Genomic DNA, 1,153,433 nt, shown 5'->3' on the forward strand with positions numbered 1-1,153,433 from the left:
GGCTTAGCACATTGTCTGGCACACAATAGGAACCCAATAAACGCAGAATAAATACACGAGGCGCTCCATAAAGCGCTAATTTCTCTGTCCGAGCTTGGCCAGGGAATCACTCTGAGTTTTTGGTTTTTGTTTTTTGCCTGAGCTCCAAGAGACCTAGAAATAAGAAATGGCATGATGAATCTGACCCCTGGCTCCGGGGGGCAACAGGTCAGGAGGCGTCTGCAGATCTAGGTAGAGCAGACGTCCCGCCTCTGCGGTCGCCAGCTCCCCGCAAGCTCTTCCCGGGGCCCCGGCGCTGGGTGGAGATTCTCTTGGGAGCCACTATCCGAAGCCCCTCTGGCTCCCTGGCCCCTCTGGCGTCCCCCGCACGGGCACCTGTCCGTCCCAGGGTCGGCCCGGAGACCTGGCAGCAGCACTCGGGGAGGCAGCTCGGCGCGCCGGCTCCTCCGCCCCCTGTCGGGCCCCTCCGCGCGCCTGCATCCCTCAGGCACAGAGCCGGAGCGCCCGGGAACGCAGCCTGGCGCCGGGACGCCACCAGCAGCCTCGGCGGGAGGTGGCGGGGACTCCCCTGTTACCAGAAACCTCACAAAGTCTTACTTCGGTGCGGGCTCTGCTTACCTTGTGAGCCGCCAGGAACCCGGAGCCGGGGGTGTGCCTTGGCTGCGGCGCCCGCCTGCGGATCCCCTCGGGTCCCCGAGCTCAGCCTCCGCCCCCTGTGGCGCGCGAGCGTCTCCCCTCGGCAGCCCAGCCTCCCTGCGCCGCGGGGCCCCATTGGCTCGGGCAGCCTGACCCCGCCCATTGGAGGCTCCGCCCACTAAAGGCCCCGCCCCTCACGCCCCTCTTGCCTCCCCGCCACCCTTCTCCCGGCCACTTCAAGCTGGTAAAGTGCTTCTAGACTCAGCTCTCACCAAGCTCAGGCAGCCGAGAAAGGTAATAATTCTCCATCCCAAGAGCGTCTAGACGCCCCTCGGGGAGTGTGAAGAGTGCAGAGTCCCTGGAAACCAGCTTTGAGAAAGTCACCTGACCCTCCCTGGCCTTCGGGAGACTCCAGAAATCCCACAGCAGATGTCTCAGGCCCTGTGCTAGGCACTTAGAGCCAGGCGTGCATTCGGGTAACCACACAAAGTCTGTCGCCCTCACGAATTTTGCACGAGGTGGGGGTCGGGGCGGGCAGGCTATATGCAGATAAACAAATCAAAAGGTAATGCCAGATTGTTGTGAGCATTATCGATGGGGTGATTTAAATAAGAAAGGGGGCGATGACGCTATAAATGGGATGGTCTAGAAGGCCACTTTGAACAAGGAGATGGAGAATAAAAGCCTTTCCAGGGCTGGAGGAGGAGCATTGCTGACAGGGAGCAGCAGATGTACCTTGGTTCTGAGGCTGGAGCTGTAGTCTAGGATGGCCCAGTGCAGTGAGCAAGGGGAGAGAGGGTTAAGTCACCCAGAGCTCACAGAAGTGTGAGGCAGGGTTAGGGGCTTCAGCTTTGCTGTAAGCATGGAAATAAACCAAAGAAGGGTTTTGAGCGGTACAGTGACCCTTTTAAAAAGACCACTCTGGCTTTTTTGTGTGGAGAATGGATTTTCGAAGAGAAAGAAAGAATGGAAGCAGGAGACCAGTTAGGAGATGTCTTAGTCTTACTCTGTGCTGGTGTAACAGAATACTGTAGACTGAGTGGCTTAAACAAAGAAATTTATTTTCTCAGTTCTGGAAGCTAGAGGTCCAAGATCAAGGTGCCCTCGGGATGGGTTTCTGGTGAGAGTTCTCTTCCTGGCCTGTAGACTGTTGTCTTCTATCTGTGTCCTCACATAGTGGGGAAAGAAAGACCAAGCATGCTGATGTCTCTGCTTCTGAGGGCACTAATCTCCCGTCATCTCATCTAAATCTAAAATCTGAAACTCCCGAACACCCCATCGCCAAATACCACCACACTGTGGGTCAGGGCCACCACATATGACTGATGGGGAGGGGGGGTACATAATTCGGTACATAATAGCAGAAGGTTGTTACAGAAATCAAGGCAAGAGATGATGGGGGCTTAGACCAAAGTGGTTACAACAGAGATGGGGAGAGTGAACTGACTGAAATATATTTTGAGAATATCATGGAAAGGCTTAATGATGGCTTGCATTTAGGAGATGAGGAAAACGAATGAATGAAGAATGACTCTTGGGTGTTTATCTTGAACTACCTATGGGGTAATGGTGTCATTGCCAACGTGGGGAAGAGTATGGAGGAACAGGTTGGAAGCAGAGGGAAATGAAGGAAGTCTCCATTGTTGGCATTTGAGCAACCTATTAGATAGCCTATAACAGTGCCAGGCTCTCTTCAAATGATTCCATATGTGTTAACAATTGTCTATATAATTCCCATGATAACCATATGGTAGAAAAGTACTCTCACTGTCCCCATATTCCAGATGAGGCAATGAAGGCACTCCCCAAGGTGGGTGACTGGATACATAAGTCTAGAGCACAAGTAAGGGTCTGAGACTGGAAAAGTGCATTGGAGGGTGCCCTGACCTGGGCTGTATGGGACCACCAAGAGAGAGCATGCAGTATGAGAAGAGAGGAGAGCCAAGGGCTGAGCCCTTGCAAGGTTCTCTTCCAACATCTTCCACTTATTGCATGACCTCTACTAAGTAGCCTTAGTCAATAAGAAGGAGTGACCCAACTTTAGTAACTAAGAGGGAATAAGATTTGCTCAGGGATTGCACATTCTAATATGAACATGGACAGGCAGTAATGTAGCAAGTGAAGTTGGCAGGGGGCATGGAACAAAGAAGGGTGGTTGGTGTGTCACATTCAGGAGTGCCCACCTGTTTAAGGGAGCAATCATTATTCCACACCAGCTGATTTTTGCCATATGGAACATGGACCCTGAGTTGCCAAATGATCTGATTTTTATTAAAGGGCTAGGAATTCAGGTTATGTTAAATCTACAGATTTATTAATTTGGCAATTAATTTTAATTTAGTCACTACTGTTGGGCAAAACCAAACTTATGTATGGATAGGATTTGCTTCTTTGGCTACTGCTTTCCACTTCTGGGTTAGATAATATCTCAGGTCCTTTCAAGAAACTTCCTGAATAGTTCCTGTCTAGACACCAGACACAGATGTTGATAATAGTTGGACATAAGAGGACCAAGGAAATCTCAACTCAGAAGCACAGCATCGTCTTTGATGACATTTGGCCAGTCTCTGCCTTGACCCACCTGACCTATCATTTCTAAGCCTCAGTTTCCCCATCTGTAAAATGAGGAGCTCAGAACAGTGCTTCTCCAAGACCCCTCCCAACTCTAACATTTAGAGTTATATCATAGCAATAGTTTTATTATTAATGATTTTCAAATATGCACAGAAATTTACTTGGAAAAAAAATGGAAAGGGTGTTCTTGTCTGGGTCTGTAAATTCAAAAGGTATCACTAAGTATCAGTTTTAAACAAAGAAGAAAAGAGGAAATAGGGAGTGAGATAGAGGATTAGATGAGAAGCCAGGCAAATTGTGGCATAGAAAATTATTTTATATTGAGCTATGAATAAGAAAAAAAGGCAATTAGATCAGGAGCGCTTAATGGTTTCTACTGAAACTTCAGTGTATTGTAGCTAGTTCTCTCTATATATCACCAAGGGTTTTGCAGGAATGAGATTCTCTGTCATGTATTGGAGGTCAGCTACACTCTAGCATTATTTATTCTTATGTGCTGAGCTTATGTAATAAAAAGAGCCTGAAAGCAGATAATTGCTCCCCATAGCATTAGTCCCTTCTGTCCCCACCTGAGATATGGTTTAAAGCTGAAGAAACAGCTTATGATTTTATAAATCACTGGATCTTGTGTAGCAGAGTGAACATGGGGTGGAGAGCTGGGAGACCTGACACACAGTCATTGAATAACCTCTCTGAACCTTCTCCATCAGTAAAATGACTGCTGCACAAAGGTGGCTTTCCTAGAAGATATTTGTATTCAGGTCTCCGCATTTCTTTGGAGGGACTTTTTCATTGTGTGGGGACCTGGTAATTCCCAGGGCCAGATCCTTCTATGATTCTCCACTTCTCAGTCTCCCAGAACTTTTCAGGCAGAGGTGTCATCTCAATTGGACCAATTAGATGCTCACTCCTGGGGCTTTGTCTCTTCAGAAAGTGACAAAGATGGAGAGCTAGAGATTGACCATGAGACTGAATAGAGTGATGGTAGAGGCAGCAGCCACATCCTAAAGAGGCTGGACCAGTGCTTGCTCCTCGGTCATGAATCTCGTTGGCCAATCTCCAGAATTCCCTTGGTTTCTGCCAGTCTTTCAAGCCTATTCCTTCATGCCAGCCCTGTCCCCCATCCAGATTTATTTTGTGAATTTCCTATCTCTACTAAATTCCCTTCTTGAGTTAGCAGTTCAAATTGTTTCTCTTGTTATTAACCAAGAATCCTGATGGATCCAGGGAGGAAAGAAACATTGTATCATAAGACACAATTTGGATATGTCCGGATGCACACACATTGATAGGCATACATGGTTCTCCTATCATTCATTAAGAAATCTGGCTCCATGGTGGTGGTAGTGGTGGTTTAAAAGGATATTTGTTAAGAACCCAGATCTGCTATTCTTAATAGATCTTAAAAAATGACCAAGCCCTTATAATAACAAAAACAACTACAGAAATAAGCCTTCCCATATGTAAATGTTGGTTTGCAAAGTCCTTTCACATAAATGCCCTCATTTTATATGTGCTCCTGTATGGTAGGCAGATTAGATAGTATTCATGGCTCATAGATTAAATTAATAATAGCTATCATTTACTGAACACTTTTTGTGTTCCAGGCACTGTGCTAAAGGCTTTACATACCCATCTATCAACCCTAATAAGGAGATGTTATCCCCATATCACAGGTGATGAAATTGAGGCTTGTGCAAGGTCATATAGATGATGTGAGAACTCAAACTCAGTTCTTTCTTTTTTAATGTCTTTGGCTGTGCCTTGGGGCTTATGGGTTCTTAGTTCCTTGAGCAAGGATCGAACCCATGCCCCCTGTATTGGGAGTGTGCAGACTCTTAACCACTGAACCACCAGGGAGGTCCTGAACTGAGAGTTCTGTTCCAAACTCCAGAGTTCTGTCTTGATGACAAAGGCTGTGTGCTTGTAACACACACATAGCTTGGTGTCATGTAATACAGCCAATGAGAAACATTGCTATACCTGGAATCCAGGTCCTGAGTCAGGAACGTTTCCATTCTATTTGGCTATGGCTTGTTCAAACTTGTCAACAAGGGCAGAGTTGATTCAGTAGCCCATCATGGAGAGATGTTTAAGGTCACAGAAAATTATTTTCATATTTCCCACTCTCTACCTGTCATGGTGCCTAAAATCCTTACAGTCAAAGATGAATTGCTCTGTCTGAAGGTTGATCAAGGGACACAAATGCACATGTGCCTGTAAGGAGTAAGATGGTGCTTTATCAGCTGCGGGGGAGGGGGCGTAAAACAGCTCTGGAGCCTGTCCAGAAAGGGTTAAAGTAGTCATCATTTCACTGTGTATTTGCTTATCAAATACTCATGTGGTAACTGCCTCAGGTTCTTATCTATAAAATATAAAATGGGGACAGTAACAACAACAGAAACAATAATAATACCTTCTGGAGCTCTGGTAAGGACAAAATCTATTAGAACAGAGACGGTTCTTACTGCATGCCTGGTGTATATTAAGTATTCTTCAGGTGTTAAGAATAGATTAACTAAAAACCAAAACAATTTGACTTCGAAAAAAGAGGTAAAAGTGGAAAAACTTTTCAATTTCACCTGTTTCCTCTTTGGATTTTTTTTTTTTAAATAATAGTTATTTTGTTTGTTTCCTCTTTAGACTCTTTAAAAGATATTTATTTATTTTACTTATTTATCTGGCTGCCCAGGTCTCAGTTGCAGCACACAGTATCTTTTACTTGCTGGCATGTGGAATCTCCTGGTTGCAGCATGCAGGCTCTAGTTTCCTGATGAGGCATAGAACCCAGGCCCCCTGTGTTGGGAGCATGGAGTCTTAGCTATTGAACCACCACGGAAGTCCCTCCTCTTTCTATTTAAAATTGTTTTAGAAAGACAAAGAGGTGGGGCTAGAATAAAAGAAAATCTGAAAATATTAATTTACTCCTCCACATGAAGCAATTCATTTCATCTCTGTGCTGTACTTGTGCTTAGTTGCTCAGTTGTGTCCGACTCTTTGTGACCCTTTGGGCTGTGGCCCACCAGGCTCCTCTGTCCATGGGACTTTTCAGGCAAGAATACTGAGAGTGGGTCGCCATTCCCTCCTGCAGGGGATCTTCTCAACTCAGAAATCAAACCCACATCTCCTGCTTCTCCTGCTTGGTAGGCAGATTCTTTACCCACTGAGCCATCAGGGAAGCCATGAGCTTAGTAAAATGAGGGGAGTGTTTAAAATGTCCTGACATCTATGATTCTTGTTTTCAACCGCAAAGCAAAGGCTCAAAAGTAACATAGCCTGGTCTGGAGCTGAAGCAGATTGTGAGCTAAAGCCTTTGAGCAGATTTTGAGATAAGGATTTCATGCTTGCTTATTTGTAGTGCAAAGCATTTTTTTGCTGACATTGCAAAAGATTGTCATGGCAACCAGGAAGCTAAGTTTTCAAGTCTCTGGAATTCCCCTTTAGGGGAGGCAGATGTCAGTGGGCGTTCCTTTGTAATTAAGGGCGCTTGAAGGTTTTAGCTGATCAAGTCACTTTCAAGGTAATGTTCTAATACATCTGCCTCCACAACTCACTAAGGAGCAGCTGCAGCGAGGCAGAAAGAAGACCAGCCTCTATCCAATGAGATAGGCAATGAAAATGCATAAGCCGTTGTTCTCACCACTGGTTGCATGTTAGAATCACCTCTGGATAGTCCAGTGTTTGGGCCTCTGATTCCCCAACCATGTCAGGTGACAAGGAATGGGCCTGGGTATCAGCTGACATTTTTGTCAGTCTTTTGGGTGACATCATTGTGTCATCAAGGTTGAGAACCACTGAGCTGGAGTTTGAATCCCAGATCCACGTCTTCCCGTACAGCTGTGTGGTCTTGGCCCAGTCTCTTCACTTCTCCAGTTTGTGGATTTCTTCACCTATAAAATAGGGTAATATAAATAGCTTTACAGAGCTGTTGTGAAGCTTAAACACAAAAGTGCTGAGGCTTTCCTGGCAGTCCAGGGGTTAAGACTCTCTGCTTCTAGTGCAGCGGTTGGGGAGTGTTCAGCCCCTGGTCAGGGAACTAAGATCTCACATGGAAACTAAGATCCTAAAGCTGTGCAGCACAGCCAAAAAAATAAATATCAATCAATAAATAAAATTTACATACGAAAGTGCCTGGCAAATACCATTATATCAATGTTAGCTTCATTTGAGTTAGAACAAGCCTGGAATTGGGAAACCCAGAAACAAATGTGCATATTTGATATAACATGGTTTAAGTATTGGCTCAGAGAAAAAAGGAACAGAATAGATACATTTTAAGTTGCATAACTATAGAAAAATATTTGTCCTTTCAAAGGTATTTACATATTTTATTCTGTTTGACTTTACAAAACCCTCTGAAGTTGAAGTTATTATTGTTCAGAGAAGTGAACTTGTGTGCTCAACTTGTTACATCTCTTTGTTGGGTAAACTGATCAATTGCTAATGCTGTGCTAAGTGGCTTCAGTCATGTCTGACTTGGTGACCCCATAGACTGTAGCCCGCTGGGCTCCTCTGTCCCTGGGATTTTCCAGGCAAGAATACTGGAGTGGGTTGCCATTTCCTTCTCCAGGGGATCTTCCCGACCCAGGGATTGAACCCACATCTCTTCTGTCTCCTTCATTGGCATGCAGGTTCTTTACCACTAGCACCACCTGGGAAGCCCCCAAACTGATCAGTTAACCTCTGTTAATAGCTTCATGTGTCATCCTTCTAATTTAAGATACTTAAATTGTCACAAGAGCTTTCTGAAAACTTAACGCTTTTGCCCAAAGGAAGTCCGTTCATGACGGAACTCTGTGGCAGGCTATGCTTCAGTCTGGAACTTTGGGCACCTTTCCATTAGGGCACCTTTTCCTTACACATCAGCTTATCCCTTCTGTGCATTCTCTGTTTTCCAGACCCATCTGTTCCTGTGCATGTGGTATTATTTAGTCAGAATATTGTGTCTCACTTCCTATTTGGTGTGGAAGGAGTAATTTGGCAGGAATACCCCTCAGAGGACCCATGTGCATCAATAGGAAGGATTTGAGGCCACATCAAAATTAAAAATGCATATATCCCACTATCTAGCTATTTCACCTCTAGGACACTTTTCTAATGACAGACTCACTCATGTGCAGAAGGAGTCGTGTACAGGCAAACATGTCCATCAAGGCGTGATGAAACCCTAACTATTCATCAGGGGAATGTTAAGCATAAAATAGCTTGTCCATATGTATGTAATGTTATAGAGTACTAAGAAGAATGAGGTAGATCCGTGCTAATGTGTGCTAATCATGATCAAGGGAAAGTGCTTAGTAAATAAATAAAGTGTTACAGTATGTGAGTGTCTATATATAGAGAGATAATATATCTATAATTACATATTTTATTTTATTTGTAAATATACACACACTAGCTGTGTATCTATACACACTATATATACATATATATGTGTACACACACACACACACATATACTGCAAGAGCACAAAAAAGTTGCTACCAATGGTTATCTTTAAAACTCGCAAGAAGACCACCTCATTATATGTGGTGTAGGTAGGTTTCAAAGGAGTCTTCGCTGCTGCTGCTGCTGCTAAGTCGCTTCAGTCGTGTCCGACTCTGTGCGACCCCAGAGACGGCTGCCCACCAGGCTCCCCCGTCCCTGGGATTCTCCAGGCAAGAGTACTGGAGTGGGTTGCCATTTCCTTCTCCAAGGCATGAAAGTGAAAAGTGAAAGTGAAGTCGCTCAGTCGTGTCCGACTCCTAGCGACCCCATGGACTGCAGCCCACCAGGCTCCTCTGTCCATGGGATTTTCCAGGCATGAGGACTGGAGTGGGTTGCCATTGCCTTCTCCACAAAGAAGTCTTTAGCCTTCTCCATAATATTCAAATTTATATAAGACTATATTTGCATTACACAAGGGCAGGTGGCTCAGTGGTAAAGAATCTGCCTGCCAACCAGATTTGATCCCTGGGTTGGGAATATCCCCTGGAGAAGGAAATGGCAACCCGCTCCAGTATTCTTGCCTGGGAATCCCATGAACAGAGGAGCCTGGAGGGCTACAGGACATAGTGTTGCAAAGAAATAGACACAGCTTAGCAACTAAACAGCAACAACAATATGTTTGCATTATTATTGATATAATCAAAACATAATTTAAAGACCCAAATCCTATCATTTTTTAAAAAAATTCGATCAATGCAGTAAGATATTTTTAAATGGGAGGTTTTAGAATAGAAACTTGAGAAAAGTTGCCATATTTAGCACTATGCAGAAGGAAGCACGGACTTCCCAAGTATGGCTAGTGGTAAAGAACCTGCCTGCCAATGCAGGAGATGTAAGAGACGCAGGTTCGATTCCTGGGTCAAGAAGATCCCCTGGAGGAGGGCATGGAAACCCACTTCAGTATTCTTGCCTGGAGAATCCCATGGGCAGAGGAGCCTGTGGGGTACAGTCCATAGTGTTGCAAAGAGTCTAATATGACTGAAGCAACTTAGCATGCACACAGAAGAAAGAGCCCTAGACTGGGAGTCAGGTTGTCCAGCTGTGTGACTTTGAGAGAGTTACTTTCCCTCTCTGAGTCTCTATTTTTCCTTTGTTGCCTGAGGAGAAGTTTGGATCTGATTCATGGTTTTCTAACTGTGCTTCTCAGTGCCCTAGTGTTTCCAGAGGTGGCTCAGGGGCCACTGCATACTGTGTGTACGTGAGGAGGAGGGGTGTGTGACAGGGCTTGGAGAAAGAGACCTGGAGAGAGAGGGGCAGGGAGGAGACAGAGAGCAAGAGAGGGAGAGAGGGAGAGAGAAGGAGGGAGGATTTCTGTGATTCCATTCAGCTCAGCTGTTCTAAACAGAAGCAAGTAACAACAGAAACTAGATGATTGGATTTAAATCTTAGTGTGTGTGTGTTGGGAGAGGCAGAAAAGAGGCTCCTAGCTGGATGTTTCTACCTTGTCATCAGGAAGAACAGATTCAGCCCAGACTCCAGACAGCTGGCCATACAGTGGTCCCTTCATGCTGGACTTTGAGTACTTTATGTTGGTCAGAGCAAACAGAAGAGAGAATGATGAGCTGACTGACCTTGGTGCAGAGTTCCATCCCCTCTGGTTGTCTCAGTACTCTGGGGGATTGGGATCCCTCTCCTGGCTTTCTAGCCCCTGGAAGAAGAACAGAGTTTAACTTTCAGAGGCAGACAGTTGCTTTTCCCAAAACTACCACCATTTATCAGAGACATACCACCAGACATCAGAAAGCCACCATCATATGAAGAGAGAGAGTGCATGTGGGAGCACTACTTGGTCTATAAAATGCTAAATGGAAGTTAGGCATAACTTTCATCACCATCACATAGTGGCACATAAATATTTGTTCAAAGAATACCTTCTTAATAGCTTTTCCTTTCAGAAGAGGTATGAAGTAATGGCAAAAATTTGCCTTGATATTAATAAGATCTGGGTTCAAATCTCAGCTGCAAACTTACGTGATGTGCATGACCCAAAGCAATAATAATAATAATAATTGTGCATTTATGCACCAGCCTCTGCTGTGTTTAACCTCCCTTATCTTCCTTTTTTCAGTGACACCATGAGATTAGTGTTAATATCCCCATTTTATAGATGGAGAAACTGAGACTCAAAGAAGTTAAGAAAGTTATTCAAAGTTGCACACTTTGTAAGTAGCAGAGTCAGGAGTTGAACCCACATCTACATTATTTGAGAATCATTGTTCTTAACCTTTCTAAAGTTTTCCCTGTCTGCTGATTTAAGTTCTGCCTATTTTGCAGGATGATCATAGTGACAAAATACAGCACAACACAGCATGAGGATTGATTGGGCCAGTTTATATGATCTGTCCTTTTATTCAGAACCTGGGATGTACGTTTAAAAGCAAGAAACAGTATAGTTTTGTATATGAAAGAGAGTAGAAAGAGATCTTTTATTAATGATACTAAAATGCACATTTGTGATTTTTGTGATAGGGTCACCTCCTTGTGGGCAGGTAAGATTGTGAGTAAGGGACTGTGCATAAGGAAGTTTGTCACTTCCGGAATGAAAATTCTTCTTCTCTCTCTTCCCCAACCAAATCTTCCCCATTAGACTTTTCTCGAAGCATGATGGGAAAAACACATTCAGGACAGGTGGAATTACAAATTCTACAGTGCTCTGCTCTGGCTATGGCCACTGCTCCCAGCATGAATATCTCTGCTCATTCATTTATTGCTCCTCTGGGAACTGGCAGTCTCCATCACTGTGTTGCCAGGCAACCAAAACAGCACCTGCCTCAGAAGATGAACAAACCAATCAGGGCAGTCAGAGGAGGAGCTTTACATGGTTGGCCTCCAAGATAGAAAGAGGACTCTCTGGGTTGACTCAGGACTGTGGCTGCTAGAATCAGCATCAGAGCTGGAGGGAACTCGGGAAGTCTGAAATCTCTCATTTGGAAAGGCCTAGCTGGGTGGGAGTGAAGTCTTAAAGGTCACACAATAACTCTGAGGCAGAGTCAGGAGGACAAGTCAGATGTGAAAACAAGGCTAATGTCCCATCCTTATACTTCATTGCCATCATTTCCAAACTCATGAGTGGGGCATAGTCCTTGTATCAGGCCCTCTGCTTGGTGAGAGGTGCAGAAAGCATTTAGACACTGTTCCTCAATCATCTTAGAGTTTCTTTATTACTCCTCCATATCCAAGGCAGTACAGCATGGTAGTTAAGGGCGCAATATCAGCTCAAACACTTACCTCTTATGGGAGAATGTAGATTACTTAAACTTTCTGTGCTTCAGTTTACAAATTCATACATTTCCCATATGTAAAATGCTGGTAAAGATGAGAATAAAATAAGCACAATAAAGTGAAAGTGTCAGTTGCTCAGTCGTGTCTGACTCTTTGTGACCCTATCGACTGTAGCCCGCCAGGCTCCTCTGTCCATGGGATTTTCCAGGCAAGAATACTGGAGTAGGTTGCCATTCCCTTCTCCAGGGGATCTTCCTGACCCAAGGATCAAACCTGGGTCTCCTACATTGCAGACAGATTCTTTACCATCTGAGCCACCAGAGAAGCCATGCCTAGAACAAGGCAAGGTTCAATCAATGATGGTCACACATGGGGCACCAGAGCTTGGACTGGGCGGCTTGGGTTCAGTTCTTGGCTCCACCTTGTATTCACTGCACTATCACTGTCAAGTTACCTACAATTTCTGTGACTTAGTTTACTTACCTGTAGAATGAGCATGATAATAGAGCCTCCGAGGAGCTAAAGTTATTTAATATAAAGTGTGTAGAACAGTTTCTGATGCATGGTAAGTACTCTATACATTTTCATTAATACAATATATCAACAAATTATTTATTGAGAACTTAATATGTAACAGGAACTTTCCTATGACCTGGGGATATAAAATAAGCAAAATAGGCAAGTCTGTCTCAGTTTTCATGGAATTATGACTATTGTTACATTCTTAATAATATCTCTTTACTTCTCAGTCCCTGCAATTAAACATCTTGAAGCCGGGGGCATGTGATTGCTCATATTTGTATTACTTATGCCTGGCACAGAGTCTAAAGTAGTACATGTTCAGTAAATATTTGTTTGATAAATACCTGGCATTATTCAAGATACAGGACACTGGTTCTCAGTGGGGGAATGAATTTGTTCCCCAAGGAATGTCAAACAATGAGAGGGGACATCTTTGGCTTTCACGCCTTGGAGGAGGAGGAGAGGTGATGCTGGTGCTAGTGCATAGAGGCAAAGAATGCTGCTAAACATCCTACAGTACCTGGAATATCCTCCCACAGCACAGACTTATCCAGCCCCAAATGTTAACAGTGCTGAGGTTGAGAAATTCTGGTGTCAGAGATCAGAGAGGAACAAAGGCTTATAAAGACTCCTTCCCTCCAAAAGCTCTTGGTCCAGGGGGGCCGTGATAACAAGGCATGTGGAATGCTGTGTGCGAGACAGGGAGAGCACTATAAGGGCAAAGCCAAGAGGCCCTGGGCAGAAGAGGCTCCTGGTGCAGCTAATGGCTGAGCTGGTTCTTCAAGGACACATATGGTCTTCGGGCAAATCCTGTGTGTCCTGGGAGAAGTTGTAGGGCTTGGGGAATGCGAGGGGAGGGCCAACAGCATGAGCAAAAGCTTGAAAGTAGGAAGGGGTACAGTTTTTGTTAAAGTGCAAGAATGAAAGTGGGGAGCAGAGGCTGTGGCAGGAGATCCTGTGGGCCCCAGGGGAGGCATACTATGGGGTTTGGGCATGACGCAGTCAGCCAGAATTTCCCAAAATCGGTTCCCTGAGAAATAATCCTTTAAGATGTACCCAGAAAGAGCTGCAGGGAAAGAAGACTGAGAAAGTGCTTAATATCACTCCCTCCCCTTTTGGAGATTTGCCAGGCTCATTTGTATCGTATGTTTTCTGAGAATTCCTCCGTTAAAGAAACTTGAATTATTTTATTGAATTTATCTCAGAGTTTTCCAAAGTTACTTGACCATGAAAACTTCTTTCCCAGACAGCTGTCTCCATGGAGTCTGCAGACCTCTGTTTGGAAAGAAACCAGAGGAAACTATTGACTGTCTTGAAGAAATACCATGGCTGGGTTCGGTATTTCAGGATTATCTTCCTGGCTCCTGTGTGCAATGTATTCAGAAGGTAAGAAATGTTTATACATGTTGTTCAAGCACTTGACCTCTGGGATGTATGCCCCACTAGACTTAGTATAGAGAGTGTGTTTATTAACCATTTTGTCCCTTCTTCAGCCTGGCGTGCAGTCAGCACTCACTCCATTTTTGAATGAAAGGATGTTGTTGCCAGTCTTACATTAGACCCTGAGGCTGAAGAAGAGAGAGGCAAATCCTATTCTCCTGCAGTGAACAGACTGGCAGGCACATAGTAGACATTATGGACTGATAGAATGGTTCACATAAATAAGATGGAAGGTAGCAAGGATCAGAAATGGCGTGGGGCCTGGGAATCTGTATTTTAAACTAGTTCCTTGACTACTTCTGGTGTCCAGGGGCCGGCATTTGGGAAGCCTTGTTTGCCAATCAGAGATGACCCCAAGTTTGATTATCTTACTGAGATCAAGGTCCCAACTTTCTTACACTGGCTATTCTTGATCCCTATCCTTTGGGGTCTCTAAGCCCCTGGACTCACTGCCCCTGAGCAGTGAATGACCCCAAATTCTTGATCCTGCTTGAATCCTCTGATTGATCCTGGAGCAATACAGGTCCTTCATAGCCCATAAACCCTAAGGGGAGCATCTCTACTTGATATTGATGGAGATGTTTGTTTCTGATATCCACTTCTCTATGCTCCCCCCAACACCCTTGGCTCCCTCCTGGCTGTAGCACTGCATTCCTGAGTCTGCACAGTCTGTTTGAAGACACCTACGAGATAAAGTACATTTATGTTTTCGTGTAAGCTGTGTACACACTAAAGCTGTTTGGTGTTTGATGTTAAATTTAAAAAAGAGAGAAAGAGGACTATGTGGTCTTTTAGGAGAGGCTGTGAGACTTGCCTGCATTTCATCCTGGAGAGAGTTTCCTGTGGAAATGAAAGGGGAAAAGTCTCTGATTGACTAGTTTGTGGCATGCCTGCATGCTCAGTCATTTGTCATGTCCAACTCTTTGCAACCCTATGGACTGTAGACCACCAGGCTCCTCTGTCCATGGGATTCTCCAGGCAAGAATACTCAAGTGGGTTGCCATGCCCTCCTCCAGGGATCCTCCCGACCCAGGGATCGAACCCACATCTACTGCATTGCAGATGGATTCTTAACCCACTGAACCACCTTGGAAGTGGGAGTTTGTGGCAATTGGAATCATTTTCTTAATTGGTTGGTTGGAAAGAGAACAGTTATGATTGCCTTAACAGGTAATTCTGAAGTTCCAGCTTGTGGATAAGTTTCACCAGAATCATCTAAGAATCTTAGGAAAGAGTTATGCCCAGGCCTCACATGAGATCTTGTGAATCAGGGTCTCCACAGGTAAGGTACAGAAACACTTATTTCCAAAAATATTCCCTGGAGATTCTCATATCTCAATCTCATTCTCAATCTCACAGTTTAGATTGATAGGTATAGTGGGTGATGGACCATTTCTCAGTCTGGCACAGTCTCATCCTCTCATTAAGCCAGCTCTGACTCTTTCTGTCCCAACTCTAAGTCACAACCCAGCATCACCCACCACAGGCCACAGTGCATAGCCCCAAGATCCTTTCTTATCAATTCTTGGACCAAGCTCCTACCAGCTAAGGCTGTTCAGTCCTGGCTGTCAGATGCTGGTCTATGAACCCCCAGGGCTGGCCCCCATTGCAGCTGCACCCTGCCCCCGATGAGTCCTCAGCACAGACGTTTCTGGGCAAGAGAGAAAATCAATTTTTCCTGCAGCTGTCTCAAGGGATATACGTTTCCTATCATTAGAGTTGGTAATTTCCCTGATGATGGGAACATCATGTCAGCGCTCATCCAATTTAAACAGGTCATCTGCTGACTGGATTGTCTTCCCCATAGGGAATAGTGGCAGGATGGAAGTGCCTCCTATTTCTGCTCAAGAGAAGACTGAGGGGTTAGTTTTATTCCCTTTAAACTTTAGTCCCAAAGTTTAAATAGACTTTGCTGACATTTTCTTATTGGACTTCATAACAGTTCCTTAGGATAGCAAAAGAATTTGCCTTTAATTGAGTCAAGAGGCTTGCATGTGCCAACCCATATCTTTAGTGAGTGGGGCTGAAGTTCAGAGTTCAGAGTACACATACATAACTTTGATCACTGAACCTTAAATCAGTCTCTAAATAAAGTCATATTTTACAAAGTGCAAACTAACGATCAAAAGAAATTTTAAACTATGCCTGACTCTCTCAAAGATGAATAAAAGGAGCCTATCTTATAACCTAGAACACTTTTTTTAAAATTAAATTTTACTTTTAAAAAGAGTGTTTATTTATTTTTGGCTACATCAAATCTTAGCTACAGCACACAGCTTCTTTAGTTGTAGCACATGGGCTCAATAGCCTTGTGACATGCGGGATCTTATAGGGATCGAACCCCCATCCCCTGCATTGCAAGGCATATTCTTACTCACTGGACCACCAGGGGAGTCCCCTAGAACAACTTTTAAAAATCCCTTTTAGTCTTTCTTTCTCTTCTTTCTCATCTCTTTTGTGCTCCTCAACTCATCCTCATGAAATCCTTCAGACTCTTAACACCCAACCCTTGCAGTTTTTATTTTTACTTCCTTTCTCTCTCTCCTTTTTTTTTTTTTTGGATCTCCAGGCCTGTCTCTTCATTCATATTCTTCATATTATGAATTTTATCACAGAACGCTGATAACTAGACTAGTATGCCAAAACTCTACTAATTGCTGTTTATTATGAACATTTATTAGCACTTACTAACATTTTTAATCACCATAACATCCTCATAAGATGGTTATTGATATTATTCCCATTTTAATGATGTCTAAATTCAGGCTCAGAGAGATTAAGAAACTGGTCCAAAGACACTCAGTTTGTGAGTGGTGGAATCAGACAACTTTTGAAAAACATTTTTCAAAGGTGAGTAGAGAATTTGGAGGCTGGAAACATAGGCACACTAATAACACAGATGGGGTTATCATCTGTCCTGCAGATCACAGTCCTGTGAACAGCCACCATGACAGTGTTCCTGTAACCCTCCCACTGCACAGGAGGGCATTCAGACTCCTGTCTCTTCTAACTAAGAGCTTCCTTCCTGGGTCTCACTCTCTTTCTCATCTTAAGTTCCTCCAGGTCCATTATCTGCTCATTCTGGTGATTCATATTGTCTTTCTGTGCTCTGATGTCAACAGGAAAGGGGGTGAACTGGCTGAATCAGCAGAGGGCCAGCGTTTGCAAATGTTAGGAGGAAAGAGCATAGCCTTGTTTCGTGTCTTCTTCCTCACTCTTTAAAGCCTGGTCTCTTGCTTATTTGCCAGGACACCCTTTCATCTCTCCTTTCCTTCCATAGAATTCCCTTCTGCATCATTGTAATGTGGAGTAAATTATCTCTGATGTGTGTTTCCTCCTATGATCATGATTACAGTATGAGTCATCATCTGAGCAAGAAATGGCCTTAAGAAAAATAAATAAATGAAAAACAAGGTATGGTCTCATAATAAGCAGATATACAGAGGAGACAGAATTCTCTGTCTTTAGTCCTCTGTCCAGAAAGTATACAAGGGATAGGCGGTACCTATTTCAAAGGCCTGGACTACTTTATATCTGGTCTGGCATGTTTTCTATATACCTGACATTTACTGAGTTTTTTTATTTAGGTGCCAGATACTGCTCTAAGTGCTTGACACCTATTAACATTTCTAATCAGCATGATGTCCTCATAATATGGTTATTGATGTTGTTCCCATTTTAACGATTAAGGCTCAGAGAGATTAAGAAACTGGTCCAAAAATACTCCACTTGTGAGTGGTAGAATCAGAATTTAAACTCATATCTTTGATAGAGCCTTCACTGTTAACCGCTGTGCAACTCTGCTTCTCTACCTTTTCATCCAAGTAGCTGGTTGGATTCTTTACTAAAAATATACTGATAATCATATTCCAGTAAAAGAATTATATTTTTTTAGCCTGGAGAAGTAAAAGTTTGGGAAGGTAGAAGGTAGGACAGCTAATATGTGATAAGGATGGCATTTGAGGTCAGTTGTTACTCCAAATCTCATGGGTTTTTAACATTTGGGTAGTTGAAGAATTTCATTGACAGTGACGAGGAAAATCCTTACACCAATCTTGAGGAGATTTTGTTCATTATTTTTCTGAAAAAAAAAATGTATTTCAGTTCCCTTAAGTGCGTTAGTCAACTGGGCTTCATTTCTGCTATTCTGCTTGCAACTCTTATACACCAGTGGTGGCAAATTATCTCATTATTCCGCATAACACCCCAGTGAGGAACCATAAGTAAAACAGTCCTCATTATTCAGAAGAGGTGACTGAGGCTTAGAGAACTTTGGTAACTTTCCGTGATTACATAGCTAAGAGGTAGTAAAAGTTGAATAATTGTTGAAAAGGTCTTGGAGGAAAAAGATTTATGGTGATCCTTATTTATATCTATGGACACTTCCTTGAAGAGCTTTGCATTATATAGTTGAGTGATTGAATCTATAATTCTATATTCCTTCACAGAATCACATTCTTTTTCCCTTTCAGCCTCTTGTAGCTGCTTTAATTGGATGAGATTAGAGAAGCACAGTAAATGGAAAGTTTTCCTTTCATGAGCTCTGGGCACCATCCACCTAAATTGTATCTTCCAGACAAGGTGATGTCATTCAGATTGGACGTGTCTTTAGAGACTGATAACACGCTTCCTGTGAGTGAGTCACCTTCCTTTGGGTTGTCAGAATTAGGCAGCGTCAAATCTAATAAACATTGATAGGCCGGAAAGAATTCTAATGTACTCCATGAGGTCAAAGAAATTCAGTATCTGAGACAGTAGTAACTTAGATCTGTTTCTCCTCTGATCAACCCTGGAACTTCTTTTCACCCATGCTTTCAAATATATAAGGAAATATACGGGGATAGGAAATAATAAATACTAATATTTGGAAATAAACCTTCCTAACTGACAAAATAAAGATACCTGTGGAACTTAAATCAGAGTACCTGACTTCTTCCTTGATTCTTATTTAGACAATTGTCACCATATACCTCACCATCCCACTGAATGTATACACAATCCTTCTTGATGGTGACAATGTACTTGAGATGGGATAAATTATAAATGGACTAGTTCTAGGAATTTAGTTAGTTCTTGGCTTCAGCTATGGCCTTGTGGATGCAAATTTCCCTCTCTGTTCGAGAGACTTGTGTTTAGTAATTTTTAGGATTCTTCATCTTGTTTAATACGTGTGTGTGTGTGTGTGTGTGTGTGTGTGTGTATGCTAAAGTACCAGATCTTCAGGAATTTTGAAAGAAAAGCTTCAGATATATTCCTCCTAGTGCCAATCAAGTTTGTCTTCTGTCCCTGGTGCTGAATTGTACAAGCCATTAGGGTTCCAAATGTGGTTACTTTTAGCTGGCAAGGAAAAGGTAAAAGAAACAAAACCAAATGTTTAGACCTTATAAAAACCTCTAGACATGGAAAATAGTGTTCATCAATATGCCTATGAGTGAAATGAATATTTGTTGTTGTTCAGTCGCTAAGTCATATCCAACTCTTGGCAACCCCATGGACTGCAGCACACCAGGCTCCTCTTCACTATCTCCCAGAGTCTGCTCAAATTCATGTCCATCGAGTCAGTGATGCTATCTAACCATCTCATCCTCTGCTGCCCCTTTTCCTTTTGCCTTCAATCTTTCCTAGCATCAGGTTCTTTTCCAATGAGTTGGCTCAGCGGAAATAAACATGGACAAACTTAAAAGAAATCTAATGTGCTACTCACTACTCATTAGCTGTGTGACCCTGGACAAATTATTTCTCCTCTACCCTGTAGAACTATCACAAAGGGTTTTTATAAGAATCAAAGGAGTTAATGTACAAAAAAATGCTAAAAGCTGAATCTTTAATATTGAAAGTGCTATGTACCAATAAGAACTTATTATTACTCTTTCCATTTTGCTAAGGATATTTATGAATAACATATTCAAGACACAGAATAATAATTAAAATGTATTGAGAGCTTATCTGTATGAGATGTACTAGTTCACTATTTCCTTTGCAGTATTTCTATTGTAAGTGAGGAACTTTATAGACAGAGAGCTTAAATAACTTTCCCAGGGTCACATAGCAGTTTTATAACTAAGATTTGAAACTAGGTTATCTATATCCAAAATCTGGTCCCTTAAGCACAACCCTGCTGCTTCTCAATACTTTTGATTTTCTACAATTGGTGATGTAGAAGGCAGGCTGGATATGGAAGTAGTATTTTCTGTAGGTGAGATAGTGTGGCACAAAGAGAATTTCTGGTTAAAAATTTTCTTTCAGTATTGGAATGTAACAGCCTCACATACAGCAAGATAAATTTACAAAATTTTAATCTTTTTCCTTGAGGAGATAGGAAGATAAGGGATTTTCCCCTTTCCTTTCCCAATTATCACAGTTAGCATGTGTATCCTAAACATGTGCTATGTATATTTTACCATTAATTTTAATGCAGAGATTAGAATATGTTATGCCTTTTGGTTTACTGCCTTCACCTCTGATCCAATGATTAAAATAATTTCAATAATCCATCTTGTTTATTGTGCCAATAGTCTAAACTTGAATACTGAATATCCTTCACTTGAAATCCCACTTGCAGTCTGAGTATAATAAACTGTAATTCATGTCCAATCTGGATGGATGTGCTTATATACCACTGTTTTGTTTTCAGTTCTTTTCAAAACTAGGCTCCTTTTCAGAGATATCTGAAGTGTATGTACTATTTTCAATTTGCAGTAGGAGACTGGCATATAAAAGAAATAATGAAAGCTGCATTATTATGTTCTCAGAAAATAACTGGTAATGGTATAATCAATTTTCTCAGGGCTATTTCTTTTTCCCCTATTGACTGCTCAACCTCCATCCATATGAATGGAAAAAAAATGTTAAGCATGTGTTGATTGCTGTTGGGCATGGACTAAATTACTTAAGTACAGCAGCTTTACAGGTAAATTGGTTTATGACTCTCAGTCTGCCATGTTGTCATCATTTGGCCAAGGTCTTATAAGTTCTTTTCTCATTAGTCAGTGATAGGCATAGCTATAATGCATCTTCAGTGTGAAATGTACCAGGATGGTCAGGCAGGAGGAACTAACATTTATTATTTACTATGTGTCAGGACCCTGGGTAAGTTCTTTGCTACATCATTTCATTTAATCCTTGCAATGACTCATTGAGATATGTGCTGTCTCCCCATTGTATAGATTAACAAACTGAGGCACAGAAAAATAAATCAACATGCCATGGTCATACCTGTTAGTTATAAAAATTGGTAGCTGGTATTTTAAGCCAAGCATAGACAGCATATTAAAAAGCAGAGACATTATTTTGCCAACAAAGGTCCATCTGACCTCAGAGCCCAGGCTCTCTGTTTCTATGTTCTGCTGCTTTCTATCTGCTCAAGGTTTTCAAATCCTTAGATATCAACTCAATAACATTGAATTAGCTTTTATTTGTGGCAGGGACTGTGTGAGACACAAAGAATGCTAAGATTATTCAGATGTAGTTTCTTCCCCTAAGGTCCTCATGGCTTAGTATGAAATTCATTGTAATAAAGGCAGAGAGGGTTACAGAAGAGAAAGAAGAAGACAAAGAGGAGTAAAAGAGGAGTGGTCAGGGGGATCACCACAAGATATGACACTGGATCTAAGTTTTTAAAATTCAGGGGACTTCCCTGGTGATCCAGTGGTTAAGACCCCATGCTCCCAATGCAGGGGGGTCTGGGTTCAATCCCTGGTCAGGGAACTAGATCCCATATGCTTACAACAGAACTGGTGCAGCCAAATGCATAAATAAGTAATAAAAAAGTGAAAATTCAGAGGAAACAGCATGTGCCAAGGCTTGGAAATGTGAAACTGAATGGCACAAAACAGATGGGAGACACTACAGCACAGAGATTTGAAGCTAGGCTTCTTGGATTTGAATCCTAGTTCTACCTGGTGGTCAGTGGCAAGTTCCTTGCCTTCTTTGTGCTGTAGTTTCTCATCTAGACAATGATGCTTTTGAACTATGATGCTGGAGAAGACTCTAGAGAGTCCCTTGAACAACAAGGAGATCAAACTAGTCAATCCTAAAAGAAACCAATCCTGAATGTTCATTGGAAGGACTGATGCTGAAGCTCCAATACTTTCACCACCTGATTCGAAGAGCCGACTCATTGGAAAAGACCCTGATGCTGGGAAGGACTGAGGGCAGGAGGAAAAGTGGGTGACAGAGGATGAGATGGTTGGATGGCATCATAGACTCAATGGACATGAGTTTGAGCAAACTGCGGGAGATAGTGAAGGACAAGGAAGCCTGGAGTGCTGCAGTCCATGGGGTCCCAAAGAGTTGGACACGACTGAGCAACTGAATAATGAACAACAACAACAGCTATATAGTGAGGATGGTAATATTGTTAACTGTTTGATTGTGTAATAAGGATTAAATGTGAGGGCTAAAGTATGCAAATCACTCAGAGCAGGGCATATTTATTAAAAGCACTCCATAGCAGCTAGCTATTGCTCTTATTACCCACTATCTTTATTATTTTTATGCTTATTACTATCTCATTGTTCTATTAGAGATAATACAGACTAGACTGGATCATACACTGTAATTTTCTTTCAAGCTTTGCCATGCTTTCCAGAGACATCAGCAGACTTAACAAACCCAGCTTCCTCACAGAATGAACTAGCAAAAATATGGCCTTCTCTTCCCTTTAAAACTTGAACTGTCGGTCCATTCTGTTGACAAAAGCCCAGCAATTTAGGGCTACTTGGAAATTTCCCCTCAAGGCACAGTTTTACTCCAGACTCCAAGGAAGGAAGGAAGAAATGAAAAGCAAGGATGCTCTGCTGAAGAAGAAACCCATGAGAGTGGATCACTGGCTTTCTCCCCAGACAATGAAATCATTGGCCAAAGGGACCCTGTTCTTGCGTGTGTTCAGGAACTTGTTTCGGGAGCTGTCATCCCTCCCAGTTCTGGGTTTCTTAGAACTAGAGGCAGCAGGCTTGTGAGGGTGAGGCTTCTGCTATCTTCTCCCCTCTTTCTCTCAGGTGTTCTTTTGCAGATTTTGAAATAACAAAATACGGTGGAAATTACATCATAATGATAGTCAGAAAACCTGGGTTCTTGTCCCAGCTTTGACATTAACTGGGTAATGATAATTGCTGCCATTTATATAGTGCCTGCTGTGTGCCCGACCCTGTTGTTTATGTGATACTTTAACTGACTTAGTCATCACAAAGGCTCAAGGATTTGGTATATTAGTCAGGCTAAGCTAGGTTGTGCTGTAATAACAAACCGCTACCAAATCTCAGTGGTTTGTTTCTCACTCATGCTCTGTGTTCATGGTAGGTCTCTGGGTACCCCGTTCCACTCTGTCTTTACTCCAGGATCCAGGCTGTTTGAGAAGCCTCCATCTGAAATGTTTTAGATTTCATGTCAGGGAAAAAGAAGAGACAAATCACACATGGTCTCTTCAGTGCTTCCACGTGGAAGTGACATAGTCACAGGGCTCCCATTTAATGGCTATACTTAGCTTCTAGTGAGCATGGAAGAGATATCTTATTGTCTACCTGAAATAGGAGAACCAGAATATTGGTAAACAGCTACTATAATATACTGTTATTATCAGCATTTTATAGAGGAGGAAGCTTAAAACAGAGAGGTTAAGTAAGTTGCCCAAAGTTACATAGCTCGGAAAGTGGAAAAGCTGGGATTTGAACTCAAGTGGTCAGCTGCAGAGACTGCTCTTAATCACTGTGCATAAACCTTTTTCAAGGCACTGAACTTGTCCAAGTTTCAGTTTCCCCATGTGTAAAATTGGGGGAAAGTCTCTTTCTTCCGTCCCTCACAAAGGTAAACATAGACATTATCCATCCATCCATCCATCCAATCCATTCATCCACTCTTGGTAATGGATGAATAGGTAGTAATTGGCATACCTAATGTGTGCCAATTATTGTTCTAATTGTTTTGAATTAGTAGTGAATAAGCCTAAGTCTCTGTGCTTGTGAGGGGTATATTCTTCCATGTCCTAGGAGACCCTGGTCTAGTAACCTTAGATATGTAGATGACACTACTCTTATGGCAGAAAGCAAAAAAGAACTAAAGAGCCTCTTGATGAAAGTGAAAGAGGAGAGTGAAAAAGTTGGCTTTGAACTCAACATTCAGAAAACTAAGATCGTGGCATCTGGTCTCATCACTTCACGGCAAATAGATGGGAAACAATGAAAACAGTGAGAGACTTTATTTGGGGGCGCTCCAAAATCACTGCAGATGGTGACTGCAGCCATGAAATTAAAAGACGCTTGCTCCTTGGAAGAAAAGCTATGACCAACCTAGACAGCATATTAAAAAGCAGAGACATTATTTTGCCAACAAAGGTCCGTCTAGTCAAAGCTATGGTGTTTCCATGAGTCATGTATGGATGTGAGAGTTGGACTATTAAAAAAGCTGAATGCCGAAGAATTGATGCTTTTGAACTGTGGTGTTGCAGAAGACTCTTGAGAGTCCTTGGACTGCAAAGAGATCCAACCAGTCAATCCTAAAGGAAATCAATCCTGAATATTCATTGGAGGGACTGATGCTGAAACTCCAATACTTTGGCCACCTGATGCGAAGAACTGACTCATTTGAAAAGACCTTGATGCTGGGAAAGATTGAAGGTGGGAGAAGAAGGGAATGACAGAGGATGAGATGGTTGGATGGCATCACCAATTCAATGGACATGAGTTTGGGTAGACTCTGAGAGTTGGTGATGGACAGGGAGGCCTGGCGTGCTTCAGTCCATGGGGTGGCAAAGAGTCGGACAGGACTGAGTGACTAAACTGAACTGATGAGGCACTGGATATCAATAAAATAAATAAAGGAATAAATCAATAAGCCAGATAAAGATAAATACTCTGAGGTCAGTAAAATGTGTGGTACTATTATGGTCTGGATTGTGTCCCCCTTTAATTCATCTATTGAAAGCCTAACCCACAATGTGATGGTATTTGGAGATGGGCCCTTTAAGAGATACTAGGGTTAGATGAGGTCATGAGGGTGGGGGCTTCGTGATAGGATTAGTGGTTTTATAAAAGGAGGAAGAGCAAGAGATCACTATTCCTCTACCATGTAAGGACACAGCAAAAAGGCAGTTATCAGCAAACCAAGATTTCTCACCAGAAACTGAATTGGCTGGCACCATGATCTTGGACTTCCCAACCTCCAAAACTGAGAAGTCCATGTCTGTTGTTTAAGCCACTCCATCTATGCAGAAATCTGTAATTCAGCCTGAGTAGACTAATTGCACATATGATAGAAATTGACTAGGAAAGGCTCTTTAGATTGGGAGATCAGTGAAAGACCATATCAAGAAGTGACATTTGATCTAAGTTGATCATGTGAAGAGCTAGAGAGCAGAGAGAATGACAAGCAAAAAGCCTCAGAGGCAGGAAGAAGCTGTGGTGTGTTTGGGAACAGAGAGAATTAGATTAGCTGTAGTGCAGTGAATGAGAAGGAAACTGGCAGTTAATGAAAGTATAGAGGGAGGCAGGAACCAGACCATAAAAGAAAGATACAGATCAGTGGTTTTTACAAGATTTTGCAGCAGTACCCTTGTTTTGAGATTTTAAAACCCCTTTGGGAATCTGCAGAAAACCATAGGCATGCTTATCAGTAAAGACCCTCATGACCATACAGATCTCAGGTTGGTAACCTCTGAAAAATGTAAAATCATTTCAAATAGTAGGAAAAGAGAAGAGAGAAAATGACATTGTTTGCAAGCTTTCTCTGTGCCAGAGGCTTTGCCAGTTATAATAAATTATTTATTTAACATGTTTTTTATAATCCCATTTGATAAATGTTGAAACTGAATATCAGAAAGGCTGAGCAATATGCTTTGGGTTCAGTGGGTAGTAAATGATAAAGAATTTGAATTAAAGTTGGCTACTCTCCAGAACTATTATTTTTATTTGATGTAGAGTCTGATTTCATCCTGCCAATGGTATTTTTATTATTAGGTGAAGGGTCTATATTTTCAAACAGTTGAAGCAGTATCCATTTCCTTTTCACTGGCTCTAGCTGAATAGCAGAGTAGCTGAGATTCTAAGTTTCCATTTCTTTACTGCCACAGTGATTATAATGTCAGCCTTTATTACTCCCAGCAGAGTGGGGAAATATAATCCCTACACCACTGCCAATTAAGACAGCATCAACTCTATTCACAGTTTCTCCCTCTTTGTGAATGCCAGAAGACCTGCTCCAAGACTTTTTCAGTGGTTTAGTATTCTGCTCAAAGGAGTCATTTGCTGAGCATCATCCTTCTTAATTAGGGACCTAATGTATTGCAGTTAGTCCTTTGAACAAGGGGAGGATGGAGACCTAAAAAGGAGGCGTGACCATTCATTTCAAGGTAATCAGCTTTGAAGCTGCTTGACAATGGATATTGATTTCCTCATGCCTGGAAAACCTCTGGAGAGAGGTTTCTGATCTCAGCAGTCTGGGCAATCCATGTGTTACCTTATTTGCTCTCAACATACAAGGCCAGAAAATGGATTATAATGCAATGAGCGAAGAAACTAACTTCCCTGAAAAAACAGATGTTTGAGAATAATTGTAAGACTCCTCCTAGATCAAAATGAGGACGAAAAGTTGGAAACAGACTAGCAAACCCCATTTCCTAACTTCTTCTAACCTTACGTAGAAACTAATCCTTTATAGCACAAATTCTAATTCTGTTACTTCCAATGGTTGTATTGCCCCATTTTAAGGATGAAGAAATTGAGGTTCAGAGATGTGAGTTACTTTGCACAGTCACAGAGCAAGTAAAAACCTGAGTGGAGAATTGAATTCTATTTTGGTCTAAGTTGCTGTTGTTGAGTGGCTCAGCCATGTCTGACTCTTTGCAACGCCATGGACTTGCAGCACACCAGGCTTCCCTGTTCTTCACCATTTCCTGGTGTTTGCTCAAACTCATGTCCATTGAATCAGTGATGCCATCTAACCATCTCGTCCTCTGTCGTCCCCTTCTTCTCCTACCTTCAAGTATCTTTTAGTTTCATGACTGCAGTCACCATCCGCAGTGATTTTAGAGCCCAAGAAAATAAAGTCTCTCACTGTTTCCGTTGTTTCCCCATCTATTTGCCATCAAGTGATGGGACTGGATCCCATGATCTTAGTTTTTTGAGTGTTGAGTTTTAAGTCAGCTTTTTCACTCTCCTCTTTCACCTTCATCAAGAGGCTCTTTAGTTCCTCTTCACTTTCTGCCATGAGGGTGATGTCATCTGCATATTTGAAGTTGTTGATATTTCTCCCGGCAATCTTGGATTCCAGCTTGTGCTTCATCCAGCCCGGCATTTCACATGATACACTCTACATGTAAGTTAAATAAGCAGGGTGACAATATACAGCCTTGATGTGCTCCTTTCCCAATTTTGAAATTGTTGTTCCGTGTCCAGTTGTAACTGTTGCTTTTTGGCCTGCATACAGGTTTCTCAGGAGGCAGATAAGATGGTCTGGTATTCCCATCTTTTGAAGAATTTTTCCATAGTTTGTTGTGACCCACACAATCAAAGGCTTTAGCGTAGTCAATGAAGCAGAAGAAGATGTTTTTCTGGAATTCTCTTGCTTTCTCTATGATCTAATGGATGTTGGCAATTTGATCTCTGATTCCTCTGCCTTTTCTAAATCCAGCTTGTAAATCTCAAAGTTCTCGGTTCACATACTGTTGAAGCCTAGCTTGAGAGATTATGAATTCTTTATTCCTCCACTACATTAGGCTGCCTAATTTTAATAGATATGCATTTTCCTCCCTTAACTTTCCACTTGCTTTAACTTTTTTGAGCCAGTTAACGCAGCGTGATTCAGAGATAATGATGCCATGTTGGTGGAATTTGTCTTCCATAGATGACTTAGCCAGGTATCTACAGACTGCAGTAGAGCTAGGTAGCAATACTGCGTGTTACCAGTAGGTGTCACCATCTTATCTAATGTGTTATTAAAAAGTCTTTACTGAGCACGAACTTTTATGTCGCTGCTGCTAAGTCACTTCAGTCGTGTCCGACTCTGCGACCCCATAGAAGGCAGCCCACCAGGCTCCGCCATCCCTGGGATTCTCCAGGCAAGAACACTGGAGTGGGTTGCCATTTCCTTCTCCAATGCATGAAAGTGAAAAGTGAAAGTGAAGTCGCTCAGTCGTGTCCGACTCTTAGCAGCCCCATGGACTGCAGCCTACCAGGCTCCTCCCTCCATGGGATTTTCCAGGCAAGAGTACTGGAGTGGGTTGCCATTGCCTTCTTCACCTAGGGCTTTATTATAAGTGCTAAGGATACAGTCGTGAACAAGGCAGAATCTCTGCTTCATGAAACTTACATTCCAGTGGGAAAATCTGAGCCACAAATGAATATATAATATTATATCAGACAATAATCAGTTCAATCAATAAATGCTGAAATTTAAGACTTCAGGCTTAGAAATCATCTGTGTTTGAAACATACTACGTGGGGAAGACTTGAAACTAGTGACATGAAGCCAGCTGCCATACAACATCTCTTCATCTCTCAAAAGAGGTACCTGTAACTAATTCTGTTTATCCAACAGAATAAATAATCCAACAGAATAAATAATAAACAGTGAAAATAGTCATTGATCCCATTCCCCCTGTGAAACAGATAAGGAAAGAAAAACTTCTTGGAACTAGAGTTTATTGCCTGAGTGTCCAACTTAATCCATTTACCATCACCTTCAAAATAAGTCCCAGTGCTAGCATAGTCTACTAGGCCTATGTGATCCAACTATCTCTCCAGCTGATCTCTGACCACACTCTCCTCACACTTTATACCCTGATAAACCAGATCTGCTTTCATTCCCTACATGAGCATTCAATTTTACCTCTTCAGACCTTTGCTGATAATAATACTCCATTGGAAAGCCATTTTTATTTTTTCTCATTTATTAACCCCTACTCCTCTTTTAAGGCCATATTCTATTATCACCTCCTCCAAGAAGTCTTTCTTGTTTTCTCCAATCTGAGTTAGGTGCTTTCTTTTTTCCACATCTTTTGTATTCCACCACTTGACTTCCACACTATGTTACAGTGGGATGTCTATGGTTAGTTTTCTTCCTGAGTGAGGAACTAGGTTTTATTTATCTCTCTATCCTCTAACTCAGCATTGTATAATAGAAATATAATGCAAACTACATGTGTAATTTTAAAATTTCTAGTAGCCTATTTAAAGAATATGAAAAAAGGAAATTCATTTTCCTTATGTGTTTTACTTAAACCAACATATACATCATCATTTCAGCACTTAATTGGTGTGGAAAATAATCAGTGATATTACTTAACATTCTTTTTATCACACCAAGTTTTCAAAATTTGATAGGTATTTTATACTTACAGCACATCTCAACTCAGAAACCAAAGCTTCATCAGAAATGCTTGATCTACATTTAGAGTTTACAAAATTTCTTCTCAAAAAAATATAGTAATATGTTCATACTCTTCTAAACATACTTAAAAGCTTTCTAAAATTGGAATTAAATACCAAAAATATCATTTTTCTTTACTATTCAAATCCATATAGACAAAACTGGTCCATCATATTTAGAATAATTAATTTGACTTTGAAGCTAAAGCATATCCATTGCAAAACTATGTTTATCCATATAGATTCATTGACTCTGGTGTGAATTCAGTATTGGGCTTCCCAGGTGGCCCAGTAGTAAAGAATCCACCTGCCAATTCAGGAGACTCAAGAGACATAGGTTTGATCCCTGGGTTGGCAAGAACCATGGAGAAGGAATGGCTACCCACTCCAGTATTCTTGCCTGGAGAATCCCATGAACAGAGGAGCCTGGTGGGCTACAGTCCGTGGGGTCCCAAAGAGTTGGACAAAACTTAGCATGCATGCGTGAACTCAGTATTAGCATTGGGTGCAAAACGGTGTTGGATAAATTGAAAAGCAGCTCTAAATTTACTCTGAAAAATGTTTTTCAAATTTTTCTTCTCAGTTTTGCAGCCAGAGTACCCACTTCTTTCAATTTCAATAACAATGTTCTGCATATTGATTCCCACTAGAAAAGTATATAAAAAGCATTATTATTAACCTGTGTAATGGAATTTTTAATTTCAGCAAATTCTCATACCAATTTTGTTGGGTTACAAGTAAGTTTCCTTTCCGTGAAGCTTCAAGTCTGGATCATTCATATGTAGTGTGATTTGGCTAGGAAAGGTAAATCACATTGACATGTTTCATCTTTGACTTAGTGAATTTTGTTTCAAGAAAATCTTGGAGTTAGCAATACAGTAAATTTTTACAAAACAACTAACTGATAAGTACTGGTAAAAAAAACAAAACAAAAAACCTAAGATCATTGACTTCATTGCCTTTGATTTTGTTTAGTAGATCTGTAAACTGACAATGATTCACAATGTTTATGTGTACATACTAAAGAATTTTAACAACTGAAAACATGACTCTTTTCATAAAGAATGCTTTGGATACTTAGTCCAAATATTTTCAATATATATCATACAGTGAAATGAAACAATAGATGCCTGTTGTTTAAAATTTTTTAAAAATCAGTTAAAAAAATTTCACATGGCTAGAGCATCATGTGTAATGACTGAAACTTGTTTTTTTCTACATATAAGGAAATTCCTCTTTTATAAGTGCAAAAGATTAAAAATGATCTATGCCACAAGTAGTATACTTTAGGCCAGGGATTGACAGTATTTTTGAAATTTGAGAAACATGTACCCCCAATATTAATTGAGGAGCATCTCTTAGATTTCCTAACCCATTAGAAGCTCAAAACAATCCTCACAATTTTTAAAATTTTGTGTTAATTTATCTTTGATGTTAAAAAGGTCTTATAATCTATGAGCAACTGCTTACCGCCTTAGTTGGAAATATTCTACTTTTATAAAATATCACTTTTAGTACTTTCCTCATAATTCTCCTAATAATTTTTGAATAATTTTCATCAGTGAAATAGTAATACATTTTATTATTTATCAAAAATGGTTCTGTGTATGTATATATGTGTAAGAATCTGAGTCATTTCATAGCTGGCCAAAATTGCAAGCTCAGAGTCTCTCTCTTTTTTTTTTTTTAATTAATTTATTTATCTATTTTTTTACTTTACAATATTGTATTGGTTTTGCCATACATTGACATGAATCTTAAAAATCTTTAAAATTTATTGACTGATTTAGTAAATTATTTTTTGGCTATAGAGAAGGAACTTTTTATCAAATTCGTCATATTTGCTATAAATGCCTCTAATATTTGTCTATTATCTTTTTTATGATACAGAAATCTTCTTTGTCTTATTCTGCAGTAAACTGCAATTGCCATTCATTGTAAAATTTAAAATATTTTTCATCCAGTCTCTTCTTTTCTTTTCTATTCTGATCACAATAGTAGCTTTGCCTTCACCACTCAATTCTGCATCAGTAGTGTGCTTTTGTTTTCCATTTTTTTAAATTTGTTCATACTTATTTTTATACGAAAATTTTTCATTGTATTATAATTAAAATATTAGCAAGTATTTCTATTTAATTATCAATGAAGATTTACATAGTTGATGCAGTAACTGGAGCTGTCAGAATAAAGTATTCCAAGAAAACCCACTACAATGTGTCATGTATAGGAAAAGATCATTCAAACTGAATCAATCCATCAGCTCCAAATAGATCAGTGATGTTTTTATGTGTATTAGTGGAAATATGCCCATATGTGCCTTACTATACAGTCGTACTGTCTTATACAACACAAAAACTAAGGTGAAATGTACTTCTACCAAAACAGTAAAGCTCTGTTAAATGACCCTATATGTGAGACAGCAAAAGAGACACAGATATAAAGAATAGACTTTTGGACTCTGTGGGAGAAGGAGAGTGGGATGATTTGAGAGAATAGCATTGAAACATGTATATTACCATATGTGAAACAGATCACCAGTCCAAGTTCGATGCATGAAACAGGGCACTCAAAGCCAGTGCACTGGGACAGCCCTGAGGGATGGGAAGGGAGGTGGGAGGGGGGTTCAGGGTGGGGGACACATGTGCACCCATGACTGATTCATGTCAACGTATGGCAAAAACCACCACAATATTGTAAAGTAACTAGCTCCAATTAAAATTAATTAATTAATTAAAAATATTTTACATGGTTTCCATTTTTAACTTTAAATATAAAGCAATAAAAAGTAATATAAAAAATAAAGTTCCTCAGTGACACTACTTCTAAATCCACTGCTCAAAAATTACATGTGGGGGTGGGATGGGGTGGGAGATGGGAGAGAGGTTCAAGGGAGGAGGGGACATATGTACACCTATGACTGGTTCAAGTTGATGTATGGCAGAAACCAACACAGTATTTTAAAGCAATTACCCTTCAGCTTAAAATAAATAAATTAACCTTGAAAGAAAAACCCACATGTGACTAGTGGTTACTGCATTGGACAGCACAGATCTAACACACTCTATGCTGTCATCAAATAGTCTTTGACTAAATAGACCCAGATAAACATCTTTCACCAACTTTACACTTGAGCCCTGGGAATTAAGACCTAAGCTTAGTTGCATCATACTCAGCTCCTCTCTACTCTAAGATAGGTGATACATAGACAGTATCTAATGTTTAATAGTCTAGTGGGGATTCTAGAGGTTGGAGTGGTGTAGACAATCATGTGTGGTGAAGGAAGCATGGTTGTAACGGGGAAAAGCATGGGACTTTAAACCAAATGACTGGGCTTGGTGTCTCTACTCAGTTGCTCATTAGCTGTGAGTGTTAAATGTCTCTTCTTTAAAAGATATTGCTTATAACACTTCACATATTTGCTGTGTGGATCAAATTAAAATATTTCTATTTATAAGTTTTAAAACACTGTCCAAATGTTCATGTTTTTGTCTCATCTGTGCGAGTGAGAAATCTGTCTCAGACTGAATTTGACTCCATTCAGAAAGTGCCCGTGTCATAGAAAGCAGGATGACTTTGTTAAGTAGTTGGGGAAGCCCATGTTGCTGGTAGGCTGTGTATAGGTACAGTCAATAGCGGAAAGATGTCTTAACTTTCAGCCAATCACAGTAACACACAAATTCGGGGATCGGAGCTAAATTGTTTACTTTTTCAGAGAGTGAATCTTAATATAGTTAAAGGGTACAGGCTCCTGAACCAGACTGCTAGGCTCTGAATCCCCAGCTGCTAGGGGATTTAAGATTTGGGATTTAGCAACCGTATGAATATGGGTATATCAGTTAATTTACCATGCCTCATTTTCTCATCTAAAAATGGGGATAATAATAGGACCTATCTTATAGGGTTCATTAAGAGAGAGATAGCCATTATACAGTAAAGTGTTTCAAGGAGTGCCTGCCATATGTGAAGTTCTCAGTAAATGGGCAATGTCTTTTATAATCCATGCTGAGTGCACCATGGATGAGCATCTAGAAATTGCCTCCTTTTCTTATTTGTCTCCATCTACTTCCTCACTAATCCTCTGTCTTCCATGTAGTACCCTAGTTCCTATTTAAGAAATCACAAGTCCTTAAGATCCAGCTCATCCTTGGAAAAGACAGTAAGTCTTCCATTTTCTGCAGAATGTAGTATCTGTTAAAACAACTCTTTCTGCTGACTTTGACCCTATTTCACAGTTGAATATAGATGTGCTATCATGCTGAGCAGTTTCTGTCTCTTCACTCAGGTTTACCAAAGGTCCTCCCCCTAGGCAGAAGAATGAAAATGAAAGGAAATCTCATTCATTTATTCACTATTTCCAGAAATATTTACTGAGTACTTACCTTGCTTCCCTGGTAGTTCAGTTGGTAAAGAATCCTCCTGCAAAGCAGGAGACCTTGGTTTGATTCCTGGGTCGGGAAGATCCCCTGGAGAAGGGATAGGCTTCCCACCCCAGTATTCTTGGGCTTCCCTGGTGGGTCAGACAGTAAAGAATCTGCCCGCAATGCTGGAGACCTGGGTTCTATCCCTGGGTTGGGAAGATCCCCTGGAGGAGGGCATGGCAGCACACTCCAGTATTCTTGCCTGGAGAATCCCCATGGACAGAGGTGCCTGGCAGGCTATGTCCATGGGATTGCAAAGAGTCAGACACAACCGAGTGATTAAGCACACACACCTTGTTTCAGACACTGTTTGTGTGCTTGGGAGTCAACTGTGAATAAAATGGTGGAAAAAAAAAAAACCAAAAAACTCCTGCCCTAGTGGAACTTGCATCTTAGCGGAGAAACAGGGCAGAGATGGGTGTTGAATAGTAACATATTAAGTGAGCAAATTATTCAATGTGCTAGAAAATTATAAACACTAGGAAGAAATCTGAGCACACTGAAGGGAAATTGAAAGGATGGGATGTGGGGGTGTGAAATATTTAAACAATTCTCAGGAAGGCTCAGGAGTAAAGCATTTGGGAAGCTATGTAAAAGAAGAGCCAGGGAAATAATCACAGGGTTATTTGGGTGAGGAGTGTGCTTAGAGGGAACAGCCACTCAAAAAGTCCTACAGGAGGAGTGCATCTGGCCTGTTCAGAGCACATCAAGGAGAGACTGCTGTGTCTGGAGTAGAATATAGGGCCTTGTGGGACCCTGTAAAGACTATAGCTTTACTTCCAGTGAAGTTAATAACTCTTGAGAAGTCTGTATGCAGATCATGAAGCAACAGTTAGAGCTGGACATGGAACAACAGACTGGTTCCAAATAGGGAAAGGAGTACATCAAGGCTGTATATTGTCACCCTGCTTATTTAACTTATATGCAGAGTACATCATGAGAAACCCTGGGTTGGATGAAGCACAAGCTGGAATCAAGATTGCTGGGAGAAATATCAATAACCTCAGATATGCAGATGACACCACCCTTATGGCAGAAAGCAAAGAAGAACTAAAGAGCTTCTTGATGAAAGTGAAAGTGGAGAGTGAAAAAGTTGGCTTAAAGCTCAACATTCAGAAAACTAAGATCATGGCATCTGGTCCCATCACTTCATGGCAAATAGATGGGGAAACAGTGGAAACAGTGACAGACTATTCTGGGGGGCTCCAAAATCACTGCAGATGGTGATTGCAGCCATGAATTAAAAGATGCTTGCTCTTTGGAAGAAAAGTTATGACCAACCTAGACAGCACATTTAAAAGCAGAGGCATTACTTTGCCAACAAAAGTCCATCTCGTCAAGGCTCTGGTTTTTGCAGTAGTCATGTATGGATGTGAGAGTTGGACTATAAAGAAAGCTGAGTGCTGAAGAATTGATGCTTTTTTTTTTTGTAGTTATTTTGTTTATTTATTTATTTTAATAAATTTATTTATTTTAGTTGGGGGCTAATTACTTTACAATATTATAGTGGTTTTTGCCATACATTGACATGAATCAGCCATGGGTTTACATGTGGTCCCCATCCTGAACCCCCCTCCCACCTCCTTCCCCATCCCATCCCTCTGGGTCATCCCATTGCCCCAGCCCTGAACATTTGTCTCATGCATCGAACCTGGAATGGTGTTCTGTTTCACCTATGATAATATACATGTTTCAATGCTATTCTCTCAGAGTGTCCCACCCTCACCTTCTCCCTCAGAGTCCATAAGACTGTTCTATGCATCTGTGTCTCTTATTCTGTCTCGCATATAGGGTTATTGTTACCATATTTCAAATTCCATATATATGCATTAGTATACTGTACTGGTGTTTTTCTTTCTGGCTTACTTCACTCTGTATAATGGGCTCCAGTTTCATCCATCTCAATATAACTGATTCAAATGTATTCTTTTTAATGGCTGAGTAATATTCCATTGTGTATATGTACCACAGCTTCCTTATCCATTCGTCTGCTGATGGACATCTAGGTTGCCTCCATGTCCTGACTATTGTAAACAGTGCTGCGATGAACATTGGGGTACACGTGTCTCTTTCAATTATGGTTTCCTCAGTGTGTATGCCCAGCTGTGGGATTGCTGGGTCGTATGGCAGTTCTATTCCCAGTTTTTTAAGGAATCTCCACACTGTTCTCCATAGTGGCTGTACTAGTTTGCATTCCCACCAACAGTGTAAGAGGGTTCCCTTTTCTCCACACCCTCTCCAGCATTTATTGCTTATGGACTTTTGGATAGCAGCCATTCTGACTGGTGTGAAATGGTACCTCATTGTGGTTTTGATTTGCATTTCTCTAATAATGAGTGATGTTGAGCATCTTTTCATGTGTTTGTTAGCCATCTGTATGTCTTCTTTGGAGAAATGTCTGTTTAGTTCTTTGGCCCATTTTTTGATTGGGTCGTTTATTTTTCTGGAATTCAGCTGCAGGAGTTGCTTGTATATTTTTGAGATTAATTGTTTGTCTGTTGCTTCGTTTGCTATTATTTTCTCCCATTCTGAAGGCTGTCTTTTCACCTTGCTTATAGTTTCCTTTGTTGTGCAAAAGCTTTTAATTTTAATTAGGTCCCATTTGTTTATTTTTGCTTTTATTTCCAATATTCTGGGAGGTGGGTCATGGAGGATCCTGCTGTGATTTATGTCAGAGAGTGTTTTGCCTATGTTTTCCTCTAGGAGTTTTATAGTTTCTGGTCTTACGTTTAGATCTTTAATCCATTTTGAGTTTATTTTTGTGTATGGTGTTAGGAAGTGTTCTAGTTTCATTCTTTTACAAGTGGTTGACCAGTTTTCCCAGCACCACTTGTTAAAGAGATTGTCTTTTCTCCATTGTATATTCTTGCCTCCTTTGTCAAAGATCAGGTGTCCATAGGTGCATGGATTTATCTCTGGGCTTTCTATTTTGTTCCATTGATCTATATTTCTATCTTTGTGCCAGTACCATACTGTCTTGATGACTGTGGCTTTGTAGTAGAGCTTAAAGTCAGGCAGGTTGATTCCTCCAGTTCCATTCTTCTTTCTCAAGATTGCTTTGGCTATTCGAGGTTTTTTATATTTCCATACAAACTGTGAAATGATTTGTTCTAGTTCTGTGAAAAATACCATGGGTAGCTTGATAGGGATTGCATTGAATCTATAGATTGCTTTGGGTAGTATACTCATTTTCACTGCTTTTGAACTGTGGTGTTGGAGAAGACTCTTGAGAGTCCCTTGGACTGCAAGGAGATCCAACCAGTCTATCCTAAAGGAAATCAGTCCTGAATATTCATTGGAAGGTCTGATACTGAAGCTGAAACTCCAATACTTTGGCCACCTGATGCAAAGAACTGACTCATTGGAAAAGACCCTGATGCTGGGAAAGAGTGAAGGCGGGAGGAGAAGGGAATGACAGAGGATGAGATCGTTGGATGGCATCACTGACTCAATGGACATGAGTTTGAGTAAACTCTAGGAGTTAGTGATGGACAGGGAGGCCTGCTGTGCTGCAGTCCATGGGGTCGCAAAGAGTCAGACACAACTGAGCGACTGAACTGAACTGAACTGAACTGAAGTTATTAAGGTGCACAGAATATAACCATGGGGCTTGAGTTACTAACTGCATAGTTATTTCTATTCCTGTTTGGTCACCGAGAGTATAAATAGACCACAACATTGGATTCTCAGAGCCATCAGAGGGCTTTAAGAGAATTGAGTCCTATTACTCATCAGTCCTTGGGTTTCTTCCTCAGCCCTGACACCAGAGTCACCTGCATGTTCTTCGACACCCTGGTGACAGGGAGCTCTCATCTTCCCATCTTCCTAGTTCTGCCTGGTGGAAGTCTCTCTTCACTGAGCTGACATCTGACTGCCTGTCATCACCATCCATCATCTTTATTTCTACACCCTGGAGGCCTTTCAGAACAAGTCTAATCTTTCTTCCTCATGACAGCCCTTCAAATATTTGAAGACAGCTGCCACATCCCCAGAGTGCTCTCTTCCCCATTCCTGCTATCATTCCTCATATGACAAGTACCTCCAGCATCTACTTCCTCTCCTCTGACTCTGCTCCAAGTCTTCTTCTTAGATGCCCAGAAGGGAGCCCAGATGTGCCTGGATGGAGCAGACCAGGCCAGAGCCATCCCATCCTTGGCCTGGGCTGGGTGCTAAGCTAGAATGGGGGAAAAGAAAGACTTTGCAACTGATAGCCCTGGATTCAAATTCCAGCTCTGCCCCTTCAGGTGCTGTATGACTGTGGAGAGTGGTTTAATATCTCTGAACCTTTGTTTCTGTGTCCCTGAAGTGAAGATAGTAGTATTGACCTTGGAGATAAATGGTTTAAGAGTTTAGTGGTTTGATGAGTTTTTAGTTGCCTGGGACCACCTAAAGGCTCAAAGTTGATTTTTTGAAAAAATAATTATTTATTTGGCTGAACTGGGTCTCAGTTGTGGCACAAAGGAGAGTCTGTCTTGGTTTCAGCATGTAGGATATTTTAGTTGCAGCATGTGAATTCTTAGTTGCAACATGTGGGATCTAGTTCCCTGAGCAGGGATCAAACCTGGGCCCCATGCACTGGGAGCACAGAGTCTTAGCCATTAGACCACCAGGATATTACCCCAGAGTTGATGTTTTAATCTCTGATATTCCTTTGACGTTTTCCTCTCTGCCATCCCATTACTATCCATTTCAGCATTTTATTCCGAGAGTCAGATCTCAGAAAATCCAGTCTCCTGAATCCCCAGCAGAAATACTCTTTATGCTCTCCTTCTGATTCTTTAAGAAGAGAGTTGTAGAGTAAGCAGGGTTTTATCTTTTCTCTTTTCTTCAATAAAAAAGTAAATACAATAGAGAAGTTTCACTGGCCCAAGATCCAGCTCCTCAGGGGCTGTCAAAGTGGTTTTGGGAATCATTCCAGTGTGTCCTGGGCAAGTACTGTGGGGAAAAGTGGATGGAGGGATCTACCGACAGTCTGACTGCCTATCTCTGTAACAAATAAAGTGAGCGTTTATTCTAAACCCAGGAGATTGGGCTCTTGCATTGTAATATGGCATAAAAGTATAACTAGAACTTTGTTTTAAAGCGAATTATACACTATTTATTTGTTTTTGGCTGTCCTGGGTCTTCGTTGCTGTGTGCAGGCTTTCTCTAGTTGCAGCAAGCAGGAGCTACTGTTCATTGTGGCGTGTGGGCTTCTCATTGTGGTGGCTTCTCATGTTGCAGACCGTGGGCTCTAGAGTGTGCGGGCTTCAGTAGTTGTGGTGCATGGGCTTAGTTTCTCTATGTGGCCTGCGGGATCTTCCTGGACCAGGGATCAAACCTGTGTCCCTTGTATTGGTAGGCAGATTCTTAATCACTGGATCACTAGAGAAGTCCTAACTGAACTTTCTAACTATCTCAGAGCATCTTCAATATAGCTCTTCAATAAAGTGACTCTCACAGCTCATCTGAAGCTGAGGGATCAGAAAAGATGCTGTCCCTGAATAGCTGTAGCTATTATGATGTGGGAGATGGGGAATTAGGGAGAAGACTACGGCTTGTCCAAGTCATTGAGCCTTTCTTTCCACCATCCTGGTGGTAAAACGATTGGTGTCATTTCATGCTGGCTCTGAAGAGCTCCAGTACTATAGTCCTTTATGTCAGGGCAGAAGAATTCAGTGAGTGCAAAGTGGTTGATTTGATAAGATACCATTATTTTTTCATCATTTCCTGTTTCATTTGAAATTAATAGTAAAAATCATGTAAAATATTTTATATAAGGATGGAGTTTATGCTAATTGTAGTTTATACTCTCACCATTGAACTCTACTCTGCCTTACTAACTGTAAGCAAATGAAATGAATAAATAAATACCCCCCCCAAAAAGAAGTGATTAATTAGAATAGGATGCTTGTGAGATTTACCAGTGGGTGGCCTAGAAATGCCATGCCCCGAGAACTTAGTGGGCTACAGTTTTATAATCAAAGGAAAAGCGGAGAGGGGGAGAAGACCTTCTTTGTCTTTCTTGAATGTCTTGTTTTCATCATCAGCTCCTCCTCCAGGTTGAGCAGGAGAATTATCTTGTCCCTGTGTGGTCAAGTTAGGTCCACAAATTCCTAGGGATTATTAACTTATTGAGCTCACTGGGCAGGATGTGAGTCTCATGCCACAGTTGTTTTATTGTTTTGGAGCCTACTTCTGTTGCATGGCTTTATTGCTAAGCAAGCCTGCTTGGTTTTGTGGTTAAGTAAACTTGCTTTCCTGAGTAATCATTAACTAACAGGGGCCTCCCATATTTCTCTACTTACAATCTCCTATGGGGTTAACTATCTAATGACCTATTTTGTCCCTTCATTCTGTCTCTATCAGTGGAGAGGCTTCTCCTGTATTGTTTGGACTGTGGCACTCAGAAGTTTCTCCTAACCAGGGTCCTGCCTCCAGTCCCCACTCCAGGTCTGTCTGATGATGCTGTTCCTCTCAGAGACTCCCCTGGCAGGGAGTCGGGCTCCAACAGACTTCACACTCCAATCTCAGTGAAATTCCCCACCTCACATCCAGCCCACACTTAGCTGGAGTCTTTCCAAATTATTTGCCATTTCCTCCAAACACCCATGAGACTTCCCTGGTGGCTCAGTGGTAAAGAATCTGCCTGCGATGCAGGAGATGCAGGTTTGATCCTGGGTCAGGAAGATCCCTTGGAGAAGGAAATGGCAACCCACGCCAGTATCTTGCCTGACAGGGGAGCCTGGCGGGCTACAGTCCTTGGGATCCCAAAAGAGTCAGACGTGAATGAGCGACTAAGCAACAACAACAGCCAAACACCATTTGAGTCCTAGCCTCCAGTCCTTTGCATGTGTTGTCAACTCTGCCTGAAATGCTTTTGTCCACAATTTTTGATTAATGAACTCTCATCCATTCTTCAAAATCCATTCAGATATCACTTTATGAAGACTTCCCTGTTTTTTTCAGAAAGAGTTTATCACTCCTTCCCCTGTGCTGACCAACACTTTGCACATACCTCCATTGTATTGAAATTGGCGTTTTGTATTACAATGATCTTTTAATGCATCTGTCTCCTTCAACTGAGGAGAAAGACTCAGTGAATTACTAGGGCTGCCATAACAAAGTACCACAAACTGGCTTAAAACAACAGACTTTATTCTCTAACACTCCTGGAGGCTAGAAGTCTGAAATTAAGGTATCTGCAGGGCCATGCTCCCTCTGAGGGTTCTGGAGAAGAATACTTCCTGGCTCTTCCTGGCTCCTGGTGACTGCTGGCAAGTGCACCACTGTGATCTCTTTCGCTGTCATCGCATGGCCTTCTCCTCTGTATCTCTGTGTCCAAACCTCTTTTCTCATAAAGACACCAGTCCCGAGATGAGGGCCCACTTACTACGGTATGACCTAATTTAAGCTTGATTACATCCACAAAGACCTTATTTCCAAATTAGGTCACATTTGCATGTTGGGAGAGTGTTAAAGAAAATGTTAGCTGCTCAGTCTTGTCTGACTCTTTGCAATCCCATGGATTGTATGTAGCCCACCAGGCTCCTCTGTCCATGGGATTCTCCAAGCAAGAATACTGGAGTGGGTGGCCATTCTCTTCACCAGGGGATCTTCCCGACCAAGGGATCGAACCCTGGTTTTCCCTCATTACAGACAGATTCCTTACTGAAGAGGAAAAGTTAAAATTTTACCTCCTTCTGCCTCTGTAAAAAAAATTTTACCACCTTGACCCTTGTAAAGTCTGGATCACGTAAGTCACGTAGTCTCAGAAAGTGGGGACCTGCAATACTAGGAACTGGAGTTTATCTCACTCACCCTTGTCCTGCTCTTTGCAGTCACCCAGCCTGTGCAAACCTACTTAATCATGCCTGTCCAGGTCAGGCATTCCCCTCCCCATCTTCACCACTGTTACCGAGCACGCGAAACCCCTTAGTTTAAACCAGCCTATTAATAGCTAGTGTTGCCCACTACAGTCTGTCTATAAAAACTCTGTAGTTCCTTTGTTTGGGGCTCAGAGCTTGGAGTGTTAGCTCCTCTGGGTCCGCCGGCATAATAAACCTGAGTTCTCCAACTCTCCGAGGGTGGTGCTTGGTTTCTCGAGTACTGGTTTCTGCAACATTTCCATCTGAGCCACCAGGGAAGCCAGAGGGAGGTTTAAGACTTCAACATGTCATATTTGGGGGACACAACTCAACCTACAACACTAGGTTTTATCTATTTGTGTAGTGTCACTGCCTGGCATCTAATGATAGTGGCTCAGCCGTGTCAGACTCTTTGTGACCCCATGGACTGTAGCCTGCCAGATTCCTCTGGCCATGGAATTCTCCAGGAAAGAATACTGGAGTGAGTTGCCATTTTCTTCTCCAGCCCAGCATCTAAGTGATACCTAAAAATGCTCTTTCAGTGATGAAAGCATTAACAGTGAGTGAAAGGAAGAATCTGTTATCCCAGTTCACGCTCATTCACCGTGTGCCTCCACTTATGCTCCGCCCTTTGTGAGGTGTCGAGATTACAGAGGAAAACAAGATATGGCTTCAACCATCGTTGGCTCCCGCATGAAGCACCTGACTTCCTAGCCATGTTCTTTTGCAGTCCTCAGCTCGCCCTGCATTCTTTAGCTTTAAATAGACCTACCAATGTGTCTGATGCCAGAGTGTTCATGACTAATTCAGGACCTTCCTGGCAGTGAGTTCAGGGGCGTGGGAGTCCAGCTGGGACCCCCCCCCCATCCCCTGAAGATCACTGGGGCCTGTTCCCACTCAGCAGCTGTGGGAGTTTTACTCTCTGCAAGGAGACACAAAATAAATCTGTAGGCTCTTCTGGATTGAGTCCCCACGTCTCCACTCCTGTTCTGCTCTGAGTCTTATTTCCTCCCTTGTAAAATGGGGATAGTACCCAATTTCTCAAAGTTATTGACATAATGGACATAGAAGTAAGTTTGTTGCTGTTCAGTCACTGAGTCATGTCCAACTCCTTGTGACCTCATGGACTGCAGCATGCCAAGCCTTCCTGTCCATCACCATCGCCTGGAGTTTACCCAAGTTGAAGTAAGTTATGACACTATTAATTAGTTATATAGTATTAAAAGTGTATTTAAACACACATTCTTTCTATCTCTATATTCTCACCCCTTTGCAACACAACCTTGCAGCTCCCCTCACCAAAATGTGGAGGCAGTTCTCTTACTCCTTGACTATAACCTTGACCATGTGATTCACACTGACCAATGAGAGAGTAGTAAATACAATGCAAATACAGGTTGAAAAGCATCTGGATGTTGGCACTTGCTCTCTGGCTCTTGGTAGTCTTTTTAAAAAATTCTTTGGGCCTCTGAAAAATGCTGGAGCCCACTTCCTTTCTACATAATCTCCAGAGTTGAGACATGCTCTTGGAGTCCAGTAACCTCCGATACTCTGAACTTCATCATTAGTGTCATATTCATTTAATAATCGGAGAAGGCAACAGCACCCCACTCCAGTACTCTTGCCTGGAAAATCCCATGGACGGAGGAATCTGGTAGGTTACAGTCCATGGAGTCGCTAAGAGTCGGACACGACTGAGCAACTTCACTTTCACTTTTCCCTTTCATGCACTGGAGAAGGAAATGGCAACCCACTCCAGTGTTCTTGCCTGGAGAATCCCAGGGATGGGGGAGTCTGGTGGGCTGCCGTCTTTGGAGTCGCACAGAGTTGGATGCGACAGAAGCGACTTAGCAGCAGCAGCATTTAATAATGGGTCTTAGTCTTAATTTTTCAGACTGTGTGATAAATAAAAACCTGACCACATCTTCTGGGAACATGCAGTCTTAGACCAGGGACCAGAGATCCTGAATTCACTGCCAAGAAGGCCCCTGGTCTCCAAAGACAGCCTGAAATAGTGATGAATATGTACATTAACTATACATATATCAGAATAAGTGTCCTGTTCATATTATTGATGCCAATTTAGACAGGGATTTTATTTTTTATTTTTATTTATTTATTTTTTTGTTTCTTTACGATGAGTTTACTTGTCCTTGTCCTTACCTATTATGGGTTGCTTTTACAGTTGAACTATTTTATTTATTTATTTATTTTTTTTTTTAATTTATTTTATTTTTTTTTTAATTTTTATTTTTTATAAATTTATTTATTTTAGTTGGGGGCTAATTACTTTACAATATTGTAATAGTTTTTGCCATGCATTGACATGAATCAGCCATGGGTTTACATGTGTTCCCCTTCCTGGACCCCCCACCCACCTCCCTCCCCATCCCATCCCTCTGGGTCATCCCATTGCCCCAGCCCTGACCCCTTGTCTCATACATCGAACATGGAATGGTGTTCTGTTTCACATATGATAATATACATGTTTCAATGCTATTGTCCCAGAACGTCCCACCCTCACCTTCTCCCTCAGAGTCCATAAGACTGTTCTATGCATCTGTGTCTCTTATTCTGTCTCGCATATAGGGTTATCGTTACCATCTTTCAAATTCCATATATATGCATTAGTATACTGTATTGGTGTTTTTCTTTCTGGCTTACTTCACTCTGTATAATGGGCTCCAGTTTCATCCATCTCAGTAGAACCGATTCAAATGTATTTTTTTTAATGGCTGAGTAATATTCCATTGTGTATATGTACCACAGCTTCCTTATCCATTCGTCTGCTGATGGACATCTAGGTTGCTTCCATGTCCTGGCTATTGTAAACAGTGCTGCGATGAACATTGGGGTACACGCGTCTCTTTCAATTCTGGTTTCCTCGGTGTGTATGCCCAGCAGTGGGATTGCTGGGTCATATGGCAGTTCTATTCCCAGTTTTTTAAGGTAGACAGGGATTTTAAAACCATATTTAGACAGGGATTTTAAAACCATATTTCAATTGACCTTCGTGGCAGTCCTTTGATCCAGAATAGAGATGTTATAAGGAATCTGATGCTTAGAGAGGTAACATGGCTTCCTTAAGGTCACACAGCTGATTGGTTAATGTTTGCTGCATAACAATCATTTCAATATTTAGTGATTTTAAAAAACAATCATTTATTGGCTCATGTGGGTTGGCAATGTGACTTGAGATCCCTTGGGTAGTTCTTCTGCTGGTCTTGCTTGGGCTCATTCATGCAGCTGCAGTCAGCTGACCGGTCAGCTCATAATGGTTTTACTCATATGTCCCATAGTTGATGCTGGCTGTTAGCTGGGGTGATGGAGATTTGGGGGCCATATGTCTCCAGTAGATTGTTGTTATTGTTGTTCAGTCACTGAATCATGTCCAACTCTTTGCGACCCCATGAACTGCAGTATGCCAGGCTTCTCTGTCCATCCATCACTATCTTCCTGAGTTTCCTCAAACTCATGTCCATTGAGTCAGTGATGCCATCCAACCATCTCATCCTCTGTCGCCCCTTTCTCCTCTTGCCCTCAGTGTTTCCCAGCATCAGGGTCTTTTCCAATGAATCAGCTCATTGCATCAGGTGGCCAAAGTATTAGAGCTTCAGCATCAGCATCAGTCCTTCCAATGAATATTCAGCATTGATTTCCTTTAGAATTGGCTGGTTTGATCTCTTTGCTGTCCAAGGGACTCTCAAGAGTCTTTTCCAGCACCACAGTTTAAAAGCTTCAATTCTTGGGCACTCGGATTTCTTCATGGTTCAGCTCTCACATCTGTACATGACTACTGGAAAAACCATAGCTTTGACTATACGGACCTTTGTCAGCAAAGTGATGTCTCTGTTTTTTAAAACACTGTCTAGGTTTGATACAGCTTTTCTTCCAAGGAGCAAGTGTCTTTTAATTTTGTGGCTGCAGTCACTGTCCTCATTGATTTTGGAGCCCAAGAAAATGAAATCTGACACTGTTTCCACATTTTCCCCATCTATTTGCCAATAAACTAACCTGGGCTTATTCACATGAAAGTTGTCACAATTTCCAAGAGCCACAAAGTCAAATACTAATGTTCAAGTACTTTTCAATCTGCCATCTGCATTGTTTTTACTGCTCTTGTTTGTCAATGCAAATCACGTGATCAAGGTTAGATTCAAGGAGTATGGGAATTGTCACCCTCTTTTGATGAGAGGAGCTGCAAGGTCACCCTGAAAGGGGCAAGAATATAGGGATAGGAAGATTCTTGTCTGTTTTTACAGTCTACTACAGCTATGTGTGTGTGTGTGTGTGTGTGTGTGTGTGTGTGTGTGTACTCCTGTTGAGCTCAGTCAGGTCTAATTCTTTGTGACCCTTTGGACTCTAGCCGACCAGGCTCCTCTGCCCATGGAGTTTTCCAGGCAAGAACACTGCAATGGATTGCCATTTCCTCCTCCAGGGGATATTCCTGACCTAGGGACTGAACCTATGTCTCCTGTTTCTGCTGCATTGTAGGCAAATTTTTTACCCCCTGACCCATTGGGAAACCTATATATATATATGTATGTATATGTATATGTGTATGTATGTATATGTGTATGTATGTATGTATATAGGAGCACAGAGAGTTGGGGTGGGGAGCAGTGGCCAGAGATGGAGACCAGAAAAGTTATGCGGTTTTGAATGATACAATAAAGGATTTGAAATTCATCTTGAGAGTCATGGGGTGACACAGAGACTTTTAAAGTGGCAGAGTGGGATAGAGAGACATAACTTTATAACTATAATGTAGGATGATTGCAGATTACACTTGGTAAGGAAAATCAGAGTGGGAGACTAAATTAGAAGGCTATCACCAAGTAAAACATGATGGTTGACTAAGTCAAAGAATTACAAATCCTCTCCTTGGAGAGGAGAGAATGAATTCTGAAACTATTTGGGAGGAGGGTTTAATGAATCATTGGGTCTGAGAGATGATGAAGAGGAACAGAGACCCCAAGTTTCCTGGTTAGGACAACTAGGTCTGCACGAGTTGGGACAATGAACATTGACAAGTTGTTCATGGAGAGTAATGATAGAACAGGGTATATGACTGGGGAGGATGGATGGCAGATTCAGTTCAGTTCAGTTCAGTCTCTCAGTTGCGTCCAACTCTTTGCGACCCCATGGACCGCGGCACACCAGGCCTCCCTGTCCATCACCAACTCCCAGAGTCTACCCAAACTCATGTCTATTGAGTCAGTGATGCTATCCAACCGTCTCATCCTCTCTCGTCCCCTTCTCCTCCTGCTTTCAATCTTTCCCAACATCAGGGTCTTTTCCAATGAGTCAGCTCTTCGCATCAGGTGGCCAAAGTATTGGAGTTTCAGCTTCAGCATCAGTCCTTCCAATGAACATCCAGGACTGATCTCCTTTAGGATGGACTGGTTGGATCTCCTTGCAGTCCAAGGGACTCTTAAGAGTCTTCTCCAACACCATAGTTCAAAAGCATCAATTCTTCGGTGCTCAGCTTTCTTTATAGTCCAACTCTCATATCCATACATGACTACTGGAAAAACCATAGCCTTGACTAGATGGACCTTTGTTGGCCAAGTAATGTCTCTGCTTTTTAATATGCTGTCTAGGTTGGTCATAACTTTCCTTCCAAAGAGTAAGCGTCTTTTAATTTCATGGCTGCAGTCACCATCTGCAGTGATTTTGGAGCCCCCCAAAATAAAGTCAGCCACTGTTTCCACTGTTTCCCCATCTATTTGCCATGAAGTGATGGGACCAGATGCCATGATCTTAGTTTTCTGAATGTTGAGCTTTAAGCCAACTTTTTCACTCTCCACTTTCACTTTCATCAAGAGGCTCTTTAGTTCTTAACTGGTGCCATATTCAGTTGAGGAATCTGTGAGGATCTCCAGAGAAATAGCTCATTGAGTATCTGAGTCAGAAGCTCAGGAAAGACATCTGGGTAGATGTCAAGCTGCAAGGCATCTACGTTTAGGTGGAGAATTTGCTAGAATTCATCTGATAGTAATTGATGGAAAGTCTAATTCAAGCTAACTTAATACACAACAGTAAAAGCAGGGTTTTTAAAAAATTCTATTAACAATATCATTGGGAAGTCCTAGAATAAAGTCTTGCTTCAAGCATGGCTAGATCCAAGGATCCTAGTGATGTGATCAAGTCTTTAGCTCATTCTATCTTTGCTCCACTTCCCTCTGTGTTCTAGGCAAGTTTCCCCACCACCCCCTCTCCCCTAGATGGTAGCAGCTTGTTCTCAATCAATCCCTTACTTGTGATAGTTTATCAGTCCACTCAGGCTCAGAGGACATCGTTTCAGGACCTGTTCTGGGTTTTGAAAGTATATGGGTCCATGATCTTGCGTGAGTGCATGCAAAGTCCCTTCAGTCATGTCCGACTCTTTGTGACCCTATAGATTGTAGCCCAACAGGCTCCTCGGTCCATGGGATTCTCCAGGCAAAAATACTGGAGTGGGTTGGATATTTCCTTCTCCAGGGATCTTCCTGACCCAGGAATTGAACTTGTGTCTTGTGTCTCCTGCACTGGCAAGCAGATTCTTTACCACTGCACCATGTGGAAAGCCCAAACAAGGTTAGAGGACCCCCAAAACTCTCCTGAAGCTAATGGTACTAGAATTCCAGGATTGCCAACAAAAACAGAAAAAAATGGGAGTATATTTTTTAATACCAGTCCTGAGTGTCCTGAGTTCTTCAGACCCCTCACATGGGCCCCCTTACTTTGCCTTCTGGGACACTGGATGGATGAGATGGTCCACTGAGGGAATATAGCATCAGTGGAAGGGACAGCCAAAGATAAACCTGGGGAACATCTACCCTTAAGGGGTCAGCAAAGAATAAATAACAGTAAGAAAATGAGAGAGGTCAGCAAGTATGGAGGAGAACCAGGAGAAAGCGACCTCATTTATCCCCTTTCCAGAAGAACACCAGAATTGTCAGACATCCTATCTCTTGCTCTTCTGTTCTCTGGAGTCCTCTACACCAGATAGCTAATTTCTTTAGAATGTTAAGTACTTCACAAGTTGCTGTAAACAGCCCCAAGGTGCACATCTAACACCTATCATGCAGATTAAACTATTAATATGGAGGAAGGAGCAGCAGAAGAGATAATCAAGCTTAATGTGATTTTTTTTCCCCAAGAAAAGCATAAGTCAGTAAGGAGTGCTCTATCTAAATAGCCTCTTCAGGCACCTCTATCCAAGAGAATTAGCTCATTTTCTCTGGATCTTAGCACTAGGCGCTCCAGTGCCTCCTACAAGGACATCTTTTGTTATCCCAATTATTTCTAATATGGCTCTAGCTAACTCAAGAATTAAGTTTAGGTCAAGTAAGAGGAAGGTGAGTGCACTTCTTCTGATGGTCATTTTCTTCATCATTTTAAAATAGCGAGTATGATACTATGCTCTTTCGGGGTTACTGTAAAAATGAAATGACATGATGTCTGTCAAGTGCTTCAAATAGTCCTGGCATAGTGACAAACTTAATTATATGGTAGCTATTATTAGGTAGCTGGATTTATGAAACCCTTGGAGTGTATTTTTCATTCTTCTATTCCTAGCACTTAACATTTGCCTTCATAAAGCTTTGATTGAAGTGAGACCACACGCAAATAAGTAAAATACATAGCATGTATAGAAGATCAAAGTATCCCACTCAAAAAAATGTCACTTTGACATACATATTATTTTGTGCTGGAGGCAAATAAGAATCAACAGCTGCAAAAAGACTCCTTCCAGGAGCTAGCCTTATCTGACCAAAAGCAGAGACTTCTGAGAAATGAGGACCACCATAAATCCCCTCTCCCAGGAAAGGTTCATAGGCAGCAATGAGATGCATCTGCACAAAGAAAACCTCCTCCATTAGTTCCCCCCAGTACTTCTCTTCACACGTTGTTCTGCTCTTGGAAACCTAAGCCTTTTCCTTTGCTTTATCACTTCTCTGCACATTTACTGTTCTTTGCTAAGATGCTATTTAAGCCCAAATTCTAGCCACTCCTTTGAGTTACTCATCAGTGGATTTCTCCCACATACATGCATGCTGCATGTGTTCATAAAATGTTTCTTTTTCTCTTGTTAATCTGTGTCTTGTCAGTTTCATCTGCAAGGTCTCAGCACTGGCCTCCTAGAGAACCTAAGCGTGTACGGAAAAAGGTTTTTTTCCCTTCCCTATGTGTGTAGAATGAGAATAAATAGTACGGAGAAAAATAAGAAGCATGGAGCAGGAGGGAGGCAATTTAAAATCAGGTTGGCAATGGGTGTCTTCAGTGAATAGTTTTTTCTGTTACTAATAGCTGAAGGCATGCTGATGGCTATCGAAGTTGCCTAATGTTTAGGCTTGGTTGTTGTCTTCAGAGAGCTTGCATTTAGTGATGAATACGGTTGAGTAAACAGAAGATACTACTACACCTATGACAGTACAAGAATGCACAGGCTGTTGAAGAAGTACATAGGCACATCAGGCAGGCAGCAAGATCAGCCAGACCACAGGATGCCTTCGGTGCTACGATTCCTTGTCTTCCCTAATGCTCTAACCAAAGCAGAGAAGAGACACAAAGCCCTCCACTGAGTTCCCTGACATGGCTGTTTCAAGACAAGACTCTCTTGTCTTAGATCATGGGGAAATAAACACAGAGGAACAATGAGTTTAAAATCTATGCTATCCAATAAAATAACCACTAGCCAAATGTAGCTATTTAAATCTAAATAGATCAAAATTAAGTAAAACAAAAAATTCTCTTCTTCAATCATACTAACCACATGTGCTTAACCACAAGTGGCTACTCTATTGAACAGTGCAGATATAAAACATTTCTATCATCGCAGAAAGCTTTATTGGACTGTGCTGGCCTAGATAATATGACTCAGGCTACCCGAATTCCAATGTGCATATGAATCACTTGGGGATCTTGTTACAAGCAGATTCTGATTCATTAGGTCTGGAAGTGGTGACTCAGATTCTGTATTCCTAATAAGCTCCCTGGTGGTGTCAAGGCTGTTGGTTCATGAACCACTGTTCAGGAACAAGGACTTAGAGCTCAGGGAACGTTCTCCAGTGCTTGTAGAAAATAGATGATGCCCAGGGAGCTTCTACATAACTCCTTCCACACCCGTCCTGAGTTTTACTTCTTTCTTCAAGGAAGAAGACATATAGCATATCAATCCCATGTCCCTTACTGAAGGTTCATAGTTTATGGACAAGTCCATGGGCTAGAGACTCAGAATGCCTATGTTAAATTCCTGGCTTTAGAAGTTACTATAATAGCTGTGTAAACTTGAACAAGTCACTTAACCTCTCTGTGCCTCAGTTTGTATCATCAAAACAAGAAAGAAAGCAATGTCTTACCTTTGAAATTTTGTGTTTTCTAAATGCTAGCTATGTATGTGCTTGGTCCCTCAGTTGTGTCTAACTCTTTGCAGCCCCATGGACTGTAGCCCATCATGCTCCTCTGCCCATGGAATTTTCCAGGCAAGAATACTGAAGTGGTTGCCACTTCCTACTCCAAGGGATCTTCCAACCCAAGGATTGAACCTGTGTTTCTTGTGTCCCCTGCATCGGCAGGCAGATCCTTTACTGAGTCACCTGAGAAGCCCTGAAATGTTAGCTACTATATTCATTAATCAAATAGGTTTAGTTGCAAAGCCTATTTTCTCATATATCTACTGTGTGCTAGGGACTAGAAAATGTGACGTAATCAAGACAGTCCCTGACTTTGAAGGGTTCCTAGGTAGCACTGCAGATGTCTAGCATTGGTATCAGTCTTTGGGTTTGAGATGTTATTTAGTTTGATTAAAAAAAATATGTCTCATGATGTTAGATGGTACATTTCTATGAAAATCTATACTTCTCCTTTACCTTGCTGCTCAATATTTCTGCTGACATTTTAGGGCAACCCTGCTTACCACTTAACTAGTTGTATAAAGTCCTTTCATATGCAACAGAAGGATACGTCACTGAGTCTGCACAAAATAGTATCCAAGGAAAGACAGTACAAAAACTAACATTAGTAAAAGCAAATTTATGTTTTTGCTGGCTTCCCTTGAAGAGTGTCCCAGAGGATGCAATTTACAGCTCAAAGCAGAGCTTCTTAAAATCTTTTTTCCTTATTCTTCTCAACTCCCTTTCTCCTTCTCACCTTCCTACCAAATCTTTATCTGAAACCAAGCTCATGGAACTTCCTTGGTAGCCCAGTGGCTAAGACTCCACTCTCCCAATGCAGGGGTCCTGGGGTTGATCCCTGGTCAGCAAGCTAGATCCTACATACTGCAACTAAGACCTGACACAGCCAATATATAAAGAAATAAATATCTAAAAGATAAAATCAAGCTTGTGATTTTTCCTGCCTCTTCTCCCAGTTTCCCACTTTAGCAATAGGCCTAGGTCTTGCGTCTTTCATCTGCCCATCCCTCCACACATAAACTGTTTCCGGTGACTTCCTCTTCCTCCAGTCTTGATGTCCACAGGGCCACTTCCTTCCAGAAAGTTCATGCTCCTGGCCTGCTCCACATCTTGCCACGTGCTGGGAGAGGGGTTGTAGCTCTAGCTCTCTTTGCTTTGGGGTGGCGATCTGTCCAGTTCTCAGATTACAAAGGAGAATTCACAAACTGATCCTGAATACAAATATTCTGTCTTAGTAGAGAGAAGTTTGGAGGATGTGGTAGACAGGATTCTAAGATGTCCCTTAGGATCTTTGCTCCTGGGATACATGCCCTGAATAACACCTGGGACTGTGAGCATGCTGAATTTCACTCCTGTAATCAAATTATGTTACAAGTATGTCGACTTTAACAAAGGGAGATCATTCCAGAGAAGCTTGACCTAATCAAGTGAGCATTTTTAAAGCAGAGAGTTTTCACAGATATGTCATTGGCAGAGCTATAGATTGACTTATTTATTAGTCAGTGGAATAGAATGTAGAATCCAAAAGTAGATCCTAGTATATTTGATAATTTAATACTTGACTGAAGTTTTGATTTTACTGAAAGTGAGTAATTTAATACATGATGGTGACACTACTAGCTATCCAAATGAGGAACAAAATCCTGCTCTTAAACCATTAAAAGAAACCTAGACCTATTACACAGATAAGTGGGATAGTAATCATTGTTTTATAGTATAATCTAAGAGACTCTGAGTACAATATCAAGGAGGGGAGATCTTAACCAAGATTGGAAACCCAGAAGTTATTAAAAACATGTAAATATATTTGAGCCTTTAAAATCAAAACCTCATGGCAATAAAACTAAAGATAAGTTTTAAAAAATGGTCATATAATGATACATCTTTACAATGAAAAATGAACACTAAAAAGTGGACTAGAAAGATAAATAACCCAGAAGGAAAATGAGTAAAAGACATGAATAGATGAATGACCAAGAAACATGTGAAAATGATAGATTTCACAGAAATATGGAAATGCATATTAAAATAATAATACAAGCACTTTTTTCCAGACTGGAAAAAATTTTAAAGCCCTCATCTTTAATTGTTAGTTTGAATACGGGGAGAAGCATTCTCTCAAACATTGCTGATGGTAACAGGAATTGCTTAAACTTTTTAGAAACATCATCAAATAACTATTAAAATTAAGATATGTATAATTTGTAATTTTTAAACTGTAATCAATATAAACATATAATATGCATTTGTTTCTATTTATAATGTGCATTATTTAAAAAAAAATTAACCACATGGCAAAGCAAACAAAACAGACCACAGCAGAGGGTTTTCTCTTGTTGGTCACTAAGGAAGAGGTGAGAGAGAGAGATGTGCTCCTGGTGGCCTGGAAGAAGCAACAAGAAGTCATGAACCATCTATGGGGGCCACGTGGCTAAGAATGTGGGTGACCTCTAGGAGCTCAGAGAAGCCCTTGACAAGGAATCTGTGACCTCAGTCCCACAACTACAGGAACTGATTCTGACCAACAACTTCAATGAGTTTAGAAGTGGATTATTTCCTCAGAGCACCCAGAAAAAGGACACCACGTGGCTGACACCTTGATCTCAGCCTCACGAGACCTTGAGAAGAGATCCCAGCCACGCTGTGGCTGAATATCTGACCTAGAGAATTGTGAGCTAGTAAATGGGTGATGTCTTAAACCTCTAAGTTTTCAGTAAATTGTGAGTGTACATGCTTAGTTGCTTCAGTCATGTCTGACTCTTTGCGATGTTATGTACTATAGCTGACCAGGCTCTTCTGTCCATAGGGTTCTCCAGGCAAGAATACTGGAGTGGGTTGCCTTAGCCCTGCTCCTCCAGGGGATCTTCCCTACCCAGATATCTAACATGCATCTTTTACGTCTCCTGCATTGGCAGGTAGGTTCTTTATCACTATCACCACCTGGGAAGCCCAAGTAAATTGTTACCTGCAACTAATATAGAAAACTAACACAGAGGGAGTGTGAGGACAGATGTGATGGGAAAGCTCATAGGTGAATCTTTTTTAATTTTTTTTTCTCTATTTTGTGCATGCCACTCGGCATATGAGATCTTACTTCCCCAACCAGGATCAAACCCACATCTCTTGCATTGGAAGGTAGATTCTTAGCCACTGGACCACCAAGGAAGTCCTTGTAGATGAATTTTGTTGCTGTTCTAGATGAAAAACATTACTGATCACACAGCGCCAAGGCTAAAGGCTGAGTGGAGCGCTGATGGAAAGTGGTGCCAGAGGCCAGCAGAAGGGACCCGTGGCCTGGGACGGTGAGAAGTGGACCACGTAATAGGGATGGATGATAGGGTTGGGGAGCTGGAGAGAACAGGGAAAGACTTCACGTAAGGGGATTGGTCTAAGGAAAAGTGTGTGGACAGGAGTATGCCAGATTTGAGGAGTGAGGACGCTGCTGGCTTCCCCTTCCTTTTCTGCAGTCATTTTGGATGACTCCCCACACTTTCATACCTCCAGAAACTGGTGTATTCCCCTTCCCCTGTCTATAACACCCTTTTCCTTTTCCTCACTTGTCTTTCAAGACTCAGCCCCAAATTCCTCCCCTGCAGACACCCTAACTTCCCAATCTCAGTAAGGTTCATCCTAGACGCAAGGTTTTATAGCTTTAATGACAGAAGCTGGGAATCCAACAGCTTTACTTGTTCTACTTTTTCCCTTTTACTGAAGAAAAGGAAAGAAACTCTTTGCTGGGTCAATAATCAACTTCAAAATTTAGTCCTTTTGCCTAATTCTCACTTCCAGAGGGTGGGTTTTCTTTTTTTTTTTTTTTTATAAATTTATTTATTTTAGTTGGGGGCTAATTACTTTACAATATTGTAATAGTTTTTGCCATACATTGACATGAATCAGCCATGGGTCTAGGGTGGGTTTTCTTAAAGCCAAGCACCCTATAACTGGGTCAGGCTGGCAACCCTAATTCAATAGAAGCAATCGGCTGTGAGTTTCTAAAGGAGCTGGAGCTGTGAGGCACTGCCTGAGGCCCCCAGTGAAAAATTCAGAGCCTTAGGCTCTTCCCACAGGATCCTTGATCATGTTCTCATTTCCTCCTCCAGAAACGTGGGGCTAAAATAAGCCCAGAGGCTGAGGCAGGAGTGAGTCAGCTCTTAGAGTGGAGCAATCACTGTATGGCAGCTCCTTGTAAGAAACATCCCCCTTGAGTCTGAGTTGTTTATGCCAAGAGCTGTAAGCCTGAAAAATGAGTTCTCCTAAGAGGTTGGCTCCCTGGTGGCTCAAATGATAAAGAATATGCCTGCAATGCAGGAGACTTGGGTTTGATCCCTGGGTTGGGAAGATCCCCTGGAAAAGGAAATGGCAACCCACTCCGGTATTCTTGCCTGGAGAGTTCCACGGAGGAGACTGACAGGCTATAGTTCATGGGATCGCTGGGAGTCGGACACAACTGAGTGACTAACACTTTCACTCTCGACACAGGTTGGTAGCAGGCTTCCCTTCCTACAGACAGCATGGAGCTTCATAGCCTGGAAACTTTCTGTGCCAGCATTAAAGGAGAGGCACACATGCCTCTGTGCAGGCAAAGCCTGGTGACAAAGGAGAAGGTGCTGGAAGCCAGGTAATGTGAGGTTTAGTCCCAGCTTTACTGTTTACCAGGTATGTCAGATCAGATAACACCCTCCACCACTGTGGGTGTCCTTTCTCTCAGTTACAAAATTAAAATGTAGACCCAGATGATTTTCAAGTTTCTCCCTGGCTTTGGCATGCTTTTGGTTTATCTGAGCAGCTCCCCAAATGCCAGGTCTCCAAGCTCACTCTCAGGCCCCAGCTGGCAGGTATGGGAAGTTAAAGGTGAAGAAAGAAATTCTGATGTGGCCTTGGCGGTTGTTGCTCAGTTGAGCCAGGCTCCATCAACACCTGCTGGTTGGGCACCTCTACTGTGCTAGCATCCGAGAAATTGCTGGGGATACAGAAGAGAGAGAAAGAGACAGTCCCTTTAAGAACTTGTTTCTAGCAGATGATGATGTGGACAACAAGATGACCAGCAGCATGAACTCTTACTAAGCCCTGATTGAATGATACATGCAAGCAGCTTAGAATGAGAAAGAGACTACAGCATTTCAAATGGGCTTCAGCAGGAATTCAGTTCTGTTACTAGACTTTTCCCATCTCAGTCAGAAGATACATGCACCCTAATGTTCATTGCAGCACTTTTTTACAGTAGCCAAGACATGGAAGCAACCTAAATGTCCATGGACAGGTGAATAGATAAAGATGATGTGGGACATACGTACAATGAACTATCACTCAGCTATTAAAAAAGAATAAAATAATACCATTTGCAGCAACATGGATGGACCTGGAAATTACCATACTGAGTGAAGTAAGTCAGAGAAAGACAAATATGATATCACTCATATGTGGAATCTAATTTTTTAAAACGTGATACAAATTAAAATTATTTATAAAACAGAAACAGACGTACAGATATCAAAAACCAATTTATGGTTACCAAAGGGGAAATAGGGGGAGGGGATAAATCAGGAGCTTGGGGTGAACATACACACTCTGCTATATTTAAGATAGCTAACCAACAAGGACCTACTGTATAGCACAAAGAACTCTAACTCAAATATTTTGTGATAACCAATATGAGAAAAGAATCTAAAAATGAATATGTGTATATGTATAGCTGAATCACTTTGCTGCACACCTGAAACACAATATTGTAAATCAACTATACTCCAGTCAAATTTAAAAAAAAACTTTACTGAGAAAAAGATCAGTATGAAATGACCAGAGAAGTCAAAATTCATTTTCTTCCAATGATTTAACATTTAAATGTCCTTGCAGTTTTCTGCAGACCTCAAGAATAATTCAGGGTTACTTATTATCCTGTAGTCTCTCCATAATTGAAAGAAAAATAATTCACACACAATGATGGAGGCCACTCAACTGAGAAACTACTTCTAATACCAAGAGTAAGAAACTGAATAATTCCTAAGACTGACAATTGTATTCCTGCTATGCTCATCATCTGATATATTTACTGTAGTCAGTATTCCCAAAATGTCTTTCAACCATTTAAAAAATATTTGTTGATGACATTGCATTTTGAACCACATTTAAGGCAAATATTAAAATTTAATTACATATTTTAATATTCTCAGCTACCATGAGGCTTCATTCAGTTTTATGACTTTCTCCTTAATGAGCTATTTTGCCTTCAGGCTTTTGTTTTGAAGCTTTAAAAATAAAATAAGTGAAAATGAAGATACCGCACATAAAGAAGATGAATAAAACATATATATGCAGAAGACTGAAGAAAATATATATAATATTAAAATTCTCATTAGGTAAATACTATGTAACTACCAATCAGGTTATGTGGTTGGACAGATTCTCCTCTTTTTCCATATAAGATTATCTAAACTGCACATTTGTCATTTGTAACCACAGCTGTAATACAGCACATAATGCACCTAGGGTGATACCTAGTACCCAGTCAGTGCTCAGTAGGAACTCATCCTAATTGTGATATAGTGATTCATTCAACAAACATCTATTGAATTTGTATCCTGCTGTATCAAGCACCAGAGGAAAGAAGATGGCTGGGACATGATGTCCCATCCCAGGACTGAGGGGGAGACAGACATTAAACTGATGAAGCTGAAAATTGATTACAATCTACACCAAAGGAGAGCTTCACCCAGTGGCTCCTGGATGCAAAGGAAGGAGTGATTCGATGGGAAAAAAAAAGGGGGCACTGTTCAGTCAGCATGGTGGGAAGATAGTGGATTGTTCCATCACAGGGAACAGCTGAGTGGAGAATGGAGGCTCATGTCAGCAGGCCTGGCACTGTGCCCTGTGGGGAGGGTGGGATGAGCTGCAGGGGAGAATCAAAGAAGGAACTGTACTTTCTCCTTGGGAGATGAGAGAACCAATAGTCATGTATGCCCTTACAGGCATCAAATCAAGATTGCTCCATAGTGGAAGTTTTGGGCTAATGTAAAAATATCTTTCATCACCACCTGTGACTAATAATAATAATAATATTTATAGAGCCTACTGAACACCACGCATGCATTATATCATTTAATGATCACAAAAATCCTGTGAGGTATATACTGTTATAATGATAGAAGTCAGTTATTATGAAAACATACTTTTAACCTATTAGTGTTAAAAATCCTTGTTCCACACTTACTGAATATAAACTTTTAGGCAAGTAACTTAGCCTTTCCACACAAAGTGGTGAGATGAAAGTGCCAAGATGAGGGGGTTGTAGAGAGGTACACTGATTAGAATGACGCCTATGTGATGCTAATGTTTAAGAAGTGTTGCTTCTTATGGACCCATCATCTCATGGAGGCAGAAGAGGTTTGGGGAGGAAAGGCTATGATTTCAAAGGCACACAGCCAGTAAGTTGTAGATTCAAAACTCAGGAAGTCTAACCACAGAGCCCACGCTCTTCATCATTAACCCAGCCAGGTTTGGTTGCTCAAGCGTGGGTAGATTTTTTACCTTAACTCTGTTTCAAGGACTTTCTGAAGTTATGCACCCTGAAATGTCCAGCCAGAGGGGAGTGAGGAAATGACCCTTTATTTGGTCATCACCACCTTCAGGAAACTGCTAAGTTAATGGATTCATCAAACATTATTCACCTGCTGAGCCCCTCCTAAGCATCAGGCATGATGTTTTGCCATTTCTCATGAATTATCTCAGATCCTGTCCACCACAAAATGTATACGATTATTCCCATTGTATCAGTGAGAGAGTTGATGCTCAGAGGAGTGGCTAACTTTTCCAAGACCACACAATTACTATCGACTTCCCAACATGCACTCCACAACATCTGCAAGGGCAGGACTTAATAAGCAGAGCAGACCTCGGAAATCAGATCCCTGTTCCCAGTGGGAGAACCCAGGCCTAAGCCAATCAGTGCAGAGCATTCTGTTGGCTATGGGATTAGTTCAGAAATGAGCATCCATTTGAATCAAAAAAGTGCAAGGGAAAATTTTCTGTTCTGTAAATATCATCTTCACTCTTTAGAGCAGGGCTTGGCAGGAGACGATCTCATCCTCTGACATTGTTGTGTATGGTTTTGGGGTCTGGGTACTGCAGCCACCTCACCGTCAGCCTGAGAGTGACTTGTGCAGGAGGCGGGCATGACCAGGATAATCAGACCATTGGATTAAGTCAGTCCTGAAGCTTTCAGTTCCCTGGGCCAATGACTGTCCTTATTGTTCGTAGCAGTTTGAGTAGAGATTTCTGCACAGCCAGCAAGGCAGGGAGCTGGCCTCCAAGTCCATGCTTTCCTACAGGGCCTGGCTGCAGACATGGCTCTCCTACTCAGGTTGTTTACCATCTGGCAGGAGGCTTTTGGCATTCTGCTGTAGAGGCAGATTTGATCATCAGTCACAATGCCAAGGGGATGGTGGTTTGAGTCATTGTTTATCTGTTGGTCTAATTCTTTCATAATAAATATGCATTGCTTAGATAATAAAACAACAAAAGGGAAAATTCCATGTGAGGCAGAGATAAAAAAGCTCTGCTTTAAAAAGAAGGCTTATATAAAGGTAAAACTGTGTGATGCGTGTTTGGCATGTTTTTTTTAAAAGCAAAACAGGATCAGGCCAAAGACAGGAGCAAGGCATCAAACCTTTTATCACAGGCTAGATGCCAGTTCCCTTTGAGATCTGATTATTCAGTTGGAGGAGCTGGTTGTAGCTATTGTCAAACTTTCCTGATTTCCCCCCACCATAGAGGACCTTACATAGAAATGCCTTAATCATGACAGCTTCTGAAGGCATGGGCCCAGCTAAGAGAGCTCCTGGAACTTAGAGGTCCTACAGATTCACGTAATTCTGAAGCCAGAGAAAGCTCGAGGAAATCTACTGTCCATTGGAAAGCTGGCTTAAAGCTGTGTTTTTATGTGGATTTGTTCACTTCCCTGCTTCACAGGGAGAAGCTCAAGGACATAGACAGCTCTCTCTCCTTGACAAAGAGAGCCCCTAATGATCAGGGATAGTGAGGCTGTACCAAAGAGACAGAAAATGATAGAGGAATGATGGAATCACAGAGAGGACAGCCTTCTGAGGATGTAGAGGGCCCTGCCTGGTTGTTAGCACCAGTGGCACAGAGGCGGAGTCCTTTCGGGAAAAGGAAAACTATGAGTGAAGGTTTACCAAGAAGCAGATGGAATTTGTTTGTTGTGCTGCTGCTGCTAAGTCACTTCGGTTGTGTCCAACTCTGTGTGACCCCATAGACAGCAGCCCACCAGGTTCCGCCGTCCCTGGGACTCTCCAGGCAAGAACACTGGAGTGGGTTGCCATTTCCTTCCCCAATGCATGAAAGTGAAAAGTGAAAGTGAAGTGACTCAGTCGTGTCCAACTCTTCGCGACCCCATGGACTGCAGCCTACCAGGCTCCTCCATCCATGGGATTTTCCAGGCAAGAGTACTGGAGTGGGGTACCATTGCCTTCTCCGGTCTATTGTGCTAGTACCAGTTTTAAGGCCATCCTTAGCTTTATGCCTTCTGACTTTGGTTCCTCACACAAACACATTAGAATGCCCCACATCCCATGATAAATGGAATTTACACATGACAAATTATAAAGTTATAAGTTGTAAAAATAAAGTTATGAAAGTTTTTATGATGCATTTTGTAGACATACTAGATGAGACATATTAATTTAGATTTTATTGCTTTCATATTTCAGGGTCAAAGATTTCGTATTTGAAATCTCAAAGATTTCCCTAGGTCCTTAGAAAGCTTGTCGGTCTTAGGTGCTGTTACCATGGAGCCTAATAGCTAAAACAGCCCTAGTGGATGAGAAGGTCAGTTGTCCATCTGCTGGGCTGTGGGCAAGGAGCAGATGCTTTGATCTCTGCTTTTCTCAGTGTCTGGCAAATAGCAGGGAACTCAGTGACAATGAGCAGACTTATGCTTAGGTAGGACAGGAGACTGAACTCAGGTAAGGGTTGGTCTTTCAGGAAAGCAGGTGGGGGGTTAGGCCAAAAGCTGTAGGCAAGACTTGGGTCATTCTACACTGGAATCTTATGCGTTTTCTTAATTTCAGTTTTCTAAGTATAGGGCAGTGATGACATAGATAACTGGAGAAAACCTCTCTGGGTCAGGCAATGTGTGCGTCCCTGTTAAATATCATGGTTTCAATGAAATCACAAACAAACCTGTGCAGTAGATAGTACTTTTATTACATTTTACAAATGATGAAACTGAAGCTGGGTAGGTGAAAGGATGTGGAGAAAGTCACCCAGCAGAGCAGGAACTCAAAGTCTTTTGTCAGAGATGAAGAACATGCCCTTCCCTAGAGCGCTTTCAAGGTAGTGGGTGAGTGCTGGGCAGAGAAGGGGTGAGGGAGACATGTTGAGAGCCCTCTGTAGAGCATTTCTGAAAACGTGGTTTCTTGGGATCCTTGTCTCCTTGGCAGATTTCCTCTCTGTTCCCCTGCAGGTGTCCTGCTGAGCCTCCAGCTCTGTAGACCTGACTTCAGCTGCCTCTTCATTGCTAAGGACAGATCATCTTTCTGGGCTTTGCTAAGGGCCTTAATAAAACAGATCTTGTGATTGTGGCACACAAAGGCAAAAAATTACTCTGATTCAAAAAAACAGAAAACCACTCTCGAGCTAGAGCCCAATATGCCTGACCTTCCTACCCCCAAGGGCATAGGTTAAGATTCCTTTCTCCCCATTCACTAGATTAATTTCAGCCTCTAGAGAATCCCAACCCCCAGCCATATTTGCCTACTGTTGTTTTTAACCTCGAACAACATCATAGCAACAGAACTCAGAGGAAAGATCACAGTGTCTGAAGTCAGACAGACATGTGTTCACATTCCAACTCAGCCTCTTGCTAGAACTTGGATTTTGAGTGGTTAGCTTCAGTTCAGTTTCCTCTCCTATGAAGGGTTGGGGGTGAATTAAATGATGTAATAGAAACTTACAAATGTATTGAATTACCTGGAAATTCATATATTTTTGAAGGAAGTACAGGGCAGAGAAGCAAGAGAGATGCCTTTATTTTCTTTCAGGGCAGAGGGTGGAGGACAAGGAACAGTTTTTAAAGCTGAGAGAATAGACAGTGCAAGGCCTCGGGACAGATGAAGTCCAGTAAAGCCAGACTTCCAATAAACTATGGGGAAGGGATTGAGAGGAAGTAAGTTGAGGTTGGAAATCTCAGGCAAATCCTGATAGTTGAAAGCCACATAAGGACTTAGCACATGATCATAAAAGAAATGAGGAGTCCTCCAAAGGTTTTAAGCAAAGAAGTACCATGACTTTATTTATGTTTTTATAACTTCATTTTGCCTGGGTCACGAAAAGATTGGCAGAGGGTCAAGGCTGGAGACAAGGTGCCCAGCTGGGAGGCTAGTGACCCAGTCTAGGTGATAGAGTGGCAGCCTTGATGGGGAGATGGAGGTGGGTATAGAGAAAAGTGGGCGATGGTTCCATGTGTTCATCCTGTGGCTTTGGATAACCTTGCTGAGCCTCAACTTGTTTTTCAATTGTTTATGGAAGATAATAACAGCATCCTTGTCCCAGAGTTGTTATGGATTAAATGAGATCATGCATGCAGCAAATGGAGCATGGCGTCTGCCACACACTGAGTGCTGGCAGAATGGAATTGAGTGTTATTGTTGCTGGAGGTGGCAGCAGTGGTGCTGGAAACGTTACAGGATGCTCTTAGGGCACACTGCAGTAGCAAAGGAAACAAACCGCATGGGCAGCGAGTACTAGAACAAGCCCTTTTTAAAAATGAAATCCTGGTTAAAAGGTACAAATGGTCCTGGTGAGGAAAGAAGGAGAGAGGGGAGGAGGGAAGTCGTCTAAAGAGGTCAGTGTGCCTGCTTTTGTGAGCTGAATTAGGACACAATAAGAAGGTGTCCTAAAGGTGGCAAGTAGGGTGGGCGGATGGGAAATCCTTTGAAGAGGGTCAGGAAAGAAAGCTTAAAAACTCTAGGCAGATGGAAAGGCTATTTTTTAGCTTGATACAAGAAGCCCACAGAAGATATACAACCTGTATCCTGAGTGTTCTTATCCTCCATCCTGCCTGCCAGGAAAATTAATCACCTAGTCAGGAGAGTGGAAACTAAAGTTGGTCGGAGGGAATAAAGAAATAAAAATCCAAGAGAGAAGAAAAGATAGTCTTGCTCTGTTAAATACATTCAAGTCATGTGGCTCAGACAAATGGCATGTGAAGACTCATTTCAAAATGGGAATGTTTTTATTGTTTTTGTGGATTTTAAAAGAATGCATGCTCATTATAAACTTCTCAGACTGTTGAGAGGGACTATTTTGAGCACTAACTTTGTGGCAGGAACTTGGCATAGAGCTTTATATGCATTTATGCCATTTAATTATCACCCACACTTACTGTGTAGGTAACATTATTTAACCATTTTACAGCTGATGAAACCGAGATTGAAGAGGATAAGTGACTTGCCTGAAATCACACAACTATTTCTACAACTTGCTAGTTTGGAAAAGTTACTTCCACCACCCTGAACCTTGTTCTGTTTTGTCAGCCACAAATTGGTACTTGCCATCTACCTCTACAAGGATTAAATCATGTGCCACTGCAGCTGCTGACCTTCAACACCCCTGAAGGAGTTCAAGGTGGAGAGCAGAAATGAGATACTCTGTGCTCCTGGAAAACTGGCAGGACAGGTCTTCAGATAGATATTCTCAGGGAACTGGAGCCCAATTCTTATACCGCCTCATACCTAGAAAAGCACTAAACTCATTCATGGTGACAATTGTTTATTGTGATTAGATAAGAACACCAAGAAGATAGCAAGTGAAAACTTGGAAGATAAAACAGTGGTTATAAAGAAGGATCAAAGTATTACCAAGTCCTACTCACCTTCTTTGTTGGTTTGTTTATATGTGAACTGTTGGGAGGATGACTAGAGACATGGACATGTGGATTTTAGTGTGCCATTTTCCAAAATCTCATTATGCCTTTGTGAACAAATGACCAAATATTGATGGCTTTACTGATGAGTGGAATTGTCGCTGAATAACTGTGTCCTGAGATTGCTGACTAATTGATTGATGACAACCTGGAACAAAGGTCTCTTCTGAGGAGTTCTGGCTTTGGTCTTGTCCAGTTCAACATTTTCATCAATGTTTCATGTGAGAGCATTGATAGTTCTCTAATCAAATCTGAGAATGCATCAAGGCTGAGAGGAAGAACAAATGGATTGTAAATAGAATCAGGATTCAGAAAACTATCAATAGGCTGGCATGAAGGGAACAAAAGAGCAAGTTGAATTATGCTAGCAATAAATCTAAAACATAGCCTCCAAACTTTCAAACACTAGAGTGAGGATAAGTGAGTCATTGTTGTTTAGGTGCTAAGTCGTATCTGACTCTTTGCTACACCATGGACTACAGCATGGCAGGCTCCTCTCCTCCACAATCTCCTGAAGTTTGCTCAAATTCATGTCCATTGAGTCAGTGATACTATCGCATCCTCTGTCACCTCCTTCTCCTTTGGCCTTCAGTCTGTCCCAGCATCAGTGTCTTTTTCCAGTGAGTCAGCTCTTTGCATCAGGTGGCCAAAGTATTGGAGCTTCAGCATCAGTCCTCCCGATGAATATTCAAGGTGGATTTCCTTTAGGATTGACTGATTTGATCTCTTTGCAGTCCAAGGGACTCTCAAGAGTCTTCTCCAGCACCATATTTTTTTTTTTTTAATTTATTTATTTTAACTGAAGGCTAATTACTTTACGATATTGTAGTGGTTTTTGCCATACATTGACATGAATCAGCCATGGGTGAACATGTGTTCCCCATCTTGAACCCCCCTCCCACCTCCCTCCCCATCCCATCCCTGTGGGTCATCCCAGTGCACCAGCCCTGAGCACCCTGTCTCATGCATCGAACCTGGACTGGTGATATGTTTCACATATGATAATATACATGTTTCAGTGGTCTTCTCTCAAATCATCCCATCCTCGCCATCTCCCACAGAGTCCAAAAGACAGTTCTATACATCTATGTCTTTTGCTGTCTCGCATATAGGGTTATTGTTACCATCTTTCTAAATTCCATATATATGTGTTAGTATACTGTGTTGGTGTTTTTCTTTCTGACTTACTTTAGTCTGTATAAGAGGCTCCAGTTTCATCCACCTCTTTAGAACTGATTCAAATGTATTCTTTTTAATGGCTGAGTAATATTCCATTGTGTATATGTACCACAGCTTTCTTATCCATTTGTCTGCTGATGGACATCTAGGTTGCTTCCATGTCCTGGCTATTATAAACAGTGCTGCAATGAACATTGGGGTACACGTGTCTCTTTCAATTCTGATTTCCTCAGTGTGTATGCCCAGCAGTGCGATTTCTGGGTCATATGGCGGTTCTATTTCCAGTTTTATAAGGAATCTCCAGCACCATAGTTTAAAAGCATCAATTATTTGGTGGTCAGCCTTCTTTATGGCCCAGTTCTCACATCCATACATGACTACTGGAAAAATCATAGCTTTGATTATATGGACCATTGCTGGCAAAGTGGTGTCTCTGCTTTTTAATACACTGTCAAGGTTTGTCATAAAGTGGTAAAGGGTAAGTGAGAGAGTTGGCTTAATAACAGACTCTGAAAAAAAAGACTAAAGCCTTGCCTTTATGGTAAAAAAACCTTAGACTGTTGGAACATATCAGATTGTCAAAATCATAAAATGACACTTTGGGTTACAATTGTGGGATCTCTTTGGATAGAATATTGCCAGTCACCTCATATATGCTCAGCAGATACTGTTTAAAATAACACATGATTTAATGATTTTCCTGGAACACTGTGTTGAGTTATGTGTGCAGTCACTCAGTAAATTTTTTTTTTTTTTGAGGACTAGAGCCAAGCTGCAGTTAAGTGATGGGTACACATCAGTGAACAAAATCTCTGTAGAAAACTGAAACATTTTTTGAACATCCAATATGTACCAGACACTGTTAAGGTTGTAAAGATGAATATAGTTCCTGCCTTCAAATCCCTGTTAAAGAAATGAAAGTATAATCTCAACCCAGAAATGTTACGTGCCTCCTCTTTCTAAACATTCTTTAGAAAGAGGAGGTCTTGAGAAGTGTATGATTAACTCATAAGTGGTGTCTGGAAAAGAGTTGCAGTGGATGGGACATACGTTTTTGGTATGTGACAAATAGATATTTGTCTATTAGATATAGACATATCTAATAGATATTTGCTCATTCTTGATACCCATCTTTGTGAATGTGTCCAGAATAAGACAAAGGGAATTGTGGATAAAGCTGAAAGTTGCAATATATAAGGTAATAGAGAAGGAACTTGGATTTTTGTAAAACCTGGAGAAATTCTATGGATAGAGCCAGCTTAATGGGCATGTAAATGTGAGATATTATTATACAAAATAAAGAGTGGTCTTGTCCTGTGTGGACTCAAAGAATGCCTTTAGGGTACAGCTGCAAATTTCAGATTTGGGTTCACACAAGGAAAATCGGACTGTTTATCAGTGGAAGGATATATTTGCAAAGGAGGGGATTCTTTCTCATTTGGGCCATTCATGAAGAAACTGCAGTGGACACTTCAACATATGGTGAAGATTGACTCACACTGATTTGTACTTTGGACTGAATGGCCTCTGAGGTCAGATTTAGCCCTGAAATTCTGTTTTATAAGCTTCTATATATTGTATTTAACAATTTGTATCATGCATTGCTATTTTGCAATATGTGTGTAAATCATTGCACCTTAAGTCAGTTTTTGGACTTTCTGAGAGCCTGAAAAAAGGTCTGGATGATGTATGGGAGGAAACATGGATTTGAAATTTGTTACAATACCAATACACTGTGTTCATTTTGGTCAAGCTGTTCATCTTCTCTGCAACTCAATTTCCACATCTATGAAACAAATGGAATAAAATGTATCCTATTGTATTTCTGCTAGGATAAGCTATAGTGTGTGGGTAAAGCATTGTGAACAAAGTAACACAAAAAATGGATGTACACATAATGGTAGTTATATTTATGCTATATATATATATATGTATATATATTATTCATAGTATATCTAATATTATTCCACAGCTGCTACTGCTAAGTCACTTCAGTCATGTCCGACTCTGTGTGACCCCATAGATGACAGCCCACCAGGCTCCGCTGTCCCTGGGATTCTCTAGGCAAGAACACTGGAGTGGGTTGCCATTTCCTTCTCCAGTGCATGAAAGTGAAAAGTGAAAGTGAAGTCACTCAGTCATGTCCGACTCTGAGCGACCCCATGGACTGCAGCCCACCAGGCCCCTCCGTCCATGGGATTTTCCAGGCAAGAGGACTGGAGTGGGGTGCCATTGCCTTCTGCATAAATTAGTTCTATCTCCCAGGATACCTGTTCAGTTCAATTCAGTCACTGAGTTTTGTCCGACTCTTTGCGACCCCATGAACTGCAGCACACCAGGCTTCCCTGTCCATCACCAACTCCTGGAGCTTGCTCAGATTCATGTCCATTGAGTCAGTGATGCCACCCAACCATCTCATCCTCTGTCATCCCTTCTCCTGCTGCCTTCAATCGTTCCCAGCATCAGGGTCTTTTCCAATGAGTCGGCTCTTCGCATCAGGTGACTAAAATATTGGAGCTTCAGCTTCAGCATCCATCCTTCCAATGAATATTCAGGACTGATTTCCTTTAGGATTGATTGGTTTGATCTCCTTGCAGTCCAAGGGACTCTAAAGAGTCTTCTCTTCAAGTCTACCTGTTGGGTAAATGCTAAATGCTGACTGATATCTTGGGGCCCAGCAAGCCAGAACTTCAGTGGTCACTGATTCTTTCCCCAAGGAGAGAAGGATTTTGCTCTATTCATTTTAGCTCTCTGCTCCTTCTTTGCATTATTCTTTCTCTGGCTCCTCAGTGTTCTTCACTGTAGGTTCGGAAGCTGCTTGCGTGTAGACTGGTGGATTCAGAGCACCCTCTAGAGACATGTACTGATGTGAGAGTTGGACTATATAAAGAAGGTTGAGCACTGAAGAACTGATGTTTTCAAACTGTGGTGCTGGAGAAGACTCCTGAGAGTCCCTTGGACAGCAAGGAGATCAAACTAGTCAATACTAAAGGAAATCAACCCTGAATATTCTTTGGAAGTACTGATGCTGAAGCTGAGGCTCCATTACTTTGGCCACCTGATTAGAAGAGCTGACTCATTGGACAAGACCTTGATGCTGGGAAAGATGGAAAGCAGGAGGAGAAGAGGATGAGGGTGAGATGGTTGGATGGCATCATTGAGACAATGGACATGAGTTTCAGCAAACTTGGGAGATAGTGAAGGACAGGGAAGCCTGGCATGTCTATGGGGTCACAAAGAGTCAGACATGACTTAGTGACTGAACAACAGCTAGAGACAACAGAGGGATTTGTTACACTTGAGAGAAGTAGACTTTTCTTATCATTCAGTTGCTGGTGCAGGTGAAATGTACCAGGAGTGAGTGAGATGCGGAAGCAGGGAGCAAGGGAGGGAGGTTCCACCTTTTTTTCACTCATCCCTCCCTATCAATGCACTTCTGTGGCTGCTTATATACCCAACCCCCAGATAGATCTGAAGACAACAAGCCACGCAGGATTTCTGTTCCTGAGCATGGGTAGTCAGCTGGGAAATTTTTCAATGAGACTGTAACTGAATCTAGTGAATCCCAAATAGGTTAATGACTCAGGGCCAAGGAACTCACTGAACATGGTACCTGAATTATCTTCTTGGGCATCTAGGTAACATATCCTGTTCAACTGTCAGAAGAAGGGAGAGAAGAGCTTATTCGGGCACAGTGAACCACAGAATTAAATTTTATTTTTATTTTTCAAATATTTATTATCTATTTTGACTGCACTGGGTCTTAGTTGTGGTATACAGTATCTAGTTCCCTCACCAGGAATTGAAGCTGGGCCCCCTGCGTTGGAAGCACAGAGTCTTACCCACTGAGACCACTAGGGTAGTCCCTGCAATTTTAATTATACAATTTATCCTCAAATATTTGATCTCTAGTTCTTTCTCATACTCAATTCTTTTAAAGTTCCACATCACTCCTGTCACCAAAGAAACCTGAAGAACAACACATTTCCTGAATGCAGAGGGGAAGAATGTGAAGGGCAAGAGGAGAGGGGGGCAGGGGCGCTGTGGTGAGTAATGATGAAGAGAGTGTGATAAGACCCAATCCAGGACCCAATTTTGCCTTGAATAATTAGCAAGAGTTATCAACTTACCAAAAATCAGAACACATATCTGTTTCTACTTATTTTTCAAATGTGGACCATTTTAAAAATCTTTAGTGAATTTGTTACAGCATTGCTTCTGTTTTATGGGGGTTTTTTGTTTGTTTTTGTTTGTTTTTGACTCTGAGGCATGTGGGATCCTAGGTCTCCAACTAGAAATTAAATCCATGAGGGGAAGTCTTAACCACTGGACCACTAGGGAGTTCCCTTGTATCTGTTTCTGAAAGAAAATGATGAAATAAATTTCTTAGAGTGAGAATGTTAAAACTGTAAAGTTTATCAAAGAAAACATAGAGGAGTTTATTTCTAATTTCCGTAAGTCAACTGTTGTAAGCAGGACACAAACTGACTAACTTTAAAAGAAGGTAATTGAGACTTCCGAACTGTTCAAGATATACCATGAACAGAGTACATAGGTAATCCAGAGAGTTAGAGAAGAAACTTAAAATTCATAGTGAAGTGAAAGTCGCTCAGTTATGTCTGACTCCTTGTGACCCCTTGGACTATACAGTCCCTGGAATTCTCCAGGCCAGAATACTGGAGTGGGTAGTCTTTCCCTTCTCCAGGGGATCTTCCCAACCCAGGGATCAAACCCAGGTCTCCCGCATTGCAGGCAAATTCTTTACCAGCTGAGCCACAAGGGAAGCCCTTAAAATTCATATGTATCTGATAAAACATGTAAGAGTAAAGCTTTAAGATTTCTTGCAATCAACAAGAAAAAGATAACCCAGTTTAAAAATGGACAAACAGCTCAATTCTCAAAGGAAGGTATCCACGTAGCCAGGAAGCGTAGTAAAAAAGGTGCTCAAGTAATTACTCTTCAGACAAATGCAAATTAAAATGACAATGATGTATCACTTCACACAACAAAATGGATATGTTTTAAAATATTAATGCCAAGCGATGGTGGCCATGTGGAACAACCTGAATTCTTAACACTTGCTGCTAGCAGTATAGAAGAGTATGACCCCTTTGGAAACCAGCTTAGCAATTTCTACTGCAGCTGAATATACCCACCTTATGACCCAGTAATTCCGCTCTTGGGTGCATTATACCCAAGAAAGATGGGTGTATATGAGATGAGTGCTTAGGAACACTAATGAAATATACAAATATGTACTTAGTAACTTTATTTACAAATAAAAGAAAGAAAATAATTAACAAAAATTTGGGGGCTTCCCTCATAGCTCAATCAGTAAAGAATCTGCCTGCAACGCAGGAGACCCAGGTTCGATTTCTGGGTTGGGAAGATCCTCTGGAGAAGGAAATGGCAACCCACTCCATTATTCTTGCCTGGAGAATACCATGGACAGACAGGCTACTGTCCATGGGGTCTCAAGTGTTGGACACTACTTAGTGACTAAACCACCACCAACAACACAGATTTTAGGATAGTAGTTATTCAGATAAAGGGAATGCAGGAGGGGATTATAAGGGGCTTTTGGTGTATGGCAACACTACATTCGTTTGGCTTGGGTGGTGAATACATGACTCTTCATTTAATTATTACTGTAATTGCACTGATACTTTGTAATTTTGTGTATAGTTAATTTAAAGTATTTTCATGTTTAAAAAAGATGAATTGCAGGACTTCCCTGGCAGTCCAATGGTTAAGACTGTATGCCTCCACTACAGTGGGCATGCGTTAAGGTTGAGTATCTAAGATCTCATATGCCGGGCGGTGTGACCAAAAAAACTAAAAATAAAAAAGATAAATCGTTTTAAAAACTGCTACCTAAATGTGGGAACTCAGTTCCTTTTTAAGCCTCAGACTTTGCATCTATAACTTTATTGGGATGGAGTGTAATATTCAAGGTGTCTTTCTGTTCTTATACACTATTGCTCTGGAACCACTGGGAAGCTAGGCAACATGAAGATGCAAAATAGCCCTAATCAGGAAATTATAAAAGATCCATGATCATCAGTATAAGTGGTCATTAATTAGCAGAGCTGGATATCTATACCTGCACCCTGATATAGAAGCAAAGCCTTCTAACTTGCATGTATCATCTTGGGAGAGACTAGATGTCTGACTTCTAGTCAGTCTTGTCTGACCTCATGGACTGTAGCCCGCCAGGCTTCTCTATCCATGGGATTCTCCAGGCAAGAGCACTGGAGTGGGTTGCCATGCCCTTCTTCAGGGGATCTTCACTACCCAGGGAGTGAACCCGTGTCTCCTGCATTGCAGGCGGATTCTTTTCTGACTGAGCCACCAGGGAACCTAGGAGAGATAGACTAGCAAATAATAATGGGAATTGGTTAATAATACATCTTACCAAAATCTTGAAAAACAAATGAGTGAGACAAAACAGGGCATTTGAGGAATCACTTACCAGAAGAGCTTCATTCTCAAGCTGGTTTCCTTGAGGAAGATGGAAGACTTCTTTGTATGTGAATTGCATATAAATGTTCTTGTTAATGGAAACATCCAGCCCAGATCTTCAGAAAACCCAGGCTGAGGGAAAACCTTTATGTTCAGATAATTTATGTTCAGAAAAACCTTTATGTTCAGGAGGGTGCACTCTTAAGGCACCAGTTGCATATAAAATTGGAAGTAAGGCAGAAAAGGAGAGCTAGTAGTCGTATGTTCCCATGCCCATCAAAGATTCACAGTAGCTACTGCTGATGTTAGATTACACATGAACACAAATGGGAGAAGGCAATGGCACCCCACTCCAGTACTCTTGCCTGGAAAATCCCGTGGATGGAGGAGCCTGGTAGGCTGCAGTCCATGGGGTCTCTAAGAGTCGGACATGACTGAGCGACTTCACTTTCACTTTTCACTTTCATGCATTAGAGAAGGAAATGGCAACCCACTCCAGTGTTCTTGCCTGGAGCATCCCAGGGATCGGGGAGTCTGGTGGGCTGCCGTCTATGGGGTCGCACAGAGTCTGACTGAAGTGACTTAGCAGCAGCAGAACACAAATGAGCCTTGAAACTACTGCAGCTCAGAACCACCCATTGGATTGTGATGTGAGGGGAAATATATGTTCCTGATTTCCCCCTCTTTTCTCTTTTCTATTGATTAAAGTCTGTAGGAGAGGTAGATAGGCTAATGCCCCCCCCCACACCGCAAATATAGCCATATCTTAATCATTGGTCCTTGTCATTGTTTAGTCGCTAAGTCTTGTCTGACTCTTTGTGACCCCTTGGTCTGTAGCCCACTCGGCTCCTCTGTGCATAAGATTTCCCAGGCAAGAATACTGGTGGGTCGCCATTTCCTTCTCCAGGGGATATTCTTGAGCCAGGGATTGAACCCGCACCTCCTACATTGGCAAGCAGATTTTTTACCAGTCAGTTACCAGGGAATCACTGGACACGTAACAGTTTGTCTTCCTAAAATAACCAAAAAATGCCTCTTCAAAAAACTTGCTCTGAAGGTTGCACAGGAAAAGATTCATGAAGGATTTTGCAACTTTAAAGTTCCTGTGGCAGTTCACTATCTTTGAGTGGTGTTGCTGCTTAGAAAAAAAATCTGGAAAATATTAAAACAGAATATATGATCTCCACTATCTTAGCTGCTATATTCATAAAGGGCTCCAAAGTCATGGTATAGTGATTTTTTTCTCTTTAAATATTTCTTGCCTTTTTATGGTTCCAAAATATGTATTTATTTATACATAAATACAGATTGTGTTGGAGTAGGAAATGGCAACCCATTCCAGTATTCTTGCCAGGAAAATTCCATGGACAGAGGAGCCTGCCAGGCTATGGTCCATGGGTGGCAAAGAGTCGGACACGACTGAGAAACTGAGCATGCAGGTTGTGTAGATTATAGACTTTTCTCATAATGCGATTTTAGGTGTAAAAGGGACACTAGTCACAATTGCAGTACAATATGAAACTGCATTGGCACAACATACATAAACTGTCACATCCACAATTGCATGACACATAAGGAGTGGTGCAGCTGAACACCAGTGGTCAGATTTAAATGGTCTTGTTGGTTTACAGGGCTTCCTTGAAAATAATGGGCTGGAAGGGCTTTGGGAGAGGTTCACTCCCCAAAAAGGCAGATTTTGGTGGCAATGGGCACTTCTCAGAAGCTCCAGGTGGCCTTCTGTGTTCCATTTTTCCTAGATGACCTTGAGGACCTATACTCAAGATACATAGAAATAAGTATACAAGGAAATAAGTCTGAACTCATGCATTTTATGATCCGCATATTTCTGTCTCCCTCCATCCCACCCTTTTTTGGTTATGATCTTACAGGCTCTCTTCAGGGTTCTCTTTCTAGTCTATGGGAATGGCATCCAGTGCTTACTTTTGTCATAGTTTTTACCACACTGAATCATAACCCCTTCCTAAGCACTTGTGTCCTTGACTATGCCTGTACCTCATTAAAGTGTCCAGATTATAGTCAGAATTCAAAGTATATTTTCTGAATGTATACGAGCATGAATTGTTTTTCTTATCACATCAGTTCAGTTCAGTCACTCAGTCGTGTCCGACTCTTTGTGACCCCATGAATCGCAGCACACCAGGCCTCCCTGTCCATCAACAACTCCCAGAGTCCACCCAAACCCATGTCCATCGAGTCAGTAATGCCATCCAACCATCTCATCCTCTGTCGTCCCCTTCTCCTCCTGCCCCCAATCTTTCCCAGCATTAGGGTCTTTTCCAATGAGTCAACTCTTCGCATAGGCAGAATCATATGTTTTCTTTATTATAAACCATCTAACTAAGGACCACTTTCTGTAGGAATCAACGCAGAAAAATCCAGAAATCTTATTGTACTATATAGCGAAAAGACACAGGTCAGTGATACTGAAACCCACGTAAGCATTACAGCCACCCGTGGAGCTCAAAAGGCTCACTGATACCCTGTCTGCACTCTCTTCTTCTAAATCTGAGTCCCTGGTTGTGGAGCTCAGGTTAATGATGTACACTGTTCCCAGGTATCCAAGTGGCGGGGCAGGTGTTCAGAGCTGAATGGAGATTTCCTAATCCCCAGCCTATTGGTATCTTTCCATGATACCACCTTGCCCCTGATTTTGTGAGAATCATCACTGCTTCAGTGTGAAATATGTGCTGCCACACTGCATGGAAATAACGGTATTTGCAAAAGTACTGTTCAAGCTATTTTTTCAAACTAGTTATCCTTACTGATAACCAAGTATATGGGCACTATCGATGTCTTTTTTAGAATATAAAGTTACCTTATTCTCTCATATACATGACCACACTTAAAAATTAACGAACAATCTGAGTGTTCATGCATGTCTTGTATGATATGCTCTCTAAATTCACCAGGTTCAGCCATTTTCTCTAATCTAGCAAAAAAAGACTTGTCTCTAAATGTTTTACAAGTGAGTTATTTTTCACATTTTGTTTGCATGTGTGTGGGTGTGTGCATGTGTTCACATGCATATGTTAACTGAGTGGTCTTTCTTACCACGTGAATCAAAACGTATCTCAACTTAGAACTTACTACGTTTCCCCAATTCTAGAGAAAGAACTAAACTAGTGGGAAAACACCAGGTCTCTAGCCAAGAGCTGCAGTATTGGTGGGTGAATTCTTAGTGAGCTTTCAGCCAAACATCAATATTCCATTTAGGGAGCACTTCTTATTACATAGTTGACTATGTGTCACCTGTCCCATTGCCAGTTTATGTATATTAGATTGAAATGTTTGCAGTGTCAGTACTTCCCTGATTTTGCCCCACAAAACAGCAATTTTGAGTGGTTTAGCCTACTATAAATAGCAATATGCAGATGGAATCCCTTTTTTGGAGATCTTTTCAAAGTACAAACCAACTGCCTCAAACCCAGTTCACTCCTCAACAAGATGGTGAGGGGATGGAAATGAATTTGTGCTACTGATACTTTTACCCATAAGAGTTCTCCCACATTTCTTTATAGATACACTAAATGAACCTAATGCATGTTTTTGTCCTTTCCCACAGCATGCTGTGTGTGAATAGCAACTAGAGTTACAGCCTTGGGTCTCTAGTGGTACATCAAATATCCTGAGAGCTTTCTAAACATATAGGTAATTTGCATCTATTCCCAAGTTCCTGATTTAGTAACTGTAGGATGAAGTTTTGACATTCTGATGCATAATTAGAATTAAGAAAACAATTCATAGGTACTGAAAAGAAGAAAAGTTTTGCTTCAGTAATCTTATCAAGCGCATTTGGGGGTTTAACTGGGTCTGTGAACATTACAACCAGAGAAAGGAAAGACCAGTAAAAGCAAAAGAAAACTATCTCTCGCCTTCTTCACCAGCTAGGCCCAAAGGACCTGGAGGGCCTTAAGGGGCCTCAGGGCCCCAAAGGTTCACAGGTTCAGAATTTCCTTCAGTCTTGAGATCAGCTAGGGCTGATATGATGGACAGGGCCCAAATCCAGAAACTTAGAGCAGAAGAGTAACAGAAAAAGTTCTCACAGACTGGAAACTAGTGCTGCTGCTTGAAGGATCGTACTCCCGCCCCATCAAAGGGATGCAAACCCTCACAATCCCAAGAAGTATCTGGTACTACAGGCATCCACATCAATGCTGGGACTAGGGTCAGAGAAGGTTAGGAAGGTTCTAAGGTCATTATCCCAAATGCCCTCTAGATGGGACATGGAAAATGCAGAAGGGACCTGCTGATCTTTCTTATTGGAATCCAATGTCACTTCTTCCAACTTATGCTTCAGCTGGCCTGGAAATAGCCTCTGGCAGCCACATTTGCTACTTGGTCTTAGTTGTGATGGTTTGGCATCTGAAGTCAACTCATTTAAGCATTGAGGTTTCTTCCATGGAGAAATTGCCTAGTTTCATTTCTTCTCAGTTTTTCCACCTATACATGAAGGGGTAATTACGCCTATCTAAGAGGGTAGCATAGGGTTTGGGGATAATATAATGAAGTATTTAGCACAATGAAGGCACAAGGCTGACACCCTATGTAAGATTGTCCTGACCATTGCTCTTCTTGTCAATATATCTAGGTGGTAGAAATTTTCCTTGATTGTCATCCTTTTATTCCCATTAACAAAGCAAAGCCTGAACATGGACTTAAATCTAACAAAATAGGTCAACAATAAATATAAATTCTGGAGGAAATTGTTCTTAGTTGTCCTAATGACTGAAAGCTCTGTCTGTGCTGATAAATCAACTATTGTAGCAGAGTAGTCCTAACTGTTATTACAAGTCTAATGTCTGTGTCATCTTAATAATCTTAACACTTGCTTTAAAAGACAACTAAGCCACCAATCATACCCTTGGTAATAAAAACTGGCTGTAATTTCTGATCCCATTGATTACTTACAAAATGTTAAGTCAAGTAATTATGAGTGTAAATCAAGACAATTGTTTATCAAAATAATCTGAGAATTTGTTTCTCAAAGTCAGACATATTTTCACACGTGCTAGCTCTGACACTTCCCAACTGTGCAACTGTGCACTTCCCAACTTGAAGAAAATAACTAAACTGTTTCTTAGCCTCAGCTATAGTGATGCTATGAATTCTGACATAAGTCACAGAATTGCTTAGAAGCAAAAGAGAATGATGTAATAAATATGCCTGCCATGATGCATGGTACATCAAACAGTCCCATGTAGTAACTCCTGACCCCTGACCCCTACTCTCTGCCTTCTAATGGAAACACTGTACATATTTGAGCATCTTTATGACCAGAAATTATTGATGGTTTCTCATATGAAAACCTTGGGGCATCTTTAAATAATTTTAAGATGGTCATAAGAAAAATCCCAAGTGTTCAGGCTTCCATAACCCTTATTTTATTTTTATGATTTTCTAGATCTCTCTGAGAGGTTGAGAAAGTTTAAACGTTACATTCCTCATTGGAAAGAGGAAAAAAATTGAAGTCCAGGAAAGGGAAATATTTTGACTTCTTTGAGACTGTTTTACAGGATGGGGCTTGTTCTATAATATTGTTCTGTTTACTCTTCGGTGATTGTGCTGTTATTTAGTTATGGCTGAATCTCACATGACTGGAGATGAGTGAGGAATACTTTGTATGTTCAGAGTCTAAACTGTACCCTACACCCCCTGCCCCCAAATAAATATACACAGACATATACCTGCTTGCCGCTCAAACACAAAGCTCTCTCTCACACACACAGTCATTCAGTACAGGTTGCCTAGTACAACAAAGAGTAAATTTAATAGTTTTTTGTTAGGTGCTATGGCACTGTCCTCAGACATATTGTAATAGTACTTCCGCTGATTAGAAAAGATAACCACCACTGGAAGGTGTTACTAAACAATCAGTTGACTTATCTCATGCAAAGCTCCTATATGAAATCTTTGGGAATAATTTTTTCCTATCCGTATTGCAAATTCCCAAAGAAAATGCATATTTACCATTGTGGACAATATAAATTATATAAGGGACCTTTTTTCTGTTTTGTTTTGCCCCCAGGAAACTCAGCTTCATATTTCCAACTAAAATTTTGAAACTAGGTAGGTGCACATATCTTTAATTGACCACTTAGTATGGTTTTACTTTTTGTCTTTTGTCTACTTCTAATTTTCTCCTGCTTATATTTTTATACTTTGTACTGTTAATTTATGTAAGATAACTCACATAATATTTAACGCTAACATTATTTCAGAATAGACCAATGAGAGCTCATATTATGACTTGCTTTTGTGGATGATGAAAAAATGGACCCTTATAAATGTTAAGAAGCTTGACCAGGGAAGAGATATGACCTGCACTGTTTCCTTTATAAGCCAAAACTCACACTCTTAACCAAGGTAGCATGTTAATCCCCACAGGAAAGCTAATGTGAAGTCGACATTCTGATTGATGTATAGCTTGCTCAGATAAAAGTGAAAGCACCTATGGACACCTTATCTTCGACAAAGGAGGCAAGAATATACAATGGAGAAAAGATAATCTCTTTAACAAGTGGTGCTGGGAAAACTGGTCAACCACTTATAAAAGAATGAAACTAGAACACTTCCTAACACCATACACAAAAATAAACTCAAAATGGATTAAAGATCTAAACATAAGACCAGAAACTATAAAACCCCTAGAGGAAAACATAGGCAAAACACTCTCTGACATAAATCACAGCAGGATCCTCCATGACCCACCTCCCAGAATATTGGAAATAAAAGCAAAAATAAACAAATGGGACCTAATTAAAATTAAAAGCTTTTGCACAACAAAGGAAACTATAAGCAAGGTGAAAAGACAGCCTTCAGAATGGGAGAAAATAATAGCAAACGAAGCAACAGACAAACAATTAATCTCAAAAATATACAAGCAACTCCTGCAGCTGAATTCCAGAAAAATAAACGACCCAATCAAAAAATGGGCCAAAGAACTAAACAGACATTTCTCCAAAGAAGACATACAGATGGCTAACAAACACATGAAAAGATGCTCAACATCACTCATTATTAGAGAAATGCACATCAAAACCACAATGAGGTACCATTTCACACCAGTTAGAATGGCTGCTATCCAAAAGTCTACAAGCAATAAATGCTGGAGAGGGTGTGGAGAAAAGGGAACCCTCTTACACTGTTGGTGGGAATGCAAACTAGTACAGCCACTATGGAGAACAGTGTGGAGATTCCTTAAAAAACTGGGAATAGAACTGCCATATGACCCAGCAATCCCACTGCTGGGCATACACACCGAGGAAACCAGAAGTGAAAGAGACACGTGTACCCCAATGTTCATCGCAGCACTGTTTACAATAGTCAGGACATGGAAGCAACCTAGATGTCCATCAGCAGACGAATGGATAAGGAAGCTGTGGTACATATACACAATGGAATATTACTCAGCCATTAAAAAAAATACATTTGAATTGGTTCTGTTGAGATGGATGAAACTGGAGCCCATTATACAGAGTGAAGTAAGCCAGAAAGAAAAACACCAATACAGTATACTAATGCATATATATGGAATTTGAAAGATGGTAACAATAACCCTATATGCGAGACAGAATAAGAGACACAGATGCATAGAACAGTCTTATGGACTCTGAGGGAGATGGTGAGGGTGGGACGTTCTGGGAGAATAGCATTGAAACATGTATATTATCATAGGTGAAACAGAACACCATTCCATGTTCGATGCATGAGACAAATGCTCAGGGCCAGGGCAATGGGATGACCCAGAGGGATGGGATGGGGAGGGAGGTGGGTGGGGGGTCCAGGAAGGGGAACACATGTAAACCCATGGCTGATTCATGTCAATGTATGGCAAAAACTATTACAATATTGTAAAGTAATTAGCCCCCAACTAAAATAAATAAATTTATTTTTTTAAAAAAATAAATTAATTAATTTTAAAAAAAAAGTGAAAGAAAATCTCAGGGGAGCAAGATAAGATAGCTAGCTAGTGGGTAACAAGCTGGAGTTTCCAAGCTCTGAATGAGAGTCCCAAAATACAAAACTGAAACAGTCCTGAAGTGGTTGGTACTGGCCAAGTACAGAATAGCAGTCCTCGAGACTTTGTTTCAGGAAAGGGTAAGCGTCTGGATCTGGGAATGCCAGGCAGAAATAGAGCTAGTATTGCTTTCAGTGGAACACTGTATTGAGGACTCTGATAGCACAAGGGGAGCTAGAACAGAAATTGAAACTCTGATATATTGGAATCTAGACAGGACAACTCAGAGAGCAGTGCATCTCAAAATCAGTCTGTGAAATCACAACACCATGAGTGCATTCCGGAAGGATACAGGCTCCTCTAAGGAATTAGTTTCTCATGGACTGCTCTGTGTTCCTCCTAGAACCTATTGGTTTGAGAGGTGAGCCAGGAATCCCAAGACCAGTAAGTCAAAATGTAAAATGCCCTTGTGGAGAAAGAGGTCAGTCTTCACAGTGAAGCTCAATGCAAGCCTTCCTCCACCCTCCACAACTGTCATCTTCCCAGAAGGACTTACTTGTCACCCTGCTTCTTTAACTTTTATGCAGAGAACATCTTGCAAAATGCTGGGCTGGATGAAGCACAAGCTGAAATCAAGATTACCGGGAGAAATATCAATAACCTCAGATATGCAGATGACACCACCCTTATGGCAGAAAGCAAAGAGGACCCAAAGAGCCTCTTGATGAAAGTAAAAGAGGAAAGTGAAAAAGCTGGCTTAAAACTCAACATTCAAAAAGCTAAGATCATGGCATCCAGTCCATCACTTCATGGCAAAGAGATGGGGAAACAATGGCAACAGTGACAGATTTTATTTTGAGAGGCTCCAAAATCACTGTAGATGATGACTGCAGCCATGAAATTAAAAGATACTTGCTCCATGGAAGAAAAGCTATGGCCAACCTAGACAGCATATTAAAAAGCAGAGACATTACTTTGTCAACAAAGGTCCATCTAGTCAAAACTATGGGTTTTCCAGTAGTCATGTTTGGATGTGAGAGTTGGACCATAAAGAAAGCTGAGTGCTGAAGAATTGATGCTTTTGAATTGTGGTGTTGGAGAAGACTCCTGAGAGTCCCTTGGATTACAAGGATGAACTGGCTGGAGCCAGTTCATCATAAAGGAAATCAGTCCTGAATATTCATTGGAAGGACGAATGCTGAAGTTGAAGCTCCAATACTTTGGCCACCTGATGCAAAGAACTGACTCCTTGGAAAAGACCCAGATGCTGGGAAAGATTGAAAGAAGGAGGAAAGGGGGAAAACAGAATGAGATGGTTGGATGGCATCACCAACTTTATAGATATGAGTTTGAGTATGCTCTGGGAGTTGGTGATGGACAAGGAATTCTGGCATGCTGTAGTCCACACCAGGTTGCAAGGAGTCAGACACGACTGAGTGACTGAACTGAACTGAACCTTCAGGATTCCTAAAAATTACTATTTCAACTTTGATGTAGAGCTTTAACACTCCAAGGCAAGGGTTTAGCTAATGATGAATCAAACTCAAGTTTTGGAAAAACATCTGATGGCCAAAGAAGTGTATGATAATATTTTTGATGCTATAATTATGTTATTGGAAAAGGGGGATAAAGTGTGGCTAGAAGCATTTGAAAGTGAGGAATAAAAGCAAGCTGAAGTCACTATTTCTCAGGTTTCCTTAATTAATCCCTGAAACTCTAAGCCTCATGTGAGTCTGCAACCTGAAAGGGAATAAAGCCAGGTTTCACTTTGTAAAATCTTGGATTTATTCCTCTCCCCCTTATGAGAAAAATGGTTGCATTTTAAAAAAGGCATGTCTACTCTCATTAAAACTGGAGTTTGAAAGATATTATTAGAATCAGGAAATTAACTCAATCAACCCCATCCTTAAGACCAAGGACATTCTTGCTTACACCACCCCAATTAGAGTCCACTGGACCCCAATTCTCCATCTTGGGAAGATGTGATCAATACATTCTCCCCACTTTCCCTATTCACATCCCATCTTTTTTCAGAGTTTTTATGTGCCTGAAGATCTGATTCTCTGTGCATTCTTCCATGTAAATAATTTTCTGTAATTTACCCCATTGGCTCTGTCGGGGGCTTCCTTAGTGGCTCAGTGGTAAAGATTCTGCCTGCAGTGCAGGAGATGAGGGTTCAATCCCTGGGTCGAGAAGATTCCCTGGAGGAGGAAATGACAGCTCACTCCAATATTCTTGCTGGGGAAAATCCCATGGGCAGAGGAGCTACAGTCCATAGTGTCGCAAAAGTCAGACACAACTGAGCGACTGAGCATGAACACAAGGCTCTGTCAAGAATACTTGTACTATTGAAGGGGCTGAGGTGAAACTGGAACTTTCCCTTGCCAATAATAGAGGGCTAACAAACTGTCATCATTCCTCTTCTTGAAACACGAGGATGAATTAAAATATTGTATTAGAAAAAGTGACGATAGCTGCTGTAGCATAGTCTCCTGTAACTCTCAATAGCTGAACAAAGTGTTCACAAAAACTCTGCAAGGGTATTTCTGAAAAAAGAGTGAATCTCTTTTTAGTAGTAAGAGAACCAGGGTCCTTCCTTATTGTGGATGGCATCTTCTTCAGCATGTGCTTCCAGGTTCTGCACGTTCAAAGTGGCAGAGGAGAAAAGAAGATGGATGGGAGTCCATGGGAGAAATCTATGGACAAGTCTTCAAAGTGACTCCCATTACGAGTGCCAATACTGGAAGCCGGTTGCATGGTCCCTACTAACTGCAAGGTGAAGAGGATTTCCATATGAAACCAAGATGAAGGAGAAGCAGTTTGGATGAACAGTTAGCCAGAGATATACATCTATCTATATGTATAGATATATTCTGTATGTATATCTATATTTGCCTTAATACCATGTCAAAGCTAACATATGTTAAGAAAGACACAAGGCTGAGTTTAGAGGGAAGAGAAGTAAAAAAGGAAATTAAGACACAGAAGCTGCTTTTTCCCTACAGAAGGTATTTTCCAATATGTTCATACAGGAGTCGCCACTTAATTGCTTTATGAGACAATGAAGGCAGAAGTAATGTCCCAGAACTATCCAAGATGGGGAGTCTTATGAAAAACCCTCCAGTGACTAAGCTCCCCAATGATTAGACCATGATAAGAAAGAAACAGAGCTAAGTCTTCCAATTTTTTCCAACTACAGAAGAGTGTAAAGAGAATATTGCCTTGGTGGATCTATCTTATTAAAGTCCTGGTTGGCTGTTCCATTTCCCCAACAATCTTTAAAATTTCTGGCTAGTCCATTGCTTGCTCCAACTATTATAAAGATGTCAGACTACTGTGGTGTTGGCTTTCCCTGATCATTGGATGCTTATAACACTATTTTGACAGTAGTGTTTTGGGCATGGACTTTTCCACTTACTCCTCAAAATAAAGTCAGTCCCCTCTCCTACCAGTCCTCCTAGCCCTCCCCACTCCAGGAGAACTTCTGGCCCAGAGTTAGGAGTTAGACGGCAGCAGCCTCCGATAAAGAAGCCATAGACTACCATTGTTCTTAGTGAGATTCAGTGGACTTTTTAAATAAATATTTCTTAATTTTTTCATACTTTGATCATTTCCCAAAGTTGCAATTTTTTTTTTTTGGCAATTTTGCCAAGTTTCATTTTTGTTTTTTAAAGAGAAGATTGTCAGTCTCTTTCCTCAGCTATTTCCAAGGTCTCACTCTCAATTAATTAAATTTGTATTAACTTAGGTTCACTTTGGTCAGCACAGAGTGCCTGGTTGGCACACACAAGGATGTCAGTAGATTGATTATTATAGAAAAGCAAAAAGTTCTCAGAAAATATAGACAGTAAGGGAGAGAAGCAGAAGAAAAATCTCCTGGGCTCTAAAGTAGGAGAAAAGTGTTTATTATTCTATATTTAGCGCCAATTTTATCCACTAAATCACTTCCTCCCCTGGGCTAGTATCACAGTCTATAAAATTATGGATTTAGACTAGAGGAAATGGGATAATAGTCCATCTCTCATATTTCTGTTATCCTGGAAGAGTCAGAAATGGGTTCATCTCTAACAAACAAAGTTCATCAGCTTAATAGTCCCAGGCTTGGCCATCACAAGAAGAGATGACTTCCAGATATAGGTGGACAGAAGTATTTCACTTTGAAAGTCAATTTGTGAGCTTTCCTGGCATATTTGAATGTTTGACTGATCTGGTTAAAAATTAACCTTGACTTCAGCTTCAGGAGACCAGAAAATCAAATATTGAAAAAAACCCAATCTATTAAACCATCTACCATAAACTTTCAAAAACAAGCAGATGATCAAGTTATAGGACAAGTGAGGAGGTGGTCAACGAAAGAGCTTCAATGTCTGGGGGAAGGGGAAGAGCCGGGTCCATGAACATTGCAGGTAAGTTTTCTTTTTCTTATTAATATCTACCATAATTAAATTAACCCATTGCACTGGTATATAGCACTTTCCAAAGCACTTTAGTCTCCCAGCATGTGATTTATATTATTTTTTTAAAGTTAGAACATCTCTGAAAGGCAGCTGCCTATAATGCTGGACAAAAATAAAGACACTTTTTCAAATTTGCCAATTGGATATTGCAAAGGGAGTAGAAGGAATAGAAGCTAATGGGGGACAGGGAAAGACCTTTGATTTTATTATGAAATCAATATCAAATCATTCAAATTAAATCAAGGTCATTATGACATATATCAGGGATCTCCAACCCCTGGGCCATGGACCAGGGGTAGAAGGTTCAATGTGTCATAAAGGGGACAATATAACAAGTGCATTAATAGGAGCAAGTATAATGCAAGCATATTGATCTTATCTGCTTGATACTTCAAAGTGGAATGAAGGCTACTGCACTAAGTAAAAGGTTTAGGGTAGTGGGAAGTAGTAGTTGGCTGATTCAGTCTTTGGTATTTGTCGATTCATTCACCAACAAACAACCACTCCTTATATATCTTCTGTGTTCCAAGCCCATCCAACAGATAAAGCAATAAGACAATATAGAGTAGCACATGAGTAAATCAGGTGCTTATTCATCATCATCAGATTACTCTCACCAATTATTTAAAGATCACTGCTAAACAGATCGGAGAAGGCACTGGCGACCCACTCCAGTACTCTCACCTGGAAAATCCCATGGATGGAGGAGCCTGGTAGGCTGCAGTCCATGGGGTCGCTAAGAGTCAGACACGACTGAGCGAATTCACTTTCACTTTTCACTTTCATGCATTGGAGAAGGAAATGGCAACACACTCCAGTGTTCTTGCCTGTAGAATCCCAGGGACGGCAGAGCCTGGTGGGCTGCCGTCTATGGGGTCGCACAGAGTTGGACATGACTGAAGCGACTTAGCAGCAGCAGCTAAACAGATGGCAGGAGTCTCTGAGTCCATAAGAGGAGATTGAAAAGCAGCATTGATTTCATATAGCATGAATTAGAAGCTTTTTTTTTAAATTTTGTTGTGTTAAATGTGTAAGTATCTCAGTTCAAAGTGCTTCCTGATATTGTCTGGATAAATCACAGCATTGGTGCATGTAGTACTTCATGGAACTAAAGATTGCAATAATATCAATTTCTTGGAATCATAAAACCATCCAGCCAGTTGACAAAATTTGTAGCACAATCTCTTTAAGAGAGGCTGATCCATCTCCCAACCTATCTGAAACTTTGTTGATTTTTCTTCTGCTTCAGGTTTCTGGATTTTAGCTCAGTTTGTCCTCTTACTAGTGGCCGATGTCAAGTCTTCCTCAGACTCTCAGCTGTGTGAACCTCGCGGGCCCCGAGGACCTCCAGGACCCATCGGTCCTCCAGGGCCACGTGGTTATGCAGGTGAAAAAAATTCAATGGCTCTCTTAGCCTCCATAGTGTCTCTTGGGTTTCAATGTTCATAGATTCAGTGAACTCTTCCAGGTGATCTGATGAGAATATTGATCATTGAGATAAGTCATTTTTTGGTAACGAATGACTATGGCCTCTTTTTCTCAATTCTGTAGAGTCCTAAGGTTCATCTACTAAGACAGCCTCCAACTCCCAAGAAATCTGTATGCTCAAACAGCTGTTCAGACACACTGGGTGTGCAGCGCAAGTTGAGACATAGGAATACAGCCCCATCTCTAGACTAGTGTAGAGCAGTCATGTTGGCATCACACAGGGCAGGTATAAGCTGAGATTCGTCCAGTGATATCACAGGCATATGGGGTAGCAGATACTTTGACATCCTGTTCCCCTGTCATCTGCTGAGAAGTACATTTGGTTAAGCTCCCATGGAGATCCCATCAGCTTTGAAGACTTGTATTCACCTTCTAAAGCAATGGTTTTGGAATCTGGCTGGGCATCAGAATCACTTACAGACTTGTTAAACATGTAGGTTCCTAGTCTCCATCCTCAGAGAGTCCTCTAGAGGCCTGCAGTGTAGACTGGCCCTGAGTGACTGGGGGACTCTGGTAGGATGGCGTTCCACAGCTGTTCTGATAAACAGACATGTTTGGATACCCCTGTTCAGAATTTCCATTTACTCCTGCCATAGTGTGATCCTTAGATTTGTCTGGGTAACTTCCAATAATGATCCTTAATACTCAGCCTTATAGTAAAGAAAAGACATGGCAAAACATGTCTAAAGATTCATTCATATACTTATTCATTCAATTAATCACTTATTGAACATATTTGGAGTGCTAATTTTATAAATGATGCTGAGTATGACATCTAGGAAGAAAATTAAATATGACTCTTGTTCCCATTTTGGATGAGGCTATCACTTAAGGGAAGGATTATAATTCTTTGTGGTAATTCTTTATAACTATGGGAACAATTAACACTAGATGTAGTACAAGGAGATAGAACTTTTCCAAATCTAGAGGAGGCAGGTGAGCCTTCTGGAAGCAGTGATACTTGAGCTAGGCTCTGACTAGTGAGAAGAAAGTAGTTGGAAGGGCAAGAAGCATAGGAAGGAAGAAGTAATTCATTTACTATTCAAAATACAAAACCTTAAATGGTATCATTCTATTTTCTGTTTATTTTGGAATCTAGGACCCATAGGTATGCCAGGACCAAGAGGGAGACCTGGGTTTCCTGGACTAGTTGAGAAGTGCCCACCCCTACCTCAATCTGCCTTTTCCGTCAAGCTGAGTGGGCCTTTCCCAGGACCCTCCCAGCCCATTGTGTTCCAGGAAGTTCTGTACAACCATCAGGGCCACTTCGACCCTGCCACTGGCGTGTTCACCTGCAGCGTCCCTGGCGTGTACCACTTTGGCTTTGACATCGAGTTGTTTCAGAGTGCTGTCAAGGTGGGTCTCATGCGGAATGGCACCCAGATCCGGGACAAGCAAGCAGAAGCTAAGGATAGCCACGAGCAGGCTTCTGGAAGTTCCATCTTGGAGCTGGAGAAAGGGGACAGAGTCTGGCTGGAGTCTAAGCTGGACAAAGAAGAATCTGAAAAAGGAACTACTCACACTGTGTTTTATGGGTTTTTGCTCAATGGAAATTAAGACGGCTAGGGGTAACTGCATGGTTCTCTCCCTCAAGTAACTCTGAATTTAAGAAAAGAAGCTTCCTACATCCCAAATATTTCATCTAGAAATGCTAAATGATGAACATATCACCAAAACAGTAATGGCCAACTTGGACAAAATGAATGTATTACCAATTGCTGAAACCAATAAAGACACATGGTTCATCAATTTATCAATAATTTCTTGTGATTCCCAAATTTCAAGATCCTGGGTGGCAAAAAGTGGGTGAAAAAACAAAGTGAGATAGGAAGCTGCCCAGCCAGGTTGCTGTTAAACACACCAGGAAAACCTCCATTCAGCTCCTGTTTTACTTTCTCCCACCCCTCCTCCCTGGTGGCTCAGCAGTAGGTAAAGAATCAGCCTGCCAATGCAGGAAATGTGGGTTAGATCCCTGGGTCAGGAAGATCCCCTGGAGAAGGAAATGGCAACCCACTCCAGTATTCTTGCCTGGGAAATCCCATGGACAGAAGAGCCTGATGGGTTACAGTGCTTGGGATCACAGAATTAGATCATGGCTTAACGACTCAATAACACCCCACCTCACCCCCAGGGGACAAAAACCTCACTCAAACTCTCAAATCTATTTTGGGAATTAAGGATGTAAATATAGAAGTAAATATCTCTGGCAGAGATAGCAAGTTAGCTTAAAATACCAAATGAAGATGCTTCCCATCAAATGATTGCCCTAAAGATAATTGGATGAATGATAGTACATAAGGCAGAGGGTCAAAGACAGAAGTGAAGGAATTTCTGTGGCTTCATAGTTTTCAGATTAATAATTAATTTACTCGAAGCTGCTACTTACTTACCCAATATCCCTTCTACCAGCTTCTATTCTAACTAATTTTGTTTGCATTGCTTCAATGAACCCAGTTTTAAAAAATATGTAATTTGACCAGCTGCTGTTGCATTCAGGGTGGCCACAAAAAACACTATTCTTCCTGGTGAGATGTAAGTGCATGGTACTTACAGGAGTTGTATTTAAAAGGGAAATGACTCAACTGGCTTATGTTTTCGGCCTTTGATCTCTGCCCTTTGCTTTCTCCTTTTCTTCTATAAGGAATGAAGATGCAGTTCTTACAGCTGCAACAACCATCTTGCAGGCATTCAATCAAAGCCACATAATCCATGGTTGAGCAAGAGGATAAAAGTAACCATGTTTTTTGTACACTGACATAAGTCAACTTTATACTACTGATGAATAGACTTTTAAAAGAATATTGGGGACTTTCCTGGTGGTCCAGTGGCTAAGACTCTGCTCTGCACTCCCAATAGAGGGGCACTGTGTTCAAATACTGTTCAGGAAACTAGATCCCAAATGCTGCAACTAACCATCTCATATGCCACAACTAACACCCAGTGCCAAATACATAAATTAATATTTTTTAAAATAAAAGAATATTGTTGGGTTTCTTTTTATTATTAAAGTATAACTTAAATACAGTAAAACACAAATCCAAAGTAAACTGTTTAATTAATTTTATATGCATACAAACATGGACCCATCATCCAGATCGATACGTAGAACATTTCTGTCATCCCAGAAGTCTCCTTGGTGCCCTTCCCATCCACAATCACATCTGCATCGTTGAATCTATTTTTCTGACTGTCAGCATCAATTATCTTTGCCTATGCTCACGCTCAGGAGTGCAGGAGGAGAAGGGGACAGCAGAGGATGAGATGGTTGGATGGCATCCTGGAGTTTGAGCAAGCTCTGGGAGTTGGCAATGGACAGGGAGGCCTGGCGTGCTGCAGCCAATGGGGTTGCAAAGAGTTGGACATGACTAAGCAACTGATGCTCCCTCTCAGTTGCTCAGATGTGTCCAACTATTTGCGACCCCATTGACAGTAGACTTCCAAGCTCCTCTGTCCATGGGATTGTCCCAGCAAGAATACTGGAGTGGGTTGCCATTTCCTCCTCCAGGGGATCTTCACAACCCAAGGATCGAACCCACATCTCCTGCATCTCCCATATTGGCAGATGGATTCTTTATCACTGAACCACCTGGGAAGCTGTCATCTTTGCCTAAACCTGTACTTTGTATGAATGATATAATCCAATATAAAATGTTTTGTGTCTAGTGTTTTTTCAATCATCATAATGTCTGTGAAATCCATCCACACTGTGGTTCGGTTCAGTTCAGTTCAGTTCAGTCACTCAGTCATGTCTGACTCTTTGCGACCCCATGAATCACAGCACGCCAGGCCTCTCTGTCCATCACCAACTCCCGGAGTCTACCCAAACCCATGTCCATTGAGTCAGTGATGCCATCCAACCATCTCATCCTCTGTTGTCCCCTTCTCCTCCTGCCCCCAATCCTACCCAGCAAGAGGGTCTTTTCCAATGAGTCAACTCTTCACATGAGGTGGCCAAAGTATTGGAGTTTCAGCTTCAACATCAGAGTAGAGTAGATAAAAGAGTAGATAAATAGATAAATGGTGGCATATTTGTAATGGAAGACTACATTTTCATTCAATGAAACATTTCACTACTGTTACCACACTGTCGCCCTGCTTATTTAACTTATATGCAGAGTACATCATGAGAAACGCTGGGCTGGAAGAAACACAAGCTGGAATCAAGACTGCCGGGAGAAATATCAGTAACCTCAGATATGCAGATGACACCACCCTTATGGCAGAAAGTGAAGAAGAACTAAAGAGCCAATGAACACCCAGGATTGATCTCCTTTAGGATGGACTGGTTGGATCTCCTTGCAGTCCAAGGGACTCTCAAGAGTCTTCTCCAACACCACAGTTCAGAAGCATCAATTCTTCGGCGCTCAGCTTTCTTCACCATCCAACTCTTAACATCCATACATGACCACTGGAAAAACCATAGCCTTGACTAGACGGACTTTTGTTGGCAAAGTAATGTCTCTGCTTTTAAATATGCTATCTAGGTTGGCCATAACCTTCCAAGGAGTAAGCATCTTTTAATTTCATGGCTGCAATCACCATCAGCAGTGATTTTGGAGCCCAAAAAAATAAAGTCTGACACTGTTTCCACTGTTTCCCCATCTATTTCCCATGAAGTGATGGGACCAGATGCCATGATCTTAGTTTTCTGAACGTTGAGCTTTAAGCCAACTTTTTCACTCTCCTCTTTCACTTTCATCAAGAGGCTCTTTAGTTCTTCTTCACTTTCTGCCATAAGGGTGGTGTCATCTGCATATCTGAGGTTATTGATATTTCTCCCGGCAGTCTTGATTCCAGCTTGTGTTTCTTCCAGCCCAGCGTTTCTCATGATGTACTCTGCATATAAGTTAAATAAGCAGGGCGACAGTGTGGTAACAGTAGTGAAATGTTTCATTGAATGGAAATGTAGTCTTCCATTACAAATATGCCACCATTTATCTATTTATCTACTCTTTTATCTACTCTACACCATGTATCTACTCTTCTGCTGATGGATATTAGGGTGACTTTGTGATTGAGACTCAGTATAATGAACATAAGACCCATTTAATAGAAGAATCACAGATCCAAAATGGTATCACTTGTGCAAAAGCTCGTGATACCAAACTTATATTTAATACCTAACCTAATTGTAATTTTGATCTTCCTTCAAAATGTAATCATAATCAACAAGTTTGGAATTTTCTTGTCAGCACCAATGAGGTAATATGTCATGTAGGTTCTTTCCATCCTGCAAAGGAATGAGTGAATCCATATGATGAAGTCCTCACCATTTCCTTCCCCCCAAAAGACATTGTTGTTCCCTAGTATTCTTTATATTATGTACCACAGCTTGTTCATCCATTCATGGACAGTGACTCATTGGTTTGGGGCTGTAACAAATAAAACTATCTGAAACATTTATGCACAGGTTTTTACAGAAATATACATTTTCATTTCTCTAGGATAAACATGCGGGAGTTGGATTGCTGGCTGTAGCTTTTAGCATACATATCCTGTACATGTCTTTTTACACAAGTATTTCATTTCTTCAGAGCTATAATATACGGTATTGTGTATTTCATTTCTATTTGCAATGAGTTCACTGATAGTAAACAGAAGTATGATCGATTTGTGTGTGTGTGCTGACCTTGTCTCCTTTAACCTTATATAACTCACTAATTAGTGCTAGGAGTTTCTTTTGTAGAGTCCTTGAAATTTTAACATAGACAATTAGGGCAGGTTATTTCTTTTGTTTCCTGATTGGCATGTCTTTTATCTCCTTTAACTATTTATTACAATGGCTACAACGTCTAGTACTGTGTTGAAAAAGAGTGAGGGCAAACATGCTTACCTTTTCCTGATCTTTGGGAAATGAAATTTCATGGATACAAATCCGAGGAGTCAGCTTGTGATAAATTGAAAATATATACTCTAAATGTTACAAAAATCATACTAAAAAAAAACAATAAAACCAAAGTTATAGATAATAACCCAGTAGTGGAGAAAAAGAAAATGTACTATAATTTGTATAAGGAATACTACTCAACCATTAAAGAGAATGAAATTTTGTCATTTGCAGCAACATGGAGAGACTTGGAGGGCATTACAGAGAAAGACAAATGTATGATATCACTTATATGTGGAATCTAAAAAATACAACAAATAGTGGATAAAAAAAAAAAAAAAGCAAACTCGCAGATATAGACAACAAACTAGTGGTTACCAGTGGAGAGAGGGAAGGGGATTAAGAAAAAGAGAAGGGTTATTATGGGATTATATGAAATCATGTGTGTGAAACTTTTGAAAATGTAAAGCACTATAGAATCTAAAGAATCTTTCGATTCTTTAATCTTTCGATTAAAAATAAGTAAAAATTTAAAGAGCCACTATAACCAGTATACATGCTCTTCAATAGGAAATAGTTACATTAAGTATAGGATATCCATGGCGGTGGTGGTGGTTTAGTCGCTAAGTTGTGTCCGACTCTAGTGACCCCATAGACTGTGGCCCACAAGGCTCCTTTGTCCATGGGATTCTCCAGGCAAGAATACTGGAGTGGGTTGCCATTTCCTTCTCCAACAGGATATCCATATGTATATGCAATACTATATACAAACAATAGAAATTTGAAAAAAAGCAAAAATAAATAGAAAAGTTATATGCATATGTGTATGGAAAAATACAAAAGGATTAACACCTAAATAAATAAATCAATAAACATTTTAAAATTCCCAATTGTTCCAGAAGTTAGTAAAAGAAAAAAGAGGGTACAAATAACACAGAGCTTCTGTCTGAACATCAACTGGCACAGCTTCACTCTGGTTAAAAACCAACTGAGGTCATTGGCCTCAAGACAGGCAAAAAATTAAATATTAAAGAATATTGATTTATTAGAACATCTTCCTCATACCTTTGAAAGGCAAGCAAGTGAAAGAGGAACAGAGCAGCTGAGGACATACCCCTTACAACAACTTCCATCTTTGCATCAGGATGCCTGGGAGAGGAGGACAATCTCTCTCCATGGTGTGTGTAGGTAAGTGTAAGCACTAGAGAATTGGATTCCATATGTTGTTACATAGAACTATCCAAAGAACTGTCTCCTGCCAACACTTATGATTCGTTTTATGATCATAATAATTCTGAGATACAATTTTCCCACAACAGAGGACAAAAGGATAGGTTTCATATCAGCATTTCCAATCAGATACAGCAAATATAAGTGGAAACTTCCATTTCCACCCCCTTATATTTGGACCGAAGCTTATGTTATCAATTTGTAAATAGCCCTAGTTAATAGCAAATTAGCACAAGAGACTTCTGATATAAAGAAAACAGAAGGAGAGATAATGCAAAAATTTCACGTATTTGATTGTGGAATGTGTATTTCTGTTTCCCTTCTCTACAGTGATGAATACAATATCAAGCTCTTCCCCATTTCACAAGTTGTCATGAAAAGGAGATTAGAGACATGAAAGACACATGTCCAGACACCATAGACAATTTTTGTATGTCCATTTTAGAACTGCTTTGATGGATGCTCTGGGTTGTCATGTTAGTGATCATCAACACTTTTAGGGGTAACCTTCCTTTGTTGGGAAATCAGCATAGTATGCTCGTAGGAAGGTCAGAAGAGTGGGAGGGAAGTAACACATACTCAGGAACCACACCTTAGCGTCCCTATATGGTGCTAGACCCTTTTCATACCTCATTTTCTTTAAGCCTCACAACCACTTAACAAGGAAGGTTCTATTTACTGCACCATTCTGAATATTAAGCTGAGAGAACAGAAGGTGACCTGGGACACATTTCCCAAACGGACGTACTGAAGCGGCTAGCATTTGAATTCCCCTCTCTCTCTGAATGACTTTGGAAAACATGTTAAAAAAATGAGTGTAATTGTTCTCTTCGTGACTTTTCTTCCTTTTTACTTGAAGCTTCAAAAAAATCATAAATGAAGGTCAGCTTTGCTGCAGAAAATTGATGATGGCTTGCTTGCCTTTGGAAGGAAGTATAGTTGCCTGGAGCTGGAAGTGGAAATGGAGGGTGTTTGCAAATGGGCACATGGGGTGTTTTGAGGATGATGGGGATATTGTAAAATTGGATGCTGGTGGTGGATACACAACTGTGGGAATTTGTTTAAAATCATTAAATTTTATACTTAAAATGAAAGAGTTTCATGGTATACAAACTATATCTCAACAAAGAGCTGTTTTTTTTTTTTTTTTTTAGTATTGTTACCTGTTGAAATGTTAACACTTGGACGTGTATACTTAACAAAAGTTACTTCATCAGTGTTTCATTGATGAGATGAATTTCAGTTTTCTAGGATATTTGTTTGTACATATGCTAACCCATAAACAGAGACACCTTTCTTAACAGATTTTCTTCTCTTCTCTATGCTGTAATACCACTGCTTAATTAAGGCAGGTAAAGGGGTGTCATTCAATGAAAGTCCTACATGTTCATATATTTTCAGTTACTGGTTGAGCATTTTCTTTATAGCCAACAGTGCATTAGATGCTTTATTTGTCACTGATTCTCACCACAACCCTCATCATCTCTATGTCACGTTTGAAAAGAGGTATTCAGAGAAACTAAATTTCTCAAGCTCTGATTTTTATTTTGCTATGATGTACTATCTATTTACCAATTATTTTTGTCACTTAGGCCTGGAATATATTTTACATAACCCTATATACCATGATAAAATGAAGTGTGATATTTTTTTACTGATTAAAGAAAAAAACCAAAACATCATTTCCAGTGACCATCTTTGTGTTTCAATACTTCAGGATCAAGCAAAGGACTTTGGATCCCCAAATAATTGAAAGTTATTCCACTGTTTGGCATAAATTTGTTCATCATCTCTTGTTCACTCGACAGCTTCTCTTTCTGTGCATTTTAAAATACAATTAGTTCTCTTTGAGGAAATCATGGAGGATATCCCAAGATGAGTGAACTCTGAATTGTTTTTTTTTTTAATTTATTTATTTTTAATTGGAGGATAATTGCTTTACTGTATTTTGTTGGTTTCTGTGATACATCAACATGAATCAGGTATAGGTGTATATGTATATGTACATATACATCAGGTATATGTATATATGTCCCCCTGTCTTGAACCTGAACTGCTTTTTAAGGATGAAAAGAAGTTTACCATGCAGATACAAGGAAAACATTTAGTAGGCAGCATAGAATCAATAAATGAAACCCCCCCAGTAAACTTGATTTTGAGGAAACACCATACTTAATTTTTAAGGGCTGCAGGTATCTGGCTGTCATAAGGATAATACCACAAGACTATTTACTCAAAGAGACAGGGGGGAAAAAGACACAGGATGTTTGGGTGTCCTAGAGAAAACCTCTAGGTCATCAGAAGTTCATGTTTCAATAAGAATTTTAACAGCAAATACAAGGAAACTATAGATGATCTTTGGCCGTGATTGCACCCCATTAAGTAGGAAGGCGGGTGGTGGGGGCGGATTTCCTTGGCAGTCCAGTGGTTAAAACTTCTTCCAATGCAGGGGTTGTGGTTTCAATCCCTAGTCAGGGAGCTAAGATCCCACATGCCTCTCAGCCAAAAAAAACCGAGACATAAAACTGAAGCAATATTGTAACAAATTCAATAAAGACTTTTGAAAAATAAGGAAAGTAGGGGGAAGTCTCTCTTTATGACTGAGTTCACACTTATTTCTTGAGATTGGGAGACCTGGCTGCCTAGACATGTGTTGGGAACATAATCTTTCAGCTTATGTGAATATTTATCCATTTGACTCCCTGCTCTAGATGTCTGGATTTTAGCTTTGTCTGTTCTATCTGTCATGGCTGATGCCACTTCTCCAGAAGTTACCGGGTCCTGTGATTCTCGAGGATTTCCAGGATTTCCAGGGCCCGTAGGCCCTGCAGGGTTTCATGGCCCTCCAGGTGAGAAAACATTTTTCTTCACATTGCATTGGTCACTTCTTTCTGACTGAAATATCTATAAGCTCAAGGAAATATCCAGATGCTTCTGATGGTCAGTAACAATGGAGACAATGGCTTTTTGGAGGGAAATCACCAAGGTCTCCCACTTCCCAGCCCATCTACACACCTAGAGTCTTAAAGCAGATGATGAGGTTTTTACCCCAGAAAAACTTCAGGGATGGGTTCTGAAGAAGCCACCATGTGAACTTAAATGACAGTTCAGACAACATTATATTGGTGTACTCTTTAATATGGCATAGTTACTCTGTGCTGTGCTTACTTGCTCAGTCATGTCCAACTCTTTGCAACCTCATGGACTGTAGCCCACCAGGCTCCTCTGTCCATGGAGATTCTCCAGGCAAGAATACTGGAGTGGATTGCCATGCCTTCCTCCAGGGAATCTTCCCTACCCAGGGATCGAACCCAGGTCTCCCACATGGCAGGCAGATTCTTTACCCTCTGAGCCACCAGGGAAGCCCAAGCATACTGGAATGGGTAGCCTATCCCTTTTCCAGGGGAACTTCCCAAGCCAGGAATCAAACTGGGGTCTCCTGAATTGCAGGTGGGTTCTTTACAAGCTGTGCTACCAGGGAAGCCCATAATTACTCTGTGTTCACCCATGACTCACACTGGAATACTGTTGAGCTTCCTGCAAACTCAAGGGCAAAATGGCATTGTAGAAAACAACTGAGAATAAAGCATTATGCACTTTCTCTCCAATTCTGAGAACTTACTTTGCCTTCTCAATCTCACTGGAAATTTTTCACCAGAGTGACCCAGCATCATTGATTCCTTAACCTGACTGCCTTTAAATCATCTGTGGACATTGGTTAATATTCAGGTTCCAGGTTTCATCCCCTTGAAATTCCAGTTCAGATGGTCACGTATTATTAACTAAGACATTACTATTCACAGGTTCCACAGCTGACTCTCATGCACAGTCCAGCCAGGGAAACATTTCTCTAATATCCCTTTTTATCTCTGGAATGCTACAGTTCCTAGAGTTCCCTGTCTCAGTGTCTTCCCTGAGTACTCCTTACTTAGTGCTTTTGATAATAAAAACATCATACCTATGAAACAAATTGAAAGGGCAATTCAAGCAATTATTTATTCAATCATTGCTTCCAAAAATATACTATGCCTATCAACTAACTGGACCTTGGATATCATATGATCGTGTTTTAGGAAAAAAATTAGGTAGGGCACTAGCTCATCATCTATTTAAGGAAACAAAATAGGTACTTAATGGGAGAGATGACTATTCAGTGTAAGCAAGTGCTACAAACAAAGTAAACACTGGATTCTGCCACTGTAATGACAGAGAGGAGACACTTTCTGGGAAAAGGATGTGTAAGATGATCCTTGAAGGGAGAGTGTAAGTTAGTAGGAGGGGTGGTGGGAAAAGACATTTATGGACTGTGAAATGTATGAACTTCATATCTCCTCTATCTTCCTTCTGTTTACTTTGGTGTTTAGGGCCCCAAGGCCCTCCAGGATCACGAGGACTACCTGGGATTCCTGGAGACATTGAGAGTTGCTTGTCTCTCCCCAAATCCGCCTTTGCTGTGAAGCTGAGTGATCCCCTCCCAGCCGCCTCCCAGCCCATTGTCTTCAAGGAAGCCCTGCATAATGACCAGGACCACTTCAATCTTACCACAGGAGTGTTCACCTGCACCATCCCTGGCATGTACCGCTTTGGCTTTGACATTGAGCTATTCCAGCATGCTGTGAAGTTAGGGCTCATGAATAATGGCACTCAAATTCTGGAGAAGGAGTCCAAGGCCAAGGACAATTATAGGCATCTTTCTGGAAATGTCATCTTGCAGCTGACATTGGGAGACAGAGTCTGGCTGGAATCCAAGCTAGACACAACAGAGACTGAGAAAGGACCAATTCAAAGTATGTTCTTTGGGTATTTGCTTTATGGAAATTATCCTGGCTAAGGGGTAATGGCACACTTGAATTCCTCAAGTGGTCCTAAACCTCGCAGCAAACTTCCTACCCCCGCCCAATACTTTTCAGTGGTCATTGAATAAATTACATTAAGAATGCCCAATTTACCCATGTGAATGTAACCCTAAAAAACAGTAAAGATGAATTATCCATTAACTGGTCAACAATTTCTTATTGAAAGCCCATCAAGTTTCATGTATTCTGCTATATCCTAGGAACTTTGGAGAGAGGATAGGTCAGGAAACCAGAGCTGGTTGAGGCTGGGGAACCAGGAAAGTCATCATGCCTTTTCTAGATTATGTCTGATAGTTTTTCACCAGAGGAAAAAAATAGTCTTGATCACAGCCCTTGACACCAGTTCAATGTCACACTTTATAGTATAGCTAGGAAAGCAAATATCCCAAAGAGATGAAGAAATTTTGCTTCAAGTAACACTAAGCAATGAATACAACCTACCAAGTACATATTTTGCATTTGATGCATACTGCATACTTTGAAGATGGTTCGAGCAAGGAGTAAGGGTACAGATTAAAGGAATTATTTTGTTGCTTAATACTCCTCAGACACTCTGCAGTATCCATTCTATCACTTGTTACATTTATTTCTAACAGAGCTGGAACTTTGGGTTGTCAGTGAACCTAGTTAAGTGTATGAACTTAACCCTCTTTGCAAACCATGGGTCACCTGTGACACCATCTGGAGAATGAAATATAGTCAGGAGGGGCTTCCTGGATGATTCTTTCAAAGACAAATCTTCAAGTGACTTGTTTCTTTGGATTTTTATCCTTTGCCCTCTACTCTTCCCTCTTCACCCATCACTCTCCCCCACTCCCACACCCAAGACGATAAAATACTTGGGGCAGAAGCGGCCGTTTGGCAAACCTGAGAACAAAAGACATGTATTGCTAAGCAGACTGAAGGAGTAGGAAACAGATCAGATAATGTCCTTGCACAGACACACCAGACTTACAGATGAGAATAACGATCCCTGATTTGATTAAGCCAATGCAGACTGGTTTCTGTTAGATGTAACCAAATCCAGCCCTGATAAATCTGTTCTTTTCCTTTACAGACTCGCTCTCCCCTAGAGACTTCACCTACCATCCACTCTCCTTACTCTTTCCCCTTTCCTTTCCATCATCTCTTAAACATCTACACTGTGCTAAGAGATAATCTCTAACCTTAACGATCCCACTGTAGTTCACACACAGACACAAGAACCAGTCGCATCTCTGTAATGTGTTATCAGAGGAGATCAGAGATCACTGATGCACACAGAGGCATCCTCAGGGTTGCTGTATCAATGTGTCCAAAACTGAGTTCATGACTGCTTCTTCCTCCAACCCCTCCTGTATTTCCATTGTTTCTTTTCCCCATGAACATCACCATCCACTGATTAGTGCCACCCACCTCCCTTCATGTCACCTACCCAGTCCAATCTGTCACCAAGCTAAATCAGTTCCCATCCTTACATTCCTACAAGCAACACCATCATCTTCACCTGTCACTGTGCTGATGAGCCGGTCCTCCACTCCGTGCCTCTTTGATTGGATTTATCTCATCCTAGCAGTGAATGCTCATTGCACAAAAGACAAGGTTATCATATTAATCTCTGATTAAACTGATTTCATGTCTTCTCATTTTTCTTAGGATAAAAATCAAATTGTAATTGCATACTTGAAAATGGCTAAGAGAGTAAATCTTAAAAGTTCTTGTCACAAGAAAACAAATTCTGTACCGATGTATGTTAACAGATGTTATGTAGACTTACTATGGTGATCATTTCACAATATATATGCAAATATTGAATCGTTATGTTGTGCATCTGGAAATAACTTCATTTTGTCAATGATACCTCAATAAAAAAAATAAAAAATAAATTATTAATATGGTTTACTTTATACCTCTCCATATTTTTTCCTACTACATTTTTCCTTAGTGACTGGTTTCCAGCTATGCTGAAGTTTTAGTCCCTCAAATAATGTGTGGTCATTGGACCACACTGCCACAGGACATTTGCGCTGTTCAACCCTCTGCCTAGGTTACTTATCTTCATAACCACCAACATTTTTTGTGCCCGGTCAGAATTCAGAAATAGCTTCTAGAGAAAGGAACTGATAATAAACTAACTGGGCCCTTTTATGCAGTCTTACATTATGATTTTGTTACTTCTTTGTAATAACAGCCATAACTTTATTCTACATTTAAAAAATTCTCAGACTAATGTCTCTCTCCTCTGCTAAACTGTGAGTTTCATGATATCAAAAACTAGCTTTTATTTTGGTCTTTACTGTAATCTCAAAATCCCACATATGTCTAGCACATTCTAGGTGCTCAATAATTTTTGAAACAATGAGAGCAGAGAAACACACAACACAGCTGTTAGCACTTGGTAAGTTTAACTTGCTATAATCAGATTTGTTATTTTGTTGTTACTAAAAATTGACTTTTTTCCAATCATAACTTGTAGTGTGATTTAGTCTACACTCACTCAAACCATTCATGCATTTATTCAGTAGATAGATATTTACAGAGTGATAGGGAGAACAACAAGAAGAAACAAAATTATATATATTAAGTACTTACTATGCTCCAAGCCCTTCACTCTCAATAAAACAAATTTACCTGCTTGTGTCTTAATTTAACTGGTGCTCTATAATATCCAAGAATATTTTAAAAGAAGACATATTGTTTCACCAATATTTTTGAGTTATTTCTGAAAAATTGCAAGAAAGACGGAAATAGTGTATTTTCTTTTTTTCAAACGTTTTAGTTGTTTCTGGATATGAAGTCTCTACTAATGGTAAAGAACATCAGCGAGGCACTTTATCCATCTAAAACTCTTTTAATATAAATTTTCCCACTCAATTTCTCACCATTTTTAGAAGGCATTTTTATAACTATATAGAGATGAAAAAACACGTGAAGCACAAAACTGACACTTGCCACTTCTGACTTCCAGTGTGTGTGTGTGTGTGTGTGTGTGTGTGCACGCACACATGTCCACATACACACATGCACATGTGTAGCCAAGATGTGAAGGTAGTTATAACTTTTCCTATGAGTGGGAAAGAAACATTTCCTACTAATTTCTACTTACTAATGGAGACTTAAAAGATACACAATGTGAGAGTTGCGAGCTAAGTTTTATTTGGGGCAAAAATGAGGACTGCAGCCAGGAGACAGCACCTCAGATAGCTCTGAGAGACTGTTCCAGAGAGGTGGGGTCTGGGTGGGGGAGAAGGTCAGTATATATGTGATTTTGGTAAAGGGGAGATACGTGCAATCAAGCACATGTTTTTCCAGAAAGTTTCTGCTGGCCTCATGAAGCTTTTGCTAGTCATGAGCAACAGTCGTCACCATGAAGGATTTTAGTGCTTTTCTAGAAATGAGGAGACACAAAAATCGGGCTCAAAAAAATTGGCTCCGGAAAATATCTACCTATCTGAAGACCTGTTCTGCCAGTTTTTCCCTGAGCACAGAGTACCTCATTTCTGTTTTCTACCCTGAACTCCTTTCAGGGGCTGATGAAGGTCAGCAGCTGCGGCAGCACATGATTTAATCCTTGTAGAGGTAGATGGCAAGTGCCAATTTGTAGCTGACACTAACAATGGTGGGAGGGAGAGGAAGGAACGATTAAAACATCACAGCTTCTACTATCCAGAATGAATGACCTTTTGTTTAAACACTAACACGGTTCTAGGGTATGGAAACATAGACCAGGCCATGCACCTCTGCTAAATGTTTACTTTCAGTGTAATAGAAAGTATACACATCATTTGTCTCACAAGAAACATGGACATGATTGCAGTAGTGTGACCAGCTTAGACTGTCTTTCTGTTCCCTGCAGCTGATGCTCTAAGTCCCTTTCGTCCTATTTGGATAAACCGCAGGTGAACTGAGCCGTCAGAAGTTCAGAGGAGGTTTGTCCCTAAACATAATCCTAACCCCTACTTTAAGATATGTTGCCAAAAAATAGTCCAATTTTACCCTCAACTTCCTAGCACATACTTTTATACCATTTGTAGTTATTTATGTATATTAGAGTTAGCACCTTATACTTTTAGATTTTAATAACACAGATACAAACTAACTTATTGCAACAATCATACAGAAACACATATATGATCCTAAAACATACACAATGTGTGTGAATATATATGTATACAAAATTTTACTTATATATAATTATATAAATAAACTGCATGTATAATTATATATTTTTACTTATTTAATATTTATAAGCTTTCCTATTTAGAAATTAATCTTGAGGGGCCCTCTAATTAATTTCCAAGTACACAGACTGTTTTAAAAAAAGTCCTTAGATCTGAAAAGATAGACTTCCAGCCAAAAAGTAAGTGGGTATGTATATAACAAAATAAGAGGAGCTGAATCAGTGTAAAACTGTGAAGGAAGAGAAAGGGCCTGAAATATGGCAACAGCTTTGAAGAACATGGGAGGTTAAGATTTCATTCCACTTAACTTGTTTGCACAGCTGTGATGTAAAGCTTTTCCATCTAACATCTTACGTAAAATCTGCTACCATACGTATACCACTTAATTGACTGTCAGGATAACAAAGTAAAAGGCCTGAAGTTTATGCCACGGGTACTATAATAACCTGATACAATACTGAAACGACACTGAAAACATACAAAATAAGACAGTAGATGGCAAAGTGTATATGCTCAAAAATGTTCCCCTAGAAGGGGTAGAATTTGCAGTAGTGTGCCTTTCTGGCCTAGCACACTCCCCAACCCTTCACATCCCCTATGGCCAAAAACAGCACAGAAGTCTGTAGCCTTACCACCCACCTAAGGTGTGAGAAAGAGGAGTTCAGAGTTGGAAAAATCACCTGGAAATTTAAAGGGATTAAGTGTTGGCAGCTGGAGAGTCTCTAGACCCAAGGTGTGAGTATGAACTCTAAGCAAGTACTGGCTGAGAATTACATATGCATCAGACAACAGAGGGCCTCCGGAAAGAGCAGGCAGAGGCGAGAAAGAAGTCTGTTATTGAAAGACACAGCAGCCCAGGACAAGACTTGTGATTTCTGTCTTTTCAACTGAACGTATCTCACAGTAATGCAGTTTGGACAGAAGAACACTGAAGCCTTGTGACCTCAAGGTGGTAGAGGGTAGAGCCAGCCATGTAGCTGGAAATTAGGTTATCCCCCCAAGCAAGATACCTACAAGGTGAGCCCAATCTCTCTCTAAATTCTACTTGTATATTTGGCACCAAATTACATAGGCACCAGGGAAAACCCATAGAGGTCTGGTTAAAAAAAAAATCAAGAGTTAGAAACCCAAGAAAGAGAGCAGAAATATTAGCAGGGTAAATATTTGCAGCCAGAGTTCAGACATGTTAACTGCCTAATAGAACAATATAGAAAATAATATAGAAATAAAATATATGGAAATATATATTATTTATATATTATAAATAAATAGAAACAATATAGAAAATAACAATCCTCAGAACAGCTTAATAAAATCTGGAGTCTCAACAATGTATTATCTATGATATCTAGTTTTCAAGCAAAAAATTGCAAGAGACAGAACATGAGAAACACGTTCCCATCCTCAGCGAAGAAAAAAGAGCAGTTGAAAAAAAAAAAAAAAAGAGCAGTTGATAGAAATTGACTTCAATCAGGCCCAGATGTTGAAATTAACAAGAACTTAAAAGTAACTATCATAAATATATATATATATATATTTTAAAGTAAGGGAAGTGTGTTCAAAAATAAAGGAAATACATGTTTAGAGAGGGAATTGCAAAAGCAAAATAAAAATTATATTCAAAAAGTAAACCTGAGAGCTGAAAAAGAAAATACTGAAATAAAAATTAACTAGCTTAGGTCAAAAGCAGATTGAAGCTGGCAGATTGAAGCTGGAAGGATCAGTAAATTAAAGATCAAGGGAATTACCCAATCCAAAAAACAGAATGAGAAAATATTGAAGGAAAAGAAAACTCTCAATGATCCTTGGGACAAATGTTATGTGATTCAGCATAAGTGCAATTCATCAAGCTACTAGAAGTTTGCTTTGAAATGTAAATGGTATAATGTTAATTCTTACAAAATATTTACAATATACATTTCAACAAGTTTTGAGTTTCCATCATTCTTTCTAGGATGTTTATTTTCTGAAAGCCCATTTAGCAAAATATCCAATCATTAAATAGCTCATTTCAAATATAAATGAATATATATGCTAAACACAAACCGACTGACAAATATAGAAAAACTCATGGTTACCAAAGAAGAGAAGGAAGGTGCAAGCTATGGGTAAAGAATTAACAGATACAAACTACTATGAATAAAATAGATAAGCAACAAGGATATATCATATAGCACAGGGAATTATAGCCACTATGTTGTAATAGCTTTTAGCTGAGTATAATCTGTAAAAATACTGAATCACTATGCTGTACACCTGAAACTAATACTGTAATTCAACTATATATCAATTAAAAATTATTTTTTAAATAAAAGAAAGGATGAATAGTTGGTCTGACATTTGATCCTCACCTTTCTCAAAGAAGTTTGTAAATGTAACCAATCAGACATTTTCTAAACCTTAGATTTAATGCTCTTGAGTGGTTTATTTTAAATAAATATGCAACTTACTAATGTATTAATAAATCATGGAAGTTAGTCATGTAACCCTTATTACCAGAAGGGCCAGGTGACTCTCAAAGTATAAAGCCCTGAGTGTGTGTCCAGTTGCTTCTGCCGCTGCTGCTGCTGCTGCTAAGTCACTTCAGTCGTGTCCAACTCCTTGCGACCCCAGAGACTATAGCCTGCCAGGCTCGTCTGTCCATGGAATTCCCCTACTGGAGCGGGTTGCCATTTCCTTCTCCAGGGGATCTTCCTGACCCAGCGATTGAACCTGTGTCTCCTGAAGCTCTGGCATTGCAGGTGTATTCTTTACCGCTGAGCCACCAGGAAAGACATAAAACCCTAGAGATCCCCGAACGAAGTGTCTCTCCTGCACCACCTTGCCTTGCTCACACAGTTAGCAGCCAACACTCTGGAACTTGATCATTTTCTGGGGTGAGACAAAAGATCCAGTGATCTCTGCTTGACAGATTCAGAATCTCCCAAACGTATCTGTTGTATCTGTGATGGCTTTTCTGTCATGTTCTTCTCCCACCTTCAGTAAAGCGTGTTTCCTGTAGAATTGCTATTTCATGGGACTGTGCTGACCATTCAGCGCTGTCTGATATTTCAGCTGGAGTTTGACGTCCAGGAGATTGGTCTGGAAAGAGACATTTCTGGAACTGTCAGCATCTAGAAGTTATTTAAAAGCACAACATGGGATGAAATCACATGTGGGGTGAATGGATTGTTGTTGCTGTTTAGTCGTTTAATTGTGTCCAATACTTTGTGACCCCGTGTGTACCCCACCAGGCTCTTCTGTCCGTGGGATTCTGCAGGCAAGGATACTGGAGTGGGTTACCACTTCCTTCTCCAGGGAATCTTCCTGACCCAGGGATCGAACCCATGTCTCTTGCGCCTCCTGCACTGGCAGGCAGATTCTTTACCACTGAGCCCCCAGGGAAGCCCCAGGGTGAAAGGAGGTAAGAGGTAAAAAGAACAAATCTAAAAAAGAGGACACGCAACATATAGGGGATTGAGAGAGAAACCTCTGGGGTTGGAGGAAAACCAGGCAAGTGTGGTGACACAGGAGTCAAGGGAGAAATGTAGCAACAGGTCAGGGATCAAGTGTGTCAGGTCAAAGGTGGACTGATCATCTGGATCCAGTTTCAGGGCTATTCGTGACATTGATAACAACACTTTTGGTGGGACAGTACAGAAAGCTTGAGTGAAGTATGTTGAAAAGAAAGAGAAACTAGGAACTGAAGTGTAGACAACTGTTTTAGGACCACAGAACTGGGTGACTGAACTGACACTTCTTCTCTCATGGTTCTGGAGGCTGGATATTTAAGATCAAGGAGTTGGTAGGGCTGGCTTTCTCTGAGGCCTCTCTCCTTGACTTGGAGACAGCCACCTTCTTACTGAGTGTTACATGTTTTTTTCCTCTGCGCCTTCCTGTGTCCAAATTTCCAGTTCATAATAGGATCAGGATTCCCCCTCGTAACTTTAATAACCTCTATAAAAGTCCTGTAATATTCTGAGGTGCTAGGGGTTGGGACTTCAGAATGATAATTTCATGGGTATGTACTCAGCCCATAGAAACTTTCTTGAGAAGATTTTGTGTAAAGAGGATAAACCAGGCAGTAGTTGGAGAAGGCTTTGGTGTCAGGAGTGAATTTTCTCTTTGAAGATGTGGAAGCCTGGTGTGGTTACATACAGAAGGAATGATCTAGTAGAGAACAAAACTAGGTGAGAGAGGGGAGACTTACTAAAACTATGTCCGCAAGTAGCTCAAGAAAACAAGTGCACAAGTGGAATTCCTACATAGCATTGTAGGTGTCAGACTGAGGAACAAGACAGAAGGCAGAAAATTCAGCTGAGGGGCAGACCTGTGAGTCAGTGCAATGGAAGGACTTTGAAAAGTTTGCTTCTAATTATTTATTTTTCTAGGCAAAACAGAACACAGGGTAATCAGCTGAATGTTGGTGCTGAAGGTCTGGAGAGAGAATGGGGGTGTGAAATTGTAACTGGGAGTGAAGGACACAGCATGGAGTTGCTAAGCAGCACAAAGGATCTAATTGTGACCAGTGGTCCTGAATTGAGAATGAAGTCACTGTGGCTGCATACTAACGATTTGCTAATTGTGAACAAAGCCTGAATACCGAAAAGTGCAAAACATAAATGAACAATATGATAAGTGACTATAAAATAACTGCCTGGGCAGAATTCTTTTAAAAGACCCCATGATCCTTTTAGGACTTGTTGCCAATTTCTCTTCATCTTAATACATACACATCCATCATTCAAAAATGTAGTTTAGGACTCCCCTGGTGGTCCAGTGGTTAAGACTCCACCTGCCAATGCAGGGGGCATGGGTTCCATCCTTGGTTTGGGAAGATCCCACATGCTGTAGGGCACCTAAGCCCGTGTGCCACAACTACTGAGCCCACACTCTAAAGCCCAAGAGCCGAAACTACTGAACCTGCACACCTAGAACCCATGCTCCAGAACAAAGAGGAGACTCTGCTCAAGGCAAGTAGAAAAAGCCCACAGGAAGCAATGAAGACCCAACCCAGCCAAAAATAAATAAATAAATAAACTAACTAAAAAAAATTTTAAATGTAGTCTAGGTTTGCATGTCTTTTTAAATGTTTATTTATTAATTTCAGTACGTGGTTTTTTGTTGTTTTTGTTTTCATTTTTTATGGGATCTCAGTTTTCCCAACTGGGAATTAAACCCAGAATCCTAAACATTAGGCCACCAGGGAGCTCCCAGTTTGCATGTTTTTTAAATTTATAAACATGGGATATTATTGTAAGAATCCTTTAAATCAATAGTACTTTCGCTTCATAGTACATGTAACATATGTGGGCAATGCTCATTTAATTTCATTGTATAGCACTCCATGACATGTGTGCACCGGGAATCGTGTTTCTATGGTACTGTCAAGATACATCTGAGTTGTTATTATGCTACTGAGAACACGCTTACCTGCTGTTCAATATGCCTGCCAGTTCTTTAAGGATACACTCTGGGCATATTCCGTACAAAACACTCCCCCATGACACCTTTCTTTATCTGACCAGGAATCCATCGATGAATGCTATCATCCAGTTTTGGGGAAAATGCATGCATGGTAAGTCTTACAATCCCTGAACAGGGTTTCTCTTTATCTTATTTAAAACCTTTCAGTAAAAATGTATACTATTCTCCATAATAGTTTCACAATTCTGTTAGGTTCATCCTAGATACATTTGCTTTAAAAAATAAAAGATACAGTTCCCTCCCGTTACTCTGGGCCTTCCTCCTAGCAGTCAGTAGGCACAGGCCTGTCGGAGGCCGAGCAGAGATGGCTGTGGGAACCGCCAAACAATGGGAGATGCGGTTGAATCAACCCCTTCTTGCTCTTTTCTGCCAGCTCACTCAGAGTGGGGCATCCTTGGCTCCCTCTTCTCCAGCCCAGGTTACCTATATTTGCTATTTTTGTTGCTAGCTAGGTTGCATGGTTTCATTTTATATTCTGACTAATTGATTCTGCTATAAAAAGCACAATTGATTTTTGAGTTAAATTATATCCAAAATGTTTGTTAATTTTCATTAATTTAATAACACATAAGTGGTTTTTTTTCTTCTGCTTGAATTCATACACTGGTAATATAATAAACTTTGATTCTTCCTTTCTAATTTTATATTTTTTCCTGCTGATGCCGTGGGTGAAAATCTCTGGTGCAGTACTGAGTAGAAGTGATTGTGGGCATATTACTTTAGGTCTCAGTCTGCAAACTCACATTCCAGGGTGAGAGGGTCTGTGTATAACTTTTCAGTCATCACTATTAGATTAAGAGAATTCTCGGGTGGGATGAGGAGGGAGATGGGAGGAAGGTTCAAGAAGGAGGGGACAAATGTATACCTATGGTGGATTCATGTTGATGTTTGGCAGAAACCAACACTATTCTGTAAAGCAATTATCCTTCAATTAAAAATAAATAAATTTAAAATTAAAAAAAGAAAATTCTCTTTTATTCTTTATTTCCTAACAGATTTTTAAATTTTTAATAAGCTCTGACTTTTTAAAAAATCAAGTGCTTTTATTGTCCTTTTAAATGGCTATATAATTTTCTCACTTAATTTGTAACTATGATAATGGATTCTTCCAGGCAGTAATGCGGATTTAGGGGCAAGAAGAAAGATGACCTTGGTAGCTATGAGAAGAGGGAGTTTTGAAAAATTTTTATTGGAGTGTAGTTGCTTTACAATGTTGTGTTAGTTTCTGCTGTACAGCAAAGTGAATCAGTCATATGTATACATACATATATCTCTTCTTTTTTAGATATCCTTTCCATTTAGAGCACCAAAGAGCACTGAATAGAGTTCCCTATGCTATACAGCAGATCCTCGTTAGTTATCTATTTTATATATAGTAGTCTATATATGTTAGTCCCAGTCTCCAATTCATCCCACCCTCTCTTCCCCCACTTTAAAATCATAAGTTTGTTTTCTACATCTGTGACCCTATGAGAAGAGTGATTTTTAAGTGTTTAGAATCTATTTACCAAAATTCCACACTTCTGAAGGAGGTAAAGTTAGGGATAGTCAACGACTGAATTTTTGTCAACGGCATGCAAGCAAAACTTTTGTGACCCATCTCTTGGCATTCCCCAGTTAAAAAAACATCTCCCACGAGACTCTCCAGGATCTTTCCACTTTGGTTCTCTTGATATAAGAATAATGGAAGCTCGTAAGCCATATGTCAAAGATAGCAGAGCCGTAAAGGACTGAAGGAATCTGAATCCCAGAATCACTGTTCAGGAGAGATTCACCTTCCAGCCAGGAATACCAATATTGGAACTGTAATAAGTGAGAAATAAGCTTCTATTGAGTTAAGTTCATTTCCCCATTTCATCAATTAGTGTTATCTTAAATCATATAAATTTCCCCAAGTTTTTGTTGTTATAGAAGGAGGGTAAATCTTATCATTATCATAAACAGAATGATGGCAGTGTGTTTTACTTCAACCTTCTTTAACCATAAAAATGATTTGACCAGATTCACAGTGTGAGTGACAGAAAGGGAAGAATTAGAGAGATGAGGAGGGGTGAAACTTGTCACTTAGGTGGAGAAGTAGACTGGGGAATGGGAGGCACCGTAAGCCTATTTCTCTTGGATAAGAGGGTGTCCATCCAGTAATGGGGATCTGGGGACAGGGAGGCAGCTTGGCCCTGGAAGCTATCAGAAGAGTGATTTAAGTGAAATAATGTCATGATTTCTGAAGTAGAATTCTAAGGTCCAGTTCTACTGTGACCAAACCTACCAGTTCCCTCATATGAACAGAGAATCTATTCACCAAAATTCCAAAATGCTAAGGAAAGGAAAGCCCAAGAGGCCAAGATAAAGTGCATATTTATTTGTTTGTTTGCTTTTGACAGCAGAATCATAAGGGATTTGCTTTTGCTGCAGAAAGAGGTCAGAACTATGTCAGGAAACCAGAGAAATAAATTGTAACTCTGGCTTGCTCCGGCTTATCAGTTTCCACTTCTGCTTCCAGCCACACCTTCTCGCCTACGCGCAGCGGCAGCGTCAACATGCCAGAGAGATTCCTGGGCTCTTTGGTGGAGACCTGATGCTTTTCTAAGACAGAACTTTTGTCCCTCATCAGCTGAATAGTCACCTTGCAGTGATGGAGATCCACGTCGAAGAGGAAATGGTAATTTCCTGGCACCCTGCATGTGAAGACCCCAGTGTCCTCCTGTAAGTCTCTCTGGGCATTGTACAGGACCTCTGTGTAGGGGACAGGCTTTGAAGGTGAAGGCAGCTGGCCACTGAGCTTCACAGTGAAGGCGGACTTTCTGTTGCATGGGCATTTTACACTTGGTCCTGGAATTCCCGTCACACCTGGTAAACCTGGTATCCCTTGGAGAAATGGACAAGACACAATAAGAAGGTCATAGAATCCAATAAAAAAATGATATCTCAGTCAATGTGTGAAACCACCACTTTTTTTTTAAATAACATCATGGTAAAGAGATTAATCTTTGCTGTATGATTAAATTGTTATGTCACATCTCTGAAACTGACCAGCTGTGTAATCAACCTTTCTGGGTTGTATTTCCTCATCTGAAAATATTATTATTGACGTCTCATGTGATTGTTGTGAAGTTGTAATGACACAATGCATGTAAGGTACTCACAGTACCTGTGCGTGGTGCATACATGTTATTTCCTATATATTATTTCATCCTGATTGGGGTGGGACTAACTCTCGCTAACAGCTTCGCTGGTGGCTCCGTCAGTAAAGAATCTACCTGCAATGCAGGAAACCCAGGTTTGATCATTAGCAAGAATTTTCCTTCTTCAGAGGATCTTCCCAGAAGAAATTTTCCCTCTCCAGGGGATCTTCCCAACCTTGGGAAGGAAAACTCTTGCTAATGATTCTAATTTTACTGAAGACGATAAAAAGGCATGGGTGTCTAACTCTGGGGACCAGAAAGCCTTTGGATTACTAAATCTAACCCTTAAGGCCCATGATAATGGCCCCATAAGAGACGACGCACAACTGTGATCTTTCCTGAGAGCCCCTTTTGGCCCGGTCTCATTGGCTACAAAGAAGTCCTGGGCAACCAGGACAGAATCTGGGAAGAATCTTGCTTCATACTCAGGTGCTCCCTGGGCATCATCCTTTTCATAAGAACTAGGTTTGGGGCTCTAAGTGCTCAGTGAAATCCAATGTTCTGACGATACATGATGCCCTGCTACACTTATTAAACCCCCCTTTTTTTTGCTGCTTATCAGATGCTCTGATTCATGATACTGACTCTACTCAGCACATGTTCCCACCATGACTGACCCACATGGATCCCAGTACCCTGGTTCTAGAACTAGGCCAGTCTCTCTGTCGCCTGTGATTTGAGCTCTGGTTCCCCTGCCCTGGGACCCAGTCCTACAGCTGACCATTTCCTCCACAATCTTTTAATCCTCAATGCCTTTTGCTCCTGAGCTTATGAGGATTATGACTTTCCTACCAAAAACATGAAACAAGAGGGGCAAATAAAAAGCAGAAGAATGTATTTCTCACCTCTGAGACCAGGAGGCCCTCTTATACCTGGAGGTCCTGGGTGTCCTGGCAGCCCCGGAGGTCCGGCACACCCTCCTTTCTCCAGGACAGCATTTGCCATTAGGATGATGCTAACCAATATCCGGAGATCTTGATTAAAGAAACAAAGAGAAGTGGGGTTTTTTTTTCCCCCTGTTTTTTATTTTGTTTTATTTATATATGAAGGGTGGATAGGTAGAGTTGCAACCTGACCCAGGAAAGGTATCATACCTAGAACTAAACACAGGGACTCAAATAACAATCTTACCCTTACTAGTAAACTGAGCAAGTTACTCCCTGAAATTTCCTTATCATTCATATACAGCAATAATTACTCAGTTAAAACTGTTTCTGAATCCTGAAAAGTCAACATTTTTTCTTTATCTGTCTTTGAACTGATAGAACACAGAAAGCACTCGATCACAATTCTTAAATACAAAATGCTTTATTCTTATGAGAACCTACTACATCTCTCTTTCTCTTTCTCTTTAGTTGCTAAGTCATTTCCAACTCTTGCGACCCCATGGACTGTAGCCTGCCAGGCTCCTCTGTCCATGGGATTCTCCAGACAAGAATACTGGAGTGGGTTGCCATTTCCTTCTCCAGGGGATCTTCCTGATCTAGGAATTGAACCTAGGTCTCCTACATTGCAGGCAGATTCTTTACCAACTGAGCTAAGAGGGAAGCCCCAACCTACTACATATTGAATGCTTGTTATAGAAAAGACATTGGGCTAGAAACATCATATCAGTAAGAAGTCATTACATGCCTGGTATTTTTGCCATAAGCATCTTTGCCCCAAGCATTTTCACCACAATCATTTTTGCCCTATAATTAATTTGCCATAAGGCAATTTTGCCATAAAAGAAAAAATAACTGGTTGACAGTTCAGTTTCAGTACTCCCATTTTTATGTTACACAAATCTTAGCCCTCATAATGGTCCTGATAGTGACGAGTAGGCGTGGTGATCTCAAAACAGTGGATGATAACAGCTACATATAAAGACTTGATAGAAAATATGTGGATAAAATTTACTACAAGTGTGAAATAAGATCGTACAAAGTCAGATTGCATACCATCCTAGAAAACAACAACATATCAGTTTGCAAATGCTTGGGTGATTTGAAGGCAAAGAGTTGAACCAGTATTTCCAATGGAACTTTGGAACGTCTGTCACTGGACATGTGACACAATGTTAAGAGAGCAACAATCCTGTAGAGGATTTCACAATGCAATACAGAGCTCAGTTACAAATATGCATTCTCGTATTTGAAAACTGAAGGAGGAAGTTTTAGCAAAAAAGTGCAATGCTGAATGAAGAGACAACTCTACAAGCAAAAGAAAAAAAAAGACAAGTGGTTAAGTACAACCTACAAAGTAAAATCAGTTATTTGCATGATATTGTCATGAATCTGCACATTTTTAATGTATTGAAATAATTGTATTTCACAATTAAGTTTTTTAAATTTCATTATTCATTTCTCAAATGTTTTTTATATCCTTTTAAATGTCCCTCTTTTATCTTTCATTATTTTTGTCTTTTAGAGCAAAATTGCCTTATGGCCAGTTAGTTATGAGGCAAAAATATCTGTAGTGAAAATGCTTGTGACCAAGATGTCTGTGGCAAAGAAGCTGGTGGTCTAGAACTGTACCTAGGACTGTTCGTTACACCTCTACAAGGGAAAGTTTATATTTCATTTTCCAGATTAGCAGTTTGAGATTCAAAGAGGTGATTCTACTTATTTCCAACCAGATTGCTAGTCAGTTACAACCCTAGGATGCGTGCTTCTGTGCCCAGTGGAATCCGACTCTTTGCAACCCCATGGACTGTAGCTTGCCAGGCTCCTCTGTCCATGGCATTTTCCAGGCAAGAATACTGAAGCCAGTTGCCATTTCCTCCTCCAGGGGATCTTCCTGATCTAGGGTTTGAACCCATGTCTCCTGTATTAGCAGGTGGATTCTTTACCCCTGAGCCACCTGGGAAACCCCAGTTACAGTCTGAAGCAAGATTCTTATTCAAGGCATTCTGAATTAAGAATCAGCGTTCTCAAATATGTGCTTTTAATTAGTTAATTAATTGTTAGCTGGTGGCCCTGCCCTCTCATTTCTCCAAACCCTCTGCTCTTGGCTTTCACCTTCCTTGTCCAGCTAAGTCTTATAGCACAGCAACCCACAAGAAGCACCTTGATTTGGATTGTATTCTCTCTATGTTTATGTTATGTTTCTGTCTTCCAGAGAAATAATTTCAGAAAACCCATTTTTGGCACTAGAATATTCACCTCTACTAACAAAATGATACACTCCATCCACCCTCTTGCAAATACTTGACCCCCTCCCACAACCTCCGTCCGTCTCCTACCAGGCATTCTCAGGACAGAGCCTTTCCTTTGTGGGATGGGCGTCTCTGAGATTTCTTTCTGAAATGCTTAGCTGTGTGACTGAGGCTTGGGCTCTGGTCACTGTTCACTCTGTCAAGGCCTTAGCTAAATGATACGAAGTTGCCTGTTCAAATATTTATCCCTGGTCCAAACTGAGACAACAAAATTAATATTTAATCAGAAGGTGGATTTAGGCCATCCACTCTTTCTGAATTTGGATCGTGGGCCCAGTAGGATTGTCAACTAGAAGTCTTAAGTCATTTTCAGATTTCCCTTCCAGCAGGTCTATTATGGAAGCAGCTGTTAACACATATAAGGCCAGGATAAGGAAGCCGTTTCTTCTGTTTTGACTTCTTTCTGAAGACTTATTCCTTATGTTTAACCACAGATCTGGAGTCTTCACAGACCATTTTCTGAACAGAAGGCCAAATGCAGAGTAGGAAGTCTAGAATTGAGGGTAATTCCCAGTAAGAATAATGTACTAGGGGAACCAACATTGTGATACATAATTAAGTGGTCAAACAAATGTCAAGTATGCAGTGCTAATTAATATTAGATACTGTTTTAACATGGGCTTCCCAGGTGATGCTTATGGTAAATAACCCACCTGCCAATGCAGGAGATGTAAGACTCCGGTTTGATCCCTGGGTCGGGAAGATCCCCTGGAGAAGGGCATGGCAACCCACTTCAGTATTCTTGCCTGGAGAGTCCCATGAACAGAGGAGCCTGGTGGGCTACAGTCCATAGGAGTGAAAAGAGTTGGACACTACTGAAGTGAGTTAGCATGCACGTGTTATTTTAACATGTATGGCACTTGCCTCCTTTGATCCCAATGACAATCTTATAAGGAAAATATCTGTAATTTATTATATTTTACACAAATAAAACTATAGAACACTCCATATCCTTATTATCCTTATTTTATTCTTTCTCCCTGAAATTCTTATGCCCCTGAACTTTGATGAACTCTAAAATTTGGGTCAAATGTCTCCTTTAGTATACATATCAAGCATATAAATATATGGGAAGAAGACATTTTTATAAAGAGAATAAATTAGAAGTTAGTTCTGAGTTAGGGTAGGGGACAGCTCAGCACTGAACACAGTGAAGTGGGTGAACTATAATTCAAAAGTGAATAACTGCTTGTTATTTTCCTGTAAACCACTACTTGCCTAGGGTGCAAGGCCAACTGGCATATCAATGGTTGTCAAAGGGAATAAGCTCATCTGACCTAGCAGTGGATTGTAAATGCCCAGTAAGCAACCCAGAACATGTAGGTGAGTGAATCCTCTGACTTCGCTTCTAGAATATTTTTTGCAAGCAGAGGGTTGAACAGTTATCATTACTTTGTGTAATAAATGATTGATCTTTTTTTTAAAAAAAAAAATCAATGTTCTACTGAGGATATATCTAATTGATGATAATAGAGATTTCCTTCATCAAGGAAAGGTTAGAACTTGACTGTACATAGAATAAGATGGGGAAACACTTTACCTTCCCATGTGTGCCCTAAATTCTGTTTGGAGAAAGTACTTCTTGGCGGGGAGAGTCCTTGCTAAGAATATGTGTTTTGATATGGCTGCAGCTGGAGCCAAAACCACAGGGTAGAGAATTAAATGATCATGCATGTACCAGACATTATTTTCAGACCATAAATATGATGTCAACAGTAGCTGTTTTGGAAGATATTCTTTTGAGGAAGTTCCCTTTTATTCCTAGTTTGCTGAAAGTTTTTATTATGAATATGTATTGACTTTTGTCAAATTATTTTTCTGCATCAGTTGATATAATCATATGATTTATGATCTGCTCAATTTTAAGATTTAGTATATAATGTTAGTGATCAAGACACTGTGGTATTCGCAGAGGGATATAAACATACATCAGTGGAACATAAAAGAAAGCTTACATAAATCACACACAATCAACCTGTTTTTACAAAGATGCAAAGCCAATTCAGCAGAGAAAAGATAGTTTTCAACAAGAGGGGATATATGTATATGTGTAGCTGATGCACTTTGCTATGTAGTAAAAACTAACACAACATTATAAAGCAATAGTACTCCAATAAAAAATTTAAAAATGATGTTGAAACAATTGGTGGTCGAAAAAATTGATATTAACCTAAACCTCATTTGTTGTTTATTTGTTCAGTCACTAAGTCGTGTCTGACTCTTCGTGACCCCAGGGACTGCATGCAGCATCCCAGGCTTCCCTGTTCTTCACCATCTCTTGGAGTTGACTCAAACTCATGTCGATTGAGTCAGTGATGCCATCCAACCATCTTATCCTCTGTCGCCCTCTTTTCCTCCTGCCCTCAACCTTTCCCAGCATCAGGGTCTTTTCCAATGAGTAGGCTCTTCACCTCAGGTGGCCAAAGCATTGGAGCTTCAGCTTCAGCATCAGTCCTTCCAATGAAAACCTCATGCCTCATACAAATATAGACTCTAAATGGATGATAGATCTCAATGTAAAATATAAAACTGTAGTACTTTTAGAAGAAAACATTGGAGAAAAATCTTCCTAATCTTGGGGTAGGTAGAATTCTTGAACATGACATCAAAAACTTAAATCACAAAAGACAAAATTCGATAAAGGGACTTTCTGGAAAAAAAAATTTTGCTCTTAAACACTGCTAAGAGATGGAAAAGACAAGCCACAAACTGGAGAAAGTATTTACAATCTCTGACAAAGAACTTGTGTAGGGAGTACATAACAAATTCTTTAAACCTAAGCGTAAGAAAACAAACAATCCTTTTAGAAAATGGAAAGCTTGGACAGACATTTCACCAAAGAGGATATACAGATGGAAAATTTTTAAAAGTATATTGAAGAATGTTCCAACACCATTAGTCATCAGGGAAATACAAATTAAAGTCAACATGGGATGTGACTACATACTTACTAGGAAAATTAAAAATTTTAAAATACTAATAATACAAAGATACAGAGCAGAAATTATCCTCCAATTAAAATAAATTAATTAATTTTAAAGAAAGGTACAGAGTAACTGGAGCTCCCCTACCTTGTTAGAAGGAATGTAAAATGGTATAGCTGCTGTGGAAAACAGTTTGGGAGTTTTATTAAACATACCAACTGTATGAGTCAGCAATTCCAATCTTGGGTGTCCATCCTAAGAGAAATTAAAGTGTATTGTGGCTGAGAGAATCATTCCCCCAAGATTTCATGCCCAGATTTCTGTGAACGTGATTTCACTTCTGTGATTGTGTTTTGTCATATGTGCAACTTGTTACCTGAAAACTAGGTTTGCCTTTTGGTGGATGTGGAGCCAATAGACACAACCAAGCCAAAGACTGAGAGGAGAAAGGGTTTATTATTACTTGCAGCAAATAAGTAGAACACCAGGGAACTTTCCCAAATCAGTGTCTCTCCAGCAGCAAAACTGAGTAAGTTTTAAGCTAAGGTACATGCATATTTATGAAGGCGCTTGAGCAGAGGAGAATTCAGCATATGATTGGGGCATAGTTGACAGAGTCCAAGCTTTGGTTGATTGAAGTCAGAAGGGTCAACATCATCATCCCATCCTGCATGCTCTGCCTTAGTTCCTGCAGAACTCAGGTATATTTTTATGTATAATCCTTGAGGAGGAATTATCAATGCAATGCATGTGTGAGTGCCAAGTCGCTTCAGTCTTCTCCAACTCTTTGTGACCCCATGGACTGTAGCCTACCAGGGTCCTCTGTCCATGGGATCCTCCAGGCAAGAATACTGGAGTGGGTTGTCATGCCCTCTTCCAGGGAATCTTCCCAAATCAGGGATCGTCTGCACTCTTACGTCTGCTGCAGCAGGTTCTTTACCACTAGCACTACCTGGGAAGCCCTATCAATGCAATAGGATTGTACATTTGCCTTTTCTCTGTCCCTGAATTCCTTTGTTCCCTTAAGATCATTGATGACTGAGACCTGTTCAAAGGCAAGCACTGCAGCAGGGCTTAGACAACAAAATGGCTTCTCTTAAGTCAAGAAAGCCTGCCTGGTTCTCTTTCTCCAGAGACCGCTTACCTATCAGCTTACAGACTGATCTTAAAATAAGGAGATAATCCTCGATTGTCTGGGGAAGCCCTAATGTAATCATCTGTGCCCTATAAGCAGAAAAGGAAGGCAAAAGAGAAAGGCAGACAAATCTAAACAGCTGAGGGCAAAGGGCAACCTTCAGGAGCTAAGGATGGTTGTGAACTTGAAGCCAGAAGGGAAACAGGGAACTCAGACCTACATCCTCGTGGAACAGATTCTCCCAACAGCCTGAATAAGCTTGGAAGAAGAACTTTCCTTCTGATGCCTTCAGAAAGGAAGGCATCCCTATGGACACATTGATCTTGGCCTCCTGGGACTCTCAGCAGAGAACTCCTCTTACCTGTATTATGCCCATGATGCCAAAAGCTTGGCCACTGTGCACCCGTGCTGAATTGAATCTCAAAGACAGAGTTTGAGATGAAGTAGAAAAGGGTAGCTTGGGAATTCCCTAATGGTCCAGTGGCTAATGCTCTGCACTCCCAATGCAGGGGGCCCAAGTTCTATCCCTGGTCAGCGAATTAGACCCTGCATGCTGCAATGAAGATGGAAGATCCCACGTGCTGCAACTGAGGCTGTGTGTGTGTGTGCTTAGTCACTCAGTCGTGTCCGACTCTTTGTGACCTCACGGACTGTAGCCAGCCAGACTCCTCTGTCCATGGGGATTCTCCAGGCAAGAATGCTAGAGTGAGTTGCAACGCCCTCCTCCAGGGGGTCTTCCCAACCCAGGAATTGAACCCAGGTCTCCCGCATTGCAGGCAGATTCTTTACCATCTGAGCCACCAGGGAAGCCCAAGTAAACTGGAGTGGATAGCCCATCACTTCTCCAGGGGATCTTCCTGACGCAAGAATTCAATACTTCAGTGCAACGTTGCTGACAAGGTTCAGGTGTGTGCATGGTCTGAGGTGATAGTTTTCCTAATCTTGATTAGTTTCTCTGGTCCCTTTAATCTTGCCTTGGGTGGTTTCTTGGCTGCTCCTCCCTTGATTAGCAACAGTTGGAATCCACCCTTTGAAATTCAGGGAAGGTCTTGGAGGCTGGAATCTTGCCTACAAGAAACAGGGGACAAAAAAAAAAAAAAAAAGGCTTCTATGCCCAGGAACCCACATGGTGCTCCCCCACTCCCACAGTTTCACCCAGACTTCTGACTCATGGAAACTATGAGATAATAAATGGATGCTGTTTTAGCTCCTAAATTTGTGGCAATTTCATGTCAGCCATCAAGACGCACATAGGACATGCAGCTTTCATGCCTTTCCCACTGGCATCCTTTAATTCCTTAGCTTCTGCCTTTGTGAATGCCAAGGAAAAAATCCAAGCTCATAAACCCAGTCCTATTCTGTAGGTAGAAGGAAAAATAAGGGAGGAGCTGGGGTCATATTCTGGGGCTGTGATGTGGCTCAAAGAGGAATAGATCCAGGGTGGAGTCCACTTACTTCAATAATCAGATTCTGGTCTCCAGCAACTCACTGCCAGAGGGGTGTAGAGGGAAGGACTCCAGTGTGAATGTCAATCGCCCTAAATTTTCTCTGGTTAAAAATTGACCAGCCTATTAGCCTTAAGAGAGATAAGAAATCAAACATTTATTGAAATCCATTCATTTAATCAGCCTACTTAAATCTATCTAAATGAAGCTCAGGAGATAAGAACAGAAAAACCAAGAGGCTCTATGGTTGTTCAAATTTCTTTCCACAAGTCAGGATGCCTGGGGAAAGAGGAGGAATTTTCTTCATGGGAATTACAGATAAGAGTTCCTTATAAAAGCAACAATATTAAAACTGCTTACTTTGTTTCAAGCCTGATTTTGAGTTTTTAACACGCTTTTAATTATTTCATTCCCATAATTATGTAGAATAACTTACCCTAGCACAAAAGAAATAAACATACTTTACTCTAGAGGTGATTATTCAGACGCTTGAGAAAAAGATGCAAATATTTCATCCTATTATATATCCTATGATATATAACTTCATTTGAGAGATCTCAATTTATTGATTTATAAACAATAGTGAAATTAAAAGACATTTGCTCTTTGGAAGGAAAGCTATGACAAACCTAGAGAGCATATTAAAAAAGCAGAGACAACAGTTTGCCTACAAAGGTCTGTGTAATCAAAGCTATGGTTTTTCCAGTAATCATGTACAGATGTGAGAGTTGGACCATAAAGGAAGCTGAGTGCCGAAGAATTGATGCTTTTGAATTGTGGTGCTGGAGAAGCCCCTTGGGCTGCAAGAAGATCAAACCAGTCAATCCTAAAGGAAATTAACCCTGAATATTCATTGGAAGGATGGATGCTGAAACTGAAGCTCCAGTAGTTTGGCTACCTGATGCGAAGAGCTGACTTATTGGAAAAGACCCGGATGCTTGGAAAGATTGAAGGCAGGAGGAGAAGGGGATGACAGAGGATGAGATGGTTGGATGGCATCACTGACTCAATGGACTTGAATTTGAGCCAACTCTAGGAGATAGTGAAGGACAGGGAAGCCTGGTGTGCTGCAGTTCATGGGGTCAAAAAGAGTCAGACAGACTTCACGACTGAACAACAACAACAAAACTAATAGCTAACACTTACTGTGAATTTATTATGTACCAGGCTTTGCATGTTTATTTTACCTAATACACAATGAGCCCATAATATTCGTTACTGTTATTATCTTCAACTTTATAGAAAACGAAACAGAAGCAAAGCAATTGTTTGGAAACTTGTCCAGAATCCACCTCTGAAACAGGGACTTTGACCCTAGGGTCCACAGGTTTTAACCACTCTGCTCTATTGACCTGTTTCTATATATCCAATAACTGCCATGTACTCTGTTCTGTTTAATCCATTCATTGTGAAAAGAGAGGCACATTTAGTGAAATGTCTGTCTAAATCTACAATTTGTAAATCTATAAATTCTTATGAATTTAAGTTAAAAATTCAATACAAACAACTCCAATTAGGGTGACAATATAACATCTGACTCAAAGCTATCTCTGTCCCACGTTCTCTTTCCTATTCTAACTCCCAGCCAGGTACATCCCGCCACATTCCTTCCCTGGGCCCATGAACTGTCCTTGTGCTCTAACAAGCCATACCAATTTCCTAATCCTAATCAATGAAAACTCTCCCAACTCCAGGACTGTGCATATTGACAGGATCCACAATTCCAACTTTGGGGGCAGTTATCGAATTCAAGAGTGCAGTAGTTGCCTTGTCTCTGTCTGAAGAACTATCACTTCGACACTTCTGCCTAAAATTTGCTAAACCATGGGTCCCCAACCTCCAGGATGTGATAATGCCTGGTGATCTGAGGTGGACCTGATGTAATAATAATAGAAATAAAGCACACAGTAAGTGTAATGCACTTGAAGCAACCTGAAACTATCCCCCTCCCCATCCCCCAGTCCACGAAAAGCTGTCTTCCTTGAAACCGGTTCCTGGTGCCAAAAAGGTTGGGGGCCACTGCTGTAAATCTAGCAGCACCAGATTGAGTTTTGTAGCAGTTCTGCTCATGGACCACACAGATAGGCAATAACACATGGACTCCATTATCGTAGAGACCAACAAACTTCACACTATAGTCTCTTGTATTCTCCCTCCACTTTAATTATGAAGAACTAACCATGGTACCCTGACTCCATTCGGGAACATTTTGCTTCACAGAAGTAAATCTTTTGTGAGCACTGATATATAATTCTTTGATAATATCAGAAAATGGAATCCCACAATATATTAAAAAGTATCTCTTGCCACAGCAAGTAGTTACTTATTTGTAGATGTCCCCAGGCTTGACCGATGTTAATTACAACTAAGATAATGCTGCATTTAATATTCAACTTGTTAGGATTTGTTTCTCAAGGAAATCCTTTCCTTCTCCACCTATGGGAGCCAAGTTCTGTTTTATGTACTTAGAGGTCCCTGGGGGCCCTAGCTCCCTCAAATAAATCATACATGATTATACTTACATCCTCATTGAAGCAGGAATATTTGAGGTCAGAACTGTGTTAAGAGTTGACTTGCCTTCCCTGCCTAGATGGGTAAAAATTTGCTGAAACCCAGTCAGTTCTTAGAGCCAACAATAGTTAATTTATCTAATGCCCTAACTCCCACCTCTGTGACTCCTTTTGGTAAAAAGAATGAAGTTCTTTTTCTCACAGTATGTTTGTCAAAAATACATATCACAACTGAAAAGGCAGGAGGTAGAGTGGGGTAAGAGCCACTGACAGTGAAAATGAATTACAAGCACCTCATTCCACCCTGTTGCTCTTGGAGTTGAGGACCCCATAGGATACCAGGACCAAGAGGGCTGGAAGGGTTACCTGGGGATATTGTTTTGGATTAGGCAGAATTTTCTTCAACAGGATACTAAAGTTTGAGTTCATTAAACTACTGTTTTGGCCATCTCTCATATGCCCAGAAAGGTGCCAGTCTTTATGCACATGTTTGTGTGGTAGAAACAAAGTAGTGCTCAACTGCAATGATTCTAAAACATCCCAGTCTTCAAAAACATCCCCTCTATCACTTAATTCTGGCATCTTCCCCACCACCCCCCAGGGGCAGTCTTTCCTTTTACACCTAAAGATGACACTGCTGATGTAAATGTCTTTGTGCAGGGTGGACAACTGCTTCAATCACAATAAAAATAAAATGTGCTGATGACTCTTTCTCTGAGCCAACTTTGATAAGGGAATGAATGGAGAGGAGAGTAGGGCTCAGAAATATTTTCTGTTGAGTCTTTCTCCTTCTTCACACTAAACAAGTCAAGCCCTGGTAGCATATGGAAATCCACCAAGTCAACATACAATGTTTACTGTTTTGTGAGTGGGAAGAACTTCTCTACTTTCCTGATGAATATTTTGCCTCTCTACAACACAGGTATGTCCTTCAGGATCCAAACTAATAGGTTTATCTTCTAACTTTGCCATTAATAAGTAATGTGACTATGGGCATCTTGCCACATCTTTAACCATAACAAGATGGCTTATAGGGCTTCCCTGGTGGTCCAGTGGTTAAGAATCTGCCTTCCAATGCAGGGGACATGGGTTTGATCCCTGGTCCAGAAAAAATGCGTGTGCCACAACTTTTGAGCCCACGAGCCTCAACTACTAAACACTGTGCTCCCTATAGCCCACGCTCTGTAATAATAGAAGCTACTGAGATTGAGTTAGGTGATAGATGGGCTCCAGGTTAGATATTTACAACCGGCCTCCTGTTTGCATTTCATGGGGAATGAAGAAGTGGGCTACAAGTTCTTACAACTGTTAGCATTTCCTGAGACAAGAGATAGGTAGGCTCTAGCTGAGGAATTTATAGTCTCCTGTTTGCCCTCCAAATTGGAAGTAACAACAGAAACAGGGTAAATAGCCAGCGTTTGTCTCTTGTGAACAGCTTATGGTAATAGTCATGGCAAGGGCAAAGAGGGGCAAAACCCCGCTTGAGTAAAGGATTAAGGGATCCACACTCCCCCCTCTTTGGGGACAAGGGAGACACTACACATGTGCAGAAAGGCTCCTTGGGGGTCAAAAGTCAGGGGATAATGCCAGGGCATATGAGTCTTGCTCCCCTCAGAATCCTTCACTTCGAGGTCCATCTTGGCTGAGGGGTGCATGTGTATCCAGGTTAGGGCCCCAGGATAGGTCAGGTGTGGAAAAAGAAACCAGATATTTGACCTGATGGAAGACAAAGACCCAGAAGAACTGCCTTATGTAAATGACTTACCCACGTCTTTCCTGGGCTCCTCCTCACTAGGGGGGACACCCACTCTCTTTCTTTCTCTCTGGGTGTGCATCTCTGCCTTGCTTCTGTCTCATCTAAACAAACCATTTCTCTGTGTGCTCTCCCACTTGTTGTTGTGCATTGTGTCTACTAATTTTGTACTTGCATTTATGTTTTTTGCCTCTGTGATAAATGCATTTTTCACTAGAGGCAAAAATCCAGGGGAAAATAGCTTCTAGCCTCTAGTTCTCACTGGTCTAGTGGCTAGGATTCCTGGTTTTCATCCAGGCTGCTGCTGCTGCTGCTAAGTCACTTCAGTCGTGTCCGACTCTGTGCGACCCCATAGACGGCAGCCCATCAGGCTCCGCCGTCCCTGGGATTCTCCAGGCAAGAATACTGGAGTGGGTTGCCATTTCCTTCTCCAGTGCATGAAAGGGAAAAGTGAAAGTGAAGTCGCTCAGTCGTGTCCGACTCTTAGCGACCCCATGGACTGTAGCCTACCAGGCTCCTCCGTCCATGGGATTTTCCAGGCAAGAGTACTGGAGTGGGGTGCCATTGCCTTCTCCGTCATCCAGGCTACCCAGGTTCAATTCCTGGGCAGCGAATTAAGATCTTGCTTCACACTCCTGCTCACTGTTGCCTCGTCAAGATCACCATGAGAAGCCAAAAATAAATAAATAAAATTTAAAAGATGGATTATAGGAGATCCAGGTAGCGTATTTAGGAAAGAATGTTCCATAATTTGGCTGTCCTAGTGCATGGCCCAGGGAGCTCTTTCTCTTTCCACTTTGGGCTATTTGGCTTGGAGCCGGCTCAGCAGAATTGAGTTTGCTAATTGAAGAAACATGGGTTCTCTAATTGATAGCTGCAGTGTTGGAAGGGAAATTCTCCCAGCTAAGCCCTAGTCAGGTTAGTTCACCAGCCAGGTGAACTGTTTCTTCTTTCTTTCTGAAATTCCCTGTGATTTTGTACAGTTATGGGAATGAGTCCTTCTATTGGAACTTTCCTTGCTGTTTCCAGGGTGGCCAAAGCTATTGACATACTTCTCAAGAGAACAAGAAGAGAAGGGGAACAGCACGCCCTGCTGACCCATCTGTCTGAAGTAGTCCACCAATAAAATTACTTTACATTTATATTACATGAAGTGTGTGTGTGTGTATGTGTTCTTGACGCTAGCAAAACATGTTATCAATCAACCAGGGCTGGTATCATGGGTTTCAGTTCAGCTTCCACTTCAAAATCAGTTTGAAAGCCAGGTTCCCTCTTTCTCTTCGTCAGACATTTTTAGTTGTCCCAATACAGAGCATGCTGCCCAACTGCCTTACATATTCCTCAGGTTCTAACTCCCAAGAAAATGATTGCTGAAAATGGCTTCAAAGTGTCTTTCCTCCTTAGTGGGTGGACAACGCCACCCAGTGTTCTAAGGGGGAACTGTTGAGCAACAATCCTTGAACGCCTTATTGCTCTATTTCTCCATCAATTCCCAGGTGTGCCAACAATATCTCTATTATTTGGCTATGGTTAAGAAGGCTCCCACAGCTTTCCATGCTTTTAACTGGTGTATGGGAAGGTTGTTTATAGCGAGGGTAGAGTTTCATGAGATGAAGATAGAAAGGCAAGCAGAGGTGATGACATGCATGCTAAGTTAAGACACACAGACCTGCTCATTTCTCCCCACAGCATCTCAAGCATTTTGGGTTTCTGTGACTCTGTCTATTCTGCTTCCTTTTCCCAGGATGCTTTCCCCACCCACTCTGCCTTGAGATGCCCACTTTTCCTGGGAGGTTCAGCTGGAACATCTATCACCTTCTCTATGAAACTCTGTCTGATCACCACCCCTTGCCTTTCCCTGGTAAAAATCAGTCATGTATTTCTTTCTGCTCCTTCATGCTCTCTTCCCTATACCACTTAAGTGTGTGTTTCAATGTTTATATAATTGCTTTGCATGTAAACTCTAGGTCTTGAAATGAGACAGACCATCTTATTATTCTGTATGTCCCCAAGGTTTAGCAGGGGGTTTTGCATATTATAAGGTGCATGATTAAATTAAAATAAAGAACAAATGGGAAAATATACACATTGGTTCTGAGGAATCAGATTCAATGCTCTTAGAATAGAAAAATGAATGTCATTAGGAGAGAGGGAAGAAATACTGAAAACATGAGGCTGGAAGAGCTAAGAGCTCACGGGAAGTGATCATGAATTCTAAGAAAGTAACTCATTTCACTGCCAGAGAAAGAGCTATTTGTGTAATGCTAAAATTCATATAATAATAATCATTATCCTTATTATTTCAGAAGGACAAGAGAGCCACATAAAGGCTTATGCAGAAATTAAGGGGCTACAATTCAGAAGATCACTAAAACCATTAGAGAAGATTATAACTTTGCATTTCACTGAAATGTCAGGTTTCCTGCTTGGAAAGGTCTCCATTTATAGGCTCATCATCCTCCCAAGCTAGAAATCATCAAGATATCTCTAATCCACCACTATCCCTAATTCCCAACACCCAACCAATCATCAAGGTCAAATGCTGTGACTCCAGAAATGTCTCATAGCTTGTCTCCTGTCGAGCTCCTAGTTAGTCTTTCATCATTCCTCCCTGAGATCATTCTGACAGTCCCCTCACCAGCTTAGCCCTAACTTCCCCCTTTCTAATCCATCATCCAACCCAAGGTCATTCCACCTGAACAATCTTTCTAAAACCCAGATGCTCTGACACTTCCCAGGTGAATATTCTCAGTCTGAAAGAGAAAGTCCAAACTCCTTGGTGTGGCACAACTTTCACATGCTGCCTTTGTGTGCAACAAATCTTAGATCCCACTGCTTTCTGCAGGGCTGGACTTCTGCCTCAGTTCAAGGGCTCCCAGAACCAGTCATGCTCTTTTCAACCTTTAAATATTTTCACTTCATGCCTTTGAATGTGCTATTTCCCCTGCCAAGAATATCCTCAAATCCCTTTTCAAAGAAGGTTAAGCTAGCATTTTTCTTGGAGACCCAGCTCTGAGAAGAGACTTTGCCCACTTCACGAAGCAGAGGTGAGCTCTTCTCAACTGTGTTCCCACTGTGCATTGTCGATGCCCTTATCCCTGAATTTTTTAAACTTCTATTATAGAAATTATTAAGTTCTTTTGGAAGTCTCTTGGTCTGCCCTCCAACTAGCTGAAAGTAACTGAAGGTGGGTATAAAGCTGGTATCTTTATAGTCTTTATTTCTAGCACAAGGATGGAAAATGGCAAGTGGCTCAAAGCATATTTGTGAAATGAATGAATAAATAATTGAAAATGAATGAATGGGCAAGCATGAAGAAACTCTAAATGTCCCTGCTACACACCCAGTCAATCCACACAGAAGATCTTGAGGGTGGGATTCATGCATAAAATTGTTTAAAGCTTTCCAGAAGTTTCTGGTATGCAGAAAAAGTGAAGAAACACTATTGTAAAGTAATCCAGAGTATGTGCTCCTTTCCCATGAACCCATCAATTTCCTTTTTAAATTGAAGTATCGTTGATTTCGGAGAAGGAAATGGCAACCCACTCCAGTATTCTTGACTGGAGAATCCCAGGGACGGTGGAGCCTGGTGGGCTGCCGTCTATGGAGTCGCACAGAGTTGGACACGACTGAAGCGACTTAGCAGCAACAGCAGTAGCATAGTTGATTTAGGGCTTCCCAGGTGGCGCTAGTGGTAAAGAACTCACCTGCCAGTACAGCAGATGTAAGAGATCCTGGTTCTATCCCTGAATCAGGAAGATCCTCTGGAGGAGGGCATGGCAACCCACTCCAGTATTCTTGCCTGGAGGATCCCATGGACAGAGGAGCCTGGCAGGCTACAGTCCGTGGGTCACAAAGAGTCGGACACGACTGAAGCGACTTAGCACGCATGCACGCATATAGTTGATTTACAATGTTGTGTTAGTTTCAGGTGTCCATCAAAGTGATTTAGTTATATATATATATATATATATATATATATATATATATATATATATATGTTTTTTCTTCAGATTCTTTTCCATTATACGCTAGTACAAAACATTGAATATAGTTCCCTGTGTTATACAGAAGGTCCTTGTTTTTTTACCTATTTTGTATATAATAGTGTGCCACTTTCCTTTTAAATTCTTCTCAGCCTTGGTCCTTGATGAAGGGATTCCTGCCTGCCTCCACTCTTAAACCTCCACAGGGAAGCCCCAAAAGGATCATCTCTGTCCCTCTACTGAACTTGGTGAAGAAGGTAGCCTGCTGGCACAAGGGTGACATCCAGTGGTGAAAATGAATTTATTCTCCCATTGTCCCATTCCCTGAAAAATTACAAGTCCGTGGGAGAGCCCAGTCTACACACCTCCTTGCATTGGTTCAGCGGTGGTTTGTCCCAGGTAACTTATGCCACTCGAGGAAGATGCCTGCCCTGAACTGCACTCTTGGAAACTCAGCCGGGAGGTTTTGGTCTTTGTTGAACTTGGTCTTCACCTTCCCCGTGCTCTGCCTGCCTGCTGACCACCCTCTGTGGCTCTGTTCCCAGCCCTGGCGTCATTCCCAGGCGTGGGTCCAGAGCCCCTGGCCTCCAGCCTCACATCACCCACGTGTCACCCACTGTTGCCACTGAGAAAGGGTCAGTGCACTCTGTCACCTGGCTGGGTCTCCCAGGTTGCAGGCAAGACCCATGGGAAGGGGTGCTTCTGATTCTCACTGGCTCATATGCTCCCCCCCCCAGGTTCTGTGCCGTCTTCTATACCTGGGATGCTGCTGCTCCCCCAAATATGGAGGAAGTTGATGATCGGGGCATTGTTTCAGTTTGCTGGGGTAACAAACGAAGTACAAAGTACCACAGACTGTGGCTTAAAAAACAAAGATTCATTCTTTTCTCACGTTCCTGGAGGCTGGAAGTCCCAGATCAAGGTGTTATCAGCATGGCTTCTTCTGAGGCCTCTCTCCTCGGTTGTGGGTGGCCGCTTTCTCCCCATGTCTTCACCTGGTTGTCCCTCTGTCTGTGTACTAGTCTCCTTTTATAAAGACACTGATCATATTGCAGAAGTGGGGGAAGGGTAGTGATTACCAATTCAGTCTCCCTACCCGATATTGGTCTGTTCATATTTTCATGTCTTTAGTATTTAGTCTTGGTATGCTGTGTGTTTTCAGAAATGTATCCATTTTTGTCTAGCCTATCCAATTTGTTGGCATACAAATCTTCATAGTATTCTCTTATGATCCTTTTTATTTCTGTGGCATGGGTCACAAAGCTCTCTCATTTCTTGTTTTATTATTTGAATCCTTTCTCTTTTTTTTCTTAGTTAATCTAGCTAAGGATTTGTCAGTTTTGTTAATCTTTTCAAAAGACCAATTCTTAGTTTGATTTTTTAAATTGTTTTTCTGTTCTCTATTTCATTGATCTCTGCTCTAATCTTTTTTATTTCCTTTTTCCTGCTAGATTTGGGTTTAGTTTGTTTGTTCTTTGTTTTCTAGTTCCTTGAAGTATAAAGTTAGGCTTGAGTTTTTCTCTTTTTTTGGCTGCACTGCAGGGCTTGGGGGATCTTTGTTCCCTGACCAGGGATTGAACCCATGCCCTCAGCAGTGAAAGTACAGAGTCCTAATCATTGGACCATCAGGGAATTCCCTAAGGCTAGGTTGTTAAGTTGAGATAGTTCTTTTCTTGGCTGGCCCCTGGTCTGGTTGCCAGGCTCTGACTTGTGCAGGAGCTGCTTCAGGCTGCTGTTTTACAGGGCCTGGTCGTGAGGAGGCTGGTGTGGAATCCTAAGGGGCCCTGGGGCTTGTCCTGGCTGCCTGGTAGGTGGAGTGAGGGTCTCAAAGTCTCTGGGACTGCTGCCCATCCACTGGCAGGTAAGGTCAGGTCCCAGGGTTAGTGTAGGACTACTGGCAGGCACGGAGAAGGCAATGGCACTCCACTCCAGTACTCTTGCCTGGAAAATCCCATGGATGGAGGAGCCTGGTAGGCTGCAATCCATGGGGTCACTAAGAGTCGGAAACGACTGAGCGACTTCACTTGCACTTTTCCCTTTCATGCACTGGAGAAGGAAATGGCAACACACTCCAGTATTCTTGCCTGGAGAATCCCAGGGACAGCGGAGCCTGGTGGGCTGCCGTCTATGGGGTCGCACAGAGTCGGACACGACTGAAGCGACTTAGCAGCAGCAGCAGCGACTGGCAGGCAGAGCTTGTTCCTGGAGTCTGGCTGCAGGGTCCGGGGATCCCAAAGCTCTGTTCAGGTCATTTCGGGGAGTGGGGGAAGTGCAGTGGGTGTGAGTGGAGGGGTGGACGGGGACAACTACTCATACAGTCTGGTATGAGGTCTGGGGAAGCCCCAGTGGCTCAGCAGAAAAGAGCTCGCCTACAGTGCAGGAGATATAGTGGACTCAGATTCCATCTCTGGGCTGGGAAGATCCCCTGGAGGAAGGCATGGCAACCCACTCCAGCATTCTTGCCTGGAAAATTCCATGCACAGAGGAGCCAGGTAGGCTTCAGTCCATGGGGTCGCAAGGAGTCAGGCGGGCTGCAGTTCATGGGGTCACAAGGATTCGGACACGACTGAGCACTCCAGACATGGTCTGGAGTGTCCAGAAGTTTGCATTGCCCTCCTAGTGGCAGGGCTAGGCCCGACTGGTTCCAGAGTAGTGTCTGGCCTGTAATGAAGGGTTACAGCTTTCTGCTTATAGTGTCTGCTCCCTGGGGGTTCAGAAGTTAATTCGGGCTTCTCAGTGGGAGGGGGCACTGCAGGTGCAGGGGTGGGTGGAGCTGGGTCTCGGCCCTCAGGTGGGCTGGCCTTGCCTGGAGGCGTGTCCAAAGGCAGCTGTGGCTCTTTAGTGGTTAGGCAGCCTGTGGGCTGATGGGAAGGGCTGTGTCCCCGCCCAGCTAGTTGTTTGGCTTGTGGGTGTTGGCTGATGCCAGGTCTCGGGGCTAACGGGGCAAGATATCAGCCATCGCAGGGCCCCGTGGCTGAATGCTCCCCAATATGTGTCTGCGTTCCCATGGTGACCTGCAGCCACCCCTCGCTTCTCCAGGAGAGGCTCCGAGACCAGCAGGTAGGTCTGGCCCAAGCTTCTATCAAATCACTGCTTTTGCACTTGGACTCAAGTGTGTGGAAGATTTGGTATGCCCTTTCTGAGTGAAGACTCTGTTTCCCCTAGTTCTGTGGGGCTCGTCTTCCCGGTGCAGGGCCCCCCACCCCTCTGCCCTCGGCTGGGGAGCCTGAAGTGGGGCTTGGAACTGTCATGTCTGCGGGAGAACCTCTGTGATACTATTCTCCTGTTTGTGGGTCTCCCAACCAGGGAGGATGGCATTTGATTATATCTCGAGTCTAGCCCTCCTTTTCGTCTCCTTGTGTTTCCTTCTTTGTCTTTAATTGTAGAAGGTCGTGTCTGGTAGGTTCCACTCTTTCTCACAGATGGTTGTCCCGAGGTAGTTGTGATTTTGGTGTGCTTGTGAGAGGAGGTGAGCTCAGGGTCGTCCTGCCGCCATTTTGACTATTCCCCTAGTCCTTTTTTTGATGTAAACATTTACAACTCTAAGTTTCCCTCTTAGCCCTGCTTTTTCATAGTTTCAAGTTATTTTGGTTCTGATTAAAGGAATAATATAAAGATATAAAGTTATCTGTAAGATCCAACGCCTACAGTTTGTATTACTGAAAGCCAGTGTTTCATAACGTTGGCTGTCTCATAACATTTTCTCTTCACAAGAATCACCTGAGGCTTTCCTAACACGTAGACATAGACCTCGCCCCAGGTTTTCTGAATTAAAATCTCTCTAGTACTTAATGACAACAATCAGCATTATTAACAACCTCCCCAGGAGAATTGGACTCATGCTGTGATTGCGTGCTCAGTCCTGTCAGACTCTTTGGGACCTCATGGACTGTAGCCCACCAGGCTTCTCTGTCCGCGGGATTTCTCAGGCAAGAATACTGGAGTGGGTTGCCATTCCTACTCTAGGGGATCTTCCAGACCCAGGGTTTGAACTCGTGTGTGTCTCTTACATCTCCTGCCTTGGTAGGCAGATTCTTTACCAGTGCACCACCTGGGAAGGCTCATGCTAAAAATTGAGCAACTCTTTTTCACTCTGTGCTGTCTCCTTCTAATAGTTAGCATAGTGTTTGCACAGAGTAGAGACCCAGAAGCTTTGTAGACATGAGTGAACAAAAGTATGAGCCAGCAGGGCATTTATCTGGAAAGGAACCCCAGACCTTTCTGATTCCAAATCCAATGCAGTTTCTCTAATCCCTATTGGATAACACCCTCAGGATCCCTTCTGAAGTCAGGAAGACATTAAACCATTGTCAGAAATGGCCCTCGGCTGGTTTTTTTTTTTTTTGGTTTTGGTTGTTTTTTACTTTTGGTTTAATTTTTATTTTATATTAGATATAGTTGATTTACAATGTTTTAGTTTCAGGTGTACAGCAAAGTGATTCAGTTATACATACATATATATATGTATATATGTATATATATCTCTCCATTCTTTTCCAGGTTTTTTCCCCATACAGGTTATTACAGAATGTTGAGTAGAGTTTCCTGTGCTATATACACCAGAACTCATTGACTATTTATATATAGTAGTGTATATATGTTAATTCCTAATTCATTGCTTCCCACACCTTTCTCCTTTGATAACCATAAGTTTGTTTTTGAAGTCTGTGAGTCTATTTCTGTTTTATAAAAGACTTCATTTGTATCATTTTTAAAGATTCCACATATAAGTGGATATAAGTGATACCGTATATTTGTCCTTCTTTCTTCACTTAATATGATAATCTCTAGGTCCACCTAAGTCCTGCAAAAGGCATTATTTCCTTTTTTATGGCTGAGTAGTATTCCATAGTATGTATGTACATCTTCTTTATCCATTCCTCTGTCAATGACATTTAGCTGGCTTCCATGTTTTGGCTATTGTCAATAGTGCTACAATGGGCCCTCTGCTGTTGATTCTGAAGGCTGTCTTTCAAGCTGTCACAACTCAGACCTCATGTCTGTGGGGCTTACTGTCCAGCCTGCCCATGAAGCAGGTAACTTGTCTGAAGCTTAGAGCAGTGGTTAAACTCAGATTCCCCCCCAACTGTCACCAGGGATAATTTATTCCCAATAGACTCTTTCATAAAGGATCCTCCCCCTCAAAAAGCCTTAGTCCTAAGGGGGAAAAAGAAACTTTGAGATTACTTTCTGATAAAGGTACACTATAACCTTGATGTTTGTTGTACTATTTTATAAGGACTGATAATGCTACCCAACTGATGGTGCTCATCCAACTGATGGTGAATTTGATTCCATCTTGAATTCCACTACTGTGGACTCTGGGGAAAACTGCTAACCTCTCTTAATGGAAGAGGACAAAGAAAGGCCATCTCTGGACTTGTAAGGTCATGCACAGCTCGGGGAGCATGGAATTTATTGAGTTTGCTGCCAGCTCAAGCCATTTTCTCAAAATGACTTTCTCTGGGGAGAGATATTATGCTAATATTGTTACAAGCTCAGAGGTTAGGTTATAAAATGATATTTGCCTGTTTTGTCAGCTTTATGTTTTAACAGTTGTTTAAAATGTGGAAAAATCAAGGGAAAAAAAGCCCCACACCAAGTAAAAAGACTAAAGAAAGAATGGAGGGGAAGTGGAGAATAAGCATAGAAAAAGAGAGCAAATAGATAAAAGAACTTGCTATTCTGAAAAGGGGAAGAAAATTTAGGTCTTGTCTTCCTCCCTTTCATTTGAAGGGAGTGTGGCATAAGTTTTTCACTTTCTTGACCCTCCCTTACCCACCCAGACTGTCCATGACCCTGTTCTTTCTTTCCTCTTCAATTCCTCTTAGGTTTGGAAGGATAGTCTTAGAAAGTTTTCAATTGCTTGAGCATGGCACTGAGGCTGTGCATAGACTACTCTGAGTCAGATGCTGTTTAACAGAGGATACAACTGCAGAAAGGAATCAATTTTTGCATCTTGTACATTTTAACAGCCCACACTGGCTGCCCTCCTTCCTCTCTCTTCATCTCCTGGAAACCCTTCAGCTGAATCCTGGACGCTCATTCTCTTAGGAAGACAGCTGCATGTAATCCCTTGCCATTTAGGGGATGGAGATTCTGCTTTGCATGGGTAGAGCAAGACGTCTGGGCTCCAATCTGCCTTATTATCTCTCCTACTCCAACAAGAGAGGACCATGAAATATTGAAAAGGAGGGTTCCCATTGGGCCCTAGGTTTCCAGTCCCACCACGTCTTCCCCACTACACACACCAGAAGCAAAAGTATAGGATATCCTCCTACCATTAAGAAATTTATTAAATTATAAGGTACATCACTTTTCTGCTCAATGTTTTGTACTTGTGAAAAAAGGGGGAGGGAAGAACAAAAGGGGAGCTTAGTGGTAAAGAATCCACCTGCCAATGCAGAAGGCGCTTAGATCCCTGGGTCAGAAAGATCCCGTGGAGAAGGAAATGGCAACCCACCCCAGTATTCTTGCCTGGAACATCCCATGGACAGAGGAGCCTGGTGGGTTACAGTCCATGGGGTCGCAAAGAGTCAGACATGACTGAGCATGCATACACAAAGAACAAAAGAATTAATTTGATGTACAATTCTGTGAACAAATATTATGTTGTTTACATCTCTAGCAAAGTCAACTATAAACATCCAGGGAAAGTGGCTGTGCCGTCTTTTCCTATACCCACATCTCTCTCCCCCTTCTCCCTCCCCTCTGCTTACCTTGATACTCTTCTGCAAGAGGCTACCTGCCAAATGAAGGCCAGGCCATAGTTTTGAAGTCTAAATGTTGCTTCTGCTTTGTATTAAAAATACTAGTTATTAAAACTGAGTATAACTTGATGTAGTCCCACTTGTTTATTGCTGCTTTTGTTCGCCTGGCTTTTGGTGTCAAATCCAAAGTGTCACTGCCACACCAGTATCAAGAAGCTTATCCCTTGTGTTTCTTCCAGAAGTTTTACAGTTTCCAGTTTTACATTCTATAATCCATTTTGAGTTGATATTTGTGTGTAGTATAAGACAAGGTTCTAGTTTCATTCTTTTGTATGTGACTTTCCAGTTTCCCCAATACCATTTATTGAAGAGACTATCTTTCCCCATTGTGTGTTCTTGGTGCATCTATCATAAATTAATTGACCACATATGTATTCATGGGTATATTTCTGAGCTCTCTATTCTGTCCCATTGATCAGTGTGTCTGTTTTGACACCATACTGTTTTGATTATTACAGCTTTGTCATGTAGTTTGAAATCAGAACATGTAAAGACTCCAGCTTTTCTTATTTCTCTCAAGATTCCTTTGGCTATTCAGGGTCTTTTGTGATTTCACACAAATTTTAGGATTGTATTTTCTATTTTTGGAAAAGAATGCCATTGGAATTTTGATATGGATTGCATTGATTCTGTACATCATTTTAGATAGTAAGGACATTTGAGTAATATTCCTGGCCTTTTTCTCCATAGGAGGCAAAACAGCCTAGTACAGAGTTTCCAGACCTTCCCTATCTCCTCTTGTATGGGATCCGCTTACCTGCATGTCTTTTCTCACCTGCTCTCTGCCTTGTTGTAAAGGGCCTGCCTGCCCCTGTATGGGGATCTCTGTGAGTGTGAGAAGTTGGGTCAGTATCAGGATGAATGAGCATGTCTTACTCAGGATTAAAATTAGCAAGACCACTTGACAAAAAATCTGATTCATTTCACTCCAGTCTTGTCTGTCATAAGGGTAACATTTTGATATCCATCTGCCTGGGTTTTTTGACCATCTCTCAGGTGGAGAAAATAGGCTGTTACTTACTCCCTAAAATCTCAAAATTATCAATGCTAATGAGGCATTACCATGAGGAGCAATTGAACTGTTTTTCTCCATTATAGTTTATTATAAGATATTGATATAGTTCCCTGTGCTATACAGTAGGACCTTGTTGTTTACCTATTTTATATATAGCAGTTTGTATCTGCTAATCCCAAACTCCAAGTTTATTCCTCCTCCATACATTTCCCCTTTGGTAACCATAAGTTTTCTATATCTGTGAGTCTGTTTCTGTTTTGTAAATAAGTTCATTTGTATCATAGTTTAGACTCCATGCATAAGTGATATCAAATGATATTTGTCTTTCTCTGTCTGACTTCACTTAGTATGATAACTCTAGCTCTATCCATGTTGCTGCAAATAGCATTATTTCCTTTTTATGGCTGAGTAATATTCCATTGTATGTGTGTGTGTATGTATATATGTATACACATACCATATCTTCTTTATACATTAATCTATTGATGGACATTTAGGTGGCTTTAATGCCTTGGCTATTGTAAATAGTGCTGCTATGAACACTGGGGTACATGTATCTTTTCAAAGTAGAATTTTCTCTGGATAAAAGGTCAGTTTTCATTCCAATCCCCAAGAAAGGCAATGCCAAAGAATGAGAATTACATTCCCACCAACAGTGTAGTGGGATTTTCTTTTCTCACACCCTCTCCAGCATTTATTATTTGTAGACTTCTTGATAATGGCCATTCTGACTGGTGAGGAGTGATACTTTGTTGTAGTTTTGATTTGCATTTCTCTAATAATTAGCAGTGTTGAGCAGCTTTTAATGTGTTATTGACCACCTATATGTCTTCTTTAGAGAAATGACTATTTATATCTTCTGCTTATTTTTTGACTGGGTTGTTTGTTTTTCTGTTATTGAATTGAATGAGCTGTTTGTATATTTTGGAAATTAAGCCCTTGTTGGTTGTATCATTTGCAAATATGTCCTCCTAGTCCATACATTTTGTTTTTTGTTTATGGCTTCCTTTGCAGTGCAAAAGCTTATAAGTTTGATTAGATCCTAATTATTTATTTTTGTTTTTATTTCTGTTGCCTTATGAGGCTGACCTAAGAAAATATTTTGCCTATGTTCTCTTCTAGAAATTTTATGTTAAGTGTCTAATATTTAAGTCTTTAAGTCATTTTGAGTTTATGAGGGAGTGTTCTAACTTCATTTACATGTGGCTGTCCAGCCTTCCCAATACCACTTGCTGAAGGGACAGTCTTCTCCATTGTTTATTTTTGCTTCTCTTGTTTAAGATTGATTATAGGCATGTGGGTTTATTTCTGTGAGCCAAGAATATTGATAGTAGACAAAATCAAGATTAAAAGGAACAAGATGCTCCATGTGAATCACTTGGGAATTTGCCTACAGTGCACCTTCCCCAAAACATGTTGGTTCCATATATGGGAAAGTGGTTATAATATTGCTAATTTGGATGGAATAAAACAGCTTACTATCATCTGTCCAGAAACTGCCACAATTCAAATGGTCCATGCTTCAGATGGGAACGATGCCCTCCAGGGTTTGTAGTACCCAATCTGTCCTATAGTCAGTGAGTCAATGCTGGTGTCCAACACCACATTAGGGGGAAGGTGGACACCCATACACCAGATTCCTTCTTCCCTCATTCAGTAGAAACATCCCTCATGTAAATCAGTCCCTCAAAGGCCAACTCTCAAATTGGCCATGTGCGACTCATTTTGGACTCTTGGAACCATACTTGTTATACATAAATGAAGATGTCCAAGTTCTTCATGGACAAGCCTCTAGCATTACCCGATTTTAGGTCTCTGGAGCTAGACCTTTCTCAGATCTACCAAGCACCTGGGCCTGAAGCTCGCTGTTGCTAAATGCTGGTCACCCAACCCCAAAACAATTCACTGATGCTCATGTGGCCCAGCATCTTTGTACAATTGCCACTCCAATACTCACCATCTGTACAACAGCCTAGCATAGTGGGTGCTCAAAAAGCTTTTTAATGAATGAATAAATTAACACATTCCTCTTCTGTGTACACAGTGCAACTTCTTCCTTGTGTCAAATTTGTCTAAAATGTATTAATTTTTTTTTAATTGAAAACATTTTACTTCTTCTGAAAAAGATGAAAGCTGCATAATTTAGAAGTCTAATCACCAACGAAAGATTCATCTTAGACTGTGTATATAATTCCACAAGTCAGATAATGGATAAACTATTTCAACAGATTTGTTGTTGTTATGAGGAGGAGAGTACTATAAGCTAGGATTAATAATAGACACCAAATCAGTCACTGGTTGATTCTGCCAACTTCTTCAGTGGATGTTGCAAGGCATAGTATAACACATCATTACTTTAAAAAAATAATTGGGATATAATTGCTTTGCAGTATTGTGTTTCTGCTGTACAATGAAGTGACTCAGCTATGTGTATACATATATCCTCTGCTTCTTGGACCTCCCTCCCACCCTCCTTCCAAATGTATTCATTCTTATTTTAACCTTTGTGACTTTTTCTATACCCACATTCTGCCCATACTAGTATATTTTTTATATTCTTTAAATTGAATCACCTTTTTTTTTAAATGTTTGAGGAGTAAAAATCCTACTTTAAGGGGTACTTTAAATTCTAAATAGGGGCTTCCCTGATAGCTCAGTTGGTAAAGAATCCTCCTGCAATACAGGAGACCCCGGTTTGATTCCTGGGTCAGGAAGATCCCCTGGAGAAGGGATAGGCTACCCACTCCAGTATTCTTGGGCTTCCCTTGTGGCTCAGCTGGTAAAGAATCCGCCTGCAATGTGGGAGACCTGTGTTCAATCCCTGGGTTGGGAAGATCCCCTGGAGAAGGGAAAGACTACCCAGTCCAGGATTCTAGCCTGGAGAATTTCAAGGACTGCATAGTCCATGGGGTCACAAAGAGTCGGATACAACGGAGCGACTTTCACTTTCATATTCTAAATGATAAACAGCATCTCAGTATCTTCGTATTGCAGTAAACTGTTCCAACCTCACACGACCAAAAAACACATCGGGTACTAACACTGTGAAGGTATCACACGTCAGAGAACACTGACCTAGGTTCTGGAGTCCACCATGTCTTGAATTGGGACCCAACAAGCTCCCTGGTGCCAAGTGAATAATGCATCTGAACCCTACCTGCAGGCCTCATCAAAGGTGGTTCAGATTATGACACGTGTCAGTAACAGGACAGGGAGAGCCAGTGTTTAGAAGAACCAGGAGAGGTAGGCCACAGGCTCCCAGGCTGTCAACCCTTGTCAAAAGGAGACAGAGCCAGGCCCGACAGCCCAAATAAATGAATCAGAATAATTATTCAGAGTCATTTGTCTGAAGGAGAAGCAGAAAGAGACTTTTTTTTCTTTTGCAAGAAGTGCTTAGGTGATTGTGGAGCCTGCTGGGCAGACAAGCTCCTGCAGGAGAGCTGGCTGGAAACCCAGACAGTTCCATCCTCCACACTCCCCAACGAAGTCCCCTCTGTGTTGGTTGTCAGGGCTCTCAAAGGCTCATTGAGAAAGCTTCTGCTCAGCATCCGACAGAAGACACCGCTTTCCTACGTCTGCTTGGCTGTAGATGGAGGGAACAGGTGTTGCTGGGTGGTGTCAGGGACCAGCCAGGTCAGGCAGCCGAGACTGACTTGCTGAGCAAAGCCTTGGAGGATGCTCTGAGCCCAGGCGCAGGGCTGGAGGAGCTGCCAACCTCTTGGTCTGAATGCTGGGGTGCCTTTGGAGTACCTTAGTTCATGAAGGTTAAAAAAAAAATAAGGGGAAGAAAATGATCAACGTTTGAACTTCCATAATGTGCTAGGCACCATGCTGGCTGCTTTAAAGATAAGTGCTGTATGTCTTTTACCAAATTTTAGAGTAAGTCTTTCACTTCTAAATAACTAATATCAGCATTCATCCTGCAGCTTGCTGGAAGCACAGGGCATCTCCCAGGCGTTTCCGAGACTTCCCAGACTGCTTTATGTTCCAAACATCCATTTGTTGCTTGTCACCACTCCCTCTAGGCTGCTTTATGAACTTAAGTCTGTTCGCATTGGCTGCCTCAAAATCATGTTTCCATGCTGTCACCAGCCTTGCGGAGGCCACTTTGCACGTTGCCACATACTGCTCACCACCACACTGCAGGCAGGACCCTCTTTGAAGTCCCAACACACAGCTAATTCATGCTGGATGCTTCTGACCAGAGTTTAAGAATAAAACCAGGACACTGGACAGCACCTGGACATCCATAGTCACGGCTTCTAGGACACATCAGCCCTTTCCTTCTCACGAAGCTCCTCTTGTCACTGTGACCCAGAGCTGTTGACCTCAGGCTCATCCATCTCTCCAAACAAGAATTCTTTCTAAGTCTTAACATTGCCATTCCAGCCCCCTTCTCTTTCCCCTCTTTCTCAGAGCCTCACAAGAGGAAAATTGAAATAAGTAGAAACAATTCACTTAAGCTATACCACCCATAATGAAGATAGCACTGTAATTATTAAACAAAAAAATTGACCATTCAATTCAAGTGTATGCACTTGAAACTTAGCATTTGCCTTTAGTTCTGAGTGACTAAGTTATAAATAAATGTAGGTAGTTTTTTTTGGCCATGTGGGGTCTTAGTGCCCCTGCCCCCATCCCCCCCTGCACCATGGCTTGAACCTGTGCCTCCTGCAGTGGGAGCACAGACTCTTAACCACCGGACCACCAGGGGAGTCCCTGTAGGTATGTTTTTAGAAGACCTGCAGAACACCGCCTGAGTGCCGGGTGCTGCTGTCCAAATATATAGCTCATGATACTTATAACAATCATATGAGGTAACATCTACTTTGATAGATGAGAGCACTGAGGCACAGAAAGCCTGGGTAATTTGCCTGATGTCACACAGCCAGCAAGTAGCGAGCAGGATTTAACCCAAGTCATTTGGCTGAGTAGCAGTGCTCTTAACTACTGGACTAGGCTTCCCTGCAATGGTCCCCCTCTGCTCAGAGAGAGACCTAGTCCCAAAGACAATGCTAAGCTTACGTGGTGGGGCCTTAGAAAAGAAATGCTGTCAGTTGTGTCCCCGCTTTCTGCCATCAAATTTGCAGAAATATTGTTGACTAGATACTGGAGCCCCTCCCCCAATCGCATTATCTAAGTTTTTCTTTATGACAACCCTGCTACTTATATGTTCTCTCCATTTCACCTCTGGGAAAAAAGGAGGCGAGTAAGTAGTAGAGCTTGAATTTGACCCTACACCTGTCTGGATTTAAAAAAAAACATGCTCATTGCATGATACAGAGCACTGTATCTACATGGTGCTACCAAAGATAATTTTTTAATTTGCTTCATTTAAACCTTTTCTCTACAGTTATAAGGCTTGCAGAGTTTAGAAGGAGAAAAGCTAGATTTCAAAGAAAAGCTGCCTGTAATCATCAGTTGCATAAGCAATGTGCTTGGGGCCATGGTGGAAGGAAAGAGCAATTTGCCACGGTTCTAATTGGAATGTAAACCTCTGGGCTGGATGCATTTCTGCATAGCTTCCTTGACACGCTTCATACCTCCTGGTTCTCTTGCCCATCAGTCTTCCATTTGCTCACATTCAGGGAGGATCTCATTCAAATACATTCTTCTCCAAATACAATGATGATGATAGTAATAATAGTAATAATAGTAATGTCAGCATATTCCTGTTCATCCAATGGGTGTCTATGTAGGTACTCATTAGAGGCACTCATCTATCAGAATGGCCAGATTGGAATACTAGTGCAGTTGCATACATGCTCAGTGGTGTCTGACACTTTGCGACCTTTGAGACCCCATGGACTGTAGCCTGCCAGGCTACTCTGTCCATGGGAGTTCCCAGGCAAGAATACTAGAGTGGGTTCCCATGCCCTCCTCCAGGGGATCTTCCCTACTCAGGGATCAAACTCATGTCTCCTGCACTGCAGGCAGATCCTTTACTGCAGAGCCATGGGGGAAGCCCTTGAATACTGGACCCACCACCTACTAGCTGTGTGACCATCAGCAAGTTATTTAGCCTCTCTGTACCTCAGTTCTTTGTGGTAAAGATAAAATGAAATTGTATGTGTGGAGTATGTAGAGCAGTGCCTGGCACAAAAGTAGGAGCTCGGTAAATGTTAGTTGTTATTTTTTATCATTTGCCAACTGTAATGATAGATACCCGTGATACAAGATAAAAGAAATATGTAGTATGACTGGAGCTCAAATTAAATCATTATAAATGAGATGGAAGTGCATCCTTACCTTGACTGCCTCACTGTGAAGCAAACATTATATGGGAGTAAATACCCAGCACAATTGTTCTGTTCCTTAACTGGTTGCCTCAAAATCAGAGGGATGCTACAGAAGCAGCTTGGAAGATAACCTTGTGTATGTTTTGAATGTTGGCTCTGTCTGAAAACTAAACATCTGTGATACCGAGTGAGGGCAACTTCTGACAGTATGTCAGACCTAATGTTGCAGGAATTGTTAGCGCTACAAATACTCACTAAGTTAAAACCAGAAAAAGTTTAATACAGAGCCTGTAAAATATGTACTGTTTTGGAAATTTTCCTGGTGGTCCAGTGGTTAAGATCACTTGCTTCCACTTCAGGGGGCACGGGTGCAATCCCTGGTCAGAGAACTAGGTTCCCACATGCCGGGAGGTGTGGCCAAATAAATAAATTCAGTTAAACATTTTTTTAAATACACCTTTTTCCAAATATTGTATATTAATGCATTAATTAATTAATGCATTAATGGAATCTAGAAAAATGGTACTGATGAACCTGTTTGCAGGGCAGGAATAGAGAGGCAGATGTAGAGAATAGATGTGAGGACACAATGAGGGAAGAAGAGGGTGAGATGAATTGAGAGAGTAACATTGAAACATACACATCACCATGTATAAAATAGACAGCTAATGGGAAATTACTGTATAACACAGGGAGATCAACCCAGTGCTCTGTGAGAGGTGGGATGAGATGGGAGGTGGAATGGACTTTCAAGAAGGAGGGGACATATATATACCTATGGCTGATTAATGTTGTTGTATGACAGAAACCAACACAATATTGTAGACCAATTATTTTCCAATTAAAAATAAATAAATTGAAATAAAAAAGAAAATATACTTTTTCTGTTGTAGCAGCCATGTGCTTAACCTTATGTTGAGCCCAAAAGGAAGAAAAAGAAATATGTAGCTGCTAGAAACAAAATAAGAAGTTGAGGAAAATGTTAAGTAAGAAATGATGCTGCACAGGGTTAGTGGTCTTATAAATAGGTCATGTGAGCTATGGACTGGGATATTTATAGCCATATGAGGGCAAAGAATCTTGGCTTTTGTAGCGAGGTAAGAGAGAGGAGGAGAGAGCTTTAACAAAGCTAGGAGCCTTGAAGTGCTGTTCCATGTTAAGAGGAGGTAAAACTTTGTTTTCCTGATCAGGTAAGCTTTAATATAAATGGGTGAGAAAACAAAGTCGCCGTAAGAAATAGAAATATTGAGCCTGAAGCATCCTGGTAGGTAAGCTGAATAACATTATTACCATATTTCAGAAAACCCCAAATAGGAAATAAAGGCTTAATTTGTTGTGGAATTAGTGTGATCACAAGGATCTTAGCAGCTGCAAATTCAAAAGCACTCTGTAAGGATATCTATGAGACCCATGGACCTCCCGCTGGGGGAAAAAATCATATGAACATAAGTTTCCATATAAAATTATAAATGAAATAACAGTTATCATGATAAAAATTTCAACAATAAAGAAAATTAGTACTCACAGATGGAGAAAAGAAAACAACCTGAGAAAATATTAAATGATATGTAAAATAAAGAGAAAAAATATTAAACAGAAGCAATAACAAACAAGAAATGTGAGGAAAAGCCATATATTAAAAAATTATAAAAATTTTGAAGAATAAAGAAATACAGTCATTAAAATTGAAAACAGTATGGTGGATTTAAATACAAGATTATATATAGCTGAAAAAAGAATCAATAAACTGGAAGATAAACAAAAGGAAATATATTAGAGAGGAATCAAATTTATGAGATAGTTTTAAATGAGGACATAAGATGCAAGGAGACATCTAATAGAAATTTCAGAAAGAGAGAATATAAATACCTCAGAAGGAAGGAATTGAATAGGAAAGAGGCAATATTTGAAGAGATAATAGTGGCAAAGTTTTCTAAAATGAACAAAGATGGCTTGAAAAGGCACACTGAGTCTTAAGAATAATAAATAAAATCCAACCCATACGTTGACACATCATGGTGAAACTTAACGTCAAAGACAAAAAGAAAACCTTGAAAGCAACAATAAGGGAAAAAAGACTACCTTGTAAAAGAAATATTATTAGATTAACAGTAGAGTTCCTATGAACAATAATGACCAGAGAATTGTAGAATAGTATCTTTGAAGTTCTTAAATAACTACTATCCTGGAATTAATGCCAACTCTTTCCTATTCAAGAGCAGTGGTGAAACCCTGCATTGATGAGCATCCTAGATCAATTAGTTCCAAACCTTGTCCTTGAAGAGCAATGAAAAGGCTTTTGGAAATCAGAGTGTATGCCAGTATTTATGGACCTAGAATTTCCTAAAAATAAAGCATCTTTTTCTTTCTAGAAAAAGGAAAGACACTCATGGCAGATAAGTTTGTGCTGATTTTAGGTTCTTAACTTACTCCAACCTCTGAGAGTAAATCCTTTCTCAGAGATGGGCTGGGCTGGTAGTATGGGTTTGTGTGCTGTGTGCTTAGTTGCTCAGTCATGTCCAACTCTTTGCGACCCCATGGACAGTAACTTGCAGGACTCCTCTGTTCTTGGAGATCTTCCAGGCAAGAATAATGGAGTGGGTTGCCATGCTCTTTTCCAGGGAACCTTCCCAACCTGGGGACTGAACCCAGGTCTCCCACATTGCAGGTGGATTCTTTGCTGTCTGAGCCACCAGGGAAGTCTGTATATGGGTAGGTGATTGAATTTGCCTACTGGCCTGGGCGGTTCTAATGGAAGACACACATAGTTGTCTGGACTGATCAGGAGGACATTGAAATTGTCACAGATCTCAAAGAACTTACAAGACACTGAATGCAATAAGTTCTTATTCATTATAAAGAATGGGTGTGCTCTTAAGTAGAGAAATGGGATGTGATGGCCACCCAGAGAGGAAGTGTCTGTCTCCTCATCTGTAGTTCAGACTTAGCTTGACATCCTAGGCCTTTCACCATCATGTCCTTTCAGATAATCTTCTACTACTCCTCAGACTAACCCTCCCCTCAAAATGATTGGCTTGCTCACCAACCCTTGAAAACGAGTCATATTTTATGAACTGTTTATTAAATAAGTATCAATTGTTTATTGATTGATTAGTTGAGTGGTTGAATAGACAAAAGCAATTTATATATCTTTAAGTCTTGGCCTCTCAGCTGTGCTAAACCACTGGATAGACTGTTAACACCAGATTGTACATAGAAAAAGAAATCTTCCGTATGATACAAGCCATGTGCCCTACCCTCCAAACTGAAACAACTTTCATTAATGCAGGATAGTATAGTAAACAGTTTGGACACAAGCTTTGGAGCCATGTTTCCTAGGATCTAATTCTGATTCTAGCACTAGCTCTGTGACCTTGGGTAAGATGTTTAATTTCTTTATACCTCAACATGGAACTATAGGAATAAAAGAAGACATAGCTCATAGAGTACTTTCAAGAATTTAATGAAGAAATATGCATAAAATTGAAATATTCTGGATACATGGCAATGCTCAATGTAAGTTAGCATAAATTGCTATTATTTTTAATAATGCTTAAATTACACAGAACAAGGAAGAAACATTTGCTATTCAACTTCCATGTTATTGCAATTAGAGAAGGACATGTAAATGAAGATTTGGAGAGGACCATAAAATCTTCCAATTTTCTAAAATTCTACACTGACTCACAAAATGTTGGGCTACCAAGACTTAGACATCAGGTCTTTTGATTCTTAACCTTCCACTTATTCAGTTAGCTCTATCACTTGTACAACCTCAGTCTCCCAACTTCATCCCTTTCTACTATTATTATAACTGCTATTAATAATACTTACATTTCAACTACTGCTATTACAGCTGCTATCACCACAACCATAACTAATAGTGCTGCTGTGAGATTCTCACTGTCTTACTACCGGAAACCATGTATGTACCAATCTTACACCAAACATGTTTAAAATAAAAGTATTATCTCGAATCATTGCAGCATTTCTGCAAGGACTGTATTTATCTCTCCATTTTTATAGATGAGGAAAATGTCTAAAAAAATTGCTCACCACTCAGAGGTGGTGAGCAGAAGTATCAGGATTCAAACCTAGATCCCTCTGCATCCCCAAACCATGCCTTTTCCACTTCAACAATCTACTTCTCAACCTAAAATGTATTTGAACACAATGGAACAGATTTTTTACCAGAGTTTTACAGCTGTTTCTCTCAGCCTGCAAAACAGATTGCTCCTGGTTGCTGAGCCTGATGATCGGTGTCAATTTGTCAAAATGCCAGTGGCATATTAATGATTTAGCAAAAGCACAGGCTGACAGCTTTCTCTACACCCAGCAGATGCCTGTGTTGTAGGAACTGTAACAGCACCAAAGTGTGGCACACCTATTGACTTGCAATGTTTCCTGCAAATGACAAGTCTGTGTACATCCTCTGGGGACCAAAAGCAAGGATGAACTCTGTAAAGCTCACCTGCAGGAAGAAAGAGAAAAAATAAACCAAGAGAAAACCACCATGGGGCCATGAATTTGGCAGTGGATGGCCTGAAGATTAAGTCCCATCTTCCTTCTGGTATTTGGAAAGCCTGACCTTCTGCTTTCTCACTTAGGCTCCTCTCTTCCAGCTCTTGCCATGATTATCTTGACAAAGCGCATCCTAGGTGATGCCCTTAGTGAGGTCTATTTGACAGAAACACAAAGCAGTAAAGGGGAGAAGGAAGCTCTGTGGCATGGAAGCCGCAGATAAATGGGGCTGATTGGTAAGGCAGGGTGAAGAATGGGAGAGCGATGGTAGCCATTTCACAAGATACTTAACTTATGGACTCATAAGTCTTTCAGGACTTGGCAATCGTGCTTCAAAACAATGGAGAAAAGTGAGAAAATGATTGCACACCAAATACAACTTAGCTTTCTGAGCACAGAAAGCAGGATTTTGCCCTCATGACTCATGAGGTATCTGTGTGCACCATTTATCATCTGGGCGGGGGAATTCATAGGCCTTGGAGACCTCTGCAGAGCTTCCAAGGTAGGATGTGCTTTGAATTCTGTTATTACAATCATTGAAATTCTCATTTTTCCAAGGGTTGCTAACCATTATCAGGAGCTGGTTATCTAAGGCAGGTCCAGACACTGAGCATGCTCGAGAGCGAGGAGGAATTCTGGGAGGCTCTTGGGAGAGAACACAATGAAGGTGGAGAAGTAGTGAACTTCCAGGTAGAGGGAGTTGCCTAAGTCAGGTTGTTAGCAGCCTGTGTCGTGGTAGTGATGATGGAGATGATGATGGTGGAGATGATGGCAGTACAATAATAGCAGTGACCACTTGAAGAGAATTTGTTCTATGCTGAACCTATGCTAAGAACCTCCATATATAACAGCTGTCATGTATCTTCTCCTACCTCCTGTCTTCGCCCTGGCCTCCGTCCTACATCCTGTGTTTTTAGTCCCCTCCCCTCTTTACTCATTTGACCTTGGGATTGAAAGGTCTAGGTCATGGGGGACCTCAGATGATAAAGAGAATGCATGATCAGCTTTCCTTGCTTAGAAGTATGATTGCAGATGAGGAAAGAGTTCCCAGGCTAGTGTGAAGGGACAGTATGAGAGATGACACAAAGCTTTGGTCTCTAAGAAAAAGGTCTCATAGCTGGATACCCTCAAAGATGGCTGTAGTAGTTCTCTAGGGGCTTCCCTAACAAAACACCACAAACTGGGTGGCGTCAACAACAGGAATTTATTTTCTCATGATTCTGGAGTTTAAAAGTTCAAGATCAAGATGGTAGCAGTGCTGATTTCTTCTGAGTCACCTCTCCTTGAGTTATGGATAGCTAAGTTGTCTTCCCTCCACTGTCTTCACATGACTTTCCTTCTAAGTGAGTCTGTGTCCTAATCTCGTCTCCATATAAGGACCCCAGTAATACTGGATTAGATGACCACTGCATGTGTGCTAAGTTGCTTCAGTCATGTCCGACTCTTTGCGACCCAATGGACTGTAGCCTGGGCAGGTTTTTCTGTCCATGGGATTCTCCAGGCAAAAATGCTGGAGTGGGTTGCCATGCCCTCCTCCAGGGGAAATTCCCGGTCCAAGGATTAAACCCATGTCTCTTGTGTCTCTTGCATTGGCAGGCAGATTGTTTACTGCTCAACTACTGGGGAAGCTCATTTGAACTCAGTTACCCCTTTAAAGAACTTATCTTCAAACACAGTCACACTCAGAGATTCCAGGGGTTAAGACTTCAACATGGAACTTTACAGGAACACAGTTCAGTCCATAATGATGGCCTAAGGGATCAGGAGCAGAAGGAGAAACTCAAAGGATTCTCCAGATCCTCTTTCCCAAATAAGACCCCAGATTGATAAATGCTTATGCCACAGTGTTTGCTAAATATTTGAACATTATTCCTGCTCTATGCCCCCGTGTTATACTGCCTCCCATGGACCAGAGTGTCCCCACCAATGCCTGCACTGGGGAACACATTGCATCATTAAGGATAGACCACAGTAACAGCCTCCACATCCAATGGACTCATCTACAAAATCTCACTCATGTTCCATGTCTAATGTGTCAGCAAAGGTCTCTGCTCATCATAGTTGCTCAGGGGTCCAGTTCATGAAGCCTCCATCCTAATGTTTGCTTGTACAGTTACCAAGGTAGAATGAGACTGTGGCATATGAAACACTGACTTAATGCTTCTACAGCAGGTGACGTGTGTCTTGTCTGCTTACATTTTAGTGGGCAATGGGCATCATAAAGTCATGCCCATCCTCAAAGGGTCCAACCCCGCCACATATCTGGAAGAAAGGAGAATTGTTTGGCTAAGTGTCCTGGTGATACTACACATGCCCAGCACTTACAATACAAAGGAAACTGAGAAACCCAAATGTTCTGAGATTATACTTCTGACACAAGGGACTTATAAGAAAATCAAGTTTCAGTAAAATTAAGTAATTGTGTTAAAAAAAAACACCTGAGTTTCCCAGCTGAGATCTGTACAGGCTACAATGAATTATTTCATCAAATAATTACAAAAATACTTTGAGATGAATAGTTTTATAGATGAGGAAACAGCTCAGGAAAATTAGGTAACTCACATAAGAACACTAATAAATGCTACAGCTAATATTTGAACCCCTAGACAGCTTGATTCAAGAAACTTCCAACTTCAAAACACAAGCTGTCATTTTTGCATTCACTCAGCAGTTACCTATCGAGAGTCACCTATATGTCAGGCACTCTTGTGGACTTGGGAATAGAGCAGTAAACAGGACAGGTCTCTTCAGCATGGAACATACGTTCTAGAGGAAGAGGAGATCCAGAATAAAAGCCAAATAAACAACTATGCAAGCAACTAAATGTCAGGTAAAAACAATACTTCGGGGTTTTATGATAGAGTGGCTACTTTGAGAGGTGACATTTGAGCTCAAGCCTGAATGATAGGAGGGAGTCATCCATGTGAATGCTTGAAGGAAAAGTCATTTGGGGAGAAAAGTTTGTTGCAAGGCCTCAGTGTCAGGACAAACTTGAAACACTTAAGAAATGAAAGAGTCTCTCATACTGTTGTGCAACCCACTCCAGTATTCTTGCCTGGAGAATCCCCTGGACAGAGGAGCCTCACGGGCTATAGTCCATAGGGTCGCAAAGAATTGGACATGACTGAGTGACTAAGCACACACACAGAAAACTTCATTTTCATGCACCATCTCAGAATGTGACCTTATTTTATCGGGTCTTTGCTGATGTAATTAGTTAAGCTAAAATGAAGTCATATTGGATTGGGGTGAGCCCTACATCATGACTGGTATCCTTGTAAGAGGCGGGACACAGAGATACAAGGAAGAAATCCATGTGGTGGTAGAGGCAGAGACTGGAGTAATAAAACTCTAATCCAAGGAGCACCAAGGATTGTCAGCAACTCCAGGAGCTGAAAAGAGGCAGAGACCATCCTCCTTCAGAGACTCCATGAGGAACCAACCCAGCTGACACCTTGATTTAGGATGTCTGGCCTCCAGAACTGTGAGAAAATTAACTTCTGTTGTTTTAAGCCTCCCAAATTGTGGTAATTTGTTACAGCAGCCCTAGAAAAGAAATGCATGAGTGAAAAAATGAACTCCACCACTTGATAAAAGTGTGTTAAAGTCACATAAAAGAAAAGAAGAATAACAACATCGGAGATGGTGTCAGGCCCAGGCTTTCCAGGTGGCACAGTGGTAAGGAATCTGCCTGCTAGTGCAGGAGACACAGGATATGCGGGTGCACCCCTGAGTTGAGAAGATCCCCTGGAGGAGGAAATCACAACCCACTCCAGTATTCTTGCCTGGAGAATCCCACAGACAGAGGAGCCTGGTGGACTATGGGTCGTGGAGTCGCAAAGATTCAGACACGACTGAGTGACTGAACACACAAACACACCATTGTCACACAAACATACTTTGCAAAATACAATTTGCTATTACTGTTCATATCCCCAAATAGTGACAGCCTCAGTAGCAGTCAACTTGGCTTCCTCTCCCTTAAGTAATTCCTATGTTCTGTTTCTATGGGTGACCCAGGATGTGTGATATGTATGTGTGTATTTCTTGCTGTAAGTCTCAATATCTTTTTTGGAAAGTCTTGGGGTGTGAACACACCAACAACATTTTCCCCTGGGGTAGGTCTACAGCTTACACTTCAACCTGTAAGTTTCACTGTTTTTTTCTGCCAGACTGAATTTCAAACTTTTCTCAGCAGTATGTAGAGATTGAGCTAAAGCTTTGACAATTTCTGAGCTCTCATTCTGGCTGAGATCAAGGAATCATAATTAACCACCCAGGTGTTGGTGGATGCTATTGTCACTTCTCCCCATAAGGCACAAGGGCCAGTCCAGTTCAAAGCTAGGAGGAGACCACAGGAACTGGGCATATGTGACCAGTATCCATGGATCTAGAAAGAATGGAGCATGTCTCAGCCATACTCGTAAAAGAGAGAGACTTATATGAGACACGTGTGCCTCAGGAAGCCCAGCTGTTTACCAGAATCTGAGATTTACAGTTTGAGTAGGCTCCAGGAGTTGGTGATGGACAGGGAAGCCTGGCGTGCTGCAGTCCTTGGGGTCTCAAAGAATCAGACACGACTGAGCAGCTGAACTGACTGACTGAGACTGACACACTGAACCTTAAAGACCATCAAACTATTGACATCTCATTGTCAAGTGAGGCAGTAGATATGGACTTGTTTTAAAAATGTAACAAGTATAAGACAGCAGAGATTACCATGGACAGTTAGACAGTGATGGTCTCTAGTCCAATTCTTAACAAATCTTCCCACCACATTGACCACAAAATAGTCCTTAAATAAAACTTAGTAAACACCAAAGAATAAGTATTTTGCAGTGCCATAAAATTAGAAATCAGTAACAAAAATACAATCTGCTAAAACCATGCTTGGAACTGGAAATATACATCTTCATGATTCATGGTTTGAGGAAGAAATTGTAACAGTAATAATTAGAAAATATTAAGAATCATATGGAGACTCATTGGAGAAGGAGATGGCAAACCACTCCAGTTTTCTTCCCTGGAGAATCCCATGGACAGAGGAGCCTGGCAGGCTATAGTGCATGGGGTCAAAAAGAGTCAGGACACCACACTTAGCAACTAAACAACAACAAACAAGAATCATGTAACAATGAAACTAGTACATTCAGAAGACTTTGTGACATTGCTAAAGCAATGCCTTGTGGGAAATTAATAACTTTAAATTCATATATCGAGAAATAAGGAATACTGAAAATAATTTAGGAAGCTGTCACAATCAAGAAGATGAAAGAAAAAGAGCAGAATAATCTCCAAAGGGAAAAGAATGGAAGAATAGGAGTCAAAATTAATGAAAGAGAAAACAAAAGAATCAATGTTCACTTTAAAAGACTAATAACTGAATAAAAGATCAATCAAAAAAAAGCGAAAATTGACCTTATTAGAAATGAAAAGAGTGGACAGAGCTATATATTAAACTATAAGTAACAAATATGCCATATTAGATAATTATGTTTGTTGCTGGTGGAAATTGATCTCCTTTTATTTAGGAACATCCCCGAAACCTATCTAAGTAGTAGGTAGAATCCAGCACTGTTAGCAATTTGGTAGACTGCTTTTCATGAGTGAGTTGTATTTTCTACTTTGGAAGTCTCAACGTCATTTTTCTTGGTGATTTTAGAAACTTTTATTTTGATTCGGTGATTGTTGGTGCATTGGAATAAAATTGTTATTGACAGAAAGAAAAAGAGATCACTGTGTTGTACGAAAATTCTTATTATTCTATTTATGCTGGAATTTGGGGGAAGGGTATATACTTAGGAAAATTTCTGGTTCAAAGAGGATATTGTATATTGTCAATGTATTTCCAAAATAATTATAATAATTTATACTTCTAGAAGTGGGTGATAGTGCTCACTTATCCACAGGCTTGCTAACACTTAGTACCAACAGATTGTTTTTTGGGGCTTTTTGATGCAACCATGTGAGATGGTGTATCATAGTGATTTTAATTTACACCTCCTTGGTTATCAGTAATTTAATGATATTTCTATATATTCTCTTCTGTGAATTGCCCTTTCAAATTTTGTATTTTTACTGTCATATTGTTTGTGTTTTTCTCTTAGATTTGTAGAAACTTGTTGTAAATTCCAGACAATAATATTATGTCATTTAAATGCAGAGCAAATTTCTCCTGTAGTGGAAGAAAATATACTGGCAAGTCATTTTGTGAACATACATTTTAATTTTTAGAGACTATATGCCTAAAAGTGGAAAGTCTGGATTGTAATACAGAAACACATTAAATTTTGTAAGAAACTGACAATTCTCCAATATAGTTGTATCATTTTACACTTCCACTGGCAATGTATAAAAGTTCATGTTGCTCTGCATCCTCACCAGCATTTGATTTTGTCTGTCCTTTAAATTTTTGTCATTATAATGGTTGTGAGATATTCTTTCTTGTGGTTTGTTTTCAATGTTCTGAAGACTAGTAACATTTGCATACTGCCCATTCATAACTGTTTTTCAAGTGTCTTTAAGTCTTTGCCCATTTGGGGGGAATGTTTGCCTTTGTATTATTGATTTCAAGGACTTCTTTATATTCTTCTATTTTGGGTATGAATTTTTTTTCTTTTTTCTTTTCTTTTTTTGGCTGAATGGCATGCATTATCATAGTTCCCTGAACAGGAATCAAACCCACACCCCTGCAGTGAAAGTGTGGAATCTTAACCACTGGACCGTCAGGGAAGTCCCCCTTTTTAATTTTTTTCATAAATAACATTCATTTATTCTTGCACCATTTGTCAAAAAAAAAAAAAAAAAAAAAACCTCTATCTTCCTCTGAATTGACTTGGTGCCTTGGCAAAAAAATCAATTGACCATATATGTGTGAGTATACCTCTGAACTGTTAGGTTCCATTGATCTGTTTGTCTCTCCTCGTGTCAGTAATAGTGTCTGGTTTTCCTCAGTTTTCAACATTGCTTTGGCTCTTTAACATCCTTTGTGTTTCTTGGTGGGAATGTAAATAGGTGCAGCCAGTATGGAGAAGAGTATGGAGATTCTTCAAAAAATTAAACATAGAGTTACCATACGATCCAGTGATTCCACTCCTGGGCGTATATCCAGAGAAACTAATTCAAAACTGTGCATGCACGCCAGTGTTACAGCAGCACTGTTTACAACAGCCAAGGTATGGAAACAACCTAAATGTCTATCAACAGATGAATGGATAAAGATGTGGTATACTACTCAGTCATTAAAAAAAGAACAAAATAATGCCATTTTCAGCAACATGATTGGATCTAGATATTATCATTCTGAGTGAAGTAAGTCAAAGAAAGACAAAGATATGCTATCACTTGTATTTGGAATAAAAAAAATGATATAAATGAACTTTAAAAAATTCCTTGTGTTTCTGTATAAATTTTAGAATAAGCTTGTCAACGAAGAATATATATAATTTTTTTTTTTTTTTGGCTGTGCTGGGTTTTCATTGCTGCGTGGGCTTTTCTCTAGTTGCCGTGAGCGGGGGCTACTCTGTTGCAGTGCGTGGGCTTCTCAATGTGACAGCTTCTTTTGTTGCAGAACGTGGGCTCTAGACACATGGGCTTCAGTGGTTGCAGCATACAGGCTCAGTAGCTGTGGCTAATGGGCTCTCGAGCTCAGTAGGTGTGGCACACAGGCTTAGTTGCTCTGAGGGATGTGAAATCTTCCTGGACCATGGATTGAACCCGTGTCCCCTGCATTGGCAGGTGGATTCTTATCCACTGAATCACCTGGGAAGTCCATCAGTGAAGTTTTGATTGATACTGTATTTAGCTTGAATTAATAAATCAGTTTGGGGAGAGTGGACATTCTTACATATTGATTGAAAAGCCATTGATTTGGATGAACCCTTTCTTGTCCACTGCTAATCTACCCTAGGTCTAGGCACTATTTATTTTCTGCTTGTTCTGTGTCTGAACCGCCTAGACTCTTCACTTTGTCATCCAATTAAATTTAGCTTGGTACCAATATTCTCTCTTGCTTTGATGCCTTACCTCTCCTCTAATTACCAATCCATAGCTTATCTCCAAGTTCATGGCTTGTCGACTTCTTCCTGGGTGAGTTCTGCTCAGATTATCTACTCAGTATTATGACCTCTCTGTCTTGGGAACTAGGCACTCTCATTTACAGTTTCCATGAGATGCCTTGTACTCCTGGGAACAGCTAGGAGAACAGTCTCCAAACAGCTCAGTGTGGTAGATAAGCTTTTGAATGGGGGAACCTCTCTGATTTCCTCCCTTAACCTCACTATTTTATATTACTGCTTCAGCTATCATAAGCCACTAGTAGTTCCCTGAACGTATATTTTGTCTGTTGCTGTTCAGTCGTTCAGTCCTGTCCAGTTCTTTGCGACACCCGTGGACTGTAGCACTGCAGGTTTCCCTGTCCTTCACTATCTCCCAGAGTTTGCTCAAACTCATGTCCATTGAGTTGGTGAGGCCATCCAACCATTACATTTTCTGCCACCCACTTCTCCTGCTCTCAATCTTTACCAGCATCAGGGTCTTTTACAATGAATCTGTTCTTCCCATCGGGTGGCCAAAATGTTGGAGCTTCAGCTTCAGCATCAGTCCTCCCAATAAATGTTCAGGACTGATTTCCTTTAGGATTAAATGGTTTGATCTCCTTGCTGTCCAAGGGACACTCAAGAGTCTTCTCCAGCACCACAGTTTGAACGCGTCAACTCTTTGGCACTCAGCCTTCTTTATGGTCAAGTTCTCACATCTGTACATGACTACTGGAAAAACCATAGCTTTGGCTATACAGACCTGTGTCGGCAAAGTGATGGCTCTGCTTTTTAATACACTCTTTGTCATAGCTTTTCTTCCAAGGAGCAGGAGTCTTTTAATTTCATGGCTTCAGTCACCATCTGCAGTGGTTTTAGAGCCCAAGAAAACAAAGTTTGTCGCTGTTTCCATTTTTTTTTCCCATCTATTTGCCATGAAGTGATGGGACTGGATGCCATGATCTTAGTTTTTTGAATGCTGAGTTTTAAGTCAGCTTTTTTACTCTCCTCTTTCACCTTCATCAAGAGGCTCTTTAGTTCCTCTTCACTTTCTGCCATTAGGGTGGTGTCATCTGCATACCTGAGGTTATTGATATTTCTCACAGCAATATTGATTCCAGCTTGAGCTTTATCCAGCTCAGCATTTCACATGCTGTATTCTGCATATAAGTTAAATAAGCAGGGTGACAATATACAGTCTTGATGTACTCCTTTCCCAATTTGGAACCAGTCTGTTTCATGTCTGGTTTTAGCTGTTGCTTCTTGACCTGCGTACAAGTTTTTAGGAGGCAGGTAAGGTGGTTTGGGGACTTCCCTGGTGGCTCAGATGACAAAGTGTCTGCCTACCATGCGGGAGACCTGGAGATGATCCCTGGGTCGGGAAGATCCCCTGGAGAAGGAAATGGAAACCCACTCCAGAATTCTTGCATGGAAAATTCTATGGACGGAGGAGCCTGGTGGGCTTCAGTCCATGGGGTCGCAAAGAGTTCAGCACGACTGAGTGACGTCACTTTCACTTTCTTTCACTTTAAGGTGGTCTGGTATTCACATGTCTATAAAAATTTTCCACAGTTTGTTGTGATCCACAGTCAAAGGCTTTAGCATAGTCAGTGAAGCAGAAGTAGATGTTTTTCTGGAATTCTCTTGCGTTTTCTATGATCCAACGAATGTTGGTAATTTGATCTCTGGTTCCTCTGCCTTTTCTGAGTCCAATTTGTACATCTGGAAGTTCTCAGTTCACATACTGTTGAAGCCTAGCTTAAAGGATTTTGAACATTACCTTGTTTGCCTGTGAAATGAGTACAATTGTGCAGTAGTTTGAACATTCTTTGGCATTGCTCTTTTGGATTGGAATGAAAACTGACCTTTTCCAATCCTGTGGCCACTGCTGAGTTTTCCAAACTTGCTGGCATATTGAGTGCAGCATTTTAACAGCATCATCTTTTAAGATTTGAAATAGGTCAGCTGGAATTCCATCCCTTCTGCTAGCTTTGTTTGTAGTAATGCTTCCTAAGGCCCACTTGACTTCACACTCCAGAATATTTGGCTCTAGGTGACTGAGCACACCATCGTGGTTATCTGGGTCATTAAGATCTTTTTTGTATAGTTCTTCTGTGTATTCTTGCCACCTCTTCTTAATCTCCTCTGCTTCTGTTAGCTTGCTATTTCTGTCCTTTATTGTACCCATTTTTGCATGAAACTTCCCTTAATATCTCCAATTTTATTGAAAAGATCTCTAAATCTTACCCATTCTATTGTTTTCCCATTTTTTTTGTTTTTTGGGTTTTTTTTTTTTTCATTTTCACTTAAGAAGGGTTTCACCTCCCTCCTTGCTATGTTTTGGAACTCTGCATTCAGATGCATATATCTTTCCTTTTCTCCTTTGCCTTTTGCTTCTCTTTTCTCAGCTATTTTTCCATAGTTCTCAGACACTCTATCAAATCTAACCCCTTGAATCTATTTGTCACTTCCACTGTATAATCATAAGGGATTTGATTTAGGTCGTACCTGAATGGTCTAATGATTTTCCCTACTTTCTTCAATTTAAGTCTGAATTTGGCAGTAAGGAGTTCATGATCTCAGCCACAGTCAGCTCCCAGCCTTGTTTTTGCTCACTGTATATAACTTCTCCATCTCCAGCTACAAAGAATATAATCAATCTGATTTTGGTATTGACCATCTGGTGATGTCCACGTGTAGAGTCATCTCTTGTGTTGTTGGAAGAGGGTGTTTGCTATGACCAGTGCATTCTCTTTACAAAACTCTGTTAGCCTTTGTCCTGCTTAATTTTGTACTCCAAGGCCAAACTTGCCTGTTACTCCAGGTATCTCTTGACCTCCTACTTTTGCATTCCAGACTGTCTGATGAAAAAGACATCTTTTTAAAGTGTTATTTCTAGAAGGTCTTGTAGGTCTTCATTGAACTATTCAACTTCTTTGGCATTAGTGGTTGGGGCATAGACTTGGATTATTGTGATATTGAATGGTTTGCCTTGGAAATGAACAGAGATCATTCTGTCATTTTTGAGATTGCATCCAAGTACTGCATTTCAGGCTCTTTTGTTGACTATGAGGACTACTCCATTTCTTCTAAGGGATTCTTGCCCATGGTAGTAGATACAATGGTCATCTGAATTAAATTTACTGATTCTAGTCCATTTTAGTTCACTCATTTCTATAATGTTGATGTTCACTCTTTCAATCTCCTTTCTGACCACTTCCAATTTACCATGATTCATGGACCTAAAGTTTAGAATCAAACCCCATACCCACCAGAGATGCTCAGAGGGCTCAAACAAACCTTGTACGCACCAGGACCCAGAGACCCCACAGAGACTGAGACAGAACTGTGTTTGAGTGTCTCTTGCAGAGGTACAGGTCAGCAGTGGACTGCCACAGGGGCAGGGGCTTTGGGTGCAGCAGACCTGAGTTTGGCATAAGAACTCTTGGAGGAGGTCATTGTTAACCCCACCATAGAGCCGCCAAAACTTACACAGGACTGGGGAAACAGACTCTTGGAGGCCACAAACAGAACCTTGTGTACACCAGGACCCAGGAGAAAGGAGCAGTTACCCCACAAGAGACTGACCCAGACTTGCCCGTGAGTGCCCAGGAGTCTCTGGCGGAGGCGTGGGTTGGCAGTGGCCTGCCGCAGGGTTGGGGGCACTGAATGTAGCAGTGAATGCATGGGACCTTTTGAAGGAGGTCACCATTATCTTCATTACCTCCACTATAGTTTCTGAAAGTGAAAGTCTCTCAGTCATGTCCAACTCTTTGCGACCCCAGGAATTCTCCAGGCCAGAATACTGGAGTGGGTAGCCTTTCCCTTCTCCAGGGGATCTTCCCATCCCAGGTCTCCCACATTGCAGGTGGATTCTTTACCATCTGAGCCACAAGGGAAACACCATAGTTTGGCCCCAGGTAAATAACAGGGAAGGAACACAGCCCCACTCATCAACAGAAAATTTGATTAAAGATTTGCTAAGCATGGCCTCGCCCATCAGAACAAGACTCAGTTTCCCCCTCAGTCAGTCTCTCCCATCAGGAAGCTTTCATAAGCCTCTTATCCTTCTCCATCAGAGGGCAGACAGACTGAAAACCACAGTCACAGAAAACTAGCCAATCTGATCACGTGGACCACAACCTTGGTCTAACTCAATGAAACTATGAGCCATGGCATGCAGGGCCACCCAAGATGGATGGGTCATGGTGGCGAGTTCTGACAAAATGTGGTCCACTGGAGAAGGTAATGGAAAACCACTTCAGTATTCTTGCCTTGAGAACCCCATGAAGAGTATGAAAAGGCGAAAAAGATAGGACACTGGTCCCATCATTTCATGGCAAATAGATGGGGAAGCAATGGAAACAGTGACAGACTTTATTTTGTGGGGCTCCAAAATCACTGCAGATGGTGACTGCAGCCATGAAATTAAAAGACACTTGGTCCTTGGAAGAAAATTTATGACCAACCTAGACAGCATATTAAAAAGAAGAGACATTACTTTGTCAACAAAGGTCCATCTAGTCAAAACTATGGTTTTTCCAGTAGTCATGTATGGATGTGAGAGTTGGACTATAAAGAAAGCTGAACACTGAAGAATTGATGCTTTTGAACTGTGCTGTTGGAGAAGACTCTTGAGAGTCCCTTGGACTGCAAGGAGATCCAACCAGTCCATCCTAAAGGAAATCAGTCCTGATTATTCACTGGAAGGACTGATGTTGAAGCTGAAACGCCAGTGCTTCAGCTACCTAATGTGAAGAACTGACTCATTGGAAAAGACCCTGATGCTGGGAAAGATTGAAGTGGGAGGAGAACGGGACAACAGAGGATGAGATGGTTGGATGGCATCACTGACTCGATGGACATGAACTTGAGCAAGCTCTGGGAGTTGGTGGTGGACAGGAAAGCCTGGCATGCTGCAGTCCATGGGGTAACAAAGAGTCGGACACGACTGAGTGACTGAACTGAACTAAACTGATGGACAAAATTCCAGGTTCCTATGCAATATTGTTCTTTATAGCATTGGACTTTACTTTCATCACCAGACAAATCCACAACTGGGCATCGTTTCCTCTTTGGCTCAGCCTCTTCATTTCTTCTGAGACTATTTGTCTGCTCTTCTCCAGTAGCATATTAGACATCTATCAGCCTGGGGGTTTATCTTTCAGTGTCATATCTTTTTGACTTTTTGTACTTTTCATGGGGTTCTCAAGGCAAGAATGCTGAAGTGGTTTGCCTTTGCCTTTCCCATGGACCACCATGGAGTTTTGTCAGAGCTCTCCACCATGACCCGTCTATCCTGGGTGGCCCTACACAGCATGGCTCATAATTTCATTGAGGTCAAACTATGCTAGGGTAATGGTGATTTCCTCCAAAAAGACTTATGCCAACACACCGTGCCTCCCAGGACTGCTGTAGTCAGTGCCCCTGAGCCCACACAGGCCACTGTTGACACATGCCTCTGCCAGAGACTCCCAAATACACACAGGCAAGCCTGGCTCAGTCTCTTATGGGATCACTGCTCCTTTCTCCTGGGTCCTGGTGTGCACCAGGTTTTGTTTGAGCCCTCCGAGAGTCTCTGTGTACCCAGTCCTGTGGAAGTTCTGTGATCAAATCCCACTGACCTTCAGAGTCAGATTCCCTGGGGATTCTCAGTCCCTTTGTTGGATCCATCAGTTGGGAAGTCTGATGTAGGGCCTAAAACTTTCGCAGCAGTGTGAGAACTTCTTTGGTAGAGTTGTTCTCCAGTTTGTGGATCACCTACCTGGCAGCTTTAAGTGGGGCTAATGGCGACCTCCTCCAAGAGGGCTTAGCCACACACTGCACCTCCCAGTACTGCTGCTGCCAGAAGCCCTGTCCCCACGGCAGGCCGCTGCTGACCCATGCCTCTGCAGGAGACCCTCAGACACTCACAGGCAGGTCTGGTTCAGTCTCTTGTGAAGGTCACTGCTCCTTTTCCTGGGTCCTGGTGCACACAAGGCTTTTGTTTTTAAAATTTATTTATTTTTGGCCATGCTAGGCCTTTGTTGCTACACATAGGCTTTCTCTAGTTGTGGGGAACAGGGGCTACTCTTCATTGGAGAGCATGGGCTTCACTAGTTGTGGCAGTTGGGCCTAGTTTCTCCTCTGCACGTGGAATCTTCCCCAGTGAGGGATCAAACCCATGTCCCCTGCCTTGGCAGGTGGATTCTTATCCAATGTGCCACCAGGGAAGTCCCTGCACAAGGTTTTGTTTATGCCCTTCAAGTGTCTCTGGCGGGTATGAGGTTTGATTTTTTTTTTTTAATAAATTTATTTATTTTAGTTGGGGGCTAATTACTTTACAATATTGCAATAGTTTTTGCCATACATTGACATGAATCAGCCATGGGTTTACATGTGTTCCCCTTCCTGGACCCCCCACCCACCTCCCTCCCCATCCCATCCCTCTGGGTCATCCCATTGCCCCGGCCCTGAGCCCTTGTCTCATGCATTGAACATGGAATGGTGTTCTGTTTCACATACGATAATATACATGTTTCAATGCTATTCTCCCAGAACGTCCCACCCTCACCTTCTCCCTGAGGTTTGATTTTAAACGTGATTGAGCCCCTCCTGCCATCTTGTTGCAGCTTCTCCTTTGTGCTTGGACATGGGGTATCTTTTTTTGGTGGATTCCAACATTCTCCTGTTGATGATTGTTTAGCAGCCAGTTGCAATTTTGGTGTTCTCACAGAAGATGAACACATGTTCATGAATGCATGAACACCTGCCATCTCTTTTGGTGAATGCATACATTTTCTCTCAAATCTGAACTTTTGCACATCGTATTACTTCCACCTCAAACAATATGTTCCCCCAGACACACCCACTCCCCATCCTATTAGCTTCGAGATTGTTCCTGATTCCTCAAGGGTAGTTTAAATGTTCATCTATGAACTCTCATGACAGCGGCTTGCAATTCCTCATAGTAGCACTTAATGCTGTGTTCCTCAAAGGCAGGAGCTGGGTTTTTCTCATTGTTAAATTTCCAGCTTTTAGTACGGTGCCCGGCACAGACAAGGCTCTCCACCAATATTTGTTGGAGGAAAGAATGAAGAATAAGCAGATGGACTTCCCTGGTGGTCCAGTGGTTACGACTCTGCACTTGCACTGCAGAGGGCATGGGTTTGCTCCTGGCTGGAGAGCTAAGATCCCACAAGCCACTCAGTGTGGCCAAAAAAAAATCAATTAAAATTAATAGATACTGCCAATATGTTCATGGTACACTCTTAGGAGATGGGAACCCTGACTCACTAAAGACCTTATGGCAGTTGTGTACCTGTGGTGGAGACAGGTGACCTATTCTTCCCCAACACTTGTTAAAAAATATCCCTTGTCCAAAATCAATGTATTTGCACCAGTCAAGCTTCTAATCTCAATGCCCTTCCCAAGCAGATTTCTTAACTGGAACAGATATGTGTTGGCTGGGTAACACATAATAGTAGATAGATTCACGCTGTAAATGAGCATTTTGGCCTCTACTTTTAAAAGCAATCCTACATAATTTTGGTTGACATGGATACAATCTCAGAACTTCTTCTGGGAACTGAAAAAACTAAGTTTTTCTTCCTTTTTTTCATATATACATTCCCCAAGGAGAGCAGCTCTTATTTCTCATGTTTTTTCCCCTCATAGGATCTAAATTAATGTTGAAGATCTTGATAACATTCGATAAACATAAATTGAATTTAATGATTAACAAGGCTGAACAGTAAACTCAAGAGACATGAATTAGTTTACTAGGGCTGTTGTAACAAAGAACTGCAAGCTGGTGGTTTACTGGCAATCTTACACAAGCATCATACTGATTTCTGCCTTCGCTGTTTTTTTTTTTTTTTTTACTACGCCAGATCTTGTGGCCTGCAGGATCTTCAATCTTCATTGCGGCATGCAGGATCTTTCCTTTTTAATATTTTTATTTATTTATGGTTGTGCTGGGTCTTCATTGCTGCATGGACTTCTCATTGTGGTGGATTCTCTTGTTGCAGAGCACAGGCTCTAGGGCATGTGGGCTTCAGTAGTTGTGGCTTGGGGGGCTCTGGAGCACAGGCTCAATAGTTGTGGTATAAGGGCTTAGTTGCTTTGTGGCATGGGGAAATCTTCCCCCACAAGGGATCGAACCTGTGTCTCCTGCATTGGCAAGTGGATTCTTTACCACTGAACCACCAGGGAAGCCTCCAGTATCTTTTTTTTAGTTGCAGTATGCTAACGCTTAGTTGCAGCATGTGGGATCTAATTCCCTGGCCAGGGATTGAACCCAGGCACCATGCATTGAGAGCATGGAGCCTTGGCCACTGGACCACCAGGGAAGTCCCTGCCTTCTTCTTCAGGGGATGTCCCCCTTGTGTGTATCTCTGTGTCAGAATTCCCCATTTTTATAAGGACACTAGCAATTTTGGATTAAGGGCCATCCTGCTCCAGTATGACCTGATCTAGATATATGTAATTGCACCTACAATGACCCTATTTCCTAACAGTCACATACTGAGGTATCTGGCATTAGGACTTCAGTATAAGTATGTAGCTCTAGACACCTCCCATTTGCCGACTATGAGATTTTTAGCATCTCAAAAAACTGTGGACCCTAATTTTATTCATTCATTTACCCAGTCTTTACAATGCTCTATTTTTTTTCTTTTTTTTAAGCTAATCACTGTCTAAGCTACTAGGGGTATAACATTGAACAAAACAGTCACAGTCACTACCCTCATAAAACATGTAACCCAGTGGGGGAGTAAAGATAATTAAACAAGCATCAACCAGAAATTAAGGTAAGTGCCATGAGGTAGAAATTACAGAATTAAATAGGAGCATAGAACAAGATCATCTAGCCTTGTCTGGGGCCTGGGGTAGAGAGTTGTGAAGACTTTCCCTGAGAAGTGACATTTAAAGTAAGCCCTTAGGCTATATAGCATCCAGGTGAGGAGAATGTAGAATCAAGCTTGTGGGGTTATCTGGAAGATTAAATTGGATAAAGCCATTTATCTGAATGTTGTCTTCATGCTCCCATTTATTTCTGTGAATGCACCTCTTTTGGACTTTACTGTCATTTATGGAGCTGCTTACTGTGTGTCAGGCTCTATGCTAGTTTCCTACATCTTCTCTAATTTCTTAATGACAACCATAAAGACATTTAGAGTGCTATCATATTTTAAAAAGTGATGACAAGAACTATTCTGCTTTGGGCTAAATTCTGCAAAGTGCAAAATACTACTGATTCAAAAGTACTTTTTTGAAACATGAAAGTAATGAAAATAGTAATGATATTATAAATGTAAACTGTGGAGAGATCTCCATACAATACAGGGTGAAGAGGAATTCAAAATAACATTATAGATGTTAAATTATGTAAAGGTCTCCATACAACACAGAGTGAAGAATAAATCATCAGTCAAAACATTAAATATAATAGTAAGTATCTGAAAATGTATTTTGTTGAGCTTGCATTCCATTTACTTCCGCCTAGGGAACTGTCAGTTTTGAATCCTCGCAAATACTGACAGATAGCCATAGAAATGTACTATTTTCAAATAAAATAGTGACCTCTTTGGTAATCCAGTCACGTTTTCTCCCCCCAGTCCTTGCACCAAATAATGCTTAATAGTATGATATATAAGTAAATTGTATATACAAATGGAGAAAAGAGTCCAAAACTCCAGAAGCATTATTCAAAATATGTACCAATCATACCACTGCTGAAAATTTTATTAAGCTAGTCAAAAAGTTAGTGAATTTTGGATTAAGGGCCAAAATAAAAAAAAATGCAAAATTCTTTCACCATATAACAATTTTGGACCTTCAGTTCAGTTCAGTCGCTCAGCCGTGTCCAACTCTTTGTGACCCCATGGACTGCAGCACGCCAGGCCTCCCTGTCCATCACCAACTCCCAGAGTTTACTCAAACTCATGTCCATTGAGTCGGTGATGCCATCCAACCATCTCATCCTCTGTCGTCCACTTCTCCTCTCACCTTCAATCTTTCCCAGCATCAGGGTCTTTTCAAATGAGTCAGCTCTTTGCATCAGGTAGCCAAAGTACTGGAGTTTTAGCTTCAACGTCAGTCCTTCCAGTGAATATTCAGGACCAACTTCCCTTAGAATGGACTGGTTGGATCTCCTTGCAGTCCAAGGGACTCTCAAGAGTCTTCTCCAACACCACAGTTCAAAAGCATCAATTCTTCAGTGTTCAGCTTTCTTTATAGTCCAACTCTCACATCCATACATGACTACTGGAAAAACCATAGCTTTGACAAGATGGACCTTTGTTGGCAAAGTAATGTCTCTGCTTTTTTTTTTGGACCTTATATCTTATCAACTGTAAAAAAAAAAAAAGTGAAGAATTACTAGGTGTACATTTCTAGTGTATGCTTGCTTCACACTGGTTTGCAGAACATAAGTCAACTCCTTAAACGTGTATACTGCATGTGTTACAAAAACAAACTTGGGTCCACCTGCCTGCTCCTGGTAAAGCCAGTCTACTGACACCGGGTTGTGGTGAAGGAACATGCAGTGTATTGCAAGGCTCCAAGCAAGGAGTCCAGGCAGATAGTACTTATTAAAAGACCTTAACTCCCTGAATGGCTTTCAGGGAAAGGTTTTTAAAGACTGGGTGAGAGAGGGGGATTTTGGCTCATCAGTTCGTAGACATTCTTCTGATTGGTTGCTGGTGAGGTAATCAGGAGTCAACATCATCAACCTGATTCCAGTGGGTTTGGGGTCTATGTGCTTGTGGGCAGTGTACAGTTGACTTCTTCCACTTGTTAGGGGTTTCAGTATCTGCAGAACAGCTCAAAAGACATGGCTAAGAATATTATCTATAGCTCTTGAGGAGAAACTAAAGGTCCTTGAAATTATTTAATAGCTAAGCTATTATTATTTTGTCTTTGTTTTTCTTTCTTTCTGAATTTTCTCACTTCTATGATTAGGTTTATTCTTTGGAACTTGGGGAAGGCCTAGGAAGCTAAGGTTTTTCTACAGGCAAGAGGCAGACAGAGGGCATGGATGGGGATGAGAAGGGCCCACAGAGTCCTGCTGTTTTCCACATATATGACAGAAAAGCATTCAGCAACCTCTGATCATTGAAAGCTTGTGTCATAAGAAGACTTTTTTCATTTAAATTAAAGTGATTTTGTGAGCCATGAAAAGGACAGTACAGATGCAGAGGACCCATACCAATAGAGCACACATATTTTTTAGAATGTTTTATTCCTAGATGCTAATCAGTAGCCAACAATATGCCTCCCAATCTTAATCCAAGGTTGAGAAAAAAATGGAACTTTTTACCATGATGAATGAAAGCCAGTATGTGTGAATTTTTTTGGTGCTATGTGTTGAAAAAATGGCCAGTGTATACAAAACTATTTTTCTTTTCATGCTGATGCATAGGAGCTGGTAAAAACAAAATGTTCTTTTTTTTTTAAATTAAGGATAAAAAGGAAACATTTCTTTGTGACTTGATTACTTCAATTGCTTAGAATGGATTGATATATTTCAAAATGGGAGTCAATATCTTGAATAAACTGAGTCTATCATTTCAGAGATAAAGGATTATAATTTTTAATATTTAGGACAAGATAGCAGAATTTCTTGGAGAAGGCAATGGCACCCCACTCCAGTACTCTCTTGCCTGGAAAATCCCATGGACGGGGGAGCCTGGTGGGCTGCAGTCCATGGGGTCACGAAGAGTCAGACACGGCTGAGCGACTTCACTTTCACTTTTCACTTTCATGCATTGGAGAAGGAAATGGCAACCCACTCCAGTGTTCTTGCCTGGAGAATCCCAGGGACCGGGGAGCCGGGTGGGCTGCCATCTATGGGGTCGCACAGAGTCGGACACGACTGAAGCGACTTAGCAGCAGCAGCAGAATTTCTTAAGAAGACCAAACTGTAAAGAAATCCTTCAATCATCATGATAATAATTTTCTCCCACTGTCAGATAAAGAAACTAATGATATATTATTGATAATGTTTGAAAAAATCACATCAAAATACTGTCACAAACCATGTAGAAATATTTTCCAGAGATGTATTCAACCCAAGAATGAATTGGTATTCATCTTTCAAGTTGAAAGATTAAAGTTAAAACTTTGCCTATGATGTGTTCATGTCTGATGAACATGGAAAGCAATCTTCAGTGATAAATCTGTTCTTTCCGAGTCAATGTTTTAATTGAATAGCCAGAATTATCTAAACGTCCTTACAATGATGAATTGGGATCTTCCAATTTAGAAGGTACAGAGAGTAAGGAATTATCTACTGATTGTGGAAGCTGGACATGTGTCAAGGTGTTCATGATCAAACTGGCTATGGACAACCTAAAACTGGTGCCTTGTGTGCAACAAATGCCTGTGAAGTGTGGGCAAATGCTGAGAAATTGAGACTGTGCTAGAAATTCTGATTAGGTTTCTCTCTCCTCTAAAAGCCCCTACCCCTGGAGCAGAAAATCAGTTCGAATCACAGACCACTGATTTAGTTAACATCAATCCTTATTTTGGCCACATCTTTCCCCCCTACAAGATTGGAAACCCCTCTTTGATTTTTGACCCATGACTAAATCTGATTGCTTACAGTTGCTCACTACTTGATATTTCCAGGTGGCGCTAGTGGTAAAGAACCCACCTGCCAATGCAGGAGACATAAGGGACATGGGTTCGATCCCTGGGTCAGGAAGATCCTCTGGAGAAGGAAATGGCAACCCACTCCAGTATTCTTGTCTGGAGAATCCCATGGACAGAAGAGCCTGGCGGGCTACAGTCCATGGGATCGCAAAGAGTCAGAAACAACTGAAGTGACTTAGCACACTTGTACACTCACTTGGACCCTTGATATTCCACTCACCATATTGAATATCCTGGAGCCAAGTGCTTAAGTTTGGCGGTAAGATAGACTATGGTGTTTCTTTGAATATGGACCACTTGTGTGCTCCTTTTGGAGCTTCTTGTTGAGAAAGACATGTTTCTTCTTTACTCCTGATGGGTTCTTCCATGTGGAGGTAGCTCCACAAGTCAAACACACCAGGCCTCAACTATCCTCTTTTGTGGGATTTGTAATTTTTTTTTTTTTAAAAAATGTATTTATTTTCGGCTGTGCTGGATCTTCGTTATTGCACGTGGGCTTCCTCTATTTGTGGTGCACAGGCTTCTCATTGTGATGGCTTCTCTTGTTGCAGGGCATGGGCTCTAGGATGCCTAGGCTTCAGTAGTTGCAGTACAGGGGCTCAATAGTCGTGGCTCATGGGCTCCAGAGCATGGACTCAGTAGTTGTGGCATATGGGCTTAGTTGCCCCGTGGCATGTGGAATCCTCCCAGACCAAGGATCGAACCCATATCCCCTGCATTGGCAGGCAGACTCTCCACCCTGGACCACCAGGGAAGCCTGGGATTTGTGATTTTTGAAGAAGCAACTGGGCATGAGTAACCCAGAGCTTCCTCTCATTTCTTCTCAGAACCATGTGAAACACAGAGAAAGGGCTGCCCTCACATAGGCAGTCTGGCCAATGTCCCCCATGAGCTGCGACAAGGTGGGCGAATCTATCTATTGCAAGACTTAGTACTAGGGATTCAGCTGGCCTTTGTGGCACATTTACCAATATCACCTTTTCTTGGTAAATGAAGTAGAACTTTTGTTCTCCCTTTACTTATATTTTCACCTCTCTCACCCAATTCAAAAGCTTAGAAGAGGGATGCTATTATTCAACTTTGTTCCAGTTCCAAACCTGGCCTCTGTTGCCAGATCAGTTTCCTCCACTGATCTCCCACCTTGGTGCTGGGAATCTGCACAGCCTTTCAGCTCACTCCTTGTCCCCATCAGCTGGGAAACAATATGCCTGGGCCTCAGAGAAGTTCACTGTGGTAAGGCTGACAAGTAGTCAACAGCCTTTCTTTATGGTGATTTAACAAATACCAGTCAGTCCATACGGAGAAGGCAATGGCACCCCACTCCAGTACTCTTGCCTGGAAAATCCCATGGATGGAGGAGCCTGGTAGGCTACAGTCCATGGGGTCGCTAAGAGTCGGACACGACTGAAGCGACTTAGCAGCAGCAGCAGCAGCAGTCAGTCCATATATCCTCATCTTGTCCATAAGCTATCAGAGTCCATTTCAAAGGGCTTACTGGAATTTAAATGTATCCCTACCAAACTAGTAAAAGTATCAAAAAATATAATGAGGCTAGTTCTGAATTTTTGCTAGGAAAATGGTACTAAGCTGATAGTAAAGATATATAGATAGATAGATAGATAGATAGATAGATAGATAGATAGATAGATAGATAGATATTGTTGTTCAGTTGCTCAGTCGTGTCCAACTCTTTACAACCCCATGAGCTACAGCACCTCAGGCCTCCCTGTCCTTCACTATGTCCCTGAGTTTGCTCAAACTCATGTCCATTTAATCAATGATGCCATCCAACCATCTTATCCTCTGTCACCCCCTTCTCCTGCCTTCAACCTTTCCCAGCATCAGGGTCTTTTCCAGTGAGTCAGCTCTTTGCATCAGGTGGCCAAAGTATTGGAGCTTGAGCTTCAGCATCAGTCCTTCCAATGAATATTCAAGGTTGATTTCCTTTATGATTGACTAGTTTGATCTTGCAGTCCAAGGGACTCTCAAGAGTCTTCTCCAGCACCACATTTAGAAATCATCATATCTATGTGTGTGTGTACACACACATATATATATTAAAGAATTAGTTTATTTATTTGGCTAGGTCTTCTTTGCTGTACACAGGCTTTTTCTAGTTGCAGCAGGCTGGAGCTTCTCATTGCTGTGGTTTCTCTTGTTGCAGATCATGGGCTCTAGAGCACTTGGGCTTCAATAGTTGTGGTGCATGGGTTTAGTTCTCCCATGGCATGTGGAATCTTCCTGGATTAGGGATCAAACCAGTGTCCCCTGCATTGGCAGGTGGATTCTTAACCACTGGACCACCAGTTCAGTTCAGTCGCTCAGTCATGTCCAACTCTTTGTGACCTCATGAACTGCAGCAAGCCAGGCTTCCCTGTCCATCACCAACTCCCAGAGCTTGCTCAAACTCATGTCCATCGAGTCAGTGATGCCATCCAACCATCTCATCCTCTGTCGTCCCCTTCCCCTCCTGCCTTCAATCTTTCCCAGCAACAGAGTCTTTTCTAAGAAGTCAGTTCTTCTCCTCAGGTGGCCAAAGTATTGGAGCTTCAGGTTCAGCATCAGTCCTTCCAATGAATATTCAGGACTGATTTCCTTTAGGATTGACTGGACTGGACCACCAGGGAAGTCCAAGTTATATATTTTTATAACTTCTCTGTCTGGCACATGTAGATGAAAACTGACCCCTGCCATATCAGTAAACAAATGATGTTGCAGCCATCAAGCCATCAGCCACTGCAGCTGCCTCTACTGTGCACCTGAGGGGCTTCAGGATGGAGAAAAGTAGGATCCTGGCCCTATATATAGTTAAGGAGCACATCAAAGGTAAAGCCCAGATTCTTGCATCTTCCTATATGCAGAAAAGGATTAAATTCATTAACTTGAAGTGTCTAGTTTTCTTTAATTACCAGTACTCTTTGACTACCTGTTATTTTGTAAAAACTCCTATATATCCTGGTTCCTCCTTCACCTCTTCAGAGCTGTCCCACAGAGCTATCTGAGAGGCTACCTTCTGGGCTTAAGTCCTCAGCGAGTTCACCAAATAAAACATAATTCTCAACTTTTAGGTTGTGAGTTTTTTCAGTCGACATATGTATTACATACTCAATAGATGTTTGACAAATGAATAAATTAATCATAATTTATTTTTTCTAGTTCCTAATAATCTTTTAAAGTTTTTAAATGCTTATAAACCATATTTTTAATGGTGTTTCCTTCAGTTTTTTTTTTCTTGTTCTAATTTCAAAAACATTAATAGTTATTTCTAAAAGTCCTCTTTTTTACCTTATTGGTAAAACAGAATGACATTTACCTTCCCCCAGTCTTCCAGCCTAACTCTCCTTCTCCATCATTTCTTAAAGATCAGAAATGTTGACTACATCAACAGAGATACATTTTATTAATACATTTTGTGCCCTGAGATGTAATTATTCTGGTCCTGGGAATTTAAAGTACGTTAAATGCTCTTTTATTATCATTTATCTTCGGGGAAGTGTCCTTTTAAAGAGTTTTTCTACCATTTATTGTTAGAATTATTCCCCTTGGCAGTGAAGCAAAGTAGGACTTGAATCATTTACTTTTCTCTGTTTCATGTGATACATTCTAATATCTGCCTTGAAGAAGTGAGTCTGTTCCTTTCTTTGTTTGCTTTGTTGTATTATTTACAACTATGTCAACCTCTGCTTTTCCTGGCAAAATTCTTTTGGGTTCAATAATTTGTCTTTGTTGTTTGGCTATGATTCCCTTTCTCCCGATTTTGTACAGATACTTCTATTTAAGAAAACAGAACCTAGGAGATTCTTTTTGAGGTCACTCTCTTTCTCTGAGCCTACCACCAGATGTAGGGTTGGTGTGAGGTCATCATCCCTCTTGACTGCAGACTGGACAAAGGATGGACACCTAAGGAATCAAACTCTTTCTCCCAGCAATTTGGAGCTGAGAAAGAGTGGGTCTTTTAGTCTGGGTTGACTGCTTGAATGGAAAGATTGGGACCTCAGAGGTTGTGAAATGCAGCGTAATTGGACTGTACACAATGAACTGGTAAGAGAGGAAAATGATCTACAGGATGACATACAGACAGTGAACCAAGGAGACAAGCTCCTGATGCCTTTCCAGGTCCTAGCAAATCATGGCTTCCCTGGTGGCTCAGATGGTAAATAGTCTGCCTGTAATGCAGGAGACCTGGGTTCAATCCCTGGGTCGGGAAGATCCCCTGGAGAAGGGAATGGCAACCCACTCCAATATTTTTGCCTGGGAAATCCCATGGACAGAGGAGCCTGACGGACTACAGTCCGTGGAGTCACAAAGAGTCAGACATGACTGAGCTAGTTTCACTTATATAGAGCAAATTATGGCAGGATTATTTTTTGAAACTTCAATTTGTATTTCTGTGTGTCCCGGCTCCCACTATGAGGTGGTCGCTGGATTACAGCTGTTCCCTTGGCTGTTCATATTATAGGGTAGAAAGCAAGAGTTGCCTAAAGATAACACACCGAAGAAGTATAGGGTGGTGAATAATAGCAAGTGTTCTCCACCTGGGCCATCTAATTTAGAAGATCTTGCGTCACTTTCTGGCTGTGAACCCAGGCAAATGACTTAATCTTCCTGTTGTCCCGTCTGTAAGTTAGAGATAATGGTGCCTACCTCATGGTGATAGTGTGACAATTAAATTAAGTAAAAACATAACATTCTTAGAACAATCATCATCATGTCATAAAGGAACTAATAAGTGCAAGTTATTTTTATTATCACAGTTTTTTTTTTCCCCGAAGACCCAAACTAATTGAAGAACAGTACCCCAGAGGATGAAATGAGGGAGAGGAGCACCATGTAGGATACTGTGTGTGTTGGGAGGAGCAGACCATGTAGAGAGTAGAGATTAGGATGGCCTGGCAGAGCAGCAGTTTGTGCAGTACTCTGAAGCAGTGTCTAGGGTGGGCTGAGCCTCAGAGGGGAGCACTGCCTTCTTCATGAAGCTGGGAAAGCAGGACTCTGCTCTAAATTTCACTAGAAGTCCCTAGGCCCAGAGGACGGCAGGGATGTCAGACTGCTAGCAGCTTCCCAATTTCCACTCTTTTTTTCTTATTCAGGAAGAGAATGCCAAATTTTAGCTTGTCATCCCTGTGAAAGTGGCTAGATTTCCTTTTTTTCCATATGAGAGGGAAATAGACTTTTTTGGGGCAAGAGTACGGGGATGGGTTATGTTTCCTTCTCCAGGGGCTCTTCCTGACCCAGGAATCAAACCTGGGTCTCCTGCAACACAGGCTGGTTCTTTACCTGCTGAGCCATCAGGGAAGCTCTTAGACTTCTATCTTAAGCCATTGCTATTTTGTTTTTAAGTTTTATATATAGCCATATCGAATCCTATCTGATTCAGCAAGGAAGTAACAGTTTCCAGACCTGAAGTTCAGACTGGGATGATGGAAAAATAACTAGGACAATAGGAAAAAAATAGAACAACAGATGGAAACTGAGAGAGAACTGCTAACCAAAGACCAGAGAGACCTTCTCTCTTTCCTGGTGCCCCATGGACAAAGATGGGCAAGGATATCCCCCAGATAACCAAGATTTTATATCCCTTCAACCTGGCAAATGGGAGAACCACAACCAGATGTACATTGATGCAATATTTCTTGCATATCTGAGTTTATTGTTTGAAATCCAGAAACACTAAAGGGGCTTATCTGCCCTTGGATTTTGTGATATTTCCCAGAATCCTTTTAATGTATTCCTCTTTATTTGATTCTTCTAAACTTAATTCAAAGTGATTTGTTGTTTCTGCCCAAAAGGACCCTACCTAAGACATAGACCCCACCTAGGCAGCTGTATTAATTTCTTAAGATGTCTCTTTCTTTCATCTCTGGCTAGGAATATTTTAAATTAGATTGTCAAATTTCATTTTTAGGGTCTTCTATCTTAAGTGTTTTGCTTTTTTGAAGAGTCAGTTTCTGGGATCATGTCCATTTTTTTGCCACACTTTTGACATCTGCGTTATCAAAGTTTAGAGCCCAGGAGGTGAGTGGTGGGGCTTCTTCCTTTACCCCACGCTGATCTGTTTCTTTCAGTGTCATTGCCAGACAAGCAGTCAGTGGTTCCTTATTGATCTAAATCCAGTCCAGAATGGCAGTTCTTGCTGCTTCCTCTACCAGCTGAGCAGGGAACTGTCAGCAAGGCGAGCCAAGAATTTATCAGCTGTAATTCTCCCGCAGAATTAATCTACCAAGAGATGCGTGGCTCCTTGAATCTTTCAAATGTGGTTTTTATACATCTGGAGTATATGAGAAGAGATTCTTAGGCATAGTGTGGATAACACCTATGGGGACTGCCTTTGTTATTTAAACCTTTCACAGATCCCAGCACTTTTGGAAATTGGTTGACTGTTCAAACAAACTGAAGCCAAACACTGGAGAGAAGTAGCTGGAAAGAACACAGAAATGGGCACTGGAGTGTAAAACTCAAACCCCCTGCTTTGCCATTTATTCACTCTGTGATCCCACAGAAGCCTCTCTAACTTGCTGGATTTTACTCTTTCCATCTATAAAATGGAGATGCTTTTCTCTCTTCTGGATAGCTCACCAAATTGTCTGGTACGAGTGTTTAGGAACATAATTCATTTCTAGTCAAATGTATATTATTGTCATGATCTTTACATGCCCCAAGCCCCAGTCTGCCATTCCCATATGGAGAATTGTTCAAGTCATGCAAAAAGGAGAGGAAAGGAAACTAGGATCTTCTGAGCACCAAATATGACCCAAGTACTATTGGAAGGATATTACATGTGCACTTTCACTTAACTCTTTCATTAGCCCAGTGAAGCATGTATTAAGATCTATTTCTGTGTTCATTTTGTAGACCAGGTTCCTGGAATTTAAGTGATAACTTAAGTTCAAGGCCTCATAGTTGATAACGTTCAGAGACAAAATTAAAGTCCTAGGTTTACTCCAAAGCTGTTTTTTAAAATTGAAGTATGATTGCTTTATAATGTTATGTTAGTTTCTTCTGTTCAATGAAGTGAATAAGCTATATGTATACATATATCCCCTCCCTCTTGAGTCTCCCTCTCACCCTCTAGGTCATTACAGAGTACTGAGCTGAGCTCCCTGTGCTGTACAGCAGCTTCCCACTCGCTAGCTATTTAACACGTGGTTGTGTATATATGTCAATCCTGACCTCCCAATTCATCCCATCCCCCCTTTCCACCCTGTGTCCACAAGTCTGTTCTTTATGTCTGTGTCTGTTTCTGCCCTGCAAATAGGTTCCTTAATACCACTTTTTTTTAGATTCCACATATATACATTAATATGTGATATTTATGTTTCTCTTTATGACTTCACTCTGTATGACAAACTCGAGATCCATCCAGTGTTTGTTTACACTATTGGAAAGAGAGGTGAAGGAATGAGTAGCTGGAATTCCAAGGGCATCTTTTTCAATGACATATACTGGTGTTTGTTTTCTTCAGCAATTGCAGTCTTTTTATGGCATGACATGAATTTATGGACATGGAACTCCAGGGAATTTACACCTGTAGACAATATAACCTCAATTTACAATAACTCATCTTTTCACTGTTATCCAGGAACCCAGGTAGGTCTTATGTTCATGTTACTCCTCTGCCCAGAGCCCTCCAATGGTTTCTCAACCCACTCTGTGTGAAAGCCAGGCTCACAATGGCCCCACAGGCCCTGTGTGTTTGTCCTCTCCCACCCTTACTTCCTGGTCCTCCTTGCTTGTTACTCTTCCCTAGTCTGCTCTGCTCCCACGCATCTTGCCATCTTGCCAGTCCTCTAGGCTGCCAAGGATTCTCTTGCCTCTGGGCCTTTGCATCTGCTATTGCCCAGATGTCCACATGTCTCACTCACACACTTCCTTCAAGTCTCTGACCCTCTCAGTGAGACTTCCCATGATCACCCTTCAACATTTTGAGTGCCGTCTCTCCCTGCAGCCTTCCCACACCTGAAAGAAGTCCCTTTCTCCTTACCAGGAAGAGGAAATAAAACTGCTCCTTCCAGGACACAGAAAGCCTTTAAACAGCCCTTCACAGCATCAGACCAGGAGCAACTTTAGAAACCATTCCAATCAATTCTTTCATATTACAGATAAAGGAGGCCAGTAGCTGGGGGAATTACTTATTCAAGAATGAGGAGCTGTACAGAGATGGGTCTGGGAAGAGAATGCAAGATCATTCATGTGTTTACTCATCTAACAAGTATCTATTTAGGACCTCCTACCTGTTAGGATCTTGAATAAAAACAGTTTCAGTTCTTACCTACCTCTAGAGCCTACAGCCTCGGGTCAACCTTACTGAACAAATCATTACATAAACAAGTGTGAAACTCAGCTGTGACAGATGTTGCAAGGGAGAAGTTGTTGGTGCTTTGAGAACATAGTTTGGGGGTTTGATTTGAGCAGGGAACTCAATAAACACTTTGTTTTTCTCTGTTGGTAGGATTTTTTTTTTATCCTTTTTAAAATTGAAGTATAGTTGATTTACAATGTTGTGTTTCTGGTATAAAACAAAGTGATTCAGTTATACATTTATATATATGTATTCTTTTTCATATACTTTTCCATTATGTATTGAATATAGTTCCCTGAGCTATAAATTATGACCTTGTTGTTTATATTTTACATATTGTAGTTTGTATCTGTTAATTCCACGCTCCCAATTTATCCCTCCCACAGCTTTCCCCATTGGCAACCGCAAGTCTGTTTCCTATGTCTGAGTCTGTTTCTATTTTGTAGATAAGTTCATTTGTGTCATATTCTAGTTTCCACATATATCATATGGTATTTGTCTTTTTCTTTGTGACTTCTCAAGTGAACACTTTCTTGATGGAATGGTGCTAAAGCCGAGAATGAAAGAGTGATAGGCAGCTGATGTAGGAGCAAGGGCATTTTAGGCAGTGGGGTAGAGTGTGGTGTGAGATGAGGTTAGAAACGGAGGTGGAGGTTGGAGCCTGCAGCACCCTATAAGCCATGATAAGAAACTTTATCTTTATCCTAGAAATATTGCAAAGTTTATCTGATTCCTATTTCTATTCCTTACCTTTAATCGCACTGTCAAATAATGTTAAAGGATAAGTAATAGAGGAGGCAGATTCAATTTCTATTTATATCCAGAAACCATCCAAAGGGCAAAAAATAAACTTGAAAGAACATTCCTTCCTTGCTTCATTCTATTTCCCTGCCTGCCTAGGCAGTCAAATGCCCTCTCTTTATTTCCAATCCTGATTTGTGTGAACACTGTACACACACACACACACACACACCTGCTTCATATGCACTTTTTCATTTTAGCAAACAATGTCTTGACATTCCTGATACAGAGATAACAGAGCTTATTTTGATTAATCTCATTTAATTACAATTAGTTTATCCTCTTGGATCATTTGATCTGCAATCACTTGCTGTCAGGAAGCTGAAAATAATGCCCATCCTTCTTTCTCCAAATAATGGCAGTGCAACCGAGAGGTCTTTCCTGGTGTTGTGAAGTCCCACTCTCTAGTTCCCTGGAGCACCATTATTAGCTACTTTGAAGTTTTGTGGTGTAACCTGTTTGCCTGGTTAAACATTGCTCTTCTGTAAGAACCATGTGTGTCCAACACCTGGGGCTTTGTTGACCCTGGAGAGATGGCCCCTCCCAGAGCTCATCTTCCATATGCAAGTCAGCCAATGCAAAGTTCACTTCTCCTGTTGCCTCCTTTATCAAGCTCTGACACTGAGCCACTTCTCTGCAGCAGTCACTGCAGGGTTAGGTACCAGACAAGAAGAGAAAGCCCTTCACCTAGAGCCTGCTGAAATTTTAACTAGCCAACCCTAAGCCTGCTTAGCCTGTCTCACATGTTCCTTCCCTGGAAACCACAGCAGGGCCTCTTGTCCACATTTTTCTCCTATTCCTTCTGCCTCTGGACTAGTCCTGCTACTTCCCCACATGGCCCTGAGGTGGTGCGCTAGTCTCCTCCTCTTGGGAACTGTGAATAACAAACTCTATTTTCTGTGACAACCATCTCCTAATCTATTGGCCTCACCATTCCTAAATAATAACAAAACCTACATTTTAAAGGGCTTGCCAGGTGGCTCAGTGGTAAAGAATCTGCCTGACAATGCAGGAGATGTGGGTTCAGTCCCTGGGTTGGGAAGATGCTCTGGAGAAGGAAATGGCAATCCACTCTAGTATTCTTGCCTGGGAGATCCTATGGACAGAGGAACCTAGTGGGCTATGATCCATGGGGTTGCAAGAGTTGGACATGATTTAGTGACTGAAAGCAATATTTTAAAACCTCTTCCTCAGACTGGTTTCTTTCATTCCCTTCTGAGAAATCCCATGTGACATCCCTCTGGTCTTCTTGGGACTTATGTTGGTGGAATGGCAAGGATTCTGGAGCCTGGCACACCTGAGTTAATTGCCCTGATGCATCCTTTACCAGCTGCAAGACTGTGGGCTTTTGCTTCACCATCTTTTTGTTTTTTTAATTATTTATTTGTGTGGCTGCATTGGCTCTTAGTTGCCACACGTGGGGTCTTCATTGTGGTATAAGGGCTTCTGTCTCATTGTGGCATGTGGGCTCCAGAGCACCTGGGTTCAGTAGTTGCGATGCACTGGCTTACCTGCCCCACAGGATGTGGGATCTTAGTTCCCTGACCAGGGATCAAACCCATGTCCCCTGCACTGGAAGGTGAATTCTCAACCAGGGAACCACCAGGGAAGTCCCCATGCTTCCCGTCCATGACCCTTACTTCCCATGCACAGAAAAGAGGATCACAGCATCTGTGTCCCGGGGCTGGTTGAGGATGAAATGAGATGATGAAGGTCCTGCATCCAGCACAGGACCAGGACATGGCAGCTGCTTAATGCCCATGCATTCTCTCCTGTCTGTAATGTAGAGCCACGTCTGCTGTCTGTTTTTTGCCTGCCCACTTTTGTTGTTGTTGTTGTTGTTCAGTCAACCAGGAATTCTGAAGAAAATCTGTGGATGACTTATTATAAGCTCTTCAACCTTTGCTTCCTGTATTTGTTAACCTCCAGCCCACCAGAGCCTTTTATTTTCCCTTTCATAAGCCCCCTGCCAACCCTGACAAGTTCTGAGAGTGGGTTTTTGATGAATTGCTTGGACCTAACGTTCTCTCCAGCTGCTCCTCTCTTGATGATGGCTCATCAAAGAGTTATCTTAAGAGCACAGGGCTTGGAGTCAGGCCTGAGTTCCGGTGCCGACCCTGTTTCTTATGTATGACGTGGGCACTCTGGTTAACCACTCTAAGCTTTAACTTCCTCATTTGGAAAATCAGGTTAAAAATACACACACTGCCTTTATCTCGGGGCTGATCTGTGAGGCAGATGGGACAATGTATACAAGAAGTGTAAAGTGATGGAACACTAGGAGGGACTGTAATTAAAAATACAAGAGGCAGTTGGGGTTGGGTCTCTGTTTTTCCTCTTCTGTGTATCTTGTCCTGCCCTCTCTACTTCCTGGTATCCCTGTATCCTGCTCCCTCCCATCCCAGGTCTCTCACTGCTCTACCCTTCTCTTCTCTCTCTCACCTCCACACTCTTGATGGTTCTCAGAGTCCAAACTTAAAGACCTTTCTTTCCTGCAAGGATTTGCAGAGGAAACATCCATGAAAGGGACAGGAAACCACAGGGAAGATAAAAGGAAAAGAAAGGATCAACTCTATGTGTACCTACTATGACCCAGGTACTATTTCACATAAAATTCTTAGTCCTGGAAGGTAGGAATCCTTAGCATTGTCACTTTGCAAATGAGGACATGGAGGCTCAGAGAGGTGCAATAACTAGCTGGGAAGCAGTGAATCCTTGATTCAAAATGAGATCTGTTAAAGTATTTATTTTGGGCAGTACTGTGTTTTCATTGCTTCATGGACTTTTGTCCAGTTGTGGCAAGTGGGGGCTACCCTCTAGTTGCAGTGTGCTGGCTTCTCATTGCAGTGGCTTCTCTTGTTACAGAGCATGGGCTCTAGGGCCTTTAGGCTTCAGTAGTTGTGGCTCTTGGGCTCAGTAGTTGTGACTCCTGGGCTCTAGAGCACAGGCTGAGTAGTTGTGGCACATGAGCTTAGTTGCTTTGAGGCATGTAGGATCTTCCCAGAGCAGGAATCGAACCCATCTCTTCCTGCAATGGCAGGTAAATTCTTTAGCACTGAGCCACCAGGGAAACCTCAGTTGCTGAACCCTATTAACATTATTTTAAAGTTCTAATGGTAGATTTTCTATGTCATGTCAGGTAGGTAGGACAGGCAGGTCTCTGTAGACCAGTGGAGGTGCCTTAGTCCTGTCTGTCTTGCCCATTCCCAGGCCCTCAGACTGCTGCTTTCTCCTGCTGCCAGGAGGAAGACCACAAAGCAGTGTCCATCTCCTCTCTGTCTACTGGAGCTGCTCTTTTCCTGAGCCCATGGCCCCTCATATTCAGTGATTGGTGGAAATCATAAAGTTCCATAAATAGTATGCAGACAGAGCTCTTCTGTGAGTTTATTCCCATTACTTACCACATATGCAGGACCAACTATTAATACGTAATCTGTGGTGTTCGTTGTTAAGTGGCTCAATTGTGTCTGACTCTTTGCAACCCCATGGACTGCAGTACACCAGGCTTCTGTGTCCTTCACTATCTGCTGGAATTTGCTCAATCTCATGTCCATTGAGTCGATGGTGCCATCAAACCATCTCATCCTCCGTCACCCTCCTTTCCTGCCCTCAACCTTTTCCAAAATCAGAGTCTTTTACAAGGAGTTGGCTCTTCATATCAGGTGGTCAAAGTATTGGAGCTGTGGCTTCAGCACCAGTCCTTCCAATGAATATTCAGGGTTTATTTCTTTTAGGATTGACTGGTTTGTACTCCTTGCTGTCCAAGGGAATCTCAAGAGTCTTCTCCAGCACCACAGTTTGAAAGCATCAGTTCTTCAGCACGCAGCCTTTTTTATGGTCCAACTCTCACCTCCATACATGACTACTGGAAAAACCATAGCTTTGACTATACAGACTTTTGTTGGCAAATTGATTACTCTGCCTTTTAATATGCTGTTGAGATTTGTCGTAGCTTTAGTGCCAAGAAGTAAGCACCTTTTAATTTCATGGCTGCAGTCACCATCTGCAGTGATTTTGGAGCCCAAGAAAATAGTCTCTCACTGTTTCCAATGATTCCTCATCTATTTGCCATGCAGTGATGGGACTGGATGCCATGATCTTAATTTTTTGAATGCTGAGTTTTAAGTCAGCTTTTTCACTCTCCTCTTTCACCTTCATCAAGAGGCTCTTTAGTTTCTCTTCGCTTTCTGCCATAAGGGTAGTGTCATCTGCATATCTGAGGTTGTTGATATTTCTCCCAGGAATCTTGATTCCAGTTTGTGCTTCATCCAGCCTGGCATTTCTCATGATGTACTCTGCATATAAGTTAAATAAGTAGGGTGACATATGTACAGCCTTGACGTACTCATTTCCCAATTTGGAACCAGTCTGTTGTTCCATGTCTGGTTCTAATTGTTGCTTCTTGACCTGCATACAGGTTTCTCAGGAGGCAGGTCAGGTGGTCTAGTATTCCCATCTCTTTAAGAATTTTCCATGGTTTGTTGTGATCCACAGAGTCAAAGCCTTCAGCATAGTCAATGAAGCAGAAGCAGGTGTTTTTCTGGAATTCCCTTGCTTTTTCTATGATCCAGTGAATGTTGGCAATTTGATCTCTGGTTCCTCTGCCTTTTCTAAATCCAGCTTATACATCTAGGACGTTTTCAGTTCACATACTATTGAAGCCTGACTTGAAGGGTTTTGAGCATTACCTTGCTAGCATGTGAAATGAGTGCAACTGTGTGGTAGTTTGAACATTCTTTGGCATTGCCCTTCTTTGGTATTAGAATAAAAACTGACTTTTTCCAGTCCTGTGGCCACTGCTGAGTTTTCCGTATTTTCCAAATTTCCAAATACTGACTGCAGCACGTTAACAGCATCATCTTTTAGGATTTGAAATAGATCAGTTGGAACTCCACCACCTCCACTATCTTTGTTTGTGGTAATTCTTCCTAAGGCCCATTTGACTTTGTACTCCAGGATGTCTGGCTCTAGGTGAGTGATCACACCATTGTGGTTATCTGGATCATAAAGACCCTTTTTATACAGTTCTTCTGTGTATTCTTGCCACCTCTTCTTGGTATCTCCTTCTTTTGTTGGGTCTTTATGGTTTCTGTCCTTTATTGTTCCCATCGTTTCATGAAATGTTCCCTTGATATCTCTAATTTTCTTTAAGAAATCTCTAGTCTTTCCCATTTTATTGTTTTCCTCTATTCCTTTGCATTGTTCACTTAGGAAGGTTTTCTTATCTCTCCTTGCTTTTCTTTGGAACTCTGCATTCAGATGATAATATTTTTCCTTTTCTCCTTTGCCTTTTGCTTCTCTTTTTTTCTCAGCTGTTTGAAAAGCCTCCTCAGACAACCATTTTGCCTTTTTGCATTTCTTTTTCTTGGGGATGGCTTTGGTCACCATCTCCTATACAATTTTATGAACCTCTGTTCATAAGGAAGTTCTTCAGTCACTCTATCATATCTAATCCTTTGAATCTATTTGTCACTACCACTGTATAATCATAAGGGATTTAATTTAGGTCATACCTGAAAGGCCTAGTGGCTTTTCCTACATTCTTCAATTTGAGGCTGAATTTTGCAATAAGGAGCTGATAATCTGAGCCACAGTCAGTTCCCAGTCTTGTTTTTGCTGACTATATAGAGCTTCTCCATCTTTGGCTACAAATAATGTAATCAATCTGATTTCGGTATTACCATCTGGTGATGTCCACGTGTACAGTCATCTCTTGTGTTGCTGGAAAAGGGTGCTTGCTATGATCAGTGTGTTCTTTTGGCAAAACTCTGTTAGCCTTTTTCCTACTTCATTTTGTACTCCAAGGCCAAACTTGTCTGTTACTCCAGGTATCTCTTGATCTCCTATGAGATCAAGATCCAGCCCCCATGATGAAAAGGACATCTTTTTTTTGGTGTTAGTTCTGTAAGGTCTTATAGGCCTTCATAGAACCGTTCAACTTTAGCTTCTTCAGCATTACTGGTTGGGGCATAAACTTGGATTACTCTGATTTTGAATGGTTTGCTTGGAAATGAACTGAGATCAATTCTGTCATTTTTGAGAGTGCACCCAAGTACTGCATTTTAGACCTTTTGTTGACTATGACATTTATTATAAGGGATTCTTGCCCACAGTAGTAGATATAATGGTCATCTGAATTAAATTTGCCATTCCCATCCATTTCAGTTCACTGATTCCTAAAATGTTGATGTTCACCCTTGCCATCTCCTGTTTGACCACTTACAATTTATCTTGATTCATGGACATAACATTCCAGGTTCTCATGCAATATTGTTCTTTACAGCATTGGACTTTACTTTCACCATCAGATACATCCACAACTGGGCATCATTTCTGCTTTCATTCAGCCTCTTCTTCCTTTCTGGAGATACTTCTCCACTCTTCTCCAGTAGCATTTGGAATTCTACAGACCTGCGGGCTTCATCTTTCAGTGTCATATCATTTTGACTTTTCATACTGTTCATGGGGTTCTCAAGGCAAGAATGCTGAAATGGTTTGCCATTCCCTTCTCCAGTGGATCATTTTGTTAGAACTCTCCACCATGACCCATATGTTTTGGGTGGCTCTACATGTGGATCAAACCCGGGTCTCCTGCATTGCAGGCAGATTCTTTACTGTCTGAGCCACCAGTGAAGATAATAATCTGTGGGACCTAGTGCAAAATGAAAATACAGGGCTCCTGGCCTAGTAATATTTCTTAAATACTGAACCAATCACTTGAGTTGGGGTTTCTACAGTATCTAGTGATGACTCTGGACATGCAATCAGGGCTTCATAAATATCTGGGAATAGCTGATTGATTCTTAAAACTATGTAGAGATCGTATTATGTGTGGTCTGTGGACCAGCAGCCAGTGTACCACATGGGAGTTTGTTAGAAATGCCGAATTTCAGGCTGCATGTAGTGAATCAGGTTTTAAGATCCTCACAAGTGATTCATTAAAGTTTTGAGAAGCACTGGTGTGGGCAAAAAAAAAAAAAGATATCCTAAAGACTAGGCTTATTGTTACTACTAAGGTTGTTTCAAAAGTGAAGATCCTATAATCTCGTGTTTATCTGAATCCTTGGGAAACTGTGCAGGTAACTGACAAGGTTGTAATCCACAGGGCACATAGCCCTGGGTTCAGTTTTCAGGACTCGCATTTTACCTCTCTGAGTTTCAGTTCCCTTATCTTTAAAATGGGGATAATACCCACACCATACTTTCTATTGCAGATAAAATAAAATCATGTATATTGTATATTGTTCAGCAAATGTTTATTCCATCCTGCTCCTTCCCCCAGTTCTGGACTCACCTTTACCTGCATTGCTGAGAATAGTTTCTGACTACCAAGCAGCATTAGGAAAGAACTTTAGGGAGGGAGACCACATGTCTCCTCATTCTCTTTGTCCTCACATCCCATACTCATGTCACTTCCATCCACTAAAACTGCAGAGGACAGTCCTAGGAGTCAGAAAAATAGTGTTTGAGATGTAGCTCCTGAACTACTTCATTTCACTGATCCTGTTTCCTCATTTATGAAAAGAATAATCTCACCTCTTATGGGATTCCAACAGGCAAGAGAAGCAACAGATCTAGCCCACCAACACATCAGTGCTCCATCAATGGTAGCAGTGGTTGGTTGCAGGTGGCTCTGAGCACCATTAGAATCTTCACAGCAGATTGGTTGTGGGAAGATGTGATTAAATAGGGTTTTCATGAGCCTTTTCTGTTGGATTAGACAAAGGTTTTTATGTTTGTAGGTTTTATGTTCTAAATAACTCAGAGTTGATGAAATGTCCAAGCTCAGAGCTGCCATTTGTTCCATAATGTATATAGGATGCACTTGACTACAGAGTGCATCACTTATGGAGGTGTTTCTGGAATTTTGGAATCTGAGAGTGACTAGCTTTGTGTGGTGCAGTGACCATGGACCAGCAAGAAAACAGAGGCATTTCTGAGACTTCTGAGGATCAGCGCTTTGTTTTGAGGCCAGATTGCTAAGCCAGTCTACACAAAGAGAACTCTTGGCCCTTTTCTTTCATGGGTGTTAGTGTCATGGGGGTAAAAGTGTCTTCTCTCACTTAGTTTCTAATCCATGAAAGGTCTGAATACTAAATATTTATCATAATATTCTTGGGAAGAAAATCAAGTTGCTCAGTTCTACCTAAATGTTAAATAATCTTTGGGGAGAGTGGAAACATTAGTGAGATAGGTAATGTGGGCTCCTATATAATGAAGTCAAGAAAAGGTCTAGAACTGTTGTTTTACCTTTTTCTTGTAGATCTGGGAAGCTTAAAAAATCCAAAAGGCTCACATTTATATCTGCACATAACATGCACTCATCAGAACACACACAATATTTCAATTAGTGGATATATCTTAAAAGTTGCTACAGAACTTTAAGCAGGTAGAACATGATCACTTCCATTGTCAGGTGATAAGGCAACAGAATGGGGTGAATGAAGTGTCCTGTGACAGTGTGCACTGCTATAGGGTGCCACTCATGTGACTGTCTCAGCAATACACATGTGTACACACTGGTGGGGAGCCTTCTGAGTTCCAGCTTCTTCAGCACCGTCTGCCATAAATGTTTGTTACATCTTGTGCTATATAGTATTAATGAACTCAAAAAGTCACATATATATACATATCTATTTTCTGAATTGCCTGTATATATGTACCTACTTCTCATTCAAAACACTAAGCTAGCAAGACAACTGTCTGTGCTCTTCAAAAATGTCCTTGTTGTAAGGTGCAGAAAAGAACCAGGAATTGTTCCTCATTAAAGACTATGGGCAACTAAAATGTAATGTCTTGGACAGGGTCTTGGGATCGGGGTGGAGGTAAGGGATGGACATTAAAAGTGTTACTGATACGAAACATTACTAGAACAACTGGCAGACTTTAAATGTAGGCTGAGTTAGATGATAGTACTGCATCAGTGTTAAATTGCTAAAATTTGATCAGTGCACTGCAGTTACAGAAGGGAATGTCTTTATTTAAAAAATACATGCTAAAATATTGGGATGTAAGGGGCATGACATATGCAATTTACTCTGAAATGTTTCAGAAAAAATATTATAGACAGAGATAGGAAGCATATGTGGCCAAATGTTAACAATGGGTGAAAATAAATAAGGGTATACGAGTCATTTGTATTATTCTTGCCACTCTTCTGCACTGTAAGTTTAAAAATAAACTGTTTCCATGAATGTAACATGGTGAGACATCTTGGCATCGTCTGTTTACTTTTCAGTTAACTAGATAATTCTACGTGACACGAAAATAGATTGTGCCTGGCTTACTATTCTATTCACATGCCCATCATGGAGCAGATACTTGGTTGTGTGGAACACAGAAGAAGTGATAAAGATGCTACCACAGCCTTGACTTCTTTCCTTTGGAACCATAGCAGCATTACTTACCCAGGAATCTGTTGAGGAGTCTCTTCTGAGCAAGCCCTGTCAATCATTTCATGACAGTGTCCAGCCTCATTGACCAGATGGTCTTGGTACCTGAGAACCAAGTGAGAAACACTTCCCTACTGACTGACAGACACTGCTGCATTCCAGAAGATGCTGTCTCTGGAGACTATTGAATGTGTTGTAATAAACCAATAATTAAATCCATCAAATATTCACAATCAGAACCCCTACATCTTTGTGGTGCCCCACTGTCTCCTTTCAGATAAAATCAATCATGCCTTGAAATTAGAGAACACTTACTAAGAACATTCTTGTTAAATGAATGAAAACAAAGACAGGTATCTTTGATACTAGATTCTCTGGATCTGAAACTTCTTAGAATGCATTTGGTAGATAACTGACTATCCTAAACTTTAATGACACTGGACTGAAAAATAAATCCTTGGGATTTAAAAAGCAAGAGGAAAAAAAAGCATACAGTCATGAACTACATGAAGATAGAACTGTATAAGCCCATCAGCCAAGCTGATTTCAGTATTGTATGAGGAGATAGCAGCATAGAGTAGAACATGGGTTTCAGATGTCAGCCAGATTTTGGTTCAAATTCCAGCACCTCCTTAACAACCTCTGTGTGAATTAAGGTAAGTAATGTAATTTCTTTCAGGACCAGTTCCATTAGCTAAATAATAGAGATAATAATACCTTGCTTATATTATAATGTTGCTGTGAAGAGCCATCAGTGCCAACTCCCATAGAAGTCTTGGCTCTGTAAATGGCAGCTCTTATTATCTTCAGCAAGAGGGTGCAGGGGCCGCATCTGAGAGGGGATTTTAATCACGTTTCTTCCACTAACACAGAGCTCCCTAAAGGCCTGGTGACCACAAATGAAGCCTTAACTCAAAGACAGTAGAGTCTTTGAAAGGAACAGAATTAAAGTAGGGTCTGTCCTTTCATGATGGGGTACAAAGACGCTATTAGTCAATTCAGCAAATATGTCCTCTGTAAATCAGCTCAAGGCATTCGGAGAGATGACTTTGAAGCGGCACGCTGATGAGGTCCAAAGGGGAGCTGAAAACTTAAGTGTTTCTACCTGGGCCACGCCATCTAGGAACTAACCCAGGAGAAGTGTGCAGGGAATCAATTACTGCCCTCCTAGAGTTGATCTCAGCTGTCTATATATGGTTATAGATTTCCCAGACCTTTTTCAAATGAATTTTCAGAAGCCCGTGAGCATTGCAAGTTTTGGAGCATCTAAAGAAGGGTTGCTCTCTAGGCTGTGTGCATTATTGGAGGGATGGTGAAGGATCAGGAATCTCATAATATTCAAATCCTCTGTCAATATTTAAATGTTTATTTATTTATGGCTGTGTCAGTAAGCTGTGGCACATGGATTCTTTGTTGTGGTGTGGGGGCTTCTCTAGTTGTGGCATGTGGACTCTGTAGTTTGTGGCGCTTGGACTTAGTTGCCCCATGGCATGTGGGATCTCAGTTCCCCAACCAGGGATTGAACCCCCATCCCCTTCATTGGAAGGTAAATTCTTAAGCCCTGGACCACCAGGGAAGGCCCTCTGACAATATTTAGTACATTTCTTTTTTTTTATTGGGGAAGAGAGCCATCGTTGCAGGTTACATGGCTTTGGATTTAAACAGGTAGGCTTGGGTTTTAAATTTTGATTCTGCCATATATGGACTATGTGAATTTGGGGAAGTTACTTCATTTCCCAGAGCTCAGTTTCCCCATCAATATACAGTGATATCCACTTTGCTGTTTTGCTGCAAGGCTTCAGTGAGCTCATACATGCCAAAGGTCCTTGCACAGTGGTTACTCAATAAATCTCAGCTCTCTTGGACACTGAGTATTATGGGAACTGAATGAGACAATCCTTTCCTTCCTCCCAGCTGAAAGCCAAGATGGTATTGGCTTATTTAAGCATGAAAACATCAGTGTGCCCCATTTATAAGCTTGTTTTACCCTAGGAAACTGATACGAAGGAATCTACATCTGCAGCAATTGCTTCTGCCCAAGTGGCTGCAGCTCCCCACACAGGAGCTGGGGCTGGCAATGAGCTACTGCTCTCAACATAAGTTCTGGGAATTCACGCTGTTGGCTCTACAGACTTCAGTCTCCACTGGGTTGGCAGTCTCTGTGTTGAACTTGGGCATCAGCCAACATCTGAGCTCTAGCCTTAAGTGAGACTGGCTTCAGAGTGTCAGGCACCTGTTTTGGGGGAAATAGGATTTTCTCTTATTGGTATGGAGTGTCAGATTCTGGCTTTAATAAATTCAGTGTACGTGAAGCAATACCATCCCCCAATTTATACCTGTTGTATCTAAGTAATTAGCACCTTCTTTCATTCTCAGAGGTGACCCACTTCGGATAACAAATTATGTAGACACAACCATACTCATAGAAATGCAAGTGAAAGCAAGGTGGCTGGGCATGATTCAAGGGCCATGAAAAATTTAAAAAATAAGTTTTAGGGAATTAAAATTTGATTTTCAACACTGAGGAATTAGAGCTACCAGCATATGAAAGTTTGAGAAAGAGACTGTGTGTGTGTATGTACAAGGAAAGGAAAAGGTGGTCTGCCAGTAGATGTTTAACAACCAGCTCTCAGGGTGGTGGTGCCCTGATTTGTGGTGTTTTCTGATTTCCATGGTGTAATTACTATGATCATGGATGATTTCATGCTACAAATGTGATGTTACTGAACATAGGAGTAAGAAAGAGATGTGCACAATAAGTTCTCGTGAGCTGGTATGAGCTGGCTCCCATGCACCAATGGAAAAAGGGGATTTAACATGAACTTTGAATACTTCTGTGTTGTTTCACTTTTTACAGTATTCATGTATAACGTTCATAATAACAAATCCTGCATATACGTAATATATGTACATGATATATATATACACACACACAAACACACACTCATGAGACATAAATACACACACGAACTTACGTATTGGGTTGGCTAAAAAAATTTGTTCGGGTTTTTCTAGAAGATCGTACCAAAAACCTGAACAATTTTTTTGGTCAACCCAACATATCTGTGTGATAGTTAGTCCTAACAGTCTTCCTAAAGTTTTGTAGTAAACTTGAGCGAATGCACTTGAGTGTGTAACACACTGAGGGGCTCTCATAAATCTGGCTGCCGCAGGGTTTCATAATTTCATAATTGTCATAAACTGCCATGATTTACCTTGCTGGCCCACATCTGGTACCTAAAACACCTGGCTTCCATGTTGTGATGGAAGGTAAATGGACAGTGGGAAACTGCTTTGAGGTCACGGGTGTGAAATGAGATCTAATCTCAGGTAGGGAGAAAAAGAAGTTCAAGTTCAAATGATGAGCACACACAACGGGAGGTCAGAAGTGTAAAGTTGCCGTTTATCGACTTTGCTCTCTACACTGAAGTGTTTCCGGCAGGTCCTTAGGAGAGTGGGAGGGGAGTGAGGAAGAAACAGTCTGTACTTTCATTTATTGATGCAGCACCTGCTGGTCACACTGCAACTCGATACAAACAGCCCGGCAGAGTGGGGCCCTGACTCTTGTTCTCATCAATGTAAACACAACATTAATATTGAAGATTCAAGAAAATGGGTAAAAAGTCCAGTGTCCCCTCAGTCTGTGTGATGGTGAAGGTGCTGGCCTACCCTTGGATGGGTCCCCAAGGGAGCCTGAGGTCATGACCTTGGCCCGGCCGCAGCAGAGCAGACATGAACACAGAGGAGCCCCACATATTCTTCCCAAAGTTCTCCCAACGGGCTCATGAATCTTCAGGACTGAATAATGAAAGTTCTTCTAAAGGCCTGAGAGGTTCGTATCTTTCACGTGCACAGAAACCATCCATTTAAAGCCCTGTCCCCATGACTCAGTCACTGCCCAAGGAAAATGTGACCAGCTGCACAATAGCTGGTCTTTGCACTTCCACAGTCCTCTGTAGCCCCTGGATTCTGAACAGTTGGAAATTTAAGGTCATGGGGCCTTGAGAACCATCCTGAAGAAGGCTACCCATGTTTAAATACTGGTTGAAGACTCTTGTCTTCTTGGTTGAGCCACTGCTAATCGAGGGATGTTAGCTGAGGCAGCTGGTTTTCCTTCAGAGCCTTAAAGGATCAGGTTTTCTATTTGGGATTCCCAGATTCAAAACAAACAAACACCCCCCCCCCAAAACAAAGCAAGAGTGACCTTGAGGATAAGGAGCCAACCAATCCTACCTCCAGGTCCTGTCAAGTACAATGTCCCCATTGGGTTTCCCCAAATAGCTGGTTCGATCATTGGCGTGCCCTCCTTTTGGATACACGGTTAAACGGTAGGGTGAAGAAGAAAGTTTTCTCTGATAAAGAGACATTTTTGCTTTTATTTCCTGGGATGGATAACCCCCAGCACCCTGCCTTCCCTTTAAAAGAAAAAGGAAAAAAAGCAATGAAAACATCCCAAAGACCTGGTTGTGTGGCTTTGTGGAAAAATAACATCTTTGCTCCCTCTCACCCTCTGTGTCCCATTCTTGGAGAGACTGTGTAGATGGGTGATTTCCCCTGCTCTGGGAATGACAGATCATGGGCCAGAGCGGGGTTGGCCGGATCCTTGTCCCAGATCTCCATAATGAGGGCAGCTTAGCTGGGCCAAAGAGACAGATAAAAACAAACCAAAACAACGATGCTCAATTTGAGTTTGAAGGCTGGGCCCCAAATAGCAAGTGGCTCTCCCCCTGCAGAACGTCTGTTGCTCATGGTGGGCTTCCTGGTGCTAGCTGTTGTTCTCGGCCGTGAGATATTTGAGGGCAGCAAAGCCGTAGCGGCGGGACATGTCCTGTTGAAACTCTTCCTTCAGGGTTTTGAGACAGATGCGGTATTGCTTGTTGGATCGGAACTTGGTGATGTCGAAGCTGGGGGCATGAGGCATGTGGATCATGTACGCATTGGGCAGCACGATGAATTCATACTCCTGGAAGCAGACAAGAGCAGGCTGAGACCTGCCGAGTCCCCCAGTGATGTATAATGAACGCCCAAGCAGACAGCTACTTGACTAAACAAAGGAAGTCGTGAATGACACCAGTACCAGGGCAGCACCATGGACAGGATCACCACGTGGATGAAGGCAGTTAGTTCAAGGTTGTCTCCATGACCCTGGGTACATTACCTGGCTTCTCTGAGCCTTAGTTTTCTCATCTATAAAGTGAAAGTAATACTTCTACCTTGAGACTACTACCACAGTCACACCTATAGTGTACAGTCTATAACTGAACTACGAAGGCAGAATTGAGGAGCTCAAAAAGAAACTTACCGGCCCCACAAATCCCCCTAAATTTACTATCTGGTCCTTTGGAGAAAAAGCTTTGCAGACCTCTGGTTTAATCTATTAGAATTCTGTAGGAGATTTCTTTTGAGGCAGGTGCTCAACAAGTATTAGCTGAATGAATGAAAGGGTTTCATGATTAAACATAGCCTGAAAATCACTCTTTTAGTTACAGGGTAGAATAGCTGCACCTTATCTGCATGTTTTGTGTCATTTATGTGGAATTCCTAGAAGGCTTTGTGTCAGTTATATGACTCACAGGCTGAGTGATGAATGGTCATCATTTACTCATCATCATCACTCGGTTGAATGAGGATGAGGGGGTGAAATGGTTTGTTCCAGGATACTCAGATGTGCTGGGGACCTGGCTGGGAACCCAACTCTCACCCAAGGGAGGAGAAAGAAAAATGGATTAGGAATCAACAGAGCTAAGAACAAATACTGTCACATTCTTACTCTAGGACCCTGAACACATCTTGATCCTTCTTGAGTCCCTGCCTTCTTATCTCCAAGGCCCTTTCAGCTCTGAGGTCCAGGGCTCCCCTCCCCGCCCCCCTCCCCCCACCCCATCCCCACAGTACTGGGGCCATAACATTCTACTCTTCTCACCTGGGCATCTAATTCCATGATGTGAGCCACCTTGTTCCAGCCAAAGCCCACAAACCTCCGGTCGTACTCAGGGCAATCCCGTCTCACAACAACATACGGCTCGAAATCGGCCTCCCACTCAACCCGGTAAGGCGTGGTGGCAGTCCGCCACTTGGCGAAGTTTGTGGGTGCATGGCCTTTTGTCCAGACGTGATACCTGGGACACATGGAGAAAAGCCATTGGTGGAGGAGAAGGAAGCAGAGGTTTCCAAATGCTGGTCTGGAGGATGAAGAGGTATATGCTGATGTAGTCCTTGTTGTGGGTTGAATTTTTGTCCCCATTCCTCCCCTTCCCCCCTGCCCCAGCCCCAGCCAAAGCTATGTTCAAGTCCTGACCCTAGTATCCGTGAATGCAACCTATTTGGAGAGAAGATGTTGGCAGATGTAATCAAGAGGAGGTCACAGTGGATTGTTGTGGTCTCTAATCCAAAGTCCTTATAAGAGGAGGAAATTTTGGACACAGAGACATGCAGGAGGAACTCCATGTGAAGACGCAGGCAGAGACGAAGTGAGACACCTCCAAGCCAAGGGATGCCAAGGACTGCTGGCAACCACCAGAAGCTAGAAAGAGGCAAGCAAAGAAATCTGCCCTCGAGCCTTTGGAGGAAGCAAGGAACTACCAACAACACCTTGATTTTGGACTTCTGGTTTGCAGAATGGTGAGGATAAGATTCTGTCATTTTAAGCCACCCAGTTTGTGGTACTCTGCTATAGCAAGGAAAGTGAGAGTCGCTCCGTCGGTCCGACTCTCTGCGACCCCATAGACTATACAGTCCATGGAATTCTCCAGGCCAGAATACTGGAGTGGGTGGCCGTTCCCTTTTCCAGGGGATCTTCTCAACCCAGGGATCGAACCCAGGTCTCCCACATTGCAGGCGGATTCTTTACCAACTGAGCCACCAGGGAAGCCCAAGAATACTGCAGTGGGTAGCCTATCCCTTCTCCAGGGGATCTTCCTGACCCAGGAATCGAATCAGGGTCTCCTGCATTGCAGGCGGATTCTTTACCAGTTGAGCTACCAGGGAAGCCCTGTAGCAACAGAGACAGCCTCTTACGTATTTTTTTAGTGTTAGAGTGGCTGAGCAGGTTGACCAAGATCAAGTAATTAATGTTGAAATATATTTTTCCTGAATTCCTCGTTTTTTTTGTTTGTTTTTTTCTACCCTTGTGCTCACGTGCTCAGTCGTGTCTGACTCCTTGAGATCCCATGGACTGTAGTCCGCTAGGCTCCCCTGTCCTTGGGATTTTCCAGGCAGGAATGGTGGAGTGGGTTGCCATTTCCTTCTCCAGCAAATCTTTCCGATGCAGAGATCAAACCTGTATCTCCTGAGTCTCCTGCATTGCACACAGATTCTTTACTGCTGTGCCACCGGGGAAGCCCCTTGGGTTGGCCAAAAAGTGTGTTCAGGGCTTTTCATAACATCTTAAGGAAAACCCTGAATGAACTTTTTGGCCAATCCAGTACATCTTTCAATAATGAAGAGGCTACTGCTATGAAAGGGTACATGACTTTCTGGATTGCTGTCATTTATATGGAATTGCAGGTTAGTCTGTAACAGGAAGTGGAAGGCAGAAATTTAGGATGACTTTTGGTGACCCTGCCCTAGTATAATGTTCCTTCTCTTGAGGCAGGACCTATGAGTATGGCATCACTCCTGCAATTATGTTACACTATATGGCAAAAAGGATTTTTGTAGATGCAATTATGGTTACTAATCAGTTGACTTGAGACTACTGGGGTGGGCCTGACCTAATCATATGAACCTTTAGATCTGAGTGTGGAAGAAAGCAAAAAGCCATGTGTGAGCTGCCTATGGGGGTCATGTGGCAAAAAGCCTGTGGGTAAATGGTGACCTCAGTCCTCCAATCACAAAGAAAGGAATCCTGTCAGCAACCAGTGTGCCTGGAGGAGAACCACACACTCTAGGGACAACTGCAGCCTCGCCCACACTGATTTTAGCCAAATGAGAACCATAAGCAGAGAATCCAGTCATTCCATGCTTGGACCTCTGATCCTCAGAAAATGACTGAGATAATAAATTTGTATTGTTTTGAGCTTCTAAACTTGTGGTAATTTGTTACATAGCAATAGAAATGAATATAACCATGGGTGGCACTAGTGGTAAAGAACCCACCTGCCAATGCAGGAGACATAAGAGATGCAGGTTCAATCCCTAGGTCGGGAAGATCCCCTGGAAGAGGAAATGGCACCACATTCCAGTATTCTTGCCTAGAGAATCTCATGGACAGAGGAGCCTGGAAGCCTATGGTACGTAAGGTCACAAAGAGTTGGACATGACTTAGCAACTGAACAACAACAATAATAAGCTCTAGTAAGCACTTAACTCTAAACTGGTTATACTGTACTACCCATAATTGTAAGTTCTCATAATATACCCAATATCAAGTTACAAATAGTAATAGGTAGATTAGGGATTTATACCTAGGCAGCCTGGTTCAAGGGATGGGACCTTTAATCAGGTTAAGGTTTAAGTTAACTATGCTGAGTTACCTCTTTTTATATGTCACTGTCATCACACTCACTGGCCTGTATCTAGAACAAGCAGTCAATGGGGGCTATACACTAAGTTGAATGAATGAAAGAGAAATCTAAAAACCTGAGAGGCACCTAAGACAGAAGCCAGTTAGTGGGGCAGGAATATGTCTGGATGCTAAAAGAGATGGGGGCTGAGAGCCAGTGAAGCAGCAGATGGGGCCCAAGAAAAAGAAAATTCTAGAAAGAAAAGCTTCAGAAAATGCCCCAAGAAACCTACTGTCACACCAGTAGACAGTGGTCTCCAGAACTTGCTTTCTGAGACCATCAACATTAGCCTCCAAAAAAACACAAACAAACAAAAAAAACAGTGATGAGAGAGATTTCCTGGGTCTACCTCGTGGGATGCTGCTGCTTAGAAGAAACTCGGGGCACTCTGCATTGAGCAGAGGTTCTCCAGCTGGCATGTATATCAGAATCTCCCTGGAGGACTACTTAACAGTCAGATTGCTGGATTCCACCCCTAGAATTTCTGATCCAGTAGGGCTGGGGTGGGGCTTGAGACTTGGTGCTTCTAACAAGTTCCCAGGGGGTGCTGATGCTGCTGGTCCAGGGATCATGCTCAGAACCGCTGTCCTGGAGGATGGGTAGACCAGAGCATGACTTACTAGTTCAGGTGCTGTTGGGAGTAGATTTCAGCTGCTAGGAGGCTTAAGAGTTCATCATTTGGAGGGAAGGTGACAAAGCAGTTTCTCAGAGGGAAGGTCTGTAATTCAGCACTTGGCATGATGGCCTGCAAGCTCTTGGCCAGAGCAGCAATCACGGACACAGCAGGCCAGCCCCCAGCTCTCCCAGCTCTCAGGCACCCAGACTTGGCCCTGAAATCAGTTCTTAAATAACCTGGGGATTTGGAAGGAAGGATGCTTTGGAGACTTGCCAGGTGATCAGCCTTTGGGAAGATCACCTGGAGTAGGAAATGGCAACCCACTTCTGTACTCTTGCCTGAAAAATCCCATGGACAGAAGAACCTGGAGGACTACAGTCCATGGGGTCTCAGAGTCAGGCACCACTGCGTGACTGAGCACACACACAGCCATTAGGCTATGGAGTCCAAAGTCTCCATTTTTGCCTGAATTTTCAGATGCTGGTAAGTAAATTCAGGACTTGACCAGTGGTCTGATGGTATTTTGCTTAACAGCCTAGGCTCTGTGGTTCTTAGACCTGGGCTGAATCCAGGCTCTGTCATGTACTGGCTGTGTGGCTTGGGCTAGTTATGTAGCCTCTCAGAGCCTCAAGTTTCTTTATCTGTAAAACGGGGACAGCATAGCTGCCTCATGGATTTGTTGTGAGGATTAAATGAGCTGATCCCAGTGCCTAGCTCGTGGCTTGTTGTTCAGTTGCTAAGTTGTGTCCGACTCTTTGTGATCCCATAGACTGCAGCACACCAGGCTTCCCTGTCCTTCACTCCACTCCTCAATTCCTTTATCTGTGTGAGAGGTGAAAAGGGAGCTCCTCTGAATTGTTGCATGAATAACCTATCTCATAAAGTTATCTTCACAAAATAATGTTTGTTTGAGAAAACCTTCTAGAAACTTCTAGTAACTTAACAGTGGTGTAAAAACCTGTTATTATTAGGATCTTTTCAGCAAAATTCAGATTGCATAGAAATGTATGTATTTTGGGGGCTTTCCAGGTAGTGCTGGTGGTAGAGAACCCACCTGCCAATGTAGGAGACATAACAGGCATGGGTTTGATCCCTGGGTTGGGAAGATTCCCCTGGAGGAGGGCATGGCAAACTACTCCAGTATTTTTTTTTTTCACTCCAGTATTTTTTCCTGGAGAATTCCCACGGACAGAGGAGCCTGGCAGGCTACAGTCCATATGGTCGCAGAGTCAGACACGACTGAAGTGACTGAGCACTCACGTGTTTTTTTGTTGTTGTTCAAAGGAAGTGTTTATACTGTTTAAAAGGGAAGCCTCTCTTTAAAATGGGAGCAGAAGGCGGGCATGGCTCTCTCTTACAATCAGGAGACTGAGCAGGATTCCTACTCACCCAGGGGTGCTCCCTTTAATGCTGCAGTCTGTCCCTGGGGACAGAAGCCATCTGCACCTGTGCCATTGTGCAGACTCCCTGGCCCTTTGGACAGGGGGACGGGTAGCTCCTCTGCTGTGTTTCTGCAGGACTGAGGGGTCTAGGAAGTCAGGGAAATGAGGGATTTGTTTGAAACGTCACTTGGGCAACAGGACAGACAGGCTGCTACACTGCTGCATCCAATCTTGGGGTCACCTGGATGCCTTTAACTGTTGAAGCTACTACTGCTGCCCATCCCAGGCCTGAGGACCTTAGAGAACAGACCGCTCACGAGACAAGAAAACGAGAAATGGCTACCATGGCCCTAATGTGACGAAACCCACTGATCAAATGAGTGAATGGATGAGCAAACCAAAAGGAGAAGTCAGAGTCAGCAGACAGGGGCAGGACATCAACTGATTAAAGTGGAAAAGAAAGAAGCTGACCACCCTACCCAGCCTTCCTGTCCTTTACATCTGGGTACACAGGGCGAACTCTCTCTCTCACACTGGTAAGTTGTGTCCGACTCTTTCATGACCCTATGGACTGTAGCCTGCCAGGCTTCTCTGTCCATGGGATTTCCCAGGCAAGAATACTGGTTGTGGGTTACCATTTCCTCCTCCAGGGCATCTTCCCACCCAGGGATCGAACCCAGGTCTCAGGCATTGGCAGGTGATTCTTTACCACAGAGCCACCAGGGAAGCCCTACAGGTCAATCACACAAAAAGCACACTGCACGTGGGAAGAGAAAGAATTACTCCAAGTACACAGTTTGGGGCCAGCGGTGCTGCTTTGGCCTTAAAATGGTCTAATGCCAATGACAACCGTCTGGGCCAGCAGCTCCTCTGGCTTCTGGTTTCCCAGGAGCGAGAAGGACTTTGGGCTCCCCCTCTCCCAGGGGGTGGCAGTGAGGGCCACTCACCTGAACGTGAAGAGGGTCCCCATGTCTAGCATCGAGAGCAGCTCTGCCTTCGACTTGGGGAAGGAGAGCCGGTAGCGCAGTGTCTCAAATGCAGGGACGATCATGGCCTTCTTGGTGTTGGCGAGGTCCAGCTGGATGACAGACTTCCTGGAGAGAGGGCAGGTAGAGAGATGGGGCCCCTGTAATGCCAGGTGGAGGCTGCCCCCATGCGAGGGCGTGGAGGTGGCTGGCACAAGGAGGGGTCGGAGAGAAAGCCAGGGGCAGCATCTCAGTTTAAACATAAGGGAATCCGAGACCTGGGGGAGGCCTGGAAGCTTGTCCAGCAGCACTCAGGAGCCTGGCTGTCTCTGGACCAGAAGGTGGAGTCTTTCTGGAGAGGGAGCAGCGGGGGTGCACGTTCACAGTGTGTGCTCCTGTCAGAGCCAAGTGCAAAAGCCAAGAGACCAGGAGTCACAAGGTGTGGAGACCAGCCTGCTTGCTGGGTCCCCTGGGCTGGCCACACGCCTGATGCATCACTGGCCACAAGGAGAGCTGGACATAACACTGATGAGATGATCGCCAACCTGGGCATCTGTGGTCCCATCTCTGGGACTCTTCACTCCTTGGACTCCTTCATATGCTAAGCCTTTAAACTTGCCTGACACACCCCACAGAGTCAGCACCCAACATGCCAGAGCTCTGGACCCCACCATCCTCTCACTCACTCCTTCCTTCTGAACCTCCAAGACCCAGCTCCTTTCTTCTGGGTTTGTCTGCCTGGGGCCGGCTCTGAGGCCATCATTTGAAAGAGAGAAAGGTCACGGCACAGGAGGCTGGTAATGAACCACAGATAGGACTTAAAAGCCTGGCTCTTCACTTTAGGTGTCTTGCCATATTTTACAAGTAATTCGGTTTCTCATGACCTCAGGTTCCTCCTCAAAATGGGGCAATAATATCTCCCTGCTGAGCTGCTGTGGAAACTGGACAAGGTACCAGAAATACTAGTACTGCCAGGTGTACCAGGCACATGGCAAACAGTCCCTATTATACTGCAGTGCTGTCCTATTCCCAGGCATCTCTTTGGCCATGGCTGTGATACTTAATGCTGGCTTCCTGCTCAGATTACTCACCCTCAGGTCTCAGGCCAGCCTGAGGTGCTCGTTACCGCTAAGACAGAGAAAGAACTCTCCCTTGGAGTAACACGAATTATTTTGCAAAAAATGCTGCAAGGAGCAGTCCTCTAGCACAATACAACTGCTTCTTTCTTAAAGTAACTTGACTCAATAGAACTCTGAGCCTGTGTGTGCAGGCCAGGTTGGTCTGCAAGGAGCACTCACACTGTAAGGAAGTAACTTGTGAGCCCAGGCCAGCGTGGGACACGAACAGAGAAGCAATCCAAAAAAGAAGAGCAGCAGGGTTCGGTAGCCACAAATGAGGGGGAATCTGAACCGGTCAAGATAAGGAGGGGTTTCTCGGAACCACTCTTGGTGAAGGGGTCTCACCAGCTCCCAGTGCAAGAGGGTGGTTGAGATGGACTGGAAGTTGACATGAGAATTCTTCAAGTATCATTTGCAGTTCACTCTATAATTATGCTTCAGTTAACTATATACCAAATGATATATGACCCTCACATCACTATTTCAAGACAGATTTGTAAAGGATGACACCAAGATAGAATCTGGGTGAGCTACCCTTGGCCGGTTGGAGGATCAGAGGTCTGGGTCAGCCTGTTCTGGCCTGCATTCCTCTTGTCTTTGTCCAAGCAATGCCTTTATATAAACACCTAAGGTTCCCTGGCCTGTGGCCAGACATTCTCTTTCATATCAACCTTACACTGGACATTGGCAGACCGGGGGCTTGTCACCTTTCCTCCAGGAAAGGTACGTTGTTGTTGTTGAATTGCTAAGTTGTGTCTGACTCTTTGTGACCCCATAGACTGCGGCACACTAGGCTCCTCTGTCCATGGGGTTTCCCAGGCAAGAATACTGGAGTGGGTTGTCATTTCCTTCTCCAGGGGATCTTCCCTACCCAGGAATTGAATGCTCATCTCCTGCTTGGCAGATGGATTCTTTACCACTGAGCAACCTGGGAAACCCAGGAAAGGCATGTATCTTATTTATTGACATGGGTGTTAGGGATGGGACATATGGGTCTAAAGAATATCCTTGGATCAAAATGGCAAAGCCCCTGGAGGGAGGGAAGATATCCCAGCACTGATGGGTGGTCGTTATTCCTTCAACAATCACCATGCATTTACTATGTGCCAGGCACTCTGCTTGGAAATACAGAACACCACCTCCAAAGTCTCTTCCTGCCTGATAGTGACATTCTTATCTAAAACGTTTCAGGATGCTAAAAGCCCAAGGGCAAGGATCGCTAAACTAGGACTCAAGATTGCAGTTGCAGCTAATTATGTGAAGATATGATTGCTGTGGAAAAGGAGTGGGAGGGCTGAACGACAAAGGGAATGGCGAAGTGTACACACATACACAACAGTTACAGAGATCTATGAATGTGGGTATCTCTATATAAACCTCAAATTGCTGTTACAATCAAGGTTATTATAGAAACCACTTCTTAAAAAAAAATTTTGTTTTTAATTTTATTTATTTGACTGTGCCGGGTCTTAGTTGAGGCATGCAGGATCTTTGATCTTTGTTGCTGCATGTGAGATCTAGTTCCCTGACCCGGGATCGAACCCGGACTCCCAGCACTGGGAGCATGGAGCTTTAGCCACTTGGACCACCAGGGAAGTCTCTAGAAGCCACTTCTTGGAATAGAAGATAATTCCCCTTCTCATGGTCCCTGTACACAGGGGCAGCCCTGAGCTGTGCTGCCCTACGTGAAGCCCTGGCCAGGTGTTCAGGGGCAGCCACTAAGGCTGAGTACATCAGTTTCTCACTCTTGGAAGTCTGAACAGATGCAGCGGCTGGAGACCACAGAGCGCACTTGTGCTAATACCAGGCAGCACTACAGAGGTTGCTGAACTTCTACTGCACAGAGGCCCAGAGCTGCCACTGGCTACTTATGGTCTCAAGTGGGGTCTTCTGAATCCCACTTTGATTCCATAAGATAAACCATTCAGCAATTATGCTTCCCCTTTGATTTCTTTTCATTTTAATTAAGCGCCCAGCATTGGTTTCTGTTGCTTGCGACCAAACAACCAATACACTGCAAGGTCCAGAGTAAGCAGACCCAGTCAGCAGCATGCCACCCAAAACTGAGTCCTAAGAAACCTTATTTCCTTCTACATAGAGAGCGTGAGATTCTGGAGTGCTTTCTGTAAATTCCATTTACTCTCACTGAAACACAAAGTGCCACGGAGATGGATTTGTCACTAGATAGGTTCATTTCGACCTCAGTTCAAGAAGGCTTTGATATCGATGTCCTGAATGGTTCTTATTAAGAAGTTGTTTCAGTAACAAAGTGGCTTCAGGGCACCGATTCTGAGAACACCTGTTCCCTGAGCTGGTAACGGCAGTCTGGGCTTTCCTGCACCAGTGTGTCCAGCCAGCACCTCCCACCTTGGCTGGCCTGCTGACCACCTTGAGTGGCGTGGCCTACAGCCACTTTTCCTAGAAAGTGAGTCCAGGAGGGGAAAGAGCGTCTCCAGTGCAGGTTCTTCCAAGGGCAGAGGGAGGATGGTGAAGTGGGAAGGCTGGCCCAGGGGCTAAGAGACCTGTGTCCTGGAGCCAGCTCTGACAGGCTGCGTGGCTCTGGAGCCTGTCATTCATCTCCCTGAGACCAGTTAATCTAGAGTATTCAAACTGAAGATTTTTTAAAAACAGTATTTGTACTTATCTGGCTTCCCTGGGTCTTAGTTGTGGCGCGCATAGGCTCTCTGATTTTCATGTGGCAAGTGGAATCTTTAGTTGCAGCATGTGGGATTTGGTTCCCTGACCAGGGATCGAACCTGGCCACCTCCTGCACTGGGAACATGGAGTCCTAGCCACTTGACCACCAAGGGAAGCCCCTCAACTGAAGATTTTGGAAGGCACTCTGGTATGGTAGTAACTAGGCAACTTGGTTTCTGGCCCTGACTCTATCACTCCTCTTGGGCAAGTCACTTGGACCCCTCTGAGTCTCAGGGTTCATGCATATGTAAAACATTCTGATGAGAAAAGGTACACGTTGCATACAGAAATGCTTGGTGCAGTGCTTGGTATGTACTAGGCACTGACTACTTGATGGTGGCCACTCCTGATGGTTTGTGTATGTGTCAATTAGGCTGGGCTCTGGTGCCCAGCTAGTTGGTCAAATACTCCTCCAGATGTTGCTGTGAAGGTATCTCATGGATGTGATTAACATTTAGGATCAAGTAAAGACCCTTAACCCTTGATAATGTGGGTGGGCCTCATCCAATCAGTTGAAGGCCTTAAGAGCAAAAATTGAGCTTTACTGGGAAAGAAGGAATTCTGCCCCCAAAACACAAGAATCCTGCCTGTGTTTCCAGCCTGCTGGTCTGCTCTATGAATTTCGGACTTGCCACTCATCACAGTTCCTTAAAGTCACTATCCAGCCATCTAATCATCCTATGGTTCTGTTTCTCTGAAAAATCCTGACTGGCCCACTTGCCCTTGTCCACGAACCCTTCGAAAATATTCACAAGCCTACTAGAATGTTTCGGGTATGGAGAACTCTTAAAAGACACCTTAGTTATCTACAGCAGTAATTCAGAATCTTGCTGGTATAACAGAGCACCCGGTAAACACAGTGACTTGGAAGCAGCCAGCATCAGGTTCAGGTCTTGCCTGTCATCCTCCTGTGACCTTGGGGACCTAGTAGTCACAGCCTTTCCATCTGTAAAATGGACAGGATGTTCTTATCAATCAGAACTGCTGTGAGGATGAAATGAAACCAACACTCTAGAGACACTCTAGAATAACTGAGTAACAAATGAACTAGCATTCTCTTTTCAGGTTCAGATTCCCAGTGGGTCTGGAGCAAGTGACAGGGTGAGGGCAGAGGGCTCAGTGAAGACCACCAACTGCTTAAACCAGGGTCATTTTCTGGCTTGCCAGCCTGCCTGTCTATGGAAACAGAGTTGATTTGATTTCGGTCTCCAGCCAGCTCCCTGAGCCCTCTTTCACATCACAAACAATTCAAGTGTTCCTGGCAGAGCCCATTCATCCCATCCAGCCTGGCCCAGCTGACCTGCTAGGACATTGTGAGCCAGCACTGTCTTCCAAGTGCCCCCTCTCCTTGCCTGTGCGTCTTTTCTCCCCTCAGCCTCTCATGTTAGTTTACTCAAGTATGCAAACTGTTCACAGATTGTTTTGCTCCCACTTGCTAAAACTGGTGACTGGTGGGGATGAGGAGGGAATGTGAGAGAGTAGCAAGGTTTCCTAAGCCAGTTGAGGGGGTGGAGGTGGGTAGAGACGGTAGGCTTTTATGGGGCTCAGCATTAAGTCAAATAATAGCACGAAAGGGTAGACTTTCTGCTGTAGGTAGATGGGCTTCCTGGCACTTAAAATGACCAAACTCCAAGACTGGTCCTGGTAGTTGACTGTGTGTATACCCACCCCCCAACATCCACACCCCTTCTCTTTATAACCCCATCCTCTGTCCTAGAGGCAGGCCTCTGTCATCAGGAAAACAGCCCAGGTTTCTGACACAAGGAGATGATGGGAAAGAGTCTCAGAGAAATAAGAAACAAGGATTCATTGTGGGTTCTAATGCAGTAAAGATGAAGGCTCTGAGGCTTGGAGGCTTAGGTTTGCATCCCAGTTGATTACTTAACCTCTTTGTCCTGCGGTTTCTGTCTGTAAGATGGGGATGGTGATCCCAACATTGATCTCAGAGGGTGCTGATGAGGACTGAATGGGTTGCTATGCATCAAGTGCTCAGCCTGTGCCTGGCAGATGACAAGCTGTGGTGTGCACTGCTCATCAGCATGGGCACCCACCCCTCTTTTTATGCTGGCCTGGCCACAGCCTAGCACCCACCCTGGATCTTCCCATTTCGCTGTCATTGGTTCATTTCCTGGCTCATTGCACCCTGTACCAGGCGCTGCTGAAACACCTGGGCTACACTGGTAAACAGAACAGGCAGACATCCCTGCCCTTGTGGAGTTGACATTTTGTGGTTGGGGGACAGATGAGAAGAACAAAGAGCGAACAGCATGGTATGTTGGAAAGTAAGAACTGCTGAGAGAGAATGGGACTGGGTGAGGGATGTTAGGAATGCCAGAGGTGGGGAATGGGTTGTGATTTTAAATAAGGTGGTCCAGGTAGGCCTCACAGAGAACGGGATGTTTAAACAAACAGCTGGAGTAGGTGAGGGAGCATGCCGCGTAATGATCTGGGGTAAGAGTTTTCTGGGTTAAGGAAACAGCCAGTGCAAAGGCCCGCCTGACGAAAGCACAGTAAGGAACAGAGTACCTAGAAAGGGGACTGGAGAGGCTCCTGCAGATTATACAGGGTTTACAGATCACTGAAGGGTGTGGTGGGCAAATGAACCCTCTCCCCCTAAAGCAATCCACCTCCTAATCCCAGGAACCTGCAGATATGTGACCTTCCAGGGCAAAAGCGATGCTGCAAATGTGATTAAGAATGCTGAGATAGGAAGGTTATCCTGGATTATTCAGGTGGGTTCATTGTAACAGGATCCTTGTAAGAGAAGGAAATGGCAACCCACTCCAGTATTCTTGCCAGAAGAATCCTGTGGACAGAAGAGAAGGAAATGGCAACCCACTCCAGTATTCTTGCCAGAAGAATCCTGTGGACAGACGAGCCTGGCAGGCTACAGTCCATGGGGTCACAAAGAGTCAGACACAACTGAGCGACTAACACACACACACACACACACACACACACACACACACACACGAGTCGGAGTCAGAGAAGGAGGTGGGATGATGGAAGCAGAGGCTGAAGTGATGTGGACACAAGGCAAAGAATGTGGGTAGGCCTCCAGGGAACAAGAAAACAGCTTCTCCTCTAGGGCCCCCAGAGAGTATGCAGCCCTGCAGACATCCTGACCCTTCTCAGCATCCTTACAGCAGCCACAGGAAACTAGTACAAAGGTCTTGGGTTTTACTCAGTGAGATAAGCCACTGGGGAACTCTGAGCTGAGGGGTGAGAGGATCAGTTTTCTGTATAAAAAAATCACTCTGCTGCTGAGAGTTGACTGTAGTGTCTCCCAGCAGATCAATCACAAAGCCCTTGACATAATATAGGTGCTGCCACATAGGACGGCCAGATAGTCTGATGTTTCAAGAGGAGCCAACGAAAGTGATCTTCAACACATGCGAGGGCTGGGTGTCTCTCAGGGGATGCCAATTTGAAGAGAGGCTGAGTAGTGAGAAAAAGAGCATCGTCTTCTACATCAGATGATGCAGATTCTATCTCAACACCACTAATTGTGTAATTACAGGCAGTTTTCTTAACTCTGGGCTTTTGTTTCCTTATCTTGATAATAATAAATACTTCACAGGCTTGGTTATTAAGAAAGCTAAGATAATATATTCATTAATTAGTGAATATTTATGAAGCCATGCAGAGATACCGAGTCCAGAGCTGAGCGAACTGATGATAATCTCTGTCGTGACAGAGCCCAAAGAGGAGGGAGTGAGGGACACAGACATGTAGGGTCTCTGGTGTGGAGTTTCCCATCACTGAGCTGGGTTCTTTTTTTTTTTTTTTTTCCTAGAAAGAGGAAGTATCACTATATTAAAGATTATTAGGTACTTAAGGGAGAGGGAGTGGGGAGTTACTGTTTGGTTACAGAGTTTCAGTTCTGAAGGTACAAATAGTTCTGGAGATAGCTAATGGTGATGGCTGCAAAACAATGAGACTGAATGACACCAAACTCTACACTTAAAAGATGTACAGATAGGTTAGGATGATGCACTGTTAAAAATCTGAATTTTATTGGAGTATAGTCATTTTTTAATGTTTCAGGTGTATAGCAAAGTGATTCAATTATACATATGTTCATTATTTTTTCATCATTTTTTCTCACATAGAGTATCATGGAATATTGAGTAGTTTCCTATATGCACTTGGTCCTTGTTGGTTATCTATTATTAATAATACATAGTAGTGTGTGTGTGTCTGTGTGTTCATTCTAAGCTCCTGAATTATCCCTCCCCACCACCTTTCCCCTTTGGTAATCACAGGTTTGTTTTCGACAATTTTAAGTCTATTTCTGTTCTGTAAGTAAGTTCATTTGTATCTCTTTTTGAAAAAATTAGATTCCACATATGACTGATAACATATATTTGTCTTTGACTTCACTTAGTATGATAATCTCTAGGTCCATCCATGTTGCTGCAAATGGCATTACTGCATTCATTTTTAGAGCTGAGTAATATTCCAATGTAATATGTACCACATCTTAATCCATTCATCTGCAGATGTGAATAGTGCTGCAGTGAACACTGGGGTGCACATATCTTTTTTGAGTTATTGTTTTCTCAAGATATATGTTCCAGAGTGGGATTCCTGGATCATATGGTCATTCTATTTTTAGATTTTAAAGGAATCTCTATACTGTTGTCTATAGTGGTTATAACAATTTACTTTCCCACCAACAGTGTAGGAGGGTTCCCTTTTCTCCATACCCTCTCCAGCATTTATTGTTTGTAGACTTCCTGATGATGGCCATTTTGGGTTTGAGGTGATACCTGATTAGAGTTTATAGATAATAAACTACATTTATTTCTCTGGTAATTAGTGAAGTTGAGTACCTTTTAATGTACCTGTTGGCCATCTGTGTGTCTTCTTTGGAGAAATGTCTGTTTAGTTCTTCCCATTTTCAATTGGCTTTTTTTTTTTTTTGACACAGAGCTGCACGAGCTGTTTGTATATTTTGGAGATTAATCCTTTGTAGGTTGCTTTGTTTGCAAATATTTTCTGCCATTCTGTGGGTTGTCTTTTGGTTTTGTTTATGGTTTCCTTTGCTGTGCAGAAGCTTTTAAATTTAATTAGGTCCCATTTATTTTCATTTTTGTTACTCTAGAAAGTGGATTAAAAAAGATACTGCTGCAATTTATGTCAAAGTGTGTTCTGCCTATGTTTCATAGTGTCCAGCCTTACATTTAGGTCTTTGATTCATTTTGAGTTTATTTTTGTGTATGGTGTTAGACAGTGTTCTAATTTCATTCTTTTACAGGTGGCTTTCCAGTTTTTCCCGCATCACTTATTGAAGAGACTATCTCTTCTTCATTGTATAATTCTTGCCTCCTTTGTTGTAGATTAATTGACCATAAGTGTGTGAATTTATTTCTGGGCTCTCTGTCCTTTCCCTCATCTATATTTCTATTTTTGGATCACTATCAAACTGTCTTGATTACTGTAGCTTCTTGTATAGCCTGAATCTGGGAGTCTGATTCCTCTAGCTTCATTTGTCTCTGTAAGGACTGCTTTGGCTATTTGGGGTCTTTTGTGTTTCCATATAAATTTTAAGATTTTTTTGTTCTAATTCTGTGAAAAACACCATTGGTTAAGCTGTGTTCTAAGAAGCAGGAATTAGCCAGTCAGGAGGAGAAGGCGGTTCAAGGTATCTGCAAAGTTTGGAAATAAGGAAGCATAAAGGACCCAGGGGAACTGAATTTCTTATAATGCGCCAGATATATTGTAGGTGGTGAATACACGGTAATCAGAATTACCTGTATTTCTTCAATGTATTCAGTATCAAGCCCTGTGCCAGGCACTTTATATAGACATTGCTCCTTGAATCACTGCAATCTATGACATATGTACTAGTGTTCCGAGTTTACCAAAGAGGACACTCAGTCTTGGAGAGGTTAAGTAATTTGCCTTAAAGCACAGCTAGTGGTCACCACCATCATTAACAAAAGATGAAGATGCTAAAATCACTACTGCATGAATCTAGGCTACACCAGTGTAGAAATAACCTGGAAAGATCAACAATCACAGGATCTGTATGGACCAGGTCTGTTAATGCAGTGATTTGGCAGCTAGAGCAATGATCCTCTTGGAGTTCATGGATCAAGGCAGCTGGTGGGAGAGGTTAGGAAAGGGATGGAGGGAGATGGCAGGAGGCTGGAGCCTGCATGCTGATGCTCCTTACATGGAATCCCCAAGGGGGAATCCCACCTTGTAGCAGCTAACTGAGCAGAGACCAGGATGCAGGAAGTATTTGGAGATACAGAGGCATGCACTGACCTCCTGGCTTACTGAGCTTCCTACACTGGTGATTTTTCTTTTCTTTACCATGCATGAGTTTCTCTAACTACTACAGTCTGACTCCTTGGATCAGGCCAAGGTCAGCAATGGCCCCTCACTGTCAAATCCAACAGACTTCGCCATTCTCATTTTTCTTGCCTTTCCTTTGCACTTGGTGCTGAAGACCAATCCCTCTGCCTTTAGCTTGAGAACGCCATCTCCCACTCTCTCCCCTACTCTCTGCTTTGTGCATGAGCCCTCTTGGTGCTCATTATCTTCTGGACATCTCTTGCTGCCCCTACTCCCTGGGTAGGGGTGAAAATCCTCACTCTCTGGTCATGAGAGCTTCCGCTCCGTTAACAGAAGTGGCTGGGCTGATTTCCTTGTGTTGGTGCAATGAATGGCTGAGGCTGATGCTGACAAGTGACAAACTGCTGGGAACCATGGGGCTGAAGGTACAGGGGCTGCTGTCAGGCTGCCAGGAGAGAATGAGACCTCAGCTCTCAGAGCTTGGATACCCACAGCATCAAATGTCAGAGAACCCACTTTTTAATCAAACCTGAGTTGTAAGGAATCTAAGCGATGCTCATACAAGTTCCTAGTACTCACTCACAGGAAAGTTATAGTAAAAGGAACAGGAGGAGGGGAAGAAATTTGTGCTGGAGTGTGCCTCGGCTTCCAAAACCAGAACAGCATCACTCTTCTCTTAAGGCTTTGTGAGCAGCCAATTAGAGGAACTTGCTTCCCTGTAAGTCCCCTGACCACTTCTGTTGGTCTTGATGTGTCTCCCTTGATGGGGAGCTACATCTTCTATGGGACTGGTTCATTCTGGACTTTTTAAAAAAAATTTCATATTGCAGTATAGTTGATTTACAGTGTTGTTAGTTTCAGGTGTATGGCAGAGTGGTTCCATTATACAAATATCCATTCTTTTTCAGATTCTTTTCCTATATAGATTATTATAGAATACTGAGTTCCCTGTGCTATACTGTAGGTCCTTATAGATTATCTTATTTTCCTGCCAATGCAGAAGATTCTGGTTTGATCCCTGGGTTGGGAAGATCCCTTGGAGAAGGAAATGGCAACTCACTCCAGTATTCTTTCCTGGGAAATACTATGGACAGAGGAGCAATGTGAGCTATAGTCCATGGGGTCACAAAAAGAGCTGGACACAATTTAGCAGCTAAACAACAAGTGTGTGTAAGTTAATCCTAAACTCTAATTTATCCCTCCCCTTCCCACCTTTGGTAATCATAAGTTTGTTTTTGAAGTCTGAGTCTATTTGTATATTGTAAATAAGTTCATTTGTAGCATTTTTAGTTTCCAAATATAAGTGATATCATATGACATTTGTCTTTGCCTGTACTTCACTTAGTATGATAATCTCTAGGTCTATCAATGTTGCTGCAAATGGTATTTCATTCTTTTTAATGGCCGAGTAGTATTCCACTGTATATGTGTACCCCATCTTTATCCACTCCTCTGTTGATGGACATTTAGGTTGCTTCCATGTCTTGGATATTGTAGATAGTGCCAACATGAACACTGGGGTGCATGCCCCTTCTCAACTTATGGTTTTCTCTGGATATATGCTCAGGACTGGGATTGAAGGATCATATGAGAATTCTATTTCTAGTTTTTTAAGGAACCCCCATACTGTCCTGCATAATGGCTGTACCAACTTACATTCCTACCAACAATGTAAGAGGGTTCCCTTTTCTCGCCATCAGTTCCAGCATTTATTGTTTGTAGACTTTTTGATGATGGCCATTTTGACTGGTGTTTGCTGATATCTCATTGTAGTTTTGATTTGCATTTTTCTAATAATTAGCAATGTTGAGCATCATCCTGGACTTTTTTGCTCACTGGAGACGGTGGGTGGTGGCAGCGTTAATAACACACAGGTTGTCTGCTCATGTACCCATCAGCTCTGCTGTGCTTGAGGTCAAGGATGAGCCTTGCTCATGGTTATGTTTCTTGCTCCAGCACTGTGCCAGGTACACAGAAGGCATTAAATAAATATGCAGGGGATGAAGGAATCAATCTGCGGTTATCTTATGTGACAGAACGGATAGTACTGTGAAGAAGGCCCTTGGAAAGGACAGGGCCAGATGGCAATTGTAGTTCTGCCACTTGGGGCTTTTGATCAAGTTTATCTTCTGCATTTAAAAAATGGTAACGTTTGTGATAAAAAGAATCACATTTGTCAAGCACCTAGCACAACTCCTGGTGCATGGAGGGTGCTTGTAGACATCCCTCAGTCTGCAGGGATTGCCTGCACCCTCGTATCCTCCCCGCAGGCTCACGAGGAGTCGATGGGCACAGCCGGGGTGATCCCTACTTGAAGAGGAGGCTGAGACACGTGTGTGAAATGCCCCCGTACTTCTCTGATTTCTGCTTATTCCTGGAACTGTGTGGGTACAGTGCAAATGAACCAGTGAGCAAGCTGGCAGATGGTGAGAAGCAGCAGGGTTAACATGGCCATAGATACCACCAACCCTTGGAGGGGCACAGAAAAATGTGTGTGTAGCTCTGAGAAGCCCCCATGTCTCCGGCTGCCCCCACACCCCTTATACTGCCTAGCTTCAAGAGGACCCGACAGAAGCCTGGCTTCCACTAGAGCAATGAGAGATCATTTGAATAACACCTCTCAGGTAGGACTTAGTAGCCTACCTCTGGGCTAGGTTTGCTTCTCATCTGTGTGATAACTATGGAGGCCGACCTGGGCACAGCCTGTCCCAGGCCTTGCTTCACACCCCTGCTCAGGCGGCCAGGTAATATGGTTTTGCTCAGATTCTATTCCAGTTGCCTAGGAAATAAGTTCCCAGTAGAGAGGACTTGCAAATGAGGGAGGTAAGGCTGACTGCAAGGAATGGAGCCCTAAGACACATCAGGAATGCAGGCAGAGATGGGCAGAGAGTCCTCTGAAAGACGGGGTGGGGGGCAGCAAGACTGGGTGGTTTCTGAATTGATGGTATTAACATATGCAGGTGAAGTTATATCAGTTAGGGAGGAGCAGGAGAGAAAGAAAAGCTATGAATGAGCTTTCAGGGCAAATTAATAAAAGAAAAAGCTATCGTTGATTGCACCCAAATCTCTGCCAGGGACTCTAGTCAGCATCTCATGTCCGTCTCAATCCTTATTCATTCCTACCTGTTAGCCATTATGACTGAAGAACCAAGGGTGGTTTCAGTGTGCTGTCCTGGGTTAGCTGTGAGCCAGAGGTCACTGGAGGGGCTGTCAGGAGCTTCACAGTTTGGAGGGCAGCCTGCACAGATTCAGGCCCTACTTGGACACTCACCTGCTCTTACTCTCCAGCAATTTACATCTTTGTGCCACTGTTTTATCCTCTCTGAGATGGGGCTAGCTTTAGGACCTGGGCAGCGGAGTTCTCTACAGATTAAATGGGTCATCTCATGTAGAAGCTAAGACAGTTCTTCAGTGCATAGAAAGCACTTGATAACTACAACCTGGGAGGATGATCACGGCCATCACAATGATGGCAGAGATGGGCCCATCAGGCATTTGGATCCACAAACAGGTTAAGCACAACAGTAAAGGAAACCAAAACAAAAAAACAACTATGGAATGGAGAGAAAACATTTGCAAACAATGCAACCTACAAGGGCTTAATTTCCAAAATATGCAAACAATCCAATCAAAAAGTAGACAGAAGAACTAATCAGACATTTCTCCAAAGAAGACATACAGATGGCCAACAGGCACATGAAAAGATGCTCAATATTTCTAATTAATAGAGAAATGCAAATCAAAACTATAATGAAGTATCACTTCACACCAGTCAGAATGGCCATCATCAAAAAATCTACAAACCATAAGTGCTGGAAAAGGTTGGAGAAAAAGGAACCCTCCTACATGTTGGTGGGAAACTAAGTGGATGCAGCCATTATGGAAAAAGGTATGGAGGCTCCTCAAAAATACTGAAAATAGACTTGCCAAATGATCTGGCAATCCTACTCCTGGGCATATATCCAGACAAAACTCAAATTAAAAAAGGTACAGGCACCCCTATGTTAACTGCAGCACTATTTACAGTAGCCAAGACATGGAAACAACCTAAATGTCCATTGACAGATGAATGGACAAAGAAGATGTAGTATATACATATATGCAATGGAATATTAGCCATTAAAAAAGTGAAGTAATGCCGTTTACAGCAACATGGATGGACCTAGAGATTATCATATTAAGTAAGCCAGAATGAGAAAGACAAATACCATATGGTATCACTTACATTGGGCTTCCCTGGTGGCTCAGATGGTAAGGAATCTGCCTGCAATGCAGGAGACCTGGGTTCAATCTCAGGGTCAGGAAGATCCCCTGGAGAAGGGAATGGCAACCCACTCCAGTATCCTTGCCTGGAGAATTCCATGGAGTTGGGGAGTCTAGCAGGCTACAGTCCATGGGGTCACAAAGGGTCGGACACGACTGAACAGCTAACACTTTCACACTTTAACTTTCATCACTTATATGTGGAATCTAAAATATGCCACAAATGAATTTATTGCAAAACAATCTCACAGACATAGAAAACAGACTTGTGGTTGTCAAGGGGCTGGGGAGAGATGGAGTTTGGCATTAGCAAATGCAAATTATTATATTAATACACAGAATGGAGAAACAACAGGGTCCTACATAAGCACAGGGAACTATATGCAATATCCTATGATAAACCAAAATTGAAGAGGATATATATTGTATATATATGTATTGCTGAATCACTTTGCCATAGAGCAGAAATTAACACAACATTGTAAATAAACTGTACTTCAATTTAAAAAAAAGCAGGTTAAGCACAGAATGCCTTTGGATAAACCCAGGCTAAATGAGTTTTCTGCCTAGTAATGCTGTGCCTGTGGGTGTGTTATTTCACCCAGGTGTCTTCATCTGTTAAATGGACTGTGATAAGGTTAAATGATAAAACACATGCAGAAGTGCTTGCCATGGTGCTTGGCCTATAATACGTGCTCAACAAATGTTCACTGTTGTAGAAACAATGACGAACACAAGGAAATGCTACCTGGTCATGTCCCTCATCAAGTAGCCAGTTGGCCTCACGTGGTACCACCTGTTCCTGGCCCTTGTTCACATGTCTACCTCATTCAACTGGTGCTGACAGAGCAGCCATCACGTGCCAGGGGACTTGTGATGGGGGAGGATGGTAAGACACCATCCTGCAGAGGACACAGTAAAAGTGGAATTTGCCCCTCCTGTACAGCCAGGGTATAGTCTCTACCAATGGGGCAGGTCTGTCCCCTAGGGAGCAAGGCAGTGCAAAGCAGAGAGGTTTAAAGCTACAAGCACTGAACAAAGATGAGGATTCTGCTGAGTGAGGGAAAGAGGGGAGAAACCTGCCCCAGTCTTGTGGACGTGGGAAGTTCCAGGTGATGGAACTGTCTGAGCTTTGGCCATCCTGCAACATTTCTCAAACATGCCAAGATGTTCCAAGCCTGTATACCAACTAGTCCTTCGTGCCTGAACTGTTTTTAAGGCCTGCCCTACCCACCCACACTGGGTCATCTTGTGGGTCTCAGCTCCTGTATATTTATCTCTGTACCTGTGTCGCTGAGTAGTGGCAGTGCCCGCAGCTGGAGCGCCCTCTAGAGCGTAGGCCTTGTATGGGTAGGAACCTGGCCTGTCCCATGCACTGTGACAGCCCGAGTGCCTAGAACAGAGCCTGGCCATGCATACGTTACAGCACCTGTGCAGTGTAGAACATTTCAGCCATGTGCTTTCCAACTATTACTCCACTTAATCCTCCCAGAACCTTAAGTGTGAAGAAATCTTATGGTCCCCACTCATAGAAAGCTTGAGAGGTTAAGTACCTTTTGGAAGGTCCAGTGAATGTAGGGTAGAATGTACTCAGTGTTGAAATGCAGGTCTGAGTGACTCCAGGGACAGCACTGCCACAATGCTGCCTGCCGTTGAGTGTATAGTAAGTGCTCACTCAATAGTTTAAAGAGGAAATGAGTGTGAGTACATAGTTTCTCATTTCTTAAAAAATGAGATCATTACACCAAGTTGCCAGGATGTACTGAAGGTAGCAGAGTTTGCAAGAGTGGGGGTTCTGGGTGGGGGCCCTGGCAGAGACATTCAATTCCGTGTGCTGAGAATGGGCCAAAACATAGACAATTAACTCCTGTTGAACGCCTACTAGAGCCCCCACAAAACTATTATTAGCCCCTTTACTAACTGAGGAAACGGGGTTGGGGAGATGAAACAAGCAGCCCCAAGGCACACCCTTGATGAGCACAGCAGAACCTGGGCTCCAAGGCAGGTCTGCGTGACTTCCGCCATGCCTGCGGAGTTTCACTTGACATTTCTGAAATCAAGAGTGAAAGCTGCACATCTCCATGCTTGTTTTTTAGAAAAAACAGGTGGAGGGGGTGGGAGAGAGATTTCAGTGAAACTCTGCAGCTATGTCTATGCATAGAGCCCATTTCATTATTTCCCAATTGATCTGTTTGTTTTTGCTGTAATGTTAGCTGGTTACTAAGCAACTGCTGGAGAGCTAGGATGCTGCACTTTTTTTTGGTAATCAAGTAGTGCCCCCCACCCCCAAAAAGTGATATGGGTAAGTATTTGGGGATCTGATCAAAAGACTGCCAATCAGACTGCTCTGGTATACTGAGTTTCAAGGGGGATATAGCTGCTTCCATTTACTGGGCAGCCCGGAGTAGGGGTGTCTACCTTTCTCCTTGGACAAGTAAGAGTTAACCTCCCTGGGCATCAGTTTGGTCACCTGTTATAACACTTACCTCATAAAGAAGTGATGAAGAGTAGAGGAAATTTATACAGAGCAGCTGGCAGGGATGCTGGTAGCTGGTAAAGGTTCAGTCAATAGCAACTATCATCATTTTTAGCAGTAACGCTTTAACAGGGCTTGGGTAGAGTATTTTGTTGGACATCCATGCTGAAGAAGTCAGTCTTTGGGGGTGTTGTTGGGGCTCACAGCTGCCATGGAAAACCATGCCCTGAATCTCATCCCAAACCAATGCTATATAATGCTGGTCACGAACATATCCACTTTTAGTGTTTGGATCAGGAACAAATCTATCCCACTCACTGGAAAAAATTTTCCTTAAGCCTACGGCAAGTCAATATGGTTATCTTCATGTGAAAAGGACTGCGTGCTGATTTGGGACTTATTCTGATGGAATCATATTCCTTACCAGTTCTCAAAATTTTAGTTCATAGGGATAGTCAAGATCAGAGGTCACACTGACAAGGGATTAATCACCAAAATTTACAAATAGCTCATGCAGCTCTATGTAAAAAAACAAAAACCCAATGCAATCAAAAAATGGGTAGATCTAAAGACATTCTCCAAAGAAGACATACAGATGGCCAAAAAATAACAGGAAAAGATGCTCAACATCATTAATTACCAGAGAAGTGCAAATCAAAACTACAATCAGGTATCACCTCACAATGGTCAGAACGGCCATCATCAAAAAGTCTACAAACAATAAATGCTGGAGAGTGTGTGGAAAAAAGGGAGCCCTCCTACACTACTGGTGGGAATGTAAATTGGTACAACTACTAATGGAGAACAGTATGGAGGCTCCTTAAAAACCTTAGAGTAGACTTACCATATGGTCCAGAATCCCACTCTGGGGCATACGTCTGGGAAAAAACCATAATTCTAAAGGATACATGCAACCTTATGTTCACAGCGGCACTATTAACAGCAGCCAAGACGTGGAGGCAACCTAAGTGTCCATCAAGAGAGGAATGGACAAAGAAGATGGGGTATACACATATATTCAATGGAGTATCACTCAGCCATAAAAAGAATGAAATAATGCCATTTGCAGCAACGTGGACTGACCTAGAGATTACATACTAAGTGAAGCAAGTCAGAAAGAGAAAGACAAATATATATCAGTCATATGTGGAATCTAATTTTTAAAAAAGATACAAATGAACTTATTTACAAAACAGAAGCAGACATATTGAAAACAAACTTACGGTTGCTGAAGAGGAGACGTGGGTGGGGAGGTATGAATCAGGAGCCTGGGTTGAACACATGTACACTACTATGTCTAAGATGAACGGCACTCTACCCAATATTCTGTAATAACCTCTATGAGAAAAGACTCTAAAAGAAGTATATGTATAACTGAATCACTCTGCTGTAGAGCAGAAACTAGCACAACAATATAAATCAACTATGCTTCAATAAAATTGTTTTTAAAAGGTCAGAGGTCATAAACTGGCGGTCTTTGGGGATAAGAAGGTTCTATTCATCCTGAAGACATGTTTGGTCTGACTCAACAGTGTTTCAAGTCTTCAAAAAAAATTAGTTGTCAACACTAGAAATTAAAACATGAAAATCCAGATTTCTTGTTCCTCTTGCAAAATATAAAGACCTTACGCCTGACCTCTACCCTCTCCAGTAAATTCCACATCAGAGTGCACAGATGGCAGCTGCCTGAGAAGGGGACTCCTGTCTCCCTAGCGATGAATCATGCTCACCACCCTTGGCTCCTTTAGGCCAAGGTCCTGGCCCCAGTGGGCATTTGTATTTGTGACTCCTGATATGTCTGTTTCTTCATTTCACAATGTGGAAACAGGCTGCAAAAAACCGAACTGTTGGAAGTCACATGGTTACTTATGGCACAGGGTGCAAGCTGGAGCCAGGGTCACCGTGCAGGCCTCATCCACTGTAACACTCAAATTCAGTGCCATGACATCCTGCTCAGTCCAAGAAGGAAGTAGGCACAGCAGATCAAGAGGGGGCCAGTACGAGAAACAGGCCAAAGCAGGCAGGACTTCCAGGTACAGACTTTTGCAGAGGAAGTCTTGGGTAGCAACATTTGAAAGAGGTTCCCTGTCTTGCCTTCTAAAGCCCAGCCACCTTTGCAGACAGTTATTGATTTCAGCTGCAGAATTGCTCTCTGATCCATCTACCTGTCTCTGCTGCTACTTCCGATCCCTTTGCTGGCCTCCATCTCTCACCAGAATGAATGCAGTGGTTCCCTAACTTATCTCCTCTTGCCCTCCTGACTGTGATCCTTCCCTGATGCAATGAAAATGATCTTCCTTAAATGGATATCCAGTCATGCCATGCTCTCAGTGTTTGTTTTTCCATTGTCCCTCCACCCCTGCTCATAGACTCCTGAGCATACTTTATGAGAAGGCCTGCAGGGCCCACCCTGGCTTCCATCTCTGGCCACATCAGCTCTTGCTGTTCTCCCCATCAGGGCTCTGGCCATCCTGCCTCTCCAGAATGGCTCTCTCTCTTCACCTGCAACATCGCCCCTCTCCTGGTGAACTCCAGCTCAGTCTTCAGGCCTCCACTTAGGTCGAACGCGGTAGGACATCCGTCCTATACTGCCTCCACCCCAGATCAGGCTGACAATCCTGGGAAAGGACACACCCATCACGGTACCTAAAGAGTCTGCCTTTAATCAACTGTCATTCCTATTGGTCTAAAGCTCTGGGATTCACAGATCCTATCTGTGTGGGTCACAAATATGGGGGCCCTAAGGTACCTTGACATGGTTATTCACTAAATGAATGGAAACTCTGGATGGAGAAGAAAAGTCAAGGAAGTCCCACTATCTTCTTTTCATCCTAGATGGGAAGTCACTTCGCTTCTCTGGTCTCTTTTCATAGGTGCACCAAAAGAGGCTGGACGAATCGACAGATGAACGGATAAAGAAGTTGTGGTACCTATATACAACAGAATATTACTCAGCCATAAAAAGGGACACATCTGAGTCAGTTCCAGTGAGGTGGATGAACCCAGAGCCTGTTAGAGTGAAGTAAGTCAGAAAGAGAAAAATATCGTATATTAACACATATATATGGAATCTAGAAAAAATGGTACTGATAAACCTATTTGCAGGGCAGGAATACAGATGCAAACATAGAGAACAGACATGTAGACACAGTGGGGGAAAGAGCAGGTGGGACAAATTGAGAAAGTAGCATTGAAATATATACATTACCATATGTAACAGATAGCTAGTGGGAAGTTTGTGTATAACACGGGGAAATTAATGCTGTACTCTTTGACAACCTACAGTGGTGGGATGGGATGGGGAGAAGGTTCAAGAGGGAAGAGACATGAATACTTAAGGCTGCTTCATGTATTGTATGGCAGAAACCAACACAACATTGTAAAGCAATTATCCTCCAATTTAAAATAATTAAAAAAGAAAGCACTGGATAGGAGCAGTTATTCTCGGCTCAGGGTCTTGGCCTGTAAAGAAAGGAATGGGCTTTTAGGGGCAATTTGCAATATTTCAAAATGCACAAGGGAAACCACACATGTTCCTCTGATGTGGCTACAGGCCAACAGAAACTTCAGGTCACTCTGCAGTAAGAAAGTGCTAATTAATGGGCAATATCAGTTATATCACATTGGGTAAGGTCATGATTAGCAATTATTGACATCTTTGATCAATAAAACACAGGAAGATATAACACAGTCTGAACAGTTTGTTCATGTGTAATGTTTTTCAAATCACAAGGACCATGAGGCAAAATAATAAAACAGTCTTTGGATGGGAGAGCAGAGACCAGACTTTTAAGACGGGGCCAGTTCACCTTTCAACTAGCTGGAAGGAGGTCTCCACAGGTGCTCCTGCACAAGAGCCGCAGAGGGTGCAGGGTGGGCTGTGGTCCAGTCCTGAAGCCTCTCTCTGGCAGGTGGAGCTCAGCTCTACCCCCCACCATCTTTTCCCTTGGAAACCCTACCTGATGCACCCAGAGTCTGTCACCAACCTGCAAGCAGCTGAGGTGTCAGGATTCACAAGAATCAGGGGCTGAAAGCGCGGTCTTGCCACGCGGGGGCGCCCTCACTCCACACACTGAGATCCCAAGGCCTGGCTGGAGCCGGAGGACAGCTCCATTCCTGAAGCCCCCGCAGGGTCGTGGGTTCATGGTGCTCAGCGCCACTGCCCATGTGTTTTGAGAAGACATCCTCCCATCCTGCCTGACTGAGGGGTGTGTTGCCTTGAGGTCATTCATCTGTGATTCTTAACCGAGACAGGCTGGAAGGGACTCCACCTGCTTGGGGGGGAGAAACATCCCAAGATAAGCCTGGATGGAAACTCAATTCAGAAAGTGGACAGAGAACACCGGTGGCCTTCCCCTGCTCTTGAGAGCAAGGCGGGGGTTGGGGGGATGGGACGGGTGTGCTCACATCAAACACATACTCTGGCTTCAGGACCAAAGGTTTAAAGACTCTTGTGGGAGCTCTTTTAAGACTGTAAGACTGAGAGACAGACAGGTACACAGGTTGGAGGGAAGTGGGGAGGGCCAGAGACCAGGCGAGCAAGAATTCTGATCCTGCTCTGTTAGGCACAGTCATAAGCCACAGAGCATCCAGACAAGTATGAAGCAGGCAGGCTGTAGAGCTGCGGTCCGAAAGATGTTGGTTCAAATCCTGAAGCAGCCCAGGTGTACCTGAGCCTCCCTGTTCACCACAATAACAGGGAGAGTGGAACCATACCTGCCTTTTAAACTTGATGTATGGATCCAGCAGGATAATATATGCAAACCACCCCACATGGTACCTGGATCAGGAAGGCACTCAGGAACACAGGTAACTCATGCTGACATATGACAGGGATAAAGGGTTAAAACAAACTTTGACCAGTTATATGTTGTGACTTCAGTTTGCTTGCTTGGGGACTTTCAGGCTAGATGGAGTCTGCAGTCCCTTCCGCTTCAGATGGTTTGTTATTCCGTAACAAATGCCACTCCCCACACAGCCATTTATGCCTCTCACAACTGGAGAGCTTTCTCCAGCTGCTGGACACCTGCCCTCCACATTGGGAGGGCTGGAAGGGAGTCACAGCTGCCAAGGCAGCAGCAATGGTCAGTACATGGCCCTGCCCAGCCAGCTGCCCTCAGCTCCCACTTTCATAGGTATGCAGCCCTACATACCAACTCCGCATCTCAGTCCCTCAGTCTCCCACTGGGAAAACAAAGATTAATAATGGTACCTGTGGCAAGGATTGCAAGGGGAGGGAATGAAGTCCCCCTTGTCAGAACTTCAGAACTGTGCCAGGCACTCAGCGAGCACTTCAATACATGTTAGCCATCACCACCACTTTGATTTGTTTTACAGAATAGGCAGTGATCTTACTAGAATGCTTAGATGAAGGCTGTCTGATCCAAAATTAGAAGAGGGATGTTTTCATGAAAGCTATAGACAGAGCATTAGACTGGGAGACGAGATGCTTCCTAGACCAAGCTCTGCCTTGAACATTTCATGAGGTAAACTGGGATTTCAAGCCAATAGTCAGAAAAATGAAGGCACTGGGTAGCCTTAGGGCCCCTCCAAACCGGGCAGTCAGGGGCCCTATCCCTGGGTGGATTTAGGTAGTTCCCCTCCCCTTCTGTGTTCCAGCCGCCCCATTCAGAGAGCGGGCATTGGAGCCTGCACCCCGCGCGTCCTCACCTGAGGTACTCATAGAGTCCGTACATGGGCAGGAAGTCGATGTCGGACAGGAACATGTAGGGGGTGCCCACGTGCTTCATGGCCACGTTGCGCAGCAGGTTCACAGGGTAGAACTGGCCCTCTTTGTACACGATGTGGTAGGCCACGTTGTGGCGGCCCATGAGCACCTCGGAGCCCTGTGCGTAGCGGAGGAACTGCTGGGCTTCGGCGTCCGACAGGTAGAGTGCCAGGCTGACGGGCCCCTCCCAGTGCTTGCAGATGGCCTCCAGCATCTGGAGCCTGCAAGAAAGGACACCTGACGCACCTGCGCATGCGCGGGCCTCACCGGCGTAACAAACCATTATCTGCGTATCTGCGCATGGTCCGCCAGCCTGGGGCAGGTGCCAAATCCAAACCCCTGCTCTAAGCATTAATTAATCACTGAGTGACGGGGGCCAATCACCACCTCAGTGCCTTTATCTATAAAATGGGCACAAAACTCACCTTTTTGCTTCTAGCCTTTGAATGTTTACAACCAGACAGGTGACATGGAGTGAGTCACATTTCACTATAAGCCTTTTCAGGCTCCTCTTTTCAATAGTGGGTGGGGAAAAGTACATGAAATGATGTAAAGATCCCTTTCCAGTTTAAAACTCCCCCACCTCCCCCTCTCACTCAGCAAAGATAGACAGCAGTGCTACTACTCTCCTGAAGCAGGGACCAGTATAGGAAGCTTAGCCAAAGGGAGGCCATGAATTACAAGGAGCATGAAAACAAGCTGTAAAAATAAGAGTAATAATAACCACAATTATCGATTCATTACTATGCATCAGACACTTCCCAAATCCTGTGCCCCCCATCTGTCATTTCCCCCACTCTCCTGATGAAGGAATTGAGGCTCCAGGTGCCCAGTCAGCTTTAGTTCTTGGACCTGGACTGTGTGGACAGGTATCTGGACAGGACTTTGAAGACAGTGAAAAGAAAACACTGGCAAAGGGAAGGAAAAAAAACAAAACATGTGAATGCTGGAGACAAAAGTGAGCCTGGGGGATGCTGTCTTCATTTTTCAGAGCCCTTACTGCTACAGGGCACCTTGCAATTTTGCAAGGCTACCTGGGAGACACTGGGCCATGGAGAGTGGGGGGGCGGGGAATGGAGCCCAGATAAAAAACAAAAGGTGCTTCCAACCAAGAGGGTTCTGCAAAAATGTTTGAAGAAAGATCTAGAAAAAAAATATTTTTCCCCCAGAAGCATTAGAAGTGCCTGCTACATAAAAGTCCATGGTTAAAACAACAGCAAAAGCCTATTTCAGTTTTTTTCCCCCCTACCCAGCAAGAGGTACAGAATCAGAATGCTCACTTTATTTGGACAATTACCAGGAAATAGATTCCATGCATTTCCATGCTTCTAAGCAAAAGAAAATGGGCACACCTGTCTTGTGTCAATGGTTTTCCTGATGGACTTTCAGTTTCCTCTCAGTAATTCTGTGAATTGGTATTGCCTGGATTTGCTTTCTCTTTCACTAAGGATTAAGGTATTCATTGGGGTAAAATGCCCTCTATTTCTCATACTTTATAGCACTTGTTAATCAAATTGACCACAGCCAGTTTTGAAAGAGGCATTATATTCTCCACAATGCTTGATTTCACTGAAATTTGTGTTCAGCCTCTGCTACAAGGCCCCTGGTTTCTGCTGGGCTCTGAGAACCTGGGATTTTGAATAACCCCACCTGCATCTCAGTCTCTGTCTGCAAAATGGAAGGACTCTGCAACTGGACGAGAGAGCTGTTTATACAAAGCCTTTGAAATTTGGGGAGTGAAGGGCAAGGATAATTTCTGCATCGATGTGTGTCAGAACTGCTAGAGGAGATGGGATGCAGGAGGCATGACTGAGTGTGAAGGGAGGCCAGCTTTGGCTGGGGACTCTCCCACTGACCTGCTTTTGGACTCGGTGTCTTGAGTTTTCTAAGCAAGGAGGAAGCCCTGCCTAATCCAGCTCGTCTTCCCCTCCTCAGCAGAGTTTAGAGTGAGGACAGAGACACAAAATACTTAGGGTTTTCAGGAGAAAGGTGCTGCTAATGTGACAAACATCACATCCACGTGGACTCTACAGGAAACAGCGCCAGAGGTTCCAGAAAACCTCAGTGAGTGAAAACGAGTGATGGCTTGACCACTTCCTGTCTCTCTGCCACCGGCTCCAATCTCTTTTGTCCTTTAAAACCAAGCTCTCTGCTGGGATCTGAGCAACAAGCAGACAGACAAACTGAGATTCATCATAATGATGATAATAGAGAGAATGTGATCGTGATACAATAAATCTCCACCACATATCTGTTGTTTACGGCATGCCAGCCACATTTGGGCTGTTAGTACTTTTAAGACTCACAGTAATGCTATAAACACAGTGCAGATTCTCATCACTGTGTTACAGGGGAGGACGCTCCAGGAGGTGAAGTGACTTCTTTCAAGTCACATAGCTACAAGGTAGACAGGCTGGATCCACATACCCAGGTCTGACTCCAGCACCCGGGATCCAGGCCACTACTCGACATGAACTGGGTTTGGCTGAGAAAGATGTCTCCATCACCTCTCCCCCCAAACTGGAACCTGGTCTAAGCTTGGCATAAGCTTCCCTTTATTCCCTCCTCCTCCTCTTCCTCCTTGGTCTCTCTTGGGGTCAGAGGTCCCCCATCCTCTTCATCCTTCTCCTGGTTGTTTCCCCCCAAACACAGTTGTTCCCTAAGGTCTATCCCGGTGTAGTTTTGTTGACACTGAGTTTTGTGCTGAGTCTTTCTTAGGTAGGAAGATAAGGATCTGGCATATCAAGGACCTGGACCAATAGAGAGGGTTTCAAGAGACAAAGATTAATTCTGCAACTGCAGTATCATCCATTTGGAAAGAATCTCTGAGATTTTCAGTCTGATTACACCCTTGTTATAATGAAAGGGCTCAGCCTCAGGGAGGGTCTTGACTTGCTGAAGAGCACATGGTATAGGAGAGGAAATGCTGACACCAGGACCCCTGTCCTGATGCTCTGTCCCCTGCTCTCCACTCCCCGTCAGAGCCCACCATCGCTTCATGCTGGGAAGAGGGGGGCAAAGACTTAGGAATGCCTAGAGATGTCTGGAAGGCCTAGAAAGAGGCAGGGCTTCCCCCAGGGAGTCCTACTGAGACAGGGAACCCCAGACAGTCTGTGGAGGTTTCAGGGAGCAGGCAGGGAGATGGCCGAGTCTAAAACCTAGAAGACTGGGCTTGGAAGGAATTCTAGAATGTCAGTCATTCCAAGCAGCCAGGCAGGTGGCCACTCAGCCTCTGCTGGAATGGGGAGTCCGCTCCCTACAAGGCAGATGACTCCAATCTGGTACCCTGAGCAAGGCAGGCTGAGGGGTCCAGAGGGTAACTGAGGGTTCTAGGCTCAGGCAGAACTAGGTCTGAACTCTGACCTGTGTCAGTATCTCTGGGCAAGTGACCATAGTTGTTTGTGCTTCCATTTCCGCACATGCATATAGGGGACAATAATACCTTAGTCAATGACAAATTGGCTATAAACTCTTCCCCCTCTATCTACATGCTTTGCTATTACCCTCCCCCTCACTGATTCTGGGCTGGCCATGGGATGTGCTTTGATTGATGGGGCATTAACAAATGTGACACAAGCAGGGGCCTTGAAAAGTGGTTGTTTGGTGGGGCTTGCCCAGAGCTGCTCCTGGAACCTTGTGACCGCTGCCCTGTGAACAGCCTTACTCATGACCATCAAGTGTCTGTCACAGAACTGGATATGCAGCAGGCACTCGGTACATGGGGGCTTTCCTGGTGGCTTAGTGGTAAAGAATTCGCCTGCAATGTGGGAGCTGCAGGAGATGTGGGTTAGATCCTTGGGTTGGGAAGATCCCTTGGAGGAGGTCATGGCAACCCACTCCAGTATTCTTGCCTGGAGAATTTGATGGACAGAGGAGCCTAGTGGGCTACAGTCCACAGGGTCACAAAGAGTTGGACATGACTGAAGCAACAGCACACATCCACGCTCCATACTTGACACCTATGATTCCTGCCTTTCAAATGCGCATGCCTCCAGCAAATATCTATTGAGCATCTACAACATGCAGGTATTGTGCTGGGCCCCAGAATGAATGAGAAAAACAAGGTTTTCAAACGCACTTCTGGAGAGAAGATAATAAGCAGACCAAGATAAGATCAGAGTGAACTGAGGGCTAGAAGGGCCACAGAAGAGGAAACGGGATGAAGAGTAAGGGTGAGGGCAAGTGGAAAGGTCAGTGTGAACCCTGGACAAGGAGAACGACTGGTCTTGATCTTGAGAAAGCCTGGGCGAAAAGGTTTCCAAGAGGGAGGAGCCCTTGGGATACAGAGTTTTGTGTGTTCTCAAGTAAGAAGAAACAGGACCAGTGTGGATGGCATATGGACAAGGGAGGGGCAGAAGGAGAGAGGTGTTGGGGGATGGTCAGGGGTCAGGTCATACAGGGATGTCAAGGTCTCAGTGGGCAGCTCTAAGACTATTCTAAAGGTGATGAGAATGCATCAGAGAGTTCTAATGATGAGACCTGCTGTAAATATATTTAAAGATTGCCCTGGCCATTACATGGTGAAAGGAGTACTTTTCACTCTCTAGAATGATGCTTTCCAAGCTTCAGCAGGCTCAGGGTCACCTGGGAGGCTTATTACAACACAGATTCCTGGGCCCCACTGCAGAGATCCCTGCTGGGCAGATCTGGGGTGAGATCCATGTATTTGTGCTCTAATAAGGTCCCAAGAGATGCCGTGCTGCGATGGGACCTAAGAATGGGACCCTGTTAGCTCAGCTCATGTTCTCTTTCCCTCACTTGCAGAAAACAAAGAGCAGGCCCATCAGACACATGAGTCCCTGGAACTGCAGTTGGTATTTCAAGGGCTTCATTCAAGAAGCAGAGAAGAGCGAGCGTCTTCTGGCCAGGTGGCAGGGATGCTATAATAAGGATCCCTCCTGGCCAGCTCCCTCTGTCCTTTCGACCATCCTCTGGAGTGAGTGGCCGGGCAAGGAACCGCCCTGCTGGGTCCCCCGCTGCAGCAGGCGATATTCATTCTTTCTGAACAGAATTCTAGAGGGAGCCGGGCACAGGAGCCCACATGCCGGCTCCCCTAATTCGTTGTGGCACTCACGTAGGGCCTACTTCTGACTCAAAGGTTTACAAACATACCCGGAATGTTTCTTCAATTAAAAATCAATCCAAGAGGCACCAGTCAGCCCACTGCATCATAACTGGATGTGTGGGATGGATGGAAGGAGGCATTTCTGCCGTCTTCATCAGCTTGTGTGCTACTGCTTTATAATTTCTGATTATGTCCCGCTAAGCGTCTCTTGCTTGGGTGTGGAATTCCTTGGATTCTCTGAGGTATTGTCTGGATGGCAGTACTTGTCACAATGCGTTAGTGGGGATCACATGTCTGCCATGCTGGAGGATGCGTGTGCTTTGAAGGGAAGGCATCTGTGGCTGGTATTTGCAGTTGATGTGAGAGGTGCCTGGCCTGTCTTTAAGTGGGTGGTGAGGGCAGGTGCCAGGTCTACTGCAGCCCAGGCCTGGAGGATGCTCTGGGCATGAAGGAGGGGCTCTGTCCTGTCTGTATTATTTTGTTGATAACAAGTATATACATAATGACGGATTTGGGTTGTTAATAATTAATTTTTTTTCCTTTTTTGGGGGGGTGCCACAAATGTATATAGGATCTTAGTTCCCCAACCAGGGACTGAACCTGTGCCCCCTGCAGTGGAAGTGCAGATTCTTAGCCATTGGACCACCTCTGAAGTCCTTTCCTTCTAATTGTGAATTCCAGGTTGCAAATGCCATAGCCAGCATAAAGGTGAAAACCATTAAGAGAATTGTGCTAGTATTTGGGGCGCATTTGCTAGTCATTGGGTACTTTCCAGTCTCTTACTTTATAAAGCATAGATGGCAACCTATGAACTTGACGGTATTACTGTCACTTCATAGGTAAGTAGAGTGAGGCTCAAACAGCCTAAATAACTTGTCTAAATTCATATGGTTAGTCTGTAGTGAGACTTGACTTTGAACCCAAGTCTTCCTCTCCTTTTATCCCCCTACCTCATTTTACCTCTCCTAAATATCTACCCTGTGCAGATGCTGTGGTCAGAGTCTCTGGATCCAGCAAGCACTAACTGAACATCAATATGTCCCAGGGCTTTCCCAGAGAGTTTCACATTTTTCTCCTGAGTTCACAGGTGGCCATTGGCTACTGATCTTGATGAAGAATATCTTGGCGATAAACTGAATGTACAAATAGAAGGTGTGAATGTGACCAAGGAAAACCAGGATGCTCTGAAAGATGGGAAACTGGGACTGCCTGGAACTTGCTCACCTGGGCAGATCATAGTGTATCTGAGCTTCACATGCCTTCTCTGGGAGGACTGAGATACATTTATGCTGCTTGGAGAACAGAAGACCAAGCCTGACCATCGTGCACCACAAGGATCAAGGATTAGGTTTTGTTTTCATTTTAAATGGCACAGAGAAGAAGGAAAAACAAACACAAAGAATGGACTATTCTGGCAGGTGACCTGCTGTTGTGCTTGGTGGGAGAGGGCGAGTTGCACCCAGACTGGTAAGGAAGGGTAGGGGTGACTTGGGACATGGGTCTAGGTCAGTCCCTCCTGCAGCCTCACTGGCAGCCTGGCAGGTTTGAGCTGGAAGGGTTGGCCACCTACCCTGGTTTCCCCAAGCCCTGCCTACCTGGCTGACGTCATTTGCTCTCTTCTTCCTCACCCTAGCACCTAAGCCCTAACTGTGTGCATCCCAGCAGGCCTGGTGTCCTCTCCTTCCTCGCAGGGGGCTCCTTCTCTCCCTATAAGGCTTCTACTGTCAGTCCACTCAGCCTCCAGCTCAATGTAGGCAGCACCTCTCTTGGGGGTATTCCCCATTTCTTCCATTCTCTGCTCCAGCCAGGACAGGGGCTCCTCTCGTGGCTTCTCATAGCACCTGCCTGTTGTCAAACCTGTTCCCTGCCTGTGGCAGCCTCAATTCTCAGTTGGCCCCAAGATTCTTGCCCCAGCTCCTGGTGTACGGTCCTGGATCACCCTTCCCTCGAGTGTGAGCAGAACCTGGTACTATTCTATATGACAGACTAGTACAGTTGTGATTATGTCATATAACAGACTGGGCAGATTCTCCTACTGGCTTTGAAGAAGTAAGCTTCTCCACACAGCTAAGACCTAAGGGTGACCTCTAGGAGCCCAGAAGGATCCCAACTAACAGCCCACAAGGAAATGGGGACCTTGGTCCTAGAGCTGAGTTCTTCTAAAACCTGAATGAGTTTAGAAGTGCACCCTGACTCCCAGGTAAGACTACAGTCAACACCTGGATTTCAGGCCTGAGACACTAAGCAGAGAACCTGCTAACATGTATCCAGACTTCTGATCCATGACACAGTCGGATAAGAAAAAACTGTGTTTCTAAAGCTGCAAGATCTGTGGTGACTGATTAAACCACAATAGAAAACAAATACATGATCTGAGTCCTGAGTTCACTACATATTCTGTGAGGGCAGGAATGCTGCTGCTGCTGCTAAGTCGCTTCAGTCGTGTCCGACTCTGTGCGACCCCACAGACATAGGGTCTTATATATTCCCAGCCCGACAAGAGTCGGCCACAACACAGTAATAGATGCTTACATAGTATCTGCTGAGAGATCATGTGAATTTTGGAGATGAGAAAACTGGGGTCATGAGAAGGGAAAGACCTTTCCTGAGAGGACACAGCAGGTCAAGGACCTAGCTGGTGCCAGAATCTCTGTACTTGTCCTTTTCATGCCATTTGGTCTTTGTTGTTACCTGTTATAAAATCACTGTGGACAGTGACAGCAACTATGAAATTAAAAGATGCTTGCTCCTTGGAAAGCCATGACAAACCCAGACAGCGTATTAAAAAGCAGAGACATCACTTTGTCGACAAAGGACTGTATAGTCAAAGCTATGGTTTTTCCAGTAGTCATGTACAGATGTGAGAGCTGGACCATAAAGAAGGCTGAGCACTGAAGAACTGATGCCTTCAAATTGTGGTGTTGGAGAAGACTCTTGAGAGTCCCTTGGACTGTAAGGAGATCAAACCAGTCAATCTTAAAGGAAATCAACCCTGAATATTCATTGGAAGGACTGATGCTGCAGCTCCAATACTTTGGCCGCCTGATGCAAAGAGCCGACTCACTGGAAAAGACCCTGATGCCGGCAAAGACTGAAGACAAAAGGGGAAAAGAGTGGCAGAGGGTGAAATGGTTAGAGAACATCACCAACTAATGGACATGAGTTTGAGGAAACTGGGAGATAGTGAAGGACAGGAAAGCCTGGTGTGCTGCAGTCCATGGGGTCGCAAAGAATCGGACATGACTTAGCAACTGAATGATGGCCAGCAAGTTCTGCACAGGTGTTCTGGAGGCTGTACATCTCCAGGAAACCACTAGCCACAAAGAGATTTAATTCCATGAGCTGTCATTCGCTAAGAAGCAGTGGGACTCACCGCCTCCACAGCTACTGTCAACACGTGTCATTCCCAGATGCCTCCGGAGGCCAGGTCCCCCCACTCTCTCTGGGACTCCCAGGCTGCTTACTATCTGTGAACCATCTTGTGCCCCAGTGCTTGTTTCTTCATTTTTCTCATTCTCCAATCACTTGTGACTAATCACAAGTGACATTTATTGAACACTTACTAAGTGTGCCAGGTACTGTCCTTAGCACTTTAAAGGCATGAACTTATTTCCTCCTAAAACCACCCCATGAAATCATATCCACAGGCATCTCCAAAGTGGCTCAAAGACAGAATGAGGCCATCAAACTCCTTTCCTAACTATGGGAGTTGAGAGGGAATGACATGGAGAAAGCTGGGGCCAGGGCAGCCACTTGCGCACCATGTGTAAATTGAAGGGGAAGCTGGCTAGCAGAGGTGGGCAGGAAGCACCTAGCACAGCCAGAAATAGAAAAACTGCATAACCCTGAAAGACTTTGAATCCACTCACTTCCTGGCAACCAGAGATGTTTTCAAAAACATAAACCAAAGCAAAAACTCTGTGTAAATTTCTACAATAAATTCCCATCATGTTTAGAATAAAATCTAAGTATTTTATGAGTTTCTAATGTTTATAATCTTAACCTCATGCAGCTTCCATCTCCTGTCCCTCTCAAGCGATATTTCAGCCACACTGGTCTTCTATCAGGGTATCTGAATACAATAGGCCCTTCCGACCACAGGGCCTTTGCACTTGCTATTTTATCTTCCTGGAAAAGTTTTTTTTTTTTTTTTTTTGCGCAACGCACATGCTTCCCTGGGGGCTCACACAGTAAAGAATCTGCCTGCAATGCAGGAAACCCAGGTTCTATCCCTGGGTTGGGAAGATCCCCTGGAGAAGGGAATGGCTACCCACTCCAGTATTCTTGCCTGGAGAATTCCATGGACAGAGGAGCCTGGCAGGCTATAGTCCACGGGGTCGCAAAGAGTCAGACATGACTGAACAACTAATACTTTCACACCCCCCACTATGGGTGACTCCTTTTCTTATCCTCAAGTCTCTGCAGAAATGTCCCCTCCTTTGAAAGACCTCCCCCTGATCATACCACCTAAAGAAGGTCCCTCACTTGACATTGTTAATATCGATCTCTGTTCCTTCAAAGCACTTATCACAATGTTAATTATTTGACTTAACTATTTGCTAGTCCCATATTATCAATACTGGATGCACATGGCAAACCTAAAGTGATGCAAGGTCTTCACAAAGATTCTTACTTAACTGGTTTGCAATGGAGCCGGACCATAATTTTTTTTTTCTAAAGCTCCTTTGGTAATTTGATTTGTCCCCAGTTAAGGCTGAGAATCAGTGCAATAGACTGTAAGCCACATGAGTGTAGGGACCACATCAGTACTTCCCGATAAAGGCTCCAAGAATGATCCCTGCATCAACATACGTGTAAGAAAAGAAATGGCAATTGCTTTCCAACATCAACTATGGGTCCAGTCCAGGTGTTTCCTTATAATACATCTCCCCCTTTGACTAGAGCTCTATTTTTTAGAATTAGTTCTTCCTCCATCCTCAAAAACAACCAGCATCATCAAAATACAGGAGCCCTTGGTTTTCAGTGCTGGAGAAGGGATGAGACATAAACCCTATGTTATCAGGCTTCCATGTTCCAAGCTGGTGGGACCATCTCTGCCTTCTCCAGGTGAAGGGCAGCAGTGAGGGGACTGTGTGGACTGCGGGGTCCGTCTGCCTACCTGTCCATGGAGAGCTGAGCGACCAGGGTGACGTCTGTGTTGTCTGAAGCGGGCTCATACTCATAGTGCAGGAAGTACAGGTGGGTTCGGTGGACGGTGAACCGCTCTCGCCGGAACTCATAACACAAGTCATCCTCGTCCAGTTCTGAGAGCTGCTTCTGGAGCTGAAAGGTAGGAAAGAAGGCTTGGGAACAAGAAGGAGACCCCCAAGGGGGTTGGCCTGTTGTGCCCTGTCCTTCCCTGTGTTTCTTATCCACTGGACCTTGTTGATCAGCTGGTCAGAGAAGGACAGGATCCTGTCTTCATTTTCTTCTGCAATATAATCTGATTTCAAAGAGGTGATGATAGAGGGCAGCTGCCTTATCATCTGAGGAATGAGACCCTCTGAGCTGAGAGTGATGGTGGCAGCACTGACAAATGGATAAGCAACCACAAACTCATTATACAAAACAAAAAACATTTTCCTTGATGATCCAGCACAACAATTTCAAACAACAGGTGGTAACTGTCAAAGAACAGAGTAATGAAAACCAAATTGAACAGTACCTTTGTATGACCTGATGTTTTTCTCTCCCTAGAGCTACAGACTTAAAACTCTATACCATGTAGTGGAAAGAAAAAGCAATCCCATAAACAAAAAAATCTCTTCCTTTAATTTCATCCAAGTTCAATCAGTCTCAGTACCTGCTCTTTCTCTCTTTCTCCCTCTCTTCTGGTACTCTGAGATCTTTTACTTCATTAATCTGCCAGTAGGACTTCTTCACTTAGCTCTCCTCTCCTCCTTCCTAACCAACTAGTGAAAGAGTGAGCTGTCCCACTAACAAGAAAGGAGGAATTTAGCATCCAACATAAACACATGCAGATTCACTCACTTCTCTATGATCTTCATATGACTTCTATGACTTCATATGACTTTCATATGATTTCTGTCAGTTAAGACCATTACCTTGATAGGTTAAACCAGAGGTCCCCAAGCCCTGGACCAGTTATTGGTCTGTGGCCTGTTAGGAACCAGGCTGCACAATAAGAGGTGAGCGGTTGGTGAGCAACCAAAGCTTCATTTGTATTTGAAGCAGCTCCCATCACTCTTCCATTACCCCCAAATGGGACTATCTAGTTGCTGGAAAACAAGCCCAAGGCTCCCACTGATGCTATGATATGGTGAGCTGTGTAATTGTTTCATTAGCTATCACAATATAATACTACTAGAAATAAAATACACAATAAATGTAATGTGTTTGAACCATCCTGAAAACATCACCCCACCCCTGCTTGGTCCATGGAAAAATTGTCTTCCACAAAAGCAGTCCCTGGTGCCAAAAAGGTTGGGAACTGCTGGGTTAAACTGTGATATTATTTCTCAAGATGTGTACTCTGACAGCTGACTGCATTAAATGGTCTGATTTCTTCACTTCCCCCTGCCCCATAGCCTTGCCCTTTGTCATGTGGCCTACTACAGAGGCAAAGATTATTTCTCTAATCCTTGAACCTCCTTGGCTGAACTTCTGACTTGCTTTGGCAAACAGGATGGAGGGGAAGCAATGATGTCCCAACCTTGAGGGATCAGGTTCAAGAGGAAGTGCATACTTCTTGGGAAAATGCCTGGATTGGCCTGCCGGAAGATGAGACAGATGGAACAGAGTGGAGTCTCCCCAACTGCCCGTCACGTGAGTGAGCCCGGCCAAGGTCAGCAGAGCTGCCTCCATGAGCGCTCTCACCATTCACGCTTCTCTCTGTACACCACTGAGGATTTATGGGTTTTGAGCACTAGATGACAGATAGTGTCACTTTCATTACACGAGTCTGTCCCACACAACACAGGGTGGCTAGCCTCCTGGGTCCCAGCCCAATAAATGATCATAGCATTCTCCGGATGACTGGGTATAACTCCAAATGCTCCCATACATTCCCAAAGGCCACTTGGGTAATCATTTGTGATCCAGTGATCTATGAGACATGCTCAGCTATCTTTAACATTTTTAACCTTTAGAAAGGATGCAGTCAGGGATATTTCTTAGCTTTTCAAGACCAATTTGATGTCCTTGCCTACTTGAAAGTTCCCCCTATGCCAACAGGGTAACTAACTGATATAAGGCTGGAAACTAGAATTCTCCTTCCGCCTAAGGCCCTAGGAGCCAGGTGACCCCTTCTGACTGCAGGATTAAGTTCAGTGTCTCCTGGCCTACAGGACTCCTCTCTGATCCAGCAAGCCTCTAGTGGATATACTCATAGCCACTCATAGCATGTTAAGAAAGGGAGCAGTGGCCAATGAAAGTGCTCCTAGAGTCACTTTCTAAGAGGGTCTATCTACCAGCAGTCCTGGGGGATAAGTGGCCTCCATCTAGGAGCTGCATGGTACCAATGTGGTTCGGTGGCAGCCACTTCCCAAGGTCACCCCTAACCATCACAATGCTTAAAGGCTAGGATCTATAACATTGCTGTTTACCAGCCACACAGGGGGCTGCGGAGATCCCAGTGGATATGATGTCAGACATACATTGGAGTCTGGGACTCTGTACCAACCAATGCCTTCCTTGAGTTTTAATATTAATTATCAGCATGGTGCTTTGCACTTCTGTCCTAACATGGACTGAGCACCTACGGTGTGCCAGGTGCAGTGCTAAATCAGATGCACTGCTTTGTTTTCAGCACAGATCTCTGTTTTACAAAGGAGGAAACTGAGGCCCAGAAAGTGTCTGTCACCTGCCAATTACAGCTAGAGAGCAGCAGTCTGGACCGTGAATCCAGCCCTCAGACCTTTCACACCAGGGACATCTCACAACACGATTACTTCTTCTTGGGGGATGGATGTGAAGGTCAAATGTGCTGGTGGAAGGTACCATGCTGCGTGAACAAAGCAGGCCACAAAAATGCATTTGCAGTATGATCACAACACAACAAAAAGACAGACCAATCAACCCCAGGCAGAAACAGACCAAAGGGAATCCACTGCAATGTTAACAAAGCTTTTTTCTGAGTGGAGGATTCACAGATGAATTTTATTGGCCTTGTTATACTTTTCTGTACTTAAGTAATTCCCTGCAATCTTCTCAAATGAACTAATGCATGTACAAGTGCTTTGTAAACTGTAGAGTGCTACACACACCTCAGAAATGTTATTATGATTGCATTATGTTCCTTTTCAAATTCTAATCTAGGACTGCTAACTGCTGACTGCATGGCTGATGGGATTTCAGGCTGATCCCAAGGAGAAGACTCGAGCAGCTTGAAACCTGTCTCCTTCATATCCAGGTAATTTCTCCAGGGAGATGCTGAGCTGGAGGGCAAGAGTGTTGTAGCTTTTGTTAACAAGGTCTGAATGCTACCCCCACTCCACACTCTGGTCATGTGGGGAGCAGGGGGTTTCCCCAACAAGCAAGTCCCAGAAACAAAAGACAGATCTCTTCTGAGATAAAATGCATTTGCTAATTGCTTCTTTGGGCAGCCAGCTGAGGCACAGGGAAATTTGGACATAAAGGAAAATGGCCTTTAAGCCATTTGCATTTATTTCTTCCCATCCTTAAGGACAGTGGCCTAGACTGACCCCTGAGTTGCCAGAGATGATGGCTGTCATGCCTGCAGACTCTAGAGGGATAGAAACTGTGTCCTGGGGCTCTGGCCTCTAAGCTTCTGCTCAAAGTCAGGAAAAACTACATGGAGAGATTACGGGGATCAGTGGGCAATGAGGCCTGACTTCTCTGACCCTCATTTGCTATGTGACCTGGAGCAAGTCACTTCTCCCGAGAGCAGGACAAAGACTTTGGGTTGCAAGGATCACGTGCTCACCAGGCCAGGTGAGTGCTGAGAGCGCTGCAGGCACTTTCTCATTAATACTCACATGGGTCAGAGACCACCAGCAGTCCTGTTTTACAGACGAAGATGATCATCATCTGAAAGCTTTGGCCATTTGGTCAAGGTCACAGTAAATGAACAGAGCAGCTGAGATTCACAACTAGCGGTATTTCCTCAAGTTCTTGTATGTAATAAAGTCACTGCAATGCCTTGTTCCGGAGAAGGCAATGGCAACCCACTCCAGTATTCTTGCCTGGAGAATCCCAGGGATGGGGGAGCCTGGTGGGCTGCCGTCTATGGGGTCACACAGAGTTGGACACGACTGAAGCGACTTAGCAATGCCTTGTTCATCAACCTCTGGGTCTAATGCTAGATGGTTCAGTGACTGTAGAGTTCTGAATCATGTGTCCCCCTTGGTGACAGAGATCTTTGGTGCTCAGGCTGAGAGAAGTGGCCAAGTTCAGGTCAGTAGAGCGTGGGTAGATTCTGGCTACTACAGGCTCCATTTTTAAGACTGTCTCATGCACAAGCACGGAGAAGGCAATGGCACCCCACTCCAGTACTCTTGCCTGGAAAATCCCATGGACGGAGGAGCCTGGTAGGCTACAGTCCATGGGGTCGCTGAGAGTCGGACACGACTGAGCGACTTCACTTTCACTTTTCCCTTTCATGCACTGGAGAAGGAAATGGCAACCCACTCCAGTATTCTTGCCTGGAGAATCCCAGGGATGGCGGAGCCTGGTGGGCTGCCGTCTATGGGGTCGCACAGAATCGGACACGACTGAAGCGACTTAGCAGCAGCAGCAGCATGCACAAGCAAGAGCACCTAGTGGAGGATGCTCCGTGGAGGGCAGAGCCACAGGATGGGAGGATTGTGGACACTGAACATGGAAGAGCCACCCGCCAATTAGGAACACCCCCTTGGACTCTGTGTGAGTCATAAATTCCCAGCCCGCCAAGCCCATTTTATAAGAAGTAATTGTGTTCCCTTAACTAACATGCTTACTTGAACTCTTTGAGTCAGTAAGTGATGAAGACAGTACAACAGACCAATTCAGAAGTCTCTAAGGCCACCCCTTCTTGTGACACGTGTCCTTCTGATGCCTTAGGACAACGGGTAGAAACATCGGGGTAAAATAACACTCAGGAGTGTTGCTTTACACTTTCAGCACTTTTCACTTTCAGCAGCCTTGATATCCATTTCTCCATTTGTCCCTCCCAGTAAGTGTATGAGACCAGGAGGGCTACCGTCTTGCCCCCAGTTGACGGATGAGAAAACTGAGGCACCAGGGATGTGCTCAGAAAAGCTGGGGCCCTAACACATCTCTTGGAACCTCATTCAGGGTTCTTCCCTGTGGTTTCCATGAAGCGGTTACATTTTATTAAACCATGTGGACAGGCAGAAAAAGATTACCAGCTCACTGGCTGCCTGCTGCGTGTACTAATGATCAAAGTTCCAGGAACCCAAAACACTCTCTTCCAAGTAAACCAAATCATGGGCCACTTGCATTCTTTCATGGGAAGGGAGAGGCATGGACTTGGGACCATTCAGTGAAGGTTCAGAGATGGTCTGCCCAGCACTGACCGAGGCTCTAAGAAAATAAAGAAGGAAATGGCATGGTCTGCTCCCTCCCAGGTATCACTATTAATGTGAAGATCCCACACAATTAATAGGCCCTTATTTTATGCCAAGCCCCATGCTAGGAATGCAGAATGAACCCCAGTGTCTGGATTTAAATTGGTTATACATTCTGGTTGGGGGAATAAAGAAGCGAGTTAGCAACTGTAAAAACTGTGTATTCATAATACAAATAAAATGACGGGGGGCTGGGGAGGGAAGGGTGGTGGTGTGCTATGTGCTACACTGACCTAAGCTCCTGACCTATCTTTCCATATTTAGCCCTCATCAAGTCTACCAGGTAGGAATAGTCCTACCTGATTCCCATTTTACAGATGAGAAAACTGAGGCACAGAGTTTGAGTGGCCTGAAATCTCATAGGGAGTATTCCTACCATTTTACATGAGGCAATGTTGCTTCAGAGCTTTCCTCTTATGTTTCATGCAAGGAGCCAGTTAGGGCAAAAGTAAAACTAGGCAGAGGTCTGTGACAAGGATGTGGGAGAGTCAAGCACCTGGCAGGTTTGGACAGATGATGTTTGGATAGATTAGAGCCTAGGGGTGTGAAGGAGGGGTGTATGCCTGTGGCCCAGACAGACTCTGTGAGTCTCTGGACCCTGGGCTCCTTCTTTATCCCCTCTCCAGGCCACCCAGGCAAACCCTGGGATGCTTCAGCTCTGAGATTTAACATGCCAAGGAAGGTCACTGGAGGCCGGCCTTGGGCAACCTGTCATGGGACTCCGAATGCCATCCACTCTGGGTTCCGCTGCCCACTGTGTGATGAAGGAGCTGGTGACACGCGGCTCGCATATGAGAGCAATGATGCACTCCGGGGTTTCTCTGGGGTTTCTCAGGGATACAGCTGTTTCTACAGAGCCATCTGTTCCCTGGAACTGCCGTGCAGTGATGCTGTAAAGGGTTTGTAGGATCTGTTTATATGTGTCTTATTTTTAACTTCTCATTAAACCATGGTGTTGCCGTTTTCTTTCCTTCTTAGTGAGCTCAGCATCTGGGTATGTGACCCTGCAGGCAGCCCATCACCCTTGTAGCACGAGGGCATTGAACTTGGAAGCCCTCATTTCAGCGATGAGGCAGAGATCTCAGAGCAGCTGGACGGGAAGGTGTCCAGGATGAGATTCCTGGTCAACACTAGTAATGAGACCTCCTGCACCCTGCAGCCCTGCTCACAGCTTACCCCCTTGAGCCCTCATCCCAGCCTGGGCTCAGTTTGTTTACTGACCATTTTGTAAGTGAGAAAACTGAAGCTCATGGAAGGCAAGAGTTACATTCAAAGGCACAGATCTAGTACTAGGGCCAGGTTTTCTGATTTTTAAGTACAGGGATCTTTCCAGAGCACCACAAATACTTTAAGACAAGGACTTGTAATAGTTAATTTGTTTGACAAAATTTATCGAGCACATACCAGGCAGTCTTTTACAGGCATAAAGATATACTGATGAATGAAACAGATAAACAGCCCCGCGATCCCAGAGCTTACATTCTAGTTGGAGAGATATAACCAAAAAAATAAATAAGTCCAGAATATAATCATTGATTGGTGATAAGAGCTGCAGAGAAAATGAGAAGCAAGAGCTCTGGGAGACAGGGTGTGGGGGTTGGGGCAGGTGTGGCAACTTTAGATTGGGGAGTGTTTTCAGTAGTTGTAAAATGACCACTCAGCTTGACACCAGTTCCAGAGCTGCTGCCAACCTATCCTCTGAATTCCATTCTCTGAGCCTCCTTTTCCTCCTCGAAAAAGTAATGCTAATAATAACCACCTTGCAGGCTCATAAAAGAGTTAAGAAAAATGATACAAACTAAAAGCCACTAGAAGAATCACTGAATGACTTGCAGTTCAGTTCCTCTTATGTTAAATATGTATGTCTTTCTGGGGCTTCCCTGGAGGCTAGGTGGTAAAGAACCTGCCTGCCAAGCAGGAGTAGCAGGTTTGATCCCTGAGTCAGGAAGATCCCCTGGAGAAGGAAAGGGCAACCAGCCCACTCCAGTATTCTTGCCTGGGAAATTCTATGAGCAGAGGAGCCTGGCAGGCTACAGTCCATGGGGCTGCAAAAGAGTCTGACGTGACTTCGTGACTAAACAACAACAATATATTTTTTTGGCCATGTCATGTGGCATGCGGAACTTCCCCAAACAGGGATTGAACCCATGTCCTCTGCAGTGAAAGTACGGAGTCTTAACCACTGGACCACCAAGGCAGTCCATCTTCTGTTAATTTTAAATAGGAATCTACATTCACTTGAGAAGCATGGCTTCAAAGTCAGGCAACCTGGTTTCCAATAATGGCCCCACCATGTAGGAGTTGCTTGACTTTCAGCATACAATGCATCTCCTCTGAGCTTTCTTATCTGTGAAATGTGACTTGTTAATGCCTCCCTCCCTTGATTGTGGTGAAGAAGAAAGTTGCATTTCCTCTTTGCTTTCTCTGCAGGAAATCTCTCATTGTCAAAGGCCGGAAGAAACAGAGAAAGCTCTTTGAGCAGCACAGAGAGCTCTTCCAATGCAAGAAAGAACACAGTGACTAAGGCCTAGGGCATGGATGCCCCAGTAGGCTTTGGCATCTCCCATGTCATCACTGGGAAACTGTTACTGGTTCACTGGCGTGCTGTCTTGGGGAGGATTCTGGGTCTGGGGCTGACCCCAGATGGCTGAGTGAGGTCATCAATTAGTGATGTCTGCTGTGGGCATGGGGTAAGAAAACTCTAAGTTGGGGGCTTCCCTGGTGGCTCAGTAGTACAGAATCTGCCTGCTAATGCAGGAGACACAGGTTTGATCCCCAGTCAGGGAAGATCCCACATGCCTTGGAGCAACTAAGCCTGTACACAACTATTGAGCCTGTACTCTAGAGCCCGGGAGCCCCTGTGCCACAACTACTGAAGCCTGCATGTCCTAGAGCCTGAGCTCCACAACAAGAAAAGCCATTGCAATGAGAAGCCTGCACACTGCAACTAGAGAGTAGCCCCTGCTCAGTGCAACTAAAGTCCAAGCAGCAGTGAAGACCCAGAAAAGCCAAAATAAGAAAGAAATAAAAGAAAACTCTGTTTGCTGACACTGTCTATTGACTTACAATTACATATAAATGTGAAAACTCAGTGATGTCCGGTCTTCTTGTTTTTGTTTTTTCACTCCTTGGATGTTATTTTTCATAATTTAACTTCTAACATGACAGTGGATAATTCTTTTACCATTGGACATTGACCACTGGATTTCCTTTTTTTTTTTGGCTGCCAGAGGAAGGATGCATAGGGTGGTGAGCCCAGAAAGGGCTATTCTGAAGCTGATGAACTGAAAGTGACAGCTGTCAGAATGAAATCTGCAGAATAAGCAGCCAACAGTCCGAGGCCATTTCCTGCCAGGATAAACAGCATCTTCCCTCCTCTGGCCAATTCCTGTCCCTTCAGCCTACTCAGTGCAACCTTAGTCACTGAAAATTGTAAATTGAGTTTGGTACACTTTGGTTACTAAGGAAGGGCATGTACTTTAAGCAAGATTCCCATCCAAATTGGAAAGTATAAAACATAATACAATATATATTTTAATGGCCTTGCATTTAAAAAGGTGAGCTTCTTTTATCTGGAAAAAAATCCCTGAGGTGGAGCAAGGCACTCTTGATGATAAAAGTAGCCTGCTATAAATACAGTGCCTGGGGAAGAGTTACATGTTTCTGGATAACACACTGTATGGAAGCGACACTTAACTGCCCAGCTGTTGGGGACCACAGGGAGTGTCCTTATTTTTCACTGCTCCAAAGGACAGCCCTCAGATTAATGGATTATTTCCAGAAGTGGGGATTTCAACTCAACATGAGGAAGGATAGGTTAGCATCTGGAGCTTTCTAACAGCGCAGTAAGCTGTTGGAGATGGTGGGCTCCCTGTCTTTGGGAAGATTCCAGCAGAAGCCAGATGCGAGCCTGTTAGGGATGCTGTAGAAGGATTTTTGCATGGATTAGAGGGTGGAGAATATCCATGATTATCCAGCTGTGTTCTGAGGAGTCCCAGGGTTTCTTGGCTATGCTTGAGGGGCTGGGTTGCTGAGGAGAGGGGAGAGAAATGCTAATATATAAAATTCTAGCCTCCATTGTGACTTCAAACAAATTATAGTAACTAAGGCCAAGTGAATGCTTATTGCATTACACAGATTAATTTACTGGTTCCAGGAAGAGATGCCCAGACAAACTACGGGACAGGAGTGACTGTGTCCCATTAGCTACTGTCATTCTACACCACACGTGGAACCCGAGCTCTTCCAAACAAAATCATCTTGCTTTGGAGCAAGTACCTCAGAGGCTGGAAGATGGGGTCTGCTGCTTACTGAAGGGTTGAATCCCCAACTTCCTGAATTTATGCTCCTTCCCTCCTACTTCTCTTTTTTCCTTTCTCTTTCCCTCTCTCTTTCTGGCACCAAAACCAACCAAATGGCCTCTTCCTTCCTACCCAAATTGTCTTAATTGCAGGGAAATCTACCTGGGATTGTTTGAACCAGAGCAAATGTGACAGTCCCCGCCCATGCTTTATACACAGAAATGTAGGTCCATCTCTCTACTAGGCCTTCCTAGAAAAAAAAAAATCTTATAAACCCCAAGCCCATTTGTGTAACAACAGATTATGATCAGGCAGGCGGTCTGTAAAAAACCCCATCTCAATGAATATTATGTTCTGGGTGTTGAGTCCTATTTTTGGTGATTTAACATAAATTATCTGTGAGACACTGTGACAAAGGCATCATCGCCTGCAGTTACTTATCAGATGATGAACCCGAGGCTCAGAGCATCCATGTGACCTCTCCAAGGTTCCTATGTCTACTGAATGAGTGGCCTGGAATGACCAGAAAGCCTCTCATCATCACCTTCTCCATGAAGGAATAATAATAACACAAAATTGAACTTGCGCAGTCCCCTGTGTGCTGATATTGGCTTTGCTAGAGGCAGAGAGTGCCATGCTCCTGTGCACCTCTGGTCTCCACTGACCATGCTGCTCCCTCCACCCTCCATACCGTCTCACTCCTCCTTATTCATCCTTTGAATCCCACCTCCTCCAGGAGGTCTTCCCTGATGCACCTTCTCCCTTCTTCTTGTGTGCTCTCAAAGTACCACACTGTCCCGGCACTTCTCACACTGATGACAACCTCCTGCCTGTCTGCACCCCTCACTAGACAAGCACTGTGAGAGTCGGGCTTCGATCTGCACTGCTGCCCCAGATCACTGGCCCTGTGGCTGGTGACCGTTTGAATGATTATCTGCCGAGTGGATGAATGTGTCTTGAGACTTGGCGCCTGCCACCGAAGCCCTTTCCCATCTGGGATCTGCAGTTCAATGGAGAGGTCCCTGACTTCCTCTCTTTAAGATGACCACTATCAGTACGCTTCTCATGGTTCCAATGACCTCTTCCCAGAACTGAGAGCGGTTGGCTTTGGGCCAGATCCAAGGTCTGACCCTTTCCCTTTGGCAGTGTTTGCAGATAACACTGGGCAGGTGGCAAGGGACCAGGGGTGTAGAGGTGTGGTTGCAGGCTGTATGTTACAGACTCCTGCTCTAGCCCCTTTCACTTTGGGCTGGCCGGGCCGGAGGCGGCTGACTGACATGGCACAGGGACCTGCCATCTCGGTTTATGGGTACTGGCTGCACTTGCTCCCGTTCTCAGTGCCCACAAAACACTCCATCTGTCCTCTTTGTCCCCACTGCTCCTGCCTGTGCTCAGAGCCCCACTGCCATCTTTTTTGCCTGGGAGGTAGCAATGGCCTCTAACCAGGCTCCCTGCTTCTAGTCTAGACCCTTCCATTCTATTCTCCACACAGAGCAACTTTTCTCAAATGTAAACTTGACCATGTTTGAAGCCCTCTGGTGACTCTTCATGGCCAACAGGATTAAATTTAAATGCCCAAGCATAGCCAAGGCCCTGCAAGGGTCAGCTTCATTTTCTGCCCTGCTCCCGATATGCCTCTGCTCCAGTAGAAAAACCACCAGCATGTTCTTTGCGAACTCTCTACTTCTTGGCTCTTCATGTCTGGTCCTTCATTCTGCTCTTTTTGTAAATATTTATTGAGTGTTCATTATGTGTTTGCTGCTATGCTAGGGGAGGGCACCCCAGAGGTGAATGGTACAGGTACAGTGTCTAACAGTCTTATACTTGGGGGAAAAAATAGGAAAAAATGACATGAATGAAATAATTGTGGACAGCATGTATGTGCTGATAAAAAGAAAATAGGGCACCTCACAGAGAGTGATGACAGGGTCCCCAGTCCCTGAGGCTGGGACAGGCTGGGTGTGCTAGGACTTGAGAAGCAAGTGCAAAGGCCCTGAGGAGGGTGGCGGGGGGGAGCCTGGGATGTTGGAAGGAACTCAAAGATGGTGGGTGTGAGCTTAGTGTCAAGGGGAGAGTGTTTGGGGGGACAGTTGGGGTGAGCCTTAGAGAAGGCTGCTCTCCCTGCACCCAGGAAGACTGTCCTCTCGCCATCTCTGACACTGTCACGGGTGAGCACCATCTCTAGGGCCTGGAGCAGCCTCTAATTTCAACCGTGGTGCCCCACATGGCACCCGGCAGGTGGCCAGCTCTCATAAGTGCTTATTCACCAAGTAAATGCAGCCACAGATTCCAAGAAGGACCACGGAAGATTTCTCCCCTCTGATGATCCACCAGGGGAGAATGGTGTAGGAAAGGCTGGTGAGTCACTGTTAAAGGCAGTTCCACTTCATAAGGCATTGAGCAGCACACCACAGGAACTCACCCCTACAGAGATGAACGGATGACATCACCCTGCAAGGCTTTGTATTTGAGCCTCTTCCGTGGAGCAAAAAAAAAAAAAAAGGGAGCAGGAGAACAATTTATATTTAATGTTTGGGGAAAAAGTGCTGAATGGGCACTCAAATATTGATGATGATAACAAATTCTGATTTGAGTAAAATGAATGGCAGGAAAACCCAGAAGAACACAGTGTTTGTGGAAACCTCTAAGGGCGTCCCAGAGTCTGAGATGGAGGTCAAGAGCTTAATGGGTTTGTTTCCTCTCTGGTGAGTGGAAAAGAAGGGCAGATGCTGAGGAAGGCATGGAGGGTGACTAGAGAAAGGCTGGAGATTGAGGGGATGATGCTGTGACCTGGGGGTAAGTGACAGAGAGCAGGGGTGGCCGTGTTACTGGTCATCCCAATAAAGGGCTGGGTAGGTGTATGCTTGCAGAGATTCCCACTCCACCCTGCCCCCCCCCGCCCCCACCCGCCACTAGAGCCTAAAAGATTTCTCATGACATCCAAGAACACAAACATCAGTAGTAAGACAAAATCCTGACTCTCTAACCCACTTCTAGCATCCTTCCAGCCTGCCTCCTGCTTCCCTGCTGCTCGGCATCTTCTGCTCTCCACCTTTCCCATTAGCCCCTGGGCACATGGTCCATCCTTCAGGTCCTCACAGCAAACCTGCCCGGCCTCAGGATATCCGCACCAGCAACTTCATCTACCTGGAATACGCTTCCTTTGCTGTTCTTTTTTCCCTTTCCAACTTTACTGCAGTGGGTGTATGTTTAGTCACTCAGTCATGTCCGACTCTTTGTGACCCTTTGAACTGTAGCCCGCCAGGCTCCTGTCCATGGGATTTTCCAGGCAAGAATACTGAAGTGGGTTGCCCTTTCTTCATCCAGGGGATCTTTCCAACCCAGGGATCAAACCCACATCTCCTGTGTCTCCTGCATTGCAGGTGGATTCTTTACCCACTGAGCCATCAGGGAAACCTTACTGCAGTATAGTCAGTATACAAAAAATGACACATAATGAAAACAATCTAGTGAGTTTGGCTATATTTATGTATTCATGTTACTATGACCACATTTAAGGTATTAAAGATAGCCATCACCTCCAAAAGTTTCTTGGTTTTTCCTTTGTGTGTGTGTGTGTTTGTGGTAAGATCACTTAATCCAAAATCTACACTCTTAAATGTATTTGTAGAGGGCATATCTGGAACTAACTGCACCTTTATAGCCCCTGAACATCAACTCATGACCCCCTCTCCCCAACCCCTGGGGAGTTCTATTGTCAGCATCAATACGTGGGACTAGTTCAGAAGCCTCATATATGAGAACTTGTCCAGTATTTGTCCTTCTTTGACTGATTCATTAGCACAGTGTCTTCCAGGTTCATCCATGTTGTCACAAATGATAAGACTGGCCTCATTTTTAGAGTGGAACAATATTCATTGTATATGTACATAGTGCATTTTCCTTATCCATTCACCTGTCAATGGAAACTTAGGTTGTTTTCATAGCTTGGTTATTAAGAATACTGCTGCACTGAACATGGAAATGCAGATACTGCTCCAGGATCCTGATTTCAATTTACTTTAGGACATATGCCCAGAAGTAGGACTGCTGAATCATATGACAGTTCTACTATTATTTTTTTTTTTTTGAGGAACCTCCATACTGTTTTCCATAGCAGCTACACCATCTTACATCCTACTGACAGTGGACAAGGTTTCAACTTCTCCGCGTCTTTGCCAACTCTTATATCTTTTGTTAACAGCCTTCCTGACAGGTGTGAGGAGGCACCGTCTCCTCGTGTGACTTTGACTTGTATTCCCCTGATCCTGCGCTCTTCCACAGCTGTCTCCTTCTTGAATTTGAGTCTCAGATAAAATGTCACCTCCTCAGAAGTCCTCCTTGACTTCATATGTCATTATGTAACACATGCCACTGGCTGATAATTTTTCCTGATAGCTTGTCTAGTTATTGTGTCTTCCCTACTAAAATATTAATATCAGCACCATGAGAGCAGGGATCATTGTCCTGTGAATGAATCCTCAGTGCTCAGAATAAGAAGGTCTTCAATAAATGTTTGTTGACCGACTGAATGAACCAGTTACTCATGTGTTTAACACTAAGGGTCAAGGAAAGGACAGGGAGCAAATATTTATCAAGCATCTAACACAGGTCAAAGATTGAAGGCAGGAGGAAAAGAGGACGGCAGAGAATGAGATGGTTGGATGACATCACCGACTCAATGGACATGAGTTTGAGCAAATTCCTGGAGATGGTGAAGGACAGGGAAACCTGGCATGCTGCAGTCCACGGGGTCACAAAGAGTTGGACACAACATAGCAACTGAACAACAACAACAACATAGGGCAGATGCTGACCGAGATGGATTACACATAGTTTCTCAGTCTCAGAATAGCTCTATGACAGTTTTTCTTATCTCTACTTGACAGATGAGGAAACTGAAGCACAGAGAGATTGAGTAACTTGCCTGAGATCACAGAAGTAGAAATCAGAAGGGATTAAAGCCCAACCAGGCCAAGCTGACCCCACACGCCCTGCCTTTTCCACTATAATAAGCTGCTTCCCCATATCCTGCTCCTTAGAGCTTCAAATCAGTCTCAACTTTGCTCCTATGTGCTGTGTGACCATGAGCAAACTGCATAACCTGTGTCTAAAATGTCTTCAACTCTAATTGGAGGAAAAAAAAGGTTTCTATGAACATCAAATAAGATATAACATACCAAGAAATTATAAACAGTGAAGAAACAGGATAATACAGTAGATGTCAGCTATGTCTGTGATCTAGCTGTGAAAATATTTTGTGTCACTCCACGTACTGACCCTGAATCCTGGGTCTCCCATGTGGGTGCTGTACCCACAAAGCTCTCAGAGTCCCCACCTGTGGAGAGACCCTCTGCCTGTTGTTTCACTGAGTTTTTTCTCACTCTGATCCCTCTGCTTGGCAGCTCCCTTCTGACTTCACCTGGTCTGGGCATGCGTATCCCCTCTGCATCCACAGAGATGAGCATGGAAGTGACCTGCTGATGTGCCTGTGCCTACCCCCCCGCCCTGTTACCCACTCCAAGGTGGGGATGGCACCTGGTTCCTCCTGGGCCTGCCCTGAGCCTGGCACAGAGCCAAGCACTGGAGGTCCTTGGCAGACCAGCAGAGAGGCCTGGGGCCACTCACGTTTTCACTGTTGACGTCAGCCTCACTGGGGCAGCCAAACAGCTCCCGTCGCAGGAGGTTCCCATCATACTCCAGGAAGGTCAGGTACAGGTTGCGGAAAAACTCCACATGCTTGTTCTTCACCCGCAGCTTCTTGGGGGAGTTCCAGTGAATGACCTGGTGGGCAACAAAGAGACAATCAGGCCGGGAGGACCTGTGCTTCTGGGAAGCATGGCTGGGCACTTGTCTAAGCACTATCTGGAGGCCTTCCCATCCATCCATCCATCCATCCATCCATCCATCCATCCATCCACCCACCCATCCATCCATCCTCCCACCCACCCACCCACCCATTCATTCATCTATTCATTAATCATTCAGCATTTATGGTCCAGGGGTTAAGAGCCAGGGTGCTGAAGCCAGACTGCCTGGAGTCAAATCCTGGCTCTGCTCTAGGTAATGGTTTAATCTTGGGCAGATTGCTCAAACTCTCTGTGCCTCAGTTTCCTCATCTGTGAAATTGAATAGTAATGACTCCAGCTGAGATCAGTCTTTTAAGCTTTTGCCTCTCAGCTCCAAACCTGCTTTGTGATGCTGAAGCCAGGACTCTGCAAACCCTACTTCTGCTCTGCCAGCCACTTCCTATTCACGAGTGGGAGACAAAGTCAGGAGGGGGGAAAAAGAAAGACTTGCTCGTTCCTTTTGCTTCCTGTCCCTACCTCCTTTCTCCACACCAGCTGTGGCACTTCCTTCCTTCAGCAGCAGCTAAACCCACTCTGCAGTTTTTCTAAAACTCAGATCCTGCCTCATGGTCCTCTGTCCTGCCTGGTGCTGCTGGCTCGGGAGTTGCCTGCTGACCCCACCTCAGAGTGTGGCTTCCAGCCCCAAGCTGGACTAATTCCCACCTCTTCCCTCTGTTCCTTCAGTTCCAGGGGTGGGAACTGCTTCCTGCAATTTTCTATTTTTGCTTTTATAGTTACCAAGTGAACTCTTTACATCTAGTTATCATTTTTAAAGATTAAATTCTCTGTTCAAATAATTGGTATGGTTTTTGCCTCCAGCCAGGACTGACGGATGCACTGTCTCCCAGAGCTGCTGGGAAAAATCAACTCATTAATACATGTAAAACATGGAAGTACTGCCTGGCACAGGATGAGTGCTCAGTACATGCGGGCTCTGGCTATTAAGTGCCTACAGTATACGGAGTTGGGAGATGGCAGAGGCCCCTGCTGGCAGTGCCCATCTGTGGCCTGCTGGGGAGATGGGTCCCCAGACAGGTAATAGGAGGCAATCATGGAGGGAGGATCAAGAAAAAATGGCATCTCTGGAAGCTCAGAGAAGCATCTCTTAGAAGGAGACTTAGCCCTTGCCACTAGCTGGGGCTTGAGGGGTGGAAGAGAGGAGACTCTCCTGAGATATGCCCAATCGGGGCAGGAGGAGGTCCCGGGTCAGACATTAAAATAATTGCATGCGAGCTGGTGACACTCACACCCAGTGGGGATCATGTCTTTGCTGTGAAAGATGCCGGTGCTTGCCAAGTGCTGAGCCAGCAGGAAGGCTGATGGATGTGCATCTGACTCAGTAAACCTGAGATTCTTCATCAGGGAGAAACTTTAAGAGGGAAGTCAGGGCCGGCCTGTGAGCTTCCCAACAAACAAATTGTAACTTTGCATTCACAAACCTGCTGCAAACTCTGGAGACACCGTGTCCTTAAATGCTCCAAATGAGCCCATTTGAATCCCACTGTCCATTTTACAAAGATGGTACTTTGACCTGCCCATATTTCACAGCAGTCAGGTTGCAGAGCTGAGACACAAACCCAGCTCTGAACCCAAAACCCCAAGTTCCTGAGTGTTCTGTGTCAATGGCTGAGAGCTTTACAGGTGTGGAGAGGGAAACCTACAGAGGAGAGATGGTTCGCTCACAATCACGTGGTGAGTCTGGACCAGGCCAGAGCTGGGAAGAGGATACAGGCCTCCTGGTGCTCCTCCACTGCCTCCCACCCTCCACTTACTCCAGGCCACCTCTTATCCCATTATGCCTCATTCTGCTGTGTCTGCCCAGGGATCTAGATTTGTGTATCATCTAAGGCAAAATATGAGGTTATATAAAAAGCAGCAAAGATTAAAGGAAGGTAGGGGGAGAAGATGGTGGGTCACTAGCAGGCCAAAGGGGTTTTAGAAAACCCTAGGAACTTGGCTTCGCTAGTGGCTCAGATGGTAAAGCATCTGCCTGCAGTGCAGGAGACCTGGGTTCAATCTCTGGGTCAGGAAGATCCCCTGGAGAAGGGAATGGCTACCCACCCCCGTATTCTTGCTTGGAGAATCCCATGGACAATGGAGCCTAGTGGGTTGCAGTCCATGGGGTCCCAAAGAGTTGGACGTTACTGAGCGACTAAGCACGCATGAACCTGGCTGCCCTGTGATAGGTATGTGCACTCAAAGTCTATTAATATATATTCAGGTTTACCTTTGCCACCTAGGATTTAATCATCAGAACATAGAATACTCCATTCCCCTTTGCTAGGCTCTATAGAAGTAAGTAAAATATCTATTGTTTACCTAACACTGATTATATGCTAGACATAGGCCAGGGCTGCTGGTATGTGTGTGTGTGTAAACTTTCACATTCAGTCCTCAAAACAACCTGGCAATTTTTTTTCTGTTATCATTCTTATTATAATCCTGAGAGTCAGTAAGTAGCAAATCCTAATTCTAAATTGGGTCTTACTCCCAAATCTTTTTCTTTCTACCACATCATTCATTCATTCAAAAAAATATTAGAATGAGCAATAACTCTGTGCCAGGTACTGACAGGGTCTGTGACTGCAGTGCGTGGATGTGCTAAGTCACTTCAGTTGTGTCTGACTCTTTGTGACCCCATGGACTGTAGCCCTCCAGACTCCATGGGATTCTCCAGGCAAGAATACTGGAGTGGGTTGACATGCTCTCCTCCGGGGGAATCTTCCCAACCCAGGGATGGAACTCATGTTTCTTAGGTCTCCTGCATTGGCTGCAGTGATGTACTCAAAAGATCAAAGTTCTATTTCTGGAATTTACAACTGAGGGGAAGAGGCAGCTATTACATAACCATCCATTAAGTATGATGTGTGCTTTTTAAAGAGATGGTAAAGAGAGGCTGTTGGTGGTCATTATTGGGCTGGGTCACTGCAAGTTTAGAGAAACTAAGACACAGAGGGAGAAAGGGGCTTGCCCAGAGTCACAGCAGAGGGAGACGCAGTGCCCAGCTCTGCCTCCCAGGCCACTGCTCCTGCCACTAAGTCATGTGCCTGCTTCCGAAACTCCGACTCAGGATGAGTATTTCTGATAATTCTGATCAGCACATGTCTGACTACTGAGAAATGTCATTTCCTGGTCTCCTGAGGGATAGAATCACCCATCATCGCTGGCTCAGGGGCAGCAAGTTGGTGGTGTAGATGATATACACTGATGAGCTTTCACATATGAGAGAAACTGACACTGAGAATGTGTCCCAAAAACATTTTTGCAAGAAGCTGGTAAGTACTTCTGAGTCTCTGGAAATCGATCTTAACTTATTCTGCTTGCTGGGACACATTAGCACAGTAATAAAAAATATTATTAATATTAGCAGCTAACATATATTGGATGCTTGCTATGTGCCAAGCACTGCTCTGGACATTTCACTTTTCATAGCTCATTGATCCTTTACTTAATACTACAAGTGATATGCTCACGATCTCATCTTACAGGTAAGGGAAGTTCAGCAAATCTCCCCGAGTCACAGAGCTAGAGTGGGAGATGCAGGATTCAAACCCAAAGAGGTAGAGACATTAAGAATCTCTCCCTCTTACTTCTCCCATGCAATCATCAAATGACTGATTACAGCAATGAACATGAGATTTTCAGATTACAGGATGAGAAATGATACCTGCTCTCCCCTCCTGAATGTAGAGACTGCACCCAAACCTGGAATACAAAGGCTGCAGGGTGATTTAGTGCTTCTCAGATAAACAAGCTGAACCTCCAACTGAGGGGAAAGTAGGGAGGGTGGCATCCACATTGCATGGTAGGTGGGCTGCAGAAGCTGCCAGGCATTGGGGGCCCCAGGGGTGTGATCTGATTGGATCTGAAAAGTCTGTAAAGGCTGAAAATATGTGCAGACTTAGAGTCAGCCTGAGATAAGCCTGAGAAATTGATGGAAATTGACTACTGTCCAGGAAACTTAAACACCATCTGAGAAGATAGCGGAAGTCAACGTGATTAAAGGAGAAACAAACTCTGTCTCCCATCAAGGATGCAGGAAAAAGCATTTCAAAGACGGAAACAAGACCCTGGTACAAGGATAAGGCTATGGGAAGAGTGTAGCCAATACTTTGACTTCTGAAGTACTTGGAACCTACAAGTAAAAGCGTTAGTCACTCAGCTATGTCTGACTCTTTGTGTGCACACGGACTATAGCCTGCCAGGCTCCTCTGTCCCTGAGATTCTTCAGACAAGAATACTGGAGTGGGTTGCCATTCTCTTCTCCAAGGGATCTTGCTGACCTAGGGATCAAACCTGGGTCTCCTGCATTTCAGGTGGATCCTTTACCATCTGAGGCACCAGGGAAGCCCTCTGGAACCCACAGGGCTCATAAAAATAATAGATGATGCAAAACTGCTAAGAAATCAGAACTTGTGTGCAAATGCCAGGTAAATAAGAACACAGGGCTAATGTGTTCCAAGTTACTGAGATAAAGAGTATTTGGAAAATGGGTCTCTGTCTCAAAACCTCCATAACTTTCTTGGTTTACAGAATAACAACTATCCTCTGTAGATCGGCAGTGAAACCTGTTGCAAACTGGCTTCCACTTACAATTCCAACTCTATCTCCAGGAGAAAAGAACTTTCTGGTATTTCTTGAACATGTCTTCCATGACTCAGTGCCTTTGCATAAGCCCTCCACCCCCCGGCCCAGAATATCCTTATTTCTTCTCTACCATACACATGCCTGCTTATCCTTCATGGATGAGCTCAAAAGCACCTCTTCTGTAATTCTCTCCATGACGACTCATGTCAGAAGGTTGCCTCTGAGCAGTTTTTCTCTCTTCCCTATTTTTCATTCCTAACATTGATTTTGTTTGTAATTGCAATGTCCCTAGCCCCCATGAGTGGCTCATGATTCATTCAAATCCAGCTAATCATGATGATTCTACTCTGATTTCCCAGACTCCCTTGCTGCTAGGGGAGGCCATATGGCCCAGGATTGCTCAAAAAGAGATGGTAAAGCATATATTTGATTTCTTAGTCACAAGGTTCAGATAACATATCATTCTCCTACTCCACTCACCTTTCTGTTGTGAATAGAAATGTGAAGATTGGCACCATAACAGCCATTCTGTGACTGTGAGGTCAACACACTGCTAATCTACAAACCAATTCTATAGTTGCTTACACCAGAACTCTTAGGCAAGAAATTCAAACCCCCTATTTTATTTTTAGCCACTACAAATTGGGTTTTCTGATTTTCATTGTGAGCATTCCTAATATAACACCCAAGGCAGTTGTTGGGTCCTTCCTTAATGCTCTTATATTTAATTCTATTAGAGAACTCATTGCATGCTCTTGTAATTATTTATTTACATTCCTGCACCTGGCAGCACTGGAATAGGAATTTCTGAACCAGCAGGGACCATGACTTATTATTCTTCCTGAGTGCCATACAGCCTGCCAGGTAGTTAGTATTCAATAGTTGCAATTTCGTTCAAGAATGGAAAACATGATGATGACATTCTCAATAATCCTCATATTCTGTCTGTCTACAGCAAATCAGTTATAAAAGCCCTATTTGTGTGGGCTTTAGGATGGAGAAACATAGTCCCCTTTTCTTCATCTAAGGATCAAACAGCTTGCCATTTTCTCTTTAAGGAGTTTAAGCTCCTCTGTTCTTCCCTTGTCTGGTATTTCAAGAAGGACAATGGTCTCAGAAGTTCCTTTCCTTGTCATCTTCAGGATTATAATGCATGCTAGAAAAGAACAAGACACACACCTTATCCAAGTCCCAGCTCCAGCTCTTATCTGCAAGGTGGCTTGGACATGGCTGCCTAGTATCATGAAGACAGTCCCTCATCTATAAAAGGGACCAAGAGCAACTGCCTTGCAGTGTGTGGTCAAGACCAGGACTGATGGATTGATGGGCATGAAGGCATCTCATTTGTGCTTATTAAATTACAAAATAAATCTGGTTATAGACTTCATGAAACAGCCACCTTATCAACTAGGAAGGCTGGATGAAAACAGGAAAGCAAAGAGGAATAAGCAATAAGATTTAAGAGGAACCAGGGGCAGAACGGTAGGATGCATACAGACAACACAGCCCAGAGGAGGGTCCTCCTGGTAGAATCTCAAGAAGGGGCTATGCAGGAAGGCAGACACTCAGGTGGATTTAACTTCTTGGGCAGAGACTGGAGAGTGCTAAAAGGCAGGGGAGAGAGGCAAACGTTACCTTTGCTTTTTCCAACTCTGTCACCCAAACAACTTAACGTATCTGCATCTCCATTTTCCAGTCTGTTAAAAGGAATTATCAATAACAATATGTGCTTCAGAGGATCAGTGAGACAAGAAATGGAAAGATGTCCGCTGTGGAGCCTGAAACAGACTGGCACTCAGTGTGCAGGGGTCTCAGGAATACATGTGATCTGTCCCCATGGAATTGTCTTTAAAGTGATGCTGACCCTCAGGCTGCACTTAAACCTAGACTGTTGGTTCTGTGAATGCAAGACCTGTGTTTGTTCATCTCTGCACACGCAGTGACAGGCTTGGTCAGTGTTTGCTGACGGCCATGGAATCCACTTCGATTTCCCACTCACCAACCATCAACTGCTAAAGATTCTATTCCAATTCTCTCCCTTCTCTTTTCTCATTCCTGACAAGTGCCAGGTAGCTGCTATTAAATAAAAATGGTGTCCTTGATACTTAAGACTATAAGCCACAGATCTTCTGTGACTCTCCACCTCCTTTTACAAAGGTTCCTGTTGTTCCTTGCTTTTCACAAGTGCCAGAAAAAAATTCTCCCCAGACAAAAATGCATCATTACCCAGGAAAGGGGAAGAAAGACCAAACTCAGTGATTATTTAGCTCCCTCATCTGGAAAATGTAGACACTTAGGCCAGAGCATGCATCTGAGGCCTGTCTTACAGCTGATCATGTCTTGTCTGTCATCTGTAACATTTCTCATTTTTCCCTGCCTGAGGTGGTAGAGGTTGAGGAGAGGCAAAACAAAAACAAAAACAAAAACAAAAACAAAAACAAAAAAAAACAGGAAAGTGGATAATTTTGAAAATACTCAGGGCTGGGAGGGTCATAACTCCAAGAAGATTCAGTTATGTTCTCTAACATTCATCATGTTCAATGTTTTGTTTTGTTTGCTATAAAATGGGAATACCAATCAACTTGAACTGGATTCTGTCTAGCCTATCTGAAGCATTCCAGATGGACCTCTGAGAGCCAGAAGTGGGAAAGTGATATATTAGGTGCAAGGATCTTCTATGACGTTGCCTAGCGTGGCTTCTCTGCAGTCACTCAACCTTGGATGGGGACCAGCCCTGTGTGTTCCCTGCAGAGGGAATTAATTACTGAAACTTGACACGAAGTCCTCTACATCCAAATGTATGAATAAGAGCACGTGGCTAAGTCCAACCAAGTTAGCCTAGGCACCCAACTAACATAACTGGCTATACAGTACTGTACTGTAATAGGATTATAATACTGTCCACACAAATAATACATAAGAAACAAACAAACACAAAAAACATTTTTCATCTTACAGTACAGTGCCTTGAAAAGTATAGCAATGCCAACTACATCACTGATGCTGTTAATGCTTACTTCTGGACATCCTGGGCTTGATGTAAAGATACTATTGTACTCTATACAGTCCTGTCAGTCAGTCAGTTCAGTCTCTCAATTGTGTCTGACTCTTCGCGACCCCATGAACCACAGCACGCCAGGCCTCCCTGTCCATCACCAACTCCTGGAGTTTACCCAAACTCATGTCCATTGAGTCGGTGATGCCTTCTAACCATCTTATCCTCTGTCATCCCCTTCTCCTCCTGCCCTCAATCTTTCCCAGCATCAGGGTCTTTTCCAATGAGTCAGCTCTTCGCATCAGGTGGCCCAAGTATTGGAGTTTCAGCTTCAACATCAGTCCTTCCAATGAACACCCAGGACTGATCTCCTTTAGGATGGACTGGTTGGGTCTCCTTGCAGTCCAAGGGACTCGCAAGAGCTTTCTCCAACACTACAGTTCAAAAGCATCAATTTTTTGGCGCTCAGCTTTCTTTATAGTCCAACTCTCATATCCATACATGACTACTAGAAAAACCATAGCCTTGATTAGACTGACCTTTGTTGACAAAGTAACGTCTCTGCTTTTTAATATGCTGTCTAGGTTGGTCATAACTTTTCTTCCAAGGAGTAAGCGTCTTTTAATTTCATGGCTGCAATCACCATCTGCAGTGATTGTGGAGCCCCCAAAAATACAGTGAGCCACTGTTTCCCCATCTATTTGCCATGAAGTGATGGGACTGGATGCCATGATCTTAGTTTTCTGAATGTTGAGCTTTAAGCCAACTTTTTCACTCTCCTCTTTCACTTTCATCAAGAGGCTCTTTAGTTCTTCTTTGCTTTCTGCCATAAGGGTGGTGTCATCTACATATCTGAGGTTACTGATATTTCTCCCAGCAATCTCGATTCCAGCTTGTGCTTCTTCCAGCCCAGTGTTTCTCATGATGTACTCTGAATATAAGTTAAATAAGCAAAGTGACAACATACAGCCTTGACGTACTCCTTTTCCTATTTGGAACCAGTCTGTTCCATGTCCACTTCTAACTGTTGCTTCCTGACCTGCATACAGGTTTCTCAAGAGACAGGTCAGATGGTCTGGTATTCCCATCTCTTTCAGAATTTTCCACAGTTTGTTGTGATCCACACAGTCAAAGGCTTTGGCATAGTCAATAAAGCAGAAATAGATGTTTTTCTGGAACTCTCTTGCTTTTTTGATGATCCAGTGGATATTGGCAATTTGATTTCTGGTTCCTCTGCCTTTTCTAAATCCAGCTTGAACATCTGGAAGTTCATGGTTCACATATTGCTGAAGCCTGGCTTGGAGAATTTTGAGCATTACATTACTAGCATGTGAGATGAGTGCAATTGTGCAGTAGTTTGAACATTCTTTGGCGTTGCCTTTCTTTGGGATTGGAATGAAAACTGACCTTTTCCAGTCCTGTGGCCACTGCTGAGTTTTCCAAATTTGCTGACATATTGTATGCAGCACTTTCACAGCATCATCTTTTAGGATTTGAAGTAGCTCAACTGGAATTGCATCACCTCCACCAGCTTTGTTCGTAGTGATGCTTCCTAAGGTCCACTTGACTTTGCGTTCCAGAATGTCTGGCTCTAGGTGAGTGATCACACCACTGTGATTATCTGGGCTGTGAAGATCTTTTTTGTACAGTTCTTCTGTGTATTCTTGCCACCTCTTCTTAATATCTTCTGCTGCACAGTACTGTATACAGTATACTGTATACAGTGATGTACAGTACACAAAAGCACAACCACTTGTAGAGGATGCACACATGTAACAATGTACGCCAGACACACAAGTAACTTACAAGACTGGACATGCAAATGCATGTTCACACTGTTGAAAGTTTATAACTTGAAGGTTCGCATGTAGAGGACTTACTGTATTCACTTTCACAGAATCCCCACAGGGCCCTCCAGGGTGTCTCTGTTGATTTGAGGACAAGGGGGACAGAAGGAAGTGGGTTCCACCTCCAGAGAGAGGTATGAACTCTTCAGGTGAGGGATGCTATCAAGGCTAGTTGAGAAGCCAGTTTGGTAGAATGTTAGTAACGCCCCCTGAGTCACTGCTTGGCAACTCCGAGAAGGCAAAGCTGGCTTCCAGGATTCCAGGAGGCCTCGCTGTTGCTTTTCTGCATGCTCTGCACTTTTCTGCACAGAACCAGACCTTGCCTTCTTCTGATGATTACTGGTCAGGCCTGACCTGCCAGAGCAAGGGCATGCAACTTGAAGGGCATAACCAATGAGACATTCCAGACCATTCACAGGCATGAGTCCCAGGAAGGGTCCACAGAATTGCTCCGCAGGATCACTGGGGAAGAGAGGGATCTCTCTCTTCAATTTGAGATCCTGAGTACTAGTCACTTCTACATTCCCTTGCTTGGATTTCTTCACAGTGTGCTTTCCTGCCTGAAAGGACCAGTTTGATCATTTGTTTTCTTGGTTGATATCTGTATTCTGCACTGGAATATAAGCTCTGGAGAGCAGAGCCCACATTGTCTGGTTCACCATGTATGATCAGTGCTCAGAACGGTGTCTGGCACACAGCAAGTGTGTGATATATATTTGTTGAATGATGAAGCTCTATATACTAGCTGAGGAGGCTGCTGGAAGTCACCCTTCCAGGACAGAGGAGGCAGAGACAGCAAGAAACAGAGAGAGAAGGAGAGGCAGGGAGGGCTCTGTCACTGGAGCTTCCATGTCTCGCTGTGTCAGTGCAGCGGGCAGGATCCTGAACTCTCATATTGAGATGTACTGAGGAACAAATATGCCTGGCTAAGTGTATTACCAATCATACTAATATCTCTTTTAGTGCATTTATGAACATTACTTGATAATAACAATAATATTTAACTAAAATAACTGTCACAAAATGAACAAAGGACTTAAAAAGAGTCCTTCATTATAACCCAAAGTACAAAATAAATCTATATGAGCCCAAGGGGATATGACTCCATGATCTAAGAAATAAATATAAATGGGGGAAAGAGACAAAACTCCTTAGAGAAGAACCCCAATGATATACATAGATTCCACTCCCTCCCCAGGAAGCGGAGCTCAATTTGCTCACTTCCAGTGCGGGGTAGGTATGGTGACTCACTTCCAAAACAGGAAGAAGGAAAGCGAAACATAGTAATTTATAGCACAGAAGCCTGGCAAGGTGGTCCAGTGGCTAAGACTGCAGGGGGCTCGGGTTTGATCCTTGGTCAAGGAACTAGATCCCATATGCCGCAATTAAAGATCTCATATGCCACAATAAAGACCCAGCACAATCAAAAAAATAAAATAAAATATTCGAAAAGAAAAAAAAGGAAAGGCGGTTATCAACCTTAGTGGTGCCACGGGTAGAGATGAGATTCCTTCAGACAATGTCATGAGGAAGGCATTTCACTTCTGAGACAGTCTTGCCAAAGACCTATATAACCTCAGTCTGATCATGAGAGAATACACATTTGAGGGATATTTATAAACTACCTGATCAGTTCATACCTCCAAAGTATCAAGGTCAATCACGAAAAAAAACAAAAAAAGACTGAGAAACTGTCAGAGACTAGAGGAGACTATGGACATAAGTGGAAGAACTGGTGAAATGAGGCTAAAGCCTGACGTTTAGTAACAGCAATGCACCCATGTTGGTATGTCAGTTTTGACAAGTTGGCAGTTGTCACATAAGATGTTGGCTTCCCCAATGGCTCAGCAGGTAAAGAATTTGCCTGCAATGCAAGAGACACAGCAGATGAGGTTTCTTTCCCTGGGTCAGGAAGATCCCCTGGAAAAGGAAATGGCAACCCACTCCAGTATTCTTGCCTGGGAAATCCTATGGACAGAGGAGCCTGGAGGGCTATAGTCTAAAGGATAGCAAAGAGTCAGACACAACTGAACACACACACACACACAAGATGTTAACATTAGGGAAAACTGGACTCTACCTGCTACTTTTACATTTTTTCTTCAAGATTAAAATTCTTCCACATAAAAGTGTATATTAAAAACAAAAAAGAGCTCTACAAAGGGATGACAGATTGAGAATACTAAGAACACAAGCTTGTGACCAGCAAGAAAACAGCTGAGCTGATACTTCTGTTCCCAACACGAGCTCTTTCTTAGCTACATCCCCAAGTACAGAAATGTCTATCTAGTTAGATCTGACAAGAAACTGGTTAAAGAAAAATTAAATCCTCAAGACTACTTCAAAAACAATTTACAAGCATGATCATTAAGGAAGAACTTTACCCCAAGTGTGTATTATGCCTCGAGATATTACTTAACGTTAGTACAAAGACGCATGATTAGCAAGACATTTACAAACAAAGCATCCAGAATATGAAGATGAGCCTCCATAAATTTTTGATGATGTTTTAAGTCTTGTGATAGCTGGTCTTGAACTTTACAACGTTTCACTAAAACCCCATGAAAAAGGTTCTGCAGTCTCTTTGGAGATTTCATACATCAAAATGAAAGATAATAAAATCCAACAAGGAAAACACTTGTTTTTCCTGCCTTGGCAAAAATGGCTGGAAAAATACACAGAAGATAATCTGGTAACAAACGAAGTAAATTCCTTGGTCAGCAAATATTGTAGGAAGAGTCCTAGAAAACAGATGATGAAAGCCTGAAGAAACTAGTATTAGAACAAATTACATGGGAGATTTGCTATAGAGTTAAATCAAAGTACAGCAGATTCTAACGTGCATCATCTTATGTTATTTGCAAGATTCTGTTTAGAAAATGAAATACACAAAAAGCAACTCCTCAGTGAGTGCTACAGGAAAGATGTCCTGGGGAAATTCTATTCTGTGCAGTGAATTCCTACTTCAATGATGATAATGTTTTATGGAGAGTGCATGTGTGGAATCACCGAAGGTATAGTTGCTTTAACTGGAATAATAATAAAGGATTCTAAGAAAAGTTACAGAGAGAGTGCCCCTTACTGAATTCCTGTACTGCACCACTGATGGGCAAGTTTGTAACAAAACACTGGAAGCCTGTGTGCATCAGTACTTTGGAACTATTATTAATAGATGGCAGTTGATTTGGGTAACTATAAAGACTAAACATATCACAGACTTTTTCCAATACATTCTAATGACATGAAGAATGAGAATGAAGCCCTCTGGCCAACACAGAGCTTTACTAGTTAACTCATTGCAACGGAAGTATAATAGATGGCATATGTAAAGAAGATTCACGCATTTCTGCTTTTATGAAAAAATGGTTGTCGGTGGTATGCCATCTCATGGAAAAAAGAGCATGCTATCTTTTGGAAAAAAAAAATACACCCTGAATCTGACCCTTCAATGTAAATGTGATGAATGTAAAAGTAACCCCTTTTATAAAGAATCTGTAACATAGATGGAGCTTTTAGAAATAAATATTTGAAATTGTTTCCCTCTTTATATAGGAATTTTTAGGTAAAAATGTTGTTCCCTATCAAACTCATCATCTCTCCATTCTTAAAAACTTCAGTGGCTCATGTTCATAATTAACAAATACTGCTTAGTTGGTGTTCCACTCTCTCAAAATCCTTCTCCTTAATAGAGCCCAATGTATATGGGGAAGTGTTTCTTATGGTGGGCTTCTAAGGAACCTGTCCCAAAGGCATTCCACGGTCCCAGTTCTGTGTGTTGACATAGAAGATGTGGGGGAAAAGGCTGGGGGATCCACAAAATTGGTCAGATTTCCCTGGTACAGGATTTTCTAATATGGCATCTGGTATAATACATAGTATACAGAAATCCCCTCTCCCCACCCCTCCCCAGCTCCCCTCTGTCTTAAAGAAATCCCATTAATGCTTCTCAGAACCGTTTGGCCACATGCTCCACAAAGTGCTATAGCAAGGCAAACTCTCCAAGGGTCATCACCTGGCTTCTAGGGTTGATATTTCCAGGAATAAATGCACCTGAACTTCATCAGCTTTGTGTAACCAAGCCAGCGAGGGATAATTTAAATTAATAACAATCAAAGGAGTTAAGTTCTAAAAATTACCCAATGAGCCAAGAATGGGTGAGTGTTGAGGAAAGACGAAAGACTAAGGCTAAAAGCACCTCAAGTCCCTTCCACTGAGTGAGCCGTTCTCTAGCACAAAGTCAAGACATCAGGTGATGGGGCACCCATCAGTGCTTAACCTGGGGTGAGCCCCTTCCCCTCTGTGGGTCCCTGATTCTTGTCTGTGAAATGAAAGCATCGGAATGGATGAGGAAGAAAGACACCTGGTTCACGGGATTTGCCTATCAGTCTGACCGAAAATTACCCCAAGAGAGAGTGCAAGCAATACTCATAGGTTGTTAATAGTAAGAATCCTAGCTCAGCTTGGTGTTCTGTGATGATCCAGAGGGGTGGGATGGGGGAGGCGTTGGGAAGGAGGCTCAAGAAGGAGGGAATATATGTATACATATAGCTGATTCACAGTGTTATACAACAGAAACATAGCATTGTAAAGCAATTATACTCCAATTAAAAATAAACAAAAACTCAGATATCAAAAGAAAAATAAAACAAAGGACCTATCTTTAATGGACTGGAGTACAATTCACAATGGAAATACAGCAGGCATGCACCTTTTCACGTCAAATAACAGTCCAGAAATAGACAAACAAAAAGACAAGAAAACAAAAGACCATAACTGAGATGTGCTATAGGAAAATATATTTTTATAGGCTGGGGCTCTTTAGCGCTGCCACATGAAAAACCATCCTTCTCTTTGAAAACAAATGGAATTAAGAAATTGGCAGTTTTTTTTTTTTAAAAAAGAATACTAGGTGTAAGAGATACATACTACTATATATAAAACAGATAACAAGACCTACTGTATAGCACAGGGAACTATATTCAGTATCTTGTAATTACCTATAATGGAAGAGAATCTAAAAAAATATATATGTGTGTGTGTGTGTGTATATATATATACATAAACATATATATATACACACATATACATATACAAGTGAATCACTTTGCTATACACCTGAAACTAACACAACATTGTAAATCAACTATACTCCAATTTAAAAAAATACAAAAGGCAGAAAAGAAAGAATGCTAGGCTTACTACATGTCTCATATTAATGTACCACTTCTTTTAATCTTTACATCTCCTCCGTAGAATGATTACTTCCCTACTTTCTCAGATGAGGACAAGGTGCAGAGAGGTTAAATAGCCCAATGACAGCCCTGCAGTCTGGCACACAGTGGGTGCTCCCCAGTTTGCTGGGTGAATGGGCGATTCCCAGGTATGAGCCACAGAGCGACGGTGCCAAAAGACAGCTCCTTGGATAGGGGCCAGCCGCCTAATATTTAATCCCAGAACTCCTCGGGTTTACCAGCCATGGCAGTGCACGGAGACAATAAAACACTTGAGTCCTTGGACGTGGGTCATGCAATGAAATCAAACAGGCACTGGCCTGAAGGAAAGAGCGGGCTGGATGGAAGGTGGTAATTCCAGATTTTAGATCTTCTCCCCCAACGCAACTGTTTTTTCTTTCTCGATCCATCCCAATCTTCCAAAATCAACCTCACCATTCATCATTCTTATTACCCTCTCTCAGGCTTCCCCTGCTTCATTTTTCACTGCAGTCTGCTTAGCTATGGCAAGCTCAGGATGCTAATCCATGGCAGTCCCTTATCTTCCTCAAAAGATGCGAAATCTGACACCTCTCTAAGTATTATAAAATGTTTTAAAACTTGAGTTATGTGCTACTCCTCTTATGCAAATGCTACAGATTGCCTCTAGGAACATAGATCATTTCCCCATATGGATGGCATGTTTTCTCTTGGTTTTTCTCCTCTCCTTTAGGGTTTTTCTTTTTAAGTGCACGCAGTTCCCAATTCAAAAATTCAGCATCTGTGCCTGCTGCTTCAAATTCAAATGTTCTTTCAAGGAGAGAATGTTATACTAAGGGTCTCTGTACTGAGGTTAGCTCTCAAAAATCCACTTAATTTAAAGAGAGTTCACAAGAATTTGGGCTTCTCAGGTGACACTAGTGGTAAATAACTTGCCTGTGGATGCAGGAGACGTTAAGAGATGCGGGTTTGATCCCTGGGTTGGGAAAATCACCCTGGAGAAGGGCATGGCAACCCACTCCAGTATTCTTGCCTGGAAAATCCCATGGACAGAGGAGCCTGGTATACTACAGTCCATGGGGTCGCAAAGAGTCAGACGTGACTGAAGTGACTTAGCAGACACACATGCACAAGAATAATTCTATAGAACTGTTAACTAACATAAAACATTTTTCTGGGAAAATACATTCAGGTGGGAACTCAGAAGACAGCTCTGGACTGGGACTAAGACAGACAGCTCACCTCTGTCATACTGAGCTGTGTGATTTGGGGCAAGTAAGTGACCAATGTGTATGATGCTTCATTTTCTGATGTATAAAATAGACTGAACAGAATTCACTCGGTGAAACCTCTGTCAAGATTAAGTGACACCATGCTTGGAACACCATTCCCATCCAATCTACCTGGAATATTCCATTCCATCCTTTGAGGTCCTGGTCACAGCTGGCTTCCTCTGAGATGTTTCCTGTTGATCCCAGAAAGGGGTCAGTGTATTCTTGGCAGGTGTTTCTGTAGCCATGGAGCCATCCCTATTGCTTGCCTACCCGGCATCTGGTTTGCCCTTCCTAACTTGCATATGAGTTTTCACTCCCCATTCTCCATGTCCCTAAGTAGAGGAGCAACAGGGAAAAAACTTGGAGAGAGGGCCAGCCTGGGTTTTTGGGGGCTGAAGAGAGACATGAAGGCAGAGGACATGGAAGCAGCCGAATTTGGATAACAAGATACAGAAATCCCTCCAAGACACAGATGACGTCATGTTCCCAACTAGACAGGGCTCCTCTTGCTGCTCTCATTCTCCCTTTATTTCCTTGTTTCACAGCACTTAGGGCTTCCCTGGTGGCTCAGATGGTAAAGAATCCACCTGCAACGTGGGAGACCTGGGTTTGATCCCTGGGTCGGGAAGATCCCCTGGAGAAGGGAATGGCTACCCACTTCAGTATTCTCGCCTGGAGAATCCCATCAGGCTATGTGGGGTCGCAAAGAGTCAGACACGACTGAGTGACTAACACTATCACTTCTTCACTTTTCACAGCACTTAGCAAGGTGCACTGGGATTTTCTATTTCCTTACTGGTTAATCCTAAATAGTCTATGACCTTCTCAAGGGTAGGAATCATGGCTTACTCAACGTTGGGCTCTTCAGACCTGAGGACTGGACCCTCTGCTTGCCACTTCCTGGCCTTTCCCATTATTTCTGACCAGGGCTTCCTCACCTAATAAACAGTCTACTCAAGACTCAAGGACCAGACAGTTTCCTAGAATCTCTTCCTATCTCCCTCCTTTAAGCCAGTCCACAGCCCTCAGCTGGTCTCCTGAGTCTGTACTCCTGGTGAAGGAATAAAAAGTTGCTCCTCTGGATCTTTCTCTTTTAAGACTCAGCCAGGGAAGGCTGAGTCATCAAGCTTTAGGATTGAAGAGATAAAAATGAAGGTCTTTGAAACACAAAAGGCTGAGGTAAAGTCAAGTGCATTTCAATGGAGCACTCAAGGGGCCTGGCTGAGAATGAGGCCCGAGAAGAATGGCTTCCATTTTATCGAGAATCTTATAACTGAGCCTGAGAGGTTAAGTGACTTACTCAAGTCCTTCAGAGACAGAACTGGTAAGAGGCAGAACTGTCATTAGAATTTACAAGATTGCTTAGCTCCAAAAGCCTATCTCCTTTTGCCTCCTCAATGAAACCATTTCTCCCCTTAGACCTTCTCTTAACCAACCTATACTTAGCACAAAGTTGTCGGCTGACATCCAGGGCAGGCCAGATGCCAAGGCTGGTAAACCCTTCTCTAGCAGGAAGTGGGAGCCTGTCAGCTCCTACACTGGAGTTCTGTGCTACCAGGAGGAAGCCGCATTTGTTACCAAATGTGTTTCTATGCCACTTCTACTTCAAATGTGATTGGAAATGCAATTAAACATTCTTTGAATTAAGCGAGAGTCACTATTTCCATGAAAGGCAAGTTAAACATTCTGGAACAACTTAATAAAAAGAAATGACTGAAAACAAAATTGACTGTCAGATGAGGTGTGGGTGAGATGAGTGTAAAAGAGTGGAGGAAATGTAAAAATCCAGGACTCTTCTTCAGTTGATTTGTGAAGGTCTTTAACTTCTTGCTTGACTTGAAGGAACCGTGAGAAGGAATCTCTCCAGAGAGGACCAGGAGGAGAGTCATGTAAGTCTCATACTGCACAATCCGCCACAAAAAGACTTGGCCCTGGTTTGCCCTAAAGGACAGTCAAGGTTAACATATTTTTATGATTCTCGCTTAAGCTGACATTTGCCATCAGCTGACCCAGCTCAGGTGCCTGTGGGTCCCACAAGAGGAATGTGAAGAGCAGCCATCTTCCACAAGCATAATTAATTCAAAGATGATGACAAAGGCACGGTGAATCAAGAGGAATGTGATCACGGATCTGTAAACACATTCCTCCCAGTATCAGTGGCAACAAGACCCCTTCCTTGCTCATGCCTGGCAAGAAGCATCCTCTCTTTAGCTCTGTGAAGCTTGGGGGGATTGGTCACTGGAGCATTTATGGATCGTTGAACCTCTCTGAGTATTTTATGTTATGAAATGGAGCATTTCAAAGCACTGGGAGTTCTGATTTGTGAACTGGACTGTTACAGTGGTTTAATTTCCTGAAATATTGGGTCCCACAGGTGGGCTTCTCAGGTTGGCTACCCTTTTGGGCAACAGAGTCTGCGCTGATGGAGAGCAGAGCTCAGGGTACTCTGGATACTCCCCAAGAGGTGACATAATAATCAGCAAACAGGAGGTTCTTTATAGATGTTGAACACAGTGAATGAATGAGTGAAGAGGGTGGGAGGAAGAAGAAAGAAAACAACAAAGTTGCACCTTTAACTGGAATCTGAGGCCCAGGTTGGCCTGGAAGGACCTATAGACATGCTGGGTTCTTGGACCAGCTCTTTAGGCTCCTCATCAATGTTCAAACTCTGATAAGACTCAGAGTGTGCGGATCAGACCTTCCAATCTCTCTCTCTCATCCCTTAATTCTCTCCTCTCACTCCAGGGCAGTTCCTCTTCTTATATATGGCCTGTATTTCAGGGTTCAGTGTCAGCCTTTGTGAGATAAGCTTTAAGTGGGTAAAATGACTTCATTTCTAGGTTTATCTAAAAAGTTATAGATGAATAAATTTGGTTTAAATCATTCTTTGTGGTTGTGTCATTTCATGGAAATTCCTCTACTTACATGCAGAAGAGGCTGCCAAAGAGGGTTCACAAATCATTGTCACTTTGAACCCATCAAATGAAATAATTAAGCAACCACTAAGCAAAGTCAAATTTGCTGCATCAATACCTAAGCTCTATGTGACCAGTGGCTTTGTCTGCAGCATCATGAGGACCTGTAACAGTGCCTGGTGTATAGTACCACTCAGTAAAGACTGGAGCGTGAGCACATTGGTACTTGCATGGTGGGAAGATGGGACACACACTTGGAGACCAAGCTTTGTTGGCATTTATAAAATGTCAAAATCGAAAGTTCACAACTGTGGCTGCCAATATAGAGCTATTCGGAAATCATGCCAAATATACTGGCTTAGGACTGGTTTCTTTAATGAAGCTCATACTAATCCTTCTAGGAACAACCAATTTCATAGGACACTTGCCAAGTTCCTTCCACCCCTATAATTTTTTTTACTATGGTAAAATATACATAAAAGCTACCATTTTAAGCATTTCTAAATGTACAGTCCGGGGCCCTTAGCACATTCACAGAGTGGTGCAACCATCACCACTGTCCATCTCCAGAACTTTCTCAGCATCGCAGACTCAAACTCTGTACACATTAACTCCACATTCTCCCCTCATCCTAGCCCCTGGGAACCTTTATTCTACTTTCTGTATCTGTGAATTTGACTATTCTAGATATCTCACATAAGTGGAATCATACAATATTTGTCCTGTGTTTGGACTATTTCACTAAGTATATCTTCAAAGGTCATCAATGTTATAGCCTGTGTCACAATTTCCTTCTTTTTAAAGGTCTGCCAAGGTTTTTAGTTGCACTGATTTTGGTGGAAGTTTTATGTTTTTCTTTTTGATATGTAAATAAGACTTGAGAGTTTAAGTCTACCACATCCTCTCCTAGTCAAACTGTCATTTACTATGAGGACGCGGGACCTGACTTCCATCTGTTTCCGCTTGCAATCTGAGAGCTGGTGGAGTGCTTTCTGCAGGAAGTCATCCATGTCTCAATTTTTGAACAATTACAGCCAGGCCCTAGGTTGTGAAACAGGCATGACTCCAATTTTACAAGATGGCACCAAAGTGTTTATCCAATTGGATTGTATTCACTTAAACTTCCATCAGACTTAAACTGAAGAAAGTAGAGAAAACCACTAGACCATTCAGGTATGACCTAAGTCAAATGCCTTATGATTATACAGTGGAAATGACAGACTCAAGGGATTAGATCGGGTAGACAGAGTGCGTGAGAACTATGGACAGAGGTTCGTGACATTGTACAGGAGGTAGTGATCAAGACCATCCCCAAGAAAAAGAAATGCACAAAGGCAAAATGGCTGTCTAAGGAGGCCTTACAAATAGCTGAGAAAAGAAGAGAAGCAAAAGGCAAAGGAGAAAAGGAAAGATATACCCATCTGAATGCAGAGTTCCAAAGAATAGCAAGGAGAGATGAGAAAGACTTCCTCAGTGATCAATGCAAAGAAATAGAGGAAAACAATAGAATGGGAAAGACTAGAGATCTCTTCAAGGAAAATTAGACATACCAAGGGAACATTTCATGCAAAGATGGGCACAATAAAGGACAGAAATGGTATGGACCTAACAGAAGCAGAAGATATTAAGAAGAGGTGGTAAGAATACACAGAAGAACTATACAAAAAAGATCTTCATGACCCAGATAATCACGATGGTGTGATCACTCACCTAGAGCCAGACATCCTGGAATGTGAAGTCAAGTGGGCCTTAGGAAGCATCACTACGAACAAAGCTAGTGGAAGTGATGCAATTCCAGTTGAGCTATTTCAAATCCTAAAAGATGATGCTGTGAAAGTGCTGCACTCAATGTCAGCAAATTTGGAAAACTCAGCAGTGGCCACAGGACTGGAAAAGGTCAGTTTTCATTCCAATCCCAAAGAAGGGCAATGCCAAAGAATGTTCACACTACTGCACAATTGCACTCATCTCATATGCTAGCAAAGTAACGCTCAAAATTCTCCAAGCCAGGCTTCAACAGTACATGAACCGTGAATTTCCAGATGTTCAAGCTGGATTTAGAAAAGGCAGAGGAACCAGAAATCAAATTGCTAAATCCGCTGGATCATTGAAAAAGCGAGAGTTCCAGAAAAACATCTACTTCTGCTTTATTGACTACGCCAAAGCCTTTAACTGTGTGGATCACAATAAACTGTGGAAAATTCTGAAAGAGATGGGAATACCAGACCACCTGACCTGCCTCCTGAGAAATCTGTATGCAGGTCAGGAAGCATCAGTTAGAACTGGACATGGAAAACAGACTGGTTCCAGACAGGAAAAGGAGTACGTCAAGGCTGCATACTGTCACCCTGCTTATTTAACTTATACGCAAAGTACATCATGCAAGATGCCGGGCTGAATGAGGCACAAGCTGGAATCAAAGATTGCTGGGAGAAATATCAGTAAACTCTGATATGCAGATAACACCACCCTTATGGCAGAAAGCAAAGAAAAGCTAAAGAGCCTCTTGATGAAAGTGAAAAAGCTGGCTTAAAACTCAACATTCAGAAAACTAAGATCATGGCATCCAATCCAATCACTTCATGGCAAATAGATGGAGAAACAATGGAAATAATGACAGACTATATTTTTTTGGGCTCCAAAATCACTGCAGATGGTGACTGCAGCCATGAAATTAAAAAACGCTTGCTCCTTGGAAGAAAAGCTATGATTAACCTAGACAGTATATTAAAAAAGCAGAGACATTACTTTGCCAACAAAGGTCCATATAGTCAAAGCTATGGTGTTTCCAGTAGTCATGCATGGATGTGAGAGTTGGACTAGAAAGAAAGCTGAGTATCAAAGAATTGATGCTTTTGAACTGTGTTGTTGGAGAAGACTCTTGAGAGTCCCTTGTACTGCAGAGATCCAATCAGTCAATCCTAAAGGAAATCAGTCTTGAATATTCATTGGAAGGACTGATGGTGAAGCTGAAACTCCAATACTTTGGCCATCTGATGTGAAGAACTGACTCACTAGAAAAGACCCTGATGCTGGGAAAGATTGAAGGCAGGAGGAGAAGGGGACAACAGAGGATGAGATGGTTGGATGGCATCACTGACTTGATGGACATGAGTTTGAGTAAGCTCCAGGAGTTGGTGATGGACAGGAAAGCCTGGTGTGTTGCAGTTCATGGGGTGGCAAAAAGTCAGACATGACTGAGTGACTGACCTGAACTGACACTTCCATCAACACTATAGGAGAGGGACTTCCCTGGCAGTCCAGTGGTTAAGACTCCACTTTCCAATATAGGTGCCTGGGTTTGATCCCTGGTTGGGGAACTAAAGTCCCATATGAAATAAATAAATAAACGCTAAAAAAAAAAAAAAAGAAGAGTACTGATTTCATTCCTTGTCACCAGTGAAACTTAGGAACAGTCAAGGCAAACATTAAAAAAAAGGAAACTAAAATAACAAAAAACACAGTATAGAAGCGTTCCTACTGATAAATGAGACTGCATTACTACCACTTCTCCAATTATCTGTGGTCTTAATTTTCCCTTCCCTGATTAACAAAAAGGTTGTCCATCCTTTCAAGTGTTTATTGGCCATTTTCTTTGCAATTCTGTAAAATGATTCTATAGCTTTCACATGTTTTTCTTAAAAATTAAAAATTTTTCTATACTTTGTTTACTAGTCCTTTGTTAGTGCTACATGTTGCAACTATTTCTTTTCTCTTTTTGATACCACTTTGATGAGTTATTAATTTCAATGTGGTTGAATTCACTGATGTTTTCATTTTGATATATATGCTTTTGGTGTCTTGGCCTTTCTTGGTGGCTCAGACTGTAAGGAATCTGCCTGTAATGCAGGAGATCTGGATTTGATCTCTGGCTCGGAAAGATCCCTTGGAGAAGGGAAAGGCTACCCACTCCAGTGGATAGTGCTAAAACATTCTCTTGCCTGGAGAATTCCATGGCAAGAGAAGCTTTGGCAGGCTACAGTCCATGGGGTCTCAAAGAGTTGGACACAACTGAGCAACTATCACTTTTGGTGTCTTACTGAGTAAATTGTTTCCTATTCTAAGGTAATAGGCTAGTTTCCTAGTTTTTAAAAAATAAATGTTTAATTTGGCCTCTCACATTTTATTTTTTTGTTTGTGCTGTTTGGCATGCGGGATCTTAGTCTCCTGGCCAGGGATTGAACCTGTGCCCCCTGCAGTGAAAGCGCAGAATCTTAACCACTGGACTGCCAGGGAAGCCCTCTGGCCTTTAAGTCTCTACTCTATCAGAATAAGTTCTGTGTATGGTGTGAGACAGGGACCCATTTTCAGTTTTTCTTGATTCTCATACATAATCAAGTGTCTCAACACCGTTTATGGAAAATTACATCTTCTTTCCAATGGCCAGCAATGCCATCTCATATATATGTCTCATATAATGTCATATATCAAATTTTCATAAATGTGTGGGTGTTCCTGGGCTTCCTATTGTTTTCATTTTTTAGCACAGCCCTAAGCAAATGCTTAGCAAAAGCTTGCTGTAGGTTTTCAGTAGATACTATTCATAAGATGTTTTGTCACAAACAAAGATTTAATTTTATCAAATAATTTTCCTGGTTATCTATTTAGATAACCAGGCAGTGTTTCTCCTTTAACCTATTAACATGCTAAATGACTGCTGTGGATTTTTTCAGTGTTAGATCACTTTTGGATTTCCTGGAATAAACCCAACTTGGTCATGATGTATGATCCGTTTTATACATGGCTGGATTTGGTCTGCTAATATTTTGCTTAAGATTTTTACATCAGTATTTATGAATGAGATAGGCCTGCAATTTTCCTTTTTTTTGTAATCTCCTTGACTGGTTTTGGTATCAAGGATAGCCTGGTCTCACTGAATGAATTAAAAAGTGTCCTCTTTTCCTAATCCCTGGAAAAGTTGACTTAAAACTGGAAATACCTTTTGATTAAAAAAATTGGTAGAACAACTTCTTTTCACTATCTAGGGGTGCTACTCTCTTTGTAAGGAAGCTTAATGACTAGAAAATAATCCAGACCTGTTATTTTTCCTTAAGTCAGTTTTAGTAAATTATACATTGCTAGGAATATGTTCCTTTCACAGTTTTCAAATTTATTGACATAATTTTGTTCACAGTATTCTCATATTATCTCCTATAACTCTGCTTTATCTCCTAGATCGAAAGCTCCATAAGTGAGAGGCTTTTGTTTGCTTTAATCTTTGTTGTATTCCTAAAACTCAGAAGAATCACTGGGCTCAAAAACATTTGGAGAGTGAATGAATTAATGAAATTGCATTTGTGCCTACTGATTGATTTACTGGTGAATTCTCTAGTTTTTCTTCAAAGACTCCTGCATGGCTTTGTCTATTTTATTGGTCTCTTTCAAAGAACCAACTGTGAATTTGTTGAAGATTTTGTTGATCAATTTCTGCTCCTTTTTTAACTTTCTTTGAATTTATCCTAATATTTTTCATATATCATCTTAAGTTGTATACTTGACTTAATTTTCAGGCTTTTCTTTTATTATAAGCATTTAAGGCTATAAGTTCCCCTGTATGTTTATTTCATTCCACTACTTTTGGCATGTACTATTTTTATTTTCATTCAGTTCTAAGTACTTTTCAGTTTCAATTATGATTTCTGTTTAGAACCATGATTATGATTTAGTATGATTCTTTGAAATGTGCTGAGATTTGTTTTATGGTTTAGTACATGGTTACTCTTTAATAAATGTCCTAAGTAAGCTTGAGAAGAATATATATCATTTTTTCATGTCTGATCTTTCAATTTGAAAAGGATATGTTAAAATATTCTACTATGATAGCAGACTTGTCAGTTTCTCTCTGGAGTTCTATTCAGGTTTGCATACATATATGCTACAGCATGACAGGCACACAAGTTTAGAATTCTTATATCTTCTTGATGTACTTTATGTTTTTAAGTTGTGACCATCTCTGTATCTACCAATGCTTTGTCTGATATCAAGATAGTTACCTAGTTTCCTTTGGGATGATTTTTGCTTGATATTCTTTCCAAAATTTTTACTGCCAAACTTAATGGGTTGTTCTGTATTAGGCATATCTTTTGTAAATGGCATATGTTGGGTATTGTTTCCTATTCAATATGACAACCTCTCTTCTTACTGGCAAAATTAGTTTATTTGGTTATCGATATATCTGGACTTATTTATATCATCTTGATTTTTTGTTTTCTACTTCTCCCTAGTTTTACTTTCACTTATTTTTTTTTTCTTTTCTTGCAATCTAATTTTTCTTTTAAATAACTGAGGTGTTTTGTTTGGTTGTTTGGTTTTTCTTATTCCATACCATCCCACCTCCTTTTTCAATTCTGCTGCTGCTGCTAAGTTGCTTCAGTCGTGTCCAACTCTGTGCGACCCCATAGACGGCAGCCCACCAGGCTCTGCCGTCCCTGGGATTCTCCAGGCAAGAATACTAGAGTGGGTTGCCATTTCCTTCTCCAATGCATGAAAGTGAAAAATGAAAGTGAAGGCGCTCAGTCGTGTCCAACTCTTAGTGACCCCATGGACTGTAGCCTACCAGGCTCCTCCATCCATGGGATTTTCCAGGCAAGAGTACTAGAGTGGGGTGCCATTGCCTTCTCCGTTTTCAATTCTATTAGAGCTTAATCTTGAAATGTTAGCATGCATAGGCAAAAGTAAAAGTGCTACTCGTTCAATCGTGTCCAACTCTGCAACTCCATGGACTGCAGTCTGCCAGGCTCTTCTGTCCATGGGATTCTCCAGTCAAGAATACTGGAGTGGGTAGCCATTTCCTTTTCCAGATAGTCTTCCTGACCCAGGGATCAAACCGGGGTATCCTGCATTGCAGGCAGATTCTTTACCATCTGAGCCATCAGGGAAGCCCATGCATACAGTTCTAACTTATCTCATGCCCCTCTTCAACAAAGCAATAATTTCAGAGTACTTTAATTCTCATCATTTCCCTCCTGATTACACACTGTCATTTTCTGATAATTTAGGTATAATATTTTTAAACCAACATGCCATAATATTATTATTATTACTATTATTGCTATCATTTAGAAACTCTATTTAGAGTTCTGATACATTTCTAACTTGTTTGTTCAACATTCCTTCTTGTATGTGGAACCATTTTCCAACGGATTCCAAAACATACCCTTTGGAAGTTGCTTTGCATATGTATGTTGATGGTAAATCCTCTTTGTTTTTACTCATCTAGATATTCCTCTCTCATGCTTGAAAGATTGTTTTCATAGGTATATAATGTGTTGTTATTGTCTCTCAGCACATTGAAGGTATTCTTTTTACTCTTTTCGGACATCCATTGCTGTTGGAACTCTCATCACACACGGAATTGCTGTGTAGAGAATCTGTCTTTTCACTTTGGCTATTTTTCAAACCACTTTTCTTTACCTTGGTGAAATTTCACTGTTGTAAGTCTAAATATGGCTTTCTCTTTATTTAAACTGCTTTGCAAACACAATCCTTTCTCTTTAAACTGCTTAGAAAACACATGGATACCTTTTAACAGTTGAAAAATTCCCACTCACTATCCCATCCAGTGATGCCTCACTTCCAATTTTTCTCTTTCTTTCCTATAATCTAATTAGACACATCTCAATATCTTACCTTCCCTCTGTTTTTCTATCTTTTTTCCCCAGTGTGTTGTGTTGGGTAATTTCCTCAGATATTTCTTCCTGTTCACTAAATCTCTCTTCAGCTGGCACTAATCTATTGCTTAACATATTTATTTAATTAATAATTTCAATAATTATATTTTTCACTTCTAAAAGTTCCAGTTGATCTAAATAGGCCTATTCATCTTTGGTAATCTCTTGTTCTAACCTACTTTCAATATTCTTTTTTTATTTCTTATATAATACAAGGGAAAGCAAGGGAATTCCAGAAAAAATGTCTACTTCAGCTTCACTGACTACACTAAAGCCTTTGACTGTGTGGATCACAATAAACTGTGAAAAATTCTTAAAGAGATGGGAATACCAAACCACCTTACCAGCCTCCTGAGAAACCTGTATGCAGTTCAAGAAGCAACAGTTAGAACTGGACATGGAACAACAAAATGGTTCAAAATTGGGAAAGGAGTATGGCAAGGCTGTGTATAGTCACCCTGCTTATTTAACCCATATGCATAATACATCATACAAATGCTGGGCTGGATGAATCACAAGCTGGAGTCAATTGCTGGGAGAAATATTAATAACCTCAGATATGCAGAGGACACCACTTTTATGGCAGAAAGTGAAGAGGAACTAAAGAGCCTCTTGATGAAAGTGAAAGAGGAGAGTGAAAAAGTTGGCTTAAAACTCAACATTCAGGAAACTAAGAGTATGGCATCCAGTCTAATCACTTCATGGCAAATAGATGGGGAAACAATGGAAACAGTGAGAGACTTTATTTTTCTGGGCTCCAAAGTCACTGCAGATGGTGACTGCAGCCATGAAATTAAAAGATGCTTGCTCCTTGGAAGAAAAGCTATGATTAACCTAGATAGCATATTAAAAAGCAGAGACATCACTGCCCACAAAGGTCCGTATAGTCAAAGCTATGGTTTTTCTGATAGTCATGTATGGATGGATGTGAGAGTTGGGCCATAAAGAAGGCTGAGTGCTGAAGAATTGATGCTTTCAAACTGCAGTGCTGGAGAAGACTCTTGAGAGTCCAAGGGATCTCCAGCAAGGAGATCAAACTAGTCAATCCTAAAGGAAATCAGTCCTGAATATTAACTGGAAGGACTGATGCTGAAGCTAAAGCTCTGATACTTTGGCCACCTGATGCAAAGAGCCGACTCATTGGAAAAGACCCTGATGCCGGGAAAGATTGAGGGCAAGAAAGACGGGGCAACAGAGGATGAGATGGTTGGATGGCATCATCGACTCAATGGACATGAGTGTGAGCAAACTCTGGGAGATGGTGAAAGACAACTATTTTTCCATGCAACTCATGATAGCATTCCCTTGTTTGAACAAATAATTATACAGTTACCTACCTTGACACCAGGCTCCCAGCCACCAAGAATCAGCAAATACCCAGTAAGTATCAGATGCAGCTTCTTTTTATCAGTCTGGAGTCACACGTTATCATTGTTTTCTGGACTCTGCTTACTTCATTTACCATGTGAACTGATCAACTATGCCTTCTAAACATTAAAAACTTTTTATGCGCATATTTAGGTGTTCTTCATAAGGCTGTTTTTACTTTCCTCCCCTTTGAACTTTTTGTTCATGATTTTCTTGGAAATATGTGCATTTCATCTGTTTTCCTCATGTCTATGAAGTACATGGCCTATTGAATGAATTGCATAAATGCTGATTGAAAGAATGAATAATGCAAGTACTTCTGTTTTAAATATTTTGCAATGAATTTCAAATGTGTTTAAAAAACAGTTCTTTCTTTTTGACTCTGTGATCTTACTCCTGAGAAGTGTGAACGTTGAGCTGTTGATTTTAACATATTTATATTTGCGAAAACTTGGAAACAACTAAGGTATCAGTTATGGTTATGCAATGGAAGAGTATAAAACTCCATGTATATTGTGACCATAAATAAGACATAACATGCACACGATGTAGACATGGACCAAAAGTCAGTAAGAAAAAGCTGACTTATTAGAAAAGTAAGGTTTGGTCCCCTTTTCCTTTTTATAACTTGCAATTATTGTTACCACATTGTCACCTGGGCAATGGGTGTAAAGTTTTAATGAAATAAACTCTCTATGGATACTCGTATCTTGTTCCTCTCTGTTACAGCCGGAGGGCAAACACAGTTGATGTCAGACAGGCCTAGGTTAAATCATTAAGCTGTCATTTAATAGCTGAAGTCAGCTCTTCTCTCTTTCACTCCTTCACAACTATAGGTAAGGAATTCTGACACACCGCTTAACTCTGGGCTCAGTCCCACAGTTCCTTTGGTACATAGGATGCCAGCAAAAAGGATTCAGGTTTCCTTATATGTCCAAGGGGTTCCTTTTCTACCTCTGCTTTGCTGTGAGAACAAGCTAGACTGGCCAGGTGATGGGACATAGTAGGTACTAGAGGAGAACCAAGCTGCGCTAGCCACCAGACTCCTGGTCTGAAGCTGACCACAGACATTTGGCTAAACCACTAAGTATCAGACAATCACCCAGCCAACTTTTAGACTTATCAACTAAACTGTCTACAATTAGATGATTTAATTAATGACTAAATCAATGATTTAAGCCCTTATTAGAATAGCTTGTTATGCAGCATTATCTACGGCAGTAGGCAGTTGATATATCCCTTCTTCTTTATCTAATGCTAGGCCCTACCAGGTGTGTTTGGAGACACCACAGTGAAGGCTTTTCTGTCACTGTCCCTTCTCCCTGGGGCTGAATGAGAAATTTATGCTATCATAAATATATGTGTGTTAGTAGCTCAGTCATGATCGACTCTTTGCAACCCCATGGGGTATACCCCACCAGATTCCTCCACCAATGGGATTTCCCAGGCAAGAATACTGGAGTGGGTTGCCATTTCCTTCTCCAAGACCCTTCTCCAGGGGATCTTCCTGATCCTGGGATTGAACCCGGGTCTCCTGCATTGCAGGCAGACTCTTTACCGTCTGAGCCACCAGGGAAGCCCTAGCTATCCATATAGCTACAGCTCACCTCATTCATAGCTATCATAGCATCTGTCATTTTTTTTTAACATTTATTTCTTCACTTGTTTCTCTGTTCCTCTCTGCCAAGAATGATTTGAAAGTAGAAAATAAATTGTTCATATCCATATCTACAGCATCTGGTTGTACAACATCTACAGAGTAGACCCTCCCTAAATGCTTTGTTTGAATTAAATGATTGGATCTGGGGAGTTGACATGAACCCAAACAGCCAGCAGCAGGTGGCAGGAAGCATAACCACACAAGCTGGTTCTTGTGCTGGGAGGCCTTATGCTTTCCAGAAAGCCCAAACAAGGCAGGTGGGGAACCAAACAAAAAAGAAAAGCACATTCATTCTGCTCTCCTGCACCCTTCTCTCTTTCCCTACACTGCACACAGGCTCCAAGCCACTCATACCCCTGAAGGGTGCTGCCCCATCCAGGTTCCCTCTGCCACTGCTGGGCACCTCACACTAGCCGGAAGATGAACCGATGCCCACCGGGGCTTTCCTTATCCTACCTTTAGATCAGACACGTCTCTGTAGCACTGCTCGGAGCGGGTGTGGTCCGACAGCTGCACGTTCCAGAAGCAGGGCAGCTGATACACGAGGAAGGGGTTTTGTTTGATGACGGCGTTGAAAATGTCCTGGGGGATAAAAGCCAGAGACAACCGTCAAACAGTCAAATGGGCTCAGCTTGTGATGCTGGCTCTCAAGGCATGACATCTCCTGTGCAATCTCTCATGAACCTCCTGCTTGGAGCACAGGCTGGCTTGTCCTTCTGGGCATTTCCGGTTCCTTTTATCTTTAGAAACCAAGCAATCCTGTTTGGAGAGATCCCCCTACACTGGGGGGAATGCCCCACGCTGACTTGATGCTCATGGGTCCTGCTGGTCTCAGTGACCCCCTTCCGGCAAAGGGACATGGGGGCAGGCACAGAGCATCTTTTCCACTCGAGCCAGTATATAATAAATGAAGTCGCTTTTCCGGCCCTCTTCTCACCTCATGGAGGAACCCCGTGTCATCCATCCTGAGCCTCCTGGAGAGGAAACTGTGTGATGACAAGTTGCTCCGCTGATTCAGAGGCTGAGACAAATTATACATCCTGCTTCAGCCGCATTTCCTGGGGCTCTGGGCAGACTTGATGATGGATGTGCCTGGGATTTCTGTGGGCCAGGGTGCCTGTATCTGCGCTCCCCATCTCCAAATTCAACTCTGACTTTTCTATGGGGTTTTCCCTCTTTCCAGCTCTTCTCCAAGCTCCTACACCACCAGGCCATGCTTATTAACTAGCTGCTGACAGGTGGTGCCTGAAGGTGAATTATGGGCCTTCACAGAAGGAGACGGCTGAATAAACCATCCTCATTGGACATGGACACGCAATTGCTAGCTTTTGGGGACACGCTCAAGTCATTGTGACCTGACTTGAAATATGATGATGGAGGACAATTTTCCCCTCAGGTTTTAAACAGCGACCTGGGTAATTTTTAACTCATTCATTATACCATATCTCCTGTTTGAAAAAGGAAATTAGTTTCTGGCTGCTTGGGAAATACTGAATAATAACAATGCTAAAAAAAAAAAAAACTTATAGTAAAGTAACCCTACAGAGTTTCCTGTTTTCCTTCATATTAGAAAACTCTGCAAGAATTCAGTGAATCAGGCAGCTGAATGATGAACAAAAACAAGGAGAGTGGGCTTGCTTTTTGGTTGAACAGGAAAGGATAACATGCAGTGAACTCAGAGATATCTTTACATTTCGAGATGGCCACATATAACATGGGAATCTCAGAATCAAGATGTGTGACCCTAGTAGATTCAAAGTCAAAGGCTCAGCAAAAATGAGAAATGGGGATTTTATGAATTTATGTCAGTTGCTTGCTGTAGTTCATGGACTTTTTCAGACTGCCTGGATTAAAAGCTGATTTCACCAGCCAAGGAGCTTTCTCCCTTCTATTTAAATTCATTCCCCTTGAGGATGGGGGTCACAGTATAGGAGCTAAGCAAAAGGCTTGGCTTTAAAAGTTAGATTCTATTTGCCATGAAGGCAAATGAAATCTTGTCCGGGGAATATGCCTTGGCATTTCGGAATCTCAGGGGGCAGGCACTGTGCATTCTACACTGAGGTGAAGACCGTGACCTCCTCTTAACACACCAAGTTATCATTTACTTGTGAGTCTACATCAATAAACTATGAACTTTCTGAGGCCAATGATTCTGTCCTTCATTTATCCCTGTAATCCTATTTCTGAACATAGTTCCTGGTATGCACAGCATGCAGGAAAAAGTGTCATAAACAAGGATGAACAAAGGGAATGAACTAAGGAGAGGGCTATGGTCATAGGCTGGCAAGAATGAGGCAGATCTATCCAAGTATGAAGTCACGCAAGAGCTGGAAAAATAATGCAGACCCAGCCCCATGCAAGTTTGAGAAGCAGCACACCAGAGGGCTTGGGAATAACCGTACCTTCTAGGCTGACTCACCTGGTCAGCTAAGGACGTAGAGAGCATGCCCATCAGCTCCCTCTCTGCGGTCAGCCTCCACATCTGCTCCCACTTCATCTTCCGCAGCTTATCTAGAAGCAGCAGGATCACCCCTGGACAACAGCATAGGATGAAAAAGAGGAAAAAAACACAGATAAGAGAGAGAGCCAGGCATGCCTGACCATGTGTTTTTGGAGACGAATATGCCTGGGTTCACCCCAGGCTTTGCCAGGTACTTGGTATGAGACGTCAAATAGTCTCTCTGAAATATCCTCACTGTATGGAGAATATTAACACAGATTTCAGAAGCCACCGCAGGGACCAAGTGAGATGGGCAAATGAGCCTAGCACTCCCTGGAGATGGATGGTGGTGATGGTCATACAACATTGTGAGTGTTCCTAATGACATTGAACTATATACTCAAAGACGGTTAAAATGGCATTTTTATGTTTTGTATATTTTACCACCAGAAAAAAGAAAGAGCCTAGCACCGCACCTGACACATGGTACATACCCTGTAAACACAGATTCTGTTTTTCCCCAGATAAATGACAACCTACCTAGGGTTAGCTGATAGATGGTGTTTGTACAACCTGCGTCATTTATCTTTACAGAAACAAAGCAGATCCTCTCTGACTTTATTATGGGTATGTCTTTGCCAATTTGCTTTATACCTACTGACAAGCCATATGAGCTCATTGCAGTATTGCTGGCTTTAATAGCTTTCTTTGGCCCAATGCATTAGACACAGGTAGAAACTATGGTGAAGGCTGTGCTGATGCTGGGTGTTCAAGATGGGGCCCTAAGAGCCTTCAAGTTCATAAGAAAGTAATTGTCAGAGGTTGCTTCCTCCTCCCGTCTACCCTCTTTTTTTTGGGGGGGGGGTGGTTTATGGGAGAGACTTGAGTGAATGGGGGATTGTATAGGAAGGGAAGGGATTCCCTGGTGGCTCAGTGGTAAAGAATCTACCTGCCAATGCAGGAGATGCGGGTTTGATCCCTGGGTCAGAAAGATCCCCTGGAGAAGGAAATGGCAACCCACTCCAGTATTCTTCTCCAGGGGAAATCCCATGGACAGAGGAGCCTGGCGGGCTACAGTTCATGGGTTTGCAAAGAGTTGAACAGACTGAGCACACTCTACCACACAGGAAGGGAAATTGTCATGTTATACACCTTTGTATTTTTAAAAATGTTAAAAACAACTAAATGTATTATTCAGGTAAAAATAAATTAGTAAAAGTCTAAAAAGAAAAGTACATCTTTGGCTTAGCTGAATAGCTTAGAAGTGAGTGGCTACTAACTGGCTGGTGAGTGTGTGCAGAGAAGGTACACAGCACAGAACACAAACAGCCAAAAGGATGGCCCTGCAGGCTACTGCAGTTAATTTGGTGGATGGAACTGTGGCACCCATGGCTCCCAAATCAATCCTCCTCAGGAAGCTTAGCTCAGCAGAACAGTCAGTATAGAAAACTCCAGGCAGCTGAAAAATGATCTTACTTGATACCTAGTACATACATTTCTAAGATTGTTGGAAAGAAACGGATTCCCCAAATCACACATAAATGTCAACACTGAGACTTTTTAAAAAAAACTTATTCTAGTGGAACATATTTGGAGAAAAAAGTATATTTACTATTTTGTGAAAGGTGTTTGGTCCATCGGGTAGAGTTGAAATAAGAAAATACATATATATGGTTACGGCAAGAATGGGGTAATACACAGAGATCTGAACTTGTAAGTCAAAAAGGGCAAATCGTACCTATTGCACATCTCCCTGGTGCTTTGTCAGGTTTTTTTGCACACAGATAAGCTAGATATTGTCACCCTTATTTTGCAAGTGGGGAGACTGAGGGGGGTGGATGCTGGGTCAGACAGTTGAACAGTTCACTGTGCAAGAGCAGTTCTATGAGATCCAAAGTCAGATCTGCCTGACTCCAAAGCCAGAGCTTCTTCAGCGACACCACACAGACCAGAGTCCCAGCAATGCCTCTGTGGAGTTCTGTGACTCAGACCAAGACTTGCTCTTTTTCTGACTTTTGGTTTCTACCTGGGTTGTTGTAGTTTAGTTGCTAGGTTGTGTCCAACTCTTTTTCGACCCCATGGACTGTAGCCTGTCAGGCTCCTCTGTCCATGGGATTTTCCAGGCTGGAGTGGGTTGCCATTTCCTTCTCCAGGGGACCTTCCTGATCCAGGGATTGAACTCCCATGTCTTCTGCATTGCAGGCTGCTTCTTTACCACTGAACCACCAGGGCTACTTGTCCTTGCCAACTCAGAAAACTGCTGCGTGCCCCTAGTGGTAGGCTGGTAAATGTTTAACCATGAGCATTGCAAAAAATGCCAAGAAGGCTAAGTGGTTGTCTGAGGAGGTCTTACAAATAGCTGAGAAAAGGAGAGAAGGGAAAGGCAAAGGAGAAAGGGAAAGATATACCCAACAGAATGCTGTAGAGTTCCAGAAAACAGCAAGGAGAGAGAAGAAAGCCTTCATAAGTAAACACTGCAAAGAAACAGAAGGAAACAATAGAATGGGAAAGACTAGAGATCTCTTCAGGAAAACTGGAGATACCAAGGGAAAATTTCATGCAAAGATTGGCACAATAAAGGACAGAAATCACATGGACCTAACAGAAGAGATTAAGAAAAAGTGGCAAGAATACACAGGAAAAGTATACAAAAAAGTCTTAATGACCTGGATAACTATGATGATGTGGTCACTTACCTAGAGCCAGACATCCTAGAATGTGAAGTCAAATGGGCCTTAGGAAGCATTAATATGAAAAAAGCTAGTGGAGGTAATGGAATTCCAGCTGAGCTATTTCAAATCGCAAAAGATGATGCTGTTAAAGTGCTGCACTCAATATGCCAGCAAATTTGGAAAACTCAGCAGTGGCCATAGGACTGTGAAAGGTCAGTTTTTACTCCAATCCCAAAGAAGAGCAAGGCCAAAGAATGTTGAAACTACCATACAACTGTGTTCATTTCACATGCTAGCAAGGTAATGCTCAAAATCCTTCAAGCTAGGCTTCAGCAGTACATGAACTGAGAACTTCCAGATGTACAAGTTGAGTTTAGAAAAGGCAGAGGAACCAGAGATCAAATTGCCAATATCCTTTGGATCATAGATAAAGCAAGAGAATTTCAGAAAAACATCTACTTCTGCTTCATTGACTATGCCAAAGCCTTTGACTGTGTAGATCACAACAAATTGTGGAAAATTCTTAAAGAGATGGGAATACCAGACCACCTGACGTGCCTCCTGAGAAATCTGTATGAAGGTCAAGAAGCAAGAATTAGAACCGGACATGGAACAACTGACTGGTTCTAAATTGGGAAAGGAGTACATCAAGACTGTATATTGTCACCCTGCTTATTTAACTTATATGCAGAGTACATCATGTGAAATCTTGGGCTGGATGAATCACAAGTGGGAACCAAGATTGCCAGGAGAAATATCAACAACCTCAGATACGTGAATGATACCACCCTAATAGCAGAAAGCGAAGAGTAACTAAAGTGTTTCTTGATGAGGGTTAAAGAGGAGGGTGAAAAAGCTGGCTTAAAACTCAACATTCAAAAAATTAAGATCAAAAAAATAAGATGGCATCCAGTCCCATCACTTCATGGCAAATAGATGGGGAAAAAGTAGAAACAGTGACAGATTTTATTTTCTTGGGCTCCAAAATCACTGTGGATGGTGACTGCAGCCATGAAATTAAAAGATACTTGTTCTTTGGAAGAAAAGCTATGACAAACCTAGACAGAGTATTAAAAAGCAGAGATATCACTTTGGTGACAAAAGTCCGTATAGTCAAAGCTATGGTTTCTCCAGTAGTCATGTGAAAGATGTGCGAGTTGGACCATAAAGAAGGCTGCGAGGTTGAGCACCAAAGAATTGATGCTTTCAAACTGTGGTGCTGGAGAAGACTCTCGAGAGTCTCCTGGACAGCAAGGAGATCAAATCAGTCAATCCTAAAGGAAATTTACTCTGAATGTTCATTGGAAGGACTGACACTGAAGCTCCAATACTTTAAAAGTGTCTGGTATAAGCCATGATTTATGATTTTCTACCTTGAAATAAAGATTCCATGACATTAAAAAAATTACTGAGTACAATAAAAACTGTTCTCAATACTGCTGACTTGAGAAATATTGATAATAAATGTCTATACCCACTCATTTATTTATGAACCTAAATTCATTGGTCTTTCTAAAAATCCCCTTGTGCATGTAGAATCCAAGGGACACTTAAAAACTGTGAGATATTGCCAGGTCCATATTGCTATTCCAAAGAATAGCAAGGAGAGATAAGAAGGCCTTCCTCAGCGATCAGTGCAAAGAAATAGAGGAAAACAACAGAATGGGAAAGACTAGAGATCTCTTCAAGAAAATTAGAGATACCAAGGGAACATTTCATGCAAAGATGGGCTTGATAAAGGACAGAAATGGTATGGACCTAACAGAAGCAGAAGATATTAAGAAGAGGTGGCAAGAATACACAGAAGAACTGTACAAAAAATATCTTCATGACCCAGATAATCACGATGGTATGATCACTCACCAAAAGCCAGACATCCTGGAATGTGAAGTCAAGTGGGCCTTAGAAAGCATCACTATGAACAAAGCTAGTGGAGGTGATGGAGTTCCAGTTGAGCTATTTCAAATCCTCAAAGGTGATGCTGTGAAAGTGCTGCACTCGATATGCCAGCAAATCTGGAAAACTCAGCAGTGGCCACAGGACTGGAAAAGGTCAGTTTTCATTCCAATCCCAAAGAAAGGCAATGCCAAAGAATGTTCAAACTACCGCACAATTGCACTCATCTCACACACTAGTAAAGTAATGCTCAAAATTCTTCAAGCCAGGCTTCAGCAATACGTGAACTGTGAACTTCCAGATGTTCAAGCTGGTTTTAGAAAAGGCAGAGGAATCAGAGATCAAATTGCCAACATCCGCTGGATCATTGAAAAAGCAAGCGAGTTCCAGAAAAACATCTATTTCTGCTTTATTGACTACACCAAAGCCTTTGACTGTGTGGATCACAATAAACTGTGAAAAATTCTGAAAGAGTTGGGAATACAAGACCATCTGACCTGTCTCTTGAGAAACCTGTACGTAGGTCAGGAAGCAACAGTTAGAACTGGACATAGAACAACAGACTGGTTCCAAATAGGAAAAGGAGTACATCAAGGCTGCATACTGTCACCCTGCTTATTTAACTTATATGCAGAGTACATCATGAGAAACGCTGGGCTGGAAGAAACACAAGCTGGAATTAAGATTGCCGGGAGAAATATCAATAACCTCAGATATGCAGATGACACCACCCTTATGGCAGAAAGTGAAGAAGAACTAGAGAGCCTCTTGATGAAAGTGAAGTAGGAGAGTGAAAAAGTTTGCTTAAAGCTCAACGTTCAGAAAACTAAGATCATGGCATCTGGTCCCATCACTTCATGGGTAATAGATGGGGAAACAGTGGAAACAGTATCAGACTTTATTTTTTTTGGGCTCCAAAATCACTGCTGATGGTGATTGCAGTCATGAAATTAAAATACGCTTACTCCTTGGAAGGAAGGTTATGACCACCTTAGATAGCATATTTAAAAGCAGAGACATTACTTTGCCAACAAAGGTCCGTCTAGTAAAGGCTATGGTTTTTCCAGTGGTCATGTATGGATGTGAGAGTTGTATGGTGAAGAAAGCTGAGCACCAAAGAATTGATGCTTTTGAACTGTGGTGTTAGAGAAGACTCTTGAGAGTCCTTTGGACTGCAAGAAGATCCAACCAGTCCATCCTAAAGGAGATCTGTCCTGGTTGTTCATTGGAAGGACTGATGTTGAAGCTGAAACTCCAATACTCTGGCCACCTTATGCGAAGAGTTGACTCACTGAAAAAGACTCTAATGCTGGGAAGGATTGGGGGCAGGAGGAGAAGGGGACGACAGAGGATGAGGTGGTTGGATGGCATCACCGACTCGATGGACATGGGTTTGGGTAAACTCAGGGAGTTGGTAATGGACAGGGAGGCCTGGAGTGCTGTGATTCATGGGGTCGCAAAGAGTCGGACAGGACTGAGCGACTGAACTGAACTTAACTGAACTATTGCTTCTTAGTCTTTTGTCAATAGGTAGCTTAAGACTCTTGAGAGTCTCTTGGACTGCAAGGAGATCAAACCAGTCAATCCTAAAGGAAGTCAGTCCTGAATATACATTGGAAGGACTGATGCTGAAGCTGAAGCTCTAGTACTTTGGCCACCTAATGCGAAGAACTGATTCATTGGAAAAGACCCTGATGCTGGGAAAGATTGAAGGCAGGAGGAGAACAGAATGAGAGAGGATGAGATGGTTGGATGGCATCACCGACTCAATGGACACGAGTTTGAGCAAACTCTGGGAGATGGTGAAGGACAGGGAAGCCTGGCGTGCTGCAGTCCACGGGGTCACAAACAGTCGGACTCGACTGAACGACTGAACAGCAACAGTTTAGGGGGTCATCACCTAAGCACTTGCATGACTAGGTTGTCCCTTGGGGATACTGCAAGCGGCTGCCAAAGCACACAACCCACAGGAAATAAAAAAAAAGAAGATTGAAGGAAAGAAAATACACTCCAGGGCTTCCTGATGGCTCAGTGGTAAAGAATCCACCTGCTAATGCAGGAGACACGAGTTGATTCCTGATCAGGAAAGATCCCACATGCCACAGGACAACTAAGCCTGTGTACCACTACTACTGAGCCTGTGCTCTGGAGCCTGGAAGCCACAACTACGGAAGCCCGAGCACCCTAGAGCTGTAACAGAAGCCATCTCAACAATAAGCTCACATATCTCAGCTAGAGAGTAGATCTCACTTGCCACAACTAGAGAAAAGTCTGCTCAGCAGTGATGACCCAGCACAGTAAAAAAATAAAAATTATGATTTAAGAAAAAGAAAATAAACTCTAAGTATTTACAATCAGGTACATAATTGTGTCCTCAAGCAGCTAAGGAGCCTGTTAGGCTGTTAAATATAATCACATGGATGTGTACTTGTAAGAGAATCTTCCTGTTTTGTCAAAGGTGGGGAATTTGTACCCAGATTATACAAGAGCTGAAAAACAACATTTCCAAGGAACCACAACTCTCACTACTTATTGACCTCACTCCTACGGTGCTGAGAGTTGCCCTGATGAATGATTGTGAAGGCCTCTGGAAATATGAAGTGGTACATAAAAGCTTGTAAATAACAGTTATAGAAACTATACATTTCTTCATTAAGGTACCTAATTACCACTCATTGAACTTGCTTGATTTCCATTCGAATTAACACAAATTAATGGGCATGCACGCAATGTGGGAGGAAGCTTTTTCAGTGAACCCTAGTTAAAAATGATGAAAACGGCTCCTTCTGCAATTGGACCCTTTCAAGCTGAAACAACGCAGCTTTGGCTTTGGAATATGGGCCCCAGGACAGAGATTGACACTGCTTCCTGCTGTCAGGGGGACAGAGGTGCCAAAAAGCTTAACTCTGGCCTTTGCCTGGTATTTGCTGCTACGTGATCTGCCATTTCTATTCTTGCCGTTGGGGTCTGGGAGCGAAGAGCGAGCCTTTGGCCCTGGAGGCCAGTCCTCTGCACAGAGGCAGCAGCATGCCTGGAATTTGAAAGGCCCTCCCAGTGGAGCTGGCTGGTATGCGTGGGGCTTGCATAGCCTTACCTTCTGCTGCTGTGCTGGGAGCTTAAGAGATTAACACTAAATAAATAAATGAATAAATAAATGAAAAATCAAAGGCTTCTCCTGTGAACATCTGGTCCAGTGGTGGGGCGTTTCATCTCCAGATCAGAGGACAATGTTTCTTTTTCCCAAACTGAATATGTAGTAACAGCTTGGTAGCCAATATGGCAGGGAGAGGAGGCTGGATGTGAATGCAGAGACAGAATATAACGCTTTTTTTAAAAAATGAGCCAGATACTGATTTTTTTTTTTTAAACCACTGCAACTGCCAGAGGGAAGCAGAATAAAAATGGTGACAAGCTGATGAGTGTCACCTACTATTTATTAAGCAACTATTGTATCCGAAAGACAAGGTGCATGACCTAGATGACCTCCGACTCTTATGATGAGCCAGCTAGGTTCATGGAATTATTCCCATTTTTGAGACGAAGAAACTAAGGCTCGTGTCTAGCTGGTAGGTGACCAAATTCATCTCACTCTTAGCCCTGTGGCCTTTTGAGCTACACCAGACTACCCTGTGGTATGTGTGTGTCTGTGTACATGACCATAGTAAATATGGTGAGACTTTGATGAATCTGTAACCTAAAGCCAAAACAACTCAGGGAGCTCCTAGAGGAACAGTTAGTCAATGTTTGGAGGATTCTGCAAAGAACACAGGCCAAAATCAGATTGCATGTGTCAGAACCTGGCGGAAACCAAGCATTCAAAGACAGGAGAGGCAGGCAGCCCTGTGTGACTGAGGCTGCTCATGCAGGTGGGGTCTGAACCTGTATAAGGGACCATGGGTTGCAGCCAAGAATAATTTAAAACAGTATGCTGTTCCACAGCTAACATGTCAATTCCCCTTCCGCATGGCACAAAAATCCTCTTCTTTCTGTATCTGAGTCCACAACTAACCTCTTAGCCTGTGCTGTACCACCTCCTGCAGGCCAGGAGAATCCCTTAAAGCGCTTCCAGCAAAGGGAAGATCTCAAGCTCATATTAAAGAAAATCTACTGTTTAAGAGGAGGTTCTGGGACTTTCCTGGTGTTTCACTGGCTAAGACTCCATGCTCCAGGGAGGAGTCTGGGTTTGATCCTTGGCCAGGGAACTGGATCCCACATGCCCCCACTAAAGATTGCATACCACAACTAAAAAGATCACCATGACTCAGTGCTAAAGAATCTGCCTGTAATGCAGGAGATGCAAGAGACACAGGTTCTATCTCTGGGTTGGGAAGACCCCCTGGAGGAGGAAATGGCAACCGACTCCAGTATTCTTGTCTGGGAAACCTCACGGACACAGGAGCCTGGCAGGCTATAGTCCATAGTATTGAAAAGAGTTGGATATGACTTAACAACTGAGAATGCACGGTGCAACGAAGATCAAAGATCCTTTGTGCTACAGCTAAGACCTGGCACAGTCAAATAAATACTTTTTTTTTTAAAAAGTAAAAAAAGAGGAGGTTCTGCCTCTCTTTCTTTCTTTCCATGCAGTCTGCTTTCACGCTTCAGCCGAGCTAAAGAATACGGCTGGGACAGACTAGGTCAATTCCAATCACGTGCTTCCTTAAATCAGAAGAAGAAACTGAGGTACAAAGTGGCTACCTGATGCCTTCGACCAGTGGAGAACAAATTTCAGATTAAACCTTTTATTCCAAGAGGCAGTGTTTCCCACAGTGTGTTCCATGGTCTGCTGCAGGATGCTAACAGATGTTATGGGACATAGGGTCTGCTATGTTAAATAAGTTTAGGAGATAGGGGGTTAAATACAGTTAAACTGTATTAGTTTTATCAATGTGCCTGGTGAATCTCAAAGGTGGTTACTGCATCTGACACTTTCTAGATTTATTTACCAGGACCTCTCCCCCAGGAAACTGGTAGAATATTGCTTGTTCCCTTTGCCTGAGCCCTCTCTGGCTTCTGTCTGCATTTTCTCAGCTTTCTGCCTGCACTTCAAGGGCTGATATATGAAAATGGAAGTCTATCCCTTGGTCCTTCCTTTAGCCCTTCCTGTGGCTTTGCTGGCTTCAATCAAAGAAACAAAACTTTAAGTGGAGATGAGTGGTTGTCTACGCAGGAGCCTCTGGGGAAGATGCCGGCTCTCATCCCAGAAATGTTTGACAATGTCCCACATAATTCTGACTTTCCTCTCTTTTGCTTTGAAGCACTAGAGTTCTCTTCTTATGCATGATGACCCAATAGAAGGTGAGTTTATTAAAATTCGCTTAATTTAAAATCCCCTGCTGATTTTACCTAGGACTTACTTTTGATCATATAAATTAAAAGGTTCTACTTTTCACTTTTAAAGTGTTTTCCTTCTCAAAAACTCTTTATCAGAGAGAGAGAAAATCCTTTCTCCTGAAGCATTCCCTGACTTTGTTGGGGTTTCTGAAAGTGTGAAGGATGAAGTATAAAAAGCAGCTCAATCTTATAAAAGCCTGGTGGTCATTCACTCACTCACTCACTTATTCGTTCATCCAATAAATGTCTATCAAGTGACTTTTACATGCTAGGCACTAGGTATACAAAGATGAACAACACAGTTCCTGCTCTCAAGAGCCTGGAGGTGTTTGGGGCACTGAAATAAGAAAGGTGTGTTCTGGACAAGCAAGGTTGGTTCAAAAAGAGGTGAGTTCAGATCTTACATCATGCGGAGTGGTCCTTTAAAAGAATACAATGTTACCATAATCTCTTCTTCTCACTGAACAGAGCTGTGATAGGGCTAAGAACATAAAAGGTTTGGTGGCTGGCAAATACCTTTTAACCACTCCTTTTGTAAGTGAACTTATATTGAAGTATTATTAATATATACACTCATAAAAGTATATAGATCTTAAGTACATAGTGTGATGAATTTTCACAAAGTGAAATCACTGTTTTAACTGGAACTTGGACTAAGAAACAGAACATCACAGACAGACCAGAATCTCTCTTACTGTCGGCTCAAAGTCACATATATACACACCGCCCTGCTGTGATCCTGAATTCTCACACCATAGTTCAGTTTCATCAGGTTCCGCCAGGTAGCCAGTGCATGCTCAGTCATGTCCAACTCTCTGCAACCCCATGGACTGAGCTCCCTCCAGATTCCTCTGTCTTTGGAATTTTCCAGGCCAGGAATACTGGGGCGGGTTGCCATTTCCTACTCCAGGGGATCTTCTGGATGCAGGGATCGAGCCTGTGTCTCTTGGGTCTCCTGCATTGACAAGTGAATTCTTTACCAACTGTGCCACCTGGGATACCTCATCTGGCTCTGAATTATATATAAATTGAATCATACAGTATGGACTCCTTTTATGCCTGGCCTTTTGGCTCAATATTACTTCTGTGAAAGCCATTCATATTACTGCATGTTCACTGTAGTCTGTTCACTTGATGCTGCATTGTTACCTACACTATGAATATATCTCACCCTACTTATCCATTACATTGCTGACAGACATGTAGGCTGTTTTCAGTTCTGAAAGCTGATATAACATTCTGGAATGTGTCTTTTGGTGGCACAGGTATGCATTTTTGTTGAGTGCAAACCTACTGTACTTAAGGTAGTTATTAAAGACTTCAGCCCCTTTCAGTTTGAAGCAAGTTTTTTTTGGATTTGTATAGGGGAAAAATAAAGAGTGTCCAAGATTTTGATCTTAAAATGACCATTGAACAAAATAGGACACGTTATGATGCTTAGAAAAGTCAAGGGTGGGTGCAAAAGCCGAGGACAGTGCCAAGCCTGCCTAGGGGTCCTAAGGCCCACAGACTTTCTATCAGGAACTGAAAAATAACTACTCTGTGAAGAGAAGTCAGATCTGTTGCCTGGCTTGTCGACATGCAGATTTTAATTTTTAACAAATAAAGAGCCTGCATCTCCCTACCAGTCTGGCTAGATGCTTCGCTGCACAAGATGATGTCTCATTTGCTCACCAAGAAGGGCGAGACGGCTCGGGAGGCTGAGCGGCGTGGACCAGCCGAATACGCACTAGAGCCTGACTGAATATTGCGCTAATGGACAGCGGAAAGGCAAGGAGCATTTCTGCAACTTCCAACTTAAACAAAATGAACCCACACGGAAGGGCACCCTATGTATCTTCATCACTCACTCGCTCACACACTTGAAGGAAAAGTAGGCGCTGAAACAACAGCCGGTGAAGAACGTAGAGCTCATGGCCTTCAGAAGGAATTGCTTGGGATCCCTGGTGGCTGGTTTCCCACTGGAAACATCGCAACGGACCAGAGGTAGGGAGGCAGGAGCGTGCGGTCCTCTCAGTACACTCTCAGGTCTGGGCAATGCTTCCAGAGCGGCCTGTCTCCCTTCCCCTGTAGCTTCTTCCAGGCAGCTACCCTTCACAGCTCAAAGTCTCAACTGGTGTCTGACAGCATCACCTCCTTCGCATCCTGTTATGGGCTGAACTATGTCCTCCCCCTAATTCATATGCTGGAGTTCTAACCCCTACCCAGGACCTCAGGATGTGACTATATTCGGAGGGAGGGTCTTCAAAGAAGTGTTAAAGTCATGAGTGCGGGCCCTAATCCAGAAGGAACAGTTATCCTTATGAGAGGAGGACATCTGGACAGTCAGGCAGAGAGGGATGACCACGTGAACACACCAGGAGAAGACAGCCATCTTGTGCATAAAGGCTGGAGGCCTGAGAAAGAATCAACCCTTGATCTTGGACTTTCAGCATCCAGAACTGTAAGAAAATAAATTCTGCTAAGCCACCCAGTCCGTGGTCCTTAGTTACAGCGGCCTCAGGAAACTAACACTTATCTCTTGGCCCAGAGCTGGTAACAGTGACCACTTCTGCTGTTCTCTGGGGCCTCATCCTGCTTGCTGACACATCAGTGCTCTCTGTCCACTCCATAAACAGTCCTTTCATTACAAGAACTGGAATTAATCTGATAAGATGATGAGATCCTATTACATGTATGTTATTTTATTTAATCCCTTGGACTGCCCCCATTGAAATTGGAATGATTATGCTTATTCTGGGCTTCCATGGTGGTTCAGTGGTAAAGAATCTGCCTGCCAGGCAGGAGACATGAGTTCGATCCCTGGGTCAGGAAGATCCCCTGGAGAAGGAAATGGAAACTCAAGTATTCTTGCCTGGGAAATCCCATGGCCAGAGGAGCCTGGCAGGCTACAGTTCATGCAAAGAGTTGGCCATGACTTACTGACTAAAGAACAACAACAGCAATGCTTATTTTATGGATAAGGAAATTGAGGCTCAGAGAGGTCATACAGCTCATGAGTGGCAGAGCTGGTATTTCCACTGAGGTCTTCCTGACCCCAATGGCAGCGTGGCTGACTGACTCTGCAGGCCTGCAGCATACTGAACAAACAGGCCGTCTCTTTGAATCAAAGGCCAATAATGGTGTATTGTTACCTACACTATGAATATATCTCACCCTAGTTATACATTACTTTGCTAATGGATATGTGGGTGGTTTCCAATTTTGAAAGCTGACAAAATATTCTTGAACATGTCTTTTGGTGTCATAGGTATGCATTTCTGTTGAGTTCAAACCGACTGTAGTTAAGGTAGTTATTAAAGATTCTTTAGCCTGTCTCAGTTTGAATAAAGAAGCCCATCGAGTGGGAAGGACTCACAGACATCATCCAGGGCAATCTCTTAGTTTGCCATAAATAGAGAAATCAAAACTCAGAGAAGTGAGCTCAATGTCCTAAAGCCAGGATGCTCATGCAAGTGGCAGAATCAGGATTTGAGTGTAAGTCTTCTGACTCCAGTTTCAGTACTTTTTGTTGCTTCCCTGACTAGTTTGAGAAAGACGGTAAGAAGAGAGTCCCCTCTCAAGTCCCACACTTGGATCACCTGGGGGAATTGACACAAAGATTAGAGTAAGGTCCCAGCATCCATCCACATGTCGGCTCCCCGTTTACCAGCTCTATGACCTTGGCCATGTGACCTAATTACTGCTTTATGTACTCTTCCGTAAAATAGGTATAAATAAGGACCATAGGACTGTGGCAAGGATTAAATAAAACAGACCACTTAGCATAGTGACTAATACAAAGGCTTTGTGGTTGTTTAGTTGCTAAATCATGTTGGTCTCTTTTGCAACCCCATGGACTGTAGCTCACCAGGCTCCTGTGTCCATTGGATTTTCCAGGCAAGGATACTGGAGTGGGTTGCCATTTCCTTCTTACCAACCCAGGTCTCCTGCACTGCAGGCAGATTCTTTACCATCTAAACCACCAGGGAAGCCCAATACAAAGGGTAGTCTCAATTAAATAAGAGCTCTTGGTACTGCCTGGGGAAGATTTTTTTAAAACCTAAACTAAAGGTCCTATTCACCTGTAGACACCAAATGCATTGGACTGTGGCGAGTATCAAAGAAGATAAAACAGACCACTCAGCACAGTGACTAATACAAAGGCTTTGTTGCTGTTTAGCTGCTAAATCATGTCCAACTGTTTTTTGATCCCATGGACTATAGCCTACTAGGCTCCTCTGTCCACAGGATTTCCCAAGGCAAGAATACTGGAGTGGGTTGCCATTTCCTTCTCCAGGGGATCTTTCCAGCCCAGGGATTGAACCCTAGCCTTCTGCATTGGCAGGTGGATTGTTTACCATTGAGCCATCAGGGAAGCCCAGTACAAAGGCTAGTCTCAATTGAATAAGAGCTATTGTTATTACCTGGGGCAGATTTTTTTAAAACTCAAAATAAGTTCCTATTCTCTTGTAGGCACCAAAACCACCACTCATAAACTAACCAAAAATAAATGATGACAGTGACGGCTAACAAAGCTGGCAGCACACCACTGCTTGGTGCCTGCCAGGCCCCAGGCACTGTGCTGGGGTGACCATCACCCCTCCTCTTTATAACATCCCAGAAATACTCAGTAAGTAAGAGGCTAATAAGGAAGAACCCAGATTCATACATAGTTTCCTCGGGTTCCCAAGCCCATGCATTTTCTAATACCACTGTTGATAAGATAAAATGAAAATGAAAGTGTTAGTTGCTCAATCGTGCCCAACTCTTTGCAACCCTGTGGACTGTAGCCCACCAGGTTCATCAGTCCATGCAATTCTTCAGGCAAGAATACCAGAGTGGGTACCTATTCCCTTTTCCAGGGGAGCTTCCTGACCCAGGGATTGAACCTGGGTCTCCTGCATTGTAGGCAGATTCTTTGCCATGTGAGCCACCAGGGAAGCCCATAAGATGAAGCAGGATGTGACTAGTATAGGAAACTAGATGCAGAAAAGCACTATGTGACCAGTCTTCGTGTGACATTAAAACATTAAAATGCAAAGTAAGTGTAGATACATACAGGCCGTCATGCATCTCATTGACTTTGTACCCACAGCTTCCCACACTATCTACAGCACACAGTAAGTCTGCTCATTCAGCATAAAGACCTGCACTGATGTTGAATGGAACTGAATTCTCTCCAGGGAGTTGGATCAGCAAGTGCCCAGGGCAGAGGAGGGGCTGAGATGGTTCTTCTACTAAGGTAAATCCCTATTGTACCAAAGCCGACTTCAATGGGACATTTCAATCGGTGAACAAGTAGTTCTGTCCTCTTGTTCCCCAGTACAATCCCAGTTCTAGAGAAGGCTTTGGATTTGGCTGAGTGCTGGCTCTGTAATGTCAAAAAGACTTAGAAGCCAAAGATGTAGGTTAATTCTGGATCCATTAGTTGTTTTCCATAGAACCTGGGGCCTGTGGGTGAATGTCTCTAAATTTCTCTTTGTTGTCGGTGTTCAGTTGCTCTGTCGTGTCTGACTCTTTGCGACTCCATGGACTGCAGCATCTCAGGCTTCCCTGTCCATCACCATCTCCTGGAGCTTGCTCAAACTCTTGCCTATTGAGTTGGTGATGCCATCCAACCATCTTGTCCTCTGTTGTCCCCTTCTCCCCCTGTCTTCAATCTTTCCCAGCATCGGGGTCTTTTTTAATGAGTCAGCTCTTTTCATCAGGTGGCCAAAGTACTGGAGTTTCAGCTTCAGCATCAGTCCTTCCAATGAATATTCAGGACTGATTTCCTTTCAGATGGATTGGTTGGATCTCCTTGCAGTCCAAGGGACTCTCAAGAGTCTTCTCTAACACCACAGTTCAAAAGCATCAATTCTTCACTGCTCAGCTTTCTTTATAGTCCAACTGTCACATCCATACATGACTACTGGGAAAACCATAGCTTTCACTATGCTGACCTTTGTTGGCAAAGTGATGTCTCTGCTTTTCAATATGCTGTCTAGGTTTGTCATAGCTTTTTTTCCAAGGAACAAGCCTCTTTTAATTTCATGGCTGTAGTCATCATCTGCAGTGATTTTGGAGCCCAAGAAAATAAAGTCTGTCACTGTTTCCATTGTTTCCCCACCTATTTGCCATGAAATAATGGGACCAGATGCCATGATCTTAGTTTTTTGAATGTTAGGTAAACTTCTCTTACCTAACCTGTAAAATGGTTATGGTGATACTGTATTTATTTTTTTCACTCAGTGGATACCTGCTGAGAGACTCGGATATACCAGAACCCATTCTGCAGACAGAAATATTTATCCTCATGGAGGCTTCAGGCAAATAGAGAACAGACAGTAAACAAAGTAAGTAGGTTCAACATACAGGATGGCATATGATAATGACAGAGTAGAGAAAGCCAAGGAGACTCAGGTGAGGGAACTATTGAGATTTTCAATGGGTGGTTGGCAAAGGCTTCTCTGAGAAGGGGTGTGATTCAAGCAAATAACTGCAGGAGGCGAGGGAGCATGCCATGCTGATACAAGGCAAGAACTCAGGCAGAATCAGCAACAAGTGCAAAGGCCCTGAGCGAATTGACTGACTGCAGCAACAAAGAGGAGTGCCTGCCTCCCAGGTTGCTGTGAAAGTTAAACAAGATAATAATCCATTTGTAATATCACATTCATAACAAGTGCTCAATAAATGTTAGCTAGGACTATTAATGTTATTACTGTGGGCACACAGAGGCCCAGATTTACTGGAAAGTGACTCCGGCAGGCAAGGAGGCCATGGTCACCCTTTGGGATCTGGACCTTCACTAATGAATGGGCTATCTGCTCTCTGCCAGCCTGATGTGGCAAACCCAAGGGCTGTCTAGTTCCTGGGAGAGGATTTCCTGTAAACTGGATTAGCAGGGCATGCATTGAGTGCTGGGGAAAAAGAAGGAAGAACTAATAATAAACCTAGCTTTATTGTGGTGTCCTGTGGTGTCAGTGATTTTAAAGAATGTGCAAACGATCCCTGGTTCAAGCTTTTGGGCAAGAGTGATCAATGTCCTTCCCTTGATAAATTTTCTAGCATTCAATAACACAGAAAGAAGGAAGGAGAGGTGGGGGATGGTGGAGCCAAGTCCTTCATCCTTTTAAGGAACTCTTTAAATGCAGGGTGAGCTTTTTCCCTGAAAACTAATTTCTGCTTCTCTTAAATGGGGGAGGGGAAGCAAGTGGTGAGAGCTGAACCTGTCAGCAATTGTTCAGGGGGATTCTCTGGAATCATGTAACTAAAGGGGATCCCAGATGGATGGTCTCTGTATTGGGAGGCTGTGGATCAGAAGATAAAGGAATTTGCTGGCCTCCAGATGTTGGCTTTTAAGGGCATGCAGTTATCCTAAGCTATGCTTACTCCCCCGGCCCCCCAGGTCTCTTATAATTGGTCTCTTTAAGACAATGATGACTCTCTTTAAAATCATGGAACTATACTTTAAAAACCAACCAACTGACCTCATGGAAAATGAGATCATATTTGTGGTTAACAGAGGTGGCAGATGTGGGGGGTGAATTGGATGAAGGTGATCAGAAGGTACAAACTTCCTGTTATAAGAAGAGTTAAGTGCTAGTGATGTAGTATACAAGTATTACTAACACTGCTATATGTTACACGTGAACAGAATAAATAAAATGTTAATAAAATAAATTCTAGGAATTCTCATCACAAGGAAAATGTTTTTTTTTTTTTCCTTTCTTTCTATTTTGTATTCATATGAGACGATGGATATTCACTGAACTTACTGTGGTGATCATTTCATGACGTATGTAAGTCAAATCGTTATGCCGTACACCTTAAACTTATACAGGGCTGTATGTCAATTATATGTCAATAATACTGGGAGAAAAAAAAATCATGAAATTCTGAGCTCTTTTCCTTCTTGTCTTCCTTTACCCGCTTCCCTCTCTGCTTCTTGCCCTTCCCAGCCTTCTCTTTGAATGCCTTCCTGGACCCTGCAGCATAGCTGGCCACACACCTCTCCACCTGTACGCTAGTCTCTTACACTACTCACCTTGCTTCTTGGGGTCCCCTCTAGATGATGAGTTCTCTGAGGCAGGGAGAACCCATCCCTGTGGCAGACCCGGCAGACAGACCCAGAGAACACTTACGACTGAGCTGATAAAATGAATGAGCTCAGAAATAAGATAGAGAACCGGCACAGAGGTACCCAACAGAAGTTCAGTTAGTATCTATTGAATGGCTAATGGTAAAAAGGGCTTCGATACATGCAAATAAACTGGTTAAAGACAGAGATCTGAGAAGCCCTGTGGAGCACAGTAAGCTTGTCCTGGAAGGGTGGCCAGGACAAATCAGACCAAGAAGCTCAGAACACTGCTCCTCTCCCAATCATAGTGAAAGGTGTCACAACTTTGCATCAGAAAGCTCCTCAGGCCATCTCCTCAGTCCACTTGAAGAGGGCCAAAGCAGAGGGTTTTGGAAAGAGCTAGGGTTGGAAGTCAGACAGACCTGGGTCTGAATCTGGTCTCTGATGCTCCCTGGTTGTGTGACGCTGGGACAGTCACTTAACCTCTCTGTTCTCACCTGTGAAATGGGGGCAGCAAATACAGCTCTTTTCTCCAGAGGCAAGATTCTCTCTGGGGATATTCTACCCTGTGAGGAGTTACTTCTGTGGCTCTGTCCTTCAAATACAATACTTATACTTCAGTTATACAAAGATTTTAACATACCTGTTGGCGATAATTCCAAAGAAGGGAGGCAATGGGGGAAGAGGATGGTAAGATAAAGCAGTAGAAGGTGCTGGAATGGCCATGCTCCACAGTCCAGAGCCATCTGGAGTATCTCACCTGAGTGCTGGAAGGAGCCAAAGAAGGCCAGAGTGGGGGAGATGATGCAAATATCCGGCTAAGAAATACTGAAGGGCAAGTGAAAGCTACTGGGAGTGCCTTTAATCCCAGTCATTTAAGTCACAGCTGGGACACAGAATTGGGAACGTCTCCCTCAGTGTCCTACAATTGTATGAACATTTGGAGAGAGTATCAGATATGGCGGGCAAAGCAAAGCACACTGATAAACAGCTTACTGAGATGCAAGTGGGGGCATGTCCTGTAAAATCAGCACTGAATGAGTAATGACAAATGGGAATTGATTTTATAATAGTCATTATTACTAATTACTAACGGACAAATGATCACTGATGTTCTCAGCTAGAGGCTTCTTTACCACTGTGTTAGAGAACAAAATCCACACTCCAAAGCATCTCATCACAGCCCAGGAGGTTCTTGCATGACTCCCAGTCTCACCTCCAGCTTCTCCTGCCCCTCACCCTGCAGTCACTTCCAGAACAAGGCAAGGACATACCTCCCATCAGGGCTGTTGCGCTCTTGTTTCCAGATCAGGCCCATGGTCGGCTCCAATGCACCCTTCAGGTCTCAGCTCAAACACCATCCCCTCAAGAGAAGTCTGTCCTGATATCCGCACCCACAGAGTCCTGGTTCATTACTTCAGGGAGTAATCACAACCATAACTCCTGTCTTTCTTCCCTTCGTCTGTCTCTTCCTTATAGGTGGGGAGTGAAGATTTCAACAGATCACATACATACATGAGTCCCATTCCTTTCCTCTTTATTTTTGGGGACATCTCTCTCCAGTCCTGACGATTCATTGGCAGGACTGATGCTGAAACTGAAACTCCAATACTTTGACAACCTGATGTGAAGAACTGACTCACTGGAAAAAACTCTGATGCTGGGAAAGATTGAAGGCAGGAGGAAAAGGGGACGACAGAAGATGAGATGGTTGGATGGCATCACCGACTCAATGGACATGAGTTTGAGCAAGCTCTGGGAGTTGGTGATGGACAGGGAAGCCTAGTGTGCTGCAGTCCCTGGGGTCGCAAAGAGTTGGAAACAACTGAGCAACTGAACTGAACTGAACTCTCCAGTTAAGTGTAGGACTAAAGCTCAAGCAATTCTGTCTTTTCAGTGTCTAGAAATGAAATCATACCTGCACAACAATTAAGGTAGGAGAAGATAACCAATATTGATGGAGCATCTACACTAGTTATCACCTGCCTGCCAAATCAAGAGACTTGGTTCGAACCCTGGGTCAGGAAGATCCCCTGGAGAAGGGCATGGCAACCCACTTCACTATTCATGCCTGGAGAATCCCATGGACAGAGGAGCCTGGCGGGCTACAACTCTTTGTTGGACATGATTGAAGCTACAAAGCGGGTGTGAGCGCACGCGCGCGCGCGCGCGCACACACACACACACACACACACACACACTAGTTCTAGATCATTGGATTCTGTGCTATGTTTACAATAGCTTATTTAATCCTCACAATAGCCTATTAAGGACATCTTCCTATTCCCATTTTCCTGATGTGGAAAACTGAGTGGCAGAGATAACATCTTGATCCAAGCCTGAATTCCCCAAATTATGCTCTTTCTGCTAAGCTACAAGCTTTCCCTGGTCATCTTTTTCTTAAAGGGCCAGACTACGTATACATTTTTGGCATTGTGATCCAAAATGTCTCTGCAGCAACTGCCCAACTTCTGCCATTTCAACCCCAAAGCAGCTACAGACAACACAGAAATGAATGGTGTGGCTGCGTATCACTCAATCTTAACTATTGGACACAGAAATTTGAATTTTATATATTTTTATATATTTTTTCTTTTTTTATGTGCCACAAAACATAACTTGTCTTTTGATTTTTTCCTCAATTATTAAAAATGTGAAAACTATTCCTCGCTTGAGACAGACAAAAGCAGGTGGTGGGTAAATCTGGCATGAACCAACCCTGCTGCAAATAGTTCAGCATTCCTCAGGAAGATATTAAATCGACTCTGAATAACATTAAGAGTTACATGTTTCCTCAGCGTATTTGCCTGCTACTCCAACTTGATGCTAGGGGTTTTCTTATTTTTTTGAACCAAGAGCCATGTTTTCTACTTCTTTTCTTGCCTCCCTTGAACAAGCTTCCCTGATGGCTCACACAGTAAAGAATCTGCCTGCAGTGCAGGAGACCCAGGTTTGATCTCTCAGTCAGGAAGATCCCCTGGAGGAGGAAATGGCAACCCATTCCAGTATTCCTGCCTGGAGAAATCCACGGACAGAAGAGCCTGGCAGGCTATAGTCCGTTGGGTCGAAAAGAGTTGGACATGACTGAGAGACTAACACTTTCACTTTGAACAGAGATGGTGAGGAGCCTCTCTGCACCATGCTGGGTACCCAGTCTAGCCTGAATGAACACACGTGGGTCTAGCCAGCAAAGCTTGCCTGAAAAGAGCAGTGTCAGGGGCCCAGAGATGGGCCATTTCTCTTGGATAGTTGTCTGAGCTGAGATTCCCTTACTTGTAGCAGGTCCCACAAGGCTCCAGTAACCAATTCAGGATCAGCCATGTCATTCTGATTCAAATATATCTGACCTGCTGGGGCAAAAAGTCAACTATGATCTAAGGGGAGATTCAGTAACTGAGGGCTTGGGGGACAGGGCAGCGGTGGGGCGATGGGGATGCTCAAGTGTAAAGGTTGCTGAAAACGACCAGCAGGCTGCTCTCTCCCTTTTCACTGTCACTTACATTTTTTGCTGGGTTCCGTCAGTCCCAGAGAAAGCACAGGATCATAATACAGACAAGAACCAGGTGCAAATCAACCCCTGGAAGGGGCATTCCTGCACCCCCTTTTCCCTACAAGTAGCCCAAGGGCATTCTCCATCTGGGCATTTACGTATGATAATCTCTTGTAATTTCTCCTAAGTATTCTTTTGGTTTTCAATATTATTGAGGGATAACTGACCCATAGCTGTGTATGCTTAAAGTGTCCATCATGATGATATGGTATATACTGTAGAATGATCATCAAGACAATTAGCACATCCATCACCTCACACAGGTAACTCTCCAAAGGAACCGAAATCAGTATCTTGAAGAGATATCCACACAACATTTCACTGTAACATTATAGCCAAGATATGGAAAAACCTACATGTCCCTCGAGGATGAATGGATAAAGAAAAATATCACAAATATATATATATGAAGATTAAAAATGAAATGTTTCCTCAGTGTGGGTATAAACAATGTGTACACATGCATACATACACACACACACAGAGGAAAATTATTTAGCCTTAAAAAAAAAAGCAATCCTGCCATTTGTAATACCAGGGATGAATCTGAAGGGCATTTCATTGTCCTACTTCCTTCCTGACAGTAGCCTTTTAAGGTCAGGATTCTGGTGTCACTTAAGCATCCCCATAGCCTAGTTGGGGGAATGGTATTATTCACAGCCAATACTCAAAATATCTCTCCTGAATGAATATATGGAAATTCAAACAGCTATGGAGTCCCAGAGTCTGGTGATGGTTAGGAAAACAGGACAAAGAGAATAAAGAAGAAGGAAAGAAGGTTACAAAAAAAGGTACTAATGTGTTTTTCTAATGCAATATTTGCAAAGATAAGCAAGCATTTCTATCTAGTAGATAGGAATCACCTGCATGCTTTTACTTTTTTTGTTGAAGTATAATTGACTTAGAGTATTGTATTAGTTTTAGATGTACACCTGCATGGTTTTGGGTTTCCCACGGGCACAGGGGTTAAGAATTTCCTGCAATGCAGGAGATGTGGGTTTCATCCCTGGGTTGGGAAGATTCTCTAGAGAAGGAAATGGCAACGCACTCCAGTATTCTTGCCTGGAGAATCTCATGGACAGAGGAGCCTGGTGGGCTACAGGCCATGGACTCATGAAGAGTCAGATATGACTTAGAGATTAAACAACAACAACAAAAAATTGCATGATTTTAGAAACTACTAATGGAGGGGTCCCATATCAGAGGTTCTGATGATTTAAGGAGAGCCTTGGATTCAGAGCTTTTTAAAATTTCCTCAGGTGATTTCCATGTATAGCCATGATTCTGAAGGATGTTCTAAAGAATGACTTTTGAATAAACCTGTAAACCTTGCAAAGAAGATATTGAGAACTGAATGAAATAAAGCATGAAAAGCACTTAGCATAGACTTGGCACAAAGTCAATGCTCAGTGAATGTTAGTTGGTGATATGAACATATGTATATATATATATATGGGCTCTCAATTAAAGGATGGCACCAGGTTTACAAGATGGTTCTCAGCTGTCTAGTCCTATGTGTTGAGGAAGGGTCTCTTCTGAGCAAATGCTCCACCAATCTGAAGCACTGAAGCACCAAGAAGAGACTGGAAGGTAGGCTGAAGCACTAGCTTCAACTTGTGGAGTCGATTAGCCTCTCTGCAGCTCCATCGGCTCCTCTGTAATGGGGATTACGTGAGCTAATGCACATGAATGCAGGAGTCAAATCGAAGAGCTGGGGACTGTGAACTCAAGAGACCTCCAGGAAATCAGATGCCTCTTCTCATCATAAATACGCCTTCACGGAAACTGTGCACTGAATAAACACACAATTATTTTTTTTTTACGGCAGGAGGATTCAGGATCACATCTTCCCTTCTCTCCCTTGCACTGCAAACTGAGTAACACAGCATCAGGGTGGCTAGGTCACAGCTCCTGTTAGCGCTTACTATGCCAAGACCTGAGTGAGTGACACAGAAACCACCGACCTTGCATGGGTCAGCAGAGCAGGGCAGAAACACTTTCAGGAAATGACCACCCCCTGTGTCCACTCACAGGCCAGGTCAATTCACTGAAATACCACAGCCAGATAAAGTTATCCACAGCAAGGAAAGGTCCATCATTTATGGCTTCAAAAGCTTGGCTGAACCTTTTAGTTAAGAGACCATTTGCCCACGTTGACAAAAGCTGAAATTAGGTTCTCTGTTGGGTGACTTGGGATGCTGCGGCAAAATACCATGGACTTTGTAGCTTATGCAACAGTATTTTCTCAGAGTTCTGGAGACTGGAAGTCTCAGATCCACATGCTGGTTTGATGAGGATTCTCCTCATGGCTTGCAGAAGGGAACTGTTCCGCTGTGTGATCAGACGACAGAGAAAGCAAGCTCTCTGGGCTCCTCTTAAAAGGGCACTAATTCCACCCTGAGGGACCCACCCTCTTGACTTCACCTGAACCTAATTACCTCCCAAAGACTCTATTTTCAAATAACCCACATTGGGGTTTAAGGCTTCAATACATAAATTGTGGGTGGGGGAAACAATTCAGTCCAAAGCAGGTTCTTCTAAAGCAGATACTCTGAAAAATACCAATTCTTCTGCAACACACACACTGTATTCCCAGCACAGAAACCAAACAAGCAAAAGACACACACACACACACACACACACACACACACACACACACACACACACACACACACACTTGTTTAATTTTAAAATGGTTTACTTACAAATATTACTTCTATTTTTACCTATCTGACCTCTTGACACATTTGGCATTTTACAAAGCATAAAAATTTAAAATATCTATACTACAGCAGTACCATTTCAGAGAATCCACTGCATCAGCAAACAAAGATGAATATAAAGGATGTTTGTGTGTGGTGCTGCTTATAACTGGGGGCATGGAGAATCTAGGAACTAAAATACCAATTAAGAGGAAATGAGATAAATTATGGTACGTTCATCAAATGGAAAAACTATGCAGTTCTCAAAAAATACTTTAAATATCAATGTAGAAAGATAACCAACATTTCATTTTTAAGTAAACTGAACATTTAATAATTAAAAATGAAACGTATATACAGAGAGAAATAGATAATTACACAAGTGGAAAGAGAAGAATATACTGCAAACTTCTAACAGTGTTTAATTCTAGAGAACATGATAAGGAAAGAGGATTTCATATATTCGTTTATTTCAGTGGCAGCTGGTAAAGGTTTGACAAGAAGGGAGGAAGTGAGGAAGGAAGGGAGGAGGGAGGAGGGAGGAGGGAGGAGAGGGAGGAGAGGGAGGAGGGGAGGAGGAAAGGGAAGGAGGTGAGGGAGGGAGCGAGGGAGGGAGAGAGAGAGAGAAAGAAAGAAAAGCCCTGATTTGTACTGTTTGCTCATTCCCATGGTGTAAATACTCCCACCATGGCAGATTTCAGGCTACTAATCATAACTGGGAAGTTATGTGCAGTAGGACATGCAGTGTTTCTATTAATACCATATAGACAGAGCAGATGTAAACAACTTTAAGAGCCTAGATAACAGTAAAATGATTAGAAAGTAAAGATTTTTGAGCATTTGGACCATAAAGAAGGCTGAGTGCTGAATAATTGATGCTTTTGAACTGTGGTGCTGGAGAAGACTCTGGAGTGTCCCTTGGACGGCAAGAAGATCAAACCAGTTAATCCTAAGGAAAATCAACCCTGAATATTCATTGGGAGGACTGATGCTGAAGCTCCAATACTTTGGCCACCTGATGCAAACAGCCGACTCATTGGAAAAGACCCTGATGCTGGGAAAGATTGAAGGCAGGAGGAGAAGGGGGCAACCAAGGATGAGATGGTTGGATGGCATCATTTACTCAATGGACATGAGTTTGAGCGAACTCCAGGAGATGGTAAAGGACAGGGAAGCCTGGTGTGCTGCAGTCAATGGGGTTGCAGAGTCGGACAACACTTAGCGACTAAACAACAAGAAGTCATTGGGTTGGATCCCTCAGGGAAGGAATTAGTGTCCTTATGGAAGAGACCCCACAAAACTCCCTCACCTCTTCCACTAGGAAGGCAGCCGGCTATGAACCAGGAAGTGAGCTCTCGCCAGACACAGGATCTACCAGCTACCTTGATTTTGGACCTCTGGGTCCCCAGAACCGTGAGGAATAAACATCTGTCATTTATAAGCCCCCAGCTTATGGTATTCTACTACAGAAGCCTGAAAAGACTAAGACAGCATCGTTAGTCTCAATTCACAGAAGAGGACACTGGGGCTTGGAGAGGCCTTAAGTTCAGAAGCATAAGCAGTAAGTTACGACCCCAGGAGGGAGCGCCCTGTGTCCAGTTCTACAGCCTGACAGATGCAGCCCGACAGATGCAGCCCTTCTAGCTCATGTGGACAATGGCAGGTGAGGCCCAGGTCAGTGGAAAGGTTTTGGTTACTTTTTGTTTTGTTTCTCATTATCCAGCATGCAGAAGCCTTGTGATTTACTTAGCAAAGAGGGAGGAAAACCATACAGTCAGAACCACTCAGGAAACAGAATCATTTATAAGGAAAATAGTTCAGGTGAAAAGGTCTGATAGAGGGAGAGGAGAAGTTGGGGCAGTCTTCTTGCACTTAAGGTCAGATTCTGGAAGCCTCAAATTAAATACACATTCTCTCCCTGCCAAGAGGCTGTGTAGGGGGAAGGAGGAAGCAATGACAGAGTAACTCTTCTATAACAGTGGCTTTGGCTCAGGAGGGTGGGTGATGGGAAATCTTCCCATCTTTCCAGTATGCAGCTGGGAGAACTCTTCAGCAGTTCAGCTTGATAAGAGCCCCCCACCCCCCCAAGCCCAATAAGGTCGGGGGGGGGGGAGTGGGAGGTGGGCCGGTGCTCTCACTTGGCTGTTTCCGGAGGGTACTTCAGAGGACCCAGCGCCTCTGAAGGCAATGCGGTGGGTTAAGTGCCTGGGGCTTGCTGATAGGAACTTTTGCATAGTGTTTGAACATGCTGAACCCCTGCGTTAGGAAATGAAAACTTGGCTCAGGGACAAGATATAAATGGAGACCATGTAAAGGGAAGAGGATGGTGGCTGAGGGTGGTTTCTCCCTGGGGCCTGGAGTGAAACTGTGCATTGTTTAACTGACCTCCCCCCACCCACACCCCCCCGCAGCCAGTGGATAAAGCTGAACTGCCTCTTTAGCATTCAGACCTTTGACCCACCCAGCTCCCAGCCTCCCTGCCTGCCCTGCCTGCACCTCCCATCTAGCTCCAAGGCTGGGCCAGGAGTTCCAGTAATCCTGTAGGGAGTGCTTCCTGTTTGCCAGGTATTTCCATTCGCTTCATCTTTCCTGTGGCACTTCCCTGAGGGTCCAGTGGTTAAGACTCTGTGCTTCCACTACAGGGGACATAGGTTCAATCCCTGGTTGGGGAACTAAGATCCCAAATACAGAGTGGTGCATTTAAATAAATAAAACAAAACAAATAAAATGAAATTAAAGAAAAACCTTTCCAGCAATCCTTTGAGTCTGTACCTACACCCTTACTATACAGATGAGAAAAGTCTGACCAACAAACAAACAAAACCCCAGACAAAAAAGATGAAGGAATGTACCCAAGGTTGTTCTACTAATAAGGATGGAGACAGAGTTTGGGCACTTCAGCATACCCTGTGTACTGGGCAGATTACACAAGTGATTAAATAGACAAACTATGTGTTGTTCCCTACCCCTGCCAAGTATTTCCACACTTGCTCTTCTGTTGGCCTGGGATATCTACTCCATCTTCCCCACCTACAGCCCTCCTGGCTCTGACACCCTTCTCAATGCATCGAAGCCCACCTCCAACCTAGCTCTCTATACCATGGATGTGCTCCTCCATCACAGCACCAAACCAAGTGGCATTTAGCTGTCCTTAACCTGCTGACCTTTAATTATATGGTGGACCAAATGTAGGGGGCAGGGGGTCATGATGGTGCAAGCAGAGACTCTTTGTTATTGTTCAGTTCCTAAGTCGTGTCTGACTTTGCGACTCCGTGGACTGCAGTATGCCAGGATCCACTGTCCTTCAGTATCTCCCAGAGCTTGTTCAATGTCATGTCCATTGAGTTGGTGATGCTATCTAACCACCACATCCTCTGCCGCCCACTTCTCCTTTTGCCTTCAATCTTTCCCAGCATCAGGGTCTTTCTCAATGAGTAGGCTCTTTGCATTAGGTGACCAAAGTACTGGAGCTTCAACTTCAATGTCAGTCCTTCTGATGAACATTCAGGGTTGATTTCCTTTAGGATTGACTTGTTTGATCTCCTTGCAGTCCAAAGGACTCTCAAGAGTCTTCTCTAGCACCACAATTAAAAAGCATCAATTCTTTGGTGCTCAGTCCTCTTTATGGAGACTGTATCTTATTTCTAATTTCAACTCCTGGTGCAAGATCCAATGCCAGGTAGCCAGTACCTGCTGAGAGCTCTGCCTATTGAATGGGCAACATGGTAAGACCTGGGAATACAGAATGTTCCCCATCAACAATTTTCCATGCTCTCTCCCATGACCAGAAAGGCACGAGTACAGAAAACTAGAATTCGCTTCTTCATTCAACAAATATTTATTGAGAGCTTTTCATGTTCCAGATGGGGACACAGGAGTAGATCCTTTCTCTCAAGGAACTTTCATTTTTACAAGCAAAGTCAGGGACATGAGTTTCCTCTTGCTGCCATAACAAAGAATCTTATTGACTTAAAACACATCAGCTTGTTATTTCACCGTTGCATAGGTCAGAAATCTAGGGCCTGGGCTGGGTTCTTTCCTTGAACTCCCACAAAGTCACAATCAAGGTGTTAGCCAGCTGAATCTTACCTGGAGGCTCTGGGAGAATGTCTATTCCAAGCTAATCAGGTTGTTGGCAGAATTCAGATCCTTATGGTGGTAGGACTGAGCTTCCCTATTGCTTGCCGACTGTCAGCTGGGACACTTTATTGGCTCCTAAAGGCTACTTTCATTCCTTGTCACTTTGTCCCCTCTATCTTCAAACTAGTTAAGGCACAATGAGTCTTTCTTGTGGTTCAAATCTGAATTCCATTCTGCAACATCTGTTCTGCTTCCAGGTGGAGGAAGTTTTCTGCTTTTAAGGACTCCTGTGATTAGACTGGGCCTCTCGGATAATCCCGGATAATCTCCCTATTTTAAGATCCATAATTACAGCTGCAAAGTCTCTTTGGCCATGTAACATAACAACCACAGGTCCAGGGATTAGGGCATGGACATCTTTGGGTGGGTAGGCATTCTGCCTACCAAAGTGGCAGTGGGGGAATAATCAAAATGTTATTCGATTTTTGTAGTTGATATTTTTATTTGATTTATATATTTTATCATATTGCTGGAAAGTGCAAATGTAGAATAATAAATCTGAGTGAGGGCATCGGAGGTGTTATTGATACTTTGGATAAGACAGGGAGGCCCACCATGAGGAGATGGCATCCAAGAGGACCGAAGGAAGTAACGGGGTGAGTGGGGGTGTGGGGGGCTGGTGGAACAACAGTCCAGGCAGAGGGCTGAGGCTTGGGATGGGAATGCATTTGGGCAACAATCAGAGGCCAGCAGGGCTCAACAGGAGTGCCCAGGGAAGAGCAGGGGCCATCTGTCTGGAGAGCTAGCCAAGAGCAGCCCAGGAAGACCCTTTCCCAGGTGCTGTGCTTTGACACCATTCACTCAGGGCTGCTGGCGTTCTTTACAAACTCGAAAGCTAAGGCAGGAAAACAGGATCAAATGCACAGCTCTAAAGCATGTTAATCAATTCAGAGAGCTCAAAGAGCATGGAAGGAAGAATTGACAGCATTCTCAGTCTGAGAACTTGCAGAAATCTGTTTCACTAGAGCATCACTAGATTGTAGGCGAGGGGGACAGGAATGGCCTGGACATGGGCTACTCATATGGAGCCTGGTGAAGGCTGGCATGAAGTCTGACCAGGGGGTGTGAGGCATGATGATGTGAAAGAAACATATACATCCAGGTCCACTTCCACTCAGAGGTCTCTGCCGTCAAGAGAGGTCTCTGCTTAGAATATTATTATTCTAGATCTCTGCCAACTTCCTTTCCTCAGATCTTTAGCTCAAATGTTACTCTCTCAGAGAACCCTTCTGTAAAAGAAGGTTCTTTCTAGAAGAATCCAATTCCCTCCCATGCTTCTAAGCCATCACACTATGTCAGGGTTTTCCAGACTCAGAACTATGACTTTTGAAGTTGGACAACTGTTTATTGTAGGAGACCCTCCTGTTTACTGCAAGATGTGTGGCAGCCTCCCTGGTCTTTATCCACTCAATGCCAACAGCATCTCCCTAGTTGTGATAACTCGAAATGTCTCTGGACATTTCCAGTGTCCCCTAGGACATCAAATGTACCACCAACATACTTTGATAACCACTGTTCTATGTTAGTCTTCAAAACACCATCTTCCAAAATTATTTCATTCAACAACAAAAACTTACTCAATATGTAAGTAGTATAGTATATGCCAGGCATAATTCTGGGGACAGGAGATAAAGTAGTGAAGTTAACAGACAAAATTACAACCCTTGAGGAACTTACATTCTCATAGAAAGAGACAGATAATTAAGAAGAAAATGGACAAAATGATCACAGACCAGATGGCAGTGAACACTATGGAGAAGAATGAAGCAGGCAAGGGTTAGAGTGAGGCTGTAGTCTGGAGATGGATGGAGAGGCTCACAGGGTTAAACAGGTGTGCTCAAGGGACAGCAGGAAAGGTAGAAGGGCTGGGGTTGGGTGGGTGTGGGAGCCCAGGAGAAGACAACATCGAAGGACACTAGGGGAAGATTGCTTCTCTCCCATGATGACAAGAGACCTCCTATGAAAAGGGCTCCTGTTTGTCTCAGTCAATGTCATCTTCAGGGCCTTGGAAGGTGCCTGATGAATGTTCTTAATGAATGGACACATGGATGGTCAGCTCTGGGGAGGGAGAGCTCAGCCCTAGGTGTCTTCACTGGACAAAAGACAGAGCTAATATCAAAAGATGCTGAAGAGTCACACTTGTCTGCCCCGCCTGCGAATCAAGGGGCAAGTAATGCTAATATCTGACAATTTATTGATCCAAACATCGTCCCAAGCACTTTTCAAATATGATCTTTTCCTCCTCAAAGCAACCTTGTTAGGTGGGAACTCTTCTTGTCGTGATATGATAACTAAAGAAAGAAACTGGCCATTGTCCCAAATCATGGCGGCAAGACTTTAACCCAGGATAGATCATCTCTAGGACACAGCAATACTGTCCTTTAATAGGAAAAATGAAATAGAAGCTCGAGAGGCATAGGGTGATCAACATGGTTAGAGGTCAGACATCCTGCAGTCTCTTTTTCTACCTTGTAACTGAATGCAACATGCAACCACTGCTACATTTACTGAGCCCTGACTCCGTGCCCAATCTTGCCTTATCATATTAAATGCACTGTGATCTCACTGGCCTACAACAATCCTCTATGAGGTAGAAGGACCAGCCATCTTCATCTCACTCTGAATAAACTGGGGCTCAGAGGGACCAGGAGTGGTGAGTCCCCAGAAGAGACTACGATGTATTGTTCATCTTCTCTCCCTCAGATACCTACGGGGTCATCAGGTAGATGAGGGAACAGATTTATCCTGTGTGAATCCACAAGGCAGCACTAAGGCCAAAGGAGATTTTGGTTTAGGACATGGAGTAGATGAGCCTCAGGTAGAATCACCGAACCCTAGAAAAAAGTTAAGTGGAGAAAAGTAGCTTGGATGGAATGTCTGCTGAGTAGATTTCTGGTGGCTTGAACCCTCTCTGTGAGCAGGAAGCACTCTTTTTTAAAATTTATTTTATTGAAGTATAGTTTATTTGCAATGTTGTGCTCATTTCTACTGTACAGCAAAATGATTCAGTTATACATGAAGTGAAGTGAAGTTGCTCAGTCATGTACGACTCTGCCACCCCATGGACTGTAGCCTACCAGGCTCCTCTGTCCATGGGATTTTCCAGGCAAGGGTACTGGAATGGGTTGTCATTTCCTTTTCCAGGGGATCTTCCCAACGCAGGGATTGAACCTGGGTCTCCCACATTGCAGGCCAATGCTTTACCATCTGAGCCACCAAGGAAGCCCAGTTATACATAAATATTGTATGTATGTATATATATATTCTTCTTCATATTCTTTTCCATTACAGTTTATCACAGGATACTGAATATAGTCCCTTGTGCTATACAGTAGGACCTTGCTGTTCATTCATTCTATTAACTGTCTTGTTGTTGTTCAGTTACTAAGTCATGTCCAACTCTTTGTGTCCCCTTGGACTACAGCACATCGGGCTTCACTATCCTTCACTATCTCCCAGAGTTTGCTCAAACTCATGTTCATTGAGTCATCGATGCTATCCAACCATTTCATCCACTGTCACCCCCATCTCCTCCTCAATCTTTCCCAGCATCAGGGTTCTTTCCAGTAAATTAGCACCTACTAATCCCAAATTTCCAATTCATTCCCCGCCATCACTCCAGGCAGGAGCTCTCTTACTCATTGATGTCAATGTCCAGGAGGATCTTGGGCACATCACAGCTTTGTGAACCAGCCTGTAAGATCTTGGATTCATGATCCTCAATGGTGAAAGAGAACTCCTTTCCAAGACAGGCTGGCACAATGAAGAGTATACCTGCATCCTATTTGGGCCCCATTGGACATTCATGTTATACTTGTGTATAATTGCTGTAACTATCTGAGCCTGAAACTATTAATACTACTACTTACAAAACAGAGTGTTTTTTCTGGGGGGGGCGGGGAGTGGCGCATCATTTAATAGACATTGAACTTGGAATACAAATCAAGAAAATATGGTACTTCCTGCTCTCTGAAGAGTCATTCACTAGTTTGGAAAACTTGTCACAAATGGCAAACCGTACTCAAGGAACCTGGATCACCAGTCTCCCATTAGAACCATCTTTCTTTGCAGCTGCCCCGCTGAAGACAACTCTATTCCAAATGTAGAAGCATTTAGTACTTCATTATGTCTTTGTAGCCAAGCCTGAACAATCACATGTTGCAGTCAATATTATTTTATAGTAAATTAATTTCCTTTTTGTCTTTATATCATAGCTAGGGCATTGTATTATTTTACTGAAATTACACTTGTAGACAGTGTAATATAGGTAATCTTTCAATTTTATTCCAGGATTGTAAAAGAGGCGCTCAAAATATTTGTCACAAAAAACAGGGCAAGACCATGGCTGAATGAAAAGAAGGCATTTTCATTATTTTTTGATGGACCCTAAGTTAAGAACTAAAATGAAGTCAAATAAAAAACACAAGGATTTAAGTTCATATCAGTTTCTCCAGGTTAGGGCCTAAAAAGTGACACCTTAACCAGGCATGTTAAATGATTCAGAAAAGTGGGTGAAAGTGTGCAGGTGGAGGTGTGAGCCTCCAATAGTCTGATAAGAGCCAGACCATGCCATCAGAATTAGAATGTCACCCTCAGAGAAACTGGGCTATGCAGAGGTGACCTACCAATCAAGATTAAAGCCATCTCACACTCCATTCTTTCATATGGAAAGTTCTGGAGGGCTGTTGTCTGATGACTAGCTCAGATATGCAACTGCACACATGTTGTTAAGAAGGTGCAATGTATACACTATTGGTACTTTGTATAAAATAGATAACCAATGAGAACCTACTATATAGCTCAGGGAACTCTACTCAGTGCTCTGTGGTGATCTAAAAGGGGAAGGAAATTCAAAAAAGAGGGGATATATGTATATGATTCACTTTGCTGTGTAGCAGAAAATAACACAACATTGTAAATCAACTATTCTCCAATAAAAATTCATAAGAAAAGGTGTAATAATATGGTGTCTATGTCTTTACAGTAGGAAAATGAATGAGATCCTATAGTATGAAAGAGAATAAACATTTCTACTAAGTGTGGTAGCAGATGAATGGTTCCTAGAACAGCAAGCATCTTTCATAGGGATTATTCTACATACTCCATTTAAATACTTGTATGCCAAGGACATGGGATACAGAGCTCAAAAAGTGATAATCTCTGTCCCGAGTTTATGTAAAGGTGGTTTTTCCCAAACCTGTTTCCATATTTTTAGGATCAAGTAAGAGTAGGGAATGCTAGTGGGTTTAACAGCTTTACTTCTGGACTTCCCAGCATTTCTAATATGCTAGCATGTAACCTGAATGTCCAAGGGAGGGGTAGAATATGTCGATTTCTCAACCTCTCTGTCCACAGTTTCTGAACACACATTACCATCTCCTGCAACATCTTCTAGAATTAGTCTAGAAAATGCCAGTCCAGGGTTACTGCAAGGCAGATGTTCAAATCTGAATCTCAACCAGGCTACAGGCTCAAGTCGTACTGAATTTATTTGTAGATATGCAAACTCTCCTCTACTAGACAATAATCTTCTTGAAGGAAGGCTCTTGGTATCACACTTAAAAAATAATTTTCTGTCTCAAATAACAGGCACTCAGTAGCATGTGCTGAATGAACAAGCTACATTTAAATCTGGTTTCTCTGGATGAAATTATTATAGACAGAATCATCCAATCACAATATTGCTTTCCAGCATGAAGAGATCTTGGTTCCTGACCTAAGGAGGGCTCAGCGAAATGAAGACTTGCCTAGAGTTGTAGAATGCCCTGTGTCAGAGGCCAGAGCAGAGGGTTGACCTACATCTCACACTGCCAGTCATCCCACTCAAAGTATCTCTTTCACAGTTATTTAGCAGGTTGTCAAATGTTGGTTTCCTTAATCATCACCATGAAATTCACCATGGTGTCCAACTTTGCCATCAATTACCTTTTCCTTACTTGTTCATGACCCAGTTTGATCCAAACTCAGTGATGAGTCAGTCCTTGAATATCCCAATTTTGTTGTTCTGCATATAAGGATTCCTAGAGAAATTCTTCCTCCCTCCCTAGAGAGCCAGGTCTCCATCTGCCTGTCTCTGGCCTAATTTGGAGACTGAAAGGAACAGGATGCAGTTTACTTTTAAATTGTTCCTTAAAGCACATCCTCTGGTTAATATTATGTCCTTAATATAGAAGGACACGTCCTCTCTGTAAGCAATGTCTGGAATCCTGTGCAAACAAGCCTCCTATAAACTTGCCATCTTCTCTCAGCTGGCCTGCCTTCCCCCACTCCTTCTCCAATCACCTGCTACTTTGAGCTGTCTTCCCCTTCTCTTTTCTGTTGGTGTTTGTTTTTAAGATAACTCACTAACAGCATATGAACTGAAGTGGGTTGAATCTTTATGAGACTATCATCATCTTAGTTTTATTTGTTTTTAAAGTTCTGCAGACAGCTGACTGCTGGGTGAATGACAGCTGCTTGCACATAAGAGATGATGAATAGGTAGAACAGTCGGGAGTGAAAACATCTCTGTGCAAGGATGTGGGAAGGATGTGGGAGTTCCCCTTTATTCCACCTGGGCAGTTGTGGCAAGGACCCTGTGCTGGTGTCTATCTGGTCATCCACAGCTGCTATGGTTTAGGGGCTCCCTTAATACGGAATTAACACATTATTGACTACAAACATCTGGTCATGACATATTGTCATCACCAGAGACATATTAACCCATCTTTTTTTTTTTATTAATAAATTTATTTATTTTAGTTGGGAGCTAATTACTTTACAATATTGTAGTGGATTTTGGCCATACATTGACATGAATCAGCCATGGGTTTACATGTTAACACATCTTTTGTTACCTGAATGTTATTGACTGAGAGACATATCAATACATTTTTAGAGAGTGATGCAATTAACATCACCATGGGAAGTTGTCAGAACTTAAAAGTTGATCAAGAGTTCATTATACAGCTTATGATTATCATTCACATTTTGCTCCATTATGTTTTGGTTCCAATCTTGCACATATTATAAATGCAAAATTTTCAAAAATGGCCCATCATGAAATTTCAAGTGAAGAGAGGAAGTTTTAGGTGAATTTTATGCAGACATTTTCTCCTATTGTCCGAGCAACACATATACTAGTATCTTAGAAGATGATAGCTCTTCAGAATATAGTTCTGATTCAGAAGACGTGAATATTAGATCAACAATATAAGACCGACAACTTTAGTGATTGATTCTGATACATTAAGTGAACATGAAACTCAGGGTGCTGGAGAACACTCCTTAGTTTCTATAGAAGAGTGGGTTGAAGACATTTCACGAAAGTTAGAAGACTTTACAGGTATGTCAAGTGTCACTATTGACTATTATAACCCATTGTTAGTGAAATACCAGAATTAATTACTTTTGGCGGAGCCAAAAGAAAAACCACCAGCCATAGTCTTTAGTTTCTATAAAAATCCCCTGGTCAGTAACGGGTTAAATTGTAAATTGCTTCAATAAGAAGGGAGGGTGCTAAATGGGAGAGGTGGGCAGATCTTCTCTCCTATTTCAGGGGCCTGTGGGTTCTGTGCAGCTGACTGGGAAAGGAAAACAAAGAGGAAGGGGATATGGCTGGCTCTTTGAAGGTGAACGTCTACCACAGAAGATAATTCTAGCAACTAACAAAGACAACACATGGAAACGGTGCTCTGTAGGATGCCTGCTGAACACAGCTGAATCTGATCAACATGGCTGAAACCTGAATTCCTTGAAAACAGGTACTCGGCTAGGCTATGGTCAAGAAGAGAAAGAAAAACAACCAAGTTCCAAAAGCACTTGGATTTACCAGCCCTGCCTGGAGCTATACCACAACCTCAGAGCCTCACTGACGGCTCTGGGTAGGCCTATCATTCTCAGATCACCGACAAGGAACTCAAGGCTTGGAGAGCCTGAAAGTGAAAGTGGAAGTCACTTAGTCCCGTTGGACTCTTTGCAACCCCATGGAATAAGCCAAGCCAGAATACTGGAGTGGGTAGCCATTCCCTTCTCCAGGGGATCTTCCCAGCCCAGGAATCGAACTTGAGCAGTTTTCCAAAGGCACAAAGCGACAAGGTCAAGTCCTGAAGGCCCATCTTCCAACTTTAACATTTCATGCATTTTCTGGCGATTTTCCAAGCAGAACACAGCTGATACACAAAAATTGTCATTTTTTTCTAAAGTAATATGAAAAAGTTAACCTTTTCTAGGCAGTGGAGAGATTAAAAACTGCAAGGTGACTATGTCATACTTGGGGAAAAGCTAAAAAAAGGACCTTTTTTTTTTTTCCTGACCCAAGGACTTAGGAGATCTTAGCAAACCCTAGGCAATCAGTTAATCACCATTTTCAAAGCAAGTGGGTGCTTCCCTGGTGGTCCAGAGGTTAAGAATTCACCTGTTAATGCAGGGGACGTGGGTTTGAACTCTGGTCCAGGAGGTTCCCACATGCCTCAAGGCAACTAAGCCCTCGTGCCACAACTACTGAGCCTGTGCTCTGCAACAAGAGAAGCCACCACAGTGAGAAGCCTGCACACAGCAGCTAGAAAGTAGCTCCTGTTTACCTAAACTAGAGAAAGCCCACGTGCAGCAACAAAGACCTAGTGCAGCCAAAACTAAGTAAATAAAATCTTTTAAAAAAAGATCATGTTAAAAAAAAACAAAGCAGGTGGATCTCATTCTCTAAGGGAATAAGTGGTAGAAAAATACAACAGGCCACAGACTAAAAGCTGATTAAACACATTACCTCATTAATATTCACACACTAGGTGCTGTTGTTATTTATCCTATTTTACCAGGGAGAGAACTAAGGCTCAAGGGGGAAACTTGGCTAAGCTCCCAGAGACTAAACAGCTGAATTCCAGCCTAACCCGAACCTGCCTTGGTTTCCCAGCATCAAGCTGAAGGCTCAGCACGGGGCTGGGCTGAAGACACCCCATCTGGATGCCTGAGATGCACTCGGATTCAGGGAGACAGGTTCCCTCCAGTGGAGTCCTCACGATTTCCAAGAGAATCTAAATGTCTGGTCTGGATGACTCATCCACTGATGTGTGGCACAATCCTCGGTCTTAAAATAACAAATCCCCGTCATGAAAGTCAATGCATTTTGATGTCCCATAAATCCTTTTCTAATGATCACTTGATGTCACTGGTTGATTTAAATGGACACATCACTTCTAACAGGGCTTTCCCCCATCTGCTCTGCCCTTTCAAAAGCAGCAAGAAGGGAAGGAACTCACTGTCTTGGCATACCAAGTAGGAGCTGGAGAGGGTTTAGGTACCTGTCTGTCTCCTGACCTCACAGTCAGAGATAGACCGGGAGGAACAGGAGGGGACATGCCATTTTGGTCATAATAAATTCCCCAGTGGAAAATGACATCCTGTGAGGCACACCTGGACCTTCTGGCAAATGTCAGCTGAGGAATGTCTCCCCACTCAGGATGGCCTTCAATACAGGCATCCCTGACCTCTGGCTGCCCAGGACATTCAGCCGGGACCTTTCTTTCCTTGTCTTATTCCAGCTTTGACCCCACTCTGACCCGATCTCTGAATGTCCACATCTGGATGCTTGAATCTCATCCTTCGTCCTGTGGCTGCTGGGGCCTCATATTTGCATCTGACCCTCAGCACTCAGAGCTGACTGACTCCTCCCACCACAGACTCACCTGAGTTTCCAGGATCCGCTACCACTTATCACCTTTAGGGGGCACCATCCCCAGACCCCTGCCCTAACTCCGTAGAGCTGATCTAGATTGTGAGTCCCAGCCCTTCTTGGTCTGACCTATCCTACTGCCCTCCTTGAGCTCCAAGTTCTCATCTTGACCCACAACACAGGTCTGCACCCTTGAGAACAGGGTATCAAAGCAAACAGGATCTCCAGAGGCATTTTGAAGGTAGACAGTGGCAGGACCAGGGCCTAAAGAGGGGAGGTTACTCTAGTTTCCTTCTTTATAAACTCCACAAGGTCATGCGCTATGTCTGGTACACCAGCACAGGGCCTAGCACACAGTAAATGTTAGACAGACAGGAGGTGAACAAAGAATGAATGAATGAATGACACTATTAATAGAGACAAAGAAAAGAAGAGACCTATGTGTGGGGTTAGCAGCAAGACAGAAAATGGATTTGATTTCTGACACAGGGTGTTTAGCAGCTGTGCTCCTTTTAAGGACCAATTGCCAAATATATCTGCTTTTTCTCCTTCCAGGCACATGGCTAGGTTACACTTGGCCACACCCATTGGCATCCTTTAAGCCAATTTAATGTTGTTGGAAACGTCACTTCTTGGAAAAGACACATGAACCTCGGTGTTCACTGCAGCATTGTTTACAACAGCCAAAACATGAAAGCAACTTGAGAGTTCCTTGTTAGATGAAAGGATAAAGAAGATGTGTTATGTATACATGATGGAATATTACTCAGCCACAAAAAGGATGAAATGCCACTTGCAGCAACATGAAAGCACCTAGAGATGATCATACTAAGTGAAGGAAGCCATTCAGAGAAGGACAAGCATCATGACATCATTTATATGTAGAATCTAAAAAAAAAAGATACAAATGAACTTATAAACAAAGCAGAAACAGACACAGAAAACAAACTTATGGTTACCAAAGTGGAAAGGGGGAGGGATAAATTAGGAGTTTGAGATTAGCATATACATACTACTATATAAAAAAACAGACAACCAACAAGGACCTACTGTATAGCACAGGGAACTATATTCAATATTTTGTAAAAACCTGTAAGGGAAAAGAATCTGAAAAAAAAGATCTATGTATATATAGCTGAATCACTGCCATACATCTGAAACTAACACATTATAAATTAACTATACTTCAAGTTAAAAAAGAAAAAGAAACAATAAAAAAAATTATGTCACTTTTAATCAGAAACTGTAAGAGTCAGTAAGACATCAGGGAACTTCCCCAGGGGTACAGTGACTAACACTCCACACTCCCAATGCAGGGCGCTTGGGTTTGATTCCTAGTCAGGGAATTAATCTCCTGCCAATGCAGGAGATGTAAGAGATGTGCGTTTGATCCCTGGGTTGGGAAGATCCCCTGGAGGAGGAAATGGCACCCCACTCCAGTATTCTTGCCTGGAAAGTTCCATGGACAGAGGAGCCTGGCGGGCTACAGTCCATGGAGTTGCAGAGAGTCAGACACAACTGAAGTGACTTAGTACCCATGCATACACAGAGAACTAGATCCCACATGCTGCAACTATGACATGTCATAGACAAAAAAAAAAAATCAGCTACTTTCATCCCCATACAAAGCCAATGAATCCTACAGGTGACACTCATAAAGATGCCAGCTGGATCAGGGACTGAAGGTCAGGAGAGAATGCCACCGACTGCCACAGCCCAGTAGCGACACTGCCTGTAGCTGCAGCCCTAAGCAAGAACCAGAGGGCCAACTTGATACAGTCCACTGCTGAACTCAGACAACCAGGTGGCTTCTCCCGTGCTTTGACTCACTTCCTCTTCCTGAGAAAGTCCTCACATCACTTCGCACCCCACCCTCCAGTGCCCAGCATGTCACCCTCCTGAGTTTACCTGTGTTGTAGCCTCTTCCAAGGGCAGGCCAAGGACGGTGATTTTTCCACAGGTTTCCAAGGTACCAATCACTCTGGTTCTCTACCAGGCCCAGGACCTGCTGACCTGCAAAGCACAGAGAATGCAAAAGTCATAAAAGTAGCCGAGCCACGTGAGTATAGAACAGGAAACATAACAGCAAATCATTGTAACGCTGCTTTCGTTTATGAGGTACTGAGACCTGATTTAAGTGCTTAACTTCTATTAATGTATTTAATTCTCACATTTAGGCAGCCTAGCCATTTTCATTATCCCTATTTTATAGAAAAGAAATGGAGGTCACCCACAATAGCGAATTAACTTGCCCAAGGTCACTCACAGTTTCCCAGGTGGCACTAGTGGCAAAGAATCTGCCTGCCAATGCAGGAAATGTAAGAGATGTGGGTTTGCTCCTTGGGTCAGGAAGATCCCCTGCAGGAGGGCACAGCAACCCACTCCAGTATTCTTGCCTGGAGAATCCCATGGACAGAGGAGCCTGGCAGAGTACAGTCCATGGGGTTGAAAAGAGTCGGACAGGACTGAACTGACAGTATGCAAGGTCACTCAGTTAATCTGTGATAAAGCCAGAATCCCCAATCATTCATTTATCCATCCATCCCTTAACTCATGCAACATGTATTATTTACTGCCATACTCTTCTTTAAATGTTCCAGTTCTTTCTCAAGGTATATTAATGTACTGGCTTTCAGGGCATGAGCTAATTTTCTCACTCAGAAAGGAAGAAAGGACCCTTGGCTAATGAGAAATGATCCCCCAGAGAAGAACCACCCTCTCACAGCGTTTTGACTCTCACATCCACTTTGTCTTGTGTCAGCAAGGCAGGAGTGTTTTCTATAGGAACAATTGCTTCTCTGTCCCCAGAGCTTGGCTCTGACGTTGGCGTTGCTTGTGAGTGTACTGAGAATCACATAGGATCAAAGGTGAATCAGGTCTCTCAGTCAACTTCTTAGCAGCTTTAGCACCTCAGGTGAGTCCACCACTCACCCCAACTTCTTGGTGTGTTAATGTTTCTGGACTCAGGTCTTCTAGGTGGGGCAGGCAGGCATCAGATTCAACTGTCTTCTCTTAGACAACCCTATACCACCATGTGCAGAAGTCATTCCTCCATGCAACTATGATCAACAGCTTTTATAGACTAGGAAACTGAGGGCTCACATAGGATCATGATTTGCACAAGTAGCAATGGAGCCAAGATATGCATCCATAGTCATCTGACATCCAGATTCTTTCCACTGTCAGTGCATTATTGCTTACCTTTAGGACAAATGTTTGAGGTAGAAATGATAAATCTACATTTTATAGGATGAGAAACTGAGACTCAGAAAGTTTAAATAACTTGCTAAAGGTCACAGGAGATGAACAGGCACTGTCTGTCACAGCTAACCAATGCCTTCTGGAGCTAAAATTCTTTATATTATTGGCCAGTCTGAGAAATAAAGCCATTTCTGACCAAATGAAAGCCCAGCAGCAAGTGAAGAAAACACAGTGGTTCTCCAGGAATACCATGCTGGGTGAAATAAAACCTCCTTGGTGTGATGACAGCTCCTTGAAATGATGGTGTGTGGGTTTGGTGTAATTTACTTGATCAATTTATTGAGCTCCCGTCTAAATCATCACCCCAGCACAAATACATAAATTAGAGGCATAGGAAAAATACTACCACCCACTTTGTCATTGTATATGATCATATCCAATACGTGTAGAATCCCTCAGAAAAACAGATCACCAATTCAGCAAGTGCAAGAGCCAATCAATTTCACACGCAACAAGCTTGGGACGTTCGTGTAAAACAGATCTGAAAGGCGCGGTGCCCTCAGTCAAGCAAGCTGCGTGCCGAGTCCTGATGCTGTGACCTTGTTAGAGAGCCTACTAAATAACCTCGCTCTGAGGGTAGAATGCAAAGGGGATATGGGGTCCTTGGGGGAGCTTGTTCATCATTACTAATGACCCTAGTTGGCACCATCACGGCTTTTTTGATACTATGAAGGAAGAGTGTCACCTGCTCAGAAATGATAAAAAGGGAATGAGGTTTCATTGAATCTAGGATGGCCATCCGAATTTCACAAAAGATAATCTTCAGCTGTCTGAAAGTCCAAATTCCACTTTCTGGAATTCCATGAACTGTATTCTGCTTCAATCTACTTCTGCAGATGAATTCTCTAACAGCCACATGAAAGTGCATAGTTCTGCTGCTTGTATCCTCACGTCTGTCTTGCTCATATGGCTCTTGCTAGGCCTGCCTACCTGCCAATCCCCAGCAGTATTCCTTTCAGGCTCATCTCTAGCAAGAAGATGCCTGTGAATTCCCACATCAGATGGGGGACATTTCTACCTAGCACTTCTTCTGGGTATTTCTGTCATCTGCTGACTTACATCCTGCCAAGGACACAATGGATGATATTCACATACACATCTCAGCTGTAAATGTCCATCTCTCCATTTGACCAAGGGCAAGGACTGTGTAATAGCTGACACACTAATGCATTAATGTCTGCTAAATAAATGATGTCTGGTACATAAATCTCTCCTGATTGGAGACCACTTATATTAGTATATTAGCGCCCCCACATTTCTGACACTGCAAAGCATTTCATCCTTTCCCCATTTGCCAAAATCAACACATTCTCCCACTCAGCTCTGGGAACCCTGGCATCATCATCAGTTGCATGGAAAACTGCAAACATGGGGTGACAGCCCCTGAAACATTTTTTATATGGGTTGCTCTACTTGAGTCTTCAACTGAAGGTCTTCATTTCCAGAGAAGGAGTAATTTGCTTGGTTAACCTTAAAACATGTGATCTCAAATAACAACATCCAAGTTCTCCTTCTCTCACTTTGCACCTGGGCTGCATTTCTTATGATGGTGGCATACAGCCCTTTCACGTTAAGCCAGTCCTCTTCAAGGTGAAGAAAACAAAATCCTTAATCAGCAACATAATAGCTATAATTTTACTATCCACTGGTTGGGAAGGCAAAATAATAAACACCTACTAAGACTTCATTTTGCTTTTTCAGATGAATTCATTAGCTGCTCTGTCAATGAGTAAATTGATAGCTGGGGTTTGCAAGTGGGCTTGTGAACACCCTAGGCTAACTGCTCGGTGCCTTCACCCCTGCAGAAATCTGTGTCCATGGATAGGGAACCACTTGTAGCAGTGTAGCCAGAGGGTAAGACTGGAGCCAGACGTCCTGGTTCCAATTTCTAGCCCTGCCACTTTTTAGCTGTGCAGCCTGGAGAAAATTACTTAACCTCTCTCTGCCCTAATATCTAACTCTTGTGACTTCACATGTTTAAATGACTTCACATATGTTAAGGGCTAACCACAGGGGCTGGGCCATGTGAAACACCATATAAGTAATAGAACAGTTCTTTTGAAATACCATCATTTGAGCTCATCCGTCAGCTTCTGAAAGACAGCAAGCCCATCCGCATGGTATTCTTTTTGGAGGTCAGCCAGCACTTTGTTTCTAGAACAAAGACTTTCTAGAACTTTTTTTTTAAGTTTTTTTTTTTTTTGACATGGACCGTTTTTAAAGTCTTTGTTGAATTTGTTACAGTATTGCTTCTGTTGTTTATGTTCTGACTTTTTGGCCATGAGGCATGTGGGATCTTAGCTCCTTAACCAGGGACTGAACCCACACCCCTTGCATTGGAAGGCAAAGTCTTAACCACTGGACTGCCAGGAAAGTCCCCAGAACTTTGTTTCTTTAAGTGTGGTCTAAGGACCAATTAGGGCTTCCCTGGTGGCTCAGCTGGTAAAGAATCTGCCTGCAACGGGGGAGACCTGGGTTCAATCCCTGGGTTGGGAAGATCCAGAAACACTGGGGCTTCTTGTTAAAAATGCAGGTCTCTGGAAGGCTGCTTCCCATTTCTCATTAAGGGCATGTAGAAGGAATTATCTGCCCCCATGAGTTTCAGAGAGAACTGAGTTCAGGTAGCTTAGCCCTGTCTTCCCTCCTCCTTCCCAGGAGCCAGAATGCCAGCAGAGTGCAGCCTCGGATGAATCTCACAGGGCAGGCCCCCTCTGAACGAGGCTGCAGTCACCGCATGCTTCCTGTGACAAGGTGGGCCATTCCAGCTCTGGGGTTAGTATTCTGAATATCCACTACTGTTGTTGTTCAGTCACACTCAGTTGTGTCCGACTCTTTGTCACCCCATGGACTGCAGCACACCAGGCTTCCCTGTCCTTCACTATCTCCTGGAGTTTACTCAAATTCATATCCAGTGAGTTGATGATGCCATCCAACCCATCTCATCCTCTGCTGGCCCTTCACCTGCCCTCAGTCTTTCCCAGCATCAGGATCTTTTCCAATGAGTTGGCTCTTTGCATCAGGTGGACAAAGCATTGGTGCTTCATCTTTAGCATTAATCCTTCCAATGAATATTCAGGGTTGATTTCCTTTAGGAATAACTAATTTGATCTCCTTGCTGCCCAAGGGACTCTCACGAGTCTTCTCCAGCACCACAGTTCAAAAGCATCAATTCTTTGGTGCTCAGCCTTCCTTATGGCCCAACTCTCATGTCCCTACATGACTACTGGAAAAACCATAGCTTTGACTATAGGGACCTTTGTCTGCAAAGTGAATATCCACTGTAGATGCACATTAAGTCAAATCCTCCAAATTTACTGTTATCAGCAAAATCAGGTGACATTTTGTTCTCATTTTTCTATTTTATCTCTAAAGTCTGGGAGTGTGGGTGTAATATTATATATTAATTACCTCGTTCCCTGGTGGCTCAGATGGTAAAGCGCCTGCCTACAATGCAGGAGACTTGGGTTCAGTCCCTGGGTTGGGAAGATCCTCTGGAGAAGGAAATGGCAACCCACTCCAGTTCTCTTGCCTGGAAAATCCCATGGGCAGAGGAGCCTGGTAGGCTACGGTCCATGGGGTCACAAAGAGTCAGACACGACTGAGAGACTTCACTTTCACCTAACACTCTTCTAAATAAGAATTCTGGCCATTGAGTCTGGTAATATGCATTAAAAAAATCCCCAGGTAATTTGGATGTATATTAAAATTTGAGAATTATTCATCAAGGTCTGGGAGCTCTGTCTCTGCTTTAGTCAATGGCAAGGTTCCCTCAAAGGGCCACTAGCACACAATCAACTCATGTGGTGCATAAATCCAGTTCATCAACCAGCAGAGTTCAGCGGCCTCTTCTAGTGCTACACTTCCTGAGTACAGTAAAGTGGTGAAGAAAATAAATGACAAAGCCAGACTGCCTGGGTTCCAATCCTGGCTCCTTACCCAGCTGATAGCTGTGTGACCTTTGACTAGTTACTTAATCTAGTTACTAGTTACTTTTTTTCTGTGCCCGTTTTTTTTTTTTTCCCATTCATTTATAACATGGTGTGGACAAAAAGTACATACTTTAGAATTAAACATTTTCTTTTCTCTAGGTACAAGTTAGGGCTTTCCAGGTGGCGCTAGTGGTAAGAACCTGATTGCCAATGCAGCAGACTCGAGAGATGTGGGTTCGATCCCTGGGTAGGGAAGATCCCCTGGAGAAGGGAATGGCAACCTGCTCCAGTTTTCTCATCTGGGAAATCCCATGGACAGAGGAGCAGTCCTTGAGCTACAGTCCTTGGGGTCGCAAAGAGTTGGACATGACTAAGCGCGTGGGCGTGCACACACACACACACAGGCACAAGTTAATTTGTGAAAATGAAGCTGTGTTCTTTGCTTATTCATGGATCGCCAGTAAACAATGTCCAGAAAACAGTAAAATGTTCAGTAGGTATCTACACTTAACATACCCAGAGTCCCCCAGCCCTATACTCTTCCCCCTCTACCTGGATTCAGGCATCTATGGTCTTAGCCGTCTCCTCACTTTCTTAGCTGACACCACCCTTACTCTGCCTAGGCTTTGGTTCAATTTAATACTGACTGAGGGTTTGCTTTGTGTCAGATACCACACAAAGTACTAAGGAATCAAAGACAAAATACAGTCTGCACCCTAGAGGCAGTTAGAAGGAGAAAGATAAACAATTATGACTAAGTGAGATGCTTGCAATGACAGAAATGCTGGTAAGTCAGAGGAGTGGAGGGCAGGGAGTAGTGGATTCTATGGCAGGGTGGGTGAAGTCTACTTCCCATTTCCCCTGGAGCATTTACCACAGCCCCTGCCGAACCGCAGCCACACCTGCCCCTTCCACCCAGACCTCCAAGCTCCTGGGCCTCCCCCAAAGCTTTTCAGATGACACTGCTGTCCTGTCACACCCTCCTAGACATCAGGTCCCCCCAGGTCCCCAGTTATAGCACACATGAGGCAGATTATCTTTCACAGTTTCGCCAACCCCAGCTCACCAGCCAGGTGGCATCTGCAGTCTGGTCTCCGGAGTTCAAAGTCTAAAGCCTTAATCTTGATGATGCAAACACATCCTGGGCTTGCCATCCCATTAAGTGGAAAAATCCCAGGGAATCCTCTTGGGGAGATGACCTGGGTGGCTGGTGTGCCGCCTCCCTCAGCATCCCACACCACCTGTCTCCTCTCCTTAGGAGTTATTATCATAAAACACCATGGCCAACAGAAAAGACTCTGTCATTGTTTTCTGTGCTGGCCCTGTGGTTATGATGAAGTGCACTGTTTCCCGTCTTCCTTACTCCAGACACAAGTTAACTTATGAAAATGAAGCTGTCTTCTTTGCTTATTCATACATAACCATGAACAGCCAGACAAGAGCGAACAAGCTTGCTATTCTGATGGGGCCATGGTGTTGGTGTCACCAGCCAGCAGACGAATGGCTCCAGACTGGGAACTCCCCTGGCTCCCTCCTTCCGCAGCTTTTGGCTCCAGGCAAGGTTGCTGCCATTCAGGAGGTGAAGGCCCAAGGGAGCAGGGCATGGTGATGCTTCCAGGTGGCACGCTGGATGTGGGAAGGACAGGTGGGGCGTTCACCCACCAGATATAAACCAGAAAGACAAAGGGTTTTAGAACCAGGCAAAACAGAGTTCTAGCCCCAGTTCTCTATGGCTTGACCAAGGCATAACTTCTCTGAGCCTCAAGTTCCTTATCAGTGAAAGGACAAGAATAGAATTCCCCACTTGCCTCCAAAAATAAATGTGCAGATAAATAACATGCATAAAGCACCCAGCCCTTGGTAGGTGCCCAACTAAAGGCATTTCTCATCTTCTCTTTTGTGACTGTCATTGTTCATGAAGTCTAGGTTTTCTGTTTGAACCACTGACACTAGCTGCATAGGCAGGACTCTGGGAAATTTGGCCAGCTGCTCCCCTACCTGCCACCCTACTGGCCTCTCCCCCGCCCCACTGAAGCCTTTAACTTCTGTGACACTAGTCTCCTGGCTGTTTTCTTCCCTCTGAACATTCCTTCCCTGCCTCTTTCAGCGGCTCCCCTCCCTCTGCCTCCCCTTCAAAGCTGGGCTCCTGAACTCCCATCCTCAGCCCCTCTCTTTGCTCTACATTTTATCTCTGGGTGATGGAATCTACTCCAATGGCTTCAAATACCACCAAGAGGAAGATCATTACCCAGCTCCATCTCACACTGCTTTCCAGAGCTTCTTACTCTTAAATCCAACTACCTGCTCACGGCTTCATTTGGCTCTTTTACAGTGACCTTCAACTCAAACTGATCAAAATCAGATCCACAATTTTCTCTTCCTAAATAACAGCCTGACTCCTGCCTATTCTGTTGGTTGGTAGCATCAAGACCCAACTTGTCACTAAAGCCAGGACCTTTGAGTCAACCATGACACCTCCCCTCCTCACCTCTCACATCACTGCTATAGCCAGCTCCTACAGGTTTTTTGTTTTTTGTTTTTGAAAAACAAAAAACATCCTCTTCCTGGCTCCATCGTCATCACCTCTCTTTCCCTGATACCTAAGCAGATTCATACTTGGTCGCCTTTCCCTCAGGGAAGCTCCTTGCTACTCTGTTGGGTTGGCCGAAAAGTTTGTTTGGGTTTTAGTATGCTGATATGGAAAAACTCAAATGAACTTTTGGGCCTACCCAATATTTTGCTTTACTTGGCCACAGAAATATTTTAGAAGTCAAATTTAATGATTTTGCTTCCTTGATTGAAAACGTTTAGGCTCCTGGGGCCTAGTATAGTGTGGATGGATGGATAGATGAACGGATAAATGAAAAGTAAATTCTACCTGTTACCCATAAACCTAGCCTATCTGGAACTGGTGGGCTCTATGTGAATGGCATGGAATTAGGTGGGCACTAGTTAACCTCTCCAGGTAAACACCAGGAGCAGCAGCTTTCATCCTGATCATGGATGCTTCCAGAGCTCTCTTTTCCTCACCCCCTGGGAAGCTCCTGGGTACACAGAGGGAGTCTGCCAATCACTGCTGCACACCAAACCAGCTGTGCTTAAGGCAGCAGGTGAATATGAAAACGTTATCACCAGGGGCTGTCCTGAGTATCAGCAGAGAAAGTTAACAATGAGCTTCCAGCCTCTTATATATTCTACTAAGCTATTTTAAAAGAGAAAGGCTTTAATAGCACCATTCCATGCATGTCTGAGTGCAGGATGGCTGTAATAAGGAAAACACAAGAGTATTACATTGCCATTTACTAAACATCTGAAAGAACCGCTTTACAGCCACAGGTGCCCCCCCACCCCACCCACCACTAGTGGGTGAAGAACAATGAAACATCTCCTGAGCAGATGCGACACAAAAGGGTATTTAAACAACCCTGAAAGGGTTGAAAAGGACTGTTTCTGAACGTGCAGGTTTCACAGCTCCAACTTCTTCCGTTCAGTTCCAGCTAAATGCACTCTGGGGTCACAGAGGGTCACAGGGGCTGAGGAGGGCTTAGTAATTCCTCTCGAATCACCTCCTTTGACAGATGAAGCCCATAGAAAGGGAGGGAGATGTTTAGAAACACGACGTCAACACAAGGGCTGGGACTCCACCACCAACTCTACACCACAAGGTTTGGTTTTTTTCCTATGTTTAAGCTTCTCCAACTTGGCCTCCTCTTCTTTCCTTGAACTTTAATTCTCATCTGGTTCAAATTTGTAGCTCTTCTATGCCTGAATAGTAACCCTATTTAGAGAGGTTTAGAGAGGTTCTGCCTCTCTAAACTGGTAAAGGATTCTATTTCACGAGGGTGCACTGAGACCCTTAACCAGGTTTCTATACCCCACATTTATGTTGCATGTCCTTGAGATGGAGTCCACGTGCTCTATTTAAAAAGGTCCCATCCTTTTGTTTCCTTTGGGCTGCTTGGTGAAGCACCCCGGCTCCAGTTTATATCTTGGTTCAGCCAACCCTGATTTCATTTGGACAAAAATATTTCACCCTTACTGACCTCTATAGCTGAGGGATAATCCCTTCTAAGAGGAATTAGAATCAGTGTCACTCTAGAAGGGAGAATTATGCTGCATGAGTTAAGATTGAAGGAAGATAGATTTTGCTTCTTATAAGCCAGACGGTAAGTACCACCGGAGCTCACCCAAACAGAAGTGAGCTGCATTTTCAGGGAGAAGCTTCCGGGCACTGGGACAGTTCTAGATGAGGCTGCATGATTGAACCTCTAACTGGCAGGTGTTCATCACATCCCTACTGTGCACTGGGGCCCCTGCCAACTGCTGGAGACACAGCGGTAAAGGAACAGACCCAGTCCCCACCTTCTGGGTTATGTGATCTCTACAAAAAGCTTCTCAAGCCTTTTGGCTGTGGTCTGCCAGGCCCCACCCAAAACTTACTGAAGCAGATTGTCCCAGGGTGAGGCTAGGGAGTTTCTCTGCAAAGGACAGCTGAATGAATCCTGATGCAAAGCGGGCCCGGGGACCTTTGGGAGTGGGAGGTCACCCAGCAGGCTGGAGGTGAGAGGGGGCTTACCTACACCAAGCAGAACACTAGATTTGAGGACCTCGAAGCTCCCTTCCAACCTGACCGTGAGATCTCTTTATTCTAGGCCAGCAAAGCCTTTCTCCTCATGCTGAACTGTCCTCAGACATGTTCTTCCTGTGTGTGCATGCAGAGCTGAAGGCTGTGTTCTCAAGGCAGCCCCTGCTCGGTGAGCACTTTGCCCAGGCACCGGACTATGTGCTTGTCTTGCATCATCTCAGGGTGCCTTACAACAACCCAGTGAGGGGAGCACAGTGCTCACCTCATCTTTCAGAAGGGAAATTGAGGCTGGGAGGGAAAGTCATGTGTCAAAGATGTGTGACTAAGGACCAGAGAGCTGGGGCTTGTGTTCAGGTCCCATGTTTTACAGCTACACTCGTGGTTGAGAACCAGCTGTAAGGAATTCCTCTCCCCAGGGGAAGGGCTGCAGCTGGGACACCTTTGGGCAAAAAGCTCCAAAAGACCTAGAGAAGATGGGGGAAAAGGCTGGTCAAGGAATATGTGATGAGCCCATTGTTTCTGCCCATGGTACCTCCTGAGGCTGAAGGCAGAGGTTAGGGTTGCTGCTGCTGCTGCTGCTGCTAAGTCGCTTCAGTCGTGTCCGACTCGGTGCGACCCCATAGACGGCAGCCCATCAGGCTCCGCCGTCCCTGAGATTCTCCAGGCAAGAATACTGGAGTGGATTGCCATTTCCTTCTCCAGTGCATGAAAGGGAAAAGTGAAAGTGAAGTCGCTCAGTCGTGTCCGACTCTTAGCGACCTCATGGACTGTAGCCTACCAGGCTCCTCCATCCATGGGATTTTCTAGGCAAGAGTACTGGAGTGGGGTGCCATTGCCTCCTCCGGAGGTTAGGGTTAGGGGACTCTTAAGAGTCCTTTGGTCCCCATCAAGGCACTCTGAGTCTAATCTCTTTTAGTGGTAATCCCAGGGCACTGAGCTAAGAGTACATCCTGCCTAGGAGCATCTAGGGAGAATAAAAAAGGCAGGACTGAGACACAGAGAAGAGCGTGAAATCCAATAAAGGTCCAGACGACGATTTTGTCTGCCAAGTTACAAGGACAAGTTCCTATCCCTCGAGTCAGCCCCAAGTGAGCCCACTTTAACTTAATTTATGGTTTGAAAACTCCTGCTCGATCTCAAATAATGATCTCTCTCTTCTTCCTTCCATGATCTCTGGTCTTTGGAAATGGGAAAAATGAAAAAGGGACGTGGAGCCAGCCACTGGGCTCTCTTCCAAGGCTGCTTTTATCACACCGACTCCCAGGACACTTGGCTGCTGTCACCTCTCAGATGGGGCCTCAGCTGGGGCACAGAGCTGGCCTGAGTCCAGCTACCGCTTCCATCCGTGAACTCCTTGGGTCAGTCTCTCTTTAAAAACACAAAGGGTTGGCATCTTTCAGATCCTTCACTCACAGACACTCCTTGAATCACTAATAAAAGGGCCTAGGAGAAACCCTCTAACTTTCCCCACTTGGGTTGCAGAAGAAGTACTTGCTTGCAGGATTCAAAGGGCAGCATTTAAAGTTCTGGCTTTTCCAATTACTCACTGTGCAGCCTTGGCCCAAACGACTCCATTTTTGAGCTTTAGTTTTTATTATTTTGTTATTATTTTCATTTTACAAAATGGACGATGATAAAATTCACCATCATGCCATCATAAGGTTGTTTTAAGGGTGAAATGAAAGGTTGTAAACTATAAAATACTGCTCAATTTTAAGTCTTATCATTATGACCAAGCCTTTCTGAATCTTATGTAGCTATTACCTAATTTTTTTCCCTCGATAGCAGTGTTTCTGAAATTATAACATTATTATTCACTGGTATTCTATTTCTGCAAAGGCCAGATACTGAGCAAACTTTATTCTTTGACACACAGCCTAGCAGGTGGGAGTTATCAGGAGAAGCCCCTGTGTGTCCGAGAAGCACTTAGGAATCTCTCTATATTCTTAAGGCTGGTCCTTGGGCAGATTATTGAGGTGTAGTTATGCTCCTTCACTGAAGAAGGACAGGCAGGAAATTCAAAATAGAGAAACTGAAAGGATAAAGGAGCATTGGCCATGGACCACTCTGTACAGGGTTAACGGAATATCCATATTTCAAAGATCTCTGTCACCACCTTGAGGTGAGTTATTCATACAGTCACCAAACAGTTAATGAATACACATCAGAGCCAGGCCGAGCTGTGGGGATGCAAAGATGGGTGGACCCTGAAATGGTTCCTCCCCTTGGTGGAGCTTACATCCTTATAGTGTGTATTAGTTTGTTATGGCTGCTGTAACAAAGTACCAGAGACTGGGTAGCTTAAACAGTGGATAATTAAGGTTCAGATGGTCAAGAATCTGCCTGCAATGAGGGAGACCTGGGTTCAATCCCTGGGTCAGGAAGATCCCCTGGAGAAGGGAATGGCTACCCACTTTAGTATTCTTGCCTGGAGAATTCCATGAAATGAGCAGTCCAGCTGGCTTCAGTCCATGGGGTTGCAAAGAGTTGGACACTACTGAGTGACTAATACTTTCACAGTGCTGGAGGCTGGAAGTTTGAGATCGAGGTTTTGACAAGTTGTTTCTTCTGAGGTCTCTCTCCTGGACCCACAAAGGGGTCATCTTCTCCCTGGATCCTCCTGTGGTCATTCCTCTGTGGGTCTGTGTCCTCATCCCTTCTTATAAGAACACTAACCAGATTAGATTAGGGCCCACCGTAATGTCCTCATTTCACCTAGTTCAGTTCAGTCGCTCAGTCGTGTCCGACTCTTTGCGACCCCATGAATTGCAGCACGCCAGGCCTCTCTGTCCATCACCAACTCCTGGAGTCTACCCAAACCCATGTCCATCGAGTCGGTGATGCCATCCAACCATGTCATCCTCTGTCGTACCCTTCTCCTCCTGCCCCCAATCCTACCCAGCATTAGGGTCTTTTCCAATGAGTCAACCCTTCGCATGAGGTGGCCAAAGTATTGGAGTTTCAGCTTCAACATCAGACCTTCCAATGAACATCCAGGATTGATCTCTTTTAGGATGGATTGATTGGATCTCCTTGCAGTCCAAGGGACTCTCAAGAGTATTCTCCAACACCACAGTTCAAAAGCATCAATTCTGTCGCGCTCAGCTTTCTTCACCGTCCAACTCTCACATCCATACATGACCACTGGAAAAACCATAGCCTTGACTAGACGGACTTTTGTTGGAAAAGTAATGTCTCTGCTTTTAAATATGCTATCTAGGTTGGCCATAACCTTCCTTCCAAGGAGCAAGCATCTTTTAATTTCATGGCAGCAGTCACCATCAGCAGTGATTCTGGAGCCCAAAAAAATAAAGTCTGACACTGTTTCCACTGTTTCCCCATCTATTTCCCATGGAGTGATGGGACCAGATGCCATGATCTTAGTTTTCTGAACGTTGAGCTTTAAGCCAACTTTTCACTCTCCTCATTCACCTTCATCAAGAGGCTCTTTAGTTCTCCTTCACTTTCTGCCATAAGGGTGGTGTCATCTGCATATCTGAGGTTATTGATATTTCTCCCGGCAATCTTGATTCCAGCTTGTGTTTCTTCCAGCCCAGCGTTTCTCATGATGTCCTCTGCATATAAGTTAAATAAGCAGGGTGACAATATACAGCCTTGACGTACTCCTTTTCCTATTTGGAACCAGTCTGTTGTTCCATGTCCAGTTCTAACTGTTGCTTCCTGTCTCTCAAAACCCTAAGTTCAAATACAGTCACATTCTGAGACACTGGGGGTTAGGATTTCAACAAATCAACTTTGGGGGACATAATTCAGCCATCCCATAGGTCAACGTCGCTTAACAATCACAGTAACAAAGGCGGAACTATGACCCTGAAAGGGATGGGAGAGAGCAGTCCAGAGTAATGTCCACGGTCTGGAAGAGGGGATGCCAGTCAGGAAGTCACCTGAAGAAATACGGATTAAATCAAAATCTGAAGGAGGATGTTTGGAGAGTGAAGACAAGAGGAACAGTGTGCTCTAAGACCTTGCAGGAGGAAGCTTGGCCGGGATGAGGGCTGTGGTGCCCCAGAAGATGTTTGGTGTTTGTCCCTGGCTCCTGTCACAGAGCGCCTACAACCCTCGGAATTTCCCGAATGATAAGAACATCTTGTGTTCTAATGAGGAAACCCTCGGCAGCCCCTAGACAGTTTTGGAATGGGGGCTGCTTGCCAGAAAAGCCACGCCTTGATTAGAAGCTTAGAACATTCAGCTCCACTCTCCCATTTCTGGGTGAAAAGTAGGTAAGGTAGAGAATGAGTTAATCACCAATGGCCGGGGACTTCCCTGCTGGTCCAGTGGCTCAGACTCTGCACTCCCAGTGCAGGGGGCCTGGGTTCCATTCCTGCTCAGGGAACTAGATCCCCCTTGCCACAACTAAGACCAGGTGTCGCCAAATAAGTAAATTAATTAATTTAAAAAATCACTCATGGTCAATGATCCTCACACATGCTTGCTGGATGGAACTGTCATACATGTCCCTAAATGACAGGCTGCAGACAGCTTCTGAGTTGGTGAACACATGAAGGTTCTGGAAGGGTAGTGGGCCCACAGAGGGGATGCACCTTGCCCCCCATATTTTGCCTTGTGCGTCTCTTCCATTTGGCTGTCTCTGAGTTGCATCCTTTATAGTTAACCAGTAACAGTAAACAATAGTTAACATTGTTTCCCAGGTGCACTAGTGGTAAAGAATCTTCCTGTCCATGTAGGAGATGGGGGTTTGATCCCTGGGTTGGGAAGATCCCCTGGAGAAGGAAATGTCAAGCCACTCCAGAAGTCTTGTCTGAGAAATCCATGGACAGAGGAGTCTGCCGGGCTACAGTCTATGGGGTCACAAAGAGTGAGACACAACTGAGCACACGTGCCACAGTGCATATGAAACTCTTTCCTAAGTTCTGTGAGTCATTCTAGCAAATTAGCAAACCTAACTGAGGAGAGGCGGGTTTGGAAACCCCCCGACTTTGGAGCCAAATGTGACAGACATGAGAGTAACCCAGGGACTTGATACTTATGACTGGTATCTGAAGTATAGGTAGTCTTGTGGGTCTGAGCCTTAAACCCATGGGGTCTGTTGCTAACACTGGGTAGTAGTACCAGAATTGAAATGAACTGTAGGACACCCACTTGAGTTTTTAGCGAACTGGAGAAGAGTTTTCCGGCAAGAACACTCAATCATGCATGCATCTGCAGGAGTCGGTGTGGGGATAGAAGTAGAATAATAATAAAATAAAATAATGTATTCAGCCATAAAATGGAACAAAGTAGTGATACATGCTGCAACTCGGATGAACCTCAGACACATTATGCTCAATGAAAGCAGCCAGACACAAAAGGTCATATAGTCTATGATTCCTCTTATAGGATCTATCTAGAAGAGGCAAATCCATAAAGATAGAAAGCAGATCAGTGGTTAGCAGAGGATGGAGGAGAAGGGATGTGGAGTGATTATTTGATGAGTACACGGTGCTTATCAGGGGTGATGAAAACGTCCTGAAACTAGACAGAGGAGATCACCTCATAATGCTGTAACTAACTAAACACTACTGAATTGCACATTTAAAAATGGCTATTTATATGAAATCATGTGAATTTCAACTTAATAAAAAAAATGAGGATGATACAGCTAGCATGGCAGAACAACTGCAGTAGGCCAACAGTACTTTTACACAGTTTATCCTGTTGAATCTTCACTACAAAGGCTGGTGTGCCTGGGACACCCTCACTCCTGACCCCAACCCCCACCTCCCCAAGCTCTTCTCTCTTCCATTCCCGCCCTGCATCCTTGGTCATCTCCTCCAGGCCATTGTTTTAAATACCACCTATACGCTGACAACTTCAAAATTTATGTCTCTAGTCTGACCTCTCTACTGAGTTCCAGAATCATAAATTCAACTCCCCACCCGACACCTCTACTCTGGACAGCTAAAAGGCATCTCAGACTTAAAATCCCAAATTGAAATCTTGACTTTTCTCCTCTGCACCTGCTCTAGCCAGTGTCACTCAGGTCAGGAAAGAGCAGCTCACTCCAGCTGCCCAGTTGCTTAGGCCAGAAACTATGGAGTCATTCTTTTTCCCTAAGCTTTATTGAAGTACAATAAAACTCAATAAATTCATCCATGTTATGTATGTGCAGCTTGACAAACTGTGGCAGTTGTGTACAGTCACATAACCATCATCACCATCAGGATACAGAACTATTCCAGCAGCCTAACTTTTTTTATGGCCCTTTTGCAATTAATCCACTTCCCTGAAACTCAGCTCCAGGTAACCCCTGATCTGCTTACTGTTACCACAGTTTAACCTTTCCTATAATTGCACATAAAAAGAATCACAAAATCACAGAGTGTGCAGTTTTGTGTGATTGACTCCCTGTACTCAGCATAATGTTTTTGAAATTCACCCAAGTTGTCACTTGTATTATTATCACATTCCTTTTCATTGCTGAGTGGTCTTCCAAAGTATGGCTACAGCACCGTTTGGGTGGAATCAGGAGTTCTGTTTCTCCTAAGTTATGCCTGAGATCCAAACTTCAGATTTTGACCTTAAATGATATTTAAAAACAAGCTCATGTATAGGAGACGTTAGTGGAGAAGACCAAGGTGGAGGGTTACCCTTCCCCCCCAACGCTTAGCTGCTATTGAGCAAAAGAGGAAGAGAAGCCAGAAAAGAAGTCTTCCTAAAAGAGGTTGTGCATGTCCCCCTCCTCCCCCAATAAACAGCAGAAGGCCTCCACGCGGTGTTATGTCATGAGGAGCCAATGGGGATCTAAGGGTCAAGATTCTAGACGGTCCCTGTGTCAGATCTTTTTAGATCTGAAATCTGCCAACAAGAAGCCTTGACCCCAAAGCTCATATTTACCACCATTTAATTATAGCTGCCCCCACCTTTCCTTCACAAGATGCTCTATGAGATCCTGTGATCTGTAATAGACTTCCTCATCATCCTCAGTGAAAAATCAAGGTCTCTTCCTCTCTTCCACTTCAGCTGGAAACACCTGGTACCCACGTGTCACGATGTACATTCTTCCAGGAGAGAAACCAGTGCTGGTCCTTCCCCCTAGAACAACACGATGGCCAAGCCAGCCTACTTCTGAAGGAAAGCTGAGCCCCAAACACATTCATCTTTGTCAACGACCTGAGGGCGGCTGCAAGAAGACTGTGCCTCCCATGTGTAGCGAGGCCTCTCTGTGTCGGGGGAAACTCCCGCATCCGGGAGGAGGTTTTTGTACTCTTGTTAAAACCTGATACAACATCACAGCACAAGATATCAAAACTGCAAGGGCCTGGGGAGCATTTTGATCCAAACTTTTCATTTGAAGGATGAGAACTAAAGCAGAAAGAGGGCCCGTGACCTAAGCAAGGCCACATGGTGAAGACGCTCTGCTCCTGCACACGGTGCTGTCGCCTTTACCACCAGGCGATACGAACTGAACACCTGTTATTTTCAGGACTCTGGGCTATGAAAGGAGGAAACACTTCCGTAGGCACCACGATACGCCCTGACTCTTAGCATCCTGCAGCCCTTTTGCAGAAGTCAGTTCAGATGTTTCAAGACAGATAACAATAAGAGTGTCATAGACTTAGATGCCTAAAGAACAAATGCCAAGGGTTGGCTGGGAAAGCTCTGAGAAGAAGGGGTGTTTTGAACTAAACCCAGGAGGGAACAACTAAAATCACTGAGTACCTCTTAGGTACTGTGCTAGAGGCTACTTTGATCCTGCAACCAACTCTGTCAGTTTAGTATTATTATTCTCATTTACAATGAAGAAATCTGAAGCTCAAAGGTGGAAAGTCACCAGCACAGTTTCGCACAACTAGGTAGTCAATGATGGAGCTGGGATCTGAGTGTGACCCCAAAGCCTTGGTGTTGTTTTACTGGGATGAAGTTAAAAGAGAAGGATTAAAAAGAAGTTTCTGTATCCAAGAGGTGTCAGAGAGGGCATGCACGGGCGATAAGATTCTGAGAACCTATGCATGGATGATTTATGAATTCTGCACAAGTTACCTGTCTTTGGGGATGCTTCACTGCCTGTTTATAACTCAACCAATGAGTATGCAAATGCAGAAGGAAGAGGTGGGTTGTACTGTTCACTGAATGCATGAGTACTGGGGCATTGTGTCAGTCTCTGGGTGCCAAGTCTGTAGATAAGATGGGGTTCTCCCCCTTGAAAAGGCTGTGGGACAAAGCACACATGACCAAATAGACTGAACTGTTAATATGTGTTATGGAGATATGCTACCAAAAGGCAGACTTTAAGAGGAAATTTGAACACCATGCAAATAGGAGATCTTAATATAATTAAAAACATTACACCTGGCAAAAACCTTAGTGATCATGTAGTCTAACTTTCCACAGTATAACAGATGAAACTGAGTTGTAGCCAGGGGAAATGATATTCTCAAGATCACACAGCTGAGCAGGGACCAGAACCCTTGTTTCTTAACAAAACTGAGCCTCTCAGATGCTCCATATCAACTTGCAAATGAAGGCTGCTGAAATGAACAGCTAGAACTGGGTGCGTAGATGAAGCACAGCTTCCTTCAGGCCCTGACACAGACTATTCCCACCCAACACCCCTGAATGCTGAGGAGCAAACATGCCACATGAACCCCTGGGGATTCAGCTAGTGAAGGCACCCTCTATAAGCCTGCGCCTTGCTGCCCTTCTGGGAGAGAGCCCTCTCTTGGCAAGCCAAGGACAACACAGCCGTAAGAGTCAGCTAATGGCCTTCCCCTGGAATGGCACTGAATCACCAACAATAACAAGGAACAGGACCCTGCCCTTAATAGTTTTGATATCCTTTCTGATAGAAACTAAGTGGAGGCTTCCAAGTTCAGGGTAGAAAATTTTTGTCTGATAAAGTCACAGACATGGTTGGGCAGTGGCTGGGGAGAACAAGAGGGGAGGATGCCTGTGATGACCACTAAGCAGTCACTTTTAGTTTCTGGATGCTGTTTTATTTTTTTATTTTATTTTATTTTTATAAATTTATTTATTTTAGTTGGGGGCTAATTACTTTACAATATTGTAATAGTTTTTGCCATACATTGACATGAATCAGCCATGGGTTTACATGTGTTCCCCTTCCTGGACACCCCACCCACCTCCCTCCCCATCCCATCCCTCTGGGTCATCCCATTGCCCCGGCCCTGAGCCCTTGTCTCATGCATCGAAGATGGAATGGTGTTCTGTTTCACATATGATAATATACATGTTTCAATGCTATTCTCCCAGAACGTCCCACCCTCACCTTCTCCCTCAGAGTCCATAAAATTGTTCTATGCATCTGTGTCTCTTATTCTGTCTTGCATATAGGGTTATCGTTACCATCTTTCAAATTCCATATATATGCATTAGTATACTGTATTGTTGTTTTTCTTTCTGGCTTACTTCACTCTGTATAATGGGCTCCAGTTTCATCCATCTCAGTAGAACCGATTCAAATGTATTTTCTACTAGCAATAAATGCTGGAGAGGGTATGGAGAAAAGGGAACCCTCTTACACTGTTGGTGGGAATGCAAACTAGTACAGCCACTATGGAGAATAGTGTGGAGATTCCTTAAAAAACTGGGAATAGAACTGCCATATGACCCAGCAATCCCACTGCTGGGCATATACACCGAAGAAACCAGAATTGAAAGAGACGCGTGTACCCCAATGTTCATCGCAGCACTGTTTACAATAGCCAGGACATGGAAGCAACCTAGATGTCCATCAGCAGACGAATGGATAAGGAAGCTGTGGTACATATACACAATGGAATATTACTCAGCCATAAAAAAGCAGTCACTTTTAATAAGGAACCAGAGATTGCACTTCAATCTAAATTCGCCCACTCACCCACTCATCCATTCACCTATCCATCTGTCTATCCACCCACCCATCCATCTGTCCATCCGTCCATCCATCCATCCTCCATCCAAGTGCCAATTATGTGCCAGGCACTGTTCTGGGCTCTGAGTCATAAACAACAACCAAAACAAAGCCAAAATCCCAAGGTCTCTGTCTCTTAGGCATGTTCATTCCAGCAGGGAAGCTGGACAAGTAGATTTATGATAAAACTCTGAGTGATGCTAAGAGATATTATGAAAGTAACATAGATGAAGGGATGGAGAGTGACGGGGGTGGGATATCTACTAGAGAAGATGGGGGCAGGGTTGAAAGCAGAGCTGAGCTGATATTTGAGGAAAAAGGACATTTTCCCTGCTCAGAGGAATGCCAGGGGAAGCAGAAAGAGTGGCAGGTGAACAGGGAGGCTCCAGCGCTGAGGCCTCCAGAAAAGGCATGCTGGGGGCAGCTCCCACGTGTCTGTCCCAGGTGAGTGGACTGCATAAAAAGCTGTTGTCACAGGCTCGATTTGGAAAAGGTCACTGACTTTGTAGCAAGTGGCGGGTGAAAACAGGCCTGAGATGACATTTGTTCCTTATTTAGGGCTCAGGAGTGCTTGACAATGAATAGGTCAGCAAGGCATTGGCTGCATAGTGGATATGTCAGAATAACACTCCAGAGCCATCAAAGGAGGGGAAGATGCCCAACTTGGGTAGAGACTGAAAACTGAAGATAAATGACACACTCCCTTCAGCCCACAGGTTTGAAAGTTCCAGTGTTTATAGTTTTCTTTGTTGTGCAAAAGCTTTTAATTTTAATTAGGTCCCATTTGTTTATTTTTGCTTTTATTTCCAATATTCTGGGAGGTGGGTCATGGAGGATCCTGCTGTGATTTATGTCGGAGAGTGTTTTGCCTATGTTTTCCTCTAGGAGTTTTATTGTTTCTGGTCTTACGTTTAGATCTTTAATCCATTTTGAGTTTATTTTTGTGTACGGTGTTAGGAAGTGTTCTAGTTTCATTCTTTTACAAGTGGTTGACCAGTTTTCCCAGCACCACTTGTTAAAGAGATTGTCTTTTCTCCATTGTATATTCTGGCCTCCTTTGTCGAAGATAAGGTGTCCATATGTGCGTGGGTTTATCTCTGGGCTTTCTATTTTGTTCCATTGATCTATATTTCTATCTTTGTGCCAGTACCATACTGTCTTGATGACTGTGGCTTTGTAGTAGAGCCTGAAGTCAGGCAGGTTGATTCCTCCAGTTCCATTCTTCTTCCTCAAGATTGCTTTGGCTATTCGAGGTTTCTTATATTTCCATACAAATTGTGAGATGATTTGTTCTAGTTCTGTGAAAAATACCATTGGTAGCTTGATAGGGATTGCATTGAATCTGTAGATTGCTTTGGGTAGAATACTCATTTTCACTATATTAATTCTTCCAATCCATGAACACGGTATATTTCTCCATCTGTTTGTGTCCTCTTTGATTTCTTTCATCAGTGTTTTATAGTTTTCTATATATAAGTCTTTTGTTTCTTTAGGTAGATATATTCCTAAGTATTTTATTCTTTTTGATGCAATGGTGAATGGTATTGTTTCCTTAATTTCTCTTTCTGTTTTCTCATTATTGGAGTATAGGAATGCAAGGGATTTCTGTGTGTTAATTTTATATCCTGCAACTTTACTATATTCATTGATCAACTCTAGTAATTTTCTAGTAGAGTCTTTAGGGTTTTCTATGTAGAGGATCATGTCATCTGCAAACAGTGAGAGTTTTACTTCTTCTTTTCCTATCTGTATTCCTTTTAGAATGGGAGAAAATAATAGCAAATGAAGCAACAGACAAACAATTAATCTCAAAAATATACAAGCAACTTCTGCAGCTGAATTCCCGAAAAATAAATGACCCAATCAAAAAATGGGCCAAAGAACTAAACAGACATTTCTCCAAAGAAGACATACAGATGGCTAACAAACACATGAAAAGATGCTCAACATCACTCATTATTAGAGAAATGCAAATCAAAACCACAATGAGGTATCATTTCACACCAGTCAGAATGGCTGCTATCCAAAAGTCTACAAGCAATAAATGCTGGAGAGGGTGTGGAGAAAAGGGAACCCTCTTACACTGTTGGTGGGAATGCAAACTAGTACAGCCACTATGGAGAACAGTGTGGAGATTCCTTAAAAAACTGGGAATAGAACTGCCATATGACCCAGCAATCCCACTGCTGGGCATATACACCGAGGAAACCAGAATTGAAAGAGACGCGTGTACCCCAATGTTCATCGCAGCACTGTTTACAATAGCCAGGACATGGAAGCAACCTAGATGTCCATCAGCAGATGAATGGATAAGGAAGCTGTGGTACATATACACAATGGAATATTACTCAGCCATTAAAAAAAAATACATTTGAATCGGTTCTACTGAGATGGATGAAACTGGAGCCCATTATACAGAGTGAAGTAAGCCAGAAAGAAAAACAACAATACAGTATACTAATGCATATATATGGAATCTGAAAGATGGTAACGATAACCCTATATGCGGGACAGAATGAGAGACACAGATGCATGGAACAATTTTATGGACTCTGAGGGAGAAGGTGAGGGTGGGCCGTTCTGGGAGAATGGCATTGAGACATGTGTATTGTCATATGTGAAACAGAGCACCATTCCATGTTCGATGCATGTGACAAGGGCTCGGGGCCGGGGCAGTGGGATGATCCAGAGGGATGGGAGGGGGAGGGAGGTGGGTGGGGGGTTCGGGAAGGGGAACACATGTAAACCCATGGCTGATTCTTGTCAATGTATGGCAAAAACTATTACAATATTGTAAAGTAATTAGCCCCCAAGTAAAATAAATAAATTTATAAAAAAAAAAAAAAAAAAAAAAAGAAAGTTCCAGTGTGACTCCCTTGCCGATGGTTGCAGTTTTCCCACCCTCTTTCCGAAGTCAAAATGAGGACTATTTCAATTAATTTACATTATAGTTTACAAAATGCTCTTTTTTTTCCCTCTGCAAGAAATAAACGCTGGATAATCTGTTATGTAGGTCTTCCAAAGGCCCAGCAGAGAGAAGACACAGTGATTGAGTCTCTGAAGGCCGGTAGGGGAATCGTAGAGTCCTGCATGCCTGACCCCCACTGCCTGGGTCTGCACTGAAGTCTAGTGCCCTTAGGGGAAAGCAGGATGATGGATACAGAACAAAAGAGCTTTATAAAACTTTCTGTTGCATTTATAGCAGGGATACTGTTGAGGACACTATCCACCACGGTTCTAGGTCAGTATTCCTTTCGGGAAATCCAAGGTAAGAAATTCCTTTCAAAACTAAACAATGGGATTAACTCAAATCCACTGAAAATAAATGATATATATTCTTTTGGAGCAAGAATCCTCTAACTGACTGAGAAGACTGACAAGAGGCTCAGAGTTCAACTTTCAAAATAGAGTCAGATACAACCAGATGGCACTGGTGGTAAAGAACCCGCCTGTCTGTGCAGGAGATTTAGAGATGCAAGTTCAGTCCCTCAGTTGGAAAGATCCCCTGGAGAAGGACATGGCAACCCACTCCAGTATTCTTGTCTGGAGAATCTCATGGACAGAGGAGCCTGGTGGGCTACAGTCCCTAGGGTCGCAAAGAGTCAGACACAACTGAAGCAATTTAGCATGCACAGTGATGCTTGTACATAAATTCCTATATCTCTTCTTACAAGTTGCCTAAAACCTTTTGTAAAAGAAAACAGGCTATAAATGAGTAATAAATAAAACAGAACATTTGCACGAACACAGTGCCTGTTAGATTCCTGTTTGTTTAAATGTCTTCCACGGTCTCTGTGACTTGCTGTCCTTGAGTTTTCAAAACCTGTTTCCCATTTTCCAGTTTCTAATAATGGGCCAGGGACCAGCTGACATCATTGTCACCATATAAAAACTTCGGACTGTCTTAGAGCTAAGACTTTGAGATGCTGTCCTTTCACTGGCTTCCAAATGTGGACAACACCATATACTCAGTCTAGTATCCCACAGAGCAAGCCACTCGTCCCACCCGCAGTGGGTGAGGTTTACCAGCTACAGCTCATGCAGAGAGTCAGTTACAGTCAAGGAGAGAAAGGTTCACCCATGTCACCAAGAGACCTGGCCCTGAACACAAACCTTGACCTGGAGCACAGCCAACAGCTGCCTGGGGCCCGTTCCCCCTCATTCTGTCTCCATCTGACTCTGTCTCCCTCTCTCTCCTGGATCCTGTTTCTTTCTTTTTTTTTTTTTTTTTCAATAATTGGTTCTGGCTAAATTCACATAGTAGTTATCTCTGCTCTGATCTCCAGTTCCTATGACTGTTTTACTTCCTGTGGTTTCCACTACTTGCCTGGGTTCTCTCAAAGTTTTCTCAGAAAATCGAAAAATGGGAAAACCCCTCATTTTATCCTTTACCCAGAACATTTTGAACATACATCAGAGGTGCTCTTCATTGAAGCACATTTAATCTATGTACTGGATGAAGCAACTGAAATGACATCGAGGGTCAGATCTACAGTGGTCGGAGCTCCTTCCTAAAATCTAGTAATCCCGAGGCACGAGCCAGGCAGAGAGAAGCCAGAACGGCCAGTGTCACACTCTGATTCCTCTCCTCACTGGCAAGTGCTCTGGCCTAGATGAAACAGATGAGGTCTCTGAGCTGTGTTATATATTCTGCCATCACTTACACTAAAGGGAACATGTCAGCCATGAAACAGCCCTATTTTATATTCCAACAGTAACACCGTTTATGTGCTATTGTCCATGGAGCCCTGTCCCATAAATCCACTGATTAGATTTGTTTACCATATGCTACAGACTGAATGGGCTTCCCAGATGGTGTCAGTGGTAAAGAATCCACCTGCGGATGCAGAAGACACAAGAGATGCGGGTTCAGTCCCTGGGTCAGGAAGATCCCCTGGAGGAGGGCATGACAACCCACTCCAGTCTTCTTGCCTGGAAAATTCCACGGACAGAGGAGCCTGGAGGGCTACAGTCCATGGGGTCACAAGAGTCAGATGCGACTGAGCACACATACAGACTATTTATGTACTCCAAAATTCACATGTCAAAATCTCACCCCCAATGTGCTAAGCGGAGGTGGGGCCTTTTGCAGATTATTATGTCATAAAGGCAAAGCTCTCCTAAAAGGGATAAGTATTCTTAGAAAGCATCCCAGAGAGATCCCCTGTCCCATTCTCCACTTGAAGACACAGCAAGATGGCCATTTGTGAATAAGGATGCAGGTTCTCACCAGACTGTGAATCTGTTGGTGACTTGATCTTGAACGTCCCAGCCTCCAGAACCCTGAGAATGAATGTGTGTTGTTTCTAAGTCCCGTAGTCTACGGTATGCTGTTACCACAGTCCAAAGAGACTAACACACCATATTCATCCTAGTACAGGCCGCTGAAAGAGACCCACAGATAAGAACTCCTTCCCAGCGACTTCCCTGGTGGTCCAGCAGCTAAGACTCCACATTCCCAATGTAGGGGGCTCGAGTTTGATCCCTGATCAGGGAACTAGATCCAACATGCTGCAACTAAGAGTTCATATGCTGCAGCTAAAGATTTTGTGTGCCACAAGTAAGACCTGGTGCAGCTAGCTAACTAGCCAGCCAGCCAGCCAGCGAGGTAGAGAGATGGAGATAAAGAGACAGATAAATAGATGATAGATGTGAATTCCCTCCCAATAAGTGCTATGAGTGTGTGATGGAAGTTCCATCATCGACATGCTGATACATACCCGATCACCTTTCTTTCTTTCTTTCCTAGGTCCAAAAAGGGAGGGGCGGTGGTTTAATCGCCAAGTCATGTCCGATTCTTGCGACCCCATGGGCTATATGTAGCCCACCAGGCTCCGATCACCTTTCTTTCTTTCTTTCCTAGGTCCAAAAAGGGAGGGGTGGTGGTTTAATCGCCAAGTCATGTCCGATTCTTGTGACCCCGTGGGCTATATGTAGCCCACCAGGCTCCTCTGTCCATGAGATTGCCCAGGCAAGAATATTGCAGTGGGTTGCTATTGCCTTCTCCAATAAAGGGAGGGACTGGGCTGCAATACACTGAGGGCCTACTACCAGCCCTTTCCTTCTGTCCCAGGAGTATTTTTATACGGATGGGAGCACACGGCACACAGAACAAAGCTCACTGGGAGCAGCTCTCAGCATGTGGACCTGTCCCTGTCCCCACACCCATCGGGTTGTGTGTTTACCAACAGTGAGCTGTGGTTGTTCTCAATCAAACCTGTTTATATCAGTTCTTATTGTTGCAATTAAGTATGCTAGGTAAATATTATGTAAATGGATTAATTACAAGTGTGAAAAGAGAGTTGTTTCTCTGAAAACTAAATGGAATTCTTGAAAAAGATTTGATAAGGATGAGTGCTTAAAAAAATACTATTGTACTAGACAACTCAAAAAGGTAGTAAGAATCTAGCTGGATTCTGGATTTCAGTGCTTGAAGCATGCCTTTAAAAATTAACTCTGCTTTAAATAACTGGAATTGGAAATAACATTACAGGTATAGGCTATGTAAGAAAAATGCCATAAAAGTCTAATAAATGGACTCTAACTCAAAGAAATATCTGTGGCTGTAAAAACACCTTCACTTGGAGCAATTCTCCTATCATACAGTGATGATTTGTTTGTACATTTTCTTCCTATGTTGTGGCCAGCTTTGTTAGTCTGAGTCATTGCTACAGACAGTATTAGAAAAAATCAACGAGAGGAGTTCTAGGCCAGGCCCAGTTGTTCTGAGACCTTGACCTCCACTTTTGTGAAAGATTTCCAAAAAATAACCCCAAAGGCTCTGCTGAGTTCTCATAGTCTAGGATTCTATGGCTGTCAGTTATTCCACAGCTGGTTAAGATCCAGACCCAATCACTAGTCCATCTCTACCAAAAAATCTCCCATACGATCTAAGAACCCCAACTTACATTATTTGCTGACTCAATACTCCCCAGTTTGGGTGTTTTGAATCTTAGAGAAAGGAAGATTTTGGAAATATCACTGTCTTAACAGTTTTCAAACATAAAGTCTTTGGTTTGCCTGTGACTTTTGCATCTGTACCTAAATCAAAGTGTAGACTCATCTTGAACATCTTATAAAGTCCTTTTTGCCTTTGTGCTTGATGTTTTCCATTTCAATTAACTTTCCACTGAGGTGTCACTGAATAAAAGACATCAGAGAAATGGAAGAACCTGTTATAAATGCAACCTCTTAACCCTGGAGAGATTCTAATTCCACTCCATTTATGCAATTTTTGACTGATGCTGACCCAGGAACTCGGGTGTAAGGCTCCTCGTGGTGAATCACTTTAAAGAGCCTGTACATGGGGGCAGCTACAGTTCTGATTGGAGAGAACTTGACATGCTGTCCAGTCACCTTCTGCAGACTTGGAATACCATGCCAGGTGAGAAATGAGATGCCAAAGGGGGCCAGAGAGAAAGATGTGGACTGGGAACAGGAGATTTGACCCAGCCACCATTTCCACATTATATGCGACTCAGGCAGAGGGAATTTCTTTTACTTGCATGCTGCAGTTGGCTAACTTTAGCAGACTACAGTCAGCATGTGAAGACAGAAGGCTAGTCTCGACCTCTTTGGAGAGAAGAGTGCATATTCAATTTTCTAAATAGGAGAAGAACATGAAAATAATCCTTGTCCTATTTATCTCTCAGGGTTTTTAAGAATCATAAGAGCAACAGCAAAAATAACAAACAGAAGCACCCAGTAACCACTATACTGGGTACTTAAGTTTTCTGACAACCTTAGAAGACAGATATCATTATCTTCCATGTAACAGAAACGGAAAAATTCTGAAACTCAGAAAGATTGATGTCCCCTGCCTCTGGTTACGCTGCTAGTAAGTTGTAGAGCTGGGATTCAAAACTAGGTCTTCCTGACCCTAGATATAGACGCCTCTTGAACTGTTCAACATCTTCTTTCAAAGTGGATCTAGGGGTATGGTCCACTAGATCGACTAGGTGTGAAAGCCTTTACACGGTAGTGAAGAGTAAGGTTAAACAAAGCTCTATTGACATCATAGGGTTTGGTACAGCTCAGGATTTTGTAAGAATGGGATCTGACCTTCTGAGAGTTGTCTTCTTGGCAGAATCCTCCTTCCTCAGGCAATATAGTTGAAATTCTTTGACTTTTATGCTCTGTCAATTCAGAAAGCCCACTCCATACCCTCAATTGGACCAGAGAGCAATGCCAGTGGGTTCCTGCTCTGTAAGCTGGACTCCTAGTAGTTCTGAGCCCATGCAATGGGCAGACATGTGGATGGGCATTAGCAAGTGCTGGGGAGCCTTATACTACAACGTAGATCAAGTCACATGATCTTGAGACACACACAATGAGAAATGGCTGCCTTGGGACATCCCCCAGGGGTGTTCAGATACATGCAGCGATGCTGATGTGGGGGTGCTTACACACCATAAGGCAGTTACAGGATAAAAGAGAGTGTTTAGGAAAAAAGCTATTTCCTCCTCTATAAAAACTTCCCCAACTTTGTGGGCCAAATTTAGCTCTCCTGCTGCACTTCTGTTGCTTCTGGACCATGTCTTCACTGTAATAATTATCTCTTAGCAGTAGTGGGCATGAGGTTCCTCTGGGGAGACTTTTAAAACATATATATATACTTGGTTCCCTCTCAGGAGATTCTAATTTGCTAAGTCTGGGTTGGCCCAGGGAATTTGTATTTTTAAAGTGCTTCCTAGGTCCATGAGTATCCAATACCATGGAAGGCAATATATCCTGAAAAATAAAACCATGGTAGAGAATAATCTAAAAATGCTGAATCAATAAAAAGTAATATATGTATGTATCAATGCACATGTGTACGTAAGAAAAAAAATGAATAGGCAAGAAAATAAGGTAATTCTTCAGATTCAGTAATGAAAATTATAAGAGAGCATAGTTCAGGCAGGGAAGCAGGCTGAAGGCAGGACATAGGGTGGAGAACCTCCCCATCCCTGGCATCATGAAGCACTATTTTAAATGAGCCAAACATAGCAAAAGGAGAAGACCAGCTCTGTGTGAAAGCAGCCTGGAGAACAAGGTATAAATCCAGAGTCTCCCAAAAGTCAGACCCTTGGAGGGTGAAGTGGTAGGAAGCCAGCACCACAGGAGAAGAGGGCAAAACCTTGTCTTAGTCTTGGATCTGGGTGAAAGGCAATGACAAACAGGTCACACTGAGAACTCTTGACTCTAGCCCCAGTGTTAGGTAGTTTGAGGGCCAGAACTCATAGCTATCGCTTTGGTCTCATGGCCATGGTGAAAACTGTTGTTTGGGAGAAGTAAATATAGATTCTCCCTAGAGGACTGTATTTTAAAACCTGGTCTCAATTCCCACAGATAAATATTCGAGGAAAATGAACTGACACACAAACACACACACACAACCACAAACACAAAATCTATCAGGAAACAAACGCTGCAGAAGTAATAATGAATTTAACTCCAAAAGACTGATTGAAATTAACATATACAGAACACAAGGCAGATCTGTTTAATATATTTAAAGAAGTAACAAGAAATAGGTGGTGGTTTTACAATATATCCCCAGATTCTTTCACTCTTTTTGCATGAAAAGACATAGTCTAAACCCACTCCTTGGTCTTTTAGAATTAAAAGATGTTTGCTCCTTGGAAGAAAAGCTATGACAAACCTAGATGGCATATTAAAAAGTAGAGACATTACTCTGCCAACAAAGTAGCTTTGAATAGTCAAAGCTATGTTTTTACCAGTAGTCGTATATGGATGTGAGATTTGGACCGTACAGAAGGCTGAGTGCCGAAGAATGGATGCTTTTGAACTGTGGTGTTGGAGAAGACTCTTGCGAGTCCCTTTGACTGCAAGGAGATCAAATCAGTCAATCCTAAAGGAAATCAATCCTGAATATTCATTGGAAGCACTGATTCTGAAGCGCCAATACTTTGGCCACCTGATGCAAAGAACTAATTGGAAAAGACCCTGATGCTGGGAAAGACTGACGGTAGGAGGAGAAGGGGATGACAGAAGACTAGATTGGTTGGATGGCATCACTGACTCAATGGACTTGAGTTTGAGCAACCTTGGGGAGATGGTGAAGGACAGGGAAACCTGGCCATGGGTCACACAGAGTCGGACACGACTGAGCAACTGAACAACAACAAAACCCCCTCCCATTAAATGCTTCATTTCAGTGACTCTTTTCTGATGAACAGAATGTGACAGATGTGATACTATATGACTCTTGAATTCAGGTGATGAAAAGGATACCACCTCTGTTGGGTCACCATCCTTTTCTATCTGCCTGTTTGTTCTTATTCTCTCTGTCCTTCTCTCTCTCGCTGTTTATTCACTTTGAGAGAGGTCAGTCTCCATGTCATGGGATACTCAAGATGTACTGTGAAGAGGCTCCCAAGGAAGGAAAAGAAAGCCCCTGGCCTACAGCAGTCATCACTCTGCCAGCTATGTCAGTGTATCTTAAGTCAATTATCTAGTCTCTTCAATAAATGATATTGGAAAAGTTGGATAACCACATGTAGGAGAATGAAATTAGACCCCTATCTTATACCAGTCACAAAAATTAATTCAAAATAGATTAAGAACTTAAAGATAAGAACTGAAACTATAAAATACCTAGAAGAAAACAGTGAAAAAGCTCTTTGACACTGATCTTGGCAAATATACTTTAGATATGACACAAAAAACAGGACAACCTAGAGAGGTGGGAGGGAGGGAAATTCAAGAGGGAGGGGGCATATGTATACTCATGGCTGATCCATGCTGTTATACGGCAGAAACCAATGCAATATTGTAAAGCAATTATTTTCCAATTAAAAGAAACATAGGAATCAAAAGCAAAAATTAATCAGTGGGATTGTCAAATTAAAAAGCTTCTGCACAATGAAATAATCAACAAAACGAAAACAAAACCTATGAAATGGGGGAAATATTGCCAATAGTATATAGGATAAGGGTTAATGTCCAAAAGAATTCTTACAGTTCAATAGCAAAAAAGTAAAGTCTGATAAAAAAAAATGAGCAGAAGACTGAAAAGACATTTTTTCAAAGTTATATAAGTTACACAAAAAGTATCTTATCATCATGAATCATCAGGAAAATGCAAATGAAAACCACACTGAGACATCACTTCCCATCTAGTTAGAATGGGGTGCCAGTACTCCAATTTAAAAAAAAGAATTTTTGGCTATAATCAAAAAGATAAGAGATAATAAGCATTAGCAGGAATGTAGAGAAATAGGAACACTTGTGCACTGTTAGTGGGAATGTAAATTGGTGCAGCCACTATGGAAAACAGTATGGAGGCTCCTTAAAAAACTAACAACAGAATATCACATGATCCGGTAATCCCACCTCTTGTGTATATCCAAAAGAACTGAAAACATAATCTCAAAGAGATCTCTGCATACTCACACTTATTGTAGCATTATTCATAACAGCCAAGAGATGAAAAACCTCAGTGTATATCTATGGATACATGGATAAGGAAAATGTCCCCTGCCAAAGGGTATACTATTCAGCCATAAAAAACAGGGATATATTGTCATTTGGGTCAGTACAGATAGACCATGAGGACATTATGCTAAATGAAATAAGTCAGAAAGAGAAAGATATGTACTGTATGATCTCACTTATATATGAAATATGAAAGTCAAACTCCTAGAAAATAGAGAAGAGAATGGTGGCTACCAGTAGCTGGAAGGTGGGGGAATTTGGGAGATGTTGCTTAAAGGTATACATTCCCAGTTATGAGTTAAGTTCTGAATAAATAATATAGAACATGGTGATTACAGTCAATAATAGCATATTATATACTTGAAAGTTGCTAAGAGACTAGATCCTAAATGTTCTCATCACCAAGAAAAGAAGTGGTAATAATGTGATGTAATGGAGATTATTACTTATCACTGTGGTAGTAATCATTTTGCAGTGTTTAAGTGTATCAAATCAACGAAGTATAGACTTTTATATATATACAATAAGTCAATCATATCTCAATAAAACCGAAAACAAAACAAAACAAAACCCAACATACAAACACCATAACACAATATCATTTTTTAATTAAAAAAGTCAGTTATCCAGCCCAAGCTGACACATGACTATAACTGCATGAGAGCTGTCAAAAGAAAGGAGCCTAGCTGAGACATTGCTGAATTTCTGTCTAACAGAAACCATACAGCCTAATAAAGCAACTTGTTTGAACTTATTAAGTTTTATTGTAACTTGTTATACATGAATAGACATCTATACAGACTATAAAAAGTACAATAAAGAACAAGAAAACTGTCAAAAATGACCCAGCATATTTGAAAATGAACCAAGTAAAAGGTATAGAAATGAAAAATGACTGACAGCTGACTTATCAACAGAAACAATGTAAGCCCAAGTGAGTAGAACATCATCTTTGGTGTGCCAAGAGGGATAACCGTCAACCAAGAATTATAGATCCAGTGAAAACATCCTTCAGGATGGCAAAATAAAGACTTTTTTTTTTCAGAGAATCAAAAACAGATTTTACTAGTAGCAGACACTCACTACAGAAAATTTTAAAAGATATATTTCAGGAGGAAGAAAAATGATTCCAGAAGGAAGTCTAAAATGTGAGAAAGGAGAGTGAAAAAAGAAAACAGCCAATTTATAGATAAAATTTTAAAAACGTACAAAGTGAAATGGCAACCCACTCCAGTATGCTTGTCTGGAGAATTCCATGGACAGAGGAGCCTGGTGGGCAACATTTTGTGGAGTTGCAAAGAGTTGGACAAAACTGAGCATGCACACAGGCACCAAGTGAAAAGCAACAATACCATGTAATGAATGAAATTGGAACAACAAGAAAATAAATAAGCATACTTTAAATAACAGGCATATAATTCAGGAGGAGGTACTTATAAAGTATTCTAAAGTTCTCACATTGTTTAGAAAGGGACGATACTAATTTCAAATATTAAGTATTCACGTTAAGATCTCTGCTGTGTAACTTCCAACTAGTAGATGTTAAATTTTGAATGAGCAATAAAAATACATAATCAGTTCACAGAAGGTAAGAAAGGAGAAATGAAGAAACATGAGACAAACAGGAAGCAAAAAATCAAATGGCAGAAATAACACCAACCATATTGGTAACAGCTATCTGGCTAAATAAACTAAACTTCCTGAGAGAAAGAGAGATACTTATACAAAATTTTTAAAACTTCAGCTATATATCATTGAAAACAAAGAAACTGAAAATAAAAAGATGAAAAAATATCCAAAAGGCAAATATGAAATATGGCTATTAATAAAAAGGCATTATTACAGGATGTGTTTACATTATTGAAAAGTTGAAGTCTATTGATAAATTATTGGAATCAGTAAGAGAGTTTAGTAGGTTCTGAATAACAAACATTAATTGCCTTTTCATATGCTAGCAATAGGTAAAAAAATGCACTAAAATATCATTGGCAATGTCAACAAACTGTATTAGATATCCAGAAATACCACTACCAAGAGATGTGTGAAACTTGTATGGGAACACTGTAAAATGTTATTGAAAGACATGAAAGAAGAACCAAAAGAATAACAAATCAATTTTATAGACAGGAAGACTCATTACCATAAAGATAACAATTCTCAAAGTGATTTATGGATACAGAGTCAGTAAAAGTTCAATCAAAATTCCATTGTGTGTTTATGTGTGTGCGTGTATGTATGTACATGCACAGAACTTGACAAGTCTATTCTAAAACATGTATAATTGAGATTAGCCAAGACTGTGATAATTCATTTTTCTGTATACTTTTTAATATGTAAACACAGTATTTTTGCTACAGTTCATTTTTAAAAGTTTTTAGAAAGGAAGGAGAACAAGTGAAGGGACTAGAGCTACCAGATGTTAAGATTTATTATAAAGGTATAATTAGGTAGATATATTCCTAAGTATTTTATTCTTTTCCTTGCGATAGTGAATGGAATTGTTTCCTTAATTTCTCTTTCTGTTTTCTCGTTGTTGGTGTATAGGAATGCAAGCGATTTCTGTGTGTTAATTTTATATCCTGCAACTTTACTATATTCGTTGATTAGCTCTAGTAATTTTGTGGTGGAGTCTTTAGGGTTTTCTATGTAGAGGATCATGTCATCTGCAAACAGTGAGAGTTTTACTTCTTCTTTTCCAATCTGGATTCCTTTTATTTCTTTTTCTGCTCTGATTGCTGTGGCCAAAACTTCCAAAACTATGTTGAATAGTAGTGGTGAGAGTGGGCACCCTTGTCTTGTTCCTGATTTTAGGGGAAATGCTTTCAGTTTTTCCCCATTTAGGATAAAGTTTGCCGTGGGTTTGTCATATATAGCTTTTATTATGTTGAGGTATGTTCCTTCTATTCCTGCTTTTTGGAGGGTTTTTTATCATAAATGGATGTTGAATTTTGTCAAAGGCTTTCTCTGCATCTATTGAAATAATCATATGGTTTTTATTTTTCAATTTGTTTATGTGGTGTATTACATTGATTGATGTGTGAATATTGAAGAATCCTTGCATCCCTGGGATAAAGCCCACTCGGTCATGATGTATGATCTTTTTAATATGTTGTTGGATTCTGTTTGCTAGGATTTTGTTAAGGATTTTTGCATCTATGTTCATCAGTGATATTGGCCTGTAGTTTTCTTTTTTTGTAGCATCTTTGTCAGGTTTTAGTATTAGGGTGATGGTGGCCTCATAGAATGAGTTTGGAAGTTTACCTTCCTCTGCAATTTTCTGGAAGAGTTTGAGTAGGATAGTTGTTAGCTCTTCTGTAAATTTTTGGTAGAATTCAGTTGTGAAGCTGTCTGGTCCTGGGCTTTTGTTTGCTGGAAGATTCCTGATTATAGTTTCAATTTCTGTGCTTGTGATGGGTCTGTTGAGATTTTCTATTTCTTCCTGGTTCAGTTTTGGGAAGTCATACTTTTCTAAGAATTTATCCATTTCTTCCAAGTTGTCCATTTTATTTGCATATAGTTGCTGATAATAGTCTCTTATGATCCTTTGTAATTTCTGTGTTGTCTGTTGTGATCTCTCCGTTTTCACTTCTAATTTTGTTGATTTGATTCTTCTCCCTTTGTTTCTTGATGAGTCTGGCTAATGGCTTGTCAATTTTATTTTTCTTCTCAAAGAACCAGCTTTTGGCTTTGTTTATTTTTGCTATGGTCTCTTTTGTTTCTTTTGCGTTTATTTCTGCCTTAATTTTTAAGATTTCTTTCCTTCTACTAACCCTGGGGTTCTTCGCTTTAGGTGTAGAGTTAGGTTATTTATTTGGCTTTTTTCTTGTTTCTTGAGGTGAGCCTGTATTGCTATGAATCTTCCCCTTAGCACTGCTTTTACCATGTCCCATAGGTTTTGGGTTGTTGTGTTTTCATTTTCGTTCGTTTCTATGCATATTTTGATTTCTTTTTTGATTTCTTCTGTGATTTGTTGGTCATTCAGCAGTGCGTTGTTCAGCCTCCATATGTTGGAGTTTTTAATTGTTTTTCTCCTGTAATTGACATCTAATCTTACTGCATTGGGGTCAGAAAAGATGCTTGGAGTGATTTCAATTTTTTTGAATTTACCAAGACTAGATTTATGGCCCAGGATGTGATCTATTCTGGAGAAGGTTCTGTGTGTGCTTGAGAAAAAGGTGAAATTCATTGTTTTGGGGGTGAAATGTCCTACAGATATCAATTAGGTCTAACTGGTCTACTGTATCATTTGAAGTTTGTGTTTCCTTGTTAATTTTCTGTTTAGTTGATCTGTCCATAGATGTGAGTGGGGTATTAAAGTCTCCCACTATCTATATATAGAAAACTATAAAACACTGGTGAAAGAAATCAAAGAGGACACAAATAGATGGAGAAATATACCGTGTTCATGGATTGGAAGAATCAATATAGTGAAAATGAGTATACTACCCAAAGCAATATATAGATTCAATGCAATCCCTATCAAGCTACCAATGATATTCTTCAGAGAACTAGAACAAATAATTTCACAATTTGTATGGAAATATAAAAAACCTCGAATAGCCAAAGCAATCTCGAGAAAGAAGAATGGAACTGGAAGAATCAACCTGCCTGACCTCAGGCTCTACTACAAAGCCACAGTCATCAAGACAGTATGGTACTAGCACAAGGACAGAAATATAGATCAATGGAACCAAATAGAGAGCCCCGAGATAAATCCACGCACCTATGGACACCTTATCTTTGACAAAGGAGGCAAGAATATACAATGGAGAAAAGACAATCTCTTTAACAAGTGGTGCTGGGAAAACTGGTCAACCACTTGTAAAAGAATGAAACTAGAACACTTTCTAACACCATACACAAAAATAACCTCAAAATGGATTAAAGATCTAAACGTAAGACCAGTAACTATAAAACTCCTAGAGGAAAAAATAGGCAAAACACTCTCCGACATAAACCACAGCAGGATCCTCTAGGACCCACCTCCCAGAATATTGGAAATAAAAGCAAAAATAAAAAAAGGGACCTAATTAAAATTAAAAGCTTTTGCACAACAAAGGAAACTATAAGCAAGGTGAAAAGACAGCCCACAGAATGGGAGAAAATAATAGCAAATGAAGCAACAAACAATTAATCTCAAAAATATACAAGCAACTCCTGCAGCTCAATTCCAGAAAAATAAGTGACCCAATCAAAAAGTGGGCCAAAGAACTAAACAGACATTTCTCCAAAGAAGATATACAGATGGCTAACAAACACATGAAAAGATGCTCAACATCACTCATTATCAGAGAAATGCAAATCAAAACCACAATGAGGTACCATTTCATGCCAGTCAGAATGGCTGCTATCCAAAAGACTACAAGCAATAAATGCTGGAGAGGGTGTGGAGAAAAGGGAACCCTCTTACACTGTTGGTGGGAATGCAAACTAGTACAGCCACTATGGAGAACAGTGTGGAGATTCCTCAAAAAACTGGAAATAGAACTGCCATATGACCCAGCAATCCCACTGCTGGGCATACACACTGAGGAAACCAGACCTGAAAGAGACATGTGTACCCCAATGTTCATCGCAGCACTGTTTATAATAGCCAGGACATGGAAGCAGCCTAGATGCCCATCAGCAGATGAATGGATAAGTAAGCTGTGGTACATATACACAATGGAATATTACTCAGCCATTAAAAAGAATACATTCAAATCAGTTCTAATGAGGTGGATGAAACTTGAGCCTATTATACAGAGTGAAGTAAGCCAGAAAGAAAAACACCAATACAGTATACTAACACATATATATGGTATTTAGTCAGTCAGTAAAGATAACCCTGTATGCGAGACATCAAAAGAGACACAGATAAACAGAACAGTATTATGGACTCTATGGGAGAGGGCGAGGGTGGGATGATATGGGAGAATGGCATGGAAGCATGTAAATTATCATATGTGAAACGAATTGCCAGTCCAGGTTCAATGCATGATACAGGGTGCTCGGGGCTGGTGCACCGGGATGATCCGGAGGGATGGGATGGGGAGGGAGGTGGAAGAGGGGTTCTGGAAGGGGAAAATATGTACACCCGTGGTGGATTCATGTCAATGTATGGCAAAACAAATACAATATTGTAAAGTTAAAAAATAGAAAATAAACTAAAAAAAAGGTATAATTATATAAAGATAATATGGTATTGACATAGGGATATGCAATGCAACAAAATCATCCATATGTAGGAACTTGATCTATGGCAGATAAACAAAGGAAAGGTTATCTGAAAAATTATCTTGGAAAAAATGGTTACTACAAAAAAATAAAAAACTTCATCCATACTTAAGATAGGAATCACTCCCACATGAATGAAGGAATTAAATGAAAGGCAAAACTCTAAGGAAAATATTTTCACAACCTCAGATTATCAGTTATTTTTTTAAACCAAATATAAAAACATGCTATCTATAAATGAAAAGCTTGATAAATTCAACTACACTACAATTAAGAACTTCAGTATATCAACTGAAACTGACACCATAAAAAAGTGGACAGACACACAGTAAGCCCAGAGATAATATTTACAGCATATAAAATTGGCAAAGGCTTGGCATCCAGAACATATAAGGAATGGCCACAAATCAATAAGGGAAAGATGAGCAACTCAACTAAAAATGTGCAAAAGACATGGACAAATACTTTTAGAATAGAAAATTCAACCAGCCAATAAACATATTAAAAATGTACAACTTCATTAGTAATAAAAATGTGAACTAATATGCCACTAACATATAATTCTTCATCTACTAGCTTGGTAAAGATTAAAAAAGGGAAACTAATGAGCAAACTGGAGAAGGCAATGGCACCCCACTCCAGTACTCTTGCCTGGAAAATCCCATGGACAGAGGAGCCTGGTAGGCTACAGTCCATGGGGTCGCTGAGAGTCGGACACGACTGAGCGACTTCACTTTCACTTTTCCCTTTCATGCACTGGAGAAGGAAATGGCAATCCACTCCAGTATTCTTGCCTGGAGAATCCCAGGCATGGCGGAGCCTGGTGGGCTGCCGTCTATGGGGTCGCACAGAGTCGGACACGATTGAAGCGACTTAGCAGCAGCAGCAGCAGCAATGAGCAAATACTGCTGAAGATGGGTAGCTGTGGGAACTGTTCATCACTAGGATGGGAATGTAAGTTGTAACTACCACTTTGCAAAACCATTGACAATCATGAACAAAGTTGAGCACAAAGTATATATACTTTATAACCCAAAGTCCTCAGGAAAACGCCAGCAGATTTTAAAATAACATTCATAGAAGTATTATTGTGAATAGTCTAAGTGATCTGTGACAAAAGAATTGATATACTGTGACTTATTCATACATGGCACGAAAATGAATGAGCTCAATTAACATGCTACAACAATGAGCCAAAAAAGGAAGTCATAGAAGTGTGTATGTAGAATGCTCCCATTTACATAAAGCTAAAACAGGCAACTAATATATTGTTTGGGAACATGGGAATTTGACTACCAAGAAAAGCATGGAATTGATAAATCCAAAATACAGAATAATGTTAAACTCTGAGTCATAGTGTACACAGGGCTTCAAAGGGTTTGATGAAGGTTAACTTGTCTGGCTTGGTGGTAGATATATGGATGTTGGATTTATTATTAAACAAAAAGTAAACATTATATATATTCCTTTCCATGTAGAGTATGTATCATACATTTTATTTTTTGTTGAAACACTAATTGTTTTTATTTCAAAATCACAGGTTAGAAGGAAATTTTTTCCATCTATGTATATAGACTACAATGTCCTTATTCTTTAATCCTGAATGCTTTAAGGTAATTAGCACTTTCTCACGCATTACAATGATGTTGATGTACTTATTTTTAGATGATAGTTTTTAGGAAACATTTAGGAAATGCACATAAAAACTGAAAATAAGCCCAAAGCTATAATTACTTATATTTCCATCCTCTCCTTGGCTTCATTTTAATGCGTGTAAAACATTTCACGCACATTCAGTGTAAACACCATCCACCTATGAGGAATTTTGAAACACAGCATTTATTTCATTTTTACTGTTGCTCCAATGTGGAGGAATTTGACTTGTTTCTAATTACTCATTATTTTCATAGGCATTTGTTATAAATTTTTTTTTTTTTTTTTACCTTTTTATTTTGTATTGGGGTATAGCTGACTGACAATGTTGTGATAGTTTCAGGTAAACAGTGAAGGGACTCAGCCATACCTATACATGTATCCATGCTCCCCCAACATATATTTTAAATATCTAAGCAAGACCAACTGCTAAGTCACCTCAGTCGTGTCCGACTCTGTGCGACCCCATAGACAGCAGCCCAGCAGGCTCCGCCGTCCCTGGGATTCTCCAGGCAAGAACACTGGAGTGGGTTGCCATTTCCTTCTCCAATGCATGAAAGTGAAAAGTGAAAGTGAAGTCGCTCAGTCGTGTCCGACTCTTAGCGACCCCATGGACTGCAGCCTACCAGGCTCCTCCAGACCAAAAATGACAACTGTTACAAAACAAATATAAACCAGAGTGGGGAGAACAAATGAACAGGGGGACTCTAACAAAACCTCCAGTTGCAAGTTTGTATCTCCAGGTTCTATTACATTCTATTAAGTGTCTTTCTGTTTCAACTGTGAACCCAGAGAGGGCAGGGTCTGTAGTCCACTCGAGTCTATTTCCATAGCTCTGGCTGGGTAGGTGCAGAGCACATTGCTAACGGGCCACCAGCATTTGTGGTGACCACATCCTCCTTCCATTGCTCAAGCCAGAAAGCTGAAAGTCAATCCTGATTCCTCCCCCTCCCTCATCAACCACATCCTAGCATCCAAAATAGCACATCTCAAAGGCATTTGAGGTCCAATGTCCTCTCTGCAAATGCTGCTGTGTACTGGTCACCCTGCTTCCATGCTTGTCTCCTCCAATTCATTATCCACAGCAGACCAGCAGGGCTTTTGGAATGCAAATCAGATATCACTACAGCTCTTAGCCCCCCACTACAAAACTCTATTTATAAACATAAAAAGCAAACTCACTATCATGGCCTCCGGGTCCCTTTAGGAACAAGCCGCTGTCCATCTCCTGTCCCTCCCAACACTGCCTGCCACTCACTCTTCCAGCCACAGGGGACTTCCTGTTCCTCCAAGGCTATCAGCTCTTTCCCACCCCAGGCTCCACACAAGCTGGAATGCTCTCCTCCACTTTCTCCCCTCCTCAGTATCAGCAACTCTGCACTCTTTTAGCATAAATGCCTCCTCCTCAGAGAGGCCTTCCTTCACAACCCTCTCTCCAAAGTAGCTCCTTGGCCCTTATTCTCTAATTCTCAATCTCTTACATTTCCTTCATAGCTCCCACTGATACTTTTCTCTTGCCTCTCTTCCATACTTGGACGTGAGCCTCTTAGTAAAGGCTATGAGTTGTTGCTATTATATATAAATATCTAGAGCCCAATAGGGTCTGGAATATAGTAAGTCCTCAATAATTTTTTTTTTTTAATTTTAATTTTTTGGCTGTGCTGGGTCTTTGTCGCTGTGTGTGGGCTTTCTCTAGTTTTGGCGAGTGGGGCCTACTATTTAGTTGCTGTGGAAGGGCTTCTCACTGTGGTGGCTTCTCTTGTTGAGGAGCATGGGCTTAGTTGCCCCACGGCATGTGAAATCTTCCCAGAGCAGGGATGGAACCCATGCCCCCTGCATTGGCAGGTGGATTCCTAACCACTGAGTCACCAGGAAAGTCCACTATTTGTTAAAGGGGTGGGGGTGGGGAAAGTGGTAGCCTGGATTAAAATTGAAGGTATTCCTTAGATGAGCCATTAACTGTAATCCCAGATGTTCTTCCTCTTTTCTGATCCCTCACTTAACACCTGCTCTCCTAAGGAAAGAACACTTCCTTGTAACAAAAGGGCAGCAGAACATCCAGACCTTGCTTTGCTTTTCCTTGATTTTCCTGTTCTCCCCACTCTGCCACATACACACTTACAGAGGTTGTTTTCCCACTCTAATTCTATCTTTTCATCACTTCTTAAGGAATGATATTATTGTTTCAATGGTCTCTTATACTCTCCAAGGGGCAGAGCCAACTCCAAAGAAAAGCCTGGAGACACCCTCCCTTCCCTTGGTCATCCTTCTTTGCCCACTGACCCCATGGCTATCTCTGAATCTGTACAAATCCTAATCCTCAGTTCAGTGTGCTCAGTGTTGAGATGATCCCTGGAAGGAAAGAACAATTCAAAAAGAAATAGTGTTCATGCACAGGGGACCTGGTGATTACCAGAAAAAGCCCTCTAATCTCGTCAACCACTTTCCTAATTAACTAGTCCCTTTTCGCCTTAACTGATGCATATTCCATTTTTTTCATTACAGCTCATTCATAAAGAGGCAGAATCCAAAGAGAAGGCCTTGTGAGTTTTGTTCAAAGGAGTCAAGTTTAAAAAGCAAATAAGGTGAAGGATTAACAGAAAGTTCAAGTTTCATTAAGTAGATGTGTTGATGTTTCCGGAAAGTAAAGTACAGTGGGCCAAGCCTTTCCATTCCCCGAACACAGTGCCACCCGTAATGAATTCTGCACAGCATTGCTTGCAACCCTGCGATATCTCATTCATTGATTTTATTGTCAAATGAGAAGGCTCTGGCTCCAAGTGGCATTTACTGAGACAGACGGGGAATGACCCGGACTTCATTACTTGGCACTCGCATTCTGGATAATTTCAATGCTACACGGGCGGAAAGCAATAGAACAGGGTGCTCTGATTCCAACATCTGGAGTGGTTTTGGTTGAGTCCCAAGCCACCTGAAGGCTTGCTCGTTAGTTCTACTCATCTGTGGGGATGGGCAGAGCTCAGCCTCTCCAGAATGCTATGAAGTTCCAGCTCGAGTTTCTCTCCTATGGTGATGGGGCTCTGAGGGGTGGCCCCATGAGGAATCTGACAGTAACATCTGAGAAGTATCCTGTTGAATGGAATTAAACAGCCTGTTTTCTAAAACATGGTGATGCTACTGAACACAAAGACCCCAGTCTCCACTCTGATCCTATCACCTTCTCAGCAGGAAGGACCTATTTGCTAAGGACTACCCGCTCCAGTATTCTTGCCTGGAGAATTCCATGGAGAGAGAAGCCTGGTGGGCTACAGGCCAGGGGTCACAAAGCATTAGACATGACTGATGACTAACATTTTCACTTTTCATTCCACATCAACATCCCCAGAGCCACTCACTCTTATCAAATCTCTTCTGAGTTTCATGTCACCAACACCACACCAGACGTCCACCTAGGCTGTCACTCAAATTCAACACATCAAAAACTCAAACTCCTAAATTTTCTAACATGGTCAGTATTTTTTTAGGCAACACATCTGGGGCCTTGAACTCAACTGGTTATCAAATTCTGATCTATCATTCTTTTGGGGAAAAAAAAGAACGACAAAAAGGCACAGCATTTGTTATTTCCTAGGCACAGGAACTTCACAAGTATTCTCTATTTTTTCCCAGTAGCTTTCTGAGGTATGTATCTCATTTTTCATAGATGAGGAATCTGACAGTATCTCATCTGAGGCTTCCTGTCTGGAGTAGACGGTTAGACATTGGCAGAGCCAGGATTCAAACTCAACGGTTGCGAGACCACAGAACTTTGTTCTTTCAATTAACCAGGGCTATCTCCTGGAGGGTCTCATAGCCTCTCACCTCTTCCTATCTGGATTCCTTGTGAGCCCAGACCTCTATCCGGACCTTCCTCCATCTCACACCACCAGATTACTCTTCCTATAACACCATGTCCACCATTAATCATTCCCTGGGAGCTGTGAGTTTCATTAGTAATTAGAAACCACAGGACTATTAATGACAGGTTCTCTCTTGCTGACATCTTTAAGTCTCAACTCCTTGGTTGGGGACTTCCCTGGTAGTCCAGTGGTTAAGACGTCACCTTTCTAAGTAGGGGGTGAAGATCTGATCTTTGCAAGGAACTAAGATCCCACATACCTCATGGTCAAAAAGAAAACAAAACAGAAGCAATATTGTAACATTTTAAATAAAGATATGAAAAACAGTCCACATAAAAAAATGGTACCGATGAACCTATTTGCAGGTAGCAATGAAGACACAGACATAGAGAACAGACTTGTGGACACAGTGGGTAAAGTAAAGGGTGGGACGAACTGAGGGAATAGTATGGATACATAAACATTACCATATGAAAAAGAGACAGAAAGTGGGAATTTGCTGTGTGACACAAGGAGCTCAACCCAATGCTCTGTGACAACCTAGAGGGAGTTGGGAGTGGGGTTCAGGAGAGAGGGGACGTATGTATACCTGTGACTGATTCATGCTGATGTGTGGTAGAAACCAACATAATATTGTAAAGCAGTTATCGTTCAATAAAAAAAAAAATCAAATAAAAAAAGTCTGTCCTAATATGTAAGAAATCTCAAAAACAAAAAACAAAAAACACACTCCTTGGCTTGACTTCAACCTGCCCACACAACCTTCAAGTGCACATGTTTTAGGCACAGACTCTATTTCAGGCATCTATATTCTGTATCCTGGGAAGATAAACATGAATAGGCAGACTTTGGCCTTCAAGACCTCAAAATCTGTTCCTTTTGTTCCACATTCCCCTCCCTGTCAAAACACACACAAGCGCCTACTGGCCCAATAATCCTGGTTTCACTATGAAGCCTCCCAGCTCTCTTGCAGGCACCCCCCTCTCTCTCATCTCCCAGGAAGAGCCCCTCACTCCCTTCAGAAATCTTCCCCCCATTTCTAGACCTAGTCCGAGTTTCAGTTCTTCCATAAGGGAGAGCAGGCCCTGCCATCCCTCTTGTATAGCCCACACATCTCATGCTTCATGTAGATTTGTTCCACAAACACCCATAGTATAAAGACCAGTGTGGTGTTATGGAAACCATACCAGTGGATAGGAGCCAATTACTTTCTGGTTGTGAGACCTTGGCCAAATCACCCATTCTCACTGAGTCTCAGGTTACACTTCTATAAACTGGGGACAGGAAGCAGGTTCTCCTGAGCACAGTTGGCTCACCTCTGTGGATTCAACCAACCTTGGATGCAAACTATTTGGAAAAAAATTCCAGAAAGTTCTGAAAAGCAAAATTGGAATTTTCCATGCCCAGGGAACTATTTACATAACATTTACATTGCATTTACAACTATTTACATGGCATTTATATTGTTTTAGGTATTGTAAGTAATCTAGAGATGGTTTAAAGTATACAGAGGATGCGTAGGTTGCATGCAAATACTGCATCATTTTATAGAAGGGAGGCGAGCATCTGCAGATTTTGGTATCTGCAGGGAGTCTTGGAACCAATCCCCATGGATACCAAGGGATGACTGTTTATATGATGATGTTTCTAAAAGTGACTTATAAATGCAGTGAGATTCAACATCTGAATTCTTCTAGCCCTGAGACATGGATTTTGGAAAAGTCCAAAAGAACCCCATGAAGTATGAAAACAATAATTATTATATTTTTATTGTTCTACATTATTATTGCTGTTATTACTGCTGCTTCTCGAGCAGTAGGAAACATCTGCTCACATTCTCAATGTGCTTCTCTAATTTCTTTCAGGTCTCTTTTCTCATTCATCTCTAATTTGGTATGTCTTATCCATCTTATTTCTCATCACTGAACCTCACCCCACTTGAAAAAATGCTAATATGTTGAATAACTGGTTGAGAGCAAATAAAAGACCACCCAGGATATTCTACTCCAGCAGGTATGGGTCTGAGCTTCCTCCTTCCCTCACACTGCCAAGCCAGGAGACAAAAAGAGGCTGGAGACACTGGGCTGATTTTATGATCCATAAAAGAGAACTGGATCTGAAGTTGAAGCTCCAGTACTTCAGCCACCTGATGTGAAGAGCCAACCCATTGGAAAAGACCCTAATGCTGGGAAAGATTGAGGGCAAGAGGAGAAGGGGGCTACAGAGGATACAATGGTTGGACAGCATCATCGACTCAATGGACATGAATTTGAACAAACTCTAGGAGATAGTGAAGGATAGGGAAGCCTGGCATGCTGCAGTCCATGGGGTTGCAAAGAGTCAGACACAGCTTAGCGACTGAACAACAAGAACAGAAGTGAAGTGGAGGCTCAGATGAAAGTCAGGGAAGGGATGGAAAGCCTACCCTCCAGTCTATTAGCCGTGTTTGGAGGTGAGCAGACATCCCTGAGTTAGTGCTATGGGTCATTTTACAGATGATCCAACTTTTGCCTGGTTTTATTTACTTATTTTTTTTAAATGGAAATTTTGGGCTTTCCTGCTGGCTCAGATGGTAAAGAATCTGCCTGCAATGCAGGAGACCTCGGTTTGATCCCTGGGTTGGGAAGATGCCCTGGAGGAGGGCATGGTGACCCACTCCAGTATTCTTGCCTGGAGAATCCCATGGACAGAGGAGCCTGGTGGGCTATGGCCCATGGGGCTGCAAAGAGTCAGACACAAGCACAGCACTAAGCACAGTTAATTTACAATGTCAGTTTCTGCTACATAGCAAAGTAATTCAGTTATACACATATATATTCTTTTCTGTCATAATTTATTATAAGATATTGAATATAGTTCCCTGCGTTATACAGTAGGACCTTGCTGTTTATCTATTTTACATAGTTTGTATCTGTCTGCTAATCTCAAACTCCTAATTTATGTCTCCTCTTGCCCCTTTGGTAATAAGTTTGTTTTCTATATCAGTGAGTCTGTTTCTGTTTTGTAAACACATTTGTTTGTATCATATTTTAGATCCCACATACAAGCGATATCACATGATATTTGTCTGTCTCTGTCTTATACACTTAGTATGATAATCTCTAGATCAATCCATGGTGCTGCAAATGGCATTATTCTTTTTATGGCTGAGTAATAGTCTCCTGTCTATAGATATCACATCTCCTTTATTTATTCATCTGCTGATGGACATTCAGATTGCTTGTATGTCCAAGCATACTTTAAGCCATTTGCGGACAAAGATGGTACCTATCTGTAGACTTTTCAAAGCACTTTGCAGGATGTTGTACATAAAGAAAATTTCAACAGTTTCTAGTTGATGAAGGAGGGGAAAAAGAATAAAGAGAAAAGGACACTCGAAGGATTCAGCTAATACTTTCTCTTTTCTTAAATACTTACTTCTTCTCAAATATCTAGTAGAGTGGTTTCCAAGGAAGACAAGACTGCTGTTTAGTGGACATTTTGGAAGTCGAAGCATGTGGTTTGTTGTTGCTTTGACTAAAGGATGCCATTGGCTAAATGGAGAAGCAAAGTCAAGGGATATCAATATTCTGCAATATCTGAGACAATTCCACACAACAAAGAAGTGTCCATTGCCTCTCATGGCTTTCAAAAGGTATTCATTTAAGTGAAAAAGATGTCAATAATCATTTGTGTATGAAATCTAAGTCATATTTTACACTCAAGCTTCAAGGGTTTTGTTATCATTCAGTTACTAAGTCATGTCTGACTCTTTGTGACCCCATAGTTAGAGCATGCCTGGCTTCCCTGTCCTTCACTATTTCCTACAGTTTGCTCAGATTCATGCCCATTGAGTTGTTGATGCTATCCCAGGGTTTAGGCACCTGTTAATATATGCTGAATTTTCTAGCAATATACAGCTGTGGAAATTGAGGGAAAACTGACTCTGTTTTGTTTGGAATTTTACCAAGAGTTGTTCATCCTTTTGTAAAATAATGGCGACAACAGCAGTGCTGCTTGGAATCCCCAAGTCACCAACACAGCCACCCCCGCATCCTTCTGCATGTATAGATGTCATATGCACAGGAATGCTACATGTTGATGCTTGCGTGTGATGCCCCCAGCATTTCTTCTTGAGTGGTCACCCTGAGCATTAGGGTGACTAATTGTCCTGAGGGGGTTCCTGGATGTAGGACTTCTCATGCTGAATCAGGAAAGTTCCAGGCAAAGTGGGATGAGCTGGACACCTTATTAACAGGAACATTTAAAAATATGCTGGGTGGTCCAGACTAACTAGGTGGTTAAGACTCTGAGCTGCCAATGCAGGAGTTGTGGATTCAATCCCTGGTTAGGGAACTAAGAACTCATATGCCATGTGGTGTGTCCAAAGGGAAAAAACAAACAAACAACCAAACAGAAACACCCCCCCCAAAAAATACACTGTACTTTCAAAATCATATCACCTCTTTTCCTTTATACTCTCTATACACATAGTACAGTTCAGTCCAGTCACTCAGTCGTGTCCGACTCTTTGTGACCCCATGGACTGCAGCACGCCAGGCTTCCCTGTCCATCACCAACTCCCAGAGTTTACTCAAACTAATGTCCATCGAGTCAGTGATGCCATCCAACCATCTCATCCTCTGTCATCATCATCTTCTCCTGTCTTCAGTCTTTCCCAGCACCAGGGTCTTTTCCAATGAGTCAGTTCTTCTCATCAAGTGGCCAAAGTATTGGAGTTTTAGTTTCAGCATCAGTCCTTCCAATGAATATTTGGGACTAATTTCCTTTACAATTGACTGGTTGGATCTCCTTGCAGTCCAAGGGACTCTCAAGAGTCTTCTCCAACACCACAGTTCAAAACCATCAATTCTTTGGCACTCAGCTTTCTTTATAGTCCAACTCTCACATCCATACATGACACTGGAAAAACTATAGCTTTGACTAGATGGACCTTTGTTGGCAAAGTAATGTCTCTGCTTTTTAATATGCTGTCTAGGTTGGTCATAGCTTTTCTTCCAAGGAGCAGGCATCTTTTAATTTCACGGCTGCAGTCACCATCTGCAGTGATTTTGGAGCAACCCCCCCCCCCCCCCGCCGCCGCCAAATAAAGTCTCTCACTGTTTCCATGTTTCCCCTAGTAGCTGCACATGGAACTGCTGAAAAAATATTATTAAGTGAATGGGAGATGAGAGAGAAAAAAAAAAGAGAGCGGAGGGCATTTTTTCAGTTACACAAATTTTACTCCCATTCATGCTCCTTTCTAGAAATGTGTGGCTTACATGAAGGCACACCTTCTGACCACCCTATAACATGATGACATCTCATACACAGTCTTACCATTGAATGCAAAGTTGATCCCCAACATATTTTTTTCCAGCAGCAAATAGGTTGACTCAACTTCCACAAAGAAATCATAATATCACAGGATCATGGACTTTCACTGGAACCTCAGAATCATTCAAATGGAATAATCTTTTTCACTCAAAGGGTCTCAGACATTATTTGTGGCCACTGTGTTTAGCCTGTCCTTTAAGAGGCAATATAACTCGACAGGTGACACACTTAGTTATGATTCCTGAGGCAGAATGCCTCCCAACCTGCATTTCGAAAGCTCTGTGTACTGACATGACCTCCCTTCTGCCTGCATACATATGAGTCTGAGTGCACGCTCTGTGACTTAGAGACACAAATACCTTCTATATTTTTGATACGTGATCCTGAGTCTCACCTTGAACATCTGCTTTGAGATAATCAGCAGTAACTAAAAAACGGTTCTCTGTGAAATTAAGTTGTGGTCACAAGAGGAAGCCGACCAAAGCTCTCAGGAAAATAAAGGCAGGCAGAACAGGAGCAGGGTGCTGTTGGTGGGCTGATGTCCCCAGAGGAAACTCAGCTGTCAGCAAAATGTGGAAGTGCCTGTACCCAAAGCACAGCTGCTCATCTGCAATCTTGAAGCAATTTTGTTTAAGGGAGAATTGTTCGCAAAAGAAGACAGACGAATGGAAGTGAGAAGCCAAGAGCATCTGCTTCTGAAATCTCAGGATTTAACAAGACCTCATGGCTTCTTAGGTTGAGCCACACCTCTATATGCAACCATCTTTGGGAACCCTATAAGCGGTATGACAAGGAACAGACAGAAGATCTGAATTTTGGAAAGGGGATAGGGAGTCAACTCACTGGCATAGAGCTTTGGGATGTAAAACAGTGTATTTAGAATAAGTTTTTTTTTTTCCTCCAAAATCTTGCCTAATCCAAAATCGAATGTGGGTTCTGGGGTTGGACCACTAGGGTTCAAATTCCTATTTCATCCTTTCCTTCTTCGATAACCGTATCAGTCAAAGCCAAGTTGACTATTAAAGAATTAGCTGCCTTATTTGTTTGTTAAGGATGATTTGTTGTTGTTCAGTCACACAGTCATGTCTGACTCTTTGTGACCCCATGGACTGCAGCACGCCAAGCTTCCCTGTCCTTCAACGCCAAACTTCCCTGTCCTTCACTATCTCCAGGAGCTTGCTCAGACTCATGTCCATTGAGTCCGTGATGCCAACCAACCATTTCACCCTTGGTTGTCCCCTTTTCCTCCTGCCCTTAATCTTTCCCAGTATCAGGGTCTTTTCTAATGAGTCAGCTCTTTGCATCAGGTGGCCAAAGTATTGGAGCTTCAGATTCAGCATCAGTCCTACCAATGAATATTCAGGGTTGATTTCCTTAATAACAGAATTTACACCACAGAGGTTGTTCTGAAGAAAACCGAAGGAGAACATGCAGAGAAAACATTTCGTCCAGTTCCTGCTTCATTCTGGATATTCAGTATCCATTATTTCAGTTATCCATTATTTATCTTTTACTTACAGTTTTATTAAGATATAATTAATGCACTGAACAAGTAGGCATTCTTTTAAATCATATTACCGCCACCAACACTCCATCCAGAACCCATAGCTTGAATAGGAACAATTAGAGAAGGCTGTCATTTAAACATGTAACATTTCATTTCTATTCCGTTCCATACCTACACCTCAGGGAATAACTGAGTATTCATTATGCAGGCCCTAAATGCATGGCAAGGTCATGAACAAAAAGGAGAAGAATCAAAGACCAGAATGGCTGTGTTGGGGTGTGGATAACACAGGATTTTTCTTTATCAATGCACATCAAGATTCAGTGGCATGACTCAGAAATGCAATGTGATATCTTGCTGTTAGGAGCTGAAAGTCTGCATCCTTCCAAAACTCTTTTATTGAAGCCTGTAACTCTAAGAGATGGGATTTAGAGAGGGGGACTTTGGGAGGTAATTCAGGGTAGGGTAGGTCTTAGTTTGACGGGGTTAGTGCCCTTATAATAACTTTTTAAGAAGAGACATCAGGGAGCACATGCTCCCCGCCCCACACTCCACTGCCCCATGGACACAGAGAAGAGGCTGTGTGAACCCAGAGTGAGATGGCAGCCACCTGCCAATAAAGTCAAGGGACAAGGCCTCCTAATGAAACCTGCCTCGCTGGCACTTTGATCTTGGACTTCCTAGCCTCTGCACTTCCCAGGTAGCACAGACTGGCAAGATCTGCCTGCCAATGCAGAGATGCAGGGGATACAAGAGACGCAGGTTCGATCCCTGGGTCAGGAAGATCCCGTGAAGTAGGAAATGGCAACCCACTCCAGTATTCTTGCCTAGAGAATCCCATGGACAGAGGAGCCTGTGGGCTACAGTCCATGGGGTCGCAAAGAGTCAGACATGACTGAGTGACTGAGTATGAATGTACGTGCATTTTCAGCCTCTAGAACTGTGAGAAAATAAATGTCCAAGCCACCTGGTCTATGGTGTTGTGTGATGGCAGCCTGAGCAGATTAATACACTGGCTACTCCTCAGTCTAGCCTGCTTGAAATGAAGGGCAGCGGGGAAGCTCAGCACTGCCCAGGACACGAAGAAACTTCTTGTAGGAGGCCACCTCATGAGCCTGTCACAAGCTCTCCTTTCTCAGGTCATGCAGAAATAACTTCCTTGGAAAAAGTTTTCAAAGGGATGATAAGAAGTGCTAAGAGCTTCACTGTGACTTACAGTTTTCAAAGTGCCACTGGTGACAAGGGGACTGTTAGGAATGCTCTTAGAAAAAGTCCCACCTGGGGCTGGAGAAATCCTGACACTTGAGTGTATAACTTCTTCCTTCTTATATGAATCCGGAGGAGCTCAGCAGACTGTCATTACAACACAAGCAAAAGGGAGGCATGACCAATGGGTCTCTTCTGAGAAAGAATTTACTTGTCAGTGTCCTGTGACTTTTTCCCGGAAGCCCACTTCTCAGTCTGCAACTATTTCTACGACCTTCTTCAGGGTCAAGATCAGGGCCCATTTCACTCCTTTTCTCAGACACTAATTAAATTCTAACCATGACAAATCAGTGGTCACTGGTGAGAGGAACACAACTCAGTCTCTGTTCACATCCAGAGGGAGGCAAGAGCGTGGACCACAGGCCATTCTCAGAGTGGCAGCTCATCAGATGCTTGGTGAATGAACAACACTTACCAGACTGGCTTCCACAGGACATCAGTGCCCTGAGGCACTGGGTGTTCCTACTGAAGTTTCTCCTTGAGTTTCACAATACTTGGGGGTATACTGAAGGCATGAAAGAGTTCCCTCCTGAAACCTGTTTAACTCAGTACCTCCTCAAGGTATTTAACCACGAACACCTACTGGCATCTTGTCTTCTACAAAACAGTCTGGGACACAGCATTGCATTACAAAGTAGGATGAAATAATTGCTGGGAGAGAACTTCAAATAAAGTGCCAGAGGGTACACTGTCCTCCATGTGGCTTTCCTAATTGCAGAAGGAGGGAGAGGTGAGACAGTTCTGTTTGAGAACTGAGTTTAGCAGTTAGACACCTGTGACCTTGATCAAGTCAATTAACCTCTCTGAACTACTATTTCATCATCTATGAAAACATAATGAACTGTTTGTCACAGGATTTCTGTGAAAATTAAATGAGATAGCACATGGAGGCATCCGATACAATGCCTGGGAGAAATCTAACAGGTGATCCATAGGAGTTTGTTTCTTGTCCCTCTGGTTGTTCAGTCATCAAGTCATGTCTGACTCTTTGCAACCCCATGGATTGCAGCATACCAGGCCTCCCTGTCCTTCACTATCTCCCAGAGTTTGCTCAAACTCATGTCCATTGAGTCAGTGATGCCATCCAACTATCTCATCATCTGTCGCCCCCTTCTCCTCCCGCTCTCAATCTTTCCCAGTGTCAGAGTTTTTTCCTGAGTTGGCTCTTCACATCAGTGACCAGAAGTATTGGAGCTTCAGCATCAGTCCTTCCAATGAATATTCAGGGCTTATTTCCTTTAGGATTGATTGGTTTGATCTCCTTGCTGTCCAAGCGACTCTCAAGAGCCTTCTCTAGCACCACAATTCGAAAGCATCAATTCTTTGGCGCTCGTTCCTCTTAGTTCATGGAATTCCTGTCCTAGGGACAGTCTGAGTCACTGACTTGGCATTTAAAGGTGTAGGTGAGTACTACCAGCTCTCTTCTCAGAATGCTCCTTGGGGCTTAGACCTTGTGTCTTCTGAGACTTACATCTTTCACTGAACCCCAGAATGCAGCAGGTGACTCAATGTGTGGTTGACATTGAGGATTTTACCAGTTTGCTCAAGGAGCCTTATTACTTGCATGCTTTAATGCATATGTCAGCAGCTACTTCCTCAAGGAGCTGTACTATTCACCAGTGTGATTTTGGCAAAATGGCAACATCTCTTGACTTCTTGATGCCCAGTTTCTGAGGCCCCCCTTTCTACCAGAACAGATGAGCCACAGTGGCAGGAACTAGATCATGACAGGTACCTCTGTGGCAGGAACCAAGGTGAGATGCCACCGATGGGAGGGTGGGCCCATATGCCCCCCTTGGCACCATGGAGTTATGTCTGGCATAGGTCTTATGGACAGCCCTGAACTCATCTCATTTCCTCCATTAAACTCTATGACCTTTCAGAATATGGATGGGGTCTTGTTTACTGGTATCCGCCAATGCCTAGCACAGCACCTGGCACCTGAAGAACACTCAATAAATGGTAGATGGACAGAAAGAAGGAAGGAGGATAGGAAAAAGAGAGGAAGGAAGCAAAAAAGGAATAAAGAAAGGAACTAACCTCAATGCTCCTGGAATACGAACTCCCTAAAAACAACACCTTTGTCCCTTGTTAGCTCTCATGTATCCAATGGGACTAGGACATTGCCTGGAACTGGTAGAAACTATTTGTTGAATGAAGAGATGCATGACTGAAAACTAAGCCAAGCCACCACTGGGAAAACTGGCTCCGAAGGATGCTTTCTCACTGACAGATGAAACTGCTCTCAGATTGCTTCCTGGTCTGTTTATTCTCCCAAATTATTCAGATATTTTAATCTTCATATAATCCAAAATGAGGGACAGTAAGAAAAATGAGAGTCTCATGCGCGCTAAGCAGCAAACAGAATTCAGGGGATGCAAGAAGACAAGGTCACTGCCCTCCAGGAGCACGAAGATCCAGAACCCTGCCTGAACTGAACACAGTGGGGTGACAGCAGCTTGGGGAGAAGGAACACCACCCTCGGTGGCTTCAAGGATCCCTGAGAAGGGACTCCGATCCCAACTAGAGTGTGCTCTGATAGCAAGGCAGAGACTGACAGCATCAATTAATCCCTCCGTGATCCCAGTGTCAGAAATGTAAGCCTTTTATGATGCAGTAAAACAATTTTTATGGGTTTTTCCATCCGTTTCATGTCTTGATGTATTTTTTAATCAAAAAGGATAAGAACAGGAAGTCAAGTGGGTATAAATCTTTTGCTCGTTTCTCTGGTTCTCTGTCTCTCCCCCCGCCCAGGGAGGAAAGGTGAGCCTCCAGTGCCCCAGAGCAGACTGTCCTGTCATCCCTGGGCATATTTTCCAGAAAGAAACCCTTATTCTAATTGTAGAGTCATGGGCTTTGCTTTCAACAATGAACAGGTTCTCCAAAGGTGATTCCACAGATGGAATCCCAGTAAATCAAATCTCATGTTTCCAATAACTTTACACGTATATTAGCTTTATTTCTGAGGACAAAACCAAAAAGTGTTCCTTGCATGAAATGTGCAAAGCAGAAAAAGCATAGACACAAAAACAAAAATTACTTGCAATGTTACCACCTTGAGATAATATTAGACTGTACTCAGACTTTTATAACACGTTTGGATATACAGACACATGTCTTGACAAAATAGGATAACGGTAGAATTATTACCTAACCCACTTTTACAGCTTATCTATGAATGATTGGAAAGACTGAAGGCAGGAGAAGGGGGCGACAGAGGATGAGATGGTTGTTTGGTATCACCAACTCAATGGACATGAGTTTGAGTAAACTCTGGGAGATAGTGAAGGACAGGGAAGTCTGGCATGCTGCAGTCCGTGGGGTCTCAAAAGAGTCAGAGAGGACTGAGTGACTGAACAACAACAACAACAGCAATATGCCAATTCTACATCTTATTTATTAGTTTCTTGTTATTCTGTTATATGAACACACCAAAATTTAACAAGCCTTTGTTTTTAGCAGTTGGGTTTGTCTGAAATATTTTCTTATCCTAAATAATGATAAGATCTCCCTGTTTTCTTCTGCTATAATTTTCTAGAAATGAATGTGCTATGTCCTGATACACTTTGCTCTACAGTAGAAACTAACACAACATTGTATAACAACTATACTCCAAAGAAATTTTTAAAAAGTGCTATGTTACATACACACACACACACACACACACATATAGTGTTTTAAAAATTAGATACATTTTGTCAAACTGTCTTACAAAATGCTTTTGTAATTTATAGTATCTCCAGCAAGAAGGGTCTACACTTTTTTAATCTTTACTATCATTGGAACTATGTATATAAATTACTGCCAGTGCTTAATCCCCGTTATATTTTTCTTTGATTACTTGTGCCATAGAAATTTTCACATGTGTCAACTGACTTGTAGTCCATGACAGATTTAGAGGGCACCAAACTCTTCTTAGAAAAGATGGCATTTTTACTTTTAATCATTTAATTAATTATTATTAATATTAATATGTTTATTTACTATGTATTAATGGAAATGCTCTCCCATATGACCAGTAGTCCAGCAAAGCTTGGGGATACACTGGAAGCTTTGGGAGGAAAGGATGGATGGTAAGCGGGTAAGGACAGTGAAGAAGCAGGTTAGAAATTGTGAGATGGAAGCTCAGGGCACTTAGACTCAGAGAGAGGTAAGTGAGGGTGGGCAGAGGAGGAACTAAAGAAGAGGAGACCACACCAGGATAATAGATGCTTATAACGATCACTGATGCTCTTAATTATAACCAGAGGCACTGCGGATCCTGCCTTGTTAAGGAACAATTGAATTATCTTCAGTCAGTTAAACTGATGGAGGCAGGGAAGTGGACCCCTGACTTTTAGAATACTCTTCAGAAACAAGGATGACACACCAGAGGGCTGGAGATCTCAAAGAGGTAATGCACTTGGATAGGCAGGAGAGCTGTTCCTGTTAGCAGGTACTTCCCATTCCTTGTGAATTTCAGCCTGCTGCTGGGCATCTCCTCATGATGGGTGCAGTCATCATGGTGGTTTGGCAAGGTGAGACCCATGCCAAGATAGTTGCAAAGTTTTTATATTTTCTGTTTATCCTCAAGCACATCTGAGAAGACAGTTGACTGTAAGGAGCGGAAAGCAGGATCTATGCTGATGAACACTGCCTCCTCCCTACATATACATTTCTCTCTCCAAAGATGCTCCTGAAGATGACCAAATTCTCAAAGACACTCTTCATTAAATAAACAAAGAAACCGGGATAATGGACAACTTGGGGGAGATTCTGATGTCCCTATGTTTAAAAAACTAGTTAGCTACATTTCCACGGCTCCTTTCCCTTTCTCAAACACTCTTTTCAGATAAAATCAATAAATATTTATGGGGCTAGGTGCTATGGGTGATACAAAGAAAAATGAGCCACAGTCCCTAACCTTGAAGAGATTCAACTTAATGACTGTCTAACAGTCTTCCCTCCAACCAAAACTCAATGTCATCATGATTTAAATGCAGGAACAGAACTTAATAAATCTTATTATGAATCATACTTGGAAAGGGAATAATGCTTCTGGAAAATAAATGTTAAAGGATGATAAATTCCTCTTTCCCATGTTCTTGGAGTTTCTGCATCTGAAGGTGGGAGCAATGCTAACGAGCTTGAGGACTCTCATGTCTTAAATTGAGGAGGGACAGGCATGCAGGAAGGCTCTGGAGGAGCTTCAAACTGGAGAAACACAGATATTGGAGAGGCTGAGGAGATATTCTCCTGCTGACTTTAAGGGTCAATCATAATGGCTGCTCTTTCTTTCCTTCTCCCAAATTCTTTTAGTTAAACCTGCCAATAGATGCTGAGCCAGAACTAAAGCCCTGCCCCCATCTGGTACTCCAGTTCAATCTCTCTTCCCCCCGCCCCTCTCACTCCCTCCTACATTGGCTTGCTGCCACTACACTACAGTGAAATCCCTGCATCCAATGTAATCAATTAGTCTTTGGGGTTTTTTTGTTTGCTTTTAAAATTACTTAAGGAATATGTATCCCTTGTAGAAAAGTCAGAAAGTAAAAAAAAAAAAAAAAAGACAAAATAGGGAATTCTCTGGCAATTCAGTGGTTGAGACTCCACGCTTCCAATGCAAGGGGCATGGGTTTCATCCCTGGTCAGGGAACTAAGATCCATATACTACTGTGGAAAAAAAAAAAAAAAAACCCACAAAATCAAAATGATTGTAGTCCCATGAATTAGAGATTGGCACCGTGAACATTTTGGTGGCTATTCAATGACTTTATCAACTATGCTTTTAAAAAAACCTTGAACTACTTTCTACCAAATTCTTACTTTGAATTTGGATTTTAACACATTACTGACTTGGAGGGAGTGGTTTGAAGAAACTAATGTATGCAGCCAACAACTTTTTATGTAAATGAATACTGAAAGACTCCAGTAAATAATGTTCTGGTAACAGAAGATGTACTAATACGTCTCTGGTCAATAAGACCACTGTCCAAATTCAACAATCAGTCTAAGTATCACGTTATCAGCAAGGCCTCGCTGACCCACACCTGCCATTTACTACAGAGACCTCCTTTCTGGGAACCCTGGAGTTCCCAGTCCCCCTAACTCTGGCTTGCTTTACACCAAGGCAGGTAATACCATCTAGCACGTATATAATGACACATTTTCCCAAGGGAGAATATGACCTCCATGAGGACATGTATTTTGTTTGTTGTGGCTATATCCCCAGTGCTCCAGGGCAAAGGATGCTGAAGGAATAAGCCCAGATTATCCAGAGAACCATGAATGCTTCTCTTTGCCAATAGTCAAGAGGTGTTAGGAACAAACGATGACCTTTGCAGGTTTGCTTGCTCCTTGGCACTTCTGCCAGCAGAGGAAAGGGAGGGAGAGACAGGAAGAGAACAGGAGACCTGTGGCCAGTGTGGGCTCCATTGCTAATTTTTGGGTTGAGCTTGAGCACATGGCTTGTCCACCCTGAGATCCAGTCTCCTGGCTAATGCAAATGAGAGGGCCTAATGCCTACAGGCTCTTCCATTGCCTTGCTCTTCAATACTATACTGACTCTTTGGAGAAAACAACACGAACCCAGAGAAAGCAGGGTGTGTGTCTAACCACGACCTTTCCATGCAGTCCACCTCCTTCCACTGGCACAGCAATGGACAGTTCTCTAAGTGATTTCGTTTCAATTATCTCATTAATTTGTTGTTGTTTAGTCGCTAAGTCATGTCTGACTCTTCTGCAACCCCATGGACTATAGCCCACCAGGCTCCTCTGTCCATGGGATTTCCCAGGCAAATTTACAGCAGTGGGTTGCCATTTCCTTCTCCAGGGGATCTTCCTGCCCAAAGATCGAACCCGTGTCTCCTGCACTGCAGGGATTCTTTACTGCTGAGCCAACAGGGAAGCCCATCTCATGAATTCACCTACTGGCTAACCAGTTTGAGATTCTCAAACAGAAGCATGGAGGGAACCCAAGACACCTTGACTGAGCAGGACTAAACAGAAGAGACAGGGAGAGGCAGCTGAGAAAAACCAAGAAACTCCATCCATCAGATTAAATGCTAATTTCGGAGAAAAGGAGAAGAAGAGCACCCAAAAAGGCAGGGGAGCTAATTTTGACACAATCCACCCAAATCTTATTTAAATCCTCCTTATGCAATTGTCACACTGCACTAATCCCACGGGGATTACCCAAACGGGTGCCAATCTGAACCTGGCGCCGCCTCCTCCACCCCTCAGAGAGGGAGCAGGAAACTAGGAAGGGTTGCAGGATCCTCTGAAAGCTGCTGCTAAATCTCCCATAACTCATTTAGGAGAATATATCCAGATTCCTATCAAATCTGTTTACTGGGTTATATAACTATCTTATTGTGATTCTGTGACTTTTATCAAAAGGCTAGATCTGAATTGCCAACACAAATATTCCTTTTCACATTCTCTCCAGATGAGTGATTGCAGTCCAAGTTTATTCTCCAGTCTTTCTGGATTGCTGTAAGCTTGCAAGAGCAAACACCATTTTTTTTTTTTTAAAGGAAGAGTGCTTCAGGGCAACAGCAACTTTATACTCATCAAGTGATTTATTTGTTCACCTGTTCATTCATTCACCAAATAGTTATTGAACATCTCCTATCAACAAGACACTGATCCAGGCAAGGGGGAAAAAGAATGTCATTCAAACTTGGAGAAAAAGATGCCAGTCAACAGAGCCAGGAGTTAGAAAGCAGCCTCCTGTCCTCATTGCAGGTCTGCTGAATCCTTAGACCCTATTCCAACTTGGAAATGGAGACCTTCCTCCAGATGGAGACCTCCTGCTCTGACTTACATCAGTCTGGGGGTTTCTCTGTGGCAGCCTATGTTCTTCCTTTTTTCTTCCAAGTCCTTGTCCCCAGTACGCACCCCTCTGGCAGCTTTTCTGGCTCGTGAGTTACCTGAGTCAGGACCTTTGGTTTTTAAAGGCCTTACCCAGCTGGGTAATCAGAGAAAGCACCTATTCATTTATCTCTCAGAGTCAGCATATGGACTGAATAAGGGAGACGGGCGAACGGGCTGCAAAGGACACTGTGTATGTGCTGGTGCTGTGCAGAGGTCACTGACCTCATTTAGCAGAGGAAGGTGATAAAATGCACTGAAATCTGGAAAACAAGTTTACTTTTTGGCCTGCTAGCCATGAAAGCACAAACAGACCTGGGTAAGGAATTTCCCTTCTGCTACTCACTGGCTGCAGGACCATCTCCGGTGCTGATTTAAAAAAGAGACATGGATGGACCTGGAGCCTGTCATACAGAGTGAAGTATGTCAGAAAGAGAAGAACAAATATCATCTATAAACACATATTTGTGGAATCTGAAAAAAATGGTACAGATGATCATATTTGCAAAGCAGAAACAGAGACACAGATGTAGAGAACAAACGCATGGACACCAAGGGGGAAAGAAGGGGGATGAGATGAACTGGGAGATTGGGATTGACATATGTACACTAGTGATACTGTGTATAAAACGGATAGCTAATGAGAAACTACAGTCTAGCACAGGGAACTCTATTCAGTGCTCTGTGGTGACCCTAATGGGAAGGAAATCCAAAAGAGAGAAGCTATAGGTACACATAGCTGATTCACTTTACTATACAGTAGAAACTAACACAACATTGTAAAGCAACTATCAGTTCAGTTCAGTCGCTCAGTTGTGTCTGACTCTTTGCGACCCCATGGACTGCAGCATGCCAGGCCTCCCTGTCTATCACCTACTCCAGGAATTTACTCAAACTCATATCCATTGAGTTGGTGATGCTATCCAACCATCTCATCTTCTGTCATCCCCTTCTCCTCCCACCTTCAATCTTTTCCAGCATCAGGGTCTTTTCCAATGAGTCGGTTCTTTGCATCAGGTGGCCAAAGTATTGGAGTTTCAGCTTCAGCATCAGCCCTTCCAATGAATATTCAGGACTGATCTTCTTTAGGATGGACTGGTTGGATCTCCTTGCAGTCCAAGGGACTCTCAAGAGTGTTCTCCAACACCACAGTTCAAAAGCATCAATTCTTCGGTGTTCAGCTTTCTTTATAGCCCAACTCTCACATCCACACTTGACTATACCCTAATAAAAAAAATGTTTCAGTTTCCCTATTTGTAAAATGGAGATAAAGAGATCTCGCCTCAGGGTTACTGTGAGGAATAAGTAAACACTACCTTTATTGAGCATTTACAATGAGTCAGGCAGCATGTGAAGCATTTTCACGAATGGAATCTTATTTAATCTCAGTTGTTGGAACTCATGCTAGCCTTGGTGAAGGATTTGCCATTTCTGTTTGCCAGGAAGAATGTTTTCCTGCAATAACCAAGATATTTCCAGGCTTAAATCAATGGTGCACACAAAATTTGGTGAAATTTCAGACAGAGTTGATGCAAACGTCTACAGCTGTACTAATATGATAGCCACCAGCCACGTGTAGCTACTGAATTTTACATTAATTGAAATTAGATCAAATTAAAATTTAACTCTCCTAGTTAGAACTGCCACATCTCAAGTGCTTAATGGCCAATGTGGTTAGCAACTACCTTATTGAACAGTGCAGATATAAATCATTTCCATCATTGCAGAAGGTTCTGTTGGATAGACATGGGAGATGGAAAATCAGTTATGAGAGGAGATACAGAAAAGTCAACAGGAGGGCCTGAGGGTTAATTCCGCAGAGGCTCATGCGATGTTTATATGGTTTCAAATATCTGTGGGGACCAGCAGTGTTCTCATTGGTGGGCTGTCCTGAAAAAGTGCTTTCAGGATATTTAACGGCTTTATAGGGCTTTTCTTTACCGCTACCCACCGCCCCCCACAGTAAAGAATCTGCCTGCCAATGCAGGAGACACAGGAGATGCAGGTTCATCTTCTCCTGGGTTGGGGAGATTCCTTGGAGGAGGAAATGGCAACCCACTCCCAGCATTCTTGCCTGAAAAACCCATGGATAGAGGAGCCTGGTGGGCTACATTCCATGGGGTCGCAAAGAGTTGGACATGACTGAGCACGTAGAACAAAGGCTCTATAAGGCAGCTTTAGTAGCTATGGTTACCAACAGTTCAGCATCATTCAAAGGTATTGCATTTTCAGATCTTTTACTAATTAGCAAAAATAAAATAAAGACATTTTTTAAAAAGTCATACAGAATCCACTCCTACTATTTGCCCTGACAATGTTAGTTCTGGTAATCTATCCCTAAGGGGCCACTTCCCAAATACAAGGAGCAATAAGCCTAGTTTAACCTACCATATACTAGTGCTTCTAGCCTCTCTCAGGTCACACCCAATGCTCCTTGTAAAATGCAAATGTGATCACATCACCCAGCTTCAAAATTCCCTTAAAGCACTCCATCCCCTAGAGTACCCATCAGAAGCCCTTGGCTGTGACAGGATCCCCTTCACAAAGGTATTATGCAATTTGTCAAATCTCTCACCATCACTCCTTCACCCCCGCCCTTGCCCTCACTGCCTCTTCTCCATCCAACCCTCCAGCAGCTGCCTCATTCAGTCATTCATTCCTTCCACAAATATTAATCCAGCACTGCTATGTGCCAGATATTACTCTAGGCACTAGAAGATGTAGTAGTGAAGACAACAGAAAACAAGATTAGATTCCTACATTCATGGAGCTTCCATTATAATAGGGGAGGACAGACAACAGAGAAGTAAATATGTTTAAGATATATATTGATAGGATGCCAAATAGTGATGGTGCTACAGAGGCCAAAAATGGGTGGTGGTGGAGCAGTTTTTTATATTTAGACATTACATTATTCTCTTAAAGCCTTTGAAGCTGTATTTGTTCATTCATTTACTCAGTGAGGTTTTGCTGAACATTTACTATGTGCTGAGAGATGTTATGTGTCCTGGGATTAGACCAAGGAACAGAAAAGACAAAAGCTCTGCCCTGAGGGAGCCTACCAATCCTAAAGGAAATCAGTCCTGAATATTCATAGGAAGGACTGATGCTGAAGCTCCAATATGTTGGTCACCTGATGTGAAGAACTGACTCATGAGAACAGACCCTGATGCTGAGCAAGACTGAAGGCAGGAGGAGAAGGGGATGACTAGAAGGTGAGATGGTTGGATGGCATCACTGATTCGATGGACACGAGTTTGAGTAATCTCTGGGAGTTGGACAGAAGACTGGCGTGCTGCAGTCCATGGGGTGGCAAAGAATCAGATGTGACTGAGAGACTGAATTGAACTGAACTGAGGGAACTTACATTCTAGCAGCAGAGAGAGACAGTAAACAAGATGATACTGTAAAAGCTCAGATGAAGGTAAGGCAGATAAAGCAGGTGAAGAAAGATGGGAGTACACAGATGGGGCTGGCATAGATGGTGTTCCCACCCATAGAGAAGGTCACTACACCTGTACACACAGATTACATATGTGCATGGCTTACAGTTGCTGGAATGCGCTTTCCCCACTGTGCACACGGGGCCACCTGCTCCTTCAAGCCCTGACTGCAATGGTGCTTCCTTGGAACTTTTCGGATCCTCTCTCAACTGGGTCCTCCCTGTACACTGCAAATACCCTGATTTACATAGTATCATGCGCTATTACATTATGTTTTTGTGCTTAGGTATATGTTAGCTCTGCTGGGTTCAAATTCCTGAAGGACAAGGACTGTGTCTTATTCATCCTCACTTATTCACTCTAGAAACTTTCATGGAACACCCCCCGCAAAGCCTGCCCAGCTTCCCTATTGTATAGAATAAAAGAGGAACCCCTGACATTTTGTCCCTGCTTGAAAGACTGCCTTTCTTTTTACTGCACTCATCTGTAACAAAGGACTCATGTGCCATTTAAATGAGATAATAGGTGGAAAGTGTCTACAACAGTACCAGAATGTGGAAACTGCTCAGGACTTATGGGCAATTTAGATTATTACTAATCTATATCAATTTTTGGAGATCCACTATAATAACATGTTCTGTTACCTAATATACTATTGATACATTTCCGATTTTAGTCTCTGACCAGAGTAGCCCCGCAGTGGGTGCTACAGTTCCTGGGAATTCTGTACAGCCTGTCTGCTCACTAACGAGATGGTACAATATCTTCAAGTATGAGCTGAGTCAGAGGTGACCTATGTCACTTCCAACACTCTTCATACTCAGACATGGTGTAGAGACTCTTTGTCTTCAAAGCCTACAGGGCTGACTCTTTGGTGGCCCTTTGCCCCTGACCCTGAGCTGCAGAGCAGCCCTTGCTTCATAAACCTTCTCTGCTGTTTGCCTCCTCCCACCACTGCTGCCAACTTCCAGGGGATTCTTCCCTCTTAGCCCCTTATTTCTCCTCTTTTATGTGGCCTACAGATCGTCCTTTAGAAACCAGAAACAACCTCAGCAGCTCACCCAGACAAAACTGAGTGTGGCACCCACCCGTCCCACTTAAGTATGTGAGATCAACTTGGGCAGATATGTCTCTGGGTCTCAGAGTGTTCTTGTAAAGTGGGGACAACACTGGCTTTTTGTTTGTTTTAATTTTGGCTGAACTGGGTCTTAGTTGTAGCATGTGAGATCTATTTCCCCAACCAGGGATTGAACCCAGGCACCCTGCATTGGGAGCGGAGAGTCTTAGCCACTAAACTGCTAGGGAAGACCCAACACTGGCTTTTAAGGCAGCTAAGAGGATGCTCATATCTTCACATAACAGGGCTGGCACACAGGTTGAATTGTTATTAGTGCCATGGCTGTTCTGTGTCTACTTTCAAGCTCAGGGACTTCCGAAAGCCTGAGAACACAAAAACATTCTCTCTGAATAGCTGGCCATCTACTTGATGTGGTTATGTAAGACACAGCTCAAGAATTATTAATTAGGCTCAAGCAGGAACTATGTCTTTATATAGAGCTAGGAAGAGACTGAGGTCACTAGACCTGCATCAGAGGCAGGCCAGACAGAACTGCTGATAAAAGTAGTTAAGAAGATGAATGCATATTTTCCACTGTGCATCCCAAGGAGCCAGGACTCAGTAATTTAAAAGACAATGCCAGGCACTCATTTCAAGGTGAGAGGAAATTCTGAAGATGAAAGAATCTTCTCAAAACTTCCTTTTAATTAAAGTGTTGGTTGGTTGCATTTCCCCTGAGCTTATAGCTCTTTGTTTATGATGAAGAAGTCACAGAAGGCTCTGCGTAGACAATAAGCCACTTAATCTGAAGCTGGAACTCTATCACTGGTTTTACAACTCCATTTCTGTGCCCAGCACTGGGTAGGTTTGAAAAGCTTTCGGATAGCATGGATCCATCTGTCTTTTCGGCTATTGCTCCCTGCGTAGCTGAAACTAAGCAAAACTGTCCAACTGACACAGAAAAGAGGAGGAATTCAAGATGTAGCTGAACTACTATAAAATGTAGACAAGGTCAGGGGTAAAAAAAAAATGCACTCCAGAGGCAGCCATAAAGCAAAGTTTTTGCTGAGACGGGGACCAACCCACTGAAGGGGCTGTGGGACCTGACAGATGACAAGAGTTTCACCAAATATTAGAGAACCAGAAAGATGCAAAAGTTGCTGTGTTCTGTCTGCACAGCGTGGGTGCCAGGAAAGTGCTGAAGTACTAATGGGGTGATGAGAGAAAAGAAGAAAAGCAAGCAGATGAATAGGTAACAGCAAGACTGATGGAGACTGGTTGTCCACTGGCAGGTACAGAGGAGACAATGTGTCACCAAGGGAGATGTGAGAAAGGCACTGAGATGCCCTGGGCTCCAGATGAAGCTTCTATAGCGGGGAGGCACAGAGGGCTAGCAGTTTGGGCTGCAGACTGTAAGGCCAGCAACAGAGCCCACTTTGATTCCCCAAGGCCAAAGCAAAGCTGAAGGAGGGTGGGTGATTAACTGGGTGTCAGCCACCTGCTGGGCACTATGCTCTATCTGGATGTGGGTCATCTCTTTTGATGCTGCCCCTAATCCACCCAAGTGGAAAGCAATATTATCTTAATTCTACAGCAGAGGAAACTGAAGCTCTAAGCAACACTCTGGTTGCACAGCAAGTGGGAAGCAAGTACAGACTTGGGCCGATCTGTCCAAAGGCACAGACCGTGCACTCCCAGAGCTCTACATGCCCTGTCACTAACATAATCCCTAAGAGCCCTTGGGAAAGAATATATGCCCAAATGAGTCAGGAGGAGAAGGGGGCCACAGAGGATGAGATGGCTGGAGGGCATCACCAACTCAATGGACATGAGTTTGAGCAGACTCCAGGAGACAGTGAAGGACAGGGAAGCCTGGCGTGCTGCAGTCCATGGGGTTGCAAGGAGTCAGACACGACTGAGTGACCAAACAACGACAACTATATGGAAGGGCCTATTGACCTTGTCCTGGGGTTTAGAACAGTATCCGACATAATAGCAAGTCCCCTTGGGAGGGCAATGGGGGATGATGAGCACTCTGTCTTGAAGGCAATGTATTCTACCATCCTGCCTGCTAACATTTTATTTCCAAGGCCAAATAGGAAACAGCAGCATACCCCATCAAAGTTAGGTTTAATGACTGGGTTGGTGAGGAGGGTAGTAGGGCTCAGGCAAGTAAAATGCATGTACTCTCTTGAACTGAGAAAGAACCTATCTCTGCTACCTTCTTGGAAAATTCATCTCTGTCCAAGTGTATGTCCCTAGCAGCATGGTGTGTTTTTGTTGTTGTTGTTTTGTTTTTACATGCTCATGTCTATAAGAACCTTTTGCGAAAGTAATACAATTGCTCAGTCTAATGGAAATGACAGATTGACTCCAAGTGCCGGTCCAGTCCATTGGCCAAAGGGCTTTACATGAGTTCTGCCCAATTACCCACCCTCAACAACCCTATGAGGTGGGCAGCACAGTCATACACATATTGCAGATGAGAGAACTGAGGACACAGTGGTTGAGCCACTGCCCCAGGACAGGACCCAAGCTAGGACATCCTGGGACTGGGATTCACAGCTATGTAATTGGACTCAAGAGCCTTCATTTTACCCAGTGGTCCCAGGCAGCTTATCTCCTTGGTCCACATATGCATCATACAAATCTAGTATATATAAGCATCCATTCTCTTGACACAATTATGAAGCTCTTCTAACATATTTGTTGGGTCCTCTGTCTTCTGATAGTAGCACTCATGAGGCTCTTTCTGTTTGCAAAGCACACAGTAGTCGTTCAATCCCTTCTACAGGTCCTCATCTCAAAGGTGCTACTTCAAGCATGGCGATGCCCATCCTAAGTTTAACACGGTACAAGGGTAAATGCTCAAGAGACGTTTGCTTTTGAATCTCTTCAGCCCAAAGAGCTGAGTCTGAGTATTAGGTAATTTGTAGATATCAGCAATGCTTACAGCTATAGAGAACTTTGCCGAGAGGAGGCAGTACACTGCGGTCAGATAATCAGCTTTGGAGACAAACAGCCCTGCGTGTAGATCTGGAATCTTTCCACTTACGGGCTGCAAGCTTCTGAGCACTGAATCTAACCAACATCTTTGTCCCCCTCGTAAAATGCAGATAGCAATGCTTGTCTCTTGGTGCTCTTGTAAAAAGCCATGGAGATGAGCTTCCCTAGGTAAGTGTTACCTGATGGGTTGTATAAATGACTGGAATGGCTGAGCTGCTGCTAAAATCCAACACAGATTACTGCCCATGAAAGTGTTCAGCACAGTGCCTACCACGTAGTGAGCATTCAGTAAGTGATAGCTAATGATGACAATAACTGCCTCAAAATATTAGAGACTCTGTTGCCATTTATACTTTGAATCAGTCAGATCAATAACATTAATGCCTTGTGAATTTGTATCTTTTCAACTGTCTCAAACTGCTTTCCCACTAGTTTTTCCAGTGGAGAATCACAACTCCCCTTGCAGGTAGGTAGCTCAACTAATATAATACCCATTTTGCAGATGAGAAATGTGAGATTAAAGAACTGGCTTCAAGGCACTAGGTTAGTGAATATCACTTCTGCGGCTAAGACCGGAAACTGTATTCTCCTTTTTAATCTGCCACTGCACTTAGGAAACACCTGCAGGTCCTGCAGAATCACAGCCCAGAGAGCTCACCCACTCCTCCAGGACCACACAGCAAGCCCACGGGAAGGCAGGAAACTGTCCTGGAGTCTCTGTCCTCTCCCCATGATGCCTTCAAGCAGATGGCTGCAGCCTGAGGTTCAGAGGGAGAGCCAAACTCCATTCACAGATGCCATCCAAGCCCCAAGTCCAGGAAGAGTTAAGGACTTCCTCTCTTCTGTCTCCTGCCTCCAGTTCATCAGGAAGTCCTTTAGGAACTAGTCTCTGACTCCTGCTCCTCCATTTGCTTCCCTTCAGTGACCCTGGCTTCCTTTCTCTTCATCAAACATCACAGACTCGCTCCTGCTTCTGCACATGCTCTTGTCTCCTTGGAACGTTCCTCCTCCTGCAAGTGATGGTATCGTCTCTCGGCTGAACCTTCTCATCTTTTGTGACTTAATTTTTTAAACTTCTTGGCAGTGTTGCATGGAATGTTGGATCCTAGTTCCCCGACAGGGATGGGACCCATGCCCCCTGTCTTGGAAGACTGGAGTCTTAGCCACGGGACTGCCAAAGAAGTCCTTCATGTTTTGTGACTTTAAACAGTAGCCCCCTACAGCCTCCAACTCCCACCCCTCAATCTATCATGCTGCTCCTTCTTGCACTTCTCACAGCACTGACTCCCATTTGAGATAACTCCCTTGTTTATGGTCTGTTTCCCCCAACTAGAAATCTACAAGCCCTGTGCCTGTATTGGTCACTTCATGCAGCTCTTGGAATTTATCAGGAAAAGAAAGATTCATGCCCTCACCAGTACCTGCCTAGGGGAGATCAAAACAGAAGTTTGTATTTCAATAGACCAGCATCATGGCAAGCTCTAACTTCGTCTAATGCGATGTTTTCTCATCTTTTCTAGTCAATGAACAACTTTGTACAGACCTATGAATTTATTCCTTCCTATGCAGAACACAGTCTTCAGATTCCATCTCCTATCTGACCTTCCCCTTTTTGCACTTAAAAACTTCAACTTTTCTCTGCCATCTATTCAGTAATTTTTCCCCATTGGTGTGTGTTCCCTGACCTGGCAAGGAAGTAAGTAAAAAATTCAACTTTGTTTTGTTTCTTTTTATTGTTTTTATGTTTTCTTTTTATATTTGTTGATTTTTGTTTTTTGTTTCTATCAATGAAAATTGGGCTCTTTCTGTAGTATTCTGAGATACCTGGAGAAGGACCCAAATCCTAGGCTCAAGCTTCAGACAGTCACGCTCAGACCCTATTTTTGCTATTTACTTAATTAAGTGAAATAAACAGTCTATGCTTCAGTATCCTCAGTGGACATTAAGGGCCATGATAAAATGCCTGCCTCACGGTGACTGGCCAAGAGGGCTGTGTAAGTACCAGCTATAGTAATTATTCTGCACAGTTTTAAAAAGAGTTCTGTACTTCAGTGGAGATGATTCATGGAAGAATATTGCCAGAAGCACAGGGCTATATTCATGTCACCTTCTCAATGTGATAAAACATACAAAGTGTCCAGAAACTATTGAATAAGTAAGAGCAACACTTCTAGTGTGAGGCATGACCATCAATGTAATATATTATTTGTTACTTCTGACTTTTTCTTAATACCCTGTTTCCATAGCACCTTATGTCATCAGGCCTTACAATAATTATTAGATATGTGAATGTAGAGTCAAAATTTTATAGCATAAATATATTATGTATACATAGTATGTATACACATATGTACCTATGTATACACGAGATAATATGTAACTCTGCTTATATGTTTCTCTTTTCTTCTTTGTGTAAGCACCTCAAAGTAGAAAATGGGTTTAATTCACTTTTGAATCCCAGGTGCTTAGCACATAGTGAGGTGCTAAGTGGGAGAGGATTCTCTCAAAAGACCATTACATCTGTTGATGAACATTTTGGTGGCTTTCATGTCCTGGCTATTGTAAACAGTGCTGCAATGAACACTGGGGTGTGTGTATCTTTTTCAATTACAGTTTTTTCAGGGTATATGCCAAGTAGTGGGATTGCTGGATCATATGTTAGTTCTGTTTTTTAAGGAATCTCCATACTGTTCTCCATAGTGGCTATACGTCCCCATCAACTGTGGTATATATTTACACAATGGAATATTGTTCAGTCACTAAGTCATGCTCGACTCTTTGAGACTCCATGAACTGCAGCATGCTGGGCTTATTGTAATGGAATATTACTGAGCCATAAAAAGGAATGCTACTGGGTCATTTATAGAGACATGGATGGGCTTAGAGTCTGTCATACAAAGCAAAGTAAGTCAGAAAGAGAAAAACAAATATTCGACCATATATGTCGAATCTAGAAAAATGGCACAGATGAACCTATCTGCAGGGCAAGAATACAGACGCAGATGTAGAGAATGGATGTGTGGACACGAGTGGGGGAAGGGGTGGGTGGGACAAACAGAGATTAGAATTGACACATACACTGCCATGTGTCAAACAGATAGCTAGTGGGAACCTGCCACATAGCACAGGGGGCTCAGCTGAGTGCTCCGTGATGACCTAGATGGGTGGGAAGGGGATGGCGGCAGGAGGGGCATCCGAGAGAGAGGAGATATATGTATACATATAGTTGATTCACTTCATTGTATAACAGAAAGTAACACAACATTGTAAAGCAATTCTATTTCAATTAAAAAAAATAAGACCATTCTATTTAAGCTTTGGAACATCTTTAGGCAGTGAAGGAATTAGCAAGGCACTTACTTCATCTCAACTTCCCCCAAATCCCTAATCTCACCTGTCCAATTATAGGAACAAACACCATTTGAAAACCATGATGTTAACAATTAATGCAAGGGAAAAGTATTATTTAAAGTGCCGAATCTCCCAAGGGAGACCACTCAGATATACAAATTCTAGTGTGTTTTTCTTAAAGAAAAACACATCCTATCACTTCCTGGTTTATAAGGTAGTTAGTGTATGTGCTTGCACCATTCTGTCCGATTCTAAGTTCAGAGCCTCTCTCTGCTGACTACTTAACCTCCCTAAATCTGTGTATCCTAATCCATAAAGTGGTGCTAAAAAAAAAAAAAAAAAAGCACTTTTCTTTCAATGATTGTTGGGAGATTAAATAATGCAATATGTATGAAGCCGTTAGTCTAATGACCAGCTTTATCAATAAATGGAATGTCTTATTATTACTGCTGGCATTACTACTATTATCATCGTTATGACTTTAGTACTTGCTAACACAGAGGCCAGTCCAAGCAAATGACCTAATGGAGATTCACTGAGCAGTTAAAGGAAGAGTCACCATCCCCAGAAGGACGGGAGGAGAATCACGTGCCCTCAGCTCAGATGTGAGTGCAGTGGAGAGGGGCAGACCTCCATCTCTGGACCGGTGAAAGGTGCAAGCTTCTGGAGGTCCCATGGGAGGCCCAGCCCAGGACCCTCCATGGACAGGCTTGGAACATAAAGAGGAACCAAAGGAGTGATGGCGCGGTGCAGGAGGGTGGGGGGAGTGTTGAGACACTTCAAAGGAGCTGCTGGGCTGAATGTGAGAAGTACGTGATTGGAAATGATACATTAAAGAGTTGGACTCAGAAGGCAAGTGGATTAGAGCCACTCTCCAAGTCAGGGATGAAGCTAATGAGGCTTTTCTTGTCACCATCTCTAAAAGTTTATTACTTATACTTCAAAGGCAGTGAACAGCAGAGGGGCTGGGGAGAGGCACTGCTCCTCCGAAGAAAAGGAGCAGAAAACAGAAGATGCTGCCTTGGAGAGAGGGTGGGAGGTCGCCCCTGGGTCTCTGCTGCAGAAAGAGCCCAGCTCCAGGGGGCATGGATCTGGATGCGAGCACCTGTGGTGATCAGGAGCTGGCAGTGGTCACGGGGTGGGAGGACGATGGATCAGAGGGATGATTAACGAACTTTATTGTGGGGTAGGAGATGGGCTGGCTGCCCTGAAATTGCCTTCTGGCAGCCCTCAGTTCTGGTCTCATGTGCTCTGGGGTCCTTTCCTGGAACTGGTAAAAAGTGCTCCAAGTCTTTCTTAATCTCAGCCTTGCTGAACACCTGGCTATCCATCATCTCATGCTCTAAATAAACACAGTGGTCCAGATGGGATGGCAGGCAGCTTGCACAACAAGGTGGCTTGTTCACTCACCCAGGCATGATGCGGATGATGCTGCCTTCCAGCTTAAACCAAGTCACACTGGATAGTTAGTAAAGACAGGGAGAGGAACGGGTATTCGTCCCCTCATTAGATGTTAGTTGAGCATTTACTACGGTGTGTCAGGTGCTGGGGCTACATCAGCGAACAGTGGCAGCCCAGGTCCTGCACTCCTGGGGCTTCCAGTCTAATAGGGGACACGGACATTAATTAGAGAATCACACAAACACAGATGAACGTAAAATGACAGCCAAGATAAGTGCTACAGGGGGAAACACATGATGTTTATGTAGAGGTAAAACAGGAGGAACTGATCTCAACACAGGGAAGACAGCTCCACCATGAGGGAGGAACATGTGGAAAGCCCCTGAGGAGGGAAGGAGTTTCACTCCAGAAACACAGAATACCAGTCTTTCCAAAGTAAGCTGGGAAGAGGGAGGTGTGGACAGGCAGAGGTGAAAGCAGGCCAGTGTGGACTTTTGTCTGTACTGCTTACCCCTCCGGCTCCTGCTATGTACTTTGACAGTGCATACTAGGAGTTCAAGTAGAAATACCGAGTGAATGAGAGAGTACCTACTATGCGCTCGGCTCTGTGCCAAGCTTTTATATCCTATACCACACTGATTCTTATCAAATCAATTCATCTTGCTGATAGAGAAAGACTCGATAAACCCAGAGTTATGGAAGTGGTGTATCCCAAGGGTGAGACCCCAATCCAGTATGCTTCAGAAAGTTTCCTGTTTTGTGCAGTGGAGTAAAAAATCACCAGTTGAGTTACTGGACTAGAATAATGAGGTGGGGAAAGTTTGCCCAGAAAACCTTAGACACAACTCCTGCTCTCAGAAAAGCAGTCAACAACAGTGACTAGGAGATGGTGCAGTCACCATGGAAAACGGGATGGCAGTTGCTCAAAATGTTACATATGGACCTACTACATGATCCAGAAATTCTCCTCCTAAGTATACACCAAATGAAGACATACATCCATTTAAAAATGTGTACACAAATATTCATGGTAGCACTATTCATAAAAATAAAAAAGTGGAAATAACCTAAATGTCCATCAATTGATGAATGGATAAACAAAATGTAGTATATTCATGCATCTATATTACATACAGAAATGTAACCCTGTTCCTTGCAGTAATATGAATGAATCTTGAAAACATTATGCTAAGCCAAGGAAGCCAGTCACAAAAGGCCATATGTTGTATAAATCAATTGATATAAAATGTTCAGAACAGGCAAATCCATGGAGACAGAATGTAGATTAGCCTTTACCTAGAGCTGAAAGGATAAAGGAATGAGGAATGATTGCTCATGGGGACAGGTTTCCTTTTGAAAAAGTTCTAAAACTGGATTGTGGTTACGGTCACACAACTCTGCAAGCACACTACAACCACTGAACTGTACTCTATTAATGGGTGGATTTTTACATCTGAACTATGTCTTAAAAAAGAACAGTAAGTAAGAGTTCAAATATTAGAGTCTAACGGGATTTTGAGTCCTAGTTCTACTAATCGTTAAGCCATGTGAAATAGGGCAGGTGGATTTTTTTCTCTCCAAGCTTTGGTTTCCACATCTGTGCAAGATGCATAAATCAACTCATGGGGCTGCTGTCGCTACAAAATGAAATATTTCACCTGAAGTCTGAGCCTCCTATTTGCCATAAGACACCCACACCTCAAAGGGAATGGAGCAGTTAACAAAATTAAACCCCATACCTAGATGCTGTGATTACTGAAACAACAAATGGAATTCAGGAGCACAATGAATCACATTTTCAGGCAAGTGGTGCATTCCTCATGTGTTTACTGTCCTCGTCTGCATGTGGAGACAGAACTCAGGTGGCCAGCCCAGGTCTGAAGGTAGGCAGTGGCTGAAGGCATCAGGGGTGAGGAGGCAACAAAGGGTTGGCTGCCCGACTGACAGAAAAAGCTCCATTTCTAACAGCTCAATATTCAGAAAAAGCTCCATTTCTAACAGCTCAATATTCAAAGCTGAAAATGCTCAGAACATAGGGTCTTCCTGAAGAGTCTCTGCTTGTCAGCCTGGCCAAAACCGAGCAGGCACGTGACTTCAAGAGCCCATGTGTATCTCCTGCCCCCTCCCATGTCCTGAGGTGCAGAGAGAAGCCCTGGGCTATGATGAAGTGAATAAGCAGCCCACCAGAGCGGCAGGCACCTCCTTCCCGTGGCCCGTCCAGAAGCTGGGCTGAGCCAAGGCTTGTGCTGCCGGGGGTTCAGAGGCTTCACCGGCTTCCATGTAGAGCTGTTGTAAAACCCTTCCCCAGCCTGCATGTCAGCCCCAGCCCTCGAAGGGCTGCATGGACTAAGGATGGTTTCCTGGAAAAAAAGTCCCACTAGGCCCATCAGAGATGCTCCAGACATCGAAAAGGTAATGCTGGCAAGAGGACTTATTCTCAAGGATGTATTGTACATAATGGGGAATATATTCTGCGTGGGGAGGGGTAAGACTCACACATAGGGTCGTCCTGAAGAGTCTCTGCTTGTCAGTCTGGCCAAAACCGAGCAGGCACGTGACTTCAAGAGCCCACGTGTAACTTACAGGAGGAGATCTGGGACTCAAGAGGAAGAATTTTCAAAGGTCAAGAGCTCTTCGGAGCAGGCATGGTGGGTTGCAGTGAGAGGCGGTGAGTTTCCTGTCATTGGGATGTGCTTGTGTGTGTGCACGCAGGCTGATGATGATTTAGGCAAGACAAGCAGGCATCCCAGGCTTGCAGGATTCCTTGTCATGCTGAGAGTGGGTCATTTTTGGTATTATCTCTTGCTTCCTGTCATTTGGAATCAATTTCCCTTCTCTTCCCTCACTTATCAATACTTAAGAAAAAGACTGTACTCCAGGGCAACCTGCCCTCTGCTCAACAAAGCCCGGGCCACTTTATACTGGATATAATGATGGTGCTGTGCTGCCAGACTGGCCAAGGGCGTCTCTAGTCCCAGACACTCTGGGGCCCTGAGGCACAGTCAGAGCTCAAAGTCCAAGTCAGACTGGCAGCAGCATCCGCTATGCTTTCCAATTATGAAATGTTCTCACTCAGTTTTAAGACTCACTGCAATGCATTCTCCCCGACACCTGCCCGACTCTCCTCTGAGGTTACATCTTCCATGAAGGGAGAATGCGTCTCCTTGCAAGCCTCTGGGCCTCACAAGATGCCTTGAACACAGTGTGTGCCTGCATGTTACATCGCTTCAGTTGTGTCTGACTCTTTGCAACCCCATGGACTGCAGCCTGCCAGGCTCCTATGTCCATGGGATTCTCCAGGCAAGAATACTGGAGTGAGTTGCCATGCCCTTTTCCAAGGGATCTTTCTGACCCAGGGATCGAACCCACATCTCTCATGTCTCCTGTACTGGCAGGCAGGTTCTTTTCCACTAGTGCCACCTGGGAAACCCTTGAACACAGTATTGCTGCACAAAATCTATATAATGTTTTAATCAGAGAAAGAGATATTCTTCTTACTCAGAGCTAGGGAGGCAGCTGCTACTTCTGGAACAATTTTCCATTTAAACCCAGCAGTAAGTGACAATTGTGGACCAGGCATAGAAACCACACAGCTCCTGGGGCCAGAAATTGAGCCCCCTGGAGCAGGGATTCAGCATGAGGGGTGTAAGACCGCTAACGTATCCTATGGGGAAGACTTCTTTGCCTCGGCTGGACACCACTTGCAAAATTCCACCCAGGAAGGAGCTAAGATAGTATATTAGTGCTAGATAATCTGTTTGGTCCCAAATAGATCCCCTTCATTCATAAAAATTCCAGTGAATTTTTGGGCTTTCTTGCCTAAGAATAGCAAGCTGCTCAGAATCATCTGAACAATGGAGGTTATGAGCACAGACTGCAGGGCTTTGTGCCAGATATTTGGAAGACCTCAGAGCAAGAGTCTCTGCTTTCAGGTTCCTCACAGGCTGAAGAGACCAGGAGCGAAGCGTCGTGAAGAGATAAGGAACTGACAATTATGAGAGGGGCACAGAATTGCCAATTATGAGAGCTTCACAGGTGTGAGCCATGTAAATAGAGGGATGTGAGTACCCAGCCCGTGGTGACACATGAGAGAAGCCTTAAGGATGAGCTGGAACTTAGCAGGTTGATGAGATGAGCCTTGGAGCACAGGTATGAACTTTTGCAAAGGCACAAAGACCTGAGAGCTTGTGAGTCTAATGAACCACAAAGAGTTCAGTGTGGCTGAAACAAAGGATCTGTGTGGGCGCCTGGGGCTGGAAGGGAAACCTAGAGAGGAACCCTGAACATATAGCTAAGGATGCTGATGGTCCTTAAGTACATGCCCAGAGAAATGAAACTGTGACACAGGCTACTGCATGGATGGACCCCGAAGGCTTTATGAAGAGCCGGTCACAAAAAGAACAAACACTGAATGATTCCATTCATAGGAGGTATGTAGAGCAGTCAAATTCATACAGATGAAAAATACAATGGTAATTGACAGGTAGGGGGACAGGAGGGATGAGAAGTCAGTGTTAAATGGATACAGAGTTTCAGTTTGGGGAGATTAGTGGATGGGGTGATGGCTGCATGTAGTGTGAGTGTACTTAACGCCACTGTACACTTAAATGGTTAAAATGCTGATTTCTGTTATGTATATTTTACCACTATAATTTTCTTTTTAAAAAAAGAATGCACCCAGGAAGGATGGTGTGCTGGTAAACACATGTTTAGGACCACCCTTCTCTAATCTGTAGAAGTTCGGAAATCTCAGGTTGTTTTGCACTGATGCGATATGGGAATCATATACTCATGGGAACTGTCTCAGGCTCACTGTTTACAAATAATCAAGCAGTTTTAAGTAGCTGTCACCTCCTGAAAGAGGTGAAACTTCCAATCACACAATTTTCCCCTCCTCCCCAAGTTTTTTTTTTTTTTTTTAACAAATGCCCCTAATTTTTTACCTTTGGGTTGAGGGAATGAAGAAGATAGCTGAGACAGCAAGGCTTCCCTTTGATAACTTGCTCCTTCTTCTAATTAACAAGACCCTGCACAACTAAACATCTGCCAATTTAAAAAACTTTCACAGTGATGAGCTTTGATCACAGTAGAGTACACAGCATCTGCTCTGAACAGGAGAGTTTCACAAAGCCCAAATCAGACCATTCACTCCAAGGCCACTCAACTCAATCCAGCCTCCTGAAGACTGTTGGGAAAGTCAACCCTGGGTAAGGAACATACAGTCACTGCCAACTGGAAGGAGCAACATGGGTTCCAAAGTCCACCCCAGGCAAGGAACACGCAATCACTGCCAACTGGAGGGCACACCATGGGTTCCTAAGTAGCTCTTCCCCTTTTCCAACACACCCCTTGTTCATGGACAAGTGGATTGGAGAATCACATTGATCCTATCCCTGACCATTTCTTGGAAGAATTTTCTAAAACCTGCATTTGGTAGCTCTATTTTTAGCTTCTTATAAAAATGGAGCCATCATATGATCCTGCAATTCCACACCTGGGGTATATCTGAAGAAAACCATAAGTTAAAAAGACACAAGCACCCCAATGTTTATAATAGCCAACATGGAAGCAATCTAAATACCCATCGATAGACTAATGGATAAAGAAGATGTGATGTACATGTATGTGGTGTACATACACAACAGAATACTACTCAACCGTAAAAAGTTACAAAATAATGCAGTCTGAAGCAACATGGATGTAATAGAGATTATCATATTAAGTGAAGCAAGTTAGAAAGGGAAAGGCAAATATCATTTATCACTTATATGTGGAATCTAAAAAAAAGATACAAATGAACTTAAAAAAACTAAAAACAGACCCACAGACATAGGAAACAAACTTATGGTGTCCAAAGAGGAAAGCAGGGGAGATAACAAACAAGGATCTACTGTATAGCACAGGGAACTATACTCAATCTTCTACAATGACCTATAATGAAAAAGAAACTCAGAAAGAATATATATATGTATGTATATTCCTAAATGAATCAGTTTGCTGTACACCTGAAACTAACACAACATTATAAATCAACGATGCATCAATTAAAAACCTACGTTTGGTAACTCAACACCAAAGTTTACATATTTGACTGTTTGAATATTATCCTTTCTTGGTTTCTCTTCCTTCCTTTTGGGTCTATTCTCACAAAATTCAGAAAGAACTGTCATTTGGGGAGCCCATCCATCAATTTCTGCCATGCGGATAAATCACTTTTCGCTTCCTAGAGAAAGTTACAATGTATATCCTGACACCTCTATAGTTCCTCTGCAGGGTGCATCCCAAAGGTTGATTCACCACTTTTGAGCACACCCAGCCTAAATCAGCTCATCCTGGCATTCATTAAAAAACACCACTGTGTGTTACTGCTTCATGCGCTCTTGCCTCAAGAGAAGCATCCATCCTACTGAGATGGTGTTTGCATGTGAAAGACAAACATGGCAGGCAGATATTGAACTCTGAGCAAATTCAAATGGTGGGGATGTCTTTGAACCACAACTGCTTTCCTCTCTAGAGTCATTAGTACTAATTACTAACAACTACCCTGGTGACAAGTGCTGGCAGTTACTTAGCTGCTAATTGGCTTCAATTTACCGCTCTGATTGTGTGGTCACAGGTATATATTTGCTTGGGGAGTGAGGAAAAAGAGCAGGTATACCAGGCCTTAGGCTGGTCTTATCAAAGGGATCACCCACCTGAAATGTTCAGCCTAACCCAGTGGCCCTCAAACTTTCCCATGTGGCAGAATCAAAGGGAGGGTTATGAAATCACAGACCACTGAGCCCCACCCCCAGAAATTCTGATTCGGTAGGTCTGGGGTGGGAGGCCAAGAATGTGAACATCTCGAATGTTCCCAAGTGGTGCTGATGCTGCAAGTCCCAGGCGGTCTGTTGAGAATCACTGGCCTCAGAGTATAAGCGTGGGCATTGTAACAACCAGTTATGAAGCCTGCTGTGTGCACCAAGTCGTGGCAGGGTATGAGTCTCTGTCCCTGCAGCTCCCTTGAAAGAATGAGGCAGGACCATTGATGCCAGGGAACATGCAGACAGTGCCTGCCGGGTCCCACACTCCCTCTGAGCGCTTTGCACATATCTGCTTATTTCAGCACCAGACAACCCTGTGTGCTAGGAACTTCACAGATGAGGAAACTGAGCCACAGAGAGGTTATCACTTGGCCAAAGCCATGCCACTAATAAAAGGTGGAGGTAAAATGTGTGCCCACATTAACTGGCTCCAGAGGGTCTCACTGACTAAGGACCAAGCTATCCACCAATGTCTCTGCTGTTGAGTGACGTCGCCCATCTTTCAATGGGTAAGAAAACTGCAAGCTGCAAAGGTTAGAAACTGACTCAGCTTTTGATTCTGAAGTCTGTGCTATATGACCAGGGCTTTCTGATGACAGACACACAGTTCCTGTTCTTGAAAGGGGGGCAGGCTCATAAATGCACAGGTTTTAAGGTGGAGGGTGCCATGGTGGTGCTATAGTGTCAAGCCATCCATCACACACAAAGCGACTCTCTTCCCTTTCTACTGTTGTGCTATTAAATGACTAATGACACCAATCTGGGTAGCCAGATTTTACTCCCATTTGGCCAGATGTTTCCACATGTGGCAGCTGCACTTGGGTATCTTCACATGCAGCTTTTATTGCTGCCTCTTCCTTATGCTGGTGGTACCACCCACATGAGTGGTACCTGTGTCTTCACTTCCTTATGCCTTTACGTAGAGAGATCTGGAAGCTAAATACATTATGTGGTAATATTTGCGTCTCCTTTACACTGTTAAGGAGGCTTGAAGGCTTTGACACAGACAGCACGGGTGGTATTTCCCTGGCATTTAAAGAGGTTTTCTACATGTTATCCATGTTGCTACTACAGAGAGCAAAGCAGGAATCAGCTTTGCATCATAAACCCCAGAGCCTTTCCGGCTCTGTTATCATAAGTTCCCAAATATTGTAAGGATTTAGGTGAACTAAGTAGTTTCACCACTGAGATTAATCCCATAAAGACAGGATGACTCTGGACTAGAGAATGACGTTTGCAAGCCCTTATGGCAGGGATGGCATGCTTCAGGAGAACGAGAAGAAATATGTTTACACAGAGCGTGTCTTCTCACATCTAACTGCCTTCATGGCATCCTGTTTCTATCTCGAGGCCCTTTCTGCCTATTCCATCTTGGTGAGACAAATCTGAGTGATGTCAAAGTTGCTTTTTCCCCATGAAACCGAATGCCATTTTTCTACTTAGTGGCCAGCCTTTCCTCTTTCTGCTCCACCAGAAGAGATGTTTCTGTCTAACTGTCTACCTGTAAGGGCCACCCCCACGCAAGAAGGGACCAGGGCGTATCATCTCATCTGATCGCTTCATTTTACAGGGAGGAAAACTGAAGTCCAGGAAATGGAACAGAACAGTCTTTTTGTCAGATGGTGGGCATACAATTGAAATGATTTTTTTGAAAGCCACTATCCGCCCCCCCTTTTTTTTAAAATCAAAACCATCCTCTTAAAGAAAAATCAAAGTCATGGGCATAACTGCATTAAACATTAAATTTTACCTCTGCTAGGGTTCTCTCTGAAATAATTTTTTGCACTATCAAGCAGCACATGCCTTTTAAGAAGAAAATCAACACTGTAGATTAAGAACCTTGGAAAATTCAAGTCCTTTGACTCAGAAATCACATTCTGCTCATTTATACTCAGTGATGAACCTGAAAGAACAAATGCCATATGCTAAAGAAATTCAACAAAGTCTTCACTAAATCTACAAAAATTCAGAAACATCCTAACTGGCCCCAAATAAGAGAATGTCTTAAAAGTAATAATGATGACAAGTCACTAGATGGAACATAACCCAGCCAGTGAAAGCGATTATGAAGATCAATAATGTTAAGTGAAAATACAAAGCAGGAGTCAGAACTGTGCACAGAAGGAAGACAGCTATATTTAAAAATATGCAGAAAAAGAAATTGGAAGTAACTAATCAAATAACGGCAATCTCTAGGTAGGCAATACATGATTCCTCTCTCCTCCCTCCTGATTTTCTCTAGTCTCCAACATATTCTGTGATGCAAATGCTTTATTCTATAATGAAGAAGCATATCCACTGTTATTTAGTTTTTATATTATTTTTTAAATGCCTGAGCCAGATGTGTTGCATCACTCAGACCAAAGTTTCTGCAAAAAGAAGTCCTTAGTATCCGAGGATCCCAGATGATGCAAGCACTGCATCCAGATGCCATTGTTGGTGAAACACAGGTAGAAACAGGCTGTCATAATGTGCTCTGGTGTGACCATTAATCAAATGCTCAAATAAAAGTCAGTCATGTAAAAGAAAGGCACTGCAGGAGAGAAGGCTTTCTGCAGAAAAGGGACCATGTGCTGGCTAGGGAAAAAAAAGATTTGTAACAAATACAGCCAGTTAGTAAGATTAATGAAAGGAGAAACCATTTTGCATGGTGGTCAATCTTCAATAATTTAAGGGTAATCGAGACTAATTTCAAGGTAATAGGAAAAGCTACCCATGTCTAAATTTTGGCTGAGCCTCCTTTGTGTGCTAAATGGGCTAACTCTTGTGAAATCTGAGTATTATTGAGCATGGAGCCACTCAAGCACTTTTTGATTCCAAATCCAGACTGTTATAAGGCTGGGGTCCTGAATCTTACAAATGGCAGATGGATGTCGACCAGGAGCAAGAAAATGCTTCTTCCCCAGGAAATCTGAAAGTGGTAAGCAGGTTGATGGGTAGAGACCCAGGAGGGAGGAAGAGTCAACTTGCAAAAAAAAAACAACAACAACAATACTAAGACACATGCAAAAGAGGAAGTGAGATCTCCCAGGATTACAACAGGATTGATAGAATTCTTGCAGGAATTCATTTTTCTGACCCTGGAGCCGGCGTATCAGAGGCTAGAAGGCTGGCTGAAAGGTTGCAGTGCAGTGCAGAACGCTTTGGAGACTTGGAAACTGAGGTGTGTGTGTGTGTGTGTAAGCACGTGCAAACATACACCAAAGATGACGCATACATACACATAGCACAGGTATATATATGCAGAGACTTATGTACACATATATATTTATACAGACACATTCAGTTTTATTGGACTTCACAGATACTGTGTTTTTTAAACTTTGTTTTTTTACAAATTGAAGGCTTGTGACAACTGTGTCTAGCAAGTCTATTAGTGTTATTTTCCCAAGACTATTTGCTCACTTCATGTCGCTGTGTCACATTTTGGTAATTCTCACAATATTTTGAACTTTCTCATTATTACTAAATTTGTTACAGTGATCTGTGATCTCTGATGTTACTACTGCAACTCAATGAAAACTCTGATGATGGTTAGCATTTTTTAGTAATAAAGTATTTTTAATTAAGGCATGTACATTGGGTTTTCTGGACATAATTCTATTACACACTTAGTAGACTACAGTGGGGAGAAGGCAGTGGCACCCCACTCCAGTACTCTTGCCTGGAACATCCCATGGACAGAGGAGCCTGGTAGGCTGCAGTCTATGGGGTCGCTAAGAGTCGGACACGACTGAGCGACTTCACTTTCACTTTTCACTTTCATGCATTGGAGAAGGAACTGGCAACACACTCCGGTGTTCTTGCCTGGAGAATCCCAGGGACGGCGGAGCCTGGTGGGCTGCCGTCTATGGGGTCTCACGGTGTTGGACATGACTGATGTGGCTTAGCAGCAGCAGCAGCAGCAGACTACAGTGGAGCTGACTCACTGGAAAAGACCATGATGCTGGGAAAGATTGAAGGCAGGAGTAGGGGACGACAGAGGATGAGATGGTTAGGTGGCATCACTGACTCAAAGGAAATGAGTTTGAGCAAGCTCCAGGAGATGGTGAAGGATAGGGAAGCCTGGTGTGCTGCAGTCCATGGGTCACAAAGAGTCAGACATGACTGAGCAACTTAACAACAACAACAACAAAGCATAGCTTGTATATGCACTGGGAAACCAAAAAATCCAAGTGGCTTGCTTTTTTTAACCTTTGCTTTACTTGCAGTGGTCTGGAACCCAACTACCATATCTCCGAGGTATACCTGAACCTACACAGAGATGCAGATGTCACACACAGCCACATTTCAGCCGACTGGTCTACGTGTGGAGGAGAGACAGTCATCTAAGTTCCAACACTACTGACACTGAGTCTGAAACGCAGGCTCGCGTGCGGCTGAGACACGCACCTCACTTTATAGAAGAAGACAGCAAGGTCCAAAGAGGCTGACTTGTCTAAGTGTGCTGAGGGTGTGATAATAGAAAGAACTGTGAACAGCATCATCACATGAACAGCAGGAACCAGGCCCTGGACTCAGTGCCTCATGGGCAGCGTCTGCATGGTGATGAAAGTTTTCCGACCCCATCCTCCAGATAAAGACAAAAACAAACCCAAACTGAGCCCATGGTCTCAGCAAGCAGGAAAGCCAAGACAGGACCTGCATGGAGTGACTTGAGAGCACAAGCTCTTGATCTCAAAGTCACTCCTGATGGTGGCGAGGCCTAGACTTTAAGCTGGGTCTCTAGACTTGAGTCACAATGCTCCTTTCTTTACAGTGTGATGGTGGGTTTTGTCAATGCTAACTGATCCATTCAGACCTCGGCAGACAGCAAACCCTACCCCACCAGCCTGTGCATCCCGGACATCTGTGAAAACGAACTCCAGAGGGCAGAGGTTTGGTGTGTTGGTTTTCACTGCTGTTTTTTGAAGGGCTAGAAGAATCCCTGGCATATGTTAAGCACTGAACACACAGTTGTTGAATAAATGAATTAATTTTGACAGGGATCAGAGAAGAGGAAGCCAAGATTGTCTTTTCTAGAATGCTGGAGCTGGACAGGAACTCTGGGCTCAACCAGAACACATTCAATAGTAAAATGCAGAAAAGTCTTCCTTTTACAGACTGAAGAACCCAGGAGAGGGGTGGTGGTGCTTTGACTCAATCTGACTAGGAGGTAGAGCTGAGGACGGACGGGATTTAGTCTCCTGACGTGCAGGCCACCACATCAGGGTGAATATATAACCATGTATACTTCATAGATTGGGCTTCCCCAGTGGTTCAGCGGTAAAGAATCTGCCTGCAATGCAGGAGCCACAGGAAATGTGGGTTTGATCTCTGGGTCAGGAATATCCTCTGGAGGAGGGCATGGCAACCCACTCCAGTAGTCCTGCCTGGAGAATCCCATGGACAGAGGAGCCTGGCGGGCTACAGTCCATAGCACTGCAAAGAGTTGGACACGACTGAAGAGACTTAGCAGGCAGGAACATACTTCAGAGATCACTGGTGCCCTGTGATGCTTGATGAATTATAGTTTCCTGTGGCCTAGTAAGTTGGGGAAAAAGAATGTGGTATCAGCGAACAAAGGGCTCTGAGAATCCTGCAGTCAAGCATCAGGTGACCTTGTCTAACTCATACTCCCTCAGAGCCCTCCTATACCACAGCCCATAACACGCTGTGGAAAGGAATGTGTTTTAGCAGATTCTCAAAAATCAGTGACAAATCTGGCCTCTGTCACATCAAGGTGGTTTCTCTATTTCATGCTCAGGGTCCTGAATCTTACAAATGGCACCCAGAGGGATGGAGACCAGGAGGGAGAAAGAGTTTCTGCCTGAGAAGATCAGTGATAAGGGGGCCAAGAGTCAGAGGCAAACCTTCACCATTTCCTTGAACTCTTAACTCTTGGCTTGCCTTCATCAGCTGGCCCAAGCACCTGACTTGTGCACTCCACACACACCTGTGTGCCCAGAACTGCACTAGCCCTAAAGCTGATGGTGGGGAACAATGCCAATCAAGCACCAGTCTTCCAGGAGCTCATGCTTTGCTGGGGTAAGAGCAATGATAAATGATAAATGAGGAAATACATAATGAGTCATGTCTTTATTGCAAAGGATGTAGGGAGAATGTGAAGAAAGACTCAGGTGTCACCACTAAATGACATCTGAGCAGAAATCTAGAGGAACAGAAGAGCAAGCATGAAGCTATGAGGCAGACCTGTGATCAGCATGATGAAGGCACTGCTACTGCTACTGCTAAGTCGCTTCAGTCGTGTCCGACTCTGTGTGACCCCATGGATGGCAGCTCACCAGGCTCCACCGTCCCTAGGATTCTCCAGGCAAGAATACTGGAGTGGGTTGCCATTTCCTTCTCCAGTGCATGCAAGGGAAAAGTGAAAGTGAAGTCGCTCAGTCGTGTCTGACTCGTAGCGACCCCATGGACTATAGCCTACCAGGTTCCTCCATCCATGGGATTTTCTAGGCAAGAGTACTGGAGTGGGGTGCCATTGCCTTCTCCGGATGAAGGCACAGCGGGAAGCAAGACTGAAGGGTAGTGGGGCTAGGCGAAGGAGCCCCACATGCTAGCATCCCAGCCACGGCTGGTTTCAGGGTCCTGTGACCTGCACAGTCACACAGGGCCCTGTGCTGAGAAGGAGCCTGCTTGGTTTGAAGCTCTGCTATGTCACCATTTTGGAATTCATAACTATCACTCTAAAAGGGCCCTGTGTTTAATTTTGCACTGGACCCCACAGATTACAAAGTTCGTCCTGCTTCCTACCATTCCATTGGTGGAGGACTGACCAAGAGCACCCTAGAGAACAACGCCTGCATTAACCAGGGTGAGCACCCCAATTTTCTCCTATTTAAGCACCTGTTTCTCATTTACTAGAGTGTGATGACAAGACTCCCACAGCAAAGCCCACAAGGACAGCATCATCATTTATTTAAATGTTTACTAGAGCCTTAAAAAAATAAACAACAACACAAACACTCTTGTGTTGGGTCCTTGGACTCCCAGCTGCAGCCGACTCTTTGTTATCTACATCAGTAAAGGGGGTGAGGAGTGTGAGTAATTCAAACGAGCTGATGAGAATCCCAGCTCCAGAAGGCAGCATTTGGCTTTCTTTTCTGCATATATTCCTTAACTGTGAATAAGTCCTGGCTGATCATCTTGAGGCCCTAAAACCTGGGCCATGGGAAAGCGAACCCTAGATGACTTCGAAAAGCAAGTGAAGAACTCCTCACTCGGCACAGTGGGAAAAAAAAGAAAGTGAAAATGTTAGTTGCTCAGTCATGTCTGACTTTTTGTGACCCCATGAACTGTAGCCTGCCAGGCTCCTCTGTCCATGGGACTCTCCAGGCAAGAATGCTAGAGTGGGTAGCTACTCCCTTCTCCAGGGGATCTTCCCGACCCAGGGATCAAACCTGGGTCTCCTGCATTGCAGATTCTTTACTGTCTGAGCCACTAGGGAATGCAGTGATCTCTGGCAAAACTCAAAGGCCCTGTGCTGTCCACGTGGGGGAAGACAGAGACACCCCAGAGAGAGGTTTATCCCTTAGAAGATCTGCTAAGGCAAGGATTCCACCTCTCTGGAGAGGAAAACTGCCAATGGGCTCCGATTTGCACATTATACTTTAAAACCCCACTTGCACCAGAAGGGGGCACTGTTACCTCTAAAACCCACCTTAAGACACAGGTCTTGAGGCTACTTACCTGAGCCGCTAATAAAATCAAGCAGACCCTTCAGAAACTGCCATTCAGGTCCCAGATCAGGCACTAGGCTCCCCATCTCCCGCCCCTAAGCAGTTAATCTAATTTTTTTAAAAAAATTGATAGATTCCTTCTCAGATTTCATCTGTATCATTGCCTTTTCTACATCCTCTACTGAAGAAAGTCTGTTACTTAACAGAAGAAGAAACTTAGTATTTTAAAAGGAGAGAGGGGAAAAAAAAAAAAAAGCAAAGGAAAGCCAGTCACTCAGAGATCTGATCTGGAGGGCTACATCGCCAGCCTACAGTCTGTTTTTACTTTGAGGCATAAAAGAGAAGATGACCAAGTCATGTTCTCAAGGAAAGGGGGATCAGTTATTCATTTAAAGAGCATTTTCTTCTCCTTGGGGTTAAAAAATTTCTCCATCTGGCCTGGTAGAGAGGCTAAGAGACTGTCCGTCTATTCCAGCAATTCTTAAGCAGCTGTGGGTCTGAGATACATGTGCGAGGGTTGATAAAATGTCCTTTCCTGGAGCCCACAGCTGGGCAGAAAGAACCCTCCAGGCTTCTGTTTCCAACAAGCATCACAGGTAACAGACCTCTTTCTGCCAAACACAGAACAGGGTCATCTCTAACACACATCTCTAGCACATGCCCCCACTACCCTTCTGGGTGTTAGGTCAGTTCTGAACCAAGGTCCGTTCCGCCACTGCTTCCCAGGTCCACATATGCATACGCAGTTCTGAGAAACCGTGTCCTGGAAGTAGGGCATTGTATCAGTTAGCACTGCTGTGTAACAAATCACTCCAAATATAGTGGCTTAAAGCTGCAGGTGGGCATTCTGGCCTGATTCAGTTGGGCTGCTCTGGATCTGACCAGGTATAGCTGATCTCCTGGCTGTTCTTGCTCAGTGCCTGTGGACCAGCTGGCAATGCTACTACATGACAGTCCTGACAGCTCAGATGACCTGGGCCTATCTCTGCATGGTCCTCCATCCTTTGACAGGCTAGTCCAGGCTTGTTCCTATAACAGTAGTAGTCTTCCAACAGCAGCAGGAGAGTGAGCTCCAATGCAAGCACTTTCAGGTCTCTGCTCCTAGCACATCTCTTACTGTCCCATTGGCAGTAAGCAATAAGGGCAGGCCAGATTCACGAAGTTAAGACAGACTTCTCTTCCTGGGAGGGGCTGCCAAGTCATGACCCAGGCACAGGGAGGGGAAGAATTTTTGGGTACCTTTGCAAACATGCACACACATGCACAAGCATATGCGCATGTTGTTTTTCTACTCATATCCCACTGGAAAGAACATGCAATGTGTCTGGGAGAGGAGTTGCAAAGTGTTTTCTGTATCTGCTTAGCCACTTTCCAGTTGCATCTGTATTACTATGGAAGGGAAAAATGAATCTTGGTGAACAGTTAGCCATTTCTGTTCCAGGAATTGTGTCAAGACTGCCAAATAGGTGTCTGTAGGGGGCTGTATCCATTTGGGTTGCCACCAGTAAAGCCTGAGAGGGCCTCAACATTACCAGCAGAATGTAGTACCAAATTTTTAGATTTTTCAGTGAACTAGGAGTTTAAAAATGGCATCTTGGTATTTTTAAATTTGCTTTACTCTTTAAAAAAATTTTTTTGATAGTGGGAAAATTTAGTCTTTTTATGTTTAAGAACCAGTCCTGGAAGACCACCAGGACTTCCCTGGTGGTCCAGTGGTTAGGACTCCATGCTTCTACTGAAGGGGGCAGAGGTTCAATCCCTGGTCAGGGAACTAAGATCCCACAAGGTTCACAGCATGACCAAAGAGATAAAAATAAAAAATATAAAAAAATCTGTATTTCCTCCTCTATGAACTATATATTCATATTCTTTGACCATGGTTATTGGTCTTTTCCATATTAATTTCTAGAAGTTCTTTGTATATAATTTTGAGGTTAGCCCACTGCCTGTGACATGAGTCACAGACATTTTGGGAAATCTTAATGACAGCCACTACGTTAGTCACAGTGTGGCTGTCTTTCTGTTTTAAATGTGACAATTTGTCAGAAGCCTAATAGAGGTTACACCTACTTAGAGGCTATGCCATTATTTTCACTGTCTATCATATCATTTACTTTTTTCTGTTTGCATTACTATTTTCTTTTTTTTTCCCTCCCAGATTAAACATTTTTTAAAAATTTCTGAAATAATTATAAATGCACAGAAAGTTACAACACAGTGCAAAGAGGTCTCACGTACCATCACCTTAGACAGCTACAGCAACCAAACTGGGAAACTGACATTAGTATCATGTGTATATACCACTTTATCACAGGTGTAGATTCATTAAACCATCACAACAGTCAAGGTAATACTGAACTGTTTCATCACCATCAAGATCTCCCTACTTCAACCCTTTAAAAATCACAGCTATCCCCTTGCACCGTCCCCTCCCCCATCATCCCTAACTCCTGGCCACGGCTAGTATTATTTTCTTTCTAATATATTGATTCTTTCTTTATACTCTCATCAACTTATAAAATCTTCTCTAGTGCCTGAAGTATAGGATTAGATATAAAGCTTGTTCACTTGAGCAGAGTAGACTTCTGACTCGGGTCTAGGGTCATATAACACCTCATGCATTGTCACTCTCCTGAACTCCCCCATTCTCTATAACCACCCCTTTTCTAGAATTATCACAGGTGCCAGACAACTGTCTTCCAGCCCAGAGATCTTAGGAGCAGCCCATCTCTTTCTCATTCCAATGTGGGTGTGAGGAAAAGGGAATAAGGTGCGCCTGGCGGTCTGAAAAGGCTCCTTCTCTTTTTCTGGCTAGCTGAAGTCACAGGTCTACCAAAATTCACAAGGTAGAGATTTTTTAAAAAGATCCCTTGGTGGCACGGAGGTAAAGAATCCACCTGCCAATGCAGGAGACATGGGTTCGATCCCTGGGCTGGGAAGATCCCCTGGGGAAGAAAATGGCAATCCACTCCAGTATCCTTGCCTGGAGAATCCCATGGACAGAGAAGCCTGGCAGGCTACAGTCCGTAGGGTTGCAAAGAGTCAGACACGACTGAGCGCATGGACACACACACACACACATACACACAAGTTAAACTGAGCCTAGTGGGAGAAGGCACGGTGCCGGAGCCTTTTCTTCCCCATGTATATCTACTAACTTTGTCTCTGGCTGGCACAGCAAGAAGGACTCCAGAGAATTTGTCTGAAACACAGCAAGGTTGCTACTGCTGAGATGGATAAGCATTTATTAATTTAGTACAAAGCTCTTGTGGTTTAGGAAGCATTTACATGTTTAATTTTAGTTTCCGATCTTTCTGTCAGGCAGATATTGTCATAAACATGGAAGTCCCATCTCAGTTGAGACACATAGTCAGGGCAGGGAGAATGGAGGACAAGGGTCAAAAATGACTCCAGTCAGAAAGATTCCATTACATGCTCTGCTATCAGGATCTCTTCTGGCAAGAATATGCTCAGCTCCATTCTTTAAGACCTTGGCCCAGAGAAAAGATGTCTTCAATGAAACTGTGTCCTGTGCAACTTTCACCAACCCCCCAGGGCCACAGTATCAGCACAATTTGCAGCTTAGAGGGTGTGACCTCCAGTTAGAGATTGGAGGGATTAAAAATCTTGATTGTGACTATCATGCACAGGAAAAGAGAGACCTAAGCAAGCTGAAAAGCTGCAAAAGATAGATTTTCAAATAATTTTGTTACATGTCACTGAAGATAAAGACAAACAAATGCAAGTGATATATGATATGTAAATAGGACATAGGCTCAGACATGGGAATCTATTAAATAGCATCATGCCTTTAGTTTATGGTTAAACAACTTCTTCTGTTTCCCGATGATTCCTAATACCCAGGATCCTCTGTGTTTGAACCCAGTGCACTGGACCGACTCATTGGGTCTGAACTGGTGCCCAGAGTGGCTGCAGGGATGAGAAGATTCTGCAGTTCTCCACTCTACATTCATCGCGTGCTCCACCTGTCCGATTAGCTGGCGTGCAACGAAGATACAGAGCATTGGTATTCTTAGCACATGAACAGCTAAGTCCAAGATAGAGATTTGCAAATGGTCTAGTTGCTTGGGCACAAACAATCTGGCAGTTCCTCAAAATATTAAACAGGAGTCACCTTGCTTAGGGATAACACTTAAGGGATTCCACTGCTAAGTCTATTCCCGAGAGAACTGAAAGTATGTCCACACAAAAACTATGTATGTGAGTATTTATAGTGGCATTATTCATATTGGCTGAAAGCAGAAACAATGTCTCTCGGTGAATGAATGCATGTAAAAACTGTGGTACATCCACACAATGGAATATGATTTGACCTTAAAAGATAAAGAAGCACAGTTACATGCTGCAACACGGATGGACCTTAAAAACATGATACTAGGCGAAAGAAGCAAGTCACAAAAGATCACAAACTGTTTGAGTCTATGTATATGAAACATCCAGAACAGGCAAATTCTAGAGACAGATTAGTGGTTCCCATGGACTCGTAGGGGAAGGAATGATGGTGAGTGACTGTTGACGGGAAAGAGATATCTATTTCGGGGTGATTAAAATGTTCTGAATTGAAAGCCGTGATGACTGCACAGCTCTTTGAATACTCAAATATACTAAAAAAATCACCGAGCTGCATACTTTAAAAGGGTGAATTTTAAGAATCATATCTCAATAAAGCTGCTATTTAAAAAAGAAAGAAATGGGCTTACCCAATAAAATACTTGAAGAAAGACCCAGTAAATGAATGCCTGCTAAAAAATTAGTACTAAGGGAAAAAAATCAAAGCCAAGTTAACCAGTATCCTTATAACTTTGGAAGATGAGTTAAAGTAATTGGTCTCTATGCTACATGTTATAAATGGAAAATAAAGAGCCTGCAGCCCACCTCTTAGTATCTTCCTCCATTCATAGCCTGATCCACTGCTTAATCATTCATTTTCTGAGATTCAAGAAAATCAGAAGCAGGGGGATGAAGTCAGCTAGTTCTGAAGAAGCAGAACTAGCATCACTCCATTAACCATTAACCATGGTCACTCCATTAACCATTCACCCATTCCAGGAAGATTTATATGCCAACTATGTATACAGCACTGGAAGTTCTGACTTCAAGAGCTTCTAGTCTAATGATGGAGATACACACATGAACATATTAAATAACTACAATGCAAAGCTCTTACAGAGGTCTGTTCTAGAAACAGGCAGTGCTTATATAACGCAGAGACGGACCTCGCCTGGCTTGAGGAGAGAAGACTGCACTCGAGAGAGGAGGTGATACTCACACCAGACTGGGGCCTTGGGAGGCAGTGATCAGGTGAATCGATCTAGTACAGGCATCTGTTTATATTTCAGTGAGGTTCTCCGACTGAGGGTCTGGCTTGAGATTCTATTCCACAGGGTACAAGATCTAGAGCTTGCAGTCTCAGTGGGTATGACTCTGGACAGCACCTGCATTGAGTGCGGCCCCGAGAAAAGCTCACACAGAGAAGTCAAACAAAAGTCCTTAAACCATAAAGGCCATTCTGGTGTTTCAGGGCAACTTTGATTAATTGTTTTGCTTTACTCTTAGGAAACTACAACTTTCCATTTCCTGGAATACCTTCTATTCTCTTGGTATCCTAATTAATCAAGTAACTCAATTAACTCACCATTCAATTAAAAACAATTATACCAGGCAAGATGCTAGGAATGCAAAGACAGGGGCACAGAATTGCTCCCATGCAGCTCAAGCAGTTTTGCAAAGCATGACCCAAAGACTGCAGTTGCACCACCGTGGGAGGGTTAAAAATACTTATTGCCAAGGACAAATCCTAGTGGGTCTGGGGAGCCAGACATGGAAATCCACTTTCCCAAGGATGTCCTACATGCTTCTGGTCTGTGGTCCTAAGAACAACCTTGAGAAACATAGTCACAGTGACAACGATACTGTTATGTGGCAGGGGCTCCAAAGGGCCAGGTGGGTGTGCAGTGGGTGCAAGAGGAATGGCAGTGAGATTTATCCTACCAGAGGAGGTCAATCTTCACAAGACTCGTGGTTGGTGGTTCCGGAGTGGTGGTTCAGAGGCTCCCTCAAAAGTGAGTGCCAATGTTAACCATCACTGACATTAGAAATCAAATTAAGGGTTGATTTCCTTTAGGATTGACTGTTTTGATCTCTTTGCTGTCCAAGGGACTCTCAAGAGTCCTCTTCAGCACCACAGTTTGAAAGCATCAATTCTTTGGCACTCAGCCTTCTTTACGGTTCAACTCTCACATCCATACATGACCACTGGAAAAACCATAGCTTTGACTATCCGGACCTTTGTCAGCAAAGTAATGTCTCTGCTTTTTAATACACTGTCTAGGTTGGTCAGAGTTTTCCTTCCAAGGAGCAAGTATCTTTTAATTTCATGGCTGTGGTCACCATCTGCAGTGATTTTGGAGCCCCCCAAAATTAAGTCTCTCAGTTTCCATTGTTTTCCATCTATGATTTTGGAGCCCAATAAAATCAAATCTGCCACTGTTTCCACTTTTTCCCCTTCAATTTGCCATGAAGAGATAGGACCAGATGCCATGATCTTAGTTTTTTTTGAATGTTGAGTTTTAAGCCAGCTTTTTCACTCTCCTCTTTCACCCTCATCAGATGAGCCACTCTGGGAGACTGGCCTGTCCTGACCATATTGCAGCCTCCTCACTGATAATCTGAGACCAGTAGCTCTGCACTTGTGGACAACTGACACCCCCACTCCCCAGTACAACACTCGCATGTAAAATTACATCAATGAAACCCTCCCACGACTCAGGGGCTGGACACCACTGTGACCTCCACTTCCTTTTGAGGGGCCCTAATGCAGATTGATTGATTCACTAGCTCAAGGTCACACAGCTGGAAAATGGTAGAGTGTAACAGGAAACAGCTCCTCCCCTGTTATTATGCGCTGCTGTCCCAGGCAGGGGTCCTGTGAACTTGGGAGCCTTTTCTTAGGGTAATTCAGACTATTTAGCTGGAGTAGAGAAACTCCCAGGCAGTGTGGAAACAGCCTTCAGTGACTAGGACAGTCAGACGAGAATTAACCAACCTTGGTTGTCTGGTCTCAAGTACAGAACTCACACCAGGGAGAGAAAGTAACAGAGTCTTGGTTCAGGCTCATACCAAGTTTATTCCAGATGCCCAGAAACAGAGAAGTCTGTCTTGCCAGATGAGCTTCCTTCCAAGGGATATATACAACTGAGGCTGCACACCTGCAAGGCAGAGTTTACAAGCAAGGGCTTGAAGCCTCAGGAGCACCAAGAATATTCAGAAGCCTGCTTAAGCACAATGTTTAAATGAACTTAGCTGCAGCAATGGTACAACTCTATGTGTGACACATAGTGGGCATTTAATTAATATTTGCTAAACAAGTGAACAGAATAGGACACGGATGAAGAGGACCAGGTATTTCCCTTATTTTATCTCCATCATGTGCTAATGGTATTAACCTCTATAAATCCTTCTTTTCATGTACAATGAGACCCATGGTCTTGTTAATCTCTCAATGTCCTATTTTTCCCCCACTTGTAACACCAGTTATTCTTGTTTCCGTTCCCATAGGCATAGAAGATGGGTCTGTGCCTGTAACAGGTGAATGCACAGATGTGTAAGTCCTAAAAACAGAAAGATTATAGAACACAGCAAGGAGATCAAACCAGTCAATCCTAAAGGAAATCAACTCTGAATATTCACTGGAAGGACTAATACTGAAGCTCCAATACTTTGGCCACCTGATGCGAAGAACCGACTCATTGGAAAAGACCCTGATACTGGGGAAGATTGAGGGCAGAAGGAGAAGGGGGCAACAGAGGATGAGATGGTTGCATGACATCAGTGACTCCATGGATGTGAGTTTGTGCAAATTCCGGGAGATGGTGAAGGACAGCGAAGCCTGGAGTGCTACAGTCCATGGAGTCACAAAGAGTAGGACACGACTTAGTGGCCGAACAGCAACGTCAAACACCTATTTATTGAGCCCTCCTCTTGTGCAGGTGCCAATTCATGCCTTTTATGTGGATTATCTCAAATAACTGAGATACTATCACTCTAAGGCTGAGATCTTTCACCCTTAATTTACAGATATAAAAACTGAAGCCAAGAGGGCATGACTATCCTTGATTCAAGAGTAGACAACTAACAGGTGAGCATAGTTCTTGTCTGCAAAGGATTGGCATCATCACCATTATTAATAGTTGCTTAAGTTCTAGGCTTCTTCCTCCTGGTATTTCTAAGACCTAACATTCAGATTGTGCTGATGTAACAGGATGAAAGTATTTAGTCTTATGACCCCTTTCCTTTGTATATACAAGTTTGTGTTCGCTCCTCCCTGATTGCCAAACATGGTGTTTAAGCACAACTGGGCTGGCAATGGCTGCGAGATAATCTCCAGTTAGGATGGCATCACAGACTAGATGGACATGAGTTTGAGCAAGCTCCGGGAGTTGATGATGAACAGGGCAGCCTGGCAGGCTGCAATCCATGGAGTTGCAAAGAGTTGGACACGACTGAGTGATGGAACTGAACTGAACTGAACTGATTCATGAGAAATGGCCACAGAGATGGTAAACTAGAGTACCAAATGTCAGCACAGAGCAAGACACATGGGAGGTAGAATTCAAGGTATGCTTGTTGAATCTGAATTCTTGACTTCAAGATCTTTCAGTGGGGGTCATTAAAAAAAAAAAAAAGGTAAAAAATATTTAGAACAGAGAAACATCAAGCAGATGCACTTACTGTAAGGACTACTTTAGAGAAGGGGGTAAAAATCTGATGTATACACTGAGTATCCCAGAAGGAGTAAGCCACTAAGGCTCAGCCACAAAGCGCAGATATCAGTCTTTCAGGGGCTAACAGATGTTCCTTTTATGAGCAAAGGCAAGAGCTATTCGAACCCTTAGGTATCTATACAAATCTGGATAATTTTAAGCTATTCTAATAGCTGCCTGACAATTTTATTAACGCTGTCAGCTGCCGGGTGGCCCCGTCCATGCCTGAAAGAACAAGACCACTTGGGACTATTCCTATCAGCCGAGTTCTATTTGGAACACCTTCTTGTTTTTAAATTAGCTAGACAACGAAGAGGCTGTCTGTCCATATGCCCCTCAGAAACTTTGTGGCATGCTGCCTCTGCAGGCAGGCAGCTCCCCTTCTCAGAGGCACAGAGGATTTTTAACAGGAGCTGTGAAATCAGGCAGTGATCTCTGAGCATCAGTTTCTCAAAACAGCACAGGTAAAACTCTCACACTTTGTGGATTTTTCACCAGTAATCAATAGGATAATATAAAGTGAAGAAAAGTGAGCCCAGTGATCTGGCACTTGGTGTTCAATAAATGATAGTTTGTGTTTCTCTCTCATGCGCTTAAAGACATGTGAAAGAACCTAGATGGTAAGGCTCCCTGCTAAGCAGATATGAAGCTAAACAATCCTTATTATTTATTATTACCTATCACTATCACTAAAATGTTTATGCAATATTGTGTCAAGAGCTTTGCTAGATGTCTGTATTTTATGATATACACTCACAAGAGTTCTTTGAGGGACTAAGTACTGCCACCCCCATTTTATTTACAAGAAAATAGAAGTCCAGAACTACTTAGTAACTTTCTTAAGACCAAAAGTTATTAAGTGTCAGGGTCAGAAATTCCCACTCAAGGATATGCCTTGATGTTGCTTATTTCCTGTGCTGAGCATTTGGTGAGCCCATTCAATCTGGAAATGCAGGCTTTAAAAAATGTAAAATAAGCAACAAAGACCTATTGTATAGCACAGGGAACTATACTCCATATCTTGCAAGCATCTATAATGGAGAATGTAAGAGAATGTAAAATACATATACACACACACACATATAACTGAACACCTGAAACTAACATAGCACTGTAAATCAACTATATTTCAATAAAAATTTAAAACAAGAAAAAAGTTTTTCTCATCTTCATCTCCTACTGATTAGATGTAGACATCTCCCCCCAACTGATCCTCTAATTATCTTCCATCTCCTCTTTTCTAGTTCTCTGTCTCTTTGTGTTGCTTCAAGAACTATTCAACCTTGTCTTCTAACTTTTGACCATTCTGTAACTCATCAGCTCTCAGATCTTTCATTTTTTACAGTGCCTGTGTTCTGAACAATCCTTTGTTTGTTTGTTTGTTTAAACATAGGATCTGGTCATATCTTATGATTGAAATAGCCGTTTTCTCCTCTCTGAGGACACTGACCTTAGCTTTTCTTTGAAGTTTCCTGCTCCCCTCTGCCCTATCTTTGTTTCTTACCTACTCCTTTTTTAATTTGTCAAAACACCTCTGACTTTTCCATTCCTTTTCCCTCCAGTGTCTGCTGACTCTTCACAGTACAGATGGGTAAGGCCCTAGAGATGGCTTGGTAGCGTTGACTCTGTGGGTGAGCTTCTTTCCTACCCTCAGCTTTGCTGTGATATGACACATACCTCTCTGCAGGTTTAAGGTGTACAACATATTGATTGAATACATTTACAAATTGCAAAATGATCACCACTGTAGCGTTAGGTAGCCCTTCAGTCCCATCACAGCTGTCATTTGTTTTTAGCGGTAAGAACATTTACCATCTATTCTCGCCGTGTTGGTAAAGTATATAAGATGCAGCATTATTAGCTATAATCACCCTGCTGTACACTGGGTCCCCAAATTGCTAATCTTGCAGGTGGAAGTTTGTACCTTTTGACATCTCACGGGGGCGGGCTTCTTGGTGGTTGGCCTTCACTAAAGCGTAAAGCAAACCATGGGCTTTTATTGGGTCCATCCATCAGGGTCCATTCAAGAAACAGGAAGCCCTCACAGAGAAATGTTAATAAAGACCTGCTCACCAGGTACAATGCATTGTAAAAGCAAAGGGGGAATACAAAGACAGCCTATAAATTGCACCTGAAAGTGGCAGCTACCATTCCTAGGGCTGGGTCAGTAACAGGAAGGAGTCAGGATTCCTAGGCTTTTGGAGCTTGGAAAGAAGGCCCACAGCACAAGGACCCAGCCTCAGGGAAGGGGGAATCTAATGCAGGGCTGCAGACCAGAATGAACTGCACAGCCAGATGAGGAAGCCCAGCCAGGATGGTTCTCCCCAAGATAGAAAGTGGACAAGCAGAAGCAGAACCCTTCATTCCTTCCAGTTTCCCTCTTTCCCCAAAGTCAACCTTCCTAGGAGCCCCTGGCAACACCGAAATATTAGCAGGTTCCCTGCCTACAGCTCAGTCCAGAAGGGTGAGTTTGAAACTGAGAGTAATAACCTAAAATTACCTTAAGTAAGCACAGTGGAGTGTGGGTACCCCAAACATCAGTACCAGATTCTCCAGCTGGGTTTTTTCCCAGAGACATCACAGAATTTCTTGTCGGCAGAATACAGTACCAGCCTCTGACCTCTTAAGTTCTGAGCAGAGGAAGGGGCTGAGGGGTCTTTTCTTTCTGGATGCAGACTTTCACTCTAGCACCTTGTCCAGCTCTATTTGTGCATGGTGAGCTGTGTCCTGAGCCATGAGGGTGAGGTGTGTCCCCAGAGAAAAGCTCCAGCACCTTGAGGAGCAGGGATGAATGGCTGCCTGGCTGCACTGAAGGAAGGCTGGAGTCCCAGCTGTCTTTGTTCTCATTCCATGCTGCATCTGGGGTACCTACAGCCTCTCATGGCTGAGCCTTGTCTGAGGTCAGTGGAGCCAAGCACTCATTTGCTGTCCTGTGACCCAATCAGATCGATGCTCTGAGATGCTACACCCTGCCCTTCCATCTATATTCTGCCTCCCAGACTTGTCTATTCTTCTCTTTTTTTTTTTTATTATCTTTGCCCTTGTGAACTATGTCTGTTCTTTATTCCTTCCCTCCACTCTAGTGGATTTGGGAAAGTAAAACAATAAGCTCCTGTGTTCAATCTGCCATCTTGTATAAATCACATTTTTAAAAAAGAATGTGTGGGTCACTTAAAACGCATGTGCAAGTCAGACTCCTCCTCTAGGACATCACCAGGCACTGCAATACTGTACCCTGCGTAAGGGAAAGCCAAAATAATTTGGGTCATTTTGCTTCGAAAGAGAAGGTGGAAGAACAAATTAACGGTAGAGGAGAGACTGTTGGAGGACAGTTGGCAGCTCTTCTCTTGCTCTGAGAACGGAATGACAGGTCCTGAGCATGAAAGGGCAACAATAAAGGATTTTTAACAAGATATGAAGAAAAGGCATCTCTCCTTTGGATCAGTGCGCTGACCACACTTACCTGGGACCCCTCCGTCTATAAACAGCTTCTGTGCCGTTCCTTTCTTTGCTCTGATTTAGGACCTTTAAATACAACAGTGCCTGCATTCAGTCGTTCACCAGTTAACTGTGGAAGGTGAAACAGGCTGGGGCCCCACTATGTACTAGGAGACAGTGATGACTGATAGGTGTGGTTCCTTCCCACTGTATTTCACCAGAAACAAAGACATGTCAGCATGCACTCCCAATAAGATGTAAAGCCCATCTATGATTGCTTCTCTTAGCTCATCTTTATCTGCTTCCTGGCCTTACTTTGTGCCAGATCCTCAGCCAAGCCCCACGTAAAGTTTACATATGCAATCCTCACTAGAACCCTATGAGGTTGTTCCTCCACTATGATTATTCCCATTTATCCCTGCGCTTAGGAGAAGAGGTCATTTTCAAAGGCTGTTTCAGCATTGTGTTAGTTTCTTCATTGCTGTCACAAGATACCACGAACTCAGTGGCTTAAAATCACACACTTTTATTATCTCATGGTTCTGGAGATCAATACAAAACCCTATGAGGTTAAAGTCAAGGTTTCAGCAGGGCTGCGTCCCTCTGGAGGGTCTGAGAGAGAGACTCTGACTCCCTCACCCTTTGCAGTTTCTGGTGCTGCCTGCATCTCCTGACTCATGGTCCTTCCTCCATCCTCAGAGTGCATCACTCCAGCCACTGCTTTTGTTATCATGTGGCTTCTCTCTGCAGTCAAATCTCCCTCTCTCCCCCTCCTCTGAAGATACTCGGAACTGCTTTTACTCATAACACCCGGGACATCAAATGTACAGGCGTTTTCCTCACACCAGTCAATCCCCAACATTCTGGACACCATCTGGGTGTCTTTCGACCCAATTTATTTCTCATGCTTATAGAATTGGCACAGACCCCAGCAGTTGAAGGGCTCAGTCTTAAACAATGCCCTCACTTTAGATGCCAGTTGCCAGTGTTGGGACTCCAAGATACTCACCCTTCTGTCCAACTTGGCTAGAAAGTCAGGAGTGCCCTCAATCCTTGCCTTTCAGGTTTGATAATTTGCTAGACTCAGAGAACTCAGGAAAGCACTTCACACACTATGACTCATTTATTATAAAAGATTCAATTTGGGAACATCCATATGGAAGAGATGCATGGGGCAGGTAAGGGGCACAGAGCATCCTGGTTCTCTCCGGGTGGACCACCCTCCCAGCACCTCCTTGTATTCACCAACCTGGAAGCTCACTGAATCCCATCATTTAAGGGTTTCTATCAGAGGTTTCAGGCCACAGAAGGACTGATCAAATCACTGGCCAGTGGTGACTACTTCAATCTCCAGCCCTTCTCCTCTGCCTTGAAGTGGTGTGGCTAAAATTTCCTAACCTCTAATCATGCCCTGGTCTTTCCAGCAACCAGCCCCATCCTAAAGTTATTGAGGGAGCAGGAGTGGCCTTAATAGAATAAAAGATGCTCCTATTTTCCTTTGGAAAATTCCGAAGAGTTTAGGAACTCTCGTGTGAGGAATCTGGGACAAAGACCAATTACGTATTTTTTTTATTATATCACAGACACATTTAGGGCTGACACATACAGTCCAGTACAATCTTCCCACCTCGAGAACCTTAACTCAATCACACCTGCAAGGTCCCTTTTGCCTTATATGTTAACTTTCATAATAGGTTCCAGCAATTAGGCTGAAGATATTCTTCTACAAGGCTTCCCTGGTGGTGCTAGTGGTAAAGAATCTGTCTGCCAATGCAGGAGATGTGAGACTCGGGTTTGATCCCTGGGTCAGGAAGATCCCCTGGAAGAGAGCACAGCAACTCACTCCAGTATTCTTGCCTGGAGAATCCCATGGACAGAGGATCCTGGCAGGCTACAGTCCATGGGGTCTCAGAGTTAGACACAACTGAAGTGACTTATCATGCATGCCCACAGAAAGAGGAAAGCCTGGGGTTCAGACCAGAATCTTGTGCCCAAAGACCAAATGTTCAACTACCCTGCACACCTACTTCCCCCTTGAACCTTGAGCTTTAGCCACACCCATGATCATGGTGCCTCACCTTTACAAGGCCATTCCTCCATGTCTTTTCCAAGGTGTTTCTTTTGCCTAAAAGTTCCCTTTACTTGGTGCCTCACAAACTCCTACTGAAACTTCAAGGCCCAGCTCAAGTTCTCCTCTGTATCTTTTTCCTACCACTCCTGAGCAGAACTGGCTATCTTCAATGCCCCCACAGAACTTTGGTAACTTGTCTGTACAAACAACAATCACATAACTTTGCAGTTATTTCTGCTTTTTCCTCTCCTTTTTTTCTGTTTATACAGGAATCCCTTTCTGTATGGATTGTTTAGCGTCTTCCATGCCCAACAGTACCTGGCACACAGCAGAGCATTCATTACATGTTCCTGAATTAAATTGAAACTAGTTTAAAAAAAGAAAGGAATTGCATGATGAAAGGCAGACTGTGTAGCCTTCCCCGAAGACTAAGTAAAAGAAGAGAATTGAGACTTTTTTTTTTTCATTTTCCTCCATCAATTTACTAAGCCCAATGCTGTGCATTATACCAGCTGTTAGCCAACACAGAGATGAATAAAACATGACACCTGCCTGGGAAGAAAGGAAAATGAGATACACTGAGTCCTATACTATATGCTCACCACTGTGCATGACACCCCTACACGTTAGCTCATTTAAAGGACCTCAGTGGAGGTCTGCCAGGGAAGAGGGAAGCAGCCCCTTCCAGCACATGGATTTTAGAAAATGAGTTCATGATCTCCTCTATGATTAGAGGCAGCTCTGCTGAACTTCAGAATGCTTAACACGGAGTTAAAAGGCACCTTAAGAGACCTTCCGGTTCAATATTTTGCAACTAGAGTTTGCCACATACTACAGGGTTGTGAAAATAATTGAGTGGATTTAACAAGCATTTTAAAAATTAAAACACCAAATACACTAGAAAATATAAACTTCATTGAACACAGTAAGGTGAAGTATTGTTTTACGAAAGAAAAATTTAGGTTGCACATCTACATAATGTGTCTGTATATACATATGTGGGCTTCCCTGGTGGCTCATACGGTAAAGAATCTGCCTGCTAATGCAGGAGACCTGAATTTGATCCCTGGGTCGGGAAGATCCCCTGGGGAAGGGAATGGTTACCCACTCCAGTCGTCTTGCCTGGAGAATTCCACAGACAGAGGAGCCTGGTGGGCTACAGTCCATGGGATTGCAAAGAGTCAGACATGACTAAGTGACTGACACACACATATACATATATGTATAGATGTGTATAACACACACATATGTATTTTTTGGATTGTGATGTGAAATGTATTTCCCCACTGTGGGATACAGTCAATAAGCTATGAAAAGTATGGATGGGCCAATACCTCCACCTGGTTACAAAGAAAAAGCAAAGCCTGGCAATAGACTCCACCAGCTCTTAATTTTTTTCCACTAGTAATGCATTTTTTTGGGCATCTTTCCCACCAGCTCTTTTAATAAAAAGCAGGCAAACTCCCCAAGCCCATGGGTATCTGTATTTCACACCCCTTCCGTTGCCATCCCTGAGGATTGGGATGCTCTTTTATTATAGGAGCCAGTGGGGTTCCCATGTGAGCCCAAAGGGGGAAGGGACCTGATCATTTTGTTCCACTACTTCCACTGGCTTTAAAAATGTACATGGAAAGTTCTTTTAAACAGCCTTCAATGGGATTTCCTTCTCATTGTCACAATCAAGATCTGATTATCTAGAAATGGCCTAATTAAATCCCCCTAACTATTATGATGTGTAGCCTTGAGGGGAAGAAAAAAAAAAAAAAAGGCAGGCTTTAAAGTTCTGCTGACCTAGGACAAAATCCCCATCTCTGCCACTTGGTGGCCATGTCACTGACCCAGGACCCTCAGCTGCACTGTGGGAACGGGCCTGGGGTAAGGGAAATGTCCCATCAACCCCTAGGAAGGCATGCACAGAATAGGAGCTCAGTAAACATTCATACCTCCTGCCTTCTGCTCCCCTTCTCCTTCTATGAATGTTTGCAGAGAAGTTACAAAATAACCACATGCCAACTTCACTAATGAGTCAAGAAGAACCACTGCTGAGAAAACGGCATTTCTCCTCCTTCAATAAAAGCAACAGAGCCATGTGAACCTCCATTCTTTGGCTGGGGGTGCTGTGTGCCTGGGTCTGGCTGAGTCTCCCTGCCCCCCACCGAAAGTCTGGAGCTGACCCAGTGCCAACCCCAGTGCAGCTGTGTGCGCCTGATCCCATAACCAGCCCAACCCTGACCTTTCCTGGTATTTATGATGTCGGATCGGATTTTGATCACTGTTTGAGCTCTCAACACAAAGTAAACAGGTTGGCATACTTCCCTGGGAGGTACAAGTGCCAGGATTTTAATCCTGGTGTCCAAACACTTCTCCCAAATGCTACCCTGCCCCAGTGACAAAACAGCCAAGACACAATGCCTCTTTTGTTGCAGTCGACAGCAGATCTTGGGTCAGTAACTTTTGTGCAGTGAGCATGGACCCATCTGCACTTAAGCCTTAGATAAGGATCCTGGAAAGTATGGATGCCGAGGGTCCAGACTAGACATTCCGGCTTGGTTGGCAAAGGGCAGACTTCTTAAGGTGCAATCCCCACCTGCAGCCATGATTTTAGCCTGCAGCCAATGTGAAAAATAACTGCGTTTGGGAGAAGTGAAGGGAACGGAGAGGTAGATGATCTGGTCCAGTACTCTGGCCAGCCTCTGTGAACTGGTGGAGAAAGTGCTCAGTTTCATACCAGGAATATACAGCAGAGAGAGGTTAACTGGCTCATCCCAAGATCACATAGCCACTTGGCACTTGGACGCAGGGCTGTCTGACTCTTTCTGTAGCCATGACATTGCACTGTTGAGGTCAGAGCATCTATAGACATCTGTATGCGAGCAGCCTCAGGCTACAGTCTTCTAAAGTTCAAGAGAGAACTAGCATTTTGCTCTTTTTAGAAGACCCAAAGCAACTGGAAACAGACTAAGAATCCAAGGCTTGAACAGATAAATAATAATCATTGAATACCAGGAAGTATAACAAATGATCTGATGCATAAGGTGGAGAAATGGTTATAACATGTAGTTAAAGAAAAAATACTAGAATATAAACAATACTATAATATGATCCCAATTTATACATTAGAAAAACAGAAAAATGCCTGAAAGAAAATAACTAACATAACTATGAAAGTGAAAGTTGCTCAGCTGTGTCGACTCTGCAACTCCATGGACTACACAGTCCATGGAATTCTCCAGGACAGAATACTGGTGTGGGTAGGTTTTTCCTTCTCCAGAGGATCTTACTAACCCAGGGATAGAACCCAGGTCTCCCGCTTTGCAGGTGGCTTCTTTACCAGCTGAGCCACAAGCGAAGCCCAAGAATACTGGAGTGGGTAGCCTATCCCTTCTCCAGCGGACCAGGAATCGAACTGGGGTCTCCTGCATTGAAGGAGGATTCTTAACCAACTGAGCTATCAGGGAAGCCAACATAACTATGATTAACAACATATAAATAACAAGTAACTAACATTTTACCCTAAAACGTTAATGATATTTAACTCTAGGTAGTAGAAACACAGGAGGAATTGTATTTTCTTATGTGTTTCAGGTAGGCACTGTTTTATTCATGATACACACATATCAAGGGGATCCACATACTGAACATTAATGATGCCTGTGACAGAACAGTCTACTCTTGAAAGGGTCCAGTAAATTCTTGTTTCTGCCTCTGAAGTGAAGCCCTTTCACTATTACCATAATGCCTGGGGATACTTTATGCTGCAGTCACCCTGTCCTGTCTGGAATTCTGATCTTATGGTTCTACAAAGAATACATATTTTCCTTGAAACTAATATATACATATATATATATATATATACACACACACACACACGTGTGTGTACATGTATGATATATATAATATGGACCTCCCTGGAGGTCAAGTGGTTAAGACTCCGAACTGCCAATGCAGGGGCACGGGTTCGATCCCTGGTCAGGGAACTAGGATCCCATATACCACATGGTGTGACCAAAAAATAAGCAAAAACTATATATAATAAAATATACTCTCTCTCTCTATATATATATATGGGGGAGGGGAGGGGGAGGTGATGTCATATGCCATCAGTGCATCTCTAAAGTCCTAAGGGAAACAAGCATTTGGGGAAGAGCACCTATTGTGTGTTGCTATGAAAAGATTCCAGGAGTTTTCAAAACCACACCTCCCACTGTAGTAGCTTCCAAGACGGTCTCCAGAGACAGAGGCTAGAACCTAGCATGGGTTGGAAGCCAGATTTCTGTTCTGAGATTCTCACTAGGCTGAGCCATCATGTCACCACTCACTCTTGGGAGATCTAACTTCTCTAGGAACTCTGTTTGGGGCCTCATTTCATCAGTCCCCTGTACTCTGTGTCTCTGTTTCTACCTTACACAGTGTTTTTTCGCCTGTATATGAACTTGGTGGTGCAAGCCCCCAGGGCTTCTGGGCAGACTCCAGGGCATCTGTGATTTGCCACTTCACAGGAGCAGAAAGGGAAAAAAAAGAATGTTGTAGAGTCCAAAGAGCCACAGAAACTGAAAACCTAATTTTGTTCATTCAAGATAAAGCTGTATATTATCCTGCTTATTTAACTTATATGCAGAGTACATCATGCAGAATGCTTGGCTGGGTGAACCACAAACTGGAATCAAGATGCTGGGAGAAATACCAACAACTTCAGAAATGCAGGTGATACTACACTAATGGCAGAAAGCAAAGAGGAGCCAAAGAGCCTCCTGATAAGGGTGAACGAGGAGAGTGAAAAAGTTGGCTTAAAGCTCAACATTCGAAAAAAACTAAGATCATGGCATCTGGTCCCATCACTTCACGGCAAATAGAAGGGGAAAAAGTGGAAACAGTGGCAGATCTTATTTTCTTGGGCTCCAAAATCACTGTGGACAGTGACTGCAGCCATGGAATTAAAAGATGCTTACTCCTTGGAAGGAAAGCTCTGACAAAACTAGACAGTGTATTAAAAAAGCAGAGACATTACTTTGCTGACAAAGGTCCAGATAGTCAAAGCTATGGTTTTTCCAGTAGTCATGTATGGATATGAGAGTTGGACCATAAAGAAGGCTGAGTGCCAAAGAACTGATGCTTTCAAACTGTGGTGCTGGAGAAGACTCTTGAGAGTCCCTTGGACAGCAAAGAGATCAAAGCAATCAATCCTAAAGAAATCAACCCTGAATTTGATTTCTAATGTCCTTCATTGGAAGGACTGACGCTGAAGCTCCAATACTTTGGCTACCTGATGCAAAGAGCCGACTTATTGGAAAAGACCCTGATGCTGGGAATGGTTGAGGGTAGGAGGAGAAGAGAGTGAAGAGGATGAGATGGTTGGATGGTATCATCGACTCAATGGACCTGAGTTTGAATACACTCCAGGAGATACTTAAGGACAGAGAAGTCTGGCATGCTGCAGTCCATGGGACTTCAGAGTTAGACACAACTTAGCGACTGAACAACAAGCCCACCCATGAGTCATTTAGCATTAAAGCTGCCTTGGTTATCAGATGGGATGTTGAGATATAGTGATGCTTATATTCAAGGAACCCTTGTTTTACTTAGCAATGGCCCAAAGCCAAGAGTACTGATGTTGACAATGTGAATACTCTCTTACTGTGCCTAATTTATAAATTAAACTTTATCATAGGTAGGTACATATCAGTTCAGTTCAGTCACTCAGTTGTGTTTGACTCTTTGTGGCACCAGGGACTGCAGCACACCAGGCTTCCCTGTCCTCAGCAACTCCCAGGACTTGCTCAAACTCATATCCATCGAGTTGGTGATGCCATCCAACCATCTCATGCCCTTCTCCTCCTGCCTTCAACCTTTCCCAGCATCAGGGTCTTTTCCAATGAGTCAGTTCTTTGCATAAGGTGGCCAAAGTATTGGAGCTTCAGCTTCAGCATCAGTCCTTCCAATGAATATTCAGGACTGATTTCCTTCAGGATTGACTGGTTTGATCTCTTTGCAGTCCAAGGTACGTATCAGTTCAGTTCAGTCGCTCAGTCATGTCCAACTCTTTGCAACCCCATGGACTGCAGCATGCCAAGTCTCCCTGTCCATCACCAACTTTCGGAGTTTACCCAAACTCATGTCCGTTGAGTCAGTGATGCCATCCAACCATCTCATCCTCTGTTGTCCCCTTCTCCTCCTGCCTTCAATCTTTCCCAGCATCAGGGTCTTTTTCAATGAGTCAGCTCTTCGCATCAGGTGGCCCAAGTATTGGAGTTTAAACTTTATCATCAATCCTTCCAATGAACACTCAGGACTGAACTCCTTTAGGATGGACTGGCTGGATCTCCTTGCAGTCCAAAGGACTCTCAAGAGTCTTCTCCAACACCACAGTTCAAAAGCATCAATTCTTCGGCACTCAGCTTTCTTTATAGTCCAACTCTCAAATCCATATATGACTACTGGAAAAACCATAGCCTTGACTAGATGGACCTTTGTTGGCAAAGTAATGTAGGAAAAGACATAGCCTATATAACATTTGGTCCTATCCAGTTTCAGGCATCCACTTGCAGATAAGGGGGGACTATAGGAACTAATTTTTTAGCGTCAACCAGGCTCAGACTGGGATAGACTTCGAAGGCCGAGCCAACAGATAAATGCAGAGCATGAGGGCAAGAAAGATATCAAAGGTACTCACACTTTATATGGTTCTGGCCCTGCTTCTGCCAGTGTGAATTTGTATAAGATTCGCAGACTTGAAAGGAACACTGAGATCCCAGTCAAACCTATTTTACAGACTCATTCATCTCTTCACCAGTCATTCAACAAATACTTATTGAACAGATATCGTTGGATCAGAAAGGGAGAGTGACTTGCCTGAGGCTAGTGACGGTAGAACACAGACCCACATCCAAGTTAAGTACTCTTGCAACTGCATCACACAAATGAAAGACCTTCTGGGTCTTCTTCACCTTTGCAACAAAAAGCAGTGCACTAGTTCCCAATCTCTAAGATTCCTTCCAATCCTGTTTTCTATATGTGTGCATGCCAGCAAAGCCATGCTACAACTTTCCTCGTTTCCTTTTGTTTCTGTACAAGACCAGAAAGAAAATTTATCTTTCAACATGTCACCTTTTCACTTTGACAAACAATGATTTATTTTGTAATTGATGTCCCAGGAAGGCGCATACCTCATCTGCTTGAATGATGACACAATTAATTAGACCAAACAAGGAAGAAAGCCCAGGACAGAGCCCAAGCTGCAGGTACTACTTACCACGAGCAGCGTATAATTTCTCAGAGCAGAGCAATTTGCAAAAGGGAAGATCAAGGAGATATTCAGGTATGTTAAACTTTCAATTTAGGCCACATCTGTGGGCCAGTAGGTTCCAAAATCTACCTTCTCCATCTAGACATAACAGAGCTCTAAAATGCTAAAGAAAAATCTCTTCATGTATCAAAAATGTGCAAATGCCTATTACCTGTTATGGTCACGGAGGAGGACCCTGTCTGTCTGAGACAGGAAGTGGCGATGGGGGTTTGTGGGAAGGGAAAAAAAAAGAACACTGTATTTAGAATGGGTTCTATTAGCCAGTGTGCTCCTTAAGGCTGCAAGTGACAGAAATTTAAACTGACTTTAAGAAATAAAAAAAAGAAAGATATTTTGCTCCCAGCATGGCTAGAACTAGAGACTGCAACACAGCATAATATGGAATTTGTCTCTCTTCTCAGGATATCAGATTTGCTTTCACTCTCCGACCCAGTGGCTGTGCAGTAAAGAGGTTACACACCCAGCCTGAGGCTGCCATCCTTAGAAAGACCTGCTTGCAAAACTGGCTCTTGGCTGGCATGTGTGAACGTGGGTTCCAGGAAGGTTCCTATTAATATTATTCCCTGGTAAGAATGGCCCAATGTGTTTAAAATTGCTTATGCAAACGTTATAGTTTATGATGAATACCTGCTTTCCTTTTGGGAGTCTGGGATTTTGCTATGTGCTAGAGGATGCCTGGGGCTTCCCAGGTAGCTCAGTAGTAAAGAATCTGCCTGCCAATGCAGGAGACATGGGTTCGATTCCTAGGTCAGGAAGATCCCCTGGAGGAGGAAATGGCAACCCACTCCAGTATTCTTGCCTAGGAAATCCCACAGACAGAGAGACCTGGTGGGCTACAAAAGAGTCAGTTCATGGGGTCACAAAAGAATCAGAGAGACTTAATGACTGAACAACAACAGTAAGAGAGGATGCCTACATGACCAGCCCCGAGTAAAGGTCTTGGGTGCTGAGTTTCTAATCAGTTTCTCTGGTGGACAGCATTTCACACACTGCCAGGGAAATCAAGTGTGTCTGTGTGTTTCCATTGGGAGAAGATTCTGGAAGCCTCAGCCTTGTTTCCCCTAGACTTTACCCCATGCACCTTTGCCCTTTGCTGACTTTGCTTTATGTCCTTTGCTATAATAAGTCACAGCCATGAATTCCACTCATGTTGACTCCTATGAGTCCTCCTAACAGAACACTGAATCTAGGGGTGATCTTGGGGACCCCTGACACAGTGGCAAAATGACCAACACAAGTCCCAGTCTTATCTTTTCATAGTACCAGCAACTGTAGTAGAAAATCTTTCCCAGAATTTCCAGTAAAAGTTCTTGGCTTATCCTCATTAGTTGCGATGGATTCAGCTTGAGGCATACCACCACTGTGCACCTGTCACCAGAGCCTGGGAGATGACTGTAGTCCCACTGCTAGACAGGACAGGGTCATGCCTTATCCCTGCAACCAGGGATAGGATCACCAACCCTTACACACACTGAAAACCAATCAAGACAAGGAGAGACATCCTGCTGATGCTGGTGGAAGCGGGGCATGGATGCTGAGCAGCTAAGACAGAACTTCTATCACAGTGGAGCACAAATGGAGTGCATTATGAGGAAGCATTTGTTATATAAACATTAACCACCAGCAGAAGCAGCACAAAATCACAGAGCTAAGAGAGCTGAACTTACTTTCTTGCCCTAAATATATGCTTTCTCTTGTGTTTCCCACCTAATCATTTAAACTGGGAAACTAGAGATGAATCTTTTCTCTCGTGCACCACATCTTACTGGGACACTCATCTTTAAATGATTATGTTGTTCCATCCTACCTCCGCCTTAGCTCAGGCAATGATCATTGGTTTCTTGGATTACTGACATGGCCAACTGACTGGATTCTGCTTTTGGTTTCACACCATCCAGCCCATCTCACCCACTGTAGCCCAGTTACCTTTCTATCCTGAGGACTGACCAGCCTGATTAGGTCACTCTTTGCCTTAGAGACTGTCAATGGATTCTCACTATCTCCTAGAAAATCCCAAATTCCCTGGTGTGGCACACCACACTACACTTTCTGTGATCTAGCTCCCGCCTACTTGGCAATCAATCTTCCATCAGGTTCCCAATCCATCCTCCCATACTCAATTTTTTTGTACAAAAAGGTCCAGCAGTAGGAATGCCCTGAAGTTCAGGCAACACACCATCCTGTTTCATGTCATGACTTCAGTCCATTTTGTTCTCCTTGGTCCCACTTTTCCCATGTGGAGATCTCCAGCCAACCCACAAGACCCATTTTTCTTGTGTTGTGAGTGATGACTTTCCCAGCTCCCAGAGTTAATCTCTCCTCCCATGATGGCAGCATTGTGCTTGGTACATGCCCCTATCTCTCACTATAACTGTTTCTTAGTATTTATTTGCCCTTCTGAATTCTCAACTAGAGTTCACCTTCATGAAAGCTGGGTATCATCTTACCCATCCTTATAGCCAGAGAAGGCAATGGCAACCCACTCCAGTACTCTTGCCTGGAGAATCCTATGGATGGAGGAGCCTGGTAGGCTGCAGTCCATGGGGTCGCTAAGAGTCAGACACGACTGAGTGACTTCACTTTCATTTTTCACTTTCATGCATTGGAGAAGGAAATGGCAACCCACTCCAATGTTCTTGCCTGGAGAATCCCAGGGACAGGGGAGCCTGGTGGGCTGCCGTCTCTGGGGAAGCATGGAGTCAGACACGACTGCAGTGACTTAGCAGCTTAGCAGTATCCTTATAGCTCAGTACTGACTTTGAGAATGACAAGGAGCACTGCTTAAAAACCTATGGACTAAATCCACAAATGAAAAAGACAGGCTGAAGGCTGAGACTGTGGCTTTCCCACTTACCAGGTAGATGATTTGGGTGTGTTGTTTAACTTTTTTAAGCATCTACTCTCCCTCTTGTAAGACACAGATTGGACTAGCCATCTGTCAGGATTGTTGTGAGGATGAAAGGAGCTAATGTATATGGAACATCCAGGTGCATGCAGAATCTGGACTGTATCAGGCATCTCATCAAAGCAAGGTATCCCCCAAATGTACCAAACTCATTCAAGATATTAATAAGGGAAACCGGGTACAAGGTATATGGGGACTCTGTACTAACTTCATAATTTTTCTGTAAATAATAAACTGTTCCAAAAATTTTTAAAGTTCACTTAAATAAGAAAAAAGCAAGTTCCGTCTCTGCTAACCAACCCTCCCCTCCCTTCCTTCTTTCACACTTCCACCCAAAAATCCTTCAAAGGATGCCTCTTTTTTTTTTTTTCCTAAATATTCTAGTATCACATCATTCTCCTCCCTGCCCCAGAAAATGGATTATTGGGTAGATTTGGGAAATCCTTTTTTAATCTTTTAAGCATTTTTGCCATCATGGGATATGATCTTTTGACATCTAAGCAGTAAAGAAGAGAAGCCTCAAACTGCCACACCTTTTCTGTCCTGAGACCTATCAAAAGGCAAACAAGAAAACAGAAACCCAAGCTTCCTGGTTGAATGGAGATGGTGGATAATGGAAAAAATATCCTTCTGCTTCTCGGGAAGCTGGTGATTTCACTCCGTCCTATGCTGGCTGACAGTGTTCCCTTCAACGGCCCCTCCATCCATCTCAATAAGGAATCAGCACACACAACTCTGCCCACTGCACTCTCCAGATGCACGAGCCCAGTGCACCGCACAGAGAAGAGAACAGCCATTTGTCTTCCTTGACAGGCCACGTCCGTCCTTGTCATATATTAGATGCTGCTAATAATCTATGTGTACGTGTTTAGGAGAAAAAAAAAAAGTGTCCTTGCAATAGTCACAGAATGACATGATTTCCTCTCTTCACAAGTATGGAGATGAGCAGCATGTTGGGTCTTCTGATTCCAAGGGAAAAATCATAAACTCCAGAGGGTCCTACCCAAATTTATGGAAGAATGCATTTGAGTCAGGTCAATTCAATCATGCCTTCCCTTGGTATTCATTTTCCTTCCAGATACAAGGGAATGAAGGCATTATAAAGAAGGCTGAGCACTAAAGAATTGATGCTCTTGAGCTGTGGGGCTGGAGAAGACTCTTGAGTGTCTCTTGGACAGCAAGGAGATCCAATCAGTCAATCCTAGAGGAAATCAACCCTGAATATTCATTGAAAGGACTGATGCTGTAGCTCCAATACTTTGGCCACCTGATGCAAAGAGCCAACTCATTGGAAAAGACCCTGATGCTGGGAAAGACAAAAGGAGAAAAGGGTGGCAGAGGGTGAAATGGTTAGAGAACATCACCAACTCAAAGGACATGAGTTTGAGGAAACTCTGGGAGGCAGTGGAGGACAGAGGAGCCTGGTGTGCTGCAGTCCATGGGGTCACAAAGAGTCAGACATGACTTAGCTACTTACAACAAATTCATCTTCTGAAGGAAGAAATTCACTAGTGGCTATTCAACTATCTATAGCCCTAGGAGAGGAAAAAATTCACAGATCAAGCATCTTGGAAGCTAGTGTTGAGCATAAAAAAAGGGGAAGGGAAGTCTGAAGTGCATGCGGTAGAAGCTTGAGCATAGGGTTGACTCCGAAAGTCATTAATAAAGGGCACATGGTAAGGGGGTCTCCAAGATATGAACCAATAAACAAGCAGCAGAAAGTTCAGAATTCATTTCTTCTTTGGCATTGGCCATTATAAACTACATAAAGCAGCACCACCAGCACTGGAAATCCTATACCTTTTCTTAAAATCAGTAATGGAACCACTAAGGAAGTGGTTCCCAACAGAGAAAGACTGTCCCTCAGGGGACATTTGAAGATGCCTGGAGATAAGTTTGCTTGTCACTACTGGGGAAGGGAGGTGCAACTGGCATGTAGTGAGTAGAGGCTAGAGATGACAGGACAGCCCCCATGATGATGAATTACCCAACCCCGAATGTCAAGAGCACCAAGGTGCAGAAATCTTGCATGAAAACAATGGTGGCCAAAGCATTGGTGCTGTCCAGACCACTGGCAGAAGACAGGAGGGGCCTTGGAGTTGCACAGTTTGCAAAGCCTCCACCCTGCAATTCAGAATTACTGCTCAGAGAACACAGTTGCAAATGACTATTAGTTTACTGCTTGACTAGTATATGCCTGTTAATCTGATTTGGTATTTCGCTAATATAGACTTGGAACAGAGCTAATCCTCAGGGAAGACCCCTTTGGCCCAGATACTTATAGAACAAACAAGAACAAAAAGGTTTCTTTCCTGAGCACGTGATTCTCAAGATGGGCTTTGTCTCTGACTCCATAAATTTATTTTTAAGTTTTTTTTGATGTGGACCACTTTTAAAGTCTTTATTGAATTGGTGACAGTATTGATTCTGTTTTATGTTTGGATTATTTGGCCACGAGGCATGTGGGATCTGAGCTCCCTGACTAGGGATCAAACCGACACTCCCTGCGTTGGAAGGTGAAGTCTTAACCACTGGACCGCCAGGGAAGTCCCTTCATAAACTGATTCAGTAAGTAAGTGCTTCCCGCCTCTTCCTGCTACTTGGTCTGCATCTGCCTCTCACAGTTACCCCCACTAAGTTTTTAGTACCTTTATTTGATCCTGCCCCCTCATCTCCTATTTCCCCCAGAATGACCTAGGACAGACCACGCATCCAGGAACCCACAGGGATACATTCATGATCAAAATTTCCTTCACTCAAGGCAGCTGATATCAGAAAAATATTAGAAAAGCAACCGAGGTGAGTAATTCACATTAATGGCAAGTAACGCTAAAATGTTCCCCAGAAGCGTCTGATATTTTTCAAATAAGGATGAGCTAGTCACATGAATTTCTAGTGGATCAGGCATTAGATTGCATAACTTGGGCATCCAGTACCAAGTAGGTGTTCAGTAAACATTTATCGAATGTCTGAATGAGCGAGAAAATACCTTTGGGCAGAGGAACTCCCTATAGCTTTAATCTTTAAACTTACCATTATCTCCCCCTGAAATTTTAAAAAAATCCCATGGGCCTGTCAGGAGGTGGTAACCATTCTAATTACGAGACTCAAGCAAGGTATTTACCAAAACTGGCAACAGCATAAAGTCCCAGGACCCTGTGGTCACATAATAAAAGGTACTCAGGGGGACCCTAAGATCTGAGACCCTAGGATCCTTCTCTCTCACTGATTCTAATCAGCCTCCCAATTCGGTTCTTCCTTCTCTAGCCCAGAACTCTACCCACCCTCCACTTTTCTTCCAGCACTCTAAAAGGAAAACCTAGAGAAACAATACTGATAAAAATAACAGTGGCATATTTTCTAGATTCTAAGGGGACACTGATATAGCAAAACATTTTCTAGGAGAAAAAGATCAACAGTTAAGGGGCTTTGGTAAGTCACATCTCAGTTTCAGAAACCGTAAAATGTGAAAAAATCTGCATCAAAAACTGCGATAATTTAACAGATCCCTGAAAAGGACTAGGTGAGTTACCTATTTTGCTTCTGAAATATTATTCCTATTAAAACTGAAGTGTAAATTACAGGGGGGAGCCACGCCTCCACTCAGGTCCCAGAACCTCACACTCCACAGTCTCTGCTCTCCCCACTGAGACAAACAGCTGATGACTCCCATCAGGACAAAATCCTGACTCTTCTTCTTATATGACCCTCCTCCCAGGCCCCCATATTCATTAAAAAAAAAAAAAAATTATCATTTAGCTTTTTTTTTTAAAAAATTTTAGTTTGTATTGGGATATAGATGGTTAACAATGTTGTGATAGTTTCAGGTGAACAGCAGAGGGACTAAGCCATACATATACATGTATCCATTCTCTCCCAAACTCCCCTCTCACCCCAGGCTGTCACACAACATTGAGCAGAGTTCCCTGTGCTCTATATCCTTGCTGGTTATCCATTTTAAACGTAGCAGTATGTGCAGGCAACCAGAAGTTGGTTCTCTAAGTCTGTAAGTGTTTTTCTAAGTTCAAGTGTATCATTTCGTTTTAGATTTCACATATAAGGGATGTCAAACTTATTTTTGACCTTCCTTCTCTGACTTACTTTCTCCTCCTCTGACTTACTTTCTCCTTCTCTGACTTGCTTCACTCAGGATGACCATCTCTAGGTCTACCCATGTTGCTGCATATGGCATCATTTCCTTCTTTTAATGGCTGAGCAATATTCCATTGTGTAATTGTACCCACCCCCCCATCCTCATCTTGATCGAGGATATCTGGGGAAATTTTCTTACTCGTAGAGGACTAACACCATCTTCTCTAAGATGAAGATTTTCCCATCCTGACTCTTTTAGGTAGGCAGACAGCTGTCTTACTGTGATGACAGTAAAATGACTCTCATATATTAGAAACAGCAGCAACGACACACTGCTGGTCCTTCCTCTGCATCAGGCACCGTGCTGAGACCTTTTTACGTCTCATTTCACATCACCCTCACCACGTCATCATCCCCACTCTGCCAGTAAGAAACAGAGGTCCAGAGACGTGAGTAATGCCAAGGTTATAAAGATGGTGAGGGGATGGATGGGAGGCAGCCTTAGGAAAGGCCCTGGACGTCTATGTCCAATGACTCCAGGAGTGGACCTTGAGCTGAACGTGGACGAGGTAGAAGAAATACCTCACAGCACTCTAGAAACTTCTCTTTCTTTCTCTTCCCTAGGAGACTCATAGTGTCTCTCTAGCTCACTTACTTCACAGAGAGCCTGCATCCCTGTGCATGAAGGAAATTCACACAGTGGACGGAGGTCCCTTTGCCCCATCGGGGGGCCCTGGGGAGCATGGGTGTGACTGTCCTGTCCCATCCCATGAGCCACGCAGACAGGGCAATCAGGACGTGGCTGGCTTGGTGACACAGTGGTAACTAGAGGCAGGAACTGACATCACTCACTGGGTGTGACCTGCACTGTCAGGGTCTCCTGACACAATCAGGGTGCACTCCATGACCCTTTCTCCCAAGAAGTCTGCTCCCCGTCCTTGCTAATCACAGCCTGCCAATCACACCTCGCCCAGCCTTTGGACGCACTGACCCCCACCTGCCATCACCCAATGAATCTCCCATTGGATAAACAGCAGATCCAGCCAGCCACCCTCCCTTCAGGGCTGGGAGCCACAGCATCGGCATCCCTGGATTCTATACCTGGAAATCAGGAAAGGAAACTGCCATAGCCCGATGGGAACATTTTAATAAAATAGCTTTGTTTTCATTCCAAAAATGAAACACCTAAAGATACCTCCAGCCCAGACTCTTTTGTAAGACCCAGACCTATTCATTCCATCTGCACACGCCCAACACGGAACTCGTCACCTGGGGCCGTCCACTCCACTCCTGCCTTTGTCTCTCTTCGACATCACCTGCTGCCCCCAAGGGCAACATCCTGCTATAAGGCCACTGTCACATCTTGCTTGGACCACAGCAGTAGACAACCTTCCACCTGCTGCCAAAACTTTCTTTCAAGGCACTGGTTTCCTGCTTCATCTTATAGAACAACCCCACGATGCAGCCAAAGGAACCTTTTCAAATATGAAAATCTGAGCATCCTTTTCTGTACCTAAAATTCTCAACTGGTTTTCAGTTACCTTTAGATAAAACCCAAAGGTGCAATTGACAAAACCTTTCATGGTTCTCTTGCCTCATTTTCTACTCTGCACACCTGGAATCACATGTTTTATCTGTTCATTTATTTAAGGAGCACCTGCCAGGTATTGTTCTAGGTGCTGGGAAAGTGTCAGAAAGAAGACAAAGACCCCTGCCCTCAAGGTACGTGTGTATTATCTGGAAAGACACACAATAATCAGGTAAAGCCAGCCAGGTCCTCGGTATCTGGGGGTCAGGGCGGCTTCCTGGGTGGAGCAGAGCAATCTTAATAAGCAATTATTGACTAGATTAGAAGATGATGGATGCAGTAAAAAACAGGAAAGAACAGCATGAGAGGGATGGGATGGTACCCCAGGTTGCAGGATTAAAGGGGCCAGTTGGCGGAAATCTTGAGAGAAGCTGAGCTTTGAGCAAAACCTTAAAGGGAGTTCTGGCAGCAAGACAGGGAGGGACCTGGGGGACTAGCATTCCCAGCACGGGGACATCAGAGCAAATGACCAAGGCAGGGCCCGCCTGGTCTGTTAGAGGAACAGACTGCAGTGTGTTTCAGTGTCTGGTCTCTCTGGACCTCTGGCCTCTGGATACTGCATCCCTTCTAAGTGGGGCCATCAGGCTAATGTTGCCATTGCTTCTTCCCTTCACAAGCCTCCCTGGCCAAGACTGCTGCTGCTGCTTAGTCGCTTCAGTTGTGTCTGACTCTTTGCAACCCTTTGGACTGTAGCCCACCAGGCTCCTCTGTCCATGGAATACTCCAGGCAAGAGTTACTGGAGTGTGTTGCCATTCCCTTCTCCAGGGGCCCTTCCTGACCCAGGGATCGAACCTGGGTCTCCTGCATTGCAGGCAGATTCTTTACCGTCTGAGCCATCAGGGAAGCCTTTTGGCCAAGGCTGCTTCCCCTCAAATGTGATTCCACTTCACCGTGAATTCTGCCTTTCAAGGTACTTTCCACACTTTAATGTAACTGTGAGTTCAGCTGGATCTAGAATCTAGTGGTTAAACATCTAGTAGGCTCTGAGGTCAGCTTGGGGTCAGCGTGGCTTCCATCCACGCTCCACCACTGCCTTGCGCAGGCTGTAGGATCTCAGGCAAGACACTTAAAGACTTCTGAGGGGGAAACAAGATAGCCTGGCTTCCGACACAGAAAAAACAGCTGATAGGAATTAGCAACGTGGGGGCAGGTCTGGGTCTGTGTGACTTACTATTTTATCCCCAGGGCCAAGGACAGGTCCAAGGGCTCAAAAGATAATGAATTAATGAATGAGTGACCGAATAGATGTAGAGGGTAGGGAGGTGGGGTTGGAGGAGCAGGGAAGCAGGGAGGAAGGGATGCGGGAAGGTCCCATACAAAGGTCCTAGAGGGTCCAAAAACCTCTTCAAGGCAAGTGATTATAACCACAGAAGTTCTTAAATGTCTTTTCAAAAATACTTCCAAAGTTCTTCATATTTGGCTTTTTTACATTATTGCACACTTTACAGCTGCCCCATGGCTTTGTGGGCAAAGCTGCAAGGTAATGGAGCAGACACCCATTAATGGTATCTGCCATTACCCTACACCTGCTGGCAGGAGTCCTTAGAGAAAATGGAACATGGGAAGAATAATGCAAATTATCTGTGCATTTCCTGCAAGGACCCTGCTGGCATTGTTCTTGGCTCACCGAGGCCCAGAGGAGTCAAGTAACCTGCCTGTGGTCACAGAGTCTCCAGAGGGACTCCAGTTCTGTCTTATTCTACCGGTCCATGATGAATACATGTGGAGACTTCCTAGGGCTCACAGCTACTTTAAAGAGGGTGTCCTGGAACTTCACAAGGTGGGCCAGTATTCTGCAGATGGAGGTTTTATTTCTCAAATCTGGGGAAAATCACACTTCCCTTATGTCTTTGATTTTGCCCCCATGCCAGTTGGAGTAGACTTGATCAGGATGCAGAGACAGGCAAATGCCACATAGGTGATGACCACAGTAGAGGCTGAGGCTGGTCTAAGTCCTTACTAAAAAGCTCTTTACTAGGTTCTCCATGTAATGAGTTTAGGTAAGGGGGATTTAACAGCATCCTTAAGGAGTCAAGTCTATATGAGACTGAACACTAGAGTCACTGTAGCCCAGATAAACTAGCTGTTACAGACCAGAGAAAACCCAGTGAGGCCAAATGGCATCAATGTCACTCAAAATGTTTACAGTGAAAGATATCAACTGCAATTACCTTTATGAGAGGGGAACCTTCCCTCCTGGATCAGACTGTTCCACATTTATGGGTCTGTCCTAAGGGACTTCCTTCCTATTCTGTGACGCGGCTTCTAATCATTCTGTTTAGAAAAAATAATCACACACACACACACCCCTATACTAAAGAGCGCCATATGTAAAAGAAAAGAGCTTACTTACTTTCTTTTCATTTCCTTATTTTCCCAGAAAAGTTAGGGCAGGCATGGGAAAACCTCAGACGCTTGTTATACTCCTTTGCTGGTGATAGGTAAACACAGACACAGTATTCCTTGTTTGTGAGCTCCTTGAAGGCAGGTGCCCTGTTCTAACAACAGCATCTAATGTATTCCTCTGCACTGTGGGGGCCTGACTAATGCTCGAAATGAACCAACAGGAGGATGAGCAAATAAAATGCAGCCCATTAACTGAACTCCTTGCAGTCAAACTTCCTTGGCCTTGACCTTGGCCCATATACTCTGCTCTGCCCCAGGAGCTGCCTTGAGTCTCTGAGCCCTCCAAATCCACATCCTTGGGTCATCTCCGGGAGCCCTTCCATGGGGATATGGGGGTGGGCGGGCTTAACACTGGGATTATTACTGTGGTTGTGACTGGTGACAGAACCCCACCAGCGCTGTGGCAGGTCCTTGCTGGGACAGAATAGATGTGATTTCCCAGTGACAGGTTACCTTTAGGGACCACCTGTCCCTGGGATCTTGCTGGGTTACACTCATACAGGAGAGACTTGCAGCTCTGAATGTATATGGCAGGCTGAGTTTCTCGGGAAGTAGACGCGGGAATGGGAGTGAGCATGCCGGGGGGTTAACTTAGGGAGAATGCTCGGAACAGCATCTATGAAAGGGGCGGCACGCCAGTAGGACTGGGCATAGGGAGAAATGGGGCTGCCAGGCAGACGCCAGTGGATCCTGCAAGATTTCACATGCATCATTCAGTCCATGATGTGGGGTGTGGCCCCAGGCAAGGTGACTCTCTTCACCTGAGACCATGCCCCAAAGAGGGCTGAGAGCAGAGCCCACATGCAGGCAGTCTCCCAGCAGCTGGAGGAATGAGCCTTTCCTCCCAAAGGGGAATGTGAGTGTCCACCACACACAACCACTACTCTCATCCTGCAAGACGGACATGATCATCATGTCTACAGTGACATGGTCCCAGCTGGAGGTGGAGATCCCTCCCTCCATGGGAGGCGGTAACTCTCCCTCCGCTTCACTTCTCATCATACAGCCAGGACGCAGTGGATGACTCCTTACAGCCGGTGACCCCCGGCGGGGATGCAACAAATGCCTGTTGAATAAATACATCACTGAATACTGAAGCTCAGCACTTCACTATAGAAAAAATGCCCCTAATGAGTACAGTGTAATCAGGAAAAAACAAAAACAAGTAGATGTGATGGGGGACTTGAAAAGAGATGCACAGGGAAGACAATAGACACATGCACTCTGGTCTCAGCTCCAAGTGGACCCTTGCATCCTGCCAAGCTGCTGTTCCCTTATTTGTGAACTAAAACAACAGATCCAAACTTTCTATGAAGAGATCTGAAAGCTGAGACACATTCTGTTTCAACAGAGTCTATTAGTGTCATTATTGACATGAATAAGGAAAGTTTTAATCCTGACAAGGAAAAGAGTCCAAGGGTCAGGGAGTTTTGCCCCCGTGGTGTGCTGAGGACTTTTTTCAATTATCCCAAAGTTGGGAGGCTCCCAGAAGGAAGCAGGCTGGAGTGGGTGAGGAATTTACTCTTCTGTCAGTGAATGGAAACAGAAACCAACTGGAATAGCTTGTGATTCTTGAGAATGCTGTGATTTAAAATCACTAAGCAATTCTGGTTTCCTCGGTGTATATGCCCAGCAGTGGGATTGCTGGGTCATATGGCAGTTCTATTCCCAGTTTGGTAACGATAACCCTATATGCGAGACAGAATAAGAGACACAGATGCATGGAACAATTTTATGGACTCTGAGGGAGAAGGTGAGGGTGGGACGTTCTGGGAGAATAGCATTGAAACATGTATATTATCATATGTGAAACAGAACACCATTCCATGTTCGATGCATGTGACAAGGGCTCAGGGCCGGGGCAATGGGATGATCCAGAAGGATGGGATGGGGAGGGAGGTGGGTGGGGGGTCCAGGAAGGGGAACACATGTAAACCCATGGCTGATTCATGTCAATGTATGGCAAAAACTATTACAATATTGTAAAGTAATTAGCCCCCAACTAAAATAAATAAATTTATAAAAAAAAAAAAAAAATCTAAAAAAAAAAAAAGACTTCCTAAAAGGAACAAAAGCAATATGATGTTTAGAATAAGATTTGTATTTGTTGTAATGTTAGGTGAAATCTGATCTTTGATTTATTAAACACTTTTCATTTAAAAAAAAAAAAATCACTAAGCAATATTTCACCTTCAGAGGAAAAGGAGCTATAGAGAAGAGGCAGGAGGGATTTTAAACACAGAAGCCAGAAGAAAAACAAAAAAAACTCACCACTAGATTTATCTCTCAATGTATTTGTCTAATATTGAGAATATAAAACTAATAAGGTAATTTAAAGGATGACTTGTGCCTGCCACTTCTCTCATGCATCCATACCAGTTATAAACACTAACTGTCCTCACAGTTTCCCACCTAATACTCACACATGCCTTGGGGCAGTGACAAGAGTTAACAATAAAAACTAAGAAGAAACTGACTAGAAAGAACCTCTTAGAATGCCAAACTTACTTCTTTAAAATGATAAACCATCAACTTTTTAACAAAAGAAAAAGTCATAAGAACATTTTCAAACACTCTATAATGAATAGCCATCACCAGCATCTCACAGGCTTTCTCAGCAATCAAACTACCATTTGATAAAAAGGGAAAACCGATAAATGCGTGTCTCCACATAAGGAAACCAACACTCAATTATGGGCACATAAAATACAAACATTTGATATCTGTCTCTCACAAAGCAATTCAACAACCGTCAATTAGGTTCTTCCTATGAACACAGATCTTAACCTCTTCAATTATTAAAGACATACAAGCCAATCCCAGTTTTCCTCTAACATGTATCAAATGAGAGTAGAACTGATGCTCACCTCTATTTATAATTCCTTGTCTATTTCATTAGCATGACCTCATTAATAGTTGCCCTCACATTAAAAAAAAATACAACTGCTATTCTTGTCACGTCAGTCAACATCTTCAAAGATATCAGAAAAAAAAAAAAAAGGTGCTATAATTACCTTTGAACTTGTGGAACACAGCCCAGAGCTCGGCAATGTCTGTTGCAAAGGTGATGTCTGTGTCAAGGACGATGACCCTCTCCAGATTGGCAGGAAGAGTCTTGGTGAGGACAAGCTTCATCAGACCATAAATCCCAGAGTAGTGTTTGTTGGGGATCCAGGAAACTTCAGACTAGACAGGGAAGTGAAGAGAAAGAGTAGGAGAACGCAAAAAAAAAAAAATCACTATATTTAATTTTTTACACAAGCATTATAAATAGTGCCTGGTACATAAAAAGGTTCCGATAAAAACTGGTTGAGTAAATGAATGACTATTTTCTTTAAGATTTGTTCATGTAATTTACAGTTTGGCTTGTGAAGTTCTTTTGGAGGAAAATGTATCTGAATCAAGGGAGAAGGAGAGTAATGTTTTTGAAATAACTACGCCATGCAAATACTACACTCAGATATTTTAAAATAAGATTTCTGTTATTATAGAAATTATATATGCTCACTGGAGAAAACAATATTCACAAAAGAAGAAATAAAATTTTCAAAAATTGAATCATACTGTATATATTTTTGCAACCAATGTCTAATTGTTCCTGGATAGATATATTTCCTAAAGTCTTATGCCATTTCTGTGTCATTAAAAATGACTACTTAATGGTATCATTAAACCGTACACTTATCTATTTTTTTAAAGCACAATGGTTATTGTTGCTCCATTCTTTTTACTCTCAGATAAACACACAGGAAGGACCTGGTCATGATCTATACGCCACTCTTCACTGGATAGCAAGACAGGATGTACGCACAGAAGGGTGACCCACGGAGCGCTACACTGAAATCCTCACATGCTGTTAAGGAATGACAGGGGGCTTAGGGGTAAAGAACCCGCCTGCCAGTGCAGGAGAGGCTGGTTCAACCCCTGGGTCAGGAAGATCCCATTGAGTAGGAAATGGCAACCCACTCCAGTATTCTTGCCTGGAAAATTCCATGGACAGAGGAGCCTGGCAGGCTACAGTCCATGGCGTCACAAAGAGTCAGACATGACTCAGCAACTGAGAACATACAAGAACAAACAAAGGAACGACAAATGTCCCTCAGGTGGGTGGGAACATCAGCGAGTCACACACCTTAGTACCATTTGATAATACTACTACTGATACTACTAGTACTACTACTACTAATAATAATGAAGGCTAACAATAATACCGAACACTAGTGTGATGAAAGCTTCCAGAAATACAGGTCATTTATGAAGATCACTATGGGCAGGGTCTCGTCTCAGCTGCTATGGGAATCTCCATGGAAGCCAAAGCACACTTGTTTTCAAGAAATGAACATTTGGAATGGAACCCTTTAATGGAAAATGTGGTCACCTCATAAAAATACCAAAAAATATTCACCCTTTTTGTCTTTATAATTCCATTTGAGGACACACTTTTTTTTTTTAAAGTCACACTTAAGAATGAGATCAAAGTTTTATTCCTGAAGTTCATCGTCATGTCATAAAAGTAAATAAATAGCAACAATCCAAATGGCAAAAAATTAAACAGCGAATTAAAATGTGGTATTTTAAAAATTTGATAGGGGACTTCCTCGGTTGTACAGTGGTTAAGACTCCACACTCCCAATGCAGAGGTCCCCAGGTTCGATCCCTGGTCAGGGAACTAGAACTCATATGCCCTAATATCCTACATGCCACAGCTAAGAGCCAATATTTGTTGTTTAGTTGCTAAATCATGTCCAACTCTTTGTGACCCCATGGACTATAGCCTACAAGGCCCGTCCATGAGATTTTCCAAGCAAGATTACTGGAGTGGGTTGCCATTCCATTTCCTTCTCAATAAAGAGACTGCATGCTGTGACTAAAGAAAAAAAAAAAAAATCCTGCATGTCACAACTAAAACCTGATGCAGACAAAAAGCATTGATAGCACATGGTGCAGCTGTTACAAACAATACAGATTAAGATGAAATGAAAAGAAACTGACATATAATGTTAAAAGTAAAAAAAAGGAAGCTTAAAAATTGCTTTTGCTTAATAACCACTATATATAATCAAACAATATGAAAACATATCCTGCCAGATTAATACAGAGAAAAAAGAAATGGAAGCACAGCATCAAACCACTAACACCAATCATTTGGGGGATGATAGGAGTACAGTCTCTCTCTACAGATAGATATGAAAAAGTGTTAGTGCTCAGTCGTGTCTGACTCTTTGAGACCCCATGGACTGTAGCCCACCAGGCTCCTCTGTCCACAGAATTTACCAGGCAAGAATACTGGAATGGGTAGCCATTCTCTTCTCCAGGGGATCTTCTCAACCCAAGGATCGAACCACGGTCTCCTGCATTGTAGGCAGATTCTTTACTATCTGAGCCCAGGGAAGCCCCAGATACAGATATACATACATACACACACACACACACACACACACACACACACATATATATATATTCATGTTACATACACACATTTAATCTATACTTGCCAACTTAAAAAAAATAGCAACTAATAATGTTGTAAAGAAAAACTAAGTGTGACATTCTTCATTTTAAAACATATAAGGATCCAGTGATGGGAAGCAGGAGTTTACTAAGTCAGTATCAGGACCTTCGGTGATAACTCATATGACCCATTCCATCTCTCACACCTACTCCATGTTATGTTTTCATCTCCAATTTGTTTGAAAATACCATTTTAGCTATTCCTTATTCTCTGTTTTACAATGGCTCTTTGCATTAAGTGAGTACAATTTTGACCAGAAAAAAAAGAAAACATAAACGAACTTTTCACCATGTGTCAATTCCAAGAGAAAGAACCATCGACGACTGCCTACAACCTGTCACCTTGTTCCTGGGTAGCACGGAGGAGGGAAAAAAGAAACACAAGTTCAAATCTGGACTCCAGCCCCACATGAAGGGTTGATCTCTCTAAGCCTTGGTTTCTTTACCCCTAAAAATGGAGCTGCTGCTACATCACATGGTTAATGTAAAAACTGAAGGAGTTTAAAGGACTCAACTGCTTGGTACACAAAAGATCCTCAGCAAATGTGCTCCCACCCTTTGTCCTGATTCTCTCTCCCCATTTCCAGTAGGTACATAGCTATGCTTGGGTTTGATCTCTGTGTGGGGAAGATGCCCTGGAGAAGGGAAAAGCAGCCCACTCCAGTATTTTTACCTGGAAAATTCCATGGACAGAGGATTCCATGGGATTGCAAAGAGTTGGACATGGCTGAGCAACTAATGAAGAATTGATGCTTTTGAACTGTGGTGTTGGAGAAGACTCTTGAGAGTCCCTTGGACTGCAAAGAGATCCAACCAGTCCATCCTAAAGGAGATAAGTCCTGAGTGTTCATTGGAAGGACTGATGTTGAAGCTGAAACTCCAATACTTTGGCCACCTGACATGAAGAACTGACTCACTGGAAAAGACCCTGATACTGGGAAAGACTGAAGGCAGTAGGAGAAGGGGACGACAGAGGATGAGATAGTTGGATGGCATCACCGACTCAATGGAGATGAGTTTGAGTAAATTCCGGGAGTTGGTGATGGACAGGGAGGCCTGGCATGCTGCAGTCCATGGGGTCACAAAGAGTCGGACACGATTGAGTGACTGAACTGAACTGAGCAACTAATACACACACCCACACAGGCGCGCGCCTCTTCAATGCTTCATATTAAAGGCTGGGGGTGTCTCTGGGATCTAGTACAGAACTGAACTTTGGTCCTGGAGTCAGATATACCTGCGTTCATATTCTGACACTGTCAATTAATCATCATGTCAACTTGGCCAAGTCTGCTAGGCTTGAGTTTCTGCCGTTTTTTTAAGGGCAGAAACAAGGCACTGGGCAGGCTTGGGGAGGGGAAGAGTTGGGAGCCGTTACCACTTAAGGCATGAAGGGCCAATGCCAGCTTCTGTTAGTATCCAAAGAGGGAAGTCAGATGAATAAGCCCCTTAGCAGGAGCAGTGACCTTCAGAAGAGAGACATGACCTTGCTGCAACAATCCCTCAGGATGGATCAGGGAGAGAGTTCTCAGCTTCCCCTCTCCTGCTGCTCCTAGGACACCTGCCAGGGCACCCCATTGGGCAAACCCAAACATAATCCAGTGAGAAAGTAAGCTTGGGGATGCAGCCGTTAGGTATCAGCCCAAGGGGAAGAGTGAAGAAAGATAAGAAAGAATCCAGAGGGACAAACCTAACACAATAGAATGGGCATTAATTTAAACAAATGATGGCAAGATCAAAGCACCAAGCCTTACACATCACAGACACAACACACATCTGCAGGATGGCTGGGGAGATGGAAGGATGCATGGGAAGACAGACAGATGGATGGCACGGGAAGGTGAGTGATTAGTTGCGAATCTTCACCAAGCAAGATGCAAAGCTATAGTTGGAATCTGCCAGGTGAAATGTTTGTGTTCCTTCCCCAAACCATAGTCTTCCTTTGAAGTCAGCTTCCAGGCCAGCCATCACCTTAAGATCTGAGGCCTGAGGACTCTGAATAATTCCCTCCCGTGGGTTTTATAAAACTCTTCCTCATGTAAGCCTGGGCCTTTGGAACTCAGCTTGGTTTCCTCACTCCCCTGAGAATTTGCCTGAAGTGAAGCTTGGCAATCATCGGCCCATGCCGCAGAGTCGTGCTATTTAATCAGACCTTTGATTAACTTATTCATCTATTTTGGTTACCATCAAAGCAAGAGAGCTTGGTGGAGACCGAACACCAGCACATTGGGTTAAGCCGTCTAATTAGATAGCTCCAAATCCCGGCTTTATTTTTCACACACAGGCGAGGCACTCAGATGCATCACAGACCAGTAGGACTACAGGAACAAATTAATCTCAACGTGAGCCCAGGCCTGAATGTCGCCCCAAGTCCCCGACTTAATACATAATCAATTAAGTTAGAGTGTTCAATTAGAGGTAAAGGAAGCATTCGAATGAGTTTGTATTGGGAAAGAAAACTAAGGAATCTAGAGGGGGGAAGAATGTATGGTGAGAAGCAGATGTATTTGTTACAAATGGCTCCTTCTCTTAGAAGAAGCATGCGCTCTCTGCCTCTGTCCAAATCTTGCTCTTCCTTCAAGTCCCAACTTAGAAGGCACCAGCCTCCGGCCCCCCTCCCTGCTGCCCAAGGCTGGGTGAGGGCTCACAAATCGAGCTGTTTCCTTTCCTGCGGCGCAGCAAGCCATCACACTGTGTCTAATTTTCCATGTCTCTTTCCAGCTCTGGACTAGAAATCCTTGAGGTAGGCATGATGTCATTCACATTATGGTAACAACACAGTCATTTGATCATGTGCATGACTGCAGACTTAACCAGGCCTCAGTTCAAATGCCACCTGTGATATTTTTGCCAACTAGGAGAAGAGGCATCTGTAATTGCTTGGGTCCAGATTGGTACAGTACATTGAAAAAGGCACAGCTTGTTGAGCCCCAGAGCCTGGGTTTTAGCACCAGTTGTAATAAGTTTATAAGCTATGTGACTCAAGGCAACTCACTTAACCACCAAAAGCCTCAGTTTTCTCATCTGCAAAACGGGAACTTCAAACACTCACTTCACAATATTGCTGTGAGGATTACAATGCATCTATTCATTAAGAGAAGGGAAGTAAATGGGCTTCCCTGGTGGGTCAATGGTAAAGAAGCTGCGTGCCAAAGCAGGGGACATGGGTTTGATCCCTGGTCTGGGAAGATCTTCATGCCTTGGATAAACTAAGTCCGTGTGCCACAACTATTGAGCCTGTGCTCTACTGAAACTACTAAAGCACACGGGCCCTAGAGTCCATGCTCAGCAACAAGAGGAACCAGAGTGAGAGATCCAGGCACTGCAACTAGAGAGTAGCCCCAACTCGCCACAACTAGAGAAAAGCCCGCACAGCAACCAGCACAGGCAAAATATACATAGAAATAAATAAAATTATTTTTAAAAAAAGAGAGGAGGGAAGTAAAGTCCATTTCCCTTCTCCTAATGAGTGTGTGTCAGTACTACCCAGATTCAGATGATACATGATTTGGAGACTGATAAAGACAAGACATTAAACCCAGGGACAGAACTCAGGTTTCCTGCATTGCAGGTTGTTTCTTTACCAGCTGAGCCACAAGGGAAGCCCAAGAATACAGGAGTGAGTAGCCTATCTCTTCTCCAGTGGATCTTCCTGACCTAGGAACCGAACCAGGGTCTCCTGCATTGCAGGCGGGTTCTTTACCAACTGAGCTATCAGGGAAGTCCATGGTATTAATACCTTTGACAATAAAAGGGAAACAGGGAACAGAGATAGTTCTGACAGGGAAAATAAGTCACCCATATCTTTTCCCTATATTTCTATATATAAGATTAATAAATCACAAACTGGGATCTACTGGGAAATGTGAAGCCCTCTCTAGTGGATCTCCAAATTGGACCACACATCCTAGGTTTTAGGAGGGGGAAAAATGGGTGTGAGTGGTCACCCATATAACCTTTAGGAGGCGTCTCCTGGTATAATCCACACTGCTACTGATCTCACTTCTAGCCTACAATAAACTCCAGTCCAACTGAGGATATTAAATTCTTGGAATCAACAGAAAGAAAGTAAAAGTTTAGTCACCCAGTAGTGTCCAACTCTTTGCGACCCCATGGACTGTAGCCTGCCAGGCTCCTCGGTCCATGGAATTCTCCAGGCAAGAATACTAGAGTGGGTAGCCATTCCCTTCTCCAGGGGATTGTCCTGATCAGGAATCGAACCCAGGTCTCCTGCATTGCAGACAGATTCTTGACCATCTGAGTCACCAGAGAATCAATGTGGAGAAGACCATCTTCAGAGGCAAATTACAGAGACCTGGAAGGCGTCATGCAGACCCCCAGAGTACCCTGTAGAAACACCACCACCTAGCTGAGCAATATCCTAGCATGTTCTTCATCACCGAACATGCCAAAGGGTTCATGTAATTAAGATAATAATAAGAATGAAAGCTAGGTTTATGTTAATGGACAGATTATTATCCTTGCAATGGCTGTTAATAATTCTAAGCAGACATGCTCTAAGATTTAATTAGCAAAAATGCAACTGAGCTTAAGAATACCACTGAATGCACTTACATAAAGGAGCATAAGCAATTCTTACGGGGGCATTGGGATGCCCCCATAATGATAATATTATCTAGCCTTTGCTGGGACTTGAGCTGTTTACTGGCCATCAGGCCCTGTGAGGGGCTCCCTGGGGGGCTTCCTAGGTGGCGCTAGTGGTAAAGAACCCACCTGCCAATGCAAGAGACATACGCAAGTTCTATCCCTGGATTGGGAAGATCCCCTGGAGAAGGAAATGGCAACCCATTTCAGTATTCTAGCCTGGAGAATCCCATGGACAGAGGAGCCTGGTGGGCTACAGTCCATAGGGTTGCAGAGAGTCAGACACAACTTAGTGACTGAGCATGCAAGCATGCAGGCACTGTGGGGAGAGCGTTCTATGTGCTATCTTATTTACATTACTTCCAGCTAGACTAAAGGTCAGGTATTATTATCCCCGTATATGAACTGTGGGGGGAGAGGACAGAGTCCTTTCCCTTTCCACAAATTTCAGTCCCCCAGCCTTAGATACTCTACTCTGAAATGATGCAGTGTTTCTTTCTTCTTTACCCTTCCCCTAGTTACTGGTCTATTCAGAGCTGTCCTCCACTCCTCTGGGCTAGTAACTCTAGGGTTGTAGCCAAGCTCCTGACTCCATCAGTGAAATCTATGTTCATCAAGAAGCAGTTTTTTTCAAGGCAATTAGATACAAAGGCTTTGGAGTTGGGTATTCCTGAATTGAAAATCTCTGTGGATCTTAATTTTCTCATCTGAAAAAACAGGAGTAAGAGTAGTATATCTTGCTCCCTTCCTAGAGAATTGCTCTATTTCTAATCTGGAATCTTTCCTCATCATCCTAGAAATATTTTCTGCTCAAAATAAATTTCTTCAGCCAGGACATGGAAGCAACCTAAATGTCTGACAGAGAAATGGATAAAGAAGATGTAGTATATATATATATACAATGGAAGACTCAGCAAATCATAAAAGAAATCAACCTGGAATATTCATTGGAAGGACTGTTGCTGAATCTCCAATACTTTGGCCACTGATGCGAAGAGCCGACTCACTGGAAAAGACCCTGATGTTGGGAAAGGCTGAAGGCAGGAGGAGAAGAGTGCAACAGAGGATGAGATGGTTGGATGGCATCACCAAGTCAACAGACATGAGTTTGAGCAAACTCTGGGAGATAGTGAAGGACAGGGAAGCCTGGCATGCTGCGGTTCATGGGGTCACAAGGAGTCCGACACAACTTAGCAACTAAACAACAACAATAATTAAAAGGAATGAAACTGAGTTAGTTATAGAGACACGGGTGGACCTGGAGACTGTTATACAGGGTGACCTAAGACAAAAAGAGAAAAACAAATATCATCTATTAATGCATATATGTAGAATTTAGAAAAATGGTACAGATGAACCTATTTGCAAAGCAGAAACAGAGGCACAGACATAGAAAACAGATGTATGGACACCAAAGGGGAGAAGGGGGGACGTGGGATGTACTGGGAGATTGGGATTGACATATATACACTATTGATACTGTGTATAAAATTGATAACTAATGGGAACCTACTGTATAGCACAGGGAACTCTACTCAGGGCTCTGTGGTGACCTAAATGGGAAGGACCTAAAAAAGAGGGGACATATGTCATATGTGTACATATAGCTGATTCACTTTGCTGTACAGCAGAAACTAACACAACACTGTAAAGCAACTATATTACAATACAAATTTTTTTTCAAAAAGGAAAAAATAATACATTTCTTTTACCTATCCACTTTTTCCTGTGGATTACAAATCACCTTGACTCATTTTTAAAAGTTAAAAAAGAAACATCCTGGCTGCAGAATGTCTGAAAAGTCATTTGCCTTTCATGTTGTTCTGAGTAGTTGTCTTGGCAACCAACCTGTATGTTCAGAACATAATTGCTGAGAAATGGAGGGTAAGAAGCTCAGGTGGGTGGGGGACCCTGGGCCATGCCATGGAGGATTGTGAACTGAACATAAGCTCGGGAGTCTGAACGGCCAGATTCCCACTGGTGAGCTCACTGCTCTCATCCTCTATCTGCTCACCCATAAAAGAGAGGAAATAAATACGTATCCCATGAGGTTTGCAAAAGCACTAAATGAGGCAAGAGAATTAAAGGGTCTGGTACAGTGTGTGCTATACTGTAAGCACTCAACATAAGCTTTTCAACTGGCTGACAGCTCGCACTCTGGAGTCTGACTGCCTGGCTTTGAATCCTGGCTCCATCACTCACCAGGCTGGGTTGCTTTGGCCAAGTAATTAAACACTGCTCCATGTACCTCTGTTTTCTCATCTGCAAAACGGGCATCCACACAGAACATACTCCATAGGCTTGTGAGAATTCTGATGCTGTATATAGGTATTGACTATTATTTTTAATTGTTAGTATTACCAATGATATTTAGAATAATAGAAAAGATGAGATTCTTACCTACAAGATAAAGTCATCTCCATTTGTATTTACCCTTGCCAGCAAAAAAAAAAAAATGCTCCAGTTTAGCACAGTTGGAATCATTTAAATCAGCAATGACAGAACACTTAATATGGGTCAGATACTGAGAAGGGGCTAGGGACCAGCGTCCACAATGAATAAAACATGGCTGGTGCTTGAAGAGTCTATGGTCTCAGTGGATATTCATTATCTTTTGCTGCATAACAAGTTACCTCAAGACATAGAAGCTTAAAGCCGCAATAATTGTTTATTATCTCACACAGTTTCTGTGTTAGGAATTTGGGAGCCCACTTTCTGGGTGGCTCTCGCTCAGGATTCCTCATAAGGTTGTAGTCAAGACCTTGGTTGACCTTATAGACATCTGAATGCAATGGGATCTGCTTCAAGATGGCTCACTCCTACTACATGCCTGGGAGTTGACACTTGCTGTTGGTTGTTGTGTTAGTTGTTCAGTCGTGTCCGACTCTTTGCGACCTCATGGATTATAGCCCCCCAGGCTCCTCTGTCCACGGAATTCTCCAGGCAAGAATACTGGAGTGGGGAGCCACTTCCTTCTTCAGGGGATCTTCCCGATCCAGGGATTAAACCCGGGTCTCCTGCCTTGCAGGCAGATTCTTAACAGTCTGCACCACTAGTGAAGCCCACCAGGACTGTTGGTAGGAAACTTCAGTTCTTCACCATATGGATCATCCCATAGGTCTGCCTGGATGCCTTTACAACGTGGTGGCTGGCTTCTCCCAGAGTAAGAGATCCAAGAGAGAACAAGGAAGAAGCTAGGATGTCTTTTATGACTTGGCCTCAGAAGTTGCATGGTGTCATTTCTGCAACATCTTATTGATTATACAGGTCAGCCTTGGGTGACGTGGGAAGGGATCAGACAAAAGTGTGCGTACCAGGAGATGCCGTCATTGAGGGCTATTTTAGAAACTGGCTACCACAATTCCAATACTAAGATGGTAATAACTGCACTATGATAAACTCCAGGTATACACACAGCAGCAACCTATAAGAAGGACAGTCAAAGGAGGGTGGCTGGAAGGAAGGGAGAACAATCACAGATGTCTGGAAAAGATGAGCCTTCAATTTGATCTGGACAAAATGAGCTGAAAGTTGAGTTTTTCAAATATTGAGAGAGAAGCAGGATGGGAGAGGTGTCTGTGTCAGTGTTATAAATAACACAGAGTTATAAATAAACAATCATGTGTGTTTGTGTGTGTAAAATAAGTACAATCTGATATATCTAGGTAAAGCTTGAAGCTGGAAGTGATGGGAAAGGCCTTGGGGAGGAGGAGACAGACAAATGTTGGAGTGCTCTGGACACCCCGCTAAGGAATTCTGGACCATATCCTAGGGCCCAGGGGAAGAAACAAAAGGTTTTCACTAGCAAAGACACAAAACCTCAATTGTAATTTTGAAATATACTCTAGCAACCTGTGGAAGAGAAAGATTAACAGATGGCAGTTGACAGGCATCAAGACCTTGGAGGATGTCTGCAGAAAATGCAGATTGCCAGGATCATACCCAGAAGTGATGATTTATCACCAGAGTAGAGCCCAGAAATCTGAATTTTTAACCAGAGCACCATGAATCCTAAAGCAGGTGTTCCAGAATACACCCTAAGAAACACTAACTTGGAGAAATAGGAAGCATTTATTTCTTAAGGCGTTGCTGGTGGAGTCATTTACACTGGATCACCAGGCAGCTTACTGCTCAGAAACAAGATGTAAGATAGCCCTGGGACTTCCCTGGTAGTCCAGTGGTTAAGACTTTACTTTCCAATGCAAAAGGTGCAGGTTCAATCCCTGGTTGGGAAACTAAGATTCCACATGCCTCCCGGCCAATAAAACAAAACACAAAACAGAAGCAATATTGTAATACATTCAATAAAGATGGCCCACATTAAAAAAAGTCTTTAAAGACAGCCCTGAACTTGACAGGGTTGGATGTATAGGGAGAGAGGACCTTATTCAAAGACTAACAAAAGAAAGTGTTGACGGAAGATCAGGGGTTCTTTAGATAACCCTATGCCACATGATATGGAGGCTTCCTAGCTATTCTACTTTCTAAACTCAGAAATCCCATTTCAATAAAAGCAGCTCTAGGTCACCTCCTGTGAAATTCTAAGTGATCAGTACCAACAAGAGAGCTAAGTGAAACAGTTCCCATCTTCCCACAATGGGGTCTTGCAGGAAACCTTGTAAGAGCCCCCAGATTAGTCTTTATGCGTGACAGTGACCCTATGAGGTGTCAATGAACATTTATTCAAAAAATATAATCCCAGCTCACTATGAGGCATCAATGAATCTTTATTCAGAAAATATAATCCCAGCCCAAAATGAGCTATCTGGCTTTCACCTGAAATGCTTGTTATTCAGAAATCGACTGAGCAGCCATCTTCCACAAGCATAATTAATTTGAGGATGATGACAAAGGCCCAGTGAATCAAGAGGAATGTGATCACGGATCTGTAAACACATTCCTCCCAGTATCAGTGGCAACAAGACCCCTTCCTCGCTCATGCCTGGCAAGAAGCATCCTCTATTTAGCTCTGTGAAGCTTGGGGGGATTGGCCACTGGAGCATTTATGGATCGTCTGAACCTCTCTGAGTATTTTATGTTATGAAATGGAGTGTTTCAAAGCACTGGGAGTTCTGATTTGTGAACTGGACTGTTACAGTGGTTTAATTTCCTGAAATATTGCTGCCTTCTTAACTAATAGATTTTTCAATGCACTGAGGAGAAAATTGCATTGGCTCCTGCGTAGCCTGGACTTAATATTTTTAGAAGCTGCAATTCTTCTTATTACAGTCCACGGTATGTATTTATGTATGTCTAGTTAGCACAATGTCTGACACACAGAGGCACTCAATGAATAGTTTTGAAAAACCGGAACAATACATGTAAACAAGCAATGCTTATTGAGAACCATTCCTTTGATGGGGATACATTGGTGAACTTGCTTCATTCATTCATTCATTCATCATTCCTTCCTTCAAAGATTAGGTGAACGCTCGGAGATAACAGTACAGTCGAGCAGACACAAAAACAATTTCAAAAAGCATTATTATAGCACTCAAATTAGTGGTTTATCTTGATGGGGGTTGGAGGAGGTAGGGTGATGGAATGGGAAAGCATCTAGGTATATTTGGTGATATTGTTCTAAGTTAGGTAGCGTGGTGTTTTATTGGTATATGTCATAATCTATTAATCTGCAGTCTTCAAACATTTGTTATGCCTGTGTGTACAGAAAGACATCACGAAGGACCAAGGGGGAAGAATGTGACCTGGAGTGAACCGAGCAATTAAGGGGACCCAGCTAAAAGTCACAAATATGTACAAATATACCCATACACACTCATGCACACTCAGCTCCTGCTAAGAATGCCATCACTTTGCTAGTAAATGTGAATAAAAAAGAAAACTCTTCTTCCCTTACCATAAATTACTCTTTAGCATTCATTCTTTAAAAATGCAAAAATTTGCTTCTTGTGGGATGAAAAAATCTTGGATATTACTATGATTTGTTATTAAAATCTACTGGGAGGGACAATTAAAAACTATATTAAAAGGCTCCTAGGGAGGGGTGGGCGATAACACATTTTTCAAAAAAGTTGAAAAACTTTACTCTATAGGATTATATGACACCAAACTAGCCACAAAACAGAAAAGCTAGTGAAAACAGAAAAGGAAATCCAAACCTGAATCCAGACATCTGCATAAGCTGAGCTGAGCAGTTCTTCCTGCCTTCCTGAGTTTAATCAGAAGGCAGTTTAATCACAAAACATGCCAGCGATCTGTTCTCAAGTTCACCTGGAGAGTGGAGGATACTTTTACCCATTCCTGTCCTCTCACCCCCATCCCTCCTCCAGGCTCACCACCTCCTTCACAGGGAACCATCTAAAGGGCAGCCTCAGAGGCTGCAATTAACGAGGCCCCATGCTGCTCTGCGTTAATGAGCAGCTTTTCCGCTTTCAGAGGGCTCGATCATCCTTTGGAGGTGAAGCCTTTGCCTGTGACACTCTTTGTTCCCAGCTTCAGAGATCCGCCCTGCAGGTCAGCTTTACTCTAAACTCAGGGGAGGGTAACACCAAGCAGGGAAGGAGGGTTAAGGAGGATGAACCAGGGGTGCCACTTAATTAATTTCTGGTTGGTTTGAAAACTGTTTTCTTTTGATGAAACACAGAAGGCAAAACTCTCCTGGTGTTGTAAAAAGATCCAAAGGAGAATCTCGTCAATGACAGTCACAATGTCTCCTGGCTCACGGCCAGAGATGACCCTCTTCACTGGTCACCCCTGAAGAGCTGATGTCTTTACTCAACTCTTATAATGCATCTAGGAAACATTAACCAAAGGTTTTATTATCATTTCAAATATTTTAACCTTGACCTTGAAAGCCTTGTTTCAAGATGACTTAGACCAGAGATATATTGGCATCCACCTCCCATAACAGGCCCTTACTATTTATATGAAGGGTTGTCAAGGAAACCAGGTGTTGAGGATAGCTGCCTAACTTTTCTAGATTTAGAATTTATCATATGTGAGACGGAGAAGGCAATGGCGACCCACTCCAGTACTCTTGCCTTGAAAATCCCATGGATGGAGGAGCCTGGTAGGCTGCAGTCTATGGGTTTGCGAACAGTCGGACACGACTGAGCAATTTCACTTTCACTTTTCACTTTTATGCATTGGAGGAGGAACTGGCAACCCACTCCAGTGTCCTTGCCTGGAGAATCCCAGGGTCAGGGGAGCCTCGTGGGCTGCCGTCTATGGGGTCGCACAGAGTTGGACACGACTGAAGCGACTTAGCAGCAGCAGCATACGTGAGAATGCAGAATGGAACAGAATGTCACCCTTAGAAAGTACTACAGATAATGGTGCACGGTACAAGATAATTCCATTTAAGCCTTTGCTTCCACTTGGGGATTTGGTTAGTGATCAAAGGAATTCCTAATGCTTTAAAACCCCCTTAAAAAAATCACCTAATTCTGAAAATGACTCATTTATATAAACATTCTTTGTGTGTGCCAGATTCTGTACTAGATGTTATAGGAAAAAAAAATAACAAATGTGGAACATTCCGATTTCCTAGGAGATCACAGTTAAAGGAAAAGAGTATTATATTTATGATAATTATAATAACACATTTGTTGAATACTCAGTTTGTAACATACACTATAAGAAATTTACAAATATTATCTTTTAAGTTACACAATTACCCTAATAAAGTAGACTTCAAGGAAGTCACATAATCCTGAAGAACTATAGGAGCTGGGGCAGAAAATCTGATTTGCTTCATTCCAAAAGTCTTAATCATTTTGGAAACTGACTCAAAGAGATATTCATATGATCATTAGGCAGTGAAAGCTAAATATAAAGTCTTAGTAGAATTCTCGAGATAGAGCATCAACTGCACCTTTAAGTAGGAAGTGAAATCAGAAAAGGAGAAGGTGACTACTATACTGAGCTCATACTTGCAACACAAACACTGCAACACAGTGACAGTCAATGCAACTAACAAAGAGTCAGCAACCTTCTCAGCACAAATGAACAACATCTGCAGCTTTCCAAGTGGTCAGTAATATTCTACTAGGCAATCTGTTAATAACATCAAATAAAAATGCAGAAAGAAAAGCTTGAAAAGTAAGTCTAGATCCCAAAAGCCTTGCTTCAAGATGATTTAGACTGGAGATACATTGGCATTCACCCCCCCATAACAGTCCCTGTGCTATACAGTAGGTCCTTGTTGGTTATCTATTTATATATAGTAGTTGTTGTTCAGTCACTCAGTCGTGTCCAACTCTTCATAACCCTATGGACAGTGGCATGCCAGGCTTCCCTGTACTTCACAACCTCCGGAGTTTGCTCAAGTTCATGTTCATCGAGTCGGTGATGCCATCAAACCATCTCATCTTCTGTCACCCCCTTCTCCTCCTGCCCTTAATCTTTCCTAGCATCAGGGTCTTTTCCAATGAGTCGGCTCTTTGCATCAGGTGGCCAAAGTCTTGGAGCTTCAGCATCAGTCCAATGAATATTCAAGGTTGATTTCCTTTAGGCTTGATTGGTTTGATCTCCTGGCTTTCCAAGGGACTCTCAAGAGTCTTCTCCAGCACCACAGTTTGAAAGCATCAATTCTTTGGTGCTCAGCCTTCTTTATGATCCAACTCTCACATCCGTTCATGACTACTAGAAAAACCCTAGCTTTGGTTATATGGACCTCTGTCAGCAAAGCGATGTCTCTGTGTATCTGTTAATCCTTAGCACCTCAAGAGGGAGCCAGAGAAAATCTTGGCCTCTGATGCTCAGCCTTTTATATAAGCAATGCTCATAGCAACGCTCAGAGGGCCCAGAGCAAAAGCCCTCTGGAGGCTGGGTGCCCTTCTTCAGAACGTGGATGAAGATCAGCTGCAGTCACAACCCAGATGAGAATCACCTGGGCCCATTCCCAGGCCTGTTTCAGAAAAACTAACTTGGGGTATCTAGTGGTAGGGCCTGGCATCACTGCTTATTTTGGTTTCATAAAGATCACACAGGAGTGATGCTAATACACAATTAAGGGGAAGGGCTGGCATTGTTTGTTGGGTATTGTTTGGCATTAAAAAAGCTGTCAAGTGATTCCTTTGTGCAATCAAGCCTTAGATACCCAACAACTGGGGAAATGAACCAACCAATCCATGCTAACTTCCAGCTGGGACCATCAACACCCAGATTAAGGGCACAGCTTTGGAACTTCAGTGTGCTGTTGTTATCTGCACAGATATCAAGTCCCTATCTATAGATGTTTGTTAGTTTTTTACTCTCTGGCGTGGGAATACTTAAGCCTTCTTGATCTGAAAGCAACCTGGAATAATGAAAGGACCCTGGACTCAGAGTTGGAAAACATAAGCTGGAGTCTGGTCCATCCTCGGCTCTGTCTCTCAGATTCAACATCTGAAAAACAGAGACAAAGCCATTGACATTGGCTCTGGGAGACTGAGAATGGGATGATGTACATAGAAGCAGCTAGCAGAGGGCCTGACAGGGTCTGCGCTCAGGAGCTGCTAGTTAATTCTGAACCCAGAATAAGGACTATTTCATTACTTGACAAGCAGAATAAAGGTCTGATCACAGGGAGGGAGTTCAGAATGCTAGTGCCTCACCACAGCTGCCAGTACCCGTGACTCCCCTCGCTTCTTCATAATGGCTGGTTGTGGAGGGGAGGGCTTATGTATTATGTATATATAATGTAAAGGCAACAAGCACACTCGGGGACACAATGTACATTAAGTAATAGCTCCATATTAATAATAACAGGGATGAGAAAGGGGAGTTTCAGCAGTGCTATTATGCCTGTGAATAAGATGTTGATCACTGCTTGCTATTTTCTCTTCAAACATATTATTTAGCCAGTAGTGAGCAGATTTAAAACCCACTGGGGTTCTTGAATTCAGCCTGGCTGAGTGGTTAAATCCAATGAAAACATCCTAGTTAGATAAGTTTTTAGCCAAGGGAGTTGAGTATATAAAAGGATATTTAACAGGTCAGTTTCTAAAGATGTCTATCTTTCAAAAACAATAATAGGAATAATGATGGTATTGATGATAACAATCATGGATGCAGGGCATTGGCTAGGTTTGCAATGCAGTTTCATATCTCTTTCATTTGATTCTTGAAAACATTCTGTGAATTAAGCAAGGAAGGAATTTGTACCTCCATTTTACATACAGGAAACTAAAACTTCAAAACATCGTCATCCACAAGGACCTACTAAATAGCACAGAGAACTCTGTTCAATGTTATGTGGCAGCCTTGATAGGAAGGGAGTTTAGGGGAGAATGGATTCATGTATGGGCTTCCCAGGTGGAACCAGTGGTAAAAAAAAAAACAAACCTGCCAATGCAGAAGACATGGGTTCAATCCTTGGATCGGAAACATACCCTGAAGGAGGGCATAGAAACCCACTCCAGTATTCTTGCCTGGAGAATCCCATGGACAGAGAAGTCTGGTAGACCACAGTCCAAAGGGTCGCTGCGACCCTTTGGTTGCACAAGACTGAAGCGACTCAGCACACATGGATGGATACGTGTATATGTATGCCTGAGTCACTCTGCTGTTCACCTGAAACTATCACAAAACTATTCATCAGTTAGACTCCATATAAAATTAAAAACAAACAAAAACATCATTGTTCAAAGTCCCATAGTTAGTAAATGGTAAGGTTGAAACCCGCTTCTCCTGACCTTCAGGAAAATCACTTTTATAAGTCTAGGGCCTTCTGATGTCTCTATGCAATACTTCGATTTGATCATGGGAAGCAGACAGAATTCACAGACTGTGAAGTCCTGTCTATTGTTCTTAAACAAGAAAACTCACATTTTGACACCTTTTGCCAAAATCCAGTTGGTGATATGGTACAACATGGGGTGAAAACTTGAAATGTTTCCAAGTTTCCTATTCAATGTTATCCTTGTTTTGCAATAATCCTGGAGTGCTTTACATATTTCAATTAAGGACCAAAGAGGTCCTGGCCCCTTGGTGTACCAAATGAGGTCAGAGTTATGAATGAATATCACCATGGGCCAAGGGGTCCTCAGGTCAAGCATCCAGTAATGAACATCTGCTTATGTTTGATGTGACTGGGAATAAAAAGACATAAATCCATCTGGCTGGTCTCTGACGTAGGGACTTAATTTTCCATCCCATTGCCTTCCAAAGCACCACAGGTCAGTCAGGGCTTGCTTCAACAGTGGAGTCACCCTTAATTTTTTCAGATTCTAATGCAGTGCTTCTCAACCAGGGGTAAATTTCCCCCTAAAGTGCATTTAGCAATGCTTGGAAACACTTTGGCTGTTGTGACATGAGGGAAAGAATGCTATTGGTAGCTAGTGGGGAGATGCTAGAGAGACTGTTAAACATCATCAGACAGGATGGCCCCCATGAAAAAGATATATCAGGCCCAGAACATCAAGAGTTGAGGCCCCTTAATGGGAAGTTTTAGTGAAGACTCAGAAAAACGTGTGGATGAACAGCACGATCTCAATTTGATCCTGATACGAGAGTACACGTTTTGCTCAATTTTGACCTACTCGAAAATTGTACATTATCCAGAGATAAGGAACTGCTTCTGAGGAAAGAGGTTAAGGCTTTAAAGTCCTCAACATCTTGACTTAAAGAAAAAGTGATAAGTCCATAACCCTCCACAAGAAAGAAAAAGAATTAAATGAGGCTTTACAAATGAAAGAATACAAACTTGAGACAAACAAGAATGTCCAGGGGCAGATTCAAGAAAGAGACTTAGTTGGAGCAATGAACCCTCCACAAGAGGGATTCCATGTTTCCACGTGGCTGAACATCTCCTTTGTCAACCAGGTAAGCCTCATCTTAAACTCAACTTTACACTGAACCAAGGATGCTGAAACTGAAACTCTAATACTTCGGCCACCTGATGTGAAAAGCTGACTCACTGGAAAAGACCCTGAGACTGGGAAAGATTGAGGACAGAAGGAGAAGGGGGTGACAGAGGATGAGATGGTTGGATGGCATCACTGACTCAAAGGACATGAGTTTGAGCATACTCTGGGAGACAGTGAAGGACAGAGGAAGCCTGGCGTGCAGCAGTCCATGGGGTTGCAAAAGAGAAATGACTTATCAACTGAACAATGTTGATAACCCTAACTCTAGCAGACAGAACCTCTGCTTCTCCCACTAAAGCCTGTCTCTTCCTCAGTTTTCCCAACCTTTGCTAATACCACTGGGCACCCACCAGCTTGTTCCAGAATTCTAGGAGTTGAACTTGATCCCTCTCTCCCTACATCCAGCAAGTTCAAATCCTGTCACATCTGCTGTTAATACCTACCTGCCTTTCAAGGAAGTCACCTAGAGAGGATGAAGGCAGCCTCCAGGGGCAGTTTTTAACAAAAACACTTATGAGCTTTCTCTTTGGGAAATATCATGGCATACAATGGTAGATCTGGAGCAGAGGAGCCAACTCTATTCTTTCCTGATGTTCTACTCATCTCCCATGACATCTGACCACATTGTAACCAGGTCTCTAGACCTGAGAACCTTAGGGTTGGTATCTTGGACTCATTGGTTCATTTTAGCAATGCCCCTAGGGCAAAGAGCTGCCTTTCTGTGGCACATTATCTCTAATAAATAAGAGATAAAGAACTTCAGGCAGAAGTTTAACAATGCCTATCCCAGCCAGCTGCCTCTTCTGCCCTCAAACCCATGGAACAGGTCAGGGAAACCGGTTTTAAAATGAACTCTGAACGTAAAATGAAAGTTCAGTTCTCCAAATGTAAGGCCAATTAGGACCACGCTCATCTGCTACTAAGCATGCTTCTCTCCACCTTATTTACTCCACAGGTAACACACTCCAGCATTCGTGTAACTATTAATTATCTCCCCATACAAGCATCCTTTTTATCCTTTGTGGAAGACTCACAATTTTTACCTTGGAAACTCCCTTAGTGCTTCCCAAGACATTTTGCAAATAGAAGACATTCCATTTGTTTTTCGTTCAAATGTGGACACAATGACTACTTGGACAGTGAGGACCAGAGGTAAAATGATCCAATTTCCCCCTCTATAGGCATCCTGAGCAGTGCTGGGAGATACTTTTTGTAATCTAGTTTATTAGGTGCTTCCCCTATCAAAAGGTGTAGCCTTCATAAGTGAAAAATAGAAAGAAGTGCCAGGCAGATAAAAGAAATGCATTTCTTTCTTTTCTGACAGAAAAAGTGCAATGATAAGGGTATTAAGTTTTACAGCTAAGCTCAGCAGATCATAAGCAGGCAAAGGAGTTCCGCTTGGGGGGAAGCTACTCTCTTCTTCAGGCAATGAAAGCCTATTGTTAATTCATAGAGCAAGATAGAAAGCTCTCCACCTGTTCTTGATAGTGATGCACCTAGCATGGGGAATGATTCCGTCCCTTCCGGAACTCACACTGTCCCCAGGCCCAGCTCCAAGTCCCATCTCTCCCAGAAGCCTTCCCTGACTATCCAGCTGGTAACACATTGGTAACCACACTGTTTCCTATTTCTCTGTGCTGTGCTCAGTCGCTCAAGTCATATCCACCTCTTTGTGACCCCATGGACTGTAGCCTGCCATGCTCTTCTGACCATGGAATTTTCCAAGCAAGAATACTGGAGTGGGTTTCCATTTCCTACTCCAGGAGATCTTCTCGACCAGGGATCGAACCTGCATCTCTTGCGTCTCCTGCACTGGCAGGTATATTCTTTACCGCTGTGCCACCTGGGAAGTCCCTCCCTATTTTTCTGGTTTCCAATTAAATCCTTGGAAAAGACATTAGCTTTCCTGCATCTGCATTCTCCACAGTTGCACTCAGCCCATCCTTATCTCCTGATTGATTGGCACCCAGGCACTGATCTGAGTTGTTTCCTCTTAATTAGGAGAGAATTCAGCTACCTATTAATTAGAGTCAGCATCAGCTTTCCCAAGCCAGCCAGCTGCCCTTCGCTGCTGAGAGACTGGGAACTACTGGTAGTCCATTCACCTTGGTCTTACTGGGGGCGCGTGAGCACCTCCTCTTGTACAGACTAAGTGCCTCAGGAAATCCCAACAAAGCCAGCCAACCCAAGCTCCAAACTAGTTAAGTCAGAAGTCACAGATGAGAGAGAGAAAGGGATGGGGATGGCAATACTTACAGTGATCATTCCTGCTTCCTAAGCACACATTTTCTTCTCACAGTAAACCTATAGAGGGTAGTGTGAGAGACTGTTTGCCCACCCTAAGCCACTCTGCTCATTCTCAACTGTAAAGACTGCAACCTTCCCCCCTCCCCCCGCAACATACACACACACCGAAGCCCTCACTTGCCCAGTCTCTTCTGTAGATATGAGTGGACACAGGACACAATCATGGCCCATGCAGCTGGGGAGAAGTCAGCTGGGAGATTTGGGGAGAGAGAGTCCTTCCTTGATAGAGAGGAATAAAGCTTTTCGTTTTTCCTCCCCTGTCCTGTGAGGAGATGACTGCTGGATTTGCAATGACCACAGTGACCACGAGGAACCCAGGAGAATCCCCAAGAGGACTACCAATCTCACATAAAACTGCCAAACTTTGGGCTTCTTGCTATGTGAGAAAAAATAACTAAGTTGTTTAAGTTGTCTTTACTGGGGTCTTTTTTCCCCCTCTACGTGCACCAAAAGCAATCTATTTGATATAAGATCATCACGTTAAAGACTAGGAAGCAAAACACTTTTGTTTTAACCAAAACACTTTGAGAAGTTCTCCTGAGAATTGCTGTAGTCCAAAATGTTCAGTCTAGGATAGATGAACCAATAACATTCTGACCACACAGATAGAGCAAGCGTCTCTGGAGCTGACAAAAGGGTGTGAAGCAAATTCCTAATGTTCTCTCTCTCCACATTAGGCCCCGTTATCTATTCCACAAACACATCTCAGATATGATCTAAGTCAGGACTACCCAACTTTTTTGGCCCCAGAGACCGATTTCATGGAAAATAATTTTTCCACTGACCAGGGCAGCGGGGATGGTTTCCAGATGATTCAAGCACATGACATTTACTGTGCACTTTATTTCTATTATTACTACATCAGCTCCACCTCAGATAATCAGGCATTAGATCTCAGAGGTTGGGGGACCCCTGATCTAAGTGAAAAGGATGGATTCGCCCAAAGGACAAAAAGCCCTGAGAAATTCTTAGAGGCCCCTCCAACCAGCTTCTCACCAGCAAGCCCCTCATACATAAATAATCACACCCCTGACAGCCACGATGCGTATTCAGGCAGGTTGGACCCCACAGCCTGTGTGGTCTTATACCCGTGAACAAGCCGTGCTTCCCTCCACACTGGGAGAAAAGGCTTCTCTTTTGGTTACCTATCTGTTTCATGTCACTATCTTCTCTTTCCTTTTCTCCCTCTTTCCCTCCCTTCTTTCAGAAAGAAATTCATACTTCTTAAAAACTGTGGTACTATAGAAATTTTGTAAAATGGACCAACAAATAAGAACTAGATTTCTAGTACCCAGAGGGGACCTACTAAATGTTACCTATGTTCTTCCTTTTGCAATAATTACTGTATAGATGACTTCAAGGTATAGGAGAAGTAGCACTGTCTTTTTTTTAAACTTAGTATCACATTGCAAGTATTTTTCATTTATTCAAGTGACTCGCAACTTTGTTATTAAATCAACATGTGTGTGCGTGTTAAGTCACTTCGGTCGTGTCCGACTCTTTGCAACTCCATGGACTGTAGGCCATCAGGCTCCTCTGTCCCTGGGATTCTCCAGGCAAGAACACTGGAGTGGGTTGCCATGCCCTCCTCCAGGAGATCTTCCTAACCCAGGCATTGAACTCATGTCTCCTAGGTCTCCTGCATTGGCAGGCAGGTTCTTTACCATTAAATCTTGTTAAAAAGAGTGATTTTTGAGAAGCTTCAGATGTGTCATTGTAAGGATGTACTGTAGTGTATCTACCCTTTCACCACTGTAGAGATGTAAATTGTGTCTAATGTTTGCTGCCTCTAAGCAAACAATACCATAATGAGACTCTGATTCTGTTTCTGTTTGTCCACACATTTTTGCATCATCTAGCTTGTATATAATTTTAAAGAATCTCGATAAGTACTGCCAAACTATTAAAAAGACAGGTTACTCTGATATTTGTTTATAACAGACACTTTCATGAGAGTTAGTCCTGCTAGACACTCACCAATATTAGGTGATACATGCTTAAAGCTTTTCCATTTATATTGTTGTTGTTCAGTCGCTAAGTCATGGCTGACACTGTGACCCCATGGACTGCAGCACACCAGGCTTCCCTGTCCTTCACTCCCACAGTTTGCTCAAATTCATGTTCATTGAGTCAGAGATGCTATCTAACCATCTCATCCTCTGCTGCCCTCTTATCCTTTTGCTTTCGATCTTTCCTAGCATCAGGGTCTTTTCCAGTGAGTTGACTCTTCACAACACGTGGCCAAAGTATTGGAGTTTCAACTTCAGTATCAGTCTTTCCAGTGAATATTCAGGGCTGATTTCCTTTCGGATTGACTGATTTGGTCTCCTTGCAGTCCAAGGGACTCTCAAGAGTCTTCTCCAGCGCCACAGTTCGAAAGCACCAATTCTTCAGTGCTCAGCCTTCTTTATGGTCCAGCTCTCACACCCACACATGACTACTGGAAAAACCATAGCTTCAACTATATGGACCTCTGATGGCAAAGTGATGTCTCTGCTTTTTAATACACTGTCTAGTTTTGTCATAGTTTTGCTGGCAAGGAGCAAGCATCTTTTATTTTCATGACTGCAGTCACCATCCGCAGTGATTTTGGAGCCCAAGAAAATAAAATCTGTCACTGCTTCTACTTTTTCCCCTTCTATTTGCCATGAAGTGATGGGACCAGATGCCATAATCTTAGTTTCCTGAATGGTGAGTTTTAATCCAGCTTTTTCACTCTCATCTTTCACCCTCAATCAAGAGGCTCTTTAGTTCCTATTCACTTTCTGCCATTAGAGTGGTATCATCTGCACATCTGAGCTTGTTGAAATTTCTCCCTGCAATCTTGATTCCAGCTGGTGAGTCATCTAGCTTTGCATTTAGCATGATGTACTCTGCATATAAGTTAAATAAGCAGGTTGACAATATACTCCTTTCCCAATTTTGAACTGGTCCATTGTTCTATGTAAGGTTCTAACTTCCTGATCCACATACAGGTTCCCCAGGAGACAGGTAAGGTGGTCTGGTATTCCTATCTCTTTAAGAATTTTCCATAGTTTGTTTTGATCCACACAAAGTCTTTTGTGTAGTCAAGGAAGCAGATGTTTTTCTAGAATTCCCTTGCTTTCTCTAGGATCCAACAAAAGGTGGTAATTTGATCTGCCATTTAGATATAAAAATCTTATATCTTATTTCATTAAATAGTAATATTGTTATGTTCCTCTCTATATATGTATATTTTAAACCATTTGCTTATCTTATTGTGTGAATTCCTTTATTCTTCTCCATTACTCATTTTCCACTGGTCTATTTATTTTTCCTATTGATTTGTAAAAGTCCTTTATATGTTATCTGCTATGTTTGTTTAAAGTATAATTTTCCCAATTTATCATTTGCCATTTAATTTTGTTTCATTTGCTGACTGACATTCAAAAATTTCCCTTTTTCCATTTCAATTAATCACATCTACTAGACTTTTCCTTTGACAATTTTTTCCATCTCCCTTGGGCATATGCAAACTTTCCTTACCCTTGGATAAAAATGTTCGTATTTTTCTTCCAGCTTTGTTTAATATGTTTAATGTTCATATTTTCTTCCAACTATGTTTTAAACTTAACCCTTTAATCAACCCAAAATTTATCTTTTGCATCTGACGATTTTCTATTTGACCTTTTCCCCAAATCCTTAATCTTTACAATAATGCCTTTTGCTGCATAATCCACCCTTTCTCTACAGGCTGCTAATTCTTCCTTAAGAAAGGGGTGACAAATACCTAGAACATACGGTATCTCTCTTGCTCTTTTTCATATTTACAGCTGAGAGAAATAACTGCTCCTGGGACTTTTCCTTGCTGAATGGAGGAAAAAACGTCAGCATCCTTACCAAGACTTCTTCATTCAATTGTTTACTTAGAGTCAATTATGGGAAAGCAGTCCCCATGGACTGTAGCCTACCAGGCTTCTCCATCCATGGGATTTTCCAGGCAAGCGTACTGGAGTGGGCTGCCATTTCCTTCTCCAGGGGATCTTCCTGACCCAGGGTTTGAACCCAGGTCTCCCACATTGTAGGCAGACGCTTTACCCTCTGAGCCACCAGGGAAGCCCTTTAATATGCCAACAGGGATGGGGCGGTTAAGACCATCCAGTGGACTTTACGTTGTACTAGATGAGTCAGACTTATAACCAAGAACTTAAGACTTTGAAGATACTTAACAATCATACAAGGAAGATATTGAACAAATAATTATACAATGACAAGTGTTATGACAAAGAAAGCACAGAGTGGCATGAGAATCCACAAGAGGAGAACCCAAATAGTCATAGAATGGTGGGCCAAGAACAGTGTCCTTGAGATTAACCAGAGTTCTCAATGATACATGCCTATTTCAGGTAACATGGTGAGCTAGGTAACTCAAAACCTCTCTCTCTGGGACATATATATATATTGTTGTTCAGTCGCCCAGTCATGTCTGACTCTTTGCGACCTCATGGACTGCAGCACACCAGGCCTCCCTGTCCCTCACCATATATACATATGTATATATAATTTTATATGCATATATATTTATGAATATATATGATATATTCAATATAGGCATAATATATACATATGCTATGCATATTATATACCTTATATATACACCGTATACATTGGACTGCCCAGATGGCTCAGTGGTAAAGAATCTGCCTGCCTATGAAGGAGATGCAGGAGATGTCAGTTTGATCCCTGAGTAAGGAAGATGCCCTAGAGGAGAAAATGGCAACCCACTCCAGTATTCTTACCTGGAAAATCCCATGGACAGAGGAGCCTGATGGGCTACAGTTCAAAGGGTTGCAAAGAGTCAGACACAACTGAGCACACATGCATACCGTCTATACTAAGATGTATATTATATAATAGTTATGCATAAGTATTATTATGTACATATAATTATACATATTTATACCATATATATAAATACATAAAACATAATTGGGAAAAACTACAAACATTAACAGCAAAGTTGGACATAGACTATAAGTAATTCCTGAAACCAAGTGTTGCCCTGAGGGAAGCAGCCCTTGAACTCTGCTTTCATTGCTGTGGGTGGGGTGCAGAAGAGAGGAGGCAGGGATCATGGTCTGCCCTAATAAGGAGACAGGACACTGTATAAAGCTAGGACCCGAAAGACTGTACTCCCTGCATAAAGGTGATCTAGAAATAAACTCCACCATCCAGGAGAGAAAAGACAGGAAACACCTGGTCTTTAAATCTGATGGGGAACTATGGCTGGATGCAGGGAGGGAGTCTTGAGAATGAGCACCCATTCTGTAAGCTGCACCATACTCAGGCTACCTGTTACTCCAATAAACATCAAATGGAGAATTTAATTCAAAGTCATCAGGACTGACAGTGCCTTAGGCAACTGGCAGCAATAAATGCAAACACTATTTCAGGCCAACAGAGGATTACACCCCACTGATTTTACCAATCAACAAGGGATTTTACACAGTGCTATGTGTCAGTTAAAACCCAGACCTAGAGCCAGGCTGAAGGGCTTCTTTCCTGTTTCTACCCCTTTCTAACCCAGAGGTTCTGGCCAAATTGTCTCTTGTCTCAGTCTCTCATTTCAGGTTTCACATCTGCAAAGTGGGATCATAATAGCACTGATTTTAACAGGTTGTCGTGAGAAATAAATGAGATAATCTACATTAAATGCTTATGACTATATCTGGTATGTGATAAATACCAAACAAACTACTGGATATTAATGCTATTTGTTATTTTTTATGCGTATCGTTGTATACTATCTTCTTTAGCTTAATATTTTCTCCATTATTAGATTTCCAGATGTCTGTCATTTTCTATGCACAGAAGCAGCTTTGAAAATTTTAATTGTTTTCTATTTTTTTTATTTTTCTTACTTCATGGACTTGTGCTGCTAACTTTATTTCCCTTCTGCTTTCCTCAGGTCCACACCACTGTTCTTGTCTAAATCACCAAATGGAATGTGAGATTCATTGATCATCATCTTTGTTTTTGAGTAATGAAAGCATTGAAGGATATTAAAACATCTCCAGTGACAGCTTTGGGCACATGCCATAAACTTTATTGTGAAACGTTCTTCTTTTGCTGTTTCCAGAATAGGCGATCATTTTAATTTTTATTTCCTTTTGGATTAAATAAGCATTTAGAAAAATTCTTCACTCTCTCCTAATTTCCAAGTATTTTGAACCACCCATTTAAAAATTTGTTTTTTCTTTAAAAATTTTTTTAAACTGAAGTATAGTTGATTTATAAAGTTGTGCCAATCTCTGATGTATAGCAAAGTGACTCAGTTATACACACAGAGAAATACTTTTTTAATATTCTTTTCCATTATGGTTTATCACAGGAGACTGAATATAGTTCCCTGTGCTACAGAGTAGGACCTTGCTGTTTATCCATCCTATAGATAACACTTTACATCTGTTAATCCCAAATTCCCAGTCCTCCCCCCACACCCCCCTCCCCTTGGCACAAATGAACCCATTTACAAACAGAAATAGCTTCAAAGACACAGAGATTAGACTTAAAAGTTTGTTTCTGACATGCATTTTTACGACATTGTGGCCAAAAGTAGGGCCTATATAGTTTTTATGATTTGAATTTAGAGAAGGTTTTCTTTGGCCTTCAATTTATGTAACTTTTTCATGAACAGTTGAAAATCCATTTTTATTCCATTTGAAAATCCATTTTCATTCCATTTTATGGATATGAAATCTGAAACCTATTGATATGGAATAGTTTTAAAACTATGTTTTTAAGAATACAATTTGCATTCTTAGTGGCTGAAATTCTCCCAATACATCTTCTATTTCAGCTTTTGCTTTATATATTTGGAAGATTTCTACTTGGAAAACAGGTTGGCTATTATATTCTCTTGTGAAAACCACATTCCTTCAAATGTAGTTAAATCAAATACATTTAATTGGATAAAATTAATAATTTTGAACATGAAATTATTAATGTTATCCAATTAAATGTATTTAATTATATTTGTATTCATCTGCAATTAACATCGGAGAAGGAAGTGGCAACCCACTCCAGTACTCTTGCCTGGAAGATCCCATGGACAGGGGAGCCTGGTAGGCTGCAGTCCATGGGTTCGCTAAGGGTCGGACACGACTGAGCAACTTCACTTTCACTTTTCACTTTCATGCATTGGAGAAGGAAATGGCAACCCACTCCAGTGTTCTTGCCTGGAGAATCCCAGGGACGGGGGAGCCTGGTGGGCTGCCATCTGTGGGGTCGCACAGAGTCGGACATGACTGAAGTGACTTAGCAGCAGCAGCAGCAATTAACATATCTGTGCTGTATTTGTCTTTGTAAGTCTGAGACATAATATATATTTTATTTTTAAACTTTATAATTTATTTTAGTTGTCTTTCTTAAACATAGTAGGCACACAGCTAAGATACCACTATTCAATCAAGCACCAGAGTTTTGTCTAATAGAAGAGTTTAAAACATTTATATTTATTAAAACAAAGGATGTTGGTTTTGTTTCTGGAATAGCACTTTTATGCTTTGAGAAAAAACTATTTTTGAGCTTTGAGAAAAAAATTTAAGTACATTACAAAGAGCCCTTTAAAATGTACAATTCAATGAAAGCATAGTCTGCAACTGTCACAGTGAGAACTTTCTAGAACAATTCCATCAGGCCCCAAAGTTTCTTCATGCTCCTTTGAAGGCAATCCCTACCACACTACCATTTGATCCCTAGTAACTTCTGACTTGCTTTCAGAAATTCCATATAATTGAAACGATGTAACAGTCAGTCTTTTGTGCCTGGCTTTTTTCACTTAGCATACCACTTTGAGAGTCATTCATACTGTTACAGGCATCATATATTGCATTGCTGAGTAACATTCCACTGAATGGATATACCACCATTGTCTTCTCCAACGGAGACCCTAGAGTTCTATGAATAAAGTTATGTATATTCACACACAAATTTTTGTGTGCATGTACATTTTTATTTCTCTTGAATGAATACCCAGGAGTGGAATCATTGGGCCATATTGTGAGTACAGGTTTTTGGGGGTTTTTTTTGAGAAACTGAGGAATTGTTTTCCGAAGTGGCTGTAGCATGTTATACTTCCACCAACAATGTATGAAAGAGTTCTGGCTGTTCCCCATTCCCACCAACACTTGTTATAGTCAGACTGTTTAACCTTAGTCATTGTAGTGAATGTGAAGTAATACTCCACGATAATCTTAATTTGCATTTCCCTGATGACTAATGATGTTGAGCAGTTTTCAGGGATTTCATTTGTAGGCTCTCTTTATGTCTTTCCCAGTGATATATCTTACAATATGATTGTCCACTTTCAAATTGAGTCATTTATGCTCTTGTTATAAGAGTTTTCTATATACATTCCAGATACAAATCTTTCATCAGACATACGCTTTGCAAGCATTGTCTTCCAGACTGTGGCTTGTCATTTTATTTTCTTAATGTCTTTGGAAAAACAAAACCAAGCAGTTTAGGTGAAGTCCAATTTATCAATATCTCTCCATTTTAATTTGCGTTTTTCATATCCTATTGACGAAATCTTTACCTACTAAGATTTTCACCCCTGTTTTCTTCTACCAGTTCTGCATTTGTGGCTCTTACAGTGAGGTGCAAGATTCAGTTGAAGTTAATTTCTGTATATGCTATATGTGCTGTGGAGTGCTTAGTCACTCAGTCTTGCCTGACTCTTTGCAACTGTAGCCCACCAGGCTCCTCTGTGCACAGGGATTATCCAGGCAAGAATACTGGAGTGGGCTGCCATGCCCTCCTCCAGAGGATCTTCCCAACTCAGGGACTGAACCTAGGTCTCCCTCATTGCAGGCAGATTCTCTACCATCTGAGCTCTTACACTGAGGTGTAAGATTCATTTCAAGTTATTTTTTGCATATACTATATCAGTTCAGTTCAGTGGCTCAGTCGTGTCCAACTCTTTGCGACCCCATGAACCGCAGCATGCCAGGCCTCCCTGTTCACCACCAACTCCTGGAGTCCACCCAAACCCATGTCCATTGAGTCAGTGATGCCATCCAACTATCTCATCCTCTGTCATCCCCTCCTCCTCCTGCCTTCAATCTTTCCCAGCATCAAGGTCTTTTCCAATGATTCAGCTCTTCGCATCAGGTGCCCAAAGTATTGGAGTTTCAGCTTCAACATCAGTCCTTCCAATGAACACCCAGGACTGATTTCCTTTAGGATGGACTGGTTGGATCTTCTTGCAGTCCAAGGGACTCTCAAGAGTTTTCTCCAACACCACAGTTCAAAAGCATCAATTCTTTGGCATTCAGCTTTCTTTATAGTCCAACACATGACTACTGGAAAAACCATAGCTTTGACTAGATGGACCTTTGTTGACAAAGTAACGTCTCTGCTATATAGTGAAGGTCAAAATTCATTTTTCCACATATGGCTAATACTGCAGCATCATTATTTTTTCCTCAGTTTCCTTGCTTCCTACATATTTTATATAGTGTCTGTTTCCTTTGTAGCAATCATCTCCAATAACTTAGTTTTAAATCTATTAAAATGTGGTGCTGGAGAAGACTCTTAAGAGTCCCTTGGATAGCAAGTAGATCAAACCAATCAATCCTAAAGGAAATCAACCCTGAATACTCATTGGAAGGACTGATCCTTAAGCTCCATTACTTTGGCTACCTGATGCAAAGAGTTGACTCACTGGAAAAAACCCTTATGCTGGGAATGATTGAGGGCAGGAGGAGAAGGGGGCAACAGAGGATGAGATTGTTGGATGGCATCACTGATTCAATGGACATGAGTTTGAGCAAACTCCAGGAAATAGTGAAGGACAGGGAAGCCTAGTGTGCTGCAGTCCATGGGGTTGCAAAGAGTTGGACACGACTTAGCGACTGAACAACAACATAACTTTACCAGTGGTCACCTTTAAGCTATTCAGAAACATCTATTTTTTCCTGATAATCAGAATAAAAGGTTAAATACCATCTGAGTTACCCCACACAACGCCTGAAGCAAAGCAGGTTTCAAACCCAACCCATAATTCCAAAGCTCCTTTAAAATGCCTGTGATCAGCTGGTTCCTTGTATGTTTGCAAGAGCAACTTTTGACATCTGCATTCAGCTTAGAAACTGACTCAAAACAATTATTTACAGATCATTCCATGTGTAACTTCTTCCAGTATATAATGCCTTTCCCTTTAAAACAAGACCTCTTCAATTATGAATATTCATTTTGATTGTTTTTCTGATTGGCTGGCAAATAACTTATGATACTTTCTTCAAGAAGTATATACTAGTGCATATTTTGTGAGCATTTGCACAGCATTTCTTTTTTTTCTGTTGTCTTTTACACAAGAGAACTTGACTGGTATTCCTGGGTCTCTGTCTTGCTCAAAACTCTATAGGCATTGCAGTAGGATGTTTATTATTATAGTGAAAATTTTGGTTCTTCAAACACAAGACGGTCTTCTGCACTTACCCTTGCCTTATGAGGTAGCCTTAGATATCAAGCTCTACCCTTTGCCCATGGTCCCAAACATATGTGGCTACTGAGCCTGTGAAATGAAGCCTGTTGAAGTTGAGAGAAATAAAACATATGCTGGACTTCAGAGACTTCATGTAGGAAAAAGGTATGAAAGATATCTCATTAGTAATTTAAAAAATACTGATCACCCATGAACAGTATGAAAAGGAGAAAAGATAGGACACTGAAAGATGAATCCCCAGGTCGGTAGGTGCCCAATATGTTACTGGAGATCAGCGGAGAAATAACTCCAGAAAGAATGATGGGATGGAGCCAAAGCAAAAACTATACCCAGCTGTGGATGTGACTGGTGATAGAAGCAAAGTCCGATGCTATAAAGAGCAATATTGCGTAGGAACCTGGAATGTTAGGTCCATGAATCAAAGCAAATTGGAAGTGGTCAAACAGGAGATGGCAAGAGTGAACGTCGACATTCTAGGAATCAGCGAACTAAGGTGGACTGGAATGAGTGAATTTAACTCAGGTGACCATTATATCTACTACTGTGGGCAGGAATCCCTTAGAAGAAATGGAATAGCCATCATGGTCAACAAGAGAGTCCAAATTGCAGTACTTGGATGCAATCTCAAAAACGACAGAATGATCTCTGTTCGTTTCCAAGGCAAACCATTCAATATCATGGTAATCCAAGTCTATGCCCCGACCAGTAATGCTGAAGAAGCTGAACTTGAGCGGTTCTATGAAGACCTACAAGACCTTTTAGAACTAACACCCAAAAAAGATGTCCTTTTCATTAGAGGGGACTGGAATGCAAAAGTAGGAAGTCAAGAAACACCTGGCATTAACAGGCAAATTTGGCCTTGGAGTACAGAATGAAGCAGGGCAAAGGCTAATAGAGTTTTGCCACGAGAATGCACTGGTCATAGCAAACACTCTCTTCCAACAACACAAGAGAAGACTCTACACATGGACATCACCAGATGATCAACATCGAAATCAGATTGATTATATTCTTTGCAGCCAAAGATGGAGAAGCTCTATACAGTCAGCAAAAACAAGACTGGGAGCAGACTGTGGCTCAGATGATGAACTCCTTATTGCCAAATTCAGACTTAAATTGAAAAAAGCAGGGAAAACCACTAGACCATTCAGGTATGACCTAGATCAAATCCCTTATGATTATACAGTGGAAGTGACAAATAGATTTAAGGGACTAGACCTGATAGACAGAGTGCTTGATGAACTATGGACAGAGGTTCGTGACATTGTACAGGAGACAGGGATCAAGACCATCCCCATGGAAAAGAAATGCAAAAAGCAAAATGGCTGTCTGAGGAGGTCTTACAAATAGCTGGGAAAAGAAGAGAAGCGAAAAGCAGAGGAGAAAAGGAAAGATATTCCCATCTGAATGCAGAGTTCCAAAGAATAGCAAGGAGAGATAAGAAAGCCTTCCTCAGCAATCAGTGCAAAGAAATAGAGGAAAACAACAGATTGGGAAAGACTAGAGATCTCTTCAAGAAAATTAGAGATACCAAGGGAACATTTCATGCAAAGATGGGCTCGATAAAGGACAGAAATGGTATGGACCTAACAGAAGCAGAAGATATTAAGAAGACATGGCAAGAATACACAGAAGAACTGTACAAAAAAGATATTCATGACCCAGATGATTACGATGGTGCGATCACTCACCTAGAGCCAGACATCCTGGAATGTGAAGTCAAGTGGGCCTTAGAAAGCATCACTATGAACAAAGCTAGTGGAGGTGATGGAATTCCAGTTGAGCTATTTCAAATCCTCAAAGATGATGCTGTGAAAGTGTTGCACTCAATATGCCATCAAATTTGGAAAACTCAGCAGTGCCCCAGGACTGGAAAAGGTCAGCTTTCATTCCAATCCCAAAGAAAAGCAATGTCAAAGAATGCTCAAACTACTGCACAATTGCACTCATCTCACACGCTAGTAAAGTAATGCTCAAAATTCTCCAAGCCAGGCTTCAGCAATACATGAACCATGAACTTCCAGATGTTCAAGATGGTTTTAGAAAAGGCAGAGGAATCAGAGATCAAATTGCCAACATCCGCTGGATCATCGAAAAAGCAAGAGAGTTCCAGAAAAACATCTATTTCTGCTTTATTGACTACGCCAAAGCCTTTGACTGTGTGGATCACAATAAACTGTGGAAAATTCTGAAAGAGATGGGAATACCAGACCATCTGACCTGTCTCTTGAGAAACTTGTATGCAGGTCAGGAAGCAACAGTTAGAACTGGACATGGGACAACAGACTGGTTCCAAATAGGAAAAGGAGTACGTCAAGGCTGTATACTGTCACCCTGCTTATTTAACTTATATGCAGAGTACATCATGAGAAATGCTGGGCTGGAAGAAACACAAGCTGGAATCAAGATTTCCAGGAGAAATATCAATAACCTCAGATATGCAGATGACACTATCCTTATGGCAGAAAGTGAAGAAGAACTAAAGAACCTCTTGTTGAAAGTGAAAGAGGAGAGTGAAAAAGTTGGCTTAAAGCTCAACATTCAGAAAACTAAGATTATGGCATCTGGTTCCATCACTTCATGGGAAATAGATGGGGAAACAGTGGAAACAGTGTCAGACTTTATTTTTGGGGGCTCCAAAATCACTGCTGATGATGACTGCAGCCATGAAATTAAAAGACGCTTACTCCTTGGAAGGAAGGTTATGACCAACCTAGATAGCTTATTTAAAAGCAGAGACATTACTTTGCCAACAAAGGTCTGTCTAGTCAAGGCTATGGTTTTTCCAGTGGTCATGTATGGATGTGAGAGTTGGACGGTGAAGAAAGCTGAGTGCCGAAGAATTGATGCTTTTGAACTGTGGTGTTGGAGAAAACTCTTGAGAGTCCCTTGGACTGCAAGGAGATCCAACCAGTCCATCCTAAAGGAGATCAGTCCTGGGTGTTCACTGGAAGGGCTGATGTTGAAGCTGAAACTCCAATACTTTGGCCACCTCATGCAAAGAGTTGACTCATTGGAAAAGACCCTCATGCTGGGAAGGATTGGGGGCAGGAGGAGAAGGGGACGACAGAGGATGTGATGGTTGGATGGCATCACTAACTCGATGCACATGGGATTGGGTAAACTCCGAGAGTTGGTGATGGATAGGGAGGCCTGGCGTGCTGCGATTCATGGGGTCGCAAAGAGTAGGACACAACTGAGCGACTGAACTGAACTGATCTCATGTTGACATGATGATATTTTAGACATACAGGATTAAATAAAATGTAGTATTAAAATTCACTTCAATTGTTTCACTTTGTTGGACCATAAAGAAGGCTGAGCACCGAAGACTGATGCCTTTGAACTGTGGTGCTAGAGAAGACTCTTGAGAGTCCCTTGGACTGCAAGGAGTTCAAACCAGTCCATCCTAAAGCAAATCAACCCTGACTTAATGGACATGAATTTTAGCAAACTCCGGGAGATAGTGTAGGACAGAGGAACCTGGTGTGCTGCAGTCCACAGGATTGCAAAGAGTTGGACATGACTTAGCCACGGAACAACAATAAGGGAACTTCTGATTACATGTGATTCATCATTACAGTTCTATTGGAAGTCAATGCTCAAGAGACAGACTACTGGGATTCCTATTTTGGTTCCACAGTACTAATTTCCACAAGTCTCTTTTATAAGCTTCTATTTCCTCACCTGGAAATGGGTGAAATAGTTATACTCACCTCAAGGATTATTGTGGAAATAAAATAAGATTATGCATGTGGCATATTAAGTTGGCACGTAATCAATTCTTATTAATGAGAATTATTCTTTTTTTAATGAGAATTATTCTTTAAGTAATTTTTTCTTTATAATTTATTTTTGTAACAGACTGGGAGAAAATATTTGCAGATGAGGCAACTAACAAGCACTGTATTTCCAAACCATACAAACAGCTTATACAACTCAACAAGAAAACAACAAACAACCCAAATGAAAAATGAGCAGAAAATCTAAATAGACAGTTTCCCAAAGAAGACATGTAGGGGGCCAGCAGGTAAATGAAAAGATGTTCAACACAGCTAATTATTAGAGAAATGCAAATCAAAACTACAATGAGGTACCACCTCACACTGGTCAGAACAGCCATCATTAAAAAGTCTACAAATAACATATGCTGGAGAGGATGTAGAGAAAAGAGAATCCTCCTACAATATTAGTGAGAAAGTAAGTTGGCATAACCACAATGGAGAACAGCATGGAGGTTCTTCAAAACATTAAAAATAGAGTTGCCATGTGATCCAACAATCCCATTTCTGGGCATGTATCCAGACAAAACTATAATTCAAAGAGATACATGCACCCTAATGTTCACAACAGCACTACTAATAATAGCCAAGACATGGATGCAATCTAAATGTCCATTAACAGATAAGTGGATAAAGAAGATATGGTATATATACACAATGGAATACCTCTCAGCCACAAAAAAAGAATGAAATAATGCCATTTGCAACAACATGGATGGATCTAGAGATTATCATACTGAGTGAAGTAAATCAGAAAGAGAAAGATAAATACCATATGATATCCCTTATATGTAGAATCTAAAATATGACCCAACTGAACTTATCTACAATACAGAAACAGACTCACAGACACAGAGAACAGATTTTCGGTTGCTAATGGGGAGAGTGCATGGGGGAGGGATGAATTGGGAGTTTGGGATTAGCAGATGCAAACTAGTATATATAGAATGGATAAACAGCAAGGTCGTACTGTACATTCAATATCCTGTGACAAACCACATGGAAAATAAGATGAAAAGAATATTATAAATATATATATAAAACTGAATCTCTTTGTTATACAGTGAAAATTGATGCAACATTGTAAATAAACTATATTTCAATAAAATAAATTGAAAAATTTTGTTTCCAGGGTGTAGCCTGATGTAGGCAACTTACCAGTGATTTGGACTGTAGGGGCCCCTTTTGATCTACCTGCATAGAATTCTTTTCTGCTCCTGACAATTTTTCTTAGATTTCATTAAACTCTGGAGGAACCATCTAACACCTTGACTTTGAAGTGATGAGCCTACAGCCCTGAATTTTCATTAGCTTTTCACACACTCAGTCACTCCATCCCAGGATAACATGCCAAAAATGTACCTCCTCTAAAACACTGAAGCTCTAATGTTTCACTCCCCAAATCCAGCCTTTAACCTTTCAAAGCATTTGGACAGAAACTCCTGTTCTCACTGTAGATATTTTCTAACCACACCATAATCTCCAGTTTGCTCTAGCTGTTACTCTTCACTATCCATGAAATAAATACCTCTGGTCTCTTTTTCACTCTTTTTTATTTTGGGGGGTTGCAGCTCATATTCCCAAAATCCATCATTACAACTACTCTCTTGAATCACTGAAGTTGTTTTTTAACTCAAATTCTGAACAGGTAAGATCTGGGGTACAATAAAACAACACTGTACTGAAGGCCACGAGAACTAGATTCTAGCATCACTTAGACCTCTGATTAGCAGCATGCTGCTAATTCCTTTGATAAATTTTTATTAACCACAGAAAACATATGCTGTTTCTATAGCATGGGACTCTTGAAAACACACAATGAGACCAGGTACAGGAAAGCATTTCCTTCTTTATCAAGAGGAATGGACAAGAAAACTACAGCAATGAAAATGCATAGGGATCAGTGTTCCAGATGGGGAAAGGGTGAGTCAGGGGACACTTAATTGCTTTAAAAATGAGTTTAAGTCTGAGCTCAGACCAATTACAGCTCCAGCTGGGGTATGTCACATACACAAATCTGGAACAACTGTTGTATTCCGAAGAACCACAGAGAATGGCAGACATGAGAGAGAGAGAAAAAAGTGAGCCCATTCATGGAAGGTAAGAACTCAGAAACCACTTATGTTAACAGATCAGAGGACACATTTAAGTGTTAACTAGGCTCCCTGCACTGACATTCTGATCATGGCTGAGGGAATGGGGATGATGAACAGTGGACTCAGTAAATACACTGGGTCCTCAACCCCCTGTCTGACTTACTCTGCAGATCCAAGACAGAACTCATGCAATTTCTGGAAACCACCATGAGCCAGGTTTTATCCTAAACCCTGGGCCTAAAGATAAACGGTATAGGCCTTGTCATCCAGGTCCTCCCAGTCTGGTGGGGAAGGCAGACGAGTGACCAGACAATGACAGATACACTCACATTTGGCCTTTCTTAATGCTCAGGACCAATGTGGGGGAAGGGAGAGATCAAAAAAAATGAAGACTTTAGCACAGCACAAGGTGAACATTTCTAATTGTGTTTCTAAATATGGAACAAGGCCCTCTGGGAGGTAATGATCTCTTATCTCTGGAAGGACTCAAAAAGAGAAGATTAATGACCATTTATATAGAATATTATAGAAGAAAATGGGAGGTTATGCCAGATGAATGCCAAGTTCCTTCCTAATTAAGAGTCTATGATTCTCAAAAGGGGACAGGGCCCATTCATTAAGACACTATGTTACATAAAGAAACATTTGCGTGAGCACAAAGTGAATTGTACAACTGACACAGATTCTTTTCTAACACAGATGAGTTTCTGCTGGTTGTCTACAAGGTTCCATGTTTCATATATATTTAAAAGCCAAAGATCAGTCTTCTGAATACAGAATCGCATGTTACACATGTCACTTATCCACATTTGTTCTGTGACCTCATCCTCACTATCAGAGAGAAAAGCCTGACACAAAAGCCCGAGGTACATCACAGGCCTTATAGAACCAGCTCTCCCATTTACAAATCACGTGTATAATCTAGGAACCATAAAACAATAAAGCAAGTGGGAAAATGCCACCTTTTCCAGACCTGGAAACCTCAGCCAGTCCTCCTGCATAATGTTTGACCTACAAGCAGAGGAAGAACAAGAGCCTACATTCATAAACTATTGTAGGAAAGCAATCTAAAACATACACCCTCTGAGGAGCGGTCAGCGATCATCTGCTTCTTCTATGTAGGGGAAGAGAAGGTGTACTGATGTGGTGGGTTTGGAAAAGAGAAGATTTAAGAGGTTAATCACAGCCATCTTCAAATACACCAAAGAGGAAGGGAAGGAACCAGAATCTGCTGAGGGCCTTTGTTGTTGCTGTTCAGTCACTAAGCCGTGTCTGAATCTTTGTAACTCCATGGTCGCAAAAGGAGAACAGGGTGGCAGAGGATGAGATGAGATGGTTGAGGGCCTACTATGTGTCAAGTGCCATGCTTTCCATTATAAGACCTCATTTAACTGCATTTCTTCACCAATAAAGGAGACCTAGAGCCACCAACTTTGAAAGATGATTATTCTCCTTGTTACCATATAATTAGCGATGCTGGACAAGGTAATTCTGAAGACCAAATATCCCTTGCTTCATTTCTCATTCTTCTTCAGGGTATCTCTGAACATATCCTATCCTCCATGAGAAAGACATGTCTGGGGGAGTCAGTCCTTCCTCTGCAGGTCAAGTCTAATCAGAACTGCTCCAGCCCATGGGGGTATTTTGTCACTGCACTGGAAGCTTGGCCGTTGCTAAGTGTGTGGTCCCCCTGAACTATAATCCAGGCCCCAAGATCAAACAACCTGAATCCAATTTGAGGAAGAGGACTGATTGGAAAGAATCCTATGTGAGATTCTGGTCAATCTGCTTAACCCTCCGCCACGGGGCCTCATTTGTCAAAAATATAGCTATGAGTATTGAGCTTCTTTTTAACCCCAGGACTCTGAGTTCATGTCATTATCAATCCTTGCCGAGTGAAAATGCCCATCACTCAGGAGGCATAGCTTCCTAGGAAACAGATGAGGCAGGCAGTCATGTCTCCACCTGCCCCAGGAAGAGGAACAATAGAAGTTTGTCTCCCAGAGGACAGCAGGTGCTGAAAGACGGCGGTTATCTAAAGAGAACCTCTACAATACTCCATAGGGACCAGCACAAAGGCAATTGAACGTGAGTAGGAAGCCAATTTTTAGAGTCAACCATCAACACTTTCTGTAACCACGGTCCTGAATCCTACTTCATCATCTTTCTGATGCTAGTAATGAGCAGGCATCAGGTCTAAGAGAAAAGGAGGTAAATGAGAGCTCCCAGCGAGACAGGGGCCTCATAAAACAGCCCCTGCCCCAGCTACTTCCCTTCCTGAGCTCTGGATTATCCCCCAGTGGGGGCCGGGGGTGACTTCCTGGGCCAACCAGGGGCAAGATCAAAGGCAGGGTATTCAGGGCCTCGTCTGAACACTGGCAAATACCTTGCTGATTTAAGGCAAACTGTCCAGAGTGAGGACTGCTTAGTTTAGTGATCCTTGGACAGCAGGGATGGGGCCGTCCCAGCTCTCAGCAGCATCATTAGTAAGACACACTTTCGTCCACAGCAGGAAGGCCACTTCCCGCAGGCCTTTAAATGGAGGAGTCACGCTTAACACATTTGTTCTTCAGGAACAACCAGAAAAAGAACAGTACCGAGAGTTCAGAGGACCTTTGTCTAGACATGGTTGTGGTATCTTAGCTTAAAAATAGGCCACAGTGAAGGAACCAGAACAGAGGAGAGAGAACATGGATTGTGGAGTCAGTTCTGGGTTTTATTGCTGGCTCTGCCACATACTGGGCCTTCCAGGTAGCTCAGTGGTAAAGAATCGACCTGCCAATGCAGGAGACGTGGGTTCTATCCCTGGGTCGGGAATACCATCTAGAGGAGAAAATGGCAACCCACTTCAATATTCTTGCCTCAGAAATCCCCTGGACCGAGCAGACTGGTGGGCTACAGTCCATGGGGTCACAAAAGAGTTGGATAGAACTCAGCAACGGAACAACAACTGCCACATACTAGCTATGCATGTGATTGGAGGTTAGTTATTTTATCTCCTTAAGCCTCAGTTTCCTCATCTGTAAAATGAGGATCATAATAGAATCAGTCCACAGAGTTATGGTGAGCATTCCATGTGAAAACCGTGGAACATAAGAAAGAAATTGTTCCATATATAGCAGAGGTTACATTGTAGCCCAGGCTTCCCGGGTGGCTCAGACAGTAAAGAATCTGTCTGCAATGCAGGCGACCTGGGTCGGATCCCTGGGTTGAGAAGATCTCCTGGAGAAGAGAATGGCTACCTACCCACTCCAATACTCTTGCCTGGAGAATTCCATGGACAGAGGAACCTGGCAAGCTACAGTCTACAGGGTCACAAAGAGTCAAACATCAATGAGTGACTAACACACACCATAGCATATGGGGTTCAAAGTCACTGAAAACAGAATTCTGAGTTCAAGTTCAAGTCAACAGAGGCAACCTCACCCCCCAATCAGGTGGCAGCCCACATTCCCCTCCTTGTCTTCAGATCCAACCCGCCTCCATGTCTGCTGAATTACACGACCCCAGATCTCACACCATTTCATTTGGAAAGGGAAAAATCAAATAGCAGTCTTGGCATTTATTCACTGCCTGATCTCAGGGAAATATCCTTCACCTCTGTGCTTTAGTTTACAAATTGACTGTGAGATGGAGGTAATGAAGCTCCTCTTTCCACTCCACAGGGCTGTCCCAAGACGTGAATGATGCATGCCACCACCTGCAAAGCTCCATATAAAAAGAAGTCATGGTCCTCATCCTGCTGCTCCCTCCCCTGGTGACAGGGGCTTTGTGTCCTGGGTGGATGTGGAGGCACTCAGTCCTGGGAGCCTGTGGATCTGGGAACTAGAAAGCTGGAAATGAATGGACCACAAAAAACATCAGAAAGACCAATGAGTGTTTCACAGGCCACAGGGACGAGCATGCTGAGCGATCACTGTTTGCAAACCCGCACTAACTGGTCATTACGGAGAGAAGCGTACCAGTCCAACGCGAATTTCTCACAGCTTGTTTTTAATCATGCACTGATCCTTCATAACTTCCTTTCCCCTATTTGTCCATTCTCCAGCGCTAACCAACAGAATAAGGGCCCCACAGGAGTACTTCTGAGAAATGTCATTTCCAACAGCCATATAAGATGATTTCTCAGCCATATCGGGGGAGGCCATCTTATGCGTCTGCTGTGGGTACCATCTGACATGTTTCCTGGATGCAAGTGCAGAATCAGCATGATTTCAAGTCATCATCTGTCCCCCTCTAACATTATATTCCCGGTGTTTCAATACATCCCCTTTCTGGTTTACCTGTCATGGAAAGACATCTGCCCCACGGCTGCTCTCAGGATTAAGGTGGGTTGGTACAGATGGAGCTGTTTTATCTACGCTATGGCAGGGTCACTGGTAGACAAACACCTGGCTGTCTGCCAGTGCCCTGAGGTACAACGGGCCTCAGGAATGTGCTAAGTCCTGACAGTGATCCAGGACTCCTTCCTCAATCTAATGTCCATTGACAGATGAATGGATAAAGATGTGGTACATATACACAATGGAATACTACTCAGCCATAAAGAGGACAATGATTCCATTTGCAGCAACATCAAGGCAACTAGATTATCACAGTAAGTTAGTCAGACAAATAGACATTAAATATCACTTATATGTGGAATCTAAAGTATGACACAAATGAACATATGTATGAAACAGAAACAGAATTACAGACATAGAGAACAGACTGGTTGCCAAGAGGGAGTGGGTTGGGGGAGGGACAGATTGGGAGTTCGGGATCAGATGCAAACTATTTTATGTATAGAGAATGGATAAATCACAGGATTCTACTGCAAACCACAGGGAACTATATTCAATATCCTATGATAAACCATAATGGAAAAGAATATAAAAAAATGCATATATATATATATAAATATATGCTCAGTTGCATCTGACTCTTTGCAAACCCAAGAACTGTAGCCTGCCAGGCTCCTCTGTCCTAGGAGGAGGAGCCTAATTTTGCCTGCCTAATTTTCCAGGCAAGAATACTGGAATGAGTTGCCATTTCCTACTTCAATACACAGGTACATACACACACATACACACATAATTGAATTACTTTGCTGTACAGCAGAAATTAACACAACATTCCAAATCAACTATACTCCAATTAAAAACAAAACAAAACAAAACTGAAATCCTTTCCTAATGACTTTGTGTCTGTCTCTTAGGCACCCAGCACTGAGTTTATTGTGTATTCATTTAGCAAACATTTTCATAGGCCAGGCATCATGCCAGGTGGTAGGGATATAAGAGTGATAAAAAGCAGAAGCCCAGCTCTTTTGGACCCTACATTTGAGGGAAGGTAGACATTTACCAGCTCATCACACAAAGGCATGAAAGTTTACACTCAGTGTTGAGTTCATGGAAGAAATGTATGTGATCCTCAAGAAGATATAACAAAGAAACCCCTATGAGATGATGAAAGCAGAGAAGGTTTCCTCAAGTACATAGAGCTTCAGCAAAATAATGGGGAATTAATTAGCGATGGGGAAAGGACAGACTCCAAATACAACAGACAGAAGAAATAACTTGTGCAAAGGCCCCCAGCAGCAGGGAAGGAGCAGAGTAGCCTGGAAAATTCAGCAGGTGAGCAGTGGTGCTAAAAATACAAGAAGAAGTTGGAAGGAGGCAGGAGCAGAAACACAACTCAGTTAAGGACTGTACTCTCCATCCTAAAAGCACCAGGAAACCATCAAAGGTTTTACACAGAGGACAGGGATGGTGTGGTTGGGCTTTCCTATGGGAAAGCTGATTTATGTTACTGATGAAGAATAGATTTAGTGAAGGAGATGTAGGCAGATAAGAAGGAAAGAGACTTGTCTGGGGAAAAATCTCACGTGCTTAGACTATGAGAATGTCAGGAGAGATGGAGACAAGCTTGGACCTCGAATGGCCAGATACAGAGGGAGGGAAGGGGACCTGCTGAAGGCAGACTCTTAGTTCTGGATGAGCAGCTAAGTAGATGGTGGTGCTAGATGCGAGGAAGGCTCAGGCCAGGATAATGGGCAGATCATAATTAAGGTTTGTTGAGCAGAATTATGCATAAATTATTATGACCATTCTCATGAATTATGGAAAAATTACATTTTACAAAATGTCTCATACTCATTGTCCTTACCAGATTCTGACAACTTGCCTCATGGGATACAGGACTGTGGGTGATAGATGTTTAAGTGGTAAGGAAATAAAATGCAGGTGGGAGGGACTTTGCATTGCAGTCATCAGTAGAAGACACGGTCAAGGGAAGGATTCTGGAGACCATATCCTTCAGAATACATCATGTGGCGATTTTCTTTTTAATTCTTATTTTTTAAGCCATGCAGTCTTCAAATGGATAAAAATCCGGTGTGCAGGCTTCCCTAGTGGTCTAGTGGTTAAGAATCTGCCTCCCAATGTAGGGGACATGGGTTGATCTCCAGGCCGGGAAGATTCCACCTGCCATGGAGCAGCTAAGCCCTTGTGCTACAACTATGGAGCCCACACTCTAGAGCCCATGCTCCATAACAAGAGAAGCAACCACAATGAGAAGCCCATGCACCCCAACAAAGAGTCGCCCCTGCTCACTGCAACTGGAGAAAGCAACGAAACAACAAAGACCCAGTGCGGCCAAAAAAAAAAAAAAAACAACTTGGATTCATGTGGGCATGATGGAGTCAGAACTCCAGTCTTTCCCAATCTCACCTGCCTCCTTTCTTCCAGGACCCTAAGAAAGTCTTGGGGTTCCCAGGGGCAGGTTACAGGCCACAGTGTGTTACCTTTCAACCTTCCCAATGGCCCGGGGATTTTCCTGCAGGCCATACAATTAAGAGCATTTTAATCCTACATTGCCATGGCTACAAAGGGCAATAAGGGACTGTCAAGAACCTGCTGCATCTCAGGCACTGCCGGGCCTTCACGTGAGTTATCTTATTTAATCCAGTATCTTTCTCTGTGTCTTGCAGCGTCCTACCCATTTGGCTCAGAGGTAAAGAATCTGCCCGTGATATGGGAAGCCGGGGTTTGATACCTGAGTCGGGAAGATCCCCTGGAGAAGGGGATGGTTACCCACTCCAATATTCTTGCCTGGAGAATTCCATGGACAGAGGAGCCTGGCAGGGTTATATTAGTCCATGGGGTTGCAAAGAGTCGGACACAACTGATTGACTAACACTTTTACTTTTCACTTTCACGGCTCAAACCCAAGTCAGACAGCTCTTTAGTGGCAAGATGGGATATGAAGTTGGGTTTTTTTCGACCACTCCGTGTTCTCTTAAAAAGCAGGAGGGTCCAGGCTTACACAGAGCACAGACTTGGAACCACACTAAGAAAGAAGAAGAAGCCTTCTGTGCCAGACACAGCTCCTCCCCTCCCATAGCTCTTCCCCATGGTGTTGGTGCTCAGACCCTGGGAGATAGAGTGGCTTGCTTTCACCTTAATTAGTGCAGCAATTTGCTAAATTTTGTTTTTCCCTTTTTAAGAGTGTTAATCAATTTTAGCTCAAAATAGATTGGAATGGCACACAAATTGCCACGACAATCCCCAAATGCTAAATTCTCAACATCTCGATCAACCTCAGAGCCCAAAATATGGGAAAATCAGAAACTCTGGCCGGCATCTCAGTGATCTATTTAAAATGTTATGGCTCTGAAATGAAAAGATAATGGTTTTATGAGGTTTAGAACAAGCAATTTGCTAAAATCAGCCTCATGCCTAGGTGTTTAGTCCTTCCCAAGGTGACTGGAGATGGAGCAGCCACAATTTCTGCAAAGTTACGTGTTCCATTAATAACAGCAATTTGTAAAATCCACTAGCAGCACAGGGTACCAACCAATGCGCCAGAAATACAGAAAAGAACAAGATGTGTTCCCAGCCCCGTCCCCCATTAAGAAGGTTCTAAACTAAAGCAGTAGTTGGACAAGTGAACAGAAAAGATCTTCCTCTTTCCTGAGGGAGTCACAGAAAGATCTCAGAGGAGGTGACCATGGAGCTGAGTCCTGAAGGATGAGTGGTGGAGTGGTGACTAGGTAGCTGGCAGGGCATGTCAGATAGAAGAAAAGGCTCAAACACAGGAAGGAGGGCAGAGAGCCCAGAGGTGGTTTCTTAGAGCTAAGTAATAAGTGAATTTGCAGGAATGGCCAGAGACGAGACTGAAAGAAGAGTCTAGAGCCAGAATATGAAGGGCATTTTAATCAGACTGCAAAACTCAAGCTTGACACAGACCACGTGGTACCATGGCAGGATTTCAAGCAAGGTAATGATATGGCCAAATGATCTTCATTTGGTCGAAACCTTCTGGCCCAACATAATCCTTAATATTTATTCAGCCTTACCTTGTGGGGGTTATTTAGCTGTGCCACATGGCATGAGGGATCTTAGTTCCTCAACCGGGGATCAAACCTGTGGCCCCTGCAGTGGAAGCGCCGAGTCTAAGCCAATAGACTGCTAGCGAAGTCCCCATTCAGCATAGTCTTTTAAAGTGCACTCACATATATTCTCTCATTTGAGCCATTACTCCACAAGGTTGGTGTTATAATCACATTTCTACTCATGAAAAATCAGACCCAGCAAAGGTATAACTTATTTACTTTGTGTCTTATGACCAGTAAATGACCATACACAAGTTCAAACCTAGTCCCATCACACTCTGAGTTCAGTGCTGACCTGACCAGGTAATCGAATTCTCTAGATATCAGCCACCACGGGCCTCCTTTAGATACAACCAGGCCAGAGGCCTCCAGCCTCCACAGAAAGGCTTGGTGGTCAGAATTGCATAGACCAACAAGTATCCTGTGCTAAAGAGGTGGTTACTTTAATGCTTCAGATAATCAAATCAGTTTCAAGTGGCAAAAACCCTCAGGTACACCTGGATGTTTCCAGTTGGGAGTTGAGATTTCTGCCTTTGCTTCTGTCTACTAAACCATAAACAAGAAAAGCATGACCCCCTTCCCGAGAAAAGCATGACCCCCTTCCCGCCAGTACCTTGAGCTCATCAGCGTTGTAGAAGTCTACACGCACCGCAGGTACCATCCAGGTCTGGAAGAGCGTTGCCAGGATCTGCTCGGCAATGGAGTCAGCGATGAGGTGGAAATGCAGGGGGTTCCGCCTGTGGGCAGTGAGAGGAGGAGTCAGGAGGGAGAACCAAGACGTTTGAATTCCAGCCACAAAAAATCCACTCTCACCAACTGGTAATATTTGGGTTCCCCAGTGCTCAGTGGTAAAGAATCCTCCTGCAAAGCAGATGTGGGTTCAATCCCTGGGTCGGGAGGATCCCCTAGAGAAGGGAATGGCTACCCACTCCAGTATTCTTGCCTGGGAAATCCCATGGACAGAGGAGCCTGGCGGGTTACAGTCCACAGGGTCATAAAGAGTTGGACACGACTAAAGTGACAGAGCACACACACACAACCAATTTGTAACAGCAACGGGGAAGGTCAACCAGGCATGTTGCCTAACCAGTGCCTACTTGGGAGGATGTCAGAGATGACAATGAGAGAGGTCATCTCATCCAACCTCAAGATTTCAGAGACGCAGTAACTCCAAGGACCGGAGAGGGTAAAATCATTGGTGACACTCAATGCAAGCCAACCACCATACCTGCTATTAGGGCATCTGTATTTCCACAAATCTTAGCGTGTGTACAATTTGGTCAATGCTTTATCTTTACTACCTGGATGTACTGGCCTCAGTGAAGCACGTGGACAGAGGATGAGGTCTTTAGACTGGCTGTATGGAGCTGGCAAGTACTTCTCACACAGCATAGCACTAAATCCTGTCTTCTGCTTGTTCCCCTCCGTGTCCATCCCCACCCCCAAGGGAGCCACAATGGCATCACCTGGGGCTCCCGTTACTGAATATCAGCTCACCCTCATATGTAATATTTCTAAGGTCTTTATCATTCCATCTCAGTCGGCCCACTGTCATACTGAGCAGGCACCCAAAATACAAACCAGCAGCACACAAGGGCAAAGCTTCTGATTCAAATGTAAATAGGTCTGAAGCCCAGATCTAGCATCTATGGGGGAGTAGGGAGGGCTTTGAACATGTCACTTATAGCTTCGCACTGCTTCTTCACTGTGCACAATGAAGAATCCCCTTGGGGCTACTGGGTCAATTAGATGAGATAAGCAGTACAATACTCAACAACAAACATAGGTGGAATAACAACAGACAGTGGAGATGCCTTCTTGAGGGACTGCCAGGCACAAAGCCGTAGTTCAACCCAGCAGAACTACTACCATAGATACCATAGTGCTAGTAATAAGAGTATGCATCGCAATGAAGGAACACCTCTGAGAAATGTAAAGATGAAAAGGACCTCGTTCCCCCTGCCCTAACCTCAAGGAGCTCTTACTATTTAAAGAAACAGTTAAATATAAACACAATTAAATATAAACAGGAGGTGGAATGTGATAGCAGATACAGTAGAATAGAAGGTTCCAGAAGACTAAAGAAAATGAAAGGCGAATCTGACTGGGTCAGAAGGATGCGTAAGCTTTGGGGGAAGCTTTATCCTTGGCAAAGGAAGCAAAGGAAGAGGGGACATGATCCAAGGAGAATAATAAGAGACTGAATGGAGCCCAGCAGGTGTTGAGAGTGTGTTGGGACAGGAAGGTTAGCAGGGACTCGGGGGTTGGAACAGAGAAGGGGAGAGATGCAGGTATATAGTAAGCAGTGCAATCAACAGTCTGTACTTCATCAGCTCAGCAGGAGGAGTCACATGACCTGCCCCACAGCTTTCAACTCCAGTACAGTGGCTCCCCAGCACTGTTCTAAGTTTCAGACACATAAATGTCTTTCAATTCTCCCTTCCCCCATATGCTCTTTCCAACTAGGCCTTTGCATATGCGGTTTACTGGGTAGGAAATCCTCATGCATTTGCTTATTCTACACTTACCGAACACCTACTACTCACCAAGCAATGAGCAGGATGCTGGGGACATGGTGGTAAGACCCACCATCCTTGCTCTCACATATTCCAGTCCTGTCCTCTCCTTCCTCCTCCCTCACCTTCACAGTCCCCATTCAGCATCTGGTTCTCTCTCACCCAGCCTTCACTTCTGAGGTCGGCCATCAGATGCTCCTGGAATCCTTCCCTGACGACCCGTGACGAGGTCAGGGGCCCTTCCTACCACACAGTCCTCTCAACATCTGTACCATCCTTAGGCTGTAACTGTCTGTTTACTTGTCTGCATCCCTCCTTGACTGTGTGCTTAGAAAGATGAAGGATGACGCCAATGCTGCTGAAATAGAGAGTCCCGGGATGGAGCTCCATGCCTTGGATGCAGTAAGAGTTCGATAAAAACAATGAATGTGAAATGAAAACCTGACTTCATGTCTGGAGAAGAGCAACAAAGAACGAAGAAGTCATATCTTGAGGGATTTCAGAAGAAGAGATCTCGGATATGAGGACATGAGAGAGGAAGAGGAAAACAGCGGGTTTTCCTGGGTTGGTGGTGATGTCTCTAGGACAGGGGATACAGGAAGAAAGGCACACTGGAGGAAGATGATGGGTCTGGTATTGGATGTAGCAAGCTTAAGGTGAGGGTAGCAAAGCCAAGTGGAGCTGGGAAGATGAGTCTAGATCTGAAGAAAGTTATTATCCAAGGCCAATCTGTCAAACACATAATAGGTGCTCAAGGGTGCTGAGCTGAATCAATGACTCAAAGAAGCCATCAGCCCCCCTGAACTTCTCCACGGTACCCACTGCCTGAACACAGCAAACTCACCCATTAAACCATGTATGCTCAGAAACAAGTGGCATGCCTGCCCTCAGCCTCGCTGGAAGCTCTATAAGAAGCTTCCCTATAATGGTAAATAAACAGCAGTATCAATATATTGGCTAACTGTAACATGTGATATATATATTAAGTGCTTAGCAAAATGCCTTGCACGTGGGTAATATTTCAATATATGTTAATAATTGGTATGGTTTGAATGTTCATTGACCCCCCCACCCCAAATTCATTATGTTGAACCCTAACCCCTCAGGTGAGAGTACCAGGAGGTGGGGCCTTTGGGAGGTGAATAGGTCACTGGGCAGCGCCCTCCTGAAAGGGGTTAGTGCCCTTACAAATGAGGCTCCTTGGCTTTTTTAACACAAGAGAACACAGAAGGAAGTTTGCAGTCTGTGATTAGGAAGCTGGTCCCTGCCAGAGCCAGGCCATGCTGGTGTCATGATCTTGGACTTCCTAGCCTCCAGAACTGGGAGAAAAAAATCAATTCCTGTTGTTTATGAGCCACCTGGTTTGTGCTATTTTGTTACAGCTGCCTGAATGGACCAGAACTGTTATCCACATGAACTTATGAAACTGTTATTTTCTCTACTGCTTTTACATCACTTTTCAAATAAAGTATTTTCAATTAGTTCTTCCACTCATAGACCAAAAAATGCATTGAATGGATAAACATCCAACAAAGAGCTATCAAGCATCAAGTAAGGCAGAATAGGGATTTAGGCGATGAATGAGCTCAGAGTCCTCTCTTCAGGCAGCAATCAATGTAGCAGAGACAGAAAAAGAATACAAATAACCACATAAATGTTAGAACATGAGGGCTCTATAACACTGGGCTGCACACACAGCTGCAAGTTTGGGAATAGCAGCCCCTCGCCCCTGCCCTGTAGCCATGTGAAGACACTGACCTGGATGGTGAGTAAAGGGATTTCTGGAGTTGGACAGTGAACAACCTGTGCAACCATACAGAACGGCTACAAAAGGGCAAACACACATGTTCATGGAGAATGAGAATGAAAGAGATGGCTTCTCAGCAGTGGAGAACCTAGGAAGTTTCCACAGATAATGTGGCAAGTAAACCGGACCTTTGGATGAGAAAAGATGAAGGAGAGAGAAACGTATCCTGCAGTATGTAACAGAATTAGGAAAAGAACAGAGGTGGAGAAGTTATAGTATGTTTGTGAAAGAACTACAGTCTTATTTGAGCAGATCATACAATGTTTATTGAATGCCCAGTGTATGCTAGGAATGGGGAGGAAAGAAAAGAAGAGAGAGAGAGTATTAACAACAGGATGGGCCAGAGTGTGTTAATTCCTAAAAACAGAATTCGATTCTCCAAGTGAAAGACAGCCAGATAAGGTTTATAGGGCTCGGCAGGCAGCAGACCGAAGCTGTAATTCAGCAGGTTAATCTGGTTACCAAGCAGAAGATGGACAGCGTGGGTAAGAAGAACAGGCTCTCAGAGGATGATGGTGCCAGCATTTCTACGGGGCTTTCCCCCTCTTCTGCATTCTTCCTCAGGAATAAACCAAAGTCTCCTTCAGGAATACACTGAAATCTCATCTCCTCAAAGAGGTCTGCCATGACCACTCCATCCAAAGCCCTTCTCCCTACCCATCATGCCTCACCCCACTGCCACGTTTGGTTTCTTTCCAGCAGTGACTAGCAGTGCTGGAAATCTCTCTACACATCTACAGATCTATGTCCACCCTCCAGTAGAACGCGAGCTGTCTAGGGTAGAGATTCTCTTGTTTCACAAAGCATCTATTCTCTTGCCTACTCTCTCCACAACCACGGTGCCTAGAAAGTGCCTGGCCATGAGTCAGGTCAGGGCTTAGCCACACCTTCCCGTAGGCTGTGTTCACACTGGAGTGGTGTCCACAGCTGCCTGCATGGTACCACACCTCCTGCTTCCAGCCTCCGGCTCTCAGTTCAGACAACAGAGCTCCGAGGAAGACATTCCATGGTGTCAGATGCCCTTTCTCAGCGCCTCCCACTGAATTCAGGGCTCAAAACAAACATTTTTGCAACTGTTCCCTATTAGATGGAGTCTTGGCACTGGGAACTACATTTTGTAAATAATCTTTCTCCTAGCTATCTCAAGAAAGAGGAGCCTGAGGAGACGCGATTAAATGCAGTATCATATCCTCGATGGGATTCTGGAACAGAAAAAAGAACTTAGGCAGAAATTAAAGAAATCTGAAACAAAGGACAGGACTTTAGTTATAATAAGATATCAATGTAATGAGTTTTATGTGCTCAGTCATGTCCAACTCTTTGTGACCCCATGGTCTACAGCCTTTCAGGCTCCTCTGTCTATGGGATTTTCCCAGGCAAGAATACAGGAGTGGGTTGCCATTTCCTTCTCCAGGGCATCTTCCCCACCCAGAGATTGGACCTGGGTCTCCTGCATTGCAGACAGATTCTTTACCATCTGAGCCACCAGGGAAGGGAAACTAAGTCTGTAAGTTAGCACTAATACAACTACCCAACCAGCATTGGTGGTCTGGATGCCTACCATTTATTATTATATAAGAAAGATACAACTGTTGTTGTTGTTCAGTTGCTAAGTCATGTCTAACTCTTTTTAGGACCCATGGACTGTAGCTCACCAGGTCCCCCTGTCCAAGGAATTTTCCAGACAAGAATACTGGAGTGGGTTGCCATTTCCTTCTCCAGGGAATCTTCCCAACCCAGCGATCGAACTTGTGTCTCCTGTGTCTCCTGCACTGCAGACAGATTATTTACCTGCTGAGCCACTAGGGACTGGTTCATTAATTATAACAAATATACCATAAGATGTCATAAGAGGGGAAATGGGCTGTAGGGTTTTGGAAAATCTGTGCTATTCCTTTTGTAATTTCTTTGTAAATCAAAAACTGTTCTACAAAATAAATTTTATTAAAAATAATCTTTTCCTCAGATTTTTTAAACAATTCCTTATAGATATACTCATCCAGTAATAGTCTATCAAAAAAAAAAAGGAATAAAAGGACAAATGAATAATTATCAAAGAGATCCAAATTCCCTCAGAGTGGACACAATTACCTGCAAGTCTGGCTTAGAGGCCTTTGGAAGAAAATGTGAGAGCATTATCGTTTAATTTATGGTTAGGTGATGGTTTCTAACATAAGACATCTAAAGCTCAAAAGAAAAGAAAAACTCGTCTTCGTCAAGATTAAAAACTTTTGTGCTTCAAAAAACACCATCAAGAAAGTGAAAAAGATGGCCACCAAATGAGAGAAAATATCTACAAGGCATAGATATGCCTGGTAAGGGACTTGTAACCATAATATAAAAATATTTTACAGCTCAATACAAACACAAGTAAGCAGATTAGAAACTGAGCAAAGGACCTAAACAGTCATTTCTCAAAGAAGATATACAAATGGCCAATAAGCACAGGAAAAGATGTTCAACATCACTAGTCAGTAGGGAAATGCAAATCAGAACTGGGATACCACTCTGAAACCCACTAAAATGACTAAAATAAAAATAACAGCCAATAACAAATGTCATTAAGGATGTAGTGATACTGGAACCCTCAGCTGCTACTTGTGGGATAGTACAATGACTGTAGCTGCTCTGGAAAACAGTTTGGCGGCTTTTCAAAACATGAAGCATAAAGTTACCATTGCTGACTTACCCAGAAATCCCACTCCTGGCTATTGCGTTGGACAAAAGGTTGATTGGGATTTTTCCGTAACATGTTTTGGAAACACTTAAACAATTTGTGGCCAATCCGATATAAACAAATAATATATGAAAACATGTGTTCCTTCAAGAACTTTAACACAAACATCCACACTAACATTATTTATAACAGTCAAGAAGCGGAAACAACCCAAATGGCCACCAAGTGATGAATAAACAAAATGAAGTAAATCCATACAATGGAACATTATTAGGCAATGAAAAGGAACGAAGGACTGGCACATGCTACAACATGGATGAACCTTGAAAAGATTATGCTACATAGGAGAAGCCAGTTACAAGAAGACAAAACAGCATAAGGTCCCATTGATATAAATGTTCAGAATGAACAAGTCTACATAAACAGAAAGATTAGTGGTTGCCAGGGGATGGAGGGAGAGGAAAGTGGGGAGTGACTGTTTAGGCGGGCAGGTGTTTCTTTATGAGATGCTGAAAATGGGCCATTGATAATATTAGATGGTGGGGATAGTTGCACAATTCTGAATGTTCCAAAAACCACCAAACTGTCTACTTTTAAAGAGTGGATTTCATAGTATGTGAATTACATCCCAATGCTTCTCCACTGGCCTGAGATGGAAAGTAACAGTCTAACCTGTGAGTCTGGGAGAGGGAATGAGGTCTGGTCTACTCAGCTGTCTTAGGAAGCTGTGTTGTACAAGAAATGATCTGCCTAGGTGGGAAAGCCAGCAGTTGTCCAGGTTGGCTCAGATTATAAGTAACCCCAACTCATGAGGACAAAAAAGTGCCCTCAGTTCAAAGAACATTTCACAATTCAGGACAAACAGCAATACAGGTGATATTTCATTCCCAAATCCCCAAGACTGATTTTGCATTTGGTTCCTAACTCAGGATGGTAAAATTGTTTTAATGCTAGAGGCCTACAAATCTCCAAACCAGCCAAAGGCCGTGAGCCTCCATCCTATTCTCTGTTGTTTGGAGGGAGATTAGCGAGAGTCAGACAGATGTTAAGAACATATTTATGCCAAAATGAGTTTCATCAACTGAAGATAATAAGAGCTCATTCAGAAGAATCACAAAAGGAATGATTTTCTTAATATATGATTCAGTATCTATAAAACAACTAAAATAGCCTTTAGTATCAGTCCACCAGTTACACAGGCATTCTGGGAGCAATGCTTTAAGCCCATGGGAAAAGGCTTCTACCTGAATGGGCCAGCTTGAGTACACATCTTCAAATACAATGGGTCCCACATAGCTTGATTGGGGTCAAGCAACCCAGACATTAGGTCTCTTCTAATTCAGACCAGATCACACTTTCCTAACAAAGAAGGAAGCAAGTGCATGCTTCATCTTCAGCAGAGCCTGCAGATTTTGCTCATAATGAGCAATGCTCCTGCTGCCTCTGGTTTCCTTAACTGCTCCCCTGTTCCAGGCTGGGATGCAATAAATATGGTAATACAAAGAGGCAAAGATGATTAAACCCTAGCTTTCTCCCTGCTTTTCCTTTCTTATTTCTGTCAGGAATGTGCCACAGTCCCTATAAGGCAACCCAAGGTCTGTTTTTTATTAAAATATACAGGGACAGCTGAGTTGAATAATCCTTAATTATTAAGTTTACAATGGAATTGCAATTTTAGAAAAAGAAAGAGCCTGTGACAGCAACTCGAATGCTCAGTGAATCTATTACACTGAGAGATTTAATGGAACTCACTGCAGAAAAACACAGAAGCCCAAATGAGGGTTTTTTGGTGTGAGCTCTTGGTGTGGGGGAGGACAAGTGGCCTTGATAATGTGGGGAGAATCGAGGACACCTCAGTATCATGTCAGAGGAGCTCTCCAGGGGAGAAGAACAGAGCAAATCAAAGACCTCATGGTGTAGTAAAAGTAGCATGGACTCCAAGGTTGGCCAGAGCCAAGGGTAGAACCCCAGGAGCATCACTTATTCACCTGTGACCTTGAACACAGAATTTAACCTCAGAGCCTCAGTTTCCTCATCCATTTGTGGGCATGCACTTGTACATGGCTTGGATGAAAGTCAAATACAATGACCTATCCTTGGGACCTAAACTATATGAATTCATTCTTTTTGGTTTTACATGCATGACTATATAGCATACATCTTTTACCTGTTCAAAGATATTACATGTCCTTGCTATTTTCTTCCCCCAAACTTTACTGAGGTATAATTGACAAATAAAAATTTGTATATTTAAAATGCATTATATACTTTGTGTTTCCAAAGTACATTAAATACTATGAAACATTTAAAGTGGTATTTTTATATATGTCTACATTGTGAAATGATCATTAATGTCTCTACTGCCTCATGAAGATTTTCTTTTCGTTCCCCCATGCATTTCTTAAGTCTTACTAGAACACTAATGTCCAGTCCAGGGACTTCCCCAGTGGTCTAGTGGTTAAGACTCCACTTTCCAATGCAGGGTATGCAAGTTTGATCCCTGGTTGGCGAACTAAGATCCTAAGTGCTTCATGAGGCAGTCAAAAAAGAAACCCCACTATTTATACTTAATACCTCAAAAATATACACCTGGGTGGGGGATAAAGATGGAAATGGATCACAGGAATAGTAACAATGTCTATGTGGTCACCCAAAATGATGAGTGAAAATAATCAAATCATACTCAAAACAGTAACTTTTCAAGAGCTCGGACTCTGAAGCTAGACTGTCTGGGTCCAAACCCAGCCCCACCCTTCCTCTCTGTAACCCTGAGTCACGACTTCACATATGGATCCTCAGTTTCATCATCTGTAAAATGGGGATACCAGTAAGACCCCCTCATGGAATTAGATGAACATTCAGTGAATTGGTATCTGAAAAACACTCAGAACATAGCCTAACACAGAGTGAGAACTACCCTTCTATTTGTTAAATAAATAAAATACAGACGCGTTTCACATTGACTACCTCTTTTGATATTCACAACAGGGCTCTGTGAGAGATTGGGGAACAAAACAAAGCTCCAAGGAGGAGAGTGACCTCCCTGGGTCACCAGCTCACAGATAGAAACACCTACATCAGAACCTACTTCTGGTTTCTTTGTTTTATTCAATCCTAGGTTCCTCCCTGCAGAATCTGGAAACTGCTTCTGTAACAAGTTTAAGCCTGAATAAGCAAGACAATTAGAGGCAAATACTGATCTTGAAGATGCTGTTTTATCCTTTCTGCTCTTGAGGGGCACAAATTTAAAAACAAACACACAAAAAAGTTGCTTGATATGAGAAGCAAGGCAAACCACCCAGCCTCCTCCTGCCAACAGGGTGATGGAGTGAGCGAGTAAATAGATCTTCCTAGCAAACAAATATTAACTTTTTACAAGCTGGTCCACCTTTCTGCCCAGGAGGTAAGCACTTAGTGACTAAGAATATTTTTTTTTTTCTGCTCACTAAAAGCTCAGTTTCCTTACAGAATAGCTATATCTCCCAGTTTATTTGCAATCAGGATTGAAGTTACAGGCATTCCCCCAATTTTTCTTTAAATAGTCTCCCATCCATGTGACAAAGACTCAATATTGTCTTATTTTCAACGAGGTAAACCTTTGCTCACATATATCTTATATTTATTTTTTCTCATCCACTTTTATTCTTCATTACAGAGGTTGCAAAATGAGATGACCAAAAATGTATGTAAAGAGAAAACAAAACTAAGATCATTTGTACTTCTTCCATTCCGAACACAACATGCAAACATTCCATTTTTCATTTATTTTTTGCTACTCTTTCACCCCCTGTATGTCAACCATGTAGATGTGTATGTGTATGCATGACACATATGTGTGCATGTATTTACATAGTAGAACGATGATAAGTATGAGTTTTTTAATTGTCTTGTCACTTACTTTACATCATAAACTATCACTTAGCCATGTTATAACATACTTTTTATAACCAATTAAGAATATGGTTTACTATAAGAGGGATATTCCATTATTTAGACTTATTGTTTAAGTATTAATAGAATTTTTAGGATTATAAGCAGTATTTCACAAAAAATTTTCCTCCATAGTTAGGATTATCCCTTTAAGGCAGAATCCCTTAATGTAGTCATATAGGGTAAACGTCTTGGGCAATAATACTATGAACTTTCTTTCTAAAAGATTATAACAATTTTTAATGCCAGCATCAGTATGTAAGAGTGCAAACAGGAACTTCCCTGGTGGTCTGTCCAGTGGTTAAAAATCTGCCTTCCAATGCAGGGGATATGGGTTCAATCCCTGGTCGGGGAACTAGATCCCACGTGCTGCAGGGCAACTAAGCCCGCAGGCTGCAACTACTAAGCCTGTGCACCACAACTAAGGATCCCACATGCCATAACAAAGACCTGATGCAGCCAAATAAATATTAAAAAGAAATTTAAAAAAAAGAACTGTGCCCATAGCACTCCTTTCCTATCTTTTAAAATACAGTGTGTCCACTATCATTAGGCATGCTGCAGAAAAATTGATTTGATGTAACAAAGCAAACCCTAAATGAAATTTTGCTAAAAATCTTGTCTGGAAAATAAATCTAATTACTGTAATTAACAGTGAAAGCCAAAAGAAGCATCCAGCACCACTATTATTATATTATTAACATTAGGAAGGTACTCCATTTGTCAAAGTATTTTATAATCATGTATTAGTTAATCCTCATAACGTGCTTCAGAAGCAATGAAGCTATTTATAGCTGGACTTCCTGAATGGAATGCCTTTCAAAAGTCCTTTTGTCTTGATATCTCAAATCATTATCACCAGCATATCAATTCACAGAATCATTCTCATCTGTAGAATCCCAAGGGTGGGAGGGACTTAATTGGCTGCTCAGTCCAAGGAGATCAAGCAGGCCCTGATGTGGGGTGCAGAATTTTCATATCACATGCTGAGAATTTGCTTTCTTCTCAGATCTCCATGCCTCCATGAAAGTACGGCCTGCCATAGGCAGCTGATAATAAAACTACTGCTGTTTCTAAATTGAACATCTTTGTGCTACAGCTACTGTAGGAGGAAGAGTTTATACTCAATAGGATTCTCACAATTTCAACAACTACTGGAATTATTTAGGTTTGTACATATACATTATTGTAGCTGAAATAGTACTTACACCCAATACTACCACGAGAAGTTTTTATGATCTTAAAATGTGCCATAATTGAGAAAGAGCATAACTATCTGTAATCATATGATGTATGTCTGCTGTGCTCAGCCGTGTCCGACTCTTTGCAACCCCATGGACTGTAGCCCGCCAGGCCCCTCTATCCATGGAATTTTCCAGGCAAGAATACTGGAGCGAGTTGCCATTTCCTACTCCAGGGGATCTTCCTGACCCAGAGACTGAACCTGCATCTCTTGTGTCTCCTGCATTGGCAGGTGAATTCTTTACCACTGCACCACCTGGGGAGCCCAATCGTGCAAATACTCTTCTTTAAAGAGCGTTGGTTTTTTTTTTCTCCAAACCAGCAAGGGACCTGAGTTCTTTAACAAGTTATTTAAACAAGGGATAAATATTGAGTTGGCCAAAAAGTTTAAAAATCCAAATGAACTTTTTGGCCATACCAATACGTAAAGGCTGAAAAGTGAAAGTGAAGTCGCTCAGCCGTGTCTGACTCTTTGTGACCCCATGGACTGTAGCCTACCAGGCTCCTCAGTCCATGGGATTTCCCAGGCAAGAATACTGGAGTGGGTTGCCATTTCCTTCTCCAAGGGATCTTCCAACCCAGGGATTGAACCCGGGTCTCCCGCATTGTAGGCAGACGCTTTACTGTCTGAGCTACCAGGGGCTGAGAACCACTCATCTAATTCAATGTTTAGCCTACATGATGGCTTGTTTCAAGCGGCAGATTAAGGCTGCAGAACCACAAGTCCCCAAAACTGCACAGAAACCAGGGTTGTAGGAAAGGGCTCCTCTTTATTCCACATTCCCATTTCCTCCTCAGATGTACAACTGAAAGCACAGTTGCAATTGGACAGAGCTACCAGGAGGACCCAAGTCCCCCAGCGGTAACTGACCCTGTAATGTATTTGTCAGTAGCTCCCACCTCCCTTCCCTGATCCAGGAGGGCAGCCAACCTGATGTTTTGTTAACCTGCCAGCTGACTGCAGGAACAGGGCAGCCCATCAAGGACCAGCCAGGTGAGATCAGTACAAATAGCCAAGCTAAGAAATAAATGTTATCTTTTACCAAGTAAGTTTTGGGGCGAACTGATTCCTAACTAACTGATATAAGCTAACTGATATAAAAACTCCAGTCTAACGAGTGAAATGGTCTGCTGGAAATCACTGAGCTGTATAGTGGCCTGAATATGAAGTGAAATCAAAAGTCTGGGCTAATAGGTAACTGGTTGAATAAATATGTCTTTAGGTTATTTATTAATGCAGGCTCCTAGGCTTACTTATTAAATAAAGAAACATTTATGGAGCATATAAATAGTACTTTGCTGAGACACTGAGAAAACAGGAAAATCAAGGCATGGTGTCTTGTCTCCAGAAGGCTCAGATTCTACTAGAAGATATAATATGTATAGATAAAGAAAATATAATGTAATAAACATAATAATAAATACATAGGACTTTATGGGCTGGTAGAAGGGGAGCCCTGACCCAGTCTGAGAGGTACAGGTGGGCTTCCGGTTACTAGGCACATACCCTGAGAAAACCATAGTTCAAAAAAATACACATACCCCTTTGTTCACTGCAGCACTATTTAGAATAGCCAGGACATGGAAACAACCTAAGTGTCCATGGACAGATGAATGGATAAAGAAGATATGAGATTATATATACACAATGGAATATTACTCAGCCAGAAAAAGGAATGAAACTGGGTTATTTGTAGAGATGTGGATAGGTCTAGAGTCTGTCATATAGAGTGAAATAGGTCAGAAAGAGAAAAAGTAATATCGTATATTAATGCATGTATGTGGAATCTAGAAGAATCATACAGATGAACCTAGTTCCAGGGCAGGAACAGAGATGCAGATGTAGAGCATGGACATGTGGACATGGGGTATGGTCAGGGATGGGGAGCATGGGATGAATTGGGAGTGACATATATACACTACCATGTGTAAACGAGATAGCTAGTGGGAAGCTGCTATAAAGCACAAGAAGCTCAGCTCGGTGCTCTGTGATGACCTGGGGGTGGGATGGGGGGTTGGGAGGGAGGTCCAAGAGGGAGGGGATATATGCATACATGTAGTTGATCCACTTCATTGTATAGCAGAAACCAAAATAACATCGTGAAGCAATTATATTCAAAAAAAAAAAATCAGAAAAACAAAAAAACGATGCCTAGGCAAGGCTTAAAGAATAAAGGGAGTTTGCCAGCTTGGAGTGGAGGAGGAGGGGAGCGAGGCACAGACAGAGCAGTAAGAGGAAGCAACAGGCAGGGTGCATCTTGGACAGGGTGTGGAGCTACCAGCAGACGAGTGCTGCCGGAGACAGTGAGGAGGAGCATGAGAACACTGCTGAGAGTGACATCAGATCCTGGATGGTCCATCTGCCACAGCAAAAGGCTTCAATTCTCTATCCTGGACAAGGAGAAGCTACTGAAAAAGTTTTAGGAAATCAGATCAGCATGTCTGAAACAACATTCTGGCATCACAGAGGATGGGTGAGGGAGACAGAAAGGACAGGTACGAGTCCATGGAGACATGAACTACGCCAGTCACAGTGGGGTCACATGAAGTGGGGTCACAGTGGGTCACAGTCACAGTGGGGTCACAGTCACAGGAAGAGGTGGAACTCAAAATTATTAAGGAGGGAGAACCTGGAGGCATCGGTAATGGACAGGCTGGCTGGGGGACTGCAAGAGAAGGCAGACACAAGATGAACCTCAGTTTCCTTCAGGGTGGGTAGGTCTTGGATGTCCACCATCTTTCCCAACTCTGTTTATGCTCTTGACAGATGTGGGTATAAAACTTTGATCTCTGTTCACTTAAACTCTAGGAGCTTTTCATGCCTGTTCCTACTGCTAAGATCCTTCTGGATCCTGCCATGGATATCTGATACCTTTCCACACTGGTAGCTGTAGCTATGGATAAGCTTCATCGAAACCCTTGGTAAGAAGGTAAAGGCAGAACCAAGGACCTTAGCTGGAGTTGTAGACCCAATTCTGGATATACTCTGAATATAATTAGATATACATCAAAACAATGAAGGGACAGAAGAAAAGTCCCATGAAAAAGGAAAAGTAAATGGCAGGTGTTTAACTTGGAGAAGAGGTGACTCAGGAGAGGATGGTCACTTCCAGTGGAAGAGGAATCCATCCTTCGTAGGACTGTCTCCATGGCGATATACTGGTGCCAGAGAACATCATCACACCATCCACAGATTGGAAAAGTTCAGTTTCACATGAAGCAGGACTGTCTAAGGGTCAGAGACACCTGGAGGTGGGTTGGGCCACATTGGCATAGAGTAAGCATCTGTATAAATTTGCTAGAGCTGCCCCAACAAAATGCTACAAACTGGGTGCCTTAAATAACAGGAATTTATTTTCTCTAGTTCTGAAGGCTAGAAATTCAAAATCAAAGTGTCAGCAGGGTTGGTTTCTTCTGAGGTTTCTCTCGGCTTGCAAGTGGCTGTGCCTCTGTCCTGTCTCCTCCTTTATAAGGACCCCAGTCCCACTGGGTGAGGGCCTACCCATATGACCTCATTTTAATTGAATTACCTCTTCAAAGACCCTAACTCTAAATTCAGTTTGAGTTACTGGGGTTAAGGATTCCCAAGAATACATTTTAAGGGATCACAATTCAGTCCATAACACAACCTGTCAACAGGGATGTGTAAACAGAGGTCTGATGACTGTCAACCAGAGGAAACCAATGAAGAAACTGAAGTAACACATTCAGAGCGTCCTTGAAGGTCCCTTGAGGTCTCAGAGCTACGATTCTCAACATTGCGACAGGGCACCTCAACCCTGCTGTTAAACATTATTAACACAATAATCTCCCCGGGGCTTCAGACAGTAATTACATTTTCATGGCAGCTTAAATGATGGATGAGAAATGTTGCCTTACTTTAACCCTTCCTGGAGGAAAGGCGCAGGCTGGCGGCTACACACGAGAACCTGCAAAGGACGACCGGCGCGCTTACCTGTGAAACAGGACAGACTTCACCAAGGTGACTACATCCCGGCTGGCGTTGTATCCGGCACAGACAATAGCAACGTGGATTGTCTGGGAAGAGACCAGAGGAGCAATTAGATGGAGGAGAAGGATTTTCCTGGTGCTTCTGACAGCATGAGAAAGTGCCCTATTTCTTGTTGGGATGGTTGGGACACAAGGAACATTGGCAGCAGCTATGAAGAATAACTCTAAACAGTTTTATTAAGGCCTTTTTAATCGGTTTATGGAGCTATCATCATTTAGAAACCATTAAGGCTCTTTTCAATTACATTTTGGGGACGAGAGAAATGGCAATTGGCTTGAATAGGCAAACAGTGTGTCCTGTGCCCCTAAGCCTGGAGACAATGACAATTGGTAACAAGAGAGGAGAAAGAAATACGCCTGAATGTATGAACTGACAATCAGGGATCTCAGTTGGAGACGTGGTGGCTCAGAGCTCAGGAAATGTTCTCACAGGACATCTCAGGTCAGGGGCAATCTGATAACAGGACAAAGGGAACCAAGAAACACCAATGGGCCCAGCTGGGATACCATTCAGGGAACTGAAGGCTGGCAGAATCAATGGGACATGGATGGATCATCTCACCGAAGCACTTGAGAGCGTGGGCCCCAGCATGCCCATTAACCCCGGGTGACCCAGGAAAGCTTCAGCATCAGGTGACTGACTGTAACATGATGGTCAGGACACACGTCATGCAGGATGTCATGGAAGGGAACCATGTCAAGTACAGAGATGCAGCACACTGCAGTCTGATCACAGAAGAAAGGCCCTCGAGAGCTGAGCTTCCGAAACGGGGGTGATTTGGCATCTTGGTGTGCAGTGAATGAATTACAGGTAATGAAGATAACCCCTCTTCAAGTGAGAGTTCCAGGCTACTGGGCAGGGCTACCCCTGGGCTTGGCTGCCCTCTGCTGCCTGTGATTTTTACGTTCCCCTGGGTACCCAATACTGAAATTCAAAGAAGGGGTCTTGATAGGCACTGCTTCATTTTCAGAACCATGCATGGCCCTTCCTCGTAGCGCTTGGTTCCCAGACTCCCCGTTCTGCTCACCAGCCATTTCTAGCTGCAGGGCAGTTCTGATGTGCTGCTCACCCCCATAACAGGCTTCCCCAGACCTATGTCAGCCCGTGTCTCCTGACATCACCAAAAGGTTAACTATATCCAGGATAAACAAACCAAGAGTCTAGGATGCACTTGCAAGACCTTTTCAATTCTAATGACCTTCACTCCACCCTGGTCACTTACTCTCAGTGCCAGGTACTGAACCTCAGCTTCCTCCAGATCATCACTTTTGAGAAATTATGGGTTCACCCACAGCTCTAGGATTCTGAGAGCCTCTCACCCCTGCAGCTGCCCCTCCCCCTTATGGAGACTCCCACTTCACCCAGTGTATCAGGCCCTACCTGCTTACCTGACCCATCTACCCTGGCCTTGGCTCCCTGACATGTTCAGCCCCCACATGCAATACACAAGCTAGCGCCCCACAGTCAGGGCAGCAGGATCCCTGTTCCACATTTATATGGGAGACCAAGAAGGAAGACGAGGGAAGACAGAAGAGAAGAATCACTGCTAAGAGCTAACATTTATAGAGCAAATTAGTACATAGTGGGTACAGTACTTAGCACTTTACACAGATTGCCAGGTTTAAGCTGTACGAGACAAGTACAGGGTTACTGTTTCAGTATTAGAGATCAGGAAACAGGCTGAGAGAGATAGCATTTGAATACTGCATAAGAGATTCTTCACCCTGCTGGTGGTGTGTCAGAAACACCCAAAAGATCTCAAAAATGTACCCTGTGCCCCAGCCCTGTCTCACACCAATTAACTCACACTCTCAGATGTCCAAGACCTTAACTACTCTACTAGAAGGCAGTGGTTCTCAATAGGGGGTAATCCACTCCCCTTTGCCTCCCCTATGACATGTGGCGATATCTGAAGTCATTTTGGGTTCTCATTCCTGGGGATGCGAAGGGCTCCTGGCATTCTACGGATGGAGGCAGAGATGCTGCTCTGCATTCTACAATGCACAGGGTGGTCCCAAAAGAATCACCCTATGTACAAAAGGTCAAGAGCACCGTCTCTAGGAAACCCTTTTTAAGGAAGGAGAGGGGCAGTGAGGAGAGGCTCAGATTCCACAGGACACCAAAGCCACCTTTTCAATCTCACTTCTGCACATCTCAACTTCCCCACCTGTAAAATAATGACGGCCCCACTTATCTCTGGAAAATATCTCCCAAAGACTCAGAATCAAAGTCTGTAAGGCAGATGCAACTGTCACTGTTTGAATAGTGAAGGAGATGAATAGGAAAATGCCTGCCCATGGGATGTATAACCAGGGTGGGGACAAGAATGGGTAAATGCACACTGAATCAGGCTTTTTGGAATCGCAAATATTTAAACACCCGGCCTCCGAGATATCAAACTTTGTCTTGGCTTCAGGGTTCAGGGACTTTTTTAAATGGGCCCATTAAATGTAAGCACAAGCGCGTACATTCTCAAACATTTTACATAATTTCCCAATCTCTTTAGTTTCATCCAGTACACCTGCCACCATGAATAAATTCATCATCTGCAGCCGCCACCGCAGAGCCCTGCTACCCAGGAAGGCAGAAAATTGGAGTGTCACGAACAAGTACCTGAAAGAGCTCGGGGTGGTTTCCAATTTTGTGGGTGCAGAAGAGAATGGCAGGAGTGAGGTGGGGCTTGAGGCAGGAGTGGGGACAGGGACAAAGGTTCCTTGAAGGACCAGGGGTGCATACATGGCCTCACTAAGGGAATTTTCCATTTTGAAGCTATGAAGTCCAGGTTTCAAGTTTTTCAATGTGGTGGCTTAAAGGAGGTCCCAGATACCTGGATGTTCCTCCCCTCAAAGGAAAGGGTCTAGCATCAGATTCTGTGACCACTTGTCCACTCCTCCCCTATACTTGGTAGACATCACACTTGCCTTTATTGGTCAGAAAGTCTGAATATAGTATGATCATGGACTCACTGCCCTTTTCCAACTGGATTTGTGCCCCGAGAACCTTTTTTAGACTGAATTAATTGGATTTCTGTCACCCTGTTTATTTAACTTATGTGCAGAGTACACCATGCAAAATGCTGGGCTAGATGAAGCACAAGCTGGAATCAAGATTGCCAGGAGAAATATCAACAACCTCAGATATGCAGATGACACCATCCTTATGGCAGAAAGCTACGAGGAACTCTTGATGTGAGTGAAAGAGGAGAGTGAAAAAGCTGGCTTAAAATTCAACATTCAAAAAACTAAGGTCATGGAATCTGGTCCCATCACTTCATGGTGAACAGAAGGGGAAAAAGTAGAAGCAGTGACAGATTTTATTTTCTTGAGCTCCAAAATCACTGCAGATGGTGAACGTAGCCATGAAATAAAAAGACACTTGCTCCTTGGAAGGAAAGCTATGATGAACCTAGAAAGTGTATCAAAGAGTAGAGACATCACTTTGCTGACAAAGGTCCATCCAGTCAAAACTATGGTTTTTCCAGTAGTCACGTACTGATGTGAGAGTTGGACCATAAAGAAGCCGAGTGCTGAAGAATTGATGCTTTTGAACTGTGGTGTTGCAGAAGACTCTTGAGAGTCCCTTGGACTGCAAGGAGATCTAACCAGTCGGTCCTACAGGAAATCAGTCCTGAATATTCATTGGAAGGACTGATGCTGATGCTACAATACTTTGGCCACATGATGGGAAGAGCTGACTCATTGGAAAAGACCCTGATGCTGGCAAAGACTGAAGGCAAAAGGAGAAGGGGACAACAGAGGATGAGATGGTTGGATAGCATCAGAGTCAATGGACATGAGTTTGAGCAAAGTCCGGGAGATAGTGAAGGACAGGGAAGCCTGGCTTGCTGTGGCCCACGGGGTGGAAAAGAGTCAGACGTGACTCAGTGACTGAACAACAACAACAATAACAAACTGTTCCTCCTGCCTCTGGTTTCTGGTTGAGTTTGGTGAATGGGAGACCTCAGTGGGAGTCCAAAGCCCCTCTCCCTCTTTACCTCTAGTTCTGGTTCCACTAGTCTTCCTCCTGCCCTCGCAGGCCCAGGGGTTGTGGTGACTCCCTCCTGGGAACTTTACAACCCTCACTGGTTCCCCTGAACCCTGCCCATGCCTCTGGCCCTGTGTTAAATCCCCTCCCCACCTTTTGTGAGTGTGCCCCCTGTTTCTTGCCAGGACCTGACTAATTCTGGTAACTATTCTTCAGCACCCCATTTATCCTGGGGGCTAGAAGGGGACCTCTGATGACTTTGGGGCATCCATAGATGTTATCACTGATACCTAAGACAAAGCAAGGCAGAAGGGCATCCAAATAACAAACATGAGAATGGATAAATTGTAGGTATAAATTGGAAGGGACATTCCCTGGAGATCCAGTGATTAGGACTCAGTGTTTTTACTGCTGAGGGCTGGGTTCAGTCCTTGGTTAGGGAACTAAGATTCCACAAGCCATGCAGTGCGGCCAAAATAAAAAAAAATTTTTTAACTTAAATAAATTTTAAGGCACTATACAAAATTCTCAGACACAGGGACCACAAGATTTTTTATAAGGAAAGCTTCCTGCTTTCTCCCTTTAGTCATCAATACGATGCTGCGAGCTGCACCTGGAGACACAGCTAAGAGTGCCAGAGCTTGCGAACTGGGCTTCATTCCTGACGCCACTGGGGTCAAGTAAGTGACTTCCACCTTTGGGGCCTGCAGGAAGAATTCGGGCATGACATGAATGCTTTTAGAGAGATTGATGTGCCAGGCACTGTCCTGGGCTCAAAGGATAGAAAGGTCAATCGGCCTTTGTTCCCCAGGTCAAGTGAAGATGGAGAAATACAGTCAACCAGACAAGCCCATCAGAGACTGCGGATGCTCCTATGTCCACAGGCTCAGTGTCCCTGCACCCCAGAGCAGCCAGCAGCACTGAGACCAAGCGGATGCAAGATGAACTTCCAGCAGAAGACACTACAGTTACTAGACCAGGGCAACACTCACTCCAATCTCCAGAGTCAGCAGGGATTCATAGCTATGTCAGCCTTCTCATAACCTGAGAGAGAACTGCCCTCCAACAGGAGAGAGTCCCATAGGGCTGTTTGCTCATACATGCATGCAGGAGAAGAACCACTGTCCCAAATGAAATTCGGACCAAACTAATAAGGGATGGCAGGCAAGCTGTGGCCCGGGCAGAAGTAAACATCACTCTGCTTGCCCTGCTTCCACCACTGACACCATTAGCAGAGACCTAAAAGCTCAGGTATTCCCTTCAGGGCATTCTGCCTGGGGGGCACAATGCAGTGAAAGCCTCTGCTAACTGGGAGCCTTTGGGAGTGGGAGTGAGAGGGAAACCTATTTAAATGCTGGCATGTGATGCGAGGGGAAAAGTCAAGGCTAGGACCAGATCCTGGACTGCAGCTGCTGGGGACAGGGGTGGGGAGGCGGGACCTCCCAGAGGATAGATGCTGTTATGGCAGTTGGGGAGAGGCACACAGCTGGCTGCAGAGGCCTTTTCCCCAGTTAGTGAGGAAAACCCATCAAGGGTAGAGAGAGCTTGGTTTGAGCTGCAATGTCAACACAAGTCACTGTGTGTTCTTGGAACAGCTGCTTTATATCCCTGAACCTCACTGACTCACCTGTAAAATGGAGATAAAAATAGATACCCCATTGGATAACCAAAGGGATCAGACACATAAGTGCATGATTGAATTGATGCTTGTTCACGTTACTGACTGCATACACAGCACAAAGAGAAGCTGGGCATTGTCCCCTAGCTTTAACTTCCTCATCTGTAAAATGGGTACATGATACTGCTTACCCTCAAGGAGTTGCTGAGGATAAGTGGTCCTCAAACTCTAACATCCATCAGAAGCCCTGGGCGGTTTGTTAACACAGAGCGTGGGGTCCCACCCCCCAAGTTCCTCATTCAGGGGGTTCTGTAGGAGCCCGAGGATTTCCCCCATCCAGGTGATGCTGATGCTGCCGGTCTAGGGACCCCATCTCAAGAACCGTTCTATCTAAAGCTCTCTGAGGAGTGTCTCTGGTTAAACACTCCACAGACGTTAGCTGTGATTCTATTGGGAGAGGAGGAGGGGTGTCCACAGAATCTGTTTCCGACTTTCTCTGAGGAGGACCATGCCCCTCACTTCTACAGAACAAGGAGAGGCAGTGCTCTGCCCACAACTACCCCAGTCTCCCACGGACTTGGAACTGATGACTCCTCCAGGGTGAGGAAAAGGCAGAGGGAGGAGAACATGGAACACAGGCTTCGCCTGCACAAAAGTAAAGCCCTGGAAGTCAGAAGAGCCGGACGGTAGCCCTAGCTCTTCCTCTGGCCAGCTGGGTGATCTTGGACAAGTGACTTAACTTCTCTGGTCCTCAGTGACTCCTTTATAAAAAGAGGGATTCAGAGGCCCCCAGCCAGGCCAGTGTGCCAGCTCAGAAACAGATGCCCCAGCTCTGATCAAGCCTTTGGCTGAAGCAGCCCCAGCAGAAGCTTGAACTGCAACCTCAGGAGAGACCTGGAGCCACAACCCCCAGCTAAGCTGCTCCCAGATTCCCAATTTTCAGAAACTATGAGATAATAAAGTGCATGTGGCATGAAACTGTTAAGTTTTGGGAATAAGTTGCCCTGAAGCAATAAATAATATACTCAAGGGAGGCATCTGAAAGGCCACACTTAGAGCTTGGGTCCCTGAAAATCACTACAGAAAAAAGTCCTACTAGGTACATTCTAGTGGGCTTCCCAGGTGGCGCTAGTGATAAAGAACCTGCCTGCCAATGCAGGAGATCCAAGAGACTCGGGTTCAATTCCTAAGTCAGGAAGATCCCCTAGAGGAGGAAATGGCAACCAACTCCAGTCTCTTGCCTGGAAAACCCCATGGACAGAGGAGCCTGGCAGGCTATAGTCCATGGAGTGGCAGCGATTGGGACATGACTGAAGCGGCTTCATATGGAGGTACCTTCCAGTACAAGGTTCCCTAGTTCAAGCGCTTGACATTTAGGGGAAAACATTTTAGCAGATTTATGTCCTTGAAGGAGCCTCAAAAACAACATATGAAGCTAATGAAATGTGAATCCAAAGGCTGTACGTGTATCTTCCAATAGCGACACGGTGTATGAAAAGATGTCAGACAAACCCCTTCACTGTGGGGTAATTATAGAAAGACCCTGAAGATGAAGTAAAAACAAAAAGACAGATCAAAATTCTGTTGGGTTTGTTAGGGGCTCAGAAAATGCAGGTAAGAGGTGTCAAGGTTTATAAACATAAAACCTAAAGCAAAATCCTCAACTCCTACTGAGCTGATAAATGCAGTCACAATCTGGCAGGCACCGTAAAACAACCCAACTTCTTTTTAAAGAACAGTCAGGTCTTTGCTTAGACCACAGAGGAATGAGTACCCCCACAGGGCTGCAACAGCCCCCAAGCTGAAAGGTGACCCCCACATCATTCATGCCTGTCACCCAGAAACCTTCTGAGATGAGGCACCTGCCAGGCAGAGAATAAGGACTGCAGCTCTGAGCTGAAGGAGCACTGGTCCCAGCAGCTCTAATTCACAATATTCAGCACAGTGGTTCAAAGCATAGGCTCTAGGAAGCAAACTGCCTAGGTTTAAATGTGAGCTCCACCTCTTCCTGGCAGTATGACATTGCCACAATTATTTAACTTTTCTCAGTGGTAGCTTTCTACTCTATAAAAAGAAGAACGTATGTTATGCAGATTAAGTGAGATATTTCATGTAAGTTTTAGCATGCTATTTCCTACACTTATAGGACTCAATACATGTTCCCTTTTGTTACTATTACATTGCTATTACAATTTTGAATACAGTTCAAAGCATGGGATAGAAGGCAACAGATACTTCCTCAAGGGATGGTTTGACATCAGCCACTATCATTCACCTGACTTTCCATAACAATAATATCAATTGTTGCTGTTTCAGTTCTTTGACGTTCCTTCCCTTCAGAGATGGGGTGTATGCCCTTCTTCCTTCAAAGTGGGTGGGATTTTGTAACTGTTTCAACCAACAGACTATACTATGGACTAAAGTGACACAGACTTTTGAGATCAGGTCATTAAAGTGTTTCTGTTCTGCCTTGCTCATTGGAATACTTGTACTTAAAGCCATCAGCTGCCATGGAAGTAGCTGACCATCCTGGAGCCGCCATGTTGCAAGGAAGCCCAAACCAGCCACAGAAAGACCACATGGAAGGCACCAAATCTTTAACAGTGAAGAAAGGCACCACGCCAATGCCCACAGCTCCAACCCTCGCCGTTCCAGCTCCAGCCACCAACTAACTGCCCGAGCCCTTCTACCCACCAGAATCACTCAGCTAAGCCCTTCTCAAATCCCTCACCCACAGACACCATGAGAGCTAACAAAATGATCGGTGTTGTTTTAAGTCACTATGTTTTAGGTGATCTCTTAGGCAGCAATTGGGGACTGGAAGATTCATAATAAGCATACGTGACACCCATCCAGGGTTACTTTCCCACCTGCTATCTCATTTCATCCTCACAAATGCACAGGGAAGAACACATTATTATTCTCATTTCGTAATAATGAAATAGACTCCGAGAGAGTAACTGAACTGCCCCAGGTCACATGGCTAGTGAGTGGCAAAGTAAAGATTTCTGGTTAGACATTCTGAGTCCAGTTTACAGTTTTTCTGCTGAACCATGGCTGACTCCCAGAACAGACCAGAACCAGAAATGCAAGAAAAATGCACACATCTGTACAAACAGAGGCAGAAGTGGAGATCAAAGAGGATCATTCTGTTCTAAGTCCAGAAGCACAGAGAAACCAGTCCCTCATGGAAGCAGAATTGCCCTGACAACAGAAATAGGCAGGAAGAAAATGGGCAGCAGCGACTTGAAGGGGGCATCATTAGGAAATGATAAGAGGACACAAGGACTGGCAAAGGCCCCGATTTCTATCACCAGCTATCTCAGCTGACAGCCCAGGCGTCATTACAGAAGGGTTTTCAGAAATACTTGTCATAGCCCAGAGAAGTTTCAGCGCCACCAGAGACGATGACAACATCCCTAGTTACGAGGCCCTGCACGCTGACAGGGTGTCAGGACCAGCTTGAGCCCTTGTAACCACAAGCACTGCCGAAGGAGGAGGATTCTATTTTGACTCCGCTGACTGACATTTCTTGTTTGCCTCTATGGAATTTTCCCTAAAATCTTTAAAGATGCCAAGCGATGGAAACAGAAGAAGCATACTACTAATAGGTCTAAAGCCAGCATCTTAGGGCACGTGTGCCCCTGGAGGAGACAACGTTGAAATAAGATGCCAGCAGGCCAGGACTTGCTAATTCATCTATGGAACCTCTGAACAGAATCCAGGGTTCCTCACAGGTGAATTCCACCAACAACACAACACAACACAAAAAACTAAGAAGTAACATTATCAAGACATACAAAGAGTATAATAAACAAACAAGGACTTCTCTGGCACTCCAGTGGTTAAGACTCTGAGCAGGGATAGGTTCAATCCCTGGTTGAGGAACTAAGGTCCCACATGCCATGGGGTGTGCTCAATAAATAAATGCACAAAACCTAATTCTCAGGGACAAAAGACTAAAAAATAAGTTATGGTAGCAACAAGCCCAAGATCTTTATCTCTCAAAGAGCATAGAGATAAAGTAAACCCCATAATTTATTTTAGTTGTTCTTTAGAGCAGTAGTTTCCAAACAGTTTCTACTATCTCAGAATCACTTGGATACAAAATTTTAATACTTAAATTTTGGGCCCTATTCTCAGAGATTCTCAATCAGTAGGATGGATGGGTTCCATGAATATGCATGTTTGGTTATGTAATTCTAATGTACAACCCAGTTTGGTAACTACTCATTTGACAGAGAATGTTCACTGTAACCATAATACCGGTTCTATAGTAGAAAAGGGCTTCCCCAATGGCTCAGACAGTAAAGAATCTGCTTGCAATGCAGGCGACCTGGATTTGTTACTTGGGTCTGGAAGATCCCCTGGAGAAGGAAATGGCTACCCACTCCAGTATTCTTGTCTGGAGAATTGCATGGACAGAGGAGCCTGGCAGACTACAGTCCATGGGATCACACAGACTTGGACATAACTGAGTGACTAACACTTTCACTTTCTAGTAGCCGAACTCCAAAATGTTAACAGAGAATATGGCTTCCTTGAAGAAAAATCTATTTTCTAGGTTCCCTTGCAGCCAGGTGGCAGCTAAAGGTACCAGCTAAATGAAGTTCTGCCAATGTGATCTAAAAGGGACTGATTGTGAAATTTCTAAGACGTGTTCTTAAAGCAAGCTGATACACTCACCCTTCCTGCTAGTTGCAAAGTAGCTGTTACCTGGAATTGTTTGATAAACGACAGTGAAATCAACTACTAACACAACTAATGATGCTGTTTGCCTAAAGTTCTAGTATACATTGTTACCACTGAAACAGTTTGAGGCAAGAACTTGATTTTAATCCATAACATACAAACAAAGAAACCAACACACAGAAGAATGATGTCAAGTGCTCAGAGCCTCACCACCATCAAGGTAGGAAGGAAGCCAGATTTGGGCTTCTGTCTCCCACTTTGAAAGCCTTTTTTTTTTAAATTGGGGGTATAACTTTTACAATGTTGTGTTGGTTTCTGCTGTATGACAAAGTGAACCAGTTACACGTACACACATAACCCCTCCCTCTTGGATCTCCCTCCCATCCATCAAAAACATGTGCACCCCAATGTTCATCACAGCACTGTTTATAACAGTCAGGATATGACAGCAACCTGAATGTCCACTGACAGACAAATGGATAGAGAAGATGTGGTACATATATACATTACTGAAATATTATTCAGCCATATAAAGGAATGAAATTGGGTCATCTGTAAAGATGCGGATGGACCTAGAGTCTGTCATACAGAGTGAAGTCAGAAAGAGAAAAACAAATATTACATATCAACACATGTATGTGGAATCTAGAAAAATGGTACAGATGGACCTATTTGCAGGGCAGGAATAAAAAGCCAGTGGTCTTTTTGCCCACACTATTTTGTGGGACACTTGGGGCAGAAGCCCTCTTTAGAAATAGGATGTGTGTATCTCAGAAAGCTGAGCAGGAGAAGGAAGCCACTGGCCACACAGGCAACAGCAGCAAGAGGAATCTTCTGTTTTTGCCCTCTGTTACATTTGCACCCTCCCATTTTTTCCTTTTTTCTATTTTTCACCTCCTTAATCTTACCCAGTGGTTTAAGTCGGTCTGAGTCATAATAATGTAAACACACTCAAGGAAAAGCATTTCCTCCCCTGGGCCAGCCCACATTCTAAACTGATGTCATGACTTGGGCTCACCTGATCAACCATCTCACCATGCCCTAAATCCTCTCTTGCTTGACAGAGTCTCGCTTCACATTTTTCCTACTCATACACACAATCCTCATAGGACATCCTCCATCTACCTTTCTCCGCCTCTCCACCAGCCCACACTTCAACCAGCCTGGAGAATCGACAAGAAATCTTCCAGTCCTCAGGGGTTCTCCCTGACCACTACAATCTAGAATCCCCTCCCTGACCTTGCATAGACCTGAGTCTACATCACTTCATAACTAAGCCCTGTATCTGCTTATGACATACTACACAGTCTCACTGACATCACTAAAAACCCTCTTCACATGAACAGCATCTTATAGTTCGCAAACTCTTTTCTCTTCAGGGAGTTCGAAGTCTAAACATTATGAGAATGTGGTCAGGAGATGGAATAAACAAACACCAGGTAATGTCTGTCTGTATCTAACTAAAAATAACAAAAATGACCCACAACTGAAAACATAGTCTGTACCAGATTTGTGGCTTTCTTTGGCCATCCCACTTCCTTTTCACAATACTGCATGAAGCAGGTGTTGTTTTCTAAAGTTTATTGAGGAGGCACATCTGAAGTTCAGAGAGGTTACGTAACTTGTTCAAGCACTCACAGCAAAAGCCAACAGAGCTGGGGAATGAACTCAGGCTTCTTTATCTCAAAAGGTCTTGCTCTTAATAAGGAGGGGCTTCTCCGGTGGCTCAGATGGTAAAGAATCTGCCTGCAATGCAGGAGACCTGGGTTCGATCCCTGGGTTGGGGAGAGCCCCTGGAGAAGGGCATGGCAACCCACTCCAGTATTCTTGCCTGGAGAATCCCATGGACAGAGAAGCCTGGAGGGCTACAGTCCATGGGGTCTCAAACAGTCAGCCACGACTGAATGACTAACACTTAACAGGGATGCTCTAATTTCCCTCCACAAGGATTGGAAGAAGCATAAAACTTGTGTGTGTGTGTGTGTGTGTGTGTGTGTGTGTGTGTGTGTAGGATTGGAAGAAGCATAAAATGTGTGTGTGTGTGTGTGTGTCCTCATGCACATTCAGAGCACACATAAGCATAGATGTATGAAGAAGGGGGCTGAGGGGCAGCAAGGAAAGGCAGTGGATAAGTTTTAAGTTTTTCAAACAACCGAAGAGTTGCTAAGAAAGCCAGCGTATCCTAACAGGGGGAAAATGATGGAAAGCTATCAAAGTTCAAAAAACTGCTTTAGATGAGCAAGTCTCTGGTTCTGAATTACAGAAGCTGGGTATAAAGTAAGAATGAGGTCCAGGGGAACTGCCCATCTGGGCCACAGGCCAGGGACACCACTCCCACTGGAGGCTAAGAAACAGGGGCCCCAGGGTGACAGCTAGAAATTCTGAGCATGCCAAAATGAGTCGCAAAGAAACAAGCAGCAGTTTCCATCAATTGGCTGCTCTTAATACCTCTGTGGTACAGGCTTTCTTATCCCCATTTTTCAGATGAGGAAAACTGAGGCTAAAGCTTAAACAATCTGCCAGGCAAAGTGAGTAACCAGGTCAGATTCATGCCCAGGCCTGAGTCAAGCATACCAGCTCTTTCCAGGCCCCTGGCCATGCCTCCAGGAAGCACTGGCCTGGGGCCAGGGTGGGCAATGGGGTGCTGGGTCCTTGGAAGGTTCCTAGGGCTCTTTACCTCGCACTTCTCCACGACCGGCTGCTGCCCGCACTCAGAACTGTTGCCCGCCACGATGCCGGCGCGAAGATTCTCACTGTCGCCGGTGCCCTCCTCCATGGAGTAGGTCTTAGAGTGGTTGCCACGCCGGTGGGATGGGCTGCGGCCCTGGGCCAAGCTGAGCTGCCGGCGGAGGGCACGGTTCTCCTCCTCCACCTCACGCATGCGCACCTCCAGGCTCTCGCGCTCCCGCTGGCTGGACGCAGTGTACCGGGGGCTGTGCGGCTGGGCCTCCAGTGGGGACAGAGACACCGGCTTCCCATCTGTGGGCGTGGAGAGATGGGAAGAGTTAAGGTCGAGGAAAACAACGTGAGCCCCTTCACGTACCCGGGACATCCAGACTCGTTTCACAGTCCCACTGAGAAGGGAGAGCAGGTGGAAAGTGAGTTATAAATGTATGCATCCAGAGTGAACGGGGAACAGAGTCGAAAACAGAATGACTTGCCATGAGGGTAAAAAACTAACATGCTGCTTAACTATTTACAATCGCGAAGACCTAAGAGTCCATTGACAGGATAAAGCTGTGGTATATACACTTGGGAATATTGCTCAGCCATGGAAAGAAAGAAATTAATGCCATTTGCGGCAACATGGATGGACCTGGATAGTATCACACTAAGTCAAAGGCAAATATCATATGATATCTACTATATGTGGACTCTAAAATATGATACAAATGAACTTATTTATGAAACACAAAGAGACTCAAGAGACCTTAGAAAACAAACTTAGGTTATGAAAAGGGATATGGAGAGTAAATTAGGAGTTTGGGATTGGAAGATTCAAACTACGATATATAAAATAAACAAGGTCTTACTGTACGGCATGGGGAGCTATATACAAAACCCTGTAATAAACCATAATGGAAAAGAATATGAAAAAGAATATGTATATATGTATAACTGATTCACTTTGTTGTACAGCAGAAACACAATATTGTAAATCAACTATACTTCAATTAAAAAAGAAACTAACAGGCTGTTTAGAGAAGACAATCATAATTTTCCTAATTAAATCCACTGTCTTCTTTTCCCTACTGGGCATATTTCCAGATAGATATTCTTGTTAGCAATAAAATATGAATATGAAAGAGGAGGCGGTGGGAAGGAAGGAGAATGGGAGGGGGTAGGAGGAAGTGGAGAAGAACAAAAGGAAGAGAAGAAATAAAAAGAAATATTAACGACTAAGTTTATTTAGTTCTTCCTTTGCAAACTCCTATTCATCCTTCAAAACCCAGTTTCAGAAGCATCACCTCCCAAGGGAAGCCTTCTTCAATTTGCAGATAAAATATCTATTAGCATATTCCAACACAGCACTAAGACAAATACATACTTGTCATACTGGATTTGGTAAATTGTTTTACTAAATGTTTCCTATGAAGATTGAGAGCTTAATAAGGATAAAAACTGGGTCTTACTTATCTTTGTGGTAACATTATATCTGATAAATGCTGGCATGGTGGATGCACCTGTCCATGCCAAGAGTAAAATAGTTAAGCACAAAAAGGAAGAAGGAAGTAGGAGCATAATCATGTAACTAAATGCCAGAAACAGTCTATACACTATCAGAAACCATACATAGAGAGGGCAACTAGGTCTCTCAAAGTCACACAAACAGAACGCAGAGGGATCAGAATTTGTACCCAGGTTACTCTTGTCTCAGAGCCTGTACACTCTCCACTTAAATGCAATTTCATAAAAGGCCACATAGAGAGCCATGGATTTAAAAATTAATACAAAAGCCCCTGCTCTAAGGATACTTAGCATAACTCCTTGTATACAGTAGGTGCTCAATGCAAGCTTACTGTTGAGGAGCCGCAGGGACACAAGACATACCCTAAACTGTCCCACGCTGCAGAAATCCCGGGATCCAGCTACAACACAGCTGCCTCAGAGACAACCAAGCAAAAATCACGTCTCTAGAAAATTACCCTCTCTCAGCCGCCTGCTAAAAAAAAAAAAAACACGCTCTTTTTTCCCACTTGGAGTTTTTCTCCTTCCTGCCCAGACCCCACTGAGCTTGCAGACTGTCCCAGGGAGACTCTGTGACTCACAAAACTTGAGAATCAAAGACTGTGATGAATTACACCCTGTGAGTTTCACCTGTGTTGCCTTGCCGCGCAGGCCTCTGCCCAGGGCCTTTTGATGTGTCTCTGGGTTTGCACAAACACAACTCCTTTTTTCCCTCTTAATCACCTCAGGGTAAAACACCTGAGCTCTGGATCCTCTGCTATCCACACAGCAAATATGACTCACTGAATTCCACTGCTCGGGACCACAGATCAAAGGCCGAGGCAGAGCGTATGGGGACATGAAATCACAGGTTGATTAGGACTGCATTGTTACCAAGCTCTCTGATTACAAGCTCGACCCAGGCTTTTGAAACCTGTCTCCTTGTTTGGTAAAACCAAATCAGTTTCACTGAAAACGAAGAAAAAAAGGTAGCAACAGCAATTGTGTTTTCTCAGCCAACATCGACCCTTCCAGCAGGGGTGAGGAAGATGACCACCTAGCTTCCATCAGTGGGCAGAACAGTTAGGCTTTACACCTGCTATGGCCCTGTGTGGGGCTGGGTAGTTGACACTGTTAATGTCTTAGGTTATCACAGCAGAAGCAGGTGGCAATTGGTATCACCATTACAGATGAAGGAACTGAGCCTCTAAAAGCTTAAGCCATGTTCCCCTCGTGGTGACAGGAAACAAGGTCTCTGTGATTGCACATGGCCGAGCTCCTGCCTTTAGGCCCTGAATTGGAGGTATAGTTGTTCTGGTGTCTCAGGGGTCTTCTTTTTTCTGAAAGGATCTTGGCACATTTGGGAAGGAACCCAGGAGGCTCTGGAAGCCCACCAGGATCCCAGAAGCTCCGGAAAAAATATAACAAATGGAAACTCTAATAAATTTGTTCTTTAGAGGGATTACATGCTCTCAACTTTGCTTTTCCATTCTCGAAATGAGAGTAGAAACACTCACCCTGCAAGGGTGATAGGAAGCGTAAGTAAGACACTGAAATAACAACCATTTGGCCTCTCATGGGAAGGCATTTGGTGTCAATTAGTTCCTGCAACCCCTGTGCAAGGGGTGCAGGTGATGTTATGGCCAAAATGGGCTGATGATGTAAATTAGGGTGCTGAGGGCTCTCCATCTACTGAATACAGGCTGTTCTCTGAGTGGTCCTTGGGAGCAAGTGGCCAGCAAACTTTCACTTTGATATGTGGCATCCCTGCACCTTCTTCCCTTCACCCTTAGGCAGGTCAAATTTCATCCAGAAGCAAAAGAGAAAAGCAAACAGGATTCCCACGGGGACCCAGTCACTTCCTCTAGCTCCTCTCCCCAAAGCTCTGCATTTTGCATTATTTCTAATTCTTTGATTATGTGCTCGTAAAGGTAAAATTATGTAATCCCTAAGCAATTCTAAATCCAGGATAGTGAGAGGGAAAATGCTTTCAGTAACCTGTGTCCATTTCCTGCTTTAAATCCCACCTGATTTTGACCAAACATAGCTCTCAAAGACTTGCAGGTGTTTTCTCGACCATAAAATTCCATAAATTTGTCATCGATGAAGTCACATAAAAATAGTTAAGTAGGAAAAAAATAAATAAAATCCACAGATTACGTGCCTAAAGCAACTCCCAGCAAAGAACCCCAGACGCTCGCATCATCTGCCACCAGCAAGTGGGGGCTGAACGGAGAGGAGCGGGCGGCACTGCCTAGGGTAAGGACCGGGCCTGAGTGCCTCGAGGGCAATCTGAGGGAGCTAACGTGAGATAGTAACCTAAACTGTGGGACAGCCAGAGAGAGAGAACTATCCCGCGAAAAGCCCAACTCTAAGGCACTGCCGGCCCGCTCACAGAACAAAGGACTGAGCGATACCAGAGGAGAGCTAGCCGGCTGCGGACCGCCCCATCCCCCGCCGGACACAGCGGGCAGGCGGGGCCCGCCAGAGCCGGAAAGGGGCAAACTCGGCTCCAGAGAGGGCACCCCCTACCAAACTGCAAACAGGCTCCCAGTTTCTAAGCAAAGACTGCCTGAGATCCCGGAGGGTCGACAGCCGCCGGGAGGGTCGCAGCCAGAGACCAGCTCCCCAGAACCGACACAAAGCACACCGGAGCCGGGCGCGCCCGTAAACCGAGGCGGGGACCAGGGAGGTGATAAGCCGCACCAGCGCGCTCGCCAAACTCCTGGCCGCCGGGGCAGCTCCGACCGGGAACGGCACAAGCCGCGGGCGAAACCGAGTCTGCGCCTTTGTGGAGTAACCGGGAGCCTGAACCTGAGCGGCTTAGACCTGGGAAGTGCACACAGCTCAGGGCCCGCTCCCCGGCCGAGTAACCTGAAGCCTGAGCAGGGTAGACGGGGAAAGCACACACGCCGTGAGCGGGGGCGAACCCAGTGCGGCCGAGACACTGCGAGCTTACCACACACACGCCAGATTTGCAGTGTTCCTTCCTCCCCACAGCTCGATTGAACAAGCGAACCTAAAGAGATCACCTCCACCGCTTTGTTGCAGGGCGGAAATTAGATAATGAAGAGATCTCCAAACAGAAGCCAAATAAACAGAGGGAAGCGCTTTGGAAGGGACAGGCAAACAGATTAAAATCCCTGTAGTTAATACCGACTGCATTGAAAAGGACCTATAGATCTTGAAAAGTATAAGCAGGAATAAGGATCTATCTGAAACTGAGCAGATCCCACACTGCTCACAACAGCTCCAGAGAAAGTCCGGGATATATATATTTTTTTACTATTATTATTTTTTTTTTTTTTTTTTTTATTTTAAAAAAAAAATTTTTTTTTCTCTTCTTTCCTTTTTCTTCAAGTCCTCTATTACACCTTTAAATTTCATTTTCATAACCCACTATTAACTTGCAAAAAAAAAAAAAAACACCCTATTTTTGAAGCAAACTACATACATATATCTTATACCTTTTGTGTTTTCTTTTTTTAATGTTTTTTTTCCTGTTTTACTTTTTTTACTGTTTCTTTTTTTACTGTTTTACTGGTTATTTTTCTTTTTACACTGTTTCCTTTTTTCTTTTTTTTTTATATTGTAAGTTTTATAAGAGTCTAACCTCTACTCTAGATTTTTAATCTTTGTTTTACATATTTGATATCAATTTTGTACATTTAAGAACCCAATCTTTAGGACCCATTTTTACTCAGGAGTGTGATCACTGGCCTGATCACTCTCTCCCTCTATTGATGCTCTTTCTTCTCCCCCAGGGAACCTCTATCTCCCACCCTCCTCCTTCTCTTCTCAACCCAATTCTGTGAATCTCTGAGGGTGTTCTGGGTACCGGAGAACACTTCAGGAACAGGATACTGCCCAGATCTCTCTCTCCCCTCTTGATTCCTCCCTTTCTACTCATGCTCACCTCTATTACCTTCCTCCTCCCTCTCTATGTATCTCTGTGAACCACTCTGAGGGTTCCAAACTGTAGAAAGCACAGAGGGAAATGCTTACTGGCTAGATTGCTCTCTCCACATTTGAATTCCCCTCTTCCCCTCCTGGTCACCCCAAACCCCCCCCACACCTCATCTCTCCATGTAACTCAGTGAACCTTTCTGGGTATCCCTCACTGTGGAGAATCTTTTCACCATTAACCTAAAAGTTTTATTATTGAGGCTGTATGGAAGGAGAAGTCTAGAGGCTACTACAAGAATAAGACTGAAAGCCAGGGGAAACATTAATTAATAAGAGACCATCCAATAGCCTCCATATATACACTGAAACCAAGCTCCACCCAAGAGCCAATAAGTTCCAGAGCAAGACATACCACGCAAATTCTCCAGCAACGCAGGAACATAGACCTGAGCATCAATATACAGGCTGCCCAGAGGCACACCAAATCCATAGACATCTCAAAAATTAATACTGGTCACTCCATTGCACTGTAAAGAGCAGAAATCCAGCTCCACCCACCAGAACACCGACACAAGCTCCCCCAACCAGGAAGCCTTGACAAGCCACCTGTCCAACCCCAACCGCAGTGAGAAACCTCCACAATAAAGAGGAACTTCATATTACCAGAATACAGAAGGGCCACGCCTAACACAACAATCTAAACAAGATGAAAAGGCAGAGATATACTCAGCAAGTAAAGGAAAATGAGAAATGCCCACAAAGCCAAACAAAAGAGGAGGAGATAGGGAATCTATCTGAAAAAGAATTTAGAATAATGATAATAAAAATGATCCAAAATCTTGAAAGCAAAATGGAGTTACAGATAAATAGCCTGGAGACAAAGATTGAGAAGATGCAAGAAATGTTTATCAAGGACTTAGAAGAAATAAAAAGGAATCAATATAGAATGAATAATGAAATAAAGGAGATAAAAGACACTCTGGAGGGAACCAACAGTAGAATAACGGAGGCAGAAGATAGGATAAGTGAGGTAGAAGATAGAATGATGGAAATAAATGAAGCAGAGAGGAAAAAAGAAAAAAGAATCAAAAGAAATGAGGAAAACCTCCGGGACCTCTGGGACAATATGAAACGCCCCAACATTCGAATCATAGGAGTCCCAGAAGAAGAAGATAAAAGGAAAGGCCATGAAAAAATACTCGAGGAGATAATAGTTGAAAATTTCCCTAAAATGAGGAAAGAAATAGTCACAGAAGTCCAAGAAACCCAGAGAGTTCCAAACAGGATAAACCCAAGGCGAAACACCCCAAGACACATATTAATCAAATTAACAAAGATCAAACACAAAGAGCAAATATTAAAAGCAGCAAGGGAAAAACAACAAATAACACACAAGGGGATCCCCATAAGGATAACAGCTGATCTTTCAATAGAAACCCTTCAGGCTAGAAGGGAATGGCAGGACATACTTAAAGTAATGAAAGAGAATAATCTACAACCCAGATTACTGTACCCAGCAAGGATCTCATTCAGATATGAAGGAGAATTCAAAAGCTTTACAGACAAGCAAGAGCTGAGGGAATTCAGCACCACCAAACCAGCTCTCCAACAAATGCTAAAGGATCTTCTCTAAACAGGAAACACAGAAAGGATGTTTCAACACGAACTCAAAACAACAAAGTAAATGGCAACGGGATCATACTTATCAATAATTACCTTAAATGTAAATGGGTTGAATGCCCCAACCAAAAGACAAAGGCTTGCTGAATGGATACAAAAACAAGACCCCTATATATGCTGTCTACAAGAGACCCACCTCAAAACTAGGGACACACACAGGCTGAAAGTGAAGGGATGGAAAAACATATTTCATGCAAACGGAGACCAAAAGAAAGCAGGAGTCGCAATACTCATTTCAGATAAAATAGACTTTAAAATAAAGGATGTGAAAAGGGACAAAGAAGGACACTACATAAAGATCAAAGGTTCAATCCAAGAAGAAGACGTAACAATCATAAATATATATGCACCCAACATAGGAGCACCACAATATATAAGGCAAATACTAACAAGTATGAAAGGGGAAATTAACAATAACACAATAATAGTGGGAGACTTTAATACTCCACTCACGCATATGGATAGATCAACTAAACAGAAAATTAACAAGGAAACACAAACTTTAAATGATACAATAGACAAATTAGATTTAATTGATATTTACAGGACTTTCCACCCCCAAACAATCAATTTTACCTTTTTCTCAAGTGCACATGGAACTTTCTCCAGGATAGATCACATCCTGGGCCATAAATGTAGCCTTGGTAAATTCAAAAAAATTGAAATCATCCCAGCCATCTTCTCTGACCACAATGCAGTAAGATTAGACCTCAATTACAGGAAAAAAACTATTAAAAATTCCAACATATGGAGGCTAAACAACACGCTTCTGAATAACCAACAAATCACAGAAGAAATCAAAAAAGAAATCAAATTATGCATAGAAATGAATGAAAATGAAAACACAACAACCCAAAACCTATGGGACACTGTAAAAGCAATACTAAGGGGAAGGTTCATAGCAATACAGGCGTACCTCAAGAAACAAGAAAAAAATCAAATAAATCAACTAACTCTACACCTAAAGCAACTAGAGAAGGAAGAAATGAAAAACCCCAGGGTCAGTAGAAGGAAAGAAATCTTAAAAATTAGGGCAGAAATAAATGCAAAAGAAACAAAAGAGACCATAGCAAAAATCAACAAAACTAAAAGCTGGTTTTTCGAGAAGATAAACAAAATTGACAAGCCATTAGCCAGACTCATCAAGAAACAACGGGAGAAGAATCAGATCAACAAAATTAGAAATGAAAATGGAGAGATCACAACAGACTCCACAGAAATACAAAGGATCATAAGAGACTACTACCAACAGCTATATGCCAATAAAATGGACAACTTGGAAGAAATGGACAAATTCTTAGAAAAGTATAACTTTCCAAAACTGAACCAGGAAGAAATAGAACATCTCAACAGACCCATCACAAGCACGGAAATCGAAACTGTAATCAGAAATCTTCCAGCAAACAAAAGCCCAGGACCAGACGGCTTCACAGCGGAATTCTACCAAAAATTTAGAGAAGAGCTAACACCTATCCTACTCAAACTCTTCCAGAAAATTGCAGAAGATGGTAAACTTCCAAACTCATTCTATGAGGCCACCATCACCCTAATTCCAAAACCAGACAAAGATGTCACAAAAAAGGAAAACTACAGGCCAATATCACTGATGAACATAGATGCAAAAATCCTTAATAAAATTCTAGCAAACAGAATCCAACATCATATTAAAAAGATCATACATCATGACCAAGTGGGCTTTATCCCAGGAATGCATGGTTTTTTTAACATCCGCAAATCAATCAATGTAATACACCACATTAACAAATTGAAAGAAAAAAACCATATGGTTATCTCAATAGATGCAGAAAAAGCCTTTGACAAAATTCAGCATCCATTTATGATAAAAACCCTCCAGAAAGCAGGAATAGAAGGAACATATCTCAACATAATAAAAGCTATATATGACAAACCCACAGCAAACATTATCCTCAATGGTGAAAAATTGAAAGCATTTCCCCTAAAGTCAGGAACAAGGCAAGGATGCCCACTCTCACCACTACTATTCAACATAGTTTTGGAAGTTTTGGCCACAGCAATCAGAGCTGAAAAAGAAATAAAAGGAATACAGATAGGAAAAGAAGAAGTAAAACTCTCACTGTTTGCAGATGACATGATCCTCTACATAGAAAACCCTAAAGACTCTACTAGAAAATTACTAGAGTTGATCAATGAATATAGTAAAGTTGCAGGATATAAAATTAACACACAGAAATCCCTTGCATTCCTATACTCCAAGAATGAGAAAACAGAAAGAGAAATTAAGGAAACAATACCATTCACCATTGCAACAAAAAGAATAAAATACTTAGGAATATATCTACCTAAAGAAACAAAAGACTTATATATAGAAAACTATAAAACACTGATGAAAGAAATCAAAGAGGACACAAACAGATGGAGAAATATACCGTGTTCATGGATTGGAAGAATTAATATAGTGAAAATGAGTATACTACCCAAAGCAATCTATAGATTCAATGCAATCCCTATCAAGCTACCAATGGTATTTTTCACAGAACTAGAACAAATCATCTCACAATTTGTATGGAAATATAAGAAACCTCGAATAGCCAAAGCAATCTTGAGGAAGAAGAATGGAACTGGAGGAATCAACCTGCCTGACTTCAGGCTCTACTACAAAGCCACAGTCATCAAGACAGTATGGTACTGGCACAAAGATAGAAATATAGATCAATGGAACAAAATAGAAAGCCCAGAGATAAACCCACGCACATATGGACACCTTATCTTCGACAAAGGAGGCAAGAGTATACAATGGAGAAAAGACAATCTCTTTAACAAGTGGTGCTGGGAAAACTGGTCAACCACTTGTAAAAGAATGAAACTAGAACACTTCCTAACACCATACACAAAAATAAACTCAAAATGGATTAAAGATCTAAACGTAAGACCAGAAACTATAAAACTCCTAGAGGAAAACATAGGCAAAACACTCTCCGACATAAATCACAGCAGGATCCTCCATGACCCACCTTCCAGAATATTGGAAATAAAAGCAAAAATAAACAAATGGGACCTAATTAAAATTAAAAGCTTTTGCACAACAAAGGAAACTATAAGCAAGGTGAAAAGACAGCCTTCAGAATGGGAGAAAATAATAGCAAATGAAGCAACAGACAAACAATTAATCTCAAAAATATACAAGCAACTTCTGCAGCTGAATTCCAGAAAAATAAACGACCCAATCAAAAAATGGGCCAAAGAACTAAACAGACATTTCTCCAAAGAAGACATACAGATGGCTAACCAACACATGAAAAGATGCTCAACATCACTCATTATTAGAGAAATGCAAATCAAAACCTCAATGAGGTATCATTTCACACCAGTCAGAATGGCTGCTATCCAAAAGTCTACAAGCAATAAATGCTGGAGAGGGTGTGGAGAAAAGGGAACCCTCTTACACTGTTGGTGGGAATGCAAACTAGTACAGCCACTATGGAGAACAGTGTGGAGATTCCTTAAAAAACTGGGAATAGAACTGCCATATGACCCAGCAATCCCACTGCTGGGCATATACACCGAGGAAACCAGAATTGAAAGAGACACGTGTACCCCAATGTTCATCGCAGCACTGTTTACAATAGCCAGGACATGGAAGCAACCAAGATGTCCATCAGCAGATGAGTGGATAAGGAAGCTGTGGTACATATACACAATGGAATATTACTCAGCCATTAAAAAAAATACATTTGAATCGGTTCTACTGAGATGGATGAAACTGGAGCCCATTATACAGAGTGAAGTAAGCCAGAAAGAAAAACAACAATACAGTATACTAATGCACATATATGGAATTTGAAAGATGGTAACGATAACCCTATATGCGAGTCAGAATAAGAGACACAGATGCATGGAACAATTTTATGGACTCTGAGGGAGAAGGTGAGGGTGGGACGTTCTGGGAGAATAGCATTGAAACATGTATATTATCGTATGTGAAACAGAACACCATTCCATGTTCGATGCATGAGACAAGGGCTCAGGGCCGGGGCAATGGGATGACCCAGAGGGATGGGATGGGGAGGGAGGTGGGTGGGGGGTCCAGGAAGGGGAACACATGTAAACCCATGGCTGATTCATGTCAATGTATGGCAAAAACTATTACAATATTGTAAAGTAATTAGCCCCCAACTAAAATAAATAAATTTATTAAAAAAAAAAAAAAAAAAAAAAAAAATAGTTAAGTAATAAAAGCCAGGCCTCAAGGAGCGGGGAAGCTGATGTTGGAGAAAGCAACATGTTTGACTGTGCCCAGTGCCTGGCACCTAAGAAGGGCTCAGTAAACAGCAGGGAGCGAGATGGGAGGGAGATTCAAAAGGGAGGGGATATATGTATACCTATGGCTGATTCATGTTGAGATTTGACAGAAGACGAAATTCTGGAAAGCAATTATCCTTCAATTAAAAAATAAATTAAAAAAAAAAGAATTGGAATTGCTGGTTTGTGTGTGTGTTTTTCTGAATGGAGCATCACCTTGAGCAGGACCCTTCATGTTCCTCAGATGGTTTTCATTCTGACAGGGAGTGTCCTGGAGATGTGCTCCAACACCCTTCTCGGCTCTAACTTCCCAGGAAGCTCAAGTACAGATGAGCCCTCCGTCTCTAACCTGGGCGACCCATCCAGTGCTGCGTGGGCAGAAATCAAGACAGTGGGGCCCATTACCCTGCCATGTTCACAGCTCATCCCAGTTTTATTCAGCCTGACTCTGGCTTTTGTTCCTGGACTACTCTCCTCTCTGGCTCCTGCCCCTTTTGCTCCTGCTTCTCTTAACCCTCTGGAGGTGGGGTGAGGGGAGAGTTAGGACAGTGCAAGCTCTACTCTCTTAGAAGTGGTCTGAACATCTCTGTGATGCTTTCTGGGCCCTGGTCTCTCCCATCACATGGGACTTTTTGGCCTATGGAAACTACTGTACCCACAGCAGTTATTTGTCATGCTGGCAGTGGTGAAGCCTTCCCCTCCAATCTAGCTTGGATAAAATTCCAGCCCAATACACATGCTGAGTACACAGCCTGCCCCACGTGCAACTCATTACCTGAATTCAACCAAGTAGTCTATACACTAGTCATCAAGATAGGTCCACTGGTGCCTGTGGTTCCACACCTGCAGATTCAACCAACTCAGATCATAGAGTACTGAGATACATATTTGTTGAAAAAATTTGCACGTTGAGGGTCAGTGCCGTTCAAACCTGTGTCATTCAAGGATCAACTATACTTACAAAGTGACCTCATTATGATCTTAATTCCTGGGGGAAGTGGGAGAGATAGCTAAGAAAGGCAAACAAATCACATCTATTCCTAAGAGCATAGGATTTGGAATAAGAAAAGGCTGAGTCTGAATTATGGTACTGCTGCTTCTAAGTCGCTTCAGTCATGTCCGACTCTGCGCAACCCCATAGACAGCAGCCCACCAGGCTCCACCATCCCTGGGATTCTTCAGGCAAGAACACTGGAGTGGGTTGCCATTTCCTCCTTCAATGCATAAAAGTGAAAAGTGAAAGTGAAGTCACTCAGTCGTCTCTGACTTCTAGCGACCCCCTGGACTGCAGCCTACCAGGCTCCTCAATCCATGGGATTTTCCAGGCAAGAGTACTAGAGTGGGTTTCCCTTCTGGCAAAGTACTTACCTTCTGTGATTCCCTGTCCCCATATGTAGAATGGGGGACATGGGGGTGTGTGTGTGTGTGACAAGCATATTACCCAGCATCAGGCCTATTCAGAGTAGACACTCAAGATTCCCCTTTCCATCCACCCCAACAAATCTGGAGGCAGGACACATAAAGACATTGTGAAGAGGATCCTTCATTTCCGAGCCCCTTTGACCTTTGCTTTTCTGTTACCTTTCCTTCTACGTTTCTTTTTTTTTTTAGTCTACACTCAATTTGTACACAGAGAGCATCTTTATCACATAATGCCTATGTTTTGCGCTACACTTCAGCCCACTTTTAAAATGTCAAACAAGACATCATTTGAAATCTCAGTTGACATCATCTTCCTCCTCCCTCCCAAACTTCTTAAAAAAACATGAATTTATCACTGGATTTGAATCTCTGAATCCACTTGAGATGAATGTTCTGAATTAAGAATCAAAACATCTAAGATTCAGAACAAAAAAGGTAAATTGAAAATCAACCTCCGTGCAGTGCGGTGACAGAGATTAGGGACTTGGCATCCAGAACGTCCTAAGTGATGATCTGAATCAATTTGTGTGTGCTGAAATCTCTCTGGAGTCCTGGCGTTTCACACCGTGATATCCATCATTGAAAATGGATAGAATTGGGGGCTCGTTAATGGAGGCAGGGACCCTCAGCCCTGAAGCCATCCATGTTGGGGGCTCACACCAGCCCCTTCCAGAGGTGACACCCCTAGATCTTTCTAGGCAAGGACACCAGAGTCCCTGCACTCATGCTCAGATTTCAGGAAGGCTGTCCCCGCCCACCCCATCCCCCTCAACTACATCATCCTACCCATGATGAAGACACTGCATCCCTAACCTTTATACAGCAAAATCCCCCTACGTACAATCTGTTGCCAGGGCCTGCCAATTTTCCCTTCCTGATGTTTGAAGCACTTGTTTCTCATTCTATTTCAAACATTCCATCTCAAACCCAGACTTTTAACGGTATCCTAAAACAGGGATCAAACTTTTTCTATAAACGCCCAGAGACTAAATATGTTTTACTTTGCAGGCCATGCAGTCTCTCTTGCAAGGACTCTACTGGCATGGCAGCACAAAAGCAGACACAGAAAGTCCTAACTCATTCCTAATGAGTATGGCTGTGTTCCAACAAAACTTTATTTACAACAACAAGTGCTGGGCTGGATTTGGCCTGCAAGCCCTAACTTGTGGGCCATTGTTCTAGCACATCGGTCTCCTCAGTTTGTCTCCCCACCTCCAATTTCTCTCTGTTCCAGCCAGCCTTACTCACAGGTGCCAGGGATCATGTTCTTAATGAGAACTTTATTCCCATCACATTTTGCAATTTGAAGAATGTACAGAAGCCAATCCATCTGCTTCAACGTCATCGATCAAACACTTGGTCGGTTTCTATTGAGCACATGTCCAGTGCTTAGAGGCTGTGTCATTTCATTTTAATTCATACAACACTTTAAATGAAGTGGGTGTTCTCACTGTGTTAGACAAATGGGAAAAAGAAGAAGAAACAGACTCAAGATTTAAGTTGTTCAATGTCATCCCAACACCAAACAGCACAGGGAGCCATTTGAACCCAGGTTCACCGGCTCCAGATCAATTTCTCTATTTGCCCCAACCATAGTGTTCCCTATTTGCCCCTCTCCAAACAAGTACAATCTAGTTTGTTGTTTCTTCTGCTTCATGTCTTGGTCCCTTAGGCCAGTGGTTCTCAGTCTTGGCTACCATTACAACCCCTTGAGAAACAACAACAACAAAAACTCCCATATTAATTAGCTCAGAATCTCTGGAGATTAAGGTCTAGATATCAGAATTTTAAGAAGCACCACTCTCCTGGTTCTCCTGTGTAGCTGAGGTTGAAAAATGCTGGCTTAGGAATGTCCCCCAGTTCTCAGGCTGAGATACCACAAGCCCCAGCCAACATTGTTTGCTCCTTAAAGCAAATTTAAGAAAGTGGCTTAGATACAAAGAGGTCTTTAGCAGCACTGCTGCACTTAATTCTGGTGCTGCTGTAACCCAAGGCCCAGCTTCTTTGCTTGAGTCTCTACTATATTCTTAGAAGCTCCCATCATGTAACCCAGGGAAACTTAATTTCCTTTATACTCTAGGCTATCCAGTGTTCTACCTCCTCCAAGCTTGGGGCTGATTTTGCTGCTATCAATCCCCCTTCCTTCCAGGATGAGAGCTCTTCCTAAAGCAGGGCCCTATGACTGCAACAGCCAGAACTTCCAGCTTCCCTGGTTCACCCAGACACCCATCTCTAAGGCCAATAGGTCACTTCACTCCAATGACCTCTCCAACTCCTCACCTTCCACCTAAGGTTCTGCTCATTAAGGACGCATTTTGCAATTTTAAAAAACACAATGCCCTTCTTTCAATCAATAGAAAAACTTCACGTGCGTGCATGCTAAGTCGCTTCAGTCATCTGACTCTTTGGAACCCCAAGGACTACAGCCCACCAAGCTCCTCTGTCCATGAGATTCTCCAAGCAAGAATACTGGAGTGGGATGCCGTGCCCCTCTCCAGGGGTACTTCACAACCCAGGGATGGAATCTGCATCTCTTACGTCTTCCTGAATAGGCAGGTGGCTTCTTTACCACTAGCACCACCTGGGAAGCTCAAAAACTTCACACCCTCCTTCAATGCATTTTGAAATTGCAAAATAAATTAAATATTGTGGCCAAAGTCATTTTAGAAAAATTTAGAAATCTCAGTCCAACCTTGAAAGTTGCACGTTTTAGTGAAAGTCACTCAGTTGTGTCTGACTCTTTGTGACCCCATGGAATATACAGTCCATGGAATTCTCCAGGCCAGAATACTGGAGTGGGTAGCCGTTCCCTTCTCCAGGGGATCTTCCCAACCCAGGGATGGAACCCAGGTCTTCCGCATTGCAGGCAGATAAAATTGTTGTTAAATTTTAATCACTGGAGCCCCACGTGACAGTTGATTCTGCTGACTTGTCACAAGTCCAGGTGTCACTAATTCTTGGTAGTTGACAGTTTCAGAGAAAGACACAGGTCTGGGTGGAGGCATTTTCCCAAGTTCTGGAATTGTGGAATCAGACTCACCCAGAGAAGAAAAATGGGAGTGATGACATGAAAAGGCTGCTTACTTGTTATGGGATAAATAGGGTATGTTTTACCCCAAGATTCTCCAAAGTCATTTTCTGGAAGTCATGTTCGGCAACCAAAGCAAACTTGAGTTCCAGTAAAGACCCTGGAGATCATCTGGCAAAGATCAAACACAACAGTAAGGAAAGAGTGCCCCACAAGCTTCTAAAAAAAATGTGCTTGTATATTTTGGAGATTAATTAATTCTTTAGTAATTGTTTCATTTGCTAATAATTTATCCTATTCTGAGGGCTGAGTTTTCACCTTGCTTATAGTTTCCTTCATGTGCAAAAGCTTTTAAGTTTGATTAGGTCCCATTTGTTTATTTTTGTTTTTATTGCCGTTATTCTAGGAAGTGGGTCATAGAGGATCTTGCCGTGGTGTATGTCAGAGAGTGTTCTGCCTATGTTTTCCTCTTAGAGTTTTATAGTTTCTGGTTTTATATCTAGGTCTTTAATCCATTTTGAGTTTATTTTTGTGTATGGTGTTAGGAGGTGTTATAATTCCATTCTTTTACACATAGTTGACCAGTTTTCCCATCTCCAAAATATACAAGAAGCTCATGCAGCTCAATACCAGCAAAACAAACAACCCAATCAAAAAGTGGGCAGAAGACCTAAACAGACATTTCTCCAAAGAAGACATAGAAGTCATTCTCCAAAGAAGATGGCTAATAAACACATGAAAAGATGCTCAAATTGCTCATTATTAGAGAAATGCAAATAAAAACTACAATGAGGTATCATCTCACACCAGTCAGAATGGCTATCATCAAAAAGTATACAGGCAATAAATGCTCGAGAGGGTGTGGAGAAAAGGGAACGCTCTTAGACTGTTGGTGGAATGTAAATTGATACAGTCCCTATGGAGAGCAGTATGGAGATTCCTTAAAAACTAGGAATAAAACCACCATATGACCTAGTCATTCCATTACTAGGTATATACCCCGAGGAAACCAGAACTGACAAAGACACGTGTACCCCAATGTTCACTGCAGTACTATTTACAATAGCTAGGACATGGAAGCAACCTAGATGTTTATCGGTAGATGAATTGACAAGGAAGTTGTGGTACATATATACAATAGAATATTACTTAGATACAAAAAGGAACACACGAGTTAGTTTTAATGAGGTGGACAAACTCAGAGCCTGTTATAGTGAAGTAAGTCAAAAAGAGCAAGACAAATATCACGTTAATGTATATATATATGGAATTTAGAAAGAAAGAACTGATGATCCTACTTGAAGGGCAGCCAAGGAAACAGACATTTTGGACACAGTGGGGGAAGGAGAGGGTGGGATGATATGAGAGAACAGCACTGAAACATATACATTACCGTATGTAAAATAGACAGCCAGTGGGAGTTTGTTGTATGATGCAAGGAACCCAAAGCCAGTGCTATTTGACAACCTAGAAGGGTGGGATGGGGAGGGAAGCGCGATGGGGGTTCAAGAGGGAGGGGATATATATAACTAATGCCAATTCATGTTGATGTATGGCAAAAACCATCACAATATTGTAAAGTAATTATCCTCTAATTAAAAAAATAAAATATACTAAAAAGAAAAAAAAATGCAGAAAAGAACTGCAACCAGCAGGCTAGGAAAAGCAGCCTAGATTCATCTCATCATAATAGATTTTTCCTTCATGAAACTGTTTTCCAGAACCTTGTCTTAAAGAGCTTCATTAAGTCAAGAAAATGAAGACATTTTTAGCACCAATTTGCTGTCTCCCTAGCTGAGTTTTGGCTAGAAGTGCTTAAAGGTATACTAATAAGCAACAGTGTCAGTAGTTTGCCCCTTGAAACTTCAGGATCAATGATTTCAAAGCTTCAAATTTTTTTTTTCCCCCAGATATCCTAAGTTCTGAAAGTCGGAGATAGTTGTTCTTTGAACCACTATTCTTATAGCAAAGTAAATGAATCTTTCCGCTTCTAAATCTGGCCAATCTTATTTCTCTTTGATGCCCAAAGAATCTAAGTATTAACAGAAAGACTTTGTTGGTAGCATTGAAATCGTCACCAAACAAGACAAAGTATAATGTATTTAGGGCTCTATTTTTTATATAATTGGGATGACATGGTAGCAGAGTTGAGTTATTAGATCACTTAGGTAGTTTATTTTTTTTTTTTTATAAATTTATTTATTTTAGTTGGGGGCTAATTACTTTACAATATTGTAATAGTTTTTGCCATACATTGACATGAATCAGCCATGGGTTTACATGTGTTCCCCTTCCTGGATCCCCCACCCACCTCCCTCCCCATCCCATCCCTCTGGGTCATCCCATTGCCCCAGCCCTGAGCCCTTGTCACATGCATCGAACATGGAATGGTGTTCTGTTTCACATATGGTAATATACATGTTTCAATGCTATCCTCCCAGAACATCCCACCCTCACCTTCTCCCTCAGAGTCCATAAAATTGTTCTATGCATCTGTGTCTCTTATTCTGTCTCGCATATAGGGTTATCGTTACCATCTTTCAAATTCCATATATATGCATTAGTATACTGTATTGGTGTTTTTCTTTCTGGCTTACTTCACTCTGTATAATGGGCTCCAGTTTCATCCATCTCAGTAGAACCGATTCAAATGTATTTTTTTTAATGGCTGAGTAATATTCCATTGTGTATATGTACCACAGCTTCCTTATCCATTCATCTGCTGATGGACATCTAGGTTGCTTCCATGTCCTGGCTATTATAAACAGTGCTGCGATGAACATTGGGGTACACGCGTCTCTTTCAATACTTAGGTAGTTTAGAAAACCACTATTGGAGGTTAACAGTACGGTGCATCCCAGAAAATGTGGTATTTATTCCAATCTCAAGAATCAACCAGTGTGTGAGAGCAAAATAAATTCACATTCCCATCACCTTTGATCACTCTCTGCCCCCATTTAGTTCATTAACTTCAATCATGTTTTTCTTGTGTAGCCTCAAAGATGTCCAGCTTTACTGGTGATCTTCAATGGCTGCTTCCTGTCCCACAGTCCATTGAGACATAGTTCATATACTTGCAATAGTTGGAAAAAGTTGCTTTTATTAGGAGAGACTTCAAAACCAGAAGCAAAATGAGCACAATGATTTTATCCTTTGCAAAGTTTGAAATGGACATGCCACCCCAAGTTACCAACCAACATGGCCTTTGATTGAATAATCAGACCCAGAAATATTCTAGAATTCCTCCTTATAACTTCCTTTTTGGCAGCACTCAAGATAAACGACTTCATATTTTTTCACTGATCTATTTTTTTTTAACCTTAGCAATAAATGTGCTATTTTATATGAAATATTCATAGCCCTTATAAAATCTCACTAATATGTTTCAAGAGTAGCAAATCATATATGTTGGAGAGAATCACATTTTACAGTAAACCACTCTTAACGAGGCTTACTTTTTTTTTTGGTAACTAAAATCTTGTTCACATCAAGAAAGCTACATGGGATGAACTCTTCATCGAGGTTTTAAATTTTATATACATCACACTAAGGATACTGAAACCTATTCTTTTCTAAATATGTGAATTCATACTTGGCGTAAGCCTCACATTGTCATTCTTGGTGGCCATTTTTATTCATCAGAAAACACTGAAAAAGAATTTTAATGGGGAGTATTGACAAGAATGTCTGGTTTGGATTATGGAGGGATAGAAGATTTCAATGGCAGGCAGCAGCTGCGTCAGGACTTAAGACAAATCTACAAAGCCCTCACTCATCCATTCTCCTCCCTTCTCTTCCCCAGAGCTTTTTGTTGCTGTTGTTGTTTAGTTGCTAAGTCGTGTCCGACTCTTTTGCGACTCCATGTACTGTAGCCTGCCAGACTCTTCTGTCCATGGGATTTCCCAGGCAAGAATACTGGAGTGGGTTGTCATTTCCTTCTCCAGGGGTTCTTCCCCACCTGGGGATCAAACCCATGTCTCTTGCATTACCAAGTGGATTCTTTACCACTGAGCCACCAGCGAAGCCCCCCTACCCCCAGGGCTCCTAGGTCATCTCATTTTAGGGGTGAAGTGTCAGAGTGGAATTCAGACCCAGGGAAAAGAGTCAAGGACTCTTGTAAAAAGGACTCAAAAGAATGACTGCCTTCTAGCATGTATGCATCTTTCACTGGACTGTGTCCGACTTGAAGGATGGTGCTCCACTCATCTAGGGAAGAAGGGGACAACCAAACAGCACAGCTAGACTTGGATATTCTCCTGTGTTTGGAAGATGGCACATTCTCATCAATGTTCTGGGAGTGAAAAAGCAAAACTGAGTGCAAAACATGACTAGAAGTTGAGACAGTATTCTCCAAGCTCTGTGTCAGTGACGGTGATCATTGTGTTTATCCGCCACGGCATCTGTAATGAGGCATATGCCAATCTGAGCAAAGGCTCTTTCTCTGGGCTGCATATAAGTGAGGATCAACATGGGGAAAAGCCCCATTTCCCACCTCTGGTGTTTCAGGAGGTCTTGTGTCTGTGAGGACTGGCTTGATCTGCATCAGGTTTTCTGGGCCTTCTGACCCACTTCATCTGCTCTACATTGAATTGGCTTCGAGACATAGCCACCGCTCTTCACGCAAACCTCATGCAGAAAGCACTGACTCAGGAGAACCCAACTTGGCCTGCAGTGTTCATGATATAGTTAGACCTGATGAGATACCGAAAAAAAGGAGTTGGAAAGGAGATCAGTAGAAAGAGTTATCCAAGACAAGCAGGACTCCTAACGTGCATGGTTAAAGTCTGAAATGGCTAAGGAGCCCACCACCAGCACTGGTAGTTGCCATAAAGAATATTCCTACATCTCTCCAAAGAAGACATACAGATGACCAAGAGGCACATGAGAAGATGCTCAATATCACTAATTATTAGAGAAATGCAAATCAAAACTGTTACTACAATTGAAGTATCACCCCACACTGGTCAAAATGGCCATCATCAAAAAAATCTATAAACAATAAATGTTGGAGAGGGTGTGGAGAAAGGAACCCTCTTGCACTGTTGGTGGGAATGTAAACTGATATAGCTACTATGGAGAACACCATGGAGGTTTCTTAAATAACTAAAATTAGAACTATCATAGGACCCAGGAATCTTACTTCTGGGTATATACCCTGAGAAAAACATAATTCATAATGACACATTGTACCCCAATGTTCATTGCAGCACTATTTACAATAGCCAGGACAAGGAAGCCACCCAAATGTCCATCAACAGATGAATGGATAAAGAAGATGTGGTACATATACACAATGGAATATTACTCAACCATAAAAGGCACAAAACTGGCTCATTTGCAGAGGTGTGGATGGACCTAGAATCTGTCATGCAGAGTGAAGTTAAGTCAGAAATAGAAAAAAGAAAGAAAAAAACAAATATTGTATATTAATACATGTATGTGGAATTTATAAAAATGGTACAGATGAACCTATTTCCAGGGTAGGAATAGAGATGAAGACATAGAGAGTGGACATGGGGAAAGGGTGGGGTGGGATGAATTGGGAGATTGGGATTGACATATATACAGAACCATGTGTAAAACAGCTAGTGGGAACCTGCTGTATAGAACAGGGAGTTCAGCTTGGTACTCTGATGACCTAGGTGGTTGGGATAAGGGAGGTGGAGGGAGGCTCAAGAGGGAGGGGATAGATATAACACATACAGCTGATTCACTTCATCATACAGCAGAAACTGTAAAGCAATTATACTTCAATAATAAAAGAGAATATTCCTACACATTTCAAAGACCAGAGGAAGCGAGTATTTTTGTGAATGCTGTTGATTGTTTCAACAGCATCCCCTTCCTGTAAACTGCCACGTCACCTAAATCAATGTTACCATCCTCGGCTCAATTGTAAATTAAAAACAAGAGAAAGCAAGCAAAAGCCTGCCTGAGCATCCCTTTGCCTATAAATGACTGCTCTGCTTTTCTCTCTCTTTTTCCTTTCTTCACAGTCTCCAATGCCCTCCTTATCAGTTTGACTTAAAGTTATACTCCAATTGCCACAAGCATCTATTAATATATGGAGACAAAATTTTAAAAAAGAAGAAGAAAAATCCTTATCATCCTTTTTTCACCCTTTCCTGACAAATCCAAACTATCCCTTGGGAGGAAATCAGAAATGAAGCATGAGGTTTTATCAGGATAGACTGGGGGCAGGGATAGATAGAAGATTTTTATCAGGAGTTCAGTTTGACAGAAATAGTATTTTATCAGGATGGGCACTTGGCAAAGATAAGACGTTACCAAGAGCAAGATAGATGCTTGGGTAAAATATCGTGCTAATACCTATTAAGAAAAAGCCGCCATCTCTACTTTTGACAGATCGTTATTTTCTCCCAAGTCCTACTCCAGGGGTAATGGAGATTTTTCTAGAAGGTGCTTCCAATCTTATCACAGAGTCAAAAAGAATAAAACGGAGAAATCTCAACTCAGCTCCACCAGGAGGCAAAGCCAGGACTTTCCTTGGCAAGTTCAAAGAAGCACGGGCTTGGGTGCAGGGAGCACCTAGAGAGGACCCGAAGGATGCCTGGATGGTGGTGCTCCAGGACCAGACTGCAATTCCTGGCCACAGATAAAGATCCCCTGGCAGGCCAGAGGCCCACCTGAGGCTGTACTAATGGGACTGATCTCAGAGGCCGCATCAAGATGGGGACATTGGAGAGGATCTATTAAGAGGAAATCCTTATTCACAGGGCTTTCTGGAACTGCTCTTGAAATCTCCTGCACTTTCTGACTCCATTTTCTGCCTGAAGTGTACCTCCAAGAACCAGGGATCTTCACTACCCAGTTATCTCCAAAGCCCTTACACATGGAAGCCCTGTGCTAAGATGCTGGCTGGCACCACTGGCAACTGGAATGAGCATTAAGTGTTTGTGCTGTTTCCTTTGCAGGTCTTGTCACCTGGTAAATTACCATTGCCTCTCCAATACCTGGTTCAAAAGTCCCTTCGAGGCAGCCTTATCCAATCTGCCCAGAGTGAGTTGGCTGCTCTGTTCCTCTCCCAGTAACTAGATTTCCTGGAAACCCCTACCATGGATCTAAGGTGATGGGTCTTACTACATTTGTAGCAGCTGTTCTTGCAAACTGCTTGGCACTGGGACTCCCATCCCCTCAGCACCTGTTCAAGGCAGATACTGTGCCAGGAAAAGCAGGGACAACATGGAGCCACTTTAGTTTCCTGAGTGTCCAGCACCAGGTCTGCAAGTGATAGGCATTCTTCTATGTTCCCAACTGCGGAAAGAAGACGATGACTGAGGAGTGAAGTGATGTCCCCACATCCAAAGAGAGCCTTTCCTGGGACTTCCTGGTGGTCCAGTGGTTAAGACTCTGTGCTCCCAATGCAGGGGGCCAGGTTGGATCCCTGGTCAGGGAACTAGATCCTACATGCCACAACTAAAGGTCCCGCGTGCCATAACTAAGACCTGGTGCAGCCAAACAAAACAGCAACAACAGCAAAACAGATTAGAGCCCTTCCTAAACCTTCTGCTCCCCACTTCAGTCAACAGCATTACCGCTATTCCCACTGCAACAGGCCAAAACCTAGGGCTCATCCCTGAATTTCTTCCCTCACTTTCCACATATGCTGTGTGAGCAATGTGTCGGAATGTTGGCTCTGCCTTCAAAGTACATTTCGAAACCACAATCTCACCGCCACCACCACGCAAGTCCCAGGCCCCACCATTTCCCACCTGGACTCATGCAACAGCCTCCTACCCGGCCACCCTGCTTCAGTCCACTCACCACTCAGCAGCTGGAGGACACTTAAAAATGGTTCTCAGACCCCCTCAGCACCCTGCTCAAATCACCCCTCATATGGCTTCCCATCAAACCAGAAACAAAAGCCAAACACCTCACTGTGGGCTACATGGTCCCAGGAAACCTTGACCACAGTTACCTTTCTGACCTTAGAATGCTCCTCCACTCCCTCTGCAGCCACCTCACTGGCCTTCTAGGTGTTCTCAAATGTACCAACCACCGTCTCACCTTGGAGCCTCCGCACCCGCTGTTGGCTTTCACACTCTGAACTGGGAGGCCCGCTTCAGTACCAATCCTTAGAGAAGAATCTGTGCACCAGCCCCCGAAGCCCCATCCCTGCCCATCTGTCGTCCCTAGTCTCTCTCACTCCATTTCTAGTTCTTCTTCACTGCACATATCACAGCATTCTCCCCACGTAGACATTTCTTTGTTCCCTTCTTGTTGGCCTGTCTCTACCCCTAGAATACAAGTTCAGTGGTAGAAGGGTCTTTTGTGGATCTGTCTAAGCCACTATTATACCTCCAGAGTCTATAGAACCAAGCATGTGATAGGCCTGCAATCAAGGTCTTAAATGACCAAGGCAAGGAATACAAGCAATTACTAGAACAGGTCAATGATAGCGATTGGGTTCCGAATGAGAATGACAATTCTGAGCGCCCTTACTGACCACACATGTTGGCTGAGTGAGTCTCAGACATTATCTTATTTAGGTCCCGAATCTCTGAAGAGGGTTTTATTGTTTCCATCTTAAAAAGGAAGAAGGAAGGGCTCACTGAGCTGTAGTAACTTGCCAAGACTTTCTGCAAACAAAGGGAAGAGGTTGAATTGACACCATGGCCCCCCCACCTGCCCACCAAACCCGTTTTCATTCCACCTTCTGCCTCTAAATAGCTCTTTCCAGGAAATCAAAGTTGCATTCCCATGCGACAAGTGGGGACAACCTGCATGGTTATACTTATAAGAGAGACAAGTAGCAGAACAGTTTCAATAGAGATCAAGAAAGTAAGGAACTTCCTGCAGAAAGATGGATTTGAAGAGAATCCTCATACAATCATTTCTAACAGCCCTCTGAACTCTGTTCAAACACAGCCAGAATACATGAGGCTGACAAAGCAACCCAAATATACTATCAGATGTCCTGGAGGACAAGCACACACAGAAAAAAGAAAAGGGGAAGCAGAAAGGAGGAAAATTCCTGGTATCTTGATCTCAGATATGCAGATGACACCACCCTTATGGCAGAAAGCAAAGAAGAACTAAAGAGCCTCTTGATGAAAGTGAAAGAGAGTGAAAAAATTTGCTTAAAACTTAACATTCAGACAACTAAGATCATGGCATCTGGTCCCATCACTTCATGGGAAATAGATGGGGAAACTATGGAAACAGTGACAGACTTTATTTTCTTGGGCTCCAAAATCACTGCAGATGGTGACTGCAGCCATGAAATTAAAAGACGCTTGTTCCTTGGAAGAAAAGCTATGACCAACCTAGACAGCACATTAAAAAGCAGAGACATTATTTTGCCAACAAAGGTCCACCTAGTCAAAGCTATGGTTTCCCCAGTAGTCATGTATGGATGTGAGAATTGGACTATAAAGAAAGCTCAGCACTTAAGAATTGATGCTTTTGAACTGTGGTGTTGGAGAAGACTCTTGAGAGTCCCTTGGACTGCAAGGAGATCCAACCAGTCCATCCTAAAGGAAATCAGTCCTGAAATTTCATTGGAAGGACTAATGCTGACGTTGAAACTCCAATACTTTGGCCACCTGATGCAAAGAACTGATTCATTGGAAAAGACCCTGATGCTTGGAAAGATCGAAGGCGGGAGAAGGGGAAAACAGAGGATGAGATGGTTGGATGGCATCACCAACTCGATGGACATGAATTTGAGCAGGCTCCAGGAGTTGGTGATGGATAAGGAAGTCTGGTGTGCTGCAGTTCATGAGGTTGCAGAGTCAAACATGACTGAGCAACTGAACTGACTGATCTTGATCTCGGCATCCTGGGTGCCCTGCTGTGAAGTCCTCTTGCGTCCTTTCACCATCAAATTTTATATTTTAAATTTAAGTACAGTTGAATTTGGGAGCTTCCCTGGTGGCTCAGACAGTAAAGAATCTGCCTGCAAATGCAGGAAACCCAGGTTCGATCCCTGGGTGGGGAAGATCTCCTGGAGAAGGGAATGGTTACCCATTCCAGTATTCTTGCCCGGGAAATCCCATAGACAGAGGAGCCTGGCAGGTTACAGTCCATGGGGTCTGGGGTCGCAAAGAGTCAGACACAACTGAGTGACTAACTAACACAGCTGACTTACACTGCTGTGTTAGTGTCTACTGTACAGCAAAGTGACTCAGTTATACATATATATGCATTCTTTTTATTTAAAAAAAAATATTTGACTACACTGGATCTTAGTTTCAGCATGTGGGATCTAGTTCCCTGATCAGGGATCAAATCCAGGCCCCCTGCATTGGAAGCCTGGAGTCTTAGCCACTGGACCACCAGGGAAATCCCTCTTTTTAATGTTCTTTCCCATTATGGTTTATCCCAGGACATTGAATATAGTTCCCTGTGCTATTGAGTAGGATCTTGCTGTCCATCGGTTCTATACATAACAGTTTGCATCTACTAACCCCAAACTCCCAGTTCATTCTTCCCAACCCCTTTCCCCATCTTGGGTCCTTTTGAAAGAATGCCAGCCTTTGGTCACCTAAGCTGGAGAGCTACTGCAGGAGTTAACATGAGGCCATTACTGGCGAAGCTGTAAGCAATCCCAAGGCTGCAAATAAAGATGGACCTATTCTGCCTTCCTTAGTCTATGCAACAGAGAGGAGGTGGGGACAAAACGGGTCAGGAAGGCTCAGCTGCCAGACTCCCACCAGACAGGAGAAGGGAAGAATGGGGGGAAATCAGAACCCTTGTCTGCCATCACCAGAGTATTCAGAGGCTGGTTGGAAGCAGCAGTCTCCAGGGGGACCTAGAAATGGTTAACTCACAGTTTCTCTCCTGATGAGTAGCTTCAGCTGCTCATCAATAGAATCTCCAGCTGATAATTATTAAGTGAAACTGGGGGCTTGCATTTGCATATGTAAAGCATACTTCCCTCTGAAGCCACAATGGGAGGGAAAAGCACTTCCTGATTGTGCAGCCCTGGGGAGGCGGGGGCCAGGCGGGGCTCCAGCCTGCTTTGCATGTGCTTCTCCACACTCATCAAGCCGGATACTCAGCAGAAATAAACCCCACATCCCAAAATGCGCCTTTGTCAAAATCCCCAGCTCAGATAAGAGACATCCCTCCGAGCCCCTGTGATAGGTGTCTGTAAGGTCTGAGATTATCCAATCTGGCACATGTGGGCAGGTACACACACACCTGGGTTATTGTACGGGATGATGGAGCAGTTGTTAGTTTCTCCAAAAAGAAGGCTTTTATCCTCCTCACGTATTTGACACTTTTCAATCTTGGCACCTGTCGATTAAGAAGCTTTAGCACCGAAGAAGCAAGAAGGAAACGCAGCAGCATCAAATTCCAAGTATCTGATGGCTCATCTCTCTTATGACATTTATCTTGGCTTCCGAGGAGGAAAGAAGTTACTGAGCTTGTCTCTCCTCCCACGGGAAAGGATGGCACACAGAAAAAAGCCTTCACTCCCAGGAGTATAGCAAGGACATTGTCCTTAGGATGGCTTAAAAAATCAGGGACTTTAAAAGACCAATGTCACTTGCTGGGACATGACTGTAATAAGGCAGCTGCCAGGACTGTCTAAATTGTGTAGGATGTCTAAGATGATATCTATGACATTCTAAAGACAGACAAAAGAATGAAAAAAACAATATAAATGATTAACTCTGGGTCTTTTCATCCTGAGCTAAAGTCCATGATCCTCTTGGCACCTCAGTTCCCCCATCTGGAAAATGGAAGTAAAGATTCTGCAGGAATTCTTACATGAGACCAACCACATTTTAATTTAAGATCTATCAGTTCAGTTCAGTCGCTCAGTCATGTCTAACTCTTTGTGACCCCATGAATTGCAGCACGCCAGGCCTCCCTGTCCATCACCAACTCCCAGAGTTGACCCGAACCCATGTACATCGAGTCGGGGATGCCATCCAGCCATCTCATCCTCTGTCGTCCCCTTCTCCTCCTGCCCCCAATCCTTCCCAGCATGAGGGTCTTTTCCAGTGAGTCAACTCTTCACATGAGGTGGCCAAAGGATTGGAGTTTCAGCTTCAACATCAGTCCTTCCAATGAACACCCAGGACTCATCTCCTTTAGGATGGACTGGTTGGATCTCCTTGTAGTCCAAGGGACTCTCAAGAGTCTTCTCCAACACCACAGCTCAAAAGCATCAATTCTTCAGCGCTCAGTTTTCTTCACTGTCCAACTCTCACATCCATACATGACCACTGGAAAAACCATAGCCTTGACTAGACGGACTTTTGTTGGCAAAGTAATGTCTCTGCTTTTTAATATGCTATCTAGGTTGATCATAACCTTCCTTCCAAGGTGTAAGTGTCTTTTAATTTCATGGCTGGGATCACCATCTGCAGTGATTTTGGAGCCCAAAAAAATAAAGTCTGACACTGTTTCCACTGTTTCCCCATCTATTTCCCATGAAGTGATGGGACTTGATGCCATGATCTTAGTTTTCTGAATGTTGAGCTTTAAGCCAACTTTTTCACTCTCCTCCTTCACCTTCATCAAGAGGCTCTTTAGTTCTTCTTCACTTTCTGCCATAAGGGTGGTGTCATCTGCATATCTGAGGTTATTGATATTTCTCCTGGCAATCTTGATTCCAGCTTGTGTTTCTTCCAGCCCCACGTTTCTCAAGATGTACTCTGCATAGAGGTTAAATAAGCAGGGTGACAATATACAGCCTTGACGTACTCCTTTTCCTATTTGGAACCAGTCTGTGGTTCCATGTCCAGTTCTAACTGTTTCTTCCTGACCTGCATACAGGTTTCTCAAGAGACAGGTCAGATGGTCTGGTATTCCCATCTCTTTAAGAATTTTCCACAGTTTATTGTGATCCACACAGTCAAAGGCTTTGGTATAGTCAGTAAAGCAGAAATAGATGTTTTTCTGGAACTCTCTTGCTTTTTCCATGATCCAGCGGATGTTGGCTATTTGATCTCTGGTTCCTCTGCCTTTTCTAAAACCAGCTTGAACATCTGGAAGTTCATGGTTCATGTATTGCTGAAGCCTGGCTTGGAGAATTTTGAGCATTACTTTACTAGCGTGTGAGATGAGTGCAACTGTGCGGTAGTTTGAGTATTCTTTGGCATTGCCTTTCTTCGGGATTGGAATGAAAACTGACCTTTTGCAGTCTTGTGGCCACTGCTGAGTTTTCCAGATTTGCTGGCATATTGAGTGCAGCACTTTCACAGCATCATCTTTCAGGATTTGAATTAGCTCAACTGAAATTCCATCATCTCCACTAGCTTTGTTCGTAGTGATGCTTCCTAAGGCCCACTTGACTTCACATTCCAGGATGTCTGGCTCTAGGTGAGTGATCACACCATCATGATTATCTGGGTCATGAAGATCTTTTTTGTACAGTTCTTCTGTGTATTCTTGCCACCTCTTAATATCTTCTGCTTCTATAAACATCTACAAACATGCCTTCATTAGACAATGTTTTGATATGAAGCTAAGACTTCTGTAAGAACATGCCTAGGTAGGAAATTGTATTAAAACACTGCCTTCCTGTTTCATGTGCTAAAACCACAAAGAAATTGTCAAATGCTTTTGGCCTAGGTATCTTTAAGATGTAGGGAAAATGTAAAAAGGCATTTGTGAAGTAATCAGAGTACAGCATTCCTTTCTCCTTTTTATCTTTCCCTCCATTTTTTTTAGTTGTCTTGTTTATTTTTAATTTTTAGGGCAATCAAGGTTGTTGTTCCAAAATATACAACTTAATTGTTTATTGACATGCTTCTTCTTGTACTATGTCATTGTTATGTAATAATTAAATTCTGTTATTAAATTATAATTTAGTTATATTAATTACATTATTTAATTATATGGTAAAGGTACACCCAAAAATCCTGATGATATATTAAAATGACTTTAGCTCAGAACACAATTCAAGTTGGGGGAGTCAGCAGTGCCAAATGCCATTAGAAAACAGCCAAGAGCAAGAGACCTCACACGCCCTAGACAGTGAACAGTGCTTGACAGAGGGCCTGGAGGAATGCTAGGTTACTGTGTATGTTCTTAGGTGGAGTAAGAAATCTTCCACTGAGCATCTACCTGGTGGCAGTGCTGGGATGAATACATAAGATAATGTACAAGAGGCATTTAGATTCCCGTACTAGGTATGAAATCAAGACTTGGTAAAAATTTCTTAGTAGTAATTTATCTCATTAACATCAGTCAAGCCACTTTTTCTGTCAATGATGGATGCTAGCTTTGAAATCACCTCCCATCAGTCTGCGTAACTGAAGTCTTCAAGGCCCACACAGTTGCAGTAGAAGGGAGGAAAATCCTTGCCTGCAGGGAGGAAGTCAACACAGAGGAGGAAGCAGAGGGGTTTCCAGCTGTGCTGCCCTTGGGCAAGTCGCTGAACACCGCTAAGTCTCAATGAACAGGGAACAAACTTTTCTGTCACTTTCCAGGGCCATTGGGAAATGTTTTTGTTTTTTTTTTTAAAAAAAAAAAAACAGCTTATGGGAAAGGCCTAGATTGGACAGGCAATCTTATGGGAATAGAACACAATGTTCTTCCTAAGTGAAGATACATAGGACTCAATCCATATTGCTATTCTGATGAGCCTGTTGTTTAATTTACTAGTAAAAACAGCCCTCTGTGTTCATGAAAGCATTACCATCTTCATATTATAAAGATAAGGCAAAACTGAAGACAAACAATGTTCATAGAGCTCTGAAAAGCCATGTGAGTCATTCCAACCTGGTGGAGGGTACTCATCATGTCAGAAGGCTCCCGATGTTACATTAGTTCCAGGAATAGACACGAGAAATAAACAAGACAGTGAGCAGGCCCCTGACTGGCCACCATTTGCTAGCTGAGGCCTGGAGTGACCTTGCCCACCTGCTTTAGTGTAAAACCCAAGCCCTGCTCCCTGTGAGAGGAGCCGTGCCACAGTCCCCAAGTCGCCATCACCTCTCAGTGAAGTGGCTGCAAGCACAGCTGTATTTTCTAGAATATTACAGGGGCCTGGGACCCCGAGCCATCAGGCAATATATTTCCTTCTCAAGGAAACAACAAACACATCTGAAGCAAGTAATATCTACAGTTTCTGGGCCAAGAGATGTATGTATGGGTCAATGCCTCACAACATGAATAAATGCAAAAGAATCAAACTGACCTCTACTGTTGTCGGTATTAAGATTTAGACGGATGATGTGCTTGTTCCCAGAGAGGTTGGTAGAAAGTGGCCAGAGAGAAAATGAGGCCATGGGGAGAAAGAGATATGGCATGTCCTTAAGGTCAGGCCATTTCAAAAAACATCCTCACACAAATGAAAAGAGCCGCGTACATGTCAACCTGTCGCGAACTATTATTTTATTTCCTGCAATATACAAGCTTATTCCAAACCAAATTCAATAGGTTTTCACTCACTCACTCATTCATTCATTCATTCAATCTACACCTTTATAAAGCATCTGCAATATGATAACATGAGGACAGTTCCTCAAGGAACTGAAAGCCCAGTGCAAGGAAAGAGAAGTCAAAATGACAGTGCGAAGATTACGTATAGGACTAAGGACAGCGTGTGCTAGGGGAACACATAGGAGCACCTCCGAACTTAGTCTGAGAGGTTCAGGGAACCCTCTAGGAGTCATCACATCCATGCTGAGAGCTAAAGCATGAGAGGAGACACGTTCAAGCAGAGTTAACAGCAAACACAAAGGCTCAGAACCATAGATCCCATAGTCTTCCCAGGCACCCCAGCATGCCATAGTAACCCCCCCAGGAGCACTGTGGATGTTTGAAAAGCTCCTGAGAAGTATAGCAATTCTCAGTATCTCTGGGCACTTCCTGTGCGACCAGGTAGTTCGAGGTTTCCACAGTAGATTATATCACATCCTATATTTTTTGCAAAGCTGGGTTTTCAGAAGTCGCTGTGGTGAAAAGCAGTAGCTGCATGAAAATTAATGTGCAATGGTTGTTCAGTCTGATGCTAAGGTCTGAGAAGAAGGTCTGTGGATGTTTGCCCAATAGGTAAACAAAGAATGGGACGACAGAGGATGAGATGGTTGGATGGGATCACCGACTTGATGGACATGAGTTTGAGCAAGCTCCAGGAGTTGGTGATGGACAGGGAAGCCTGGCATGTTGCAGTCCATGGAGTCGCAAAGAGTCGGACACGACTGAGCAACTGAACTGGCTGACTGAAACATCCCACAAGTAAATGGTTGTGGTTATTTAAGAGGGAAATAAAAATATTTTTTCCTTCAGTTTATGTGTGTTCTCTTTTCAAACAATTACTGAACTGTTAGGACATAAACCACTTAATAAATGGAATAGCTAAGTCTTTGATTTGGCCTATGAGCAGGGTGAAAAAAGGACTGAAATTTTTACACCAAGGGTCCCAAGAAATGAGAAAATGTGGGAAACCTTTGGATTAGAGTCCAGAGAGACAATCCATAGAGTAGATAGAAAATCCTTTCATCTGACTAAGATACTGAGGACCAGGTGAGGACTGGATTGGTGAAAGATGATGCTGGGAAGGTAGACAGGGCAGATCCCAGAAAGTCTTGCAAGCACATGTATGAACTTGGCCTTCACTATGAGGCCAGGGGAAGCCACAGAAGAGTTTGAAACTTCACTGTTGCACAAAATACTACCCAACTTTTACTGGATTTTGCTCAGTTTCTTGGAAGGGCTGCATTTCAGCCATGTGGATACCACACTGTGGAGTCCACTTGAGGAGTGATGGGTGAGGACAGGTGAGAACCAGACCAGTTCTGGCAGAAGCCCTTGTGAGGTTTCTGCAGAATGGCTTGCAACATCACCTCATTCACTGAACCTAAGGAAAAACAGAGTGTAAAGTATAGAATGCTTTACAAACAAAAGTTATCACTGGCTAGCATTCCGATATGTGAGCTGCATATTCCAAAAGTAGCCAACCAACAGTGAATATCAGTCCTGCCTTGACCCCTCCTGTGGTGGGTTGCTAACATCTCCTTTCCTTATTCTGTATCACTGCCAAAGCTCATGAATGGTTACTCCTCTAATTCTTAAAACAACTTTTGGAAAAAACAAGAAAGAGCTATATGCTGAACTCTGGACTGCTTTAGCTTCAGGAGGCATTTGTTTTTATTAAAAGTGTTAGTCACTCAGTTGTATTTCAACCCTTTAAGACCCTATGGACTGTAGCCTGCCAGGCTCCTTTGTCCATGGAATTCTCCAGGCAAGAATACTGGAGTGGGTAGTCATTCTCTTCTCCAGACTGCTTAACTTCAAGAGTCATTTGTTTTTATTAAAGTATAGTTTATTTACAATGTTGTGTTAGTTTCTGCTGTATAGAAAAGTGATTATATATATATATATATATATATATGTATTCTTTTTATTCTTTTCCATTATGATTTATCACAGGATATTGACTATAGTTCCCTGTGCTGTACAGTAGGACCTTACTGTTTATCCATTCTATATGTAAGAATTTGCATCTGCTATTCCCAAACTCCCACTCCATCCCTCCCCAAACCCCTCTCCCTAGGCACCACAAGCCTGTTCTCTATGTCCGTGAATCTGTTTCTTTTTTGTAGATAAGTGCATTTGTGTCATATTTTAGCTTCCACATATAAGTGATATCCTATGAAGATCCAACCAGTCCATCCTAAAGGAAATCAGTCCTGAATGTTCATTAGAAAGAGTGATGCTGAAGCTGAAACTACAATACTTTGGCCACCTGATGCAAAGAACTGACTCATTGGAAAAGACTCTGATGCTGGGAAAGATTGAAGGCAGGAGGAGAAGGGGACAACAGAGGATGAGATGGTTGGATGGCATCACCGACTTGATGGACATGAGTTTGAGTAAACTCTGGGAGTTGGTGATGGACAGGGAGGCCTGGCATGCTGCAGTCCATGGGGTCGCAAGGAGTCGGACACGACTGAGCAACTGAACTGAACTATGGTATTTGTCTTTCTCTTTCTGACTTACTTTGCTTAGTATGATAATCTGTAGGTCCAACCATGTAGCTGCAAATGGCATTATTTCATTCTGTTTCATGGCTCAATAATAGCCCATTGTGAAGAAGCATTTGAAACAATGCATGTTGTCATTTCTCTCAAGTGTAATCTAAGAGTTCTAAGAATGCTGACTCTTCTTGTCTGCCTGTGTGATACGATTTACAATAAATATGGAAAACCCATCTCCTAAAACACTTTACATGAAGGCTTCTTTTATCCTCTAAAGTGTCATATTGAAGAAAAACTTCTTACCAGTCACAGAAAAGCTTTATCAGCCTAAAGCTAAACTGACTTCGTCACTCCCACATCCCTGGCATGTCCATAGTTAGAAAAAAAAAAAAAATAACAGTAACAGGAAGACAAAAGTCTTCCTGGCCACCCTGGGTCTTTGAAAGATGGAAGGAGAGGGATGTCTTAAAGGCTGACCGAGAGTGAGCGCCTAGCAGAGGAGCCAGGAGCACATGTGCATCACATGATCCTTCTCTTGTGCAGGACAGAGAATGGTCAGGGGACAGAGATGTCAGCTATTCCCAAGATGTCCAGCAGAAAAACCTGCTAGCTCTGAAAACTGCATAAAAAAAAGCTATCCTATGTTTACTAACCCTTCCACCTCACTGCTCAGGGTTCCAGGAAGAATGAGCCCTATAGAGCTACAAACAAGCTGGGGCTGTCCTCCCAGCCATCACTCACCCCTCCCCAGGGAAAAGGAGCGACACAGCTGATCAGGAGTCTATGTGAAGGATGTGTTAGCTCTCAGCTTGACCCTGCTTCCCTGCTCTTTCAAGCTCCATCTGCCTATAGGGAGCATGTGTCATGAGTCCCCAGGGAGAGGACCTGATGTGGTTTGCTCTGCTGCTAAGATGGTCTGATTTGGGTGAGGAAATTAGTTTACCTCGTGGAGACACATTCATTCCCTAGATGATTTCAACAACAAAAAAAGTGGTATCTTGATCTCTTTCTGCCTGGTCCTATGTGTCTCTCTCAATGGGTTCTCACCTCAGATATGGAAGGGAGGAGTACTATGTATTGATCCTTAAAACCTTAACTCTATAAAGAAAGCAAAGAACCAAGTCAGCTGGTAGAAAGGTAGGTTTGACAAACCACAAATCATTTGCATCTCAATGGCTCAGCAGTAAAGAATCTGCCTGCAATTCAGGAGACACAGGTTCAATTCCTGTGTGGGGAAGATCCCCTAGAGAAGGGAATGGCTACCCACTCCAGTATTCTTGTCTGGAGAATTCCATGGGCAGAGGAAACTTGTGGGCTATAGTCAATGAGATCGCAAAGAGTTGGATACAACTGAACACAAATATAATATGGAGTCTCTATTGTATTCAAGACATTATTCAGCTGATGGGGACACTTGGGGAAGAAGGCAGATACAGTCTTTCCTTGGGAGCTATTTATAGTTCAACAGGAGTATAAATCAACGCCCCCACAGTTATTTATTTAGTTATATTTGTGGTAAGTGCAAAGTGCTGTGAGAGAGACCTCATCAAGAATTTCTGTCTTAGAGAAGAAGAAATATCATATGACATTCCTTATATGAGGAATCTAAAAAGAAATGATACACACGAAAGTACTTACAAAACAGAAAGAGACTCACAGACTTAGAGACGAACTTATGGTTGCAGGAGGGAAGGAGGGGGTAAGTGATCATTAGGGAGTTTGGGATGGACGTGTACACACTTCATTATTTAAAATGGATAATCAACAAAGACCTACTGTATAGCACAGGGAACTCAGCTCAGTGTTATGTGGCAGCCTGGATGTCAGGGGAGTTTGGGGGAAAATGGATACATGTGTACATATGGCTGAATCCCTTCGCTGTTCACCTGAAACTATCACAGCATCATTAATCGGCTATATCCCAATACAAAATAAGAAGTTAAAAAAAAACAAAACAAAAAGAAATTATCTGTTGTGGTCAATGTCTCCACCTCATGGGCAAGCCTAAGACTCAGGAACCACTCTCAATACCAACATTGCACCCTCCCCAACCCCCTATCCTGGACCAGAGCTAATCCATCATCCAATCCTAGCTACTTCATCTCCCCATCACCTCCCAGGCAAATCAGACTCTCTCCATCCCTACCAGCAACTCCACACATCAGTTTCCCAGCTGGTCTCTCCCCCTGACTGCTGCAAATAGTCTCCCAATTGATCTGCTTGGATCCATTGTTTTTTAAAGTTATTTTTAATTGTGGTAAAATAAACATAGCATGAAACTTACCATCTTTAAATGTACAAGGAAGTGGCACTAAGCACATCCTTATTGTTGTGATCGTCACCATCCATTTCCAAAACTCTTTTTCATCTGGCAAAACTGAAACTCTATACCCATCAGACAAGAATTCTCCATTCTGCTTCCCCTCAGCTCCTGGCAAAACCACTCTACTTTCTGTCTCTCTGAATCTGACTACTCTAGGTATCTCCCATAAGAGGAATCACACAAGATTTGTCTTTGGACAGCTGGCTTCCCTCGCCTAGCAGAATGTTCTTGGCTCACAAGTGCCTGATTTCCATTCTCTGCAGCACCCAGCATTGGGGAACAAATGAGCACAAGAGTAAAACCTGACTTGCATGGGTTCAGGAAAGGCATGTGCCTGAGAAAGGGAGATTTGATCCAAGAACTGAAAAATGACAAAGAATTAATTAGCAAACACAGGAGAGATAGTAGATCCAAAATAGAAGGGCAGGAAGTCAAAGTCCTCATGGGAGAAGGAGGTTGGTAGACTTGGGAAACTGGAAAACAAACTACATAACACAAAGCAAAAGCCAGAGTGGGGGGAGGAGCACGAACAGGGAGGGGGTTCCAGGTGATGGACTGCCCCAAGCAACAGGACCTAAAGTCCTGAGCAAAGGGATAATCAGACTTCCCCGGTGGCTCAGTTGGTAAAGAGTCTGTCTGCAATGCAGGAGACTCAGATTCGATCCCTAGGTCAGGAAGATCCCCTGGAAAAGGGAATGGCTACCCACTCCAGTATTCTTGCCTGCAGAATTCCAAGGACAGAGGAGCATGGCAGGCTACAGTCCACGGGGCCGCTAAGAGTCAGACATGACTGAGAAACTGAGGCTTTCACTTCTTCACTTTCTCTGAAGACATCCAATCCCAACAAGTTCTAGTGTAAACAGTACTATACTGTTGAGGGGCTTTTCAAAAGAACTGTCTCTAAGTAACTCTCCAAGACTACCCCTACCCAACACATAACGATTGTAGGCAAGGCAATAACCCTAATTTCTTATATGCATTGTCTCAGTTAATCCTCTCAACATCTTTTTGAAGTAAATAATTCTCTCCCATCTACAGGATAGTAAATTGAAGTAAAGACAAGTAACTAGCCCAAGGTCATTCTGCTGGTAAGTGAGAGTCTGAGATCTAGACAAGGTTTGTCTTCAACATCCATGAAGTTTTCACCAAATCATGTCCTTCTGAAGCCTGGAGGTTTTTTTTTTTTTTTTTTTAAATATTTATTTAAATTCTTATTCCAAAATACAATTCTATGTTTTGAGACATCACAGACACTACAGCAGTCTAAGCAAGTTGTAGGTGATATTTTAGTAACAAAGGATATTAGGATTTTTTTTTTTTTTTTTGCAGAAAATATAAAAAAGTAGCTAATATAGATTCAGTGCTCACTGTACTTGCTGGGAGACTCACGTCACAGCTCTAAGTTTCCCCAAAGAAGCCAGATTCTGGAAATGAAACCAGAGGAGCAACAGCCAGTCTGTTATAGGTGCGAGAATCCTCCAAGCCACGTCACTGGTCACATGCAGTTCTTTGCATGTGACAGTGTGTCTGGTAGGTTCAACCTACACATCACATGGTTACAGATCCAAAGGGAAGAAAAAACATTTGTTGTTCTTCAGCTGCTCAGTCGTGTCTGACTCTTCGCAACCCCATGGACTACAGCCCACCAGGCTCCTCTGTACATGGGATGTCCCAGGCAAGAATACTGGAGTGGGTAACCATTTCCTTCTCCAGGGGATCTTCCCACACTAGGGATGGAACACGTGTCTCCTGCATGCAGGTGGATTCTTTACCACCTATCTCAGAATGCTTTCTAAAGACAATTAAACAGAACCAAGAATGGCATCAAGTGTACTAGGCAAATTTAAGTGAAAAGCCAAAATACATAAAGACCAATAGGGCTAAACAGTAAAACGTGAAAGTTAAAGTCCAAGATAATATACAACAGGAATAGTAGATGATATTTTATTCATTCCCACGGAGGCTCTGAGATCCTTGAAAAGGGGTTGGAAAACTTTTCCTATAAGGGTCCAGATACTAAATATTTTTGACTCAGCTGGGTCATTTGTAGCTCAAAGTAGCCATAGACAAAAAAAAAAGAAAACGTGCTTCAAGAAAACGTTCTTTACAGAAACCTATGGTGAGCCTGATTTGACCTTCAGTCCATAATTTACCAACCCTCTCACCCTCCACCCTCCCCACTCTCCCTTCACCCCCTCTCCCCTCTCCATCTCTCTCCCTCCCTCTATCCTTCCCTTGTTCTCCCTCTCTCCCTCCCCCTCTATCCCTCCATCCCTCTCCTTCCCTCCCAACCTCCCTACCCCTCTCGCCAAAGTCCCAGAGTCTCCCAGTGATGCTCTCCTCAGGTGTCCACAACATCCTCCCTGCTCTACCATCCAATGTTCTCTGCTAACTCTTGGGTGCCTGCCTTCACATCCCCAGCTGACGTGAGAATGGGTACACCTGCCAGAGTGGCACCAGTGCCCTGACGCCACCCTCTCCTTCTGCTCTGGACTCACAGCTTATGCCCAGTGTTTCTCTGTCCCAATTTTTGGGATGGAGCATCCAACTGGTCACAAGCTCGGGGATTAACCAGGCCTGGGTCACAGGTGCATTCTTAGTCCCAACAGCCATGGTCAAGGATGGAGCAGACCTGTGATGCCAAACATATTTAGGGAGGTCTGCCGGAGCCGTGGGCAACAGCCTGTTCTTTGAGAGGGGCTGGTGTTCACCTCACACATGTCTAACATCAGAAAGAGAGGAAGGGTGACTGGGATCTACAATCCGAGAGCAACAGCAGACAGACTGGAGGAGCACAAAGCCAAGCTGGAATCAAAAAAGTACTTAAAGGAAGTGGGATGTGTTTACTCAGATAGGGAAGAATCTCAAGGACTTGGAGAGAGACCAAATGAGAGTGATAAAAATAATCATATGGATGAAAAAATCCAGTATGCAAAACTATAAAAATACAATTGTGGCGTAGGCTGCTCTTATCTTATGTAAAAAGGGGTACTACTCAACAGTTGCAGAAAGCTGCTTTTTAACCCCATAAGAGGCAGGATACCAGAGAATAAGAACCCAAGCAGGGGTACCTATCTGACTCAAGGAAGTTGACAGCAAATTCCAACAGGGGCTGCGAATGGGTACAACACAGTGTCTGAATCGACATAAATAATTAGGTATAAGTAATCAACCTGAATGTGTATGCAGAACATGGGAAGGGGAGGTTAACTAGCATTGCAAACAATTCTTCCCTTTGCATCAGAATTCAACATGGAGATGCTAGAACAGGAAAACTCATTAATTTCTTTGATTTCTATGTCCAAATGGACCTTAGGCAATGAGAAAATAAATCTCTGCTCAAATTCTGTTTTTAGCGTAAGCACTAGAACCAGTTCTCTCTGCTTCTCCAAGCTGACCCAGATCTCTCAGCGTTCTTTAAACACATGCTGAGATCTGAGGACAGTGTGTGGTTACGAGGTGGCTGATCCTCCACAGTTTGTTGTGATCCACACAGTCGGAGGCTTTGGTGTAATTAATAAAGCAGAAGTAGATGTTTTTCTGGAACTCTCTTGCTTTTTCTATGATCCAGTGGATGTTGGCAATTTCATCTCTGGTTCCTCTATCTTTTCTAAATACAACTTGAACATCTTGAAGTTCACGGTTCACGTATTGCTGAAGCCTGGCTTGGAGAATTTTGAGCATTACTTTACTAGCGTATGAGATGAGTGCAATTGTGCGGTAGTTTGAGCCTTCTTTGGCATTGCCTTTCTTTGGGATTGGAACGAAAACTGACCATTTCCAGCCCTGTGGCCACTGCTGAGTTTACCAAATTTGCTGGCATATTGAGTGCAGCACGTTCATGGCATCATCTTTCAGGATTTGAAATAGCTCAACTGGAATTCCATCACCTCCACTAGCTTTGTTCGTAGTGATGCTTTCTAAGACCCACTTGACTTCACATTCCAGGATGTCTGGCTCTAGGTGAGTGATCACACTATTGTGATTATCTGGGTTGTGAAGATCTTTTTTGTACAGTTCTTCTGTGTATTCTTGCCATCTCTTCTTAATATCTTCTGCTTCTGTTAGGTCCATACGATTTCTGTCCTTTATCGAGCCCATCTTTGCATGAAATGTTCCTTTGGTATCTCTAATTTTCTTGAAGAGATCTCTAGTCTTTCCCAATCTGTTGTTTTCCTCTATTTCTTTGCACTGATCGCTGAGGAAGGTTTTCTTATCTCTCCTTGCTATTCTTTGGAACTCTGCATTCAGATGGGACTATGCCAAAGTCTTTGACTGTGTGGATTACAATAAACTGTGGAAAATTCTGAAAGAGATGGGAATACAAGACCATCTGACCTGTCTCTTGAGAAACCTGTATGCAGGTCAGGAAGCAACAGCTAGAACTGGACATGGAACAACAGACTGGTTCCAAATAGGAAAAGGAGTACATCAAGGCTGTATATGGTCACCCTGCTTATTTAACTTCTATGCAGAGTACATCATGAGAAATGCTGGGCTGGAAGAAACACAAGCTGGAATTAAGATTGCTGGGAGAAATATCAATAACCTCAGATATGCAGATGACACCACCCTTATGGCAGAAAGTGAAGAAGAACTAAAGAGCCTCTTGATGAAAGTGAAAGAGGAGAGTGAAAAAGTTGGCTTAAAGCTTAACATTCAGAAAACTAAGATCATGGCATCTGGTTCCATCACTTCATGGGGAATAGATGGGGAAACAGTGGAAACAGTGTCAGACTTTATTTTTGGGGGCTCCAAAATCACTGCTGATGGTGACTGCAGCCATGAAATTAAAAGAAGCTTACTCCTTGGAAGGAAGGTTATGGACAACCTAGACAGCATATTTAAAAGCAGAGACATTACTTTGCCAACAAAAGTCCGTCTAGTCAAGGCTATGGTTTTTCCAGTGGTCATGTATGGATGTGATAGTTGGACTATACAGAAAGCTCAGCGCTGAAGAATTGATGCTTTTGAACTGTGGTGTTGGAGAAGACTCTTGAGAGTCCCTTGGACTGCAAGGAGATCCAACCAGTCCATCCTAAAGGAGATGAGTCCTGGGTGTTCATTGGAAGGACTGATGTTGAAGCTGAAACTCCAATCCTTTGGCCACCTCATGCGAAGAGCTGACTCATTGGAAAAGACTCTGATGCTGGGTAGGATTGGGGGCAGGAGGAGAAGGGGATGACAGAGGATGAGATGGTTGGATGGCATCACTGACTCGATGGACATGGGTTTGGGTAGACTCCGGGAGTTGGTGATGGACAGAGAGGCCTGGCGTGCTGCGATTCATGGGGTCGCAAAGAGTCGGACACGACTGAGCGACTGAACTGAACTGATCCTCCACAATTCTGAGCGGAGTTCCGCTACAGGGCAGAACCCTTCACGACCACCACGAGGGAGAAGTGCATCTGAGACAGACAGTTTTGCATCTCGATGCCCAAGGCATCGTGGTGGGGGCACAAGTGACCCTCCCTCCAGTTCTTTTTCTTGATTTTCTGCTAGTAAGAGAGTTGCACACTGAGGACACAGTCTCAGGCCTTTAGGCAGTGAGTATTAATGGCAGAATTAGCTTTAGAGTTTTGTAAAAAAATAAATAAATAAAAATATTTGCCAGGTACCCACCCACAAAACTCCAGTTCAGCGTGTATCACATTACGTTTTTTAGTTTAATACGGATCTAGGAATTAATTATCTGCCACCTGCCAATATGAGAGACTTAAGAGACTTAGGTTCGATTTCTGGGTCAGGAAGATCCCCTGAAGCAGGGCATGGCAACCCACTCCAGTATTCTTGCCTGGCGAATCACAAGGACAGAGGAGCCTGGTGGGCTACAGTCCATAGGGTCCCAAGGAGTTGGACACGACGGAAGTGACTTAGACAGCATATTAAAAAGCAGAGACGTTACTTTGCCAACAAAGATCCATCTAGTCAAGGCTATGGTTTTTCCAGCAGTCATGTATGGATGTGAGAGTTGGGCTATAATGAAAGCTGGGCTATAATGAAAGCTGAGCAGAAGAATTGATGCTTTTGAACTGTGGTGTTGGAGAAGACTCTTGAGAGTCCCTTGGACTGCAAGGAGATCCAACCAGTCCATCCTAAAGGAGATCAGTCCTGGGTGTTCATTGGAAGGACTGATGTTGAAGCTGAAACTCCAATACTTTGGCCACCTGATGCGAAGAGCTGAGTCATTTGAAAAGACCCTGATGCTGGGAAAGATCGAGGGCAGGAGAAGGGGACAACAGAGGATGAGATGGTTGGATGGCATCACCAATTCAATGGACATGAGTTTGAGTAAGCTCCAGGAGTTGGTGATGGAGAGGGAGGCCTGACGTGCTGCAGTCCGTGGGGTTGCAAAGAGTCAGACACGATTGAGCGACTGAACTGAACTGACTGAGCACAAGCACAGAGCCCTTCAGACGGCTCTTGTCATATAGCCAGCCTCGAAGACTGCTGGTGTAGGGCAAGAAACATTTAAACAAGGATGCAGACACCTTAGCCAAGGAGGGAAAGCAGATGTGTAAAGATCTCTATGGGCCACCAAGAGAGGTCTGGAGCTGCTTGTGCAGGGGCTAAGTACTGCAGCTGAGTTCACACTTAAGAGGTGGCTCAGGAGAGGGCTGAAGGCAGAGCCCCACTGGAGATGTCAGAAGAGGCTCGTCTCTGCACCAGGTGGGAGGAGGGGCTGAATGGATGTGGAGTTTCTCTGAAACTTCATGAATCCAAGATTCACACAAGGTAGTACATCCTGTGGCCTCTGGAATGGTTTTCCAGGCCAATGTTCAGATTCGATGTGACAGAAGATTCTGGGAGTTCTACCATGCATTAAACCTAAGCTGCTTTTCCCTTTTCCCCTAATGGGCTTGCCTATCTCTTATTTATCAAAATTCACTCCCAAATACTCAGAAGGTGCTTTAAAAACAGCCCCCTCACCCCAAAATACCTTCTTGAACTGACTCTACACACATATACTATTTATGAATGTACAACACATATACTATTAATGAATGTACAATGAGTACTTGTCTCAAAGACACTCCTTCTGCAGATCTCTCCATGGCTTACCTCTGACTTCAATGAAACTTGGCCCAAATGTCTGCAGGTCCGAGACACCTGCCTTGAGCACTCTGTTTCAAACAGCCCCCTATGCCAAGTGCCACTGGTTATCTGCCTTCCCATTTTTCCTCATAGAACATCCCACCATTTGCCATTATATTTTTAAAATTTAGGATCTGTCTTTCCCAGGACTTCCCTGGCGGTCTAGTGGCTGAGACTCTGTGCTCCCAATGCAAGGGTCCACGATTCCAGCCCTGGTCAGGGAACTGGACCCCACATGCCACAACTAAAGACCCTAAAAATAAATATATTTTTTAAAAAGTCTGTCTTTCCCATCACAAAGTAAACTTCCTGAGATCAAGACATATGTTTCGCTCACTGGTTACCTCCAATGTCTAGAACAGCACCTGGCACAAATTTCTCTCATCTTCATGGACTGAACAATTAATGTAGGAATCAATCTATGTACCAGCCACTTGCTGGTTACAGGCTGTAATGGGTTGACCCATGTTTTCCCCAAGTTTGTACTCTGACGCACTAACCCCAAACACCTCAGAATTTGGAAACAGGGTAGTTGTAGGTGTAACTAGCTGAGGTCACCCTGCAGTAGAGTGGGCCCCTATTCCAGCATGACTGGTGTTCTTAGAAAATGGGAAATCTGCAAAGAAGCATGCAGGCAAGAGAAGGCTGTAAAAGACCAGAGTGATGCAGCCACAAGCTGAGGAATGACCAGAAGGAGACACTAGACAGATCTTCACTAGCACCTTTGACAGAGCACAGACTTGCTCATATCTGGATTTTGGACCTCCGGCCTCCAGAAATGTTAAGACAATAAATTTCTTTTGTTTGAGCCACTCGGTTTGTGGCACTTTATCATGGCAGCCCTAGCAGACTAATACACAGGGACTCCAAACCAAGGATGTTCCATTCCAATCTGGAGCTATTCACAGTTCCCATCTGGATCACCCAAAACCACATTCTCCAGGCCACTTTTAAAAAAATGGGATTTCCATGGAGCCTCTGAACACTGAGTTTCTCTGGTGGCTCAGAAGGTAAATAATCTGCCTGCAATGCAGAAGGCTCAGGTTCAGTCCCTGGGTTGGGAAGATCCCCTGGAGAATGGAATGGGTACCCACTCCAGTATTCTTGCCTGGAGAATTCCATGGACAGAGGAGCTTGGCAGGCTATAGTCCATGGGGTCACAAAAAGTTGGACACGATTGAGCAACTAACACTTTCACAGAGGCTCTGAGCAATGATAAAGGGTAATAAGCTTTGGGAGTAAGTGGACAGGTAAATGAGATAACCATTTCCGGGGCAAATACCCTCACATGAATTCAGAGGTACAGGCATGTTTACATCAAAATCAGTCAGTAGTCTCTTACCTGAACCTTCACAGCTCCAAAACTGAGGGGAAGTCCAAAGAAGGTCTTTGATAAACAAACACGTATCCACCAGGTTTTACAGTAACGATTATCTGGGAGCAGCTCTTGCCCCACCTGACAAGGCTTTGGGAGGCACATTAAAACAATCTAAACAGCTGTGCCATCCTTCTGGGTCCCAAAGAACAGACTCTTGCCTTTTGGAAAGGGCGAAGCCCACCCATGAGGGTGGAAGATGCAGACTCTTCTCGCGTTTAGCAAAGAGAATCCTGACTTTCAGATGTCTCATTGAGACGCTACCCAGAAGGCAAGTCATTATTTCAACTCAGATGTCTTCCCAGAATACCCCCTTGTCATCTGCTTTCAAAAAAACTGAAAAGATGATGTTGTTGGAAATGTCATCTGCCTGTTACGCAGAAGCAAAATCAAAGTGCTCTTTGTGTTAAATGTGACTATCATCTCACTTGAAATCCAGAGCATAAATGTTACTAATACCCTCTGCAGTCACCCAGCCTGCTATCAGCTGGAGGAGGCTGCAAAGACAGATTCAGATTTTATAATTTTGCCACTTATTTTTTCTTGTTAATTTAAAAATAGCACAGTGTTTTAATTGCACTCAATTTAATGTATATACCTGCCAGTTCCAACACCCTTCATTATTTATATTGCTGGAAAAGCACTTAAAAATCAAATTGCATAATTTGTACTTGTACATCTTTAAGGTAGATTTATATCTGAAATTGTCAAATAGCGGTGGGCAGCATGGCTCTGAATATTAAGTTTTAACAAGTCATCAACCCCTAAATACATTCAGAGAATGATGAAAATGGGTCATTAGTTATTTGGGTAGGTAGCTACTAAAAGACGAGTTGAAAGGTCAATTCATGTCTGTAATTTCTAGGCGCAAGGGATCTAGGGCCAGACTCTTGAGGGGAAGAGAGGAAAGAAAGGAAAAGCAAGCAATCACAGGACACACGGACATTCCAAATTCTATTACCAAGGTCCCTCCCACAGGGGAGGGACCAACACAGCATCACCTGACATATTAACATCACACTGATAATTTGAACTTCTTGTTGACTCTGCAGTTTTGTTAGAAATATTATATAAATCTGTGTATTGTGCTATGCCAATTGATTCAAAAGGTCTCTTCACAGCAGTTGCAACAAAGTTGCACATGAAAGTAACATCATGAAAGTTACTTATGTCTGTGAAAATCGTGTTGCTTGGGAAGGGGTCTGCAAGATACTCAAGTTGAAGAATTTAGCCTGAAGAGAGATATATGAAACAAATGGCCTGTGATCTGTCCCTGGTGCGCCCCCACTCCCATCCCTTATCCTTCACCAGAGCACCGCATGCTGTTTCCTATCACCCAGGCCTCTACTATTTCCTCCAAATGGAAAATTCTTAAACAACTCTCAAGTTTCCTGACACCCATCCACAGAACTCCCACAGGCAGAATTTAGTTCTTCTTTGGTTGGTTCTGCCACTTTGCATGCAATCTTCCACTTCAGTAACTATCTCTTTGTATGAAACCCTCTCTGGTCACATCTGTGTTCTCAGAAAACAGAAGGCTGCTGCAAACCATAGACCACGTGCCTCTGAATCACCAGATTTACCCCAACTAACGCACAATGTGCCATAGAGCAGAAGCTCGGTGAAAATCCACTTCTGAGTGCATAACTCCCTGGGGGCCAGGCACTCTTCTGGGTGCTTGCCACTGTGTTATCTGAACCCAAGGGAACACCAGAGACGTGGTTTGATTTCACTGGGACTTGGGAGGCCAGTCCTTAACCCAAAGTGACACCAAGAGCAGGAAGCAGAGTAGAAGTTCATCCCAGGTTTCCTGGCTTCAACCTACCACGTAAGAGGAAACCGTAACAATGATGGAAATAGCAATAGGTAACACGTTATAACCTCTCATGTAACAAGTACTGTGCTAGGCACTTTGCATTTTAATTTTAGCCTTACAACACTGTAAGACATATGCTGTTATTATTTCCATTTTTAGAGGAGAGGAAACTGAGGAAAAGAATGATTAGGCAAGGTACCACACAGTCCCACAGCAACTAAATGGCGGAAATGGTATGTGAACCACCCACCATACCTGCCTCTTCCCAGCAGGCTGACTGTTACTCCACCGGGATACCCGGGAACCCTTTCGGCAGCCCTTGGTGGAAAGCTCAAGTGTGAGTCCAGAACTACGAGACTAGAACAAATGTCTTACTGGAGGCAAATACCACCCCCCACCCCCACCCTGACCCAGAGTGTATGACACAGCAGCATCTTCACGTTACTAGCATTGGTTGTAATAGTGACAAGACTGCTCTAGCCTGAAAGCTGCCCTTTGACATGGAAGCCAGGAGGTGGAGGTGGTGGTGACACTAAATCATCCAGAGATACTAACATAGGAGTTTTACAGTAAGAAGCTCTTTAATAAGACATGAAGCAAGATTTGGTACCAAATGTGTTTGCCCTTAAGTCAGCAGCATCAGAAATCATCTCAGGTGGTACCCACAGTGAGTACAGAATGTGGCCGGGGAAGGAGTGTCATATGACCCTTCTCTCTGGAATCCCTTCTCTTTGGCATCTGTTCCCTTTCTCTACTCAAATGCCCCACCAATGGCACCTAGACAACAACTTACAGGAAACATATGAGAAAACCATGACACAGTGATAGACACCAGTAAGAGTTCAAAGACTGGCCACAGGCTATCCATGGGTTTTATACTCTCACGTCCCTGGTGCAACTAGGGTGCAACCTACCCTCAAGGAACAGGATTGATGCAAGAGACTCCTTGATGACGTTTTCCTTAAGGATTAATCTTGTGTTTCATTGGCTTCCTAAGTAGTACTGCCTATTGGCAAGGGAGTGCCTCACTTAGGGACAGTCACGGCTGCACAGAACCCCATGTGGAACTGTGGAATTTCAGGACGTAGTGCACTGGAGGTCACTGTGTATATCACAACACATTTCTCACTAGTCATGAGTCATGTACCCAGGGATGGAGAAAAATGTCGCCAAGCCTGCTAAAGTGTAGCCAAGAAGCAAAGAACCGGCTACAGATTGCTACTCTCTCCTCCCTGCAATCGCCTGCACATTTGGCCATGGTGGTTCTCCAATCCCATTTGCCTTCTCACAGCCACCTCCCCTTTCTTCCCTTCACCCTTCCTACTGTACCAGCTGAGGTCTGAGCTTTTTACTTCCCTTCCTTAAGGTGCCCTGTGACTTCTGCTGAGGGTCCACATCATCTCGAGTCTTCATTTTGATGACTTCCTAGAGTGGAACCGCCATGCTTCTCCAGACTCCTAACAGCAGAGATCTCCCTGGCAATGAGTATGTAACCAAGACAGAGTCCACTGAAGTCTGTCCTTCAGCTCTATACCCATGGAGGGGAGGAGACAGCATCTGGCTCAGGAAGGGATGTGGGGGAAGCTGTCACAGGTCCCGGAGGTGGAAGAAGGACAAAGGCAGCATGATGAGGGCCTGGAAACCCTTGGTACTAGGTGAGTGCTGAGAAAACATAAGGGCATTAATACACAAAAGAAACCCAGATTGACTCTGCCTGAAATGCTGAAAACATATCCTCCTGGAAGCATCTATGAAAACGTGTGGAAATACCTGAAAATATGAATATGAGGAACACATGCTATTAAACTGCATTCAAAATTGCGCTCCTAATACCCAGACTATGGAATCGAAGCATGCCCACTGGGACATCTCGGGGAGCGGGGGATTTCTGTGTTTGGCATGCTATAGAAACAACAGCATCAGAATCAACTGTAAGGTTTGTCCAAATGCATGTTCTTAGGCCATAACCACATTCTGATTAAACCAGAATCCCCGGCAAGGATTTCAGGAATCTGCATTTTTTTTGAACAACCCCCCCCCAAGTGGTTTTTATTCCCAGTAAAGACAGAGGACACGGAGATATAAATTTGGGGAGTCAGAACTGGGTTCTAAATCTGGTCCTGAGGATGAGGACATCTTTGGAAGATGTCCCTCATCTAAGTGATGTCCCTGCTGAGGGCTGAATGTGGGACTGGTATTCAAATGCCCACAACCCTGTAGAGAATAGAGAAATAATCCTGACACAAGTAAAGCAAAGAGCATTCATGTCACGTTCTCAAGGCACCTCGACTTTCTCAGCTGTAAAATGTGGACGACCCCAGCTGGTTGTGCAAGATTCAGACAAGAGGAGGCAGACGTGGAGAGCAATTAGCAGAGGGTCTGGCACAGCCTAAGTGCTCAAAAGATGATATGTTCTTCTATAACAGTATCTATCGATCCATCTACATGGGTGCATATAAATTTACCAAGTATACAAACAGATGCAGCAAAACATGGCAAATTTCCCTCTCTTCTGTGGGCACCTGAACCTTTAACCCATCAGAGCTCAGGGATACAGCAGGCAACCTAGCCTACAGCTTACCAGGCTGAGAAACAATGCTTCCTTTTGTGAACCAGAGCTTAGGAACCAGCTTAAGACCACCTGACTCCCTCTTTCCCTGGCATATCCAATCCATCACCAAGTCCCACAGGTATCACAATATCTGTTCTTATTGTTCAGTTCCTCAGTTGTGTCCAACTCTGCAACCCCATGACTGTAGCACGCCAGGCTTCCCTGTCCTTCACTATCTCCTAGAGCTGGCTCAAACCTATTGAGTCAGTGATGCCATCCAACCATCTCATCCTCTGTCACTCCCTTCTCCTCTTGTCTTCAGTCTTTCCCAGCATCAAGGTCTTTTCCAATGAGCCAGCACTTTGAGTCAGGTGGCCAAAGTATTGGAGCTTCAGCTTCAGCATCAGTCCTTCCAATGAATATTCAGGGTTGATTTCCTTTAGGAGTGACTGGTTGGATCTCCTTGCTGTCCAAGGGATCTCAAGAGTCTTCTCCAACACCAAAGTTCGAAAGCATATCCAACCCAAATACTTCTTAGCCCCTCCACATGGGACCACCATGGCTTGGACCAGCCCCAGCTTGTGGAAGACAATGCCTCCTTCTGGGTCCCCTGACTGAAATATTGCTCCCAGCCAACACTCTCTCCACACAGCGGGCCCCTGCTCCGAGCCCATCAGTGCAGGGTTGCCAGCATTCAGCAAATAAAAATACAGAATGCCCAGTTATGTCCAAACTACACAATTAACCATGGTTTATCTGCAATTCAAATTTAACTGGCTGTCCTGTATTTTATCTGGCAACTTTTATCAATGGCTTTCTGCTGCACTTGGAATCAAAACCAATCTCCCGACTAGCATTGGCAAGCCTCACACCACTGGCATCGGCCTCACCCTCTGCTCTCACCTCCGGTTCTCATTGTTACCTGAGCACATCTATCTTATAGCCTTAGGATGGCTACACTTGTCATTCCCTCCATCTATGATGTTCTTCTCTCAGATCTTTGCTTGGTTCTAGCTCTGGCTCCATTCAGCCCTTTACAGTAAGTATTCTACACATGAACGAGCTCTGCTCCGAGAGTGCATTGGTAAGTCTGATTTGTTCATAAGTCCAACAAAATTAGCCTAGATACCCAACTAATACAATCAGCTGTAAAATACTGCACTATAATAGGGTTTATAATACTTTTCACACAAAGAACAAACACAAAAATAAAATTTTTATATTTTATATATTTTATATTTCATATATTTTTTCGTTTTCAATGATTTTTGTTGATATATACTCATATAAAATAATTAAATTTATATATGCATAACTATTTTGTACTCAAACACACACTGTTCACTCAACAACAATTTTTTTTTGAGTATCTGCTATGAAAATATTTTTAATCTTATAGTACAGTACCATGCAGCCATGGAATTAAGATGCTTGCTCCTTGGAAGAAAAGCTATGACAATCCTAGACAGTGTAATAAAAACCAGAGACATCACTTTGCCAGCAAAGTTCCATATAGTCAAAGCTATGATTTCTCCAGTAGTCATGTAGGCATATGAGAGCTGGACCAGAAAGAAGGCTGAACACCAAAGAACTGACACTTTTGAACTGTGGGGCTGGAGAAGACTCTTGAGAGTCCCTTGAACAGCAAGGAGATCAAACCAGTCAATCCTAAAGGAAATCAACTTTGAATATTCATTGAAAGAACTGATGCTGAAGCTCCAATACTTTGGCAAAGAGTATACCTGATGTATACTCCAATACCTGATGCTAAGAGCCAGCTCATTGGAAAAATCTCTGACGCTGGGAAAGATTGAGGGCAGGAGGATAAGGGGGTGACAGAAGATGAGATGGTTGGATGGCATCATCCACTCATCGGACATGAATTTCAGCCCACTCCAAGAGAGAGTGAAGGAGAGGGAAGCGTGGCCTGCTGCAGCCCATGGGGTTGCAAAGAGTCGGACACGACACAGCGACTGAACAACAACCACACAGTAACATGAAAAGTACAGCAGTGCAGTACAATAGCTGGCATACAGGGGGTTGGCATCAAGTGAACAGTCAAGAGTTACTGACTGGAGGACGGAGAGGAAGTGGGAGATGGCAGAGCTAAAGGATCCTCAGCAATAGGAGATGGAGGGAAAGCTGCAATTTCATCACACCCAACACTCATGGCACAGGTGCTGGTTCCTTGCTGGAACCAGATGCATGTTTGCATCTTTGAAATCATAACTTGAACGTTCCTATGTAAGGGATTTACTGTAACCTAAGATGGCCTCTTCAAAGACATTCTCCCTCAGGGTCTAGCTCTTTATCTTATTGTTTTATAATATTTATTGCTAGTGGACAGAATTTCTTATCATTGCCCTTACTGGGATGCAAGTTTTATGAGGGCAAAGACTCTCTTAGTTATGAATGTACTCCCAGAGCTGAGGAGCATGGGTGGCACATAGTGGGTACAAAATAAACAGTTGTGGAGTGAAGGAATGTTGGAGAAGGCATTGCATTCTACTCTACTAATGAGAGCCCCACAGAAGCGGTGCCAGCTGGAAACACCTGGCAGGTGGGGGGATGGGCAGGTGGCAGTTCAGGAGTGTACATGAACTCAGGTACGGTTCCTGATGGGAAAGTGCGGCAGGACAGGAGGGGTCTAGGAGGCAGCAAGGGGACCTGTTTGTCAAGGAGGTCTGATGCCAACTGGGACGCCTACCTAAATAGCAAAGATATCTCAATGCCAATCCTTGGCCTATTCTCCCTCAAAAAGAAGGGCTCTCACATAGAAAACAAACTTAGGGTTACCAAAGCGGAAAGGCGTGGGGAGGGATAAATGAGGAGTTTGTGATTAACAGATACACACTACTACATATAAAATAGAATCAACAAATATCTACAATACAGTACAGGGAACTATATTCAGCACTTTGTAATAACCAACAATAGAAAAGAATTTGAAGAAAATATATACATATGTATGTAAAACTGAATCACTTTGCCCTATACTTGAAATGAACACAACATTATAAATCAACTGTACCTCAATTTTTACAAAAAAAAAAAAAAAGGAGGGCCCTCAATCAGCTTCTCTATCCATGCATGGTAAACAATAAAACACCATGACGGCAGACAACTTCCACATGTTTGCTTTCCCCCAAGATTCCACGCAACCACATATGGTAGTTATGATTGTTCTCATTTTGTTGTTGTTGTTCAGTAGCTAAGTTGTGTCTGACTCTTTGTGATCCCTGGACTGCAGCACTCCAGGCTTTCCTGTCCTTCACCATCTCCTGGAGTTTGCTCAAACTCATGTCCATTGAGTTAGTGATGCCATCCAACCATCTCATCCTCTGTCACCCAGGCTCAGCAAGGTTAGGTAACATACCCAAGACAACATAGAGAGGAAGTAACCAAGTCAGGATTTAAATGCTGCGAAACTTAACATGTTCAACGTAAGAACTTGATAGTTGGGATGCATAGGATGAAACCGAGGCCTAACACCCTCTCTACCATAACATCCATCTATAAAGCAACTACACGAAAAGTAGTTCTTACCTCTCAGAGACGCAACAAAAATTAAATGTGTGAATCTTAACTGCTGAGAACAGCACCTGGCACACAGCAAGTAGAACCTAAGTGGTCAGCATCTCTTTAAGCTCAAATGTTTGGAGTCCAAATTCCTTGTATGCCGCATTGTTTTGAACATATCCTCTGGCTACCCTCCTCCTCCTCCAGACACATCACCCTTTCTCTCTGGACCTGGGTCTCATCTAAAAGTTGACAGAAGTGGCCTTGGCTGGTCATTAAGTCCCCAAACTGACGAGCTGGGCTCTCTGGGATCTGTCTGCTTCTTCCCTCTGATTGATACAGGCACTCTACTTGGCCCCATTTCATCTTCCGAATTCTTCAACCACCACTCACTCCCCGGCCTGAACCCCCTCCAGTGATCTCCCCCACAACACTGGTCTGTGTTTTGCAAGATTTTATGCCTTTCCTGCGATGGCACCCCACTCCAGTACTCTTGCCTGGAAAATCCCATGGACGGAGGAGCCTGGTAGGCTGCAGTCCATGGGGTCAAGAAGAGTTGGACACGACTGAGTGACTTCACTTTCACTTTTCACTTTCATGCATTGAGGAAGGAAATGGCAACCCACTCCAGTGTTCTTCCCTGGAGAATCCCAGGGATGGCGGAGCCTGGTGGGCTGCCGTCTATGGGGTCGCACAGAGTCAGACACGACTGAGTGACTTCACTTTCACTTTTCACTTTCATGCATTGGAGAAAGAAATGGCAACCCACTCCAGTGTTCTTGCCAGGGACGAGGGAGCCTGGTAGACTGATGTCTATGGGGTCACACAGAGTCGGACACGACTGCAGTGACTTAGCAGCAAGCACCAGGCCTTGGTTTAGAGCCTCCAAGTCAGTGTGTGTGTGTGTGTGTGTGTGTGTGTGTGTGTGTGTGTGTGTGTGTGTGTGTGTGTGTGTGTGTGTGTGTGTGTGTGTGTGTGTGTGTACGCGTGCGTGTGCACATGTGTGTGTGTGTGCGCGCATGTGTCCGGTTAAGTTATGAGGAACGCAAAAATTCATCCTGGAACTTTTCTGACTTGAGGAGATGAAATTCTCAGCCAGTCATGTGGCAGTGACTGCCGTCAGCATGTGGTCCATTTCCTCTAACAGGAGCAAATACCGAGCGAACCCAGATGACACTCGAGGAGCCGTGCTCCATCCTCTGCTCCTGTCCATCGTGCCATGGGAGGCCCCACGGATCCTGGGGCTCGTGTCGTGTTGTGCATCTGGGGGCTGACTCAAACTCTGCTGGAATTTCAGGATTTGGTTTGGCAAATATCAAGACAGAAAAAAACCCACTAAGATGAGACAGAGACGTGGGAAAGAAAGGAGAAAACAAAAACAAAAAAAGAGGCATGGAGCAGAGGGCTAGGAGGAGAGATTTAGGGAGACAAAAAGGGAAGGGGGAATCTTTGGGGAAAAAACAAACAAAAAGGGAAGGAGGAACATATTTTGGGGAGTCCAAAAAGTAGGAGAGACCAAAGGAAAGAGGATTGAGGGCGGGACCAAGTCCCCAAGAGAAGGGATAAGTAGAAACATGAAGAGGAAAAAAAAAAGAGGATAATTAAAATGGAGAGAAAAATGATATGAATAAATATTTTAAATGCATATAATGTACATCTTTCACAATGCATGTTGAAGAACTTTTGCCCATAGATGTTCAATAAATGTCACTGCCCCAAGCACTAGATGCTTCCATGGATAATCCTGTCATGGTGTGAAGGGTGAAGCCAGGCAGGCTGGGGCCAAATGCAGGCTTCATCCTATAACAGCTGTATGACTTTCAGCAAGTTGGCAGACCTCTCCAGGTCTCAGTTTCCTCATCTACATTGAGGATAGCAGTTTTGCCCCATGGGTGGTCCTGAGGATTGAATGTACTCATGCAGAACCAGTAAGTGTCATATAAACATCAGAGCTACCCAAGTTTACACGACTGCTCTGATCACTTCATCCTCCCAACAACCCCAGATGGAGATACCTGAATCCCCAGTTAACCCTTGAAGATGCTGGTACCCCAGTTAATACACCCAATAATCAGTAGGAGATGGAACTCAAACACACGTCAGGCTCCTTAGACTACAGACCACAGGGGAGGGGAAGGAGGGAAGGAGAGGATGTAAAAGAAAAAAAACAAAAACAGAGGGAGAAGCATCCTTTTCTCTTTAGGTGAAATGGAAGACATTGAGAAGGCAAAGAAACCAGAGAAGGAAGAGGAAAAAGGGGTAGAGTGGGCAGAAAGAGCCCGACCTTGACAAAGGTAAGTTGAGGGACCATCCCCATCCAGCCAACTGTGTCCCTCTAGCCAGTGAGGCCAGCCCTGGGAAGGGGTCACACTGGGCTGGTCCTCTCACAGAGCATCCAACACTCTACTGGACTCATCCAGCACCACAAAGCCACTGCCGCTGCACAGAAAAGGGGCTCCCACAGACCCTGCTTCGGACCTCTTCAAAGCATGAGGCTTCCTTCCTAGTTCCAGAAGTTGCATTAGAGCTGATGAAGCATCAGGCCCCACAGCCCTGGCCTGGGGAGGACACAGCTTGACTGTGCAGCCCTGGCAGTTGCATGTATCACCCTTTGGCTCGAGAGCAGAGTAAATTTGCTGTGGACATTACCAAGAGAAAATAAATACCGAAACTCCACAAGGACTCCATGCAATGGCTTTCCAAAGTCCAGCCACGTGCTGTAAGCAGATGTGGAGTCAGCCCGGACTGCAAAAACCTGAATTCAATTCACATTGTGAGGGAGGAGGAGGAGGAGGAGGAGATGAGGTTGCTGGTGAGGAAGAACAGTTTCATACCTTTCTAAAAGATGGGAGGAAGGGGGAATTAAAAATAGATTTGTTGTCGCCTTAACACTGCAAGCCACGCACACAACATTGATCAGACAGAATCTGCATGGCTGAGTATTGGACATGGAGGTACCAGTGGACTCATTTCTCACCCACAAATATTGACTGTGCAGTAAGAAAGCCTGCGAGTCCAAGACTGGATCATGGACCTTCATAGGCCATGAGTGGGCAAGTCAGCAAGCAAAATCCATGCCTCTCGGCTCACATCCACCCATCGCTCATACACACTCAGACACAAAAACTGGCCAAGCCCCCCAATCACCCCTCCTAAGCTTCCCAGTGTGTCCTGGACCACTCCTAACGAGCATGGGCAAAAGCCATGACTCTTCTCAACAGTGAGCCTGGCCCAACTCTCTGGGCCAGCCCCTTGATGGTTCTGATATGGACACAATGGGAGACCTTTAGGCAACCAGGGAGAGAGAGGGTCTGGGAGGGGTGGGACCCACGGGTGGGACCCACGGGTGGGACCCACCCCCACCCGGTGGGACCCACCCCACCCTGTTCATCTCCAGGTAGCACCAAGAATTCTGAGGAAGCAGGCTTCTTCCCTCCTCTGTACCCACATCCTTTCTGTGTCTTAGTTTCTGTCATACACCTTTAAAGGCAAGCATCTCCCTTATTCCAGTAATTCACTCCTTTAAATAAAATGTCCTGAGTCACAAAGCTAACAGGGAACCAATTTTCCATAATTTTCAATGGGAAAAGTTCTAATTAAAATTATAAATTTAGATCATAATTGAAACTTAACAATGCATTTGATGTGAAGCCAACTCTCCGCTCCCAATTTCCTAAAATGAAATAAAGACATCGTAAACATAAAACACCTGTACAGAAGCGACAAATTCTCCTGTGAGGATGTAAAATGTTTACAACACTGCTTCCTGATCAGAACAGTCTCCATGCTGCTGTCAACCTGCAGTTGTGCATGAGGCCGCCTGGCCATTTTCAGTTCTGGCAGCATGCACATCCCTGGCTTGTTCAGGCTTGGAGGTGTCTCAGAGTGTCTATTAGGATGTGCATGCGTGCTCAGTTGTGGTCTGACTCTTGGCGACCCCATGGACTGTAGCCCACCAGGCTCCTCTATCCAGGGAATTTCCAGGCAAGAATACTGGGGAGTATTGCCATTTCCTTCTCCAGGGGATCTTCCCAACCCAGGAATCAAATTCACATCTCCTGCGTTGGCAGGCCGATTCTTTACCACTGAGCCACCAGGGATGCTCCAGAGTGTCTATAGACAATTCCAATTTTCTACCAGCTGTATCTGGTCTAGGACTTAATACTTATTTATTGTATTATTTTATTTAAAATATATTTATTTTTGCAAATCAATAAAAATTATCTCTATATAAACATGATCCCCAAAATACACTACTGAGATATGCACTTTCCATTGTAAGGCAATCATTTAATGCAATAAAAATTAATTTAAAAAAAAGGAAGTGTAGACATGTATTTTCATATCTAGCCACCAGGCTCATTTCTCATGTTTAATCACCCAAATTAAAGGGTTATAAAAGCATTCATAAAAAAGTTTTCCACACACACAAAAAAACCACACAAAAAAAGATACGTACTTTCTACAAAGTATTTAAAAAAAAGAAGGGGAGTAGTAATATTGCCTGCAGTCCACAAAAGATAGAAGAACCCAAATATTCATCCAAAGATGAATGGATAAACAAAATGCAGTACAAACATACAAGGGAGTATCATTCAGCTTTGAAAAGAAAGGAAATTCTGATACGTGCTACAATGTGGAAGAACCTTAATGATATTCTTCCAAGTAAAACAAGCCAGACTTGAAAGGACAAATAATGCACGATTCCACATATGTGAGGAACTTAGAATAGGCAAACTGATGGAAACAAAATAGAACTGAGGTTACCAGGGGCCGGCGGGGGGGGGGGGGGGGCAATGAGAAACTGCTGTGATGAAACAGTTTTGGAAATGAAACCTGGTGATGGTTACATAACACTCTGAATGTACTTAATCCCAGGGAAGTGCACACTTAATGACTGAACTGGTAAACTTTATGTTATGTATGTGTATGTGTATATATATATATATATATATATATATATGTGTATATATATATATATATATGTTTTGTTTCTGCAACCCCAAGAGGCATGTGGGAGCTTATTTCCCTGACCAGGGATGCTAACTCATGCCCCCTGTAGTGGAAGCATGGAGTTTTAACCATTGGACTGCCAGGGAAGTCCCTATGTTTTATTTTATGACAATTAAATAAGAGGCACTCTACTTGGAAAACCTCGACACAGAAGCATGCTGTAGGTTGTATGTTATCAATATTTGGATCTAGTGAATTTGGGAATGAAGTTATCTTGGTGACAGAGCAGCTTGTTAAATGGCATACGGACTGTTGGAAAAGAGGGCTCATTGGTGAGACAAGGTTTTCAAGAAATATGGACTGGACAAAATATTTTAGAGGTTCTCCCCTCCTTTTCATAAACAGACTGAACACCTAGAGAGACTAGAGTCGGCATCCTTGGTGATCTCATCCCAAGGGTGATCGCTAAGCAGTCTTGCTTTCAGACTCTATTTGGAAAGACTTATTTCTGTTTGCCTGACACGAGCTATTAATAATAATGTGAGAGTTATGGCCCTTATAATAACGCCATGCCTGCCTCTCGTTAGCCTGTCTGCGAGGCGCTGGCCAGAGCATCTGAAATGATCTAGGGCAGAGAGGTTGCTAGAATCATCTGAGGACTCTTCACTAATGAATATAGTGAGAGTGTAGTGGGATGCTAACCCTCTTTCACCTCAAACTTTTTGGCCACTGGTGTTACCTAACAAAATCATTCAAGATTTTTGCTTGACCGAATTGATTTAGGTAAATTCATACACACAAAAAAGAAAGAAATAGGGGGACTTCCCTGGTGGTCCAGTGGCTAAGACTCCACGTTCCTAAAGCAGGGGGCCTGGGCTGGATCCCACATGCTACAACTAAGATTTGACATGCCAAAACAAAGATAGAAGATATTGTGTGCTGTAACTAAGACCCAGAGCAGCCAAATAAATATATATTTAAAAAAAAAAAAAGAAATAGGATTAGGTAGTCCTTTGGTCTCTTCCAACTATAAAGTTACTCTCTCAGTCATGTCCAACTCTTTGTGACCACATGGAGGGTAGCCCAACAGGCTCCCCTGTTCATTGGATTCTCCAGCCAAGAATACTGGAGTTGGTAGCCATTCCTTTCTCCAGGAGACCTTTCCAACTCAGGTTCAATCCCTGGGCTCATGTTGCAGGGCCCCGGCCTTGCAGGCAGATTCTTTACCATCTGAGCTATTAACCTCATCTCTGAAATAGCTCGTTGCAGTCTTTGCATGGCTGGCCCTGATTCTGGGGTGCAGAGACTGGGATGGGGGAAAAAAAAGAAATCAGAGTTTGGGATTATCATTCAAGAGTAAGAAAAGTAGTTATCTTCTTACTGGGCATCATCGGTGGATGGATGCTCTATCCAGACTTGATCTTCAATTTCAGCTATTTTAGTTACCGACATTTTTTGAGAGTTTTCTTCTTTCCCCCAGTGGTCTCCATCCAGTTCAGCAAAAAATCATTTCATCCCAAAAAGACACCACCCTTCTGGCAGAAAGTGAAGAGGAACTAAAGAGCCTCTTTATGAAGGTGAAAGAGGAGAGTGAAAAAGCTGGTTTGAAACTCAACATTCAAAAAACTAAGATTATGGCATCCGGTCCCATCACTTCATGGCAAATAGATAGGGAAACAGTGGAAACAGTGAGAGACTTTATTTTCTTGGGCTCCAAAATACTGCAGATGGTGACTGCAGCCATGAAATTAAAAGATGCTTGCTCCTTGGAAGAAAAGCTATGACAAACCAAGATAGCATATGAAAAATCAGAGCCATTATTTTGCCGACAAAGGTCCATCTAGTCAAAGCTATTGTTTTTCCAGTAGTCATGTATGGATGTGAGAGTTGGATCATAAAGAAAGCTGAGCACCAAAGAATTGATGCATTTGAACTGTGGTGTTGGAGAAGACTCTTGAGAGTCCCTTGGACTGCAAGGAGATCAAACCAGTCAATCCTAAAAGAAATCAATTCTGAATATTCACTGGAAGGACTGATGCTGAAGCTGAAACTCCAATACTTTGGCCACCTGATGCAAAGAGCTGAATCATTAGAAAAGACCCTGATGCTGGGAAAGATTGAGGGCAGGAGGAGGAGATGACAGAGGACAAGATGGTCAGATGGCATCGCCAACTTAATGGACATGAGTTTGAACAAGCTCTGGGAGATGAAGAAGGACAGGGAAGCCTGGCGTGCTGCCGTCCATGGGGTCACAAAGAGTTGGACATGACTGAGCAACTGAACAACAACTATCCAGTTCAACAAAAATCACTTTGTCCCATAAAGTAGTGTCAGAGAACTGGAGTGACCTTAACAACAACCTGAAGCAGGAGAGGAAGGAACCAATCATTCTAGAATTTTTTTTTTTAAGATTTTTTTCCCCCTAACATTTTCTTATGGAAGTTTTCAAACATACAGTAAAGGTAAAAGAATTTTACAGTGGACATGAAAATCCCCACATGTATATTCTACCATTATTAGCATCTTATCATACTTGCTATATCATACCTACCCATTCTTCTCACCATCCATCAACCCATTTTTAAAATTCATTTCAAAACAGTACATTAGTCATCAGCTCATTATTATTCTCTAGCCACTTTGGTATGTATTGCATTAACTAGGGTTTGATAAAATTACATACAACGAAATGCACACAGGCCAACCACTGGGTGAGTTTTGACAAATGTCTATACCTATATAACCCAAACCACTTTTAAGATACAGACCATATTGGGGTAATGATGTAATTCACTCAACCCACTTCCCACTTAATCTCTGCCTACACTCCCCATATGCAACCATTTTTAAATTTATTTCCATTATAAATTGGTTTTTCCCATCCCAGAACTTCATTCATTAGTATTCAAAGTATATAATCTTTTGGGTATGCCTTTTTCAGAGTGTAACATTTGTGTGATATACCCACATTGTTACATTTATCGGCTGTCTGTTTCTTTGTACTGCTCAATGAATGATACACCATTGTAGTAATAAATCACTACCACTCTCTTATTGATGAGCACCTGGTCTGTTTGCAGTTCTGGCAATGATTACGATTCAAACTGAAGAGTCAGAAGGCAGGTGTCTGTTTAGTTTTATAAGAAACTGCCAATTTTCAAAACAGATGATCCATTTTGTACTCCTACCAATAAAGTATGAGAGTTACAGTTGTTCCACATTCTTACCAATCTTTTTAATTTTAGCCATTCCGGTGTGTTTGTGGAAGCATCTCATCATAGTTTTTCCTGCCTTTTTGTGGGGGTCCTCAAACTTTTTCTTTTAATAGAATTCCATTGATTTGCTTATGGTGTTTCTCAATGTATCTCTTCATATGGCTTTTTGAGTGGTTGCTCTGAATATTGCATTATACCCGCAAAACCTAGCAACACCTACGGGGGCAGACATTTTACCAGTTTGAGCAAAGTGCAGAAACCTTACCTCTCTTTGCATCCCTTTATTCTCTCCCATTTACAATCAAACTGTTTTAATATTTCCCCAACATACATTGAAAGCCACACCAGACACTTTCCAAATGCCTTTATATCTTGGACACCTACTGTGAAACTTAAGTGTCCAACAAGCAGACACACCTGTGTGAGATTAGATGCAAAAATGAACATCAGGAGGTAGGGCAGCTCTTCGGTTGCCTTGAGTCTTTCCTGGCAAGGAAGAGATGTTTGGTTTTTTCAGAGCCATCTGTAGTTAGATCCCCAAGTCCAGTCCTGAACTTCACGAGAGCCAAAAAACACTGCCTGAACTGCCCTCACAGATGCCTGCACACAAGATGCTCCTTATGGGCAGAGCAGTCCCAGGGGCTTCTTAACCACAGTTTCCCTGGTGATCTGGTTCTGGGTGGTTCCCAGAACTGCTCCTCGCAGCTCAGCTGAATCAGTGTCTCCAGCCTCTCCTAGAATTCGGCAAGGTACCTAATAATGGCAGTAAATCCTTTTCTGCTTAAACTCATGCATTCTCTAGTCTGTAACTGAACTCTGATAGATAGAGTCCCATGACTAATTACTGGCAGAGCAGGGATCAAAACCTGATCTCTGTTCTTTCTTCTACTGTGCGCTGCTGGAGTCTCTCTCTTGACAACGTTCTTCAAAGGAGAACGAGTTGAAAGTCCCATACTCTATTTTGAGAACATGCGCTGGGAATGAAATGTTTATATTACTATGTCATTTCCTTTGCCCACTTTCCCACACCTGCCATCATCATTACCTGGCTTGGACCCAGACACTGTGGGTACTTCCCAGACAGCACAATGGTGACAGTCACGGGGACATTTTTCTGCTGTGCCTCACTACTGGATCTGAATTAATCAAGACATTTGTTTCTTTGAAGATTAAACTCACTCTAGTAAACAGAGAAAGATGTAATCTAAAGTGGTTTCCCATACTTACCTGCATGTGGACAAACCCTCAAGTTGGAACTCAAAGATCTGAAAATTGCAGTCCAGCTACATCCCAACTTGGGTTACTGATCAAGCCTTTTTTTTTCCTGAGCTTCCACTGCTCCAGCCCCTTTGGCTTCCTTGCTGTGATAAACATACTTGGTCTCTGTGCCCAGTTCCTGACACACTGCATCTTAAACCTTTGGAGTTCTGGAATGATGAGGGTCTTACATATGCTAATGAGTTGGCTGGTGGCTGGGTACCCCTAGATAGCTTGAGGATTGGGTGTGGTCACCAAAAAGACCAAGGTAAGATTAGAGAGTTGCAACTTTCAGCCCCACCAGGCCCCCAATGTTCAGGAAGAGTAGAGGGGCTAGAGGCTGAGTTAAGCACCAGGGGCCAATGATTTAATCAATCATTCCTGCACAATGAACCTCTATTATTGTATTGTTCAGTTGCTCAGTTGTCTATAACCCCCCTAAAGGACAAGGTTCAACATAGCTTCTGGGTTGACGGAGGTGGTCCTAAGAGAAGGATGCCTAGAAAGCATGTAAGAATATGCAACCCCTGCCCCCACCATACCATGTTCCTAAGCTGTATCCTCGAATAGTAAACTAGGATAGTAAGTAGAGCACTTTCCTGAGGTCCAGGGGAGGAAGGTGTAGAAACCCCCTGAATTTATACCCTGTTGGTCAGAAGGACAGGTGCCAACCTGAGACATGTACTGAAGTGGGAACAGTCTTGTGGAACGAGGCCCTTCACTGGTAGTGCCAGAACACACTGGAGTGCAGAGAGCTGGAAAACTGGTGTGTGAAGTAACCCCCATGTATGTGGTGTCAGAAGTGTAGCTAAAAATTGTGTGGACTTGCTGTTCCTCCAATAAGACAAGCATATTCTTGCCATGGGACCTTTGCTCCTGCAATTTCCTCTGGTTGGAACCTGCATCCTTGTCATCTGTACGGCATGTACTTCATTTCCCTCTAGTGTTTAACTCAAAAAGCCTTCCCTAATAACTGGCATGACTTCCCCGATGGCTCAGCAGGTAGAGAATCTGCCTGCAATGCAGGAGATAAGAGATGTGGCTTCCATCTCTAGGTCAGGAAGATACTCTGGAGGAGTAAATGGCAACCTACTCCAGTATTCTTGCCTGGGAAATCCCGTGGACAGAGGAGACCGGTGGGCTACAGTCCCTGGGGTCACAAAGAGTTGGACACAACTGAGCATAACATAAATGAAAAAATGAATACCTGGCACATCCTGACTTACTGTTCTCCTTATAGCACATATGTGATTCAGTCTTATGACCAGTCATCCTTCAGTATACATGAGGGATTGGTTCCAGGACTCCCCCCACACCATATCAGAAATACCAAAATGCTCAAGCCCCTTATATAAAATGGTGTAGTATTTGCATATAACCTATACACATCCTTCTCTATACTTAAAATCACTTCTAGATTACTTATTATATCTAATACAATGTAATTGCTAATTAAATAGTTACTGGCCTACGGCAAATCCAAGTTCTAGCTTTTTAGAATTTTCTGGAATTTTCTTCCCAGAATATCTTTGATCCAAGGTTGGTTGAATCCAGAGATGTGAAATGCACAGTAGCAGATGGCCAGATGTACCTATTTTCCATGTCAGTATTCCCAGTGCTTAGAAAGATGACTGGCACATAGTAGGAGCTCAATAAATGTGAGGAATGAACTCAAGCTGCCTGACTGCATGTTTAAAGGGGACCCAAGGGTCTCACCTCTAAACCTGAGGTCACCATGCTGACTTTTAACAACCATCATAAATACTGAGATGGGTTATATGAAAAGCACGACAGTGAAACACATGTGGTGGATAGTTTTGAAAATTTACTGATTCTAGGACAAACTGGTTTTAACATTTCAAAACACCTCTGAAATCAGGCAGCCAACAGCAATAACCAGAGACTGCACAGCCGTGGTAACATAGCTGCACAGCTTGAACATTCAGAAACAGGTGGACGACAGGTGTCAGGGGCCCCAGGAACATCTGGCAGTTGATGGGGGAAGGGGGTCTCTCTTGTAACCCTGTGCACCAAATGCTTGTGGGAAGGGGCAGGTGGAGGGTCAGATGTGTTTGCAACATTCCCAGAAAAGGAGCCAAGAGTAGGCTTGCTCCACTACAAAGTGGGCATAAGGGCCTTCTTCGTGGGATTTTTATAAGAAACGTGATACAATAAAGCGGAGGACAGTAGGACAGAGAAAACACAGATGGCAATGACACTAAGTAGAGGAGGAATTCCAAAGAGTGAGGCTCAACGTGAGGAAGCTTTAAGAATACATGAACCAATATGTTTGCCCATATTTTCCTTCATACGTAGGCAGAGCAGTAAAATATGATAAAAACCCATCTAATTAGGTCTAAAAGGGCTCTTTCAATAAATATAAAAGATTCAAAAGGATGAGAAAGCGTTGTGTCACAGCTTAATTAAAAGCCTTTTAAAATTTCTTGGCTTTAGATAAAATGATGGTGCATCTTACAATTGGCAGTACCTAAGATTAGGCGATATAAGAAATTTGTTTGAGAAAAAAATTGGCAACAAATTCTAACACACTGTTGACCCCAAGTATTTCTCTTCTGGCTTATCCATTGACTTAATTTTCCTGTATTTAATCCCTGTGTCTATTTTCAGGCCTGATTATATCGTGCATTTCCCTGGGGGGAATAAGTAAATCTGAGTGTTTCTCAAGGATAATGATCTCTTGAAGAGTTGTCCTAGGGCTAGCAGGATCAGTGTCATCTGGCAATTTTTTAGAAATGCATACCCTTAGGTCTTCCCATGCGTGCGTGCTAAGTTGCTTCAGTTGTGTATGACTCTATGACCCCATGGACCATAGTCCACCAGGCTCCTCTGTCCATGGGGTTTCTCTAGGCAAGAATATTGGACTGGGTTGCCATGCTCTCCTCCAGGGGATCTTCCCAACCTAGGGATCAAACCTAGGTCTCATGTCTCCTGCATTGGCAGGTGGGTTCCTCACCACTAGTGCTACCCGAGAAGCCCCAGGCCCCCCAAAGTCCTTCTAAATCAGAAATTGTGGGGAGGGGAGTTATTATAAACAGCTTTCCAGTTGATTTTGATGCACTCTAGAGTTTAAGAGGCCCGATTTCAGGAAAATCACCAAGCACCATATACCAGCAGCTTGATCACTCAAGTTTAACTACTCATTGAAGTTTAAGTAAAACATTGAGAATGCATCCTATGCCAGGCACCATGTGAGGGCCTGCAACTCAGAAGACCAACTGGTCAGGAAGACCACTCGGAGGCAGTTTGCCTGCTGAGATGTGTGCCTATCCGTGCCTTCTCCCTGCTTCTTCTTGGCTGCTGGTCTGCAAGGACACTGAGGCCCATGAGACACACTGGACACTGAGATGCCTCAGCTCAGAGCTGAAGATGGCAAAACTGCAAGATAGCATTCTGGGATCTGATGACACTATGAGGCTACCACGTCACCCGATACCGCCCACACTGTGACTTCTTGGATGGGAGAGAGAAATGAGCTTCCCTCTGGTGAAACCACTGTTACAGGGGACCTGCTGTCATATGCTATGGAGCCGAAGTGTCACTGGTGTGCCACTCTCTTTCCATCGGCCTCTTTCCCGTCTGCAAACTCCAGGTTCTTCTTGCTGAATACCTCAGCTCCCACTTCCCATCTTCCCCTCCATCCACAGTCGTTCTTCTTGAGAACATTCTCATAGACCCACCCAACCCTTTAGGCTGACAACAAAATAAGGGCATCATTTCCAAGTGTCTTTACCCACACACCCTGTAGCATTACCCCCTGCATTTCACTGCTCAAAGTATGACCCATGGAGCAACTTCAACAGCATCACCTGGGAGTTCGTTGGAAAAATAGACTCTCAGGCTTACCCCAGGCTTATGAATCAGAGCCTGCATTTTGACAAAATCCCAGGAAATGTGTCTATGTCTGTCACAGCTTGAGAGACATTACTGTCACCATCATCTTCACTTACAGTTGCTCACCTCAGACCACAGACTGGGAGATGCGGGCTCTGGCTACACCCTCTCCCCTCCCCTGGGTCTCTCACTCTTTGTCAATCTTTGCTACAACTAAATGCCACCTACACCACCCTGAATTGCTACCCACTCTTCCGTGGGCAAAATAATTACATGCCCTTCTTTTTTTCTTTCTAATTCCCTCTGCCTGGGATGCCCTCTGAAGCTTCTGAATACCCATAGATTCCCCCGTTCACCTTTCAATGTGCTCTCAGTTCAGACGCCACCTCCATGAGGATTTTGGGGAGAGAGACTGAGTCTTCCACATCAGCAAGGTGGTACAGCAGTGGGCTCTGGAGCCCATGCCACCTACTAGAGTGTAACTTAAAACATTTGAGGCATTTTCTCTCTGCCTCAGTTTCTTTACCTGTAAGACTCAGACAACAATGGGCCTCTATGTATCACAGGGCAGTTCTACAAATTCAAAGAGGTAATAGAATTAAAGCATTTGGAACAATGTTTGATACCTAGTCAGTGTCAGTTGCTCAGTCATGTCCAACTCTTTGTGACCCTGTGGACTGTAGCCCACCAGGCTCCTCTGTCCACGGAATTCTCCAGGCAAGAACACTGGAGTGGGTTGCCATTCCCTTTTCCAGAGGATCTTCCTGACCCAGGGATTGAACCTGGATCTCCTGCATTGCAGGCAGATTCTTTACCATAATAACCACTTAATAAATGCTAGACATTAATCCTGGACACCAAGCCCTAGCATGGGAGCAGACACACAGTGGGTTCTCAATAAACATTGACTGAATCCAACTTGCAATTTCTGCATTGATGTCTGCGCCTTAATTTTTCCTGGGCTCATAAGTCTATCACACCAGCTCTTCACCACAGCAGAGAAAAGAGCCCAAATCCACCCCCCACAGGGACATTATTTAGATGAAAGAACATTTTCTGCAGCCATCCAGTCCTCAGAGCCTCGCCAAGAAATAGAAAAGCAAAGCAATATAAATGTTAATAGAAATTGTCTCTCTGCTCTAACTTAGGCTGCTCTCCCGCAGCCCAACAAAGAGGGAATCAGACGGCAGAAGGGACAGGAAAACATGGGACTTGGACACACGGAAGCCCAAAGGACTTCAGGTCCTGGGAGGAAAAGCAATTCCAGGCCAACAAGGAATAGAAATCAGGACAAGGGGCTTCTCCTTGGGAATGTCTTCAAGATGGCAGTCGTGCTCCTACCCTGGTCCCCTGAACACCCATCAACCAGTGCCTAAGAAGTGCAGCCCTGAGTCTACATGGTAGGAATGAGAAAGCGATTACAATGCAGTCCCTGTCTGCAAGGGTGACTGAGACAAACTGACAACTATAGTACAGTGTAAGATAATGCTACTAAGGGTACAGGAGCAAGATGTTAGATAAGCAAGGAGAGGCACATTACCCGACCAATGAGACAGGAGAGGAAAGAGGTTCAAGAAAGTCTTCTTACAAGGAAGACCCTGAGGCTGAGTGCTGAAGGGTGAACAGGAGTTAGCCTGTAAAGAAGGCAGGAAAATGCATTCGAGGCAGCAAAAAATGAGGCACAAAGACTGGGGACACATTATGGTAGGCTGAGTAATAGTCCCCAAAGATGCCCAAGTGCTAATGCCTGGAATTTGTGGATGTTAATTACATGGCAAAAGAGATTTTGTAGGTATGATTAAGATTGTGACAAGCAATTATCCTGGAGTATCTGGCTGGATCTGATATAGTCACAAAATCCTTGTACAGAGAAGCAGAAAGAGTCAGCATCAGAGAAAAAGTCACTGTACTAATGGAAGCAAGGACTGAAGAAATGCACTTCACAGATGAAGGATGGGGCCACAAGCCAAGAAATGCAGGCAAGCACATGAAGCTAAGAAAGAGCAAGGCAATGGATTCTCCCCCCCAGAGCTTCTGGAAGAAACCAGCCCTATGGACACCTTGACATTATCCAGGAAAGACTGATGCTGGACTTCAAATCTCTAAAAGTATAAAAGAATAAATTTGTATTATTTTAAGTTGTTAAGTGTGTGGTCATTTGTTAAGAGCAGCAAGAAATTAATATACACACATTGTTTAAGCTGCATCTTCACTAATGTTAAAGAAACATGTCAGAAAGATGAAACCAGCTAAGGACACAAGCCATGGGCCAAAGCATGACAGGCTTTGTGTACCACGCTGAATTATCTTCCACGTGGAGCTGCTGCTAACAGATATTAAGTAGGGGGATGAGAGAATAAGATTGCTAAAGCTCTGAATCCTCAAACTTGGAGACCTTAAATCTTAGGAATTACCACATGTCTAATTCCCTGCTTTATTGACTCGCATTTTTCTCATGGGCTGTAATGAATTTAGGAAAAGAAGGAATAACCAACTGGTGGGTGTAACTATTTCCAATCCCCCAATTCCATTCAAATGTTTCTGAAGATGCATGCATGGCTATATTTGTAGAGCCGCAATCAAAGATGAGTGTGCATGAGCAGGCAGCTGGACTGCACCAGAATTGGGAGTTTCCCCCCAAATTCTGGCCAGATGATTACTGTAAGTCTTAAAAGGCCATGAGGACTTCCCTGGTGCTCCAGTGGTTAAGAATCTGCCTACCAATGCAGGGGATACAGATTTGATTCCTGGTCTCAGAAGATCTCGCATGCTGCAAAGCAACTAAGCCCATGCATCACAACTACTGAGTCCGAGCACCCTAGAGCCCATGCTCTGCAACAAGAGAAGAACTTGAGAATGAGAAGCAGTGAGAAGCCCATGTACCACAATGAAAAGTAGCTGCCACCTGCCACAACTAGAGAAAGTCCTTGAAAAGCAACAAAGACTCGGTACAGCCAAAGGTAAATGAGTTAATAAATTTAAAAAGTTAAAAAATAAAAAGGCCATGCACTCAAATAATCAACAGCCCCCTCCCCCACCTCTAGGAAGCGGGAAGGAACGTACACATTGAGCGCCGACTCAGGGCCACAAGCATGTGAACACCACCTTGGTGGATTCTCAGAATGGGCAATTGTCACCCTTCTGGGCACAGACTAGGTGCCAGGGGCTCTGCGATTCTGTGACTGAGCTCCATTCCCCAAGCACAAAGCCCACCAGAGAAACCAGGCACAGAGACTATCCCTCCGTCCTGTGCCCCACAAGCCTCTGCCCAGGGTCTGCCCACAGAATGGCCTGACACACACAAGTGCAGTCACCACCAGGCTCCCTGCCCCCCAGACCCTCTCTGTGCATCACATCCTCCCCCAACACCCTCCTCTTCCAGCCACGCCCTTGGCCGAATGTCACTTGCTGCCAAAGGCATTGCCAAGGTGGCATCGAAGCAGACCTGGATCTGAACAAGCTGGCTTTGCTCTGGCACCACCACTCAACCCCTGAGGCCATGGCACAGGCCCAGTTCCAAGGCAGCGCCCTGGCTGTGGCCAAAGCAGGGGTCCCACAGGGAGCGGCGCTCAACTAACTGAAGAACTGATTTCAAACATCACTAGCCCTCTCGGACCTCAGTTAAAATAGTAAGCCACGGCCTTCAGAGCAGTACTTGGCTCCTTCCCAAACGGGACACCCCACAATGTGAAGGCCATGTACGCTTCCCAACCGCTGACGTTCCCCACAGCCCCAGAGGGCTCCGTGCTATTAAAACACCCAAGATGCCTGACACCTTTGAGCACACGTGGAGTCTCCTATTTGACCTGCTGTAAAAAAAACCCACCTGCCAATGCAGGAGACATAAGAGATGTGGGTTGGATCCCTGGGTTGGGAAGATCCCCTGGAGGAGGATATGGCAACCCACTCCAGTATTCTGGCCTGGAGAATCCCATGGACAGAGGAGTCTGGCAGGCTATAGTGATGGGGTCGCAAAGAGTTGGACACAACTGAAGTGACTTAGCATGCATGCATGCAAAGAGCACTGCTACGAAGCCCTCTGACAGGCTCTACGCTACCCAGCTCCACCTTTCCTTTAAGAATCCATATGTGGAGAAGTATATTCCTAAGAAGAGAATCACCAAGTTAAAGGGTAAGGACAATTTATAGTTCTTGGGATGAACTGGCAGTTTACTCTCCAGAAAGAACGATGCAGATGTGACCAGCAATGCAGACTGGACAGCCATTGATGGAGCTCTGGCTTTATTTCAGAACTGAGCCACCTGGCAACCACAAAGCTCAGGTAGCCCCATTCAGTTGATGTGGAAAGCGAGGTCATAAAATAAAATGATTGGCCCAGAGCAATACAGTTCTTTTGAGACAGGACTGGGAGAAGAATCTAAGTCCCAGATTCCTCCAGTTGTGTTGTATCTGCTGAATGACTCGGATTTCTGAGCTTTCCCACATGACAATGACAACAGCTTTCATTTATTAATGATAACCATAGTCCAGGTTCTAGACTGGGTACTTTATTATGTACACTCCCACATCCATCCAAGTCAATGAGGCAGTCATAATGATGATGCTGCCTCTGATAAGGCTGGCACCAACCAGCTCTGAACGCTAACGTGTGCGAAGCACTGTGCAAAGCTCTTTACGTTCATCGATTATTTTAACTCTCAACACCTATGAGTGAGGCACTAACAGGGCCAGTTTCTAGATGAAAGAGTGAAGCTCAGAAAAGCAACTTCCTCAAGAGCACCCACAGATTATAAATGGAAAACACATCCATTGATAAATGAATTTGAACACAGGGCTGTCTCCCAAACCTAATCATTTTGTTGCAATGCTAGACTGCCCCAACAGCCAACATCATCTGGTGGGCGGCGAGGAAGAGGGTTTCTAAAGAAGACTGTGAGAAAAATCAGCATTCCATTTTGGTTTCTCTTCCCCATGATGCACTCGCTGTGTAGTTTGATCCGTGCAGCGTTTATTTCAACACCATCCGGCTGGCTGCATACAAACGTGGTTCTCTCTCTTCTGAGAGCTGCTTCCCATTATAGCAAAGGAAAGCGACAAGGATTGGTACATATCCTGACACAAGCCTCCAAGGGCTAAGAGGGACCTTGTCATCAGAGCCTGGAAGAATATAGGAAGGCTCCCTCTCAGGGGTGCCCTCTGCAGTGCAGAGGCAGGAGTAGAAAGCAGCTAACATAGGTCTGTGTAAGGGGAACAGTACCAGGCTGGAAAAGAAGTCACAAGTTCAAGTCCCAGCCCTGCCAACAACCCAAAGTGTGACCTGGAGCAAGTCCGTCTTGGCTTCATGGACACTAGCACAGTTATTAAACAACATGATGTAATTCTGAACTTCCCTCTGGAGGAACTGGGGGCAATTCTTAGTAAAGAATGACTTAAATTCTTAAAGGATTCAGCAAATCAAGAAAAGATCCCTGGGTCCTAGATCATTTGCACAAGTAACCTATCATCTTAGAAGTTCTCGTCCTCAAAATGCACAGGCAAAAACCCATGCATTGGCCCATTCCGCCCTAAGGCAGCTACCATCACAGTATCTTCATGATCCTACACCAATTCACATCTTGGTAATACTGTAGACTGAAAACAGTCTAAGAAATAAATCATTACCTCCATCAAATAAGAATTTGATCATCTCCAAGAGATCCAGAATCTGCACAAGGGATCCCAATTCCAGCTGAATAATGCTATGACTAGTGAAGAAATGGGAGGGAGAAGGGGGAAAAGTCACTCTACTTCCCTGCCTTACTTTCGCCGTATGAGCAGAATGTGCCTTTATCCCTGTCATCCTCCTGCAATGGCTAAAGGGAGACCAGCCCTGCTGTCTGCCACCAGCACCATAATGGTTTTCTTATGCATCTATCAGTAAAATACACAGAATGCCCAGGTGAGAAGGAAAAGTATTCACGCCAATGTAACAAAATTCATAAAGCCAAGTTTGGCTTGCCAGAGATGATCTTTTCATCATAAGTTCAGAAGTCCCCAGGTGTTAACAGCTGGAAATGGTTAGTGGGTTACTCTTGCTGGGGTTTACAGCCATATTCACAGTGTTCAACTGAGATTTTCCAAGCACACAGGACTCCAGGCATATATGCATCAGCATCCCCAAGCCCAATCTCTCTCCGATTGCTCTGGCTTCCCAGCCAAACTTACTCCCTGCTCCCAGTTCTTTGGAATCAAAGGAACTCAAAAAAAAAAAAAAAAAAAAAATCAAGCTGCTTGGGGGAAAAAAGATGTCAATTTGTAAATTCCCTACTTGGCCCTGTCTACCTGTAAAAACACAGAAAAGTCCGGGGGAAGTAAAAGAAGAGGGTTTTGTTTCTCTTTTTAGTTTCCAGATGGAGCTGCCTCCGACTGGCTACCCCCACACCCAAGAGGCTGCAGGCACTGGTGTGATTTTAGTAGTACTGTGCAGGCCTTGGGCAAGTACCCCCATAAAAATCAACAACAGTGAGCACATCTGAGCAAGCCAGAGAGATAAAAATGAGAGCACCAATGTGTCCTTGGCTCTGAAAATGTCTGCAGCATCACCAAGCAGAGACCCATCAGAAGGACATTTGTGCACACGTGTCAGTCAGACTGAGCCAAGGTCTTTCAGAGGTAGAAACACTCCACCAGGCCGACAAAGTCTAAGGGGCTGAGAATGATGTGACCCCGAATGACACCTGACAGGACCCTTAGGAAAAAGGTCTTTGACCATTTCCCAGGATAGAGAGCTCAACTTATCAGCCACATGGCCTGGAGGAGAAAAAGTGCCTTCAACGGAGCCTGGCACTGCCAGACGACCAGCCTCCCCAGATTGAAGGGAAGCTGTTGACACTCAGAGGAGCTACCAATAATAAAGGAATCTGGTTAGTATGCTGATACCACCAGGCCCTGAGTCTGGCCACCAGAAGGGGCGCCACAGTAGGTGGCAGGAGTACCGAACGCGTCCACAGAGAGGCCAGCCTGAGCCTGTTTCACATGGCTTTGCCAGGATGCCTGTCATGTGCCACACACCTTAGCCTAGACATCCGATGGCATCCCTTCTGAGTCACTGTATCTCTTCAGGTGACTGTCATGGTAGTAGGGCTGCCATAACCAACGCCAGAAAGTGGCTTAAACGGCAGAAATTCACTTTCTCATAGTTCTGGGGGTTGGAAGTCCTAGATCAAGGTGTTGGTAATGTTGGTTTCCTCTGTGGCCTCTCTCCTTGGCACGCAGATGGCCGTGTTCTCACTGTTCCTTCACATGGTCCTTCTCTGTCTGTGTTGCAATCTCCTCTTCTTATAAAGACAACAGTCATACTGGATTAGGACAGCCACACTGTCCATACTGGACAACAGTCATACTAGACATGACCTCATTTTATCTTAATTACCTCTTTCAAGGTCCCGACTACAAACACAGTCACATTCAACATAAGAATGCTAAGGGGGACAAGTCAACCCATCAAAGTCATTACCATCTAGATACCATTGAGGGACACGAGACACACAGGAAGCAACAGACTTCTCAAAAGACACACCACGCCCACCTAAGGTCCAAACCCATATTTCCTAGACCCTGCCGAAGAAGCTGAAGTTGAACAGTTCTATGAAGACCTACAGGACCTTCTAGAACTAACACCCAAAAAAGATGTCCTTTTCATTATAGGGGACTGGAATGCAAAAGTAGGAAGTCAAGAAACACCTGGCGTAACAGGTAGGTTTGGCCTTGGAGTACAGAATGAAGCAGGACAAAGGCTAATAGAGTTTTGCCAAGAGAACGCACTGGTCATAGCAAACACCCTCTTCCAACAATACAAGAGAAGACTCTACACATGGACGTCACCAGATGGTCAACACTGAAATCAGATTGATTATATTCTTTGCAGCCAAAGATGGAGAAGCTCTACACAGTCAGCAAAAACAAGACCGGGAGCAGACTGTGGCTCAGATCATGAGCTGCTTATTGCCAAATTCAGACTTAAATTGAAGAAAGTAGGGAAAACCACTAGTCCATTCAGGTATGACCTAGATCAAATCCCTTATGAGTATACAGTAGAAGTGACAAATAGATTTAAAGGACTAGATCTGATAGACAGAGTGCCTGATGAACTATGGACAGAGGTTCGTGACATTGTACAGGAGACAGGGATCAAGACCATCCCCATGGAAAAGAAATGCAAAAAAGCAAAATGGCTGTCTGAGGAGGCCTTACAGATAGCTGGGAAGAGAAGCAAAGCGAAAAGTAAAGGAGAAAAGGAAAGATATTCCCATCTGAATGCAGAGTTCCAAAGAATAGTAAGGAGAGATAAGAAAGCCTTCCTCAGAGATCAGTGCAAAGAAATAGAGGAAAACAACAGATTGGGAAAGACTAGAGATCTCTTCAAGAAAATTAGAGATACCAAGGGAACATTTCATGCAAAGATAGGCTCGATAAAGGACAGAAATGGTAGTGACCTAACAGAAGCAGAAGATATTAAGAAGAGGTGGCAAGAATACACAGAAGAACTGTACAAAAAAGATCGTCACAACCCAGATAATCACGATGGTGTGATCACTCACCTAGAGCCAGACATCCTGGAATGTGAAGTCAAGTGGGCCTTAGAAAGCATCACTACGAACAAAGCTAGTGGAGGTGATGAAATTCCAGTTGAGCTATTTCAAATCCTGAAAGATGATGTTGTGAGTGCTGCACTCGATATGCCAGCAAATCTGGAAAACTCAGCAGTGGCCACAGGACTGGAAGAGGTCAGTCTTCGTTCCAATCCCAAAGAAAGGCAATGCCAAAGAATGCTCAAACTACCGCACAATTGCGCTCATCTCACATGCTAGTAAAGTAATGCTCAAAATTCTCCAAGCCAGGCATCAACAGCATGTGAACTGTGAACTTCTAGATGTTCAAGCTGGTTTTAGAAAAGGCAGAGGAACTAGAGATTAAATTGCCAATATCCGCTGGATCATCGAAAAAGACAGGGAGTTCCAGAAAAACATCTATTTCTGCTTTATTGACTATGCCAAAGCTTTTGACTGTGTGGATCACAATAAACTGTGGAAAATTCTGAAAGAGATGGGAATACCAGACCATCTGACCTGTCTCTTGAGAAACCTGTGTGCCGGTCAGGAAGCAACAGTTAGAACTGGGCATGGAACAACAGACTGGTTCCAAATAGGAAAAGGAGTATGTCAAGGCTGTATATTGTCACCCTGCCTATTTAACTTCTATGCAGAGTACATTATGAGAAACTCTGGGCTGGAAGAAACACAAGCTGGAATCAAGATTGCCGGGAGAAATATCAATAACCTCAGATATGCAGATGACACCACCCTTATGGCAGAAAGTGAAGAAGAACTAAAGAGCCTCTTGATGAAAGTGAAAGAGGAGAGTGAAAAAGTTGGCTTAAAGCTCAACGTTCAGAAAACTAAGATCATGGCATCTGGTCCCATCACTTCATGGCAAATAGATGGGGAAACAGTGGAAGCAGTGTCAGACTTTACTTTTGGTGGCTCCAAAATCACTGCTGATGGTGACTGCAGCCATGAAATTAAAAGATGCTAACTCCTTGGAAGGAAGGTTATGGCCAACCTAGATAGCATATTGAAAAGCAGAGACATTACTTTGTCAACAAAAGTCCGTCTGGTCAAGGCTATGGCTTTTCCAGTGGTCATGTATGGATGTGAGAGTTGGACGGTGAAGAAAGCTGAGCACCGCAGAATTGATGCTTTTGAACTGTGGTGTTGGAGAAGACTCTTGAGAGTCCCTTGGACTGCAAGGAGATCCAATCAATCCGTCCTAGAAGAGATCAATCCTGGGTGTTCATTGGAAGGACTGATGTTGAGGCTGAAACTCCAATACTTTGGCCACCTCATGCGAAGAGCTGACTCATTGGAAAAGACCCTAACGCTGGGTAGGATTGGGGGCAGGAGGAGAAGGGGACACCAGAGGATGAGATGGTTAGATGGCATCACCGACTCAACGGACATGGGTTTGGGTGGACTCCGGGAGTTGGTGGTGGACAGAGAGGCCTGGCGTGCTGCAATTCATGGGGTCGCAAAGAGTCGGACACGACTGAGCGACTGAACTGAACTGAACTGAAAAACACAATCCTTTTGCTCCAAAGGGATTTGCCTCCATGGACTTCCCTGGTGGTTCAGTGGTTAAGAATCTGCCTGCCAATGCAGATGACACGAGTTCTATCCCTGGGCTTGGAACTAGGATCCCACATGCCAGGGGGCAACTAAGCCCATGTGCCACAACTACTGAGCCTGTACTCTAGAGCTCAGACTCTGAAACAAGAGAAGCCACCACAATGAGAAGCCTGTCCACAGCAACTAGAGAAAGCCTATGCACAGCAATGAAAACCCAGTGCAGCCAAAAATAAATAAACAAATTATTTAAAAAATAAATAAATAAACAGAAGAGCTGCCTCCAACCAGTGCTCAAGAAGGTTAAGTAGCTTACCAGAGAGTCACGAATCTTAAAAGCATTCCACTGGGACTTGCATCCAGGGCCTAGCTAATTTTATCCCCAGTAGTTAATTGCATAGAACATGCCAAGACTACTCAGATGGAAACTGCTCTTTGTTGAGACAGTAACTGCCTGTCATCGTAACTCGCTCTCCTCTATTCAGGGTTGTCTAGATACCATGATCGTGCAGAGCTACACACTCTCCATTGCACAGCAAAAATGTTTAGGAAAAAAAAAACCAAAAAACCTTCATTGCAGGCCATTCAACTGTAGAATCATGACAACCCTCAGAAAGTCCCCATTTGATGGATGCTTGTTCTCTAAGTTGGATTTCATGCTTCCTAAGAGCCTTGTGATGGTCCCCCGCAGAAAACCTTACATGTAGTAGATAGCTGATAAATATTTGCTGAATGGATGAATGTATGTAGGAATGGATGGAGTAGTCAAGGCAACCAGTTTTAAATTCCACAGTCTGATAAAGGGCGTGACACTTGATTGCTGCTTCACGGGTGAGGACTGTATCAGACCCAAACCAGTGCTTTTCCTTCCTACTGTATATCTTCCTCCACCCAGTCAGCATGTCAGGGCGGCATCACCAACGAAAATGGAAGTGCCCTTGAGGATAACGGCCCTTACCCAGGTACAGCATGGAGAGTCCAGGGACCAATGAAACCTTCCCCTTAGAATTAATCCCAACACTAACTTGATGTTCTTTCTTCTCTTGCCAGACCCTTACTGGGTGGAAAGAAAGAAGGAAAATTTCACAGTCATTATCTGACTCCACTGTCCCTGTGATCTATGCTCCTTTATGGAAAATGCCATTGTCATTCAAGGAATGTGTTTGAGTAATTCTATAAGCAAAGAGTTACCATGAGCAGTTTCCAAAGAAGTGAAAGACGATATAACTCACAGCATTTACAAGTAATTAAAGGAAATAAAAAACACAAGAAGGCAAAATGATATAATGCAAATTATATTAACACATGTTTATTTTTTGAAGACTACTCAGTGACCAGTGGATAGCTAGTACTTTAGAGTCTTTTTGAAGAGAAGAGACCATGAATCAGTGGATCAAAGAATTAAATGGGAAACTCAAACTGGAAACTTTGGCCTTGACCACAGGAAACAGCTAGGTCTAGGTCTAACGGATGACCATGGGCATAGATTGACCAGGGTGGTAAGCAAGTTAGAAAGAACAGTGGCTTAAATTAAAGGCCCAGAAGCTATACCACATGTCATGGGAGAAGGGACAAAAAGGAGATGGGGTGGTCTGCAGAAGGAAGATGGAGCTGACAACCACAGGGTGTAGGAGGTTCCTGGGGGGACAAGTGATCTTTTCAACTGAGGCATTTAGACTGGACACAATGGTCATCAGAAAACCATTCCGTTATCCTGAGCAGAGGAACAAAATCATGTAAGAGGTTTCTGAGGAACTGACAGCATTCCAACTGCACTGCTTTGATTGGAGTCGAATGAATCAAAGAGGTGACCCTCAATGGCAGGCATGATGAATTGAGGGCGGTGAGGAGGACCCATGCATTAGAGAAAGAGAGCGCAAAGTTCCTGAAAACCAGGGACACATTTCAACAGGAAGTTATTCCCCAAATGATAGGGCACTAGAGTGGAATATAAGTGTTGTATGACGTTTTTCTCGAAAGACCAGTTATAAATTTTAGAGATTTCCAAAGCAACAAATCACAGACTGGAAAAAGAGCTCTAAGAGCAAATTGTTCCAAACCCTTATTTTAGGGAGTCATTCATTCATCACTTATCGAGCCCACACTGTGTATAAGGCACCATGCTAGGCATGGAGCAGGCATGAGTGTGCCAGGTATTACAAGAGAGGTAAGGGGATGAGAAACACCTGAAGTGCAAAAGTGGAAGTGTTATTCGCTCAGTCCTGTCCGACTCTTTGCAACCCCATGGACTGTTGCCCAACCAGGCCCCTCTGTCCATGGGATTTTTCAGGCAAGAATTCTGGAGCAGGTAGCCATTCCTTTCTCCCTCCAAGGGACCTTTCTGACCTAGGGATCGAACCCAGGTCTCCTGCATTGCAGACAGTTTCTTTATTGTCTGAGCCACCAGGGAAGCCCGAGAAACACCTGACTCCAACTTTATTCCTTAGAGATGTGGCAGTTTCACAAGGTGAACAAGTGGAAACAAGGCAGAAGAGAGAAAAGAGTCTGTGCTAAGGTGGAAGGACAAAGTGTGGCCTCAGGGCTAGCAAATTTGTCAACCACTGGAGCCGAGGGACAGAGAGACAGAAGGACGGAGAAACGGAAGGACAGAGAGAAGGAGGGATGGAAGAACGTAGCTTTCGCAAGAGAGGAAGAAACTGAGACTCCAAGAGCAGACTGCATTGATCCCTGTCAAGCCTTCTAACTCTGTGATATAATACTCTGCTATACTCAGCCTCAGTTCAAATTCTTCATATGTGCACTTAAATGTGTCCTAAAATACCACACAGAATAGAACTCTGAGGAGTGCTCTGAAAACCAGGAAAAGGGTTGATGATCTTACTGTAGAGAAGGTAAGTTGCCCACAGTAGACTGATCCATATGGCACGTGTTCTTCAGAAAAAATATGCGTTGCCTCCAGCCAAGCGATATGAGCAGAAATACCCAAGCCCAGACAGACAGAAAAGAGCACAGAGTCGGAGAAAGTGAGGAGAAATGTGGGGTTTAAATAAAAGTTGCTTCTTCTAGATTTCACAAACTGAAGATAAGAGTTCCTGCTAGCTGCATATTTAGTGCTGTGCCATTTTATAGATGAGGAAATTGAGGCCCAGGGAAGTAGAGTAACCTGTCACAATCACCCAACCATGAGAAGCTAATGCCAAAATTCCACCCCATAAAGTTTGCCTCTAGAGAGCGTCAATCAGTCCTGCTACCCAATGGAACCATCTTGTGGGGTGAAGAAGAAGATGGTGGATGCTACCTTGGTAGTTGGAACTACTTGGTAGGGAAGCCAGGAACTTGGATGCGATGCCAGGCCTAAGACTAGACATGAATGGCCTTGTACCAGTAAGGATGTCAATCTTGGTTGGAGAAATGGTCCTCTCCTGAGCATCTAAGCTGTCTTGAGGCATGCAGGATCGGTTGGTTCATGGGACCTGAGGCCTTCAAGGGGAGTGTTCACTAAGGCCAGGGACCCACTGGCTATGAGACACGGCAGAATGAAAGCCCCACCACTGGGCAACTAGGTAAGCCACACACTCCATTCCATCACTGATGGAAAAACATCAGGAAATCTCAACGTGGCCCCAGGGTAGTCAAGACACAAGGGAACAGGTAGAGAACTGGAGGAAATGAAGAGGAGTTAGAGTCACAGTAACTGAGAAAGAGAAGGATAGAGGGATGGAAGGATGGAGGGAGAGGAGAATGGAGAGGTGAATGAAGAGATGGAGAGAGGGGCGGAGGGATAAAGAGAAGGGTGGAGGGATGGAGACGGGATGAAGGATGGAGGCAGAGACAATGTGTGTGTATGTTGTGTGTGTGTGTGTATACATGTGGGTATCATGCATCCTAATGAGGGCAGCAACAAAACCTAGTAATATACTAGTTTTATTTTTTAAAAGGAAGTAGAGGCAACAACAAGGGTAAGAAGGACCAGTGACCTTGGTCCCCAACATTCCTCAACAGCCTCAACCAGAATCAAGTTTAAATTACGTTCCCATGGCACAGACTCTAGCGCCTTCAGGAATTTGCCGTGCGTGGCAGTCCTCACAGAGGTGTGTTATAAATATTTGGCGATGGTGACAAGGACAGCTACTAATTTACAGCCACCTAAGCTGCCTATCCCCACAGCTTTGTTTTGTGTTTGTCCTCAAAAATCTCCCCTTTATGAACCACTCCATCTTGACAGCAAAGTCACATATACTTAAGGGATGAGTGAATCTTGGAGCTTCATTTCACATCAATTTCTTATAATTAATCAGTTTTATTTAAACAGGAGGAAGGCTATATATATACATATATATATCTACAGACCAAGGAAAATGGATACAGTTTAGAGAACAATTATGCATAAGAGTCCCAGGAGGTTTTGCTGTTCAGATGATCATTAAAGAAATGGATGGAGTTGGTTTTAAAAAATTTCCAGCTCCCCTAGCCTCCCCTGAATTGGATAAATAAAAAAGAGAGAGTTATCTCTACTTCCTTCTGGAACCACATTAAAATGTATCCCCAGACAGCCTTTCGCTAAGAACCTCCCACCTTGGCTACTCCTCAAGGATATAAATTCAGGGCACCATCTCTGGCTTTCGGAAGCACATAAATTACAGTTCGGGGTTCACTCCTTACTGTAGCTACTGGTGGTTTATTTTTAAACACAACAGCCAGCATACACGTGGCTGGATACAGAAAACCAGGTTTTGACACTCTATTTAATCTGACGGTTCCTTAATTATCTAGTTGGTGGTTTTGTTTTAGGTTCCCCCAACCCCAGGTATAAATTTCTTAAGTTATAAATGATGAATCCCTGTATCTGTTTACTCTTCTTCAATAGTCCGGATTAAAAATTAGCCCCCACCAGCCAATAAGGATGAACCAGGCCATCTAGCAGACTGGTCCAAGCAACTGGGGGCTGCTTCCTGCCTCTCTACTAAGTTGGCTAAGACACCTAGAAGGATAGTGGAACTACAGTGATGTCATGATGTCACTATGGTGATTGACAGGCCAGAGATGGACTTTCTACTCTGCCATTTGACCATGTAACTCCAGAGGAATGAAAAAGTTGATCTTTGCCTGGAAAGATTAAACTGTCTGCTCTGGGGTCAGATAAACCACTTCAAATCTTGACTTCTTTGTGCACTCTTGAGCACATCCCTTCCCTCATTAAGCCTGTGGCCTCACCTGTAAACCAGAGGAAGGAATTACACCTGCTTCATAGGATCAGATGGGCAAAGTCAAAATTGAGATAAAAAACACCACACTGGAGATGCAGACATAAAGAACAGACTTGTGGACACAGTGCGGGAAGGAGAGGGTGGGACAAATTGAGAGAGTTGCATGGAAATATATACATTACCATATGTAAAACAGATAGCCAGTGGGAACCTGCTGTATGAAGCAGGGAGCTCAACCCCGTGCTCTGTGACAACCTGGGGTCTGGGCGGGGGAGTGAGGTGGGAGGTGGAAGGGAGGTTCAAGTGGGAGGGCATACATATATGTAGCTATGGCTGATTCATGCTGACGTATGTCAGAAACCAACACAATACTGTAGAGCAATTATCCTCCAGTTAAAAATAACTTTTTTATAAAAGACACCACATTGGAGATACAGACAGTAAGCACTGCTTTGATCATGTAAGTGCTTGTTTGAGCACTGTAATACAAATGTACCTGAGTAACAAACCAATCACAAAAAAAACAAAAGGAACTTTAAAAAAAAATCTGCAGCGTCCAGGTAAAATGGAACATGACGTCATCCCACCTTGCTACCCATACTGTCCTCACATAGGCCCATCACTGGCCCCTCCAAGACTAGCCAACCAAACACAGTTCTCTGACCCATTTAAACCTCACTCTGTCAATGGGGCACCCTGAATTCCTATGTGAGCCACCTCAGGTTCTGGAAGGATGCAGGGTGGCCACCTCACGTGTCCTGAACTTTGGGCTCTGAAGATGCAGAGGTAGCCCTAGGGAGACATCCTGGGATGATCCTATCAGAACAAGCAGAGGGGAGACGGGGAGGGAGGGTGGAAGGAGAGGGAGGGAGGGAATTAGCCTCTCAATGCCTCACTCATCTCATCTCATCACCATGCCCTGCTGAGTCTGGGGTCCTTGGCACATCACTCAGATAGAAAAAGTGAGGCTTGATAGACTAATTTATTCATCGGACATCCTTTTGTCTGCCGCACAGTTTAGGAATGTCAACTTAGCTCTGAAGTCCTCCAAGGTCCCCCTGGCTCACTCCAGGCCATCCTCTGGAATTCAAGTACAAGCTGTCCCCAACTTATGTCCTCAGGAGACACACTGCCAGAAGGGCTTGTGTACAAGCAGGGGTGGGAGAAATGAGGTCCACAACACAGAGAGAAGGGAGCTTGGATGGCAGCAGGGGGACCTGAAAGTCATGCTCAACTGGTGGGAACCCTTGCCTTCCACTCTCTTCGTGTTTCCCATAAGCTTGGAGCTTCCCTGGTGGCTCAGACAGTAAAGAATCTGCCCGCAGTGAAGGAGACCTGGACTTGATCCCTGGGTCAGGAAGATCCCCTGGAGGAGGAAATGGCAACCCACTCCAGTATTCTTGCCTGGAGAGTACCATGGACAGAGGACCCTGGCAGGATACAGTTCACGGGGTCTCAAAGAGTCAGACACGACTGAGCGTAGAACACTTTCACTTTGGGCTAGAAAGAATTGGAACTGGGCTGTTCCTCTGAGATCCTCATTTTACACAATCAGAAACTGAAGTCCAGGAAAAAGCAAGCACTGAGCAGCAAGTTCCTGGCCAGGTTAGGACTAGAACCCAGGGTACCTACCCTCATCTTCACATCAACATGAGCCATTCCACCATCCACAGAGCCCTCTCCACTCCTCCTTCAGAAGTGCCACAGATCCTTTGCCATCTGTTTCTTAAGTGAATGTTCACTTAAAGGATATATCAATAATCACTTAAAGGGTAATCAACATCAGGATAATCACTTAAAACATATATCAATATCACAGTAACAGCTGGGCAATTACCTAGTCTGCAAGTGGTCTCTCCAAGCCAGCTGTGCTCTGTCCCCACACTGCAAGTGGCCCTTTGGTGGAATGCAAAGCTACCATTCTTTCATGGCTCCTCTACCAACTAGAACAGTAGCTCCCAAATTTCAGTGGATATCACAGTCACTTTGAGGTCTGGCTAAAATATAAGAATGCAGGGCCCCACATCACCAAGGCACCTGTTGCAGTAGGTCTGGAGTGGAGTCCAAGAATCTGCATTTCAAACAAGTTGTAGGTTCAGAAATTCCCTCTGCCAAATTCCCCCATCTGGAGACATGTGGCCAAGAATCACAAATCAGACCCCTCATCTGCGACTCCAGTGGCATCAGACACACCTGACTAAAGTCGCTTTGCTTTCAGACACAGCTCAGACCTCTCCTGAGATCACAGATGTCACTGAGCAAGGGACCCCATATTGACATCCTGTGGGTCCCAGCTGGCAGGAAGCTTTCTTTTCACTGCTCTGAAACCAACACTAAAAAAAAACTCTGTAAGGAGTTACAAACCATCCACAATTTATTTAATGTTGAGTTAATTCTCCATCACTAACTACTAATTCCAATTTCATGTTTCCCTCTAGATAAATTGTTCCAACCCTTTGCACAATCTGTGACCAAATTCCTACCTCATCCCATATGCTGAAGAATGATTCGGACAGGTAGCCCTCACTTTGCAAAATAGAGGTAAATCTTCAAATCTATTTCCATAAAGTCACTCCTATGCCCTTAGGTTGCCAGATTGAGGAGAAAAATACAGGACACCCAAGTTAGATTTGCATTTCAGATGAACTATATAAGAGTTTTTAAAAAATATAAGCATGTCCCATGAAACATCTGGGATGTACTTATAGTAAAAACTATTAAACATTTATCTGAAATTCAGATTTAATAAAGAGCCTTGCGCTCTGTGGGATTCCCCGGTGGGTCCGTGGTAAAGAATCCACCTGCAAATGCAGGAGACACAGGTTTGATTCCTGGGTTGGGAAGATTCCCTGGGGAAAAAAAATGGCAACTCACTCCAGTATTCTTGCCTGGGAAATCCCATGGACAGAGCCTGATGGGGTCGCAAAGAGTCGGATGCAGCTTAGCGACTGAACAGCAGCAGCAGCTTGTGCTCTGTGATGACGCGGAAGGGTGTGATTGGGAGCAGGGTGAGGAGGGAATCTCAAGAAGGAGGGGACAGATGTACACACATAGCTGATTCACACTGTCGTACAGCAGAAACTAACACAACATTGTAAAGCAATTATACTCCAATTAAAAAAAAAAAGGAGCCTTGTATTTTAACTGACACTGCTACTATACCCGTGTACTCATTCAAAAAACATATATTAAACCTCTACTATGTGTTACTTGCTACAAGACAAATAGGCACAGGTGTAAGGTAAATGTTTAAAAAGTGGTTGTTAGGGCAGGGATAATTTTCAGTATTTTCTGAGACTTGTATTTCCTGCAACCAGCTTGCAAACATATGAGGAGACCAAAGGCCAGCGGATAAGCCCACCCAGAGCAACAAGATTATTGAGCCATGCCACTGATGGCAACAACCACCTCCCTCCATGATCTTACACAGCAAGACAAATACACTTCTTTTGGATAATGTACATTTTTTTCCTTCAGTTTTTAAAGGGGAGAGTGGGATGAACTAGGTTAAGTTTGACATAAATACATTGCCATGTGTAAAAGAGATAGCTAGTGGGAACCTGCAGTGGAGTACAGGGAACTCAGCTTAGTGCTCTGTGATGACTTAGAAGGGTGAGATGGGAGTGGAGTGGGAGGGAAATCCAAGAGGAAGGTGATATATGTATACACATAGCTGATTCACTTCAGTTGTATAGCAGAAACCAACAATGTTGTAAAGCAATTACACTCCAATTAAAGAAAAAGACAAATACACCCTTACTTAAGACACTGTTAGTTGGTTTTTCCGCTACTAGTACCAAAATGATTCCCAACTGATACACAAAAGATACTCCTCTTTGCTATGTATGTTATCTTCTTCCTCTCCAAGCAGACCAAAAATTGTTCCTGTTGAAGAGTCATATTGGTGGATAACTTCTTTCCTTTCATTTACTCATCCACCTACCTACCCACCCATTACACACAGTGTGCTGTGCTGTGTTTAGTCCCTCAGTCGTGTAGTCGTGTCCGACTCTTTGTGACCCCATGGACTGTAGCCCACCAGGCTCCTCTGTCCATGGGGATTCTCCAGGCAAGAATACTGGAGTGGGTTGCCATGTGTTCCTCCAGGGGATCTTCCCAACCCTGGGATCAAACCCAGGTCTCCCGCACTGCAGGCGGATTCTTTATCGTCTGAGCCACCAGGGATATACACTGTGTACCACCTGGTCTTTTTATTCAGTTGTAACAACCAACAGAGCAATGCTCTAGGGCTGTGGGGAGACATCCCAACTAGTGCCTCTAAGGGACGCTGAGAGTCAATCACCAATGTTTACCATCAAAAGCCTCTCTAAAACAGTACTTTGTAAATCTGCCCCCAGGGGCTGCCACAGAGTCCAGACTTTTTTCTTTCTAGTACTGATGATCCCTGGACTCTCTCCTCACCTATTCAGTATACTTCCTTAAGGTCAGATTACAACCCTGTAGATCCACTCCAGGACACTAATAAATCCACTCCAGGACACTCCAGTACCCACAGTGGGGCAGGAGAGCTCCCAGCCACAGGTTATCTGAGATGGCTGCTGACCCAACAGATTCTTCCTCTGTAAACAATCCCAAGCACTAACGACTGTGCTTAAGAAACCAACTGGCACTTATTTCTCTCTCTGGTGCACCAAACGGCAAAGGAAACTTAACGCATGAAGGATAAAAGTTACCAAAACCATACATGAAACCACTTAACCAACCACATCCTAAAATTTCATTTCAAATATACTCTTCTGAAGTCGCTTTGTCCCAAAGGGTCAGGCTGTCCACCCCTGCTTCAGCCCTCCTGGGCTGGGCCTTTCCACTCGTTTCACGATTACTTTCCATCTCTGAGACATCCTTCTATTTGTCATCACTCTGCTTTTATTCCTTCCAGCTGAGCTCTAAAGCTTTTCTCTTTCTAACCTCTAGGTTCCTGCAATACTTTGAAATAAAAGCCACAAATAAAATTAAAAAATAAAATAAAAGCTCCATCACAATACTGCAGTGTAGACAACTATTTCTGTTGCACTGCTGACAACTTTAGGTACTGTCTTTACCTCTCTTTCAATCAAGCCAAATGGGCTATTATTCATTATCAGTTCACAATCCCTTATTAGCACACTGATTGTGTCTACAGAAAAAATGTCCAAGGATGTCAATACCCTGAGGCAGACCTTAACAAATCCCCACCTTCCTGCTTCAAGGATTCTAGGCTAAGTGTAGTTCATCAGAACCACAGCTGGCTCACCAGACCATGCTGTGCAGAGCCAAACCAGATGCTGGGGGTAAATTTAAGACAGTGGCTGATTTATGAAAGGAGCAAGGTGGAAAAATTGGAAGGCACAGAATGAGGCTAAGAAAACAGACAAGAGGCTCTCTAGAGGAAATCTGTTCACACTGAGGATAATTAATTAATGTGTTGACGGGACTCCCCAAGGCAATCATGGGAGCTGCAGCCATGATTATTTTAATAGACTTAGGTTCCTATTTGATAGACGCAACGTAAGTCAATACAAGAGCTGCCTGGCCACATGGTCAATGGGCTGAGTTTGCTCCTTTCTGATCCATGATTATTCTACTGAGAAATGAAGTGGTCACCCCACCAACTCCAGGTTACCATCATTTTTAGCTTCAAACAGACTGGGATTGCACATTTAGAGGGAAACATCTTACTTGAATGGCCTGGACAGGTCTGTCATGTCTGTGTGTCCCACCCCAACCCCACGCTCCTCTCTACTGATCACACCCGCCAGGGATGCTTGATCCGAGATGGTGACTGGGCAGGGGAGAGGGTGGTTCAATCAGCAGTGCTGAGCCAAACGGAAATTTTACAGAAGGCACAAAAAGTTCTCACAGATGGTAAGTGTCTAAGCTGACAGGCATTTAGAGCTGGGGCTGGAAGACCATCCCGGGTTATGCAAAAGATGAAAGAACAGAGTGAGCTGGACAGGTGAAGGGGAAAAGAACGCAGCTGGTGAACAAAGAAACCAAGGAGAGCACATGGGGTGGAGGACTGAGAAAGAGAACCAGAGAATCAGAGGGAAAAGATGGAGAGACAGAGACAAGAGACAGAACTAGATAGTCCCTCCTACATCCTAGAAGAAAGAGCCTTGATTCCAAAATTTTCAGGTAAAAACTGAGCTGTACTTCCCGCTCCTGGGTGTTTGGGCACATACCCAAGTGTCATAAATAAGACAGCCATCCCCCTCTTCGAGCAGATCAGTATGTCTTACAACTAAAATATGGAGGATTAGAACTTGCATCCACACGATATCCTCTTCCTGAGCTAAGTACAAAGGTTACTGTCCTTTTAAAGTCAAAACATGCCTCCATCCAACAAACACTTGGTTGAGCATCTTTCTATGTCTATGACCTTGTACGTAGCGTTGGGTTAGAGAAATGAATCAACACACAGCTGGTACCCACCCACGGAGTGTGGAAAACAGAAGGGAGGTGGCCAAGCACACACAATTATGAGCCAGTCTGGTAAGTGCTATTTATAACTTGGTGTTAGCGAGGAGGCATGTAGAAACACAGAGCTTCTGCCAGGCAGGGGACAGGTGAGTGTGGGTTGAGAAAGTCACCCTGAAAGAAGCAATGTCTAAGTCCTGACAATAGCTAAGAATTAACAAGGAGAAGAGAGAAGGGCATTCCAGGCAGCCTGGCTCCAGCTGGATGCTGGAGCTGGCTCCTGACTGGTGGGAGAATTTACACTACAGAAATGGGCAAATGCTACCTATCAGAGCCTTTTAAAAATCCCTCTTTTCTGAGAATTGGTATACTAGCGCACATGTGAGGCCCAATGCTGGAGAGGACAGTCTATGATAAGGTTGACATGTAGTATGTCAGAGAAGGAAATGGCCAGAGATGCAAGGTGGGCAGGGGCTACTCTGAACAGATCCAGAAATTTACAGTCTTATGCCACTGTGGGGCGGGGTGGTGGGGGGTTAAGTCTGGCTGCAGAGTAGAAGATGGGTGCTAATAAAAGCTGAAGCGACTGAAGCCAGAGGGCTGCTGGAAGCAGAGCTTGGTCCTCCAGGACTGCCATCCCCATGCAGAGCCCTGGCTTGGTTCCAGGAGGGCAATTCCTGGGTTCCTAGTACCTATGGTATTCCTGAGGGCTTGGAAGGAAGCCACAAATTCAAAGCAGTAAAGGCAAGTCAGATTGTGATGGAGGGACTTCCCTGGAGGTCTGGTGGTTAAGACTCCACAGTTTCAATGCAGTGGGCATGAGTTTGGTCCCTGGTCAGGGAAACAAGATCTCACATGACACACAGTGCGGGCAAAAAGAAAAAAAAAAAAAAATTATGGAAAACGAAACCAAAACCAGAGGCAGAAGGAAGTAGGATTCAACAGTGCAGTGTCAACTAAACAACATAACTGGGCTTTATTATTTGCAACCACTTACATGATTCAGATTTTTAAGTCAAAGTGAGTTTGGAGTCAGGTGTAGGGCAAAGAGTGCTGAACTTGGAGCCACCGGCTTTAGATTGAAATCTTGGTTCTCCAGGTGTGTGACCTTGGGCAAGTTACTGAACAACAACAAATGTGTATTCCTTCTGAATTTCAGTTGTCTCACTCCAAGAACATGGACAGAAATACCTGTCTCCTCAGCTTTATTATGAAGACTACATAAAAATCTGAATAGGTAAGTCTCTTCTAAGCACTGAGTTGACCAAAAAGTTGGTCGAGTTTCCTGTACCATCTTACAAACACCCAAACAAACCTTTTGGCCAACCCAATACTATACTCGACAATTATGGGAGGTTGATCATAAGCTCAGAAATTCCTCACTTAAAGGTCCAGGTGAATTGAGGTAAACAATAAGAAAGAATACAAAGGCATGAGCACAAAGAAGAAATGCACTGAAACATTTTCATGAAGTGCCTTGAAGGGATGTCTTTTAAGTCAAATCTAGACGCCCAGTTGAAGGGCATTGTGAAAACTCAACAGATGAGACTAGGGAAGCCAGAGACGAAACATGAGTGGTGCCCCTTTTACACTGATCGGTCAGTGCAGGCTAAAGGTACAGTAGACAAACTACAAGTGGTTTAAGAACAAACTTCTCTTCTCACAGAAGCTCTAAAATTCATACCACCTCTGCACATAAAACCATTGACTTGGTCTGAGCAGTTATTTTCCTTGGTGCTAACTGTGCACAAGAAAAGCCTTGTGTACAACCCCAACTCCATTTCCTTTTTTTTTTTTTTTTTTGAGTGGTTCCAGTAGTTCAGGCTGCGCTTCCACTGCAGGGGGCACAGGTTCGATTCCTGGTTGGGGAACTAACCCCATGACATAGCCAAAAAAATAAAAATTTTAAATAAAAAAAAATAATAGAAGGAATAAAAGGAGGCAGAAGGCAAGGTCAGATAAAAGGTAACAAAGGCTTATTCAAACAAGACAGTTTCCTGCTTTAGAAATGGAGTGACCCTGATACAACATGTGAAGAAGTCTGTACGTACCAAGAGAAGAAGAGTCAAAGGAGGCTTAGTGGAGAGAAAAGTGTGGACCGGGGACAGGGCAGAGGCAGAGGGGAACAGGAGGGATGCTAAGCGAGAGCAACAGAGGGTAGCAAAGGGGACATGCACAAGGAAACAGGCTGGGGAACCAGAGGCATGTGGGTGAAGGGGCCTGCCAGGGTGACGGGCAGATTCTGCACAGGATGCTGAGCGCAAGACAACCAGTTGGAGGAGTGACAACGACAAAATGCATGTTTTTATTTCCTCCTGAAAATTCCACATGCATTAGATGAAAAGGACGGAAATATCCCTCTTCCACGTCAGGGATGAGCAAAGCAGAGAGCACATCAAAGGTCCAGTGATGAAGAGCCCAAAACATGAAGACAAGACTGATGATGCTATGGATCAGCGGTGAGACCCTGGGGCTATCACAGAGTTCTACAGGAGTCGCCCTTCATGCCCTCATCTGTACGCCCAGGTGGGCTCATTAACCAGGAGAAAATTATCTTGAGATAGGCAGGGAAGGACTGTCATAACATGGACTTGACCTTGTGAAAGTCGCTCAGTCATGTCCGACTCTTCGTGACCCCCTGGACTATCAGTCCACGGAATTCTCCAGGCCAGAATACTGGAGTGGGTAGTCTTTCCCTTCTCCAGGGGATCTTCTCAACCCAGGGACTGAACCCAGGTCTCCCACATTGCAGGCTAATTCTTTACAGGCTGAACCACAAGAGAAGCCCAAGAATACTAGAATGGGTACCCTATCCCTTCTCCAGGGGATCTTCCCGACCCAGGAATCCAACCAGGGTCTCCTGTATTGCAGGCGGATTCTTTACCAATTGAGCTATCAGGGAAGCCCTGGACTTGACCTTAGTCAAGAGTTTTAAATAGGTACTAACTCCCCAGCACCCAGCTCATGGTAGGAGAAGCCCTTAAATAGGTACTGACTCCCCAGCACCCAGGTCATGGTTGGAGAAGCCCATCCCTCCCAGGAAAGGGTGAGCAAAGGTTCTGCACAATCTTGGCAACTTTGTATTAACACAGAGTCTTTTCTTTCTTCAAAGTGAAGTATAATTTACAATGTTGTGTTAGTTTCAAGTGTACAGCAAAATGATTCAGTTATACATATATATACACACACACATATATTTTTTCAGATTTTTTTCCATTATAGGTTATTACAAGATATTGAGCACAGTTTTCTGGGCCATACAGTAGGTCCTTGCTGTTTATTTATTTTTTATATATATAGTAGTGTGTATCTGTTAATTCCAAACTCCTAATTTATCCCCCATCCCACTATCCCCTCTGGTAACCCTAAGACTGTTTACAATGTCTGTGAGTCTACTTGCTTTCTGAGTTCGCTTGTATCATTTTTTTAGATTCCACAGACCAGAGATATCACATCTGGTATTTGTCTTTCTTAACACAGAGTCACCTTAACATCTCCTTTCTCAAGCGAGAACCTGTCCATCTGTCCGTCCATCCATCTGTTCATTCATTTATTATCCACTGGATATTACTGAGTGTCCAGGACATGGCAGGCACTTTTCTGGACACTGAATAAGATGGACAAATGGCTGGTCCTAAGGACATTCACACTCTAGAGGAAGAACACAGATAAGCAACAGCCTCAATGATGGCAGGACACAGTGGCTGTGTTAGGCGGTGATCAGAGCTGTAAAGAACACAAGGCAAGGAGATACAGGCAGGGGGAGGATGCAGCTTGTTATTTCATAAAGGGCCCTAAGGGAAGCGGGAGGTAAGGAATGAGCTATGGAGGATCTTGGTAGGGAGAACATTTCCAGAGAGGCGGCCAGGAGAGCAACTGTGGTGGGAACAGGGGAACTGAACAGGCAGAAGAAGGAGCAGAGACAGGAGACAAGTTGGTGGAAGTGAGTTGGGGAGGGGGAGGAGCAGGGTGCAGCAGATCCAGAAGATTCCAGAAGGCCAGTGGTCAGGTCTGATAGAGAATGTGGAGCAGAGGGCTGTGCAATGTGGCTGTGGGTTGAAAGGACCCTTCTGCTGCTTTATGGGGTACAAACCGGGGAGGTGGTGGTGCTCTCCCCACAAGATCCTGGCAGGAATTCTGAAAGCATCAAAGAGCAGCCCCAATGGACAATGTCTGCCCTTTCAAAGAGCCACTGCTCTGGGTCAGGGTCAGCATTTCCTAGGCAAGGTTTCATCAGGAACCAGGGGATCAACCCACAAAGGCGTTTCCTCTCCACGTCGCCACATTCACTGGAAATCAAAAGAGGGGATCCATCCACCAGGAAGAAGCCCGACAGCCAGTAAGCTTGCCTCGTCATCATCCTTCTGCCATAATCAAGTAGGGCCAAAACACATCAGGCAACATTGGAAGATTCTCCTACCCTATCAAAACCTGCTAGAGGGCAAGAACCACAGGCTGACATTATTTATTTGTCTCCATGAAAGCAGACAGTGAAAAAGCTGGCTTAAAACTCAACATTCAAAAAGATCATGGCATCTGGTCCCATCACTTCATGGCAAATAGATGGGGAAAAAAAGGAAACAGTGACAGATTTTATTTTCTTGGGCTCCAAAATCACTGCAGTTGGTGACTGCAGCCATGAAATGATAAGATGCTTGCTCCTGGGAAGAAAAGCTATGACAAGCCTAGACAGTATATTAAAAAGCAGAGACATCACTTTGTCAACAAAGGTTCATATAGTCATGTACGGATGTGAGAGCTGGACCATAAAGAAGGTTGAATGCCAAAGAATTGACGCTTTCGAACTGTGGTGCTGGAGAATTCTTGAGAGTCCCTTGCACTACAAGCAGATCAAACCAGTCAATCCTAAAGGAAATTAACCCTGAATATTCATTGGAAGAGCTGAGGCTGAAGCTTCAAAACTTTGGCCACCTGATGGGAAGAGCCAATTCCTTGGAAAAGACCCTGATTTGGGGAAAGTCTGAGGACAGGAAAAGAGGGCAACGGAGGATGAGATGGTTTGATGGCATCATCGACTCAAGGGACATGAATCTGAGCTGGGAGACAGTCAAGGACAGGGAAGCCTGGCATGCTGCAGTCTATAGGGTTGCAAAGAGTCAGACACGACTTAGCGACTAAACAACAACAATTTATCTCTCTGAACTCATGCCATGCAATGTACACAGTAAGCACTACATAAATAACTGGGAGATAAATTAAAGAACTACATCTCTATCACGATCATCACTATCAGAAGAATGGCAATGTTTTTAAAAACACTTAATGATGTCTTATTCTATGCCAGTACTTCTCAGCTGAGGGTGACTTTGCCCCCTGCCTCCCACCCCGGGACATTTGACAATGACTGGAGACATTTTTGATATCACAACTGTACATGCATGTGTCAGGAGCAGGGAGCCACTGGCATCTGGCAGGTAGAAGCTGGGTAAACTGCCAAATTTCATTCAAATACAAAGAATTTTCAGGCCCCAAATGTCTAAGTGCTGAGGCTGAGAAATTATTTAATCCTCCTAATACTCTTTATTTGAGATACCTGAGCCACTGGGCCATTAACTTGCCCAAAGAGAGCTCAGTGAGCACCATGCTGAACTACAAAATGACAACAGTGCAAAGCAACAAACAGGCTGAACTCAACATTTCTAACATCAAATATGTTTTTTTTTTCCTCGCACATCTGAGTGCCCTCGAATCCAATTCAATTCTGACATTACCTGGAGTCAATGCACACATCACAGGTGAAAGACTCAGCTCCCAAGAACGTGTCCCATTTTGGACACCAGCCACAAGTTTGGGCCTCCTGAACCACTGACCGACCAGCTCTAAAGTCTGGGAGTTCCCAAGATCCCCTCCTCAGGTTCTATAATTTGCTGAACTGACTTGTAAGACTCAGAAAAGCACTTTACCTACAATCACTAGTTTATTATAATGAATACAGCTCAGAAACAGCCAAACGGAAGAGATGCACTGGGTAGGAAATAGGAGAGAGGGGCACAGCACACCCATGCCATCCAGGTGCACCACTCTCCAAGGGTTCACCCACCTGGAAGCTCTCCAAACCCTTTGCTTTCATTATGTGGCCATGGTTGATTTTATCATGGTTGATTAAATACAATATATACAGAACTCAAAGTGCAGATTTGGCAAGAGGAGATACGTGATGGGGTAGGGAGTTGGAAAGGAGATAATCACACATTGAGCCACAGCAAAGACAGTGACTGCAACCAATCCTCCCATTGAAAGGGGCAGTCAGGGCAGGAAAGGCAGATGAGTTGAAGAAAGTCTTTCTCGTGTGACCAGGGCAGGGGCAATAAACAATGTCATGGGGAAAGCATTAAAAGCCAGCTTTGGGGGTACATACACAAGCCTCAATACACTGTATTAAGAGATGAGAAACCAAAGATATCTTTATGCTCGGACACACGAAAGAGCAACGTGCTAAGAACACAATGAATCAGACTGGAACCCTCCAGGCCTCCCACATCCACTGACTTCTGTCTCCCCCAGAGCAGCATCTTAAGAGGCGTTTCATTTACTCCAACTAAAAATCAGCTAAAAATGCCACCATTGCCCCCAAAGCGGCACTGCCCCTGTTTAGACATGCCTTCAGAGCTTACTCCTAAGCACAGACAATGTTGAGGACAATGACGAAGGCCAACAGACAGAATGCAGGATGGACACCACCCCGGCCCTGGCTCCTCCTACACATCAGATGTCAATTTCTCAGCTTCCTGCAGAAGGCTGTCAGGAGAAGCAGAAGAGTCAGGTGTGTGAGGACCTGCAAACACACACACACACACCCCGTCTTCATTGCCTACCCCTCGCATTCCTTTGGCATGTAATTACAGAGACATATAACATGCCGGGTACAGTTCTCAGTGTTGGGGTACAACACCATTCTGCAAGGAGAAAAATCCTTAGTCCCATGAAGGTTTTATTTGTGTGTGTGTGTGTCCTGGGAAGAGATACAGACCCAAGTAAAGTTAAAAACACACACACACACACCTTCTGCAACATACTAAAGAGTGAGAGCTTCCCTGGTGGCTCAGATTATAAAGAATCCACCTGCAATGTGGAAGACCTGGGTTCGATCCCTGGGTTGGGAAGATCCCCTGGAGGAGAGCATGGCAACCTACTCCACTATTCTTGTCTGGAGAACCCCATGGACCAGAGGAGCCTGGCAGGCTATGGTCCATGAGGTCGCAAAGAGATGGACATGACTGAGTAAATAAGCACACAAAGAGTGACAAGTACTAAGGAGAAAAATCAAGTAGAAACTAAAGATAAGTCATGGGAGACAGGTTTGCATTTTTATTTGGGTTGGCCCAAAAGCTCGTTAGGGTTTTATCCTAATGAACTTTTGGCCAATCCAATAAATAGACTGAGTGATCAGAGGGAAATTATGGAGCAGGTGGTATTTCAGCAAAAGCTGAGTATCTTAGGGGAAAAAACCTGTATCTCAGGAAAGGGAATAGCTTGTCAAATTCCTGGCAAGAAGATGGCACACTCCAATTGGATAATTTAAGGAGACAGTAATAAAGGAGTGGAATTCAGGGAAACTATAAGCACCTCAGCAGCCCAGGGTTAGTGGGAGGAGGGACCAGGCTGTCCCAAGGCCTGCAGTGGTCCTGGGAATGAGACAGAAATGTACAGTTCCTGCAGACACAAGGTGTGCGCACAAGTGTACGCATTCTGCCAGTGGATGGACAGGTGAGTGGCGGGTAAATGAAAAGTATGCAAACCATTTGCTGATGAGAAAAACAATCATGTGACTGAATTTCTGAAAAGTACTCTGGAACCTCTGTACCCAAACAACTGCAGTCACTTCCAAAGTACTCACAATCAGAGGCCACTTAACTTATTCTCATGCTGCAGTCACTGCTGGCTGTCACTGCAGGCCTTTTCCCAGGGATCTGCCTGTGGGGCCTTGGACTGGCCACAGTGCCTTTGCATGTGCTTTTCTGAGTCCAGAACACCACCCTCCCTGTTACCTGTGGCCAGGCAAATCACCTCCTGTGACCAAGCCTTTTCTGACAACTACCTTTAGAGACTGAGTATCCTATTCTATGCCCCCACAGCCCCCCTGCCGTCACTACCATCATATCACGTTTTTTCTTCCCTTTTATTTTTTTAATTTTTTTTAATAAATTTATTTATTTTAGTTGGGGGCTAATTACTTTACAATATTATAGTAGTTTTTGCCATACATTGACATGAATCAGCCATGGGTTTACATGTGTTCCCCTTCCTGGACCCCCCTCCCACCTCCCTCCCCATCCCATCCCTCTGGGTCATCCCATCGCCCCAGTCCTGAGCATTTGTCTCATGCACTGAACATGGAATGGTGTTCTGTTACACATATGATAATATACATGTTTCAATGCTACTCTCCCAGAACGTCCCACCCTCACCTTCTCCCTCAGAGTCCATAAGACTGTTCTATGCATCTGTGTCTCTTATTCTGTCTCACATATAGGGTTACTAATGCATCATATCACTTTTAATGAAATTAACCCTGAATATTCATTGGAAGGATTGATGCTGAAGCTGAAGCTCCAATACCTTGGCCACCTGATGTGAAGAGCTGACTCACTGGAAAAGTTCCTGATGCTGGGAAAAACTGATGGCAAGTGGAGAAGGGGGTTACAGAGGATGAGATGGTTGGATGGCATCATTGACTCAATGGACATGAGTCTGAACAAACTCGGGGAGATAGTGATGGACAGAGAAGCTTGTCATGCTGCAGTCCATGGGGTCACAAAGAGTCTGACATGACTTAGTGACTAAACAACAACAATTTCACTTCATTCATCTCTCATGCGCCATCCAGACTATAAGCCCCTAAAGGGGAAGAGCTTACTGCTTTTATCTCTGTACCTCTGATATTCAGAGTTCCTGGCAGAAGGTTTGCACTTAAATTTTGGTTGAACACCTGAGTGGATGAACAAATAAAATCCATACAGCACTAAGCAGTAGACCTGCACTGTTTAATTCCTGGTCTAGGACTCTATGGTATGAAGCAACTCTATTTTTAATACGCCCCATATTCCTGAAGATGACTCTACAGCAGAATCACAGAAATGCAATGAATAGTTTACAACCTGCAACACACTCAGCAACTCAAATGACAACATTAATTTAATGAGCTTAAACACTGGTGACCTCCTTAACACATCCAAAGTTATTTATGCTGGGATATGCATGCCTGAAGACTGCTTGCCAAAGAGAGACTCAAATAGAGGTGACACATCTATCTTTCAAATGTTAATTTGCATTTTTAACTTTAATACAAAGAACTTAGCTCTTCTCTTTTGGAATCAAGAAAGATTAGTTGACTTTTTGATCCATCCATCCATCCTTCCTGTATGACATGTATACCATTAAGCCTTAGGAATTCAAACAGGTCATCCCTACCATCACAGTCTATTTAGAGGCACAAACAGAATTAAATATAATGTAAAGACTAGAGATCTCTTCAAGAAAATTAGAGATACCAAAGGAACATTTCATGCAAAGATAGGCTCGATAAAGGACAGAAATGGTATGGACCTAACAGAAGCAGAAGATATTAAGAAGAGGTGGCAAGAATACACAGAAGAACTGTACAAAAAAGATCGTCACGACCCAGATAATCACGATGGTGTGATCACTCACCTAGAGCCAGACATCCTGGAATGTGAAGTCAAGTGGGCCTTAGAAAGCATCACTACGAACAAAGCTAGTGGAGGTGATGGAATTCCAGTTGAGCTATTTCAAATCCTCAAAGGTGATGCTGTGAAAGTGCTGCACTCGATATGCCAGCAAATATGGAAAACTCAGCAGTGGCCACAGGACTGGAAAAGGTCAGTTTTCGTTCCAATCCCAAAGAAAGGAATGCCAAAGAATGCTCAAACTACCGCACAATTGCACTCATCTCACATGCTAGTAAAGTAATGCTCAAAATTCTCCAAGCCAGGCTTTAGCAATACGTGAACCAGGAACTTCCAACGTTCAAGCTGGTTTTAGAAAAGGCAGAGGAACCAGAGATAAAATTGCCAATATCCGCTGGATCATTGAAAAAGCAAGAGAGTTCCAGAAAAACATCTATTTCTGCTTTATTGACTATGCCAAAGCCTTTGACTGTGTGGACCACAATAAACTGTGGAAAATTCTGAAAGAGATAGGAATACCAGACCATCTGACCTGTCTCTTGAGAAACCTGTATGCAGGTCAGGAAGCAACAGTTAGAACTGGACATGGAACAACAGACTGGTTCCAAATAGGAAAAGGAGTATGTCAAGGCTGTATATTGTCACCCTGCCTATTTAACTTCTATGCAGAGTACATCATGAGAAACGCTGGGCTGGAAGAAACACAAGCTGGAATCAAGATTGACGGGAGAAATATCAATAACCTCAGATATGCGGATGACACCACCCTTATGGCAGAAAGCAAAGAAGAACTAAAGAGCCTCTTGATGAAGGTGAAAGAGGAGAGTGAAAAAGTTGGCTTCAAGCTCAACGTTCAGAAAACTAAGATCATGGCATCTGGTCCCATCACTTCATGGGAAATAGACGGGGAAACAGTGGAAACAGTGTCAGACTTTATTTTTTTGGGCTCCAGAATCACTGCTGATGGTGACTGCAGCCATGAAATTAAAAGACGCTTACTTCTTGGAAGGAAGGTTATGGCCAACCTAGATAGCATATTTAAAAGCAGAGACATTACTTTGCCAACAAAAGTCCGTCTAGTCAAGGCTATGGTTTTTCCAGTGGTCATGTATGGATGTGAGAGTTGGATGGTGAAGAAAGCTGAGTGCCAAAGAATTGATGCTTTTGAACTGTGATGTTGGAGAAGACTCGTGTGAGTCCCTTGGACTGCAAGGAGATCCAATCAATCCATCCTAAAAGAGATCAATCCTGGGTGTTCATTGGAAAGTCTGATGTTGAAGCTGAAACTCCAATACTTTGGCCACCTCACACGAAGGGTTGACTATTGGAAAAGACCCTAATGCTGGGTAGGATTGGGGGCGGGAGGAGACAGGGACGACAGAGGATGAGATGGTTGGATGGCATCACCGACTCGATGGACATGGGTTTGGGTGGACTCCGGGAGTTGGTGATGGACAGGGAGGCCTGGCGTGCTGCAATTCATGGGGTCGCAAAGAGTCGGACACGACTGAGCGACTGAACTGAACTGAATGTGTTAAGTATAACAGTCAAATGATAAAGAGCTAGAAATAGTGAATGGTTTGTTGGAGGAAACTATTCAAGAAGATGGTACACATCCGTGTCCTGGGGCTGCTATAAGAAAGTACCACAAACTGGATAGCACAGACAACAGAAATGCCTTCTCTCTCATTTCTACAGGCTGGAAGTCCAAGATTAAGATGCCAGCAGGGTTGGTGCCTTTTGACCGCCATGAGGGAGAACTGGTCCCAGGCCTCTTTCCCAGCTGCTGGTTGCCTCAGGCACTCCTTGACTTGTAGCTGGGTCTCCTCGAGTCCTTGCTTTGTACATGTCCGCATCCAAATTTCCCTTTATAAGGATGCCAGTCATGTTGGATTAGACCTCACCCTAATGACTTCATCTTAACCTGACCCACCACAAAGACCCTATTTCCAAGTAAGATCACGTCTGTAGGCACGGGGAATTGTAAGTTCAATATTGTTTGTGGCAGGTAGGGGGTAGGGAGAGAAGTCAACCCATAACATGGTGAAAAACTGGATTTTAAAAGACAAACACAAGCTCACCGACAAGACAGAAGATCGCAGGCACAGTCAAGGGAATGGAGGACTAGGAGACAGTAGGACTGTCCAGCAAGCAGGCTGGTACACAGGTCAGGGCATGCAAGATTAGATAAGGTCACTCAAAGCTTTGACAATGGCTCCCATCCTAATAGAATTAAGAAGCCACTGAAGGCGTTGAAGCACGCAACTGCGGAAACAGTGCAGTGCTCTGATACGTGTTTGTGGTCATCTGCAACATACTTTTTACTTTGTCCCTTTGTCTGCCTTTGTCCCAAGAGCTGGCAGGGAAGTCCCATTCAACCTTCACATTACAATAGGGGAGGGAAGCTGGGGTTCAAGTTTCTCTTTCCTAACAACCTTGCCTCCACTCGGGCACAGAACTGACCTGTACTTCGAGCGGCAAGTCATCGCAGTGACCTTCTCCTACTTCTATTTAGACTGGGAGGCTGGCGGGCACACCCCTTTCACAGCCAGGGAGTCAGAACCAAATGGAAAGGGAAACGCCGCGGGACTTCTCTGGTGGTCCAGGGGTTAAGAATCTGTCTTGCAATTCAGTGGACGTGGGTTGGAACCTTGGTCGGGAAATTAAGATCCCACATGCCACGGAGCAACGAAGCCCACACACAACAACTGCCAAAGCCTGAGTGCTCTAGAGCCTGCACACCACAATGGCAGAGGCTGTGCACCTCAATGAGAGATCCCGCACGATGCAAACAAGATCCTGAGTGCCGTGACGAACACCCAAAGCAGCCGAACAAACATTTTTTAAAAAAGAGAGAAAGAGAACCATCTTCACACCTCCTCTTGCTGCCCTGCCATCACTCACATTAGTTTCCTAGAACTAGATAATACCCAAGCCAGAGGACACAGAGGCCCTCCAGATTCTGCCCCTCAGAAAGGTGATGGCATCTCAGGGAACACCTTGAAAGGTGAGGTCAAGACAATGAACAGTTGAGAGAACCCGGGCCTCCTGGTCCTGCCTTACCCAAAACAGCTCCATTTTTATCTAATTTTTTTTAAATAACACCTTTATTGGGATATTATAATTCACAAATCATAAAATTTACCCCTTTAAAGTACATAATTCAGTGGTTTTTAGTATATCCTAGAGTTATGCAACCATCATCACCATCTAATTCCAGAATGACTTCATGACCCAAAAAACAAACCCCCTACCCACTCCTTGTCATACCCCATTTTATACCCCCCTGACTCTGGGAAACCCTTGCTGTCTCTATGCAATGGGTTATTTTGACATTTCATATGAATGGGATCTTAAGTACGTCCTTTTGTGGCTGGCTTCTTTCACTTATATTTTCAAGGTTCAGTCATACTGTAGCAGGCATCAATACATCATTCCTTTTTGCAGGCTGTGTGCTAAGTCGCTTCAGTTGTATTTGACTCTTTGTGACCCTGTAGACTGTAGCCAGTGGAGTAGGTTCTGAATAACATCCTGCTGTATGGCTATATCACATTTTTTTAATCAATTTATAGACATTTGGGTAGTTTCTTTTCTAATATTATGAATAAGTTGCTATGAACGTGTGTATAAGTTTGAATATCTGTTTTCAGTTTTCTTTGGCATTTACGTAGGAGTAGAATTGCTGGGTTGTAGACTATGTGTAACCTTGAGGAACTGCACAACTGTTTTCCAAAGTGCCTGGGCCATTTTACATTCCCTCCAGCAAGCTCCAAGGGTTCCGATTTTTCCACATCGTATCCAACACTTGCTATTTTCTATCTTTTTGATAATCACCACCCTAGTGGGTGTGAAGTGGCACCCAACTGTGGGTCTGATTTGCATTCCCCAATGACTAATGATGCTGAACATCTTTATCAAGTGCCTATTGGCTATTTGTAAATCTTCTTTGGAGAAACATCTATTCAAGTCATTTGCCCTTTTTAAAGTGGGTTATTTGTCTTTGTTGAACTACAAATGTTCTTCATCTATCCTGGATATGAGTCCCTTATCAGATACATGATTGCAAATATTTTCTTCTATGTGTTTGGCTGTCTTTTCACTTTCTTAATGGTATTCACACCATAGATTTAAATTCTGATGAAGTCCAATTTGTTTTTTTTTTGGCTTGTGCTTTTAGTGTCATATTTAAGTACAACTGCCTAATTCAATGTCACAAAGATTTGCTCCTGTGTTTCCTTCTCAGTTTTACAGCTTTCGTTCTTGTGCTTATTTGAGGTCTATGATCCATTTTGAGTTGATGCTCATTTTTACCCATTGAGGGGATGGTAATCCACATGAAATTTAACTCTCCCAACACCAAGCCACCTTATTGCAAAGCTTCTAGAAAGGAGGAGCATCTTGACAACCAAAGATGAAACCTCCTGCAATGCACCCACGTCTCCAACGGTGTACAGGTCAGAAGGGTCCTCTCTCCCTCTCCACAGAGGCTGTGGCACCCCATGCAAACACTAAGGTTCAGCCCTGCAGTGACCTGAAATGACCCTGCGCGCCTGCAAGACTTGCCATGTCTGTCATCTGCTTCTTATCACAGAACCCTAATTAATCCCAGACCCTGTGCCCTGCTCTCTGCCACACACTGACCCTCAGGTATTTAGGGGGCTAAAGGATTTTTATCAAAACCTCACCTTCCCAAGTGGACTGTTACCTTACAATAAGAATTAAATTTATTGAACACTTACCAGCACCTGCACTCAGCCCTGGGGATACAAAACTGAGCAAGGTGATATGGCTCCTGCCCTAGAGAAGCTGTCACTTCAATGAGGGGGACATACACCAAGACCTGGCACTTTATCACCTTCCCAGTGTTGAATATTAACAAATGTAGTTGCTAATATTAATTACTCTATGCCTGGTTCTGTACTTTGTACCCTACATGCATTCATAACTCTTTAACTTTATGACGTAGGGCTGTCAGTCCTGTTTACAGCACCTATGAAGAACCAATCCTACACAAGGCACTCTAACAGAAGGGCGAGTAAGGACCAGGAGCACAACGGGGATAGGGGACAGCCCCATGTACAAGGGGACGTGGGGTTGAGCTCTGATACAGGAATTTTTATCAGGGGAGAAAACAGAAAGGGGGGCAAAAATAAAGGCACACAATTATCTGTCGAGTTAGAGAAAAAGTGAGCCGAGGCAAGCGAAAGGGAAGGGTGTTCTGTCAGTTCATATTCATGGACCACTGCCTGGAGAGCCAGTGAGTTACATGGGGAAAAGCCACAGACAAACTCTCCTTGTGCTGGGACATAGTATCACTGCAGCAGACTCTATGCCTTTGAGACAATTTGCCTCGCTCCCTCAAAACACTGCCAACGAAAAGAAAAATGGTGCTAATGAAATACTGTGCGAGGATATGATCAAGGCGTGGGGATGCAGAGATGAGGTTGTTTGAGTCCTTACAATAAATACTTGTATTTCAGATAATTGAGTTTGGTTCTTAGCGCTAATGTCATTTTCTGCTAATTTAATGTCCCTGGAATCCCTCTGAGTAAGAAGATTGCTGGTGGAATGCAAACAGAGCCCATTCTGGGAAAAAGAATCATCTCCTCAACCCAGGTGTGCTCAAAGGCTGCAGAGAAGGCCAGTCCCTCCGGGTAGAGGGAGTTAAACAGATCCTCCAAGGAGATCTGGGCATGGAGGCTGCATGCTGAGCAGAAGGGGCAGTGGTTATTTGAGACACTGTGGAATCAAACTCATCGTGACCTCCTGCACCAGGCATGTGGCAGGCCAGCGGGGCTCTCAGGGACCTCGGATGACTCCTGGTGAGAGGAGGGGACAGCAGAAGACGGAGAGGGCAATGTGCATTGCATCATCTCTGCTTCCAAAAGGAGCATGAAAGCATCCCCTTGCCCCCAGGTATAGCAGAAGCTTCTTAGTTTACCCTGAACCAATCCCCATTTAATGGACTTCCCCAATGGCTCAGTGGGTAGAGAATCTGCCTGTGAAGCAGGATACACAGGAGACGCAGGTTCGATCCCTGGGTCTGGAAGATCCCCTGGAGGAGGGCATGGCAACCTACCGCAGTATTCTTGCCTGAAAAATCCCATGAACAGAGGAGCCTGGTGGGCTACAGTCTAAAAGGTCAGACACAACTGAGTGACTAAGCACCATTCCCATTTATGCCTGCTGTCCCAGCCTAATTATAGTATCCTTTAAAGCACTCCAGCTTGGACAATAAATTGTAACCACATTCCTAGGTCCAGTGGGCACAACATTAGTGATGAGCTGAAGATGCTGGATGCCAGCAGGAAGGGCAGGAGGAAGGGAGGCTTGAGGATCACTCAGAGAATCAGGATGCAAAGGAGCTTTCTCCCAAGGAGGAGTCAAGAAACCAAGGAGAGAATGTGTTTCCTCTCTACTCCCCATCTGAGCCACCAGGGAAGCCAACCAGGTGGTGCTAGTGGTAAAGAACCCACCTGCCAATTCAGGTTAGAGGTAAGAGACACGAGTTTGATCCCTGGGTCGGGAAGATCCCCTGGAGGAGAGCATGGCAACCCACCCCAGTATTCTTGCCTGGAGAATCCCATGGATAGAGGAGACTGGTGGGCTGCAGTCCATGGGGTTGCATACAGTCAGACGCGAATGAAGGGACTTAGCATACACGCTGCTCCCCATGCCACCCCAACAGAGGTTCTGAAACTCCCAGTCTCAGTTTCTTCATCTGAAAAATGGAACAATACACATCTGGCAAGTTTGTGAGGATTGCACAAGACAATGTATGTAATTTCCTTGTGCCAGCACATAATAGAATCTCAAGGCATGAGAAGTTGTTATCGGCAGTCAGTTCAGATCAGAAGTGCTGGGACCTGAGCTTTGGGGAAAAAAATCCTTTCCATCCTAATTCTCTGAGTGATCCTCAAGCCTCCCTTCCTCCTGCCCTGCCCCCTGGCATCCAGTGTCCTCGGCTTACTGCTAATCACAGAAACAGCATAAAAAAAGGCACCCAGGTGCCAGCATACTTCTCCAAGGGCTGAATAGGATTTCATAAACCAAAAAGAGCCTACAGCTTCCAGCTGTGGTATTGCCCTGCTCTAATTTCCCTAGCAGCAGCGAGGACAATGAAGCTGGGAGTTTCCATTTGAGGGAACATTTTTTCCCTTCCCTCCATCCTCCAACAGTGGTCTTCAATTACAGTGTGTGATGCTTGGATACAGGGAGGCTAAGGGAAGTGGGCAGGGAAGTGACCCCCTGAAAGGCATCTGCAGAAGCAGATTAGAGAGCTCCCCACAGACACTGGAGCAGTCTCTGAGCTCATGGAAGGAGCCCCAGGAGAGGAGGCAAAAGCAGGAAAAAATCAGGCAGCCCCTCCCTGGGCCTGATGAAGATTAATATCTCCTCCCTGATGAGATGAGGTGGGCTTAATCGCTTCTATTAATACAGAATCACTGAGGGCCAAAGATGGGGGCGTGGAGGGAAGTGGGGGAAGGGATGAGAATGCCTTGCTAATACCATACAAAAGCAGAAAGGGACACCCTGAATGCACAAAGACAGGATTTCCTCAAGGCTCAAAAGTTATAACAGAAACCTGCTGGCTGAGGCAGCATATGAGACCATACAGTATTAGGTGTACTTGGCACTTTTCCTGCTAAGACGACTAGATCAATTTGGTTAAACATGCTGATCTCAAAGACTGGATGGTCTCAGCAGAGACTGTCACCCCCTTGCAATCTTAAGGCCCCAATCAAAGTTATTAGCTCAGGTACGGCCTTTCAACTCCACTCTCTGTGGACAACTCCAAGTCATGTTCCAAAATAAAGCTCAAGAGCCACCTTCTTCATGAAGCCTTCCTGGACATCCAACCCCAGAGAGTTACGAGTCCTTCCTTCTGGACTCCCAGAGACAGGTATACATACTTCTATTACAGTAATTCCTGTGAATTGCAATTGGGAGCCATCCTCCAAAAGAAATTACTACTCTTAGACTTGAATGTTTGCTTCCTATCATCCTATAACTTTCCTTATCCATTAAACAGTATCTCTATCACCTCATCCCCTGCTTTCCTCCAAGGATCCACTATCCTTGAGGAATAAGCACACAGAGAAAGGTCATTATCGCCCAAGACCACCAAGAGAACAATTTTTCTTAAGGGGAAGGACCATATCTCAATGTTCTTTGTGTCTTTCTCAGACTCTAGTCCAGTACCAACCACACACTGGCTTAATAAATATTAATATTTGTCCCATCATCTAAATAATAGGAGAACAGAGGAGTAGAAAATAGAGGCGTCAAAACTCAGCTGGATGCACAGAGGAAACCTCAGGATCATGATGAAATGTACAAATACATCAGGGGTAACACAGCCCTTACCTGTTCAAAAGTATTAAGATACTCCTCAAAAGGTGGTCATTTAAAAAAAAAAAACAGCAGCAAAAAGGAGTATCTCCTCCAGTTGTTGTTCAGTTGCTCAATCAAGTCTGACTCTTTGCGACCCCATGGCCTGCAGCATGCCTGGCCTCCCTGTCCCTCACCATCTCCCAGAGTTTGCCCAAGTTCATGTACATTGCATCAGTGATGTCATCCAACCATCTCATCCTCTGTCACCCTCTTCTCCTTTTGCCTTCAATCTCCTCCACACTCTACTAATCCTCACTCAAACACTGGGTGAATTTTCATCTCAAATAAGCTCAGGATTCCCAGTTCCCCAAATCCCACCCCAGCGGACAACTGGTCTTAAGGACTTGGGACATGTGGGCTCGGAAGGGGAGAATCCCCAAAGGGCAGATCACCTGCAGAAGAAATTAACCTCTTATTTCACAGAGTGAACTGGAATCATTGCATTAAGCACATGAAACTTCAAATGTGAAGGGGGACTAGTCTGGGATTCATGCAAAAGGACAAGCCATCACCAAAATGTGCCTGATGAACATACCATCTGTGCTAGGTATAGAATCATCAGCTCACGGCAACACAGTATATGCAACACAGAATAGATGCGGCAGCCTGAGAAGTATGGAGGCTTCTCTGCCCCAGGTTTTCACCACAGGCACACCCTGGAGATACTGGAGGCGGGGTTCCAGACACAACAAAGCAAATATCACAATAAGGTGAGTCATATGAGTTTTTTGGCTCCCCAGTGTTTACGAAAGTTATGTTTATGTATACTTAAGTGTACAATAACATTATGTCTAAGAAAATCATGTACACACTATAATTTAAAAACATTTCATTGCTTTAAAAATAATGCTTAAAAAATGCTAACCACTATCTGAGCCTTCATGGAATTGTAATCTTTTTGCTGATTTAGGGTCTTGCCTCGATGTGGATGGCTGCTGAGTGACTGATCAGGCTGGGGTGAAGGTTGGGATGACTTTGGCAATTTCTTAAAATAGGACCACAGTGACGTTTGCCACACTGATTGACTCTTCCTTTCATGGAGGATTTCTCTGTAGCATGCAATGCTGTTTTATAACATTTCACCCACGGTAAGGCCTCTTTTAAAGTTAGTCCTCTCAAAACCTGTCATAGCTTTATCAACTAAATTTATGTAATATTCTGAATCCATTGTTGTCCTTTCAACAATTAATTTCTCCATCTTCAGTGGGTGTGGTTCATGGTGTCCCAAAACAATTACAGTAATAATATCAAAGATCGATGATCACACAGCAATCCCATTTCTGGGCAAATTTCCAGACAAAACTATAATTATAAAAGACACATCCATCCCTTTGTTCATAGCAGCACTATTCACAATAGCCAAGGTATGGAAACAACCTAAATGCCCATCAACAGAGGAATAGATAAAGAAAATGCAGTGCACACACACTGGAATACTACTCAGCCATAAAGAAGAACAAAATAATGCCATTTGTGGCAAAATGGATGCAAGTTGAGATTATCATATTAAGTGAAATAAGTCAGAGAAAGAAATATACCATATGATATCACTTATATATGAAATCTAAAATATGACACAAATAAACTTATCTACAAGATAGAAACAGACTCACAGACAGAAGACTTGTGGTTGCCAAGGGGGTTGGGGAGAGACAGAGCAGGAGTTTTTGATTAGCAGATGCAAACAGAGAATGGATAAACAACAAGGTCCTACTGTATAGTGCAGGGAACCATATTCATAATATCCTGTGGGAAAGAATATAACCATAATGGGAAACCATAATGGGAAAGAATATAAAAAAAGAATATATATATATATGTATGTATGTATGTATAACAGAATCACTTCGCTGAACTGCAGAAATTAACGTTATAAGTCAACTATACTTCAATTTAAAACAAGAGATCACTGATCACAGGTCATCATAACAAGAATAATGAAAAAGTTCGGAATATTCCACGAAGTACCAAAATGTGACACAGACAAAGTGAGAAACTGCTGTGAGAAAACAGTGCCAATAGATTTGACGTAGGGTTGTCACAAACCTGCAATTTTTTTTTTTTAAAAATGCACTCTCTGCAAAGCACAGTTAAAGCTAAGTGCAATAAAATGAGGTCTGCCTGTATATTAGTCCTGACAACACTGTAGCTCACCAATACCAAAAACAAAAACAAAACCAAAGTTGATATATCATGCAATGACATGGCTTTCGCAGGTAAGTTTAAAAAGAAATTTAAAACGTGGCTGATACAGGACCACCTCCTCCACAACTGAATCACTCACACTGTGGACAACATACAATATGGCATTGGAAGAGCCCCAGAGCCAGTCTGAACCTTCAAGGCATTTCCAGGCTGATAGGAATGTAAACATCCACAGAAAAGCCAGCAGCTGAAGATCAAACGTGATTCACCCGAAGTTGGCTACAAGCATCTCTAGTGGAATGGAGACTTTCCTAAATGTCCAAGTGTGCGGAGAAGGCAATGGCACCCCACTGCAGTACTCTTGCCTGGAAAATCCCATGGACGGAGGAGCCTGGTAGGCTACAGTCCATGGGGTCGCTAAGAGTCGGACATGACTGAGCGACTTCACTTTCACTTTTCCCTTTCATGCATTGGAGAAGGAAATGGCAACCCACTGCAGTGTTCTTGCCTGGAGAATCCTAGGGACGGTGGAGCCTGGTGAGCTGCCATCTATGGGGTCACATAGAGTCGGACACAACTGAAGCGAATTAGCAGCAGCCCGAGCCAAGTGCAGAAATGCTGAGCCAGCAATTACATCTGACCCGGCTGGGCTGTGAGTCCTCAGAGAGACAGGATTCTGGCTGAAGCACCAACACGCTCCCATCACTCAAGACTGATTTCTCAACAAGCCACAGGCAGGGGTGGGGGAGACCCAGTGGGAGTGGCTACAGGGCACCAGGATGCTGAGTCAAGAGCCCCTGAAGGGAGAAAAGCGCAGCAACACTGAGAAAACCCTGCAAAAGATCCAGCCCTCCCAAGACCCAGGGCTGCAAGGAGAGAGCCAAGGAAGAGCATCTGAGCCTGGATCCATGCAGAACCTCCAGACGGAACTTCTGCTCAGGATCTAGAACTCCTGGACTCAGAGTCCCAGCAGAATCGGCTTCAGCTCTGAACACCCATCCACCAGTGAGAAACGTGCCAACTGCCACCAACAGGCCAAGTTTCTGTGTTTAATGTCTCAGTGGCTCGGTTTCCTCCCCTGTAAGACGGGGATGACCACGGTTCCTCCCTACATGCAGAGATCGTACTGCTCAATAATTACAAGAATGGTCCCTGAGGGCCAGATGGCAGGCTCCCCAGTCTGAACCCAAGCTGAGTGACCTTCAACAGAGTAATTTAACCTCTCTGGACTTCGGGGTCCTCACCTGCAAGTGGGGATATTAATAGGACCGACTTCAAGATGGTTGTAAGGACTGAATGAGTGAATCCACATAAATTACACACCAGCATCCAGTGTTCTTGCCTGGAGAATCCCAGGGACAAGGGAGCCTGGTGGGCTTCCGTCTATGGGGTCGCACAGAGTCGGCCACGACTGAAGCGACTTAGCAGCAGCATCCAGCCAGTGTGTTGCAGTGTGTTACAGTAAGTGTTCACTAAATTAGTGTTATTATTATTACAGATGATAATTACATTCTTTCCCATCACTGCTTCCTTACAGGAGGCGAACACTTGTAGAACAACCCCTATATACCTAGCACCATGCATGCAAGGCTCACGTATTAGCTCATTTAAATATCACAACCACTCCCCAAAGAGTGATGAGGAGCAGAGGGTCAGAAAGGTCAAAGGTGGCTCCTACCATGCAGCTAGCGAGCGGCAGAATCGGACTATCCACCCTACGTGCTACTCCATGCACTACCCACCCTAACACACCTCGACCACACCACATGACAAAGTCACAGCTGGCACTCCAGTGCTACTTCAACCACATTTTTATGATAAAAACTGTAGTACAGTATATACTTCATTTTGAAACTGAAAAGGGCATCCTAATCTTTTTTTTTCCATCTTACCTTTTTTTTTTTTCTAGGAAAGATGGTTGACCCTGGAGTCCTAGCTCACCTCCATGCTGGGTATCACCAGGTCAAGTGTCCTGACATCCAGGTGCAAGCAGGGTAGGGGTGCTGACCGTCAGATATTTATTCTGCTCTCTGTCCCAAACCAGCGAATGATCGCCTGCCCCACCTGTTTTCCTTCCAGGCCTCTCCACCCGAAATCCACTTGCTCCCATCAAAACCTGGAGTCATCTTTGATTCAGTCTCTCTCTCACCTTCACAGCCCAAACATCCCTCCAAGATGCAGAGGCTCTACCTCCAAACCCTGTCTCCTCATTTCCACTGCCATCATCTGAGTTCAGGTCACCTTACCGCTCACCTGGATGAGTACAGCAGTCAGCTAGAGGCCTGGCCTAAATTCTTATGCCCCTTCAATCATTCTCCACAGACACCAGACTGTTCGGAAACACACATCTGGCATGTTTGGTTGAATATAACCGCTAGAGTTGTCCATGTCCTAATCTCTGAAGCTATGACGAGGCTGCCTTACAGGATTTTGCAGGTGTGATTAAATTAATGCACAGCCTGAGATGCAAAGATTACCCTTATTTTCCAGGTGGGTATAACGTAATCATAAAAGCCCTTATAAGAGGGAGGCAGGAGGGTCCAAGTCAGAGAGATGTCACGATGGAAACAGGTTGGGGTGATGTGATGGCTGGCTCTGAAAGTGGAGGAAGGGACCAAGAGCCAAGGGATGCAGATCACCTCTATAAACTGGAAAAGGCAGGAAAGGAAACAGAGGCCCTGGAGAAAATCAACTCCGCCGACATACTGATGTAAGCCCAGTGAGACTGACTCGAGACGACTGATCTCCAAGCTCTAAGAATAAATCTGTTGTTTCAACAGGATAGTCTGGTTGTGACCATCTGTTACAGCAGCCACAGAAAACTAATACACACAGCCTTGCCTTCAGCCTAGACTCAAGCAGACAACCTGTGGACTTTAAATGTGTCCAAACTCCTCTCAGTGGCCTGTCCATGAGGTGTCTGCCAAAGTCCCCAACCTCACCTCTGACCCTGTATCCTTTTGCTCATCCACCAGACGTGTTTACCTCCAGCAGCTTTTCCCATACACACCCAGTCCCGTCTAGCCTCTGAGCAACTATGCTTGCTCTCTTTTGCTGGGGCTCATAATTATACTTCAGGTATCAGTGCAAATATCACAACATCCAAAATGGTGCATGCAGGTGTCATTTTCTTGTCTATAACTTATAAGCTCCATGGGAACTGGAGTGTTTCCAAAGTACTCAAGTGTGCCTGAGTTACATTGAGCAAGTCCTCCGTGAATTTTTCTTGAGTGCATAAGTAGATGAGGCTTATGAAATCAACACAAGACTGTAGACCCTGCTTCTCAATGCCTGGAGGTGGATGGATAGCACAGGAAAGAGTGATCACTGCGGGTTGGAAAGAATAAGGCTTGGGGAAGAGCACTGCGAGGGCAGTGTGGCTTGAAGCTGGGCCTTGAAGGGTGGGCTGGAGCCGGGAAAGCGAAGATGTGAACTCAGGTTCCGAGGCTACTCTCTGAATGATGCAATGAGGCATATAATAAATTCAGAAATTCTCCTATGGAGCTAAATACCTCCACCATCTATCCCGCAGACCTCAGCTGTATTCAGAGGGAGGAGGCATTTATCTTTCAACTTCTATCCTAGCTCCTCATGTGGACCAAAAACAGTTTATTTCCAAATGCTTTCCGCATTTCTAGAAAATGGAAATGGACTCAATAGGGTAGCCCTGGAAAATTACAATCTGGTAATGAAATTCCACCTGTCCTGGGAACTCTGCTCAATGTCATGGGGCAGCCTGGATGGGAGGGGGGTTTGGGGGAGAATGGATACATGTATACGTATGGCTGGGTCACTTTACTGTCCACCTGAAACTATCACAACACTGTCAATTAGCTATAATCCAGTACAAAATAAAACATTTAAATAAAAAGTAAAAGAAAAAAAATTCTGTCCTTTGTCAGGCCAGCTCACCTTTATATGTCATAGTTTCCTTCTTCATGATATACTCCATCTGATCTCCACAACCACTCTTAGAGGAAGTCAGGGTGGACAGTATCACTCCCACCCTACAGATGAGGAAACTGAGTCCTTGTCGTGCCATGTCGCTGTTTGGTAATGAAGTCCATTCTAGGCAGTAATGACTCGAAAGCTCGGATGAGATGTATTCAGCTTCTCCAGGTCCACATTTTCTCTAAGAGGAAGACAATGCTATCCTCGCTTGATCCAGAGCTGCTGCAGAACTAATGAGAAAGCCCTGACACTTATGAGCTGAGTAACCCTGAGCTAGCCACTTACCCACTCTGTTCTCATTTTGCTTTTTCCATTATGCTGGCCACGAAGCCAGACTGACTGCATGCAAATGAACCTTCTGCTTAATATTTATTGGCCAACAACCATGTGCCAAGAGATTTTCTTATGCTATATATTATTTGCAATTACAGATCTGAAGTTCATCGATAAATGACCTCATCAAAAATAAATGCAATAAAACAAGGAGCAGGAATTTACAGAGAGTCCAATATACATCAGCTGGCTGCCTAAATCAATGATGAGACCTTCACATAAATCTGGATGGGAGATAGGGTGGTTTCCATTTATATGTGAGAAAATGGAGGCTTAAAAAGGAAAGAGACACGTCTGGGGTCACACAGCTGCTACATGCATGGCACAGACAGGTCTCAAACCCAAAGCTTTCTGGCTGCAAAGCCAAGTCCTTCCCACTCTGACCTGCTGTCCTCACTCCTGCAAGGTGATGCTCCTCTCTGACAGGCACTGGAGAAGCTCAGAACACTTGGGACACCTTTGAATTTCCCTTTCACCCAGGCTGTTTCACTCCTGTGTCTAAATCTCTAACTTCTGGTACCTAATGACTGGTACGGTGCTCAGAAGAGAGAACTCCATGCAGGCTACGGATCAGAACAGAAAGGAAGGGGGACAAGATGGTGGGGAGGGAAGCAGGAGGCTGAGCATCAGTAGTTAAGAGCAGGGCTCCGAGTCTGACAAACCAGGTCTGCACGCATTGGCTCTGTGGCCAGGAGAGGTTCCTGCACGTGATCTCCAAGAAGGGGAGGATGGAGAGAGGGGCTGAGAACAGTGCTCAGAGCAGATGCTGGCCAATGTTAAGATCCTCCAAAATCACTGCAGATGGTGACTGCAGCCATAAAATTAAAAGACGCTTACTCCTTGGAAGAAAAGCTATGACCAACCTAGATACCATATTAAAAAGCAGAGATATTACTTTGCCAACAAAGGTCCATCTAGTCAAAGCTATGGTTTTTCCAGTAGTCATGTATGCACATGAGAGTCGGACTATAAAGAAAGTTGAGTGCCGAAGAATTCATGCTTTTGAACTGTGGTGTTGGGGAATACTCTTCAGAATCCCTTGGATAGCAAGGAGATCAAACCAGTCCATCCTAAAGGAAATCAGTCTTGAATATTCATTGGAAGGACTGATGCTAAAGTTCCAATACTTTGGCCCCCTGATGCATAGAACTGACTCACTGAAAAAGACCCTGATACTGGGAAAGACTGAAGGCAGGAGGAGAAGGGGATAACAGGATGAGATGGTTGGATGGCATCATCAACATGATAGACATGAGTTTGAGCAAGCTCCAGAAGTTGGTGATGGACAGGGAAGCCTAACGTGCTGCAGTCCATGGGGTCACAAAGAGTTGGACACAACTGAGCACCTGAACTGAACAGTAAGGACAAGAAGGGAAGAACTGCCTGACAGCCAAGAGGAGACCAGCGATGTCACCTGGGAACAGAACTAGTGAGGAAATGGAGAAAATACACAATTCTAGGGTCTCTTTAGGATTACTACGTGTCCCTGAAGGATCTGGAAAGTAAGGTAGAGATTATTTGGGGCAGAGGAACGGACCAAAGGGAAAAGCAGACTTTTATGCTCAGACAGGCATCAGAGCAGGACTCTCAATGAAGAGAGACTGGTGAGAGAGAAACAGAAAAATTTCATGAATACTCGCTCCTAGAGATGCTTACTTACCCATCCCTTCATGCCAGTCACTCAGAGTGTTTACCTAAAACATGAGAGGAAGTCATGTGTGAGATGCTCCTCTCTCTCCCGACCTGTCTCCCTCACTGCCACCCTGGAACCAGCCCTAGGGCGTGCCCTGCCTCTCCAGGCATGAAGGTGTCTGCGTTCATTTCTGGACTGCTGAGTCCAGGAGTCCTGGAACCCTAACTGCCTCCAAGTCTCTCTGGAGCAAGCCAGGCAAGCATCCTGGGGACCACAAACCACAGGTACAGCTCCTAGGAAGGGAAGGCAAGGGCCTATTTGTCTTACTGCTCAGGACAGGCTGACCCTCACCCATCCCCGAAGACTGCATCCAACCAGCCACCGGGTCAGAGGCAAGCAAGGAAAAGGCATGCTTTGAGAAGTCAGAAAGGTGAACACAGCTGAGCTCACTGAGCCTGCAGAAGTTTGAATCTAGTACCTTTTTCAAGTATATGTGAAGGTTATACTTGGCAATGACCAACTTTTCCCAATCTCCATGGAGAACGCAGCAAGAGGAAAGAATTTTACTTAACAAAGAGGAAGATCAATGATGTCAATTTAAGGACTTCACTGGTGGACCAGTGGATGAGAATCTGCCTGCCAATTCAGGAGACACGGGTCTGATCCCTGGAAGATTCCACATGCTAAGGGGCAACTAAGCCTGTGAGCCACAACTACTGAGTCCATGCTCTAGAGACCAAGCGCTGCAACTACTGAAGCCCATGTACCTAGAGCCCGTGCTCTGCAACGAGAGAAGCCACCACAATAAGCCCACGACCGCAACTAGACAGTAGCCCCCGCTTGCCGCAACCAGAGAAAGCCCGCACACAACAATGAAGACCCAGCACAGCCAAAAAAAAAAAACCCACTGGTTTTTAAAAAAGTTATGCCAATTTAAGAGGTAAACAAAACCTTGGAGAGATCTCAGTGAACATGGCTGCGGGGTTAAACCCTTTTCTTTTTTTAGTGCTTTTTTTCCTATTGTGGTAAAAGTCACATAATATAAAACATACTTTTTCAACCATATTTTACTGTACAGTTCAGTGGCAGTAAGTACATTCACGTTGTCTGCAACTCTTACCATCATCCATCTCCCAGATTTTTCACTTTCCTAAACTGAAACTCTGTCCGTATTAAACACTAACTCCCCATCCCCTCTCCCCACTCCATCCCTGGGGACCCTGGCATGTACCAGTGTACTTTCTGACTCTGAGTTTGATTGTTCTAGGTATGCTCGGGTTAAATCTTAACTATCACTTACTAGCTCTGGAAACTTGAGCTGATTATTGAACTTTCCTGTGCCTCATTTTCCTCATCTGCAAAATGGGAATATCAGTATCTACCTCATATAGGGCACTTCTGAAGGACACATGAGTTAATACAAGTCAAAGATTAAATGCTCCATAAACAGCAGCTAATATCATCCTCATCTCTGGCACTTCAATGCCTATTAAGCATCTACTTTATTCCAGGTATTGTGCCAGAGACTAAGGATTCGGAGATGACTACAGAAAGGCGAGGCCTTACCATCTGAAGGGTGTAGAAATCAGAGTAAGTACTAATGACAATTTATCCAGAGTTCATTATGCGCCAAGCACTTTTCTAAGTAATGCACACTATTAGGTCTACACAACAACTCTGAAAAGGAGGTAAGTTATGTAAGTGAGGTGCAATTCAATACAAGGGATTAACAGAGGCACAAATGATAGATTGGCTGAGGATAATAATATCGTCCTCAGGAACCTGGTGTGAGGACTAAGACTTAAATGTCGAAGGTGACAAAGCTGCTTTGTGAGACAAACAGCAGGCCCTCCATCAGCGCTGTCATCACCAGCCTGATTCCACCTCATTAAACCCAAGCCCTGGAGGCCGGGGCCTGAGGAGAGGAGAAAGATCATCCACCCAGGGGTTTCAGCTGATCCAGATTAAACTTCCCAAACTGGCCAGAAGGTAAGGATCACCTGGGGTCCTCGCTAAAAATGCAGATACCCGGGCACCTCCCCTGCAGACTCTGGTTTAGCAGACCTAGCACTGGGCCCTGATGCTGTGTTTTTCCTAAGTACTGCCCCAGGGTGGGCTGAGTGTCTGCGTGTTTGACAGATGCCCAGGTGATTTTTTTCATTTATTTCTATTTGGCTGAGCTGGGTCTTGGCTGCTGCGTGGGCCTTCTCTATAAATGGTTGCAGCGAGCTGGGGCGGCTCTCCATTGCGGTGCTCGGGCTTCTCATCGCAGTGGTTTCTCTTGTTGTGGAGCACGGGCTCAGTATTTGCGGCACACAGGCTTAGTTTCCCCACGACATGTGGGATCTTCCCAGACCAGGGTTTGAACCTGTGTCCCCGGCACTGGCAGGCAGATTCTTAGCCACTGCACCACCAGGAAAGTCTGGGCCAGGTGATTCTTATCTGGCAATTCTGGAACCAGAGAGCCAGGTGACCTCTTTCCAGGCTGGAGGAGGAAATGCTCTCAGGTTCCTCCTAGGCAAGCAGCCAAAGGCAAGTCCAGATTGCAAGGAATAAGCTTCCCAAGGAGGAGACAGGATGAGGAAAGAGAAGTCAGAAAATAGGTGCTAAGACCCAGTCACAAAGCCTGTGAAGCGGGTCCTCCCACCCTTCCTGGCTTTGGCCACCCTGCCCCTTCCTCTCCCTTCCCTCCAGTAACTCTGGTTACTCCCTGCTTTTCTGCAAAGGCACCAAGCCTTCTGTACATCCAGCTATCCCCTTCTGCCTGAAATGCTATGCCTCTTAATCTCTGCCTGCATGCTAAGTTGATTGAGTCAGGTCCGCCTCTTTGCGACCCTATGGAACTGCAGTCCCCCAGGTTTCTCTGTCCATAAGGTTTCTCCAGGAAAGAATACTGGAGTGGGTTGCCATGCCCTCCTCCAGGGTTCCCGACCCAGGGAACGAACCTGCATTTCTTACATCTCCTGCACTGGCAGGCGCGTTCTTTACCACTAGCACCTCCTGGGAAGCCCTCAATTTCTGTTTGATTCTGCTTAAACATCACTGGAGAGACCCTGTCCAGACCACCCTATCAAAAACACCTTCTTCACCAAACCACCCCTGCTTTCTCTCTGTAGTGTGGATCACCACTCAGCACACTATGAATTTATGAATCATCTCTCTTCCTGCACTAGACAGTGAGCTGCATGAGAAAAGGGGGCATGCTTGTGTAATTCACAGCTCCATACCCAACATCCTAAAACAGTGCCTGATGGTGTTAGTTCAAGGAATAAACCACCTCGGAGGAGTCACCTAAGGGTTCTGAAGTTCGATCACCTCGTCTCGGAAATGGAAGATCCCCACTCCCTGATGGGGTAGTGGGAAGATTTAAATGCATATGGGAGAGCTCCAGTTCAACACCACCCTGATCCCTACCCCAAATCACTACTACTGGTACAATGCAGCAGCTTCCTTCCGAGGCATCAGTGCAAGCTTCAACCCCAGCACTGGCTCTGTATCAACAGGAGAATTCATGATGGACAGGAGACGGGGCATGAGGTGCCCTCTGCTGGGGCAAAAATGACAAATACCCACTGTCTGAACATCCCACTCTAGAAAGAAGGAATCTGGCATTGTCAGCGTTCTTCCAAATGGTGTAATCTTAACACTTAACTCTCTATTCCTTAAACAATTTGCTTCAGACACATAATCAGCACATAGAACCTGGCTGAACACAAAGTGACTCTAAAAATCTATGCTAGGCACAACGAACTCCTTTTCATCTGCAGTAGCGGTGTTAGTAGTGTCTGACTCTTTGCAACCCCACAAACTATAGCCCATCAGGCTCCTCTATCCATGGGATTCTCCAGGCAAGAATACTGGAGTGGATTGCCATTCCCTTCTCCAGAGGATCTTCCTAACCCAGGGATCAAACCCAGGTCTCCTGCATTGCAGATTCTTTACCATCTGAGCTACAGGGAAGATCAGGATAGAAAACCCCTATTCAATAGGAAGCAGTACCTCCCACTTTGGAGGAAACCATTTGAGTTCAGAGAGGTTAAGTCACTCTATTAATGACTCACAGCATTTAAGGGGAGGTTTGGGAATTCAAAGTGTGCTGACTCAGCTACAGCCCCCTCAGAAAAATCTTCAGATAGAAAAGTGATTTCACTTTGCATCAGAGGATGGTCCTTTCCTCTTTGTGACTCTTTAAATGTGTGTGAAATAATTTTCTCCAAACATGGCTGCTGGGTCCACAGTTAGATGCGGGTGCATTTATGACCATAGTTGAGCCTGGCAGGCTATAGTCCATAGGGTCGAAAAGAGTCAGACACAACTGAAGCAACTGAACACGCACATACACTACATCTCAAGAGTCTCCCTGTCTCCTCCCACCTAACCTGCTTTCTAACTGCAAAATGCCTAGAAATATAGATGGATAAGACATAAATAAATGGAAATTCACTCTTGCCTTCACTAAAAATGTTAATGAAGACATGGTTATCAAGCAGTGAGATCAGGTCTTTTCATTTCATTAAGGAAAGCCAGAAATCATGATTTTTTATGTGCCATCTCTAAATTTTTTAACTGCTAATAACAAATTCCAAAATGATATAACAGCAGTCAGCAGGCCAAATGCAACACACCTGAGTGGTGGTTCCAATTATACCACCGACCGAGGCTGTGAGCTTAGTTCATTAGATCACATGCTCTAGACCTCAGGTGCCTCAATGAGCCTTATTCATACCAGGTGGGTGATCTCCTGCATCTTTCCCAGAATGACCTTGGGGCTTCCCAGGTGGTTCAGTGGTAGAGAATCCGCCTGCCAATGCAGGAGACACAGGTTTATCTTTGGGTCAGGAAGATCCCCTGGAGAAGGAAATGGCAACCCACTCTTGTATTCTTGCCTGGGAAATCCCATAGACAGAGGAGCCTGGAGGGCTACAGTCCATGAGGCTGCAAAGAGTAGGACACGACTGAGCACCTGAGCATGCATGCATGCACGCACAATGACTTTCCAGCATTCTACGAAAATTCGATAGGGGAAGAAAAATACTCACTGTCATTCAATAATACGTACTCAACTTTACCCTGTTAACCGCATGAGCTACATAGTACATTCCCCTTCTCGTGGAGGAGAAACTGACCAGCAGTGATATTAAGCAACTTTTCATCACTGATTTAAGTGTCACCTGTCATTTATGGACACCTCCCCTCCACCATCAGCCCTTGCTCTAAAGTCCTTGGGTAGTTTTCAAAGGCTTTATCTGTTTGGGCTATAAGCCTGCCTAGATGATTCCTACTGTCCTTTTGTATGAGTCTATGGCAGAGACAAAATGCAAATTGCATTGAAGGTCTGATTGAATTTTCTGCTTATTTTTGGCTTATAATAATCTTGCCAGCCACAGAGCATGGTCTGCCTTCTAGTCTAAGATGGCCCTGTTCCCTCATCACAGGGTTTGTCTTGTCTTTGTCTAGAACTTGGGCGTGTTGACTTTAAAATGTCATCTACCAGTTGTTTCTGTATCTACAAGTTGCTGGGAGAGCAGTTTGCAGGGCCTTTACAGGCACGGCCTGGGTTCCGATGCTGGCTCCATTACCTGCTGGCTAGGTGAGCTTGGCCAAAGAACTAAACATCCCAAAGCCTGTTTCCTCATCTATAAAATGGGAAGATGTGAAAGTGTTTGGAGAAATAAATGAGATTATGTATGTAAAATACCTAGCACAGCATATGGTAGACAGTACCCCAAAGTCCAAAGTTAACCTAAGCCAGTTGGGGGTCAGTAAGTGACATTAGCAAAGATCAGAGGCTCTTTCTTCTCAATTCGGCTCTGTGCATAAAATGACACAGGGACAACCAGGGAGGGTGGGGACCATGACAAACTGGAGCATCCATGCACGGTGCAAAGGAACAGCACTAATGGATAAAAAAAAAAAAGCTGAGAGCTTTTACCATTTTGGAGCTTGTTACTAATTCCAAATGGTAAAAGCTCTCAGCAAGCCAAACCCAATACACCTGCAGGCCAGAGGCAGCCAATTTGTTTTAACAAGCGATAAACAGAAACTGTTCCTGCATGGAGAATTCCATGGATAGAGGAGCTTGGCGGGCTACAGTCCATGGGGTCACACAGAGTTGGACACGACTGAGCAACTAACACACAAACAGAAACTATTGATATTGCTTCCATTATGGTTATAGTTTAAATAGTACATAGCCTTTTCATGTTTTCTATCCCCTATAATACAATAAAAGTCTTTTCCAGGCACCAGGGCTTTATAAAGATGCATTTTTGTTGACTAAAGCAGATAGGACCATTTATCCGACGTGGTTTGGTGTCCTTGATATGAAATAATACCATTTTAATATTAATTGGAGCTATGTTATTGCCAGAATTTGGGTAGGAATACTGGTCTTGTTGCAAATGGATAAAAACACTCTTTCAGAATTAGGATTTTATGAGCAAATTTCAGAACTTGAAGTCAGACTCTCACAGGGAGAATACATGTCCAAATGATGAGGTACAGCACGAAGGAAAAATGGAAATGTGGTTGCACAGAAATGTTAAACATCTATCCCCAAAGGAAAGTCCCATGCTTGAAAAGCATTTGAATTCCAAAATTAAACAGTGACATAGATTCGTAAATCGCAAAAGTTAATAAAATCCCTCTCATCTGAAAAGAATGCAAGATCCACACCATCTCTTCAAATTCAGGTACTTATTTAACAAAGCCTGCATAGGTTTAAAAAAAAAAATACAGGAAAATAAATCAATGAAAAACTGGATGAACGGTCACAAAGTGAACACACCTGTATAATCAGAGGTTAAAAACTAAATTCAACTATTGCCAGCACACAAAGTCTTTTAGTCCTGCTCCAGTCTCATCTCTACCCCTAAGTTGACTGTTTGCCCATATAATTGAAATCATACAGTATTTATTCTTTTGTGTCTGGCTTCTTTTGCTCAACACCGTGAGTAGATTTTCACCGCTCTGCTATACTTCACAATATAAATATGGCACTATTGATGTGTTTATTTTTACTGTGGACAGGCATTTACACACACCCATGTAAACCTCCTCTTACTCATCTTTTGTGCCAATCTAGACACATTTCTCTTTGGTAGATGGCCAATTCAGGTAGGTGATAGGTTTAGGTGATAATACAAAGAACAGCCCAAATAGTTACACAAGTGGCTCTCATTTACTTAAAATCGATGTACTCAACCATCAATAGGTTGACGAAATCCCCCTCCTTTTGTTAAACTGGTATCTGAAACTAAAAAATAAATCCTTTTCAGACCAGAACCCTGGAAGAGCACAAGTTCTGGGCCTTTCATTTCAGAAAACCTTAACCCATCACTGGTTACTGATGAAGCACCTATTATAGACAAAGTATTAGGGTCGAAATTGAACAGGCAAACACGTCTAAATACAATGCCCTTTTTCATGAGCGCTAAGTCCTGCTAGACATTCATGTATCCAAATGATTGAAGTCAAAACTCCTGGAGCAGGATAAGCTGTCCTTATGAGAAAGCAGACAGTATAACACCTCTTTGCTTTGTCTCTAAAGAACAAGAAGATGGAGGGGCTGCAGGAGTATAGGACTGTGGGGGAGGGGTATGGAGGACCACATAATGGTTCCCCAATTATGTGCACGTCCTAATCCCCACAACCTGTGACTACGTTATTGTACATGGCAACAGGGACTTGGTGGATGTGATTAGATTAAGGATTCTAAGATGGGACAATTATCCTGGATTATCCAGATGGTCTCAACAAAATCACAAGGGTCCTTCTAAGATGGAGGCAGGAGGGTCACAAATTGGAGGAAGAGATGTGACCACAGAAGCAGAGGTCACAGTCAGAAAGAATAATCTGAAGATGCTACCCCTCTGGCCTTGGAGATGGAGGAAGATGCCACAAGCCAAGGAAAACAGCAGCCCCAGCACTTGAATGAGGCCAGGATATGGATTCTCTTCAGGGGCCTCCAGAAAGAACCACCCCTGGCAACATCTTGGCTTCAGCCCAAGGAGACTCTTTTTGGATTTCTGACCTCTGAAACTGTAAGACAGAAATCTGTGTTTGAAGCCACTACATTTGTGTAACACACTACGGTAGCCACAAGAAACAGGGGCTGCTGAGGCTCGTGGAAACCAGGTGTCCTGACACCTCACTCAAGACTTGCTATGAGCTCCTCCAGGAGATGCAGCCAACTGACATTTCAGGGTCATTTTCTCCACCCCAGCAGGACCACTGATAGTATTTTAGGGTTAATAGTTGGGCGTAAGAAAAGTAGAGGTCACCTTAGCAACCATCTCACAACCAGATAAAATTGTGGACCTCGATAGACTTGGGCTGCACTTTCAGACTCCAAGACGCTGAAGAGATGCTTCGACCCAAGGTAAGAACCACTGACACACATAGTCCCACTGTGCCCTGTGCCCAAGGCACTACTTGTAGCCTCTCACTTGCACATTCTCATCCTTTGCAGACTTTTGCTTACGTTCAGCACTAATGCTATTAAGCCCTGGCTAGAAAAGCCCTTTATTTCTGATTTTTTTTAAAAAAAATCAATAAAACTTTTATATTACACTTCCCATTTCATTTTGCATTCAGCATACTATGTTCTTATACCTCACAATATCCTTATTAAGTGATACATCGGGGCCATCGGCAGGAAGGCAAAATGGTTTGGCTGCCATCAAAGCTGCCACACAACCCAGCCTCGGGGGCTAATGAAACCTTCAGCAAATTACCCACTAGCACCTTGTCTGAAATTCACAAACCTCCTGCATCAGGTCCAGGCTGAGGGATGGGGCAAGGGAATGTGGGGCTGGGCAATCAGTTATGCTTGGACAAGCCCCCACCTCCCCTGCTCCACTGTTCATGTGCCCCGTGGGCATAACGAAAAAACATAACGAACAAACAAGAAAAACACTTTAACTTACAACTCCTTGGTTCTCACTGCAACTCTTCAAAACAGTCAAATGCCAGGGTCTCATTTTCTCCTGTTGAAATTTACAGTAAGGACTTGCAAACCATTCATTTCAGGAGGAGCTTGTGGTGATAAAGAGCGCATGAACAGTGAGGGGAGGCTTCAGGAATGACAAACATGGGTGCCGGCTGAAATCAGCCAGGAATTAATATCCTGTGCCCATTCATGGTACTGCTTTTAAATGTTCTAGATGCTACACCTCGGAAAGCATCTGCTTTTAAATAACACCCGCAACTCTCACTGGCCCACCTCCCCTGACCACAGGAAGTGCCTGCGCGGAGCTGGTAATAAATGCTCGGAGAGCACCATGTGTGAACCGTTTACTGAGTGGCTGAAAAGCACCCTTCTCCACCTGCTGATAACTCAATAGCAGCTGAACGCCATCTCCTTGATGGGCAGAGAAGAAAGAACCACTCGCATGCCCACGAGAAAAGGCAATTCTGGCAGAAAATAACAGGCAGGATCTAAATTCAAAGAGAGATATGTTTAAGTAGAACCAGTCAAGTCCCAGAATTAACATCCCAACCAGAAGGCAGGTGAGGCGTCCAGTGCCATATCCTGACGTCTAAAAATCAGAGATGCTCAGAGCACCAGGAGAAGCCCTTGTCTACACAGGCTCCTATGTTTGTGCATACATGCTAAGTTGATTCAGTCATGTCCGACTCTTTACAACCCTATAGACTGTAGCCTCCCAGGCTCCTCTGTCCAAGGAATTCTCCAGGCAAGAAAACTGGAGTGGGTTGCCATTTCCTTCTCGAGGGGATCTTCCAGACCCAGGGATCAAACCCATGCCTCATTATGTTTCCTGCACTGGAGGCAAGTTCTTTACCACTAGCACCAACTGGGAAGCCACATGGGCTCCTGCTGCCCTTAATAGCAGAATCATTTCCAGGCAACATTTACAAAGAACTGAGCAGAGTGATGCCCAAGCTTTGGGGTTGTGATCATCAGTAGAACAGTCTGTTGTCTCAAGCATCTCACACACAAGTGGCTAGAAAGACACCAAGCAAGCAAAATATCCCTTGGTGAGTTTTGTCACAGAAGTTTTAAGACAGGATCGACACTAGGAGAAAGTGACACTGAATACGGGCACTAAAGGAGCAGGCTGGGAGGAAGGGTTGTGGAAAAGAGAACTGTATCCTGGGCAGAGAGAACAAAGAGTGAAAATGAAAACAGGTTTTCCCAGGATGTTTGATGAGGCGCCCTCACCTGAGTGAAGACAGAAATTATAGGCTGAGAGAGAAAGCCCGTGAAAGAGCCCAGAGCCATGACAAGGAGTCTGCCATTAATCAGGAGGCAACAAAGAGAGCTGTCAACACGCAAAGCCTGAAGAGCGCACATTCCTTCGCTCACTCATGCGTTCAACAAACAGTTCTCCTGGCACATAGTAGGTGCTGGAGACGGAAGAATGAACAGGGTAAACCACTTGCCTCCTGATGCTTACAGTCAGTAGCTGCTGTTCAGTTGCCCAGTTGTGTCAGACTCTTTGCGACCTCATGGACCGCAGCACGCCAGACCTCCCTGTCCCTCTCCATCTCCCGGAGTTTGACCAAGTTCATGTTCACTGCATCGGTGAAGCCATCAACTATCTCCTCTGAAGCCCTCTTCTCCTTCTGCCCTCAATCTTTCCCAGCATCAGGGACTTTTCCAATGAGTCGTCTGTTCACATCAGGTGACCAAAATACATCAAAAATGTCATCAGATGACAAATTACAGTCAGTAAAGAAGACAGCAATTCCAAACACAAGAAAAACAAAGTGTCCTGAGTATGAGGGAGGGAAAAGGACGAGGAGTTGGTGGTGGGGGGTGGAGCAGAGGAAGCCAACCTAGTTAAGGGTGAGGCACTCTCATGTTTACGCTGAGACAGGAGATACTAAGTCGGCCAAGCAAAGACGGGAGCGGAAGGAACAGCATATGCAAAACCCAGAGGACACAGAGCATGGAGGGAAGTCTAGTGTGGCTGGACAGGAACGCGAGGAGGGTGTGAGGACACAGGCCTGGAGGGCAGACGAGGAGCAGAGAGGTGCTGTGACTGAGGGTGGAGGAGACGTGTAGGAGAGCCAGCTGCTGCATCAGACCTGACCCCAAAGGATGAATGTAGACAGCAGAGCCAGTGCATCAGAGGTGGTGAAAGCAGGAGAAACAAAAGACACAGCTGCATGAGGCCAAGATCAGATGGGACAGGATATGGCAACCAAGGGAATTAAAAAGGAAGAGAACAAAGGCTCCAAAGCTTAGAGCTTGCAGCACGGGTAGCTGGGGATGTTAACTGATACAGTAGAGGAACACAAAGTGTGGGAAGACATGGAGTCAGTAGTGTTTAGGAATTTGGGGATTAAGGCATCAGCAAAAACATCCCCTGATGGGCATCCTTAACCAATGGTCACCTGGCCTTTGACCAGGAAGGCCAGGAAGGAAGATTTCAACGCTTTCCCAAATGGTGAATTCTAACACCTGGCAAAGGTGTTAGAAGAGGTTTTCTTTCTTACAGTAAGAAAATGCCTGTTTCCCTATAACTTTTATGCACTGATCCTGGATCCACGTGTGTGCGTGTGCTAAGTTGCTTTGGTTGCATCTGACCCTCTGCCACCCTATGCACAGTAGTTTGCCAGGCTCCTCTGTCCATGGGATTCTCCAGGCAAGAATACTGGAGTGGGTTGCCTTGCCTTCCTCTAGGGGATCATCCCAACTCAGTAATGAAACCATGTCTCCTAGATCTGGTCCATTGGCAAGCAGGTTTTTTACCACTAGTGCCACCTGGGAAGCCCACACTCCAGAGCAAATCACAGTAAGACTTTTTCCTCCTACTGTCCTATTTCCCATTAACTGGAGAAGATTCTGACCATTTGCAACTCATTCACAACTGATGCTTAGAATCATAAACATGTAGAATGTTGTGCCCCAATAGGTGAACTTCACTTTTATAACATCATTTCAAGCAGAAGGAAAAGAGAAGCATGATTATGCCCCAAATCACCAGCTACTCTGAGTTGATTTTATAGTCTGAGACCCTGACTCCGTCCCTTGCTCTCTCAATATATCATGATGTTGCGTGTAATCTGACTCCAAAATCATATGCTATCTAAAAGCATCCACATCTCAGGGAGAGTTCTAGGCTCTGCTCTCAGGAGATCATCCATCGAAATTAGACAGGGTTGAGAAATAAATAAGCCCACATAAAGTCCGAATGAGGCAGCAACTCCGTCTCTTATTTATGGTTCCACCTGCCTTGAGACAGAAAACTCAAGTGTGTCAATAAATGGATTGCAAAGTTGTTATGTTTAACTACAAAGAAAAGAATGTCTCTGCAGGCCCTTTTGGAAGTGTACTGATGCCTGCGGCAACTGGCAGGAACTCCAAGGAGGAAATTTTTGTTTCTGAATAAACATTCAAGCTTTTCTAGAGTCTCAGGATCTCTGGGTCAGGACCGGGCAGGCAGTTCCCCCCGTGCAACTGCCCTGATGATCACACTTCTGTCTGCTCACCTCTCATCCCTCCCTCCCAGGGCTGCTCATCCCAGCACTGGACAGAATGACCCTTATTATGATGATCTTGACATCTGGCTCCCTGCCACATCTCTCCATAGATTCAGAGGCTGTCAGAGTAAGCCCAATCTCTCTTTCAGATGGCGGCCCTTTGACTGTTTGCTGAAGCTGGTCATATACACCTGGAGCCTCTGCTTCTCCAAGGTAAACAGCCCCATTCTTTTTGCTATTTCCTACAAAATAAGGTTTGAGATGGCCCTGTCATTCACCTAGATTCTCCTAAATGTGCTGGCTTATCTAGGTTGCTCTCAAAGTGTAGCATCGAGAAATAAATGCAGTGGCCCGGCTATGGACTAACTGAAACCTGGTAAAAGAAATGCGTCACCTTCATCCTCCTAGGTAGAAAGTGAAAGTGTCAGTAGTTCAATCATATCCGACTCTTTGCAACCCCATGGACTATAGCCAGCCAGGCTCCTCTGTCCATTGACTTCTCTAGGCAAGAGTACTGCAGTGGGCTGCCATTCCCTTCTCTTCCTGACTCAGGGATCAAACCTAGGTCTTGCTTCTGTTAATGTATCTGGATCAGTTAGTTCAGTTGCTCAGTCGTGTCCAACTCTTTGTGACCCCATGGACTGCAGCATGCCAGGCCTCCCTGTCCATCACCAACTCTCAGAGTCTACTCAAACTCAGGTCCATTGAGTCGGTGACGCCATCCAACCATCTCATCCTCTGTTTCCCCCTTCTCCTCTTGCCTTCAATCTTTCCCAGCATCAGGGTCTTTTCAAATGAGTCAGCTCTTTGCATCAGGTGGGCAAAGTATTGGAGTTTCAGCTTCAACATCAGTCCTTCCAATGAATATTCAGGACTGATTTCCTTCAGGGTGGACTGGTTGGATCTCCTTGCAGTAAAAGGGAATCTTAAGAGTCTTCTCCAACACCACAGTTCAAAAGCATCAATTCTGCGGTGCTCAGCTTTCTTTATGGTCCAACTCTCACATCCATACATGACTACTGGAAAAATCATAGCCTTGACTAGACTGACCTTTGTTGGCAAAGTAATATCTCTGCTTTTTAATATGCTGTCTAGGTTGGTCATAACTTTCCTTCCAAGGGGTAAGCGTCTTTTAATTTCATGGCTGCAGTCACCATCTGCAGTGATTTTGGAGCCCCCAAAAATAAAGTCTGACACTGTTTCCATTGTTTCCTCACCTATTTGCCATGAAGTGATGGGACCAGATGTCATGATCTTAGTTTTCTGAACGTTGAGCTTTAAGCCAACTTTTTCACTCTCCTCTTTGATCAAGAGGATCTTTAGTTCTTCTTCACTTTCTGCCATAAGGGTGGTGTCATCTGCATATCTGAGGTTATTGATATTCCTCCCAGCAATCTTGATTCCAGCTTGTGCTTCCTCCAGCCCAGCGTTTCTCATGATGTACTCTGCATATAAGTTAAAGAAGCATTGTGACAATATACAGCCTTGACATACTCCTTTTTCTATTTGGAACCAGTGTGTTGTCCCATGTCCAGTTCTAACTGTTGCTTCCTGACCTGCCTACAGATTTCTCAAGAGGCAGGTCAGGTGGTCTGGTATTCCCATCTGTTTCAGAATTTTCCACAGTTTGTTGTGATCCACACAGTCAAAGGCTTTAGCATCGTCAATAAAGCAGAAGTAGATGTTTTTCTGGAACTCTCTTGCTTTTTTGATGATCCAGCGGATGCTGGCAATTTGATCTCTGGTTGCTCTGCCTTTTCTAAATCCAGCTTGAACATCTGGAAGCTCACGGTTCATGTATTGTTGAAGCCTGGCTTGTAGAACTTTGAGCATTACTTTACTAGTGTGTGAGATGCGTGCAATTGTGCGGTAGTTTGAGCCCTCTTTGCCATTGCCTTTCTTTGGGATTGGAATGAAAACTGACCTTTTCCAGTCCTGTGGCCACTGCTGAGTTTTTCAAATTTGCTGGCATATTGAGTGCAGCACTTTCACAGCATCATCTTTTAGGATTTGAAATAGCTCAACTGGAATTCCATCACTTCCACTAGCATTGTTTGTAGTGATGCTTCCTAAGGCCCACTTGACTTCACATTCCAGGATGTCTGGCTCTAGATGAGTGATCACACCATCGTGATTATCTGGGTCATGGAGATCTTTTTTGTATCTGTATCATCCAATCCCTATTTAATGCAATCTATCTGCCAGTCTAATAAAAGTCCATGGGCACAGTCACTCCATCAGCCAGAGCTGGACTACAGAGCATGATGCTGGAAAGAGACCTTCAAGTTGATATCAACCCATCACTAAGCACAACCAGATCTGAGTTCTCCACAACCCAGATCAACTTCTAGTTTCCCCTCTTTGGGGAACTGCACAATGTACCTTTAGGGACCATCCCTCCCCAGTCTCACTTCACATGCTTCAGGGAACTGTGGTCTAGAAATAGCCACAGAGCTCAGAGTTGCCCTCATCTGCCTCCCCCAACCACAGTGATTGCTCTCCAGACCAAGAGGACCAGAGGTAATCTAACCAGAAGCGATGCTGGAGAATTATGGGGAGGAATCCCCCTCTTTCTGCAAGGGACTGGTGAGAATAAATTGTTGGCCAAAGTTTTCACTGGAGAGGAAAAGCTATCCTGAAAAGAACTACAGCAGAGAAAAATAGAGCAAAACAAAGTAGGGAGACAGAGCTATAGAAATATCATTGGAACCCCTGGATCCAACCCTACCTGAAGCTGATTTTTTCCTTTGAACTTATTAGTTTCATTAGTCACCAAATTCCCTCTTTGCCAAAATCATTTGGAGTTGGGTTTCTACCAATGAGAAGAAATCAAAATTGTACAGCTTCCCTCATACACATCCAGAAAGGTCATGTGACACCTTGTCAGGTCCCCGTTTCCCCACCCAAAGTCTACCCTCACTGAAGCCCAGTCCACAACATGGAATTGCAGTTAAAACCTCCTGCTCTCACATCCAATAAGCCCAGGCCCCATCTTGACTGGCTTTGGGTCCGTGGGCATTATCACTGCAGCTGATCTTCCTAGACCTCCTCATTGGAACCCACCACACAGGATTATTGTGAAGGAGTTAACACGTGTTAAATCCTCACAACAACGCCAGGCATGTAGAAATGCTCAGAATATTACAGTGTATGCTGTTGTCATTATCATTATTGCTGCTATACTGTTATTACCAGTCTAGTTATACTGTCAAAGTCAACATTTCAATGTATTGACCCTGTACCGGCACTAACGCTCTTGGCTTTCTTTCACAGGGTTTCTTCCATCATCCCTGGAGAATGCTTCCTTCTACTTTTTTCTACTGGTAATACCAACTCACCATCCTTCCTCTGATCTCTTTACCAAAACTTAACCATCCACAGCCATGGCATAATCTATCACCCACAGCCATGGCATAATCCACTCTATCTAGATGCTTAGGTGAAAGCTCTATCTACCACTCCAGGGAGGTCTGGGGACAGGAAAGGGACAGGGGTGTGGTACTGGGCCCTTCCCTGCTCTGAAGGCACAGAGTTCCAGCTCATTGATATTCAGCCAAGAAAATTCAGGGAAAATCTCAGAAAGTGAAGTGGAACTCCTAATTAAAAGGTAGCCTTGAGCTGTCAATAAAATTATGCATAAAGGAAATGTTTAAAAACACAGTAGTGACTTTCTGGAGATAGATTTTCACTGGAGATGTATACATATTTAAGTCAAGTTTGGGGGTAAATAAAAAGAAAGTAGGCTCTTCAATACTGCCATTCCTTCCCTCCCTGAAGCTTAGAAAAGCATCTTTGATACGCAGAGCATCGCACTACATTAGAAACTCCTGGCTAGAAGGATGGTGCATGCATCTCTTCTATGGATTTCAGGAAAGTGGAAGGGAGGAGTGTTTGTTGTTTGCTCAGGAAGGGCATCTCCTCTGCTGAACCCCCCTGTACTCAGCCCATCAGCATCGCCACTCATCTCCTACAGTTAGCCCACTTGATAGCTCTGACCACTCTATCTCCCAGCCCTGTGAGCTTGCCTCATCTTAAGGAGTTACTATGTACAGCAATGTATAGCAATCACGTGTTAACCTGTCTCCTCCATGACACTCTGAAGGTTCAGATCTGTTATCACCAGATTCCCAGCACCTAGTTTAGCACAGATGTTAAACAGTTGCAAAATGTTGGCTGAACAGATAAGTGAATGAATAGATGAAAGAATGCATGAAACATTTGACTCCATAAACTGCATGAGGTAATCCCTGCAGGACCCAACCTTTTTCTCATTATCAACACAGCGATCAGCCTACAAAGCTGGTATCTGACATTTGTGTAACCTCCACTATACTGCTACATCCAGAGGCACCTTATTTTTATCTTTGTATTTACCTTTTTCGCCTCCCATCACTGACTCCCTCCAGTTTCCTGTGTGCGTGCATGCTAAGTAGCTTTAATAGTGTCTGACTCTTTGCAAACCTATGGACTGTAGCCCACCAGGCTCCTCTGTCCATGGGATTTTCCAGGCATGGATACTGGAGTGGGTTGCCATGCCCTCCTCCAGGGGATCTTCCTGACCCAGGAAAACCAAGCCACGTCTCTTATGTCTCCTGCACTGCTAGGTGGGTTCTTTACCACTAGCACCACCTGGGAAGACCCAAACCTAGACAAATCTTTCCCTGTGATGGGGCATCAATATTCCATTGTTCTACAGAAGGAGAAGTTGGGATTAGAAGACTTGGAGCTTGTTCCGAGGACTCCAGGGCAGCCAGTGTTCCTTCTTCCCTCCACCCCTCTCCCTGTGGGAAAGCTTCCTTCTTACCTTCAAAGCTCGCAGCAAACAGGTAAAGCCAGGTGATGGCTGGGATGCAGAGCAGAGTCAACGAAGCAGCCAGGAATTTCCGTCTCCCTCTGCAGACCCCCAGCATCCTCTCAGAAGTGGCAGTCCCTAATCCCAGCGCCGTGTCTCTGCCCCGAGCGTGGCGTGCTCAGCCTCCCTCATAATACTTTCTGGAAGGAAGAGCAAAGAGGAAGGGCTGAGTTCTTAGCACTGTCGACGGATGCAAATTGCAGAAGAGAAATATCCTGCAGATCCTGAGAGTGGTTCGGCTCATCTACAACTTCATCCCAAGAGATGATGCTGCAGTCTTGCAGTCTACCCAAACTGCAAGAGTTCTTTTTTTTTCTTGTTGTTTTTAATTTATTTATTTTTTAATTGAAGGATAATTGCTTTACAGAATTATGTTGTTTTCTGTCAAACCTCAAAAAGAATTCTTTACAAAATAAACAAATGCAGGATGAAACTATAACAGACACCCCCACTTTGTTTCTCTCTCTCTCTCATGCATATATACACAGACAAGTACATAGGTGAGTTTTGAAGCCTGGGCTAACACTTATTAAAAAGAGCATCTAGTAAACATCTTGTAAGTACCAAGCACTAAACAAGGGCTGCATTTTCAAAAATGACCAGAACAAGGGCTCTAAAGAACACAGTCTAACAAGAAAGACCAACAACAGGAACCCCAAGAATGTGACAACTGGGATTTTCACGAACCAATGAAGCTGATCCATCCATGTTCGGTCAAGAAGGCAGAACAGTCCCCATGTTCCGGCAGAGAGAAATGCAGAAGGTCCACCAGGCTGATGAACAACACACTCAAGGCAAAGGAGACTGGAAAGGCCCCAAGATCATGGTCGGGAGGCTGCACCTCAATCACTGCGGAAAACCTACAAACATTCCACAGGGGCTGTCTTTATAGTTTTACCCCTTTCACAGGAGAGATGTCCAGAAAAGCATGAAACAATTCAAACAGGAACAGATCAGAGAGGAGAAGACAGATAACCTACAACCAGCCTGCAGAGGGACAATCGTAGACCATGCAGAAGGCCAGTACAGAGAGGACCAAAGAAGAGGCAGAAGGTCAATTCAGATGGACTAGAGGGCCCAGGATCTTTCACCCAAGTACTTGACCAGCAAGGCACATGACTTATAAAAAAAAAAAAAAGTAAAAACCAGATCATACAGTCTCATCTCCTCCCAGGTCCTAACACGGACGTCACACACTGGCTAGAAATGAAAAGTCCACATGGACACAGTGCAGATAAGTACAAAAGCCTGCAGATTTCTAAGGAAGGGATGGCCATGGAAGAGCTGATTTGAATGTTCCCTTGGATGTGTCCCTTAAACCCTATGGGACAAAGGTCTGGTTGAAGTGTCTCCTTCCCCACTACCCTTCGTGCTTTAAGGAGGCAGGTGCCCCCTCTAACTCACCTCACATTCACTAAGACTTAGCCTACTGCCTGTCACCTGCAGGGCTTGCTGATTGTCTGTTGAACAAATAAACAGAACTGGATCCTAACCAAAGGCGACCCTCTCAAGCTTCAGGAGTCTGTGTTACGCAAGTTGTTGGCAATGAACGCCTGATAGAGTCAATCTCAGCTGTTAAGGCCAAGCTTTCTTCTGCAACCACTCTGATGGGATTTCCCGAATGGCTCTTTCTAGAAGCAGATCAAAGACCACAGGGCTAGAGGGTGTGGATGAGAAAGTAAAACCTGAAAAAGCAAAATTTCTTTAAACAAGGAGAATGTTGACTTGAGAAGTCCCTCTTAGGGAAGTTTTACGTTCTAAAGCACAGGAAACAAACCCTACATACAGACTCTGCTAGTCACTAAGAAGGAGGATGACAGATATACTGAGGATCTCTCAGGGAGAGGGAGTGTTGGTGGAGGCTGTGCAGTTAGAAAGATCTGGATGCAAATCCGGGCACCATACTTGAAGAGTCGTGACCTTGGCAAGTCCCTCTTCTCTGTGCATTGCCTGCTAAGTCACTTCAGTCATGTTCGACTCTTTCTGACCCTATGGACTGTAGCCACCAGGCTCCTCTGTCCATGGGATTGATTCTCCAGGCAAGAATACTGGAGTGGGTTGCCATGCCCTCCTCCAGGGGATTTTCCCAACCTAGGGATCAAACCTGTGTCTCTAACGTCTCCTGAATTAGCAGGTGGGTTTTTCACCATTAGCGCCACGGGGGAAGCTCCCCCTTCTCTGGGAAGCTTCATTTTTTCCCTCTATAAGATAAGTGATGTCTTCTGTCGGGGAGGGTGGTTATGAGTCTTAAATGAGAACGCTCTAGAATAAGTGACTCGGAGAAGGAAATGGCACCCCACTCCAGTACTCTTGCCTGGAAACTCCCATGGACTGAGGAGCCTGGTAGGCTGCAGTCCATGGGGTTGCTAAGGGTCGGACACGACTGAGCGACTTCACTTTCACTTTTCACTTTCATGCATTGGAGAAGGAAATGGCAACCCACTCCAGTGCTCTTGCCTGGAGAATCCCGGGGACGGGGGAGCCTAGTGGGCTACCGTCTATGGGGTCGCACAGAGTCGGACACGACTGAAGCGACTTAGCAGCAGCAGCAGCAGCAGCAGAATAAGTGACTAGCAAAATGATCAAGCACCTGGCAGAGGTGACCCTAACCCCCGTCCAAAATGCCAAAGAGCAGCCTTACTTATATTATTATCCCTCCACACGGCCACTCTCCCCCGCCCCCATAGAGTTTGGTTTAGAAAAATACATCTCAACCAGTAGGTCTTGCCTGACATTCCACAGGGGTGTTTTAAATCTGAAAGACCTGCCCACTCAATTCTCCTTCAGGTGGTTGTCCTTGTTTAGTTGCTCAGTGATGTTCGACTCTTTTGCAACCCCCTGGACTGTAGCCTGCCAGGCTCCTCTGTCCATGGGATTTCCCAGGCAAGAATACTAGAGTGGGTTGCCATTTTCTTCTCCAGGGGATCTTCGTGACTCAGGGATTGAACCTGCATCTCCTGCATTGGCAAGTGGATTCTTCACCACTGAGCCACCAGGGAAGTCCCCTTCAGGTGGTACCATTACATTAAAATCACTTTTTTCTTTTTTTACAGCTCACTTAACAGTAAAGAAAACCAGCAGTAAATAGCACTTATTATCTGTCAAACACTTTCCTATGTTTTTTACCTGTTTAACTCTCAAAATAACCTGAGGTAGGTATTAATACTATTTTTCCTCCCCATTTTATGGATGAGAATACTAAAATCCAGAAATATGAATTAACTCGCCAAAGATTACACACATCTGGGGCACAGATACCTCAAGCTTTGCTCTCCTTAAGTAATTCATTCAAACAACTCTGCCAGGGGGCATTTTGCTTCTGATCAAACCTAAATCCTTCATCTTGAATATTATGATTATTTTCTTTCCCAGGGTCAAACATATCACCACTGTTTTGCTCCCATTCCACACACACACACACACACACACACACACACACACACACACACAAAGTTAAATAGACAAAAATATAATTGGAAAGCTATAGAAAAGTTTATACTTTAGGGAAAAGATGGAACATATATGAAGCGGAACTCAAGTGGCATTAATATTTAAATAACACTTTTTAAGACTCTTTATAACACTTATTTTCGTCCTCTCCTCTCTCCATCTGCAGAAGTTAATTTCAACTGGCACAATTTGTACAAAGTTTTAAAACCGAGTCTAGGGTGGTTTGCATTTTATGATAACACTGGCATCTGAAATTAAACCCAGCAGGTAAAACATATTCCTTCATGAATTTGACTTTTAAATGACACCTCTGTGCACTAAAAACACATTTTAAAGAAAAATCTCAATTTATATCAGAGGTTCCTCCAGGAAGTTAATACTGGAATCAACACAAGAAGAAGAAAGGAAGGAAGAAACCGGAGGTGGGCTGCAAATTACATCCCAAGCATGTGCAAATGTTGATGTATTAACCAGAAAACCAGTCTCTAAACTGTTCTTGCCTGGGGGAAGGGAGAAGGCCTCACTTATTAACCCAGGTGTCATCTTTAAATGCCCATCTCTCAAATCCAACATCCAATTCCTTGGCCAATACTCCTCCTAAGTATCTACTCCATTTGTCTTCTCCCATTCGTCTTAACCAATGAAATTCAAATCTATAAAATACACTGTATGTGCCAGAACAATGATCGTGATCTGTTAAGCCACAAAAGTAGGATTCAAAGTTGAACATAAAATGTGATTGCAAGTATCCTTCATCCAATGTGATAAACTGTTTATAAATGTATAAATACTATCATAGCTATATATATGAAAAAGGGATGTGTTGAAAGTTATCTCTGGGTATAGCATATATGGGTAATTTCAACAAAAATGAACACGTATCTTTCCTAAATAGTATATAAGGAGCATGCATTGCTTTTATCATTTAAAAATATTTAAAAGATTAAATCACCGTGTCTTCTTGTTGTATTGCTTGTGATTCAAAATACCTCTGTGCAGACAGTGTAGTATATATGTGTTACTCTTTCTTTGCATGCTAGGGGCAGTCAGTTAACATCTGTAGGACACCAGCTGGGAATACACCCTCCATAGTTGGCTGGTTACCACTCGAAGGACCAGTTAGAGGCTTACATTCCAAATATTGCTGTGTTCAGCCATCTCTCATCAGCACCAGAGGCTGTTCTTTAATTAGCATCATGGATATTAGAAATGACTCTTCATGGGTGTTCAAGATGTGCAGATTTTCCAGAAACACTGCACACGAAGAGGGAATAAAAATCTAAGTAACCTTCCAAAAAAAAAAAAAATCTAAGGAATTCAATGGTCAAAATCCAAAGGAATCACTTAGGATCCAAAAACTGATCCTACAGACATGTAGCAGATAAGGGCCACTAATTTGCCTCACTAAAAGATTGACTGAATCCTGAGAGTCAAGCATTGTCACCCCTGTAGTAAGTAGGCAAAGAATTGTCTTTCACTGAGCTTATAATACAGGTCCTATAGCAGAGAGGAAGCCAGGTGGCTCAGTGGTATAGAATCTATCTGCCAATGCAGGAGACACAGGTTCGATCTCTGGGTCGGGATGATCCCCTGGAGAAGCAAATGGCAACCTACTCCAGTATTCTTGCCTGGGAAATCCCACAGACAGAGGAGCCTAGAGGGCTACAGTCCATGCATTTGCAAAGAGTTGGATATGACTGAGCACACACACACCCACACAGCAGATAGACAGCCGACTGATGTTAGCTTGGCTATTACCATTCATTATTCACACTATTGCTAGTATGACACCCCCATCTCATGTCTATACCCAAGCCATCCTCTCACACACAGCCCCAGAACCTGCAATGTCCTTCCTCCTCTGCTGAACCTCAGGAGGAATTTCAAGTCATTGCTGTTCTCTAGAACCTCTCCAGCAAATCCAGGTTTGAAGGCATTCCTTCCCTTTTTTTTATCTAAATCCCAGTAGGTGTCAAAAGCAGATTTCCTGATCACATAATTGTTTTCTAGTCACTTCCTGTGCATTAATCTCTCTGCATCAGATCAAAACCCCTAAGGGTAAAGAATCCCAGTCTTCTACCAGTAACTAAGACAAAAGTTTATACTTAGCCATCTCAACTCAAAGTGTGGTCCCTGAACCATCAGTAACGGTAGAAATGCAGACTCTCAGGCCCCACCCCTGCCCTACTAAGTCAGAATCTGCATTTTAACAAGATCCCAGGTGATTCAAGCACACCTTACTGTTTAAGACGCCTATACTCAAGCACTTATTAAATAACTAGTTAAGACCCAAAGCTGGCCTCCCACTGAAACCAAGCAGGACTCTGTGGGGCTCCTGGGGACAGAAGCCTTTCTGTTTCTCCCATTTCTTGTTTCTAGGGAATAGATTCCAGTCTCCGTGAGCTTCCCTGAGTTTCAAAGAGCAAATCTAAACAATTGCTAATCAGGGAAGGGAGACAAGAAAGAAGCAGTCAAGAAACAATACTGCAGCCTTGGGGCAGGGTCCTGGTTCCACCTCAAGGAATACACACAACTATATCTTTGAGTTCTTTACAGAACCAAAACTCCCAACGAAAGGTCATGTGTGCTCAGTAGTGCCGACTCTTTGTGACCCCATGGACTGCAGCCCACCAGGCTCCGCTGTCCATAGAAGTTTCCAGGCAAGAAAAATGAAGTGGATTGGCCTTTCCTTCTCCAGGGTATCTTCTCAACCCAGAGATCAAACCCACATCTCTTGCATGGGCAGGCGGATTCTTTACCACTGCGCCAATGGTAGGTAATAGCATTCTTCATCCGTGAACCAGAGACACTCATCAGGAGACCATGTGAGGCCAGATTAAAGGAGTGTAGGCCCTATACACACTCTGCTCCTTATCAGCAACTCTGCCTTTGAACCACTGCTGTAGAACTCCTCACCAAATCCCTCTGGGTTGGGACACACTGTTTTTGATATGATGAGCCCGCTGCGTGTCACTCTTTGGCTGGCAAAGCAATAAACTATTCTTTTCCATGGCACACCAAACTCTGTCTCTGAGATTTGATTCAGCACCAGTGCACAGAGGCCTGGTTTTCAGCATCACCACCTCGCCTAACCTAAAGAAGGAAAAATGGCAACCCACTCCAGTATTCTTGCCTAGGAAAATCTCATGGACAGAGGACCCTAGAAGGTTACAGTCCATGGAGTTGCAAACAGTCTGATGCGACTGAGCATGTACATATCTCTCTCTTACCCCTCACCTTACCCTACAGGGACCAGCCAGTGCAGAAGAGAGCACCATTCACTTCCTGGACTTCTTTGACTGCATATTTACTACAACAGTTCTCTGACAGATGGAAGCAGGGTTTTTAGAAGGAAAAGTGTCTATTCTAATTAAACAGAAGCATCTTAAGGGCTAACGGTAGCTCTGATGACCCATCCTCTGTGCGTGTGTGCGAAGTCGCTTCAACTGTGTCCAACTCCTTGCGATCTTACGGACTGTAGCCCACCAGGCTCCACTGTCCATGGTGTTTTCCAGGCAAGAAAATTGGAGTGGGTTGCCATTTCCTTCTCCAGGGCATCTACCTGACCCAGGGATCAAACCTGCATCTCTTGAGTTGCCAGCATTGGCAGGTGGATTCTTTACCACTAACGCCACCTGGACCCATCCTGACCTTCCATCAAAACTCCTCTTACACATTTGAATAATGACTGAACAGCACCGACATCACCCACAGAGGCATCACTTCAGCCATCTCACAGAAGGGGAAACCAAGACTAAGAGAGGCTAAGGATGCTGAATTAGTTATTGGAAACCCTGGAATTCAAATTCTAGTATTTTCTGGAAAAACAGAAAATCAGTTCTTTTTTACAGGACACAACAGTGATGACCAATCTGTACCTCCCCAGTCAGAGCAGATACCTCAAAGGGGCAAGCACCTTGTCCATTTTGGCCACTCCTGTTTTGTTTGTTGCCAGCACTGTATCTGGCATATAAAAAGGTGATCAATAAATATGTATTGAGTGGGTCAAGGCCTGAATATCTCAGGCACAGCCAGCAGCCTCCCTGGATGTTCAGTATCATACAAACGACTCTTGTCACACAACCTCCAACCCACTCCTTCCTCCCCAATTCAACATGGAATCCTGCGGAACTCCTATTATGTGAGCAACAAATTCTGCTTTATCCTCAACTTCCCTTTGCTTCATTCTACCTCCAGCTCTTAAGTGAAGGCAACAGCTGTCCCCTAGACCACTGCTTTCCCTGGAGAAAAGCCTTTCCCCTGTGGACTTTCTGAATACTTTAGGCCCTGGAGGCAGCCTCTCAGATAGCTCTGAGGGACTGCTCTTGAAGAGGTAAGGGAGGAGCCAGGATGTATAGAAGTTTTGCAACAAAAAAAGCAAGTAGTTGGAACATCAAAAGATTGCTGTTAATTAAAGAAAACCAGACATCTCAAGATAATGAATGTAGTGCTTTTCTATGAATGGGAAGATGTAAGGATCTGGGCTCATTGAAACCATTCCTTTGATAGGCAGCTTAGCTTTCTGAGGCCAAGATCCTGTTCCCGCCCATCCCGAGTCCCCTCAGGGTGCATGGCTAGGGATGGCTGCAGTAGCTGAGGGTTTGATGGCCCCACATTCTATGTTTACTGATATGGCAGGTGGCATTCTGAGTCCACATACCTAAGGGTTAGGAATTTGGTCTTGTGAAATGAAATATTCCCCGCCATATAGGTGGGCAAAAAAAAAGGTCACAGCTATCAGCAATTTCTGGTCTCCCAAAGAGAACACAATGCCTGAAACCCAGCAGATGCTGCCACCCATTTCCCCATGGAGGCTGCTGAGGAGGTGGGAGGTGGGTGGGGGTGAGGTGCAAGAAGCAGCCATCCACCACACCTGTCACCCCTTACAGTGACAGGAAACAGGATTTGGCCTCAGACAGCTGAGACGCATATGAAAGGAGTGAATTCAGTGAGCCCAGAGGCTTGCATTTTCCCATACACAGAAGAACACTAACTCCTAGGAGGCTTGAATCTGGTTTTCCTTACTACTTAACAAAAATCTTTGATGTTCAGACTGCCTGCCCTCTTTGTTGGAAATTAGTATATAGCTTGACTCCCTCTCCTGCCTCCTTGGAGCAGTTTTCCCAGAGCTACCGAGATACTGTCTCCAGGTCTTGAAGTCCTTAACATTCCCACCAAATAAAATAACTCTAATTTCAGGTTGTGACTAATTTTTAGTGCACAGGCTCCACCCTCCTGGCTTCCAGCTGTCACTACAGAATCTTACTGCCCCTCCCTCGAAGGAAGATCACTGTTCCTTGGTGACACCCATGGTTCTCTCTGTCCTTAGTCATTTGGCAAGTCCTAGTCACGCCTCTCCTTGGAAGAAGAGCTATGATCAACCTAGACAGCATAGTAAAAAGCAGAGGCATTACTTTGCCATAGCTTTGACAGATAACTGTCTAGTCAAAGCTATGGTTTTTCCAGTAGTCATGTATGGATGTGAGAGCTGGACCATAAAGAAAGCTGAGTGCCAAAGAATTGATGCTTTTGAACTGTGGTGTTGGAGAAGACTCCTGACAGTCCCTTGGACTGCAAGGAGATCCAACCAGTCCATCCTAAAGGAAATCAGTCCTGAATATTCATTGGAAGGACTAATGCTGAAGCTGAAGCTTCAATACTTTGGCCACCTGATGCGAAGAACTGACTCACTGGAAAAGACTGTAATGCTGGGAAAGATTGAAGGCAGGAAGAGAAGGGGACAACAGAGGATGATATGGTTTGATGGCATCACCGACTCAATGGACATGAGTTTAAGCAAGCTCCGGGAGTTGGTGATGGACAGGGAAGCCTGGCGTGCTGAAGTACATGGGGTAGTGAAGAGTTGGACAAGACTGAGCGACTGAACTGACTGATAGCCAATTAACAATGTTGTGATAGTTTCAGGTGAACAGCGAAGGGACTCAGCCATACATACCATGTATCCATTCTCCCCCAAACTTCCCTCCCATCCAGGCTATATCCAGAGTTCCAGGTGCTATATAATAGGTTACTGTTGGTTATCCATTTTAAAAAACAGTAGTATGTACATGTCCATCCCAGACTCCTTAACGATCGTATCCTTTGAGATAATTAATTTATACATTCCTTTTCTCCCCAAATGTCTTCTTTTCTGAATGGTAAATTCCAGGAGGTATTCCTTGAATGAATTGTCAAAGGTGCCAGGAGAGCCACGGTGAGCATGCACCTTGCTGTCACTCTAGTATTGTCCCCAAATCCCTTTTAAACAAAAGCCTGCCAGTGAGTAGTCTTGACCATACGCCATCTGTAATATGAGAAACAAAATTCTCACAGTATCTCAATTAGGTCCTTGTGGTAATGGTATGCCCTTCAGAAATCCTTTGTGATGTCTGAGGCTGCTTGCAAACTTCACTTTGGCAACTTCCTCTCCTTTCTCTGCCCCCGGAGGAACAGTACGCAAGAGGCACTGGGCCTGAGCATCCCCTCCTGAAGGTTATCAGCAGTCACTTCCCTCCTCCATCTCCTTTCTGTGCATCAGGCCCGAAAGCCTCACTCTCCTGTAGGTGACCCTTTGGCCTATCAAACTGGCACTCTTGATCTCTTTTTTCATTTAGAGAATGACATTTGGCCTGGGAGGCACTGTATAAAAATTGGTCATGTGAACTGCAGGAGTAACAGCCACATGCAATATGCTTTGAAACAAACGCTGACAAGGTGGAGTTCACTGTGATTTAAGGTCTCAAAGGGTCCATCCCCGTCAGCTTACTTTGTCTTGATCCTGCTGTGGAGTCAATTCTCCTACTGTGGGAAAATAGGTTCTTTTGCCCTCGGAACCACTGTGATGGCCCAGATCAAGGGCAGAGGCCTTCCTAAGGTCATGACCTCAGTATTTAACCACCTATGTTTCCAAAATTCTGCAGTTAGGACATGCTACCTACAGCCTGAGAGTTTTGACCGTTTTGCTTCTAATTATGTTAAAATACAACCCCAGGCACAGCATGATTTCATACAGACCTCATGGCATTTACAGAGGAATGGGAGTCAGGACCTGGGCTCTTCACATTGGCTGCAGGATCTCAGAAAGTCATTCAATATCTTGAGACCATCCATCTCTTTGTGTGAAGATAAGGGTTGATGCAAGGATCAAAGGAGAGCAAATAAATTCCAAATACATTTATACAACAACGTAAGATGCTATGTATTAATAGAAGTAATAACATTAAAATATATTAGTTTGAATTTTAGCTGCTTGATCAATCAAATTCTAAAGACAGTGCAGAGACTACTGCCTCCTTGCTGTGACATCCACATGGCGTGCAGAAGGGCATCTGAGTTCATCTGAGCTGCTACAGCAAAAATATCATACATTGGGTGACTTACACAGCAAGCATTTATTTCTCACAGTTCTGGAGACTAAGAAGCCCAAGATCAAGGTACTGGTAGGTTCAGTGTCTGGTGAGGATGGTGTCTGGTGCATCCTGGTTTGTAGGTGGCCACCTTCTCCTCATGCCCTCACATGGAAAAGGTGAGGGAGCTCTCTGGGATCTCTTTTATAAGAACACTGATCCCATTCATGGGAGTTCTACCCTCATGACCTAATCACCTCCCCAAGCCATCACACTGAGGCATTAGGATTCAACACACTCATTGTGTGTGTGCGTGTGTGTGTGTGTGTGTGCACGTGCTCAGTAGCTCAGTCATGTCAGACTCTGCAACTCTATGTACTGTAGCCTGCTAGGCTTCTCTGTCCATGGGATTTCCCAGCAAGAATACTGGAGTGGGTTGCCATTTCCTTCTCCAGGGAATCTTCCTGACCTAGGGATCAAAACCTCATCTCTCGCATCTCCTGCATTGGCAGGCAGATTCTTTACCACTGCACCACCTACAGGTTTTAGGGGCACACAAACACTCAATCCATACAAAAGAGAGAGAATGAATAAACATGACTGTGCCATGTTCTGCCTCAAGGTGGCGCATATCAGCAGAGGGAGTACCACACAAGGGAAAGAACATCCTAACATCTGTGTGTGTGCTGAGTTGCTTCAGTCATGTCTGACTCTTTGTGATTCCATGGACTGTAGCCCGCAAGGCTCCTCTGTCCATGGGATTCTCCAGGCAAGAATACTGCAATGGGTTGTCATGCCCTCCTCCTGGGGATCTTCCCGACCTAGGGATCGAATCAGCATCTCTTACATCTCCTGTGTTGGCAGGTCGGTTCTTTATCACTAGCACCACCTGAGAAGCCCATCCTAATATCCACTAGGAGGGAAGAAAATAAACTGTGCTAAATAAGCACATTATTCAATACGTCACTGCTGTTTATAAAGGGACTACTTCTGTACTTTAAAAAGGGAGTACCTCATGAGACAAATTCTATTTCAGTACTTAGTACCTGGAAATGATTCTCCCATGAGGAACCAATATGCTTCCTTGGACATATAAAACTCATCCTATTTTCCATAGCTACTTTTTGAAAGGTAGAAGTAAATAAGGTAAGTTAAGGGACTTCCCTGGTGGGTCAGTTATTAAGACTTTGCCTTCTGGTACAGGAGGTGAGGGTTCAAGTCCTGCTCGGGGAGTTAAGACCCCACATTCGTTTGGACTCAGAGGCTCAGTTGTGTCCAACTTTTTGCAACCTCATGGACTGTAGCCCGCCAGACTCCTCTGTCCATGGGATTCTCCAACCAAGAATACTGGAGTGGGTTGCATATCCTCCTACAGGGGATATTCTCAACCCAGGGATCAAACCCATGTCTCTTATGTCTCCTGCATTAGCAGGTAAATTCTTTACCACTAGCGCTACCTGGGAACCCAGAGGGCCAAAAAACTAAAACATAAAATGGAAGCAATATTTTAACAAATTTAATAAATACCTTAAAAACGGTCCACATAAAATAATATTTTAAAAAAAGGGAAGTTAGTTTTAATAATATGTTTTGTTCAATTCAGCATGTCTAAGTGAAGTGAAGTGTTAGTCACTCAGTCGTGTCTGACTCTCTGAAACCCCACGGACGGTAGTCTGCCAGGCTTCTCTGTCCACGAGATTCTCCAGGCGAGAATACTGGAGTGGACTGCTATCTATTCTCCATTAGCATGTCTAAAATATTAGCAATTAACACATAATCAATACAAAATATTCATGAGATATTTCACACTCTTTTTGTCATTTTATATAAAAATCCAAAGGGCTCCTTATATTAACAGCCTATCTCCATCTGAACTATCCACATTTCAGGTGCTAGAGAGCCATGATGTTAGACAGTACAAGGTTTAAATATCTTCCAGGCCTTCACACCATCCTGTTTAGGGAAGTAAGTTTGGCTGTGGGCTTAAGAATGGACTTGAGGCAGGCAGCCCAGGTGAGTCTGTAATAATGCAGTTAGATTAATAGTAGTCTGAGCTGGTGGTGGCAGAACTAGAGAGAACTGGATTTAACTGGAGGTGGGAGTGCTTGGGAAAGAAGACAATGTTCATTGCACAACTAGGATGCCAGGCACCCCACTGATACACCCCCACAGCCTTAGTTCACTCAGGCTTCACAACCAATCTGTGAGAGTCCACATTACAGATAAGGGCATCAAGGCTCAGAAGGTTAGGTAACGCAGGTCACACAGCTGGGAAGAGGGGCATTGGATTCACCCCAAGACTTTTGACTTCAGATCCAATGTGTTTTCCTCAGGATGACTTTAAAGGCCTCCGAGGTCTGACTCCTGCCACCATAATCACACCTTCCAGTACAGTTCCACCAGGTAAATGAGGGGCACCATATCCTTCATACTTCCCTGCCTTTCTACTGGCTGCCTCCTGTTCCTACTAGACTACCTCCTGCTTATCAACATGGTAAGCCTCTAAAACAAGTAGTTCCCTACTGAGGGTGATTTTGCCCTATATATAGGGACATTTGGCAATGTCTAAGGGACACTTTTGATCAAGACAGGAAAGAATGGGGTACCAATATTCCCAGTGAATTTGAGGTTCTTGTTTCATTAGGAAAGAATTTGAATTTGGAGATGAAGTGATAGGTAAGAAGTGGATTTATAGAGAAACACACTCCACAGACAGAGTGTGGGCCATCTCAGGAGGCTAGAGAGAGCCTTGAAATATGAGCTGGTTAGTTTTTACTAGCTGGGTAATTTCATAGGCTACTGAGTGGGAGGATTACTCCAATTATTTGGGGGAAGAGACAGGGATTTCCAGAAATTGGACCACCACCCACTTTTTTACCTTTTATGGTCAGCCCCAGAACTATCTTGGCACTGGTGGGTGTGTCATTTAGATGCTGCTAATGTATAACAATAGAGCATATAATGAGGCTCAAGGTCTACTGGAAGTCAAATCTTCCACCATCTTGGACCCAGCTGATTCTAACCAGTCTTTGTCCTGTCCTATGGCTATGCCATTCTTTTAAAGGTTGTGTCCTGCCCCCTTCCCTCCTGTTTTATTAACATCTAGTGGGTAGAGGTCGGGGATGTTGGTAAGCATCTTACAAAGCACAGGACAGCCCCCAAACTGTTATAAAGCCCAAAATAACAAAGGGCTGAAGTTGGGAAACCCAGGTCGAAGGCACCACTTCTTCGGGGGGGTGGGGGGTGGGCTGTCCATCCCATACTAAAGGGCTCAATGCATGTTTCCAGGAGGCAGATGCCAGGAAGAACTACAAATTCACAGTGGTCATCTTCACCTCCAGTCACCTCCTGTGGCCTGGGAAAACAAAATACATTGATCTCCATTCCAGGTACTTTTCCTAATTTCCTCCCCTTCTATTACACCATCCAACCTGGATTCTGCTTTTTAAAGGGAGGAACTCAAGTTTAACAGAGACATCCACAGGCAGGCAATGTGAATATCACTTGTAACACGGAGCTCTCTCTGGGGTGACACAGGTGGAGAAGCAGAAAGGGGGAAAAGAATTGTGAAGCAATCAAAAATTTCCACTTACAATATTAACCTCTTTGAACAATGCATTGCCAAAGAGATCTTGAATGCAAATTGATCTTTTCTGAGGATATACACTTTTCCTGGGGTCAGACTCTAGCTCCATGAAGGCTGATTTTCATGTTTTTCTTCTGAATGTTAAATCAGCTCTTAATCACATCCACGAGACTACCCGTGAAGCCACCCATCGGAGTGTTTTGGTCTTCGTTCTTTTGATTTCCATTCTGGAAAGGGATGACTTAGGCAGGCCTGCCTCACATTTTCATTCTGCTTAAGCAAACACTCACAAGCATTTAACAAGGGCCGATGCTGCAAAATGCACTCTAGTCTTCCCAACTGCTGGAGGATTACGTGTCTAACTTGCCGAGTCTATTTTTTCCTCCGCGTGCAGAGGCCGATGGAGATTTTATGCAAACAACTCTTGTGGCAAATGAAAATGAAGGCAGTGATTTCTTTACTTTTCCTCTACTCTCTCCCATTCATCCATTGCATGCAGGCCATGTTTACTGGGCCCATGCTCTATTCTGGGCCTGGGGCTTGAGGCTAGGGATAAAGAAGTGACTCTCACAGCTAGCCCCCCACCCCCGCCCCTGCCTTGAAGATCCCCTGTGAGAATGCAGCAAACAGACACAGACCCCATGAACATGAACACAGACAGGGCCAGGGGAGGCAGGATTCTCAGGAGAAAAACATTTGATTGGAGCCAAAGAGGATGCCACAATGTCAAAAGGCTGGTGAGGAGACAGCAGTCATCCTAGAAGATGAGGGAACCACTAGGAGAAGTGAAAGGGCATGCCTAGGGTGGGGGACAGCAGCCAATCACTCCTTCGGTGAACAAAACACAGAGCCATCACATAACAAGGCTGACGGGCAGAGGGAGTGAGATTGAGATGGCCTTGACTTGCAAGTGAAGAAGACATCAACTTCATTCCATGTCTCCTGGGGAGATTCTTAAGTATCTGTGCTTAAGGAAGCCAACAACTCTACAAGCAGCATGAGGACAAGGTTTGTGCAAAAGAAAGTGCAACCCAGAGGCTAACCTGATGGCTGGGGACCAAGCCAAGAGCCATGTCCTTGATTTGGGGACATTTCTGTTAACAAAATGCTGCTTTGCTCCATATGTGGGTACGATGAACTGAATGTATCCCCTCAGGTTTAATATATTGAAATCCTAATCAGTACCGGTCCACACGGCCTGCTAAGAATCGAGCTGCACAGTAAGAGGTGAGTGCCAGGCGAGCGAGTAAAGTTTTATCTACTGCTCCCCACAGCTCACATTACTTGCCTGGAAATCCAAGATCTTGGTGTGAGTAGGGCATGCTCTCTCTGAAGACACTTAGGGGAAGACCCATTCCAGGTCTCTCGCTGAGGTTCTGGTGGTCCCTCGGCTAGGGTAGCACAACTCTGGCCTTTACATGGATGGGGGCCCACCCTCATCGAGTATGATCTCATTCCAGCTACTGACAACTACATCAATGACATCTTAACACATATGGAGGTCCTGGGGGCTGAGACTCCAGCATATATATTTTGGGGGGACACGATTTATTCCGTCATAGTTACCTTCACCATCACACAAAGGTCAAGAAAAGAAAGCAACATGAGAAGAGTCGGGAAGAGGCGGTTTTGTTCTATAGGGTCAGGGATACCCAGTCCCCAGGTGCCATGGGTGAAAGAGGAGCCGGGTTCAAGACAAGAGGACTCAAGACAAGTGGAGGATGCACAAGATGGCCTGAAAACTACCACAGGTCTCAACACTCTGTTGTTGCTCAGTCACTAAGTCATGTTTGACTCTTTGCAGCCCCATGGACTGCAGCACAACAGGCTTCTCTGCCCTCCACTGTGTCCTGGAGTTCATGTCCATTCAATCAATGATGCTATCTAACCATCTCATTTCCTGTCACCCCCTTCTCCTCCTGCCCTCAATCTTTCCCAGCATCTGGGTCTTTTCCAGTGAGTTGGCCCTTCGCACCAGGTGGCCAATACTCTAAATGATATCAAAGGAACAGCATGAAGACAAGTTCTAGAACACTGAGTTCTAGCAACTTACTTCATGACCCAACCAGACCCTCACTTTCTCGAGGCCTCGGTATCCAATTAAAATAATTACAGGTTCCATAACTGATCTCTGACACCCAAAACACAACATCTGCTTATCAGTTCCAAAATCCATGGGGAGATTTAAAACCCTTCTCTGCAGGACTGCAGAACTATTCATGGTTTTCTAACAATCTCTTCCTTTTCTAGCTGTAGGTAAGAACTTTCAGCTAACGTTCCTGCCACTTTCAAATTAAATCAGATTAAATCGCAGGCATCCAGCCTTCTATAAAAAAATCAAATTGTTCCGATATATCTCACTCCCACAGCACATTAGACAGATGCAGCACATAAAGTAAACAGTCTAGTTAAGAAGTGCGAGTTCATTAGTTGTGGGGCTGTCAGGAGCACCCAAGAGCTGTGATAACACAACGCGGTTCCCATCTTAGAAGTCAAGCTAAATGCTTTCCATTTTTATCACCCAATTCATAACCTTGCTGTCTGGCTTTAAGAATCAATAGCCTGGTGGTTTTGGTATCCAATAAATTTGTCTTCATTTGGACGTTTTTCATTTCCCATGCCACTTGAAGAGAGAGGGATAAGGTAAATTGTTCCTCTCATGGCATTTGTTTTTTTTTTCAAATCTATAATTTCACACTGACACATTCCACAAACCAGTGAAGGCAAAGAAAGGGAAAGAGAGCAGATATCAGAGGCCCCATCCTGAGATCAAAGAAGCTTCCAACTGGAATCATCTGGGACAAGTAATTTAACAAGGGCACATGGGCAAAGGTCAACTGGTCTACCCAGAGTGACCCCCCCCCAATTATTCACCTAGCAAGGAATTTTTATCTAGTACTTACTATGTGCCAAACCCTGTGCTAAGTACTTTACATGATTTGTCTCATTAGTTCTCAGAGGATAGGGGCCTGAAAGAAAAAAAGCCACTGTTTTATGTACACCCACACACAAATGGGAATACATAGTATATTTACTTTTTATATTTATTAGAACACTGAAACTGAAAGAAAGAAGGTAATTCCAGCTTTGTGGATAAGAAAAAGCAGAAAGAAAATTTAACAAGCATATTTAAGGCAAATCAATATATATAGGAACAGATTTAAAAACCAATAAGTTTAAATCTAAAGGAAAAGTTGCGGAGGGAGCACTTCTTGAATCCAATACAAATTATCTGAATAAGCTAATGGGGGCTCAGACAAGGGAATGACGTATCCAAAGTTATCTAGAGAGCATAAGACCAGAATTAAATCTAGATTCTGAATTTTAGCCTTCTTGAGCTGCTGTTTTAGTTTTATCATCATCATCAAATCAACACATAACTGGTCAAACCACATCTCACTCACACAGCTTCTAGCATCCTTTCTAATCGCAGGGGTCTCCAACCTCTGGGATCTAATGCCTGATGTTCTGACGTGGAGCTAACATGATAATAGAAATACAGTGCACAATGAATGTAATGTGCTTGAATCATCCTGAAACCATTTCCCCCACCCCTCCTAGAAAAATTAGCTTCCAAAAAACCTGTCTCTGGTGCCAGAAAGTATGGGGACCACTGTCTAATGCACCCTACTCATTAATTCTGGAAGGGCTGCTGTGTTTGGGATTTACCAGACTGACAACACAATGGTAGTAACTAAAATATGAAGAAATTCAGTGCTTTATTTCTCTGTAAAGTTTAAAGACAAAAGAAACCTCTAAAACCCATGCAATTCTGATCATAGGCCCAGTGGGGCGGGGGGGGGGGGTGGGGGGGGTGGAAATGACATATCCCAATTTGTTCTTGTTTACAAATACTTTTAAGCTGTTTGTCAAACAAAATGATTCTGTCTGTCAGATGAGATCCCAATTTCCTAAGTTCATTAGCAGCTGATGAACAGAAAGGGTCACCCTGATGATTTAGTAATTTGGCTCTGACTCTTGTCAAAGACACTTCAAAAAAACAATAGTCCAAGCTGTAGGAGAGAAAGGAAATGCTGCTGCTGCTGCTAGGTCACTTCAGTCATGTCTGACTCTGTGCGACCCCATAGATGGCAGCCCACCAGGCTCCTCTGTCCCTGGGATTCTCCAGGCAAGAATACTGGAGTGGGTTGCCATTTCCTTCTCCAATGCATGCTTGCATGCTAAGTCACTTCAGTCGAATCCGACTCTGTGCGACCCTATGGACAGCAGCCCACCAGGCTCCTCTGTCCACGAGATTCTCTAGGCAAGAATACTGGAGTGGGTTGACATTTCCTTTTCCAAAGGAAATGTTATTTGATCCAATTTGTGCACTATTTTTCTGCAAACAAAGAGTAGACATTTACAGGCATGAGATATTAAAACCAGGGCATAATGGTGAAGAAACACAGGAAAGGAGAATGGCAGAGAATGTTTAAAATGCCCCAAGTTGGAAGTCACAGTCAGTTCAGTTCAGTTCAGTCGCTCAGTCGTGTCTGACTTTTTGCGACCGCATGGACTGCAGCACACCAGGCCTCCCTGTCCATCACCAACTCCTGGAATTTACTCAAACTCATGTCCATTGAGTCGGTGATGCCATCCAACCATCTAATTCTCTGTTGTCCCCTTCTCCTCCCACCTTCAATCTTTCCTAGCATCAAGGTCTTTTCAAATGAGTCAGTTCTTCGCATCAGGTGGCCAAAGTATTGGAGTTTCAGCTTCAGCGTCAGTCCTTCCAATGAACATCCAGGAATGATCTCCTTTAGGATGGACTGGTTGGATCTCCTTGCAGTCCAAGGGACTCTCAAGAGTCTTCTCCAACACCACAGTTCAAAAGCATCAATTCTTCGGCACTCAAGCCACAGGCAGCTCTAAATTGCCTGGAAGCCAACTCTGACTGCCTCCTTTTTTTAATCCTGTGAGTAGCAACATGCTTTCAAATTATAAAACTCGGGGTCATGAGAAAATGAGGAATTCCTTAAGAAACTTGCAGTCTAGGGCATAAGTAGGGCACACTGCTCAGATGCTGGGAAGATGGAAAGATGGCTTTCCAAGTTCTAATAAGGCCCCTGATAGAGGAAAACTGATGTTTTAATATGACATGCATGTTTTAATGCAAAGGAACACCAAGGTCCTTATACAAGTGTATTGATTAGAATAAGCTGAAACTCCAATACTTTGGCCACCTGATGCGAAGAGCTGACTCATTTGAAAAGACCCTGATGCTAGGAAAGATTGAAGGTGGGAGAAGGGGATGACAGAGGATGAGATGGTTGGATGGTATCACCGACTCAATGGACATGAGTTTGAGTAAACTCCGGGAGTTGGTGATGGACAGGGAGGCCTGGTGTGCTGCAGTCCATGGGGTCGCAAAGAGTCGGACATGACTGAGTGAACTGAACTGCCTGAATCAGAATAATAAAGCATCCTCAATATCTGTCTCCCAATTGTACCATCATGAGCTAGCAAGGTAAGATTCAATGTTGCTACTCCATAGCCTAGGGGCACGTCTCCTTTGAGGAATTAGTTACGTTCAAAGGTCTTTATAGTCAAAGCCATGGTTTTTCTAGTAGTCATGTATGGATGTTAGAGTGCTGAGTGCTGAAGCATTGACGCTTTTGAATTGTGGTGCAGGAGAAGACTCTTGAGAGTCCCTCAGACAGCAAGGAGATCAAACCAGTCAATCCTAAAGGAAATCAACCCTAAATATTCATTGGAGGACTGATGCTGAAGCTGAAGCTCCAATACTTTGGCCACCTGATATGAAGAGCTGACTCACTAGAAAAGACCCTAATGATGGGAAAGACTGAAAGCAAAAGAAGGGGGTGACAGAGGATGGGATGGTTGTATGGTATCACTGACTCAAGTGACGTGAACTTGAGCAAACTCTCGAAGATAGTGAAGGACAGGGAAGGCTGGCATGCTGCAGTGCACAAGTCACAGTCACATCCCTTGGAATTCCATTTCAGACTCTCCAGAGCTGGCAGAGATCGCCTAGGAAAAGATGGATTCTTTTTTTTCCCAGAAGTTGGGAAATGGTATGAAACATCCTGACCTTATACAAAGCCACCACAGAGAGAGGTCAGAGACACAGTTCTCTCCTTACTCCCCAGACAGTTCTCCGCCCACAGTCTCCAGAGGGTCTCTGAGCATCTTCACATTCCAGATCCTTTTCTCCTTTATCGCCTTAACATCTGGATCCCACAAGTCTCAGTTCTCACTTGCTCAGGGAATACTACTCCTTCCTAGCATGTACCATCTTTACAAAATACACTTATTTGCAAGGTTATTTTATTTCTTTACTTTCTTCCCCTCTGGAGTGTAAGCTCCCTCAGGGCTTCTTTCTAAGTAAAATAAATAGAAGTAAAATGGCTCATATTATTTTTCACCCAATTTTAAACAGGAACGACAGAAAATTTCTGAAGATCTTTGAAACACCCTGACTTACAGGTTAACCCAAACTTCTGAAAAGTTGCTGGAGAGTAAAGTTTCATGGCCTGAGGACCAGGAGGCAGGCTGGTGAGTTAAATCTAAGAAGTGATGTTTTCATCCTTAGCAGGAAGTGAAACCAGGTGGGGACTGACCAGGGCGTTTCCCCCTATGATCTTCTTAAAAATAAGTCTTCATGGTAAAGTCTCAATATTCTTCATTAAAGGAGAAATGTCTTTTAATTTCCACAATTTCAGACTTCTATATTTTATACCAAACATAAGGGGGAAACAGAGGATGAGCTGGTTGGATGGTATCAATGACTCAATGGACATGAGTTTACACAAACTCTGGGATATAGTGAAGGAGAGGGAAGCTTGGCATGCTGCAGTTAATGGGGTTGCAAAGAGTTGGACATGACTCAGAGACTGAACAACAACAATAAAATACATTTAAAAACCAAATAAAATCAATTTTTAGGACCATTCTTCTGAAATGCTTCTTCCCAGTTATCTGCCAGGTCAACTCCTATTTGTCTTTCCAGACCAGACTCAATCAATCACCTCCTCCATGAAGCCTTCCCCATCAGGCAGAGCTCAGCTCCATCAGAGTGAGAAAATCAATCATTCAACTCCATTTTCAAAATCTTCCTATTTCGGTTTAAAAGGACTCAGTGAGAAGGCTTCTTCCTCCCTTTTCAACCCTCAATATGGCACTAGTGTATCCTTACAGCCTCCAACACTTGACAAAGGGAATTGAGAATTCTCACTGCACAGCTTCTGGCTGACAATGGCACCTGGCCAGACTTGAACACGGGATGGTTCCTTTGGTTATCTGCTGCTTATGGAGATATTTATTCTTATTACCATAAAAGCCTTCACATAAATAATAAGAGCTAAGGAGAAGGCAATGGCACCCCACTCCAGTACTCTTGCCTGGAAAATCCCATGGACGGAGGAGCCTGGTGGGCTGCAGTCCATGGGATCGCTAAGAGTCAGACACGACTGAGCGACTTCACTTTCACTTTTCACTTTCATGCATTGGAGAAGGAAATGGCAACCCACTCCAGTGTTCTTGCCTGGAGAATCCCAGGGATGGGGGAGCCTGGTTGGCTGCCATCTGTGGGGTCGCACAGAGTCGGACACAACTGAAGCGACTTAGCAGCAGCAGCAAGAAGATGTGACCAAACACTGAACAGGAAATTGGTAATGACACAGTTGACAAAACCCTGTGCTGGCTTGTGCTTAGTTGTTTCAGTTGTGTCTGTCCAACTCCTTGTGACCTCATGGACTGTAGCCCACCAGGTTCCTCTGTCCACGGGATTATCCCAGCAAGAATACTGGAATGGGTTGCTATGCCCTCCTCCAGGGGATCTTCCCCACCCAGGGATCGAGTCCGCATCTCCTGCGTCGTCCTGCACTGCAGGCGGATTCTATACTGCTGAGCCACCTGGGACGAAGCCCTGCCCCACAGTAAACTCCATGGGGCCAGGGACAGAGTGTCCAGCTGGTTCTCAGCTGTGTCTGTGCACCTGGCATAGCACCTGGAATGAACTAGCCACTCAATAACTATTTGTGGAGGGAACCTGAAACTCAGGGATACAGCTGAATCATGCAAGGACACAGCTGGAATTTCAACCACATCTTCTTACTCTAAGACCCAAACATTTTCAACTTTGGAACTCTATACCAAACTGCTTCAAAAGCCAATAAATACTTTTTATTTATTAAACTAAGATAGTTCTTTTCCTTGAGGTATTTGTAACCCCAAAGAAATACTTAGAATTTATACCACCCAGTAATCTCCATCTATTCTTTTGCCTTCAAAGATATGATGAAAGGCCAACTGTCTGTTCATGGAAGTTGACCCATGTTTAGGTTTATCCTGAAAAACTCCACACCCAGAGGATCTATAAGTCTCACATGCCACCTTCCTAAATTCAGCAAGATATAAGAATTCAAAGGTGTTTCCAAAAGCTGGCTTGAATTTTTTTCCATAATAACTATCCAGAATATTTATTTAGATGATTTCTGGAGTTTCAATCCTTGTTGTTTTTTTTTTAATTTTTTAATTTTTTTTTTGTGCTTTAAATGCCCACAGGCACACATCCATTCAAGATGAACTTCAGGTAAAAATTCTACCAAAAACAGCCGTGGTAACTTTTCTTTCCATACACCATAAACAAAATTTTCTTAAAAAAACATAAAGAGCTCTCCTTCATAACTTGTATTACCTATAATGACGAGGCTTGAAATGAAGAAAGAATTGACTTTCCTAGAAGTAAATGAGAAAAGCTCATGAGTGAAGAGATAAATCATTCAAATTAAAAAGTCTATGAGCTCCATACTGAAAAAGCTGTAGCCACTTTCAAATTTTTACCAAGTAATTGAGCCATGGTGAGGATGGTCTGACAGCAGCGCTAAAGAAAGACGAACAATAAACAGTAGTCGCAAGAACTACAAAAGCAGGCTAGTTTGGGGCCACCGACTGTCCGGGCAAATGGTTCTCAATACCTGGGTAATTCCCCTGGAGTAAAGTACAGTACAAAGGCAAAATGAGTCACAAGAAGGAAGAGTTTTAAAAGATTCAGACTTGCCTGTTTGAGAAGGGAGAAAAATACAAGTTTAGAACATCTTCCAGGACAGCATTATGCACTTTAGGGTTTGTTTTGGGAAATTTTGCTGCCAAAAAAAGGCAAGCTGTTCTTTCATCTGGAAATTCAAGTGTATGGAATACTTTACTACTAATAATGCCTTATCATTAGGCTTTGGGGCATTTCATGGATAAATTTCCATAGGAATAATGCTGCTCAGTTGCATTGTTAATATTATTGATGATTAATATTATGTTACATTATTATTTATTAATATATGAATAATATTATCAGCAGCATGTTATATTCAGTATAATAATATAGTGGATCGTTATATAGAAATCCTCATGGACTTCCCTATGGAAGCTAAGCCAAAGGTTTACTGCTACCATTGGGTTGGCCAAAAAGTTTGTTCGGGTTTTCTCTCTACCATGTTATGGAAAATGTCTGTGTTTCCTATGGAGGGACAGTTTGTAGAAGCTTGTGTTTTTGGTGTGTGTACTTTTTTTATAGTTGTGATTAGAGTAGAGTTGATTTGGAATGTTGTGCTAGTTCAGGTGTACAATACAATGCTTCAGTTGAAATATAACAGGTTATGGACAAACCCGAACAAACTTTTTGGCCAACCAAATATTAATACCAGCACTAGTATCACTACTATAGTTCTACTAGCACTACCATCAATACTAATGACTACTGCTGTCTTTCTAGTAAAATAGTGTAACTCTTACTCTGTCTAAGGGAAAAGGAAACCTTCATACATCTTATTTGTTAAGCACCTGCTTGGTGCATGGATAGGCCCTGGATCATATTATCTCACTCAATCCTCAACAACAGTCCTAAGGAGTAAAGGACACTCTTATCATCTGTCCCCCTTTCTATCTGAGGAACAAAATGTCAGAGAGACTGAGTGGACATCGAGGTGCCTGCCACCATCACAGGGCCAATGTCCATGCTCAAACTACCAAGTTCAAGGCAAGTGTTACTGTCACTCTGTGTGACAGGACACACTAGGACTGCAGACTTGCTAGGATGAAACAGATCAGGAGGAGAAGAACATGACCAGGAAAACCTGTCATTAGGGATCTTCACAAAGAGGGCAGGATGTAGGGGACCTGCAAGGAATGAGAAACATCTTTTACACCCTAAGGGTGGCACTACAAACTAGACTCACCATTCCGTCTTCAAAAATGAAAAGCAGATCACACACACACCAAGAAACAGAGTAACAGATGTAGAAAATAAACTTACAGTTTCCAGGAGATACGTTCAGTTCAGTCACTCAGCCATGTCCGACTCTTTGTGACTCCATAACCACAGCATGACAGGCCTACCTGTCCATCACCAACTACCGCAGTTTACCCAAACTCATGTCCATTGAGTCAGTGATGCCATCCCACCATCTCATCCTCTGTCATCCCCTTCTCCTCCTGCCCCCAATCCTTCCCCGCATCAGGGTATTTTCAAATGAGTCAACTCTTCGCATCAGGTGGCCAAAGTATTGGAGTTTCAGCTTCAACATCAGTCCTTCCAATGAACATCCAGGACTGATCTTCTTTAGGATGGACTGGTTGGATCTCCTTGCAGTCCAAGGGACTCTCAAGAGTCTTCTGCAACACCACAGTTCAAAAGCATCAATTCTTCGGCGCTCAGCTTTCTTTATAGTCCAACTCTCACATCCATACATGACTACTGGAAAAACCAGAGCCTTGACTAGGTGGACCTTTGTTGACAAAGTGATGTCTCTGCTTTTTAATATGGTGTCTAGGTTGGTCATAACTTTCCTTCCAAGGAGTAAGCGTCTTTTAATTTCATGGCTGCAATCACCATCTGCAGTGATTTTGGAGCCCAAAAAAATAAAGTCAGCCACTGTTTCCTCATCTATTTGCCATGAAGTGACGGGACCGGGTGCCAGGATCTTAGTTTTCTGAATGTTGAGCTTTAAGCCAACTTTTTCACTCTCCTTTTTCACTTTCATCAAGAGGCTCTTTAGTTCTTCTTCACTTTCCACCATAAGGGTGGTGTCATCTGCATATCTGAGGTTATTGATATTTCTCCTGGCAATCTTGATTCCAGCTTGTGCTTCCTCCAGCCCAGTGTTGCTCATGATGTACTCTGCATAGAAGTTAAATAAGCAGGGTGACAATATACAGCCTTGCCTTACTCCTTTCCTATTTGGAACCAGTGTGTTGTCCCATGTCCAGTTCTAACTGTTGCTTCCTGACTCGCATACAAGTTTCTCAAGAGGCAGGTCAGGTGGTCTGGTATCCCCATCTCTTTCAGAATTTTCCACAGTTTATTGTGATCCACACAGTCAAAGGCTTTGGCATAGTCAAAGCAGAAATAAATGTTTTTCTGGAACTCTCTCGCTTTTTCGATGATCCAGCAGATGCTGGCAATTTGATCTCTGGTTCCTCTGCCTTTTCTAAAACCAGCTTGAACATCTGGAATTTCACAATTCACGTGGGGGAAGATAAATCGGTAGACTGGGATCAACACATATACTAGTATATATATAAAGAAAAAAAAAATGATGTGAAGAGCCAACTCATTGCAAAAGACCCTGATGCTGGGAAAGATTGAGGGCCGGAGGAGAAGGGGGCAACAGAGGATGAGATGGCTGGATGATATCATCAACTCAATGGACATGAGTTTGAGCAAACTCTGGGAGATAGTGAAGGACAGGGAAGCTTAGTGTGCTGCAGTCCATGGGGTTGCAAAGAGTCGGACACAACTGAGCAACTGAACAACAACAAAAATAAGGACCTACTGTACAGCACAGGGAACTCTACTCAGTCTGTAAGGACTTATATGGGAACAGAATCCAAAAAACAGTGGATATGTGTTTATGTATAACTGAATCAACTGTACTGTACACAAATAACACAATACTGCAATTCAACTATCCTCCAATAAAAAATTATAAAAAGTACACACACCAAAAATACAGGCTTCCAGACTGTCCCTCCTTAGGAAGCACAGGCATTGCCAAGCCCTTGCCCCACTGTCCACACCAGTCTCTCTCACTCCCTTTGCTACCCAACATGACTGACTCCCAGGGGAACACAGACTTCCATTCCCTAGGGGCCCAAGAGTTTTCCCCAAACACCACCCCTGAAAAAAACAAAGAAAGGAAAAGGTGGGCAGGGGCCACATAGGGTGAGAGGCAGAAGGAATCATAGTACTGACCATCTAGTACTATTTTATTCAACATCCACGAATGACTTTTCACAAAAACAACAAAGACCTCCACGTGCATTCAGAGAAGAGAGGTCCGTGACTGGCTGGGCCATCACACACCATGCCTTCCTGATTTTGGAGATGCAAACTGCACTCCCAAGGCGTCTCCAAGACAGGTTTTCCATGGGGCATCATCACTCACATTAGTGATCTGAAAAAGACTTGGAAACATGTCCCAGAAGTTTGAAATTTCACTCTCTCATCATTCTGGATTGCTCCAGGACTGCCAGTTTCCAAAACTGCAACAGCTGGGGAAGAAAGTAAACAGCCAACTGCCCCATATCTGGTAGGGGCCACTGGGGCCTTCTCCAGTTTTAAAGGAGGAAGAACACCAGAGATCTCAGCTCCTGCCTGGCATCCCCACAACTGAGCAGAAAGGACCTTCCCATCCAGGGAACAGCTGCTCCCAGCAGCTCCCCCATCTTTATTTGAATTAGGACTTTGGTTTCATTTTATTACAATTCCACTGTAGGAATGAAAGCCTCCACTGCCCAGTCGCCACCTGCAAACCTGAAACCCAGCACTGGCTGTGAGTGAGGAGAGAAGAATTCCCCAACTCTCAGAAGCAAGGCTTTCCTTCCAGAATATGAATGTAGTAGTAATCGTGTTAGTCATTCAGTCATGTCCAACTCTTCGCGACCCCATGGACTGCAGTCCGCCAGGCTCCTCTGTCCATGGGATTCTTCAGGCAAGAATACTGGAGTAGGTTGCCATTTCCTTCTCCAGGGGATCTTCCCAACCCAAGGATCGAACCTGGATCTCCTACGTTGCAGGCAGATTCTCTACATCTGAGCTACAAAGATATGGACAGCAGCTGTCAATTTCCGAGTCCCTCCTGCCAACCCGAAAGAACTCAGGGAAAATTCTTCCTACAGAGAACTTTCCCCAGCTCCTCTCCTAACCCACCTGGCAGGTTTGCTTTCCTTCCTCCTCCAGGCAGGATTCTCCTTATTTAAATAAGGCCAGCTCCCTCTTTTCCTCAAAAATCTGTGTTTTTATTGCCTCTCTGTTATAATCATAAAAAAAGGTGAAGGAATCTCTTGCTTTCATACAAATAGATCTGAAAATGAAAAACTAACAAAAACAGAACAGATAGAGGTAGTTTTTCTTTTGTTTTCTTCTGAGTTTTGGGTTTGTTCTTTTTTTTTGCAAAAGAATGTGTTTAATTTCCAAGTTTTCTGTAGGGGCTCTCTCTCCTCCAACTGCAAGGAAAATAAAGAATAACCTGGGTGTGGATACTGTAAGGCTGAAAGCATGAAGATAAGTCTATGCTTGATGAGATGCTCCCCCTCCTAAACTCCCAAATCCACAATCTTCCCAAGACCTGCATTCAAGTCTGTGAAGTATGTGGTAGGACCCCATGCATCTATGCATATAATTTATGAATAATTTGCATATGCTGAAGGACACTGTGTCTTTTCCCAGACAGTGGACCACAAAAGATGGTGTCTGGTGGGAAGGAAGAAAGGAGGGAGGGAAAGAAGGAGAAAGAAGGGAGAGGGCCCGAAGCTGTGGCATCTCAGGCACCAGTAGTCCCAGGGGGCCTTGGAGACTCAGGCTAGAGCATGGGGCGTCTGCCCACAGACCTAACGTTTCCAGCCAATACTGCTCTCAGGAGAAGCACGGAGGCAGCGGATCTCACAGGAACCAGTGGCTATGACAGCTGTCCTCTTGGCTCTTCGGGCAGATATTTCAAGCCCAACTTGCCCTTTCACTGCTATGTAGCCATGGGCAACTCACACAAGTTCTCTAAACTCAAGTGTCCTCATCTTTGCAGCAGCCAGACTCAATCATCCAAAGTGAGACCATCTCCAGAGTGAAAAGGAGCTCCATTCACAGAAACCAAATACCAGAAGGTGGTGGACATATGATGATGTTAGGAGCGGCTTCCTCATCTCTAGCATGGACTAGGACTCAGCGAGTGGTCCTCATTGCTGCGGGTCCTGTTTGAAGAGAAGTGATCTCTAAAGAGATTCTGGTTCCATTTTTATCAACTGTGTTACCCAGTAGAAATGACTGAATCTCTCAGCCTCTCGTATCTTCATCTAAAAAGTGGGATGACACAATAGTAGCAACCTGTAAGACTACTGAAAGCTCAGTGTGGAATAATGTAAGTAAAGCAATGAGCAGAATGCCTGGCGTACAGTAGATATTTGGTGAACTCTTGGCAATAACAATCACTGCTACTTACTTGTATTTCTGTTTACATAGCTGTTACCAATTTGATTCTGGCAGATTAATGGACATATGTATATGGAGGTATACAAATGTGTGTGTGTGTGTTCATGTGTGTGTGTGTATTGTAAACACAGTAGACATAATGGTTATGAGCGTAGACTCTGGAGGCACACTGCCTAGGTTCAAATTCTGCCTCTGCCACCGACAGGGTGTGTGATTTTATGCAATTCAACTGGCATCACTGGACCTGTTTCCTCATCTGTAATATGTGATAAAAAATTATACCTATCTCATAGGGATTTTGTGATGTTTAAGTATATATATATATATATATATATATATATATATATACATATATGAAAATAGCAAAATCCTTCTTGTGGAAGACCCAGGGGAAATAGAGAGAGACAGAAACACGAAGGAAGAAGAGAGGACATTTCTACCTTAAAAGTGACATGATAAGACTTGGGCTCTTCTAAGAGCATTTTGAAAGGTGATCATTATAGTGAGACCCACAAAAAACATGAGAAACAGATGAGTCACATACAATGGAATACTACTCGGCCACAGAAAAGAATGAAATTTTGCCATATGCAGCAACGTGGATAGACCTGGGGCTTCCCAGGTGGCACAGTGATAAAGAATCTACCTGCCAATGCAGGAGACATGGGTTTGATCCCCAGGTTGGGAAGAGACCCTGGAGAAGAAAATGGCAACCCAATGCAGTATTCTTGCCTGGAAAATTCCATGGACAGAGGAGCCTGGTAGCTAAGCTACACTCCATGGAGTCACAAAGAGTCAGACACGGCTTAGTGATTGAGCGCGGGGGTAAGCACAGGAGGATGGACTTGGAGGGCACTGTGCTAAGTGAGACAAGTCAGACAGAGAAGGATAAATCCTATATGAAACTGCTGATACGTGGCATCTAAACAATACAACAGACTAGCGACTATAACAAAGAAGAAGCAGACTCAGAAATATGGAGAACAGATTAGCAGTTGCCAGTGGCAGTGGTGGGGAGTGAGAGGTACAAACTCTTGGGTGTACGATAGGCTCAAGGATGTACTGTACAACTGGGGGAATACAGCCAATACTGAGTAACAATTGTAAATGGAAGTAACCTTTAAAAATTGCAGACAAAATAAAAAATAAATTTAAAGAATACATTTTTTAGAAAAAGAAACAGATGGGGTGGGTGGGTGCATGAGTGAGTGGCTGGATTTCAAGTAAATGTGGAAGTAGGTGGATGAGATGGGAGGGAAGGACACCCCCCCATCCCGGCCATCCACCTTCCCAGCTGTGCCTTCAGTTTCTCAGCTACCATCACCTTCTCAGAAGGAGCCTTCATAGCCCCACCTTGCCTGGTGCAGGTGACCTGAGACCTCTGAACCTTGTCATCCACCCACTTCACCTCCCAGGCATTTGCTCCTCTCTTCCCATCCCAAAAGGTCCCCAATGACCTAGCCCTTTGGGTTTGGAGGGGAGTTCATCACCTCAGGTCTTCTGGTTGGTTGCATTCAGTGTAATTAAAGCCCCCATGCTAGTGACTGATTCAGGGTCTGCATGGGTCTGAGTTGCTCTGATGATTATAGAATCCACAGTGGTTGAGGGAAGAGAACACAGCCTGGAAACATGCCTGAGACACATTCTGTGCCCTGGTCAATCTTGCCTGAAGATCAGCCGGTCTGTCAGTGGCTTATCTTGTTTACTGTTACTGTTCTTTATTTTGGCAATGCTGGGTCTTCACTGTAGCCCAGGGGCTTCTCTAGTTGCAGTATGTGGGCTCATTAGTTGCAGCATGTGGGATCTTAGTTCCCTGAGCAGGGATCAAACCCGGGCCCCCTGCATTGGGAGCGTAGAGTCTTAACCACTGAACCACCAAGGAAGTCTCTTAATATCTTTTTTTCCCCTTAACAGACTCCTCTGCCAAAGCAGCATTTTAAATTTTGATTAAGCCCAATGTATCCTTTTCATTTGTTTTATGAGTTGTGACTTGTGTGTCCCTCTCCCCCTCTTTTTTAACCCAAGATTAGTAAAGACACTTGAGTCAATCCTTAACCCTCCTATGACTCAGTTTCCTCACATGTAAAATGGGGAGAATAATTATAGCACCTACTTAATGAGTTATTTAAAGAATTCAGAGTTGAACTATATAAAGCACTTACACAGTACCCAACACACAGTGCTTGCTGTTGTTATTACTAGTATTATTATTAGAAAATGTGTAATACCTTCTTTTGCTCAGACCACCTTGGGAAAATCCTGACAGCAAATGCCAGATAATTAACTATGAAAACAATGCGCGTGAACAAACATCTGTGCAATGGAAAGATCTGGTGGAGGCAGAGATGACTAAAGAATGCTCTGAATACAGAAATCGGGCCAAGTTTCTCAAACAAAAGGTAAATCAGAAACAAAAGGAATTGTGACCCAAGGCAAAGCCAAAAATAAAATCTATAATTTGGCTTCTTCAACTCACAACTGCTGACTCCCAGTTCAAAGGGAGTCCACCAGTCCCACTTCAAAGGGCTCAGAATTGCAAAGGAGGCACAAGAAAGGGGGCTTTGGACCCATGAGCATTTAGAGAAAAGTTCTTAGGCCCTGCTGAATGTTCCGAACCACTCAGTTTGAGTGTGTCCTTTGATTTCCACTGGCAGGTGAGGAAGGGTAATCTCCATTTGCCTTAGGACACAGCTGTGTCCTTTGCTGTGTACTAATGGGTGGCTCTGTGCCAGCTTAATGCCAAATGAAAAGAGTATTTTAAATTAACCTTTGGGGAACTCCCGCAAGAGGAGGTTGTCTTCCCTTTACTTTGCTTAAATGACCATGAAGGTGGGGACAGAGAACAGCCCCAGCATTGGCGCCCCTGTTTGGGTAATCCTCTAGGACATGTGGTAGGATGCCTGTTACTTTCCACCTGGAAGTATTTGTTTCCACATCTCCCTACCCCAGCCCATACGCAGGAGGGCAGGGACTCTGGTCAATTCATTCTTGTACCTCAGTGCCCGAGACATAATCAACGCTCAGTAATGGAGCAAGTTGCCTGGCAACACTGGATGACTGGGTAGACAGACAAGTGAATGGATAGGAAGATGGGTAGATGGATGGACAGACTGATGAAAACTGAAAGAAGAGTAAGGGATGCCAGGGAAAAGCAAAGTATTCTTTCTCCAAATCATCCAACTCTACTAATGCCTTACAGTCACTTCTGTATCTCCCTCGAGACAAGAATCACATGCCTCTCTTCAATAAAAGCTGCCATTACATCATAGAAGTCGCAGAGAACTTCATTTCCCCAAAGTTCAGGGAATTCTGCTTTTATAGAACTTACATTTTCTCTCTCAAATTGAGATTGTATTTGTCTACATCTATCATTTCTATAGCTTACACAGTGCACCATATGTGAAAATGGCTTGAGAACAAGTCACCCATGGAAGCATGTTAGGGTGTGAGTCAGTTTCTAAAGTTAAACTCACCTGGAGAGCTGCCCATTTTATGATGTGTTATGCATAGAGTGAGAACCCAGGAGATGCTAATGGCATGAAGTGGTCTATAAGGTAATATGACTGATGGTTTAATAAGGCAAACAAAAAGAAAAGGGGACGGGGGTGTCAGAGCCCTCAGGTTCCATGACTCTCCAGCAGAACTCACAGGATCCAGCACAAACTCGCGCATATTCATGACTATGACTTCTTACAGCCAAAGGACACCAAGTGGAATCAGCAAAGGGTAAAGGCAAGTGGGGTTAAATCTAAGGAAACCAGGCATAAGCTTTGAGGGTCCCTTCCCAGTGGAGTCACCCAGGATGCACCTAATTCACCCAGAAATGAGTTGTGATAACACATATGACATGGTCCACAGGGGAAACTCCTTGGAGACTCAGCATCCAGTCTTTCCACCAAGGACTCGTAGGTAAGCATCCTTTGCCTAACATGTACTAAAAGCCTGGACACACAGAAGGAAAGAAGTGTTCAGCATGAACGATACTGTCTATACAAGTGGTGTAGGCACAGGAAGTCACTCTTCTGAGCTTTAGGAAAGGTGGGATCCCTCCTAAGGATCCTTTCTAGGGATCCCTTGATCCCTAGCCTCAAGCCAAGGGCTTTCTAGGGATAGTGGTCAGGTTCATTAAGTCAACTTCTTCTCCGGAGGGGATACACACAAATGAATTTTGGCCAGAGCAGTCTTCTTGGGAAGTCATTCACTGATTCCAACAATGCTGCCTTTGTTCATAACAGTTTGGGATTTCTCTCTGGCAGTTGCCTAAGAGCCCTACGTGCAAAATTTTTGAAACTTCAACCCATGAAGATGAACCTTACCTCCAACAACTAAGGTATAGACAAGCCTCTTTGGTTCAAACCACAAATTAACAATAAAATAATAAAACTGGATCCTTCTACCTTGGTCTCCAAGCACAGAGGGCAAAGGCCATCCCTCCATTCATTCTTCAAATATGTATTTATGTGTGTGTGCTCAGTCGAGTCCAACTCTTTGCAGCCCCATGGACTCCTCTGCCCTCCAGGCTCCTCTGTCCATGGAAATTTCCAGGCAATAATACTGGAGTGGGTTGCCATTTCCTACTCCAGGGATCTTCCCAACCCAGGGATCAAACCCACGTCTTTTGGATCTCCCGCATTGCCAGGCAATTCTTTACCACTAGTGCCACCTCGGGAGCCCTAAACATGTATTTGGCACCTCTGAATTTCAGATGATTTGTTAGTTGCTAGGGACACACATATGAGAAAGATGGCTGTAAGAACCCACAGCCCCACTCACTGCTGTTCAGTACGATAAACACTTACCATGCACATACCTGCGCACTGCTTCCCCGGGAAAGCTCTGCAGAGAGCCAGCTGTATTTGTGTGGTTTTGATACCATGAGCAACCTACTTTTATTTTCCCCTGGGAGTAAGGCTATAACTCTTTGCTTTAAAAAAAAAAAAAAATCTGTTTTTAAAAATAACTAAACTGGCCCCCAATGTTCCCAGTACAGTCTAAATTTTATTTTTCCAGGGCACGAAGAGAGAGCAGCCCAGTTCAGGCTCCCCTTCTTGCTTACACTCATTCTCTTACCAATCTCAGCCAGGCTTATGGCCTGAAACGCCACCTAAATGCCAGCAACTCCCAAACTCTATCTCCCAGCCCAAGTTTGCTCTAGAATCCCAGGCTTGTATCCAGCCACCTGCCGGCCCAGCATCCTCACGCAGCTATCCACCTGAAAAGCACGGCTAATTCCATAAGACCAAAACCAAACTACTAATATCCTCTTCCACACTGGTTATTCCTATGATCTTTCCCATTACAGAAAATGGAAGTCTCCCCCATTCCTTCTATTAATTGCTGCTCAGTGAGAAACTAGATTCACCACTGACTCTTTGCTCTCGGTTAGTTTGCACAACCAAAGTATTGAACCAGCCTTGAAAGCACATCCAGATTCTGATTACTTCCCACCACTATTGCTACTGCAATTCTGGTCCAAACCAGCAGCATCTCTTGCCTGAATTGCTGTCCTGGTTTCCTAACTATATCCCTTCCTTGACCCTTGGAACCAGAGGAGTTCTTTTGAAAAGCCAGCGGGTCATCTCTACCCTGCTGGGAATCCTCCAGTTGTTCTCTTACTCCATTTCACTTGGAGTAAACACCCTACATGTGATTTTCCCTGTCTGACCTCAGCTCTTAGCAGAGCCACCACGTGACACAAGCAGTGGACAGGGCAGGTGAAAATCCAATCCGCCCCTCTCATGAGCCCTGCCCTCAGGCTGTGCCTCCAAGGAGTTGTCTTTCTAATTCGCACAAAGGCACTTGGGGGATAGAGGAAGTGCTGTCTCACCCTCCTCCTCACTCAGCCTGTTTCTAGACTACGATGGCTATAATAGGGTAGAACAAATATGACTCCATACTGGAGCTGTTTCTTTAACTTCGGTATACTATTGCATTTGCTTTAAGTTAAGAATGCTGTCTATACCCCAAAATATACAAGACAGCCTATTCTCTGAGCTCTGACCTTTAGAGGGGTAACACTTTTCCATTCATATAGAGATAAACACTTTCAGAACAGAGAATAGCCTTTGTCTTGCTGGAGGTTTATAGGAACATTGTGACCAGACCTAGGTAGACAGCTTCAAGAACAGAATTCTGGCACCCCTTCCCCTTTTCGTATAAAAGAAGCCTGAATTCTAACTCAAATGACAGTTCTTTGGGACACTAGTCCACCACCTTCTTGATCAACAGACTTTCTGAATTAAGCTGCTATTTCTTGTCCAGCACTTCGTCTCTTGATTCACCGGTGTACTGCACAGCAAGCAGTATGAGTCTGGACTCCCTAACACGGCCATGCTCTCTTCATGGCCACGCTCTCTTTAGCCCTTTGCCTTGCTGTGCCCTCTGCCTGGGACGTTCTCTCCCCCGCCTCCCTCAGGATCCCTCAACTGTCCCCTAATACATCCCTATGTAAAATGACAGCCCATCACCCCCCACCACATCATGTCCTATTTCCCTTACCTTCCCTTTCTTCTGTTCTGAAACATTCACTATCACTGTGAGCATTGTTTAATGTCCATCTTTCTTCCCTAGAATTTTTTCACCATTTAAAGAAATTTATCAAAGTGAAAAGCAACATACCACAAAAAACTATATTAAAGTGAACCATCCATCCACCAGCATTTAGTACATTCACAGTGCTGTGCACCCAACATCTCTATCTATTTCCAAAGCAGTTTCATCACTCCAAATAAACCCCTATACACTAGGCAGTTTCTCCCCATCCCCTCTCTGCCCCCTTCCCCAACAAACCTTGACATGATCAACTTGGATTTTTGTCTCTAGAGATTAACTATTCTGGATAGTTCACATAAATGGAATCACACAATATGGGACCTTTCTAGTGTCTGACTTCTTTCACTGTCTTTCAGTAGAATTTAAGCTTATGACAACAGTCTTTGTGTTATTCACCACTTGTATTTCCTGTGCCGAGAAGTTGTGCCTGGTCAAAAAAACACAAAAATACAAAAACAAAACAAAACCAGTAGGTAAAATTTTAAGTGTCTGTTAAGTGAATGAATGGATGGACAAGTAGAATGAATGAATGAATGAATGAATAAACATACACATCATCCAGAAGAAGAAGAAATAAGCAAAAGCAGATTAAAGCAAGGTTCCCTGAAGGAGTTGAGAGGATCAGACGTAACTGTGAAACCAAATCCAGATGCGGCAGCAGCAAACCTGGCTATAAACACACATTCGAATGGTCCAGAGTCTCTGAGTCTGGCCTTCAGGACAGTCTGGAGCTGTACAAATGAACCTGGTATGTTTTCTACATGCAGTGCTTACTGGACCTTCAGCAAAAACACCTCTTTACGTAATCACATATTGGACGAAAACAAATAGCTTCTTGAACACTTTCCAAGAACGTGGCTGTGTCATTACATTGAAATTATCTGTAATATGACATCACCCCAACTATAAAAACAGTGAAAATGGGAAGTGAGCTTATTCCTTGAAAATGGGAAGTGAGCTTATTATTTTTTAATTCTGGTCCCAAGAGCAGTGCTGTGGCCCCTCAAACTTCTCAGGGATGCCAGCTGCCCTGCTCAAAGGGAGTCAGTGAGACTCAGAGCTGACCTCAAATCTTCTCCCTTGCACTTTTAAACCCAGTATGATCAGCAGTTTGGCACAGCAGGTGAGACCACAGAGAGTTATAAAGAGCAAAGCCATGGAGAGAGCTTGCCTGGATAAAAATCCCAGCTCTGCCACTTCCAAGCTCTGTGACCTTGGCTAACCTTCTCAACTTTTCTGTGCTCAGTTTCATCGTCTGCAAAATTAGGATGATAGCCATCTGCTTCACAGAACTGTTGGGAAGTGAGTAAGTTAATTCATAACAAGTGCTTACAATAGGGACCAGTGCATAGTAAGTGCTTACTTAGTAAGTTCTTATGTTTACAACCAGGTATTAAATTTTTAAGTTCCTCCTTCTTTAAGTTTCTCCATCTCCTTATATGGAATAAGAAGGATGAAGACTTGCCAGAGAGCTGGGAGAAGTCAGCAAGAGAACACGTGCAACCCCTCCCCACCTGTCACAAAGGTGCTTGACACAAATAAGTGTGTGTGCGAGGGGGGTGGGAATCCAGACAACAAGCCTTCTTCAGTCACATATAAATTTAATCAACTATTATTTGCTGAGTGTTTACAAACCTTGAAGGAGGCACTTTGCACAACGCTGGGATCAAATGTAAATAAGACCCAGAATCTCCCCATCCCAAAGATGCTTAAGATCTGACACTAGAGATAGATGCAGTCCCAATGGTGATGTGTGCACAGGGATTGTATTTCTCTGAGGATGTGACAATAGGAGTTTCACACACCACTATACCGTGCTACAGTGACCCTCAGGCTATTCACAATACCTTCATCAGGCTCTGAGTACATCAGGACAGAACTGCTCTGCCCAGGCAGGGCTACATGACTTACTCTGGCCAATGAAATAAGAACACAAGTGATGAAGAGGAAGCTTTAAGAACCAGTTACATGCCTTCCTCTCTCTGCTAGGATGACCAACCAACAATATTCTTGATGGGGTGGCCTCACCATCCTGGATCCCATGGTGAAAACAGCATGGAACGAGGCCCCAGGGGACTGAACTTGGATGGACACATAGTATGGGGAAAACTTTGATTATCATCTGCTTCTGAGATGTGCTACCCAGCATCATGTACCCTCCTGACATGTGCGTGGTTAACTTTTGAGTGGAAGTTGGGAAACTTGGGCATTCAAAATAAGTGGGGAACTTGGAACTCTTGCTTATTCTAACTGCCAGAATCCTACGAGCTGTTCCTCCCTGAAGTCAGCCAAAGGGCTGTTCCACCACCAGCTGTGGTGGGGACTGCTTTCATTCCTCCTGGTGTTACTGTATTTCTCACAAATATCTCATTAAGGCAATTATCAGCCATTAGCACAGTAGCCCGAGCATCAGTACAATCAAACACATTAATAAAACACAATTTAGCAGAGCAAGTAAAGGCATGAACAAACCAGGCTCCCTTGTGCAGCACTGCTGGCTTGAGCTGGAGAGAATTTCCACGAAAAGAAAGCCATGCATTTCGCAGAAGCCTGCCGGTCTCGGCACCTTCTGAGTCATCATTTGTCTGCGATTCAGTTCCACCAACAAAACCTGAAGTCTTGAAGGATAAAGAGGTGTCTGAAAGGCAGAAAAAGTTAATATGCTTTCCAAGAGGGAAAAAGAATCTCCAAATCTTGGAAACATGAGAGAATATGTCAGATCTAGAGAGTGGGGAAGTTGAGATCTGATGTATAGAGGTAGGGCCCAAGGCCAGGAAGGCTGGAGCCCGCCTGGGAACAGATTTATACATCCTATTAAGCTGTTTGGACTTTTTCTAGAGGAAATAAGGAGTGACCAAGGAGGCTTAAGTAGGGGCTGCATGAGCTGCTCTGGGCTTTAGCAAACCACTGTGGCGGCAGGAGAATGGTGGATTAGAAGACAAAGGGAGGAGGAGACCAGGCTAGGACAACACTCCAGGCCAGGAAGGATGGGAACCCTGCCCAAGGCTGTGACAATGGAGGTGAAAAAACCCACCAGCGACACCAGGAGGGAATGGACTACCCGGTCTAAACCTCAACCTGATGACCTAAGCAAGAGAAGGTCAAGGAGAGGGAAAACTGAAGAGAGAACACATGTCTAAGGATGACTCCGAGATGTCAACCTTGGGGACATAATGATGCCACTAAAACAGACTTGAAAAAATTGTTTTGATAGGTTTAATCTAGTGGACCAGTGCAGAAAACAATTAACACGTGTAAATATAGACCCTAAAAATTCATTTCTTTTCTTCCTCAAGAGGACTTAATATCTGATGCTCCAGGAACAGAGGCCCCAGAGGACCTGTTCATGAGATCACGGCCATGCTAATAAGCTCCAGCAAGCTCTGAAGGTACTGGGAATCATGCTTGCCCTACTCTGCCTTCCTAGGGTTCCAAAAGAGTAACTCACTTGCCCATAGTTTGTGACAGAGAGTTTCATTTTGGACAAAGCTCTTTTGGGCATGTATTGTCTTTCCCTTGTCATTACATCCCCCAGATTTTGCCCAAGTGATGGCTCTCTGTAACACAATGCCATTTCCATCTACTCAAGTCCCCAAGGGAAACCAGGACTCAAACCAGAGCCTCCCATTGCACACATTCCAGCCAGGGTGGGTTGTCATTGCTAAGACCTCACTCAATCACACATTCATCTTTGATCCACATGGCCAGGGCACAGATGGTCCATCCATCTAACAGATCCTCTGAGATGTCCCCTTGGGATGCTGGTCCATTGCTGAGTTTCCCTTTGTGTAGAGTAATTCATTCCATAAACACAGTCAGACCTCAACAGCTGTCTAGGCCAAGAACACAACACTGATCAGGATGTTCCTTCACAGTTTGTTCACTCATCCAACAAACAACTAGGCCCTGACAGCACACCAGACCCTAGACAATGAAGCACAGAGATGAAAAGAAAACCAACTGTCCTTCAAGGAGTTCACAGCTTCCTCAAGGAGACAAAGAAAGAAGAAGACAAAATACAGATATATTTATTGTGATTGGTTCTGGTGGTTTTCTGGTTTTTCTTCCCATTAGGTGGTACCAAGTTAGTATACAAATTCAGGCTATTAGTTTAGATTTGGCTTCAGTGGTTGTCCTAAGCCACTTCAGGCAGCTGAGACAAAGTACCATATACTGACTGGCTAATAAAAAAAGAAGTTATTTCTCATAATTCTGGAGGTTGGGAAGTCTGAAATCTGGGTGCCAGCATAGTCAGGTTCTGGTCCTGGGATACTTCACTGTCAAAAGGTAAACAAAAGAAACTATGTGATACGGGTATATTTCCAGAAGCTCAACATCCTTATCTGGGATAGCTTATTGCTTCTTAGAATGGCACTTCTGAATGCAGGAGGTGTTTGTAACAGCACCACCGAATGTCTGTGTCACTCGACATGCATGCGTGCTAAGCCAACTGCTTCACTCATGTCCGACTCTTTGGAGTCAGTAGTGGTGGAGCAGGTGGTGGTGACTCTTATAAGGGTACTAATTCCATTTATGGGGGTTCCATCCTTATGTTCTCATTGAATCATAACTAACCCCAAAGGTCCCACCTCCTAATACCACCACTCTAGGGACTGCTGCTGCTGCTGCTAAGTCGCTTCAGTTGTGTCCGACTCTGCGCGACCCCATAGACGGCAGCTCACCAGGCTCCGCCGTCCCTAGGATTCTCCAGGCAAGAATACTGGAGTGGGTTGCCATTTCCTTCTCCAGTGCATGAAAGGGAAAAGTGAAAGTGAAGTCTCCCAGTCGTGTCCAACTCTTAGCGACCCCATGGACTGTAGCCTACCAGGCTCCTCCGTCCATGGTATTTTCCAGGCAAGAGTACTGGAGTGGGGTGCCATTGCCTTCTCCGACTCTAGGGACTAGATTTCAACATATGAATGATTGGGGAGGGGAGATGACACAGACATCCAGTCTATTGCAGTGATGCTATCAGAAACATCTAGTGCATTAAGAAGTGCCATTCTAAGAAGCTGTCCCAGATAAGGATGCCAAGCTTGTAGAAATATAACCACTATCACATAGATTGCCTTGTTCAGCCCCTGACAGTCAAGTATCCCAGGACCAGAAACAACAGGGTGCCCATGCTGTCCACCCCCCACACACATCTTGGTAGAAAAGGTGCATCTCGCATGTAGGACCCCCTTTGCCTAACAGACCAGGGGACACATGAAAAAGGATGGAGAAGAGTGAGCACTCACCTTCAGAGGCAGTGATGTGCTGCTGGTCCCATGTAAACCCAATCATTAGGAAACAGTCCTCCACCTCTACTTATCTCAGCTCTCCGCTCAGATGACAAAGCACTGCTCAGGATGCTCTATCTCTTCTACTCAAAGATGTTGTGTGTGTGTGTATGGAGGGAGCGGGGGCTTCCCTGGTGGTCTAGTGGTTAAGAACTCACCTGCCAATGCAGGGGACACTGGTTCAATCCCCGGTCCAGGCAGATCCCACATGCCGCAGAGCAACTAAGCCCACACACCATAACTACTGAGCCAGAGTTCCAGAGCCCACGAGCCTCAACTACTGGGCCCATGTGCCACAACTACTGAAGCCTGCCTGCTCTAGAACCTGTGTTCTACCACAAGTGAAGCCAACGCAGTAAGAAGCCCATGCACCACAACAAAAAGTAGCCCCTGCTTGTTGCAACTAGAGAATGCCTATGCAGCAATGAAGACCCAGCCCAGCCCAGCCAAAAAACAAACAAAAAAAGCTCATGGGGAAATGCATTTTCACTAAGAACACAGTAAGCCCAGGCACTGCTGAGCAACATACTCTTCCCCATTTTGATGGGTATTTCCAGTTTAATTCCCCTGCATTCTGTAATGCTCCCAATTTAAAAGCCCTTACAGGAAAATCTTAAGATTGAAACAAATATCACATGAACACGGAACAGACAGAGAGAGGGAAACAAAAATTTACCGAGTGTTCAAATCACACCTGATATACTCCACACTCTTGCAATGAGCTTAAAAGACAACAGTTTTTCCCATTTCACAGAACAAATTAAAACGACTATCATTAGGATTAAGTTACTGATCATAATGTGGGGTGGGAAAGAAGATGTCTTCAGGCCAAGATTCCACACCAGCTCTGTCTGACCTTCAAAATTAATATCCTCTCCATGACATACGTTTAACTCTCACTCAATCATCTCCAATTTCAGGATGCTCTCGTTAAAAGGCTAGTGTGATGGACTTTCACCCTCCTCTAAGCGCCTCAATCACTCAAATCATCCTCCTCAACCCAACCTCATCCACCACAATCTGTCCTTGGAGCTAAGATACCAGATGTGTGTCAGGTCAGCAAGTGACAATTTGCCAATAACCTCCAATGGGGCCAAACATAGCACCTGGTTTCTGGCACACCCATGACAATGACAGTGACTGTGATGGTTTGTTTTACGTGTCAACCTGGACTAGAGTCACAAGTTATTCACTAAACACTAGTCTCAGCGTTCCTGTATTTTGTAGATAGATATGGGTAACATCTACAGTCAGATAACTTTAAGTAAGAGAGGACCCCCAATAATGGGAGTGGGCCTCATTCAATTAGTCAAAGGCCTCTGGGGCAAAACTTGAGGTGGAGGTTTCCCAGAGAAGAAGAAATTCTGCCTCCAGACTGCAGCATTCACTCCTGCCTGAGGTCCCAGCCTGCTGGCTGCCCCATAAACTTCAGACTTGCCAGGCTCAACAGTCATGTGAGCCAATCCCTTACACCAAAGCCTCTGGGAATATGTATATCTGTATCTGCTTATATCTACAGCTCCCATTGGTTCTATTGCTCTGGAGAACACTGAATGAAACAGCGACCACCATATGCATAACGTCATTTCATGTAAACCGTTCACTTCCTTAAGGCTGACTTTCCTATGGATGAGGAAACTGCAGCTCCCTGCAGCCAAATTACGGGTCTGAGAAACACACAGATGTTAATAACAGAGTCTTGATTTAGGCTCAGACCTTCACACTCAAAATGGTAATGCTGATTTCCCTGACATATGGTCCCCCAAAGTTACCACAAGACCTACTACCAAGGAAAGGAGATTTTAATAGTTTGCCACTGGCTACCCTTTGAGCACAGCCTGAGGGGGCCCACAGCCTAGCCAAACTGGCTTCTCTCCCTCTTGGCTGGGGAGGTGCTGTCTGGGGGTTGGAGTCTAACAGTTTATCCCAGGACAGTAAGGAGACCAGGGCAGCACTGAGGAAGGGGCGAGCCAAGGCAAGGGTTCCTCTTGGTCCTGCTCCCCTTGGCTAAGCCCAGGGCCCCCCTCATCTGCTCCCTTATCAGGCTGTCCAGCTGCTCAACATGAATGCCAAACTCACTGTTCTTCATCCATTTACTGGAAGCCTTCATGTAAACCTCATTAACAGGCACAGTAATTGCTATGTGAATATTGCCCATTTTCCAATTATGTTCCTTCCTCATGCCGGGCAAATCTGCCATCAGAGAAAAAGCACTGTGTGGCCTTCATTTGTTCTAAGACATGTGGGTGAGTGATCAGCTTTGGACAGTGGCTTCAATAACCACCAAACAGAACTCTTTGCATCCAAAGTACAATCTTGGAAACAGAGCAGAGTGCAAAGTGCAGGCACCTGTCCATCAACCCAGCCCAGGGGCCCACACATTTGGGGCTGTGACTTCAGGGAAGAGACCGGCCAGCCATGAAAAATGAAGCCTCGACACAGAATTACAGCAAAGATTTGAGCTCCTTCTCCACCGTTCCCACAGGGGATGGTGCTGGAAGATGTGTCTGTTTATACCTATACCATCACCCTGCGAGTTCAGCATCTGCAGAGAACGGGGAGGGTTCGTCATGAGAGGAAAACCTCCCAGAGGTGCTTTAGAAGGAAGGCATGCAGCTGCTGAACCATGTGCAGATCATCATAAGCACTTCTTATGAGACCATCAACTGCTCATCACCTCCCAAAAAACAGGCAACCCTCCTGAGTCCAATTATCTCCAAACTTTTCCTCTTTTGCATTCAATTTGCTCATTAAATGAGCACACAAAGGCATGGCTTGGCTTTTGGACACTTGCGCAGTTTTCACAAATATAAAGTGTCTAAGAGATAGAAACTCAAGGCTTGACTCAGACAACGCCCCACTGTGGTCTGTGTGGGAAAGAAATGAGGAGTGAAAAACTATCTCGGAGCAGAGCAGGGCAGCATCTGGGTTCTGCTGCCTGACTTAATCCTCAAGAGGCAGTCTGGTTTTGAGAGAGAAAGAGAGAGAGAGAGAGAGAGAACATATATAAATATAAATAGAGAGATGGATGACTAATTGATAGGTAGATACATAGATGATATACAGATAGATAGAACATACATAATAGAGAGATGGATGACTGATAGCTAGATGGATGGATGGATAGCTAGATAAGACATGCTGTGCTGTGCTTAGTTGCTCAGTCATATTCAACTCTTTGTGACTCCATGGACTGTAGCCCACCAGGCTCCTCTGTCCCTGGGGGTTCTCTAGGCAAGAATACTGGAGTGGGATGCCATGCCCTCCTCCAGGGGATCTTCCCAATGCAGGAATTGAACCCAGGTCTCCTGCACTGCAGGTGGATTCTTTACCGTCTGAACCACCAGGGAAGCCCAAGAATACTGGAGTGGGTAGCCTATCCCTTCTCCAGGGGATCTTCCTGGCCCAGGGATCGAACTGGGGTCTCCTGCATTGCAGGTGGATTCTTTACCAGCTGAGCTACCAGGGAAGCCCCCTATATAAGACATACATAGATATATAAATAGAGAGATGGATGATTGATAAGTAGGTAGATGCTTCAGTCGTGTCCGACCCTGTGCAACCCCATAGACGGCAGCCCACCAGGCTCCCCCGTCCCTGGGATTCTCCAGGCAAGAACACTGCAGTGGGTTGCCATTTCCTTCTCCAATGCATGAAAGTGAAAAGTGAAAGTGAAGTCGCTCAGTCGTGTCTGACTCTTAGCGACCCCGTGGACTGCAGCCTACCAGGCTCCTCCATCCATGGGATTTTCCAGGCAAGAGTACTGGAGTGGGTTGCCATTGTCTTCTCCAAAGTAGGTAGATAAACAGCTATAAAACACAGATAGATATAAGTAAACCGGGAGATAGATGACTGGTAGATAGCTAGACAGATGGATAGAGATGGGGGAGAGAGATAGATAAAACATGCATAGATATAAATATATGGAGTGATGGATGATTAATTGAGTAGTAGCTAGATAGATGGAGTGACAGATAGAAATGTTGGGGACCAAGATTCTAGGTCAGGTCTCTCTGGCCCCCAAAATTAATATCCCCTCCATGACTCTCACTCAATCATCTCCAATTCCAGAATGCTCTCCTGGAAAGGCGAGTGTGATGGATTGTCACCCTTTTCTCAGGTCATCCTCCTCCACCCGACCTCACTCACCACAACCTGTCCCTAGAGTTAAGACACTGAGTGAATGCCACAGGTGTGTATGTACACACAAACACACATACACATATGCACACAATGTCAAATATATACACCTGAGCCTCAGTAGGTCCCCTTTGCCTGTCACACAGGTGTCCTGACACCTGCCTCCAGCCCCAACTCCCACCCAGTCCTGTGTAAATACATTCTCACCACCAGCCCGTGCAGGTGCTGATGTCTCTGCTCGGAACACACAGATCCATGCACACTCGTGCTTAAACTACTCAGGTATCACCTACTGTTGTAAGCCCTCTGCATGTAAAAATTCATTTAGTGCTCAAGACAGCCCTACTGTCATGCTATGACAGTCTCACCATCTCCATATTACAGCCATAGAGAGAAAGTCAATTCCCTGGTGGCTCATACGGTAAAGAATCTGCCTGCAATGCAAAAGACCTGGGTTTGATCCCTGGGTTGGGAAGACCCCCTGGAGAAGGAAATGACTACCTACTCCAGCATTCTTGCCTCCAGAATTCCATGGACAGAGGAGCCTGGCAGGCTACAGTCCATGGGGTTGCAAAGAGTCGGACACAACTAAGCAACTAACATTTTCACAACACTTTCAAGGTCTCCCAGCCAGAAAGGGGCTGGTGGGCTCCAGAGTTCAAGCTCCTAACCCCTGCGCGGGCCCATGGCTTAGACTCTGCCAGTGTCACTCCTTGTGGAAGGCCCCCCTGACTGCCCCCTCCCTCTCCTTCACTCAGAGGTAAGGTGTTCCATAGCGCTGTCAGGGGCCTTTCTCCAGCTTCACCATCCCTCACTGCTCCTGGTCACTTACTCATCTGGGCCCTCCCTCTAGACCAGGAGACCCCTGGGGCAGACCCCATGGCTTTCATGGCTGGGCACCCAACACAGCATCCCCAAACCCAACTCCCAGAGTAACAGTGCTGTCGAGTGGTCGTGAGGTCCCCAAATCCACATATGGAGAGATCACGGGAGGTAACAGAGCAAAAATACAGAGGATGGAGCTGCTGGAGCCAGACGCAGCTTCCTAATTGAACTGAGGGCAGGAAAAATCCGCTGGATAAATAGCTGCCTAATAAATCTGCCTTCCCATCACTGCCGGGCTCCTCCGTGAATTAACAAGCAGCAGCACACCTTCTATTGGCAAAAGGCTTCCCTGTCATTTTTATTAGTTTGCCTTACAAATTCCCGCTAGGTCAATATTATTGAGGGGGTCAGCAGTAAGACAGGACAAAATCATTATCCACAGCTGACAGACCAGGAAGCTGAAGGATAAAGGGAAGAAGCGAGAACAGGGTGGGTGGTCAAAGGGCTTTTGCAGGTATAGACCCCAGCTCCCTAACTAACTTGACCTTGGACAGTTCACAACTATAAAAATGGGGATATTACTATACCTACTCAAATGGCACAAATATTCAGATCTCCCTATGACACAAGAGCCAGTTCATAATTATTGAATACATGGCATTTCCCCTCCTACTCAAGGTGGGGCACAAGGGAACGGGGGGCTGAAGATTCCAATGTGGGGCTCCTGGGCTCAGTCAATGAACGGTGCAGGGTCAGAGTGCAGTTTATAAAATTTGTTCATGTGTATGGACTAACAGTCTTTCAACAGTCACGGCATTTTTAATGCAAATAGTAGTAGAAAATCTTTCATTAAAAAAAGAATACAGGTGGTATATTTGAGTGCACACACTCATTCACAATATTTGCTATTGTTGTTGTTTAGTTGGCAAGTTGTGTCTGACTCTTTTGTGACCCTATGAATTGTAGCCCGCCAGGTTCCTCTGTTCATGGAATTCTCCAGGCAAGAATACTGGAGTGGGTAGCCATTCCTTTCTTCAGGGGATCTTCCTGACCCAGGGACTGAACCTGGATCTTCCACATTGCAGGCAGATTCTTTACCATCTGAGCCACCAGGGAAGTCCATTGTTAAATGGATGAGACACCCAAAGACCAGCCAACCCAGTAATTTGTCAAAGGCTCACAGAACTCAGCGGATGAGAATTCAGGTCATCCCAACATCTAGGGCTTTGTTTTCTGTGATCTCCCTGGGATGGCTAAATGACTTATTAGTCCCTCAACCACTCCCCAGGAGGGCATCCTCTCTACAACTGGATTCCAGCTAAGGCTGCAGACTATTTCTCATTCCTGTTCCCCACTGCCATCCCAAGAAGTGGTGCTGAAAATATTTGGGCACGTGGTACATGCTCAATAAATACGTGTTGATGGACTGATTTATCCCCACGTTCAAAAGTAACTTCAAAGACCACCAGTTTGAAGAGAACTGGACTCATCAATTTCACCAGCAGCCTGATCCCAGTTGGCAAGCAACTTGAAAGTTCACACAGGCCCCTGTGGTCTCTGTAATCCAAAGATATTGATCACAACAGCCAATTTCTGTCAGGCCCATCATCACATCACATTTTATCTCCTCCCCGTGGTACACGAGCTCAAAGCTCATCATCAGTTTAATATTCTATGATATTCATGGCAGAGCTAAAAAACAGTGCACATATACAAATGTTCAAGATGACTTTTTTTTTGAAGTTTAGGCTTTCTGGCCACAAGCTCTGTATCCCTCTGCTGTCCTTTAGGAAATCTCAGCTCCTCTATTTTCAAAGTATACTGCCATCCAGGGCAACTCTAGCAGGACTGTGGCTACTCACTCACACCGCTGGTTTACCAAGTCATTCATTTCCTTGATGCCAACAACCTGCACCACCACGCCTCCTTGGTACCAGCTCCCGGCCCTCCACATCCTCTAGGAGCTGACTCAACAACCTTGACTTCCAATATCGTTCCTTTATTACTTACTTACATACATACTTTATCAAGTATTTAATCCAACCAAAAGCACTTTATTTAACCCACATAGCCTCCCTAACCATCCTCTACACATCCCGTGGGGGGATGATGGGGGGAGACAAGCTTGAACGTGAATCTTACCATCCCTGTAAATAATCAATGTGCCCTTAAAGAAGACAGTTAGTTTTGCAAACATTCAGTTTCTTCCTCTATAAATTGGGCCTCTTCTGGAGAAGGGCAATTGTCCAGCAAACCCTGGTCAGGGTGAGACAATTCCCCAGCCTTCATGCAGTGAGAGGTGCTGTTGTTCAGTCACTAAGTTGTGTCTGACTCTTTGCGACCCCATGGACTGTGGCACACCCAGCTCCTCTGTTCTCCACTCTCTCCTGGAGTTCACCTATCTGACTAAGTTCTAACCAGTCATATGTTAGCAGCAAAAATGTGGTCCCACACTCACTGCTCGTGATCTTGCTCTCTGCTGTCCAGAGCTGTAGCCCAAGTCACTGTGTGGAGCAGAGACATCCCCTCCTTTATTCTCCCAACATACTCATTCTGAGAGTGAGAAATAAACATCTTGAGTCATTAGACATTCTTGGGTCTACTCGGCCGGCTTCTACCTAAGGCACCATTTTCCTAGCTTGACAGAATGGTTATGATAATTAAACAAAGAAAATTTGCAAAACACAGTGTATAGGATCAGACACAGACCCTGGCAATATAACAGATACTTGATTAATAATTTTCCTCCTCTCTTTATTTTTTCCTATAGCTTTTTACCACAACTCGTTAAAACGAGAATACAGGTTACCAGATATTAACTTCTCCACTACAGTAAGTTTATCTATATTCATCGTTAGTTATTCATTATTAATTATTAATAATTACCAATAGCCAGCATTTACATGTCAAGCTTCAAGTGCTTTATGTGTATGATTTCATACCATCTTTACAATAACCTTACGAGGCAGGTATAATTAGTATTTCCACAGTATAAGAATCTAAGGCTCAGGGGTTAAGAATTCTGCCCAAGGTCAAAAAGCTAATATAGAACCAGGTGTGTGCGTGCTATGTGCGCGCTCAGTCGTATCCGACTCTTTGCAACCCCATGGCCTGTAGCCCGCCAGGTTCCTCTGTCCACAGGATTCTCTGGGCAAGAATACTGGAGCAGGTTGCCATTTCCTCCTCCAGGGGATCTCCCCCACCCAGGGAGCAACCCCACGTTTCCTGGATCTCCTACACTGGCAGGAGGATTCTTTACCACTGAGCCACCAGACAAGCACTTAATATAGAACCTGGACTTGACTCCAAAGCTGATATTCTCATACCATAGGAGGATCTTTTTGGGCAAACCTGGTCTTCCTCCTTGTCCACTCTCATCCACCTAGTTGCACAAGCCAGGAATGTGCAAGTCTTCCCAGATTCTTCTTGCTCTTTTATTGCCAATGCTTAACATCCCCCGTGCCACCCCTAGTAACATCATCCCACTGCTACTGTCTGGATCCAGTCCCTTCTCATTCATACTCATTCAAGGTTTTGACTGGCCTTATTACCTCCATATTTGCCCCCTCCAGTCCTTCTCCAGGCTGCTGCTCAAGATGCACACTGTCTAAAACCCATACCTCTACTGAAAACCTTCACGGGATGCACCCTCCTCTGCACTGAGGTCCACCATACTTCACAATGACATGATAAATGTACTTGTCAGTTTCACTGCTCTGGACTATATACTCCTTGAAGGCAAGAGACCTTCTCGCTCATCACTATATCTGTGTCAGGCTCTCACTTAGTCCCTGGAAACACAATGGTGAAGAGATCAAACAAAAATCTCTGCTGTCCTGAGAGCCTACTCTGCTTTAGCATTCTCTAACTGCTTTGTGTTGGCTGGCAGGCATTGTGGTAAGAGCACAGACTGAATTTAAAAGAGAGTTCTAGCTTTGTTTATAAATGCTGTCACTTACTACATAGGCATGACAATCGCAGTGGTCTTCTCTGAGTTTCAATCTCTTCATCACAAAGTAGAAAAAACAGAAGCTATTGGGGACTATTATAGGTTTACATGAGATGATGTATCCAGAATAGGCTTGGAACAGTGCCCAGCACACAGCAGGTACCGACTAGTTTATGTCCCCATCCCTAAATTGTAAACTACCAGAGTGTGGGGGTGGGTCATACCTGACACTTCTCTTTTTTTCCCCATACCATGCCTTGGGTGTAAAAACCATGTCTGGTAAATGTTTGACCAGTCTGTTTGACTGATTGGGTAGTGAAGATCTCCAGGAAAGTGAGCCAAAGGTATTTAAGAAGCTTTCTTTCCAACCACCTGCACAAAGGAAGACTAAGAGCATGTGAGGAAAACAGTAAAGATTAACAGGCAGGCTTACTCCAAAATGATGCCATGTGCCTTCTCTGACCCCAACAAATGAGCTTCTGTTTGGTAAAGCCCATATATCTCCTAGCAGGCAGGTGTGTGTGTGTGTGTGTGTGTGTACATGTGTACGTACACATATCTCCTAGCAGGCGTGTGTGTGTGTGTGTGTGTGTATACATGTGTACATACACATATATGCTTATATCAAAGTGGCTCAATTTCAATACATTACTAGAAATGCTCAACAATCATAAGCATGATGAACAAGAAAGAAAATAAGAAAAAGGGAGTGAAACAGAAGACTGCCCAAATGATTCAGCACTTACAAACTGTACAAGAAGGAAATGCAAAACTATAAACAGCGATGCCCCAATTCGCCAGGTACCATTTAAGAGACTTTTTTAGGTAACAAAAGTTTTACTGTTTATATTGCTAAAACATTTAGTTTTAACTAAGCAAAAAGATGCTTCCCTGATCTTATAATCAATATAATAAATATATTCTAAATTTTTCTTAATGATCCCAGTTAATCATGTATCCCCTGCCTTGGCATGGTGCCTGGCAAAGGAACTGTGTAGCACTAAATTTTACTTAAGCTTCAGTGGCACTAGGTGTGCCCTTGGGAGCTACAAAGAGTCCTACACAGTAGATCTACTTGACCTTATAGCTTGTGGACACAGCTTTCCTGGTACTTTTCCAAGAGGTCAGACCCATTTGTCTCTCATGTTTCTGACCAGCTTCTCAAGCTCCTCTTTCAATTTCAAGGACACCATTACGTTATATTCTCTAGCTTAAGAATTCAAACCTGAAGCCAGTCGGTGTAGTGTAGGGGTCCTTCAGACTGTCAGGAATCCACTGGTTTCTCTTCTCCCCGTCACAGGTAGACTCGATCTTCCCTAGCTCCTGGAAGTAAACAGTGCCTGGGTGACTAGCTCTGGCCAGTGAACTATGAGCAAAAGTCTTCAAGAGCCAAAACATTACCCCCCAGGTTCCAACTTCCTCCGGTCACTGTGAGCTCTGACATTCCAGTGCTGGAACCCGCCTGGGTCCCAGAATGCAACATAGGACAGGACCTCATCCTCCACATACGCACATACCCACTGCAGATGAAAGTGTTAATATGAGTAAGAAATACATCTCTATTATTTAAACCACAGAGATTTGGGGGTTGTTCATATAAATAGCATAACCCGATCCATCCTGATAAATATAAATGGTATATTAAAAAAAATAACAAGATCATGAGTCATCAGCCAAGAGGCCCTCCAATGAGAAAACTGCATAAGCTTATATTCAGACCATGACACACACCTTGGCTGCCCAAGGGGTGTGTGTGTGTGTGTGTGTGTAAATACGTGTGTGTGTAAATATGTGTGTGTGTAAATACGTGTGTGTGTGTGTATGTAAATACATCCATAGAACCAGAGGGCACCTGTCACTGCTGCTTTCTGCAGTGCAAGTCTACTAGGAGCTCTAAGCTGCCCAAGGACCCAAGGATAGAGACCATGTCTTTTCCTCCTGTCTTCCCAGAACCTAATACACTGCCTGGTACAGAGTAGAGGTCAATACATATTTATCTAAGTTAACCCTCTTGCTGGATACCAAGAAGGAGAAAATCTTTATGATAACTTGCCCAAGTTTACATGAAGCTTGTCACTAGAGAAGGAATTAGGCCCAGCCATCCTTCTACAAGGACAGAGCTCCACCCACCCCATCGGTGAGGTCGGATGACATGGCGCGTCCCCGGTCCTTGCCCTCTATTTGAGGACAGAGCTAATGACTCATGCCTAGAGACACTGTGACCATGGACAGATGCATCTGCCCAAAGCCAACAGCACCCTCTGTCCTCTTGGCCTTCCCCCTAGATGGGGAGGAATTTTCTGGCTAGGTCTGTTGGTGGCCAGAACTTTTTCTGCAGCCCTTGGGGTCAAGATATCCTTGTTCAAACTGAGTCATCAGTACTTCACGCTCCCTGTCCTGATTAAAGGGCAGATCTTGGTATAAGACTTTACAGTTACCCCAGGGCACCCCACGACCCATGACAATGCATTCTTCATCTGCATTAAGTACGTTACCTAACAGTGAACAAAACCTGCAGCCAATTACTGAGTGTTCACTAATTTCAAAAATGCCATTATGCTGTGTGCTGGGCTAGGTACTTCACTTATACGATTACCCCATCTAATCCTTAGAACAGTATTATAAGGTAGATATTATTACCCTCACTTCACAGATTAGAAAACAACAGAACCAAAAGTTCATGTCACTTGCCCCCATGAGACACACAGTCCCCTGAATCTTGCTAGCATTTTATTGACTGATGTTTCTTAGTTACATCTATTTCTCTGAGCCCGTGACTTATCTATTCATCTCTATTCTTTCACCTATAAACATGAATAGAGAGCCTGAGGCACTCCTGTCCCCATTTTTGTGCTTCCAGTGGTTGACCAGTAAACTAGTAACTTAATGACTAAGCATCCCAGGCAGCTTTCCAAGTGCACCTTGCAGAGAACACTGGCCTTTGCTACACAAAACTATGCAGGGGCCCTAAAGGAAAAGCATCATAAAGGAACATGCCAGAGGCCAGTCTGCTCATTTCAGAATTGGGATATTTGTCCAGTCTCCAGACACTGGGTGGGACAGAGACAGAGGAGAAAGCTCACCTGGTTCTTCCCACCACCTGTCCATCCCAACTCCAAAAGGGACTAGATGTTGCTAAACTCCCCCACTGCAATTAATGAGAACAAAAGAGCAGGTGTGGATGTGGGGGAGCATCACAATGTGGAGGAAGCAGCAGGGAATGCAAGACAGGAACTACCACCCTTGAGGAAGAAGGCAGAGCAGGAGGGTTAGGAAATTATCAAACAGAGCTGGGGAGGGGCAGGGCTGAGGACACAAACCCTGTCTGTCCCACACCTTGATTCTTTGGACAGGCAGACCTGCCATCCAGGACATCCTTTATACAGAGACATAGCCATTTCTCTTCTTTTTTTTACAGCTTCTTTTTAATTTCTATTAAATCCCGGTTAAAAAAAAAAATCCCCTTGGGCTTCCCTGGTGGCTCAGTGGTAAAGAACCCACCCACCAATGCAGGAGACTTGGATTCAGTCCCAGGGTTGGGAAGATGCCCTGGAAGAGGAAATGGTAACCCAATCCAGTACTCTTGCCTGGGAAACCCCATGGACAGAGGAGCCTGGCGGGCTGCAGTCCAAAGGGTCGTAAAAGGATTGGACATGACTTAGTGATTAAACAGTGTAACAACGAAAATCCCCTATCTGCTGTAATACAAACTTGGTGGCTTAAAAGAACAGAAACTTAACTCTCTCACAGTTTGAGAGGCCAGAAATCCAAACTTGAGGTGTCATAGGGCTGTGCTAGCTCCAGGGGAGAATCTGCTCCTCGCCTCTCCCAGCTCCTAGAGGCTGCCAGCAGCCCGTGACTTGACACCTGCGCGGCTCCAATCTCTGCCTCTGGTCACCTCATCTTCTCCTCTTTGGTGTGTGAGTATCTCCCTCTGCCTCCCTCTGACAAGGACATACGGGATTGCACGTAGGGCCCACTCCTCCCCCATCAGCCAGAATAATCTCCCATGGGCTTTTCCCTATTTTCAAACAAGGTACCATTTACAGGTTCCAGGGACTAGGACCTGATGTCTTTGGGGGACATTTTTTCATCCTGCTACAATTTTCATTTTACCTTATCTTAAGAAAATCATATAGGTAACCTTTCAAAACAAATGAGGAAGAAGCATAAAGCTAAAATATCCAAGCTGAGAGTAGCCTTGGAAATCAGCAAACTCCTGTTTCCTCCAACGAAAAAGAGGAAGTCGGAAGTAAAAGTGATTTGCTTTCACTTTCAGAAGATTCACCCTACTAGCACACAAGAGCTATTTCAACTCACAGCTTCTCCCAGAGCAATTAAAAGAGTTCCTTGAAAATAGTAATCTATCACCCCCTCTCCCTCCCCACCCAGAAAAACACACCGTGCATAAAATTGGGAACCCATCTACTGTATAAAAAGAGCCACATCCCTACAAAGAGATTGTTGTTGCTGTTTAGTCACTCAGTCGTGTCCGACTCTTTCTGCGACCCGAGGGACTGTAGCCCGGCAGGCTCCTCTGTCCCTGGGATTTCCCAGGCAAGAATCCTAGAGTAGGTTGCCATTTCCTTCTCCAGGGGATCTTCCTGACTTAGGGACTGAACCTGAGTCTCCTGCACTGGCAGGTGGGTTCTTTACCACAGAGCCATCAGGGAAGCCCCTACAAAGGAATGCGTGCATGCTTAAGTCGCTTCAGTTGTGTCTAACTCTATGTGACCCTGTGGACCACTCCTCTGTCCATGGGGTTCTCCAGGCAAGAACACTGGAGTCGGTTGTCATGCCCTTCTCCAGGGAATCTTCCCTACCCAGGGATGAAACCTTGTATCTCTTATGCCTCCTGCATTGGCAGGCAGGTTCTTTACCACTAGCACCACCTGGGATGTCATTTACCAAAAAAAGCAATCTCTGAGTTAGCTCAGCAGACTGGAGATTAAAAGTTCAAGTGTCCTGGCCTGGGTTCACATCTGGATCATATGAACTCAGACCAGTCACATGGCAGCTGATAAGGGGACCACAAGAGATGGCTGATGAGAGGAGGGCTGAGATGGGGCTGCTCTTGGAGAAGGCAAGCTGGCATCGTGGTGTAACGATGCCTGGAGCAGCAAGCACTGAGCCATGGCCACCATGAAGGGAGTAGCATCTCCTTCCCTGGCTCTCAGATGTCAGGGAGCATCAGCCACCTGGACAGCTGTTGTTGAAACAGATTACTGGGCCCCATCACCAGAGTTTGCACTTTTGTAGATGTTGGGTGAGGCCCAGGAATCTGCATTTCTTCTCTTTTTTTTTCAGTTGAAGAATGTGGGAACTTAGTTCCCCAACCAAGGATCGAACCCGAGCAGTAGAAGTACGGTGTCCTAATCATGGGACCACCACCAGGGGAGTCCCAAGAACATGCATTTCTAACAAGTTCCCAGGTGCTGGTGAAGCTGCCGGGGACAGTGAGGGAGGAGAAAAGCAGTAGAAATGGAACCCAAGAGATGTATGTCAGAGACAGTCCTGGGAGAATCCCTAAGATTCTGGAGGATGAGAAGACATAGGATGGCAGAAAGGGACAAAGGTGAGGCTCACTGATAGAGCAGAGGAGGGAAGATGAAGGACTCTGTAACTGACATGTTGAGTATAAAGTTGCCGGTGGGACAGGTGGGAAAATACATCTGTACCCCAGGGGGGTGAGTTCATAGATGAGAAAAAGCCACAGAACCCAGGGACAGCCTGCCTTTGAAAGGCAGGAGGGGACTGGATGGGAGCTCTCAAGAGCAAGCTAGATCTCCGGCAAGCCCTCTTCCAAAATCGCAAAGTCTCTGCCGAAGGAGGTGTCAACATGATGAGATCAGCAGGTGAGTTCAGGAAAAGTAAGGACGGCAGAGATGTCATTTAGATGTGACAAGCAGGCCGCCAATGGCACACAGAGCAGCATGTGGGATTGAAGCCAGACGCTGGTGGCCGAGATAAGAAAGTCAATGCCTTCTCTGCAGGCTCTTCTTTGGTGATGAAGGTGGATGCAGAAGGAAGCAGGGTTGAGAGACAGGGTTTTATATCTTTACAATGACGAGCCATTCTCCACAGAGGCAAAAGTCATCCAAAGAGAGATGGAAGAGGTAGGCAAGAGAAGTGACGTGGATGGCCTGAGTGCCAGGAATCAGTGAAGTAAGTTAATGGAAACTCTGGAGGTGCCGAAATGCCAGCACCCAGTATCCCAGGGGGTTCCCAAAAGGAGTATATGGGTTTCTAAATCCCCAGTTGCTGAAGCAGTACTTGGTACCGATGGCACCCTTAGTAAAGAATCACTGAATAAATGTAAGAATGCTAGAATGAGAGAAAGCAAAGCATCCTTTGGTCATGAAATGGGTGCGTGATCTTCCCCACCCCTTACTCAGTGCTAATGACACTCCATACTCAGAGCCCTGCCCTTGCTCTCTCCCTGGAATGCTCTTCCTCGCTCACCTAGGTGACTTCATTCAGTGTTGCAATCACTTGTTATCTTCTCTGAACAGCTGTTAATATTCTCTTTCTCTAAAACAAATCCTAGCCATCACTCATGGGCTGATCACCATTTGACCCCTTGTATTGTAACCAGCTGTATCTTCCCTTCCCGGCCCTCACCCTGCACTTGACCAATTCCACACTTGTTTCTTTGTTTAGTAGAATACAAGATCCACTGGAGCAAGAGCTTGGCTTTGTTCATTCTTGTACCCTCAGTGCCTGATGTAGTTGCTGGCACATAGTAGGTGCTCAGTCAATATCTATTAAATGAATGAATCCACTATCTTACCTCTCTGGAATTCTCTCAGCCTTGGTACCACTTTAAGGGCTCCTGGAGGAATGTACTTGAACAGTGGAAGTCAGGGGGAGTGCTGAGAAATAACTCCCCCCAACCCCTGCATCTGCACTGCAATCAGACAAAAACTGATGACTAGCAGAAAAATCCAGCCACCATCTGGCTGTTCAAGGACCCCTCCTGGGTGCTGACAGCATTGTCATTCAAGATAATGAAGATGAAAACCAACAGTGATCCAGGGGGACAGGTTCCCAGGAGGCAGCCAGGCTGGACTTAACTCCTTCTGAGCCAGGAGTCACTGAGCTTCCAGGCATCCTGAGGAAAAACAACATCCTTCCCTGAGAATGAAGGCAGGAGACAGGCAGAGTCGTTGCTTGGGAGATTACAGATGACTTGTCCCGGGAAAAGATGAGATGGAGAAACTCTGAGCAAAAGCGCTTAGGCAAGATAACAGCCATGGGCCATGAGGAATGACGCCACCATGACATGTAGCATACCATCTGCCCATCAGTCAACGGAGGCCTTCCGGCTTGGAGCCAAGGGTGCCTTCAGCTCCCTTATTAAAGCAGTGTGTGCACTCCCAGGCCTGACGCCTGAGACCCATGGCCACTTTGTCTTCAAGGGACCCTCCATCTTTGAAGTACAGCAAGAGGTTGTCCAGCTTCATCAATTGCCATGGGCAAGTACTGAGCCCATTCGATGAGAACATAAAACTTCAGGGAGCTCCAGAGAGAAGAGGAAACCAATGCCATGCAGATGCCCAGGCAGGAGGAGCTGGCAGCTGCTGTCCTTCCCTCTTCCTAGCTCAGGGTTACGGGACCATCAAGGACACATTTCCCATCCTCCATAAGCGGTAGGAACGTGCATACTATGCCAGGTGGCCCGGTTTTGAATTCTACCTCTACTGCTTATCAGCTATGTGATCATGGACAGCTCACTTAACACCTCTGTGCCTCCGTTTCCTCAAAGGTTACATAAGGATCTCAACAAGTAATGACCAATGAGGGTTGTTACGTGAATTACATGAGCTCATGTATATCAAGAGGGTCATGAAAGCATTCAAGAGGCTAGAGGTGATGAGATGATGATGATGATGGTATGATGAGAATGTTGGTGGTGATAGTGATGATGACGATGGTACTGATGATGGTGATGATGGAGAAGGAGGAAGAGAAAGGAGAGAAGATGAAAATGGTGACAGTGGAGATAGTGCTGGTGGAAGAGTAATAGTGACAGTGGTGACGTCACCATTCACATGTCGGCAGAGATTCTGGGGTACACAAAGATTCTGGGGTACACCAAAAATTTCATGAAGAGTTTTGTAAAAATGCAGTATTTTAGCCTGTGTGTGGGTGCATATGAGCCCCATTTCTCTGCGTCTGTTTTCCTAGTCTTCCAGTAACAAACCTGAAGACAAGGGGTCAGGTCTGGAGAGCTGACAAGATGCCAAGAGTTGGAAGAGAGTTGCAGGAGGATAGGCAGGCAGCTCCTCAGGATCTGCTGCCTTCCCCTGGTTGTACCAGGACCTCATGCCCACCCCAGGACTTGGACGGCCCTGGCCCACAGGAGCACTCTTGGGGCACCTCGAAACTAGCTGTTGGAAGCTGCGGCCACAGACTTGCCCCTGGGGGTTTCCAGCTGCCTCCAGGCTCAGCACCCACCAATCTGCCGCCCAGGCCAGCAAGGCTGAGCGTCCAAGAGGACGGAACCAGTACAGCTAAGCAGCTGAGAGGAACACAGAGCCAGAAGCAGATGCCCTGGGTTCAAATCCAGACTCCAGAACATGCTGTGAGATTCTGGGGGAGCTTTCTGAAACTTTACACTTGGAACTGTGTCCAGTATAGAGTAAGCGCTGCTATTAGTCCACTGTTGTTGGACCAGACAGGGACTGGCAGGCACCCTGTATTGACTGAGGTGTAGCCCTGCCCGCAGGTGGGTAAAGGCAGGCCACAGGAATTCCATAAGCCCCAGGGCACACATGTATCTTCGACTGGAAAGTCCAGTCTGGAGAATGCCCCTCTGTCACACTGAGGGGGTACAATGAAGTCTTCTCCAGAAGCCCCAAAGCACCACACTCACCAAGGAACTAAGAATTTATAAGCCTGGACAGCAAGTTGACTTTGATGTTGTTAATAATATTATCTCAATTAGATTTTAAACTCCTCAATAACACCTAAACCCCGAAAGAGCACCTTACCAATGACAAAGTATAATCAAATCAATAATCTGTGATATGGGCAGATCTGTGTCTCTCCTATCCTCCCTCCTCTCTGCATGCAAAATCATATATTGAATTCCTAACTCCCAGTGCCTCGGAATGTGACTGCACTTGGACATGGGGTCTTTAAAGAAGTAATGGCAGGGTTTCCCTAGTGGCTCAGTGATAAAGAGTCTGCCTGCCAAGGCAGAAGACATGGGTTCCAACCCTGGTCTCGGAAGATCCCACATGCTATGCAGCAACTAAGACTATGCACCACAACTACTGAGCCGGTGCTCTAGAGCCCACGAGCTACACCTATTGAAGCCCACACACCTAGAGCCCATGCTCTACAGCAACAGAAGCACCACAATGAGAAGCCCACGCACCGTAACTAGAGAGTAGCCCCATCTCACCGCAGCTAGAGAAAAGCCTGCCCAGTAATGAAGATCCAGCACAGTCAAAAATAAATAAATAAGATTATTAAAAAAGAAAAGTAATGGTATTTGGATGACATCACTGGGGTGGTCCGATCAGACTGGTGTCCTTATAAGGAAAGGAGATTAGGATACAGACACACACAGAGGGATGACCACATAAAGACACAGGAAGAAGACGCCATCTACAAGCCAAAGAGAGGGGCCTCAGGATAAACTACCCTGCAGACGCCCTGATCTATTTCCAAAACTGTGAGCAAATGAACCTCTATTTCTGAAGCCACCCAGTCTATGGTGCTCTGTAACAGCGGCCCTAACTAACCAATATACTCCATAATGCACCAGTCTTGATATGTGATTACTGTCATTTTACCATGAGAACACGAATCTCAGACTTGCCCAAGCCAGTCGGACACCAAGTGAAAAAGTTGAGAATCAAGAGAATTAGCCGTTTCCACCACTTTCTGAGGATCTGAAAGTTATTCAATATTTACTGAATATTTTCCATGTGCTAACATTATTCCTAAAGGAAATCAATCCTGAATATTCATTGGAAAGACTGATGCTGAAGCTGAAGCTCCAATACTTTGGCCACCTGATGCAAAGAGCCGACTCATTAGAAAAGACTGTGATGCTGGAAAAGACTGAAGGCAAAAGAAGGAGAGGGCAGCAGGGGATGAGATAGTTAGATAGCATCACTGACTCAATGGACAGGAATTTGAGCAAACTCGGGGAGATGGTGAAGGATAGGGAAGCCTGGCATGCTGCAGTCCATGGGGTCCTAGAGTCTGACACGACTTAGTGACTGAATGACAACAAGATCTATTTAAGGTGCTAAGGATACCAAAATGACCAAGAAGTCCCTTCTCTCTTGGAGCTTATAACTAGTTCAGTTCAGTTCAGTCACTCAGTCATGTCTGACTCTTTGCGACCCCATGAATTGCAGCACGCCAGGCCTCTCTGTTCATCACCAACTCCGGGAGTCTACCAAAACCCATGTCCATCGAGTCAGTGATGCCATCCAACCATCTCATCCTCTGTTGTCCCTTTCTCCTCCTGCCCCCAATCCTACCCAGCATTAGGGTCTTTTCCATTGAGTCAAAACTCTTCACATGAGGTGGCCAAAGTATTGGAGTTTCAGCTTCAACATCAGTCCTTCCAATGAACACCCAGGACTGATCTCCTTTAGGATGGATTGACTGGATCTCCTTGCAGTCCAAGGGACTCTCAAGAGTCTTCTCCAACACCACAGTTCAAAAGCATCAATTCTGAGGCACTCAGCTTTCTTCACCGTCCAACTCTCACATCCATACATGACCACTGGAAAAACCATAGCCTTGACTAGACAGACTTTTGTTGGCAAAGTAATGTCTCTGCTTTTTATCTAGGTTGGCCATAACCTTCCTTCCAAGGAGTCAGCTTCTTTTAATTTCATGGCTGCAATCACTATCAGCAGTGATTTTGGAGCCCCAAAAAATAAAGTCTGACACTGTTTCCACTGTTTCCCCGTCTATTTCCCATGAAGTGATGGGACCAGATGCCATGATCTTAGTTTTCTGAACATTGAGCTTTAAGCCAACTTTTTCACTCTCCTCTTTCACTTTCATCAAGAGGCTCTTTAGTTCTTCTTCACTGTCTGCCATAAGGGTGGTGTCATCTGCATATCTGAGGTTATTGATATTTCTCCCGGCAATCTTGACTCCAGCTTGTGTTTCTTCCAGCCCAGTGTTTCTCATGATGTACTCTGCATATAAGTTAAATAAGCAGGGTGACAATATACAGCCTTGACGGACTCCTTTTGCTATTTGGAACCAGTCTGTTGTTCCATGTCCAGTTCTAACTGTTGCTTCCTGACCTGCATACAGGTTTCTCAAGAGACAGGTCAGATGGTCTGGTATTCCCATTATAACTAGAGAAGGAAGTAAATAACTATCATCATATAAATATAAAATATCTACTCTAAGAAATGGAGAAGGAAATGGCAACCCACACCAGTATTCCTGCCTGAAGAATTCCCTGGACAGAAGAGCCTGTTGGCTATAGTCCACAGGGTCACAAAGAGTCAAACATCACTTAGCAACAAAACAACAGCAACCTTCAGAAATAAGTGAAGTGTTTTGAGAATATAAGCGATTTTTTTCTCATTCTAGTCTAAATTTTGATTCCAAACATTTAAGACAAACACAGTTTCCTTTCTAAAAAAGAAAGCTAAACCATAAAAGTGAATATTCAAAGGGAAATTGGGGGTAAGGGGGGGGGTCAGAGAGCATTGCTTATTTATTTCATTCTTCTTTAAGTCAATGAAAAACAGTAGACAGGATCAAGTTATCAGCCCTGAGTAAAAGTTTCTATCATGTTAATACAACTCAGCAACAAAGCTGTGGTTTTAGAAATGATGCAGTTAAGTACTTCCTATGCAGGAAAAATGTTTCCCTCTAAAGTTTGAGGCAAAAGCTATATCAAAGAATAACCATGCCCAGGGAAATGGATTTTGTTTTTCTTCACCCAGATGAGAATTCACACAATGGCTAGCTAGCACTTTCTGCAAGGGAAAATTCGTGCAAAACTGGATGGAGGTGAATTTCACTTTATGGCTGGTACTCAGACGTAAATTATTATTACATGTTTATAAGGGTTTATGTTGGCATAATATTTTACCTGTGGAAAAGCATTTACACAATATGTGGCATCTTTAAGTGTTTTTTTTCATTTACAAATCTGCTCTTTGGGGTCTGTAATGACAGGCGAGTCTGTGTAACCCCCTGTAATTGTCAGCCCCCACAATGGCTCAGAGCTGTTTCAGCGGGGATTAATGGCACCACTGCCTGCAATTGATGGGCTACGAGGACTTCTCATTTCTATACCCCTCCTTGAGTGGGAGATGCCTCCAGAGTCACATTAAGTCTTGCATCGGATGGCTTTCAAGACAGAACCAGAAACTCAATAGCATCCCCCAGGCTTGTGGATCTGAGCTGCCTAACAGAGGCAGGTGAGAAATGACATTTGAGGACCTGGCAGCATCTCCCGGCATGCTTTCACATATGCTAAGAACACACCAGCACTGATAGCAGTGCCCAGCTACATGGAGAGTCAGTCAGAACTGAGCTAAGTTAGAATCCACAATTCGGAGCCCACCTGGTATGGATAAATCCCTCCAGTTCTAACCTTTGTTCTGTCATCTTTAAAATAGAAAGTCACAATACCCACGTCACAGGATTAAACTGACATGGAAATGAGATCAGGCATGTGAGCTCTTGAGCCTGAGTCTGACACATGCTAGGTGCTCAAGTGATGCTATTTAGATGAACAAGGTCAGTGCTTATTAGCCAGAAAGATGTGGACAAGGAGCAAGGTTATGAATCACTCTTCCTTCCGACTTTTCTAGCTCTGTGTCCAGCCTGACTTTGTAAGGTCAGAACAGGGTTCTGGGCCCCCAGAGGGATTCATCAAACCCCTTCAATCTGCATGCAGAATGCTGGGGGGAGGGGGGGAGTGTGTGTGTGCACATGCATGTATGTATGTGTGTTTGTGTACACAAGCACAAGCAAGCACTTTGGGGAAAGAGGCCAAATTACAACAACCTCTCAAAAGGAATCACCACCAGAAAGAGTGGACAGTGAGCCCAGCTCTCTTCTGGTTCAGCTTGCTTCCTCCAGGCAGGAGAAAGGTAGTGTGATAGAAGGAAAACAAAGGAGTCAGATGGTTCAAAAGTTCAAATCCCGGCTCTGTGCCCTCCTCACTAGGTGACCTTGGCTGGGCTCTCCACCCCTCTGAGCACTGTGGCCACCTCAGTAACACAGGGTCAAGGCTATCTCCTCACAGGGCTGCTGGGAGGGTTAAATACAATAACAAACATTTGGCATGCCATAGTGCCAACTGAGTGTCCGTCCCTCCATTCAGAGTCTGTTGGGAACAAAGAAGGTTCTTCCTGGCCAATAGGAACAAGTGTCCCACCTTCCTGTCCATCAACTGCTTCTCTGCACCCCATGAACACCCCCACCTTCGCTATGCCTGCATCTGGCCAGGCTCAACCTCACCTGTCTACACCTCCCTACAACTCAACATTCTTTCTACTCCCACCAAACTCCACCCTTTGCCTAGTCCCAGCTGTAGTCTTTGATTTCAAGAAGCAGCACAGCTTCAGAAATGAGCCACTGAGGTTTAAACATCAGCCTTTCCAGCCCCTAGCTGATGGCTGGAGACCAGCAACTTAACCTCTCTGTGACTCAGGTTCCTCACCTATAAAATGGGGATGATCCTATTATCCACTTCACTGGGAAAAAAATTAGGTAACCCATGCAAAGTGTGAGGGGCTTCCAGCTCAGATGATAAAGGGTCTGCCTACAATGCAGGAGACCCAGGTTCACTCCCTGTATTGGGAAGATCCTTGGAAAAGGGTATGGCTACCCACTCCAGTATTCTTGCCTGCAGAATCCCAGGGACAGAGTAGCTTGGCAGGCTATAGTCCATGGGGTTGCAAAGAGGTGGACACAACTGAGCAACTAACACACACACGCAAAGTGTAAGAACAAGGCCCAGTGTATAATTCTTAGCTGTGATTAGTAACCGATTGCAAAACACAGAGACTCGATGAAGCCAGCTCAGATAATGGCCGTTATTCCCGGTAACACTTAGAAAGCACAAGGAAGACAGGCCCTCCCGTGAACTTCACAACAGCAGCTATAGTGCAAGTAAGCAATGTAGAGCTGGCAGCTAGGGCCCAGGCAGCACAGGGGACCCAGCTGGGCAAGTGTGAGCTCGACCATAGGCTGATTCAGCTGCTCCCTGGTCATGTCTTTTCCAAACCCACATCCACTGCTACCTCTCAGCCACAGTGGCTTTTCTCTGTCCTTTAAACAAGCCAAGTCTATTTGTATCTCAGGACCTTTGCACCTGCTGTTCCCTCTGCCTGCAATTCTCTACTGTCCTGTCTTTGCATGGCAGCTTTATCACAGCCTTCAGCTGTCCCCTCTCCAAGTGCCCTCTCTAACCATCTAACCTACCCATTTCACCAGCCACTCTCTAGCCATAATCTGGATTACTTCTTCATAGCACTGATCATTAAATTTTTTTTTTCATATTTCCTTACCCTGGAATATAACATCCAAGAGGGCAAGGAGTGTCTGTTTCCTCATGTCCCTAGAATGCCTATCTGTCACCATTTATCCCAGTGCGCTGTGCAAACATCAGCACTTTACACTAAGCTTCAGGGTGCAAGGAGTCAGGAAGTTGTACTTTAGTACAGGGATCTTCGAACATCTTATGTAAATAGTCAGACAGCCTATATTTTAGGCTTTGGAGGTCATATGGTCTCTGCTACAACTACTTAACTCTGCCACAGTAGCAGAAAGTAGCCAGAGACAAAGGTAAATGAATAGGTGTGGTTGCGTGCCAGCAAACCTTATTTATGGACATTGACATTCAAATTTCATGTAATTTTCACATGCCATGGAATGGTATTCTCTTTTTTTCTTTCTTTTGGACCACTGAAAAATGTAAATGGAACCGTCCTTCTTTGTGGGGCAGGGGCAGGGCACACTTTTTTGCCAACCCCTGCTATATCCTCTATTCAGTGTTCAGTGACTCATAGAATTACTAGGATCTCAGGTCATCTTTGTTAGAAATTGTCTTTTGGTCCTGATGAGCTGCGGCACGTCTCAGTTGCATCCTGCAAGGTCCCATCCCGCAGGTGGACAGCTCCAGGGCTGACAGTTCCACCGGGGGTACCTCCCCCTCTCCCCGGAGCTCCTGGGTCTCCCCAGTGCCACCTGCAGAATCTATTTAGTCCATTTTTCCCATGAGAGTCCTCCACATTTTCATCTGCCGCAGGAGAGGAAGAAATGAAAGGAATGGGCTACTTCCATCACGAAAAATCTATCCCAAGAGAGGGAGCCTACATGGAATTTTTGGTAGAAAAGTCCACTTTTATCTCAACATCAGCTTCAGAAATAGTTTAGTTCACAAACCAGGAAGTCAAGAAATGACTTAGGAAAAGAATAAGATGTTCCCTCGAGGTGACCTGGCACAGAATGAATTATGTATTTGTTGATTGGATGATTAAATGAACAAATAAACATCTTTTAGCATGCCTAATCAGAAAACATTCTCTCAAAACTAGTCCAGATCACAAAAACAGAACATCTCATGAGAATAAGATTTAGTAGCCTAAAGAGTTAAAATTATAGAGACCAATTGATTCTTAATAAAATTCTTAATTTCTCTAGAGCTAGGCTGACTGCCTTAAAATATCTCACTTATGTGAATAAAAAAAAAAGATAAGAAATGTGATTACTGATATGAGGCACTTTCACGTTCATTGCCTCTTTCGATCTTTATAACAAACATACTATAGACAACTGTGGTCCTTTGGTTTTTCAGATGAGGTCACCCAGACCCAGGGCGTGTGGATACCAGGTTTTCAAGCCTAGATCCACACAGCCTTAAAACCTAGGCCCTTTCTGCTGCATGTGACTTAAAACTGTCCATTCCAGTCACTTCTGGATTATAAAATCATGAAATGAAGCACAGGCCAAATCATTTGAGAACAAGCCTCTAAAATGCTTCTGAATGGCAAAAAGTAAAAGATTATGCAAACCTACAGAGGAAAATGTGTAATATGAAGAATACATATCCATACTGACCAGGTTAGGGACTCTTTCCTACTTCATACTTAACACAAAGTACTCAATTTAATGATATCATAAGCAAACCAGCTAGCATGGCACCAAATAGGCACCCCTCACAAGGAACAGCCCCTACTTAAAAATCTGGGAAAATTAGTTTGGGGGGGAATGGATGCATGTATAGGTATGGCTGAGTCCATTCCCTGTTCAGCTGAAACTATCACAACAATGTAAATCGGCTATACCTCAATACAAAGTAAAAAGCTCAAAGAAAAAAAAAATCAAGGAAAATTAATCGAGGCCACATATACTAGGGGCTTTCCTAGTGGCTCATCAGTAGAGAACCTGCCTGCCAATGCAGGAGACAGAAGAGATGCGGATTTGATCCCTGGGTTGGGAAGATCCCCTAGAGAAGGAAATGGCAACCCACTTCAGTATTCTTGCCTGGAGAATCCCCATGGACAGAAGAGTGTCGTAGGCTACAGTCCATAGGGTCACAAAGAGTCAGACACAACTGAAGCAACTCAGCATGCACGTATACTAACAAAAGAATCTAATTCAGAAAAGTGAAAGTGGTCCTAAAAATAAATACAGAATCCTTTTGCGGTTTTACTCCCAGTCCTTTAGAACTGCTTTTACGTATATTCATTTAAAATTATTTTTGGAAGTCAACTCACTTTGGGAAAATACAGAGTGTTATGATATAGTCTAACCTCTTCCGTTAGCTTTCATCTGTGAAAAGTTATTGCTCTCTAACGAAGACAAAGTCAAAATCTGTTTTGAAAGGTTCTAGCTCATTTTCCCTTGCAGATATCTAATATCCAATTATGGTTTTACCACGCTGAAAATGCTTTTGGATATATATTACTTTCCTTTGTCATTACAACAACCCTAGGTCATAGATAAATACTCATTGTTTATTTCCTTTTAGAAATGTGTTTAAAAAAAAAAAAGGCTTTCCCAGTATCAAGTGGTAGAAAAATTAGTTTAAACAAAACACAGAATTTAGTGGCTTATAATATACAAAGCCCAAGGATAGACCTGCCTTCAAGTAAGGTTCAGTCTGGGTAGATGGGAGGACCTGATCTCTCTCCATTTCTCAGCTCTGCTTTTACTCATGTTTGAAACAGGCTAGGACCTGGGATCCTTTGCTCCAGAGCTGCAATGCTTGCACCTGGACAAACCTCTGCTGGAACAACAAAATACTAAGAAACTATAAGGGACTAAAAATAACTGCATGCATGCAACTGGGGCAAATTCTGGACAAAAGATACAAAAAGACCAAAAACCCAACAACCACTTCTGAAGAGCCAGGAGCAAAAGCAGCGTATGGCACGTGCACCCTGTATTCCACCTAGCGGTGGGCAAACCACCGACACTCCACTCCAGCCCGACCCCTGGACACATCCTTATGTCACCCCATATAAGGAACAAGCTTGTTCCCGCTCAGGAAGGATCAAGCAAGAGCTTGCTCTTTCTCCCCACTGCTGCAGCAGGGGTTCCACGACCTTGCTTGGATGTCTTGTCTGGCCTCTAGTCAATTTCTATTGATTGGGGAAGGCCAAGAACCCTGGTCAGTATCATACCGACTTCATTCCCAAATGTAGACAGACAGTTGTAGGTAGGATGTAACAAGGCTGTGCACAGCCTCATCCTCTAAGGCTCAAGCCCAATGGAAAAGAACACACATACCTCTCTCAACAGTCTCTACAAAAAAATCCCCAGCACATTTTATTGGCTCTGGCAAGGTTATATGCCCACTCAAATTACTGTGGTCAGGGTAATTTGAATCATCTGTCTCACACTAAAGTCTTGCAATATCACCTATACCAATGCTCATGGGCTGAACGGTGGATTTCCAAAGAAAAACTGAGCAGGGTGAATAAATGCTGAGGTTGGACAACCAAGAGGAGCCAGCCATAGACTATGTGACTTGCCCAAAGTCGCACAGATACAAGCAGACAAAAATCAGGAAGGGCTCAAGTACCAATCTCTGAAACCAAGTGCTCCAAAAATAGTGGCAAATTGGTTTAAAACATAGAGAGTAAATCACAAGAAGTCTCCCAAATGGAATCTCTTAGTCACAAATAACATTCTAAAATATTGATTGACTGCCTACAGAACTTCAAAGAAAGCCAAGTTCATTTTACAAAATATAAATTTTGTAAAATTAAACACGGTGAGCATTATCTAAATCAAAATCCCTTTACAGCTCTAAATGGTTCATCACCATCTGCAAAGTCAGGACATTGTACTCAAAAGGAAAAAGGGAAAGCTTTTTGACCTAGTTTTGTCCCTACACTAATGTACAGCCCCGACTCCTATTTATTAAGTGGCATCAATGCATGCTATTGCACTGGCTATTTGCAACTCTAAAATGACACCTATTATTCAGCTGGAGATTAGAATCTCAAGAAAGAGGGCCTTTTTTAATAAAAAATAAAATTAAAAATAGATTTGCCATTGCCTTTCTAATGAAACTGCTAGCTCTGCCAGCTTAGAGGGGAAATGACATATTTCTTGGGATTTTTACATATTGATCTGAGCAGCACATTCAAAAAAAGTTACCAATATTCATATCTTGAGAAATTGCTCAATGCTTCTCCTCTAACTGTACAAACCATCCCTCCACTCCTCCACAGCAGGCCGAGGCAGCCAACACATGCTCTTCCCCCAAAGCCACCACATCCTCTAAAACCTGACCCATACACATGGCACAGAACACCAGGTGTAGCCTGCTGGGTATGAGTCAAATAAGAGAATGATTTAGCCCAATACTGTCCAATAGAACTTCCTGTGATGATGCAAAACTTCTCTATCTGTGCTGTCCAGTATGGTAGTCACTAGTTAAACATGAGCTACTGAGACTGAGAAGTTGGAGGGTTTTTTTAAACTTTATTCTAATTATTTTAAAGTAACCACATGTGGCTAGTGGTAACTGAATTGGAGGGCAGTACAGATGGCACCCTTGAAAATTTCTCTGGTATGTCATCAGTTGCTCTCTCCCACTTGCATTTTCTATCCCAACAGAAAGTCACTTGCTGTTCCCCAAATAGGGTATCTGTTGGTGGCTCTGAACTCCTACACATGCTGTTCCTTTCGTCTGGAATTTCCACTCCTCGCCTGCTTGGTAGACTCCTCTTCATCCCCTAGACCCAGTCCAAGTATCACCTCTTCTCTGAAGCCTTCCTTGATTCTTCTTCTCTCTTCCCTACTCATGAGACTGGGTCACCTCTCCTTCTCCGCTGCCTCTGTGCTTGCGTATTTCTGTGACTGGACTCACCATACTGTGATGAGTCTCAAGCCTGTCCCTTTCACAATGGAAGGGGTAGGACACAGTAGTGTGAATGAGTGCTCCACAGACAGCTGCCAAGTGTCAAATCCCCAGCTTTAGCACTTATTAGTAGCTCCATAACATCAGGCAAGTTATACCACCTCTCTGAGCTCAATGCCCCATCTGTAAAATCAAGCCATTAATGATAACTCCTTACGGTTAACTAAGTGACCAAATGCAGATAAAACATTACCAGGTTGCCAGGCAAGGAGCAAAGACTGAGCTCATATGCATTGTGCTCAGTTGCTCAGTCATGTCCAACTTTTTGTGACACTATGGGCCATAGCCCAGCAGACTCCTCTGGCCATGGAATTTTCCAAGCAAGAATACTGGAGTGGGTAGCCATTCCCTTCTTCAGGGGATCTTCCTGACCCAGGGATCAAACTCACTTCTCTTGCATCTTCTGCATTGGCAGGCAGATTCTTTACCACCAGCACCACCTGGGAAGCCCTCATATACATTCAGTTCAGTTCAGTCGCTCAGTCGTGTCCGACTCTTTGCGACCCCATGAATTGCAGCACGCCAGGCCTCTCTGTCCATCACCAACTCCCGGAGTCTACCCAAACCCATGTCCATCGAGTCGGTGATGCCATCCAACCATCTCATCCTCTGTCGTCCCTGTCTCCTCCCGCCCCCAATCCTACCCAGCATTAGGGTCTTTTCCAATGAGTCAACCCTTCGCATGAGGTGCCCAAAGTATTGGAGTTTCAGCTTCAACATCAGTCCTTCCAATGAACACCCAGGATTGATCTCCTTTAGGATGGATTGATTGGATCTCCTTGCAGTCCAAGGGACTCTCAAGAGTCTTCTCCAACACCACAGTTCAAAAGCATCAATTCTGCGGCGCTCAGCTTTCTTCACCATCCAACTCTCACATCCATACGTGACCACTGGAAAAACCACAGCCTTGACTAGACAGACTTTTGTTGGCAGAGTAATGTCATATACATTAGTTGTCACCAAATTATTAGACTTCACACCTTTGAGAAGGTACTAGGTCTTAGCCGTCTCAATACGGAGTCAGAGTACACAGTATGCATTCATTAAAGATTATTAATCTTAAACTCAGTTCTGAATACCCTCCATAATGCTAAACAACCTTGTTCTAAATGTCAAAGAGACTAAAAAAGAGATCTCAACCAGACATGGGCAAGGGCAGGAGGGTGAGATCCCAGGGAGATCAAAGATTTTTATGAGTTCTTATTCAAAGTGCATCCAAACTGACTTCCCCCACCACCTCCCCAGATGTACTACCAGACCCTCTCCAAATCCCCAAGACATGATCAAAATGTTTCTGATGGAGATAAGATCTATCCTGCAGGTTTTGGGGGGTAGTAATCAAAGCTCATGGGCCAGTAGTCTAACATTAACATAACAGATAAATGTAAGAAACACTAAGCTTCTAGTTTGCCTGTCCCCCTTTTTTCCTAGGTGGATATCTGGATTGGGGAGGGGGGAGAAAAACCTTCAATTTACCTAAACATCCTACACACCTAGACTCTAACTGTGCTCCTCCTATGCACCTGACCCTGAAGGATGGGGGCGTCTCCTGAGGCCCTCTGAGGTTCCTAGGTTTCACTGAAGGTAAGTGAAGATGAGTGGCAGGTGAAAAAAGCATTAAAAAAAAGTGGTTAAGTGTTCAATACACAGGCTTTCTAGCCCATGTAGAGTCTCAGTGGTACTGTGTGTGTGTGTGTGCTCAGTCACTTAGAGGTGTCTGATTCTTTGCAACACCACGGACTGTAGCCTGCCAGGCTCCTGTGTCCGTGGAATTTTCCAGGCAAGAATACTGGAGTGCTTATTCCCCAGACTCAATGTCTTCCTCCTGCTACAAGACTCCCTGGCAATGGTACTCAGCCAGGAGTTTAGGAAGAGACAACATCAGGGTGTGCAGAATGCAAGGCAAGTGCATGTCTAACAGGGCTTTCTCTGGCTATTTGCATACAGGGAATGAGATCAGCCCAGCTTCTACTTCAGGGCAAAGCAGCACCAGAATCCAGAATGCAGGTGAACAATCTTCCCAGGGGACCCTGTGCAGGAGGTTTAAAGGGTAACCCGTAGCACGACTGAGTAGTGCAACCAACATCTAACAGGAAGTGTGGGCTCTGCGATTTGCCTGCTGTGTGAACTTGGACGTATCACCTTCCCTGTCTGGGCTTCAGTTTCCTTGCCTATAAAATTGAGGGAGGGGAGAAGTTCCCAACCTTTTTTTTTTTAAAAGGGAAAAAAAGTGCCTTTTGTCTAAAATGAAATCTTATGGGGAAACTCCAAAATATAAAACATACAGCAGAGCAGCTATGATCACAGTGCATTTATGAAGGGGATTTATGAAGCCCCATCTAGTTAAGCCTCTCTCCCTTCCCCTAGGAAACCCAGAATCCTGGAAACTCAGGGAATGTGTCAGCAAACCAGATCATTTTTCTAAGATCACATCAAATTGGAATATTTCAGGATGTTCCCTACAACGGACTTTATGACACCTCTCAATGTGGAATGGATAAAAAATAGGACTAGACTGATGATCGTACTTAATTTTATCATGAAAAAAATGTCAAAAATATTTGAAAAATATTCAAAGCATATACTCTTGGCCCTGGTTTCCCTGGTGGCTCAGCAGTAAAGAATCTGCCTGCAATGCAGGAGATGGAGGAGACTAGGGTTCGATCCCTGGGTTGGGAAGATCCCCTGGAGGAGGGCATGGCAACCCACTGCAGTATTTTTGCCTGGAGAATCCCATGGACAGAGGAGCCTGGCAGGCTACAGTCCATAGGGTCATAAAAAGTCGGACATGACTGAAGCAACTGAGCATACACACACATACATACTCATGGCCCAGCGTGAACAATTATCATCTTGTTTTATCTTGACTCAGCTCATTTCCATATTCTTGAGATTATTTTGAAGCAAATCTCCAATATATTATCCAACTACTTAAAAACATTTCAGTATAGTAATCTAAAAGATAGAGATTTTGAAAAACTAGACCTCGGTTTCATTTCTACACCAAGAAAAATAAGAATATTGATTATTTAACATCATCTGACATCCAAGATCACTGCTGCACTATGCTCTTTCTCATAATTAATTTGAAGAAGAACTGAGTCATTTTTCTACAGCCTCCCATTGCCTGAATTTCCCTGACGGCATCTCTGTTCATCATTTAACATGAACTTTCTGGTGATTTCAGTGTCAAATCCAGGGTCTTGACCAGATTCAAGTTGCATCAGGAGGCACATAACATCTGGTTGTTTCTCTTTTTTTGTGTTGTTGACAGCCACTGATGACCACTTTCTATATTAGATTATTTTTCAGCTTCTTACGTCTCTTCTAAAATGTTTCATACATAAACACAAAGTTACATCTTAAAATTTTTACCCACATTGTATTAAACTCTACTCCTGTTCTGAAACCTTTTCTTTTACAATGTAAGATTATTAATTTAAAAAAAATTAAAATTCAGTAAGATATACAACACATTAACAATTATAGTTTAAATTCTGGCATGTGTATGGAACAGTGCTTTATACATAGTAAGCGACTGACAAGGACGTCCCTGGTGGTCCAGTGGTTAAGACTCTGCACTTCCAAGGCACCAGTTAGATACCTGGTCAGGGAACTAAGATTCCACATGCTAAAATGGAGTGGCCAAAAAAAAAAGTGACTGATAAATAGTTTCTGAATAAATAAGCAATACCTGTAAATCCAGTGGATTTCCTAGAAGTAGTGCTACACTATCAGTTAATTCACACAAGAGCTCCACCAGCTGTACTGTATGTTATACCAAGTCTTCTAAAAATTCCCACTGTCTTCTCAGATTATAAATTAAGCAAAGCCAAGCAAGTCGTGTTCTTCACCATATTACATTTTGTCCTTTTTCTTTTTTTAAACAACTGCCTAAAAACCCACATGACTCCATCTTTTACAGCCTTAACTCACCCATTCATCAGTTTTATCCTCCCCCAAATAGCCTAAGCATAAATCATAGCCCCTGATCAATAATCAAACCAGTAATTCCTACCGCCCCCACTAAAGCTAACTGGTGGTTACAAAATTAGCAGTCTGTTTCTGTGTAGTCGATCTCAAGGACCCAAAACGATCAATGTCACCGTTCCACTTCATGACTGGGAACTTACTGTGGCAAGAAGCAGCCACTCCCAACAGTCAATTAATTGTCCTACAAAAGCAGCCAGAGACATGAGCAATCAAAATTAAATCAGGCAAAATAGATTTTTAAGTCTTCTGTAGGCGTTCTTTTTTTTTTTTTTACACTAGAAGGCTACTAATACTTGTATCTGCCATGAAAGCTCAGAGTATAAACAAGCGAGTGCTTATCAGGAAAAGTCTAATAAAAAACCTCCCACCCAGGACTTCCCTGGTGGTACAGTGGACAGTAATCCGCTTGCCAATGCAGGGGACATGCGTTTGATCCCTGGGCCGGGAAGATCCCACATGCCATGGGGCAACTAAGCCTGTACACCACAAATACTGAGGCTGTGCTCCACAATAAAAGAAGCCACCACAATAAGAAGCCTCCAGACAACAAGGAAGACCCACGCAACCAGAAATAAATAAATAAATAAACAAAATTATTTAAAAGATCCTCCACCCAGTCTATCTCAGCTGCTGCAATATTTTTCATTACAAATCTATTTACATCTAAAGTATGGAGTGTATATGGAGGGAAACAAGATGGTGGTTAAGTGGGTTTTAAACCAGGTTCATAGGCCCAAGGTGGCAGCAAGAAAAAAAGGGCAGGCATTAACAGTTTTCAGCCAGCAGCTCTCCTCTTCTTCCTACTCCTCAAGAACCACTGAATCACTCGAAGTGTGAACCATTTCCTCCTAGGTTAATGAAGAGAAGGAAAGAGGCAGATTATAACCTGTCCCCACAGCCGGAGCCCACCCCCACCATGACCCAGGTTCCGCTTCTGCCAGACAAGGGAGGGGGCTATTACTAATGCTCAGGAATGCCCAGCCCTCTTTACGTGCTACCAGACACTGGACCATTATCTCAGTGGTCTCACCAAAGGCATGCCTACCAACTACAGATACCTAATTTTTTTTTTTTAACTTTTTTTAACTCATTTTGTACTGGAGTATAGCCAATTAACTCTTTGCGACCCTATGGACTGTAGCCCACCAGGCTCCTCTGTCATGGGATTATACCAGCAAGAATACTGGAGTGTGTTGCCATTTCCTCCTCCAAGGGATCTTCCCAACCCAGGAATCAAACCTGCATCTCCTGTGTCTCCTGCATAGGAGGCAGATTCTTCACCGCTGAGCCATCGATCCATCCCTAACTAGCCTGTAAAAATACCTCATCTGAGAAACCTCTCTTCTCTCCAGGTCAAGTCAGAAGAACCTAAGGTTTCTGTAAAGGATTAAAAAGGCAAATTGCATGAGAAAAGCTAACTCCTTTCTTCTCCATCCCACCCCTTTTCATTCTCTCTGCTTCTGTGTTCTTCACCTGCATACCCCATCTACTTTATCTGCACCTGACCACTGAGGACAGTTCCTGGACCATTCACTCAGCAAGCACCGGCTCTGCCACAGGGACCATGCAGAGAAAGATAAGCAGAATATAACCTGTAAGCCCTGTGCCATTCCTGGTCTAGGGGTGATGGTGTGTCATCAGCCTCAATCACCAGGCAAAGCCTTGGCCTCCCTGAGTCACCAAAGCTGGGATGCTGCATCAAAATAAACCTGTCTCCTAAACAGCAGGTATAGCGGACACACATACAAGTCCACTCCTTAGACACCCCAACCACCAGGGTGACCATGGCCAACAAATATTTTTTCATGAACCAGAAACTCTCTGCCCCACCATCCAGCACCTCACCACTTTCACTGTATCTTCAACAATATCCATATTTCAGGAAGGTATGGGTTCGGGCAGGGGGAAGAACAGGAACCTCAGCCAATTGGAACAGACTCCAATTAGGACTATAACTTCAAACAAGCAATTCATCACCAGGCAGCACTCACAGTCAGAAATGGCAATGTACTCCAGTATTCTTGTCTGGGAAATCCCATGGAGAGAGGAGCCTGGTGGGCTACAGTGCACATGGTCACAAAGAATCAGACATGACTGGGCGACTGAACAACAACAAAGCACTCACAGACAACTCACTACCGAACAGGCACTGGGCTAAAAGTTGTAACTATATCAGTTCCACTAGTTCCTATCACAACTCTGGCATCTCAATTTTCCACAAGCAGGAACATACAGGTATAAAGAGATTCAACAACAACTCCCAGGTCATATGGCTGGTCAAGGCTAGTACAAACAGGATTGGGGGCCCTGGCTCTGTAACTGTAACTGAAAGAGGGGTCTGGCTGTTTGTCGCTCAAAAGCCAATAAAGAGGCCAAGTTGGTGAAAAAGAAAGTTTGCGTTTGCTTTCTTTTGGATGCTGGTAAGGGCTCAGGGGTGTGGATGCCTGTCCAAAGACCGACTCCCCCGCCCCCACCACTGACAACCAGTAGGCAAGAGTTTTTATAGATAAAGGGAGGGGGCTACATGCAGAAACAGTACAGTCAGCTCTGACAGTCATCTTGAAATTGGTCATCGGTGGTCTGACTAGCATCATCTTGACTGTTTTAGGTGCAGTTAATCTTCAGCTCCGGGGCTGGTTTGTTCCAGTTTCCCTGAGGTCAGTTCTTTGAATTGTGGCAGGTTATAACATGGCTACAGTCTGGTCATCATGTAGTTAACTTCTTCCACCTGGTGGAGGTTTCAGTCTCTACAAGAGAGCTCACAGGATATTGCTCAGAATATTATCTCTGGCCCTTGAGAAGGAACTAAAGGTCCCTAACTATGCTTAATGACTAAACTATTATTATTTAGTCTTATTGGACTGTTTTCCTTTGTTTCTGCATTTCCTCACTTCTCTGATTGAACTATTCTTTGGCTAAAGCTTTTCCAAAGACAAAAGGCAGGCAGAGGACATGGCAGGGGCCAGGGGTGGGGTGGGAGAGCAAGGACCAAAAGGTCCTGCTCCATTTCATAGCCTTAGGTCTTTCCCAGTTGAGAAACAAAAGGCGCATACTTCTGCCTGAGAAACCAGAGCAGCCACAAACACACATTAAATCTATCTGGAGAAAAGACGGGTTAACTCCCTGGATCAGTAAGGAGATCCAGGCCCAAACACAGTCCCCAACACCAGTAATGACACAGCCTTCCAATAGGTACCTGATGTCTTCTAACCTCCTTTCTCCCCTCTAAAAGATGATGGTGCTAAACAATAGGTCTTATGTTCTAGGATTATCTGTTAAGGACAGAGTGAGTAATCTTAAGTCTTTGGGACATAAAGTCTGAAGAACTTAGTTCAAATCTAGGATATAAAACCTCGTGACTGTGAGTGGGTAATTTAGCCTATACCTCAGTTTCCTCAACTTCCCTGGTGGCTCAGACAGTATCTGCCTACAATGCGGGAGACCCAGGTTCAATCCCTGGGTCGAGACAATCTCCTGGAGAAGGAAATGGCAACCCACTCCAGTATTCTTGCCTGGAAAATCCCATGGACGGAGGAGCCTGGTAGGCTACAGTCCATGGGGTTGCAAAGATTCGGACACGACTGAGCGACTTCACTTTCACTTCTTTCAGTTTCCTCGTCTGCAAAAGGGGATAACAATGACCTTGTTATCAGTGCTCAATGAGGTCAAGTGGGCACATGCTGAATACAGTGTCTGGTATCCACCACCCAAAATGTGGGAGATGGCAATATTATTGTCATCATCAGCATCATTGTGACCTGAAAGTCCACAGGAGTTCCTCCTTTCTTTAATACAGATAAGACCTTCCAAGAACCTGATTCGAAAGGATAATCCGGCTGACACACTTTCCAGTTTAAATCTTTGAACCATTAAGACTGACTCAGAATGGAGGAGACAGGGTGAATGCTCTAAAGGTGACTGCTGGCTCCTGGGCCTTCCCTCCTCTGGTGGGGGGCAGGGCTTCTTTTGCTCCCCTCCTTCTTCTAATCCCTCCCCATCTCCAGCATGCCCCTGCCATCCACTCCAGCTCTCAAGACCCTACCCATAACCTAACGGGTCTTTTAGGAAATATTCCACCCTAACAAGCCCGCATCTGCTGAATGATAATGACAAGGTTCCTATGGCAACCCTTGTTTCTAAAGTTGGGGCAGCGGAAGGCACATGGATCACTTAGCACCTGGCTTAGGTTGCGTGAAATGCCTTGAAACTGCATAAGAATTTTTTTCTCCACAATTGGAGCCAGGCCATTTATAAAGTGCTCTCACAGGTGTTACCTGCTATGTGAGAGGAGAAGGAGAGATGACAGACTCTATTTTTACAAATTAAGAGCATAACAATTAGAGTTGTTAAGAGCTCCTATGGAGTAGGATCAAGATAAGACCTTGAGCTTGCAGCATCCAAACTGGTGCTTTCTTTTTTTTTTTTAATAAATTTATTTATTTTAGTTGGGGGCTAATTACTTTACAGTATTGTAGTGGTTTTTGCCATACACTGACATGAATCAGCCATGGGTTTACATGTGTTCCCCATCCTGAGCCCCCCTCCCACCTCCCTCCCCATCCCATCTCTCTGGGTCATCCCATTGCCCCAGCCCTGAGCATTTGTCTCATACATTGAATCTGGAATGGTGTTCTGTTTCACATATGATAATATACATGTTTCAGTGCTATTCTCCCAGAACGTCCCACCCTCACCTTCTCCCTCAGAGTCCATAAGACTGTTCTATGCATCTGTGTCTCTTATTCTGTCTCGCATATAGGGTTATCGTTACCATCTTTCAAATTCCATATATATGCATTAGTATACTGTATTGTTGTTTTTCTTTCTGGCTTACTTCACTCTGTATAATGGGCTCCAGTTTCATCCATCTCAATAGAACTGATTCAAATGTATTCTTTTTAATGGCTGAGTAATATTCCATTGTGTATATGTACCACAGCTTCCTTATCCATTCGTCTGCTGAGGGACATCTAGGTTGCTTCCATGTCCTGGCTATTATAAACAGTGCTGCGATGAACACTGGGGTACACGCGTCTCTTTCAATTCTGGCTTCCTCAGTGTGTATGCCCAGCAGTGGGATTGCTGGGTCATATGGCAGTTCTATTCCCAGTTTTTTAAGGAATCTCCACACTGTTCTCCATAGTGGCTGTACTACTTTGCATTCCCACCAACAGTGTAAGAGGGTTCCCTTTTCTCCACACCTTCTCCAGCATTTATTGCTTGTAGACTTTTGGATAGCAGCCATTCTGACTGGTGTGAAATGGTACCTCATTGTGGTTTTGATTTGCATTTCTCTAATAATGAGTGATGTTGAGCATCTTTTCATGTGTTTGTTAGCCATCTGTATGTCTTCTGTGGAGAAATGTCTGTTTAGTTCTTTGGCCCATTTTTTGATTGGGTCGTTTATTTTTCTGGAATTCAGCTGCAGGAGTTGCTTGTATATTTTTGAGATTAATTGTTTGTCTGTTGCTTCGTTTGCTATTATTTTCTCCCATTCTGAAGGCTGTCTTTTCACCTTGCTTATAGTTTCCTTTGTTGTGCAAAAGCTTTTAACTTTAATTAGGTCCCATTTGTTTATTTTTGCTTTTATTTCCAATATTCTGGGAGGTGGGTCATGGAGGATCCTGCTGTGATTTATGTCGGAGAGTGCTTTGCCTATGTTTTCCTCTAGGAGTTTTATAGTATGGAAATATAAGAAACCTCGAATAGCCAAAGCAATCTTGAGAAAGAAGAATGGAACTGGAGGAATCAACCTGCCTTACTTCAGGCTCTACTACAAAGCCACAGTCATCAAGACAGTATGGTACTGGCACAAAGATAGAAATATAGATCAATGGAACAAATAGAAAGCCCAGAGATAAATCCACACACCTATGGACACCTTATCTTTGACAAAGGAGGCAAGAATATACAGTGGAGAAAAGACAATCTCTTTAACAAGTGGTGCTGGGAAAACTGGTCAACCACTTGTAAAAGAATGAAACTAGAACACTTTCTAACACCGTACACAAAAATAAACTCAAAATGGATTAAAGATCTAAACGTAAGACCAGAAACTATAAAACTCCTAGAGGAAAACATAGGCAAACACTCTCCGACAAACTGGTGCTTTCTTGAGTCAGGGCACTGCTCTTGGAGTGCACCCCGTCCTCCATCAGTACACTCCACTTCCTTTCACTCATCTTCATGCCTGTTGGCCTGTACACCCCAACCCCTGCATTTTTGCTATCACAGCCTGGTTTGTTTCAACTACCAGCAAGTGTACATATGACTTCTTTCTGCAGTTAAACTGTTCAACCTTTAAAGCAGGATTCATGTTAAATATGCTATGACATCTCTTACATACTACGGTTGTGGTTAAGTTCGAGCCTAGAAATCACAACATGATATGAAACTTAATATGACAAAAACCTCGGTGTGAATCACAGATCTGGCCCTACTAACCTGTGTGATCTTAGGAAAGTTACTTAACTGCTCTATGATTTCATTCCCTCATGGGTTTAATGAGTACTAGTGCTGACCTCTTAAGGTTATTGTGAGAATCAATGGGAGCTTGATTCAGGTAACAGAGTAAGCTTTGGGAAATTTTATGCTATTATCATTAATATTATTATTAACCAACATCATCATGATGTTACAGTTAAAAAAACTTAAGTTCAAGGTTCTGTATCTAGCCCAGGGTCACAGAGCAAGTAAGCACTGCAGCCAAGCAGAGAATTCCAAGATGCCACCTCCTGCTTCTCTTATTTTTATACTCCTTACAATATACAACATACAGTAAGCGCTTAGTGATACTCAGGAATTAAGAATGTGATACCTGTAAGGAGAGTCATCTGGTCAACCCTCTCATGCTGCAGATTAGAATACTCAGGCTCAGCAGACAGCACACCTGTTCAATTTGCTCATCAACGAATATACTTATCCATTGAAAACCACTGGGAATTGGTTCCAGCATCCCTGCCCTCCCCACTACCCAAATATCGAAATCCATGGATACTTCAGTCCCTAACATAAAATGACACAGTACAGTCAGCCTTCATATTCGCAGGCTCCACATTCTCGGATTCAACCAACCACGGACAGAAGAATGAAAATCAATCCACACTTAGTTGTATCACAGATGCAGAACCCCTGGACATGGAACTCATGGACAGGGAAGGCCAACTATAATAACCTACACAGTTGTAGAGTGATGCCTAGTTACAAAGTTTTATTTGCCATGAGACATGGTGCTGAAGCCTCCAGCAGAAAACCACCCAGAATGTATGTGAAGTCAGACATGGATGGGTCTGCAACCATGCCACAGAGAACCTTGGTATCTCAGTAGAGGATGTTAGGGGGTGCTCACTGTACAGATGTGGGCTTGTTCAGTGATTTGGGGGAAGGTTCAAGGCAGCACAGTTTTGCTCTGGTGGGTGCAGTCATAAAGCAGGACCACAATGCCCAGGTTTCCTTGTAAACATTCACCTAGAACACAGGGCTCTGGCTGTAACTGGTAAAAACACAGCAGTCACTCATCTGCTCTGAGACAGGCAGATGTTTGGTCAGTTTTGTGGACTGCACAGCGTTCTTGTTTTCATCTGTGCTCTGTCTTGATTATGGAATGGTCTTGTTTTTGTCTTGTTCTATCATCATCACAGAGCAACCCTGTCACATGTCAGTGTGCTGTGAAATTCTTCATGTCCAGTAGGAGAACACCAGGGCCCAGTTATCACAGCCCACCCACAGCTCCAAGCTGACAGCAGTCAGCAGTTGCTGGTTTGTTTGTTTGTTTTTCTTTTTCCTTTTCTCAGTAATTTGTTCAACTGTTTAGAGTACCCGCTTGTGTCAGGCAATTATAAGGCGGTCTTGGTACAAAATAAGTAAAGATCCCAACCCTAAATGTGGTGGCATTCCATTGGGGGAATGAGATAATTAAAAATAAACATAATAACTAAAAGAAAAACTTACAATTCGTTAAAAGGTTATAAGTGCTATGGGGGGAGAAAAAAAGAAAGAAAAAGCAGAGCAGATTCAGGGGAACTAGGAGCGGTGGGCTAAGGTAGCAATCATACGCAGGGTAACCAAAGAAGGCCTCCGCCATAGGAAATTTAAATATACGAAAGAAGTGGAGGAGGTAAACGTGAAAATGAACATCACCCTTGTCCCAGTTCAGAAGTGAGAAAAGTGAGACTTAGAGGGTTCGGGGAATGTGTATTCTGAGACTGCCTGGCAATTACATGGAGAAACCAGGGAGCACTCGGGGCTCTGAACAGTCTGCCACAATCTGCCTAGTGCTCAGTTGCTCAGTAGTGTCTGACTTCTTGCAAACCCAAGAACTGAAGCTTGCCAGGCTCCTCTGTCCATGGGACTCTCTAGGCAAGAATATTGGAGTGGGTTGCCATTTCCTTCTCCAGGGTATCTTCCCGAACCTGCATCTCCTGCATTGGCAGGCAAGTTCTTTACCAGTGAGCCACCAGGGAAGCTCTTTCCAACAACAAACCGGATCTCAGACTCGACTGCAAGCCAGAGTGACTCCAGACTCACAGGAGGAAGCATGAGGCCTGAAACCAGGAAGAGCCTCTGCTTTCTCACTCTCCCACGGGCTTAGGCTAGAACTGTGGATCCACACCAAAGAGAATCAGAATACACCCCCTACCAAATGATGCCTCTCTGGCATAAGGACAGAATGGAAAGCACTGAGGAAAAGCAGACACAGAATGAGTCTCCTGCCCTCTCCTTATTGACTTGAAAAGAGGGCATCAATTCCCCTGTGAAGATGCCCCCATCTTCCAAAATCAGGAAGAGAGAACATCTTTATCATCAGAGATGAAGATGACACCAAGGAGCAGCAACATAAACAAATTCTGTTAAATAACCTTTGTCTGTTATTACTGTCCTCCATATATTTGTTGTTTTTCGGTCAGCTGTGTCCAACTCTTTGCGACCCCATGAACGGCAGCATGCCAGTCTCCTCCATCCTTCACCATCTCCCGGAGTTTGCTCAAACTCACGTTCATTGAGTCAGTGATGCTATCCAACCATCTCAACTTCTGTTGTCCCCTTTTTCTCTTGCCTTCAATCTTTCCCAGCATCAGGGTCTTTTCCAACGAGCTGGCTCTTCACTTCAGGTGGCCAGAGCATTAGAGCTTCAGCTTCAGCATCGGTCCTTCCAATGAATATTCAGAGTTGATTTCCTTTAGGATTGACTAGTTGGATCTCCTTGCAGTCCAAGGGACTCTCAAGAGTCTTCTCAAGTACCACAGTTTGAAAGTATCAGTTCTTCAGCGCTCAGCCTTCTTTACAGTCCAACTCTCACATCTGTACATGACTATTGGAAAACACTTTCCATATATTTATCTTCCCACAATATACTGCCCCTAAAAAATCCAGAAACCCTTTCCTTTGTCTTGTCACTTCTCTACAAACCTATCATCCTTTGTCAGAATAGTAGACATGCCTTCCACCTTAACTGCTTTCTGTTTTTTATTATTAATATTTATCTGTGCCAGGTCTTAGTTGTGGCACACAGGATCTCTGATCTTCGTTGCAGCATGCAGGGTCTTTGGTTATGGCATGCCAACACAAACTCTTAGTTGGGGCATGTGAGATCTAGTTTCCTGATCAGAAATGGAACCCAAGCCCCCCTGCATTGGGACCAGAGAGTCTTAGCCACTGGACCACCAGGGAAGTCCCCTAGCTGCTTCTTTGGGGGTTTTTTTCTTCTTTCTATAAAACCTCCTCCACCCCTCCACCCACCCTTGCCCCAAGCCCAGGCCAGGTAAAACTGTTAACATCCAATAAAATTTGTACACTTTTCTCCTGTTAATCTATCTTTTGTCAGTTTATTTCCTAGGCATGGCCACTGAGTCTAACAGGGCAGAGGAAAATCTTTATTCCCTTGTTAGGGTTCCAACCTACCAAGAGCTTACCCTGTGTAGTCAGGCTATCTGCTAAGCCCTTCACATGTTATCTCAGTGACCCCAACATGTGGGTCCAACCATTAACCTCATTCAGCAAAGGACACAAGGCTATAAATGCTGAAGTTCAATACCACATAGCTGCTAAGAGGCAGAGTCTATCTTCAAGTCCAGACTTCATAATTCCATAGCTAGAAATGATTTGCAAAACACCAGTATAATGTTTACAGATGTGTGCGTGTGTGTATGCAATCCCTAACGATATTTACTTCACAGAGTTGTGATACTAAATAAGTCTAAGGCAGCAAGGATGCCTCCCTTCCCACATAAGCTGAGTTGGAAAGAGCTTGGTGCTGAAGCACGTTCACAGGGACAGGATTTGGGGTTGTATTTTGTATCCTCAGAACCTGTTTGGGGATAGGAACTAAATAGTCATTGGATGGATGGATGGTGGATGAATGGACGGTGAATGGATGGATGGATTGTGGGTAGATGGATATATGAATAGGTGGATGGATGGATGGAGGATGGATGGATGGATGGATGGATCAACAGATGGTAGATGGATGGAATGATGAATGGGTGGATGGATGGATGGATGAAAGCACTTCCTTCTGCTCTTTGCTCTCAACATTCCAGGGCACCCATCTCTCCACCAAGAAAGCCTCACGATTCAGCCGTGGACAAGAGAAAGCAAGTATGAAAGTGAAACTGTTCTCAGCAAATCCCCAGCTGAGTCCCAACCAGGAAGGCAGAAAGGCATTTGGCACCCAGCTTGGCCTCACTGGACACTTCTTTTAGATCCTGAACAAAAAGATTAAGTTGCTTTGTAAGGGTTAAGTAGCCTACCAAGGCACTCTAGAATTGACTCTGAAATCTATCTGTATCCAAAAAAATAAAAATCACACTCAAATAGCTAACATAATGTTATATTTGATGAATGCAATTATTAATGTGCTTAAAAAAAAAAGAAAGAAAGAAACTCGCCCTGAACATAAAGGACAAGCCATGAAGAATTGGTCAGGGGACTTTGTCAAATATAAAGCAAATTCAAAACACAAAAGTGACTATTAATTGCTTTAGCAGTTGCCAGTCAGCCAAAAAAAAAAAAAAAATGTCTTGTCCTTGGAGCATCAGTTTCAGTTTCTCACGAGAAGGTCTCTTCATATCTCGAGGGCTGACCTTTCACCTACTGCTCACATCAGCCCTCTCCATCATATCCTTTATTTTTTAAAAAACACAACATAAATCCCACAGCTCTCTAATCAAGCTCTCTTACTCATCTGAAGGATAACCTTCACAGAAAAGAGGCCACTTGATAAATTCCAGGAAAGTAAAAATAAAACATAATAGAAAAGATAGCCTATCATCAAGGCTAATTGCAAAGGAAGAGTAAATTGCTTTTTCCCCCCTAAGTATCTCTGGTTTATTTAAAAAAAAAAGAAATAGAGATCCATCTAACAAAGATGCCCTTTGTTACTGGTCTGAATAAGTACAGAAGGAATCTCTGGGGAGACAGCTGTGACTCACACACATAAAACCAAAGAGGTTAGCTTTTGAAATTGCCTTTCATAAAATTTACGGGTGACATATTTAAATATATACGATGTCCCAATTAGATCCAAGAGGCTGGGCAAGATGCTGCAAGGAGCACCATGTTGAATCAGGGAGACTCTGTCCTCAACTAGTCTATGGGCTGATAAAGGAGACACACCTCATAAAGACGCACCTGATAAAGAAGATGCCCTCACGTGACGGGGGCACCACACAAGCCAAGGAGGATGACTGTGGGGCATCCAGCAGAGAGGGGTGCTTTAAATCTGGAAACAGGGGAGTCTTCTGGGGGTGACGTTTAAGCTGGGTTTGAAGAATGGGTGGGAAGTGGAGTGGCATGAGCACTGAAAAGACCCTGACGATGTGCTGGCCATTCCATTTGTCCCCAACATCTCCAAACACAGAATCAGGAAAGAGACCTTGAAGGCCAGGGGGCCCCTCATCCTTAACCAGGGCTGCATAGGAGAATCACCTGGCAATCTTGTTTTCGGAATGCACGTGCCAAGCCCCACACATAATGAGTCAAAATTTCAGAAGCAGGGTTTGGTCATGTGCTTATGAAGCTGTTGTACAGCACAGGAAGCTCAGCTAGGCTCTCTGTGATGACCCAAAGGGGTGGGACTAGGAGGTGCAGGGATGGAAAGGAGGCTCAAGAGGAAGGGGATGTATGTATACCTACAGCTGATTCATGCTGTTGTATAGCAGAAACTAACACAACATTGTAAAGCAGTTATACACCAATTTTAAAATAAACTATAAAATTTGTAAAAATTTAAAAAAGCCAAAAAAGGCCCCCAAAGAATTTCTGATGAGCAAACCCCTTAAGAACCACTGATCAACACTATTACCTCATTTTCCAAAGTGGGGCAAATGAGGCAGAATGAAAGGTTTCCTTATTTCTTCAATCATTCAATGAATATGTATTGAATATCTCCCTGCAATTACATCACTGAATAAAACAAAAATACCCGCCCTCTTTAAACATTGTTGCTCAATAAGTCCTTGCAGCAAAACCATGGGAGTATTATTCTCACCTTTCCTTTTCCTTTTTTTTTTTTGAGATAAAGAAACTGAGAAATAGAAGGCTAAGTGAACACAAAGAATAAATCATAGACTCAGGGTTCAGCCTGAGCTGTCTGAGAAGCATCTTTTACCCCAGGGCTGCTAACTGAGGGGGCCTCCTGGGGATAACCCCTGGGTGATTAGCATAAAGAATGGCCTCTGATTTCAGAAGCAGGGTCAAAGCACCGTCGAGGGAGCCAAGGAAGAGAGCTCCATGCAAGGCTGAAGAGATTCCAGAATGCTCCATAGTCATGGCTGAATCTGCTCCCGGGTGCCATGCTCCTCTGGAAGTGTTCTCCATTCAGAAAGTCACACACTCTTCACAGGACAGAAACCATTCCTGACAAAACAGCTGTGTGTAGGGTCTAAGCAGTTATTCCCTTCTCAGGGCCTCAGTGAAGACCAAACTAAGAGGCTAAAACAACGCCTCTGAGGTCTCTGCAGCTCCTAGGAGTGATGAAGAAAGCCATGCACCAACCGTCAGCAGAGAGAACAGACACAAGGGGAAATGGATAAAGATGCGGCGTTATGTATATGTGGTATATGTACACACACACACACAGCCATATAATGGAATATTACTTGGCCATAAGAACAGATGAAATAAGGCCATTTGCAGCAACATGGATGGACCTAGAGATTATCATACTACATGTAAGTCAGACAGAGAAAGACAAATATCATATATTGATTATATGTGTAATTTTTAAAAGGATACAACAGGGTCAGAGGAAGGTACAGCTAAACTAAGCATTCAAGGGTAGTTAGTTTCTTAGGGAACAACCTGAATGTTAGCAATTGGTAGGTAATTAATGCTCTCCTATTTAAACAAAGGGGCTTCCCAAGTGGTACAGTGGTAAAGAAACCGCCTGCCAATGCAGGAGACACAGGCTTGATCCCTGGGTTGGGAAGATCCCCTAGAGAAGGGAAACACAACCCACTCCAGTATTCTTGCCTGGAAAATCCCATGGACAGAAGGACAACAACAACAAAATCTAAACAAAATGCTAAACTCTTGGCACATCCCATAGGAGGCCTGGCTTGTACCACCATAAGCCCCATGACTGTGCCATCCATTGATCAGGACTTCAGAAAAAAACTCTTTAAGACTCAAGGGAGCCACCCGTGAAAACTCAAACCAATATAATGACAACAGTGTTACATTACTATACTTGCTAATTTCAGAAGAACAACTCAAGATACTCAGTTTTTAGATACAAAAAGAAAGGCAAGAGCTTTACATGAATCCAGCAAACTGGGGTACAGTCAAATATTTGGAGAAAGTACACCTTGGGAAAATTATGAGCACCAACAGAATACAAACAAAAGCCTTTACTTCTAGATTCTGGGGTCTTCCCTGGTGGCTCAGATGGTAAAGAATCTGCCTGGAGAAGGGAATGGCTACCCATTCCAGTATTCTTGCCTGGAGAAGTCCATGGACAGAGGAGCTTGGTGGGCTGTAGTCCCTGGGGTCACAAAGAGTCGTACATGACTGAGCGACTAACACTTTCACTTTTTCACTGGTTTCCAGTGATACAAAGTGAGTCTCTGTAAAGCTTCTGGGAGAAATACTGTCTGAGAATTCAAAAAGGGTCTAAAGTCATTCCAGGCTTAACGAGAGCCAGGTCAATGTACTTCTCTGGCCAAGTAGGGCCAGACTTCAAAGGCACGTAAAGGTTTTACGTAAAACCTCCAGGTACTGGACACCATGGAGAACTGCCCTCTTCAGATGACTCACTGAGCCCAGAGCAGAGGAGGGTGGGTACAGGCTCGTCCTGGGAGGCAGGGCCAGGGCCAGAAACCAGGTGCCTTCTGCTCTTGCTGTTCCACCTCCCCGGACTCCCCAGAACCCCTTGGGCAGGCACTGCAGAAGCCCAGGTGGAAAAGCAGCAGCACACAGCAGCCAGGTTGCAGGAAGCTAGAAGAGAAGCTAGAAGACCCACAGCCACCATTTCTAGAACTTTCCCCATTGGCTCCTTTATGGAAAACATCATTCTCTCAGATAGCAAAAAGTCTCAACTCCTTAGCTATAAAAAGAAGTCAAAAGTCGAACATCAAACAGAGGCCTGGGTTTAAATGCAGCCGTATGTGACCTTGATCTCAACTGATTACTTAAATTAAGAAAACGGGCAAAAGGCAGAAACAAACCCAAGTGTCCATTGACAAATGAATGGAGGAATACAGTGTGGTTTATTCATGCAAGGGAGTATCGCTCAGCCTTACATAGGAAGGCAGTTTCCACACATGCAACAGCATGAATGAATCTTGAGGAGATTGTGAAATAATGTGAAATAAGCAAGTCACAAAAGGATAAACACAGTAAGATTCCACTTACATGAGGTACCTAAAGAGGAGTCAAATTCATAGAGACAGAGAGTAGAAGGGTGGTCGCCAGGGCTGGGAGGAAGGAGGAAGAAGAGGACTTGTCTAACTGGTGTGGAGACTCAAGTCTTTTTTTTTCAATTTTTATTGGAGTTTAGTTGTTTTACCATGTTGTGTTAGTTTCTGCTATACAGCAAAAGGAATCAGTCTTATGTATACATATATCCCCACTTTTTTAGACTTTCTCCCTATTTAGGTCACTACAGAGCACCGAGCAGAGTTCCCTGTGCTACCGAGTAGGTTCTTACTTGTTAGCTATGGAGACTTGGTCTGAAAGATGAAGAATTCTGGAGACTGGTTACACAACAATGTGGATATATTTAACACATCTAAACTGTACCTTTAAAAGTGGTTAAGATGGTTCATTTTATGTGTATTATACCACAATTAAAAATTTTTTAAGTATGTCTTTTTAAAAAATCAACAGAGTGATACGTAAGCCCAGGGCTTGAAACAAGACTTAGACAATACGGTGTCCATAATCTAAATATAGGACCTGGCACACAAGAGGTGTTTAAATAAATATTTGTGTCTCCCATTGTCTTTACTTTCAGAATAAGAAATCAGGCTGTATTTACAACACAGAAACAGATTCACTGACATAGGAAACAAATTTATGGCTATCAAAGGGAAAAGGGAGCAGGGAGGGATAAACTAGGAGTATGTGATTAACAGGCTTCCTAGGTAGCAGCAGAGGTAAAAGAACCCACCTGCAATGCTGGGTCGGGAAGATGCCCTGAAGGAGGGCCTGGGTACACACTCCAGTATCCTTGCCTGGAGAATCCCATGGACAGAGGAGCCTGGCGGGCTACAATCCCTGGGGTCACACCTAGCAGGGGTAGCACAGGATTAACAGATACACACTATTACATGTAAAACAGATAAATGACAAGGATTTACTGTACAACAGAGAGAACAATATTCAATATCTTGCAATAACCTATAATGGAAGATAATCTGAAAAAAATACATATATATAACTGAATCACCTTGCTGGACACCTGAAACTAACACAATATTGTACATCAACTATACTTCAATTAAAAGAAAAGAAAGGAAAAAGAAAAAACACAGAAAGCTGTGACCCAGACAAGTTCAGTGCCTAGGAGAGAAACCACAGCAGTTAGAAACTCTGGAGTCAGAAAGCCCTGAGGCAAACCTGGTTTCTCCACTTAGCCTCCAGTTTAGCCTGAGGATAGTCACCCAGCCTCCATGCAGGCAGCTGAAGAGCCCAGAGCTCAGAGACCATTCTGAGAATAAAGGTGTGGACAGTGCCTAGGAAAGTGCCAAGAACACACTCTAAGGACTCATAAGTGTGAGCCTCATTGGAACAAACAGGGCAAAGTGGGGACAAACCCTACATGGCTGATCTCCAGGCCAGTGCCTTGATCACGAGAGCCAGCCTGCTACTCACGCCAACTGCCACAACTGGAAAGAAGCGTCCACATCCTGCCTCCCAGAGTCACAGGGTGACCATGGCTCCAAAGCCACCTTGTCCTGAGTGCATGTGTGTGTGTGCATGGGGTCAGGGCAGGGGGGCATCGCCCAGGCAGCCTCCACCTGGGCTCCCTGTCATGTCTCCTCCTGCTCTTTCCGCCCCCTCTTCCCATCTGTGCAGTGAGAAGGTCAGCAAGCACAGCCGTGTCCTGATCTTCTCACCGAACTCCACATTAAAGGAAAGCGGGCATCTGCCCGGAGATAACAGCGAACTCATTTTCCCTGCAGTTACCCTGGGTGGCCAAGGACAGCTAGCACCTGGGCGAAGGATACAGCCTCCACCATCACCTGCTCTGCAAAGGCGGGTAAGCCTCACAATTCTGCTAAATGTTGCCCCACTGACATCCACAGCCCCCATACACACACACATTCTAGCCTACTGCTACCACAATTACCCAAGAAACCTGGACCAGTCAATGGCAGTGTGTCGCCATAGAACAAGTCAGACACAGGCTTGAATCCCAGCCATGATCCATACAAAGACTTCAGGGTCCTCTCTACTGAGCAGACACGCTGCCATACCTGGCTGCTGGACACTGCTGTAAGGATTGGGGTTCACAGACATCCCCACTGCATATTGGGTGCCACCCCTTGTCCTCCTCCACTGCTCAAGCCAGCTTCATTGGCTCCCCAACAAATAAATACAGTGGCTGGAGGTACAAGAGTTACCTCCTCTCACCACCCTGCAGCCAGAAGTAGGCGCATCGCGCTGCCTGATAGAGAGAAGCTGGGAAGGGAGACATTCCTGTGGCCCTGGAAGAGGGGGACCAGATCTGGGCAAGAAGCAGACGTTTCTAACACAGACACAGCACCTTGTCTTCAAGAGCTCACGGCTGGTGGAGGAGATAAGACTTACAAATCCCTAAGAACACATCATGGAAAAGGCTACAACTGAAGTTCACGTAAACTGCCTCAGAAGTAAAGAAGACTCCACCCACCTCACCTGGGAGCCCAAAGTGGAGGAGGGTCCTTGTTATCAGGGAAGGCTTCCTGATGGTGGTGACAGCTGAACCCCGCCAGGAACAACACAGGACTTTCCCAGGGAAGAGGCAGATGGCAATCACTGAGCAGTAACTCCAGCACAGCCTGGAGGAACCTGCAATCTCCTGTCTTTCCACTTTTCCATCAGAGTTGTGGTCCCCGTCAATTAGATTATAAACTCACTGAGGGCAGGCCTCCCTGATACAACAGCTCCAGAAGCAGAGTGACCAGGACCACAGAGATGAAACTGAATGCCAGCCAGAACCCTGGGTTCCCAGGAGAGGCGGCATGGGGACGTGGAGGCAAGATAGTTTGGGTTCAAATCCCACCTCTGCTACGTGTCCACGGGGGCTACCATGATGTTATATGGGGGCCTAATAACACAAAATACAAATTCTTATTCTAAGAGCTGTATCTTCATCATTACAACAATTCTATTAACACAGAAGGGGCAGTCCAGCAACACAATTGTCAACATTGTTATGAAAAGTAAAAACTATCAAAACCATAATGATCATTAATGTTACTATTATAGTTTTTTTTAATATTTATTTATTTATTTGACTGTGCCAGGCCTTAGTTGTGGCACGAGGGATGTTTGAGCTTTGTTGCAGCATGCAGGATCTTTTGTTAGCGGCATGTGGAATCTAGCTCTCTGACCAGGGATCGAACCCAGGCCCCCTGTATTGGGAGCATGGAATCTTAGCCACTGGACCACCAGGGAAGTGCCACTATTACAGCTTTTTATTTTAGAGCTAAACTGTGCTGAGTGCTTATGATGTGCACAATCTCACTTAATCCTTACTCATCTACAAGATAAGACTATTATTTTTAACCTATTTTATAGATGAGAACACAGGCACTGAAGTCAGCTGAGTAACCCGAGATGGTGTGAATATGATCCAGAAAGGGCATTCCCTCCACAAGGGGCCTCAGCAGGGTGGCAGATGGAAACACCAGAGCCAACAGATTAGGTAGAGTTCAAGTCTCAGATCTGACACTCAACAGCTGTTTGACCTTGGGCATGTCATCTCTTCAAGTCTTCTGATTTTTTCCTGGGATTTTTCTTTTTTTTTTTTTGCTTAAGACAAATTTATTATCTTACAGTTCTGAAGGTTATAAGTCCCAAATGGGTTTCACTGGGCTTACAGAGTTTCCTCATTTCTAAAGTGAAGGATAACCCAGCCTCCCTGGGTAACTGAGACAATTAAAATGAAGCAACATGACTCAAACACTTGACACAAAGGAAACTCCCATAATGTCACTGTCTTTTCTTTTAGCAGTTTGAAAATCTCTGCCCTCTGGGCTTGCTCCCAGCCTCCTGGACGCCTGGACAATGCCATTCCAACATGCATTTGGACCAGGCCTTGGGCTCGTTCTAGGCTCAGGTTAACTTTATTAGAACTAAAAGGGGAGTAGATATGACTTTGGGGCTTCCCTGGTGGCTCAGCAGTGAAGAATCCACCTGCAATGCAGGAGCCTCAGGAGACATGAGTTCAATCACTGAATCAGGAAGATCCCCTGGAGGAGGGCATGGCAACCTACTCCAGTATTGTTGCCTGGAAAATTTCATGGACATAGGAACCTGGCGAGCTACAGTCTGTGACTGAAGTGACTTGGCATGTATGCACACAGGCATGCGTTTATTTGCAAAAGATCATAAATTGTGGTCCCCTACTTCGAAGACACCAATATGCCTGGATTTTTTTTTTTGGGGTAGCCAAACAAACTGGTATGTTCACATCGGATTTACCTGAATGTAAAGTAAATGGGTGAAATCCCACATTTGTTAATCTGGCAAAACAAATCCCTCCCATATCTCCAGGGGACTGTGAAGTGGGAGGAAGTGTAATTTGCAGAGAGGGGTGAGCTTCCCTTTCTTCTTCCACTGACTGCAATGGCTTATGATTTTATCTACCCAAATGGACCTTATCTAAGAGGGTCAGAGAGGACAAAACTGAGAGTAACCCCTCAGATCACTGATGACTGTTTAGGTCCCTTCTTGTTTTAAGGGATCTGATTTATCTCAATAATCCCCAGCTGTGCCTGCTACAATTGAACTGGGCCAGGGAGAACAAGGAGGCCCATATTTTAGAAGATCACCATAAAGATGCAATAAAGTACTATACTGAGTATAAATTAAATACCTATCCCAAAGCACAATACATATAATAAGTACATGTATGGTGAAGACGAGAGGGTAAGTAGAGAAACCAAGGCTGGCTTCATGTTATTAGGGAAAGCTACACCAGCAAGCTGCAGTTGGCTTTGGGATATAGAGCATCAAAGCCTTCCTTTACTTGCTTCAGAAACTCAGGTCTCTAACAAGATTGTGAGCTCCTTGAGGGTAGGGATGGTACCTGTTCACCACACTATCCCCAGTACTGTGGAAAGAGATGAGACATAAATGTTAAACGAATGGATGAATGGACTGGTGGATGGATGAACAGGTGGATGGATAGATTGGTGGGTAGATGGATGGATGGATGAATGAATAGATGTTGGATGAATGAATGGACAGATGGATGGATGAATGGACAGATGAACAAAGAGATGAAAGGGATGGGGATGGTTTGGGAAGCTGCATGACTGCCTTGAGACAGCAACAGGAAGAACAATAGGAATTTAACTGGTTAATCAAAGTCCTCAAAACAATGTTTTCCACAGGGGTCTATAGTCACACTTCTCCTTTTCCTTTTGATCAAAACTCAAAGCACTCCTGACCTGTGTTGCCAGATTTAAAACCACTGCCTACATGTGGACTGTGCTCCTGATGTGGTCTCATCCCTCAAGCCTCTCTCTCTGTCACTCTTTCCATGTGCCTCTCCCAATCACCTTTACCCCAATTCTGCTCCTAACCTCAATTCCTGGCCCTACCTCAAGATCAGTTCAGCTTCAGGATGAACCACAGGCATGCATGACAGCTCCAGCCCAGCACACAGAACACATTCAGGTGAATTTTTATCGCCAAGTACAGCTGATCTCTACGTGGAACAAAATTCAGTGACCTCTGGTTCCTCCTCTGATGCCCAGCCCTTACACAGAGCCCACTCTCACCCACCCATCCTCGAGAAAGGAGTAGTCAAATCTGATTACTATGCTCAAAGGCTGCAGTTACCTGCTTCACCCAGCAAGACACGGAAAATTTCAGCTCCCCTTTCTCTCCTTTCCAGTCCCACCTCAAACTACTATCACCATTGCACCAAGAAGTGGGTTTCATTTGGTTGGTTTGTTTACATTAATGAACATTCTAGTAAGGAATATTGGCCCCTTGTTTTGTGTGTGTGTGTGTGTTTATATGTGTTTTCAGAGTGACACTGACCCAACTCTATTTCCAGTATATGTTTTCAGCCTAAATGAGTCATTGGGTGGGGACAGTGAGTTTGCAAGCCTGCAAATGGAATGACCCCTTTATCAAGAAGTACAGTGGGCAACATTGTGTTTGGGGCTGAAAAACACTTTGAACAATGAAATCCTGTTTTTTATGGTGATACTCATGGAAAATAGGAAGAAAAGCAGGGAGAACTTTTAAAACTCAGGCAGAGTTCTCCCTGGGGTAGAATTCAGCTACAGCACTTTCTTGCTGTAAAATCTTGGAGGTGGGAAGAGGTACTTAACCTCCAGTCATCTGTGGTTGTGAGGACTGATTTAAATCAGGTAAAGAATGTAAAAAATGTCAGCATATAGAAAGCACTCAATAAATGTAAGCTGTTACTATTATTTAGAGGTAGTGTCGTAGGGAGCTGTGATGTCCCATATAGCAGTCACTAGCTGCATGCGGCATTTGAGTTAATTAAAATTAAATTTAAAAGCCAGATCCTGAGTCTCACTAATACCTTTCAGGTGTTCGGTAATCACCTGTGGCTAGTGGACAGAGTAGACATAGGGGAGTTCCATCCTGCACTAAGTTCTCTTGGACTGCAATGGCATAGAGGTAAAGAAAAATGGCTTGACTCTAGAGGGTCTGTGTGACCTTAGGCAACTTATTTAACCTCTCTGTGCCTCATTCCCTCATCTGTTAAATGGGGATAATAGTCACTGTATTATTGAGTCATGGTGAGGATCACCTGCCTGGCAAGTGCTTGTAAATGCCACCAGGTGATACCCTACAGTGAGTGACAGACAGGTACAAACAGAATGGATTGTTGGGAGAATTAGAAAGACTTTTATGTAAAGCCCATCCCATGGGGCCAAAGAGACACTCAGTTCACACACTCATTTTTTTCAACAAATGTTCATGAAGCACTTACTACGTACTTGACATTCTTCTAGGCTCTAGAGACACAGAAGCAAATAAAGGCCCTGCCCTCATGGAGCTTACAGTCTCAATAAATGCGGTGATGATGTCAATGTAACAGAAATACCAACATTTCCATTTTTAACCACCTATTGAAGATCCCCAACAATCAAAAAGGAGTGCTGTCAAATACAAAGGTAGCTACAAAGAGGGTGCCTAATAAAAGTGAATGAACAAATGGAGGGAAGGAGCTGGGAGGAGACTCAATAGATGCATAAGCAGGGAGCTGAGCCCTGGGTGATTCAGCTAACTACCCTATGATGGGTGTGGCTAGCTCAGAGAGCTGTTGCCAAGCAACACTAATAAATGATCCCCAAGCAGTCCACAAGCTGTATTCTGTGTAAAGCTTAATCATCTTTAACACGAGAATCTTGAAACCCTAATGACTGGGATAGAGAAGCCTTCACATGCGTGCCCTCGGGCTTCTATTCTGGGCTGTCCTCTGACTCAACCTGTCAACAGGGCCGGCTCCCTCCCCTCTACAGTACCCAGGGGGGGAACAGAACCAACCAGGAAGCTGGCACCCACCTCTCCCACTGGGCAAACAGCCCTTCACTGGCTCTGGACACACAGAGTTACCCGAGAGGGAGAGAGTGCCCTGAAAACTCCTACCCTCCTGCAGACTGGCCTGCTGGCCTGGGTTCTAGGACTCAGTGGGCAGAATTCTCCCAGGAAGAGGAAGATGGCACCACAGCTCTGAATGTGCTTCTATTTCCAAACTCTGAAGCTCATTTTGGTAGGTTTGCAGCTCCCTGACACAGCTAAAAGTCACAGGAGAGGCTATGTAGGATCACTGAATCTTTGTCTTACCAGCAAGGCAGGCCTTAGCATGGCATTTCAAATCTTTCAGCCTCAGCCTTGTTGTGTAGAAAGGAGAAACACTGTTTGCTTCACAACGTTGTTTGTGGCATTAAATGAGATAACTTATATTCAGTAGGAACTAGTTTATATTCTATATTCTACTTCATGTGTCAAGATGGTCAGACAGGAGGAGATGCGGGTCAAGGCCCCAGTTCTGTCATTATTTATCGGGGCCATCTGGTCTACCTGGGTCTCACCCACCACCTTGTCACTCAAAGGAGCGGGAGTGGGATCTGGCTGTGCTGCCCACCCTGCAATCTCTTGCACATGACCTTCCCAAGTTTATAACCACACTGCTTTTCATCCTGCTGAAAAGAATACAAGGCATATGGAAATTCAGTACCTGAATTCACCCCAACAACCTCTCCATCCATATGCTCACATCAGGACCAGGACGCATGCTGATTACAGGTCTCACACATAAAAATAAATCATCAAGAATTAACATAAAAATGCTTGTCTTGATTATCACACTTCAAAACACACAGATGTAGATGAGATCTAGGGTTCTTTCTATGGTTGATAGGGTGCATGTGTAGTCACTAAGGCATGTCCAACTCTTTGCGATCCCATGGACTGTAGCCTGCCAGGCTCTGTCCGAGGAATTCTCCAGGCAAGAATACTGACATGGGTTGCCATTTCCTCCTCCAGGGGATTTTCTCGACCTAGGGATTGAACCCACATCTTCTGCATCTTCTGCATTGGCAGGCAGATTCTTTACCACTGAGCCACCTGGGAAGCCCTCCCATGTTTTATATTCTATGGTGATTTCTGCTAGGGGTTGACCTGGCTGGAAGGACGGGGCTGACCCAAGGAAAGTGATGCTCTCTGGTCTGCACTGCTGAAATGGTCTCCATGTATGTCATCCACCACCCACAGCACTCAATGCCCACCAGACATGGCCTTGTTTGCTGTGGCCCTCCCCAACATGTCCTGAGCAGAATTACCGGGCAACTTTTATCTCCATCCAAGTGGATTCTTTCCACTGAAAGTGCTTCTGTACATTTTGTAACACTCACACACTTAATGCCCCTTTCCAGTAGCTGCCTAACCTCTGGCTGGTCACCCAGAAATCACCAGCCATGTCTATTTCCACCTGTTAGGTATTTTCTGCATGTCTTCTACACGGCAGGCTCAGCACACACACAGGACAATGGCCATGGCTGACCTTGAGAGCCTCAAAAATAAATGGGGGACAGCAACGACATGGAGTTACCTGAAAACTAAGTGGACTGCCATAAGTGCTTCAAGAGAATTCTAAAAGATGTGCAAATTCAGGGCAAGAGTGGAAAACAGGGGTCTCAAACCAAGCTGAAGACGAGCTGAATTCAGACAGAGATGGGGAGGGCAAGGAGATCCCTCAGTTCAAAATGCTAATTTTTATACATGCTCATCCTTCCCTTCTCTTCAGATCCATTTTCTCCTTGAAGAAAACCCCAGCCCCTTGGTGGACCACTTAGATTGCCACAGCATCTCACTTGTCAGTTGGCTACTCCGCGCCCGTTCTGACCCTTTCTGCCTGCTCATCCTCCCCATTCCCTGGGCCCTGACCCAACACTGCACTCTCAGAGTTGGCATTAAGTGCAGCAAGGCTAAAATTAGGACTGTTTCCATAGATATCTAGACTTCTCTGTAGCAAATCTGCTCAGCTCCGAAGTGGAGAAAAAAAAAATTTTTTTCTGTTCTGAATGCAAAGCAACTGGGGATCTGGAGGAATCCCAGGCTTCTCAGGTCTAGACATCTCTGAGCCTTCCTGACCCCATGAAAAGGGAGAGAGGAGGCTTCTTGGACAGCACAGTGGCACCCACAGGGGCCTGACCTCACTGAGCTACAAGGCACCAGCAGGAAATAAGCAGGGGCAAACACAGGAGACCCCATATGTCTGAGCCACCACTACACACTTGCCCTCACTCCAGGCTGCCCAGGGGATACCTTCCCGAAGGAGGGTCTACCTCCTTCTCATTTCGGAGATGAGACAATGCAGATCTGGGAAGATGAGTACCTCGGTCGCCCTGCAATGGGCCACACTATTCACACTTACTACATAGGAAACCGGGGTTCAAAGATGGCCAGAGAACCACCCGAGGCCATCAAGCCAAGGGCGGTCATCATGGCAATGAGGGACAGGGTAACAGTAAGAACAACCATAGTTAACGTTTACTGACACTGTTTCGTTCAATGTTCTGTGCTCAATGTCCTGCTGGTTCTCCCATTTCATCCTTGTTATGGGCTAAATTGTCTGCTCACAAAAGGTATGATGGAGTCCTAACTCCTGGTGTTGCTGCTGTTTTTCAGTCACTAAGTCGTGTCCAACTCTTTGTGACCCCATGGACTGCAGCATGCCAGGCTCCTCTGTCCTTCACTGTCTCCCAGAGTTTGCTCAGACTCATGTCCATTGAGTCAGTGATGCTATCTAGCCATCTCACCCTCTGCTGCTCCTTCTCCTTTTGCCGTCAATCTTTCAACCTAATTGGGAAACAGTGACACTGCAGATGTAATGAGGATGAGATCACACTGAAGGAGAATGGGCCCTTAAACCACTACGACTGATGTCCTTATAAAAAGATGGCCACGTGAAGACAGACACAGAGAGAAAGGCATGTGATGACAGAGGATTCGAGTGATATATCTACAAGCCAAGGAACATCAGATTGTCAGAAAATGACTGGACATTAGGAAGAGGCAAGAATGATTACCCTACAGGTTTTAGAGGGAGTTGGGGCCTGGTGACACCCCTTGATTTTTAATTTCTAGCCTCCCAAAATGTGAGACAATACATTTTTCTTCTTTGGGGCCACCTAGTTCGTCTCCTACATACAAACCTTCAAGTTGCAAACGTTCAAAGATGCAAATGTACATTCCATCAACATCAGGCATGAGTGACTCTGCAGCATGCCCTCCGCCTCCTGCTGCTGACCATCCTTTAGCTCTACCATCTCCCACCTCCTCTCGCCCCTCCAGTCAGTAACTATTCTTGCCTGTTCGTGCCAGCCTCTGTATGCCAGCTATTGTACTTTATTACTATACTTATTAAGATACTGTACTGTAAGATTAAAAGTGTTTCATTTTTTTGTTTTTATATATTATTTGCATGAAAAGTATTATAAACCTATTACAGTTTAGCATACTGTGCTACTTGGGTACCTAGGCTAACTTTGTTGTTGTGCGTGCTAAGTTGCTTTAGTCATGTCTGACTCTGTGCAACCCTATGGACTACAGACCATCAGGCTCCTCTGTCCAAGGGATTCTCCAGCCAAGAGTACTGGAGTGGGTTGCCATGCTCTCCTCCAGGGGATCTTCCTGACCCAGGGATTGAACCTGCATCTCTTACGTCTCTTGCACTGGAAGATGAGTTCTCTACCACTAGCGCCACCTGGGAAGCCCAACGTTGTTGGATTTACAAACAAACTGGACTTACGAATGTACTCTGTGAACATTCATATGTAGGAGAATTTTGTTACAGCAGCCACAGGAAACTAATACAATCTTCATCACACTTTGATGAAGACTTAGGTGCTAAAAAGTCAGGTTTTACACATGAGGGCATTGAAGCTTAATTAAAAGCAAATATTACCAATACAAATACCAACATGGTGCAAAGTGCTTTACATAGAGTAGTGACTCGTTTAATCCCCACAAAAATCCTAACCCTACACCAACCCTACGAAGCTATCCCACTTTAATGAAGAATAAAGAAAGTAAGGCAGAGAGAGGTTAGGTAATTTGCCTGAGGTCACACAGCCTGTAAGTGGTGAAGTCAGGATTCAAACTCAAACCCAGAATCTGTCCTCTTAACCACTATAACCACCGAAAGCCAGAAGAGTATGGAATCTGGACCTGAACTCAGGTGGTCTGGTTTCAACGCATGTATCCTTTCTACTTTGTCGTCCACCTGCCAAACAGAATGTTCTGTATTGAGCTGCCCTTTAAAATGCTTATCCGGTGACACAAATTAATCAAATGAGCAGTGGCTTGCATACATCCTATTAGTTCAAATTAAATTTAAATTAGCTCATTTTAGCAATTAAGACTGACCCAGGTCCATATGGACAACGGAAATCAGAAAACGAGTAACTAGGTTATTGGAGCCCTAAGCAGGCCGAGTGACATGAAGCTTCTCCCTTACAAAACTTTCAGGTACTAAGCCATTTCAGTAAACATTTAACGAGTGTTAAATGTGCCAGTACAGTGTCAGGTAATGGCAGCATGAACAACATAACCCCAGCCCAGGAGGGACATGCCCATGATCAAATTGCCATATATCCTGAGAAGTCTTAACTCTGAAGTCAGAACAGAGGTGCTGTTGGAAGACCTAGTTCATGGTTTCAGAGCAGCTGACATCTGAAATGCATCTTTAATTTCAAGCTTATTCTTATTTTAAGGCTAATCTAACCTTAACCCTTTCCGACACACACAAACACACCCATCTTTCTTTCCCACCTCCTTTCTTCTTTCTATCCTTCCTTATGCACCTTTCCCCTTAAATACTAGATTTTTTTCACTGCATGAATCACGAGCATGCATGCTAAGTTGCTTCAGTCATGTCTGACTCTTTATGATCCTACAGACTGCAGCCCACCAGGCTCTTCCGTTCATGGTGATACTTCATGCAAGAATACTGGAGTGGATTGCCATACCCTCCTCCAGGGGAATCTTCCTGACCCAGGGATCAAACCCACATCTCTTAGGTTGCCTGCATTGCGAGGCAGATTCTTTACCACTAGCATCTCTGGGAAGCCCACAGGTGACCAACAGGATATTCAGCAAATAATCATTGTTTGTGACTTCTCATCCATAATGAAAGGAACAGAAGTAATTGGTCATTTTCAGAAAAAACACTTTTAGGGTCAGAGCCTTGAATAACTAAAGTTAATAACTAACCAGTGATGGTTAGTGTTAATTCAGCTAAACTGTTGTTTAGCTGCTCAGTAGTGTGAGACTCTTTTGCAAACCCATGGCCTATAGCACTCCAGGCTCCTCAGTCCATGGGATTTCCCAGGCGAGAATACTGGAATGAGTTGCCATTTCCTACTCCAGGGGATCTTTCTGACCCAGGGATTGAACCCAAGTTTCCTACATTGGCAGGTGGGTTCTTTACAACTGAGCCACCAGGGAAGTCCTCAGCTAAACTATCTATCCCTCAATTAATAGACATAGTCTATTTCTACCAACAACGGAGGAGAGCACAGCCCTGGAAAAAGGGATGGGGACAGAGGTGGTGGGAGGTATGCCAGGGAGGTGGGGACATGGGTTCCTGGGAGCCAAAGAAGAAAGATCTAGAATAAAGATGTGCCCTGCCACCAATTTTCAGCCGGCCACTCACCCACCCACAGGGTCACACCACACCCAGCAAGCTGGCACAGCCATCATTTGGCAGGTGGATTAGCAGAAAGACTGCAGGCTCTGACTTGACCCAGACCTCTGCTATCTGCACTGTAAACGGAACACAGAGAATCTGCCTGATAGGCGTTCCCAGCACCAGTGGGACATTATAGAACACACAACCCACGTTAGCCACGACAGTGTTGAATGAACATAGTCTTCACCATCAGCAAACTTCATGATCCTATTTCTTTATCCTCACCATCATCATCACCATCACTGCCACCAAAGCTGCACACAAGCTTTGGGCAAGTCATTTACAGCCCTGGGCCTGAATCTCCACATTGGTGAAGCAAGTTCTCATGGACCGTGAGGACAATATGTGACACTTGGGCCCAGTGAGGCCGGGCCCCGACCACACTAGAAGCTGGCCCAACTGGAGTGATTCTGGGGCCACAGTAAAGAGCCATGGCATTGGTCTTGCCGAGTAAACAAACAAGCCCCTTCCACTAAAATCGGATCCTATGAACAGAAAACATGCCCACTCATCTCCGCCCTACCTTGGGGAAGCTGCCGCCCAGAAGGGCTCAGAGTCAACCGCCTCTGACAGCCTCGTTGATCTCCTGGCCCCGAAGGACATGCAACCTCGAGCCTGAAGCGGCTGGACTCTGTGCTTGGGTTTATTATTTCTGCACTGCTCACAAAAAGCCCTTGGATCGGCATGAGTATTTTTTAACCCCTAGCATGAGCATCGCACGACAGAGGCACGCCTCCATCAGCTTGAGCTGTCCCCCGACTAACAAAGCACCGTGAGGTTCACTGGTGTGGTCTCTGCTGAAGAAGGTCAAATCGTGCCTGCTCCGGCCCCAGGGCCTGGCATCCCCAGGAAGCTCTGATATGGGAAGGCAATTGCTGCACACATCCCGACTGAACCACCCGGCAGACCCAGCTCAGCGAGCTCGTCGTCCTCTGGCTTGAGAGGTGACAAGGCTGAGGAACACTAGATCAGTATTAGAAAACTGCCACCCATTAGCTTCGTGGCCAACAGTGGGCCTCCGCCAGCAAGTTACAAATGAAACTATCTATGAAACAGAAACAGAATCACAGACATAGAGAGACTTTCCTGGCAGTCCAGTGGCTAAGAGTCCCTGCTTCCCCTGCTGAGGGCATGGGTTCGATCCCTGGTAGGGAAACTAAGATCCCACATACTGCACAGCATGGCCAAAAAATAAATAAAAATAAATTTAAGTAAGCATCTTTAAAAATAAAAATAATAATCATAGACATAAGGAATATACTGGTGGTTACCAAGGGGAGGGGGCTGGAGGAAGGATGGAGTGGGAAGTTGGGATCAGAAGATGTAAGCTTTTATAGAGAGAATGGATAAACAACCAGGTCCTACTGTACAGCACAGAGAACTATATTCAATATCCTATGATATGGGACTTCCCTGGTGGAACAGTGGATAAGAATCCTCCTGCCAATGCAGGGGACATGGGTTCGATCCCTGCTCCGGGAAGATCCCACATGCCACGAAGAAACTAAGCCTGTGTGTCACAACTACCGAGCCCAAGTGCTGCAACTACTGAAGCCCACACGCCTAGAGCCCCTGCTCCGCAACAAGAGAAGCCACCACAATGAGAAGCCCAAACATTGCAATGAAGACCCAGCACAGCCAAAAATATTAAATAAATAAAAATTTAATAAACTAGGAAAATCTCTAACCAAAAAAAAATAAATAAATACTATGATAAACTGCAATGGAAAAGAACATTGAACAAAAGTATCTATGTGTATAATGGAATCACTTTGCTGTTAACAACAACCTTGTAAATCAACTATGGTTCAATTTTTTAAAAATTAATTAAAAAAACAAACTTGGAGCCTTTCTCCTATCGACTCACATTCTTCACCCTCCCACGGCTGCATCTCACATTCCTCTCCCCACTCCCACCAGGCCGAGGATCTGCCTCCTGCGAGGTCTCGCGCCATCCTACTCATGTCACAAAAATCCAAGTTCAAGTCACCCACTGCACCCGCCTCCTCCTCCCACTCCACTCCTGCCCCCTGCCCTCCTCTCTCACTCTCCCACCCTGAGAGTTCGTCCCCACTCCGTATTCCATCCTGTACTTTTTCTCTCTCTCCCTCCCCCCCATATGCCTCTCCTCTGGTCCTCTGTGTTCCTACCTCTGCTCAGAGAACTTAAATGAGAAAATTTTTGTACATTATTTCCGTAGACTGCACTGTGCTGTCCTACCTTTGTCAAACCCAAAACCTCATCTTTCCTCGATGATTTGGACCTTTGTGAGAGTTGATACAGACACTAAGGGCAGGCCACAAGAGGGACAGCCAGCTGGGGTGATGGGCATACTTCCCATGAAGGACACAGAGCATAGACAGATGAAAAAGCAGGTTCTCCCCTGCTCCAAGGATGCCACCACGAAGGCCCTCACACACCAAGGTACCTCGTCTTTCAGGAACACGGCTGACAGCCTTGCTGAGAAAAGAAGCACCTCTAACTGGATCTGATCTCAAAACTTTTTCACAGAGGACGTGACCCAAACAATAAGGCGACAGAAGTGTAGAGGCTGGAATGGGGCAATGCACTCAACGGACATTGTTTGTTTGTGTTAGTAGCTCAGTCGTGTCCGTGTCCAGTTTTTTGTGACCCCATGAACTGTGTCCCGCCAGTCTCCTCTGTCCGTGGAATTCTCCAGGCAAGAATACTGGAGTGGATAGCCATTTCTTTCTCCAAGGGATCTTCCCGACTCAGGGATTGAACCTGGGTCTCCCACATTACAGGCAGATTCTTTACCATCTGAGTCACCAGGCAAGTCCTCAACGAACATAGTTATGTTTATTGTTTTAAAAGAGTCACAAAACAGAATTCATCCTGTTTTTACTGGAACAATTTTGGTGAGGGAGGCTGTTCTGAAATACATTTACTCTTTAGGCGATAAATCCTAAATAAGCCAATCATGGCTTTGATCACCATTCACTGGAAAGCACGCCATCAGGCAGCTCTGGGTTCAAATCCCACCTCTGCTACTTATTCCCGGGCCAGGAACCCACTCTGTCTGTGCCTCAGTTTCTTTGTCTGTAAACTGAGAATACTAAGCCACCTCAGTTGTTTTTGGCTCTCTGCGACCCCATGGACTGAAGCCCACCAGGCTTCTCTGTCCATGGGATTCTCTAGGCAAGAATACTGGAGTGGGTTGCCATTTCCTCCTCCAGGGGATCTTCCTAACCCAGGGATCGAATGAGTATCTCCTATATCTCCTGAACTGTTCAGGTGGAGTCTACCACTGCACCACCTGGGAAGCCCACTAAACCACCTAGAATACCTGATATTGACCCTATACACATCTTCATCATCATCTGCTGTTGTTCAGTTGCTAATGTCTGACTCTTTGCAACCTCATGGACTGCAGCATAAGCCAGGCTTCCCTGTCCTTCACCATCTCCCAGAGTTTGCTCAAACTCAAGTCCATTGAGTCAGTGATGCCATCCAGCCTTCCCCTCCTACCTTCAATCTTTCCCAGCATCAGGGTCTTTTCCAATGAGTCAGCTCTTCACATCAGGTGGCCAAAGTATTGGTGCTTCATCATTGTTATGTGAACGTTTATTGAGACTTCAACATGTCAGACAGTAAGTGTCTAACGTGGATTAATTCATTAACACAACAACCCTCACTGGGGACTGTTGTGATCCCATTTCACAGATGGACAGAGAAGTCGAGTAACTTGCCCAAGGTCACACAGCTGAGCTGAAGATGCAGACTCCACCTCTAGACAGTCTGGTTCCAGATCTACACTGTCCAATCTCTGATGTTAGGCTCAGTGGACAGCAAAGAGTAAATTGTTCAACAGCTCAGTCTCTAGGATTACCATAATATACTGTTTTTATTTCTATAAACACCACTGTCTCTAGGGGGGATGATTTTTTATTTTACCTTTTTGAATTAAATTTCCATCTAGGGGCACAAAACCTAGTGTAATCGCTTATGTTTCTGCCTGCCATCCATTCCCATCCTGTTGGGAAAGAAAGCTGGGCTCAGGGAACTGCCTGCCTACGCACAGCTTCACGGGTCAGGCTGCACTTTCTGAGATGGAGAGGCTGGGGAGGTATCTGCACTCCAGAATTGTTGGCAAATCTCTCCGTGGCCAGGGCCAACTGCAGAATGACAGCCACCACCTGTCACTCTTGACTGAGGAGCGGTGGGGGTAGAAGGCCACTCCACGCGGAGAAGAAAGCTCCCCAGCCTAGCACAGATAGGCCCACCTCCGACCATTCCCAGGGGCCTGCAAGCTGGACAGGGACTGCCCTCCCCCGGCTCCATCCTGAGCAAGCATTGACCGGTGTTGAAATCCATCATGCTCTGGGCAGCAGCCCCAGCTGTTCCCCTAGAGCCGACCAGCGCCTTCAGCTTGAACTTGGCAGCACATAGTCCTTCCACTGTGGTGGGAGGGAGCTGTTTGACTGTTTAATTGAAAGCTTCTCCCACCAGAGCCTGAGTGCATTTGTCAGCAGCAAGGGGAGATGGGAAGCATGGGGCCACAAGGAACACCCCTCCCTGCTCCATATGCTGACACCTCCTGCAGTCCCACCCAGGATGGGCTCCACCAGCCAAGTCATTCTGGCAGGGGAGGTGGGGCCTTTGGTCCTCTTGGGCCTGGAAGCATGTCTCCAGGATAAATCCAGTATAGCACCATGGTAGCCACACGCGGATACTGTGAAATCCAGCTATCTCAACCTGAGCATCCCAACCTCGGGACTGTAGACAAAACGTCGGAGAAGAAAACCCAGGGGGTGGTCAAGAGCATAGACTTTGGCACACCACAGCTCTGAGTCTGAATCACTGACATATTCTCAAGCCATGAGACCTGGACAAGCTGCACAGCCTCTGAGTCATTCTCATTTGTGCAATGCACAGGACAACCAGCCTAGAACCCCAACCCTGGAGACCATGAACCCCGCAACTCCAATATTTAGAATTCATTCAAAGGTGTGGGCACAAAAAGGTAGTCCATTAAGTCAGAAACCAGGAGGGCAAGCACCTTTGTGAGGGGCAAGGAGGCAGAGACGAGGGTCAGGGCAGTGGGTGGGAGGGGCAGGTGCCCAGAGGTACTGGTAATGTCCTACTTCTTGATCTGGGAGCTGGTTATACAGGTGGACTCCCTTTGTAAAAACACGCTAAGCTTCACACTGCATGCTTCTTGTACTTTGCTGCTTGCAGAATATACAATATTGTAGAATATGTTCAATTTTTAGAATTTACGAGAAAAACAAACAAAAAAGCTTTGGGAAGGATCTATAAACCAGCCTCTGACCTAAGCTCAAAGTAAGAACACTGGATCTGAACATGCCAGTTACCTTGCCACATGGGCCCCTTCCCCCAGGGCTTATTGCAAGTTAAGTTCAGTTCAGTCTCTCAGTCGTGTCCAATTCTTTGCAAACCCATGGACTGCAGCATGCCAGGCTTCCCTGTCCATCACCAACTCCCGGAGCTTCTTCAAACTCATGTCCATTGAGTTGGTGATGCCATCCAACCATCTCATCCTCTGTCATCCCTTTCTTCTCCTGCCTTCAATCTTTCCCAGCATCAGGGTCTTTTCCAAAGAGTCAGTTCTTCGCATCAGGTGGCCAAAGTATTGGAGTTTCAGCTTCAGCATCAGTCCTTCCAATGAATATTCAGGACTGATTTCCTTTATGATTGACTGGTTTGATTTCCTTTAGGATTGACTGGTTGGATCTCCTGGCAGTCCAAGAGACTCTCAGGAGTCTTCTCCAACACCACAGTTCAAAAGCATCAATTCTTTGGTGCTCAGCTTTCCTTAGAGTCCAACTCTCACACTGATACATGACTACTGGAAAAACAATAGCTTTGACTAAATGCACCTTTGTTGGCAAAGTAATGTTTCTGCTTTTTAATATGTTGTCTAGGTTTGTCATAGCTTTTCTTCCAAGAAGCAAGCATCTTTTAATTTCATGGCAAATTATTCTCAAAGCCATCACATAATGACCCAGTGGCATCTGTAGACCCCCCCCCCAGTGGATTTAGGGATGTCCTATCCAAGGATGCCAGTCCATCCTCACTGGCTTGCCCAAATGTTCACTGAGCAGCTACTATGGGCCAGGCATGGACCCAGAGGAGAAGAAAACTAAGAATGCTCCTTCTTTCAAAAAGGCTTCCTTTCAGGTGCCTCCAGATGATTCCTGGGGATTTCTCACCTACAGCCTTCCCTCCCAGTCCATGCCTATTGGAAGCCAAGAGTCTAGTTAAGATTTTTTTTCCCTCCAAGATTTTCTGAGGCATCTAGCACAGCAGGGCTCTGATACACATGTACCATCTCTAGGTTAAGCTCTTTAACCTCTCTAAGCCTCAGTGTTCTCTTTTTGAAAATGGGGGTAATGACTCCCCCTTAGGGTTCTGAGAGAATTATATAGACGAGGCAGTAAAATGTTTGGAGTAGTGCTTGGCATATAGTAGGCACTCAATGTACTCTGGCTGTTTTCATTAATTTCTGCAAATTCCCAGTGAGCTGTGTCTTTTGCTACATCTGTCCATGAAATTTACCTCTGTCTTCTTTTCCCATGAAACCCTACCAACCCAGAGGTCATTTACCTTCTCAGAAAGGGGACCCAAATAAGGGAGAGAGACAAGAGAGAAGGAGGGATGGGGATGGAGGGATAGAAGGGAGGATGGAAATTCACTTTCTCCATGGAACCACTTTACCTTTGGTTTTTACCAATGTGGACACTGTCCAATACAGTAGCCATAACTACATGTGGCTACTGAGCACCCGAATTGTGCTATACATGTAAAACATACACCAGATTTCAAAGACTTTGTATGAAATGAAGAGTTAAAATATCTCAAGAATTTTTTAATATACTTTGGCTATATTGACATATTACTAAAATTAACTTCACCTATTTCTTTTTACTCTTTTTTTTTTAATATGACTACTGGAAAATTTTAAATCTCTTATGTGGCCCGATATATATTTCTATTGTGCAGCATTGTTTCAGCTTATCATTGTGTCTTCGTACACAAAGGCACTTTTCTCTTTCAAAGGAATTTTCATCCCAGTTCTTAAGGTAAATGTTTCCTCTCGATACAGAAATACATTGTAGACCAAATTCCATGGATGTAGAAACTGTGCCTGGGAGAGATGAAGTGACCTGCCTAAAGGCATGAGGCTGACCAATGGAAGAGCCAGAATTCGACTCCAGGTCCAGCGAGGTGCTGAGCTGAGCTCTTGACTCTATTTCACTCCTGTCTCCAAATCTAGAGATACTGATCTCCTTGAGATGGTGGTCTCTCCATGCAGTCACCCCAGGAAAGAATAAACTGTCTGTTACTTGTCACCATGACCACCAGTCGGTGGCTGTGTTTTAAAGGTTAAGACTGTTTGGTACCTCGAAGGGGGCAAGGAGGAACGTGGCTTAACCAGGGTGTGAGTGAGCATTTGCAGAGGTAAGATTAGAATGTGAGATGTTCTCACACTTTTGATACCTGGCCCTAAATGACAAGTCCAGTCTTGGCTAATTCTTATGTGGAATCACTCAAGGAACTCGGGCTGCTGCAGGGCTCTAACTGCTACCAGAGGGGTCACCGTGGGTCAGCTGTGCCTTACATGAACTAAGAATGAATCCTCTCTGTACCCTCTGAGACCTGGATTCTTTAAGCCCATTTTACAGGTGAGCAAACAAACTTCCAGGAAGGCTCGGTGATCTGCCCAGTTACCTAGCTAGGAAGTGGTAGAGCTGGAATTCCATCCCAGTGCTTATTAACAACAATGAATTCCCACTTCACACCTCCCAGTCTTTGCTCCTATGGTCCCCTGAGTTACAATGCCCCCTCATCCTCAGCAAGGTCTGGCTCAAACCACCTCTTCTGTAAAGTCAAAAATCTCTCTCCTCTTTCATAAACCCAATCACTCCTTTCTTTGATCACCCATCAACTTTAAACTTCATCTATCCCAGGTGTCTTAGTGGTAAAGAAACTGCCTGCCAATGAAGGGATGTGGGTTCCATCTCTGCGTTGAGAAGATTCCCCTGGAGAAGGAAATGGCAACCCACTCCAGTATTCCTGCCTGGAAAATTCCATGGACAGAGGAGCCTGGAGGGCTACAGTCCACAGGGTCACAAAAGAGTCGGACATGGCTTAGCGACTAAACGACAACAACAAATCTTGCACTTACCACTAAGTGTTAGAATTCATTGCTTACATGTCTGTTACCTCCACAACAGCCTGAGCCTCTTCAGAGAAGAAGCCTTACCTTGTCCATATGTACAGTTTCAGTTCCTGGCACAATATCAGGCACATAGGAATTACTCAATAAATAATCTGTTGATTGAATGAAATAATCAACCAACCTGTCTTGACACCCTGGTTTTTCTTCTGTGTCCCTCTTGCCAACCAGCTTCCCTTTTCTGCATTCCGATGTTCCTCCCCACGGCTGGCTTCTCCGCCAATCTGTTTGCATGGAGAGAGGCCAAGTGCACTGCTTTCGACTGTAGCTTGGTAACACCAATTGTCACCTCTCCACTTTTATTAATTGCAGGATTAATCAAGCACTCCAAATTTTGCCCACCCACGCTAACATGAAAGCATTTCTGGAAGGCCAAGAAAACAAGGTGTAAGCTGAAGCAAAAGGAATGATATCAGTGGTTTGGATCTTGTGCGACTGCCATGTTTTTCAGAACCTTTGGGTCTGAGTCAGATTAGATGGAAGAACAGTCTTGATCAAAATCTCAGCCATGCATAGCTTCCATACAGCAGGTAGGTATCTGAGTGAACTTTGATATACTTGTTTATCTGAGTCCTTTCATCATCCTATGAGATTGCTGTTATTATGCCAGCATTCAGATAAGGAAACTGAGGCTCAACGGAGAAATATGCTACAGACTTGTCCAGGGTCACCCAGCCGAGACAGAGCTAAGATCCAGACTTACTTGTCATCACTTCAGGAGTCCTGCAGAATCCCTGCCACCCAAGACTTGATGGTCACACTCCTGCCTCTTCCTTGTGGCCTGGCTCACTCCCCCAGACCTACCAGCCACCTGCCAGTCACTTCAGTGAAGCAGCCAGCCTCATGCAATCGACGTTTTCTTTCCTGTGCCGAAGGTTTATCCACCCTTCTAGTTGTCACAGCTTAAGACATTTTCATCTGAACCTCCCTCGAGATCTTGCTTTCCAAGTCTAAAACATTTTTCATTGGAACATTTTTGGCCTGCCTTAGGACACAGGTGTTGGAGGCAGGTATTTTCCCTGTCCTTCACTCCTGCCTGCTGTGTCTCATTTGCTGGGCAGGAAACACAGAAGCAGAAGGACCAAAGGAAGAGGGAAAGATTTCCTATACAAGCGAATGCACTTTTCAGGCTTCTGCTTGCAAAGGATGAATGGTACCCTTCCAAATTGTCCCCTTTCACTTTATAAGTAGCTTTTTTTTTTTTTACATTCAATAAAGATGCCACAGAGGCCGCTGGGCCGACTCCTGATGACAGTCCCCGACAGGCCCCCATATGGAGAGTCTGACATTCCAGATGCCTCCGTGTACCAGGTTTCCAGAAGCATAGTTACCAGCCCCCTGGGACCAGAAAAGCAGTGCTGCACAGGAGACACGCCGCATGGCTTACTGTCCTGCTTAACGAGCAAGCCGCTCCAAGCCTGCAGCAGCCCAGGAGCCCCCGTGCTATGTTGCCAGGTGAAGTCACTCTGGCTCTCTCTCGAATGAGCAGGTAGAGAATTGAAAGGCAAGATGAGCATCTGCGTGGGAAGACTGACCTGAGCCTCATCGCCTAGAGGGGGATTTGAGAAATAGAAGGTCAAACACTTAGGATTATCAAATTCTCCAAAAGTGGGTAATAAACTGACCCTTTTAAAGAAGAGCAGGAAGCTGGTAAAAAAGCACAGGTCTTATTTTATGAGACTACATTTCCATTGCAAATGAGTTCAGCCAAGAATCACAGGGAGGTTTTGTTTCATTGTTTATCCTCAAAATATAAGCCCCTGATTTAAAAAGTGTTGTTGAAATACCATCTCTCTCTTCCAGAACATACAGATTTCAGACCCCATGGATTCCGTTTGGAGAAGAACCCATCCACCAAGTCAATCTCACCCTGGTTGAACTTGGAGGGTTCAGGAAACAAGTTTCATCACATTGTTACAAGGGGTTAAAGGGCAGTGGGTGAAATAGAGAGCTGAAGTCGAGGGTTGCTCTCCTGTGGGTGGACAGGACGCTGACCTCTGGGGCCTGTTCTCCAGGACTGATGCTGCAAAAGCCCTCAGGGTTTAACAACCAAAATGGACACGTGACATGGAGCAAAGTCGAACCCAACACATTCGGAGAGCAGGTGCAAACACTCTTTTCTGCATCAGCAAGACTGCCCCCTGGGACTTCCCTGGTGGTCCAGTGGGTTAAGAATTTGCCTACCAATGAGGGGGATATTGGTTCAATCCCTGGTCCAGTAAGATTCCACATGCCTCGGGGCAACTAAGCCCGTGTGCCACAACTATTGAGCCTGTCTGCCCCAACTACTGAAGCCCAGGCGCCCTAGAGCCCGCGTTCCTCAACAAGAGAAGCTACCGCGATAAGCCTGTGTACTGCAAGGAAGAAGAGCCCCTGCTCACTGCATCTAAAGAAAGCCTGCACAAAGCAACAGAGACCCAGAGCCACCAAAAATAAAAATAATTTTTTAAAAAAAGACCACCTCTGTTCCTCCATACTCCTTGTCCATCTGCATCATGACAAAGGCCTACGACCTCATACAAGTGAACCTGTGTCTGAAGCTGGCCCAGCTTCTCTCCAGGCTGGCCAGGCCACTAGTACCCCTGAAAGGGGTCAGGGGACTTCCCAGCAGGACACATGGTTAGAGTGTAGGAAAAACACCCAGGATGAATTCTGCAAGGAAAGCACAGGGTCTCCTGCTGAACAGCAGTGTTGACCTAGTCATATAAAGTAATTAACAAAGGGTAAATAAAGCACTTTTCAAATCCCAAGTTCCACACATTCTTCAGAGCAATCAAACGCACTTAACTACCCCACTCCAGCATCTGTAGGAAATTCCTGTGATTCACTCCTGTGCCAACAGGTGTGTATTCCCGGCTTACAAACCGGAGCTCAAACTTTTATTTTCTTCCACCCTTCTCCTACTTTCTTTTCTAGGATTACCTTGAACTCCAGGAGCCCAAAGTTACAAGGAGTTTAACAGACAGAGCACTCTTTTAAATTTATCACTCCATAATCCAATTTTCTTCACACTGGACCACAAGTCACCCGGCCTCTTCACAAATCCACAGGGGCTGCGAGACGTGACATACGGCCGGACAAATTATGTGGAAAATGGGAAAATTCATCACTTTGGGCCCCAGTTTCCGAATCAATAACACAAGAAGGTCAGGTTAGAACTTTTCTAAAGGTCTCCTCGGCCGCCAACGCTGGAGGAGCCTGTGCGGCAGGAAGTTTTCATGCTTCAACAGCCTCAGCCACATAAGAGCCTTTCCCTGTGATGTGATAGAAGTAGTAACACATGAACCTCCAACACCAGCGACATAAGGGCAGGGCCCCTCCAGAGCTAGGCCAATGCTTAGCTGATATCTTGTAACCACCCTGTGCAGCAGGGTTTCTCTTTTTAAATTTGTTTTTAATTGGAGGGTAATTGCTTTACAATACTGTGTTGGTTTCTGCCATACATCAACATGCATCAGCTATAGGTATACATATGTCCCCTCCCTCTTGAACCTCCCTCCCACCCCCTACCCCATCCCACCCCTCTAGGTTGTCACAGAGCACCTGGTGCATTTGAGCTTTGTGCCTCTTAACAGCAATTCCTACTGGCTATCTACTTTACATACGGTAATGTATGTTTCCATGCTCTCTTTCAATTCGTCCCACCCTCTCTTTCCCCTACTGTGTACACAAGCCCGTTCTCTATGTCTGTCTCCACTGCTGCCCTGCAAATAGGTTCTTCGTACCATCTTTCTAGATTTCATATATATGCATTAATATACAATATTTGTTTTTCTCTTTCTGACTAGGCAGGTTTTATTAACTCTGCTGCAGCACAGAGAAAATGAAAAATCAATGACACTGAGTGGCCCGCCCAGGATCGCAGGGATGGTAAGCAACAGAGACCCAGAACCAGCATTTCTCAATGTCTTCTATCACTGTCACCCTAGCTGGGTCACCCTCAGCACTGCCTGAATTGAAGCCCCTCCTACATGGCACCCCTCCTTCATCTTTGCCCCTGATGGGCAACTCTCAACACAGGAGAGGTACCAGTGCCCCTGATAAGTAACTCATGCCATTGATCCACTGACCGCAGTCCTCAAGGGCTTACACGTGTTAGTCACTCAGTTGTGTCTGACTCTACGATCCCATGGACTGTAGCCTGCTGGGCTCCTGTCCATAGGATTCTCTAGGCAAGAACACTGGAGTGGATTGTCATGCCCTCCTCCAGGGGATCTTTCCCACCTGGGATCGAACCCAAATCTCCTGCATTGCAGGTGGATTCTTAACCGCCTGAGCCACAGAGAAGTCCTGAACTGAGCCCCATTCCCCTGGGACCTCATTTTCCAGTACCTGCTCCCTGCTTCCTCCCTTGCAGCCATGTGACAGCCTTGTGGTCTCTCAGTCACCAACTAAGAAGTGGCCTCAGGGCCTTTTTACTTACCTCAGCCTTAGCTCTTCCCCCAGATGTCTCCAGATGACTCATCTCTTGACCTTCTCAGGTGTCTGCTCAAATCACCTTCTCTGAGAATCCCTTTGTGACTAACTTAAATCTGCAAACTCTAACCACCACCACCATAAACATACACACACACCTCCCTCAACTAGAATATGAGCTTCCTGAGGATAGGGACCTCTACCACTCAGTTTATTAACAGACCCATTGTGCAAGAGCAGTGACTCACACATAGGATTCAATAAATATCTGTGTGAACGAATAAAAAAAAAAAAAAAAGATTTGAATGAAGGACCAGTTAATCCTAAAGGAAATCAACTCTGGATATTTATTGGAAGGACTGATGCTGAAGCTGAAACTTCAATACTTTGGCCACCTGATGTGAAGAGCTGACTCACTGGAAAAGACCCTGATGCTGGGAAAGATTGAGGGCAGGAGGAGAAGGGGATGACAGGGGATGAGATGGTTGGATGGCATCACTGACTCAACGGACATGAGTTTGAGCAACTCTGGGAGACAGTGAAGGACAGGGAAGACCAGTTTGCTGCAGTCTGTGGGGGTCACAGAGTCGGACATGACTTAGCGACTGAACAACTGCCACAGGGTGGTCTCTGCTCACTGTACTACCTCTCTCCGTCCCAGCCAGAGCGTAAGTTCCATGAGGGCAGGAACTGAGCCCACAGAATGGGCCTCAGTCCATATCAGTTTCCTCCCATCGACTAGTCATCACTGAGCTGCTGTCCCTCCAGCCTCAGGAACACATCACTTTAAAGAAAGCACTTCCATATTTGCAAAGGACACAGGCCTGGGTCTCCATACACGTACACAGGACCCCTTTCCTCTGCTGGCATTAAAGAGCGTGCTCTTTACACACTACATTCAGAGGAGTCCATCCAGGAGAAGCTGCCCACGTATCACCTTCTACGTCTCTTCTGAGGCACCAGCACCGTGCCAGCCCTGCCGCGCACCTGATGTGGGAAGGTCCAGGTCACATCTAAGTGACTGTGAGTTTGGCTGGAGTGTCAGCAATGCAAGGGATGAACCAGGGGGAGCTGGGCAGGGCCAGATGCGTGCATGCTAAATCACTTCAGTCATGTCTGACTCTTTGTGACCCCCACAGGGACTGTAGCCAGCCAGGATCCTCTGTTCATGGGATTCTCCAGGCATGAACACTGGAGTGGGTAGGTTGCCATGCCCTCTTCCAGGGGACCTTCCCCACTCAGGGATAGAACCCACATCTCTTATGTCTCCTGCATCAGCAGGTGGGTTCTTCACCACTAGCACCACCTGGGAAGCCCAGGACCAGATGGGGCAGGACCTCAAAGCACAGATGCCACCGCCCTGCAGAGCTACCAGATGCTCCAGGTTGCTACTTACACCACTGGGGGCCGCACCCCAGCCTCTGATCCGCCTGCCCAGGGAAGGGAGGCCCCCCACTTCCTGCAAGTCACCATCTTGGTGGCACCCATGCACTGACATAAAAAGCCAAGCCTCATGTCTGAGAGACAGTGACAAGAGTGCCTCCAGCTTTCCCAATGACTCAAAACCACCTCCTTCCTGGCTCTGAAGCCCAAGCTCCCTGTGCTTCTAAGGTGCCTGCCCAGCATAGAGGTGGTCACCTGAGTCCGTCATCATACCAACAGCAAGTGCACTGGGGAGACTATTTATCAGGAAAAAAAAAAATTTTTTTTTAAATAAAAGAACAGGACTTCTCTGGTAGTCCAGTAGTTAAGAATCTACCTACCATGAATCAGTTCTATTGAGATGGATGAAACTGGAGCCCATTATAGAGTGAAGTAAGCCAGAAAGAAAAGCACCAATACAGTATACTAATGCATATATAAGGAATTTGAAAGATGGTAACGATAACCCTATATGCGAGACAGAAAAAGAGACACAGATGCATAGAACAGTCTTATGGACTCTGTGGGAGAAGGTGAGGGTGGGACGATCTGAGAGAATAGCACTGAAACATGTATATTATCATATGTGAAACAGAATGCCATTCCAGGTTTGATGCATGAGACAAGTGGTCAGGGCTGGGGCAATGGGATGACCCAGAGGGATGGGATGGGGAGGGAAGTGGGAGGGGGGTTCAGGATGGGGAACACATGCAAACCCATGGCTGATTCATGTCAATGTATGGCAAAAACCACTACAATACTGTAAAGTAATTAGCCTCCAACTAAAATAAATAAATTAAAAAAAAAAGAATCTACCTGCCAATGCAAGGGGCACGGTTTGGATCCCTGGTCTGGGGAGATCCCACATACAGAGGGGCAGCTAAGCCTGTGTGCCACAACTACCAAGCCACACACCCTAGAGCCAGTGCTCCACAACAAAAGAAGCCACCAAAATGAGAAGCCCACTCACTGCAACTAGACAGTAGCCACCACTCGCCACAATTAGAGATAAGCCTGTGCACAGCAAGTAAGAGCCACCCAGCATGGCCAAAAATAAATGAACAAATAAATAAAACTTAAAAAAATTAAATAAAAGAACAGATAAGAATCTGGGGGGACTAGGAATATTAACAGGGCTTCCCAGGTGGCACTAGTGGTAAAGAACCTGTCTGCCAATGCAGGAGACATGAGAGACGTGGGTTCAATCCCTGAGTTGGGAAGATTCCCTGGAGGAGGGCGTGGCAAACCACTCCAGTATTCTTGCCTGGAGGATCCCCATGGACAGAGGAGCCTGGCGGGACACAGACCATAGGGTTGCAAGGAGTCGGACACGACTGAAGCAACGTAACACACAGGAATACTGTGTTTGAGGGATGAATGGGGCAGTTTTCAGATGATAACTCCTCTCATCCCAATGCCCTGATGAAACACTACTACCCCCACTTCACCCACATGGAAACTGAGTCTCTGCCAGGAAGTAGCAGAGCTTGCTTCAAACCCAATATTTATGGCACAGGATGTGTACCCATCCAGCAATATTTGGCCATTCGTGGTCATGTGAATAACCCAGAGAATACTTGTACTGAGATGACATCACCACGTCAATTTAAATCATGTCAATGAAAAACAAAAACGTGGGGATAGTAGTCAAGAATCCGGCTGCCAATGCAGGAGACACGGGTTTGATCCCTGGATCTGGAAGATCTCCTGGAGTAGGAAATGGGAACCCACTCCAGTATTTTTGCCTGGAAAATTCCACAGACAGAGGAGCCTGGTGGGCTACAATCCACGGGGCAGCAGAGAGTCAGCCATGACTTGGCATAGTTTTAAAAAGCGATTCAGAGAAGACCTGCAAGCCCACACTGCTGGGGAAACAAACTCCTAGTAAGTCTTCTTCTCTTCAATTTTGTCAAAATCTTCAACAGCCTCTAAAAAGCCCCTCCCTGCTTCATTTTCAACTGCCTCTCCATGGTCCTTCCAATCTAGGAAATGCTGTGCATTTGGTGGGTCAGTGTTAGAAGGATGCTTCTGTAACACGGATGGCAGTAGGAAAGTGGCCAACATTGGAGCCCCTCCCACCTATAGAGCACCTTCAAATATATCCTCACACAATCCTCAGAACAGCTTTGACAAATACTTCACCCTTTTTAGAGGTGTGAAAACCGATGGTGCTCAGCAGATTTAAGTCAGATGCATGTGTAGTCAAGGGTCCAATTTATTTTTCCTACTTTTCCTTAATTTTCAAAAAACTGAAGTATAGTTGGTTTACAATGTTGTTAGTTTTTATATGTGTATATATTTTTTCAGAATCTTTCCCTTATAGATTATATTATATATAATTATTATATTATAGATTATAGATATTGAGTATAGTTCCCTGTGCTATACAGTAGGTCTTTATCTATTTTATACATAATAGTATATACTGGCTAATCCCAAATTCCTAAATTATCCCTCCCCCCCTTACCCTCTGGTAACCATAAATTTGTTTTCTTTGTGAGTCTATTTGCTTTGTAAATAAGTTCATTTGTGTCATTTTTTATTAACAGATTTCACATATAAAGGATATCATATGGTATTTTCCTTGTCTGGCTTACTTAATATGACAATCTCTGCATCCAACCATGTTGTTATAAATGGCATTACTTTTTTCTGGCTGAATAATATTGTATTGTATATATACATATTTATCCATTCTTTTGTCTCTGGACACTTGAGTGGCTTCCACATCTTGGCTATTGCAAACAGTGCTGCTATGGACACTGGGATACACATATCTTTTCAAATCATAATTTTCTCTGGATATATGCAAGGAACTGATTTAAACTGAGGTCTGGCCTGACCCTAAAACTTGAACTTCACACAGAACACCATTTCATTCCTCCAAAGAGAATCCTACCTTCTGAAGCAGAACTGGCTGCAGTGAAATGAATGGAGCCTCTAAAACTCTCCCCAAGCTCCCTTATGAAGTACCATGGTTCTCCTTTTAATTACAGAAGGCTTTCCTCAAGCCCCTTCATTCAATATAAATGAAAATGATTCTTATTCAATCTTCTCATCTTCCCGTTTTAATTGTCAGGTTTGCAAGTGCAGCTCTCTGATGATACTCATGGCAAAGGGCCAGGAGGACTGCTCTCTCCAGGGCTAGGCATCCTCTTGTACACCGACCACCACCACCCAGCATCGGTGACAGCCTTCTCAATTGGAGAAAAGAAAACGCAAGCTTTGCAATCCATCCATTCCTAAATTTCAGATTTTGAAGCTGGAATATACATCTTTGGAAATTTAAGGGCTTCCATAAATAAACTTTGTTTTCTTGGTCCCTTCTGAAATTCTAGCAGAGGCAGAGGTCAGACTCTCTTCAAATGGGGCCTCTGTTCAATCAACTTATGTCAACACCACATGCCTCATGCGAAGAGTTGACTCATTGGAAAAGACCCTAATGCTGGGTAGGATTGGGGGCAGGAGGAGAAGGGGACGACAGAGGATGAGACGGTTGGATGGCATCACTGACTCGATGGACATGGGTTTGGGTAGACTCTGGGAGTTGGTGATGGACAGAGAGGCCTGGTGTGCTGCAATTCATGGGGTCGCAGAGAGTTGGACACGACTGAGCGACTGACCTGACCTGACCTGACCTGAGACGGTAGATGTTGCGAGAGGGCATCAAAGGGCAGACACACTGAAACTAAAATTACAGAAAACTAGCTAATCTGATCACACGGACCACAGCCTTGTCTGTCTCAATGAAACTAAGCCATGCCATGTGGGGCCACCCAAGACGGATGGGTCATGGTGGAGAGGTCTGACAGATTGTGGTCCACTGGAGAAGGGCATGGCAAACCTCTTCAGTATTCTTGCCTTGAGAACCCCATGAACAGTATGAAAAGGCAAAGAGATAGGACACTGAAAGATGAACTCCCCAGGTCAGTAGGTGCCCAATATGCTACATGGCATATGGTCCCATCACTTCATGGCAAATAGATGGGGAAACAGTGGAAACAGTGTCAGACTTTATTTTTGGGGGCTCCAAAATCACTGCTGATGGTGATTGCAGCCATGAAATTAAAAGATGCTTGCTCCTTGGAAGGAAGGTTATGACCAACCTAGATAGCATATTTAAAAGCAGAGACATTACTTTGCCAACAAAGGTCCATCTAGTCAAGGCTATGGTTTTTCCAGTGGTCATGTAAGGATGTGAGAGTTGGACGGTGAAGAAAGCTGAGCGCCGAAGAATTGGTGCTTTTGAACTGTGGTGTTGGAGAAGACTCTTGAGAGTCCCTTGGACTGCAAGGAGATCCAACCAGTCCATCCTGAAGGAGATCAGTCCTGGGTGTTCATTGGAAGGACTGATGTTGAAGCTGAAACTCCAGTACTTTGGCCACCTCATGCAAAGAGCTGACTCATTGGAAAAGACCCTAATGCTGGGAAGGATTGGGGGCAGGAGGAGAAGGGGACAACAGAGGATGAGATGGCTGGATGGCATCCCCGACTCGATGGGCATGGGTTTGGATAAACTCCGGGAGTTGGTGATGGACAGAGAGGCCTGGCATGTTGCGATTCATGGGGTCGCAAAGAGTCGGACACGACTGAGCGACTGAACTGAACTGAACTGAACAAGTGGTTGTGCTTTTGGGTACTTTATAGTAGAGTACAGAGTACAGGATCTTTATTTTAAGCCCAGAATGTCCAGAAGAGTAAAAGCAATGGTGATGTAGCCGGTACTACTGTACTTTTCAAGGTACTATACTGTAAGATAAAAATGATTTTATTTTTTGTGCTTTTTGTGTACTATTTATGTGAAAAGCATTATAAACCAATTACAATACAGTACTATATAGCTGACTGTGTTAGATGATACCTAGGCTAACGTTGCTGGACTTAGGAACCAACCAGACTGACTTCCGAACATGCTCTCGGAAGGGAACACATGCGTATGTAGGGGATTTACTGTACCCGCCATGTCTGTGCTGAGAGAGAAACCTCCCTAGCCCAGCAGACCCACTGGGTCCTCAGGGCAGGGGGAGAACAATGGTGGTCAGTCCTGCAGAGATAAGGCAAAGGGATAAGGGGCAATGAGTGCTTGTTGTGTGCCAGGTCCAGAGTTAGTACCGTTTAGATGTGAAGAGCATGAATCTGGGGGTTCAAATCTTAGTTGCTCCCCTAACTAGCCCTGTAATCTGGGCAAGTTATAAACTCCATTTTGTAAAGTGAAGGTCATCATAAGGTTTTTTGGTAAGAACCTAAAATGTCAAACGGATCCATTCATACAGAAGTTTAAAAGAGGGCCTGGCACATAGTTGGTGCTTAAAAAAATAAAATTGTAGCTATTTTTTAAATTAGCCTATACAACTCAAGGATTTTTTTTTTTTTTAATGAAGTATAGTTGGTTCCCTGGTGGCTCAGTGGTAAAGAAACCACCTGCCAGTGCAGGAGCTGTGGGTTGGATCCCTGGGTTGGGAAGATGCCCTGGAGAAGGAAATGGCAACCCACTCCAGTATTCTTGCCTGGGAAATCCCATGGAGAGAGGAGCCTGGCAGGTTATAGTCCATGGGATTGCAAAGAGACAGACACAACTTAGCAACTAAACAACAAAATAATTGGTTTACAATGCTGTGCTGGTTTAAGATACAGAACAAAGTGATTCATTTATACATATATGTATCTTTTTGAGATTCTTTTCCATCATAGGTTATTTATTATAAGAATTTGAATATAGTTCCCTGTGCTATACAGTAGGTCCTTGTTATTTATTTTATATATAGTAGCGTGTATCTGTTAATCCCAAATTCCTAATTTATCCCTTCCCCTCTTTCCCATTTGATAACCCTAACAATGTTTTCTATGTCTGTGAGTCTGTTTCTATTTTGTAAATAAATTCATTGTATCACTTTTAGACTCACAGGTATCATATATTTGTCTTTCTTAGTATGACAATCTCTAGGTCCATCCACATTGCTGCAGATGGCATTATTTCATTCTTTTTTTTATGGCTGAGTAATATTTCTAGGATATGGATTTTATCCCTATTTCACAGATGAAGAAACTGAGGCTCAGAAAGGAACTTCACCAAAATCTCACAGGAAAATGCTGAAGACAGGATTCAGATTTGGGTCAATTTGAGTCTTCAGTAAATAGTTTCAAAAACTTCAAGGTGAGGTTACCTTGTAATAGGCTACTTCAGGTATATCTTATACCTGCACAATTCCGAGGACTATTCATCATGATAATTATCTCAATTATAAGCTAGCCTTATTAGGCAACAATTCCTCAAGATCTTTAGGTCAAAGTAGGTCATAATTCCTTTGTGCTGCCTCAGTTTCCCTAAAGGGACAAGTATTGGGAAATTTGGAAAGAAAGAGGTAATGAGACTGCCGAGACTCAATCTTTGTAGCTTTATTGGTCAAAGCAGCTCAGAAGGTTCATGGCCGGTGTCTCCCTCAGACACCAGGTCAGAACAATTAACATTTATAATAGAGCATCTACTGTGTGCCAGAAGCTATAAACTGCAACCTCACATCTCCTCTGAACACAAGCCACCTACACCTCCCTTGTCTAATTCAGGCTCCTTATCTGAGATGCAGTCCAGAGTTTACCATTTCCAGAAGGTGTTACCTTTCTAGGTTATACCAAAGGCACCCCCTCTGTGCTCTTCCAAATACTGATCAATATTTCCTACCTCTCCGCCACTGACCTTGCCTGTTTTATAAGAATCAGCCCAGGAATCTGTCTCTCCACCAGACTATGACTTCCATTTGGATGTGGATGAAGCCATGATTCCTTTTTAAGAGATTTATTCATATTTTCCTTGAACAAACATCTTCGGAGCATCTACTCTGTGTCAAGCCTCATGCTCTGTGCTGGTGATAGAGAAATTAATGGAAAGGAAGTCAATCAAACAGCAGAGTTAGGTACAGGGAGTCAGGAATGACACTCTGATGTCACTGCGTGGCTTTAGCAAGTAACCTCCCCTCTCTGTCTTGGTTTATCTGGAAAGTGGAATTAATATTAGTATCTATTACTGTCTTTTAAGAAGATGAAGAGGGTTACATGATATCATGCCTATAAAATGCTGAGCAAGCAGATCTATGACACTCAGTATGTAAGCCAAACCCATTCTGGATAATTCTTTGTGATGAGCATTGTAAATGTTGGCTATTATCAAGGCGGGATGGGGTGTCGCTTTCTGATACCAACGAAGCTTTAAGTCTTGAGTCTTTTTTTGTTTTGGTAACAGTGAAAGCAAAGTTATTGGATATTTAATGGGAAATTGGCATAGTGTACTGGCTCAGATGAGAAATCAGTTTTGAAACATCACATATTTTAAATTCAGAAACCTAGTCAATGCTTTTCAACTCTAAACTTTGATACATCATCTAAAAACACCTTTTCAAAGCCCACACCCTCACCCTTTCTTTGATCCTTCACCCAGAAGACTCCCTCTCCTTCTTTTTTTAATTGAAATATAGTTGATTGACAAAGTTGTGTTAGTTTCTGGTGTATTCAAAGTGATCCAGTTACACATACATATGCATATTCTTTTTCATATTCTTTTTCACTACAGACTATTCCAAGATATTGAATATGGTTAGTTCCTTGTGTTGTAAGTAGGACCTTGTTGCCTCTCTATTGATACTTTATAAACAATAGCTTGCATCTGCTAATTCTAAACTCCTAATTTATCCCTCCCCACTCCCTTTCCCCTTTAGGAACTACAAGTTTGTTTTCTGTGCCTGTGAGTCTGTTTGCTTTGTAAGTAAATTTGCTTTATACCATTTTTTTTAGACTCCACATATAAATGATACATGATATTTGTCTTTCTCTGACTTCACTTAGTATGGTCATCTCTAGGTTCATCCATAGTGCTGCGAATAGCATTATTTCATTCTTTTTTTATGACTAATATGCCATGGAGTGTATGTTTATCACATCTTCTTTATCAACATCTGTTGATGAACATTTGAGTTGCTTCCATGTCTTGCCTATTGTAAACAGTGCTGTTATGAACACTGGGGTACATGCACCTTTTTGAATTAACAGAAGACTCTCCCTCCTTAAACTCCCCTCATATCGAGTCCTTTCTGAGGGCACTTCACACGTTCTCTACCCTGGAAGAGTTACTGATCTTGTCCTGGCCCTTCCACCACCATCACTAAACTCTTAAGTCTTCCTGCAAACGGGATCCACATCACACAGGGGTCATATCATATCCCACTGTATCGGTCATCTACTGTATAATCACACCACCTAACATGCCACCCCAGGAAGCAGAGTCTTGAGGCCACAAGCATTCATCTTCACTCATGCATCTGCAGGTCGGCTGGAACTCCGGTGACCTCGGGTGGGCCTGGGTTCTCACTGAAGACTCTCGGCTTGGCTGGGCAGCTCCGTCCAAAGTGTCGCTCATCCCGCTGCTCCCTGGACCAACCAGGCTACTAGGGCATGCTGTTCTCGAAGCAAAGGCAGAGAAGCCGCGGTGGGGGGAGGGGTGTGGAGAAAGGAGAAACACTCAAGGTGTTCTAAGGACTAGGCTCAGATCCAGCACACCCCATCACCTCTGCCTCGTCCTTCAAAATAAGCCACAGGGTTAAGCTCAAAGTCAAAAGTTGCAGAAAACAGTAAAATCTTTGGGTAGGAATTCAGAAAGGTGTAAAGAATTGGGTCATTCATACAAACAGCAAACTGCATCCACCACCCAGGTGCCTCACACATATAAAATAATCTTCAGACACTGAATGAATGAATGAATATTGAGTAAATTTCAGTATCTTCAAGACACATGACAATTTACCAGCAGTCATTATGAATCCTAAATCTGGTTCATCAGTACCACTCTCATTAATATTAGTTTATGATGGGTCCCTAGACACCACTGTACTTTAGCTGGAGAGGTGGAATTTCCAAAACGTGTATGTACACATGGTTATTTTTTCATGGCTCTCTGATTATAAAATGAATCAATATATCCATTCACACTTGGGAGTCCATTAGAACACACACAGAAAACGCAACACCGTTTTGCCTACATGGGGTGGGTGGAGGTGGATGAAGAGAGAGAAGGTGAAAAGTTGACTTTGAATCAAACCCATGGTGGTTAATTTCCATTTAACTACCTAGCTGAGACTAGAGGTTCCACAGAAACACATTAAAGTCCTTGAACTTATGAAATGATGCATCATTGAAGCCACAGCAGGGGAAGAGGCACCGTTTAGAAGACATTAAAGATTGAAAGCCTGCAGAAGTGTCGTTTTTCGTTACAAGGTAATTGCTACAAAAAAAAAAAAATACATTTTAATTGGGAAAGGAGACACCTGTTCCAAAAGGAGAGGCGAAATAAAATTAACCTGCAACTCCCCAGTCCCTCTGCCCCAGAAATGCCCACAGCTCCCTCCTGGAGCTCAAGCCAAGAAATGAGTCTTAGATGAGTCTATTTCTCCCCCTGGATCCCAGTGACACCAGCTACAAGCCACCATTTGCTCATTCACTCCACAAATATTTATTGAAAGGCTTCTGTGCAAGACAGAACAGGGCAGAAATTTCTGCAGTCATCAGCGTATACTCAAGAAAACTGCACATCGTATTAACAGTGATGCTATCGGGAAAAACGGAGCAGACGGAGGAAACCAGTGGGTAGACTTAACAGAAAGCTGCACATTTAAAGAAAAGCACAACCACCAGGTGTTTCATTTCTCTCAATAACCTGAGGTTCTTCATGCTTTACCTTTGAAAAGCTTTTAAAATCAACCACCAAATCAAATTGCAAAAAGCATTCAGGACAGGTAAATTATTGTGTCATTTGCTCTGGCAGACACAAAGGTGGGGTACCCTCGCCACAAGGTGTTTGCAACCAAGAGGTACTCATGTAACACAGAAGAACCACAAGGCCCAGATTTAACCACTCACTGAACAATGGCAAAAGGCAGCCCATGCAGATACCAACAGCTGACGTATGAAGGCCTTTTAGGTGTGTGCCCCAAGCCCTCAACCCCTTTCACTGTGCGTTGAGTAAGGAGTGATTCACGGCACCAACAATGGAGGGATCTATCAAATCCATAGGAAACCATAAGCCTGCCTCCCTGGGTCCCCAAACTGGGTCCCTAGAGGCCAGTCTTGTGAGACTTGACTCTACAAGTCCAAGGCTAGAAGCACACAGGGTCTGCCTCTCAATGGGGTGGGGAACTGTGGCGGTGTCGGGACCATGCCTCATCCTTAGTCTCTATCTTCTCTTTCTCCTGCCCAGCTGCCCATCATACGAACGCCCTCCTTCCACAGCTCTGAATCAGGGCATTATGCTAATCTCCTGCCATTTGAGGGGAGTTTTGGATCCCAGAACTCAAGCTGCACCCTAAACCAACTGAATCAACATTTCCAGGGATGAACCCAGGCATCAGTAAACATTAAAGCTTCCCAGATGATCCTAATACACAGGGGAAACCTAGAACACTCTCTCTCTCCCTCACCAGGCTGGCACCTCCATCCCTGACCATCTGGGCTCCTTCACTATTTCAACTTAAGGTTTCAGCTATGCCCCTCAGCTCCACATTATCCCACTGTGGTCCAGTAGGAAGGATTCATCAGAACCTTCCAGGTGGCCTGTGTGTAGCAACTCTATTATCCAAGCAAAGCTGGGACACAGGATCTGGCAAAAATACCCCTGTACTCTTTTTGCAAGGCAAGTAAATCAGAGCACGGTTTGGCGTTCTAATCCTGGTCTGGACACACACAAGCTCCATGTGACCTTGGCCAAGAAAATGACGCCCACAGCGTCTTGGTGTTCCTCCATAAATCAGGCACTGTGATACCAACCTCACTGGGGTTAATAGGAAGACACAATGAGAATCATTAATCAAGTGTCTGACACACAGAAGGTGCCTCCATCCCTCAAATGGCAGGGGCTTTTACTAATTTATTATAAGAAAGCCAGTCTAATAAGCATTTATATACCAACACAGAATATCTGGGACAGCTGCAAAGTTTATGGAGACAATGAACGAGGCAGAATATTTGAAATTAGAGCCACCTTAGAAAAATCTGATTACCTGCATTTTGTGTAATGAGCATTGTGACCAAGAGGTAAGACATGGGTTTATGCCTGAGTGGATGAAGAGAAGAGCTGACCTGCACAGAGGTGGGTGGCGGTGGTATCCTGGGTCTCAGCACTCAGTCATTGCACTAAAACCCACTGTTCTCAATATCTTGTAATAACTGATAAGGAAAAAGAATCTGAAAAAAAATACATATATAGACATAGATAAACTGTTTATAGCACAGTGATCTAAACCTGAAATTGTGCTACAAACCTGAAACTAACACAACACTGTAAATCAGCTATACTTTAATAAAAACAACAAACAACAAAACCTACTGTTCTTCCTTAAGGGATGGGATACACCCCTTAAGGCAGAAACCATAAGGGAGGAGGAAGGAACCAGAAGGATGAAGTGGCCCTAACAATGAATGTATTTGAACATATGTAGAAAAGAGAAAAACAGGCTATCCACAGACTTCCAGTGGACAATAAGGGATGAGAGAGGTCCAAGGTTGTCTGGGGCAGAAAGTGAGGATGGAACAGATTCAGAGAAGCCTCCGGTGAGGCTCTGTATTAGTTAGCTATTGGTGCGTAACGATTTACCACAAAGTTGGTGGCTTGAAATAGCACTTTATCTCACAGTTTCTGTGGCTCATCAGTCTGGCCTTGGCTTAGCTGGGTCTTCAGCAGAAGAGAGACTCACAAGGCTACAATCAAGGTGTCCCCTGGTAGAGGTTCTGGGTGGGTGGGGAGAATCCATCTGTAAGCTCGAGTGTTGGCGGAATTCACTTCCCTGTATCCATAGGACTGAGGGGGTCTTACCTTCCTGCTAGCAGCCGACTGGGGGTCACCCTCAGCTCCTAGAAGCCACCTACAGTTCCTTGCCATGTGGGTTTCTCCAACAGCATCGAACCAGTAAGGAGAGCCGCTACAGCAATGTCAGCCAGTAAATGCAGTCATAGGAGTCACATCCCATCACCTTTGCTGTATCCCATTGGTGAGGTGAGTCACTGGCCCTGTCCACTCACACCCAAGTGGATGTAATTACCCAAGGGCATGAACGTCAGGACATGGGGATACAGTGATCACACAAAGGCATGAACATCAGGACATGGGGATACAGGGAATCAGTTTCTTTCTTTCATTATGGTAATATATATATATATATATATAAAACCATATTCACCATTTTTAAGTGCATAGTTTAGTGGCATTACGTACATTCACACTATTGTGTAACCATCACCACCATCCATCTCCAGAGTTTTCATCTTCACAAAGGGAAACTCTGTATTCAGAAACACTAATGGCCCAGGCCCTGGAAACCTCTACTCTACTTTCCTGTCTCTACCAATTTGACTACATGAGGTATCTAAGTGAAATCATAATTATCTGTCCTTTGTGACTGGCTTATTTCACATAGCATTATACCTTCAAGGTTCATCCAGGATGGTTCATGTGTCAGAAAATCTTTATTTTTAAGGCCAAGTAATTGGTGGCTCAGTTGGTAAAGAATCTGCCTGCAGCGCAGGAGACCAGGTTCCACCCTGGGTTAGGAAGATCCTCTGGAGGAGGGCACAGCATCCCACTTCAGTTTTCTTGCCTGGGAAATCCCATGGACAGAGAAGCCTGGCGGGCTACAGTCCACAGGGTCGCAAGAGAGTCAGGCATGACTCAGGCACTTAACCATGAACCACAATCACCAACATTCATTGTATGGCTATAACTGCACTGTGTTTTTCCATTCATCTATCAATGGACATCTGGGTTGCTTTTGGCTATTGTGAGTAACACTAGTGTAAGCCTGGGTGTTCAAACATTCATTCAAGTCCCTACTTTTGATTCTCTGGGATATATACCCAGAAGTGGAATTGCTGGATCACATGGTACTATGAACACTGTTGAAGCTCCATGTACCTCTATTGGAACAGAGTGGCTTGGGAACCTGTTAAGATTTATAGGAGCAGACAGTGAGTTAAAAAATAGCGCCCAAGTAGCCAAGAGCAGTGTAACACAGCCATATCACCTGTCCCTCAATGGTGCTGCTGCCTTGTGATGTTGTACAAACATAACAATGTTTGCAGGGACCCACCTACAGAGGTCCAGGGACACTGCCCACCCCCAGTACACACCCTCGCTCCTGACTTTTGCTATTATTCTGCACCTGAAAGGAGTCTTTCTGGGTTCCCTTGTCTGAGTTTTCTATAACTAGAAACTTACTTGCTCTCTCCTGGTAGTCAGACAAGCCACAGCAAAAGCAGTAGTCTTAGCAGTAGCAGTGCTCTAGGGTCCGAGTGTGGATACAACACATCAGAGCACCTTCCCTGCCCACTAGACCAGACAGTTGAATTCCAGCAGAGGTTCTCAAGGGAGCAAACAGGGATCAGAAAAGACTTGGAGCTCCTTTTCTTGCCATCTCCCTAGACTGCTGCATCATGGAGTTCTCTGCCGACACGTTCACAGGTTGTGGGCAGTTCTCCAGTCCTTTGACATGCTCCCTGGAGTCTTCCAGCTCCTGTCCCCCAAAACCAGGGAAGAAGCCAAAATGAAACCTTAGGCTGACTCAGTCACCACTGCTGAAAGGGACCCCCGCATTTCTGCAAAACAGCTGGCCACCACGACCCGACCAGCTACAGCCTTCAAATCAAGCCCATTCTTTTGAAAACTCTCCCACGTCTACTCCTCCATTCTTATTTTTGCTTAGCCCCAAAGCTGTAAGCAGTAAACTCTCACTGGTAGTTCAGGAAAACAAAGTCCCGGAGATCTATGATCACAGCAGAATAAGGGGTTCCTTCCTGCTGTCCCCAAGTAGCACCAGATGAGAGTGGGAGGCAGGGGGGTCTGGACAGCTGCCAAGCCAGTCTGACTCTGGGGCAGGAGTTGGGATGGGTGGCCTGATGGGACAACGCCAAGGGCAGCAGAGAAGCCCTTATCTCCCTCTATCCCATCTCAGCCAGTGAAGGTGAAATCGGAGAGGGAATGCCAATGAGGCTGCCGGATCCCCAGACAGCCAAAATGTGGCGCTTTATTATGGAGTCTAAGTGACTACAAACAGGCCATTATCAAATCTCTTCAGTGACAAAGCTCTGTGTTGAAGGGGACAAATAAAAATAAGTACATTAAGCACAATAAATCACAGGGACCTGTCACTGAGAACCATTATCCCTGGGGGATTACGGGACTGTTTCCCTCCCTGCCTTTGGGCTCTTGGATCCTGGTTTCCCCATCATTGTTTTAATATTACAGCCATTACTCTCTGTGCCATGAAGAGCCTGCTGTTTCTCTGTAGTTCAGGGTGGCAAGGGCATAATTTGTTTTATGATTTGCTTGGGAGGGTAGCCGTTTTATATTCGTCTTTAAAAGATACATTTGATAATTGTAGCAGAGACCCCTGCTTTAAAAAAGAAAAAAAACAAGACCCAGCCCTGGCATTCCGTCTAACATCAATGTGGCCATGGCTGTGGCAACTCCAAAGATACTCAACTATTTACAGGAGGGCTGTGCTGTTTCTGTGGGGACCCACCTGCCCCCAAAATAGCCTGAGTCATGTTTAAAGAGCCACCAAATCATGTGGCAGGCAGCCTGGGCTGGAAGAAGACTGTAAGAGGTTGGAACCCAGGGGGCCTGGGTTTTACCATTAAGTTGGTGTGACCTTGGGCAAGTCCTCTGACCTCCTGGGTCGAAGTGTTCCATATGCCCAAACAATACAGTTTGTCCACAGGCCTCTTTGGAGCTGGAAGGTTTATGCATTTCTCTAAGATGCAGAGAGAGTGCAAAGAGCTTTAAGCCAGATAATAATAGCTTCTATTTCTGCCTTTCTCTCAATAAGATCATTACAAGATTAATTTTAAGATAAAACCAACACATACGCAACTGTCTGAGACATCCTCCCCCATGTAGAAACCTTCTTCTCTCTTGTTCTCTCACCCCTTGAGTTGCCTTTAAGACAGCACAACCTAAATACTATAAAAAAGTCCTCTCACAAGAGTTATCCGTCAGGAAGTGGATGGAAGACTGGATACCCAAGGACAGAATGTGCTGAGCCAGATGCCCAAAGAGGGATACCAGCATGCACTCTTCCCCATCAGAAGCAAGCAGGACAGAAAATTCCTTAGGGTCTTCTGGAGGATGGCTGTGGACTCCTGTGTGCAGCATAGAGACACTAATAGCCCTTTCTGGCATCTCTGTCTCAATTGTGTTTAGTCACTCAGTCATCTCCGACTCTTTGCGACTCCATGGACCATAGCCTGCCAGGATCTTCTGTCCATGGGATTCTCCAGGCAAGAATACTGGACTGGGTTGTCATTCCCTTCTCTAGGAGATATTCCCCATCCAGAGATCAAATCTGGATCTCCTGCATTGCAGCTGGATTCTTTACCTTCTGAGCTACCAGGGAAGCCCCATGTCAATTACCATGTGGAAATCATGCCATGAAAAGACCACTTCTCATGTTGTCATGCTTCCAAGCGCCGTGCTGTGGGAGGCTGTCGTATAACAAAATTGATCCCAGAACTTCATCACCCATCCGAGAGGCAGCAACATAAAACCCGCCTGATGGTGCCCAACTCTCAAAATACTCTATAAAGAGCTCAAAGGCAAAAAATAAGTTACAAGCTCCCATGTTAGATTTGGAGCTGGGTTTTACGGATCATCAAAGCCCACTGAGTGGCCTCTGGGAAGCAGAATAAAGAGGATTCCTTCTAACCAGGTGATGCCTCTGGCTTTGCAAAATTTGGTGTAACAACCCAATAAATACCAAGTGGAGTTAGATATATGGTAGCTTTTAGCCGAGAATGCAGGGGGCAGGTGGCAGAGGAGGTAGGTTTGCCTGCAAAGAGGATGGAGACTTGGGAGATAAGCAAACCTGGTCACAATGAACCAGGCCACCCAGGGTGAGAGCTCCATGCAGCCAGGGCCCTTGCTCTCCTCCCCGCTGCAGAGCCCAGCTCAGTGCCTGGCACATACGGATGACTGAAGACAGTGTGTTCACTGAATGAGTGAGTCAAGGAATGAAATGGAGCCAAGTCACCCCCAGGACCTATAGCCCCTTTTAAAAAAAAACCTGGATCCAGCTAATGGGAAGAGAGCTAAGAGTAACCAATAAAGTGAGATTTCTGCACAGCTTTGAGCATTTCAAAGAAAACACCTATATGTACAGATATTCAGACAGCAATACATGCCTGTGCCTTATGTAAAATGCAGTTAGAGACACCAAATCCTTTAAATGTCAGTATGAGGACTTTAAGGGTTGCTTTTGGCCTGTTTTTTGGGTTGCTTTTTCCTTATCATGGCAAGTTACTAGCAGCAGGCAAAAGAGAAACATATTCTGAAAACACGCTTAGCCTCTGCCCCAGTGAACCTCTTATGAATATCAAAACACAACTCTTGAAAAGAAACCAATAAAACTACTACACATTCCCATGCTCTCCATGAAAGATTCAAGAGTTGGGACAGATATCTCGGGATTTACAGACAAACAGTCCTGCGAGGCAGCAGCGAGTGGACAACAAGTCAGGACGAAGCAGCCGACACAACTGTCAGAAAGTCCACGGGGCCACAGCTCAACCCTCGGGGTGGCACTTCCCCTGCAAGTCTTGCCAGCTTACAAGTTGCTCCAAGTTTCACCGAGCATAAAGCCCGGGTCAAACATTCACAGCACCCCTGAAGGACTTACTATAGAAAAACTGCACATAACACAAGTCACGAGTATCAGATCCAAACACTCACTAGATACCATACAGTGGTAACAAAAGACATCTAACGTCCCATGGGGCGTTCTGCCATCACCCAGGGGTTGTATTTCCTAGTGCTTTCTCTTGTGACTGTGTTTAAACCTTAGGCTGAAGGTGTACCTTGTTTCCTAGAGGAGGAAAAATAAAGCTTGTGGAGTTATGAGTTGAACTGTGTTTCCCCAAGAAAGATATGATGAAGGCCTAACCTCCAGGGCCTCAGAGAGTGACCGCACTTGGAAAGAAGGTCTTTACAGAGGATTCAAGTTAAAATGAAGTCACTGAGCTGAGCCCTAATCCAGAATGACTGCATGGGTGCTCAGTCGCTCAGTCTGAGTCCCCGCGACCCCGTGGACTATAGCCCGCCAGGCTCCTCTGTCCGTGGGATTTTTCCAGCTAAGAATACTGGAGTGGGTGGCCATTTCTTCCTCCAGGGGATCTTCCGGATCCAGGGATAGAACCTGCATCTCCTGTGTCTCCTGCATTGCAGGCCGATTCTTTACCACTGAGCCACCAAGTATAATCAGTGTCCTTTTAAAGGGGGAGATCTAAACACAGGGACTCACACAGAGGGAAAATGATGTGAAGACACCGTGAGAACACGGCCATGTGACCTGAGTGATGCATCTCAAAGCCAAGGATTGTCAAGGACTGTCAGCAAACACCAGAAGTTAGAAGAGGCAAGAAAGGATTGTCCCCCAGAGCCAACACAGAGACCGTGGCCCTGCTGACACCTGGGGACAGCTTGATTCTGGATTCTACCCTTCAGAACTGTGAAGCCTTATACTTGTGTTGTTCTAAGCCCCCGAGTTTGTGGTACTTTGTTACAGCAGCCATATGGAGTCTATACAGTGTAGCAAAGTGCCTTATCCAAGATGAGCCACCTAATAACATTGTGCTCAGTCAAAACTTCTTGCTCCCAGGTTCTGTTCTCTCCAAGACTGTGATTTACTCTCAAGTCAATCTCCAAATCAGTTACCACCATCCATATTGGCATATGAAGGGGTGATGCTACGTGGATGGGTTTTTCAAAACCTCATCCTCCTCCCAGGTAACACACGTGCACTTCAAACACATCCTGTAGCAAACTGCTTTGCAAAGCATTGAAGCTTTGAAATTTCTGGATTGTAGGCAAGCTAAATTCAGGTGGGGGATTTTTTGGTTTCTGACATGAAAAGATTACCATTTTGACAAGCTGCTACCTACTCTCCACATCCTTTTGGCTGTGATGTTCCATTACAAACATCGACAGACCAGACAATGAACACACAAACCATATTAAAACAATAATTAATTCCAGGAAGAGAACAGTGACAACTGCTTAGCAGAAGAGAATAATGGACCGGTTTGTCATTTGCAGCATTTAAAGAGGCTGAGCCCTGGGTGTGAATGGAAAGCGATTTCTGACGCAATAACGGTCCTTCAGGGACTTGGGTCAAAGTGACTCATTAAACCCCTAGTGTACAAACTTTGCTCCCTAAGACATAAAAAGTAGGATGACAAGATTCTCTCTAACACACAGCAGCTCTGGCACAAGGAGAGCTCCCAGCCAGATCAGGGAAGTTGTTACTGCAATAACAGCGGAAGCTCTGGGCTTAAGGATGAGAAAAGTCCAGATCTCACTCTCTGATCCCAAGCATCTTTGACAAACTCACAACCAGGTGTCATCTCTACTCTGTCTTCTCTCTGATCCTATTCAAAGGAAACTATACTCAAATAGCAAACTGTGTCAAATTTAAAATTGTTAGCTTGCATTTGCACAGGTGAACTTGTTACTAATTTGGATTTTTGAAAAGGTATGTGCATTCATATTATTTTTCAAAATATAACCCACGCACAGAATTAAAATAACAGGTATGTTATGGACTGAATGGAATCCCCCACAAATTTACATGCTGAAACCTTAACCCCCAGGACCTCAGAATGTGACTGTATTTTGAGAAAGGGTCTTTAAAGAGAGGATGATGGTTAAATGAAGTCATGGGCCCTAATCCAGTATGACTATCTGTCAGATATACACATAGGGAACACCAGGTGAAGACACAGGGAGAAGATGGCTGTCTCATAACCAAAGAGAGGGGCCTCGGGACAAATAATGTGGCCGACAACTTGATCTGGGGACTTCTAGCCTCTTGAGCTGTGAGAAAGCAAAATTCTTTTGTTTAAGCCACCCAGTCCCTGGTACTTTGCTATAGCAGACCTAGCAAACTAACACAGATGGAGTGCTATGATTTTTAATTTCTTTTTTTTAATTGCATAACTAATAGCTTTAAAAAAAAATCACAAAATACATTAAGTCAGGGATTTTTGGCACTGCCTTATAAGTCAAGATTACCAATGCAGGGAACAGACGGTATCACTAATGTCATTTTGTCGATGGGCAGATGGGTGTCACAACAGTAAAAGTGTTGGCTGGTAATGCATGGAAGGGAAGACGCATGCCCAGGAGAGTGAAAGGGTTTTAGAGAAGACACCTGTAGTTCATTTGATCTTCAAGGTCTTCGTGTTAATATTCCTACTGAACATGTTGGGGTTTTCTGTTTGCTCAGCTTCTCCTTCAGAACCACCTTGTCTCCTTGCAATTAAAATAGGATGGATCCCATCTCTCCCAATCAGGTTCAAGGATGTGATCTTGGCCCTTCCAATCAGCTCACAGCCAGGACTTCCATCACATCTGTTGGGAAAAGATGCTCCCTTCTGTGATGCTGAGATGGATAGGATGTAAGCCTGGGGTTCCTGAGGACCATCCCTGCCATCCTATGGGGACGTTCTGCCTGAGAATGATGCCAGCACAGAAGAGAGCAGAGTCAAGAGGCAGAGCAAGGACTTCATGATGAAGTTTGAGGACCTGGATCCAGCACTACCTGAAGGTGCCTTTTAGAATCTAGCTACTGAAGCAGATAAAGTCCATTTCTCTTTCTTTAACATCAGTGTGAATAGGGTTTCTACCACTTATGCCTGAAACAGTCCTTGCTGAGTCACTAAGCACTCTGGTATACAAGATCACACGTCTAGTTACATACTTAAAAGTTTCATCAAAATTCAAAGTATGATTACATTTTACTGAAATTCTGTATAATTTGAAGGGTGCTTAATCGGGATGAGATGGTTAGCATCACTGACTCAATGGGCATAAATCTGAGCAAACTTTAGGAGACAGTGAAGGACAGGGAAGCCTGGCATGCTGCAGTCCATGGGATCGCAAAGAGTCAGACATGACTGAGCGACTGAACAACAACAACATAATCAGGAGTGCAGTGAAGGAGCCTTAGAAGACACTGTGCACTGTGCTTAGTCACTCAGTCTTGTCTGACTATTTGCAACCTCATGGACTATAGCCCGCCAGGCTCCTCTGTCCATGGGGAGTCTCCAGGCAAGAATACTTGAGTGGGTTGCCATGCCTGCCCACCTCCAGGGACTCTTTCCAACCCAGGGATTGAACTCAGGTCTCCAGCATTGCAGGCAGATTCTTTACCATCTGAGCCACCAGAGAAACCCAAGAATACTGGAGTGGGTAGCCTATCCCTTCTCCGGGGGATCTTCCCGACCCAGGAATCGAACCCCAGGGTCTCCTGCATTCCAGGCAAATTCTTTACCAACTGAGCTACCTGGGAAGACACTGATGTTGCTAAAATTCTCTGGGGAAAAAAAAAACAAAACACACTAGTGTATAAGGGTCTGTGGCAGAAAACAATTTTAGAACTGTCCCCTCTGAACTGCAGTATCTTAGGAAGAAGTATAGTACAGTGATCTTCAAGCTTTTTTTGAATTCTGAGATTTGAAAACCTTGCCTATTTTTAGGCTACTGTCTAATGTTTTCATTATAAACTGAGTACCTTCTAAGAACAGAATTTTGAGCATATGGTAAACACAAACATTTTAAAATAAAATTTTCACATCATATTTTTAAATGGAATCTAAATCTGATACCTATCATTCATTTTTAAAGATTTAAAAGCAAGTTATTTCTTAAGATCTGAAATTTTTATAGCACTCCTTAGTATAAGAAAGGGACACAAATGCCTTGTTTTTAGCACCAAGTTTAAACAGGTAAAAAAAGGAGGAAGAGGCAGCCTTGAAGAAGTGCCTTGCTTATTTAGAAGGTTCCCACACACCAATTTCAAACAGTTTCTTTGTTCAGTGCCCCTTAAGGATTTTGTACTCAGAGCAATGTACGTCAGTAATATTAATGCTGGACAAGAGATGTGGCTTTATAAAATGGGGACAAAGACCTATGAAAGGGGAGGTTGAAGGGGTGGTGTCAGTCCAATCAATTTCAAGAAAGTGTCCACATATGAGGTCAAAATTCTGGATACTGACTCCCCTTAAAACCACCCGCACTTGTCATACTCCATGAAAGCCTTCATGTATCCCCAGGGGTCTGTATAATCCAGTGTCAAGATACCTGGGCTAGTGGATCACAGACCAGCGATTACAAGGAAACTATTCTAGAGACAGAACTGAGTTCCCATCTCTGGCTTTATCACATGGACAAATAACCCCTGGGCACCTCAGTTTCCTCATCTGTAACACGAATCTGTATGGCTCGGAGGGTTATGAGATCACAAGGTCCCATGCATGTCAAGTACATCTCAGAAGTGCGTAAGAAGCATCTGATAAATGGAAGCTATCATGGTGATCACCTGTTATCATGTTACTGTTATTTTAAATACCGCTCATGACAACCTACTTAAGAGTGCCTTCCTATACTCTTTATTGGCTCTCATCCACTTTACCTGTTGGAGCCCAAGTCCCCAGTGAGAGTCTGTAGCAAGATGGACCAAAAGCTCCTGAAAAAATGGCCTCGAGTGATTACTGAGCAAGTGTTTGCCTTCACCTTCGGACTTCTGCAGATTTTCTGAGACCTTCGGACAGGGCTGAACAGAGAAAGTCAGTGGCCCCTCTCCTTATCCCTGGGAACTGTTTGTTTTCCTATTTCATCAAGCACAACCACCAGAAGGGGGAGAGATGGGGGAGACACAATGGAGAGACTCTAAATAAAAACAACAATTACAACAGCTTTCTGTGTACCAGTTCCTGTCCTGAGCATTACACATGCATTAACAGATTAAATGAGCTCAAAAATGCCATTTCAACAGGAGTTATGGATAAACCCGAGCAGAAAGAAAAGGAAATTGGCACAAAGAACAAGACACAGGAAGCATTCCCGGGTGTGCATTAGGTCAGACCACTGCTGGAAAAGCAGCAGGACTTCCCGAACCATGTAACCAGAGCCCACGCCACATGCAGGTTCATAAAATGTGGTGCCTGGATCACACAACCCGTCTGATAAGCCCAGGGTTCATCTATCACTCCTCCATAATTCTCTGAGCAAACCTATTCATGCAGCACCAATGCCTGGCTTACAAGGGCAGTGTAATAAAAACCCAAATGGACCTCACAAATACTAGAGGCAATAATAAATATTCCAACATAAACACGTGCTTATCCAGTGAAGAGTCTTTGGGTACTGGGCTTCTGCACAAATTCAGCCAGCTCCCTAGCCACTCGTCTTCACTGTCTGATAATTTCTCAATCAATTACAATTGCAATTCTGCAACTGTTTCTCTAGGAATGTGGAATGGTATTAAGCCTAGTAAACAGAAAACGCGATCCAAGCCTCTGTGAGCACTGAGGAACTGACAACTGACACTGTGGCCAGAAAAAAGGAAACACTTGAGGGTAAGGCCTTCAATCAAACACTTGAAGAAAAGGTGTGTTTTGGATTGCCTGACGATGACTCCATCAGGGCTTAAAAAGCCTAACAGGAGAGGATTGAGGAGGCTGAAGATCTGAGAAAATGGAAAAAGTAGAAAAATGTAGCAGGGAAACAACAGGAAAAGCAGTAAGTAGAAGAGGGATGGGGATGAGAGTGGTGGCAACAGAGTCGTGGAGATTACATAGACCATGGGCCTTGCAGCTCTCCCGTCCCCTTGGTTACTGGTGTAAAGGCTGGTGTGAAGACATGTCTAACCTGGAGAAATGGTAAGGCGCTACCCCCGCTTCTACCTCCACCTCCTTCACCCGCATCTCCTCCTCCACCTCCACCACATTCCTTGAAGGCATCAAGGGACTCCAGGGATGACCCACCACCATCTGGCCACTGGCAAGGGAGTATACATTCTTTAGATTTGAGAATCCCCTTGCAGGACTGCAGAATACTCAAGGCTCAGCTAGAAAGTGTTCCATTACGCCTGGACAGCAAATTCAATGAAATCCAAAATCACCACCACCAGCATCCACCACTCTTTGGGTAGAAAACATGGTTCCGGCACACAGTACAACCAGAGCTGTGAGAAGCTGTCTGTACTGAAGGGCTCCCACACTCTGGAGGGCCAGCCAGCTGGAGGCACAGGGAACATGGTGCAGAAAGCGCAGCAGGAGAAGCCAGTGCAAAGACAGATGCAATTCAGTGCCCAGTATCAAGAGAAGCTTGAAGGAAAGACTGCCTGAGCTGGGTTTTGAAGGAAAAATAGAAGTATCCCAAGCAGATAAAGAGGGAAAGAGCTTATCAGGCAGAGGAGAGGGAGATGTACAGTTTGGCAGGTTTGAGGGCCTTCCCTAGTGGCTCAGAGCATAAAGTGTCTGCCTACAATGCGGGAGACCCGGGTTCAATTCCTGGGTCAGGAAGATCCCCTGGAGAAGGAAATGGCACCCCACTCCAGTACTCTTGCCTGGAAAATCCCATGGACGGAGAAGCCTGGTAGGCTACAGTCCATGGGGTCGCAAAGAGTCGGACATGACTGAGCAACTTCACTTTCACTTTCAAGACAGTAAGGGCTTCCCAGGTGGCACTAGGGGTCAAGAACCCGTCTGCCAGTGCAGGAGACATGAAGAGATGTGGGTTTGATTCCTAGGTTGGGAAGATCCCCTGGAGAAGGGCATGGCAAGCCACTCTAGTATCCATGCCTGGAGAATCCCATGGACAGAGGAGCCTGGCGGGCTACGGCCCATAGGGTTGCAAAGAGTCAGACACGACTGAAGCAATTTAACACACACACACCAAACAGTAAGGAAGAAAAATAATAAGCTAGGGATTGGGGCGGGGGGGGTGGTGGTGGCAGGAGGAGATGAGACTGCAGAGAAAGGCAGGGGCCAGTTCACAACAAGCTTTGTGCATCCTGATAAGAAAGTTGGATGTTTTCCAGTGGCTGAGAGTGAGTCAGTGAGGATAAATACATAGAACATTCTAGAAAAGCCCTCATTCTTTTTAAAGATTCAAAATAAAGACTCTCTATAAGGAATTGGACTATCCTATTTGAAAAATTCTGTTATCCATAATGGTTAATTGCACAATTCTGAAAAGTGTGTACTGTGATCTCTCACAGCAGGGCCCTCCTCAGGCAGAGACACACCACCAGTCACACTGAGCACGACCCAGCTTCACTTTCAAGGTGGACCTAGAGCCCAGATGTCAGAGTTCCAATTATTTCACACTTATCCCTCCAGAGCTGCTTTAGGAACCACTCACAAGGAAAAGAAAATTTTTCTACATTCCCCCTCTTATCAGGAGTCATCCAAGACTAGGGGGCTCATTTGAACAAGCCCCCAATAAGACAGGGTCCAAGAGTTCATTTTTACCCCAAACCCATCCTCATGCCCAGCCCAGACAAGAGAGAAAGTACCACTAAACTGCTGCTACTGCCACAAAGAGACTTCATTCCGATGAGACTACTTTCCAGTGAGCAATGAAAATCATCTCGGACTTCAATGAGTGGGATCGGAGGAAAATTCTGACGCATCCCTCAGTTTCCATCCACCTGGACTGGTTCTAACCCAGTGGCCTTTAGAACTTCATATCCGAACTAGTACAAAAGCCTGCTCAGTGACCTCCCAGCTGTCATCTCTCCCCACTCCAGTCTGGCCTCAATAATGGCACTAGGTTCAGCTTCCTAAAACAGAGCTTTGTATACATACACCATCTTCCTGATCAAAAGCCTTCCAAAAGCCCACAGCCTCAGTCTAGCTTGCCAATTTCATCTCCAGTTCCTCAATTAATGGAAACCCAAGCTGACTTCCTTCACAACCCCTAAATGTCTATGTGTGCATTCATCAGCCTAAGCCAGCCCTTCTACCTCTGTTTAATCCTTCCATTCAAATTTTAATTATCCTGTGTCCAAGGACCCAAGTCAAATCCTACCTCAGTTGAATTGAAACAGCTAAAGTAAACTCTGGCTTCTGATTTCCCATCAACTTTAGGCTCCAATAATCCACCACGTTTCACTGCACTGCCACATTGTTGCTGCTGCTGCTGGGAACTGTTCATTTGAATCTTCTGTTGTTAACTTCTCACACATTTTTTTTTCCCCAATCACTCCAACTATGTTGCCTGAGGGCAAGGACAGAAGGCTTTCAATGTAATTTAATAAACGTTTCTTGAAGGATTCCTAAGTGCTAGGAGAGGAGCTGGATGAGTGTAAGCCAGTCTCAGTGCTTCAAGGCACTGACGCAGAAGGAAGAAAGTAAGAAAAGCAGACAGATATTGACAGTGCCAAGGAGAAAAGGACAGGCACATTTTGGGGTGTTTTAGGTGATGCCCCCTGTCACTCTGTCCTTCCAGCTCCTAGTCACTAAGACCCAGATCGAAACTCTCTCCTCTGACTCCCTCCAGCAAAATGCTGCCCAAGACACCATGCCCACTGCTCTCCATCCATGCCTTCATCACACCGACCTCCCTCACCAAGACAAGGCTACTAGAGGATGCAAGCAGGTGATCTCATTTCCATGTTCCTAAAGTCGAACAGAGACCTCACAGAGCAGGAGTTTCATGAATGGTGGCTGATGAATGAACACTGGCTAAGTACATGTTGACCAATGATCTCAAGGAGACAGAAAGTGTACAGGGCCTGTGGGCAGGAAGGAGAAATTCTGATTAGAAGCCAGGTCAGTACAGAGACAGCAGACAGAGGAGTCAGGACAGCTATGAATTGGATCCTGGCTCCATGCTCCGTGACTGTGTGATCTGGGCAAACCTCAGCTTCCACAACCGGAAAATGGGAAAGTAACATCACCCACCTCATAGGGTTATCGTTAAGGATGAAGTGACATAAAATGAACAAATGGAAGAGTGGCTGGCACAAAAGCAGCACACAAGAAACGTGGGTGCGGAAAAGACTGGAGCTGAATGTGCTGGAGGAAAGGGCAGAGGGCAGACACCCAGAAGGTAGGGGATATGAAGAGGGAGAGTCTCAGGCTGCACAAGATGGTCAGGAAGCCAGGGTCCTCTCCTGCCTCCCCTCTGGACCATTCTCTTGACCTCCCCAGCCTTAGTTTCCCGACTGTGAAATGAAGGTCAAGTGGGCTCAAGGGTCAGCTGCAGCCCCGGCAGTGTCTCAACATCGCAGCTCAGATGTCCACCAAGAAGGAATCCGTGAGTACTTACAAGGTACTGCCAAGCCTGGGAAGGAAGGAACTATGCCAACAGAGAAGGGGGATAAGATGCCAAGATGGCAAAGAAAGTCCTTCCTACTGGACACCGAGCACCTGAGTCCCCCCTCTGTTTACTCAGGTCCATTTTACCCTCCAAATGCGGGAGCCCTGGCCGCATCCACATCTAAGTCCCTCCACATTCATCAACAGAAAGGTCATCATCCACCATCCGTCCGAAGGTGTACTGTATTTAAGACGCTTTTCAAGGCAACCTGACATATACATGTGAATCAGCATCAGAGCTCGTCCACTCCTTCCAAGCCAGAGAAGTCACAGTCCCTAGAAACTCAGAGGAAAGGAGACACATGCCGCATTCCAGGATCCTATTTCCCCTGCCTTTTTACAAAGTCGTCAATGTCTGAACCACAACAATGAATCCCTAAGAGAATTCATTTTGCTGATCTGAAATGTCCCTCACATTTTTTAGATAACAGCTTTCGGCAGAGACCTCAAGGAGCCCATGTCTGTGAGTCCACCAGTATCCACTCAGCTCTCTCTCCCCATCACCCCTACTCTGAATCTGGAAACACAACTCTGACAGCAAATCACTCTGTGTGGACACAACTGTTTATTCACTGCAGACCCACTAAGTGACAGGCACCATGCCTGCAGGCAAGAGAAGCCCCGCCCTGTGAATCACTCAGCCTTTGCCTCTCTTGGCTCCTCAAGCAGCCACAAAATACCATTCCCTTCTCGGAGGAGAGCTGGCTTCAGTCAAGGAGGCTGGTACACAAATAGTGTTGGCAGATTAAAGATTTATGCAACTGTTCTGGAAACAAAAGCCAGGAGGGGATGGTTCCCAGTTAGCCACAAAAATGTTAACCTCAATAATAACAAACGTGTCTAACGCACCAAGGCAGTCCCTGACCACAGAGTAGCACTGAAGAGTCCATGATTTGCGACTGAATTTAAATAAAAAAAAAAAAAAAAAAAAAAGAGTAAGAATGACATCCCCACATGACTACGTTCTTCTGTAAATCCTCCTAAATTTTCATGCTACCATTTAGAGCTTGAAAGATCAGCTAAAGTCCTTTCTTCCCAACTGGCCTGGGGATGTCAAAATAAAGGGCTCTGTTAAGAGCAGGCCCCATCCAGTAGCCCAGGTTCCATCTCCATCTGCATTTGCTGCCCATCCAAAGCATGGTCCCATAATGTGACACGAGAAGCTAAAATTATGGGTGAGACTGCACATCCCATTCTCACCCCAGCCTGTGATTTTCTACCACTCCAGGTTGCCCCAAATTACCTCTGGAGCCTTTAAGCACCTTCCATTTTCTTTCATTCCTAGAACCAATTCTTTTTTGGAAACTTTCACAAGAGATAAAGGAAAAAAAAAAAAAACCCAAAAGCCCTAGATATTTCAGGGCAGGGAAAAAGGAGCCAGTGAGTGAGCACGATTTTGATTTTTTTGTAAATGCCTCATGCATATCGCCTCGACTGTATACTTCAGTGGAACAAAATTAATTCCATGTCTCTCCAACTAGGAAAAGTGAGAAGCCTGGAAACTCTAACCCAATTTACTTTTTAAACCACTTCTGTTCCTGGTATCGGAGAAGGCAATGGCACCCCACTCCAGTACTCTTGCCTGGAAAATCCCATGGACGGAGGAGCCTGGTAGGCTACAGTCCACGGGGTCTCGAAGAGTCGGACACGACTGAGTGACTTCACTTTCACTTTTCCCTTTCATGCACTGGAGAAGGAAATGGCAACCCACTCCAGTATTCTTGCCTGGAGAATCCTAGGGACGGCAGAGCCTGGTGGGCTGCCGTCTATGGGGTCGCACAGAGTCGGACACGACTGAAGTGACTTAGTAGCAGCAGTTCCTGGTATGTCCTAAGACATAGAACATGAGGGTGGTTGAGAAACTCATGCAGATGGATAGTTATGAAGTTATGACTGAAATCGCCAGGAGGAATGGTGGTTAAATTGACCAACTGGCCCCAGCAGGTAGGCAAGCAAAGTAACACTATGCAGTCAGTCAGTGGTTACAAAGTTTATGTAACTACTTCCTTTCTGTAACACAGTTCAGTATTAGGCTCCTTGGCAGGAGAAGCTGGTATTATTTGTTAGAATACTGAAGTAGGTGTTTTGTTTTGTTTTGTTTTTGAGTTAACTAATAATCACCAAAGGTTATACCTGTACAATACTGAGAAGTAGGGAACAAAATACAATTATCGGAGGATACTTGCTCTACAACATTGTGTTGGCCTCTGCCACACATCAACACGAACCAGCCACAGATATACATATGTGCCCTCCCCCGAACCCTCCTCCCCATCTTCCGCTCCATTCCACCCCTCTAGGTTGTTATAGATATGAGTTGAGCTCCCTGTGCTGTGCTTAGGCAATCAGTCATGTCCAACTCTTTACGACTTCGTGGGCTGTCACCAGTCAGGCTCCTCTGGACACGGGAATTTTCCGGGCAAGAATACTGGAGTGGGATGACACACCCTCCTCCAGGCTATTCTCCAACCTAGGAATCGAACCCAGGTCTCCCACATTGCAGGCAACTTCTTTACCATCTGAGCCACCAGGGAAGCCCTGAGCTCCCTGCATCATACAGCAAACTCCCACTTGCTATCTATTTTACATATGGTAATGTATATGTTCAGAGAAGGCAATGGCACCCCACTCCAGTACTCTCGCCTGGAAAATCCCATGGACTGAGGAGTCTGGTAGGGTGCAGTCCATGGGGTCTCAAAGAGTCGGACACGACTGAGTGACTTCACTTTCACTTTTCACTTTCATGCATTGGAGAAGGAAATGGCAACCCACTCCAATGTTCTTGCCTGGAGAATCCCAGGGACGGGGGAGCCTGGTGGGCTGCCGTCTATGGGGTCGCACAGAGTCGGACACAACTGAAGCGACTTAGCAGCAGCAGTAGCAGCAATGTATATGTTACCATGCTATTCTCTCAATTCGTCCCTTTCTCTTCTTCCCCCACTGTGCCCACAAGTCTGTCCTCTATGTCTGCATCTCCACTGCTGCCCTGCAAATGGGTTCATCAGTACCATCTTTCTAGATTCCATATGCATGCATTAATATACAATATTTGTCTTTCTGATTTACTTTACTTTGTATAATAGGCTCTAGATTCACGTACCTCATTAGGACTGACTCGAATGTGTTTTTTATAGCTGAGTAATATTTCACTGTAAATGTGTACCACAATTTCTGTATCCATTCATCTGTTGATGGACATCTAGGTTGCTTCCATGTCCTAGCTATTATAAAAAGTGCTACAATGAACATTGGGATACATGTATCTCTTTCAATTGTGGTTTTCTCAGGGTATATGCCCAGTAGTGCGATTGCTGGGTCGTATGATAGTTATATTCCTTGAAAAGTTTATATTTGAAAAATTCTTGGTTTTCCTATAACAGGCAAGGCTCTCAAAAGCGTCCATCATGATTGTGTTACTCAAATAACTTGAAATACAATAAAGGAACTATTAAAAAGAGGTTTGCTATGAATCCTTTTTGTAAAATAAAAATAATTTTGTACCAAATTACTTCCCTTGAATTATTTGCTTCTAAAAATCAGATTTATAAGCCAAGTTCTCCTAAAACAGGGCATTCCTATGCTTAGCTACAATTACAAAATAAACAGTTTAAGAGTGAAAAAGATTCTCCCAATTCTGCTAAAATAGGCCATTCCTACACTTAGCTTCAACATTGAAATAATAATGCCACAAACCTTATATTTACAATTGCACTTACTTCTAATCTCCTCTTTCCAATAAGCACAGCCCTTTCTACCCAGGAGAGCATCAGAGCCAGAGTGGTGAGGAATCTTCTTTCTAGCAACACAAAGTTGGAGGCTTAAAGTTGAGTTGGTTTGCAATTTTCCTGACTTCTATTTCAACAAGATTGCTTTTCTGCATCTGTTTTTCTTCCCAAAATTCCTCCCTTCACACTCACCCCACAGCTCCCCTATAAGATAACCTCCCAGGCGAAATGAGAAGGTCCCCCTTTCCATGTTGGAGTCCAGGCTTTGCAAAATGCCACAGGGTCAACTCAGCTTTTATCTACTTAATTTGGAAACAATTACAATTTTCAGCATCGCTTTTTATCACAAAGTGCATCATCCTCATGTAGTTCTCAAAAAATAGATAACACTTCCAAACCCACCGGTTTCCATAATACAGAAGAACTTAGCAAGCAAGCCCAGCTGCATATCAATGGCCTAACATATCAGAGAAATTCTAATGCAGTCTACAATTCTATGGAATCTACAACCAACACAACAAAGGTTTTGTGTTTCTTTTCTTCATCACTATATGCTTGTAGCGGTTTGATAAATCAAGGTAGAGTACACGTTTGAACTGGTCAGGTCTCTTCCCAATTTAGAGCTAGAAAGCTAGAAAACCTAAGTAGTCTGAGGTCTGCCACTAACTAACTTAGACAAACCCTTTCTCTGGCCTCTGCATTCCTAGTTACAAGACAAAAAACTCACTGAAGTATGGAGACAGCACCCGAAGTCACCCAGAGATGTCAATACACAGTCTAAGGTCACACAGTAAGTCAGCATCAGTTCAGTTCAGTCACTCAGTCGTGTCCGACTCTTTGTGACCCCATGGACTGCAGCACGCCAGGCTTCCCTGGTCCATCACCAACTCCAGGAGCTTGCTCAAATTCAAGTCCATCGAGTTGGTGATGCCATCCAACCATCTCATCCTCTGTCGACCTCCTCTCCTCCTGCCCTTAACCTTGCCCAGCATCAGGGTCTTTGCCAATGAGTCAGTTCTTCATGTCACGTGACCAAAGTACTGAAGCTTCAACTTCAGCATCAGTCCTTCCAATGAATATTCAGGACTGATTTCCTTTAGGATTGACTGGTTTGATCTCCTTGCAGTCCAAGGGACTCTCAAGAGTCTTCTCCAACACCACAGTTTAGAAGCATCAGTTCTTCGGTGCTCAGCTTTCTTTATAATCCAACTCTCATATCCATACATGACAACTGGAAAAACCATTGCTTTGACTAGACAGACCTTTGTCGGCAAAGTAATGTCTCTGCTTTTTGATATGCTGTCTAGGTTAGTCACAGCCTTTCTTCTAAGAAGCAAGCATCCTTTAATTTCATGACTGCAGTCACCATCTGCAGCGATTTTGGAGCCCAAGAAAATAAAGTCTCTCACTGTTTCCATTGTTTTCCCATCTATTTGCCATGAAGTGAAAATCAGCATAAGCTGAAGCAAGATGCAAACCCAGATCTCCAGATTTTACCTAAACTACGCTGCCTCCCAGTCAACTTGATTGAACTCAGGGAAGGATGACAGAGACAACACACACACGCACAGAGAGGGAGAGAGAGAGACTTCTACCTTCACTTTCATCCTGGCTACTGTTTTGGGAAAACTAAATATATTTGACCCTGGGGATTACTGCTGCAACTGTGGTTTTCCATTCTCTCTAATATCCTCTGGCCTGTGTGTGTGTGTGTGTGTGTGTGTGGGCGCCAGGTTGCTTTAGTCACATCCAACTCTTTGTGACTCCATGGACTGTAGCTGGCCAGGCTCCTCTGTCCATGGGATTCTCCAGGCAAGAATCCTGGAGTGGGTTGCCATGTCCTTCTCCAGGGGATCCTCCCAACCCAGGGTTCAAACCCACATTTCTTACGTCTCCTGCATTGGCAGGAGGGTTCTTTACCACCAGTGCCATCTAGGAAGATGGATGCCTCTGTTCCTCGCTTCAAGTTTTTCATCCCACAAAACAGTCACAGGCACACACACACCCATTCTCAATGCTACAAAACTCTTCCTTTTCCAACAGCAAAGACAGTTGAGGCCAGAACTGAGATGATCTGAACACAAGAAGCTTTTTGAGTGTTAAATGCAGCCATAACTCTACCCAGAAGCAAATCTGACAAAATGGAATTCACTCTCATAGGGAAGAATTTGTCCCCATCACTGTATCATTTGTCAAGTAACACTGTCATTTCTCCCACTGCTGCATAATCACCTAATGAAAGTCACAGATGTAATCCATGTACACAGGAGGACAGACTTATGGTTGATAATAAGGGACCTTTTCTTTATTTGTATTGCTAATAGTTTTTTGGGTTTTTTGTTTTTTTTTTTTAAGAACAGGCAAAATGCTATATGTAGGATAAAGAACAAAAAAAGAAAATGTCCTTTTCTGCTTTTAATAACAACGTAGGATAATCAACTGGTACTCTTGGACCTTATCCAGCAATCATTCTTGCCACAGCTTGAATACACAGAGCATGAAACTAGGAATCCTGTTAAATTATTTCCCTGCTAAGTAACACCAAGCTTTCCTCTTCCAGAACATCCTATCTTCCAGCCACACTACTGACTGTTCTCCATTCACACTACATATTTTAAGGTTTCCATGCTGTTCTTTCTGCCTGGGATTCCCTCCCATTCTACTATCCTGACAAACTCAAGCTCATTCTTTGAACAAACCTGTACTCTAGAATACCTCATTGTAATGGTTCAATGTCTGCCTGCCCCCAGAAGACTATAAACTAATTGTGGACCCTCGGATGCCACAGAGCATGGCATCTGTCACATGACAGATGTTCCATTATCATCTGCTAAGTTAAAAGAAGAAAAGCCTCCTGGAATACATCCAAGAAGATCCCCTGGAGAAGGGAATGGCTACCCACTCCAGTATTCTTGCCTGGAGAATTCCATGGATAGAGGAGCCTGGCAGGCTACAGCCCATGGAGTCACAAGGAGTCGGACACAACTTAGTGACTTTCACTTCCAAGCCTTAGCTTTACTGTCTGCTGCCTCCTGCTCTCCGAACGTCAGTAGGGTCAGGGAGGAATGGAGGACCTGAGTACCTCTCACTGTCAAATGCTCTGGAGCAGAGGTTCAAAGCCTCATCAACACTAGCAGATCTTGTGAGATGGCTGAATCACCAAGGGGTGTCAAGGGCTAGGGGTGAGAGGGTGACCTGGAGTTCTTAGTCCCCTGAGTCTTACATCCCTGACCCTGTGTGCATCCCACTCTGAGAATCTCTGCCTGCAAACACACCTTCACCTTATTCTTGGACCCTAAAGGAGGCCCAAATCATGTGTCAATTTCTTATTCAACTTCTGCTGCGTGGCTTCCTTCAAAGTCACAAGACCGTTCATGCCTTAAGATCACAGGACACAGTTTTCACTAGCTGACGCTCAATGGAAAATTTAATAGTATTTTCCTGTTCTAATCTCTTACCCCCTGGCTACACTGTGCTTAGACAACTCAATCTACAAAGCCTTTGATAGCAGAAATACAATTTTATACTGACCATTTCCCCTAGGTCCCATCAATAGCTCTCCTCAAACTAGTTAAATATGCACTATACATATGGGTAAATGATCACAAACACAATCTACTAGACTCCAAAATTCTGAGAAATGTAACGACTCCAGCAGCTTCACAGACCCAAAGGCTGAGTCTGATTCTTGATGCTGTGCTGGGTCTTTAAGAATCCAGTAACTCCTAAATTTTGGCAACATCTGTCTCTCTTTGTGCCAGTATTCCAAGCTGGGCAGTCTCTTCTTGGACTCTTTCTCCAACCTTTCCTGTCTGCCCATCTCTGGAGTCAGTTTTGATAAGACTTGGCCACGGTGGGTAAGCCTGGGCCAGGCAGCTTTGTTCTTCAGCTAAAATAGAATTATCTTCCATTTCTGCTGCATAACACTTAGACACTAATGATTTAATACTGTTAAAAGTGCACAGAGAGCACCTGAGATGAGCACGCAACCACGCTGCCAATCGTTATGTTACATCTGTATAAATACAAGGCATGTACTTTTAAGGGAATGACAATGAGAAACTTTAAGCTTAATGGAGCCAATTTAGACACCAACTAGAATGGAGGTGGCATGTTTTTATGAAGACACCAAGAGATGTACAGCTCAAAAAACCAAAAGGGGGAGTTATGATTACAAACCCCCAGGGAAATGAGACCATCATCTAATGCCCAAGGAGAGAGTTTGCAGGAGGTTCTGTCTCCCCAAAACTTATAGCCCTCACGTACTTAGATTATCACTGAGTCTTTTCAGGGTCTCACACAGTACTTTGCAGATCACCTGTCGTTGCTCAAATGACACTTTAGATGTAAGCAGGCCTACTGCTTAAGCATTCAGAATCCACTCATTACTGCAAGCATGTACTAGGTACCAAAGACTTGGATTCCTGAGCTTTCAAGATAAACCACAGCCTTTTGTAACACAGGTCCTGGTGTTTTCTTCATCGGTGATGGAACAGAAAACTAGTCCCCCCTAGTGTCCTGCCACTGTAGACAGCGGAAGATGGAGGCACTCCTGCATCAACTTTCAAGCACGACTCAGGATCCCAGAACTACAGGAAACCTTCGCTTCCTTCCCAAGAGGTGAAGCACTCCTGGGACCTGCAATGATATGGAAAAACCTTGCATTTCATTCCCGAGGCCCTTCTAAGCTATGTTTTAAAAAGGCAAAGGAATCTGCATTATCCCACGCCAAAAAGTTAACCCCCAACCCAGCACACTTCATTCAGTGTTAGCCATACTTGCTAGCAACCTCCACTTATCCCAGAGCGATACCATCTTTTCTTAAAAACCTCTCTATCCCACTAGGGAGATTTATTTCCTTTCCCTACCATTCTCAAAAACCCACTAAGAGCTAAACCTTGACGATTTTGCCTCTCTGTTCCAATTAGTTTTCTTCCCGGGATGGAATTAACAGGGCCAGGCTCGATAAATGTGTGTTCTCTGCAAGCAATTTTCACTAAAGTGTAAAGTACTCTTGAAAAATAAAGGTACACTAAGAGATGTGTGAAACCTTCAAGCCAGTTTTGTTTTCTTTTTTTTAATCCTCAGCAAGGACTCTCCATGCCCGTGAGTAATTCATTCATGTCACCCATTTGTGAGGGATGAGAGAAGAAACCTCCACGTGTTCCTTTCCCAAGTTAGAATCTTCCTTTATCTTAAGTCTATCAAAGTTGACTCCTGAGGTGGGAAGGAGGCAGGAGAGGAGAGGAGGAAAATTCACCTGAAGTGACTGCCGGCAGGGAGTGAAGAAGCACTTTGGGTTTTCACCTGTGTTGAAGAGGGCTGGCAGCTGCCTTTAGGGAAGAGGAATGCCCACCTGGTGCCCCTTCCCCAGTCCCACTCCCACCCAGGAAGGAAGCTGGCGCCAGAGCCCTCTCTGGGGACACTTACATAAGACCCTGGAAAACTTCCTGTGACATTCAGGCAGAGTGTAAGCTGCTATCTTGCTCCCTCGGGGGATCATTTTAATGCACTGAGTGACAAAATTCACAGATTCAGAAATGGGCAAAAAATCTGCTCAACTGAGGTACATCAGCTCAGGGACCAAAAAAAAAAAAAAAAAAATCCATCCCCATTAACAGGGTCACCCGGCGGGACATATTCAGGGCAGGAGAGACAATCTGCTCCCTCCTAGGTGACCCATTTAAAATCAGATCGTATTCCAAGGAAAGCTCACGGATTCAGTAAATTTCAAACAGGCAAGGGTAGGCTTGCGGGGACTGAGGTTCCTTAAGAGGAAAATTTCAAAGAAGGTGCTAAGGCAGTGAGCAAAACAACTTAAGAATGCACAAACTTTGGAGTCATTCCACCCTTCAGAAACAATGACTTTCACAAGACTGGATCGCTACCCAGAGACCAACCCTCACAAGCAGGTTTGTCTAACAGGGGTGATACTGATGGGGTTTCCTGCCTCCAGCTACCACTATCACCCAAACCGCTCTGTCCAATCGAGGGACTCGCAATCTGTGGCTCTCACCCCAAATCGGCCTCGACTCTGCAACATGGAGCAAAGAAAAGTTCTTTACAGCATCACGCCTGGAAAGGCAGGTGGGGATCGCCCAAGGGGACAGCTTCAAATACAGCAGGTTCCCCTAAAGCACAGATGCTCACAGCTAACAAGCAGCAGGGGAGAGGGAGAGAGAACACCTCCCGGTGTTAACGAGAAATTCCTCCTTGCTCCCAGTTAGCAGCCCGAGAGCCTAGGAGCAGGGCAGGCCCCGGGACAAGTCCTGGAGGACTCCAGAAACTCGGCGACTTCTCACTCCAGCCTCTCCAGGGCTCTGGGCCCAGGCGGCAGAGGGTGTTCCCTCACTCCCTCCCTCTTCTCCAGCATCCTCGGTACAGGGAGTACCAGCCACAGGTCGGGAGAACTTGTCCGGCGCCGCTCACCAGGGAGCCCCCGCGCTGGCTCTCTCGCACCCCCGGGGTTCCTACCTTGGCCGTGACTGCCGCCGGGCAGAGAGAGACCGCGGAAGAGCCGGGTGGCGCGGCGGCGCTGCCGCCTACGAGGCGCAGGGGTTCCGGGTCGGGGTCCCAGCAGGCGCTGCCCGAGTCCGAGCGGCGGTGCCAAGCGCAGACTTCGGGGCAGCCCCCGCCTCGGAAGGCGCCGGGGAGGGTCAGGGCCGCCCGAGCTGAGCACGGTTTCTTCTTCCTCTCCCTTGGGCGCTGCTGCCTGGAGCTGCTCCCTGCCCCCGGGACTCTTCCGAGCAGGGGGCGCCCCGCATGGGATGGGGCCTGGGTCTGCCTCGGGCTGGGTCCGGAGAGGTGGCGCTGGGGAGAGACGCGGGGCGGCCGCCGGAGCCGGCTCCACCTCCCGCGCTCTCCGGAGCCGCTTCGCCCCTTCAGGGCAGGGCCTGCCCGCTCCCAGCCCGGCCGGGCGAGCGCAACCGCGCCCCCAGCTTCGGGCGCCCGGGCTCCCGCGTGGTGGCGGAGCGGCGGCAGTCCGGCCGGGCCGGGCACCAAGAGCGCGGCGGCGAGGGGGCTGCAACCGGCCGCGGCGCCCCCTCCCCCCGGGCCTGCGCCGCCCGCCCGCGGCTCCGCGGTAAGGAGACGCTGGAGAGGGCCTCGCCCCGGCCTGGGGCGCGGGGCCGGGGGCGCGGGGCCGGGGGAGGCTCCCCGGGAAGGTCACCGGAGCGGAGGCGGGGCGCAGAGCAGTGGGTGCGGGGAGCCGAGGCAGGCGGCCCCGCTGCCTCCGGGAGCGCTCGCCGGCCTCGGCCGCCGCCTCCGAAACGCGCCGGCTTCCCCGAGCGCCCGGCACTCGGAGCTGGGCGGTCGCTGTAGCCGCCGCAGGCAGCCGGGAGCCGCTAGCCGGAGCCGGCGCGCGATCCCTGCCTCGCGCGCCGGACCAGGCGGGGGCCGCCGCGCGGGGCCCGGCGGGGGTGCAGACGGGCGAGCGCTGGGGTCCGGGGTCCGGGTTGGCCCCGCCGCCGCGTGCCCAGGGCGCCGGGCTCGCTCAGCAGCTGCAGTGACTGTGTGTCTGTGTCATGTCTGTGCAGCTGGGGGGGACCGCGAGCCCCGGCCGGGCTCCGAGCGGGGGCGGGGCCAGTGCCCGCCTCGGCGCCCGCCTCCACCCCGTGACGGCGGGACCGGCCAATTGCAGGCGCCTCAGCCTCTCGGACCGAGCGGCCGCCCCCCGCCTAGGCTCCGCCCCCGGGCTAGGCTCCTCCCTTCTACTTCTTCTGCTCTCTAGCACGCAGGCGGAAGCAACACCCGGAGCCGGGATTCTGGCCCGGGCCGGGATGAAAGGGTGCAAGCTGGGAGCTCCCCGCCCTTCTCCCTCCCCAGCCGGGCCGCTCCCGGCCGCCTCGGGCTTGGCGAGCCTCGCGGGAAGAGGGGGAAGGGAAGCGGGACGGGTCCGCAGCTGCTGCCGTAGACTCTTGTTGCAAGCTCGCAAGGCCGTGCAGCCTGTCCACGCCTGCTTGTACAAAGCAGCCGTCGTGAGAAGTAGGAAGTTTCCCCGCCTCCACTTCTACTCGGGTCGCCGCTCCTCTCGAAGGTGGGCAGGATATGGGACAGGCTGAGGTTGCGAGAAGCCACGTTGAAGGGCTTTGACAGCATCATTTGGAGCTACGTATTCAAGAATCCGGTCCAAGCCTCCCTATTCTTTCGGAGAAACTGCATTTCTTTGCGCCCGTCCCCCCTCCACCCCCGGTACACACGCACCCCATGCAAGCACAACACGCCCCCTCCCTGTTCTGATTTCATTCTTGCTCTTTCCCTCTCGGCACAAGAACCCCGAGCGCAGGATCCCATTGAATGGACTTCCAGCCTCCCAATCCTAAAGACCAGAGTGGGTCGCCGAGACTTCTCTATAGGAAGGAAAGGGTGAAATCGGCTGGGCCGGGGGTGGAGGGTAGGGGGGCGGTGAGAGTGGCTGGAACGGGGAGGCCCGGAGAGAAAACCCAGAGACGGAGAAAGCAGAGAGACAGGGAGAAGGATGGACAACTGTGGGAGCCCGGAGCTCCGGCGCGCGATCCAGCTCCTGGGTTTTTCCTCAGCTCGGTCCCAGGGCTTCTGGGGTCCCCTTCCCCCCAGGGTCCCCACCTCTCCCCCGCAGGCTGGGCAGCCGGGTTTCTGCCTCGCCTCTGAGTGGCGCTCTCTTAGCCGGGGTTTCAGAGGAGGCAGCGGAAAGCCCACCCTGGTTCTTGGAAGAGGCAGGGAAAGGAGGCAAAAGGAGAAAGTGCAAGGGTGGGGAAGGGAGTGGGTGCATAAGGAAAGGACGCCGAGCTCGGGCTACCGCGCTGACCATTTTCCCCAGAGGTCAGGCTGGGGACCCAAGGGCTCCGGAGGTTTGTCCCTCTCTCCGCTCGGGAGCTCACTCTTGCCTCAGTAACCCGAGTCATCGCCAGGACCCTTCCCCCCACCCGCTCCCTTCTTTCCAGCCTCTTTAAGCAACGACTCCCCAACCCACCCACCCCAACTTACACGGCGAGCACCACCGCCACCCGCTCTTGCCCAGCTCCGGAGCGCAGTTTACCTAATCTCTGTGGCACACCGAGCCGAGGAGAATGCGAAAAGAAGGTAGTGGTTGCACAGCAGCGGCCCCGGAGAAGAAGTAAAAAACGTTTGCATTGGAGCTTCGGGATAAGTTAACTACGATCCTGGGGTCCTGCTGTCTTATCTCCGCGGGGATGAGTCTGACCCTGCACTTTTGCCGGGATAGGAGATCCTATCTGGTTTTGATGCCATTACCGTGTCGGAGAACATTAAATGATAAAATATTATCTAATATCCTTAGAGGCCATTAAAGTGTCAAAGTTTAACGCCAAGCCTTTTAGCTAGAAAGCTGCTCCTCTCTTCCTGTGACGTGCACCTCTGTTCTAGAACGCGCTGAAAACAAGGTGATCGTTTTTATTTTGGGGGACCGACTGTCCTTGCTTCCTCCTACTTTCCCCTAGTCTAACCCCCGCCTCAGAACCGGGTAAAGTTAAGGCAAGAATTTAGGCTTTCTTTTTATTCATTGCTTTGCTTCAATTCATTAGTGGTGTAAAATACATTATTACATTAGCATATGAATAAGAGTAATGTGACTGACAAAGGAGAGACCTGAAATTTACAAGCAAAGGGGAAAATAATAGAATAACATCAGAAACTAAAAGATAAGCATGTGGGAAATAAACATCTCCATTATAATTACCCCAATGTAGTGCATTCTTGAGATTGGATTTTAGAAAGAAAAATATGACCATGGTAGGCGAGGGAATATTAGTCACCTTGGTCAGTAAGGTACATTCATTATTCAGGGATTTCATAAAAATTACTCGCATCAGTCAGTAAGCACCTTAAACATATAAAAGCTTTCCTTTGTCAATTCAGTTTTGCAGTGTTTTAAAGTCATTGGAATATCTAATGCTGTAAGTGATAGGAATGTTGCCAGACTGAATTATTCCACAAACTGAACCCTTCTGTTAGTTAATATCACGGCAAACCCCCATTTGAAGAATTCCTTCGCCCCACCAGTGGGAGATTTTATCTATACCTGTATCTATATCTTTATCTCCAAAAGTAGGATGTACTTGCCTATGAATTATAGCCCTTTGACACAAACCAGATATAAATGTCTTCAAAGGATTTCAGCTATGATATAGTATGAGGAATGCAGAATAGAATAGGTAAGGTGATATATCTGTTATTTCTAAGGAATCTGCACCGCTTTTGCTAAGAACTGAGAATTGAAAAAAATATTGAGCCCTCTAAACCGACTGTTATCTATTTATCTCCACACTGTTATTGCACCTGTCACAGGAGAGATTCAAAAAGGTCTTTTCAAAAAAAAAAAAAAAATCAGGGTCAAGGAGATCTAATCATAAGAAACCTATTTCAAAACAGCCACTAGGGGGCCCTAAAAGCATCTTAAAGAGGAAGGAGAAAAACCTGCTCTCACCTCTGTTTTTCCAGGTCTTATTTTCTGGGTACTAATGCAACTGGAATCTAAAAACAAGGTAGGAGCATGGTGCAAAGTTTGGAGGCAAATTGAGCATTACGTCTTAAAAGACCAGAGTCTAATTTTGACTGACAAGTGAAGAATAGGTGCCCCACTCTGCTTGCCTCCAAAAAATACAACAGTAAAAGGAATATTGCGTTCATTGAGATGAAAGTGGCCAAATACTCTTACCCACTTTAAGTCGACTCAGTTATTTTTACTATTCCAAAGAGAACCTCCCTTCTAAGATTGTAGGGCTGTTTTCTGAAGGCTTTGAATGTTCAAGTGATAGATAGCAAGATGAATGAATCCTCACAAGGGTGACATGAAAAAACTTTAAGCAACCTATATAGCAGAGCATCCACCAGCCAACTTATGGATAGCCAGCTAGCCATAGGGGGACACTAGCAGTAACCAAAGTCCTGGAAGTGAGGCAAGAGATAGATGTTCCCCAGGCTGAGCAGCTGGAAACTGTCCCCTGTGGACAGACACTCCAAGATAAAGGTGATGACCAGAGTGAGGAAGAGCTGAGTCCTGCTTGAATAAAAGATAAAGAAACCATGTATTTCTCATTCTCCAGGTCAAGGAGACCTCCTTGACTACACATGCACAGAAAGTCTCCTTAGGGGTCAAAAGTGAGGGGTGCCACCCCATAAGGGATGTTGTCAACCTTCCCATAGGCCTCTGTGCTGGAATCCTTCTTGGCTAAAAGATGTGCATGCATGCCAAGGAGGGACCTAGGACAAGTCAGATGTTGTGAAAATAATGAGATAATTGGCCAAAGAGAAACAGAGGCCCAGAAGAAGTGCTCTACGTAAGTAACTGGTCGTCTCTCTGGGGCACTCCTCCCCAGGGAGTATACCCATACCCTTTTCTCTCCGGGTATGCATCTCTGCCTTGCTTCTGTCTTCAATAAACTGTTTCTCTGTGCCCTCTCCGACTTGTTAGGCTATGTCTCTAATAATAAACTTTGTACTTGTTTTTACAGTTTTTGCTTCCTTGAAACATTTTTGCTTTCAAATGGAACAAAAGCCAGGGAAACTTTGCCTCTAGCCTCTAACCCTTGCTGGTCTAGTGGCTAGGATTTCTGGGTTTTTCACCCAGGCTACCCAGGTTCAATGCCTGGGCAGGGAACTAAGATCTTGCTCCAGGCCATTGCTCACTGCTATCTCCTTGAGATGAGAAGCACCTGGAAGGCCAGGTGTTAAATCTTTAGTGTATTTAATGGTGAAATTGTAGAGGTGGGAGGAAGGTGGAGATTCCTTGAGGGGAAAACAGTGGCTGCTGGGGTGGTGAGGCAGGGTATAGCAGGAATGGTGGGGTTGGGGAGGGGAGCTTACCTCTGGAAACACTTAAAAGCCAATGTGGAAGTATTTCAATATTTTAACAAATAATGTATTATTTGTCAAAACAACTGAATATCAGCCTGACCATACATAAAGTTGCCCCCAATTTTTCATACACTTTAATATCTAGCAATCACATTTTCAAGGCTTCCAAATCCTTAGCTGTCATATAATGTATTTCCCACATCTTCCCGGTAAATAAGGTTAAGATGTCTTTCATGAGGATCAAGAATCAAACAGCGCTCAGGTTGCACATATATGCAGAAGCCCGATTATCCTTTAATTAACCAGTTCTGTAGAAATAATCTGCTGATACAACAGATGTCCTTTCCAGACACATTTCAGGTGTAAATTTAAGCACCGTTTGTGACACCGTTTGAATACTGACGCCAGTATTCAAAAGACACTCCTGAGCCAAACAAAATGCCTCCATCAGGGATAAGCAGGGAACAAGCTACTTGCTGGCTGAAGAATTAAAGAGCATTGCAAAAGCCACCAAATTAACACTAATGGAAGTGTGATTTGAACATAATTTCACAAAAAGCAAAGCAAGTCTAGAACTGAAACATGAGACAGGAAATGGGCATGAAGTCTTTCTTAGTGGAATGAAAAATAGTTTGCTTTTCCATCATCGTGTTCATTAAGCAGGCAAGGTACAGGTATTCTCAAAATAGCATTATTAACATCCAGAAAATTTGCCACTGAAATCCTCAGAACCAGCTAATGAGAACAAATTTAGTTTGAGATGGAGAATCCTATTGTCTTTATGAGAGAGAGTTTATTCACTCACTGACTGTGAAAATCCATCAGAGGAAAACCTTGCCAGGTATATAGCACCCTGATCACCTTATGATAAAATGCTCAACTGGGGACCCAAAGCCCCTCTGAAGACAGGGAGGAAACATCAGTGCTAAAGAGACCAATTTAAAGTACAAGAGTGACAAATGGTCCTTTACTTAGGCAGTAATTCATTATCCTTTTAAGATGGAATGGAAAACACCCCACAATATTACTGTGGGTCATTACAAATGTGCACTTGAAATAAGAGAATAAAAGAATAAATTTTGTGGAAAATCCTAATATGCTATTTTATCCATTGCATTAAGACCTTCCTCAGTATTAAAGTGTTTTTCTTCAGTTTTAGACTCTAGGGAGCTTCTGACTGAATCTCCTTTCTGGCCTTTATGATAAGTTTTTGAGATAAATAATTAACTTTTTAAAAGAGGGAAAATTTTATTTTTAATTTTTTGAAGGGAGAAGTATAGGAAAATTTATTATCACTTGTGATACAGATGATGACAAAGTGAAATAAAATACCAGATATTTTTGTATAATTTGCATCTTAATAAAGTACACTTGGGTTTAAAAAATAAAGCACAGAGTGAGCTGAGATCATGGCCCCCATAAAGATAAGGGGACCTCAAGCTAATGGATCACAAGACCCTCAAAACAAGCAAAAACATTCAAACATCGGTAAAGAAATTGAAGTCCTGAAATAAAAGATGATGGCACATGCCTTTGGGGACTTATAAGCAGACAACCTCTGTTTAAAAAGCTGTCATAGTTGTGTGGGTATATTCTATCAGGTCTTGCTTTTTTTCCCTCTCTCTGTCTAAGGGACTCATAGATCAGGACATCTTAAACCTCAACATGCCTACAGATCACCTGGGAATTTTATTAAAAGGTTAACACTGATTCAGCAGGCCTGGATTGGGGCCCAAGGTTCTGCTTTGGCATCTAGTTCCTGTCCACAGACCATACTTTAAGTAGAAAGACTGTAGAGGACTTTTGTTTGTAGTCAACCACATCCTATGTCCCATTTCGTATCCCAGGGGTATTATGTTAACAGTGCTCACCAAAAAGCAAACAATGAGACAAGGATTTAGGGGCAAGAAACTTATTTGGAAGCTTCAATGAGAGTGAGGAAGTGAAATAGGAAAGGGAGGAAGACCAATAAGGGGTGAATCAATAAATTGTCAATGGTTCTCTTCTGGTGAGGCCCCCCTAAGAGATTGTGTAGAATGTTGCTGTTGTTGTTCAGTCGCTAAGTTGTATCTGACTCTTTTTGACCTCATGGAATGTAGCACACCAGCACCCCATGATTTCCCAGGCAAGAATACTGGGGTGGGTTACTGTTTCCTTCTCCAGGGGATCTTCCTTACCCAGGGATGAAACCCATGTCTCCTGCTTGGCAGGAAGATTCTTTACCACTGAGCCACCTGGGAAGCCCCTGTGTAGAATGCCATTGTCCAAAAAAAAAAAACTTATCTGTGATGAAAATGTTATATGTTTGCCCTATCCAATATGGCAGCCACTAGCCATCTGTGAGTACTGTGCACTTGAATTGAGGCTAGTGTTACTTAGACACTAAATCTTTTATTTTAATATTCATCAGTTTTCATTTAAATAGCCACATGAGGTTACTGCCTACTGTGTTGGACAGAGCAGGTATAGAAAATAACTTGGAATTGTCCCATTAAGGACCAAGAAATCTAGAGGGGTATTTACCTTCCAAATCTCTTCCTTCTTGAGGGTTGTTCCTGGAAATTGGTCAGTTCCTAGTAGTTCTACCATGCTCCCCTGGTCAGAGCATACCCACAGCAGAGTCACAGGTGCCTAAGTAGGAAATCTTCAGTGTATATGGAAACTGTCCATCCCAGATGGAGGTGATCCCCAAGGAGATGAGTCTAGGAGAGATGAGCAAGGTACTAACAGCCTTTGCTAAAAGAATCTAGATTTTTTTCTGCACCTGACCTGTCCTTCATTCCAGGAGCAGACCCTGAATAGCATAAGCTCTTCCATGCATTCCATACTCCTGACCACCATCCTGATGCAAAGCCTAGTAGATTATCTAGGCTGGTTCAATCAAGGTGACTCTTGGGATTTTGGGATGCTGGACTACTGAAAAGATTCCGTCACCTCTGGACCACGTGATCCACAGATACCAAACTGCAGTGATTTTGCTTCACAAAAGATAAGACTGACATGGAGAACAGCAAAGCACACAGAGACAGGAAACCCAGTTTGTATTGGTTAGGATTGCTTTGAGCTGCCAGTGACAGAATACCCAGCTCATAGGACCTTAAGTAACGATCTCACATAATGAGAAGTCTCAAGGTAGGCAAGTCCAGATTCGGTGCAACAGCTCAAGGACATAAGATTTTTTTTTTTAAGATTTATTTATTTATTGTGGTTCTGGGTCTTTGTTGCTCTGTGCAGGTTTCCTCCAGTTGTAGCAGGCAGGGCCTACTCTTCATTATCATACACGGACTTCTCATCGCAGTGCTTCTCTCATTGTGGAGTATGGGCTCTTAGGCTCAGCAGTTGTGGCACAGGGCCTTAGTTTCTCTGAGGCATGTGGGATTTTCCCCAGACCAGGGATTGAGCCACGTCCCCTGCATTGGCAGGTGGACCCCCAACCACTGGACCAACAGGTAAGCCCCATGGACTCAAGATTTTTATATCCAGTCTGCTACTCTGCTATCAGCCAAGTTGGCTTTATGGGTTGCTTCATGGTCACAAGATGGCTGCGATAGCTCCAAACATCATGTTCTCAAGCCAACATCCAAAGCAGAAAGAAAAAGACAGACAGAAAGTATTTCCTCTTTTGCTATATTTCCCTCTTAGGATTGACTTGTGCTGATCATGACCCACCTTCTAGAAATGGAACATTGTGGGGTTTCATTAGCAAAGAAAGAGAGGACGTGGCTCTTGGGTACATACTAATAGTGTATGACACCTGTTGACACCACTGAGCCACTGAATACAACCAACCCTGAAACTCATCCTCACTCTGAATTCCTCATTTACATGAGTCAATAAATCCACCTACTGTGTAAATTTTAGTTGTTTCTCTCATTTGTATCCAATAACATCCTAACCAATATAGATAAAAAGACTTCCTGTCCAAAGACTCAGATTCAGCAGATCTCATCCTCCTTACTCCTGGATGCAATGACAACTGATCCTCAAAGGGTACAAGGTGTGCCTCCTCTTCCCAAGAGTGAAATTTGGTTTGGAAATCATTTGCTATTTTATACTTGGCATGAACAGAGACCTACATGCCTCATGAGCAATTCTCATGAGCTACTTGCAATTCTCACACGTCACCTAATACCAGTCATCCATGCTTGGTCTCCTGAACCACAACTCTGCTTTGCCCGAAGATCTGTTTAACACACCAATCCCCTGCTGAGTCTGAAGCTAATTCTGACATCCAGCCTGCTTGGTTGGTCCTTTAGCCATCTTCACCCCTGCTCCATAGTTCCTTCCAGTATTTCTGTTATGGGGGCTGGATGCTGCCTCCAGAACCTTTGCTTTGACCTTTGCAGATCTACATTCTGGCAAGAATCTGACTTGAGAACTGCTGATGACTCAAAGTGCCCGTAACAACTCTTTTCTCCACCATGCCAATTGACCTTTCGGCTTTTATTTCTGTATGTTTGGACTTGAGGATGCTATGGTCACAGAACTAGGGGATTTAGATTGATGACCTCTGTATGGATGGGTCAAGTCATTGCTGTCCCAGTTAAACTCCAGACCCAAGCCTCAAATTAGTCTCCTCTCTCATGGGAGATTAGGGTATGCACAGAAGCTAGGGAAGAGCCATTTCTGACAGTGTTTTACCCACTGACAAAGGTTTCTAGAAAGTCAAAGATTTCTCAACTTAAACAATTTTTTAAATTACTCACTTAAGAAATCAAAACATGTAACCTAAGTGTTTAGAATGGTGTAGCCTATGGCTTATAAGTAGCTACTATTCATACATTACTACCATTTAGGCATTCTATGGTGTTGGGAGTGGTGGGGAAGGTGAATGTGAGTCCTGCAACTGAGAACCTCCAATTCTCAATTCAGGAGTCAAGCATTTACTTTGAAGAGTTAAATGACTTTGCAAACATTAAGTCAATATAAAGGGTTGTCATTGAGTGTTGTCAAAAGATACAGTAAAGATAAGCAGTGCTGTGAATCTGGAAGAGAGAGAAACATGGTTCATCTAGTCTTTGGAAAATGTCTGAAAGAAGGAGGTTCTTTTTGGGCTGAAGATCTGGCAAGAGTGGACCATATGTAAAAGGAAGAAGTTTCAATCTTTGAGAAACAACAAAGATGTTAAGCGGAAGGTGTGATTGGCTAAGGTGACACATTTATTTAAGGGATCAGAAAGTGGAAATGTAAGTTGGGTCTAGAGTTATTTGACAAAGAGTATCTGAATCCCTACTGTGTGTCAGTTATTATGTTGACCATTGAGAATTTTAATAAAAATAAACAGTTCTTGTTCTTTTATAGCACATGGCCAAGTTACAGACAGGAAATGTTACTAATAAAAGATGATAGGTTAAACTTTTAACTTTTCTTCGACTCATCCACTGTTTTTCCTCAGTCCCCAACTATTGTCCATCCTACCCTCAAAATGTCCTTCAAATCCATTCCCACTTCTTCATCCAAACTGTTACTGTCTTACCTCAGATTTTTATCTGTCACCTGAAATACTGCAAAACCCACTTACTGGCTTCAGTTTTCTACTACTGGCCTTCCCCCATACCCACATATTAACCAATTTACTTCCACGGAGTATATCTAAGCGTATTTTTTACTAACTCATGGTTCCTATGTCTTATTTACTCCATTTACTTTGCAAAAAAAAAAAAAAAAGTTTATTATTCTAGTCTGACTTCCCTGTGTGGGAATCTGGGATAACAACCCCAGACAGGTTTGGGTGATCCCAGAGCTCCAAGGGCTGCAGAGTGTAGAGCCAAGGGAAAGCCTAAAGTTCAGAACTTCACTTGAAACCCTCAAGTGAAATGTCAACCCTGAAATACCAGTCAGGTTTGAGTAGAGCAGAAGAAATCAGGGACAATGCAAAAGATGTGAATAATGATTTACCATGGATTTGCAAACCAATAGGCCCTATTCAGAGGGGCTTTCCAGGTGGCACTAGTGATAAAGAATCTGTCTGCCAATGCAAGAGACATAAGAGATGCGGGTTCTATCCCTGAGTAGAGAAGATCCCCTGGAGGAGGGCATAGCAATCCACTCCAGTATTCTTGCCTGGAGAATCCCATGGGTAGAGGAGCCTGATGGGCTACAGTCCATAGAGTTGCAGAGTTAGACATGGCTAAAGTGGCTTAACATGCCCGCAGGCACTGTTCAAAACACTTTCATGCATTCGTTGTTTTAATTATACTAAACTGGAATTGTTGTTGCTGTTGTTTAGTCATCTAGCCATGTCCAACTCTTTTGTTGACCCCATGGATTGTAGCCCACCAGGCTCCTCTAGCCATGGGATTTCCCAGGCAAGAACACTGGAGTGGGTTGCCATTTCCATCTCCAGGGAATTTTCCTGATGCAGGGATCAAACCTGTGTCTTCTGTCTTGCAAGTGGATTCTTTACCACTGAGCTACATAGGAAGCAAACTGGAATATTACCCAATTGTGAAAAAAAAAAAAAAGAATGAAATAATGCCATTTGCAGCAACATGAATGGACCTAGAGGTTACCATACTAAGTGAAGTAAGTCAGATAAAGACAAATAGCATATGATATCACTTATATGTGAAATCTAAAAAAAAAATGATACAAATGAACTTATTTACGAAACAGAAACAGATTCACAAACTTCAAAAACAAACTTGTGGTTACTAAGGGGGTAACAGGATGGTGGGTAGGGATAAATTAGGAGTTTGAGACTAACATATACAAACTGCTGCTGTTGCTGCTAATTCGCTTCAATCATGTCCGACTCTGTGTGACCCCATAGACGGCAGCCCACCAGGATCCTCTGTCCACAGGATTCTCTAGGCAAGAATACTGGAGTGGGTTGCCATTTCCTTCTCCAGAACATATACAAACTAGTATATAGTGAAAGTCGCTCAGTCATGTCCAACTCTTTGCGACCCCATGGACTATACAGTCCATGGAATTCTTCAGGCCAGAATACTGGAGTGGGTACCCTTTCCCTTCTCCAACCCAGGGATCAAAACCAGGTCTCCCACATTGCAGGCAAATTCTTTACCAGTGAGCCACAAGGGAAGCCCACACTACTGTATATAAACTATCAATAGATAATCAATAAGAACATATTGTATAGCACAGGGAACACTACTCAATATTCTATAATAAGCTATATGAGAAAATAATCTGAAAGCAAATGGATATATGTATATGTATAGCTGAATCACTTTGCTGTACACCTGAAACTAACACAACATTGTAAATCAACTATACTCCAATATAAAATAAAAAATTAATTAAAAAAACAAGAAATCAGGGACAAGGCAAAAGATATGATTAATGACTTGGCATGGATTTTGCAATCCACTAGGCAATGTTCAAAACACTTTCATGCATTGGCTCATTTAATCCTACTAAATCTTATGAGAATATTATAACACGTTTTCAAAGTTCACTGTACGCCACCTCTCTTTTATGGAAGCCCTACATTAGTACCTGCTTTTGCTAACCAAAAGAAATCGAAAGAGGATTTTTGTTTCTATGAAAAAGAGCAAAAAACGAAAACAGTGTTCCACATTTATTTTGCAGGGAGCCTGGACCCCAAGCTGTGAGAGCAGCCCTGTGAGCTCCTTCCCAGGGAGATACAGTCAACATCTCTGTATCAAGCCACCATAGCTTTAAACCATGTCTGTGAGCATCTAGGCTTCATCTCCATTTATGTTGTGCATCTGTTAGCGAGATGTGTCCTAAGGTCAGTTTACAAAAGGTGACATAGGAATGCTCTGCTTTCGTACAGCAGGGCACATCTTTACTATCATCATCATGACAAGTTTACAAATTAGATAAATAGGACATAAAGAAGTCATATAACTTACCAAAGGTTACATAGTTAGTAATAACGGACTGGAATCCAAACACACATGATTTATTTCTAGAGTCTGGGCTTCCCAGGTGGCACTAGTGGTAAAGAATCCACCTGCAATGCAGGAGATGCAAGAGACACAGGTTCAATCCCTGGATTGGGAAGACCCCCTGGAGTAGGAAATGGCAACCCACTCTAGTATTCTTGCCTGGAAAATCCCATGGACATAAGAGCCTGGTGGGCCCCAGTCCATAGGGTGGAAAAGAGTTGGACACAACTGAGTGAGCACAAACACATGTGCTCTTAACCACTCTGCCATATTGCCTCTGTAAAGTGCAATCACAAAAACAAATTAAGATCATAACAAGACTAAGATATGAATTTGGACATACATCTCTGAGCCACTAAAACAGAGCTGCAAGAGCTTTTGAAAGGTTATTCACAACTTGAATAATGGCTAGGGAAGAGGTGGATAAAGATGCAGGCCAGTTCCTTATATTTTTGTCCATATGTGTCATCTAATATAGATGCTATTCACCATCTCATTATTTTTAGCACCCTATCATTGACATATACCTTCAGAGAGGGCCACCCTGGTTTCTCCTCCCTTGCACTGATCCACATTTCCATATGTTCACTTCTGTTTTTTATTGTTTCATTGTAAATTTTAATTTTTTTGTTTGTATTTTCTTTTTTTCTTGTTCTCCTTACAATTCTTATTTATGTCATCTGTCTCTCCTTTAACTTCACTTCCTTTGCCTTGACATCTTGGCCTTTCTGCTCCAGTTTTATGGATGTCAGGCAGGTTCTAAAGTATTACTTTATTTCCAACAGTAAATCATTTTGAAAGAACTCCTCTTTCCTTGAATCTTTAAGGTGTTCTTCCCTTTCCCTTATTCTGTGGTGCTTTTTGTCGGCTTCAGGTAGTTGTGGTTTCTGTTTATTTATCCTCAAATAAGAACACATCCACCTACATGCAGTGTCACCAGTACGCTGATGATGGATTTCCCTTGGCTCAAGCCTCAAGAGTGGTAGCTTGGGATTGTTTTCCAGATCTATAGCTGGGCAGAGATTGGTAGGCACACTTAGCTCCTTGCCCAATGTCCCCTCCTTGGCCTACTTGGGTCACATGTGGCTTGCTGGATTGAGAATGGATCTTCTCTTTCCCTGCCACCTGGCTCTCCAATACTCTGAACTAGTTGCTTTTGTTGTTTAGTTGCTAAGTCATGTCTGACTCTTTTATGACCCCTTGGACTGTAGTCTGCCAGGCCCCTCTGTCCATGGGATTTCCCAGGCAAGAGTACTGGAGTAGGTTGCCATTTCCTCCTCCAGGGGATGTTCCTGACCCAGGGATGAAACCCATCTCCTGCATTGCATTGCATTGCATTGCATTGCAGGTGGATTATTTACCACTGAGCCACCAGGGAAGCCACACTCTGAACAAGAGAAGTGGGCAAAGGTTCTCAGCTGTTCCCTTCACTATGCATCCCTATACTACTGTACCTGCAGGGACTATACCTTTCAGATTCTCATGAGTTGAGACCTAGACTTTCTCAAACAGAGGAAGGGTCTAGCTATGAATTCAAGTTCCTGTTGCTTCGATTGCCTCAATAAAGCTGACCCATGACTATTTGCCTCTCCATGTCACCAACAGCTCTGTAGTTGATAGAAATAATAACTCAACTGTGAGGCCCACTTTTCCATGTTATTGTGTTGTAAGAAGTCGCAAAAGGCAATGTGTGACCAATCAAAGCTATTCCACGCTCACAAGAGAGAGGATCACAGCTTATTATTTTCTTGTGCTTGGTTATGAGGGGCTTTGTTTATGAGCATCATCTGCTGAAGGATTTTCTTGATGCTATAATTTAGTATATATTTGTAATATATTTGAAAAGTATATATCCCAACTTCCCAATGGAAGCAGATTGTGAGAATTCAAATATTGCATCTTCTCTCAGAACAATCATCCACTTCAAGGGAACATAAGAATACAAAAAGACCTATTTAGTGCTCAGATTATCACAGCAAAGCCAGTTAGATTAGTCTAACAATTATCCTGATTGTTGCTTTGGATTCACCCTTCCATTGAGACTAACGTCGTAATGAATTAACTCTTTCTTGCTCAACCAGCTCACCAGCTGATTGCTGGTGGAAGTTACCTCTGATGAAGACATTTAACATGTGTTCAACCAGGACTTTTTGTAGGCCTCATGGAGAGTATGATCAGGTTGAAGAGACAAATATTAGGTAAAAACAAAAACCATACATAATTGTTAATTAGGGAAATACTAAAAAGGAAACCAAATAGGTACAATGGGAAAAGGACCAAAGTTAGAGTTCAGGATGATCTTTCCAAGGAAGGGTGATTTAGGTTGCAGTAGAAGTAATTCAGGCAATGAATGAAGACAAGCTATTCCAAGTTGAAGGAACAGCATGTACAAAGCAATGAGGCAGAAGAACATGGCAGGTTTGAGGGACTGAAAGAAGGCCAGGGCAGTTGGAGGTTAGCGAGTAGGAGGGAGAGTCTTACAGAAAGGAATAGGACATGAACAGCTGTTGAGGGCATTTGGGCGAATCAACAAAAGACGAATAAGTGCATTGCCAAGGAGCAGCGTGGTCCCTTGAACTTAACACAAATTAATGTTGATCCAAGTCAGCACAGTTTTGGAACTTTCTCCAGCAAAATCCTATCACTCTGTCTGTCTTTCAGTTTTGCCTGTTAAGGAGACGTGGGAAAACCCAGCTTTACCCTTGGTGATGGTCTCCCTGCTCCCTTCCCTCTGCATTTCTCTCATTTGTGCTGGAAGACCTACTTAACCTCCTTAAATCATATTCTGGGAACACACTATCCTAAGCAGAGAGATTATTGGAAAGCTGTCAATGTGTCTTTGACTCTGAACCGAGCTGGCTTTGATACTGAATCCCAGGTTGTACCACTCACCACACAACAAACCAAAAAATCAAGAGCAGAATTGTGGGGGCAGGGAATAGCAACTTCATTTGGAAAGCCATCAGGCTGAGAAGATGGTGGACTAATGTCCCAAAGAACCATCTTGCCTGATTAGAATCCAGGCTTCTTTTATATTGAAAGAGGAAGGAGTAAAGTCAAACATTCCTTGGTTCTAGTCTGCATCTGGAGGGGATGTATTCATTTCTTCTTGTCTGCAGTCATTCACAGGTGGACCTGGTCAGGATGTTTCCTGTGAGCTAAACAAAGGTATTTCAGCTTAATGCTCGTTACCTGGGAGGCAGGGTTCCCAGTGATGGGCCATATGATATGTAATTTATACTTATTGGCGACCTATCTTTAGTGATTGTGTGCGTGCATGCATGCTAAATTGCTTCAGCCATGTCTGACTCTTTGCTACCCTATGGACTGCAACCCACCAGGCTCCTCTGTCCATGAGATTATACTGGAGTGAGTTGCCATGCTCTCCTCCAGAGGGTCTTTCTGACTCAGGGATTGAATCTGCATCTCTTATGTCTCTGGCATTGTCAGAAGGGTTCTTTACCACTAGTGCCACCTGGGAAGCCCATCTTTAGTGATTAACTTGTAGAAAAAGCAATAGAATACCCAGGTTAAAGTAACAGATCCAGTATGGAGTCAGATTTATTCTTCCCTATTATAGTTTCTGATAGTGTCTCTCATCCCATCCTCATTCATCTCCTTCCCTGTGGGAATGGGATGACCTTTCAGTAATCTGGCTTTACCGGGACCACCTCCAATATATTGCTCAACTCTGAGTTTCCATTTTGAGAAACTCATGTCCCATCTCTGCTTACCTTTAGAATAAAAGCCATGATCTTATTTTTATAAACCTTTAATTTTTGTCCAATCATTCACCTGGGCTCCTGGTACTAGGAAGCCCCTACGGTTATACAGAGAGCATTATCGTATGACAGTTTTAATCCTTCCAATAAAATCTCTTAGAGTTAACCTAATCTTTTCCACTTGCACTGGAAACTAATTTCCTATTGTTCAGACCTTGGTAGAAACCAGATGATTTGGTCACAACCTTCCCTGTGGAGTCAATATTCGTGTTACAAAAAAATAATTAAATCACCCCATTCAACCTTCCTTTTGCTGGACTAATTTAAATCCCTTAAACTTTTTTTCCCCTTTTTTTTGGTCACATACTTAGACCTTACATATTTAAGGGCTTTCAAGGGCAAGTCTTCCTATTTACCACGGTAAAAGCTTTCCAAAAATGATAACAGCCACAAGGACAACAATACCTTGCAACTTGATGGCACTTAACTTTTTGCCTAGTGCTTTTTTTGCACATACATTATCTTATTTTGTCTGCTTAATGACTCTGTGAATCAGGGAAGGTGGATGTTATTATCTCCCTGGGGAAAAAAATAAAACAAAATTCAGCCTTAATTTGCTTCTGTAGAGATTCAGGATCAAGTTGGACCAACGTGAGGCTTCAGCCACATCACTACGGTCTCCCTCTGAGCCCTTCGCTGACTTGTTCCTTGTCCAATGCCTTCGCCTTTTATCAAAGGTCACCCAAGGATAAGAATAGCCAACCTTTGTTGAGAGTTTAATATATGTCAGATATTGTGCTCCTTAAGTGCTTTAAAAGCATTATCTTTCAACTCTCATGACAAAGGGAATGGTTCTATTATTATCCCTTTTGCTCAGAAGACTAATATGAAGCTCAGAGAGGTTAAGGAATGCATCCAGGATGCCACAGCTTCAGTGACAGAGGCAGGGTTCAAAGTCAGGTGTGTGTGGCTCCCCACCCTGCACTCTTAGGAATGGTATGCTGGGACTTTCCTGGTGGTCCAGTGGTTAAGAATCTGCCCGCCAAAGCAGTGGACATGGATTTGAGCCCTGGTCTGGGAAGATTCCACCTGGCTTGGGGGAGCTAAGCCCCTGTGCCACAACTACTGAAGCCCGTGTGCCCTGAGCCCATGCTGCACAACAAGAGAAAACACCACGATAAGTCCGAGCACTGTAGTTAGAGAGTGCAACTCACTGCAGCTAGAGAAAAGCCTGCACACAGCAACAAAGACTCAGCACAGCCAAAATAAATAAATAAATAATTTTTAGAAAATTTTTAGAAAAAAGCTTTTGTAAAAAAAAAAAAAAGCTAGATATGATGCAGTGCTGCCTCAGGAACCCACAGAACAGATCCCCATGTGTTTGCTGTGAACCTCTTGGTAAGGACATTGTCACCCTATGAAATCTTCCTAGCTAAGGACCCTGTTTGGAAAACTCTCCCAAAATTTACTACTAGGAAGAATGGGCTTTCCCTGAAGGTAAGGGGTTTTTGTGGATGTTGACTTTTGTGTTTGGTGCCATTTTGTGTTTTTACTTTCTGTCAACAAAAAGAAATGTGTTTTCCGTGTTATCATGAAAAAATAGTAACGGGCATCCCAGGTGATGCCAGTGGTAAAGAATCCACTTACCAATGCAGGAGGCACAACAGATGTGGGTTCAATCCCTGGGATGGGAAGATCCCCTGGAGTAGGAACAGGCAACCCATTCCTATTTCCAGGGAAGTATCCTTGCCTGGAAAATTAATTCCATGGACAGAGGAGCCTGGTGGGCCCTGTCCATGGGGTGGCAGGATCAGACACAACTGAGCATGCATGCACCATACACACTATATACACTACATAGTGTATACATACACTGTACAAGAATTAGAAAGAATTGACTTTGAATGCTCTCTGAGAATCAGAACTTGATGGGCTTAGGTGCAGCTCTGCTGACTTATGTGACCACTCAAGTTGCTTTAGAGCCTTGGTTTAATTTCTGAAATGAGTATACTAACAGCAAATTTTGGCTTTCCAGGTGGTTCAGTGGTAAGGAATCCTCCTGCCAATGCAGGAGATGCAGGTTTGATCCCTGGGTTGGGAAAATCCCCTGGAGAAGAAAATGGGAACCCAGTCCAGTACTCTTGCCTGGGAAATCCCATGGTCAGAGGAGCCTGGCGGGCTACAGTCCATGAGGTTGCAAAAGAGTAGGACATGACTAAGCAACTAAATAACAACAGCAACAACAAAGAGCAAATTTAGAGACCACCGTGAGAGTTGGAGATAATGTATGTGAGAGTGCTGCTGCTGCTGCTAAATCTCTTCAGTCGTGTCCGACTCTGTGCGACCCCATAGACGGCAGCCCACCAGGCTCCTCTGTCCCTGGGATTCTCCAGGCAAGAACACTGGAGTGGATTGCCATTTCCTTCTCCAATGAGAGTGCAGTCCTAGTAATAATACGTCTTTTTTTATCCTCTACTTCCCAGGATCAGAATCCCACTCCTATTTGGGGGAAATCCCTATTATTTTGGTCTTGGTAGGAGGCAAGTTCCCATCTTCAGCTGTAGAAACTGGAGAGGGATACATCATCAGGCAGGGATCTTGACTGTGATCCACACAAAGTGGGATCATTTATAGATCATTGGGTGGGTGAAAGAAATGGGCCCCAGGATGACCATGCCCCAAACTGTGCTGGAGAGCTGGTCCAGGGAGGAAACTTTGGAGCTGCAGTTGAGTCTTAGATTCTAGAGCTCATGCTCCTACTAGGAACTAGACTTCTTGGTACAGTTCAGATGCCACTTCTGCATGGTTCTTAACCTTGTAACCAGCAGCTCCACAAAATGGAAGCTCCACATAGAACCCATTTCCTTGTGTTGTCCTCTCTCGATGGGTGGAGCTGAGGTCACAGGTCTGGGCCAAGACTTCGAAGGAATCCAGAAAAATTATTTTTCAGATTTCTACCTTGAGAAGATGGGACCTATTGGGGAGGGCGTGGATTACCCAGAGATTACAAATTGATTAAAAGGAACTGGGCAGCCAAAAATAGGACAAATATCCAAATACCTATCACAGGGCAGATATTCCCTCCCGGCACTCTCTGGGAACTAAAACATGAGCAGGTGACTTAGGCTGAGCCAATCAAATGTCCCCATCAAAGACTTTGCCATCTGAGAGAGTAAAGCAGACACACACGTCAGTTGGAGATGGTTCCAGTGACCACTGAAAAGCTGGTGTGGCAGCAGTGTAGGCTCAGAAATTAAAGAAAGTTAACATGTTAGCTTTCTTTAAGGGATGACAGGACCCAGAGTGACCTCTAATTACACTCTTTCTGAGGCATGGTCTTGATAATGCTTGTACCATTTTGTTGTTGTTCAGTTGGTAAGTCGTGTCTGACTCTTTGGGACCCCATGGACTGCAGCACGCCAGGCTTCCCTGTCCATCACCAACTCCCGAAGTGCGCTCAAACTCATGTCCATTGAGTCAGTGATGACAGCAAACCATCTCATCTTCTGTTGCCCACTTCTCCTCCTGCCCTCAATCTTTCCCAGCATCAGGGTCTTTTCCAATGAGTCAGCGCTTCACACCAGGTAGCCAAAAAATATTGGAGCTTCAGCTTCAGTATCAGTCCTTCCAATGAATATTCAGGGTTGATCTCCTTTAGGATGGACTGGTTGGATCTTCTTGCAGTCCAAGGGGCTCTCAAGAGTCTTCTTCAGCACCACAACTCAAAAGCATCAATTCTTGAGCACTCTGTCTTCTTTATGGTTCAACTCTCAAACCCATACATGACTACTGGAAAAACCATTGCTTTCACTCTACAGACCTTTGCCGGCAAAGTGATGTCTCTGCTTTGTAATACATTTATCTAGATTTGTCATAGCTTTAAAGAAACCTAAGTCAATGGTTTCTTGTAAAAGGAGACAACTCCAGAACGGCTGGATGGAATAGATACATGGGGGTGGGGGGGCAGGGCAAAGAGCATCCAGGTTCTCCCAGCACCTCCAGGTGCTCACCAACCTGGAAGCTCTCTGAACCCCACACTTTGGGTTTTTATGGAGGCTTTTTTTTAACACAAGCACAGTTGAATAAAGCACTAGTCTTTTGCTACAGATTCAACCTCTAACCCCTCTCCCCTTCCTGAAGGTCAGGGGGCTACTGAGAGTTCCAACCCTCTAATAACCCAGTTGGTTTCCTGGTAATCAGCCCCCAACCATAGGTGCAGTCCAAAGCCATCTCATTAACATAACAAAAGACACTTCAAATCATTCAGGAAATTCTGAGGGTTTTAGGAACTTTGTGCTCTAAAGGACAAAGGCTAAATACAGATTGCTTTTTATAAATCACAATCTCACACTAAATTTGTAGTGTAACTGACTCTTTCTGCCAGGAGGTCTTAAGGGAAGTTTGGAGTATCCATTGTGCACAGAAAATTTTTGGTCCATTGCCAGAAATGCACATCTAGCAGGAAATAGCCTGAGGCAGTATTTCCAAGTCTGTTCCCTTATCACCCAGAGCTCAGAAGAGCAGCTCATTGTTAAATATTTGTTTATAAAACACTCCTAGGCTACTTGCTGTGTACCCTTCCACTGAAAGCAATCCTGGGAGGCCTGATTATTCTCTGAAAAGCAACCAGTACGCAAACTGTCCACAGTAATTCTGCCATCCAGATGGTGTGCCCCGCCTACTGCCAAGGCCATTTTTCCTTCATCCTTATTGGCAAAGTCCCCAGCTCCAGGCCTGAGACTCAGGTTCAAACCCTGGGTTGGGAAGATCCCCTGGAGAAGGATATGGCAAACCACTCCAGTATACCTGCCTGGAAAATCCCGTGGACAGAGGAGCATGTCAGGCTACAGTCCATGGGATTGAAAGAGTCGGACACGACTTAGCAACTAAACCACCACCAGCTCCAGGAAGAAATCCTTGTTAGTCTGAATCTACCACTGAGGTACTCCTTGCTCAAAATTGGTTTAGAGTTGTGACTTAAGGCAGTTCTGGCCAAAGAGATGTGATAAATATTCTGTAGCTTTAGGCATAGGTGTCATTACCAATGTAAAGGGACACGGTAAAAGAGATAGCCTCTTCTTCCTTTGGACACTTTGGTGTGTGCATATCATGCTTGAAATGACAGCAGCTGTTCTATGACCATGATTTCACCAAGCATGAAGCTAATACCATGGGGGACTTCCCTGACAGTCCAGTGGCTAAGATTCAGGGGGCCCAGATTTGATCCCTGGACAGGGAGACCTGGGTTTGATCCCTGGGTTGGGAAGATCCCCTGGAGAAAAGAATGTTTACCCACTCCAGTATTCTGGCCTGGAGAATTCCGTGGACTGTAGAGTCCATGGGATCACAAAGAGTCAGACACAACTGAGCGACTTTCACTTTTTCACTTTCGGGGAACTAGATCCCACATGCTGCAACTAAGGATCCCGTGTGCCAAAACTAAGACCTGGGACAGCCCAATAAACAAATATTTTTTAAAAAATGGCACGGTCGAAAGAGAAGAGAGATGGATCTTTAATATATGTCACTCACTGAACCTTGATTTAATCAGTTCTGAAGCCATCTTCAGATGCTTGCAATCCTGCATCCTCAGGATGCTCAGATAGAAAAAAGGGCAATAGACTTCACAGCTTCTTTAGAAAGGAATGGCCTCCTGCCATGGCCAGTCTTTATGGGAAAGATAAATGTTAGCTTATTGTAGAGAAGGACTGCTTGTCTAGCATTCCTCTTTTTCTAGAGCCTCTTTCTAGTGCCCAGTGATCAAAAAGAATTGGTATAGGTATTTACCCAGAGCATCCAGAGGCAAAGTAGCTGGAAATGGCTTCTAAATATCAGTCAAGGTCATAATAAGAAAGGAGAGAAAGAGGGACTGAACATCAGACCTTCAAAATGGACCATGACCATCAACAGGAAACAGTGATGGAAAGCTGGGGATTGGAGCCAGGTTGCAATGCAGTGCACTGAGTGGGCCTTGGAAGAGGGTCAGAACCAGGTAACTCTGGGTATTCCAGATCCAGGTTGATGAATCAGGGAGACAGGCTCTTGCAGGGCTGAAGGCCAGTGGCTGTTTACTACTAAAAATGTTCCCTCTTCATGTCTTGCAACACTGACAAGACGCAATGACAAGATAAAGCCAACCCAATATTACCCATGAACCTTTGCAGGTTTCACTTTACTACAGAACCAATAGAAGAAGACAATCTGGTACCTTCTCGGTTTTCACCAGCTATGTGTCCTGGTTGCCTTTGAATAAAAACAAATTTTGTCTGATAGCCACAGTGACATTTTGTCTTTGGGAGTTTATTTTCTGTTGTGAAGGACAAATATATCCTCAAACATATTTCAGCCAGTGCTTCCAATTTCCTATATTTTGTGAACACTACAATAGCTATATAATATCTAGTCATGGATATGGATATAGCAGTCTGAAATTTAGGGTAATAAAGTAGGACATCTCAAAATCAGGCATCTTCTGAATTAATAACCTATTTTTGGTGATTTTTTTTTAGGATGACCTCTCTAAGCTAATATACTTTTTATATTAAAGCAGAGGCTTTGGGGAAAGCTGAACATTCACATTTTGTACAGACTAGGACAGCCTTTGGCCTTAGAGTTACTCTTGTCCTAGGGTAAACACAAGAGACCCCATGATAACAATGAATCAGAAATTTATGGGGAGTTTAAGGGTACTATGTGGGGATGTAGCTAGGTGTGTCTTGTAACTTAGTAAGACCAGGAAACGTGAGAGGAGGGCGCCTGTGTGCTAAGTTACTTCAGTCATGTCCGACTCTTTACAGTCCTATGGACTGTAGCCCGCCAGGCTCTCTGTCCGTGGGATTCTCCAGGCAGGAAAACTGGAGTGGATTGCCATGCCCTCCTCCAGGGGGTCTTCCTGACTCAGGGATCGAACCTGTGTATCTTTATGTCTCCTGCATTGGCAGACAGGTTCTTTACCACTAGTGCCATCTGTGAAACCAAGAGGAGGGTAAAGAGAGCTAAATTAATACCATTTTGGGGGGATGGAGCAGCTCCTAGTTCTGAAGGAAAAGTGAAAGTGAAAATGTTAGTTGATCAGTCATGTCCAACTCTTTGCGACCCCATGGACTAGAGCCCTCCAGGCTCCTCTGTCCACGGGATTCTCCAGGCAAGAATACTAGAGTGGGTAGCCATTCCTTTCTCCAGGGCATCTTTCCATCCAGGGATGAACCTGGGTCTCCTGCGTTGAAGGCAGATTCTTTACCATCTGAGCTACCAGGGAATCCTAATATCCAAGCTCTCCAGTCAGCAGTGTCCATACCAGTATTCAGCCTTCCCAACAAATGGGTAGAGGACAGCTTCTGCAATTTTAGACGTGGCAATAAACCAAAAAGCCAAGTAGGTTATGGCTTTCTAAGAGTTCCACAAGCAGGCAGCCAGCCCTTTGCTCAAAGTGGGGCTCTGAGAGTAGGGTTTTTTGCTCTGGACAAGGATTGCGGGTTGGGTTGGGTTTGGGCTGCTCTGGGTCTTGCTGCATGTGGGCTTTCTCTAGTCGAGGCAAGCAGGGGCGATTCTCGAGTTGGAATGCCCGGGCTTCTCACTGGGGTAGCTTCTCTTGTTGCAGAGGGTGGGCTCTTGGCTCGAGGGCTTCGGTAATTGCAGTTCATGGGTCTCTAGAGCTCGGGCTCAGTAGTTGTAGTGCCTGGGCTTAGTTGCCCTGAAGCACATGGGATCTTCCAGGACCAGAGATGTCTCCTGCATTGACAGCTGGATTCTTAACCACTGGACCACCAGGGAAGTCCCAAGGATTGCGTTTCAATTAACCTCAGAGTCCCTAGGGAATATTTGTGAATGGACCAGTGGATGAATGGCAGGGGAAATGGTGCCCAGCAGTCCGTGTCTATGTCCTCGGTTGGGAATGAGATCCTAGGCGTAGTACTGGAATGGAAGCTGGTTCCAGGAGACAGAGAGTGTCTGTAGTATCTAAATAATGGGTCACTCCACGGGGACTCTTGCTAAAAAATAGAACTGGAGTCCAGATATACAACAGGTGTATCACATCTGATTCAAGTGTGTGGCAAAGGACTTGATGCCAAGACCCAGACTAGAGCTCCCGGCATGCTCCTAAGGACGGGCTGCAGGGGCCCTCTAGAGGCAGCAGCAAGAGGGCAGGGTCTCGGAGACTGGCTGGAAGAGGAAGCATCACCTGGGCTGAGGAGTAAGCATTTGGTCTGTGCTAGAATGCATCTACCTTCTTACTTTTTTTGGGGGGGGGGGCGTCCCTTCTATTTCTCTCTACTCAATCAAAATTTCTCATCACTAAGACTGCTCTTAGATTTCATATGGGTTTTATCTGGGTTTAAAAAAACCCAAAGACCCATGGGCTTAAGTCTTTCTGAGTCTATATGTAGGGTTGGTATCAGAAACACATCAGCACAGCCATGCAGATTGTTCACCTACTGAAATGTTCTCTGCTGGTTGATAAACAGCTGCTGTTCTGAGACCCATGAGTGTTTCTGCCAATATTCTGCACCCCACTAGACTTTGGACCTCCCATGATCCAGCAACTAAAGGGATAATTCTCAGCATAGCAGGAATTGGATCTGTCCTGAGCTGGGGGGTGGGGTGTAGTTCGAGCCATGCAGTTTACTGCAGGCTTTGAATGCATCCTTGGATGTATTTACCCTCAAGGTGAAGTTAACCACAGGATCACTATCAGATTGAGAGTGTGAGAGCTATTTTTGAGGGTGTTTAGTATATAGAGACCAAGCTACACAATCGTTTTTCTTCCTAAACTCTGAATATCCAGACCAGTGCAACAAGGAGCAGGTAGTGGACACAGTGTGATCTGAACAACTTCGTGTGCTGACTGCTACCTGCCTTTCTTTTCACAGATCTGCTTGTCACCCAAGAACTCAAACGAAAACAGATATGTGCCTTGGGCCAGAGCATGTGTTGGAACAGGAACTAAATTCTGGAAGCCTGAGAGTTCCTTGCATGGAGTAACAAACCAATCAGAGGGTGTAAGCTATGTATTTTTTGCTTTTGTTCTTATCTTCCCTTCCTTTGGTTATAGACTCACTCACCCCTGTGGTTGACCACATGGGTCTCTCAAGGTCAACCAGATCTTTTCTCAGAAGAATGGGGGTGTTCAAATCAATCGCATTCAGTCCCCCTAGGAGGAACTGCGTCCCTATTCCCAACACGCTGTCTGTTGGTCCTGTTCTATTTCTGAGTTGCTGAATGAACTCATTTGTCTTTCTCAACAAAGCTCCCTTTCTTCCTTTCTTTTTTTTTTTGATTGCTTGTGTCCTGGGGATCCTGACCAATAGACCCAGGTAGTAAGGTAAAAGAAAATCACAGCAAAAAGAGGTGTGTGTACTCTCATTAAAAACCACACAGACAGTTATTTTACATGAGTGTAGATGCAGAGACCTGGAACCAGCAATAGTTTTCTTAGTTGGATTTGAACTTTGTAGACTATGAAGTGTTTTTTCTGCATCCAAAATACTGTCAGCTGAACATTCCTTAAATACAGTTACACTTAGAATTAGCCTGACTTCTATGCTGTTGCCGCCATTGTCTTTTTGTCACTTTGGCAGAATCTTACGAAAAGAACAAAAAGGGGATATTATTGAAGGGCTGAACGTTGATAGACAGAGCCACAATGAACCAGCCTATGTCTGACATCCTTTCAAGGGAACTCTCATGATGTAGTAATTCATTTCCTGCAGGAACAATTTACTTCGAGCTTTTCTCTTATCCTCTGAAGAATCTAGGGGTGACAAGCACTTTCTGAGTGAACTCTAGGAGCTCAAATCAGGGGGGAAAAAGCCGTGGGAATGGTCTGGGAGAAATTAGCAGGAATGAATAACTCAAGTTTACAAAACAGTACGTGGAGAAACCAGCGATTTAGGATGCTGATCATTTATTTTGACAGGTGTAGTTTATCTCTGCTCATTTATAATAATTATACATTGTGGAGGCTCATTATCTTGGCCCCCCTTCTGTCTCAGTGCTGAGAGCAGTTAAAAGTAAATTTGGCAAGTCTAGGGGTGGGGGGTAGTGAGATAATGGGTGTTAATGACCAAATGGGAAATCTGTACTTGAGCCACTTACTGTGAGGGTGGCACACAGGTCATTGAAAGGGTGCAGTAAAGATTTGCAATAACATTTCTAAACTCTTGATATTTTTTTTTCTCCCATGAAGATTTCGTTGGGATGAAATACATTCAAAGACACACTTTCCCATTTCTAGTTACTCCCTCATCTCCTAAGAACACAGAATCTTTTGGATTTAGAGTTCAGAATGATACTGTTTTTCAGATGGAAGTCAATATAGATGTTTAGGAAAATCCTGGAATGTTTATTATTTGGGCTGGGGGATTTGGAGAGAGGCAATGCAATCACATGGACCTTGAAGCTGGAGATATTCCAAGCGCTACTACTTACTGAGTTAATTACAACTCAGTTTTCCTGTCATGATATTAACAGGGGGAGAATACTAGTACTTACCTGAAAGGTTTGTTTGGAGGATTAAATTAGCTAACATGAGCAAGAGTGCTTAGAAAACTGAATGGTACATATTAGATACTATGTATTATTTATTATTGTTGTTGTTATTATTTGTAAAAGAAGGAATAACAGTATCTACCTTACAGACTATGCTGCAAGGGCTAAATAATATAATTCATATAGAACTCAATAAAAGTTAGTTATTCTTAGTTCCATTCTGATTTTGTAAGATTAAAATTCTGAACTCGGAACTGTCTTAGAACTGAAGCTTCACGTTACAGACAACATGTTGCTCAGTTTCATTCAACAAGCATATTCTGAGTATCCATGTTTGGCCAAATCCTGGGAATATAAGATGAATTAGACTATCATCCTAACCCTCAGAAAGGGAAGGGAAACATAGAAGTGAATATCTTAATAGAGCTAGAACAGATGTTGAGAGATCCTTCACGCCATGTAGAATGGAAGACATAATATCGTGAATGGCCTCTTTTGAAAAGATTTGCTAAAAAAAAGCCATTGAACACTGAGAAGTATTTAAATAAGCAGGTCCTTTTCTCCATCTTTCACCAGCATCTTCCCATAAATGAGGTCCATGTCCTCCTGCTTTGTACAGATGAAGAGTACTCTGTTGCCTCTTGGACACCTGCTATGGCTTTGTTTTCCAGTTTATCCATTCAGGACTGCCATTAGCTTACAGGATGCCTTCGTTCAGATTAGAAAATAGCACTCTTGTTCTGGGTGTCCCCACGTCGAACTTGCACGACTGTATGTGAGACCCCAGACCTCTCTACTTCCTCACTTGCTCTGTTGACACCTCAACTCTGGATAGATCTGCCAATGAAGACATTCTTTGAGATCTAACTGGTGAAGAGCCACAGCTGCTCTTGCTGTTCGGTTGCTAAGTTGTGACCAACTCTTTGTGACCCCATGGACTTCAGCACGCCCAGCTTCCCTGTCCTTCACCATCTGCCCGAGTTTGCTCAAACTCATGTCCTTTGAGTCAGCGATGCCATCTAACCATCTCATCCTCTGTCACCCTCTTCTCCATTTGCCCTCAGTCTTGCCCAGCATCAGGGTTTTTTCCAATGAATTGGCTCTTCACATCAGGTGGCCAAAGTATTGGAGCTTCAGCTTCAGGCCTTCCAATGAATATTGAGGGTTGATTTCCTTTAGGATTGACTGGTTTGATCTCCTTGCTGTCCAAAGGACTCTCAAGAGTCTTCTCCAACGCCATAGTTCAAAAGCATCAGTTCTTCGACGCTCAGCCTTCTTTATGGTCCAACACTCACATTCATTCATGACTACTGGAAAAACTGTAGTTTTGACTGTGTGGACCTTTGTTGGCAAAGTGATGTCTCTGCTTTTTAATACACTGTCTAGGTTTGCCTTCCAAGGAGCAAGCTCTAAGGAATGCTTTCAAAAAACACAAATTTCAACATTTTTTTGAAAGAGAGGGAGCAAGATGTGAGTTATTTGAGAAAAGTTTTGCAAGGAGACTTGATTTTAGAACAGTTGCCTGTAACTTCTATGTCCTCTGGCCTCATCCACCCATGATTATAGAATGGAGTCACTTCACACTTACGTTCAAGTTACAATGACTAGGAAGCTCTCCACTCCTATCCTCCCATGCAAGAATGTAGGATATTTGGGGGGAATTCTTAAAAGGATGACCTTCTTCTCCTGCTCCAACTCCCATCATTCATCTTGACCACTCTGGAATCTGCTTAAAGGATGTCTGGGGCAGTCACTGTTATGCATGCTCATCATGATGCTTCCTTGGTCTATGAAGGTCAGAGTGACCCAGTCCTTCCCAAACTGCCAGGACTTGTAGTGTGGGCTTCTGTGCAGATGTGAGGAGAGACATCTCATGGTGTAACCCATCATAGGCCCCCAGAAATCTACGCACACTTGATAGACCATTACAACTGGTCCCCACAACTGACTATCCACTAGGTCAACCCCTAAGATGAGTCCGTAATGAAAATTGGGAACTTATCTTCCCTTACAAGATCCTGATCCCATTATGCCTCCCATCCCTTGTTACCTCAGTCACCACCATATTCCCAACCCTCTCAATTTTTTATTTTTGTTTCACTTGGCCTCCTGGGAGCATTGGACACAGTAGATCATTCCCTCTTTCTCAAAACCTTTTTTCTCTTGGCTTTAGAGTCACCCTACTCCTCCTGTTTTCCTCTTACCCTGCTGGCTGCTCCTTCTTAACCTCTTTTGCTGGCCTTCCCTCTTCTTCTTGATTCTACCTGTGTTAGAAACTCCCAGTACATAGTTCTATTTACTCTCGTATCCTTTGTGAACTCACCTAGTGCCGTGGAGTTAAATATCACCTGTATTCTTAAGACCTTTTTTCTCTCCCTTCTTCCCTGAGCTCCAGCACTCTATATCCAGCCATGTATGTTGAATTCCCCTAAAGAGGTGAATATCTAAATTGCAAAAACAGGTCTCTTGATTCAACCTCCCAATCCTCTTCATGCATCCAGTTTCTCAGGCTCCACACTCTAGGATTTCTCCTTGAATTCTCATTTTCCCTTGCGCCCAGATCCAACCCAACAGAAATTCCAAAAGAGATCATGTTTTACCACCTCCTGTTACCATTCTAATCCAGGATGCTATAATCCCTGGTGGCATAATAAAACGGTTTCCTGATTAATTTCCCCATTCCACTCTTGCCACTTACATTCAGTTCTCCACATAACAGCTGGAATTATCTTTTAAGATAATAGATCACTTCATGGTGCTCTTTTGCTGGAAACCTACTAATGATTCCCCATGGTCTCAGAACAAAATCTCAAACTTCTTAAAATAGCCTCCAGGGCTTTATAGTCAGCCCCTGGATATCTCTTTAAACCCATCTTCTACTATCTGGTGCCTGGAATATTTCCTCATGCTTTTGCATAGTTTGCTCCTTCCCTTCATCTATACCTTTATTCAAATATTATGTCTTCAAAACAGACTTCCTTATCCACTCTGTTTGAAACAGCACTTCCTATTAGTATTACTCCTTTTAGCTTGTTTGTTTTTCTTTATAGCATTTATTCTACAATTTTTTTTATATATCTGTGTTTAAAAATTTGATATAGTTGATAATATTAACAGAATAATTAAGAAACCGTATAAATATTTCAGTAGATGTAAAAACACACTTGACAAAAGTCAATACAAAGTCATAATAAAATACCTCTGCAAACTAAGAATAGAAGGAAACTTCCTTAATCTGTCAAAAGATATTTACTAAAAAATTTACAAATCAGAAAGAAAGAAGTACAACTGTCTCTATTTGCAGATGTCACGATTATTTACATAGAAAAATCTAAAAAATCTATAGAACAACTATAAGAAATAGTAAGTGAATTTAGCAAGGTTCCACAGTTCATGTGTTATAAACCTATAAACAGTGTTCTACATTTTGGTAGGAAAAAATTAGAAAGTGAAATTTTTTAAAATCCTATTTACAGTTGAATTGAGAACATGAAATACTTATACCTAAATATACCAAAGGCCAAGATTTGTACACTAAAAATTATTAAACATTGTTGAGAGAAGTGAAATAAATAAGTGGAAACATATGCTCAAGGATTGGGAAGCTAAAATGTTCTTATTTTTGTTTATGTTTATTGTCTGTATCTTCCACCAGAATGTAAGCTCTTTGAGGGCAGGAATTTTTTCCTATTTCATTCCCTGATGTTTCTTTCACATCTATTTACAGCAAGTGGCACACAGTAGTTTCTCATTAAATATTTGCTGAATAAATGCCTATATAAGGTGCCAGGCACCAAAGAAGTTTTGACTTTGCTCAGAGTCTCATAAAGTTTCTCAATAAAACAATCCTGTCTTATTCTTTTAGCGATAGGGACCCAAACTGACTCTAGCAGCCTGCCAGATGGGGAATATTTTCTTCATAGTCTTTGTCTTCTCTTCAGTCCCTGGCCCCCAACTAGAACTCTAGTCTCTGCTGTTAGTCTCTGAACATATGCTCCCAGAGTAAATGGAGTACAGAGATTCTTTGCAGGCCAAAATAATTTACTAGAGCAGGAACTGTCTTCCAAAAGTAGAGAGGAATAGATTCAGGCCCTGCAGATGCATTGGGTAGTACTGAGTGTTTACCTTAAAAACAACATGGAGCCAGAAATATAGCCCCCAAAGAGAAGGTGAACTCTTTAATGGCTCCCAAGGGGATGACGTAGATTAGAGGTGAGAGACAAGACCAAAGAAACAGTCAGAAGCCAGATGGACTCTGTAGGGAAGGAGAACATAGGACAATTGTTAAGATCGTGCTTGCCCCTTTTCCGAAGAGCAGAGGATGGCACACTGATAAAGGATTAGACATCTTAACTGATTTAAAGTCAGATATCTCACATGGTAAAGCATCTGCCTGCAATGCAGGAGACCTGTGTTCGATCCCTGGGTTGGGAAGATGCCCTGGAAAAGGAAATGGCAACCCACTCCAGTATTCTTGCCTGGAGAATTCCATGGACAGAGGAGCCTGGTGGGCTATAGTCCATGTGGTAGCAAAGAGTTGGACACAACTGAGCGACTAACACACACACATATGGGTTTAAAACCCAGTCGTATGCATGGAGAAGTCTCTTGCTTTCCCTGAGGCTTACTTTCTTTCTCTATAAAATAGAAATTTTAATACCTGCCATGCTAGTAAACTAATGCGCAAAATTGTCTAAGCCAGGCTTCAGCAATACGTGAACCGTGAACTTCCAGACATTCAAGCTGGTTTTAGAAAAGGCAGAGGAACCAGAGATCAAATTGCCAACATCTGCTGGATCATCGAAAAAGCAAGAGAGTTCCAGAAAAACATCTACTTCTGCGTTATTGACTATGCCAAAGCCTTTGACTGTGTAGATCACAATAAACTGGAAAATTCTGAAAGAGATGGGAATACCAGACCACCTAACCTGCCTCTTGAGAAACCTGTATGCCGGTTAGGAAGCAACAGTTAGAACTGGACATGGAACAACAGACTGGTTCCAAATAGCAAAAGGAGTCCGTCAAGGCTGTATATTGTCACCCTGCTTATTTAACTTATATGCAGAGTACATCATGAGAAACGCTGGGCTGGAAGAAGCACAAGCTGGAATCAAGATTGCCAGGAGAAATATCAATAACCTCAGATATGCGGATGACACCACCCTTATGGCAGAAAGTGAAGAAGAACTAAAGAGCCTCTTGATGAAAGTGAAAGTGGAAAGTGAAAAAGTTGACTTAAAGATCAACATTCAGAAAACTAAGATCATGGCATCCAGTCCCATCACTTACTTCATGGCAAATAGATAGAGAAACAGTGGAAACAGTGGCTGACTCTATTTTGGGGGGCTCCAAAATCACTGTAGATGGTGATTGCAGCCATGAAATTAAAAGACACTTACTCCTTGGAAGGAAAGTTATGACCAACCTAGACAGCATATTAAAAAGCAGAGACATTACTTTGCCAACAAAGGTCCGTCTAGTCAAGGCTGTGGTTTTTCCAGTGGTCATGTATGAATGTGAGAGTTGGACTATAAGAAAGCTGAGCACCGAAGAATTGATGCTTTTGAACTGTGGTGTTGGAGGAGACTCCTGAGAGTCCCTTGGACTGCAAGGAGATCCAACCAGTCCACCCTAAAGGAGATCAGTCCTGGATGTTCATTGGAAGGACTGATGTTGAAGCTGAAACTCCAATACTTTGACCACCTCATGTGAAGAGCTTACTCATTTGAAAAGACCCTGATGCTGGGAAAGACTGAGGGCAGGAGGAGAAGGGGATTGACAGAGGATGAGATGGTTGGATGGCATCACCGACTCAATGGACATGGGTTTGGGTGAACTCCAGGGGTTGGTGATGGACAGGGAGGCCTGGTGTGCTGTGGTTCATGGGGTCGCAAAGAGTCAGACACGACTGAGCGACTGAACTGAACTGAACTGATGTCTACCTTATGGGATCACTATGGTGATCAAATAAGATAAGATAAGTGCCATGGGGAGAATATTATTATTTATTAGTCAAGACTTATCACTATTAAACTTCTGAAGGATAAGTTCAAGCACGTTCAACCACGTTTAAGTCTTCATGGTTCATTATTTAATTTGAAGTGAATTCCCATAATATAAGCTCTCTCCATATTCAAATATAAATATGAAATCCATTTTTCTGTCAAATATATGATGATATGGAGGGCAGTTCATGCCTTTGGTTACCTTCAATGGTGTGCAGAATTGCTAGTGACTATGTCATGTTCTCCTATAGTTGAAAAACATCTCTTCCACACTCGTTCTTTTTTTCAGCTACATAATCCCCTTCAGAGGCTTTTTAAAATAAATTATCCAGCAAAAAATGCATCTAGTAAATACAATATTCCAACAAAGAAGAATCTAATATCTGGAATAAAGACAGAATTAATTCAGCATAATTACATAAATCTACCATTTAAAATCTTCAGCACCAGGTTTACAGTTAGCCACAATATTAAGTAGTTGGACCATGTTCAACTTGTTTTTGTAGTGAAATCTCCTTGGTAAATTCAATTTTTTTTAAGAGGTCCTCCTGGTTCACATGATACAAAGCACAAATGTATTCAAAATGGGTAACCAACAAGTTCTTGCTGTATAGCACAGGGAACTCTGCTTAATGTTATGTGGCCACCTGGATGGGAGGGGAGTTTGGGGGAGAATGCTGCTGCTACTGCTGCTGCTAAGTCGCTTCAGTCGTGTCCGACTCTGTGCGACCCCATAGACGGCAGCCCACCAGGCTCCGTCATCCCTGGGATTCTCCAGGCAAGAATACTGGAGTTGACATGTCTTCCACCAGTGGATTTTCCCTACCCTGCAATCGAACCCATGTCTCATATCTCCTGCATTATCAGGCAGTTTCTTAAGCACTAGCACCACCTGTTTCCCGCCCATGGTGGAGAAAAGTGTGAAAGTGAAAGTGTTAGCTGCTCAGCCGTGTCTGACCCTTTGCAGCCCCATGGACTGTAGCCTGCCAGGCTCCTCTGTCCACGGGAGAATGGATACTTGTATATGTATGAGTGAGTCCCTTTGCTGTCCACCTGAAACTATCATAACACTGTTAATCAGCTATACATCAATATAAAATAAAAAGTTAAAACAAACAAAAGAAAAAAAGCACAAAATAACTAGAGGACATTACTAAAATTAATTTTACATTGTGCAGAATTAGAATATTTAGTAGTGTTGAGTGCTTTGCCATTTGTTACATGGAAGAGCAATAAGTAGGTCAAGCCAATGATAAGAAACATCACATCAGTTCAGAGCTTCTCAAACAGGCATGTGTATTTCTCAGAATCTCTTTATCTCCTGCCTTGAACATTGCCTGTTATCATTGTTTTTTCTTAGTGAATTCATCTGACTTTAGGTCAGTCTGTGCCTTTGCCTATAATTAAAAAAGACAGTTTACCAATATGATTTCCCAGGAACTGGTAAATTCTAAACCATTGTTTCTGTGGAGCTACCAGGTAGAAAAGTGAGACTAAGACAGATGACTGAAAGAAGAACATATTTCTGACTTGTCTAGATTCTAAATGATACTGAAACATGAGCCATATGGCTGAGGCCTCAAAGCTAGGAAGTGGTCAAACTGGGATTTTTAGCTCAAGTCTGACTCTAAACATTGTTCTTTTCTACAGAAACAGTACTGTCTCTTGTGGGGAGAAGAAAAATCACATAATGCTTATAAAGGATTCAGATGGAAAGGACTGACAACCAGAAATGTTACCAAAAAAAAGCCATTTCATACAATGGTTTGAAATATTCTGTCTCCATTTGATACAGGGATTTGTATGGTCTTCATGAACTATCGCGTCAGTGATAAAAATAACCACTGGCCCAATTGCTTAGAGCTTGAAATATATCAGAGAAAGGCAATCAATCAGTCAAATATTTTTCAAGTGTCTTCTGTTTGCTCAACACTATACTCGACTCTGTGGGACATGACAGCTCACACATCAAAGTTCTTTGGCAAGCAAGAAGTGAATGTGAAATAGTATTATTAGAGAAAAACTACATGCTTCAACGTTCTTTTAACTTCAAAGAACTTAAAATCTTAATGTGGAAGAGGATGTTTGCATGTAACAATAGATCTTCATCATCATAAACAGCACAGAAAATGTATTCAGTTGGTGATTAGAACAGGGATGGGCCAACTTTTTTCTGCAAAGTGTGAGATAGAAAATATTTTAGGTTTTGTGGGACATCTGATCTCTGTTGTAGCAACTCAGCTTTGCCATTGTAGTGTGAAAGCTGCCATAGGTGATAAAGTAAGTGAATGAGCTTGGCTGCATTCCAATAAAACTTTATTTACAAACACAGGTGGCCTGCTGTTTTTGAACCACTGGTTGTGCTTTGCTAACTGTTTAGACTGAATGTGAGAGAAGGTTGCAGAAGAATTGATCACTGTGGAACAATCAGGGAAGCTTTAGTTATAACTACTTTTTATTCAGGGTTGACCCTTCCGCCTGGCACTCTATGAATCACAGTTCATTGAATTTAGAGATTCCCAATGTAAATTGCCCAACGTTACACAATTTAGCAAAAAGGTTAAATCCAGGTCTGTGTGTGCTGTATGTTCAGTAGATTCAGTCGCGTCCGATTCTTTGTGAGTCCATGGATGGTAGCCTGCCAGGCTCCTCTGTCCACGGGATTCTCCAGGCATGAATACTGGAGTGGGTTGCCATGCCCTCTTCCAGAAGATCTTCCTGGCCCAGGGATTGAACACATGTCTCCTGCATCTCCTGCTTTGCGGGTGGATTCTTTACCCACTGAGCCATGTGGGAACCTGACCTCATTTCTATACTCTCTCACCACCATAAATTACCACCATAGGCAGACCTGCCCATTTTTCTCTCTCAGCGATGGTGATGAAAGAATCAGAAATCTCTTCTTGATTAGGTCAAACTTTTGTACTTCTTGAACTTGCTTTATTTCTTTCCTGGCTCTGCTTGTATTTATATACATGTTGAAAATTCTAGGCTGTCTTTTGCTAACGGAGAGCACTTCTCTCATATTTCTTTATTAGAGCTAACATTTCTTGAACACCTGCCATCCTGTAAGGATATATGTGTGTGGTCACAACTCTGAGAATCATGTTTATTGTGTGTATCCCTGGTTTGCACGTAGTTAAACATTTTTAAGGCTTTGCTGGTGGCTCTGTGGTAAAGAACCTACCTGCCAATGCAGGAGATGTGGGTTCGATCCCTGGGTCAGGAAGATCCCTGGAGACGGAAGTGGTAACCCACTCCAGTGTTCTTGCCTGGGAAATTTCATGGACAGAACAGCCTTGCGGGCTTCAGCCTGGGGTTGAAAAAGATTTGGACACAAATCAGTGGATAAACAACAAACAGTTTCAGTGAGTTGCCCGATGTTTCTTGGTGAGTAAGGGTAAAGGTAGGGTCTAGATCCTGATCCGCTTGATTCCATCATTCCAGGGCTTAACCACTAAAAATTACTGTCTGGGTCACTTCAGTGAATGTTGGCCATCTATTGGAATCATAAATGAGTAAATAAGAGAAAAGCCTTTTATTTGCACCAGACCATTAGTTAAGGAGGAAAAATGTTTCTCTGGGAATAATGTCAAGATGACAATGACTAATAATGAAAAAAAAACAAAACAAAACCAAACCCAGAATGTAAGAATGCCTTTGACTGGCAACCTCTTGCCCACTTGGAAGGTTTTGTCCCAGAACTTTTATCTATTCGAGTCCTCAATGAGCATTTTGGATTAAGTAGCAAGACTGTTTCATTCAAGGCAGCACCTTGAAGAATGTACGGAATCAGCAGAGAAGACACCAGAATACTTTCCAGGCTTAACTGCCACTATTCCAGTGAGAAATTCCTTTTCCCCCCTCACTTTCTCCAGCCATCCAAGACAGAATAAAGTTTTTTCCTTTTAGAATTTAGAGCACTTCACTTCTATCCAGAGCATATGGTCCTCATCATGGCTATTTAAAATTGCTATTATTATTTTTGACTTCTCAGCCTTCCTCAATCCACTGTAATCTCATTATGAGCAGATGTCATACTATATTAAGCTATATTTTCACCAGTTCATCTTCAGTCTAGCATGGGACCAGGTGCATAATAGGTGGTCAATTAAAGTTTTCTGGGACTTCCTGCTGGTCCAGGGATTAAGGCTCCAAGTTTCTGATGTAGGGGACATCCCAGGTTCAATCCCTGGTAGAGGAACTGAGATCCCACATGCCATGTGGCAGAGCCAAAAATATATATATTAAAAATAAATAAAATAAAAATTTCAAGTTTTCTCTCTTCCAGAGCCTATGCTCAGAACATTTAGTAATAATAGCTTGAGTATCAACTATGTGCCAGGCATTGTGATATGCACTTTCATCCTCACAAATTTGTGATATTCTGTTATTCTGTTATAAACACCATTATTCTCATGAGGGTATTTGCTGGTCTGGTACCCAGTTGTCCTTTTCTACCATCACAGTCCTGTGATGGAGGTTAAGGAGGACTCTTGGATCCTGCAGAGCCAGCAGCAGCATGTGAATCACGTGGCAGTCCCAAACAAGGACTTTGAATCTTAAGCCAGTGACCTAAGGGCAGGGGGTCAGTTGGAGGTCGTGTTCATGCCGGTAATATTGATGGCCTCTAACCAGACTACTGTGTAGCCTTTCTGTGGTTCCCTCCACCTAGTTGTCTGAGAACTTCCCAAACCTTAACCAGTTTTCCAAATTGGTCTTCCCGTCTCTCTTTGACTCTGTAAGTGTTCCAAGTACTTTTCATGAATTGCATGTTTGGTTAAATTTGCTGAGTCCATTTATGTTGATTGGAACCATAAGCCCTGATAGACATATCTGTTTTGAAGAGGAAAAGATCTGTTGTTTATCCCTGGTCATACAACTAATATGGAAAAACAGAATTTGAACCTAATTCTATCTGATTCTAAACCCATGCTCTCTCCATCTGCTCCTTTGTTTTACACAAAAAGGATGCTCACTATATGTTTGCTGTCTGTGATGCCAACCATGATATTCCAGAGCTAAGGGGTTTTTTTCTTCCAACTCCAGCCATTTAACTCTTTATGGCTCTTGTATTTTCAAGTGCATAAATGCTTTAACCTGGTCCCTGACACTCAGAGGTACTTACATATAAGAAAGTGATTCCCTTTTTATTCATTTTATTTCTAACCTTTGTTAAATGCTTATCATGTGACCAGTATTGTGCTAGGCATTTGACCTGTATTACCTGATTTAGGCATCCCCAACAACCCATGAGATACAACCTATTTTCATTACTCTCACCTAACAAACCAATACACAAAGTCTCAAAAGATTATGTATCCTTTCCAAAGGTCATGCACTGATACATGTTGGACTCAGGATTCAGCTGTGGACTGACTCCCTGATGGATGCTTTAACCTTTACCCTTTCTTGAATTACTAAATTTAATCCAGGGAACATTCCAAAAAGAGTCAGTTTATGATATTTCCAGATTAAAAGGAAACTTAGAAGTCATGACTGTTGCAAACATTTAGCTCATGCTCATTTGTTTTTTTTAATTTTTATTGGAGTATAGTTGCTATATGTTAGTTTCTGCTATACAGCAAAATGAATCAGCCATATGCTTACATATATTCCTCCCCCTCCCTTTTTGGATTTCCTTCCCATTAAGTCACCACAGAACATTGAGCAGAGTTCCCTGTGCTATACAGTAGGTTCTCATTAGCTATCCATTTTATACATAGTAGTGTACATATATCAATCCCAATCTTGTAATTCATTCCAACCCCCCCCCTCTCTTTTCCCCTTGGTGTCCATACATTTGTTCTCTACGTTTGTGTCTCTATTTCTGCTTTGCAAATAAGATCATCTGTACCATTTTTCTAGATTTCACATATATGTGTTAGCATGTGGTATTTGTCTCTCTCTTTCTGACTTACTTCACTGTGTGTGACAGTCTCTAGTCCATCCACGTCTCTGCAAATGACCCAGTTTTGTTCCTTTTAAAGCTTATGCCATTTGTAACTCATCCAATTAACAAGACTGAGCCTGATAACTCTAACTTCATTTCAAAGGTTGGAAGAAGTTTCTTTGGGGACAAGTAACGCCTTGAGTAAGTGGCTCTTTCCCCTCCCGAATGAATCAATGAAGGGAGAGGAGAACTCTGCAATCATATTTTACATGTCATTTTATCTATGGATTAGCTTCTTGATGGTGTTTTAAATTATTTAAACATATTGAGAAAAAGTACAGAAGGGCAAGTGTTTTCTTTCTCTTACTGGTTTCTGACTGCTTTGGGCTGTCCATTAAAGCCACTTGGGGTTGGTTACCTAGGAAATGCCTGGCTGGCTGGGGCTTATAGATTGATCACCAGATTTATTACAGGAATGTGAGTCACATTATGTGAATTTAGTTGCTTCTAAGTGGAAAAGTAGAAGTTGCTGAACATTAAAAAAAGAATCACTGGAAGTTTCCCCCTCTACTCTTTCATTTTAAAGATGAAACAAATGATCTTCTTTCAGGAAATCATAGAGATCTAAATTTATCCCCAGAGGAAGAAAGTCTAATGATTCCATGACCGTATCAAACTTCATGGTTATAAGGAGACAACATACTCAAGGGGTAAGAGTGTGTGTGTATGTGTGTGTCTCCATGATAAAAGGAAACTCAGCTAGCTCTTAATGAAAAATGATGTGTTTTCTATTTTCACCAAGATGAGGATTAATATCTGTGCAGTTTCTGAATTCCTTTGAGAAGCACCATTGCTTTATCCACACAGCATATAGCTTTAGAGAATCTCTGGGGTAGAATAGAGTGAGCACATTCAGTGAAACCAGGTTTGTGACTAAAACAGTTACATGCATGATAAACAGAGGAACTGACATGTATCAGGATGAAAAGAACTGATCGAATTTGGAGTTTCTTAATAAAAAATGCCAGGCATTTAAAAAAGTCATGTGTGGATAAAGAAAATGATCATCTGCCAGCTAGTATCTGTGAGCTAGGTACTTTCACTCTATATCTCATTTAATCCTAAAAAAGAAACAGGTAGATAGTATTAAAAGTTTAGAATTCTGCTCCGCAAATATTTGTTGAACACTTAATACATGCTTGCACCAAGGTTCAGAGAAGATAAGTAACTAATCCAGGATTAGAATCCATTTTTGTCCTACTCCAAAGGCCATGCTGTTCCTGCTTCACTGTATTATTTTTCTCTAGGGTATTTTTATATCAGAAACAAGTGAAAATTAAACAACCAATCTGGAAGTTATATTGTAAGACATTATCTACTTTGTAAAACTCAGATGTGAATGCATGCTCACAGGCAACTTCCCTTTTCCCTAAGATTTTCTCTGGCAGGTCAAAATCACTTTGAAAACAAAACTGCCTTCTGCTTTGTATCTGGTTACAGTGATACAGGAATGGTTTATTAACAAAAGCAGCAAACTTTGATTGACTATTTATGTGTGCTAGGCACTATACCTAATGCATTGTCTCCTTCAGTCCCAACTCAACCTTATGTGGAAGGAACTATAGCCACTCTATGTTACAAATAATAGAATTAAGCATTAGAACAGTGACTCACCCAAGGTTACACAGCAGTAAGTGGCTAATTTTTGTTCATTGTTTTCAAACTCTGGTCTAACTCTAGAGCCCATTTGAATAACTGCTTCAGTATTTTCCTCTCCTTTGAGCTAGAATTGGTTTTCCTAGCCAGCGAGTGGTGCTGAATGTCGAGGTTTAAAAAATTATGGGAGGAAAATTGAAAACCCTCTTCATTAACATATTCCTCCTGCAAATGAAGAAATGACCATTATTCAATTTTTACCAGAAGAACACCTTGATTCAGAATACAGAATATAAGTGTTTCAGTGTAATGATTTTTGAAAACCTCTGGGCTAGATGGGCTCACATTTAATGTAGAATTCTCAAGTAGACTTCTCTCCCCAGGGGACAGATTCTTTTATGTTCTCAAATATGGTGTCAGGGAAGGTACCACTCATGATGAGGTGGGAGCATAATGCATGAACAGTGCCTGGAATTACGCTCAGCACAAAATTCAAATCAACAGGTGGTAACACTCCATGTAAAATGATCACTGTGTCTAATTTGTATCATAGAACTCATTTATATCATAAGGATATGCAGATGCAGTTACATCTTCAAGACTTAGCATAACCAGTCTCTGTCATCTTCTAAAAAGAAAAAAAATAACCACTGGCTCTAGAATTCCACCATTAAAGCTTTATTCCTTTCCCTTTAGGCTTTGATGCTGCCTAAAATACAACCACTGCTGGGGAGTTGTCAGTCATGTGTACCTCAGAGAACCTGAAGGATTTCAGACTGGGCTTTAATGGAAGAGGAGGGAGAGAAGATCACAGGAGCAGAACGTTAGAATTGGGAGAGCCTTTGGGAGCCCCATCTCACCTCCCCATCACCTGCAAGTGGGGAAACTGGGCCACGGAGAGAGTTAGTGAGTCGGTCTCTCTTTTGTAACATTTGCTCCACTTCCCACTACGGGCAAGCAAGCACGAATGTATGTGTGCTTGTGCTTACCTGTTATCTGCATTGGGGAGTGTCCCAGTCACTAATGCCACATAACAAACCAGTCCGAACTCAGCAAGGTGAAATGGTGGCGTGTTGTCCAGCTCACAGATTGTGTGGATCAGGAATTCAGGCAGGGAGCAAAGAGGACGGCTTGTCTCTGCTCCACAATGCGTGGGGCTTCACTTGGGGAGACTCAAATGACTGGTGGGGACTCAGACACCTAGGAGCTATGATCATCTGGAGGTCCGGTCTGGTCTGGTACTTGGGCTGGAGTGACTCATCTGGAGCAAACAGGTGTGCACAGCCCTCTCATCACATAGTGTCTGGTTTCACAAAAACCAGGTGGAAGCTGCCTGGATTCTCTGACCTACTCCTAGAAATATCAGAGTCACTTCTTTTTTAAAAAAATTTAAAAATAATTATATTGGAGAGTCCCAGGTGGTGCTAGTGGTAAAGAACCCATCTGCCAGTGCAGGAAACATAAGAGATGCTTGTTCAGTCCCTGGGTCAGGAAAATCCCCTGGAAGAGGCAATGACAACCCACTCCAGTATTCTTGCCTGGAAAATCCCATGGATAGAGGAGCCTGGTGGGCTACAGTTCATAGGGTTGCAAGCATCGGACATGACTGAAGCCACTTAGCACACGAAATACTTTTAGTCGATTAACAACGTTGTGTTAGTTTCAGGGGTACAGTAGAGTGATTCAGTTATACACATACATGTATCTATTCCTTTTTTGATACATTTTATTGGTTACAAGCAAGTCAGGAGATGAATTCAAATTTCGAGGGGAGGGAATTAGATCTCATGTGTCGATGGAGGAGAGTCAAGGTCACATTGCAGATGAGTGTGTGAGATGGGAGAGGTCGTTGCAGCCATTTTTGGCAAGCACAGTCTGCCCTGGGGATGAGAGCAGCAATTTGCAGCTCCTCCACCAAACCTTTAAAATATCTTTCTTTCCATTCCCGAGGCCACTCACTCCCTGTCTCGATTCCTTCAGGTCCATTTTATAGACAAGGAATCTAGGGTTCAGAGATAGTCAGTAATGTGTTCAAGTTTAAGGCCAAGATCTATGTCCAGATCAGTTTGATTTCTACATTTGTGCTCTGTATTCCTCTCCCTCCCACCTCCCACTGATACCAACTCCATTTCCAATAACACTCACCTTGGATGAACGGTAAGATAAGTTTTGGGTCCAGTTGTCCTGACCTGAGGCAGCCATCTAGGAATAAAACTCTTGCTAGGAAGTTGCTGAGCAAATCCGACATCTCCTAGGGATACTGAAAATGCAGTGTATTTGAAAGGACTGGTCCATGCTTGCTGCTCAGTCCTGTCCGAGTCTTTGTGACCCCACGGATTGTAGCCAGCTAGGCTCCTCTGCCCATGGGATGTTACAGGCAAGAATACTGGAGGGGGTTACCATGCCCTTCTCCAGGGGATCTTCCGAACCCAGGGATCAAGCCCATTTCTCTTGCATCTTCTTCATTGGAAGGCAGATTCTTTACCACTGTGCCACTGATTTATCTAACATTTATACTTCCCCTTAGTTACTTTCCTGCTAGAAATAAATGGTGGCATTCTCAGGTACCAAAAGAAATGTTTTTACAATGGAAATATTAATTTATTTCCATGATGGAAGATTGACTATGTTATTGATCAATGTGTCCCATCTGCCTAAGTCTTCCTAATTATAAATTTGAAAGGTACACCCAGTAGCATAGTAACTGTCAAATAATTATTGATGGGAAGCTGTTGTTATATGTCTTGATATGTCTTGTAAAGACGGCCTAACACAGAACGAGATAGCAAATTAAATATGTTTCATTTACTAAGTAAAATGGTTTTTTGTCTGATTCTGTCTCTTTAGAGCTGATTAACAAAATAATCCTGTGAATTGTTGACTTCTCAAGAGACACTGGAGGTCACCCAGGAGGAGTCCTGAACCATGTTTACAAAAATTGATATCTCACAGCCCAGATTAATGCTCTTTTAATTTAAAGAATTGATTGGTTTATGGAGCTCTTTATTTTTATTATCTGGTCAGAGATTCTTATAACCCCCAGTCCATTTCACTTTATGAACAATAGTTTTCTCACTTAAACATGTTAACATCTCCAATAAATACATTCCAATATTATCCAAGCAGATTGTTACATGAGGTTGTTGTTGTTTTTAGCATTTTTCACACTTTATATGCAATAAAGGATCTCAGAGATGATTCCTTATCTTCATTTCCCTTCTAATTTGGCGAGGATGAAAGCTTTAGCCTGTCACAGGCCAAGACTGTGTCAAATGGGATGAACTTCTGATGAATATACACTACTGAGACTAATAAACTGTAATTACACCACAGGCCTGTTCTGAAATGGGCACTTCCAATTCCATACACCACAAATATTGGCCCCGAATCAAGGATGAGTTCTGAACTGATGTTTTTATTGCATTTCAGATAACAGAGGAGAAGTTGCATTGAAGATGAGAGAGAAAGGAGAACACCTCCAGATAGGTATGTGCCTAACATAAATGTCGGGCTGAGGGTGGGGAACTGATTGCCTCTGAACAATCTCCTGAGCAAAGGAGCCAAATTTATAACATCAAAATATTGTCTTTTCCATCAAACACTCAGCATTTTAATGCCCATGGAGTCCAAAGTCTTGTGTCTTTCATGAACTCTGGAAATGTCTTCTCATTCATTTTTACTTTTATTTATTTATTTGCCACCAGGCATGTGGGATCTTAGTTCCCCAACCAGGGGATTGAACACATGGCCCTCTCCCTACCCCGCCTTGGAAGCATGAAATCTTAACCACTGGACCACGAGGGGAGTCCCTCATTCATTTTTCAATTCCCTATGTTTCCTCTGTTCTCTCTTTCTAGAATTCCTGTTTGAAGATGTTTAGTCTTTTCAAATTATTTTCTATATCTGAATCTTCTTTCTTATTTTCTACCTTTTTATTCTTTTGCACGGCATTTTGGGAGAATTCCCAGGCTCCATCTACCACATTGTCGGCACCCCCGTCCTCTGCCGTGTGTGTACACCCTGTGCATCACACTATCAAATCTGTTTTGTTTTCGGATGTTATCCGTGGTGGCTAATTGGTCTTATCTCTTAAGAGCCTATTTCTATTTTATGGATATCTTCCCTTGTCATTGAAAATGTTTACTTCTTATTCTTTTAAAATATTGTTTCCTTTTTTTTGGTCCTCTTATATTTCCTTGGGCATTAGTTCTTTTATTTTTTGAGCTTGCTGTTTCTGTCTTGCATTGGTTTCCTAGGGCTCCTGTAACAAATGGCCACAAAACAACAGTGATGTGCTCTTTCACAGTTCTGGAGATTGTGTTGTTGTTCAGTTGTGTCCGACTCTTTGTGACCCCATGAACTGCAGCACACCAGTTTTCCCTGTCCTTCACTATCTCCTGGAGTTTGCTCAAACTCGTGTCCATTGAGTCAATAATGTCATTCAACCATCTCATTCTCTGTTGCTTCCTTCTCCTCCTGCCCTCAATCTTTTCCAGCATCAGGGTCTTTTCCAAGTTGGGTAGCTGTAATCAAGGCTTTGGCAGTACTATTCTCCCTCTGAAGGCTCTAGAGAAGAATAAATCTTTTTTTTTTTCTCCCTCCCTCCCTTCCCTCTCTCCCTCACTTCTTCCCTCTCTGTCTCTCTCTCCCTCTCTGCTCCTCTCTCTCTCTCTTTCCATTGTGGTGAAAAAAAAAAAAGCAACAATAATTTGAAATCTACCCTCCTAACAAAATTTTAGGTGTACAGCACAGTATCATTAACTATATGTACATTAAGCTACAGCAGATCTCGAGAACTTTTTCACCTTGCATGATGGAAACTATATGCATTGAACCATTTTCCTTTCCCCCAGCTCCTGTAAACCATCATTCTACTTTCTGCTTCTACAGATTTGACTGTTTTAGATACCTCCTGTAAGGGAAATCAGGCAGTATTTGTCCTTCTGTGATTGGCTTATTTTACTTATGATAATAATGTCCTCCAGTTTCATCCGTGTTGTAGCATTTGACAACATTTCCTTCTCTTCTAAGGCTGGTGGTACATACATCTCTCTGGATGTTGCTTTTCCTCGGGTTATCAGTGATTTTAGGTTTTATGCCCATCTTTGTTTTGGAGAAGGGCTTCCCTCATAGCTCGGTAAAGAATCCACCTGCAATGCAGGAGACCCTGGTTCGATTTCTGGGTGGGGAAGATCTGCTGGAGAAGGGATAAGCTACCCACTCCAGTATTCTTGGGGTTCCCTTGTGGCTCAGCTGGTAAAGAATCCGCCTGCAATGTGGGAGACCTGGGTTCAATCCCTGGGTTAGGAAGATCCCCTGGAGAAGGGAAAGGCTACCCACTCCAGTATTCTGGCCTGGAGAATTCCGTAGACTGTGTAGTCCATGGGGTCTCAAAGAGTTGGACACAACTGAGCGACTTTCACTCGTTTGTTTTGGAGATGCCTTGCCTTCCTTCTGTGGCTTCTCTTCTTATTACCTTCTATCTCTAATAGCTATGGTGAAACAACAGGACATAATCCAAGGATGGTCTCTCAGTAATTTTTCCCTTAATATATGGGGACTCCTCAAGATCACATCACTGCCTCAATGGACATGAATTTGAGCAAACTTCGAGAGATAGAGAAGGACAGAGGAGCCTGGTGTGCTGCAGTCCATGGGGTCTCAGAGTCGAACATGACTTAGTGACTGAACATTCTTTCTTGGTGTTACTATTTGGGCACCACTTAGGTTCTACCCGGGTTCGATCCCTAGTTTGGGAAGATACCCTGGAGAAGGAAAGGGCAACCCACTCCAGTACTCTTGCCTGGAAAATTCCATGGATGGAGGAGCCCGGTAGGCTACAGTCCATGGGGTCCCAAAGAGTCGGACACGACTTCACTTTCACTTTCACTTTAGGTTCTTTAGCCCAAACACCTACACTCATAACTCTGTCCTGGACAGGGGAGTGGGACAGGAGCCTCCCTGCCCATTGCTTGGCACAATAAGATGTAAGACACAGAAGGGGCTCAATGCCTTGATGCTTAAAATATAGGCTCCCCGACCAATCACCTTGATGTTTGATTCAGAGCCCTCTCCTGTGATGCAAGGCAGGCGATGTCTCTCATCTTCGAGCATCCCCAGAACCTGGGAAGCCCCTGCAGGTGTTTTAGGTCGTGTTTTCCCTCCATCAGTGGTGTGATCCAATTTGCCTTCAGTCTCTCAGATATTCCTCTGATCCACTTGTCCTTTATTGATTTTCATCCTTACTATAGATATAGTCTTTCAAATAAGTTCTACTAGTTACAGGATTTGGGGATGAGAGCTGGATGTAGGGCCATGTAGTTGATCTTTGCTCTTGTTCCAATTTTTTAAAACACTACCGAAATGTAAAAGCAAAGTGCCTGGTGGGTAGGCAGAAAGGGTAATGGGGAATCAAAAAAGAGTAACAGCTTCCTTGTCAGTCTCGTCCCCAGACTCTCCTCTCTGCAGGCTATACTCAGTCCTTTAATTTGAGGAGTTGGAGAGTATAGTAATTAAGAACAAGAACATGGAATCAAATGGAATGGAGTTCAAACCCAAGTTCTACTCCTTAATGAACTTGAGCAACTTACTGAAACTCTCTGGCCCTTATTTTATGTTTTAAATTTCAAAATGCAGAGAATAAGAGCGCTTACTTCTCATGATACTGTAAATGTTGAATGAGATCATCTGTGCAACTCTCTCATGCACACAGTGTTTGCTCAACTGGAATATTACCTTGTACAATTTGGCCAACCATCAGTGGTTCCTTTGACTGTATGGGTTGGCTTTGCTCTGGCTTTGACTTAACCTTCCCACAAAGTGGACCCTTCACTGATTTCTATGTTAGATTCAACTGTATCATGATTTTTGCAGATTTGGTAAATATTTTTGTGAGGATGGTATAAGAGTCACAGAAAACAACTTAGAAAATCTCCCACAGACTTACCTAGGATGTGTGCTGACCAGGGGTGAACTCACAAACTGAGGGATTACAAGCACAGATTTTCATGACTATCCAGAAGCTGTGCCCCTCGTACACATGGATTCTTGCCATTTATTTCTTGTTCATCCCTCCCCTGGGGTCCGAGGTGAGTCTTGCTTGTTCTCTGCTGACAAAGGACTTTCTATGATCATATGATCATATGATATGATCAAATGATCATGTGATCATATGATCAAAACCATCATAGCATTGGTTTTGAACTGCCATCCCTCATTCACTGGACTGGGCCTTCTCAGCTACTGAGGTTGCTTTAATCACCCCATGGGACCGATAGATTCCTCAACATTATGTACTCTGCTGTCCAGCTGCTTTTTAAGAGCCTTTGTTTCTCCACCTATAAAATGGGTATAACTACAGTAGTGATCCATCCCATGGGGCTGTTGAGTATAAATGAAATAACATGAACTAGATTGAAAGCTCCATCAGGGCAGGGATTTCTGAGACCAGAGAAGATAAGTGGCTTGCTCAAGGTCATAACAAGTATGTAACTGAGGCAGAAAGTCTATCTGGCCTTTCCAAAGCTCAGGATTTTGGTACCAATGACCCTAAATGCCTCTAACCTTAAACTAGGCAATGAGTCTCTATTCCTGATTCACTGGTAAGGAAACTGAAGCTAACAAAAAATAGCATTGTCCTAGGATCCGGAGATAATAATAAGCAGAAAGAGGACTGGAATCCAGACTCCATCTGAATCAAAATCATTCAGAAATATTTGTGAATCACCTACTGTGTTCCAGCCACTGTTTCAGATGTTTGGCAAGATCAGCAAACAGAAACAAAGATCCCCACCCTTGAGGTGTTTACTGTCTGAAGAGGGATCCACAGACAGTAAACAACCTGGAGTGGGTTGGGGGTTGTATGCACTCAAATGTTTGTTGCAGCATTATTTATGATAACCAAGACATGAAAACATCCTAAATATCCTTGGACAGATGAATGGATAAAAAAGAGGTAGCACATGGCACACACACACACACACACACACACACACACACACACACACACACACACACACACACACACACACACACACCACAGTGGGATATTATTTAGTCTTAACCAAGAAGGAAATCCTGCCATTTGCAACATCATGGATGGACCTTGAAGGCATTATGTTAGACAAACTAAGAAAGACACAGAAAGAAAAATACTGCACAATTTCACTTATATGTGAAATTTTAAATAGTCAAACTCAGAAGCAAAGAGTTGAATGGTGCTTTCCAGGGGTGGGGAGGAGGGTTCAAAGTTTCAATTATGCAAGATAGGGAAGTTCTGGAGAGCTATCTACATACAGTATGCTGACTAATTAACAGTGCTGTATTGTAGACTTCAAATTTGCTAAGAAGATACATTTAAAAAATAATTTAAAAAATTTTTTGGCTGCACCAAGTGGCATGTGAGACCTTAGTTCTCTGCCAGGGATTGAACCCACACCCCCTGCATTGGAAGGAAGAGTCTTAACCACTAGGACACCAGGGAAGTCCTAAGAAGATAAATTTAAAGCTTTCTCAACACACACACACACACACACACACACACACACACGGTAACTGTGTAGAGGTTGTAGATATGTTAATTAGTTTGATGATGGTGATCATTTCTCAATGCATATGTATATGAAAACATCATCACATACCTCAAATATATACAATTTCTATGTCAGTGATATCTCAATAAAACTGTTCAGAATACATATAAAAAGGAGACCGTCAAGCAGGAATCCTCTGGGCTGCCTGCCTCTTTGCACTTTGAGTTGCATTCATCAGAAGCTGCTTCACATAAGGATGACATGAATATGTAGACACAGGTTTCCTCCTGATTACAGCCTCTTGATGAGGAGGGCATCTATTTCGCTGGCCTTAACATGGCTACAGCAAACAACAGGCACTCAATGCTTTTTGGGTAAAAATCCAATTGAATTTACTTTGGCATCAGCTTCCCTGGTAGCTCAAATGGTAAAGAATCTGCCTGCAATGTTGGAGCCCTGGTTTTGATCTCTGGGTCAGGGAGATCCCCTGGAGAAGGGAATGGCTACTGACTCCAGTGTTCTTGCCTGGAGAATTCAGTGGAGAGAGGAGCCCGGCAGGCTATAGTCCATGGGGTCACAAAGAGTCAGACACAACTGAGGGACTAACACTTGGCATCAGCTATTAGGTTCAGAAGCAGCCCAAGAAACATGAGTATCAGGGTAAATCCAGTTCAAAGATTCATCAAATATTTTTGTGAGTGCTCACCAAATGCTAGGCACTGAGCTGGGCTTAAGGCTCCCAGCAGGCTCTGGTCAGTTAAAGAAGGCAGATGTCCAAGAAGCAAGTAAACGGGCCTGGGGTCAGTGCTCAAGCAAAGACTGCAGGGACAAAGCCCTAAAGGGAGAGATTCTGGGAGGAACTGCAGTGATAACAGCTACAGTTGCCTTCCCAGTTCTCACACCCACTAAGATGGCCTGTTTGTTTTCCTGTCCATTGACTCTGTTCCCTCTCTTTCTTTTTTTTTTTTTTAAATTTAGGATTAAAACAAGGTTGATCTTATTTTGTGGAAGATGTTTTTTATTTATTTATGCAATTTATTGGCCTGTGCTGAGTCGTTTTTGCTGTGCTGGCTTTTCTCCCTCTGATGGTGCATGAGGATGCCTACTCTTCTGACTCGAATTCCCCACTTTATTGGATAGAAGAATCTAAATGAGAAACTAGGCTTTGCTTTACAGCCATTTAAAAAAGCTAACATTCAAGTGAATTTCAGTGGTACTGATTTGATCCTGAAATTAGATCTGAGACTAACTCAGAGTCAAATGGGCCACAGTTAACTCACCCTGGGTCTAGGAACTTGGACAGGCAACAGCTCTCTGAGACTTCACTTTCTTATCTGTAAAATGAAGAGTTGGTCTAACGGGTCTCTATGCCCCTGCCAGCTTTGTCATTTTAGGACTGAAATAAATTCATAATGAGAGGGATTCAAGGTTTCCTGAACCTGGCTGTGTATCACGAACAGCTGAGGAGTTTGTTACAAATACAGATTTTCTGATCTTACCCTGGAGATTCTGATACTGTTGGTGTCAGTTAGGGCCTAGAAATATGTATTTGCAATAGACTTTGGGGATTCTGCAAAGCCCATCCTCAGCCTGCCTAGTGCTTGAGAACCACTTGAAGATCTGAGGGCCCTTTGCAGCCAGCCCATATCGGGTCATTCTTGTGTTTTTTTAAAAGGTCTCATTGGATTTAAAAGCGCTGACTTCTCCCTGGCACCTCTCACACCCATTCTGGATTCTGGGTCTTGAAACTAGCCCACATCTGTAGAAATCTTCCAGACTAGTTATATAAACTCATTTGGGGAGCCAGGGAGAAATCCTTGCATTTTGTATTTTTTGATTCCCTTAGAGTTAGAACATGGGTCCTTCCAGGTGGTAAAGAGTCTGCCTGCCAGTATAAGAGATGCAAGAGACATGGGTTCAATCCCTGGGTGGGGAAGATCCCCTGGAGCAGAAAATGGCAACCCACTCCAGTATTCTTGCCTGGAAACTTCCATAGACAGAGGAGCCTGGCAGGCTACAGTCGATGGAGCCGTCAAGTGTCAGACACGATTGAGCTACTGAGCACACACAGAGTTAGAACATAATCAGACCCTCTTACCAGGTTAGCAGGGGCTTTCCTGGTGGCTCATATGGTAAAGAATCTGTCTGCAATCTAGGAGACCTCAGTTCAATCTCTGGGTCAGGAAGATCCCCTGGAGAAGGGAATGGCAACCCACTCCAGTACTCTTGCCTAGAGAATCCAGTAGACAGACCATGGGGTCGCAAAGAGTCGGATACGACTGAGTAACTAACACAACACAAGGTGCTCTGAAAAGGGGCAGTTGCTGAAGCTGTAGTGTTTGGATTCAGCACGGATAGGGAGCCTGCAGTGCTATGCATGCTGGAAAGAACACAGAATTAGAGATGATCTGATTTGATCCCAGCAGGCTGAAATGTCTGAATACAGAATCCAGGTGGGAACAGCCCTGGCAAAGAACAGGTGTCTTCCCAAAGCGTGAAGCATGGGACAGAGGTCCTGAGCTCAGGGTGGGGAGGGAAAGGAGATTTTGGAAGTTTAAGGCAGGAGGGAAAGGAGAGAGGGAGAGTAACTGACAGGGAAAACATGGTAGGAAGGTCAAGCAGGATTAAGGGTCCATCTGACCTTCATGGACATGAATTCCAGGAGAGCGCTGTCAGCTGGGTGTGTGTTTTTGCAGATTACATCCAACTTTCTGGGGTAGGAGACGACAGGCTGAATATTGGAGTAGACAAGGATTTGAGTTTTGCCAGGCAAGTTCAATGGAGAAAGGGCAGGCAAGAGACTTGGCAGGCTAGGCATGGGGGTGACCACGGGGTACCCTATAGGGAAGGAGTAGCCCCGTTATAGCACACATCATGGGAAAGCGGAGTGAAATATCTTTTCCCCAAGGAGGTGGAAGAGAAAGGGGCTAGGTCACCAACTTATGAAGCGATTAATTCACTCCCTCTTTCCTGGGAAGGATAGAGGTTGGACATATTATCAAAATAGAGAGTCTCTTACTCAAAGTAAAGTTGTGGGGAAGGGGTATCCCTATCGAAATAAACAGAACCCCTGGAAGGCGGTGATCCAGGGCCAAAGGGATGATGTCATCTAAGTGTGTGGAAGTCTGAGTGCACCCTTCATTCAGGACCATGACTATGTTTACTTATAATCTGTATATATTTCTGTACTTGGTACTCATCAACCAAAGGCATCACAGAATATACACAAATATCAGGCATTAAAATGGGAGCTTAAAAATAAATATAAATAGAAGTTTTAGTATTTTCTTCTTGTACCCCAGGAGAGGAGATCATTGTTCTAATTCCCGTGTAAAATAATATTCCAGCCCAGGTTTCCATGAGAATCACTTGTGGATCTTAAATTGCATATTTTGTGTGTGTGTGTCTGCGTTGGGTCTTAGTTGCTGCACATGGGATCTTTGTTGTGGAACACGGGCTTCTCTCTAGTTGTGGTGTGCAGGCTCAGCAGCTGTGGCATATGGGCTTAGGTGGGCCACAGCATGTGGGATCTTAGATCCTGCACCAGGGATTGAATGGGCATCTGCTGCACTGGAAGGCAGATCCTTAACCACTGGACCACCAGCATGCCTGCCTGCCCAGTTGCTCAGTCATGTCTGATTCTTTGTGATCGCATTGAGAAGCCTTCTAGGCTCCTCTGTCTGTGGGATTTTCCAGGCAAGAATACTGGAGTGGGTTGCTGTTTCCTCCTCCAGGGGATCTTCCTGACCCAGGACTTGAACCCAAGTTATCTGCATTGGCAGGTGGATTCTTTACCACTGAGTCACCAAGGAAGTCTCTGGACCACCAGAGAAGTCCCCAGATGCATAATTCTGATTCAGTAGGTCTTGGTGGTGGGAACCCAAGAGTCCAACAAGCTTCCCAGGGATATGAGCAGTTTTGGTCCAGGACCATCCTTAGGACAGAAAGACTCCAGTTCATCACTTGTGATAGGTGAAACAAGGATGCCTTTTTGAGGGGCAGAGGATAGCAATGAAAAAGAAGCAAGGAAAAGGACCATGTTTTGGCACCAATAGCTATATAACTGCCCTGAGCCATCTGTTTAATATAAAATATCTTAGTTCAACCTGATGATAATAATTATTATACCCATTTTACAGATGTAAATCTTGAATTTCAATGAGTTTAAGATATTTACCTGAATTCATATGGCAGATGAATGCAAAATAACAAGTATGAACCGAGGTCTGTTTTCTCACTAAAAAAAAAAAAAAGAAAGAAATGCATGCTTATTGTAGAAAAAGGCTTCCCAGGTGGTGCAGTGGTAAGGAATCTGCCTGCCAATGTAGGAGATGCAAGAGACATGGATTTGATCCCTGGGTCTGAAAGATACCCTGGAGAAGGAAATGGCAACCCACTCCAGTATTCTTGCCTGGAAAATTCTATGGACAGAGGAACCTGGGACGCTACAGTCCATAGGGTCCCAAAGAATAGGACATGATGGAGCACACACACAGACACACAAACATTGTAGAAAACTTAGAAAGGTGTATAGGCAACAATTAAACTCGTTTGTATTCCTACTACCCTGAGAACTGCCACCAGTATCTTGTTTTTATTTTATTTTGTTTTTACAAAACATTGGATTTTTTTTTCTTTGGTGGCCTATAGGTCTGAGAATGAATCTTGGCTGCATCCCTGAAAATCACCAAAAGGAAAAGTTGGTGCCTCAGTTTCCCCATCTGTAAAATGGAGAGCGACACTAGGACCCAGATTGAGTTTTTTGGTGGGGATAAAACAAGTTACAGGTGAGGTGCCTAGATCACTCCCTGGCAGATAGAAAGTGCTCAGGAAATGTTATCAATTATTATTTTTATTGGCACTAGTAACAAAAAAGGAAGACACATCTACTACAAAACCCATGCAGGTTAGATACAGAAAGATTCCAGTAATTCTCAGATTAGCTGTAGCGATTCACTGTGGAGAAGGGGAGGGGCTGGAGCTTGTTATATATGCAGCTTTCAAGCCTTCCCCCCCGTCCCCCCCCCACATCTGAGTTCTTCGAAGCAAATTTTGGTGGAGGTGGGAGTGGTGGTGGTAGAGGGATGTCAGGAATCTTCATTTTTATGTTATTTTATTTTACTTTTTTCCATTTTTTATTGAGTGAAAGTCTTAATTCTATAGTGTTTTATAATTTTCAAAAGTTTCACACACACATGATTTCATATAATCCCATAATAACCCCCTTTTCCCCTACCCCTACCCTGTTCCCTCGTTCTCACTCCACTGGTAACCATTATTTTGTTCTCTATATCTGTGAGTCTCCTTCTTTTTTGTTTAATTCACTAGTTTGCAGTATTTTTTAGATTCCCCATATAAGTGATGTCCTGCGGTATTTGTCATTCTCTGTCTGGCTTATTTCACTTTTAGCGCAATACCCTCCAAGTCCATCCATGTTGCTGCAAATGGCAAAAGTTTGTTCTTTTTTATGGTTGAGCGGTATTCCACTACATATGTGTACCACCTCTTCTTTATCCATTCATCTGTCAAAGGACACATGTTGTTTCCATGCGTTGGCTTTTGTAAATAGTGCTGCTATGAACATTGAAAGCTGAAACTCCAATACTTTGGCCACCTGATGCGAAGAATGGACTCATTGGAAAAGACCCTGATGCTGGGAAAGATTGAAGGCAGGAGGAGAAGGGGACGACAGAGGATGAGATGGTTGGATGGCATCACTGACTCAATGAACATGAGTTTGAGCAAGCTCTGGGAGTTGGTGATGGACAGGGAAGCCTGGCGTGCTGCAGTCCATGGGGTCACAAAAAGTCGGACATAACTGAGTGACTGAACTGAACTGAACTGATGAACACTGGGGTGCATGTGTCTTTTCAAATTAGTGTTTTTGTTTTTCGATCAAACCAGTCAATCCTAAAGGAAATCAGTCCTGAATATTCATTGGAAGGACGGACGCTGAAGCTGAAGCTCCAATACTTTGGCCACCTGATGCGAAGAGTCAACTCATTTGAAAAGACCCTGATGCTGGGAAAGATTGAAGGCAGGAGGAGAAGGGGACGACAGAGGATGAGATGGTTGGATGGCAACATTGACTCAATGGAAATGAGTTTAAGCAAGCTTTGGGAGATGGTAAAGGACAGGGAAGCCTGGCATGCTGCAGTCCTTGGAGTCTTGAAGAGTTGGACACAACTGAGCAACTGAACAACAACAACAAAATACCCAGGAGTGGAATTGCTGGGTCATATGGTGCATCTGTTTTTAGTTTTTTTCTGACAAGCCTCCATACTCCTTTCCACAGTGGCTGCATCAATTTACATTCCCACCAACAGAGTAGGAGGGAGAAATCTGCATTTTAAGTAAGCTCCCTGTGTAGTTTTGTGACCAGTGTCCTGGGAGCCATATTTGAAGAAATCCTGCTCTTTGAGTCACAGTGTTTCCATCTAAGGGGATATGTGTGGCCTTTCCATTGTTTTAACCTTCTCCCTACACACCTGCACAGCGGATAAGAGTTCTCGATGTGTGTTAGTCACTTAGTCGTGTCTGACTCTTTGCGACCCCCTGGGCTGTAGCCCGCCAGGCTCCTCTATCCATGGGATTCTCCAGGCAAGAATACTGGAGTGGGTTACCATTCCCTTCTCCAGGGGACCTCCCTGAACCAAGGATCAAACCTGGGTCTCTTGCATTGCAGGCAGATTCTTTACTATCTGAGCCACAGGAAAGCCCCAAGAGGTCTAGATGCCAGGGTTTAAATGTCACATTATTCTTATCTTGTTATTTGTCTTATGCAGGTGTTTTGAACCTGGCCTGAGCCTCTTGCAGTGTAGAGCAGCCAAACTCTGACAGCTCAGCCTGGCCCCTGGAGCCAATCCCTCCCAGCTCCTCTTCAGCCTCTCCTTGCCCAGGATGAGCCAGGAAGTGTCTGATTCAGCTGATTCTAATAAACTTGCCCTGTGGGCCAGCCAGGAAGGCCAGTGCGCCCAGCTCAAAGAGGTCAGCCTGGTGCTTTTTCCAGGTGGGATCCCTAGAATCTCACACATGGCTGGGAACACAGTGGAAACTCATTAAATGATTGCTGACTAAAAGAAATTGAACTGCATTAAATAACCCACGTGAAACGACTTTCTTTTCATAAAACAACCAAGGTGTATTGAACAAAATTAACCCACCACGTATATTTTGTGTTGTAATATGGGTCAGAAACCACTGCCCTGTATTTTCCAGAAGCCCAAAGACATTAGTATAGGCTCTTTGACTTGGCAAGGAGGCATACTCAGCTGAGAGGGTATAGAAAGGGAAGATCTCAGGGCTGACACACCACAGGGGCTCAATCAAATGCTGGTTCCTGTTTTCTTTTCTCTTCCACCCAAAGATTCAGTAGAATAGGAATCCAAATGGTGGCGATCTCCCTGAGACAGAGGTTTATTGACAGATGAGGAAACCAAGGCCCAGAAAGGTTAAGCTCCATGCCCAAAGTCACTCAGCAAATCAATGACCTAGTGAGGGTTTGAATCAGAGTGGATATTGCTTTCTGATTCTGCAGTTCTTTCTCTTTTCATTTAATCAAACTTTCCTGAAGTTGACTTCCTAGCCATCTGCATCAAAATCATACCTATGACTTGCAAAATGCAGAGTCAAAGATACCACCCTATTGAATCAGACTTTCCTGGAATAGGGGCTAAGATTCTGTATTTTCAGTAAAGCAAGCAGGCAAATCAAATACACCAAAGGTCAAGAGCCACAGAAAGCCAACCTTCTCTAATTAACTTCAGTTCAGTTCAGTTCAGTCGCTCAGTCATGTCCGACTCTTTGCAACCCCATGAATCGCAGCACACCAGGCCTCCCTGTCCATCACCAACTCCCAGAGTTCACCCAAACCCATGTCCATCGAGTAGGTGATGCCATCCAACTATCTCATCCTCTGTCATCCCCTTCTCCTCCTGCCCTCAATCCGTCCCAGCATTAGGGTCTTTTCCAATGAGTCAACTCTTCGCATGTGGTGGCCAAAGTATTGGAGTTTCAGCTTCAACATCAGTCCTTCCAATGAACACCCAGGACTGATCTCCTTTAGGATGGACTGGTTGGATCTCCTTGTAGTCCAAGAGACTCTCAAGAGTCTTCTCCAACACAACAGTTCAAAAGCACCAATTCTTCAGCGCTTAGCTTTCTTCACCGTCCAACTCTCACATCCATACATGACCACTGGAAAAACCATAGCCTTGACTAGACGGACCTTTGTTGGCAAAGTAATGTCTCTGCTTTTCAATATGCTATCTAGGTTGGCCATAACCTTCCTTCCAAGGAGTAAGCGTCTTTTAATTTCATGGCTGCAATCACCATCAGCAGTGATTTTGGAGCCCAAAAAAATAAAGTCTGACACTGTTTCCACTGTTTCCCCATCTATTTCCCATGAAGTGATGGGACCAGATGCCATGATCTTAGTTTTCTGAATGCTGAGCTTTAAGCCAACTTTTTCACTTTCCTCTTTCACTTTCATCAAGAGGCTCTTTAGTTCTTCTTCACTTTCTGCCATAAGGGTGGTGTCATCGCATATCTGAGGTTATTGATATTTCTCCTGGCAATCTTGATTACAGCTTATGTTTCTTCCAGCCCAGCATTTCTCATGATGTACTCTGCATATAAGTTAAATAAGCAGGGTGACAATATACAGCCTTGATGTACTCCTTTTCCTATTTGGAACCAGTCTGTTGTTCCATGTCCAGTTCTAACTGTTGCTTCCTGACTTGCATACAGGTTTCTCAAGAGACAGGTCAGATGGTCTGGTCAGATCCTCTAATTAACTTAGAGGATCCCTAAGTTCATCTCACTAAGGATCAGATTCTAAACCCCACCCATTTGTTATTTAAATTTTTCTTTTTTTTTTTAACTTTTTATTTTCTATTGGGGTATAGCTGATTAACAATGTTGTGATAGTTTCAGGAGAACAATGAAGGGGCTCAGCCATACATATACATATATCCAATCTCCCCGAAACACCCCTTCCATCCAGGTTGTTACATAACATTGAGCAGAATTCCATGTGTCATAGAACTTGTCGGTTATCCACTTTAAATATGGCAGTGTGTACATGACATCCATGGACCTGGCAACCATAAAAAAATTTTTTTTCTTTTTAAAGTTGGTGGCAGCACATGCCTCATTGAAACCCACCAGGAGTTGCTGGTAGCTCGGGAAATGTACTCTTGTCTAAAGCCTCCCCTTGGTCCAAATGTCATCATCTGGATGGCAGTCCGGCTTTCTCTCCCTCTTACTCAAGAGCAAGGGGGTGACTTTTAAAAGGCAGCAGAAATAATAAGAATCGGCTCTTGCCAGGCCCCAGAGAGCTCTGCCAAGTTTCTTAAACTCAGACCCTGGAGTTATTTGCTGTCAGGATGGCTTCTGGGAGGGAGCCAGGGGCGGGGATTAAAGCATGAATTTCTAAGAGGGTAAACTGGAAGCTGGAGTCCCGGGTGAGTTAACATTGGGAAGGAGGATGTGTACCAGAGATGCTGTAGACAAGGCTCTGCTCAGGATAACAGAGGCAAGGACAAAGTGCTTCCCAGGCTGCCCAGCAATATGCCTTCACCTGCAGTTCAGCTAACAGCATGTCTCTGGGGCTTCTATTGCTATCAAATTTATGCCTTATTTAATGTCAAAAGGGAAGCGCTGCTTCTCCAAGATGGCAAGAAGTTTCTTTCTTTCTTTTTTCTTTTCTCTATTTTTTCCATGTAATGCCCTCCTGGAGGATTTTTGCAACCCTGGATAAATATTTCTCTGTCAACAAAATGGAAAAGAGCTTATAACTTCTCAGGAAGGGCACTGTTGCCTCTTTATGAGGTTTTTCTGCAAAGTAGACGAGTTGGGCATCCTGGTACATGCCCAACACTGAGCATTTGCACCAACAGCCAAATCACAGATGCTTTCCCCCTAGTCATTTACCTGAAGAAGAGAAAGAATACATTTTATTATTATTAAGCAGTAATTAAATGTATTTGTCAACTGCTTATTTAACTTATATGCAGAGTACATCATGCAAAATACTGGGCTGGATGAAGCATGAGCTGGAATCAAGATTACCTGGGGAAATATCAACAACCTCAGATATGCAGATGATATCACTCTAATGGCAGAAAGTGAAGAGGGACTAAAAAATCTCCTGATGAGGGTGAAAAAGGAGAATGAAAAAGCTGGCTTAAAAGTCAACATTCAAAAAACAAAGATCATGGCATCTAGTCCCATTATTTCAAGGCAAATTGAAGGGGCAAATGTGGAAACAGTGACAGACTTCATTTTCTTGGGCTCCAAAATCACTGCAGATGGTGACTACAGCCATGAAATTAAAAGATACTTGCTCTTTGGAAGGAAAGCTATGACCAACCTACAGAGCATATTAAAAAGCAGAGACATCACTTTGCCAACAAAGATCTGTATAGTCAAAGCTATGGTTTTTTCCAGTGGTCATGTATGGATGTGAGAGTTGAACCATAAAGAAGGCTGAGTGCCTAAGAGTTGATTCTTCTGAATTGTGGTGTTGGAGAAGACTCTTGAGAGTCCCTTGGGAAGCAAGGAGATCAAACCAGTCAATCCTAAAGGAAATCAGTCCTGAATATTCATTGGAAGGACTGATGCTGAAGCTGAAGCTCCAATACTTTAGCCCCTTGATGCAAAGAGCCTACTCATTGGAAAAGACCCCGATGCTGGGAAAGATTGAAAGCAAAAGGAGAAGGAGGCAGTAGAAGATGAGATATCTGGATAGCATCACGGACTCAATGGACATTAATTTGGGCAAACTAGGAAACCAGGAAATAGTGAAGGACAGAGAAGCCGGGTGTGCTGCAGTCCATGTAGTTGCAAAGATTCAGACACACTGAGGAATTGAACATGCACACATCTTAAGGGATATCTTACCAGATTTGCTAGCCATCACCTACTTTTCTTCCCCCACCCCATTGCCTTAGGGAGGTACCTTTGGTGTGGTTACCAAAGCATTAAAGAGCTTCATCTTTCCCAATACAGGAAGCAAAACCTTTGGAAGAGGGACAAAGGAGTAATAAAACTCTCTTTCTCTCTTTTTCTCTCTCTCTCCATCTTTCCATTTGCTTTCACCCTGTTTTTCTCTTTCCATTTTTTGCTTTGGAGGGCAAAACGGTACTTGAGTGAATATTGGAGGAGCATTTATTGTGAACCTATGCTGCCAAATTCAAATACATTATCTCTTTCAATCAGTGGAGCACACCTGCTAGCTAGTTTAGAGTCCGTTTTACACATGAGGGGGATGGAAGTCCACAGAAGTAATGATGAAACTGAGCTTAGCTCTACACAATGGCATAAGGATTTTGACTTCTCTTTTATTCCAGTGCCTGAGTTTTAACTACTCAGTGATTTTGGAAGAGTCTTTAATTATATATTTCAATGCTGTGAAAGAAGGGGGTTTTGTTTGTGGGAATGTTAGGATTAAGTGATATAAATCATGTTGGCCCTTTAAGAAAGTATAGGAGCTGGATGTATCAAAGAGATTCCACTCTGTCCTGTCCCAGTCTAGTTTGTAGATTGAGATTGAGCTGAAAGGGTCAATCTGCTGAAAGGGTCTTCAGAAATCACCTACACCAAGGGTTGACAAACTATAGCCTGCAGACCAAATCTAGCCTACCACCTGTTTTTGCAAATAAAATTTTGTTGGAACACAGCCATGCTCATTTATGTGCATACAGCTTTCATGCTACAGGAGCAGAGCTGAGTAGTTTTGACAAAGACCATATGGTCTCCAAAGCCCAAAATATTTTACTGTTCGGTTTTCTACAGGAAAAGTTTACTGACCACATCAAGTCCAGAGGCCTTCAACCTATTTTGATCATGGACTCCTCTTAGTTAAAAAACCCACATCTTTTGACCTACATATGTATATTTGTTTACTTATGAAGTAGTATTTAAATGTCCTACCATGCTATTAATATGCTTTTTAACCATAAAGCACTTATCCAAAATGGACATTTAAAAATGAGTTGAAAATAAAGATCAATTCAAGTATTGTTTCCAAAACCCCAAAGGATCATTTTGAGCCTTCTTTGTTCTAGAGATTTGAAGACTGATCAAGATGATGACTTTCAGACTTCATGCATGCAGAGGAGCAATAAGGGGTTCTATAAATAATGAAAGAATTATGTCCAAGAATATGATTTAAATTCAGAGGCACTCCAATTTTTTCACATTTACCCCTCTGCTCTATTGTGATCCTATGACAGATTTCATTCAAAAAGAGAATTTTGTGGCTAAAAATAGCTTGAAAAGGGACCAGATTCCTGTTCCTAGTCAGAATGGAATAACTGGGACTAGAATTGCCCTCTCCACTATAAACTGCTAAAAAACAGGATAAAGTATATGAAACTGTCTTCAGTCATGGGAAAGCAGGCAGTGTAGAACAATGACTGCTGAGAGAAGTGGAACGACAGCGAAATTCCTGCCAGTGTCCTGGCTTTTGGCTTGGAGGCACTGTCCTAACTGTGTTGTATGGTGGTCTGGCTGAGATGAAGACATAGGGCTTGAAGGTCAGGGAGATTGTGGTGGCTGGCATTTATGGGGCATAGAGTAACAGAGGATGGGTTTCCCAGGTGGCTCAGTGGATAAAGAATCTACCTGCAATGCAGAAGATGCAAAGGGCACAGGTTCATTCCCTGGGTCGGGAAGTTCCCCTGGAGGAGGTCATGCCAGCCCGCTCCGGTATTCTTGCCTGGAGAATCCCATGGAGAGAGGTGCCTGGTGGGCTACAGCCCATAGGGTCACAAAGACTCAGACACGACTAAAGCAACTGAGCATACTCACACACAGAGTAAGACAGCATGTAGAGAGAGAGGGAAGTTGAAAGAGAAAACTCCAGAAATCTACATAGGAATTCATCCAAGTCTTGCTGAGTGCTAAGCTGTGTGGGTAGGGTGAAACTCCATGAGGCTGGGCAAAGTGACTGGTAAGCTATAACCTGAGGAATTCCCAGAGTTCACACAGGGCTGAAGACATCTGAGTTGTGACTATCCGGGGTGGAAGGGCTCTTTGTCACATATAGATACTAGTTTGGATGTGGCATGACATAGCACATGGTGGCACTTGCTATGCAACAATGTCACCAAAGAGTAGTGGGGGTGGCACTAGATTTAGAATTGCAAAGTCTGAATTGAAGTTTCAACCAGCTCTGCCACAGACTAATTTTGTAACCCTGGGCAAGCAAGCTATGTCTTAAACTTCCTAGATGCAAATAAAAACATTGAATATAATTCTAAAGTAAAAGCTCATAAGTAAACACCTTAATACTACCACCCAGACCATCACCAACACCCATGGAAGCCCCAGGGAATTCATCTTTCATCTCATAGTCCTCTTCCTCTGTATTCTGTGCTACTCCACCCACTGTTACCTCCAGAATTTTATCTTCTTTATCTTTTGGTGATTTGTATTTTTTATTTTGCTTTTTATTTTAGTTTTTGGCCATGCCCCACAGCTTGTGGGATCTTAATTCCCTGACCAGGGATAGAGTCTGAGCCGCTTGCAGTGGAAGCGCCAAGTCTTAACCACTGGATGGCCAGGAAAAGCCCCCTCCAGAATTTTAGATGGATCATTTCTTGAAACAGACTTCTTAATTTCTCATACATTTGTTAAGAAGATTGAATTAATCTTGTTTGTGGACAATGTGGTGTAAATGCTCATTATTACAATTACCTTGTTTTAAAATCTGCAATCAGTATGTGGCTACGGACTGGAGATTAGACACCCACTGGCTGCTTTTTTGCTGCAAGATGACCCGGTTTCAACAGGCAAGTGCATTTTATCTTCCTGCTCTGCACTCATTGTCAGGGTGGCAACTTCCATAAATTCCAACTAATCTGTTCTGGATGAAGAGACCTGAGAAGTCATAGTTCTTAAAATTGTGAACTGCCTCTCACTTCTGTCAAGGGGTCTTGCCTTGGAGAAGAGTGCATGAACTTCACTGCTTGCCTTTAAAGGTATTTCCTTCCACATTTCAGAGGACTTTTCTTTATTCCTCACATTTGGGCTCTGCGCTAAGAAACAGTAGTTCCCTATGTTGAATCATTCTTACATTTTTACTCTATTTGCTCATGCAGTAAACCTTTATTGTGTGCCAAATATATTCCAGTTGGAAATAGAGAGTTTTGAAGTACATTTTTTTCTGTTGTTTTTTTTTTTTGCGTGTTGAGGGAGGGGCAAGGGAGCATACAGACATATCATAGAATACTCCGTGCTGTAAGAGTGGTGCCCAAATGCTCAGGGACAAGAGGAAGTGCAAGAACAACAAGACTGAGTGGTCAAGGGTTAATTCTCAGAAGAAGTGACATTGAGCTGGGTTCTGAAGGAAGAATAGGAACTGGCTCGGTGAAGATGGCTGGGAAGAGTATTTGAGGCAGAGGAAATAGTAATAGAAAGGTGTAGTCCTGAAAGAGAACAGGGGAGCTTCTTGCCTAGCCTTCCTCACCTGAGCATCATTTGATGCTTTCATCCAGGATGTGGAAGACCTCAGGGTCCTTCTTGGCATGGATGTTTCTTTCATGCTCTCATCAACTCACTTCAAGTCCAGTTACTCCAGCATCTGAGTTGCTCTCAGGTCTTCTTCTTTTCATATCTATGGCAACCATTCTTCCCTGACTGGTCTTCTACCTGGGCTTTTGGAATCCTCTCCTCACTGTTTGGTTCAAGCCCATTCTCACCCGCAGAGGGTCTGTTTTCCATCAGCCAGATTGAACTTTCTAACAGAGCAAATCTGAGCACCATCGTGCTTTAAACCCTTCAAGGGCTTCCTAAAGTCCTCAACATAAACTGGCATCTGTACTCTGGCCTATGAGACCTTACACAGTCAACCTCTCTCTACCCCTCTACATGTGCCCCCCTTGTCTCTCCCCTTGATCACTCACAGCAGCCACACTGGCTATTTTCTCCACCTCTTTTCAAGATTTTCTCTTTATCGTTGGTTTTCTATCATGTGGTGGTTTCCAGGTCCTCAAAACCTTCCAGCTCCTTCCTCTCTCAGGGCCTTAGCAAATACTATCTTCTCTGCTCTCATTTGCTGTCTGGCCAATTCACATGTATCTTTTGGGTCTTAGCTTTAATTGCAATTTCCTCAAAGAAGGTTTTTCAGATTCTCAAGTATTTAAAAATTTCTTCTCTTTGTGAAATCCTGTTTTTTCCTTGTTTTGAACATACCATAGTTTATAAATTAAGCATCTACATGGTGTTTGTTTGCACCTTTTAACACATTCAAGGCTTCAAGAAGGTAAGGAGTATATTTCATTTATCATTCTCTACTCATTGTTTATCAAAGGAAATGGCAACCCAATACAGTATTCTTGCCTGGAAAATTTTATGGACAGAGGAGCCTGGTGGGCTATAGTCCATGAGGTCACAAAGAGTCACACACAATGCATTCATTGTCTATCACAGTGTGTAGCAGGTAGTAGGTCTTAATATGTGTAGGCTGGATGAATGGATAAAGGGGATGGGCACCCTCAGTGGAAACACATACATCTGGGTTAGAATAGCCAGGGAAGACTTGTGCATTTTTTTGATGCATAATAAATGGATACATATATAGCACCTTAAAAAAAACATAAATTATCTCACAGTTTTGTGGGTCAGGAATTCAGGCACAGCTCAGATGAAACCTCTGCTCAGGCTCCATCAGGCTGCAGTCAAGGTGTTGACCATACTGTGGTTCTCAGTTGGAGCCTGGGGTCCTCTTCCAAGCTCCTTTTGGATTTTTGCAGAATTCAGTTACTTGTGGTTGTGGGACTGAGTCCCTCAGTTACTAAATACTGCCCTTCTCCAGAGGCAGCTATGTTTGCTTTCTTCCTTGTCACTAGCAGGATCATCTCTCTGAGCTTCATTTTCTTTTCCCTTTCCCTTTAGAACACATGCAGATTTATGAAAAATTCACAAGATGACACAGAGAATTTCCCACCTATCGCACACCTATTTTCTCCTATCATTAACATCTTACCTTTAGCATCATTGATGAACAAATGTTGATACATTATCATGAACTGAAATCCATATTTTATTCAAATTTTCTCATGTTTTTTCTAATATCCTCTGTTGTTCTGGGTTCCCATTCAGGATATCACATTCCACTTATTATCTGCAAAATACCTTAACATATAATCTAGGTCTGGTTTCAAATAATACTACACCACTTCACAGGTCCGGCAGGTATCTAGTAATAGAGTATTCCCAATTTCTCATTCTCATCCATTGTGATATTACTGTTATTTATTTCAACTATCCATATGATATAATTATGCAATACTTTGTTACTATTATTGCTTTAAAATGTTATATTTTAAATTGATTAAAAATTAGAAAAGTAAGAGATTTTATTTTACTTTCATTTGTTCCTCCTCCAATATTCTTCATTTTAAAAATTCACATCCAAATTTCTGATCCATATAATTTTCCTTCCGCGTGAACAACTTCTTTTAACATTTATTGTAGGGCAGGTCTTTTGGGCGATGCAATTCCTCCAATTTTGTGCAAGAAGTCTTTATTTCTTCTTTACTTTTGGGGAATAATTTTTCTGGATATAGATTTCTAGGCTGATGATATTTTTTACTTTCAACATTTGAAGATTTCACTACACTATCTTCTCTCTTGTATGGTTTCTGGTGCAATGTCCCTTGTGATTCATTGTTGTTCTCCTATAGGTAAGATGTATTTTTCTTTTGGCTTCTTTCAAGATTTTTTTCTTGGTCTTTTTGAGGTTTTAATATGAATGCCTTAATGTTTTTGTTTTCATTTATCCTCACTGGTTTTCTCTGGACCTGTGGTTTGCTGTTGCTATTAATTTTGAAAAGTTCTCAACTATTATTGCTTCCAATATTTCTTTCGTTTCACTCTCTCTTTCCTCTTATAGTATTTCTGTCATGTGTATGTTACACCTTTTGATGTTGTTCCACAGTTCTTGGATGTTCTATTTTTTTCTTTCTTTTTTTATCTTTGTTTGCATTTTATTTTGAGATATTTCTTTTAAATGTTTTCAAGCTCACTGATTCTTTCCTTGCCTGTGTTGAGTCTATTGAGGAATGCTTGGAAGAAATTTTTAATTTCTATTTCTGTGTTTGATTTCTAGCATCATTTGATTGTTTCTTAGAGTTTCTACCTGTTTATATTAGCCTTCTATTTTTTGAATGTTGTCTACTTTTTCCATTAGATCCCTTAATATATTAATCATAGTTATTTAAAATTCTCTGACAGATAATTCTGACATTTGTGTCGTATCTGAGTCTAGTTCTGATGATTGCTTTTTCTCCTTAGATTTTTTTTTTTCTTGCCTTTTGACTTACTCTATAATTATTATTGAAAGCCAGATCTGTTGTATTAGGCAATAGGAGCCCGCTCCCCAGGGTAAGTAGACCTTTAGTGTAAGGGTTTATGTTAGTCTGGGAAGAAGTTGGACTCTGTTAAATGTTTACTTAGCTATGGGTGCCAGTGGCTTCAAATTCATTAGTGTCCTTACTTGTGTCCCTCTTCTTGACTTGGATCTTCCTTAAGTACTCCTTGTCAGAGTCTGTGTCTTGCAGCTTTTTCAACTGTGACCCCCTAAGTCATTTTTATTACAATCCTGTTGATGCAGTGGTAAGGTATGAAGGAGGAGGGACATTCTATAATCTTCCAATTAAATCTCAGTCTTTTGTTGTGCTTGTGTTTTGAGGCTGTGATCTTCACAGATATTCCTCCAGCGATAGTTTTGTTTGTTTGTTTCCTGTTTTATCCTCTTTTCTCTGGCTACAGTGTTTCCTATCTATTTCCTTGAAGCCCTTACCCATGCTGACTATCTGTTTCCTCCTCTTTGGTGAGATAGAAATATTGAAGGGGGATAGAGTGGGAAGAATTTGCTTCCCTCAAAGCAAACTTTCCCTGGCAAAGTTCTTCTGCAGACTAGTCCTCTGTAATGGAGAAATGGTATATTTCCAAGTGATTTATTTCCAATGGTATACTGCAATGATATATTTCCAGTGGTATATTTCCAAGTGATTACTCTTCCCCTCATGCTGCTGAGCCAGGAAAGAATATTTCTTGAACCTTCACCATGTAAGCCTAGTAGAATTCCTGGAGGTAAAGTTCTTAAGTGTGGGAGTCTTCCTAAGCCCGCTGTCCCCAGGTGTTTCTCACTCACATGCTAGAACATGCTGCTGCTGCTGCTGCTGCTACTAAGTTGCTTCAGTCGTGTCCGACTCTGTGCAACCCCATAGACGGCAGCCCACCAGGCTCCGCCGTCCCTGGGATTCTCCAGGGAAGAACACTGGAGTGGGTTGCCATTTCCTTCTCCAATGCATGAAAGTGAAAAGTGAAAGTGAAGCCTCTCAGTCGCGTCCGACTCTTCGCGACCCCATGGACTGCAGGCTACCAAGCTCCTCCGTCCATGGGATTTTCCAGGCAAGAGTACTGGAGTGAGTTGCCATTGCCTTCTCTGAGAACATGCTGAGCCCCCAGCAATTCATCAAAATTGCCCTTTGATTTTTTCTATCAGTTTATGACCCTAGCTATTTCTGCTCCAGGTAAGATGACCTCAGCTATATCTCTCTGGACAAGACTGTCTCTCCAGATTTTAGGGCGGCAGTTTCTTCTTCATCTTCAGTTATCTCAAGGGTTCAAAAAATTTATTGATTTTTCAGATTGTTCAATCTTTTGTTGGTGTGAGGATAGGAATGATAATTTTCAAGCTCTTTATATGTCCAAGTTGAAAAAGATAGCCCCATATTGACTTCTTTTGCTACCTGATTAAGTCAGGCCCATTGTGGATAAATTTCTTGATTACTGTAATGCCAGGAGATAAATTCCATCATATTCGTACATACCACCCACCTTCAAGGGGAGATTATACAAAATGTGTAGACCAGGGGTTGGGAGTCTTGGGGATGATCTTAGAATTCTGCCTGCTCTAGCTTGCCAGAGTGGGTGACGCTTGAACTTAGTTCCAAAAGACAGTGAAGTGAACTGACCTAAAAGGTGGGCTGAGCAGGCAAGGCAGAAGGAACAGCATGTGCAAAGAGGAGAGAGCAAAGAAGATAGAGAAAAGGAGCAGATGCTCTTAGATCTCAAGATCCAAACGCTATGTCCAAACTCATTAAGTTGTATACATTAAATATGTGCAGATTTTTGTGTATGAATTATACCTAATAAAGCTTTAAAAATGGGCTTCCCTGGGAGTTCAGATGGTAAAGACTCTGACTGCAATGCAGGAGACCCGGGTTCAGTCTCTGGGTCAGCAAGTTCCTCTGGAGAAGGCTACCCACTCCAGTGTTCTTGCCTGGAGAATTACATGGACAGAGGAGCCTGGAGGGCTACAGTCTATGGGGTTTTACAAAGAGTCGGACACGACTGAGCAACTAACACACACAAAACTTGAAAAAACCTAGACTCTGATTTCCTTCACTTTGGGATAGCATCTTAGAGTTTTGATTGGAGAGATTTTCTCAGGAACTCACTCTGAGGACACAAGTAGCTAGCTAGCAAGAACTAAAAATAAAGAGCTCTTTCTATTGATCAGGAAAATCTTGAACTATTGGTTTTGAATGTCCAGATGTCTAGATTACCTGAGGCAATTCTCCCGGTGAGCACTTGCCTTGCATTTGGGGTGGTTGGGCTGATGGATATGTTCCTTCTAGAAATTCTGCCACCTCAACTTCAGTGAACTAAAGCTTTAATGAACAAGATCTTTTCACGGAAGTGTTGTGTCTCTTCAATTTAGTCTTGTTAAGCAAAACTTTTCTGGATTTTTCCCCCTGAAACAAAAAAGTTAGAATAAAACACAACAGTAACAAGATCCTTCCCCTCCTTTCTTAATTTGGGGAAAAAAGTTGGGGTAACTATAGATTGTTTCCCTTTTGTAATTATATAGATCTCATCCTTTGCTTGGGCTGTCATTATAGTGGACATTTTTATCGAAGATGTCTACATTCCTGCAACACATTGGGAATAAATGAAGCAGCCGTTCTGCAGGGAAATGGCATTGACGGTTGCCATGGGAACTGTGTGAAGTCACAGAAAGTAGATTATCTCATAATACATTACACAGTGTCAGAAAAAGGCAGCCTGACTAGAGAACAAGCTACCAATTAATGAACAACAATGCTAGGCCAGAGAATAGGAACAAAATAGAAGGCCACCTCAGAAAGGTCTTGTTCAAGTTAATTTATTGCTTACTTTGCTCTACTCAAACCAATTATTCTGATTGCTTTCCACCCATATACATCCATTTTAACTAGTTCAAACTTCTATATGAGGAAAATCCAGAAAAATGGAATTTGACATTTTGGAGAAATGTTTAAGATTTAAAAAAACAAACAAACAAACAAACAACTTTTGCTCAATTGGCCAGGTTTTTAAATTAAATTTTTTGATCTTTTTACTCTGAATGTCTTTGGAAGGCAATAGGCTTAACAATTAAGGGTATAGGTCCTAGCATCAGACTACTTGGGTGTAAATTTTGGCTTTGCCTCATCAGATTTTTGGCCTCACAGAAATGACTTTACTTCCCCCAAGCCTCAATTTCCTCATCTATAAAACGGGAATAATAATAGATCCTGTCCCTGCAATAGACATTTCTACCTCATGGGTTTGCTGTGAGGATTAAATGAAGTAATCCATGCTAAAAACTCAGCACAGTGCCTGATCATATTAAGTCTCCAACGTGTGGTTAGCAGTGTTTGATGAAAATTCCTAGATTTTCTGACAAAGAAGTTAGAAATTCAAAAAAGCTTATCCTATGAGAAAAAAAAAAAAAGAAAGAAAATCTGTGCTTTTTGCAAAGTCTAACTTGAACTAGCATCAAAATCGCCTATAAATCTTCATTAAACTGTAGATTTTAGGGCCCTCCCCTGGATCTACCAAGTCAGTTTCTCCTCTTATGAGGTCCAGACATGTACATTTTATTTTTATTTTTTGGCTATGCAGTGCAGCATGTGGGATCTTAGTTCCCCGACCAGAGATTGAACCCATGCCCCTGCACTGGAAGAGCACTGTCTTAACCATTGGATAGAAAAGGAAGTCCTCGACATGTACATTTTAAGTGACCTTCCTAAGTGAGTCTGATTCATTTAATCAAGACTTAAGAATCACTTTTGCCCATTGGAATGCATTTTTCTAAACCCCAGTCTCTGAGTTTGATTAGCACATGTGCGTGGGGTGATGCAACGGAGATGGAAATGTTAACAGGCATCTTGGGAGGCTCCAATGCAGGTGGTAGAAAAACCACACTTGGACAAACTCTGCCCTTCAGAGTTTCTCCAGGTCTCTCCCCAACTCAAACCTCACTTCCCCACTTGGAAGGAGGAGCTCTTATAAAGTTGCCAATTGTCTATGAGGAGGGAGTAGAGTTTTCCGTGGAAGAGACAAAGAGTTTCATGCAAGACCTGCTTTCTCGTGGCAAGCTGCTGTTTTCTTTGTCTCGCCCGTAACCCAACTGCTTCCTTTTGGGGGGCTTTTCTTCCCTTACTTCTGGATCCCTCAGAAACCAGACTAGGGTCCTGGGCTGGAAGCCTCCCATGTGTGTCTTAGGCCACTTCTGCTCTGGATAAGGAAATAAACATTGCTTTTCCATCTGTTTCCCACGTTTCTCTAAGAATTTATAGGGTCTAGAAAGTTAGGAAGCGGTGTGATGGTCTAGGGCTTCCCAGGTAGTGCTAGTGGTAAAGAACATGCCTGCCAATGCACGAAGATGTAAAGAGATGCAGGTTTGATCCCTGGGTCAGGAAGATCCCCTAGAGGAGGGCACGGCAACCCACTCCAGTATTCTTGCCTGGAGAATCCCCATGGACAGAGGAGCTTGGTGGGTTACTGTCTATAGGGTTGCAAAGTGTCGTACACGACTGAAGTGACTTAGCATGCATGCCATATACTCGACAACCATACATTTTACTCTAAAACTCCATCCATACATCAGTTGTTCAGAAGATGTTTTAAGTGATTTTAGGGAAACCCACAAAGACATATTAAGTTCACATGTAATTTCAGCTAAATTACAAGTTCCAGAGGTTCTCTCCAATCACAGGCTTCTGTGCATGCTGAGTTCTCAGGGTAATACTTAGCTGAGTCATGAAGCTAGGATTGGATAACATGGGTGAAAATCCTAACTGCAGTAGCCAGAGAGGTTATCAATAAACTGAAGAAGTGAAGTGAAGTCTCTCAGTCGTGTCCAACTCTTTGCGACCCCATGGACTGTAGCCTACCAGGCTCCTCGTCCATGGGATTTTCCAGGCAAGAATACTGGAGTGAGTTGCTATTGATATAAAAGCATGTTAATAAACTAGGCATTGCCTCCATGTAAGCTTCAAATTTCTTTTTGGGTCTACTTTAAAGCAGACCGTCCAATTCCCCCTCTTTGTTCAGTCACCCACCAGGTGATTGGACCGTGGAGAAGTAAAGGAGTTTTGGAGAGATGGAATAGAGAAAGGAAGGAATGAAAAAACATATGAAAGATGTGTGTATGTGTGTGTACCTGCATTATCAAACATTAAGGAAAGAATTTTTAATTTATTTTTATCTCCTCCATGTACAGATAAAAAATGTGGTGGATTATGGAATCTTGTCTTACATCTCTTCCTTCTAATTCTGCATGGGAAAGAGCAAATTTTAGGGTCACCTGGACCCTGTCTAGGGATTTTTCAACTGTGTGCATGCATGCATTTAGATGCTTTGAGCACATAATTCAGGAAGACCTATGTCTCTACTCTAAAGCCTTTATTTATTTATTTGCACACGACATGTTTAATTCCAAGGTGCTTAAAGCATTTGCAAATATTAAATGAAGTGTTAATCCTTTCCATGTCTCTATAAAGCAGTGAAAAAAGTCTTTTATTATAAAACATTATTAACTAGACCTGAAAAATAGACTTAACAGGAATAGGAACAGTCAAGAGGGATGAGAAGACAAAGAAGATGCAATAGGAAGAAGAGACCTCAATGAAAAATCTCCTGTAGTTCCAAACCAAGCAGGGAAGCCTGTGTCAAATTTTCCCTGCAGTTGGATCCCAAGTCAATTGTCCAACATTCCATAAGGTGATTCTGTATGTTTGTTGCTAGTTTTGTTATTTATCATCTTAGTAGATAGAAAATTTTGAGTAAGGCACTTCCTTGCTTAAAAACTACGTTTCCTTATCTGTAAAATGGGGATCACAGCAGCATTTACCTAAGATATTTATGGAGGAGAACCCTTGTGATGTGTGATCTTTATAATCATCATATAAATGATGATCATCGTTATCAACATCTTCATTATCATCAGCATCGTCATTATCATCATTTGTAATCATTAAACAAATCTCTCTCTTGGTCACTAGTGGTAAGGGGTGATTTTGCCTCAGCCAAAGCTGTGTGTGGAAATTTCCCATGGTAGATTCATTGCAGAAATGCCCCCGGTTTTCTACCCCTCCCTATCCTGTGTCCTTAACAGTGTGACTTGTCGGCTCCTCCCATCTCTCTTTCCTTACCTCATGAATTTGGACTGGTTGTGCAGCTTGCTTAGGCTAACTGGATACAGAAGAAATGATATTGTTCCACTTTTGAGCTCAGACCTCAAGTGGCCTCCCATGCTTCTGTTTACTCTCTTGGAAGCTTGCCTTGTTACCACGAGACCCAAACCAGACTAGCATGCTAGATAAGGACACGTGGTCCAGGAGTCCTTCTTGCCCAGCTGACAATTGTCCTCTCTTGGTCAGTCCTCAGTGGCTTGCCAGATGACCACAGACACGTGAATGAGGTGATGCCTGGCTCAGATTAGCAGAACCACCCATCTCACCTGTGAATTTGTGAGCAGTGTTAGTATGTTTTCAGAATGGACTGTTATATAGCAACAGGTAACTGCTACAGCTCCCTTTCCAGGTTTACCCTTTGTTGATTTTGCCAGAATGTTTCTTTTCTAACTTGTAAGGATTAATCCATTTTGTGAATTTATTTATTAATGGCTAACTCTGACTCCAGTCAATGAGGGGAAATAAATCAATCAAAGCTCTAGTCACCAAAGGCAACAATCTAGTTGAGTATGTAAGCCTATAATGAATGGTGAAAATTGTCAAGACCATAAGAGAATTATCAATAAAAATGGCATTCTGAGAAGAAAGAGGCAAATCCTAGTCTGAGGTTGGAGCAGAATGGGAGAATTGGGGGAAGTCACATAAAGAAATTCCTCCAGTATCTCTTCAGCCATATCTGTCCATCCATCTTCACTTCTCCATCTGACTTCTGCACAAGTTGCAATAGGTTTCTGATTTATTTTCTTTTTTCTAGTCTTGGCCCCACTTCAATCCATTCTTCTGTCAGATGATTTTCTCTGAAATGCAAATCTGGCTATATTATTCCCCTACTTTAAATCCTTTGGTGGACATACATATGCCATCTGGAGAGGACTCTAAGACGGAGGAAGAAAGTGAGCTGAAGTCACTGTTGGAAGAGCAGGTTAGGGTGAGATGCTGACAACTCATGAGTGAGCTGGAACCTGCATGCTGGCGCCTTCAGCATCTATTCCTGGCCAGATTATCTAAACATTGATGAGTGTCTCCACTCTGATTGTGCCAAGACTTGGGCCTTCAGGCATGGAATTTGTCAGAGCAAAGAGAAAGAGTACAGAGAACAAACGTCCTAATGGAGATTTCCTAGGGCTATGATTTAAATTGGCTTTTGTTCCCTCAGCAAACACTGAAGGACAGAGAGGCAAGAGTGGCAATAGTTACTGGCTGGGAAATAAGGAACATTGGCAGACGGATTTACAAAGGATAGGCCACACCCAATTAGTTGAGAGTAGGGAGCAACCAGAGCTTAAATGCAAAAAAATTTAAATCCTGTGTAACCTGGCTTTGTAAGCTTGCTAATAGAATTTGTGCAATGCCCGAGACAGAGGGTCAGTGAAGAAAAGGAGACATGTCAAGATAATTTTTTCAACAGTTTTTTTTTTTTAATCCCCCTACCTTCTTTACCTTTCTGAACACTAAACTGAGTTTTCAAACAGCCTGATTTGGGTAACAAAATAAACAGTGTTTATGGTAGAAGGGATTTAAGGGCTAAAAATACAAATTTATTTAGATATTATATGTACCTGGATTTAAGTAATTGATTCACTATTTGCTTCCCATATAACCTCAGGCAAGTTACTTAATTTCCATGGTGGCTCAACCCCATCTAGTCCTTGTGGATGGCAGCCATAGGGGCGGGCAATGCATAGACCTCCTGGCTGTACATGCTGCCTGGACTCTTCATCCTCTCATCTGAAAATGGGGACAATACTTTCCTCCTGGGGATCTTGGGAGAGTTAAGTAGGTTACTGTGCATAAATTGCTTAGCTTGGAAGCTGATACAAAATAGGCATGCAATAACGATTGGTTATGTGGCTATGTTCCAGGGATTTTAGAGGATTATTGAGTTTAAATCCCCATAACCATCCGATGAGGCAGAACTTTCCCCAGTTACCATAGCTAGTAACTGAAACATCTTGGACTTAATTTAGGCAGTTTAACTCTAGAGCCTGTGCTCTTAACTAGTATACTTTAAATTACATGTGCGTTTTTATTCTTCTCTCTCTCCTTCACTGTCTATTATCTAGCTATCTATCTATCATCTATTTATCTATCTTCATCACCACCACCATCTTCATATCCATTATTTATCTGTCTACCATTCTCTATCAATCATCTTTCTACTGTCTACATACTCTGTACACATATTTGTGTACATATAGTTGGCCCAGTAATACAGAGAAGAAAACAAGAGGCTCAGAAGACTTAGCAGACCCCAGATGACAGAGCTGACTTTCTAGTCTAAACTACCTGACTCCAAAACTTGTGCTGTTTTTTTTTTTTAAACTAATTAATATTATGAATAAAGTAGCCAGCAAGTCTTTTTCAGTACAGTCATTTAAAATTTTCCTGTGAAGAAAGAAAAAATACAAAAGTGTCAACTATCTCCCTCAACTATTTGTGCTCCTGGCAAATAAGAAAGCAGATTTCAATAGGAAGTATCGGAGCTGACATTTTGGGGATAGAGAATATGTAGTTTTAGGAATCAGGACTGTACACATAACACTCACACACCATCAAAGGCTTGGTAGCCTTCATGTCTGGCTGCATTGTTTGTCCAAGCACAATCACAAGTACTACTGTTTTCAAGGCAACAAGCTAGCATGGAGACAAGCAGCTCCCAGGAAAAGTGTGATGTGCTCTGCACATTTCTATATAGAGACACCTCTATATAGAAGGCATGAATACAATTATCTCCAATAGTAGAGGAGAGTTGGCAGTGTACAGGGTCCAAAACAGCAGGCAATTCTCAAATCACAACACTTGAGCTTGGGAATGCGCAGAATTCACTGGGATAATTTTGCATCTGATTAACTTTCCTAATTAGGCTTCCCATAAACCAGCATGGTTTAGCTGGTCTTTAGCACCTATTATCTTTAGCATCTCTCCCAGACTATATAAATCCCCTTTTCAGTTGTACCCAATAAATTGGGGAGATGACTCCTGGTTGGTACCCTTTCCCACCTTCATGTCAGTTGGTCCAATTCATTGCCCCCTGAAAGTCCCCTGCTTCAGTGCTACTCTCAACAGATGACCTTATTCCAACCCCACCAAGAAAAATAGAGATGTGCTGCCCTGATGTCTCTCAGCTTCCCTCACGCTCATCTCTAAAAAAGAACAACTAAGCAAACTCATGTCAAACTAAGCAGACTAAGCTTTCCTGGAAGCTCCCCACTTCAATTACTCTCTTTTGTTTGTTTCCAGTAAACTTTAGAAACACCTGGAAATGGCAACATATTTGAATTCAAAGTAAATCTCCCTTGATCGCCTCTCTTTGATCTCAAGTGACCCAAATTGCTCTGTGTTCAGATATTTGTTAAAAAAAAAAAAATGAGCCCTTGCCCAAGTTTGCTCCTTTCCTTCCTGCATATAGAAAGAAGTGATCCTCTTTCCTTTCCAAATAAATTTTTGCCATGTGTGCTGGATCCAGTTCCCTTCTAGGAGGCAATGCTATTGCTGTCCCCCGCTCTTGACTTTCAAGCTCTTCTTTTCCACTGGCTTCTTCTGGTAACCTTCAAATGTACTTTGAGGTTTGTGCAAAATACATACAAAATTCAAACCAAAATAAAAGCCAAGACAAAACAAACTAAACATGTCCCAGAATTCAGCCTTCTCCTCAAGCTGCTCCCTGATTTCTTTTTCTCTTCAATTACTATTATTATCTTTATCATTCCCTCATTATCCATCCTGCAGTGGTCTTGTTCTTGCTCTGACTCTCTTTCCATTGAAAGCACACTTTGTACAGAGACCAAAAAACTCAATCAAAATACTTACTGTTATTTTTCAATGTCTCTCTTCTCCCACTGGCCTGTTCTTTGAAATCTAAGCACCTTATCAATACAGTGTTCTAAAGAATTCCCTGGCTGTCCAGTGGTTAGGACTCCCCACTTCCACTGTAGGTTTCCCAGGTTGGATTTTTGGTTAGAAAACTAAAATCCCACAAGCCATGTGGCATGGATAAAGAATAAAAAAGATTAAAAAAATACTGGGTTCTAGCATTCAACAGAGGGCCTAGCACATTGTAACTTCTTAGCTAACATTTATATTAAACTGATAAGAAGAAAGACTACACTTGGTCTTAGCCAAAAGACAGAGAAGTGATCAACTAACATGTCTAGAGTGAATGAGCTCAGCTCAATCCAATGGACCATTTCCCCTGTCACTCTAACAGCCTTCTCAGATGCCTTTGATGTTGTTGACTGTTCATCCTTCTTGAAATGCTCTCATACCTTGGATTCTAGAACGCATCTTTTCTTTTTGTATTTTCACCTAAACCTGCTCCTAGAAGGAATGGGTCAGGTGTTATTCATTCTTGTACCCCAGTGTCTTACACAGTGTCATAGTAAACTGAACAGTGTAGAGTGGGTGAATCATACTGTGTATGTAAGGATTTTCTGTACTCTGCTTTCATTCCAAGGAAGGCATTATCTAAATAGGTTTTTAATTCTCAGAAATCTCAGATCTTTCCAATATGTGATAGCTTAAACTCTGCCTTATTTATATCCATGGATCATAAGACATTTACTGCTAATAAGTATGGAATACTCTCTTTGTATTTAATCTTTAAATTTTATTTTGAACTAGGTAGCATAAAGAAGTTTTAAATCTAATTTCAACCAAGAAATCTAATGGAAGGTCAAATGTGCCTGATCTCTTTGCAAGAAGAAGCAATAAACACGACCAACACTACCTGTAAGATGGGTGGTTAATATGAAATTAAAAACTAGACTTATGGCTCCAAGACTATGAAATTGATTGATTATAAAAACTGCCTCAATTCTTTATTTCCTCCTGTATGCTTGCCCTTTGCAGTATGATTTTTCAGGGACACCACTCAACTCCCTTAAATCTTGACTGGATTTATGACCTTCTTTATCCAATTAAATGTGGTGGCAGTGACTATACTCCAATTTCCAATTTCAGGCTAGAGCTCAAGAGGTCTGGCAGGTTTCCACTTATCCTCTTAGAACTCCACTCTCTCCATGTGAACAAAGCTGGGATGCTCCATTGAAGAAGGAGAGAGCATGTAAGACAGACATGAATCACTGCAGTGGACATCACTTTAACTCACCACACCCCGATGACTGGCCAGCTGACTACAGACATGAGTTAGCCTAGCCAAGATCAGCCAAGTTAGGCTCAACCCAGTTCAGCATCACCACAAGGGACCCACAGGTCTATAAGCTAAGTAAGTGATTGCCATTGTAAGATACTACGTTTTGGGATGGTTAGCATATCCAGACAAAGGAAAAGACTGAGTCAAAAATGTCTGATTGGTGTGTCCGACTATCTTAATGATGCAATGACTGTTGTCTGACTGAGCTAATTGTTTATCTTAATTGATTTTTTAAAATAGCTTTACTGAGATATAATTTATATTCCATCTAACTCATCTAAATGTATAATTTAATTTTTTTTAACATATTCAGAATTGTGTGCTGTGCTGTGCTTAGTCGCTCAGTTGTGTCTGACTTTTTGCCACCCCATGGACTGTAGCCCACCAGGCTCCTTTGTCCATGGGGATTCTCCAGGCAAGAATACTGGAGTGGGTTGCTATGCCCTCCTCCAAGGGATCTTCCCAACCTAGGGACTGATCTCAGGTCTCCCACATTGCAGGCAGATTCTTTACTGTCTGAGCAACCAGGGAAGCCCAAGAATACTGGAGTGGGTTGCCTATCCCTTCTCCAGAGGATCTTCCCAACCCAGGAATCGAACTGGAGTCTCCTATATTGCAAGAGGATTCTTTACCACCTGAGCTACCAGGGAAGCCCTCAAAGTTGTGTAATCTTCACCAAATCAATTATAGGATATTTGTATAGCCCCTCAAAGAAATCCTGTACCTACTAGTAGTCATTCTCAAATTCCTATCATTCCTTCCCTTGAGCCCTAAGCAACCACCAATCTACTTCTATTTGCATAAATTTGCCTATTATGGAAATATCATACAAATGAAACATGCATTATGTGATCTTTGGATTCTTTCACTTAGTGTGTTTTCAAGGAAAATATGGAAAGACTTTTCCGTGCTGTAGTATCTGTCAGTTATTCATTTCTTTTTATTATCAAGTAATATTTCATTATATGAATATATTTCATTTTATTTATCCATTCATCAGTTGATGGTATTTAGATTGTTTATGCTATCATAATTAGTGCTGCTGTGACCATTTGCATATGAATTCTATATGGACATATGCTTTCTTTCTGTCTTTTTTTTTAAAGTATTTATTTATTTAGCTGTTCCGGGTCCTAGCTGCAGTGCATGGGGTCTTCAATCTTCATTGTAGCATGTGGGATCTTTAGCTGTGGCATGCGAATTTTTAGCTGTGGTATGTGGGATCTAGTTCCCTAACCAGGGATTGAACCCGGCCCCCTGCATTGGGAGCTTGGAATCTTAGCCACTGGACCACCAGAGAAGTCCCTGGATTTATGCTTTCATTCATTTTATGTATATAACTAGGAGTGGAGTTGTTTGGTCACATTGTGACCCAATGTTTAATCTTTTGAAGAACTGCCTGACTGTTTTCCACAGTAGCTGTGCCATTTTCCATCCCCTCCAATAGTGTATGAGGGCTCAAATTTCTCCACATGTTGTCAACACTTGTTGTTATCTACCTGCTTATTACAGCCATCCTAATGGGTATGAGGTGATATCTTATTGTGGTTTTAATTTGCAGTTCCCTAACTGCTAATGGTGTTGAGACCTTCCCATGTGTTTATTGTGTCCCTTTGTACACATTCTCTGCAGAGATGTCTATTCAGATCCTCTGCTTACTTTCAATTGTGTTGGTCTTTTTACTATTGAGTTATATCTTAATTACTATTTTCCAAGTGAAAAGATAAAATTTCAGTTGAAATTCAATTACCCAGTATCTTTCAGTATACCTTGAATTAGTTTTGTGGTTCCCAATATGACTGACCATCAGATACACTGGGGTGTATTTCAAAAATAGAACATTTTGGGTCTTATCCTTGGAAATTCCAATTGAGGAGGGATAAGGAAAGTTGAACAATTTGTATTTAAATCAAACTATGCAGGAGATACTACTAATCAGCCAAATTTAGAATCATGTAAAATACATAAACATTGGTTTATGTATTCCTGGGAGAAGTAATGTTGAGAAATAAGGAGACTACTTAGATATTTCAGGTCAATATCAGGGGAAAATAAAGACTTCCAAATCTCTCATTTGATATATTCTTTTCAATATATAGGAAGGCTTAATAAATGCTGTGTTTGGATAGAAGCAATGGGCAAAGGGTGTACAAGGTTTAGCTGTAACACTTTATTAACTGCTTTTGAAAGGCATAGACTCTGTTTTCTGCAAAGTGTAACTCATAGGCCCCAGAAGATTAACTAGCAAGAACTCAAAGGAAAAACAAGGACTTATTGTCCCCTGCTATGTTCAATAGCAGTCATCCAAATAGACCCCTAGATGGGAGATGTGAAGCGGAGCAAAGGAAAGAAGGTATCAAGTAGTCTGTGGAGGAAGCAGTAACACTAGATGGAAAGCAATGGAATGTTCTTGAGTATATAAAGTCAAGGCACCAACTAAACATCATCAGCTTCTACATTTCAGATTGAAATTCTGAGATGAAAACTCTGTCAGTGTCCCTACAACCCTTGGTGGAGAAGAATTCCAACTTTTGGGCTGGGTACCATTACTTGCAAACAATAAGCATGTTTATTATTTTCACTTTGCAAAACTTTTTTATGAAGATATTTGTAGCAAAGTTAATTATGTAGCCATTTCCTTAAAAAGCAGGCTTTAAATTTGTATGTAAACTGTGGTTATAGTCTGCTTAAACAAGGATAGAAAAAAAAAAAAAACCTAAAAGGAAGTAGACCAAAAGTTTAACATGCTGTACATTCTCATTTCCCCCAAATGAGAATAATTATTTTTAATGAGCAAATTTCTCTTTTGAGGTAGGTAATACTTTTAGATTTAAGTGCACAGAATAAAAAACCAGGCTATCTGGGTTTAAAGTCTGAATCTGCTACTTACTATACGTATGCAACTGGGAGAATTAGTACCTTAGAGGGGAAACCACGTTGGCTGGGGAATCAGGAAGGACTGAGCAGGAGTTTTCATCTGGTACCTAAGGACCCAAAAAAAGCAATAGGAAAAGCAGAGGAAGGAGTTACCAGAAGAAAAGATGGCAGGTGCAAAGATCCAGGGGTGAGGAGGGTTTTTCATGACTGGCATTTTCTACGAGAAGAAGCTGCAGTGAATGGAGAAGAAGGAGCATGGGAGGGTAACAATAACTCTTTAAGGGAGGCAGGTGGGCTGTAGGAAGGAGTTTGAATTTTAGTCCAAGTAATCTTCTTTTTTAAACTTTTTATTTTGTATTGGGGTATAACCAATTAACATAGTCTCCTAATCTCTAAGATAAACATAATAGGACAATCTTTGTAGAAAATGGCCTGGATGGGAATGAATCAGAGAGGGTTAAGGCTGGAAATGGAGGATTAGTTAGAAAGCCACAGTGGGGAACTGAGTGAGAGACGGTGGGGTATGAGGCTGACAATGAGGATGGAGAAAACGAAAGGGTTTGGGACTCAGAGTGTTAATGCGGAACAAATTGGGGGTAAAGGAAAAAAATTAAATGTCTCCTGGGACTTCCCTGATGGTCCAGTAGTTAGGGCTCCACACTTCCACTGCAGGGAGCACAGGTTCGATCCCTACTTGGGGAATGGAAACCCTACAATCCCTGCTAAACACAGCCTGAGCAATAGGATGGGTGCCAGTGACACTGACTGAGATGAGGAAAGATAGTGAAAGGATGGAGAACTTCAGGGAAAAGCCAGGCTTCAGTTCTGAATGTGTCAGGCATGAAATGCCTGCAATTTTATGACATTCCATGTAAATATAATTTATCATTATTCTCCCAGGAAGAGAGTCTTGATTAGAGGCATACTGGATTGAAAATTTCTTTCCAGCTCTTACATTTACCCTTTTAACTAGGAGAAAGCAATTGTATTAAATAATATCGAATTATTAGACCCTAGTCAGGATTCCCAAATTCAATTAATAGAATGGGTTTTGGCAATGGAAAAGGTACTTTAATATGGCAAATATTGGAAGAGATGTACTCTCCGGTTGTGCCCTGAGAAAGGAAATCAAACAATGAAACACACATCACAGTCCTACCGGCAAGCCCTTGGCCAGGCCCTGAACTGGGGGCTTGGTTTCTTGTTGGCTGGATACTGCTGGGTTGGGTTTCCTTACCTGTACAGTTGAGACAAGACACCATTGAGGGTTGTGGTATGGATTACATGATTTGATGTTCATCAAGTACACAGCTTGGCATATCAACGATGGTTCCTTTTCCCCATTCTGGGCAGATTGCTTTGTTTAACAAAGCAATCTCTTGCACTTAAAAGTACTTCATATTTTCAAAGTGCTTACATGCACAGTCTTAGAGCCGAGTCTAATTTTCTCAGAAATCAGAATAAAATGAAAGCATTTTTTTCTCTTCAAAGTAAGAAGACTTGAGAACACAGTTAATTAAATGATCTGAATTGACTTCATTTAGTACAGAATTAAGGTCTCGCAGCATGGGCTGTTATTCCTGACCATCACATTAGCCTTCACTGTCTCAGAATCTGATGATTCCAACACTTTACCACCCAGGCATCTGAATGGCCTTTCTGACCTTTTGCAGTGAAATCTCCCTGTTTACTTCATCATTAATTAGTGACTGATCTCCCACTGTGGGTAGAACTTTGTGCAGAGGGTGTTAACATGCTCCCCACTCAGCCTGCATTTCATGGCAAGCTGGCTGCTGTCACCTCCCCAAGACTCTGACTCTATTTCATCCTCAGCTGGGTCCTCTCTGCCCTTCCTCCTGAACCATCATGGCCAAAGTTGTTGGTCTCATCACCCATTCACACCTTGTCTTACTCCTTGCCTTAGTCCATGCTTGCTAAACTCTTCTTGCTCCAAAAACAGATTCCCCCCTTTGCCTCTTTCTCAGTCACTTGATTTTTTCTTCTTAAAAAAATTATTTATTTATTTATTTGGCTGTGCTGGGTCTTCGTTATGATGTGTGGGGGCTTCTCTCTAGTTGTGGAGCATGGGCTTATTTGCCCTATGGCATGTGGGATCTTAGTTCCATGACCAGGGATGGAACCCATGTCCCTTGCATTGAAAGGCAGATTCTTAACCACTGGACCACCAGGGAAGTCCCAATTTTCCTCTTAATTTGAGGAACTGGAAGCCAATCTGAGAGTTTCCTCAACCACCTGTTTCCCTATTATTTATTTATCGACTTATTATCCATTCAATCATTCATCTGGTCATTCACTTATTCTCAAATAATCATCCAGTTATTCATTAACTTGCATCACTCCCTTCATCCTTTCTTTCCTGCTTATTCTCTTCCTTGAGGAGGAGACAAGCAGAGTTTTTAGAGTTATGGTTATTGAAAGTGACAGGCAGATTGTTTGCAGCTGGTATTCTGGGTTGAGTTCTGTCATGGACTGAATGTTTGTGTCTCTGCAAAAAATGTATGTTAAAACTCTGTCTCCACAGTGGGATAGTATTAGGAGGTAGAGATTTTGAGAGGTAAATAGGATTACATGAGGTTGAGGTCATGAGGGTGGAGTCCTCATGAATGCAATTGGTGCCCTTATAAGAATCACGAAAGAGTTTGTTTCTTCTCTCTGCTCTCAGCCATGTGAGGCTACAGCAATAAGTTGGCAGTCTGCAACCTGTAAGAGGGTTTTCACCAGAAGTCCCCCATCCTGCCACCCTGATCTTGGACTTCCAACTTTCAGAGCTGTGAGAAGTAAACATTTCACATAGCACCCAGTTGATGATCTCTGCTGTAGCAGCACAAGCTGACATAGCAACAAATCCCCAAGGGCTGAGGTTCACTCCTTCAGTGACTTCACTCCCTCCTCCCCCCACCCAACAAGTACAATCATTATGTGGAGTAGAGTTGATTAGGCCCCAATAATGGGGCCTCAGAAATCATCTTGTACACCCTGTCTCATCTGATAGATGAGAAGGTGGAGGCCAGCCCAGAAGGGTGAGCTGGCAGTGTGAGCCAGTGAAAGGTACCTAATTCATAGGGTTAGGCATACAGGTATTAAATCTTCACTCTGCCAGTTCCTAACTGTGTGTTCTTGGGCAAGTGATGTCTTCTCTCTGAGCCTCTTTTTTTATTTAGAAATGGGATCACAGTACTTACCTTGAAGAGTTTTTGTGAAGATTCAAAACAGCACGTATGAAGAGTCTAGCTCATTCATTTACAAATAGCAGTCGCTCAATACATGATGGCTATTATTAGCTGAGACTCAAACCCAGGAACCTCAGTTCTTAGCCCAGCCATTTTTCTATTAGCCAGGGCTGACCCATACTCCTATAAGTTCTAACTCTAAAGCTTTCTTTTCTGCAAAGCCTTCTTGTAGCTCCCTTTCAGAGTTAATCTAACCTTTCTTTGTGGCTCATGGAGTTTTCCTTTAGACCCGTTTGGGGCAGTCCTTTCCTTCTGTCTGGTATTATAGGTATCTGTGTACCTCTCTATCTCCTCTCCTAGGTTGCATAGCATAAGGAAGAGCAGTGTCTAATGTATTTATGTCTCTTTAGTACAATAATCTTCAAATTCTAAAGAGGGAGGATTATGCATCACCAGGGAGGCTTGTCAAAAATGCAAATTATGCAATCCAACCTCCAAAGGTTTGGTTTCAGTCAGACTGGTCCATGAATAGGGAGTCTGAACAAATAACCTGTGTCATTCTAATGCAGGTGGATCACAGTGCTCTGGGAATTACAGCTCATCAACCTATGTTAGTGTTTGGCAGGTAGTAGGTGCTCCTGAATCATTAAGTGAATTTGATGAAGATGCACCATATTAATTATCTATTGCTACATGACAAACCACCACTAAACAGCAATGATTTTTTATTTTTTACAGTCCTGTGGGTTGGCACTCTGGATTGTGCTGCTGGGCTCACCTGGGTCCCTCATGAGGTTGCATTCAGCTGGAGCATCAGCTGGGATTGAGCCAACTGGCCAGCTGGGCCTCTTTCTCCATGGTGCCTTCCATCCTCAAAGAGGCTAAACCAAGCTTCCTCACATGGTGGCAGCAGCATTCCAAAAGAATTAGCCTCACTGCAGAAGCATTTATCAAGTCTCTGTCTATGTTACACTTGCTGACATATTATTGGCCGAAGCAAGTCACATGACCAGAGTCAATGTGGGAAGGGCATACAAAGCTACAGCTGCTGGGAGCTACAGTTTATTGGTAGGGTTGCCAAATAAAATACAGGACAATCACTTGTATTTGAATTTCAGATAGGTAAAGAAATTATATATATATATATATATATATATATATATATATATATATATATATATAAAGTGGATTCCATACAATATTTGGGAAACACACTAAAAATTTTTCTTTGAAATGGCAACCCACTCCAGTATTCTTGACTGGAAAATTCCACAGACAGAGGAGCCTGGTGGGCTGTAGTCCATGGGGTCATAGAATCGGACATGATTGAGCAACTGAGCACATGTTCTATGCACTATTTGGGACATACTTATACTAAAATGTTATTTTTTGTTTACCTAAAATTAAAGTGTAACCAGTCACCCAATATTTTTATTGGCTATATCTGGCATCTCTATATTGGAAACCATTAAAGTAAGAATATATCACCTGCACTATTGGCTTTTTTAACTTTTACTATAAAATTGCTGTTTTGGTTTTTTCTGCCTCAGATACTTCCGAAAGTAGACGTTTATTTCTTTGCTATTCCCAGGTACGAAGAGCTGCTTGATGTTTTTTGGATTTTCTGAGTAGCCGTTCCCACTTAGCTCTGTTCTTCTCACGTGTGGAATCTTCCCTGTTGAATACCTTCTCTTCTGGATCAGGTTTGTTTCTGGAGTCACCCATCTTCTCCATTTTTCCTGAAACAATTTTCCCCTACTGGGCCCAGGCTTCCTTCTAGACACAGGCTCTTCATCTTTTTTGCATCGTGGATTCCTTGGTAGTCTGGTGAGGCTGATGGGCCCCCCTCAGAGTAATGCTTTTAAATGCATAAAGGAAAACACAAGGGAGTAATAAGGAATTACATTGAAATTCAGCTATCAAAATATTGATGAAACAAATAAGCATCATAATTTAATGATGCTATGTACTTCTTTACTAACACATTAAATTTTAAGACCTAGAGGTCGGTCTCCTCCAATGTAGTAGGTGAGCATCAATAATATTTCAAGATACCTGCAACAACTCTAATATGATACAGAAATTCCTTGATTCTTTGGGTGACAAAAGCACTGAAAGAAATGCCAAGTATCAGAGGTTAGTAAAAATAAAGATGAAAAATTTTTGCCACCCAGTTTTGTAGACCCTTGAGTTCTGTCCACAGCTCCTCAAGGGGTCCCTGCTTCTAGAATAATCTGAAATCCATCCTCTTTTTTCCCTTAGTGCTCTTCTGTCTCCTGCCGTTGATGCATTTCATTTCACTTTGAAACTACAAGTGATTAACTACAGTTAAAAACACTGCAAAGCAATTGTAAGTTAAGCAAGTTAAATATTAAGATCTTTCTAAAAAATTAATGGTCACTATGGAGACATCATCTAAAGGATAGAGTGGAATTTCTCACGATATTTCCTGTCTAGTTGGTCTCTACATATTCTTGAGATCGGGGTTTACCAGATTAAGCTCTCAAAATTAATTCAAACCATGATCTGTGATTTGGGCTTGTAATTACTGTTTGAACCAAATAGTTCTTCTCCCTGGTGATGGTTATTGATTATCGTGTATTTATTTACCCAACATCATTTCCTCAGTAAATGCCTCCTCTTCTCTATGGAGATAATGTCCCTGATTGAATGTCCTTCCAGAAGGGGTGGTTGATTTGGACTTTCCTAACCTCATCTACTGGAGGAGGAAATGGCAACCCACTCCAGTACTCTTGCCTGGAAAATCCCATGGATGGAGGAGCCTGGTAGGCTACAGTCCATGGGGTGGCAAAGAGTCGGACACAACTGAGTGGCTTCACTTCACTCACTTCTCTCACTTCATACTTTATCACTGGAGAAAGAAATGGCAACCCACTCCAGTGTTCTTGCCTGCAGAATCACATGGACAGGGGAGCCTGATGGGCTGTGGTCCATGGGGTCGCAAACAGTCGGACACAACTGAAGTGACTGAGTGAGAGCAAGAGCAAACCTCATCTACTCAGGTGCTGGGCTTCTCTTGGCTTCAGGATACCACCCTCTCCTGCTTTCACTTCTACCTCACTAGCTTGGTCATTCTCCCCTGATGACTTGTTATACTCTAACTGCAAAAAAAAAAAAAAAGTGCCCCTGGGCTCAGTCCAGGGTCCTTTTCTTGTGTGTGCTCTTTTCTTGAGTAATCACATCCAGCCTAAGCCTTTATTATCTTTAAAATTTTTTTCCACTTGGTTTTGTTTTATTTATTTTTTAACTTTTTATTTTATACTGGAGTATAGCTGATTAACAATGTTGTGATAGTTTCAGGTGGACAGCAAAGGGAGTCAGCAATACATATATAGGTATCCATTCTCCTCTAAACTCGCCTCCCATCCAGGCTGCCCCATAACATTGAGCAGAGTTCCCCGCACTAGACAATAGGTCCTTGTGGGTTATCCATTCTAAACACAGCAGTGTGTACCTGTACATTCCAAACTCTCGAACTATCCCTTACCCACATCCTTCTTCCTGGCAACCCATAAATTCATTTTCTAAGTCTGGGAGTCTGTTTCTGTTTTGTGACTAAGTTCATTTGTATTATTTCTTTTTAGATTCCACATATAAACAGGGCAGACCTTTATAAACCACGTATTTTGTGATAATGCTAAAATTGTTGTCTCCGGACCTGACCTTCCTTGGCTCCACATTCCCATATCCATTATCCATTATTTCACACATCTAATTCAGCACTGTATGGACATCTCAAGTGTGACTTGGGCCAAGTTTGACACTTTTATTCTTCAAATCTTTCTTCTAGAACTTTCCATCTCAGTGATGTTGGCATGACTCACCCACAAGTGCAAGGAAAACAACTAGAAGTCATTCTGTTTCATTTCCCTTAACCCCTTGCAATGGCAAGTCCTGTTGCCTAACTCTCCCCCTCCCAAATCTGACCACAGCTCAACCATCTCTCCTGCCATTACCTCTGCAGAGGCTCCATCATCTTTCATGTCTCCTCCTACCTAGGCCTCAGCAACAGCTTCTTGATCGATTCTCCTCCTTCTCTTACCCCTTTATCTCCTCTTTCTGTAGCACTCAGAGTGATCTTTCAAGCTGGACTACACATGCCCACGCTTAAAACCCTCTGACCCCTCCGTATTGCTCTTAGAATAAAATCCCCTCCTTGAGTGGCCTGTTCAATTCTACGTCATCAGTTCCTGCAGACATCTTGGGCCTTGACACATCCCACAGTTCACTTATTGAGTTCCAGCCACACTGGCTGCCTCTCTGTCCCTGAATGTCTCAAGTTCAATCCCCTATCAGACTTTTTGCACTTGTTCCCCCATCTTTCTGGAACCTGATACTCTCATAATTTTGTCTCCTGTTGCTTCTCACCATTGGGCACTGTTCAAGTTCATAGGCCACTTGCTTGGTGATGCCCTCTGTGGCCTGTGAGCAGCCTTCTCAGTCACTGGAATCAAGCAGATTGTTTTAGTCCATCAACCTTCCCTTGTCCTGTTTTGATTTCTTCATAGCACTAAACACTCACTAGTGTTTGTTGTTCATTTATGGGCTCAATTCTCTATTCACTGTGTCCTCTCTAGAAGGCAAACTCAACAACAGCACATCTTTTGTCAAATTTGTTAACCTTTGAATCTCTACCACTGAGAACCATGCCTGGCTCCAAGTAATTGCCCAACAGATTTTTCTCGGCCAGTCTGGAGAAATGGATGGGTCACTGCATTGGTACCGTTCTCTGGATACTCCTAGTAACTGAGCATTAGGGTTGGTGTGGCATCTTCTCTGGCCAGGATACACAAGAGTGTTATTTAGACCATTTGTGAGTTGAGTGCAAATTTTACCAACCATCTGGCTGGTCCCTGAGTAACTATTGGATTTGTAATGGATGGATTAGGAGTTTACTGAGATCCCAGCCATTAAGCTGCTCTTGTAGGACAGATGGATTATGTCCTATAACTGGCCCTCAGTAGAGACCAGGTCCAGGGCAGGATGGGGTAGGACTGTATCAGAGGGAAGGGTGAAGTGGAAAAGAAAAAGAAGGGATCCCAGTGCAGGGAGCACAGCTGCTTCCATCAGAAGTGAGGAACAGGACAGCCCGGCAGGCATCCAGGGCATCTTGCTTTAATTGCCAAGTGTAGAGTGAATAAGCCCTTCTACCAGCTGGGCTTCCCCAGTGGCTCAGCGGTAAGGAATCTGCCTGCAATGCAGGAGACACAGGTTCTATCCTTGGGTTGGGAAGATCCCCTGGAGGAGGGCATGGCAACCCACTCCAGTATTCTTGCCTGGAGAATTCCATGGACAGAGGAGCCCGGCAGGCTATGGTCCATGGGATTGCAAAGAGTCGGATCCGACTGAAGCGACTGAGCACACATGCGCCAGCTGGGAAGTATACATGTGACAAAGAGACTCTGTCGTGCAGATGAGTCCTGCCTGGGCATGGGAGCAAGGAACTCTCATAGATTCTGTTGCTGAAAGAGGCTTTTGCCATTCACCCATGTAGACAAATCCCACTCAACTTGCTGGATAGGGAAAACACCAAGGCTGTGGGAGGAAAGAGGGTGGTCAAGCTCACAGAACTGTTGAATAACAAGCTTAGACTCTGGTCTCCTTGGTGTAATTGAAAAATGTTTTTACTATTCCTCTCTTGAAGCACGAATCACCAAGACAGTGGGAATAGGATTGGACATTAACTACATTCCAGAAATGGTTAGGATGTTTGATCTTAGCATGAGTCCTAGGCATACAGTGATGAATTTCTGGACCCTGCTCAGGTCTTTGTTCAAATCCCAGATCAGCCCAGAATCCCTATCTGAGTTGCAGTTGCATCTATTCTGTTACTTCATTATGATTTCTCTTTGGCTTTTTTCAGAATATATGAAATGTATATGGTGATTTGTCATGCAGAATTCATTCCAAACTCCTACCAGAGTGACTTCCTATACTATTGAGGTTGGAAAGCTAGTAATTACACTTCTTAGACTCTCTTGAAGTTTTGGATCAAAACCATCAACTCCATCAGTTATATGTACTTGTGTGAGATTTGGAAGGTGAGGTCATTGTTTTGCTGCAGTAGCTGGGATGTTGGATTTTTCTGCGGCAGGGTTCCAGGCTCCACTCTCTGCTTTCCTGAATGTGGAAAGGCAGTTCTGCTGAAGGGACAGCTCAAGAGGCTTCTTGATCGTGAGATCAAAAGACAGTGGTGTATTCTTGGAATCAGTGGTCCTGGGATAGACTTCCTGATTCTGGCAGGGGCAGAAGCTCCCCTGGTGAGCAGACTCATTCTTAGAGGCTGAGCATGTTCTGCTATCATTTCAATGATTTGTTAAGTACTTATGGTAGATTGGTCGCAAAAAATGGCCACAATTTTCCCTATTCCTTCTAAAATTCATGACTCTTTGCTATGGAACTTTGCAGCTCATCCCTTGGAGAGAGTCTCTTTCCTCACTCCTAGATGGGCTGCTTGTAACTTGCTTTTACCGACAGAATGAGGCAAAGTAACACTGTGCCCATTCTGAGCCTGTACCTTAAGAGGCAGTTTCCCTTTTGCAACTCTCTCAGCAGCTCTGTGAAAAGCTCAAGCTAGCCTGCTAAATGATCATAAATACATGGCCCCATTGTCTTCATCACACTCAAGCACCAGATGCAGTGAGGCTTAGCTAATTTGCAACTGAGCACAGAAGAGAGCAACCCAGCCAAAACCAGAAGAACCACCCAGTTAAGCTCAACCCAGATTAAGAGTCCGCAGGATCATGAGCTAAGTACATGGCTCTTGTTAGAAGCCACAAAGTTTGTTACACAGCAAGAGGTAGCAGAGAGAATACCTATCTGGGAAATAAATCCACTATTGCTTAAAATAGCTAGAGGGGGTTTTGTTGTCTGCAACTGAGCCTTGACTGATGTATACCTAAATTCAACATTTTTAAGACCAAGTTCATCCCATCCTCTGACACATGCTGGTTCTCTTCTGGAGTTTCCACCTAGTCATGCAACTCTTTGTTTTCCTAACCATGGCATCAGCTCCATCACTGAGACTTGTTTCTATTTCCCTAACTCTGTTGTGTCCATTGTCTACAGTTACTCAGTCCGTGTCACCTTCCTTTCCAGTTTGGAGAACGATCGCCTTCCTGTTGTTTTTTTTCTGCTTTCACCCTTGCCCTCTTCCCTTCTCCTCTCAACAAAGCAACTGGGCTGAGAGTTCAAAAATGTGAACCTGAGTGTGGTATAGGGACCCCTGCATGCTGTGCTTCACCAGACTAAGGATGCAGAGCTCTCTCTCACTCTCTCTCTACAGGACATAGACTCTTTCCCTTTCCTTCAGTTTCTAGAATCCTTTTTTCACCTTTCCATCTCACGACTTTTGCACATGTTGACCTTCATGCCTGCAACGTTTGCCGGTATACTTGATAACTTCCTACCCAACCTTCCGAGCTCAGCATGAGTGTTACATATAAATATATAAGGATTGTGTTGTTTACTGGGCTGTTATATAATAGTGATTTATATAAATCATGTCACTGATATAATAGTGATTATTGTATGTGTAATTATAAACAATATGACATATAACAATATAATTAAATGTCATATAATTTATATACTATTTTTATACAATTATATAGTTTACATATAAATTTATTTATTTATATGTAGGTGTATTTATAAATATAAAAATACTTTTATAATACATTTACTTATATTGATACATAAATAAATAATATACTCATTATTGGAATATTATATGTAATATACAATTTTATGTGGCATAATTTATAATATCTAAATCATATCATATATGCTGCATATTTAATTTATAGCTTATATAAATTATATCATTTATATATGTAATATGTATACACTATTTCAATATACTACATTTTCTTTATCCATTCATCCCATATAGTCTGATTTCATAGGCCCGGGCTGAGATCTGGCCACTTTCATTTTTAGTAGAATTCCTGGGGAAATCTCCTTGGACCACACTTGGAGAAAAGTGTGAATGGAGGCTTTAAAGGTATGGAAAGAGTGTAGTCTTCAGTATTTACTATGCACTTGCTATGGCTCTGGGTGTGTGGATGTGTAAGTCATGAACCCAGCCTCCAAGTACCTTATTTTAACTAGGGGATTCATGCTTTTCCTGTGTGAAGTATTTAAGTGGATGGTATATGATGAAATTTCCTAAGAGAGCTTTCTCTTACATATTAGGGATACCTGGGGGTGGAGAAGACAAAGCTTTTAAGATGCTAATTTCTCACTTGAGACTTGGGAGAAAATTTAGCTGCTGGAGAGAGCAATGGGCTTAGAGTCTGTTTGATTTTGTACCCAATCTTTTCCTGAACTAACTGTATATATAATCTTAGGCAAGTTGTTTTACATTTTCTAAGCCTAAATATCTTCCTTTATTAAAAAAGAGATGATGATGAAAAGTAAAGAATCCCTATCCTACTGTATTGTTATTAGAAATATTATAGGCAATTTATTTAGCCTAGAGCACTGGCTTCTAGTGGGTACTCAAATGGTGAATTGTATTACTTATATTAAACTGTCAAGCAGTATATAATTACAACTTCAGGCTTCAGTGGGAGAATTTCTGTGACCTAGGAAAGATGTCTTGGATTTAAAGGTTCACTTTACCCTTTATAAGGCAATGGCAGCCCACTCCAGTACTCTTGCCTGGAAAATCCCATGGATGGAGGAGCCTGGTAGGCTGCAGTCCATGGGGTCGCTCAGAGTCGGACACGATTGAGTGACTTCACTTTCACTTTTCACTTTCATGCGTTGGACAAGGAAATGGCAACCCACTCCAGTGTTCTTGCCTGGAGAATCCCAGGGATGGGGAAGCCTGGTGGGCTACCGTCTATGGGGTCGCACAGAGTTGGACACGACTGAAGCGACTTAGCAGCAGCAGCTGTATGACTTAGCACTTTCTCTATTTTCCGAATTCCAGTTTGTTTACCTTTAAATTGAGAGTAAGACTGTGTATCACATGTTCTTATAACCTAAGTTAAATGAAAAGGCCTAGCTAAAAACCAAACATGATGCCTTGAATATATTTGGTGCTCAACAAATACTTATTTAGTAGCTGGGATTAAAGAGTGAATACTCTTAAACTTAAGAACGTACCCACCCACTGTTTAAGAATGAGGCTTAGAAATCAAAGGGACTAAGGAAAACTAATACTGAATAGCCATGTCTCTGTGAAATTCAGAGAGTTTGGGGACTTTGTCAGTTAAAATACAAGATTCCTTTGTTGTAAGTGATACCAAACTGAACTGAAACATGCTTGAGAAAAAAAAATCAACAAAGAGTATTCTATATAGTGAACATCTATGTAATTGCTAAATTCAGAGTAGGACCACATTCAGGCATGGCTGTATCAAGTGGGCACCAGGACGCAGTCACACTGTCCCATCTCCTGTTTCTACCTGCTATCTTTCACTGTTGGCTCCATTGGCAGACTCCCTACGAGTGATGGCAAAATGATTTCTAGTGGTTCCTAGCCTTTCTCCTGTTCTCTCCTCAATCCAGGCAGAAGAAACATTCCTTTTCTCTAAACTCTTGAGCATATGAACTTGAATTAATGATGATTGAATTGACCTGGGTCATTTGTCCATCTGGACATCCATTTTCATGAACAGAAGATGGAACATCCTGATTGGCCCAGGACCTGAGTCTGGTATGGCTGAGTCTAGCCATAACACAAATTCCAAGGACTGAGAGTTGGGTACAATGGATCTCCCCCAATATATAAGTGTTATAATAGGAAGGGGAAATAGATGTTAGAAAAATTAAAAAAACAACAGATTCTGCTATATTTGTTTCTCTCCTTTTTGTATTTATATGCATCCCTCTCTATTTCCTAGTCCTGACATCCGAGGAAGACAAGACTAGGGGCTTGTTTTCCACAGTGAAATTTGAGAGCCAGGACTGGATCATGATTTGAAACTAGTCTTTGATGGGAGACAAATCTGAGAAATAGAGGTGGTAGGGAGGAGGGATAGAAAGCAAAATTCATTCCTGGATGCTTTCAGAAGGGGAGAGAGACCCATGGGGAGTTGGTCTGGGAGAAATTTACATACTTCAATTGGCATGGTGCCTGGGTGCTAGCTGTGACGCCCCATTTCTCCACTCCAAACCCCACTTTCATCAGAAAATGCAGCTTACAGGTCATGAAAGCCTGTGTGACCTGAGTTCTTCCTCTTGGCTAACACCACGGTGCCCCATGGGTCATCTGCTGGAGGGCAAGCCTCCTTCTGGTGAGCAGAACTATAGTCACTGGATAGCGCATTAAGCTGTGCCCCATGGGGGCCAGAGCTATTAAAATAGACTCCATCCCCGGGAACTGAGCAAAATACATTGACCAACCTTTACATCAAAGGCAGCAGCAGCGGCCAGATTGCAGCAGTAACAGCCTCCCTGCACTCAGCATTTTCCTTGTAGAAAACAAGATCACTAAATGACTTTCCATATCCTTCCTTCATCCGCGGACCCCAGAGATCACCGGCAGGCCTTGCCAGTCGGTGCATTTGCTCCATGTCTGTTCTCATCCATTTTTCTTGTTATCATGGAGGGAGACTTAACAAAACACTCACATCAATAATTCTGATGCCCTGAAAATGGCCAAATCCCCAAGAGAGCCCCTTGGCCTCTCCATTCTCATTGCCCCCTCCCTCTGCCACTCTCATTGTCACACAACAGCATCTTTTTGAGGTGATGTCAGTCTGGACTGTGGTAATAACTTGCAGTGCTATACCTTCTGGCTTCCCTGTTATTAATCGTTCCCTACTGAAAACTCTAAAGTGATTTCTAACTTGGGACTTTTGTTTCCAAAACATGCTGATACTTCCTTTCAGGGGCCATCTCATCAAGTTATTATGGAGCTGGCCCCAGTGCCGAGGTTATCCTTAGGTACAACTACAATTAATCAGAAGTCCAGAATGATTGTGATCTTGTGCACAAGCTTACTGTTATATTTTAAGCTTCAAGGGTAAATTCAAACCATGTAGCCCAGTGGTTCTCCCCCAGGAGGACCTTTGGCAATATCTGGAGACATTTTTTTGGCTTCCCAGGTGACACAGTGGTGAAGAACCCGCCTGCCAGTGCAGGAGACACAAGAGATGCGGGTTTGATTCCTGTATGGGAAAGATCCCCTGGAGGAGAAAATATCGACCCACTCCAATGTTCTTGCCTGGAAATTTCCATGGACAGAGGAGCCTGGTGGACACAGGAGTTTGTGGGGTCACAAAGAATTAGACACGACTGAGAACATACACACGGAGACATTTTTAATTGTCACAGTTTGGTGGTGGGCTGTTGCTACAGGTATCTGGTGTGTAGAGACCAGGGGTGCTACTCAGCATTCTACAATACACAGGACAGCCCCCCACAACAAAGGATTATCCAGCCCCAACTGTCAATGGTGCTGGACACTTGAAGTCCATGAAATCATTGAGTGATGAGAAACTCTGATGTAGAGTAAGGATAGTTAGGATTTATTCAATAGTCATTTGATTCATTCGTTTAGCCCTTGACAGTGAAGCACCCAGGATGTGTCAGATACTATGCTATACATCAGGGATTTCATTGTGATCGAGACTCTCTGGGTACTTGTTTCCATGGAGCTGTTATTCTAGTGGGGGCACTCCGACAACAAGTACGTAAACAAATAAGATAATTTAGAAGGTTATATATACCATAAATAAAGGAGTGAATTTGAGCTAGGACTTGGAGGGGGGTGCTGTTAGATATGGAGATTGTGGAATCAGCATTTGGTCTGAGGCCTGAAAAGTGAAAGGATGTCAGAGAGTCAAAATCATGAAGGAAAGAGCTTCAGGCAGAGACAGTGGCAAGTGCACAGATCCTGAGAAAGGAAATCCAGGCTTGTTTGGGGAGAGAAGAAAGAATAAGGTGTCTGGAAAAGACTGAGCAGAGGGAGGACAGAATAGGTGAGAGCATGTGGCACTGGACTAATCTCAAAGAGCCAGGTTGACATATTTGCTCTGTAAAGGGCTCGACGGCTAATATCTCAGCTTTGTGGCTCTAACATATTCTGAAACAACAACTCAACTCTCACATCATAGTACAGAAGCAGTCATAGATGATATGCAAATGAGAGGGCATGGCCGTGTCCCAGTAAGACTTTATTTACAGAGTTGGGTCGTGGGCTGCAGTTAACTGGTCCCTGGTACAAGATGTTGCAGGACCTTAGGAGAAGTTTGAACTTTAAGTACCCATGGACAATTTCAAGCAGGGGAATCATGGTTACTTTTAAATGTGGTTCATGAGAATAGCCAAGTCACTGGCTTTGTGACCTTATAGTCCTAACACTTCAGCTCTCATGGCCAGAATGTCCTTTGTAGGATGAAGTTGTCCAGGCTCCATCCTATACTGCTGTGAAGATGGAGCAGCTTGGAGGGGAGGAGGGAAGTGTAGATTGCAAACGCGAGTTACTGTGGCTCTTAGGATTGTTTCCATCTGTGGCGGCCCCAAAGCCCTCACACGTATCTTTGCAGCCTTCTAGTATGAGGAATGGCTCCATTTCAGAGCTTAGAGGAGCTTCCTGAAGCTCCAGGAGGCAAAATTACTCATTTGCCATCGCAGAAGGCAGAAGCAGTTGTGTTTGGGCTCCCGCCCGCCCGTCTGCATGCTTTTCAGCTCAAATATAGACTTAGTGCTCAGTGCCTCGTGGGTGCTGCTTCTCTCCTAGGAAACCTATGAACTTTATTTTCTTTGCAGAGGAGTCACCTCTCCAAGAAAAAAAGACACTTCCTCTGCCTTGCTCACCCTTGGCAAATGCACCTTGCAATCTGCCGGCTCAGTGCCCAGGGGAGCTCAGAGCAAGTTAACGGGGCGGGAACAGACAGACTGGATCTGGGTCCTGGCAGCTGGACAGGTCTGCGAGGAAGAAGCTGACTCATGAGGAGTGGTGGGAGAAATTCTGCCTGCCTGGGAGGCTAGGCAGGGTCAGTGTCACTCTATTTCTTAGAATAGGACTTGATGTCCTCACCAGGACCTGTTGTAATTTGACCCCTTGCTGTCTTTCTGCCTCACTTTGGTCATTTCTCCTCACCTTGTTTGCTTTGCTCTGGCCACACTGGCCTTCCTGATAATCTCCAAAACACCCAGCTTATGCTCTGGTCTGGACTTTTGCATGAGCTGCTCCCTCTGTCCAGGTTATCTTTCCTCCAGCTCTTTGTTGACTTGGTCCTTTCACATAGGTCTCTGCATCCACACCATATCCTCAAAGCAGCCTTTCAGACCAATCTATTTAAAATTGCACTGATAAAAAACACCAAAACTCTATAAAGCAATTCTGAAGCAATCCTTCAATTGAAAAATAAATAAATTTTAAAAAATTGCACCATATCCTACTCATAGCTTTCTATCCCTTTATTCTGCCTTATTTATTCTTTAAATAGCACATAATATTTTCCTACCTGATGTTATTATGTTTCTTTATGTGTCTATCTGTCTAGTTTCTATCTGCCCCATTAGAATATAATCTACCTGAAGGCAGGTCTCAATCACATCTATGACCACATCCCTGACTCCAGTCCAGTGTACTACACATAGTAGGAGATTAATAACTCTGTGTTGAATGGATGAAAGACCTTCGGTCAGGATGGGACAGGCCCCAGGTGCTGCCAGGTAGATAGTCTTTAGTGGGCTAGGCTGGTAGGAGTTGACTGTTTGACAGGTGATGGGAACCTAACATTGTAAGATTTGGGCACATATAAAATGCAGTCTGTATTAGAGTCACACTAGCTGCTGCAGCAAATGCACTTCCATATTTCAGTGACTTAAGACAATCTTTTTAACTTATATGCAGAGTACATCATGAGAAATGCTGGGCTGGAAGAAACACAAGCTGGAATCAAGATTGCCGGGAGAAATATCAATAACCTCAGATATGCAGATGACATCACCCTTATGGCAGAAAGTGAAGAGGAACTAAAGAGCCTCTTGATGAAAGTGAAAGAGGAGAGTGAAAAAGTTGGCTTAAAGCTCAACATTCAGAAAACTAAGATCATGGCATCTGGTCCTATCACTTCATGGGAAATAGATGGGGAAACAGTGGAAACAGTGTCAGACTTTATTTTTTTGGGCTCCAAAATTACTGCTGATGGTGATTGCGGTCATGAAATTAAAAGACGCTTACTCCTTGGAAGGAAGGTTATGGCCAACCTAGATAGCATATTTAAAAGCAGAGACATTACTTGGCCAACAAAAGTCCGTCTAGTCAAGGCTATGGTTTTTCCAGTAGTCATGTATGGATGTGAGAGTTGGACGGTGAAGAAAGCTGAGTGCTGCAGAATTGATGCTTTTGAACTGTGGTGTTGGAGAAGACTCTTGAGAGTCCCTTGGACTGCAAGGAGATCCAATCAATCCATCCTAAAGGAGATCAATCCTGGGTGTTCATTGGAAGGACTGATGTTGAAGCTGAAACTCCAATACTTTGGCCACTTCATGTGAAGAGTTGACTCATTGGAAAAGACCCTAATGCTGGGTAGGATTGGGGGCAGGAGGAGAAGGGGACGACAGAGGATGAGATGGTTGGATGGCATCACTGGATGGGTTTGGGTGAACTCCGGGAGTTGGTGATGGACAGGGAGGCCTGGCGTGCTGCAATTCATGGGGTCGCAAAGAGTTGGACACGACTGAGCGACTGAACTGACCTGAACTGAAGACAATCTTTATTCCTGCTTGTATAACAATCCATTGTGGATTTTCCTATTAATGGGAAATGGTGATTCAGGAACTTGAGACACTTCACTTTTGAGGTTATGCCATCTCCGAGGACTGTGAAATCCTCTGCTTCCAGTTGAAGATGAGGAAAAGAGTAGGGCAAGCACATCCACCTTGGCCTAAAGGCGACTCACCACTTCCACTCTACTCTGTTGGCTAGAACTGATTGATGTCCCCATCTGGATGCAAAGGAGGCTGGGAAAGGTTGCCTCTCAATGGTACCTGCTTTCCAAAAACAACTCTGTATTAAGAAATACTCTGTACTATATATACCAAATGTTGGTGGACATTTAACTATTGCTGTTATATGGTCCTGGTTCTTGCATTTTCTTTGTTCTTTCCTTCACTGACAGCCTTGCCCAGCACTAGTTTCCACAGAAGTCTTAGATATATTCTTGCTTCCCATCCTACCTATGATTTCTCTTTACTCTAAACTCAAGCTACTGACATGGCCTCTTTCTCCCCTTCACTACTGCCAAACATCTTGAAAGAATTCTCTACTGATTTGACATTTCTTTCTTAGTTACTGAAACTGCTCCAACTTGATGTCATCAATGACCTTATTGCTAAATCTGATATTCTCTTCTAAGCCTTAATCCTAGATGTCTTTTCTGCAAAATTTGACACCATGGAACATTGCTTCCTGCCTGGAGCTCATGCCTTTCTGATTCTCCACTCTCCTAGTTCTAATCTTACCTCTCTGACTGCCCTTTCTCAGTCACAGTGATGTTTTCTCCTCAAGATTGGTGTCCCCTTGATTTCTGTCCTTGGGTCTACCTCTTTCTTCCCTCACCCTATTCTGGAGCTGAAAATAAATGAAAACACATCTATATTAGTTTCCAAGAGCTACCATAGCAAATCACCACAAATTGAGTGGCTTAAAATAATAGAGGGCTTCCCGGGTGGCACAGGTGGTAAAGAATATGCCTGCCAGGACAGGTAGACAGAAGAGATGCGGGTTCTATCCCTGGGTCACGAAAAATCCCCTGGAGGAGGGCACGGCAACCCACTCCAGTATTCTTGCCTGGAGAATCCCACGGACAGAGAAGCATGGCCGGCTGTGGTCCATTTGGCTGCAAAGAGTCGGACACAACTGAAGCGACTTAGGATGCATGCAAATTAATGGAAATATATCTTCTCAGAATTCTGGAGGCCAAGAGTCCAAAATCAAGGTGTCATAGGTTTAGTTCTTCCAGGAAGTACTGAGAGACACTCTGTTCCATGCCTTTCTCCTGGGTTTTGGAGGCTATAGCAATCTTTGGCTTGCAGATGTATCTGTCTAATCTCTACCCCCATCATCATGTCTTTCCTCCATGTCTAAAATCTCCTTTTCCTTTCTGTTCTCTCCGTGTCTCCATGTAGTCTCCATGTCTCAAATCTCCTCTTCCTTTCTCTCATTTGGACAACAGTTACTGTATTTTATTGTTATTGTTGTTCAGTCATGAAGTCCTGTCCAATTCTTTGCATTTAGACCCACTATAAATCCAGGATTATCTCATTTCAAGATCCTTAAACTTATTACATCCACCAAGACCCTACCTACAGATAAGTTCACATTCACTTTACCAGGGATTAGGACTTGGACATATCTTTTGGGGGAGGGACTCTATTCAAACCACTACCCCTCCCATATTGGTACCTCTATCACCAGCTTCTCTCTGGGGTCCAGATCCACATTACCAACTCCCTACCACACGTCTCCAATGCCAGGGTGCAGAAGAATCTCATAGGCACAGGTCCAAACTGACATTTGTCATTTTTTCTTACTTCTAATCATTCTCAATTTTCTCTTGTGGTGGATGGCTCACCATCTGTCAAGTCTTACAAGCTAGAAGCATGAGGCTCATCTTAGATTTCTTCCTCTCTTACCTCCCACCTCCAATCAGGCACCAAGCTGTGTTGATATGACTGGGAAATAGCCCCCAAAGCCTTCCATTTCCAGAATTTCCATCTTGCTGCAGTTGTCAGTATTTATCACCACTGGTTTGCCCACAGCTCTTTCACCAGCTTCCTTCTCTCCTTCCTCCGGTTTATCATTAATGCTGCTGCCAAAGTTTTCTACCAAAAGATTATGAATCTGATGGTGCTAGAGATCCATAATCCTTTATCTAAAACTTGGAGTGCCTCAAAAGTTCAGAATCTTTTGGATGAAAGAAAGTCAAGATACAGGACACTGTGTAGGCCTTGCAGTGTACTCTGATCCATCACCCTATCCTGAAACGCAAAAGAGCATTTACATGAAGAGGGACAAATAAAGATTATAAATAGCCTTCATGTAAGTTTAGTGTTCACTGACAAATGAGTTTGTGCCAAACTCATGAAAAAGTCTTCGGTTGTCGACTTTTAGAATTTTAAGATAAGGGTTAATGGATTGTGGATTTGAACTCTTTCTAGAAACTTCTGTCGGCTTCTGACTGTCTCTTTTAGCAGGATTTGAAAACTGGTGCCTTGCAAATGATCTATGACATACAGACATGTTGTATTTGACCATCATCATATTTTGGGGCAATGCATTCATGCTCAGTCGTGTCTGACTCTTTGTGACCCCTTGGACTGTAGCCCACAAGGCTTCTCTGTCCATGGAATTTCCCAGACAATAATACTGGTGTGGGTTGCCATTTCCTACTCCACGGTATCTTCTCAGCCCAGGGATTGAACCGGCATCTCTTGTGTCTTCAGCCTTGACAGGCGGATTATTTACCACTGTGCCACCTGGGAAGCCCCATCATATTTTTAAATATCGCTTATTGACAGCCTTCAGGAGAATATGCACCAATAGTTCATTAAGTTGTCCTGGTTTTCACCAGCACATATAGTCTTAACAACTTATGACCTCACACATTCATATTTTTTTCCTTATCCCTGTAGGCATTTAAACTTGAGTAGCCTGATCTCTATGGAGAAGGCAATGGCACCCCACTCCAGTACTCTTGCCTGGAAAATCCCATGGACGGAGGAGCCTGGTAGGCTACAGTCCACGGGGTCGCTAAGAGTCAGACACGACTGAGAGATTTCACTTTCACCTTTCCCTTTCATGCACTGGAGAAGAAAATGGCAACCCACTCCAGTATTCTTGCCTGGAGAATCCCAGGGACGGTGGAGCCTGGTGGGCTGCCATCTATGGGGTCGCACAGAGTCGGACACGACTGAAGCGACTTAGCAGCAGCAGCAGCAGCCTGGTCTCTAAGTTAATAGCCAGCCACAGTGAAGCATGCAAGTGTGCCTGAAAATCAGAGTCCCTCTTTACTTCTCCAGGACCATCCCAACCCCTTCTCTTAAGTCTCCTCAGCCTCATCCTGGGCACATCACATTATCAGGTAAGTGGAAATCTTTAGACTACAGAGATAAGCCCCTCAGCGTATGCTCTTGCCTCTGTCTGAAATACTCTTTCACCACTATATTTCTGAAATTCAAAACTCATTTATTCAACAAAAATCTATGAAACACCTACTCACCAGTCCCATAGGAGGGTTCTAGGAATATAACAGAGGATTAGCCAGACAAATCCCAACTTGCATCCAGCCTATATAATGTATGAAAATTAGCCTGGCCCATTAATCTTTCTATCACTGTACAGTTAAAGATAGTATTCACGGCACATCACTTTCTCTGATCCCCATGACTCTGTTCATGACCTGATCATGGAATTTGTTACACAATACATTGTGTTTCCTTGTTTACCCAGATGTGCTCTTCACAGAGCGTGAGCATCTAGAGCCAGAATTCATCTCTAGTGGTTCCTGTGAGCCCATGGTGATGTCCACAACTCTTGAGGAGCCATATTTCTTAGATTTCTGTGTTCCTACCATCCCATGGCTTATTCTCTCTTGGCTTAATTTTGGATATCCTGACTCACCCACTGTCCAACTTCTAGGTCAATGTAACATATTTTAGATTTTTGCTATGACAGTCTCTTACTTCTAAGTATTCATTTCTGTGTTAGTCAGAATGGAGGAGCTCACCATGCTGGAATCATAACCATAAAGTCTTTGTGCTTTGACACAAGTTTATTTCTGCTGATACCGTATTTTCCTCTTGGCAGATACTTCCACAGTTGTGGTGACAGAGAGAGAGGTGGCAATTTGTACCTGGACCCATTAAGCTTGTACTTGGAAGTGACACACGCCCTGTCTGTTTACAGTTCATTGGCTAAAGCAAGTCACTGATTGCATAAAAATTTCAGGGAATGAGGAAGAACCTGGAAGAATTATGACTAGAATATTCGTGAATATTCCCAGTAACTGTCTTAACAAGTCTTCACCTGTCAGCAGCTGGCACATAGGAACACCCTTCCTTCTAAGGGGTCAGAGGCAAGAATTCCTTAGGTTCAAGTTAATGAGGGCCTGGATTGGGAAGATCTGGGGTCTCAAGCTAAGTTATGGAGGCAGGGTTTAGGCACAGGTGGATCCCTTATAGGAGTCAAGGCTAAACATAATTCAGGGAACTGAGGTTCTAGGTTCTAGGTGGGAGTTTGATTACAGGAGCAAAGTAAGATTCTAGAATTGGTACAAATGATGCACATAAAGCTAACAAAGATTGCTGTTGTTCAGTCGCTAAGTCATGTCCAACTCTTCATGACTACGTGGACTGCAGCACGCCAAGCTTCCTTGTCCTTCACATCTCCCAGAGTTTGCTCAGACTCATGACCATTGAGTCAGTGATGCCATCCAACTATCTCATCCTCTGTCACTCCCTTCTCCTTCTGCCCTCAGTATTTCAAAGATTATGGAATGTCATCTAATTATTTGAGTAGTAACCTCGGGCTCGTGTTCAGGTCATGTCTGACTCTTTGAGAACCTGTGGACTGTAGCCCACCAGGACAAGAATAGTGAAGTGGGTTGCCATTCCCTTCTCCAGGGGATCTTCCTTACCTAGGGATTGAACCTGGATCTCACCTGGATTGCAGGTGGATTCTTTACCATCTGAGCTACCAGGGAAGCCTCAAATAATAATCTATAGCTCCTTAGATTTCCTTTGCTAGAGCCATAATTAATTTATTGAAGACCTACTATGTGCCAAGTTTCAACGTGGACTATGAAGCCCATCACAGCCTGATCACTGTCAACCTATCATCTATCTCTCTCTCTCCCTCCAACTTCCTGTTGCCCTACCACATGGGTGGGCGTTTCTGCTCCTGAAATAGTCATGACTCAGGGCTTTGCACTTCTGTCTCCTTGTCTGGAATGTCTTCCCTTTTCATCTTTATGGGCTGGTTCTGTCTCTTTATTCAGACCTCAGCTTAAATGTCACCCTATTTCAGTCCACTCTATTCAATATTCCTCCCACCTTCCCTTAAAGAAGGGGTGGGCAAAATATAGTCCCTGGGCCTGCCACCTGTTTCTCAGAATAAAGTTTCATTCCTCATTTCTTTACATATGGTCCATGACTGCTTGCATCCTGCAACAGGTGAGCTGAGTAGTTATGACAGAGACCCTACAGCCCACAAAGCCAAAAATATTTACTCTCTGGCTCTTGACAGAAAACAGTTGCCAGGCCCAGCTCTGGAGTAACTCTAGCAATGAGTTCTATTTTCCTTGTTATACTGTTCTATGAAATCATCTCCTTTGTTATTTCAGTCTCTCCTTCCCCACTGGGATGTGAATTCCATGAGAATAGGGACCTCTGGCTTGATCTTGGCTTTAACCGCAGAGCATTCAGAGACATTGAATGCTTGTATATTGTCTGACTGACTAGATGCTCTGAAAACCTGGGGAGGAGCTCAGCCTGACTAATGTACATCAATGAGAGGAGGAGAAAATGGGCCATCGGGAAGTAGGGTGTGTTTTCAATTTTTGGATTTTTGCAGACCAACCGTAGACATCCCCATTTGCTATTTAAACCATGAAAATAAAGTACAAGAAATCAATTTAATAGCCTGGCCTAGGATTCAATGGGGTCTGATCTACGACAGGCTCTTTTTGCAATGAACCTCCAAACCTCCATAAAGGTCTGTGGCAACCACGAGCCAAAGAAGCCTGAGATCGGCTCAGGCCACTTCCCTCTGTGACACGAAACCCCACAAGGAATCAGCACTTCATGAAATGTTACAGCCCCCCACCCTGTCCCCGCACTGTTGACTCATCCAGTGCCTTACCACGCCTGAGATGGCACGGCTTTCCATAGAAGCCATCAGCCCCCACATAATGCTTTCCTGTGTACAATGATGTTTTAAAAAAAGTAAACCAGCCTCCCAAATTACATTTTGCTGGAGAAATCAATAGCAATGACTTGCAGGCTTAGGTAGTGCTTTTGAGGAGCAAAAGATGCAGGAGGCAAGCGAAGAAGGGTTGGAAAATAAGAAGAAGGCAACCCCGTGTGCTGGTAGATTTCATGCTCCGGCACCTTCCGCTGGATCTGTGGAGGGGCGAAACTGAGAGGGATCCTCTCTAGGAGCATGGAATAATGGAAATGTATTAGTTTAGAAGTGCATTTGTGCAAACAACCACCCTCCTCCACTCTCATCTTTATCTCACTCTTTGCACTGACTACACCAGCAAGGTCTGTAGGTCCCACCTCTGAAACATCTCCCGAATCTCACCTCTCCTCTACATCCCTACTATACATCCTGGACTAGCTGCCATCACCTGACACTTGGACTCATGCAATGGTCTCCTAACTGGTTTTCCTGTGTCTCCTCCCGCTATAGCATCAAACCCATTCTTTTCACCTGAACCAGAGGGATTTCTCAACGACAAAAGGCAGATCAAGTCACCGTCCTGTTGCACACCCTTTGACGTCCTTACCATGATCCACTAGCCTGGATGATCCAACTCTTACGTATGGTCTCCAAGCTCATCTCTTCCACCTTCTTCATTCCCACCCCACCAGATACCAAGATCCCCTCACTCTGCCTCCAACATGATAAACCTAATTTTCCTGAGAGCAGGTCCCTCAGTGCTCACTCTGCTTGTTACAGCTTTGCTCACTCATCTTTCCCACCAGTTCCTTCTGGTTATTCAGTTCTCAGCTCCTCAGAGATGCTATCCTGACCTCTTGTTTTTAAGAAATCCCAGTGACTCTCTTTTACATCCTCCCACATGATTTCCCTCATAGTATCATGGCTATATAACTTTATCTTGTTTATTTCTCTACTTGCTTCTTGTCTCTCTTACCTTGTACAACACTTTAGCTCCAGGGCCTTGAACTGTCCCCAGCGCAGAGCAGGCACTTAAGAAATAGCTATGGAATGTCTGAATGCTATTGCCTTCTGAATGAAATCTTCTATTAAAAAAACTGGACACGTGCTGGTCATTCATTCACTCATTCATTTATTCAATACATTTCCCGAGCACTTGCTACCTGCCAGCCTCTCTGCTGGGTGCCACAGGTAGAGACAGGAAGACTCAGTCCTTGCCCCCAGGTAACTCTTCTTATGGGGAGGAGGACATACATGGCAAAGATTTCAGGCTGGTTGGTGTAAGAGCAGGACTGTACACAACAACCAAAGTTCTTTAGAATCTGGGGAGTGGATGCTTATATTCCCTGATGGAGAGGAGACGACTCTGCCGAGGAGGTATCACTTCAGTTGGGTTCTGAGTGATGATTAGAAGCTTGTTAGCTGTAGAGGGAGCATGAAAAATATAAGGCACTTAGTCAAAAGTCAATCTGCCAAAAGTAGAACTAGCATAGGAAAGTTGAGAATGAGAGATGGTTTTCAAGTTCTGTGATCTTCCTGGTAATGAAAAGATGGGAGGGAGAGAGAAAGAGAAGCCCCAGGGATGGAAGGAGGAGGAGCAGATTGAACAGCTATCCCTCACATTCATTCTCTTCTTCCAAGTGACACGTTCTGTAATGCTATTTTTCTTTTAGTTAGTCACTCAACAAAAAGGTTGGGGGCTACTGTTTTAATTAATTAATTGCTGTTTTAATGTAATTAAATGTGCCTGGCCTTAGTCACAAAGGGCTAATTCTGGTTTGAGGAAGAAAGGTGAGAAACATGTCTCCTAGTTGAAGAGGTCTTTGGAGAAGGAAATAGGGCTCTTTGGGGAAGAAATTCTCCTTCCCACCCGTTGTGGCATGCACCCAGGTCCCACTTCTGAGCATAAGGGTTTAGAAACGAAAGAAGAAGAGGTTCTTTCCTGTTGGACACACCTGGCTCTCATCTTTTGATTTACTCAAATTTCTGAGACAGTTGAACCAGCTTCAGCTTTTCTCCAGAGCTGGCATTAGTGTCTATGTCAGGGTTAGGGTTAGAGTTTGGGTTAGGGTTAGGGTTAGGAAGAGTGTGGTGGGCAGGTAAGAGGGAGGAGCTACAGACAGAGACCCTGAGAATAACCACTTCCTGCTTATCTTCCTAAGGCAGTGATTTCCAGCCAGTTTCTTCCTCCCAGATGCCCAGTCTCCCTAACTTCCCCCAGAGTTTTCTCCTCTACTTATCTACTCATTCCCAGGCCTTGAGAGTATCTGAGAAGGGAAAACTGGAAAGCATGCTGTCAAATTGGACAGTACAAGAAAGTGACAAGTGGATGAGAGCCAGGGCCTTCCCAGATACTAGCCAGATGAACATAGTTATAAATGAGGCATTGAGGCCACCGACTAAACCCTCTGTCTTTGACTTTTGTACTCAGGCTCCATGTTCTTGGCAGCCAGCCAAAAGCAAGTCTACAGTTTTATTTCTTCACCTTGCCTGACATGAAATTGTTCTCTAGATCAGGGGTCCCCAACCTTCAGGATCTAATGCCTGATGATCTGAAATGGAGGTGATGTAATAATAACAGAAATAAAGTGCACAGTAGATGGTGTTCTTCTACAGACTTTTTTGGGGGGATAGAGATGAGCTTTTAATGCATTGGTTGGTTGTAAACTTATGGCTTCATGACAAGTTGATTTAGCTTTCAATATATTTTTTAAAAATTTAGTTTCCAACATTTAAATTTTAGGATATTTTACATAAAGTTCCAGATCTTTTAGTTGTCTTTAAAAAAGACAAGATCTAGAAACTTTGCATGTCCACAGCAAGTAAGAAGTGCTCTCTCTACATGAGCTGTGTGTATTGTCGTTTCTCCAGCGTTCCGGCCACTCCCTACTCATTGCAACCTCTCACCCTCACCCATTTGTGTCATCTGCTAGTATTTGATTTTGGATCTTACTTTAAAGATTTTTCACCCCTGCCTATGTGTAATCTATGAAAAAAAATGGTACAGATGAACTTATTTGCAAAAGAGAAATGGAGACACAGATGTAGAGAACAAAATTATGGACAGACACCAACAGGGAAAGGAGAGGCAGGATGAATCGGGAGATTGGGATTGATGTATATACCCTACTAAGGATAAGATAGATAACTAATGAGAATCTAAGTGTATAGCACAGGAAACTCTACTCAATCCTCTGTGGTGAAGGAAATCCAAAAAAGAGGGGATATATGTATACATATAGCTGATTCCCTTTGCTGTACAGCAGAAAATAACACACCATTGTAAAACAACTATATTCCATAAAAAGCTTTTTAAAAAGATTTTTCATCCCTGAGGCCTGTGTGAAAAGCTTTTGCAGCTCCTTTCCCTCTAGAAATTGCTCTGGACTGTATCGCCCCGTCTTTAGCTGTTGGTTCTTCCTGGATTCTACGCATTGACTCTATGCAAGTCTCCAACTCTCACCTCTTGGAATTAAAGGGTGCTCACTTTTAAAAAGTTTCTCTGGAGAAGGAAATGGCAACCCACTCCAGTATTCTTGCCTGGAGAATCCCATGGGCAGAGGAGCCTGGGGGACTGTAGTCCCTGGGGTCACACAGAGTCATACACGACAGAGCACTTATCAGCAGCAGAGGCTAATGGGCTGAGGATCCCTCCTGGGGGCCGAGCGGTGGTGAGTGATCATCTGGTCTGAAGCCTGGCTGGCCCGGTGGTGGGTGCGGGGAAGCCAAGAGTCTGAGTCATAGTCTCTTTGTGGCACCTTTGCCAAATATAAATATGTAAATTGATTTTAAAAGGGGGGGGAATTTATAAAAGAAGATAAAACATAAAAATAAATAAAAAGTCTCTCATGTCAAAACAAAATTTGGGTGTGTTTGTAAGAGGATGAATGAATATGCTCACATTGTAAAGGATTCAAGAAATAAGTAATAATATAAAGTACTGAGACTCGACCATCATCCCACCACCCAGATAATCCTGTTAAATACTTGGATGTTCATAGTTTTTTGGGCACTTCCAACACGGTGGACACTGATCTAAGTGTTCTACATGCCTTATTTCATTCAATCCTCCAAACAACCCTATAAGATAGATATTATTCTCATCTCCCTTTTACAAATTACATACTTGAGGTATCTAGAAATTGCATGTTTCCAAAGAACACACAATTAGTACATGTGAAATCGCAAGTTTTAATTTAAGTAGTCCAGCTCTAGGATCCACATTCTTGAAAACTACATCATACTACTGAGTATGTGTATACTAAGTTGCTTCAGTTGTGTCTGACTCTTTGAATCCCCATGGACTGCAGCCTGCCAGGCTCCTCTGTTCATGGGATTCTCCAGGCAAGAATACTGGAGTGGGTTGCTATGCCCTGCTCCAGGGGATCTTCCTGACCCAGGGATTGAACCAGGGTCTCCTGTGGCTCCTGCATTGCAGGCAGATTCTTTACTGCTGAGCCACTGGGGAAGCCCATGTGCATGCATACATATTTTATAAATAGCTTGCTGGAGCTTGTATCACCCACCTCAGGAAACAGTACATTGGGAATTCCCTTTATTGAATTTTCAAAGAACTCACTAAAATGACCCTGAAAGTATTGGGGGAAGTCAATTTTATTACCCTATTTCAATTTCTAGCCCTTATTAGTCATCCTGGATAACCAGACTCCTTGAGTAACACTGGAGGGGTCAAGACATTGGCAAGGCATGTCTTTTCTAGTTTAGGTGCTTCTTATTAATAATATACAATTGATAACTTTTTATGAATATAGAGGATCATGAGAAAAAAGGAAAGGAAGCAATTTTTATTTCGGAGCTCTTATGCATCTGGTACTTGACATACGGTATTTCACAATGTCCATGTAGACGAACAATTATTATTTCCTTTTTTTTCAGGACTCACTTGTTCCAGGGCATACAACCTAGAGGTGTCGGACTGAAATCTGACCCATGTAAGTCCAACTTTAAAGCTGATTGTTACTCACTATTCTGCAACATGTTCTACCAGATAACGTCACTAGTTACAACTGAAAGGGTAACCATCACATAATTTTGCTGGAAGAATTATGAACTATCTGATGAGAATGCTCTCTGCCCTTTCCTGTGGGCATCACTGTGAAATATATGTGTGTAATGTAAGTTGATTGATTTATGGGTACACTCACTTTACATCACAGAACTGCCCTCGAAAAAGTGTAAGTTAAAGTTTTGAAAATGATAACTTTGAAATCCATTGCAGGGGAACCAATACAAGGGATGGAGAAGGAAATGGCAACCCACTCCAGTACTCTTGCCTGGAGAATCCCATGGACAGAGGAGCCTGGCGGGCTACTGTCCATCCTATCACAAAGAATCGGACACAACTGAAGAGGCTTAGAACACTAAAGAGGAACCCCACTGTATTCTTTGTAACACAAATGTTACATGGTGTTCTGTCAACTTCTCTTTTGTGAAATCAGACTTTCTTAAAGGGGCTTACCCTTGTTGTGGTGATGACTGTACACAAGCATAGGCCTATGATTGATGTGCTAATTATTTTTGATTGAAAAAAATTCCCCCACCCAGTTTTTACAGCACCATTATAGTGCCATTTATAGATCTTCTTCTATTATGTGATACTTAGTTTTAAAGGACTAAATACACGTCTTTTAAATTAATGAATTCACTGAGTAAATACTATGTGACAGGAGTAGGCTGGACCTGAGAAGATTCTGAGATGAATAAAAAAATCTAGTTCTTATGTTTAAGAATTTCAAGGTCTGAAGAGAAGACAAATACGTAAACAGACATAAACAATAGTGTGAGCAATGCAACCAAAAGATTTTTTTTGATTGTTTCTGTTGTCCATTTATTCAAAAGTATTTAGTATTTAGCTCCTATCATGAGCCATGCTGTAAGCTCAGGGATGGATATACAGTGGAGGGGAAAAAAAGAGATATGAGTCTTAGCCTCCTAGAGCTTATGGTTTTTCCAAATGTATTTGCATAGTAGGCAACATACTACAGTATCTAAGTGTACAAGTTCTAGCCCCATACTGCCTGGGATCAAATCCTTCCACTTGCGAACTCTACGATCTTGGAAAATTATTTAACACTTCAATGCCTTAGTTCTTCTATCCTTTGGATTTAAACATAGCAGAGTATCTACTTTATAGAATTGTTCTCAAATGAATTTTTTATCAAATGAATTAATATTTGAAAACAATAAATGAGTGACCGTCTCACAGTAAGGACAAAATGGCATTCATCAATTAAACAAATAGAATTGCAGATGATAAACTTGGGTTGTTTGAACATTTGCCAAACACATATTCTACCTTTACTATTTTTTATCTTTAAGCTGACATGTATTTTAAACTTAAATGTTCATCTGTGAACTACCTAACAGCCCAAATAAGCCCATGTTGCTGTCCGGGATGCACCGAATGTAATGATTGCACAGAGCATCTCCTTTGTGAAACTATCTTTGTTCCCTGGGCAAAATCAGCAGCCCCACCCTCTGTGCTCCCACAGCACTTTGTGCCAAAAATTCTATTAAGTGCTCATCAGAACGCCTAAAATTCAATCCTCATTCCTGGCTGGCTGGCCAATATGAGGCTAAGCTTTGGTTTGCACCACCCCAAAAGCCCAGGCTTACAAAGACTGAGAGTAAGAAATATAATCTACTTGTTAAGACACCAGACATACTTAGGAAAGCTCACAGCACAGACTGCCAGATATCATTATGTGTGCATCCAGGTACCTATAAGTTCATCAAGAGAATGGACACAGTTCTAACACTCACCAGGGAAGGAACGTGCCCATTTGAGCTTTGAGAGAGCTTTGAAATAAGCCTGGGCCAGAGCCAGAGAAGATGAGTGTCTGGGATGGACGAAGAGCAAAGGGTCATGTTCTGAAGCTGGTTCTGACTCTCCATTGTTATTTTTTTATTTTTAATAATTGGAGTATAATTTACAATGTCGTGTTAGCTATAGATGTACAGCAGTGATTCATATATATTTGTATATATATAAACTTTATCAGATCCTTTCCACTGTAAGTTATTATAAGACATTGGCCATATATTTATACATTAAAATTTTCAGATTCTTCTACATTACAAGTTATAAGACATTCAATCATTAAATATAGTTCCCTGTACTATACAGTAGGTCCTTGTTGTATATGTATTTGATACATAGCAGTGTGTATTTATTTATTTATTTTTGGCTGTGTTGCATCTTTGTTGCTGCGCCTGGGCTTTCTCTAGTTGTGACAAGTGGGAGTTACTTTCTAGTTGCAGTGGTTGAGCTTCCCACTGTGGTGGCTTCTCTTGTTGCAGAGCACAGGCTCTGGGCACACAGGTTTCAGTAGTTGTGGTTTCTGGGCTCCAAAGCCTGGGCTTAGTTGCTCCTCAGCATATGTGATCTTCCTGAATCAGGGATCAAACCTGTATCCCCTGCATTGGCAGGTGAATTTTTAACCACTGAACTACCAGAGAAGTCCCCAGCAGTGTATATATGTTAATCCCAATCTCCTAATTTATCCTCCCATCCCTTCCAGTAATCATGTTTATTTTCTACGTCTGTGGGTCCATTTCTGAATTATAAATAAATTAATTCATATCAGTTTTCTTAGATTCCACATATAAGTGATATATGGTGTTTGTCTCTGTCTGACTTACTTCACTTAGCATGATAATCTCTGGGTCCATCCATGGTACTGCAAGTGGCATTATTTCATTCTATTTTTTTTAACTGCCATGATTCTCTATTTTTATAAGGCAGAGAGGAGAGGGTCAGAAGCTCATCTCTACTCTCCAAGTAGCCAAGAGTAGGAACTGAACTCGAAGGTGTTGCTGCAGCAGAGAGGAAGTGAGTAAATTTATCCTGTGAACTCTGGAGGATGTCATGTCTCTACTATTTCAAAGGATGTAAGAGAGTGTTCACTAGGCAGATGGATGTGAAAGTTCATTTTAGGCCAAGGGAAGAGCACAAAAACAAAGACACCCAACAGCATGAAACGTTTGGTCAATTACTGACATTTTGGCAGTATTTGCGTATAGTAGATAAACTGAAGACTTTTGAAAAAAAAAAATGAACCTATAGAGGTTATATCTACTACTGTGGGCAAGAATCCCTTGGAAGAAATAGAGTAGCCATCAGAGTCAACAAAAGAGGCCGAAATGCAGTACTTGGATGCACTCTCAAAACGACAGAATGATCTCTGTTCATTTCCAAGGCTAACCATTCAATATCACAGTAATCCAAGTCTATGCCCCAACCAGTAATGCCAAAGAAGCTGAAGCTGAACGGCTCTATGAAGACCTACAAGACCTTCTAGAACTAACACCCTAAAAAGATGTCCTTTTCATTATAGGGGGCCGGAATGCGAAAGCAGGAAGTCAAGAAATACCTGGAGTAACAAGCAAATTTCGTCTTGGAGTACAGAATGAAGCAAGGCAAGGCTAAGAGTTTTGCCAAGAGAAGGCACTGGTCATAGAAAACACCTTCTTTCAACAACACAAGAGAAGACTCTACACGTGAACATTACCAGATGGCCAACACTGAAATCAGATTGATTATATTCTTTGCAGCCAAAGATGGAGAAGCTCTATACAGTCAGCAGAAACAGAACCAGGAGCTGACTGTGGCTCAGATCATGAACGACTTATTGCCACATTCAGACTTAAATTGAAGAAAGTAGGGAAAACCACTAGATCACTCAGGTATGACCTAAATCAAATTCCTTACAATTTTACAGTGGAAGTGAGAAATAGATTCAAGGGATTAGATCTGATAGACAGAGTGCCTGAAGAACTATGGATGGAGGTTCATGACATTGTACAGGAGGCAGTGATCAAGACCATCTCCAAGAAAAAGACATGCAAAAAGGCAAAATGGTTGTCTGAGGAGGCCATACAAATAGCTGTGAAAAAAGAGAAGCGAAAGGCAAAGGGGAAAAGGAAAGATATACCCATTTGAATGCATAGTTCCAAAGAATAGCAAGGAGAGATAAGAAAGCCTTCCTCAGTGATCAATGCAAAGAAATAGAGGAAAACAAAAGAATGGGAAAGACTAGCGATCTCTTCAAGAAAATTAGAGATACTAAGGGAACAATTCATGCAAAGATGGGCTCAATAAAGGACAGAAATGGTATGGACCTGAGAGAAGCAGAAGATATTAAGAAGAGATGGCAAGAATACACAGAAGAACTATACAAAAAAGATCTTCATGACCCAGATAATCACGATGGTGTGATCACTCACCTAGAGCCAGACATTCTGGAATGCGAAGTCAAGTGGGCCTTAGGAAGTATCACTATGAACAAAGCTAGTGGAGGTGATGAAATTCCAGTTGAGCTATTTAAAAGCCTAAAAGATGATGCTGTGAAAGTGCTGCACTCAATATGCCAGCAAATCTGGAAAACTCAACAGTGGCCACAGGACTGCAAAAGGTCAGTTTTCATTCCAATCCCAAAGAAAGACAATGCCAAAGAATGCTCAAAATACCACACAATTGTACTCGTCTCACACACTAGCAAAGTAATACTCAAAATTCTCCAAGCCAGGCTTCAATAGCATATGAACCGTGAACTTCCAGATGTTCAAGCTGGATTTAAAAAAGGCAGAGGAACTGGAGATCAAATTGCCAACATCTGTTGGATCATCAAAAAAGCAAGAAAGTTCCCGAAAATCATCTATTTCTGCTTCATTGACTATGCCAAAGCCTTTGACTGTGTGGATCACACAAACTCTGGAAAATTCTTAAAGAGATGGGAATACCAGACCACCTGACCTGCCTCCTGAGAAATCTGTATGCAGGTCAGGAAGCAAGAGTTAGAACTGGACATGGAATAACAGACTGGTTCCAAATTGGGAAAGAAGTACGTCAAGGCTGTATATTGTCACCCTGCTTATTTAACTTATATGCAGAGTACATCATGGGAAATTCTGGGTTGGATGAAGCACCAGCTGGAATCAAGATTGTTGGGAGAAATATCAATAACCTCAGATATGCAGATGACACCACCCTTATGGCAGAAAGTGAAGAACTATAGAGCCTCTTGATGAAAGTGAAAGAGGAGAGTGAAAAAGTTGCCTTAAAACTCAACATTCAGAAAACTAAGATCATGGCATCCAGTCCCATCACTTCATGGCAAATAGACAGGGGAACAATGACAGACTTTATTTTCTTGGGCTCCAAAATCACAGGAGATGGTGACTGCAGCCATGAAATTAAAAGACGCTTGCTGCTTGGAAGAAAATCTATGACCAACATAGGCAGCATATTAAAAAGCAGAGACATTGCTTTGCCAACAAAGGTCCATCTAGTCAAAGCTATGGTTTTTCCAGTAGTCATGGATGGATGTGAGAGTTGGACCAAACAGAAAGCTGAGCATCAAAGAATTGATGCTGTTGAACTGTGGTGTTGGAAAAGACTCTTGAGAGTCCTTTGGAATGCAAGGAGGTCCAACCAGTCCATCCTAAAGGAAATCAGGCCTGAATATTCATTGGAAGGACAGATGTTGAAGCTGAAACTCCAATCCTTTGGCCACCTGATGCGAAGAACTGACTCATTTGAAAAGATCCTGATGCTGGGAAAGATTGAAGGCAGGAGGAGAAGGGGATGACAGAGGATGAGATGGTTGGATGGCATCCCGACTCAATGTACATGAGTTTGAGTAATCTCCGGGAGTTGGTGATGGACAGGCAGACCTGGCGTGCTGCAGTCCATGGAGTTGCAAAGAGTCGGACACGACTTAGTGACTGAGCTGAACTGAACTGAACTATAGAGGTAGGGAGCTGGTCTTAAGGTCCTCAAAGGTCCCAACCACTCCTGGATTGGCTTGAAAGTTTGAGAAAAAATTAAAAAGTCCCCCATGCTGAACCACTGAGTGCATTCTGAAACAAATGTCTTCAGATAGAATTTTTCCCATACTTCTGCAATAACCAGCCTGAAGAAACTGGCATTTAACGACACAAATGTTTCTGAAATACCCCATAAAAGTAAAGTATCTGAAAATGTTTCTTAATTGTTAGAAAAAATGATTTCTGTACATGCTTGGAATGAGTCTTGTTAAATACCACCCTTCAACACACCATCTTTTCCAGTCCCAAGTGCCTGAGGATGGTAGTGCTAAGTGATTTAGTATAGCTGTGTGTGTCTCTTCCAGACACGAAGCAGAGTGAAAGGAGAATAAAGTTTATTAGAGTGGGAGATGCTGTTAGAACAGCGGGCTGGCTCAAGGGAGAGTCAAACCTTTCGCAGGCTAGTAGCCAATTTTTATAGCCTAAAGACAGAGAAAATTCTTACTAGAACAGTGGAAAGATGTGATTGATTAGGAAACTATAGGGTGGGTAATGAGGGGGAGGGTACCTAATATGAAGTCAGGAAACTGGCCTGTTTAGATCCGGAGGCGCATGGCAACAGTTGCTATGAAACTTGGTCAGTTCCCGCGATTTTTATCCTGTGACCCTGGTACAGGGCTCCCCACCTGTGACCTTGGTATAGGGGTCCACAGTAGATGTACAACCCAGCACATGAAATGGTATCAGAGGATATGATACATAGCACTGCCTCTGCGTAACCTGCCTGGCAAAGCCTTTTGGGAATCCTTTGGGCAAAAGGTACTTTAATTTATCCAATTTGAATGAGCTCCATGTACATTTATCAAACCCTCGCCTCTCTAATCTGCCTTAAGCAAATAAAAAAAACCAAACCCCTCAACAACTTCTGGGTGAGAAAAAGCCATCTGCAAAGGGGCTGAGAGGAGAAAGGAGGCCTTGCTCATATTACAGTTGGAGGTAGACTAGGGATGTACTGGATTCTATTCTGGGCCTGGGGCCAGCGCCTGCCCCCTCTGCGGCCACATCCCCTCCAAGCATCTTTCCTGCCCCCTGGCCCCTGCTCACCATTCACTGAACTTGCCCTTCCTTGGAAGGGCGTATACAAATTAGGTTGACTCACGGGTATCTGTTGCCTTTCATTTCTAATTGTCATCGTCATTGTTACCTCCCTTGAAGCACAAGTAATACAGGAACTGTGAACTCGAGAACTGTTTATAGCTCCCCAAATATGGCCAGGAGTTCCTCTCTTTGAGGAGCTTCCCTGGTGGCTCAGACAGTTAAGAATCCTCCTGCAATGCTGGAGACCCGGGTTCGATCCCTGAGTTGGGAAGATCCCCTGGAGGAGGGCATGGCAATCCATGCCTTGGCATTCTTGCCTTGAGAATCCCCATGGACAGAGGAGCCTGGGGAGCTACAGTCCATGGAGTCACAAAAGAGTCGGACACAACCGAGCAACTAAGTGCAGCGCATCTCTTTGGGAGTCTACTTGTGCTGCTCCTGCTGCTTAGAATACTGTCTCTCCCTTTAAGTCTGTTTGAGTCTGCCTGGACTGGCATTAAAAAAAAAAATCACCACAGACGAGGAGGCTCAAACAAAAGGCATTTACTTCTCACAGTTCCGGAGGCTGAAAATCTTAAGATTAAGATGCCTGGTGAAACCTGTCTTCCTGGTTTTCAGATGGAAACTGTTGACTGAAAAAAAATGTACAACCAAAGAGTTGAGAATCACATTTTATTTGGAACCTGGAAGACAGACTCTCAGATAGCTCTGAGAGATGGCTCTGAAGAGGAAAGGAAGGAGCCAGAGTGTATAGGCATTTTTTCGACAAAGACCAGGTAGTCAGAACATCAAAGGTTACTGTTGAAGAAAACCAGACATTTCCAGTTAATGAATTTAGCGCTTTTCTGTGTATGGAAGATGCAAGAGTCCGGGCACCTTGAAATCATTCCTTTGATATCTAGGGGTAGCCCAGTCGGTAAAGAATTCGCCTGCAATGTGGGAGACCTGGGTTCGGTCCCTGGGTTGGGAAGATCCCCTGGAGAAGGGACTGGCTACCCACTCCAGTATTCTGGCCTGGAGAATTCCATGGACAGAGGAGCCTGACAGGCTACACTCCATGGGATCTCAAAGAGTTGGACATGACTGAGTGACTTTCACTTTCTTTCTTTCGGGGCCCTGTGCTTTCCTACCCCGAGCCCCTAAGGGTACACCCTTGCAGGCAGCTGCAGTGGTTGAGGGCTTGGCATGCAGCCCATCTCTCCCAGTTCCCTCAGGCTCACTGTTGAGAGCAGCTGTAGCAGCTTGATGGCATGATGTCTGAAGCATCCTTTGTTTGCTGACAACGGCAGACAACATTTTTCATCCACAGCACCTTCTCTCTGTGTCCTCTCTGGGTGAGAGAGTACTCTTTCTTCCCCTTTTTAAAAAGCCATTCATCCCACCCTCATGATAGGCCCCTCCTTGATGACCTCATCTAACCCTAATTACCTCCTAAAGGCCCACTTACAAATTCCATCATGTTAGGGTTAAGACTTCAACACTGGGGGAGGGATACAATTAAGTTCATGACGTTGTTGTTTAGTCACTAAGTCGTGTCCAACCCTTTTGTGACCCCATGTATTGTAGATTGTCGGGCTCCTCTGTCCATGGGATTTCCCAGGCAAGAATACTGGAATGGGTTGCTATTTCCTTCTCCAGGGCATCTTCCCAACCCAGGGATCGAAACCTTCTCTCCTGCATTGGCAGGTGGGTTCCTTATTGTCAAGCCACCAGGGAAATCCCACAACAGCAAACAACATACAGTTAAGTTCATGATATAGACCAAGTTCTTTTTCTTCCTTCAAATCTTAGTTAAGATGTCAATTCCTCTTCCCTCTCTGTAAATACATCTTATCATAGCACCCATTAAATTGCACCATCACAGACGCTTTATTTGTCCTTCTTCCTCTTTAGATTGTGAACCACTTGAAGAGTAGGGTCTGGTTCTTCGTTTCTATTCCCGTAATATGTAGTAAGTGTTCAATAAATGATTTAGTGAGAGTACAAGACAAGCAGTTACTTTTAAAATAAATGCACAATAGATGTGATTATTGCCCATTCCTTGGATGTGTGTTATGAATGTCAGTTTAACTCCAGACACCCTGAAAGCAGCTTTCTTTAGAATAGGCTTGCTAACCAACCTTTTAACAAGGGCAGGAGAGGAAACTAACTCTCCTCTGTTTAGCAGGACCTTGACTTTTAAGCCCATGGAGTCCTTGTTTAATCACTTGTTTTTTAAAACTCAATTTAAGTCAAAGTTTATTTCTGAATTTGGGAAGGCAGATCCTGGGGGCAAGAGCCTCAAAAAGAGTAACTATATATCCAGCAGAATGGGAGAAACTTTTATTCACAAATCTACAGCTCACAATTTTTTATTCTTTTCATTCTTTCTCTGGCAATCTTAGCTCTTCAGGCATATAACATTTAATTATGCAGCATAATGACACAAATGAACTTATCTACAAACCAGAAACAGACTCACAGACATAGAGAACAGATTTGTGGTTGCCAGGGAGGAAGTGGGGAGTGGGGAAGGAAAGGACTGGGAGTTTGGGATTAACAGATGCAGACTATCATATATAGAATGGGTAAACAAAAATGTCCTACAGAATAACACAGGGAACTATATTCACTATTCTGTGATAAATCATATGAAAAGAATATGAAAAGAAAAGAATATGAAAAATGATATATATAACTGAGTCACTTTGTTATAAAGCAGAAATTAACACAACATTGTAAATCAACTATATTTCAATAAAAATTTTTTTTTAAAAAAATGCAGCATAAATGGAGCTTCTGTTTTTCTCCAAGATCATTCTTATCATTCAAGTATCTCTGCCCCACTGGATGGGTCCAAGCAGTAATCAAAGTCCAGTGTTTTAAGCTCCCTTTTTATCTGTGATAATTCATTGATTTTTAGAGTGCCTTTCCTCTCCTGTGTCTCTGTAAGTTAGAATCTGAGTAAAAAGGGAGAGTATAGCTTAGATGATCTTAAAAAGGAGAGAAACAGGGCCTTTGAATTCAGATCAAATCTTTGGGACCCTTACTGGTCATTGCTCTAGAGAGGCTGCTCAGGGTTATTTCCACAGACGTGCAGAGCCCTGAAACACACATTGTCTGATACCATCTGTTTTGTATTTTTAATACACTTTTAATGTCAGTGTATTAAACAGTTTTTGATTTACAGAATCATTGCAAAGATAGCACAGAAAGTTCCCATAGACTGCACATCCAGTTTCCTTTGTTTTTAACATCTTACATTAGTATGGCACATTTGTCACAATTAAGAAATCAATATTGATACATTGTTACTAACTAAAATCCGTACTTCATTCAGATTTCCTCAGTTTCCCCTAACATCCTCTTTCTATTCCAAGATCCCAACCAGGACACCACGTTGCATTTAGGCATCATATCTCCTTAGGCGTCTCTAGGTTGTGACATTTTCTCAGACTTTTGTGTTTGATGACCTTGACAGTTTGAAGAAGTATTGATTAGGTATTTTGAAGGCTGTCCCTCAGTGGAAATTTGTCAAATGTTTTTTTCGTGATTAGGCAGGGGCTATGGGTTTTGGAGGGATTCCCTGGTGGTTCAGAGGTAAAGAAGCCACCTGCGGTGAAGTTTGATCCCTGGGTCAGGAAGATCCCCTGGAGAAGGAAAGGGCAACCCACTCCAGTATTCTTGCCTGGGAAATCCCATAGACAGAGGAGCCTGTGCGAGCTATAATCCATGAGGCCAAAAGAGTTGGACACAACTTACCGACTATCTCACCTATAGTCTTAAGGAGACCTAAGGGTTTCAGGGAGGAAGATCACAGAAGTAAAGGGTGCACACCGTCAGCATGACTTGTCACTGTTGGTGTTGATCTTGGTCACCTTTCAAGGTCACATATGCCTGGCTTCTCCACTGCAAAGTTATCCTGTCCACTTGCCACACTGTTTTCTTCGGAAGGAAGTTCCTCTGCACAGCTGGCACTTAAGGAGTGTGAAATGATGCTCCACCTGCTTGAGGGTGGAGTTTTTCCAAATATTATTTGAAATTTTTCTGCGTGGGAGGTTTTCTCTTCTCTCCTACTTATTTACTGACTCAGTGATTTGCATAAACTCATGAATATTTTATGGTTTGGGTTATAACCCAATAGTACTTTATTTTGTTGCTCACGTTCTTCCAGCTTTTGCAATCGGGAGCTCTTTCAGAGGCTCCTGTTTTTGTTTGACTTATTCATTATGGTGGGCTTTGTTGTTGTTGCTGTTGTTGTCATGTTTTTGGTGCCTTCTGTTTTTGTGTTGATATGTTATTGGTTATTTGCTTCTGTGGTAGCTTTGCTCCATAGCTAGGCTGCTGCTCTGATGTTTCTGCTATGAGTTGAAAAATAGCTTGCATATTAATGTCCTGTGAAGACTAGTATATTGGAATGAAGTTCATCTGCATTAAAATACCAGGTGGTGACTTTTTAGCTGTGTGATCTTAAGCACGTTATTCATTATTTCTGAGGTTCTTGTTGCTTTTCAAGAACATGGACCTTTAATGCCTATGGTAAAGATTGGAATTAAGTTTTCCTACTTAGGGAGGAAAAAACCAGGTACCACTGACTTGAATACAATTGAGGAAAGGAGGCTGAGAAATCTTCTCTTTGCTCCCTCTTCCCCAATAATCAGGGCCATGTCACTGAAGAAGGAAGGTAGAAAGGATATTGTGTGACAGTTGTCAGTGTCTACCCTTTCTCTGGCAGGGTTCCCCGAGGGTGAGAGAGAATATATGTCAAAAGCCTGAGTACAGTGGATGCTTGATAAATAAGCAGTCTGTTCTTATTTTACAGTAACTTGTGAAGAGATAGGAATTCCACATGGCAATAGGGAAGGATTGGATTAGACCAGTCTCCTTAAGACTATAGGTGAGATAGAATATGAATTTTAATTTCTATTAATTGGCAATAATAGGAAGAGCATTTTAAAGTAGAATAAGGGTAAATAGGAAGATAATGATCATTTCCATTTGTTGAGGTTATGTGCCAGACACTGTATTTAGTGTTTGACCTGTGTTTTCTCTTTCAGTTCTCACAATCACCTTATGAGATAAATGGCTTTATTTTACTCTACTTTACAAACAAAAAAAAAAAGAGAGAGAGAGAGAGAGAGACCTTGGACAGTTTGCAATCAGGTAACTACTGATCATTCAATCCAGAATTTACACGGAGGATGACAGACTTTGAAGCCTATGGTTCTAACCATTAGGCTGTATGAACAAACCATTCATCCCTGCAGTGCATATTTGCTGAACTCTTACTTCATTTCAGGGATTGTTCTGGGGATATCACGGTGAATAACATAGACAAGGTATTTGTTTCAACAAATGGATATCCAAGCTGAGGAAATAGAAAGTAAGTAAGTGAAACTATTAATGAACAAAATAATCGCACTCAGGGACAAATCCCATGACAGAAACAGCAAACAGAAGATGACATTTTCGGGAAGGGGCGGTTCTTTAGACAGGGTGGTCCAGGAAGGCTACTCTGAGCTGAGAACAGAATAGGAAGAAGGAGCCAAACAGAGAAGGATTTGGAGGAAAGAGATTCAGGGAGAGGGAGCAGCCTGTCCCGAGGGAATGCACCTGGCTTGTTTGAGGAGAACCTGAACTCGGCTGGAGGATGATGACCTAAGGGTGAAGTTCCTCCAGCAGCATCCTGACCTTTAGTCATTACAGAGAAAAGATGGAAGATTTACAGTTTGGTGGAAGGGAGGAGGGTGCTGGAGAAACAAATCAGGAGAGCTCATTGAACAAGCAAGGGGCTGTGTGTTCTTGTGTTTAGGATTTTTCTCTATCAGCTGCAGTGTTGGGTCATTATCAACCCACGTGATGAGGAGACGAGGAGAGGCACACCGTATTCTACTGAGGAGTCTGTGCTGGTCTCAGGTGGCCCAGTTGGCTTTGTCTCTTTAGTAAGAGAGACATAGGTACACTCTGGGTGTTCTTTTCCTTTTTCCAGATTGAATAAGAGTCTGTGAATGCTGTGGAGCTTGAGAGGATGGGGAGAGAGGTTAGCAGTCACCACTGACAGTTGGATATGTCCTGAGTGCCTCACTCAGCATGAAGGTGGAAGTGGTGGGGGAAGGCTCAGAACCCCAGCTTCCACAAAACCAGGTGAAGGCTGAAATCACCTGGCGATGCTGTACAGGGAATAAGACCAGCCTGTGTTTGCTCCAGCATCAGATCCTCAAGTGGTGGGCTAGGAAGTTCAGGAAGTGTGTGGTTGAGTTTTTGCTTAACATACTGGATTTAGACAGCTGGGTACACCCTGGGTTGGGAACCTGGGACCAGGGTGTGTGGTGGGAGAGAAGACGTGGCTCAGGAAAGAGCCCAGAACTGTCCTCAGAAGACCTGCGTTCAGCCGGGCTCAGCAGCGTTTTGTGCAATCTTGGCACACAACAATGGAAAGGTTTGCAAGAGACAGTTGAGAATAGAAAGATTTAGGGATGTGGGAGGTATCAGTTCTGGATGCTAGAGAGGGTGATGGGACAGAAGGAAACTGGTCAGGAAGGGCAACTGCTTTTTAAAAGGCTGAGTTATCAGCACTACTGAAGCACCAGGTAGCATTATGAGTTTGGGGAAAGAGTCAGGGGATATAGATGAAGCTTTGGGAATCTCATGGTGGGAATTTCAGGTCAACAATAAAGACTTCTGCAGCTAGTAAGCCTCAGAGGACAGTTAAATCAAGCCCCTGAGGTGATGGCTTACTAACCTACAACTCTGGTCAGCTCTGAAAAACTGAACAGGGTCAGTTCTGGTTCTGGCAGAAGGAGCTGCTGCTTTGTGGGGGCAGGGGGATACCAGGGCACTGGGGGGAGAGGGCCGCTCAGCTCTCTGCAGCCATGCAGGAAAGTCACTGCTCTTCTTAGTGCCCCCACCCCCACTCAGGCACTGACCCCTCAACCCTCTCGCAGCCCATTTTTCTTGAGTGCTAAAGGATGGAAGACAGACAATTAAGCCAAGCACTTCATCTGCTGTTAGTTTCCTTAATTGTATTTCCTACACATTCTTTTATAAATAGATTTAAGCAAGACACTATGTTCTTTAATGTGTGCATTTCTGTTGCTATGGAAACAGTCCCTTTTATCAACTCCCCCTCCCCAAGGCTTAGCCATAACGTTGAAGTTAGCACCTGTTTTTTTGTTTTTTTTTTCTAGGCAGGTGAATTATCTGCTAATCCTTGTTTTCTAAGAAGGTTTCTGAGTGGGTTAGCATAACCTGCTGATGACATCTTCTTAAGAAAAGCATCAGCTCAGGGTCTGCGATTTCCAAAAGATACAACCCATCCTTGCTAGCCCTTCAAGTGATAAGTGATTCATTCCGTAGATTCATAGGCTGTTGGAACTGGGGAGGGATCTCTAAAGAGATAATCCTCATAATAATGGTAATAATAATTAAAAACTACCTTGCTCTCTGCATTCAATGTAGAGTTTCTAAAGGACTCTTTTAATTAAATCATTTGTTCAAAAACATTTCCTGAACACTAGTATAGATCTAGACTGATCAAGTCTAGGACCCGGGTTCCCTGAATCCCAGTCTGACAGCTTCCTCCCAAATCATGCTGATGCTCACACAGGGCTACTCAAGCTTCCGTAACAGTCCCCTGGGGACTGTGTGACAGTGCAGGTGCTGATCCAATTGGTCTGGGGTGGGATCCAAAAGACTGCATTTGTAACCATTGCCTGGGTGAAGCTGATGGTGGTCAGGCCATAATTTGATTAATAAAGCTCCAGAACACTATTTTGTTTTATACTGAAATATAGCTGAACTACAATGCTGTGTTAATTACTGCTTTACCGTAAAGTGATTCAGTTATACATATATATGTATTCTTTTTTTTAATTTTCTTTTCCATTATGATTTATCATAGGACATTGAATATCCTATACATATTGAATATAGTTATCTGTGCTATACAGTAGGACCTTATTGTTTATCCATTCTCTGTATAAAAGCTTATATCTGCTAATCCAACCTCTCACTCCCTCCCTCTCCCAACCCCCTCCCCCTGGGCAATCACCAGTTTCTTCTCTGTGTCTGGGATTCCAGAACACTATTCTTAAACTTTGGAGATCCTAGATCCTTTTGAGATCTGATTACAACTAAGGTTATCTGGTTGATAACAGAAGCTCTGACTATAGCATAACATAGCATAACACAATATGCAATCAATTATACAAAATATCATATCATGGTCTATATGACTTTACATATACATATACAGTTGACCCTGTACAACGCTGGAGTTATGGGAGCCAACCCTCCATGCAGTCAAAAATCTGAGTGAAAGGAATCTCCGTGATCCAGCAATGCCGACCACCGTCTTTCTTCTCTGAAGGTTGGCTTTTCAGAGTGGGGCGATGCCACTGCATTTTCTACCTCTGGGTGAGAAACTTGCAATTACTGGAAAGTTATGGTAAAAACAACTGACACCCTCCCAGAGCATGGAATGGAATATGTTAAATACAATGTGCCTTGAATATCATTTGATAAATACACGGGCAGAACAAAATTTCAGTTTTGTTAAACATATTTATTGAGTATTCACTATGTCCCAGTCAATCTTCCAGGTGCTAGGGGAATGGCAGCAAAAGAACACCAAAAGTTCTCACAGAATATTCAAGAAGGGCTAGGTAGACAATAAAATAAAACCTAGGTGTACTAGTAAGAATATATAGAAGGTGAAAAGGGCTTCAGAGGAAATAACATCAGGGAAGAGGGATAGGCAGTACCACTGGTGAGAGAAGTTATAAATAGGATTTTCAGGGAAGAGCTCTCTATCAGAACAGAGTTGAAGGAAGTAGGGGTGGATACAAAGAGATCTTGGGAAGTGTGTTCCAGGAAGGGGAAATAGGAAGTGCAAAGGCCCCAAGGCAAGAGTTTGGTTAGGGTGTTTGAGTTACAGGGCTGGAAGAACAATAGATGAGAAGGAAATGTCATCTGACCAGGAAATGTAGGGCCCCATGGACCTTTGGAAGGACTATGGCTTTGATTTTGAACAAGATAGAATTCTTTTAAATTCTGCAGGAGAGGAGTGACCTGGTTCATCTGTGTTTTAACAGGATCATGCTGGCTGCTGGGTTGAGACTAAACTCTAGGGTCAAGCAGGGAAAGAGTGGGACCATTAGGAATATCAGTCATCGTCATACAACAAACAAAACACATCTTTTCTTTCTCTCACTTGCCCTGGTGGATTTCACCGGCAGATAGTATCACGGCAACTGGGAAAGACTTCACTATCGTCAGTGAATACAGTTTGCTTGGGGAGAGAGAGGTCCTTCCCTCTAGCTGTGCCCCAAATTTCCCAAACAGAGGCTATCAAGATGCATGTTTGCTCCATTAAGATGGACGGTACCTCCAGAGAGCTCTCTTAGCTGGAAGATCTAGAGTAATCATCCATCTGGAAGTGTACAGCTGGCAAAGAGCTGAGTGATAGGAAAAAGAAAAAGAAATGATGTTTAAATCAGGAGCCATCCCACAAATTGAAATTAGTTAAATTCAGTCAATCGCTGACTGATTTTCTGTTATGGGATTCAAACGCTCTGAGGCTCAGTCAATTAAAACCCGGTTTCAGAATGAGCCAGTTATGGATGGATCTGGTGTTCTATTATTAAAACAAATGGATCTGTTCAGAGCATAACATATATAACACTAAGAGCCCACTTGGTGGATGGACACACTTGACTTTTTTTTTTTTTTTTTTTAAATCCCTGAAGACTTGGAACCGAATTCTGGAGAAAAGTCAGAGACATGCAGATTTTTTTTTTTTTGTAGGTAATTAGGAAGTGTTTATTGAAAATTGAAAATCTGCCTTATTTTTTGCTTCCAAATGTTTTCTGTTACATGAGGGTTAAAGTAAGGTAAGAGATTTGTAGATTTTTTTAAGGCAGGTTATCTTAGAAATTGCATGGTTGCCTTATTTTAGTTAATCCAGAAACTGAGACTTAACTAGGGTCAGTAAATGGCCCAAGGTAGGCTAACTACTGTGGTGAAGATGCCAAAGATTTTAATGGCTTAATGCATTCAAGTTGTAATTCTCACTCATATCACATCCAGCATGGGCAGGCAGGGCTCTCCTCCACACAGTCCTTCAGGAACCCATTTTCTTTTTACCTTGTGGCTCCTCCCTGCTACAAGTCATCAGAGACATCTCTGTTTACCTGGAGGAAGAGTGTGAGGATCAAGCCAAGAAGGCTTTTATTGGCTGGACATAGAAGTGACACACATCACTTTTGTTCAGATTTCATTGGCCAGAACTCAGTTCTTCTTCTTCTTTTTTTTTTTTTAAGAAATACATATTTTATTTTGGCCACAAGGCATGCGAGACCTTAGTTCCCTGACCAGGGATCGAACTCACACCCTCTTTATTGGAAATGTGGAGTCTTAACCACTGGACTGCCAAGGAAGCCCTTCTCTGGTCTATTTTGCCCAGCACTTCTCCTTAAGCTCACAGAGTTAATATATGATTATTCAAAGTCTAACATGTAAATGTATTTATATAAGGTGAAAAGTGTCCAACTCTTCGCCACACCGTGGTCTGTAGCCACCAAACTCCTCTGTCCATGGACATTTCCAGGCAAGAATACTGGAGTGGATAGCCATTCCCTTTTTCAGGGGACCTTCCTGACCCAGGGATTGAACCCCAGTCTCTTGTATTGCAGGTTGATTTTTTAATGTCTGAGCCACCAGGGAAGCCCTCAATATAAAGTGAAAGTAGCTCAGTTGTGTCTGACTCTTTGCGACCCCATGGACTGCAAAGTCCATGGAATTCTCCAGGCCAGAATACTGGAGTGGGTAGCCTTTCCCTTCTTCAGGGGATCTTCCCAACCCAGGGATCAAACCCAGGTCTCCTGCATTGCAGGTGGATTCTTTACCAGCTGAGCCACAAGGGAAACCCAAGAATACTGGAGTGGGTAGCCTTTCCCTTCTCCAGTGGATCTTCCCAACCCAGGAATCAAACTGGGGTCTCTTGCATTGCAGGCAGATTCTTTACCAAATGAACTGTGAGGGAAGCCCTCATGCTGTGGAGAGAGGTCTCAGGAGATAAAAGGAGATATATATATGTCATTATATCAGATATATATCATTTGGGAAGATGCAATATGAGGTGCATCTTCCCCAATGCTAAGCCAAGCCGGTCTCCATTGAAAGACTTCTAGTGGAGAGAGTTTAAACTCTCCAAACACAAATCCAGGTCTCTGGAACCATACTGAGGATGGAAGGGATGAACCCTTGGGGAGAGGACTCTTGGGGTGCCCCCCTGATGTGATTACTCAGGCAAAGGGACCTAAGCCATTTCTCTGCACTCCTCAGGATCTTTTATGTGTCTGCAGCACTTTGTGATATGACCTCCAGGCTGCACGGATGGGAATAAGGCACTCATTATTGAGCTGATTTTGCAGGGCTAGAGTTATGGAGGGCTGCTGGCTGGGAAATAAATTGGAGTAAGGACAGTATCTCCTTTTATCAGCACACAAGGGAGCCATAGACCAGTGTAGGCTTTCTGCTTCTACTGTGTTAGGCCTTAATGTTCAATGTAGAGTGAGCAAGAGATGCTCTTGAGTGATCAGCAGAAAGTGGCCAAAAGTTATAGCTATTTTGGCTTCATTGAGAAAAATATGAAATACTGGGAGCTATGTTAGTTTTCTTGGACTGCTATAACAAATCATCAGCCTGGGTGGTTTAAAAAATCAGAAACATATTTTCCCACAGTTGTGGAGGTGAGAAGTCCAAGATCAAGGTGGCAGCAGGAGGAGTTTCTCCTGAGACCTCTCTCCACAGCCTGTAGATGGCTACCTTCTTGCCATGTCCTCACATGGCCTTTTCTCAGTGCACACACACTCCTGGTGTTTATCTCTCTTCTTGTAAGGACACTCATCCTATTGGATCAGAGCCCCATCCTTATGAATTCATTTAACCTTAATTATTACCTCCTTAAAGGCCTCCCCACCTCCAAATACATAGGGATTATTGTTCAATATATGAGTTGTTGTTCAGTTGCTCAGTCACGTCTGACTCTTTGTCACCCTAGGGACTGCAGCATACTAGGCTTCCCCATCCTTTACCATCTCCCAGAGTTTGCTCACACTCATGTCCATTGAGTTGATGATGCCAACCAACCATCTCATCCTGTGTTGTCCCCTTCTTCTGCCTTCAATATTTCCCAGCATCAGGGTCTTTTTCAGTGAGTTGGCTCTTTGCATCAGGTGGCCAAAGTACTGGAGCTTCAGCATCAGTCTTTCCAATGAATATTCAGGGTTGATTTCCTTTAGGATTGACTGATTTGATTTCCTTGCTGTCCAAGGGACTCCAAGAATCTTCTCCAGCAACACGGTTCGAAATCATCAATTCTTCGGCTCTCAGCCTTCTTTATGGTCCAACTCTCACATCCGTACTTTCAATATTTGAGTGGGGGGTGATGCAGAATTCAGTCCATAATGAAGATCATGCTTCTCAGTGAAAATACTCAAGGAGAAACATGTAACTTCTGGGAAAACATGCCTATTTGGAGAAACAACCATTGGATACAAACTTCCTTTTCCATGGAAACATATACTGTCTGATCAAAGTACCTACTGTGAAAAATACACATCAAGAAGAATTCTCACTAAAAATGCTCCCTAAGAAAAATGGTAATTATGAAAATGGTCACCACAAACATATTCACTAGGAAAAGTATACACTGGAAAAAAATCATTGGAAAAAACAGGGGTGGAGTGGGGATAACCTCTGGAGAAATAGTCTTTCTGGGGGAAATGCCTACAAGGAAAATTTTCGCTAGGAGGAAAATGTGCTCAAAAAATATGCACAGATAAAAATATATTCTGGAAAAAAAAACACAATATTTGAAATGCCTACAAAAACGTATCCTGAATGGGACAAATACTTATGGGGAAAATATGCATGAGAAAATTATATTCATCAGAAAAATGGTCATGACTATATATACCCACTGTGAAAAACAGGAAACTATTATTTATTTTGTGTAAATTATGGGCCATGCATTCCTCTAATAGCTTCATGTCTGTTTGCTCACTTAATCCTCATGAACGCTCTGTGTCGTTGTTGTTTAGTTGCTAAGTCACGTCCAACTCTTTTGCAACCCCATGGACTGTAGCCTACCAGGGTCCTCTGTCCATGGGATTTTCCAGGTAAGAATACTGGAGCTGGTTGCCATTTCATTCTCCAGGGGATCTTTCTGACCCAGGGATTGAATCCAAGCTTCCTGCTTTGGCAGATGGGTTCTTTACCACTGAGTCACCAGGAAAGCCTGAAAGCTCTTTGAGGTGGGTACTATTCTTTTTTTATTTTATCTATGAGGACACTGAGGCACAGAGAGCAAAGTCCCTAGCACAAAGTTGCATAGGAAGTAAATGACAGCCCCCAGTTTTGAACTCAAGCAGTGATCCTTTGATTCATTTATTGAGCACCTAGCATTGTGTTAGGCAATGGAGTCTAGCAAGTAATGAAACAAACCTCCATTTTAAGAAGTTAATATGGGAGATAGATTCATAAGCAGACAATGATATTATGGTGGAACATGCCTTTGTACATTTGTCTCTGTCTTGGAAATCAAAGTAGGTATTTCTCCAAGCCTGAAGTTCCTTTGTGAGCTTATGAAAGAAGCTACTCTCCTGGCCTTGCAGTAAACCACAGCTCCCTTGAGAATAACAGTGGCTGGGAAAACATTAACACCCAGGAGAATACTCATAGGTGCATAGGGAAAACACACTCCCAGTGGGAAAGTCAATCAAATCATGTACCTCTGGGGATACTTGTTTGGAACCTAGTCTGACCTCTCCTTTGTCCGGTCCAGGCCTTTGCTCTCAACCACATGAACCTGGCTGAGATGATCACATCATGCAGTGACCTGGCTAGTGATGCAAAATAGGCTGCTCCAGGAGCCTTGTTGCAATGGCAAAATCGAATGGATGCTGGTGGGAGTTCTGAGTTCTCTTGATTTTAAAAAATGTTTACTTATGTGTAGTCTAACCCCACCAATATGTTAGCTCCATGAGTTCAGGTTCCTGCCTGTGTGGCTCACCTTAGCATCCTCGATGCTTAGAAAAGCCTGTGATCAGTAAACAAATATTTCCAAAGGAAGAAATGTTGACCGTAACATAACAGCTTGTATGGCAAGCTGTTAACTGCATAGATGCTGGAGTCAGATGACTTTATTTCAATCCCAGCTTTGCTGTTTCCTGGCTGTGCCATCTCGGCTAAGTTACACGCTGTGAGCCCCAATTTCTCCATCTGTGTAGTGGGGACAAGAATACATATCTCCTATGGTTTGTTAACCAAAATTTTAGAAATGAAGACCTGATTGAAGTCAAGAGACATTTATTTGGGGGTTTTTTAGGACTGCAGGCTGGGAAACACAGGTTCAAGAAGCACTTGAATTGTGTCTGTTCTGCGGCTGCTGCTGTATAGTCACTAAGTCGTGTCTGACTCCTTGCAATCTCATGGACTATAGCTCGCCAGGCTCCTCTGTCCATGGAATTCTCTAGGCAAGAATACTAGAATTTCCTTCTCCAGGGGATCTTCCCCACCCAGGGATGGAACTCGCTTCTCTTACATTGCAGGCAGATTCTTTACCACTGAGCCACCTGGGAAGCCCCTGCATTTTTTCTGCTGGACCATAAAATGAAGAAGGCTTATAAAGGCAAAACTCACAAGGCCACAGTTAGGTACTTGCATTGTTTTTCAAGTATTATGATTGGAGCTGGTAAGAAGGGTACTTGTTAAGCAAGGATTAGCTGGGGTATGAATTGGTTGCCTAGTTTCAGGGAGAGATCCTTGAGACTACAAGGTTGCAGCTAGCAGATATTCTAAAAATGACTAGTGGTGTCTTTAGCTTTGGTACAGTCCAGAAAGTTCAGGTTCTCAGTGCTGCAGGCATGTGTCTGGGATCAGGTTCTCAGTGACCACCTGACTCTGGTTTGTATGCCTGAACTAGGATTATTCCACTATGGTTTCAACCTGTCATCAGGTTACTAGGGGGAGTTGATGATGTAACATCCATCGAGTTTGTGGAGTGGAGTCCTAGCCCACACACTTGAGGCCTTGCACCAAGCCACAGACACAGAGTCCAAAGCCAAGGTCATCTCTGAAACTGACTGAGCCCCATTGGAACCACTGCCAAAAGTCCCCATGATCCTTCCTGACCAGCCTCCTGACCCCACATTAGGCAAAAATGCCCTAAATAATCACCTAATGCCACCCTTCCAGCAGGAATTTTCTTTGTCTTGAGGCTATAAAAATTGGCCACTAACCCATGAAGAGGATCAACTCTCCCTGGCATATCAGAAGGTGTCCGCCTGCTGCGCTCCCAGAGTCCACATTGTCTTTGCTCTTTGTTCTTAATAAACTCACTCCTTTCTGCAATACTCTGTGTCTGGAAATTCTTTTCCAACCGGCGTTTGGACCACCATGATAGAGTACTCAGTGTAATGACTGACACGGGGGAGATGGTCAGGAAATAATCGCACCTAGATGCTCCCTCATGAACTGTGTGGTCACGTGGCTCATCCTCCAGCCATCATTCTGCCTCCCAAAGCTCCAAATTGGAGTCAGGGGCCCAGAAAGGCTGATTATTGAAGCCCAGAATCTGCAACTCAGGTTTTCTTTCTCCTCTGTCGACTCTCTCGAGAACATGTGTGCTGTAGGGTTCCATCTGCTTCTGTAATAAAACATAAATTATTAAAACCATAAAATATTGATGAACTGTTTTATAAAACAGAGGGACTTTAATGTATTGATTATGAATTGAGAATGCCTTAATGAGCTTCAGGAGGAGAAATAATTGGGAAATGATGGAGAGTTGATTTCCTCCTGTGTCCCCGAATGATAAGCAGTTTTGAGGTGACGTTGCCCTCATCCCATTTGGCATCACTGTCAGCTAGCATTTTTGCCATGGTGGCCTTAAAACCTACACTTTCCATGGACATTAAATGCCACTCAAAGAGAAAGAGAAGGAGGAGGGAAGAAACTCTTCTTATTGAAAAGCAGTAAAGTATTCTGGTTGGAAATTTACTTGTTTTTGTTTATCTCTTTGGGTAGTTCCACAGAGGAAACAGGTCTACAGAGGAGAAGTATTTTGTTCAAGATCTCACAGTTAACTGGGGTCAGGAGTTGGCCTGGCACCCAGCTCCCCTGACTGTTGTACTAGTGATTCTGCTATACCCATGTCCTCAGGGACTCTTGAATGGTGAGAACTGTTCAAATGCAGAATAGGTTTTTGGGGTTTGGCTTTGGTTTATAGTGAGATCTCCATTACTGACATTATGGCAGAAAATTTGGGTAACCTCTTGACCTCTTAGAAGGGGATTTGAAATTCTAGGGAGTGATGGGAAAGTGAAAGTGTTAGTAGCTTAGTCATGTCCAACTCTGTGACCCCATGGGCCAATAGCCCGCCAGGTTCCTCTGTCCATGGAATTCTCCAGGCAAGTATACTGGAATGTGTAGCCATTCCCTTCTCCAAGGGATCTTTCTAACCCAGGATTAAATGGAGTGATTGGATCACTCCTAAATCATCCACACTGGCCTGTTGATCTTCAAACCCTCGCAGCTAAGTCTCAGGCTGGCAACTTCAGACACAGCTGCACCTTGAAGATTTTCAGGAATACTGAGGGAGGGGAGGAGTCTGCTTTCAGTGATTGCTCAAGCCCTACAGCCGTGATATGAGATGGGAAGATAAGTGTCAATACTGAGGAGGGACTGAGGCTTAGAGAAGTCAATGGAATTGCCCAGGCTCACACAGCCCATTGGGAAGTCGGGTGTTCAGTTCAGTTCAGTTGCTCAGTCATGTCTGACTCTTTGCGACCCCATGGACTGTAGCGTACCAGGCTTCCCTATCCATCACAAATTACCGGAGTTTACTCAAACTTCTGTCCATTGAGTTGGGATGCCATCCAACCATCTCATCCTCTGTCATCCCCTTCTTCTCCTACCATCAATCTTTTCCAGCATCAGGGCCTTTTCAAATGAGTCAGTTCTTCACATCAGGTGGCCAAAGGATTGGAGTTTCAGCTTCAGCATCTGTCCTTCCAATGAATATTCAGGCCTGATTTTCTTTAGGATGGACTGGTTGGATCTCCTTGCAGTCCAAGGGACTCTCAAGAGTCTCCTCCAACACCACAGTTCAAAAGTATCAATTCTTCTGTGCTCAGCATTCTTTATAGTCCAACTCTCACATCCATCCATGACTACTGGAAAAACCATAGCTTTGACTAGATGGACCTTTGTTGGCAAAGTAATGTCTCTGCTTTTTAATATGCTGCCTACGTTGGTCATAGCTTTTCTTCCAAGGAGCAAGCATCTTTTAATTTCATGGCTGTAGTCACCATCTCCTGTGATTTTGGAGCCCAAGAAAATAAAGTCTGTCACTGTTTCCATTGTTTCCCCATCTATTTGCCATAAAGTGATGAGACTGGATGCCATGATTTTAGTTTGCTGAATGTTGAGTTTTAAGCCAACTTTTTCACTCTCTTCTTTCACTTTCATCAAGAAGCTCTTTAGTTCTTCATTTTCTGCCATAAGAGTGGTATCATCTGCATATCTGAGGTTATTGATATTTCTCCCGGCAATCTTGATTCCAGCTTGTACTTAATCCGGCCAAGCATTTCACATGATGTACTCTACATATAACTTAAATAAGCAGGGTGACAATATACAGCCTTGATGTACTCCTTTCCCAATTTGGAACCAGTCTGTTGTACCATGTCCAGTTTAACTGTTGCTTCTTAACCTGCATACAGATTTCTCAGGAGACAGGTCAGGTGGTCTGGTATTCCCATCTCTTTAAGAATTTTCCAGAGTTTGTGTGCTCCACACAGTCAAAGGCTTTGGCATAGTCAATAAAGCAAAAGTAGATGTTTTTCTGGAACTCTTTTGCTTTTTCTATGATCCAACAGATGTTGGCAATTTGACCTTTGATCCCTCTGCCTATTTTAAATCCAGCTCGAACATCTGGAAGTTCATGGTTTATGTACTGTTGAAGCCTGGCTTGGAGAATTTTGTGCATTACTTTGCTAGCATGTGAGATGAGTACAATTCTGCGGTAGTTGGAACATTCTTTAGCATTGCCCTTCTTTGTGATTGGAATGAAAACTGACCTTTTCTAGTCCTGTGGCCACTGCTGAGTTTTCCAGGTGGTTCAGTGGTAAATAATTCACTTGTCAATGCAGGAGATGCAGGTTTGGTCTCTCTGTCAGAAAGAGGAGGAAACTACAACCTACTCCAGTATTCTGGCCTGGAAAATCCCGTGAACAGAGGAGCCTGGTGAGCTACAGTCTATAGGGTTGAAAAGAGTCAGACTAGGAGGCAATTGAGCAACTGAGCGTTCAGGCACACAGCCCGTTGGAGGCAGAATATAGGGCTATAACCATTATTTTTGGCAAACTGGCCCACAGGTTCTATATAAATATCATGTTATCTTTTAATTGTATGTGGAAGATATAGGCTCATTTACATGGCACAGTCAGAAAACAAGGTCACATCCATACCTGGGTTTTCACTGTGCTCTCTGAGCATTTTCAGAGAAGGGCTGAAGCTCTATTGATGTCAGAGTTTGCTGTGAGGGCAATCATGTGTTTACATTAAGGCCAGCTAAGGTGGGCGGTTGGTTGTTCACTTCATTTTGCCTCCACATATGTTATGTATGGTTCTTGCCAGGAAAGTCAGTAGGAAGAGCACTGAGATATTAGTAGCTAATATTTATCCATGGACAGAGGAGCCTGGAGGGCTACAGCCCATGGGGTCACAAACAGTCGGACATGACTGAGCACACACATACACACACAATATTTATCAAGTACTTTCTTTGTGCCCAGCAACTGTTCCAAGTGTTTACTCCTGTTAGCTCATTCTTTTCTTTGACAGCAATCTTTGAAGCAGGAACTATTATCAGCCCATTTTATAGATAAGGCACCAAGGCTCTGAGTTACTGAAGCCAGGATTTGAGCCCAGTGAGATGGACTTGACAACCTATATTTCCTTAAAAAAAATTAAGGAATAATTGACATATAATATTGTACAAGGGATGCATCATATTGATTTGATGCATTTATATTGCAATATGAGGCTTTCCTGGAGGCTCAAATGATAAAGAATTTGCCTGCTATCCAGGAGACCTGGGTTTCATTCCTGGGTCAGGAAGATCCCCTGGAGAAAGGAATGACAACTTGCCCCAGTATTCTTGCCTGGAAAATCCCATGGACAAAGGAGCCTAGTGGGCTATCTATGAGATTGTAAAGAGTCAGACATGACTGAGCCACTAACACTTTCACTTTTCATTGCATAAGCTTTGCATTTATTTATTGTATAAGATGATGCATTTATATTGCAATTATGATGTGATGGAGGTGTTAGCAAACACTCCAGTATTCTTGCCTGGAGAATCCCATGGACAGAGGAGCCTGGCAGGCTACAGTCCAGAGTACCACAAAGAGTCAGATACAACTGAAGTGACCTAGCACGTACACACACACCTTAAACAGTATCTCTCCTATTTCCCCAACTCAGAGCTCCACTCTTTGTTTTTGTGAGTTCAATTCCTTTTAGACTCCAGGTAAAAGGGCTGTTATACAGTATTTGTCTTTCTCTCATTTATCTCACTTAGCATCTTGTCCTCAAAGTCCATCCATGTTGTCACAAATGGCAGGCTTTCCTTTCTTTTCTCATGGCTGAACAGTATTCTATTATGCATGCATTCTACGTCTTTATCCGTTCATCCATTGGCGGTCACATAGGTTGTTTCCATAGCTGCTATTGTGAATGCGTGTGTGTGCTTAGTTGCTCAGTTGTGCCCGACTCTTTGTGACCCCATAGACTTAGCCCGCCAGGCTCGTCTGCCCATGAGATTCTCCAGGCAAGGTTACTGGAGGGGGTAGTCATTCTGTTCTCCAGGGGATCTTCCCACCCCAGGAATCGAACCTGGGTCCCCTGCATTGCAGGCAGATTCTTTACCGTCTGACCCACCAGGGAATCATGCGGCAATAAACATGGGAGGGCAGATGGCTCTTACATGACCTGTTTTCATTTCCTTTGGCTATATACCCAGAAGTGGGATTGATGGGTTGTACTTATAGTTCTATTTTCAATTTTTTAAGGAACTTTCATACTCTTCTTGATGGTGGCTGAACCACTTTACAATCCCAACAATGAGTGCACAATGGTTCCCCTTTAGGGAGCCTGTACTCTTAAGTGGACAATAATTGTAGGCACCTTTCTTCTCATTTAGCATCACACTGCTTCTTTTGATGCTATTGACCTCTCGTTTTGTGTGTGTGTGTGTGTGTGTGTGTGGTGTGTGTGTGTGTGTGTGTGTGTGTGTGTGTGAAGCTGTTGCTTCCCTTGGTCTCAGTGCTGATGACTCCTTCTTGGTCTCCGTCATTGACCTTCTTCTCAGCTGCCATTCCCTTGTGGTTTCCCAGTGTTCTCCCACGGGTTCTGGGTTCTTCCTATTAGATGTGTTCTTCTTGGATAATCTCAGCTAATTGCATGGATTTTACACATGCACTGCTATTTCCTATTACACTGTGCTGTTGTGCTGTGCTTAGTCTCTCAGTCATGTCTGACTCTTTGTGACCCCATGTATTGTACCTGCCAGGCTCCTTTGGAGGGGATTCTCCAGGCAAGAATCCTGGAGTGGGTTGCCACGCCTTCTCCAAGGGATCTTCCCAACCCAGGGATCAAACCTAGATCTCCTGCATTGCAGGCAGATTCTTTACCATCTGAGCCACCAGAGAGGCCCAAGAATACTGGAGTGGGTAGCTTATCTTTTCTCCAGGGGAACTTCCTGGCCCAGGAATTGAACGGGGGTCTCCTGCATTGCAGGTAGACTATTTACCAGGTGAGCTACCCGAGAAGCCCTGTTACACTGATGACTCAAACTTCCGTACTGCCAGCTCTGAACTGTCCTTGGTATCAGGGTAATGCTGGTTTCAAAATGAGTTGGGAAGTGTTTCCTCTACTTATATTTTCTTTAAGAGATTGTTTAGAATTGACGTTATTTGTTCCTTAAATGTTTGCAAGAATTTGCACTGATACAGTTTGGGTAAGGAAATTTCTCTTTTGGAAGACTTTAAAACTCTGGATTCAACTTGTTTAATAGATGTAAGTCCATTCAGTGTATCTATTTCACTTGGATGAAATTGAGAAGTTTGTGAATTTTTCAGGAATTGGTCCATTTCTTCCAATTAGTGAAGTTTACCTTGTCAATTTGTTCATAACATTTTTTCAATTCTTTTAATGTCTGTAGGTTCTATTATTTATTTATATATAATAAATATTATATATAGTCCCTCTATTTATTTCTTTTTTTTCCTCTCTCCTCTTTTATTTCTGATGTTGGTAATTGGTATCTTTTACAGTCAGTCTCAGAGGTTTATCAATTTTTTTGTCTTTTAAAATAGCAGTTCATTGATTTTCTCCGTTCATTTTTCTTTCTATTCTTTTTAATTTTCTTCCTTCTGCTTAATTTTGGGTTATTTTGCTCATTTTTTTCTAGTTTCTTAAGGTGTAAAATTAGATTGCTGATTTGAGACCTTTCTTCTTTTCTAACACAAGCATTTAATGTTATGAAATTTCCCTTATGCACTGCTTTACCTGCACCTGACAAATTTGGTATTATGTTTTTATTCAGTTCAACATGTTTCCCTGGAGATTTTCTCTTTGGCTCATTGATTAATTAGAAGGATGTTTTTAATAAACAGCTGTGTTTGGATTTTCCAAACTTTGTTAATAAATAATTCGGTTATAGTCAAAGAACATATTCTGGAGAATTTTGATTCTTTTAAACTTGTTAAGGTTTGTCTTATGGCTGAGAATATGGTCTGCCCTGGCAAGTATTCCACATGCACACGAATAGAATATGTATTCTGATGTTGTTGGGTGCAATGTTCTACAAACTCATGAGGTCTGATCGGTTGATGTTTTTGTTATTTCTTCCATATCTTTGCTAATTTATTGAGTATTAGTTCTATCTATTACTGAAAGACGAGGGTTAAACATTTCATACCATAAGTGTGGATTTATGTGATTTTTTTTTTTTTTTTTGCTTGGGGTGTTTGGAAACTTGTTAGGTGGCATATGTTTTGATTTAGATTTATTGTTTTGTTTTTTGTTCTCTGTTCCCTTTGGTTTTGTTTCTTTATTTTCCCTATCCTGCTTTCTTATGGATTATATTGAATGTTTTTTAGTATTTTATTTTAATGTTTCTATTTAGACTTTGACTATATTCCTTTTAATAATCATTTCAGTGCCAATTTGGGAAGTTTTCAGCCTTTATTTCTTCAAATAGTTTTTCACTGTCACACTCTTTAACTTCCCCCTTTAGACTCAGATGACAATAATATTAGACCTTTTGTCATAATCCCACAGGCCTATGATGGACTGCTGATTTTTTTCAATCTCTTTTCTCTGTTCTTAAAATTGGATAATTTTTACTAATAAACCTTCAAGTTCACTAAATATTTCCTCTGTCATATCCAATCTGCAACTGAATTTATCCAGGGAGATTTTTTTTTTTTATTTCAGTTTTTTTATTTTTAATTTCTATTTGATTCTTTGATGGATCTTTTATTTCTTTAATAAGACTTTTTATGTTTCTGCCTGTTTCAAGATTGTTGATGATTGCTTACTGGAGCATTTGTATATCGACTTTTATTTTTTATTTTTATTTTTTTGGTATCTAACATCAGTATTATTATAGACTATACTTTTATTCCTTTTTTTTTTAAATAAAATTTTGTATGTTGACTGCCTTTGTTAGATAATTCCAACATCTATGTCATATTTTAACTGTTTTTCCCCACAGGAGTTAAAAGTTTTCTGATTATTGGTATGCTAAATAATTTTGGATTAGACTCTGAACATTTTGAATTGCCTGTTATGTAACTCTGGGACCTGGTGGAACATTTTTGTTCAAGTAGAAAATCAATCTGCTTAGACTCCGGTGGAAAGTTCCAACTTTCCTTGTGTGGTCTCTGATTTTAATATCAATTGTTTCCAAGACTCCATAATGCTATAGGTCTGCCCATGTCTTCACCCTCCAGTGGTCATTCTAAGTATGTGAGTAGTGGTGTAGCTGCTGATTCAGGTCTCAGGGTTGAGAGATGCTGATTCAGATCAGACCCATTCGGGCACAGCTTGGATGTGAGCATAGGAATTCATCAACCACTTTATGCAATCACTTTCCTGAGCTCTCCTGTCTCCCTCATGCCTCTGGCACCTTACATTTGTTTGGGGTCCCATTTCCTCTCCTTTGGGTAGAAAGGTAGGGTTTTAAGTACATTGCTGCTCCAACCACTTAACTTGTGCCTGTATTCAGGGCCCAGCTGCGACTGTAAGGTGTTAACTATAGGAGAAACTGCTTGTGGGGTAAATGGGAATTCTCTGTGCTCCCTTCCCAACTTCCCTATAAATCTAAGACTATTCTAAAATAAAAATGAGTGTTTTTAAAAGTCAGTCAATGTTTGTCCCACCTTCTTGCCATCACAGTTGCACGGATCAGAGCCAGATCGCCTAGCTCAGAATTTGGCCCTTGTGGCTTCCCATAGAACCCTCTGCCGCTTGGGATCATGGGATTGCTGGAGATCCGGATAAGTGATAACAGGGAGAAGGGAAAGGTGAGTGTTTTCGTACTCTCTCTGAGTGCTAGCAGTTTCCTTTCCTGTGTCTGGAGCCACAAAGTTTGGAGCACAGCTCCTTGCTCTGTAATGACCTAGAGGGGGGATGGGTGTGGGGTGGGAGAGAGGCTCAAGAGGGAAGGGGCCCATACATACAGATAGCTGATTCACTTTGTGGTATAGCGGAAACGAATACAACATTGTAAAACAATTATACTCCAATAAAAAAATAAAATTAGCAAAACAAACAAACAAACCCCAAACCTGCCTCCCATTTGGTGGTTCAAATTCTCATCTTCCCTGCCTGATGCTATTTATTTTTGAAAACTTTTGGCAGCACTTGGTGCCATAGGGACCTTAGTTCTCTGACTAGGGTTGGAACCCACATCCCCTGTATTGGAAGGCAAAATCTTAACCACCGGACCACCAGTGAAGTCCCCTGCTGTTTATTTTTCAGCAGTCTTAAAGAGCTGCTGCTGCTGCTGCTAAGTCGCGTCAGTCGTGTCCGACTCTTCGCAACCCCATGGACTGCAGCCTACCAGGCTCCTCCGTCCATGGGATTTTCCAGGCAAGAGTACTGGAGTGGGGTGCCATCGCCTTCTCTGCTTAAAGAGCTGTGCCATGCATTCTGCATCCAGTGGGAGAAAGATGGTAAGTCTGTTTCTTTACTTTTCTCTTTTAACTTTACCTTTTTAAAAAAGTTTTTATTATGAAACATAATATGCATAAGTAAAGAGCATAAGGGATATATATATAACTCTATATACACACATATATATAGTTAAATGAGTATAAATTTACATAGCAAATTTACATAAGAAAAGAACATAAGAGATATATATATAACTATATGCACATATATAGCTATATCCATATAGCTGAATGAGTATAAATTGACATAAGAAAAGAGCATAAAAATATATATATAAAAATATATACATATATATACACACATGTATAGTTAAATGAGTATAAATTGACACAACCACTCAGGTTAAGAAATAAAACATTATTGATATCACTGATGACTCATTCCCCTACTTGCTAGAAGTAACTGTTAACTACTGACTTTATAGGAACTATTTCCATACTTATCTTTTATTTACCATCTGTACCACAGTATGACTTAATTATACCTTTTTTGAGCTTTATTTAAATTAAATGTACTCTTTTATGTCTGACTGTCTTTCGTTTGACAGTGTTTGTGAGACTCATCCATGTCGTTGTGCATAGCTGTTGTTAATTAATTTTCATTTCTGTGTACCGTTGTATAAACAGACAGCAATATGTTATCCATTCAAATGTTGATGAGCCATTGGGCTGTTTCTGGTTTGGGTGTTGTAAGGAACAATGCTGTGTAACATTTTTAGACGCTTCTCTTGGAGCACATGTGCGTAGGTTCTCTAAGATACAGACTCACGAGTGAAATGGCTGGGTCATGGGGTATATCTTCAGCATTAATAATAATGGCAAACTGTTTTCTCAAGTGTTATTCCCATTTACACTCTTGGCAGCAATATATGAGAATTCCTGTGGCTTCATGGGGCCGTTCTTTGTTGTGTTTGTTCCTGTTGTGCGTTGCACAAACGATGTTCAGTGTACATTTGTTAAGACATGGAACTGACAGCTGGCTATGACTGTGTTTTGTGTGCCTGAGATGAAATCCTTTTGTTCAAATTTTGAAAAGCCTTGGGTTATGCTCCATTTTCATTAGAAAGGAATTGAGGACATGTCACAACAATTATCTCCAGTGGAAAATGTGCTAAAGGAGGCTAATGATGATTCAAGAAGGAGAGTGGAGACACTTAGTCCTTTGAAGACAAAAATGGCATATCAAAGGCCATCATCTCCTTATTTTAGCGTGTTAGAGTTGGTGGGAAGCTGGGGACTGGGAGATGGAAGGAATATAAAAGAGAGATTATTTCAAGAACCACAGGACATGAAAGAAAAGAATAACAGGAAATTCCACGGTTGAGGAAGAGTGTGTGAGTCATTTGTTGTTCTGTGTCAAGAATCACAATTCACTCTATCAAAGTGATAGTATTCAAGACAAGCTAGGAAGAATTTGAGCCATGCAGTGTTAAGCAGATGACACCACTCCATTTCTGGACTCCCAAATTTTGGTCCTGACTTCCTCCCCAAAACTGGTTTAAACTGGCAAACTTGAAAAATCTTTGAAACCTGGTGGACAGTTTAATACAGAAGGATGATCTCAGGGTCTTATAAGGGTAAATTACAAAATTCTTAAACTCCTTCTGAATCTGGTACAGATGAAAAAATTGCAATGAGAAATAAGGATATTCTGAATTAAGTGAGAATTCCTGCACAAACCCCCTGAAGAAATCAGTCTTTGAATAACAAAGTAAAATCAGTGTAAGAACTGGGCTAAACTTAATAATGAGAGTAAACATTTTTTTATGATGACATTTATTTTATACGCCACATTCTGGATGCATATGATTTTCTCAATCCTCCCAAAAATTTTATGAGGCAGAAAATATCTTCATTTTACAACACTGAGGCAAAGAGAGGTTAAGTGACTCACTGAAGGTCACACAGCCAGTCAGAGTTGCAGCTAAGAACCAAATAGATAAAATGATCCCAGAGCCTACCTTCTGGGTTTTATTTTGGGTTGTTTGCTCTTAATTTATATACAATAAAAATCATTTGATTTTGTTGTTACAGTTCTGGGAGTTTTATTACATATATGTTTCTGTGACCACCTTCACAGTCATGACAGCCCCAAGATTTAGAAAACCTCCCTCACGCTGTTCCTCTGTAGTCTCACCATTCCCCATCTCTAGGCTTTGGCAACTGTTTGGTCTTTTCTAAAATATCATGCAGTATACTGTACATAGGCTTCCTAGGTGGTGCAGCGGTAAAGAATCCACCTGCCAGTTCAGGAAACGCAAGAGGTGTGGGTTTGATCCCTGGGCTGGGAAGATACACACCTACAGCACACGCGCGCACACACACACACACACACACACACACTGTATAATCTTTTAAACTTGACTTCCTTCACTCAGCATAATGCATTTGAGATTCAGACAAGTTTCTGTGACTATCAGTAATTTGTTTCTTGTACTGATGAGTAGTATTCCATTGTGTGGATGTACCATAGTTTGTTTATCTGCTGCTGCTGCTGCTGCTGCTGTTGCTGCTAAGTTGCTTCAGTTGTGTCCGACTCTGTGTGACGCCATAGACGGCAGCCCACCAGGCTCCTCCATCCCTAGGATTCTCCAGGCAAGAATACTGGAGTGGGTTGCCATTTCCATCTCCAAGTTTGTTTATCTACTCACCTTCTAAAGGACATATTGGTTATTTACAGTTTTTTTGGAGTGATTTTGAATAGAGCTGCTATAAACATTTACATACGGGTTTTTGAGTAAACATATCTCTTCATTCCTTTGGGAGAAGGAAATGGCAACCCACTCCAGTATCCTTGCCTGGAATATCCCATGGGTGGAGGAGCCTGGGAGGCTACAGTCCATGGGGCCCTCAAAGAGTCGGACATGACTGAGTGACTTCACTTTCACGTCATTCCTTTAGGGTACACGTAAGGATTGTGATTTCTTGGATATGTAATAAGTGTATGTTTACAATTTTATAAGAAATTGCCAAAATATTTTCCTGTATCATTTTACATTCTCAACAGCAAAGCACTAGAGATCCAGTGCTCTCTGAACTTACCAGGACTTGGTAATGTTGGAGTTTTAAAAATTTTTTATTGTAGCCATTCTAACATGTATATCAGGATATCTCATGATTTTAATTTGCATTTTCCTAATGACTTATGATGTTGAACATCTTTTCATTTTCTTATCTGCCATACAAATATCTGCTTTGAAGTATCTGTTCAAATCTTTTGCCTATTTTAAAAATCAGATTGTTTTCTTATTGCTTACTTTTTACTTTCTTTATATATACTGAATACAAAATTTGGGGGATTTGCAAACTTTTTCTTTCAGTATCTGGCTCTCCCTTTCATTCTCTTAATATTTATTTCTGCAAAGTAGAAGTTTTTTTTAATGAAGTATAGTTTATAAATGTTTTATTTTGTGGTTCATGCCTTTGCTTTCATGTCTAAGAACTTTTTGTCAAAGGTCACAATTTTTTTTTTTTGCTGAGATTTTCTTCTAAGTTTTATATGATTTTATTTTCCATTTATATATTTTACTGAGCTAGTAGACAAATATTGGTAGACAATTCTGAGATGCATTCTAGAGGGTTCCTCTGAAGGTCTCAGGGAGCCATGTCCCAGTTGTCCACTGTGCGGGCCAACTTAAGCATGCACGGTATTATGCATCGTGCCTTAGACAGGTTCCCCTTCTTCTATGATTCACTATCCAGTCTCCCACTCCTGTTTCCTGGCTCATTTTCCAAAACGAAATACCTGCATGTAAGGCCTTGACTCAGGCTTTGCTTTCCAGGAGGACCTCAGCCTAAGCCATTTACTGTGTTCATCCATCTCTCCCTCCATCTCCATCATGAAATGACCTAATGAATGTTTGCCTGGCACTAAAAATGCAGAGTTCCCTAGACTCTGTGGTCAGGGACTGTGGATTACTTTTTTTTTTTTTTTTTAACCCACAGCACACATGCTAGTGACTGGCACATGTGTGTGTTCAGAAAATTATGAATAAATAAACCAGTAGAAGTATTTTTACACTTACTAAATGAAAGTGGGTGGAAGGGATAGAGCAGGAGGAGATAGCAGGTGGGAGAGGGAAGGTTAGCTCACACACAGTGACTGGAACCCAGAGTGATTCTCCAGCTAAGCAAGGGCTGATTAGGGCTTGACGGTATGCGAGCTCTGTTGGGATTCAGATTCTACACTTTCCTGGCTGTGTGACCAGGAGTAGCTTTCCTGTTGAACGTCAATTTCCCCATCTACAAAATGGGGGAATAATGATATCTACTTCTCTGAATTTTATGGAGACTAAAATATGACATTGTGCACCTGTCCATCAGAAATGCGGTGGCAAGAGGATGGAATATTGTACCTCTAAGATTTGCAGGAGATTGAGGCAGTAGCTATATATAGGTTATTAATATTTATAATGAGAATAAAAATGTTTATCAATAGCAGCTAATAATATAGTACATGTTCTATGCCAGGTACTGTTCCAAGAGTTTTTCTTTCCTTTTTTTTGATGTAGATCATTTAAAAAATCTTTATTGAATTTATTACAATATTATTTGTGTTTTATTTTTTGGCCTTGAAGCATGTGGGTTCTTAGCTCCCCGACCAGGGATAGGACCCATAGCCCCCTGTATTGGAAGATGAAGTCCTAACCACTGGACTGCCAGGGATGTCCCCCAAGAGTTTTTCTGTATTGGCTCATTTGACTCTCAAGCCACTCTATGAGGTAATGGCATGATATTCCCAAATTTACAAATGTTTAAACCAAGGCACAGAGAGGGTAAGTGACTTGAGAAAAATCACACAGTAATATGTTGAAGAGATCAATCCTGGGTGTTCATTGGAAGGTCTGATGTTGAAGCTGAAACTCCAATACTTTGGCCACCTCATGCGAAGGGTTGACTCATTGGAAAAGACCCTAATGCTGGGTAGGATTGGGGGCGGGAGGAGAAGGGGACGACAGAGGATGAGATGGTTGGATGGCATCACCGACTCGATGAACATGGGTTTGGGTAGACTCCAGGAGTTGGTGATGGACAGAGAGGCCTGGCGTGCTGCAATTCATGGGGTCGCAGAGAGTCGGACACAACTGAGCGACTGAACTGAACTGAATATGTTGAAGTGGGATTTGAACCAAGGCCATCTTGCTTTTAACAATGGTGCTGTATTTCTGATTTGAAACAGTCTGTCCTAGTCTGATCATGGAGCCCCTGGGTCTTGACTGCTGCCCCTCTCAGCACTCAGAGAGTGTAGTACATTGTAGTCATTATGGCTTATACTGCAATTTCCCATGTATCATATATGGAACATGACAGGCAGAGAAGAGGAAGAATGTTAGAGTTATCTCCATAGCAGGTGTGTCCACTCCGGCCTACCCTGCATGTGTGCTAAAGTTGCTTCAGTCATGTCTGACTCTTTGTGACCCTGCGTACTGTAGCCCCCCAGGCTTCTCTGTTCATGGGATTCTCTGGGCAGGAATATTGGAGTGGATTGCCATGCCCTCCTCAAGGGATCTTCCTGACCCAGGGATCGAATCCGCATCTCTTTACGTCTCCTGCATTGGCAGGGTTCTTTACCACTAGTGCCACCTGGGAAGCCCCACCCAATCCTACTTCATGCTATTAAACACCTCATGTTTAATGAGCCAGGTACAGGTGAGAAAAATGCAGCCTCTACCTGTAGGAAGCTGCCTCTACCCTTAAGGAGGGTGGACCATGTGAACAGAGAGACGCCATGTATAATTTAGTGTGTGGAGGGAGTGAAAAGGAGAGGTGATTGGTCATGCCTGGGAGGTCTGGGATGGGGTCCCAGATGAGGCCACCACCAGGCTACCACCTCCCATGTCACCCTTCTTCCTCATCTGCTTTCTCTGTCACTGGAATTGCCTTCTGAACCACTTTATCTTCTCCCAAAGGAGAACAGCTTTTTTTTTTTTTTTAAAAAAAAGATTACAGCTAGAACATGTCAACATGTAAGAGGATAGAATGAGAATTATTGGTGTTTGCACAAAGCATTTGCCGCTTGTCCATCCCTGGCTGTTTATTTGAGAAGTTGCCCTGCGGAGTGTCAGGTTCTGTTAGGATCTGGAAGGAGGAAGATTGAGATGCTTGGGCATTGCTTGTCTCCTCTCGTATTATTTGCATACATGGGAAATGCAGAGATCCAATGCAAAGTCGTTTGTTTTCAGTTGGTCTATTTGATGTGCCTGAAATTGATGGATTGTGCTGCTGACTTAATGTAGACAAAATCTCCTTCTCTACACTCTGCTCATCTAACTTAGTGTCATGGTTTCCTTTTCAGTAGGAGGCGAGGGGCTGGTAGACAAGAGGGAGAGGAGGACTGAACCCTGTTGGAGGGAATCCCCCTCTGACCCCTGCCCGGTTTCTTGATTGGGACTTCCCTTCCCCCATCCTCTTTATACCTCCCACCTCCGGAGTGGTGGAGTGAATTGTCCAGTTGGTGCCCCATCCGTGTTTCTGTTTGAGTTAATGAAGCAAAGGGGACTGATATGGTTCCTTCCTCCTTCCTTCTCTACACAACCCGTAGCAGGCAGTGGCCAGGGTAAATGTATGTACTCTGAAGATGCCAGCTTCCTATGGATGGGCTGGCCCTAGTTGGAGATTGAGAGGCTTTAAGACAGTCAAACCATTTAGTCATCCTACCTAAACCCAGATATCCCAACATGGATTTTGTATTGTATAACTTTTATTTGCCCCCTCCAGATCCATATTCTGATTTCACTGTTCTCTGCTGCATCTTGAACTGCCTCCTGCATCAACAGACTACCTGCCCTCTGGTTGAAGACTTGGAATGAGGGGCCTCGAGGGAGATAAAAAGGAAGGAGAGTGAGGGTGGGGTATTTATTCCTTTGGATCTCTCTGCACTGACTGTTTTTGGTTGGCTGCTTTCTTTACTGCAGTCTGCCAGGCAACCACTCCTCTCCTTTATCTCTCAGGCTAAGACGTGGTTACAACTTCCACCATAATTAGATGCGGGTCCTTTCCTAAACTTTTCCCACATCTATGTGTATACTAAACCCTCCTCCACAGCTTAGCCTGACTGGTTACACCTATGGATGGGACAGATTATGTTTTCCAAAGATGACTGTGTCAATTCATATCCTGTTTCACATGTGTTCTTCTTAAAATGTGATGTTGATGCTCCTCCATCAAGAGGCGGGAATCTGTGTCCCCACCCCTACTTCTGGGTGGGACCATGAAGATGGCAGAAGTGATGCCAGGTGAATGCCAAGGCTAAGTCATAAAAGGCAATACAACTTCCACCTGGTCCTCTGGGGAGGCTTGCTCACAGAACCCAGCTGGTATATTGAGGGGACTCTATCAGTGTCCCAGCCGTGGGTCCCAGCTGATGGCAGCATCAATTGCCAGTTGTGTGACTGAATCATCACATGATTCAAGCCCTTGACCTTCAAGTTGCCCCACTGGATGCTCAGTAGAGCAGAGACAAGGTGTCCCCATTTAGTTGTGTCCAAATGGCAGCTTTAGAGGCAAAAAGAAGATTGTTTTTCAGTCACTAAATTTTAAAGTGGTTTGTTATGCAGATAATTAGTAGTGGGCTTCCCAGATGGCTCAGCAGGTAAAGAATTCACCGGCAGTGCAGGAGATACCGGAGACATGGACTTAATGCCTGGGTCAGGAAGATCCCTGGAGGAGGAATGGCAACCCACTCCAGTATTCTTGCCTGAAAAATCCCACGGACAGAGGAGCCTGGTGGGCTACAGTCCAAAGGGTTGCAAAGAGATGAACATGAATAATAAAGTTAATATTGGACCTCCACCTTTACTCTTGTGTTTTTTAATTTTAATTTTTATTTTATATTGGAGGATAGTTGATTTACAATATTATGTTAGTTTCAGATATACAGCAAAATGATTCAGTTATGCATATACATGGATTCATTCTTTTGCAGATTCTTTCCCCATTTAGGTTATTACAGAACATTCTTATATTTTATTTCTCCCCTTGCTTAGAAATGTGGGCAAGGAGGAGAGATACACATTTTAGTCTTCCTCAGAGACTCCCAGCATTCAACTGCTATATTGCAGTCCCTTCAACAGGCATTTCATAATGTCCCATGTATTCCTCTCCACAAACCTAGGTGGGAGATATTATTGTCCACATTCTTCAGATGAAGAGGCTGTAGAAATAGGAGAAAGATGAAGTTACCAATCAAGATCACTCAGAGACTCAATAGGAGAGAATCTAGGTTGGCCAAACTCCAAATCTCATGTTCCTAAAATGGCACCAGGCTGTTCTATCTTATCCTAATGTTGCCACAGAACGTTACTCTCCATTGTCACTTAGATTACCAGTGTTGGGTCTGTGGACTCTACATCCTTCTTGTTTTGAGGAGAAAAAGAATACCTTTCTATATCATCGTCATCCTATTTCAAATCCTGTTTCACCAGATCCCTGTGATACTCTGGGAGTGCATCGCCTCCCTGGTTGATGACCCCCAGGTCAAGTTGTTCATCATCCATGCTTGGTCTGCTGGAAGGTGAAGAGATACTTGAGCATGTTTTGTAAGGTCTTTCCCATGTGACCCTTGAACCCTCCTGTCCTCTGTGTTCTTCTCATGTATTGACTCTGTGCTCAAGGGGTCAGGAACTACAGCAATATGTTCATCTTTGTGCCCCAGTGCCTACGATCTAATAAGCACTTAATATGAATTTATTGAATGTCTGAGTACATGCTTATCTTCTTCAAGCAAAAGGCCTTTTCTGGGCATTTTTCTGCCTCCTTCATTTCTCGTTTTAAAGCCTCCCCGTCTCTGTGTCTGACCTCTATGCAGACATGATTCCCCATCTTAGAACATGCATTTCATTCTTGGGCCAGAGAATTTACCCTGCCTTATTTGCAGGCTACAGTTTGCTGACACTGTGTTCTATTTGTCTGTCACTCACCAGTTCTTTGATTCTCCAAGTCTTTTCCACCGTTTCAAGTTCTGCCTCCACTACCCCAAACTGCCATGGGAGAGTTTTCGTAATAAAAATATACAGTTTGATAACTTTATGGTTCTACTTCCCTGCCATTCACTCGTTGGTTTTTACAGGACAAATCCCGAAACTTGCCATACATAAGACTTTTCATACTCTGGCCCCAGTAAACCTCTACATGCTGAGCTTTTTCTGCCCTCTCAATCCATGCTCTGTCCACGAAAGGCACACTGAACTTTCCATCTTAGCCTGGGCAGAGTATGCCCATTTGTGATTTTATAACCTTGTACCTGTTTTCCCATTTCTTTGGTTTGACCTCAGCTCCCTTTTCTCAGCCTGGTGAGCTCCTCAGCTTCGATATCGTCTCTTCCGTGATTCTGTTCTCACTTGACCAGACAGACAAGCTTGTCTCTCCTTGATATATTCACAGCATTTGTCTGTGACTCTATTCCAGTGCTTAACACATTGTTGAGTCATTTATGTGTTTACATGTCTGACTCCCTCACCAGTCTGCAAGCTGTTTGGGGGCTAGGATGGTGGGTTATTTATTGATGAATCCAGATGTTCCTGCTTCTGCTGCTGACCATGACATTGTAGGAATTAAGACCTAAGATTTGAAATCAGATTATCATCTGGATTTAAAACCTGTTCTACCCTTTACTTGCTGGCTTTGAGACCAGGAAAGTAAGTTACCTTCTTTAAGACTAAATTTTCTGGGTTTTTTGTTTGCTTGTTTGTTTTGAGTTGTAAGTGCTCTTTTTTTAAAATGTATTTATTTTTTTTAATTGAAGGATAATTGCTTTGCAGAATTTTGTCATTTTCTGTCAAACCTAAACATGAATCAGTCATAGGTATACATATGTCCCCTCCCTCTCAACCTCACTCCCATCTCCCTCCCCACCCTATCCCTCTAGGTTGATACAGAGCCCCTGTTTGAGTCCCCTGAGACATACAGCAATTTCCCATTGGCTATCTACTTTGCATATGGTAATGTAAGTTTCCATGTTACTCTTTCCATACATCTCACCCTCTCCTCCCCTCTATCCATGTCCATAGGTCTGTCCTCTGTGTCTGTTCCTCCATTGCTGCCCTGCAAATAAATTCTTTGGTATCATCTTTCTAGATTCCATATATATGTGTTAGTATACAATATTTATCTTTCTCTTCTGACTTACTTTGCTCTGTATAATAGGCTCTGGGTTCATCCACCTCATTAGAACTGATTCAAATGTGTTTCTTTTATGGCTGAGTCATATTCCATTATGTGTATGTACCACACCTTCATTATCCATTCATCTGTCAGTGTACATCTAGGTTGTTTCCATGTTCTAGCTATTGTAATAGTGCTGCGGTGAATAATGGGATACATGTGTCTTTTTAAATTTTGGTTTCCTCAAGGTGTATGCCTAGGAGCGGGATTGCTGGGTCATATGATGATTTTACTCCTAGGGTTTTTTAAGGACTTTCTGTACTGTCTTCCATAGTGGCTGTACCAATTTACATTCCCACCAACAGTGCAAGAGGGTTCCCTTTTCTCCACACTCTCTCCAGCATTTATTGTCTATAGACTTTTTGATGATGGCCATTCTGATGAGTGCAAGGTAATATCTCATTCTAGTTTTGATTTGCATTTCTCTAATAATGAGCGATATTGACATCTTTTCATGTATTTGTTAGCCATCTGTATATCTTCTTTGGGGAATTGTCTGTTTAGGTCTTTTTCCCACTTTTGGATTGGGTTGTTTTACTGGTATTGAGTTATATGTGCTGCTTGTATATTTTGGAAATTAATCCTTTGTCAGTTGTTTCATTTGCTATTACTTTCTCCCATTCTGAGGGTTGTCTTTTCACCTTGCTTATAGTTTCCTTTGCTGTGCAAAAGCCTTTAAGTTTAATTAGGTCCCACTTGTTTATTTGTGTTTTTATTTCCATTACTCTAGGAGGTGGGTCATAGAGGATCTTGCTTTGATTTATGTCATCAAGTGTTCTGCCTGTGTTTTCCTCTTTTTTTTTTTTAAAGAATAAGAATGCTTATTTATAGGATTGTGTGTATTACATGAAGTAACCTGTATAACCTGTGTAAACCTGTGTAAACTACTTAACAAGTAAAACCTGCAATTATTATATTATAGCATAATATATACAATAATAATATAATATAATATTATAATTCATACTGAACAGTTACCATATACCAAGCATAAGTTTGCTAAATCTCACAGAAGTTATCTTGAGAAGACATTATTATTCCCATTTTACAGGCAGGTAAATAGGCTTAGGGAGAATAAGGCACTTTCCCAGGGTCATGTGGTTGGTATGTAATAAGCATCTAGATGGGTGTGCTTATTACTAGGGGTTCAGAACAAGCTCATTGATGAATCTATTTGAGTATGCCTCTAGCTTTTGTCTCTCTGGGGGTCAGTTCAAATTCCTTTGGTTGATTTCAAATTCCTTTGCCACTGGTGCCAGAGTTCAGCCCAAGAAAGGCCTGTCCGGTTTTCCCTCCCTACCACCATTCAGACTGAGTTGGGAGCCATGCTGCCTGTGGGCTTGTTTGTTTGTTTTCATCTTCACCAGAAAGATGTCTTCAGACCTGTTCCCAGGTCAGTTCACAAACTCATTCCATCTGCCTTACAATTAAGATTCAGAAGCAGACAGCAAGAAAATTCCTCCCTCTGCACCAATTCCAATCAGCGATTATACTCTTAATGACCAGCTAATAATGAATTCACAAAAGCAAAACCACACCATTAAATATAGAATTGTATTGATGCTGACCTACTGGGAGCACTTTGTGTTCCTTTTCCAGAACAACATCTGAGAACAAGAATATAATCCTCTTCCCTTGAACATTTTTTGCCCTTTTAAGTAGAGACATTTCTAAAATAAAGATCTGCAAGGAGTTATTCATTCCCCAGAAGCTAGTAACAGGATGTTTTCAAAGTACAGTCCAGGGCTGCATCATGTTCCCTGTGAACCGTTAGAACGTGACTGAGGCTCCGAGTTGCCCATCCACAGACCAGCCTAAGTGGTGATTAAAACAAGGTCCTCTCAAGTGAGTGCAAGTGGGCACTGCACGTGCTAGCACATAGCAGGGAAATGGGAGAAGAGATGTTTGAAAACTAAACCAAACTAAGCGTTCTAACAACCTGGTGGTGAACATGACGCCAGGCCAGCCTCCATCCTGAGAGCTTTACGTGTAAGATCTCACTGGGACCTGAGAAGAGTCCTGGGAAGGAGCCCCTGTCATTGTTCCCATTTTACAGATGAGCAGAGTTTGGAGAGTTCATGATGACCTAAAGATGTGTGCCCTGGTATATCTGGTTTCCAACCCCGTCTCTAAGTCATGACTCAAAGAGAAAAGTCCTGAGTCTCCCCGTAGTGGTGATGGAAGATGCTATGTCTGTATTTTGGCTGAATGGGTACCAAGCCTGGTCATTAGTTCTTTCACATACATAAGTCCATTTGAGCCTGACTAGCTCATTGTTAGGTAGGTCTTGCCCATTGTCCTCATTTTGTCGGGAAGCTGGGGAATCGGATAAATTATGTCACTCAAGGTGATCCAGTTGGTGAGTGGAACAACCTTGGCATTTCAGGCTAGATCCACCTGCTTCTCTGGTAGGGTGATTGGGGTCAGTAGTGGGGAGAGGCAGAAGGAAGCTCCTGATCTTTTATGGGGTTGAGTGGGTAGCATCTTGCTTCACCGAGGTTGGATTCTCTGTTTGGAAAAGGCCAGCTGAGACCAGAAAGACCCAGGTTCCCCCATTCCTGCCAGGCTCAATAGCCCTTTGCACAATATCTGGAATATAATGAAGTGCTAAATAAATTATAATTTTTATAATTCTTATTTTATTATTACCACTGCCAGTAAGAGATTGCTACCACAGAAAGCTCCCAAATAAAGATATATGGCTTAGATCTCTCATAGCTTGTTTTATTTTTGGCAAGGAAAGAGACTTCTGGAAAGAGGCCTTTTCAAGGTTGAAGCTCAAACAGACTCCAGGAATCCAGGAACACTAGCTCCAATGCCAAATCTTGAAAGCTCTGATAAAAGTGATTATTGATTAATGCTCTGCAGTCTGCCCACCCCAGGGGCGGATGCTGCCTGCCTACTAAGAGGAAAACCTGCTGACGACTGGCCTTGTCAGACACTGCTGGGGTCCTGGAGAAGTCAGGGAATTTGCCTTCCTTGACAAATGTGGAGAAGCAGGAACACCCCTATCTGTCAGGGGTTTTGCAGGCTTAGCCTGGCTGGGAGGTCAGGGACATGTACACGACCCTGGGAGGAGCCTCCTCTCACATCACCACATTTCTGATACCTGCAGTCTGTGTTGCGATTCTGTTTTGCTTACTGAGAAGCTAGACCATACAAATGTAACAGGGAAAAACAAATCTGACTCCATATTAGATTTGTTTCTTTAATCTTTGTATTCTGCTGTTTTTTCTTTCAATTAAGAATTTTGCCTGTATCCTAAAATATACAAGATCGTCCATTGTCAAGGTTCTGACTTTTAAGGGTTTAACACTTTCCTATTCATAAGGAGATAGAAAGCTGCAGAACAGAGAATAACATTTGTCCTGATGAAGGTTTACAGGAACATCATGACCTGGCCTCTGTGGACAGCTGCAAGAACAAAGGATTCCAACCCAAGAAGTTTGCAAAAGCCAGTCATGCTCCCTCCTCTTTTAGTATAAAAGAAGCCTGAATTCTGACTTGGGTAAGATAATTTCGTAGAACATTAGTCTGCCATATTCTTGGACTTTCAGCTTTCCAAGTAAAGTCATTATTCCCTATCCCAGCACCTTTTATTGGTCTGTTGGGTGGCGAACAGAACTTTTAACACAAATAGAGTATATTTTTAGTCTTGCTTGACCAAAGTCATCATCTTCCCCTTCCATAACAGCCTTCTCTTGTCTCCCCATGCTTTCTCAGTAATAGTAGCCATATACCCAGACATCCCTGGAAAACTTCTCTAATCTTTCTCTCCCTGATGCCCTCTATTCATTTTTCTGGTCCTGTGGATGCTACTTCTACGACATCTCTCAGCTCCATCACTTTCCACTGCCATTAGTTTGTTTTCATCAACTCTCTTCTGGGCTGTTGCAAGCTTGGCTTTTACTATTCTTGCTCCTGCTAAAATAAAACAAAGCAAAACCCCAGTAACTCTCTATCAGGTGATGCTATTCTTATTATATAGTAAAAAACAACTCTAAAATCTTCGTGGTGTTCAACACAGAGGTTTCTTTCTTGCATACTTTACATACTCATCACTGGTTGTCTGCATCTCTGTTCTACATTACTCAGGATCCATACATTGAAATGCAATGAACACTTTCTGGAATAATTAATATCTGTCTTCCTGTCCCAGAGAAAGAGAGAGAACATGGTGAGTTCTCTTCTCTCTCTCTCTTATTTTTCCTGGTGATTTATTGCTTAACGATTTTCCTAGAAGTGACACAAATTTCTTATCATATTTAATTGGCTAAGCAAGTCTTATGACAAAACAAGTTTCAATAAAATTATCCACCACTGAGGTGGGGAATCAAATGTTGGCAAGTAGTTTCATAGTCCACTGGGCTTCCCAAGTAGCACAGTATTAAAAAAATCTACCTGCTAATGCAGGAGATACAAGAGACATGGGCTTGATCCCTAGGTCAGGAAGATCCCCTGGAGCAGAAAATGGCAACCCACTCCAGTATTCTTGCCTGGAAAATTCCGTGGACAGAGGAGCTTGGCGGGCTACAGTCCATGGGGTTACAAAGAGTCAGACGCTACTGAGCGCACACACATTCATATTCTACTATAGCTCTATTATCCCAAGTCTTTATTTTGGCATAGTTGATAACAACTGGACTTTGGCGTCTGATCCTGGATTAAAACGTTCACCAGTATGAGGTATTTTTCTATTTATATATGCTTTCATTCATTATTCCATTTTTCTGTTAGTTCATTGAACCATGAGCTTATCTAAGCAATATATTTTCAACCAAGTCCTATGCAAACAACTAGGGATATATGAGACACAAATACTGTCTTCAAAAGTTTCACAGATGGAGAGATATGAAAAATTAATTTACGAAAAACTGTATCATAGAAAATTACAAACGTATACAAATTTGAATAAAATAGCATAATGAGCTTCCTTGAACTTAGAATTCAGCTTCAACAATTATAAATTAATCACCAACATTGCCATTCTTATTTTGTTTATGCTTCCACCAATATCCTCAATATTATGATTATTTTTTAATTTGAATTTTTACTGAGATCATTGTAGATTACATGAAGTTGTATGAAATGACACAGATCTGTATACCTTTCACTCAGTTTTCCCCCAGAAAGTAACATCTTGCAAAAGCTGTAGTACAGGAAATTCCCTGGCCGTCCAGTGGTTAAGACTCTGTTTCTAATGCGAGGGGTACAAGTTTGATCCCTGGTCAGGGAACTAAGATCCCACATGCTGTACAGAAAATTAAAACAAACAAACAAAACAAAAACTGCCATACAATATCACAACTAGGATATTAACAGTGCTACAATCTGCTGATCTTATTCAGATTTCTCCCTATTTCACCTGTGTATTTGTACTCATACGTGTGTTTTGTCCATAATGTTACATTGAAGAAAATCTCAGACATTATATAATTGCTTCCAGAATTACTAGTTATATATCTCTACAAATTAAGAAATCTAAAAAAAACACAGAATATCATTATTACACCTTGAAAAGTTAACAGTAATTCTTCAGTAACAATAATACTTCAGTTCTCCAACACTACATTAAGGTGGTGGTCAAATTTCCGTTTTTCATGTGTCACTTTTTAATAACTTTGTTTGAATAAGTCCATACCTTGTTTGACATGTATTTTAAGACTCTAAATCTAATATTCACTCCATCTCTTTTTTCCCCTTTGCAACTATGTCTTTTGCCTTTATAGCTTCCATAATTCTGGATTTGAGTGATTGCATCCACATGTTACATTTAAAACATTTTCTCTATCCTCTATTTCTTATAAACTGGCAATTGGATCTAAAGTATTTAGGCTGGTTATTTTTTCTCTGACTGGACTCTTCTACCAGGAGGCACATGAAGTCTCTCTTTGTGATGTTGGTGACAATTGTTAATAACTGCATTTGTTTATTAAGTAGGGGTTACAAAATGGCAACATTCTAATTTTATTGCTTCTTTTTGATTCATTGAATTATTGATTCAGTATAGAATTATTGATTTAGGAATAAAAAAACTTTCCCCCTCTACTCTCTTGTTGCCTAGAGTAAGGAAGTCAAGGTTTTAAAAATAGTAAATCGAGTTCTCTATTATCTTTCAATAGTGACCAATTGCTTTACATTTTTAAAGCATCATTATGTTCTCATGAGTGCAAAGAAATTTGTTGTGTTTTAACCATTTGAAGTTATTTCTCCGTGATGCTCAAAATGTCCTATTTTTGGCCAGTGAAAGTCTCTTTGATTTGGTTCCTGATTCTGACATTACTTACGCTAGTGGTCCTCTTGGAGAATTTCTTAGGAATCCAGTGTGGCAATATTAATATTAATATATTAATTTATATTAATAATGTTTTAGGCTCACCTTGTGCATTTCCTGCTTCAGGTAGAGAATCAGTCACTTCTGCCAGGAACCTGATTTCTTCTACTAGGAAAGGAAATTTCAAGATTGCAGTCTGTGCTTTGGGAATGTTCATTGCTATCAGGTTTTCAGTGTTTTGAGTCTTTTCAGTCAACAAAGCTAAGAAATATTTTCTAAGAGAATCTATTTCGTGAATTTATTCTGATATTTCCAATTCAATGTCAGGATTATAGGGGTTTTCCTTAATCTTTTCTGTATTACATATTTATCTCCTTTCTTGGGAGATGCTTGATCTCATGAAAATTGGAAATAATAGAATTAGAGTATTACAGAAAGTTGCTTTATTATTGCACACACAGTGGAAGAATAATACCAACACCATCTCTTGTACTATAATTATAGAAAACAGTTCATTTTTATATTGTGTCTTAAAAAAAAATCCTTGGTCTATAGTCCACTAGGGATGTACAGGTAAAATTACTGTCCTTTAAAGTTATTTGGAATAATTCCTGTCTGTAGCTCTGCCACAAATCAGATGCATTTTTAGGGATTTTTGTTGTTGTTAACTTGATTCAGTTTTAATTTTTAGTACTTTTATTTTAGTTTGCAATTACAGAAAATAATTTATAATTCTAAATCAAACTTGTAAGACAAAATATGTTCAAATAAGCCTACCTTCCATCTCTGTACCTTTCACCCTATTCCTTCTTTCCATTATGTTGTTAGTGTTTAATCTCTAAGTCATGTCTGACTCTTTTGTGACCGCTTGGACTATAGTCCCCCAGGGTTCTCTATCTGTGGGATTTCCCAGGTAAGAATACTGGAGTTGGTTACCATTTTCTTCTCCAAGGGATCTTCCCAACCAAGGGATTGAGCTCACCTCTCCTTCACTGGCAGGCAGGGTATTTACCACTGAGCCACCAGGGAAGCTAACTCTAATCTAATCCTTCACTTATAGATAATCATTAAAAATATTCATAGTTTATCTTTTATTGTTTTTTTAAGAACTGAAGTGTATATATATATATATATAAAGTATATATATCATCTTTCTCAATAAATAGGAGCATACCAAATGCATGTTTATGTATTTTCTTATTTTATCTTAAACATGTAATTTGAAACTTAACTGCATAGCAGTGTATAGATATTTCTTTTTTTTTTTTTCATCTAAATACTAACACCCTCAATCTCCTTGTTTTTAGTTATGGTCTGTTGGTTTTCTGCTATAAGCAATTGCAATTAATAAACAGATTTTTCTTCCTCCTCTCATTCCCCACTATGAAGTAATATTTTTTTCTCATGATTTTAATTAACAGAACAGGCTCAGGGCTTATCATTCATAATGCAATACATTTTTCTGCCCCTAGAAAACAAGAAAACTTCAAGAGTCACCGCTTTTTAAAATTTTATTTATTTTTGAATTTATTTCTTATTTTGTTATTAGAGTTTAGTTGCTTTACAATTTGTGCTAGTTTCCACTGTACAGAAAAGTGAATCAGCTATAAACATATATCTTCTCTTTGTCACCACAGAGCACTAAGTAGAGTTCTCTGTGCTATACAATAGGTTCTTATTAGTTATCTATTTTATACATGTACCAAGTTGCTTCAGTTGTGTTGAACTCTCTGCGACCCCATGGACTATAGCCTGCCAGGTTCCTCTATCCATGGGCTTCTCCAGGCAAAAATACTGATGATGGAGTGGGTTGCCATTTCCTTCACCAGGGGATCTTCCTGACCCAGGGATCGAACCCATGGCTCTTTTTTCTCCTGCGCTGGCACATGAGTTCTTTACCTCTAGTGCCACCAGGGAAGCCAGTGTTTTACACACAGTAGCAGAGAAGGCAATGGCACCCCACTCCAGTACTCTTGCCTGGAAAATCCCATGGACGGAGGAGCCTGGTAGGCTGTGGTCCATGGGGTCGCTAAGAGTCGGACACGACTGAGTGGCTTCACTTTCACTTTTCACTTTCATGCATTGGAGAAGGAAATGGCAACCCACTCCAGTGTTCTTGCCTGAAGAATCCCAGGGACGGGGGAGCCTGGTGGGCTGCCATCTGTGGGGTCGCATAGAGTTGGACGTGACTGAAGCGACTTAGCAGCAGCAGCAGCAGCAGCAGTGTATATATGTGAATCCCAATCTTCCAATCCATCCCACCTCCCCACCACCATCTCCCACCCCCGGTGTCTAGACATTTGTTCTCTATGTCTGTGTCTGTATTTCTGCTTTGCAAATAGGTTCATCTGTACTGTTTTTCTAGATTCTGCATATATGCATTAATATATATTTGTGTTTCTCTTTTTTACTTACTTCCCTCTATATGATAGCCTCTTGTCTATACAGTTTGGAGGGGTCATTCTTTTATCATATGTAAGGACATTATTCTGCTCTTCAGTTCAGTTCAGCTGCTCATTTGTGTCCGACTCTTTGCAACCCCATGGACTGCAGCACACCAGTCTTCCCTGTCCATCACTAACTCCCAGAGCTTACTCAAATTCATGTCCATTGAGTCGGTGATGCCATCCAACCATCTCATCCTCTGTTGTCCCCTTCTCCTCTTGCTTTTACCTTGCTATTTTCATAATCATTTTGTGTGGTATTTAAGTGTAGTCTTTTTCTCATGCTCAGTTTTACATGAAATTTCTTTTCCTGTGGTCTTTGGAGGGAGGGATGAGTCAGGATAGATTTTCTAGCTTTAGAACTCTGGAGTTCTCTTTTCTGCTGTTTTTGCAGTTTTAAGAAGCCAAGGCCTTATGAATTCTGAGAGCTCATGACTGCTTTTCCTCCTTCCACTTTTATCTGGATTTCTTTGACCTTTGCTTCTATTGTCTCTATTCTGCTCAATATCAGCTCTCTTTCCAGAGGTTTTCCTCACTGTGAAGCTTGGTCTTGAAAGGGTGTGGTAGGTCGACCAGTTAGTTTTGACTGTTTAGGGCATGGACTGCTTCAGCTTTGTAAGAACCCTTGGCATTCACTCACAAATGATGGAGGAAGCTTCACCCTGTGTCACGTCTTTCTTAGGTTCACTCACTGCACTTCCTAATGAACATATGAGGCTCTTCTAGAAGCTCTTCTGGCCTCAGGCTGCCAGATTCCTAACTGCTTCCCTCTCCTACCTGATACACAAATGCTGATACTGTGTGGCACAGACAGCCATGGGTTGTCTTCACTGGGTCTTGTTATGCTGCTCTTGAGAATATCTTATCACCTGGATGTGTTGGAAATATTCATTGTCTGTGGGATTTTAGTTTTGCTATCCTAATTGCTCCGTATGGTCTCATGGGAAGGGATCCAAAAACTACTGGACCACTGTAGCCATCTTTCCACGATTCCAAAGTGAAAGTGAAGTCGCTCAGTCGTGTCCGACTCTCTGCGACCCCCTGGACTGTAGCCTACCAGGCTTCTCCGCCCATGGGATTTTCCAGGCAAGAGTACTGGAGTGGGTTGCCATTTCCTTCTCCAGGAGACCTTCCCCACCCAGGTATTGAACCTGGGTCTCCCGAATTGTAGACAGACGCTTTACCATCTGAGCCACCAGGGAAGTTCCACGATTCCAAAATGTAGCTCTAAAAGTGCTAAAATAGGGACTTCCCTGGTGATCCAGTGGTTAAAATTCTGCCTTTCAACGCAGGTGTGAGTTCAATCCCACATGCTGCATAATGTGGCCCAATTTTTTTTTTTTAAGTGCTAAATTAGCTGTAGGCAGGGGATACTCCTGAAGTGTGGAGGAAGACTGGGGCAAGAGTTGGAGGTCAGCTTGAGGAGGGAACTGCTCTCTGAACAAAGTCTCAGAGGAATGTGTTCCGTTGGGTAAATACTGGAGAATAAGATATCAGATAAAGGGAACATTGTGTGTGAGTGGTCATAGATGAAAGAGTAGGTTGCATGTGCGGATCTGAGAGGCCCTGGCACTTACTCTGTGCAGGGTGGGTGCCCATGGGTGTGGGTGTTACACTTCTCTTTTTTTTTCCACTTTTATATTGGTCATAAGCCTCTGCTTTCCTGCCCTGGCAGTCTTGTTTCCCAGGATGGATTGGTGTTTATGTATTGCTGGTTCTCACCTTTCTCATCCCTGTGTAATTTCTCATTATTCATTGCTATTTACAATCCTCTCAATTTAGAGCCATCTGTGAAGTTAATTTCAGTGCTGTTTACTCTTTTCTCCCAAATCATTAATGAAGATAACACATTCAATGGAATTGAATTTTGCAGGCATTTCTGGGAAATTCCCCTGAGGCTCCCTCTTGTTCCAGGAAATCACCTTTGATTCGAATATGTTATCACTCCTTTGGTCAGTTGCTCATAAGGATATTGGGTTAAAGTTTGTGTTCATTTAAATCCAATTTTTCACAAAGACTCCATGGGGTAACCCAGCCCCAGTTCTCAACAAAACAATAAAGAAGTAATCAAAGATATGCAAATTAAGTCATTATTGAGAAGTTTGTGTTTTTCACTGATTAAATTTGTAGAAGTTTTAAAGGTTAGAACCCAGGGACGGTGAAGTGTGCTGAAATTAGTATTTCTAAATGCTTTTATAAATCAATATGGCATTTACGCATCAGGAGGGTTTATCGTTTTCACTAGCACTATTGTGAATTTATCCTCAGAAGAGGCTTCTACTGCTGCTGCTGACAAGTGCTCAGTCGTGTCCATCTCTTTGCGACCCCAGGGGACTGTAGCCTGCCAGGCTCCTCTGTCCATGGGATTCTCCAGGCGAGAATACTGGAGTGGGTTGCCATTCCCTTCTCCAGGGTGATCTTCCCCACCCAGGGATCAAACCCAGGTCTCTTGTGTCTGCTGAACTGGCCTGCTGATTCTTTACCATGAGTGCCACCTGGTAATTTATCCTGAGAAGATACTCTTAGGGGAAAGAAAAAAAGCTTTTCTGCATGAAAATGGTTTTTGAAGTATTAACCTTCATGTTACAAAATGGGAGCAATAGGGGAATTATTCACCAAATTAAGGTGCATCGACAGCATTAATGGGAAGTGATAAACACATAAGAGAATCTCAACAATTAGTAGTACTGTTATTGTTATTAATATCTTGTTGTTGTTAAACTCTGACCCTAGAAACAGGTTGCTTTTTCCCTTGATGCTATGACAGGACTCCAGTTGACTAATGGGAACATATTTTGTCTTCTAAAATAATTATCGAGAAAGTAAATCAAGACCAATAGTAACTTAGTCCTAGAATGTGGTTTGCTATGAATAAAAACTTTGTAATGGTCAGAACTCTTCAAAGTTGAGATAAGACAGGAGTGTTCGTAGCAGCCTTGTTCATCCAAGCCCCAAATTGGGGTCAACCTAAATGTCTACCAGTTGATGATTGGATAAATAAAATAAATAAATTTATAAAAAAAAAACAAAAAAAAAAACAAAGTAACTTTTTTACCAATCAGTAACTGCAAAGAAAACTCAAAGCACCCTAAGTGAACAATGCAAAAAAAAAAATACCTCTACCTGCTGAATACATCAACTCATTTAAATTTATCGAGCATCAGCTTTGTGCCTGTCACGGCTCTGGTGGTGGACAAGATCAAGTTCCTGCTCTCATAGAGCTTATCATTTAAAGCAAGACTGTCCAACAGAAATGGGAGCCACAAATATAAGCAAAAATATGTCATTTTACAGATGATGGCAGCTAAGTTAAATTTTTTAATCATTAAATTTTAATAATCTATTTAATCTGGCATATAAAACACTATCATGTCAACATGTAATGAACATAAAAATATTAATGTGATATTTTATATTCTTGTTTACATACTGAGTTTTCGAAATGTAGTGTTATTTTAACACAGCTCTTCTCAATTAGGACAAAGAACATTTGCTAAACAGTCACATGTGGCTAGTAGCTGCCATACTGGACACTGCCGACCTGGGAAAAGGGATGGGGCTGCTTCCCCCCCCCCCAAATTTTGTCATATTCTTTGACTACTTATAAACTGTCCGCATATATTTCTCTGATAAAAATAACTAAAAAGAGCTTTCTGGTCAGAGCAAATAGCAACTCCAACCATCTATTTTATGCAAAACTGGAAACAACCTACCATCAATATGAAAACTGAATAAACTGTGGTGTACAAAGGAATACTGAACTATATTATTTCAACATGGATATATCTCAGAATCACACAGGATAAAAAATAAAGTTGCAAGATAAAAAAAAAAAAAATGTGGTATATCCCTCCAGTGGAATACTATTATGGCAATAAAAGAAAGTACTGATGCATGCTACAACACAGTTGAACCTTTGAAACACTGTGCTAAATGAAAGAAACCAGGCAAAAAGTTCACATGACATGATGCCATTTATATAAAAATGTCTAGAATAGGCAAACACATAGAGATAGAAAGTAGATTACTGATTGCTTAGGACTGGAGGGGTAGGGTGCAATGGGAAGTGACTACTCAAGGGCATGGGGTTTCTTTTGGGGGGATAATGAAAATGTGCCATAATTGACTACAGCAGTGGTTGCCAACAGCTCTGTGAATATAAAAACCACTGAATTGTATACTTCAAATGGGTGAATTGAATGGTAGTAAATTATGTCACAATAAAGCTGATGCCAAAAAAGGATGGAATAAGCTGACTACACCAAGCCCAATTGTTTAACCAATCTCTCTAACAGGCAATAGTTCAACCTGTAGCAAGACCTAAGAGAAATAGAGTGACTCAATATCCATGTCAATAATTCTTTCTTAACAAAATCCCAGCTCCTCATAAGTATTCCACAGTTTAGTACAATTCTAATTTTTTAATGTCCTTCCATTTTTACAGTTTTTACAGACAACAAAAGCAATTTTAAAGAAATTTAACACTGGCAAGTCACCTGAACCTTAAACCCAAGAGATTTTGAACCAGTAGGTCTCCTTGCAGATTTAGAAACCATATCAATTAAAATTAGATTTCAGAGAAAATAACAGAAACATCAAGGTAATTATAAATTAAACAAACTGTATTGAAATTAATTCTCTCCTAGTAAATGTTCAGTTCAGTCCAGTCACTCAGTCGTATCCTACTCTTTGCAACCCCATGGACTGCCGCATGCCAGGCTTCCCTGTCCATCACCAACTCCAATACCTTGCTCAAACTCATGTCCATCCAGTCGGTGATGCCATCCAGTCATCTCATCCTCTGTCATCCCCTTCTTCTCCCGCCCTCAATCTTTCCCAGAATCAGGGTCTTTTTCAATGAGTCAGTTCTTTGCCTCAGGTGGCCAAAGTACTGGAGTTTCAGCTTCAGCATCAGTCCTTCCAATGAATATTCAGGCCTGATTTCCTTTAGGACTGACTAGTTTGATCTCCTTGCAGTCCAAGGGGCTTTCAAGTGTCTTCTCCAGTACCACAGTTCAAAAGCATCAGTTCTTCGGTGCTCAGCTTTCTTTATAGTCAAACTTTCATATCCATACATGACTATTGGAAAAACCATAGCTTTGACTAGATGGACCTTTGTTGGCAGAGTAATGTCTCTGCTTTTTAATATGCTGTCTAGGTTAGTCATAGCTTTTCTTCCAAGGAGCAGGCATTTTTTAATTTCATGGCTGCAGTTACCATCTGCAGTGATTTTGGAGCCCCCCAAAATAAAGTCTGTCACTGTATCCATTGTTTCCCAATCTATTTGCCATGAAGTGATGGTACCCCATGCCATGATCTTAGTTTTCTGAATGTTGAGTTTTAGGCCAACTTTTTCACTCTCCTCTTTTACTTTCATCAAGAGGCTCTTCTACTTCGCTTTCTGCCATAAGGATGGTGTCATCTGCATAACCCAGGGATCAAACTGGGGTCTCCTGCATTGCAGGCGGATTCTTTACCAACTGAGCTATCAGGGAAGCCCCCCAGTAAATGTGGGTAAATATAAATAATCCATGGTGGACAAGACATTACCATGATCACTGGATCTTAGTTCCTTTCTAGCATCTAATTCACCATTTCAAAACAGCATTCACCTCATAGTCCATGACTGCCCATGTCTTGCCAACACATCAAAATTCCAGCTAGGAATCAAGAGGACAGAGAGAAAAGAAGAACATAGTTTTTCTGTGTATGACTTTATTCAAAAAATTGGAAATAACCTTCTGCATGTTTCTTTTTTGCTGGAACTTAGTCACATGCCGCCATTAGCGGCTGAGGTGCCTAAGAAATGTTGCTTTTATTTGAGTGACCAGACGCCTAGCTAAAATTTGACAGGGAGAATGAATTTTAGAGGACTAGCTTCCCCTGATACAAAGGCTCTCTGTCCGTGATTTTTCACTTGCAGATGTAAGGAAATGTGTATTCAGAATTCTTGGATGCGAATTCTATCTCTAATCTGGAAAATCATTTAACATCTGTGAAACTATTTCCTTTCCTACTCAGTTAAAAATTTATTCCTACCTCATTCAACCATGGGAAGGGTTAAGCATGTTAATATGCGATGAAAGAGTTTTTCAAACCTTAAAGCAATACACAGATGAAAGATGTACTTGAAAAAGAGTACACATAGGTAGGATATAATAGCTGGCTTTCAATGTCTGAAGGAATTCCCGAGAAAGACGTGTTTTTTTTTTTTTAAACCCTCTTGTCACTCCAGAGGGCGAAACTAGCCTCCAGCTGTGTATCAGATAGCCAGTGTCTTCATCGCAGAACTACTCCCTTGTTACCACTTTCTTGGAGATTGGCATTCTCTTTCTTCTTCCTCCTTTCCTGCCTGCATCTGTGACAGTTTACATGGTCTTCTGATACACAGGATATCTAGATTGGAAAGCCAAGTATGGAAGGAAAAACTGGCACATGTGTAAGTCGAACTTCTCATTTTCTTTTTGCAACACATACAGAAGAAAGAACATGGGCTTTGGTATAAGGCAATATGTTTCCTGAATGCTCCTCAAAGGTAGATCTCACACATTATTTGGGTCTATAACCCTGGAGTCTCACCTGGGCTGGGAGCAAAAGCCTCGTCTCATTGAAAATCTGTGGAACTGTTATTCAAGATGCACGTTGTTTTAAATCTCAGCTCTCTTACTGACCAGCTATGAGACCACCATCACTTCACTTCTATGTGCTTCAACTTTCCCCTCGTGAAAAAATGAAAATACTGAAAGCTGAAAGGATTCAACAGGACAAGGATTCAATGTAAGCGTCTGTATCAGAGTCCTGAGACTGCTGTAACAAATTGCCACACACTTGGTGGCTTAAAACAACAGAAACATATTCTCTCACAGTTCTGGACACCAGAAGTGCTGTGTTTCCTTCAGAGGTTCTAAGGGAGACTCTTTCTTTGCCTCTTATAGCTTCCGGTATCTGCTGGCATCCTTTTCTTTGTGGCTAGATCACTCCAGTCTCTGCTTCCATCTTCACATCACCTTCTCTTCTTTTTTGTGTATTTTCCTCTTTTGTCTCTTTTAAGGATGTCTGTCTTTGGATTTAAAGCCCACCAGGAAATCCAGGATGATCTCATCTCAAGATCCTTAATTATGTCTTCAGAGACTCTTTCTTCCAAATAAGACCACATGCACAGGTTCTATGGATTTGCACTTGGACTCATCTTTTAGGGAAGTCAGGGTTACCATTCAATCCATGCAGTCCCTTTCATCAAGTTCCTCTTCCCAGCAGAAAAAGTCTAGCATCCTGTGGAATTCAAGGAGCTTTGTATGCAACTTTTCACTCTAGTAAACAAAAAATTTTGTATTGCTGTTATTCTTTCCTTTACCAATATTTCATTTCATTTTACTCCTCTGTGTCACCAGCTGTTTGTCCACTCCTGGGGATACTGAGATAAGAGACACCCAGGCTGTTAGAAGCTCAGTCCTGTGGAGTCAGTTCACTCATTTTGAATCCACCTTCTAGAAAATCTGTAGGAGGATAACATAAGTGTCCCTATGGAAACCTTAACAATCCACTTACTTATGCATTCTCCAAATACTTATTGAATACCTCCTATGTGTCAAGCTCCTTGCTAAGCCATAGGGGAGGCTTAGAGGTGACTAAAATACAATATCTACCTTCAGGAAGCTTATGATAAAAAAAAGTAAATTTGAAACATACAAAAAGAAAGATCGCTCATAGTAGAAAGGTAAATAAAATGAGATTGGACTTTTGAACCTTTTGCGATGAAAAGAACATGCAAACATTGGAAACAAAGACTCCCTAAGCTTGCAATTTTTCAAACATTCATTGAAGGTTGAACACCCTCAGTTCAGAGACAGCAGAGGGAGGGTTTATTCTTGACAGTGCAGTTTTTCACAATGTTCTGAGAAAGAGGGAATACTTTTAATGGAAAGGTTAAAGTTGAAGTGTATTTGGGGATTGAGGGAGGGGGAAAGGGTGGAAAGATACCAACTGTATTATTAATAAAATTGATCCAAGCTAGGCCAGTGGAAATAGAAGGAAGAATTACATCAATAAGACAAATGGTACCTCCTGTAACCTTGAACTCAGTATTGATAGAAGGGTGGATGGGGAGATTTGGAGAATCAATGAAGCTATCTCTAAAATCTTAAGGCAATTGATTGAAAGAGAGTGAAGAATACAGGTGGGAAAAAAGTTCAGCCTTTCATCATTGCAATGAGGCCATAGTGTTGATCACTTGCTCTTAAAATCAGACTCTTAATACGAGCTTTAGGAAGGAAAAAAAAAAAAGGCGTCACATCACCTGAAAATAGGTTAGGCTGCTCTGCTGTATTTATAGGAAGAGAATGATCTAGTTCATGCATTCAAAGTAGTTCAGCTTTTATGTCTGAAATCAAATCAGACCAGTTTAGGATGATGAAATCTTTACCTTTACTTTCTTAAATACCCATCCTTATAGTTCTTCTTGTGTAAAAAAGGAAGGTGGAAATATTCAGTCAACATGTTCTGATGCTAAAATGAAATATGAGATGGTGTATTTCAGTGGTACCTTGCAACCTCACTTACAGCAGCTCCTTCACAAACTTCTTGTTTACTTTTGAACTTCTGAACCAAAAGTCTAAATAGCCCAGAATGCGAGTCCCATATCTCAGTAGTTTTTCTTCTTCTTCTTCTTGTTCAGTCGCTAATTTGTGTCCAACTCTTTGCGACCCCATGGACTGCAGCCTGCCAGGCTTGCCTGGACCCCATGGACTGCAGCATGCCAGGCTTCCCTGTCCTTCACTGTTCTCCTGGAATTTGCTCAAACTCATGTCCATTGAGTCAGTGATGCCAAACAAGCATCTCATCCTCTGCCACCCCCTTCTCCTTTTGCCTTCAAGCTTTCCCAGCATGAAGGGTCTTTCTTGAACATATTTAATAAACCTAGTATTTTAGATGAGCCAGGAAAAGGCTGGTCTCTTACGTGTGTTGTTATTATTACAACTACTTGTGGTTCCTCTTAGTTACTGGAAATTCAGAAAATAGATTGATCTACTAACCAGATACTTTTATATAGGGATACATTGTGGCCAGTACTTGCCCACCATTCTTTTCTCCTTATTCCAGTTAAATCACCCTGATTTTTTTTTAGATGGTTACCCATCTTCCACTATCAGTTTATTCTTTTCTTCAACAAATATTTCTGGCTCCTACCACATGCCAGGTTCTATAATAGGTATGAGGGGCATAGAGGTGAGTCAGATGGATGAGTTTCCTGCCCTGGTAGAGTCTGTATGCTAGCAGGGAAAACAGGAAATAAACAAATAAATATATAATTTATGGTGGAGAGAAATATTATCAGGAAAAATAAAGTAGGTAGAATGTAAACTTTGGGAGAAATTGGAAAAGAAGAGTATGTGATGAGGAAATATTTTTTTCTCTTTGTTTCAATTATACACACACACACATAGATACGTTCTTTTTTATATTCTTTTCTGTTACAGTTTACCACAGGATACTGAATATAGTTCCCTGTGCTATATATAGTAAGATCTTGTTGTTTATCATTCTGTATATACTAATTTGCATCTGCTGATCCCAGACTCTCAATCCATCCCTTCCCCACGCCACCTTGGCAAGTCTCTTCTCTATGGCTGTGAGTCTGTCCTGTAGATGAGTTCGTTTGTGTCGTATTTTACGTTCCACACATAAATGATACCATATGGTATTTTTCTTTCTATTTTTGATTTACTTCACTTAGTATGATAAGCTCTAGGTTGGTCCATGTTGCTTCAACTGGCAACACAATTCTTTTTATGGCCAGGTAATATTCCATTGCATATATGCAGCACATCTTTATCCATTCATCTGTTGCTAGACACGTAGGCTGTTTCCGTGTTTTCGCTTCTGTAAACATTGGGGGCAGGTGTCTTTTTGAATTGTAGTTTTGTCTGGATATACGAGTCACAGGGAAATATTCTTGAAGGAAGTTCACTGTAGTCGAAACTGAATAACATGAGGAAACAAGCCTCGTGTTATTGATTGTTATATGATAGTTCTCTGAGGCAAATAGCTCAGGCAGAGAGAAAAGCAGATTCAAAGTCCCTGTGGTGGTAACTAGCTTGGTATTTTACAGAAACAGCAAGATCAATGTGGCTGAAATAGAGTGAGAAAGGAAAGTGGAATGAGACAAGAGTGAGAGGTGAAGGTATGGCTTGTATCAAGTAGGACCTTGTGGGTCATAGGAAGGAATTTGGATCTTATTCTGAGTGAATATGGGCCACTGGAGGGTTTTGTATAGGGGAAAGATTTATATCTTTTAAAGGTGATTCAAGCTGCTATGTAGAGAATAAAATATACAAAGCAAAAGAGGAAGCTGAGAGTACGGTTGGGAGGACACTACAAACATGAGAAGTGGTTAGATGTGGGATGTATTTTTTGAAAGAAGAGCTAAAAGACTTGCTAGTGGACACAGAGGGTGTAAATAGCCAGAAATTAAGGATGATCACAAAGTTTTCATCTTGAGCAGCTTGTGGATGGTGGTGACCTTTAATGAAATGGAGAAGATTAGGAGAAGGGTAGGCTTGGGGTAGAGTATCAACAATTCTATTCTGAAAACTTAAATTTGAGTCCAGCCTCAAACTGACATGAGTAGAGCCAACCATGGGTATATTAACATCTGTCCATCAATAACTTTTTTTTTAACAAAATCTCTAATCTTTATTTTAATTAAAAAAAAAACTATTAGTTTATCACTTACTTTTGTCTGTGCTGGGTCTTTTTTTCTGCGTGGGCTTTTTTCTAGTTGCAGCAAGCAGGGGCTACTCTCTAGTTGTGGTGCATGGGCTTCTCATTGCAGTGGCTTCTCTTGTAGCACATGAACTTGGTTGCTCTGCGGTATGTGGGATCTTCCCGGCCCAGGGATCAAACCTGTGTCCCCTGCATTAACAAGCAGGTTCTTTACCACTGAGCCACCGGGAAAGCCTGGTGTGTGCTCAGCACCACCACACAGAAAGAGCCCAGAATCTTTCTGTTCAGACATTAGAATCCCGCTTTTCCGTGCGATGACTTGCTTGGTCTCACCACCAGAGTTCTCTCCTCTTTTCATTGACAGATACTGCTCCCCATTCACAACAAGACATCCTGGGGTCCATGTTTCAGTGGAATTGGTGAGCTTCTGAAGTCACTCAGCCTGCAGCCTTTTACTTGACAACACCCCCTACGGTGTTCCATAATTGCCTGGAAATGCATGGTGTCTCCTATCTTGTTGCTTAATTAAAATTCAGTTCTGTTCAACAGAGTCCCAATTCAGAGGTGTTTTTGTCTTTCTTTTTCCTACTATCATTTGAAGACCCCTGATTGTGATACTTCCTTGCTTCATCCGGAAATTGTCTGAACTATTTCCATGGGCAGTGTGTCATTGTAGCGATTCCCAGGAAAGAAAGGCACCATGTTCCATGGAGAACATATTAAGTGGTGCTTTTTATTAGTTACTTGATTTGATTTCCATTTGGCAGGTCATATTATCCCCATTAATGCTGAGAAGAAACTGAGGCTCAGAGAGGTTAGGTAGCTTACCTAAGATTGCACAGCTTGTCAGGGCATGAACAAGAATTAAAAACGGAATCAGTTGTCTGTTTTATATACCTATAATGTTATTTATTTATTTTTTGCTGTTCTGGGTGTTTATTGCTGTGCGGGCTGTTCTCTAGTTGCAGTGAGTGGGAGCTACTCTCTAGTTGCAGTGTGCAGGCTTCTCATTGCGGCGGCTTCTCTTGTGGAGCACAGGCTCTAGGGTGCGTGGGCTTCAGTAATTGTGGCTCCCAGGCTCTAGAGCACAGACTCAATAATTGCGGCACACGGGGTTGGTTGCTCTAAGATGTGTGGGATGCTCCCAGATCAGGTATCGAAACTGTGTCTCCTGTATTGGCTGGGAGAGTCTTTACCACTGACCCACCAGGAAAGCCCTCAGTTGTCTTTTAAAAAAATATTTATTTTTATTTGGCTGCATTGTGTCTTAGTTGCAGCATGTGTGGGGTCTTCGTTGCATTATATGGGGTGGGGTGGGCTCCAGAGGATGTTGGCTCAGTAGCTGTAGCCCCAGAGCTTAGGGAATCTTAGTTACCCAACCAGGGATCAAACCTGTGTCCTCTGCACTACAAGGCAGATTCTTAACTACTGGACTACCAGGGAAGTCCCCAGTAAGTTGTCTTTGCCATGTCTTGAGAAGGATACTAAAGGAGTGAGAGGTAGGATGATGAAATTGCCCTTATGAAGGACGAGACCTCAAATGTCTGAAGCAATTATCAATGCTTCAGTGAATGCTTGTGATTATCAGTTCATCAGGGGAATTAACAATAACAACTGGATGGGGGAAACCCAAAATCTGTGATACTCAACCTCTCGAGTTTTGCAGAACTAATGAAAAAAAAACTGGTGTGTCTTATTAATTTTACTACCCTCAACACCCAGAGTACATCAAACAGAGAGGCCCAAAAGTTCTGTGCCCTAAGCATCGACAGTTATGCTTGTTCAATTAAAAAAAATACTTTGCACATTGACTTAAAAATCAGTTTCTCTAGATGCTCTTGAGGAAAATGAGTATCTCTGAAGCACTGGGCTTGACCCCATTCCTTCCTCAGTAGGACTCTATGGGAGCAGAACTCTGAGTTAGCATTCAAAAATTATAAAATTATTTCCTTGAACAAGTCTCTCCTTGCCCTGTAATTCCAACGCTAAATGAGGGCTGACCCTGCCTACCCCTCCCCACCCTCTCTCAGCTTAATTATCTCTCCATTTAAAGAGCAGCGGAGGGACAACAGAACTGGAGGTTCTGGTGAATTACTGCTAATCACACAGTGGAGGAATCCCACTTCGCTTTGATTTCTTATCGCCCTGCGCACACAACCCTTCCTCTGTAAGGCCGATTGCTCTCAGCATCGCTGTGTCTAATCAGACGTGTCACACCTCCGCTGAGGTAAATTGGGTTTATTGGAGAAGGGAAATTAAATTAAGTCTGTTTAGGAATTAATTGTGACTGTCTAGGCTTAATCTATCATATTATCCCATTGCGGTGTGTCAGGATCAAAATCTACTGACCCAGTTTTTAGAAAATAGGCGCAGTGTTTTGAACAGCAAAAGGAAAAGGAAAATTTAAGAATTATAAGGCACAGGACCCATATGGTATCAGCTGATTCACTTTAGGAGAAAATGTGAAATAAATTTACAGAGATGACAAATAGTCCTGGGTTAGTTTGCTCTCAAATGAAGGTCTGGTAGCTCATGTGTAATATGTGCTCAGTAAATGGAATGAATGGGTGAATTGCCATCATCTTTATTACCATGATCCTAAAGTCTTTATTGGGCTTCCCAGGTGGTGCAGTTGGTAAAGAATCTGCCTGCCAATGCAGGAGACGTAAGAGACATAGATTCAATCCCTGGGTCAGGAAGATCCCCTGGAGTAAGAAATGACAACCCACTCCAGTATTCTTGCCTGGAAAATTCCATGGACAGAGGAGCCTGGTGGGCTACAGTCGATGGGGTTGCAAAGAGTTGGACACAATTGAGCACCTCCGCAAGGTCTTTATTAGGTCACCAGTGAAGCAGGTTACATGGTAGTTACTGTCCATGTGCAAAACAAGTATTTATTAGGCACTGATTCTATACTAGGAACTGTGCTAAGTGCTAGGGACACAAGACCCAATTCCTGCCATCATCTAGCATATTGTCTAGACAGGAACACAATGACACAAGCAATCCTGACAAAGTAAACCTGTGTTCTATGAGGAGTTTGGTGGAAGCATGTGGTGAGAGCCATGGTAAGAACTGAGTTGTAGCTGAGGCAGCTTCATCCCAAAGCCTCACGAGGCTTGGAAAACATGGACAGAGGTTAAGGGGTAGAATACAAAGATGCTTAAGTAGTTATTGATAGGGCTGTTGATTGGGATGGTCTTAGTTTGCACTTATTCTTTGGTGTCATCATGATAATGCCCACTTTGACTTCCAAAAGTGCACTAATTTGGGATGATTAATTATAAAGTCACTCAAGTTATTGAAAATTTCTGTGAGCTGCTGATGCATTCAAGAGAATGGCAGTTGGTAGTAACCAACTAAAGGTTTTATCTGGTAGAGCATAGAGAGCCGCTGCTGGACCAGTGTGCTCTGATTGAGAAATCTTATGGTAGATAAACTTGAGGCTTTAAGAAAGGTACGTTCAAAAGCGAAACTCTGCTTCTTCATCTTGAGTATGGTGCTTCTCTAAGAAATCTTTTTTTGGTGATATTCTTTATACTGTATGGTGTGGATCTTTGTTCTTGATTTCTTAATAGAGTGAGAGGAGATCAGGGGAGCAGATTGTAGGTATTATTAGGTCAATGGTCAGTAGGGATCAGTAGTCTGGCTTAGGTAAGCATTCATTGGCCACCTGCAGGTGAGGATGCCTACAAAACAAAAGTAATTAGAAAACTCCTTGTAATGCATCACTCAGCTGGAAACAAATGAGTGATGGGGACCTAAGGAAGGAGAGAGCCTAATTAGACTGAGAGGGAATTCCTTCTGGCGTGGGAAAATGTTAAGAATCACTTTTAGAGAGAATAAAATAAAATGTCAGTATTTGTTTTGTGAAAAGGGAAGAGACTCATCTCTAACACACAGACACATATAATAGTTTAGCAGTATTCAAGGAGTAAGAAGAATGAATACAGACAAAGGCTGAGATCCTATAACTTAAAACAAGCTTTCAGATACGATGCAGGTACTAAGAAATTATCATTTCTTGGTGAATCAAACTAGGCTTCTCCTTCGAGATTTTCTCCCCGCTTCCCACAAAGAATTCTACTAAACCAAACTTGGGTCCACTTGCCTGCATGCAGTAAAGTCAAGCTATTATCACTGGGTTGTGGTGAAGGAAAATGTTTACTTCAGAGCACCTAGCAAGGAGTCTAGGCAGCTAGTGTTTATAAGACCCAAACTCACGAATGGCTTTCAGGGAAAGGCTTTTAAAGATAAGGTGAGGGAGGGGTGTTTGGGGTGTGTGATCAGTTTGTGTACAGTTTTCTGATTAGTTAGTGGTGAGGTAATCTGGAGTCAACACCATCAACCTTCTGATTCCAGCTGATTTGAGGTCTACATGCTTGTGGACAGCGTACAGTTAACTTCTTCCACTTGGTAGGGATTTTAGTATCTGCAAAACAGTTAAGAGGATATGGCGAAGAATATTATCTACAGCCCCGGAGGAGGAGGGACTTCCCTGGTGGCTCAGTGGTAAAGAATCCGCCTGCCAGTGCAGGAGATGCAGATTTGATCCCTGGGTTTGGGAAGATTCCCTGGAGAAAGAAATGGCAACCCACTCCAGTATTCTTGCCTGGAGAACCCCATGAACAGAGGAACCTGGTGGGCTTCAGCCCATGGGGTCTCAAAGAGACACAACTTAGCAACTGAGCATAAGCACTTGAGGAGGAACTATAGGTCCTTGACTTTGTATAATGGCTAAACTATTATTCTTATTCAATTTATTATTTATTATTTTATTGTCATTATTATTTTATCTTGCTTGACTATTTTCCTTTCTGCATTTTCTTACTTCTCTGGTTAAATTTATTCTTCAGGACTTGGGGAAGGCCTATGAGGCTAAAGTTTTTCTCAAAGACAAGAGGCAGGCAGAGGATGTGGGGAGGGGAATCTGTGCTGGGAAGGGTCCAGTGGATCCTGCTAGTTACAAAATCATCATTTTCAGTGAGTGCTGGAGCTATTAGTCTTCTCAAGACAGTGGAGCAGGGGGTGGTGGTAGTAGTGGTGGTGAAGAATGTCTAACGTTTCCCTTTGATTTTAGAATCCAAGTAGTTTGCTTGTCATCCATCCACCCATCCACACATCCATCCATCCACTCATCAATCCATCCATCCATCCACCCATCCACCCACCCATCCATTCATCTATCCATCAACCCATCCATTCACTGAGGCACTTCATTGTGTGGCAGATCTAACTTCAAGTTTTGGCTCAGCTACTTGGGGGTAATGTAACCTTGGACAAATCACCTACCATTTAGAAGATTCAATTGATTCATCTGCAAAATAGGTATAACAATAGTATCCAGCTCATAGAGTTGCTGTGAGAGTTAAGTACTCAATCAATACAAGGTATTATAATAATAAATTATTTACTTTTTGCCCTAAAAATTATTAAATGGTTACTATCTATACCGTGAATTTTTATTCCAAAGACAAATCAACCACAATTCCTGCCTTCAAGGAGCTCATATTCTTTCTGGGGAGACTGATATTTCTATTGATATATAAAATTTACTTTGTGTTGAAGATCTGAAATTAGATGTTAAGGAAACCATGAAAAGGAACAATAATTCCACATGATCAGGAAGAGGTAGGTAGCTGAGTATGGGTTCACTGAGAAGATGGTCAAATGGGAAGAAAAGGGGTAGGTAGACTATTCATACAAACCCATTTTGAATTTCAAGTTGATTCTGATTTCATCCTTTTAAAGACACACTGTAACTTTCTTTGGGTAAATTTGCTAAAGAACAGGAGTGATTCTTGTAAAAGGTAGGTACTTTATATTTTTCATTCATTGTTTTCAACACAAATTTATATGCTGCCTGGCACATTTTCAGATGGCAAAAGTTTAGAGATGAGTAGGATGTTGTTCTTATCCTCAAGGTGCTCCTGTCTGGAAGAGAAGAGAAACAGTATATTTATTATAGCAAAATATGATAAATGTCATGATATGCAGAGTTGGGGCAGGGTGGGGGGAGGCTAAAGAATTAGCCAGTCAGACAGCTATGGATCAGCCACTCCCGATGAAGGATTAAAGGTAGAACAGAGCACAACATGGAGAAGGCAACGGCACCCCGCTCCAGTACTCCTGCCTGGAGAATCCCATGGCCGGAGGAGCCTGGTAGGCTGCCGTCCATGGGGTCGCGAAGAGTCGGACACGACTGAGCAACTTCACTTTCACTTTTCACTTTCATGCGTTGGAGAAGGAAATGGCAACCCACTCCAGTGTTCTTGCCTGGAGGATCCCAGGGACAGGGGAGTCTGGTGAGCTGCAGTCCGTGGGGTCGCACAGAGTTGGACATGACTGAAGCGACTTAGCAGCGACTTAGCAGCAGCAGCAGCAGCAAGCAGGAGTAGTGTGGTCAAGTATAAATTTTGAAGAGATCAATCTGGCTACAATGTTGAGAATGGACCAACAGGTCAGGAGAAGAGATAAAAGACCTTAGGAGGAATCTGAGTGAAAGTTGATGAGGACATATCTAGAGAATTAGTGGGAGAGTCAGAAAGAAATAAACAGATGTCTGAAATATTCAGGATCTAAAATCGATTTCTAGACTCCCAAGTCCAGAGCATCTCATAACAGACTGCCTGTGCTGTAAGGTCATTAGGAGGGCTAGGCCCTCAGTGGCAGCCTTGTATTAGACCCCAAGCTAGACAGTTCTGTTTCCCAAGATCACCACCCTCTGAACACCATGGGTCTGAACTCCTTGCCAACCACCCCATCCCTTCACAGATTTCAGTTCCTGGAGTACTAATCACCTATACTGTAAAACACAAATCACTAAACTCCAGCTTTCAGATGTTTCTGAGCACATGCTGTGGTTATTTCATTTTCACAGCCTAAGCTTCCATATTTCTTATTGAGTGAGCAGGGTGCATGGGGCTGAAACCTTGGTGCCTGTGTTCTTTTGGAAAGTACAAGTAAAGCAAAGGGTCTTAAATAATTTAGAAGTGCCCTAAATTTTTCCAGCTGTCTCCCTTTTTCCATCTCTCCAAGGGATGCAAAAAGCAGCCTCTAGCACTCTAAAATGTTCATATTTCTAGAAACTCTGGGAGAAAAGAAAACCCACAAGTGTTCCCTCTTTAAATATTCCTTCTATCCTATTTTTTTCCTCGGACCCAATGATGGCAGTTAATAGTTACAATTTTAGAAGAAAACAGTGGTCTAGTGAAAAGACTTTGCATTTTTGCCATGGTTGCATCGAATCATAGAATGTTCAAGCCAAAGTTAGAATTTAGAAACAATCCACTTCAGAGCTGGAGAACACTTGGCATGTGTGCTGTAATTCTCATCACCCACGTCCATGGCAGACATTGCTAATCCATCATTGCAGTCTTTTTCTATGAGCCCAGGTGTGGCCTCAAAGCCTTGTCAATATAGTGTGTAAGTGACTACTGATTGATTGGAGTTGGCACACGAAATAAAACTCATTTGTCATCACTGTTCTACTCCCAGTTGCACAGGGGGAACCTGAGCAGGGGAAATGACCCAACACCTAGCAGCAGAACCTACTAATAAGTTTTTCTGCTAAGACCTGTCTCCAGTGGAAGAAAAGCTCTTCTGTTCCTGACTTTGAATCTCTCTTATGTTTCTACGTCTTTGCCTCCACCAGAATCAGTGTCTTTCTTTTTGTTTGAATCTGTGAGCATCTGTCTGCTTTCTGGTTGTGTTTGGGCTAGTCTTTCTCACTGGCCACACCTGAGTCTTATTGTCTCTCAGCTTTTCCACTGAGTAGATTTGGACCCTAGGAATTCTCTTGACTTCTTCATCTGTAAAGTAGGAATGATAGCTCCTGCTCCACATCTGAGGATTTTTTACTAACAATGGTGAGGGAGAGTAGAAGACACATATCATAAGGGGAGATAAAGCTGTAGTTTAGATTGTAATCATGGGGGAGAAAGATTTTTCAGGATAGTAGAAATGTTGAAGAATGCTTGTGCATAAATAATCACCATTTAATTAGGTTCAGGAGAAACCTAATTTAGTTCCACCGTAGTGGAGGTGGTGGAAAGAAGAACCAAAGGAGAAAAGGACAAAATGGGAGTTCGCTGTGCTTAGAGGCAGGAGGAGATCCTTCAGCATGTTTGCTCTTTGTATTCTGGTTTGTTTCCTGGCAGAAGTAGGGGATATCGTTTTATGAGTCCCCAGCCTCTAGAAAATCTTCTCCCTCAGAAGGATGTGACCAGAGTTCAGAATTTGGGAAGTGCTTATAGCATCATCATGCTCATTAAGAGGGTCCCTGGGTCCTTTCACCTCATGCTTGTATCTTTCATGAGCTTAAGAGAAATTTCTTTTTTAAAAGAACATAAACTCCATCTCCTAACAGTGACTTGGTTTCTAAGCCAAGGACCCACCTCAGTATTTTACCCGTGCCCTTTTCTCCAGACAATGAGCTGATTTTTTCAGTATATGAGTTTACTCAAAGAACTATCTCAACATCAGTCACCTAAGCCAGTGGAGGTACCTTACTTTTAAATCAAAGAACACCCTGGAGTTGAGGCAGGCAGTGTAGAAGCCATCTCAGCATGGTCTGCCTGCTCCTGCCATGTCTCCAAGCTCTTCCTGAGCCCTACCTTTCTTCTCTCTCTCCTGGAACCTTCCTGCATCTCTGAGGGCAAGGTGTCCTTTGCAAGACAGAAAATCAGAGGTGTGATTCTACAGCATTAGTGCTCAAACTCGACTGCATGTTAGAATCACCTGAGAGGTTGTAAAAAAACACCGACGTCTCAATCCCACCCACCCGAGATTTTGATTTAGTTGGTATTAAGTATGACCTGAAGTGTGATGGTTTTAAAAATCTCTCTGGTGATTCTTATATGCGGTTTCAATACCGGTGCTCTATGGTTCCTAACCCAGGTATGTTACCCACCCCCTTCCCACCAGTTTCTTTGGATTACTTTTATGATTTCTACCAAAGTGGGAGCTCAAAGTGTCCCACGACCAGTGTATCATCTGTCAGTTTGAGCATGGGATGCAGTTGTCCCTGCGATTGCTAACAAGCAAGAAGCAGGTGGTGAAGGCAATTGCTGGCCATATTTCACGCATTAGAAACATTTGTGTTTATCGCTACAGTTGCCACATTGAGGGGCATTCCAATGGTGGGAAATCTGTCACTCCCAGGGAGCTGAGGTTATATCAAAAGGACAGGAAACATACCAAGTGGGAAAAATACACCTGTATATTTACCAATATCTCTTTTTCATGCAAAACTATTACCCAGATATAAAGTCTCACCTGCCAGAAAAAGAACAGAGCCTGGGTGACAGCTGAGTCACTTCAGATGGCAGATGTCAAGCTGGTATTGTGGGTGCACCTGTACTCAGCCTTGAATCACACCCTGACGACTGCTACAAATTTATTTAACTTCTCTGATCCTACATCCTATCCCAGGATGGGTTTAATCAAACCTGCCTAACAAAATTGGTCTTCCCTGTTGACTCAGCCATTAAGAATCTGCTTGCAATGCAGGAGACATGGGTTCACTCCCTGGGTTGGGAAGATTCCCCTGGAGTAGGAAATGGCAATCCACTCCAGTATTCTTGCTTAGAAAATCCTATGGACAGAGGAGCCCAGCAGGCTACAGTCCATGGGGTCATGGAAGAGTCAGATATGACTGAGTGACTAAACAACAACCACCTAACAAAATTATTTTGAAGATTAAAGTAAATTATGAATTGAAAGTTTATTGCACATATTAGTCCTAGAGCTTTTACAAGTCTGCAGGGAAATATGAAACCTCAATTTAAAAATTAGTAAGAACATGAATGGGCAATTTGTTGAAGAAAAATATATGTGGCCAGTAAACAGAGGAAAATATTGCATCACTAGTAATCAAACATTTCAATTAAGATGAGAATGCTATCCTTTTATCTTAATAAAATGCCTTTGATTTACATTGTGGTGAGATAGGTTCTCTTATATCATGCTAATGGAAGTTTAAATGGATTTAGTCTTTCTAGAAAGCAATTTGGCAATATCAGAAACCTTCAAAAAGTTTTTTTTTTTGAACCAGAAATTTTACCTCTCTGATCTAGTTTAGGAAACTAAAAAGAATTGTTTGTAGATGTTGATTTCAGTGTTGTTTATAATAGTGAAAATGATATTAAACCTAATTAGCCCAAAATAGTTAAGTAAATTGTGATGTAAAAATAATCTCTCTATAAATTAAATTTATAAAGTTTATCTACCAACATAAGAAAATTCTCTTGGTAAGTGAAAAAGCAAGGTAAATTTTACTTTCAATATGGTAATTTTGCTTTAAAAAGGTATTTTTTATTTGTTGACATGCTTTTATTTTGCTGATATCAGACACAGACTCAAACTGGCTTAAATAATAAAGTAAGTATAGTAAGTTCATACAATAGGAAAAAAAAAACCCCAAAGCATGTGAGGCTTCCAAATTGGTTGGTTTAGCAGCTCAGCATTTTTTATCAACAATCCAGTTTCTTTCTAAATCTCTCCTCTGCTATTCTGCATGCTGTCTTCATCCTTAGGGTGGAGGTGTTATATCCAGACCCAATAATGTCCATAAAAGAAAAAAGATTGCATCTCTCTCTCCTCTTTGTCTTCTTTGACCTTTCCTGCCTCCCTCTGCCATTCTTTGGTTGGGTGAGGACATTTTTCTCACTAGCCCACCTGCAGAATCCCGCTCATATTATGGTTCTGAATTGGATACCATTCAGTCCTGCACCAACCCCTGGCTAGGAAAAAAAGACTATGTTTAGACCAATCAGGATCTATTCCTGAACTCAGGGAGTGGGGATGGGTTTCCTGAGGCCCATGGCTTGTGGATGAGGAAGAGGGAGAAATGGACAAATGGATGCTGAGTGGGCAACCAACTATATCCACTATGGGTATGCATCCATCCACTAAGATACATACCTTCCAGTTGATGTGATCAGCAGGAAGAAGTTGGGTGGAAGAGTACATGGAGGAAGTTTTGAAGTCATATACCTGGTGTCAAGATTTTGTCTGAAGTCTGATTCCATATGGAGCCCTTTCAGAGCTCACAGGGAAGAACATCAAATGCAGAAAGTGAACCAGTTAGGCTGTGACCTAACTGGTAATGACAAGTCTTCTGAGATGAGGACAGAGGCTTCACTGCCTGGCTGGTTCTCCTTGTCTCTCTAGATGACATTCCTGCCGCTTGTCCTGGGATATGACTTATTATGGTGATGGAAGTTAGATTGAAACTGTATGAGAGCTAGGAGGCATTAGAAAAGGAGCAGGGTGCTTGTTTGTGTGTGTGCCTTATATAAGCCTCAGTTAAAATTCACCTAGTAAACGAGCCTGGAGATAATTCGTGGTTTTGTTTCCATGATGTCATGAAAAGGATGAATTCAATAAAATCTCCTGTGATTCTGCAAACCAGACTGCCCTTTCTGTAGGCTCCCAAAGGCCCCCAGAAACCCAAAGAGGATGTCTGAAAGGCATGAAATCCTTCCTGTCTTCAAGAAGCCTTTTAGCCACATAATAACGTTAACCAATTGTATTTTCTTCTGGTTGCCATAACAAGGTACCACAGATGGAGTGGCTTAGAAAACAAAATGAATTGTCTCATGTTTCCAAAATCCAGGTATTGGCAGGGCCATCTCTTTTTTCTGTAGACTCTAAGGGAGGCTCCTTCCTTGTCTCTTTCTAGATTCTGCCCTTTGCCAACACTCTGACATTCCTTGGCTTGCAGGTGCATTACTGCAATCTGTCCTTCTGTCTTAGTGTTATGTCCTCCATGTGTCTATCCTGACTGATCCATGAAGAGGAGGAATGAAGGGGTCAATGCAGAGGAGACCAAAGAATGCAGAGCAACCACTATAGGTGAACACATGCATTATCTCATTTAAATGCCTATATCACCCCTGGAATTTAGCTATTGTTGCTCCTGTTTTACAGATTAGAATACTGAGTTGTCTTAGAGACTATGTGTCCTGTCCAAGGTCATTGAACACTAACCAGAGATCAGGTATTAGAACCAGTGCCTCCAGATCATAGGCCCCAAGCTTCTGTGAAAGCACAGACAGCCTGCATGCTGTTGAAATCACAACCAGTAGGAGAGGGTGAGTCTGACTTTCCCCTGCTGTGTTCAAAGTCAGGCTGGCTCTCCGAAAACCTGAGCTCCCACTGTTCCCAGCTGCTGAGGGGTGAGGCCAGTGCCAGAGCCAACAGTCCCTGAACTAAGAGGGGGTCTGAGGTGCTGAAGAAAAGAGAAGTAGGTCATCCTTTCGACTGAACCTCTAGATCTACTTTGAAGACAACTGTGCTTATAGGTTACCACATTTCTATGTCCGGTGCAGAGAACTGTCTGCAGTGGCAAGAACTCAGATTTGGGAGTGGAGATTTTGGAGAAATCTATGCAGGAGTCTAGAATTGTGGACAAGGGGTTGATGGAGATAAATCATGTAAGATGAGTGAAGATATGGGTTCCCAGGCATTGGGAATAAGAAGGAAAGTCCAGGCAAAGAGGATAGTTATCAACAAAGGCATGAAAGCAGGGGCATGCCCAAGAATAACTCAGCCAGATTTGTGGAGGCAAATGATGGTTATCAGGGGAAATAGGGACAAGTGAGGGCTCCAGTCCTTTTATAGGCTGAACAATCCTGTGGATCAGAGAGCCCAGAGTTTTCCTTTTAGATATTCAGAAGCAAGGGCCCATCAGTAACTTTGGCCAATGGGAGGAAACTTGATTGATGATTCACACAGGCAAAATGAAGCAGCCGGTAAGGTGGCAGCCCCTTAAGAATAGGGGGATGTTATGTGTATCCTCAGCCAGGCTGGCAACAACATTAACCATCTGGACATGCAGTGGTGAGGGGTACAGAGGAACCAGGCTTCTGAAAATAGGGATTAAGAAACCAACTTTACTTTCTCAGAATAGGCCAAAGCCCTTCTCAGTTTAGAAGGAAACATAGTTGAAGAAGTTCAATAAATTTAAAAGGCAGAAGAAATTGGGATTCAGAGTTAGGCTGGGAGTGCACATGGTCAGTCACGTCTGACTCTATGAAACCCCTTGGACCGTAGCCCTCCAGGCTCCTCTGTCCATGGTGATTCTCCAGACAAGAATCCTGGAGCAAGTTGCCATTTCCCCCTCCAGGGAATCTTCCCTACCCAGGGATCAAACAAGCGTCTCCTGCATTGCAGGTGCATTCTTTACCATTGTGCCATCTGGGAAGCCCTTAGATTGTGAGGTATGCATGTTCTCAGTCACTCAGTCATGTTTGACTCTTTGTGATCCCGTAGAATTTTCCAGGCAAGAATACTGGAGTGGGTAGCCATTTCCTACTGCAGTTAGATCGTGAGGCTAAGTCCCAAATCCATCATTTACCATCTGGGTGACTTTAGGCACATGACTTCACCTTTTATGGGTCTCAGTGTCTTTCTCTATAAAATGGAGCTTAATAATACCTAGGGCTGTTGTGATAAGCAAATATGATAGTATGTGATATTTGGTAAGAGAGGTATTTGTGGGAGAGGACTGGAGTTTGAGGGAATCTGCACTAATAACAGCCAATGCATCAATAAACTGAGCTCAAGAGGAGGCAGGAGAAAGTTGGACCAAAGTTGGGTATTTTTGCTCATCATCTGCTCCAATGTTCTTCTTATATGCTTTTCTAAACTAGACAGGTTGGGAATCTAAAAATAACACACTCCATTGAAAGTGTAGTTTTTGATGTAAAAATCCTGCCAATCAGACACATGTGAGACTTGGATTCAGAACTGAGGTGAGTGGGAGGGGACAACACATGAAGTGTTATGTTGCCAGTGTCCGGACCACTCTGGCTCAAGAGGGGTTATCATGCTGTGGTGGCTTCCCAAACCCCACGTGATTCTTTTTTTAAATTTTATTTTATTAATTGGAGGATAATTGCTTTACAATATTGTGATGGTTTCTGCCATATATCAACATGAATCAACCACAGGTATACACATGTCTCCTCCCTCTTGAACCTCCCTCCCCATCCCAGTACTCTAGGTTGTCACAGAGCACTGGGTTTGGGTTCCTTGTGTCAAACAGCAAATTCCCACTGGCTATCTATTTTACATATGGTAATGTATACTCGCAAAGAGTCGGACACGACTGAGCGACTCAGCTGGACTGAATGTATACTCACATGATTCTTAAGGTGCGTTGTTCCTGGATCCAACATTTGTGGCACTGGGCCTGGATGGTGGAAGCAATAGCTAGAACACTGGCTTTCTGATTCCCTAATAGCCTTTTTGTTGCAGAGTTCCCTTAACGAGTCAATTCTGGGGTGCTCTTCTAGAGTCATGCCTGGTCAATTCCCTACCTAGAACTTGCTTCTGCAGGTCTTGCATTGATTTGATTCCCTTAAATATCTTTTAAAAAATTTAAAAAACATAGCTTTGTTATCTACAGCTGAGCCCTGACTGGCTCGCTGGAGTGAATGCATCACTTAAGGTTCTGTCTTGCTGAATCCTTTAGTAACCTCTTTGGGCTCTAACTTCCAATAGCCTCCTGGACACCTCTCTTTGGACCATCTTCCATTATCAAGTGGTGTAAATCTGCCCTTTTGTTTTCTACTTCCAATTCAACCTAACTACTGTAGTCAAGATTTATCTTCTGAAAAGCAAGTTACTAATCACATACCTTGTGATTTCCACTTTCATATGGTAGAGAGATTGTTTTTTCTTTCTCCTCTTGGAGTTCACCCTCAAAGCAACAAAGATTATGTGTGAAGAAACGAAATCTCCATCTCTAGTGATGCCAGGAGACATCTGCAATCTGAACCACAATTTATAGAGAGGAGCTGCCGATAGAGTGAAGATCAAATGAAGGGAGGGAAAGTAAAGAGAAAGTACGTTCACGCTACAGATCCTCAGGAGAAAATGGTCAAACACATTCTCCAAAGTCCATGGTACATCCAGAAGGCAAATCCAGTGAGCCTTTATTAGAACACCAGGGACTGGTATATAAATTTATGGCAGTAGTTTCCCTGGACCCAGTTTGACCTGATGGAGAAGCAGAGAAGAGAGGACTGAATGGGAAATTCACACAGACAAACCACAAACCCAAGAAGCAATCTGCAGGTGAGGCAGGGTAGGCAAAACAGTCCACTGTGCTTTGAAGGATAAAAAGACGTTTATCTGGATGTGTAAGGGTGAAGGGGCTTCTCTTTACCTGCTCAGCTGGTAAAGAATCCACCTGTAATGCAGGAGACCTGAGTTCAATCCCTGGGTCAGGAAGACCCCGTAGAGAAGGGAATGGCAACCCACTTTAGTATTCTTGCCTGGAGAACTCCATGGAGAAAGGAGTCTGGTGGGCTATATATAGTCCATGGGGTTGCAAGAGTTGGTCATGGCTGAGTGACTAACACAACACAACAACACAAAGCTGATAAATCATGTAGTAGAAGTATATTTAAAAATATCAGAATCAACTAGAGCAACCTAAATGTCCATCGACAGATGAATGGATAAAGAAAATATAGTACATGTATATAATGGAATATTATTCAGCCATAAAAAAGAATTAAATAATGCCATTTGAAGCAACATGGATGGACCTAGAGATTATCACACTAAGTAAGACAGAGAAAGACAAACACTGTATAATATCATTTATATATGGATTCCAAAAAAAAGGATACAAATAAACTTGTTTATGAAATAGAAACAGACTCACAGACATAGAAAACAAATTTACACTGACTAAAGGGTAAGCAGGGTGAGGAATAAATTGGGAGTTTGGGATTAATAGATACCAGATACATACTAATATATATAAAATAGATTAAAGACCCTACTATATATAGCACAGGGAACTATATTCAGTACTTTGTTGTTGTTGTGCAGTTGCTAAATCATGTCTGACTCTTTGCAGACCTACAGACTGCAGCATGCCAGGCTTCCCTGTCCTTGATTGTCTCCCAGAGTTTGCTCAAACTCATATCCATTGAGTCAGTAATACCATCCAAGTATCTCATCCTCTGTTGTCCCCTTCTCTTCCTGCCCTCAACCTTTCCCAGCATCAGAGTCTTTTCCAGTGAGTCAGCTCTTCACATCAGGTGGCCAAAATATTGAAACTTCAGTTTCAGCATCAGTCCTTCCAAAGAATATTCAGGGTTGATTTCCTTCAGGATTGACTGATTTGAGCTCCTTGCTGTCCAAGCTACTCTCAAGAGTCTTCTCCAGCACCACAGTTTGAAAACACCAGTTCTTCACCACTTAGCCTTCTTTATGGTCCAACTCTCACATCTGTACATGACTACTGGAAAACCATAGCTTTGATTATACAGATCTTTGTCAGTAAAGTGATGTCTCTGCTTTTTAATATGCTGTCTAGGTTTATCATAACTTTTAACCTATAATGAAAAATAATCCAAAAAAATATACAAATACGTATAACTGAATCACTTTGCTGTATACCTGAAGCTAACAAAACATTGTTAAGTCAACATACTTCAATTTAAAAAAAAGAAGCAATGAAAATTGGGTACTAACAAAAAGAAAGAAGATATGTGAGGAAGAGAAAATATACTGTTGTCATAGTTCATATTAGGGAGTTGACAGACATCAGCTGAAGGCTAGAGAGTTAAGTATCACACACAGTTATAAAGACAACCACTTTGAACATACAAAGCCCCCAGATTTCCAAAACATCAGCAGTAAAACATGCCCACACAGTTTAAAAATAAAGAAAATCAGGCTTTTCAATGAGAGGTTTAAAACCTTATACGATAATGACAAAGAATGTTACACATGATTATTTGAGGATGGACAGTGCTTTTTCTATTCTTATTGTTTTTTTCCATGTAGCAAAATACTTCTGCTATTCCTGAGCTCTCTCTGCCTCTTCAGACGCTGTGCTGGAGGGGAGCAAAAATGATTTATCTATCTGGTAAATTTAGAAAAAGTAAACGGGTCACATTCATCTCAGCTCTTCCTAGTTCTTCCGTGGGATGAGCTGCCCTTAGGGTATATGAGTTCTAAGCTGTTCCTCCAGGCAGTGGCTCTCATCTCTGCTTAGGGCTTTAGGCCTAGGCTGGCAGGTTTGCCTGTGTCTGAGAGTGTTAGTCACTCAGTCGTATCTGACTCCTTGCTACCCCATGGACTGTAGCCCACCAGCCTTCTCTGTCCATAGGTTTCTCCAGGCAAGAATACTGGAGTGGGTTGCCACTGAGGTTATGTCTTAAACTGGGGTGCAGTTTTAGAAAATGTACAAATAGAACTCACATAATCCAACCTAGTCTTAATAATAAAAACAATCCTACTTGGTTTGATAATAATAAAAACATACTACTACTATGGGGCTTCCCTCATAGCTCAGTTGGTAAAGAATCCACCTGCAATGCAGGAGACCCTAGTTTGATTCCTGGGTCAGAAAGATCTGCTGGAGAAGAGATAGGCTACCCACTCCAGTATTCTTGGGCTTCCCTCGTGTGTCAGCTGGTAAAGAATCCACCTGTAATGCAAGAGACCTGGGTTTGATCCCTGGGTTGGGAAGATCCCCTGGAGAAGGGAAAGGCTATCTACTCCAGTATCCTGGCCTGGAGAATTCCATGGATTGTATAGTCCATGGGGTCGCAAAGAGTTGGACCCAACTGAGTGACTTTCAGTTTCACTTGGCTTGATATTCTTGTCTCTCAAATTATTCCATACACCATGTGGGAGGGGATGGCACTTATCACACCCTCACAATAATAATTTTGAAGGGCTCACCTCAACCTGTAAATATTTGTAGAGTGCTTAGAACAGTGTTCTGGCAGGTGCTTCATAATACGTGCATGCATGCTAGTTGTGTCTGACTCTTTGGGACCCCATGGACTGTAGCCCACTAGGCTCCTCTGTCCATAGGCTTTTCCAGGCAAGAATACAGGAGTGAGTTGCCATTTCCTCCTCCAGGGGATCTTCCCAACCTAGGAATTATACCTGCATCTCCTTCCTCTCCTGCACTGGCAGGTGGACTCTTTACCACTGAGTCACCTGTCATAAGTGCAGTTAAGTGAGTACATGGCTGAATTTTACAACTTCAGAGGCAAACAACAGTTAGTTAACCTCTAGTGTGGCAGAAAGTAAGGATGTAGAAATGCAGAAACTGTAGACTACTCATCCTTCCATCTGGGCACAGAGTGAAGGGAGCTGTTCTGCACAAGATGAATGACTCTGGTAACATAGAGGCCAGCGAAGATGAGAGACCTTGGGGACACTGAGGAAATTGACTTGTGATCATCTTGTTCCCTGGGGCCTTCCCAATTCCTGGTTCCAGACCCTTGTAGGGACTGGTGACATTCTACTCCCTTGGGTTCTATAAGTCACATGTGTGTCCTCCAGATACATCCTCCTACCTCTCCCCCTTTCTTTTTTTTTTTTAATATTTATTTTTATGTATTTATTAGCTGTGCCAGATCTTAGTTGTGGCATGTTGGATCTAGTTCCCCAGCCAGGGATCGAACCTGAGCCCACTGTATTGGGAGCACAGAGTCTTCACCACTGGACCACCAGGCATGTCCCTCTCCACTTTTTGTTTTTGCTGCTTAAGTTCATTTGGAGTGTGTTGCTTTTACCCTCAAAAGACTTGATGAACACATGAACTGCTGTGATCCAGAACTGCTGGAAGATGCTTTCTAAGTTTGCAGAATTTTTGAGAATTTTGAATCTGGGCAAACAGCCAAACTATAGGAAGAGCAAGGGCAATTTCATGGCAAGGAAACCACTGCTGGATTTTCCTCAGCTGGCTGTGGTGGGTAGGTCTGAAGTCAAGCTATCACAGGGCCCATCACTTGGAGAGAAGCCATGGGCAGTCAGGAATATTAAACAAAACAAAACACTGCAAAGGTCCATATGTAACAGTTAAAATCCCAAACTTCCCACCTCATGAATCATTAGCAAAGGGTAGCGCTCTGAATGCTAACCAGTTGGGTACTACATTAACGCTACTCTATAATTCTCTCAATTCTACTCTGTCTCAGGCGGAGGCCAAAAACAAAATAACAGCCTGCTCCATTCAGATTCAGGAACTCATTTGCCTGTGCCCTGCTTCCCTGAGAGCCCAGAGTGACTGATTGCAGACCCTGAACTTCTGCAGGCTTAAACTAATAGGTATGACAAGTGTCTATTCTGGGCTAAAGATAACCAGGAAGTGGGCGACGAATGGAAAGAATATTCATTGTACAAGCTGGGACCAAGATGAGCTTCCACACTGGGAGTTTGGTGGTGGGGTGGGGTGGTAAATAACTCCAGTTAATAAACACATCCAGTCCCTGGATGAATAGAGTGTGGTTGTTACTTACCCATAAGTGTCTGGCACACAGCAGGGGTTCAACAAATATTTGTTGAATATTGAATAAAGTCTGTTGAATCTCTCTTTATTTGTTCTCATATTACATGTTTCTCTCTTTGGAAGAATTTAGCTCAATAATGTTTTCATTTACTTGAGTATTTATTCAATCAATGTTCATCTTCCCACCTAGAGAAGCCAGGGTGAAGAGACCACATACACATTTGCTCACTATTGTTTCCCAAGTGCATAGCACAATGTTTGTATATTCTTTATGCTTAATAAATATTTGGTGGATAAATAAGCAGTGTCTTTATGAAGTATATGCTTGGCAAATACTGGACTCAGAAGCCTGACTGTTTCATTTGAGTGGAGGTCAATGACCTTGCCTATGGCCATTTGAATGATCTCTTGATAAGGCCATGAGTTTTCTTTCTTCTCTCCTGCTCAGATGGTCAGACTGGCACATTGGTATTTGGCCTCTTTTTTTCTCTTCTTCTGGAATGAAAGAGTCAAACTTTATCAAATCAAGATCTGTCAACACTAAATGTAGTGACCCCAGCTGTCTGCCACTTCAACAAGAGAAGATCTATTATGCAGAAGCAAAGGGGCACATTTTACAATGAAAATAATGCACAAATCTTCTTCAGGTAATGCCTTCTAGGGTGTTCCCTTCCCTCTGGGGACCTTTCCCTTTGTTGTCACTCTTGTATGGTCAACTAGGTCTTCTCTAGGACTTCTGCTGTGAAGCTGAAAAAGGGAATGAAAGGCTGGGGTCCTGTTGCTCAGGAAATCTACAGCATCCAGCTCAGGCACTAGGGCCTGTCTCTCCTGAGGTTCTGTTGAAGTTTTTGCTGCAACAGGATGGGGTTCTCTGTCTTCTTCACCTTTTTTCGTCCCTCTCATTCATCACTACTAATTTGCGTAATATGACATATTGAATTTATGCTCTGAAAGGTGATCAACATGTGAGGCTTTGTATCTTGTTAATTCTTGCTCTGCATCTTGGTGGGACTTGATAATGCAGATCCAGGGCGTGTAGATGAGATGTCTGGCCTGAATGCAAAGGATCACATCAGAATGAAATAGGGATACATGAAGAAAGTGGTAGAAAAGCAAGGAGGGAAATGGAGAGATCATGGACTTTCTACTGTTCATGGAGCTATGAATTGGTGCTGATTGGAAGGCAACTTGTATTCACCAGAACACCTTCATTGGCAAGTGGCAAAAACTTAATTCAAAAAAATTAAGCAAAGAAAAAAAGATGATTTTACTGAGCCAGATTACCAGAAAGTCCTAGTGGCAAAGAAAGAATTTAGACATGACAGGATGCAGACATTTGGAAAATATCACCAGGAATTAGTCATTTTATCTTGGCTCTCTTTTCTTTTCAAAAGTTTCATTCTCAGGCGTGCTTTTTCCATGGGGTGGACAACCTGGCTGCTGGTGGTTTGAGGCTGACATCATAGAATTGCCAGATTTACAAATAAAAATATAGAAGGCTCAGTTAGACTTGAATCTCAGACAGCTAGTACACATTTTAGTATAAATATTTCCCATGCAATATCTGAGATATGCATCCATGCATACTCAGTCACTTCAGTGGTATCCAGCTCTTTGTGACTCTGTGGACTGTAGCCCACAGGGCTCCTCTGTCCATGGGACTCTCCAAAGAAGAATATTGGACTGGGTTGCCATGCCCTCCTCCAGGGGATCTTCCCAACCCAGGAACTGAACCTGCATCTCGTATGTCTTCTGCATTGGCAGGCAGGTACTTTACCACTAGTGCCACCTGGGAAGCCCATTTGGTTTACACTTATACTAAAACATGTATTAGTTATTCTGTTCTTTACCTGGCAACCCCACAGTATCATTCATCATCTGCACAGCCAGTAACTTCAAAGAAAGAAGATGGTTTCCCCCTTTTACACAGTCTTATCTCCTTAAAATGGTTCTGATTGGCCAGCCCAGGTCATACACTCATCCCTGTGGTTGCAGAGGTGTGTCCTGGTGATTAAAGATCCCAGTGGGGAGAGGGATTTCAGTCATCAATACGTGATAAACATCACTTTATGCCAGGTCCCATTCTAGGTGCTGGAGATTCAGCTGTGAAGAAGATAGAAACACCTTGGCTGGAAGGATTCTCAATTTTCTAGTTGACTGTAGGAGTAGGCAACAATGAATATGCTTATCAGTCAATAGGATAGCCTCATGTACTGATAAGTGCTATGAAGGTGATAAAATAAGATACTGTGGTGGAAGTGTCTGAGGCTGTTGTGGGTTGATATGTGTCTCCCACAAACAGATATATTGAAGTCCTAATCCCCAGTACTTATGAATGTGGCATTATTTGGAAATAGGATCTTTGCAGATGTACTCAAATTGAGATGAGTTCGTGTGTGTCAAGGTGGTCCCTAATCCAGTGAGTGGTGTCCTTCTGAAAACATGGACGCAGACACAGAGAGGACAGTGCCATGGGATGATGGAGGCACAGCCTGGAGTGATGCATTGACAAGCCAAGGAATGCCAATGGTTGCTAGTGACCACCAGAAACCAAGAGAGAGGTATGGACCAGGTTTTCCCCTAGAGAGACAGGGTCCTGCTGACACTTTGATTTCAGACCTTTGGCCTCCAGAGCCATGAGAGAATAGATTCCTGTTGTTTTCAGCTATCCAGTTGTGGCCATTGATTTTGACAGCCTCAGGAGACATATCCAGGGATAGAGGATAGGCTGAGTGATCAGAGAAGACCTTTCTGAGGAAGCAGCATTTGAGACTGAGAGGATGAGGAGGGGGCAGCTGTGGGAACCTCTGGGGCAGAATACTTAAAGGAGAACGAACAGAAAGGGCAGAGCCCTGGGATCAGACATGGTGGCATTTGGGGTTGTGTGCTTCCCTGGTGGCTCAGTGATAAAGAATCTGCCTGCCAATTCAGGAAACTCAGGTTTGATCCCTGGGTCAGGAAGATCCCCTGGACAAGAAACATCAAGCCATTCCAGTATTCTTGCCCGGAGAATCCCATGGACAAAGCAGCCTGGTGGGCTGGTGGCTAGAGTTGGACACGACTTAGCAATTAAACAACAACAATGGCTGGAGCACAGAGGAAAAGGCATTGAGAATTGGAGGGGTGCACTTAGAAGACCAGGCAGCTTCCTGAGGGCAGGGAGGCTGGAGGCAGCAAAAGCTGGTTTTGCAGTCTAGCTCTACCACTTCCTCATTGTGTGATCTTGTTTCTTTACTTCTTAGAATATACATTTGAGTTTCCAAATATAAAATGTCCACAGAAATGCTTTGGTATCCAAGAGCTAGCTCCCAAGCCGCCTTTGTTATTCTTGTCACCTTGGATGTCCTGAGAAGGGCATGGCAATCCACTCCAGTATTCTTGACTGGAGAATCCCATGGACAGAGGAGCCTGGTGGGCTACAGTCCATGAGGTCACAAAGAATCGGACACGACTGATCGAATTTCACTTCACTGGATGTCCTATGAAATTTTATTCCCATTCTAAACCCACATGGACTTGCATTGTCTTTTGGAATCATTTTCAATCTGTCTTGGCTATACTTCCGAAAATGCTTTTACCTTATAGACTGGTATTCTGCCCAGGTTCTCTTGGCCTCTGACCATATCCTTGTCCATTCCTAGATTTGCTTTTACTGCCTGCTTCTGAGTGCTGATAACACATGGCCCAGGCCTGGCTCCTCAAATGAGCCAGGGCTATGCAGTAATCATTTAGAGCTGCAAGTTAGCCTTGAGCAGGGGACAGATGAGCACTGAAGCATCCATTGTTTCTCTCAGGACTAAATAGCCTACAATTGCACAAAGGCTTAAATTAGAGGTCAGCATTTAAGTGAGAAATATTGCCAACCTGCATCCATGAGGTTGATTCCATGACCTTGTCCTCATCAACATCACATTGCATCAGCTGGCCCAGATTCATGGAGGAAACTCTTCTCTGATATTGAATAAGAATGACTTTTTTCTTAAGCCAATGGTTCTCACATTTGAGCAAACAGCAGAGTTATCTGGAGGACTTGTTGTAGCACACATTCCTGTTGTTCACCCTCAGAATCTGTGATTCAGTAGGTGATGGGTGGTACCTGAGAATGTGCATCTCTAACAAGTTCCCAGGTTGTGCTGAAGCTGTAGGTCTGGGGACCACACTTGCCACTGTCTTGAACTGACACAGAAAGAAGTTGAAGATCAAGAAAACTATCAAATTGACGGGGAGTAAGAGTGAAAACTTCTGGGAGGATGAGGCTCAATCAGAAAGCACGAAATTACTATACACAAGTCCTTGAGAAAGTTTTACTTTAGAAGACAGGATGGAGAGAAGAACTAAGAAGAGCTTTGTGGAGGAGACAATATTTGGATTGAAGATGTGTAGGTGGAAGAAGATAAAGAAAGACATTTCAAGTGCTGGGATCAGAGTGGGTAAAGGCATGGGGGCAGAGAAGTGTGAGGGAACCACTGGAGGGTCCTTCAGTCTGGCTGGAAGAGTAGGTTTTACACATTTTGACCTCAAGTGCCAATAAGACACTCTTACACTGTGCACTCAAGGGGGCACACATTTTCTGTGATTCTTGTGTATATATATATTTACATTCATCTGCAACAGATCTTCATAAAACAGTTACCCTTATGAAAGCAGTGCACCTGGATTTTCTCTTCTATTCCATATAGTTCTATAGCAGAGGAGGCTGTACTAGATGCTGGTTAGGGATATGACCTCTGCCCCCAGGTTGCCCAGTGTCAAGTTTGGCTTAACCACCTTAGGCAACTTATTTAAACTCATGGTGTCCTAGTGTCCTCATCTGTGAGTCTAATGTAAAGGATTTAGCACAGAGCCTGCTTTAAGGAAAAAGTGAAAGTGTTAGTCACTCTGTTGTGTCCGACTCTGTGACCCCATGGACTGTAGCCTGCCAGGCTGCTCTGTCCATGGAATTTCTCAGGCAAGAATACTGGAGTGGGTAACCATTCCCTTTCCCAGGGGATGAAGCCAAATATTAATACATATTTGCCATTTTTCTGTACACCTCATTAAAAATACTGATCACAATAAGCTTAATTGATTTTTAGGACCTCCTTTTTTTAAATGTTGATACCCCCCCTTTTTTAAAATATGTGTTTACTTGGCTATGCTGGGCCTTAGTTGTGACATATAGGATCTAGTTCCCTGACCAAGGATTGAACCCACGCCCCCTGCATTGGGAGTTCAAAGGGTTAGCCACTGGACCACCAGGGACATCCCATAGGGCCTTCTTAATAAGCCATTGCCAGCAGCTTGAAGAACCTGGAGTAAAAGTGTGTCAGTGAGGGTAAGGCAGAAGTGTAGACATGGTGGTTTGGATCCATAGCAAGGACTCTGGATTTTGGTCATTGAACAGCCAGGAGCCACTAAAGGTTTGTTTGAACACAGTAATATGATGAAAACTGTTTTGAAGACCATGAAGCTGGCTGTAGCAGGAAAGTTATGTAGAAGTGAAGACAGATGGGAGTGAAGTGAAGATAGATGTGGTCCAGGCAGAAGCATATGGAACCTGTTGATTGAAAAAAATTACCGCAACCTGTAAGTTGAGAGTTAGGTTTTATTCAGTGTGAATATTAGGACTCAAGCCTGGGAGATGGCTTCTCAGATGACCCTGAGAAAGCAGACTCTGAGAAGGCGGGGAAGGAGCTGGTGAAAGAACCAGGTTATATACAAGTTTGCAGCAAGGGGCAGGTAATCTGAATACTAAAAGATTACTGTTCATTAAGAGAAAACTAAATCTCTCACATGAAGAGATTTAGCGATCTTCTGTGTATGGGAAGATGCAAGTGTCTGGGCTTGCTGAAATAACTTCTTTCATATGCATCTAGCTATCTGGGGCCAATCTTGCTTTCTTTATTTTTTCACATACTAATTCCTTGTTTACTGTAAGAGATGGTGAATGTGGCTGATCACCACCTATCACATCCGCCCAGCTACTCAGCCTTTACTGGGAAGGAAGTTCAGTTCAGTCACTCAGTCGTGTCCGACTCTTTGCGGCTCCATGGATTGCAGAACACCAGGCTTCCCTGTCCATCACCAACTCCTGGACCTTGCTCAAACTCATGTCCATCCAGTCGGTGATGCCATCCAACCATCTCATCCTGTCATCCCCTTCTCCTCCTGCCTTCAATCTTTCCCAGCATCAGAGTCTTTTCCAAAGAGTCCATTCTTCGCATCAGGTGGCCAAAGTACTGGAGCTTCAGCATCAGTCTTTCCAATGAATATTCAGGACTGATTTCCTTTACGATGGACTGGTTGGATCTCCTTGCAGTCCAAAGGACTCTCAAGAGTCTTCTCCAACACCACAGTTCAAAAGCATCAATTCTTCGGCGCTCAGCTTTCTTTATAGTCCAACTCTCATATCCATACATAACTACTGGAAAAACCATAGCTTTGACTAGATGGATCTTTGTTGGCAAAGTAATGTCTTTGCTTTTTAATATGCTGTCTAGGTTGGTCATAACTTTTTTTCCAAGGAGCCAGCATCTTTTAATTTCATGGCTGCAGTCACCATCTGCAGTGATTTTGGAGCCCCCCCCCCCCAAAATAAAGCTTGTTACTGTTTCTATTGTTTCTCCATCTATTTGCCATGAAGTGATGGGACCAGATGCCATGACCTTAGTTTTCTGAATGTTGAGTTTTAAGCCAACTTTTTCACTCTCCTCTTTCTCTTTCATCAAGAGGCTCTTTAGTTCTTCTTTGCCTTCTGCCATTAGTGTGGTGTCATCTGCATATGTGAGGTAATTGATATTTCACCCCACAATCTTGATTCCAGCTTGTGCTTCATCCAGTCCAGCATTTCCCATGATGTACTCTGCATATAAGTTAAATAAGCAGGGTGACAATATACAGCCTTGACGTACTCCTTTCCCGATTTGGAACCAGTCTGTTATTCCATGTCCAGTTCTAACTGTTGCTTCCTGACCTGCATACAGGTTTCTCAGGAGGCAGGTCAGGTGGTCTGGTATTCCCATCTCTTTCAGAATTTTCCCCAGTTTATTGTGATCCACACAGTCAAAGTCTTTGGCATAGTCAATAAAGCAGAAATAGATGTTTTTCTGGAACTCTCTCGTTTTTTCGATGATCCAACAGATGTTGGCAAATTGATCTCTGGTTCCCTTGGCTTTTCTAAATCTGCCTTGAACATCTGGAAATTCATGGTTCACATACTGTTGAAGCCTGACTTGAAGAATTTTGAGCATTACTTTGCTAGCATGTGAGATGAGTGCAGTTGCGCGGTAGTTTGAGCATTCTTTGGCATTGCCTTTCTTTGGGACTGGAATGAAAACTGACCTTTTCCAGTCCTGTGGCCACTGCTGAGTTTTCCAAATTTACTGGTATATTGAGCACAGCACTTTTAAAGCATCATCTTTTAGGATCTGAAATAGCTCAAGCGGAATTGCATCACCTCTACTAGCTTTGTTCATAGTGATGCTTCCTAAGGCCCACTTGACTTCGCATTCCAGGATGTTGATGTCTTGCTCTAGGTGAGTGATCACACCATTGTGATTATCTGGGTTGTGAAGATCTTTTTTGTATAGTTCTGTGTATTCTTACCACCTCTTAATATCTTCTGCTTCTGTTAGGTCCATACCATTTCTGTCCTTTATTGAGCCCATCATTGCATGAAATGTTCCCTTGGTATCTCTAATTTTCTTGAAGAGATCTCTAGTGTTTCCCATTCTATTGTTTTCCTCTGTTTCTTTGCACTGATCACTGAGGAAGGCTTTCTTATCTCTCCTTGCTATTCTTTGGAACTCTACATTCAAATGGGCATATCCTTCCTTTTCTCCTTTGCCTTTCACTTCTCTTCTTTCACAGCTATTTGTAAGGCATCCTCAGGCAACCACTTTGCATTTCTTTTTCTTGGGGATAGTCTTGATCCCTGCCTCCTGTACAATGTCATGAACCTCTGTCCATAGTTCTTCAGACGCTCTGTCTATCAGATCTAATCCCTTGAATCTATTTGTCACTTCCACTGTATAAGCATAAGGGATTTGATTTAGGTCATACCTGAATGGTCTAGTGGTTTTCCCTACTTTCTTCAACTTAAGTCTGAATCTGGCGATGAGGAGTTCATGATCTGAGCCACAGTCAGCTCCTGGTCTTGTTTTTGCTGAGTGTATGGAGCTTCTCCACCTTTGGCTGCAAAGAATATAATCAGTCTGATTTCGGTATTGACCATCTGGTGATGTCCATGTGTAGGGTCTTCTCTTGTGTTGTTGGAAGAGGCTGTTCGCTATGACCAGTGTGTTCTCTTGGCAAAATTCTATTAGCCTTTGCCCTGCTTCATTCTGTATTCCAAGGCCAAATTTGCCTGTTACTCCAGGTATTTCTTGACTTTCTACCTTTGCATTCCAGCCCTCTATAATGAAAAGGACATCTTTTTAGGGTGTTAGTTCTAGAAGGTCTTGTAGGTCTTCATGGAACTCTTTGACTTCAACTTCTTCAGAATTACTATTCGGGGCATAGACTTGGATTATTGTGATATTGAATGGTTTGCCTTGGAAATGAACAGAGATCATTCTGTCATTTTTGAGATTGCATCCAAGTACTGCATTTCGGACTCTTTTGTTGACTATGATGGTTACTCCTTTCTTCTAAGGGATTCTTGCCCACAGTAGTAGATATAATGGTCATCTGAGTTAAATTCACCGATTCTAGTCCATTTTAGTTTGCTGATTCCTAAAATGTTGATGTCAGTCTTGCCAACTCCTGTTTGACCACTTCCAATTTGCCTTGATTCATGGACCTAACATTCCAGGTTCCTATGAATTATTGCTCTTTACAGCATTGGACTTTACTTCCATCACCAGTCACATCCACAGCTGGGTGTTGTTTTTGCTTTGGCTCTGTCTCTTCATTCTTTCTGGAGTTATTTCTCCACTGATCTCCAGTAGCATATTGGGCACCTACCGACCTGGGGAGTTCATCTCTCAGTGTCTCCTATCTTTTTGCCTTTTCATACTGTTCGTGGGGTTCTCAAGGCAAGAATACTGAAGTGGTTGCCATTCCCTTCTCCAGTGGGGAGAAAGTAGATGGGTAGGAAGTAGCTGGGGAAGAAGTAGCCAATGGCTTCCAAATAGCTGACTTTGTTTCACCTGGGCTCGGAAACTTGCATTTTGAAAAGGCTTGTTTGCTGGTAAACATAGAGCAGAAGACATTTCATTTCATAACCCCTGTGAGGATGGAGCAGTGGGAATGAGGGGAGGGAAGGACTGTCAACTCCAGGGACCACACTGGGGGTCTTGACCATCAAAGGTCTTTCGAGTTGGCAAGCAATTCATCCCAACCAAGAACTTGAGTTAGGGGAGTTATCTTCCTCTGAAGATGAAAACAGAATGGGAAGGAAGTCTAACGCTAGAGAGAGAGCCCTTTTTAGCCCTCTCAGGGCTAATCTTGGGTCCATTTCTCAGCAGGTCCTCAGAGCTGGCAGCAGTATTCAAATGAGATAAAATTCCTCAAAGGCCCTGGAAAGTAACTGATGTATCTCTGGATGCTGAGGAATAATCCTCAGAGATTAAAACAGCATCTGTGACCAAACCTTCACAAAAGATCTTAAGTCTGAATTCAAGTTGCTAATTAGATCCTTGCTTATAATGTTAGATTCTTTCAGAGGTTTAGTGGGGGGTAGGGAATGTGAGTGGAGAAGGGGGGTTAATACATAAGAAAGGCAGTAATTAATCTTCTCTAAGGCTTAATCACACCCTGACAACTTATATGTTGATATGAGTTTCAAGTTGGTCTTTTCAGGAGCCTGTGATGGGGTGGATGTAGTCAACCCTGAATTTAGGTGGTGGATAATAATGCGTTTATTCTAGGGAGCTGTTCTGTGCACTGTGCATTTGGCAGTGGATTGTATCAGATGTTTCTGGAAACTTTATGGAGTTAAGGCTTGGGGGATTTAGAGACAAAGTTGCCTGGCTGGCCAGTGGATACAAATATCTTGATCTTCCTGGCTGCCAAGTCAGATGCTCATATTATGAACTTCTCTCTGAGAGGAACGTGGATCTAAATATAGAAGAACATGGAACTAAATCTCGCAGAATTTTGAGTATGGAGTGCATTATCCAGGTGCAGTATTGTTTCCTGCCATGAATGTTAGGACCTGTCATCCACATTCTGTTTTCTGCTTGATGGTGTCTTTCCCGTTTTATAATCCTGCCACATCACATTGCAGGGTACCACACTGCATCACAGCTCTTTCTATTTCCTTCCTTCCTATAACATATCATCTCTGCCCATCCCACTGCATTCAGTTTCATTATACCCATCTCATCCTATCCTATCTCATCCAGTCTCATTCCTTCCCATCCCATCTTATTCCTCTTTCTTGCATCCATTTCCATCCTGTGCCTCCCCATTTATTCTCACCTCATTCCATTCCAGACAACGTGACTGAATTAGGAAGCATCATGATGAATGGAAAGATTAAAGGGCTGATAGCCAGGAAAGAGCCTTCCAGTCTCTGTCATCCCATTTAATTATGAAAGACCTTAACAAGTTCACTTCCCTTCTCCACATTTCTCAATTCTGCCTCTGAAATGTGAGAGATTTTGGTTTAGTCTGTGTTTTCAATCCTGGCAGCATGTTAGAATCACTTGAAGAGCTTTAAAGAACTATAGAACTTCTCCATTCCTCAACTTTTCCCCCAATCCCATGTATTTGAATTTAGTCAGTCCCTTAGACTGCAAGGAGATCAAACCAGTCAATCCTAAAGGAAATCAACCCTGATATTCATTGGATGGACTGATGCTGAAGCTGAAGCTCCAATACGTTGGCCACCTGATGCGAAGAGCCGACTCATTGGAAAAGACCCCAACGCTGGGAAAGATTGAAGGCAGGAGGAAAATGGGATGACAAAGGATGAGATAGTTGGGTGGCATCACTGACTTGATGAACATGAGTTTGAGCAAGCTCTAGGAGTTGGTGATGGACAGGGGGTGTGCTGCAGTCCATGGGGTCGCAAGGAGTCAGACATGACAGAGCAACTGAACTGAACTGACTCAATAGAACTTGAGCAAACTCCAGGAGATAGTGGAGGACAGAGGAGCCTGGTGTACTGCAGTTCCTTGGGTCACAAAGAGTCAGACATGACTTAAATAAAAACAATAAATAAAACAAATAGACAAATAAATAACAGACAGATTGAATAAAAACAATAATCCAAGGTAGGTCAGTGATTGGGTTTTTTTTTAGTTTTTAATTTTTAACTTAAAAAATTTTTTTATTAATTCAAGTCCATTTTTTTTTTTTTTATCCAGACATCCTTGGTTTTTCCCTTATGTCCTTTTTCTGTTCCAAGATCCCAGCCAGGATTCCATGTGACATTTAGTTGTCATGTCCCCTCAGATTCCTCTTGGTTGTGACAGTTGCTCACATTTTATGACCTTAACACTCTGGGGAGTACTTGTCAGGTAGTCTGTAGAGTGTCCTTCATTTGGTGTGTGACTGAGGATTTTTCATGATTAGAGTGGAGTTGTAAGTTTTTCTTTTTTAAAATTTTATTGGAGTATAATTGATTTACAATGTTGTATTAGTTTTGGCTGTATAGCAAAATGAATCAGTTATACATACACATATATCCACTTTTTGGGGGGAGACTGAGATTTTTAAATAATAAGCCTTCCAAGATAAATCTAATCTACAGCCATGATTGAGAACCACTGGTCAAGATGACCACTAAGGTTTCATGACTATCTACTCAATAAACATTTATTATACATTAATCTCATAACTGATATTATCCTAAAATTGGAGTATTCTTGCCTGGAGAATCCTCTGGACAGAGGAGCCTGGTGGGCTGCCGTCTACAGGGTTGCATGGAGTCAGACACGACTGAAACGACTTAGCATGCATGCATGCATTGGAGAAGGAAATGGCAACCCACTCCAGTATTCTTGCCTGGAGAATCCCAGGGACGGAGGATCCTGGTGGGCTGCCTTCTTTGGGGTCGCATAGAGTCCGACACGACTGAAGCGACTTAGCAATAGCATGCATTAGCATGCTGAACTCTGCATTCAGATGGGAATATCTTTCCTTTTCTCCTTTGCTTTTCGCTTCTCTTCTCTTCCCAGCTATCTGTAAGGCCTCCTCAGACAGCCATTTTGCTTTTTTGCATTTCTTTTCCATGGGGATGGTCTTGATCCCTGTCTCCTGTACAATGTCATGAACCTCTGTCCATAGTTCATCAGGCACTCTATCAGATCTAGTCCCTTAAATCTATTTGTCACTTCTACTGTATACTCATAAGGGATTTGATCTAGGTCATACCTGAATGGACTAGTGGTTTTCCCTACTTTCTTTAATTTAAGTCTGAATTTGGCAATAAGGAATTCATGATCTGAGCCACAGTCTGCTCCTGGTCTTTTTTTTTGCTGACTGTATAGAGCTTCTCCATCTTTGGCTGCAAAGAATATAATCAATCTGATTTCGGTGTTGACCATCTGTTGATGTCCACGTGTAGAGTATTCTCTTGTGTTGTTGGGAGAGGGTGTTTGCTATGACCAGTGCGTTCTCTTGGCAAAACTGTATTAGCCTTTGGCCTGCTTCATTCTGTACTCCAAGGTGAAATTTGCTTGTTACGCCAGGTGTTTCCTGACTTCCTACTTTTGCATTCCAGTCTCCTATAATAAATAGGACATCTTTTTGGGGTGTTAGTTCTAGAAGGTCTTGTAGGTCTTCATAGAACCGTTCAACTTCAGCTTCTTCGGCGTTACTGGTCGGGGCATAGACTTGGATTACTGTGATATTGAATGGTTTGCCTTGGAAACGAACAGAGATCATTCTATCGTTTTTGAGATTGCATCCAAGTACTGCCTTTCGGACTCTTTTGTTGACCATGATGGCTACTTCATTTCTTCTAAGGGATTCTTGCCCACAGTAGTAGATATAATGGTCATCTGAGTTAAATTCACCCATTCCAGTCCATCTTAGTTCGCTGATTCCTAGAATGTTGACGTTCACTCTTGCCATCTCCTCTTTGACCACTTCCAATTTGCCTTGATTCATGGACCTAACATTCCAGGTTCCTATGAATTATTACTCTTTACAGCATTGGACTTTGCTTCTATCACCAGTCACATCCACAGCTGGGTATAGTTTTTGCTTTGGCTCCATCCCATCATTCTTTCTGGAGTTATTTCTCCACTGATCTCCAGTAGCATATTGGGCACTTACTGACTGGGAAGTTCATCTTTCAGTGTCCTATCTTTTTGCCTTTTCAGGTACACCTCATTTTGGAAACAAGTAATGTACACCTCACGAGTCCCATCTGTGACCATATTCAACCACCTGTCTTCTTCCTACCTCTTTGTCGAATGCAGTGGGGACTTGCTTCTCAGGTGCCCATCTACCCCAAATCTATACACTCAGAGGTACTTCATTTATTTGCATTGTTTATTTTTAACTTCTTATTTTGAAAGAGTTTCACACTGACGTAAAAGTTGCAGGAAGAGTAAAAAGAAATGTTTTATAACCTCTACTCAGATTGCCCAACTGTCAGCAGGCTTTATTATTTTATATCTATGCCTATATCTCTATGTCTACTTTTATATACCATGGGTTTTATCCTTCTGTATGTACGTATATATGTATGTGTGTGTGTGTGTGTGTGTAGGCCTCTCTCTTTCCCTCTCCATTGCTCCTTCTCTCTCTCTCTGAATAATTTCATTTGAGAGCTTGATGCCTTTTTACCCCCAAATACTTCAGTGTGTGTATCGTTAAAAACAAAAACATTCTTTGATATAACCAGAGTACAGTGAGGCAGTAAATGAGAAAGTGGTTTGTAAACTGTAATGAATAGAAAGATCTGAGGGGCCCTGATTGTGATAAGGACTATTTTCTCAGGTTTCACCAGGAAAAAGGATTTTAGGTGGTGACCAGGAGGGAGCCACCACCAAGTATTGTCTGGGGCTTTGCATCCCAGGGGAAAATTCCATTTCATTTTCCTTTTCCAGGTTCATCGCTCACCTTTCCCTTGTCTGTGATCCTGGAAGCTCTAGTTCTTCCAGGAAGAGTTCTCAGAATTTTGCCTTTGCTTCGTCTCCTCCAACCCTGGGAGCTTGGCTGAGTCAGCAAATTTTTCAACCTTGCTACTTGCTCTCGTGTCTGGGTTGTTAATATATATACCTGCCCTCTGCGCTGCTGGCCTCCGAGAGCCGGAGGGCATGAAAATATCAGCTTCTGTTCATGCAGAGAATTTCCTATTAACTCTAATGCTTCATTTTAAAAAAAAATTCATTCACAGAAACTGGACAAGATTTTTACAGCTTTTTCTAGCTTATCAACCTGATTCAAATATCGTAGTGGTTATTTTAGCTTTTTTCACTCTGTATTTCCAGGATTGTTAAAAAAAAGTTTCCCTTGATTAAAAAGATATCATTTTCATGGCAGAAAATTTAGAAAGATCAGAAAAATATAAAGGGGAAAAAGAATTCCTTACATTTTAATTCCCTGAAGCATTTATTCTCAACCTTTTGGGATATATGATTCCAGTTTATCTTTCTTTTTTCTTTTTCTACATTTCTAATAAACTATTCAGTATTTATAGTTTTGAATGTGTTTTTTTCCCACAATTAGCTAATTCTGCCTTGCCTTCAAAATCCTGTTCAGTTCCCTGCCCATCATTGAAATTACCTGCCGATCCCAAGACAATGGAAGATAAACACCAACCTTACCGCCACATCAAATGGAGCAGGGGCTTGCTTGCTATGTCAGTTGATTTATAAATGACACAACAGAAGGCAGAATTCCAGGGAGTAGGCAGTTAGAGATGAGATGTATTCTAGATAGAGTCCCTGCAACTTTATTTACTAGTTTTGTGATGCTGAGGGAAAGTTTTCTCAATGTACCGAGTCTCAGTTTATTGTGAAATAGGGATAATGCTGTCTCTCAAAGTGGTTGTGGGGATTAACAGACACAATGCATGTAGCCTTCTTAGCATAGAGTGTGCTTTCAGTTAGTGGTAGTTCAATAACCTTCCTTATCTGTTGAAGAAATCTGTTTTTTTTTTCCTACCAGGGATCCATCCCCCTTCTCCTTATGACAGTGTCCTGATACTCCTCTGGGAAAGCTCTCCTAGCTTAGTCTATGTGGTTCAGGTAGAGCTTACTTCACCCCTCGCCCCAGGGAAGGGTGCTAGCCCTTGTGAGCTTGGCTATTCACAGCATAGCTTCTTCCCTTTCAGCACAGCAGTTGGTTCACAATGGATGTTAAGAACTGAAGGCATGTGCCCCACCCTACCATCTCAAATTCATATGCTGGAGCTCTAACCTCCAATGTATTGGAATTTGTAGCTGGGGACTTTGAGAGGTCATTAGGGTTAGATGAGGTCATGCTAGTGGGATCCCCGTAATAAGATTCGTGTCCTTATAAGAAGAGAAACAGAAAGTGGAGCCCCCTCTCTCTGCCATATGCGGACACAATGAGACAGTGGCCATCTGCAAACCAGAAAGAGAGCTCTTACCAGAACATGGCCATACCAGCATCTTGACCTTGAACTCCCAGCCTCCAGAATCATGAGAAGTAAGTGACTGTTGTTTAAGCCTCAATCTATGGTACTTTGTTACAGCAGTCAGAGTAGACCAAATCAGGGGGCATGTGACCCAGTCTGGGCATCAATAAGATGCAATTATAGAGTTTTGTTGGGACTCCTGGAAAGGAGAACCTTTCTTTCCTCTTGCCTTGAGGCTGGGATCATGCAAACATGGAGCTTGCAAGAGCTTCTGCCATTTATCCCCACTCCTCCAACCAGTATGGAGAAGCATTGGCTGAAAATGAAGCCAATACAATGGAAAGCAGAGTTAAAGGACAGGGAGATTGATTTCTGTTGATATTGTCTGACTAACTGGATCCAGCATTGCTTAAAGCTAGAATACCCAACTCTGCCTTTGAATGAGCCACCAACAGCTACCCCTCCATCCTTTCAAAGCAGAGTTGAGTTGAGTTCTGTCATTTGCAGTCAAAAGAGATTTGACCAAGATATGCTTCTAGCCTCTGCTTTTCAAAAATTGAAGGTCCTGCTACCGCTTTCCTCAGATCAAGTTTACTTGTGTATCAGGAGTGGTCCATTCAGAAGACTCCTAAGGTCAGATGGTTACTATTCAGACGGGGCACCTTTCAGCCTGGATCTGAACGCACAACTTCAGCAAATGGGGGACAAATGTACAGAATGCTTGATAAACCACAGTGTAAGTTAACTTCTGATGGCTAGGGGTAACAAAAGTTAATGAAGATCAATGTGGAGTGTGACATCTTATTCTTAGTTATTCCTAATTAATACTGAAGCAATCCTTTTATTTATTGAGTACCCCCCCATTTTTTTTTCTGTCTTGCTCAAGAAATCCAGCGATTGGTGCACATCTCTTCTGTTTCATTTTAAAAACTTATCCTTTTATAATTAGAGCAGACATGCTCAGAAAAATAATGAGAATGTAACTTTGCTTGTTCTGATAAAACCCTGTGATGATATGTATATTTCTAATCAGAACCATGTTTCAGAGTCATTCAGTCCCCTCTTATATGAGGTTGACTAATTATGTAGAAGTTACTTTTCATAGTTACAGTACTATTTATATGTTGTTCTCATGAACTCATATCATCTTCCAAACTTAATTTTGTATCTTAATACATAACCGATACAATTTTATCAAAAAGGATTTTAAATCTAGATATGTAGTAATTTAGGAATAAGACTATTTGAGGGTGGCTATAATTAATAGCATAAAACCTAAGTGATGGTTAAATAATACCCACCTTTACCCCATTAAGGCGTTTGTTGTTACTGGTTCAGCTGCTGAATAATGTTGTCAAAGACTATGCATTTTTCTGTCCTTCTGCTTCATTATCCTTAGTACATTGGCTTTTCCTAATCATAATTATATTATTATAATACCATAATTATAATAATATATAATTATAATACAATAATAATAATTGTTATTACCTAATAAATGCAAGATGATTGCTGCTGCGCCAGATACCACATTCATATCCAAGGAGAAAGGAGGAGGGAAGGAGCAGCTTCAGCAGTCTCTTTAATCAGAAAAGCAAAACCTTTCTGAAAAGTTCCTGGCACACTTTCCTCTTTACCTCTTGGGAAGAAACAGACAGGTAGCAAGGAGAAAAGGCTAAGAGCGATCACAATTCATCAGTTGGAGATGGGCATGATTTTGCCCAGAATAAAGTTGGGTTCTGTTAGAAAGGAATAAGAAAGAAGGATGGCTGGTCGGTAAGCAACTAACAGTATCTGCCACAGGTCTCTATTCCTGAATAAATAAGTTCCACTTTTATTGGATAAAATGCATGTGTTGTATATATTCTTTTATCTTCTTGTATATAAATATACAAATAAATATTTAGAAATGAATTAACACACGGGTAAAGCATTTAGAGTAGTGCCTATTAATAGGTACCATATAAAGATTTGCTATCTTTTTTGTCATTTAGATATCTATAGGTTTATATGTATATTCAGACAGTTTCTAGAAGTATTCTCTACTGCCTTCAGTAATTACCAGCATCTCTTTAACTCCTGGGATACAAATGGGCAACAGGTAAGCCAGCTATGTCCATCACTGGTTGCCAGCAATGCCCTTTGTGTGGTGATAGACTGACTCTGCAGACACACGTGTGGGCCTCTGCGGTGAGGGGGTGCTCTCTACTGTGTGTGCTAGGATGTAACGCCTGTGTGTGCTCGTTTCCTGTATTGCAACTCTCATACTTCAGCTAAGAAAGTCTCCTTGCTAGCGACCAACTCTCTGCTCCCAGCTCATGGCTACATCCTGCAGTATCCACTAACCCACAGGAGAGCCCCCCTCCTTGCCACAGCTGTGAAACTACAGTATTCTATGCTGCTTCTTCCTCTTTGCCGTGGCATTTCTTCCCCACTGTCTTCTCCCTCTGCTCAAACAGGCATGGAACAAGGGGAAATCAGAAAATATGATGTACACCACCCAACAATTCACCAAAGGTTGAAGTGTCCCCAGCCTTTACTGGGGGTGCCCTCATCATCTTCCTTTCATGCCTTGGAAGAGGGGCCGTCTTCTCTTTCCCCTGTGAGAAGAGAGGAACAAAACCACACTGACGTCTACGAGGACTCTGCTGATACCTCGAATCTCATCCTTCTCCTAGCGATCTGCTCATACAGAAGAGAGATTTGGGGGTTCAGCCTCCCCTAGACACCCTGAGGGAGTGTCTTCTCAGTGCTCTTTAGCATATGGGCTACTCAACACCACCTTGCCATTTGCTAATTCTGGGTCAACAGTAAAAATTGCATTTGAAATCCTGCTACTCTTGTTACTTTAACCTAATTAGAAATTATATAAGTTGATAAAATGTGCATGTAAAAGGAAATAGAGCAGTGTTCCCATAAAAATAAAGTTAAATTAATTGGAAAAATCAGAAAAGCCAAGTCATTTAAAAAATGCTGTTTCATCAGGTGTACATGAGGCAATAGTAAGTGGTTGAAAAATAGTCGTAAAAACGGAGAATGACTCTTCATTCTGATTGCTTCACGTGGATCTCTCTACTCTTATTCCATTTTAAAGGATTTGAAACTAAAAATGGAAACATAAAGGCGGTTTCTACAAGAAGACTGTGTGTGTGCCTGGTTGTTCAGTTGTATCCTACTCTTTTTGAGTCCATGGATTGTAGCCCACCAGTCTCCTCTGTCCATGGGACTTTTTCAGGCAAGAATACTAGAATGGGTTGCCACTTCCCTCTCCAGGGGATCTTCCCGACCCACGGATCAAACCTGCATCTCCTGTGACTCTTGCATTGCAGGTGGATTCTTTCCCCACTGAGCCATTGGGGAAGCCACAAGAAGATTGTTGTGTTGTTGTTCAGTTGCCAAGTCACGTCCTACTTTTCGAGACCCCCATGTGCTGCAGCCTGCCAGGCCTCCCTGTCCCTCCATCTCCCGGAGTTTGCCCAAGTTCATGTGAATTGAATCGGTGATGCCATCCAACCGTCTCATCTTCTGTCGCCCCCTTCTCCTTCTACCTTCAATCTTTCCCAGCATCAGGGTCTTTCCCAGTGAAGAATGGGGGTATCCAATCTGCAGGATGATGTGGAAAAAAGATAAGGGCCCTCTGGAACAAGAAAAATGTTCATGAATATGTTTTAGGTGGAAACAAAATTTTTAAGATGTGCATCTTTCATTTTTAAAGATCTGTCTTCCTTAACCATCTTTTCAACTAGCTGGTTCTAATTGCTCTGGATTAGGGCTTTTGCAGCAGTTCCCCAGCTGCTTGTCTCCAGGAGCCCTTGCAGACAATCTTCTAGCCTGTGAAGAATGTCAAGCAGCTTCCTACCTTTCTCAGAAAGGCCCCTCCCCTCCTTTCGCAGACCATGATCCTTCTCTAGCAATGATCAGGTTTCCAGCCTCCTTCTGCATCTCAGGATTCTTGCATGTATTTCTATTGCTGGGTGAGGGCAGACAGAAAACCATGGAGGTGAAGTGGGTTAGGGAAAGACTTGAGAACCATTTCCCGTGGGTCCCTTCTTGACTCTTTTATCCCTCTGTTTTCCTTCAGTGGTCTGGAGTAGTTTTTTTTTTTTTTAACCAGATACCTTGTCCCTCAAGCGTTAATATTCTGCCAAAAGTCTTCCCTGAGGGCTGTATATAAGATTCAGTTTTTCACAGTGCTTGTGTGTCTTTTTTGCTCAATATAAACCTTTATTATTAACTTTGTATGTACTTTGCCCAATTATGGCTTTGAGGTAATTAGATATTATCTACTAATCGGAGGGAACAGGAGACAGTCCTGCTATGTGTCTACCCACTTACCTAGATATCTAACTGTATGTAAGTGTGTGTATTTGTCTACCAATCTTCTAGACAACATTGTGCCTGGCACACAGTAAATGCCTGATAATGGCACACTGTGATTGTTAATGATCATTGATAGTGTTATTGATTGATAACAAGTTATCATGTTAACAATAATAACAATCATTGTAGCTAATGTTGATAACAGTGTTATCAACTGTTATCAACTGGTTGATAGTTGTTAATGTTCACACCCACGGTGTGTGTGTGTGTGTGTGTGTGTGTGTGTATTAGTCACTCAGTCGTGTCCAGCTCTTCGTGGCCCCATGGCTTGAGGAAGGAGTGATGTTTGTGTGTGTGTGCTCAGTTGCTCAGTTATATCTGACTCTTTGCCAGGCTCTTCTGTCCATGAGATTTCCAAGGCAAGAATACTGGATTGGGTTGCCATTTCCTTCTCTAGAGGATATTCCTAACCCAGGGGTCAAACCCAGGTCTCCTGCATTGTAGGCAGATTCTTTACCATTTGAGCCATCAGGGAAGCCCTCCTACCTGATACTTTTGTCCAATCTGCTACTGGGATTTTGTGGGTTTTGTCTTCTGGCTGGCTTCAGTTTTGATGTCTTCTTGCCTTTCACTCTTTTCCTGTCCTAGACCCTAACTCCAGTCCTGCTCTGGTCTCCATGAATTCCTATTTATCCTCATCTTGGATCCTCTGAGAAAGCTCTATTTCTCTGCTTTTCCCTGAATCTGGATAAAAAATAACAAACACAACTGCCCTCTCTGCCCCATTCCTCCATTCTTCTACCCTTTAGCCCAGTAAGAAGCTTTTGAGACAAACTAAAGTTTCAAAACTTCAAAAAAAATTAAAAAAGACAACCCATACATCTGTGTAAAGTATTAATGACAGGGTCCACCTGGAGAGGCTATTGGCCATGTTTGGATGTAGCGAGGGTATTTCTGACAGTAGAAAATTGAAAGCAGCTTTGCCCCATCACTCTGGCTTCTTCTTCAAGAGCCCAGGACACCCAGCTCCTGGTTCACAGAGGCTGTAAGCATTTTCTGTCTGCTTCTCTGCTGGACCCATTTTGCCTTTTCCAAACTGGTTCCTTGGTCAGAAGGTTTTGTTGTTGTGGTGCAGTTGCTAAGTTGTGTCAGACTCTTTGAGACCCCATGGGCTACAGCATGCCAGGCTCCTCTGTCCTCTACTGTCTCTCAGAGTTTGCTCTAATTCATGTCCACTGAGTCAGTGATGCTATTTAACCATATGCTCTGCCACCCTCTTCTCCTTTTGCCTTCAATCTTTCCCAGCATCATGGTCTTTTCCGATGAGTTGACTCTTCGCGTCAGGTGACCAGAGCATTGCAGCTTCAGCTTCTGCATCAGCCTTCCAATGAATATCCAGGGTTGATTTCTTTTAAGATTGATTGGTTTGATTTCCTTGCAGTCTAAGGGACTCTCAAGAGTCTTTCCAGCAGCACAATTCGAAAGCATCAGTTCTTCAACTCTTACCCTTCTTTATGATCCAACTCTTACATCCATACATGACTACGGGAAGAACTATAGCTTTGACTATATGGACTTTTGTCGATAAAGTTCTGTCTCTGCTTTTGAATACATTGTCTAGGTTTGTCAGAGCTTTCCTTCCAAGGAGCAAGTGTCGTTTAATTTTCTGGCTGCAGTCAAAATCTGCAGTAATTTTGGAGCCCAAGATAATAAAATCTGTCACTGCTTCCACTTTTTTCCCTTCTATTTGCCTTGAAATAATGGGACCGGATGTCATAATCTTAGTTTTTTTAATGTTGAGTTTCAAGCCAGCTTTTTCACTTTCCTCTTTCACGCTCATTAAGAGGCTCTTTAGTTGCCCCTCACTTTCTGCCATTAGAGTGGTTTACAGGCTTCAAAGAGCAGAGATGGTGTGTATTTTAGATTTTGATGGCAACACTGCAGCCAGGACCAGCCTGAACTAGGGTGTGAGTAGTGATGGGCTCTCCCAATTCCCATGAACACGATGTGCCAGGTCCTCAATTCCACATTGTAAGGGATCGAAAGCAGAGAGAACCACTTCTATCAGATGCAATGCACATGATTAACACTTCCCGTTGCTTCATGGACTCTTGCTGTGACCTCTGCCTGCTCTGCCAGCTTTTGCTCTCAATACTCCTTACACAAATACATCCCACCTCACTTCCTTGTCCACTGCATTACCCTCCAGAAACAGTGAATTACTTGCAAGTCCTACAACAAGCCTCATTGTGTCTTCCTTTTGCTTAGAAGACCTTCTTCTTTTCTGTCATGTCTTCTTGGCCTGAAACATCTACTTACACTTCAAGTCTCAATTTAAATGTTCCTCTTCCCAGAATTTCCCCTCTCTATTCCACAAAGACTGATGAGATGCCCGCCTAGGTGTCCTGCTTTGCTCAAAGGCATTTTCACCACAGAGTGTTTAATTGTCTTTCCACTTATTGGTCTCTCCCTCTAGATAATAATTTCTAAGAAATTAATGGCCATGTTTATCATGATATCTCCACTGCAAATCATAGGCACCCCATAAAAATTCGTGGAAGGAGTGATGATGAATGAATAAGAAGCTATAGCCTATGCTAGGCTGATTCTGGTCCCTCCAAATTAGATTCAACCCAGTGGTGTGCATGTATGCATGCTCAGTTGTATCTGACTCTTTGTGACTCCATGGACTGTAACCCACCAGGCTCCCTCTGTCCATGGAATTTTCCATGCAATAGTACTAGAGTGGGTAGCCATTCCCTTCTCCAGGGGATCTTCCCAACCCAGAGATGGAACAAGAGTCTCCTGCTTGGCAGGCAGATTCTTTACCACTGAGCCACCTGGGAAGCCCTCAACCCGATGGGGCCAGAGCAATCTGCTGAGGAGGAGGACTATCCAAATCAGTGCAATGTGTGCATGCTGAGTCGCTCTAGTCGTGTCCAACTCTTTGCGACCCTATGGGCTGTAGCCTGCCAAGCTCCTCTGTCCATGGGATTCTCCAGGTAAGAATACTGGAGTGGGTTGCTGTGCCCTCCCTGAGGGGATCTTCCCTACCCAGGGATTGAACCATCATCTCATGTCTCCTGCATTGGCAGGTGGGTTATTTAACTCTAGCTCAACCTGGGAAGCCCAGTGCAGAGGGCACAGCAAAGCTGTTCACCCAGGAGAGGCTACATCTGTGAGGCCAGCTTACCCTCTGGAGAAAGGGATCCCAAGTCAGAGAATCAGCCCCTTAACCAGGGACAGGTGCCTGGAGTGAGCACATGAAGGAGAAAAGAGGGAGAGGAGCAGACCTCATCACTACAAGGGTATTAGGCTTTGAGACAGGAAATTTTAGAGAATTAAGAAATCTAATCAGCCTGGTGCACTAAGAAGGAAGCTGCAAACTCGCGGGTGTGGAAGAAAGCAGGAGTATCCTGAGGGAGATCCTAATTAAAGCACAGCCGATTACAATTCCTCTGAAAAAGGAAAATGAAAGGACTAAGAAACATCTGCTGTGGATTCATGAAGGACTGCTCAAGGATACAGAGTGTGAGAAAAAGAAATTCTTGACAGCTCTGAAGAGGCACAGGACATGTTTGTTTGTTCTCCATCAGGCAGAGCTGGTGGGGGATGGGGCCCAGCAATGCAAAGGTTTAGGATTGTTTTAGCCAGTGGAGCAGTGTAAAAGGGAAAGGGGACAAGGCTTCCAGTACAGCCTAGAATGGCTGAATAACCTCTCCAGCTTTCTTCACATTGCCTGGCAACCAGTGAGAGGGGTCTTAGCCCTGCCCTCCAGTGGGAAGGGCTATACTTGACACCTGTTTCCCAAGGTCTCCAGGTGTTGGGCATCTGGTCATCCCCAAGGTGCCTCTCAGTATCTGGCACCTAGTCTCAGTCTGTCTGGTACACAAGTCCAAAATGTGCATTTCCCTTTGCAAGGTCATATTCATGATCACCTGTTACAAAGGAGAGCAACAGGTGGGGTCCCTTCTCTGGAGTTCAGACTGACAGGTTGTCCAGCTGTGCCCAGACCCAAGTATCCATCACTGCAGGTGAAGAGATTACAGGGGACCCACAAACCTGTTGCCCTCCTTCCTGTGCATTCAGTGATCCCTGAGGGTTTGCTCCAGGCTTTATCCTTGCTATTTATATTGTTAAAGAGAAGTTTAGACCCAGCTAGAATAAGTGCTCAGCTATCCTAGAGGTGACCTAGGAGTTGCTGAGCTGGAAGAGAACTCAGAAGTTATACAGCTGAATTTCCCACAAATACTGGAACATAAAATGTATTAATAAAAACCCAAGTAAGACTTAAACAACAATTTTAGATAATAGCAGTGTAAGAATTTCCAGAGGGTGGACCAGGAAATAACTACTATTGATCTGTAGAGAAGGAAGTGTTGACCATGGCCTGAAGGAGTCCAGAAAGGCCTTTCTTTGGGATCTACAAGGCTTGGTCTAGATCTTGAAGGGAAGATTTTCAAAGGTCAGCATAAGCCAGGAGAGCCCTCTGGAAAATTGATGAATGGAACAGAAAAATTCTAAGACTGCTGGAGAAGATAGCTTCTCAAACAAGTGCTACCCAGAGACATGGAAGGAGCTTACCTCCTTGATATAAATACATCTTCAAGGGTTCCAATAATCTGATGCTGTATAACAAACCATCCCAAATTGTAGCGCCCCAAAACAACCACTGTTTTATTTTATCTCATAACTTGGTTGGTCAGGAATTCAGACAGGGCTCACCTGGATGATTCTTCTGTTCCATGTTGCACCTAGAACCATGGTATTCAACCAATGGCTGGGCTGGGCTGTAGGGTCTAATATAACTTGTTTACACCTGTTGCCTTGTCATGGATGACTAGAAGACCAGTCTCAGGTCACTCTCCTTTTCCATGTAGTCTCAGCATCTGCCACTCCAAACATTCTCTCCTGCATAATAGTCTGACTTCTCACATAGGTGCTCAGGGCTACGAGACAGTGTTTCAAGAAACCCAAGCAGAAGCAGTAAGATTTCTTATGTCAAAGTTTCAGAAACACCCCCCACCCCGTCATTTCTGTCACATTCTATTAGTTAAGTAAGTCCTAAGACTGGTGCAGATTCAAGCAGAGGGGTATTAAACCCCATCTCTCAAGCTTTCATTTCCATAGTTAGTATTTACAGAGCTCCTTCCCTGTGTCAAGGCATGGCTAATTACTACTGGGGGTAACAAAAGAGAATTATTCATATACCTAACCTGGAGAAGTTTATAGTCCAGTAATAGAGGCAGATGTGCATATAATATGATAATGACTAGAAAAGGAAGGAACTAAATGAAAAAAGAGCATAGAGAAAAGCAGCTTGCTTCAGAGGTTAGCAAACTATGCCCTATGTGCCAAATCCAGCCTGCTACCTGTTTTTATAAGTAAAATCTTATTGGAACACAGCCACACTCAGTTATTTAAATAGAGCTTACTTTTGCACAGCAGTGGCCGAGTTGAGTAGTTACAGCAGAAACCATATGATCTACAAAACCTAAAATATTTACTTCCTGGTCTTTAACAGAAAAAGGTTGTTGATTTCTAAGCTATTTTAATAAGTGTGGCTGAATGCCAGGAACCATCAGTTCAAATTTGGGGCAACTGTACAGGTTCTTTTTTTGAGTGTGTTTGGACAGAAATCCTTAATTTTCTACTTTATTTTCAATATATTTTAGTTTGCTCATATCGTGTATGCTTTATATTATATATACATAATTTTATTTATTCAAAACCCTCTCTGCACAAACTTTGTGGTAGATCTTTCTTGTGAAGAACTTAGATAGTGGAAAAGTCAAGTATAAAAATAACTATAATACAGGACCAAAAAACCCACAAAACACAGGCAAGCATGTGGAAAATGAACAAGGTTGAGCTTAACCACATGCCAGTCTATGTATATTATTCATTTAAATACCATAATAATCTTATGCGATAGCTATTAATAGACCATTTTATAAATATAGAAACAAAGGTTTAGAGAAATCAAATAATTTGCCTAACGGTGATTAATCGGTAGGTTGTAGAATTGAAATTCAATGAAAGATTTTCCATTCAATCTATTTACTGAAGTTTTATTTGTTTTCTATTGCTCTATTTTTCACTTCTTGAGTTTCGTTTTGTTCTTTTTCAAATCTGGTGGTAATTTTTTGTAGTTATTATATTAGTGACTCTCTTCCTTCTTTTATCTCTTTGAATATTTTTAAACATACTTAAGTTGGAAACCTCATCCCCTACCTGGCCTTGGCTCCAAAATGTCAGAATGTTGGGTAAAAAGTAACATACTGAATACCAGAAAAACAGCTTAACTTCTCTAAAACTGAGTTCTTTATTTTTTTGGGCTCCAAAATCACTGCAGATGGTGATTGCAGCCATGAAATTAAAAGACGCTTACGCCTTGGAAGGAAAGTTATGACCAACCTAGACAGCATATTAAAAAGCAGACATTACTTTGCCAACAAAGGTCCATCTAGTCAAGGCTATGGTTTTTCCAGTGGTCATGTATGGATGTGAGAGTCGGACTGTGAAGAAAGCTGAGCGCCGAAGAATTGATGCTTTTGAACTGTGGTGTTGGAGAAGACTCTTGAGAGTCCGTTGGACTGCAAGGAGATCCAACCAGTCCATCCTAAAGGAGATCAGTCCTGGGTGTTCATTGGAAGGACTGATGTTGAAGCTGACACTCTAATACTTTGGCCACCTCATGCGAAGAGTTGACTCATTGGAAAAGACCCTGATGCCAGGAAGGATTGGGGGCAGGAGGAGAAGGGGACGACAGAGGATGAGATGGTTGGATGTCATCACCGACTCGATAGACATGAGTTAGGGTAAACTCCAGGAGATGGTGATGGACAGGGAGGCCTGGTGTGCTGCGATTCAGGGGGTCGCAAAGAGTCGGACACGACTGAGCGACTGAACTGAACTGAAGTTTATGAAGTAGTGCTGTTATTATTATTATTGTCTTTGTTGTTGTTATTATCATCCACAGTTCTTGACATGTGACTCTAACACTTGTATGTCTACTGACTCTCACTGACATTTATTCCTCATGTAGTTACTAATTTTTTTTTTTTTTTTTTACTACAAGCTCATTTTTAGTTGCAACTGGTGAATCCCATATGTCCTGACATATGGAGATAGCCAATGAAGACAACTTCCTCCAGCTCAGGTGGTCAGGAAAGTTCATTGCTCCTTCTCCAAGGAAGGAAATAAATATAGAATAAAGGAAGGAAGGGGATAAAGATAATATGTTTTACTTTTGTTTGTTTTTAATTTCTATGTTTCTATTTCATCTCCTTTTGCTTCAGCTTGTGAATTGAGATCTTTCATTTCATTTCTTACTGGTAGTCTTAAAGTTAGCTATTTCTGTTCTTTTAGTAGTTGGATGTTTTAATATGTATGTTGTTGTTGTTGTTTAGTCACTCAGTTGTGTCTGACTCTTTGTGACCCCATGGACCTAGCCCTCCACTCTCCTCTGTCCATGGGGATTTCCCAGGCAAGAATACTGGAGTGGGTTGCTATGCCCTCCTCTAGAGGATCTTCCTGGCCCAGGGATCAAAGCCATGTCTCCTGCATTGCCAGGCAGGTTCTTTACCACTGAGCCACCAAGGAAGCCCTTTAAAATGTATATTTAACTTAAAATAATCTAAGTGAAAGTGTTAGTTGCTCAGTTATGTCCTAGTCTCTTCAACCTCAGACTGTAGCCTGCCAGGCTCCTCTGTCCAGGCAAGAAAGCTGGAGTGGGTTGCCATTCCCTTCTCCAGGGTATCTTTCTGACTCAGGGATTGAACCTGGGTCTTCTGCATTGTAGGCATATTCTAAACCATTTGAGCCACCAGGGAAGCCCAATTATCTTCCTGACCAATAAAAGGAACAATTATTATTTTCCTGATGAATAAACGTAAGACTTCCTTGGTAGCTCAGACAGTAAAGAACCTGCCTGCAATGCAGAAGACCTGGGTTTAATCTCTGGGTTGGGAAGATCCCCTGGAGGAGGGCATGGCAACCCATTCCAGTATTCTTGCCTGGAGAATCCCTATGGACAGAGGAGCCTGGCAGACTGCAGTCCATGGGGTCGTAAAGAGTTAGACATGACTGAGCAACTAAGCACAGCATAGACCAGTAAAAGGATCAGAGAATGCTTTTATACGTCTTGTTGTTATTCAGTCGCTAAATCATGTCCAACTCTTTGCGACCCCATGGACTGTAGCACACCAGGCTCTTCTGTCCTCCACTATTGCCTGAGGTTTGCTCAAATTCATGTCCATTGAGTTGGTTGCTGTCTGTCCATCTCTTCTTCTGCCTCCCCCTTCTTCTCCTGCCCTCAATCTTTCCCAGCATCAGGGTCTTTTCCAATGTGTCAGCTCTTCACATCAGATGGCCCAAGTATTGGAGTTTCAGCTTCAGCATCAGTCCTTCCAATGAATATTCAGGGTTGATTTCCTTTAGAACTGACTGGTTTGATCTCCTTGCAGTCCAAGGGATTCTCAAGAGTCTTCTCCACCACCACAATTCAAAAGCATCAGTTTTTTGGTGCTAAGCCTTCTTTATGGACCAACTCTCACATACATACATGACTACCAGAAAAACCACAACTTTAACTATACAGATCTTGGTCAGCAAAGTGATGTCTTTGCTTTTTAATACCGTCTAGGTTTGTTACAGCTTTCCTTTTAAGGAGCGAGAGTCTTTTAATTTCCTAGCTGCAGTCACCGTCCACACTGATTTTGGAACACAAGAAAATAAAATCTGTCAATGTTTCCACTTTTTCTCTTTCTATTTGCCATGAAGTGATGGGACTAGATACCATGGTCTTAGTTTTTGAATGTTGTGTTTCAAGTCAGCTTTTCACTCTCATCTTTCACTTCATCAAGAGGCTCTTTAGTTGCTGTTCACTTCTTACCCTCCAGGAATAAAAATTGATGCATTTTTTTAGTTCCTTTTTACTCTGACAAACAAGACTTCATTTTATTGTTATGTACATTTCTAAATTACTTAGGTTCTCCCACATTTACTTTCTTCCCTTACCATTCCTCCTTGTATCTAACTCCTTTTTTGAGGTTTACTTTTTTTCCTTTCTAAGTACATACTTTATGAAAGTCTCTTGGTAGTAAATTCTATTTTTTGTGTCTGAAAACGTCTTTATTTCTATTAAAAGATGGTTTCTCTGACTATATATATTCTAGATTGACAATGATTTTCTTTCACTACTTTTGGTATTATTCAATCATCTTCTGGCTTTCATTTTTGTGAATGAGAAGTCATGTTTTAGTCTGTAACCCTTTTGACAGTAACATGCAATTTTGTCTTCTGGGTTTATTAGATTTCCTAAACCTGTAGAATTATGCCTTTCAGTGATTCTGAAAATTTTTCAGATAGCAATCTAAATATGACCTTTGTCTTTCTAGTCTTTCTATTGTCTCCTGTGGACACCAACTGTTGGACTAGATCTTTTTGCTCTATCTTCAATGATTACTTTTCATATTTCCTGTCTTTTTGCCTTTCTTGATTGCAATATTGGTAATTAATTAAACCTATCTTCCAGTTCACCAAGACTCTTCATCTTTCATAATCTGCTATGTAATCAATTCATAGTGTCTAATTAGTATTATTTATTCAGTTATTAAAGTTCCCATTTTGAAATTCTTTTTCAAAATTTCCCCATCAATTTTGATAGTTATTTTTTTAGGAGGGGAGGAGATGATCTTTCGTCATACTTTTACTACCTTATTTTATTTCTTTAAATATGTTATGAGGTATCAGTCCCTGTTCCTCAATGGATATTAGAACCCTAGTCATAGCTCCTAAATCCCACATTTTATTCCAGTACCAATTTGGATAATTTACTTCAACCCCTGCTTACTTCTTTGCTTTGAATTTTCTCTTTGTGGCATCTGAGAATCATCTTTATTGTTTTAAAAGTGCAACGTAATTTTAATTTTTGTTGTCCTTGCTTTTGTCTAAGAATTCCATATGAGAAGCAGTGAAGCATAGTATTTATGATCACAGTCTCTCACATGTGACTGCCGGGGCTGACAAGGCCCCACCACTCTGCTATGCAAACTTGGACAAGATATTTAAACCCTCTGTGCCTTAGACCTCCTCATAATAACTGTGCTTAAGAGTTTCTATGGGGAGTCAATGAGTCAATCTATATAAACTACTCAGAACAGTCCCTGGCAATTGATCTCTGTTAAGTGTTAGCTAGTATCCATAGGTAATATTTAGACTAGGAGGGAACCTTCCTGCTTCAGCTCAGGTTTTCCTAAACAGATCTAACTCCTTCCAAAGTCCATGTTCTTTCCATTATGCCATGAGTCTACCCAGGGATAGAAAAGGTGCTGCATAAGCCTAGTGAGATAAGAGAAACCTGCTCCCTAAATGTGGGATATACAGTAGAAGCTGCTGCTGCTGCTCCTGCGTCGCTTCGGTTGTGTCTGGCTCTGTGCGACCCCATAGATGGCAGCCCACCAGGCTCCCCTGTCCCTGGGATTCTCCAGGAAAGAACACTGGAGTGGGTTGCCATTTCCTTCTCCAATGCATGAAAGTGAAAAGTGAAAGTGAAGTCGCTCAGTTGTGTCCGACTCTTTGAGACCCCATGGACTGCATGGGGCAGGCTCCTCTGTCCATGGGATTTTCCAGGCAAGAGTACTGGAGTGGGTTGCCATTGCCTTCTCCATACAGTAGAAGCTTAGATGTTAAATTATAAAGTAAAATGACACTTCATCTAATTAAGGAAATAAAAGCTAAAGCATGGGGCTGGGTAGATTTGGATGTCTTTTTGTAATGTACCCCTTACTTGAGTAATGAAAATCTGTCACCACATTTGTGGCAGGAGGGATCTATGGGTAGGTGTTAATTGGCCCATAAATTTAGGTTACAGGGAGGGCAGAACCTCAGCAGCTCAGCACATGTGTCCTTGTGTCCTTGGCAAAGACTTATACAGTGTCTCACACATCATAACAACTCACCAAGTACTTGCCAATCAAATTAAACACCATTTGAACATTGTCCTCTTTTCTGGGCACCAGATGGATTTTTTTTTTCTATACTCAGATTCTTGTGATTAACTGGAAGAGCACAGACACAGTTAGACAAATTGTCTCTGACATTCACCTGGAGGTGGAAAAGAACTCTGTTACTAAGTTGCCTCAATACTTACCACACAGGAAATCTAAGCTAAGAAGTGGTAAACAACAACAACAGAAAAGTATCTCTTGTTGAAGGACACCAGGGAGGCATGGGGTAATGCTGTATTTTAGATTTTTAGTTAATTACTCAGACGAGGGATTCGAGAGTGCTCTAGGGACTTGCAGGTGTATTCTGCCAGGAGGGAAGGCAAATGCCACAGAGAGCAACAGAATAAAAGGGGCTGGAGCTATGGGTGGGACTAACAGCAAACCAGGGAGGTGGAGGGAAGCAGCTGCTTTCTACCAGCTGTGGTCAACACATACCCTTAATGGCTGAGCTACTCAGTAAAGTGGAGCCTTGTTTCTTTAAGATGTCTGGCTTACTGGTAGGTCCCAGCTCTTCTAACAGACCTCCACCCTGTTTCCATGGAACCGGCCTGTATCACTTAAAGCAGCAGCATCCAGTGTTTAAGGGTGAGTTCTCTGGAGTCAGGCAGACTGTCAAATTCCAGGAATGTCTTTTTGGATAAGTTACAGCCTCTCGGATGGTCTCCTCTATACAGGGGTGATGATCAGGCCAGATTGAGGCTAAGTTGAGTGAGGAGCCTAGAGTGCAAAATTTAAGGAGGCACCCACTCTCTAGGTCTTGTCCGTGCAGGGAAGCCACTGGCTCAGCCCTGAGAATAACCTCCTTAAAATTTTAGCCTTAGGCACCCAATCTTTCACCCTAGGCCCCTGGCCCTGATGATGATCATGTCTCTCTCTCATAGGGTTGATATGAGATAGAGATAGGGGCCTGCCTGAGTCTAAATAAAGTGATGCACGGAAAGTAATTAGAAGGATGTTGGATACATGGGGACAGTGAATATTCACATGCTGAGCTCCCGTCTCCAATGTGCCAATCTCAACAGGCTGTGGCAAGGTGACTCAAGGAATTTGTTAAAAATTTCAAGCCTTTCGAAAGGGAAAAAAGCATCTTGCTAGAATGAATAGAGCCATGTCTTTCTGTGAGCAAAAATGAAAAAAGACTCACAGTGTGGGCCCTCTGGGTAGCTGACATTTGTAAACAATAATATACATTGTTGTGTATAGACATAGGGCATTTTATTATATATTCTTGGATAGTAGTAACTCAGGATGACAAACACAGATTGCTCCTGCTCAACAGCTATTTCCCTCCCTCTACTTCCATTTGGAAGAGACCACTTCTCACAACAGATGTTGAGAATGACAGGTGCTCACTTCCTCAAACTCTCATGCAGCTATAGCAAGCGCATATGAACCTATTTTAAGAGTTTTCTTCCCCAATAAAGAGAGATACCTCAGTGTCACAGCTGGTAAGTGGCCCTGATCTACATTTGTTGGTCACCCTGTCTGTTAATATCACAGCATCAATCTGTGGAAAATGGAGTTACAGAGTTGGAAGCTACCTTAGAAATTAAGCACCTGTCTCTAGAAAGCAAAATGGACCCAGAACTTCTTTTTCTTGATACTTTTGTGTTTGTTCTATTCTTCTCTTCAAGTTTGAATTCTTCTTCAGAGAGAACTTTGTTCTATTGTAACTGATAAAGATAGAGAGGAGTTTTGATAGCTGTTGAATGTCATGGCAATATCTACATGAAATCAACCAGATCTGGAAACCCTAGGAGGGATGGAGGGGAAACCAAGATGCAAAGGGTTGGGTCAGCTGTGGGCCTGCCTGAGTCTGCTCCCTTTGAATGCGAGACTAGTGTTGTTTCTCCAGTCTGGAAGCTGGCAGCTGTGCTGTCAGAAAGCTTCAGAGGGCAGCCCTTGGCAACAACATTGAGCTAGCCCCAGGGAGTTTGTCTGCAGAAGCTCATGCTGGAAGCAATCGTGAGACACCTGCCGATTGACAACATGAGAGATGGTGAAAATTAACAGCACAGTGCCTTCATCTGAGGGTGCAAGAGGGACAACAAGAAAAAAATAATCAGTAAAGCCTGAACTGGGTGAAGTCGATTACAGAAGGTAATGTGGAAGAAGTGAGTTTGGAGCTGGGAGTTCAGAAAATCACAGGAGGTATTTGAGTCAGGAAAAGACATTGGAGATCTTAACATTCAGAGTTTTCTAATTCACATTATATACATGAGGTAAGCAAACTTCTTCTGTAAAAAAACCCAATAGCAAATATTTTTGACTTTGTGGGCCCTCAGTCTCTGTTGAAACTACTGAACTCTGCCACTGTAGTATGAAAGTGGTCATAGACAATGAATAAGTGAACAGGTGGGGCTAGATTCCAATAAAACTTTATTAACAACAGTAGGTGGGCCGTGTTGGCTTATGGACTGTGGTTTGCCAGCCCATGCTCTGGGGACCCAGGAAGACAGAGTTATGACATCTTCTCTCTGTCAGGAACTGTCTGCACTGTGGGAATATATAGAAGAAAAAGGGCACTGACCTTTTTTTTCCTAGGATTTTACAGTTTCTTCTCTCCTTTTTTTGACTTATCTTTTATCTCAGTCACCACCGCCACCATTGGCCCTCTTAATGGTGCATCTTCTCTGGGTCAGACCTATTCTATGAGCTCTTTCTCTCTCTCCCACCGGGACCTTTTATATATATATGTGTGTGTGTGTGTGGCTCGGTGGTAAAGAATCCACCTGCAATGCAGCAGGAGACATGGATTTGACCCCTGGATCAGGAAGATCCCCTGGAGAAGGAAGTGGTGACCCACTCCAGTATTCTTGCCTGGGAAATCCAGTGGACAGAGGAGTATGGTGGGCTACAGTTCATGGGGTTGCAAAGAGCTGTACATGACTGAGTGCGCGCACACACACACTCACATACACACACATTAGTTTTAAACTTCAAACAGTCTTGCAACATCAGTATTTTCATCTCCATTTTGATGACTAAGGAAATCAGAGAGCCAACTTGCCCAAAACTCTGGAGCTCATAGTTGCCAAAGCTGGAATGTAAACCTAGATCTTTCTTATTTCAAAATATTTGCTTAATTCAAGAGCCGTTATGGATTCAGAAGAGGAAATCCTGGAGACATAGTGCCTGGGAGCAAATTCTGCTTGTGTGACTGTGGGCAAGTTATCTAACTTCCCTGTGACTCTAATGTTCATCTCTGTAAAACAGAGACAATGAAAGTACTTACTTCATGGGGGAGGTGATGATAAATTAACGTAAGTAGCTCTCTTAAGGACAATGCTGGGCATTTAATGAGGGTTGCAGAAGTATTTGCTGTTGCTGTTTTTGTTAAAAGGGATACTAGACATATGAAGAGGAAAATTACAGTATCCTAGGTAGAATATGACAAAGGTTCTTATGATCAGTATGATGCAATACTACTTAACTGCCAGCAATTTTGCTCCCCAGGAGACATTGGAAAATGTCTGGATCCATTTTGAATTGTCATGCCTGGGGAAAGGGGACAGCTACCAACATCTAGTGGATAGAGGTCCAGGATGCTCCTAAACATTCTACAATGTACAGGGCAGCCCCAACCCACCCCAACAACTAAGAATTACCTGGCCCTACATGTTAGTACTGTAGAAATATTTTGAATCACAAAGAAGAACAGATGGGCCATGGAATGATATATTTGCTCTCACAAAGAATTGTTTAGGGACAAAGATAGAATCAGAACCCTTATCTGTGGAGTCCACTTCCTGAGTTCTTTCTCTTCCCTCATGTTGCCACAGGGGCAACTGGGGTGTGAGCTGTGGCAATCCAGGTGGTGCTAACTTCATGTGTAAAAGCTTAGAAGCAGGGAAATTGTGGGTCTGGGACACAGCATCCCAATTTACTTGATTCAGATGGTCTCAGGGTGGGGGAGTAATGAGAAGCAAATGATGGAGGTGTGAAGGGGCTCCTGTGAAGAGCTCTGAGTTGGTGGCAGAGGAAATAGGGATCCATGCTGGGCATTTGAGCAGAGGAATGGTGCCTATCTGTTAGGACCAGGGAGGATCCATGCAGGAAAAGTCTGGAATCTGGCGTGTCAGGTGGCCGGTGGCTGAGCCCTGAGGCCCCAGATAAGATGGACAAGAAGAAGAAGAGGTGATTCTCAGGAACCTGGGGGAAGTGTCTCTATGGAGCTTGTACAGAGCACATGCTCTGCCTTTAATCAGAGAGAAATGGGTGCTAATGACCTCTGGCCATGCATGCAAACCCCACTCTGCACAGCCCCAAGTGATTTGACGCCTGATAATGAGGTTTTCTGGAGGGCTGTTGAAGATCATTAAAAAGCAGTTTTTGCAAACTCAATATTAGTTTTTAAGTAGTTAGCAAGGGTAAACCCTTCCTGCTCAGTGTCAACTAAAGCGAGTGATGAGTTGCCATTTAGGAAACAGAGGGGGGCAATGGTACTCCCTCAGGTCTCGTGGACGGCGGAGGTGCTTCTGAATCAATTCTATCCCACTTATTTCCATTTGAGTCACAAAATGTTTTCTGAGCACTCTCTCATTACTAGAACTGTGCTAATCATTAAAGAATTAATAGTGATGATAGTAATAACAACAATAATTATAAAAATAGAAATTTATTAAGCATCTACTATAGATTAGGAACTGTGCTTTAAAGAAGAACAAAGCATTCACACTAATCCTGCAACTCAGCTGCAAAGTGTTAGCAACTTCATTTTTACATGAGAATTTTGAGATTGAAATAAAGCAAAATTGAGATCCTTTGACTCCCACGATCTAAGGGGACAAATGCTTAAACAAATGAATGTCATATCATATGATAAGACTTAGAAAGTAGCAGAGTATAAATTATCAACATTGTCCTATCCCATTAATAGGATACTCTTTGTTGTTCTTGTTTAGTTGCAAAGTCGTGTCCGACTCTTTTGTGACAATGTGACTGCAGCCTGCCAGCCTCCACTGTCCATGGGATTTCCCAAGCAAGAATACTAGAGTGGTTGCCATTTCCTTCTCCAGGGGAGCTTCCCGACCCAGGGATCGAACCCATTTCTCCTGCATTGTAAGCGGATTCTTTGCCTCTGAGGCACCAGGGAAGCGTGATAAGTCTGGATACATACAACAATAATTTTAACATTTATGAAATACCCCGTTACTACTGTTCTACTTTCTTTCCAGGAAAGAGCTCATTTATTTCTCACAAGGCTTTACAAGGGAGTGATTATAATCCCCATTTCTCAGGTAGGGAAAGTGAGGCACAGAGCTGTCAAAAGAAACTTGTGTCAAAATTAGACGACTAGTCAGAGAAAGACCAAAATACAAACAAGCTCAGGTATCACATTAGTTCTTCTAACCAACACTCATTTTATTTACCTATAACAGACTCAAGAAAAATACTGATCTCACAGACTTGTTGCAAGGATTCAGTCATTTGATAGACATAAAATATTTGGCAGACTGCCTGGCATATATCCAAGTGGTGCCTCAGCTGAGTGTCCCAGCTCTCTTTAGGGCTTCCCTGGTGGCTTGGAGGTAATGAATCCGCCTGCCAGTGCTGAAGACACAGGTTCAATCCTTGGGTCCGGAAGATCCCCTGGAGAAGGAAATAGCAACCCACTCCAGTATTCTTGCCTGGGAAACCCCATGGACAGAGGAGCCTGGTGGGCTACAGTCCATGGGGTCACAAGAGTCCTGCATGATTTAGTGACTAAACAGCAATTGATATATTGCATGCTCCTTAACGGCTTCATCTGGGTGTTTTGTTCGTGACTTTATTCTCAATGTCTAGAACTTTGCCAGATACAAAGAGGCAATCAATAAATATTTGTTGAATACATATTAAAATGTCAGCTATCAATTGATCATTATTATTGTTATTTAGGAGAGATGAAGGGTAATTTTACATCACATGCCTGAAGGAGTTTGATATGGCAACGAAGAGTAAGGTGTGCTGGGAAAGATGGTTTGGAGAAACTTCTCTGACTTATATAGTTATAGGATGGCTGAGATATTGCTGGTGCAAACCAGCATCTCAGGCATGGAATAGTTCCCTTGAGATGTCTGAAGGAAGAGCCATGCATGTAGAGACGTGCACAGAGTGGGGATGGTCGCCATAGAAGCCAGTACATCACCACACCACGAAGGCAGGAACCTGGGGAAGAAGAAACCTGTGCTAAAAACAAAGGCCCAGCTTCCTCTACAGCTAGAGCTCCTCCCTGTGAGGATAGGAGAAAGGCAGCCAGTCAGAGGAGAGAGGAATAGGGAGTTAGTCTCAGAAAATGAGGAGGTCATCTCAGAAGTCCATGATAAAGAGTTTTAAGAAGGCGGTCATCAACAATGTCAGACACTGTGGAATTCTATTTTAGGACTCAGCTGGACAAGGGAAAACTAATAGGTCCAATGTAAGCAAATTATATGTCACAATACGTCCAGTATAAACAAACATACACGTTGAGTGAACTTGCTGAAGATCAGAGTCTAAGTGAACATCCAAGACTTGAATTCTGGTAATTTTATGCTATCCTTATGTTACCTCTGAATGCTTCCCTTTGAATCCCCCAAGCTTCATGTCACGTGTGCCTTGAGCACACCTGTGCTGATGCCTGTAATTCTTCCTGGCATGCTCATCCTCCTTTACCTTTGTTGGTCAAAAGTTTTATAATTGTTTAAAAGATCCAGTATTCTTCCATCATGATATTATATCTATTCTTCCCAGCTATATCATCCCATATTTTTTCTTCATCTTCTCATCTGTAATTCTTTTGTAACATTGATCTTATTGTGCCTTTTATTAATGACTAATTGTCTCAAGCTTTTCTGACTCATTTGGGGCTCTTTAGGGCAAGATGGTTCTCATTATCTTGGTGTCTCCTGTGACACTTATTTAGCACAGTGCTTCGGACATAGCACAGGATCAATAATATCCTTGAAGTTGAAATAAGACATAAAGGGTATATTTCTCGCCATCTATTAAAGATCCTATTGTCTATTGAGTCAAAGATTTCATAAAAATCTAAAGGAGAGCCTAAAACTACTTTGGGCAAAAAGAAAGGCATATGACAGAGAGGAAAAACCTAAATGCAGTTCATCAACAGGGCACTAACTGGATAAACTCTGGTGTGTCCACAGGGCATAACAAGGAGTACGTTTATAAAAGGCAATGGAGTGATCCCAGAATGTATTCTGGGATAAAGCAAGTAAATCAAGAATAGTGGAAAGAAGCATGTTTAATTTGAGAAAATAGGAGTAAGTTTATAAATTATATGAGCCACAAAGGAAGCCCATGCATATGTGTATGTGTGTATATATACACACATACACATATATATGAATATTTAGAATAATGCTGGAAAGATAACACAAATAAAAAGGTTACACATACCTCTAAGGACAGTGAGGAAACAAGGTGAGGGACACAGGGGGTGAAGTGAAATATCTCTGAATATACCTTGCTTTAGAGACTCAGCTCTGGAACCAGAAAGGCATTTTACATAATTACAAAGCAAAATCAAATTTAGAAGATAGCGATCTCTAAAGATTGAAAGCAAAGTGAAAGAAATGAATTTAGCTGTGTGTTCAATAACCAAATAGAGAAGAATTATTTTGAGTGACTTCCAAACACAATAATTTGACTACATCTCTAGTGGCATACATTCCATGGATAAAAATAGCTATAAAATACACTTAAACATCTGCAATAATAATGTTGATGTAGTGTTGCTATGGTTATTCTGAGACTTCTATGTGTACATTGTGGGATAAATTAAATGAATGCTTATACTGGTATCTTGAGAACTAAAATTATTAGTGTGTGTGTGTGGGGGGGATATAAAGGTGTCAGATTGAAGAGAATAAGTAAAAACTCCTTAGTCTTGAATTTGATTTGGAAGTTTGAGTATGACTCATAATGAATCCCCTCAAATGAAAAAGAAAATAAAAATCTTATTTACTCGCTTAGCATATTGAAAAGTGCTGGATTCGATGACCAGTTCTGTAGCAATGAGTGTCCCTAGTATCACAGTAAGTAAGTAAGTAAGTGTTAGTCACTCATTCATGCCCGACTCTTTGCGACCTCATGGACTGCAGCCCACCAGGCTCCTCTGTCCATGAGATTTTCCAGGCAAGGATACTGGAGTTGGTTGCCATTTCCTTCTGCAGGGGATCTTCGCAACCCAGGGATCGAACCTGGGTCTCCTGCACTGCAGGCAGATTCTTTACTGACTGAGCAGAGGGAAGCAGAGTGGTCCCCAATCCCACTTCCAAATGGAAGAAACCAGGGCATCTGTAGAAATGTCTGACTCCAGATCTTGGACAGACAAAAAATAAGACAAGCCTGGACCGTCTTCGTAGAACCCAGAAAGCTACTATAATTAATGAGAATATGTCCAGAAGACCTAAAAGTCACCTTTATGAGACATCTATTGGTGAAAAGAGAATAATAACTACAAAACATACTTAAATCTGTGTTTATAGTAGCACTTAAGCCCAAACAAGATTTTTATTTCTGGCTATAATAGAATAACTGAGATTAGTCTAATCTAGAGAATCAATGCAATAAAAAGAAAGCCTCAGACATCTGAACACAAGTTTTCTTGAGTCTGCTGATGACTACTAAGTCACTAATGTGTGTGCTCAGTCACTCAGTTGTGTCCGACTCTTTATGACTCCCTGGACTGTAGCCCACCAGGCTCCTCTGTCCATGAAGTTTTCCAGGCAAGAATACTGAAGTGGATTGCCAGTCCCTACACCAGGGGATCTTCCTGACCCAGGGATCAAACCTGCGTCTCTCACTTTCTCCTACGTTGGCAGGCAGATTCTTTACCACTAGCACCACCTGGGAAGACTCTAAATCACTAATACATTACACAAATGCGTAGGGTGCAACTGCAGGGTTGGGCAAAGAATAGCCAGGAAGCTGTAAGTTAAATCATTTCCAGACCCCATACAGGGCTGAAGACATTAGAGCTATCAGCTTCAGTGGAGAGTCCTTGATGAACGATAGGGATTCAGTAGAGACCCCAGTGGAGTCACGCTTTAGTAGTAAGGATAAACTGGTTGCCATGCCCTGCTCCAGGGGATATTCCCAGCCCAAGGATCAAACCCAGGTGTCCCACAATGCAGGTGGATTCTTTACCATCTGAGCCACCAGGGAAGCCCAAGGATAAACTAGCCTGGATTAAAGTCTGCTATAAACACAATCTAGCAAAGCTTCAAAAGAAATCTCAGAATAAATAGGTGATCATCTAGTAACTTAAGTGCTTGTTAAAGCAAAGTTTAACACTCTTTGAAGGAAGGTTGCAGGTATCTGTAGAGGTCCAAGAGGTAATCATATATAGTTGATTCACTCCGTTGTATGGCAGAAACTAACACAAATATCATAAAGCAACCATATTCCACCCCACCCCACCCACCAAGGTGGGAAAAGTAGGGATGTGGCACAATTCTACCCACTAAAGGCACTTTGAAGTGAACCTTCTCTGGCTATTTCTATCTAAAACTGCAACCCTTTCCCCAGCATCCTCTATTACTCTGTCTTCCTTGTTTCCTTAACACCTACTGTTATTAAACATATCACATATGTTGCTCACTTTAAAAAAGATTTCTGAGGGAGAATGTGATACATGTATGGCTGAGTCCCTTTGCTGTTTACCTGAAACAATTGCAGCATTGTTAACCAGTTATAATTCAATACAAAATAAAAAAGTTAAAAAAAAAAATTCTGCCTTCTTCCACTGAAATATGAGCTCCAAGAAGGCAGGGGATTTCATCTCTTTTTATTCACTGCTCTATCCCTTGTTTCACTAGGCATTCAATAAATCTCTGTTGGATGAGCAAAAGAATGTTGTGGGAAGTTAGGTATTTTGGCACAAACCAGAGCTGAATGTCTCCGGACTTCTGGAGATTCATATCGACTTAAGGACAACTGTTCCTCCATGAGAAACAGCTTTGCTATAAACCTCATAGTCCCCAGAAAGTCATCGTATTCCATTCTCTTCCTCCAAGTCAGTGTGTTTGCTTTCTGGCTAGCTACCATTTTTATTCTCAATTCATCTTCCCCAAGATTTTTAATTATCATAGGGAATCCATAAGATCCATGTTATGAAAGGGACTGAGGCAAGAGGAGGAAAGGGATTTCTTTTTCTTTCTGATCAATATTAGTTATCAACTTTCACTGCAAAAAGAAAAAGCCCAATCTCTGATTCTCATCTACCTTGATTTCCATTGTTGTTTTGTTCAGTCACTAAGTCATGTCCAACTCTTTGCAGGCTCCATGGACTGTAGCATACCAGGCTTCTCTGTCCTCCACTATCTCCTGGAGTTTGCTTAAACTCATGTGCATTGAGTCAGTGATGTTATCTACCATCTCAGCCTCAGCTACCCTCTTCCCCTTTTGCCTCCAGTCTTTCCCAGCATCAGGATATTTTCCAGTGAGTCAGCTCTTCCCATCAGGTGGCCAAAGTATTGGAACTTCAGCTTCATCATCAGTCCTTCCAAAGAATATTCAGAGTTGATTTCCTTTAGGATTGACTGGTTTGATCTCCTTGAAGTCCAAGCAACTCTCACTTGGAGAGAGTCTCAATTTCCACTGTTACTACCACATCAATTCATCCACACCAATGCTTTTTACAATCCATTAGTGGGTGGAAAAAACCAATTTACTTGAATGTGACTGGTTTCTTAAAAAAGTGTACTGAAAAGATAGGAGAAATCCAAGTTGTGTCAGAAAGTTTTTGTAAGTATTATTTTCAGAAACTTTTGTTTTGGTTTAGTGTGTGTGTTTCTGGGCATGTCTGTCAGCTCTTGATGTAAAAAATATTCTGCACAGGCATTCATTCTGTTTTTAATGAGAGGAGAAATTTGTTAAGGATAGATATTTGATTCACTCTGTTTCCTCTCTATTTGAGTCTCTTCATTGTGCTTCTTGTCATTATAGCACAAGTCAGCACCTGACCTACACATGAGTGTGCACAAGGGGCATCTGGGAGATCATTAAGAGGAGTTTCCCAGGCCCCACCCCCCTAGAGACATGTACTTGATATGCCTGGATTGAGCTCAGCATCAGAATTTTGAGTTGGTTCCCTGGAGTTTCTGATGTAGAGTCAAGGATCATATTTTACAAATATCCATAGTGCAAGGACAGATTAAATCAATGCAGGTGTTGATTGATACCAACCAGCTATGCCTGACTTGTCCAGTGGACATTCTTACTGAGACCACAGTGGACTGGAGGATGACAAGCCTTGTGCCTAAGGAGATGAAGATTCCTTGCATTGAGGCAGCTTCCTCTTTTCATGGAATTACCTATTCACTCTTCCTCCATCTATGGGGAATTCACCTGTGCTGACTCACGGAGGACTCATTTCCAGATTTTGTCTCATGCAACAAAGTGTGACTTTGCCTTCAAAGACATTGTGCTGCTTGATTGTCCAGAGATCTGACAAAGGTCTTGTGAAAAGCAGAGCTCACAGAACACACAGTAGATCCTATCAAGAAGGTGAGATGTGAACACCTGGGGGCTGCACTTGTCAGCCTCGGCCAGACTTGGAGGAGGTACAACAGGTGTTTTCTTGTTTTCTCTGCACAGGAAGGAAGATTCTAACAATAAAACACAGCTTTAATGTGTAAACAGTCATCTACCCATTTTTAGGCTTAGAACATAGCAGGGCATGTGGCAGAGCTGGTTGTGATAATGGTTGAGGAATACTCCCAGATTCTTAAAAAAAAAAGTGCTCCACAAATACCATATACTGACAACATTATGAATATATTACATCTATTTCACTCCTTCCTAGTCTAATTAATCCCTGGAATTTCCCACATCTTTGATTAACCATTACTTTATTATAGATGCAGGCTTCCCTAGTGGCTTAGTGGTAAAGAATCCACCTGCCAGTGAAGGAGATATGGGTTCGATCCCTGGGTCTGGAAGATCCACTGGAGAAGAGCAGCCCACTCCAGTGATCTTGTCTGAGAAAATCTCATGGACAGAGGAGCCTGGTGGGTTCCAGTCCAGGGCATCGCAAAAGAGTTGGACAGACTTAGTGATGAAATAGCAAACAATTTATAGATATGTACTACCAATCAAAGCATGAGGAAGTGAGGAGGATCTGGCATTGTCTAAGACTCATCCTGGACCTCAAATAATGGAAACACATAAAACTCACTATTAGTAAATGCTAGGCATTATTGTCAGCAGGTAACACATATTGGTTCATGTAATTCTCCCATAGCCCTAGAGGTGAATACTGTTACTATACCTATTTTAGGACTAAGAAAATTGAATGCAATGAGGTCACATGGCTTACTCAAAGTCACAGAACTTGTAGTCATGAAGTTGAGACTTGAACTCACATAGTGTGACTCCAAAGTCTGTGAAGTTAACCACTATGCCACATTTTTTTTTGGGGGGGGTAGAGTTTACAGTGTAGATAGGGAAGAGGTGAGACTTTTCTCCTTAATAAAGGAGGAAACCTTGTTTTGAATGGGTGAAGGGGAGTGGTAAGTACATGGTATAGTTGGAGCACTTTTAAAGTTTCCAAATTAGAATATGTAGGGACTTCCCTGGTGGTCCAGTGGTTAAGACTGCAAGTTCCAGCGCAAGGGTTGTGGGTTCAATCCCTGGTTCTGACACTAAGATTCCACATGCCTCATGGCCATATAACCAAAACATAAAACAGAAGCAACATTTTAACAACTTCAATAAAGACGTTAAAAAATTCTCCACATCAAAAAAAATCTTAAACAAAAGAGTTAGAATATGTATAATTTATTCCAGTGGTTTTATGGTATCAGTTTGATAAAGTGGTTAATTGTGCATGCTAAGTCACTTCAGTCATGTCTGACTCATGGTGCACCCATGGACTGTAGCCCACCAGGCTCCTCTGTCCATGGAATTCTCCAGGCAAGAATACTGGAGTGGGTTGCCACACCCTCCTCCAGGGGATCTTCCCTACTCAGGGATTTACATTGCCTGCAATGGCAAGTGGATTCTTTACCTCTAGCGCCACCTGGGAAGCCCTGGTTAATAATAGATCATAGGTATTTACAGGTGTGTCAGTTTTTGCTCACATTTCTGATGGGTGACTCTTCTACACGGGTGGGACTCTGAATCTCAGCAGAGCTTGCTCATAGGTTTGCGTTCACTTTGTATTGTTTGGCCTCAGCAGGTTGGCTGGTTGTAGATGGCATCACTCAAACTTCTGGTGGGTTACTGGCAAGGAGCATGTCTGCCACAGGTCTCTCATCATCCAACAGGCTAGCTAAGGCTTTTTCATGTGTCAGGATTGCCGAGGCTTATTGGTGGCTCAGATTGTAAAGAATCCGCCAGCAATGCAGGAGACCCAAGTTTGATCCCTAGGTCAGGAAGAGCCCGTGGAGAAGGAAATGGCTAACCACTCTAGTATTCTTGCCTGAGAAATCCCACGGGCAGAGAAGCCTGGCAGACTCCAATCCATAGGGTTGCAAAAATTTGGTCATGACTGAGTAACTAAGTACACATTTCAAGAGAAGCAAGAAAGTGAAAACATAGTGTACAAGCCTTTCTAAGAAGAATCTTTGGCTCCCTATACAATCTACCACAGTTTGCCCTCTGAAAAATCAGTTACATTCCACCCATGTGCAAAACATACTTGTTTCATCTCTGAATCCTCTGAAATATCATCCAGTTACAGCAATAGAATGTAAGTCTGGGATCTGCTGAACTTCTTCAAGTCCAGATTTGATGAGGCTCTGTGGCTGTGGTTCTTTGAATGTGGGTCTCTTTGATCTAGAGACCTTAGACTTTAGTTACAGCAGCTTCCAACTTTTAGGTGTCAATTCCTGTAGCAGTTAGCTTTTGTTGTATAATGTGTATGTGTGTGTGTGTGTGTGTGTGTGTGTGTGTGTGTGTGTGTGTGTGTGTGAGCTCAGTTGCTAAGATAGGTCCAACTCTTTGCGACCCCACGGACTGTAGCCTGCCAGGCTCCTCTCTGCATGAGATTTCCCAGGCAAGAATACTGGAATGGTTTGCCATTTCCTACTCCTGGGGATATTCCTGACCCAGAATTGAACCCAAATCTCTTGCATCTCCTGCATTGGCATGCAGAGTCTTTACCACTGCACCACCTGGGAAGCCTTTGTATATGAAACTACTCTCGAACTCACTGGAATAATACAATAACCACTTTTTTTTTCAGCTTCTGATTCCATGGACCGACTATTACTTTTGGTTTGGGCCAATCAAACTTGGTTGACGTTTGCTAGGTTTGCTCATGAGCCTCTTGTCACCTGGCAGAATGACCAGTGACTGAGTGAGTCATCTGTAACCTCACTCATACACCTGGAAGTTGAAAGCCAATTGAAAGTTGAGGCAACAGGGGTAACTGGCTATGTGTTTCTCATCATCAAACAAGCTAGGTCAGCCTTGCCCACATGATAGGTGAGCTTTAAGAACAGATAAAGCCCCAACACATAAACACTTTTCAAGTCTCTGCCTGCTTTGCAGTCTCTGTTGTTCCACTGCCCAATCAAGTTATACGGTCAAGCCCAGAGTCAGCATGGGAAGAGGCTCCCCAGGGGTGTGGTCACAGGGACGGTAACTATGGCAGCCAGTTTTGCAAACAGTTATCACAGGTATAAAATAAAGAGAAGGAAAGAGGGAAGGACGTATTTAAAATCCTATCTGAAGGAAACTGGCACTGTCAGAGATTTATCTCTTAGAAGAAGCAACCAGCTCCAAAAGAGTGAAGGCTTTGACGTCTCGTCCCATACTAAGTGAAGTAAATCAGAAAGAGAAAGACAAATACTGTACGACATCACTTACATGTGGAATCTAAAGTTTGGCACAAATAAACCTATCTACGAAACAGAAGCCGACTCACAGACATAGAGAACGGACTTGTGGTTGCTAAGAGGGAAGTGTGGGGAGAGGAATGGACTGGGAGTTTGGGGTTAGTTGATGCAAACTGTTACATTTAGAATGCATAAACAACAAGGTCCCACTGTACAGCACAGGGAGCTATATACAATTTCCTGAGATAATCCATAATGGAAAAGAATATTAAAAAAGAATGTGCATATGTTTATATCTGAGTCACTTTGCTGTACAGCAGAAATTAGTACAACATTTTAAATCAACTATACTTCAATTAAAAAAATAGAGAGAAAAAAAGAAATCTTATATCAGTGGCTTAGCAGATGGTACAACTCACTGTAACTTGCTCTTAGAAGATAAGAAATATAAAGTAATGAAACTGTGGTAACCTGATATATAACACTGACCTTTGGACATTTAGGACACCCTGAGGAGATATGCAGATGACACCACCCTTATGGCAGAAAGTGAAGAAGAACTAAAGAGCCTCTTGATGAAAGTGAAAGAGGAGAGTGAAAAAATTGGCTTAAAGCTCAACATTCAGAAAACTTAGATCATGGCATCTGGTCCCATCACTTCATGGCAAATAGATGTGGAAACAGTGGCTGACTTTATTTTTCTGGGCTCCAAAATCACTGCAGATGGTGATTGCAGCCATGAAATTAAAAGACGCTTACGCTTTGGAAGGAAAGTTATGACCAACCTAGACAGCATATTAAAAAGCAGAGACATTACTTTGCCAACAAAGGTCCATCTAGTCAAGACTATGGTTTTTCCAGTGATCATGTATGGATGTGAGAGTTGGAATATAAAGAAAGCTGAGCACAGAAGAGTTGATGCTTTTGAACTGTGGTGTTGGAGAAGACTCTTGAGAGTCCCTTGGACTGCAAGGAGATCCAACCAGTCCATCCTAAAGGATATCAGTCCCAGGTGTTCATTGGAAGGACTGATGTTGAAGCTGAAACTCCAATACTCTGGCCACCTGATGTGAAGAGCTGACTCATTGGAAAAGACCGCGATGCTGGGAAAAATTGAGGGCAGGAGAAGAAGGAGATGACAGAGAATGAGATGGTTGGATAGCATCACCAACTCAATGGACATGGGTTTGGGTGGACTCAGGGAGTTGGTGATGGACAGGGAGGCCTGGCGTGCTGTGGTTCATGGGGTCGCAAAGAGCTGGACATGACTGAGCAACTGAACTGAACTGAACTGAGGAGTAAATGGCCTAGAGAGTTACTTTCTTTAATTGCATATACATGGAATTGATTTCAACGTACATTGAGTGATTGAAAGAGTGACCTGGCTGGGCTATCCAGTACGTTCTACTTGTGAAGGACCAAAACGACAGGGACAGCAATAAAAAGAGTTCACATGTTTGCAGAGAAGGCAGGGAATGCAAACTCTTGCCATCCAGGGCTGAATTTAGGGCTTCATTTCATTACCGAAGGGCTTACAGGTGGCTCAGTGGTAAAAAATCTGCCTGCCAATGTAGAAGACACAGGATACACAGGTTCAGTTCCCGAGTTGGGAAGATCCTCTGGAGAAGGGATAGGCTACCCACTCCAGTGTTCTTGGGCTTCCCTTGTGGCTCAGCTGGTAAAGAATCTGCCTGCCATGCGGGAGACCTGGGTTCGATGCCTGGGTTGAGAAGATACCCTGGAGAAGGGAAAGGCTACCCACTCCAGTATTCTCGCCTGGAGAATTCCATGGACTGTATTGCCGAGAACACACTTTATTACTGATGCACCATCAGCAGTGGTGATATGTTGAAAGTGAAAGCGAAGCCAGCACTCTCCTTCAAATATGATAGAATGTTAATAGATGTTGCAGGGGGTGGAGGTGCTACTCTGGAAATCTACAGATCTATAAATCATTATAAACATTGTTTCTCTGGATAAAAATGTTCTCTGTTCCAAACAAATAAGTGACTTGGAAACTAGCTTTTTAGGTGGAACAGCAGCCTAATTTGGTGAAAATGTGTCCTTAAATGGTCTCCCAAGGAATGGGATATTAAATTGTTCCTCTCCTAAACAATGGAATGCCTAATTATTTCTTTTCCAAATAGTTCCATGCTCAATTGTTCCTTTCTCGAGCAATGGAACATTCAATCAGTTCTCTCCCAAACAATGGAGCACACTCAATTGTTCCTCTTCCAACAGTTGAATGCTCAATTGTTTCTCTCCCAAGCACTGAACCATTCAATTATTCAGGTGAATGCAGTTGAAAAGCTTCCACTTCTAGCAGTATTAAGCAATGCTGTGACCAGAGCAATAGTTTGGCTCAGGCTTTCTTTGTTGGAGTCAGGCAAGTTCATGGCTGTTATCATGATCCATTGGGATCATTTTGAAACTTTCTGAATAAGAGATTTTCAATAACTTATTGGATCTTCAGCTTCTGCCAACCAAGCAAAGTAGATAAGAATGGTCTTTCCATTGTGGATACCTTTATTGATATGTCCAGTGTGTGCATGCATGCTAAGTTCCTCAGTCATGTCCAACTCTTTGGGACCATATGGACTATAACCCACTAGGCTCCTCTGTCCTTGGGATTCTGCAGGCAAGAATACTGGAGTGGGTTGCCATGCTCTCCTCCAGGGGATCTTCCTGACCCAGGGATCAAACCTGCATCTCTTGTGTCTCCTGCATTGGCAGGAGGCTCTTTCCCACTAGCGCCACCTGGATATGTCACAGCTGAGAGGAAGCTGAACAGAATACTTTAATATCTGATGTATATTCAGTGAGTTCTGGCTACAAAGGTGAGTGAGTACCATCCCTTCCCTCATGAAGCTCACATTCTCAGATTCTTTCTTGACATATCTCCCTAGACATACATCAAGAGAGAATCATCTAGGTGGTTGCCAACTGCCCTGGCAACTCAGAGAATGGGGAGCTCCACTCTGCCTGGAGAGTTGGGAATGGCTGCCCAGAGGTTACAATTCATGTGGGCCTTGAAAAATGGGAAGTACTTGGAGAAAGGCAGAAGAAGACTGGGAAGGATACAGCTGGGCAGAGAGAAGAGCACAAGCATATCGTGCATATGCCTCGCAGAAGATGGTGGAAAGCTGTAGCTGTTATGTTTTAGATTTAGGACTCTGGAGTATGGTGATGAGACTTGAGGCCAAATTTGGAAGGACATAAAGTGACATTCTCTGAAGTTTTGCTTCTGAAACCCTCCAACTACACAGAAGGCAAGAGAAGATGTGGTTGACAATAGAGAGCCCAGAGATGAGCATAGTCTCAGAGATGTCCAGGTAAGCCCTGATTACATGGGACATGGAACGAGTTCCCTGATATCTCTTTAACTGACAAAAAAGTGGAACATACACAGAAGTGCCAACTTTGCCCATATCTGACAGGAGCCAACTTTCTTGTCTGACTCCTGTTTCTTATTTGTAGTCTCCAAGTCTCTGTGGATTCTCAAAATTCTTCTGAAGACAGGATGTGAAACAAATGCTCCAAGAAATGTTCTTACTACTGAGACCCTTGCTTTGTCTTGGACATATAGATGAAGTGTCTGGGGGATATAAACAGTACACAGACATTCTCTTCCCCTGTAAATGAGGAAGTGTTAGAACATAGGATACAGATAAGCTCCCCTTAAGCACGTACAATCATCATTTAGGGTGGAAGCTTATAAAATAATACACATCCTTTGTCAAAACTGGGAAAATCAGAAACATGTCAAGACTCCTGATCACATTTCCATGCATAGATATTTGTTGTTGTTGCTGTTCAGTTGCTAACTCATGTCCGACTCTTTGCGACCCCATGGACTTCAGCATGCCAGGCTTCTCTGTCCGCTATCTCCTGGAGTTCATTGAGTTGGTGATGCTATCTAACCAGCTCATCCTCTTCCATCCCCTTCTCCTTTTGCCTTCAATCTTTCCCAGCATCAGGGTCTTTTCCAATGAGTCAACTCTTTGCATCAGATGGCCAAGCAGAGATATATGTAGATCTTAAAAAATATTTCAAGTAAACCTGGAATTATACTGGTATTGCATAGTTTTTTATTCTGCATTTTAATTTTACCTTCTCTCATGAGTATTTTTATGTGTTAATGTACTTGGAAAAAATGTGACATCTGTATTTGTGAAACAAATATATTTATATCATGCTCAGTGGGTGTGTCACTTTATATATATTAATGCTTTTATTTCTCACAGAGACTCTACGAGGTAAGTAACTTTCCTTCATTTTTTGTTGTGGTAAAGTACACATAACATTTACCACTTTAACCATTTTTAAGTGTATCATTCTGTAGCATGAAGTATATTCACAGGGCTGTAGAGCCATCCCCACCATCCATCTCTAGACTTTTTCATCTTCCCAAACTGAAGCTGGACCTGTTAAATACTAAGTCTCCATTTCCTTTCCTTGCTGCCCTTGTTTACCAACATTTTGCTTTCTGTTTTTATGAATTCAACTATTCTAGGTGCATCATTCAAGTGGAATCATACAGCATTTGTCCTTTTGTGATTGGTTTATTTCACTTAGCGTAATGTCTTCAAGGTTAATCCACCATGTAGCATATGTCAAAAACTTCCTTCCTATTTGAGCCTGAATAGAATTATTTTGCATGTATATAGACCACATTTTGTTTATCGATTCATAGGCCAAATGGGCACTTGAGTTGTTTCAACCCTTTGGCTATTGTGAGTAACACTGCTATGAGCATGGGGGCACAAATATCTGTTTGAGTCTCTGCCTTCAATTCTCTTGGAATATACCTGGAAGTGGGATTCCTGGGTCATACAGTAATTCTATTTTTAAGGTTTTGAGACATAACCCTAGTGCCATTTTATGTTATCCAGGTTCTCTAGAGAAACACAACTGAGAAGATATATGTACATTGCATATATTTTCTCTATTTTTCTATCTATCTATCATCTAAGGCAATAGATCTATGAGAAGAAGTCAGCCCCCATGAGGATGGAGATTGACATGTCCCAAGATCGGCAGTCAGCAAGCAGGAGAACCACAAGAACTAATGATTCAGTTGACTCTCAAGGCAGGAAAAACCCATTGTCTCAGATCACAGGCAGTCAGGTAGGAGGTTTTATCTTGAGAAGTTGTATCCAGAGAAGTGTCAGCCTTTTTTGTTTATTCATGCCTTCAATTGATTGGATGAGGCCCACGTTAAGGGAGGACAATTTACTTATGTCAGTCTAAATTCCTCCCCAAAACATCCTCATAGAAACACATAGAATAATGTTTGACCAAATATCTGTGTACCCTGTGGCCCAGTCAAATTGACACATAAAATTAACCCATCATACATTTGGAGGTAGGTAATATTGATGTTGTTGTTATCTAGTCACTAAGTCATTTCCAGCTCTTTTGTGGCCTCATGGACTGTAGCCCATCAGGCTCCTCTATCCATGGGATTTCCCAGTCAAGAATACTGTAGTGGTTTGCCATTTCCTTCTCCAGGGATCTTACCGACCAAGGATCTAACCCACATCTCCTGCATTGCAGATGGATTCTTTACCACTGAGCCACTGGGGAAGCCTGTAGGTAATATTAATGTATCTATTTTACAGATGGGGAAACTAAGGCAGAGAGATATTAAGTGATTTGCCCACAGTTATGGAGCCAGCAATTGGCACAGCTGGGATTTGAACTCTTCTAAATTAGAGCAAAAATTCCTGCTCTTGGCCTCTACCATATAGTGCCTTAAAATATGTGTAACCTCTCTCCTTATCATGCTGAGGACTTAAGTTGCAGTTAGCTTTCAACGTGAAAAACAGCACTGCTTCAAATAACATTGTTTATATGTGTACATCTTTATTTTATTAGGATTAAGTTAAAAATAGAATTAAGACGAGAAAGGAGCACAAACCTTTTTAAGGATCTTGATATAGACAATATTGCTACATTATCCTGAAATGGTTTTACCAATTAATCTTCCATCAGCTGGGGACACTTAGTTCATGATGACCCCCTCAACACTGAGCATTTGATATTTAAATGCATCATTGACAATTTGATAAGATGATTTTAATTTTTATCCTTTAAATTATTAGTGAAGTTTAACATTTTCTTCCCAGTTATTGGACAAATGCAATGTTCCTACATGTCAATGACCTGATTTCCCTGGTTTTCTAAATGACTTCTGAGATTTTTGCAGGATCATGCGTGCAGTGACATCTTTGTCAGTAAATGACAAAGTAAAAATAAAAGGTAACTTCCAGCGATACGCCTCCTCAGGATGAGCCCTTATGCTGGGGGCACCTTCATAATGACACCCTGTCACTTAATGGGAATAGGAGTGGCATTTAGTAGACAGGTGTGTTAGTATAGGCAGTTGTGGTTTGGCATTTTCTGGACCACTGCTCAAGTGTGGTGTACCACCTGAGAGCATGTTAGAAATGCAAATTATCCTGAATGAGAATCTCTGAGGGGTGGATCCCACTGGTAGTTCTGAGTTTTAACAAACTCTCCAAACACCACTCAGCAAAAAGAAATGACTGCACTCTGATAAACGCTATATCATGGATAAACTTCAAAACCGTGATGCTTGGTGAAAGAAGCTGGACACTGAAGACCACACATTTTATGATTCCATTTATAGGCAATGTCCAGAAAAGGCAAAATTTATAAAGACAGAAAGGAGGTTAGTGGTTGTCCAGGCTTGGGGGTGGTAACAGGAATTAATTGTTGGCGGGCTTGAGAGATCTTACTGGGAGAATGAAAATGTTCTAAAACTGATTTATGGTGCCATTCAGTAAAGTTACTAAAAATCATTGAATTGTGCATGTGAAATAGGTGAATTTTATGATATGTAAAATATATCTCAATAAAAAAGCAAGCTCTCCAGGTGATTTTGATGCTCATTATAATTTTAGATATGCAGACTCAGACACACTGACCTAGTGTTTCCCAAACCTGACTAAAGACAAGCATCTCTTGGAGTGCTGAGTGAAAACAGAAACAAAACAGATTTCTGGGCCCCCATGTAAACTTCCTGAATTATAGTCTCCACTGGGTGGGTATGGAAGGGCACAGTAACTCTTGTTATTCATTGGATATTGTTTGGGAAACACAGAAGAGAACTTAATTATTAGAAAAATCATGAATTATTAGAGAAATGCAAATCAAAACTGCAATGAGGTATCACCTCGCAAGAGTCAGAATGGCCATAATCAAAAATTCTACAAATAATAAATGCTAGAGAGGGTGTAGAGAAAAAGGAACCCTCCTACACTGTTGTGGGAATGTAAATTGGTGCAGATACTATGGAGAGCAGTATGGAGGTTCCTTAAAAAATTAAACATAGAGTTACTATATGATATAGCAACCCCACTCCTGGACTTCCGTCCAGAGAAAACTGTAATTTGAAAAGGTGTATGGGATCACCCCAGTGTTCACCGCGGCACTATTTACAATAGCCAAGACATGGAAGCAACCTAAATGTCCATTGACAAATGAGTGGATAAATAAGATGTGGTGTATACATACATACATACATATATATATATATATATATATATATATATATACATACATATATACACAAAGGAATATTATTCAGCCATGAAGAAGAATGAAATAATGCCATGTGCAGCAACATGGACGGACCTAGGATCATTATATTAAGTGAAGTAAGTCAGAAAGAGAGAAATATCATATGATATCACTTATATGTGGAAGCTTTTAAAAATGATACAAATGAGCTTATATATAAAGCGAAAATAGACCCACAAACATAGAAATCAAACTTATGGCTACCAAAGGAGAAAGAGGAAGGAGGGATAGATTAGGAGTTTGGGATTAACATATACACAGTACTATACATAAAACAGGTAGGTCAGTGGGGTAAAGACTCTGTCTGCCAAGCAGGAGACACAGGTTCAGTCCCTGGGTCAGGATGATCCCCTGGAGAAGGAAATGGCAACCCACTCCAGTGTTCTTGCCTGGAGAATTCCAGGGACGGCGGAGCCTGGTGGGCTGCCATCTATGGGGTTGCACAGAGTCGGACACGACTGAAGCGACTTAGCAGCAGCAGCAGCATGGTCTAGATGGCTGTTTGAATTTCAGCCATCACATCCATGTTTTGAAAAGTAGGATGGAGGAAAATGAGATTAAGGATGTGTATATCTTTTTACTTTCAAGGCAAGTTACTGGAAATCCACTCTATACTCCTCTACCTCTTCATCAGACAGAATGAAGTCACACGACCACAACTTCCTACGAGGAAGGTTAGAAAATGCAGTTATTTAGGTGGGTACCTACATGCTAAGCTACAAATCAGGGTTCTATTAAGGAAAAGAAGAGAATGGATACTTGGCCACAACTAACACACTCAGTGACACTAATGTGCTTGGCAGTTATTTTCACCTTATTCATCTTTTCAGACAAGAAAACTGAGGTAGAATTGCTAGATAAAATATAGGCTGCCCAGGTAAATTTGAATTTCAAATGAACAACATTTTCTTAGTACAATTATGCCCCTGATATTGCCTAGGACATACTTATGCTCAAATTATCCACTGTGTATCTGAAATCAAATTTAATTGCACTTCTGCATTTTACCTGCTAAATCTAGCAGCTCTCAGTGGAGGTTTAGAGAGTCAGCATTCTCAAGACCACTTCTTAGTTAACAGAGATTGACTTGAACCCAGATCTGTTTGTCTCTGGAAACCTGGTAATAATTCATCCACCTTTTGTAGATGTCCAGCATTCAGTCTCCTGATCTCTTTGTTCTGAGATCCTCCCTCTGAGATAGAGGTCACTAGCCACCTTCTACCCCACTCCAGTACTCTTGCCTGGAAAATCCCATGGACGGAGGAGCCTGGTATGCTATAGTCCATGGGGTCGCTAAGAGTCGGACACGACTGAGCGACTTCACTTTCACTTTTCCCTTTCATGCACTGGAGAAGGAAATGGCAACCCACTCCAGTATTCTTGCCTGGAGAATCCTAGGGACGGCGGAGCCTGGTGGGCTGCCGTCTATAGGGTCGCACAGAGTCGGACACGACTGAAGCGACTTAGCAGCAGCAGCAGCCACCTTCTATAAATGAGAAACTGAGGTTCTGAGTACATGGGATGATTCTAGCTCTATCATTTACAAGCGAGTTGACTATGGACAAATGATTTAATTCCTCATGGTGAAGCTTCCTCACCTGAAAAAAAAATGGGCAAAATAATAATAGTTCTGATCTTACAAGATTGCTGTGAAGATTAAATTAGAAAGCAACTAAAGCTTTTAACAGAAGGCTTGCCACTGAATTAAGCTTCAAAGGATATTTAGAAAATTGATTTGGTTTCTCATTGTCCTGTTGTAGATGTTTAATTTGATCCAGATCTTCCCATTGTAAGCCCGTTGTAGTGCTGAAATAGCTATGTAGCTGCACAAATGATTATAGATACTCTTAAGATGAATGAGAATTCCATCACTGTTTAAATTGTTGGAGTGACGTTTAACTCCTCTTCCAAACCTAGATTCTTAGGACAATCTGTTATATCATTTAGCAGATCTCTTCTAGTTTCTGTGTGCTACTGTATGCAGTAGCACTCCCTCTTCCTTTTCCCTTAATTCGTTTTGCCAGACATCTGTTGTATTTATTAGTCTTTTAAAATAGCAAGTTTTTTTAATTACTCACCTTTCTAGTTGTTTTTTTCTATTTTTAATTTCTGATATTTTCTATATTGTTTCATCCTCTATTTCTCAGTTTTTTACTGTAATTTCTTGAGCTTAACCTCAATTTTTAAATTTTCAATGTTTTTCCTTCTATGTAAAAATTCTTTAAAAGATTTTGATACACACACACACACAGTTTTACAATAATATATAAATGTAGTCATAAACCTGCTTTTCCTCGGGGTGACTTTTTTTCCCCACATCCTTAATCTTTTTATCTTCTTGCTCTCACTGTATACTTATATTAATATACTATGATGAATTCTTCCATATTTCTCTTGGTATCCATATAGTTCTGTGTTGTTGTTGTTTAGTCTCTCAATCATGTCTGACTCTTTTGGGACCCCAAGGACTGTAACTCACCAGGCCCCTTTGTCCATGGGATTTCCCAGGCAAGAATACTGGAGTGGGTTGCCATTTTTTTCTCCAGGAGATCCTCCTGACCCAGAATGGAACCCACATCTCCTGTATTGGCAGTCAGATTCTTTACCACTGAGCTACCTGGAAAGCCCATAAGATTCTATATAGATATTTTGGCAACCCATTCCATTATGCTTGCTGGGAAAATCCCATGGATAGAGGAGCCTGGCAGGCTACAGTCCACAAAGAGTCAGACATGGCTAAGAGACTGAGCACACAAAATACACGTACGTATCACATGTTTGATAGTACTGTTCAGCTTATACAGATGGAGTCATATTGTATGCTCTTTCAGGCATCTTACTTTTCTCACTCAACAGTTCCTTTTAAAAATGTTTCCAAGTACTCAGATAGTTTTAATTAATTTTCTATAAATGGACTACATACTATTCCATGTAAACATTCCATAGTTTACTCAGTCTTTGATCTATTAATGGGCATTCACTTGATTTCCAGTGCATTCTATTTAGAAAAATACTGAAATAAACACCCCAGAATTCATGCCTTTATGTACTTATTCTTTCATTTCCGTAGGTATATACTCTGAATTGAAGTGATTCATTGAAGGGGATATGTATTATTAATTTTAAATAGATGTTGGAAAATTTGCTTTCTACAAATGCTGTGGCCTTCACATTTCCACCAGCAATATGTGAAAGCACTTCTAAGTGTATCCCCATTGGCAACACTATAGTAATTTGATTTTAGGAGCTTTATAGTATAGCCTGATACTTAGTGTTCTTTTTGTGTGACTATTCCTGGGCATTTATTCTTTCATACGGTATTGAAATGTGTATAGAGATGGCAAACTTATTGATGTAATAGAATGGAGAATCCAGACACTGATCCCAAAATATTTGTGATAAAGAAAGATTATTTAAAATCTTTTGGGTTTGATTATATACCTTGCAGAAAATAAAAAATAGATTACCATAACAGATGGTCTTAGTCTCCTCTGGCTTTCATAACAAAATATAATAGACTGGTGGCTTAAACAACAGAACTATATTTTCTCACAGTTCCGGAGGCTACAAAGTCCAATATCAAGTTCTTGGTAGTGCTCGGTTTCTGGTGGGGATTCTCTTTCTGACTTGAAGACGGTCATTTTCTCACTGTGTCCTCACATGATGAAGAGAGAGTGATCTGTCTCTCATGTCTCTTCTTACAAAAGTATTAATTCTATAGTGTCAAGAGTCCCACCCGAATGACCTCATCTAACCTCCTTTTAGGCCATATTTTCAAATACAGTCATTAGGGGTTAGGGCTTCAATGTATAAATTTTGAGTGGACAGAACTCAACCCATAGAACACATGATGTACAAAAAATTCCGTATAGATTGAAGTATATGAATAAATATCTTACAACGTATCCAGGGAATAACATGTACAATATGGGACCTTGAGAACTGACTGACCATAGTTAGAGACCCAGAAGCTTTAAAAGCAGAATATTTGTCTATATAAAAAAACTTAAACTCTGTATGATGAAAGATGCCATAAACAAAATCAATGGGCAGAATCAATAAATAACAGATCTGAAAAAATTAATATTGCTGAAAGATCAAGACATGGTATCTGTAAACTAAAAATGTACTTACAGCTTGACAAGAAAAAGATGATATAACAGTAAAATGATTTGAAAGGGCAATTCAATATTTCTCTTTTTTACATACAGTGAAGACTCAATAAGTGTTTGCATTGTGTATACAACTGTGTAGCTGCCATACTAGTCAAAATATAGAATACCACCAACACTTCAGAAGATTTCCTCCTGTCCTCTCCTGGTCAATATCACCACCCCAGAGGTAACTTCTGTTCTGATTCCTACCACCATAGATAAATTGGGTCTATTCAGGCATGTCTAAGATCATATAGTATGTGCTTGCAGCCATCAGGGCCCAGTCATAAGATGGAAACTACTGGCTTCACTCGCGCTAATACCTGTGAGAGTGATTCATGTTGCTCTGTGTTTGAGTGCTTTGTTCTTATTTGTTGCTGTGCAGTATTTCATACCTGATATAGAAAATTTTATCACTTTTTCTGTTGTTGGACATTTTGACCATTTCTAGGATTTGATGGTGATAAATGGATATAAAATTCTGTACATGCCTCTGTACATATGCACTCATTTCTCCCGTACACATACATAGGAGTGCTCTTTGAAGTTTTTACTACTATGTTCACAAGAGAGGTTGACATGCAATTTTTCAAAATGTCTCCTGTAATGTTTATTCTTCAGTGCATTACTGGAACAAATAAAAATAGCCACTGAATTAGATTTGCTAATATTTTGACTTGACTTGCTTCTTCTCTATTCAGGAAGGATATTAATCTCAATTTTTTGTTTCTTACAATGTGCTCGTCAGGTTTTAGGACAAGATTATACGAACTATGATAGAAGTTAGGAAGTGTTCATTGTTTTTCTGTTTTCTGGAAGAGTTTCAAAAAGATATGTGTTATTTGATCCTCTGCTGTCTGATAGTGAAGCCTTGTAGTTACAGGATTGTCCACACTTTCAATTTCTCCCAGTAAAAGTTTTAGTAATTATGTTTTTCAAGAAATTTGTTCATGTCATGTATTTAATAAATTTATTGGAATAAAATTTTTCATAATATTCTCTGATCCTTTAAATGTCAGCAAATTCTATAATAATGTAACTTTTTATTCCTGTTACTCATAATTTGTGTTTGCTCTTTGTTTTATTTCTTTATTTCTTATTGTTTTATTTTATTGATCTTGTCAAGAATTAACTTTTGGCTGTATTAATTTCTCTATTTTATGTCTATATTCTCATAATTTTTTCTGCTTCTATTTTTGTTTTTGTTAACATTTGGGGGACTTAATTTAGTGATTTTTTTTTCAAGTTTACTGAGTTAAAAGCTTAGATAATTGATTTTCAACTTTTCTTTTTTTCCTAATATATGCACATAAATATATACTTTCGTCCCAGGTCCTACTTTAGCTTCATTTAACAAATTTAGGTATTAATATTTGAGATATTCAGTATTCAGATAAAAATATCTTCTAAATTCCATTTAGATTTCCATTTTGCATGTGGGTTATTTAGAGCTATGTTAACTAAGTTTCAATCACTTGGAAAATTTCTAGTTATCTTTCTGTTATTGAATTTTAATTTAATTTCACATTCATCAGAGTACACATTGAATTAATCTCTTCTTCTTTGGAGTTTTTTTTTTAAATAATTGTTTATATTTCTTCCTTTTTAATAATTTTATTTACTTTTGTCTGTGCTGGGTCTTCATTGGTGCTTGGGCTTTTCTCTAGTTGCAGATAGCAGGGGCTACTCTCTAGTTGTGGTGCACGGGCTTCTCATTGGGGTGGCTTCTCTTGTTGTGGAGCACGGGCTGTAGGGAGCATGAGCTTCAGTAATTGCCTCATGGGCTCAGTAGTTGCGGCTCCTGGGCTCTAGAGTACAGGCTCAGTAATTGTGGCACATGGACTTAGTTGCTCCTTGGCATGTGGGATCCTCCTGGATCAAGGATCAAACTCATGTCTCCTGCATTGATTAGCAGGCAGATTCTTTACCACTGAGCCACCAGGAAAGCCCTGGAATTCTTTTAAGATTTGATTTGTAGCCTGCAGTACAGTCTGTTTTGATAAATGTTATATGTGTTCTTGCAACAAATATGAATTCTGCATTGTTGGATATATCCCATTTGGTCAGATTGGTCAGATTTGGTCATATTATTCCAATCTTCTATAGACTCACTATTTTTTTCTGATTGTTTTGTGATAAACTCAGATACATGTATTAAAATTTCCAACCCTTATAGCTTTGTCTATTTCTCCAATTGGCTCTACTTAAAGTTTGTATACAGTAGAGGTTTATTACTAAGTACTTTCAACTTGAGGAGAGCTATATGTTCCAATAGAATTGACTCTTTAATTATTATTTTATGTGTTTTTCTTTTTCTCTCATTATAACTCTTCCTTTAATGTTACCTTTCTCTGATCTTAATATAACCACACCTTCTTTCTTTTGCTTAATGTTTAAATATTGTTGATATATATTTTTCATCCTTTTACTTTCAACCTGTCCCTTATATTTGAAATGTATTTTTTGTAATTAACACACATGCTGGTCTTGTTTTTTCTTACTTCATTGAAAATCTTTTAAGTATTTATTTTAATTCAAGGCAGCTACTTATAAAATTGAGGTTAAGATTATCAAATTTACCATGTTGGTATTTTTTGTATGTCCTTTCTCTTCTTTGCTCTATTACTCCCTGTTTACTACATATGAGGTATTTATTATGTATTTTCACTAGTCCATTTTATCTCCTCTATTTTTTTCTTTCAATATCATCTTTTTGTGATTATCCCAGAAATTACAAAATGCATTCTAAACTTATTATAATCTACCTACAATTAATATTTTATCACACTCAGAACACTGCTTCATCTTTACTGTAGTTTAACTCCACTTATCTCTTTTCTGTTTTTATCTCTTTTCTGTTTTTTTCTTTTTTTATCATGTATTTCTCTTAACATATGTTGTATTTTTCACAAGGCATTGCTATTAATGTTGCTTTAAACCATCCATATATTTCTTAAAGTGAACCCATATATTTACCCTCTTCAGTGCTGGTCATTCCTTCTTGAACTGTCATACAATCATTGGGAGTAAATTTTCTTCATTCCAAAAAGTTTCATTTCTTTCAATGTGAATTTGTGGACCACAAATTCTTTCCTTTTGTGTTTTTCTGAAAATGTCTTTGTTTTGCCTTCATTTTTTAAGGATAGTTTTTCTGAGTAGAATTGTATACTGACAATTGCTTTTCTCAGAGCTTTAAGAGGCTATTCTTTTGTTTCCTGGCATTGCTGGTATCTGTTGATAAGTGAGTTATCTTTGTCTCTTTTGTTCTCCAAAGGCAGTTTCTCCTTTTGGTTTGGAATTTTTAGGTTTTTATTTTGACATTGGTGCTCAGTGCAAAGTTTCTTAGGAGATTTGAGGTGAGTCAGGAGGACCCTGGAGTAGCAATGCTGTTTCTTTGTCTGCTGTGTCATGACTGCCTCCCATCTCCCATCATGAGTAATGGGACAAGACCTAGATGGTCCTTCACACTGTTTGCAGTTCCAAGATCTGTGTATCTCTGGCTCAGAAGGATGGTGCCAGGAGAACTGGACTGAGAGCCCAGGAACTTGAGTTGAAGTCTGAGCCCTTTCCTTACCTCCTATGACCCTGAGTAGTTCAGTTCCCTCTCTGAGCACCAGCTGTCTTGTCTATAATAACAGAAATGTGGGCTGTGGTTGCCAGTACCCCTTGCTCTAACCTTCTGTGGCCTAAAGTCAGGGTCATTAGAGTCATCAGATTGATGGGAGACTTCTGCAGCACTGGACCAGGAATCATGGATTCTGGCTTCTAATTCTGTAGTTTAATAACTAGAAGTGAATAATGATGATGGTGACAATACTAAGTATTCACTGAACATGTAATGATGTTCTAGTCTCTGTGTTGTGTACTTTGCCTGCACTATCTTACTTAATCCTCAAAATAAATCGCAGTTCAGTTCAGTCGCTCAGTCATGTCTGACTCTCTGTGACCCCATGGACTGCAGCACACCAGACTTCGCTGTCCATCACCAACTCTGGAAGCTTGCTCAAACTCATGTTCATTGAGTTGGTGATGACATCCAACCATCTCATCCTCTGTCATCCCCTTCTCCTCCCACCTTCAACCTTTCCCAGCATCAGGGTCTTTTCCAATGAGTCAGTTCTTCACATCAGGTGGCCAAAGTATTGGAGCTGGAGTTTCAGCTTCAGCATCAGTCCTTCCAATGAATATTCAGGACTGACTTCCTTTAGGATTGACTGGTTGGATCTCCTTGCAGTCCAAGGGACTCTCAAGAGTCTTCTCCAGCACCACAGTTCAAAAGCATCAATTCTTCAGTGCTCAGCTTTCTTTATAGTCCAACTCTCACATCCATACATGACTACAGTAAAAACCATAGCTTTGACTAGATGGACCTTTGTTGGCAGAGTAATGTCCCTGCTTTTTAATATTCTGTCTACGTTGACCATAGCTTTTCTTCCAAGTACCACACATCTTTTAATTTCATGGCTGCAGTCACCATCTGCAGTGATTTTGGAGCCCCCCAAAATAAAGTCTGTCACTGTTTCCATTGTTACCCCATCTATTTGCCATGAAGTGATGGGACCAGATGTATGAAGAACTACAAGACTTCCTAGAACTAACACCCCCAAAAGATGTCATTTTCATTATAGGAGACTGGAATGCAAAAGTAGGAAGTCAGGAAATACCTGGAGTAACAGGCAAATTTGGCTTTGGAGTGCAAAATGAAGCAGGGAAAAGTCTAACAGAGTTTTACCAAGAGAACTCACTGGTCATAGCAAACATGCTCTTCCTACAACACAAGAGAAGACTCTACACATGGACATCACCAGATGGTCAATACTGAAATCAGATTGATTATATTCTTTGCAGCCAAAGATGGAGAAGCTCTATACAGTCAGCAAAAACAAGCCTGGGAGCTGACTGTGGCTCAGATCATGAGCTCCTTAGTGCAAAATTCAGACTTAAATTGAAGAAAGTAGGGAAAATCACTAGACCATTCAGGTATGACCTAAATCAAATCCCTTATAATCATACAGTGGAAGTGACAGATAGATTCAAGGGATTAGATCTGATAGACAAGTACCTGAAGAACTATGAACAGAGGTTTGTGACATTGTACAGGAGGCAGTGATCAAGACCATCTCCAAGAAAAAGAAATGCGAAAAGGTAAAATGGCTGTCTGAAGAGGCCTTAGAAATAGCTGAGAAAAGAAGAGAAGTGAAAGGCAAAGGAGAAAAGGAAAGATATACCCATTTGAATGCAGAGTTCCAAAGAATAGCACAGAGAGATAAGAAATAAACCTCAAAGTGGCTTTTACTATTTTCTATTTTACAGATGCAACAATTGGTCCACAAGGAAGTTAAGTATCTTACCCCAGGCCACAGAGTGAGGAAGAGAAGGAACAAAAATTGGAACCTGGGGAGTTTGGCCCCAGGACACATGCTGCCCTCCTGCCTTTGCTGACACTTCATCACTTCAGCATGAACTGCAGCTTCATAATTGAATCATTATAATGGATCAATGTTTACAACACTTTAGAATTTATAAAACATTTCAAAATCATGTTCACCTGATCAAATCCTCTTAACATTGGTTTTATGGCCTCAATTTTGAAGCTGAGAATACCGAAGATTAAAAAAGTTAAGTGACTTTGCACAAATTCACAAATTGGTTGGTAGCAGAGACGTTACTTAGATGAGTGCTCCTGACTCAAGGTTCAGGGATTCTTCTCCTGCGGCATGGCAGCTAACTCTGTGAAAAGAGAAATAATCACCTCCCAATGGCCTGCCTCACACGTGAGAATGTGAGAAGGTGTAAAATGTCCTACAAACACGTGTCCTCCTGGCTTTAAGTTCAAAAACAAGTCCCCATCCTCCTTGTACACTATCCATCCACAGCACTTTCCAATGCACTCCTTAATGAGCTAGCCGTGGTGCTGAAGATGGGAACTGACACAGGAAGCTGGTCCTCTTTCCCTCAGGCATTTCATCTGGTGGAGCCTCTGACACCCCACCGGTCCCCATAGTAAGGTGGACATGACAAGTTAATTCTGCAGCAGGCTGGGCTGGAGCCAGCCTGGCAGCCATGTAATGAGAAGGGCCTTTGTTGCTGCTGGTAGGAAGGGGGAAAGTTAAAAATGACAAGCTGATTATCAGAGACAAATTGTATTATGAAGAAAGCAAAGTGATATCTCTTGGTTCCCCTGGAAAATTGTTCTCTCCACCTGGAATGACTTGGTAGCAGGAAGAGGGATTGATCAGGAAGGCATCAGGCAGGTTGGTGACTACTTGGCTATAAGAAAAATTCAGGATGCCATTGGAAGTTGACAATTGCACAAAAAACAACAGGAAAAATTGCCCCTGTTTCTTAGGGTTCACAAAATCACAGGACCCATAGGGGCTTTGCAGTAACTGACATTGAATCCTCAGTAGCTCTTGTCCATCCTGACCCTGATTCGTTAATGCAGCTCTCCCTGCCCCCATCCCCATGACCCACACAGGCAATGACCAGTAAGGTGGAGCTGAGAACATGCTAACTCCCTTGGTGACAATAGTGTCTAGAGGAAGCAGTCCAGTTCACCAAAGACCACATGGCCTGAGAGCAATCTCCCTAGAAGTTTTCTTTCTTCCTCCCCTACCCTAGTTCTGTTCTTATTTGTGCCTGAATTTTGACCTGGTTAATCACCTTTAGACTTGGTTAACTTCAGTTTGTTTGGGTTTGCTTTGAACTTGCCTGTTCATCTGTTTCCTCTCTCCTCTGATAAGCACCTCTCAGCCTGGCTGTCACCCCTTGTCACTCAGATCACAGCACACTCCACATGACTAATACCTGGCCAGATCTCCCCACCCAGGTCCCTCTTAGACCCAGGCTCTTTCCCAGACTTGGGGATTATTGAATACAAAGTTAACTTTTATCCCCAGTGACTTACTCCAGACCACAGAGCAAGGGAAAAAAATGAAGAATTGTCCCAGAATTAGAGTTGTATGTGATAATACCAATACTGATAAAACTACCATCAGTGCTGTTACTACAATTTGCAGTAGCAGCTGTCAATGTACAGTGAGCACTCCTGTGCTGGTCTGAGTACATTCTTTGCAGTTCATCTATTATTATCCCATTTTGCTGATAAAAAACCTGAGGTCCTGAGGTTACATAATTTTCCAAAGGTCAAAAGGGTAGTCAGCACTCCATATGGCATGCAGAAGAGTGTGGGAATGTGGATTTACTTTCTGGGGTCCATGTTGACCCAAAGGGGAGCAGAACAGTAAGAATCTCCATGTAGTAAGTCAAGAAAAAGCTCTGGTATTTCAAATGATGAGAAGTTGACTCAAGGTGGCTTACAGGCAGTGATCCAGGAAGCCAGAAGAGCAGGTTTCAGAGTTTGTTTCATTTAGGGATACACCAGGGATATGGGGCTACCGTTCCATTTCCCCCCAGGTGTCTTGGTTCTACTTCTTTGTAGTTTGGCTTTGATCTCAGGCTGACTTCTCAGGTCAACACTATAGATGCTGACAGCTCCCGGGGCTACCTGGTCCCTCACTCACATCCAGGAGCAGAGAGATGACTTTTTATCTGCCAACCACTGAATAAAACTCTTGAAGCTCATTCCCTTGTGACAACATCAGTCCTGTACCCACAGGAGAATGCCATGTACTGGTTGGCGGACACCTGGGAGAGTGCATCCCTCTGGCTTGGGTACCTTGTCTCCCAGGGGCAAGGGTGCATAGGATTGAGGTGAGGCAGTTTAGTTTGCAACTCCTGTATTTTGTGAGTTCATGGGCTCTTTCTTTCATCTCTGGCATCATAAGTATCTACCAAAAAACAGTGAATTGTGCCAGATATACCTACTTCTTAGCCATCTTGTCATCTCCGCAGCTGTAATTCCTAGGAAATAACTATAATCCAACCACCTCCTACCACTGGAGATGGGAAGAGGAATGCAGACAACTGGCAAGGGGAAGGAAATGAGCTGGAGGCCACCAGTTGTTCTCTGTAGTCACCCACCCAGTCTTTGTAAGGTAACTGAAGTCTCATCCCACTCCATTTCTTAGGGATGAGAGAAGAAGTAGATGGAGAAGGTAAATAGAGCATACAGGCCACTCCCAGAGTCACTGGCAGGCAGTAGGGGTTCAGTGTGACTAGGTCAATAACTTCAACATCCCAGAAAGAACATCAGAATTCTCCACTTATGTTCCAGACACCTGCTCCCTCTGGCCACTGGGCCAACCTCAGATCACAGGGGAACTGAGCTGATGGGTAGACTTCTGTCCCGGAAGGAAAAGTACAAGAATGCAAGGGCTGAGGCATGACTTGGTCTCAAGTTGGTATCTTCTGAAGGTGGGGCCTCTTATCTTCTCTCTGTTCTGGGCTTCTGTTTCTGACAGATCTCCTATTTCTCAACAGTGGGTTTGAATCCATTGCCTGATTTTGACCCCGATGTTGACCCTTTTTTTGCCCTTTAGTTCCCTAGATTCAACTCCTTTAGGCTCATCCTTGATTTTTGAATTTTAGACCTCAGCTGTTTTCACTCCTTACGGCTACTCACAGGGATAATCATGACAGCAATCACCATCTATTGAGTTCCTACTCTGTGGCTTGAGTTTTACAGATATTTTCTAACAATATTGCAAGGTTGGTTATTATTATTTCCATTTTACCTGTGAGACAACAGATGCTCAGAATGATTAAGTCACTTTCCCCAAGTCTCTCAGTTTACTAAATGTCAGTCTTGAGGATCAAAGTCCTTTCTGTCTACCTCCAATCTCCTTCTGCTTTTCACAATATTCCACCACATCTCACAGAACAAGTGAGAGCAGAGAATCAGGTTGGAAGACCATCTTCATGTAAGAGGGGACAGATGTGTACATGGTTCCTAACTCCATTCCCCAGGGTTTTACCCTCCATTTGGATCTCTTCCTGGCTGGTTCCTGCTGTGACACCATGCCAGGGCCCCAAGGGCCACAGTTACCCTTTCAACAGTCCAACCCAAGCTTGACAAAACTCCTTTTTCTTCTATTTCTTTAACACAACTGAGACAGGCTGGTATTTTCAGAAAGAGTTTTACTAACACTAAGAGAAACTGAAAGGAAATAATTGCAGTGAATACAGGCAGTATAAAAATAGCCAGTGCTCCAAATACATATTTCTGGCTCTAAGAATCACAGTGAGAACAGCAGAAAGCTTTTCTGTGGTCCAAACCTAATGCTAAGGAAGCAGTCCCTCCCCTACTCTCACTCCCCACCAAAAGCTGATATAAAGTCCATTTTAGTGGATCTCACTCACACCTATACTTCTGACATGGGCTGGGAGTCAAGATCTGACAGGGAAAGGAAGAATGAGTAAGGCAAGACATGGCTGCAGGACCCACATCTCCCTGAATAATCTCATCTAGTTCTGTGATCTTGATCACCATCCATATGATGATGCCTCTAGCCGGGATTTCTCTCTTCAAGCCTACTAGAAATCTCTGCTTGGATGTACTATGGATAAATGAGAGTCCCTATACTTAAAGTCATCACCTCTCTCCCTCCAAAATCCTACCTTTCTACCAGTAAACAGAACCACCAACCACACAGTTGAGCAAGAAAGATACCAGGAGAAAAGTCATTCCTGACTCTCCACCCATGCACAATTGGACATTAAGTTCTGCCAGTCCCCCCCCCCAAAGTCTCTGCATGTTTCCCCATTACCTCCACTACTACCCACATTCTAGTCACCTTTGTCTGTTACCTAGAGTGCTGTCTCAGCCTGCCTCCTGACTAGTCTGACTACCTCTAGTTTTACCTCCTTCAGTCTATTCTCTAGACTTGGGTTAACACTTTTTAAACACAAACTGATTTATGCCATTTTTCTTCCCTGAAACTCTCCAGGAGGCCTCTGTTGCCCTGAGAACAAAATATGAAACATAATCTGATGCTTCTTATTTCTCCAGGCTTAGCTCTCAGACACCCCTATACTTCTTACACTTCGTAACTTGTACCTGGTCCCTGCCCTTGTCATCCTGAATGGTGCTGATCTCCTCTGATGTGCTGCTTTGACATCAAATGTTCAAGTCTGCTCTTCTCTCTGAATGGAAGACCCTTGTCCCAAGCTCCCTTGCCTGCTTTCACTTGTTAGGTCTTAACTTAGATGTAACTAGCTCCCGAATGTTCTCTATATCCCATAAAACAGAGGTTAAGTGCCTCTCCTATGGGTCCTAACTTAATACTTGATCACTTAGAACATCTTCTAGCTCTTATGAATATCTGCCCAATTAAAGGGGTATGTGGGAAAAGTAATCGTGTCATCTCAGTCACTGTTATGTCACCAGTTATTATCATAGGGACAGGCACAGATGGGGTTGCACTCAATAAATATCTGATAAATAGATGAATTGATAGATGAGTGAATGAAAATAGGGTAACCAGAAACTTGGAGGGGGATAATGTGATTAAACATTGGTGTGGGAAACAAAAAATGATTCATTTAACAAAACATTTCCAAAATGTCTCACTGTATCAGGCCGTGTGCTGGACAACATGACCCCAGACATAAGGATCAGACTTCTTTCTAATGGGCAAGTCCCTCATCTTGGACCAGTGACTCTTGTTACACTTTCACAACTGTGAATTTCACCTTTTGGCAGGCCTAACTATGTATTTCAAGTAGGCTCCTGGGGACTTTGTCAGACACAGTTTATAGCAGCAGAATTAAGCTTTAAAAGAAAAATTAATTCCTTTCTCTTTTTTTCTTCTCTCCTTTCCCTTTGTTTTCCTTTCCTTTTCTTATCTTTCTTTTCCTATTTAAATGAAAACCTATGGCATGCCTGTCTTCTCCCACTTTCATCTTCCTCTTTTAATTCATTTGTGATGCTCCAGAGCTCACTTCTATTGTGATTTACTTAAAAATGTATTGGCGGGACCATAGCTAATGCATTTCTGAAGGTGGTGTGTGAGCATCTTAACTGATTACCCAGGATCCTCTGTGATTGACAGATTCCCAGTGGAGCATCCAGGCAGAGGAGAAGGTTGGTGAGCAAAGGCACTGCTGAGTTGGGAAGGGATTAGTGTTAATTCCTCCAGACACCGCCTTCGGATGTTTCTCGGTCAATAAGAGCTTAGATAGGGGAGAAGGTTTAAACACAGTCTTGTCTGTTCTCATCACCTGCTAATCCTCTGCTCTTCATTCCCACCATAGGCCCTGGTGCGGGGGCCTTAGGCGTGGATCTGCTGAGGCTCACAGAGCCCTTGAAGGCCTTCTTTCCTGCTCTTGGACCTTTCAGAGAGCCCTGAGTGGCAAAGACTTCCAGTGTTGTTTCTAGGCAGATGTGAGATGTGATCAGAAGCTGCTTTGTGGTCTACAAGGATGGTGGCAGGGCAAAGTAAGGGAAGAGTGGGTGATAGGCACAGGACAGAGAGAGAGCAAGTGAGGAAGCTGAGAAGGCCCTCATCAGCATCTTGTCACTGCTCTGCTCTGCAGCCCCAGTGGTTGTGGCAGATAGACTCTAGGGTGGTTTCAATGATCCTCGACTCCAGGTGTTCACACCCCTGTGTAAGTCCTTGCCCCTCCGTGTGGATAGGCCCTGCCACTCACTTCTAACCAATGGACATGTCAAAGGCAATAAGACCTCCTGTGAGCAGGTTATGTAAGGCTCATTTTGCTGACCAGTTCACTTGCGCTTCCCTTGTGGCTCAGCTGGTAAAGAATCCGCCTGCAATGTAGGAGACCTGGGTGTGATCCCTGGGTTGGGAAGATCCCCTGGAGAAGGGAAAAGCTACCCACTCCAGTATTCTGGCCGGAGAATTCCATGGACTTTAGAGTCCACAGGGTTACAAAGAGTCGGACACAACTGAGTGACTTTCACTTCACTCTAGGCAATCTTTCTTTCTCTGTCCAACTTTGAAGAAGTGAGCCACTAGGAATTTTACAACTACAAGGAACTGACTGCTGCCAACAAACTAAATGAGCTTGGAAGAGGACCTCTAGCCTCAGATGAGGTCCAGGTCTGGTTGACACCTTTCCTGAAGCCTTGTGACCCCTGAGCAGAGAACTATAAGCCATGCTGGAACTCCTGATGCATGGAGACTGTGAGATAATAAACATGTAATGTCTATAATAAACATGTAATGTCTGCAGTGGCAGAAACCAACGGTGATAAAAAATGAATGGAGTGGTCCCATTTCCTTCCTGCCTTGAGCACTAGGATCTGGATGTTATTTCTTCCATCATCACAAATGTCTCTTGGAAAAGGACAGTAAATCCATTCACACTTATGTGAACTTAACGAGCTACTCTGCCAACAGAAGCACTCATACACAGGGAGCCTTAAAAGCCATGGTTCCTTGTGAAAAAAACTGCTGCATATTAACCCGTTAGCAAATATATTAAGAACTCATACAACTCAGTAGCAAAAAAAAAATCTGATTTAAAAATGGTTAAAGAATGTGAATAAACATTTTCCCAAAGAAGACATACAGATGTCCAACAGGTACACTAAAAGATGCTTACTATCACTAATTGGCAATTGTAAATCAGAACCACAATAAGATATCATCTCATACCTTTTAGGATGGCTATTATCAAAAAGACATGAGACAACAAATGCTGATAAAGCTGGAGAGGAAAGGAAACCTTTACGCATTGTTGGTGGGAATGTAAACTGATGAAGCCAGGATCAAAAACATCATGAAGATTCCTCCAGAAATTAAAAATAGAACCACCATATGATCCAACAGTTTCACTTGGGGTATATATTCAAAACGAAATCACTATCTTGAAGAGATACCTGCATTCCTGTGTTCACTGCAGCTTTGTTTATAATAACTAAAACATGGAAACAACCTAAGTGTCTACTGATGGATAAATGGATAAAAAAGTTGTGATATCTATATATATGTGTGTGTGTGTGCGTGCTAAGTAACTTCAGGTTGTGTCCGACTCTGTGACCATATAGCCTGTGGCCTGCCAGTTTCCTTTGTCCATGGGATTCTCCAGGCAAGAATACTGGAGTGGGTTGCCATGCCTTCCTCCAGGGGATCTTCCCAACCCAGGAATCAAATCCATCAAACCTCTGTCTCTTATGTTTCCTGCATTGATATGTGGGTTCTTTACCACTAGCACCACCTGGGAAGCCAAATATATATATAAATATATATATATATATATATAGTCTTATATGCTTTATTCATCCATAAAAAGGAAAGGAAATCCTGCCATTGTGACATGGATGAACCTTGAGGGCATTATGCTAAGTGAAAAATTCAGAGAAGGACAAATATGATCTAATTTATATGTGGAATCTAAAAAAGCCTAACTCATAGAAATAAACAATAGAATGGTGGTTATGAAGGGCTGGGGGATGGGGGGAAAAGGGGAGATGTTGGTCAAAGGGGGCAAACTTCCAGCTATAAGATGAGTAAGTTCTGGGGATCTAATATACAGCATGGTGACTATAATTAACAACACCATACAACATACTTGAGAATTGTTAAGAGCATAGATTTTAACTGTTATCATCACCTACACAAAAAGATGGTAATTATGTGAGGGGATGGAAGTGCTAAATAACCTTTTTGTGATAATCATTTCACAAATATACACACGTATCAAATTAACTGCAATGAATACCTCAAACTGACACATGTTGTATGTCAGTAATATCCTAATAAAGCTGGGGAGAAGGTTTATTGGTTGTTTGTGACTATTTAATTTAGATAATTCACTATGTCTTGAGTTATATCCCCACTTTGGGGGAAGGAAGGTGGATAGTGGTAGCACTTTGAATTTTTCTCTCTTTTTAAACTATTCTTTGCTTGACAGATTTTCATGATCTGCTATTTTCGCTCTATTGGAGAGAAAATTACTTTCATTGTCAACTTCAAAACCCCTTTCTCAAAGCAAATCCTCTTTAGGCCTGAGTGGGTTGCCCCAGGCCAGAGGCTCCAGACCCACACAGACTCCCAGTTAAAAGGCAGCACCATATCCCCCCGCACCTGTCGTGAGTGGAAGCAGCCTTCTGAGAGGGTGCTGGTATGAGCACAGAGTTTGGATATCCAGATGAGAATAGTTTTTACTTTTTTCACTTAGATTGAATGAGCAGGAGCTCTAAAATCAGAAAGAATTAATTATTGCTTTCTGTAAGCTATTTACTGATGGTGAGCGAGTTATTTAACTTGTCCTGGCACCCCACTCCAGTACTCTTGCCTGGAAAATCCCATGGATGGAGGAGCCTGGTAGGCCACAGTCCATGGGGTCGCTAAGAGTCGGACACGACTGAGCGACTTCACTTTCACTTTTCCCTTTCATGCACTGGAGAAGGAAATGGCAACCCACTCCAGTATTCTTGCCTGGAGAATCCCAGGGACGTCGGAGCCTGGTGGCTGCCGTCTATGGGGTCGCACAGAGTCGGACACGACTGAAGCGACTTAGCAGCAGCAGGTACCCCTTTTCTAATCTTTTCTTGTTTTAAAACGATGCAGAACTATTTCTCTGGTTATTTATTTATGTGTTATTTATTTTTTTATTTTTGCCATGCCATGGGCCTGTGGGATCATGGTTCCCTGACCAGGGATAGAACCCGCATCCCCTGCATTGGAAGTGCAGTCTTAACCACTGGACTGCCAAGGAAGTCCCCTGGTGCTCTTTTTAACATACAATTATTGCAAACATTGGATGAGATAAGTGGTAAGGAGTTCTCAGCACCACGTCTAACCCCTGGCTTCTCATTCAACATATGCTAATTTTTTCTCCTGTGTGTTTGTAGAGCAGGGTAGTGAGCAAGATCAAGGACAAACTGAAATTTCCCAGGGATGATAAGCTATATACCAGAGCAGTGAGCTTGCTTCTTCTCCACCCTTTCCCCCTGATTTCTCCTCTTTTCTTTCCTTCTCTCTCCTGAGCAAATACATTCAAAGTGCTTAGAAGAGGGCCTGGCCACAAATCCTAATTTTTTCTGTTGTTAGTATTTCTGTTGTAACTATCATCATCTTCATCATCACTGTTACCACCGCCACCCCTATCATAATCTTCATCATCACTGTTACCACCGTCACCACTATCATAATCTTCATTATCACCATATCATCATCACCATCATCATCATCATCTCCATCTCACTGTTACCACCACTGCCATCTTCATCATCACTGTCATCATCTTCATCTTCATCACCACCATCATTATCACCATCATCACCACCATCATCATCATCAATGCCATCATTGTCATCATTGTCTCTTCCCTTCCAGCCCATTTTCCTTTCTCCAGTAGAAGTGATACACCTGTACCTCTGTCTGTAATGCTGAGGCCAACAGCCTGTGTAAATTACATTTCCTGAACTCCCTTGACATCTGGCTTCTTGTTCAGTTTTGCCAACAAGAAGATTCTGTCGGAGGGGGAAAAGCCTTATATTTGCTTTCTCTTTTTCTGCTCTTGGCAGTGTCTCCAGAAAAAGTTTCACCCTTTTGGGATGATCCTAGCTTCAGCCACAGCAGCCTCCTTCTTGGTGATCATAGCGTCATCAGGATGGTCCCTGTCAGTGTTTCCTATGGCAGCCCTCCACTGTGGTTTTAGTGCACACTTAGCCATCTCTGGTTGGAAGATGAGGGGAAGGGGGAGGAAGCAGAGAAGGAAGAAGGCAGGGTAATGGAGCAGAGTGGAGAAGAAAGTGGTGACAGCACAGCCTCTGACCCTGCTTTTCCCCTAAATGTGTTTGGATGAGTAGCCATTGGTTATCATTTCAAAGATCAGTTTAAAAAATGCTGAAAATAGGGGAGCAGAAACATGAAAAAAAATCTGAGTTCTTGACTACATAGTTGAGTTACTGAATCAACTAACCCTGGAAGCTTCCTACATTTAGACTTTGCTTTCTTGAGATAAACTTCATTATTTTTATACTAGTTTAAATATAATTCTATTAATTTCAGAAATTATCATCCTACAGAAAGAGAGAAACAGAAGAAATCTTGTCCATCTCTTTCTCCTCCTTCTCTCCTCTCCCCTGCCCTCCTCCTCCTCCTGTTTCTCCTTCTCTTGGAAAACAAGAAGATTTGCCCAGAAGCACCATGAAATTAGCTTCCTCTTGTATCTCATTGGTTAAAATCAGAGCTCATGTCCACACCTTAATAGGTCCGTAAAAGGGGATAGAATTATCACAGTTAGCCTAGACTGTGTGGTATAGGGCCTGATGTGGAGTCAACTGTCAAGAACTGTGACGACTGCTTCAGCTTCGTGGGTGCTGGTAGGAGACATGAAATTCCTGAGTCAGAGTCAAAGGGCACTGATTGCTCACAGCACAGCAAACAGCCTGAGCTTCAGATTTTCCTTGGTTTTCTTTGCCTCCCAAATCCCACAGGAGCAACACAGAGGGGCCCAGGAGAGTTTGCATCACCGCTCAGGAAACCCAAGGTTAGAGAACTCAAATATTTCATAATAGGCTGCAGAGAAATCTGTTATGTTCTGTGCATGAATGTCAAAAAATGTATCACGTGTGTTAAAAGTTTCAGAAACAGATGGGAAACAAAAAGTATTTAAAGAAATAATGGCTAAAGAAAGTCCATATTTGATGAAAAGTATATACTCACAGAACCAAAGAGCCCAACGAACCCTAAGTAAACTATTAAGAAAGTCAACAAAACAGAAATAGAGTCACAGATGCAGAAAACAGTCTTATGGTTTCACTGAGGTAACAAGGAAGGGATAAATTGGGAGATTGGGATTGACATATACACACTACCATGTAAAAATAGACATCTAATAAGACCTACTGCATAGCGTAAGGAACTGTATTCAATACTCTGTCATGACCTATATGGGAAAAAACCTTAAAAAAGGGTGGATATTGGTATGTGTATAACTGATTCACTTTGCTATACAGCAGTAAGAAACACAACATTGTAAATCAATTATACTCCAATAAAAATTAACAAAAAAGTTAAGAAAATTATACAAATATATATCATAATTCAATTGCCAAAAGCTAGTAGTAATTAGAAAATTAGAAAAGTCAGAGCAAATGAAAATCATATAGCATACAGAGGAGCAATCACAGCAAACCTCTCATCAAAATTTATACAAGCAAGAAGACTTTGGAGTGACATATTTGATGGGATCAGAAAAACTGTTCACTCAGTGAAAATATTATTCAAAAGTAATTGAAAAATAAAAGTTGGGTCAGTTTATGAGCAAATCAATGATATCAGACAGAAATTTCAATATATGTAAAGAAATAAACATGACGAGAAGTGACTAGTGTTGAAATAAATATAAAGTGCTTTTTCTCATTTTGTCTTTTGGCCACACAGCTTGCAGAATCTTAGCTCCCCAACCAGAGATTTAACCCGGGGCCACATCTATGAAAGCACTGACTCTTAACCATTGGACAGCTAGGGAATTTCCTTTTTCTCATTTTTAATTGCTTTAAAAGTTAATTGACTGTTTAAAGCAAAAATTTTAGCAATATGTTGTGAGGTTTATAACCTATAGAAAAAATTATAAGGTACAATAACACAAGAGATGAGAAGAGGGGGACATGGAAGTGCAAGACTATAATATTCTTATGCTATCCATGAAGTATTATAATATTGTTTGAAGGTAGACTATGATTAATTAAAGTTATATAATGTAAACTCAAGAGCAACCACTAAGAAAATAAATGAAGAAACATAGTCAAGAAGCCAATCATAGACACAAAATGATATGCTAAAGAAATGCTAAAATATACTAAATTAATTCAAAATAAGGCAGGAAAATAGGGAAAAGGGAACAAAGAACAGATGGAATAAAAAGAAAACAAATGTGCAATATGGTAGTTAAAGACACAATCACACTGACGATTACATTAAATCAAAATGGTATGATGCTCCAGAGATGCTCATATTGGATAAAAAATAAACACCAAGCTATATGTTACTTAAAAAAACCACTTTAAATATAAGGACATAGGTCAAAAGTAAAAGGAAGAGTATGCACACAGACACACACACACACACACACACACACACACATCATGCAAATATTTATCAAACTACTAGGCTGTTCTTAGTGTTTTATTTACATGCATTAACTCAATAAATTTTTTAAAAATATTTTTTGATGTGGACCATTTTTTAAAGCCTTTATTGAATTAGTTACAATATTGCTTCTGTTGTTTATGTTTTTTGGCATCAAAGCATGTAGGATCTTAGCTCCCTATACAGGCATCGAGAACCCACACCCACTGCATTGAAAAATGAAGTCTTAACCACTGGACCACCAGGGAAGTCCCAACCTCAATGAATATTTAAAACCATTTATGATGAATAAGGCATCATTTTGAAGATAAAGAAACCACAAAGTCTATGCTCTTGACTACCAAAAGACTTTAGACTTCTGGAAGGTAGGAGTAATACTGTATTTATGTTTTTATCTGGGCTTCCCTGATGGCTCAGTAGTGAAGAATCCACCTGCAGTGCAGGAGACACAGGAGATGCGGCTTCAATCCCTGGATCAGGAAGATCCTCTGGAGGAGGAAATGTCAACCCACTCCAGTATTCTTGCCAGGATAATTCATGGACAAAGGTGCCTGGCAGGCTACAGTCCATGGGGTCAAATCAGTCAATCCTAAAGGAAATCAACCCTGAATATTCACTGGAAATTCAGATCAGTTCAGTTCAGTTCAGTTCAGTCGCTCAGTCGTGTCCGACTCTTTGCGACCCCATGAATTGCAGCACGCCAGGCCTCTCTGTCCATTACCAACTCCTGGAGTCTACCAAAACCCATCTCCATCGAGTCAGTGATGTCATCCAACCATCTCATCCTCTGTCGTCCCCTTCTCCTCCTGCCCCCAATCCTACCCAGCATTAGGGTCTTTTCCAATGAGTCAGCTCTTCGCATGAGGTGGCCAAAGTATTGGAGTTTCAGCTTCAACATCAGTCCTTCCAATGAACACCCAGGATTGATCTCCTTTAGGATGGATTGATTGGATCTCCTTGCAGTCCAAGGGACTCTCAAGAGTCTTCCCCAACACCACAGTTCAAAAGCATCAATTCTGCGGTGCTCAGCTTTCTTCACCGTCCGGCTCTCACATCCATACATGACCACTGGAAAAACCATAGCCTTGACTAGATGGACTTTTGTTGGGCAAGTAATGTCTCTGCTTTCTAATATGCTATCTAGGTTGGCCATAACCTTCCTTCCAAGGAGTAAGCGTCTTTTAATTTCATGGCTGCAGTCACCATCAGCAGTGATTTTGGAGCCCCCAAAAATAAAGTCTGACACTGTTTCCACTGTTCCCCATCTATTTCCCATGAAGTGATGGGACCAGATGCCATGATCTTAGTTTTCTGAATGTTGAGCTTTAAGCCAACTTTTTCACTCTCCTCTTTCACTTTCATCAAGAGGCTCTTTAGTTCTTCTTCACTTTCTGCCATAAGGGTGGTGTCATCCACATATCTGAGGTTATTGATATTTCTCCCGGCAATCTTGATTCCAGCTTGTGTTTCTTCCAGCCCAGCGTTTCTCATGATGTACTCTGCATAGAAGTTAAATAAGCAGGGTGACAATATACAGCCTTGACGTACTCCTTTTCCTATTTGGAGCCAGTCTGTTGTTCCATGTCCAGTTCTAACTATTGCTTCCTGACCTGCATACAGGTTTCTCAGGATGGTCTGGTATTCCCATGTCTTTCAGAATTTTCCACAGTTTATTGTGATCCACACAGTCAAAGGCTTTGGCATAGTCAATAAAGCAGAAATAGATGTTTTTCTGGAACTCTCTTGCTTTTTTGATGATCCAGCGGATATTGGCAATTTGATCTCTGGTTCCTCTACCTTTTCTAAAACCAGCTTGAACATCTAGAAGTTCACGGTTCATGTATTGCTGAAGCCTGGCTTGGAGAATTTTGAGCGTTACTTTACTAGCATGTGAGATGAGTGCAATTGTGCAGTAGTTTGAGCAATCTTTGCCATTGCCTTTCTTTGGGATTGGAACGAAAACTGACCTTTTCCAGTCCTGTGGCCACTGCTGAGTTTTCCAAATTTGCTGGCATATCGAGTGCAGCACTTTCACAGCCTCATCTTTCAGGATTTGAAATAGCTCAACTGGAATCCCATCACCTCCACTAGCTTTGTTCGTAGTGATGCTTTCTAAGGCCCACTTGACTTCACATTCCAGGATGTCTGGCTCTAGGTGAGTGATCACATCATCGTGATTATCTGGGTCGTGAAGATCTTTTTTGTACAGTTCTTCTGTGTATTCTTGCTACCTCTCCTTAATATCTCCTGCTTCTGTTAGGTCCATACCATTTCTGTCCTTTATCGAGCCTATCTTTGCATGAAATGTTCCTTTGGTATCTCTAATTTTCTTGAAGAGATCTCTAGTCTTTCCCAATCTGTTGTTTTCCTCTATTTCTTTGCACTGATCGCTGAGGAAGGCTTTCTTATATCTTCTTGCTATTCTTTGGAACTCTGCATTCAGATGAGAATATCTTTCCTTTTCTCCTTTGCTTTTCACTTCTCTTCTCTTCCCAGCTATCTGTAAGGCCTCCTCAGACAGCCATTTTACTTCTTTGCATTTCTTTTCCATGGGGATGGTCTTGATCCCTGTCTCCTGTACAATGTCATGAACCTCTGTCCATAGTTCATCAGGCACTCTGTCTATCAGATCTAGTCCCTTAAATCTATTTATCACTTCTACTGTATACCCATAAGGGATTTGATCTAGGTCATACCTGAATGGACTAGTGGTTTTCCCTACTTTCTTCAATTTAAGTCTGAATTTGGCAATAAGGAGTTCATGATCTGAGCCACAGTCTGCTCCCGGTCTTTTTTTTGCTGACTGTATAGAGCTTCTCCATCTCTGGCTTCAGCGAATATAATCAATCTGATTTCGGTGTTGACCATCTGGTGATGTCCACGTGTAGAGTCTTCTCTTGTGTTGTTGGAAGAGGGTGTTTGCTATGACCAGTGCGTTCTCTTGGCAAAACTGTATTAGCATTTGGCCTGCTTCATTCTGTACTCCAAGGCCAAATTTGCCTGTTACGCCAGGTGTTTCTTGACTTTCTACTTTTCCATTCCAGTCGCCTATAATGAAAAGGACATCTTTTTTGGGTGTTAGTTCTAGAGGGTCTTGTAGGTCTTCATAGAACCGTTCAACTTCAGCTTCTTTGGCGTTACTGGTCAGGGCATAGACTTGGATTACTGTGATATTGAATGGTTTGCCTTGGAAACGAACAGAGATCATTCTATCGTTTTTGAGATTGCATCCAAGTACTGTCTTTCGGACTCTTTTGTTGACCATGATGGCTACTCCATTTCTTCTAAGGGATTCTTGCCCACAGTAGTAGATATAATGGTCATCTGAGTTAAATTCACCCATTCCAGTCCATCTTAGTTCGCTGATTCCTAGAATGTCGACGTTCACTATTGCCGTCTCCTATTTGACCACTTCCAATTTGCCTTGATTCATGGACCTAACATTCCAGGTTCCTATGCAATATTGCTCTTTACAGCATCGGACTTTACTTCTATCACCAGTCACATCCACAGCTGGGTATAGTTTTTGCTTTGGCTCCATCCCATCATTCTTTCTGGAGTTATTTCTCCACTGATCTCCAGTAGCATATTGGGCACTTTCTGACCTGGGGAGTTCATCTTTCAGTGTCCTATCTTTTTGCCTTTTCATACTGTTCATGGGGTTCTCAAGGCAAGAATACTGAAGTTTGCCATGCCCTTCTCCAGTGGACCACATTCTGTCAGACCTCTCCACCATGACTCACTGGAAGCGCTGATGCTAAAAGTGAAGCTCCAGTACTTTGCCACCTGATGCAAAGAGCCAACTCATTGGAAAAGACCCTGATGCTGGGAAAGACTGAGGGCCAATAGAGGATCAGATGGTTAGATGGCATCACCAGCTCAGTGGACATCAGTTTGAGCAAACTCCTGGAGATAGTAAAGGACAGGGAAGACTTGCATGCTGCAGTCCATGGGGTCACAAAGAGTTGGACGCAACTCAGCAACTGAACAAAAATGTTTATATCTATAGCGTTTGTATATCTACAACATGAGATCTGACTCATGAAAGGTGATTGATAATCAGATTGTTTGTTTTCTCTTGATGTTTATTTGTTTTAATTGAAGGATAATTACTTTACAGTATTGTGATGGCTTTTGCTATACATCAGCATGAATCAGCCATAGGTATATATGTTTTTCCCCATCCAGAACCTCCCTCCCACCATAATGAATAATGAATGGACGATTGGCTGGCTGGCTGGATGAAGGAATGAATGTACCTGGAGATGCAACAATGCCTCACCAACCCACTGATAGAATGTGCCCTGAACAGACCTCGGTTTGAAAATGACAAGAAACACTTCCAGCAGCAGACAATGATATACATTGATGACCAAGGTAAGACTTCAAGTTCTTCGGTGTAAAGAGCATGCCTGAAGTTGGTTACTAAAACCAAGCAGTGGGCCCTTCTAGAACCTGGGGTGGAGATTAGGGTGGAACTGGTAAAGCCTTGACATAAAGTCTCTTCCTTCTAAGACTACTCCCTCCTTGACTCTGAGAACAAACATCCTACCTCCTACCATCGCCTATATGGCATCCTGTCTAAAAGCAGTGTCTAGTCAGATGAGAATTTAGCGAGTCATTATATATTTAAATACTGCCAAAGAAACATTTCATTACATCTGTCTTGCAATTTTAGAGCATAAGGATAATGTGTTTGCCAGAGTTGTTAAGATGATTAAACTCATCAAAACCATTCAGAATATATCCAATGGATTAATGCCATTACACTCCTCACAGTATAGTGTATTTCTTTGTTTAAAAACCCATTCTTACAATTCTTATAAACTTTATTATAATAAATTATAAATTATAGATATCCACTGGAGATTGCTAAACCAAAACAAAACAAAAAATCATGAGAGATTAGAGGACTTCATTATAAAGATACTTAAGTGTCTCATGTCACCCAAGGGGAAGAAAGTAGCTGAGTCTCAGGAAAAAAGTTGGAACCAGGATCTGGAAAGACATCAAGATAATCTCTTTAACTCACATGTTCACTTTTCTTTGAACAATTATCTCATATTCTTCTAAAGCTTTCTTTTATATTCCACATTACACATGCCAAGCTATCCTTGGCCACACAATAGAATCTTGAGTTAACATCTTTTGCAAGTATAGGTCAGCCTTAACTATAATATCTATAACCAAATTTTGGCTTTCTGGGAAAAATATTCAAATTGGCCCGTTTTTGATTCAGTGTAAAATCACCTAGAGGAATAACAAGTGTTATTTTGTTGAGTAATTGAAGTAATTAGAGAACCATTAAAAAAGAAATCTAGACAAACATTCCAAGGGTATAAACTGTTTGAGAGCAGCAACTCTCACTCCTCTCCATGAATCTTGGCACAATGCCTGACATATGATAAGCAGTTGTAAGGATTTTCAATCCTAAAGGAAATCAACCCTAAATATTAATTGGAAAGACTGATGCTGAAGCTGAAGCTCCAATACTTTGGCCACCTGATGTGAAGAGATGACCCATTAGAAAAGACCCTGATGCTGGGAAAGAGTGAAGGCAAAAGGAGAGGAGAGTGGCAAAGAATGAGATGGTTAGATAGCATCACCAACTCAATGGACATAATTGGAGCAAACTCTGTGAGACAATGAAGGACAGAGAAATCTGGTGTGCTGCAGTCCATGAGACTGAAGAGTCAGATACAACTTAGAGACTGAACAACAACAACAAAGATTTTAATTCCAATCTGTCTAATTTCAAAGCCCTAAAGTATCTTCTACTTGTATCCTTTTTTTCCTCTATCTGTACACAACTCGTTTATTCTTCTCTGTACCAGTCAGTGTAGGCTAAGTTATCCCACATAACAATTGAACCCCCAAACTAGAGTGATTTAGAACAATGATTCTCAAGGTGTGATCCCTAGACAGGCAGCATCAATGTCACCTGGGGACTTGGTAAAAATGCAGATCCAGATCTCCTGAATGAAAAACTTGGGATGGGGCCCACTTCTCTTGTTTTACTGAGCCCTCTGGTTGCTTTTGGTGTACACTAAAATTTAAAAAACTTAAATAAGAAAGATTTGTTTTTCATTAAACTTACAAGAGCACTGGGGATTGTCTGTAGCTTTGTTCTACATCTTACTTTGCTAGCATATGGAGCAGACCCCACTGAGACCAAAAAGAGAGACACAAGAGTTAGCTCTTAAAACTTCACTTCAGGGAATTTCCCTGGTGGTCCAGTGGTTGAGAATCTACCTTCCAACGCAGAGGACACAGATTTGATCCCTTGTGGGAGAACTAGGATCCCACACATTGCAGGGCTCTGTATGCTGCAACTAAGAGCTGATGCAGCTAAATTAAAAAAAAATATTAAAAAGAAAAACAATTTTGCTCTAAATTTACATTCCATTGTCCTCATCAAATCTCCCAGGAATCAGGCAGAAACCTAATCCTATCACAGAGAGGGGATACCTAGGAAGGGAAGCAGAACTACTGTATCCATTTGTACATTTTCTCATTTCTGTATGGATTTACAAATGGTAGGAAGTGTGATACTTTGACAAACATTTTCAAGGCCACAAAACTATCATAATTGTTCCTGTTGTGAAGATTGCTTTGTTCCGCTTGCATGGCCATTTTTCTGATCCCACACTCCTGTGCACAACAATGTCTACATATATTTGGAAGAGCAGTGATGTATCCTACCATGTGCTTTTTCCTGTCTCCACTCAAATGTACCTTCTCAGAAAAGTTTTCCCTAACCTGCCTTATTTCATATGGTCTCCTTCTGTCACTCTGTCATGTTATCCTATTTAATTTTTTCGTAGCATTTACATCAAGCTAAAGCTATTCATTAGTTTAATTATTCTAAAATTGATTGCAACACAAGCTTCATCAGAACAGGGACTCTGTATTATTCACAGCTCTATCCCAAGAACTTAAGAGCAGAGCCTCATACAAAAATGTTCATTCAACATTTTGGGATATGAATTAATTACTATCCCCTGAGATGGGCCAGCTAAATTCTCACTGCTGTTTGAAAATGGAGCTGGGGCCACTCCTGAGTCTGAGCCAGGAGCTGGGGATGGCAGATAAGAAGGCTTCCAATCTGATGCCCAGACACAGAGCCCAATATGGATTTGGATCTGCTGGGTGAGGAACTCATTTAGAGAAGCCGTAAGCCTTCTGTTTATAATTCTACCCTGGAGTCTAGGTTCTTCCTTCCCAATATTGAGTATACGCAGCACTTGGAAGGAGGCTTCTTTTACCTCTTCTTAGTGAGAGAAATCAAATATCCTGGGAGAATATCTTATTCCCATCTCTAGGAAGGATATTATTTGAGTTACGTAATCCATTCATTTGAAAAATATATATTGAGTTGCCACTATTTGCCAGGAAACAGTAAGGAACAGGACAGAAAAATCTTTACTCTAGTGGAACTTATATTGGAAAAAGGAAGATAGGAATTAGTTTAAAAATTAATCCACAACATGTCAAGTGGTGAGAAGCCATATGAAAAAAAAAATTAAGCAGGGTAGAGCAGAAAGAGATGAGGTGCTATTTTATATAATGTGACCAGAGAAGACCTCTCTCATCAGGGGAACCTTGAGGAATGATTGAAAAGAAGTGAGAAAGCAGATATCTGGTGCAAGAGAATTCCAGGCAGAGGGCAAAGTCCTTTAGGCGGTGGTTTGATTGGCATGTTGGAGAAATTAAAAAGGAATCTGAATGATTGGAGCAGAGTGAGCTAGGGCTCAAACTTTTGGACCATGACCCACAGTGAGACATAAATTTTCTGCTGGAACCAAGGCACACACACACTCACTCATTTGCGCGCGCGCACACACACACACACACTGAACTCAAAATTTCACAAAGGAATGCTTGCCTTTATCCTGTGCAGTGCACCCTGATGTTGTCTATTCTATTTTATTCTATTTCATTACCTAATAAGGACCTCCTGTATAGCATTGGGAACTCTACTCAATACTCGGTCATGGCCTATATGGGAAAAGAATCTAAAAAGGAATGGATATATGAATATGTATAACAGATTCACTTTGCTGTACACCTGAAACTAACACAACACTGTGAATGAACTATACTCTAATTAAAAAAAAAAAAACGGTCCAGTCATGATTATCCATATAGATTACATTACCTATTAGTAGATCAGATCCCACAGTTACACTGAGATAGGTTGAGAGTGGTAGGAATTCAGATCAGAGAGGTAATGAGGGGCAGAGAATATGCTTTTTCAGGTTCTGAAAGGGGACTGGGTAAGAAGGCTATTAAAACATTTGGAGTTCAAGAGTGATTTATATGTTTAAAACATGACTCTGGGGTTTCCCTGGTGGCTCAGTGGTAAAGAATCCATCTGCCAATGCAGGGGACATGGGTTCGAACCCTGGGAGCAACTAAGCCCTTGCACCACAGCAATTGAGCCTGCACTCTAGAGCCCAGGAGCTGCAACTACTGAAGCCAGCGACCCCTAGAGCCTGTGCTCAACAAGAGAAGCCACCACAATGAGAAACCTGCTCACCACCACTAGAGAGTAGCCCCTGCTTGCTGCATCTAGAGAAAAGCCCAGTGAAGCAAAGAAGACCCAGCACAGCCGAGAATAAATAAATAAAATAAAAACATGACTCTGGTTGCTCTTTGGAGAATGTAATGTAATTGGCCAAAGGTGGAGGCACAGAGAACAGACAGAGGCTACTGTGACAGTCTACATAAGAACTGGTGAGAAGTAGTCTGATTATAGATTTATTTCAAAGAAAGACCCAGCACATTTTCTGATAAGTTGGACGTGGGGTGATAAATAAAGGTGAAAGACAAAGACAATTCTAAGACTTGAGTGACTGGAGGAATAGAGTTGTCATTTACTGAGAAGGGTCAAACTGAAGAAGAATTAAGTTTGGGAGAGAAAGTGAGATCAGAAATTTTGTTTGGGGTATGTAAACTTTGGATGTACCTAAGTGGAGCTATTAAAGAGTCAGTTTTATATTTAAATCTGGAAGTTAGTGCTGGAAAGATACATTTTAAGTGATGAGTTTACACATGGTATTTAAAACCTTGCTGGGTTATGTTACCTAGGGATTGTATATGAAATATAGGACAATGAGGTCTAACTCCTGAGCCTAGAGGCACACCAGCATTTGAAAGTTGGAATAGATGGGGAGAAACCAGCAAAGGGACTGAGATATTGTGACCAGAAAGGGGGACAAAGAGTGAGTGATGTCCTAAAGCAAAACAAGACAGTGTTTCACAAAGGAAAGAGTTGTCTTATGTATCAAATGCTGCAAGCGGGCTACGTAAGATCAGGACTGGGAACTGATTCTTGGATTGGACAATGTGAGGTGATTGGTGACCTTCAAAGAGGCAGTTTTGGTGGGATTGGGGTGAAAAAAGAGCCTGATTGGATTTGTTTCTAGAGAGAATGTCTGGAGATGAAGGAGAAAGAGAGGGCGTGGAAAATGATTTTGAAGAGTCTCCCTGTAAAGGGGGTCAGAGAAATGATGTGGTGACACTTAGGTGGGAAGTAACCCTTACAGCTGAGGCAAGACCTTTCGACCACAAGGGAAAGGCCAAGAAGACTTCAAAAGCTTTGACCAGCTTTTATGTTGATGAAGGGCTGACTTTAATAAGCAAATAGCAACTGTTTTTAGGCTCTATGCTGCTCTGAAACAATCTATTACTTGCATTCAAATGTATTCTAGTGGAAATGGTGCTAAATACATACTTTCTTCGGGCTCTTGGGTTCCTGGCAAATGGCGGTGTATATTAGCTAAGGATGTGGGCATTGGAATGAGTTCCTGACTGACCGCTGACCAGTTGGGCATTCTTGGGTAAGTTATTTAACATACATAGGCCTCAGTTTCTTCATCTAAACAATGGGTATATAATTGTTCTGAATCCATAGGGCTATTTAGAGGGTTAAATGAAATAATCCTTAGGAAGCACTCCTGCAGTGCTTTGAAAATTATAAATGTTTAACAAATATAAGGAACTAGTATTTACTTTCTATAATCTTCACTTAACAGCTCTGGTTAAGGAAAATCCTTTGCACACGCCCAGCCTTTGGAAGACCTACAAAAGCCCCACTATCCCTGGCTTCCCTGGTAGGGCAGAGAGCTCTGAACAAAAATTACCTCAAATAAACTTCTAGACCAGGGATCAGGGCCCAAAGAGGAACTGTTGAGCTCTGAGTCCTGGACATTTTTCTGCCAGAACAATGGGGCAGCACAGTTCCCTTCACAGCTCTCTCCTTTCCTCCCCTAGTCTGCCTCCTCTTTGACAGAGTTATTCAGCTGTTCATCATGCCACAACAGCCACCGGAATATCCCAGTTCTCTGCAAGCCTCGTAAGTGTATTTACTGCTGAGCAATGCTGCCTCAGAACAATTAAATCAAATGACAGTTGTCAAAAGTCTTGGCAGTTCTTTGGCCTGTGACTGCCAGACCCTACTTCCTTTGTAGGTTGGCACCTGGAATTCGTAATAAACCTGCCTGGCTCCCTGCCCCCATATTTCTCCAATCCCCTGCAGCACAAGCCATTTAGTCCTCAAAGCAGGTCTGGTGTGCCTCAGGCTCTGAAACTAATCAGCCTCTTAATCGGGGGTGGGGCGGAAATCTTCAGCGACCTAGCCTATCGGAGGATCTCACGGTGACCTGCGCTCCAAACCCAGGGTGACCCTGGCTCTTGTTTCTTCCAAACAAGGAATTTCAGTTTTTGTCTTCATTCTTAGCTTGTCATCCTACTTTTGAAACTTCTTCAGACCTGCATCCTTCTTAGTTGCCATCTGACAAACCTAACCTCTACCTTCAGCTAAGCTGTAGGGTCTATTTTGATCTGACCTGGGAATAGCACCACCTCTATAGAATCCAGGTATTGCTGTAGAAACATTATGTATTTTACTCCTTTTACTGCCTCTGTCAATCATCTGAAGAAGGTCGAGGCAGACGGACCAATGACTGTCCCAAGGGCACACAAATAGTGAGTGGGAGGGGTGGGTTTTGAGGGAGGGTAGGATTTTAGGATGTGAGATGCACCCAAATCATTTGTCTTCCTTCCCCCTGCAGTTTTACTCTCTTTTAACCCTTCACTCAGGAGTTCTTCATCTGATAGGTACATTTGAGAAATCTGATTTGGCTCAATATCCCGGGGCAGTGGTCCCCAACCTTTTTGGCACTGAGGATCAGTTTAATGAATGACAGTTTTCCATGGACCAAGGAGGGGGATGGTTTTGAGATGATTCAAGTGCATTACATTTATTGTGTACTTTATTTCTGTTTTTCCTTACATCAGTTCCACTTCAGATCATCAGCCATTAGATCCTGGAGGTTGGGGACCCCTGTCTAGAGGGTAGGGTTGATTATCCATACAAAGGCAGCACTGGGATGATAGTAGCTTCTCTATTTATCTGTCTTCTCTCTCTCTCTCTCTATCCTCTCTTTGTTTCTTGGACTTGAATGTTATCATTAGGTAAATGTAGGGTTTGGTCCCTTGGGATTGGAATAGATCCCTCTGATCCAAGCTTCAGGTGAATGTCTTCATTCTCCAGTTAAATTTACCAGAAAGCTCTGCATGTGGCTTTAGGCACAAGCCCAACTAATAATAAAATTTTACCGAGTTTTCCCATTTGTCATTGTCCTTTGTGAGCGTCTCTCCTTTGGGATGAAGCCAGGGTGAGTGGATCTGAGTACTCTTTTGGGTTCCAAAGACCAAAACCTTATTACAATGAATTCCTGAAATCATGCCTGTCAGGCTTCAAATCCAGTGCTCTGAATGTACAAAACTTGGTATAACACAAGGCATTAAATGTAGCAATAAAGGCCTTTCCACCACCTAACAAAGCATGAGCTCTGATGGGATCTCCTCTGTATAATAAAATGCTAAGCATTTGCTCAAACACGCCTTTAATCTCAGACAGAAAATTCCATCTGCAAACTTCCTCTGGATATTCTACAATGGCTTCAAATTTCTTATGCTGGGCTGAATAAAATACCATCACTTCAATAATGGGAAATACAAAGGCTTTTCAAAGGAATGTGCTGTACAAGAAGTGTTCTTTTTATTTTATTTTTTTTTTAAACTCCAACAGTTGACTTTTAATATCTGATGTTTGAATTTGTCGTTAGGGATTTTTTTTTTTTTACCATAGGCCCATACATTTCTGTGACCGGAGAGAGAAGAGAGACTTGGGTTTATTAAAAGAACAATAAAACATCTTTGAGAAGTTGTTGGGTTGGTTGTCTGGAAGACAAGGAAGTGGCAGGTCTGAAAGAAGTTACCCTGCATCTCAAAGATAGCACCCTTTGCAGAAACTGAGGACTTGCTCATTGGTGTGGATATTTCCCTCCTATGGTGGCTTAGTCGCTAAGTCATGTCTGACTCTTGCGACCCCATGGACTGTAGCCTGCCAGGCTTCTCTGTCCATGGGGTTTTCCAGGCAAGAACACTGTAGTGGATTGCCATTTCCTTCTCTAGGGGATCTTCCCAACCCAGGAATCAAACCTGGGTCTCCTACGTTGCAGGCAGATTCTTTACCAACTGAGCGACAAGGGAAGCTTATACAATATTCCTTCCAGTATTGGTCCTGAACTCATCCTCAAGAACCTTCATGCTGATTCACTCAATCTAGTGGCCTGGAGAATTCCGTGGACTGTATAGTCCATGGGGTTGCAAAGAGTCAGACAAGACTGAGCGACTTTCACCCACTCAACTCACCTTTCCAGTTCACTCTGTGACCCTCTTTAGTACTTGCTTTTCTATACTGCTTCCATCAAGCTCAGTTCCCTATGGGCTTTAGGATGAGCTATATTCCAGCCAAATGCTCATCTTAACTGTGGGATGGAGATTCTGGCCTGAGTCCAGGTCGGCTCCTTTCACATCTTGCAACAGGAAAGTATGGTTAAGAATATGGGTCTTAAGGGAAAGGACTTTAATCACATGTCAGTGCACTCATTTCATGACTGTGGGTAGGATTATTATCTAGGGTGATACTATGTGCTATGATGAATGACAAAGCCCCAGATGTAAGAGATATGTAATTGATGTTTATTTCTTATTCACTTAAAAACTTGACCTTTGTGCTCCTTGTTATTGGGCAGCCTTCCATATGGTGATTCAGGAACTTAGGCTCTGCCCATTTTGGGGGGTACTTCACCTTCTCAGAGGCCCTCAGAATCCTCTTCATCCAATCTCCATACAGGGAAGTAGGGGATAGAAGAGGTGTAACCAATTCTTAGCCAACTCAGCCTGAAGGTGACACAATCCCATTGGCAAGATCTTTTCAAAAGACTTGATAAGATGAAAGGTGAACTTGAAATGTAACCTTTGGCTGGTCAACTACTTTGAAGCAATAACCTATTCTATTAAAGAGATAACAACACTCTTTGGTGGGTGGTGAGCTATTTCTAAACCTCTCTAAGCCTCCATTTCTTGACCTGAAAAATGGAGTTCCAAGAGATGTCAAATAAATTATCTGGTCTCATTATTGGCAAACAATGGGGTTAATACTAAAGGCATTATCTCCCAATTCATATTCTATATTGTTACTACTACATCTCTCAAAATCATAAAAATGTTTCAGGTCAGTGAGGACCATTTCCCTTCCACTTTTTCCTTATACCCTAGTATGAAGCTTAGGAAAGAATTATTTTGAATTGATCAACATTTAGGTGTTTTTATAAAACAAAGACGGGTGATGGGATCCAGCAGTAGGTTGAATAGTACCACCCAAAAATATCCATTCAGAATCTAAGAATATGACCTTATTTGGAAATAGGGTCTCTGAAATATAGTAGGATATTAAGATATCATCTTGGATGTAAGGTAGTTCCCACATCCAGTGACTTGTATCCTTATAAAAAGAAGAGAGGGCACAGACACACAGGGAAGAAAGCCATGTGAAGATAGGGCAGAGATTGGAGTTACACTGTTGTAGCTGAAGAACATCCAAAGTGTTAGTCACTCAGTCATGTCTGACTCTTTTTGACTCCATGTACTGTAGCCCACCAGGCTCCTCTGTCCGTGGAATTCTCCAGACAGGAATACTGGAGTGGATTGTCATTCTCTTCTCCATGGGATCTTCCCTACTCAGGGATCGAACCCAGATCTCTTGCATTGGTGGATTCTTTACCATCTGAGCCATCAGAGAAGCCCAAGGAACACCCAGAGCCACCATAAGTTTGAGAAGGCAAGGAAAGATTCTTCCCTAGCAAGTTCAGAGGGAGCATGGCGTTGCCAGTACCTTGATTTGGGACTTCTGGCTTGCAGACCTGGGAGGCAATACATCTCTTTTATTTAAACTTATCACCACAAGTATATGGAAACTTGCTATGTCAGCCCTAGAAAATCAATACTGATGCTTCCCAGGAACAAACAGGGGAATTTTCAATTTCACTCCAAGGGGAGCTGGAAACAGAAACTCTCCAAAGCAGGATTTTATCTGAGGCAGGGAAATGACAGTGTGCGTGTTCCTTCTGAGAGGAATCTTGTCCATTTCAGTGACCCTCAGTATCCAATGAGGAATTTGCTTTACTAGCACCCCTTATTTGGGAGCCAGTCAATCCTTTGGTCCCTGGATCCAGCATCTTAATCTGTGACACTTCTTTTTTGTTTTTCCAATATGTATTTATTTGGCTATGCTGAGTCTTAGTTGCAGCACAAAGGATCTTTTCATTGTAGCATGTGGTATCCAGTTCCCTGACCAGGGATTGAACCTGTGCCCCCTGCATTGGGAGCACAGAGTCTTAGCCACTGGACCACCAGGGAAGTCCCTGTAGCACTTCTGTTATTGCTGGAAGAACACACACTTGGAGTGAGACCTGAATTCTGTCACCATACTCTTCATGCAGTCTGGAGGCAATCAATTTCCCACCAAGGGGTACAATCCCTACTCCTTTCTTCTAGAATTAAATGATACAGTGCGTGCAAAGCGTCCTTCTTGGTGTTGGCACAAAGCAGGCACTCCTCTGAGGAGTTTGTGATTAACCTCTCTATCCAAAACGTTATTCCCTTTCTTGTCCAACACGTGCTCCCCTCAAGGTTGAGGGACATCACAGAAAAGGGGGAAATTGAAACTGCATACAAGCTCCTATGTCTCTGTTCTTTAAAGTAAAAGGATTTTTGCTTTAGCCTCCCAAGGGCCTCCCCAGAGTGTCAAAAGGATGGCTCAAGAGTTGTTGTTATTCAGTTGCTAAGTCATGTCTGACTCTTGCAACACTATGGAATGTAGCCCACCAGGCTTCTCTTAGGAAATGTGAAGATGTAGAAACAAAGAATTACTTGTTTGGCTTGGAAACTGGTAACAATTTAGACTATAAACCAACCACTTAGCAGAGTTACCAAAGGAAATCCCAGTTCCTTGAAAGATATAGGTAAAGGTCTGACACACATTCCTAAGTTGTTTTAACAGGAAACAGACCCCACCAAGTAAGAACTGCTGACTGTGAGCATGTAGATCTCAGACCCACTGAAACCAGAAGAGTGATGCTCAAAACTTCACCTTGATGTCGATCAATCCGAGAACTGAGCACAAGCTGACCGCACACCCTACAGACCCCTCCCTCACACTGTCTTTGAAACCTTTGCCTCCTAATTGGCAACTTAGACTTGGTCTTAGGACATTAGTCTGCCATCTCTCCAGGTTGCTGACCTCCTGTATAAAGCAACTGTTCCTTTTCCATTAACACTTGTCTCAAAAGTATTGGCCTTTTGAGTGGCGAGCAGCCAAACTTGGGTTCAGTACCAGCCTCACCCAGTTACACTTTCAGCTTCTTCCCATCCTTGCCACTTACCTGAGCCTCTGGGTTTCACTTTGGGTTGCCCATTACCTATTTTCAATAGATTTTAACCCCCATATGGTTAAAGACTGTGTCTCTATGGGTTTCTGTTATAGCTCTAGCACCTGACAATATGTGTGGGGTAAATAATTGCATTTTCCTTGCCCCAGGTCTAAGTTCTTTGAGTCTAGCGTCCACATTCTCTTATTTATTTTGTATTCTCTTCAAGGCTTTCTTCAAGCTGGACAAGAAAATATGCTCTGGTTGTTGCTTTGATTGAATTATTATGAGAATGAGTGAGAATAGGAAAGAAGGTCTTTGGGTCCAAGAAGAGAAGAGATTGCAATGAATGCATTTTTGGTTTTTTAATTGTTAAGGACTGTTGCTTCTCAGAATCGGAGCACTTTGTTATCTTTTTATCTTGTACATATATAGATTTATGAGCGCCTATTTCAAGGAACATATTCAGGCTCATTGACTCCAAAGAAATTGTGAAACACAAACCATTCTCTCTTTGGCTGGATTAAAAGGTGAGGGCTTTTAAAGTGAGTAAAATAATGCTTTCTCTTGCTCCCTATTTCTTTCTTTTCGAAAATTTTCTATGAAGAAGAGTCCTGAAACTTGCTGACACAGGGTAAGCTTTGCAGCCTGCATTGTTACCAGAATCTTGGGTTCTGAGTTCATGTCTCGTGGAGTGTTCTGCCAGCCCCCAATGTCTGTCCTTCCCTTGGGCCACTTGCTCCTGCCCATCTGAAGGGTCCCCACTGAGAGCTGTGGAATTTGGCAGCAGCACAAGGGGATGCGGATGGCTTGGCAGCCAGTGGTGGGGAAGGATGTGAGCTTTCCTTACTGTCTATCCTGGCAGATCTGGGGGTACTGAGTTGGTGTCAATTAGAAGTTGTTTCAATGGCATTCTCCCACTGTTGAAATGATGGATCTGTTAATTAGCTTGGCTATGCTAATAATTTCACAATGTGTGCAGATATCAAAATATCATGTTGTCTGATTTGTTTTTCAAAAAACATCCATGATAGCAATTTTAGAAGTATTTTAAAGAAAGTGTGTACCAATTTACCTAGACACCAGCAGTGTGACCTGCTGTTCTGATCTCAAAGAGGGGGAGACTTGATGAGCGAGAGGTGGTGGTCTTTGAGTTGGGGTATCGTGACTACTCTGGATGCACACCAAAATTGATACCCTGGTTCAGTTCCTACCATGAGTCCTTAGGACCCCGCCCACACAAATCCTCCTGCCCTTCCCTACAGGGGTCCATAAGGATGCCTCGTAGGGATCACCACTGGCTGCACCCACCATTTCCTTCCATCCTTGGCACCTTCTAGCTCTTCCTCCCTTGATACAGACCACTAAGTGACCCTTTAGCTGAAGGGTCGTCCTCTCTCTGCTTAGAGGCTACTGAGGTGAGATAACACTCCTTCTCCCTAACGACTTAACAGATTTCTTCTGTTCCAAAAATTGTTAAGTGAATCCCTGTGGATTCATTTTCTATTTTACCCACACTGCCTTCTCTCACTCAGTTATAAAGCTTTGGTTTCCACCAAAAGATGCAGAGTTATAGCCATTTCATTGAATATAGTCTCATTGTAACATCATGCTGCCAACCTATATCACGATTCTGTTCTCTTGTTATTGTTGTTGTTCAGTGGCTAAGTTGTGTCCGACTCTCTTTGACCCCATGAACTGCAGCACGCCAAGCTCCCCTGTCCTTCACCATCTCTCCCAGAGTTTGCTCAAATTCATGTCCATTTAGTTGCTAATACTATCTCACTATCTCATCCTCTGCCGCCCACTTCTCCTTTTGCCTTCAATCTTTCCCAGCATCAGGATCTTTTCCAATGAGTCAGCTCTTGGCATCAGGTGGCCAAAGTATTGGAGCTTCAGCTTCAGCATGAGTGGATTCTGCTTCCCAGGACTTTGGTTCAAGTTCCTAAATAAAAGCCATTGCTTGTGTCCATGGGAGCCTTGATCTAGCTTTTCTTTAACTGTTACCATTCCTTGCCACAACTTTATATAAAATAAGTCTGCAATTTATTTTCCTATCAGGGAATGCCAGCCGGGAGGGAATTTATTTGCATCTAAGTACTTAAATGCAGTTTCCATGAAGCCAGGGACCATGCTTGTTTCATTCACTATATATGCCCAGTCACTAGCAAAGGACGTGACACATAATATAGTCTCAGCAAATACATGTTGAGTAAACTGAATATTTCCCCAGATGTTCTTTTCCCTCTTAATCATCTAGTGGACACCTTCTTATCCTCTAGTATTCGAGCTAAGCCTCATCTCTTCCTGGAAGCCTTCTCTCCATCCCCTGAGTCTGATTAAGATATTTTTCTCAATGCTAACATGCTTGCCAGTGGCATGGCATTATGCTTGAAGAACATAATCATTTATTTACATCTTTGTCTCATGCAAGATCTTTAAAGTCAGGGACAATCTTCCATTTGTCATGTTTGATAAATAAGAAATAAAAAGAATGAATTAATCTGTGACCTTGGTCCCTGATCACACCATGTGTTTAATCACTGGCCCTGCCATGTGCTCCTTGAACTCTCATATAAATGGATTCTCGGAGTCTGGAAATATCTAAAAATGTAGGAGGGAGAGTGTCCATAGCTCAGGTTGTGATTCCAAGATTTCATCCCATATCTTATATACATCCCATAATATTAAAGCAAGGGCATGACTTGCTTCAAATACAATTGGCAGTAGATATCTTTATTTTGCAGGAATAGGAGCAGACCCAAGACCTGGAAGATGGAAACTCCTGAAGATGGAAACTCTTGATCTCTGCTTAGAAGAGCAGCCTGGTCAATTCTGACGCTTAGATTATGGCTGGTGGGGAGTTGCTGGGACTCAGAACCACACAACTTTTGTTCCTAGACTTGCTCTGGCCACTGTGTCTCCATTTCCATTTGAGTCAATGTGACTTTGAACATCCTTGTAGTCCAGTTCCTATCCATTGCAAGGCACGTTGTGTAGGGTATGGAGTTAGAGAAGGCGAGGTTCAGAAAAAGAATGAGACCGGCCCTTTACAGGAACAGATCACCTTTAATGAGGTGAGAAGGGGCAGCAGTCAGATTAGTGAGCTGCTGCACTTACCCAAGAAATGAGTAAGTATATATAGGCATGTATGTGGAAAGTTACTGTCTTAAGGGGGCCTGTTCTTCTCCAGGGTTGTTTGGAGTAGTTATCTCTTAAACGGCTGGGGCAAGGAATTTTGGAGATTGGCCAGAGGCTGGACCAGCTGGGAGCTGGGCATAATCAACCTTAATGTCCATTTTTTTCTTCAGGTGAAAGAGTTCTTTGTTTTGCATGGAATGGTGGGGAGGACCTGGAGGGGAGTTTTAACTCAAGGCTATTTTGACCCATGTAATTTTCCTCATGTTGCCTGTGGAAAGAGAGTCAAATATTTACAGTTTTTAATTAATTAATTGTATAATTTTGAAAGGTTACTTTCCATTAACAGTTATTACAAAATTTTGGCTATATTCCTTGTGTTGTACAATATGCATTCTTGAACCTATATTATACCCAGTAGTTTGGTTGTATCTCCCATTCCCCCATTCCTATCTTGCTTCTCACTGGTAACCACTAGTTTATTCTCCATGTCTGTGTTTTTTGTTATATTTACTAGTTTGTTGTATTTTTTAGATTCCACATTTGTCAGACACCATATTTGTCTTTCTCGGTCCAACTTATTTCATTTACCCCAACATTCATAGCAGCATTATTGACAATTGCCAAGATATGGAAACATGTCCATCAACAGATGAATGGACAAAGAAGATGTGAGATACACACACAAACACAATGGCATGCTACTCAGCCATAAAAAATGAAATTTTGCCATTTGCAGCAAGATGGAAATACTTGGAGAGCATTATGTTAAGTGAAATAAGTGAGACAGAAAGATATCATTGCTTCTGTACAAAATTCATCAAAAAAGAAAAATGGAGTTTTGAGCATGAAGTCTATTCTGGTGAAGTGAGTCCTTGCTGCCTTAGGTCAGGGTGTCCAGATGCTGACCTAAAGCTAAGGTCTTGAGTTTCTGCATAGTTCCCCCTCAGATTTCCAGTACTATCCCCACAGGAATTCCTGCCTTTGACTGACCAGCTAGAAACATGATCCAGGGCCTCAGTTCCTCTGAGCTGCCATGAGTCTAGTAGGTCTAGTCTTTACCTTCTGTTCTGGCATCCCAGCTCCATGGAGAAGAGAAACGGGCACTGCATTTGTGAGAGGAGAGGAAAGAATGATTTTCCCTCAATAGTTCAGTGTCAGTATTGTCAGACCAGGGCTTTCTGACTGGGAGAGTGCCCAGAAGTGTTGTCATCTCCTGGTCATCACAGGGATGACGTGGGGGGATGACATTAACCATCCTGTATATTTTCAGGAAGCACTGCTTCCTCCTCAACAGTTTCAGTTTTTTTCCTCATTTTACTCTCACAACAGCCTTGAAGAAAAGGAAGGTACAAGTGGTTTTATTGTGAAAATGTGGTCCAGTGATGAAGCTGTACTGTTCACCTCTTCCATCTGACTCTGATAAGGCATCCTGTTTTTCCTGTACGTATGGTCCTCGCCTTGCCTCTCATCTCTGTTTCATCTCCCCAGTCCATCCTCCTCTACTCCATCCCATCCCAAAGCTTCTTAATGAAATAGTAGTAGTGTATTAGAAAAGCCAAGAGTTCTGATGTCGGACTGAAGTTCAAACCCTCACTCTATCATCGCACCTCCCAGCTTCTGTTTCTTAATTGTAAAATGTGGAGATCAATATCCAATCCTTAGGGGGATGGTGAGAACTAAGTGATGGGACCAAATGAAAGCTTGATATAAACTGAAAGTCCACATACCCATGTTGTAATCATTATAATTATTATGTGAAAGGCAAAATGCTAGGCATTGGGGCAAATTCAAACACTAAAATACAGCGTCTCTGTCTCGTAGAATCTTGCAATTTGTAAAATTGGATAACGTTAGTGCCCTTGTCAGTTGTATATGTCAAAATGTGTTAAATCTTATGGGAACGATATAGTAAAAGGAAACATTATACCTAACCCAGAGGCTGTGTATGTGTATGTGTGTGTGTTTGCCCATCCATAAGTGTACATGTACTAGAAAGAGCTTCACAGAGAAGAGCATTCGTACTGGGCCAAGAAGTAGGGCAACATTTTGTTTGATAGACAGTAAGTGGCAGCAGAGATTTTAGACAGGAAGTGGCAGCAGAGATTTTAAGTGAGTTACTTCTCTGAGCTTCAGATTCCTCAAATGTAACATGGAGAAATATTGTCTGCCTTGTGCATCAAGTGAACAATAATAATAGTCAGTGTTTGTACAGAACTTAATTTTACTTGGACCTGTTTGTCCTAAGTGACGTATACACATCATTTCATTTAATTCTGACAACAACTTTATGGAGTACATAGGTACCATTTTAATCCTAATTTTCCAGTCAATGCAACAATAACACAAGTGGTTAAAAAAATGTCCATGGTTGTATAGTATTATGGAAAACTGGTATAAATGCAAAATACTTACTCTAGACCTGGGAGGCTCCAGAGAACCATGCTGCTTTCCAGCAAGGATGGGAGATGGGGGAGATCCTAGAGGTACCTTTGGGTTCCTAGAATGTGCTTATTTGTACTCTGGTCACAGGGATTTTTAGCTTCCCGCTGACATGGGTTCTGAGGCTCTCTTCCAGAGCCTAGTTTGGTATATCAGCGGAAGGAATATATAGAGAAATAGTTTTGCTAAACCCTTTATCAATGTGCAAGGACTTCCTAAATGCCAATTTACCCTTGGAGGACATCTAAGAAAGAAGGCTCATCACTGCTCCATAAGCAAATGTGTTCTGGGAGACATTCTGCTGCAAAGTAGAAAAAAAGGAATGGATTTAATAGCCCCAAACCCAGTATAGTCACAGATATCCCAAGGTAAGAGAACAGAACCCACTGGGTAAAGAAATGAAAATAAGCCCCCTGGTGGCGGTCTGCTTTGTGTTTAGACATTCTGGCTGTTTCCTTTCCTCCTGTTCCCAGATAAGAGAAGCATGTTTATGGTGTGAGAGGTTGAGAGTTGACTCAATCAGGAGTCAGTTGCAGGCACAGAGACTATGGTAGATATTTTCATCAGGAAGTATTTTAAACAGAGGATTGCTGTCTGCTGTGCTCAGTTGCTCGGTCATGTGTGACTCTGTGCGACTCCATAGATTGTAGCCTGCTAGGCTCCTCTGTCCATGGAATTTTCCAGGCAAGAATACTGAAGTGGGTTACTGAGCATGGAAGAATCAATGCTTTCAAATTGTGATGCTGGAGAAGACTCCTGATAGTCCCTTGGACAGCAAGGAGATCAAACCAGTCAATCCTAAAGGAAATCAGCCCTGAATATTAACTGGAAGGACTGATACCTTAGGACTGAAACTGAAGCTCCGATACTTTGGCCACCTGATGCAAAGAGCCGACTCATTGGAAAAGACCCTGATGCTGGGAAAGATTGAGGGCAGGAGGAGTAGGGGGGCCACAGAGAATGAGATGGTTGGATGGCATCACCGACTCGGTGGATGTGAATTTGAGCAAGCTCCAGGAGATAGTGAACGGCACGGAAGCCTGGTGTTTTTCAGTCCATGGAGTCACAAAGAGTCAAACATGACTTAGTGATTGAACAATGACAACAGTTGCAGGGGATCTTCCTGACCCAAGGATCGAACCCACATCTCCTGCATCTCCTGCCAGGCAGATTCTTTACCACTGAGCCACCTGGGAAGCCCAAACAGAAAATTAGGCTGTCTCAGAATCTTTGGAAAGGATAGAGGAGTGGCCAGAAGTCTGGGCTCATAGAACACCCCAGAATGACACTACAGAACTAGCCCACCCATGGAGCTGCTTCCAGTGGAGCTGCTTCCTTGGTCACTCTTAAGAATTTGGGGAATAAAGAAGTTCCAACACTAGAACTTTTGGCTCCAGGCGCAAAACAGCTGAGCTACGATTCAGGAAACTGGCTGTAGCTCTTGCCTCTGAGCCGACTTGGGGGAGCTGGGCCTGAGGCTGGACATACGTCCCTTTAAAGTTCTGAATTCCTGCCTTCCAGCCTTGACTGCACTGCTCTCTTACAGGGACCTTGTGAAAGTTACTTCACTTCATCAAGCCTCAATTTTGCCATCTGTAAAGTGTGGATAATCTTCCCACCTCTCAGGGTTTCTGAGACTTCAGTGAGAACACTCATGGAAGAGCCCAGCAGTGCCGTCCGTTTGGCCATTCCTTCACCTGGCAGTACAGCGCGGTTTCAGGTTTGTCGACCTACATTCCCAAGTCCTCAAACATTCCCTTCTGTTTGTCAAGAGGCTTACAGTTTCCACAGGATGCTCGTAGATAGTTAGAGCCAGAAGGGAATTCGTTAGGATCTCATCATTTTTAACACCCAAGCAGCCCTGTAGCTATTTTCCCCTGGGACTGAATGTTTCAGAAGGCTATATCTAAAAGAGTGCATCTGTTAAGTAATAATTAATTTGTACTTATGCTTTTTTGAAAACCAAAGATATTCCACAATGAGACCTACTGACAGGCACGAATTAATCAGTTTTTTTGTTTTTTTTTTTTTTACATTGAATGAATATAGTTTGAGTCTTAAGTTTGAAAAAAAAAAAGGAAAGAAAATTTGACATTTCAGTTTGCTTATGTGACCTCACTTTGAGTACATGTACAATTTCCATTTGGCTTTTGTAACTCAACTTGCACACACACATTCTTCGTGTGAGACCTGAGGGCCTTGGACCTGTGTGTGCTGATTGACTTGGGGCCTCTTGAACCAAGCGAGGGAAGCCGCCTGAAACATGTGAACCAAGGTGGGGGAGGGGGAAGTTCCTCAGATAGAAGTTGAAGTGTCGTTAACTCAGGGAAGGTAGCGAGAGGGCTGGGAGGCCAAAACCCAACCAAGGCCCTCTCTTCCAGAGCTTTCCATTCAATCTTCACAAAAAGCCTGTGAGGTTGGCATTATATCACCATTTTACAGATGAGAAAACTGAGGCTTAAAGAGGTCTGCATTCGCACAGCAAGTTAGCATGAGAGTTGTGCTCCTGGCGCTGAGGCTAGTGTTCTTGCTATGGGCAGATGCTCTGATGCCGGTGTGCTGGCCATCAGCCTGGTCTCCAGCAGCTCTCCCTTCCTGAAATTCCTCCTCCCCACTCCCCCTTCACCTCTAGGCTCAGTCCTTCATACCAGAGAGCCCTTAGGGTCCAAACCGCTTCTCAGGAGAGGCATTGCCCAAGTAGAGGTCCTCGGAATCCACATAGCTACAAGCCTGACAGCTTCCCACTGTGGCTGGAAAATAATTATTGTCGGTAATTAGAACTAAATCACTCTTGTCAAAACACACAAAATTGCAGAGCCAGCACGGCAGCATTTCAGGTCCCTTTGTCCCGAGTGTCTCCCTCTCTCTCCTCCTAGCCTAATGGAGACCCACGTGGCCTCAACAAATTCCCTCTCAGTTCTGAACTCCTGGCACAGGTCATGGTCACCGCAACCTTAGACCTAATTTGCAGCTGTGAGACGCGGAGGTTGGGTGTCTGAGCTCCCATTTCCCTGGAGGAAAAGGAGGGAGGAAAGCTGGTGATAATAACAGTGCTTGCTCATGGCACTTAGACAGAAGGAAACAAAAATGCAGCTGAAAGTGCAATGGAATTCTAGGATCTCACGTTCAGCAAAGGCACCCTGCAATTATACAGAGTTGAATAAACACAAGAGCCAAAGAGAAAAAGAAAGAGAGAGAGCAGGATGGAGAGAGCGAAAGAAACAGAGGAAGGAAGGAGGGAAGAAAGCCGGGGAGAAGGAGGACTTCCACTGTTTCCTTTCTGATTATGACGGTAAGAAAAGTCAGTCTTAGAAAATAGCAAAAAATGTTAAGAAAGAAGCAAAAATCACCCCAAATCCCAATATGCTGAGATAGTTAGTATTTATATTTGGAGTATTTTCTTCTAGTTAGATTTTTGTCTTCTTCTCCTGTCTCCCCTCTCTCTCTCACACAGACCTCCAAGATAACTTGATTCTCCCCTAAGCTCATTAGAAACTACTAAGTGATATATTATTTTGCTTCTGCCATGTAGCAAATGGAAGGCTGGATTCCACTTGCCCCAACAGGGAATGAATAAACACCTCCCCCCACCCCCAAAGCAGGGCTTTAGGGCTGGAACTCCCGTGATGGGGAGAAGTCCAAACCTCATCAGAGGGAGCTGAGAAGGCTAAGTCTGGAGGGAAGAAGAGAACAGTGATACAACATTTTTTTGTACGGATTCTGTCCCTCTGAGCCCTTGGGTGACCTTAGAAACAGGAATGATCTGCCCACTAATAACCCTAGAAGCCAGATTTCTTTCAGTTCAAAGAACACATTCTGAAATATTTTTCAACCTGAAATTTGTGGAGTAAAGTCATGCTTGTGACACTGGGTAATATCATGTTGAAAGTACAGGGTTTGTTCTGCTGGCTTCCTCGTGCCATTCCTAGGCTTCTCCGGTTTCCTTGGGTGGATATATCTCAGAAGGTCAGCTGGGCAAGGTCAGGACCAACAGCTGTGTCTGCGTGAAAGAAGAGGTCCCTGAGAAGCCTTCTGGCTTCAGTGAGTCTGGGTGGGAACTCCCTGGGCTAACAATAGGTTTGCAACTAAAGAGAAGGCCCGGGATGGATGGTGGCCTGCTGCTGCTTCCACCGAACATAGAAATTTTTGTGTACTTGGCTCTGAAATTACTAGTAAGGCAACTTTGTGAAGTTTGCTTAACTACTCTGTGCCTCAGTTTCCACTTCTGTACATTGGGGATGACAAGAGGGCCAAGCTCAAAAAATGAGTGTAAAGATCAAATGAGAAAATACTTTTAACGCATTGTTGTTATTGTTCAGTTTCTAAGTTGTGTCTGACTCTTTGTGACCCCATGAACTGCAGCACACCAGGCTTTCTTGTCCTTCACTATCTTCCAGAGTTTGCTCAAACTCATTTCCATTGAGATGGTGATGCCATCCAACCATCTCATCCTCTGTCGTCCCCTCCTCCTCCTGCCTTCAATCTTTCCCAGCATCAGGGTCTTTTCCAATGAGTCAGTTCTTTACATCAGGTGGCCAAAGTATTGGAGTTTCAGCTTCAGCATCAGTCCTTCTAGTGAATATTCAGGACTGATTTCCTTTCGGATTGACTGGTTTGATGCATGGGGCATAGTGAGTGCTCAAGAAATGATATCTGCCAGACCAAGTTTCTGCTTTTATCTGTTCCAGCCAATTAAGCTAGAGTAAATTTTGCATGCCTGTGATGTTCTAATGGGAATGACCAGGGAAATTGGTAATTCCAGTACCTGATTGTCATTCTGGCCCCTTCTCTCCCACCATCACAGCACCCTCTCACTCTGGACTGTTTGGTCCATGGCCCTCCAACCTCCTAACAACCATCCATCCTATAGCCCGCAACTGTCATTTCCTCGGTGATGCCTTTCCTGACCTCCTCATCCTTCTTTAAGACCTTGAAATTTGCCCTTATATCTCCGTAACCTCTCCATTGCTTCCCAACATGAAATAGTTACTAAGTAAATAACTGAGTGATGACTTGGTTAATATACAACTAGACTCTAAAAGTACCACAATAGGAACAACTTCTATTTTTCTTATACTGAATCTCCACTGCCTGGCACATGGTAGGTGCTAAAGAGAGTCAAACACATGGTATTGAATTGCTATTGTAAGGAAAGATGTGCATCTTCTATCTATTGGAAAAGAGAATCACTTGGAGATTTTGGTACTTTAATTATTAGGCACTGACCAACTTTGCAACATGCCTCAGTGTTATGTTTAAAAGTCTATGATCCAGGACTTCCCGGGTGGCTCAGTGGTAAGGAATCCACCTGTCAGTGCAGGAAACACAGGTTTGATCCCTGATCCATGAAGATCCCACACACAGCAGAGGAACCAAGCCCATGCACCACAACTATTGAGCCTATGCTCTAGAACCCAGAAGCTGCAACTACTGAAGCCCACGTACCCTAGAGACGGTGTTCTGCAACAAGAGAAGCCACTGCAACAAATGAAGCCTGTGCACGACAGCTAGAGAGTAGCCATGCTCACTGCAACTAGAGAAGAGCCTGCACAGCAGCAAAGGCCCAGCACAGCCAAAAATAAAAATAAAATAAATAAATTAATTTTTTAAAATAAGAATATATGCTGCACACAAGCCTCGTTCTCTCCTTCTTCTCCCATTTAAATGATAAATACCGGCTCCAAAAGCAGAAACTGAGTCCTCTCCTTTGAGCAAGAGAGGCAGAGGACAGGAGATGCTGAAGAGCTGTCAGAAGGAGTAAAGGATGGCCCACTGAAGGACCATTCATGCTGTCTCCCTGCTTTACATTCTTGTTGCAGAGGACCCTGGGCAAGGGCTTTCTCATCACTCTTGATACAGTTGCTCTTGCCCGTCTGTTAACTGGAAGTTGGAGGTAATTATAGGCAGGATGCAGCTCCGCGAGGCGCATTAGGCTGGTGGAGACTTCACTGGACCACAAATTGTGCCTCTAATTAAGCAGTTGCTGATCCAAGGAGCACAGAATCTAGTTTACAGCCTTGCTCAGGCCAGAATCGTCTCCAGCTTTAAGTGGTCTGAAATGGTGCCTGTAGGAGGGCGAGAGAGAGAAGGGGGAGAGGACAGGTTGAATGGGGAGAGTAAAGGAGGGAAAGAGAGGGAAAGAGATTAAAGAAAGAAGAGTGTGAGATTAAAGGAGGGAGGGAGAGGTTGGAAAAGGAAGAAAGGATGGGAGGAAGGAGTGGTGGAGGAAGAAAAGAAGGAAAGAATAGTCTATCTTCACATTCTAGGAAAGAATCAAACTCCATTGTAGAAGACTTGAGCACCAATCGCTGGTATAATAACTTTGAACAACTTTTGGTATTATTTAGCAAAGCCGAACGTATGAAATATGTATGACCCAGGCAATCTGGTCAAGCTCCGAGGTTTATATCTAGGAGAAATGAATATATGTGACCCGCAAAATATATATACAAGGATATCACAGCAAGGACTTCCCAGGTGGTGCTAGTGGTAAAGAACCCACCTGCCAATGCAGAAGACTTAAGAGACACAGTTTCAATCCCTGGGTCACAAAGATCCCCTGGAGGAGGGCATGAAAACCCATTCCAGTATTCATTCCTGGAAAATCTCATGGACAGAAGAGCCTGGCGGGCCACGGTCCATAGAGTCACAAACAGTCGGACATGACTGAGTGACTTAGCATGCATGCTGGTATCAGAGCAAATCTGTTCAAATTTGTTCTAAACAACAACCCTAATGTCCATCAAAAAGAGAATGAAGAGACACATTGAAGTGTTTTCTACATATGAGCAAAACAAGACAGATACCAAAAAGGACATTTTATAAAATCCCACCAATTCAAGAGTGGACAAAACTAAACTAGGGAAACAGAATCCAGACAAATGGTTACTTTTTATGAGGGAGGTATTAACTAGAAAGAGGCATGAAGAAGCTTCTCAGGGGGCTGTTCATGTTCTATATCTTGATCTGAGTGTGGTTGCTGCTGCTGCTGCTGCTAAGTTGCTTCAGTCATGTCCTACTCTCTGCGACCCCATAGATGGCAGCCTACCAGGCTCCTCTGTCCATGGGATTTACCAGGGAAGAGTACTGGAGTGGGTTACCGTTGTCTTCTCCAACTGGGTGTGGTTACATGGATACAAAAACTATGTATGTTTCATATTTGCATATTTTAGTGTATATACATTATAACTCAATAGAAACATTTTTTTTAAAGAAAAAATGGATTTACCAAAGCAATAGGTGAAAAATGGCTATCTTGTAGTTCAAACTTTTATTTCTTTGACTCAGTAAGGAAGAAAATCTTTCACACGTTAATCTGTCTTAAGCATTTAGTTGGTGAATTTCCTGGGTGTATTCCAGACCCAGATTCCAATCGGAATTTTGGGGTCTTATCACACTAATTTGAAAAGCCTTGTTAAGTAGCAGTGCATCTGAATCCAGGTCTAGTTATCTGTGGCAAATCCTTCTTCAGTTCATCATCTCTCATCCTCTTATTAATGATGATTTTTTTCAGTGGTGATTTTTATGGAAAGAAGGTTTAAAATTTTATGTAAGCAGGTCTATCAATCTTTTCTCTTAGCTATTTCTTTCATTACCTGTTTCAATTTTCTTCCCAAGCTTCTTATTTTTGAAAAATAATCAATGCAATGTAGCTGGAGCAGGAGATGAGAGAGAGGTAGATGTGCAAATTTGGGATTGGAGAGGCAAAGAGGAGTCAGATAACAAAATTTTTTAGATTGTGGGATGTATTTAAGTGCAACAGATTGCCAGGAAGGGAAGTGCGCTGGCGTGCGTGCTCAGTTGTGTCCAACTCTTTGTGACCCACACAGGTTCCTCTGTTCATGGAACTTTCCAGGCAAGAATACTGGAGTGGGTTGCCATTTTCTCCTCCAGGGGATCTTCCCGACCCAGGAATCAAACCTGGGTGCCTTGCGTCTCCTGCATTGGCAGGCAGATTCTTTACCACTAGTGCCACCTGAGAAGCCTGGAAGGGAAGTAAGGATAGCAATAATGCAAATAAATTTGTGTGTGATGAAGGTCACTTTGGTTGCTAGGTGGGGAATGGATTGGAAGGATGAAAGACCAGAAGACCCCTGGAGAGAGCAGCAGTGTTCCAGGGGAGAGTGACCTGGGCAGTTGAGGTAGCAGAGAAGATGAAGAAATGGGGATGCATTAGAGACAGGCTGTAGCACTTAGTTCCAAAGGACTTGATGAGGAGTGAGATGGGGGTAGTGGTGGGGTGTGAGGAGGCAGGCAGGGCTTGATGAAGAAGCTCTGACGAGCTGCCAAAGTTAAAACACTTACCCATATTTTCCCCTTATTTCTGATTTCTGAGTTTGTATATTTGTTTGTTTCAACTTTTTTCTTCATCAGCACAAAGTTTGTATGTAGTGGTTTGATTGAAGCTACAGTTTATTCCCCTAAACCTAGAGTGAATTTTTCCATTAAAATATTGTGAATATTGTCTCACTTCCTGAGTAGAGGTTTCCCTACTCAATTAGGAAACAGTCCTATTTCTCAACCACCCTCCTCAAATGACCTTTCTCCTTTTGCTTTTATCACAAGATTTTGATGGTTGTATGCTTTGATTTCTTTATTTTTTGTAAGAAAATTCTCTCCTAATCACTCTTTTAAAGAAATTCTCAGTAGTTTTTCTTCTTATTAATCTGCTTTGTTTGTCTTATTATTGCTTTTTCCCCCAGGAGAACTTAAGAATCCAATAATTAAGTTCCAAACCAATTCCATTAGGATTGTAATGGGGATTTCATTAAGCCCATAAATTAATTCCAGAAGAATTAATGTACAAATCTCTCATACATGAATATTTTTGCCTGTATATTAAAAATGTTTCTTGTTATTTTCAGTAAATTTCTTAGGGGAGCCCATAATTTCTACCTATTCTTCAAAAAGTCTTTTTTTCCTCAGAGTTTTATATTCTGATCACCATGGTAAAATGTCTTTTTTGTCATTCTCATGGATTATTATTGATGTATATATAAAAATACAGATTTTAACAATACCTTCTATGAAGTTATTTTACAAAACTAAAAAGATATATTTTAAAGATTGATTCTCTGCAGTTTTAAAGAATATAATTGCATTATTGTACAAAGAGATAGTTTTGTCATCTTTTTGATAATCATATCTCTTCTTCTTGTTTCATGCTAATTGCATTGCTGAGAATTTTCAGAACAATGGCAAATGATAATGATGACAATGAGTATCTTGTTTGCTTGCTTTTGCCTATGGTTTTAATAGGAATTCTGTTTTAGTTTTTCACTCTTCAAGATAATGTTAGTAGTTAGTTTCAGACTCAAAGTCTTAATATTTTAAGAAAAACTTCTATTTCTATTTCCCCCAAAAAAGCAAACTTGGGGATTATAGACTGTACTTTGCATGTTACTGACTGTTTTTTCCTCCTCTATTAAAATTGTTACTCCTTTTTTCTCCTTAAGTATATTCATATGAAATGTTATACTGATAGATCTCCTTATAATAAGTGATTTTGCATTTCTTAGTGAAAGTGAAGTCGCTCAGTCGTGTCCAACTCTTTGCGACCCCATGGACTGTAGCCCACCAGACTCCTCCATCCATGGAATTTTCTAGGCAAGAGTACTGGAGTGGATTGCCATTTCCTTCTCCAAGGAAATCTTCTGCATTTCTTAGGTAACTCTTATTTGGTCATTGTGAATAACTCTTTTAATTTTGCTGCTGGAGGTGGTAGCTTTGCAGTAAGTGAATCAGAAGGTATAAGTCCTCCAAATTTATTCTTCCTTTTCAACATTTTGTTTGGCTATTCAGGGTCCCTCAAGATTCCATATAAATTTTAGGGAGGATTCTTCTACTTTTGCAAAAAAAAGTCATTGGGATTTTGATAGACATTATATTGAGCTATGGCTGCCCTGATGGCTCAGAGGTAAAGAATCCATCTGCAATGTAGGAGATGAGGGTTCCATCCCTTGGTAGGAAAGATCCTCTGGAGAGGGAAATGGCAACCCACTCCAATATTCTTGCCTGGGAAACTCCATGGACAGAGGAGCCTGGCGGGCTATAGTCCATGGCATTGCAAAAGCGTCGGACATGACTTAGCAATGAACTCTAAATCACTTTACTTCTTTTGTTTTTAAGTAAATTTTATACTCAGTTATATACCATCTATCTGATATTTCCCACATCTACAGTCATCGTGAGCATGATTACTTCTTTCTGCTGCCTCCCATTAGGGTGGTTTAATTTCCCATTGCACCCATGATTTATAATTATAAGGTGATGTTTTGTGAAACATTATCTGTGGAAATTTTTGAGGTGAATTTAAGGTGCATTTCTCCAGAGAGAAATACATTTGTTACTGCCAGTGGCTTAAGGAGGGTTTTTATTACAGGACATTTTACATTATATATATATATATATAGAGAGAGAGAGAGAGACAGAAGGAGAGACAGAGAGAGAGACAGAGAGAGAGACAGAGAGAGAGAGAGAGGGCAGTGGTCAAGGTAGTTAAAATTCATGTGAATGTATACTTGCTGTTAAAGAAACTTGGGATTTTGACAGCAATTATATTGAACGGTGGTTTCCCCAATGGCCCACCCCTCACTCAGAGGTGGGTGAAATCTTGTGTCTTTTGCTTTTGTCTTTATTATTGTTATTTTTCACATGGGGCTGAGTCAAGTTCAAGAGAGATCAGAATCCGTATTTTCTATCTGTCTGTCTCTGAGGATGTGTGTGTGTGTGTGTGTGTGTGTGTGTGTGTCTGTGTGTGTGTAATTTTAGCTTACCAAGGATGGCATTGCCCTTTAGTGGGGTTTGGGTTTGTGTCATAGTCTTCCATCTGTGTGTTCTAGGTTTTATTTTCTGATTACACGCCTTGTGTTCATCACACATGTCCTCTGTCCATGGGATTTCCCAGGTAAGAATACCGGAGCGGGTTACCGTTTACTTCTCCAGGGGATTTTGACCACCCAGGGATTGAATGCTGGTCTCCTGCATTGCAGGCAGATTCTCTACCAACTGAGCCACTAGGGAAGCCCCATCATGTCTGGAATCCCTTAAAATTCACACACTAGGCCACCATGGGATGACAAAAGTCCTGAGGACAAATGGTGCTACAAGGCTCACTTACCTTTCTGCATGTTTTGTTTTATATTTTGGTCTTTTAAAATTTGTATTTCATCCTAGCCAGCTGAGCAATGTGTTTAAAGACAGAAGTTCCATATTTTATCCACATTTCATATGTTGTTCTGAGAAGTCTGTTTGGACATCAAATGTTGTCGCAGTCTCATTATTCCTGAATTAAGGAATTACTTCCAAAGTTTAATTAAGAAAGCTATTTACTTGTAATTCACAAGTATCTGCTTTTAACATTATCATTTCCTCTTTTCCCAGTTAATTTTGGTGTCAGTTAGTTTTTAAAAATAGAATGCTTAGTGATTCTAATTGCATTATTTTCTATTTAATAATGAAAGCTTTGAAGGGCTTTGACTCTCAGTTCAGTTCAGTTGCTCAGTCGTGTCCGACTCTTTGCAACCGCATGGACTGCAGCACGCCAGGCCTCCCTGTCCATTACCAACACGCAGGGTTTATTCAAACTCGTTGGTGATGCAATCCAACCATCTCATCCTCTGTCGTCCCCTTCTTCTCCCACCTTCAACCTTTCCTAGCATCAGGGCCTTTTCAAATGAGTCAGTTCTTCACATCAAGTGGCCAAAGTATTGGAGTTTCAGCTTCAACATCAGTCCTTCCAATGAGTATTCAGGACTGATTTCCTTTAGGGTGGACTGGTTGAATCTCCTTGCTATTCAAGGGACTCTCAGTAGTCTCCTCCAACACCACAGTTCAAAAGCATCAATTCTTCAGTGCTCAGCTTTCTTTATAGTCCAACTCTCATATTCATACATGACTACTGGAAAAACCATAGCTTTGACTTTATGGGCCTTTTCTGGCAAAGTAATGTCTCTGCTTTTTAATATGCTGTCTAGGTTGGTCACAACTTTTCTTCCAAGGAGCAAGTGTCTTTTAATTTCATGGCTGCAATCACCATATCCTGTGATTTTGGAGCCCCAAAAAATAAAGTCTGTTACTGTTTCCTCATCTATTTGCCATGAAGTGATGAGACCAGATGCCATGATCTCAGTTTTCTGAATGTTGAGTTTTAAGCCAACTTTTTCATTCTCCTCTTTCACTTTCATCAAGAGGCTCTTTAGTTCTTCGCTTTCTGCCAAAGGATGGTGTCATCTGCATATCTGAGGTTATTGATATTTCTCCCGGCAATGTTGATTCCAGCTTGTGCTTCGTCCAGCCCAGCATTTTACATGATGTACTCTGCGTATAAGTTAAATAAATAGGTTGACAATATACAGTATTGACATACTCCTTTCCCTATTTGGAACCAGTCTGTTGTTCCATGTCCAGTTCTAACTGTTGCTTCTTGACCTGCATACAGAATTCTCAGGTGGCAGGTCAGGTGGTCTGGTATTCCCATCTCTTGAAGAATTTTTCACAGTTTGTTGTGATCCACACAGTCAAAGGCTTTGGCATAGTCAAAGATGTTTTTCTGGAGCTCTCTCCCTTTTTCAATGATTGAACAGATGTTGGCAATTTGATCTCTGGCTCTCCTGACTTTTCTAAATCCAGCTTGACCATCTGGAAGTTCACGTTTCACATACTGTTGAAGCTTGGCTTGAAGAATTTTGAGTATTACTTAGCTAGCATGTGAGATGAGTGCAATTGTGCAGTAGTTTGAGCATTCTTTGGCATTTCCTTTCTTAGGGATTGGAATGAAAACTGACCTTTTCCAGTCCTGTGGCCATTGCTGAGTTTTCCAAATTTCATGGCATGGTGAGTGCAGCACTTTCACAGCATCATCTTTTAGGATTTGAAATAGCTCAACTGGAATTCCATCACCTCCACTAGCTTTGTTCCTAGTGATGGTTCCTAAAGCCCACTTGACTTCGCATTCCAGGATGTTTGGCTCTAGGTGAGTGATCACACCATCGTGATTACCTGGGTTGTGAAGATCTTTTTTGTATAGTTCTTCTGTGTATTCTTGCCACCTCTTCTTAATATCTTCTGCTTCTGTTAGGTCCATACTATTTCTGTCCTTTATTGTACCCATCTTTGCATGAAATGTTCCCTTGGTATCTCTAATTATCTTGAATAGATCTCTAGTCTTTTCCATTCTATTGTTTCCCTCTATTTCTTTGCACTGATCACTGAGGAAGGCTTTCTTATCTCTCCTTGCTATTCTTTGAAACTCTGCATTCAAATGGGCATATCCTTCCTTTCCTCCTTTGCCTTTCACTTCTCTTTTTTCACAGCTATTTGTAAGGCCTCCTCAGACAACCATTTTACCTTTTTGCATGTCTTTTTCTTGGGGATGGTCTTCATCCCTGCCTCCTGTACAATGTCATGAACCTCCGTCCATAGTTCATCAGGCACTCTATCAGATCTAATCCCTTCAATCTATTTCTCACTTCCCCTGTATAATTGTAAGGGATTTGATCTAGGTCATACCTGAATTGCCTAGTGGTTTTCCCTACTTTCTTCAATTTAAGTCTAAATTTGGCAATAAGGAGTTCATGATCTGAGCCACAGTCAGCTCCTCTCCATCTTTGGCTGCAAAGAGTATAATCAGTCTGATTTCAGTGTTGGCCATCTGGTGATGTTCACGTGTAGAGTCTTCTCTTGTGTTGTTGGAAGAGGGTGTTTGCTATGACCAGTGCCTTCTCTTGGAAAAATTCTATTAGCCTTGCCCTGCTTCACTCTGTACTGCAAGGCCAAATTTGCTTGTTACTCCAGGTATTTCTTGACTTCCTACTCTTGGATTCCAGTCCCCTATAAAGAAAAGGACATCTTTTAGGGTGTTAGTTCTAGAAAGTCTTGTAGGTCTTCACAGAACCTTTCAACTTCAGCTTCTTCAGCATCACTGGTTGGGGCAATGACTTGGATTACTATGGTATTGAATGGTTTGCCTTGGAAACAAACAGAGATCATTCTGTCGTTTTTGAGATTGCATGCAAGTACTGCATCTTGATGAAAGTGAAAGAGGAGAGTCAAAAAGTTGGCTTAAAATTCAACATTCAGAAAACGAAGATCATGGCATCTGGTCCCATCACTTCATGGCAGATAGATGGGGAAATAGTGGAAACAGTGGCTGACTTTATTTTTCTGGGCTCCAAGATCACTGCAGATGGTGATTGCAGCAATGAAATTAAAAGACACTTACTCCTTGGAAGGAAAGTTATGACCAACCTAGACAGCATATTAAAAAGCAGAGACATTACTTTGCCAACAAAGGTCCATCTAGTCAAGGCTATGGTTTTTCCAGTGGTCATGTATGGATGTGAGAGTTGGACTATAAAGAAAGCTGAGCACAGAAGAATTGATGCTTTTGAACTGTGGTGTTGGAGAAGACTCTTGAGAGTCCCTTGGGCTGCAAGGAGATCCAACCAGTCCATCCTAAAGGAGATCAGTCCTGGGTGTTCATTGGAAGGACTGATGTTGAAGCTGAAACTCCAATACTTTCGCCACCTCATGCGAAGAGCTGACTCATTGGAAAAGACCCTGATGCTGAGAAGATTGAGGGCAGGAGGAGAAGGGGACGACAGAGGATGAGATGGTTGGATGGCATCACCGACTCGATGAACATGGGTTTGGGTGGACTCAGGGAGTTGGTGATGGACAGGGAAGCCTGGCGTGCTGTGGTTCACGGGGTTGTAAAGAGTCAGACTCGACTGAGCGACTGAACTGAACTGAACTGAACTGCATTTCAGACTCTTTTGTTGACTGTGCCTTTAGGTAAAGGATAACCTTTTCCCATAAGTTTTGATAAATATCATTCTCATTTTTTCTGTTTTCTAAATAGCATGAACCAATCCTTATTTAATAGAATGTTGTTTAATTTCCAAGTGGTTTTTTCACATTGTTTTGATTACACTTTGTTATTAATTCCTAGCTTTCATACAATGTTGCCAGAGAATATAATATGGCCTGTACGATTTCTACTATATAATTAAATTCTGGAAACATCACGTGAATACTTACAAAGGTGTGTCTTCTGTTTAATGTCAGTATATTTGTATATGTAGTTTATTAATTTTATTATACTGTTTAAATGATTAAACCTTCTTTGTCATTCTCTTTTCACATTCTGTTCTGTCCAAAGAGAGAAAGGAGTATTAAAGTCATTCTCAAGGATTGTTTTTATAAATTTCTCATCTAATATGTAAAAATTTTGATCTTATTCTTGACCTTTAAGATGAGCAATTCTTTTATAATCACTCTGAAATTAATATTTTATTCATTTTAGTGAACTTTTTGAAATGATTATTGCCTAGAATTTTTTTATGAATTCTTGTAGAATTTTTGTTTAAATTTGCTTACGCTTTCTTCTTTTTTTTTTTGAGATGTAATTTATGTATTATACAATTTACCTATTTAAAGTGTACAATTCAGTAGTTTCAGTATATTCACAGTTGTGCAACCATTGCCATGATCTATCTTAGGATATGTTTATTAACCTAAAAAAGAAGACTTTCACCCACTAATTCACCCTCCGTGTTCCTCCCCTGCCTCCACCTCTGAGCCCTAGTCTCCACTTATCTACTCTCTGGCTTTTTAGATTTGCCTATTTTGAACATTTCATATAAATTGAATTGTAAAATATGTGGTCTTCTGTGACTGGCTCCTTTCACTTAGCACAGTGTTTTCAAGGTTCATCCACATTGTGAAATGTACCAGCACATCATTACTTTTTATTACTAAATAATAATCTGTTGTGGATACCACATATTAGTTATCCATTCATTGGTTGATGGAAATTTGAGTTTTTTCTACTTTTTGGCTATTACGAATAATGATGCTATGAATGTGCATGCTCAGTTGCTTAATTGTCTCTGACTCTTTGCAACCTCGTGGACTATAGGCGACCAGGCTCTTCTGTCCATGGAACTTGCCAGGCAAGATTTCTGGAGTGGGTTGCCATTTCTTTCTCCAGGGGATCTTTCCAATCCAGAGATTGAAACTACATCTCTTGCATTGGCGGGCAAGTTCTTTCATTTGTGCACAAATTTTTGTATAAACATTTGATTTCATTTATCATGGTGTGTATCTACCTAGCCATGTATCCCAGCAATTTGATTTAATAAAAAAGTTTTGGTCTATGCTGTCACAGATATGCTTTTCCTTTCCTTGTATGTTTGGTTACTGTTTATTTAATCAAATCAACTCTTATTGAGTCCCCTTAATCCCCCCTCTTGGTACCATATTTCTCTGGTTCCTCCCTGCCATATTTCTTCTTCATGAACATTTTCATAAAGGTCTTCTTAAATGTAAACATTATGAGGACTTAAACATCCAAGAATATATTTTATAATAATTTTAACTTTTAGTTTAGTGAAGCATAAAATATAAATCCAAAATCCCCATCATACAACACTTTAAAATATTACATCATATTCTAGCATCCGTTGCTTTTTACAAGTTTTAGATAAATAACAAAAGTAAACACTTAAATACCACTCCTAATGTGCCATGTCTTATTTTAGGTACTTGATGTATAGTAGTCCATTTACTATTCCTAAAGACTTCATAAATGTGGATATTACCATTATTAGCCCTTTTTATAGATAAGGAAATGAGGCACAGTGAAATTAAGTCACTTGACTAATGATATGTTGCTAGCCATTGGTCCAGCTGAATTTGACTATACAATATTGCTTTTTTTCCCCTTAAATAAGGTCTTTATTTTTTTAACTTTTGTTTTATATTGAAGTATTGTTGATTAACAATGTTGTATTAGTTTCAGGTGTACAGCCAAGTGATCTAATTGTACATATACACATATCTATTATTTTAAATGTTTTTTCCCTAACAATAATATTCCCTAAAAACCTAAATTTTTTTTTTAGGTTATTATACAACATTGAACAGAGTTCCCTGTGCTATATAGGAGGTTCTTGTTGGTTATCTGTTTTAAATTTATTAATGCATTTATGTCAATTCCAAACTCCCCAAACCAATTATTATCTCTCTTTACTTGGCCTTCCATTTTTCTCATGTTGTTGTTCAGTCACCCGGTTGTGTAAACTCTTTGTGACCCCATGAACTGCAGCACGCCAGGCCTCCTGTTCCTCACCATCTCCCAAAGTTTGTCCAAGTTCATATCCATTGCATCAATGATGCCATCCAGCCATCTCATCCTCTGACACCCTCTTCTCCTTCACCCTCCTTCACCCTCTTTCCCAGCATCAGGGACTTTTCCAATGAGTTAGCTCTTCGCATCAGGTAGCCAAAGTATCGGAGCTTCAGCTTCAGCACCAGTGCTTCCAATGAATATTCAGGGTTGATTTTCTTTAAGATTGACTGGTGTGATCTCTATAAAAAGACGTTTTTCTCATAAGCACTTATATTTTTCTCTTTGTCCTTTAGTGCTCAGTTTCACTATGTATGTTGAGTTGAGGTCTTCTTTTTTCTGTCTTGCTTGGTATTACATGAGGTTTCTCAATATGCAGTCTTATTCTTTCTTTACTTTGGGAACATTCTTGCAGATAATAATGGTTAATGTTATGTGTCAACTTTACTGAGCCATGTAATAAAGTGAATAAAACAGATTGCCCTCCCTAATGTAGGTGGGCCTCATCCAATCAGTTGGAGACCTGAATGGAGCAGAAAGGTGGAGTCTTTCTTGAATAATAGGAATCTCCTCCTGCCTGACTGCCTTTGAACTGGGATATTTTTTTCTTTATTTGCCTTCAGACTTGAGCAGAAACATTGACTCTTTTGAGTCTTAGGTCTGCTGGCTTTCAGGCTAGAACTACACCACCAACTCTCCTGGGTCCCCAGCTTGCAGATCTTGGGACCTGTCAGCCTCCAACATCATATAAGCCAATTGTTTAATATATATGTATGCCACTATCTCTTTTTAATAGACAACTCTGAATGATACACACTTGTAATTTCTCCAGATATTTTCATTCCTCTATTTCTTATTTAATCTCATTCTGAAATTTCTGTCATCCCTCTTGTATTAGTCAATCATCATTATAATAGTGCTATATAAGTTCACTGTAAAATGCAATGGCATTTAGTAATAAATAGATACTTCTTACTCAGGTGTTCACAGATGGCTCTGCTTGGAGCTTCAGTTCTGAGCGTTGGTCAGATGAACTCTGTTCCTTATATCTTTAGGGGAGCAGAGGTCAGAGGGACATGGCTTCTTTAGACACATTCTTCCTACAGTGATATGGTTCAGAAGCACAAGAGGGAAAATCCAAATAGGAAGGCATATTTTAAGTCTTGTCAATGTCACATTTGCTAAAATCCCATTGAGCAAAGTCAAGTCAAAGCATAGATAGGGAAGCACCATCAATGACATGCCATGCTTGTGGCTACATAACACCACAGTGGGGGAATGAAGCATCTGGGCTAATGATTCCATCTATCACAGCAGCCTTCTTAGTCGCACATGCAAAATATATTCACCCTCACCCAAGACCCCCCAAAGTTCCATCCCATCTAGCATCAGGCTCAAAGTTCTGAAAATTATGTTCTCTATTATTGGAGCTTGAAGAGTACCAATGAAATATAACTTTGTCTTCACCTTCTGGGTATGGAATCAAGTGAAAATTGTACAAGGAATCAGAAACATTAGCTTCATTTCAAGCACAGCTGGATTGGGAAATACAGCTTCAGTCTGAGATTTATTTGGTTTCTCTTAAAAGATTGCACATCTCACTCTGATGGAGTAAGAGTCTCTCCCATGCAGTTTACCACCTAGGCAGGGAAGCTGCCTGGAAAGAAATGTCTCTGCAAACCAGTAGGACTGAAGAGGGGAGAGAGGCACACCTGAGCCTGTCATGCTGTAACCCAGTGGTTCTCAGAGTGTGGTCCCTGGACCAGCTGTATCAATTAGAACCACCTGACAACTTATTAAAAGTGAAAATGAATGATCCCATGAATGAATCAGAAACTTGGCACATAAAGGCCCAGTAATAGGTGTTTTAATAAATCATACAGGTGATTTTGATGCATATCAAAGTTTGAAAAACACTATCCTAGTCCAGTGGTTCTCATCCCTGTTTGCACATTGGAATCACTTGGGGAGTATTTTAAAAGTTTCCCCTTTTCCATGAGAAGATGTTTGTGTCCAACCTGGTGTTTGCTCCTTTGTAGGTATCACATTTCCTTGGTTTCTGTATAGGAAATTAGGTTTATCACTGCTGTCTCCTATGAAGAAGTCTAGAACATACTCCTAATGCCCCTAGGGTCCCTATGTCTAGTGGACACAGTGATCGTGGGCAGAAAGAGCTCTGGGTTTGGAATCAGATGACCTGAGTTCTGGCCCCAGCTATGCCCTTCACTGCCAATGTGACCTCATGCATTTCACCTAACCTTTGTGCTCTATTTCCTTATTGTAAAAGTGCCTACTTTCTAGAGTATTTGTGAGAATCAAATGTGAGACAACATAGGGAAAGTGCTTTGCCGACTAAAAAGTATTTAGGCCATGTGTAAGCAGTTATTTTCTTTTATGCAACAAATTTAGCTAGTCAGCAGCTTCCAAGCATGCACAGGAGGCTCGGCCATAGAGACCTGGCTCCCCAGATCACTAAAGATTCCTCAGGGATTTGTCTTTTTGTTCTCCTAATTTGCAAATAGCTCCAGGATAGCTTCTGCCCACAGTGCCACAATTCACCTTTCCCCTTATTACAGAATCCTCGCTGGGGCTTTTAATTACTCAACCTCCTTTCATCCCTGCTGGCATCTTTAGCTTTGACTCTGGCAGGTTATTTCTGGTGGTTTCAGAATGAAGCTGTGGGCTCAAGCTTTCTCTGTGTTGTCTTATTCGAACTTTCTTGTCTTACCTGTCATATGAGTCACTATCAGGGGAGGCGTTGAGAATGTATTATTCTCTAGAACCCCCCCCCTCTGCATGACTGCAGGGACATTTGCCCATCACACATCTCAGAGGGTTGCTGGTCAAGGGTTTCTCTAGAGCACCTTCTCATGGCGAGAGGAATATTTTATGGGACAAATATTAAGTGACTGGCCAAAGTCTCAGGGCTGATGAGCACTAAAAATCAAACTCAGGTATTAGATTACCCAAGTTCATGTTTCTGCTTCTTCTTGAAGTTACTCTCCAATGCCCCGACAAGGGGCAAACCCAAGATAAGCTGCTCTCCTTTCATTGGAGTGGCTATGATTGCTTCTGCAGGATTTCTGTGCAGATGAGTCATAATATATGGTTTATGGTGATACAGTAGGTGCTTGATAACCAGCATCTGATTAGATAGGTGAGAAAATCATCATTTCATTCAGTAGGCATTTATTTACTCAATAGTAAGAGGAAAGTAGGGTAGTGGTGAGGAAAGGGTTTAAGAATATGTGTAAAATTGTCCCTATCCATCGGAGGATTTTTGGAAAATACTTATAATAAATCTCTCTCATTCTCTTTTCCTCTCTCCCTCTCACACACACACATATATGGATACGTGTGTGTGTGTTTGTGTGTATGTGAAAGTGTTAGTTGCTCATTCATGTCCAACTCTTTGCAACCCCATGGACTGTAGCCCACCAGGCTCCTCTGTCCATGGGATTTCCCAGGCAAGAATACTGGAGTGGTTTGCCATGTCCTTCTCCAGGGGTTCTTCCCCACCCAGGGATCAAACCCACATTTCCTGTTTGGCGGGTGGATTCTTTATCACTGAGTCACCAGGAAAGATACACACACACACACACACACACACACACACACGATAGTTATGTTCTCTTTATATACATATGTATATGTAATATTCTCTTTATAGACATATATACATATATGTGTATGAATAATAAAAATTGGCTGCATATTGTCAACCTGCTTATTTATCTTAAATGCCAAGTACACCATGCAAAATGCTGGGCTGGATGAATCACAAACTGGAATCAAGATTGCTGTGATAAATATCAACAACCTCAGATATGCAGATGATACCACCCTAATGCAGAAAGTGAAGAGGAACTAAAGAGCATCTTGAAGGTGAAAGAGGAGAGTGAAAAAGCTGACTTAAAGTTCAATATTCAAAAAAAACTAAGATCATGGCATCCAGTCAAGGCAAACTGATCATGAAAAAATGGAGACAGTGGCCAATTTTAGTTTCTTGGGCTCCAAAATCATTGTGGATGGTGACTGCAGCCATGAAATTAAAAGACACTTGTTCCTTGGAAGAAAAGCTATGACAAACCTAGATAACATATAAAAAAGAAGAAACATCAATTCACTAACAAAGATCTGTATAGTCACAGCTATTGTTTTTTGAGTAGTCATGTATGGGTGTGAGATTTGGACCATAAAGAAGGCTGAGAGCCAAAAAACGGATGCTTTTGAACTGCGGTGCTGGAGAAAACTCTTGAGAGTCCCTTGAAGAGCAAGGAGATCAAACCATCAATCCTAAAGGAAATCAACTCTGAGTATTCATTGGAAGGACTCATGCTGAAGCTGAAGCTCCAATACTTTGGCCATTTGATGCGAACAGCTGACTCACTGGAAAAGACCCTGATTCTGGGAAAGACTGAGAGCAGGAGGAGAAGAGGGTGCAAGGGATGAGATGGTTGGATAGCATCACCAAAAAAAAGTAGCACTAAATCACTGTGAAAAGGACATTTGTTTACAGTATGACATGAAACAAGAAAGCAGACCAATGCCTCGTTCAACCTCATCTGAAAACATGCATGTCAGAAACAAATATTTCTTTATCCCTACACATCTACAAGTGACTGCAAAAGAGCCACAAGCAATAATTTGGTTTTATAAATAATTTCAACAAGTAGAAAAATTTGTGACTAGGAATCTGAATAATGAGGATTGACTTTCCTTCTCTTTCTCTAAAAGAGGGGTGAATAGATATTAAATTAGGATATTTTTTGTTAGCAGTACTCAATTTAAGAAGGCAAAAATTAGAAGTTGTTGTAAAGGTATCCTGGTATTAGCTGAACTACAATGTGGCAGGCAGTGTACAGATGCAGCAAAATAGGGCCTGGAGGATTTGAGCACCACTTGATGCCCTTGATGCTGTAGCTGAAACTCCAATACTTTGGCCACCTGATGCGAAGAACTGACTCATTGGAAAAGACCCTGATGCTGGGAAAGATTGAAGGCAGGAGGAGAAGGGGACAACAGAGGATGAGATGGTTGGATGGCATCACCGACTCGATGGATGTGAGTTTGAGTAGGCTCTGGGAGTTGGTGATGGACAGGGAAGCCTGGCATGCTGCAGTCCATGGGGTCACAAAGAGTTGGACACAACTGAGCTACTGAACTGAGCTGATGCCCTTTGGGCTTCCCAGGTGGCTCAGTTGTAAAGAATCCTGCCAGTGCAGGAGGTACAGGTTTGATCCCTGGGTCAAGAAGATGCCCTGGAGAAGGAAAGGGCAACCCACTCTAGTATTCTTGCCTGGAAAAGCCCATGGGCAGAGGATCCTGGCAGGCTACAGTCCATGTGGTCGCAAAGAGTTGGACACAACTTAGCAACTGAGCAATAACAATAACAGGGTGCCCTTTGCCTTGGTCTTAATCCTCTGTTTCAATCAGTTCCAACACACACTGCTTTCTCCACTTGGCATGGGATATGGCCACCCATGAGTTCCATGGGCTATCCATTTTTAATCCTGCTGCTTCCACTTTCAGAGTCTTTCCTTTGGTTGTTTCATGTCTACACCAATCAAGCAAGAGTGGAGAAAGGCTGGGAGATGTGGTATTATGATAGACTGGTTTGAACTCTATGTAATCAGGAAGATAGGGTTTGTAAGAAGAGAGTGGTAGCCACTTGAACACCATGGCTGGAATTGCAGGAAGAGAAGCTCCAGGAAAAGAAATTTCTATTCCTGTTGGAAGGGACAAATTATGGGAAGACTTAATAATTTATGTCCATTATAGGCACAAGCAAAATACTTTTTAAAGGACTAGTATATTTGAGTCAGAGGTAATGAGAAGATTCCTCTAAATGACCATAACCCTGGCATCTAAAGGACAAGAGATAATAGTACCTGGCTGGAGTCAGAGGCAATGTGATGGATGAAATAGCACAGAGCTTCCCCTTGGTTGGTGAGCAACATGTGAACAGTTTGTGATGCAGAGGCATCCTTCATCTTGCAGTTTAGAAGCTTGGTATCTTGGAGACAGAAGGATGCCGGACAACAAGCCTGTCTCTAGGGTTTGGATCCCATATTTGCAATCTACTCACTGTGTGCCCTTGAGTTAGTTTTTGTTGGTCTGAGCTTAATTTTTACTCTTTGTAGATTGGGGGGAGCAGAAATAATGTCTCTCTCATGGTGATTTTAAAGAAGTGAAATAAAATTCATGAGCAGTCTGGCAGGGTAAGCATTCAGTGACACCAGTTTCCTTCTATTGTCAGTGTTCAGGCAGCCACTTAGAGGCAGACAGGTGACCTGAACCCAGAACTCCAAACTTCAAAGCCAATACCCTTTCTGCTCAGGGGCCCAGCTTTCTGAACTATCAGACTTCCCAGATGGCACTAGTGGTAAAGAACCTGCCTATCAATGCAGTAGACATAAGAGACACAGGCTCGATCCCTGGGTGGAGAAAGATCCCCTGAAGAAGGGCATGGCAACCCACTCTAGCATCCTTACTTGGAAGATCCCAAGGACAGAGGAGCCTGGTGGGCTACAGTCCAGGGAGTTGCGAAGAGTTGAACACGACTGAAGTGACTTAGCATGCACGCACACTTCTGAAATCACCACTTCCTCTTGACCTGATCTGCTTCTTCTGCAGCTATGGCTTCCAGAGTCCTCACAGGGCTGTAATTGTCTTGAAGGGCCTATTAAACTCTTCCTCTGTGCCTTCCTCCCTCACGTTAGATGCATCTGTGATAAAATTGGCGATAGTGGAAAAGCTGACCTCCGAGGGCTGCGTAATTAATTATAGACTTGGTGCCATGAACACCTTTACCAATCAATGCAGGACTGAGGGAGGACTCTTGTGCACACAGAGGTCCTGTCTCTCTTGATTAAAGGTGATAACTTCGAAAAAATGATTAGGACGCTAACTCAATTCTCATGAAAAGGAGGCCTGCCCACTTAGGCTAATTTGGCATTATGCTAACAACAAGCTGAGATAAGAGACGAGTGAGACGTCAAAGCAAATAGATGCCAAATTGTGAAATGAGTGTTTGCATGAAGATGCATAACCTCCCTGGGCCGCATTGTCAAAACTAACAACGTGAAGTAAAAACAAAGCAAAGAAATAACAAATCTGGATAAAGTCTCAATTATTGAGACCTCTAGAGTGTCCAAAACTATTTTCTGTCTGCTGTCTTTCTTTTATCCTCCAGTAACCCTATAAGGTGGATAACACTATTATTTATATATTATCCCCAGTAGATGAAAGAGGTACAACCCAGAGAAGTACCTCATCTATAAAACGGGTCAGTAGAGGATCTTTATACTCACAAGGGGAGTGGGGAAGTGTCTTTTTTTAAAATTTACATTTTATTGAAGTGTAGTTAAATTCCAATGTTGTGTTCATTACTGCAGTACAGCAAAGTGACTCAGTTATATATATTCTTTTTCATATTCTTTTCCACTATGGTTTATCACAGGATATTGAATATAGTTCACTGTGCTGTACGGTAGGACCTTGTTGTCCATCCATTCTATATATACCAGTTTGCATCTGCTAATCCCAAAACTCCCACTACTACCCTTTCTGACTCTCCTTCCCCTGGGCAACCACAAGTCTGTTCTCTATGTCTGTGATTTTGTCTCAGTTTCATAGATAAGTTCATTTGTGTCATATTTTAGATTCCACATATAAGTGATGTCATATGGTATCTGTATCTGACTTACTTCACTTAGTATGATAGTCTCTATTTGCATCTATGTTGTTGCAAATGGCATTCAGTTCAGTTCAGTTCAGTCACTCAGTCGTGTCCGACTCTTTGCGACCCCATGAACCACAGCACACTAGGCCTCCCTGCCCATCACCAACTCCCGGAGTCCACCCAAACTCATGTCCATTGAGTCGGTGATGCCATCCAACCATCTCATCCTCTGTCGTCCCCTTCTCCTCCTGCCCTCAATCTTTCCCAGCATCAGGGTCTATTCAAATGAGTCAGCTCTTCGCATCAGGTGGCCAAGGTATTGGAGTTTCAGCTTCAACATCAGTCCTTCCAATGAACACCCGGGACTGATCTCCTTTAGGATGGACTGGTTGGATCTCCTTGCAGTCCAAGGGGCTCTCAAGAGTCTTCTCCAACACCACAGTTCAAAAGCATCAATTCTTCAGCACTCAGCTTTCTTTATAGTCCAACTCTCACATCCATACATGACTACTGGAAAAACCATAGCCTTGACTAGACGGACCTTTGTTGACAAAGTAATGTTATTTTGTTGTTTTTTATGGCTGAGTAGCATTCCATTGTATATATGTACCACATCTTCTTTATCCATTCATTTCTTGATGGACATTTAGGTTGTTGCCATGTCTTGGCTATTATGAATAGTGCTCCTATGAACATAGGAGTGTGTGTAACTTGTTTGGTGGTACTGTGATGGTGCTGGTTTCATGGCTGAGCCCAAAAAGGAAGCCAGGATTCCCTTCCCACTCCCACTATTTAATGGAAGGGATATTTGAGAGCTGTTGTCTGGGGGGGACTTTTGTGTTCCATCAATATAGCCTGTGTTTGTTCTCTTCCTTTAGCCAGTGTCTACTTGCAGATTAGAAAATGGAAATATAGTTGACCCTTGAGAAACATGGGTTTGAACTGCCCAGATCCACTTACATGCAAGTTTTTTCAATAAATATATATAGCATTGCACCATTCAGAGCTGTCTATTGATCCTTGGATGTGGAACTGTGTATATGGAGGGTCAACTATGGTTCTAGAGCATCTATAGTGTTTGGGGTCTGCCACAGGTCCTAGAACCAGTTCTCCACAGATAGATGAAAGGTTGTTGCTGAACCATGAAAGACGCCGGGATTCTTGGCCTCCAGAAGAGAAGAATTCAATCCGGTGCCAGAGACGAGGCTTGATTGCTCAGAGCTTTTGTGTAATGAAGTTTTACTAAAGTATAAAGGAGATGGAGAAAGCTTCTGACATAAATATCAGAAGGGGGCAGAAAGAATATCCCCCCCTCTAGTGTTAGCAAGGGAGTTATATACTTTTTAATTACTTATTACAGTGAATTAAAAGAATGTCTGGAGGTTGTAAAGACCTCACTAGACCCACTCCCATAATTTACATTTTAAGATAACAGGATTAGCCAGAAGGTTTTCAGGAAGAAGAAACTGTCCTCAAGCAGGATACATTGTTGTTGTATAATCCCTAGTACAAAGTTTAAACTGAGTTGTGTAATTGACTAAGACTAAGGAATGTAGCCCCCAAAAAAGCTGTGTCCTTTCCTCCTCCTTGATAATTCCAGACCCTTCTCTCCTTGGGGACCCCTGGACTTCTTATCAACCTGCCTAGGATTTGGCTCTCTCATAGTGAGGGGCAATTGTAGTTGTCATTGTTGAGGGTTGTTGTTGTAAATACATAATTTCCCTTCCCCCTGCCTGTGTTCAGCACTGAGAGAAAAGGTATTAGCATTATTAAAGCTAGATTCATGGCTTGGATAAGTTGCCACTGTGTGCTTCCTGATACCAAGCTTCAGAATGAGATACGGGCAGGGTTGGGAAAAGTCTCACTGATAGGAGGCAGGACTTTATAGGTAAACTTACCTTGTGGTTGACAGAAGGGTGTTCTCAAAGAGATAACAAGAATGGAAGAGGTAGCTCTCTATACATACCTGGTTCATCTTCTCAAAGTCATATAACATATAAATGTTACCAGAGCAAGCATTGCCCCTCACACTCAGAGGAGGAGGAGGTGAGTGTCACCAAGATGCAGGGGAATCTCTCTAGTGGATATTAATTCATTTGCAAGGAAACATCAAATTATAGGAATAAGACTTCCTGTCTGCCAATTCTAAAGTGGAAAGGGGTGAGAAGGGAGCTGCTGTGCGTGGGTACTTGTACATGGGCACAGGTGAATATGTATCAATATGAATTGATGAATACTGGCACTATCCAACCAGTCATTTTACTAATATTTTACCTTGACAAGATACATAAATTGAAATATCATCACAAAAAATTATCTTTAAAGAACAGAAACTCTTTAAAGTTATAAGTGTATGGATCATTTGGAAGACCAAAACCTTTGCAGTGTATAAACATTGTCTCTTTTTTCCTTAAGATTTAACATCTACATTCAGCTGAGCTAATGTCTAGATAAGCCCTGCAGCTCATGCTGATAACTCTAAGAGTTTGACTTAGGTCTTCGTTTTTTGGATGCAGGTCTTTTGAAAAGAACGGTGGGCTCCATAAGAACCAACAAGGGTGTAAGTGAAAGTGAAAGTTGCTCAGTCTTGTCTGACTCTTTGCTACCCTATGGACTATACAGTCCGTGGAATTCTCCAGGCCAGAATACTTGAGTGGGTAGCCTTTCCCTTCTCCAGGGGATCTTCCCAACCCAGGAATAGAACTGGGGTCTCCTTCGTTGCAGGCAGATTCTTTACCAACTGAACTATTATCAACAAGGGTCTAAAAGCTTCTTTAATCCACAAGTGGAATATACTGGATTGCAGTGACAGAGATGGGAAAGGGCAAAAGGTAAAAACTGTCAGCCTCTCCCACTCATCCTGCACACCTGGTAAGAAGGCTGCTTTGTCCCTATTCTTCTTTGGAATGAAAGAGAGTAACAAAGATATACCTGACTGTACTTTCAGCATCTTACGATGGATTCTTAGGAGAGTCCCAGCTGAAACACTCATAATTTCAATTAAGTAAAAAAAAAAGTCTGTAGTAATGTAATGTCAGCCTTGCAGTATTGCCATCATTTCTAGACATGGAAATGGGATACTCCTTCAAGAAACACTATCTTCCTCTTGATGTAACTCCTAAGAGACGTATTTGAACAGGCAAAGTGGAAATTAAAGTTCTACTTTCTCAGCAAGCTAGAGGGTAGGAAGATGATAAAACTTGAGTCTATTTGTCGTGAATTTTGCTCACATCTCTTCCTATCAATACACAGTGAGATGGAAAAGATATCCAGTTGAAAATTGGTAGAAATGGATTTGAATCTTGGCTCCCCTCACAGCTCTATTACTTGTCAGTCAGCACCTAGACTCTCTGAAATTCAGTTTCCTCATCAATGAAAAGAATGGAATAATAACAGTATGTTTTCAATTGACAAATATATAAGACAAAAATAAAAGCAACATTAGTAGAGATCCAAAGGCCAAATGATTGGAAAACAGAGAGAAGGAAACTCAGCTTTATCTGGTCAAATACTTAGGGTGGCTTGAATCAGATTTTTTATTAAATGAGACGAACATAACAATGTCAGTGTATTCATCCTTCACTTGACAGATATCGATTGAACATCTACCTTTTGTTTGGCAGGTTGTATAGCAGTGGCAGGATTTGACTTCTAAGAGGAGCTCAAGGTTTCTTCGGCCTCATTTTACTCCAAAGGAGAGTCTCTTTGTTTGTCAAAGACTCAGTTTTGAGCTGTGACCTTGGGGAAAGGGGGAAGGAGTTGAATTTGGGGATGGAAAAATCAACTTCTTATTGCATTTGGGTACCTTTGTATTTTGAGATTTCTTGTTTCAAACTTGGGGAATTTAGGATACTCATTTCTTTGTTCTGTCTTAGACTCCTCTCTCTCTCTCATCTGGTTCTTTTTTCCATCCCATGGGACTGGGTCGATAAGGCAGATCAAGGGATGCCTCTTCTCAAGAGAAAACTTCATCCTGAGGGACCTGGCAGGAATCAGAATATGGTTTATAGAAAAAGAAGCTTTGTTGAGGCCATAGATCTGCTGTCTGATCTAGGATAGAGGAACCAATGGACTAACCTTGATAATTAAGATGAAAACAAGAAGACCTCAGTGAGGTGATTCACTGGGGCTTCTCTGTGTGTGTGTGCTTAGTTGCTCAGTCATGTCCAACTCTTTTGAGACCCCACAGACTGTAGCCCGCCAGGCTCCTCTGTCCATGGGATTTCCCAGGCAAGAATACTGGAGCAGGTTGCCATTTCCTTCTCCAGGGGATCTTCCTCACCTAGGGATCAAAACCACATCTCCTCCATCACCCACATTGTCAGGCAGGTTATTTACCACTGAGCCTCCTGGGGATCCCTAGGGCCTCTGATTTTGTAGGAATCAGAATTTACAGGTCCATCAAGCTCTTTTTGCCTTCAGAACTTATGAAGGATGGGAAGAGGATAAATTAAAACTTGATGAAGACCAAACAAAATCTATCATACATTCTTAAGTAACTACAAGCAAATGGACAGAAAGCGAAGAACAAAAGAATGCTGAAACTAAAAAGAAATTTAGAAATAATTTAGTCCATCAACTTTTATTCTTTATTGTTTCTCCTGCCATTTTACACAAGAGGAATTTGAGCCCCAAGGAGATGTGTTCATTTTGCAGCAGTTAATGATGGGCAAGTCTAACAAATCAAGCTTCTTGAGGGTATTTCCCATTTGGAGTTTCCCAAAGACTCCCTTGTGTGTCCCTTAGGCCAAGCCCTCCTGATAAATTGGGTGTCCTATCAAAATAAGATTGTGAGAGTCAGGATAATTTTTGATGAGATGTTGAGGAAGTGAATAAAGGTTGATTACTGAGTTGGTGGTTGAAGGAATGAAGGGGCCACTATTTGAAGCAGAGTGCAAGAGAAACAGGTTTGGAGGGAGAGGAAAACTTTTGAGTTCAGTTTCAGATATGCTGAGTTGAAATCACAGTGAAGGCCAAGTTTAGAAGGTCCAAAAAGTAGTTGCATGCCTGAACTCAAGAGCAAGGAACCATTCACAAACCTCTTATTTGTAATCCTTCAAAATCCTACCTACTTCCCATGATCCTGCCCAAATCTACCCATGCTCTAAAGTGGGTGCTTATTTTCCATCCCCTCCAGCTTCTTCTTTTATGCTCCCATTACACATTGCTTGTACCCTGATTAAGCTCTTCCTCTGTTCAGCTGCATGAGAATTGTCTTCGTGAAAGTCCCTTGAAACAAAGCAAGCACTAAGAGGCCATGTGGCATGAAGGTCAACAGCATAGCCTCTTCGTCCAAACAGCTTGCAATCAACCAGACCTCTACCAATGTTTTTGACTTTGAGTGATTTATCTAACTTCTCAGTGACTCGGTTTTCTTATCTGTAAAAGGAGATGACTAATATGGTACTTGACCAGTCAAGGTGTTGTGATGTTTAAATGAATTAATAAGTGTAAATTTTTAGAACAGCACCCAACACCTAGCAGTATACAGGAGTGGCAGGGTTCTCCTCCTTTTCTTGTTTCTTTTCTTGATCTCTTGGTTCTCTGACTCCTCATCCATCTGCAGGTCTTAATGTAGCATCTCTTGAAGGAAGTAAGTCCCTTAATTCAAAATCATCTCTTTTTTCCTTTGGCTCAGCAAGGATTCTATGTCCTCAACCAGGATTCCCTGGAGGCTGTGTTTGATGTTTGAAATTTTAAACAATTCCAGGGGAAAAAAGTTCTGTTTGAAGAAGTTACCAGTTAAAGATAAGGGAATGGAATTGGGGCAAAATGCCCTCTTCAATGACCTGAGAAAAACCTCTGGGGACTTCTCGGACTGCTACTCACACACAGTCACAGTAACTTAAGATTCACATTGGAGAACAATGACTGAAAAGTATTCGGTTTTTTTAAAAAAATCCTTCCCTGCCAAATCTGACTGAGTTGGGGCTAAAACAGAAAGGGTTTTGAACCATAACTGGCATGTCCGTAGCTGCAAATTCGACAATAATATACTTGTTAAACTGAAGGAGAGGTGCGAGTTGGCAGCTTAGAATAGATTTCATTTTCACTTTTGTCGGCTGCCAGGAACACTGCTCACCTGTCTTATGTGCTTTATTTCTTGGTGGTATTCAGAGCAAATGGCAATCCACTCCGTGGACTATTAGCTTTCCAACCCGGAAGCTAATTTTCTTTAAGCCTTCTTAGGCTGATGGGAGGTTCATCAGGGTCTTTGATCAGAGGATGAGATGGTTGGATGGCATCACTGACTCAATGGGTATGAGTCTGAGCAAACTCAGGGAGATAGTGAAGGACAGGGATGCCTGGTGTGCTGCAGTCCATGGGGTCGCAAAGAGTCAGACAGGACTTAGCGACTGAATGACAACAGCTGATCCCAGGTGTGATTGATCAGGAACCACCTGGTCAGCTTTCCCCTGGCACTGGCACATCAGTAGCATGGTGTCCATGGGGGAAACTTTTGTGTAACCTTGATGATGAAGAGGTAGGCTGAATGGACTAAAATATCACTGCCGCTAGCAGTGAGATCTGAATTTGAGTGCTGGTTCTGCTACCTTGAGCAAGTGACAGAACTCAGTCTTTTCTCCTACTTCTTTTCTGTAGGAATATTTACTCCATACAAATGGGAATACTTGTTCCCATGAAATTGCACATGATCATGCTTTTGCATGTGATGTGCTGCAATGCCTGACTAACCATTAGGGGGCAGTGTAGCATAGCGACTAAGAGAAGGATCAGCCTGCCTGTGTTCCTAGTCTGGCCTCCGCACTGGACCGTCTTGGTCATTAGTTTACGCCTTTGTGCTTCAGTTTCTCATCTGTATAATGGGGAGAATAATACGACTTACCTCATAGGGTTATTATAAGGATTTAAACGGTTAATACACGCACGGCGTTAAGAACAGCGCCAGGCACATGGTAAGTGCTCAAGTAACGGGAGCTGTCATTACTGTCTCACCCTCTCAGCCCTGCTTTATCCCTGAGACTGGGACCATGGTCTCAAATAGCTTCAGGAGCATGTCTTTCCAGATGGGAAAGGCCTCTTATTTCAGGCTTAGACGTGAAATTTCCAGGGAAGCATTCTGATTGGCCCACCGTGAGTCAAAGTCTCGTTCATTAACCAATCATTATGCTACTTACAGATGTAAGTAGATAGCAATTCACAGCAGGACTGCGTGGTATGGAAGCACCTGGGATGACTGGAGAGACGGTGGAGCCATCAGCTGAGGCAGGGAACGTGAGAGGACTGAGCTGTGTGGGAGGCGGTACCTAAGGAGTTGCATTCTGGCTACCCTGTTGAAACTCTTTAAGTAGGGCACTCTTGTTAATGGGTCTGAGGGCAGGTGAACATGTGAATTCAAGAATCAGGAAAGAGCTCAGGACTGGAGATACAAATTTATGCATCATAAGAAAATGAGAAATGGTTTTAAAATGTACAAAGAGGACTTTTATTTCTAAGTGATATGTTGTAGGTTGAGGCAGACTCACTTTCCCTTTGCATTAACTGGAAAAAATTAGTAAACTGCAAGTTCATATTTTAAAAGATAACTGAGGTCTGTGAGAGCAAAGGAAAATAGAAGAATGAAAATCCCAGAGAGAGATGAGACTTTTCTGGGTGAGCTGCTGATTGCCAGTCACTTATTCCCTGAGGGTCCTGCCACAATAGATACTGAGAATCAGGCATGAGAATCAGACATGTCATACCCAGATGGACTCTTCTTGGGGGGAGACCAACAAGGCATGTGCTATTCATGCGAAGCTAGTAAAATTGACTGGAAACTGCAGAAACCTCAGATAAAAGGCTATATTTTCCCCCATGGGATAGGCTATTAGAAATGCATAACCAAGAAATACAAGAGTCTATCATAGGAATTCTTAACCCCAAACCTATACTCATGTGGACTAAAACTACATAGAGGAGAAGTATACGTAGAGGAGAAATATAGCTTTTGATGCTTACAATCCTGAAGAGATGGAGATAAGTGAAATACACAGCCAACTAGAAAAGTTACGGATAAAATAGAATTCAAAGAAGAGAGATGGAAGGAAATTATAAGGAAGATAATAGGAAGAGATTAAATAGAATGCAAATGTATAAAAAAGTAGAAAGTCCTTTTCTATAAATGGTAACGTATTTGTCAACCTCTGTCACAGTTGACACATCCCTCTTCCACAAAAAAGAGAAGCCAAAGATAAACAATACTGTAACAAAAGAAAGCCATAACTAGAAATAAACAATAATTGAAAAGAGAATGTTATGAATAACTTTATGCTTATAAATTTTAAAACTTAAGTAAAATCACAAATTCCCTCCAAAATGTATATTACTGAACCAGCTAAAGGAGAAATAGAAAAACTGAATGATGTTATGATCATTTCAAAACCTGTAGATAATTAAAATCTACCCAAAGAGGCTCAAATGGTCTTATATGTGAATTCTGTGGAACATAAAGAAACTAATCATCCCAATCTTTCATAAAAAGTTTTTTTGAGGATAAAAGAATGACTGACTTTTCATGCAAGTTGAGATGAAATTAGTTTTTTATAGCCTCTTTCCCATTGATTATAACAACGCTCTAGACTCCTGCCTCACTCCCCCAAAAAATAACTACCTGAGAATTCTAAAAAATAATAACAGGCCCGCTGGAGCAGGAAATCAAAACTTGAAGAATGACCATAACTGTAAGGGTGAGAAAATATTTGTAAATCATATATATATATATATATATGCATATATATGTGTAGTAGTAGTAGTTCAGTCATGTCTGACCCTTTATGACTCCATGGACTGTAGCCCACCAGGCTCCTCTGTCCTTGGAATTCTCCAGGTAAGAATACTGGAGTGGGTAGCCATTTCCTTCTTCAGGGGATCTTCCCAACCCAGGGACTGAACCTGGGTCTCCTGTTTTGCAGGCAGATTCTTTACCATCTGAGCCACTACGGAAGCCCATATATATATCTATATGTATACACATATGAATAATAAAGAATTTTAAAAGTGCAACAATGAAACAGATAATCCAGTTTAAAAAATGAGCAGGTAATCTGAACAGATACTTTAACAAGGAAGATATATGGGTGGCTCATGGAAAGATATTCAACACCATTAGTCACTGCTTGAGATATCAGTGCATATCTATGTATTTGGAGACTGAAATAGAAAAAAGTAAACCATGCCAAATGTGCATCAAAAATAATGAATTTTACTATATATAAATTTAAAATAAATTTTTAAAATAAATGATGAAAAATTTCCCAACTGTTTGCCATCCATAACTTAGACATCAAAACTATACCATGCAATCATAATGACAAAAAATTATAGATCAATCTCACTCCTGAATGTACACTTGCACTCTAAATCTAATAATCCATAGGCATAAAAATATATAATATAGCATGACCAAGTTAAGTTTTTTCCAAGGATGCCTGGTTGTTTCAAATTAGAAAATTTTATTATTGTAACCATTGTGTTTCAAGTTAAAGGGAAATTATTAATAAATGATCACCTTAATAGATACAAAAATGAATTTATCAAAATTCCACACCCATTAATAGCATTATAATTCTCAGATTTGGAGTTTAAAAATTGCTTTTAACATATATACACAAACCCTGCAGCAAATATTATACCGGTGGTAAAATAGCTAATGTATTTCCTTTACAATCAGAAAAAAAGATGAGAATGATAGCTATCATCAATTATTTTCAGTATTTTATTGGAAATTTCTAGTCAACAAAATAAACCAAGGAAAGGAAGTAAAAGATAAGTGCACTGAAACCCAAGAATAAAACTGTCATTACTTGAGGATGAGATCTTCTATATCAAAAATTTCAAAGAATCTATTGAAGATTCTTATAATGTGTAAGAGAGTTTAGCAAAATTTCTAGATAAAAGATCTACATGCAAAAGTCAATTGCATTTCTATACATTAGCAATGGTCAAATTGAAAACAAATGAACCAACAATATTTAAATCACCAAAATATATGAGAAGTTGTCCAGGACTTTTATGGTAAAAAGTGTAAAATGTTATGTGAAAGTCACTAAAGAAAATTCAAATACCAGGAAGAGATACTATGCTAATGAACAGGAAAACTCAATGTCATGCATATGTCAATTCCTTCCAAATACATTTGAAAATTCACCAAAATCCCAATCAACATCCCAAGAAGAGTATTCATGGAACTTGATAGACTAGTAATTATAAAGGAGAAAGAATGAATAGTTGTTGCTGTTATGGTTTAGTCACTCAGTTGTGTCCAACTCTTTGCGACACCATGGACTGTAGCCTGCCAGACTCCTCTGCTGCTGCTGCTGCTAAGTCGCTTCAGTCGTGTCCGACTCTGTGCGACCCCATAGACGGCAGCCCACCAGGCTCCCCCGTCCCTGGGATTCTCCAGGCAAGAACACTGGAGTGGGTTGCCATTGCCTTCTCCAGTGCATGAAAGTGAAAAGTGGAAGTGAAGTCGCTCGGTCGTGTCCGACTCTTAGCGACCCCATGGACTGCAGCCTACCAGGCTCCTCTGTCCATGGGATTTCCCAGGCAAGAATACTGAAGTGAGTTGCCATTTTCTTCTCCAGAGGATCTTCTTGACCCTGGGATCAAACCTGAGTTTCCTGTGTCTTCTACATTGTTGGGCGGGCTCTTTACCACTGAGCCACTGAGGAAGTCCAGTTAAACTATAATAGTTAGTAATTGATTGTATTGGTGCAAAAGCAGGGTAATTATTCCATATGAACACAATTTTGTACCATAAACATACCCTTGTCTACTTGGAGTCATGATGCATGATGGAGCTGATGTTTCAGATGAACAGAAGCATTAGTTTATTTTTCATTATTTGTGTGTGTGTGTTAGTTGTTCAGTCATGTCTGACTCTTTGTGACCCCGTGAACTGTAGCCCACCAGGCTCCTCTGTCCATGGAATTCTCCAAGCAAGAATACTGGAGTGGATTGCCATTCCCTTCTCCACAGAATCTTCCTGACCCAGGGATCAAAGCCTGGTCTCCTGCATCACAGGCAGATTCTTTACTCTTTGAGCTACAGGGAAGTCCTTTTCATTATATATTAAGTGCTTATTCATAGGGAAAAGTAGGATGGATCTTTTCTGCACAGTACACATAAAAATCACACCCGGATGGATCTAAGGTTTAAATACAAAAGAAAACTCAAAATTATTAGACAACAGTGAAGGTACTTTCCTGGCAGTACAATGGTTAAGACTTTGCCCTCCAGTACAGGGGATGCAGGTTCAATCCCTGGTCAGGGAGCTAAGATCTCTCTGTGCCTTGGGGCCAAAATATCAACACATAAAACAGAAGCAATATTGTAGCAAATTTAATAAAAACCTTTAAAAAATGGTCTACATCAAAAAGTCTTAAAAGAAAAAAGAATAAAACAGTATAAAAGAAAGTCTTTCTGATGGCAGAAAGGATAGGATTTTTAGACAAGATTCAAAAATATGCAACCCATAAAGAAAAGTTTGGTAATTTTGACTAAGAATTTCTTCTCATCAAAAGACACCACCAACATATACCATAAATTTGAAGTGGGTATTTGCAATATGCATAACTAAGGAAAAGTTATTATCCAGAATGTATAGTGAGTGCCTGTGAAACAATATGGAAAGACAAATCACAAAACAGAAAATAAGCAAAAGACAAAATTAGGCATTTCTCAGAACAGGAAACATGATTGGCTAATACGTATGTGACAAAAAGTTTGTTACCTCAGTATTAACTGGGAGAAAGCAAAATAAATATATTAAATTGAAAAAAAATTTTAAGTCTAAAAATACCAAAGATGTGAAACACTAGGAATATCATTTATTTACAAAAGGAGTGGAAAACAGAACAACTACTTTGATAAACATCTTGGCACTAGCTCTTAAAGTTGAACAGGGACTTGCCTTATTACCCAGCTTTCTACAACTGAAACTATACTCTGTATACATGCATACTTATGAATATTAAAAGGCATGTAAAGAATGTTTATTGCAGCATTGTTTTTTCAGAATTGCAAAAACAGTGACTAAAATGTCTAACTAAATTGTCTATAAATGAAATGTGTAAATAAATTGTGCTCCACTCATACAACAGAAATGAATAAGCAGTGAAATTAACTATAGCTACAAGCATCAACATGGATACAGCTCAAGAACCATAACATTGAAGGGGAAAAGAACAAGTTGCAGAAGAGTATATTAAGTTTGATATCATTTATTCAACTTTCAAGAACAGATGCATGCCTGAATGTTCAGTCTTGTCCAACTCTGCAACCTTATGGACTGTAGCCTACCATGCTCCTCTGTCCATGGGACTTTTCCAGACAAGAATACTGGAGTAGGTTGCCATGCCCTCCTCCAGGAGATCGTCCCAACGCAGGGAACGAACCATTACTCCTGCATTGTTAGGCAGATTCTTTGCCACTGAGCCACCAGGGAAGCCTAGTTGAGAACAGATAAAACTAAATAATACATAGTTAAAGAACTGTGGAAAATTCTTAAAGAGATGGGAATACTAGACCACCTGACCTGCCTCCTGAGAAACCTGTGTGCAGGTCAAGAAGCAACAGTTAGAACCGGATATGGAACAACAGACTGGTTCCAAATAGGAAAAGGAGTACGTCAAGGCTGTATATTGTCACCCTGCTTATTTTTCTTATATGCAGAGTACATCATGCGAAATGCTGGGCTGGATGAAGCACATGTTGTAATCAAGATTGCGGGGAGAAATATCAATAACCTCAGATATGCAGGTGACACCACCCTTATGGCAGAAAGTGAAGAGGAACTAAAGAGCCTCTTCATGAAAGTGAAAGAGGAGACTGAAAAAGCTGGCTTAAAACTCAACATTCAAAAAATGAATATTATGGCATCCGGTCCCATCACTTCATGGCAAATAGATGGGGAAACAATGGAAACAGTGACAGACTTTATTTTCTTAGGCTCCAAAATCACTGCAGATGGTGACTACACCCATGAAATTAAAAGATGCTTGCTTCTTGGAAGAAAAGCAATGACAAACCTAGACAACGTATTAAAAAGCAGAGACATTACTTTGCCTACAAAGGTCCATACAGTCAAAGCTATGGTTTTTCCAGTATCATATATGGATGTGAAAATTGAACCATAAAGAAGGCTGAATGCTGAGGAATTGACACTTTTGAGCTATTGTGTTGGAGAAGATTCTTGAGAGTCCCTTGGACTGGAAGGAGATCAAACCAGTCAATCCTAAAGGAAATCAGTCCTGAATTCATTGGATGGACTGATGCTGAAGCTGAAACTCCAATACTTTGGCCATCTGATGCAAAGAGCTGATTCATTAGAAAAGACCTATGCATTGGGAAAGCTTGAAGACAGGAGGAGAAGGGGACGACAGAGGATGAGATGGTTGGATGGCATCACTGACTCAATGGACGTGAGTTTGAGCAAGCTCTGGGAGATGATGAAGGATAGGGAAGCCTGGCGTGCTGCAATCAGACAGGACTGAGAGACTGAACAACAACAACAACAGAACACATGCATTTCTTCTAAAATTATTAGCAAAAGCAATCAAACTAATGTTTAAAAATTCAGGACACTGGGTACCTCTAGGTGGAAAGTAAGTGGATGAAATCAGAGAAAAGCACAGGGAGCATCAATAGTATTTGCAATGTTTTGTATTTTCACCTAGGGAATGAATATTTGAGATTTGTTTCATTTTCACTTTTTAACATTGTTTTACTTATTAGTTCTTCATTCAATGAAAGCTTATTTGTTTTATTTGTAAAACTTTACATAGATATTAAATTATTCCTTTGCATCTATGACACATTTTTCAATAGGAGAGTTTTGAGAAGAGTTATTGAGGGGATTAGGAGTGATGGCTGAGGGGTGCAGGTTTCTTTTGGAGGGGATGAAAATGTTCTAAAATTAATTAGCAGATATTTTTGTCCTGTTCAGGTCCAAATACAGCTCCAAAGAGCTCTTGCTCTTGCAATGCAAGAGACCCAAGTTCAATCCCTGGGTTGGGAATATCCCCTGGAGAAGGAAATGGCACCCCACTCCAGTATTCTTGCCTGGAGAATTCCATGGATAGAGGTGCCCGATGGGCTACAGTCCATGGGGTCACAAATTGTCAGACATGACTGAGCAACTAACATTTGGTCCTGTCCAGGTCTCAATGATCACTGCTGCTCTGTTGCCAGGGATGCTGTCTGGGGTAAGCAGAGCTTCACATGGGTGATTCAGAGGGATCCAAGATGCCCTAAAGTCTCCATCATCTTAAAGAAAAAATAACAAAGAAGGGACAGAGAAAAGAAAGTAGCCAGTACCATCTGTTCTGCCAACATATTTCATTGACATGAATTATCTCCTATGTGATCAGTTAAGAAAGACATGATGTCTGTGTAAGGCAGAAGTCACATTAGCTCATTCACAGCTTTTCCCCAGCATTTTAATGCTTTGACATGATTAGGAGCAAGTCTTCCAATAATTAAAGAGCTTGTAACAGAAGATAGTGACCCAGCAATGTTTGTACACGTCATGGCTAGTTTGATGGTCTCAGGAACTACTGTGGTTTAGTTGCTAAGTCATGTCTGACTCTTGCAACCTCATGGACTGTAGCCTGCCAGGCTTCTCTGTCTACGGGATTCTCCAGGCAAGAATACTGGAGTGAGTGTCATTTCTTTCTCCACAAGAACTACTGTGCTTTCCACATATTAAGCTTCTAGAGGATCTGGGAAGACGTTTCCCCTATATTAAAGAGATGGGTTCAGAAGAAAGTTACACCCTAGGTCATAGTTTTAATTTTGATGAAATTATTAGTTAAAGGAGACATAAGGCCCAGGTGTAAAGCTCCTGAGATCTCGCTCTGCTCTGCATGTATTTGCTGCTGCAAACTTTATTCTGTTATTATTTGTACTTTGTTGTTGTTGTTCAGTCGCTCAGTGGTGTCCGACTATTTGTGACCCCATGGACTGCAGCACACCAGACTTCCCTGTCCTTCACTATATACTGGAATTCATTCAAACCCATGTCCATCGATGATGCCATCCAACCTTCTCATCCTCTGTTGCCCCCTTCTCCTGTCCTCAATCTTTCCCAGCATCAGGGTCTTTTCCAATGAGTTGTCTCTTCAGATCAGGTGGCCAAAGTATTGGAGCTTCAGCATCAGTCTTTCCAATGAATATTCAGGGTTGATTTCCTTTAGGTTTGATCTCCTTGGTGTCCAAGGGACTCTCGTAAGAGTCTTCTCTAGCACCACAGTTCGAAAGCATCAGTTCTTCAATGCTCAGTCTTCTTTATGGTCCAACTCTCAGATCCGTGCATGACTATTGGAAAAACCATAGCTTTGACTACACGGACCTTTGTACTAGGGTTGTGATTTTCTTATGAATGCTCTGGTTACAAATACTGAGTTTACCAAAAAGTTCATTTAGGTTTTTCTGTAAGATCCTACAGAAAAATACCAAACAAAGTTTTTGGCCAACCAATAGCTTTGAATGATCTTCCCAATTCTTTCTTCCCATGAACTCTTTTATTTTTAGTGTGCAATTTTTACAACTGCAGGGCACTAGAGAAGAAATGTTTTCATGAGCATTTAATTTATAGATGTTCCAGATTCCAGCCAGACTCTTCCTATCTCTTTGGCTTCCATCTTAGTCTCTGGAAATTCAAAATACTGTCCCATATTTTTGACAATTCCCAGGGGCTGTACATTTCTCATAGCTGCTTTTGGCAGAGTTTTTGGCTTCTTTGCTGTGCAGGATATCTCACCCACCAGTGTATGGTGTCTTGGCTCCATACATGGTTGGCCTATATAGGAACTCAGCCACCCACACACTCATGCACCGTACGCTTATATTAAGCTGTCTTTGTGTTGGTTGATATTACTGAAGATATGTATGAAGAGGAAAGTTGGGGCATGATTTCGATCTCAAGAGCATTGTTTCATTCACTTAACCATCTTTCACCTCTTAGGAACAAATGAGATTTCCTTTCCTTTACATTTGTTTCTTGTATCTCCTGCAGAATGGCTTATTTCCTCTCAGAGCTCCTGCCAGCATCACTGCTTTCAGAGTCCTACCTCCTACCCCAAGAAACTTCCTAAAGAATTTCCCTTAAAAAATACAATTTCATCCTCAAGAAAAATGCTTCTACTGATTCCTAAGATAATGCACTTCCACTCCCACTCTACTTTCAAAGACTTGTGCTTTCTAGGAGTTGTATGAAAGACTCAGATCCAGTGGCACCAACTCAGTGCGTGCATGTTTGCTTAGTCTCTCAGTGTTGTCTGACTCTGTGACACTATGAACTGTAGCCTGCCAGATTCCTCTGTCCATGGGGATTCTCCAGGCAAGAATACTGGAGTGGCACCAACTTAGATCCAAGTAGACAGCATATTAAAAAGCAGAGACGTTACTTTGCTGACAAAGGTCCATCTAGTCAAAGCTATGGTTTTTCCAGTAGTCATGTATGGATGTGGGAGTTGGACTATAAAGAAACCTGAGCAATGAAGAATTGATCCTTTTGAACTGTGATGTTGGGGAAGACTACTGAGAGTCCCTTGGACTGCAAGGAGATCAAACCAGTCAATCCTGAAGGAAATCAGTCCTGAATATTCATTGGAAGGACTGATGCTGAAGCTGAAACTCCAATACTTTGGCCACTTGTTGTGAAGAACTGACTCATTGGAAAAGACCCTGATGCTGGGAAAGATTGAAGCAGGAGGAAAAAGGGACAACAGAGGATGAGATGGTTGGATGGAATCACCAACTCAATGGACATGAGTTTGAACAAGCTCTGGGAGATGATGATGGACAGGGAAGCCTGGCGTGCTGCAGTCCATGGGGTTGCAAAGAGTCAGACACGACTGAGTGACTGAACTGAACTGCCAAATGATCCAAGGCTCAGTTTCTTTCCCTGAACTGTGAGACATGTGTTTCTCTGTGTTCTTCACATTGCTTATACAAACCCTGAAGTCTTGTGTTGAGATGGTGAATTATAAGATGGTAGAGCCTCTGTTGACTATGAGGGCTACTCCATTTCTTCTAAGGGATTCTTGCACACAGTAGTAGATATAATGGTCATCTGAGTTAAACTCACCCATTCCAGTCCATTTTAGTTTGCTGATTCCTAAAATGTTGACATTCACTCTTGCCATCTCCTGTTTGACCACTTCCAATTTGCCTTGATTCATGGACCTTTCATTCCAGGTTCCTATGCAATATTGCTCTTTACAGCATCGGACTTTGTTTCTATCACCAGTCACATCCACAACTGGGTGTTGTTTTTGCTTTGGCTCCGTCTCTTCATTCTTTCTGGAGTTATTTCTCCACTGATCTCCAGTAGCATATTGGGCACCTACCGACCTGGGGAGTTCATCTTTCAGTGTCCTATCTTTTTGCCTATTTATACTGTTCATGGAGTTCTCAAGGCAAGAATACTGAAGTGGTTTGCCATTCCCTTCTTCAGTGAACCACATTCTGTCAGACCTCTCCACCATGACCCGGCCATCGTGGGTGGCCCTACATGGCATGGCTCATAGGTTCATTGAGTTAGACAAGGCTGTGGCCCATGTGATCAGATTGGTTAGTATTCTGTGATTGTGGTTGTCACTCTGTCTAACCTCTGATGGAGAACGATAAGAGGCTTATGGCAGTTTCCTGATGGGAGAGGTTGAGGGGGAAACTGGGTCTTGTTATGATAGGCGGGGCCATGCTCAGTAAATCTTTAATCCAATTTTCTGTTGATGGGTGGAGCTGTTTACCTCTCTGCTATTTACCTAGGGCCAAACTATGGTATGTCCTTTTCATTATAGGGGACTGGAATGCAAAAGTAGAAAGTCAAGAAATACCTTGAGTAACAGGCAAATTTGGCCTTGGAGTACAGAATGAAGCAGGGAAAAGGCTAATAGAGTTTTGCCAAGAGAATGCACTGGTCATAGCAAACACCCTCTTCCAACAACACAAGAGAAGACTCTACACATGGACATCACCAGATGGTCAATACCGAAATCAGATTGATTATACTATTTACAGCCAAAGATGGAGAAGCTCTATACAGTCAGCAAAAACAAGCCTGGGAGCTGACTGTGGCTCAGATCATGAGCTCCTTAGTGCAAAATTCAGACTTAAATTGAAGAAAGTAGGGAAAACCACTAGACCATTCAGGTATGGCCTAAATCAAATCCCTTATACAGTGGAAGTGAGAAATATATTCAAGGGATTAGATCTGATAGAGTGCCTGATGAACTATGGATGGAGGTACGTGACATTGTACAGGAGACAGGGATGAAGACCATCCCCAAGAAAAAGAAATGGAAAAAGGAAAATGGATGTCTGAGGAGGCCTTACAAATAGCTGTGAAAAGAAGAGAAGTGAAAGGCAAGGGAGAAAAGAAAAGATACACCCATTTGAATGCAGAGATCCAAAGAATAGCAAGGAGAAATAAGAAGGTCTTCTCAGTGATCAGTGCAAAGCAATAGAGGAAAACAATAGAATGGGAAAGACTAGAGATCTCTTCAAGAAAATCAGAGATACCAAGGGAACATTTCATGCAAAAATGGGCGCAATGAAGGACAGAAATGGTATGGACCTAACAGAAGCAGAAGATATTAAGAAGAGGTGGCAAGAATACATAGAAGAACTATACAAAAAAGATCTTCACAACCTAGATAATCATGATGGTGTGATCAGTCACCTACAGCTAGACATTCTGGAATGCAAAGTTAAATGAGCCTTAGGAAACATCACTATGAACAAAGCTGGTAGAGGTGATGGAATTCCAGTTGAGCTATTTCAAATCCTAAAAGATGATGCTGTGAAAGTGCTGCACTCAATATACCAGCAAATTTGGAAAACTCAGCAGTGGCCACAGGACTGGAAAAGGTCCATTTTCATTCCAATCCCAAAGAAAGGCAATGCCAAAGAATGCTCAAACTACCACACAGTTGCATTCATCTCACACGCCAGTAAAGTAATGCTCTAAGTTCTCCAAGCCAGGCTTCAACAGTACGTCAACTGTGAACTTCCAGATGTTCAAGCTGGATTTAGAAAAGGCAGAGGAAGCAGAGATCAAATTGCCAACATACACTGGATCATCAAAAAAGCAAGAGAGTTCCAGAAAAACATCTACTTCTGCTTTATTGACTATGCCAAAGCTTTTGACTGTGTGGATCACAACAAACTGGAAAATTCTTAAAGAGATGGGCATACCAGACCACCTGACCTGCCTCTTGAGAAATCTGTATGCAGGTCAGGAAGCAACAGTTAGAAATAGACATGGAAAAACAGACTGGTTCCAAATAGGGAAAAGAGTACATCAAGGCTATATATTGTCACCCTGCTTATGTAACTTATATGCAGAGTACATCATGAGAAATTCTGGGCTGGATGAAGCACAAGCTAGAATCAAGATTGCTGGGAGAAATATCAATAACCTCAGATAGGCAGATGACACCACCCTTATGGCAAAAAGTGAAGGACTAAAGAGCCTCTTGATGAAAGTGAAAGAGGAGAGTGAAAAAGTTGTCTTAAAGCTCAACATTCAGAAAACTAAGATCATGGCATCTGGTCCCATCAGTTCATGGCAAATAGATGGGGAAACAGTGGAAATAGTGTCAGACTTCATTTTTGGGGGCTCCAAAATCACTGCAGATGGTGATTGCAGCCATGAAATTAAAAGACACTTACTTCTTGGAAGAAAAGCTATGACCAACCTAGACAGCATATTAAAAAGCAGAGACATTACTTTGCCAACAAAGGTCCATCTAGTCCAGGTTATGGTTTTTCCAGTAGTCCTGTATAGACGTGAGAGTTGGAGTATAAAGAATACTGAGTGCCAAAGAATTGATGCTTTTGAACTGTGGTGTTGGGGAAGACTCTTGAGAGTCCCTTGGAGACTCAACCAGCCCATCCAAAAGGAAATCAGTCCTAAATATTCATTGGAAGGACTGATGCTAAAGCTAGAACTCCAATACTCTGACCATCTGATGTGAAGAACTGACTCATTTGAAAAGACCCTGATGCTGGGAAAGATTGAAGGAGGGAGGAGATGGGGACCACAGAGGATGAGAAGGTTGGATGGCATCACCAACTCAATGGACATGAGTTTGAGTAAACTCCAGGAGTTGGTGATGGACAAGGGAGGCCTGGGATGCTGCAGTCCATGGGGTCGCAGAGTCAGACACGACTGAGTGACTGAACTGAATTGAACTGAGAGCCTCTGTTGGGGCTTCACTGGTAGCTCAGCTGGTAAAGAATCCACCTGCAGTGCACGAGATCCCAGTTCAATTCCTGGGTCAGGAATATCCCCTGGAGGAGGGCATGGCAACCCACTCCAATATTCTTGCCTGCAGAATCCCATGGACAGAGAATCCTGGCAGGCTACAGTCCATGGGGTCTCAAAGAGTTGGACAGGACTTAGCACACACACAGAGCCACTGTTAGCCTGGTGCCTGGGGGAGTCCAAGGAGCAGACTCCCTGTAGATCAGCCTCACACCGAGAGCAGGACCAGAAATCAAACTTCATTGATTTCAGTGGTGAGGAATTTATTTTTGCTTTCACCTTCCACCACACAACCTGGCCTCACCTGCCTGAAACATATTCACTTGGCAGCCACACTGTACTTCCTTTCTGTGTTCTCATAGGTTTCTATAGGGCAAGCCCCTTTATCCCAGATGACTTTTGTTGGATGTTAAACAGTTGCAAAAACAAACCCTTTCTGGCATTTTGCCACATGCATGGCGATTGCATTTCTTATTTTTACTACTCTTCCTCCTCCCCACAGATGTATCATTTGCTCACCCCCAAAATATTTCTTTCTTGTCTATTAGAAGTCTGAAACTGTGGTGGGTCCTCGGGATTTAAAAGAAAACATGGTAGATGTTCTTAGAGGTATCTGCTGTTACTTTCAGCATTTGTTAAAGATTTTCAACTCATTGAGTCACTCATTATTCAGAACTATTCAATCTTTGATGCGCCACAAGCAGCAGTCATAATTCGGCAGTAAACACAAACACACTCGCTGCACCCCATGGATCTTGAAGTCTAGGGGCAAATGCTGATATTGAACAAATAACTCCAAGTGCCAAAGTGTAATCAAGGAAAATCATAATAATAATGACAATGACAGTTATAGAATTTTTACTACATGGCAGGGGTTGTTCTGTGTAATTTATATGCTGTAACTTAGTTAATGCTCACAGCATTATTCTCCCAATTCAATATGAAGTGAGAACATTGAAGCACAGGGCAATGTGCCCAATTTGCTCAAAGATCACAGCTATGGATACAACTCCAAGCCAAGGGATTCCAGCTCCTACACTCTTAGCCACTCTACCACTGTGACATAATCTGATGGTCAAGAAGGACTTCTTGGAGGAGGTGATCTTTTGGTTGAGATCACAAGTCTAGGTTCCAATGACTTCGATGAAGAGACCAGAAACACGTGTTTTGAGGATGAGAGAACAGCAAGTGGAAAAGCTGCTGAGATCAGAGAGTTATCATGTTTGGACTTCTGAGGGAAGTCCAGAAGCCCTGGAGGCCCACTACTCACCTCACAACGCCTAGCTACCTCCATGTCCCTGGTGCCAGCTCTTTGGGGGAATGACACAGTGTCCTTAGCAAGAAGGATCAACACTCCTCTCAGTCCTAGTCCTGAGAACACGAGGAAAATCCACTTACAGAAAAGGGCTCTGAGTCCCCCTCACCTATGTCAATAAATTGAAGCTCTTCCAGTCTTAGACCACCTATTCCAGTGAGAGCAAGGTGTGCTGGAGGCATCGAGGGAATTTGTGGCGGGGGATGTAATTACTGAGGTGACAGCCTTTTCCTTGAAAGACCCATCCCAGAGGTGTTCCTAAGATTGGAACTTGAAGTATAGAAAACCTCCTTTTTTCCACTTCAGTGGATATTTGATAGTTCTGTGGACCTGTGGGAAAGAGCTTGAGACTTTAGGAAGAGCAGAGGGAGGCAAAAGAGATCTCTGGTTTTTCTTTTCTTTTTGAATTGGAGAAAAAGGTGTTTCAAGCCAGAGAACAGATGAACAGATCAGAGCAAAATTCTGTTAACTTTCTCCCCTATTTCCTTCTGCCTCCTACTCTGTCCTAACCCCCGAGTCTTCTTCATCAGCCAAGCAATAATTGGGAGACTGAAGAGTACCCAAGCTTCTTGCTTCTAAGACCCCAGACACCTGCAGATCATAAGAGCTGTGCAGTGTTATAGCATGGGTGGAGGTGATAGGATCATGCCTACACTGAAATATTTAGGCTCCACTTGCTTGTTCATTTACTATCAAATGCAAACATTCACATAGTTGCTCTTGCATTCATTTTGTGGCTGTGTTTTGAAGTCTGATCTTTGTTCCAATCAAAAACATGGGTACTATTTAAACTGTGTAACTTTGGGCAAGTCTTACACTTTTTCTGAACCTTGTTTTGGTAAATGGAAAAATAATAGGACCATTCAGGATTCAGGGAAAAATTAAATGACATAATTTATGTATGCCCATGCTCAATAAACTGTGTCATTAGTATTATAGATATTATTACGACTATAGGCCAGGATTTAAGATCATTATTAATTAAACAAGTAATTATTAATATTAAGCAACTCCTTTTGGCCAGTGCTGGGCTAGGGCCCATAAAGATGAGAAAAGATGGTTCCTACGCTTCAGAAGCCTTGTCTAGTGAGAGAGGTAGACCTCTATGTGTGGCAAAAGCATTCAAGAAAATCACAAGAATTAAGTCAAGCCTGTTGACTGAGATACTCTGAAATGGGAAGAGGAAGCAGAAAGCTGAGGGAGCTGCCTGGAAGGTGGGGCAAGTTCTCTGAAGGGGCACCTTCCCCTATGGAGGGAACTGAATTGCTCCATGGAACTTGGAAAAAAAAACACCCAGATAATGGTACAAGTGTCTGAGAAATGAGAACATTCCCAGTGTGAGATATATCTCTTTTGGAAGGCTTTCACTGCATGATAAGAAAAATGACAAGTAAGACAGAAAGAACATCTGCTGATCCAATTACGGAGCATACTTTGAAGAATCATGCCAGAGGCTTTATTTGGCCCCTCACATGAGAGATTCTGTGACCCAGAGACAGAGCCCTAGGTGCTATGGATGCCAAGCAGGAGCATCTTCAGTGGCACTTTCTAGACTAGGAGGACTCAGGGGTAGGGCTCCATCAGGCAATGGCAGAGATGTTAAGTCTAAGATAGTTTGTGTGTGAGCCAAGACAACATGGGCACAGAGGGGAGCAGTCTTTCGTAGAACACATCAGGAATCATTTTTCCATTTCTTAAGCCATGTATATGTTTATCCATCCACAGACTCATCCATTCAGCAGAGAGCATACTGGTTAGAGGGCAGAGAAATGCTCATAGATGGGCCAGCATTCCATTTGCAGAACATTAACAGGTGGGGGCTGAGCTATGGAATGATGCTTTTACTATTATCTTTTGCTCTGAAAACTTTGGGGATGGTGATCCTGTAAAGAGGTGCTCACATGACAACATGATGAATGAAATGCCTGTAATGCAGATATGCACAAAACAGCTGAATGATTCATTTGGCCCTTGGAAAAATGAGACTTTGGGATTAATTCAAAAACAAGGAGAAACTTAAGCTGAGGCTTGAAGAAAAATTTCTGTTTGCTTGGTGACGTTTGATATTGCAGGCAGTGGAAGCATCAAATGTGGAGGCAGGAGGATGTAGAAGAATAAGGTGCATTTGGAGAACTGTAAACATTTTGGTAATGAAGGAGTTTACAGTGCTTTGGAAGAAGAAGTGAGAAAAAAAATGGGGAAGTAAATCAGATCCTGGAGGCCTTATGTTCTAGTCTCAGGAACTTGGATTTAATCAGGAAAGTGATAGAAAGATACAGGAGACACAAGGAAAAAAGCATGGTCCCTACTCATGAGAGGCCCACAACTGAGTAGGAAACGGGGACATAGATTTATCACAGGAGAGTAATGTGACCAGGAAGATCCACAAGCCATGTTTTGCTGGGCAACCCCTAGGCAGTCTCTGCTCTGGGACTATGTCTACCTGTGGCTGATTCTGAACGCTTTTCTATAACTCTCAAAGCCAATGACAAAAAGCATTCAAAAGTAGAGATTTCATGGAAGGTGTGAGTTGCTTCATCAAACTTCTCCATTAGCCGTTTCTGATACTTCTCTCCAACTTCTTCCCTCCCCACCCAATCTTTTTATATCTCTGCCTTTGTTAGGTACATGTCCACTCTTCCCTTTAACTTGTGTATCTCACACAGCACAAAAAAGCCCAAGTAGGCTCCCCAATTGTTATAAACATATATGTTATCAAAGATTAGGAAGTTAAATCACTCAGTGGAGTGGGATGGGAGTAAAGCAATAGGGAATGGTGGGGACTGGGGCAAACTGGGGAGCACAAACTTCACCTAGGAGAACAACAGCAACTGCTCCCCCATTGGATTGTTGCCTTTTAATTATATTTTCAAAATAAGGACGTAGTTGTTTTACAGTGTTGTATAAGAAAGTGAATTAGCTATATATATACTTATACCCCCTCTCTTTTGGTCCTTCCTCCCACCCACCCCCATCCCACCCATCTAGGTCACCACAGAACACTGACTTGAGCACTCTACACTAAGAAAACCATAATTCAAAAAAGATGCATGCACCCCAATGTTCATTGCCATACAAGAAGCATCCTAAATGTCCATCAACTGATGAATAGATTGTTGCATTTTAGAAATGCTGGCCCAGTAGGGCTAGACGCACCATTTTTTTCAAGGGAAGAAATTTAGACTCTTAGCTAATTCTCCAGGTTGATTTTCCTTCTTAATTTTAGTTGTTAACTAACTTATTCTTAAAAAAAAAAAAAACTCTGGGGTCACCAACCACCAACTCCATCTCAACTAGACATGAAGCAGACATCTTGCTAATCAAGCCAGACCATGTGTAAAGTGTCAGTGGAAATAACACCAGCCACAGTGTTATGAAAGCCTTCACAGTGCTTCTTGATCAACTGACTATAAGGAGTTAGTGTAAAAAGAGTCCAGTAGACTACTATGAATAAATATATTTAGCCCATCTAAAATATATTTTAGGCTTCCCAAGTGACGCAGTGGGTAAAGAATCTGCCTGCAATGCAGGAGACACAGGAAACATGGGTTCAATCCCTGGGTCAGAAAGATCCCCTGGAGAAGGGCAAGGCAACCCATTCCAGTATTCTTGCCTGGAGAATGCTATGGACGGGCCTGGCGGGCTAAAGTCCATAGGGTTGCAAAGAGTCAGACATGCCTGAAGCGACTGAGATCACACACACAATATATTTTGTTAATTTCAAATGGGGGGAAAAAAATAAAAAGGACTGTGGGTAAAACAAACATATATGAGGACTGCATCTAGCTTCCAGTCCTCCATATGTAAACTGAGAGACAACTCAACCTCTCTCTTCTTCACAGAGCCTGCTCTGGAGTGTAAATGTATCCTGTCACGCATTCTCCAGAAATAGTGCATGGACCACATTGTGGACAGGATGGCAGCAGAGATCATGATAAGTAGTAAGACCTACCATGAGTCTTCTCTATGATCTGTAAGACAGAGGACCTGTGTCAAGCTGTGGGTAGAGTAGTATGAACCTATAAATCTGAACAATTGGGAGAAAGAGCCCAGGATTTGGAGTCACGGGATCTGGTTCTTATTCTGCAGAGTCACTAGAGTTCATGTTGAAAATAAAATTATTCTGGCACTTAAAATGGTAGCTGCGGCTGCTACATCGCTTCAGTCATGTCTGACTTTTTCTGACCCTATGGACTGTAGCCTGCCAGGCTCCTCTGTCCATGGAATTCTCCAGGCCAGAATACTGGAGTGGCTTGAGAAGACTTTTATTCAGGACTATCGCATTAGGAGTCAAGGCTATTGCAACTGGGGAGAAGAATTCAGCTCAGCCACAAACACAGCAGAGGCAGCAGGATTTGTAGCCAATCAACAGAGTGAGGGATCAGTGGATGGAAAATTGCTAAGAGGAGACACTAAGGGGAGGGAGATTTTTGCTAAACTGACTTAACAGGATTCTTGCTGAAGGCAGACATGGATTTACACATCTAAGGTGAGGGATGATGAACTTGATCAGATTATCTAGGGTGATGAGGTCATCATGGTTAGAGGATTGTTGAGGAACTGACTTAGCAGGATTCTTGCTAAACCTGGGCTATGTAGGGCTGTCTTAGGACAGAATGGGGGCCAAGGTTGATACTTACTCAAGAAGATGGCTCAGAGGGGCCTGAATAGAGTTCAGTCGAGGAGAAGAGTCTTTGTCAGTGAAAAGTGACCCCCTTTCTTGGATTTCAGCCTTTCCATCTGGGTAATGACATAGTTGCCCTAGGGAGACTTTCTCTAGCTTCATAGCCAAATCCTTCCTTCAGGGAATCCTCCCTGGTCTTCCTGGATCAGCCCCAGATGCCCTCTTTGGTCCAGATCCGCATCCAAACAGCTAATTCTGCCCCCCTCCCCCACCAACCAGCAGAGCCCCTGGAGCATTGTGTCTTTGCAGCACACCCCATCCAGGCTTTTGCTTGGGATCCACTCTAGCTGCAAAAGGGGATATGAATTATCCACATCTTCTTTTCTCAGCTTCTCCTGAAGAAGTAGTCGCTTCTTATCTTTTTTAAGGGTTTTCACTGTTGATCTGTATGAAAAAGCACATAAAAAAACACGAATGGGAATTTCACAAGTTTTCCATGCTTCTACTCCTCAGAGTCCCTTTTACTAAGATGGTGACTTCAGCTTTGTCTACATTCCTGAAGAAGGAGTCACCGATTTTCTTTCCTTGACTTTAGAAACAAGTGCCACATGGACCTGTACCTACCTCTACAAAGGCCACTTTTCTAAAACTTTAAAGAACCAACCCAGGGAAAAACATAAGAACTCCTTCATCTAAACTGGATTCTTTTAAAAGTTAATTATTTATTTAGTTGACTGTACCAGGTCTTAGTTGTAGCATGTGGGATCTAGTTCCTTGACTAGAGATCGAACCCAGGTCCTCTGCACTGGAAGCACTGGACCATTAGGGAAGTCCCCAAACTGACTTCTTTATGTCAGTGAAAACTTTCAGACTGGGAATCCTTGTAATCCCTAAGAATTTTTATCTTTCCATTCCCAGACTTTTTTTTTTTCTTAAATAAATTTATTTATTTTAGTTGGGGGCTAATTACTTTACAATATTGTAGTAGTTTTTGCCATACATTGACATGAATCAGCCATGGGTTTACATGCGTTCCCCCTCTTGGACCCCCCTCCCACCTCCCTCCCCATCCCATCCCTCTGGGTCATCCCATTGCCCCAGCCCTGAGCATTTGTCTCATGCATCGAACATGGAATGGTGTTCTGTTTCACATATGATAATATACATGTTTCAATGCTATTCTCCCAGAACGTCCCACCCTCACCTTCTCCCTCAGAGTCCATAAGACTGTTCTATGCATCCGTGTCTCTTATTCTGTCTCGCATATAGTGTTATCATTGCCATTTTTCAAATTCCATATATATGCATTAGTATACTGTATTGGTGTTTTTCTTTTTGGCTTACTTCACTCTGTATAATGGGCTCCAGTTTCATCCATCTCAATAGAACCGATTCAAATGTATTTTTTTAAATGGCTGAGTAATATTCCATTGTGTATATGTACCACAGCTTCCTTATCCATTTGTCTGCTGATGGACATCTAGGTTGCTTCCATGCCCTGGCTATTGTAAACAGTGCTGCGATGAACATTGGGGTACACGCGTCTCTTTCAATTCTGGTTTCCTCAGTGTGTATGCCCAGCAGTGGGATTGCTGGGTCATATGGCAGTTCTATTCCCAGACTTTTTTCATATGCCTTCCATGATCAGGCATATCTTAACCTTAGGCTAATAAGGGCTTCCCAGGTGGCTCAGTGGTAAAGGATCCGCCTGCAAGAAGATCCCCTGGAGGAAGAAATGTCAACCCGCTCCAGCATTCTTGCCTGGGAAATCCCAATGACAGAGGAACCTGGCAGGCTACAGTCCAAGCAATTTGCAAGAATAGTCGAGCACAACTTAGCAACAAAACAACAACAACTTGGCTCATAAATCCCCTTCAGCAAAAAGCCATATAGTAGGCCCAGTTGTTGCCAACTCATTTGCCTTCAAAGATGAGGCAGTTGAAATAACTAGAGTGATCACAGTACTCACAGAAGAGAGACGAGAGGGACTGGCGCAGCGATTCAGTGGTAAAGACTCCACCTTCCAATGCAGAGGGCAAGGGGTCAATCTCTGGTCAGGGAACTAAGGTCCTACATGCTGTGGCATGTGGCCTAAAATTATAAATAAACAAATGAGTAAATAAATTGTATCATTTTTAAAAAACCTTTAAAAAAAGATAGTGAGTGAGTGAAAGTTGCTCAGTCGTGTCCAACTTTTTGTGACCCACGGACTATACAGTCCATGGAAAAAAAAGATAGGAGGCAATCAAATGAGATTTGCCTTAAAAACTCTCAGCATCCAGTTTGCATGTATCTGTAGATGACCCTCCTTATTAGAAGGTCCATGAGAAGAATGATGGTCTCTCTCTTTCCACCATGATATCCTCACGGTGCCTAGGCATTATCTGACCAATAAATATGTGTTAAATGAACACATAATGATTGAAAATCCCTCAAGGAACAGATGGATTAGGATTATGGATTTCCATGAATTCCAGCTTCAAACACAGATTCTATTTCTGATTAGATTTTAAGTTCCTCTAGTTGAGAGCTCTGTCTTTATAGTAATGACAGCTTGCGGCTCATTATAAAATAATTTTCTCTTTAATTCCTACCACAACCTGAAACATCATTGTAGTTATTTACTGATGAGAAAATTAAAGCCTGAAAGGCAGAAATAATTTGTGCAGTATCTAGACTTTGTTATCTGGCGAGCCTGAATTTGAACCCAGGTTTATCAACCTGCAACACGGAACTCTGTCTTTATGTCATGTGCTGCCCTCCTGTTTGTCTTGAGATGAATTTGTAGCTTTATGTCATCAGAGGAGGTGCAGAGACAAGTTGGCTTCTATTTCAGACCCAGAGTTGATGTTCTAATGACCTTGCATCTTCCCAAGGTAGAAGTTTAGAATGAGAAGCAGTAGGCAGGACTCATGTCACTCTCAGAGGCATTGCCACCATTCTACCACTGCTACATATTAAGTTTCCATCTTGAATGTTCCAGAATGAATCAAATCTCCCTCTCAAAGCCTACCATCATAAATTTTACTTCCCCAGGTGATTGCCTTTTTTTTTTCTTTTATTTACATATTCAAGAATAATCAGAGGCAAAGTGTTGGAGCAGATTTCAAGGTTAATGGACTTTCACTTTGGAAGAAACGTCAAAGAGAGGAGGCTAACTCCTGAGATTGAATAGCAATGATGACGTTCTCTAGGGTATCAGCTTCCTTCCTTCATTCAACAAAGACTTTTTTTAACACCTTCTAGAAGGTGTGCTTCATTCATAATTTTACACACTTGGAACATAGGCTTGAATGTGGACTTTATATTCCTGTTCATCAAGATCATCAATTTATTCATCATATGATTATTAAGTATCTCCGATGCATGAAGCTGTGTTTGTGTTTTGTGAACAAGACATGGCATCCAGCCTTCATGACCATTGGGTGTGTGTGGGGGATGGGTTTCTAGACATCTCTTTTTAGATGACTAATTACTTTGCGAAAGTTTTTCTGGTTTCCACATTGATGTTTAGGGTGGTGGGATGGTATGTATGTGAGGGGTTCCTTCCCTAAAGCAAGATGTCTCCCAACCCTTGAAGGTCAGACAAGGGTTATTCACTAAGGTATTCCTGGCATTTGCCCCACAGCATGTGTTCTGTAAGCAGAAACACTGAGGATTGTGTTGAAGTTCGGTTATTAGCCATTAAATACTAATCTAGCTGTCTGAGTCATCTCTCTATTGTTGTACCATGTGGGTCAATTTCTCCCCATTTATGTCTACAAATACAAGCTCTTTATAAGAAAAAAATAAGGAAAAAATCCTAACATTGTAGCAGTGAAATCTTCTCTTTCCCAGTAACACCCCCAGGGAGCATGTTAGAGTAACTGTATATAATAGGGAAACTGCTTTCAGAGGAGAACATTTCAAATTCAGAAGGCCGATTATAGAGCACATTAGCCAAACATAAGTCCAGAAAAGAATGGAAAAATGCCACATCTCCATGTCCTGAGCTTGCCCTGTTCTCACACCATTGTAATGCAAAAGTGAGTTTCTTATATTCTAGAGAACTCTTTCCTTGGGAAGGTTAGAGGAAACAATTTGATGGGCTATATTCACAGAAATGTGCATGGTTTCCATCCTTATAAAGCCCATAGTCTGGTGGGGGTACAGATGAACAAACAGACAAGTTCCATACATTATGTAATAGCACAGGAGATGAGCAACGTGAAAACATGTTTTAAGAAAAGTTGACAGTCTCAGAGGATTGGCAGAAAGCTTTGAGTAGGAAGTTGCATTTAATGCTGAAGAATGGCCGGCACTGGTCACAAGAAGCAGAAGAGGGATGGTGGTAGGTTAAAAAAAAAAAAAAAAAAATGAGTCCAAAGCTGAGTAAATAGCATGAGCAAAGGGCCAGAGATGAAAAATAAACATGGAGAAGCGTAGGGAATGCAATTACTTTCTATGAGTCTAGATCATAAGATTGGGTAGGAATGAGGCAGATAGGAGGAAGGAGACTGTTGAGGCTGAGGATGGGGGGAGTCTAGCTAAAGACAAAGCCAGAGAGGTGAATACGGCCCCAGTTCATGCAAGGCTTTATATCTCATCTCCTTTCCTACACTGTCTCTGGACTTGGTCGTGTGACTGAATCTGTTCGGACCAACAGAATGGTAGCAAAGGAATGAAAATCGCTCTTGCTGCTTTTGGGACTTAGCCACCACAGGAAGTCATTCAGACTAACTAGGTGAGTGGTGAGAGACATGTGGCCCAGCTCCCCCATCACCCTCAGCAATCGTCAGGCATCCAGGGACAGCCAGCACTCGGCTGATCCACCAACTGGAAACACATGAATGAGCCCAGCTGACAACAGGTGCAGTGGAAATGAGCCATCCCAGATGAACCCTGTCCAAATTGCCAACCCAGAGAATGCTGAACAAAGCAATGGTCATTGTTTTAATCCATTAGGTTTTGGGGTGGTTTGATGAACAGTAATAGAAAATAATACAACTCTCATTTCCACCAAGTTCCTAAGGAAGCAAAACACAGGAGAACCAATAGGAGGATACATCAAAGTTCCACTTTATCATTAGCAGATGCAGTTCCCCAAAAGCTCAATGTACAGCCATCCCTTGGTATCTAAGGGGAATTTTCTCCAGGACCCCCTCCAGATACCAAAATCCACGGGTGATCAAATGGTGTAATATTTGTTTGTGACATATATACATCCTCCCACTGACTTAAAATCACGTCTAAATGACTCATAATACCTAATATAGTGAAAATGTTATCGTTTCTGAAATGCAGCAAATCCAAGTTTTGCTTTTGGAAATTTCTGGACTTTCCCCCCCAAATATTTGTGATTTGTGGTTGGTTGAATCTGCAGATTCTGAGCCCATAGATACAGATGGCTGACTAAGTCTGATAAAAATTTGTTTTGAGCTATCATTTGGTTTAGCCCTGGAGGTCCAAGTGAGATTCCTATTTTACTTTGAATCAAAATCTTAGGGTTAGGATATTTTTCACAGAATTCAAATAAAAATTTTTACAATTTGTATGGAAACACAAAAGACCCTGAATAGTCAAAGAAATCTTGAGAAAGAAAAATGGAGCTGGGGGAACCAGGCTATCTGACTTGAGACTTATACTACAAAGCTACAGTAAGCAAGAAAGTATGGTACTGGTACAAACACAGAAATATAGATCAATGGAATAAGACAGAAAGCCCAGAGATAAACCCATGCACCTCTGGGCACAAAGGAGGCGGGAATATACGATGGAGAAAAGACATTAAGTGATGCTGGGAAGACTGGACAGCTACATGTAAAAGAATGAAATTAGAACACTTCCTAACACCATACACAATAATAAACTCAAGATGGATTAAAGACCTAAATGTAAGGCCAGAAATTATAAACATTTAAAAAACAGAGTGTTAGTTGCTCAGTTGTGTTCGACTCTCTGCGACCTCATGGACTGTAGCTCACCGGGAAACTCTGTTCATGGGATTCTCAAGGCAAGAGTACTGGAGTGGGGTAGCCATTCCCTTCTCCAGGGGATCTTTCCGACCCAGGGATAGAATCTGGGTATCCCACATTGAGGGCCGATTCTTTACTGCCTGAACCACCAGGGAAGCCCTAATAAACAGAAACCACAATTGAATAGTCAGGAGACCTGCAGGGGGAGCTCTCGCACCCTGCGATGGTAGCTGAGCCCAACAGGAGGAAGAGACTCCTCTTTTTTCAGCCAATGAAAAGCCACAGATTTCTTGTTTACTACAGCCCTCCCATCTTCCTTTTCCCTCTCTATAAAAAGGTTCTCCTTCCCTTGCCATGTGTGGTCTTACATGTGGCTCTCCATGGTTGTAGACCCCAAATCGCAATTCTCTGCTGATTCTGAATAACCCATCTTTGCTGGAGAAATATCTGGCAGTCTATTTATTTTAAATCGGTGTGTGCTGTGTGAGATGAATTTAGGTGGTATGCAGCCATGGAATTAAATATCATTGAGTCACATACTGAGACAGCCCTTTTTCAATTTCCATGTTTCTGATTAAGGAAAGCAGGAAGTCCAGTTTACTGTCAGCATATCTTTAGCAGTACTCTAATACTTGCTATGGGCTTCCCAGGTAATGCTAGGGGTAAAGAATCTGCCTGCCAATGCAGGAGATGCAAGAGACACAGGTCCTATTCCTGTGTTGGGGAGATCCCCTGCAGCAGGAAAAGGCAACCCACTCCGCCATTCTTGCCTGGAAAATCCCATGAACAGAAGCCTGTTGGGCTACAATCCATGGGATCTCGAAGAATCGGACACGCCTGAGCTACTGACTGACTGACTGACTGAACCCTTTCTTTAGTACATTTGAAAAAGAGAAAGCAGGTCTCAGGCTGAAAATCTTTAGCAGACAGCACATTAGAATTTAATAACATTATTTTTGTGGGTGTAGCATTTATTCCCTATACACACTTTCTGGTTTCTGGAAAGTGATTCCAGTTTTTTATTTACTGGAGATTTTTATAAGTAAATTTTGAGTAAAATGTGAGTAGATTTAATCCTATGTAGTGAGTTGTTGTTTTTCAGTCACTAAGTTGTGTCCAACTCTGCAGCCCCATGGACTGTAGTACACTAGGCTCCTCTGTCCTCCACTATCTCCTGGAGTTTGCTCAAATTCATGTTCACTGAGTTGGTGATGCTGTCTAACCATCTCATCCTCTGTTGCCCCCTTCTCCTTTTGCCTTCAATCTTTTCCAGCATCAGGGTCTTTTCTAATGAGTCAGCTCTTCGGTGGTCAAAATATTGGAACCTCAGCATCAGTCCTTCCAGTGAATATTCAGGGTTGATGTCCTTTACGATTGAATAATTTGATCTTTCAGTTCAAGGGACTCTCAAGAGTCTTCTCCAGCACCAATTCAAAAGCATCAATTCTTCAGCGCTCAGCCTTTTTTATGGTACAACTCTCACATCTATACATGATAACGAAAGTACATGTATATGGCAAAAAAAGAGGAGAAATACCTTGAAAGTGATATGAAAATGACCCATGCTTAGTAAAGATTAGCCCAAGGCTATCCATAGACAGCCTTTGATTGCAAGTTAAGCAGCCATAAGATTAAAGAGTGGAGAATGGTGAATTTTTCAGATCATAAAGAGGATGCTTGGAAAGTTACTCTGAGAAGTAGGTTTCTTGCCCCACCTTGGGGAAGGATGCCTGTACCATCTCACTGGAACCCATCTTGCCATTTGACAACTCCATTTCCCCAAAGCAGCAGCATTTTGACCAGATTGGCACAACTTCTTGAAAAATATGACATAGAGATTCGGCTTCCAGACTCAGATTTCACATGTTCTCCAAGTGACAGCCAGACTTGTTGGTTTTCTTAAAGCCAATCCTCTAGTAAAATAATAATCACTTTCCCCTCGGTCCTATGGACATTACCCCATTAGAATATGAAGTCCAGGACTTTGTCTATCTTGATCACTCTTGTATCCCCAGGGTCTATGACAGTGTCTGGATCATAGCAAAATAAAGTATACATGTGTGAATAGCTGAATTACTAAATGAAAATGTTTAAGGGTTTTCAAAGGCTTAAAATCTTGGAGCCAATATGGAGCTACTCCGGACTTGGTGGAGTGAGAGGACCCAGACTTTATCTGCTTGGTTTCTTTATACCCTCTTTATAGGCAGAACAGTAGTGACACATGAATCACATTTTTAAAAGACTTTTTAAAATTTAAATTTATCTATTTTTTGAAGGATAATTGCTTTACAGAATTTTGTTGTTTTCTGTCAAACCTCAACATGAATCAGCCATAGTTATACATATATCCCCTCCCTTTTGAACCTCCCTCCCACCTCCCTCCCCATCCCACCCCTCTAGGTTGATACAGAGCCCCTGTTTGGGTTTCCTGAGACATAAAGCAAATAAGAGCAGTTTTAGGTTCACAGCAAATAAAGAGGTTTTTCATATACTCCCTGCTCCCGTACATAGCCTCCCTTGTTATTAACATCCCCCACCTGAGTGGCGCATTTTTTTATAGTTGATTAACCTACACTGACACATCATAGTCTACCAAAGTCCATCGTCTACCTTGAGGTTCACTCCTGTTGTGAATTCTATGGATTTGGACCAATGTATGATGACGTGGATCCATCATTACTTACAGAGTCTTTTCACAGCTTTAAAAATCTTCTATGTTTTACTTCTTCATTCCTCCACCTGCCCCAACCAATTTCTGGCAACCACCCACCTTTTGTTGTCTTCATAGATTTGCCTTTTCTAGAATGTTATATAATTGGAATCATATAGTATGTAGCCTTTCCAGATTGGCTTCTTTTACTTAGTAATATGCATTTAAGTTTTAAGTTTCCTCTATATCTGTTCATGTCTTTATAGCTTATTTATTTTTAGCACTAAGTAATATTCCATTGCCTGGATATACCACAATTCATTCATCTACTGAAAGACAGCTTGGCTACTCCCAGGTTTGGGGAACTATGAATAAAACTGCTATAAACATCCTTGTCCAGATTTTTGTGTGGACATAAATTTTCTATGCCTTTGAGTCAATAATCTTAAGAGCACGTCTAGTTTTGTAGGAAATCACCAAACTGTCTTCCAAAGTGGCTGTACTATTTTGCAAAAAAAAAAAAATACACATTTTGGAAAGCAAATCTCAACTGTTCTTACAACAGCTCTACAAAGTGTTTAAAACTTATCCCTGTTTACAGATGAGGAAATTGAAATTCCAGGGCATTTTATGACTAGCTCAAAGACATATTGCTGTAAGAGGCAGAGATAGGGCTGAAGCTTAGGATTTCATCATGAAACCTTGCTTTCTCTCTAAATAAAAGAAGCCATACAATCTGTAAGGCTGTATTATTCTCCTTCCCTCTGCAAATGCTGAAGTTAATGCAAGTCAATTCACAAAGGACAAGAAGTGAAACTGTTTGTTTTGGAGGACACATAAATGAGCAAGCTTTTTGTTGCATACTTTTTCCTGTCCATTTTTTTTTCAGTTAACAGGTGAGACTCTGTGTAATCTTCATTTTTACAAAGTAATCAATTAATTCTATGGTATCTCAAGGATATTGATGCCTTTGAAGTTAAATAATGTTAATAGAACTTTCTTCCCATGATCAAGCTCATGTTTAAAAATTTTCTTTCTCTGGGTCACTGGGGTATTGTCACTATGAACTCTTGCGAATAGTCTTTAGAACATCTAGATTATCTATTAGGACATTTTAAAAGTTAGAAGTGACTTACAAAGAATCTTAAAGTCTTTGAGTTTAAATTGCATTTAATATAACTTCCCATCCCATCATCTTTTAAAGTAATCAAAAAAGCATATTATTGTTACTATATTTGACTATTTCCAGCAATAGCAGCAGACAACAGAAGTTGAGGGCTCAAAATTCTATAAATCAGTCTATTTCATTACTGGGAGACCCCCAATATTAGTAATTTATTTCAAATACAGAGTAAAATGATGGATGACTGTGACCTCTACTCTGAATCATAGATTCGGGATGTTAGGAAAAAATGGTATTGTTACCTAACTCAGGTTTGGCTGCTCATCACTCAAGAATCCAATAGAGAGGGACAGATACTGGATAAAAGGAAAGATAGCTTTATTGAGAAAGCTGGCAATCCTAGGGAGAAGGTGGACTAATGTCCCAAGTGTTTAAAGGGGAGATTCAGGAGTTCACAGGTAGGGGGGTTACATGTATAACAGCACAGGTGGCTCCTGCAGTCATCTTGAAATTGGTCATGTGATGGTCTGGTCAGCATCATCTTGATTGTTTTAAGTACAATTTACCTTCAACTCCAGGGTTAGTTTGTTCCCATTTCCTTGGAATTTGACCAAATGAAGCAGCTTATGTCATGGCTATAATCTGGTCACTGTGTAGTTAACTTCTTCCACCTGACGGGAGTTTCAGTACCTGAATAACAACTCAAAGGCTATATGGCCCAGAATATTATCTATAGCCCTTGAGAAGGAACTAAAGGTCTTTGACTTTGCTTGATGGGGCTAAACTATTACTATTTAGTCTTGTTTTCCTTTGTTTCATAATTTTCTGATTAAATTTATTCTTTGGCTAAAATTTTTTACAGGCAAGAGGCAGGCTGAGGACAAGGGATGGTGGTCGGGAGTGGTGTCTGTTCTGGGAAGGTCCCATAGTGTCCTGCATGGGATAAAGTGTCTAACATTTTTGAGCATTTAGTATGATTTAACATTCAATCTCTCACTCTTCTGTGAGACAGTTATGATCATCCCCATTTTGAAGATGGAGAAATCAAGGCTAAGACTTGAATAACTTTTCACTCTCTCCAATAAAAGATGCGTTTGAAATTTGAATATCACCTCTCCAGCATCTAAACTTGTTCTCTTTCAACTACCTTATTCTGAGAGTTTACTAAGCTCTCAGAAATACTATAATCCAATAGTTCTTAACATTTCTTCTTCATATTCCTACAAAAAAATAAATAAAGAGCTTTCATTACCATGATTTTGGGCTTCTCCATTATGGCAGCAGGGAAGCATTTTCCTCTTCTTTCCTTTTTCCAGGAAAGCAACTGTCAGAATCCCCAGGAGGCTCGCACCATTTGAAGAAAGCATATCCACCCTGAAAATATTGACAGCTCCCAACTTTCCCTTCTATACCATATATGTGTGGAATCTAAAAATAAAGCAAAACAATGACAGCAGGTGAGTTCATAGTTACAGAGAACAGATTGGTAATTGTAAGAGATGTAGACTGGCTGTGGGTGAAATGGGTGAAGGTGGTCGAAAGGTACAGACTGACAGTTATAAAATAAATAAGTCTTGGGGATATAATTTACAGCATAGTGACTATAGTTGATGATACTGTGTTGCATATTTGAAAATTGCTAAACAGAATACATCTTAAGAGTTCTCAACACAAGAAAAATATTTTGTAACTAAGTTAACTAGTTACAAACTAGATGTTAACTAGACTTGTAGTATTCATTTCACAGTATATATAAATATCAAATTATTATGTTGTACAACCTGAAACTAACACAATGTTATAGTTAATTATATCTCAACAAAAAGTAAAAAATTGAAAAAAGATCTCAGATAATCGAAACTCCCCAGTTTACCAATGAGAAACTGGCTGCCAAGATGAGTAAATTTCAGAAGAAATGTTTGTAAATGTACATTCACTTAGGTGTGTCTAAACCAGGGATACATTTAAGTGTCTCTGAAAGGCAGCTAGATTAATTCAAAGTCATCTTCCAACTGGCACCTCTTCAGGTCAGATAGATGTATGCTTTGGGACTTCAAAAACAACTTGTATAGGAATCCAGAGGCTATAGCCAAGATGAATAATCATAGTTAGTGCAATTTCAGCACCATTTATCTACATGAAAGGAATCTGTGATGGATGTGCCCAAGACTCAAGTTTAGGGTCAAAGAGAAAAAAGACATTTTTCACAATTTTCAGATCAGCTTAGGTTAATTAGTGTCTGGATAAAACATGATTAATCTATTCACTGGGCTTTAAAGACAAATCCAAAGGCAGTTCTTATTCAGTTTTTTGTCTCTGAAACCTAGTTGACAAAAGTTCCCTATATGCTCTTTCTTGTTGGGTTGATTTTCTTATTTGCATTACAGGGAAGAATCAGTGCTAGCTGATTCCAAATGGAAAAAATAGGAAATTATTGTACCTCTTCTGTGTGATGTGAATATTTACAGGCATTATTGTGTTAAACCCTCACACTAATCCTTTGAGGTGCACATTATAGCTTTTATATTATAAATGAGGAAATTGAGGCTAACAGAATTTTGTAATTTGCCAAAGATTATCTGAACTCTGAGGGTCAAAACTGGGATTTGAACCTAGACAGTTTGAACCTCTTTGATTAACACTAGACAGAATCCTCCAGAGTCTGGGGAAATCTCATGGGTCTTGTTGAAAGACAAACTGAGGAATATTAAGAATTTTAAGAGTTTATATGAACAAAAATCAATCTGAATCAGGTAGCATCCAATCTGGGCTTTCCTGGTGGCTTGGTGGTAAAGAATCTGCCTGCAATGCAGGAAATGCAGATGATGCATCCCTGGGTCAGGAAGATCCCCTGGAGACGGGAATAGCAACCCACTCCAGGGTTCTTGCCTGGAGAATCCCATGGATGGAGAAGCCTGGCAGGCTACAGTCCATGGGGTTGCACAGAGTCAGTCATGACTGAAGTAAGTGACTGAACACATACATACAGAATCCAATCTAACAGATAGAAAGGAAATCTGAGGAGTTGAACAAAATGAAAGACTTATAGGCAGAAGGGAGCAAGAATAATGAAATTATACTAGTCAAAGAGAGAGAAAAAAAGGATTGCTATTGCAAGCTGACTTTTCTTTAGGAAATAATAGGAGTATATCAGGCAGATTACCTAAGTACGGCTGATCAAGCAATTCCTTACTGACTGTTTTAAGGTTCCACTTCTGGGAGAGCTGAAATTGTTAATTAAGTCTCAGTTTGGTGACATGGGGCTTAACATAAATGACTCCGTTTGAGGCCTGGTGTTGTTAAAAGTCTAGAATAGAAATTTTAAAGCTATAATCTAATTGCTAAGCTATAATAGCAACAACTAACATTTCTAAGCACTTCATGTATATACTGACCCATTTAATCCAACAACATTTCAAGATAGACAGTTATATTACCCCCCATTTTATAGATAAGGAAACTGAGATACAACAGCCTTGAGCTCACATTTTAGGTCCCACAACTATGAAGAAGCCAGGATTCACACCTAAGCAGTCTGGCTTCACGTTTTGATGGCTGAGCTATATTGTAATAGGTTAGAAACAAGATATTTTCAAACAGAAACAAGTTATCCATATGGGACATAGAATAGTCCCCTAGCTCATAGAAGAGGAGGGCAGGTGCTCTGCCAAACTAATGATGGCAAGCCAAGTGAGTAATGAGCTAATGAGGTGAGTTGTATGATCTTAATGAAGAATGTCATCAATATATGTTTGTTCTGACATCAGGATCAGTAAGTCATTTCCTGGGAGTCTGGTTTCACGCATGGCAGAGACTGTAGGCAGAGACTGCCTCATCCCAGCCCCTCTCCCTCACTACCTCTGCCCATGGGATGAACTCCAAATCCTCGTATTCATGGTCTTCCCTGATATGACATCTGCTTTTCCACTTTCCACTGCAGCTTACATCATTTACATCCAATACTCCGTTCCCACGGAAACTGTTCCCAAGATGAACATTTCCTAGAATGAGCAGACTCTTTCATGCCTCCAGATCACAGTTCCCTCTGTCTGCAGGACTTCTTCTTACCATCTCCGACTCCCACTTACTCTCCAAGACTGGGCTCAAGCAGCTGCTACTCTCAAATCTCCCCTGATTTCCTACAAGCAGAGTTAACCTTTCTTCAGTGGTACTGAAGTCCCGAGACTTGATATTTTGCACTCATCTTTTGCTTCAAAGGCATCTGTTTGCCCAAATCTCTCTGCTAACAGACTGTTAGCTCCTAAAGGGATCATTATTGTTCATCTTTGTATTCACAATATCTGTCACAGAACAAACTAAGCTTTGAATGAATGATTGAGTATATAAACGTAACACAGTAAATATATCACCAATAGGAGATTTGTTAAAAATATACTGGCACCTCTTGTATCACATGAGATTCCCTGGTGGCTCAGATGGTAAAGCGTCTGCCTACAATGCGGGAGACCTGGGTTCAATCCCTGGGTCAGGAAGATCCCCTGGAGAAGGAAATGGCAACACATTCCAGTACTCTTGCCTGGAAAATCCCATGGACAGAGGAGCCTGGTGGGCTACAGTCCATGGGGTCACAAAGAGTCGGACATGACTGAGCGACTTCACTTTCACTTGTATCACATACTGGGTCTCTTGTAAATTTGGCCAGTGTTAATCTATTCCTTTGAATTATATTGCCTCTCGGTATTGAGACAAAGTTGAGAATCAAAATTGGCAAGTTCAGTTCAGTTCAGTTACTCAGTTGTGTCCGACACTTTGCGACCCCACGCCAGGCCTCCCTGTCCATTACCAACTCCCGGAGTCCACCCAAACCCATGTCCATTGAGTCGGTGATGCCATCCAACCATCTCATCCTCTGTCGTCCCCTTCTCCTCCTGCCCTCAATCTTTCCCAGCATCAGGGTCTTTTCAAATGAGTCAGCTCTTCTCATCAGGTGGCCAAGACATTGGAGTTTCAGCTTCAACATCAGTCCTTCCAATGAACACCCGGGACTGATCTCCTTTAGGATGGACTGGTTGGATCTCCTTGCAGTCCAAGGGACTCTCAAGAGTCTTCTCCAACACCACAGTTCAAAACCATCAATTCTTCAGCACTCAGCTTTCTTTATAGTCCAACTCTCACATCCATACATGACTACTGGAAAAATCATAGCTTTGACTAGACGGACCTTTGTTGACAAAGTAATGTCTCTGTTTTTCAATATGCTGTCTAGGTTGGTCATAACTTTCCTTCCAAGGAGTAAGCGTCTTTTAATTTCATGGCTGCAGTCACCATCTGCAGTGATTTTGGAGCCCAGAAAAATAAAGTCAGCCACTGTTTCCACTGTTTCCCCATCTATTTCCCATGAAGTGATGGGACCAGATGCCATGATCTTAGTTTTCTGAATGCTGAGCTTTAAGCCAACTTTTTCACTCTCCTCTTTCATTTTCATCAAGAGGCTCTTTAGTTCTTCTTCACTGTCTGCCATAAGGGTGGTGTCATCTGCATATCTGAGGTTATTGATATTTCTCCCGGCAATCTTGATTCCAGCTTGTGCTTCCTCCAGCCCAGCGTTTCTCATGATGTACTCTGCATATAAGTTAAATAAGCAGGGTGACGATATACAGCCTTGACGTACTCCTTTTCCTATTTGGAACCAGTCTGTTGTTCCATGTCCAGTTCTAACTGACGCTTCCTGACCTGCATACAGGTTTCTCAAGAGGCAGGTCAGGTGGTCTGGTATTCCCATCTCTTTCAGAATTTTCCACAGTTTATTGTGATCCACACAGTCAAAGGCTTTGGCATAATCAATAAAGCAGAAATAGATGTTTTTCTGGCAAAGTGGGTGACTAAACTCTAGAAGTGTGTGATTTTGACAAGATAGTGCTCTGCCCTGAGCAGTCAGCCAAACTCTTGGCCCAGTGTTTCTTCTATGTAAACAAAAAAGGAGTCTCCCCAGAGGGAAAACTGTGTACTAACTGTCACGTGTAATAGTCCTAAATTGTAGTTATTAGATGCTTTTATAGAAGAGTGCTGTTGCCAGTAAACAGATTTAGAATCAATGAAGGTGTATCAAGTACCTGAGCAATGTACTGAGGCCAGATCATGTACATTCTCCTACTGATATCAGCCTAATCTGATGTGATCCCACTTGAGTCAATTTTAACAGCAACCCAATGAGATATGGCCAATTACTTCCATTTCAGAGATGAGAAATCTGAGGCTCAGAATAGAAAAAGATTTACTCCAGGTGAGAGAAGTGAGTCAAAGAGCTGGCATTGGAGTCCAGATGTTCTAATTCCAAACCCAGTGCTCTTTCTACCATCAAAGAGCAAACTGAGGGAAAGACCAGCTGATTCACTTTGGTTAATATAAGGAAGTTTCTCTTTTGCCTCTGGGTGCAACGCTAATTGAAATTGAGGAGTCATGGCCTTGTGGCAAGTAAGACAAAATCTGAGTCTGGTGTCGAAGACATCCATGTTCTCCAACCCAAATATTCAACTCTCCTCTCCCAGTCTCTCTCTCCTGCCCTTCTTGGCTTGGCCCCCAGAATGAGTTATCTACATGGACAGTGTCCACTTCCTCACTCCCATTCATTCCTCAGTCAGTCAGTCAGTTCAGTCGCTCAGTAGTGTCTGACTCTTTGTGACCCCATGGACTGCAGCACGCCAGGCTTCCCTGTCATGGTATCCCATCACCAATTCCTGCAGCTTGCTCAAACTCATGTCCATTGAGTCGGTGATGCCATTCAACTATCTCTTCCTCTGTCATCCCCTTCTCCTCTTACTTTCAATCTTTCCCAGCATCAGGGTCTTTTCCAATGAGTCAGTTCTTCGCATCCTCAGTGTTTTGAAATTTGGATTTTATCCCCACCACTGTTAGAAGAGAACACTAGTTTCTCCTCTCACTTTTGTTTCAAACAGGGAAGGCAACTTTTCCTTCCCTCCCAGAATGAAACTTTGCCAAAAAGGCAGCTTCAGTGTTCCCTCCGATTTTCTGTGGGTGGATAGACTCGTCTGATGGATGATACTGGAAACAAGCTGAAGCCTGCTTCCTCAACCCTTTCCTGCCTTCTTTCAGGTTTATCATCCATGCAGCGAGCTCACTCTGACACATTCTACTCTGCAACCACTAGAACTCAACTAGCAAGGGAGGAGGTCAATTCAGGGAAGAGGGAGAAGAAGCAAGCCTCTCGCATTACACTTCTAAGCCACATTTTGCTTTCCATCTGATTATTCTGTCTTAATTTCTCAGTTGGTTCTGCCCACAGACTGGGAAGGTAGGGACGCTATTAATTGACTCCCTCAGAACTGATCACTCTCAATCACAATTACTCTTCTCACCTGTGACTTACTAATTGCCACCTCCAGAGGACTCTTTTCAGCCTGTCACTCACCTGACAGCTAAGTAGCCTTTGATAACAATGACAACTTTCATTCCATCTTGAGACTTCCCTCTTCTTTGTCTTTCCTTTTCTGGCCATTCTTTTCTTGGAATTGTTTATCTGTTCTACTTTCTCCTTTCTTCCCTTACATCTTGGATTCTTGGCATACATAGCTGACACCTTTCATCAGTCTTTAAGTTATCCTTGCGCAGTAGTACATGGTTCTGTGGATTAAACTACTGTCTCTAGTCTGGTGATTGCTGTTATTTAGTTGCTAAGTTGTGTCTGGCTCTTTGTGTGACCCCATGGACTGTAGCCCACAAGGCTCTTCTGTCCATGGGATTCCCCAGGCAAGAATGTTAGAGTGGGTTGCCATTTCCTCCTCCAGGAGATCTTCCCATCACAGGGATTGAACCAACATCTCTTGCATTGGCAAGCAGATTCTTTACCACTGAGTCACCTGGGAAGCCCCTAGTCTGGTGAGGCTCACCCTGACACAGAGAATTGTGGATGCAGTTACTTAATAGACATCTTCGTTCAGATGTTCCATGAACATCACAATTTTAAATATGTCCTAAAGCAAACTTATCATGGCTTCCACTAAGCCTGTCCCTCCCGTTTTGAGTAACTCATTTAATGGTACTACTTGTTCCCAGGTGGCGCTAGTGGTAAAGATTCCTCCTGCCAATGCAGGAGATGCAAGAGACATGGGTTCAATTCCTGGGTTGAGAAGATCCCCTGGAGAAGGAAATGGCAACCCACTCCAGTATTTTTGCCTGGGAAACCCCATGGACAGAGGAGCCTGGTGGGCTACAGTCCATGGAGTCACAAAGAGTCAGACACAACAGCATGCACACAAACACACACACACACACACACACACACACACACACCAGTTCCCATAGTCAGAAGCCTGGAGTTAGACTGGATTTTGCCCTCTCCCTCAGCTCTATATTCAATCAGTTTGTAGCTTATCTGGCCAAGTTTACCTTCCATATATATTTTTAAATTAATTCTCCTCTCTCATCCCTACTAGAGCTCTGTCTTCATTCAAAACCTCATTATCTTCCAACTGAGTTATTGCTCTAGCTCTCCATTTCCTACACCCAGCTTTACCGCTAATAGATCATCCATGCAGACACCATAAAGATATTTCTGAAATAAAAATAAGACCAGGAAGTCCATGTTAGGCCCTTCACTGGCTTCTTAACAACCTCAGGATAAGGTCCGTGCTCCTTATACACCCAAATTACCCCCTCAACAACCTCATTTCTAACTCATACTTTGTCCTCTGTAAAATACACTTTTTCCTAATCTCTGTACATATTATGAGGCTTCTCATATTTCTTTACCTCAAAATGGTCTCCCCACATTTCTTTGCCTGGATAATGTCAACTCTTCTCCTTCAGGAAGCATTCTGGGAATGCATCCTTGGACTGTGTTTGATACCACTTTTCTGTTCTTCCAATTCACCTGTGCTCCCCATCATGCTGCACTGTCCTTACCTCCTGGGCTTCTTGACATGACAGGGAACATGGGTTACTCATTTTCACATTGCAGATTCCAGCACGGGACCTGGCACAGAGTAAGGCTTAATGAATTTTAATAGAACAGCATTGAGCAACTCTATGGGATGTTTAGAGAATAATAATAAAATATTTTAGTTGAATCAATGCATTAGGTGGAGGATGACCCAAATAAAGGGCTGTTCTTTTGCTCTGTCTTACAGGGCTTATCAGGCAAGGTTAAGTCCAAGAGTCTGATGTAGAAAACATCCATGTACTCGAGCCAAATTATTCAACGACCCCCCACCCCCAACCTGTCTCCCTCTCCTTGCCCTTCCCAGCTCATGTAAATGCAAATCTAGATATTATTCTTGAATCTTGGATGATGAGGTATTAACAGTAAGCTCTGCTTTCTGCATAGCCTTTATTTTGGTAAGAGTTCTTTCATTGGACTGTTCCCAAGGAGGTTGAAGTGTAGGCTGTAGGACCAGAGAGATGTGGGATGATGGAGAGAAGGTGGCATGGCTGAGAAGTCTTGAACCTGGTCTTCTTTCCACTAAAAGTATTTACCAAAAGATCCTGACATCAGTGACTGCCCCAGGCTGACCCTGCTTTTGTAACTGACCACTCCAGAGAGTTGAGTCTAACTGACCTTTCTACCTCAGACCTTGAAGCTGCCTTGCAGGCTTTTGGGGGGCATTTAAGCTCCTGGCTGTTTGCATTTTCCCCATCTCTCTTTGTTCTGGAACATGGCTTCATAACTCTCACTATTTCCTCTTATGTTTGCATACAGCTCTCTGGGTAACAAAGTGCTTCCATATAGTAAATTTCCTTTAATCCCCCTAGCAGTCCTATGAGCTAGCAGATCATGCCTTGGATCATGCACCTGGTAACACAGGGAAGTCTAGATTTGAATTCAGGTCTCACTATTCCAGAAACTCGATCTTTGTATTACTCAACGTGGGAAGAAAATGCCGGAAAAGATCCCACATTTATCTCTCAGCTATTTGTGGACAAATAAAGCACTAACATTGACTATCCCTCTGTGAAGTGCTAGACATATCTGAATTTTTACAAGAATTTTCACTTCAAAACATAATTTTCAAGTAGTTATCTCATCTGGTCCTAAAAACATAGAAAAGGAAACAAGTACAGACATCTGTTCCTTTTATCTATATACCACCCATTTCACCACTGCACTACCGTTTCCTGCATCTCTATTTTCATAAGAATATCCTATTCTCCTCGCCAAAGTGATTTGCTTAGGGATATGGAAATATGATCCAAGTTGGACCAATTAGAATCTTCCATGGTGCCTTCTGCTGGAATTTTTGGAAGGACTTGTTTCCATTGGAAATAAACTCTGGGTCTGGAGTTGCCAGCTGCCATATTTTCCTTCATATAGATAGATTCTATCTGAGAACTGGGGAGAGTAACAGAATCTTGACTATTTTGACTGAATCCTTCCCTTGCCTGACTTTTGTATTTTTCTTGACTTTTCTTTGATACAAGTCAACAAATTCAATAATGACTTTTAAAGAATGGTCCACATTAAAGAAAAAAATTGGCCCAGTGGTTAAGACTTCTCCTCCCAATTCAGGGGGCATGGGCTCAATCCCTGGTTGAAGAGCTAAAAAGCCAAAACATAAAACAGAAGCAATATTGTAACAAATTTAATGAAGACTTTTAAAAAAAAATGGTCCGCATCAAAAAATAAATTTTAAATGATGTAAGTCAATGAATCAGCAAATTCCTTTTTTCCTTAAGCTTGGTTAAATTGATTTCTTCTCATTTGTACCCAAGAGATTTTGTTTTATTTTTATTTATTTATTCATTTTTGGCTGTGACATGCAGTATGTGAGATCTTAGTTCCCTGACCAGGGATCAAACCCATGCCCCCTGCAGTGACAGCGCAGAGTTTTAACCAAGGAAGTCTCCCCAAAGAATTTAATTTCTTTTTAGCAGATAGATAAATCAGCAATGCATTGCAATGTTCAGTCCCTCAGTTATGTCCAACTCTTTGTGACCCCATGGACTGTAGCCTGCCAGGCTCCTCTGTCCATGGAATTCTCCAGGCAAGAATACTAGAGTGTGTTACCATTTCCTTCCCAGATCAGGGATCAAAC

General features: G+C 42.9%; 4 protein-coding genes, 8 long non-coding RNA genes and 1 pseudogene across 16 annotated transcripts; 8 read left to right on the plus strand and 5 right to left on the minus strand.

Annotated features, from left to right (window-relative positions):
• The first annotated feature begins 861 nt into the window (after positions 1–861).
• LOC145545944 (protein HP-25 homolog 1-like) lies at positions 862–87,160 on the plus strand. Its single transcript, XM_081591380.1, has 5 exons — positions 862–930; positions 13,688–13,827; positions 77,531–77,571; positions 85,169–85,306; positions 86,507–87,160. The coding sequence occupies exons 2-5, from the start codon at positions 13,700–13,702 to the stop codon at positions 86,962–86,964; spliced, it is 765 nt and encodes a 254-aa protein (XP_081447506.1). The 5' UTR covers positions 862–930; positions 13,688–13,699; the 3' UTR covers positions 86,965–87,160.
• Positions 87,161–92,379: 5,219 nt separating this feature from the next.
• On the plus strand, positions 92,380–97,295 carry LOC145545945 (protein HP-25 homolog 2). The gene is made up of 3 exons (XM_081591381.1): positions 92,380–92,422; positions 95,176–95,313; positions 96,829–97,295. Exons 1-3 carry the CDS (start codon positions 92,380–92,382, stop codon positions 97,293–97,295), a joined length of 648 nt encoding a protein of 215 aa, XP_081447507.1.
• Positions 97,296–109,286: 11,991 nt separating this feature from the next.
• On the minus strand, positions 109,287–113,358 carry LOC145545693 (protein HP-20 homolog). The gene is made up of 3 exons (XM_081590511.1): positions 113,352–113,358; positions 110,974–111,102; positions 109,287–109,811 (listed from the first exon to the last, which is right to left on the minus strand). The coding sequence occupies exons 1-3, from the start codon at positions 113,356–113,358 to the stop codon at positions 109,372–109,374; spliced, it is 576 nt and encodes a 191-aa protein (XP_081446637.1). The 3' UTR covers positions 109,287–109,371.
• Positions 113,359–129,917: 16,559 nt separating this feature from the next.
• Positions 129,918–188,971, plus strand: LOC145545947 (uncharacterized). The gene is made up of 2 exons (XR_014082357.1): positions 129,918–130,137; positions 184,633–188,971. It is a non-coding gene; the product is annotated as an uncharacterized LOC145545947 (long non-coding RNA).
• Positions 188,169–795,884, minus strand: LARGE1 (LARGE xylosyl- and glucuronyltransferase 1). 5 transcript variants are annotated; one of them, XM_081591374.1, is made up of 17 exons: positions 794,834–795,884; positions 694,339–694,436; positions 643,496–643,683; positions 512,743–513,044; positions 499,715–499,797; positions 484,201–484,324; positions 437,646–437,817; positions 316,462–316,566; positions 276,549–276,661; positions 274,586–274,711; positions 244,383–244,538; positions 229,026–229,189; positions 218,784–219,062; positions 196,532–196,648; positions 196,236–196,382; positions 190,710–190,905; positions 188,169–189,749 (listed from the first exon to the last, which is right to left on the minus strand). In XM_081591374.1, the coding sequence occupies exons 3-17, from the start codon at positions 643,599–643,601 to the stop codon at positions 189,552–189,554; spliced, it is 2,388 nt and encodes a 795-aa protein (XP_081447500.1). In that variant the 5' UTR covers positions 643,602–643,683; positions 694,339–694,436; positions 794,834–795,884; the 3' UTR covers positions 188,169–189,551. The 5 variants fall into 5 exon arrangements, with proteins under 5 accessions (XP_081447500.1, XP_081447502.1, XP_081447501.1 ...); XM_081591376.1 differs by lacking the exon at positions 196,532–196,648; XM_081591375.1 differs by lacking the exons at positions 196,532–196,648; positions 694,339–694,436.
• On the plus strand, positions 198,803–203,040 carry LOC145545949 (uncharacterized). The gene is made up of 2 exons (XR_014082359.1): positions 198,803–202,854; positions 202,913–203,040. It is a non-coding gene; the product is annotated as an uncharacterized LOC145545949 (long non-coding RNA).
• On the plus strand, positions 219,188–223,992 carry LOC145545948 (uncharacterized). The gene is made up of 3 exons (XR_014082358.1): positions 219,188–219,315; positions 219,652–219,799; positions 223,606–223,992. It is a non-coding gene; the product is annotated as an uncharacterized LOC145545948 (long non-coding RNA).
• On the minus strand, positions 404,180–408,722 carry LOC145545950 (uncharacterized). The gene is made up of 2 exons (XR_014082360.1): positions 406,547–408,722; positions 404,180–405,053 (listed from the first exon to the last, which is right to left on the minus strand). It is a non-coding gene; the product is annotated as an uncharacterized LOC145545950 (long non-coding RNA).
• Positions 498,352–503,694, plus strand: LOC145545946 (uncharacterized). The gene is made up of 3 exons (XR_014082356.1): positions 498,352–498,474; positions 498,569–500,581; positions 502,830–503,694. It is a non-coding gene; the product is annotated as an uncharacterized LOC145545946 (long non-coding RNA).
• A 75,864-nt stretch (positions 795,885–871,748) lies between the features above and the next one.
• On the minus strand, positions 871,749–871,981 carry LOC145504147 (U2 spliceosomal RNA; annotated as a pseudogene).
• Positions 871,982–935,449: 63,468 nt separating this feature from the next.
• Positions 935,450–1,081,163, plus strand: LOC145545951 (uncharacterized). The gene is made up of 4 exons (XR_014082361.1): positions 935,450–935,478; positions 935,936–936,129; positions 1,064,501–1,064,689; positions 1,078,842–1,081,163. It is a non-coding gene; the product is annotated as an uncharacterized LOC145545951 (long non-coding RNA).
• Positions 945,588–966,281, plus strand: LOC145545952 (uncharacterized). The gene is made up of 3 exons (XR_014082362.1): positions 945,588–945,764; positions 949,668–949,798; positions 966,095–966,281. It is a non-coding gene; the product is annotated as an uncharacterized LOC145545952 (long non-coding RNA).
• Positions 968,547–999,767, minus strand: LOC145545953 (uncharacterized). Its single transcript, XR_014082363.1, has 4 exons — positions 999,707–999,767; positions 985,017–986,059; positions 971,439–971,664; positions 968,547–969,419 (listed from the first exon to the last, which is right to left on the minus strand). It is a non-coding gene; the product is annotated as an uncharacterized LOC145545953 (long non-coding RNA).
• Positions 1,081,164–1,153,433: the final 72,270 nt, after the last annotated feature.

This window comes from Giraffa tippelskirchi, chromosome 4, assembly GCF_054371585.1.
Source record: "Giraffa tippelskirchi isolate mGirTip1 chromosome 4, T2T-mGirTip1v1.2.pri, whole genome shotgun sequence".
NCBI classification, from domain to species: Eukaryota; Metazoa; Chordata; class Mammalia; order Artiodactyla; family Giraffidae; genus Giraffa; species Giraffa tippelskirchi.

Excerpts from the sequence above, each read along its gene's own strand:
- LARGE1 (XM_081591374.1), bottom strand. The coding sequence starts at position 643,601 with ATGCTGGGGGTCTGCAGAGGGAGACGGAAATTCCTGGCTGCTTCGTTG. Across the intron at positions 513,045-643,495 it reads GTTTGCTGCGAGCTTTGAAG|ATGGGAAGCCGGTGTCTCTG; the intron begins GTAAGAAGGAAG and ends CCACGCCCACAG. Across the intron at positions 190,906-196,235 it reads GGGACCCTCTTCACGTTCAG|GTATCACGTCTGGACAAAAG; the intron begins GTGAGTGGCCCT and ends CATGTGTCCCAG.
- LOC145545693 (XM_081590511.1), bottom strand. Across the intron at positions 109,812-110,973 it reads AGGGCCTCCTGGTCTCAGAG|GGATACCAGGTTTACCAGGT; the intron begins GTGAGAAATACA and ends CATTTCTCCAAG.
- LOC145545945 (XM_081591381.1), top strand. The coding sequence starts at position 92,380 with ATGCCTGGGAGAGGAGGACAATCTCTCTCCATGGTGTGTGTAG. Across the intron at positions 92,423-95,175 it reads TCTCTCCATGGTGTGTGTAG|ATGTCTGGATTTTAGCTTTG; the intron begins GTAAGTGTAAGC and ends TCCCTGCTCTAG. Across the intron at positions 95,314-96,828 it reads AGGGTTTCATGGCCCTCCAG|GGCCCCAAGGCCCTCCAGGA; the intron begins GTGAGAAAACAT and ends TTTGGTGTTTAG.
- LOC145545944 (XM_081591380.1), top strand. The coding sequence starts at position 13,700 with ATGGAGTCTGCAGACCTCTGTTTGGAAAGAAACCAGAGGAAACTATTG. Across the intron at positions 13,828-77,530 it reads GTGTGCAATGTATTCAGAAG|GAAACTCAGCTTCATATTTC; the intron begins GTAAGAAATGTT and ends TTTTGCCCCCAG. Across the intron at positions 85,307-86,506 it reads AGGGCCACGTGGTTATGCAG|GACCCATAGGTATGCCAGGA; the intron begins GTGAAAAAAATT and ends TTTGGAATCTAG.